General features: G+C 34.8%; 3 protein-coding genes and 1 pseudogene across 5 annotated transcripts; 2 read left to right on the plus strand and 2 right to left on the minus strand.

Moving 5' to 3' along the window:
* Positions 1-64180: 64180 nt before the first annotated feature.
* RPL10L (ribosomal protein L10 like) lies at positions 64181-64825 on the minus strand (the record flags this gene model as incomplete). The annotated part of the gene is made up of 1 exon (XM_084239780.1): positions 64181-64825. One exon carries the CDS (start codon positions 64823-64825, stop codon positions 64181-64183), a length of 645 nt encoding a protein of 214 aa, XP_084095906.1.
* Positions 64826-113950: 49125 nt separating this feature from the next.
* On the plus strand, positions 113951-114668 carry LOC311175115 (small ribosomal subunit protein eS19-like). The gene has a single exon (XM_084240032.1). It carries the CDS (start codon positions 114161-114163, stop codon positions 114596-114598), a length of 438 nt encoding a protein of 145 aa, XP_084096158.1. The 5' UTR covers positions 113951-114160; the 3' UTR covers positions 114599-114668.
* A 47347-nt stretch (positions 114669-162015) lies between these two features.
* On the plus strand, positions 162016-163074 carry LOC311175816 (transcription initiation factor IIB-like; annotated as a pseudogene). The gene has a single exon. The product of its transcript is annotated as a transcription initiation factor IIB-like (transcript).
* Positions 163075-185890: 22816 nt separating this feature from the next.
* On the minus strand, positions 185891-874517 carry MDGA2 (MAM domain containing glycosylphosphatidylinositol anchor 2; the record flags this gene model as incomplete). 2 transcript variants are annotated; one of them, XM_084239552.1, is made up of 17 exons in its annotated part: positions 185891-185979; positions 188455-188560; positions 201275-201405; positions 211236-211394; positions 212122-212277; positions 216620-216640; positions 220133-220310; positions 245030-245178; positions 275608-275877; positions 325513-325806; positions 348761-349090; positions 387004-387273; positions 407244-407376; positions 416629-416825; positions 463371-463545; positions 535083-535222; positions 874238-874517. In XM_084239552.1, the coding sequence occupies 17 exons, from the start codon at positions 874515-874517 to the stop codon at positions 185891-185893; spliced, it is 3078 nt and encodes a 1025-aa protein (XP_084095678.1). The 2 variants fall into 2 exon arrangements, with proteins under 2 accessions (XP_084095678.1, XP_084095679.1); XM_084239553.1 differs by lacking the exon at positions 216620-216640 and having other exon boundaries at positions 874238-874310.
* Positions 874518-1153433: the final 278916 nt, after the last annotated feature.

Genomic DNA, 1153433 nt, shown 5'->3' on the forward strand with positions numbered 1-1153433 from the left:
ACTTCCCTTGCAAAGATGTAGCTAAAACAACACTCAGAGGGAAATTTTTTACTTTAAATATGTACCTTCTTGAAAGATTAAAAACAAAAAGTTTTAAATTTCTAATTAATAAGATAATAAAAAAGAGCACATTTAAACCAAGCGAAGAAGGGATAATAAAGATAAATACAGAATTGAAATAAAATGTAAGGATGAAACCAGGTTCAAATATACAATCAAGAGAATCAACAGAGATAAAATTTCATTCTTTTACCAAATTAATAAAAATAACAATCTTCTTTCAACTTAATCAAACAAAGAAGATATACATTATCAATATGTACAGAAACCTTATAGCTTACACCAGACTTAAATGTTAGAAACTCCTAGCATTCCCACTAATATCAGGTCTAAGACAAGATTGTTACTTATTATCAGTCCTTTCAACAGTGTGTTGAAAGTTCTAGCTAATGTGAGAAAATGAAATAATATTGAGAAAGAAGAAATAAAGTCATTCTCATATGACTTGATTATATAGAAAGTTGAGTAGAAGGGGTCAATTATATCGTAAAGGAAGAAATGGACTTTTGATAGTGAACTTAATGTCATAAATACACAAGTAAATTTTTTTTAACTGAGGTGATATTGGTTTACAATGTTGATTGCATTTTAGAGTATAGGATCTCTCCCTTTATGTGTTGTTACTATACCACACCCACCACCAGGAAACCCATAGTCCACCAGCCCACCACTATATCCATTGTGCTCTCACATCATTTTGTTCTCTTTTTTTAAAAAAAGATTTATTTATTTATGCATACAAGAACTGGGGTACAGACAAGAGGTGTGGGAGAGTGAGAGGATTCACCAGAGACAGAGTGGGGAACAGAACAGGCATATCAACTGAAAAATACTGCTAAGGGGAGCAGCTGGTGAGACAGGAGAGGTCCGCTGTGCCATGTGAGCAGCTCCCTGGCTGGGAATCGAACTCGTGGGAATTGAACTCATGCTGCAGTGGCTGCAGACAGCTTCATAGGTTGAATCTTAACCCCTTGTGGCGCCAGGGAGGCCCTCATCATTTTATTCTTTTCCCCCTCCCTTTCTTCCCTCCTCTGGCAGCCTCAGTTCTTCAATAAGATTTCTAGGGTTGTTATTAGCCTGGTTTTATTTAAGGCTTTGTTTTGTCTCTGTATATTCCATATATATATATATGAGACACTTCTGTATTTGTCTTTCTCCTTCTGACTTATTTCACTTAGCATAACCCCCTTCAGTTCCACCCATGTTTTCATCATAAATTTCATAAATGGCAAGAATGGCAAGAATTTGTCTTATTGATTGATTTTTAGCTGAGGTCATGTCAGGGTACCCACATCAAGTATCACCACTATAGTGTACCCATATTCTCCATAGACCATTGTGCTTTTCCCCTCTCTGTTCTTTCCCCTGTACCCCACCCCCCATCCCCTTGGTGTCTCAGTTCTGTAGTCAGCTGTCCAGGCTGACTACAGTTGTATTCAAAATTATAAAGAATTCCTCCAAATAATTAAGGCACAGAGAATAAAATATAGACACTTTACAAAAGGTGATATACAAATGCTCCCAAACATGCAACAACATGCTCAACCACTTATTAAGGAAGTAAAAAACCAAAACTGCAATTATAATACCTAACAATCAGAATGGCTCATAATGAAAAATAAATAAATAAATTAATTAATTAATTAATTAATAAAGCCTAAAAAAGGTATTTAGGAATGGTGAGGCTATAGAACAAGCCAAATAGTCTCCCTTTGCACCTCCATAAACACATTGGAAAATTGCCAGTATTTACTAAATGTGGTCTTACACAGACTTCTTACTGTTTAGCAATTCTACTCCTAGGTATACACGTAGCAGAAATGCATGCATTACCACAAAGCAGAAAGTTCAGAGCAGCACTATTTGTAAAAATTCCAAACTGTAAATAATGTGAATGTTTATCAGGGAAAGAATGGACATAAACTACTTCATAGCAATGGTTTAAAAAATGATAATGCATACATTATGCAAAAATGAAAAATGATGTAAGAGTTATATAAAATAAAATATTAATTAAAAAAAGAACTTTTGTTAACACAAAATGGATGAATCTTGCATTGTTTAAACAAATGTTATTTAATTCCATTTACAAAAACTTCAAAAACTTGCAAAAACTAATAATTGTATAGGAGAAAGTATAGATATAAGCAGGTGTGAGTGCAAGCAGAATTTTTTGGATGCAGGTAATGTTTTGAGTACTGTGTATGTATGTGTGTGAGTGTGTGTGTATACGTGTGTGTTTACCTGATTTTAAAAATCGAGCATGTACTTTTCTTTATAATACTTTGAGCATTTGTTTTAAAAATTAGTGCACATGCATTGTAGTTAAGAGTGAAGTTTTCAAGGAGTTAAATGACCATTTTACATCTTATAAATTATGGGCTCTTGGGCAAATCAGTTATTCTTTTTTTTAAGCTTCCCTAATTTATAAATGGGAATAATAGTATCACCTACTATGTAGACTTTTGGGGAAGAAAAAGGTGAAAGTTCATGTAAAATGCTCAGAATCAGAAAGTAGACAAATCAATTTAGGCATTGTTATTATCATGAAGTATAGTGACTGGGTTATATACATACCTTTTTTTTCATGTTTTTGAAGACTATATATATTTGATGTATATAATCTCCATGGCAGTTTCTCCTCTTTTGTTCATCTTAATAACTCACAATCTTATCTTTTAGTACCTTATTTCTCGCTTGCTGTTATGTTCATAAAATCTGGTACTAAAATGTAGTTTATGACAGTGCTATGAGGAAGAGTGCAATAGCACCCATTAGTTCTTTTTTCAGGTATAACACTAAATTCTGTATAACAGCCTAAAGGATAATGTTGTGTCATTTTTAATTCATATAACTGGAGGATTAAGCCATATCATCATTGTAAAATCCATCTTTACTACTTGTAAACAATCAACTGACTTGCTATCCTAAGGCAAAACCAAATGTTGTTAGATATTATATATTACTTATGACTATTGTGAAGACTGGGTCATTGCCATTAAATGTGAAGAAAATAAAATGGCAACTTCAAGTTTCAGAACAAGGAACTGGTTGTGTAGTGGAGGGAGCATGGCAGAGCAAAAACAGGGGAGAGTGATGATGCAGTTTTCTCCGCAGAATTCTGGAGTCTCTGTGGAGGGCAGAATTATGTTTTTGACTAAATAAGAATATTTTTGAGGAAAAAAATGAGTTGTTATTAATTTTGCTAAGACATCAGGTGTTGTTAATGAGAATTCCTCTAAGCAATACAGGGTCATCTCAGCTACAAGGTTTCATTTAAAGGGGAAAGTTAGTCATTAAGTTGTGGGTGAGTGGGTTGAGTTGGAGAGTGAATAATAGCCAGGTTAGGCAAAACTGCAAAGGGTGATTTCTAAGTGGAGTTGAAACCCCTGTTAAGGCAGCACAGATGTTGTCTACAATTGCTGATGCTCTCAATTCACAAAACACATTAGTCCAGCTGCAAGGCCATCTCACTCTATGGAGTGTTTTAATGAGTTTATGAATCTTGCTTCTAAAAAGCTAAGATGGAAAATATGATTAAAGTAACAGGCTTTCCTAGTCATGTCTACATAAATATTATGATGTGGAAACATGAAAGTCAGACATTTTGGTTTTGCAAAAAATACAGCTACTGATTATCTGTGACTATACCTCCCAAAGCACTCACTCTTTTCCAAAGAAGTTTTCCCTCATCCACTCCAATACAGACTCATTTCTGTGACCTCAATGTCCTCCAGAATCCTTCTCTTACAGCACTTTTCATAAAAACTTTCCATCACTGATTTTCTGTGTGGGTCTCTGATGCTGCCTTTACTAATACAAGCCATGTCATGTTTACTTCTGCATCCAAATGGGCAGTCCAGGGCCAAATGGTTGATGGCCTTTGAAGCTTTATTAAATACATGACTAATATTTGAATAAAAGTTTGCATTTTACAAAGCACTTCCACACCCATTTATTCCATTTAAGAGTGCTTCAAATACAGTAAACGCCTAGTAAATATATCTGAGTTGACATTTTTTAATCTATTCAGCTAATGCAAAAGTTCTGCCAAGTTTATATTTCGATATGTCTCTAGCATATATTAAAGTGAAAATTTAAAAATTGGCTTGTTTACTGGGTGTAATTCTATTTGCTTTGGATAGATAGAAGAAGAAATTATTCAGATTCCACATGTCTGGTAGAATGGCCATCTCAGCACTAATGATTAATAGATTCGCTCAGCATATTCAAGAAATGTTGCAATGTAACAGTAAAAAAACACTGAAATTTAGTATACTGCATTGTTGATGCTAATGTTTTATACATGATTTCTCAGCTCATTCTAGATACATCAAAGTTCATTGCTGACCACTGATTAATGCATTTGTCCTTGTCTGAGAACTTAGCAAGAGGTCCTTTACTTTATTATCTTATTTAATGTATCTAACCGACATCATCCCAGTAGGAACTGCTGTTTTAATGATTCCATTTTTTGCTTTGTAATATTAGTTTCTCTGTGTGTCCTTATTTGAAGCTGGTCTTTCAGAATTTCTCACTACATTTGCTGTTCCAATTAACTATTTAGGTGGGCGATTAGATGCATACTATTTATGCTAAGACATCCTCTTTCAGTTTTGAAATTTCATTTTCTATCTAATGTCTAGCTATTTAATTTTTATATTACCTAAGAAAATTATAAAACCTTCAACAAATGACATCCATACATATTTTCAGCTTGTCTTTATCTATGTCATTTGATCATTTTTTTAGTTCATATTAATTATACATTATTCCTTTTCTATATCCCGAATTGAGACATGTTTATTATAGATAAAAATGACATAATGTGGATTTAATTCAGCTTATCCTATAACTGAAAGTAGTTGACTGGTCAGAAACCTTAAATTCTATAATTTATGTATTAATATAAGGCTTAAATATAGTCAAAGCCAGGATCTTAAAAATAAAACCTGGAAATCAACACACCATGTCACTTACTATGGTTTTACTAAGAGTGAAGATATATTTAAATTTTTTTCATTAACTTTTGCAATAGAATTATGAGAGCAGTCAGAATTAACATATTATCTAGGTATTTTTTGACATGAAAACTGGTTTGTACTATTTCAGTAACTGTCACAATTCTGTAACATTATTTTCAATTTTCCCTTTTACTCTTTCAATTTAAAAAACTTCTCTTCTGCAGTTGGTTATATATTATATCCAGAATATTTTTCGGATCTACTTTTAACTTGGTGAAAGAATTTTGGTTGATCAATTCAGGGAAACTAGAGTTGTTGAAAGAGCCTATAGAAATCAATGAAAATGAATGTCCAGAACATAATGCAATTTCCTTTTCTGTACTTGAGATTAATGATTTCTGACACTGCCAGTCATTATCATTACTGAAAAAGTTTTGTGATTCTTATTTTGACTCCAGTGTTGTGGTCTTCTGACTAGCGTGGAGTCCTCCTTTTACTCTCCTTACATTAAATAGAGCATCATATGAACTTGAATATATCAAAAAATGCTAAAGCTGTATACAGTATAAAGTTTTTCCTTGCAGACCAATTTGAACCTGATTATATATGTTGGTCATTGACAGGTTGTATGATGTACTAACATGTCCAGTGAATATTGTTATGCATACAAAATAGGTTGAAATCATTTCTCCAATTTGGTTAATTTTTACATATACATAAGGTTAATTTTACACATAAGAGTTTATTTTGTTGTTGTTTTTTTTAATCATGGCTTTTGTTTTTAAATCAAACCTTTATAAAAACATAGTCAAACATGAATTTTCCTCTTCATGGCAAAGAAAACCTAATAAGATGTTTAGGGTAACAGAGTTGCAGCAGGTACTGACAGAAAATAGGTAAGACTAATAAGCCAGCTCTACTAGACATGTTTAAATCTCACAAAGTTAATCAGTTTCATTTTACCACAAATAGTTGCAAAAGACAGACTGGTTCACTGAACTTGCCCTAACTGAAAAGCTATCGAGGGAACACTTTAACAGGAAACAAGAGAAACAGCCTTCATTACAGAGCTGCTGACTTTGCATTCCAAGACCTCTATAACAAACCTTACATTCTCAGAATCAAGCCCTAAAAAACAAAGAAAGCATGCAGAACTGTGTGAAAGGTAGCCTCTGCTCATATGACTCAGGCTGATAGCCTTATATCTAAGGGGGATACTCCCAGTTTTAACTTCAAATCAAAAGGTAAATATGTTAGTATTTTTTTCCCTCACATCCCAGGTATTATTCAACTTTATTTTAATTTCAGAGTCATGAAAGTCTGTTTATCTTTCTAATATCTTTTTTTTTAAGATTTATTTATTTACACCAGAACCAGGGTACAGGCCAGAAGCGCGGGACGGGGAGAGAGTTCACCAGAGACAGACCAGGAGCAGAACAGGCAGATGACTGAAAACACTGCTGAGGGGAGCAGCGGGTGAGACAGGAGAGGTCTGCCCCGCCATGTGGGTTTCTCCCTGGCCGGCTGGGAATCGAACCCATGCTACAGAGGCTGCAGACAGCTTCCCAGCACTGCACTCAACCCGCTGAACCACCAGGGAGGCGCAGTAATATCTTCTTAATATTTAGTTTCAAGCCCTTGCTTTTTTATTTTTGTTAATGGCTTAAAAATATCTTTAAATGATAGATTATTTTAGATAAAATTGTGTTGATTGGTTTTTACCATTAAAAAGTTTTTTAATAAAAAAAAAAATAAGGAGGAAAATCTTAAAGGGAAATATACTGTCCCGTGAAGGAATCCTTGTAGCCCTAAATAAAAAATATTGCTAGCAATTTTTATCTTGTACACAGACATGAATGGAATTTAAAGAGAAATAAAAAGAATAGTTAAGTAGTTAGGCTAATGAGTAAGAGGGTAGCTAGGAAAAGAGGAAGGTAGATATTCTACTAGTTATAGTGTCAATCTCTGTCCATATATCTAGAGACAGGTTATATAAGCTGTATAATCCAATATTGTTCAACCAACCCTTACTAGTTGAAAATATTAGAATACATATGATATAAAGTAATCTAAAAGGACCTCTTCTAAAAAAATTTCTAAAAGTTTCATCGAATGACTAAATGATTTAATGACATTAAAAACAACAGTCCACTCTTCATTAGAGTTAGATTCCAAACTGGCAAGGTGCATTGGATATGTCTAAATAAATGTCTGAATAAGCATTTAGGCAAACTCTCCTCTATAATTATCAAGTTATATTAGGATGCTATTACTTCCAAGTATTTTCTGTTGTTCCTCCGTGCATGATCGTCTTAATGAGTTATCCAAGGTAGATAAGATGTGATGCTATAAATAAAATAGCTTAAATTTGTGTTATGGTGTAGTCACATATTATAGCTTTTCTTCCACCTTGCTTAATGTTCATCACTATTGTAAAATATGAGAAATATTCTTATATAAGGGAACTTTCTATTTATAAGGATCTCTCCCTCTCTTTACTAGGAAGCGAAAGACGACTAGGGCTCTAGAAATGCCTGTTAGTAAACAAGGCACTGACTGAAGTCTTCATAATAACCATACCCTTGTTGTTACAGTGCTTTTTCCAGTAACCTCCCAAAAACATGTCTTCCTGCATACCACCTTGGCATACACTGTTTTGTTATTAGCAGAAGATATTATTTAAGGTGAAGGGCTTGGTTCATTTCTAGGAGCTACTCAGTTTTCCACGCACACAGGAAATTTACAAATTATTAAACTTCTGTGTTTTTTTTTTCTCCTGTTCATTTATCTTTTATGGGTATGGGGGTTTTGCTCAGTGAAGAACCCAGAAAGAGTAGAAACGATTATTTTTTCTGATATTTTCAGTATGACAATTATTTTATGTTATTCTTTATTTTTTGTTGCTTCAGGACTATCCATTTTTTCTCATATTTTCAAAGAGTTTGTATAAACATTTTTGTGAAGAAGGAAATGATTTTTTAAACCTAAAACAACATTTTAAGATAAGGGAAATTTTCAACAAATCGTTTTATTATCCCAATACTAAATCCTCCCAAATCCTAGATGCATACATATGTCTTGTATTTCTTCTTTATAATAGAGGTGGTCCAAATCCTCCAGAGCTTGTCAAATAATTGATTCCTTATATGATTATTTTGCAACATTAATGTCTCTCCTGAATACTTTGAAAGAATTATTTAGCTCTTTGGCAATTCCAACGTCCTTGACTTTGTAGAGTGTCCTTATCAGTCCTCAGTGGGCCCATTTTTTTTCTTTTTGAAGAAAGTAACAATATTCTGTTGAGGTAATGACCTCAAGTTTTAACTTTTAATAAAAAGAGAAGTAAATTTTTATCATGGAATTAATTCAAGTAATTAAATTAAGTAAGTATGATCATTAAGCCTCAAGAATTTTTGAAGTATTCATTTTTTAAGACATAAGTATTGAAACTAAGTTTGCAGAATCCTTAATGACTAAATTGATTTTTCTTTTTTATCCATTAAGGTATTTGAAATGAAATAAGATTAAAATATTATGCTCCTCCCTGAAAAATGTATGAATATAAAGTATGCAGTAATTGACTGATCACCTGCAGACCTTCTATAAAAGAAGACAGTTACCTTATAAAGAAAATTTTATTCTAGTTTCTGATACTTTGTTAGAAATATCCTGTGATTAAGCATCTGAGTAATGATCATGGTTATGATAAATAGCTGATTACTTTTATAGAGTTAACAAAATTTCAATGGTAGTAATTATGTAGTACATCTGGAGAATTTTCAAGACTAATGGGGGGCTGCAATTGTATGGGGAATATAACAATAAAATTTATAAAAAAAAAAAAAAAAAAAAAAGAAAAGTTGAATGCAATGGATATTGCCAAAGAGAAATTATGCTTTTTTTGTTTATAAAACATTATTTTTGTATAAAAAAAAAATAAAATAAAATATTCATAAGAATTAGTGTTTATTGGAAAAAAAAAAATTAAAGATGTAGTCCTTTGTAACCAGGGAATTGACACATATTATTGTTAGAATGACAAAATAGTTCTATGGAACAAGTCCATATATTTAACATCTGTACTATGGAATAATCTGTTAAAATTCTAAAGGAGGGCCTCTCCTGGTGGTGCAGTGGTTCAGCGCTGGGCTGCGAGGCTGCCCACACCCTCTGCAGCACTGGTTTGTTCCCCCACTACTGGCAAGGGTCCCACAAAAAAAAAAAATTCTAAAGGAACATTACCAAGATGGCAATACCAAGAACTCCTTGATTCACTCCTAGAGGAATATCTAACAGTTAACCAGAAGGAAACTCCATTAAGGGAGTTCCATGACTCAATGTAATGCTGAGACATTCCTTGTAGATCAGACACCAGAACAGACAACACAAGAAAAGACACAAAGTAGATTCATACTTCCTTCATCAGGAGGTGGGTAGAGACAGATGCCTGGAGGCGGCAGTTCACCAGAAGACTCAGATGGTGGGTCTGCTTAGTTAGTCAGACACCCTGAGAGGCGTCCATAGAAATGGTGTGGATTGGAGGCACAGATCCTTGAGGAGAAAGGAGATGGGGTGCCTCCAAACAGGCCAGGTCTTTGGTAAGTAAAAGAACAGACAAGACTGCAGAGTGTCAGATCTGGAACTACAAATGGGAGAGATATTGGTGGTACCACAAACATAAGCAAGCCCTCTCTCAACTCATCACATCCACATAGGCAGCTAAACCCCTCCAGAACTTGCCACCGCCATGCTGACTCAGCAACTGCAAAAAACAAACAAAACCATGTCCAGTACCTACAAAATGCCATAAGGATTAAATCAAATCAGACCACAGCAACACCTGTGGAAAAGTAAAAGTAGTTCAACTTCCACTGTTACAGCTGCAGATTTTATTTTAAATAGGGAAATTTAAAAAAGCAAAATGGGTAGACAAAAAAAATATGTCTATAACATACAAGATCTCAAAGGAATATGATATCACATGGAGAGAACAACTCTCTAGAATCCAACCACAAATATATAGATCTTATCTTCTTATCAGTAGAGTTCAAAATTGCCATAATGAAGAAATTCAAAGAAATGGAAGAAAATGCAAAAAAAAAAAAAAACCCACAAATGTCATGAGACATACAGCCACAGGCCACAGGCATAAAATCAGTCTACAACCAGTCTTTGGTGGCAGCTTTGTAGATTTGGTATGTGATTGCTAATATTCATTTATACTTACCTGATATATCTGGATTACTTTTCTAGATAATCTCAAATTAATCAGACCATTGTGAAGTTGTCTTGTACTGGCTATCTTGAAAACTTCTGTTAGTTTAGAAATCACTTTTACACATTGTGGATGACAAGTGATTTATGTATTGTGATCACACAGTGAGATGTTGTGATTTGTGCATAATCACTGTCATATTTGTCACCAGCTTGTTTTCTCTTAGCGAATGCTGAAAATTTGGGAGCACCCATGGAAGGCATGCACTCATCGAGGCTATCTGTGTATAGTTGAGATCTAGAGAATCAAACTTCTCAGAAAATATTCCTCCACTGAATCAGGTGAAAGAATTTTAAATGTAATAATCATTAGCATTTTCTTTTTGAGGAAATGTCAATGAACTAAAATAACTCACAGTGAGTTATTTTATCTCTAAAGAAAGATTAAATATAGATGTCATCCAAATTGTTAAAAGCTTTAATATGTAATTTCTAAGAACTTGTAAAGATTAAATTATAGTCAGGTTTTTTCTGTTCTCACATTTTAAATAAAATGTTGTCTTAGAGAAATGTGCATCTCTTAGAGATAATGAAGATAGTGATTATCGCACTAATTTTAATTATGTTTTTAAACAGCATGCATCCACTCTCAAGTAAAGGATTTAATCAATTAGCCTCACAGTCTTAATAGTCAGGAAAGATAGAATTTTTTTGTCTTCTATTTTTTCTTTGACCAAAATTTTATTTCTGTCATTTTAAACGTCTGATAAAATAAACTCTTTCACTGTTATCTTTCTGACTTATTCAGAATCTACCATGGTGCTTTACCTGTTAGGAACACAAAAGGTACTCATTGCATGTTTTCATGAAAAAAGAAACCATAGATTTTATGGTGATGCAGGGCCAATAGGGAAACTGATGGCTAGTTATAATAGCACATTAGAGTGTATGATTTACTTTATGTCTCTCATTGGATTTTTTTAAAGAGCTATAACTAGCAGAAAAATTTATATTTCACAAATTAACTGCTATCCCATTATGCAAGTTGTTTTAAAATTCTGTATATAAACTTTAAAACAATTAGATCAATGTTATTTATACTGTGTTCCTTGGAATAGCTCTCTTGGATTCATTTTGTGTACCTGTTAAAACTGCAGATTACCAGTCTACATCATGTGATGTCCAAAAATTCACAATTTCAATGAACTCCACTCATGTGTTTTATGTACTATTCTAAATAAATAATCTTATAACTTATCCATGTGTAGGGAGATGTCACATTTCTAAATCATTGTGTTTTGGGGGTTGGGTTGATGAAGAAAGTCACAGCTAATATAGCTAGGTAGGAGGAATCTAATAAAGTTAGAAATTAGCCCTTTAAGGAATGGAGGCATCACACTCCCAGACTTCAAACTATACTACAAAGCCATAATCATCAAAACTGCATGGTATTGGAACAAGAACAGACATAGAGACCAATGGAATCGAATAGAAAATCCAGAAATAAACCCACAGATTTATGGTCAACTAATCTTTGACAAAGGAGCAAAGACTATGCATTGGAGCAAAGAAAGTTTGTTCAATAAATGGTGCTGGGAAAACTGGGTCGCTACATGCAAAAGAATGAAGCTTGACCACTACCTCACACCATACACAAAAATCAACTCAAAATGGATTAAAGAACTAGACATAAGACCTGAAACCATAAAATATATAGAAGGAAATATAGGCAAAACACTACGTGATTTGCACATCAAAGACATCTTTACAGACACATCACCCAAAGCAGTGATAGTGAAGGCAAAGATAAACAGCTGGGACTACATCAAATTAAAGAGCTTTTGCACAGCAAAAGAGACAATAACAAAAACAAAGAGAAACCCCACCAACTGGGAGAACATTTTTGCACCCAACACTAATGATAAAGGACTGATCACAAAAATCTGCAAAGAGCTGATGAGACTCAACAACAACAAAGAAAATAATCCAGTCAAAAAATGGGCAGAAGAGCTAAAAAGAAACTTCTCTGAAGAGGAAATGCAAATGGCCAACAGACATATGAAAAAATGTTCAACATCACTTGTCATCAGGGAAATGCAAATCAAAACTACCATGAGATACCATCTTACACCAGTGAGAATGGCACATATTAAAAAAACTAGCAACAACAAATGTTGGCGAGGGTGTGGAGAAAAAGGAACTCTTCTGCACTGTTGGTGGGAGTGCAAACTGGTCCAACCACTGTGGAGAGCTGTGTGGAGATTTCTGGACCTACTAAACATAGAGCTTCCATATGATCCAGCAATTCCACTCCTAGGTATTTACCCAAAGGACACAGAAACATCAATTCCAAAGAACACCTGCACCCCTATGTTTATAGCAGCACTGTTTACAATAGCTAAGCTTTGGAAACAACCCAAATGCCCAAAAATAGATGACTGGATCAAGAAGACGTGGTACATATATACCATGGAATATTACTCAGCATTCAAAAAAGATAAACACATGCAATTTGCAGCAACATGGATGGCGCTGGAAGGGATCATGCTCAGCGAAATAAGCCAAAAAGAAAAAGAAAAATACCGGATGGTCTCACTCATAGCAGGAATCTAGAAAATGTAAATAAGGGACCAGGAAAATGAATAACTATAAGAAAGTGAAAATCAAAATCAACAAAAACTATGAACCAGAGACACTTTTCGGGGGGCCGGAGGGGAGGGATTGGGGTCAGAATGGGGGGGCTGCAATTGTATGGGGAATATAACAATAAAATTTATAAAAAAAAAAAATTAGCATAAAAATGTTCAAAATGTGAGAAAGATGGGATACACAAATCCAAGATGCTCAGTAAATTCCAAGTATGATAAATAGAAATCAACTTACAAAAAACCACAGTACAATAAAATTGTCAAAAGCCCAAAAAAAAAAAAAAAAAAAAGAAATTAGCCCTTTAAAATAGCCAGTTAATTCAATACAGCTTTGTTTAATACACAAAGTATTCTGTAAATATAGTATATTCATATATATTTAGTATAATGATTATATTTTGGGGTAGGGAATATCAGTCTTCAATGTAAGATATTAAGGTGGTAAAATTCTGAGTCATCCAGGCTTAGATATCAAGAATATTAATCTATTTATTATAAGAATCACATAGTGGTTAAGGAATGTGGTAAATAGGGTCAGACCCTTTCCAGTTAAAGATTTCTTGAGAAGTAAGTAAAGTCTTAGGACTATAGTTTTTTTTTTTTTAATAAATTTTATTTTTATATTCCCCATACAATTGCAATCCCCCCATTCTGACCCCAATCCCTCCCCTCCCGACCCCCACCCCCCAAAATGTGTCTCTGGTTCATAGTTTTTGTTGATTTTGATTTTCACTTTCTTATAGTTATTCATTTTCCTGGTCCCTTATTTAAGTATTCTAGATTCCTGCTATGAGTGAGACCATCTGGTATTTTTCTTTTTCTTTTTGGCTTATTTCACTGAGCATGATCCCTTCCAGCGCCATCCATGTTGCTGCAAATTGCATGTGTTTATCTTTTTTGAATGCTGAGTAATATTCCATGGTATATATGTACCACATCTTCTTGATCCAGTCATCTATTTTTGGGCATTTGGGCTGTTTCCAAAGCTTAGCTATTGTAAATAGTGCTGCTATAAACATAGGGGTGCAGGTGCTCTTTGGAATTCATGTTTCTGTGTCCTTTGGGTAAATACCTAGGAGTGGAATTGCTGGATCATATGGAAGCTCTATGTTTAGTAGGTCCAGAAATCTCCACACAGCTCTCCATAGTGGTTGGACCAGTTTGCACTCCCACCAACAGTGCAGAAGAGTTCCTTTTTCTCCACAACCTCGCCAACATTTGTTGTTGCTAGTTTTTTTAATATGTGCCATTCTCACTGGTGTGAGATGGTATCTCATGGTAGTTTTGATTTGCATTTCCCTGATTGCAAGTGATGTTGAACATTTTTTCATATGCCTGTTGGCCATTCGCATTTCCTCTTCAGAGAAGTTTGTTTTTAGCTCCTCTGTCCATTTTTTGACTGGATTATTTTCTTTGTTGTTGTTGAGTCTCATCAGCTCTTTGCAGATTTTTGTGATCAGGACTATAGTTTTTTTTCTTAATAAGGGTTTGGTACACCATGAACAGAAACCACAGTATAGCCCTGGGGTACAAGGTTATGTAGAAATTTGGCACTTAGACATGCAATTATCTGTTGATATGAAACAAGGCGCCAAATTGTGAGATCCAGAAACATAATATAGGTGTTAATTTTGTCATAAATGACTCAGAAATATTGACAAATCTGGTATTTATTTGTGTTCACTGTGGATATTTATTTTAAAAAGAAAAGGAAATGATGGAACAAGAAGTGACTTCTACATTTTATAAAGTGTCTGAATCAGCATTCTCTCCAGTAAGCCTTCATTATGGAAATTAATCTCTTCCTCAGAAATGTTAACTAAGAGGTTTTGAACCTACTTATATGCTCTGTAATCCTAAATGTGAATATCCCTGGATTCCTGTGATGGTTCCCAACATAGGTCTAAGCGAAAACTTTTCTTTCCTGGTATACACAAAATTTTTATACATTTTCATTCTGGCATTTTTCAAACCAGGACTTTAAATAAGGGATTCTTTTAACTGTTAATGTAGAAAGAAAATTCATGTGTTGTTTGCAGGGAATAGTGGGTAGAATGTGATGGCTGAATATTAGACCATTTGGAATTTTCTTTGCGTATAGTGAGTGATGGAGATATAAGCCAGATCTACAAATCAAATAACTTGTTTATTCTCCAATACTATACTTTTATTGATATTACACAAGTCTCTAAAAACTTTATTTTACTTGTATAAGAAGGAACTGGTTACCTCACAGAATTGTTGTTGGGATCAAATAGGAAATGCTTTGTGAATGATAAAGGACCAGAGAAATGTTTGGAGCCTGTGACAGGGAGGGATAGAGACATACACATCTCCCTAGAGGCTCTGATATTTCCCAAGAACATAATTAGTCAAACAGAAACATCCAATTGACAATTGGGCATTTGACTAGAGGGTTGAACTGGATGGAGATCTTGGAAATATCTGCAAGAAAGTGAATTGCACTTTGTTGGTGTTTTTATCTTTGTAGAAAATTTATTTTTTTAATTATTATTTTCTGCTAATAATTTCTTTTTCAAATGTTTATCATCTATTTGACTCCTTCCACCCTTATTGTCACCTTCACCCTCTTCTCCAGTGGTAACCTCAGTTATGTTGTCACAGTCTAGTGGTTTACTTTTATTCTGATTTGTACATTCATCTGCTTTATTTCTTTCAATTCCAAATACAAGTGAACTCATCCACTATGTGTCTTTATCAACCCCTTTACATAATCCACGAGCCCCTTCCATCTTGCTGCAAATGGCAAAATGTCATCTTTTTGTAAACAGTTGATTGGTATTGTGTATATATACCCCATCTTCATCCATTTTTCAGATGAGAGGAACTTACATTGTTTGCAGTTCTTTATTATAATAATGCTGTAATAAATATGGGAACATGTCTTTGTATTTTTTTCAGAAAAAATATCTAGAAGTGGAATAACTGGATATTATAAAATTTCCATTTTCAAATTATTTAGAAGATTTATTTCATTTATTTATGCATATAAGAGCAGGGGCATAGGCTAGAGGTGTGGGATGGTGGTGGTGAGAGGATTCACCAAGGACAGCGTGGAGAGCAGAACAGGTGGATTGACTGAAATACGCTGTTGAGGGGGGCAACAGATGAGACTGGAGAGGTCTGCTGTGCCATGTGGGTTAGCTCCATGGCTGGGGATCTAACTCTTGCTATAATGGATAGCTTTATAGTGCTGATAGCTTCATAGTGCTGAGACTTAACCCCTTGTGCCACCAGGAAGGCCCCCACTTTCAAATTTTTGAGGTTTTTATATTGCTTTCCATAATGGCTGTACCACTGTATATTTTCACCAACAATATACAATGGTTCCCTTCTTTTCATGTTTTCTCCAACACTTGCTCTTTCATGAGAACGATAGCCATTCTCACAGGTATGATAGCTCTGAGAAAATATCTATTATTTTGATTTGCAAATCTCTAATAACAGTAGATAATGACTAGCATCTTCTCTTGTGCCTAATGGTCTTCTGTGTGTCTTATTTGGAGAAGTGTCTAGACATATCCTCTGCCCACTTTGTGATTGCATTGTATTTTTTGTTGTTGTCTTATGAGTTTTTTAAAAATATTTTGGATATATATGATGTGTAAATATCTTCTCCAATTTTGATGTAAGTTTCTTCTGTATTGCAGAAGTTCTTGGTCTGATGTAGTCGTGGTTTTTTTTTTTTTTTTTCCTTTTCCACTGGAGTTGAGTCCCCAAATATATCTCTAAGCTGATTGAAGGTACATATGACACTTTGGCAATTTAATTAAAAAATAATTAAATTATGAAGTCTGATACAGAATTCTGGTTTTGAATTCATTTTAATTTATACAACTTTAAAATATGCATCAAATCATATACAACTTTCAAAATGTTTATCACTTTGTTTTAAAAACATCACATGGAAAAAAAGGTGATTTTCAATAGACTCTCAACAACTATATTTTAACCTGACATACTAACCTGCTTAAGGACACATAAACATGTAAGTGAAGAATATGGAAAATTTAACTCATAAAATGATAGGACTATCATAGTTTATGTATTTGTGTATTTATGGTAAGAGTTTTAATCATCAATCCATTTTTGGGAGGTGTTTTAGCACATGCTTTCTGGGAAAAGAAAATAAAGATGATTAGAAATAGGTAGAGCCTAAGATGAGGGTCAAATATGCCATGTGAAGTTATTGAATAAGTGAGCGAATTAATTCTCTCTATTTGACTGAGATGTAATATGCTGTTCTCATTGAGATGAGCAGGAATTTATTGACTCATTTGCTTACTCATGCAATTCGCCCATTGAATGATTACTCAGTATAAGGATTTATGTCAGATGCTGAAGATAAAAGTGAACCAAGCATAACACCTATCTCCAACTTGCTTAAAATCCAGTAGTAAGATAATTTTAAAATTCATGTCCTTTCTTTGTTAATAACAACTGATATTTGTTGAGCATTTACCAGGCTAAAGACTTTATATGAACCATTCAAAAAAATATGGGCTGTAAAATAAAACTCTAATTAATATCTGCAGTTTCCTGGGGCAGCAAAGGGCAGGAACTAAAATTTAATATTTAATTTTATATAAGTTTGTGCATATAATAGAGAAATCATTATTTTGAATCATGTGTTAAAGTAGACAAAAATGTGAATAGCTGACAGAGTTAGAGGTTTTTAGTGATCCTCTTTACTTCTATAGAATTAGAAGTTGTTGTTAACAAATAAGAATTTTAGGCTCAACTCTGGTACTTATGAATAGATTTGATCATTTTTCCTTGTAACTGATTATATGCATTAGGTAGCCAGCTTGATCTTAACACAAACAAAACAGGCCCAGCAAATATGTTCAAAACTCTTTTGCTTTAAATCTCTCAAGTGGATCTTCATGGCTCTTTAAAGATTGTTAAAAAACCTTACACAGCCTGTGAGGTGCTTCTCAGGTCTGTTCAGGGGAGTCAGATCCTTCCAGAACAAAAGAGACCCTCTGTCGTCAGAGTCTCTGCATAATTGTTTCTTATGCCTGGGTTTCCCCTCCACTTGTCTTAATTTGTTTTCCAAATTTCAGTTAAAAAATCATTTTCTTGAGATCTTTCCATGGTGTATAGACTTGATGAACTTTGCAGGAATCTTACAGCTTTCAGAAATAACCTTTATAATTGCATATTCATTTGGGGGCTATATATTCTTCAAACGTAAATTATTTATAATTGCATATTTGTTCAAAATTATAATTGTGTATTTATTACTTTTTGTTATTTGGTCTGTTTTCCTTGTGACTTGCCTTCAGTTCCCACAGAATTGAAAGAAAGGTTTGTGTACAAGTAGTTTATTTGGGAAGATCCCAGGGAGTAGAAGTGTGAGCTCATAGTTAGGGAAGGAAGGAAGGCCATTAACAGGTATTCTGTGCTGCTGGAGTTTATGAGCCACTTTATTAAAAGCATCTCAGTATTGTCTGCCCTGGAGATGAAAGAGCAAATCAGTTATTTATTGACTCCATTTTCACTGGTCCATAATAGCCTATGACTTTTTTTTGTCTTCTGGCATGCAACTGGAAAAATGCTTGGTTTTTTTTTTTTTTTATTTCCATGGCATCTCATTGTCTGGGAGGGAATTTGGGAAGTGGAGGTTTAAGCTGGTGAATTCAAGATAAGGCATTGTTCACACCTGTTCAAAGTGGTACCACTGCAATGGTATGAATAAGTGGGGTGACCATCTTACCTTTCTAAACATTACACACTTACCACTTTGCTTAATGCATGGCATGTAGTAAATAATATTTTAAATAAGTGAATTAGTATACCATGTAGGAATCCCTTCATGTTATATTACGGAGTTTGCCAATCATATAATTTTTGAAACTATAAGATTTAAGCCCATATAGTAAGAAAATGAATCTATTTCAGATGAAATATTCCTTTTAAAGAAATACTATATAGCTGTTTTCTTGATTGGTTATTAATTAGTGGACATGACTTCCATACTTATGGGCTATTATGTTATATCAGATTATTTTCTTTTTATAAAAAAAATTGGATGCATACAAAGTGGTAAGTTCCATCTGGCAGGGGTTTTGTATGTCAAGGTTTTTTCTGTCTCAGCAGGAAAAATGCAATGCTGGATATTAGTTCATAAATATTAGGGATTATTTGTGGATATTTTAATGCCCTCCGGGTAAGGCAAGTGGGGAATAGTTAAAATATGTAATAAAGTATCATATCAAATGACAACTGTGTGTATGTATCAGTGTACATGGCATATTTAAATCATATATTTTAAAATTTTTTGAATGTGAGAGAGGGAAAAAAAAACAGACAAATAAAACATCTACACAGGACTCCTAGCTAATCTTTCTAAATACCAACATGGTTCCTGTATCCATCTGACTCAATTTTATCTTCAAATGTCACCTCATCTGAGAAAATTTCTTGATCCTGCTTTCTAAGCCTTTCTTGACATTTTATAATTCTATTACTTTAGTTTGCTTTACTTTTCTATGTGGTGATTAGTCTTACCCCAACACTAAATATTCAGCTATTAATTTATTGTTGTTGTTACATACTAACTTATTAATTTATTTTACTCAGACTCTGAACTTCATGAAACAGGCAATTTGGTCTCTTTGATGCTTTAAATTCATTATTTAAAAGTTATTGACACAAAGTAGTTGTGCAGTGTATATTTAAGGAAGTTCTGACCAATCCAAAGAGTGCATTTCTCAATCTAGAGTAGGAATCGATAAAATATAGCCTATTTCCTATATTTGTAAATGAAGTTTTATTGAAACACAGATACACTCATTCATTTACATGTTGTCTATGACTACTGTGTCACTACAATGAAGGATTGGAGTAAATGTGATAGACCACATGGTCCACAAAGCTAAAAATATTTACTGTACGACCCTTTCTAGAAAAGGTAGACTAACTCCAGTTTTAGAGTCCCAAAACACCAAAAGGCAGAATTCATAAATATCACTCTGATTCCTAAAAATATTATAGATATAAGCTTTCACTTCTTAGTATACACACACACACACACACACACACACACTTATACATATATCTCTGTATATATCTGATTGATATTTTTTGAGGCCCACATAAATGTTATCAAAACTTTTTTGATATACATTTCTTTTTCTGGTTCTAAATTTCTGATATTAATGATTAAGTAAATATTCAAGATTTAAACTTTGAGGAGCTAAATGAAACCATTTTAAGATATATTCATTATTTATTTCTCAAAGTATTTGTTCTCAGGACGTTGCAAAACTGAGGAGAAAACGACACAAAGTGTCTTAATATTTTTGCCATATGTTGCTCACAAAAAGAATGTGACAAAGAACTTGACTGGATTGGGACCACTGTTATCTGAACAGGACTTGACAGAGTCTAACATAAAATTCAAGACTGAATAAAATTTGGAAATTCTACTATACAATATAGTGAATAATCTATCTTGAGCTATGAGATTCAGATCATCTCATTTTTTTCAGAGTGTGTTAAGGACATTTGGGTTTCTTGTTTTTCTAACAGAGGTGGGCAAACCAATGTCTAATTATTCTAAGGCAAGTTACAGGATGGTACCTAGACTGAGTGAAGAAAGGAATCCACTTCTTTTTTGACTGAAGACAACTCAGGATGAAACCGGAGTAATTGTTAATGGAAATAGACTTACCCCTTTCACATGAAAGCTGGACAGTAGCAGGACAATTAACCTGAGGACAAGTTGAATCTGTGATCACTCTTAGAAATTATTATCTATCTTCTGTTATACATCCACCTTTCCTAAATTTCCCTTTTTTACCATTTGTTGTAATTTATGTAATTTGTTTTTGATTGAAAATTCTAGTTATCTCTCTTTGCTGTGAAACCCATTCTCCAAGATTGGAGAGAATCAACCATATTGTCCTGTAAAAGAAAGTTTTATACTAATGCATTTACTCTCTTGAAAAGCTATTATTTTTTTTTCTGTTATGCTGTTAAAGGCAGTAGAATGTAATCAATGAAGGTAGACCTAATCCAGGTTAAATGCTGTGTCTTATGTACCTATGAGCAAATTAGCTAATATTGCTTGGTTTCTTCATGTACAAAATTTTAAAAATTATGCTTCATAAGGTTGTTTAGGATAAGATAGCATCTATATAAACTGCATTGACTACTGACACAGTAAGTACTCAGTAAATGTAAGGTAGTTCATATAAGATAGATATTTTTCCAGTTATTATGGCATTTTAAATGATGAAAAAATTGCAAGTTAGAGCCATAATATTCAAATGTCAAGGAAAGAGCATATTGTGTCAGATATATGAAAGAGTGTTAAAGTATGAGCTTCAAAACTATGAAATATAGAGGACCAACAACTTGGACCTGGCAAGAAAAAATAGAAAAATACTCTTAAATATGCAGAATTTGCTGATATTAACAGTCTTCACTTGTTTTTCCAAAGTAGATAGAGAACCCATTACCATTAGGCTCACAGTCTCCTTCTGAGTGATTGGATAAGAAGCAATCCCCAAGAATATGAGTCCCTTAGGAAATGCACTTAAAACATTAGAAAAAATGATTAAAAGTAAAAGAGAGTGAAATGTATTGTGCAAATTCTAAATGCTGGATTTTTATATTAGTTTTCAATAGAGTAGTTTCAAGAACCAAGAGCCCTATCAGGAATAAAGAATTTCATTAGTTAATGAATCAAGTAGTCCCTTGAAGAGGTTATAACAATCCTAAATAATGATGCATTTCAAAATGCGTTAAACGAAATCCAAGAGATCTGAAAGCAAAAGAAAATACTCAAATTCATAATTTTTAGGAGAGGATTTCTAAATTTTCTTCTCAATAACCGATAGGACATGTAAATGGAAAAATCAGTTAACTATACCAACTGGTTCTAATTGGTATTTATAGAACATTTTTTATTTTTTGCATGGGATATTGCCAATCTATATGTCAATTTTATCTCAACAACCAGTTTTAAAAAGTTGACTTTTAAATCAGTTTGTAATTGTGTTTTTTAAAAAAAAACTCAGGAAAAATGGCAAGATCTAATTGATCTACAGTGATGGATTACTTGTCACTTTTCCTATACCACATGCTCATAATTTCATGGCTATTGTGTTATCATTATACAGGAAATCTTCTAAAACACATTTCGTTACTTTAGAAAATAGCCAATAACATCATACTGAACTAAGGTATGTACTGACAAAAACAAAAAAAGGATGTTGATTTACCATGTTTACACATCACTCTGTTTCTCATTATCTGTAATAGATCATATTCTTAACTTCTCAAGCTTATGATAACAGTCTTTCATGTCATCTTTCAACCTTAGTCCTTGTTTGTTCTGCCCCTTAAACACTTGCCTTATTTGTGGCTGGTACTATATGTCCAGTGTGTATGTTCACAAAACACAACTTTTTCTTTCTCCATGCAGTGATTTTGGGCAAAGCATCACTTATCTTTCACCTAGATTATTGAAATAATCTAAGCTGTCTTCATGTTTCTACATTACTGAGAGTATTTCACCTCATTATCTGTGTAGGCATTGTTAAAATGCAATGTAAGGAAACAGTCTTCAGCCTGGCATTCAAAACCCTGCAAAACTATGTCTAGTCTATCTTTCAAAATATTCTATTATGTATCTGAGGCTTCAGGACAACTAACATAGTTAAAAATTTCCACACATTTTACAGTTTTCCTACCTGATAGCCTTTGTTCATCCTTTACCTCTCATATCTCTTTCTGTTGAGATATGATGTGTCTAATATTATGCATTTCATATTTTATCATCCCCTTTCCAGATATCTCCTATGAATTGTCATTACTTTGACATTAATGTATTACAGAGTATGCCTTGCATTATAGTTCACTGCAATTGTCTCATGTTCCTACTTTTGTATTGTTCAGAGTAAGAAATCTGTCAGATTTATTCCAGTATTCATCAAACAATCCAGCACAAAGCTCTGGCCAAAAGATAGCCAAAATTATTGTTGAGGTGACTTTAGTGATTGCCAGTTGAGTGATTATTATAGACTGAATGTTGGTTTGCATTTAACATTCATATATTGAAATTCTCACTGCTCATATGATAGTATTAAGACATGGGGTATTGGGGGGGCGGTGATTAGATCATATGAGTGGCGTTCATATGAATGGGATCAAAGGTTTTATAAAAGTGACCCCAGACAATGCTCTCCTTCTTTCTGCCATATGAAAATACAAGAGGGAGTCGGCATCTGGCCGACTGGAAAAGAGTGTGTGGGTACACTGAACTTGAACTTACGCTACCAGAAATATGAGAATATATTTCCACTTAGTCTGTGGAATTTATTTTAACAGCCTGAATTGACTAAGACAGTAATAAACCATAAAATGTGCTATCTCAAAATTTTGCATGTATTAACTTATCTTTTATTATCTCTTTTATCTGGTAGTAACTCAAAATTATTATAATTGGGTATTTGGCTTAGAGTTGAAGCCCTTCCCTTATAAGGGCCTAACTTGGTTCTATCTCTGTTTCCAGGTGAAAAGATGACTCAGAACAGTAAAGATAAACTAATTCAAAATTACTCATAAATCATGGCCTATTTCTGAAAGCATCAGACATACATGTCTCAGGGAGGTGTGGTATTCTTGTTGAAACAATGGTAAGCTTATATGTTGATGATTACCTGGGCTTTGACTTTGTCTTGAACATTAACAATTTTGTTACAAAAGGAAAATAAATCTTTTCTGGAAATAGTTAGAATTGAAATTCCTATTATAATTGAATAGTTAGAATTGAAATTGAAATAGAACCGGTTTTTTTGGAGTTGGATTAATGTATATACCTACCATAACTTAGTGGAACTAGACTAGCAAACCAGTAGGATGTCTGTAATTTTCAATAGCAACAACAAAACACATATTTTAAAATATGGTGTCAGACTACTCATTGATGTCAGGGTAGCTATGGAACTATTTGTGTTGGTGTTTGGGTGCTGATCCAATAAAGAACTGAAGGAACTAGTGGGAAGTCGGTTTGGGAAATGTCCCTCTACACCATGAAGGAGAGTACAGGTGACTCCATCCAATGTCTTTACAGTTAGAAATAGAACTTACTGAATATAAAGCAGGAAGCTGTGTGATGTTATCTGATTGTGCCTTTCAAATAGAGTTAGAATGTAAGATTAAAGTCCTCAGAACTTTTTTATTTCAATAAAGTAAGATATGCTTGATTATTTAGAAAGTTAATATGTAGGAAGTCATTTTTGTCAATTTTTTAGAGTATCATCTTTTGTCTACAAAATTAAAATTAATTCATTTTCCAATGGACTATCATTTATTATCAGCCCAATTTGTGCAAGGCAATATACTAAAAACCAATAGTAAGATTCTCAAATCTGGCATTAAGTTAATTGAAAACACATATATGTTTATACCTTTTAGCCAAGGAGACTTACATAACTATTATAAGGGAAAAGAAAGTTTATGTTAAACACTAGCACAACATTTATTCCTCTGACTTCAAGTTACCAAATTTATATCCACAACTCAGAACAGTACCAATGACTTCCTCTCACATTCTTCTCTAATTCATCCAACTATTTATATCCCTGCTGCTTCTGTGTTATCAAAAATATCTTTTCTTGGACTTGCAGAACTGTTGTAGCTGATCTCTGATTTTCCACTTTTGCTTCCACCCCTCAATCTTTCAAACTTCATGGAGCATCCAGCCTGATCTTATTAAAATGTAAATCTAATCATGTCACTCCTTGCTAAATCCTTCAGTGATTTACAATTATATATTGAATAAAATCCAAACATTTTATTGTGACTTCACGTTTCTGGATTACCTGGTCTCGGCCCATTTCACTAACTTAGGTCCTTTTGTTCTCCTGTTAAGCACTGATATTTTCTCTGTTTAATACTCATTTTTTAAAAAGTATGGCACTGCTTTTACAATCTTTATAAGTGATTCCTTATTTTCTCTCAGCACGTATGCTTTATCATGCCCTCCTCTGTTATTTTTTACACAATTTACATCAATCTGTAAGTATGTAATTCATTATTTCTTTATTATATATTTGTCTTTTTGATTGCAGGATTCAAAAAGGCAGGAACTTGACATGATAAATATTTAATTTTTTTAGAATAGTAAGCACAATATTCCAAATATTCACATTACTTTGAATTATATTTCAGTCTTTGTGATTGAACGATGTATACATATTTATACCTGATACATAATTGTAATCAATAAAATTATTATAAAATGCTATACAGATTTTTTAATTTAACATAATATATTTTATAGGTGGAGTGGCAGGATGGCCCAGTGAGCAGATTTTCTATGATCCAAGCAGATGGGGTAAAGGAGAGTCCTGGAGCCCTCCGTGGCTTTCTCGGGCTTTTATTGAGCTTTCACATGCAGTGCAGCAACTAGGTACATGACAGGCAGGGGTGCCGGGGTGCCAGGTGGCCCACAAGCCTCCAAGCCCCTAGCAAGTCTTCACTCTGGGCTTCTCTGGCATTAGTTCTCCCCTTCTTTCTCCTGCCTCTTCTCCTGTCTCTGCTTCTCTTGGGGAATATCTCAATACTGCTGCCATGGCTCAAGGAAGTAAACAACACAGTTATAACAATGTAACAAAATGTAAGTGCCCCATCAGGCAGGGCAATCCTAATGGCAGGAGGACAGAGGAGCCTGAAAATCATTTACCCTACAATAGAATTTGACAAAAATTCCCAAAATAAGAATAAGAAATAAGTAAAAGCATATTTGAATATTCATCAAATTATGTTGGATGAATTCATATCTTTATTTCTTTTTTAAATCCTCTTTTTTAGGTTTTTATTATCATGCAATGAACAACCTTTTGAAAAACATAATAAAGGTGTGCACATTGTGTTTTGTATTATTTCTTCTATTATATCTAATCTTTGTATTTTGCTTTCTTGCTTCAGGTTTTCTTTTAATATTTTTTGTGAATTAATTTTTCCCCAATAATATTTTTGCTATTCCAATGTTTTCTCTATTGCACTAGTTATCAACTACAGCACTAGAATTTCCTATACTGCTTTTGTTAGAAAAGATACTCCTAGACTTTTTTTTTCCCACAGAAGCCTGTTTTGGATTATATAATTTAATGATTTTTTTTTTAAAGATTTATTTATTTATTTATACAAGCACTGGGTACAGTCAGAAGCGCAGGAGGGTGAGAGAATACACCAGAGCCAGAGCGGGGAGCAAAGCAGGCAGAAGGACCAAAGTACACTGCTGAGGGGAGCAGCGGGCGGCAGGAGAGGTCTGCGCGCCATGCGGGACCCTCCTCAGGTGGCCAGGGAGCAGCTGGGGATACCGCAGAGGCCGCGGGCAGCTTCGCAACCCAGCGCTCAACCGCTGCGCCACCGGGGAGGCCCTGTGTGTGCTTTTGTAGGGATACAGCCTACTCTATCCCAAATCATCATTAGGAAGCTCAGAAGGCCTACAGTTCATCTATTTCAAAAAAGCTTCCTAGAGGATTATTTATTATACATCTTGCTGATTAAGGAAAACTCAGTCATTTTGACATATTGGTAGGTTCTTTGAACAACCTCGGTAATTGTAGCGATCACTATTTCATTGATTTTCCTTTGTGAACTTCAACACCATCTCATCAATAATCAGGCAGTGGCAATCAGGCTCATTTAGTATTAAAGTTCAATTTCATTCAATATCCTTTTCCTAATAAGTAAAATTGGTGCTAAAATGCCACAAGCAGGCCCATGGGCAGCCAGGTTCTGAGGAATTTCCTAAAGTTATTCAGTTTTTTATCTGGTAATGACACTCCCATCTGCTCACACCTGTAGCTTCTGTTATTGTATGAATGATTGCATTCACCAAGAACTATCATCATCAGTGAGAAGTAGAGTGATACTAAAGCTAATCACTTTAGTGACTTTCACTCTGAGTGTTTTAAGATGAAATTATAGTTTAACCATGAACAGTAGAGGTTACCAGTGTGAACCACCGGTGTAACTAAAATCCACGTATAACATTTGATTCCCCCTAAAGTTAACTTCAGTTGTCCCTTGGTATCCATGGGGTGGGTTTCGGGACCCCCACCCCCCACACACCAAAATATTATGATGATCAAGTCCCGTATAGTTGGTCTACTTTACCCTCAAGTTCTGAATCCTTGATTCAAATGATGGACATTATTATTATTAAAGTTGGTTGTATCTGTGAATGTGGAACTTGTGGACATGGAGGGACAACTTTATCTGTTGGAAAAAAATCATGTGTAAGTGAACCCATGAGTTTGAACCCATGTTGTTGAAGAGTATAGTATGTGTGTGTATGTTGTCTTTTAGGCAGGGAGTTAAGTTGACTGAACTCAATTTATAATACTCAATCTCCCCTTTATAGGCAGAAATTCAAATTCCAGTACCTGCCTTCCTTCCTTCCTTTCTTCCTTCCTTCCTTCCTTCCCATATTTATTGACTGAAAATCAAGTTATTTTAATTCAAAATAGATTCTCTTTCTAAAATAACACATTACTTCTAAAATAATAATAATAATAATAATAACAATAAAAAGACTGGCTACTTTATTCCCAGTCTTAGTTATGCAGTTAAGCAAATATTTAATCCTCAATAATCCTTACTTTGATATCACTTAGCTTGGTGCTTGTAGTTATACCTTACATGCATGGTGCTGTAGGAAGAATAATGACCTCCTAAAAATTCCTTGTTTTAATCCATGAAACCTGTGCATATGACACCTTACATAAAAAGGAGACTTTGCAGATATGATCAAACTGAAGATTTTGGAATGGGAATATTATCCTAGATTATCTAGGAATACCCAATCAAATCACCTGTGACCTTAATATTGTAATATTGCTCTATTTGGACATGGAGAAAGAGGTTTAAAAGTCAAGAAAGGTAGTTAGTGCCTGGAGCCTAGAAAAGGTGAACAAATAGATTCTCCTACAGAATCTTTATTTTAGTTCAGTGATATACTTTTATGACTGCCATTAATGTAAGGTGATAAATTCATGTTATAAATCATTCACTATGTAGTGATTTGTTTAGTGGCAATTAGAAGCTGATACACATGGTCAAGTGCCAGACAAACACTGGGTAGAATTTATACATAGACTCGAACACCCTTTTTCTCTGGCTCTCTCCTTCTGTGTTTTTCCCCATACAGTCTAGTGGTTATGTTATTCCTAATCCTGTCCTCTGGTTCTTTAAGATCACAGGTTATTCACTGGATTTTCAGATAGCCCATATAACACAGAATGGCGTCTGTCCTCAGAATAACAGTCATAAAAATAAAATAGTCAATCAGTATCCTTTTATACAAGAGTAAATTCTTCTCATTAACTATGCATGTTCATTTTCTAATGTCTTCAAGTGATTGTTTTGTATAATTTTTCTAGCATTTCTGACTGTTTTCTATGGCAGGATTAATCAGAGAGAATCTTAGTAAGCCTTACTAGAAGTGAGACTACCATATATTACCCATATAGTTCCTAAGAACCCAACTAATGCTTTCAAATAAGAAAATAACAAAAGTATATAGTTCCTTCTATTGGGTGGTTTTCATTGTTCACATAGTTATTTCATATTATGCAGATTATCTATTTTTTACTTAGCCATGTCTTAATGGTAATTTAAGTTTTTTTTTTTTAAAACTCACATTAAAATATTATTTCTAGGGCCTCCCCGGTGGCGCAGCAGTTGAGCGCTGGGTTGCGAAGCTGCCCGCGGCCTCTGTGGCACCGATTCGATCCCTGGCTGCTCTCCGGCCACCGGAGGAGAGTCCCACATGGCGCGCAGACCTCTCCTGCCTCCCGCTGCTCCCCTCAGCAGTGTGCTTCGGTTCTTCTGCCTGCTCTGCTCCCCGCTTTGGCTCTGGTGAATTCTCTCACCCTCCCGCGCTTCTGACTGTACCCAGTGCATGTATAAACGCGAAAACAAACAAACAAACAAATAAATAAATAAATAAAACATGCCTCTATTAAAAAAAAATTATTTCTAATAAGTTTCAATAAAATAGGGAAAGTAGAAGATCGATTCCTTAGAGTACATTTCCCAAGTAACATTTTACTTGTGAGATATATGTGTGATTTTATAGTCCATATTAATGTAACAAATTTATCATAGTAAAAGACCAAGGCAATTTACATTGTTACTGTCAAAATATAAGTATACCTATTTTCCCACATCACAATACTAAATTATATATCGTTAAGTTTTATTATTTTGATAGGTGAGTAATGGTATCTGTATTTGACCCTTATTACTTTAAGCTCTCTAGTATCCTTGTCATTGTTCTAGTAATAGTCAGATATTTTTCAGAATCAATCTTCTCCTTAAAGTCCACCTGGACTGAATAGTATACCTACCACTGATTCTTCCCTAAGCAGTAAGCATGACCTAAAGAATAAAAATGACTTCGATTGATTCATCCTGATGGATGAACACTCTGGTAAGATTGTGCATTAGTACAGGCAACTAGATTTCCAGAGAAGCATTTATCTCTGCCTTTGCTGAGCTTGTCAGCAATTTTTCCTCTGACTATACAAACATTCCATTGAATATATAAAACGATCCTTTATTTACTTATATATGACACTACAATTTATATATATGAAAGGTTTTATTTTGAATTGGTAATAAGGGTATGAGCTTCATTTAGACTTTGAACTTATCACTTTATTTTTATTATTTTTTCTTATTGAGATAATGTTGGTTTACAGCATTGTATTGATTCAGAGGCATATGATTACATCCCCTTAGAGTCTTCACACCAAATCTACCACAAAGGCACCCATATTTCTCCCACCATCTTCTGTTGAGTCCTCTCCCCATTGTGTTTCCCCCCCTTCCTTTCTTTTTTTTTTTTTTAAGATTCATTTATTCATGCATACAAGAGCTGGGGTACAGGCCAGAGATGTGAGGTGGTGAGAGGATTCACCAGAGACAGAGTGGGGAACAGAACAGGTAGACCGACTGAAATATACTGCTGAGGGGAGCAGAGGGTGAGACAGGAGAGGTCTGCTTCACCTGTGGGTTGCTCCCTGGCAGGTTGGGGATCAAACTCATGCTGCAAGAGGCGGCGGATTTTTTCATAGTGCAGTGCATAACCCCTTGCAACACCAGGGAGGCCTCCCCGTCCTTTCTTGTAGATGAATTCCACAGTCAGTTTTCTAGAGTTTGTTAGTGGTTTGTTTTTCTGTGACTTTAAGTTTTGTTTCTCTGTATTCCACATATAAGTGAAACAGTCCAGTATTTGTTTTTCTCCTCTGATTTCTTTCACTTCAGACTGTCCTCTCCATTTCTGTCAATGTTGTCACAAATAACAAGAGATCATCTTTTTGTATTGCTGAGTAGTATTCCATTGTGTGTATACACCACACTTTTCTAATCCATTCCTCTGTTCTTGGACACTTAGATTGTTCCCATAGGTAGGCAGTTGTAAATAGTGCTGTAATGAACATGTAAGTGCATATATCCTTGTAAAATAGTAGCATTGCATTCTTCAAGTTTATACTTAATAGTGGAATTCCTGGGATGTATAATAGATCTTCTTTTAATATTTTGAGTAACCTGTATACTGTTTTCATAAGGACCAAACAAGTCAACCTTCCCACCAGAAGCACTGGAGGGTCCTTTTTCTCCACAGTCTCACCAAACCATTCTTTCTGGAACCTGACTCAGGTTAATCACAAACTCAATAATAACTCCATCCTTCTGCCTGTCTCTCTCTCTCTCTCTGTGTGTGTGTGTGTGTGTGTGTGAAGTATATTGATATTGATTACTTTGGTTCAGAAACTTGGATAATTTCTTTTCATCACATATCCTATCCCTATGTTTAATTCCCCTGGCCATTTTGGATCTCATCTACAGTAGCAATAACAGTCTAGCACAAATTTTAGTTTAAACTGGACCTATCCCACATACAGCTAATTACAGATTTGTTTTTGCTTTAACTCTCAGATCCTTCCATGCATCCATGGAGCTCATAGACATATGCAGTGTAGGAAGGTAGAGAGTCAACTTCCCAGGGAGCAGTCTTCCATCAGTAGAGAATGAAGACTCTTGAATCAATGCTCTAATCATCATCAGTAAATTCTTGGAAGCCCAGTTTCCCACAGTGGTAACCAGATTAATAGTGCATCCTTGTGTTCTTCTTCCTCTGTGTCATTCCTTCACTCCCTCATTCTGACTTCATGACCATCTCCCAAATAAACTACTTTTATTATCTCCTTAGCTCAGATTCTTTTTTCGAAGGATTACAAACTAAGATTCCCTTTACTTGATCTTTCATCCAGGAAATTAGTTTTTTTCATGGTTCTTCTGCTACTCATTGACCACAACTAAAAAAGGAAGCGGGGAGAGAAGGAAGGAAGGAAGGAAGGAAGGAAGGAAGGAAGGAAGGAAGGAAGGAAGGAAGGAAGGAAGGAAGGAAGGAAGGAAGAGAGGAAGGAAGGAAGGAAGGAAGAAAGGAAGGAAGAAAGGAAGGAAGGAAGGAAGGAAGGAAGGCCTGTTTTCCCTTTAATGCACTTTAATGCAGTTTCTAGATCTTCTCTATCTATCCTGACTGAATGATTTTTAATAGTCTTATGTCTTTAAAAATCACCTATATTATGGTGACTACAAACTTACATTTCCAGTGGACACATCTTCCTTACACTCCAGGCTTTTTTGTTTTTTAATCTAAATGTCTACTTGAAATTACTTGGTTTTCTAGCAGGTATTTCAAATTTATCATATCCAAAGAAAATCTCTCAACTCCCAAACCTGCTTATTCCAAAATCTCCCCCATTTCAACACATGACAACTCTATGGAGTTGTTCAGGCTCTAATTCAAGTGTGATCATTGAGACATATATCTCTTACAACCATATCTAATCAATCAATAAAATCTCAAAATATACCCACAAAAGATTCAGCCATTACTATCTTCAATCCTAGCAACCAGATAATTCCAGTAATATTTTTAGTGGTCTCCATTTTCTACCCTTACACTCCTAAATTTTTCTCTAAACAGCACTGAGAATGATTCTTAAAAACATAATCTAATGTAATATTCTTCTACTCAACACATTCCACAACTTACTGTATCTCTCAGGAAAATTCAAAATCCTCATAATGACCTATAAAAATATATGTTTCTTTTTCTTCTATTATTGGCATCTACTTCACTTTATTCCAGACACTTTGACATCCTTACTTCCCTTGAATAACTCAAGCTTAATACCTGGTCCATTCACAGAGTTCAAACCTTTACTTCTTTTACATGCCCATATATCACATTATGAGAGAAGTCTTTCTTGAATGTCATGGGTAGACATTCCGCATATTCCTTTAATCTCTTTAGCATGTAACATTGAATTTATTATTGTTGAATACATATACTGTTGGCTCATTGTCTTTTTTACTCTCCTCAAAATATAAGTTTTATGAGGGGAAGTGACATTCTACTTTGTTTACTTCCCTTTGTTGTAAGACCTACAAGAAAATTTGACATGTAGGTGGTTCTCAGCTTTTATTTGTGATGGATGAAAGAAGATGTCAGTTCCAGTTCAGTTCACACCATTGAGTTTGTGATATACTAGAGAGAAGAGGTTCTTTTAAATGGAATCTGGAACATGAGTGATTTGGGTAATAAATAGAAACAATGTGAGCAGAGCAGTGCCCTCCCCTCCACTGGTGTACAGTACAGCCTTTCACTGTTTCTGGAATTGAGTTGTGAATGTCACTCTGTTTTTAAGTTACGCACACACAAAAAACCCAGGAAAAGAAATGAGCCTTATGAAAAACACAATTAACTTTGGCTAGAAAGTGGAGAATATATTTTTCCCTAGGACTAACTGGTATATTGTGTAGTATAGCGAAGAACCGTCTCCAAAATATTTTTACAGTATACAGAAATATTTTCCTTACTATGCCAAGAATGCAATGTTTCCAGGTGATTTAATATTTAAAGTTTTTTTTCTTGTTTTTTTTCTACAAATATGCCATGAGTAATTCAACTGAATAAAAATTGATCATTGATAGAAAGATATTAAGGAAAAAACTCAGTTACTGATGGCAACTGAATGTGCTAAAGAAATTATCATAACTTTCAAAAATTATAATTTAAAATTAAATGTTCTTTTATAATATCTCCACATTCCCAACATCAAAATGCTGCAATCAACCCATTGGATCATTATGAAAACTGGATTAAAATCTATCCATCTTTTTTATTACAATTTTGTAGTGTTTCTCAAATCAAGAAAAATTTAATAAATGTTTGCAGGACTTAATAAAAGAACAGAAGATTTATATATCTAATAAAAAATTCATTCAGTTCCAGTGGTTTATTTAATTTGTTTCCATATGTCTTCTTTTCACCTATTAGATATCATTTTGTTTCTCAAAATATAGAGGGTAGAAATCACTTCTAAAATAATTTTTATAGAAAAAAATATATAGATTTCGCAAGTATTTTATACTTATCCTTTAAAAAGTTTGTGGATTTGAGTGTAATTTGCAAAATCAGAAAGCATCAGGGGAAGATCCTCTTGCCTATTAAATTTCAGATCAGTTTCATGATTTTTAATAGTCTGCCCTTCACAACCCATGTAGGGTTCTCTAAAAGGATCAAAGAATAAAAAAAAGAGTTAAAATTAGGCATCTACTATGCGTGTGAAGTTCATTTCTGTCACTAAACTACAGAATTTCAATCTTCATTTTGTTTTTAGTAGCAAAGAGTCTACTTACTAATGAATATTTCACAGCATATCAAATTAGTTGCAATCCTTCTTTTCCCAAGGAGAAATAAATGTAAGTCTCATTTGAAAACTCTTTTGAGTATTTTAGCTCATCAATTAAGAATTAAGACCAATTAAAAAAGTATCTGTAAGGTTAACTATTTACTGGTAATTGGAATGTGCCTATTCTGAATAAAAGCATCTGAGGATTTGAATATGGGAATGGCTTTGTTTCATGAAGATAATATTAGATGACAGTAGTAATATTAATTTCTCCTGACCTTTGAAGACTAGAAGAATGGTTTCAAAAGTGATATGGAGTATAAAATAAATGAGAAGTCAGAAATGGCCCAGGCTTTCTTAAGTCAAATGGATATTGCACTCTTCTTATCAGGGGCTCTTTGCAATAATTATCCCAGCTCCAGACTGGAAAATTTTTATTCCAGTCCCTTTTCCTATTTGACTAGTTGTGTGACTGAACAAATACTGAAATTTTTAGGGCCTCATTTTTCTTTCTTGCAAAATACCAAGGACTTTTACCAAGAAGATTTGTTCAGGTTTAGCATCTGTAATATCTCTATGATACACATGATTATCTAACAGCACTTAATCACTGAAATAACCTAGTGAACATGCAATCTTGTTAATATGAATGCTTTCATATATTTTAAGCTCAAATTTTTATAGGACAGTTGGTGCTTGTTAAAATATAAATATATGCAAACCCCTTATATTCATAAATGATACAATTGTAATATACATATGTTGTTTAATAAATTGAGTATCCTACTTGTAAATATCTAGATATTATAATAACACTAAGATGAAAAATTAAAATCAAAACAAATACAAAAGCTGCTAAAGAAAAATTAAATAATTGGACCACAATGATATCCTATTTTCTGGTAACAATTGAGCTTTCTTTGAACTGAATGTAGCTTATTTGACTTAAATATATCTTTGTGTTTTTACTCACTAATAACAAAATCATTTGAGTGCAAATATAATTTTGCTGATACTTATATCTGACCTTTCTTAAAGGAAAGTTTAAGTCAGAGTTTAAATATCGATCTCACGACAATGCTTCCCTGTCTGGTATCACTGTAGTCTCTATAGCCCATAAATAAGACTGCAATGTTTAGATGTGTTTATATCAGTTGCACTAATAAAATCTCCTAGTACATATACAAGCACTTCCATCACTATATCACTGCGCTCAGATGATCAATGGCTGTTAAAAGTACAAGTATGAGGAATAAACAAAAATTACTATGGCAATAGAAAAATTACATATATTTTATATTCATTTTGAATTACCAGTATAATGGGGAAACAAATAACTCGTTGGACAAGCAGGTTGCAAATAATTTTAAGTTTATTAGTGCTTATTAGATTTTGCATACTCTTCAATCATAATAAATTAACCTAGCTTTATCATTTGCAAAATCAGCCTTCAACTTTGATTTTTTCATGACAAAATTCTTTATTTGCCTTCAATGTTGGATCATAGTAAGATGAGCAAATTATATCATTATAATTATATCATTATATCAGTCCCATTCAGCAGGAGGAATTTTCTCCAGAATATTTTTTAAACATTAGTGAAAAAAACAAAACCCCACCCTTTCAGATTGCATTTTAGGTGATAAAAGCAAACAACAAAAACCTGATTAATATAGCCCTAATGTTTCTCTTAGCTTGACTAAACTTTAGAGAGGCTTCTTTCTTCCCTAGGACCCTGACTCATTTCTCACTCAGATCTTACATCTTCAGGTGGCCTAGCCACAAAAGCTTATCCTCCTTTTTCATAGATCATTTACTTTAGGAAACTTCTCATTGTAATTTCTTTCTCCTCTTCTTTGACATATAAATCTTTTAAAACAGGCTTGTCACTTTTAAAACTGAGGGATGTCTTCCTCAAGAGCCTGGGAGCCATCCCTTTGAAGTAGGGTTATTGGGGAAGATATTGTTCCTGTCTCCCAGTGTCCCTAAGCCTGCATTGGATGGACACCTTGTTCTGAGTTGCAAACCTACTTTCTGTCATGAGTTGTAAGAAAGTTAACTTTCCCTTAGTATAAGATCAATTACCAAACACAAATGGCCTAGGATCCTTTCCACCCCAGTTCTTAAATATTGCCAGCACTTCGTTTCATCAGCATGGAGTTCTGATTGCATTTTGGCATCCCTCCTTTATTACAATAGTCTCGAATAAAATCTTTCTTACCCACATATATAACTTTTCCCAGTGCAAGTTCAGAAGATAAATATAAGCATGTGCTATAGTGGGGGAAGAAAACAAAAACAAATTTAAGTGCTGTGAGGAAGGGTGTGTGGCTTTGCCATTATAAATAGAGTGGTCAATATAAGCTCCAAAGAAAACAGAAAATCTGAACAAACACTTGACACCCTTGAAACTGAGGAATAAACCTTGTGGGTGGAAACTTCCAGAGAGAAAAAATAGCTGATTCAAAGGTCCTGAGATGTGAGTGAGGATTTGTAAGGTCACCAGTTTAGTCACAATCAAGTGGCAAATTGACAAGGTCAGAGGAATATAATCTGAAATCACAGGAGCCACATGAAATGTTGCCTAGAGACCATTTAAATGACTGTTACTTTTATCTTAAGACAGAGAAAAGGGGAGTCACAGGAAAATTTTGATCCAGGACAGGTGACCTGATAGTGTTTTAAAAAGGTCATTACTTCATTGAAAACAAATCTTCAGCGCCAAGTTTTAGATACAGAGACAAATTAGTATACTAGTTAGAGGTGCATTGTAATATTTAAGAAAGCTATTTTAGGAAAGAAACTCTTGAACCAGAGTAGAGTGAGAAGGTAATGAGAAATGATTGGATTCTGGATATATTTAGAAAGTACTGTAAATAGCATTTCTTAACACTGGATTAATATATGTGTCAAGGATGGACTGAAATATCTTTTTCTATTTTGGTATGTGTGCTTGGTTGACTCATTTGACATTTTTTTTTCATGTATTCCTCATTGGTTAGAATTCCATCATCGTGGTTAAAATCAGGGAGCTCATCTAATGGGGGTCAATTCTCCATTATTTTCAGCCCATGCATAAGAACCACTCTATCGCTATCCAAGGATGCTGCCAGCCCTCTCATTTCCTACTGCTTTACTAAAGGGAGAGTTTCTGATTTACCTCACGATTGGGTTGGGAGTCAATATGCAGAACACATGATGAAAATCCACATCTCCATTCTTATTTTTAATGTTTTTAAAAATTATTTTGTCTTTATTTTGCCGGGAAATTTTAGCATAACCTTATTAATATTAGACTCTTCGAGCAAAGATTTCATTCAAGTAAACTGCTCAAAATTAATACAAAATCAAAAATCTCTGTTCATGTGTCTTATATTTATAAATTAGATGAATCGAAGGTTTGTTCAGTCCTACTTTGACTAATATTCCAACAGATATTTGCCAATATTCTACATATCAAAAATTATAAGATTGTAGAATTACTTAGGATTTTTGATGTTTCCTTCTAAGTTAGTTTCTCTACTGTCCTTCCTGGAATATGCTGGAATCCAACACTAATTATAGATGTTATATATATATATAGATGACAGGGATATAGTTATATATGACAAGGATAGGTCTTGGGGAATATAATTTTCCCCTCGAAGGACAACTGTGTTAGATTCAATTATTACAGGATTGTTAAACTAAAGAGTGGAAGTCACATTCAGATAAGGAGGGTTAGACTGCTTCTATTAGAGAGGTTCAGGCAGTCCTCACAACTGAAGAACATCAGTTTTTTTCCTGGTACAACTGTATTTTGTTATTCCAAATCTTAGGATTCTATAATCTCCTAATCTGTGCACCAACATTAAAAAAAAAGGCATAACATTTAATTTCTACAAACTGAACATTTAAAATATAGGCCTAACTTTTAGCAATACATTTACTATGGCTGCAGAAAAACATAGATTAGTTTTCAGTGGTCACAGAAATTCTCTGATTCTCTGTAATGACATTAACAGAGTTTGCATACCTCAGTTCTTGTTTTCTTTTAAAAGAAATCCTCTGTTGTGGTTAGAAATCATTATAATGTCTCACAGTCTTTAACATCAGAATTCCTACCATTACAGTTAATTAAGCTCAGGGGCTACTTCTTCCTTCCCCAAACATGTGATTCTAACTGCATCTTATGGTACAGATTTCTGTAACTATCAGATTACAGAAGGCTATTTTTCACTGGCAAGGAGATCAACCAAAACTGATCTTTGTTTCAATGTCAAATACATAAGCAAATTGAAAGAGTTTTATATTTGAGTGTCTTTCTCCCTGATATCAACTCTTGGTACTGTGTGCTATAGTAGGTAAGGCAAAGTTAGGAAAACAAGTTACATCAGGTATATCAAAAATAGGAGATTTCATATTCAGAACTGAATACGAACTGAATTCTTTCAGGCTGAAAGAACTGAATTCTTTCAGGCTGAAAGAACAAAACAAATGCTGAATTCATACAGAGTACTCTATAAAGCATCCACCACCGCTAGATCTATGAGGACACAAAGGAAGAAGTGGCATGATCAGAATCTGGAATTCGCTAGAACTTTCAGAGGTAGTGCTTGGCCCTCCAGGGGAAGCTGCATAGCTGATACTCAGACATCAGAGAAGTGAATTAGAAGATATCATTGTGAGGCAGTAGAGAGGAGGCCTGGGCAAGATTGCACTCTGATTATGAAGGGGCACAATGAAAGATAAGATTACTATTAGTTGGTTGATGAAGTGATGCTGACCAAGACTTGAAAACAAGAAGACAGTGTTAGTATTTCTTTAGAAGTATGCCATCCTTCACTTTCCAGTTTCCTTCATGGACATTCCATTAGGGAATGTCTAAAATCTAATAGGGCTAAGTGGGTTTGGCCTCCCTTTGGCACAAAATTTAAGGAATGTATGTTGCAGAGTGCATGTCTCAACATCGTAGAGCATTGAATGGACTTGTAACCATGGAGCTGAAAGATGATCGATAAATTATCAGCGGCCATATATTAACTCAGTTTACCAGTACAACAAGGTGATAATATGCTGTGATCATCTATTTTTTAACAGATAAGGAAATTAAGGCAAAAAGAAATTAAAATACCTACCCAAGTGAACACAGCTGGTAAGCACAGCTGAGATTTGATATCAACTATCATGTGTTGAAATGGAAACATCAAAATAATATTACAATGAATATTTTGTTTGGCCTTATAATAGAAAAATGATTTGCTCTAGTTAGATAATTCCTCCAAATCTTATACTTAATACATGATGCATTCTACTTACAATTGCTTTAAATATGTTATGGCTGATAGCCTTATTTATGCAGTTCATCATGGGTTTGTCATATATCATATATACAGTATAATATAGAAACTGATACACATTAAAAGTCATCTCAAAGGTCTGTACCTGAACTGATAATATTGTACCAATGTCATTTCCTGTTTATGACAAAGTACTCTGGTTATGTAAGATATCACATTGAGAAAGTTAATTAAAAGTTACATGAGAACTTTGAACTATTTTTGTGTAATTTCTTGTCTGTCTTAAACTATTACAAATTAAAAAGTTATTTCAAATTAAAAAGTTATTTTAAAACATCAACTATGAGCTGAATTTAGTCCTTACCTTAACAACCTTGAAATATACTCCAAATGATATTGAATAAAAGAGATACCATTGTTTCACTTTAAATGCCTCCATTCTGTGTCTGTTACAAAATTTGCTTTATCATGATTGTTATGGGAATTTATTATTTTACTTTCTCTAATCATATTTTATTAAAGACATATTCATTTCTAAGTGTCCACATGATTCTGCTAAAGGAAAAAATATCATTTTTATTAATATCATTGTCATCTTTTTCAATATGTAAAGGAGTTTTCTTTGAACGGTTCTCTGCTATACATTCAAATATATGTAAAATATATACCTCCCCTGTCATGTAAGAATAATGTGTCATTTCTAATAGAGGAATTATTTCTAGTATAGCAAGAGCATAGAATTTTAATGCTCCAAGCTACATATAAGGCAAAAATCAACAATATCAATCACTCATTCAGTAGCCCAATGGGAAATTAGATTTATTCTAAAAATCTATTATTTATATTGTAATTACATGGAATTTTTCCTGCACCCAAATAATTGAACAAGCAAACAACAAAATGAAGGGAAAGTGTTCAATCACAATGACAGTTATTTTTAGGAACATAAAGCCAAAGGAGCATAAAATAAATAAAATCTTCATTTGTTTTTCTTTGAAAGATAAGTTTTTTTCAGAGCTACAAAATCCAAGCAACACATTTTTAATGAAGTGTTGTGAATCTAGAAATTAGACCATCAACGTCATAGTAGAGAATGATTTTGGATTATTTCCATGGTTCCAAAATTAGCCATAGCTGCTTTATATTTTAAATTAAATGTTGATTTGGATGACCATATATTACTCTTTTCTCAATGGTAATCTATATACCTAGTGTTTGTTGTTTTTTCACTTCAGCTGGTCTTAGTTTAAAATGCATTTTAGTTTAGGTTAAAAAGAAATTTAAGCTAATTCCTTTAGTTGTTTTTCTTTCAAATTTTGGAATTAGGAAGGGGGGTAAATGTTAAGGTTTTCATATTTACATTGAGTAGTTTTAAATTTTTTTCATGAAAACCAAGGGCTGTGCTCCTTCACTCAGTCTGGTCTCTCTCAGGACTCTCCTTCCTGCCAAGATCAGCATGTTTTTTGGATGCTATTAGCTTGCAAAGCTAAGGCATTTGGGATTTACTGGAAAATAAAAATAGGTTTGAACTTGTTCATATTCACCTGCTGTTCTCAAGATGAAAACACCCAGGAAAGCAATTTGGAACTGCATAAGACTTTTTTTTTTTAATTTCAGGAAATTATTATATTTAATGAAAGTATGTCAGCTCAATTTTACACCAGAGAGAGAACTACTGAGCTTTAGACAATCATGTCTTAGTAGAGCCTAAAAAATCCCCCCCCCCATTTTTTACCCACCAGTCATGTATAAGCTTAATTTAAGACTTAAACAACAATGTCAGCACTGTGACATTTTCATTTTCATCTGTTCTGATACTTTACAATTTTCGGTGGATGATTTCTAAGAAGTGCACCCCATTTCCATTTCTTCAATGAACAGATATTTCCCTGACAGTAATAAGGTATGTGAGGTGGGGAGATGGAAATGAATCTAGTATGATTGGAGGAATACCCCAAAACCAAATGCACTTATTTCTGGCCACCAGTAGGGTCTAAATCAACTATTATTAGAGTTATTCTTGTTTTTAATTGGCACTTCCAACCTTTTTGTCTTAAATGCTATGTAAATTAGTTTATCATCATAAAATTGGGGTAATTTATACAAGGCTGTTTTGACAAACCAGGGATTAATTATATAACAGTAAACTATCCATTCCGAACAATAGTGATATAATTATTTGCTGTTTCTGTGCTCTAAGTAAATTCTGAATATAAAATTTAAACTCTGTGCTAACCAAAGATATTTTCTGCAGTTTTTTAGGAGGGGGAATACTAGAAAATTTTATTTTATAAAAATTAAAAGCATTGGTTTATTAAAATAAAATTTTACTTTTATTTGTCACTGGGAGTCCACCCATGTAAATATTTTTTCATTCAATGCATTCTGGGCTCAGACTTGTCTTCTGCTTCTTATGAACTGCGTGGTACTAGAGAAGTGACTCTTTGATATTCAATATCTTAATCTATAAAATGGTGACAATGACACATACCAGAACTATGATGAAGAGTAAATGCAATAACTGAGTTGAGAAGCATCTGGCAAAGAGTAGGTATGAATAGATGTTCTTTCTGTTCCTTTTTCTCACTGATTTTTGAAGATGCATTCAAAAATACTTCTTCTGAGAAAAGTCTCAGGATTTCCTCTAGTTGTATCTTAATAGTAATAGTTTTATCAAACCAGGAAAATGTTAGTAGAAAATTGAGTCTAGAGGGCAGATTTTTGAGGTACCAGAGTAGTTGGATCATAGCACGTACAGCTGAAACCTCATCTAGTTCACTTTTCTCTTTAGGGCTGATGAAAGCTCTTTCCAGAACCCCTCTAGCACATGCATTTAGAAAAATGCCTGTCATCCCAATGGCCAGGTTTCTTCTCTTCCCCAAATATATACATCAAACTGTGGGTGTAACTTTGCCTAATGAATGAAATGGATAATAGGAAATACATTTTATTTTGAATTTTATGTTGCCTAAAATTTTTATATTTCATATTTTCAAGCCTGTCCTAAATTATTAGTTGCTGTTTATGCAACCAAGTCTTTCCACTATACTCTGTCCACATGTCTACTAAATTGATCTTTTGAGAAGAAGGAAATAAAGTAAGCAAATAAAAAGCTGAAATTGATTATAAGAAAAAGGGATCTGGGATCTGGAAGTGTTCATGGAATAAAAATAACAAGATTCTGTTGCTTATCTGAGCAAAGAAACTAATATTAAGTGCAAGGACACTAATATTAAAGAACTAATTCTTAATATAATTTTTCTACTTTCAGGAGAAAATCTCAACATATTAGTACTAAATTTTTCTTATTTTGTACAAAGTACAAATATTTAAAAATGACAATACAGTGCAAGGATATCAGGGATGATTTTTCCACTTGAATCTTTTAAATTTGTATCTCCAAAGAATTCACTGTCCTACCTATATAAGATATAAAAGGTTAGAAAATATTATCTCCTTACATTTTAACATTTGATTAGGTTTTACAGCATCATGTTATCTAAACCAGATCTCTCAAAGAAAATAAAACATCTTTCTGAAGATATTCTTCAAACAAAATCTTTAAAGAAACCAAATACATGATTAGCTGGAGTTTCTATTATTAAAAGAGTAGATAAGGCTTAGAAGAGTTTCTCCCTTTTGTTCCTTTGTGACTATACTGACTGCAGTCATTTCTGTGCTCTCAGACAACCTCTAGGACTTCAGAACATAGGCCTTGGCAAACTCTCACTGCTCTTAGAAGCAGTCTACTTATCCTTATAGTTTTCCAAACACAAGAGAGATTTTATTTTAGTCCTTCTTGTATTGTGGTCCATATGTCAATGTCTGACCTGGCCTTTAGCTTTGATGTTGTAACAGGGGCAATGATGGCACTTCAGTAAAGCTATCTTCTGTTTAAACTGAGCCTCCACTGATTTGAAATGCCTTCTGTTCTGGATTTTGTATTTCAGCCATGCATAAGGTACAGCTGTCAGAGAGCTGTTTTGCAGTTTGGCAAGTTGTTCATTGGAGCTCTTGTAATCAATATCTATCTGTTGGGAGTTATTCTAATCAAGGGTTTGCCCCTTTTTGTTTTCCATTTTAAGGTTGGATCTTGATGAGATATTTATTTTCCAAACAACAGTACATTGCTTAAGCACAGGAAATTATTTTGCTTCATGTGGAGGCCTGTATAAAAGACATGAAATAAAATGAGACAATTCAACCCCAAAATTGTTGCAAATGCTTCTTTTCAGTGCATACGTTCCTAGTAATACAGATGAAGTCTTCAGTTGTTTTAATTTGCCACATCACTTGGTCATGTTGAGAAATGTTTATACATTCTTTATTTTTCCTTCTGATCTTTAAGAAGAAATGGTTCCATAGCTCATATCACTTCATAATTTGAAGGGCATCCCAACATATCTGTGTTTTTCAAATAAGCCTTTAAGTAAACTTTTGATAAAGTCTAAAGTATATCCAACTGCTTTCAAGATAGGAAAATTCTTTGTACTTACTATCTTGCATAAAGTCAATGTAAAGTATCACAAATTACATTAAAACACTATGCAGCCTATTCTGGCATAGGAATGGGAAAATACATCATTACTGGGAACCATACAGTCATGTTTATAGATAAGGAAAGCATTAAATGAAAACAACCAATTTCTAGAGTGAGAACCTTATCATTCAGCCATTCAAGCATGGAACATTGAGTCACCTCCCTTTTTTCTCACTCTCTGTATACAATTCTCAATCGATCCTTCATTCTTGGAAATGTATTCTTTCCATTTTTATTTTAATATTTTTATTATCTTTTTCACATGTGTTTGTGTGAACTTATCATTAATCTCCTTACATAACTGAGCATCTTCTCTATAGCTAATAATCTCTTAAGGCTTAACTATGGTGACAGTCAGACTCTAAGTCAAAAGTTTTCTTAGTTTTTATGTCCTACAGAATAAAATAAAATATGGGGTTGTTAATAGTCTAGTCCTAATTATCTCTCACAATCATGTCTGCATAACTGCAACAAACGCTTCACTAATATTTTCATAAGGTAAATGCTGAACTTTATTCACTTGGGTCCCAGCCACCTATGTACTTGACTACATACCTTTAATGTGAAATGCTCTTTTTTTCATGTCTAACATCAACATGTAACCCACTCTTAAAGATACAACTCACTTTCACTGTCATGCTTTAAGCTTTCCCTTTATAACTCAGTAAGAAAAAGATATATATTTTCTATACATTGACTGAAATATAGACTCTATCAAAGTATGTCATGTCTTGACTTTTTCCATATGTGTCTTGTTCTTCATAATAAACTATAAAATCCTCAAGTATAGGAAGCAAGTCTCATTGATCCCTATATCCTTTCCCAGAACAGTTCTTAATAGGCACTCATGGAATGTTTGTTGAGTTTAATTGTTAATGACATATGAAGTGTCCAAACTAGCAAATTGCCTGTAATAGTTTCTTCTCACCCATATTAAGACAACTTAATTACAAGTGACTTAACTCTCAACATATCTTATGGAAATCTTCTTAACTTTACATACTGTTTTCCCCTGAATTCACTCTATGTGACATCTTCATATCTTTTACATAAATTACTCATTCCCTTCAATGAATTACTCATTCATTCTCTTTGAACTTGGTGGTTTATTTTTATTATTTATTAAGATTTATTTATTCATGCATACAAGAACCGAAGTACAGGCCAGATGTGCGGGAGGGTGAGAGGATTCACCAGAGATAGAGCAGGGAACAGAACAGGCAGACTGATGAAATACACTGCTGAGGGGAGCAGCGGTCGAGACAGGAGAGATCTGCCGTGCCATGTGGGACCCTCCCCGGCTGGCCGGGATAGAACCTGTGCTGCAGAAACTGTGGTCAGTTTCACAGCGCTGTGCTCAACCACCTGCACCACCAGGTTTTTTTTTTAATTGAAAAAATCTCTTTTTGGTTTATCTATTATTCCTTACTATTCCCTTTATGTATACACACACACACACACACACCCCACATACCACAAACACACATACACATGTACTACTCTGAAATCTGGAAGTTAGAGTTAGGCCATTTCATTATCATGTATAGACTATCCTATTTTCATGACTGAATATTTTAGATATTAAGAAAGTGTTTTCTTAATAAATAGCAATAAAATATGAAATCAAGGAGAAAATTGTATACTGACCAAAAAATATTACTTTACTGAAAATTAAAGTGAAAAATAAGAATATTTCCAAGAAAAAACAAGTTTGTGTAGGAGAGAATCAATCCAGAGAAAGTCTTGTTCCATATTCAGTCACCATGTGTTACTTTTATTTTCCATGTTGGAATTCCTTATCTATTTTTTTCAGATTTTGCCTGTGTGATCTGTAATATTTCCTTGCTTGATGAAAAATATACTTTACTTACTCTCTTTCTTTTCAAGATGTTAATATTTCTTTAGAAAAAATCCAAAACAAATAGCCTTGTTCAAGTAGAGCTTGAAGTACGTCAGCTCTGCCTAAGCTGGTGCTTTACATTTTCGTGTTCTGTTCATTCCTAAAAAATAAAGTCAAGGGATTTAGAAAACCTAAATAAGAGACCAGGAAAAAGACTAATCAATACAAAGTAAAAATCAAAATCAACTATAAACCAGAGATACACTATGGCGGTGGGGAGGGAGAGGTGAGGAAAGGAAGGACTAGAGTCAAAATAAGGGGGGGGGTGCAATTGTATGGGGAACATAACCAAAATGAAAATGCATACATTGTGCAAAGATGAAAAAAGATGTAAGAATTATATAAAATAAAATATTTAAATTAAAAAATAAAAAAAAATAAAGTCAAGGGAGTTAGAGGGAAGTTAAAATCCAGTCTGTTATGAAGAAATAATATAACTTAGAATGAGTTTCTGAAAATCAAATAAAAAAAATATTCAAAAATAATTTCAAAAATCTCCATGCCAAAGGTAAGGAATATTTTGCATTTCATGTTATTTTCATCATTCTCTCCTCTCCTTCTAGAGTTAACTAGATTGTTAGGTGGATGTCTTTTTAAATATGGACGAGAAACTAGTCCCATGATTCCATTGTTCCTTATAAATAATTATAGGAAATGCTCACTTGATTGAGCATTTGTATGCTAAACACAAAGTGTAGTATTCCGATAAAATTGCATTTGAACAAAAGAGGCATAAAAGCTGCAGCATAAAATTTAAGGTAATAACTTGTGGAGTCTGATGTAGACAGATAAATAGAACTGAGAAATCTGAACACATAGCTGGTGGGAGACAAATAAAAACATCAAGGAATTGAAGAAAACCATAACTGACTAAGGAATATTCAAATAAAGAGATACAAAGAGGGGCCTCCCTGGTGGCGCAGCGGTAGAGCGCTGGGTTGCGAAGCTGCCCGCAGCCTCTGCAGCAAGGGTTCAATCCCCGACTGCTCTCCGGCCACCAGAGGAGGGTCCCACATGGCGCGCAGACCTCGCCTGCCGCCCGCTGCTCCCCTCAGCAGTGTACTTCGGTCCTTCTGCCTGCTCTGCTCCCCGCTCTGGCTCTGGTGAATTCTCTCACCCTCCCATGCTCTGACTGTACCCAGTGCATGTATAAACAAAAACAAATAAATAAAAAAAAGAGATACAAAGAGACGAGTACTTAATTAGGAAAAGGCTTGAGACATGTCTAAAATGGAGGGGGAAATAAGGAAGGGTTGAGTGAAAAATGAGACTAGCAAAGCTAAAAAGTCTTATATCATAATAAATTAAAATTTTATAGTTGATATGTGGGGACTTGAAAAAGAAGCATCAGAGTACAAAGTTGGAGTGAGAAAATCATCTCCAGTGAAAGAAGAAAGGAAATTTGTTGACAGATATTTCCTACTTGTATTAAGATGATGGAAAAAACAAAAACATGGATTAGTTAGGTAGCTAGCCAAGTTAAGTGAGGAATATCATCTCTAATAATCACTTTTTTTAAAAAAACATTATTTATTTATTTATTTATTTATTTATTATTTATTTATTTATACAAGCACTGGGTACAGTCAGAAGCGCGGGAGGGTGAGAGAATTCACCAGAGCCAGAGCCAAGAGCAGAACAGGCAGGCTGACGAAATACACTGCTGAGGGAAGCAGTGGGCGGCAGGAGAGGTCTGCGCACCATGTGGGACCCTTGCCTGTGGCCAGGGATCGAACCAGCACTGCAGAGGCTGCGGGCAGCTTTGCAGCCCAGCGCTCAACCGCTGCGCCACCGGGGAGGCACTCTGATAATCACTTTTTGACATTCAGTAAAATATGAGAAGACAAGGTTAAGAGCAACAGGTGAAGATTAGAATATTAAGGAAACAGAAAGAAAATAAATATAACTCTTGGCCAGTTTTTATTATATCATGACAAAAAATAAAATGAAAGAAATAAACTTAAATAAGAAAAAATATATATAATGGAAGATCAGGATGATGATCAAGATTTGAAACCTCATGACCAGGAACAAATGTTTGGGGGAATTGCTATTTTCCAGAAAATACTTTGTACAAATAAATCTTTTGAAAAATTTTAAGTAAATGTCACCTCAAAGTAGCAAAACAGAAGGAACATTCTTAGGACAGGATTATTGCCATAGGATGGATAAAGTGGGGAATGTTCCATGGAATAGTAAATATTTAACAAAGAAAACAACTAAAAGAGGAGAACAAGTGACTTAATTACATAAAGAGCTGAAGGAAATAGGCATTAAAAAAAAAGTAACAGGACAACAAATGCATTATGTACTGTTTTCACAATCTAGAGCAAGGTGGCATGTACATAATTTGGTGACAGCTGATTTACAATGTTCCACAGTAGCTCAAGGAATGGCAGCAATATGAAACCACTATTCCTTTGGGATATTTTAATGGCATATTTTACCAAGGCATATTAAAGTAAAAGACAGATTTGCAATCACATCTGCTCTGGGGCTGCCATGCAGACTTGAGCTGAGGGTGGATGGCCCAGCAAACATAATGGATAGCAAAACAAGAGGATGTGGCAAAGAAAATAATAATTAGGCACATGTAAGCTTAGAGAGAAGGGGAGAAGATGGCACTTCAATAGCAGGCAATTTTGTACCTCAGCCACAAAGTATTGGCTAAAATCTTCCATTGAAATTCTGCCCTGCGCCACTTTCTTCGTTGCAAGCAAAACCATTCATCAGTTCTTTCATGCTGGTTCAATTAAATCCTATAGTGCTCCAAGGCACTGTAGCATCAGCTCTGGTGAAGAATTTCAATTCTGTAAACAGGCCTGTAAATATGCTTCTGTGGATAAATTGGCCATCGGGGTGATAGAGAGCAGCAAACGAAAATGTGTGATTACAGCTAGTTTTAGTGTGCTAGAAAGCTGCTGAGCCATTACTGTGAGAAAGAACAATGTTTTTTCCTCCTCTGCTTATCTAGCGGTTTTGCTTTTTCCATATTAGCTATCTCCAGGCAAATATTCTTTGTCTGATTGATGTTTCTCACTCAGTTACTTTCACAATAACCCTGACCTAGATATTTTTAGAACTAAAATCTAACCCTCAAACCCACATTTCATTGTGTATCATTTTCATCATACTCTATCTTTCCATGCCTTCTAATCTCAGGGTTGCAGAAATATGGGCAGGTTTTCTGGTTTTGTTTTTATCCTCAGATTAACTACAAAATGAAGGTCTCGCCTCTATCTTCACTTTGGATTTTTTTCTTCTTTTATTTACTTGTTTTTACAACATACTTGCACAATCTACCTTACAAAGATTTAAAAAATTTTAGCTAAAATGTATTTTGGACAGAAGTCATACTTGTCTTCAGAGCAAAAGTTTTCTTAAAAATACTAATATTGCCTTGAAGGAAAAATGCTTTATTCTATCTAAAGCTCTTGCCTGCAATATCCTAGTGATCTCAGAAGCTTGCAGAGTTAAGAACTTTGGTATGAACAGAGGGAAATAACTTTGTACACAGAAATTTCTGGTACTTACATTGATCAAACTGGAATTTGTCTTGCCCAAAGAGATAGGTGCAGGATTTCCTATGTTCAATATAATATGTAATTTGCTAAAGTCTTTGGTCTTAAGATTTTCAAATGCAGCTATGTGTTTTGGTATTGGAAGTTACATATACTGATCTTTAGATTTTTCTTTTCAGATTTTTTTTAATACAAAATTCTTGTGAAAGTGTCTTTGTGTTGAAAATTGTAGCTATGGCTTATCGTCATCTATAGCCAGAACATTTATACAAACTTCTGCAGTTTTTCACTAGTCAACAGCTTCTCTTATTGCTGCTTCACTTAATATTTGAGTTACAATCATGCTCAAATGAAAATGTGTGAACCTACACTACATTATTCTTTCAGTTGCATTCCAAGAGGTGAATAGAGAAGGGTCAACTCCATTAATATATTTTGCTTAAAAGCAAATATAATTAAAGAGACTTGTGTTATATCATGCTTAAATCAAAAATAAGCTTTATGTTAATATTGTCCTTAAATCAAAAATCAGCCTTTAAAATTGTAAGTTTCACTTTTGGAAACTTTTGATAGAAGTGTATTTGGGTTACAGATGAATTTCTCAGAGAGGCATTTGAAATAGTTGAAAAATACATGAATGTCTTCTTTTTAGCAAAAGAACAAGCAGAGAAATGTTTTAAAGTAGAGTAGCTCTTTAAATAGACGGGGAAGTGATTTGAAGGGTACTAAATGATAATACAGGCTAAGACATATTCCTTTTTATTTTTCTGACAGCTAATCAGTGTCTTGGATTTTAATGTACTTCCTAGATCTGTATGCCTTTTATACAGAGTGGAAGTAAATGTGTTCTCATTTTTTAAACAGAATGGGACTAACTATATCCTAATTAGGTCTATTTAAAATCATATTGAAGTCACATGTAAGGTTTTCACAAGTTTAAGATTAGTCATTTTTAAAAAGAGAACTTATTTGATTTTTATCAGAATCTTTCATGAGATTTTCAAAATATACTTATTTTGTAATTCTTACAAATATATAACTTTTAGAGATACTTATCCAGGTAGCCTCATATTACCAGCTTAGACTTCAATGCAGTGATCAGACTTAGACGTGGCAGATGTGGATTAAAATTAAAGCTCTGCCTCTTACTGCCTATGAAGGTAATAATTTAATAACAAATAAAAGATATATATCTTTTAGAAACTTTGGTTATCACTGATCTCCAAGCCCTTAGTTAACTGTAATCGTAAAGTTTGGGATGTTAATAAGTAATTCACTGAGTTTGAGAACCTTGATTAACCTTATATGTGTCAAATTCTTGGTGTGTAGCAAATGTTAACTAGCACTACTACTACTAAATCACAACTATAAACCATTGGTTTATCTTCATATCTCTGTCATGATGAAGATTGTTTTTCTTTTTGTGTTTTTGTGCCAGTCTATGAAGTGGAATACATTTTTTTAAAAGTAAAAGTTTCGAATCAGTGTGCTGATATGCATCAGAGGTCAGAAAAATATGCCCAATGAACCAAGTCTGGTGTAAATCAGGTTTTATTCTGATACAACCATGCCTTCTGTTTTCATATCATCTATGGCTGTTTTCCTGCTGCAGCAATAATGTTGAATAGTTGCAGTAGCGCCCACATGCCTAAAAGGCTTAGAATATTTATAATCTAACCTTTAACAGCAAAGTTTGCCAATCTCTGGTCTAAAATCCAATAATTTTATGGGCATTTCTGATTGCCCTAACAGTTTGTTACTGAAAGATTCTTCTTGTCTCCAAGGATGTCAGCAAATCCAAACATAACATTCCCAAAACAGAACTCTTGTTATTTTCCATCTCAGCTAATGGCACTAAATTTCTTAAGTATCTTCTCCTATTCCACCCTTAGTAATCCAATTGCATGTTTTATAGAAACAAAGTCTAAAATGTCTTTACTCTTTACCTTTTCACTCATCTTTATGCCCTTACCCCCACTCTCAGTTCTATGCATGCCATCGGCTTTCTACTCCAAAGTTGTCTACTTCAAATCAATAGCTTTCTGTTTATATTGTAGTAAACTACTGTATATTTAGTGGTTTAAAGCAACACAAATATCTTATTGTTCTGGAGGTCAGAAGTCTTAACTGGGTCTCAACATACCAAAATTAAGATCCTCAGGAGTCAGGCAGCATGTGTTGCCCTGGTTCTATGGTTCTGGAACTTGGGGAAATCAATGCCAACCCCCACCCAGCTCATCAGTTCTTACCTTCTACCCACTGGGAGCAAGGGGACAATGATATTTCCCAGTCGGAAACTGCCCTCAAGGGACTGCGTGCCCTGTTATTTGCACATCCACTATGAGCAGCCTTGTTCCACCTATGTTCTTCTGTCCCCAGACTGATCTTCCCCACTCCCACCATCCCCCCCGCCCCAGTGAATTCATTCTACTGTGATGACATCTAAGGCACCACAGCAGGTAGGGGTTGCAGCTTAGGGGACACCAGGTGGGCCACTTGGGCCCTGCCTATCTTCTTTGGTATAGATGCTTTTATCTTTGTACCTGTGCATGCTTTGTAAAGAAGTGTAATACAAATATGTTGGTTATATACACACATGTATATACACATATGCACAAACACACATATATACTAACAACCACTGAATTGTACTTGAATGTGTAAATTCTATGGTATAGCAATTATATCTCAAGTTTTAGAAAGATAAACTATAAATAATATGTTTTTTACTAGCTGGGGGAAATTTTTTTTTCCAGTGGAGATATTTAAAAAATATGTTGAATTATATATAGTGAATTCTCAATAAATATCTGTTATTACCAACATTATTTTCCTCTGTAGTACCAGTTCTCCAATTTTGTACTCAGAAATGCAGAGCGGCTCAAGAACAAGAGTAATGCATAAACAGGGGATTGTGATATAATAATAGGTACTTAGTATTTACTATTTTTTCAACACTATATGAAGCACTTTCCGGAGATCTCATTTTAGCTTTATCTCCAGTTTTGCATAAAAAGAAATTAACACTCTGGGAATTTATGAAGCTACTAAATGGTGGAGATGGGAAGTAAAATTCATGCTCTTAATCCCTGCTTTATTCAGCTGCCCATGAAACTTGGGCTCTCTGCATATGAGCTCAATTGAATGGTAGGGAAGAAAAGAGTGGATTGTGAATTATTAATATGACAAAGAAATAAACCGATAAAGCTACAAAATGAGGAAATTAACTCAGGCAGGTTCATAGTAGATATATCTTGAGTAGGAGGTAGAACCTTCTCCCACACCTTATTCAGTCCTTTTCTTGGGTCCTGCCATAAATTTGAAAAACAAATGAGTAAAACTGGTGTTCTTAGTAAATGATCACTAATAATAAAATTCAGAAGTACCCTGTAATTGCTTAAACAATAGCCTTTCCCTGAAATTAAATTAAAATGTCCTCTTCTATTAAAGGGCTTTCAAATAATGATAAACAAGAGCAATCTTGAAACATAACTCTTGTAATATAGCAGGAAGTGATATCGTCATTGAAAAAAAAATGTCATCACTAAATGGTCAGAATTACAAACTTACATAGACCCCTACAATAAGGGGTCTCATTTGTTCTGGAAACACATCATTTGTCAAGCAAAGTGAGGTATTCTGTGCCTCTTTGTCTCTAAGTTACTGAAGCATTAAAACATCTTCACTTGTGTGAGGAAAAGCTTCAAGTCTGAATGGTTTATGAGAAAGGAGAAAAAATGAGCTGGACATGCTGCACAGGATGTGGAACGTAAAATGTAATAGGAAAAGTGTACATAACAGCAAAAAAATATGAGTATTTTAACAATTTGAAAGGTGACATAACAAAGAGGAAAAAATTAACCTTTCAATGTTTATCGCATGCAGTTCTCCATGATGCTAAATGTAACAATACTGACAACCTAAGCGAACATGACTAAAAGACCCTTGTCTTTTATAGGAAAAATTATGGTTTTAATGAAAGCCTATGTGTTGTCTATAACACCTCATTCAGTCTTATGAAATTTTCTTTTTTGAGAGCTATTTTGCAAATCTGTATTTGTGGATAAACAAGAGCAAAGCAAAATGTTACTTGTCTTTAGATGTACGAACTCTACCTTTTCAGGCAGTGCTTCCATTGTCTTACTCTTCCATGAGGAAGTAGTTTTGCCTCCATGGATATATTCATTTTAATAATCCTGGTCTATAAATATGTCTGTTCTTTCTCTTTTGAACCCATCATAATATTTTCTTGATTTCCTCATTAAGAATTAAATTACATGTGTAATTTAATGCATACATGTGTCTGTCCATATTATGGCAGACATGATTTTACCTTTTTTGAAAATAATCTGGTATCACAACCATACAAATCCACCACTGGCCTTTCTAAATCTTCATTATTTTCTTGCTCAAAATCTCTTATCTCCTCTCTCATCCTTTAAGGTGTGTTTGGCTTTGTGTTTGTGTGTATGTTGTGAAAAACAAATTGCATTAAGGAGATGATGTCATTCAGATTATTTCAATAATGAGATCATACTTTTCAAAGGGAAAGAAGGGAACCTCAAGTTTTACATGGATCATTGAGATATTTTGTACCTAAACTAAAAGTAAGGCTGTAGTATGATAATTATAGATACAAGCATTGATAGAAGCAGAAGAAAAGCAAAGGAATTATAAAAACCAGGATAAGGTTTCTCTAAGGAGGGGAAGGAGATGGGAGCAGTCAATGATAAACAGGCAATGTTTCTAAGACACTGGTAGTGTTTATTTCTTGATCTGGGTGATGATTTCTCTTTGTAATTAGTCTTCAAATTCTTTGTATGTTTTATAATCCTGTAATAGTCACAACTAATACAAGTTAATTTCATTTAAAACCATGGATCATTAGTTGTTCTACTACCATGCATTAAATAGTCCATCATTTACTCAGAGTTCTGTAATGCTACTTTGCAATATATCAAATATTTATATGACTGATGGCACATACTTGATAGTATACATGTAGATTATCCCAAATAAGTAGACATATGACAATTAGCTCCATAGAAACATGACAAAAGACATTAGTCATTCTATAGAAGAGGAAAAGTAAGTGCCCCCAAATGAAAATTTTATTAGTGTGTTTTAAATACGATAAAATCATATTGATGTACTTATATTGACACATCATAATCATCCAAAGTCCATCATTTGCATTAAATTTCACTCTTAGCATTACACATTCCCTGGGGTTAGAAAATGTATAATGGTATTTATTAATCATTATAATATACAGAGTATTTTCACTGTCCTGTATGTAGACTTTCATATTAGCTTCTTTCAGTTAGTAATAAACAGTTACGTTTCCTTCATGCCTTTTTCTTGACTTGATAGCTCATTTCTTTTCAACTTTGAATAGTATCCCAATGTCTGGATGTGCTACAATTTACTTGTCCATATACCTACTCTGGATATGTTGGTTTGCTTCCTATCTTTGCCAGTTATAAATAAAACTACTACAATTATCCATATGTCAGTTATTGGGTGGATATGGTTTTGAACTTCTTTAAGAAATTACCAAGGAGGAAAATTGCTGGATCTTATGGCAAGAGTATGCTAATTTTTGTACTACCAAACTATCCTCCAGTGTGACTGTACTATTTTATATTCCCACTAACAATATATGAGTATTCCTGTTGCGCCACATCCTTGCTAGCTTTGGGTGTCAGTGTTCTGGATTCTGGCCCTTCTAACAGATGTGTAGTGGCATCACTGTTGTTTTAATTTACATTTGCTGATGACATGTATATGGAACATCTTTTCATTTGCTTAATTACCATCTTTATATCTTCTGTAACATTCATTCTTTTTAAAAAATTTTTTTAAAGATTTATTTATTTATAGAGCTGGGGTACAGGCCAAAGATGCAGGGGGTGAGAGGATTCACCAGAGACAATGGGGATCAGACCAGGCAGATTGCCCAAAGTACACTGCTGAGGGGAGCAGCCGGAGAGTCAGGGGTCTGCTGCACCATGTGGGTTGTTCCCTGGATGGCCAGTGGGGGGGGGGGGGTCAAACTCATGCTGCAGAGGATGCAGATTACTTCATAGTGCAGTGCTTAACCCCTTGTGCCACCAGGGAGGCCCTGTAACATTCATTCATGATAAAAACCCTATCCTGGAAGAGAAAGAAACTTCTTTAATCTGATAGGATGTATCTATTGAATCATAGCAAATATAAAGACAAAGGTAATGTTAAAATCAGCACATAATATCAGAAGTAAAAAAGCGATGCTTGGGGTATTCAGTTACAAGTCTAGCGGAGTTTCTCAGATTCCCTTAAACTTCTTGGTTAGCACCACTCCGTTTTCAGAATAGACAAAATACTACCCAGCATGGGACAGAGGATCTAGTTTTGAGAGCAGCCACCACATAATATAATTCAGAAGTTTATTCATGAATGCATCTTGGCCAATGAAAAGTGAAGAAGGGGAGGAAGTTAAATTCTCCCTCTTTTCTTCTGCAGAAGATTCATGTTGTTTCTCCTCTGGAACAGCCCCACTTGCCAAACTAACATATTTCATGAGCAATCATGATTCTGTAGCACATTTGTAACACACTGCATTAAAAAGTCATTGTGTTGTACACAGTATTTTAGATGTAAATTTTGGTAGTAAGCAATGCAATTAGAAGACTAAAATATTTATGAAGTTTGTATATGTTATAGTTCTAGGGTAAAATTACCATTATTTTATATATCAAGGTATACACAGGCATACATTGTTTTTCTGTTTTTTTTTTTTTTATTGCTTCACAGATGCTGTACTTTTTACAAATTAAAGCTTTGTGACAACACTATGGTGAACAAGTTTATACAACTTTCACTAAAGCTCTGTGTTTCTGAGTCTCATTTTGGTAATAATTCTCACAGTATTTCAAACTTTTCATTATTATATCTGCTATGGTGATAGGTAATTGTTAGGGACACTATGCCCATATAAGACAACAAACTAAGTTGATAGATGTGTATGTTCTGACTAGCCCACAGACCAGATGTTCCCCATCTCTCTCTCCCTTTCCTTGGGCTTCTTATTCCCTGAGACACAAAGTATTGAAATTAGTGTGAATAATAATCTCACAATGGTCTCACAATCTTTAAGTGAAAGGAAATGTCACAGCTCTCTCAACTTTACATCAAAAGCTAAAAATGATTAAGTTTATTGAGGGTGATGTGTTGATAAACAAGTTAGACAATAGCAAGGCCTCTTGCACCAGTTAGCCAAGTTGTGAATGCAAAGTTCCTGAAGGAAATTAAAAGTGTCACTCCATGAACACACAAGTGATAAGAAAATAACATCATTACTGATATGGAGAAAGTTAAGTGGTATAGACAGAAAATTAAACTAGGCACAACATTCCTTTAAATTAAAGCTTCATTCAGAGGAAGTCCGTAAATCTCTTAAATTCTGCGAAGGGTAAGAGAGGTAACGAAGTTGCAGAAGAAAAGTTTGAGGCTAGTAGAGGTATGTCCATGAGGATTAAAGAAAGGCACAATCTCTGTAAAATGAAATTGCACAGTGATCCTGCAAGTGCTTATGTGGGAAGATCTAGCTAAGATAATTGATGTAGGTCTTTACACTAAACAATAGATTTACAATGTAGATGAAACAGTCTTATATTGAAAATGCTTCATTGCTGGAGAGAAGTAATGACTGCTTTCAAAACTTGAAAGAACGGTCTGACTTTCTTGTTAGAAGCCAATGAATTTGGTGATATTAAGTTGAAGCTAATTTTATTTACCATTCTAAAAATCCTAGATCTAAAGAATTATGTTAAATCTACTCTGCCTGTGCTTTCTAAGTAGAAAAACAAAGCCTGGTGACAACACATCAGTTCACATAGTTTACTAAATATTGAAACCCACTATTGAGATATACTGCTCAGGGGAAAAAAAAAAGAAAAAATTCCTTTCAAAATATTACTGCTCAGGCCTCCCTGGTGGCACAAGGGATGAAGCACAGCACTGTGAGGCTGTCCACAGCCACTGTAGCATGAGTTTGATCCCTGGCCAACCAGGGAGCTACCCACTTGGCACATTAGACCTCTCCTGTCTCGCCCACTGCTCCCCTCAGCACTGTATTTCAGTCAGTCTGCCTGTTCTGTTCCCCACATTGTCTCTGATGAATCTTCTCACCCACCCCCCACACCTCTGAACTGTACCCCCAGTTCTTGTATGCATAAATAAATCTTTAAAAAAAATTACTGCTCATTGGCAGTGTAACTTGTTTTCCAAGAGCTCTAAGGGAGATGAACAAAATTAATGTTTTCATGGTTTCTAACACATCATCCACTCTGAAGCTCATGGATCAAAGAGGATTTTTGATTTTCAAGTCTTATTAGTTCAGAAATATATTTTATAAGGTTATAGCTGCCATAAATAGTGATTCCTTTGATGGATCTGGGAAAGGTCAATTGCAAACCTCTGGAAAGTATTTACCCTTATAGTTCCCATTATGAACACTTGTGATACATGGAAGAGTTCAATTTATCAATGTGAATAGGGGTTTGGAAGAATCCAACCCTTGTGAATGACTTTGAGGGATTCCAGGCTTCAGTGGAGAAAGCAGCTGGAGATGTGATAGAAATAACAAGGTGGAGCAGGAAGATAAAACTGAATTGTTGTGATCTCATGATAAAACTTGAGGAGCTGCTTCTTTTGGATGAGCAAAGAAAGTTCCTTGAGATGGAATCTACTGGTGAAGATGCTGTGAACACTGTTGAAATATAAAATATTTAGAATATTCCATAAACTTATTTGAAAAAGCGGTAGTACAAGTTGAGAAGATTGACCCCAGTTTTCAAAGGAGTTCTGGTGTGAGTAAAATACATTCAAACTACATAACATGCTACATAGAACTTTTTATATAATGAAGAGTAAAGTGATGTGGCAGACTTCATTGTTTTCTTATTTGAAGAAATTGACACAGCTACCCCAACCTTCATCAAACACCACCCTGAGAAATCAACAGCCATCAACATCAAGGCAAAGTTCTCTATCAGCAACAAGATTACAACTTGCTGAAGACTCAGACAATGGTTAGCATTTTTAAGCAATATTTTTAAATTAAGATATGTGCATTGATTTTTGTACATAAAGCTATCTACACGGTATGGACTATAGTGGAGTGCAAACATAACTTTTCTATGCAGTGGGAAACACTTTTTTTTAACTCACTTTATCATAATATTTGCTTCATTGTGAAGGCCTGAAATAGAACACACAAAATATTCAGGTATGTCTGTACACCAGGTTAAAAAATAGTATGATTTCAACTTCACATGAAATGTATGTACTTTAAGTAATCCTCCCACAAAAATATAACTAGATTCTTCCCATACTGTTACCTTTAAATACATTACTAGGTTTACTAGAAAATAAAAGATATAAATAAAAATAAAACAGAAGCAAACAACAGCAAATTAATATTGCAGCAAAGAGCTATTCATGGTTACAGATGCAAAGGGAGTACTCTTTCCAGAGACACATAATAATACACATAATCCTTACAGAACCTAAGTTGCAAACACATTCAGAAAGCTTAACCTGACAATGTGACATTCTTAATCTCTCATGAGAGGAAAAATTGTTTTCAGGATGTTAACATTGCAGGGAACAGGCAAAATCCACTATAAATCCTCTTTGTGTGGAGGAAATACCCAACATGGGCCTTGGTATACCAGAAAATAACTTGAGAAAAATATAATCTGACAATAAAAAGTATTGTTAACAGAAAGGAAAAAAAAAAAACCAGAAAGCCGCTATAATATAGGAATGAAAGCAAACACAATAAGTATTAAATTTAGAGCTCATATGATCTAAAATACTGAAGTTATTAAATGTAAAGTTATTATTATACATAAAATAAATAGTATAAAATAAAATAATATAAGAAAAAAGTAAAAATTTAAAAGCTAGTTATTTTAAGAAAAATCTAAGTGTAACTTATGAAAGTAAAAAATGCAGTTGGAGAAATTAAAATCTCTGTATTAAACAACAAAGTCAAGTTAGGTAAATAAACAAGAATGAACAAAAAAGTGGATTGCAAAAATTATTTAAGTGCCATGCCAGTAGACAAAGAGATGGCGCCATGAAAGAGACATGAGAGATAACATTATTTATTCAGAGTTCTAGAAAAAGAGAATAGTGACATCACAACAGTATTTCCAGAAGTAATAGATGAGAATTTTCCAGATCTAATTAAACAGCAGAATCTCTACAATCCTAGGCATAGGGAAAAAAGTTTGCAACAAGCAGGGTTATATAATGCAGAGATAATAAAAAGTGTGGAGAGACAGTCTTGATACTGATAATGGAACACTGAACACACCAACATCTGCATGTGATGCCAATTAGGTCTGGAAACCCCAAATGACTGTGAGCTGGCTGAAGAGGTTAAGATGCTGTATGAACACAAACACAGAACCGACATTTTTAGAATTTATAGGAAAACTCCTGCATTTGGATATATATAGTACTTTACAATTATTTGAGATTACCACCAATAAAAGATAACAAGAAGCTGTCACCAATAGGAGGAGGCATATTTTGGCACCAATTAAAGATAAAATTTCCAGAAGTAGATAAATTTAGTATGACATTAAAAGGATTTCTGAGTGAATAAAGTGAAGTAAAACAGAATCAAAGAATCCCCTTCCTCAATATCTAGTGAAATGAATAACATAGCAAAACAAATACAGGATACAAGCAGGCAAAGAAAGGGACATGTTTTATGCATGTCAAAAATTTAAGAGAAAAGAGAACTTAAAATGAAGGCTTATATGATATTGCAGGTCTGGATTTCTTTTTAATTAAACATTTCTGGTTTAATTTAATCCCATCTTTTGAGAGATAGGGAGACATAATGATTATGGAATGATCATTTATTAAAAGTACCTATTCAAAACTATTCAAAGTCTTAGAAGCATTCCTGAAGAAATGTCAAATTAAAAAATGACTCACTGATACCCTAGTATGGAAATGTACTAAACCTGTAAGTAGTTATAGAAGGGGAAATGGTGGGAAAATTCATTGACAGGAAGAGTCCCAATCAACATCAAAAATGTTAAACAATTAGTCTTGCTGCTTTCCAGGAATAGCAGCAGGATGAAAATAAAGAAACAGGGGCCTCCCCTGTGGTGCAGGTGGTTGAGCGCAGCGCTGTGAAGCTGGCTGCAGCCCCTGCAGCATGGGTTTGATCCCGGGGCCAGCCGGCTAGAATCCCACATAGCGTAGCAGACCTCTCCTGTCGTGCCTGCTGCTCCCCTCAGCAGTGTATTTCGTCAGTCTGCCTGTCCTGTTCCCCACTCTGCCTCTGGTGAATCCTCTGACTCTCCCGCACATCTGGCCTGTATCCCGGTTCTTGTATGCATAAATAAATAAATCTTTAAAGAAAATTTTAAAAAAAAGAAACATAACACAGCTAGAGGATTGAATTGCATGCCAACATGGAGTTGGCCTCGGTCTATGATATTTCATGGGTCTCAGGAAAGGAATCAATCTAGCATCCACCAAAGAATATAAACCCCTCTCTTTTCTCTATCCTCTCATTCGTAGACTACAGATAAGTAGATAAATAATAATATGCAGTTCTCAAACTATGGCACCCTTAGAGAAGATGGAATGAAGAGAAAATTATGTGAAAGGATGACTAGAGAAATTGACTTACAATCTTTCAGTTTAAATCAAAGTTCTGGGTAGAATAGTCTACATCAGCCAAAAGCAGTATAAAAATAATGGTGATAATGATTATATAATCATTGTCTAGAAAAGCAGAAGAAAAAGAAAGGAAACTTGAATGAAAGAGTCAGTCAGGCAGATTTAAAAAAATCTAGTTTGGCAATAAAGCAAATCTCAGTAAGTGATACGTATGTAGAGGATAACTAGTAGAACACAATTACAGTTTTAAAAGGTAGTTTCAACAACAAATGACAAAATAGAATTATATGAAATTCGAAATTACAAAATAAAGATAAAAAACAATTAAAAACTCAAATCAGAATATTAAATTAAATCTAGAACTCATCTTACAACTAGAGGGAATTATAGTTGAAAAACAGAATATTAGGGTGATAAATCATGAAAAATAACGATACAAGCAACAAAAATCAGAAGTTGAGAAGCAATCAAATAGGAGCATTTGTGATAACATTGACATTAATTATTATTAACTAGGCATATTAATATATATAAGGCGTGATCTTCTTACCGCTCTTATGATGTTATCTCAATTAATCCTAAAACAACTTTTTAATGTCAATGTCTTAATTTCATTTTGAAATTGAAAATATTAAGGAATAACAATATTAAGTAATTTGCCCAAGTAAATGAAGAAACAGAAATTTAAATCCCATCATCTTGTCAGTTTTCCTTACTATCTACCTGTCAGTATAACGACCTCTGACCTCAGTTTAATAATCACTCTGAATTACTATTGATGATGTAGTTTTTTTTTTTTTAATAGAGGCATGTTATTTATTTATTTATTTGTTTGTTTTGTTTATACATGCACTGGGTACAGTCAGAAGCGCGGGAGGGTGAGTGAATTCACCAGAGTCAGAGCAGGGAGCAGAGCAGGCAGAAGGACCGAGGTACACTGCTGAGGGGAGCAGCGGGCGGCAGGAGAGGTCTGCGCGCCATGTGGGACCCTCCTCCGGTGGCCGGGGAGCAGCCGGGGATCGAACCAGCGCAGCAGAGGCCACGGGCAGCTTCGCAACCCAGTGCTCAACCGCTGCGCCACCGGGGAGGCCCCTGATGATGTAGTTTTGATCTACTTTTGTCTTTACTCATTATTTACATTATTTGCTTCAAAATAAGCCATAGGTCTTTTTTCCTTTTTTTTTTTTTTAATGACAACAATAAAGGCATTACTTTAAAATGACCTGTCTTTACTAGACAGGAGATGATTCGAACTTAATGATATTTCAACTGAATCCTTAGGTCAATATGACACACTAACAGTCAAGAAATCTTACATGAATTATGTCAGGGTAGGCAGTATAAAGCTGTTGAAGGTTTTTCAGGCTAAACAACATTATAATTACATTATAATTCCATATTTCAGAGGGCATAAAGTGGTGGTGGATTATCTAATGATTATTTATGGACTCTGCTTTTCAAGACTAAATTGATACGGTGCATGACCAATTGAAGATTTCATTGTCTTCTGATTCAGTATTCCCATAAAATCTGAGTCTCTATCACTAAATCAAAGAGTATTATAATGTAATATTTGCTTGAATTTAGTTAAATGTGGTTTTATTTATTTTAAGTAAGCAGGTAACTTTCATTGCAGTAGTGCTTGAATATATGAATACACAATGTATTCCCCAATTTTCCATTTTGAACATAAATTAGAAATGAAGGACTCTGCAAAATATGATTATTTTTCAGCTCAATTGTCTTTTTATCAATTTTTAATAGAGTGACCAGAAGACACAAATATGCTGAACAAACAAAATCATGGTTTGAAGAACATAATGGGATTTTTGTTATGAAAAACAAAAATCAAAGTGTATCTTAATATTAAAGGAAATAAAATTTATATATAATATTTTTAGTAGAAAACTATAGTGAAATAAACCTTGATGACACCCACCAATTTTTTTAATGCAGTCATTTTTAATCTTTCATTTCCTCTCCAAGTATCTACTTGCATAAACAATCATAACGTTCAATCTCCTAGGGCAAAAAACTTTCATGGGATTTTCCTTAACTGCCTCCCTATATTTAATGAGTGCTTAGAGTTCCAAGCTTGAAGTTCAACATGTTTAAATTTGAAAACAAAAACAGGGGTGAATATGAAGATGAGAAATATTTTCAAAACTGCATCATAGTTGTAATAACATGGACTAAAAAATGATTTGTTTTGTATTGATTTGTTTTGCACTTTGTTTTTGAAAGTATGGTAAGAGGTAAATAGGGCATGAGAGGAGTCAGAAGATCTGATTCAGGTACACCTTTATTTACAGAACTTAATTTCCTAAACATGTTAAGGAAAATGTTTCTTAGGCTACAGTGCTCTTCTATATCTCATATTATTTAGTTTTTGTTCTCTTTCCAATTTATACATAAAAAGAAAAATATTATAGCTTAAAACAGCAACTTCATTTAAAAATATACAAGTAGGAATTATTATATAGTAAGTGCCTGAAGGAAATATCCAGGTATTTAGGATTGACAAGCATTTAGGATTGACAAAGGATTTAAATGAAAATAATTTTTAAAGTAATTGTTTCCACATTGTTTAATACTCTGTTGCTTTTATTAAATATGTTGACTTGTAATGATTAAGTTCATTTAAGAAAAAACAGTGCAGAATTTAGATTTGGAAAACTAAACTTAAAGAACTGGAATTAAAAAATGTCATATAGACCCAAGAATTTTAAAGCAAACGAACTCCCACCTTTGTAATCAAGATTAACTCTAATGTAGGGCACATACCTACAGATTGCAAACTCTCTCTGGGGTCCTTTTAGATCAGTGATAGCTGATTTAGTGTCATTTTTTCTGTTCTGTTGGTTCTGTTGGGACTCGGGTACAAGCAATATAAACTCTGTTGTCAACCTGTAACCTTTTGGTGATGAAGAAAGATTACACTCTTTTCTCGCGAGGGCCAGATAATGTAAGGTTTGCCTTGAAAAACCTCTTGCAGCGATGTCCAGTTGTCCTAAAATTGATAATTGGAGATGATAGGTATTTCTAAAAATAATGTGCAAGCATTTATAAGAAACCATAAGCAACAGTTTTAAGAACCTATTTATTTTAGTTTCAAAGAGCCTGTAGTTGGAATATCATTAATGTCTGCCATTATTTTCATCTTTAATGTCTATTTTCTATAAACAGCATTTGTTCCCTACAAATCTTGGATTTTCTCGGGTTTTTATTCAATTTCAAGAAAGTTGCATAATATATGACTTTACTACAAACAAAAGTTTTGATGTATTTCCCCAGACGCCCAAGTTAAAGTGATTGCATTAGCATTACACAGCTTTCTCTATCAATCCTATACACGTTTCATCCTCACTTTAACTATTACTCCCTGTTAAAACGTTCTAGTGTTTATTCTGAACATTTCTCTAGTAGTAGTCTATAGTCAAAAAATTGGATATTTTTAAAACATTTAAAGTATTAACAATAACTAATTTTTTGCCAGAATGTACTGATGAACATAAAGCAGAATTTAAAACAGAACATAAAACAGACTTTATTGCTGAACATAAATCAGACCAGCATGGTCAAAGGAGGCAGTGTCTCAAAAATTTCAAGAATGCAGAGCTCGCCATTTGTCCAGAGGGCCACGATTAGGGACATATTTAACTCCACAACCATCAGGAATGAGGCGCTTCTTAGTCACTTTGTCTTCAAATTCATCAGCATTAAACTTGGTAAAGCCCCACTTCTTGGAGATGTGGATCTTCTGGCGGCCTGGAAACTTGAACTTGGCTCTGCGTAGGGCTTCAATCACATGCTCCTTGTTCTGAAGCTTCGTGCGGATGGACATGATGACCTGCCCGATGTGAACTCTCGCCACCGTCCCCTGCGGCTTCCCAAAGGCACCTCGCATCCCGGTCTGCAGCCTGTCAGCCCCAGCACAGGACAGCATCTTGTTGATGCGGATGACATGAAAGGGATGGAGCCGCACACGGATGTGAAAACCATCTTTTCCACAGCTTTTCACCATGTACTTGTTGGCACAAATTCTGGCGGCCTCCAGGGCTTCGGAGGAGAGCTGCTCGTATTCATCGGACACCATGTGGCCACACAGGGGGAATTCATCCACTTTTGCCTTCTTCCGGCCCAGGTCAAAGATGCGGATCTTGGCATCAGGGACACCTCTGCAGAAGCGAGACTTGGGATACGGCTTGTTCTTACAATACCGGTAACAGCGGGCTGGACGGCGGCCCATGGTGACACAGGAACCTCGTCCTGGCGTTGAAGAGAAAATGGCGTGCCCTCGCCTACGCGCATGTACCTTTTATACATTGCCCCTCTTCCCGAGGAGAAACCATAGAGTCACAGGGAAGAGGAGAAGACGCTCCTTCACAACGTTGGGACCATAGAGGCGAAGATGTGCCTCTCTGGCATGTGGGAGGACTTGACACTTGGTGGTATGGGGGGAGTATTGGGGACGAGGAGCCGATAAAGTGCCCATGGGCTGCTGGGTAACGAATCAACCCTGTCGATTTTTAACGGTTACTACTGGTCACTTGTTAGCATCTGCCTTGGACACGTGGACATAGAACGTTTGACTGAGGTTTTGTGTAAAAAAAATGCATTTTCCTGCAGTATGTGGCCACATTCCCTGGGGTTTTGTCATTTCTTGGCATGAACTTTCTGATAAGGCTCAGAAAGAAATGAGGAGTGGAGTCAGGCGTGGAGAGAACATATCTGATGATACTGCTTGATAATTGCTTTAGAATCAAGAAGCTTTTGTTTTATTTATTTGACCATATGGAGTGATTTTATTACCAAAACTGGCATCCACAAAATTGAAATACCAACTGAGTTTTTTAACTTAAGGATATTTGCACATTTAAATGTTACAGCTGCTAGAAAATGAACAAGAAACTATTTATGCTTTATTAATCTTTAACACCTTACTGAGGTTTTTTTTTTTTTTTCCTTCAGATATTAGATTTTGCAAAAATACAGGATCAAAGTGTGTGGAAGAAAGAAAATTTAAGAATAGGAGAATTTGCAAATAATTTATCACCCTACTTGGATTTTTCAAGCTTTTTTGATTGTTATTTCACAAATCCATTACACAGTAGAACAGTATAGTTGAATATATGCTGCTAATACTTTTCCTTTAACAGGGAAAAATATAGATTGTAAATAAAAACAATTCCTGCCCTTAAAGTATGTGGGGTTTTACAGAATGCCCATATTAAGGTAGACAAATTAAAACTCCCTGGGCTGGAACTTCCCACATAGATTTGTGTTTTCTCCCCCTCCCTTCCTGCTGTTCACCATATAAACCTGAAGTATCAAGCAACATTGTGCTGCCCTGAGCTTACACATTTAGAAGAGCGATTTAGCTGCTGCTCATATAACATCATATTAAAAAGTAAAAAAAATGCCCCCCAAAGAAAAGCAGAGTGATCCCTGAGAGTGTGGGATGAGACCCTGATCTAGACTAAGGAAAGGACAGGGAATACTTTTCAGGAAAGAGATTTTCATATAGTACCTTGTGGCACATGAGGTTTGGCATATGCAAAGTCCCTGAAACAAGCAATAACATGGGAAATTTAAGGAATCAAAGCACGGCTGGTATGTCTATGGGTGAGGGGGTCAGTGCCATAATGCCAATCCAGTGTATATGTGTGTGCTGGGGGGAATGACAGGGGGCAGGCAGAGGGATCCTATTTTAGCAAGATAGGGATCCTACTTTTTTATTTGAGGCCATTAAATATCTTTATACAGACATCCTTCTTGTTATATATGGCGCCATCAGTAGGTTGGAAGGGGCCACTGAATGGATTCAAGTAGGCCAAGAAGGAAGATTTTGCAATAATTAAGAAAAGAAACTTTGTTTCAGGCAAATTGAACATGCATTAATATCCTTTACTTTCATCATTCATAATGAATGAGACCTGATTGAAACAAAATATAAATATCTATATGTGGTCTTGTTGGGACTGAAGCCCAGCAGATATAATTCAAGAAGCCTTTGAACTAGATGGTTATTTGGTGACTTCTGTAAAGTCTCCATCAATTTTAGCCACCAATGGGATGTTAATGTCCATGAAGATGAGGAGAAATGCATACAATAGGCTTCTATGAGCCATTGTTAGTCATCTTTAGCATGCTTCTGTTAGGCTATTCATACCCAGGGAAAATAGAGAAGACACAGTTGGCTAAAGCTAATATATATAACCTGAAATAATAAATTTTGTGATGGGCAGGCATAGAGAGAGGTTATTTTTTAGATAGCCTTAGAAAGCAGGTAGATATACTTGTTTAGTTTCCATGATTTTGTGTCTACTGTGGATAAGTCTTTTTCCTTTATGGTTTCTCTCTCCCATTCTACAACCCCTGTGTAAGAGGTCTGCACTATTCTGCAGTTATTGATTAGCTATGCATCAAAGTAGACTTTAAGTTATTGAAATTAGTATTTTACAACTTAGAAATACAAATTCCTGGTATCTTCTGCCTGCGTGCAATGCTGAAAAAGAATGATTTTGTCTGTCAATTCAATGCAACACTTCCTCCCCTTCTTTGATATTTCACAAAGATAAAAACCTGTCTTCTCAAAGAATATGCAGGGAGTTTAATATATTAACTAACATGTGCCCTAGATGCCTTCTGCTGCTGCTTAAACCATGCACATTATTGATCAGTCAGTCATTTTCTAGCATTTTGTAGTCATTCCGGTGTTAGACAATATACTATGATTCAGAGATCATGTTCCTACTTGGATTCTCAATGAGGTGTGAAAGCCTTCACTGGTGATGAACCATCATTTTCATCTGATTCTTAGTAACCACACAGGAAGCTGTAATCTCAATATTTTTGAGAGCATAGACGAGCATCTTGACTACCTTTTCCTTGAATTGAGTAGTGAATGTAAAAGAGGCCAATTTTACCTATTGTCATGGCTAATGGGTGGTCATGTTGCCTGTCTTTTATGCATCTGACTCATAATGGTTCCCTTATCTATTTGACAAATATACTATTTTTTTAATAGAAATATAGTCAGATAATTCTAACTATTTAGTTTCTGGGCATAATGAATTTTCTTCTTTAAATAAAATATATTTTTATACATTTTCATTATTTTCTCTTTGGGAATCTGGTTTTTGTTTTGAATAGAGTAACTAAGTATATATACTTACCTTGCTTTGGTACTATAGGATGTGTCCCCCTAAAATGAATAAATGTTTTACACTGTTCCAGAAAATTGAAAAAAAAAAAACCTTTCAAGAAGTAGCACATAAATATGCTATTAGAATTTGATTGACTTTAGATTGTAATTCTTGTAACTTGTTTAAGATTCTCATATATACAGAATTTATAAGCCAGTAATCAGTATTATATAGTAAGTAATTGATGTATAGTTTTACAATTATAAATATTTAAATATGCTTCCTCAGATATAATTTATAATATGGTTGATAAATAATAGAGATGGTATAATAAAACATAATGATAACAATGCTAAAAATGATTTGAATCAACACAAAGAATCTACATATATATATTTAAAAATATTCTTTTATAAAAGGTTTAATCTAATATAAATATCTGAGAAACAGTGGTCAAGGGTTAGGGTGCTGTATTTGAAGCTTGTCTTCTCACATATTGAGAACATGGGCTTTCTCTCATTTAGATGTAACTCCGTGTCCTTTTATTTAAGAGGCACAATGATGACAGCAATGTTATTATTTCCCTAGACCCAGATTGCTTGCCAATAATATGAAGCTTGTGTGGTTTATTAGGTTTACAGACTTGCATGACACAAATAGTAAGATTATTAGTAAGATTATTTAAATATTGATATCATAACACCCAACTGTATTTCAAGTTAAGTGAATCTTGTATGTTTAATAAATGACCACTTTATCTACTGAATCAAGCTTTTTCTTTATGAAAGTCAAAATCAACAATTAGATATAATGGTTCTTTAATTATGAATTGACTCTTCCAACTGATAAATGGAAAACTTTTTTGAAAGCTTTATCTCACCTCTCAAACTTTCTTTTTAAAAGATTTATCCATTTATGCATACAAGAACTGGGCTACAGGCCTGAGATGTGGACGGGAGAGAGGATCCACCTGAGACAGAGTGGGGAACAGAACAAGTAGACTGACTGAAACATACTGCTGAGAGGGGCAGCGGGTGAGACAGGAGAGATCTGCTGTGCCATGCTACCTGGCTGGTGGGGGATTGAACTCGTGCTGCAGAGGCTGCAGATTGCTTCACAGTGCAGTGCTCAACCCCTTGTGCCACCAGGGAAGCCCACCTCTCAAACTTTTTAATCCATTTGCATTTTTCTATGATGGCAACTAATATGGAGAACTGGATCAGAGATAAAATGCCCTACTACTTGGTACACCTGTTGAACCACTGTGTTTATTGATTCCTGCATGAAGAATCTTTTCTTGTAAAAGTTTTGGAGAGGTAAAATCTCATGTTTTTCTTTGCCTGTGGATTTTGGTTGCACTGGAGCAAAACTCAGGTGCATCCCAGGTATAATCCAAAAGTAACCCCCACGTACAGAGGGCAAAAGAAAGATGCAGGCTACCCCAGTTTAGTAGGTAGTAGTTTTAATGATAGGGGATTTACTTATGGGACATTATCTTTTTTTTAAGATTTATTTATTAATGCATATAAGAGCTGGGGTACAGGCCAGAGGTGTGTGTGGGGGTGAGAGAATTCACCAGAGACAGAGTAGGGAACAGAATAGGCAGATTGACCAAAGTACACTGCTGAGGGGAGCAGCGGGCAAGTCAGGAGAGGTCTGCTGCACCATGTGGGTTGCTCCCTGGCTGGCAGGGGGCTGGGGATTGAACTTGTGCTGCAGAGGCTGCAAACACCTTCATAGGTTGCATCTTAACCCCTTGCATCACCAGGGAGGCCCTGGGACATTATCCTGAGTGGCTAAAAGACAAGTTGTTTTCTGCACCAACCCAACAAATATTAAAGTTTTATTGAGACTTGATTCATTTACGTGTTACTGATATTTTTACCTTCTCAAAGGTGACTTACTATTCCGACCCCTTACTCCCACATGTGCCTGTTTTTTACCAGATGATCTGTCCATAATATTGCAAATCAGATGGGTGCTGAGATTAAAGTCATCTCAAAAAGAAAGCTACTTCCCTTACATGTGTAACTAACTGTTACATGGCATTTTTATTGTATTTTATTTTTTTAAATTTTTAAATTTTGTTACATGGAATTTTTGACTGGTGCTACCAACCACTGGAATGACATGTGCTTTTTCATGTGACCTGGACTTTATCACGGCATGGTGACTGGGTTCCTAGAGCACATATCCCAGAGAGAAAGCCATGTGAAAAGTCTACCACCTAGTCTCAGGTCACATATTACCAATGCTGTTGTAGGCTTTTCATTAGGAGTAACCTTAATGATTCACATTAGCTCATGTTCAAGGTCAGAGAAATTAGACTCCACTTAATGACAGAAGGTGTATCAATGATTGGTGAACATGCTTTAAAATCACCATAATCTTCCCTCTAGCCATAGATAATTTATATCCCTCCCACAAGCATATATATATATATATATATATATATATATATTTACTATAACTCCTTAAATATGCATCTTTGAGGGCATTAGGTTCAAGTTTGATATGAAACAAGTTCAAGACTAGATAAATTTTTTTCCATTCAATCTGAAGATTCATTAACTAAGAGAGAAATAATCTATTCTCCAAATATCCAAAGCACAATAGTGGAGCAAGCATAACACAACTACTAAAGATGTTTGGTATTCACAAAGCATGAAAATAGGAACCCAAGTCTGTGGCTCACAGAAAATTTGGAAACTATGCAGACACATGTTGCTGGTTCCTTGATTATGACTCAGTCCTCCTCCTTGAGAATAATTCTGTAAATTTGGGCTACACCCTCTGGAATCTTAATTTCTGTCCCCTGGAAATTTCATTTCCCACAAGAGACCTGTGCTTGTAGCCGAGTAGTATTCTAAATCTGTCACATGATGCCCATTGAAATTATGTGATCTAAATACCCGTTTTCATTTTGTATGATCTCTGTCTTCGTCAATCTGGTGTGGTATATTTTCTAGTGATAAAAGTCCCTTTAATACTTTGTAAAGCTGTATGAATTATGTTGGTGCTCATATTATTAAGCCAAAATCCCATTCACAAATCTATTTAAGATAAGCCCTATTCTACACTGTGCTCCCTGAAAGTCTTTCTAGGAAAACACTCCTAAGATTCTTAGAAGTCCTTAGTGTTTGAATGATCTGCAAAGATAGACCCTTAAAATGCTTAGAGGACATCCTGTCTTTTGCTAGTGTCTGAGGTACCAATTTAAGTCTTTCTGAGGTCTTAACAAAGACCTTAACAAAGAATTTCTCTTTGCTTTGTCTGTAGATTATGTTTTCCTGATAATGCCCTGGAATTTGTCTTTGCTAGAAAACTGTTTCTGCATTTGAAAATTGTTTGCCATCTGGAGGATCTGAGAACAAGAAATAGTTTTATTTCAACACCAGCAAATGTTCTCTCCTTTATATCTAACCATTTGTTCACTAATCTCTCTCCTTCTCATTTCATTATGCGCAAATAGAAGAAGTAAGATGATACTTTCAATACTTTGACTGGAAATCTAATATCCAGATATCTAGATATCCAGATATTCAGTTCATGAAGTACATTCCCCTCCTCCTACTCCCCGTTTTCCCTCCCTCAAGCATGTTGCTAAAATTTCTATCAGGACATCACAATGAAACCTCTCCTCTAACTCCAAATAATTATTTTTTCTCATTTTTTGTTATGTAGTCAACAAAACCCTTGTCAAGACCCTTTAGAATTCTATCAACAGTTTCAAAGCTAGTATGTTTCCACCACTAGGTCTCAAAGTAAATATTTATTGCAAGTTTGGTTTCGTAGAACCCCACTGCTAGTAGCTAAATCTGTTTCAATAATCTGTAATTATGTAACCGCAAACTCTATGGTATAAACTAATGATAATTCTATTGTTATTATCGCTAAAGTCTCTGATAGTTGGCTAGGTTCAGCTATGAGGTCTTTGGAGTTTTTTATGCAATTGTGTCAAATGGGGCTGAAAATACCTTGCAGGATTTGCACACACATTTGTAGCTGCTGCTTATTGGTGATGGATCTCAGTTGAAACCATTTGTCAGATTATCTGTACTTGATCTCTCCATTTATCTGCACAGCATTCCAAAAAGTAGAAGAGTTGCAAACACCAGTTCATTCTGAGACTTGTATTGAAATTAACACCAAAAATCAGAAAAAAATCATAAGAAATGAAAGCTGTGGACCAATATCCCCTATGAATATAGATACAAAATTCTCAACAAAATCTTAACAAAGCAAATCCAGGAATGCATAATAATGATTAAATACCAATACCAAATGGAATTTGTCTTACTATGGCAAAATAAGTTGAATTTAATATGATACATGAGATTAATGTAATAAAAACCAAAAATTTAATTATCCCAATTGATGCAGAAAAAATATTTGACAAAATCTAGTATACTTTATAACAATGATATTAGAAAAACTAGAACCAAAGAGAAACTTTATCATCCTGATAAAGGTTGCCTATGGAAACCTATAGCTAACCTCATATTTAATTGTGAAACCTATAGCTAACCTCATATTTAAACAAAACAAGAATGGTTTTTCTCACTCATCTACTCAACATTGTAGTAGATGTTCAAGTCAGAGCAACAAGTCAAAACAAAACAAGACAAATAAAGGCATTCAAATTGGAGGGAAAGAAGTACAACAAGCTATGTGTGCAAATATTATCTGCTATATAGAAAATCTTGAAGCATCTAAAAATTATAATTAAACTAATTCATGTGTTTGGTTAAGGTTGCAAGATATAAGATCAATTTAAATACCAATTTTGTTTCTTTACACTAGCAATGATCAATCAGAATTTTTTAATTACACTACATTAAATATGCCATAGTATTAAAAAGAATATATAGGAATAAATTTAATAAAAAATTGAAGTTTTGTACACTAAGATTTACAAAACATTGCTGAAAGAAATTAAACATCTAAGTAATGGAAAGATACCCATGGTCATTGACTAGACGAATCAATATTATTAATATGGAATGTTTTCCAAGTTGATTTAAAAATCCAAAGTGGTTGCTATCAAAGTCATGGCTATTTGTTTTTTCAGTAATTATTAAGATCATGCTAATAGAATTGCATTGTATTCAGAATAACCCTTATAATCTTGACAAAGATAAACAAAGTTGATGGGTTCACACTTGCCCAATTTCATAACTGATGAAACTACAGTAATAAAGACATTGCAGTATTGGGCAGAAATAAACACATAGGTCATTGGAATATTTTTTGAATTGAGAATTCAAAAATAACTCCTTATAGACACTGATTTTTCACAAAAGTGTCAAGAAAAATCAATGGGGAAAAAGTTTTTACAACAAATGGTCTGGGACAATAGCTACACAGATACATAAAGAATAAAGTTGAACTTTGACCTTAAACCAAAAATGAAATAAAATAACTCAAGATGTATTATACGCATAAAGTAAGAACTAAAAATATGACTCTTAGATGAAAACATAAGAGTAAAGTTTCATGGTTTTTGTTTTTATGATACCAACAGAACAATTTATAAAGGAAAAGCTATATAAATTCAACTTCATCAACTTAAAAAGGACATCTTTATATATATGAAAGACAACGTATAGAACGTCTATCCACAGTGTTGAATATATCATGGCTTATTTTATGTAAAGAATTAACTATAAAATGCTTTAAAAAATGTAGTGACTTAAACAAATTTGTGATATATATCAGAAATATGATACATTAAAATAATTTAGCAATTGCTTTTATGCCAGTTGAAATAACTTCAGAAATGTACAAACATGGTAGAAGCATGCCTGAATAATTTGCATCTCCTTTGTACTTTGAAATATTTAATACAAATTATACATATTATGAAATATATTTATTACTATATATATTACAAAATAAAAATTGTATTTGAAAATCCCTATAAATATTTACTTTTTAGCTTAAATCTTCCACAAAATAAATATTAATACCTTTGTTTTTCTATGAGGATATTTAAAATAATACAATGTAGACAGAAATAAATCAAAAATGATCATTTAGAGAAGTATGAAATATTAAGAAAATAAATTATTAATGACCACTACTCTGAAAAAACTCTTCCTTGTTAATATAGTTCTTGCTAATTTTGAAAAACAAAAACCAACCAAGCATTTCAGACATGTTTGTTTTGTTTCTTTTTGTTTGTTTGTTTGTTTTGGTAGTAACACTGGTTTACATTGTTGTGGGTATTTTTGAAATACGGGTTTCCCCCTTCAGGTGTGACCTCCATAGCACACCCATCACCAAGGAACCCATATCCTCCACCATGATTTCTTCTGCTATCTCCCCACCTTGTTCTTACTCCTTTCTCCTGGGTGCTTCAGCTCAGTTCTACGGTCAGTTTTCAATGGTTGGTTTTACAATTTGTTTTTGCAGGACATATTTGTTTGTTTTTCACAAAACATCATTATTGGAAGATGTAATTCTGGATGTGCTAGATGTACAGCATTTAGATATTGTATAAATTTCTTCCATCAGTGATGTAATCCACTGATATAATTGTTATAATGCAGCTAATTGACTCATTTAGATGAAAAGCATAAACATTTAGAGTTCAAACCTATAGAATATAAATATTATGACATATTAATTTTTAATTTTCATCATTGATCCTGTGTGGACTCCCAAGTGATCTTTACAATGTGATGGATAGTTTCATCTTCTAGAAAAATAGCTTATGGGAAGGATTTCGCTGTCTCACACATCAAGATTCACACATTCTCTTCTAACTGTGGCAAGTTTCTCATCCAATCAGTGACAATTGAATCAGGCACTATCTCTTCATACAGCCACATAGATCAGTCAGCCCCAAAATTGTTACATCTCACTGTTGTGAATGGTACTTCTTTCTCTATTTCTTAAAGTCTTCTGTTTTAATTACGATTTAAACTAAAGTAAGGCATAGATTGTGACTTGTATGCTTTTAAACTATTCAGTCAATAGGCAGAATAGCTTCCGATATTTTTGAAAGAACAGATGAACAAAGTTACTAAATTGATAATGTAGATATGTCCTCATGTAACAGGGTGGTCCCCAGGAAAGAGGGAGGTTCCCTGCCCCACCCAAGGGAGGGTGGAGCTGAGCAGGAAGAGGAGAAGCTGAAGAAGAGACTGAGGAAGGATGCAGGATGGAGCCAGGAGACCTGGAGGAGGTGCATGGAGCCTAGAGACATGTGAAGAAACTGCGCTTGTCTTTTGGTCGTGGACTGGGTGACACAGATGTGGGTGAGACCCGTGGGGAGGTGACCATGGCAGTTTTTATCTTGATGTTGATTTTGCTCTTTTCCTTCCGGGCTTGTCTGGTTATTTCTGACCCTTTGCTGTGGGTCCCCACTGGAAGATGCTTTAGACTTGTGGCAGGCTTTGGGGCCTTGCTCTGGGCCAATCCCATTTGGATGGACTTTTACCCACGAGGGGACGGGTAACTTTGGGTGCTTCATTTAGAAACTAGACTCTTTGCCTTACCTGTATTGTTTTCTAGTTTTATTAAAGTTCCTTCCCATTAAAGTCTCATATGTTTTGTGTTGATGCGGCGGATGGCAGAACCCATTTAGAATAGGCGGGTTTGCGGGGTTTGGGCTGCCCCTCTCCCTGTCCTATAACAGATTTGGCGTCCAACGTGATTTAGGACAGAGCCATCCATGGTTAGTCAGCCCCATGGGGAAATTGGGCTTCCCTATGGCACTGGCTACCATAAGCGCAAATGTGATTTTTGGTTTCTCCAGTGTGTTTGTTTCATATGTCGATTTGCTGTTGAAAAACTGGCTTGGGCTTTGTGAAGATCTGTGTGTCTGTGTCTAATTTGTTTGTAGTGACTTGCGAAGAAATTTTAATTTGTGGAAATTGTTCTGTGCCAGTTTTACTCAAAAGATTAGGCAGTACATTGTACCATGTGGCCAGATCAAAGATGGCGTCTGAGGCCACTTGGCGGGCTCTTGTAAAAATCAGAGGTTCTTGTTGCTAGGACTTTGGAACTTCTTTTTTTCTTTCTTTTTGTAATCTCTGCTGTCTCATTAGCATTTCTAAAGGCAATAATGGTTCTTCAGGGGTATGTTGCTTTGGCTACTTCCTGCTCTCTGCCTGATAGATTTTGCAAGCCAATTGTGGAAGAGTGGTGTTTAAATTAGCAAATGTATGCCTGGGCATTAAGTGCAGAGTAGCCTTAAGCAGTAACTGGTAATTGCTGGTATCCTTGATGGATTCTTGGAGATAACTTGAATTTTTGCAAAGTCTGGATCAGAAAAATTTACAAGATTTTGTCTGAGTCTGAAAGGATTTGCTGCTGTGAATTTTGTCTGCACAATTTGTTTTGGGCATGTTTGCCATTTTGAATCCTGGATTTGTTCAATTGCTGGTGTAAGACAAGATTCTAAGTTTCTGCTTCCTACTGAGGAAGGTCTGTTATGGAAAGCACTCTTTAGGGTGCATCATATAACTGTACCAGGTTTTCATACCTGTGTTGTTGTTGTCCCTCCCTAGTGTGGGGGAGGTGTAATTTGTGTTTAGATGTTTAATTTGCTCTTTCAGCTTCTGTCCCAGAGTGGCTAACAGAAGTAAGGAGATGACTCCTTTTAATTGAAAGTTAATTACTGATAATTTGATTTTGCTTTTTCAGGTTCTATTCCAGGAAACCCAAGGATTGCCTGCTTGGTGGCTAACAAGAGATGACTCCTTTTGCTTAAAAGTTAACTGTTACTTTTATTCTTTCAGTTGCTGTACAGAATACCCCAGGATTGACTTCTAATAAAAAGTCTTCAACACTGAAAACCCTAAGGTGATAAACAAGGTCATGTAACTCTTGTGATTAATAAAACTTTTCCTTCCTATTTCCAAAGTCTTAGGTTTGTAGGATGACAACTGGAAATTTTTCTGCCAGCAACACTCCACATTTTTTTTTGGACTTTGACTTTTTTTTCTGAGCCTATGGAGTAAAACTGCAGTTGCATGAGATATCCCATGCGTGATAAATGGTAACTAAAGAGCTCTTTCTGTCTATATGTTGTATGTCTGTATGTCCTTTCCTTGTGTCCTTGTCTTGACCTCAAGTGATTGACAAATTGGTATACATGGTGCCCATAGACGTTGGAAAAAAAAAAAAGAGTCTCCAGTTATGAGAAAAACTAAAGGTTATGGTTTGATTGTCAACATTGTGCTACTTAACTAAGCCGGTGCCTTCATAGAGATTGAATATTGTTGTTTCTGTTAATTTTCTGATATTTATGGCAAAGCTTCCCAGAAATCAAAATTCAAGTACAAATTTGGTAGCCTGTCATTTGGCTGATGCAAGGAAATTTTGTGGAACCTCAGTAGAGCTCCTGAGACACTCCACAAAGTTTCTCCTTTTCCTCCTGGGAAGGCATTACATGAATTTGTTCTATTTGGCTTTTACCTAATGAAGTAAAACTGGAAGGGAAGCATTGTCACTTGGGAAAATGGTAAAACTTTGATATGTACAAAATGTTAACAGTAGTTTTCTAAAATGTGTATGAAAAAACCTGTCAGTATCTGGTATGTATGTAAATTGTCAATGGTGATTGTCACCTTGTAATATTGTATAATTCAATTGTTTCACATCTACAGAAATTGTTTCTGGAAAGATAGGGAGAAAAGGTCTCAACAGATTCCTATTGATGGAACTGTTGAGAGTAAAAAAACTTTCCTACAAAGGACTGAATAGACCTGGAAATACACCTGACATTTACTAAGGTTTCTTTGACATAATACTGGAAATTTTTTTATGCATTCTGTCCTAAATCCACAAAGTTTTATTTTGTTTTGTTTTGTTTTGAGTAACCAGGATCTGCAGCACGGTTGCAATTTTTTTTCCAGCAAAACTAACTTGTCACATTTTCTCTCCCCTTGATACCAACACAGCATACAAATAGTGGTAGTAATTTTTGGCTACTTATTTCAGAGTCTGTTTTTGCATAACTTCCATAGGGATTTTGTCTGTTTTAACAAAAAAATTGGACGTGAGTTTGATTGTGTGGCTTTGTGTGGAGTTCTTCCAAAAAGTTGAAAAAGAGCTGAACCAAGAAGAAGAGAACCTGTTTGCCTTGTTTGTAGGGTTCCAGAGACCTCCAAAGAAGGTGAGGAAGCTTGCCTCCATTGGCAGGACTGGACAACCCGGCCAACGAAAATGCCCTGGTACCCTCGAGAAGAGGAAAGCCCAGGTGGAGTCTGATGAGACCAACTTTATACCTGAAGCATACATTGACTGGATGCCACCGGTTCGCTCTGATCCTGTATGGAATATTTCAACAAAGCCAGCTAAAAATTGCTGTTAGTTATTTCTGCCCTGTGATTTTATGCAAAAATAGGAAAAATGGTTTAAAAGTAGATTTAGTTTGCAAACTTTTGCTTTGCTGTTAAAAGTTTGGGATCAAGGTTGAGAAAATTTGTGTTTTACATCAGTTGAACCATTTTAAGATTTTTTTCCCCTGTGATTTTGATATATTTGCTGTCTTGTTTTAGCTAATGCTCCTATTTTTTTTTCTTTTGGCTGGTATAATGGACTATTTTTCAGAATGGAAAACTGTCATACTGGACATTCATAGACAATGCTGCTGACTAATTGTTGCTTCTCTTACATTGTAACCCTAAAAAAGACTGTCTCCTAAGACTACACCCTGAGATTGTGCCACCATAGATATGGTGGAATAAAAATTAAAAGGGCGGATTGTAACAGGGTGGTCCCCAGGAAAGGGGGAGGTTCCCTGCCCCACCCAAGGGAGGGTGGAGCTGAGCAGGAAGAGGAGAAGCTGAAGAAGAGACTGAGGAAGGAAGCAGGATGGAGCCAGGAGACATGGAGGAGGCGCATGGAGCCTAGAGACATGTGAAGAAACTGCGCTTGTCTTTTGGTCGTGGACTGGGTGACACAGATGTGGGTGAGACCCGTGGGGAGGTGACCATGGCAGTTTTTATCTTGATGTTGATTTTGCTCTTTTCCTTCCGGGCTTGTCTGGTTATTTCTGACCCTTTGCTGTGGGTCCCCACTGGAAGATGCTTTAGACTTGTGGCAGGCTTTGGGGCCTTGCTCTGGGCCAGTCCCATTTGGATGGACTTTTACCCACGAGGGGACGGGTAACTTTGGGTGCTTCATTTAGAAACTAGACTCTTTGCCTTACCTGTATTGTTTCCTAGTTTTATTAAAGTTCCTTCCCATTAAAGTCTCATATGTTTTGTGTTGATGCGGCGGATGGCAGAACCCATTTAGAATAGGCGGGTTTGCGGGGTTTGGGCTGCCCCTCTCCCTGTCCTATAACACTCACAATAGAAATATTTTCATAACATCTCTGCTTGCAGTTTTTTAATTTCAATTGACTCTATATGGATCAAATGAAAATCTATAAAAGTTTGTATACAATTAAAATGTTTCAATTAATGTACAAACACCTGTTGAATGACAAATATTCAATTCTATTCTGCTCTATGCCAGATGTGTGGGGAAAAAAATAGACATAGGTGAGTCTAATTTGGAAGATAAAAAGCACAGAAAAAGATAACTAAAAACTCAAGACACACTAGACAATTAAAATATGGTTGGTAAGCATAATTAGAGCAATGAAAATTGAATGAAAGTAATAGTTTCTTAACTTTAAATGGTACAAATGTCTTATACGAGCATTTTCCATCATGAATTAAAACACAGTTCTTTAGCTGTAAAAATGTCATTTCTGAGAGGTGCTTGAGAGTAAACTTGTTTGTTAATCATCTATATTTCCAAAGACCCCATTCCTTTTTCCTTTCCCTACCCTTTCCAGTATCCTACAACCTGCTGAAAAAGATAAGATCCTTGTTTATGATCATAGTGTTGAGACAAAAGTATTGATATTAATCCTCAGTGAAGCAGAAACATTAGATTTTTAACATATTTAATAAAGAAAAATTGTTCAAGCACACCCTCTGTTCTCTTTCATCCATTTCATTCCTGGAGCTTCAAGTTGGAAATATTAAGCAAAGCCTCACTCTAATAGGAAGAAAAATGAGTCAGCTTTTCCTGTAGTTTATTTGCTCCCAGAGAGCAAATATATGTCTTTTCTGAATCTTTTCTACAGTGTCTGGAATTACCTTAGCTAGATAAATATTACTTTCTTTGTTTGACAAGCATGAAAATCTGTAGGCCATGCTAACACTTTTTTATTTTTACTTCAGCATATCATCTTTTGATGGAATATTTTAAACCACTACTATTTGTTGTCTTTGGTCCTGCCTTACATTTCTTTTCTTTTTTTTTTAAGATTTATTTGTTTGTTTGTTTGTTTGTTTGTTTGTTTGTTTGTTTGTTTGTTTATACAAGCACTGGGTACAGTCAGAAGCACGGGAGGGTGCGAGAATTCACCAGAGCCAGAGCGGGGAGCAGAGCAGGCAGACTGATGAAATACACTGCTGAGGGGAGCAGTGGGCGGCAGGAGAGGTCTGTGCACCATGTGGGACCTTCCTCCGGTGGCTGGAGAGCAGCCGGGGATCGAACTGGCGGTGCAGAGGCTGCAGGCATCTTCGCAACCCAGCACTCAACCGATGCGCCACCGGGGAGGCCTGCCTAACATTTCTTATGCCTTCAGGAAGTTTGGACTTATACTCAAGCTTTTCTTTTAAAAAAAAAAAAAAATTATACATGCACTGGTTACAGTCAGAAGGGCGGGAGGGTGAGAGAATTCGCCAGAGCCAGAGCGAGGAACAGAACAGGCAGATAACAAAATACACTGCTGAGGGGAGCAGCGGGAGTGGCAGGAGAGGTCTGTCGTGCCATGTGGGACCCTTGCTGGTGGCTCCTGGGAACGAACCTGTGCTGCAAAGGCTGCGGGCAGCTTTGCAGCCCAGCGCTCAACCGCTGCGCCACCAGGGGAGGCCCACAACTCATGCCTTTCTGAGGAGGAATGGATTGGATAAACATCTCATTGTATTCACTGCATTATTTTTTAATATTTTGTCCCATTTGTGTTTCATAGTAACTCATCATCTAGTAGTTAATTAGGATTAACTACTAAATATAGCCTATATATCCTAATCAGGCGTGGAAAGAATGTTATTTAGTTTGAGGCTAGCAAGATTTTCTATACATCTTTTAGGCTGTTGTCACTTAGATTAGTCAAAGGATTAAGGGAATATATCACCTTGACTTAATGCTCAACAACTAAGAAATACTGGCTTAAATCAAAACAGGAGAAATCATGTTTTGCCATGTTAGTAGATTAAGTATTACTGACTAGGGAGATTCAACTTGGTACTTGGCAAATAGGAGAGGAACATATAGGGTTTGCATCTGGCAAAGGACGAAGGAAAGAAAACTGTGAGGTTTAAAAGGATGGGTGGAAGCTGCAGGCAGGTTCTATGCTAAATGATAAGGAAGTAGCCAAAATAAAACACTGCAGGAAATGAGACCTTAACCAGACAAATAAGAGCCCTGTGCGAGAGCAAGAGAAATCATCTGAGTGGAAGAACATGTGATAGAATGTTCAAATTAGCATGTTTTTTTTTAATACTGTTCTTAAATTTTCTTTTTAATAAATGGGCTTATTTTTCATTTAAAGGAGCCATATAAAAAGAAATGGATGGATCTTGAAGTTACTATGTTTAGTAAAATATTAGAGATGGATAACTGTATTCTTATATTCAAATGTGGAATATTAAAATACATACATGGATACATAAATAAGACAAAGATACCGAGAACAGATTGGCGGTGACAGCAGGAGAAGGAGGTTGTTGTGTGAAGTGGATAAAGGGGATCAGTAGTATGGTGATGTTTGGAAACTGGACTTTAGTGGTGATCACAATTGAATTAAAATGTTGTGTACTTTAAACTTACACAATGATAAAAAAACTAATGTTACCTCAACAAAAGGAACACAATGAAAGAAAAAATTAATCCATTGATAAGTCAGACTAAATGGTTACCTTACTTTTAATGGGGGCAGTTCGTGACTGGAAGATATAAAGGCAATAACAATGTTCTGGGGCCTGGCAATGTTCTATTTCTTGATCTGAGTGCTCTTATAGGGATGCATTCAATTGATGAAAAAAACCTTTTTACATTTACTAGGTGTGTACTTTTTCTTGTGAATATTATACTTCAATAAAATGTTGTCTAAAAGTAAAATATTAAAAGACTTAAAGTCAGTTTTGCAGTATCTCTGCCTTAAATGAGTGGGTTTGCAGATAGTTTTCATCCCTGCGAGATAGCCAGTGCAAAAAATGGATTTTGAACCAATCAGTTAATTTGCAGAGAGCTCAGTTCTCCCCAGCACTCACCCATCTCTGCACTTCCTACTACATTTGCCATGATAGCATTCTCAGCACCCAGTTCAGCATTTATGTGGAGAAAGCTTTGTCCTTATGTATTGGGGTTTGGGCAAATGAAGGAAATACAATGACTGAGCCTTCTCCACTCATGGTACTAAGATCGGACAGTCTCAAATACTGGGTCATCTTTCTCAAATTAAATTGGATATGCATTTGCGGTATACTTTCAACTCAGATGTGCTGCTAAGTGACTATATTTTGCCTCCAGATAGTTTTGTTCTTGTTATTGTGTTGTTTTTAATCATGGACAGTCTGAGTGGGCATCAGGAGCTGCATTTTAAAACCAGGATATGAACTTTGTTTGTGCTCTGCTTCCCTCTTCAAAAGAGCACTAAGAAAGAATTAATGTTCTTTGTATTATAATAAAGCTTTCATTGACCTTGCTTTCCATTGTGCTAGTACAACAAATGTTAGGCTCTTATTTTTGCAATGGGTTATTCCTTTAGGTCAGACGAGGTACAGTGTGTTGATGTGATGATTCAACTTGACTAGAGTACAGTGTGTCAAGATAGTTGGTCTAACAATATTCTGGTTGTGTCTAAGGTATTGGATACAATTAACATTTCAATTAATAAAGTGTGCAAAGTAGATTATCCTTGTCCTCTTTAATGTGGGGTACTCTCATAATGAGTTCACAACCTAAAAAGAGAACAAAAAAGCTCCCATGAAAAGAACAACAACAAAAAAGGAACCCCTCCTCCCAGACTGTGTGAACTGAAACATTGGTCTCTTTCTGTCTTCAGACTGACATGAAACATTTGCTCCTCTGAGGTCTCCAGCCTGCCAGCTTTAAACTGCAGTTGACATTATCAGTACTTCTGGTTCTTGAGCCTTTGGACTGAGACTGAAATATACCATTGGCCTTCCTAGATCCCCAGCTTGCCAACTACAGTCACAGGAACCATTGTTATGTGTGTGTGTGTGTGTGTGTGTGTGTGTGTAATATAGAAGGACAAGTTTGTGATAGTTTAGACAAAAGAACAGTAAACAGAAACATATTATCCTGACCAGATTATATTAGCCAACACAGCTTTTTATTTTTTTTAAAAGATTTATTTATTTATGCATACAAGAACCGAGGTACAGGCCAAAGGTGTGAGGGGTTAGAGGATTTACCAGAGACAGAGTGGGGAGCAGAACAGGCAGATCTACTGAAATACACTGCTGAGGGGAGCAGTGGGCTAGACAGAAGAGGTCTGCTGTGCCATGTGGGTCATCTCCCTGGCTGCGGGTCGATCTCCTGCTGCAATGGCTGCCAATAGTGTCATAGTGCTGAGACTTAACAACTTGCACACCAGGAAGGACCCAACACTGCTTATTTTTTATCTGTAATTTTTTAATTAAAACACAGTTAGCTGAGCTATTTTACAGATGGAATTAAAACAATACTGTATTTAATATAGGAAGAAGCTCTTTTATACAGTTTGACATTTGTGTCAGTTTATGTTTTTTACTTCAACCTAGCTTAGATGTTCACAAATACAATTTTATTTTTTTAAATATTTTTTAAAAGATTTATTTATTCATGCATATAAGAACCAGGTTACAGGCCAGATGTGCGGGAGGGTGAGAGGATTCATCAGAGACAGAGTGGGGAGCAGAACAGGCAGACTGACTGAAATACACTGCTGAGGGGAGCAGGGGGCGACACAGAAGAGGTCTACTGCGCCATGTGGGATTCTCACAGGCTGGCCGAGATCGAACCCTCACTGCAGAGGCTGTGGACATCTTCACTGTGCTGCTGTCAACCACCTGCACCACCAGGGGAGGCCCCACAAATAGAATTTTAAGTAAAAGTATTTTCCTCCAGTGGATATATGGATATACTGGAGAATGAGGAAGAATTGGATACTTCTGGCATACAATAGATGAGTGTTAGGTCATCCTTATTAAAGGAAGGTGGAGTGACAGGTGGAGTGACATATTTGAGAATGTTTCTTTTTTAGTTAGAACCAAAAGCAGGGTCAGGAAAGGACTCTGCAGGTTATTTAGACCTCACTACCGGGGAGAGTGAGACTTTTTCTTAGTGGTGATAGTTATCTACTTCTGATAAAGTCAAGTACTTCCACCCTGGAGTGGACAGTATTTATTCTGTCATTTGGCTGTTTTAGAGTGAGAAAGGCTGGCTTCAAAGCGTTCTTATTCGGGAGAAAGAGAAGTCAATTTAAAATTTTTGACTTACACTGGAAAGGTTTCAGATACTGAACCTAGAGAACTAAAAAGAAAAAAATATGAAAAGATAGGAAAGTCACCAATTGGAGCTAAGTTATATAATGGAAGTTGACCCTGACTTTTGAATTTAGAGCTTATTTTGGACAGAGTGTTTTGTTGACTGAAATGCTTGCATATGTAAGTACATTACCTTGTCAGATTGTATAAGTTTTCAACTGTGCACTAATTAGCTCAGATCAATGCCTTAAGTTTTAACTGCCTGCCTACAGTACCAAATCCAGGAACAAAAAGTCATATACAGAACCTAACCTATGAGTGAGGCACCTAATCATGAGGCACCTACTTAATTTGAGTGCTATCAAAAGTCCCACAAGTTTAATATAATTTCTGACTTCATAAATTAATAATAATCAAATATTTTGACAGAAACTCCCTCATTGTCACAGAATGTTTTGGATTGTCAAATTATTAGTTTTGAGGGTGCCCAGAAGACTTATTAAAACATATCACCAGCAAAATGTAATGTTAACAATGCTTCTCCTTAATTCAAAGATTTTCTGCCTAGAAATACCCTTAAAATTTAGGAGTGTGTTAGACCTTACAATATTTACACTATGGTGGCAATACCTGATATGGGGGATCCTAATGTTACCTCAATTAAAAAAATAATAAAATTTGGTGGTTAATAGCTATTGTTTGCTTGCTATTTAAAACATGTCAGTGAAACAATGTCATACTTTCAGACTAGCAAATTAGGAATGTTTCCACATCATACTCATATGAATAATATATTAAAGCAAAAATGACTAAAATTGGTTTTTAAATATACATATTTACAAAAGGTACTTTTGTTATTTTCTTTTAAAAAAATCTGGCTGAGGAAAACACTGTGTTTGGGGAGTCTTTTAGCCAAGGATGATGTATAAGCTTTATCTGTCGGACTAGCTTCAGCAACATGGCACTTTGAACTAAACATTTTGAAGACTCTTCTAGATTCAACAAGAGACAGAAACTGGCAAGATCAATCCCCAATGTTTGTCTGGAAAATTCTGATTAAAGCAAATTTTGAATCACCTTTAAAATTATAAATAGGATACCAAAGGGTCAGAGGTGACTGTGATATTCATTTCTTTGAATTTCATAAAACTCAATCAATAAAAATACCCGTGTTTCTTCAGTTTTTGTATAGATGGCAAATATAAAACCTTGATAGATAATATGGTTAAAGAATAAATGAGTGATTAGCCTTTTATCATATGAATAGTACAAATTTTAGAGAAAAAACAGGCAAAACTAGAAAAGTTGATAAAATAAAGCGATTGAAAAGATGTGGGGAAACAGAAACTTAATTATTCTAATGGTGGGAGTATAAAATGGTACTCTTTTTAGGATGATCAAGAAATAATAGTCAAAATTAATAATTTTTTGATTTCACTATTCTACCTTAAGGTTTTATTTTAAAGAAAGAGTAAACAGGTTGGTATATTGTTAATTAAACCAACAAATTTATGGAAAATTAAAATGCCCTACAGCCAGAAATAAGATATAAATAGTATAGTAATAGCATATAAAATTGCTAAGGATGTTAAAACTAGGCTTAAAATAATGTCAGCCCTAACATGAGAGCTACTGAATTAGATTATAAACAAGCAAGGTACGAAAAAATGGATTATTCTGTAGTATAGAGATCCCTTTCTCCCCTCTGAACACTGCTCAACTCATTCATCCCAGCCCATAGGACTTTTTCTGGCCTCAGGAATGTGAAGTGCAGGCAAGTTCATACCCTAAGGGCAGTCAATGTTGGGTGGGGTTTTGAATAAGTATTTCTGTTTCCTTATCATAGGGTGGAACAACTTTAAGTGTGTTCCTGAGCCTCAGTCTCCCATAGTGGTAATTTATCCTTTAAAATTCCATAGTAGGCTTTCTTCTGATTTGCTTGGGCCTTTCCTCTATGGCGCGTCTGTTCACCTACCAAATTAAATGATTTCTTCTCTAATTTCATTCAGGGTGAGTTAATCTAACCTAAAGGAATATTTATGTGTATATTATAAGACTTGTATGTGTGTGTGTGTATTGTATAGGGCCATAAGAATATATATCAACATATTAACAGTGCTCCTCTGTGCAGTAGAATTAGAACAGATATTTATACTTTTTTATATTATATGCTTTATTTATTTTTTAATATTAATTTAAATTTTTTTTTACATCATTGTTCATTTTTAAACAATATTTGCTTCCCCCCACCCCCTCAGGTGTAGTCCCCATAGAATTTCCTTCACCAGTGCACCCATGCACCATCACCTCAGTCCCCTGTGCTCCTCCCTCCCCTCCTCCCTCTGATTTATAATTGTCCTATATGCTTTATTTTTTAGGACAGTGTGTTATTTATGGAAGGAAGATATGTGGACTGCAAGGACAGTGGACTGGGCCTAGATACAGAGTCCTCGGTTGAATAAGATAGACTCCAGATGGTGAAAGGAGTGTTTGCAGCTCATATACAGCCTTTTCCCAGTATGACAGTGGTAAGTTTGTCATAAAAGGAAGAGAAATCCAAACACCCTGGCTTTCCTTTAGAATATCAATTTAGTCAACAATAAGAATAATTTTATCACTGCTTTTCTGACAAGCTAGAAGAGGCTGTCTGTCTTATTGACTGCTTTTTTTGTAATTACTTTTAGAAATGACTGAACCATCTAAAATAGCTAAAAGGGCCCCCCAGGTAGGGCAGGGGTTAAGTCTCAGCACTTTGAAGCTGTCCCCAGCCACTATAGCACAAGTCTGATCTTTGGCCAGAGAGCTGACCCACACGGCACAACAGACCTCTCCTGTCTCACCCACTGCTCCCCTCAGCAGTATATTTCAGTAGATCTGCCTATTCTGCTCCCCACTCTGTCTCTGGTGATTCTTTCACACACACATTCCCCCCTGCAACTCTGGTCTGTACTCCAGCAGACCATAAATAAGTAAGTAAATAAATAAATAAATATGCATAAATAAGTAAATCTTTAAAAATAAATAAATAAAACAGCTGAAGTCTGTTAAAATAATAGAAAAGAATATGCCTGTTAATGTCATCTCACAAGGGAACATCCTTAGTGTGACAAGTGTCCCCTTGAAGGGATGACAACATGGAATAGATATTATGAAAAGAATGTACACATTAAGGAGCAAAACTAGAGATCATTTAGACAAACTCTATTAATTTTTTAAATTTTGAGAGACTGATTTATTATTATATTCTACATATTTTATGTTTGTATACATCTACTATCCCCTTAATAATTAGGAGTAGTTTTGTTTTTGAAAAGTAGACATTATAGCCGTGATCGTATAGTGGTTAGTACTCTGCGTTGTGAAAAGTAGACATTATGTTCAAAATTTGATTTTTGCTCATTAAATTAATGAACTAAAAGATAAAAACATTCATTTAACTGTGTCATTCATTAATGTCATGAATTGGTGATTTTACCTTATGAAATATTAATGTACTGCTCATTCCATTTAATTCTATTTGAACAAAATTTTGGCAGGATTTTTTTACTAACTAAGCTTGTATGTAATCTTAATATTTATCATATTCTACTCAAAACTGGGGAGTATCAGGAAATACAAGTTAGTGGTCAGCCAAACATCTGAATGTAATAACTCTCTGTTCATCCATACTAGGTCAGCCAGGCAGTGCTTGAACATTTCTGTAGAAAAATATAGAAATGTACATTTTGGTATTTTGATTATAGAACAGAAAAAGATAAACTACTAATAAAATTTATCTCCTTTGTCATTTGTACTATTTTATGTAGTCGAGATATAAGATATAAGCACATTTATATGATTATTGAGTAATTCTATGGGGCAAAATTGTGTTTAAGAAGCATGAGTCATACAATAATGCTCTGAAATTCTGTTACATGTAGGTTCACATTGTTTACTGAAACTTCAAATCAAAATCACAAACATTTAGTCTGAACTTTACTACTAAACGTAAACTGACAGTAGGCTTAAATTTAATTGAAGCACATCATGTTTCAAGAAAGTGAAAATATAAAATATAATTCATGAGTGTCCCTGGGGAAAATAGAGATTAAGTAGGATTCATTATTAAGAACAAATTATTGTAATACAAACCCAGGATTTTATTTGCTGGTGGTTTATATATGGAATCTGATCTGGTATTCTACTAATGGAAGTAGAAGGTAGAAACTGTGAGTCAAATATTTTAAAATACATGCTAAAGGGAATTTCTAAATAGAGTATTTTTTTTAAACTAATAATTGATAAAATTTTAAATATTTAAATTTGCAGGAAAATACATAATTATTTAGAGCAAGTAAAAAGTATACTATTAAATTGACCTACTCAATGTTAGTTTGTGTTAGTGTACATCTTAAAATATTCTGAAAAGAAACCTATAAAGCATCAAGGTAAAGTTTGCAGAGGTATTAACTGCAAGTTGAGTCTGTTTATTTATGTAAGCATTGTAGAACAATTTGGCAAAGCCTACTGACCTATATTGTAAAGTGAGATATACACTCACTAAAAATTAAATATTAAATTAAAAATTATTTAGTACAAAAAAATTCTTCTTTGGTATAAAAAATTCTTCTTTAGTACAAAAAATTCTCAAGGTTGGTTTTTTTGTGTGTTTTGTGTTTATCAACATTTTAAGCCTAGAACTCACTCCCTTTTGATAATTTTATTATACCTATACCACTCTTAATTTTCATGTTAAAAATTGAAATTTTTGCTGTACATAAATCTGCTGCCTGAAAGCATAGAGTCCATTACCATGCCACCAGATTTTGAGAAAAGAAATGGTCGAATTCAAGGTCACTTGACAGAACACTGGATGCAAGACTCTCAAATAGTCTCCCTAGAGGAGAGGAATTTGCAGTTTTTATGGGACTGAGAAACAAAGAAATATGCAAGTTGGTAAAGTCTAAATGGTTGCTTTCTACTACATCATGGAGAAACTTAAATGGATACAGAACTGTAACAAAACTGAGCACTCTTTTCTTGTGAATGTTGTATGGTAAACCCTGAGTCAGGCATCCTAGTTCCACCTTTTCTCAAGACTTTTTTTGTTCTGGGAAGTAAGAGGTCAACTTGAGGACAGGAACGCTCTTTTGGGTCTATGCTCTGAAAGCAATTTGTCAGCTAATGCAAAAAATCTGTATTTCCCTTGTTCAAAGTGGGTATGGAAATTTTATCCTTATTGTTTCACTCTCTAAAGCTGATCCTGTTCTTCTTGCAAGGTCAACAGATATAAGAAAGGACCACCATGAACAGCACCACATAAGAATGATACAAAAATTTCAGTAAATGTAAGTAATGTATTATTTAAAAATGTATCCTTTGCACATACATGAACCTCTAAATATTTGTATATCTGTGTTTGACTACAATGGAAAAAAAAACTATTTTTTTAAATAATGGTAGTTGACTTAATTGCTTACTATTTGTAAGATATTTTCCTAAGCATTCAACATTTGTTAGCTCATGCAAATGACAAAATGTGTTAAATAGACTAATTTATTGGTTCTATATAACAGATAGGCTCATTGAGGCCCAGTGGCTCATTAAGTTCACACAATTTTTTAGTGACAAAGTTGGAACTTAAGTAGGTTTAATTCAGAACCTCTCTTTATAAATATGACACTGCCTGCTTTTTTTCTTATGTGCATAAATAAGTCTTTACAATAATTTTTGATTCTATAATGGATTTATTATTTCTAATAATCACTATTTTTTCTATATAAGGATGTGGTGATACAAGAACACCCTCTAAAAAATACCAAAAATGTAATTTTTAGGCTTATGCTCCTTTTTAAATTTTTTAGAATAGAAGAAAGCATATATTTTTAGAATAAGGTTCTATTATGCATGGGCGATGATCAGGTCCATCATTGTGGGGTGGCAAAATAACATCTGTCCTGCAATTAGACTGGTGTCACATCCTTGTTCTGCCATTTACTGACCATATGCCACTGGGAAAGTTAATTATCTGCTCTTTGCCTCTGATGTCTCATTTGTGAAACTAGCAAGCCAATAGCACTCCGTGGTATTGTAGTGATGATTAATACACATAGACTGTTTGAGTGGTGACTGGCAGAAAGTGCTCAATTAATTTTAGGCATTATAAATGAAAGTAGTGATACAGAATTAAATACATAAAATGCTCCTTTCCTTCCTTCCCTATCACAGTTTCCTACTCCTGTTTATTTTCTCTCCCTTATAAATCTTGTTAACTTTTAGAAAAGATGTTATTTCACTTTTCATCGCACTAAACATACAAGCTTCCTTGATTAAATAAAAAGAACTTGATACTTTGCAGCAAGTTTATATTATTTCTGTTCTTCTGGCCCAGTGCACAAAGTATAAATTCAGTTACTTTCTAATCAATCACTACAAGTATATCGGTTTGGCATTGCATACTGCTTGGTTAATAGCTCTAATGATGTTCTCAGCGGTAGGATGACTTTTTTAGCATGAGTTTCAATCTTCGCTAATATTCCTGTGCAACATTCTCTTTTATCATTTTGTCATTTTCCTGATGGATTTCTATACACTGAGGTATTTGTAAAATCTATCAACTGTCAATTTTAGGATTACATTTTTGTTACAAAAGGTAAGCTTTCTACATGTTTCATTTCAAGTTTACAAATGATCACTTCTTTCCTTTTTTATGAGAATCATTTCCTTCTCGTTATAAAATAGCTTATAAGATCCAAATCCATCTTAAGTTTCTTCTTCCACAAAGGTAGACAATAAAAAATGTCTCTTGGGTATTTTCAAATAATTCTATGCTTTGCTTCCCTAGTTTCCATATTTCTCTAATATTCTAGTGAATTAGTAAAACTAACTTAAATTTTGAATCTTAAAGGAAATACTTTTAAGTTCATAGAATCAGGTTAAGAGAATATATCCCTAGGAAATATTTCATTCATGCATTTCTTCCTACATAGTCTTCTGAATATCTAATTTCAAAATTAACTTTTTGAGCAATTAATTTAAATAATTAATATAAGAAATTATATATTTGATTCGGATAAATTTTTAACAAGATATTTTGGGGGAATTTCTGATCAAATGTACTCACGTAAATAAACTAAGTATGTGCCCCACTAAAATTTGATGTTTCAAAGTAATATGATCTTTTCCTTTGTTAAATCTTTTGCCATGTTCTGAGAAAAAAAAAAAAAAAGACTGTTGAAAACATTAAAGCAAATACATCCTGGACCTTGGTAAAAAAGTGTTAAAGAGGACTCATGAACTAAAGGAGGAAATAGGTCACAGACAAGAATAAGATAATTATAACCCATGTATGCAAAATCACAGGAATTTGGAAATAATATTTTGATCAAATATAAGCTCATCTGGTAATGTAATGTTTTCCTAAAACCTTGGGGCTACAAAGCCTTTGAAAAACTGATAGGTTTGGACTCTTCCCAGAAAAAAATGCACATCCTGAATCTATCCAACAGCTTGAGGTTAAGAACAATCTCAGTTCTAACCACACCTCAAATAACAGCGAGCTTTATTCCCACTAACTTCAACAGTACACGTCCACATTCTTCTTCAGGAAAACTGGAATTTTCTTAAAACTACTGCTATTTTTTTATGTCCATATTCCAACAACCAACTATGATCTCCTCAATCTAATTTTCTCATCCAAATCAACTTGTTCTACAGGGCCTAGGTCCTTTGTCCCTCTGTATTTTCACATTTCATCTCCTTTTGAGCACACTTTCTTCTCTAAAGCCCAACTTGTTCACACAGGGCCTAGGTCCTTTGTCCCTCTGTATTTTCACATTTCATCTCCTTTTGAGCACACTTTCTTCTCTAAAGCCCAATACTATTATGTAAAGTTTTTTCGTCTTGGAGACTATCTCAAAAGGCTCAGGAACCTTTAATGATGTCTGCCATCCTTGCTCATTTTTCTAATCTTCAGGATTCATTTCAGGGTTTTGACAGCTTAGCAGCAACTAGAAACACAAAGAGGGCAGTCTGCCTCTTCCTGGCAGAGTTTGACCTTCCATCAGCAAGACGCAACAACAATCATCAAAAATCTTGTTATCTTTTTTAAAAAGGCTTGGCTACTCTCTTAGAATAATAACAATTCCTTTTGTTTTCTCTTTTAAATTCATTTCTTTCCACTATCTCTTCAAGCCAACAAGCCTGGATAAATACTTTCCCTCAAGAGAAACAAAGAAGCAAAACAGAAACAAACATGCATCAAACACACTTAAAAAATCATATACGAAATCCTCAAAAGGTTTCTCTCATTTCTTTAATGAATGCCTGCACCTATTATAACACCAACTTCCAGTTGCCCACTCAATAGACATTTCCTCTACCATTATTCTTCCTCACTAGAAACACATTAATTTCATTTGAGAAGCATCTGACATGCAATCAGGGTCTCGGAAGATAAGTTTATAGCTCTCATCTACCCTGAGGTCCTGGAGTGAATGATGAATAGTGTAAGCCAAACCATAAAAGAATCATCACTCTAGCCTTTGATTAGCTTATACATTGCTATGTGTCACAATCCTTACCAATGAGATATGATAAAAATTTGCTTCCTACAAAGGTTTTCCTTGCTAGATAAAAGAGATAAATGAGGGAGTGAGGGTACTTGCTAGTAGCATTGGATAATGTTGCATCATGCATTGCCTGGAATTGTGGAAATCATCATGCATTAACAAGGTGAGACATCACTGGCATACTGAGTTGAAGCCACTAGGAAAGTATTGTGGGTTGAATTAACTCATCCTGAAGTGATCTTTCCTCTCAATTTTGTTATATGAGTAAATAAAGACTTACTAGTTAACATATTCTTGTTTGGGTCTTTAATAAAACTTAAATATTACCAGCTTATAATCAACATTAAAATTACAACAAAACCATTCAACTGATTGGGATGTACTGTATGAGATAAAGTCACCTGATAAGTCACTGATTTACACAGTTTCTTATTTCCCTTACTAGAAAATCAGATTATTAAAAAAATAATATATATATATTATTTTATATATATATATAGGTTCAGCTTTAGCTATGAATTATAATTATTTAAAAATATCAGTTTCATTTATCAGTTTATTCTGTCAAAAGAATTTGTGGCCATGTTTGAGCTGACTTTGTTAATAATAATTTATTAATCTATCCCCTTTTAATTCCTATTAGTTCTTTTGTTTTTCTTTGCTTTGCCTTTTTTTTTTTTTTGCCTTTTTTTTTTAGTGCTGTTACATTTTTTGCTGGTATTTCTTTAACAACTAATTTACCATTTACCACATTGCCACCTTGCTTTCATACAGAATCTGTCATAGAATTATTATTTTTACATTTAATTCTCTCTTAAATTATTTAATTTTTAACAAAATCATCTAGGGCAGGTTCTTAGCAGCTCCCTTTTAGTCTCGAAGAGCTATCAAGATTCCCTCTGGAGCCTCTCTAATCCATTCTCCTTGCTGCAGGAAAATAATCCTATCAAAAAATTTGATTATGTTGCTCTCTGACTTTCTGTCAAAACAAATCCAAACCCACAAAAAAATTCTTCAAATTCTTCTAATTGCCTTAGGTAAAACCACCAAGTCTTTGAGGATTGCAAGTCTAAAGGGAAATAATTTCCTTTCCCTGCTCTTTCTTTTTTAAATATTTTCTTATTTTTGCATAGAGGAACTAGGGTGTAGACCAGAGGTGTGGGAGGGGTGGGGGCGAGAGGATTCACCAGAGACAGAATGAGAAGAACATGTGGATCTATTGAATAACACTGCTGGGGGGAGCAGTGGACGAGACAGGTGAGATCTTCTGGGCCATGTGGGTCACCTCCCTGGCCAGGGACCCTTGATGTGGTAGAGCAGAGACTTAATCCTCAGGCCACCAAGGAGGCCCCTTTCTCTGCTCTTTACTAGCTGAGACCATAAAAGATAAACTTATAACTGCTTGGAAGATGAGAAGATAGTTTCTATCTTTCCTTCAACCTGCTTTTCACCAAGGATAACATATTTATCTGGTTGTGGAAATTGGAAAAGAGACTGGGTATGAATATTTCATATATCTGCATATTTCCTACTCTCTTTCACATCCTTTTAAAGTGTTTCCTTCATGATAAAGTCAATAACCCATGAGTTTGGTCAGATTCCTTTCTTATATATCCTCATACACATGGATTCCTAGACTTAAGAACCATTATTTCAATCTGATATTTGACATTAATGAAAATGCTTAAGTATTCTATTATTTGGGACCTCCTTTGTGGCTCAGGAGTTAGGCTGTTCATTATCACTGCCACCGCCTGAGTTTGATCCACAGCCAGGGAGCTAACCCACATGGCACAGAAGACCTCGACTGTCTCACCTGCTGCTCCCCTTAGCAGTGTATTGCAGTAGATCTGCCTGTTCTGCTCCTCACTCTGTCTGTGGTGAATCATCTCACCCACCCACTCCCGCCTCTGCACATCTGGCCTACACCCTATATCTTGTATACATAAATAAATAAAAATAAATCTTAAAAAAAAGTATTCTATTATTTAAGTTCTCTCTAGTTTGCAATATTCACAGGGGAGCCTGTCTGGTTATCATCACTTTGTTAGCACCAGTGAAGAGTAAAATGCCTGGAACAAGATAGACCCTAAATAAATATGTGTTGAGTATATAAATCAATATTGAATTCTTCTGCTTGAACTCTTTTCATCTTTAAAGTGAATTTTGAAAGCCCCCTAAATGCATTTAGGAATTAGGTATAGTAGAAAAAGACAACAAAAGAAAGGATAATGAGAGAATGAACAAAAATGGAAAGGTGATATACATAGGAAGAAAGGGAATAAGAAAGGAAAGAAAGAAAAAAAGAAGAAAATTTCAAAATTGATAATGATTCACACCTCCATTACCACTTCAAAATGATTTTCAAAGGTTGCATATGTATGTTGTATTTTCACACTTCAAATGCTTTTGCACATGTTTGCTTTAATCATTTGCATACAGCTGTGAATTCTAGAGTTAACACATATGCTTGACATTTCTAAATGTGTCAAATTTGCCCTTGGAAAGTTTTTCTGAGTATTTTCAAAATATACAAATGTGAGTTTTCAGCACAGCTGTTTCTTGGGTGCTGAATATAATTATGTGCATTTAAAAAGGAAACAATTATGACTGCTATGATTTTAGATATTCTTAATAGATATACATCTAATATTTAATGAGAAAAATTACAGTTAGATAGATGCATATTAATTATCCAAGAAGAAAAATGAAAAGTTTTATTGAAAAAATTATATAAAAATGATTTACAATAAGAGGAAATACTTCCAATACATTTTATGATGCGAGAATAGCTCTGATAACTCTGATATAAAATCAATATGCAAAATGCTATGTTCCTATATGAAAACAATAAGCTCAAAGCGAAAAAATTAAAGAAAACAATACCATTTACAAATGTAGGCAAGGACATTGAAATAAAAGAAAACTACAGACCAAATTTCTTGATGAACGTAGATGAAAAAATCCTCAAAAAAATCTTATCAAACCAAATTGAAGAATAAATTAAAAGGATCAAACATAATAACCATGTGAGATTCATTCCAGAGATGCAAGCATAGCTCAACATCCATAAATTCATCACTGTAATTCACACCAACAAAAAGAAAGGTAAAAGTCATGTGGTTATATCAATAGATGCAGAGAAAGCAGATAAGATTCAATATCCATTTATCATAAAAACTATTACAAAATAGGGATAAATAGAACATGTCTCAACAAAATATGTAAAACCAAACTTACATAATATTACATAATATTCAACAGTCAAAAACGATTTTTTTCAATTAATATCAGTTACAAGACAAGACTAGGTCTACTCTCACCACTACTATTCAACATAGTATTCAAGTCCTAGCTAGAGTACATAGGCAAGAGAACAAAATAAAAAGAATCTAAATTGGAAAAGAAGACTATCACTGTCATTATTTGCAATGATGTGATAAAAGACTCCATTAAAATTTTATTAGAAACAGGACAGTGATAGGCTAAAAAATCAATATACAAAAATTGGTTTAGTTCCCATACATAAACATTAAAGGAGAAAGAATGAAAACAATCTCAATCTCATCCTCTGGTAACCCCAATTCTGAAGTCAGATTTCTGTGGTTTATTTTTGTCTGTTCCTTTGTTTTTGTTTCTTTATAATGAACATCTGAGTAAAATCACCTGGGATTATCTTTCTCATTTTGACATTCTTAGTTTAGTATAATCTCCCCTAGTTTTCCTTCCATGTTGCTGCAAATGGCAAGATCCCATTATTCTTTATAGCCAAGCGATAGTGCATTTTGTATATATAAAATATCTTTGTTCACTCATCTGTCATAGGAATTTAGATTATATCCATGTTGACTGCTGTAAATAGTTCTGCAATAAACATAGGAGTGCATATATCCCTTTGAATTAGTGTTTTTGCATTATTTTAATAGTAGGAGTGAAAGTATTGCTGGAGTTAGATGATGCATACAGTGCACTTTTCATATAATTCTATAGAAATATTTTCATTTTATTCTATACAGAATTTTATATATTCATATGATGTTACTTCTACTTTGTTTTCAAAATCTTAGTTGATCATATCATTCTCACAAATGAACTCTTCAATATCTTCCTTTTATATAAACAAATCAAGATTTCTACCCTGGCATCAAAGAAAGATCTGCATTTTGTTGTTTCTACCTCTTCTACTCAACCAGAATCACTCACCATAATCATTATGCATATTGTTCTATTTCTTGAGCTGCTTAGGTCATGTTCTGCAGGATCATGCTGTTTCTTTGAGTAGTACCTTCCTCTCCCTAATAAGTTCTTTTACCCAGTATTTCCCATGGCTTCTCTCCCTACTCATGTTTTAAAAGCTCAGCCATCTTTATCCTTGATATAACAGGCTACCTTTGCTAGCTTGTTTAATATACCCTCAGCTTATAGGTACCATGTAGCCCAGACACCTATTTACAGACTTCATTAAACTCAAAACGATCTCAAGTTATGTTGTTCATAGATATTATTTGTTGATTTTTCATCGTGCTGAAATAGCCTATTGTTCCCCTGAAGGGCAAAGCTTTATCTGCCTTGTTCACCATTATACTCATGTGTAATGTGTATTTTTCTTTTAGCTTGTTACTTAACTAATATTTAGAAAAATATACTCAACAGTTTAAAGCTTTGATGAATAATTTTACTTCAAGATCAAAATTGTGAGCTTCATGGAAAAGACAAGGATTTTTACTGCAGTTAATGATAGAGAATTAATTTTCAAAAATATTCAGTAAGATGGAAGCATGCATTTTTGTTAAGAAAATTGTTCTAAGAAAGAAATACTATATTATAGTCTATAAAATGAAACATAATTATTCTCCAAACTTTCAATCTAAGATGGCAAATTAAATAAAAAGTTAAAATTGAATAGTGAGCCCCAAAAATCTCCAATTCATGCAAATTCAGTTTTATATTGAAAGAAGGAAAATGTGTTAATTTACTCAGCAATTCAATCAAAAATATTTTTAAGTACAGTCTAGAAAAATATTTTATCTGTGGATATAAAATTCTGAATTAAAGTTGCATTTTCCCATAGGAACTTTAAGAAGCTGATTGTGAGATAATGATTTTTTTGTTTGTTTTATAATGACCAGTATAATTACTTCTTTAGAGTAAATGCATTAAGTTACTGATGGTTTAATTTTGGCTTAGAGATGTTTTGCGGTTGTTGAAAAATTTCTTTTGGATGTATTCTTAATATAGGAATAAAATCAAAGCAATGCAAATTATAGTAAACTCATAAATATTCATTTGTTAGAAATTTTGTGACTAAAATCCTGAAATTATAATGATTTTCTTCCTTCTTATACAGACATTTTTTAAAAAGTTAAGGTGATGTCATCTGTGTAACTAGGATTATGGTTCCATATGCATGCAGGAAAGTTATTTCTTAGTTGTTCATTCTGTAAGACTTTTGACATGATCTGTATATATTCAGAACATAATTAAATTTAAAAAGTATCCATCACAACAGAGAATCATAGTAGTGGTTTATTTTATAGTAGTCTATGATTCAGAAATTTTTACAGGAAGTAATTATGATTTAAAATAGGCAAATCTATTTATAATATAGTGGTCAGATATGCTTCACTGAAATTATAGTAAGAAAAAAGTAAATGTTTAAGAAATCTAAAGGACTCCTGTTACTTATAAAAATATGTTTTGTATTGTTTACAGGAAATTTTACTAAGCATAGTACTACATTCACAAATTGTTAGAATGTATTTCTAAGTTTGAGAGTAAAATACTATGTAGACCTGATGTGGAGTATTTAAATATAGGTCTCTTCTAAAATAAAGGAATTATAATCAGGAGATGTTCTGTTTGAATAGTATCGCTGATATCCATAAAAGAATTTTAGAGAATATAAAAACAATTTAGTTATGTTTAGTATAAAGTTACATTTTCTCAGATATAAAAGTTCATGATCAGTCAAAAAATTTAATGTAGAAGAAAGACAGATACGAAGTTAATTTCAAGAGTAGAAACATGAGAGACATAGACCTTATATAAAGTTTATCCATGACTGGAAAATTATCCTTTAGTATGATGATTTCAAGTACAAATAACAGAGATTATGATTTAAAGCAACTTAAATACAAAGGATTTATTATTTTCATAACAAAATCATGGGAAAAAAGGCAATTATTTTGTGGTACAATTTTGACATGAGATGGTGATTCCTATATTTTTTTATTTTGCCTGCCCCAATGAATAGACTGCTTCTTCACCTGGCCCCTTTGTAGGTAGCATCTATACACCAAATTTCACACAATGATGAAAGGGGCAGAAGGAGAAGGAGTTACATTATATTAAATCCCTCCTATGCGCAGAGAAAACATGGAGAATCCCTCCAACAGACCTATCTTCACAGTTTATGGATTAGATTCTATAACATAACAGAATTAATCTTTTTTTAAAGTGTTTTTTATTTTTTTTTAATATTTATTTATTTATTTTATTTATACAAGCACTGGGTACAGTCAGAAGCGCAGGAGGGTGAGAGAATTCACCAGAGCCAGAGCAGGGAGCAGAGCAGGCAGAAGGACCAAAGTACACTGCTGAGGGGAGCAGCGGGCGGCAGGAGAGGTCTGCGGGCCATGTGGGACCCTCCTCCAGTGGCCATGGAGCATCCGGGGATCGAACCGGCGCTGCAGAAGCTGAGGGCAGCTTCGCAACCCGCTGCGCCACCGGGGAGGTCCAACAGAATTTATCTAATGAAATAACTATAGGAGTAAGACAGTCACAATTTTATGCTTGTGACTAATCAAAGCTCATTATTTAAAGCTACAGTCCTTTTCCTGAATCTCTTGGAACAGGGAAGAAGATGCAGTAGAGGAATGGGCAGGGTTGGAAGGGATCCTGAAATTGCATGTATCAGAGAGCAGCCTTTAGAACACAAATTATATGATGTCCTTTTTTCTCCCATACATTTCATCTGAGACTCCTAATAGTATTATGTGGCTGGGAGAAGAAGTATTAGGAGCTGTCCATTTAGAATAAGGACTTTTCACATTATTACACTAAATTGTGAAAATCTCTAAATGAGCCAAGATTTTTTTCTCTTTTCTTCTTTTTTTAATTATCCTGGTAATAATTATAATCCTAAATCTAGTAAATAATGATCAGATATAATTCCATAATTCTTGAAAAAAGACGCGCAAAAGGCCTATTTAATTTCAATATTTTTTTCTTGGTATTTCTAAAGCTATGTCTTTTCTTTATCTCTTTCAATAGTCCTTTATTTAAAATATAAGCATAATAAAAATGTCCTATTTTAATAGTTTAAATGGAAATCAACTTTATGTCTTAGTTGATTAAACCTGAAAATTAGCTGTGTTTTTGCTTATTGTATTATATCAACATTATGTTTTCTAAAATTTAAGCGCCAATAGAACAAACAATAAGTTTTGCATATTGTTCTATCCCCCTCATGCACTTACTACAATCGTAAATAGTTTAATAAATTAAAGTGAGCTATAAAAACCAGTAATGTACCATTTTGATGTTTGCAGTTCTGTAATCCCAATGGGCATATGTTTGGTTAATTCAACCCAATTTTGGTGAAAGCAAATAGCAAAAGTCTAATATTCTTCAAGTTCACACTTAGAAAATCCTCTTAAATGTCTAGGAAAATAGCAAAGATGTGTTTCAAATATTCTGTATTGACTGAGTGAATAGACTATAAGGTATCAATTGCTATCTTATACTCAATTTGAAAGCCAGTTTTTGTACCTATCACAAGCTTATTTCACTGCATCATTCCTGAGAAAGAAAGGTATTTCAAACTATTTCTATTTCAGGCAATTGATTTTTAGAGTTGGATCACTGTTTGAAAGTAAACTTCCAGGAAAAAAGTGAAAATCATTCTGTATTTATTCTTTATGAAGGAGTAGGTTTCTTCTAGTAGCTAGAGGGGTTTGCATTTCATCCCTATTATTATACACCCAAATGACCAAACAATAAACAGCGTCATTTAGTTATTAAGCTTAATATAGATTGTTTAACCTAAACAGTGCACTTTGTAAGACTGATGAAGTTCAAATGAGTTTCCCCATCTCCAGATTACATTGCCAACAAAGATATTAGATTTTTATATTCATCTATATCAGAATGAAAGCAAAGGTTCCTTTACAAAGAATTAAAAAATATATATAATTGAGATATAAATTTGTGTAAGTTTTTTTTTAAGATTTATTTATTCATGCATACAAGGACTGAGGTACAGGCCAGATGTGCGGGAGGGTGAGAGGATTCACCAGAGACAGAGTGGGGAACAGAACAGGCAGACTGAAATACACTGCTGAAGGGAGTATTGGGCAAGACAGGAGAGGTCTGCCTCACCATGTAGGTATCTCCCTGGCCGGCTGGGCTTGATCCTGCACTGCAGAGGCTCTGGACAGCCTCATAGTGCTGCACTGAACTGCCTGTGCCACTGGGGAGGTCCTAAAGTTGTATAAGTTTAAGGTGTACAATGTGTTGATTTGGTATTTTATATATGGCAAAATGACTACCAGCATTGCATTAGCTAACACCTCCATCACCACATATAATTACCATTTCTTTTTTTATGTAAGAACATTTATGATATACTCTTTTAGCAACTTTTAATCACACAATATTAACTATGATTACCGTATTATCACATTTCAAACTTTTGTCATTCAGTATAATGTTAGCCATGGGCTGGTGATATGTGGTCTTTATTATGTTAAAGTAAATTCTGTCTACCTTCCACTTGCTGAGATTTTTATCTATGAAAGAATATTTTATTTTTTCATGTGCTCTTCCTGCATCTACTGAGATGGTTATGATTTTATGTTTCATTCTATTAATGTTGTATGTAAGTCATTGAATTACATACATTGAATCATCCTTATAGTCCAGGGATAAATAGTGCTTAATCATGGTGTATAAGGCTTTTTATGTGCAGTTGAATTTCACTGGCTATTTGCTTGTTGAGAATTTTCATATCTATATTGATTAGGAATTTTTTTTTCTTGTACTGATCTTACTTAGTTTTTAATCAGGGTAAAACTTGCCTTTTAAAGTTTAGTAGTATTCCCTAGTCTTCAATTTTGGGGCAGAGTTTGAGAAAAATTTGCATTAATTCTTCTTTAAATATTTGATAGAATTCACCAGTGAAGCCATCTGGTCTTGAATATTTCTTTATTAGGTTTTTTGATTACTAAGTCTCCTTATACATTATAAGTCTGTTCAGATATTCTATTTCTTCATGATTCAGTTTTGGTAGATCAAATATTTCTAAGAATTTATCTACTTTTTTTCTAGATTATCCAATGTGTTGGTATATAACTGTTCATAGCTTTTTAAAAAAATTTTTTTGTTCATTGCCCATCATGATTACATGTAAGAAATAAGTGCTAATGTCAATTTATGAGACTCATAGCAAATCACCTAACCTTCAAACTTCCCCATTTCTATTACATACCCATGTTTATGATATTTCATATTCTATTTCCCACAGTAGCATTAAAGAATATCTACTCTGTGTGATTAATTTGATATCTTCACTCTCTATTCCAACTATTAATAGCATCCATTTTCTCCTGCCAGGGAAATCTCCCTCAAGTTCAGTTTCTATCTTGTCAATTTCATGAATTTTTACAAAAATTCTACCAACATTTATTACTGTATTGAAACTTTGCTCTGTGGTAAGCACTGGCACATCAAATAAAAACACCACACAAAAGAGAAAAGGGGGAAGTAAACAAGTTTGAATGGTGTAATAACAATACACTGTTATTGTATTGTTTTTGCATTTACCGCATTTGATTAATGGGTAAAGCTGACAGGAAGACTTCTTCGTTGTTGTTGTTTTTAAAGATTTATTTTATTTATTTATGTACATGAGAGCGCTGGGGTGTAGGCCGGAAGTGTGGAGTGGGTGAGAGGATTCACCAGAGATAGAGTGGGAACAGAACAGGCAGATCTACTGAAACACACTGCTGAGGGGAGCAGTGGGAGAGACAGGAGAGGTCTGCTGTGCCATATGGGTTAGCTCCCTGGCCAGGGATAGAACTCATACTGCAATGGCTGGTGATAGTTTGATAGTTCTGAGACTTTAACCCCAGTACCACCATGGGTTAAAGGAAGATTTTTTAAAGAAAGAATGCAAGGATTGGATTTATGATTAACAAGATAGAAAGGTTAGGGAAGAGACAATTCAAAAGCAAAGTATTAAAAATAAGTAGTTTAGAAAACTCTAAGCTGGAAAATTATGCATGATCTAATAAATTAATGTGTGCCTCTGTCTAGGAATTTGGATTTAAACTGTTATAATAAAATATTAAATAATTTCATACAAAAAAATGTTAGGATCAGATTTGTATTCTAGAAAATCATTCATTTGCAGATGGATCATGGATGACCAGGAAAGGAAAAAACTATAGGAAAAATGGATGCTGAGAAAGCAGATAAGAGACACTAAATAACATTCTGCAAAGCACTGGGCAAACAAGGTTGAACAAAATATATAGCTCTGTTAGTAAAGAGCAAGATCTAGCCCTAAATTTTTATTTTAAAGTTATATCTCACAGCCTTCTAGCCAATACTCTGTGTTATTTTAACTATTCTCTGATAACACTTAGCCTTTCCTCTGTAATTTTGCTCAATCTATTCTCTTAACCTGGACCAATCTTCTCTCTCATTTCCATTAGTTCAAATTATTTTCATTCCTCAAGACCTAAGTTAAAATACAACTCCTCCAAGGAACTATTTTGATTGCTTCAAGGAGAATCACCACTCCTTTCTTTTATCTATAACTTATTTATTAATTTATTTCCATGAAAAATGAACTTTAAGCTAGTAACAGATCAAATGTGTTAAATACTTTTTTTAAAAGGTAGGTGAAATGTATCGGACTAAAGGAAAAGCATAAATCACTCCTGCCAAAGGCTTTCTGGGTCACTGAAAAAGTAAAGGGTTGGGAAATGAGAAAGATTGATGAAAAGTAACTATTCATCAAACTCTTCAATCTTGGGTAGCATTTGACCATATCACATTGGTAGAAGATAATTTTCAAGGCAAAGCATAGTCAAAGATGCATGTTTGAAAAAGATTAGTCCAGTTGGCAGGAATATAGATAAAGGAGACAAAGTAGACATTGGAAGATTATAAAAGACTAGAGAGGGACCCTTGAATTCAGGTCAAACTAAGGAGATTGGATTTCAATTATTGAGCAAGCAAATCTTAGAAATTCTATTTGTGTTTGGCATCCTCTTTCCTGTTCATGTTGATTCCCACCTTAGGTAATCAGTCTCCAGATTCCTGGTTTTTGGTTCACTTCCACAGCACACAACATTAAATTCTGGTGTCCAAGCAGGCCTGCCCTTTTCTGTTTAACATCTATTCTTCCAAAAAAGTACAGATCTAAACATTGCCTGCTGCCAAGCTGCAAACCACCCAGTTGTAGCACAGCTTGAATTCCTCCCACTAGTCCAAAGCTATAATATGGCGCTTGGAACTCAATGTGCTTCCACCGTAGAGGAGAGGTTTCAATTATGACTCTAGTCAATCATATATAATTACGCTATGACTATAATAGCTGATATCCACATTGCACTCATACAATTCGATTGATAGTAAAAGAGGGAGGAGCCACAAACCTCTAAGATGATGTTTCAGAGACCAGCTATGAGAGTGGACCTTGTTTGGGTCCAACAAACAAGATTCAGTTGGCAGGGACGGGAACACTGCTTTCTCTGGACAAAAGACATCAGCAGATTTCACCAAAATCTAAGGAAGGCTTCAGAAACTTCCTGAGCAGAGAGTCCAGGAACATCTCAGATGGTTCAATTAAGCACCTGAATTTATGCTACTTTCACAGGTGTATTAGTGAGGGTTACCTATTAGTGTTAGTTTGGGCTTGGCCTCTTGTTGAAGTTGGACTTTTTTCTATCCTTGCCTCTTATGCAGAGACTTTATTAATGCCTCCCAAATAAGTGGCTACCTTAACTAATAGTGTAAATCACTTTATTTTAATTACACCCTATACAATCAGTCAGGATCATTATATATAGCAAGTGCCTCTTATAAAAACTATTTTGGAAATTAGTTACATTCACTCAATAGTGAATTGTGTAAAGATAATTGTATTTCTCATTACAGCATCTCCCTCAGCAAACACATATTTTAGCAACACTGGATAGTTCATGCATGTAAAAATGACAACATTTTTCAGTTTTTTTTTTTTCAATTTGACTTTGTTTCCCTTGTGAAACCAATATAACTGAGTAGGTAAAAGAAAAATGGAAGAAAAATGGTAATCCCTACAACAAAGCATAAATTTTAATTTTAGTTGTAGTTGCTTCCCATCCTCAAGGTTATTTTCCTTACAGTATTGGTACCTTTGGGAATATAACTGTCAACAAAAACAAAATCGAGCACTTATTAAGTGCATATGCTGTTGTGCAAGACTCTCTCTACGTTATCTCATTTAATTTTCTCAACAATTTTCTTATTTTGAAGATGAGGACATTTCAGATAAATTAATTTTTCAAAATAGCACATTAGTAAACATAAGGACAGTTTTTGAACCCAGGACCATTTAACACTAGAGCCTAAGTGTTGACCCCAAGTTTCTACCTAACCCCAGGCCATATGGAGTCTATTTCTTAAAGAAGTTATTTATTGATTTCTTATACTACTTTGGACAGGACCTAGACATTCAGCTTTTCCAAAACAAAACAAAACAAAAAATCAAATAAAGAGCATGTAATTGTTGTCAACATAATGATGTGTTACCTCATACCATTCCACATTTTTTTTACCTAGAAATTAGTAAAACATGAAGAATAAAATTGGCATGTAGAAAATGGTGTTTACTTGTGATATAATGAACACTATAACTTAGGTTTATTATTAGCATTTTAAAAAATTGTATTATTTTTATTGAGACAATGTTCGCCAGTGCCAGTTCCTCAGGGTAAAGGGTAGGGAGTGTAGTCTAGAATACCCGAGCTGTTATTTTCCTTACTGGGGACCCAGCTGTGTGGATAACCCCAACTCCTCTGCATGGGTTTCTTCTCTTTCAAGAGTGTACGTCTTCCTACGTGTTCTGTTCTCCCCTCCTTGGGGTCCTTGGATTAGCCAAAAGCTCTGCCAAATGCCCTTGCTCCTGCCCTCAGCCTCCAGGATTTTCTCTCCTCCTTAGCTCCTATGAAGTGTGAGTCTCCTCCAGCCTCCTCTCTGCAGTCTGTGTTGATTTTTGCGTGTTCAGTTTGACACCAAGCCACGGGACTTGTTTGGTGCATTGTTCCTCTTGGGAACAAAGCAAAGCATCTCCTCTATCTTCATCCCAGGTATTAGCATTTTTGGATAGGCAATTTCTACCTGTTTTGTAAAAATATTCTTATTCAGAAAATACCTCATCTAACTATGTGTCTCACATTGCTGAACCAAACTCTACAGGAAAAAGGAAATATCTTCTGTTTTAGGCATCCCTCCTTTTTAGTTTAAGCAGTTACAATCTTTGTTTTGATAAGACTTACATAAGAGTTACATATTAATCTTTCAGGGAAAATAGTAAATTCATGAATTTGAAGTAATGGGGAAAAATGCATGCCAGTTTGAAGCTTTCAAACTAACGCTGAGGTTATCTCCTCCATTCTACCTTAAGCAATAAAATAAAAGATAACATTTTTGTTTATTTCCCCATTTTCCTTGCCATTTACCATTTATCAGATGAAGGATTATTCTGCTTTTTGTTGAGACTTCAGAAAGCAAATGTTTCTTTTTGCAAAAAAATCTATTTAAAAAATTGTACAATATTAACTTACATGTAAGTATGACACATATTGTTTTTTCTATTGTGGATCATTTTTATAATAATATTAAAAGGTACTGTCTTGAGGCTGTTGTTATTAGTACTAATAATTGGGAAGGCATTAGATATTAGAAAAATAGTCTTATCAAGTTATATTGTGAAAAAAGTGCACAACAGGCATTTAGAGTAAAGATGTATTTATTTGTACAACTTTATAGTTATGTGCATTAAAGTTAGTTTTAATGTGATTTATGGACTTTTAAATCCATCAGATTCATTTTTCATATAAGAAAATGTATACTCTGCTAAGTGGGCTATGGCCACTCAACTAAAAATGCATCTTAGTCTAGCATTGTTTCTGTAATGCTGTCTGCATTTAAAAAAGTTATGTATCAAATTAAAACTATGTTTTTGAGCTAATGAATTTTCAAGTAAATAAAAATTAAGTTTCACATTGAGATATCTAATGTTCATAGCTAAATTTTTCACCATTTTACTTCATTTGTGCTTCACTCATGGTTCTTAGTAGCTAAATCACACTATGCAAGTTTCTCTACCTAATTTTCTCATTTTCCTCATCTGTGAGTATGTAAAAGGTTGGGTATTATAAATTCTGTGATGTCACACAGTTGTAAAATGAATCAATACTATGATTAATCACTAATCCCCTTCCTGTTTGGTTTCCCCAATAAATTAAACGTTTATATACCTCATCTATCTATCCTACCTTCTATAATTTCACCATAGAAACACACACATGGCTTTAAAGAGCCTTCATTAAGAGGCTCTTGTTTAAATCATTTTCTATACTTTTTTCTCCATATTCCAATCCATACCTTCTCCCTTCATTGGATACCAGATCTCTGATATTATAAATCAAAAAGGTATCTTAAAAGGGGTGAAGGAAGGCCTCCCTGGTGATGCAGTGGTTAAGTCTTACACTATCAAGCTATTGCCAGCCACTGCAGCATGAGTTTGATCCCTGGCCAGGGAGCTAACCCATATGGCACAGCAAACCTCTCCTGTATTGCCCACTGCTCCACTTAGCAGTATATTTTAGTAGATCAGCCTGTTCTGCTCCCCATTCTGTCTCTGGTGAATGCTCTTATCCCCTGTACCGCTGGTCTACATTCCAGGTCTTGTATGCATAGATAAATAAAAATCTTTTTAAAAGGGGGAGCAAAGGCATTATTATAAGATTAATGTTTATATTTTCCTAAATAAGATGATGAAAAAATTCTATTATTATGAGTTTGTCAATAAATAATAAGAACAACAATAAAAAATAGGGAAAAAATATTCTAGTGATTCCTAAAACTTCTCTTGGTAGTTTTGTTAACATCCCTGTAGAACTGAAAAGGGCTGAACACCTGAAAATGGAATCTTTTATTAATAGCAAATTATACAAATTAAATTAAACAAAATAATGTTTAAAGTTTTTTAATTTTCCCTCCTGGATTGTATATAAATTCTTTGGGAAATATATCATTATTAAGATTTAAGAACTTTCACTTGGAAATTTTAGGTAGAGTGTTACTTTTTAAATGGATTTTTGACTTAGAATACTTAAAATGTTCTTTTTAATGTGCTAATAAAGCTCTTGAAATTGGTTGTTTCAAGAAAATTATATACAAATCCAAACAATTGCTATTACACGCTGTTTAAAATTATCTGACTTCATTTGGAAAGGAATAAGTGATACATGAGTTAATGTGAAATTCAATTTTAGAGTAAGAATTAATTTTGCTATCTTTCCTGGTATCTATGGGAGTATATGTGAATATGAATTGCGTTTACTTAGTGTAAATTACATCTATGTCCCAGCTGTCTGTGGTCTTCTGGTAAGTGAAAACTGTACATGGAATTCTTGTAACAATTTTTAAAATGTTCCTCTACCTTTTAAGTATCACTTTTAATTAATCATGAATTGAGAAATAATTCTGAATATAGTCATTAATCCTACCAATGTATCAGTGAGTTGTTTATGCATTTATTAGGAGCAATAATTACTTGGGACCAATCATTCCTAAGTATGTATTTATAAAAATGAAGCAACTTAGGAATGAAGCAACTTAGGAATATTAATGCATGGACATGAGCCAAATACGAAAATGTCATTTATAAACAATTAAACAAGATTGCATATGCAAAGTATAGTTCACTTTCTATAAAACCCTTCTTAAATGTGATAAAATTCTAATATTAAAAACCAATCTCTTAATAAGTTCACTGATACCCAGTATTTTAGAGTAGACAGTAGGATTATTTAGATTATTAGCTAATTTATGCCCACTTACTTAAATGATAAATTAATAGCAAGATGTCTGAATTAAGTATGTTTAGGTAGCCACAGTATTCATTTTCAATAGTGTACAATCATCTCCATTAAAATTTATACTTTTTAACTAACCGAGATTAATTTTAAAACATTCAGAACTTACATATCGAGAATTTTATAGTTGAGAGACCTTTGCTTTACTGCAGTCTCTTTGATCAGTTGAGAAATCTTATATACTTGCTTATTTAAAATAACTTTCAAATTTTTTATCAACTTATAGTCCTGCTTCTTTAAGTGCTAGTAATAATTGGAGTTGCTATTTAATAAGCGAAACTGGAAAAAATTATGATTTGATATAAATTATTATGTCATATTCATATTGGGGATTTACCCTTTTTTTGTAAAAATATATCTTGCTCATTTTTCCCTTCATACTGAATATCATCTGAAACCCAAAGTGGTCATCAAAACCAGCAGATATCCTAAATCTTTATTTCAAAAACATAGTTATCTTTTCAAATACACAAGTATATGGAATCTGTTTTTGAAACCTGCATTAAAGAACATGCTCTGGGGCTTAAAAAACTTTAAGATTTGATTTTACCAAAGTAGATGTCAGTCATAAAAAATGTCTAAAAGCCTGTTGATAACTGACTTTCAATAGAAGTGATATTAAAGAGCTTCAGGGTGAATTGGAACTAGTAAATTCACTTATTGAATGGTACAGTTTCTAATTGACATTGGGAAATGTTAATGTCATTGATGCTAGCATATTCTTACTTGCCAAAATTAGCCAACACTGCCAAATTTGATCAAGAAATGCCTGGATCAAGTTAGCACAGATCGAGCCAGCAGTATAGAAGTGGATAATTTTCCTCTCCTTTGCTATTTTGATTGGCATGCGTTTAATTACTAGAACAACACTAATAAGTTATTTCAGACTGAAATTTAGAATAAAGTAATAATATGATAATTTTTTTCTACTTCATTACTAGTTAGAATTTAGAAATGAAATTTTATCACTTTACAGTTTTTCTTTACTCTGATAATGATGATTTTGGATTCTATTATTTACAAAAATTGTTATTAGATTGAGAGCCGTATGGTCACAACACATCACAGTGCTCCCTTTTGTCAGATTTTTAAGTAGCTTAACAGTAAATAAGTGTGTGTTACACATACGTACAGTGGCAACAGACAATAGCTAGTTGTACATCAATCCAATTTCCATTTTCTTTTGAGCATATATGTAGAGCAAAATCACCAGCTTACACTAAAGTTAGATATGTCAAGATGGTATTTGATACTTGGATGTCAGAGTAGGTAATGTGAGTATTTTCAGTTTGGCCCATGATAATCTCCTTCACGATCTACCTCCCTCTCTCCCCAGCCACATTTTGCTGACAACCTCGAAACAGGAAACAGGAAAGGAAACGAAACAGGAAACAGGAAAGGAAACATGTTCTCTGAGTGGGACCCTGCTCACACCCCCTTTACCGCTTAACCATAACATAGTAAAAAATGAACTCTGCTGTGTGAAATAACTGTGATTATTTTTGTGTTTTTTATAGTACTACATTTGCTAATAAACACTTATCAATTCAAACCATAAATATTTTGCTACAAGTTGTAAAGAGGGACACCCACACTAAGCAATGCAAAACATTGTTTTTGATGAACATACCTTACTGATGCTGTAGCTAAATAACATGGTTGGAAGTGAAGGGACATTGTACAATTTTCACTTTTTCCCTTTAGTAATATTTTTCGTGAAAGGGATAAGTAAAGAGAAAAAAATGCCTGATTTTAAAAGAAAGGAAATATTTGTAAGAGTTGAAAGAACATGTGCCTTGCACGTTTGGAAAAGCAACCCCAATTGTTACTAGTACTCAAGTAACGGGAATATAAGTTGATAAAAAAAATTGAACCATAATGTAAATAAGTATGTATATAAGACTTCTCAAGTGGGCAAAAAGATTGTAATAGCCCTTACAAGTACCTTCCAGATGACCTCAAATTGACCCATCATGTTAAGAGAGAAGACATCGAAGTAAGTAATAAAAAAAAAATAAAGCATAGCAACACTTTACATGTACAAATTTCTGTTGTAATATTCTTATTCCTGCTACATTATCCTATGTTCAGTATTGGGAAGAGAGAAAAAGCAATTTTCTAATTCATTAGTATATCCTGAAATGGTCTGCTAGAAGCATATCATCTAGATATCCTGAACTTTTGCTTGATACAGTGGGACTTTGGGTTATTTTATTTGGGGAGGAAGTGAGTTTGTGCATGTGTGGGGGAGAAATCAATATAATCGGTGACCATACAAGCAGAATGTGATTTTAAAAAAACGATAGTTATTCACTAAAACTTGTTCCTCTTATTTCTGGCCGAGTCATACTGTGTTTTTTCTTTGTTTGTTTTTTAATCTTCTCTTGGAGTTAGATATCGCCATAAAGTACAAACATGGGAGGTAGATGAAACTTCCCCAACCACTGAACAAATGGTGAGAACTGTGAGTGTGAATGGAAAGTCTGGCTTGTGACAGGGGAGGAGAGTGGGTACTTGATGACTGTGAAGCTGTGTGATCTTTTACCGCACCAGACTGCCTCCGCTACATCCAAACTGGCTAGATTTCAGAAGAGAATAAATAGAATTTCCATTGTGTTGAATTTCAAATTACAGTACTTAGTGTTACTTTGATTAATATAGACAAGCACATACATATACATTCTTTAAATTCACATGCCAATCAATGAGAAAGTGGCAAATGTCATGGTGACTTAAGTGTTTTTCTATGATATCTGATGTTTCTGAAGGCAGAATGGAACTTACTGAAGCAGTTAATTTAAAAAGTTATATATATCTAATATTAACAGTTACATTTATTAACTGATCATTCATTTATTCAACAATATTAAAATGAAATTTATTATTTGCATGGTACTAGCCACTGCAGGTAATGGGATAAATAGCGGGCACAGACACACACACACACACACACACACACACCTGTATGTCTATGGTTTAAACAGCATGGTAAAATGAAATTGATATTCTTCCTCTGCATATTACAAATGACTAAGTGGTAGCCACAAGACTGAGTCATTTGCCCAAACTGACTCAATTTAAACACAGTTGATTCCACTTCTTTTTGGCACTGAAGCGACAGATATTTAACATTTCAAATCTGTTATTGGATTTTGCTTATCTAAAATTGGGTTCACTTCTTATTTGGATGTGAACACATGGTCCATTGTCTTTAACTTCATGACTTTGTGATGTGTGACACAAATATTTCCCAGATGAACTTGATCCTTTTAAGTTACAGCCTATAATTCAGGCCATAAAATTCTTTCAAGAATTGAAAATAGTGATTTTGTATCACCAACACACTTTTGTATAATATACTACACAAGTCATTGAGGGAAACTTTGAACTATCCAGATAGTTTCTTCATTTTTGCTGTCTAATATGTGAATAAAGTTTGATACTGACTGCTGTGTTAAAGTGTAACCAGGCATAAGCATATATGTTGACAAGTTTTCACTGTTTACAGATTACTTACTCTGACATTGATTCCATGCATTAATATAAAATCTTTTGTGAAGACTGTCTCATAAAAAGGGAACTGGTTGAATAACATGTTAAAAATGCTAACTATAAATTAAAAAATAAAATCTTAATTGATTTTCCATTTTAAGTTCAAGAATAAATATTAGCAAATAAAAGGAATTTTATAGACTTTACCTCCATAACAGACTATTGGGGAATGAAGTTTCCCTTTGCCTTTCTGCTCCTTGTGGGAAGGTGTTAGGATTTCATACCCTTTTGTCAGATTTGACGAATGATGCACTGAATGAAGTATTCAGGCTACAAATGAGAAATTATTACTCCAGGAGCAACTTGATGAGTTTAGAGATCACACCATTTCTTTCTGTGTCTCTAGAGGAAGTAATTAGTGAAAAGGTTGCTGGAATTATAATAATCTGTTAGTGTAGCTATTTTTTAAATAAAACCTTGGTGAGTTTAGTTGTAGTTTGGTTGCAATTATTCTTCAATTAGCAGATCAAGATGATGAATCCTTGAGTTTCAGCACTACTCACTGTATTTCTTACCATAGAATGAAAATATTCACAGTGATATGGCCCTCTAAAAAAGAAAAGCAAATGCCACCTGAGTGGGTATTGAAATAATCTTTGAGGTTTCAAAATCTTGGTTTCTAGTTAAATGTTACAGAAGCGAAATTCCATACACAAATAGTGTGTGTGTGCTCAAGAGGTCATCTGAATTAATGTGTATTTCATGAACCTACAAAAGGAATATCTCTTTAACAAAAAGTATTATTTTGCAACATTATCCAACTCGGTAGCATTAAAGTCTTTTACTTCTCATTTCATTCTATATTAATTTCTTATTGCTGTTGTAACAAATTACCACAAAATTTAGTAGCTTCAATCAATACAAATTTATTTTACAGTCCTGGAGATCAAAAGTTCAGAATGGGTGACAAATTTGTGTTTCTTCTGGGGAGAAACAATTTCTTTGCCTTTTTTTCACTTCTGGTAGCTCTATGTTCCTTGGCTTGTAACCCTGAATAATTCTGGTCCCTGCTTCTATTTTCATCCTGCTTCCTTCTCTTTTGTCACTACCTAGGGTCCCTCTAGATGATCCAGAATTATCTCCTCATTTCAAGATGCTCAATTTAATCACATCTGTATAGTTCCTTTTGTAACGTTAGATAGTATTTCAAATTCTCCCAAGATCAGGGCCTGGGTAACTTTGGTGAATGTAATACAGCTTAGTACATGGTTTTTTGATATTTATTATACACCAATATTTTTTATTTTTTATTTAGTTTTTAAAAATATTTATGTATACAAGAGCAGGGGTGTAGGCCAGAGATGCAGGGGGTGAGAGGATTCACCAGAGACAGAGTGGGGAACAGAACAGGTAGACTGAAATACACTGATGAGGGGGGCAGCGGGTGACACAGGAGAGGTCTGCTGCACCATGTGGGTTACCTCCCTGGCCGGGGATCGAACTTGGGCTGCAGTGGCTGCAGACAGCTTCATAGTGCTGCGTCTTAACACCTTGCCCTACCAATATTTTTTAATGCAATGATATCCTAGGTAATACAAAGTTAAAAAGGACCTAGATTTTATATTAAGAAGTTTGCAGGACAAAAAATAGAGACGGAAACTGCGGCTACGTGAGAGCAGCAGGCCCAGGCATGACCGGTCAGTGCGGTCCGGGAACCGAGACTCGGCCTGATGCCTGGAGTTACTGTAAAAGATGTGAACCAGCAGGAGTTCGTCAGAGCTCTGGCAGCCTTCCTCAAAAAGTCTGGGGAGCTGAAAGTCCCTGAATGGGTGGACACTGTCAAGCTGGCCAAGCATAAAGAGCTCGCACCCTACGATGAAAACTGGTTCTACACGAGAGCTGCTTCCACAGCGCGGCACCTGCACCTCCGGGGCGATGCTGGGGTCGGCTCCATGACCAAGATCTATGGGGGGCGTCAGCGGAATGGCGTCATGCCCAGCCACTTCAGCAGAGGCTCCAAGAGTGTGGCCCGTCGAGTCCTCCAAGCCCTGGAGGGGCTGAAAATGGTGGAAAAGGACAAAGATGGGGGCCGCAAACTGACACCTCAGGGACAGAGAGATCTGGACAAAATCGCTGGACAGGTGGCAGCTGCCAACAAGAAGCATTAGAACGAAGAAACAATGCTGGGCTAATAAATTGCCTCATTCGTAAAAAAAAAAATAAAAAAAGAGAGACACTCCAACATCAGTAAGTATTGCACCAGGTAGGGGGGAAATGTTACAGTTCAAAACTGTCTTGCACTTGTCAACTCACAACCAGCATTCTTATACTTCAGATAAAAAGATTAGCATATTCAGATTAAAGATTAGAGTTGTTACACTATCAAAAGTCATATGAGACAAAACTATATTTTGCATTTTGTATCTTATGTATGTTTTGCAATAATCTAAGGGGCTCTGGAGTTTCCATAAAGCAGAGGTTAAAGGAGACTTAACGTCTCCTCTCCTTTGTATTTCTGTATTTCTGTGTAAATGACATCAATTGATATCACATTTTTGGCCTTTCTTCACCTCTCTCCTCACTCTTCTAAGGGATGAAAAGAGGGGAAATAAGAATAAATTCTGTTCGTGAGTTGAATGAAGAATTATGCAATGAAAGGAGTCCCATATCATTGGACTTCATTCATTTCCTTCCATTGTCAACTGCTTACCTCAGCAGTCAGACATTCTATTCTCTTCTCTGACACCAAGTGTTAGACACGTTCCCATGTAAAGAAGCCCATAATGGACCAGCACCACCAGTGTCAAGCTGAGTTGTTTTTCTTAATTAAGAATTAATTCCTAATTAAAATAGAAAGTTCTTTCATTTGTTAAAAACCAGTTTCTTCAGCATCAGCTTTATCAGTATCATATTTTTAAAAACAAATATATCTTGCTTTCCTCTTCTCAAATGGTTCAGAATGAAAGATGAGTTACTTATTAGGTCACTTCAAGCACTATTAATGATAATGTTAGAGAAATATGGATTTGTAACTTTTAGTTTAATGCCTTGCCAAGTTGGGAGCTTTTAGTAACATTGTTTAGATTATCTTTCTCATTTTGCTGTTTTCTGAAAACAAATTAATAGAGCTTGCTGCCTCTTGATGTCATTTTGGGGTTATTGAGATTTTGAAAGCATTTTTAAAGTTTACCCATAAAAATGTACATAGAATATTTGATCAAAAGTTAAATCAAACGTCTTCAACTGTAGAATAGATAATAGCTGTGGAAATCAACCATAGGTAAACTCAAATAACCTGAAAGCATCTCAAAATGTAATGCTAAGGAAGCAAGACACAGTGAGTAAGTACATGTTTCAATTTAGAAAAGAAGAGAACATGTTTCAATTTAGAAAAGAAATATACAAAAATAGGCAAGATAATTATTTTCTGGGAATGTATAGAGATCTTAAAACTGTAAGGAAAACCAAGGAAATAATCTGCATAAAATTTAGAATATAATTCTAGGGGTAAATGAGCATTTTGATATTAAGGAAGAGCATGTGTGGGTATCTAGAATTATGGCAATATTATTTTTCTTGACTAAAGTGGTCTGGCATGCAGCTATGTCTTCTCTGAAGCTCTGGACTCATAATCCAGCTCCATATATTCTTTGTTCTTTTCTTCACTTAACATCTATCTTTTTTAAATTCTACCAGTCTGCTTTCACCTGTACCTACTGGAAATTGTAATAACTTTCTCCTTTTATTAGGTAAATAAGTTCATATCCACAGTCTCTTCCATTTTTTCCCATAAACCTCATCTTTTCCTTTGTAGAGCAATATACGTTGAGGAGCAGAAACACACAGGCATTAGTGCTTTTTTTTTTTTAAAGATTTATTTACGCATACAAGAACTGGGGTACAGGCCAGAGATGTGGGGGTGAGAGATTCACCAGAGACAGAGTGGGGCACAGAACAGGCAGATCCACTGAAATACACTGCTGAGGGGAGAAGCGGGCAAGATCTGCTGCACCATGTGGACTGCTCCCTACCTGGCTGGGGATCGAACTCATGCTGCAGAAGCTGCGGATTGCTTCATAGTACGTGCTTAACCACTTGTGCCACCAGGGAGGCCCCGTATTAGTGCTTTTATTGTGTTTCCCCACCTTTTCCTTTCCTTTTCCCATTGTTCCCTGACTAGTATTTCTTGACTATTTCTTTCACTCCTGTTTCATTTACTCTAGGAATTTCTTCTCAGAGTGCTAAAGTACCATTGAAACTGAATCTGTAATAGAAATGGCTTATTTTAAGACTTTTTCAGCTTACTAGGAGAAAAAGAAAAAATGAATTTATAAGTACTAATATCTCAGTACCTAGAGCAAAGCTAACAAAAGCAAAGATAATAATGAAACCCACAATATTTTTTTCTTTGCACACATAATTTTAAAGTCATGTTAACATGGCATGTGATCTAGTTATACTATTTGTTATATGTTAATTGAGTTGTATGACAAGGAGACAAGATGTAATCATTTTATTTTTTCAGTAATTAAGAAATCTGCTTATGTTCATTTTGAAATGCCCATCAAACAGTTAATAAAATCCTCTAAAACTATTAAATATAGTTTAGTTCAATTTTATTTTTCATATTTATTTTTTATTTTTCATTTTATTAAGATAACATTAGTTTACAACATTGTAGAAGATTTAGAGGTACAGGATCTCATCTTTCAGTCATAGGTTACCATACTACAACCATCACCAAGGCATCGAAAGAGACCCATCAGCCTGGAGTGAAAACATGATTAAGATGTTAGGAAATGAGCTATAGCCTTGAATTTAATTTGGAAAATATTAGTATGAATTCACTGGTATTTTATCTTTATGTACACTTGTTATTTATGTATGTAATTTTACACATAATTTTAAAGATTAAAAGCATGACCAACCCAATATCCCAAGGACACAGACTGCAATCTTAAAATATCACTTCTAGGGGGGCGGAGCAACATGGCGGCGAGGAGACGCTGCGAGTAAGATCTCCCATTAAAAAAAGTTAATAGGGAGGAAAAGCGGCAGGTCCCAGTGAGAACTGGGACACGGAAGATAAACGGGTGACTCCAGCAAACTGCCTGAAGAAGAAAGTGGCCATAAAAGAGGACTAGAAGGGAGGAAAGCGCAGAACCCTGCTCCCCTCCCCCGCCCACAAAGGCGGCACTCTCTGACCAGCAGAGAGGAGGGAAACAACAAACTAAAAGGACCAACAAGAACAAACGACGCAGCAAGCGGGACTGTGAGTGGAAAGGAACTATTTCAGCCACCACACCCCGTGAACGGGAGCTGAGGCGAACCCTGCAGGATCCGCCGTGGAGGTGAGCTCCAGGCGCCATTAAAGAGAGCCCCGCCCCCCAGGAGGAGACCAGCACCAGCACACAGCCCCGGCCTCCCGGTAAGCTTGCGCGAAAGCGGCACTCGGATTGCAGCTGCCCAGGTCCCCGTGCCTGCGACCTAGGCTTGCGGGGAGACAGCGGAGGCCCTCCCTGAGTGAGCAGGAACAAGGCGCCCAGGCAGGGGAGCGGGATTCAAAAGGCGCCATTCCCGCGCCACTGATCTGGGCTACAGCCCGCGTCCTGGAACTGAGGGCTTTGGAACTGAGACCCGGGGCACGAAATTAGGGGCGTGGGTTCCCCACGACGGTGGGGCACAAGGCAGACACAGCACACCAAAGCCGTTGAGGTGTACCCTACCATCCCCACTCTGCTCCCTGTACCACGGGGTGGAAAATCAGCTCCCCAAGGGCTCTAGGAGAGATCTCTGGCGCCACCTAGCGACTTGACCCCAGCACAGGCTACTGAAGGAGCTAGTGGCCAGCTGGGGAGTTAGCCCACACCGGGCCCCTTCCGAACAAGTAGTCTGAGCCCACAGGGAGAGCGAGCACCCACAGCCGGGGCAGACCAGGCGCGCAGAAGAGTGTGCCTGAGACCAGAAGCGCAGGGAGTGTGTCCCACATCACCATTTTAGAACAGGGACATTTCTTCAGTAAAGACTACCTGCAGAAGGCTTCCTCAGGAGCCAGAGGTGAGCGGGGGAAGTTCGCCCACGCCAGACCCCCTCTGGCCTGCAGTCCAAGCCCAGAGGGGAGCAGGAACCCACCGCCGGGGCAGATCAGGTGCACAGGGGAGTGTGTCCCCACATCGGCATTTCAGAACAGGGACCTTTCTCCAGTAAAGGCTGCTTGAAACTGACAGATGACTCCTGGAAGAACCAGAGGGGAACAGAGAAGCCCACCCAAGATGCCAGCCAGTCCCAACAACACAGTGTCCCAACGCATACGGCAAATTAGAAAACAGACAGTAGGGAGGAGAAGAACCACACGCAACCTAGCAACTCTCCAGAGAAAAAGCACACCACAAAAAGAAAGCCAGCCCCCAGATTGCAACGTCAATAACTTGGAAGAATTTCTGAGCCTTCCAGAAAGAGAATTTAAAATTGCCGTGATTAAAAAACTGACAGAAGTCATAAAGGAAAACAATGATAAGGGAAAAATAATCAACGATCAGAAGAATGCAATTGAGTCCCTAGAGAGGGAAAACAATGGTCAGAAGAAAGAAATTGAGTCCCTAAAGAGGGAAGTAAAAGAAATGCAGGAGATCAAAGAATTAATGGAAGAACTAAAGAATTCTGGGAAAAGCAATGAAAGCAGAATAGATGAAATGGAAGAACGAATAAGTAATCTTGAAGACACAGAAATAAAAAGAACCAAAACAGAAAAGGAAAGAGAAGTACGAAGGAAAAAGAACGAGGAAAGACTTCGGGAACTATCTGACTCCATGAGGAAAGGAAATATAAGAGTTATAGGAATACCAGAAGGAGAGGAGAGAGATGTAGGAACAGAGAAAATATTCAAAGAGATAATTGAAGAGAACTTCCCAAATGTGAAGAAGGAGCTGAAAATTGATATACAAGAAGCAAGAAGAACACCAAACTTCCACGACGAAAGGAAAAATACAGCAAGACACATAATAGTAAAGCTCCCAAGAATCCAGGACAAGGAAAAAATAATGAAGCTGGCAAGAGGGAAGAAACAGATAACATTCAAAGGAAAACCAATCAGGCTGACATCAGACTTCTCCGAAGAAACACTACGGGCAAGGAGAGAGTGGAGGGACATAGTCAACAGACTCCAAGAAAACAGATGCCAACCAAGAATACTCTATCCCGCAAAGCTCTCCTTCCTCTTTGATGAAAGAATATGGACCTTCCCAGACAAACAGAAACTCCAGAATTTCATTGCAACTAAACCCCCACTCCAAAAAATACTACAAGGAGTCCTAAAGCCAGAACCTCAGAGGGATGAAAAACAATGAAAGAAGGCCAAAAAAAAAAAAAAGTTATTAAAAGAATAAATAAATAAAATCAAAGGAAAGACAAACACAATGGCAAATACAGATGCTAACATATCAATATTAACTCTAAATGTAAATGGACTAAACTCTTCAATAAAAAGACACAGAGTTGCAGCCTGGATTAAGAAACAAAACCCAACCTTTTGCTGTCTCCAGGAAACACATTTAGCTACAAAAGATAAAAATAGGCAAAAAGTTAAAGGATGGAAAACAATCCTACAAGCAAATGGACCAAAAAAGAAAGCAGGAACAGCTATACTTATATCAGATAAAACAGATTTCAAACTCAAAAAGATAAAAAGAGACCCCAATGGTCACTACATTATGATCAAGGGGACAATACTTCAAGAAGAAATAACACTCATTAACATATACTCACCAAACGAAGGAGCACCAAAATATATCAGACAACTGTTGTCCTCTCTGAAAACAGACATCAGAGAAAACACATACGTAGTGGGAGACTTCAACACACCACTATCAACAATGGATAGATCAACAAGACAAAAAATGAGTAAAGAAACCAAAGCTCTAAATAAAGACCTAGAGCAATTGGGCTTAACAGACATCTATAGAACACTAAACCTCAAAAAAACGGAGTACACATTTTTCTCAAGCGCACACGGATCATTCTCCAGGATCGATCACATACTGGGGCACAAGACAAACATCAACAGATACACCAAGATTGAAATCATATCAACCATCTTTTCTGACCATGAAGGCATCAAACTAGAAATAAACCATAAAAAGAAGGCAAGGAACTTTCCTACCTCATGGAGATTAAAAACCACACTACTGGAAGACCATTGGACTAATGAGGAGATCAAAGAAGAAATTAAAAAATTTTTTGAATTGAACGACAAGGAGGACACCAATATCCTAAATGTATGGGATGCAGCAAAAGCAGTAATAAGAGGAAAATTAATAGCAATAGAAGCTCACATCAAGAAACAAGAAAGAACGCAAAGAAACAACCTAATCTCAAAGCTCAAAGATCTAGAAAAAGAACAACAAAAAAACCCCAAAACCAGTAGAAGAAAAGAAATAATAAAAACCAAAGCAGAAATAAATGAAATTGAAACTAAAAAAACAATCCAAAAGATCAATGAAACCAAGAGCTGGTTCTTTGAAAAAATCAATAAAATAGACAAACCCCTAGCCAGGCTCACAAAGGAAAAAAGGGAGAAAGCACAAATAAACAGGATCATCAATGAAAGAGGAGAAATCACAACGGACACAGCAGAAATCAAAAGAATAATCAGTAACTACTATGAACAGTTATATGGAAACAAGTTTAACAATCTAGAGGAGATGGACAAATTCCTACAACTCTACAATCACCCAAAGCTAGATAAAGAAGAAATAGAACACCTAAACAGACCAATTACAATTAGCGAAATTGAAATGGTAATCAAAAACCTCCCCAAAAACAAAAGCCCAGGACCTGATGGATTTACAAATGAATTCTACCAAACATTCAGAGACGAATTAGTGCCTATCCTTCACAAACTCTTCCAAAAAATTGAGAAGGAAGGGACAATACCAAACACGTTCTATGAAGCCAACATTACACTAATACCAAAACCGAACGAGGACAACACAAAAAAGGAAAACTACAGGCCAATCTCCCTAATGAACACTGATGCAAAAATCCTCAATAAAATTTTAGCTATCAGAATCCAACAATGTATCCATAAGATAATTCACCACGACCAAGTTGGATTCATTCCAGGGGCACAAGGATGGTTTACCATCCGAAAATCAATCAACGTTATCCAACACATCAACAAAAAGAAATATAAAAACCATATGATAATATCAATAGATGCTGAGAAAGCTTTCGACAAAGTGCAACACCCATTCATGATAAAAGCCCTTGAAATTCTTGGGATACAAGGAACATACCACAACATCATAAAGGCCATCTATGACAAGCCAACAGCCAGTATCATTCTCAATGGTGAAAAGCTGAAAGCAATTCCATTAAGATCTGGAACAAGACAAGGATGTCAACTCTCACCATTGCTTTTCAATATAATACTGGAAGTCCTAGCCAGGGCAATAAGACAAGAGAAAGACATCCAAGGAATCCAAATAGGAAAAGAAGAAGTCAAACTATCACTATTTGCAGATGATATGATATTATACATAGAGAACCCCAAAAACTCCACAGAAAAGCTAATTCAACTCATCAATCAGTTCAGTAAAGTGGCAGGATACAAAATCAACACGCAAAAGTCAGTAGCCTTCCTATACACAAACAATAAATCTGAAGAAGAAGAAATCAAAAAGACCATCCCTTTTGTTATTGAAACAAAAAAATCAAATATTTGGGAATAAATCTAACAAAAGAGGTAAAGGACCTATACAAAGAAAACTATAAAACACTGTTAAAAGAAATAGAAGAAGACACAAAGAAATGGAGAGACATCCCCTGCTCATGGATTGGAAGAATAAACATTATTAAAATGGCCATCCTTCCAAAAGCAATATACAGATTCAATGCTATTCCAATCAAAATTTCAATGTCATTCTTCAAAGAAATAGAACAATTATTGATGAAATTCATATGGAATCACAAAAAACCCCGAATAGCCAAAGCTCTCCTGAAAAAAAAAAGAAGGGAATGGAGGCATCAGACTCCCAGACTTCAAACTCTACTACAAAGCCATAATCATCAAAACTGCATGGTATTGGAACAAGAACAGACATACAGACCAATGGAATCGAATAGAAAATCCAGAAATAAACCCACAGATTTATGGTCAACTAATCTTTGACAAAGGAGCAAAGAATATGCATTGGAGCAAAGAAAGTTTGTTCAATAAATGGTGCTGGGAAAACTGGGTTGCTACATGCAAAAGAATGAAGCTTGACCACCACCTCACACCATACACAAAAATCAACTCAAAATGGATTAAAGAACTAGACATAAGACCTGAAACCATAAAATATATAGAAGGAAATATAGGCGAAACACTACGTGATTTGCACATCAAAGACATCTTTACAGACACATCACCCAAAGCAGTGATAGTGAAGGCAAAGATAAACAGCTGGGACTACATCAAATTAAAGAGCTTTTGCACAGCAAAAGAGACAATAACAAAAACAAAGAGAAACCCCACCAACTGGGAGAACATTTTTGCACCCAACACTAATGATAAAGGACTGATCACAAAAATCTGCAAAGAGCTGATGAGACTCAACAACAACAAAGAAAATAATCCAGTCAAAAAATGGGCAGAAGAGCTAAAAAGAAACTTCTCTGAAGAGGAAATGCAAATGGCCAACAGGCATATGAAAAAATGTTCAACATCACTTGCCATCAGGGAAATGCAAATCAAAACTACCATTAGATACCATCTTACACCAGTGAGAATGGCACATATTAAAAAAACTAGCAACAACAAATGTTGGCGAGGGTGTGGAGAAAAAGGAACTCTTCTGCACTGTTGGTGGGAGTGCAAACTGGTCCAACCAATGTGGAAAGCTGTATGGAGATTTCTGGACCTACTAAACATAGAGCTTCCATATGATCCAGCAATTCCACTCCTAGGTATTTACCCAAAGGACACAGAAACATCAATTCCAAAGAACACCTGCACCCCTATGTTTATAGCAGCACTGTTTACAATAGCTAAGCTTTGGAAACAACCCAAATGCCCAAAAATAGATGACTGGATCAAGAAGATGTGGTACATATATACCATGGAATATTACTCAGCATTCAAAAAAGATAAACACATGCAATTTGCTGCAACATGGATGGCGCTGGAAGGGATCATGCTCAGCGAAATAAGCCAAAAAGAAAAAGAAAAATACCGGATGGTCTCACTCATAGCAGGAATCTAGAAAACTTAAATAAGGGACCAGGAAAATGAATAACTATAAGAAAGTGAAAATCAAAATCAACAAAAAACTATGAACCAGAGACACTTTTAGGGGGGCGGGGGCGGGAGGGGAGGGATTGGGGTCAGAATGGGGGGCTGCAATTGTATGGGGAATATAACAATAAAATTTATAAAAAAAAAATAAAAAAAAATATCACTTCTAATAAGAGAAACAATGTCTTCTGGGAACAATACTAACAACTGGTTTAGAACAGGAATTGTATAGTAAGAGGTAGAAATTCTATAAGATTTGACAGATAAGATCTCAAGTTAGTCATTCCCATAATCAGTATGATCATGTTATAAAACTCAGGAGCTAATTTGAAGAGGCTGGCCAAAGATGGGACAATTTGAAACTAAATTGATATGTGAAATATAATGCATTGATATACATAAAATATGTCTATAATGTTCAGTTCATATTGATATTGACATTCAAAAAACCCAAATAGGTTTTCTGTGGATGACAGAAAACCAATTTACAATCTTAAAAACCATGTAAGTAAAACATAAGAATCAATCACATTTCTAACTTTGATGACAAAATATTTTAGATAACATATTAAAGTGTGACAGGATTTGAATGTCAATATTTTGCCAGTTCCAGTGAATATTAGTAAAATGTTAGAAGAAGAAAACACTCAGACATTATATGTACAATGATAGAAAAATAGAACAGCCTATAGCATCCTCAAATGGAATGAATATAAGCCTATTTAAGTCTCTGATCCCAGCTGCCAATTTTCTGAAGTATAGAGGACCCAAAAGCCATGCAGAACCACGCTATGAATCAACATCATCAAAACCCAGATTTTGAGAAACTAAAGTTCAAATATCCTGGGTTCTGTTCATAAGTAAAATTAACTGGAAGAAAAACTTCTGGGGACCAATAAAAAGACATTTGAGGGACATTATATTTTTAAATTGGTGATAAAGAGTATTTTTAGGACAGTGAAACTATTCTGATGATATAAGGGTGAATCCAAAAAATTTGTCCAAACTCATATCATATACCAAGAGTGAGAGTGAAACTTAATAAAACTGTGGATTTTGTATGATAAAAATGGAGTCTACAGCGTCTCAGTGTGACTTAATTTATACTACAGTGTCTCCTAAATTTATACTACTCAGAGGCATATTCTCAGAATGACCTGTTAATTTTAATTTGGGTCTGGCCTCTCAATACAGTTCGGTTTTCATCTCGTCTCTTGCTCAGCTATTTATCAGTGTCTTCATAAACAGTTGGCTGCTTTTTAATTGATAACTTAAGTCACTCCATCTTATTTTCCTCTATCTTTTTATTAGTCAGGATCACTAAAATGTCAATACATTTTTATCTATGTTCTTGACAAATTGTAATTTTTGGTGTGGAATCCAGGATGAACTAAAAGGGATTATGCGAAGAAAAGAAAAAAATGCTGGATAATTTTGCTTATAAGTGAACTATAGAGGAAAAAGTAAAGGAACACAAAAAAACAGACAAAATTAACCATTGAAATCTGACTGCAGAACTGAGGCTTACCAGAGGAGGGCAGGGGCTGGGAACTAGGGTGGAGGATTATGGGTACTTGGGTGGTAGCGGTGTGGTGATAGCATTTGAAGAGGAAAGATCCTCGGTCCCTAAAACATGTACAGTGTTGTAAACCAACTTCCTCAATAAAAATAATAATTTAATAAAAATAATATCCTTATTGCTTTAACCTGTTTACGTCTTTGTACACATTGATCTTACTCTATCTTAACGTTGTTGCTCTAATGAAATTTTTTATCAAGCCTTGGTGATATTAATATACAAATTGCACCTTCAGTGCACACACACACTTACACACACACAAACATACTGTTTTTAACTCCAAACTCAATAGCTATATAAAGCCTGAATTTCTCATTGGGAATTTAAAGACTACAGAATCTGCATCTAAAATACCTTGTAATCTTATGCATAATTATTTAGATTCCCACACCTGCACCCAGAGCAATCTCTTCTTCCTGTTTTCTTCCTATAGTTTGCGCTTCTCAGCAGCATTTCAGAAGTGCTTACTATTTTTTCTTTAAATATAGAGAGTTTTCCACTCTTCAGATACAAAATTATATAACTGTAAAAATGTGAGCAGTGAACAAAAGTTGGTAATACTTGTAATAGCCTAGTGAAGGAAATAAAACCAAAGCAAATTCAATACTCATGTTATATATTGTTCTTTGTAGTTTCTGTGGTTTCCCACAGAAAATATTCATTATTCTGGTAATTTATTTCATGCAAAAATGTTTTGGGGCCAAAGAGTAATTTTCAAGAAACTAACAAAATTTCAGAGTATTTTATAAATTAAAATTGTGAACTATTACTCAATTCTTGCATTTCCCACAGCAACTAAGGTGATTTTACAATACTTAATGATACAGCACACTACACATTTATTTTTCAGAATATCTAAAAGGAAATGGAAACTTTCACTTTAGAAAGTCACAGTTAAGAACACTTAAATTTTAAAATATATATATGATTTTATAATATGAAATATATTGTTACCAAATAAGGTATAAATCATTATATTGCCTAGCTAAAAATATATGTTAAATTATATCCTATTTCTCATTCAATTTTCTACTACTCAAAAGCTCTTATAGTTTCTAAATGACATGTCCATTTATGACATTTTTTGTGTTCTGAAGATATGGTCTTAATCTTTTAATGAGTTTGCAGAACATTATTTTATACCCCAAATGAGAATATATTTAAATACAGGTACTTGTTAAACTGATAGTTTCTTAAAACTGAAGGATATTGAATAAAGTATTTTTTTTTTGCTTAGTTTAAATAAATATTAGAAATATCTTGTACAAGGGCCTCCCCTGGTGGCGCAGCAGTTGAGTGCTGGGCTGCGAGGCTGCCGGTTCGTTCCCCGGTGAGAATCCCACAAAAAAAAAAAAAAAAATCTTGTACTAGTCATAAATATATAACTGACTTTCAACATTAAAAAACATTTCTTAAAGATATGATATTGAATAAAGTATGTTATTTTTGTTTAGTTTAAATAAATATTAGAAATATACTAGTCATAAATATATAACTTTCTACATTAAAAAAACATTTCTTAAAGACACTTAAAGGAAAATATATAATTAATGAAATGATTGCATTAAAATGGGTGAATTGGCTCCAGAATGAATATAATCAAAGTGTCATGTAGCAATAGCAATCTCTGTAGACAACATTAAGATTGGCAATATCAAGTTTTGCATTTTTGTTACAATCAATAGTTTTAGAGAGTAATTGCAAAGAGAGTAATTCAGTCAAACTCAAGAAAACTAGGCAAAAATAACTTCATGTCTCTAGTAACATTTATCAAAATTTTCACTTGCTTTTATTGCAATACCAATCACTAAACATGACAGATGCCTAAATTGCACACCTGAGCTAACATAGACAATTTTGTATTTCCTGAATTATCTGCTCATATTTTGCCCAGTTTACCCACCAGCCCCTTACACATCTAGAAGGTGTGATACAGCTTATAAAATATGTGATACTTAAGGAAATAAAAGAAAAAATACCTGTCTCTTTATTTTTAAAAGCATGGATCATACATTCAATTTAAAACCTGTTAGAATACTCCTTATGTTAATATGATATAATGAGACTTTAATATTACAAATGAGTCAGAAATATTTTTAATCTATTGTTCATCAATATAAGCATTAAATTTATTTCTATACTTGGGTACTACAAGAGATTGAAAAAGAGCACTGGTAACTACCTGAGTTTAAGATCTCAAAATTACATGAGCTATTTAGTTAGTTCATGTTAATAAGATAAAAAGAAATAGATTTAAGTTATTTATAACAATCAATTTATGTAAGTTAGATATAAGATGATCAGTTATGCAATTAATAACAATTTTTCAACTGCTTCTGTGATACCAAAAAACATTAACTGGTTTATAATCTTTTGAAACAAAGGGTAGGGCACTCTGAAAGCTACTAACTTTCTAAAAGAGGCTCACTAAATGTTAAATTCCAGCTATACCAATGTTACTTGAAGACAAACATCAAATACATAGCAAATATAAATTACATATTATTTATGGTTATAAGCAACATTCACAAGTGCCACTTTTGAATTTCTAGCTCTTAAATCATATTACCGTTTAATAGATGATTCTGCTCCCATGATTCAACATACTCATCTATTTTATGATTTATTCTTTTGTGGTGATGTGCTGAGAAAAAATTAGCCAGTATGTATGGTGTCTGTTGGTGTTCAAAAACAACAGACATAAAAACGTGCTCATCAAATGTTAATACCTAAAAGGGAAAGACCCTGTTACTCTTCCTTTGTAAGGAATTTTGCTCATTTTTCCACTCAAATGTCAGAATTATTTTTTGTTAAGCATCCACCCTAAGAACTCACTACTTGGTGTAGTATTAAATCATTTGAGAAAAATACATAACTTTTAGTCTTGATTCAGTATTGAATTTGTGTCTTTCCATTTAGGTAGATGGAATGCATATGTATTTGAGATTTCATTTTGGATATTAATAAAATTTAGCACTTTTCTCCTTGTATGTCCTGCTTATTTCTTGTGAAGTGTATCACTTGATACTTTTTGTGTTATATATGAACTAGTTTTCTGTTAAATTTCTTAACTAGCTGTAGCTGTTACACTGAATACTTACTCACTTGAACAATTTTGTGTTTTATTTTTGTGGGATTTCCATACACATATCCTTATCTTAAATTAATTTTTCTACATTTATGTAATTTCCCTGATATTAACTACTCAGATTTTCTTTTTGTTGCACTCCTGTATAGGCTATGTCAAGCATCATTAAGTGGGTATTATTTTTATTGTCCTAATTTAATGACACTAAAGTTTCAACACAAAGTTTCAAGAGCTTTTTTTTTGCTTGAGTAACTTTTTAAATCATACTAAAATGTTTTTATTGTATTACTAGTTTACACAGTTTTTTCCATATACTATTTGAACCAATATTTGAACTGCTTATTACATGTATTTAAGGTTGCTGTGGAAGCTGATAGTCCTTTCTATCCTCCTAAAGTGGAAAATGACAAAATGGAAGGGCAGTAGAGGTAAGTGTTGTCTTTTTCTGTTCAAGGGAAACAATCTGTGCCCAGCCAGTACTGCAGTGCTCTGGTATGAAAAGCTGCCATGGTAGAATTTATTTTTCCCACCATCAAAGGACAACAAATTATTGTTGAATCAAGCAACTATTAATAATACTTAGTACTTAGTTTGTACTGCCCCCAACATTTCGTGTTGTCTCCTTTTCATTCAATTTCCCAGCCCTGTCTTTGATGGCCTTTTAGCTTGTGGGTTAATTCTTTATAAAAGTGAATCATTGACACAAAAATTTTGAGCTATAACAGATGCTATTAGTTATTTGGAGTTGATTTTGCCTGAGATAGATAAACATCAGTCTTTGAACATGAGAATATTTAAAGTATAATTACTTTTAAATATGCATTCTAAATTCCAGGGGATTCTTTTGTAGGTGAAAAACATACATCTTTCTCTAACTGGACAGAAGAAAATGTGTCTCTCTCTTTTTTTATATTTGCAATGGTGACTTTCACAGAGTAAATATTCAGTAAACATTTGTTACATAATACATAAAAGAAAAAAACTATCCCATGGTTTGCAATAGCAGAAAAAAATACTTTGAAATAAGTCACCTTCCATTATTTCCAAAGAACTTAACATGTTTATGTCTTATGATAATTAGTAGAACAAAATAACTTTTGTCTAATAAGCAAACACTTAATCAAAAGTTATTAAGGGTACTTTGCTTTTAGTCACAGGCCACATCTGTCTTAGAAAATATTGTTTCAAAGTCAGATTTACCTAATATCTTGCATCCCACAGAAATAGAGTTAAAAGACTATTGCATGAAGTTTGAATTATTTTTTGTCTCAGCAAAACATTTAAATGCAGTTGACTTGTTAAAAAAATACACAATTTCAGATGAAAGTGTTTTCAAGGGTAAGTGGTTCCAACAGGTGAATTGAAGCCATGTACATATAAAGTGATTATTGAGCCTTAAGTGTTTATTGTCCTTTTCTTATATTAAAAAAAACAACATTTTTAGTTGGCCCTGTTTTTCTCCCTTTTATGTTTTGATTTTTGAGTAGAGCTTTACCCTGGGACACTTGGTGTTGTAATTAAGATCCAGGTGTTTCATGCTCATCTTCATGAGAGAATTTGTTTACTCTCTAGACTAAGGCAGGTGTTTATATATCACAGTCTCAGGCAGAAAATACTAGTCTCTTCTATGAAGAAACCCAGGTGATCCTATCTGGCTCTTCCCATCAGTTCGAACTCTTTTTTAGTTTGGGATCCTCAGGCTCTAGCTAGTGACCATCACACTGCACACTACACCAGCTTTCCAGTGGTACACGGCTGTTCTGACACCAGCACCGTGCACCCCCTTCTTCAGTGTAGTACTGTGGGCCTCAGCTATAAGCTTTCCTAGTTATTGATGGCAGCAGGTGAGAAAACAGGTCAAGTAGGCCATATGTGGGGAGCAGGAACAAATCTTTATTATGAGGCAGCAGGAGATATTCAGGTAGCAATAGCGGCAGTGTCCAGCTGCAGCAGTCCCCCTGGGCTCCCGCCACAGCAGTGGCCCTGTGCCCCATGAGTGCTCTGTGAATGCCCTATTGTAACAGGGTGGTCCCCAGGAAAGGGGGAGGTTCCCTGCCCCACCCAAGGAAGGGTGGAGCTGAGCAGGAAGAGGAGAAGCTGAAGAAGAGACTGAGGAAGGAAGCAGGATGGAGCCTAGAGACATGTGAAGAAACTGCGCTTGTCTTTTGGTCGTGGACTGGGTGACACAGATGTGGGTGAGACCTGTGGGGAGGTGACAATGGCAGCTTTTATCTTGATGTTGATTTTGCTCTTTTCCTTCCGGGCTTGTCCGATTGTTTGTGACCCTTTTCTGTGGGTCCCCACTGGAAGATGCTTTAGACTTGTAGCAGGCTTTGGGGCTTTGCTCTGGGCCAATCCCATATGGATGGACTTTTACCCACGAGGGGACGGGTAACTTTGGGTGCTTCATTTAGAAACTAGACTCTTTGCCTTACCTGTATTGTTTCCTAGTTTTATTAAAGTTCCTTCCCATTAAAGTCTCCTATGTTTTGTGTTGATGCGGCGGATGGCAGAACCCATGTAGAATAGGCAGGTTTGCGGGGTTTGGGCTGCCCCTCTCCCTGTCCTATAACACTATGAGTGCTCAGTGAGTGCCCCCTAGCCCCCAAGGCATCCTGTTAGTTCTTATATGATTTATAGACAAAGCCAGCACCGGGCCAAGTTTAGGCCTTGTTTACAGAAATATGTCTTGTGCATGTGAACTATGCACCAAAGTTACATTATTATTATGCTAGTTTCCACACGTGTGCTATATCTTAAGGCTACATGTAATCTACTAGGCTGCCTGTGCTGGAAGGTCAGGAGAAAAACACTCTGAGAAACTCTGAGAAAACTGTTTTCCCTTAGGCCCTACTAGTTACCCATTGTTAAAGTGCCTGCTGTGGGAGCTACCCTTGAGTTCATAACATCATAACATCAGCAGCTGCCCCTCCCTCTTCTGGATTGTACTGTCTTTCTCCTTTCTGCAGTGCTGTTGCTCCTGAGGTAGAAGCTAGTCATTTATCTTTCAGCCATTGTTGACTTGGCTTTGTGGTAGTTCAGGCGTGACTATGTGAAGGAGGTGAGCCTAGCATCTTCACTCTGCCACCAACATGCAGGACTCCCAAAATGAAATAACAAAATTGGCTGGAAAAATTGACTGTACAGATATGATTTGCTGAAAAATACATGCACTTTTCCAGTTCTTTAACAGTGAGTTTTTATTATAAAAGCACATTGAGGATAGTGTGATTCTAGAAATTGCTTTTAAAATAATTACATAGGAATCTGATACTTGGGTCAGAATAGGTCAGTTAATTGTTTTCAAATGTGTGCATTTTATATCCCATGAAAACACAAATACATCAAAATAAAGGTACCAACTCTGGACTGAAAGAACTGGGCCACTTTATTGAAAGATTAAAAGCTGATTTGAACAAATACTTCAAGTAAAGCCAAGGAGGGATATTTTAATACAAATCCTGTAACTAATTATTTCAGCTTTATCTTTAGATTGCCTTCTTACAAATGAATTGCCATATAAATACCTCTGCCCTTTTAAGTTCTTTATTTTACTCTGAATACCCCAAGTATTTGAGAGAAGATTACATGAAGAGATAGGAGGTTGCACGCAAGTTGTTCCTCACTTTGGTGCTAAGTAAATTTTGGAAATTCAGTCAGTGGTTCCAGGCATTTTTAACCTTGCCTGTACACTGGAATCACCTAGGTAGTTTAATTTTTAAAATTTGGAATCCCTTTGAAATTCAGATTTATTGATCTGCAAGGCATCATTGGAATGGAAATTTTCTTTTTTTAATTCATCAGTTTAGTTTAGTAAAGTTTGCAAACAAATTTGGGAATCACCATCTAACAAACAATTCTTAAAATTCCATGATTACTCCAGTATTTCTTATCTTTTCTCATTTCAGGTTAACACAAAAGATGCTTTCTTTGCTTTAGATATCATGGAATAAAGGGATAAATATACAGGTTTATACCAAGGATTTTTTTAAAGCTAGTGTTAGTAATGCCTGGTTCTATTTATATCAGCTTAACTATCTCATCCCTTCTCACCCTCTTGAGAGACAAAGAGGAGGGGGGGAGAGAGAAAGAAGAGAGTGAAAGAAGTTTTCATCCTGCCATTTTGAAATTTCTCTCGTTATATACCCTGCATATATACAGAGACTCTAGTTTCATATATATTTGAAGCTATCATTTTTTATCACTCAAAACAACTACATCAGCAAAAAGCAAATATTCTTTTTTCTTGCTCTAAGCATTATATTGCTAAACTTACAGCAGCTTGTGTCATAATCAGCACTATATCTAACCTCAATATACTTTTTACTAGCTTCCATTGAATTGAAAAAAAAGAACTTTAAGAACTGAGATTCTCTTCCTGAGCAATAGGATCCCCATTAACAAAAATTGTCCAACCTATTGAAGGCATTTCATCCTCATAACAGGTGCCCCTTCTAAGACGGCTGAGAGCACTAGAACATCCCCATAGCCAATTGTCGAATTTGAATAAGATTTAACACGATTGAACTCTACCTCTTGTCAGAGTCGCAGGGCCCTATTTTATTTGATTTTGCAACTCATTTACACTTGACATAATGGTTTCTGATAATGTTATTTAAGTTGAAGTGAGATATCATTCTAGATATCATTCTAGAACAGTGATTCTCCAAGTGAACTCCACAATCAGAAATGTCAGTATCATCAAAGAACTTATTAGAATGTCAAATCCCAGTACCCAGCGCACACTTATTGAATAAAAATCTCTGGGAATATAATCCAGCAATCTGTGTTGTCAAGGTCCCCAGGTGATTCTTAAGCATGTTAAGTTTTTATAAGCAAAAATCAAGGGGAAGGGCCTCCCCTGGTGGCTCAGCGGTTGAGTGCTGGGCTGCGAGGCTGCCTGCAGCCTCTGCAGCACTGGTTCATTCCCCGGCCGCTGGCAAGGGTCCCACCCCCCCAAAAAAAAAAATTCTAGGGGGAAAATTGACCTCTGGTACCTAGAATAAGCTAAATTAGCTTATTCCCCTACTCAACCCATGTTAGAGTAGGGAAAAGATTCAGGTGAATATTATTTTTTGTCTTTGATACCTTCAGGGAGTTGTGATGTCTAAAAAAAGAAAAAAATACCCACTATAATGAAGACAAGTCAAAAAGACAGTGATTAAAGGGCCAAATCAGTCAGAAGGAATGTTTAATTGTGTTACACAGAAAGTCGCCTGGCATTCATGTTTCTGTGCCATGAGAGAGTTCTTCAAAGGTTGAGCCCAGTGTGGAATTTAATCTTTCTGTCACAAAGAGTTGATATATAATGCAGTTCCATCAGAATATTCAAGAGCTAGAGAATAGAATACCATAACCTAGCCTAGTGTACATTTCTAAGAAATATCACCAAAAAGGCATTTTTCAGAGTTCTAAGAAAGAAAATGATACCTTCATGATTCCTATAAAACTAAAATTGTGGATAACTTAAGCTCAATAAATATAGCTAATGAAAACCTTGTATTTACACCCATCTCTGTACCAAATTAAATATATATATATTTATATATAGTGCCACTGTTGTTACATTTGATTATAGATCTAAAATAGACCTTGAATTTCACTATCCCATCTATGTTGGAGTTTTATGTAGAAAGCAATGTGCAATGGTGAATGTAAATCTCCATTTGTGGCCAATTACATAGGTAGAATTATTAAAATACATACATAGCAAAAGGTTGTTGTCTTCTAAGTCCTGTAGCCAACAGCAGCTTCTATCAAAAGAGGTTCAGGGGCATTTGACAGTGTAGTCTTCAGCCTCATTCATGTCTCCTGTCATCACCGATCAAACTTGTATCAAAAAGATCCTCTCTTTTTCTTAGTTCCCTTGCCTAAGCTTAAAGTCCTGGGATTGTTGAGCATTTAATTAGTGCTGCAACTCTTAAAATCAAGATGTGTATTCAATAACATGTAATCTATTGCAGCAGGAGATGAGGTACTTTAAAGCTACCTTCAAGGATAGAGCAATACTACCAGAATCATCTATCATAGTAGCTTTTAAGCCCATATTATGCTGCTACTAACCACAAAAAATTTCTAAATACACCCTGAAGAATTATTATTTCTGTCTTATGATAAAAATGGAAAGCACTCAAAAGATTAATGGATAAATCAGTTGATACATTGATTATAAAAACTGTTCAATTTTCTACTTAAAAGCATGACATTTATTGTGAATTGAAATTTCTCCAAATACTGAACAAATATTAAGATATAAGTATACATGCTTTAGGATCAAAATGATAATCTTTGTGATGCTAAATCCAAATCTACTTTGGTTTATGATTAAAAAACTTGATGCTAGCTTTATATTTATATGTCAATAAACATGAAATCTTTAACTGAATGTACACTTATATTTTTAAAATTTAAATCAAATAACTTTCTATCTTATTCATAACTTCCAAAAGCACCAGTTAACTTTTAGTCCCTTTAACTTATTTAAAACTTTTACACATTGACTGAAAACATTTAAATATTAGCTGAGGTCATTATGTTTTAATTTCAGTAATATCTATGTCACATATAGAAATGAAAGAAATTCTGATGCTTAATCAACATTTTTCTTGTATATTTTTAAATTTTGTATTCATTTTAAAATTTCTACCACTTATAACAATAATATGAGCCAACAGGATTTTTAAAGTGAGAGAACAAATATACAAAAAGAACTAAGTTAACTGTGTCTCGTAAAAGCTCAAAAATGCTTAACCATCATTTTTCTACAACACAAATTTGACAACCAAATAACTTTACTCATGGAACAGAGACAAATGTTTATAAATATAAAAAATCTATTATTATAAGGTGCAACATTTTGGAAATAGATATATTTCTTATTAACTGACAAAGAATGCCAGTAGAGTACTATATTAAAACAGTTTAGTTGTTGACCTTCAAGAAAATATAATCTTTATGAAAGACCAACCTAGGTAGTCATCATAAAATATAATAGTGGTTATTTTCTTTTTAAATAGGGACTCTAGGAATAGAAGGAGAAAATTGGTTTAAAATATTTACATCACAATAGAAGGGAGCAAACTCAATGATCAAACTTATGTAAGAGAAATGTATATATATTTCCACCAACAAGACTACTGAGTCTTTCATCTTTTACCATTTTATCTTTAAAAATAATAATACATTTTTGGAAAACAAGAAGATTTGTGGAAGAAATTACTTTTTCAATCTGGAGTAAGAACAGTGACATTTTAAAATGAAGCATTGGGAAAAGAAAAGAAAGATGTTAAGGTGATGGCAGTTTATTCACATACAGTCCAATGTTTTTTAATGATGTCCTTTCTTCTGAAATTTCACTTAAAGCAAAATGGCAGAAACCTACTTTTTAAAATAATTTATTTAGTGTCAGTTAAGGAAAATAACTCATATGAGAATAATAGAATTCATGCAGAGGATATCAAAGATAATTCAGTTTCTTTATGGAGAACAGAACCCACTGGATTAGGTGTAGCTGAGCTTTTTAGCTTGAAGCATATAGTTAGTAGTTACTTAGCATATACAGAAAATAATTCCCCTCTTGACAACCTCAGTAGCAATCCCGTTTTATTTTCATACTAGTTTTTACAAGAAACATGTATTGAAAAATGTGCAATAATATACATATATCATAAAACTAACAAAGAGAAAAATTATTTATTTTTATTTAGGAGAGAAGAGATCATGTGTAACACTACAGCTTTCTTTAGGTGAGACTATTACAATTTAAAAATTTGATGATTTGGTTCATGTACTAAAATCTCAAACTAAACCAACAGAGTTATTTAACCAAACATCTGAAGAAGCCTGCTGTTAAAAAAATTTTATGGGCCTCCCTGGTGGTGCAGGCAATTGAGCACAGCACTGTGAAGCTGTCCGCAGCCTCTGCAGTGCCGATTGGATCCCCGCCAGCCTCGGAGCAACCCACATGGTGAGCCAGACCTCTTCTGTCTCGCTGGCTGCTCCCCTCAGCAGTGTATTTATTCAGTCTGCCTGTTCTGAGCCCTGTGCTATCTCTGGTGAATCCTCCCAGCCTCCTGCACATCTGGCCTATACCCTGACTCTTGAATAAATAAAAAATAAATCTTAAAAAAAAAATTATGTTTTTACATTAGGCACATTTTTTGAGATCATAATAAATACATTCATAAGAAATTAATTCCAAAACTAGCTCACGTGGTTTAGAAATGCTTATCTAGCTGATGGTTACATGGAGACTGGGAGATCTGTGACTAGAGTAGGCCTAGAATTTTTTTTATCACAGTCTGCTTTGTTTAGTAGTGAACCTAGTCAATTCATTTCACTCTTATAATAGATGCATTCAAATTTTAGATTTATCACAGCTTTTCCTTGGATTAATTCTTTCTAAATATAAAATTCAATGTGTCAACTTGCTTAGGTGGAAAGAAAATCAATACTGCAAATATATTCATTTTTTCCACAGAAATTCCCAAGAGAAATTATTATAGATTCAATAAATTTTTAGTGATGAAATATATTCTGTTACTTAGCCTAAATATGTATTTAGTCATTTTATCCCATACTACTCAATTATATTGCAACCCAGTTGTAACAGTGTAAATCATCTTTTTTTTCTTCCTTGTAGAGCAGAATTTTAAGTTACCATGCATTACAATTGTTGTATCTACTTCAGTTGGGGTCAAGAGATAGCAAAGTAAAGATTTCCTTTTAAAACTGCGAACTATAAAAATCAACCCATAAATAAGCATACTTATGATTTGCAGCATTATCATATTTTAAGAGAGAATCTCTAAATTGACTTTTTAAATTTTATTTTATATATTTTTTACATCATTTTTCATTTTTACAAAATGTATGCATTTTCATCTTGGTTATAGTCCCTATACAATTCCTACCCTCTTTGTTTTGATCCTTCTCCCTTCCCCCCACATCTGGTATTTTTCTTTTTCTTTCTGGCTTATTTCACTGAGCATGATCCCTTCCAGCTCCATCCATGTTGCTGCAAACTGCATGAGTTTATCTTTTTTGATTACTGAGTAATATTCCATTGTGTATATGTACCACATCTTCTTGATCCAGTCATCTATTTTTTGGGCATTTGGATTGTTTCCATAGCTTACCAAAACAAAGAGGCACCCTAGCAATTGGGAGAAAATTTTTGCACACAACACTAATGATAAAGGACTGATCAAAAATCTACAAAGAGCTGATGAGACTCAACAAAAACAAAGTAAATAACCCAGTCAAAAAATGGGCAGAAGAGCTAAAAAGAAACTTCTCCAAAGAGGAAATGCAAATGGCAAACAGACATATGAAAACATGTTCAACATCACTTGTAATCAGGCAAATGCAAATCAAAAGAACAATGAGATACCATCTTACACCAGTGAGAATGGCACATATTAAAAAAACTAGCAACAACAAATGTTGCTGAGGGTGTGGAGAAAAAGGAACTCACTTGCACTGCTGGTAGGAGTGCAAACTGTTCCAACCACTATGGAAAGCTGTGGGGAGGTTCCTCAATCTGCTAAGGATGGAGCTTCCATATTCTGTTACTTAGCCTAAGTAATTGCTGATCCAGCAATTTTACTTCTAGGTATTTACCCAAAGGACACAGAAACATTAATTCCAAAGGGCACATGCACCCCTATGTTTATAGCAGCACTACTTATGAAGGGTATGCTATGGAAAAAATCTAAGTTGACTCTTAATTGGAATGTTTAGCCATCTCTACAGAATTTGGAGTTTGTGAAAATTCTGTAACTAACAGAACTATTGGTTACATTAGTTATGTAATTGTTATTTTGACTAAGGAAAGTATAGTTAGAAGAGGCATTAACATTTCTTTCACAAGATGCAGGATTCAACAAGTCATCAAACTTACAAAGGTCATTATTCTTATCCTCTTGACAAAAATTGACTGGAAAGTATAGCAGGCTGCCAGTGTAATGACCTGTTATCACAACCTTACTTATAATTATGCATGATACCCTTGCTTGGCAAACAGCTCTGGTTATTTTGTTTTGTATTGTTTTTGTTTGTTTTATTTCCCTTGTAAAGGTCATTAAACATAGAGAAATAGTCTGACAGTGCTATGTGAGGTCCACTGCCCATATCAACACTGTTCACTTAGCAATTATACTTCGTAGTGCAAACTAATGCATTTTTAGAATGAAAATCAGTCTTTCAGAATTTAGCTTAGCATGTCTGTTGTTGCAAAGCCCTCTTACTTCTAGACAAATACAAAAAAAAATATATAGTTGAACTTTGAAACACTAGATATTAGATGTATGATGATTCCACGAAATTACTAAAACCTTGCTAGGTCATGTCCGAAATAAAATAATGGCTTCCTATTTTATCAATTTTGAGTGATGCATTTATTTACTCTTTCAATAAATACAAAGCCTATATTATTATATACAGTAGTCTAGAAACATTAGAAACACCAAACTGGACTAACAAATGAAAATAGAAGTCACATAAGAGTAAATACATAATTAGTATATATTTATTGAACTTCTTTGGTCAAAGGGAACTTCAGGAGATATTCTGCAGGAAACTAGATTTTAGAAACCATTTAAGTGAGGAATGTTGTTATATAATTTATTTCTTGTTTCCAAACAGAATTATTGCATTTTTTAAAAAGCAAATAATTTTTATTTAGATTTTTTTTAAAGATTTATTTATTTTTATACAAGAACTGGGGTACAGGCCAGATGCATGGGAGGGTGAGAGGATTCACCGGATACAGACCAGGGAACAGAACAGGCAGACTGAAGAAATACACTGCTGAGGGGAGCTGGGGGTGTGACAGGAGAGGTCTGCTGCACCATGTGGGACCCTCGCCGTCCGGCCGGGACCTGCAGACATCTTCACAGCGTGGCACTCAACCACCTGCGCCACCAGGGAGGCCCTATTTAGATTTTTATTAACCTGTGAGCATGATCATAGCATCTGTTATAGTCAGAGGATACTACTAAATATGAAGCCTGTATCTTTAAGGATAATCTAGGATTCTTATTTACTATGTCTAAAAAATATTTAGCTGGAAAATGCTACAGAAAACAAACAGAGTATTTCAAAATTACAACTCATTCTATGGCTTTGTCTTCCTGAGAAAGGAAAAGTAAATGAATAGTCATCAAATATAGTCAAATTTCTTTGGAGTCTGAATCCATATACTTACTGTTTTTTTTTTTTTTTCCATTTGTTTATAACATGACAAGCGAACTCTATTGTGCATTCATATAAAGCCTGAAGTCATTGCCAATGAGAGAAATTTGGAATAAAAATAGGTCTGTCCTTAAAAGTCAGATGACTGGGGATAGGTTTTAAAATACTGGCCCTCTGGATTTTCATTGCAGTTAACAAATTCACTCTGGCTAGTTTGAACAAAAAGTATGTTGTATGTAATATTCGGTTCTTGCATTACCCTCTAAAGATCTGGTAGAGAAGACTTTAAGTTGAGTTCTTCAGACTTATTTCTTACAACAAGAACCACTTTTTCTCTGCCCCAACTAGGCCATTATGGTTCTTCTCATCATCTCTCGTAGCCCAGATTACCATGGTTACCTTCTTGCCTACCTTATTTCTTATGTATTCTGACCTATGTCCTCAGGCTTCAAGCAACTCCATCTATAAATATCTCAGTATGCCATTCTAAATTCCAAAAAATTAACAAAATTCTTGTATCTGCAAATAATTAGATGAAGAAACTCATCTTTTTTGGTCCAGTATGTTTTCCACAGTCTGCATTCTTTTAACTGCATTCCTTAGTTTTGTCTCCATAATTTCAATAAATTTGTCCTTTACAAGATTACTTCATGGACAGGGTTGTGTTCACCCATAAAGTGGCACATGATTTCTGGATCTTTACATATTTTTTGAATGAATAAAATAAAATAAAACAATATTTATTTATTTAGTTATTTATTTAAAAACTTTCTAACATTTGGGGAGAGTGTGTGGGATTTTTTTTTCTTTCTGTGTTTAATTGTCATTCCTTTCATTTATAGTAAAGCAGAATGAGAAAAAAACAACAGTATGTTACACTTACGTAAACTAATTTGTAGGTTCAGGCAACCTCAGAATCAGTAAATCTCTTTTCAAGTGAAACCATGCAGTATTTTATTTCAGAATACTCAATGTTATAAATGAATCCCTAGATTATTACATAGATGCACTACGGAAATTAGATTTTAATTCAAATTAGATATGGAATGCTAATTTTCATTAGCAGGACTCCAAAGGAGCAAATTCTTCTGTGAACAGTGTTACTGAGTCCCTCATTAATCCATGTGTTAAAAAAACAAAAACCAAAAAAACAATTTTGACAACTGTGCATTTTATATTTGAGGTTCATGATTTTATATTTTAAACAGTTATTTGTAGATTGAGCAAATCAAGAAACACTTGCTCACAATTCTATTCCTATTTATGTTTATAGATTTACAAACTTAGAAAGCTCATTCACATTAAAAGTGATTGTATTAATTTGTCTATCCTTTAACTCCCTCAGAGATGGTCAAATATCACATAGTAATCTAATATTACATAAGCTTATTATTATAATCATAAGTTTCATAATTTAATTATGATAAAAGTGTTCTTAGTTTGTTGACTAGCTGACAACATTGATTCTTCAATATGGCTAAAAGCAAAGTTTGAGAAACTTGCTCACCAAAGGAATTAGGAGAAAAATTAGAGCAAGTATTTAACAAGCAGAGTTTTAAATAGAGTCCAATTTATAGGAAGAAAGTTATTCATAGCAGGACATGGAGCTAGTGGTGTTTTGTAGACAATCTCATAAAATATTTTGAGTTTTAACTTGTGACTATTTTAGAAGGAACAACTTTAAAATATATAGCAATTTTGCTTAAGCAATTCCATCTTCTACTCAGGAGGAGTTTGGAGAGATACCGTGATATTCTTTGGGACTGGTGAGTTGCTGAAAGGTGGGAATGAGTGAAGTTTCATTTCATGATATCTGCTTCTGTAGGAAAATGACTGTGGGATGACCCTGAGGGTCACAGAATTGCTGTATATATGGGACCCTTTTGAGAAACATAAAAAAATGAAGTGGCCTTTAACTTGAGAAAGAAATCACCCCTAAGTGATTGTGTGACTGGAACATGAAAATTTGAAACTATTGCCATTTCTGATGTCTTGGACAGAGAAAAGATTGGCAATATTTTCCATGTACTTAGTACTATTCAGTGTTTGCTAAAGCAAATTGTATTTTATTAGATGATATCTCAGTATTGTTTGCTCATAATTAATTTTTACCCAAGACAATAGCATTTCACAATTCTATTCTCAGTTCTTTAGCTTCCATAAACATTCACTTATTCCCTTAACTTATCAGCTTGATTTTTTTTTGTTTAGATGTTCGTTTAAAGCACTCTATTGTTCACCATGTATATTTCCAAACTTTGCCATATATGCTTTTACTTTGTCATATTCTATTTTTTTCATTTTATGTATTTCTTCATATTTATATTTGAACTAATGTTTCATCCCTTTGCTGATGCTCCCACTTTTGATATTGAACGCCGGCCTCAGTTTCCCTCAGCCAATAAAAGGAAGCAGGGTTTGAAGAGAAGGAAAGTAGTTTAATTTGTCAACAAACTGAGGACCACAGTCCTGCCTTTGGCAGAGGGAAGGGTTATTTATACAAAGGACTAAAGCAAAGGAGATAGAAAGGCTCAGCATGTCCTTTTGATGCAGGCATAGGAGATTTCAGATGGGTGCCAGCTTGCTTTGTTAACACCTGATATTTAACTTCCTTAGATGTTTAACTTCCTTATTATCCTCTTAGGGATCTACTTCCTTTCCTTAGAACTGCAAGAAGACAAACTTGTTAAATACAACAGATAGAAATGCTTATCTGATGGGGCAGATTGTATCACATTCTGATAATCTGCTGTTTCATACACTTTTTATGCAGTCAATTCTTTTATTTGTTCCACAGCAAAAATCAACACATTCTATTTTAAAATTCATGATTAATATTTTCCTATATTTATTTATGAATAGACAAAAGTTCTTTTCTAGAAATACTTATGAATTTCTTGTGGGAGTTATATTTAAGGGCTGAGATTTTTCTGCATACTTTTATTTTTATCTTTTACCATTTTTTTTAAAGATTTATTTTTTATTTATACAATAGCTAGGGTACAGGCCAGAGGCATAGGAGGGTGAGAGGATGCACCAGAGACAGCGGGGAACAAAACAGGCAGATGACTGAAAGCACTGCTGAGGGGAGCAGCAGGGGAGACAGGAGAGGTCTGCTATGACATGTGGGTATCTCTCTGGCTGGCTGGGAATTGAACCCACGCTGCAGAGGCTGCAGACAGCTTCACAGTGCCATGCTTAACCCCCTGTGCCCCAGGGAGGCCCAGCATACCTTTATTTTTTTAAATACTTCCAGTATTTTCATCAGGGTCCACAGAGTGATTTTTTTGCTTTGCTTATGTTAACCACAATTATCTTGTTTTTCACTGGAAATGAGATATAGTAAAACATTAGTAACTCTGTTTATGAATATATATATATCATTTTATTACAATGTCAAAGAACTCAATGAAATTGGTATCACTACACTCACTTTTCAGTTGATGAAACTGAGGACTGGTTATTTTTAGTAAGTCTTAAAATCTTTCAGGTTAATTTTTCACATAGCCTATGAAAGACCTTAATTTAAAATTCTGATTCATTTATCTAATAGTTTATATTCTTCAACCATTCATTCATGCAATTCATATTATCATTCAATTAATAACTGGAAAGTGCCCATTTTATTCAAGCACCACTGATGGTGCTTCTCATCAGTTGGATTAAAAAAAGCATTCTTTCTTTTTTTTTTATAGAGGCATGTTTTTATTTATTTATTTGTTTGTTTTGTTTATACATGCGCTGGGTACAGTCAGAAGCACGGGAGGGTGAGAGAATTCACCAGAGCCAGAGAGGGGAGCAGAGCAGGCAGAAGGATCGAAGTACACTGCTGAGGGGAGCAGCGGGCGGCAGGAGAGGTCTGCGCGCCATGTGGGACCCTCCTCTGGTGGCCGGGGAGCATCCGGGGATCGAACCTGCGCCGCGGAGGCTGCAGGCAGCTTCGCAACCCAGTGCTCAACCGCTGCGCCGCCGGGGAGGCCCCAAAAAATCATTCTTTCAACTGACATACAGAGCTGCCGGGCCAGAGCCTTGGATTTTTAAGCACTTTTGTTGTTGGTTTTAAGGTTCCTGGATTTAGGAGTTCCTCGGTCCTTAACTAGGTGTGAGAAGAATTCACAGCTTTGTCTTTAGCAGAAGCAAAAGCAAAGTTTAATTAACAAACAGAATATAAGGGAACCCAGGGATAGGTACTTGGGTGAGTAGATTCCTTGGTAAGAACAATTGTGGTGCTCCAGCCTTCAGTGGGATGCAGTAATTTTTTGTTCACTGTCCTTTTGCCCAGGAAAAGGGCAGGTAACAGTTTCCCTGCCCCACCCAAAGGAGGGTGGAGCTGAGCTGGGAGAAGAAACTGGGAGAGGAGACTGGAGAAGGAAGGAAGCAGCGTGGAGAGCCAGAAAGAGACCCGGAGGAGGCACGTGGAGCAGAGAGACATGTAAAAAATTGCACTTGCTTCTTGGTCCTGGACTGTTTGAAACAGATGTGGGTGAGAGACCCATGGGGAGGGTAACAAGGGCAGCGTTTGTCTTGATTTTGGTTTTGCTCTTTTCCTCCTGGACTTGTCTGACTGTTTCTGACTCTTTTCTATGGGTGCCTCCCAGAAAATGCTTTGACTTGTGGCAGGCTTTCGGGTCTTGCTCTGGGCCAATCCTATTTGGCTGGACTTTTACCCATGAGGGGATAGGTAACTTCGGGTGCTTGATTTGGAAACTATATTCTTTGTCTTTTCTGTATTGCACACTAATTGTATTAAAGTCCCTTTCTATTAAAGGTCTTATATGTTTTTTCTTGATGTGGCAGATGGCAGAAACTATTCAGAGCGGGCAGGTTTGGGGGTTCTGGAGTGTCCCTCACCCTGCTCTGTAACACTTTGTTGGGGTACACTGCACAGGCAATCCTGGGTTGTAGTTTATTGGTCCAGGCAGCAGTTTCTAAGTCACTCCCCCCTTCTACTGTACTTCAGGGTGAAGTTTATCAGCCTTGCTGGCTGGTTGGGGCAGGGAAGAGCATTTAAACCTGGATGGGCATGGTGTCAACCAGCTCTGCCCCTCCCTTGGAGGGGGAGAGCATTTAGGGTTTATTTTACTGAATAGGTATTGCTTGTCCTGTTTAGGGGAATTGCTTGTCATCCAGAAACTGACCAATTTGGAGGAATTGCCCCCTCTGGGTGTTTCTTGCTCTCCTTGAACTTCATCATCTGCCTGTAGCCTGGGGTGGTACTCTGCCTTTCTCCCCTCTGGGTGTTTCCTAGCTCTCCCTTGGCTTTATCAACTCTGGTGTTTCCTGGGGTCCTGGGTGTAGCTGGCTGTTTAATTTTTCTTAGGCATTGAACTCCTAGCCCTAATTGTCTAGCACTTTTGAGTGCACACTTGTAGAACTGTGTCATAGCTGGCACCTTTATGTGAGAAAATGGCCTCCACAGTTTGTTTATCTGTCATTTAACTTTTCTGACACTTTCATGGGTATTTTAATGAGAAACAGAGGCAATTTTATTAGCAGGGAGACTCAGCTAACAATTTTGGGAAGCTCTGACTTGTGTTCATTGATGCAAATATAGTATTTAGACATCAAAGAAACCTTTGAAGTCAGCAGTTTCTTACCCAGATATTAATTTATAGAATCTTTGCTTTTCCTTCCTGTTTCTTGGACTTTTTGATTTCAGATGAGTATATTTCATTAGTGTATATAAACATATACATATGTAAAATAAAAATGTAAACTTTATTATTTTGATTTTTTAATGAGAAAATGTCATAAAATCACTTTATTTTTTTTCAAAGATTATTTAGACAAGCACTGGGTACAGTCAGAAGCACGAGAGGGTGAGAGAATTCACCAGAGACAGAGCGGGAAACAGATCAGGCAGACTGACGAAATACACTGCTGAAGGGAGCAGCGGGCATGGCAGGAGAGGTCTGCATGCCATGTGGGACCCTCTCCGGCAGCCGGGCATCAAACCAGCGCTGCAGAGTCTGCGGGCAGCTTCGCAGCCCAGCGCTCAATCACTGTGACCAGGGGAGGCCCCATAAAATCACTTTAAAAAACAATTTATAGAACAATTGCACAAACATTAATAACATAATTCAATCAAAAAGTTTAGCCTGTCACCTTTGCAATCATCTTGAAACTTTTATTAAAAAAAAATTACATTTAAATTTCAAAATTTATTCAAGGATATTCCTGTCTGAATAAGTGTTATGAGATTTAAAATCTAAGCCCGTGGATGCTATAATCATTCTAATGTCAGCATTCTGGCTTTAAATAATATAAAAGGGGCCGCTCTACCCCAAGACTGCCTGCCTGTGATTTTGCAAGTGCCTCTCTTTCCTTCTCTTTCTCCTTATCCTAATAAACCTGTTTTTTTTAAATGTAAATAATATTAATTATAATAATATGATAATATAAAAGGGCAGTATCTATTCAGATAATATGGAAAAAAACTGTTAATGTTTGATGACAGATAACTAGGGTCTGCCAACTATTAAGGGATGGAAGCTTTAAACAGGGACTTGACCATCCATATGCACAAAGGCAAAGGTAGCCACTTTTGTTGTGTGCTAACAGTGTGGAAGAATTTTTTAAATAGAATTAGTATGTACAGACAGAGAGAGGGAAAAAGATTTCAAGTTTCCCTGCCAACTCCAAAAATTACCCTTCCACTCCTGAGCAGCCACATTTGGCATGCTTTTGCATAAGACGGTTCCACCAGGTTTTGATACCTCTGGTTGTCATCCCTCTCTAGTTTGAGCGCTTGTTTTGTACTTAGATTTTGAGTTTTACTCTTTTAGCTTCTGTTGCAGGAAACCCCAGGCCAGAAGAACACTGGAAACCCTGAAATGATGAGAAAGATCATGAGCTTGGTATTTGATTCTGTTGATAGTTGCTTTATTTTTTTTTCACTTTTCCAAAGTCTAAGGGATGTAGAATGACATCTGGGACCACGTGTTTTTAGTCTCTAGCTTTAGGAATTTGATTATGAGTCCATGGAAAGAATTTGGTTTTAATTTTGACTTCTTAAAGTTTGAGTTTTACAATTTTGATTTTTGCATGTTTGTTTATGGGGCTATGTTTTGATTTTCCCCTTTATGTCCTTTTGCAGACTATTTTTTTCTACTCCTCAGGGTTTTTCACCACAAAAAGCCAGAAAGAATACTCAGGCTCCTAGCCCCACCTTCTGCTATTCCAAAACAACTTAAACCTTTGTTTGCTCTCACTTAAATTTCTTCACATAAAATGCTGCTTCTGTTCTTTGGCTACCCTCAATTAAGACTCAATTTTTTTATAGACTCAATTAAGCTCTATCTTTTTCATAAAATCTTGCCTGAAATATACATGCTGACTATAGTCTGAAGTCCCAAACTCCTTTTAATTAATACAGAAGGATTAAGTACTTAATTATTTATCCTTCTATATTGTTTATGCTGAAACTTCAAAAAATTTCAGTTGTTCTAACTGCAGCCTTTGTTGATCAAACTGCTCCCACAGCAGTTTTCCACGGTGAAAAGAATGTAAAGGTATGAGAACTCATACTAGAAAGAGTTAAGAGAAAGGCATTTGACCATACTACTGTATTCATCTTGGTTCACTATTCTCCTTTGATTTTTGCTACAATGGGTACATAGAGAAATCACCCCTTAAGATACTTGATATGTTCACAATCAGCTAGACCTTTGCATACTCCAAGTCTAATTACTAAATACAAACTTTGATTAAACAAAGCAATCACTTTTTGTTTGTATTTTTACTGCATAAAAATGTGAATTTGTTTGTTTAATTAAATTTTTATTGATAAACCATTTGCCTACAATACTATATAGGTTTTGGGAGTACAACTTCATGCCTCTTATTGGATTCAGTAGAGATTTTCTGTTTCTTTGATTTATACACATAACTATGTTATTCTCTTCCTTTTACTTATTTTGGGCTTATTTTTTCCTCTTTTTTTCCCTAGCTTCTTAAAGTTTGGCTTGTTTATCTGACGTGGTATGGTGGCACAGTATGAGAAAATGATTATTCAAAGTCCAAGCAGTTTTGTGAACAATGAGAAGCCTAGAAGAGCTACTCAGTGATACTCCTTTGAGAGGAGCAATTCAATGTGCAGTCCCCAGCCAGAGACAGTCTCGCTTTTATTGAGTGAAATACAGAAGATGGAAATCAGAGCAAGCTAGCAGGTAGAGTATGCCTAAGCTTGTGGGGAACACGTATCCACCTGGCGCCAGCCATGGCTGAGTGATCAGGGACAGAATACAGGGGTCTGAGTGTAGATGTTAATATAAGCATATCCTCTAAAGCTATATCTGAACATGCTATTTTCAGTACATAGTTCCTCATATTAGGACTTTTCCCTGAGAGGTCCCTTACCTGAGTTCCCTGTTCATCCTCTGGGCACAAGATACAGGAAAAACAAGGCAAAGAAGAGACCCACATTCCCATATATCTCCCTTTTTTGTCTTAAGGCAGGTTGAAATAGGGAAAGAGCTTGGAGGAGGTACCAGAAGAGGTCGTCGGTATTGTGATCATTACAAGAGGGTCAGCCTGGCTTTGGCTTGTACTATATGTCAGAACAAGTAGCAAAGGGCTTTAGCACTGAAAGAAATAGTAAAATAAATAATATACCAAGTCCAGTTATAATCCATACTCTGACATTTAGGCCCTCAAACTAAGTTTTTGGATTTAGCTGGTGGGCTAAGTCATCTAAGGGAGTTAGTGTGGCATTTTGCACCTCTTCTTGTATTTGGGCCATTGGTGGCTAAAGTTTATTTCTGAGATCTAGAATATCTCATCTGAGATGGTTATGAAAGGCACCATGAAGGTATAGGGAGATTTTTTTCCCCTGATCTGGAGGAACATCCTACTCCCACAGACTGTACAAAAATCTGGTGTTGAATTATTTTACAGCGATTGGCACCATCCACACCTAGATCTATATACCACTGAGTTTGAAAAGGGATACAGTAATTATCAGAGTGGTGATGAGAAAGAGCACAGATTGGCATGTCTTCTGTGAGATAAAACCAATCATGGTGCCATCACCCTGCCATTCCTCTTTGTTACAAGGGTAACCACAGCTCTTTAATGACCCTGGTGGAGGGAGCCAATTTCTTCCAGTATAAATAGTATCATTAGAGGATAGTGGGGGCTCTGGGCCCCCCATGTGAGATTAATCACAGGTGTATTCAATACAAGTGTCCAATAAGTGGTGTTACACACAGCAGATGGATGGGGCATAAAAATTCTAAAAAGAGGAATAACCATCTTACCTTAGAGCCCTTAGAATATATAATGATGTGGGTTAGTATTGATAAGAACAGGTTTTTAGGGGTTACAGATGCCCCTGTAATCCTTAGGGTATTTTTAGCTTCATTTGTTAACCTTTTAGGTCTCCCCAGGTTCGTCTGGTAGACCATTTAGCAGAGGTTAACGGATACTTGTTATTCTTTTGTTGTCCCATCTGTTCCATCCTGGGAGGCAGTTGTATTGTCAGCAGCTGGGGTTCTGGGATGGCCTGATGCCAATTTATGGTATGGGTGGACAGCTTTTGTTGGTATCCAGAGGGGTCCTATGGGAGACAGAACAGAATCATTAATAATTCAATGGGGCCAAGAAGCCACCATGGTCCTTGTAGTGGGTGTCGGTACAAAACCACAGATCTTGGTCCAGATTTGGTAGGAATGAAATGTTGTTCAACACCTGTTAGAGGAATTCAATTTAAGAAGTTTAAAATAAATAGAGTTTTATAAATTTGTTTTTTGGAGAAAAGTTGTTTTCTAGATTCCTCCTTTTTTGCCTTAAAAGTTGTGTTTTAAGAAGCCCATTGGCTCTTTCAAATAAAGCCTGTCCTATAGGATTATAGGGGATGCCAGTGATATGTTTAATGATTGCAGGAATGACTGAAAGGCCTTGGTGATATAAGCTGGTCCATTAGCCATTTTTATCTGTGAGGGGGTTCCCACGACCACAATTAACTTGTTTAACAGATTCCCCTGTATGAATGGAGGTGTGGATCAAACCAGAGGAAGTATTGATACATGGATGTATTAAGTTGACCAAAAGGGTCATAATGAGTCACATCCATCTGCCAAATTTTATTGTTTTTAAATCCTCTAGGGTTTATTTCCATTGAAGAAACTGTTGTAGTAAAGCACTGACAGTCTGGACAGGCTCTGATAATTTTCCAGACCTGTTTTAAAGAAATACCAAAAGACTTAGTTAAGATTTATGCACTCTGATGAAAAAATTAATGGGCATTAACTGCATCCTGAAAGTAATTAGTGACCATAACCAGTTTATCTGCCTGTTCATTTCCCTCAGAAATTAGGGCAGGTAAAGTAGAATGAGATCTGATATGAGTTATGAACAGAGGGTTATAGTGATTTTGAACTAGGACCTGTAGTTTTCAGAACATATGAAAAAGCTGTGGATCATTGACATCATGGAGAGCCCTGTCAATAACCTGTGTGCCGTTAGCCACTAGGTGGAGTCTGCTACTATATTTAGAGGTAATTTGGGAAAATGTTGGAGTACCTCAATAGCAGCTGCCAATTCAGCTCGCTGAGCGGAGCTATGTCTTAAAGTAATAAAGTCTCCAATTTTCCTGATCTTTTTAGCTGATAGATCCTTTTCCAGTCTTTCCAGATCTGTCTACGAAGACAGTGAGAGTGCCTGAAATGGGCGTCTATGAGATGACAGTAGTTAAATAAAGAGGAAGTAACTTGAGGCCTTGAAATACCTTATCATGGGGTAATGAAAATTCCAAAGCAGCTAACATAATTGGCCATAGAAATCTGTACAAGTTTGTATTGCCTCAAGGTAGCTTGGAAGTCAGATTTGATTAGAACAGGATTAATGACATCTCTTTACCAGGAAGCATCTTGGCATCTGAGACATACTTGTTCTAGGAAGGCAAAGTGTAATTCCATCTGGGGGCATAGCTTTTTCATGGGGTGATGAGTTTGAAATCGCCATTCAGTTACTCCTATATGAGGATGAAGCTGACATATCAGTCTGGTTGGACTGTGAGGGGTGTTCAGAATGATAAGGTGAACAGATTTGTCTGGATCTATGCATTTTTTGGCTGTGGGAGAGTTCAGGATGAAGATAAGTTGTTGTCCCCTTTAAGTGTAGCAAATAAATGTCTTAACTGATAAGTGGGGATATCCATGGAGGGACAATGCCAATTAATGTTACGGAGTAGTTTTTGCAAATCATTGAATGTCAGGTTATCTGGAACAAAGGGGGAGACTCGTTGAGGAAGAATTCCTCTTTGAATCATAACATACCCAAGATATTTCCAAGGTTCACTCTTTTGAACCTTTTCAGGGGATGCCTGTAGCCAGTCTGGGAGGTGTAATTTAGTAAATGTATATACATGAGATAAAGTGTCAGGATTAGAGTGGGACAGAAGGATATCATCCATGTAGTGATAAATTATGGCATCAGGGAATGCCTCACGAGTAGGGCCTAAGGCACGATCCACATAAGTTTGACAAATGCTTGGACTGTTGACCCTGCTGTGTGCAGAACTTTCCACAGGGATTGTTTGAGAGGGGCTCTCACATTAATGCTAAGCAGAGAGGAGGCAATTTTTTTTTTTTTAATTTTCCTCATGTAGAGGGATTGTGAAAAAGCAGTCTTTCAAATCTGTAATTAAGAGATGATATTTTTGTGGGATAAGGTCTGGGTAGGGTGTCCGGGATGTAGGGCCTCCATGGGCTTATATGAGCATTAACTTGCTTAAGATCATGCAGGAGCCTCCATTTGCCCCATTTTTCATGGAGTCTGTGTTCCTCCCAGACCTGATATGGTTAAAAAGGAGGAGCAAGTTCACCAAGAGGGGTGCCAATCTTTAAAGGCTATGATTGTAATATCAACCCCAGGGTCAGTAAATCCAGTTATGCAGAGCTTTATTTATTTATTTTAAGATTTATTTATTTTTATAAAAGAACCGGGGTACAGGCCAGATGTGAGGGAGGGTGAGAGGATTCACTAGAGACATTGCAGGGAACACAAAAGGGAGACTGACGAAATACACTGCTGAGGGGAGCAGTGGGTGAGGCAGGAGAGGTCTGCCACGTCATGTGGGAATCTCCTGGACCGGCCAGGATCGAACTGACGCTGTAGAGGCTATAGACAGCTTCACAGCACAGCGCTCAACCGCCTGCGCCACCAAGGGAGACATTTTAAATGTGGAAATAGAAGCCATTTTCAAAAACAATGTCAAGTTAAACTAATCTCTAAAGCAAAACCAAAATAAAAATGTCCATGATGTAAAAAGGGTTTTCATTGGACCAATCAAGGTAGATCCAAATTTGATGCCCAGGGAAATCCTCTTTTGGGAAATGAGAAGAGGGGCGTCAACTCCCACTCCCCACCAAAAATAGAGAGTCAGACTTGGAACATCAGCACCCAAGTATGGGAGCCTCTGACAGACCAACCAGTTTTTGGAAAGCGAGTTGCAAAATTAAGAGTGTGCTACACCAGGTAGTGCTGGTTTAGACGTAAACATTATCCAAGTAGTGCGTTAGATGAGGTCGGCCAGTTCAAATCATCACCATTGATACCTGGGGACTTTTGTCCACGGGATATGCAGGATTAGCTTTGGGGAAATCAAATTTTTCAACCTAGGGAATTCTGGTATTGCTAGAACTGATTGATTCTAATTACACGGGACAGATAAACTTGAAGGCAACCAGCTTTGGGTATGTTAATTCATCTGGTACCCACTGTGCTCAATTACTGTTAATACCCTGTACAATTCCTAAACATTAATATTTTAAAATATTGTTACCTATGCGGTGGCAAGTACCTTTTGACAAATCACTATTTGTATTTTCATAATACAAATGAAATGGCATCTTGAAGCCGGTCTGATTGTAGCAAAAGAGCTTGAAGGAGTGTTGTTTCCAGATCTTTCCCCATGATTTTACAGCAGCCTGACTGGTTTGAGCAAATATCTGTTTTTGCAGTTACACCTGAGCTTGGGGGAGAGCATAAGGACCTTATTCAGTTATCATATCTCTGCCTATGGGAAGGCCATTATTTAAATTTTCCATGGATATGGCAGTTGCAGTATCATGAAATTCCTGAAGCCATACACTATATACTGAGCAGTGGTTAATACTGTTTTAAAAAGAGCCTTCTAGTCATAAGCTATAATGTCATAGCAAGTTCCTACAGCTTCCTCTATTTCCTGGTGAGGGAACCTTGAATGCCATTTTCATTAGTGCTTCTAAATTCTTTAAAAAGTGCAAATTGAGGGCCTCTCCGGTGGCGCAGCAGTTGAGCGCAGCACTGGGAAGCTGTTCCCAGCCTTCGCAGTGCGGGTTCGATTCCCGGCCGGCCAGGGAGATTCCCACATGGCACGGCGGCAGACCTCTCCTGTCTCGCCCTCTGTTCTCCTCAGCAGTGCTTTTGGTCTGTCTGCCTGTTCTGCTCCCCGCTCTGTCTCTGGTAAATCCTCTCACCCTCCTGTGCCTCTGGCCGGTACCCCAGCTATTGTATAAATAAAAAATAAATCTTTTAAAAACACCCCTGCAAATAGAGAACCCTGACACCCTTCTCTAATAAGAGGAAAGGCTTGAAATGTTTCTCCCTTTTTTTGTTGCCCTTCGATAAAACATCGTTCTATCAGGGGTATAAAGTCTGGTGGGCAAGACAGTCCTGTAACTAGGCCATATGGTGGCAGTAAAGGGGTAGGCTGTGTTGGAAATTCAGGGGCCTCTGGGTATAATATTGTTTTATCTCCTTGAATAGGCCTTAGTGCTAATCGACAGAGATTCCATTTAGTAAGGTGAGACTTTCAGAATTATTATCCTATTTTTTCCCAATCTTTGAGATCTAAACTTCCTCCTTTTGGTTTCTGAGGACAATGTTGTCTAATAATTAGGAGCAGTTTATTAACACTTAATGGTGGCTATCCTAATGGTGCTTAACTATCTGACCCATGCCCTTCCTTTTATGGCCTCTTTTGATGACCCCAAAGGAAAGAAAAATGTTTAGCAAGAACAGAGGAAGCCTGATTTAAGCAAGCATCGATAAGAATTAAGCAAAAAAAAGGAAAAACCTCTAGGTGAGATTCCTAACTTGACCACTCTGCAGGCGTTGGAAGCTAATCCTTTTGCAGGCTGTGTTCCTTACTGGAATGATGTCAGAGCTCCTTTACCTTTTCCAGGCTTTGAGAGATTGGTCCTGTTTCTGAGTTCCTTACACGGTGCTCACACAGGGGGCACCAATTGCCATGTTACCGTGTGTGGCTCGGGATGAGAAAATGATTACTCAAAGCCCAAGCAGTTTTGGAGCAATGAGAATAGAAGGACTATACTGGGATAATTCCTTGAGAGGCACAACTTGGGGTGCAGTCCCCAGCCAGAGGCAGTCTTGCTTTTATTGAGTGAAATACAGAAGATAAAAATCAAAGAGCAGGCAAACAAGTAGAGAAAGTCTAAGCAGGTGGGAACCTGTAAGCCCCTGGGCCACCCACTGCCTATAGTTCAGGACCAGAGTGTAGGGCCTGAGTGTAGATGTTAATCCAAGCATATCCTCTAGAGCTGTATCTAAACACTCTGTTTTCAGTTTCCTCCTGCCAGGACTTTGAGGTCCCTTGTCTTAGCTCCCTGCTTGTCCTCTGCATGCGAGATATGGAATAGACAAGGCACAGAACAGACTCACATTCCCACATTTATCTATAATCCTGTTTTTTGAAATTATTACTCTGGTAATGATAACATGTATTGATGTTGTTTTTGGAGTCAGTGGGTTTGGAGTGTGAGGTCCTTGGGTTCCCCCTGGGAAAGGTTTAACCAGAGCTCCCCTTTCAGCAGCACACGGTCAGTTTCCCAGGCAAGTTTCTCCACAAGAAGGAGACAGTAGTTAAATTTAAATAGCGGGTTAATTAGGGAATGGGACAGAAGAGTAAAAGACACTCACAGAGACACAAGAGGGCAGGAAGAGACGCCCCGAAAGGGGCAGGTTTGCTGTGAGGGGACTGCATGGTTGCAGGTGGGCGGCCTTGAGCAGAGCTGCCTCCCCTGAGGGAGGTCAGCGAAGAGAAGTCCCGGCCTGGTCAGCGAAGAGAAGTCCCAGGTCATGGGCAGGCAGGAAGCTGCTGCCCCGAAGGGGGAGAGAGTTGGTGAAAGGAAGCATCTGCGTAGTAGTCACAGGTGGGCAGAAGGACAGCTGCCCTTTTGTGTGGGCAGGATTAGGTTTTTATCATCTTCTTTTGGTAGGGAGGGGATCATCTTTGTGGGTGGATGATTTGTTCCTTAATCTCCATATCTTCACCTTCAGGTCTGTGCACCTGACACTCCCTACAGTAGTCTGACACCTGCCTGGGTGTTGCCCTCCTGATCTGGACATTGACGCCTAAGGGTCTTGGTTTCTGTAACTGGGTGAATGGCTTATGCTAATCCCTTCTGCCCAGACCTCCTTTTGTGAGGTAGGTTCTAGTCTTGTGATGCCTCCTTCAGGTTTTCTATCTTTTCCTCCATCAGTATCATTAATATCTCACAATCCACCAACAACCAGTTCTTCAGCTCTTGTACACCAACTGTCTGTGCTGTAAGTCAGTTCAACTTTGATACCAGCTCTATGGAGTTAGTATAAAAATCTACAAGTTGAAGGGCTCATTCCCAGAACACTGCCCTTACTTTAGATACCACTCCCGAGTACTGAATTCAAGGATACCATATACTTGTGTCCAACTTGGTTACGAAATCAGGGATTCTCAAAATTCCTCACCCTTTTATGTCTGATAATTTGCTACAAAGCCTTGCAGAATTCAAGGAAACCCTCTATTTATTATCAGCAGTTTATTGTAAAGGATACTGTAAGGGCAGGACTGGACACAGTAACAGGTTTTCTTATCCCATGCAGACTGGGTAAAGGAGGAGTCAGAGTCCACAGTGGTTTTGCAGGTTTTTATTAGGGTTCAGCGGGTACGTGGCAGGCAGGGGTGCTGGGGGGCCGGGAGGCTGGCAGTCCTCCCAGCCCCAGCAAATCCTCACTCTATCTGGGCTCTCTGGCGTTCTCTGCTTCTCTCTCGGCTTCTCTTTCGGCTTCTGCTGCTGCTCTTTTGGCTTCTACTGGCTTCTCCGTGACGCCGTCCTTAAAAGCACAGTCTTAGTGCAGGTGTACCCACTCCAGGTGCCCGCCATCAGGCATGCATTCAGGATCACAGGGTTCCCTCATCTATCCTGATGGCGGGAGGGCAGAAAAACCTGATATTTTTTCCTTACCCTACAGATACTGTCAGGGTAATTTAGTAAGGTTAAAAACAATGTAAAGTTAAAAACTAAGCCCGCACTCCTGGCCCCTCAGGCAGTTTGGGAAGCTTGAAAAGCTAAGGGACTTGATAAGGTTGCCTGGAGACTACCAGTGAGTTTCCCAGGTGAGTTTCTCTAGGAGAGAGAGACATTAGTTATATTTAAAGAGCAGGTTTATTAGGAGAGGGACAGCAAAGCAAAATACACTTGCATAGACACAAGCGGGCAGGAAAAGCTCCCCCAAAAGGGACAGGTTTGCTGAGTGGGGACTGCATGGTTGCAGGTGGGCGGCCTTGAGCAGAGCTTCCTCTGCTAAGGGAGGTCACTGAAGAGAAGCTCCGGCGTGGTACAGGTCACAGGCAGGCAGGAAGCTGCTGCCCTGCAAGGGAGAGAGTTGGTGAAAGGAAGCACCTGCATAGTCACAGGTGGGCAGAGGGACTGCTGCCCCATTGTGGGGGCAGGGTTAGGTTTTATCTTCAGGGAGAGGCTCATCTTTGTGGGTGGATGGTTTGTGCTCCTGACACTCCCTGTAGCAGTCAGACAGTTTCTGGGTGTTGTGTCTCCTGATCCGGGCGTTAATGACTAAGGGTCTTGGTTTCCGTAACTGGGTTAATGGCTTACGCTCATCCCCTCTACCCCTACCTCCTTGTGTGAGTTAGGTTCTTGACCTTGTATCTCCTTTCCTCCAACAACATTATACCAAATATAATCTGAGATGGTTTCAAGTGTAGAATATAATTTCTGCTGTAGTATAGGTCATGTTTACTGGTCTAGAGGAAGGACACAGCAATTCTTAATGACCTAGAATTCCTAATTTGTCTGAAATGAAAAAGAAAATGACTCATAAATGTGAAAAATCTGGATTTATCCCTGAGATATCATGAGTATCCCCCCCCATAATATGCATCATCTTTTTTTTTTTTAAGATTTATTTATTTATAGAAGCCCTGGGTACAGTCAGAAGTGCGGGAGGGTGAGAGAATTCACCAGAGCCAGAGGGGAGAGCAGAGCAGGCAGACTAAAGTACACTGCTGAGGGGAGCAGTGGGCGGCAGGAGAGGTCTGCGTGCCAGTGGGACCCTCGCCCGGTGGCCGGGAATTGAACCAGCGCTGCAGAGGCTGCGGGCAGCTTCGCAACCCAGCGCTCAATTGCTGTGTCACGGGGAGGCCCACATCATCTTCTAATATACTGTATAATTAAACTTTTTTTACTTATTGTTTATTATCAGCCTTTCTACAACCAAGATAAACATTTCAAGAATTCTGTATACTTATCTGTTGAATTCACTCTTTTTATGCTAAAATGTTTACCATGTGTCAAGAATGGATTCTGGTAAATAGTAGGCACTTAGTGCGTGAATAAGGGAGCCAGTCAGTAGCAGAAAGACACAACTTACACAGCAATGAAAGGCTTGTCTCTGTTCCGCAAGAGAATCTCTCTCATTTCCTTTATTTTCCTCTAGGCTTAACAAACTTTTTTTTTTTTTTTGTAGTCTGAGGGAAAAGAGCATCACTAGGAAGGCAACATCTGAATTGTTGGCCACCAGGTGATAGGGAAAGCAAGGCTGGCATCAACAAAACCTCCAGAAGCTTGTGTTGCAAAGATGGGCACTCTGACCCTTGTCCACCCACCCTGCTTCTCCCTCATAACAGCAGTTAAATACCCCTGCCTTCTGCTAAAGAGCAGGAAATTGGTCTTTCAGACACAAGACAGTTGCCCCCCTCAATTTGTCAACAAATTAAACTACTTTCCTTCTCCTCAAACTCTATTTCCTTTCATTGGTGAAGGAAACCAAGACCAGCATTTGGTAACATGAGATTTTCCATGGTTTTCTCTTTGAAGTATAATTTGAAATACAAAATTAAAACAAACTAATTAAAACATTTAAAAATATTCTATATGCTTGAAACCTCCATCTAAGTTATTAGGTTTCAAAGTTCCAGTGTATGTTTTACTTGTTGTAAGGGCAGGAATGGACCAGTGCAGGTTTTCTGATCCAGCAGACCGGGTAAAGGAGGAATCAGAGTCCTCAGTGGTTTTGTAGGCTTTTATTGGGATTACCAGGTACATGGCAGGCAGGGGTGCTGGGGGGCCCGGAGGCTGGCAGGTCTCCCAGCCCCCAGCAAATCCGCCCTCTGGGCTCTCTGGCGTTCTCTGCTTCTGCTTCTTTGCTTCTCTCTCAGCTTCTCTTCGGCTTCTCTCAGCTTCTGCTGGCATCCCTGTGATGCCAACCTTAAAAGCCCAGTCTTAGCCCAGGTGAATCCCATCTACCTATGCCCACACCCTATTCCAGGTGCCCGCCATCAGGCATGCATTCAGGACCTCAAGGATCCATCATCTATCCTGATGGCGGGAGGGCAGAAAAGCCTGACATTTTTCCTTACCCTACACTTGTTGATTGAATAGGCTTGAATGTTTAGCTCTCTACTCTAGAGCAGTTGATTTTTCTTTTACTTTTGAGTAACATTACATGCCAGTGTTTATCATTTGCACTTAAGAGTTCCTACTTTAAATTTTTATTATTCAAAGGGACCTGACTTTGTTGACTATAATTCATCACTGTATGCTTACTAAATATAATATTCTAAAAGGAGATCTTTTAAAATCTGTGATTTCTCAAGAAAATGCAGCTCCTTCATTGCTGATGTTATGGTGTATTTTTCTCTTTTTCATTTCTCAATCACAATTTTTAATTCCCATAATTCTGCTCTTCTTTAATATACAGATGATACAAATGGAAATAAAGTGATTGAGTGCTTACTTTGGCAGGTGCATTAGATCTTTCTGGCCACTTGAGTCCATTTAGTAAATTGCTACTCCAGTGCATTAAGTGGAACTCCAATAGCCTAAAATCGTTAATGCACTTAATAATTTGGCACTTGTAATTGCCAGTGATGGCGGTACATTTGCTTTCAGATTCTCATAGTAATGATTATGAAGAAAAAATTTGTGCCCAAAGAATTACATGGTTAATTATTAGAATCATATAGGCTCTTGTAAATTTATAATAAACCCTTTTGTTATCCAATATTAAATAATAGATATTTTACAAGATGGTGCCAAAGATTTTCTTCTTTCAATGTAAAGTTTATCCCTCCTTGCAATAAAAGAAATCTCACACATGTACTCTAGTATTTCAATGGTTTATTTTCATTTTTTCCTCATATTTAACAAAATTATCCCTTTAAAAGTATCATGTAGTTTTTTTTTTAAATAATAAATTTTATTTTTATATTCCCCATACAATTGCAGCCCCCCCCCATTCTGACCCCAATCCCTCCCCTCCCGCCCCCGCCCCCCTAAAAGTGTCTCTGGTTCATAGTTTTTTGTTGATTTTGATTTTCATGTAGTTTCTTAGAGCATTGGCAAAGTCTAACAATTTTGGTTGGCAAGGGGTTAATGAGTTATTATTTAACCCACAATGTCAAAGTCTGTGTCAATTTTTTTAATAGAAAAACAATGGATAGTTTTTTTTTTTTTAAGTTTAAATTGAAGGCAAAATCACATAATTCTAAGTTTCTATCTTTTACTAAATGAGTACTCTGTTATCGTAGGCAACCTCTGGTGCCAAGTAATTAGTTTTAGTCAATAGGCTGGCTTTATGGCTCATTTAAAGTCACTCATTATCTCTCACTACTTTGTGACTCACCTTTGTCTATGTAACAATCAGAGAAAAAACATCTTAAAGATAAGCACTTTCCCAAGTATAAGCAAATATTACACAAGATCCAATTCACCCTTGGTGTTTGAATTCTAAAAGCTCAGCAGAATTCAGCATGTGTTTTCAGGCATCCTAATTTCCTGGTATTCACTTCTTAATGAGTCAGTGAGAGGTAAACCAGGCTCTATGATCCTAAGGGGAATTGATATAAGGGCTGTGTTTAATTGGTTGTTTAGAATTGCTTGCAAATTGCTGTTATCCTTAGAGATAGAGTGTCCATCCATCATATTGTGTCATTCCAAGTATCCTGTGTAGGTCATGAGTCAGCTTCCAAGCTGATGGTGAAATCACTTCATTTATGCTATGCTTCTGTAAATTATTTGCTATGTTCTATAAGAGTTTCATCTCAGGCATAAACATCAAAGGATTATACTTATTACCTGCTTTTTTTTTTTTTTTGTTACCACTGTTTTGGCTAGGAATCAAGTTAATTTTTTGATATCTCAGTCTGATACCACAAGTTGTTGTACATCTTGGGTTATTAAAACCATTATATTCAGTTATCTAAATTCTATTCTTCCCCCATTACAGGTTCAGTGAGACCCCAGTAGCTCAAATATGGGGTGAGTATATTTGGTGTACTTCTCTCAACCTTCTCTTTCCTCTGATTTTCCTCCCATGGGGATGAAACAAGGTTAAAAAAAAAAGAGGGAAGGGAGCCTGATTTTAAGTGTCCATGGAAATTGAGCTGATATCTTTAATCACCACAAGAACAGTCAGGTATCCCTGGAGTGAGGCTACGATCCTCTTGATGGTGGCCGTGATCCTCTAGATGATGGCCATCACCTGTTAGCTATTTTGTGGTCTCGAAAGTCAATGAGAAGGCAAAAATGGCTTACTGAGAAGACACTCACTTTGTGTTTCCCTAGATTTTGGAAATTCTTTTAGCCTGAACTACCTCTTTCAACAGACCTCCACCTGAGGTCTTTGCATTGCATGCCTCTGTATGGACACTTTTCCCTGTGTTGAAGCAGAGTGAGGCAAATCTGTTCTAAAACTCTCATTTGCTTTTCATGTTAAGAAAGCAAAGGGTATGTTAATTAGTGCAAAAGGATGAGAAGAACAAATTGATAGAGTTTACTAACTGATTCTAGAGAGTTAATGAGTTAAAAAAGTAGGAGTTGAAATATATCCAAGAGTTTGAGTGTTTAGTCTGGAGATATAGATTGGAACAAAGTTTAAAGATAAGAGCTAGAGATATATTTTGGCATCTAATAAAGTTAAAATTATGACTCTTCCTTACCTCCCTGTGCCAGAGAAAGAGAGAAGAGAGCGTGAGTGTGCTCATTAAACAAGTCTGGTATATTTTGAAGATTTTAATAAGAATCTTCAAGTGATAGCTTTTAAATAAGTTAATGCTCTGAATTTTAATAGAATACTATTTCTTCTCATGACCTAAAAGGACTCCAGAGGGTTGAAGCATTATACATTTAAGAGGACAGAGGTAGAGGCCTTTGGTTACCCATCAGATAAACTGGTGAGACTATGGAAAGTAGCTTTACTTGACTTTTAAGGTAGACATCTTTCAAAGATATCACTAGAGAAAAAGACATTAAGAAACACAAAAATCTTACCATCCAAGGGTGGACACTATTTTTCCAGAATTATATTTTATCTGTTTTGTGAACCAGAACTTTGTAAAATCAAAATTTTAAAAGTGATAAGGAATATATATCAGAAAGAAATTTCAGGAGTGTCTTACATCTGTGAAAGAGAACCATGGAAAGTGGAAATGCAGTTGTATGTTGCTCATATGTTCCTTTAACAGTCATACCCCTTGAAGGTTAGAATGCTTATGTAGGGTAAGGAAAAAGTATCAGGCTTTTCTGCCCTCCCGCCATTAGGATAGATGAGGGAACCCTGTGGTCCTGAATGTATGCCTGATGGTGGGCACCTGAAGTAGGTACACCTGGGCTGAGAGACAGTTTATAAGGGCGGCGTCATGGGGACACCAGCAGAAGCAGAACGAGAAGCAGAAGAGAAGCAGAGAGAATGCCAGAGAGCCCAGATAGAGTGAGGATTTGCTGGGGGCTGGGAGGACTGCCATCCTTCTGGCCCCCCAGCACCCCTGTCTGCCATATACCTGGTAAATCTAAATAAAAGACCTACAGAAGCCACTGAGGGCTCCAGGACTCCTTCCTCCTTTACCCTGGTCTGCTGGATCAGGAAAACCTGCACTGTGCCCAATCCTGCCACTACAGCTTACTAGTAATGATAAGCCTTTACTAATGGCAACACAGCACAAACAAGTACAATAAATGAAATGAAACCTCAGTAAGCAAAAAATTATACTTTATACCAATGTCTGCCTAGTTTTAGGGCTGAGTGTTCATTCATTTATGAATGAGGAAAACAATAATATTAACACAATGCATACAATATTGCTTTTAATTTGTTTTTATTTCTATCAAAATAGTAGATCTTTGAATCCATTCTCTTAAAAATAAACTGCATGATAATATAATAAAGGCGGATGTATCTGAAACTGATGAAATCTCATCATTTCAAAAAAAAAAAAGAAATCTCATCAGCTCATGTTTTTAAAATCAAGAAATGGGTCACAATCTCTTCATTTTCTCATCGTGTCTGCTGTTGCTTGTTGCTGAAATTGCAGTGACTGTGGAGATGGCATCTACCAGCTGTTTGAATGCTCTCTCAAGACTCACTTTGTCCAAACCATCCAGGTGCAATTTTACTGGAAGTCTACAGAGCTGGGGATATATATCCTTAATGTAGTCTGGTTGTAGGTGACTGTGTTATTGATGTGAGATCTGACTGGAGAACTTTCAACAATGATAAAGCACCAAAAGATCCATCTCGAGTTGGAGATTCTCAGAATACTCTTTGGAGAGCTCGAGATTTGTCTACCATGATCGCAAATTTTGATGAATTGAGCAATTCTAAGTACCAATATTGGAGAATAATGAGTAGTTCTGATCAATGATGAATGAATTCAAGGAAGTCACTACCATGGCTGATAGAATCAACTTCCCCCAAAATAGAGTTGATAGAACACATAATAAATTCAAGCAAGTGTATGAACAGAAGAGCCTGAAGGGACGAGCTAACGATCATAGCTTCTGCTTGTCTCTATATTGCCTGTAGACAAGAAGGGGTTCCTAGGACATTTAAAGAAATATGTGCCATATTACAAATTTTTAAAGAAAAAAATTGGAACATGGTTTAAACATATTTTGAAAGCTTTAGACACCCATGTGGATTTGATTATAACTGGGTACTTCATGTCCAGGTTTTGTTCCAAACTTTGTCTTTCTAAACAAGTGTAGATGGCAGCTACACATACAGCCCATAAAGCAGTGGAACTGGACTTGTTTCCTGGAAAAAGTGGGATATCTGTGGCAGCAGTAGCCATTTACATGGCCTCCCAGGCATCAGCTGAGAAGCAGACCCCGAAAGAAATTGGATATATTGCTGGTGTGGCTGATGAGACTAATACATCCTCAAGCCCCTGATCTATTTCCTGCAGATTTCAAATCTGATACCCCCTGTGGCCAAACTACCACAGCTATAAATTTAGACAACTAATATCAAAATTTATGAACACTGAACTCGGCCTGTTGTGCATAGTCTATGCCAAGTGCTAGACTGAGTCTTTAATGAGGAAAAACAAGGTACATAGCACACATTCCAGGCTAAATATTAATTGCTTAGCATTCTGTATATCCATACTTGTGAAACATTTAATTATTTAAATTTCTTATTATATTTGCTTTCTTTAGTAGTTATCTAGGAAACCATTTTGGAACTATTTGAAATCATGTAATTCTTGAATATAAATTTTCAAAACAAAAGAGAAAAAACAAGAAATGAGAAAATCCCCAAGCAAAATTATATTTGGAAATAGAATTTTAATTTACAAGGTTTCTAGATCTTTCTTAATATTGGTTGTCATTTATTAAAGATTTATTAAATTATTATCTGAGACATACGGTCACAGATTTTCTTTCTACCTCTGCAGAAATTCAACTTTTCAATCATCCAAACACAGTAGGACACATAGAACTTTGGAAAAATATAGGATTTAAAGGTAAGAGTCTGATTTTGTGCCTTTGTTCAACTTCAAACCGGTCACACATATTAGCTTTTAAGTTTAAGCTCTTTACCTGTGGCATTAAATACCAAGTCATAGCAGTTAACATATACTGAGCACTTAATATGTGCACATATTGTGCAGAGTACTTTAATGTTTTAATTCCTTTAATTCTCATATTAACATGTGAACTAGATATTATTATCCTCATTTTACAAATTGGAAGATTAAGGCATATAGAAAATACATTAGTGTCACATAGCTAGTAATAGTGGAGCTGAGAGGCATACTCAAGCTGTAGAACCTTAACACAACTTATTTTTTAATTGATATTTTATGTCAGTCTTATATCATTTTTCATTTTTGCACAGTGTGCGCATTATCATTTTGGTTATATTCCCCATACAACTGCACCCCCCCTTATTTTGACCCTAGTCCTTCCTCTCCCCGCCTCTCGCTCCACCCCTGCCCCCCCCCATGGTGTGTCTCTAGTTTATAGTTGCTTGTTGATTTTGATTTTTACTTTGTATTGATTAGTCTTTTTCCTGGCCCCTTATTTAGGTTTTCTAAATTCCTGCTATGAGTGAGACCATCCGGTATTTTTCCATATGATCCAGCAATTCCACTCCTAGGTATTTACCCAAATGACTCAGAAACATTAATTCCAAAGGGCACCTGCATTCCTATGTTTATAGCAGCACTATTTACAATAGCTAAGCTATGGAAACAACCCAAATGCCCAAAAATAGATAACTGGATGAAGAAGATGTGGCACATATACACAATGGAGTATTACTCAGCAACCAAAAAAGATAAACACATGCAGTTTGCAGCAACATGGATGGAGCTAGAAGGGATCATGCTCAGCGAAATAATTCAGAAAGAAAAAGAAAAAAACAACTTATTTTAAATAGGTCATGGCAGTAATTTTTAATATAGAATTTTTCTGCATATTAAATAAGGCAAAATATGCAAAATAGTCATTATTTCAAGATGTTTCTTAGTATTGGTCACCATTTATTAAAATATTTATTAAATTATTATCTATGCAAAACATCTGAATGAAATCTAATTTTTAACATGATTACTATATTTAAAAATATCAGTTTTTCATGTTAGTATTAGTATACATATATATATAAATAATCACTTAATTAAATATACTGTTTCCACCAATATGCAATATCCTGATATGCATCCTGTTTATTTTTAGACCATCAAAAATCATTATATATCCTTCTTTGAATGGTAAATAATATGTAATGAGGTCAACTAGTTTGCTGTCTTTGCATATAACTAACAGAAATTTTAAGATACAAACATTCTGAATGTAAGCTAATGATTTAAATGTTAACTAGAAATGCTTAAACTACTTGTCTTACACAGGCAATAATTAGTTTTTTGTCTTGCTGATTTCCTTCTTTCTAAATGTATTTGGCACATCACAAGTAATATGTATCCTTAAATGTATCTCTGAATTTTCTATGGTCAAAATGTGATCGTTTGAAAATGGCTTCTTTTATCCACATTCTAAAATAAAATGTGAAACACAGAAGAGAGATATATGCAATAAGATAGGAACACATACTTTTAAATATCAGTATTTTACATTTGAAACATGAATTTCAATATCTAGATATATATTTGAATGTTACTTATTAAAAATCAATTCTAGCTTTTTAAGATTATTTGAGAGCAATTTAGTTTCTAATCAGTGTAACACTTGTGAAGTTCTTGATTTTCATTTTTTTTTTTTCCTTCTGCTACTTCCATTATGGGGAAAAGAGAAAGGGTAAGTTGTCAGGTAAAAACATTTTTATTTTTATTATTTTGTAAAGATTTATTTATTTATACAAGAACTGGGGTACAGGTCAGATGCGCGGGAGGGTGACAGGATTCACCAGAGACAGAGCAGGGAACAGAACAGGCAGACTGACGAAATACACTGCTGAGGGGAGCAGCAGGTGAGGCAGGAGAGGTCTGCCACGCCATGTGAGACTCTCGCCAGCTGGCTGGGATCCAACTGGCGCTGCAGAGGCTGTGAACAGCTTCACAGCATGGCACTCAACTGCCTGCGCCACCAGGGGAGGCCCCAGGTAAAAACATTTTTAGGTAACTTTATAGAGTGGACGCGTTCTTGTCTGCTTTATCATTGATCAATATCAGGTTATTTCTAAGTCATTCTCAGATCTATTAAGGATGAATAATATCACAAGACTATCATGCCAATAATTTCTTCTCCCTCCCACCCCAATACATTTTTTTCCCCCATAGTATTTTCACTCTTAACATATAATAGAGTTGAATTGCTTTGGTGGTGTTTACGGTGGTAGTAGAGGTGGTTGTATTCCTATCTCCACTAGACTATAAACCCAATAAGGGTAGACATTTTGTCTGTTTACAATGTTGTATTATTAGCACATACAATGTTGTATTATTAGCACATAGAACAATGTTTGGCTCATAAAGTAACTTGTGTTTTGTTGTTAAATGAATGGATAGATGAACAGAGGCATGCATACATTCATCACTTTTAAGAAGTGACACATTATTTTTGAATAGAGACATTTTATTATTAAAGACTGCTAAAAATTAAACCACTTCAATCATATTGTCACTATGAAAGCTGTCATTTACAAAGTCAATCTGAAATCTGAAAGCGATTTCTACAGTTTGGGCACAGAATATAGTTAAAACAAAATTTAGATTGTCCTCCAAATCCAATGATTTTATTTCTAGGTTGTTCTTCCATTATACTTGCAACTCAGTTCTGGAAGGTTTGCTTGCAATAGCTAATCAGATAAGTATCACTTTACTTAAGGACAAGGAAAGTCAGGCTTGTAATAGCTTCTTTAGAAATGGGCATATTTAACCAAAGACTCTTTCAATATAGTTTCTTTCTCAATTGACTGCACAGCATCACAGATTTCATTAAGTTCCTGGTAAGTATATTTCTTTTTTTTAATTAAATTTAAATTTAAGTCCAGAGCTAACTCCACAAAAGATAGTTTGCTTATGTTACATCTTCAGAATTTTTAATACATTTACTTTATAACTTTTAATAATAAGTTTGCAAAATATCAAAACCGAGAGAAAAGAGGGCTCTTTGAGCAACTGACCTTCACAGAGCCTCTTAGCATTGTTTCTTAGAGCTACTACCTTCCTTCCACTTATGATCACCCCATTTTGGCCATACAAAAGCTTCAAAAAATAAGTGGATTCACTCAGCATGACACCAGGCCCCGTTGTTTACCCCTCACTGCCCTCTCAGGACACAGGCTACACCTGGGGAAGCCGAGTTTATGAGGCATTTACATCACCTCACCATTGCCTAAAGCAGACGCGCTCCCTCCAGAAGTACTAGTAGCCCTTAAAGACAGGTAGTGAGAAGGGCCTCCCCAGCGCCCTAGTGGGTTAAGGCTCAGTGCTACTGCAGCTACAGCCTGAGTTCGATACCTGGCCCAGGGAGCCAACCCACGTAAGGTGCAGGGGGCCTGTCCTCTTGCCCACTGCTCCCCTTAGTGGTGTAGTTCAGTGATGTTCACTCCTCTTTCCTGTGTGTTCCCCTCCCCCTCCTTCCCTTGTCTGTCTCCCCTATTCCCTCCCCCAACAAAAGTACAGTGAGAGGAATCCAAGAACATAAAATATGAGACTAGGTCTAAGAAACGGCCTTCTAAGGACATCGAACTGATGATGGAGAAAAGAAGGGGAGCTCATCATGAGCCGTGAAAATGGAAGCAAGAACTCTACATGGTGCACTAGACCTCTCCTGCCGCGCCCACTGCTCCCCTCAGCAGTGTGTTTGTCAGTCTGCCAGTTCTGCTCCCACTCTGGTGAATCCTCTCACCCTCCCACACTTCTGACTGTATGTAGTGCTTGTATAAATAAATCTTTAACAAAAAAATAAAATGAATGCTGGGCTAGTGAACTGTTTTGCTAAGCTTTTCCAAACAAGAATGACCTGTGGAAATAGAGTGTTACCCTGTTTTCAATGTGATTTCTTTAAGATTTGCAATGCAAAACCACATACAGAAATACTATGTGGGTCGTGACTATTTATATTTACTGATAATAAAACTACTGCAAGCATGTCCAAAAATATTTTCTCAAGTTTCGTTCTAGTCTGTTTACCACCCAGGAGATTGAGAGATGACCTTAAAAAAAAAATGCAAAAGTCCACTTAAATGGATATTAACTTGAGAATAATCAATATTCTCCTCTTGTTTACATTTCATTCCCAATTTTAAGCACCATGCCCAACTCTTAATAGCATGTTACAGATATCTGTTGAACTAATGTATGCTTGATGTAACGAACACAGAAATGATAAAGGAAGCAGAAGAGTTATAAAATCAACAAGACTGTGTTGTAGGACCTATGCTTTAGATAATAAAGGCAGCCCGTCTGCCTTCCCCTTAGCATTGAATATACAACAAATCACAATTAAGAAAAGGAATGTAAATATTAAAAAAAAAACTGTGAAATTTGACACACAAAATTGTATTAAACTTATTTTAAGACTGAAATGTTCTCCTCAGCAAGATTCCTTAATAACACAATTTTCCTTTCCCACAGAAGAAATTACATTTTACATAGGGTACTGCTTTTGTTCTATCAATGTGCAAAATCTATATTTTTCTAATCTCTCATCCTGAAATATAGAAAATAAATTCATTGAAAGAAATAGCAATTAGGAAATCTTTTATGAAGAAGCATTACATTCTTCTTAGTCAATTCATATAAACATTAATTTCCCCTACTACTTTGACTTATATAAATTCTACATTTATGAAACATCTTTCCTCCATTTCAATATAAAATTAACATTCTAGGAATCCTATTTTTGGTATTTATGTTCAGTGTAAATAGCTGAATTCTTTTTGAGGGGAGAAATGACAAAAATAGATTTTCTTTTTAGCTAATTCATGCCAATTTTTTTTTAGCAACATCAGTACACTTGCATACACTTAAAGCTCTGAGTCACACCAGGTTCTCATTGTGAGTGTTTCAGAAGAAAAAAACATACTTTTTGGTGTCAGAACATTTCACTGTACCATAATGGTGCTCACAGTTCTTCTCTTGAGACTGTATTCTATTCAGTACTGAGGATGAATGGAGATGACGGCTGACGTTAAAGTACCATGTGTCTCTTGTCGAATTTCCAAAGTGACTCTAGGTCCAAATTGTGAAGTGTCACAAAGTGTCTGAATCTGACTTACTTAAGTGCAGAAGCTGTGTGCAAATAATACTGAAATCATCAGTCCAGTCTGGTTGTAGTTATAAAAGCTTTACATCATGCTAATATATTATAGAAAATTTCAAACTAAATGAACATGCTTTGATTTTGTTAAAGATATATAATATTCTCAATATTTTTCTCCTTTGAGCTACTATATGAAATAGGAATTCATGATTCCTTGCCAAGAGATAAGTATGACCTCTGAGAGACAGTCACTAAAACCTTTATTCTAAACTCATGAGATGTTTGGGAGAGATAATTATGTGCCTAGTATTTGCAATCAGATATTGTATGTGTGTGTATGTATATGTATATATCATAGGCATGTATATATATATATACACACACTATGAATTTCATATATATATCACTGTGTGTTTGTATATATTTATGTCAATGTTAACATTCATATACATATGATACACACATATACCAATATCTATATTGATACAATTGTGTGTATATGTGATTGTAAATGCTAATATATTCTGACTATTGACATTCCTTTTTTGTATTAAAGTTTTTTTAATCTTTGCACCATCTTTCAGGATTCCAGAAGATTATATATATTTTCTATAACTTTAGGTAAAACAGAATGTCATTAATTAAATTCCACTAACATATTAATTCACATTAATCTGCAAACAAAAAAATACTAGGATTAGGAGAAAATAAATTATAGTGAAAAATGACACAAAACCCAGTTTTTAGTTCTTGTTTTGTTACCAGTCATGTTACCTTAAGTAGGTTAGTTATAATATCTCTTTGCTGCAGTTTCCTGATCTGTAAAATGAGTTTGCCATTATTTGTTATTATTATCTAACAGAGTACTTGGGAACATCCTGTTAATGCTTTATTAGAAATGTCAAAGACAATTCTATAAACATAAATACTATTATTTGATCTTATAATAAAACAAATGATACAGTAGGAACAATAAATTCTTTATTCTATACATTCTGATGTACAAATTTCAGCGATTTCTTGAATATTTTTCTATATATATTTACATTTTTATTAGTTTGGATTCCTACATATTTAATTTAATTCCACAAATATTAATTGAGCACCTAGTATATGCCAATCCTGGGAACTGGCATTGCAGGGAACATAAAACTAGTAGGAACTAATGCCTGCTCTTAAGGAGCTTACAGTCTTTATTAAGGAAACAAGATAAATGACCCAATAGAAATATATGAACCAAAATATCTATTTCATAAAAGAAGTGCCAAAAGATGTTATGAATATCAAGAAGGGCATCAGATAAAAAGGTAACATTTGACGTGAATGGTCAAGAATAGGTTGGACTTTCTCCCCACCCACCCCCAAATTCATAAGCTAGAATTCACTTCAGTCAAATGGAATAGTAAGATCAAACTCAAAGAATTTAGGAAGAGTGAATATTTCTGAGAAAGGAATGCTTTCCAGTAAAACATAATGTACAGTAATCTGGGAAGGTATTTTAGAAACATTAAGAAAAGTTTTCAGTGTACACTTAGGTATTTGTACTTTAGTCAGTATGCAAAAGGTAGACATTATGAATCCCTGAGCAGGAGACCAATATGTTTGAGGCCCCACATTCTTGTAAGGGAGTGGGACTCTAGGAAGACCAATTTGACAGGGTTCTTGTGACACATTTGGGAACAGAGGGCATCAGGGCAATGGCATGAATTAGGATGCTCTTACACTCTCTAGACATTTAAGTCAATTTCTGTGAAAGCAGAATGATGTTTAAAAAGGGTTAAAGATGACAAACATTAGGAGGCAATATTGATTAAATTTTGGACATGGGGGATATAGGCAACGATGATTCTGTGGGTTTTGAACTAGCTGAATATAGTTCAATAGAACAATTGGTAGTGTAATGGTGATTGAATTAAGATAGAGAATTCAGAAGTAGAATTTCAGAATCTTGGAGTAGAATTTGGATTTGGGGGGTTAAGAGGAAGTTGATTATCAATTTGGATTATAGGGAGTAGTATTTACTGTAAATTGTAAATATACAGAAAAGATGAAGGTGTGGAGAATGAGATAAATTTGGACACCACCCATTGAAAAGTAGTCTTGCAGTAGATGGGACTAACAAAAACAAACTTAGATCATTAGAAATACTTAAAAGTAGAAGAAGGAATGGTTGGCATGTGAAGAAATAGCTAGTGTCTCAGACAGGAAAAGCTGGCAAATATACTAACATACACCCACACTGGTGATTACAAAAAGTTGTTATTTTTTAAAAAGTGTGTAATTAACAGTACCATAAATTAAAAAAGTGACTGAAGAGAATGAATCTTTGAGGAAGTCTTTGGACTTGACTTTTAAAGATCAAAGTATTTGTGTGTGGAGGTGAGGGAGACCATCATTTGTTATTAACAAATATTTGACACCCTATTCTGAATTAAAAAAATAAAATTGCTAAGCATGTTTCTTCTGGCTTCATAGAGCTTACAATACAATAAGGGCAACTCATCAACAAATACACAAATAGTCAATTAAACACTTGAGAAATATTCTAAAGGAAATTGAGGTGGCATATAATAGAACACACTGGTTTGTTCTACATGATGAAGAAATCATTTTGAGAGACACACCTCTATATACTGGAACTAGGGTTGAACTGGGAAAAGGGCCAGGAGGGCTTAGAGCATTTGCGACATAGGAAAGGCAGACACAAAGACCCTGAGTATGGAGGCAGCATTGGAGAAACTGAAGAAAAGCTCTGTGTCTCAAGCAACATGAGCAAAAGTGAGAGTGGTAGAATAATCATTCATTCATTCATTCATACTAAGTTAATAAGTACCAGCTATAACTTGTGTAATATGATCAGTATAGGTATATTCCAGCATCCAGAAAACAAGACAGATGAGGCTGGTTTGGTGAGAAGCCAGATCATAGAGATTTTTAATGCTACAATAAAGGATTTAGTCTCTATATGGCAAATAATAGGAAGCCATGAAAGGGCACTAAGGGGTGTGAACTCCATTTGTATTTTAAGATAATTGTAGAATCTATAAGATGGAGAATGACTGTGGGAAAGCAGTACTGGATGTAGAAGTTTACAATGAGAAGCTAATGGAGTACCCTAGCAAGAGTTCACGGTAACTTTTTCTAGGGTAGTGACATAAGAGATGGTAGCAAGCACGTGTACTCAAAATATATTCAGGAGTCAAAAATCAACAAGTTGGGATGATGGATGAAGAATGAAAAGACTTCGAGGATGGTTCCTAGGTTTCTGGCTTCTATTATAATGACTGTTAGTGTCATTCTAGACAATAGGAATACTGGAGAGGCAGTGGCTATTATTACACCAAGTGAAACAGGGTTTTGAAATTTTGATTCAATAGTAATAACGAAAGCCATCAATTTGGCCTTGAAATTGTGGTTCCCTTTCTGACCAATAACAAGCATCAGTCAGATGTTTGGCTGAGACTATCAGTATCCATGGAGTTCATCTCTCTAGCACAGCTAATTAGGATCAGGTTTGAATACACAGGGCTGGCCTCATTAGTACGTGCTCGAATTACAGAGCTAACAAGGCCAGAAAGATGAAAAAAAAAAAACACTCATTATAATGGAGATCACTTTCCTGTGCAGTGCATTATTTTCCAGAACAAATAAATACTGTTGAGAGACTGTAACTGAGATTTGAAAATAATAAGTGTACATGAGGGAAAAGGCAAAAGTGGAAAAAATAATGTTGAATAACATGTATATTGTATTCTGAAACAAAATTGCATATTTCTCCTGTATTGCAAACTCTTCATTGTTACTCATAATCAGTGCATATATTATTATTTTCATTAATGCACACATTTCCCCACTTTTTAAAATTAATGCAAGCTTTAAATTGGATAAACTTGATTGACTAGAGCATATTCTGACTTTACAACCTACGTGAATTTCCTCTGCCAATGTGCAGTATTTAGTGATATTTTGCTCTTTGCTAATGATCTTGTTTTTAGTATCCCAGCACATCTCTAAGACCTCAGTAGGTAGCTCTCCTCTCTCTCTTTATCCTCCAGGTAGAACACCTACAACTATTTTATCTAGGCCACCCAAAATCTAGAAGAAATTCATTTTTTAGTAAGAAAAATCTCAAAGAAGAACTTTCCCTACATCAAGATCCATTTTCTTTCTTTTTCCTCACCCAGACTTGTTTTTCAGACTACAAAATTAATGTACCTTTACTGCAAAAACCAAAAGAAAAAAAAAAAGAAAAGAAGAAGAAGAGTCCAGGAATAAAATAGAAATCTTTGCTAAGCCATACTTATCAGCAGGAGGGGTGTTAATTTTTCATACATCAGATTACATTTCATGTTCTTTTTTTATAGCAATGATACATAGTACACATACTTATATGTTACATGAAGTTCAAGCCCATTATTATTATTTTTTTTCAAAGCCATTTTTAAAAACAATTCCTGGTTCTCTCTTCTATAGATGACCTATTGTCTTAATTTGGTTCTGAGATTTCAGTGAAGTATTTTACTTGGAAGCTAATTCCAGGAAATGCTAGTATGAATATGAGGAACTGATAAGGGAAGGAAAGACAACCAATAAAGAACTGCCTTTAATCCAAGGACCACTATGAAGAGAACTCAGTTCCACAGGGGAACTCTGGGAGTCTGTAGGACAAGTATCTCTGATTATTCTCACTCTGGGGTCAAAAGCAGGGTGTTGAGGGCTGACAGGGGTCTATTTGTGGTAGTGATAATTCCTGCACTTTGAAACTAGTGTGCATGGGTCGGTCCTTACTCCTGAGGCAATCTGCTATACAATGGGCAACCTGTAGGCTGCACTGTGGTGTTAAAGCTGAATAGATATGGGGACAGCACAACCAGGCCTTAATTAACTATTCTTATAAATGATGAGCATTCAGATTGCATCTGATTTTTTTTTCTCATTAAAAACTGCCATAGTAGCCTCATACATATTTATTTTCAGGTTTGTGTGATTTTTCCATGACATAATTCCTTTAAGTGGGATTAAAGAAGGAATTGAAAATTATAGACAGTAATCTTTTGAGTGTGTTTTGGCGTGAAGAAAGGCAACTTTTGTTTCCTGAATGACACTTTCTATGGAATGATCCAATCAAATTGTGTAACAAATTTTTAATGTAACAGTCTGAATATATATTTGATATTTAAAATATATAAATTGTTGGTTCAAGTTATTTACTTTAATCTTAAATCATTACTATGAGAAAAGGTATTTTGAGTAAAAAACATGTTCCTAAAATTATAACAAGACTTAAATTTTGTCTAATTTTCTATCATAAGGACAGCATTGATTTTAAAAGAACAACAGAGTGCAAATCTCTAGTATCTAGGTTTAGATAAAGTGTTGTTAGCCACCACAAAATGATCCGAAAAGAAAAAAAAATACATTAGAGCTTAGCAAAACTAAAAACCTTTGGTTTGCAAAATGCCATGTGATAATAACAAGACAAAATACAGACTTTCGTAAACTCCTTAAAATCCCATATCCAGAAAATATATGTATATAGAAAAGGTGCTCTCAAAACTTACCAGTTAAATAAAAAAAGTTAGAAATCTGGCAAAGACTATATATTTTATAGAAGAGTATATTCCAATGGCAAATAAAAATATTCAGTCACATTAGCTATTTGAGAAGAATTAAAACCTCTATGAATTACCATGGCACATCTATCAGTATAGTTAAAAAAAAATGATGGCCACCAAATTTAGTTAGAATGCATAGAAATTGGATCACTGCTATACATTGTTGGTGGAAATGTAAAATCATACACCCTCTCTGGAAAACAATTTGGCTGTTTCTGATAAAGTCAGACTCATAGCTACATACCTTCCAGTAACTGCTCTCCTGCACATTTACCTTGCAAGTGGAAACTTATGTTCACACAAAAGTGTGTACATCAATGTTCATAGCAGCTTTATTTGCAATAGTTCCATGGAAACAACCCGGGTGTCCTTCAATGAGTGAACGCTTACACAAACTGCAGTATATCCATACTACACAATCCTATTCTGCAATGAAAGATATTAACTGTTAATACAGGTCACAATTTGGATAAATTACCAGCGAATTATGTTGAGTGTAAAAAGATAATCCCAGTCACTTTTGTAGTATATAATTGCATTTATATAACATTCTGGATGTGATACAATTAAGACATGGAGAACAGGTTAGTTGTTGCCAGGAGCATAGAATGGGTGGAGGAGGGAAGACAGGAAAGATATGGGTGTGGTTATGAAAAGGCAACACTAAAGGAGTGCTTGTGATGATTGAAATGTTGTATCTTAAGTGTGGTGGTAGATACAAGAATTTAAAGGTAACAAAAAATATATAATACTAAATGTATACACATATTAAGTACAAGAGGTTATCACTGAGGGAAACTGGTTCAAAAGTGTACATGGGGTTTCTCAACATTTTCTCTTACAACTGCATGTGAATCTATAATTATCTCAAAAGTTTAATTAAAAAAAGAATAGCATTTGTGTCTGGAATACAAACCCATGCATAAATATCCACAACAAATTTTAAAGAATGTCAACTGTGCTTATTCACTAATAGTTATTTTTCTAACATTTTATATCCTAAAATAAGCATGATTATTCAAAAATTATACCATAAATTAATCCCACAATACTTATTTCATTTGAGGATGAATATATTTCTTGCCAGATAAATAAGAACATTGTATAAAGTCTTTCCTTGTCCATCTTCAGATTAAGCCATGGAAAAGACATAGGGTTAGCCATCAGAAGAATTTGTAGAGAACTTATTTTCAAAATCATTAGTTTATTTAGCTAATATTTAAAAAAACAAAAAAAATAGACTTCTTTCTTTGTTAAATCTTTGATCTGCATTGCATTGTTTAATTATCAGGGTGTTATGAGGTGGATACTACTATTACCATCCCATTTTTACAGGTGAACAAAAATTTCGGTGCTGCTTGTTACATGCAAGTAGTAAGTGTTTTACATATATTAACTCATTCATTAGATGACACAACAATCCTTTTACAGATAAGAGAACTAAGGAAGATTATTTAAGATGATCCCAAGCTGTCTGACTCCAGATTGCCCTGAAGTGTCTCCAGGGAAACTAAGGCACCAGAGATTTTAAATCTTCTACTTAAGTTTACACAGTCACTAGCAGTAAAAATCAGGTTTTGAACTGAACTAATATTATTTCTACTACACAAATTTTTATTAGATTGTGGTTGCTTTGATCACCTACATCAGAATTTTTTAGGGGCTTGTTTACAAACCTCTGACCTCTTCTCATTTCCTTGGTTCTGTTGAATTGATGCCTCATGTGTCAAGACTCTGGAATCTATATTTTCATCAACCATACTAGAAGTATTTGATTAACCTTAAAAGTAGAGTACAACTGCAAGTAAAAAAGCAGGTTTCCTGTGAGATTCAGTGAAATATGTGGTATAATTATAAATGATGCTATATTTTATCAATTTAAGATTCTGTTTTCCCCTCATAATTTAAATCTCTGAAATAGGACTATCTGTTACAACTGATAGTGTCTTGCAAACCATGATTAAAATAATGACTTTGTTTTTAGTAGTACATACAATAATGTTTTTGATTTGATAAAGAATAAAGGTTCAGTGGATAATAGAATATAAGAGACAATACGTATTAAACAGTGCTCTTTTTAGTCCTGGGTCACACTCTGAATAAGGTGCCCATCTGTATACTGAAAGATGGGGTGATGGAAAGGAATTCATCAGACTTAGATTCATAGGTACCACAGGCAAGTGATTAAACATTCTGAGTTACAACAGATGGAATGATATGTTTGAAAACACTTTGAAAATGAAAAATCACTATATAACATTGTATATGTATCAGATATATGTGCATGCATGAACTCAAAGGAAGATTATTAGAGGGAGAGGAAATAATTTGAAAATGCTCACTTTCAAACTTAGAACATATGCAAGGTAATAGACGTTATGATTCTCAACTTATTCTGCTTGAAGAAAATCAAGCATATCAACAAAAAATGCTCATTGAGTTTGCTGCATTCTAGAAAATTATTTAAATGTTTTATGCAGTTTATGAGCTTCCCAGCAATGTATGAAATACCATATTATTCCTATTGCTATTAGCCCTATTTAATGAGAGGAAAATGAGTGATTGGGACATTAAATTGACTAAAATTACACCAGGAGAAAGTAGTGGAGAAAGTGTGAAGAGAGGCAGACTGAGATGGGAACTTCCTTGCTGTCATATATCTTAAAGTAAATTTAAACTAACCCATGTGCTGTGAAGCCACAGGAGCAGGAAGTAGAGTGTGGACAGAGAGGACATTTGTAACTATAGTCACTATAGAGGATAGAAAAGCAAAAGGACTCTGTGGTAAAATATATGCATGTGCATTTATCTTCAATCTTCATTGATCTAAAGGTCTTATTTTCATTTATAAGGTTATGTGTCTAAAAATGCATCTGGTTGGGCCGCCCTGGTGGCTCAAGGGGGTAAGCGCACTATGAAGCAATCTGCAGCCTCTGCAGCATGAGTTCGATCCCCTGCCGGCCAAGGAGCAACCCACATGGCGCAGTAGACCTCTCCTGTCTTGCCCACTGCTCCCCTCAGCAGTGTATTTGAGTCAGTCTGCCTGTTCTGTTCCCCACTCTGTCTCTGGTGAATCCTCTCACCCCCTGCATCTCTGGCCTGTACCCCAGCTCTTGTATGCATAAATAAATCTTTAAAAAAATTTAAAAAAAATGCACCCGGTTATGAAAATTTCCTTTTTTTCTTTTCTACTAATGTGATCATGAGAGCTTGAGGAGTTCCGTTTTTATTTAAGATTTATTTATGCATAAAAGAGCTGGGATGCAGGCCAGAAGTGTGGAGGGTGAGAGGACTCACCAGAGACAGATTGGGGAACAGAACAGGCAGACTGAATGAAATACCTTGCTAAGGGGAGCAGCGGGCAAGACAGGAGAGGTCTGCTGCACCATGTGGACAGATCCTGGCTGGGGAATTGAACTCATGCTGCAGAGGCTGCAGACAGCTTCATAGGTTGCATCTTAACCCCTTGTGCCACCAAGGAGGCCCCTAGTTCTGTTTTTAAATAAGTCAGAAAGAAAAAGAAAAATACTGGATGGCCTCACTCATAGCAGGAATTTAGAAAACCTAAATAAGGGACCAGGAAAAAGACTAATTAATACAAAGTAAAAATCAAAATCAACAAGCAACTATAAACTAGAGACACACTAAGGTGGGGGGGAGGGAGGGAAGAGGAAGGATTAGGGTCAAAATGTGGATGGAGCTAAAAGGAATTATGCTCAGTGAAATAAGCCAGAAGGAAAAAGAAAAACATCGGATGGTTTCACTTATAGCAGGAATATAGGGGAACCAAATAAGATATCAGGTGTAAAGAAATATACTAACAGTACAAAACACAACAAAGCACAAACAGGCAATTATAAATCAGAGAGATACTGCAGGGGAGGAGGAGGGAGAGGGATCAGAGGGAGGGAGTGGGGAGCATAGGGTACTGAGGTGATGGTGCACAGGTGCATTGGTGAAGGAAATTCTATGGGGACTACACCTGAGGGGGGGAGCAAATATTGTTTAAAAATCAACAATGATATAAAAATAAATAATTTTAAAAAAAGAAATAAAATTGTGGGTGAACAAAGTCCGTGAAATCCCATATAGCTCCTCTTTGCATGCTTCTTTCTATTTCTGGTCCCTTCAATTAGGTGCCATTTTTTCTGTCTATTTTGCTAGATATTTGAAGACTATGAGCTGATAAAATGTTATCCTCAAATATTCGGGACTAATATGTTTCTCTTACCGAAATATTTACAGTTTGAAAAAAAGGACTAATTGAAGAAAGTAACACTAAGAATGAAAGATTGCTCTACTGAGTGAGGACTTGCAGGTCAATTTCCCTCAGATACTCCTGCATTAGTGAAGCCTTTGAGCACATGCAAATATCACAGTTTTTCAATGATATTATTAAAAACTAAATCAATGAAGAAGAAAACATGTATATCTATTTCATTTGAAAAATGAAATACACTCTACTACTTAGTTTTTCATTTACCTACAAACCAATTATTGTGCGATTGCTATTTTTATTTTGATCTCAGTGGCCTGTTGAAGTGTGTAAATTTTGGGAAGTAAAATATATAATTCAACAGTTTCCAATTTTGAAAATTTATTTCTCTGCTATTATACCTCGTGTAAGATTCTAGCTTTTGCTATCTAAAAAATTATCTGGAAAAAACTAAGTATCTTATTTTTATACTTTTGTTTTTGATTTCCTATTACTATACAACTCTTAATAATACATGCCTATTTGAATTTACTTCATAATTAGACAATTATTGGATCCAAAGAAATATACAGCAAGCCCTAGAAAGGAGCTGAGACTTTGAAGTTAGCTGGAGTTCATATGATCTCTTTGATTTAAAATTAAGCATAATATGCTATAATTAATATATTTCAGTTGAAAAAGATTCTATATAGTATTATTTTCATGCATAATGATGTTATCTAGTTCAAAACATACAGAATTAATCTTACTTCTTTGGTGAAACCATAGAATGATTTTGTTTGCAAAAAGATGAACATATTTGCCTTTTTATTAAAAAATATAATCATTTTTTGGTTCAACTAAGATGTGCCAGAAATTGTGTTGCAAATGTTGAAAATAATGTTTCAATTTTGTTGACTTCTCATTTTTCTTTGTATACAGGAGATATCATCTGTTGGTGAAATTTCATGGATTTTATAACTGAAAAGTAACATTCCTGCTTATTTTCTAGGTTTATTGTGTATTTTTTCTAAATATAGCTCTCAATCATGGATTAATGATGAACTCAACCTATACAAAATTCAGTTTAGTTGAAGTTACTTAAACTTGAAAAAAGACTTAGTTCTTGCCATTGGAGAGATTAGTTTCATTTGGGAAGCAGATATGCAAACATCTAGAGGTTATAAGGAATATGAAGTACTATAGGAAATCAAAATATGGGTGAAGTCCTTTTGACTATTAAAGTCACTGATTTATGAAGAATAAACAATAGTTTGATATTATAGTTTGCAGTTGATTTTTGAACATGGTAAATGGATCTGTTCATGTTAATTGTATCTACATTTACAAAATTTCATGGACATATCTAGAGATATATACCAACGATAAAAAGAAAATAAAGCTAAATGGACTGTAGGGAGACAATGATAAGCAAGTTAATTTTTAGGATTCCATTTATACTTTGGTTCAGTCCCATTATTGTCAAACAGTATTATTTGTTTCCCTACAAAGACCCACATTTAGTCCACAGTGTCCCCATGAAATGTGATTAAAATGATATTTCTGGACATCAGTGCTGTTAATCTACAGTCGATTATTTCACATATCATACAGAAACCCAGAGTAACTAAATTGAGCCATCATTCTTAAATTACAGTTAATTCAAGAAGATTTTAGTGCCTACCTGTATAATATAATCCTTAAATGATCCCTCACCAAGGATGTAAAAATCACGCATATCTTTAATGGGCTAATTGTGCTTCACTGCAGTGTTGAGTCTATAAAAGCTTTTTAATAGTGAGAAAAATAATGACATTCTCATCTTAATTTGCAAATATAATTGCCATTCTAAATATCTCTTTGTTTCTAACTTAAATGCTTATTGACAGCAGAAATTTCCCCAAAACACTAATAAAGCATTTAACATAATTTCATTTATTGAAAGAAAAATCCAAGGGAAAATAACATACAGCTATCTGAAACTATTTAGCAGAAGGAAAATATCAAAAGGAAAGTAAGTTAAATTTAACTTTGAGATCTAAAATGTAACTAATATTCAATATAAATTTAACACAATGTATACTTGATTAACCTTTTACATTTAAATATATGGATGCAACTCAAGAAATAAAAATGATATCCTGGAAATCCAGGACAACAATTAAGATCCATATGAAAACAAACTGAAACTAACAAGCTAGTCCCTATGTCATAGCGTTTTTCATAATTTTATTGAAAAATAAGAATACATTGTAGCTCAACTCATGGAAAGTTAGTACAATTGAAATTAAATTCAATCATTTGTAAATACTCCCTTGAGAAAACTCAGTTTCTACCCAGAGTTTAACCTCTGCCCTATTCAAAATTTTGAACTCCAATTCCTTAATTTCAATATACTTAATGTGGGTTCAGGGTAGTAAAATCACAATTCATATTTCTTAAGTTTTATATGATCATATAGCAATACAATCATCCATATGTGCAAATATATGGACTACTTATCTCTCCCTCTCAATTTTGTTTACAAGCAGATATGAACATATGATGGTTTGATTCTGATTTGACATATTCCTCATTAAAGCTTTATGCCTTTAAATCTTGCTTTTCTATGGAATAACAACATATATTATAAATATGGATACTCAAAGAAATTTTTAAATCAGATTTGAAAAATGTTTTGATCATTCCATGGTAGCTTTTCTCCTATTTTGAAGTAGAAAATGCAGGAGACATTGCTTTTTAAAAATAAGTACTAAGAAAATTAATTAAACTGGTCAGCCACAGGGGAACATTGTAGGAAAGGAAATAGCTTAGGATTGAACCCTATGATTTTATTGTTTTCACAGAAAATGCAATAACTCCTCATTGACATCAACTGCCCAGTTGCAAGAAGAGTATACTTTCTGCTTTGTTGAGACGCAGACTAAGGAAATAGTAAGAAGTAGTCATCAACCAAGAAGGAAGTGAATTTGGACTAAATTTTTTTCAGTTTAAATGTCTTCTGAGAGGCCCTGATCATTGAAAGGCACATTAAAAAAAATAATAAAAAAGGTTTCTGATAAAGAACATGCATTCAAAAGAATTCTTTGAAATCACTCTATCAAAATCACAATAGTCTGTCACCATCTTTCAAATCACTAATCAAAACAAACAAATGAAAACAGATAATGAAAAGTACCACAGCCAGTTTCATACAGTTTTAAGTATAGAACTAAATTAATTCATTGTTCTTCAAATTACACATTCTTATAGATAAGTTTATTACAAATCTTTAAAATAAAAATGTATGTTTGGTGAAAAGTTGGTACAGTTGTCATTAATTTTTCTCATATTTTAAAATATTAAAATAAAGAATGGGATTATTTATACTATTTGTAACATGATATAGCTGATTCATTGATTTGTTGTTTTGATTATTATAATTATCATAATTCATTGCCATGCCTACATCAATTCTGTGATATATGTGAAATGAAGTTTGGCCAACTGCATGACATTGAGGTGTACCATGCATGTCTTAAATCTCTTTAAAAAAATTTAATAGCAGACCAAACTTCTAACCTACTTGGTATTATGAACCACATGAAACAGGAAAACACTTGAAATCAGGAATACACAGCATATTATAATTCATGATAGCAGGAGAGAAAGTAAAAGAAATCAGGCTTATGCAGTTATGTAAAAGAATACTCATATTTTTTTTAAACACAAAATAAAAGTTACCTTATTTTTAAATGATAGTGATATTAATATAAATTCTACATATATGATGGGGTATCTTCTCACTTTGGAATTTGTTAAAAAGTAATGATAATGGGCAAAATCTGATACCCCTGGAAAATTTATGGAATTTAAACTCATTTAAGATGCCATCAGTTTTAAGGTGCACTATATATCATAACACAAAAATGCTGCCAATTGTAATTAAATAGACCCAATTGCAGAGATATTAAAATGTGGAGAAACAAGCATCTTTGAACTGATGAAACAGAGTAATGCTCCTAATTAATTAGGATTAATTACTGGCAGTAGGAGATTACATGGTATAATCTTTCTCCCAGAAAATTAAAAGCTCCACTGCTTAATGCCTTCCTATAAAAGAACAACAATAAAACTAGTGGTACCATGACATGTAAAATGTTATCAGAAAGGAAAAAAGGAAATATGTTGGTGAGTTCAATTTAAAATAAATATAAAAAGTATTAGCAAAAGGAAGGCAGTTGATAAACATGTAAGTGCTTCAAAATCATTATTATTGACATTAAAATAGAGGATAGGTAACAATTTATATTTCACTTACCCAATCTTTTTACATTTCCTGTATTTTTATCCATTTGTTTTCTATTAAAACAACTGAACATTTGATCTAGAGTGAAAAAAATATTGAATTTACTTTTGCTTATATAAATGATCCAGAACCCACTTGAGATATATATATATTTAAATTTATTACCATATCAATAAATCTAGTTGTTTTGCATTTTTTTCTGATTGTCCCTTTGTTCTTGGCAATCATTTGCAATTTCTCAAAAATTTAATGAAAATTATTTTTTGAAGTACCAGCCAGTTCTCATGAACTTCTGAAGCATAGTGTTTTCTTACTGTTTGAAAAGGTACAGAAGAATTTTAGTATTTTCTGAATGCTTACTGGTGGATTGAAATATGAACTTAAAGAAATTTCTTTGTGCAAGATTTCTTAGGGGGAAAGGAGACTTATTTTGTTGCAAAGGACACATATGTATCCTAATATTTTGCATAAAGAGTTTTTAGATTTTTGTAAAAGCCTCACTCTAGTCAAATTAAAGATCAAGAAAGGAAGGCAATAGAGTTAAGCCTCTCTTTTTAGATCAACTTTCTTTATATTATCAAAAATGAGTGTGCAGAAAACCAATTAAAAAGGATGATCCACTAATATGGGTTAGTGGAGAGAAAATGTTAGTAGCCACAAAAATGGAAGTCAAGATGAGGGCAGATTTACTAAATCTTAAGCTACGTGACTCAAATATTATTTACTCTTTGGTTTGATAAAATAGGTGACTCTAATTTAGAAAATTTTTCAATATGCCTGATTTGCTCAAATAACTTATGGAACTTATCTGTTCCATCTGTTAAAGGATTGGGTTAGCTCAGTTCTTTCACTACAAAGACATTCAGACTGATCCCCTCTTTAGCTATGAAAATAAACATTAAATTCCAAATTTGTGTTTGTTTTCTTTTTTTCATGAATTACAAATATGGCAGAGTATATTAGGGAGCGCCTATTAAATTTTCTTTCTGCAAAAAAAAAAGGAACAATTATTTCTGCAGACGGTAAGATATATGAAACACTGAAGATTTGTCCCATGATAACATAACAGATAATATCGTATGACTAATCTCGTTTTAGTGACCGGTGAACATAGTTCAACAAACACACATACGGCTTTTCATACCTTACCTGGAAAGAGGCTTTATTGAACATAGCTGTAAAATTATCTTTTAAGTTTAATTACTGAATTTGCACAAACATTTCTACAGAATCTTTTTTAAAAATCAAGCTTTATCATTTTTCCACTACACCTTGTTGTGCTTTTAATATTAATATTTGCAAATGTTATATTTTAATAATTATATTCCAATTACTTGCATAATCAGTTTTTTTAATCCTGGGGTGTTGAAAGAACATATAATAATAATATTCTTTAGACAAAAGTTTTTTTAAATGAAGTTAAAAGCTGCGATAATTTAAGGAAAAAGATCTTCAAATTTTCATAACCAACAGGTTTGAGGGAAATTTACAATGCATTGGAAAACTGGCTGGTTAAAGGTATGATTTGTCCTCAGGTAGCTCAAAATCATTTTTACAGGTTTTCATTTTTTTGTAAAAGTGTTTTTTAATCTTGGTAAAATAATAAAATAATATTTCACAATTTGCACAGAGTCTGACTAAAGGGCAGAGGCATATACCCTCAGTGGTTAGAATAAAGCCAGATTTTCAGGCCCAGTTCCGCTGTAGAGTTTGTATGCACTGCAATCACAAACATTTTCTTGTTCCCTCTAAAGCTAGGGCCAATTTCATTTCAAATGGAGGTTAAAGTGAGAAATCACTCCTGTGTTTTACCACCTTCTGCGCTAAGGATTATCTTAACAACCTTTTGCTCTGGTTGACCCTTTCAATAACCTGGAAGAAAAAAAGTGTTGCTCCCATGTCTGGTCTCAGTGGAAGTTATTTTTGAATGGACAATAAGCCGAAAGGCCATGGCTGTCTAGGAGGTCAAACAACATCTTGTCTGCATGGGCTTACGCAGCAGCTTCGGTCCTTTCTTCTTCAGAAGCGGCTTTGTTGTCTTGCCTGTAATTTGCACATTTAGGCTCTGTAGTTTGTTTATAAAATAGTTTTACACAAACCACTCTAAGCAGTGCAAGCTTCTGAGTTGAAAATTATTCAGGCTTGTTTCATTGAAGGCACTTGGTTTCCATGGCAATTTATAAAAGATGGTGGTTTGGTTTCTTCATTGGAACAGATGACTTGGTTTGGGTGTCAAGTGGCCGCAAGCAAACTCCGATAAGCCTGTGTAATATGTAAGCCCAGGTTTACCATCCTGGATAATAGTGCATGCAAAAAGAGACAGCAGTTATCTAGCGTAGCCATGGGAGGAAAAGAAATAATAATAATAACAACAACAACAATAATGATGATAATAAAGGTGGGATGGGGGTAGGTAGGGAGGAACATGAATGCTTTAAATAATTCTGAGTTTGGGTTATTTTCAAGGAAGGGTAACAACCAAAGGTAAAAGGGCCTACATTTATTTCATTCTCTACATAAAACCTTCTTGAAAGGAAAATGAATGCCAGCTCTTCACGTACCCTGTTTACAGTGAGGTTTTTGTTGGCAGGCCATTAGGTTTCCATGGTAACAAGCAAACTATTCATTTGAAACAAAACCAGCCATGACTTTGTGCTTTGACAAGGATTTCTATTTTCTATAGCTCTTTTTTTTTTTTTCCAGAGTTCAACCAGATGACCAGATGATGCTGTAATCTTTTTAGCCACAAAAGCACCTGAAGGTCTCTTCTCTACTCAGGTCAAGATTATCTTTTATATGTAGTTTGGAATAAGTTATACTTCCATGATGTCTTTTTATCCCCAGTGCTTAAAAAAATGTGTTTTTATTATTTTATTTTTGAGTCAGTAGTCAGTGGAGGAATCTTTGGTAGTTTGTTTTTTTCAATGTCCATTTACAAAGACTCTTTCTTCATGCCAGTGCCTGGTGAATCTTTTATAGCCTCTGCCAGGATAAGGTCACCTTCGAGGACTTAAGATAGAGATGAGGACGATAACCGGAAAAAGCCATATATGTACTAAAATTCCAACAGCACCATCAACAGAATCTAAAGATAAGGAAAACAAATACCAAGAAACACACACAAAAAGGGAAAGTAAGTATTCATGTGGCTAACAATGTAACTTTGGTGAGCTAATAAAACAAATTCAGTATATGGAAAAAAAATTATTTTGGTTTCTTTTGTTTATAAGCTTCATTTCCAAGACACGTAGAAAGGAAAATAACTAGGATATGCAGTTAGGCATTTGATAAAACAAAGAATATGCAGATTTGAGATAATATAATATGTATGAAAACTTGTTCATAAGATATTTGTAAGGTTTTGTGGCTGAGTTCCACCTCAGAGTTCTGCTAGCCACATCAGAGTGCACACATATAAAATTCTGAGAAATCCTAAAAGATTAGCTTTTCCCTCCAAGATTCCAGAAAAACTAGTCTCTATGGAAACTAGGAAGAGACTGTTATGGGTAATTAATCATGCGAATAGTGGATCATGTATGTTTAGACCAGTCCAAAAAATAGGGTAAACAATGATCTCTTTAGTATAATTTTTAGAAGCATGATGAAGTCCATTCTACCTAAAAATCCTTCCACCAATCCACTTTGAGATTCCTACTAAATTTGGTTTTCAAGTAAAGCTTCATATCCACGTGCCACCACTTACCTAACATACAAAAAATGAATGATACATCAACCTGGCTAAGTTATAAAATGGTGCTGACCTAGGAGATAGCTGGATTTTGAAAATAAGAGACAGACCATCTCAATTTTAGTTGTGTGAGCATAGCCCCAATTACTGCCTAGCAGGGCAGGAATCTGAGAAGTTAAAAAGCTTTTGTCCTCCAGGTTAGTTTGTTTTTATAAATTAACACTTATTTAATATTCATCAAAGTAAACTTACCAAATGATAGTTAAATGGATAAAAATATAACAAAATATTTTATTATACAAAAGAGAATATTTTTATTCAATTAGGATTATTTCCTGACTTACAAAGGCTAATTAACAATATCTGGAATACATACAGATAATCTTATTTAAGACCACTGCACAATTTTTTGCATTTAGTATTTCATGAGAAGAAAACAAATTATGAAATGCTCTATTATGTAAGAATAAAGTCCTATGGGTTTTCATAGTCATTTTACTGTTACTATTTTTTACCACTTCTGCTATTTCTCCTCTGGGATTAAATTATGTTGTCTTCTTTCCTCATTTGAAAAGTTTAATTCAATTTATTGGATTGAATTTGTAATATTTTTCAATGATTATATTATCAAAACTTAAGATTTCTATATAATATAGTAACTATTTGCAGTTAATATAACAGTTCTGTCTCTGACTTATGTTGTATAATTCAATAGAAATCCTGTTCTCCTCTGAGAATAATACTTCATTTGGGTATAGCTACCTGTTTTCTAAAATAAAATTAACTAGGCACCGGGAGAAATTTTTACTAAATGTGTTACTTAAAATGCCAAGTGTAATGACAAGTAGGTGAAAATTATGAGAAAATGGCTCATTGTTATATACAATCTTAGTTTTTGTGTTTTTACAATGCTTAAAAAATGGAATCAGTTCAGTTCATATGAGCAATCACTGGAGAGTTGTACAAATTTGACTTTCAACACTAGATTCACATGATTTCTCATTAAATATTCTCAATTAACAAAAGCATTGATTTGCTCTAGACTTACACAAAATGGCTTTTCATGCTCCTTTTGTATGTGTTAAATAATTGATAAATTATTTGTGTAAATTTGGCTTATTATCTCATTGTGTCACCACAAATTTAAAGCTCTTAGATCAGACTATGAAAATCCTTCAGTTGGAGGAATTTTAACAGCCATAATTTTAGATGTCTCAATTTCAAGTGGATATTATGAAGATGAAAAATTTAAGAAGACCAAAACATAATTCTGAAGATTTTTTTTGAATCATCATTAGTTATACCCTTTAATTAAAGTATGGATTTGCGGTAAAATAATAAAATATAAAGGTATCATTAAACCATAATATTCACACTAGAGGGAAAAATAAAACTAAATGACTACAATAATTGATTATGTAGAAGCGTGACTGTACAAAATTGGGGGTACTCCCTTAATAATATATGTACTAAAGCTCTTCACAATATTGATGTTGTTAAAATGGTTGACAAAAGTTAAACGTGCATTAAAAACAACTATTTTGGTAAATAAAAATAACTGGGTACATAAATATGTGCTGTCTCTTGATTAGAAAATATTTAAATAAAAGTTTTAAAAATCCTCTGAAATTAATAACATAAATTAATAATATAGACTAAATTGAAACAAGTTTAATTTAATTGGGGGCCAAATAAGCCTACAATCAAATGAATACTTTGACTTTAAAATATCTTCAAATTTTAGGATTTCATTAAATGAAATTTCTAAATAAACTAAAAAATAAGTTAGTTTTTAAAATTAGAATATATTAGCTTAGTTGCAATCATATTACTTTAACATTGCATCAGACCGATACAAGAAGAGACACTTACTCTTTGTCGTTAAATCTTGTTTTGCACATTCTCCCTCTGCAATTGATACATCATCAATGGCAATGTCACCTTCTATCCCAGGACCTCGAATACCTTCAAAAATGAGCTACAAGGATGAATGAAACAAACCTAAATGTAGCTTTCATTTGCAGATGAATTTCTATTGTGAAATTGAGGAGACATACCTAAATATTACCAACAATCCTGGAATCATTTATTCTTTATGGTCTTTGAAATTGTTACTTACAAAAATGTAACCTTTCCTACCAAAACCAATAATGGGATCTCCTTTGCACAGTATTATTTTTTCATATCAAAGTTTAAAACAAAAATAAACTCAATAATAAAATAACAGCAACAAGTACTATAAATCCTATCACTTTTTATTTTTAAGGGTAAAGAAAAACTTTTATCTGATCAGTATTTCTCTAAACATATCTTATGACTTTAGTGTTCTAGAAATATTTTAAGGAATGAATCAGATCTGGTTTGTTTAAAACAGTATTATGTTTTATTGAAGCCCAGAACAAGGACTTCATTAAATCTCTATGAACTTGCTTTCTCTTGCATTATAGTGAATGGTTCTTCATATTCCCCTTGTTCTTATATTTATATCTATGATTTCACTTTTGACATCTATTTGAAATACCCGAAGATATGTTTTTATCTACTTATATTGAGCATTTAGTGGCAGACCTTTGAATTTCCAGTGTCTAAAACATTGGTTGGCACTGAAGTTTAACACATGGGAAGTGAAAGAATAGATGGATGGAATCAATCTCTCTTTGGTACTACATTCTAAATGCAACGTCAATATGAGGACAATCAACAAATTTTCATTATTTTAATTTTATAAAAACAAAACAAAAATTTTCTTTATAATTCCCCATTTATTCTTTGCTTTTAGCAAAACCTTTTTTTTTTTAAAGATTTATTTATTTATGCATACAAGAACTGGGGTACAGGCCCAGCAAATTTTTACATCAAAATGAAATCTAATTTTATCTGTCTAAGAAGAAATTAGAATAAAGAGCTATTTCTAACATTAAATTGACGTATGTGTTTTGATAGAATTTCTAGCCTTCTTGAGTTGTAACAAATTAGAATGAAAGTTGATTTTTATCAACTCCTCAAAGGCAAATTTGCAATAATTTTCAGAGCACTTAAGCTATCTTTCAGAAGTCAATCCATTGTTCTTTCATATGCTAACATAATTTATCAGTAGAAATCTCTAAGTAGTAAATGGAGGAATTCATTATTAATATTGTTTTGAGTACCTGACCCTACTTAAATATAGTCCATAGGAGTAAGAATAATTTTCATGGTTTGATAGGAGAAAAAGATTTAAGAAGTTTTTTATTACTGTATGTAATTTGTCTAGAGAGTGCTTCCCTATTTACCTATATTGAAATGGGTATGTTAAAGATTGTCCAAAGTCATTTCTTTGAAAGCATCCAAAATGTCTTGTATCACTGAATCCAAAATAAAATTGGAGGTCAGAATTAAACTATTTAGAACCAAGTTCCAGTAGCATATGAATTTTCTGATACAACCAGTACATAGCTTTGATTGCCTGGGAATAATGACTTGCATTTGAATTAGGCTGGCCTTTTGGAAGGTATGTGAGAAGTGGCTAAAAATCCCTCAGAGGATTGTTTAAATCACAAAGTCCTAGGAGTAAAGACTTAAAAAGAAAAAATCAATAGTACAAATAGAGAACTGAAAATAGAAAAAAAAATTAATAATTGCAAAAAATTCACAATATGAATATAACATTATTTTTTTCACCAGTAACCAGACATTAAAGTTATTTTCAGTTTTTTGGAACAAAGCTGAGATGAATACTTTGCACATAATTATTATACACACCTATTTATAGCAGGTGGTTTCTAAGGACATTATACATTGTTCATACCAGTACATCTGTGAAAAGGCAATTATTTTATCCTAACCATGAATGTTTAAGTCTTTGGGGTATTTTCCTCCTATGGTATGTGCTGCTTACCTGGTAGAGAATCAATATTATTCAATCAATTGTTATTCCCACCCTGTTCTTAGTTTCAGCTGTTTGATACTGAGTTTCTCTCCTGAAGATACCAACCTGAATGGAATTTTATCTCAAGGAAAGTCAGAATTCAAAGATTCAAGGTGATATGAGTGTGACTCCAGAACTACTTTGACTACAAGCTAATACTTTTGCATAAAAGTGGAGTGCTGTCATCACAAATGTTCTTTTATGCAAGTATTCAAAATGGCTGAATGGAATGTAACTGTATTTTTCTGCCCCCCAGTTAGGTTTTAATTCTAGAGTGAAGTAGAAATAATAATGCTTTAATTAGAAATATTTGGTATTATAAAGAAGAAAACTTCTGTCATCAAAAGGTTAAATTTTAAAAATGGGACTTAAAACTTTGTAAAAGAGAATACAGGGTTTGTAATGTAGCTGGTGCAAAGATAAGGGGACTGTATTTCCATATTGTTTGTGTAAAAAGTGATGTTGTTGAAGAGGTTAATAAGGGTAACTTAGAATGTTCTGCACCTGCTTGTACTTCAAATTTAAACAGATGAAGCTGAAGCCATAATACTTTCTTGGGAGAAACAGACTTGGGAGTAAATGGATTTGCCATCTCTGCTGTGTTGAGGTAGGAAGGTGAAATATCCACCGTTTTTCTTATTTAAAGTACACAATTATTTTCATTTAGTAAGTTTTTGTTACCTGGAGGTAGGTGTCAATATAAAATAATGAGATTATTTTAAAAGTCAAAACTAACATGTCTAAATCATCAAAACCATTCCCGAAATTTTCAAAGCTGCTTTCCCTGGAAAGTCATATTTTGATTAAAATGATCCTGCTATTGCTGAAAGCATTTCAAAATTTCTGTCACTGGATTTAAAGCATGAAACACCCTCCTTTCCCTATTCATTTCCTTTTTCTTCTCTTTCTTCAGACTTCCTCTGCAGTTTGATCAAAATCACAAGGTCAGACCTAGGTTTGCGCTATAGACAGTAGTCGGAAGCAGGAAGGTTGTGAAGGATGTTGTCACCCTTCTTTTGTGGTCAGAGTGACAGCAGATTGGGGGACCTTTCGTGGTAACCATCGGTGAGTAATGAACTGACGTAATTTAATGTGTGTGCTGCAGGCCTGCTGGTGATGTGTTGACTGTAAGTGCATACTTGGCTGCACAGGAAAAATACAAATCAACACAAATGTAAAGCTGAATTTGGCAAGCGTCCAGACGGCTGCCTATATCTAGAACATTTTCTTTTAGCAATACTTTATCCCAGGGTGATCTTGAATGAATTAATTGCTAAAGCAATAAAATTTAAGTGATTCTTAAATTTTTTGTGTACATTTTTCAGTACAATCATGGATAATATAGCTGAACAAAACAACTTGAAACTTTTTATAGGAGCACAGAAAACATTTTAGACCTTGTGTGGAAATAAATCAAAGAACTAGCAGTGATTATTGCTGGAATGGAATGGTAAAAATAATTTCTTAGGATCAAATTCTTGGTACAGTTATACAGTGTTTTAAATATTTTAATACTGTAATATTTAATATTAACAGTTTTTAATATTTATTGTGATGATAGGGACTCCCAACTAGTAGGCAGAGAAATATTGTAGTCTTGGGCCTCCCTGGTGGCACAAGGGGTTAAGCACTGCACTATGAAGCAATTTGCAGCCTCTGCAGTATGAGTTCGATCCCTGGCCGGCAAGGGAGCAACCCACATAGTGCAGCAGTCCTCTGCTGACTCGCCTTCTGCTCCCCTCAGCAGTGTACTTTGGTCAATCTGCCTGTTCTGTTCCCCACTCTGTCTCTGGTGAATCCTCTCACCCCCACACCTCTGGCCTGTACCCCAGCTCTTGTATGCATAAATAAATAAATCTTAAAAAAAAAAGAAATATTGTAGTCTTCTCAGGATTCTATTTGAAAGGAAGAAAGAAAAAAAATTTGAGCTACAAATTCCATGGCACTTTTGCTATTGAATATACATAAGTTTTTAACTAGTCTCTACTCTCACAAAGACATATTGTCTTGTTCTGTTTATGCTTTAAAATCCAATGCTGGTTAAATCTTTGAGTTGTTATGACAAAATTTTATGTATTCTAATAGACTCACAAGCGATTGCTAGACTAAGACTCAAAGGGATACTTTCTCCTTTATAATATTTTGACTAAGGGATAGAAATAAAAATATATAGTTATTAAATTTAAAGAATGTTCCTTGGCCTAAACTTTAAGTATTTATATAAAAAAAATTCTTGGTGGCAAATACCTTTTATTTAGACATTAAGATGAAAAACTGTGGCAGTGCATTATATTGTGTTGTATCTCAATTTAAAAGATGTGATTGATCTACATGCAATAAAAAAATTCTGAATTATTTTCACTTAAAGAAGAAATGTTCTCTAGTTAATAGATTGAATTATGTGATATTTTTATGAAGGACCATTTGATGCTGACTACTATTACATTATAGACATAAACTATATTCATTTCCTCTTCAGTACTTCTGAAATGCATTTGGCTTAATTGCCTTGAAGAAGGAATTAACAGCATCTAGATACTTGGGAAGAAAATGCTGATGTTTTTAGGTTTCCTAAAAGAGAGTATAATTATACAAAACCAGTTCTTCACAATCATGTGGCTATTATTTAAATGTTTACCTTACCTAAAATAATAAGTTTACAAATTTTGTTTTCACAGCATGCAATTTAATTCTAAACAATTAATATGTAAGAAATACTATATAATCAGACAATTAACACTTGATGGGTAAGTTAAACTGGGAATTAAAAAAAGTGTATATAGATATCTGGATTAGAATTACACCACACAAAATTTTTTCAGTTCCCTCATAGTTTCTTATACAATATTTTAATGTTTTAAAGAATATAGATATTGATGTCAATTTAAAAATATAGATGACACCCTTAAGACTTGTGTTCAAATGTAATTTCTTTGCAAAAGAAGAAAGGCTATGTGTAGCACTAATGAATAAAAGTAGACAAGCAGTCCAAAAATACAATGTACTTCTGATGATCTGACATCAATGTTAATGGTGCCTTCTGCAAATGTTCACAACATAATTTTTTCCTGAAAAATGATAAATTGCCTCTGATCATTATTGCTATGGGAATCTCAAAGCTTGAGAATGCAGTTTGAAACTGAGAGTGTACATCACTTGGAAAAACTTCCGGATATTAAAAAATATGAAAATAGCTATTAACATTAATCATTTTACCTTTATCTTATTACTGGCTCAGATAATAATGGAACTATACCAGTACAAAAGAGCTTTGAAGAGGCAACATAATAAAGCAGGTGGATAACCTTAACTTTTTCTCTCGGGAAACTATACAAATATTAATAATGAATTTAACTTCACAACATCGCCTGTTCAACTCGCTGGATAAATGTCAATTGGTTGTCAATGCTTCTTATGTGAAATAATAACATGAGATTTTTGCATGTGGCAAAGACAGAAACAAAATGGATTGCATTGTGAACTGTTTGGAACATGTTTCAATGGTTACTTTAGAAGCAACCATCATCTCTACATAGTTGTTCTGGAACTTGTCTAGGGAATGCCAGATATATATCTGTACCTGCATGTACGATCTCCTAAGGAAGATCATATTTTCCTGATTGTTATTATTTTTAATTGTCTAGATAAACAAACAACTGCATAATGTAATGACAGTACTATGTGAAGGATTGGTGTAATTTAAGAGAACCATTTCTTAGTCTTCAAATGAAAATATGAGAATAGAAGATCTCCAGAACGCCTTTCAGAAAATTGAAAGACAATACATTGTGTCTCATAATGTCTATATAAATTTCCTCTGGAAAACATTGGGAGTAATACCATGAAAAAAAGTAAAGCATTAAAAAGGATGACAAAATATAGGATATAAAATATAAATGACATTCTAGGAATACCACATTAATTTTACTCTTTTGGAAATGTTGCCATTATCCTTCTAAATCCAGCAAAATATATTTTTATCACAAACACTGATCATGCTAAATTAATTCCGGAAAAAAAGCCCCAAAGAAATTTCAGTAGGATAAAATTTCTATTTGCCCTAAAAAGTAATATACAATAATTTTATTTTCTATCAAGTGAACTAATTGGATATACTTTAACAAATGACTTTGCAAGTGGTTATTTTTTTAATAGTTTATGTATTAAAGTAATTTAAAGGTAAACAACTCTAAACAAATAAACAAAATAATTGTCAGTGAAACAGATGCTCAAAATTACTTATATCTCTTTTAAAATTCTAAGTGGTAAGAGGCTTTCCATTTGAATTAAAGCATCCTAGAATGCCACAAAGTTACATTTGAATAATATCAAAACATCTCACAACTTAATTTATATGGAAATGCATTCCATAGTGAGGTTAACTTACTTTCCTGGTAGGCATACCAAAGCAAACATTTTTTGAAGATTTATAAGTTATAAATGATTTTGATTAAAAATACAATGTCTACAAGAATTCAAAACAACAAATTAAAAAAATAAAACAAAAATGTGGTAGACTAAATGTAGCTATATTTTCTTAAACAGTCAAGATTTATGAAATAAAAAGAAAGTCTTTAGCTAAAGGACAAAGAATATGTTAGAAAATAAAATAGCATAGGGCCTCCCCGGTGGCGCAGCAGTTGAGTGCTGGATTGCGAAGCTGCCCGCAGCCTCTGTAGCACAGGTTCAATCCCTGCTGCTCCCCGGCCACTGGAGGAGGGTCCCACATGGCGCGCAGACCTCTCCTGCCACCCGTTGCTCCCCTCAGCAGTGTACTTCGGTCCTTCTGCCTGCTCTGCTCCCCGCTCTGGCTCTGGTGAATTCTCTCACCCTCCCGCGCTTCTGACTGTACCCAGTGCTTGTATAAATAAAAATAAATCTTTAAAAAAAAATTCTTAAAAAATAAAAGAAAATGAAATAGCCTAAAAATACATCATTTTAAATTTTGCATTCTTTAATTATTTTTTCTAATGTTGATAGAGAAACAGATATCAGATCTATCCTTCCCTGTGGAATAACCAAATCACTGGACAAAATTTATGGAGTTATTATGTTCAGGGCACTAGACACCAGGTAATAAAGAACAGAAATCACTGAAAGATGGGAATCAAACAAGGTGAGGCTTACAACTGCCCACAGGGGGAGCCTGGTAGAGAATCTGAGTTGAGAAATGGAGCTCAGAGTCTGAAGAGTCCAAGTCAGTTAAAATGTGCAAGGTAGAATAACAGCAAAGAAAGAGTTGCAGAGAAAGAGATCTGCTGGGGCTCCCTCCCCAATTGTTCAGCAAGTTCAATATACTGATCAAGATGTGGGTGTGAACAAACTACCTAAGACCTGGGAAAGAAACAGAGAGATGCAGTTGAAGTAACAGTGCCCTTGGAATCATTCTAAATAGCAAGAAATAATTAGCCCTATACCATACACTATTTTAGTTTCACCTAAAAATTTTAAAAGCAAGACCAAAAATTATCAAAATGATTCCACGAAATTTAACTCTAACCCCAAACAAGCATAAGAATATTTATGAAAGATAAAAATATCCAGCACCATCAAGGTAAAGTTCACAATACCTGATTCCCAATTAGAATACTAGACTCTCAAGAAAGCAAAAAATCAATGAATTTTATAGTAAGGAGAGAAAAAAGTGAATCAGTGAAAACCAACAAAGAGCTGACACAGATGTTAGCATTAGCAGAAAGTGACATTAAAATAATATTATAGGTTGATTTTATATGCTCAGTCATTAGATATATAGAAAGTGTCTTTTGAAAGACTAATTAAACTTATAATGATGAAAAGAATAATGTTTGAGATGAAAAGTACACTGAATAAATTTGAAGGCAGATCAGAAATATCTGGAGGAGAAATTGGTGAATGTGAAGATAGACTAGAAACTATCCAACGTGAAATACAAATAGAAAATATTTAAAAATTTAAAAGCATCAATGGGATGTGCAATACCTTTAAAGGACCTTATGTATGTTTACTTAAACTCTTCAGAGGAGAAGGGAGCAAAAATATTTAAAAACATAAGCCAAGGCGCAGCAGGTTGAGCACAGCACTGTAAGGCTGTCTGTAGCCTCTGCAACATGGGTTAGATTCCAGGCTGGCCAGTGAGATTCCCACATGGCGTGGCAGACTGCTCCTGTTTTGCCCGCTGCTCCCCTCAGCAGTGTATTTCGGTCTTCTGCCTGTTCTGCTCCCCACTCTGTCTCTGGTAAATCCTCTCACCTTCCTGTGCCTCTGGCCTATACTCCAGCTCTTGTATAAAAATAAATAAATCTTAAAAAAAAATAGCCAAGAAGTACTTAAATTATATTAAAACTATGTATAAATCCAGAGATCTAAGAAGCTCAATGAACTCCAAGCACATGAAAAATGAAAAGGACTACAAAAAAACAAAAACAAAAACAAAAAAAAAACAAGTCATAGTCATTTTGCTTAAACCAGAGGTAAAGAGAAAATCTTAAAATCAACCAAGAAAAAGAGTCACATCATATATATAAGAATAAATACGTGTTGACAGATTTAACCTCTGAAACAATGCAAACAAAATGCAAAAAATAATATCATTAAAGTTCCAAAAGAAAAATTGGAGTATTATACTCAGAGAAAATATCTTTCTAAAAATGAAAGTGAAATAGACTTCTTCAGAAGTACAAAAAGTGAAAAGAATTCACATTCAGCAGATCCACACTATAATAAATGCTACATGAAGTCCTTCAGGCAAAATGAAATTGATAGATGGAAATAGGATTTTGAAAAAGTAACAAAAAGCATCAGAAATGATAAATGCTTTGCAACTCAGTTTTGTAAACTATGGAAACTCATTTCTCAGTTGGAATGATCAGAAGAGCTGATTATAGTGAAAAAAAGTTTTTCAAGATTTGAAACTTTATGAAATAAAACTTTATTCATTTGAACATTCTTGAATATCTGCATTCAACATTCTTGTAAAATCTTTTAGAAAATTTTATATGTGAATCACAGAGGGAGCAGAGTGTCATTTGTAGTTGGTTTTAAAAATGGTCTTCTCTGATTTTACACTGACCACATGATTCCTGGTTTAAAAAAAAATTAACACGTCTTGAAATCTCTTCTTTAATCAACAACTCTGAGAACAGATGCAATGGGCAAAGATAAACCAAGTCACAAAGAAAAGCGATTCCCTTCTCTAAGAATGTAACATCAGGCTTGGAGCTGGCACTCTGTTTCTTATTTCTTTCCCTTGGGGAATTCCTCTCATTACTTATATCCAGGAGGATATTCCCTCCAGGATTCTCTCTATTGCAACATACTAAATATGAACCTATTCACTTGCAAGAACAGAACAAAATCTGTATTTTTTTCCTAATGTGAAAAGTAATTGAGTAAAAACTATAAATCATGTAGTGATTTACTATCTGGTCATTGGTTATTCTATTAATTCCGGAGTGGAAAAATTTATTCAAGATGGTGGTTTTTTCCCAATTTCCTTACCACCTTATATAATTTCTTGAGAGTAGACATTCTCAGTGATGGCCTAGTCTCAACCTGCTCTTCAATGTCACTGTCTTCAAATTCTGTGGGGACCAAGCTTTCCTGGAATTCCTTCCTTTTAAACTCTTAACAAGTACTGCTTAAGATCAAGCCATGTTCCCACAGTTCATGTTAATGATTTGTTAATCACTGTGACATATGTACACTTTTCCTTGGAAATAATCACTCTTATAGTTTTAGTTAGCACATGCAATCTAATGATAATAAACATGGGTGTTTCTATACCTTCAGTTAAACATATAGGAGAACCTCTGTATATCTTTAGAAGGATACTCCACAGGTATTTTATAGCAACACATTCAAAAGAGAAGTAAATCATTTTTATCCCAAATTTTCTCTTTTTATTATTTAAGGTAATGTTAGCACTAACATTACCCGACTCCCTTGTATGAAACTCCTTAGTCATTCATGGCTACTTGAAAAATTCCCAACATGAGGACATTCTGCTAGTTTTTACCCCAAAGTCTATCTTCAAATTATCCTATTTTCTTTATACCAGTTTCTTAGTTTGTCCCTTTAGCATTGTTTATGTGGATTTTGCAAGGGTAAGCTAAACGATTTGTAAATCCAATTTTACCTCCTTGAACCAGTCTTATACATGTGAGCTAAAAAATCAACAATAAAGAGGGCACCTCCTTTCCCTTCCCCCATCTCAAGCAAAAGGCACAAGTAGAGTCAGGCCTTTTTCTGTGAAAAGGCTGCAGCACCTGAAGTCAATTGTCTCAAAGCAAATTAGTAACTTCAAAGAAAGATAGACCTTAAGGTTTAAGGCATTGCAAACTCCCTCCCATCCTGTCCCCATCAAGATATGGCTCTAAATAGATGGCTAAAAGCTAACAACATTCTTTGTTTTCCTCAATGGGTAGATAACATTAGATAAATACATTAGTCTGAACTCTAACCTTAATTTTCTTTGCCTCTACAGAAATCCTTGAATTGTACATAAACTTTTTTAGTCAACACATACAAAAGCCTGAGTGATGTAACATCTTATCCTCTGAGTAAAATCTTTTGATGACTTCCTATTACCTAAGAGTTATTAAGTCCTATTTTCAGTTAATTTTGCGTGCTGAATTCCCGGTTGTTTTACTGTTCCTCTGGCAAATGTTGTAGAACAAGACCCTGCTGCTTTTGCTCACAAGATCTTAACTCTGCTGTAGCAAGAAGTCCTTTCTCTATTCTGCAATTCCTCTGTTCAGTTCAGGTTTCACCTCATGAAATAAACTTTTGACTCTCATTAATACTCTTCTTGTTGGCTAGGTGTGCTCACAGAAAATCGTGCATGTTTCTATTACTGCAATTATATATTTGATATGTGTGTTTAGATGTATACTTCTACCGATTTAAGGTAAGCAATTATTTTAAAAATCTTCATGCCCAGCAATGTGCCTCACATACAATAATAACTCAATAGGTATTTCTTGAACTATTGTCTATGGCAATAGAGTGTCTTGAATCTGCTCAATAAATTTTTATTAAGCTAATGTTTATGGCAATAAAGAAGTACCCTGAAGGAAATATCACTATTCTCTCAAATATTTATTGGATATGTATTTAACAATTTTGTTTTGGTGAGACAGCATGGATGAAGTGAAAATATATCTAGAATATCAAATTTTTAAAAAGAAAGGCTCTTTGTTGCTTATATAGGTATATACATTTTAATAATAAGGTTGTTTTGAAATCCTGTCTTCCTGGTTTAATTTGGTTTTCACAATTTTTCACAATTGTATTTTCCTTCATAGAAACAAAATGATTCTCAGAGTCTCTGGTTATAGTGTTTTTATGTGTTTATAAACAGTGAGTCTAACTGCATTATTCTTTACCATTATGAACAACTGTATGCATTTTATCCTGGTCAGATGTAGAAGTACATTTTCTTAAACAAAATCATGAAAATTTTAGGGTCTCCCTAGTGGCGCAGTGGGTTGAGCACCGCACTGTGAAGCTGTCCGCAGCCTCTGCAGTCGGGTTCAGTCCCGGCCGGGGAGAAAACCACACGGTGCAGCAGACTTCTCCTGTCTCGCCCGCTGCTCCCCTCAGCAATGAATTTCGGTCCTTCTGCCTGTTCTGCATCCTGCTCTGTCTCTGGTGAATTCTCTTACCCTCCTGCGCCTCTGGCCTGTACCCCAGTTCTTGTATAAATAAAAATAAATCTTTAAAAAAATCATGAAAATTTTAATGATTAGATTATATGTAAAGGACATTCTGCCAATTAAAAAATGTTGTAATTGGAGCTATTGGATTTCCATGCCTTCATTAAAAATGTTGTGAAATGCACCAAATAAATTATCAGTAGAAACAAATGAGTATATAATATACATATATAGGTAGTTATTAAAGTCACTAATACTAGATTATTTTATTTACAGAAATAGTTTCATGGAATATTGTCTTTAGCTCTGATGGCCAATAGTATAGCCATTAAAATTTCTACTTTATTTTTTTTTAAAAATTTATTTATTTTTATACAAGAACCGGGGTACAGGCCAGATGCGCGGGAGGGTGAGAGGATTCACCAGAGACAGAGTGGGGAACAGAACAGGCAGATTGACGAAATACACTACTGAGGGGTGCAGCGGGCGAGACAGGAGAGGTCTGCTGCACCATGTGGGATTCTCGCCAACAGGTCAGGATCGAACCCGTGCTGCAGAGGCTGCAGACAGCCTCACAGTACCGCACTCAACCACCTGCGCCACCAGGGAGGCCCTCTACTGTATTTTTATAGCCACCTCTCTTAACTCAATCTAAGGCTTATTTCTTTTATGTATAAAAGCAAAGAAAAATAACTTGATTAAAGTTCTCTGACTTGATAATCAAAGTGATAAATTACTAAAATTACAGATCACAAAGAGTAACATCTTATAAACTATATAAAATTCCATCTGTAACTTTCAAACAGATTAAGAATCAATTATCCAGCACCCATAAATTATAAGAATTTATGTCATTTGTCCTCAGGGAACACAATATAGTCATCTAATTTTACAGAAATATATATTTTCTCCAGCAAATAATTTAAATTTTGATAGACTATTGTTCAAACATATCATTAGTTTATATTAATTATAAGGGAAAATGCTATTTTCTTTTTATAAAACAAATTTTAGAGCTAAAGAGAAACTTGATCATGTGATTTTTTTGATTTAAAAAATCTGAATATTCATATTTAATTTGTCCAGGTCTGCCTTTAACATTATGCTCAAGAACAAAATCTATACACAGAAATGAGTGTTCTTTTCTTACCTGAAACGAAGTAATTGGATATATATTAACATGAGCTTCATTCCATCTTTGTCCTTTATTTCCACTTGATGACCACAGTGGGTTCTCAATTGTTGTCTGCCCTTTCAAACGTAGATAAACATTTAAAACACCTAAAAAAAATGAAATTTTATTTTATCTACTTTCTTTTTTTACAAAATACTTGTAAACCTTTAAAGATGAAATTTCACAGAACACCAGCCTTTCCTCATTCTCACTTCCTCTCTCTTTCCCAGTCTTACTCAGACTAAGGACATTGGGCAGGTAAGGCAGGCATCAAAAATAATCAAGTCTTAATTCACAGAACAAGTGAACCTTACCTCATAGGACAAAAAGGGATTTTGCCAATGTTGTCAATGGTCTTGAGATGGGGAGATAATTCTAGAATATCTGGGTAGGTCCTAGTGTAATCTCATAATTCTTTATAAAATGGAGGTAGAAGGAGGTTTGGTACTAGAAAAGGGCATGTAAGTAAAAAAGAAGATGAAGGAAATAGTCACATGTGGAATACCTATGATCTCTAAGAGCTAGAAAAGGCAAAGTGATGAATTCTCCCCTGTGTCTTCAGAAGGAACCAGCACTGCTGACCCTTTGATTTAATCTCATTATATTCATTTTGTATTTCCATCCCCTAGAACTGCATGATCATAAATTTGTGTTGTTTTGTGCCACAAAATTTGTGGTAAGTTATTTGTTACAGCAGCAACAGGGAACTAATACAGCATGTTATCATGTTTTGCCTGACTTGCTCAATGTCTCACTCAAATTATGTTGTCTTATATTACAAAATAGCATCTCTTTTTTTTTGGTTTGAAATGCATCCAAGTCCCATTTTTCTTCTAAAATAATTATTTGAAGATAAAATTAAAATAACTTTTATCTAATGATTTGAGATACCTATTTCAACAATTTTATAACCTGCACATAGTAATAATAATGATATAGCATTAATACAAAATAAAATACAAATACAAAATACATAATACAAAATACATAAAATACATAATACAAAATATGTGTTGAAAACTTCAGGTAAGGAATTAATTCTCTCAACAAGCCTATCAAGTGCTTACTATTATTACATGTTACAGATGAGAAAACTTAGAACAATTAAGTAATTTGCACTACATCATACAGTAGGAAAAAGCAGAGGTAGGATCTGAACACAATTTCAAAGATGATATCTTCACCACTAGGAATTGAGGATTTCAGTAGTAACACTAAGATATTTCTATTGAGATATAATTTACATGCCTAAACATCTCTCATTTTAAGTGTACAGGTCAATACTTTTGATTGACATATACTCCAATATAAATGTCACTCAATCAAGGTATAGAACATTGACATCTACCAGGAAAATTCTCTCATTTTCCTTTATAGTCAGTTTTCACAGCCCTTGTTCCTGTGGCAGGCAACGAATGCTCTGATTTCCTTCACTCACAGGGAATTTTTGTACTTTGTACAATTTTACATTAATGGAATTATGCAGTGGGAACTTTTTTGTTTATATCTGGTTACTTTCCCTCAGCATAATTTCTGTTATATTCAAATATGTTATTATAGTGGTTCTTTTAATTTTAATCTTTAGTTCATTTGCATTTCATGTAGTTATTCATATGCTTACACTTACATAAAGCATCTTCTAGCTCTCACTTCACAAATGTAATATTACAATATAGTACATTTCTTTGCCACCTTTCTCCAGTCAATAGTAATTATATCTTAATAATCATATGAAATCTCTCTCCCTTTTCCCCTTATTACTTATCCAGCAAATGATCCTGTGGCATTTCCCCCCAAAATATTAGTGTAATTTCTCCTATATGCATAAAAAAATCTACATCCTTAAAAAATCTAAAGCTGCAGAGCAGGGTAATGAGCAGTTTTACTTTACAGCAAATAGCCAGCATTCTGAGAATAGTGAACAAGCTTTTATGCCCTCAGGCCATTTAAGAAGAACTTTCTGGGAGTTTCCCACTGTGCTGGGTGAACAATTGTGACAGGGAGTAACTTTATGAATCCATCTATTTTCCTTTTTAGGTACTCAGTATGGTTCAGTTTTCCTTGTTTGTTGGTTCTGGTATCTGGAACATCAGAAAGGCAACCTTGATCCAATAGAAAAGCCATTGTAGGACACATTTCTGTGTAACAGAGTTGTGTTGTATTTTTGAACATCAGTCTATAAGAGGGAAGGATTCCAAAGAAACTCAAACAAATAAAAACTAGTGTTAAACATTAAATAAAATGATAATGTTTACTGACCTATTAGTTGTCATTGGCCTAACAGAGCATTATGTAGCAAACATCTTTCAGAATTTATTGGAATAAATATGTGTGTGAATTAAATGGGGAAAGGGTTCCTCATGTATTCCATGGCCTGTGGCCATTCTAACCAGCAGTTGTATTAATGGCAATAAACTGGGTTGAACTGTGAAATTCTCTACTGATTTATTGTAATCTCTGCTGCTTTTTCTGAAAGTATCAGTTCCATTTTCTTTTTTCTTTCTTAAATGCAATGTATTCTCTACTTAGCAGTCCCTCCATATTTGCATAAAAGGCTAAGGCTGCTCTAAGTTCCCCATGAAGTTCAAGTTGCCCCCTACTTTAAAAATCACCATGGATACTTCCATAAAGATGAAGTGCTTATGTACATAGCAGGCAGTGAATGAAATCATTTTATATGAAAGTCTTATTTCTCTTGGGTAATATGGTCTGTTATTTTTATTGAAATGACAGGAGTCAATCTTGTCATCGTATGGATAAATGGAATTTTCTGTTAAATGGTAATAAAGCCACAATACTCTTTTAGAACTATTAGTTGTATTTTGGCTAAAAAAGTAGTATGTACTTAATGCCTTCCAGAATTTACTTGAAGTAACAAATAAATGCTTTCATGAAAACATTCTCTAGATGACCTATCATTATTTTATGAATAATGACATTATGTCAATAGTAAATGTATGTTTCTCAGTGAATATACTTTGCCTGTGATCATGATTATATTTTTTAAATTAACATCATCTATATAATATAAACTCAAACTGGAGTTATTTAAATGTATAGTTAATCAATATATATTGTGTAAAAAAAAAAATTTGTCAAGTCTGAAGAAACCAGGTCTGAATAATAACAGCTTTCAAATTAGGTTTTGAATAGATTATATAAGGTATATTCAGTTGTCATTAGATTTTATTTTAAAAAATGAGTATAGTTTGTATTTTAAGAAAAAGACATTGGAAGCATAGCTGATTGAAACAAACACATTCAGCCATATTATAATTTAAATGTCTTATTCTTTTGCACACAGTATTAATTATATTTGATTATCCAAATCAGTTTTTAGAACCAAATCAAATTTGATTACCCAAACTACTGGTACACTACCTTGTTATAGAGATGATGACAAAAACAATATGAAACAATGATTTTGAAATTTTTTTCCGGCAAGTTTCCAGTTCTTAAATTTATAAGATTTATTCCCCCAAATTATTTATACTTCTGTTCAGATCATGTTAGTCAACAAAATTAGAACTTGTGAAACAGAATAAAGCAATTCAAAGGAAGTTAAATTCAGCAAAGTTGACTCAGCACATTATTATAGTACTACAGTAAGAAAATTCCAGGTGAATTTGATGGATTGTGTTAATATCCTTTAAAAGTAATTTTAAATCCACAGAGGTTCTATGTTAATGCTTTAGTAAGCAGCAGGCACCTATACAAAGGCATTTAATCATTCCCAAGAAGTTTTCCAATGCAATGTAGCTCCAAGATAAAAATCTGAAGTTGCTAAGTAAAATTTAATTGTCTTTCATTCTCCTTGGTGTCCAAATTCTTTGATCACCACTCTTCAAGAGTCAGGTACACAGCTGGAAAGGACTTTGCTCATTTCATGCTTAGGAACTACACTTGGTAAGGTTAAATAAGTGTCATATTACCTAGTGAGGAGTGATCAAAGTTGGGAGAGTGTTCATGGAAGTATTAATTATGCAATTACTTCATTCTTATGTTAATAGTTTCATATAAATTAATGTGTACAGGATAATTTGTAAATATTATTTAAATTAATATTAGTTCTCTTCTTTTATTAGGGCCAGAATATAATTTTAACTACTTTATACTAAATATGTAGTTTAGGTAAATAATTTAGATATGTCCTAAAATATACATATTTCCTACAAATACTTGAACTTGCAAAGTTCATATGAATTAATTTGTAATTTGGTTTACTGAAGGCCTGAGGATCACTTGCATATAAATTATATTTTTATTCTAATCAGTAACATAGACTCATTAATTTGAGTTTCCCATTTCAGGAAAGATAAGAATGTGCCAAAATCATCTAGCTCCAGGCAAGAGCTATGTATATTGATAGGTAATTGTTAGCATCATTTGTTTTATACACACAGACAAAATGGGAAATTATAAAATCATTATTCTCTGTCTTAATAGAAATGGCTGTATACATTTATTATTTTTTTCAATATACAATTACAACACTATCTTAAATAAAAATGTAAATTCACTTTTTTGAGTTGTTATATTGTCTTCCCATAACCAGTTGAATCTATACATTAATGTCCAACAAATTTTCCTGAGATTGACTTTCATCAGGCTTTCTATTTCTCTGTACTTCTTAGCTCCCTTATGCCCACCTTTGCCACTGTTTGTTTGGGGTTCTACCAGTCTCCCTACCCTGCCATGAGAGAAGTATTCTTATATTTTCTACTCTTATACCTTGTTTCCTTCTATTTCTCATGCTTTTTCACCTTTTCCAGGTATTTTGGGAACTGAAAGAGAAAGGAAGATGAGAATTCCTAAAGATGTTCTCGGTTAGATTTTGAAGGAAGAATATGAGCTCTCTGGATGATTAAAGAGAATAGAATGTACTTATTCAATCTTACAATTTAAAAACATTCATTTAAATAAATATCTATTAAATAAATATTTATATTGCCAGGGCACCATGTTTTCCAAGCATAGAGTTCAGCAGAACAAAGGATAGAAACTGTGAAGAGTTCCCAGGTATGACATAGCTTGATTTAGGGAACTTCAAGTATGACTGGAATAGACTGTGGAGCTGCCCCAAGAGAATCTCCTTGGGGTTTGTACGCTATCAATTTTAGAGAAAAATCTTACTACCAAAACTATGGGTCAAAGGGACAGCATGGAAATCAGTTAGAAGAGTAGTTCATTAGTACTGTACAGTACTAGTAAGGCAGTAAGGTAGATTTAAATTAAGAATTATATCCTAAAACATATTTCAAAATCCTCAGGACTCACTTATTGATATGTATTGATTTCTACTGTGTGAATTCTCTCTATATCACTGATCAGTGTCTGCTTCCATTTACCACTGTCCTAGAAAGGTTTTCTCTTTGAACATGCAAACTCTGTAATTGTTTTATAGAGAAAATAGACACTATTAGGAAGCGAACCATCACACATCTCCTTGTTGCTTTTGCATCTAAAAATTTATCTAAAACCACATTCCTATTTAATTTATTTCTTTCCACCTCAGGGGAAGTGATATTAGTTCCTCTCTTCAAGGCTAGTTCTCCTTTTTTATTGTTGTTGTTGTTAAAGATTTATTTATTTATTTATACAAGAACCGGGTTACACGGCAGAGGCATGGGAGGGTGAGAGAATTCACCAGAGAGTGGGGAGCAGAACAGGCAGATGGACTGAAGACACTGCTGAGGGGAGCAGCGGGCAAGGTAGGATTGGCCACATCATGTGGGTTTCTCCCTGGCTGGCCAGGAATCGAAACAGCGCTGTAGAGGCTGTGGACTGCTTCAAAGGGCAGCACTCAACCTGCTGCACCACCAGGGAGGCCCTAGTTCTCCTATTAAAGCTCTATGTTCCTATCTTTACTTTTCTCTGATTTTTATATTTTCAACCTTACCCTTTCTGAAAATACCTTTCCTCTTAAAATAGGCCCACTTGTACCACTCTTCACCCTCAATATTCTTCAAAGTAAATTTCATTAACATAATCTTTTTCCTTGCTCCCATTTGTTTCAGAGTGAAATTGGTTTCTAGAGCCACACCTTTATTGAAACATGTTTATAAGTGTGTAAATTAATTTATAAATATCTTTTATGTTTTTTATATTGAATTTCGTGGTGTGAGATGATGCTTATATCTCACATTCTAGTAGAAAAATATGAAGTACATTTTTTACTGATTTTTAATTTTTAATACAGTTGAATCCAGTCACTTCGTAGAAGGCTCAATTTCTTTGCAAGAACATTAGGAATTCAATTAGTCAACAATTGAAATGCCTACTAGGAGCTACAGGATTGCTGAAATAATCTTATATTATTGCCAATAGCATGATATCATAACAGATATAAATCAATAGTTAGTTTAAGGATAACACATTGTAGGTTTCATTTATTTATTTTTTTCTTCAGTCAACTGTACCAGTGTGACAAACTCTTAAAGGGCCTTCCAGTGATTTCAACCTGCTAACATTAATGCTCTTATGCAATATCTTCCCCTTGATTATGGGTTAGAACTACCAACTCAGTTGCAACAAACAGAACAAGGCAGAACTTATGGGATATCACTGCAGAGATTTATGGTCTCTGCTGAAATGTATGCTTGGCAGAATAGGTTTTAAAAAGTACTGGGCAAGTACTTGTTCTCCCTTGTGGATTGTTGGCTTTGGAGGAAGGCTGCTGTCATCCCATGAGATAGTCTTGTAGACATGTCTGCATGGCAAGGAACTGAAAGAGGTCTTTGGCTAATAGTGAGCAAGAAATCAATATCTTTAATCTGATATCTGTGAGTGAGTGAGGTCTGCCAAAAACCAAGTGAGTAGACTTATAATTGTATTCTTCCCAAGTCAAGTCTTCAAATTAGACTGCAGTCCTGCTGATAGCTTGTCTGTGAACTCATGGGAGATATTGAACAATAGGCATTCAGATAATCCATACCCATATCCTGACACACAAGCCTGAGATGATAAATATTTGCATAAAATTTGGGGGATATTAGTTTCACAGCAGTTGATAAGTAATATATTTAACTTCATTTTCAATAAAAGTTTTCAATAAAAGTTCTTTTTCTAAGTAATGTGTAACTGATCATATCTTTTGTGTTATTAAAAAAATATTATTCTTCCGATTGATATATTGTCCATTAGGCTAAATTAAAACAGAATTGTGGTTACTAAAGAAGTAATAACTATAATTAGGCTGTTAGGAATTCAGGAGAAATCACTTTTGAATTTGGAGTTCCAAAAGAATGAATAAAAATGAGAATGTCATTTGCAAAACCAGTGACTATAAATGCCCCCCAGGTTTACAGATAAATGAGTGTCTTAGACTAATATTTACCAAGAGGGATAATTTCACTTACAGGCAATATCTCCCTAATGAGTCAGCTCGTGTATTCCTAATTGATTAGTCAATGTCTGGAACATATATTTTTGTCTAGACTTTAACAGTATGACTATGACCTGTCTAGAGGGACCCCAGTGGCAGACCTGATACCTGCAACCTTTAAACATCTGATGAAGAGAAATGGCACAGGGATCAAAGTGGCAAATAATTGAAAACATGGAAAAATGAAGAATTGCCTTATTTATGAAATGAGAATAAATTTTCAGAATATCAACTGTACATCAATTGATACTAAAGAGGGTAAGAATATCAAGTATGAAACAAAAAGTGTATTAAAATTATCTTGGGACTCAGAAAAACTATGAAGAAAGTTTGAGAGGAATCTCTAAGGAAACTAGTTTCAAATAAGGTAAATAAATTTTATAATCATTAGAGTAATTCAAAATATTGATCTTGGAATTACTTATTTTAAAACTCTAAGAATATGTATATTCCAAGGCAAACTGGAAGAGAAAATCCATGACATCAAAACAAGAAAAAGAAAATAAATATACATAGTACACTAAGGGAAGAATTATAAATAGACTAATCCTACCTGCCATAAAAAACATGGTTTGGAAGTTGTGTGGGGATTTAGTTATTTTCATAGTATAGTCCACAGGATATCCATGCCTAGTGTCCAAGCTTTTTCCTGGCTTTCCAGTGTTTTTACCCAGTCCTGTAAGGTTCATTTTCCTAAATCATCATCCTTGTTTGTACAAAATTATAATAACCATCCCGACTATTAAATTAGTCAACTTTCATGACACTCCAATAAGTCTCCCTGCAAAGTGTGAGTTTGACAGACTGTACAGCTTCCTGGATTGGCTTTACTAGTTATCAACTATGATACGAAGGCATATACATCAAAATTATCTAAATTCCAGTTTCCTCATATTATGAAACAGGATAAGGATTTCAATGAGTACAAATGTTTATGATGAAGATTTTAAGACAGATAACCCATAAAGTGTTCAGTGCAGTGTTTCAGTCCATGGTTTATACTCCACACACATTAACTCTTCCTTTTAATTGTTATCTGACACTCAAGTTAACTGAAGATTGTGGGTGTCTGATAGATTTCATAACTTTTATAGCATAAAGATTTAATTGCAAATTTATGAAATAGGAATTATTAGTCTCACTTTACAGATTCAGGAAACTAAGACTTAGTTCCTGATTTCACTTGAGGCACTTTTTTACTGTATAAGCTCTGTTCTTCCAGACTCGTCACCTACTGCTCAGCTGTGAAGAATATCAGTGATGCTGGTTGAGTTAGCCTCCCAGGACAACTAGTTACTTAACATTCACAGTTTTCTTCACCATAGGATATGGGCAGGGATTCTCATATTACAAACTTATTAAGAGGATTACTTCACTTACATAATGAAGTAGTTGGCATATATTTTTGCCCAATTTTATATTTTTATTATTAGCTGTATTAATTTGCATCAAGACATTTAAATTCATCTTAACTCCCCAGCTTTCATTTCCTCATTACTAGTGATTTTATTTTCCTTAGCTTTTCTCTGTCTATTGAAAACATAACCTCCTTTAATGCCAAGGAGAAATGTATTCTTTTATCCTGAAACTAAATATAGGTTTACTAAATATAGATTCACAATCCCTTGCCCAAGATCTATGGAACCAGATACGCTTCAGTATTCAGAACTTTGTCTTAGTTAGAAAGGGAATACTACAACAGTCACTAAAGGTTCCGGAAAAATATCCTCTGGGTACACAGTGATATTTCCACTGACAACAGTATGAATGTTCACACTTGGATAAAGACTATTGACTCATATCAGTGCAAGTTATAGATATACCCAAAAGGTATAGATCATACTAGCATGTGCTACCAAATAATCTTCATGCACATGAAGAACTGTAGACCTGTGTGACTTCCACACCACCCTCCAAAAAACAAAATTTGTTAGATGCTTTTTTAAGATTATGTGATATGTTATTAAAAACAATTGTATATTTACTTATCTTAACATCCATTAACATGCAAGGTTGAAAAGACAGGAAGGGTATCTTTATCTTTGTATGCTCTACATCAACTAAAGTGTTCTTAATGCTACTAGGTATGATGGACACATTTTGCAGATAATAAAAAATATCACATAGTATTCCAAATACATATATGGTACTCAAAGTACTTATCTTCACAATATACCTATACTCCTTTTTGTGAATGTGAATATACATTGAGTCATTATTCAAGCAAATATCTTTGGAAAGAAGCAGTCTAAATTATACCGCTATTAAGTTTGCAATCAGATCTCACACAGAATTTAACCATTTGATGATCTGCCAGCATTAGGTCTCTAGAGGAGGTAAATAGTAGTCCAAAATTTTAAATTTTAATCTAAACTTGGGAAATTAGGCCATGGTGGGGAAATGTTAACATACACTATAATTTGCAGGTGAGTCATTTAAATGTCAACGATGACATTCTTTAACTAAGATTTATTTCATGATGTACATTATGAGGTTTTTATCTCTTAGTTATAATTTACTTAGGAAGAAGCATAGTAATTTTTGCTGTCTCACCTATATGTTGTCCGTACATGTGATAAAAGAAACTGAAACAATATGCAGTGTTGGTGGGTCCATAAGGGTTTTTTGGAGCAATGCTGAAAACAGGGCTGAGAAGTCGAGCCTTTTCGCCTTCCAATCTGGGTCGAGATGTCTCAATATACATATAAAACCCTTTTAAAAGACAAAATAATTTTTTAATATATTAAGCAAAATGAAATTTGAAATCATCAAGTTATAATTTTCATGCAAATTAAAAATGATAGAATTTGCATGTGATTTATAAAATCTGCATATATACAATTATAGGAAGCAAAATAATCTACATAATTAAAAATAATATTGCTCAAAAATTATAAAGACCTCCCTGGTGGAGCAAGAAGTTAAGATGCAACCTATGAAGTTATCTGCAGCCTCTGCAGCACGAGTTCGATCCTCTGCCAGCCAGGGAACTACCCACATGGTGCAGCACACCCCTGCTGACTTGCCCACTGTTCCCCTCAGCAGTGTATTTCAGTACATCTGCCTGGTCCGCCCCCAACTTCCCCCATCTCTGGTGAATCCTCTCACCCCTCACACCTCTGGCATGTACCCCAGTTCTTGTATGCATCAATAAATCTTTAAAAAAATTATAAAGACGATACAAACTGGATTTTACACTTGAATTATCAAAAATTATCCAAATATCTCAACTACATGTCAGCTAGTTCTGAATGAAAATAAATTGCTACAAACTTGGAAGTATCTAAATCCTTAATATGGTATATAAAAAGTTAATATTTTATTACATAATCTTCAAACCTGTAGTGAAACACTATCATGTATTTCATTTTAATAGCATTTCTGAAAGTCCAAAGTTAGCATATGACTCCTATGAAGACAACATTTCAAACCTTCATACCTTCTTTGGAGCCACTACGATCAGCATTTGGTCCTGTGTTTGGAGTATATTTTGTATTTCTTGTTGCAGTACTTTGCTTTGTCCAGTCAAAATTATCTGTATCATCTTGGGTGAACAAACAAATGTTACCATCTTCAAATCCACAGTGAAATTCTCCTGTTAATAAATATTAAAGTTATCAATATTAATTAAATACAAGCTTCCCAATAGTCTTGTAAGAAAAAAATAGAATACTATATAACAATAATAATGCAGGTTTGCAATAATGCAAATACAAATGTCTTTCAGTTACTATGGAAATGTATATTTATTTTGAATGAGGAAAGGAAAAAAACATTGGCTTTGACAAATAATAGAAGCTTTCCCTTTGAATTTAAATAATAGGTTTTGTTTTGTTTTCAGATTAAAGATTTGCTGCACCTATTTGTATTTTTTTACAGTCTATATTCTGAGTATGAATGCTTACAGGGAATATATATATTTAGGGAACTCTAACTCAGTGCACTTTTAATAGTATTACATATAAAATATTAACTTGATACTTATATTATTTTAAAAAAGATTTATTTTACTTATTTATGCTTATAAGAACTGGGGTGTGGGGCAAAGGATTCACCAGAGGCAGAGTGGGAGCACAACAGGCAGACTGACTGAAATATACTGCTGAGGGCAGCAGCAGGGGAGACAGGAGAGGTCTGCTGTGCCATGTAGGTCAGCTTCCTGGCCAGGGACGGAACTTGTGCTGTAGTGGCTGATGACAGCTTGATAGCACTGAGACTTTAACCCTTGCACCACCAGAGAGGCTACAAGCAGGGTGCTTTTTTAAAAAAACAGATCAATAGTCCATTAATTGTATATATTGCATTTACTTTATTTATCATCCATCAATAGACATTTAGATTGGTTCCATATCTTGGCTGTTGTTAACAATGCTGCAATGAACTTGACATTGTAGATAGCTCTTTAAAACAGAGATAACTTTGGATAGATAACTTTGGGATTGCTGGATCATAGGGTAGTTTTATCTTTAATTTTTTGAGAAACTTCATATTGTTTTCTAAAATGACTATAATTATTGCCAACATTGTATTAAGGTTAATTGAAGAGACTACTTTTTCCCTCTGTGTGTTTTAGTCAAAAATCAGTTAACTAAATTCATGGATATATTTTTGGGTTACTTTGTTGCATTGCTATATAGGTTTTTATCCTAGTACTATACCCTTTGATTACTTTAGCTTTGTAATGTATTTTTAAATTATGAAGTGTGATGCCTCCAATTTTGTTCTTGTTCATCATCGGTTGTTTGGTATCTTTTATAGTTCCATATGAATATCAGAGGTGTACTTTTATAAAAATAAAAATGATATTTTGATAGCAATCACATAGAGACTGAAAGCAAAGCAAAATATCTCCAAAAAATAATTTTCAAAACTTCTGTTTTAAAAATTTTATAGATTTCAGACATAAATCAGACCAAATATACTTAAAAGAAATTAAACCTCCTTATAATAATAAAAAAATTCCAACTCCATGTTGAGATACTTGAGAGATTTCAGAAGTCACTTCAATACTATTTTCTTTTTTTTTTCCTTTCAGTTAACATTGGGATTGAGACCAGACTTCAGGTTTGGTCCAAGGGTATCATTCCTGAAGAAATAAGCAATGCTTGGAAGGACAAGGGAGTTCTGTTGACTGGAGCCTAGAAAATGAGTATGGTTCTTTGACAACTAATCATCTTCCCTTTCAGGAAAAATAATCAGTTAAAAGATTTTTAAAAAAACAAAGAAAGCTTTATTTAAATGCTTTTTTCACTTTTAAAATCATAATTTTTATGATTTTTAAGCTAACATTGGTTTACAACACTGTATATGAGTTGGAGGTATAGATTCATAACTCTTCAACTTCCTTTGAATCTAATGAAATACCAAACTATGATAAAATTTCATGGATTTACTCTATATAGATATTTTGGAGAAATAAATTTTCTTAACAACTGTATAAGTTGATAAAATGTAACAGAAAATTTAGGATTAGACTGATTTGTTGCCAATATATAGTTTCATATCACATTTATTAACAAATTGAATGTACTATATACATATATTTATCTACAGCAGTTTTCTATTAAGAAGATGCTTCAAATAAACAAAAATTAAAAATATCATAAAATTTAAGAAGAATATCTTAGATAAAAGTAATCTGAGGCAAAGAAAAATTAACTTTTCATAGCAAATATAAAACAATTTTATTGTCTTCCTACCTTTTTCCTTTTTGCTTATAAAAACACTATTTGCATGTATACGTTTCTATATTTCTAGTTCATCTCTTTAATTTTGCTTACCAAAGTTTGTTTCTTCATATTTTATCAAGAAATACCTAGCACCCTATTAAAAAAAAATTGAAAACAAACACAAAAATGACCTTCTTTTTCATGTTGGACTTGTTCCTCTTATTGAATAATTTTGACTAGTTTATTAGAATCTGAATCTAAAATGAATAACTTTGCTTGACAAAATTATTTATTATATGTTTTTTGATTTGAAATCTATATCAAGGTAAAATAAATCAATTAATAAAAAATATTCTTGTGACCATCAGTAACATAAAACTCTTTAACTTGGAAAAATCGTTGTGTCATAGTTACTAACATGTCTTTAAGCAACTCTCATCTTCTACCATATTGAATATTCATTAAAAAATTAAAAAGTACAGAGTCAATGGAATTCTTTAGTGTAGAGTTATGCTAGAAATTATGTTAACAATAGACAATCCAATACATTGATTACTTGCAAAATGTCTGCTGAAGAATTTGGTAACTATGACCTAAAGGATCCAAGTTTTTAAAAAGCATTCCAATTCTAATTAACTTTTTCATCTTTGGACTATACTTTCGGCTTCTGTAACATTTGAACATCATACTCCAGGCACACTGAATTGTACTTAGTTATTACTTGAACAGAAGTTCATTTCAATAATGGGCATAGCTCTCCTCAACTTCATCATATCTAAGGGACCTCTACTAAATTTATAGCATCTGGCTCAAATACCATCACTTCTGTATAGTTTTCTCATTTGCCATAAAATCAATGGTACTTATTATAGTGTATTAAAACAAGATGTTAGCAAACACTGCCTCTACTATATATTTATATACACATTTTGTTCAATAAAGAACTGTAAAATTTTTTTCTTTGAAGTGTTTGTCAACTTTTTCCTGTATCTAGGCTTTATTATTTTTTTTTCAATTCTATTCCTTTTCTTTTTCCTTTTTATTTTTGAGGTAACATCGGTTTACAATATTATGACTTAGAGGATAGGATCTCTCCCTTAAAATGTTTTAATCTTCCCAGGACAACTCTTTTTAAACATCTACAGGAAGTTCAGTCAGAAAATATTTTCTAAAGAATTGCAATCAATATAGTAATTAACGGCTATAGAGCCCTGGGTAGAAGTCACAAAGAACTTAACTTATGTAATTAACTCATAATGAAATTGTCATGTACTTGTTCTTTTACAAATAATCATTGAATACCTGATAAATAGTGATACCATGCTAGACATAAAGGTAATGTCTATAGGGAGAAAGCAGAAACAGGTTTAGCTCTTCAGTATTTTAAAATCTACAGAAGGATATGAGAAAATCAAAAATAGTTTACTACATGGATGAAGATAAATTGTTATGGGAGATAAAAAGAGGAATTACTTAGTGGAAGAGGCAGCATTTGTTTTGAACCTTATTAGAAAAGTGAAGCTCAAAGGATAATTGTGATGAATAAATGCATCTCCATCATGACCTATACAAATATTCAATACTATAATTCAGATATACAGAACTGGAATAAGGAAGGCTATTTGGTAGGAAATAGAGCAAGAGCAGAGTTTATGTATTTTGGTCATTGTTAGCTATATAACCATTGTATATATTGGATATATAGGAGTAAGAGTGCAAAGCTCTACATTGTTTTGCTGGGCAAGAACAATATATTCCTAGGCTCTAAATAGGAGACAAAATCAATGCTTACTTTCAATATGAAATATTATTAAGGTAATGGCAATAATTTTATCTTCTGCATATAAGACTTGGTTATTGACTAGTAATCCATGAAAAACTATGATTAAATGATCTGTATACAACATCCTAAGTAACTATAGCCTTTAGAAGCGGATATAGAAATCAAAGAATGAAAATTAAAGAAACAAATAATAGTAATAAAAATGCCATGCAATGCCCCCAAAGAGAAAAAAACAATGACATAGTTACACAAACAAGAAGTGTGGAAATGTCTCCATATTTAGGAAAACATAATAATATTAAATAATGTCTTTATGCACATGTCCTTTAAATTTTTAAATTTATATGTATTGCCAGTTTTAATTTTTATAAGCTGTTTCATTTTTAGCCAAATTAAAACAGTTGCTAGATAATCTTTGTTAACACATTTTCCATTTTTCTTAATTGTGAAATTTAGTGCTATTTTAAAGTGGAAAATATACTTACTCAAATGAGGATTAACAGGAGCTACAAGAAAAACAAAACATAATATTAGCATGACTTGAATGTCTTTTATACATAAAAGTCTAATCAGTGTCTCATAGGTCCTTACCAAAACTTAATGATCTTCCCCACTGTAGCCATGGAGAATTATATCTGCAATTCAATTTGTTCTAGAGGATTGAATAGGAACTACTTTGGAGGTCAGCAATGACGTTCTTAAAGTATCCCAAAGGTCAATGCTAAACAGCATTTGGGATGTTCATTTTTCAAGGAATGGTGTTGCTGATCTTTTATACCTTACCTGGTGCTAAACAAAACCCAGAAATCAAAACTGAGGCTGAGAATAGGACAAACTATAATCTAGTTATTTTAACAATGAAACTAATTAACGAGCAGAGATTGCAGTTGAGGATTGTTTTTTCCACCTTTATTCTGTTATCCACTTTTGGTAAAAAAATAACATGGTATATATAAAAATAATCCTCATTATATGCCATTGCATATGTCCTAAAACAGGCAGCTAGTTCAATGCTACTTAATCACACACACACACTCACACACACTCACACTCACATACACACAAACACCTATGCACACGCTTTTTAAATAATTAACACATTTGCGATTTTGTGAACCTGAAAAAACAAATTGTGTTTGTAATATATCTTTTCCTACAATATTTTTAGCCACCAAATTCACTATAAAATACCACAATTAACCTTGTGAAAATTTGCCATTCTTAATTTTAAATATTGCCATAAATCCTTATTTCTTACTTTTTGTTTTCTTTTTTAAGATTTATTTTATTTACTTATGTATACAAGAACTGGGGAGTAGGCCAGAGGTGCAAGGGGTGAAATGATTCCACCTGTTCTGGAGAGCAGAACAGGCAGGACTACTGAAACACACTGCTGAGGGGAGCAGCGGGGAGACAGGAGAGGTCTACTGCACCATATGTGGGTTAACTGCTTGGCCAGGGATTGAACTCATGCTGCAGTGGCTGGTGGTAGCTTGACAGCACGAGACTTTAACCCATGTGACCCTGGGCGATCCCATTTTTCTTCATTTTTCAACTGAACTTGTAAATTCTTATGAATGCTTATTTACTATTAATATGTACTTTGCTTAAATATATATTTTATAAAAATAATTTCAACAATAATATTTAAGATTTTAATGAGCATGCTACAGAATGTACAGGTAAACTTGAAACTAAACATACCTATTTTCTGGGTTTATTTTTAATTTTAGTTTATTGCGTTCGTTATCAAAAATAAGTTTACAAAGACTTTTTTCTGTGCCCTCTAAGAAAAATCATAATAATCTCTGAACTTAACAAAGAAGTAAAAATCCTCTGTCATGGAAAGATTATCCCTAGTTCTAGTCAGAATTTGTTCTTTTGTTCTTTCATAGTTATTGAACTGTGATGGACAGTGAAACCTTCTGGATCCTAATAGAGTTGTCATTTATTTATTTATTACATTTTTAAAGAACAGGTTTATTAGAAAAAGGAGAAAGAAAAAGAGGTGCCTGCATAGTCACAGGTGGGCTGGAGAGTTGCCATTTTCATCTTTTAAAGGACAAATAATAATGTATTGTTTATAAAGTTTCTCCATTTCATATAGTCTATAGTTTTATAGCTTAGGGGCAGGAAGCATAAATATCAGTTAGGAGGAGATAATAATTTGTATTTTATAAAATATATAAAGATAAACTTTAGAAAATATGCTGGGATGATATTTTCTTGTCTACCCAATGAAATCATGCTTACAAAATAGCAACCATTCTACACTAATACTTATAAAACTGACATTAAAAGGTATATTTTTAAAGGGACCACATTCAATACAAGATGTGCAATGATTCTAATGTCTATCAATAACAACTTTAAGGAATCACATTCAGGAGAAAAATATACAGTGATTTTAATGTTTTGATATCCCTGATGATCTATGAATATTATACTCTATATTATATACATTAATTTTTATTGAAAATTGAATATATCATGTCCAATATGAGAAGAGTGAATAGGAGGAAATAAATACCAAACAATGCTCTAAAGAGTTTTTAATAGTTTTACTTTCTTTTTTACTTTGACAGTATTCATTGATTCCCTCTTAAGTAAGAAGATGTTTTTAATACTAAACATAATGGAAAACATCAACTGCAAAAATCACATTGTATTATCTTTTAACTCAAGGCCTGGTAAAGAATGATAAAAATAATAATATTCCACTGAAGCAATGAAACAAATATAAAATATTTTCCATGATTCATTCAACCTTGAAAAATAAACTGACAATTCCAAAGCTAGTCATTGAATATTATAATTTCAATTGAAAAATGCACATAAATTTCAACTGTTAATTATATATTAAATATCACATGTAATTACCATATTTTCTACTTTTCAGATAAAGTTTCTCATCAATTTTTAATTGTTTCATGACTTTATAATAGTTTTCATTTTTATTCAAGTAAAACATTTAACTATTAATACAGGCAAACCATCATTAGCAAACACAAAAACACAACACATTTAAATATTTTTACTACTAACAATTAAAAAAATAAAAAATGAGCCAAGATGTTATTCAATAGTTAAATAAACAAACTGTGATATGTCTATACAATGGGATATTTTCAACAATAAAGAGAAATAGCTACAAAAAACTATAAAATAGCTACAAAATAGCTACAAACTACAAAAAGACATAGAAAATCCTTAAGTGCATGATACTAAGTGAACTATGACGGTTTGAAAAGATGACATGTGTATGCTTCTAACTATATCACATTCTAGAAAAGGCAAATCTACAGACTGTAAAATAAATCAGTGGTAGTTAAGCCTGGAGAAAGGAAAGAGGGCTAAAAAGGTGGAAAGCAGATTTTTAGGGCAGTGAGACTGCTCTGTATGATGCTATAATGAGTATAAATAATATTATGTACTCATCAAAATCCATATCACTGTGAAACACAGTAAATTGTAAACTATTTACTTTAGTAATAATATTCCAATACACACTAACATAAGATATAAGATATTAAACTGTGTTGGGGGAAGAGAGGTTACATGTGAGTTCTCTGTACTTTCTGATCAATTTTGTAAACATAAAACTAGTTTAAAAAATAAAGTCAACTAATTTGAAATAAATTTTAATGATTTTGATGGCATTTGCTAACTTCTTGATGTAAATTTTAAAGCCATCAAGAATTTGAAAAAATAAAATGCAGAAATATTACATTATTGCCACATGATAGAAAATAAAGGGGTGTTACTGACATTCTTACATATGTTTAATGTTCACTAAAGTATTATTTATATCTTTACATTTATAATCAAATATTACAACTTATGATGAATAAGTTTTGGGGGGGGTTTGGTCATTTGAATGATGACTCAAAGTAAACATGCAAAACTTTGGTTTATGTCAAAATTTAGTAGATGGTTGTAATCTACATATTCTAGATAGCTTGATATAAAAAAATACTTTTAAATAACAAGTGACTTACCACTGTATTTGATGACTCGAATTGTTGAATCTCCTTCACCAAATTTGGTCAGAGGAGTTAGTCGGACTTCATAAGCCTCTGGTTTGATTAGCTCAGTCAAGTTATATGTAATTAATTCTCCCTTTTGAATATTTCCATTTATTTTAATCTCCTGTTCCCACCAACGCTGCTGTCCAGCCTGAAATCAAAAGATTGTATGACAATGGTCTACTATTTTATTTAGTTACCTATTATATTTTAACAAAATTAGAAACAAATAATTCTGAAATTTTGTGAAATGAGAGAGTAAATTATATGAACATATTTTTATTGAAGTTCAAGTTTCTATAATGAACAACAAATTTCAAAGATGCTCCCATGCAGATGTTTGCAGATAATTACCAGATTATCATAGAATAGTGGGACCAAGTAAACAGATATAGTAAGTCTTCCAATATTAAGAGTGAAAGTGCTAAAACAGTTACTGATCTGGAAGATAGGAGAGATGTAAATGTAAACATTTTTTACATATTTGTGGCATAAAGAATTTTGACTGCCTACAACTTCTATATTATATTATTATATTATGTTATATTAATAAGCATATTTACTGCACTCATAACATTGCCAGGATGTAGGATATATATGAAGCAAGAAGACAAAATTCCTAACGCCTTGGTTATATCAGAGTGACAAAAAAACAGTAAAATAAGAATGTAATATTAAAGTATTTCAAGTATTCATATGTGCAATAAAGACAAAGTTCAAATGACAAAGGGGTTAAGAGCTAAGTTGGAAGCTTGGTGAGAGGAAGTTAGTAGGTAATCAGAAGAGATCTCTGTAAGAAAAGTAGATACTGCTGTGAAGTTAAAGTAAGATGAGGGCAAGCAAGTATAACCCAGAGACACACTACAGGGGGGAGGGGGGGAGTAGGATCAAAAAAGGGGGGTGGGAATTGTATGGGGACTATAACCAAGATGAAAATGCATCCATTGTGCAAAAATGAAAAATGATGTAAAAATATATAAAATTAAAAAAATTTAAAAATTAAAAAAAAGATGAGGGCATGGAATTTACCATTGAATTTGGAAAGATGGAAAAGATGGTGACTTTGAAAGAGGTGGCATGAGTGCAACAGTGAAGATGAAAACATGTTTGGAAACAAATGAGTCTGAGTTTCAACTACTTCCCACAGTGTGAAAAGATGGGTTTCTGTCTTTTACATTGAGTGGAATAATGCTCAGCTTCTCTTACAAGTGAGTTACACAAAATGTTCTGGAAACAAGTAATTCCAACCTTAAATAAAATTTTCCAGAGATTTTGAAAAGAAGAAAAGCTAGCTCCCCATCTACTTTTATTTAACTCAAACCAAAAGCTCTAAGGAAGGCACAAGAAAGGAAAGTTACAGATAGAGAAACCAAATCCATCAAGTATTAACAATAATAAAGGTCATATTAAATCCTGTTTGGTTTATCATTCAAGAATGTAAGAACTATTTAAGTTTATGAACACATGTTTATTATATACATTATTTTAATAATATAATTGGTTAGTAAAGAAAGAAAAATAAATTTCTGTTAGATAGAGAAACATTTGACAATCATGGCCTCCTATTTATCCTTAATCTGGGGAACAGAAACAAATGTGAATATTCTGATAAGACCGAAAAAAGTCATATAGCACAGCGTATTAACAATGCTTACACATCAGATTTCCTTTTGCATCACAAATGAGACAAAAAATCTTCCATACTAGCCATAAAAATCTACTTTAGTAACAATAAATTGTATAATTGGAAAATTAAATATAGAATCATTTACATTAAAAACTAATTCTGTATATAGATGTGTGTTTCTATGGATATATATTGCTGGATGCAAGGAAAACACCAAAAATATATTTCAATTATAATTTATAGTAATTTATAATAGAAAACAAATCTACAAATTACCTATTGACAAATCTAATGTATTACATATGTAAGTTTAATGGAGAAAAAGTATAACAAAAGATATTGAAGTAATTCTGATGTAAATATAGGGCTCTGGCTTGCTCATGAATGGGAAGACGAAATATTAATAGATCTCATTTTTCCCTAAATGTACAAATTAAATGAAATTTCATATGAAAATCTTGAAATATATTTTGTAGAAATTCACACTGATTTTCAAATGCAAATAGAGTATCAAAGAGCTAAATACAGTGAAAAAAAATTGAAGTGCAAGAACAAAGTATGTAGAATTGCCTAAAAGTATGAAGAGATAATAAAAATTTCTCCCTTGTCTTTTTTTTTCTCCCACCTCTTTCTAGTCTGTCATTGAACCTTTCCATTGGAAGTTTTAATTTGGGTTAGTCTTTTTTTTTCACCTCCGGAATTTCTACTTATTTTAAAGTCAATTGGTCCAATGGTTAGCTTCCTCAAATTGACAAAACAGACAACTCTAAGATCATAATTAATTGCAAGAAACATGAAAGTTTTTCATTAAAGTCAGGACAAGTCAAGACTCTTCGCCTATCACTATTTTTCAACACGGTACTGGAAATCTTAGCTAATACTCTAAGACAAGTTAATACCCCAAGGAAATAAAGGGAAGACACATTGGAAAGAGAGAAAGCAAACCCTCTATTCCCACATGACATGATCATTTCTGCAGAAAATCCAAAGTAACCAACCAAATCAAAACAAAAATAACAACAACAAAACTTCCTGGAACTAGTAAGTAATTACAGCAAATTTGCAGCACATAAGAGTAATATAAAGTGAAATATGTCACTTTCCTCTAGATCAGCAATGGACAAGTGGAATTTGAAATTCAATACACAGTAGCATTTATAATAGCACCCCAAAATTGGAATTGATAAAAATCTAAAAAAAATGTACAATATCTATATGAGGAAAGCTACAGAACTTTGATGAAAGAAGTCAAAGAAGATGTAAATAAGATACTTCATGTTCATAGACAGGAAGGCTCAATATTGTCAAGGTGTTATTTCTTTGCAGTTTTCTCTTTGTATTTGCTGCAACACCAATCAAAATCCCAGAAAGTTATATAGTGATATTGACAAAGTGATTATTGTAAGGTCTGTTCAATATTACTATAAACCCAAAACTACTTCAAAAGAGAAGTATAAGAAAATCTGTTGTGGGCCTCTCTGGTGGCTCAAGGGGTTAAGATGCAACCTATGAAGCTGTATGCAGCCACTGCAGCATGAGTTCGATCCCCGCCAGGGAGCTACCCACATCTCACAGCAGACCTCTCCTGTCTCACCTGCTGCTCCCCTCAGCAGTGTACTTCAGTCAATCTGCCTGTTCTGTTCCCTACCCTGTCTCTGGTGAATCCTCTCAACCCCTGCACCTCTAGCCTGTACCCCAGTTCTTGTATACAGAAATAAATAAATCTTTAAAAAATATTTAAAAATAAAATATTTATTGATGCACTCAATATACATTTACTGAATGCCAGGTTACTAGCACTCTGAGAATGAAGAGTTTTCAAGGATTTACCATTTAGTGGGATGATTCAGACAATTAAATTGGTATCTATTGTGTCTTTTTTATTATAGCCTTTCCTTTGTGTATATTTTCAATTTCTTTTTACTCTTATAAGTAATTACAATTGTCTTATGTGTCTGATAATTTTTATTTTGCAAGTCTATGGTTTTCTTTTCATGATACTTTTTTCCTTACATTTACTTGGTTATTTTCAACTGTGTATTACTGATCATGTGGCTAAAATTACTTTTACTAAGGGTTCCTTGGAGCTTAGGACAAAGATATACTCTTTTACAGATGTAACTTTGTTTCTGATATTTTAGTAAGGACATCAACATTACGTTCATCTTTCACTTTGATTATGAAACCCTTTGATATCACAGGTTAAAGTGGAGATGAATCCTTGCTTTGAACAGGCCTTGGGTTTTCATCTTGTTTGGCTTACTACTGCCAAGCTAAGATTCAAAGTTCAAGTTTATCTGTTTGGTGAATAGCTGAAAGAAAAACAATGTGTGCGGGTTATTTAATATTACTTTGAATTTCCATTTTCCTTTAGATTTTTACCAAATAATTACATAAATACACACACATAAAATCTATATAATTATATACACATACTGTATATGTAATTAAATCCAATCATATAGTTTATATATTCATTTGATTTCTGAACATAGGTTAGCCCTATGTTCCACCTTGCCTGCTAGATCTGAAGATGAAAAAAAAATTGAGATGAAAATTTTAAATATGTGCTACTAGCACAGTACAAAACAAATAACAAATCAAATGGAATAGAAATTATATATATTCTCCCATTGTTACCATGGGAGACAGGAAAAGATACGTTAAATTAGTTATATATATAAAGAAACATGAATTTGATCGTTTTTCTCACATCTTACTTAGAAGAGTCAGTCTCAGCAAGATCAAATACTTAAAAGGAAAGATTTAAATCATTCGGAAAAAATGTGAAAGAATGCTGATGGCCTCATTTAAGTATTATTTTCTTAAACAGAAGAGAAAAACATAATTAGGTAAGATAGTGATTTATAAATTTGCCAATCTTAAATTTGAAATTAATGTTAAAATTTAAATGTTAGTATAAACATTTATTTTCATCAGTGGTCCTTTTTAAACAGGGAAAATAATGGCAGAAGTGAGAAAGTTATTAGAACACATCTATTCTATGTGCAAATGAAGAAGATATTAGAACCACTAGCTAGAATATGCTATTTTTTTATTAAGATAAAATTAATTTACAAGACTGCACATGATTCAGAAATATAGGATTCCATATCTTTAAACCCCTGTAATAAAATAAGAAAGAGAATTCAACATCAAAATAAACCTAGATTTCATAGATGAGGAAAAATAAATTAATAATTGAAGAAGAGGCTTATTTTCAGCATATATCAAGCAAATGGAAATTAAAACCATGAAACTTTTCCCCACCATCATGTAAGCAAAATAAGGAAAGTTTTTATACATGTCAAACAGTGTGGGTTTAAATGGATAAGGTTCTATTTACATACCAGCTAACAAATGTGCCCATTGCAGCACTAGTTACAATAGGTAACCTTTGAAACAACCCAAATGCCCAAAAATAGATGACTGGATCAAGAAGATACGGTGTATATACACATGGAATATTACTCAGCAATCAAAAAAGATAAACTCACGCCACTTGCAGCAACATGGTTGGAGCTGGAAGGGATCATGCTTAATGAAATAAGCCAGAAAGAAAAAGAAAAATACCAGATGGTCTCACTCATAGCAGGGATTTAGAAAACCTAAATAAGGGATCAGGAAAAAGACTAATTATAAAAAGTAAAAATCAAAATCAAGAGGCAACTATAAACCAGAGACACACTACACAGTGGGAGAAGGGAGTAGGATCAAAACAAGGGTGGTGTGAATTTTATGGGGACTATAACCAAGATGAAAATGCATACATTGTTCAAAAATGAAAAATGATGTAAAATATATATATATAAAAAAATGTACCTGCAATGATACAAGAAGATTGGAGACTACGGGGTCAAAGTAAAGGACACAGCAGATAACATATGCTATGAGTTTGCATTGGTTCTCCTCTCCTAAGTCCCACAGAGGTGATCAGAAATGCTCAGGATTTTGCACATGCCTTGGCTTTGTATCACATCGGAGAGACCCTGAGCTTAAGAAGTCTCAATTGTTTTATAACTCACAGTAGCCAAAGCTATTCAATCACTGCCTAAGAGGGAGACAATATTTATTATACTGGACATTAAACAAATCTTCCCTCTGCTCCAGAAGGAGACACTAGCTCTATATACTAAAGATGTTTGCCATGCAAATGGCCTTGGAAAGATAGGCTGGAATAAAAACACAGTGCCTCTGCACATATGATATGCTAAAAAGCAAGAGATCAGAGAACTGTCTTCTAAAAACATAGCTTGATGAGTATGTAAAGTGCTGTTAAGTATGGAGTAATTTCATAATAAAAATAATATAATGACGAGCACAGATAAACTGTTTACAATGAGAACAGATAAACTCTTATACAGGAATACTCATGGCATAGAAAATACAGAAAATTATATATATATATATATATATATCCATAAGAGACTGAATAATCAAATTGTATACTTTTCATAAAATGGAACACAAAATATAGCATGAAAAAATGAACCTGAGTTACAAACATCATCCTGGATAAATTTCACAAAAGCAATATTTACCTAAAATTAATTTTGAAGTATACATAACATTTAAATTCAAAACATACATTATGAAGAGAGGTATATAGATATGAATTAGAGTATAAAGAAATGCAGAACATCATAAACATAGAGTTCAAGATTCAGGTCTCACGGGTAAGGAGAGAGTGAGGAGATCAAGTGGTGATGGGTAAACACCTATTTGGTGACTTTTATTTAGTCAATATAGAAACTGCAATTACATTGCTTATCTACATGCTTGCAATATTTATTGTTTTTCTGAGAATTGTATGCATTAAATAAACAATTGTGAATTTTCTTAAAACTCTCCCTTGAATACTAAGTTAGAGCTCTCTAAATTCTTCTTATACTTACATCTATGGCTACTCCTTTTCATTCTCTTGCTAAGCTGCTTCTTTTTCTTGAGTTCTAAATGGTGATCTCCAGGGTTTTACAATTGGTGGTATGATATTTTCTAGCACAGAGTCTTATATTTAGTAATGCATGAGAGAGACTGAACAAGCTTATTGAAAAATTAATTCCATGTCTTAACCATCAGTAATTCTATTTCGAGGTGGTGAGATATAATTTTTCAATAAGATTAGAGAAATAATTTTTAAAAAGAATTTATTCCCCTACAAGAAATATTTGGATGCAGATCATCCAGGGGTCACATTTGGTGAAGTCAAATGCAGTGAAATTTGGTTGTCAGTGTTACTAGTGGCTTTTTATCATACATGTACATTGATTACTCCCTGGCAGGTAAGCTCAGATCAGATAATGAAAAACAAAACCAAAAACAAAATTCCCAAATCTGGCTACATTAGTCCTCACTATCAGTCAAATGCTATATTAACTCTATTACATTCAATCTGTCACAGTCCCTAATAATTAGAACTGATACTAATCCTAATTTTCAAACAAGGAAACTGAGGCAGAGGGAAGTTATATAACTCTTCTGAAGATGTATCATTAGAATAACTGCTGCAAAATTTGGCTACATTCAAAATGACTTTTTTTTTTTTTACATACTTTCTCCTTTGCATCCTCAGGATTTATCGCTCCCTTAGTTTTCTTTTTTTTCTTTTTAACCAATCTTTAGATGTTTAATATATATTTAGTTATGATACACACATAGTACTGTTTTTTGCATATAAATTATAGGCCACAAATAATTTCTTATTAATTTTTATACCAACAGTAGAATGATAAAGATATAATTCCAATGTATATTAGACTGGCCCCCAGAAAATGCAGCAGAAAAATTCAACTAGTGTTAATCACATAAATCCACTTAATTTATAGACACTGATAAAAATGGACATAAAACCTAGTTCTACAAAAAGGACTTTAATTGTCTTGATTGATATTAGATACTACAAAAGTGCTGTATGTTCTGGAACCTGAAATGCCTATAAAAATAATATAACATAAATGGAAATTCATTTCATTTTCTATAGTTTTTGAATTATATGCACGAACTAAAGGTGAAGTATTATTTCAGAAAATAGATAAAAGTTGTTGAAACCCAAAAATATATATACAGAATAATATGATGCCTATTATTACCTAAAGAAATATGTGTTTAATCAAGGTGTACATTTCTGGATGTTAATTTAGTTTTAATACCACTCAATATTTTTAGTACATCCCAAGGGGAGGCTGCAGGTATTCTGTTGTTTAATGAGATGCTTTTATCAAGCAATTTTAGTTGGCACGATCCTTTGATGTTGTTACTAATTACAGACTTTGAAGTACCTAACTTCATACATGTATTAAGAAAGCAATAACTTTGATTCTAAGTTTTTAATTTAAAAATGTAATGAAAGTCTATACTTCAGCAGTTGAGAAATAAGCAATTAAATACTTCATATTGTATCTCAGTGAGCTGTGCAAAATGGAATAATAGAAAACTAAATGCAATATTTGCACATACACAAAAGTAAAACAGTTATCAATCTAGCCTTTGAAGGTAATACAACAAAATCCTCAGAAAACATAGGACTTACACCATGACTACAGATGAAATTCCCAGATCATACCCACAAATGCACGTTGACATGGAAGTGATGTGTTAAAATTGATCATTTCAATTTTTCAAAAATGTTCCATTTTACTTCTTTAGTTTCCTAGGAGATATGTCCTTTTAATGTGATTTAGTGGGTAAGCTGCAAAACCTACAAATGAGTTATTTTCTATAATCTGCAGCTTGCTGTTTTTACCACATAGGATAATTAAAACGGTACTGTTGAAAGGCCTCAGGAAGAAAAGTCATATTAATTTGTTTTTATTTTAAAGGGAACAAGATTACCTCCTTAAAGCTGAAGGTTATAATAGACTTTGAAATCGAAGGAAAGGAAAAAGCTGCCATTCCTCCTTTTCCTGTTGAACTGCAAACCTTTGTCAGCACTATAATAAATGCCACTGAAAGATACTGGCTTAGCTAAAGGGAAAGAAGGAGCAGGCCAATCAAAAATGAGACATAAATGCATGTTTGTTCCATTTATTTTGATGTAAACTTGTAAAAGAAACATTGATATACCCATATTATAGGAAACTTCTATTTGTGTTAACACTGCTAGTTAGAATAAAAGTTGACTTAAAGTATTCAGGTATTATAGACCCGAAATCATCTACTCATCATTATCCACAGAGTGTAAATAGCAAAGATAAAGTTCTGATGGGTTAAAAAAATCTTTTGAGGGGCCTTCCTGGTGGCGCAGGGGTTAAGATGTGACCTGTGAAGAAATCTGCAGCCACTGCAGCACAAGTTCTAGTCCCGGCCAGCCAGGGAGAAACCCACATGGTGGGACAGACCTCTCCTGTATCGCCCGCTGCTCACCTCAGCAGTGTACTTCAGTTCCTCTGCCTGTTCTGTTTCCCAGTCTGTCTCTGGTGAATCCTCTCACCCCCCGCATCTCTGGCCTGTATCCCAATTCTTGTATAAAAATAAATAATCTTAAAAAAGTCTTTAAGAAAAACATAAAACAAAAAACTTTTCAACCTCATAGCTGCAGCTAAAGGTGAAATGGATTTTAAGATGCTGTTATTTTATTTTATTTTTTATTTAAATTTTATTTTTCTATTCCCCATACAATTATAACCCCCTTATTTTGACCCCAATCCCTCCTTTCCCTGCCCCCCACCCCCCATAGAGTGTCTCTGGTTCATAGTTGTTTGTTGATTTTGATATTTTCATCTTATAGTTATTCTTTTTCCTGGTCCCTTATTTAAGTTTTCGAGATTCCTCGAAAACTGTGAGACCATCCAGTATTTTTCTTTTTCTTTCTGGCTTATTTCGCTGAGCATGATCCCTTCCAGCTCCATCCATGTTGCTGCAAATTGCATGTGTTTATCTTTTTTGAACACTGAGTAATATTCAATGGTGTATATGTACCACATCTTCTTGATCCAGTCATCTATTTTTTGGGCATTTGGGTTGTTTCCAAATCTTAGCTATTGTAAACAGTGCTGCTATAAATATAGGGGTGGAGGTGCTCTTTGGAATGGATGTTCTGTGTCCTTTGGGTAAATACCTAGGAGTGGAATTGCTGGATCATATGGAAGCTCTATGTTTAGTGGGTCCAGAAATCTCCACACAGCTCTCCATAGTGGTTGGACCAGTTTGCACTCCCACCAACAGTGCAGGAGAGTTCCTTTTTCTCCACACCCTCGCCAACATTTGTTGTTGCTAGTTTTTTTAATATGTGCCATTCTCACTGGTGTAAGATGGTATCTCATGGTAGTTTTGATTTGCATTTCCCTGATGACAAGTGATGTTGAACATTTTTTCATATGCCTGTTGGCCATTTGCATTTCCTCTTCAGAGAAGTTTCTTTTTAGCTCTTCTGCCCATTTTTTGACTGGATTATTTTTTTTGCTTTTGTTGAGTCTCATCAACTCTTTGTAGATTTTTGTGATCAGTCCTTTATCATTAGTGTTGTGTGCAAAAAATGTTCTCCCAGTCAGTGGGGTTTCTCTTTGTTTTTGTTATTGTCTCTTTTGCTGTGCAGAAGCTTTTTAATTTGATGTAGTCCCAGCTGTTGATCTTTGCCTTCACTATCACTGCTTTGGGTGATGTGTCTGTAAAGATGTCTTTGATGTGCATATCATGTACTGTTTCACCTCTATTTCCTTCTGTGTATTTTATGGTTTCAGGTCTTATGTCTAGTTCTTTAATCCATTTTGAGTTGGTTTTTGTGCATGGTGTGAGGTAGTCGTCAAGCTTGATTCTTTTGCATGTAGCGACCCAGTTTTCTCAGCACCATTTATTGAACAAACTTTCTTTGCTCCAGTGCATATTCTTTGCTCCTTTGTCAAAGATTAGTTGACCATAAATCTGTGGGTTTATTTCTGAATTTTCTATTTGATTCCATTGGTCTGTGTGTCTGTTTTTGTTCCAATACCATGCAGCTCTGATGATTATGGCTTTGTTGTATAGTTTGAAGTCTGGGCGTGTGATGCCTCCATTCCCTTTTTTTTTTTTTTTTTTTTCAGGAGAGCTTTGGCTATTTGGGGTTTTTGGTGATTCCATATGAATTTCATTAATAATTGTTCTATCATCGATTTACAGATTCAACGCTATTCCAATAAAAATTTCAATGTCATTCTCAAAGAAATAGATGCTGTTATTTTAAATAATAATAGTGGGTGTTATTTGAGAAATAAAGAGATAATGAATAACATGACATTAATTGTACTATATTTAGATTTTCTATAAATAATGACATACCCTTATCCATTTAATTATATTCCCTTCCATCATTACTACAAACTTGAGTCTTCCTTTTTTTATTTTTTATTGAAGTAATGTTGCTTTTACACTGCTATATATGACTCAGAGGTATAGGATCATACCTCTTTATACAATCAGTTGGAACTCTTCTGAACTACAGTAATTTTTCAATATCCTGGAAACATATATTTTGTTTTTCATACTTTGTTCATACACTTAACACCTTTAGGAATTACCGTGTATTTTTTAGATACGAAGATATTTAATCATTTTTATCTGTCATTTCTCTTTGGAAGCTTATAATTCTTTTTCTTCATATGTAACTGAAAGAAAATTAACTTTTCTTGAAAGCTAGCTTGAAGTTTTTGATAGATTGGTTTATAACTAGTCCTGCAAAAGATCACATCAACATCTGACTTTAAGTTTTTTGCTCTCTCCCGAGGTATGTGATCAATGTCTGATTTTCACTGCATTTCTATTGTTATAGTATCTTTTGTTTCTCAATATATACCATATTATAATAGTAAAGGTTTTTAGAAAACATAGAAATTCATGTTAAATTTGAATCAAAAGCTGTGGTGACAATTTAATTGACAAACTTATATTGAACAAAGTATGTAAATAGACAAACAATAGTTGCTAACTAATGTATTGTCTTAAAACTAGGAAGTTAACTTTAATAATTAGCATATAAAATAATTATATAACAGATTCTAAACATGGACATTAAAATGGTGCAGTCTGGAGATATCTGGAACTATATAGCAATGCAGTCTTTCTGCAAAAATGACCTTGTATTTTGTTTTAGTTTTATTTGGCAAAATTCAATGAGAGCAATAATGATACAAACCTTTCAACTTGAAAACATTTTCTTAATTGAACATAAGTAAGGGGATGTATGTATTTATGTATATTTTAATTACACATTTAACCATAAAATATTAAATACTACTTTTTAGGGATCTGAATTAAAGACTTAGTATAGTGATTTAAATGATTATGGTTCATCAGTAAAATATATGCCATAATTTTGAAGACTGTGGAAAAAGGAAATCTCTCAGTTATCATGTCAAGTTAAAGTAGCAGAATGTGAAATGTGAACAAAATAATTGCAGCTATATGAAATATATAAATCTAGTGAGAGGTTATGTTAAATAAACACAGCTGTGTTACATGATAAAAGCACACAGATTAAAAGCTCCTTTGGTATTATATTGGTAATAGTAACAACAACTATGGCAGTAGGAACAGTACAACAAAGAGAGTTATAAAGTACCAACAAAGAAGTAAAAAGGACTCTTCATAAACAATATTCATGGTATGTTAATAATATTCACATCATATGCTTACATTAACAAACAATTGTTATTTCCACTATTTGAACAAGGAATAGATTGTGATTTTCTGAACAAGATCTATATCTTAAAATATAAATAATAATTGGAAATTCTGATTCCAAAGAATTAAATTCAGAATAATGCTATAGCATGAAATTGTAAAGTATTAGGTAGCCACATTTAGTAGCAATTAGAGAAGGTATCACTTTTATAAACACCAACTTACTTCTAAAAATGAGTATTGTTTATTTTTCTAAACTTGAGTTTTACTTAACTCATATCTAATGAGGAAAAACTAATTCTTGTCAATTGAGATAAACTCAGTATATTTAAGACCTGAACTTGATAAACTCAGATTTTAAACCCACTTTGAGTGCTCTGCACTGCTTAGGAAGTATAGAAATTGGAGCACAGCAAGCATCTTCCCCAGCTTAAGTACTCCTGGCAATGCCTAACAATTGAATAGCCTCTTTTCCTTACTGATAGTCCCTCAAATTTAGTCAACATCATCTGGTCTTACTTGCCTTGTCCCCCAAGGCAGGGCCCAGTGCTTCTAGGGAAAACTCACAGTCCTCAGTCCTCATGCTGAGAAGTTAGCCGATATCTTCCCTACTCAATTAGGTTTTAAGTGCCTTTCTCAGGAATTTAGTATTAACTCTACTGCTCTTCTCTCACTTTTACTAAACTATTATTCACACCTGGGCAGTGTGATTTCACAATGGAATTTCTCTCATTGTTTAGTTTCCTGACATAAAGTCCTTTGGGACACAACACTTATTCCCACAAGCACCTCCTGCCCACCTCCACTGCTATGAACTTTCATTTAATTGGAAACCTTGGCTTTCAAGTTTCCTGTTTTTGCTTATATTTTATAATATCTATTCCTCATTCACCATCTTTTTAGTTTTGTCTTCATATTTATGGATCATATGCCTCATCCTACTTTATTGTAATTTTAAATAATGGTGGAATAATTGGTAAAAGAGTATTAGAATATTTTAAAAATATGTTCATTAATATTTCATATTCCAAACTGCCCTTTACAATCACAGATTTTAACTCACATAATAAATTAATGTCAGTCTGCATTTTCCTTTGAACATCTTACAAGTTATTCACTCTAGTTCTTCTAATTTATAGTCCTAATTGGAATAGTTATGTGATAATAAAACAAAAGAACAATACAACCCTCAAGTAAAGACAGTATTGAGTGGGTTCACAGTTTTAGTGACTCTTTTAGTCTTTCAGGCACTTTGGTAAATTTTCTTTCCTTGTCTACCTTAGTACACTACTGCCATCTGGACTGATGTGAGCACATATGCAGGCAGTGCCTCTGGTAAATATCACAGTTATGTAAATGAAGAACTTGTAGATATATATCAAGGATGATTTTGAAAATGAGAATTAAACATTAGGAACACAGAACAAAAATTCCAGTGACAATCAAATGAAATATTCATACCCAGTTATCACAGAAATGGAAGAAACAGATGTAGAAGAAAATTAAAGCCTAAAAATTCCTAAATATATTGAAGGTGTTATAACTTAAAAATGTAGTACCAGGAAAAACTAGGACAACTATAGAACAGAGTCTTGCATAAAAAGAGTGTGTTAATACCCTGATAAAAATGAAAGTTTCTGTAATAGCTAAATCTTTAGTGAAGAGTTTGAAAACAGACTACTTTTCCAATATTCTTAAATATTTAATACATTTTTATGTGAGTTTACATTATAAATTTGACTGTTCGAAATATATTAATAGCATTAAATGAAAATATTTTAAGTATAGCTAATATTTATTGAGTGGATACTTGTGCCAGGATCTGTTCAAAGGATTTTGGTTATTTAATTCCAATGATTTTTTTTTTTAAGATTTATTTTTATTTATACAAGATCTGGGGTACAGGCCAGAGTCGTGGGAGGGTGAGAGGACTCACCAGAGACAGAGCGGGGAGCAGAACAGGCAGATGGACCGAAAGCACTGCTAAAGGGAGCAGCGAGCAAGACAGGAGAGGTCTGCCTGGCCATGTGGGAATCTCCCCGGCCGGCGGGAATCGAACCGGCGCTGCAGAGGCTGTGGACAGCTTCACAGAGCTGCGCTCAACCCACTGCGCCACCGGGGAGGTACTAAATTCTGATGATTTCAACGAGGTAGTTAATATTAAATTTAAATTATGTCCACATTATAGTTTTACTTATATTATTAAAATGTGTAGAATTATTGTTTTTAAACATAAAAACATCTGAAAAAATAATATAAAGATAAAATGAATAAGCATAAACCTCAGAATACATACAGAACTGAATGTTCATTGAGGCCAGCCAGGCTTTTTCCCTTACCTCTTGCATGAACACTTTAAATCTTTTGTAACACCCATGGCATTTGAAAGGGAATTGCTGACACTTGGCTTAGGGAATGCTCCAGGAAAAATTTATTTTTAACTTTGCAGAACACATTTATTTTAAGTCAAGAATATAACATGCATGATATTTCTGCTTTCTAGAATTAGTCATTACTCAGTGATAATTTCAAAGATGAATTGTAGTCATGATTTTGGAATTTATATTGAATAACATAGTTCATTATTTGATAGAGTTCTAAAAATTTGATATGTGATAGTACACATTAAGGTAAAGTTTAGATAAATTTGATCTGAAAATTAATGATCTTTTTTCCAGTTTATAAAGAATAGCTTCTTTTGTCTAAAGGGCAAAAGAAATATGAAATTCCTAAAACTACAATTTCATCACCCAAAGCATTCCCAGAATATTGAACAATTTTGATATACTTTTTGCTTTTTTATAATTATAATAAAGCATTTTAATGTTTAAAATTAATCAAAATATGAACATCTGTAAAGGTTCCTATCTTAACTGAAACAAGTAATATAGTAGAACTAAAGATGGGTGGCTCTGGCTCAAAAAATTTGTCACTTTGGCCATGCTCCTGCTAACAGATCTCTCCCTGTGGGAAAATGGTCTGTTATAGGAAACATGAGTTTTCAAGACTAAAGTGATCATTCTATTAAAAATGGAGTACAAGTTTCTTTTAAGGAGAAAATATGATATTCATTTTTAAACATAAAATGTAGTTCAAGGGGCCTCCCTGGTGGCACAAGGAGTTAAGCACTGCACTATGAATCAATCCGCAGCCTCTGCAGCATGAGTTTGATCCCCGGCTGGCCAGGGAGCAACCCACATGGTGAGGGAGACCTCTTATGTCTCCCCCACTGCTCCCCTCAGGAGTGTATTTCAGTCAGTCTGCCTGTTCTGTTCCCCACTCTGTCTCTGGTGAATCCTCTCACCCCCAGTATCTCTGGCCTGTACCCCAGCTTTTGTATTCATAAATAAATAAATCTTTTAAAAAAATGTAGTTCAATAATATCTCAATACAATTACTGAATATCTAGTTTACTTTTATATATATTCTGCTATAATTAAATTGAACAATTACAGAGTTCTTTGCATTGCAATAGAAAAACCAATAAACAATTGCACTTATTAAAAAATTCCCTACTGTGATTTCAGTATAAATCATGCTAAATCCAATTCATATGACCCCAACCAGGGGGCTCTCTAACTAATGACTTCTGTTTGGTATATCCCTTAATTCAACATCCAGACATCTGTATGGCTGAATATTTAAAACTGTAGTAGTTAATTATTCTTCCACACTTTATGGAATTGCAGTATGGAATGAAAGTTGTGAATATTCAACTAAAGATTTATTTTGTCTAATAAGGAAAATGTAGTAGCCAACAACATTTTTGAGGGCCTGCTATTGCTAACATTATGCCCAGCACATTATTTTTCATTTAACTTTTATAAAAGTTTAATAAGGTTATTATTATTTTCCTTATTCCCTCAATCAAGGGAACTGAAACATTAGAATTAATACACTTTTCCAGGTCACATGTCTGGTATCTGGTATGAAGCAACAGATAACACAGGGATCTGATATTATCCAATTTCAAGGTAAGCTTCTTAAGTTTACTGCTCTACATTGCTTAGCATTATATTAAATATGTTGCTTTCACAAGTTTTCCTAACCAATGTGTACTTTATTCATGTTCCCATAGAAAAGTAATAAAGAATTTTATACTAGGGAAAGCCTAATTATGTTGAACTGAATTACATATTAATGAGTAAGACTAAGATAATGAATCTATTTTTAGGAGGATTTGTCAATCAAACGTTCTTGATTTTGTGAGTTTTGACAGCTTAAGAAAATTAAGATTTGCTTTTGAATTTTATTTTTACTCTCCTGTGCATGTACGTATGGGTGGACTGAATTTTGTGTTCATAACTGCTATATAAATCAATAAATGGCAGGGTATTTCATATTGCCTCAGGAAATAATTTGTGTGTATTACTGGCATATCTTTCAACCATTTACTATCCTCATCTGTTAAACAAAAACAATAACATTGACAATAACCAAAGAGAATATGTATAGCAGCAAAAATAATCATTCTTTAGAAGATAATGATAAATTATTATGAAAAAAAATTGGTTTCCTATCAAGTTTGGAAATAACACTGCCTAATTACTTCCTTTCCATGCTTGGATCAGCAGATGAAAGGACACCTTGATCCAAAAATTAATTCATTATAAATTCCAACCTTAATAAATTGGAACGATTCAGTTCAGTCACCATCTTTTTCATAAATTAGTTTTCCCAGGATGGACAAGTTTATCAGTATTTAGAGTTTTGAAATCTTGGTATTTTTCTGAAATCAGGGATTATTTCTATGAATTGTTTGAATTCCTTGAGTTGTTTCTATGCTTAACCTGGTATATTGCTGTGCATCTAGAAAATATTTTACTAATGTTATGATCTGGAACTGTTGTTAGCAGGTTTATATTTTGATCCTACAAATGCCAACTGAACCTCCCACATTTAATCAATAACTTCCTCAAATAGTTTTTCAACTGGTGACATTATCTGAGTAATAACTTTTTGCAATATTATTTACAATGATAGTTAATATTATTGAACACTCAATATGTGCTATGATGAATTATTCAATTTTACTTCATTGAAATCTATTTTATCACCAAGAATATTTTCTCAGTTTTGTTAGACTAGTTAAGATTGATATCACTTATACAGATATACATTTAGGAAATCAATATGATATTCATGGGTACAAGACTGAATTCAATATATTTACATAAAGTTTATATAATTGATAATTGAAAATGATATAAATATTTGAATATATTGATATACAATAGGTTCAATTCAATTACTGAAAATGAAAACAATCTTTTATTTGCCAAAGTGTTCTAAATTATAACCACAAGAAAAAAATTAAGAAAAACAAACAATGCTTATTTATACAAATGTGCAAATGGACATCAATATCTCTTACTGCATTGTTTTTGTGTTAAAAAGGTTGATCTTACTCTCTTTTCTCACAAAACACTGCTTAACATTGACTGATATAATTATTTATCCATTAAAAATCACCTGACTAGATTAGCCTGAAAAAGAGAAAATAATGAAATACCAAGCAGAGTAAATTCATTCTATATTGGATCAGTGTTGAGACTCAAAGGGCAACAGTTCAAGAACATGAAAATACTATATATGCAATAACTAAGTAAAGCAAGCATAGCTAATATTTTTATACCTTTTACAGTTGAGCAAAAGAACCCAATTTTTAGCTGTGAGATATTTAAGTGCTCTTTAATCAAAATGTGGTCATGTGATCTAATCCCAGCCAATGAGATGTAAATAGTGTTGTGTATGGTACTACATTACTCAAAGCATTATACAGATTCAATGAGATTTCACCTAAATACACTTCTCAAAAAAAAAAAAAAAAGAAAGAAGACATATTGTAGACCAACAGACACATGGAAAATGTTCATCATCACTTATCATCAGGGAAATGCAAATCAAAACCACAATGAAATACACCTATGAGAATGATCAATACCAGTAAGTCCAGAAGCAACTCATGTTGGTGAGGATGTGGAGAAAAAGGAACCCTCCTACATTGCTGATGGCAATGTGCATTGGTCCAGCCCCTTGAGAAAATAGTATGTTTCTCAAAACATTAAAATTAAGTGTACTAAATTATCCAGCAAAACCACTCCTAAGGATCTACGCAAGGATGGAAAATGCTAATTCATAGGGCCATACACACTCCTATGCTCACTGCAGCAATATTTACAATTGCCAAGTTATAGAAGCAACTAAATTGCCCAAGGATAGATGAAGGGATTAAGATGTCACATACACACACACACACACAGAGAGACACACACACACTAGTATACTACTATTCAGGATAAATAAATACTACTCAGGATAAATAAAAAATGAACTCTTGCCATTCATGACAACATGGATGGAATTGGAGGGGATTATGCTAAGCAAAATAAGCCAGAAAGATAAAGACAAATACCAATTGGTTTCTCTCATATGTGGAATATAGAGAAACAAAACAAAAAGTTAGACAATATCAAACCAAAAACAATCTAGGAATTCTGACTGTTTTACTGGTTTACCAGCAAAGAAGGGGTGAGGGATACAATAGACTATGTTGGAGGATGTTGGGTGCCTTGATGGTGTGGTAACATATGCTTGAAGAAGGGGGATGATATATTTCTGAATCATATACAGTGTTGTAAATCAATGTTTCCTTAATAAAAAAATATTTAACAAAAGAATTACAGGAACCAAAGATTTAAAAATGCCACTTGTAATGGACAGAGCAGTGTGGAAGTAAGGAATAGGTAAGGCTCCATTTTTGATTTCTTAGAATCATACAAGTGTCCCTGGGCAACGTTTATCAGTTTAATTTTTTGTCTCCTGTGTTAGCATCTTGACACATTAATACCTGGTGAGTTTTTGGGTGTCATTTAGGGTCATTCCATTTCAATTAAAATGTGTAATTACTGGAATGCAAAATTCAAAATAGCTACTTAATAAGAAAATTCATTTATAATTGAAACATTAGGAGTCTCAATCCCCTTGAAAGCAGAATTTCTCATCCCCAGCATAGTAGCTCTTAAACAAAATGATTCTCATATGTTCCTCTAAATGGCAATTTGTTCCCATGCAAGTAACCAGTTTTCAAATTGTTGACAGGTTTTTACAAACACATCAGTCATAACATGTCCTCAAAATCTGCAATTTTTAAACTCAGTTTTGTTTTCTTATTCCTGAACACATTAAGGGTTATGAGTCACTTAATTTTTGGGTCATTTACCTTATTTTGTTCAGTTTTTAAGAACAACTAAAATGTCAAATAAATTCAGGAGGTTATTATTGTTTCATTTTAGCTAATGTACTAGATAATCCAACCTGAGATTTTTTTTCTTTTCCCCAGACTGAACTCCCAGTCTACTTCCTATGAACATAGTTTGAAAAGTTTCACAAAATGATGTCCATGTGGGAAATGTAAAGATAGAACTTTTTCTACATTCTTAAATTTTCATGAGAGTCTCTGAATAGAGAATGAATTTTAATAATACTGGTTTTCCTTCTTTCTCTGTTTTATTTGTTTTATAGTATTAATCACTTTGGAAAATTATTCTATTCATTCATTTTTTTCTCTGGTCTCTACCAGAATATATGCTCCATGAACTTTTTCTGTCTAGTTCACTTCTTATTCTTGTAAATATAACAGTATGCAAAATCTAATTACCAAAGGTAAGTCAAAGACTATAAAGGCTTTGGTGAATTATTCCCAGGACCATGTGTCAGATTTTATTGTTCTGGTTCATAGATCATAGGTATACAGTGGCATGCATTTAATCATTTATTTATTGACCCATTTACTCCCTCAAAAGATATTTATTAAGCCCCTATAAAACTGTAGAGTTCTTTATCCTCTCATTACTTGAAATAAATGTTACAAGTTTATAATCAAGTCTTTACTCTTATTCTTTTAGCATTTTACAAGTGAACACAAGAAGTAGAGCTGTCTCAGGTTATAGTTGCAGCAGAAAATTAGCTATATCAACATCTATCCAATTGACTATTGTTGACCAGCACAGCAAATCTTAATAATAATGTGAACTCCTCACAAGTATGTGGTGCTTTTATTTATTACAGGCTTATGGGGGAAAGCACTTGTTTGCCCTTTTGATCTCAGATTAAGTCATGGAGTTTATTTTGGTGAAGGGAAGATGAACAGAATGATACATACACCTTCAAAGAGGAAAACTGAAGAGATGGTATGGTATAAGCTTCAACATGCTCCCTCCAAAAATAGTGATTTTTAGGTGCATATTTCATTGAAAATTTTTAAGGGACTATAAAATGCTAAAATTTTAAAACAAACCTTCATATTATAACATAAAATAACTTTAATTTACTAATGTATCAATGCAACGTTTTAAAATCTGGTTTAAAATTTAAAATTTTGTTTTTAAATTTAAAATTTTGTTTAAAAGTGCAAATACTACCAATTCCCCTGTACACGGATGCATGCATGCACACTTCCCATTCACACAATCTTCCCTTAATTTCCGTGACATTGGTAGAGTTTTCTACATCTCAGTTCTTCAGTTTTTACTAGAACTTCTGATATTACTGTCTTTATGTGGTAAGTTTATGGCTCTACATTTTTGCTAGCTTAAGCTCTCATGCTTAATGCTTCTAACCTATAACTTTACATATTCAAAAGGAAGCATTTATCTAAATTCTAGAGGAATGTTCCTAACTAAGGTACTTCTGTTTGTTTTCCATTCCTTTATCACTCAAGTAAAACAGGTTTAATTTGAAAATATTAAATATTGAGCATGCTAGCAAATGCTGAATCAATATCTTATTTCTGTTAATAATAATATCCTATGTGATTGCTCACTTGTATCACATTTAAGGTCAAGAAAAGGGATCAAATTTTTCTGATTAATTTTCCCAAGCTGTACTACTAAATAACAACAACCAAAAAATCTGCACAATGGGCCAAAAATGTAGAAAATTCTTCAGAAAGCACCTGAAACATTCCAGTACAAAGTGCATTTATTTCACAAAGACTTCTAGATCAAAGGTCCACAACTCATTCAGGTCTTTCAAATTTATGATATTTATTCTTTATAATAAACATATTGTGATATTATTGCTTATAGAAATGAAATGACATTACTGCTTATCTAAATGAAGAGGATATACAGTGTTCTTCATCAGGAAGATGGAGATAGCTTCACTTTGTACCACTTATTTCTTTTCCAGAGTCAAAGGAACAATTCAATAAATGGATTCTCTACATTTTTCTTTAACTTTCAACTCCTCATCTAGAAATTGGATGATTTCTAGAATATTCACTGAGAAGACTGAAGTAAAGGGAAGCAAACATAAGGTCACTGACCCTTTTCAAATTGCTTCTCATAAGTAAATCAATATTCAATTTCTGAAGTTTCAACATTTTTTTTTAAATGGAGGTATGATGATATAGGTTTTTGCTTTTTTTTTTTTTAAGATTTATTTATTTATTTATACAAGCACTGGGTACAGTCAGAAGCACGGGAGGGTGAGAGAATTCACCAGAGCCAGAGCAGGGAGCAGAACAGGCAGAAGGACCGAAGTACACTGCTGAGGGGAGCAGTGGGCAGCAGGAGAGGTCTGTGGGCCAGGTGGGACCCTCCTCTGGTGGCTGGGGAGCAGCCGGGGATCGAACTGGCACCGCAGAGGCTGTGGACAGCTTCGCAACCCAGCGCTCAACCACTGCGCCACCACGGAGGCCCCAATTTCAACATTTTAATTCAATTTTTCATCTTCCCTATTCACTACTTCAATAATATCTTGCTCAAACTTATTCTAAACATAGGCCTAACTATAGTCTCTGCCTTTTGTGCAATATCATTCAATAGTCTATGTATGATATAATTGGATTAATCTATGGAAGATTTCATTTTACTTATGATTTAGAACTCAATAATGAATATAAATTACCAAATCACAGATTTCCCTGGACCAGAATTAGATGTCCTATGTCAAATATTTCCTCTATACTCCTTCTCTGAACAAAATCTGCCCAACTGACTTAAGTCAATCACATACATTATTGTAAGTTTACTTTTATCTTATCCCACTATTTTCATTCCACCTGTGTAGAGTGTGCCATATACACTAATATTCCTTCATACACAATGTTAATGCATAAAAAAATCATTCTCCATGATCGACCAATTATACTGCATTGTCTTCCAATTTTTCTACTTTTTATATTGATACATTAATCTAGGTGCTTGGTAATATTAATAGCCATAATTATCATATATATGTTCATTTACCTATACAATATTTTATGAACATTTCAATTACCCTGATCTGTTATAATAGTAAATCTTTAATAAGTAACAATAAGTGATAGCTTACTAATAAAGTGACAAATATATTTTAAACAAAGAAGAAATAAATGACAGTTCTGTCAAAATATTCACATGATGACTAAAATAAAATTCATAGTAAGTTGATCCAACATTTAATTATACCAAAAAGTTTATTTTTGATTATTGATTTCTTAATTTGTGATAATTTGTGACTACTGTTTATTAAGAAAGTTTGAGATCAAAACTACATAATCTAAAAAACAAGCCTCTGCTTTGGTAATCATCTCTCTGAGCCCCACTACTTTGCAATACTAACTGATTCATACCTGTCTCTATGGCACTTAGTATATACTTCTTCGATAACACTTATTTTAAGAAAATGATGAGGACCATACTTTATTCTTTTGGGATCCTGGCATTAATATATGGTTGATTTATTTAAAGTTTCAATGATTGAGTAGGTGAGCGATGAATATAATTCCAAGCATTTTACTATATCATTACTTAAGAAAACAGGAGGTAGGGCAACTAAGGTAACTTATTCTACGAAATATCCTACTTTGTAAAGATAATAATCAAAAAAGTCACATTCATTGTGCATCTCCATTACAGAGTTTAAAATATGTATTTATGAAACTCAAATACCTTTATTATTTGAAACTATAGCCAAGTGTTTAACTGTTTTGCTTATTTGGTTATGTTCAGATAACTCACAAATAGTTTTGCTTGATTTTAATTCCTTAGATACCAAGGAAAGCAGCATTCAAATAACCTTTTTCTCTTTCCCGTTAAGCAACAAATGAAGCAAGTAATTGGGAGGCTAGTAGCTGTCTAAGGAGATTAAATAATTGCTTAGCTGAGCCTAAAAAGTATAACTTAAGGACATTAAGATTTTGAGAAAACTTTTCTACACATTAATATTTTAACTGCACATGATACATTTGTTCTCTCTTTAAGTTTCTTAAAGCAGCATTTTCAGAATTTCAGCAATATTTTTTTTTCTAAATACACAACAGCAACTTTTAAGAATACTGCATAAGCCAATACTCAAATTCTGAGACCATTTTCCTCTTCATATTTAAATCTACACCAAATAGTTTAACCGAGGATTTGGCTAATATTGCCAGTAAGCTGACTCAGTGCTAGTAGATTTAGTTTACCAACCACATCCAGCTGTGGATTTAATAACACAGCAGGGATTTTATAATCTGATTTACTCTAAGAATAGGTAATAAGGTGCCTAATGGCTTCTGAATTAGAAACAAAGCAGGGCTCTCTGAAACCAAATTTGTCATTATTCAAGATCAGATTTATTTTTATACTTTGTATAATATATAAATGTATTGCAAAATTAAGGACATGATTACTATTAAAAGGGGAGGTATTTTTTCACTATATTCTAGAGATATTTTAGAGATGGGAAAATAATTTAGATATATAGGCTCAAACTAAAAAAATAAGCAAAAATAGTAAGATTTTAAAATCATGACATAGTAACATACATTGTTAATAATCCCTTGAAAGAAACTTATTCTCATAGACAGAGCCACCAATACTAATCATTAAAGAAGAAATTCTCTTTAATATTTTTTAGTTCAAATTCCTAACATAGTTTATTTAAGCAACATTCAAGTTATAGTCAAAAATCCATTGATTAAAGATTCCAAAACAGTCTAGGAGAGAAAAATGCAACATGCATATAATATATAACTTTTATTACAATAATCATCACTGTTAAGTTGAAATAGTCACCTCAGAAAATATACTATGTAACAGGAAACAATGGAAAGACCTACATTTAAATTTCAATAATATCATCTATGTCAACAAAGAATAACTGAATTTAGCAGAGGCTCATTTGAAAAAAAAAATTTTTTTCTCCATAACCTATATCTTCAACCACCTTAGGAAAACATTTTTGTTTCTTCTTATTTTACCAAACTACTTCTATTCCTCAGAAATATTAAATCAACTTTTAAAATATTCCACACATACTTTGAATGTCTTAGAATGAAAATAGGATTTATTGCTTAGAAAACAAAATAAAGATTTATGTAGCATAGGTTAGTGTACCATGGCAATTATACCATGCAATTTCTATAACCTATCTGGTGGTGATGGATTTCAGAAGGTTCAGAAGACTTTAATATGCCTTCTGTCTCAGTGGAAAATGCATAAACTGATTTCCAAGATTTTCAAGTACTTTGGAATAATTCTAAGTAGAGTAATATTATATTTTACACAGGAAAATACTTGGAATTCATGCAAAATGATTAAAATTTCTAGCAACAAATTATAGTAACAGTGTTCTCACAAAAGATCAAAAAGTTAAAAAAAAAAACACATTAAATTTCTCACCTGCCTAATACCCAACCGGTAGGCAACAATCCGATCTACTGCATCAGGGTTCATTTGTGTCCACTGCAGACTGTAGGAATAAACACGGTGTCTGTTCTGCCATACAGGGTTGTAGGTATCATAATAGAATTCTGGAGCATAGGCCTTTCCTATAAAAGAAAGAGTCTGTTAATTCAAATAATAAATTATTCGAGTTAAACATTTTTTTTTTTTACCTTTTACCCACTTTCTATTATATGTTCTACAATTTATCCTTGCTTCTCAAATGTCATGTGCTTGGAATCCAATCAAGTTTCTGGGGAATTTTAAGAACAGATTCTAAAGGATTTCCTGGTGGATTGGATTAGCGGTGAAAGGGAAGAAACATCAAAGATGACTGCAAGGTTTTTTTGCCTAAACTGGAAGGATGGTATTCCATCAAATGCTGTAAAATGCTATGGAAGGATCAGTTTGGGAAGAACTTAAATTTTTGAAACTTTAAGTAATCTAAATGGAGATGCAAGTGAGATGTCTAGATTTGTCTGGATTTTAGGAGAGACCAAAGTTGGAGATATAATCTTGCCAACCACAGACACAAAATTTTAAATTCAGTATCATCACATTGATGAGATCCCCAAGGGAATGCAGGAAAGAGAACTAAGGTCTGACTAGTTAGTAGTGGTATGGCTGTGACATGCAGTGACTGTTTTTCCTACCAAACTGTGCACTTTTGAAGAATGGAAATGGTCAAAGTATAGACAGAGATAATACTCCCCATAAAGACCTGAAAAGGAATAACCAGTGAACAGGAGGAAAATTTAAAAATATAAAGTTGAAAGAAGTTCAGGAGCAAGAAAATCACCAACTTTGTAAATAAAATCAGTGAAAATGATCTTAAGATCCATCAGATTTTCATAACGAAGGAAATGGCAAAATTTCCTTCATTTTATGAATAACACTCCATCATATACACATCATGTTGGATTCATCCATTTATTCCATCAGTGTACATGGAGGCTGCTTCCATGTCTTGACTATGGCAAATGAAATATTTGTCTATATTGCCTCTGTCTTTGGTCAATAAATCTGAACTTAAAAACAAATGCCTAACATTAACATATGAATATTGGTCAATAACAACAATGCTTTTCTAGAGATGTTAAGAATATGTGAAGCAAGATAGTGCTTACAGCACATATAAACCATCTTAGTTTTTTTTTTTTAATTGTCAAATTGAAAAGTATACAGATTTGGAATTATAAATCCAATTTACTGATTTCCTGAAATATAGTTTTTATACACCTGTCATTTTTACCTATTTATACATATTTATTAAGTCAACAATATTAGTGTTTAGTGTGAACTTATTAGAATCCCAGGTAGAGTGTTAGGCATTGGGGGTATAAGGAAATGAAGAGTTATGGACTCTAGCCCCACAAAAATCATTCACATTTTCTCAACTTGTATAATAATTCTGCAATTCTTATTGTATGATGAATAAATTTAGTTGTGGACTTATTTTCACACTTTAACATCTTTTTTTCTCTTAAAGCATTAGATTGAATATTAACTATTCTTCTGGGACTTTACTGTATACAGGAATTTCTCTTACCTAGTTTTATCAGCCATCTATCATATAGTGGTTGTAGAGGAGTAATTCAACACATAAAAGATAAAAGATGGATTTTGAACACTAACAATGGAAGTGATTGTATTACTCTGGAGAGGTTCTCTAGGAAAAATAGAAAGTGTCAGGTGAACTAAATTTAATTTTTCACAAGTTTATTAACAAAATTAAATATGTTGAGTTAATTATCTGAATTTTAGTAACACTTGGAGCGTTTTCTACATCACTATTGTGTGAATTTAAATTTTAATGTGACTATTAATTCAACTAAATTAATATGGATATGATCGATTCTATATAAAAAAAGGAGGACTCTGGAATTTCCAAAGAACCATCATATTCATTTTATTACTTTTATCTTGCATGAATCTTTACATTTACTAAATGATAGCACAAGTTCATATTTAATACTTAAGAGAAACATCTAGATGGGAGGTAAACAGTATACCAGATGAAGGAGTCACTACCCAAAACAGCAACGACACCTTGCATATGAGACCAAATTTTTCAAATGTTACTGAGAATGTGTATTAGTAGTAAACTAGATAAACAGCTAGGGGTTTTGATTTAAAATTAGATTAAATAAATAAATGATCTAACTAAAATAAAAATAAGCTTTAAAAAACTTATAAAGTGAAATTAGCATGTCCCAGAAGTGAAGGGGGAAAGGGAACATGGAAATTGGGTAAACAGATAAAACTGTTCAATATTATGGTGAAGTATAGAACTGGTCTTTCTGTGGTGAAATTAATGTAGTATATGCACATGTTGATTCACATTGATGCAACTTGGAACTTATATAATGTTATCATGTTGGTACTTCAACAAAAATTATTAAAAAACAATGAAAATGAGTATCTAAAAATCTATAAATGAAGTAATAGCTGCTTAAGTGAGTAGGGTAAGCCTGATGTGTTTTTATTAGAGAATAGAATCTAGACTGAATTGAGGTGGTAAAAGCCTATTCTATTTTTTTTTTTTTTGGAGAGGGGATGGACTTTGATTTTGTTTATTAACTATAAGGGATATTTAATGGGCAAAATATTTTGCTCTAAGCATCACTTTTTCCATAAAATTAATGATGCATTCAACCAGAAACAGGTGAGAATAAAGTCACAAATAGAGGTGATTTGGCATGGAAAAAAAAAAAACTCTCAAAATGGATAAATGGACATTTCTAAGAGTTGAAATCTACTTCAAGAAAATCAGACTAAAATTTAACATATGTGATAGATGAATTCCAGTGACTATTAAAAGAATACATATTTTAACTTTGAAATATCCTACCAATTCTCTATGAACGTGAAATGGTCTCCGTCAATAAACTGATTTTTCCTTCAGTGGAGTAATCAATGTCTAACAGTCATTTACAGAGTTCACATGGGTTGCTGTCTGCCAGCTGGCCATTAAGGTACCTCTCACTCACAAATCTATAGGGAAATATGAAATATTCCTCTACTCTTTATTGCATTATTTCAATAGTTTTAAGCATACTTCTACATTCCATTTCATGTCTCTATAGTCTGTAGTCTAATCCTACTCTTTTTGGTTGACTATCAGGGAAGTAATTGGCTCATGTAATAAATGTAAACTGCCATAATTCAAGAACTGATTGTTTATCTAAAAACATACTTCTAAGATTGTTTTAAAGCAGTTCAGTTTGGTCCTAAAATTGAAACAAAATCCTCATGATCTTATGAATATTATGAATTTGTTGATCCAGATCTATTTTAGAAGGAAACTAGATAGACTATAGGGGGTGAACAAAATGAAGGGTATACAGATGTCAAATTTTAATATCATACATTACAAACTAATGTTACCTCAATAAATTTTCAAATAAAAAGAAAAGACGAGGCAGATTGAAGAATTTAAAATCCATATTCAAGGTGGTAAAAAATTAAGCTTTCATCCAATGCTTACTTAAATATTACAAGTAAATCAAATTTCACTATAAAATTTCACCATCATCTTTATATTTAGTTGCAGATTATAACAAATCTTTTCCATCCAATTTGTAAAGTACTCATTTTATCTGTATTGACATATCTGTATTACATTTGAGCCACATTAGATGTAGTAATTGTTCATTAGATTAGAGAATAATTTAGAGGTGAACTATTCTAATGTCTTATTTAACAGACCAAAAAATAGATACAGAACAGAAATCATGATATGCAAAAGTTGATACAAATAAACAAATATAACAGGTTCTATTTTAATTTTGACTGTTGATTAATGAAATTCAAAACAAGAAAATTTGGAGCTAATTGTATCACCTTAGAACTGATAAAAATGATTTTAGATGGTACATGAATAATATTGATTAGTAAGAAGGACCTACTGATAAGAAATATTTTTGAGAAGTTATATTTGTACATAGATAAGCTTGCTTATATCTCCTAGAATAATTTTAGAACACAAAAGCTCTTTTGCATAAAGTTCAAAGGAAAAATGTTTTCATTTGAGAAATGCATATTAAAATTTAAACACACACACACTCAAATTTCTTCTCTGATTTCAGAACAAGTCATATTTAACGTTTTTGCATTCACTTTGTGAGATGTTCACAGTAATACTAAGGAAATTCCCTTGTAATAATCTTAGGCTCTGACAACCAAATATGACATCTGCTGGTTGAACAGGGAAAGAATTCATAATATCTTTTTCTCTTTTATCTTACAAGCACTTTTCTTTTTTTTCCTTCAGCAAGCATGCCTAGAATATTTTCTGGCTCTTTTATATTCTATTTTTATTTCTATACAACACTGTTCCAGTTTTAAATCTTTTTAGATGAACTCATCTAGAACTATAGTTCAAAATTAGGAAACAGTTGAAAACTTTTCAAGTGTGTATTAGTAGAAGAAGAGTAGCTACAGAAATTCATGGCAAACTTAAACACTAATGCTATGTGGACTCCTGCATTTCAATATTCAGAGAAACAATGGACACTAGAGTTCACTAATTGAGACGACCAATGACTGTATACATCTCATTCTGGGAAAGGAATGAAGAATTGCATAACTTCTTGGGGAGACCTATTTTTCTGAAAACTTCTTGTTTGATTCAAAGCTTTTTAAAAGCATCATGGATGTGGGAACATTTGGAGTACTTTGAGGATAAAGGAGTTTAATCTGTGAATTCAAAGGAATGTTTTTTTTTTTAAACAGAACCAATGTGTTCACCTCTATTACTTAAATTTGGCATTTAGTTATACAATTGTAACATTAAACTTTATCTCATTAAAAATAATGAAGGAATTATTACCAAATTAAGGGATTATGCCTATTGTCATTTTATCTGAAAGATGGTAAACTAATATATAGAAGAAATGAAGACCTGGAAGACATGTAAGTAATACTTCAAAGAAATTACTCCTATAAAAGGATGAATTACCTTAGAATTCAGGTAAATGTCACAGAATCAATAAAACAGAATATCATCACAAGATTCATTGAAGATCATTGAATAGAGATTGGTCTTATCAATATGTGAGCAGGAAATCATAACTGAAATAACATAGTTGTGAATTCAATGGCATCTCTCAGTTAATGGTTGATTAGAATTCATAAAAATTTGCAAGTTATGAGTAACAATTTATAACTCAACTAAATCACTGAGGTTAAATGACAGAGTGATCGAGACAGTGAAGCGTCTATTCATCTTCCTACTCAGAGACAGCTAACATTGGGCCTCTCTGGTGATGCAAGAGATTAAGTACAGCACTGTGAAGCTATCTGCAGAGACAGCTAACATGTCTTCAAATGGCAGTCATCACTGTGCAACATAGTTTGTTTTACTCATCCTTTGCTCAAGTTCATTTTCTTCTGCTAAAGTCAGACTGTAAATACCATCTTGAGGTAGGCTGGAGAGTGACCACACACTAGCTATATAACACTTGTTAGAATGCTCTAGAGACCAGGCTCATTGATTGGCTAAATAATAAAATTATTGACATTACTGTCAATCTTTACAAATCACGTAGATCTCTACAGAAAGCCTTTAAAGATAGATAAGGCATGAGATACAGTTACTTTATGACATAATTTCTCTTATAGGTTATGTGTATTTAAAATAAAATGGCTATAGAAATAGGTTTAGTGCTTTCCTTTTTTTTTTTTAAAGTCAAGTCACTAGAACACTATTTTCAGAAAATAAATGATGAATTCACTTAGTGACCTGTTATAGTATATGTAAAGCATTTTTTATTAAAGAAATAGAACAGTAGAAATGGGGGACATGCTTTATAATATTTTTAGCTGAATTTCTTTATAAAAGGAAGCCTCACCAAGGTTTTCATCTTTGACTCTTCATTCTTGCATCTGTTGATACATCTTTTAAATTGTCCATTGTTTGTAACTATTATAGTTTGTCTAATGACATCTACTTTCACTCATCACTTTACAACAACACATGATCTGCCTAAATGAATCTGTGAACCCTTTTTCTGATTATGCTTCTTTTGGCTACTTCTTAGTGATTCAGCATGAAGGTTCCTAAAACTTCAGTGTGATTCTCACACATTTTGACCCTGTAAGATACAACACTTTCCTCGTGTTATTTCTGTTTTTCAATTTTTCTCTCTTTTTGTACCCAAATTATGACTATCCTTCCTTTTATAATTTTCCATGATAATCATTCATACAATAGTTAACATTTTTTTCTGAACAAGATGTTTTATTTTACAAAACATTTTAAAATTGTTATTGAAATACAATTACTTTACATCCTTGCTAGTGTTTGGCAGTGTAAGATTCTCTCCCCTTAAGTGTAGTCACTGTAGCTTTTTCCACTGAAATACCCATAGCTCTCATGCATTGTCTTAGCAAAACACAAGAATTGCAGAAAATATTTTCTATATGAACATTTTTCTTTTTTTAAGAACAGTTTTCTTTTCTTGATAAAAGATATTTTCCCAGAATTACACCTAACAGAACTGGGGCCAGGAGAGAATTACAAACAGTCTTGTTATTTTAGAATGATTCAATTATATGCTTCACCTACATGATTTTTTTTAAATTTTCAGAATGGTGGTATAGTAGATAATACCTCTATATAAAATCTTTTAAACTTAATTATAGCTTTTAAATAACTTTTATATACTGGCCAAGAATAATCTTCCTTAAGAGTGTTTGTGGTTTTTTCAATGGAATATTATTCAGCAACCAAAAGGGAAAACTCATGCAATTTGCAGCATCATGGCTGGAGCTGGAAGGGATCATGCTCAGAGAAATAAGCCACAAAGAAAAAGAAAAATACCGGATGGTCTCACTCATAGCAGGAATTTAGAAAATCTAAATAAGGAACCAGGAAAAAAGATTAATTATAATAAAGAAAAATTCAAAATCAAAAAGTAACTGTAGACCAGAGACACACTACCGGGGGTGAGGGGGAAAACAGAGGAGGGATTAGGGTCAAAATAAGGGGGGTGGGAATTGTATGGGGAATATAACCAAAATGAAAATGCATACATTGTGCAAAAATGAAAAATGATGTAAGGATTACATAAAATAAAATGAAAAAAGGGTGTATTTTTGTTAGTCTATCAGTAAAACATTTAAAATAAATTTATAAAGAGAAATTAAAATGAGGTCACTTACATAACATTAAAATGTTCTTATTTCTGATGACAATTTAAAACCTTACTTAGATACCTATGATAAGTTCACATTAACATAAATATTTTCAGGTTGTTAATGAAAAGTTAACTATAACCTCTAACTTGCTGCCTGCATACTCAAGGATGCCTGGAGTGTTTGTAACCATAAGTCTTTACCAGACTTTTTCTAAAACCATCTAAATAAAATGACTGCCTTAATAAGGTATTAATATTTTGTATAAGAAATGGACAAAAAATCCAATAAAGCTTCCTAACATCTTCTTGATACATTAATAACTTAGCTTTTTCCTAAATCCCTAGGAAGACAGAGGCCATTAAAATAAAACATAAGAATAACCCTCCAAGTCAATTTACTAAAATATGGAAATTATGACAATGATGATCAGATACAAATACTATAAAGACTCCCCCTTGCTGCTTATTAAACACATAACTCATATTCAAATATACAGGCAACCAAGTAGGGTTTTTAGTAGTACTATGACTTTGTAATTCAATCTTGCAAATCTCTAAGAATGCTGAAGCCACACATATCCACATTAGTTGAAAGAAAATGTTATATGTTTCTCAGTCTTAAAATGCTCCCTTGATTTAAGATATTTCTCATTTAAGTAGGGACTGTCATATAAGATAAGGATTCTTCATTAATATAATAAAAATAGCATAATTGACCAATAATAATAATAATAATAATAGATTCATTTGTTTACTGGTAAGGACTTTTTCAATTAAGTTCTTTGGCTTTCATAATTAACAATTATCTTATGAAATTGGCTGGTTTTAAAAGATATTTCTGGAAATTCAAATCTATCAAAATATACAACTTACATTTTAAATTATTTTATATAATCCATTTCAAATATTTATCATAGCACAAGGCAGTTCAATAAATACTAAAGTCCCTCTACATCCAAAGACACACAAAAAAGGTAAAATCTAAAAAAAGTAAAATTAAACTTTTTTTTTTAAAGATTGATTGATTGATTGATTGATTGATTGATACATACAAGCACTGGGTACAGTCAGAAGCGCGGGAGGGTGAGAGAATTCACCAGAGCCAGAGCAGGGAGCAGAGCAGGCAGAAGGACTGAAGTACACTGCTGAGGGAAGCAGCAGGTGGCAGGAGAGGTCGCCATGTGGGGCCCTTGGCTGAGGGCAGGTTCGCAACCCAGCGCTCAACCGCTGCGGGGAGGCCCCTAAAATTAGACTTTCTAGCAGAGGACCATAGTCGTTTTTATTGTTACTGTTTCAAGCATAGGATTTTGAAGTAATTTTATATCTAAACTGGACAAACTGAAATGTGTTCCCATTTATTTTCTTTAAGCTTTAATGAAGCAATATTTCAACACAATTGAATCACCTGTGGTCCTTTTTGGCATCAGCCTAGCAAACAAAATATTTATACAAAGTAGTTGTTGGCTTATACATCAACTGTATATAGTTATCTTGGGCAAAATAAAACAAATACTTGCACATACCAGAGAACAATTCAACTTATGGGAATAACACTTTCACTATAAAAACCAGAAAGTACCTTCCAAAAATGATGAAAACTATGGATAACATGATCTTTTTCCTTTTCAAAATAAGTTTAAGTTAGGACCTGATCCAAAAATTTTAAAAGATAATTTGGATTGATGAAGCAATTAGCTTTCACATTTGACATTGTAAATGAATATTGCTGGGGTTTAACAAGAGTTTGGAAATATAAATTATAAATCCATTCACATTTTACTTGGAAATATCTAAGGAAATATTTTGTATATATAAACCATGTATTCTAAAGAAATAATCTGCAGAACTCCTCTAGGAGTAGAGTTATTTGACTATTAGTGAAGGAAAGACTTGTATGAAGAAAAAGAAGGGCAGTTTTTTAAATTCTGTCCTTCAATTATCCTCTTCTGTACTATAGATTTTACTGATGGGCTTTTGCTTGTCACTATACTATCAAATATTTGGGCACATACCAGAATTATATGTCTGGGGTTGATGTTTAAAAGTTATTCTATTATAATCTATTTCTATAATCCTGGACTTATAGAGCAAGACAAATATTGAGGAATAAAAATATTATTTCAGATTCATATATGATTTTACAATTTATTAAATACCTTCACAAATGTTGACTTATTTTCATCTTCACAGAGTTTAGAAGGGGCAAAAATGTAAAGGGGTATTACTTGACTTGGATTGCAAATCTTGAAACTTAGTAAGAGCAACATAATTTCTGAATGAATGAAGAGTGTTCTCTTTCTCTAGTCTGTAGGTCATCCCTCAAAAGGTCAAAAATGAGTATTTTGTGAGCAGTTAGAAAGGTTACACTATTCACCTAAATATACAAAAAAAGCTGGCCTTTAAACTGGGAGGTCTAATCTCTATAATGTATATTATTTCTGGAATGTAGAACATTAAATTATTAGAGATGCCTACTTTTAAAATATTTCAGAAAATATTTCCCATGACAGAAAAACTCAAACCTATTTTGCTTCATTTTGTATTTAAAAAATCATTAATACCTGGTACAAATCAACTGTCATTACCATGCTCTTATCAGTGGGAGATAAGCACAGATAGGTCAGAATAGCCATCTGGCATGCTAAGTTTGGCTATGTCATGATGATAGCTCCACAGTGATCTTGCGATTTTTTTTTTTTTTGCTTTTATAAAGATCTATAGGTTATCCCTTCAAAAGTTATGCCGCTTCTCGCTCGGATTGCAGCTGCCCAGGGCCCTGCGCCTGCGACCTAGGCTTGCGGGGAGACGGCGGAGGCCCTCCCTGAGTGAACAGGAACAAGGTGCCCAGGCAGGGGAGCGGGATTCAAAAGGCGCCATTCCCGCGCCACTGATCTGGGCTACAGCCCGCGTCCTGGAACTGAGGGCTTTGGAACTGAGACCCGGGGCACGAAATTAGGGGTGTGGGTTCCCCACGACGGTGGGGCACAAGGCAGACACAGCACCCCAAAGCCGTTGAGGTGTACCCTACCATCCCCGCTCTGCTCCCTGTCCCACGGGGTGGAAAATCAGCTCCCCAAGGGCTCTAGGAGAGATCTCTGGTGCCACCTAGCGACTTGACCCCAGCACAGGCTACTGAAGGAGCTAGTGGCCAGCTGGGGAGTTAGCCCACACCGGGCCCCTTCTGAACAAGTAGTCTGAGCCCACAGGGAGAGCGAGCACCCACAGCCGGGGCAGACCAGGCGCGCAGAATAGTGTGCCTGAGACCAGAAGCGCAGGGAGTGTGTCCCACATCACCATTTTAGAACAGGGACATTTCTTCAGTAAAGACTACCTGCAGAAGGCTTCCTCAGGAGCCAGAGGTGAGCGGGGGAAGTTCGCCCACGCCAGACCCCCTCTGGCCTGCAGTCCAAGCCCAGAGGGGAGCAGGAACCCACCGCCGGGGCAGACCAGGCGCACAGGGGAGTGTGTCCCCACATCGGCATTTTAGAACAGGGACCTTTCTCCAGTAAAGGCTGCTTGAAACTGACAGATGACTCCTGGAAGAACCAGAGGGGAACAGAGAAGCCCACCCAAGATGCCGGCAAGTCCCAACAACACAGTGTCCCAACGCATACGGCAAATTAGAAAACAGACAGTAGGGAGGAGAAGAACCACACGCAACCTAGCAACTCTCCAGAGAAAAAGCACACCACAAAAAGAAAGCCAGCCCCCAGATTGCAACGACAATAACTTGGAAGAATTTCTGAGCCTTCCAGAAAGAGAATTTAAAATTGCCGTGATTAAAAAACTGACAGAAGTCATAAAGGAAAACAATGATAAGGGAAAAATAATCAACGATCAGAAGAATGCAACTGAGTCCCTAGAGAGGGAAAACAATGGTCAGAAGAAAGAAATTGAGTCCCTAAAGAGGGAAGTAAAAGAAATGCAGGAGATCAAAGAATTAATGGAAGAACTAAAGAATTCTGGGAAAAGCAATGAAAGCAGAATAGATGAAATGGAAGAACGAATAAGTAATCTTGAAGACACAGAAATAAAAAGAACCAAAACAGAGAAGGAAAGAGAAGTACGAAGGAAAAAGAACGAAGAAAGACTTCGGGAACTATCTGACTCCATGAGGAAAGGAAATATAAGAGTTATAGGAATACCAGAAGGAGAGGAGAGAGATGTAGGAACAGAGAAAATATTCAAAGAGATAATTGAAGAGAACTTCCCAAATGTGAAGAAGGAGCTGAAAATTGATATACAAGAAGCAAGAAGAACACCAAACTTCCACGACGAAAGGAAAAATACAGCAAGACACATAATAGTAAAGCTCCCAAGAATCCAGGACAAGGAAAAAATAATGAAGCTGGCAAGAGGGAAGAAACAGATAACATTCAAAGGAAAACCAATCAGGCTGACATCAGACTTCTCCGAAGAAACACTACGGGCAAGGAGAGAGTGGAGGGACATAGTCAACAGACTCCAAGAAAACAGATGCCAACCAAGAATACTCTATCCCGCAAAGCTCTCCTTCCTCTTTGAAGAAAGAATATGGACCTTCCCAGACAAACAGAAACTCCGGAATTTCATTGCAACTAAACCCCCACTCCAAAAAATACTACAAGGAGTCCTAAAGCCAGAACCTCAGAGCGACGAATAACAATGAAAGAAGGCCAAAAAAAAAAAAAAAGTTATTAAAAGAATAAATAAATAAAATCAAAGGAAAGACAAACACAATGGCAAATACAGATGTTAACATATCAATATTAACTCTAAATGTAAATGGACTAAACTCTTCAATAAAAAGACACAGAGTTGCAGCCTGGATTAAGAAACAAAACCCAACCTTTTGCTGTCTCCAGGAAACACATTTAGCTACAAAAGATAAAAATAGGCTCAAAGTTAAAGGATGGAAAACAATCCTACAAGCAAATGGACCAAAAAAGAAAGCAGGAACAGCTATACTTATATTAGATAAAACAGATTTCAAACTCAAAAAGATAAAAAGAGACCCCAATGGTCACTACATTATGATCAAGGGGACAATACTTCAAGAAGAAATAACACTCATTAACATATACTCACCAAACGAAGGAGCACCAAAATATATCAGACAACTGTTGTCCTCTCTGAAAACAGACATCAGAGAAAACACATACGTAGTGGGAGACTTCAACACACCACTATCAACAATGGATAGATCAACAAGACAAAAAATAAGTAAAGAAACCAAAGCTCTAAATAAAGACCTAGAGCAATTGGGCTTAACAGACATCTATAGAACACTAAACCCCAAAAAAACGGAGTACACATTTTTCTCAAGCGCACACGGATCATTTTCCAGGATCGATCACATACTGGGGCACAAGACAAACATCAACAGATACACCAAGATTGAAATCATATCAACCATCTTTTCTGACCATGAAGGCATCAAACTAGAAATAAACCATAAAAAGAAGGCAAGGAACTTTCCTACCTCATGGAGATTAAAAACCACACTACTGGAAGACCATTGGACTAATGAGGAGATCAAAGAAGAAATTAAAAAATTTTTTGAATTGAACGACAAGGAGGACACCAATATCCTAAATGTATGGGATGCAGCAAAAGCAGTAATAAGAGGAAAATATATAGCAATAGAAGCTCACATCAAGAAACAAGAAAGAACGCAAAGAAACAACCTAATCTCGAAGCTCAAAGATCTAGAAAAAGAACAACAAGAAAACCCCAAAACCAGTAGAAGAAAAGAAATAATAAAAACCAAAGCAGAAATAAATGAAATTGAAACTAAAAAAACAATCCAAAAGATCAATGAAACCAAGAGCTGGTTCTTTGAAAAAATCAATAAAATAGACAAACCCCTAGCCAGGCTCACAAAGGAAAAAAGGGAGAAAGCACAAATAAACAGGATCATCAATGAAAGAGGAGAAATCACAACGGACACAGCAGAAATCAAAAGAATAATCAGTAACTACTATGAACAGTTATATGGAAACAAGTTTAACAATCTAGAGGAGATGGACAAATTCCTACAACTCTACAATCACCCAAAGCTAGATAAAGAAGAAATAGAACACCTAAACAGACCAATTACAATTAGCGAAATTGAAATGGTAATCAAAAACCTCCCCAAAAACAAAAGCCCAGGACCTGATGGATTTACAAATGAATTCTACCAAACATTCAGAGACGAATTAGTGCCTATCCTTCACAAACTCTTCCAAAAAATTGAGAAGGAAGGGACAATACCAAACACGTTCTATGAAGCCAACATTACACTAATACCAAAACCGAATGAGGACAACACAAAAAAGGAAAACTACAGGCCAATCTCCCTAATGAACACTGATGCAAAAATCCTCAATAAAATTTTAGCTATCAGAATCCAACAATGTATCCATAAGATAATTCACCACGACCAAGTTGGATTCATTCCAGGGGCACAAGGATGGTTTAACATCCGAAAATCAATCAACGTTATCCAACACATCAACAAAAAGAAATATAAAAACCATATGATAATATCAATAGATGCTGAGAAAGCTTTCGACAAAGTGCAACACCCATTCATGATAAAAGCCCTTGAAGTTCTTGGGATACAAGGAACATACCTCAACATCATAAAGGCCATCTATGACAAGCCAACAGCCAGTATCATTCTCAATGGTGAAAAGCTGAAAGCAATTCCATTAAGATCTGGAACAAGACAAGGATGTCCACTCTCACCATTGCTTTTCAATATAATACTGGAAGTCCTAGCCAGGGCAATAAGACAAGAGAAAGACATCCAAGGAATCCAAATAGGAAAAGAAGAAGTCAAACTATCACTATTTGCAGACGATATGATATTATACATAGAGAACCCCAAAAACTCCACAGAAAAGCTAATTCAACTCATCAATCAGTTCAGTAAAGTGGCAGGATACAAAATCAACAAGCAAAAGTCAGTAGCCTTCCTATACACAAACAATAAATCTGAAGAAGAAGAAATCAAAAAGACCATCCCTTTTGTTATTGAAACAAAAAAAATCAAATATTTGGGAATAAATCTAACAAAAGAGGTAAAGGACCTATACAAAGAAAACTATAAAACACTGTTAAAAGAAATAGAAGAAGACACAAAGAAATGGAGAGACATCCCCTGCTCATGGATTGGAAGAATAAACATTATTAAAATGGCCATCCTTCCAAAAGCAATATACAGATTCAATGCTATTCCAATCAAAATTTCAATGTCATTCTTCAAAGAAATAGAACAATTATTGATGAAATTCATATGGAATCACAAAAAACCCCGAATAGCCAAAGCTCTCCTGAAAAAAAAAGAAGGGAATGGAGGCATCAGACTCCCAGACTTCAAACTATACTACAAAGCCATAATCATCAAAACTGCATGGTATTGGAACAAGAACAGACATACAGACCAATGGAATCGAATAGAAAATCCAGAAATAAACCCACAGATTTATGGTCAACTAATCTTTGACAAAGGAGCAAAGACTATGCATTGGAGCAAAGAAAGTTTGTTCAATAAATGGTGCTGGGAAAACTGGGTCGCTACATGCAAAAGAATGAAGCTTGACCACCACCTCACACCATACACAAAAATCAACTCAAAATGGATTAAAGAACTAGACATAAGACCTGAAACCATAAAATATATAGAAGGAAATATAGGCGAAACACTACGTGATTTGCACATCAAAGACATCTTTACAGACACATCACCCAAAGCAGTGATAGTGAAGGCAAAGATAAACAGCTGGGACTATATCAAATTAAAGAGCTTTTGCACAGCAAAAGAGACAATAACAAAAACAAAGAGAAACCCCACCAACTGGGAGAACATTTTTGCACCCAACACTAATGATAAAGGACTGATCACAAAAATCTGCAAAGAGCTGATGAGACTCAACAACAACAAAGAAAATAATCCAGTCAAAAAATGGGCAGAAGAGCTTAAAAGAAACTTCTCTGAAGAGGAAATGCAAATGGCCAACAGGCATATGAAAAAATGTTCAACATCACTTGTCATCAGGGAAATGCAAATCAAAACTACCATGAGATACCATCTTACACCAGTGAGAATGGCACATATTAAAAAAACTAGCAACAACAAATGTTGGCGAGGGTGTGGAGAAAAAGGAACTCTTCTGCACTGTTGGTGGGAGTGCAAACTGGTCCAACCACTGTGGAAAACTGTGTGGAGATTTCTGGACCTACTAAACATAGAGCTTCCATATGACCCAACAATTCCACTCCTAGGTATTTACCCAAAGGACACAGAAACATCAATTCCAAAGAACACCTGCACCCCTATGTTTATAGCAGCACTGTTTACAATAGCTAAGCTTTGGAAACAACCCAAATGCCCAAAAATAGATGACTGGATCAAGAAGATGTGGTACATATATACCATGGAATATTACTCAGCATTCAAAAAAGATAAACACATGCAATTTGCTGCAACATGGATGGCGCTGGAAGGGATCATGCTCAGCGAAATAAGCCAAAAAGAAAAAGAAAAATACCGGATGGTCTCACTCATAGCAGGAATCTAGAAAACTTAAATAATGGACTAGGAAAATGAATAAGTATAAGAAAGTGAAAATCAAAATCAACAAAAAACTATGAACCAGAGACACTTTTAGGGGGGCGGGGGCGGGAGGGGAGGGATTGGGGTCAGAATGGGGGGCTGCAATTGTATGGGGAATATAACAATAAAATTTATAAAAAAAAAAAAAAAAAGTTATGCCGCTTCTTTCATGTACCACAAACATGTCTGGTATTGAGACAACTCCATAATTTGTACGCATGTGGTTGCTTGGGGGACAGAGACAGAAATGGGATTGTAGAAGAAATCCCATAGACATCCTTAAATTTCACAAGAGAGAAGCAGAATCAGAAACAAGGATTAAATATACATGGGAGTTAAATTCAATTCCTTGGATAAACATAATCTCTTATTTTGTATCGAGCACAATCTTGTTACATATCCCCCATTTTTTCATTTTGCAGAATAATGAGCGCATCATTGTGCTATGATAAGTCAATGTCCACATCTCACAATATATCTAAGAAATACTGCTGGAGAATCAAGTCATGTAAATATTTAGCAGCCATTTATTTAGAAACTCAATTGCTAAATTCTTACATGGTCCACAAAAGAAACAGAAATACTATCTGAATTCCCTTTAATAGTGCAAGAGTATTTACTAAGGAGCCAATAAATAGAACAACCAAAATCTCTACTTATTCAAAAGAACCTGTACCTTTAAAAGCTTCTAAGACTTTTCCCTTTATCTTACTGGAAATTCTCAAAGGACTTCTCATTTGTAATTTCCTAAAGTCAGTCACTTCCTGTTTCCTTGCCCTTCCTTTATTCCAGGTTCTATCAAAGGGATAAGCAGAGAGCATACAGCATGCCTTTCCCTTGATTGATCTTTTCTTCTGGGCCTTCCCTTCCTCATCAGGAACTGATTTTTCTATCTCTAGATTTTTAAAACTATCTTGTCTTTAATTTGAATGGCAGTCTGTGTGTATTGGTGCACTGATGGGGGAAAAAATGGAGAATCTGAATTATATTACTGAAAGAGTATGTAGGAAAAAAACAACAACAATGTACCACATTTTAAAGTGTGTATCACACAAGGGGAAAATCCCAATGTAATATTAGCAAACAGTCTGCCTGTTCAATTTATTTTGTTTGACTTTGTAGTATCAGATAGTGAAGAATTTTTCTCTTCCTGTCATATACTACAAATGTGTCTGTGTTGATGAATAAATTCTCAAATTCTTATGAAAAGATATCCGCTGGATTCTTTCTAGTCATATCTTTGTAAACCAGTGTTCTACTTGGTCACAGAAAATGTTCTAATTGGAATTTCTAAAGCATAAATGGAAAGATTGATTTAAGGAATTAAAAAGTTCTTATTAGACATGAGGAAGAACAGGTGCTGGAGCTCTCCCAGACAAAAATAAGACTTTTAAGGCACATTTGTTGCTATTTTTCAGGTACCATAATAATGAACTTGCAGACAATATGCTTTTAATATTCACAACCCCCTGCAGAATGAGATTTTTCCTGTTATTTTCCTTTTACCAAAGATGAATGTAAAAATTAAAGATTTTATACAATTTGACCTACTTTGAGCAACAGTTGAGTCACAAAGCTGCATTCTGATACCACACAAGTCCAAAGCCCTTTTTATTCCAACTTCCAATTTCTTTAGACATGGTTACTCATGACAAGGTATGCCTCACTGAATGGGATATGGTAAGTGATATCCACTACTTTTCTTACCACTACCTGTGCCGGCAGAGAAGTTACATCTGCTGAAAGAAAGGGACACTCCTGCCTCCCTGGGGGCACAAGGGGTTAAGCACCACACTAGGAAGCAATCCACAGCCTCTGCAGCATGAGTTCGATCCCCGGCCAGCCAGGGAGCAACACACATGGTACAGCAGACCTCTCCTGTCTCACCCGCTGCTCCCCTCAGTAGTATGTTTCAATCAGTCTGCCTGTTCTGCTCCCCACTCTGTTTCTGGTGAATCCTCTCACCCCCTGCATTTCTGGCCTGTACCCCAGCTCTTGTATGTATGAATAAATAAATCTTAAAAAAAAAAAAGGGACACTATTTTCCTAATTCTGACACAGTCACTGGCAGGCTGGTAGAATTTCTAATAGGGTGCTATTTCCATGAATCTAAAAATGACCCCTACTTACTGACTTTGCCCAGTGTGTATATACAAATTTAATCTACACATTTATCCTTAGGACTTAACCAGGTTAGTTATACTATATCATTATATGAAAGCATTATCAAGTCATGAATTTATAAAGATAAGTATTGACTAATCTCTAGAATGAGAGCTGCAAGTATTTTACTAAATATTTAATTCAGGAAGAATGAATGTCCACTAAGCTGCTGTCTTTCTTAAAGCTACACAGTCCCTAAAAACTTAACAGTTTCAAAGTATCTAAAAGCCTTGTGATCATTTATAGGACCATTGGCTGGGCTATGTGCACGGAGGGAGAGCAGATGGGATGAAGTGACCTAGTGGATCTCAGGCTGAGAACAGAATGTTCAATGGTGTACTTATAAACCACATTAACTTCTTGGCAAGTGCTACTGCTGCACATGTGGGTGGTCCTTTGCTGAATAAGAATGTGTGCAATATCATTTAGGCAGGGAGCAAGAGGTGTTCAAGTGAGTTGGAGAGGAGCCCAGAAGGTATGCTGCCTATCTTCTAGGAACATTTATTTTCTCCAAAACATGTAACTTGAATTAATAAAGTAGATTTAGATATGAATAAAAGGAAAATAGTTATTGAAACTGAATCACTGTGACCCTCTGAGAATAACCAAAAGATTTGTGAATATGACTCCTAGTGCAAGGAAAAGATTAGTGCACAAATAACTGTTCTTATCACATTGCTAAGAAGCAAGGGTCTGGATCTGCCTGCAAAAAAGGTTTCTGACTTTAGTTTTATTCTGAGCTCCTAGTAACTGTCATTTTTATTTGTTCTTTAGAAATAGACAAAGTTCAATAAATGATGAGAGAAAGAGATTCTTTAAGTAATATCAAAATATAAGACTTTGGTGATGTTCTCGTAATGCTGAAAAGTATTTATATAAAGAACACCTCACTGACTTTCTCAATGTAGAGTCTCGTCACAAGATCTTCCCTTGAGAAAGGTGATGGGTCAGGTTGTAAGCAATTATCTGTGGGATCTCGCTCCTAACCACCTGAAGTCTGGTGTCTGATACACTTTTGGAACAAGTTCTCCCTACTCTCATCCATTAATCATTCCTTCAGGGTGATGGACAGAGAGGCCAGTTGCTTAAGCAGACAATTAGAGATGACTTTGATTTCACTGAATTAAAAAGTCCTTTGATTCTTTCACAGATTGGTTTTATTACCACTCAGAATCGACTGCAAAACCCAACTGTGCAAAGTACCAAACAGATCCTTTAGAAAAGAACAGAAATACTAAACATAAGATTCATAAACATCTGTGTATGTTCTCACATTTGGGTTTTTTTGTTTCATTTATCCGATGTCACTAAGTATCATGAAGTTTATTTTCTCCCAGGGAAAACTATCTGAGATTTCAGACAATTTCTTATACTCTAAAAGTGGCTCTAACATCTACCTAAAAGGACACAGGGAAGCTATGAGAATTAATTTTGCAAGTATGGCCTAGCTTGTTATATTAATATCTCTCCCCCACCTTTATTCCACCTAGCAGTGACTGCCTCACTTATAAAATGGCAATTCTCCAACATGTGATTCATATCTTTCTGATTTAACTTGTATGTGGGGCTTTTGTTATCAACATATTAGATCATGCTAAATTCTTAATGTAACAGTCACTGTCTCTTAAAGCAAGGACTATAATTGAGAAATGATGGTAATGGTTCTCATAGGAAGAGAAAACACACCGAAGAACAATCACGTTAGTGTTTCCATCTGAAGGAACACACTTTGGAGATTAGTGGAAGAAAAATAAATGATTAATGGGGAATGACTAATTATTTTAAGATTAATAAAGTTATTGAGTATACTAAAAGTATAAACTAGAAAAAATGTACATAAGTTTATATAAATCAAATCCATGCATATTATGAAACCCTTCCTATTCCCAACTCTACCTTAGTTGGAAAATATCATCCATTTATTTGGAAATACTTTAATGTGGTATATTTTATACACAATGAAATGCATGTGTGTTAAGTGAAAATTTTTAAGAATTTAGAAATATACATTTATTGCTATGTAATCATCACACTGCTCAAGCAATAGGAAAGTTCCAGCACTACAGAAAGTTACCTTTTGCCCCTTGGTATTAAGTCAGTACATCCCACCCTCAGCTCCAACCAAACAAGAATCTAATTTGTGTTAGTAAATATTAGTTTTGCCTATTTAGGAAACTCATATAAATAGTTTATGTGTATGGTTCTTTTTGTTTATATTGCTTTTTAAACACAGCCACACATTGTACTTTGTGTGTCAGTAGTTCTTTCCATTCTTATGATGTAGTAAAATCTCATTTCATCAATAGATCACAAGTTGCTTAATCAACCCGTTAATGGATATCTATGTTGTTTCTAGTTAGAGGCTAGTTACAAATAAAGCTGAAATTAAAGTTTGGGCATCAGTTTTTGTATAGACACATGCCTTTATTTCTATGGGGTAATCATCTGGAGTGGAAATGCCCAATCACTTGATAATGCATGTTTAGGTTTATGAGAGATTGAAAAGCTATTTTTAAAAAAAGTAATTCCATTTTACATCCCCCCAACAGTGTGATAGTTGTTGCTCCATATACTCACCACTATTTTGTATTGTCAGTCTCTTTTTAAAAATTATTTTATTGAAGAATGTTGGCTTACATCGTTTGTATTTTGGAAGTATAGGATCCCCTCCCTTCCCTTGTCAGCTATCATTATGAAATCATATATTTTTTGACACACTTTTATGCATGAATTTTGAAACTCCATTTGATGCACACATTTAAAATCACTGTCTTCCCATAAATTCTTAATAAATTCTTCTTTATTATTAAATTTTCCTCTTAAACTCCAACAATTATTATTGACTTGAGGTTTATTTTATCTGATCACAATAGAACCACATAAGCTATTATGTCTGGCGTTGCATGTTAGGCATTGGTCCATCTTTTTTCTGCTTGTGTCTCTATATGTAGTTTGTTTCTTCTAGATAGCAGTGTGTATCATGTAGATATCTTGCCTTTTAAAACAAAAATCCAATCGCATGATTTCTATTCCTAACTAGAGTGTTTCTATTCCTAACTAAAGTCATTGACATTTAATGTTCTTATTAACGTATATTCAGTTAAAATCTATCATCATGCTCTTTACTTTCTCTTTCCCTTTGATTTATCTTTTGCTTTTTTCATGCAATATTTTAAGAACATTCACATGTATTTTAGTTGCATTGATGCACCACTTAAAATACATTTTAGGCATTTCTTTTGGCTAAAATTATGCAACCTTAATTGGTTCTATCAGAATGAATACAGTATCACTTAATGTAGTATAATCACACTGTGCTTTTCTGAGGTCTCTACTCACTTCTCACCTCACAAATGTTATAGATTTACAATATAATTAAATTCCATCACTTGTGTTACTGTAATATTTTAATTCTAAATATGTAGCAAACCTTAGTTTATATTATTTTTGTTACAAACTAAGGAGTGGCAGACTTTTTCTTAAAGGGCTACATACTAAGTATTTTAGATTTATGAGGCATATGGTTGCTGTTAGAACTACTGACATCTTTTGATGTAGCATAAAAAAACATAAACAATACAGAAACAAATGAAATGTATGCTGCAATTAACCTTTATTTATAAAAACAGTTGGCTGATCCAAAAACTGTAATATTCAGACCATTGTCTATATAACTGCTAGAAGAAAATCATGAGAAAAATGTTTAGTCTTTCATTTTATGCACTTATTTACTGGATCTTAACTTCATTTCATTTTTCCAGTTACTGAGATCTAATTAGTATGCAAAAATTGCACAAAATTAATACATACAGTTTGCAAGAATACTCTGTATAACCATCACCACAATCCAAGTAACACACATGCCCACCAACTCCAAATGTTTCTTAGTGTTCATGTTTGTGTATTCATCTGTATGTGACAAAAGTCCAGAAATAAAATCATTTCTGTCAAGGCTGTTAAGAATATAAAGGGGGAAGGACAGTGTCTTCAATAAATGTTGCTGAGAAAACTAGATATCCATATCCAAAAAGAATGAAATTGGATCCTTATCTTTCACCTTACACAAAAAATAACACACACTGGATTAAATATTTGAACATAAATTCTGAAACCATAAAACTCCTAGAAGAAAAGATTGTTCAATTCTTTTATAGAAAAGATGCTGTGTCTGTTTTGCATAGATACTGGTTTACATTGTTATGCTTTTCCTTAGATACAAAGATTATCCTTTGTCATATTTTGTGGTACAATTTTACTAACTACTTATTCTCTAGCTTTTATTTTTCAGAAAATTATATTTATTTGACCTTAACTATAAAGTATATTTTCAGTGGATATGAAATTATGAATTGACAGTATTTCAAAGATTTTTAAAGATTTAAAGATACTTTCCATTGTCTTCTAATTTATTTTCTGTCTAATAAGAAGGCAATTGTCATGCACATCAACAAAATATCTGGTTGCTTTGAAATTTTCTTCCCCCACATTCTTATTTTCTCCTAGAACTTCAATCATACTTATTTTAGATCATTTTATACCACCCCCTTGGTCATTGGGGCTTTCTTTTTAATCTTCTATCTTTTCTTCTATCTATTAAATTGTATCAGCTTTTTCAATATTTCTTCACTTTTATCGACCCTTCTATTTTTTCTGATATGCTGTTAAGTCCATCCATGTGATTTTCTATTGCAGTGAGTATACAATTTTACTTATACAATTTGTATTTGGTTCTTTTTAAGAGGCTCTCCTCTATGAATATTTTCTATCAATTTTCTCATAAATGCTGCTTTTAGTATTAAATCTTTGAATGTATTTACTTTAATACTTTGGAAATATTTATAACTACTTTTTGCTATATCAACATCTGCGCTGCCTATCTAAGGGTACATTTTTAATGGACAACTATTATTTGTGACTAAGGTAGCATTTTCCTATTTTCTTTGTACATGAGGTAATTATTATTATTTTATGAATATGATTAGTAAAAATGTATAGATAATTGACTATACATCTTCCTCTAGACAGTGTTGATAGTCCCCTGTAGTATCTCAAACTTCTATTAGGTAATTCAGTTACTGCAAATTACCTTACACTTGATATGCTAGCCTTCTGCAATTTTTAGAGTGAGCCCTATGGATAAACTAGGGTGTTTTCTTAAGCTCTTCCAAGTTTAGTGAAACTCATATTCCAAATTCTGCATCCTCATGAATCTTTTCATGACTTGTTATTAGTCTTTCTTAAGGAATATGTAGAAAAGGTTTTCAATAAAAAAGAATGACTCTTATTGTAAAGATAAAATAATCTATTCTGATTATCACCAGGATATTCGGGATTTGGATGAGAAATATCCTACTTTGCTTAGCTGAAAATTCTAGCTTCCTTTAGCATTAAATGAACATTACTATCACTTTTCCTTTTACCCCCAAAGCCCAGATGGTAGCCTCCAATAGTATATCTTCTCTGTATAGTCAGTACAGATAAGCACCAAACAAACTCATCTGGACCAGGAAACCTTGTATTTTTCGCTCTTTGCTCTAATTTGATACTATAACGTCTCACGTGGTATTGCATTTATTATTGTGTCAGGCTCTACTGTCTGCTTGTGCTCACGTAAGAAAATACAAGGGCCTCCCCTGGTGGCAGGGTGACTGAGTGCTGGGCTGCGAAGCTGCCCGCAGCCTCTGCAGCAGCGATTGGATCCCCAGCCACTGGCGGTGTTCCTACATTTTGCGCAGACCTCACCTGCCTTGCTCACTGCTCTCCTCAGCAGTTTATTATCAGTCTGCCTGTTCTGTTCCCTGCTCTGGCTCTGGTGAATTTTCTCACCCTCCCACGCTTCTGATTGTACCCAGTGCTTGCATAAATAAATAACTAAATAACTAACTAAATAAATAAATCTTTAAAAAAAAAAAAAGAAAATACAATAACCTGGGAGACTTAATAAAACAGCAATCTACTTTCTTACATTTCTAGAGAATGGAAATTCAAGATCAGGGTGCCAAGATGGGCAGTTTTGGTGACAGTTTTCTTCCTGATTTGCAGATGACCACATCTTACTGGCAGGAAAGAACAATAGAGGCAGGTCTCTAGTGTTGTTTCTTATTAGGGTACTAAAGTAAGGGAGGACTCCACCTTCATAACCTTATCTCAACCTAATCATCTCCTAAAGTTCCCCTCTCCAAATATTATCACATTATTCATGGAGGGAAGAGGGTCCAATGTGAATTTTTAAATGATACATTTTTTAGTCCACAGTACAAGTCAAACTTTGTTTGAGTCTTGTATCCTGCTTTTGGTTCTATCTAGACTTTTACCTTCTTATTTTCCTGATTCCAAGATGTGGACACACTAATTTCCTTTATTCTCTGTAGTCAACTATCAGTTAAGCTGCCTTCTCTCTGCTCTAGGGAAGAGCTTCCTGATTTTGATGTTCAACTCTTTCAAATCTACTTTAATTGAACTAGATTTAATTTTCATAGATTGTATTTTTAGACCCTGAAAAAAATTTACACTTGATCTTTCACTTTTTAGTGTTCTAGAACACACAGGTATGTAATTCATAAATTGCTATATCACATGAAATCATGATTTTCTTAATTTGTCTGCATTTTTACCTATTTGTAGTTAATGAAATATAAATGCCTAAAATCTATGTTAAATTGATCTTTTCCATCATAATGTTTTAGTGTTAAGAGTCCAGTAACAGAGTTTTGATAGCCTTTTGATTTACTATTCTGATTGTTCCATTGCAGGAATTACATGAATTTATAATGAAGAAAATGATTAATGCAGAGAATTTAAAGATGCTTCTATGACTACAGTGAACACTTTAATTGATACTTGGCTTTAAGTACAATATAGAAAATGGATTATTCAACAAATGTTTGCTAGTGGAAAAGAGTCTGAAGTGTTTTATAAATTAGATAGAATATTAAGGTAAATATTTTGGTAAAATTTTGTGAAACGGTAGTGTTAACCTCTTTAATATTACATTTTTATTTCTACTTTTTCAGGCTCAGCATGGACTTGCTTACATTTTATCTAGTTTAATTATTCAAAAACCTCTCTAGCACCACTAATTAAAGAGTCATTGGAGGGTGTCAAAAAGAGTTTGAATTTACAGTAAGAAGATGCACATTTTATCTCTTGATTCATGAGCTTCTGCTAGCTTTTTGGTCAAAGGAGGGTTATGCCAGCTCTTCTACACATCTAGTAGGATCGTTTGAGATGAAAATGTCTAGGGTAGAATTTTATGCATTAAAAGTTTTTAGACTATATTATAAATATTGTGCTCTATATTTAATATAACTGAAATCCATAACCTGGGATTTACTAGTTTGTTATCACGATAAATAAAATACTACTAAATTAAGAGCATCCTGACCTGAAAAATATTTGATTAACAGTGATATTTCTTGTCTTTTAAATTTCTCAGAGGAAATTTTACTGATTTTTATTACTTATTCTATTTTGTATTATTTTTTCATCAGTCCATTTTCAAAATAAGTTAAGACTCTCTTACTTTTGGTAGATTTCAGTAATTTTTCCACAATTGTATATTGTTCATTTAGACATTAGAAAGAAACAAGGATCTGAGTAGCACAAACTTATGCTTTGTGAGAGAACAGAGCATATTTTCTTTCTGATCAATATAAAATTTAATCTGAGAATAGAAGATAAGAATAAAATTCTAATTTGGAATCAAACCTGATTTATTTTTTCCCTCTTTATTCTTCAGAAATAAGCAATAGTAGAGACTCCCACTACCCTATCTAAGGCAATAATACAGCTCTCAGTCATTCTGAATTTCTTTACACTCACTGAGTAATAACATGTATTTATTTCTTAAAAATCTCTCAACTGTATAATTGTATTTGCCATTTTGATGAAAGGGATAACACAGTGAAGGATATCTTCAAATATTGCTGTAGATAAAGCAGTCTCCATCACATGTGTGTTTTAAAACATATTCATAGTGGCAGGAAATGTTTGTCTTGTGGAAGACAGAGACTGAGGTGACTGCTGATGATGATTCCTTTCTCTGGTTTTAAAGTATTTGTGGTAATTCTCTCCTGCTATGTGTGGGAGGAAACTGTACTTCAGTAATTATGTTGTATAAAATTGTTTCTTGACAGACTAGAGCTAGAGAGTTCTTCTTGTTAGTTTGATGGAATAAACTGCCATGTTAGGAAAACCCACATGACAAGAAATTGCAGGTGGTTTTTAGGACCTGCAGATATTTTTGAAGAATAAGAAAGCTGCCTCTCGTCAATAACCAGCAAAATGCCAGGGTCCTGGATCATACAACCGTATGGAATTAATTCTTCCAATAACCTGAGCAAGCTTGGAAGTGATGCAACTTCTTATCTAAAGTTGAACCTCTAGATAAGATCACATTCCAGTCAACACTAATTACAGCCTACCCAGAATGGAGATTCAGCTAAGTCATGCCTAGATTCCTGATATCCAGAAATTGTGAAATAGTCAATCTGTACTGTTTTAAGATGCTAGATTTGTAATAATTGGTTATTTAGCAATAAGTAACTAATGTGGTAGTCCTAGAATTCAAAGATAGAGAAGTAAAGATATTCCTTTATCCTTTGTATAAGTAAAGTACTTTGCTTATGAATAAAATCTCTTTAGTCTATCACTAAAACTATTCTTGTCATTTGTAAATTATTCTAAGTTCCCTAATGTCTACAACTTTAGAAAAGTGGGTCTGGCTATTAGTAATGATGGTAAGCATTACAGAGATAAAACCAAGATTCTAGCGTTTTCCTTGACAATTTCAATTTAATTTCACAGCAATATTTTCAATAAGGGCAATTTAAACTACATATAAGAAAGTACGGTTTCATTTTCCTAGAATAAAATCTATGCCACGAATTTTATTGCAGATAGAGCAATATGATTAATTTGTTTCTAATAAGATGCAAGGAGTAAGACTATCTAAACCTACTGGGAGGTAGCCTTAAAAAGAATGAATATGCTGAAATGTAGACATAATGGCTGGAGCTAAAGTAGCCATTAGAGCTATGAGATGTATTTTCTTTTGATGATGGTTGAACAGTACGATAGAAGAAGCCTTAATCTTTAAGGACTGTGTGGAACAAAGCCATGATCTCAGTTTCTGAAATGAAAAAGGCCTTAACCAGAGTGAAATCAGTTTCTATCTTGATCAAATCATGGAATCATGGTTACTTTGAGTTTGGCTGATGCATTCAGAAAGTTGGCAAATGTTACCACATATAATTAATTTGTGAATCATAAAATAATATATCATTACAGACCGCGCTTCTCTGTTTGACTGAGAAGTAAAGGTCAACATTACCCTGATAAAGGCGTACACAAAGGTGATGATAATTCCAGTACAGGAACACACAAAGGACAGTATTTTAGACTAAAGTAACATGTGAACAATGGCCTTAGTTCTAAAAATGTGTAATGATTTGTGGGAGGCAGAGTATTCTAATCTAACTATAGTTTGGAGAAATTGGTAGAAATGAGAGGAAGATGATATATCTTTTCTGAGGGATGTTAAACAATAATTTGAAAAACTTGTGACAATGAATTTATATATCATCTATAAGCCACAGTGAGCATAAACATTTTCACCTAAGAATAGGACACATTTTCTAGTAAAATATAGCCCAACAGTAGGGAAAATAGGTAGAAAGGAAAGGAAACTGTTATCAGTTATCGATAAAAGGTTACTATAATACCTTAAATAAGAGAATATAAGACAATAGGGAGAAAAATTAAAAGATAATTTCAATGTACTATGCAAATATAAAACTTACAAGAAACTGATATGATAGGTAAATAGAGGAGAGATAATTTATTGTTTTAATTCTGAAATCTAATTTGGTGTCTTACACTTAAAGATACACAGTAAATAATTTTTAAATATTTTTCTAATTGCAAAAATTCAATCAGTAGAGAGATAATACACATACCACTTTAATACTCAGTGACAATTTATAGTTATTCAATTAAAATTTTTGTATAGTCAAAAAAAACAGTCTTTATCTTTTCATTTAAAACAACTTAAAAATTTATCTCTACTGATCAAATTCTTAAATATTTTACAAGCACTTATTTTACAAGTCTCATTATATGTCATTGTGGATATATAGTTTGGAAGTTATAAGGGATTTTTACCTTTACTGGACTACACAGAGAGTATGGACTTTCATTTCTAATTATCTCTCATGTTCTCTACATAAAACCCAGTATAATAAGTGTGTATGTATATATTATTACATGAGAGCTTGCACTCTCTGATTCCTCAATAAACAACCTCACTCTCACCCCAATACTCCCACATAGCTCTCTCTCTCACACACACACACACAGACGCACACTCACACACACACACTCACACACACACACACAACATAAATGAAACAAACAGCAAAAGTGTCTGGATTTTTAGCTTTCCTGGGAGCTAGTATTACCACAGAATTGAGGCCTGATGTTCTGCACATTCTGTTGTTCAGTGAGATCAACTCTAATCTCAGGTGACAATATCACATTCAAAGTGAATAGAAAAATAATTTTCAATTTGGTAAAATAGGTGCAACCATAAATATGTTAAAATTTTCCTAGTTATTTTGGGTCTCAGGAAAAAACAGAATCATATTCAATGATCTGTTTTGTGGATGAAAATATTCTGTTTATCTTCAAAGTATTTTGAGTTGTGGGAAATTCACAATGATTACTAATTATGCTATATTTTAGTAGAAGACATAAATGTTCTTTCAGTTTCTTTCAGACATCTGATTCTATGGAATGATCAAGTTCTTTACCGATTTTCCTGGATTATATTGCATTTGGAATTCAATTATATCATTTTCTCTTCTTCAAAACCTAAAGTGTTTATGGAAATCTTAAAACAACATGGTTGACCTGAAGATTGAAAAGTTGCACACTGGAATCAAGTTATGCTAACGATATCTCTTCTTTTTCTGTGGGGCAACCCATAACAGATTTACTCCTTTCTGTAGCAATCAAAACCTACTTACTGCACCACATGAATCTAGAATGGGAAAATGAAACTAGTGTTTCTTCTGGTCACAGCTTGTTTTCTAGTTAAAAAACAAAAGGATTTGAACTACATAATAGGGAACAAATGAAAACCTTGCATAGGCAGTGTAGTCTAAACTAGCCTAATGTTAGAAAACAGTATCACCAGAGAAAATTAAAATGTGTATAAGGTCAAGAGGGTTTATATAAATAAATGATGTACCTCCTTTCATGGAGTTTGTTTTTTAGTGGATAAATAAAAGAATGATTTCCATTTGTCCAATATGTGAAAAAAGAATTGCCTTTGAAGAATTCTTATTGCTTTGGGACAGTAATATTATATATTTGGGACAATAATAAACAAAAATGAATGCATATCATGGTCTTTTAAGTTTCCCATAGAATAATAGATTACACTCTATTTCCCTGTAAATATTTCTAGGGATAAAAATGAGCAGTTAGATCACCATGTGAATATACTGTTGTAGAGATTTTGATTTTGTTGCAACGGTTTCCTTTAAGAATCCAAGTGGAAAAGCTTTAAGTTCAACTGATTTTAATAAGAGCATTGTGAAACCAAGCCATGGCAGGAGCCAGCAGAGAGGGCATCCTCATATTCTTTGATTAGTCAATTATAGTTAATCTAGCTAATATTATATTACAGGAAGCAAAAGTTTCTCAAGGCAATTCATATTTAGAGAGTTTGCTTGTAAGAGCTTATTAATATGAATTTATATTGCCAATGGACAAATTTAATTAAATCTGAAATATTTTAATGAAAATTTTATGATTGCTTTTCAAATAATATATAATGTCCAATTGGGTCTACTACTAGCATAAACACTCCAGCTATTACAATTAACTTTACCTACAACCAGACAAATATAACAAGGTGTATATACTTTTAATATATGCCTAAATTCAAGCTCTGAATTAATACAGATTTGTTTTTTATATAGAGATTATTAAAATACTTGAAATAAGTACCCATGATTTAATAAATAACAATATGTCCTCCTATGCATCAAAAGAAAATGACATAAAAAATATTGATACTTCTTTCTAATTCATTATATGCCAGATGCACTTTATTGCTTTCTCTTTGAATATCTGTGAATCTATGGTGAGCCAAGGCAAAATGGAGATTCATCAATCATTAAGGTAATAAATAAATAAGAAAAAAAGAAAAAAAAGCTCTCTTTCTGCTTTTAAGAAAATTGAAAGAGGGGTCAATTCAAAAGGCATTTTAGACTTGCAAAAGATGCATATTAATATTTGCAAATTGATCTAAATCAAGCTAGTTATGATTTGTCTCATTATTACTGAAAGACTCAAAATAACCTCATCATCGAATCTATTGAATTGACATAAACTTCTGTCTACTTTTATAGGCACATAAACAATCTTACTAAAATAGACTTGCCTTAAAATTGACTGGATTAAAAACTCTAAGATGTTCATACTAAGCTCCATGGATCTGCAAAATGCGCTCATTCTTTTTGACAGAAGTTGAAGATCCCTTAGCCTACAATGTATGTATATAAGATAGAAAAAATATTTAAAGAAAAATATTTTGTAAATAGGTATATAGCAGATGTATAGAATGAGTAAAAAATGTGCAATCTTACCTGTAACAAGAAAGCTGCATCGCCCGGCTCCAGCTTCATTTATGATGCTACAATTATAAACCCCATAGTTTTCGTTGGAAAGACTCTTCACGGGGTACTCTGTGTACTCTTGAGAGTCAAATTGACCAGTCCGTAATAACTTGTTGCCCAAGCGCCACTCATAGGTCAGCACCCTTATAGGGTATGCTCGCAGCACGCGGCAGCTCATTGTGACACTGCGGTCTTGCCCTTGACGAATTTCCAGGAAAGCTGGTTCCACAGCAGGGGGATCTGTGGAAAAGAAATGTTAAAAAAAAAAAAAATGAGTGGCTTGCGATTTTTATTGTGAGGAGATATTTAAAAACATATCCAGCAACAGGGAAGGAATATAAGAGGTGGATGGAGAAGATTTTCAGGCCCAGGAATTTCAGTTTAGACTGGAAAAGTGATTTCCTGAGTGTGAGCTGTTAACAAGACTCACTGATTTTAAAAAGCATTTACAGGTGAAACTAGCAGCATTTATTTTTTCCTTTCTAAATGTTTAACAGAAAAAAAGCTCTAGATTGTGTTTGGTTTATACTTTGAGCAAGCAAATGATGCTGTGGGTGTGAAAGGCAAACTCTCCAAACTAGTATGAGATGCTGATGCAGATAAAGCTAGAGTTTCATGCCTCTGAATTCTAATATTCCCATGTGAGGCTTAGTCTTTCTCAGCATCCATTATTTAATTAAATAGGTAACACAAGAATATAAATTGATTTTCTAAATTATGTGGTTGATCTTATTTGGCTGAGAGTCATAATATTCATGTGTAAACCTTAAACAAACTTTGCAAATGGTACCACAGGCAGAGATGGTTTTCAATCCACTGCAACAGCTCATTTATCTGACTAAATTGTGATTTTTTTTTTCATGTAATTAAAACTTGCTACATTAGGTACCTAACCTTTTTGGTTTTAATGGGAAGAATACCAAAAGGTGGTATACATACAGTCCTTTCATTATTTAGAGTAGGTAAAATCAAGTCTTTTTTTTTGTATAAATGAGTCCCATGATCATAAAACCCAAAGCAATCACTCCTGGACACTGGCAATATGTTTTTTTCTATCAAGGAAACTGCCTGCAACCATGCAGGATTGTACTAGACTAGATATGCATGGCACCCTCTTGAATTGTGCAGCACAAAAACTGTAAAATTTTCCCTAGTAGTCCTTCCTTCCTTCCAATATGCTAAAAAGTGTTAGGACTGTGTCACCAAATGTGCCATCAGATATTGTTTACATGTTATTCTATGTTTTATGCTATAACTTTCCCTTCTCATTGTCAATCTATTGATTGACCCATCTTCCATCTTTCAAACTTTTGTAATAATTCAAGTTTTATTCTCTAATTCCATTATCTGTCCTAATAAGTGCTAAGAATTAAAAAAAAAAAGGATGAGAAAAAAAAAATCAGGGTATGTGTAGTTTATGGTCTAACACAGAAGGAAATAACTATGAAACAGATATACAACAAAAACTCTATGGTTGAAAATTCACTCTATCTCTGGTGAATCCTCTCATCACCCCCCATCTCTGGCCTGCACCCCAGCTCTTAAAAATTGGATAGTTAATACACAGAAGATACATGAGAGCTTAAAAGAAAATAAAGATGGAAAGAAAGGCAGACACTAATCAGGGATCCTTGAATATCATGTTTATGGAGTTTGGATGGTATCCTGTTGGCACTGTTTTTTTTTTTTTTAATTAAAAGCAGGCCATCTATGATTAAACCAATCTTTTAGAAAAAAGTACAGTGACAGCAAGAAAATGCACTGCAAAAGGAAGAGTCTATTACAGGTAAAATGACATTGGTGAAGGCCTGAACTAAAGCAATGCCCCTGGGATACAAGTAATATCTAGGCATCAAGGGGGATAATGGTGCCAATGACAAAGAGGTGGAGAAATGGAGGAGTACTTTGGGGTATGGTTAACTTGTCAAATCTGTATCTGTTAATCACACACTTTATTGACTTCCATGTTTGTTAACCAGACTTGCAAATTTGGACTTGGCCACATTCTCAACATTTTCAGCTTGATCATTATGTTTCAGAAAATGTAGGTTTCTCTTTCTGTTCCTGTATGACAAGTCCTTCTGAACTCTAAACCTTGGCTTTGTTTTTTCTTCCTAAAATGTCTGGCTAATCCTCATATTTAAGATTTTACTTCTTCAGAAAGCTTACCTTTGACTACCAGTTAATAAAGTATCTTTCCTACTATTATAGTTTTAAATTAGCTTTGTAGTCACTCCCTGCATAACACGACCACTAGTGCATATTTTGTTTGTGTAAGCACCATGATGAAGGGAATTAAAACTCTCAGTTCACTGTTCATGTCATGTATCCATTGTGCCTAACACTATACTTAGTGCAAAATCACAATTGATTAAATAATTGACTGCATAAATGAATGAGTAAATAAATGAGTAAGAGTAAAAATGTTCACAATATTTTCAGTATTTCTCCCATCAAGACTTAATTCATTTACTCTGTTAGATTTCAATGGGATCTGAAATTGCTTTGACCTCTAGAATACGCAAAAGTGGTGCTAAGCCAATTTCTAAGCCTAGGCCACAAGAGACTGCGAGTTTCATTTCTTCTGTCTCGAAATATTCTAGGAGCCTTGATCCATGTAATGTGGTATATATACACAATGGAATATGACTCAGCAATCAAAAAGATAAACTAATGCCATCTGAGGCAACATGGATGGAGCTGGAAGTAATTATGCTCAATGAAATAAGCCAGAAAGAAAAAGAAAAATATCAGATGGTTTCACTTAGAGGAAGAATGTAGAGGGACCAAATAAGGGATCAGAAAAGAACTAATTATAGTAAATTAAAAAACAAAATTAACAGGTAACTATAAATCAGACATTCTTCAGGGGAGGGAGAGGGAAAGAGAAGGGAAGAGCACAAGGAACTATGGTGATGGTGCATAGGTAGATTGGAGGTGGGATTTTATGGGGACAACACCTGAGAGGAGAAAGCATATATTGTACAAAAAGGAAAAATGATATAAAATATATATAAAGTAAAAAATAAATAAATCACAAGGTATTGGTAACTTAAAAAAAAAAAGTTCTTCTAGCCTAATAAAGAGAACCTAGAGACGCTGAAATTATTTAGAAAGGAGAGGGCAGGGTTAAATTAGCCTTCCAGTTTTTTCCACCAAGGATGCAGGCATGTAAAGTCATCTTGAACCTTCCAGCTCAGACCAACTACCTGCAAAGTACCACCAAGTGGTCCAAATAGTACCACAATCCAAACGGAGAATAGCCCAGGAAAGCTCTGATCAAAATCTTGACTCACTAGAGATTAGATAGTTAATTAAATATAAATAAAATTTGACTATTTTGAGAACCTAAATACTGGAGTGGTTTGTTATGCAACAGGTAACTGGCACAGATGCCTTTCAGTCTTTAAAATTAAGCAGTTTGATATGAGTGGAGAGACAGTAAAGTGAGGCAAGAGAACAAGGCGACAGCTCAGCTGAGGTAACAGAATCTATACAAAATATCATGGGATCCAAGCTGATTTTGGAAGAAAATGAATTCAGATGAAAAGGAATAGATGATAGTTAATGAACTGAAATACTAGGTTAAATAGAAAATGTGAAAAGTAAGTTCACTGAGAATAACAGTGTAAGGAAGTCACAGTCTTTAAGTAGAATTTTGTTGGAATTTAATAATTCAGAAGCAAAGAAATATGGAGTAATTACAAGATCAGAAATAGTGCTATTAGAATGAAATGCTGAAACAGAGCACACATGAATGGTACTAGAATAAAATGCAAATCAGTTAAGCAAAAACATATTTATTCTCAAGCCACAATTGTATTTTTCTAACAAAAACTAAAAAGTTAACATCTGCTAATCTTTCTTCTTATGAATTTCCTTTTTTGGTGGGAAAAGTCATAAATGTAATTAATTGTGCCTCAGAAGAAAATATCATAAATGACATATTCACTTTTTCTATAAATGATTTTCTGTGAAAAATCTTTGAATGCAGGAAGGAGGGAGAATATGGGGTGAGGAGAGCATAATGAAATATGGTGGAGCACTGTGTGTGCTTCAGCGGTAGGAAAACTATGGTGACCACACCTAAGGGGAGAAATCCTATATTGGGAAAAACATAAAGGGATGTAAAATAATGGTACATCATTAATTTTAAAACTCAAAGTATTTTAAAAGAAAGGAAGTTCTTTGAATGCATCTGACAGATTACATAATTGCAAATAATGGATTTTTTGGACTCTCAGTTCATATAAATGTGATATTCACCTAAATCAAAAAGATTCAGCCCACTCCATCAGTAATGGTCTATAAAGTTATCCATTAGTATTGGGTTAAATTCTTCAAACAGTGTGTTTTCATAAAGGTCAATGCAATCTGTGTTGGAAAGCAATGAAAGTAATCACCACTGCCATTTAAAAGACTGCTTAAAGTACCCATAGACCAGGGTGGTTCCTTAACCTCAAAAGCTAGAGAATTTGAAAATGAACACATTCATTATAATGCAACCCAGTTATCTGCTGGAAAACTTCCTTGATGGAACGCTCACTTTAAGTTTACCAGCTGTTAGTGAGCTCAACATTTCATTCTTTAGAATACCCAGTGAGTAGAGTGGGTATGATGAAAGAAAGTTTCAGGTGTCCAAAGAGTTAGAGTTCACTATTTTGATAGAATCACTTTTTCATGGTGTAAGAGATATTCAGGATGATTTTTTATTATGAAAAACTTAATTTTGAGAAACTGAAATAAATTAAAATAGTGTGAAGAAAAAAGTCTATTTAGATGTGAAATGCCTAAAAGTAGGATTGTTAGGAGAATTAAATAAATGCCTGAGTTTTGTTTTGATAAACTAAACAAAATGATTCTTAATATAGGACATATTATTGCGTGTGCACACGTGCATGTGCGCGCGCACACACACACACACTTACATTAGATGTCTCTGGTTCAAAAGTTTGTCAGTCTCCCTCCATATATACTGAAGAATTATGGTAAATAACATAATAATAATTATATTTATTGGTGTTCAACACTTAACTATATGCTACATATTTTTGTTAATATATTCACATAGTTTATCTTTTTTATAACATTAACTCATTTTCCAGAAGACATTGAGGCATAGGAAGGTTAAGCAGAGTCACCCCACTGAAGAGAAAAAGCATTCAAACAGGACAAACTGACTCCAGAAATATGCTCTTAGTAACAACCTGTTTCATTCTTTCTAATTACAACTATTACTAACGTCTCATGATTTAGCTCTCTTCTAAGAGAATTTTGAAAATCTTGCCCTATTTGTTATTTAAAGGTGTCAATTAAAATAGATGTTGGCCTATTCACATTATCATTTAGAATTCACAAACTTGCATAGGTCAAAAATGGAAATCATGTTTTTGTGGACATGAAAGTCTTGCAATAAAAAATACTGTTTAAAAAAGTGTTAATGGTAGATTTCAAGCCAGGTTGCAAAGGTACTCTAGATAGCACTGTACTTGATGCAAATGACCTTATGTATTGTCCATATATTCATTTAAGAAGAATGAATATAGATTAGCTGTCTGAAGGTAAGAGTGTAATCTTTAAAGTTATAGATTTTGATTGTAGTAAGTCAGTAAGTAAAAAGTGCTCAAAATTATTTCTGAAATTATTAGCATTTTCGGTTCTTATGTTTACTGCATCCAGATGTTTGGCAAATGTTCCAAGTATGAGGATGGTTCTCACGCTTAAATCAATAGACAAATGTTTAACTTTTATGGAAAGAGTAATGTATGAAAGCACCCAATTATAGAAAATGTGTATTACTGTTTATTTCTTAATAAGAGGAGCAAGGAGAAATGAATGAATTCTTTCAACATCACGTATGAAAAAAACTATGCCTCTTTCTGAAAAACAAACAATCAGCAGATTCTGATAAGCCCAGAATTATAAGCACAATGCTAATAATTTAAAAAATAATAAAAGATGTTTAAATAAAAAAATCTTCAAACTAATATAAAGAAAATTAATATAACCCATTTTAAATCTTCAAGGGTGTGTGAAATTGCATATGATAAATATGCATAGAGCTATTTTCAGTTTACTTATAGTTAAAAGAAGAGAATGCTAGCTGTTTGGGGAATTTCAGTGCAAATATGATGCTAATTACTTAACCCTTAGAGGGGACACTGCTATATATTCATTCTAGAGGGTCATTTCTTCTCAAGTCAAATGCCTGACTCACAAAACATTGTGTGTTCTTTGCTCTTTTTCTTTAATAAGATCCAGGGGAATTGTGCTTTTAAAAATTTTTTAAGTTGGGGCCTCCCCGGTGGTGCAGCGGTTGAGCGCTGGGTTGCGAAGCTGCCGGCGACCTCTGCGGTGCCGGTTCGATCCCCGGCTGCTCCCCGGCCACCGGAGGAGGGTCCCACATGGCGCGCAGACCTCTCCTGCCGCCCGCTGCTCCCCTCAGCAGTGTACTTCCGTCCTTCTGCCTGCTCTGCTCCCCGCTCTGGCTCTGGTGAGTTCTCTCACCCTCCGTGCTTCTGACTGTACCCAGTGCATGTATAAACAAAGAAACAAAGAAACAAACAAATAAATAAATAAAACATGCCTCTATAAAAAAAAAAAATAAAAAAAAAATACTTTAAAAAAAATTTTTTAAGTCAATATTTACATGACAAAATCCAGGAGCTCAATCAGCAAATTAAAGCCTGCCATTGTCCAATAAAAATAATTAAACTGCTACATTTAGTATGCAACAGCCTCTCTGTCTGCCTCTGTGTGTGTGTGCGTGTGCGTGTGCGTGTTCTTCAAATCTTTTCAAGTCTTGTAATTATAGCCATCTTTCAGGAAATTGAAATTCGAAGAGATAAAATGTGTATAAAGAAATAGAAATTGAAATGGCTTACATTTTTAGGGTTAATCTGTTCTATAGGATTGTGCTAGCATTTTCACAACTTATTATGTCATTTGGGCTCTGCAAAAAACTTGCACACTATATATTATTTCAATTTTAACATAAGGAAACAAAATTTGAGAAGTTATGCTCTCGGAGTCAGGAAAAAAATCTTAAAAATCTACTTGTCAAGTATAATTGAATATATACATTTCCTATTCTCAGCTCCTGTTCTCAGTTGCCTCCTCATTGTCTTGCTTACATTTTACTTATTTAAATAGTTACATTGGCTAACTGTATGCGGTTGGTGCAATTAAGTAGCTGACAATGTATGTGTGATTGGGAAAAAAGTTGTAGTACTGATAAAATTTCTCTAAATGTATTAGCATATGTTTTACTAACAAAGAAACGAAACAGTCTAAAAATAAAGTCACCTATAATATTTAATTTACATACATGAACACAGATTTGTGTAAAATATATTTTAGTATAGAAGAATGACACAATCACAGAATATATTAACCTTTCAATACTATTGCTCAAGAGTTATGATCATAATCTCTGATTTGACTGGAGCATCTGTTTTGAGTATTCATTAAGACAGAATTCTGAGGTTATCCTTAAAGATTTATAAATGACCAAAATTTAAGTCTGTTCATAATTTGGGAAATTTCAGATTGACCTTTTGTTCAAAAGTTTAATGAGGTTCAGACTACACATACACACACACAAATTCATATACAATTAAATGTTCTACATGGTCAGTGGCATTACTGTACACATCCGATTATCTGTCTGAAAATGTCTCTAAACCTTTATTTAGAAATTGACCTGTAGGAATAAACAAAACAATTGTGTTCTTCCATCTGAAACATCAAAACTTATCTCTGCCTTCTCAATTTTCTCAGTCAAAATTTATTTTCTTTCCATTCATATCGTAGTGATTAACTCCACCTACTCTACTTTCCTCTTTCTTCTTATTGTGACCAAATGTTCCCAACATGTAATATTTTTATTTGGAAGGTTCCATTGGGAAAAATCACTCTTCACCCTTTTTCATTTCTTTGTTCAAGATAATCAGCCTAACTGCTTTACTGCCTCCAACCCAAAGTTTACTTAATAAAAATTCTCTGCCTTGTTATAAATACATACAGTAAATGTTATAAATACATAAAGTAAATGTTGAATGAAAATAAAATACCATATGGATTTATTCACCTGATTTTGTAATTAAACATATACTCTTAATTTAAAAAGCCACATAGAAAAATATATTCATCTATATTATCTCTCTTTAGAAGTGGGCAGAAGCCTAATTGGTCTAAAATAATGTATTCAAAGAAAGATTTTTGTTCTTTTTTTCTAATATTAGGCAATGAAACAGAATTGTACATTAATAATAGTTATTTCAGATTCAAAATTATTTTTTTTGCTGTTTTATATTAAAAAAGTTTAATGCTAAAGAAATACCATCTATGTAGAATTAGTAATTACGTCAATGTAAAAATAAGTTTTTTTCTTAAAAAGTAATATGATGCCTATTCATTCTGAGTGATGCTTTTACATTTTAGTTCTGTTACATGGTGGGAAAACAGCTTTTAACATGAAGTCAATTGAAATGTTGAATTAACCAGGTTTCCCTTCAATTACTTTAGGTGAAAAGAGGGCAAAACAAAAGAAATAAAATGTATTCACAATATAATTATTCATAAAATATTCTTAAGGTCAATAATTTATAGGTGTGTTATTTAATTTATATTCTGAATTCCAGCATTGATTCAAAAACTGTTATAGGTCAATAATAAGATAAAAAAATTGTACCAAAATGTTAACCAATTTCATCATAGCACCCTCTCAGTTTAGCTGATAACTGAAGAACTGAAGTAAAAAATACAAAATGTCAAAAATAATTATGAGCATATTTTTATTGATGAACTAAGCCCTAAAACCTAGTCTGATTTTCCTTTATATCCAAATAAGAAATATTTGTTTGATAATAGCCTCAATTAGGTAAAACAAGTAACCATGTTGCTCTAGCAAAAATATATTTAACATTTTGCATTTTATATCTGGAAGCTCATTATTAATAGCAATAAATAAGTCATAGGGCTTTAAGAAAATAGATGCCTACTTTCACAAATAAAGTATAAATTCATTCGGGCCTCCCCGGTGGCGCAGCGGTTGAGCGCTGGGTTGCGAAGCTGCGCGCAGCCTCTGCGGCGCCGGTTCGATCCCCGGCTGCTCCCTGGCCACCGGAGGAGGGTCCCACATGGCGCGCAGACCTCTCCTGCCGCCCGCTGCTCCCCTCAGCAGTGTACTTCGGTCCTTCTGCCTGCTCTGCTCCCTGCTCTGGCTCTGGTGAATTCTCTCACCCTCCCTCCCGCACTTCTGACTGTACCCAGTGCATGTATAAACAAAACAAGCAAACAGACCAGCAAACAAATAAATAAAGCATGCCTCTAAAAAAAAAAAAAAAGTATAAATTCATTCATCCTTAATAAATCAGATATGTAAAGACCAAAATGATAGTAAACTTAGCATGTATTGAAATTTTCAGAAATAAAAGGAGAATTCAGCAAATAAATTATTCTTGAAAATCTTATTAAGATTTGTAAAACTAATCTTAGGTAAAAAAGTGGGTGCTCTGTTACTTTAGTCTTGGGAGGAAGATTTCAAAAAGACTTCATTTCTAAAAAAATTAAGGATAAGTTATATGGTTTTTAATTTTTGCTCTTGTCTCTTATTGTCTTCATAGAATGTTTCATATTTTGTAACTTAGTTATTTTCTTTAGAAGTTGAAGATATTCTTCATGTAATATGCATTTATGCATAAAATATTTTCAACAAAAACAACAAACAAAACAAAGCATGAAAACAAAACCAACATGATTATAATTTCAGAGTCTGTAAAGTTGTATCATCCAATATAGGTGATTAGAGTGTTTTAATTTACTGGTTTGCCTTATACAGGACAAGCAATCTGATGAACCAGATTATTAGGAGCCACTCATATACAGAAAATATTTAAAATATCACTTTAACGCAGATAACAAAAATAATTTCTCCATTTACTATAATTTAATAAAACCATTTAGCATACATGTTAATAATTAAGGGATAAATTACATATTTTTGTAGAAATGGGAAATAAAGTAGTGACAGAGTCATGTGTTTTGCTGCTGACTTTACTGACAAGGATGCATTCTGATATACTTCAAAACAGTCAGTATCTACCTAAACAACATATCATTTCACATAGTAGTAGTAATGACAGAAGCAAAGTACTTTTCAAAGTCTAAATTTTTGTATATGAAGTAATTGCATATTTGAAGTTTCAGCTTCTGGGAATTATTGTGGTAACAGAGGAAGAAATGTTTTCATTCCCTCTGTCAAGTCATAGTTTCTGCATTTGCAAACATTGGAAAAATATCACAGAAGCCCTATTAAAAAGTGTTAATTCTTTCCTGAAGAGTGATTCAGAGATGCAAGATAATATTTATATCTCTCGTCACACATTTGGGGATGTATTTTGGTAACTGTGTACTTAAATACTGAACTTGCAAAATAGATCCTTTCCTAAACTTTTGGTTATATAGATGAATTGACTGTTAATGTTAATACAATTTGGTTAGTGTTTGACTTTGGAAAAATGTCTATATTTCTAATTCTGAAGAATTCTGACCATCCCTGATTTAATTTTTTTTATTTTTTTATTTTTAAGATTTATTTATTTATTTATACAAGCACTGGATACAGTCAGAAACGCGGGAGGGTGAGAGAATTCACCAGAGCCAGAGTGGGGAAGAGAAACAGGCAGACTGACGAAATACACTGCTAAGGGGAGCAGCGGGCGGCAGGAGAGGTCTGCGCGCCATGTGAGACCCTTGCCTGCAATCGGGGATCGAACCAGCACTGCAGAGGCTGCAGGCAGCTTCGCAGCCCAGTGCTCAACTGCTGCGCCACCAGGGGAGGCCTTGACCATCCCTGATTTTAATGAGTCCTTACCAAATTTCCTTGAAAAGTAGCACATATTGTTATGAATAAATATCAATTGAGATAAGGAATTACGTGAAGCATAATGTAAGACTTTTTTTCTATACTTCAAGGATAGAATCTAAACTAGCATATAAAAAATACAATGTTATATATATATTTTCAAACTATTATTTGCAAATCAGTATAACAGTCACAGTGAGAAATAATACAATGTCTTTATCCACATAGAGCTTAAAGTCTAGTAGGGGAAATAAGGTGTAAATATTGACAGAGTTAAGAAATATAGTGGATAAATTTAACAGAGTATAAGAAACGTCAAGCAATACAGGTGAAAACAATGTGATAGACAATGAGTATTCTAAGTTTTCAGAAGAGGAGAGCACCAACATGGGATGGAGTGGTCTAAGTTATGATCTCTGAGTATACAGAACAGAAGTACCATCTACTATTAAACAATTTGGGGCTAAAAATCTGGGTATTGTACATGTCTTGAGTCTGCATTTCCAATTATAATACCTGGGCCTCAATTAACAGGAAGGCTTGGCATGACAGCAGAAGCGAGTGATTCTATAAACAAAATGAGAGAAGTGGGAAACTAAAAGGCATGTTTATGACAGTTATGAATAGGGAGATACAATTTCAATGCACCATAGGGGTTCAGAAGTTGAATACAATGTAGTATGTCGAGAACAAGTTTCAAGCATCCAATGATTCATTCCAAAGTGTATGAATGGTCACCTGAGCATTAAATCCTCTTTTGGGCATTGTACTTTAGAGTTATGTCTTCTTTATGTCAGATATAAGTCCCTTTCTTAAGAACTTTGAAGTTTCCTTAATAGATATGTGCAGTAGTGACTATATTACAGGACACCATGTGATGAAAGTACTAACAGGAAAAGACAAGTAATATAAAACAGAAACTTATCTTCCAAACCTCATGGGAGAGATCCCTAAATTAAAAAAAAAAATACATAATCTTCAGGTTTTTATTTGTTGACTGAAAATTAGTTTTAATATATTGGAGGAGTAAAAAGAAAACTTCCTTTAAAATATAATTAAAATATTTTTAAGATAAACTGCAACATATAGCCAAGTACATTGATGAAGAATTTTTAAAAATTATGTTAATAAAAGGAATTATAAGTAAAATAGAATAATTGTTTTAGGTAATCATGTACCTTTTTAAATTTCTTAACTGACTGTCTAACATCATTAATAATTGTCTGATCAAAGTGTATTTTGTCAAATGATCATATTTTAAATTTTAATATAACATTTTCTATAACTTTCTGCACACTGGTATTTTATGATTAATGAATTTGAATTAATAGACTCTTTAACTTTTCTCCGTCAACCAGAATTTTCAGTTAAGAAAAATAATCATTTTAAGATCCTTCTAGAGAAGAACCATCAAAATATTCCTACCCAAATCTGAAATATCCCAAAGTGTCATTGGAGATTTTTAAATGTCATACACTTGAGTCCTTGTACTCAACATTTGTTCAGTCTGCCCTTGCTCTTTAGGGATGAATTTCAAAATCTTCTTGGTTAAAGGCCATGTTTTCAATATATCAGTTTCAAAGCTGAAATTTTGTCACTCCACACATTGAAAGAAATTAGTTTCAGCTGTATGGTAACTTTTTACTATTTTTATATATATATAGAATAACGTCACTAATCTAGCAATATTACCATATTAGTAACACTAGTATTAATATTAGCATATTAGTAACAATATAGATATATTACTCTAATAGAGAAAAAAACAATTGTTTTCATGATTCCACTAGACATCTCAAATTAGAAGCCTGACTTCTAAATTCTTGGCATACCTACTAACCTCTGTATCCTCAACTTTGCCTTTTTACTTATGATGTTCAACACAACAAACTACATGAATATAATTTTCCTGTTGTTTCAAATAAGTATCTGATATATATTCCAATTGGCCAAACTGTAAGTAGGGAAATAAATCATGAATTAAGTCTTCAAGGAAGTATCAGATGTCCTATTCCCAATTTTAGCCTACATGTCCTTTTTTTTTTTTTAAATTTTCTTTATTTTATACAAGAACTGGGGTACAGGCCAGATGTGCAGGAGGGTGAGAGAATTCACCAGAGACAGAGCGGGGAACAGAGCAGGCAGACCGATGAAATACACTGCTGAGGGGAGCAGCAGGCGTGACAGGAGAGGTCTGCTGCACCACGTGGGACCCTCACTGGCTGGCTGGGATCGAACTGGCACTGCAGAGGCTGTAGACAGCTTCATAGTGCTGTGCTCAACTGCCTGCACCAACAGGGGAGGCCCCATGTTCCATTCTTAATGGAATTTTATAATTTATTTACACGCTTTCCTCAAAGACTGTGTTCATCTGTTTCTAGCAATGATCTTCCAAAAGTTGCTATAGTCTAAGTTTTGCATTATTGTGTAGGAAAAGACCTTACTGAAGGATTACAATTGCAATAAGGGATATATCTTCTGCTCATGTTGCTCCTTTTTCCATATGTTCCTTTAAGAATGCTGTGTGAAAGCACTCTTAATCATTTCACAAACTCATAACATAAATTCAAAGCACCCCAATATTGCCAGAGAGATAAAAATCAATTCCTACTCATTAATCTTATACTAGCAAATCCATGTCATTATGTCCAAATCATGACAATGGCTTCCAGTGGATAACATGTATCCAGTGATTTCCACCACATTTCTCAGGAAAATTTATATAATCCATCAAGCTACCAGATAAAATTTTACACTATCGATTTATAGCACTACAGTTTCTCCTTAACTATTGAACTGGATCAGTTCTCTCCCATTTCATGATGATGGATAGATAAATGGTTTCAATTGCCAACTTCCAAAATAACTACAAATTATTTTCATATTACAATTTTCTGTTAACAAAATGGCTATATATACAACATTTACACATAATTGACTCTTCTGTTTTCTCTTTCATTCCTAATACCCAAGTCACTGGTAAAAATATAGCAGAACATAGAGCTAATATAGTCAGTCTAAATACTGAATTCTCTAAATAGACTTTTGATAAACTTCCTCTTAAGTTTCATTTTAAATAGGAGTTGTTCCTTAATATTTATGAGTATATTTTCTATTTCACTCATTTTCTCCTTTGGGGCCTTCTGAGCATAATTACAATGGATAAGGGAAGAAAAGATTTAAAGGAGATACTGACATGGAATCTGAATTTTCTTCCTGCTGCTGAAGCTGATGGACTAGATGACTGAAACCATCACTGGCCTTCCATTAGATTCAGTTTCCTAGACTTTATTTTGTGAATTTTATATGCTGACTTTTCCTATCTTTACTGATGAATTTTTATGAAGATTAAATAAAAGCAGATGTGAATGTGGTTGAAAATGTATACATTGTAAAAAATGAAAATGATGTAAAAATATATAATAATTAAAAATAAAAAATAAGATAATTGTATCACCAGAATAATTATTGTCTAATGAATTCTTTGAGGAATTCAGTAGAGTGTCTCAAATATTAGAGTTTCTCAATAGAAATTTGTTGAAAATAATCAAACTTACCATAAAGGAACATGCATTTATATGTAGTTACACATTTACATTTTTTGATGCCATGAGATGCTAAATTTCAATCAATAGTTTACTTTAACTTGTTTAAGTTACCATTAATGTAACTTCTTTGTAATTTTGGTGGATGAATGTTACAGTGATTTATATTATGGCTGGGCAACATAATTTTTTTGGAGAAAAACCGGTTTTATCAAGGGCACGCTTACTGCTAACCATGTGTTGTCAATAAGGATACTAGACTCTTAAAAAGAAAACAAGACCCTGTTGGGGAAATCTGAAGTAATGAACATAGCATCCTTTCCTGACAACTGAGCAAACATTTAATAGAAGGGTTAGAGTTAGGCATCAGTGCATCTACTGTCCATTTTTCTGGTGTGGTACCATATGTTAGTCATGAATTAATGCAGAATAAAGTGAAAGAATATCTTCATGAAACTTACATAATCTCAATAATCAGGGTATTCAATTGAAAAGAGAAACATTTGACATAAACACCATAGATCTCAATTTATCCTACTGAACTAATACTATTGCTATCTACTTCACAAGTCCCCATTAGCTATATGCAATTAAGACATATTTCTAGAAGAAGAAATGACTTGGTCTTTCTTGGGCTTTACAGGGTGTTTACATACGTCATTTGTGATGAGCTAACCATTCTAGGTACTGTCCTTGCTTGCCTGAAAGCATCACAATACTTTGTTAGTTTCGATGATCTGAGGAAGCTTGCTGCATTTTCTGGTTCCAAGGGAATGTTAGTATACTGCATGTTCACAAACCACTGTTTTTACCTTATGGTCTCGCACTTGGCACAGACACACAATAACAGATGGCACTGATACATCAATTGTTTTCTATTCAATAACATTGTCACGTACAGGCACTGTTATGCACAAATGGAAACAGAAGCCATTTGTACAAGAAGTTTTATCAGCTACCTCTACATCTGTGCCTTTATTATTTGCACTGACAAAGCCTGTTCAGGGAGCTACTCCCTTTAATTATAAAACATGGGGTGCTTTGCTCAACTCTAATGATCACATGAAATGGAAGCCCAATATTGAATTTTGACAAACTGAACTTCTGCCAACACTGATCCCAGAATATCCCCAAAAACCTTTGAAAATTTGATGTAAGAGTTTCTTTCTGATTTTCATCTACAGGTTGATTAAATTTATGATTTACTTTGCCAGATACATGATAGTCTCAAAAAGTCTATTGAGAAAATTCCCAAATAAGAAACTTCTTAATAAAATTAAAATTTTAACAGAAATCATCATCCCAAAAGACACAACTAGGTGTTTAGCATACTGTCTTAGATTTCTTACAAACACATTAGTAAATTGTTTGTCCCAAAGTATCTATGGTAACTTATATGATTACCTAGGACTGATTTAATTATCAAAGTTAGTAGAATTGAATTACTTATTCTACACTTCTTAGCATAACCTGTCAAGTTTTTCTGATTTTCTATTGGAAAGTACTTGGAGTGCTTGGATAAGAATGCTTATTGATTTTAAGCACCATTTGGGGAGAAAGACATTATGAGTTTTAAGTGCAACTTCTTACATTTACTCTAAGTGGTCTTAGCTTAATGCCAACCCATTGTAGTGATACATCTCTGTCCCAGATTATCTATCTATCTATCTATCTATCTATCTATCTATCTATCTATCTATCTATCTATCCTCTACAGCAGCAAATGGTAATAAGACACTAAGATAACTGACAGTCTTAACTTACTTCAACTATGCTAAGAAATTTAATTACAGAAAGTTTATCTGAACTATTATTCTCAAATGACAGGTTTATCCAGTAAAGAATTAAAATACTAATATGCTCAATGTGAATTTTTTGGGAAAAGTCTGGCCAAACACACAACTGGATTTCTTATCAATTGTGTGTTAGTCTATGTGCTGTCAGTCTGCTTATTACTACTGGAGTAACGTCAAAAACATTTTTATGATCTGTCTTGCCAAGATGTAAGAATTTGATATAAGAAAGTCTTAGGTTAAAAAAAAATGCCGCTGATCACTATTTATCTATAATACCAGCAAGAGCTATTTCTTGTCAGAAACCATACAGTAGTTTAAGAGATTCCTCAGTGTAGGTGGGTGTAAGGTTTACGTTCTGAGTGTTCAAGAATACAGATCAGCAACAACACACTCACTACACTGATAACTTGAGAAGGAATTTATTTTGATGATCTGAAAGCAACTCAATTTAAGGAACACCATTGGTATATATAAAAGTGTGTGTTTAAATCATCTGCTAAATGTGCATGAGGTTCATAACATGACCTCCTTGATAATCACACCAGTACTGTGAAATGAATGCCAGCAACATTTACTGAATTCCTAGAATGTGCTGGGCGGGGCATTTTAACCAGTCTGAATAAAATCAAAATACAGTAATATAATACCATGGGTATCTCACAAAAGGACATCTTGCTTTCTGATAAATACTCTGTCTTGTTTGTCAGGAAAATATGTATATTAAAGGTTGTTGAGATAAAATACCCTGGTATGTATGTATGTATGTATGTGTTTATGTCTTAAAATTTAATGTAGAAGTAAGTTACAACTTTGGCACAGATTATAGTATGTGATGGTGAAAAGGATGAATAATATTTCTACAGTTAATATTAAAATAATAAAATGCTACATATTAATAAAAATAGCAAAAAAAGACAAAGACTATCACATAGAAGAAACAAAGTAGAAATCACAGTAAACAGAAACTGGAACTTCTTAATTCTGAATTATGTGGGAGCGGAGGGTAACTTATGAGCAGGAGATGGATAAAAGAAGTTTGACCTAAAGTCTCCATTTTAAAAGTAAAACTCCAACTGAATATGTTCCATAAACCACCTATTAGATTTATTGAAGACTCTAACAACATTCCAACCAATTATATGGAAAAAAGTCTAAGAATAAACTTCATAGATTTTCAGAATAAAGTAATTACTGTTAGCATTATAGCTAATAAGAAACAAATTATCAAGTGTATAAAACAGAGAAGCAAAGAGGTTATGATAATCTCAAAGATAAATTGTACGTCCCAATCTAATTTTGCAGGAAAATCAAAATATTTAAAGTTTTAATGTAAGAATTATATCATAAATTGACATCAAAGTGATATCAAACACTCAAGGAATGTAAAATGAGTATATCAATATTTCCAATTAATAAACTAATTCACTTGAATACTCTTAGTCTCTTATCTTTGTCAAATTTTGCCCTAAATACATGTTCTCTTTTTTATCTCCCTTATCCTGACTATAATCATGAAAATAAAAGGACAGAGAGGAATTTGAAGAAGAAAAGATAAAAGTTCAGACCCAAAAGGCGTTCTATTCTTTGATCTGGCCATATATTCTCCCCACTCAAGTCAACCTGTCATTTGCCACCTACAGTTTTCTCAAGTCTACTAATCACACTTATTTTTACAAAGATTTATTTAGTTTATTTATTCAGACAAGAACTGGGGCACAGGTCAGAGGTGTGAGGGTGGGTTGAGAGGTTTCACCAGAGACAGAGTGGGGAGCAGGGCAGGCATATCTACTGAAATACACTGCTGAGGGTGTTACAGGGCAGGAAAGCAGTGGGAGACACAGGAGAGCTCTGCTGTGCCATGTGGTTTAGCTTCCTGACTGGGGATGGAACTCATGTTGCAGTGGCTGGCAATAGCTTGATAGCACTGAGACTAACCCCTGTGCCACCAGGGAGGCCCTAATCACACTCTTATTAACTATTGTACTATATGTTGGGGCTCCCCTGGTGGTGCAGTGGTTGAGGGCTGGGCTGCGAAATTTCCCACAGCCTCTGCAGCGCAAATTCAATCCCCAGTCGCTGGAGAGGGTCCCACATGGCGCACAGACCTCTCCTGCCGCCCGCTGCTCCCTTCAGCAGTGTACTTTGGTCCTTCTGCCTGTTCTGCTCCCCACTCTAGTTCTGGTGAATTCTCTCACCCTCCTGCACTTCTGACTGTACATAAATAAATAAATTAAAAAAAAAAACAACTATTGTACTATGAGTTTTTCTCTCCTTTACTCGTATTCTCCATTCACATTCATCATCTCCCAATAGCTCAGTGAAAATTATAATTTCAGCATTCAGACAATATTAGCATAAGAAGAAGAAATGAGGAGGCACATGTCCAAATAAGCATAAAAAATATAAATTGCAATAAAAATCTTGTAAATATCATAAATAATTATCCCATTATAAAGTATATTGACAAACCAGCTCCTATGAACTTAGTACTAAATGATATTTATTGTTTTCATGGAACAGTGTCTCCCAACTTCAGGAAATAGAGTTCAAATTTTTATGACATATTCTCACTATAGTGAACATATTCTCATAGTGAACATAACATTTTAAGATGCACATAGCAATATTGGAGAATGGTTGTCTTTTTTTACTTTCTGTGTTATTGTGTTCTCAGATTGATAATGAAAGAATTGTGCTGATTATTCTATAAATGCTAAAGAAACTAAATTTCTAGAAATTCTAGATTTTAGAATACATAGGAAATGATGGGAAAAGATCAAGTAAAGCAGCATAATACTGTCTCCACAACCCAGACAGCTGCTGGCATGAAGTCTAATTTGCACAGAAGTAACCTAATAGAAACTGAGACACTTGGGATGCAAAGGTTAGACTCTGACATGTTGGCTGATAGGAAGACTGCTGATATTGTGTGTAGAGACAGCAGTATTTCAGCTCTCAAAAGACCCAGTGTAGCAGCTTGACACAAGTGTGGGAATATTATGGATGGGATGAAGATAAATAAAGGCAGGAAGACTCACAGAAATCTAAATACTAATGAGGATGAGTAGGCACGACCTTCATATACATTAGCAAGGATGACATATGTAAACTTGAAAGAGGGACAGATGGATCAGAGCTTTAAGAAATATCAGGAAAATCAAATTAAACTGTCTTTTCTCAGGTAGAAAAATACTCAAATTCTATATTAATTTTGCCAATAAGATAGAGATCCATTTCAGAACAGATCACTAAAAGTGATTTTCAACTTTTTCTCCACTCTGACTCTTGAATAAAATGCTAATATCTAACACCATCCCAGTGTTGGGGCTAATATTATAAAACTTTGCATGCTATTTGCCATTCCTGGGCCACTAGCATTCATTTCACCCATCATTTTAAACATACTATATGCAATTCATAAGCTCAAATTTGCTCTAATTTCTTTTATTTATATTTAAAAAGCAAGCCCAAGCCACAAATTTTAGAGTTTATGTAAACAGGAAATTATGTGAACTCCTTTATACTAATAAACAATAAATCATCACATGTACCTATAATTCATTGACTAGTTTTTACTTCTTTGTTTCTGCCCATACAGAGTTCGGAATTCCAATGACAATAGAAGCCTCTATGTTCTGTGTTTACAAAGTTTGGTCTAATTTCACTAGCAGGCTCTTAGTGTCTTGTTACATCTCTATGGATTAGGAATACTTACAGGTAAGTGATGAGAAAACAAAATTTCCCTGAAATATTAGGACAGGCTAGTTGCAGTGGAATAAAACCATTTTTGTGAAGACAATAAAATAGACCTGCCTGGGGAAAATTACTTCTTACTGGAGAATGAGCCAAAGGTAAATTAAAAGAACAAGGTAGAAAGCTGATTATATATTTTTAATCTTGGAAGGTGATACTATGTGTTTAATGTCTTTTTCATCATGAGTAGAATGACATAATGTCAGTATTATGATGGGAGACCCTAAATATAACATGAGCTTAGTCTGTGAAGACCTGAGTGACTGAGCCAAAGCAAGATACTAATAGTAGTGGATTGTTTTTTCTTTCAGATCAACCATTTAGATTGCATTTTATCAGTGATAAAACAATAGATTGGAACTTATACGTGCTTTACATGATGAGCTAGTAGGACCATACCGGGTGGCATAGGTAGGTAACAGAGACCACAGTACTCTCACCAAGTGGCTCAAAATATTTCATAAAATCACAGAATTATCATAGTTACAAGAAACTTTAAAGGTCAGGAGCTCAATAGTCTTCATATTGAAGGGATTCCTGCTACTGTTTCTTATCAATCAGTTTATCTGTATCATGAAAATAAGTTTCTCATATATGGCAAAATATTTTCTTCATTCCATTTCATGTAGGGTTGACTATTATAAAGAATCAGTCATTTATATTTTATTTTATAATTAAAATTTCTCTGGTTCAAATCCAGACTTTATCACTTATTAGACGTATGACCTTGAAATATATAAACTTAATTGATTTTTCTTAGGTTTCAATTTTCAAACTGGGTAAAATAAGTATGATAATGGTGCTTAACTTACAGATTAATTTTGAAGATTAATTGATATAACACATATATAATATTCTTAATATATTCCATTACTCCCTGTTTAATAACAGTTGTGAAGTTTCTACAGAACACTAATCCTGAGAGATTGTTTACTAGACTATGGGATGGATACCATACAGCTGAATAGGTGTGAACTTCTACCTCTGAATCCTATACAGTACTGTAAAGCAGCATTACCTAAATAACAAAATAAAATAGAGAATAAACTGCATGAGAGTAGGGACTTTGTCAAGTTTTTAAATTATGCTGATTCATACACTCATTAAAAATCTTGAATAAATTACAAGCTGTAAAAATAAATATTTTATAGTAAAATTGTTTGGACATTGCTACAGGTTCTTTTCTCCTCTTCAGAATTTATGACATGCTTTTACAAATAGAAGGGGCTAAGAAATATCATAATAAGCTACAGACAACAAAATCTGCTGGCATGTGTTACACATTTTCTGAAAATATTAACCACTGATTTTTTTTTTAGTTTTTGGTAATGTTTAGAGTTGCATGCAATTCATACTGTAAAATGATAACTTTGACAAGATAAATACAAAAATATAGGATAAAAAATTTAAGATACTTCCCAGTAAGCATATAGATAGATAATAAAGCATAGAGGCAAATAATAAAATAGAAATGTTCTTTATAAAATACATTAAATTTTACTTCATTCTATACAAATATATGCTTAATATTTTAATTAATATTAGGGAAGGTATAAAAACCAAGCTTCTATTTATAGACTTGTGTTCATATATAGAATCGAACAATGCACACAAACATAGACGGCAGAGCCAGAAAACATAGGAACAAGAGATTTCTTCTCATTTCCATGAAAGATTATGGGATTTCAATCATAAATATCAGCATATACACTGAATCAGGCTTGATACTCAGAGTTTTTTTCTGGCTACGCATCTGGTCCTTCAACATGAAATAAGAAGTGTTAATATATTTAGCTTGTCTTATTGGGGTCAGATAGCCAGACATTTTTTATTACAATGAATGAATTCCTGTTCTATCCTTTAATACTTCTATTTAAAGTTCTGTGGAAATGTCACATCCTTCAATAGAAACTTCAGGATACAGAATCGTAATAGGAAAGACATACTCCTCTTTAGAAAGGTTATCTGAAAATTATTTAAATCCTTCAAAAAATGTAAAGATCTTACAGTTTTCAAGAAAAAAACAGTATCTTGTACTTAGAAACATTTTATACTTAGAAAACAACTGTTTTGGTTATGTATTGACTTGTCCAGATTATCAGACAGAACATTTGTCAAATAGCAACATCAGTCATCACTCAATAAAGTACCTTAATAGTCTACAATATTTTCTTTTTCTCCCACTGTGTCCTAAGATTCAAAGTGGCAAGTTTCACTTTAATATTTGAATTATTTGGCAATTTTATATCTACTAGTGGTACAAATGAATTTATTTTTTCATGAAAAAGTTAATGATGTCTTTGAGAACATATTCAATCATATTAGCTTTCATCAATAATTTTTCTCCTCTCAGGCTTCATATTTCCTAGGGAAAATATGTGAAATTCCTTTTCCACTACAACTAAAAGGCATTTTCCCTCATTTCTCTAAGAAGTGCAATATAGTACAACTCTATTTTATAATAAACACTTAAATTAAAAATAACTGTCAAATAACCTTTGTTCTTTCAATGTAGTGACACTTTACTAGATTATGATCCATAATACTATAGATTTCAGTATAAGACTCTTGGATTCCATCCAAAGGTTGTAATACAAAAATGAGCCATTTTATAGGTTGGCTTTTTGTCATGGACTCAGAAGAATGCATAAGTGACATTTAATTAGAAGGAGAATGAATGAATGCTTCCAACTCATGACTATAGGTTTTGGTGGGAAAAACCAGTTCTTAATATCTTCTCTGTCAAAAAAGCACAGCTAACCATTGTTGTCAGGAGTTGAGGCATAAACCATGACAACAAAAATGCATCTGTGTCAATGATGAGGAAATTCTCACACAATTCAAATCCTTGCTGTAAGCATAGCAAAGTAAGAAAAGGAGAATAATACTTCAGCAAATTTAACTTGGAATTTCATATTTGGAGGTGCCAGAAACTAGAAAATAACCTCTATAAAATTATAACTATATTTTTATACAAATGTAATAGATAAACTATACATAAAAATCTACAAAAACACCAGGTCTAAATCTCTCCATAGCTACAGACATGAGTTCTCCAGCAAATGTATTTATTTGTACTTTGCTAAAAACTACTCCATAATGAACATAACTATTTATATTATGTCACTTTTGATATGTCAGAGAAATTAAATTTTGAGTTCAGCCCTGAGAAATGAATTGTGAGATAAAAATAGCTTCTAGAATTGTCCTGATGATTCTTGAGCCATGCGTGAAGTTGATTAATGACACAGCAATATGCCTTGACTAATCTAATCACTTACATATTTAATATTGACAAGGGGAAATGAGTAATATGAAAACATTTCAACCAAGTGCCTTGAAATTGTATACTTGAAAAAATATATATATTCTTCACCCACCAGAAAAGTCACCTCTGAAGATAAGGATATTAACAGGTTATTAATAAAATAAATTATTTTTTATTTCCCTAGTAGTAAGATGACTTGATGAATTATTTTCAAAAATAGGATTCTTGATTAAGAAATTTTTCAAATTTTATGCCAGTTAGCCACAAATTTTTGTAAGTTATTCAAAAATACCTGAATACTATTAATCATATCCACCTTTTATTTCCAGAAGGTTTCTTCACTAACTAGTCCTGTTTACACCCTAAAATATTTCTTACCGAATAATAAATCCTGGACATTGAAATAACTGTTTATAAATGGTATAAATTAATGGTATTTATAATAAATGGTACTTATAATGGTACTTATAAAATAATTATCACATTTTTGCTGTGCTATTCTTATATACAAAAGTGCGTATTGACTCATTTATTGATGTGTTTTGTTTTTCTGATTTCAAAAGTTGTAGGGAAAAAGTAAAGAATTAACTTTGCTGAAAGAGAAATCTGAACTTCACCTTAAGCCTCTGGAAGGTGGTATACAACACCTCACTGATAGAAATTTCATTGTTCAGGATGAGAACTGAACACCCCTGATAGTCTTGTTTTGGTTACACCAGAAAGCCCTACCATGGAATTCTGGGTGTAACTTTAGGTCACACAGTATTAGCTCATCTGAAAACTTAATTCAACCATATGGCCATCAATTAAGATTATGTAATGGAAACTCTATAGTATCTCTAAACAGTTTAAGTTGGATGTATTTCCCTAGTTGGCAATACACAATGTGATTTATCACATATTGATACTGGGAGGATCCTACATAGTGGGGCTTTGGGGCTAATAATGGAAACCATGTATGGCACCTTCTGTGTGTCTTCCTTGAGCTGATTTTAATCATTTTCTCCTGTAATAAACTGTAGCTCTGAATTTGGTAGGTTTCAATGAATTATATAATCTCTTTTTTAGCAAATTACCACAACTAATATGTTTTGGGGATCACTTGAACCAAACCTTTCAGTTGTTGTCACAAGTGAGGGCAATCTGCAGGGAGCATTGTGCCCTCAAATTTTGCAGTCTGGCTAACTCCCAGGAAGAAGTGACTACATACACATTAACTAAAAGGCAAACACACACACCATTCAAATATATAACAGGAAACTCAGTTCAAACATAAAAATGAACATCACCAAACCAACTATAAATCAGCAAATGCATTTCAGTAACTTATTGTCAGTACCATGTGTGCTTCCTCTCATTCCTCTTGCACTAAAAGTGGATTTTAATAGTTAATTCAAGTGTTGGTGCAAAACAACCTTAAATATAAGAGCAAAACACCCTTAAAATTAAAGCCTCTGGAACTGAAAGTATTAAGGCATTAATTTCATGTCTTGATGCAAAGAAAATAACCACATTGTGGAAAATGTAATGAATATAATTCCCTGTAAACTTTTCTCTCTCCTTTTTTTTTTTTTAAACACAAAGGGCGGTTTCTTTAATCAGTTCTTAAAACATCATTTTCAGAGCTTTCCTCATTAACAGTATTATTTTTGTGCATGGATCCACATTTGTCAAAGCCAATATTATAATGAAGTATTTGGAATTTCTAATTCCAAATTTAGCTTGTATGTTGCATAGCAAAACAATATTTCTGAATTTTGATCAGATTAGAATGGCTATTTCTCTGATTAAGCAGAGATAGTAGACCATCATATGATAATGAAATATTTTTATGAAAAGAATTTGATGCAGCATTACAATAGATATATCAGACATTTAAAGTAATATAAAACAACAAAAAAAAATTAATGCTACATCCATTTTACTGCTCCGTCAACATCTACTATATTAACTATTCAAATCAGTATACATTAGTTCTAGATAGAGAAATTTTTAGTGCCCTATATTAACCCAAGATATTCTGAATAATCAGACTGTATAATAAGTTCTCTAAATAATTCAGTTGTAGGGCCTCCCCGGTGGCGCAGCGGTTGAGCGCTGGGTTGCGATGCTGCCCGCAGCCTCTGCAGTGCCGGTTCGATCCCCGGCTGCTCCCCGGCCACCAGAGGAGGGTCCCACATGGCGCGGTAGACCTCTCCTGCCGCCCGCTGCTCCGCTCAGCAGTGTACTTCTGTCCTTCTGCCTGTTCTGCATCCTGCTCTGACTCTGGTGAATTCTCTCACCCTCCAGCGCTTCTGACTATACCCAGTGCTTATATAAATAAATAAATAAATAAATCTTAAAAAAAAAAAAAACATTAAAAAAAATAATTCAGTTGTATTTCAAAGTTTAATAACTTCTGATAAACTAAATTAAAATCTTCTTGATACGAGCCCTAGCTCACTACTTTGCACTATATAAACGTGGAGTAATTTGTTGAAATAATTGCATTCTGAAAATTAAAATGTTAAGATTTTATAATTTAATTCTGGTTGCTTATTTTTGTGGATTTTGTCAGGAAATTTATTAAATTGTTTCTTTGACAAAATGTTTGACCGTATCTTTGCTAAACTCATTATCAAAATGAACTATTAATAGTTGTTCCAGATGCTTAAATGTTTCATTTGAGAATATTTAAATGTTATTTCCAGCAAAAACTTCTCAGCATAATTTTACCAATGTAAAAATCAGTGCCTCATATGTTTTGAAATAATGAAATAAGAAATTGTCATAAACCATTTTAATGTAATAATAAAATTTTATATTTGTTTCATTCATATAAATTTGTTCTTATTCATTTCATATGACAGAATAACAAGAATTTTACATAAACATTTGGAACTAGAGCAAGTTAAAGAGCCAGTTCTTGAATTCTAATATTTTTTTATAAAAGTGAATTATTTAATTTAGTTAGCTGGGGAAAATTGGGGTACCCTTTAATTTTTATGAAATTAAAATACTGGGTTACAGCCAGTATCTATTCTCTTCCTAGTTATTGATAAGCGTCCTTAACATACATGTCATTGGTTCCTTAGGAGAGGACAATAAAAAAACTGTGTGAACAAATTTTGTAAAGATCTTAAGTTGTGTTCTCAGATAATGAGTCAGTAGTATTATTTTCATAGGATTTTGTAATAGCTGTTTACTCTCCAAGTTTTGCCATTAATTTCACAAAACACAAATTTTTCCTGATAGAAAATTAAATTACTATATGCTTGTATTATTGTTTTAAATTCCTGTGAGTTCAATAGTATTAATATTCAAAATGCAAAAGGAATTTAAAATATTCATTGTATATATGAGTCTTAAAATATTCCATTGTAATGAAAAGGAAGTAGAATGCATACTTTTTAGGTGTGAGAAATATTAATGTCAAAAAAACCCTGTTGTGACATTCTAGCAAACATTTTATCTCTATGACTTCTTTATGAAGAAAATGATGCTTTCATTATATGAAGATTATGAATAATCCCAATTGAAAATCATAAGAAAAAAATAAAAGCCAAGAACAAAAAATTTAGACAAAGAGAAAAGGATAGCAGAAAAGGAAAAGAGAGTTATTTTAAAAGAATCCTCAGGGAAATAGGGAAATGAAGTGAAATATCACTAATCATAGAAAATAAATTTTCTCTCTATGAAGATTGTGGAAAACAAGCCACTTGTAAGAAAGTTGGAACTGATGCAGCTGTCTTGGGAGACAAAGGGTCATATAAACATGTATAGGGAAAAGGCTTATAACTCTATTATTGACCAAAGAGTATAATAAAGCTGAGTAGGCTAAAGAAAGGTTACATAAACTGTTTTCACTCCTAAAGTTGTAACATCAAGCTCTTCTGCATTTCTGAATTCAATAAGACCCAGATGATGGAAACAATTAGCACTGAATTATAAAATGAGAATAATGGAAGATCAGATACAAAAAGTCCTTTCAGGGGCCTCCCTGGTGGCGCAAGGGGTTAAGACGCAACCTGTGAAGCTCACCACAGACACTACAACACCTGTTTGATCCCTGGCCAGGGAGGTGACCCACATGGCGCAGCAGACCTCTCCTGTCTCCCTGCTGCTCCCCTAAGCAGTGTATTTCAGTAGATCTGCCTGTTCTGTTCCCCACTCTGTCTCTGGTGAATCCTCTCACCCCCCAAAACTCTGGCCTGTACCCCAGTTCTTGTATCTATAAATAAATCTTTAAAAACAAAAAACAACAAAAAGTTCTTTCAGTGTAAATAGTCTCTGTAAAATTTAGAAGAGAGTGTTTGAATGTATTTTATCAATTGTGACTAATAAAGTAACACTACCCACCAATACTAGATATGTGTAAAATATCTTTTATACGATTTTAAATAGTGGATTGACTTGTTATTATTCAAGGCTATAAGTTGGACATAGGCTTAATATATTCATTCATATTATTATAATATCTTCATTCATATTATTAATATCTTCCCATATTATTATAAGATGCTCAATTATAAATAGTTCCACTATGGGAGATTTCATGAACCTACTGCTCCTGGTAGGCAAGGTCTGTTGTTTATTATTAAGTAATCTGTCAATACATAATAAAGTGGAATTGAAATACAAAATTAAATGGAGTGAATAAAATAGTTTACAGGGATGAGTGAATAAAATAGTATACAGGGATAAGCTAATTATCATTGCTCTTTTTATTTCCCAGATCAATTAAAAGCCTTGAACTTTTTGGTCAAATTTTAAACATGGTATCTTGAAGTATGACTTATGTATAAACTATACATAATACAGATTTGGACAGCCAAAATTCTATCATGAATCAAGTATTTAAAAAAGCATCAAAGCCATCAGCTTTGCAATAATGGTAATAACTGGTATCTTCAGTACAATTGTTTTGATAATTCAAATCTATAATACAGAATTGTTAGAGTTTCAGAAACAGAAATAAAGCATAAGTATTTGAAACCACCTAGACCTCTTTCTTCTATAAGTCTAAAAATGAGACACAGGAAGTAAAATGAGTTGCCTAACATGATATAGTAGGTAACAGAGCTCTGGAAAGAGAACTGAAATTCTTAGCTCCTAATTCAATGATTTTTCAACATTCAGAAGGAAGCTGCACTCTGAATATCTGACTTTTCATGGATAATCTTAATCTTACTTCAATTATCAAGAGATGGAAGAAAATAATAACATTTAAATCCTATATAATCCTTTGATTATTAAACTAAACATAGATTGATTCTAAAATAAGATACACATTATTTCAATGTGTTGTCTAAGGAAAATAGGTTCAATTTCCCAAGTATTTTGAGTGAGAACAAAGTACCATCTCATCAGCCCAGCTGTTCATGATGTGGACAGAGATTAAATACTCAGGCTTCAAATACTAACCTGGAGGAGGACACAATGGATAGAGAGTCTGGAAGCTAATCACTCTATATCAGAACAAATAAATTGCCTATTTGAGCTGCCAAAAAGGAACAAGATGGAAAAGAAAACCCATGCCAGTTATACAAACACATTAGGAATACAAAATATAGGCAAAAATTAAAATAGGACAGAATGTGATGTGCAAATGTGGACAAGGAATTCGGCGGAATAAAAAAAGCATACAGATGAAAAATGGATATGTGATGTGAAACAAAATAGCTCACTAAGAAATTGAATTATTTAAAAGAAGTATTCATAGATAAGCAGTCAAAATAATAAAAAAAGAGAAAAGATAAATTGAACACTACAGAAACAAAATGAAACCTCAAACAATGAGCAATAAAATAAATCAGAAACAAAAGGAAATGAAATATGGTTGAAAGTTACTAACACACTGGAAAAACAATGTAATGCTTGTTACATGTGAATGTATATAAAATATGAAAGACTTTATAAATCAGAAAGAACTAGTAACTATGAAGGTCAAACACCAACCACTACAAAAATAAAGCATTTCTGAGGTGGACACCTGAACAAATGAAACTGAAAATTACATAACTACAGGATTTTTTTTCTTAAATACAGAACCCATTATATTCAAGAAAAAAAAAATAGGATGTTCCAATACTACTACATATCCTAGTTAGTCGTTTGAAATTCAAGGATAAAAATATAGCATTTCAGAAAATCATAAAGACCGGGGTAGTATTGGTGGCAACAGTGCTGCTAAATGCATTATTCTTTACATGATCACAATAAAAATCAATGGAGCCAAATGTGTACATGGGGAAATTTATCCAGGTAAGTTGTTATCAAATTCTAACAGCAGGAGTAAAAGATTCTCAAACTATATATTTAAAGTCAGGAGATAAAATACCTGTTATTAGGGAAGGGTGGCAATTGATGACAAAATTGAGTAAATTGAGAAATGTATCAAAATGAAGTCACTGGGAATGGAGAAGTTAAGAAAACGAATTGGTAGCAAATTACATGAATATTCATAATTTAAAAATGATAGTGCTTACAAAATATGTACATTAATGAAAGATTAAAATTAATGTGAAATGATAACACATCTGAGGAGGTATGATCCTATACTTCTGAATTACATACAGTATAGTGAACCAATTTAACTTCAATAAAGAAAAAAAAAAACTTAAGAAGAATTAAATTCATGAATATGGAATTAAGTTTTTAATATATTTTTAGAAATATATATTTCAGGCTTTTTCAACTTTATCAAAATTAATTACTATAGAAAAACAACTGATTTTCATTAATTTAGTTTTTTATGTGCTACTTTACTGATTTATTGTTTCAATTAACTATTTACTAGATTATTTACAGTTCTGTGTATATTATGTGTCATCTGTCAATAGTGACAAAATTAGTTTTTTTTAACTCACTGAAATCTTTTAGGAGATGACAAAATCTTTGTAGTGAAGAAATAATCCTTAGATATTAAGAAATTCAATAACATTCCATTTTTACATTAAATATTTTTGAATTTACTTAAATTTTAATTTAATATGTTTGCTGTAGTATACTTAAAATGATCTTTTTTGAGATGAATACATGCATTTTGTTAACCTGTCTTACTAATGTTATTGAATCATAAATTACAAAAATAAGCCACATATATTCAATGTGTATATTTTGATATGTATCAATATATATGCATCCCAACTAAAGGAGATGTGTTCATCATCCACATAACTCAATACTTCCTCTTATGGAGAAGTTGCCTTTTATCAATCTAACATCTTCTGCACCTCCCCCCGAAAGGAAATGATCTGCTCTCCAACACTAAAGATTAGTTTCCATTTCCTACAATTCAATATAAATGGAATCAAACATTATATACTCTATTTTTTGGTCTGTCTTCTTCCATTAAGAATAGTATCATGGTTTCTTTTACCAAGAATATTCATATGTTCATACATACTATCTGATTTTCTGTAATTCAGTACATGTATGGACATACCCTACATCTGAAAACACTAATTTATGTTATGATGTATCTGCTGTAGAATTTGGTGAGTTTGGAAAGTGATGGTGGCAGGAACTTCACAGGTAACCTAGTTCCCTTACAAAGAATTAAATTTATGAATATGGAATAAAGTTTTTAATATATTTTTAGAAATACGTATTTTCAAACCATTTTTTTTTCAGGAAAGGTTGCTGGTTTACAACAATTTTTTTCTATGTTCATTATAAGAATTGTGTGTTTTTTCTTCCTTTGTTTGTTATAATGATGAATGACATAGATTTGTGAATGTCAAAGCAACTTTACATTCTGAGGAGAGACCTCAAATCATTTGTAATTGGGCATTCAGATTGTTTCCATAATTTAGCTATTGTAAATAGTGTTGCAATGAGTATAGAAGTGTGCATATCCCCTCAAATTAGTGTTCTTGTATTCCTCAGATTGATCCTAGGAGTTGAATTGCTAATGAAAAGGACTGAAAGGTCAGTGAGAAGTTCTTATAGGATTTGAATCATAAGAGAGTGGTAATTCTGACCGTGTACATTAAACCCAATATTTGAGTCAAGAGTTTTTTTTGGAGAGAATGGACTCACGCACAGAAGCACCTGGTTATAAAAAATAATACAATGATCAAGCAGAATTACAAAGATCTTGTATAAATGTTTTTAGAAAAATATATGTCCATAAAAAATTACTGTTTTCCTACAATTTTTTTTCAGATCAATTCTCCTTTGCTAATTGAAGGCTGAAATTTTATGTTGTATTTTCAGAATGTTATGATGTATTTGCTATAGGATTTGATGAATCTAGAAAGTGAAGGTGACAGGAATGAGCTTTGTAGTTAGAAAGTGCTCACCATATATCTACATATAAATATAAAGGCTGTTTTAGTCCACAATAAGACCACATGGCATCCTGTTAATTATGATAACATGGATCACTTACTAGAGAGTCTTATGGTGAACACCACCTTTCTACTCCAAGAAGTGAGAACATACTATTCAGAATGCCACCATCATGACTGCTGAAAGTCCGTTTCTCATAAAAGATTAGAAAATGAAAGAAGACAGATATGGAAAAGGAATACAGTGTAAACATACTGCTATTTTTTTGATGATCTACAGATCTCTCCCTAATCCCCAGTTGTCTTGTTGATTGGATACTAACTGTTCTTTGCTTTTTTATTTTTTTTTTCACATTTTAAAGGACAGGTTTATTAGGAAAAGGAAAAGACAAGACCCTTGCACAGTCACAAGTGGGCAGAAAGAAATGATGCTGCTGCTTTGTAAAGGGAAAAGGTTTGTGAAAAGAAATAACTGTATAGTCATAGGTGGGCAGGAAAACTGCAACAAACTTTTTGATATAAATATGCACCAGACTGTTTTGTCTATTGTGCAAATGATGTTCATATTACATAGTGGGTTGTCTTCTCTGCTCAAATTATATTTATTTCAAGTGCATTAACTTTTAAAAATATTCAATTTATAGTGGTTTCCAATTATGACCTAATGATATAAAACAAACACAGGCTACATATTATAATGTGATAAATATTATTGTGGAAAACATCCAATTTCCCATGTGTTTGTTTTATATGGGACATTTATTTGTCTCCATAAATTTCAAGTTTATTTAGCACAAAATGGCAAACTTTAAGAACTACTATATGGTCATGCCTTTGAATATTCTACAATGGATAAATATACTGAGGTCTCTTTCTATACAGACATTATAAAGACAGGGAATCTATACACTAGACATGTTTATATTAGAGGACCAAAACAATTTAGAGGTCTTTTGGATAAATTATGAAGAAAGACAGGGTAGTATGAAGGAGTGGGGGGAAACAAATATTGTTTAAAAATGAACAATGATGTAAAAAATAAAAAATAATAATTTATTAAAAAAATAAAGGTAGATAGATAAAAATATTCCTAATGTATACTATTGGAAAAATTAGCCAATGTCTAGTTGTTCTTCTTGTAGTTAGCTCATGCAAACAGCTAAACAATGACAACTCTCCTTTATATTTGTCATGCAGAAGTACTCTTTGAAACCAAACATTGCCTGAGCTACCTTGTTAATGAGTCTCCATTTCCTACAACAAATGTTGATTACATTCATTCAGTCATATCCTTAGGTCTCTATAAGTATTAAAAAATGTTCTATTTTACATTTTTGCCCAGCACAGACTTACAGATTTGAATCTTTTACATGTTATAGCATGAATTAAAAAATGACCCTAGACTACAAATTCTGCCAATAATCGGGTTTGTGATTTAGTTAAGCCACTTAACCTTTTAAACTACAATGTCATTATATATAAAATATCTTCTATAGAAGTAGGATAAAATAAAATAATGTACTTGGAGAAGTATTTAAAAATTAAAACACTCCATCACTATAATTGTAGATCATTCAATAAGATCTCAGTGTCCCTTTGATAATGTCTATTATTTTTGTAATATTATTTATAAGATAATTATAAATTATTTTTGTAAAATATTAATTAACACTAAGACCATTAACAATCCTGTCAAACATTTATTTTCCCCTTAATACACCTTAGTTGTTTAATAATTAATTAATTCAACAAATTAAGGTAATATTCATTTATTTCTATTTTTGACCTAAAATAACATGAAACTGAGAAATATTCCCATTGCCCACCTTATAAGTAAAATTTCCAAGCAAGTATCAGTTTAATCAGGCAATACCATTTAAAATAACATTTATTTAGTAAATAAAGAAAATAACAGGGTACAGCACTCAAACACTGTAGATTATTTTATACTGCCCTCATAAATATAGTTGGCATACATTTTTAAAATTTATATATAAGGTGATTCTCTTTTCTGGAACAAACATTGAGTAATCATATATGATAGAAATGCTTAAATAATATTTTTAAATTTCTTAATAAAGTTGGCTATGTTAATGTACTGTGGTTTTTCTTAAAGTCATCATTATGAGAAAAATACATAAATACAGTTGATTTCAATTTGATCATTCTTTGCATACTACCTTAGGGATCAGATTACCTTAGCCTTTCTACCCTCTTTGGCAATTATGGAATCTTTTAACATATTATAACATATTATTGACATTCTTGGTCCTCTGCTTACCAGTCTTCTTTTTTTTTTTTTAAATATTTATTTATTTATTTATACAAGCACTGGGTACAGTCAGAAGGGTGGGAGGGTGAGAGAATTCACCAGAGCCAGAGCAGGGAGCAGAACAGACAGACTGATGAAACACACTGCTGAGGGGAGCAGTGGGAGGCAGGAGAGGTCTGCACGCCATGTGGGACTCTCACCCCGCGGGCTGGGGATAGAGCAGGCACTGCAGAGGCTGCAGGCAGCTTCGCAACCCAGCGCTCAACCGCTGCGCCACTGGGGAGGCCCATCAAATAAATTTAAATATAAGTTTATGAAACTAATTACCTCTATTCATAACTACTTCTGAATAGTTCAATTTCCCTTCCTAGAGTAAGTACTCTAGAACATTAAGTGGCAGATGAGTAGGATATATCTCCTCTGACATAAATACAATACAAAATTTATATTTTTCTGCTCATTAAATATAAATAATTGCATTGAAATTCACTCAATGCTTAGAATGTCTAACTTCCTTTTTGTCACCCACTAAATATTATGTTGATTAAGCTTGATATTCTGAATTGCCTCATTATAATATATGGATATAAGTCATGGACATAAGAATTAGTTTGATCAGATTTCTTACTAATATTCACTTATACTAAGAAAACAGTTATATTATTAATTTATAACTTTTGTTATTTCCAGAGAGTACTTGGAGGTGGTGATTAGAAGTTTAATTCAAAGGATGAGGCAGTGGGTAATTTTTTGGCAGTATAAAGATAAAAGAAAATTTTAAGTTAGACAAAGGTAATGAGAAAGAAGATGGAAAAATCCCCACTGTCCCCACACCCAAAGCTTACCTTAGTGCAGAATTGGCACTTATATTTCATATGACTTTGCCATAGTATTTTCTTTATATGGTTAATGAACATTATATCTACCTGTGATCTGCCTAAGAATACAAATACCATTAATCACATTACTTATTTCTGTAAGGAGCTATGCTTAGAATTTTAAGTAACTTTCTACAAATGAGCTTTTAGAAAATAATCTAATGAATATGTGTTCTGCTTCAGTGTTGAGGAGGAAGTAACAAATTCATTTGAACCTACAAATTATTTCTGCCCCAGAGAATATTCTAAAACATGCTTCAAAACAATATATTGGGAATTCTAGAAATGATTTTTCCCAATATACACTAGTTAGCATGTGGAGCCCATCCGTTTCATATTAGCATGTTGTAAGAATTTATTTAATTCTTATATAAGTATCCATTTGAAAAATGCGTATTTAAAATAATTTGCATCTGATATGTACAAGTAGTGCTTTAACACTGTATTTCTAAATGGTATAACAGTTACAACAAGGAGTCCTGAGGAAGGGTAAAGAATATCAACATGTATGTGACTTTGTTAAAGAAAACAAAAAAAGTGAACCCAAAGATATATATCTTCCAGTATTAATGATGGCAGTTTAATCCTGGGATAAACTGCAATTAACTCTAACATTTTGCATTTATCAATGAGATATTGTTTATAGATCGTTGAGTAGAAACAATGAAATAGTATTATTCTCAGTTTCTGTCATTTTCAGACTTCAGTCAAGAATAAACATAATGTGAAGGTATTCATTTGCCTATTTTCTATTTCATCAGTACTCTCCTGAAATACATTATTATTATTCATTTTATTAGGCATTTGCATGTTTGTTTTAATTAAGGAATTGATGCTTTCTTCAATCTCTATGTATACATAACTTGTTAGCTTAATAGTGTATGATGATAAGGTCAGGGAAAAATGCAAAAATGAATGAGTAAAAAATCAAAAATTAGTGTAAAGAGTGGGGATTCATTCAGGTAGCTCCTGAAAATTTCATTTCTATAAATTGAATATAACTGCTTATGATACGAGCAATGTAGATAAAGTAGGCTGACTTGTCATTAAAATGATCAATTAAATCAAAATTCATGATGCAAGTGATAAAGCACTTCAAAAATACAATTCAGAGCCTAGATTCTCAGTAGGGATATTATCCACTTATTTGTTATATTGATATCATTTGTTATATTGATATCATTTACATTTTATATATATTTCAAATACAAACTTACTGTGTAGCACTGGCCTATACAAAAAAGCACAAAATAAATCAATCACTTTATGGAATTAATTTATTAATTGTGAGACAATGAGAAATATAACTCCAAGACACTAGAATGCCAGAAACTGAAACCAAGTCTAAAAATCAGGTGGGCATGAGACAAAAATGGTCTAGAACTGAAAACAAGAATGTAACATGCATTTTAGAAATTCAGAGATGAAAAGTCTGGGGATGACACTGAAAAACTCAGACAGGGAAAAAAAAATGAGCTCCCAAAATTTAGAATTACAGAAATCTAAGGAGTCAGGTTTTTAAAATGTTAATATGGAGAAATAAGATGACAAGGACAATGCAGAAAACTAGAGGGGAGTCTCTCAGACTACTAATGTGGCACCAATAAGGCAAGAAATGTTCCTGGTTGTTCATTTTGGTGGAGAGATTACATTGCTAATATAATATTGGCAGAATTCCAGTTAAATTTCTTGTTTTTGTTATTTAAATACTTTTTTTTTTTTTCAAGTATCTAGTGAGCAAGGAATACAGTGTAAATAGTCTGGAAAAAAAAAAAAAGTTCTTTAGATCCCTTCTTTGAATTGCTACATTTGCCAACTAAGGGGAAACATTTGCTTTGATGGTTCTCAATTCCTTAACCATAAAAACAACAAAAAGTTGGGCAGGATATATATTCTTCATAGTATTGTTCTGAAGAATAATAGAAAGTCCTTCATATATATATAAATGGCCCAAATTAATTTTATTAATAATATTTCAAATATTTTCTCAAAAATGTAGACTCTATCATTACATAGCTCAAATTTGTTGTCTTTTTAGCAGTTACATAGAGCACTAGGTGAGCTGATTTCTCTATCATTCAAAATTTATTCTTTACATTTCACATTGTATACTCAAAATAGGTTTATTTTATATACAAATTCCAAACAGGGAATTAAAAATAAATTAAACAGAGAAGCTGCAATTATGTTTATTTTAATAACTCACTCTGATCTCTTCTTATATTTCCAGTGGGGGAAAAATAGAAACTCTAATTCTTACTCTATTAATTTGAATTCCTCAACAGTCTACCTTAGAATGTGGTAATGGAGTTGTGGAAGTATTTTACCAAATCAATTCAAAGTTAATATATCAAACATGGATATTTTTAAATGAAATTTTATCATAATTATTTTTTGTAAATATTTGTTTCTCTTGAAAAATTAAGGAAATGAAAGAAACTATATTCCTGCTATCATTGATAAAACACTTAAAATATGTTCAAATGTAATAGGTGATTTTTGAGATTTTACCAAACACTGCTTACCAAGAACAGTACTAATGAGTTATTTGGGAACACTACAATTCATTCTAAGTATTTCCTTCTCTGTCTACCCCTAACTCCAGTTTCTGGAAACCTTCTGCAATCTGTCTTCCATTTGGAAATATTAAGAATAGAGATTGTGTCCAAAAAATGGACTTATGTAAGAGGAAAACTAGTTTGCTAAGGGAAGGATGATGGTGAAGGTATGAGGGTAACTGAGAATATAAGAGGTATCCAGAGAGTGGGGGAGCATAGGCCCCCCCCAAATTCTCAGAACTTTAAAGAAGGCCATCTAGGAATTTCCTAATTAATTATAGAGCTAAGTCATTCTGTAAAGAAGTTTAAATTGAGAGAATCAAAACAAAGTGACAGGATTGGAGGAAATCTTTTTACACATTCCTATCTATATTTATCAACACTGATGAAATCAAATATAAAATATATACCAAACACATATGGCTATCAGGACAAAGCATAATTAGCTACAACTACCTCCCTTCTGTGCTTAAGTAGTACTTGTTCTATCACTTATGTTAAAAAACAAATTATCTGTTTCCACATTTTATTATAGTCTTATCTGGTATACGCACTTGCTTTCTTATTGGAACTTTCCTTAGTTTACCACTTAAATTGGTACTTATCAATAAATATGTATTCACTGTACTAAAGTTTTTATATTTGAAAATAGTTTTATATCATTAGAAAGCAAAAAAGAGAAATGCATTTTCTTGGAAAATAATTGAAGTTTTACCAATAGATTAAATACAACTATGCCACGAATTAAAAAACTACCAAGTTTTGAATTTATAATGTAAGTAGAATAGTCACTATTTTGATCCAATCAGGAAAAAAAAATCTCTATACAAAACAATCATAGTGAGGCATAATAGATATACTACAAGTACACATTCTGTTGTAATTTTGTGTTATTTTTCAAGACAGTTCATTGTTATACTGCCACTGTTGTTTTAATAATGTATAAAGAGACTTGGATCAATAAATATTTTATATAGAAAAAAGTTCAATTATTATTTATTGGCAAAAGAGATGAAAGGCTTGAGAAAACCAGCATATCTAAACTTAATTTATGCAGTATTGCTATTGCTAGTAGGACGAGAGCATGTATTTCTATTTTTATTAGCTTTAGTATATTCAGGTGAATATGGAAAGTTCATTTGAATTTTATGTCGAGATTAACCCCAAATTTTCAGGTCCTTACTCAACAATAGAGTAGAAAATACAGGGCATTAACATTTTTAGTCAAGTGTCAACAAAGAATATGCATTTACAAATTATCAAACCTATACTTTTCATTTGTGGGAATATAACAATATCATAATATCTAACAATAACATAAATATCTAACAATAACATAAATAAAACATGCCAGTGTTATTCTGTAAATGAACTAATCAAAACACAAAAATATTAAATTATTGGAGTCTAGAGTTGTGTCTAAATGTCAGAGATGATTCTTAGGAAACACTGATTTATTTAGTTAAAACACAACAATTATGGTCAAACTACAATTTAGGACCAAGTATAATTCATAGTATGAGGCAGCCTGTGGCCATCTCATGGATGTGAAGGAAGAGGAACACAATCAAGAATTTCTCTTGTAAAATACCATAGAAAACAAGTCTGATTGTTTAAAAATACAAGTGACAAGATGCACTCATTCTTCAAGAAAGGAGTGATACAACAAACCATAATCACCTGGAAGTATGTGAGGATGCATGTATGTATGTTTGCATTATTGTACATTTAGAGAGAGAGAGAAAAAAGAGAGGGAAGAAGAGAAGTAGACTTTCTGTAGGTAGGAATTTTCAAGTGCTACCTAATAAAGTAATCAACGGTCCACAAATTATTGGAGAGAACCCTAAATCCTCTGCTGAAGGTATATTATGAGATTTATTAAATATTACTTTGGTTGTTGCCCAAGATCAAAATGGCCATTTCAATTAAAACTATCTTCAATTTCAGTAAATACTAATGTGCTTGAAGAACAAGCTAGGTTTTCCTATCCAAACAAACTGATATGTTTAAAACACCAGAAGCAAAACTTTAACAGATTTCTTTGAGGAAAAAAAAGACTCAGATTTTCCATAAAAGATATCTGCTAAAGCAGAAAGGCAATCTAATTTTTAAATTGTGTATTTGAGATCAAACAGATGGCTTTTGAGAGAAAAGTTCTAATTTCCAAGTTATAATATTTTTCCTTGCTTTGTAAAACTTATCTTCTTTATAGCTAATCCTCAAAGGATATCTACATAGAAACAGACATACAAACAAAAATAAAACAGTTTATGTAGATTTACCAAATTGTCTGATGTGATATGTTTTCAAGGAACCAGACAGCAGTATATTAATAACGTAACATATTCACAAAATTTAAAAATAAGTGTTTCAAAAAACACATATTTGCATGCATGATATTTGGATTAGTATTATACATAGTGATCATTATTATGCTAAATTCATGTTAAGTGTAAATAGAACAAAAGATTCAGGCAAAATTCAGAAGTGACATCTTTTAAGAACTTCTAAAATTTTAATTCATCAGGCATTGAAATCTTGTCTATCTATTCTAAGAATGTTTTTTCAACTTTTCAATGCATTGTGCTTTTCCTAAATACAACAAATACAAATCAGCTATAACATATAATTATATGTGCATTTAGTCTTTAAGTTATCTTTATTTTTTTACTCTTGTCTTTCATTTCTAACTGACATCTGATATACTTTAATACTGGGAACCTGTTGCAATGGAATGTTGTCATCCATGCATCCTTTCTATAATTCAAGTATGCAGTTTTAGGAGATCCCTCAAATGGTTACTAGAATATGCTTTTTGTGGTACATAACATAAATAAGATACTTACTGGTAACAATTTCAAACTTGAAGATTACTTACTAAAATTCTCTGTAAATTCTTTATTTGCATGAAACATTGGTATTAGAGATTGAGACAAGTCACAGATATAACATGTATATATAATACAGATATAACAGTAACATGAAATTAAAACCCAGTGCTAGTTTGGGAACTTATCCTACAACTTACAGTCTCCTATTTCTCTCCTATTCCAAAGTACATCAGATTCACAGCTGTGGTTAAAAAATTTGTATGGAGAGCTATAAATTGGTTATGATATTGTAGCTGAAAAATATGGCCAAAAACAGGAGTTTATGTCTCAAATAATTTAATAATTTATGCATTTGCTGTATTCTTTTGGAAGATGCGTGTCTGATTTAAAAAGGAAAGAGCTTATACTCTTACAAAAGAGAAAAAGAAATGAAGATAACAAGTTATAATAATAAATATTTTTGAATAAAGTTGAATGCTAAATCCAGATACAATGTGAAGATTAGAGGATATAATGACTACACAGGTAAAAAAGTATAGATTTCACACACAAGCATGAGAGAAACATCATAAGCCTTGATGAGAGTAAAAAGTAGGTCCACAAAGGGTTCTTCAAAGGATATTTATGACAAAGGAAATTAAATAATAAAGGCTCTGAACACAAAACTGCCCTGAATATGAACTGTTCTTCTTGTTTGGAATATGATATACAGGAGTGGAGGATCCTATTTGCCAATTTAAGAGTCCAAACTATGAGTCACAATAATGAACTGACATGTAAAGTTTCCAAAGAGAAAGGGAACAATTAATGCTTGAATTCATGTCTTTGTTATGTTTACTCAAGCAAAACAAATCATGTATCATTGGAGTTAGTCCTTGGATGAGAAACAAAAGAAGGCAATTTTTTTCAGTGGACTTGGTTGAGTATAATGAAACCCCTGAAATAAAGGAAACAGAAAATTGAGCTGAAAGTTGAAAAGATGGCAGTGTTCAAACTTCTGCGATTCATTGTTCTTTCTGTTCATAAGAGTTAGACTTGGGAATAAACCCAACGAAAGAAGTGAAAGACCTATACAAAGACAATTATAAAATACTGTTAAAAGAAATTGAAGAAGGCACAAAGAAATGGAAAGACATCCCCTGCTCATGGATTGGAAGAATTAACATTATTAAAATGTCCATCCTACCAAAAGCAATACACAGGACATACTTCAAAGGAATAGAATACTGATGAAATTCATATGGAACCACAAAAATCCATGAATAGCCAAAGCCCTACTAATAAAACTAATAAAAACAAAGGAGAAAAGAGGTATCACACTTCCAAACTTCAAGCCATACTACAAAGCCATAATATTAAAGCAGTTTGGTATTAGAACAAAAACAGACACACAGAACACTGGAACCGAATAGAGAGCCCAGAAATAAAACCACACTTATATGGACAACTGATCTTTGACAAAGAGCAAAGAGCTGGTAGAGTGAAGCACTAGTGCCTTGGGATTATAGTACGTACTTTTATAAGGGGAAAATTTCACTCAGACTACTTGTTACTTTTTTTTTCTTTTTTTTTTTTAAAGATTTATTTTTATTTGTTTATACAAGCACTGGGTACAGTCAGAAGCGCGGGAGGGTGAGAGAATTCACCAAAGACAGAGTGGGGAGCAGAGCAGGTAGAAGGACCGAAGTACACTGCTGAGGGAAGCAGCGGGTGGCAGGAGAGATCTGCGCGCCATGTGGGACCCTCCTCCAGGGCCAGGGAGCAGCTGGGGATTGAACTGGGCCTCAGAGACTGGGGGCAGCTTCGCAACCCAGCGCTCAACCGCTGCGCCACCGGGGAGGCCCCTACTTGTTACTTTTAACTCAATAGTAAAGTGCTATATTTATCATTTTATGTTGTACAAAAGATGTTAGCTTATGTTTAAGAACATGTATCCTCAACACTGGAATTACCAGAGAAATATTGACACTAAATGGCACAAAGAAATTAAAAATAACTGAAGGAGCATATATAGTTTTGGCCATTTCATTCATACATTTCAATGCAAATAATTTAAATGCTGTACCTCATTTTCCTGAAATATTTTTCAACTTGCTGCTTAATTTTAGACATTTTCCTCCCTTGATTGATTTTTGTATAATTGAATTCCTCAAATAAAAAGTAATGCTACTTCAAATTGCCTAACAATTTTTCTTGAGAAAAACATTTTATCTAGTTCATTGAAAAGAGTTTTAAAGAACAATATCTACAAAATTGTTAACCAGTTTTCAAAAACAGTATTTGCTTCCCTTTGCACATAATTTGGAGTTAATAAAAAAGATGATTTCCACTTTTAAAATAAGTCTAATAACATAAGTCTAGTAAGTGTGAATTCAAGGGAGAATTAATTTCAATTTCATAATACATGTTCAACTGAAGTCTCTAAGTTTCCTTTTGAAAAACTTTCGCTTTTGCCTACTAGAATCTTTAAGGCTTCAAGGAAATACTCATTTGCCAGAAGAAATGAATTCATAGCATAGATCAAAATGATCTGATGGAACAGCATGAATTATAACTACTCCTTCCCAAACCCAGGTACAATGTCAAAAGACCTACAAAGAAAGAATATAGGCACAGCAGTTCATAGAAGATGAGTCAAAGAACAAGTTGAAAAAAAAATAAAGTAAGGTATATCGGAAACATGCTTCCTTAATACACAACTGTAATTATTATGATCAAATGATGAAAAGCAGAAGAGCAAATAAAGTTTAACATGGCAGATGAAGAGAACAGATGTATTTAAAAGTATAAAAGAGAACTTTATCCTGCAGAATGAGAATTCAACCTTTTTTTAAGTTCTAGCTCTACTCCCCTGGTAACTTGACAAGGGAAGAATAACAACTATGATTTTAGGCAATATTACTGCATTAAATTCCCTCTGAAATAAGAGAAATGTTAATAACTAAGAGGAGGCCATAACTTTGAGTTTAGTGTACTGATTCTTATAAAGCCAGGGACTCTGGAAGCAATGCCTACAGGTTTGTTACAACGTATATAAAATATCCTATGGATTAGAGAATTCTTCACAGTTCCCATTCCCAACTACACAAATCACACCTCTTTATATATGAGCCACTATCTAGGCAGTACTTCTTAATCTGTGGCAATTTTGCCTATCAGGGGACATTTGTAATGTCTGTAGACATTTTTAAAGTCATGATATGGGGGAAGGAACATGCAACCAACATCTGAAGGTCTCTACTAGGGATGCAAAAAATACCATGAAATTAATCGGACAGCTTTCCCTTTCCAGAAATAATTATATTTTGGGCAAGACAATTCTTTGTTGGCAGACTGTCCACAATTTTGGAACATTTAACAGTATCCCTGGTCTCTATGCAAGAGATTATAAGTAGTATCCCTTCTTCTCCACTCATGACAAACAAAAATGTTTTCAAATTTTCAATCATCCCCAGAGATGGAGAATAGAAGGGCATGCTGGCAAGCTATGGTTCCTGTCATATCTGTAAGAGAATTTGATTCCATATGTGCTTATGGTAGTTCCATGACAATTTCCTTAGATGGTCATCTACCCTGCCAGCTTCTCTCAAAGGAGTTTGCCCAGGATGGCAGGAGTAGATCAGCTGAAGTAAATTCACCCTAAGCTCATTCTGGAAAAAAAGCAGGTGGCTTAGGAAATTTAATTTTCAAATTTTGATAATTAGGAGTAATATACTATGGCCTGAGTTCAATCCCTGGTCAGGGAGCTAACCCACATGATGCAGCAGACCTCTCTTCTCTCACCCCAGGATCCCCTCAGCAGTAAATCTGCCTGTTCTGCTCCCACTGTGTTTCTGTGAACCCTAGCACCCCCAACAACTCCTGCCTATACTTCAGTTCTTCTGCACAAAAATAAAATAATAAAATATTTAACAACTATCTTTAAAGGCAGCTCCATTATAACTCCTCATTAAATCCATTGGGGAATGAGGTAAGAAATATTTCTATGCCATATTTTACTATGCCAAAAATTTCAATAGTTTATTTTATACAGTTTAAATTGTACACAATCTTATAAAAATATTGCTCTTAACTACCTGGAGGAAAGAATAGAATGGAAGAAAATAGCAAAAATATTGTTTTCAAAATATTAATAGTGCCTCAGAGTTCAGTTGATTAACATTTCTAATAACCACTGCAAACAACAAAAGAATGGATATGGCCACTTAATTCAAATTAAAGAATACTGTGTAATAAATGCTGTATTCTATTTAATAACCATTAATATTAAAGTAGAGAAAATAAATTCTTGAGGCATTATTTTCTTAGTAGCATATATTAAAAGGTTCTCAGTGAGACGAATTTAAGAATTCCTACCAAGTAGAGCTTTAGCTTTAACGATTTCCCAGGTATAAAGACCCTGGAAATGGATCAGTTAATCAAGAATCTACCAATTTTACAAGAGTTGTGATTGTTGACAAGTGTGATCTAAAGATCAACAGTAAAATAGGGTATATGAGGAGAAATTTGCAAGTAGAAAAGTATTATGTACATTAAAATATACCAGAACTTTTAGATCAAAATGACAATCATGATAATTTATCTTTAACTCTGTATGGTGAAAGACCAGACCTCTCCAAAATGTTAAGAATAGACCCGCCAAGATGTGTCACTTTGGTCCATGATTTATTTAGAGCTGAGTTTAATGGAGCCCCGACAAGCACCTGAGTAGCTTTTACCACTCGCTTATCTACCTAGAAGAATGAAAATTGGGGTTATTACCCAGAATTAGGGTTTTACCAGAAATAAACTTTCTATCAGAAAAATCTACTGTGGCAGGGCAAGGATCTAATTGTTGAGTATCTGATTTCTGTGTCTATGGCAGATCATCGAGTATCTGATTTCTCCTGGAAGTCACCTCATCCTCCCTGAAGGCCCCTCCTTTCTCCCTGAATTCCAAGACCCTTATCCCATCCCTTAGTTCAGGATATACACCCTCATTTCTCTTCACATATCCTAGAACCCTCATTTTATATATATTTCCTGCACATGTATAATTGAAATTGTTCCTTTCTCTTATTAATCTTTCTTTTGCTAATTTGATTGTTTCAATAGCCCAAGAAGAACCCGAAGGGTGAGGCTGAAATTCCCTCTCCTCCTTGGCAATAGAAAGTGATGTTCTGGTTAGTTTGCAAAGTTATTTTAAATGAGTGCTAAGTAAAACTTTTTTTTTTTTCTTTTTGGACATAGGGAAACTAAAGCTACGAGAAATTAAGATGCTGTCAAGGGCCATATAGATAGTGCTAAATGAATTAAGTAAGGAGGCCATTAGACTGAAGTGGTGCTGATGCTCCTATTTTTACCAAGCAAAATAAAATTTAACTGCATAAATATCTTAAGCTTACAAAACTGAAACCTAAGGACAACCAATTATAGACAGACAACTAGACTCTAAACTAAAGTTAATCAATAATTTCTTCCTTTTGTTTCTGCCTTTTCTCTATTAGTGTCCCACCCCAACTCCTGCCCAAATCCTTCTAATATCCCCTAGTGGAACTGCCGGTTTGAAACTGAATTTTGTCGACACTCTTAAAAATTTTAATATTCCTCAGTTTATCATTTAACAATTGTAGTAAATAATAAAAGCTAGGCTTCGTTGTGTCACAGAAAATTATTCAAATGACTGCTCTCTTCAAAGTTATCCTTATAGATCACAGCATCTTGATGCTGTCATTACTTACAAGTTGAAAATAACCTCAAAGGTAAGTGATGACTTTTAGGAAGGAGTTTATTTTATGGGAGTAAACCAATGTCTCTTAGATCGGGTCAATTTCTTGAAAGAGGAAAATCCAATCAGATAAGAGATTGGTGTGGAAACTATACGGTCATTAGAAATATTTCTTTGTATAGTTTATGCTAATTCTGTAGGCAGTATGACAAGAGAGTTTTTGAGAAGGCCACATTCAAAATGATTTTGAAAAATGTATGCCATCTAATGTTTCTGCTCAAATTGGAGAAAGGGGCATGGAGTAGACATGTGGAGCAGAGAGACATGTGAAGAAGAAGTCACACTTGCTTCGAGGCTTTGGACTTGCACCAGGGACTCCGGGGACATGGCAGGAGACACATGGAGTTGAGACATGTAGAGACACTTGGAAGAGACATATGTGAGAGACAAGTAGGGAAGCTAACAATGACAGTGTTTACCTTGATTTGTACTTTGATTTTGTTCCTTTTATCCCAGACTTGCCTGGCCCCTTCTGCCATCTTTCCTATGGTTTCCCTCTAGCAGGCACCTTAGATTTCTGGCAAGCATTGGCACGTCAGGGGCCCTGCTCTGGGCCAAGCTTGCTTAGCTGAGAATTTACCCACAAGAGGATGAGTAACATTGGGTGTTTTATTGGAAAACGATTATCCTTTTTCCTCTTTCCTCTCTATGTACACTATCTATTAAAGTTCTTTCACATTAAGGGTATTCTTTGTCATTATGTAACAGATAGCAGAACCCATTTAAAGTGTGCAAATTTGGGGTCCCCAGGGTACCCCTTCATCTGTACCCTAATGCTTTGAGATGAAACATTTAAGGGGTAGAAAGCTTTTAATAAAATAAAATGTTACCATTTATGAAATTAAAATCATAGCATATAAGAAGTATAATTATTAATCTATTATAAAATTTCAACTGATCAAGACTCTAATGGAGAAATAAAAAAATCACTTCATTACTATTATTTTGTTTAGGAAATTGCTCTAATTTTGTTCGATAAGTTCTCATGCTATGATTTTTAAATGATATGAATCAATTTATATATGCTACTTGTTTATTTTCAATTTTCTATTCTAATACTGCTAGAATGAAAATGAGCTAGTAAGTTAACAAAATAAATTTTACAGTTTCATAATCATGTAAATTAAATTAAGTAATGGCTGGAAATATGAAAGTATTTTGTTAACATTTTACAAGGCACTTTGCAATTTTATCTGGCAACTTTTTAAAATTTTAGATTAATTTTAAGCACTATTTTTCAAAATCCTGTAATTATATTTGCAACTTCCTATTCTCCTTCATATCATGTGTGGTAATTGGAAGCTGTAGAAGTTAAAAATATTATAGAATAAGTCCTCTGCTTTTCCAGAATGAGCAATGTGCACAAGATTTTAATAATTTTAACTATTTTATTATGGTGAATAAGTTACTCCTAACAGGATATAGAATGGTGTAAAATACCTATAGGCTTCTGTTACCTGCTAAATCACTACACATTTAAAGAAAAGATAAATTAATTAGAATAGTAAATAATTCACAGGGTTTAATAGAATGATTGTTTTGTAATTTTAACACACATTAGTTGAGAATAAATCTTACTTAGAGATTTAGACATTAAATGGGTCATTCTATTATTTGTATGATGTGAATATATATATATAAATCCTTTATATTTATATATATTATACACACACACACACACACACACATATATATATATCTCCTTTATTTAGGCCCTTACAATATACACTCATCAAAGTCCATGACTATCCAAGTACAAATACTACATAAATTTTATATAAATCAATATAAGAACATTTATCATTTAAAAAATTATCAGAATTCCTGCATTATCAGCTTTTCAGGGATGTTTAAGGTAGGCACACAGGCTGGACCTGTTAGCAGAGTTGTGTGCCTGAAAAAAAATCAAGGTTTAATTCACTTAGGTATATTTTGATGATGTTATCAGTTATTTGTACTCAGCAAACAGTCAGATACATAACCTGATTCTTCAGAAGAGTTGGAAATATATGAAAGGGAGCTTCTTGAAAGACAAGATGACATCCTCATCTGGAACTGACATACTGCTGGCATCCAGCTGTCTTTCTGGGTAGGCCAGGGAAACTTGCCTGAGAGCAAGTGCATTTAAATTACACCCTGTGCTCTGCAAAGTCACCTTGGGATGCAGAAAGGTTTACCTACATTAAATGATTAAACTTTCCCTATGTATACCGGTGTCTTTCACAGGATTGCTTCCTTGTCACATTGGAAACAACTGTGCCATATTAATTTCATAGGTATTTTAGACCTGAATTTTAAAATCTTGTACAGAACTTAACTTTAAAGAAGAAAAAAAAATGGAAATGTATCTTACCATGAGAATTCTGAAGTTACTTTATTCTGTGAAGACAGAAGATGCTGGTTCCTGAAGCTTTATTTCAGAATTCCCTAGAGCCACTGGGTACCACAGTTTTTATTTGTATCAGAGCCTCCCAGAGAGAAGTGTGAAGAGAGTGAAAACTAATTGCCCCGGCAGCTCTAGGAACACTGAAGCTTTATGGGAAGCTCCAGAGGAAGCACAGCATTCTGTGATTACAAACAAGAATGAAGTGTCCAAATTGTATCAGCTTCCTGTGTGGTCACTTGAAGGTGTCTATTATTATTATTATTATTATTATTTTTATTACAATTGAGGATAGGTTTCTCTTTTTATATTTATTTTCTATCTGAAACATGTTTTTATATAACTACTTACACATCAACTTACTGTCATGAGGATAAAGACAGTGAGGGAAATACAATACTGAACTGCTGAATGAAAGGTATCATTTAAACTTGGCATTATTCAAGAAAAAATGAACAATCAAATGGAAATCAGCCAAAGTACTGACATTTGTTTGCAAATATTAGTTTGCATATTTATAGGACAAATAGCATACTGGAATCTGAGTTTCTATAAACAGGGACAGGCAATGGTTCAGAAGCACACAGAACCTCATTGCTCTCACCCCCAACTCCTACTCTCATACTTCAGAAATAAATGCATTTGTTGTCATCAGTTAACTATTCTTTCAAATCTTGTCAATTCAATCCGCCAACATCTTTAAGTCTAATATAAAAACAGACCTTTTATACTGTTTTCTATTTTAAATATTCTGAGTTAAGGAATCTCAGAAAGAAAGCAACATTGTTTAAGTGTTTAAGTTTCATCTAATTCAGTAATTTTCTTGAAAACTTTTCCACCATGTACATAACATCAATCAAAATGTCTGTAGCACTGTAAGAATTTAAACAGATAGTGGCTAGCTAGCTTCTTCCAGCAATATCTCACCACTTCTCATCCAAGTTACCAGAGCATTCTCTAGTAACCTATACTACTGACATGGTTAAACTTCTTAAATTTATGAATTCAGGTACTTTGAATATTAAGAACAAATACAAAGTACATAAAGTTTATAATTTTTTTGCTAGAACTGTAAGTAATTTCAATATAGTTAAAAATCTATCATGGTCAACTCTTGCAGTAAAATGATTATCTGTTAAGAAAATCAAGCAAAAATGTACCACCTGATATCTACTTGAATTATCTCTTTATTAGCAGATAATTACGTAATCTATTCTTACCACTACAGATATGCAAACATAGCATTTCAATGATTAGGTCTTCACAATTTAAGCAAAGGGATGTCTTGAAATAGGTGGATAATTTGGGCAAAGGGCATGTAATTGCCTGAAGTAGAAACACAAACTGTGAAAACAAAAGAGCATTATAATCTGAAACAGCAATTACTTCCAGTCTCTATCCTGCTTCATTGCACATGACCAGTTTTTAACCATTACATTTGTTGATTCTTTGGTATGAATCAACCGCATAAGACCTTATTTTCACACACACACTAATGGAACTCTTCCCATTAATGTATATTAGCTCAAACAATACATATATTTAGGGAAAATTATAGTTTACAGTGGGTAGCAATAATCTAGATGATATGATAACTCACCTCAAAAATTAGCTCATTTCACTAATAAAATGATTGTCTTCCAATTTCACCCACAGAAACACAAAGAAAGAAAAAAATACTTACACTGCACGATGAGCTGCACCAAGGCTTCCCTTGGTTTCACATTAAATCCATTGTACTGGCTTGTCTGACATCTGTACATTCCTGACATTTCCCTAGATACGTTCACAATCCTCAGTGTTCCATCATAACTCTCCATTTGCATTGACCCATCAGGCATAGCAACTTCTTTATCCGCTCTAGACCAAAGGATGATGGGTTTAGGTTTTCCAGTTACTTGGCATTGTAGTTCTATTGTGTCTCCTTCTCGGGTGACCAAAGGTGATTTTTCCTGTGGAACAGTCAGATTGGGTGGAACTTGAAATGGGAAAAAGAAAATTTTTCAAGGTTAGTATAAACTGGTAAAGCACATTCATATACATAAAATCATAAGGAAAAAAATTCTGCTGGTTGAAGAAATGTGACATTTCAGATGGCAAAAATTAAGAGATCTTGAGAGTAAGTGGCACTTATCCTCATTTAAAATAATTCTGAATTGTTTTCACAGACCTCACTCAAATGAGGTTTTAAATTATTAGCAAAATAAATAAAGCATTAAATTGGAAAATGAATGGTCAACATAAGGACAGTCTACTCCATGACTGGTCATTATCAGTCATTAACTGGATTTTTTAACATCATCTGCATTTCACAGAAGTCACCCTGCTGGCTGGAGATAGGATTCAGTTTTCCAATCTTCTGTTTCCTATGGTTTTATCTTTTACCCAAAGATGTTCAAAGAAAGAGTTAGAGACAATATAGACTTACAAGGTAAAATAAATACAAGGAGTAGGCAAGGGAAATAGAAGCACCACTGCATAAAATTGGAAGTTTTGACTATGGTTTAGAAATGGTTGTCCAATTTCTAAATTTACAACTTTGTTTTCTCCATAGTTGAAAAGTAATGGAGCAGAATACAGTGTCACCTACTGAAGAAACATTGTATATTCTCTTTGGGACTTTTACTATTCACATTTGAATTAAAAATAATTTCATTTTAAAATATTTGAGGTCATTATAAATAGCTTGTCATGATATGATGTTGCCACTACTTATGGAAAATTAATTTTAGATGAATTTTTAAAAACATTTTAATAATATATGGATTTAAATTTAATCAGATAAAATTTATTTCTGATTTTAGTGAAAATATTTATGAAAAAATTAGGCTGCTTTACTGGAACTCACTGTGCTGGATATATGCCAGGGTTTAGTGAAAAACATGGAAGTACTGCTCAAAATTTCTTATGAACAATACCATTTATTCCATTGAAGTCTTGATTTCTTACACAAATATATAGGTAGTTAAATACATTTATGCAATAGAACATATATATATATATATATATATCAAAATAGCATGTGCTAAAGTCCCAGAATAAAAAGAACCAGAAATATATGAATATTTCTATTTTTCTCATAAATGTCATATGCTCCCGTTTGAGGTAGTACTGCATATGTATGAAAAACAAAGGTTTCACTCTCCATTCTAGCATTCTTGTGCTCCAGTGCCCAGGAACAAAAGCAATTATTTTCTAAATCATTTTTCAACTAATCTTGAAATGTAGTTTCTCTTATTACACAGAGAAAAACAAATTCAAGTCCAAAGAAATAAGAGAATTAATTATCTTGTTATTTAAGTAACTTCATGCCTACTTTTTCATTTAATTCTTTCATTTACTTCTTATTTTGAAAAGGAACTAGTTGAATAGTACAGAGCATGTTAGAAATCAGAAAATATGACATTAACCACTACCATCTTTTTGAAGTATATCTATACCTTATAGGAATTAGCATCAAGAAAAGATAACTCAAAATGGCTACAATAAAAAAATACAATTTTTAAAATTAACTAATTTGTTATTAGAAATATAAGTAAATAAATGATTTAGTTAAATAATCTGTTCTAGTTGGAGTGACCACAGGGACTAATGCTATTCTAAGCAGCATCCTGTATCAACAGTATCAAAAGGAAGTTACAATACTTGTTTGCCTTCTATGAGAAAAGGTGCACATTAACAGCAATAATCTCAGCATTTAACAGTAATTTTGTCCTTATTACATGCCAGGCATAGTTAAGAATTTTACATTTTCATTTAATTCCCATAACAATCCTACAGATCAAATAAATAAATTTAAAATTTCTCAAATGAGAAAATGGAGAATAAGACAGGATAACTACTTTTTTTTTATTTTATTGAGGTAACATTGCTTTACAACACTGTGTAAGATTCAGAATATGGGATCAAATCCATTCAGATGTATATTACTACACAATTAAAAAAATCAAATTGAGATCAATTTATAGGAGGTGGTCAATGTGGAAATATGACCCTGAAGTAGGCACCTGTAAATTATGCTGATGTGATGTATAATTTGATTAGTACTAGATTCCTCTCCTCTTGCTCATGGACCAATCCACCCAGCCCATCTCTTTGTCACTATTTCAGGAACAATATAAAAGTGTCAAGGAGTAAATGACACATATTTTTGCAAATTACATTGTTTATCATATCTCTGCATTATTTTAAATATCTATATTGGTATATATTAGAATATTTCCCATATATAGTCAAAATTCCTTATGATAAGCCAATCTAAATAAATATCTAAATTTTGATAAATTTGTATGAAATAAATGAAAAGATATTATAGCTGAAAAAACTATTTAATAGAGAGCTATTATTTGAAATTTTATACCCTCATCTCTTCCAAAAACAAGACATTTTCTTGGCCAAATTTAACCACTCTGAGTATTAATTTCTGTATTTTGAAACTAAGAGTTTGCACTGCAAGAGATTCAATAATAACTGATGTGCTGATTATAGGAACAAGTAGTAAAAGGTTAAAGATAGAAGTGGTGTTAAATAAAAGTTCTCATTTCTCTATTTAATAAGATGAATATCCAGAGATCTTATTATTTTATTAGGTTGTCCTAATAAAGAAAAATCCTTGACTATATTTCTTATATTTATCATGCTAAATATAATAACTCTTTTTTTAAAAAAGATTTATTTATTTATACAAGCTCTGAGTACAGTCAGAAGTGCGGGAGGGTGAGAGAATTCACCAGAGCCGGAGCCGGGGGCAGAACAGGCAGAAGGACCAAGGTACACTGTTGAGGGGAGCAGCGGGCGCGGCAGGAGAGGTCTGTGCATCATGTGGGATCCTCGCCCCGTAGCCGGGGATCGAACAAGTGCTACAGAGGCTGCAGGCAGCTTTGCAGCCCAGCGCTCAACTGCCGCGCCACCGGGGAGGCCCTAAATATAAGAACTCTTAACAGAGATATTTATAGTAATGATTAGCAGAGTTAAGTATAGAGTTCTAGGCCATGAAAAATTTAGTGTGGATGGAGAAAGAGAAATCTATGAAAACTTTGAGGAGGTAAGGTCTTACTGGCCAAGAGAATTAATGCTGATAACAAAATTTAAAGTCTCTTTGTAAATTTGTTATTGATTTATTTATGTAAACTTTCCTCATTACCAGATCAAAATTAAGGAAATGTAGACATGTGTTTTAGTCTAAGCAGTATAAAAATACTTATAAATTAGCCCAATCTTTGTTAAATAGCAAAGCATAATACCAAACTGGTTTATTTTTCATTTTCTCCATGAGAGTTTTTAAATTTTGTAATCAGCTTTAATCTCTTGGCCAGTAAGACCTTATCTCCTCAAAGGTTTCATAGATTTCTCTATCTCCATCCACACTAAATTTTTCATGGAACTCTATACTCAACTCTTAATTATTACTATAAATTTCTCTGTTAAGAAGTCTCATTTGCTTTCATGAATTTTTCTTTATTTTATAAGTTGATAAACTCTAACTTCCTAAGTCTCTTCCAGTCTATGATTGCCTATCTCTACATTACAAGTCTTAAATTTCCAAAGATAAGCACCATTTATATCTTGACTTAGTTGATAACTGTCAACACATCTCATCTGCTAAATTAGGAACTATAATATTTTCTCATCTCCCTTTGCTCATTACTTGCAATCAGTTGCTTTGCATTCTATAGCAAAATGTATCTCTCATATTTGCCTGTTTCTTTTCATGATTCTAGGTATATTTCACAGTAGAAGTTACCATTTTTCTTTTGTGACAGTATACTAAGTGGTCTGTCTGTTACCAGTCTAATTCTTTCAGATTTCCTGTTACCTTGTCATAAACTTTATCTTCATAAATATAATTTTGTTATGTCACTATGAAAGCAATAAACCTCACTGAGAATGTTCACAATAATACTTCTGTAACGAAGAAAACAAAACTTGAAAACCCCTGACAAGATTTTTTAGTTTATTTTTTCTCCTTTTTGGATTAACTGTTATCTTTGTCAATGCACTTGTATGGAGCGATATACTGGAAATGGAATTTACTTTGCTTTTAAATTAATATTGTTAATAAAATAGTTGTAAATTAAAAAGACTGACAAATATATTTAATAAATTCATGGTACAAGCACAAAAGACATGATGATACAGTCTTTATATGATTGCACTCATTGATAAAAATTATATTGTTAAGCAAGATAAACAGGCTAGTGGCTAACAGAAATAGCTATAACATTATTAATAAGTAAACAAAACACACTGCTACGGAGCAGCAGCATTTAATTTTCATAAAATAAGTCATATGTCAACTACTGTTAATGAGGAACTTCTTAAAGGGAAGAATGGATGTGATTTTTCTTTATATTGTCAATATTCAGCACTTTATTTTGCATATGATAGGTATTCAAATATTATAAAAATGTACAAAATAAGACAGTGAGGTAGTTGGGCACTGATTCAGGGAAGAGAAGGAGACTTACATGGGAAAAAAATCTAACGCAAAATTAACCCAGAAGGAATTATGCCAAATAGCTAACAGTAGTTCTTCACTTTGAGTGTGGGGTTATTAGTAAGTTTTATTTTCTTTATGCACACTCTTCATTTTTCATTCTTTTACAATATGTGCAATGCATATTAACATCTTATAGGCTCCAAGAATTCCAGAAAGACTTAAAATGTTAAAACTATCTATTTTCCAAAGTTCATTTCATGAAAAGTCCACTTCTAACAACACAAATGTATCATTCTGGACATAGCATTTTGGATAGAAATGCACCTTTAAATTGCTCCCTTCTGTAACAAGCACTGATTTGCAGTTTCACTGACCAGTGAACCTCAGTGCCCCTCAACAGCAGTTCTTCCCTATGTTGAGCTTTCCTAATCCTTGTGGTCTTCTAGCACACTCTACCTGCCCCATGTGTAGACATCCAGTTAAAAAAAAATAGCCGTTTTGTCATAACATTGCATATGCCTAGGTGCAGTTGTTTGCTCACCTTCCTGACCAGATATTATGCTGTATACCCGTTAATGATGCTTGTGAGGTTTCCCTCTATTTTCTCCATTTTCTATATCCCTGACCACAGATCTTGAAGGCACAGAGTGCCTTATTCTAACTGTTAAGACTGGTACCCTGATTTTCTTCCTGGTTCAAAACAGGGACTCATGAAATAATTAAGGCAGGAAAGAAGGAAGAGAGGTAGAAAAGGATAAGATAATTAGATTAAAAATATGACTATAATAGAAATCATCATATTTGTGGGCCTCCCTGGTGGCATCAGGGGTTAAGATGCAACCTATGAAGCTATCTGCAGCCACTGCAGCACAAGTTCAATCCCAGGCCAGCCAGGGAGCTACCCACATGGCCCAGCAGACCTCTCCTGACTCATCTGCTACTCCCCTCAGCAGTATATTTCAGTCAGTCTGCCTGTTCTGCTTCCCATTCTGTCTCTGGTGAATCCTCTCACCCCCCACACCTCTGGCCTGTACCCCAGTTCTTGTATGCATACATTAATAAATCTTTACAAAAGAGAAATCATCACATTTTTTTTTATATCATGAGTATTACAGAACAAAAGTGGCAAAAAAAAATGAAGTGTTGGTAATTCTACAATCAGTAGCTTAAACACAAAAAAAGAACATTCTCCAAAATATATTATTAGTGTAGATGTCAGATGCAGTGTGTCTTGAGATACATGGAGGTGTGGGAGAGTAAGAGGATCAAAAGAGTCTTTTCCAGCGTTTTTTTCTCCTTCATTTAAAATTTGGATATACATTCTAAAGATTAAAAAAAAAAAACAGAAGAAAGAGACAATTTGTGGACATGTCATTTAACTTTTTCTTGATATTTTATATCCCTCTCAAATAAAGCATGTTTCCTTATAATAATGTCACAATGAAAGTATCAAATTCATTAGGAAAATTTGAAATGTCTACATCTTGTGAGATCCACATTGACTCATAACGAATTGACACTTGCTTAAAAAAATGTTTCTCCTCATAAAATCACAAAGGTACTTTATCTGACACATAGTCCATACACTGACTTTACTTTGATTTTTCTTATCTGAAATGCCACTATAAAAGATGCTATAATCAGAGAAACTTGACAAGCATGATATGGCTCCAAAGTTTCTCATTCCAAATATAAATAACTAGACAGGTAATTTAAACAAACAGGTTTTCTGTCAATTCTTCCACTGTATCACAGACTATGAAATAAAACAAGTATAGGAAAGTGAAAATGTTTTTATTTCTTCATTAGGAAAGAACACAAGGAAATTTAATCTCTATTCTTCACTTGGAAAAATAACTTTAGTCAAAAGATTGAAGGGGAAGTTCAATTTATCTGAACTATATGAGAAAATACTAGCTATCAGAAACAGAGACACCAGAATATGCTTATTATGCACTTATAGATTTATAATGTGCTTTAATAGAAGATATTGGAACAAAAGTTATGTCTCTTTTAATATAAAAAATAGAATAGTCTCCAAATGGGCTATTAGACTCATGTTCAAGAATCCTAAAATAAGTATACAATACTAATTTAGTTTACCAAATTTTGGGAACAGTTTACAATATATATGTATGCTCTAGAGTGAGATGCATAATCTATATTTTAACATAAATAAATAACTTCAAAATGTGTTTTCATGAAAATCCCTATATTTCAAAATTTGAAAACATCCATACTGACTGGATCTATACAAATATATAAATAAAACAGGATTCAAGTAAATATTGAACTTACAGATATAACGAATCCAAGCAATCTTTTTTTTTTTAACCAAACAATCTTTTTGTGTGTATATTTTTTAACCTTGAACACCAAACTATAGAGTTTTATTTATTTATTTGTTATAGAGGCATGTTTTTATTGATTTATTTATTTGTTTGTTTTTGTTTGTTTTGTTTATATATGCCCTGGGTACAGTCAAAAGCGTGGGAGGGTGAGAAAATTCACCAGAGCCAGAGAGGGGAGCAGAGCAGGCAGAAGGATCGAAGTACACTGCTGAGGGGAGCAGCGGGCGGCAGGAGAGGTCTGCGCGCCATGTGGGACCCTCCTCTGGTGGCCGGGGAGCAGCCGGGGATCGAACCGGCGCTGCAGAGGCTGTGGGCAGCTTTGCAACCCAGCGCTCAACTGCTGTGCCACCGGGGAGGCCCCAAACTATAATAGAGTTTTAAAATTTAACTATAGACTTGAGGTGAGTTCATCTTTATAATCTACCGGTTGAAACTCCAAACTTAGCAACATCCTTATTTCAGACCACAAAGTTTTAAAGGAAAAGATATTCTATGACATTTATGTGCTTTGTCAGAGTCCACCTCAGTAGTTTTCAATCTCTTTTTATATGAACACAATACAGATTAGCTTTGTAAGCATAAAATGTGAACATGAACACATTTAGATTTTCAGGTTTTGAGAAATCACAAAATATTTTTAGGCAGAAGAACTAAATAATTTGCAATCGCAAAAATTATTAATGGCATGCTAGTAATGGCTTCTCATAGCAAACTATGGGAAAAGTCCTGGGTTAAGTGAAATTGTAAGCATGCTGTAATTCTACTCAAAAAAAGTATACACAATATCAGTGAAAATAATATCATTAATCTATTTTTAAATCTCCATATCCAGTTACATATACACTGACATTGGAAATATTCTAATCATTACATACCTCACAGCTGATTTGAACACACCGCTAGTATTGGGAATAGTTGACTTAATAAATAAAACTTATAAGAATGTGAGTGTTTTGTGGTCCTTGGGAAATAGTCATATAGCAATATAAGGCAAGTTCAAGAATTTATTTCAACTCAAAAACAAAGTTTCAATCCAAGTCCCAGAATACTTTTTGAATTACTAAGTTTGACATATTTTCTTAATAATATGTCAATTTAAATATTGGGGAACATGTCAATTTATGTCAATTTAATATTGGGGAAGGTGTGCTTGAAAACTATTCCAGGCTACAAAAGAAATCTAAGATGCTAGATTGCTTATGGATTAGTGAGCCTGTTGCTATTTGCTTCCTTTCAGTTTGCTTGGTAGCATAGAACTTTTGATGAAAGGCAGCAACACTTCACAACTCATTTCTCACTAAAAAAATAAAGTCTCTCAATGGATACATATTAGAAACAATTCCTGTTTGTAAAAACTCAAAGAGATAGTATCCTGAATTATATGACATATAGCCCATGCACTTTTTTTGTAGATGTTTTTAAAATAACGAAGAATTTCCCTGAGTCATAAGTTTAATATTATACAATACAATAAATATAAATCATATTATATTATTTATTACATATTGCATTGCTATATTTCCTTCTGAATTCTCCTACTCCCTCATAAGTTAATGACTAAAATCTATTTGATTAATGTCTTTCTCTGCTTCAAAAGATCATTCTGAATTTAACTTTCTTAAAAAGCCTATTGGGCCTCCCCGGTGGCGCAGCGGTTGAGCGCTGGGTTGCGAAGCTGCCCGCGGCCTCTGCGGCACCAGTTCGATCCCCGGCTGCTCCCCAGCCACCGGAGGAGGGTCCCACATGGCACGCAGACCTCTCCTGCCGCCCGCTGCTGCCCTCAGCAGTGTACTTCGGTCCTTCTGCCTGCTCTGCTCCCCGCTCTGGCTCTGGTGAATTCTCTCACCCTCCCGCGTTTCTGACTGTACCCAGTGCTTGTATTAAAAAAAAAAAAAAAAGCCTATTAATCTACCACTCAAATATCTTCAGTAGTTCCTCATTTTCTAGAATAGGTTAAATTCCATTGCTTGTTTTCCATCTTACTTGCTGAACTTTATTAAGCCACAGTACTGTGAAAGGCCCTCTATTCAATTGTGGCTACTCTTTTTTATTGCTTAACACAATAAATTGGCTCATTACCAACTGTTCACCTACCTTCCTTTCTCTAGAAATGGCTTTGCCCTCATAATTCTCACCCAATGATCTTCCATTCTTTTAAGGCTCACCTTAAGTTTACTATTCCCTTACATCTTTTCAGATTTTAATATCTTTTATTCATCTTCCATATCTCTGAATTACCAAATATATAATCTATATTATATATATCTTGCAAAATGTGTACTCCCTTACACATGTAGCAAAATTTTCCTGAGCTTTTAAATAACTGTCACATCATGTGATATTTTAAAGTATTTTAGAGGAGCTTAGTAAATTCCTGATTGACTGATAGAATGCCAATTGAGGTTACTAAGCAATCAAAATAAGAAAATTATTGGTGAGTAATCACTTCTTAATTATACGAGACTTAATTATAAAAGCAGTGTATGAATTTCAAGGCCATTTTTCACACACGAACTATTACTTTTTTTAAAGAAAACAATAGGTGTAAAGTTAGCACTGTAATAGATATTAATTTGGTCACAATAATTATGTAGGGAGGTAAAATATTGGAAGTATTTGGTAGTGATGAGTAATATGTCACACTGTGGCTTTCCTTTATCAGTGGTAAAGACTAAAGGGTTCTATATTAAAAAGCCCATATAAGCCCACACTCTAAGATCTTTACTAACTACTACACTCTTGTGGATAAGTAATGAAAACATGCTTATTTTTAGATAGGTCCTTACCTCGCTCCAAAAGATAAGTCTACTGTTTTTGTTCATATTATGAGTAAACATAAATATATCTCATCACATTCTGTAAATAAAAGCTGCCCTTTTTTGGCACTGACACACATACTTTTTCTTTACTGACTCACCTACAATAAAGCAGATGCTAATAGAAACAGAATTGACAATGTTTTCCAAATATAACAACAAAGGAGGAAAAATACACACATTAAAAACAAACATGGGGTTAAAATACTATGGCATTCATACTTGGAAATTTTAAGAGGAAATGTACATGCAAACACACAATGTTTTTTTTTTTTTTAAGAGTGTGGATATCTGATTACAATGGTATTGTTAGTTATTTGAAACATATGGGAGAAGCAGGATCTGGGGGTTAGCAATTCTGGAGGGTTTAGTATTGGAAGATGGAGGACATGAAGTGCCATTCAATCAGGAAAACAGATTTGGCAGGCAACAGTTGTGGCTGTTCCAACTTCCCTTTCCCAGCAGGTGTTGCTATGGCACAAGAATAGTCTCTGAGGGATTCAATAGAACACAAAGTGTAAGATGAAAGAACAAAATAGAAATCATTCTCTGAGTCGCATTCATATTTCCCCTGCTACACAGCTACAAGGCCAGTTGCAAATAAACACAGGTTCCTTTCTTGCTGCCTCATAAACAGATAAGTGTTTGGAACCATAGGCTAAGGTGGCATAAGGACGGCTTGGTTAAGTTTAGTTTTCAAGTATCTTAATTTGTTATGACCTTCACATAATTTGGTTTTTAACTTCAGTTTATAATATTTTCTAGAATCATTATAGTAAGCTTATGTTAACGAGAAAATTTCCTGCTGACCTCTTTGGGAAATTATTCAAAAACAGCACTTTTTGTTTTGTTTTTAACTTTCCTTCCCTCAATTATTACATATGTTTGTCATGCACTAAAATATATAAACAAATGCTGATGACTGATAAAGCCTCACAAGTAGGAAAGAAAACTAATAATTAAATTTAAAAAATAGGAGCAGAGTAGTTGTGCTTGCTAATGACTCAAATTAAAATTTTGGCAAGCTAGGAATCTGGACTAGGCTGAGAATGCTGGAAGTAATATGGGCTGGCTGCAAAGGAAACACTTGCTTTTCTTTTGACAATAAGAAGGGAGGTATTATAGTAGTCAAAACATCAAATAGCAGGCTGTATTATTTAATCACTAAAGAGTGGCTAAGTCATTTGATGAAGAAATCATCAATTTATAACTTTTTCCTGGGAACTAGGAGGGCCAATTTTTCAACATAACTGCCTAATGTTAATCAGATTCCATTTCATCTGTTGTTTTTTAACAATGCAGAGTAAACCTGAAAAACTATAGTTATTTGGGTATAAGCAATAACAACATATATGTGTAAGGGTATGAACCTATACCTTTTAAGTATGTAGATGTTACACACTAATGTTACTTCAATAAGCATAATAAAGAAGTCAAAACTGAAGTCAAAACAATATATCATACAAACTAAATATAACAAGGGACAGTCCTATGATTTTAAAGCTTATAAATCCCCAAATACTTGCATTTTTTGTATTCCATGATATATTTGTGTACTAATCTACTCATCCATAAAAATGGTGCCATAATTTATTCAAATACATTCATTTGTGTGTATAAATGCACAATCCCTTAAAATTAATAGCAATCCTCCTGGACATAACAAAAACATGACTACATATCTAAACACTGTGCTATATGCTAGAGGTAATGTTAACACAGATGTATTAATATCATCAACCAGCAAATATTCCTAAGACAGAGAGCATGAGAAATATTTTATGTCATTTACTACCTTCAAATATTATACTATGCACTATGGGAAAATAAACAGGGATAATTCTTAGTGGGTGATAATTGCTCATAATTATTTTTTACATAAGAAAGCCCTTTTTTAATAGACACGGTACATCTGAAAGAGTTACAAGTGTATACGATTAGAAATGTAACTTGGCCTCAGGCTGATGAAAAATAGAACTTAAAATGGTACAATGCACATTAGAGTTTCCAATGAACTGCAAAGTACTAAGAGTTGTGTAATATACTTGCGAAGAGCAAGGCTCAGGTATGGTCACCTAGATTTATATCCTAGCTCTATCAACTACTAGCTGTGTGACCTTGGGAAAGCATCTAACATGCCTCCAAGCTTACCCTAAGTGAGCATAATGGTGCCTACTTCACTTTTTTTATTTTGAAGGATTAAACAGTACATAAAATCTTGGGCACAAGGTTTACTGTAAATCCTCAATACACATTATCAGTGTCCTTTATTTTGTATATCAATGAGTATATTTTGTTGTTATACAAATAATTCTAAATTAAGGGAAGGGAAATGATTTTATTTTGTTCACACCTATGATGTCTCAAGTAGTGAGCATGAGTACATGTAGGGCCAAAATATTTTATAAATTATGTATCATATATTAATGTGATAATATTAATTAATTTTACAGTATATATAATGATGTATATATGTATATATCACATAATTGCCATCATAAATACATATGCATTTCAGATGAAGACACTAATTAAAGAAAATAACATTTTGGGAAGGAAAGAACATTATCTATTTAATCTGAATAGTCAGAGGCATCCCTGGTACCATCCAAGGAAAGGAGGTTGCATTTGTTTGCCATTAGGCATAATAATTTGAACTGTGTGGTTATTACCATAACATGTCACATAATACTGACATCCCAGCTCTCATTCTATTTCCATGAAATAATGAGGTTTGAACATTCCTAAATACATCTATTCGTCCCTTATGAGGATAACAAAATATCAGCGCTGTCCATTTTCACAAAGGTCAGGAGGTTGCCATGAAAACCCGGGGCCGGTAAGTTAAAAGGAGCTGTCTGATCAAGCTAATTATGGGATTGCTTTCCTGTGGATGAAGGAATAATAAATTAAAAGGAGGATAAGTTATAAATTATATATCAAATGTGTTTTACATGAGCAAAGCAAAATAAAGATGCTTTAAAGCAATCCACTATTCATTTTTACTTTCTAAAGCAACTGTTGCTCACAGTGGTAAGCTCTTCAATGCAGAATGGCCAGGAAAATCAATTTACTTTTATAATAAAAAGGCCATTCATCTCCTTGTAGGGTTCATGTGACCCTTTCGGATCTTTGATAAATGAATCACTCTGGACAATGCTTGTGGTTTACAAATTCTCTAATTATACTACCAACGTGTAGTGCTGAACATGACTTGTCCTGGGGAAATAGACACTATCTCCATTTTAATAAACATTTTGACATAAAACGAACGAGTTCTTTCATGATTTGTGAAAAGCAAAATAAGACAGTGAACACAATGTTCCATCAACATACCAGGGCCATATATTCTTTAGAGTAAATGAGGTTGAATTAACAGATTTGTTAATAGATAACTTATTGGTCAATTAAAAAATAGACCTTACCAATAAATATTCTACCCACACATGATTGCATTTTATGATCCATTTTGCCAGTGTGTAGTATAGAATACTACAATAAAAGTATAGGACTTTTAAACCACATAGAAACTTAAATGATATTACTGATTTAAATGATACATAACTCACTCTGAGCTAATATGTGAGCATAAAGGGAGTTTAGCATTTTATTAATATAATTTTTACATAGCATTTTATTCCAAAGCAAGGGATGTCTGCTTAAATATTGGCTAATTATACTTTGTTTACGAGTATTATTTAAACTTGGTCAAAGTAGACTATTTGTGTTTCATTTACAGTGCACTGTAGTTCATAATTCGTGCATTTTAGAAACAGAAACTTGAATTGTTTATCGTTTTATTATTTCTACTTCAATATTTAAATGACCAGTATATTTCATACTGTGAAGAGAAACTATTTTTCAAATGCAATGATATGTTTCTTGTTTCACATCTTTTTAATCTGGCGACAGCATATCCCTAAAATTTGGAAAATTCTCAATGATTTCCCAGTCATGTGCTTGAGAGGAGGCGGGTATGCCCAATTCTTCCTTTCCCGTACAGATTTTTGTCATGTCTCTTTTTCTGTTTAGGCTTTCAACTAATGGGTCCCAGGCTCTAATTCCTTAGTCAAAGAGGTAAAAAGACAGATGCAATGTGATGTGAGGTTTCTGAGACAGAATTACTCATCAAAAATATATTCTTCACAGTGTAGCTCTGGAGTGAGAAATCTCATTACTCGAACTCAATCCATGGAGAAGCTTTATTTTACATAAAAGAACCTTGCTGTGATGCCAGAACTGACCTATGTTCCATTCTTACTTCACTACTTAGTAAAGGTGAGGCCTAGCCAAATTATGCTTTCTGAAATTCAAGTTTTATTTCTGTAAAATGGGAATAATCACAATACCTACATTAAATGACGTCTCGTTACCAATTTGATCTCAGCTACTGGAATATAATAAATGCTCTAAAGCTTAGATTTTTTGATAGAGGAGTTCTGTGTTGTGTAGTCTATAATTTATTTTTAAGTACTTCAGTTTATGGAATTGCTTTGTTTCTTAAATTGGTTATGGCTATATATGTGTGTTCACTAAACTACATACTTAAAATTTATGCATTTTTGTGTTTTTGTTGTGCTACCATGATTTCTTTTTTAAATCCTCACCATAGAAATGTGATCTCATTTGTGTGCTTAAGTTTTAATGCATATTCTAAGGTTACAGTTAGGGATTCAGTCTCCAAACTACTTGTATTTCTCTGTGCCTAATTGATAATGTTAGATTGGTAGTACCTTCTGAAAAACATAAAATTCTGAAGTATTGCAATTACAAAAATACTGATATTTCCCCCTGAGGTGAAAGGATATAAATTGATTCCTGACATTTAAACTTTAAGTAAAATACCCAATTTATAGTCCATTCTTTTTTTTTTATGATTATCTATCTATCTATCTATCTATCTATCTATCTATCTATCTATCTATCTATCTATCTATCTATCTATCTATCTATCTAAGCACTGGGTACAGTCAGAAGCACAGGAGGGTGAGAGGATTCACCAGAGCCAGAGCAGAGAGCAGAACAGGCAGAGTGACGAAGTACACTGCTGAGGGGAGCAGTGGGCGGCAGGAGAGGTCTGCACGCTAAGTGGGACTCTAGCCCAGCAGCCGGGAATCAAACTGGTGCTGCAGAGGCTGTGGGCAGCTTCGCAACCCAGCGCTCAACTGCTGCACCACCGGGGAGGCCCTATATTCCATTTTTAATTATGTTTGATGGAGATATTTATTCTTCATCATTTAATGAATATATTTATCATAAGTCTTTCTTTGACTAGTAAATTATTGTTAGTTATTATAATTTTAAATGTAAATTATAGAACTAATAGTATTCATTAATCATTAGAATAGAAAAATCTAATATATTAAGTCATTTAGAAGTCAAATAGGTTCTATATCTCCTTTTATGTATTTATAAAGGAATTGACGGGCCTCCCCAGTGGTGCAGCGGTTGAGCGCTGGGTTGCGAAGCTGCCCGCGGCCTCTGCAGCGCCGGTTCGATCCCTGGCTGCTCCCCAGCCACCGGGGGAGGGTCACACATGGCGCACAGACCTCTCCTGCTGCCCGCTGCTCCCCTCAGCAGTGTACTTCGGTCCTTCTGCCTGCCCTGCTCCCCGCTCTGGCTCTGGTGAATTCTCTCACCCTCCCGCTTCTGACTGTACCCAGTGCTTGTATAAACAAAAACAAACAAATTAATAAAAATCATAAATAAATAAAAATACATGCCTCTTAAAAAATTAAAAAAAATAAAAAAATAAAGGAATTGGCAAGTATAGGGAGCATATATTGAGTATTTTATCCTATTGCTCATTGACCAGTTCCCCTAATGTAATCTGGAATTTCAGAAGTATTTAAATCTGCCACTTGAAGGAAATCTTTAACACTTGGCACAGTGATTACATAACAGCTAATTTTCACTGTTAAAATACAATTTGTAAAGTAAAGCCTTTATACTTATACTTGGGTAGAAATATTGGGGTTTTTTTTTGGTGTTGATAATAGAAAATTATAAATAAAATGCTATTTTCATAATTATATAGTACAATTCTAACATATAAACATGATTTTATTGAGCTATTATAGAATAAGGAGAATAAATACAAAGATCCCTTGTATTTGTCTTTCAAAAAATTAATAAAATATTGATATAATCATGTTTCTCAAAACAACTTATAACCAGTCCAACTACAACTAAAAACATTTAAAATAATCCCTCTCACTCCTTAAGTAAATTCACCAAAAAGTGTATTAGTGTATTTGTTACTCCGCAAATTTCTCTCTCTTTCACTTTCAATTTCCTTTCCACCCTATTTTTCTCCACCAATTCTCAATTCTTTCACTTAAAGGAAAATGAGTTCACTTTTACTTAAAGGAAAATGAGTTCCCTTTCATTATCAAAATACGCACATAAAATACAGTCTTCCCACTGGTTTTTCTCTTTTTGCATGCAAATTGAGATGTTCTTTTTCCTTGATTTCCATTTACCACCCTTTTTAATATTTTTCATGGTTTCTGTTTTATCCATCTCCTTGGATGATTTTTATCTTTGCTTCATGGCTAACTTCATTCACTGTAAGTTGTGCAATTGCTTGTGTTGTCCCTATTTCTTTTCTGCTAGTTATCAAACTTGATTTTCAAATTTCTTGCCAGTAAGGCAAGGATATCTTATCAACTTCTCAGTTCATATTAAATCAATATTTTATCTCAAACTTCTCACAGCACCTGAACCCTCTCCCTTAGAATGTGGGACTATCATATTCTAAGTAAATGATATCTACCATTTTGGCATGAGAAAAGCACAACATATTTTGGAAAGGACGGAAGAACACACCTAGAGTAAATGGTCTTAATTATGTGGGTTAATACCATGTATACAAAGTAGATTGATGTGAATGTGAATGAGAATTGTTTGTCCAAATATAATTTTACATAGAAATGCTACATAAAGAAAATATACATGTTTAATTCTAATTAATTAAAGTGGGAAGGATGGGGTGTGAGGTGGGATTCACAGCTGTTTCACCTAACACCTGCAGCTTAATAGCCTTTGGGAATATTTCCCCCAAATTCCTAGCTGTTATGAAAACAAGATCTGGAAATCAAGTATTCAGCTGATCCCTTTATTCTACAGATGAAAAGTTTTGTGGTCCAGCTAGACACAGAGGTCATTAAGCGATCAAGTGGTAAATTTGGGCCTAGACCCAAGTTCAGAGCTTTGTATTATGTTAAGCTGTCTGAAGTCAGTCAGACACTCTTAAATTGACTGGAGAGCTTTGATCACTGACTTAACTGACCCTTTAATGGAAGAGGTTGCGAGTGCTCCCCAGCACCTCATCTGATTGCTATCAATCTCTTCAAATGAATAAACAGTTCCTCCCCTACATTCACTACAGTCTGCAGACTCTTTTATGTTTCTTTCCCCCACTGACCTCCCATTGTTTTTCCTCAAACACTTTCTTAAAATAATTCTAAAGTTATAAAGGTGAGATAAGAAATCCAAGATGAATGAGGTTAACTGACTTTTAGATAAGGTTCAAGAGTAAGTCTCTCAAGCTTTTTCTATTAGCTAAGACTTCTGTATCTCTTTCTCTATCATTTGATACTTCCATAAAATACTGCTTATTTCCATGGCCTTATTATTTCCTAATAAAAAATTTCTGCCTTCTTTTTCACAATTCTAAATGATTCACTAGACACTGCCTCACAATGCAAAGGCAGTCTGTACATTTGAGGAAACTGGAAGAGTAATCTTTGCAATTGATTGCCTGGAAGCCTGTAGAGTGCCCCCTGAAAGTCTCTTTTATTTCTCTACCAATCTTCTTCTAAATGTCTTTTTTGGAACTATGCCGGTTCATTCAATGAATAGGCCCCCCAAATACCAATCTGATCATACTGCTCCCTTGAAGACAAAGTGGGAAAGATTATAGGAGATATAGTTCACTGTTTTTTAGGGTGACAGTCTCCCTATTGACCCATTGTTCAAAGTACTATGCTTCTTCCTAGCTCATATTAATGACAGATATGATCCCCTTTCCAATAAACATAAAACTCAACTGAGAGAGCAGAATGTACAACACTTTAAGAACAAATTCAATCTGTTTGAAACCAGTTCTGCTTGAGATCAGTGTGAAAAGAAGCCCACCATCTATTCAGAAAAAAGGAAAATGATTACAATCAGAAGACTAAAGTTCAAAGCACATCTTAATTTTTAAAAATTGATTTTTTCATTTTCTCATCAGCCATTCAAAATTTTAAAAATACATTTATTCATATAGAGCATGTGTGTGTATCCCAAACTACTTACTATGTTACCCTTTTAGAAAAAATGTTGCTAACAAATAGTCTCCAGCATTAACTCAGAGAACATGGATTGAACCTCACAATTTTGAATACAGGGAAGTAATTCAATTTTTTTGTGTAAAGGTACTCAGAAACCAAGTATATAGATTTTCTCTATATGGAAACTTCCTCTGATTAAAACTCTGTCGGGTCTTATATATAACTTCTTCTTAGATAAAACAACCCACCTTTCCCCATAGTTATTCTACAGAATTTCAGATTTAATCAGCAGAATTTCATGAGTTTCTATTCTTCCTTAACTGTGAAAGGGCAAAGAAGCAACTCCAATTAAATGGACTTAATTTTTCTTTTGCCTTCCTGCTCATTGATATTTATATTGTTTGTGTACCAGCCATACACTGTCAAAAACTTCCATTGCACAGATGTGCATGCTTGTTAACCATCATAATTATATAATGAGTCAGGTATATAGTAGCAAAGCAAAAATTCTAAACTAATTTTCACAATCTGTCACCTATGTATATCAACACTTATGATGCTATCCCTGATTTAATCCTCTTAATATAGCCTTATTTTCTGCTATAAAAAATGCTTATGTACTCTAAATTGGAAGAAAAATATCAGCAAAATTGTATTGAATTTTCTGTATTTTTGCCCACCAAATGTCTCACCACGGAATTCTACAGATCACCAGTTTCACTTATATTTTCTGGTCATGACACAATTCTGGGTACAAAACTACAAGTTTGTCAGATAATGAAAAGAAATGCATGCTATCTAATAAACACCCAGGAACTTTACTATGGAACAATACTAGAGGAAGCAATAGAACACTTTTGAGCAAACATTCTAAAAATTAAAAATCTATTATAACAATTATTTTTATGTAAATAAATAACAAGCAAGTAACAATAATTTCAAGGTTAATTTAGGCTATCAAAATTCACATGCATTTTTCAATCAGTAAGTATAAGATTTTCATTTTACATTGAATTATATCAATTAAATATTTAACTTTAAATAATAAATTTACAAAAGTGCTATGTTATTTATAGTTAATTGCAGTCTAGCTATCTACAATATAGCTTCAGTAATAAAAATAATGAAATTAAAAATAAACCAATGTAACTTGCTCATTATATTGTCAATTAATATTAATCCTACAGCAAACAGGAAATGAAGAATCATGTGATGTTGAGACTTTTCATCCTGTATGTTCTGTCAGTTGTACCTTCTTTTGCAATCACTATCACAATGCTACCTCCATCAAGAGTGAACTGAAATGTCATTTTTCTGTGAAGCTTTCTATGCCCACATTGACAAAAACATTCACAATTCCTACAGAAGTCTCATCAAACATTAAGTACAATATACAACCTACACATATTTTATCTAATTTCTAAGCCATCTGTCTGGTTCATTTTGACTATAAGCATCTAAAGGACAAAGCCCTTTTGACTATCTCTATATGACATAAAGTCCAGGACAGAGCAGTAGCACAGTAAAGAAATCTGTAAATAAAATGAATTTGAAATTGACAAAACAATACTCAACAAATCAGAATGAAAAATTTGTCTAATGTTGAATATGAAAATGATACATAATATATTACCAGAAATATTATAATTGATATTATTATATCAAATGCATGAAGCAAACTCCAAAATGCAGCATCTTTAAAAATACATGTAGCCTTTTCTAAAGTCAACTAATTATCTTATATATATATAAATAATTTTGTAAATTATGATTTTTTTCCTTGGATATTTCATATTTAAATTTTAAAAGTCCTAAAAAATGTATTTAGAAATGTAACTGTCATTTTAACCAATGGTCTTCTCACAGTCTTGGGCAGAAATGTGACACTTCATTTTCACCTGTAATCAAGTTTTAAATCACTCTATCAAAGCATAGTGAAATTTAGGATTCAATGTAAGATTTTGCATGAAAAACTAAAGGCTCAGAAATGTTTAGAAAATATGAAAATATCACCTTAAAACAGATAACATTTAACATAAAAAATATTTGACAAAAAAGAAAACAACTGCCTGCTTGGTCAAGCTAAGGTCCTTAAAAGAATAGTAACATAGGTTAAAAAAAAAAAACAACTCAGAATATGAGAGGTCTCTGTAAATTTATCATGTCTAATAGTAGTTTCCTTATTGTCTTCAACTCTCAATTTGTGGGAATTTCCTCTGTATCCTACATGGTATATAGTCCAAGATTTTCCTCCATGCTATAACTTATTCATTCTCACTGTTCAAACTCTATACCCAGGAATATTGCATTACTTCTTCTAACAGTACCATTTTAAGTATAGTCTTTTACTATGTGGGGATAAAAATCATTTTTATTGATATCAATTGAATCACACAATCTCTTATCTACAGATCTTTATACTGTACTCTGTTATTCTATTGTGCTATAAGCACAATGGAAATCAATGCCAGCTTCAACATGAAGACACAATAAGTATTCACATTCGGTGACTTATTTTTTTGGTTAAACACTTTCTCCAGTGCTCTCTATCAGAATACAACCTCTTGTGCAGGGCAGCCATATGCCACCTGTGCAGCCATGGTTAGGATGCCATGCCCTTGATTTAAAACTCTGGTCTTACCATCTTGAAATTTTTAGCAAATTTTGAAGAAAGGAAACACATTTTTGTTTTCAGAGGACATCACAGATTATGGTACCAGCCCTGCCCCTAGGAGTGATACACATTAAATCACAGTACAACTTGGTCTTTTTTTAACTTTTTCTTAGAGTCAGTAAGGAATTACAAGACAACAGGAAGAGAAACACCAACTGTCTGTATTACAGAAGTAATATGAGGAGAGAGCCAAAAAGCAAAGCTACGTGCGCAAATTACCTCCTATCTTCATTTAATGATTATTTATTGAGTCCTTACTATGGACCATGTATTATTCTAGTTACTGAGATTACAGCAAGGAACAATCCATAGTCATAGACTTAATGAAACTTCCATTCTTAGGAGGAAATGTGTCTGTAGTAGGTAGTAGGTAGCAAAAGGGAGTTTTTAGGACAAGGACTTAACATATCCCCTTTTTCTGGTATTGTCTACCTTTCATGATGAGAAAAAAATAAGAACTTTGATTATTACAACTACTATTACTGAACATGTATTTGATTATTGTCTATTTTTCTCACCAGGTCTTGGCATTTTCCTTTTTGGATTTTTGGACCATGAATCAACGTGAGTTATCCTCTCTGTTCTTTACAATGCATGGTTTTAAAAAGACAGTATCTATAACTGGCATTTTGAGAGCAATTATATAATACTCCTTTTTTTTATTTTTTTTTATTTTTTATTTATTTATTTATTTATTTATTTTTTTATAAATTTTATTGTTATATTCCCCATACAATTGCAGCCCCCCATTCTGACCCCAATCCCTCCCCTCCCGCCTCCGCCCCCCTAAAAGTGTAATATATGAATTGAGTTCCCATCAGGCCAGTTCATTTAGATAGGAGCATTGATTATTTGGATCTGGATTAATATTACTGGTTATTAATAAGGAACAAGCAAGCAAAACTGGGGGAGAAAAGCAAGGGTTATTATAAGTATAGACCAATTCTAGAAAACTGTCCCTTATTAAAAAGGACAAATGTTCCCGAGTCTTACAAAGTTGTTGTTACTCTTACAGGAAATACCGTGTGTGGGATGTCACCTTGAACAGTATCACCTGGCACTCTGATGCAGGCAGTCGACACATAGAGCTGACTGGATGAATGCATAAACAAATGATGAATGACTGAGGTCATCAACAGCTTTCCATTAGAGAGTCTAAACTTCCCCATCTCCTACTGCTAGCACCAATTTTCAAATATGGGTTAGATAAACAAGTTATTATTATTATTTTTTTAGCTAGAAAAGGACACTTGTCCAAACACAAGTAACTTTCATATAACTAAATTCCTGTTACATTAAGTGTAGCTGCTTAAAAATGGAATATCTCTTAGAAATAATGCAGAATGTTGAAAAGTAAGCATAATTATTCAGACTGAAGTATGGATCTATGAGCTTATGTCCCTTAAGGAGTAAAAATCAATCAGGTGCTCATCACAACTTGGAATCATGAGAAGACACAAAGTACAGATCAATATATTAATGTACAAGGATCGAAATGCGGCCTGACTAGAAAGGAAAAGTCAACTGTTAAAATATCCTTAAAACAGAGGATGTTTTCAACACATTCACCCTAGGATTATATAAAATTAAAATTCAACCTGGTAACAAGTTGGCAAAATAAATACTGCTACTTCAGATTCTCCAGATGCATATTGTTTGCAATTCATAGAATCATAGTATTTTAAAACATTTTAAGAGTTAAACTAGTATATCTTCCTACTTGAAACACCTGAAATTTCCACATGGAGACATGCACCTTTAATCAAGAAGAAATTAGTAGCGTATTTTTCTGATTAGCATTAAAAGGAGTTAGACTCCAATATATTTTTATATTTAACCATTCTCATTGTGAAGGGATCCTACCATAGGTTTGTGCAAAAAGTCACATATTTTAATACCTTTATCATCGTTTTTTGTGGATGAAAAACACATTTCTTACATATCTTATATTTGAATGCTCTTCAACTATCTCTCAGCATTTTCTTCTTGGGACTAAAGAGTTTCTGTTTGCTTAAAATTTCAGAAAAGTGCCCTAACTCTTTAGACATCTGTTATTTAACTTTAGTAATTAATATTAGGCTCAGCAGAGGGTTCAAAACTATTAATATTTATCTAGAGTCTGTATTTTTCATAGTCAATACAGTTGATTTCTTTGCATTATTTCCATAAATCCCCAAGTAAATTTCTATCAAAAGAGAAGTAATGATGCATCTCAATGTGATATTTATTGGGCATTTAGAATGTTAAGATTTTGGTTTTAAGAAACTCTTTCAAAGTAAGAAAATTTTTAACTTTCCTTAGAACAACTGTGTTTGCTAAATGTACAGAAATTATCTTAAATATGAACATTTTTTGCATCATAAATATACCTCTTACCTGTGCTGCTGGATATGTTAACATCAATACTGATATCTGATATTCCTCCTCCCTTCAGAGATGCCACGCAAGTGTACGTCCCAAAATCCGTGAATTTTAAATCAATGATATCCAAATTGGTCGTTCCCGGGGAGACATCTGGATCAGTCTGTGTAATAACCATCCGCTCAGAACTTCTTAAGGGACGGCCATTTTTAAACCAACTAAATGTTAGCTCCTCAGAAGGAACAGCTTCTACTTGGCAAGATATTTTCACCTCACGCCCAATCTGGATGTTGTCATCTTTGTGATAGGGATCTGGTGTGATCCAAAATCGTCCTTTTTTTAATGCTAAAAACATAAAAATTCGTAGTTATTAGTGTTAATTTTATAAATTTTAAGAAATCATTCACTAGGTAATCATCTTTGGTCTGCAGTAAAAAAAGAATGCATTTATGCTTCTTTGCTAGTTTCAAGTTGTGTATGTGTCAATAAACTTCATAGCAGTATTTCAGAAATATTCTAAAGACCCACGTCACTATAGAGTCTGAACACAGATTTTTATACATTGAGTAATATTTTTAGTTATATTAAAAAACGTTTTAATTATTTCCAATATGTAAAAATTGTTGGCACTGAATTTTGAAAATGATATAATTTGTTAATTTAAAATCATAAACTATTAAAGTTAAAAGAAATAATGTAACCCATGATGCTCAATTCTTTACCTATGTCGTACTGTAATTATAACATAATTTCAAAAAACCTCAAAAACTGCACAAATTTCACATTAAAGGATAAGATACTCATCTAAGGCACCATCTACATGCTGACCAAAACTCCTTTGGTAAGAGTGAGTCAGCTCCCATCCATAAGGCATTTTCATATATATAAATACCCAGAATTGAACGAGAATATTTTTTTCCAAATATTTGGTTTGACTGCTCTATTCCACCATACATAGATGCTTCCAGTCGAAACTGTTTGCTGACTGTCTAATGCAGATGGCCAAAAGAACCCCTTAGCAGATGGTTTGGAAAACATACTCCGTTTGTGTTCTAACAGCAGTGTTTTCTGGGTTTGAGGTCAGTGCTGCTCTCACAGGCTGGGTCAGTAGTGATGGCTACCAGAGGCTGCTGGGAAAGCATCTGTTGGCTTCCCAAGGCCTTGAGTTTTGAACTTTAAATGATACCATGGAACTGGATGGAAATGTTAGCTCTTTTTAAGGTGATTCATTTATACATATATTTTTCTCTTTCCCAACATGATACCTATTACCTTCCCCCATAACATTACCATTCTTACATGATGAAATATAGCAAATGTGAAGACACATGTTTAGAATAAAATACTGATGATTTGCTTTTACCATTAAACCTAAATATATAATGACAAGCAAAAAAGTGACATCAATTTAGAGAACCTATAGATACTGGAGGCCTTCTAACTGCATTCTGGCTACAAGTATTGAATTTAACCTGATTAATCTTAGGGAAATAAAGGTCACAAGGCACCATGAAAATATCTAGAACCTTGTAGGAAAGCTTTAGAGATTTATGTGTTCTTTTTTTAATTGGAGATATTTTTTGCTTTTAATTTTCATTACTCTTTAGCCACAAATAATTGTATCTACTTTTTTGTTTATATCTTAGTGCGGATAGGTAAATGGATATGGTAAATATTGTCTTTTTTATTAAAAGACATATTTATAAGAATAATACTTTTGTCAGCACTATAATATTTAAATGAAAATTTCCTTTCATTTGATAAGAATTTTCCTTATTCTGCTTCTATAGGAAGATGATAAACCGAAATAAAAACTATAACAGATAATTTAAAAATCTGATAACTAAAATATCTATACATTAATTAATAGCTTCATATGATATATATTAAGATGTAGTTCATTCCAAAGTTATATCTTGGTTGCCATAAATAAACACAACAAAATCACATTGATAAAAACAATACAATGATAATTTAATAACTAGCATTAATATACTAGGCAGTATTGTATTCTGGTTCTCTGCATAATACACATTTAAAGCAAAAACTGACTTTTAGAGAACAACTAACTCTTCAGACAAATTAGACTACACTACTAAATGAGTCAAAAAACACTGGTAAAAAGTCAAGAAATCATGACTATCGAAAATTATCTACATTATAAGTTACAGACTGTTTTATTCATGGAAAATAACTTTTAATGCACTCCGAACCATTCTGGACATTGGCTACCAGGTACTCGACGCTACTTTGTGGCGGAAACGTGCATTTACAGACCCTCGTATTATTTAGTATAATTTTGGAACCAAGTAACGTATTATAATGATATTGGACTTATATGAATTGGGTGACATCGAGGAATGTATATTTGCAAAAAAACAATATTTTATTGTTTATAATTTTGTACAGTATGATAAGTTTTGTAACACTCCCCAATATGCATTGCAGGCTGATTAGTGCATGTTTGACATGTCTGTATAGAGGTCTATCTGGAGCTCATCTTCACTACTACTTGTGTCATGAGACTCATTCGTGGTTGGACGCTTTGCCATTGTTCCAATAAAAAATATTAATAAATGCATGGGTTGAAAATTTCTAATTGTTATTACTGACAAGATGATATTTACCAAAATAGCTTTCACCAAACAATTTATTCACTAAGAATCACTTTTCCGATTTTCTCCTCGTTAGATCTATGTGCACTGCTCGAAGCTTCAAACCAAAATGAGCTCAGCTTTGAAAATCTTTTCCTCCAGATGTAGACTTGTTTATTTGTAATTATATATCTCACTATACAGTGCGCGCTACGTTCGAAAACTGACCTTTCTTCTACAAACTCCCCTTATCGCTCTTTTCAAGTGGCGTCGCAAAGTGCTAGGACGGTCGTGAGCACGCATCTCACGTTCTCCGACACAAAACCCGCTGACATTTCTTGTATATATTCTTAGTAATTTTACGATATTTTGATTTAATTTCTTGTGCCATTTCAAGATAAAACTTCAGGGAAACATGCATGTCTCAAAAAGTTGCGTTGAAATAACTCAATTCCCCGAAATCACTAATAAATTGCAATGTCCCCTGAGAGGGGACAGCGGAGTGCAAAGGGTTAAAATCCAAAGTAGGTCCTTCCTGGTGGCCTAAGGCTTAAGTCTCAGTGCTATCATCACTATAGCCTGAGTATGATCCCCAGCCAGTGAGCTAACCCACATCTGGCCCTGCATGCAGACCTCTCCTGTCTTGTCTGTTGCTCTCCAGTGTATTTCAATAAATCTACCTTCTGCTCTCCACTCTGTCCCTGGTGAACCCTCTCACCCCCTGCCTATACCCCAGTTATTTTACACAAAAATAAATAAAATCCAAAGTAAAAATATTTAAAATTATAAACCTAATAATTAATGTTTAAATATGACCTATCTTTACTATTTGACAGAAAGCAGTGCAATTTTTTTTTTAAGAAATAGCTCACTGCCAACAATATTTGTTGATCTCAGTAACAGACAATTCTATAAATTGGTCAAAGTCAATTACATTAGTCTTCTTATGACACAGATTCTAAAGAGGGAAAAGGGACAAGTTTGTAAAGTGAATTCTAGTTTAGGAAATCAGAGTAAGTAGCATGGGTTATTTTACCGGAAAGCATTTCTTTGAGTTTGTTTTATGTTCCTTCATCTAAAAAAAATCTGGCTTTGCATATAAAACAGAAAAGTTCGAAGGTGAAAAAAAGCATGTGTATGTTTGTGTAACCATTTAAGTGACAAGGGGGAGTTAAATTTATTTGATATTCTAACTTTCTTTGACTGCTGAGAAAATTAAGAGCATAGCCCTGTAAACTAGGCACAGGTACATTAAGAACTTGAAAGTTAATTCTAATTTTTCATTTCCATGTGGCCCAATGTGGGCAATCTAATTTTTATGGGTCAAGTGCATCATTTATAAAAATAGGTGGTGATAGTATTAGGCTCCCTCTGAGACCCATTGTGAGAAACAGCTTATTAGCAGTAGTGTAGAGCTTTGAAAATATAAAGTGTTTAATATAGTTAATCAACTGGGAAGCAGGTTCCTTCGTTTATAATTAAACACTCTCTTTTTCAGTGAACAATTTATAGTAGTTCATGCAATGTTAATTTAAAGTCATTTCCTGCTACCAGTTAAGATTTCAAATGCTTAAAATCAATCTCCGATTAGTACCAGAGTATAACAGGAGTCCAATAGACATAACAAGACTCTCTAGAACTAAAGAAACTCTATGTAAAAAGAGAATAGAAATCCCTTTCCTCAAATGCAATTGTTTAGCCTGAATGTTGAAAATCCCCTAACACTAGCCTGAGAGAACATTAGATTTAGCTTAATGTATCATAAATTGTGATGGATGAACCTCAAAAGGTACTTGTTTAGACTGGCAATGCATGCAAAGCACTGGCATCAAGCTGATCCTCAGTTCTGGATAATCAGTTTAGAAACACTGCAATATAATACCATAGCCTCTGCTACCCCTGTAATATTGTGAGAACTGAATGCAAACTTGACCCACATTCGTTTTTGACAGGCTCCTCTGGAGGACATTCAAATTGTACTTTCCTAAGTCCCTCTACTCTGAGAGATTTACAAAGATGCTGTGTGAACAGAATGAAACTTGTGTATAAAAAGCAAGACCACTGCAAAAATCGGGGAGCACTTACAGCGAGCCTTTCCCTAGAGATAAAAGTGGATTTTTGCCTATGAATGTTTATAGTTATGAGGAAGACTTCCATTTTTATTTAAAATGAGATTACTTCTTGAATTTATCCTTTAAAAAGAGACCGACCGCAGGATTTGGAGAAGTGTAGTCCTCTTCAAAATTACAAGACTGGTGCAGATAAAGAAAAAAGAAGGCTCTGGAATTGTATCTTACCTGTAACTATAGAATTAAAGTTACAAAATAGGCCGATCTTTTGTCAAAAGTTCCATACTGCATACAACTCACAGTAGTTTCATAATGAAATACAATTTGTAGACAGAATAAAAAAATGACATTAAATGTCATTTTAACATTTGACTAATGCATTTTAAAATGTTTTAAATTTTATGTGAAAGTATAAAAGGTAATTTCAGGTGTCAGTTTTTGAACTTCTCCTAAAACTCAGTATCAAAATGGTGATGAGACAGAGAATGCTCACTAACCCCCATTCCAAGAAGATAAATTAGGTAAAAATCTCCAATTATCCCACAACATGTAATGTCAGTAGGATTCTGGGCAACATGAAAAACTGGCAAAATGTTGCTGAGAGGAATGGTTCTAGAAATCATTAACAGAGTAATCAGATAAATAAAAATTGATTTTCTCTTCATTTATTCTGCTAAAGAGAATAAAAATAATTGAGTGGAAAAAAGGAAGTCTTTGCCAGTCCCACTAAATGCCAATTGAATAAACAGTGGGAAATACATTACATTAGCAGGAGGATTTAAGAGTTAGCAAACAATACTAGATATAATCTGTCCTATTTTAATTAGATGCCTGTCTTTTGCCTCAAGTGGGCTGGGAAATGTGGACACATCTTATTGTTTTCATTGTCCCCAAATCCTGAAGCTAGATCCTTGTTCTAGTTTATATTTAATGACATATGTTGAGATTTAATTAAATTTGACATTTCTAAGCATTAATTTTACAGATGCAAGGGCTCTTATTCAGTCTGATATGTTCATATTAACTGTTTATCTTCAGTAGTCCTGTGTTCTAAGATGCCTGGTGGACAACAATGTAAAGAAAAGGGAAGAAATTTGGTGTCTTGTAGGATTCAGGGATTTTGTTGTGGAACCAGAGAACTTGATGAACAAACAGTATTAATACCAGGACCTATGTGAGGAGGATGATTCTGTCAAAAAAAATAAACAAGTTCAGGAGACTTCATTCTGTAACAGGGTGGTGGCCAGGAAAAAGGGGAGGTTCTAGGTTTCCTGCCCCACCCAAGGAAGGGTGGAGCTAAGCAGGGAGGAGAAGCCAGAGAGGAGACTGGAGAAGGAAGAATGCAGGATGGAGAGCAAGAAGGAGACCTGGAGGAGGCACTAGGAGCAGAGAGACATGTGAAGAAGCTGTTCTTGCTTCTTGGTCCTAGACTGGTTGGAACAGATATGGGTAAGAGACCTGTCCCTACAGATCTTTATTTTCTTGTCTGTATTGCACACTAATTGTACGAAAGTTCTTTTCCATTAAAGATCTTAATATGTTTTGTCTTGATGCAGTGGATAACAGAATCTATTTAGAGGAGGCAGGTTTGGGGGTTCTGGGTGCCCTTCTCCCAGCCCTGTAACAATTCCAATATGGCCACTTATTAGTTACGTATCTTAGTGCCATAATGTGTGAGATACAATAGTCATCAAATGTGATATGTATTACTTACTCATCCTGCTTTGAAAAGAAGATTTGATTTCATGCAAAAGGGCTCACTTACATGTTGTAGAACCCAATTAATAATAATTTCTAAGGAATATGGGAGAAAGAAGAAACTGACATCTAAGCATACTTACATTATCTGAAATAGTATTTGTCAAAACATGTTTCAGAAAAAGAAGAACAGATCAAGTTTGGGAATTGACTATATGAGTGAAAGTTTGTTTTTCTGCAGAAATATCCAGATCTTTGAACAACATGCTAACATAGACATGCACTCCTAGAGGAACTGATCATATTTGGGAAACAAAAAATCAGGAAAACATTTTCATTTTTAAAGAAGTACCAAATGCATGGTGAAGTTATAAAATACATTTCATATATATCCCAAAACCTATCTATACTAATGACAGTGTGACTCCTTTTCCAAATAACTAGAATATGTACTTTCTACCAATTTGTTCCTTTCTTATAAGTTCAATTTTGAAATACACAAATAGCATTAAAAAGGAATTAAATGCATTATCTCTGGTACAATTATTGATAAAAAAATATTAAGACGTTTCTCAGTTGCTTGAGGAAGTGATAAATTTATTTGTATCTTATGTTGTAAAAAGTATTTAAGGTGTTATTATAACAAGTATTAAAGCTTCTAGAAGATGGATAAGAGTTTAAAGGTCTTTTTTCTCTTATGTGCTATTAAGTTTTCCTATACTCACTTCCCTTTACCTAATAACTCCAATTGCCTATCTGTAGTCTGAATAAAAGTTCATTACTAATACAAGAACAAAAGGAAATCATTATACCCATTTCCTAAAAAAAGTTTAAAATAACACCCCTGATAATATCAAAGTAGAATTAAGATGCTGAGAGAAGTTGGGGTTCTTTGTAATTGTGAACTAGCAAAACTATATTTATTTTGTGAATTTACTCAAAGCTAATTACTACAGTTAATCATTCAAATTGTTTAAGCAGACTATGGTTGAATTTTAATTATCTTTTAAATGTCCTTGCTCAATAGAATGATATAAGTATATATAATATTTTGGATAGGAATAATGGTAAGAAAGTCTCTTGTAGGTGTGTGCATTTTTTTTTTTTGTATAAGTCCATTTTTGAGCAGGGGCAGGTAAGGGCACTAATATGTTATTACTATCATCATTGTATGTTACCATTCTTATTACAGCCATACCTTAAGTAGATGAAAATAAATTACCAATGTTCGTATATCATAAATAAAACAAATATTTTAAGAATATAACTATTACATAAATAATATTTGATATAGTATGAACGTTTAGCACCATAAATGCTAAAAGCACAACTTATTAGTCTTATGATGTTAAAAACTTGTAGGTATTTTGAGCTCACCTATTAAATCTAACTTCATACGACCCGTTAAGTCTGAGAAATGAAAACATGTACAGGATAAATTATAATTTTTGTTAGTTTTTAAACACTAGCAGTAGAAATAGCTCTAACATGAACTGCGACTTTTAACAGCCTGCACTTAATATAATTCTTTTGAAGTCTTTTAGAAAACAGTATGCCCCTAATATTTAAGGATTGATCACATAGCAGTGAAAACTGAATGAAGTAATAAGACTAACTCAAACTAAAAATCTTTCTTTACTTCTATTTTTTTTTTGTCTCAAAATGGATTTTTCTCCTTTCTAAAATGACTCTGGGTGGCTAGCAAGGTGGTGGCAGTGTGAAGAAGCTGAGCTCATCCCCTCCATACATTCACAACTAAATTGCAGCAGAAGTCAATAACCCTTGAAAGATAAATGGAAAGCTGAAGCACACACTAGGAGCAATGCTCCTGCAGAAAGAAGAAGGAAAAACTTTAATTGAACTGTTTGCCATGATACAGGGATAGTACACCCTTGTGCATCTACCCAAAGAACATAAAACTATCAACTCAAAAAACTATATGCTCTACTGTGTTTATTGTAGCATTATATACAATAGATAGGCTATATAAGCAACCCCAATAGAAGACTGGATCAAGAAAATATGGCCTGTCCACACTATGGAATACTATTCAGCCATAAGGAAAGATGAAATGCTGCCATTTACAGCAAAGTGGAAGGACTTTGAGGGCATTATGTGTACTAAATCAAATCAGAATGGCAACAAATACTGGACATTTACACAGTGGAAAATTCAACAAATTAGAATACTTATAAACACTACCAGACATTAATAAAAGAAGTGAGGTTTCTGAGGTTAAGAGGAGAAAGGGTGAAGGGGTCATTAGAGATGACAAGGGGTGGTGGTGCGGGGAAATGTAATTCTGTCCAACTGTCAACCTCTCTCTTTCCACACCTCAATGACTTATAGTTCAATTTCACTAACTCTAGCAAACTCACAAGCACTCACTTCCATTCCTCTGCTCTCTCTGAGGATGCAAGCTTGGTCCTGATCTCAGGGATAACCTCATAAATCCAGTTCTACATGGACTATCACAGACCATCAATTTTCTCCTCTCCACCTCTCTTAAATTCTCCCTCACAACAAGGCTCTTCCCATGTTTCTACAAACATGATCAGAATATCCTCATTAATTAGAACAAAACAAAGCAGCAGCTAAATAGTATAGAAAATCTTCCCTCAACTTGTCTCCTGAAGCTCCATTTTATTTATTCTCTTTTGCTCTCTTACTGACAAAACATTAATATATAAACACTCACCTATAACCTATTTTAAGTTATTTTTGATTCCCACCAGTTACAGAAATTTAACAATCACCAGTGAGGACATGTTCCAAGAAGCGTTAGCTCAGTAGGCCCTCCTGCTGCATTTACTCTGTGTAACTCCTGACCTTCTGTTTCTCACTCCCAGACGGACTCTATTTCCATTTTCTTTGTCTGAATCTGGACTCCTCTTCATCACTTGCTTTTATATCCATAGTTTCTGTCTCAGCAGAGATGACACCTTACTAAAAATTCTCTGATCCTTTTTCTCTGAATTACAGTTGTTGGTTTCTAATCACCTGTTGGGTGACTACAGGACAAAGCACTTGAGAGCCAAATACGTGCTTCAATTAAAACTTCTATCACCACATTAAGGAATAGCTGCAGCCCCCTCTTTCATTTAAGACACTTACTTTCATCTAATTTATCTTTTGCCCTTTGTTCTTCACTGTTTGTTACTGCCCCATATTTTCTATTGCCTTTGTGTTTATCTGGTATGGTATTATCTCCATGCTGTCACCAAAGCCTCCCAACATAATGTAATATTTGTCATAATATTTTATCAATCCATGCTAAATCTAAAAGACTTTTGTTCTTATCTGTTAACCCTCTTTCACACAGTTGGGTTTTTTTAAAATAATTTTAATTTTTTTAGCGTATATTTTAAAAAATATTTACTAATTTATTTTATAGAAGAACTGGGGTATAGGTCAGAGGTGTGGGGGGTGGGAGAGTTCACCAGAGACAAAGTGGGGAGCAGAACAGGCAGATCTACTGAAATACACTGCTGAGGGGAGCAGCAAGTGAGACAGGAGAGGTCTGCTGCACAATGTGGGTTAGCTCCCTGGCCGGAGATAGAACTCAGGCGATGGTGATGATAATGTTGAGACTTAACCCCTAGGCCACCAAGGAGGCCCCCAAATAATTTTATTTCCTAGACTCAGTTTCCTGGACACATAGATTTTTCACATCAGTATCTTCTTGATTTCACTGTTTTCCATCTGGTAAGCTGTCACTACACTTATATTTGTAATATGGAAGAACAAATAGTTTTAACAAAGATTAATATTTTTTATACAGTGGGGCTGTATCTGAAATTATTTCCAAGTAGTGATTATACTGATTGCTGCTATCTAATCATTAACCTGAACATAGGTGGCCAATTTTATTGTTTTTATTTTAAGAACTTGTCTGACGTATTGATTTAATTCATCAAATTAATTACTTTAAAAGGCACTGACACATTATATAATATTATAATAAAATATTATATCGAGGAGGTGGAGCAACATGGCTGCGAGGAGACGCTGCGAGTAAGATCTCCCATTAAAAAAAAGTTAATAGGGAGGAAAAGCAGCAGGTCCCAGTGAAAACTGGGACACGGAAGATAAACGGGTGACTCCAGCAAACTGCCCGAAGAAGAAGAAGAAAGTTGCCATAAAAGAGGACCAGAAGGGAGGAAAGCGCAGAACCCTGCTCCCCTCCCCCACCCACAAGTCGGCACTCTCCGACCAGCAGAGAGGAGGGAAAAAAAAAAAAAAAAACTAAAAGGACCAACAAGAACAAACTACGCAGCAAGCGGGACTGTGAGTGGAAAGGAACTATTTCAGCCACCACGGAGCTGTGGAGAATCCTGCAGGATCCGTCGTGGAGGTGAGCTCCAGGCGCCATTAAAGAGAGACCCCGACCCCCAGGAGGGGGCCAGGACCAGCACACTGCCCCAGGCTGCCCTGTAAGCTGCGTGCTGGAAAAACAGACTCGGATCGGGATCGTGATTGCGCGGAAAAGCAGCGCGGACAGGAATCAGGATGGCGAGGAAAAGCAGTGTGGTTGAAAAGCAAACGCGGATCCAGATCGCAGCTGCCCAGGTCCCCGCGCCTGCGACCTAGGCTTGCGGGGAGATGCTCGGAGGCCCTCACTGAGTGAGCAGGAACCAGGCGCCCAGGCACGGGAGCGGGATTCAAAAGGCGCCATTCCCGCGCCACTGAACTGGGCTACAGCCCGCGTCCTGGAACTGAGGGCTTTGGAACTGAGACCCGGGGCACGAAATTAGGGGCGTGGGTTCCCCACGACGGTGGGGCACAAGGCAGACACAGCACCCCAAAACCTTTGAGGTTTACCCTACCATTCCCGCTCTGTTCCCTGTCCCACGGGGTGGAAAATCAGCTCCCCAAGGGCTCTAGGAGAGATCTCTGGCGCCGCCTAGCGACTTGAAACCAGCAGAAGCTCCTGGAGGAGCCAGTGGCCAGCTGGGGAGTTAGCCCATGCCAGGCCCCTTCCGACCAGTAGTCTGAGCCCACAGGGGGAGCGAGCACCCACAGCCGGGGCAGACCAGGCACGCAGAAGAGTGTGCCTGAGACCGGACGCGAAGGGAGTGTGTCCCACATCACCATTTTAGAACAGGGACATTTCTTCAGTAAAGACTACCTGCAGAAGGCTTCCTCAGGAGCCAGAGGTGAGCGGGGGAAGTTCGCCGACGCCAGAACCTCTCTGGCCTGCAGTCCAAGCCCAGAGGGGGAGCAGGAACCCACCGCCGGGGCAGACCAGGCACACAGGGGAGTGTGTCCCCACATTGGCATTTAAGAACAGGGACCTTTCTCCAGTAAAGACTGCTTGAAACTGACATATGGCTCCTGGAGGAACCTGAGGGGAGCAGAGCAGCTCACCCAAGATGCCGGCCAGTCCCAACAACACAGTGTCCCAACGCATATGGCAAATTAGAAAACAGACAGTAGGGAGTAGAAGAACCACACGCAACCTAGCAACTCCCCAGGGAAAAAGCACACCACAAAAAGAAAACCAGCCCCCAGATTGCAACGACAGTAACTTGGAAGAACTTCTGAGCCTTCCAGAAAGAGAATTTAAAATTGCCGTGATTAAAAAACTGACAGAAGTCATAAAGGAAAACAATGATAAGGGAAAAATAATCAACAATCAGAAGAATGCAATTGAGTCCCTAGAGAGGGAAAACAATGGTCAGAAGAATGAAATTGAGTCCCTAAAGAGGGAAGTAAAAGAAATGCAGGAGATCAAAGAATTAATGGAAGAACTAAAGAATTCTGGGAAAAGCAATGAAAGCAGAATAGATGAAATGGAAGAACGAATAAGTACTCTTGAAGACACAGAAATAAAAAGAACCAAAACAGAAAAGGAAAGAGAAGTACGAAGGAAAAAGAACGAAGAAAGACTTCGGGAACTATCTGACTCCATGAGGAAAGGAAATATAAGAGTTATAGGAATACCAGAAGGAGAGGAGAGAGATGTAGGAACAGAGAAAATATTCAAAGAGATAATTGAAGAGAACTTCCCAAATGTGAAGAAGGAGCTGAAAATTGATATACAAGAAGCAAGAAGAACACCAAACTTCCACGACGAAAGGAAAAATACAGCAAGACACATAATAGTAAAGCTCCCAAGAATCCAGGACAAGGAAAAAATAATGACGCTGGCAAGAGGGAAGAAACAGATAACATTCAAAGGAAAGCCAATCAGGCTGACATCAGACTTCTCCGAAGAAACACTACGGGCAAGGAGAGAGTGGAGGGACATAGTCAACAGACTCCAAGAAAACAGATGCCAACCAAGAATACTCTATCCCGCAAAGCTCTCCTTCCTCTTTGAAGAAAGAATATGGACCTTCCCAGACAAACAGAAACTCCGGAATTTCATTGCAACTAAACCCCCACTCCAAAAAATACTACAAGGAGTCCTAAAGCCAGAACCTCAGAGGGACGAATAACAATGAAAGAAGGCCAAAAAAAAAAAGTTATTAAAAGAATAAATAAATAAAATCAAAGGAAAGACAAACACAATGGCAAATACAGATGTTAACATATCAATATTAACTCTAAATGTAAATGGACTAAACTCTTCAATAAAAAGACACAGAGTTGCAGCCTGGATTAAGAAACAAAACCCAACCTTTTGCTGTCTCCAGGAAACACATTTAGCTACAAAAGATAAAAATAGGCTCAAAGTTAAAGGATGGAAAACAATCCTACAAGCAAATGGACCAAAAAAGAAAGCAGGAACAGCTATACTTATATCAGATAAAACAGATTTCAAACTCAAAAAGATAAAAAGAGACCCCAATGGTCACTACATTATGATCAAGGGGACAATACTTCAAGAAGAAATAACACTCATTAACATATACTCACCAAACGAAGGAGCACCAAAATATATCAGACAACTGTTGTCCTCTCTGAAAACAGACATCAAAGAAAACACATACGTAGTGGGAGACTTCAACACACCACTATCAACAATGGATAGATCAACAAGACAAAAAATAAGTAAAGAAACCAAAGCTCTAAATAAGGACCTAGAGCAATTGGGCTTAACAGACATCTATAGAACACTAAACCCCAAAAAAACGGAGTACACATTTTTCTCAAGCGCACACGGATCATTCTCCAGGATCGATCACATACTGGGGCACATGACAAACATCAACAGATACACCAAGACTGAAATCATATCAACCATCTTTTCTGACCATGAAGGCATCAAACTAGAAATAAACCATAAAAAGAAGGCAAGGAACTTTCCTACCTCATGGAGATTAAAAACCACACTACTGGAAGACCACTGGACTAATGAGGAGATCAAAGAAGAAATTAAAAAATTTTTTTAATTGAACGACAAGGAGGACACCAATATCCTAAATGTATGGGATGCAGCAAAAGCAGTAATAAGAGGAAAATATATAGCAATAGAAGCTCACATCAAGAAACAAGAAAGAACTCAAAGAAACAACCTAATCTCGAAGCTCAAAGATCTAGAAAAAGAACAACAAAAAAAACCCAAAACCAGTAGAAGAAAAGAAATAATAAAAACCAAAGCAGAAATAAATGAAATTGAAACTAAAAAAACAATCCAAAAGATCAATGAAACCAAGAGCTGGTTCTTTGAAAAAATCAATAAAATAGACAAACCCCTAGCCAGGCTCACAAAGGAAAAAAGGGAGAAAGCACAAATAAACAGGATCATCAATGAAAGAGGAGAAATCACAACGGACACAGCAGAAATCAAAAGAATAATCAGTAACTACTATGAACAGTTATATGGAAACAAGTTCAACAATCTAGAGGAGATGGACAAATTCCTACAACTCTACAATCACCCAAAGCTAGATATAGAAGAAATAGAACACCTAAACAGACCAATTACAAGCAGCGAAATTGAAATGGTAATCAAAAACCTCCCCAAAAACAAAAGCCCAGGACCTGATGGATTTACAAATGAATTCTACCAAATATTCAGAGATGAATTAGTGCCTATCCTTCACAAACTCTTCCAAAAAATTGAGAAGGAAGGGACAATACCAAACACGTTCTATGAAGCCAACATTACACTAATACCAAAACCGAACAAGGACAACACAAAAAAGGAAAACTACAGGCCAATCTCCCTAATGAACACTGATGCAAAAATCCTCAATAAAATTTTAGCTATCAGAATCCAACAATGTATCCATAAGATAATTCACCACGACTAAGTAGGATTCATTCCAGGGACACAAGGATGGTTTAACATCCGAAAATCAATCAACGTTATCCAACACATCAACAAAAAGAAATATAAAAACCATATGATAATATCAATAGATGATGAGAAAGCTTTCGACAAAGTGCAACACCCATTCATGATAAAAGCCCTTGAAATTCTTGGGATACAAGGAACATACCTCAACATCATAAAGGCCATCTATGACAAGCCAACAGCCAGTATCATTCTCAATGGTGAAAAGCTGAAAGCAATTCCATTAAGATCTGGAACAAGACAAGGATGTCCACTCTCACCACTGCTTTTCAATATAATACTGGAAGTCCTAGCCAGAGCAATAAGACAAGAGAAAGACATCCAAGGAATCCAATAGGAAAAGAAGAAGTCAAGCTATCACTATTTGCAGATGATATGATAATATACATAGAGAACCCCAAAAACTCCACAGAAAAACTAATTCAACTCATCAATCAGTTCAGTAAAGTGGCAGGATACAAAATCAACACGCAAAAGTCAGTAGCCTTCCTATACACAAACAATAAATCTGAAGAAGAAATAAAAAAAACCATCCCTTTTTTTATTGAAACAAAAAAAATCAAATATTTGGGAATAAATCTAACAAAAGAGCTAAAGGACCTATACAAAGAAAACTATAAAACACTGTTAAAAGAAATAGAAGAAGACACAAAGAAATGGAAAGACATCCCCTGCTCATGGATTGGGAGAATAAACATTATTAAAATGGCCATCCTTCCAAAAGCAATATACAGATTCAATGCTATTCCAATCAAAATTTCAATGTCATTCTTCAAAGAAATAGAACAATTATTGATGAAATTCATATGGAATCACAAAAAACCCCGAATAGCCAAAGCTCTCCTGAAAAAAAAAGAAGGGAATGGAGGCATCACACTCCCAGACTTCAAACTCTACTACAAAGCCATAATCATCAAAACTGCATGGTATTGGAACAAGAACAGACATACAGACCAATGGAATCGAATAGAAAATCCAGAAATAAACCCACAGATTTATGGTCAACTAATCTTTGACAAAGGAGCAAAGACTATGCATTGGAGCAAAGAAAGTTTGTTCAATAAATGGTGCTGGGAAAACTGGGTCGCGACATGCAAAAGAATAAAGCTTGACCACTACCTCACACCATACACAAAAATCAACTCAAAATGGATTAAAGAACTAGACATAAGACTTGAAACCATAAAATATATAGAAGGAAATATATGCGAAACACTACGTGATTTGCACATCAAAGACATCTTTACAGACACATCACCCAAAGCAGTGATAGTGAAGGCAAAGATAAACAGCTGGGACTACATCAAATTAAAGAGCTTCTGCACAGCAAAAGAGACAATAACAAAAACAAAGAGAAACCCCACCAACTGGGAGAACATTTTTGCACCCAACACTAATGATAAAGGACTGATCACAAAAATCTGCAAAGAGCTGATGAGACTCAACAACATCAAAGAAAATAATCCAGTCCAAAAATGGGCAGAAGAGCTAAAAAGAAACTTCTCTGAAGAGGAAATGCAAATGGCCAACAGGCATATGAAAAAATGTTCAACATCACTTGTCATCAGGGAAATGCAAATCAAAACTACCATGAGATACCATCTTACACCAGTGAGAATGGCACATATTAAAAAAAACTAGCAACAACTAATGTTGGCGAGGGTGTGGAGAAAAAGGAACTCTTCTGCACTGTTGGTGGGAGTGCAAACTGGTCCAATCACTGTGGAGAGCTGTGTGGAGATTTCTGGACCTACTAAACATAGATCTTCCATATGATCCAGCAATTCCACTCCTAGGTATTTACCCAAAGGACACAGAAACATCAATTCCAAAGAACACCTGCACCCCTATGTTTATAGCAGCACTGTTTACAATAGCTAAGCTTTGGAAACAACCCAAATGCCCAAAAATAGATGACTGGATCAAGAAGATGTGGTACATATATACCATGGAATATTACTCAGCATTCAAAAAAGATAAACACATGCAATTTGCAGCAACATGGATGGCGCTGGAAGGGATCATGCTCAGCGAAATAAGCCAGAAAGAAAAAGAAAAATACCGGATGGTCTCACTCATAGCAGGAATCTAGAAAACTTAAATAAGGGACCAGGAAAATGAATAACTATAAGAAAGTGAAAATCAAAATCAACAAAAAACTATGAACCAGAGACACTTTTAGGGGGGCGGGGGTGGGAGGGGAGGGATTGGGTTCAGAATGGGGGGGGCTGCAATTGTATGGGGAATATAAAAATAAAATTTATTATTTAAAAAAAAAAGGGAAATATTAAGATATTTGCTGGGAGGTAGCTCAAGGTCATGATGGAAAAAGAAAATAAAGGTGTGCTCTATTTGGAGGGTGAAAAAAAAATAAATAAAGATAATACTTTGAGTAAAAAAAATTATATCATTTATTATTATTTATACCCACCATTTAAAATCTGTAGTTTCAACAATGACAGTGCAGTTTTTGTTTTATAGCTCTAGATAATTATCCTCATAGTAAATGAAACTACTTGCATGAACCTTTGAAAATCAATAGAAAAAATCATTATCCTATACCAACATAAAATACAGAAAAATAGGGGCCTCCCTGATGGCTAGGGGTTAAGCCTCAGCACTACCACTGCAATTGTCCACCGTGCCCACAGTGACAGCCTGAGTTTGATCCTTGGCCAGAGACTAACACACATGGCACAGCAGACCTCTCCTGTCTCACTGGCTGCTCCCCTTAGCAGTGTATTTCAGTAGATCTGTTTGTTCTGCTCTCACTCTATCTCTGGTAAATCCTCTCACTCCATGCACCTCTGGCCTATATCCCAATTCTTCCACATAAAATAAATAAATTTAAAAAATCTTTAAAAAATAGAGAAAAATAATTTACAAACAAAATGATGCAGGGAAACTGATGTTTAGCTAATAAAATCTTTGTCAAGCAGATTATCCTTCTTATATAAAAGGATGCCAGTTAAAGGTGGTGCCTGATTAATACCAGATGCTTTATGTGAATCACTCCTAAAAGTCAGCAGATACACTGCAGAATTTTTTCCTCCATTGAGTTATAACTAGCTATATGCCTTTTTGAAAAATACTTAATAAAAATGAAGTAAAAATATTAATACTCTCGTGGTAACACTCTAGATATTTTGAAAAATTAAAAAAATCTAAATTATGAGTCATCTGAAATGTGTCATAGGTACTATTTTTCATTGATGTCCATAATTCCTTGTCATTTAAAATAAAAATGATACATTTTGTTACATTTCCCCACACACATATAATATTATAATATCTGAAATTTCAGGTAGAACAAATGAAAATATATAAATGGGGCTGTGGAAGTAATGTTGCATCCTATCAAAATAGGACATATTTCAGCTTATGTGTGAATGTGTGTGCATACATGTATGTATAACTATACACATAACTATGTATAAATATATATATACATAACTATATACACTACCAAATTATCATTGTTTCTTCTAACTATCTTTAATTACTGCCTCCCCTTTTTTCTTCCTATTTTGTCTCTAAACGTAACCTACAAGAGTAGTACATATTAGACCATATTCTTTGAACTAGGTACATTTATTTAGAGGTCCACGTAAAACATGAGAATTTTGTGGAGCAATTATTCCAAAGACTGTCTCAATCCTCCTGAATCTAATCTTTTGACCTGAGTATAATATATCAGCCTGGAATACAGTGTTTCATTATATGGTAACAAAATATAATATTGATTAAAACATAGCTTCAGAAAAACATTTCCCTACCTGAAAACCTGCATAATTCTACTCACCTTTCTTTGTTATCAGATAAACATTTTTGCTTAACAATAAAGTGAAAACTCACCCAGTTAGGAAGTCAGATAAATAATTTTGGATTCATAGAACTGTTTTTCACTGTAACTGAAAGCACATCATTTTAAGGGCACATCTTTAAGAGATTAAGCTTTTAAAAGATGTTTTCTCTAAAATGTATTTTAAATATGTGTATGTGTGTGTGTGTATACCTGATTTTTTTAGAAAACAAATTTTATCATAGTTCTGCATTTTCTTGAAAATTTAAAACCCTATCGTCATCAATTTACTCAACTGCATAGCTACATACTCGGCATTTTCAGATAATACAGCTTCTGTATTCTGGTTACAGACAGGTATATATTTTCAGTTTGTGTCAATTTCTTTTTGGTTTCTTCAACATTCTTTGAAAACTGTCAACTTTTACTTCTCACTGTCACCATAGTATAACAACTTTATTCCTCTCTAAGTTTGTTACTCTACCTCTTTTATGAAAGACACATATGCAGTGTGGTCTCTCTTTTCATTATTGTTATTTTTAAATTTTCTCTTGTATCTCAATTCTATTTGTGTTCTTTCGATTTAATATGGTTGCTATATATAATACATATAATATAAATTATATAATATATATTATATTATATATTATATGTATTATATAATATGTATTATATCATTTATAATATAACATATATATTAATATATAATGTGTATTATATATTAACGCATAGATATTATATACATTATACATACATATTAGGTGTATACATTACATGCATTATATGTATATATTACATACACACACATGTGTTACTTTGCATTCCCTGCATAGTGGAATTTAACCTGATCCAGAGGCTGCTGCTCATTTATTTATACTTGTCACATTCTAAGAAGGATTTAAGAACTTCAATGTTAATATATTGCATCTTGCAATTAAAAAAAACAACAATGCAATGATAAAAGCAAGTTAAGGAAAAAGTCAAAACCAAAAGTGAAGTTACTGTGAAAAATAAATACAAAACTCTTCTATAGATTTATTTGATAGAGGTATAAGTCAGAGATTACAAACTAAACAATCTAGTAGCCAAAATAATGAGGAAAACATGGCAACTTATAAAATTGATATTATCTGCAAAATATACACACAATAGTGTGCAAGAGTAGTGCAACCATTCCTATTGTCATCAAAAAGAAAGATACAAGATAAATTAATGAGCAATATATTTCAACAGTTTCTTTCAACAAACAGGAAGAATTTTTGAAGTAAAATTTTGCTCAATGTAGACTTAAAACATCAAGCCTGGGAGAATTCAGCAAAAAGGATTCTAATTGGAAGGCATGAGGCAATATGAAATGATATATCAATTTAGGGATGGATTTTAGAGAATTGAGGCCAGTGGTTTTTAATTAAAGGTATGCATCAGAATAACAATATCTGAGCCACAGCCCTCAGTGATTCCATGTCAATTACTTCAGGGATCTGTATTTTCAGGCTGCACAAAGAATCTGATTCATGCCTCAGGATGAGAACCAGTCACTAGAAGGAACAGATGAAAGGCACATCCTACATGAACTTTTACATATTATTGATATTCCAATTTAAGATACTAAAAGATATTGAGCAGTAATAACTTTGAGATCATAACCCTGACAAACCACCCCAAGGCAACTAATCTATACTGACAGTTAACTACAGAGCCGTGTGCTTAAAATGTCAGCAAGGCTCACACATCTCCCAAAAACCGGACACTTAAAATGCACAGTTAAGTAGGAGCTTAGTTTAAATTAGCTCAGAGTTGATAAAACAATCTCTCTAGGATAGCAACATATAAAAGAAAATGTTCATACCAAATATTAAAAATATAAATCCAATTTTACAGGTTTGAATAGTAAAAACTACAAACTATGTTCTTTTTATCCCTTCTCAAATTTGGGGGATATATTGTATTTTGCCTTTTTGCCTTTTAAGGCAAAATCTCAGATAACTTCAATCATATTTTTTCTTAAAGAAAATAATCTTTCAAAAGTAAACTTAAAAAATAACGTTGACTACTCAGCACAGAGAACATATGACAATTTCATTCTAATTTATTCAAATATCCATGCTTTGATTTCCTATCTAGGTTGGACAACACCTCATAATCACTTAGGATATAGTTCTGTAGGCAGTCACTAATATTTGATGAGCTTTTGGCATGCATGAAGAAGGCTTTCTGAACCTCAACATGGTAACTAAATCTTCATTTGACACAAGTCTCTTTAATGTACGCGTCATAATTTGTGATTGTTCAAGTATTTTTTTAGCCACAAAGAAGGCACAAGTTAGGATCATAAATGATTAAAAATTATGTTGCAAATGTGAGATTAATAGATTAAGAGGCACACTGACTACTTACTGACTGTCCAAATAACTAAGCCACACAATAAATTTTGATCTTGAGTCTGATTTCTGTTTGCTAAACAGATAATAATCTAAGCACTCATGAAATTTTATTACTCCAACCAACCATTTAGATGGCAGAATAGATAAGAATAAAATTGCTTTTAAAATATACCTTAATTCTGAACATTACTTGAGGTAGAAGCTGGCATATAGCAATATTGAAATGCAGGCAATTCAAACATGAAAAACACAAATAATTTCTGATATCAATACTTAAAATGTGGTAATGAAGTTTACAGACAAGGACAAATTGTCTATCCTTTTGCTCTTAGTTTTAATATGAAAACATTTACTGAATTCAAATATCAGTAATACTGCTGATAATAAGTAGTTTTAGGCAGTGTTGACAAAAACGTGCTATCAAAGGTACTAAGTTACTTGGAGAAGATGTTGTTTTCTTCTAATTTCTATTTGCAGTCCAGCTAGAATTCTATAAAATAGAATGAAGGGAATACAGGAAAGTGAAGGGTAACACTTTGTCTAATTCGGTGAAACAGATACTGAGTATCAATTATGTAATTCTGGCATTTGATATCTGTTGCCCCATATAGGGAAGAAAACATGATTCTAAAGCAAAGTTAAATAAATATGCCAGAAACTAAAGTAGTAAAAATAATTTATATTGCACTTAATTTTAATTCAATGATGTCTAGTTGAAGAGATGTATATTCTATTTATATAACTACAAGTTTATGTGGCGTACAGGATTAGATTAGTGTTCTTCCACAACGACTTTGGAAGAATTTCACTTCAATGGGAGAAAATTTCAGACAATTTTAAAATATTTTTCAAAAAGAAATCTTGAGAGATATGGACCTTATAATCACAACAATCTATATCTTCGTTAAATTCAATTACTCAAGGAAAGAAGGTAACACCAACAAGCATACCATGAAATAATGTTAGTTATGAGTAATACTGTTTATTATTCATGAATAGTAAAAATATGACTATTTAAAATCTGTTGTTCAGCAACACTTTGTGCATCCTTTCTTTTTATGTCTCATTTCTTTCAAAATCGGTTATTACATCCTCAAATTTCCATATGAGTAGGTCTCTCACAGTTTCAGTAAAAGTGGTGGTCTTACTTCATTGAGAAAAAGAGAAGGCATTGAGTATAAATGCTTGAAATATATTCCACATGGAGGTAAAGCTTCATTAAGACTTTACCTCTTTGATGTGCAAATCATGTAGTGTTTCGCCTATATTTCCTTCTATATATTTTATGGTTTCAGGTCTTAAGTCTAGTTCTTTAATCCATTTTGAGATGATTTTCGTGTATGGTGTGAGGTAGTGATCAAAGACATCTTTACAGACACATCACCCAAAGCAGTGATAGTGAAAGCAAAGATAAACAGCTGGGACTACATCAAATTAAAGAGCTTCTGCACAGCAAAAGAGACAATAACAAAAACAAAGAGAAGCCCCACCAACTGGGAGAACATTTTTGCACCCAACACTAATGATAAAGGACTGATCACAAAAATCTGCAAAGAGCTGATGAGACTCAACAACAACAAAGAAAATAATCCAGTCCAAAAATGGGCACAAGAGCTAAAAAGAAACTTCTCTGAAGAGGAAATGCAAATGGCCAAGAGACATATGAAAAAATGTTCAACATCACTTGTAATCAGGGAAATGCAGATCAAAACTACCATGAGATACCATCTTACACCAGTGAGAATGGCACATATTAAAAAAAATAGCAACAACAAATGTTGGCGAGGGTGTGGAGAAAAAGGAACTCTTCTGCACTGTTGGTGGGAGTGCAAACTGGTCCAACCACTATGGAGAGCTGTGTGGAGATTTCTGGACCTACTAAACATAGATCTTCCATATGATCCAGCAATTCCACTCCTAGGTATCTACCCAAAGGACACAGAAACATCAATTCCAAAGAACACCCGCACCCCTATGTTTATAGCAGCACTATTTACAATAGCTAAGCTTTGGAAACAACCCAAATGCCCAAAAATAGATGACTGGATCAAGAAGATGTGGTACATATACACCATGGAATATTACTCAGCATTCAAAAAAGATAAGCACATGCAATTTGCAGCAACATGGATGGCGCTGGAAGGGATCATGCTCAGCGAAATAAGCCAGAAAGAAAAAGAAAAATACCAGATGGTCTCACTCATAGCAGGAATCTAGAAAACTTAAATAAGGGACCAGGAAAATCAATAACTATAAGAAAGTGAAAATCAGAATCAACAAAAAACTATGAAACGGAGACACTTTTGGGGGGGTGGGGGGCGGGAGGGGAGGGATTGGGATCAGAAAGGGGGGGTTGCAATTGTATGGGGAATATAAAAATAAAATTTATTATTTAAAAAAAAGAAGAAAATAAATAAATAAATAAATAAAAGAAAATTAAAAAAAAAAAAAAGACTTTACCTCTTCTCGCCCTTATCCTTTCCCTCTTGGTTGATCCCTCTCTCACATTCTACTAGCGTGCCTGGATCTTTGTCTTCAATGTTTCCTCTGACCAGTATCTCCCTTGATTTTCAACTTTCACCTTGCCACTGATTCCCTAAATCAAGCTTTCACAAATGCCATTTTTTGTCTTCTGAAAAACAATCACCCCCCTCATTCCTGATTTTCTTATTCACTGTCATTGCTTTCAAGTATTTCTTCATTTTGAAAGTTTTTATTTCCTAAAACCCAGTTGCTCCTACAATGTTTTGAAATCTGGGCTCTGTGTTTAACTTTTTCTGAAATTTATATTTAAACGGTTAGTGAGACTTTCATTTATAAAATCTGTTCTTTTTGCAGAGTACTAGTAGAATAGTATTGGTTTCTGGTTCTCATTTTACTTTGCAAACAATGTTTTCATTTAATTTTTTTTTCTGTCTTTGAAATGTACACATTTCTAAAGATTTATTTCCAGACCCTGTGTATTACATTGCCTTAACTCTGTAGATGATTAAATGAGAAACAGAAAACTTACAGGAATGAACTATGCAAGTATCAAACTAATAAAAAATATATATTTTCAATGCAAGTAATATTTTAGGTCTTATTTCATAAAAACTTTCATAAACAAAATATTTCTTTCACATAAATGCAATCTCTAAGTTTATGTATCATCTGTACACTTGATTTTGTTTTCCAGAGTCAGGAAAAGAAGCAAAGAATATGGACATATAATGCTTTTAGAAAATTTTTCAAAAACCATTGGAGTTTATTTCACAAGGAATATCATTGTCAGCTTATTTTTTTGAAATGATATGTTCCTTAAATAAATGTTTGAATTACACACAATGCTGTATCATATTAGCTGGTAAATACAAACAGTTCCTAAATCATCATTGGAAAAATACATATTCACTAACACATTATTTTCAGTGAACAGTGTGTGCAATTAAGACATAGCCAAATAGGAAGAAAGAACTAAATTTGTTGCTCAATTTAAATTTTTCATTATTTGATAATTGAGCCATTTGCCAATTATTGTTTCTGTGCTGTTGATCATTATAATGTGAAATTATGCTGTTAGCACCTGTACCATGTAAATATATCAGATTGCAAATCCTATCATATTCTATTGCATATTTATCTTCAAAATGAAGACAGGACAAAAGCTTCATTTAATAGTAAGAGCTTAAAGAGAATCGCATTTGGTAGAAAAATTAACTAAAATAAACTACTCAGTATTTTCTATTTCAAATGCTCATGATGAGTGGGTTTTCTGGGTTCTGTCATCATTGTTCTTTGAATACTGAAATAAAAAGTCAGACTATATTGCTACAAATAATTAATTGATAATAATATATTGAATGATTTTTTTGTTTCTGACTTTGTCAGGGTCACTTGTAGCTGGCTGGCCATCATTCCCAGAAAGAAAAATTAGAATAGTCTTTAAGAGTTCTTAAAAGTACTTTTTGAAAGCATCAGATATCAGATAAGGCAACCTGAACTTGAGGGGTCAAAATGCTAGAGAAGGAAAAACAAAGTGTGAGCTAATATTGTACTCTCACTTTTCTTTCAAGGCACTTTCCTGTATCAGGAAACTGAATAGCCAAGCAAAAAGCTCCACTAAATAGCCCAGATTACTGATGTGGAAGCTCTAAAAAACCATGTCTAAGGAGTGGGACAAATAAGAGACAGTGTGTTACCAATCCAATCCTGAATTTACTAAACTCCTGATTGAATAGAGTCAATAAAACAACACTCTATCTGTCTAGCAAACAAATAAGGAAAAGAAAAGAAAGACTATTCTGAGCTAATGTTTTACATAGAATAAGTGGTATTCAGTAGGAAAATAAGACTTACTAAGAGATAAGACAAAGGAAAACAGAAGTAAAACAATAGATCACAGATGGTCAAGAAGGTGAGGAGCTCTCAGGTAAAAATACTAATATAGTTGTGATTGAAATGCTTAATAAAGTTTGAAAAATCTGCGAAACAGTGAAAGATCTAACATAAGTATAAATGAAATCAAAGGAGAGGAGAAAAAGAATGGAAAAAGAAAAGAGAAACCCACCCACTAAAACCCACATATTCAAGAAACTCATTGGAAAAAAAACAAGGAAAGTAACACCAAGAAAATCAAATCTAAGCACATAGTAGGAAAATTATTAAACACCTATCATAAAGAGAAATTCTAAGAAAAGTACCCAGCAAAAAAAAAAAAAAAACTACACAGAAATATATAATGAAAAACAATGTATGAATGAAAATGAGAACTTTAAAAAATTAGTTCCATTTAGTAGGGGAGAAAAGGGAAAGTATATCTATTCCAGTTTCTAAGATTTCGTTTCTCAGATTCAAAAGACATATGGGAGGAAGGAAAAAGAGAACAGAATGATGAAAAATAGAGAGAACAAAATAGAAAAAATACAGCTGTGGTAGGTATAACCTTTTGTTCCCATGTCAATAATCAGATGCAGTGTAACTGATGTCTGATGTAAATATTAATATATTAGTTAAAACACAGAGTGGTAACATTAATTTAAAATATATTCAACTATATACTATCTATAAGAAACTGCCTTCAAATGTAATAATATGGTAAGATTAAAGGAAAAATAATAGAAAAGATTGATTACACAAACTTCACCCAAGGTAAGAGGAGGGGTTATATTTCAGAGATTTTTTTTTTTTTCAGGAAAGGAGAAAATAGATGTACCAATGCACCCGTGCACCATTACCTCAGTCCCCTGTGCTCCTCCCTCCCTCCCTCTGATCCCTCTCCCTTCTCCTCCCCTGCAGTATGTCTCTGATTTATAATTGTCTGTTTTTGCTTTGTTGTGTTTTGTACTGTTATTATTTTTTTACACTGATGTCCTATTGGGTTCCCCTATATTCCTGCTATAAGTGAAACCATCCGATATTTTTTTTCCCTTCTGGCTTATTTCACTGAGCATAATTCCTTCTAGTTCCATCCATGTTGCTGCAAGGGGGTGGAGGGAAGCAAATATTGTTTAAAAATGAACAATGATGTAAAAAATAAACATATATATAAATAAAATATTCTGATAAAAATAAAATAAAAAAGGAGGAAATAGATATTGATAAACTGCTTATATATTAAATATGAAATGCATTGAACCAAAAATACCCAAGGAAATTTTCAAAAAAAATAAAGTTGGAACATGTGTACTAGATTTCAGTTTAGTATAATTTTAAAGAAATTGAGAAAAAGTAGTATTAACATTGGAACAATCAAACACCAATATTTCCGAATAATATAAGTTTTGAAAACCAATGTTACCTTAATAAAAAAAAGTTTTTAAAAAACCAAAAGCCAATACAACAGTATTAAAAAAGTAGATCAAAATATATTTGATAGTTGCATATAGAACAAAGACAACATTGCAATATAGTGGGGAGAAATGTTTAATTCTCTATTTGGAGAGTTAACTAGGTATTTAAATTGAAAGAAATACAACTAAAACCACATAAAAATAAATTTCAAAGGAATTGTTTCAATTAATGTAAGCAACACAATGAACATTTTAGCAGAAATATGTAAGTATATTTTTATAATCTGAGGTTGGGAAAAAAATTCTAAAATTGAGCTCTAAAAAACCCCGCTAACTTTAATGATTTTTGATGGTTTAGCTTTCGTAAAAGTTAAGAACTTTTATTTATTGTAAGGCAACATTAAAATTATGAGAATACAAGCCACAAAGTAAGAGAAAATATTTTCAATCATTATATTCCGTATATGACAGAATAGAATATAGCAGGAACTCAACAAATAAAATAGAAAAATTATATAGCTTAAAATGGGGAAAGTAGGCCAAATACTTTAAAAGGTGATTGCCAAAGAAATTATCAAGCAAAAATAAACAAATGGAAATAAAAATAAAAAGCTTCTGCACAGAGAAAGAAACAATCATTAAAATGAAAAGACACCCACTAAATTAGAGAAAATATTTGCAACATAATTCATCCCACAAGGGGCTGATATTCAAGATCTAAAAAAGACTTATACATTTCAACAAAAAGCAAACAAATACCCCAATCAAAAATGAACAGAAGACCTAAATAGACACTGCGCCAAAGAAGATGTGCAGATGGCCAACCGGCACAAGAAAAAATGTTTATCATCAGTTATCATGAGGGAAATGCAAATTGAAACCATAATGAGATAAACACCCATGAGAGTGGCCCATGTTAAAAAGGCCAGAAAATCAAGTATTGGTGAGGGTATGGAGAAAATGGAACCCTCATATATTGCTTATGATAATGTAGACTGGTCCATCTCTTATGAAAAATAATATGGAGATTTCTCAAAACATTAAATATACCATATGATCTAGCAATTCCACAATTAGCTTTTACTCAAATAATGCAAAAACACAAATTCAAAGGGATATATGCACTCCTATGTTCATTGCAGCTCTATTTACGACAGCCAAATTATGGAATGAACCTAAGTGTGGGCAATGAGTAGATTAGGAAGATGCACTATATAAACACAATGGAATACTACTTAGTATAAGGTAAACACTTGCCATTTGCAACAACATGGATGAAACTAGCGCAAAACAAATCAGATGAAGAAAGACAAACATCTGATGATGTCAAGTACAAGTGGAATATGGACAAGCAAAACAAATGGTCAGATAAAACTAAACCAATACTAAACCCTTAAAACTTGACTGTAGAATTAGGCTTCTACAGTGGGAGGGAAAAGAGGAAAGCAAAGTGCTGAAGGGACACAGTTGACCATGGGTGCAGGACTATGGGTACCTTGCTGGTAGGTGTGCGTGGTAACATATACCTGATGTATAATATGTCTAAATCATATACAATGTTGTAAACCAATGTTACTTCAATAAAAACATAATAAATAAAATATCAAGTATTGAGAAGGGCATAGAATGAATGGAATGCTCAAAAAGGTGCAAGTTGGATTTTTTTAATATTAGATAGTAACATTCTCTTTTCCTGACTACTGGTGATATAACCAATAGAAATTCAATATTATTGTCACCAAAATATTTGTAAAAAAAAATTCAGAGCAAGGTTATTCACACACTGGCCTTAAATTAGAAATAGTTAAACATTTCACAAATTCATTATATTTGTATAATGGAATATTATATATGCATTGTAAGTATATGATTTAATAAAATTAAAATGAACAGTTATGGTATGTATTACTCTTACAAACAATGTTGAGAAAATATCTAGACACAAATTACATTGTATGGTTCCACTTATATAAAGCTTAAAGCAAAAAAATTAATAAGATGTTCAAAGTCAGAATTGAGGTTATATTTCAGTGAGAATGTGAAAGAGGAGCAAGAGGTAAGCTTATAGAAGGCTACTGATTACTTCTTAGTTTGGGTGCTAGTGACACATATGTTTTTACATTGTGTAAGTTCATTGAGCTATATATATGTATATACACACACATACTTGCATCTTCTACAACTTTAGCTATATTTTAATTAGAAGTTATATTTAAATTAAATTATATTTTAATTAGAAGTTAAAGTTACATCTTATACTTTATTTTAAGATAGTGTTCACATATTCTCAGTTTATAAAATCAGCAAGCAGTAGGACTGTGTATGACAATAATATAATAAAATAAGAAAATTTGGAAGACACTGAGTCTCCAATACTGCGAGAAGAAAGAATTGCTGAGCCATAACCTTTCTGTCCATGTGAATATTAGTCACACTAAAATTTCTTAAATGAATAGGCCAACTCAATCTGTTGCATGCCTCCATTTTTGAGTTTTCTACTTTTGTCAGATTAATTAATAGTGAATGTGAAATGAAATGTGACACAATAGAAACAACCCTCTAAAATAGGTTTCTGTTAAGAAAGTTAGTATTTAATGCATAGTTTAAGAAGCCATGATCTGACATTTTACACCCTCTTTTGGCCACATACACATGCATGAAACTAGGATAATTACAAAGTTTAGGATGATGGTTGAGAAGAACAATGTTTTTTCCTTTTTCACTTGCCAAGATCTTGATTTTCCTGCATTGGACAACCAGACCATGTCATCTAGAGCTTATGGAAAAATGGAGACTTTAGAGAAACACAAAGACAACACTATTCATGTGACTATGTTCTTTGGCACCCTGGAACTCAGTGGATGATGGGGGAAGTACAGTTTGGAGCCTCAGAATGAGCTCTTACTAATGTGAAAGCAGTAAAAATTAGGTTTCAATATTAGGTAGCACATTGAAAACCTTTCACAGATGAGGTAGGAAATATTAGCAAATGGAACACAAAACCTCAGAGGGAAGAGTCTAAGACATTGACTAAGTGAACAAATGAAATTCACAGAAAGAGGTCATTTCAACCTACAGCATAGGAGCTCACTGACACAGACCACAGAGAAGACATGTTGCACTAAGTTCCCGATAAAACTTCCCAGGGAGGACCAAATACTCTGTTCTCAAGGAGACTAAACAGAGAAAGATGAATATTAAGTTAAAAAAACCCTCATATATGAAATTCTGGGATGTCAAAAATGCCAAATCTGACCTCAGTATAACATCAAAATAGGGAGTATTTTGGGAAATGAATAAGTTTTGTTTTTATTTTTATGTGTGGAATGTGTGTGTAATTTTAAGAGAAAAATTTCGCTAAGCCAGGGTTTCTCAAGAGCAGCACTACAGACATATTGGAAGGGATAGTTATTTTTGTGGAGGTTGTCTGGTACATTGTAGGGTATACTGCCAAATTCTCCCTGAAAGGCAAAATTGACCCACAATTGAGATACTTTGATGTTAGCAAATAAATAAAATGGCCCTTGAGGGATTCAGAGTGACCCCAGCCATGTGCTCTCACTGGACACATAAATATTTACCAAGACAGTTGGGAGGCTGGGAGTAGCTTTCAAGAAACATATTAATCATTACTCACATTGTTGTGAATTTCCTATTACTCACTAAATGATAACTGAAACCTGGATTTGAATTGGTTCTCTGTATGTGTGTTAACTAAACAGGGCACTTGGGCACAAATCATAGTGAAAAGCACATGAAGACCAGTCCTAATGTTTACACAACAAAAATAAACCTTCTAGAAGTAAAAAAGAGAGAAAAAAAACTATAACTGATATTTTCCATACATTTAAAATTATTTTCCCAAATTTTTGGATTTTGGAAACTAATTCATTTTGGATTGAATTTGTGGACCTTTCCTGGATAACTTTTCTCTTACCAATCACTAATACTTAAATCAGCTTAACAGATAAATTTTGGCTAAAATGTATTTTACTACTGAGTTGAGGATTTTGAATTGTAAACAATTTTTGGATAAGAATATTTGTTGAGCAATAAGGTTAAAGAGAAAAATACTTTGAAAGCTAAAATTAAGAGATCATTTATGGAGTCTGGAAGAGATGTAAGAATTATGTTTGATTGACTATTTAGAAACTTCCTGAAGCATTTAGAATAAGCACTGGTGTAAGAATATTGGACAGAATTCAAAGGGAAACAGAGACACAAAGGGAAAACAGAAATTTGGCAGGTTAACTCACATAATTAAAAATCGCATGTAAAACCTTGTGAAACTCAAGATTGCAAGAAATTAACTTTAAGCATTATTAAAAATCACAGAATAAAATGTACAAATTACTTGATGTCTCCTTTAAAGGACTATCCACAGTTTCTAATGTAAATAAGTAAATGGAATATGTTCAAAAAGCTATTATAGTCCATGTCATCATTCCAGACAGCAAAGGAAAGAGACAAGCAATTCTGGATATGTAAGCTTTCTCATTTTAAAATGATCAGTTCAAATGTACATTTCTCTGTGAAATTTTGTTCTTTAACAGCCTGATGAAAATTGTTTCTTTCATCTGAGCTTCCAAGAGCACATTGCCTGTTTCTGCTGTGATGCTGGTTTTTCTTACTTGTGTTCTATGGCAGGAACTGCCCTGATACTTGTCCCTCGAAAATTGTAAGAATTCATAGGCTCAGAGACTGCACTCATGCCTCTCCTGTCCTTTAAGCTACCGACACACATCAAACATGGGCAGAAATTTTCTAAATATCTGTTGAAAGTACCACTTACATTAATTTGTCTCCCTGCTTTAATAACCATTGGCAAGGAACTAGACATATTTTTAAATTAATTTATTTTTTAATGAAGTTTGTTGTCTTAATTCTTATTGACAAATGGATGACCACACCTGTGGGGAGAAATCCTAAGACATAACTTTTAAGAAATGTATTTTGATATTAAAGTTCAGTGCCTTTCAATATGTATATGTTAATATATGTAAATCTGTAGAATCATGTGACCTCATGCATTCGCAGGGTAAGTGGTAAGTTTATAAATAGAAAAAAAGTGTGATTAAGTCCAGAAACACTTAAAAATGGACATAAGTCAAGGGACATTTGATAGTATACATCTTAGAGTTTATGTACTACAATTTATTAGTTGTAGAGAAAAGTACACAGTACCTAGTTACATATTCATGATCTGAGAGCTAATTTAAGGAAAGTCAATATCATAGATCTCTTCCCTTAGACCTTTCTGCCTACAGACCATTTACTACACACAAGCTAAGGGTGATTTTTCCAGTCAGTCTGAGAAATAAGTACTTGTTACATTAAAGGGCAAAAAAAATTAAGTACACATTTTCAAGTTAGTAGCATTGTTTTGATCCCATTTTATATAAAAACTACACAGTGCCTTCAAAGAAACTGATTAAGGAATTTTAAAAATAATTCTTGAAAAAAATTCTTCTTTTCTGGATATTAACTGGTTTTGATTTTAAAGCACTACTATCAATTGGCACATTTCCTTTTGGCTAAAACAAATATTACAGAGACACCATCAACTGTGGATGACTGTCTCAGTTTAATAAAATAGATACATATATAAAACAAAGGTGTCTGTGCATCATTATATAAATTAAATTAATTATACAATATCTAGACAAACTTTTGACTTGAAATTATATTTATGCAAATTCATCATGTAATTTCAATGGACAAAGATAGTTTAGAATTATCTTTTTATAAAAGAAAATGAAGCTCTCTATATTCAGATGAGAACAGAATTTGAGATTTTTAGATTTTGTATAGCCCTGATTATTTTTTAAATAGATAATAATGAAACCATTTCAGAGCTACAAAACATAATATAATAAAATTCTCTGTGGTGTTTTGGGGAGATGTAATTACTACAGAATATTAAGTTGGGAAAATAGAAATAGAGCACTTAATCTACATGAATAATTGGAACACCTGCACACAGCAGACGGTTTTGCTTTTGGAGAATGTTAAAAGATTGGTTTTCTACGATCAGTGATTATCATTATAGTTTTTATTAATCAAAGATTATGAAAGAAAACTTTATGACTGGAAATTTAATTTGATTAATCTAAATACTTGGGAGGAACTACATTGACCTTCTAAATGAAAATTCACAAATACTTTACATTTAGAAATGTATGGTAAGCAAAGTTTTATCAATTCTTTCTGGAAGATTGCCAAATATTTTTGACTTTCTCATCAACAGCTTGAAGATGTATACCTGTCAGCAAAAACAATGAAGTTGCTTTTATAATATGGTTTATATATTTTGTTCCTTGTTTATACCGCTTGTTTTTAATTGTGCAGTTAATTTGTGTCTTTGTTTTTCATGATACGATGGGTCATGTCTAATTAGTAGAAAGTCCTTAAAATTCTGTGCAATAATTTGTAAATCAATAAAAAAGGAGTCATACTAAGTTCTGTAAAATGCAGTTATTATTTGGAACATCTTAATCTATAAGCATCATGTTGGTTAGAACTTAAAATAGTAATTTCTCCAGAATTATTGGGGAAGAAAAGCTGGTTAATAAAAACATGGTTTCTTCCAATAAAAGGTTACTGTAAGTTTGAAAGGAAAACATCATCATTAGGAAGGACTCTATGATGATGGGATTTTTTTCATAACTCTAAAAATATATTCAATTTAAAACCCAGAAAGAATTCATGTTAAGTTGCTGGTAATGCAGAGATGCATGAATAGAAAAAATACTTTGAATGGTTCAAATTCCTTAGAGGAGGAATGATTAGAGATTTTTAAAAAACTGACTAAATTTTGAAAGGCACTATATTACCTTGGTTAAGAGAGTGACCAGTAACTATATTGTGCATTTCTAAATCCTAGCTCTGCTCTTTAAATTAAAGGCTTGCTTTTGGGAAATTATTTTACTGCACTCTCTTCCATTTAACTTTCCCCTAAACTGGGAATGATTTTTTTTAACCACATAAATATTTTGGTATGATTAGACCATTAATGCATGTACACAGTGTGCCTGGCAGCCTTGTACACAGAGAGTGCTCAGTCAGTGTTAACTACTACCATTACCTAAACTGAACCAACACACTCAAAGATCCACATTTTTTCTCATAGAATTTTAGAATTATAAGATTTATTAAATTACTCTTAAGTAATTTATTTTGAAATGTTAGCAGTACTAACATTTGAAATATTTTCATTAAATGAGTGCCGAACAAATGCGTCTAATGTTAAAATTCAGATTTTTAAAGAACAGTTTGTTAATGTGGATAAACTCAAGTTAGGTAAATCAATATTTTCAGAACAGGGGGTTATGATGTTCCTGGAGGTTACAGTATATTTCTGTGCAGTTAGGAAAGGATAAATTCATTCCTCACTGAATACAAGCTGATTTCTCCCATAAAGGTTAAATCTATTTCAATATTGACATCTTTGTTTATTAATTTCTCCATATGAGGAATCTGAGATGCTAGTGAAGAAAAATAAGCTGGAGTACTCCTAAAATTGAAAGTAAAACACATTTGCAATATCACTTTGCAGAAGAGTTGGGTTCAAGATAATGATTTAAAAGAAATGAAATTTAATGAAATTTAAAAGAAACAGGAGGGCCTTCCTGCTGATACAAGGGTTAAGATGCCACCTATGAAGCTCTGCAGCACAAGTTTATCCACATTAACAAACTGTTCTTTTACTAAAAGATGTGAGTCACAAAGGGAAGAAGAGGTAGCATGGACTGGTCTTGAGCTCTGTTTAGTGGATGCCTTCATGGGAGAGAAAGAACCTCAACAGAAAAGGGAGGGCAAGGCAATGGCCCAAGATGTTCAGGTTGCGTAGAACATTGATGGACTCTCTGGACATTCCACCACTAATATTTCTCCTTCATCCATACCAATGTACATCTACCTCTTCTACATAGAAGAATCTCCCAAGAACCCAATATTGTACCACATACAAAAAATAAAGGACCATTTACACAGAGACTTCTCTACTCTACCCCAAGACAAGGAGATCAGAGATGAGATGGGTGGATAGGTGGATGGATGAGTCAGAGAAAGAGGAAGAAGAAGTCAACCATATAACACTGCTCTTTCCCATTGAAGGTCTCCAGCCCAAGATGAACCCAAACTAAATAAAAATGCTGCATAAATCAGGTTTGGAGTTTTGATATTATTTTGGATCATGCATCCAAAATCCTGAATTAAATATGTGCTTGAGATTTGAAAGTAACTATAAGATTCTCTATTTTTAAGAATAAGCAGAAGTGTCATCGGGTCTGCCTGACTTTTCTGAAGCAGGGAAGATCAAGCCACTAAATAAAATTTAAAGAGAACACAAGACACTATAATACAGTCATGTTTTGGTCATGTTATGAACCATGCTTGTTCAAACAGTGCTTCAATTCACTACAGAAGAGAAATGTGGATACTTTTAAATATAGTTAATCACAACAGAGAACTTCAGATGAGAATCAATATGATCTAACAGAGGATTGGAAGGCACTGAGTTCAGATCACCCAACACCTTATTAAATGTATTAAGCAAATACTTCTCTCCTGACTTGAGAGATATGTGGCTCAATCATTGCAATTTCATCAAGGATCCTAAGAAAAGTTGCTACTAACTATATTTATAAATGTTCTAACAAGATATTAAAATGAAATTCTTCTTCAGTTTTGAGCTTTATTTTTCTACAAAGGTGTTCTACACAATGATGTACATTATTTTAAGAATTTTCTATTTAAAAACATATATATGTTATATATAATGTTATATATAATGTTTATATATAAAAACATATTATATATATAATTATATATAAAATCAAATGATGAGTTTGGAAATGTCCCTAAATTTTTAATCTTCTTTGCACTGTAGGTTCTTATTTTGCACATAGATATTCTCAAATAGTAATGGGACTTCTATGCACAAAATATCCTTGGGCTTACTCAGAATATCTGTCTGTGGAGCCTGATTTAATTACAGAAAAGAATGTGAGGGGAATAAACCTAGAGTGTTGTACCAATGATACAGTTAATCTAAGATACTGCAAGAGCTACAATTTCAGAAGACTTGGAAATAATTTCTTTGATATAATAAAAAGAAAACCATTTTTCTTTAACTGAATTTCTTGGCCTCTGTAGCAGAAATCAGATGTCTCATATTATTGCAGCAGTTTTTCTCCCCCAGTTTAATCTGGGACCCATTAACCCTGGTTATTTCTATATTTGGCGAGAATAAATACAAACTTGATTGTATGAATTATGTGAATGGCAGTGCTGAGAAGCTCCATTGGTAATCTAATATTATGATGCAAATGGATACTTCAGATAAATTAAAGGCATAAAAATATAATTTGGAAATATATTTTTAAGGTTTAATTTATTTTAGGTCATTTGTATCAAAGTTGTAAACTGTCCTTTTAAAAGAATACAGACGAAAACTGCTAGATGGGGGGCAAGAGTAGACTGCTGTCTGGCATATATTTGCTGTGAATTGAGTTACAGAGGGTGCATGAGCAACACAGACATTTCATGCTGGACATTTTGACAGTTGTACATGGATTCAATATAGCTGTAGTTGATTCTACCGTCAAACTAGATTTAATGCATCCTTCTTCTCTAGCGAGGTCCTATCCTTGATAAAATAATATAATAGAAGATTTTACATTACATCCATGACTCTTAAAGATAACTTTGCAATGCTTTAGCAAGTCTCCCAGATTTGGTAACATTAATTCATTGCCACCTGGGAAAACAGTTACTTAAAATCAAACAAATAAAAAGCAGAAATAATAAACAATGATGGTTTGTACTTTTTTCTCTTTGCTTTAAAATTTGGAGGAAGTTATCCACTGCAACAAGAGTTTGAAGGAGTCCAATTTTGCCCATACTAATATTTATTATAGGAAGGTTAAGATAGTTCCATATGGGAACCTTGTCTTTTTATTTACTTCCAGATATTACTCCTTTGTACTCTTATCTTCCTTACAGAATTGTAAACTCCTTTGAGACTACAGCTTTAGCCACTGTGCATCCTTTACACACTTTCTCTCATTACCATATGATTGTTGTCCAGAAATCTCATAAATAACTGAAAATATCACATTTCATTAATTTTAAAAATCCTTATTTGCATTCATATTTTAACATAACTAAAATCAGGCTGTATCTCCCATTTAGTAGCCTCTTACAGTTGCTATCTGTCAGATACAATAATGGTGAGGTGGCTTCATGAAAGTCAGAGGGACAATATTTCTCCACATTCTGAAATATAAATGTTCTGAATGATAAGGTTGTTGTGTAGAAAGCCATGGTCTTCATAGACTGGGATGAAAACCAATTTAACATTGAGTTGGTTTTGAGTGTGAAGTTTAAGGAATCATTTAATCAACTTACATCTCTTCCTCTTTTTATATAGGTTAATGGGTGACATATACTTTAAAAGAAAACCTAATTATAAACAAATCTGAAAGAGTTCTTTCAATAACATTCTATCGCATAAGAAAGCTCAGTGGTAGCTTAATTGGTATTATGTTTTATTTTGTATTGATACATAAAATAATAGTGCATCTTGCAATTACTAAATATTTTGTGGCTTTAATTTTGTGGCAGATAGAATTTTATTCATAGTTTTTAGATTATAATATCTTGTAATATTTTGAATAGAGTGTTTCTGTCCAAGTACTATATCTCTGACCACTAAGACCACTATGTGCACAAAATCACAAATACTAATCTCTGTACATATGATTTGATTCCATCACAAACCCCCATCCATGATTCTGCTAGGCATATGGGTATCTATTTGAAATTGGAAGTATCTCTGTCCATCCTCATTCCAAACCAAGGATGACACAAAACATGAACAAGCAGATGTTGACCTTGAGTTGTAACTTCCCATGCTTTGAAATGTGGGGAAACATCTCCTTAACATACAGCACTAGCACACCAGCAGGCAGCAGTCACAACACAACATCATTGCTGCAGTAGAGTGACCCATATTTTATGTCAATTCCTCAAATAATCTTTGGCCTTTACTATTTTGACTTTTCCATGTATTTCCCTAATTTGGTTTATTAAAACTCTACCCAAACCATAAGACCCAGTGCAATTGTCTTTAGGTCTTTTAATAACCTCAGTCAGATGTTATTACAATTTTTCATATCTCTATAACTTTTTCTTAAACTTGCCAAAAAATTTGGCATATTTTATTTTTACTCTCTGATAGAGTCCTTGAGTACAGGGTACTGTTTTATAGATCTCTATATAACCCCATAACTTAAAGCATGGGAGTAGCAGAGATTCAATAAATGTTTATCATATATTAAATGATACATTTGTAAAATTCTAAAGTAATATATAACTTCTATAACAATGTTTAATATACTATACCACACTTGCATTTAATAATTTTTTAAATGGTAAAAAAAAAATTATTCAATGGTATCATTAAGAAACTGTTCTGAAAATTAGCCAATGCCAACATAAAGCATAGTTATTAAGATCTAGGAATTTGAGGTTTCATTTATAATTATATATCATTCATCACTTAAAAATTTTTTTTCTATGTGTGTTACATATATATACAATATTTGAGTAATATTATATTAAACATTATCAGCTTTATGATAACTCAGGTAACCCACGGTTCTATATTTTAGCATTCTCCAGGGAAACTTACCTCTTACAATGATGTTGGTAGACTTTTTAGCAGGGTTCCCCACATTATTATTGGCAATGCAACTGTAAGTACCAGCATCTTCTGAGGTGATGGCAGGTATGGTCAGTGTCCCTCCATTCAAAACAGTCTTTTCAGGCAGAGTCCCAAAGGACCTGACCCAGGTGAGAGAGGGTGCAGGTTCTCCTCCTGTCGTAACACACACTAATGTTATGGCCTCTCCAGGATTTACAACTATAGGATCATCCACCAAGAGTTTAATTGACGGAGATGCTAAAAGACATAAACAAAAGAACATGCAACTATTTAGATTTACTATAACTAGAATTCAACAGCATGCTTTATCGTTAAACAGTTAAAACTAAATATTATATCTTGGCAAAATCATATTATATTAACCAAATTTAAGTCACTCATTGGTTACATATTAACTATGTTGTATAAACCTAGAGAGCTGTATTAAAATTCTTATACATATACAGGAGAATTAAAATTTATATATCACTAAATTATTGCTCCAAAATAAGACTGACAAGAGAGACTAAAGTTGTAAAACAAAATTCCCTTCCTCTTTTAATACTGACAATCACCATTTGTTTTTGTCATTCCACGCATAAATATTGCAGCTGATTGTTTAGTCCTATGTTTTCTTGGTGAGGATGGTCAGATGTTTCATTTTTGGATCAACCACAAGTAAAATGATACAGTTTTGCAACCTGAACACAATCCAGTGAGAAATAAATGCAAAGGCCACCAGTCTTTTAGCAAGCAGTAGTCCTGATTTTGATCTTGAAAGGAATATAAAAATCATCTCATTCTAATTCAGTCCCAATACTTCCTCCCTAGTCTGTGCATTCACAAAGATCTAGGCAGTGACTTCTCATAACTACTGCCTTAAAATATAGAAACAAACAAATAAAAATTCAAATATAGGCATCAAACTGTGACTCTCACAACTCTAATGTTTGGATTATAATGATCTTCCCAGTGAAAACAAATCATTTATGATCATTCAGGTTAAAAAATACACAAGAAAATATTCATATAATAAAAAAATGCTATGTCACAGACTTTTCATCAAACACTCAAAATAGAAAGTACACAAAAAATGTGTTCATATACAGTACTTTTTCTCTCACACTGCAGTGCCAGGCTACATAATGCATCCCTGAATAAAAACACATTATTCTGTATTTTGAGTTCACACATTCAGAATTCTCAGAATAGAAGATGAACCCCTTAAATGGTTCAGTATTGTCTGCCTTGTTGGGGAAAAAAAAAAAGAGAGGCCTCCCTAGTGCCAGGGGTTAAGGCTCAGTGCTATTACCATGAAGGGCCTCCCCTGAGGCTGAGAGGGACCCCTGCCAGGAAGCTCACCCACATGGAGCAACAGAACCCTCCTGCCTTGCCCACTGTTCCCCATAGCAGTGTATGTCAATCTGCCTGTTCTGCTCCCTGCTCTGTCTCTGGTGGATCCTCTTACTGGTCCCCACACACCTCAGGCCTACTCCACAGTTCTACATAAAAATAAATGAAACCCTTAAAAAAATAAAAAAAAAAGTTCAATATAGCCCCAATTGTTTATACTTTATTGTTTCCTCCTCTGTCCTGAGTGTTTTGTCTATGCTTTCTTCCATTTATTTTATTGTTTCAGATCTTACATTCAAGTCTCTTGTCCATTTTGAGTTGATTTTTGTGTATGGCATGATAGTATTTTTTCATTTGTTCTGCTTTTCTTTATCAAACATATTTATATATTCATTTATTTTCCTCCAACTAGAATTATTGAGGCAAAGTTCATTTACATCAATGAGAATTTTTTGGAGGTTAAAGGCTCATGTTTTCACACAATGCCCACCACCAAAGTCCCCATAATTCTCCAACACACTGCACTGATCTCCCCCCACCCAATCTCTCCATTTCTGGTTGCCTCAGTTTTGCAGTAAAATACCAAGGAACTGCTATCAGTATGTTTTTGTCTGTTCCTTTGTTTTGTTTCTCTATATTCCACATACAAGTGAAACCATCTGGCATTTGTCTTTCTCCTTATGACTTATTTTGTTGAGTATTATCCTCTCCATTTCCATCCATACATTTACTTGGAAGAGCTGGGTTTTTTGTTTGTTTATAGCTGAGTAGCACTCTACTGTGTGTGTGTGTATATATATATATATATATATATATATATATATATATATATATACCTGGTTTTTCTGATCCACAATTCCGTACTTGGGCATTTACATTGTTTTCATAATGTGTATCTTGAAAATAGTGCTACAGTTAATACAGACAGGCATGCGTCTCTTTGAATTAGTATTTTTGCTTTTACTGGGTAGACACCTAGAAGTAGAATTGATGATCTCATGGCAGTTCTAATTTGGTATTTTGAGAAATCTCCATACTCTTTTTTATAGGGGATTGGCCAGTCTATAACAGTGTAGAAAAAATGCTTTTTCTCTACATCCTTGTCAACACTTTCTTGATGTGGGACCATTCTCATGGGTGTAAGATAGTATTGCACTGTGGTTTGGATTTCCATTTCCTTGATAATAACTAATGATGAGCATTTTTTCTTCAGCCTGTTGACCGTCTATGTGTGATTCTACACTTAAGGGTGTGATTCCCTATCTCTAAATTACATATACAGCATTGTAAACATATGTTGTCTCAATAATAAATAAAGGGGAGAGCAAAAAAAAAATCCATATTATAATTACGGTTTGGTAGGTAAGACTTGGATGTCAAAAAAACCTTATGAAATCATTGCTAAATGCTGGTTCTTCTAACATTACTTTAAGATTTATGGAAGTTTTCAGTGTCTTCATAGTCCTTGGGAAACAATAAAGAATTCAAATTATAAAGACTTCTCTATAAAACATATACAGTACTGTAAATGAATTTTACCTCAATAAAAACAAACAAAAATTTCCAGAAATTACTACATTAAAATAAATGAATAATAGAAACTAAAAACATGTTGGTTTATACATATATTGAAAATAATATGCAGAAGGCACTGCAGTTTGGAAGAAAGGAAGTATCTCAAAAAATTGTTAAGGGGTGTTAAAATGATAGAACCTATTGCTAATTAAATATTTTAAAAGGATTATACTAAATTACTGAGATATTATCATGAAAAAGTAAAAGAAATCCCTATAGCCCAATTTGAGGCAAATATCATAATCTTAAAATACAGCCTTATAGAGTCCAACCTTTATATTAAATTAATAGAACTTATTTGTCTTATATTTTGTAAAATTAAATATTTCCAGGCCTAAGGTCATGAATAGCACATGTTTGAACTGTGGAAACACAGCACAGAGACATTAAGTGAAGAAACATTGTCCCTGAAACTTGCTCATATAGGGATGAATTGCTTTTGATTAGATAGACAATATTGAAAGAAAAATGCTCAAAAGAACTTCAAAGCTCATAAAATAATATATAAGACTGTGTTTATATATTGATATGATACAATTCAGAACTATGTGCATAATCTTAACAGATTCTCTTTTCCAATTTGAATTGCAAATAGTTATACAACTTAGTTTTATTGCAGATGACATTAATTTTCTGATTATCCTAATACTAAAAATAGCCTACACAGATCATAAAAATTTCTTTGATTTCAAAACTTTAAGAAATTCATATATATTTTAGTATCAAAATTTTCTAGCATTAAATTCTGAAAAGACATAGGCAAAATCATTGGCAATTTTGTTCTAATAGCTTAGTGTTGATTGTATAAATATCAGCTCTTCAAAATGAAGTTGAATTATAAAATAATAAAAAATATATTTCTTTCATATTTGTGTTGTAGAATGGGATTCATGCCCACTGTAAACTTGAGTGAACTATAAGGTCATCCTGATGTGTGATGAAAAAACTAGTTTGGGTTTAATTAAGAATACATTCTGGGGCCTCCCATGGTGGCGCAGAGGTTGAGCGCTGGACTGCAAAGCTGCCCGCAGTCTCTGCAGCGCCGGTTCGATCCCTAGCCACCGGTGAGGGTCCCAATTGGTGTGACAGGCCTCTCCTGCCGCACCCGCTGCTCCCCTCAGCAGTGTATTTCATCAGTCTGTCTGTTCTGTTCCCTGCTCTGGCTCTGGTGAATAATCTCACCCTCCTGTGCTTCTGACTGTACCCAGTACTTGTATAAATAAATAAATCTTTAAAAAAAAAAAAGAATACATTCTACAGGAAGAAAATACTGGTTTAGTCAAAGTTAATGGCTTCTTCAGTGTTTTGTTTTGTTTTGACTGTTACCTAACATATAGTTTGTTGAAGATAAATATGGTTTAACAAACCAGAAATAATGCAGTGCTAATTATTTTCTTAGAGACACTGGCCTGTTATGGATCTGGGGCATTTAATTCTTAAAAGGGAGCTCTGTTTTCCACTCCAGATGATGATAAATTGACATGCGGAAGTTATTTGTTGCACAGTCACCAGTTGTCTTGAGATAGAACTATTCTTTGAATGGAGGATTAGAAAGTAACTTGAATCACATGTAAAATCACAAGAAGAAACTTAGAAAATGAGAAAGAATGCCAATAAAACCCACTCAACTGGGATGGTATTTTAGTTTGAATTTCCCTTGAAGAACTTGAAGGAGGTCTTGATATAAACAGTTCCTTGGATGGAATTCTTAGGAAGTCTATTGAAGGAGTGGAGAAGAGAGACAGGAAAGGATGAAAATCCAATAAAGAAGTATGAATGAGTACTTGTCACAGTGGGAAACCCAGCTAACTGCTGCTAGCTGCTCTCTGAGAGATTACATAGAACACACCTCAGAACTCTCCCTCTAAAGAGTAAGGAGGCTGGCTGGGTGTCCATCTACCAACTCTGGCCCCTCATTAGTTGAGGATTATTCTATGGGTCTTAACTTCCCAACCTTGTACTATGGCTGCACACACTGCTAACTCCAGATTTAATCTTCAGACAGAAAAATATTGATGGTGAAACTGTCCCCAAAACTGCAGCAATCTTCAGAGTAGGCTAACAGGAAGCACTTAAAGTTACTTCAAGGACACCTTTTCCACGTAAATTCACTGAGTGATAGTTGGCTGTAGATGTAATGTAAAAAGGATAAAGTACAGGAAGGAATGGGTGCTGAGTAAGATCACCTTCATCCATTAGTATATAGGAGCAAAATAAAATGAGTAAGAGAGTATATGAATTAAAGAGAAAGAGAGTAAAATATATGATTAACTTTCTCCTTCTGTCCTATCATTGTGCTTTCTTAAACAACAGAAATTATACTGAAACTTGACAAGCTTAGTCTACCATTGACACAAAGAGACATTCTGAAATGCTTACAATTTCAAGGAACAGAAAAGTGGAGAACACTAATTCTAGGTAGAACTAGTCATTTCACTGAGATATAAGTATCATTGTATTTTCATGTATTGCACTGAAATTCATTTTTAACACATCCTTCAATGAAGTACAGGTAGATGTGAACATGTCACAACATAATAAGAGCATATATTAGAAGTTGATTTGAAAACTGAAAATAATCCACCCATTTAGTTGGGTTCATTATTCAAATGCTAACACTATTAAGATATCAATTGATTACCAGGATACCCAATAATAATATAAAGGGAATTCTATTAAAATGATGTTCCAGAATATAGGTCTATTTGAACTAGTATTCATAAATAGTCTATAATGAAGGAGATAGCCTTTGAAACAAATATGAAGCCAATATGCAATTTTCATTATTTTAATATTCACAGAGCAGGTATTTCTGCACAGAATTTACCAGGATTTTTAGGAGTAGTGCCAGTTTGCAAAGATGACCTTGTCACTAGATCAGTAGAACATGAAATTTTTATTCCTGCTGCCTAAAATCACCTCCCAGTGCTTATCCACCAGGCAAAACAGCAGTCAAGTACTTTACTATGCTCAAAACCAATATCAATTCTTCAAGAAATTCCTAATTTTTGTCCAAATAAATTGAGTTTCTTCCTCCTTCGTGTAAGTATAGTTGCTCTTAATACACCCTAACCATTAGAACATTTATCCCTACTCTTTAACTATGAGAGAATAACAGGTTGTCTGTGCTAAAAGGATGATATTTTTCATATTTGTATGAACTGGATCTGGCAAAGAATTAGTTCAATAAAGTCTTAATAAAAGAATGTCGAATTTAAAAAGTAGAGAACAGAAACTATATGTAAGCCCCAACTATTACTCACAAATTTAACCAAAAACAAATTCAATGTGAAAGAATATAACATATGACTCAGGATTTCATGAGTCATCCATTGAAAAAATACTAGCTATGAAGACCTGTCAGTTCTTTCATTGTTAAACCCATCTAAACTTAATCATGTTTCATATTACTAATAAGGTGATGACTAAGACTTTTTCTACCAATAGTACACCACTTATATAAAATGAATGTATCATATTATCCATGCTTCTTTATTCAGTTATAATTCAATTAGAATATAATATATATTCTTTACTCAGTTATAACATATACTTTACTATTAATAAGCCATGTGATTAAGTGAAATTATGTCCCTGAAACCAAGATAAAGGACACGACCTTTGTCACGACCAGTATGTAAATAATTGAATATGAACTTAAAGATCAGTCATTAATTTAAGCTCTTCTATACAGAACCCTAAATTTCAGATTAGATAGATGTAACTTTCAAAAGCAAGAATTAATATATTCATATATTTGAATATTTTAATACCACAGGGGGCACATAAAGAGCTTAAGCTGATGCTTCTAAAATTTGCCCGAAAATATTAATTTCTGATGGATGAAAGTGGTCATATTTTATTGCATACAGTTCAAGAGTAAAGGTCAAGTAAATTAAATCAAAACATGTGCAAATCATACATACATTCATATCTAACATACTTGAACATTATAACAATATTTACTATGGATACTAGAAATAGTTTTACAAAGTAGTATAAGAATATTGTATCTCGATTCCTGAACTGGGTCACAACCCAGACGAATGCAGTGTCATGAATACCTCAGTCTTTGCCAGGTATCTGTTACCAATTTTAAGGCTGAGATTTCTGCTCTAGCCTCCAAAAGACTTGGGTGCACCAGAAGATGCTAGAATGAGCAATATAATTCTCGGAGGTGACGATGCCTCAGTAAATTAAGGTTTGCCCTTGGAAACCAAATAAAGGTGATATTTTATTGTCTAAAGTGTAAAAATATTATGTAGGAATGTTCTGTTTTCAAATCAAACAGAATCATTATGTTTTTACTATTATTTTATATTGATATTTTTCCTCCATGGTGAAAGTGAAAAAGGAAAGGCAGAAAAAGAATCAGAGCATAATTTGTTAAAAATAATTTTGCCAAAAAAAACAGGGGAACTGATTCCAAGTATTGTGTGGTTGGAAGCCAATTTACTGTACTGAATTACAAAGTCATACAACTGTGGTTTACACTGGAGAAAATGACAATTTAAAACTTTAAGCCTTATAGAAGGTGTCACTATAGTATCATGTTGGTATACTGTAAGTACTAAAGTCTGCTCACCCTCCCGTGCTTCTGACTGTACCCAGTGCATGTATAAACAAACCATCAAACAAACAAATAAATAAAAACATGTCTCTATAAAAAAAAAATTTAAAAAAAACAGTTATTACAGATCTAATTCCAACAAGAGTCAATTCAAGTCTAACTATTTTAGTAGTTACATTTCTAATCTTGGGATTTCAGACATTCAGAGAACATTTAAATATATTGTTGCTATGTTCTAGGACAATGCTGCTACATGATAACAGAGGTATTTATTTTTTGAGTAAGGTAATAGGGAATGTAACATATGTAGAGAAACTAAATACTCTGCACAAAAATGGGAATTTTTACTGAAGGAAAGATCAAAAGCCAACAAAACCTTTTTAATGCAATTTTAGCATTGGAAAGATAAAACTGACTACATCAGCTCTGTATTCCATTCCTCTCTATACATAAGAAATGTATGGACAAAAGGTCCTGCCAATCTCTTATTTCTCAAAGCTACTGAAACTATAGATTTCACATTCTAATTCTGATATTTTTAACATAGGCATTGGAAAATCCACCTTTCCCCATTGCACATGATTAATATGAGCTGTTGAACAATCTTTCAAAGGAAACAAATACTAGTTATTTAATTTCAATGTTGAATATTTTTTTCAAGTTCTTAATATTGATATATATTGATTTGCCTATTTCAATATCTAGTATCTTGAGTATTAAATTCATAATATTCTTTAAATATGGATCTGTTTATATATAATAATGCTTTCCTAAACCTTTTTAACATACTGCTTAAATACACAAAACAATTTTAGCATGCAGATCACTCAATGGAAATTCAATTTTCAGGTTCCTTGAAATGTAGTATCATATTTTTGTATAGTATATAGTGTCATAATACCAAATGGATGTCACAGCAGATTGCCTTTTACTTATTAGTTCCAAAATGAAAAAGACATGAACCTTAAAATTTTTATCAGATTGAGTTAAATTTAAAATTGAAAGATAATATGCAAAGAGGCAAGACTTCAGTAAATATTACTGATCGAGATCAAAAGAATAAGAAAAATGTAAGTCCTCTTTTGCTACTTTTTGTCCCTTCTAGGCAACTGTCTTTATGGATTCAATCCCAGAGAACTAAACTAGACATCATTTGTTTTTTCCAGTAGCTTTGTTCATTTATTTGCCACTGTGCCTAAACTTGCCCCACTTAACTTTGGAAATTGTATTTTAATTAGTAGTGAATATGTGAATCATTTTGAATATGTGAATCATTGGAACTTCAAACATTTTTTCAGTTAAACAAAACAAATATGTTGCAGGATTTTGCAAAAGAGTCCAATGCAATGACCTCATAGTACTTTACTTGACTGAATAAAAATTCTGTCATTTCCTTGGTTGAGTGTAATGTTGCAATGCCAAACCTAAGTGAAAACTTAAAAACTAGACTCATACCATTGTTACTATTCATGTCAAAAATTATATAACTGTTGTTTTCTGATCATTTCCATTCTTGTCAGATTAGTATAATGAGTCATTAATAGAACAAGAGGACAGTGTTAACTATCAATCAACTCTTATTATACAATGCGTGTCTTAGAAATCAATACTGCTGACTTTCCTGTATATCCACTAGATAGCATGTGATTAAAGGATGCAGTCAATAAAAGCCTCAAATATTACAATATAGTAAAAAACAAAGAATGACTAAAAGGACCTGAGAGAAAGAAATGCTTTTCAAAACATAAACTAAGGCATATTTATTAATAAACAATTGGACATGCCTATTTTTTATAGAAATAGAACAACAGCAAATAAATCAAGACAAGTATATTATTAGAAAAAACAGTGATTGGTAGAATAGATTTTTTAGAAAATGAAAACTGAGGGAAGAGTTGAAATTTTTGAGCTACTTTGGAAATAACTGTCACATAGCAAACCAAAAAAGGATATGATAGCCCAAATAAATCAAAAGATTGATGTCAATGCCAATCTGATACTCTGCCTGTCCATTATTTCCCAGCCAACCAAGCGTCCTTCCCCATTTAGTCCCTGGAACAGTACACTACATTGCCTACTTCTGCCACATGGACTTTAATTACACGTCCTTGGTTTCAGTGTGGATCTTTAAATCATGGCTCACATGACTGTAGATGACTATAGGCTATTAACCTCAGCCACACTACATGGTATTAAGTTCTCTGAGGAATATGGCTAAGGTCAGAGTATGCCTTGAAAACAGATACTTTACCACAAAGTTTTAACAATAATCTGTTTATATCACATCAGAATATTGGGGGGAGGGGAAGCAAACCTTCATCACACACTCAAAGGAAAGTTGCCTCCATTTTGCCTGCTTTTAACTTGGAAAAGAAATATTAAGTCAACTTTGATAGAAAAACAATTTCTATTTTCCTAAATTTTAAAAAGTTATATGTACTTTGTATTAGATTACTATGCTTGAATACAAGAAGGGAAAAAAAAACAAACTGTTGAGATTTCTTCATTATGGAAGTAAATATATTAAAAAGTGGCCTTGTAAAGTTCAGCAAAACCAGAGTAATATATATATATATATTATATATATATATTAGTAGGATGATGATATGTACGCTTTATTCATATACAATATTGGATAATCACTTGTCTCCAATTACTGAGAAAAATTTGTAATATTGTTATTTAATATTTCTACTAAAAAGTACAGACTAGTGGATTCTGTCATTGATACTTTTAACTAAAGAAAAAGAAGTATAAAATGCTAAAAATCCTTAATGCTTTCTTCACAAAGGTAATTTTTTTAAAGATTTATTTATGCATACAAGAGCTGGGGTACAGGCCAGGCATGTGGGAGGTGAGAGGATTCACCAGAGACAGAGTGGGGAACAGAACAAGCAGTCTGACTGAAATACACTGCTGAGGGGAGCAGAGGGCGAGACAGGAGAAGTCTGACGCTCCATATGTGTTGCTCTGACTGAACTCATGCTGCAGAGGCTGCAGATTGCTTCATAGCACCTTGCTTAACCCCTTGTACCACCAGGGAGGCCCGACAAAGGTAATCATTTATTTATTTATTTATTTATGACACTTTATTTATTTATTTATTTATTTATTTATACAAGCACTGGGTACAGTCAGAAGCACGGGAGGGTGAGAGAATTCACCAGAGCCACAGTGAGGAGCAGGGCAGGCAGAAGGACCGAAGCACACTGCTGAGGGGAGTAGTGGGCGGCAGAAGAGGTCTGCGCGCCATGTGGGACTCTCCTCCGGTGGCCGGGGAGCAGCCGGGGATCAAACCGGCACTGCAGAGGCTGCGGGCAGCTTCACAACCCAGCACTCAACCACTGCGCCACCGGGGAGGCCCCAAAGGTAATTTTTAAATCAAACAGCTACCTCTACCATAAAGCTAAGAACCTATCATTTGCCAGGCACTTTAAACATAATCTCATTTAATTTTTATAGTAAGTATAATGAGGTAAGGTTCTAGGGGAAATTTGATGATCTTAAATGCCTTACAGCTTGATGGGGAACAGAGGTCAAGGATGCATCTTTTTGAGAGAAACTAAAGGCTCCCTGCCAATGACTTTTCATAGAAAAAATGCTGGGAGCACATGATTCTCTCAAACAGGTGCCTCAGGTCCAGAGATGATTTTCTTGCTAAATTTTTTTTTAATAGTAATGTAAGTCCCATATATAAATCTTAAAATTTTGTAGGCCTGAACCTTGCTTACAGGAACCTTAAGGTTCAAGATTAGCTTCATAGGCTGCATCTGAATTTTTGTAGCCACCTCATTTCATTCAAGTTTTTATTGTTGATATTATCTTACTAAATGAAAGTAAATTTTAGATGAATGTTCTCTTCCCATCAACCTGTACCTGACCTCAGAGCACATTATCAACATGACTGAGCAGAAAAGCAAATTCAAAGAATTGAAGGAATTGCTCATATGATTGAACATGGGGAGAGCAAGAATCCACACCAGGTTTTCATTAATGCTTCCACATACACAGTTGCTTTGGACTATAAACAACTGACATTAAATCTAGTATCTTAAATGAAAGTAGGTTGGATGTGAATTAGATCATTTGGGGACCAGTTTCATTTGTCTGGAATTATAGGGTTTCCCAGGACAAGAGAATTTCATTGAATCTAGAACAAATAAGAATGGTTGCTGAATTTCAAGACGACCTCTAGATGCAATCTACCCTAGGATTTGTAGTGAATAAGTGATGGGATTAGTTATATATACTGACAGAAATTATTGCATCTTCATCATGAGAACCAGTAATCTACAAAATTTAATTTGTTAGTGAAGATCATGGAAATATTTGAAAGCATGAGTTATGTGTGGTAAGCTCAACTCCCATGAAAAAAGCCTAAAAGGCTTTTCTGTCAACTGAATAATTATCCACAATAAACACAATTCTCAACAGTTTCATGAGAACAGTAGAAACTTGGAAGGTATTAAGCCATGGTCCACAAATTCATAATCTAAAAGCAGTTTAAATTAAAAATTAGTGATTCTCAGTGGTATAAAAATCCTATTACTTTATTTTCACATATTTCCACTCACCCCTCTGAGGAGAAATATTATAAAATAAATGATTTGAACTTCTGTATTCTCATACCTTAAATTGTTCAAATGTAATTATGATGTAATAACACATTAAGAATAACTAAATTGTAAAAAATTTTGATCAATGAATTACTCTACATGCTTGTTAAAACACAGGCTTTTGACATGTTCCAAAATATTTGTGTTCTGAGAGAGCATTTCAAGAATTTATATTCTTTTCAATAAATATGATAGTTTAGCCTTTCATTTTGAGTAACAATGTTTTATTTTCTTCTGTGTTTAGCTTTAAAATGTGTATGGGCTATTATGTCTTCTGGGAGAGTTACTAGTTTATGGGACACATTTTAAATAAGAACGCAAAGTCCAAGCATAATTTTGGACATAATGAACTTGAAAAAATCATTGCTAGCATAAGAGAAAAATGCACAGGTGTAGGAAAATTCCAATAACATGCAAACATACTGTTACTATGGTAATACAATTTAGAAAATCTGGGTTACCTTGTTGCTCTGGAAACATCCTCATGAAGACCAAATCTCAAAACTTATAATGACCATTGTTTCCATCCCTAGATTCACTGCATACTTATAACCTATAGTTTCACATTTTTGAAGCTACAACAGTGAGCATTGAGCCCATTGGGGCCGCGCCAGGCCCGTCGGGCGCCCTCAGATCCCGGGGTCAGGGCAGATTTGCGCCTCGGGACCCTGCACCCTGCGAGCCTCCGGCAGGGAAGGATCTGCTCCCTGGAAGCGCCTGCCAGCTGGGACGGGGCTCAAGCTGCTCCTGGAAGTGGCTCCTGGGAGTTTCTAGGAGAAATGATTTAATTTACCCACTGATAAAAAGTCCCCCAAAAAGTGATTATGGATTTATTTCAAGATCATTTATCAATGGCTGAAGAGATGCATGGTAACCCAGCAAAGTCTAAGATTCTGACCATTACCTTACCAAGCAAGGTAGCTGATGATACCAATTTTATACTTGCTTTCTATTATCTATATTAACAACCCAATTACAACTACTACTTTTTAAGTTTTCCATTTCATAGTGTTTATAATAGCCTACAAAACCAAATAATGTGTTTGGACAAGCAAATTTTGAACTTTGATTTTTTTATTTTAAAAATCACACAAAAGTGTTTTTTATGGGAAACATCTCACACCCTAATGATAGTCTGTCAAAAACATTCTGATAACAGTTGTGTTCTGCTGGCATCTTTTGTAGTAAATAACATTTAGAAAATCTGAACTACCTATGATCCAAAACAGTTATTTTTGTGTTTGAAAGACTAATTTCTCCACCATAAAAAAAAGAAAATGAGAGAAAAAAAATGTACAAGTTCACTGATTTGTGTTCATATTTTAATATATTGACCATGCTTTCAAAAATGTGTGACAATAGGGGCCTCCCCGGTGGCGCAGCGGTTGAGCTCCGGGTTGCGAAGCTGCCCGCAGCCTCTGCAGCGCCGGTTGGATCCCCGGCTGCTCCCCGGCAACCGGAGGAGGGTCCCACATGGAGCGCAGACCTCTCCTGCCGCCCGCTGCTCCCCTCAGCAGTGTACTTCAGTCTGCCTGCTCTGCTCCCTGCTCTGGCTCTGGTGAATTCTCTCACCCTCCCGTGCTTCTGACTGTACCCAGTGCTTTTATAAATAAATAAATGAATGAATGAATGAATGAATGAATGAATGAATAAATAAATAAATAAATAAATAAATAAATACTTAAAAATCATTTAAAAAATGTGTGACAATATTCCAAAAGTGATTTATGCCCTTAACTTTTCATCTTAATCTTTTCTTTTATAGTTGCTTCCTTCTTATAAACAAAGCTTAGACTATAGGGTCATAAATACAGTAGGGTTCCCTCTTTAAGCTGATATTTGCCTGAAGAACGTACTTTACATTTTTTAAAGAGGTAACATTGGTTTGCAATGTAGTTTCTTGCTTTCATTTAGCATATATTGTAAATTTTAAAAGAAAAGGGATCCTAAATCCAGGTCACTTTTCACCATTTGAAGTGCTGTGGACCACCCTGTGCTCCCTCTGTCCCCTTCATATATTGAAGATATAAACTCCTAAGTAACTGCAGGGGGAGATAGGGCCTTAAGGGAGGTAAGTGGGGTAAATGAAGTCAAAGCTTGGACTACAGGGTAGAAATTTAATCTTATACAACCGATGTACTTGCAGGAAGTCAAAGGACACCAGAGTTTGCTCACTCTCCCTCTGCAAACCACACAGAAATATTTCTGTATTTTCATATAATTTATTGAAATCCATTTTTAACACATACTTCAGTTAAAAACAGGTAGACGTGAACATTTCACAAATTAATGAGAGCATATATTAGGGGTTGATTTGAAAACTGAAAATAATCCACCTATTTAATTGGGATAATTATTCATATACTATCACTACTGAGAGGTCACACTGAGAAGGTGGGTGTAGATATGTCAGTTAAGTGAATCCTTTCCCAAAACCAATCCTGATAGCACCTTAATTTTGGATTTCTAGCTTCCAGACTTTTAGTAATTTCTGTTTTTTAAGTTACATCATGTGGCATTCTGTATGATGTGGCAATCAAAGTGGACAAATACAGGTATTATTGTATTTGTACTATGTATTTTTCACAAGCTTTCAGTCTTTCTTTAAAGCTATGATTGTTGCTTAAAAAATGGTGCTACTGATTACTTGGATGTGGTGGAGGTCACCTAAAGGAAATAAGCTCCAATATTCATGTGGTCAAGAAAAATGTATGAGGTTAGTAACAGGTGCAGATGACAGCAAAATGTCTATTGCCACTTCCTTTTGCATTTGAACTGACTATATATGACAATGTACATGCCATTTTACAAAAGAAAGTTTATGTATTTTGGGATCATGTTCACAGCCGCTCCTTAAATTTTCTATAATTAAAATAGCATTTTATTTCTCATTACACTTAGGTAAATTAGTTAAATGCTTCTAACCACAGGAGAGAACTACCATGAATAGATCACTATGTACATGAAGTTTTACGCTGAGGTTCATAGAAGTGCCGGTCATTTATATTACAACTTCCCTGTGGGTTATATAAAATAATAAGAAAAGTCAATAGTTAGCTAACATAAGAAACAAAGATGTTTCCTAACCTTTCAAGCTTTTCCCAGGGTAATTTACTGAAACAGACTGGAGGAAATAAAAGAAGAAAATAAGAAAAAAAGAGAAAAAAGGGAGGGGGGAGAAAAAGAAAGAGGTGGTGTAGTTTTCCCTACTTATGTAGTCAGAAATACATTGTAGTAACTTTGTTTCCTTAAATGTGTTAGTGCACATTTAAGGGAAACATTTTAATTAGATGATATATATTAAATATTCAGTTAAGACAAACTATATCAAAGGACCAATACAACTAAGCAAAATTAAGCCCACCTGGCTTATTTTTTAATTATTCATCACAATCTCTCAAGGAGGTACAAAAGATGGTTTTCATCTGAAATAACTTGCTTAATTCTTATTTGTCTTTGAAATTGTGAGACATCAACATATAAGTACATGAAATATATTTTTAAAATTATATTTGTTTTATAATTATTTATATGCCCTCATGTTAGAAATACACATAATCTGAGAAATATTTCAAAAGTTCAATTAAAAGTTATAATTATGGAAATAAACAAATCTCAATAAGTTTAATTTACTAATCTATGAAAATATAGCTACATTAAGAATTTGCCAATCAAAAGCTTTTTCTTTCAAGTAGTAATAGAAAATATCCACTGCAACTTTTGGACACTGGTACACTATGTCAATTAGGGAGCATGTCAAAAAAAAAAACAAAACTTGATGTTTAATAAATTCTATGATTTCCCATAAGGTCTAAGACAGTATTAGATATGAAAAACAATGAAACTTCAGTGACAAGAGATTTTTCATAGCATGCCAAGAAAACAACGGGGGCTGACAAATAATAGGACATTCCATGGAAGATATAGGTCAAAGAGCTGTACTGGAAAGTCAATTAATAGTAGAAAATTTAGGGAAAGTCATTGTTGGTAAAGAGATGACAGTGACTTTTAAAATGATACCTAGATATTGTTTTTTAAGTATTTTTGGAAAAATGATTTTTATTAATAAAAGTTCCTATTCGCAAAACTGAATTGGACCTAGGAAAACAGACTAATTGCCAAAACTTTTGTTTTCCAAAGCAATTACTTTTGCTTACCTAAAGCATATCCATCATCAGGTCATTTGCCAGAAGTTAAATTCAGCAGGTATGGGATGGGGCCCTGGAAGCAGTAACCTATGGTGCAATTGTTCTGCTGCAAAAACGTTTAGAAATCCTTATCCACAGAAGACATGGTTTGCATTTTATTTTAGATATGATGCAAATCAAGTCAAAAGATGAACAGCAATTTAATAGTGTATTTGATTATAGAGAATTAAAATGACTTTGCATCCAAAATGCACTTACTAATCAATTATTTGATCTCCATTACAAAAATTATCTTCCAAGTTTTACTTTTATAAACATTGTTTTACAGAGGCAATTAATCAAACATATTACAGTATCTATAATAGTCTCCATCTCAATAAGTCACACATTTCCTTGACATTTTGCAAACCAAGAATTAAAAAACTATGGGAACTTTATGAGATTGGGAAACTCACAAGACTCAAACTGTGAAAAAGCACCAGACTCTCACATTGATTATGTTATTGCTGACCCATAATCTTCCAATGTTAGAGAAGCAATGAACTAGTCTATACACCTATTTGCAGTTTATAGATCTGTTTGCATGAAGATACTGACAGTTTAATGTACTCCTGGTATAATTTGAGAGCTACTGAAATGATTTCACCTATTTGAAATGCACAAACTCTTACAACTTGATGCACAACCAGATGGGAGAGTGCTGAACCAAATCTGGTTTGAATATGTAAAGCATAAGGCCCATCACAGGCCTGATTACAGTTATTGAAGAGTCAAGCAAGGACTAGCTAATATTTCTAAATCCAACTATTTATTATAATTCTAATGCACATTTGGCAGTAAATACCAATCTAAACATTTTGTGAGATAATTTATAAAATAGGTAATTTTGTTTACTCAGTCTTATTGTATAATACCTTAGCTTGTAACATCAAAACAGAATGGAAAACTGAAAGTGCTTTCCTGTGCTCTCCATAAGACAGGCTGTCAAATCTCTATTTTTTGATTTGGCAACTATTAAAAATCTTCTTAGAAATAAAGTCACCTAGATGCTTTCATTATTTGTTTATTTACATTAGGTGATAAAAATCAGATTTTTATTTGTTTACAAATGGACATACATTAATTTCTTAGTTTTTTTTTGGAGGTATGGTTGACTTACAACACTATATGTAATTTAGAGGTATTTTAAATGACATCAGGAATTGGGAATAGCATCATGTGGTAATCTTCAACTTTTAGTTTTAAGATAAGTCCTGGACTCCGTGGTGGTGCAAGGGGTAAAGATGCAACCTATGAAGCTGTCCGCAGCTACTGCAGTACAAGTTCGATCCCCAGCCAGGGAGCAACCCACACGGCACTGCAGACCTCTCCTGACTCGCCCACTGCTTCCCTCAGCAGTGTATTTCAGTCAGTCTGCTATTCTGTTCCCCACCCCTGTTGTCACCCCTGCACTTCTGGCTTACACCCAAGTTCTTGTATGCATGAATAAATAAATCTTTAAAAAATAAAATAAAGTTTTAATAAAAGGATAAGAAGACCTTATTCTTTATAAAACACTTTGGCTGAGATTTGAGTCCATTTTCTCAAGCTCACTGAAATTTTGAATAGCTAGTGAATATCCTCTATGAAATAACTTTTGACACATTAGAATCACCCTTGCCCCCACCCTTCATTAACTATGAGGCCCTGGGAAATAATAAAACCATGCATTTCTGAAACATAAAATATTAAATATAATTTTATTGTATCTCTTAGTCTTTAAATAATTTTATGTTGATTCAGTCAATCTAAATCAATCCAATGAGAATACTTTGCTACAGGCCAGTTTGTTATGTGTCAGATCATAGGAAAAGACATGATTTAAAAAAAAAAAATCTATCTCCTTGAATCCCAGTAGTCACAAAGATAAACTGAGATAATGAGTATGAAATACTTTCCAAATTAATGAAGCACTGCTCAAGGGCAAGGTTGTAATATAAATAATACCATAACCACAATTTTGTTCTTCCTGGTTTCACTGCAATGCCTTTATCCATCCCATTACCTTACTTCCATTTTTTTTGAATTTTTCTCTCAATCATGTGCATTTTTCAAGTACATTAAAGAAAAACAAAATTACTTACAATTCACAAAATATTTCAAGAATAACAAACACACCCAGTTCTTATAAGTTAAGCTGATTTTTATGTCTCAATATCCTATTTCTTATTAAGTTTTAGGTCTTAGGTTAACTAAGATTTGGTATTTCTATTTTTTTCTGCAATATAGATTCTGCCAAGTCTTTCTTAGACTTCTTCATTTCTTGGTAAAATTTACTTTTTCACCCACATTTTTTAAAACTCTCCTCAGGGTCCCCCTGGTGGCTTAGCAGTTAAGTCTCAGAACTTTAATTTCTAGAGCCTGAGTTTGATCCCCAGCCAGGAAGTTAAACCACACATGGCACAGCAGACCGCTCCAGTCTCACTTGCTGCTCCCGTTTGCAGTGTATTTCAGTCCATCTGCCTGTTCTGCTCCCCCACTCTGTCTCTGGTGGATCCTCTCAATCCCTGAACCTCTGGCTACACACCAGTACTTCTGTGTTAAAAACAAAACAAAACAAAACTCTCCTCTAAAGATATCTATAATTGCTGACCCTTAATAGAAGCCCAGTATGTTTATAAGTAAAAGAATGAATAAATAGAAGAATGAGTCTTTCAAACTTTTAACAACTGATGAGTCAATATATGAGCACACATTCTTTCTTCTTCCTATGAAATTCTAGGTTTATACTTCTCACCAGATGAGCTAGATGGACTTGTGTGCATGCTTGCCCCTGCCATCCCGTAACACACATCTCAGCACATTGTCTTCACTCCAACTTTATGAGAATATGAGTAAACTGAGGCAAAGAAGGGTGCAAGTGACTTGCTCAACAAGACCCAGGAGCTAATTAACTGACTGAACCAGTATCCACATACAGACACATACTGAATCAGTATCCACATACAGATATAGTTCATACTTTGCAAGGTTTTCATTAATGCCAAAAATAGTATTAAAATATTTTAATGTATTTATTTAAAAGTAAAAATTCATTTTTATTGTCACTGAAAGCTTCTCCAAACCAATTCAAACTCTAATTTCATTAAGGTGATTCCATATATAATCAAAGAAAAATAGTTAATTCATGTGTTCTATTATTTCATTTAGCAATTTTAATATGTTTGCAGTTACTCTGAGGTCTATTTTACTATATAGGATAAGATGAGTTGCTGTTTTACCAAAAATGTTTTCCTACAAACACCTACCTCAAATTACCAATTAGTTTTATGAACTTTGTAGAAAGAAAAATAAAAGTTCTTTTTTTGCGCTTTTGAATCACAAAACACTTTTAGCAATTAAGAGAGTAAGTCTTTACATGAAGAATTAATATTTATGAGAAATTTCTTTGAATAGGATATATAGACTTGCTCGTGACACTAATGAATAGAATATTTAAAGAAAAATAATTTGGTATGCTATATTAACAAACATAACTCTGGAACATGTTACTGTGTCCATTTACTGAAAGCTTTTCAGATATCAGAAAATTTTTTGGGGAAAAATAAAGATGCTTTAGGCCTCCCTGATGGCACAGCGGTTAAAGTCTCAGTGCTATCAAATTATCACCAGCCACTGTGGCATGAGTTCAGTTGCTGGCCAGTGAGCTAACCTACATAGCACAGCAGACCTCTCCTATCTCGCCCTCTGTTCCCCTCAGCAGTGTATTTCAGTAAATCCACCTTTTTTTTGCTCCCTACTCTGTCTCTAGTGAATCCTCTCACTCCTTGTACCTCTAGCCTATCCCCCAGTTCCATATGCATAAATAAATCTTTAAACAAAAAGATCTTTGCTCCTACATATACTTGGTCTATGAGAAAGTTAAAGAGACTTTTTAAACATTAGTTATCAGTAATAGACATAAAATATTCAGAGATTGTTCCATACCTGTTTTATTGGAAAGTCTAAATGATACCATCTTATCTGGAATATTACATACATTCCTCACTGAAGCAATGCAGCTATAATTAGCATAGTCCTGAGGTCGAAGATTCTTTAGTTTTAAGATTTTTGTTTCACCCTGAAAATGTAAAAGAGGTAATTAGAAAAAGCATGAGTAAACACAGCAAATTAATAAATGACAAGCATTATATTAAGTTATATTATTATCAGAATGGTAGATTACCTATTTTTTTTTAAAGAAAATGTCCTAAATTAAAAAAAAACACTCATTGCATTTAAAAATAATAACCTAATATGCCTGGAGATAACATCTTATAGACTACAATGAAAATTCATAACATTTTCTTTGCAAATTAGCTTCCTAAGGAGGGGAAATCTATTTCTGTTGATAGTTATGCAAATTATGCACAGATCAGAACAGTGTACTTAATAATGGAGTTTATTCAACAAACACTGAAATCTATGCAGACTTCAACATGAAATGTTATCAGAGAAAAGGATTCCAAAGAAGAGCCAATAAATAGAAACACTGTTGGTAGAACAAAGTTAATGAAGTCAATCCAAGATAGATAATTAAATTTATATATATAAGTATTTTTGTATATGCAACAATGATGGGTGATACATCTAAAGCTCCATTAAAATGTATTCATGAATATTCCAATATTATCATTGCTCTCGTTATTTATATTTAGGAGTTCAAGGTCTAGGTCTCCCAAGTAATTCTGCAAAATTGTAGATTGACTCAAATTAGGCAAGTGGCCAGAAATATTTCATAAACTCTTGATGAGCCAGAAAAGACTGTGTAAAAATTGAAACTGTCCAGAGTAAAAAAGGCAAACAATAAGAATAAAAGCTCCTGTCCAATTCCAGTTAGGTAGGTGCCCTGGGATTTCTTAATAGTCTAAAGTAATCAGTGTATCTTTTAAAATCATACCTCTTATAATTAACTTAATTATAAAGATTATAAAACAGTACCTAATAAGACTATATTTGTTACAACAATTTTAAAAATGTTAATATTTTCCAGATAATGTCTGTATGAACCATGTTTTTCCTTTATTTTTCTTAAGTTATACCACTCTACACTATTCATACACTACTCAGAGTGTTGGAATATTTTGACTTAATACATAAAGAGACTGCCTGCTCATTTCAATTAAAGAGCTTGCCCATGCTTAGCAGGCATACAGTTTTCCAAATGTTTCCAGTGAATTTCTCCCTCAGTGTGAATTGGCATTGATGGCTATAATTCCTTTCTTTCACTGTCAAAATTTAGCCTTTAATCAGTCACACTTCTCACATTTCCTGAACAACAGTCTATCTTCTAACTTTTCTTTCAGAAGGACATAGCTTTTTTTTTTTCCTACAAACATGCAAATACACCCCACACAAATACAGAGGAAATGTGTGTTTCCATATCTTATATTAGAAACATATACTCAATGTATTACATAGTTCTTATTTGTTTTAATTCCTAGAAAAATAAGCTTAGATGGAAGGCACAGTTGGAAGAAAATGTTATTATTGAACCAACTGAGTGATAATTTTTGAACGAGATGATACTTAGTTCGTTACTTCTATGTCTGTAACTTCTTAGATATATACATCACTTTTCTTTTCTTCCTCTACTCCATACTTAAGTGTTGGAATTCCCTGGAATTCTATTTCTTCAACAATTAATCTCATTTTATAAAATTCTCCTAGGTGATCTTATACTTTGTGATGAATTTCTAATACAAGTCCTGTTCCTCTGGCCCTCTCAAGTCTGTATTCTTATCCAGAATTGTCCCTTAAGTTTCAGATGCATATACCTAATTTTTACCTCACTATGTCTATTCTCCTGTCTAAGAAACACCTATAATTCAACAAGACTATTTTAGTCTTTTCCTGTGAATCTACTCTTCCTTCTTTAATAACAAAAATCTTGGAGTTTCAATTATTACTTTTTTTTTAAAGATTTATTTATTTATGCATACAAGAACTGGGGTACAGGCCAGAGGTACAGGCAGTGAGAGGATTCACCAGAGACAGAGTGGGGAACAGAACAGGCAGATTGACTGAAATACACAGTTGAGGGGAGCAGGAGGTGAGGCAGGAGAGGTCTGCTGTGCCATGTGGGTAGCTGCCTGGCCAGTGATCGAGCTCATGCTGCATTGGCTGTGGTTAGCTTCACAGGCTGCATCTTAACCCTTTGCACCACCAGGGAGGCCCTTAAATTATCACTTTTTTTTTTAAAGATTTATTTATTTATATAAGCACTGGGTACAGTCAGAAACACTGGAAGGTGAGAGAATTCACCAGAGCCAGAGTGGAGATCAGAAAAGGCAAAAAGACAAAATACACTGCTGAGGTGAGCAGCGGGCAGCAGGAGAGGTCTGCGCGCCATGTGGGACCCTCGCTGGTGGCCAGGGATAAAACCGGCACTGCAGAGGCTGTGGGCAGTTTTGCAGCCCAACGCTCAACTGCTGTGCCACCAGGGGAGGCCCTCAATTATTACTTCTTATTCGTATTTTCAGTATCTCAATCTCAGCTCATTTTACTGAGCTTTAAACATTTAAAATTTATTTAAAATTTATTATTTAATATAATGTCTTAAAATCTTCAGTTAGAGAAATCCTGATTGTGTGTAGCACAGTTTAAGAGTGCAAACAGCATAATCTAATTTATAACCAGGACTTAAAATACACAGATCTGACCATACCTTGTATCTGCTGAAATCACATGTATGACTTGCTATTGTTCTTAAAAATAAAAACAACAGCTGTTAACATGATTGTCAACCCTATCAGATCTGCATTCTCCTTGCCTCACTTGTCTCCTCTTGTTACTTTGCATGCATCTAGCCTCCTCCTACTACAGATATTTTGTTCAAGTGTAGTTCCTCATCTCTCTCTGCCCAAGCAATTTCACCTCATTTCTTACATGCTATACTCCTCACTTGCACAGGTAAGCCCTTCCTCACTTTCTGCAGAAGAGGAATCCCTTTTTGTGAGATCTGCTCATATCTGTTCATTATGCAGTCTCATTTTTCTAATTATTTTGACAATTTATTTCCTGCCAGATTCTCTCCTTTGCCAATAACTACCCAGGGGCATGGGTTGCCTGTTGAACACTGAAGCATTATGTCCCAAGTGCCTAGCATAGAATAGTCACTTTTTAAATGAAAATGTTTTCATCAAAATATATTATAAATATCTGTCTTTTACCACTCTGGGCTCTGATTTATACATATTTATTTCTCCAAAATTTACTATCTGTGTGGCTCCTGACCTGAGCTGAACAGATGTTAATATACATATAGTCAATCTTCTGAAATCAATCATACAGTGATAATGACTCCCAAATGTATATAAAGGATATCCAAATATATGCAAAATCTGAACAGTGATGTATGGATGTATATTTCACGATAAAGTCTCTTTTATCAAATAGAGTTATTTTATTCTGAAGTACTTGTTTCTGTCTCCACAGGCAATTTTTTTAAATTGAGGTATAATTTACATATAAAATTATATTAGTTTCAGGTATACAACACAATGATTTGATACTTGTATATACTGCAAAATGATCACCACAGCAAATCTATCATCCATAATTTTATGTTGTTACAATTTTTTTTCATGTTAGCTTTTAAGATGTTTAATAAAATATAATATAAAATAATAAAAAAAAATTTCAAGTAGGCTGAGAGATATATTTATGAAACTGAGCTATGGGTCACCACAGAAGAAGTGAACAAGTTATGATCAAGAAAGTATAAATGGGAAGTAAGCCCTCAGGAAACATGAAACAATCAAGTACATCTGAATCAACAGGAATGAAGCTTGAAATCACTTTAATAAGGGATGTATGTAAATAATGTTTTGTTTACCAAAGTTTTTATAGTCAGGAATGTTATCCAAAAAGTAGAGAATATAAATTGAGTAGTAAAATTGAGCTTTTAACACTTGAAAAGAGAATTCATATACATTTTGAGATGATTCCCACACTTTGAAGACCAAAAAGTATGACCTAGTTAATTCCCATGCAGAAAAAAACAGCAAAATGGAAAAGGAGAGATACAAGAGAAAGACTAATTTCACTGTAAACTCAAGATTCACCATTTCCCAAGTGTTCAATGGTCATGGAATTGGAAACTTATTTAGGGTGAGTTAGGAAGCTTAGTTATCTAATATGGACTTACAGGACAGGAATAAAGGTTAATACACAAGATTACTCTATGTCAAACACCAAAAAGGTAAACACTCTATTGAAATTTAGAAAATAACAAGGCAGAGTGCTCGCTTCGGCAGCACATATACTAAAATTGGAAAATAACAAGGCAGAGAGTTATGGAAGAATTTGAATCTTACATAACTAATTCACTACATTCAGGAGATGATTTGGGCATTGAGGCTGACCTTTCATCTTAATAAACAGTTTTAAAAACCAGAACATTGTTTTAAAAGTGTGACATGATATACTACAAAAGAATATCAACATATGTGTGTCTCTCATGTGTGTGAGTATATATGGTATGCATTTGAATGTATATGTATAAAGATTTAGGCTTCACCACTTACATTTTATCACATACATTAATTTTATTTAGTTGCTCATATAAATTTAATTTTCTGTGATGCTGAAAGCTTTTTGCATGTGAATTTTCATGATTTGTAAAAAGGAATTTTCAGTTGATTATTGTCTAATTGTCTAATTAGTCTAATTAGCCTAATTATAACTAATTACGTAATTGATGTAAATATGTTCAGTCTTGTAATTAGATGGTGTAATTACAATACACAAGATGATGTCATAAACATCTTTATAAAAGTTCTACAAAATAGCAAAAGAATGTTGAGTTTGTAAAATTTAAGTATGTTTTTTAACATTCACAAAATATTTTGTAGCACCTAAGTTTAAAAATTTAAAACTAATTTTAAAAATAAAGAGGAAGAAATTCTACACATTAGTTTGTAGATCCTTACCAATATTGACATTGTCTAGTGAAATAATAACCCAAGCCTCAAACAGTATTTCCATTTTACATATAAAAACATTGAAACTTTTTTTAAATATTTGCAGATATCAGTAAGTAAGACCTTGCAGGTCAAATTCATTTTTGTTGTTATAATAATTAATCTAACTTATAAATAGACATTATGAATTTATAATATATATATAGCTATATGCTAGCCTACATCTTCAATATTAAATAGAAATATAAAAAGCATCATTATTTCTCTTAGACATATTAAATTATATGTTTATGAATATATATCAGCCTCCAAAACATAGACCAATTTGATTCCAGAAACATTACCTACAAAAAGGCAATACCAAGATTTTGTTCTTCAACAAGATGGTGAAATATTCTATTCAAATTCATAGAATTATTATAGGAAGGGTATGTGGGATATCATTATCTTGGTCATTAAAAATTATGGAAAATATGTCATTGGGAGAGGAATGGGAAATCTGGGCAAAAGGGGCCAACTGGTGAAGAATGATTCATATTTTTAATGATTAATATAATGTGGTATATATATTATATGAAGATGTAAACCTGAGACATATAAACTTGTAATACATTGTTACTTCAATTAAAAAGAATAAGCAGATTTATCACCTATCATTAAGAGCCTTGCCTAATAATTTCTGTATCTTTAGAAGAGTTGCCCATACTTTATATTAGTTACATCAGAGAAAAAGAAAAATTTAATACAGGTCTTGAAAGAATGCATTTTTCTACATCCCAGTAGATGCCCATGATCAGTAACTTTTTTGCTTCTGAACAGCAGGACCCTGACTCCGAAAGCACTTTGCAATATACCTCTGCAAAGGCTTAAGAATTCTCCATATATATTTTCTGGCAAATACTGGCAAGGGATCTCAGAAAGATCCAAATGAAAAAGGGAACACATCTGCAATATGTAGGTGATTTACTAATTGTAAATCCTGATTCTAATCTTATCTGGAAAACACAACATCGGTTTTAAACCGCTTCAAAGAATGTAGCTATTGGGTGTCATCTCACAAGGTTTAGAAATACAAAAAAGGTGGCATACTCAGGATTTGAGATGAGGAAAGGCAAATGAAGTCTCATGATCAAAATAAGACAAGTTTAGCTTTTTAACTCCCCAGCAATCAAAGGCAATTATGGGGAATTAGTAGAATTTGGATTCCCAACTTTGGACTAATAGCAAAATATCAAAATACCTTTGTTTGATACCAAAATATCAATAAACCTTTGATAAAATAAAGGGAAGACATCTCAACACCAGCCTTAGTACTACCAGATCCAAGAAGACATCCCAAATCTATGTGCATGAGAGACAGGGAGTTAGACTGGCAGTGTTAATCCAGTCATTAGGATCAGAAATATAGCCCACTGCATAGGTGTTCAAACAACTGGACCATACCACTAAGGGACAGTCTCCATGTTTGCATGCTACAGTTGACACCTGTGACCTTGTCCATGAAGCAGAGAAATTTACTTTAGGCCAGTCCATTACTATGTATATGCCACAATATATTTTGACACTGCTAGTATAGAAGGTTGACTCTGGTTGACTGTTGGGTACCTGGGGAAATGTCAATCGACTCTATTAGATGATCCCAAAATCAGTTGTGAGTCACTAGCTCCTTAAATCCACCTACCTTTGCTCCCAATCAATGCAGAGAACCCTGAGAACAGAACTTAATCTTAAACCATAACTGTTTAGAAACTATTGTAACAATATACAGGACAATGTGAGAATATGAATCACTTTTAAAGAAGAATGTAGCAAAACTATGCCCAGAAACCCATCTGCATTGGGACTAGCTACTGTCCATCACCCTCCTCCAAATAAGAATGACTCTAAGAAGTTCATTACATTTAAGATTTATTGTTTCAATTAGTGTTTTCACAGAGTTATTGGGGTTTTCCATGTATACCATCATGTCATCTGCAAAGAGGGACAGTTTAACTTCTTTGCCTTTTAAATTCTTTTTATATCTTTCTCTTGCCTAATTGTTCTAGCTAGTACTTCTGATATTATACTGAATAATATCACAAGAAGACACATTGGCTTGTAGTAGATCTTAGTGGAAAAGCTTTCAGTTTTCCACCATTAAGAAAGATATGATCTGTGGTTTATCATATATGGTCTTTTTATGTTGAAATATGCTCTATCTACCCCCTTTCTTTTAGCTACTATTACAGAATACTCTAGAACTGACTTCAGACTAAACACTGGAAACCCTATGATGATGATTAGATTTCAATCCTCCCTTGATAATTTCTCTATTTTTTTTTCCCTTTATAAAGTCTAAGGTATGTAAAGAAGCATCAGAAACCACATGGCAAGTAACCATCTTTGGTAACAGTCCTTGGGTGAGAGTTATAGGTCCAGGCCCCATAAGTCTGATGTGCACAGCCAGATCTCTGCTGTTGTCCTCCCTAGTTTTGAAAACTTAATTTTGATTTTGTCTTTACAAAAATTTTATCAAAGCTAAAAGTAGGAAATTTGTCCATGTCTGTATGTTGTATGACAGTGTGTCTTCCCTTTTTGTCTACTCATTTTGGCATCCAAAGACAGTACTAGTATCCAAACCCAATATAATGCAAATCTGTCAAGATACTGGATGAGAACTAATTTGTTTCAAAACATGTATAATCTTAAAATTGTAACATTGGACACAATGTTTTTCCTGCTAGTTCTCCCTCTACACTGTTGGTTAGAATAAATTGTGTGGTATTTTTTTTTCTCTTTCACTGAACCAAAGGCCCTTTTATTTGTATTTGTGCCAGCAGGTGGCCAGACCCGGAACCAGTAATAAAAGATCTGACCTGGTGACAGTTTAGACCATTTGACCAGTGACAAAGGTAATGTGGAAATAGACTTCAATACTGTGCCATGGTATACTCAATAGCAAAACTGTCAGCAATTTTCAGAGATATACATATTGACAAGTCACAACGGTTCTATATCTTTGAATAGTAACACATAGGTATATTCAATGTGTGGAGATGGTTTTGTATCATCACTATATTTTTCCACAGTTAACACTAAACATTGGGAGTTGAATTAATCTGAAAGTGGTCAGGACACATACATTGTTTACTACATAAAAAACTATATTAAATGGCAAAAAAATGGGATGCTGCAAAATTTACAAACTCAGGATAACCTTGAGTTAGAGAATTGAGAAGTCAAATGCATCAATTTTAAGCTTTTGAAGTTGAATATTTTTAATATTTAAAGTTAAGTTGTATATTTCTCAAGTTAAGGGAAGATGAATATCTAAAAATTTAAATGGTAAGGTCAAATCCCTGTTTATCTGGTTGCTTATATAATACACATTTTTTTTTTTTTTACTTATGGTCACAAGTACGTTGAATATTTTTCCAAGTATATTTTATTTTGATCTAAAACATTTTCTTGATAATTATTCTCAGGCTCTTTTCTAATCACAAAAAAGTTTATAATAACAGCATTCAAATATTCCTACAAGCTTCAATATGTTCATCAAGAATTATGAACACTCCACTCTTAACACATGAGGGAAAAATATTTCATATTACATTAATTATATGTAAAATTACTTCAAATTTACTTTTATTAAGTACATTTTTAATGAGTCATTAGATATTCTAGTGTTTACATAATTAAGGCTTTATTCTTAGGTAAAGACCAAAAATGAAAAATGGAAATTAAAAACAGAGCTCCTAAAACCAAAGTCAAATAAGTCTAGATTTCTTTATTCCTTTAAAACTTATTGAGCATTAAATGAAGAAACCAAAAGCTTCTGCCTTAAGAAATAACTTCTGGCCTCCCTAGTGGCCTAGGTGTTAAGTCTCAGCACTATCACCATGATAAGCTGAATTTGATCCTCGTCCAGGGAGCTAACCCACAAATGGCGCAGCAGACCTCTCCTGTCTCACCCACTGCTTCTCCTAGCAGTGTATTTCAGTAAGCTGCCTGTTCGGCTCCCCAATGTTTCTGCTGAATCCTTTCATTCCCCACCCACCTCTGGCCTATACCCCAGTTCTTCTACATAAAAACAAATAGATACAATCTTTAAAAAAGAAAAAAACTCTTCTGTAAAAAGTAGTCAGGTAATCATGTATTATAGAGTGAAATCTGGAAAAACTTTATGGATAAAGAAATGTATTAGGATACATTATTTTTCTCAAGAGTTAGCATTTTAAATTTAACAACCACATTAAAAAAAACTGTCCTTCATCACTTGAGTTCTCTGGTATTTCAGCCAAGCACAACTGTCTTTTAAAAGGTCATATTTGGAAAACTCTCTTTTTCAAACAGATAGAGTATTGTATGCTGCCTGAATTCAGAAGGTATCCTAGCAGAGGTGGATGGAAATACTATACCTTAATTCCTACCTGTGTAAAGAAGGGTTCATAAATCTCAACTCCTTTATCAGAGCCTTGTAGTAACACCTCCTGGCCACGTCTCCAACTGTACCGAACAGGTGGGTTGGAATTAGCAACACACCGGAGGAAAACTGTTCTCTCATAATAAAATTGTTCTTTAGCTTCACCTATACTTTGATGAACAGTTACTACTGGATCATCCAAATCTAGAAAAATAAATAAAAAAATCAAGTAGCAATGTTATAAGCAGATATTTATACATATAAAACCTAACCAAAGATGCATATTCTTTATTGATTTGATTACTTATCACTATATTCATTATTTTCATTGAGTTTACTGAACACATTTGTGGAGAAATTTACAACGATAAATGTTAAAGTGATAATTATTTCCTAATATATCTATTTGTAGAGACTGTAAAAATGATCCTGTGTATTTCCCAAAGCAACATATAATAGTTATGAGAGAGATGAGAATTTAAAATTCTCAAGTCTAAGATTTCAGTCAAAACAAAGAACTGAAGTGACAGAGAAATTAACATCCAGCACAATTGACTCTTTCTTTAGAAAACAGCTTTTACAAATTACTTATAACTGATATATTAAACATAACCAAAGAGTTATATTTACAACTTACAATCTTCATTGTATCATATTATACATTTATACTGGGTTAAATTTTTCATTCAAATCGGGTTTTATATTCCACATCATATTTGCTAATTTTAAATGTGCTAACAGAAGGTATTATTAAGTCATTCAAAGGACATTACCAAGATGGCAATACGAACTTCCTTATGTCACTCAAGAGGAACAACAAATAATTAGAACAATACACGGCACTGTGAGAATACCATGGGACCAGGTGAAGGGGTGAGATTGAAGTACCTCAGAGACAGAGTATACTAGAGGAGGGACTGAGGATACACATTATTGGGCCAAAAGTGGGAAAAGACAGTATGTGTAAGTAGCTTTCAATGGAGGAAGTCACAAATAACAGGACTCCTGACACATCAGGGACTCAGAATAGGGAGAGCAGAGATGGTGTGTAGGCACAGTCTCTTCACTCAAGTAAAGACCATAGTGGAGGAGCTGGGGTGCTGTACACAGTCTGGGACCCTAGCATGAAGGACAAATAAAAAAGCACTAGAATATACTCCATCTCCCTTTATTTCTCAGTATTGCTGAAGTCTACTGAAAGCAGAAAGATTACTGGATCTCAGATCTAGCACTCCAGAGAGAAGGGATATCAGTGGTGGCAAGAACAGAAACCGGCTCCCCTGCCCCACACAGTAATAAGCAACTGGCCCCTCCATGCCCATCACCCACCCCACTGATAAAGCAACATATAACAGTTACAAGAGAGAGATCAGAATTCAAAATTCTCAAATCTAAGACTTCAGTCAAAGCAAAGATCTAAAGTGACAGCAAAATTAACATCCAGCACCCCAATTGACACTTTCCTTAGAAAACATCTATTACAAATAACTTATAACTGATAAAAATAATCAAAGTATTAAATTCATATTACTATAAATTAATTATATTTATATTACAATGATACTGGCCTAAGTACTGCAGGAAGCCAGCAAAAATTGTTTGGTGAAGGGTGGAAAAGTAAATAAATATTTTTTTGAAAATCTAGACAAGTTACATATTTTCAGTGGTGAATACCCTGCTCCTTAGGCCTTCTGCAACTACTGTATCTCACTTTCTAAAGAAAAAATAAAAGTCATCTTAGCAATTCAATGGAATAGCAATCTCTGTCTTCGTGCAGATATTTTCTGACTGATATACATCAATTAAACTCACAATTCAGTAAAATCAATAAAAGCAGTGCTCCACACTCTAGGACAAGGTCTAAGAAGCCTGTTTGTACTTGAGTGCTTGGACACAATAATTATCAGTGCTCTATATGTGTGTGCCTGTGGTGAGGGTGGGACAAACAATGGGGTCAGTAGGTTAGCTTGAATTTCCAGTGAATTGGGGCCAGTTATCTAGCGGTCTGACCAACTAATGTGCACCTCAATTAATGCAGTAATATACATTAAAACCTGTCAAGGCCTGTTGTGCAAAAGGAAGAAATACACATTGAACCACTTCATATGGAAGACTGAATATGGAACCCCTTAAGATTCTTAAGAGACCCATTGGGATTTCCAGTAATTGTGAAACATCCATTGGAATCCAGAGAGAGAAGATTTTTGGCATAATTGCTTCTGCCATTTCAAATGCTCACTGTGAAAATAATTAGATGATTTTTTAAAGACTAAAAAATACAAGGAAGAAATCAGTATACAAGTAAATGTTGAATGATCAATTAGCCATCAAAATATATATTAATGAAACATTTTGTGGAGAATTTTTGTGAAATATTTTTAATTGAGAACTCAACAGAGGATTATACTTGGTATGGGTCAAAGTTTACATAGCAGTCACAATGAATTTAAATCTGTGAACTAATGTAAGTGCTCTCTCTCTCTCTCTCTCTCTCTATATATATATATATATATATATATATATAAACTGCTATGTATCTTTATTCTGAATTTATCAGGTATGTGATTTAATGCAATCAATCATCAGATTGGCTTGATTTTTATTTCATTGAGTCTGCTATAAGAATTGATTTTCCCCATGAAAAAGACTAATTTTTTGTGCACAAAAATTTTCTCCCAGTTGGTGGGGTTACACTTTGTTTTGGTTATTGTCTCTTTTGCTGTGCAGAAGCTCTTTAATTTGATGTAGTCCCAGCTGTTTATCTTTGCCTTCACTATCACTGCTTTGAGCGATGTGTCTGTAAAGATGTCTTTGAGGTGCATGTCATGTAGTGTTTCACCTGTATTTTCTTCTATGTATTTTATGCTTTCAGGTCTTATGTCTAGTTCTTTAATCCATTTTAAGTTGGTTTTTGGAGAAGAAGGAACTCTCCTGCACTGCTGGTGGGAGTGCAAACTGGTCCAACCACTATGGAGAGCTGTGTGGAGATTTCTTGAACTACTAAACATAGAGCTTCCATATGATCCAGCAATTCCACTCCTACATATTTACCCAAATGACACAGAAACATTAATTCCAAAGGGCACCTGCACACCTATGTTTATAGCAGCACTATTTACAACACCTAAGCTTTGGAAAAAACCCAAATGCCCAAAAATAGATGACTGGATCAAGAAGATGTGCTACATATACACCATGGAATATTATTCAGCATTCAAAAAAGATAAACTCATGCAGTTTGCAGCAACATGGATGGAGCTGGAAGGGATCATGCTCAGCGAAATAAGCCAGAAAGAAAAAGAAAAATACCGGATGGTCTCACTCAAAGCAGGAATTTAGAAAACCTAAATAAGAGACCAGGAAAAAGACTAATCAATACAAAGTAAAATCAAAATCAACAAGCAACTATAAACCAGAGACACACTACGGGCCACAATGCATACATTGTGCAAAGATGAAAAATGATGTAAGAATTATATAAAATAAAATATTAAAAAAAGAAAAAGACTATTTTTTTTCACAATATATGGGCACATAAGTTATAGTTTCCCCCCCCAAAAAAAATCAGGTTATAAACAATGCAAATATGTGTAAAGTTAGATTGGATTTTCAGAAAGAATTAAAAATATGAAATAAAGTTTTAAAAAAAAAGGAAACAAAGTCGCAAAATGAGTAGACAAAAATTATAACTGGAGATCTCAGTGGAATATGTCACAAAAAGAGAAAAAAATTCATAATCCAATCTCAGAATTATTAAAGATTATCTCTCTGGTCAGATAAAGAGTTAAACATTTCTATAGTAAATAAATTAACATGTAGAAGAAAACTCAGGAAAGGTAATCAAAATGATATAAAAACTCAGAAAAGCTTATCAAAGGGATTCAACAAAACTCAGAAAAACAAATTAATAAGTTCAGAAATAAAATTAATGAACTAAAGTTAGAAACTGAAGTGTTAAGTAAGAGAATGACAGAGACTCAGGATGTGAAGAGTTCCAAAATGAAGTCAACATTTTACAATGCTATGGAAACAGAAGAGTCAAAGTGTGGGAATGAACTGGTAGATAGTCACTTACACAATCTAGGGGGAAGAGACAGAAGATACAAAACAAAACAAAACAATGAAGAAGCACTATTCTACTATGAAGCACTGTTATTACTATCTGACCCCATTAGAAAAGGGATCACAATGATATGGGGATGCCAGAAGGGAAAAGGAAAGACAAAGGGACAGAGATTATTCAAAGAAATAATAGTGGAAAACTTCCCATACCTGGGAAGGGACTGAATACACAAGTATATGAAGTTAAAATCTAAATGCAAAGAGACCTACACTAAGACAAATAGAAGTAGTGAAACTATCAAAAGTCTAAGACAAAGCGATAATATTGAAGGTTCTAAGGGGAAGGAAGCGCCTGCTTCCTTTTCATATAGGTAAAAGACTTTCATCTTACTTCTCAGTAGAAACTCTATAGGCCATGAGAGACTGAAATCATATTTTCAGAGGAGTCAAAGATTAAAAAGTGCCAGCCAAGACTACCTGATAAACTCTCTTTCAGGTACATTTAGTGATGACATATTATATTATCATGGTTCGTAGAGAATTAAGCAACACAGTCCATAGTCTTGGGCACATAAAACCTAATAAACATTATTCATTATTAATAACAATAATACTTTTAAATATACTTATTACCATCATCATTGCATTTCATTTAGACACCATTATTTCTGGTTTTGTCTTACCTTTATCTCACCAATCAATAAGGCATTTAAACTCAATATAAATAAGTAAAAATATATTTCATTGTGTTCAGGCTACCACGTTTCTAAATGACAATCACTATTATGTGGAGATTGAGGAGAAGCTACAATGTTTATATAAACATAAGAATAGTGAGGTGTACAAGCATACCTTGAATATATAAAAGACATTATTCCTTAGAAACAATTCTTTTTAATGTGTTAAAATACAAAGTCAACATAGTGAAGTAAAAGCTAAGGGATCAATGTAAAGAAAAGAATCCAAAATTTCTGCATATTTTAAGAGTTTTTCAAATGTAATTTGCTTGACAGTCCTACTTAGATTTCTAGTTTTGCAACATTCTGAGCTTTTTTTTCTTCCAACATTAGAATCTTTTCACAACTACCTCAAAGACCTCTAATTTTAGTAGTGTAAATTTACAGAACAACTGCTGCCTTTTGCTACAGTTTCAGGAACTTTCAGTTTAAATTCATTCTATTAGCTGTGCATGGGATATATGTTGTCTAATTTTAATCAACTGGTGTCATCATTATTATGAAATGTCTGAAACCTATGAAAATATTTATTTGGTAATTAGTGCACATGTAACCAAATACCAGAAAAGAATGATTAGCTTAATTCAACCTAGTGAGATTAGAATAAAGAAACTAACTCAACTGTAATTATTTTTTTCTTATTTTCAATATTAATTCTTTGAGACTGAGCCTTAGTTTTAGAAGAAACAAGTTATACTTTAAAAACAAAAATCAGAAGACACAAAGTTTAAGATCAAAACAGAATTGGATGGTGAACAGCACAACAATGGCCACTTTCTTTGGGTTCCAAGAAGTTAATATTGTATTTTCCCACATTCATTCACTAATGTATTCCTAGATCTTTTGTTGTTAGGTGCAGGTATCTATTGGCTCAGCAAAGGACAGAACAAACTGGACAAATTGTTTAAACATGCTTTCCCTGTTCTCGATGAATTTTGGGGTCACTGGCATTCTGAGATTCTAATCCTACGACAATGGCTTAATGAAAATTGCATTGACAGATTATCTGTAGGATTCACCCATTTTTGGAATTTCTCCTTCACAAAATTTCTAAATAATTTTTTGAGATTCAAAAACAAGCATGCCAAAAATAAGAATTATTTTAGATCAAATAATGACATGGCTTAAAAAATATTTTTTTTAAGATTTATTTATGCCTATAAGAGCTGGGATACAGGCCAGAGATACAGGGGATGAGAGGATTCACCAGAGACAGAGTGGGGAACAGAACAGGCAGACTGAGCGAAATACACTACTGAGGGTAGCAGCTGGCCAGTCAGGAGAGGTCTGCCTTGCCATGTGGGTTGCTCCCTGGCTGTCAGGGGATCGAACTCGTGCTACAGAGGCTGCGGACTGCTTCAAAGTGCAGTGCTTAACCCCTTGTGCCACCAGGGAGGCCCAAAATATATATTTTAAGTCAGATTTTATATTTGTTCTATATGAATGTGTATATAGGCACACATGTGCATAGATAAACATGACATATAAAGTATGGGGTAATTAATATATAAATATATATCACTTAAATTTTAAGTGATATTACTGAATATATAGCAAATTTGTAGGTCTGTTATTTGCCTTAGGTCTGGTTTCTTGGAAAAGAGACTCTAAGACAAGAGATATGTGCTCAAGAAGTATATTGGGAAATACCTTTCAAGCAACAGGTGAGTGTGAAGAAAACAGGATTGTTCAGGAGGGTTGAACTTCAGTGAAGTTGAAGCAAAGGTCGCTAGGTCTAGAGAAATCCTGGAGTTGTGATTTCCCTTCAGAGCTATCCTGCCCTATAGCAAGGAGGTTAACACCATCCACCCACTCCTTCCCCATCAACCAACTCTTGTATGTGTGCTACACCTAACTAAGGGGCATGAAAAAGTCAACTTGAAAAGGTAACTCTGTTTGACTTAGGGCAATGTCTAGAGAAGAACTGAGCCATTAGGCATTGGTTGCTGAAAATCCACAGGTTAAACGCTCAGCAGCTGGAAGAATGAGTGTCTCAGTCTTGAGAATGGGATCTGTCAGATGCACTATATATCCACTCAGATCCACTTGCTAAGGATGATAATTCACTCAATCAGGGAAAGCTACTTCAAGAATTTGATTCGTTTCCTTTCCCATGAAAACTTTTAAAAGGAACAAAGGTAACATAATATTCACCATTACCATCAGACTGCTGTCATCCTGGGATAGTACATCTTTTGATTTACTAGTTACCCAGCAAGGTTACCAGATCTTTGTCACAGGATTTCGAACCCTTGGTCATCATGTCCAGTGGTCAGATCATTATTACTGTACTTGTCTGTTCATCTGTTTATTACCAAATTGAACAAGAGAATGTCAAGAAATAATTCAGTGGATCAACTGACTAGCAAACATATTCTTTACTGCCTTGCTGTGTAGCAACAGTCTCACCTTCAGATGATGATATGGGCCATATTCCTGTCAGGATGGAGACATCTCTCATCAGCTGTTTCCTAGTACAGGAAATCTAAGTAAATGAGCAGCAGCCATGGTTTAATAATTAATGGGACACTTGCTGTGTCATTTCATAGAAGTTTTTTTTTTAATATTTTATGTTATATAATTCTTACATCATTTTTCATTTTTGCACAATGTATGCATTATCATTTTGGTTATATTCTCCATACAATTGCACCCACCCTTATTTTGACCCTAGCTGTTCCTCTCCCCCTGCCCCCATAGTGTGTCTCTGGTTTATAGTTGCTTATTGATTTTGATTTTTACTTTGTATTAATTCGTCTTTTTCCTGGTCTCTTATTTAGGTTTTCTAAATTCCTGCTATGAGTGAGACCATCCGGTATTTTTCTTTTTCTTTCTGACTTATTTCACTGATCATGATCCCTCATTTCATAGAAGTTTTTTTTTTTTTTTCCTCCTAAGAAATAGGACTTCTAACCTGAGTTTGGAAGTAAACAGTTACTGAAAAAGAATAGATTCCCAGAGTTGGTCTCTGAGTGTAATGATAGGAAGTGGGGTCACTCCTTGTTTCTTGAACCCATGTTTTATATAGAAAAAGAAATAAAAGCATCATATAAAGATGGTTATTGATTTAAAATGTATACTGCATCTTGGATGTCAACACATCCTCCTGGTCAGATACCATCTCTCCAAGAGTCCATTACCTCCTCCACAGGTCATTCTCCCACTCCAGTAAGTTGGTGATTTTAGAGGGGACAGAAGATGGCATGACTAGAGTATGCAGAATGAAAAGAATACAGGAGGGCACCCTGGCCATTACAAAATGTAGGCAAATCGAAGGGGAACATTTGAAAGAGACCAAGTAAAAAGTGATGAGAGAGGTAGAGACAAAGCAAATCAGTGGTAAACCAAATAAAATTAAACAGTTCTTTGAAGGCCATGGAAGGGTTAAAATACAGAATAAAGATAAAAAACAGAATTGGAAAGTGACTTCAAATTTGGCAGTAGGTCATTGGTGACTTTTATTAGGGTTCTGTCAGTGTGACAATGAACAACGGTCATATCCCTGTGTTATAAGATGTGAAAAACAGACAAAAACATACAAAACTTAGCACTACACACCCACCCCTTCCACATCAACCAGTACTTAATGGTGATACTCCTTTTGAAAGACTTGCTTCTGACAGAAAGATTTATGGGACTAGCTTCAGGACCTGTGATCAAAAATATGCTTTGTTTTGACTCAATTGTTACGTTTTGCTCTAAGCTTAGATGTATATTTCTAAACTCCCAATTGGAAAACAATTGGAAGCTTTAGGTAAATAGTCAATGTTTAAAATATTCATTCTAATAAATGTCATTCCAATGGCCTAATTATGATACATATTTTTATAATTTACTGGCACTTCAGATTTCTTTTATCAGAGGTGTGTCATTTTTTAAGGTGGTTTTCACCCAAGTTCTCTCATTCTTTCAGGCTAGAAAATGGGGAATTGTATTAAGTCCCTCCCTATCTTTTCTTTGTGGCATAGATTGCTTTACCTTAAAAATCCTAAAATTAGCTCTTATACATTAGCTAGAACTGTTTGTGATAAAGTTCACTAATTCACTTAAAATGGGGTACTTGAGTGACACGAAAGAGTTAACTCATCTCCCAGCATGTCCTGGCACAATTAATCTATGTGCATTCGGTTAATCAGTTATTAACTGCAACTGAAGTCATGGGGTGTAGTTACAAGTTAAAGAATCAATTAATCTCAGAAATAATCACAGCAGAAGCATGTTTCCACAGGGGTTTATTCCACCATTTGGTCCAATTTTTCTGTCTTTAGTCTTTGAATTAAACCAAATGAATCTGAAAACCCAGATGGCAAAAACACACTACATACTGTATTGGATATCGCCTTTCCCTCAGGAACTCCTGAAATCTTAAAAATCCCTTACAAAAGAAATTATCATATATTTTCTTAAGGAGAAAAAAAAAACACTAAATCCACTTGGAGGCACTAAGGCTAGTGAAGTCTATTATTTCTCACTCCTTGGTGAGAATGTATGTTATTATTATAAACATCACTCTTTGATAGGTCAGAAACTACTCACAGTTTCTCAGAATTGTTCAGTGACTTGACAAAGATGGCAGAAGAATGATTTAAAAAATACATAGTAAACTTCAAAGGTCTTTCAGGAATAATTCTAAACTTGAGCACTGTGGACACTTCATTTGGACGGAAAAAGCCCTATGTACATCATTATGGTATCAATGCATTGTTATGAATTTGCACAATGCAACTGGATAAAGAATTGTATAAGTTGGCAAGTGGATAAATCATTCTAGAAAGCTTCTTATAAAAAATTGTCAATCTACATAAGATACACATTTCTATAGACAAGTTTCAAAATAAATTTTAAGAGCGTAGTTTAAAAAGTTAATAAAATGAATTTTTTAAAGCTGCCATGACTAAAATTACTTTGCTTTAAGGATCATTGAAATTCATTAGGAATAGCTCAACTTAGGAGTCCAAAGATGTGATGTTTGATACATTGCATATATATACACATATTTATATGACACATATAAAATCAGTATATGTAGCTTAATTTAAATCTCTATAAAAATCTGAAGTCATATACTTTTAGTAAATTAGTGACTTATGATTCTTTGCACAATTACTTAAGCCAAAGTTTTAAAAAAAATCTTAGAGAATTGTTAAATTTTGTAAACAAATATTTTTCATAATCTTGAAAGTAATATCTGAAAAAAATGTGGGAAAAACACTAGAGGGTTAAAATATAAAATATATAATAAAGGAACACTAAATGCATAGGAATATATTTCCCTTACTTTAATAAAACTATGCCCCAAAGCATCATGAATATGTTACAAATTCTTTTTCATTTCATATGCTAGAAAGAAAATAAAAAAATATATCAAATAATATAACACTGATTTCAATAAACTAATACGCAAAATCTTAGGGTTTAACTGGAAGAAAAATTGAACAGTTATCTATTCTTGGCCTGAGGCAAAGGTCAGTTTACATGGAAAATGTTACTGCTTTTTTTTTTAGAATTCTTTTCTATTGTCTATTATTGATAAATGATATAGAGAAAAGTATTTCTTATTGTGTATAGTAACATAATCTCTTTAATGACAATATTCATTTTAGCTACGTACTAATCATTTTAGCTAGGTATTAATTATTTCAGAATATGTTTTATTTCATATGTTTAATGCTAATTTATGATATATATGTACATATTTTTAAAACTTGTTTTACTAATTTTCCATTTGTGAATTGTTTCAGAGCAAAGGTTAATGGAGATGTTTAGCAGATTAATTTCAAATATACATACTAAAATTTCATCATAACCAATTCTGCTCCATGGCTAATAGTGTTACAAAGAAGATTCCCCTTGGAATGCCTCCCAGAGATGTAATTAAGGAACACACAGTGAGGCAAGTGGGTGTTGTAGACTTTGCAATCCAAAAAACATCATCTAGGGTAGCTATATTTTGATTAAGAGAAAATTTAAAAAAGACATTAAATATTAAGATTCATTACAAAACCATCATGGAATTTAAAAAGTAACTGACATATGTCATTTTTTTTTTTTGTTTTCACATAAGAAACACACATTTAGCAGCCAACTAAAAACCCAGCCTTCGTTAGAACTGCTATTTCCTTTCAGAAATAAAGAGCATTCAAACTCATCTCCACTCGAGAGCCACCAGACTGATATCAACCCTTTTTCACTATTCATAGTAGATATTTAAACTTGAGAGTGCCAGTAAATTCTTGACTATATTTTATGTGTTTCTCACTTTGGTATCTTAGTGATAATAAAAATTCTTCTTCCTACTCTATTCTCTAAGAAATCTTATAAGATGCATTATTCATTTAAATAACTTACTCTATAAAAATGTTTCATAGCTATCATTTATGTATCAGGCATTAAGCTAAGTACAGAATATTAAAATAATGAAAGAAATCCCCATCTTTACAAACCAGACAGGTAGGAAATATAGAAAAATAAACATTCTCATGTGTTGGGTGACATGGGATCTATCCAAAACAACTGCATTATAGATATGTGATTTACACAACATATTCAAATTTATATGGAAACCCAGGCAGATGCAGCAACAAATTTGACTTGAAGAGAGAAAACAGGGAAAGATACTTGAGTTGAGATTAGAAAAGTGAATAGATGCTAATTTTTCCAGCAGAAAGGCATAAGATAACATAGTATATTCTGGAAACTGCAAGGAGTTGAAAGCTGATAGAGTAACACATAGGAGTATTGTTCTTTTAAGCAGTGATGATTCACCAGGAAATTTTGGTAGATGATGAAATCCAGTCTACCTCCTAGAATGTTGACTTTCTTGATAAGTAATTTTAATTGCGAACCTACTGTGCCTGTTCTATGGATAGACCACAGAGAAACTATTAAGACCAAAGCACAATGACTGTCCTCATTAAGAAGATGTTTATTAAATAGTTAATTATAACTAAGTAATAACTACAAGTTTATAATATTACTTGGGGAACTCAAACCTGTAGAGGCAATGGTTTAATATTTAATTATTAAAATTTATACTTCATTTATGGCTTCATCATGTGGTTTATTATCACTTGAAATTTTTACTACTTTTTCTCTATATCTGTATTATGTAGTTGCTTACTGACATTAATTAAGATTTGAGAATACCTCAGATTGTTTTTATGACATTTTCTTTGTGGTTTTTCCGTCAGTATATTATTCCATATAAACTATCATGTACTTGTAAATAATACATGATATACATGACATACCACACCACATAGACTCCTAAACTAGGTTCATTATATATATTTAGAATAATCCAAATCTCATTAATATATAATTAGAGGTTTTGAGTCCTATACATTTTTATTATATATCCTCATTGTCTATAGTTGATGTGTAGAAGCTTTAATTTCAAAAGCAATTAAAGCACAGCATTGTAGCTTCTATGGGAACACTAAGGCTGGTGAAACATTTTAAACTAACAGTTGTGAAAAAAATTTAATTGCCAAATATAAATATCATTCAGTTCTTCTCATTAAAATATTCTATTTAGAGTAGTTACACAAATTTAAGATACTCATTTTTATTCTACCTTAATGTGAACAACATCTTTTTTTTAATAACAAGTTCAATATTTACTTAATTTGACAATATCTTCTTTCTACCTTGGGAGTGATAGACAAGATTTAATCAGTTATATTAATAAATTTTACTATATTCTAATTATATAATCTTTTCTTTATGATGTGAACATCCTCATGTGTTGGGTGTTCTTGTTCACATCACATTATTTCTTTATTTCACTTTGCTTTTTACTATACCATAAATAACCTTGACTTGTGATTTTTAGTAACAGAAGCTTACTACTGCTAATTTTTGATTTATAGATAACAGTCCATTTTAGTTGAAGCATGATTTAAATCTTCTATTTTCAATGATAACATTTTATTTTTCTGAAGTAATAAGTAAATATTACTTATGTCTTCTTTCACCACTTCATTTTCTCTCATATTTTATTTTCATTATTGGCTTTGTAAATCACATTATATTCCTCTTTGTCATACATTATGAACTCATGTGGGTGAAATAAAAATTGGAAGGATTAAGTTCCAGACCCTCTTTTTTCTGTTAAATAACTGTGTGGCATTATGAAAGAGGATTCATCTTAATGAATTTTAATTTCATTTAGATGAAACTGAGTCTTTAGTCCCATTATAGAAATGTTGAATTGTCTATATTTACTTTGACTTTATTCACTTTTCATTCAACATCCATTCAAAATTTAGTAATTTTACATCCTAATCTCTGCCAGAAATTATACCAAGTGTATGTCAGAGGGAGAGGGGAAGAACCTTCCATAGGATTTTGATTCTTCTGTCTATCAGTGATATCAGATTATTCTCTTTTGTTAGAACTCTTATGATCCTTGATCCTCTCTCTTCAACTGATGAATTTATTAATTCCTAAACTCAGTGATGTCCACACCCAAAAATATTTCAAGTTTTATTATATCAATGTCTACTGAATTGACCACAATTTAAGCAAACTTTCTTCTCTTCAATTTTACTTTTACTAGCCCTACATCCACACATAGCAAGAGAGAGTATTTTATATTTCAAACTGGGTAATTACTTCAGTAGCCCCCTATTGACACAAAATGCTTTTCATTATTTTGAGGCGTATAAGGTCATAATCTGACCTAGGTTACCGTCCTTCCCTAAATCTCACTTCTCTCTCTTTTTAGGTATGCTAAAATTATATTGAAATAATTCTAAAGTCTTAAATCAATAACAAGTTTTATGATAACAACTATAAAACAGTAGCTGATAGCATACTGATTAGATCAATTACTTCGGGCTAGCAAATGTGCAAAACACAAATATACACAAACACCTTAAGTCTCTAAAACATAATTGTGATATAGATATTATATTGGAATTGCCAGAATCTTGGAAATTAAATGACCTTTAAGGCATAATAATTCAAATAGTTCAGCAAAATAATTCAAATTCAAGTTTTCCAGATACCAAAATATACAAGGTCATGCCCACTTCCATGTATTCTCTTGCTTCTGTGCCTTCTAGGGCTCTCTTTACCTGTTGATCTCCATTTCTTTTTGTCATTCCCTAACTTTTATTTGATTTTTAAAATATCAAGCATAAACCTACCATGACAATGGCCCGTCCCAACAAATACAGTCTTAACCCACCCCCCTCCATTTGATTTAGGGCAATGACACTGTATTTTTTGTACATTCATTGTATATATTATAAATTTTAAATTATGTCTATTTGTAGGGGTAGCTATATCTAGATCTATAGAGAGATGTATATTATATCATTATGAATGGGGAACCGAAACATTTATTCATAGGTTTTAGAATTGCTTACTGTCCAAATTTCACCAAGCTTTGACATTGTTTATTTTGTTGATTTAAATTCTTCTGCTTCAATATTCCTTAATTAAAATGTATTAGTGGTCAATATTTCTTTGAAAGCTAGTCAAGAAGTCTTTATTCATGCATAATTGCTTTGCAGATAATAGTAGGGAAAAACAATCAAACAGCTGCAAATTAGATCTCTATTGGGATATTTTAGCACATTTTTTGTCCATGTAGTTAATTAGAAATCAACCCATATAATGACAAATTTCACAATCTAATACTGGTATAAATTTGGGTTACTTCATTAAATAGCCATGTGGTCCAGATGCAGCTCTCTGTTTCCCTCTGTTCATCTCTCTCTCTCTTTCTCTGTCTCTTTCTCTCTTTTTTATTTTCTGTCTCTCCAGTCCTCTCTCTTCAAATTTGCTGCAATATTTGATAACATATAACACTATCAAAATTTGTATTTTTAAAGGAAATTTAGCTAATTAATATAATATGGATTTTGTAGACTATATATGTATCATTCCATGACAGTATCCTCCCATTTCTTTAAAAATACCACTAATTAGATCACACTCAAGGTAAAAGAAATGTTTTTTTTTTTAAACTAGAACATGATATTCTTTGCCTTTTTCTCAAAAATCTTAAATTATCAATGGACCTTCACACATAGAAGATTGAATGGCAGTGTTGAAGATACTTAGAACAAATATATTATGAGGACAGAGAAAATGATTAATATTTAACTTAAAAGTTCAATACGCATGTTAAAAGTTAGGCCTAGTCATTAAAATGTAAAGGGAATGTGTGATTTTAAAACATACTCAAAGAAATAGTAAAACTAAAATAATTAGTAAGTATGAAAGAAATAGAATGATGCAAAGAAACCCTGTAAAATAGAAATTAGTGAATAATATGCTATGACCATTTCAAAGATATATTAATCACATTATTGTAATTTGACAATGAAACAAGAATTTTCTTTACAAAAAATACAGCAATATGCTCTTCAAAGAGACATACACATGCATAAAGTGAAAAACTAAAAAACGGTGAATGATAAAAAAGCAAATATTAATCAGATTATGTAAAATCTAATAACATCAATAAACTAAAGCAAAATAATTAATGCTAGCTAAAATAACATTATGGCAATAATATAGTATTCATAATATAGAATAATTTTTTAGGAAAATGATTAAATGCTACGTAGTATTCTTAAGCATTTTACATTATACTAGTTAATGAACAAAACATTCTATGATTTAGGTATTTTTAATATTCCCATTTGTAGATCATGAAGCTAAAGGAGAGAAAGGTTAACAGTCTGCCTCTGTGATCTCTATCATGTGATCTCTCTTACTCTCTCTCAATAAATATGTAAAAGATGTGTTTCCTTACTAGTAGCTAAAACATGTTTGATCCTATTGATTAGCAAAAAGTAGAAAGCTGACAAATTTAGATTCTTTTGATAGGCAGATATTTGACTGATAAAAATAAAAACTGTTGACAAAAATATGAGAAAGAAAACCTTTCAGGCACCTCACATGAGTGAGATTTGACCTGGATATTTTGGAGAGCATTGTCACAATATCAAGTTGAAAAAGTACTCTGAGACCAACAGATTCTACTTCTTGTTAAATACACTGAGACAATAATACAAATATGCTCACAGAGACACAAACCTATCGATTATTTCCTAATAGGAAATTAGAGAAAAGCTTTAGTATCACAATTCACTGAGTAGAAATTATACTGTAGTTTAACATATGATTTAAATATCTGTGTATTATGCAATTGTATGGGGAATATAAAAATAAAATTTAAAAAAATCTGTGTATTAATGTGGATAACCCCAAAATAACCATGTGGAATAAAAAAATAAAATTGAAGGATACATATAGTTTCATAATGTTCTGTAACTAGAGAAATACAAAAATACAGTATGATTTGTGTATAGAAAAAAATGTAAAAATTGCATTGAAATATATACTTTTTCCTCATATTCCATCAAATGTCCTATTGCAAAACGCAATAACTTGATAAAAATAATTATAATTATTTTAATTCTAATATTATTAGCTGTTACAAGTCCAAGATATAAATATACAATATGAATGGAGCATAAATTATTATAGGAACATAATTATTTTCATTAAAATCAATATATTTTGTACTTTCAAATAATTAGATAATTGCACTCATGACCTATAATAATAGGAACTAATATTTATGGGATAATTACTACAGGCTATTATTTTTTTCTATGCATTATAAACATTATCTCTCTTAATCTTAATAGACATTCCATTAGACATCTGAGGATTGCACATGAGGGAACAGACCTGGAACACTTTGGAAAGTTCCTAAAGTTGCATAACTATTATGTGACTGAGCTGATATTCAAATCCAGACAGTCTAACTCATGCTATTAACCATAAACTTTGCTGAATCTCATTTTGTCTCAAAAACGAGTTGACTTTTAATTGCCATTGGGACCTCTAGACACTCAATACTTCTCAAATTACTCAGAATTTGTAAAATAACAGATGGAGACCAATCTTGTCTAAAGAAATATATCTACTGGATCACTTCAATTTTCTGAGATTATTATGTATTGTTGATTATCATTATTATCACCTTCTTTTGTTAATTTGTTCTCTTGTTTTGCCATGAGTTTATAATCATTTGTTTTATCTCATTCTGGAAGTGGCTCTGTTTTTATGATGAGGCTGGCCCAATGTCCCCACTTATTTCTGATGCCAATAATGACGAGTTAGAAAGATCCTATTTACGCATGTTATTATTTTCAATGTAAATAGTTAGTCACAGCTGCTGCAATTTTCCCAATTGTAAGACAGAAAAATGAGGTGGGGAGATGAGGGCACAAATACATCTACCAACTATCTAGGCATTCAGAATAAAATATGAAAAAAAACTAAGAAATATTTTCCTTGTAGGGAACCAAACTTCAAATTGAATGGACCTATATAAATTCTATTGACACCTAACATAGACAATGAACAGAATCATTAAGACATGCTTATAATCAGTAATTAAAAAGTTTAGTCTTGCATGGTACTTTTCAGAAATGTTCTCTTTCTGAAAACTGATTAGCAATTAATCACTTAGTAAACTGAAGAATAAAATATAGAAAAAAAATCATGATTCTTTAGTCATCTCAGAAAATTTTGTGTATAGATATATCTGTCAAGTAACAAAAACTAACAACCAATCACTTAAAATTTGGTTGAAAAAAAAGTAATGCTAAAAATAACCTATCTGCAATTTTAAGGCTTGTGATCTAAATCCATGTTAATATTGCTCTAGTTTATTTATTTTCACTGTGTATAATATTCATTTTTATGAATATAATAAATTTGTATATCCATTTTACAAGTAATGAGTATGCAGAGCCTTCTTTCTCCTTTAATTTCTTGTTTTCTGATATGGATAATGCTCTTTCCAACAAACTTTAACCTAAATTCTTGGGAGCATAAGGATAAATATAATAGGAATACCATGTAAATAAAGTGCTAAAAATCAGAATAATTTTTTCACACTACAATAAAATATTATTAAATAATGTATATCTACCATAAAAGTAATAATAAGCAAATTAAAAAGAAAGACACCAAAGTTAGAACACCATTATTCCCAATGAAAAGAACAGTACATAGAGACTGTAATCAACTGGCCTTGTTTGGTTAGTAAAGAAGGATGTAGATATATATGTTTTGTTCTCCTATTTTCTCTACATTTTCTAGGCTCCCAAATACTCAATCTAACTGAAACACTGACCCTTTTTGGTAAGATAGAAAGGTAAAAATAATCTAAATGGTAATATAGTTTTCCCTGTTGAGATTTTGTAAAAATGTCTCAGGAAACTGTCACTTTATCATTTTTTTTTTTTTCACTAAAGCCAACAGTCACATGTCACCATTTCTGGGAAGCAGCTTCTAAAATGGCCCCCAGGGCCTCCCCAGTGGCGCAGCGGTTGCACGCTGGGTTGTGAAGCTACCTGCAGCCTCTGCAGCACCAGTTCGATCCCCGGCTGCTCCCCGGCCACAGGAGGAGGGTCCCACATGGTGCGCAGACCTCTCCTGCCACCCGCTGCTCCCCTCAGCAGTGTACTTCGGTCCTTCTGCCTGCTCTGCTCCCCGCTCTGGTGAATTCTCTCACCCTCCCGCACTTCTGACTGTACCCAGTTCTTGTATAAATAAATAAATAAATAAATCTTACCCAATAAATAAATAAATAAATAAATAAAATGGCCCCCAGAGACTCCCACCGTAACTGACACATACGTGCAAGTGTCTCCCTTAGAGTGTGGGCTAGACCTAGTGACTTACTTCCAACAAACAGAGCAAAAGAGGTAGGATTTCATCTGAAATACTGTTACTAAGATACTATGTGTCCCTTCTTAGATGTTCATTTGTCCTCTTGTTGGCTTTTTCTGGGGAAAACTGTTAGCAGTTGTGAGCCGCCGCAGGCAAGGAATTCAGGGCTCCGAGGAACAGTCAGTGAGGACATCAAGCTTGTGAACAATCATATGGGTAACCTTGAACAGGACTCTTTCCTCAGTCAAACTGTGAGGTGACTGCAGCCTTGGTTGGCAACTTGATCATGGTCTTGCAAGAGATTCTGAGCCTGCTGATCGAGCTAAGCTACGATGGGACCCCAGACACACATAAACTGAGATAATAAGTGTTTGTTAATTTAAACCATGAAATTTTAGAATTATTTATTATGCAGTAATAATTAATCTATTCTTTGGAAAAGAACATAAACTGGACTATAGGAATGTAAAAATGTTTCTGGCCATAAAGTTAAAAAGAATGAAAATGAGATATACAAAGAGATGATTAGAGGAGATTAATTTCTAGCATAACAGAGCAAGGATATCACCAAACACTGAATTCCTTTTCTGAGAAGCCAACAAACATTCTAACACTCTGAAACCTGACCTAGGAAATACAACAGTGAAAAATTTATTCACAAACATTACTGAACCTCAGGTAAGAACAGCACAAATCTGTGGTATTTATGCTTGCAGTAATTTCCCTACCCCTACCAGGCTGTCTTCATGTAGTCTAAGTCTTACAAATGAGAGGTTTGCTGTTGCTGCAAAAAAAAAAAATAAAATAAAATAAAATAATTTCACTTGATTAGGTATTTATTTTCAGTTAAAGGCAAGTAAATGGGAGTATCAATAGCTCTGATGTCCTAACTATGTAACTCTCATCTTACTCTAGCATCCTATGGAACACCTTCTCTCTATCCCTTTGTCTTGCTACCTCTGGCTTTGTTTCTCTCTCTTTCTCTACACACACATTCTCTCTCTATATATACACACACACACACACACCCACACACATATTTTATATTTATACACACATACATACTCACATACATATTATATATATGTGTATATATATATATATACACACCCGCATATATATTATACATACACACACAAATATATGGATACATACACACTCACAAATACACACGAAAGTTTTTCAACAATTGAATATCAGCTGCTGCTACTGTAACCCTTCAAGGTACAGGGGCAGTTTTTTTTTAAGTTTTTTTTTTTTAATTTTTATTTATTTATACAAGCACTGGGTACAGTCAGAAGTGCGGGAGGGTGAGAGAATTCACCAGAGCCAGGGCGGGGAGCAGAGCAGGCAGAAGGACCGAAGTACACTGCTGAGGGGAGCAGCGGGTGCAGGAGAGGTCTGCGCACCATGTGGGACCCTCCTCTGGTGGCCGGGGAGCAGCCGGGGATTGAACCTGCGCTGCAGCGGCTGCGGGCAGCTTCGCAACCCAGCGCTCAACTGCTGCGCCACCGGGGAGGCCCCTTCAGGGGCTGTTTGAAGCCATCATTTTGCTCTTTGTGAATATGTCCCTCCCATACAGATTTGCCAAATAAGAACTTATAGGGTTTATATCCCCAGAATCATGGAATATAGTCCATTCAACTACCTCTCTATAAGATGCATCAGAATTTGTGATATAAACAAAATTATCACTTCTGTCAACCACAGTGACTGATACTGAGTCAGCTATCTTTTCTTCTTAGTACAAAATGAAGGTGGTCTGAATCCATCCACTTTTCTTCCTTCCTGTCACACAAAAATGCTACCATTGTTAAACATGTTTAATGATGACTGAAAACGTGCCTGTGCATTAGGCAAACAAACATCATTTCATCATAAGTCCACAGGTGTTTGCAAAACATAAAAATGGTACTGGATTTTATTTTTGATTTAAACCCTTAATGTGGGAGAGCACTCAAATACATGGCTTTTGAAGAGGAAGGACTTATATACTCCTCTATCTATGTCAGATAAGAGATGGACTTCTAATATATGTCTGAAATCACTTTTGGTAGTCTTTCTCACTGCTTAAAACCTAAACAGTACTTCAGTATTACAATAAAAAGAAATAATGAGGCAGTTCTCTAACATCCCAGTAAAATGTCACTCTTGCAATTACTTCTCCAGAATTTCACTTGTCCGCCAACTCCTATTGTTTCTCTCATTTATCTGTCACTTTTGCTGTGAGGTAGTGGCAACATCTTAAAGAAGTGCTTGAGTTTTTGGCTTCTGTATTTATTAAACAAACAGCCTATGATAAATTTAAATCACTTCGATGTATCATAACTCCAAAATGAAGCCAGAGTTGATCCTGTGAAAACTGAAATGCACAACATCTTTATGTTTTCACGTAATGTCTGGAAATGTTTACTTTGCTGACCTAGAAGCTGGAAGCTAATGACCCTTTGCAATGCTGCTGTGGTAAAATAGTATAGAATGTGCAAGGAATCTCACTAAGAGCAGTATACACAGCCTCCCAGGACAGTAAGCCAGGTTGAAATCAATTACAGAGGTGGGAAGGCCTGCTTGTCCTCTGGGTTGAAATATTAGGCAGTCAAGACATGTTGTACTACATTAACATATCTGCTTTCAAGGCATGAGTCCTCTAGAATTTTTCTCATAATCTCCGGTGGAAATATAGAAACATCAGTAAATTCAATAGATTGCTTTACAGATCAACTTGAATGTAAGTTCAGAGTTCTCAGAAATGACACGATCCTTAAAATATTATCTTTGACTATGTAAAAAAAAAAATACATCTCTATGAGATTGTCATATCTGTGTGACATTATGTAGCATTTAGTCTCTCATAATGTTCTGAAGATCACGATGGCCTATAAACTACCGAGAATTTTTCTTTCCTTTTCTCCCTTAATGAAATGAACTTTATCAGCAGAAATCTTTCCAGTGGGGGGAAAATGGTTCAATACAGAACTATCTAAATCAATTTTCTTTCCACATCCACAGCAAAATACAGCTATAACTGGCTAGAGAAATACAGCAGAAAATCCACTGCAGGAGACTTGTATGTACCCTGGAATTATCAGTCTTATTACACTGTCTTGCTTGAAACAATATACTTAGGGGTCAGTTAGTGTAGTTTTTCAGGAGGTACTCATTTACTCAACTGTTTCAAAATACATTAGGTTACATGCTGTTATATGAAATTAGGGAAAATAGATAGTTTTTCAACTAGAGTATTAAAAAATATTTAAGACATCTGTAGTATCTGAATTTAGCTAATGTTACATATATACATAATATGCATTTGTATATAGTATATAATACATACATAAACATTATTTTATATCTATACATATATACACATATAGTACAGCCCTTTGTATATGTGTGTATCCTCAGGACTAGAATTCTATGAATATTAGAATTTCAGAAGCTTGAAAATAATATAAGGGGCTTATAAACTACTATAATATTCTCATATTTATTTTATGAAAATATTTGAAAGAATTCTTTACAAACCTCCCCCAAAATAAATATCATTTATTTCATTTAAAAGCAAAAATTGCTTTCTCTATAAAACACCATTTCTGAATCCTAAAAGTAACAGAGAAGATGCTAGAAACTTGATCACCAATCCTTAACTACAGCATAAATTATTAGAAAAGGTTATTTTAGGACTATATCTTTTGAAAAATTTTAGTTGTAACATCTGTATGTTAACATCTTCATTTGATTAAGGTGTCTATTAACCGCTCCTATTTCACCCAAATATTTCATTAGAAAATGACTCCATGTCCATAAAAACCACAGATTATCAAACTAAGAATAAATCATTCTGATTTTTCCCTCAAAAATGTGTTGCTACTTGTCTACCTATTTTTTCATTTGCTGGTCATCTTTTGAAATTAATGTACACACTGTGGTTCAACAGTAAATTTTACTGCTACAGTCAGAAATACTTAGCAAAGTCACACATCCATTTCAACTTTCCATTTCAAAGTTTGAACACAGTAAAATGAACCTACCTCTTAAGCACATAGCGAGTAAGAAGACAGAGAAATCCGGATGCTAATCAAAAGTGCAGACTACAGCCCAGGTAAATGGAAGTAGTTACCTTGGATAAGTAACTGACTGCCTGTATCTTTCTAAGCGTGTTAGAGAAAGTAACCACCTTAGCAATTCATGAGGCAAAAATGCAAACCTTGAGCCTTTATGCAACTACAGTAATAAGGAAAGGTAATCACAATACTAGGCCAATTAACTGAGATAAAATAAATTTGCCCCAGACCAGAGAGAAACACTTACTTAGCTAATGTTTTGGAAAAGGAGATGGAAATTAATAATTGCCTGCCAGTATATATTGTCCATAATTGATTGTGTAAAACCTTGTTTACTTCAGCTGTACCAACCTATTGCATACTATTAATATTTCATAAGATATGTTCAAACATCCTCAGTTTTTTAGTAAATATTTCAGTTAAAAAAGCCAACTGTATTTTTGCAGACTTTAGTAATGGTGTACCCCAACCAGCTGACTGCAAAAATATATTGCTAAACATGCTGCATACAAACACTTTCCCCTAGACAAACTAGCAGTCCTGTAAGTCAAAGGAAGATGCCAACAATATTGTTTTCATGTAGACTTCCTGTTGGGTTATCTGAAACATATCACATTATTTAAAAAAACCAAGTTCAGGGACTCTTATGATTCCTGGTGAACTTTCTAATGCTACTTCAAGACTTAGGTCAAGGGTTGTCTTTCTTGGCAACCCTCCCCAGTTATCTCTGATAGAGTTAAGATTTCTGGTCTCTAATAACCTTGCTTATCCCCAGTCATAAATACAGTGGTGACAGAAACCGCCCCATAGCAACAGCAGAAACAACCAGAACTACAGAATTTCTTATCCTATATTGACTCATTTAGCACTTGTAAGTGTACTGCATGATAAGCACCATACCACTAGCAACTATTTTACTGTCTGGAATCTTACCTACTGACCTACAGCTAATGAGGGTCTGGAATTATGACTTGGGGCCATCTGTTCTAGAGAAAGAGTTCTTAGCCATGGGCTAAGCTCTTACATAGGCTTCTTAATTATTCTGATTTTTTTAAGTGTTCTATGAGCTTTTTGAAGATGTAGAATATGTTCTTCTGTTCACTTCTGATTTCTCAATGTTTGGATAAAAGGGGAAATTGTTGGTTTTCATGGTCTGTCAGTATTAAAGAAGATAAAACAAATAATGGGTTTTGCATAATACAAGTAAAACTTTCCCGTACAAGCACACAGAAAACTACTAATGAGTGCTAATGAGGCAATGAATGACTGGATGATACAATGTGCCCACATCTAGATACACAGCATGCCTAGAACACAGAAAATGATAAAACTATATGGCTTTCTTTGGGTGCATCTTGATGGCTCATTTAGCCCCTGAAAATGGTATTTTAATACTTTGTCACTTGTCAGTTTTTATAAAATTGCTTTAAATATATTTTTAAAATAGGAGACAATAAATAGAAGATAGGTTTCTAAATAGCAATCTTTTAATTTAGTCTTAGGCACTATTTATCAAATGTTCATTTTTTTTCAAATGTTCATTTTAATTAGACTAACTTAGATGCAATATTTTGCTCACTAGCCACCAACATACAGAGCATACTCTGCAAAATAGGCAACTTAACCATTATTTTTCTATCACTATGTACCTAAAAGGGCTATCCAAGAAATTTTTCCAAATAGTTATCATATTTGTACTTCTAATTTTACTATGCCATATTCCAGATAGCAAAACTATAGTCTACTAATACTTCAGCTGAAATTTAACTGAATGAGAATAGGCTCAATTACATTCAGAAGAATGTTTTTGAGTCATTAATTTTCCTTTTTTGTTTGGCAGAATAACCAATAAAAAGGCTTTTACAAAAAGTGTTCTATACAGGCAGTTTTAATGATAGCTTCACTTTACATATACTTGTAGCATAGATAAAATTTAATATTTTTCAATTAATTTATTTGATATGATATTTTTTTTTTACATTTTTACAGTATCCAGGCATGAAAGTTGTTGTGTTATTTAAAAATACCTAATGTGGGATTATTCCTTTGCTTAAGAGCAAAACTAAATTCTCATTCATCTAGGTCTACTGATCACATGGGCCCACTCCTCTCTAGGAAAGGGTAAACACTGGAAGGCTGATGAAGTAAAGCAACCTCCTCATAATAAACTGGAAAAATCACAATAAAACTATGGTATTGAGAGACTCCCCGGTGGTGCAAGGGGTTAAGCACCACACTATAAAGCAAACCACAGCCTTTGCAATACAAGTCCATTCACTGGCCAGCCAGGGAGCGACCCACATGTGCAGCAGACCTCTCTTGTCTCGCCTGCTGCTCCCCTCAGCAGTGTATTTCAGTCAGTCTGCCTGTTCTGTCCCCCACTCTGTCTCTGGTGAGTCCTCTCACCCACTACATCTCTGACTTGTACCCCAGTTCTTGTATGCATAAATAAATAAATCTTTAAAAACAAACAAACAAAAAACTACTGTATTGAACTGAAGATTAAGATAAAGGGATAACAGACAGATAAAGATATTTTAAGTTATCCTAATTATCATAGGATTGCAGTTAGGTAAATTAAGTGGATATCTCTCTCCTCACAACTCAGCAAGGCTATTATTTCTATTCTTTTTTTTTTTTTTATCAATAGAAACCTGAGTTTAAAGACACCTCATGACTTTCCCACAGCAATTCAGATATAATATAGGAACTGGACCAAATTTGTTGCTTCAGTTTGCTATTGTAATATATCACTTTCTGACTTATTTTGTATATTTTGAAATTATTGTAATAGGAAAGTGTTAGATATAAGACATGCTTTCACCTTTTCTTTCCTTATTAAAGTACAATTCCTGCATTGTAGTGCAGATTTAGGTATGTTGGTTGACTAAAGAGAGAATGTATTTTATTTAAAACTAATGAAGTGAGATTTTCATTCTTTCAATTTTAAATCATATTCTTTCCATGTATATGTTATTACATTTCAAGTTTCAATGATTCTATTAAATTCCTTGAATTCTACCTATGTTGGTGATAGTTTATACATTTATTGAACTACCAAGAAAAGCATTCTCTTCAACAAAATTATGACTTTAAACCATTCAAAGGTAATAATATTGCTATTTAACTAGAGAAGAGAGGAAATATGCCTCCAAGGTTCACCTCTAAATTCTTAAATTAATTTGAAATTTCAGTCTCTGAAACTACCTATTATCAAATGTGAGGACATTAAGGCCCAAAATCTATATAATATCTCACTGCAGGGTGTTTGAAGAGATGGTTTTATTGAGCTACACAAAAAATGATAAATAATTAATATGAACTTACACTTACAGAGTTTAAAGCCATATTAATGTTTCATTTGATATTCAGATCAGATAGTCATCTCATGCTGAATTTAAAAATAGCACATAAGCATAAAATCAAATAGTTCATTGACTTTTGTTATATATCTGGCCTAGAATTTAAAATGCTATTGCAACAAGGATTCAAAGTTTGTTTCAGTCTATTTGTTTCAGTCCTATTCTCAGTCTAACTGAGAATAGGAAGTCAGGATGACAGTTAAGGAACTTATGTTACATGTTCTCTTCTTCAATCTGTGGATTACTAGTAAGTGCCTGAAATGTATGGCAAATTGTAATAGAAAATCATCCAAAATGGTGTCCTCTAAAATGAAATAATAAATTAAAAGCTGCATAGAATTGGAAGTCTAGAGGGTCAATTAAAGTAGTATATACACATGCAGATTCTCAATAATGCACACTGAAACATACAATGCTATGCTATGGTGTTACTGCAATTAAAAAGAGGGAAATTACATAAATTTAACATCTACATAAATGGAATAATCTGTAAACTATTATTTTTCAACATTCCATTCACAAGACTAATATTAATTTAGTAGCATATAGTTTGGTTTTATATAATATAAATGTATCATTTATAGTTATATAATTAGTTACATGAATATAGTTATATGTAATTTTGTGTAAGTTAGCTATACATAAATATATATCATACGTAGTTCTTCATATGGTTGCATATATAATATGTAATATGTAAATGTCACAATTAATTATTACATTCATAAGGAATAACTTACAAATTAAGGAGCTCTTTATATAATGAGTTTGTGCACTAGTTATTTTCTAGTAGTATTTTGTTCATAAAAATAAAATATTTTCTGCCACATAGATGAATGGAATATAACTGAAAGACCAGAAATAAGCCCACACCTATATAAACAATCAATGGGAAAAGTGGGAAGCTACATGAAAAATTTTAAAACTGGACCACTCTCTAATAACACAAAAATTAATACAAAATGGATTAATGACTTGCAGGTAAGCCCTGAAATTATAAAATACACAGAGGAAACTATAATCTCCTTGACATCAACCTTAGCAATGTCTTTAGTGATTAAACTTCAGTGGCAAGAGAAACTTTCACTCCACCATAGAAACCCTCTAAAGATTAGTAACTGGACTTTTAGATCACTAAGTCATGTGATCTCTGCGATTGTAATGCCTGCTGTTTTCTTTTCTTGACTAGTTCTATGATTTTTTTCTCTTACTCGGTATATCTATTGTTCATACTGAGTATTTAGAGCTGTTTCACAAGTCTTCTCTTCCAAGTAAATGGCATTCCCCATGCCTCAAAACTGCTTCAAACATATCCATTTTCTTCAGACATATAATCCACATTGCTACCAAATGACTTGCTTTCTACTTTAGTAGACTGCAACAGCCAAGAGCTGGAACTCCTTCAACTTGCTAGCCTCTGCCAGCCTACTTTATCTTTTTTTTTTCTTCTATCGCCTTTTTGACTGTCTTGGTATTAGAAAGCTACTTTCTCCTCAAGCAATCTGAGATTTTTTTATTTTGTTTCTTCCAAAATCTTAGTTCCTTCAAATATTCCTGTTCCTTTGTATCAATTATGGTTGTGTATACTCAATTTCATTATTTGTAAACTGGAACATGTGCATGTTTAATGAATTAATACATGTTGAAATACTTGACACAGTAAACAATATACATTAACTGCTACAATGTGTTATATTTTATTATTGTTAAGTTGTAATAGCACTCTGTTATAATTTTGTATTCCTGATGAAGAATCTTGCCTAGACGAAATCAGAATGATACATCTCACTGCTTCTTACTTTCATTCCAACACGTTTTCTTCTACATATTTTATTGAGTTCTTGCCATGCCATTTACCTTTCTAAACCTTTGTAATTGTAGGAATTAAATAACAAAATTCTTATAATGGAATTTACATTATGAAGGGCAAAATAATAGGCACCCGAATAATGTTAGTACATGCAGACAAGCTGATTAGATAACAACAACAACAATTTGGATTAGATAACATTATTGCCTCTTAGGAAGGAATTAAGCAATTTTCCCAAGGTCATAAAGCTAGCAGACGAACTCTTGCTCTTAGATTAACTCACTGACACTATCCCACTTAACAATTCCTATCCCTGGAAAATTATATTCCACTAACTTCCTTTCATTTACATTTCCTGGTGTCTTTTTAAATGTCTCTTATCAGGCATCAATTCACACTTAACGTTTACCATGCTGACAATGAGGATCATCCTACTTTCAATTACTCTAAAGTTTCTATATTCCTAGCATTCACTTGTTAAAACTTGACCTTCCTGAGCTCTGACCTCATCAGTTATTGAACTAGAAACTACACCTGCTTTAGCTTTATTCTTAGAACAACCCTATAAGTCAGGTATTATGGTTATTTTCATTTGGAAAATGAGGAAAATTAGTTGTGTGAGGTGAACATATATGGATAATATATTTACATAATTTTGCAATTGACAAGGTGTATACCCAGAATTGGAACTGACCAACTTTGCTCGATGTCTGTACTCATAAAGAAGATAGTCTTTAATTGCACAGGTTACTGCCAGAAATTGATGCCAAATACATATTTTTGAATAAATAATTATTACAAAATTATTGGTAATTATTATGAATATAGGAAATAAAGGCAACAGTAATATATAGGATATTTGGAAAAACAGAAGGAACACATAATAGTAGAATCAATAATTCTACTAGATCCAGGGAAAGGTGTTTTTATTGATAGGATGAAAATCAGCCTCCGTCAATCGTGGACAAATTTCATTAAATTCTACTATGTTCATGAGGGTTGTTAGGTTGTGGACGCCTGAGTGAAATCAAATGGAGACTGTTTCCTGAATAGGTAAAACAGTCCTACCTAGTGTCACAGACAGAGAAGTAGAAGTCCAGGAGGCAGAGGAATTTATAAACCAAGGCAATTTTCAGAAACCCTTAGGGAGTGCTTTGGACTTTGATAATGGATTTTTGATAACTGTGAAAAATGCCATTGACTTTAAGGTATATATCTAGTTTTGAATCAGGAGGTCTTGGGCTTGGACCAAGGATCTGTAACTTTTTAAAGGTCCAAAGGTATAAAGATATATAATCACAGATAAGAGTCACATGTCCTTTAGGACTATGAAAAAGAAAGAAGCTCCTCCAACAACATTTCCTGAGGACACACTCTGGCTGGAAAAGAGCAGATAAATAGATTTGAGACCTTTAGGCAAATTTAGAGGTATGTGAGTCATGAGAAGTGTCAAGAGCCAAAAACAGGGTTGGCACAGTGTGATATTTGTAAAAATATTAGAAAATATATGGATTCTCTTTCAAGAAATTATATTGGGAAAACTGAACAATCACATGGAAAATAATGACACTAGTAACTTTCATATCTTACACAAAAGTGGATTAAAGACTCAGACTGAAGACATGAAACCATACAATACTTGAAGAAAAAAAAGGAAAACACCCCACAAAACTAGCTACAGTGATGTCTTTGTTGATTCATCTCCAACAGCAAGAAAAACAATAAAATATAAATAAATGGGACAATATCAAATCACAAAACTTCTGCACAGCAAAATAAACTATCACTAAGACAAAAAGACACCCTACTGAATGAGAGAAAATGTTTGCACATCATACCTTGAAGAAGGGGATAGTATCTAAGATCTATATAGAACTGAAAAAAATACAAGAAAAGGAATAACTCAATCAAAAAATAGGCAGAATAGAGTTCTCCAAAGGGGACATACATATGGCCAACAGGTATATGAAAGAGTGTTCTACATCATTTTTCAGGAAATGCAAATTAAAACCACAATGTGATACCACCTCACACCTGTGAGAAAAGACCAGGAACAACAAGTGTTGGCAACTAGAGTGAAAGGAACTCTTCTACACTGTTTGTGGGAATGCAGACTGGTATAGTCTTTATGGAACATAGTGTGGAGGCTTCACAAGAGATTAAAAATTGATGTGCTGTGTGATTCAGGAATTCCACTCCTACGTATCTACTCCCAAAACAATGAAAATAAACCCCACTAATTAGAAGGGATATATGTACTGCTATGTTCAATGCAGCACTAATTACAATAGCCAAGTTATGGAAACAGCCTAAGTGTCCAAGGACAGATGACTGAATTAGAAAATGTGGTATACTTACACAATGGAATACTACTCAGCAACAACAACAACAACAAAAAGATGAACTTTTGTCATTTTCAACAACATGAATGGGACTGGAGGGGATAATGTCAAGCAAAATAAGTCTGAAGGAGAAAGACAAATATCACGTGGTTTCAATTATATGTGGAACACAAAGAAACAAGAGAGTTGCTCAAAAACAAACCAAAAAAAAAAAAAAAACCAACTCCAAAGATCTACTGTAAAACCTCCAGAGAGGGTGGAGGCAGGCAGGAGGGAGTGGGGGCCAATGTACAACAGAGGACCACATGTGTGGTGATGGTGGGTGGGTGTGGTGTGGTAGCATACAGTGTTGTAAACCAATGCTATCTCAATTTTTAAACAAGACAAAAAAAATTAGAAATGAACATAACCTTAGTAAACGTTTTGAAAGACCTATGCAATCTTTAATGAAAGACTTAATAATTTTATACATATTGATATGGGTTATTTTTCCTAGAAGTTGCAGTCAAACCTACCAATTATAGCAATTCATCCTTATTTTAGCACAATACCTCTGCCTAAATTCTCAGAAAACACTTCCCTATAACCTTTACCCAAATCAATGTAATAAATTCATGTCCCCCTTAGGACAATGAAATTAATTCCATCTCCACACTTGAGCCAGACCCATTCTGCAATTCAGAAGTACCCTTCCTCATGTCAACTTTTCTTATCTTATTCTTCCTTGGTAGTTTCAAGCATTACTTCAGTCCTGTCAATCTTTAATGACTATTTCCTCCCCTAAACTTCTGTTATACACATTGTATTTATGACTTCAAATGCATTCTTACTTCACAACCAGATTGCTACTTATTAGTGGGCAGACAATATGCTTTCCACAGTTTAATACCCAAAAATCTAGTACTCAGAAAGTATGTACTCTGATATTATTTTAAATATCTAGAATTGTTCTTAGAAAAGTATATATAATATATATAATATATATTATATATATATCTTTCATTGTAGATTTAAACCTTTCCATTTAAAATTTTCAGGATGAATTAATGTAAAAATTTTGAGGATGACTAAGAAATGTTAAGTCTAATATATTCATTAAGAAAAAAGTAAAACCTGAGACCCAGAAAAGTTGTCTCTTCTTTGAACTCATAATTTAGTAAGTCACACAAGTCACACTGCCAGCATATGACAAAATGGAACCATGCTTCTCAATCATAGCTCAGCATTTAAACTACTATACTTAGAATCTTAAATCTGTTATGCTGGATCATAATCTTTCTGATAATACAAACTATGTTGGTCTTATTTAACAGTCCGTTCCCAAGATTGAGTCACACAGAATCTGCCACACAGAAGTCATTTGATGATGGTTGTTAAGTGAGTACTGAATGGGTCACTGCATACAAAACCAAATGGATTATAATTTAACTCTCACAAAGGACATTATACAAAAGCACTGTGTTCCAGATGCCAGCCGGTCATTGAAAACATGGCTCTGTACTCACTGAGAGTAAAAAAAAAAAAAAAAAAAATCTAAAAAGTTGGCAATTGTAACGCAGAATTTTCCAACTACACATGCTGTCTTAGTGAATTACTGTTAAGATCATGAGTCTTTTGCCTACTTTCCCCCAAAGGACATATGGTCACATGCATTGTTTTCTGCCTGAATCTTTGCTTGAGAAAATTTATGACCACAAAAATGCTAAGCAGCAAAAAATAAATAAATAAAAAGTTTAAACACTACTTTTATTACTTAGCATTATTATTATTGAAGATGGGAAATCTCAGACATTATTTAAAATATATAGGCTATTTCTAAGAATACAGGGATCATAAAAGAGGGAATACAAATACACATAAGGATGAAGATGAAAATTCAGGTGCCAGTTTAAAAATGATAGGATCAGATATCATGATTTATATCAAGCTGCCCTTCAGTAATTAACCTACCCCTCCACAAACACATGTTTCTCAGACCTTACTGTAAATTCAGCTCTGAGATGGTAACTGGACAGGAATACATTAAATACAGACATAAGGTGATCCCTGCTCTTTAGGAACTTTCAAGACCTTTAGAAAAACAAAGTTTATATGCATGAACCATTATATAACACCTCTTAGCATGCACAGTAACTACTAATACAGATCTATAGTGTCCGATGTATAATTCACGATTCCTTCTACACAATTCTGAAGTATAAAAAGCTCTTGAAAAGGAAAGTTTTTCCATAACACATTTGGAAGCAAAATCTGACATGACCTGAGCTCTTTTGATGACAAACACTGCCCTCAAATGATCTGAGGCTATTTATAAAGTTCATTTATTGCAATTCATGTTGACATGACTAAGGATATAGATAGAACTACAGAATATTAATATTTTTCATCATGAGGTACTGACCCAGATCTCACTGGTGATGTTATAGAAAATATTGTATGTTCACCATAATCTTTCTAAAATCAGAAAAACTCGATCCTGAAATGTCCTCAAGGTTTCACAAAATATACTGATGTGTAATAAAGAAGCAGGCAACTGCATGAAGATTTTGAGGTATAAAATTCAAAAAGCAAAGTCCCAGTTTCCAAGAGAGGAGATGAAGAAAGTGGCCAAGTTATCAGCAAGGAACAATGAAGGGTAAAAAGATTTGGAAGCTTGATAGAACCAAGGAAATCAGGATGCAGAAAACACAATAAGAACACAATGTGAAAGCAGAAGGAAGCCCAGAATCTTCAGGTAGCAGGAGAGAGCCAGGTCAGCTAGAATATGGGTTTGGAGAGCAGGATGGGGAGGGGAGAGGAGAGATGAGGAGGATGAGGAATTAAATTTCACCAAATCAGGACTAAAAACAAGGACAGGAAACTGGATGTTTTTATCAGTGAAAAAAATCAGAATGAATGTAGAATTTTTAGTGACAAATATTATGATAAGCCTTGGATTTAAGAGTGATTTATACAGCAATAATATGCTGAATAAATTCAAGGAGAGCACTGTAAGCACAGATGTCTGCTGAGCAGCTTTTTTTAAAAAGATTTATTTATGCATACAAGAACTGGGGTGTAGGTCACAGGTGCGAATGGCTGTTGAGAGGATTTACCAGAAACAGAGTGGGGAGCAGAACAGGTGGATCTACTGAAAGACACTGCTGAGGGGTACAGTGGGCGAGGCAGGAGAGGTCGGCTGTGCCATGTGGATTAGCTACCTGGCTGGGGATCAAACTTGTGCAGCAGCGCTGCAGATAACTTCAGAGTGCTGAGACTTAACCCCTTGTGCCACCAGTGAGGCCCCTGCTGGGAAGCTTTTTACAAGAACCAGGTGTGAGGTGATGAGGGACTGCAATACAATAGTGGAGGTGGAATTACAAAATGGCATGTTCCATTTTCTCTATTTTAGTCATTCTGAAAATTTGAAGAGATTTCTAAAAGCCTTTCTTTACATGTTAACTCCACATTCTGAGTATAACTCTTAGGTATGGCCACCTGGAAATATTTGATATTGAACAAACTTAACAATCCCTCTCATTGACTGCATTCACAGCCATCCAGATGCCTTGAATGCATATCTGCCTCATAGTTAACTCACGACACAGGAATCTTATATTCTAGTCTGGTGACAATCTCAAGTGACTGAAAAAACAAACTAGTTAAAAACTGCATTTTTCTTTAGTACGGTTAGATGTATTCAGTTCACTTTCAACTTAAGAGTTTGAAAGTAGGCTACTTTTCAATATTTGGTGTTCAGTCACACCAGTATGGTTCAGATGCTAAAAATGTTAATTAAATGTCTCTGCTTTGAAGAGAACAGAGCTAAGTTTTTGAAAATATAAAGTATCAAGACAAGGTCAGCTGTCCTCACTTATATCCTTGGCCAGGCTGACATGATACATTTTATTTCCATTGTCAAAGTGAAAAAAAAAAATAAACCTTTGCCTTGAAGTTGAAAGTGGAAATCATTTTGATTTTAAAAAGCTTATTATCTTGTTAGATCTAATTTTTTTTATTCACTATGGGAATCTTTCCATCTTGTTCTATACTGATTATTTCAAATGATTAGATCTTTCACATAGTATAGACAGATCTGCAGAAGCAAAGGTTACTAGAATTTCCTAGAATTGTTATAGCTAAATTAGATAGTACAATATATTATGGACAGATTCAGAGACAGTATTACTCATATAATGGCCACAAGTGCTAAATATTTAAATAAGCAATAATTTATTATTCAAACTTTTACTTTATCTCTCTGTACAAATCTGAAGTTTGTTAGATTATAAAATATATGGAATTAAACTCTAATCTATTATAATTAACAACTTCGTATCTTTTCAGATTTAAACCACCTTAGAATCTCACTTTATTTGTACAAATTATATTGCTTTTCCTAACTTTGTTCTCCTTTTTCTAATGAAATGTGTATGCCATACATAGTTGGCAGTAGCAGAATCTGCCCATAGAGAGAAAGATAGACTCAGAGGGTTTAAAAACTGATTGGAAATCAAAACATTGAATGTCAATCTTAATTCTCTACTTGACTAAGCAGGCAGCATCTGCCTTAAACTTTTCTTCCCCCAGTTTTTAATGTTTTTTTTTTAAGTTTTTCATATATAATTATTGAGTAATATTAGAATATTGAGTAATATTCCATCTTTATAAGATGGAATAGGATCCAATTTAAGGAGTCTCATGCAGTCTGTGGTCTGCTTTTCAAGGGTTCATCAGTGATCTACCACTTTAAAATGACAGATAAAATTTATAAGTCATTTTTTTAGATCTGAGAGAGAAACATCACTGAAGTTAGATGACACATTTTTTATTTGTTGGTAAAAAATAAGCACAAAAATATCAAATATCAACATAGTTCACAATACAATAGTCATCAACATTTGTGGGGAAAAATTGCTACTTTCAGTTAATAAATTTGCACAAGAAATTGTAGTTTTATCCTATTAAGTATCTAAAAATTACATGTACATTGATTTAATAATTATTACATCTACTTTCCTGAATTCTTTAGTATATTTAGTAGGAGTACTTTCTAATTAATGTCACATTCTATATCACTTTTTAAATACTTCTAATATGCATACAAATTTTTCTCAGCAGTCTAATTTTTAACAATTCTTTTTTATGTCTATTGTTCAAATCTCCAACTAATTATAAACTTCTTTATGGCAAAGGTCTTGTACTCTTGGTTTATCTCTCACTTTAACTGCTAGGAGAATGTTTTACATATAGTGGGTCTTCAATTAACATTACAATCTGACAGATCATAATTGGAAGTGGCAGACTGGGACCTCCAATCCAGAAGGCTCACAGAACATTTGGGATTTTCAGAATCAGGCTGAATGAGCAAAATGACCTTAAGGTAGTAGGAACAGGTGCAGAGTAACAGACAAAGTTGTTGGCAGCTATTATGATTGTGTGCCTCTGGAATGAGGGAAAGATTCCAATAGGTGCCTTGTGAATAAACTGTAAAAGGGTGTGTTTGCCCAGTATTGAAAGGATAATAATCACCTTGATAAAGATTTAAAAGCTAAATTCATTTAAAAGTAAATCTTCCCCTTGTTCTCTGAATACAACGCAGTGAATAGGTATGAAAGAGTCAATGTTTATGGGAAGCTAAGAAGACAGAAGTCTTTCATAGATCTATGGACATATGGCAGAATCTATTTCATTAAATTTGACAAATATAAGGGAAAGAGAAAGTCACCAGTAGAAGAGCATAGAAAGTTAATTCAAGATGGCATTATCTCTAGAAATGAAATTTTAAAAAGTATACCTTGAAATTGATGTTGGACAAAATACTTATACGTTATTAAAAAGATACTCTGTGAGTATATAAAAATTACACTGCATTAAAGTTAAGTCAAAATAGGTGTAATAATTGTGTTGTGATAATTATTATTGTAATAATTACTATATACAAAAATAACTTTTTAATAAGGTTTATGAAAAGAGAAACAAGTCAGACATATTATTTGCTCTTAAAGCTAAAATCTACCTAACACTCTACAAATGTACCATCATACCAACTTAAAGGCACCTCTTTATTGCCATGTTCCCAGAAATACTAGTAGGACATTGGGAAAAAAGTGAGTGGGGAAACATAAAGAGTGCATTATTAATCTAGTTACCATTGTGAGGAATTGCAATTTAATTTTCCTAAGATACTCTGGGAGACATAACAACAATCCTCTGCATCATACCACCCAAGTGGAATGGAAACTAAGGTATAGATACTCCAAATCCCACTAAATGTAGTGGGAGGATATGAGCGGGTATTAATTTCCCAGGGACATTTCTACAGTTCTGGGCAGCTCTCCTGCCCACCCATGGCTAGGCAGGTGCCCTCTTTCTTTCTTCTTTTCCTAATAAACTGTCCTTTCAAAATGTTAAAATGAAAATAAAAAATGAAGTCCTACAACTCAGTGAGATCTGTCACATCCTCCATTTTTATATATGACAAAACTGTTTAAATATTATCTCTGTGAATATTTAACATTGATGAGACTCAAAATGAAAATCAGCTTTCAGTCTCTCTGTAGGAATCACCCTGCAAAAATGAATGTTCTTTTTCTCATTTATAAAAGCAAAGCTGCACTAACTCTAGAAATTAAACCTTGTTGATCTAAAATATTTTGTTAAATCAAAGTGTAAAACTGAACTAAGCCAATATACTAAACTGGTCTCCTTAAATAAGTAACAATCACTTCTTCATACTTTAGTTGTAGCAACTTTAGGCAAATGAAAATTAAGATTATTTTTTGAGGAACAGAATTTGAGAGAGATACAGAAAAATTAAGAAGCAGTCACACGGCTTCCCTGGTGGCACAGGCAGTTGAGCACAGCTCTGTGAAGCTATCTGCAGCCACTGCAGCATGAGTTCGATCCCCTGCCAGGGAGCTACCCACATGGTGCAGCAGACCTCGCCTGTCTCAGCCACTGCTCCCCTCAGCAGTGTATTTCAGTCTGTCTGCCTGTTCTGCTCCCCGCTCTGTCTCTGGTGAATCTTCTCACCCTCCCACACATCTGGCCTGTACCCCAGGTTCTTGTATAAATAAATAAATCTTAAAGAAAAAAAAAAAAAAGCAGTCCCAGAACAAAGTTACTCTATGGTATTATAGTCCTTCACTGAGATACGGTTCTATCCTTTTGTTTCACAGAAGAATGGGAGAAGTAGAAAATTATTCAGTTTCTGAAAATATTAACACAGAATTAGAAAGGGAAGAGATCTCACATTGGGGGTGTCTCTTTGTGAGCAGAAGAGATAAAATTGGAATCTGAGAAATCTGCAGTTTTCCTTCTTTATCTGTTTTGTGCATATAGTCAAAGAATGAATTTCTTTTTTTTTTTTTTCAGTTTATTTTTGTTTACGATGTACTTACTTCTGAACCAATCAAATGTGCTAAAGCAGACAAAGTGCCTATCCAATTTTTAAGACACTCTATAACTTCATGAACACAGCATAGGACAGGTTATTTCTATACTTATGAAGACGACAGAAAACAGAGTAGGTGTAACAAATATTTCCAAAATCTAATTGGTTTAAAAAACAAACAACAAAATTGCCCTCTTTTAAATTCCAACCCAAATGTCCCTTCCATCACGTGGTTCCATAAACTGCTATGTTTTCAGATACTTTACAGTAGCCTGCTATGCAAAAATAGATAAACCAAGACAATGTGAGAAGAATTATGAGTTATTTCAAACACTGTGAGTGTGACATAAGTTATTTTATCTACATACAATTGGTCAAACTAGTTTTATGAACCCAACTAAACGAAAAGAGGTTATTAAATGTTTCAGCTGTGTAAAAAGGAAATAAACATTGGTTTACAAAATATCATAAAAGTACCTACTAGAGGTCATGATTAAAAGTATGAAATTTGGAGGTGTTTCCAGTATTCTAAAGTGCCAAATATTAGTATGCTAATGTAGTATGCTAAAGTGGTAGACCTAGGACATGACCCAGGTAATATGTTTTGAAATGAATTAGATGAAACATAGGAAGCAATAATTATTTTTAAACAAAATAAAGAAAATATAAAAACTGAAATGAATAAATAAGAAATTAAATTCTACTACAAATATATTTTAAAATCTTAATTTATGAGTAGAAAAATAAGATGAAATTAAGCAAGAATAAATACAAGATTTTGCCTTAAGGTTTACATTATGATCAATCCATCAAAAATGTTACTAGAAGGTCTATTTTCATTATGTGTATAAAATGTCAATGTTTGTTTAAAAACTTTTATCACAAGCAAAATATGTCTATGTCAATAAAAATATTGCTTTAAATTTTAAGAAATAGGTTTATTATTAAGAAAGCAAATTTCTTGATTAAAAGGAGTAATACTTCCCATTTAGACTGGGTGAATTACTTCATATCCACAGTAAAACTACTGGATCAACTTCACTAAAATTTTAGGGAAATATTGACAAAATTAAGCATGTTAAGATAAACCACCAAAAGGTAAAATGTTTGGAAAATATTTCATACAGGGAACAATAAATTAAGTGGAATCTTTGGGGGAAAAAATGATTGGGCAGTCAGACTCTTCCAAAATTCAAAATGATAACATGGAAGAAAGAGTGGACATATGTGTACATACTAAGCATTATAAGAAGGTCAATTTGGTCTTGACAATTAAAAAAAAGAAACTTAGAAACAAATGTTGCACAAAAATTAGCAAGCACTTGTTAGAGAAAACATATCAAATACTAAGTACATTTTATGCAATACCTTAAGCAGAACAAATGAGGTAGGTTCAAAGAAATTTGATTTATATCTTTATCTGCCTGTTCATACCAAAGATCATAAAAATTCAAGTATTCTTAGCATTTTGACAGTCTTTAACTTAATAAGAATCTCCATATGCTCTCTATAGCTTCCATTGAAGGCTATTTATTTATTTTACTGAGTGAGATTTTTTTTATTAGGAATTATATTTAGGAATTATGTGCCACACGACTAAATAACTCTGGTAAGCAAGTATTTGTCATCTGCAGCACACACAAAATTGCAAAATTCTGTCTTGAAATTTATTAATGGGGTAATTACCATAAGGTCTGCCCATTTTTAATAAGCATTCAATTACCATATGAAGCATTATTAAGACCTTCCAATGCCAACACTGATGTTTTGGGAGGGCGGATGGTGGGTAGGAGAGAAAATTATGCTTAATGAGGTTGACTGAAGACTAGTTTCCTTCCAGAGTTTGCCATGCTACCAGAATTCCCATTAGTCATTCTACTCCTTTTTCTGAACTTTCTTATCCAGAAGTCATGCTGTTGAATCCAATAAAAATAAACCCAAACAACACATTGTCAATAGTTTTAAGCTGTGCAGTTCATAATTCTACTTTCTAACACAGGCAAATTGTATTTTGGGAATAAATTGATAAGATGTCATTGTAATCTTCCACTAATTTCTCAGGTGAAAATATAATAAATAAATCTAATAGGCAAGGGCAAAAATATCACTGCTTGTTCTGAATATAATGAAATGCAGCAATCTACCTAAGTGAAATTAAAGTGAGGAATATGTTTCAGAAATAAGAAGGCTTACAAAATGTTTAATGGATATTGGAAAAGATTTGTCTCGTGTGTGAACAGTATCTGCACACACGAAAACTTATTAAACTAATGCCTCTGAATCTAATTTCTTTTTGAATTAAAAATAAGTTTTAATCAAACCCTAACCTTTAAAGTTGTATGACCTCTATTACCCTGTGAGCAATACAGTAATGGCTGAGAATAAGTGAAAGATTTAGGTGAACACATCCTTGGGAAACTGCTTAAATGCTTTCAAGAATATCAAGGTAATACCTATACTTAAGTATGAGAACTTCAAAATTCACTTCCTCCAAAGAAAAATCATGGGGCTTTCAATGAGGGAGCATTGCTTCTTAGAGGGCAAATGAAGCATTTTTAGTATTAGAAGACTGCTAACTCTCATATGTAATTTTGAAATCATAAAATTATTTTCTTTATATCATTTCTTAAACAAATGGCAGGTAATCATTCATATGGTTGAAAAACACAGACAGTAAAATTTAAATACAATCTGCCAGCTCATCTATCAAATTATGCTCTTTCCTACTCTAAACCTCTCTGTCACTACTTCCCCAAATATGGTTTACTGAATCTGTTTTCCCTTTTGTAAAGGGGCAGAAAGGGCCAGATAAGTCAGGAAGGAAAAGAGCAAAATCAAAATCAAGAGAAAGGCTGCCATTGTTAACCTCTCCATGATCTCTCACCAACATCTGTTTCAAGTATCTCCTTCCATGTCCCCCATGTCCCTAGTATCAGTCCAAGTTTGAGAACCAAACACAGCTTCTACACAAGTTTCTTTGCTCTATGTGCCTCCTCCAGGTCTTCTTGATCCCCCTTCCTTCTTTTCCCCATCTTCTCTCCTTCCTTGTTTCTCCCTATTCAACCACCCTGTTACGTTTAATTAAAGAACCATGTCTTATGGAATACCTTTGGCCTTCCCCTCTACTTTTGTAACTGTTACTGTATCAGCAGCTCTAAAGGATCTAATATTTCCCCATTTTCTGGCTAACGGGCTAGCTTGCCATAATTGCATGGATGCTGACTGAACACATGAGACATTTGGATCAGAAATAAAGATCTTTCTTGCTGGCACACCTCATTTTATTGCACTTCACAGATATTGTGATTTTACAGATTGAAGTACTGTGACAACCTTGAGTTAAGAAGGCCTCTTGGCACTATTTTTCCAATAGCATATGTCTAGTTTGTATACCTGTGTCACAATAAAGGTATATCCACTTCCTTTATAGACATATACTATTGCACACTTAATAGACTATACTATATATACACATAACTTTTCTGTACACTCAGAAAACAGAAATATTGTATTGTGTGACTCCATTTAGTGTGACACTACCTTATTGCTGTTGTCTGGAGCTGAAACAGCTCTATCTCCAAGATGTGCCTTATCTCTTTAAAATGTTGATATCTGTATTCAATATCTGTTTAAAACTAAACTCTTTCAATAAAGTACAATGTTATTGTTTTAATTTTTTGAAAGAGCTAAGCAAGGTTTCTCAGTGAGAATTCCAATTTTTTGATTATAAGGAACAATACTTCCCATTTAGACAGTGCGAATCAGTTCACAGGTTCTCCTTCTCCCTCAATTTCCACAGGGGTGATGTGGGGGCAACCTGAGTGAATGTTGTAACACATCTAATGAATCCTGAGTTTAAGAAAGTCCCTATTTTAGAAAGGTCACGCTAGCAAATCTGACCAATCTTTGCCCCAGAGGGAGACATTGTCTTTATTATCCTGGTCAGGAAACAAACAGACCTTCTGCCCTGAAGGCAGACAATTTCTCTAATACCCGAAGCTGTAAGCTCCACAAACATCCTTGAAAAAGAGAGCTTAGGACAAAAATCTGTCAAATGACATGTAAGAATGGCATGGAGAACTGCTTCAAATCTCATCCTTCAAACTATAATGCAAACCCTACTTTTTTCACGATAAGAGCCACAATCACATCTCACTTGTGCACTACGTTTGTAGTGCCATTGACACAACCTGCATGTTCGGTGGAATTATTTATGTCATTTATCTTATTGTTTAACCTCTTTATTGTAGTTAAATTAATTATATATTTCACTTTGTCCCTTGAAGTAATTTAAACTCAATGAAGAAACACTTTATTGAATAAATTCTTTTTGAACCTTACAAAATTGAATGGAACCCATATTTTGAATAGCCACTCAAATATTTGCTAAATGAAAAGTCAAACTGATCTTTAAAAGTTTCATCCTAAATATATTGACAAATATTAGTGAAGAGTAATCTGAAAAAGTTGTATTCTATTAAGTTTGGTGAAAAATAGTTAGAATGTGGTACCAACATTCTCTTTGCTGTCATTTATCTTTTACTTTTATCTTTTCAGTGAACTTTATTTAGTGTCAGATATTAATGGATATCAATTCTTATGAAAATAATAAAAAGTATGACTACAAATATCATCTCAAGCCTCAGAATTGATAACAACTTTTGATAAACAACTTGGAATGCATTAATTTTTTATTTTAATGGGTTAATAACCAGAACCTCCAAGGCAAAATCTTCACATCTATATTTATGAATTAAAAATATCAAATTATATATGCACAAAGTTTAGAAAGTCAAATAATTATATTAATACAACCTCACACATTTCCAATGCCCAAAGCCAAGTTTTTCTAATGCTTCTTTTAACCATTTTTCATTTTCCCTTCATATTTCTCAATGTTCAACTGCTATTTACAGTTTTTTTTTATACATTGTCTTATTGATTTCTACCTTTTGAAGTAAAACCTTTAGCTTACTTATACTAACCCCCCACCTTCTTTATGCTTACTCTAGACCTCAGACACTCAATCAAATGCTATTGCTGTTATTGTTCTTGACTATCCAAGAACTCTTTACTGATGTTGCAATATATTTCAGTTACATTCCTTTTCATGCAATTTTCTCTTTGCCTCTGTTAATGATTCCCATAATTTTTTCTCTCCATTTTGTGGCAGCTATCGATATTATTAAGCTTTCCATGAGAATGTAAAATTTCTTTCTAAAATATCAGTCAATCTACTACTTGTAACTCTTTCCTGAAGAAATCTTTCATGGTGCCTTTTCCAGCTTCAATCTATTTTGGTTGCTCTTGAGGACCAATACACAGCTATCATCATGGTGTCTTGCTTCATTATAATCCTGGGGTTTCCTTCTATATTCTCCCACAATAATATCCTTTAAAAATTATCTATTATGCTTTCTTTATTTAATTCCTATGTTGCTTCCATAACTTGGATATTATAAATAGTACTATCAGGAAGAAGGAGTGCATGCATGCCTTTGAATTAGCATTTTTGGTGTAGACACCTATAAATGGCATTGCTAGATCATATGGTAGCTCTATTTTTAATATTTTAAGAAACCTCCATACTGTTTTCCATAGGAGTTGGAACACTCTAAATTGAATGTTCACTTTATCACTACTATTCAAAATAAATTTGGAAGTCCTAGTTAGAACAATGAGGCAAGACATAGGTATAAAAGGAATCCATGTTTTTATGATAATATATGTAGAAACTCTAAAAGACTCCAGTATATCCCTATTATAACAGAGACAGTAAATCATAGGACAGTGAAATGACATAATAAAATCAATCTACAAAAATCAATTGCATTCCTATATGCAAATGACGAACTAGATGACAAAGAAATCAAGAAAATAATTCCCTTTACTGTCACATCAAAAGGTATTATATACCTAGGAGTAAACTTAACAAAGGAGGTAAAGATCTATCCAATGAAAACTATAAGAAATTGCTAAAAGAAATCAAAACACAAAGTAGAAAGACATTCCTGGTATGGATTGGGAGATTTAATTAAAATGCCATCTTACTCAAAGCAAAATACAGATTCAATACAATCTTTGTTAATGTTTAAATGGTATGCTTCAAAGATATAGAACAAACATTACAGGAATTTACATGGAGACATAAAAGACTCTGAATAATCAAATAAATCTTGAAAATAAAAAAGATAAGGAATGGAGGTCTCAAATTATGACTTCAAAGTATACTCCAAAGCTACAGCAATCAAAACAGTATGGCATTGGGCTAAAAACAGACATACATACCACTAGAATTGAGAGTCCAGAAATAAAGCCCATTTACATGGACAGTTAATCTACAACAAAGGCATTAAGGAATATATATTGGAGAAAGGAAAGTCTCATCAACAAATGGTGTTGGGAAATCTGGACAGTCACAGGCAAAAAGAATGGATGTATACCATTATCTCACATCATATACAAAAATAAATTCAAAATGGACTAAAGTAACTAAGATCAAAAACTATAAAACGCTTCAGAAAAAAAAGCATAAATAAAATGAACAATTATAATGGCTTCAGTAATAAATTTAGGGACCCAACTCCTGTGGCAAGGAAAACAAAAAATATAAACTCATGAGACTATATCAAACTACAATGCTTTTGCATAGTGAAAGACACTATACATAAAATGAAGACACCTTACTAAATAGGAGAAAATATTGCACATCACAAAAATAAGACAGAAAACCCAATCAAAAAATGGGGAGAAGACCTAAATGGACACTTCTCCAAAGAAAACATAAACATATGTTAAAAAATATGTACATCCCTTTGGGATGCTTAGAATTCATAAAAATAAAAACAATAAGTCTTATAAATTGAAAATCAGAATATTATCTCAAAAAAACACAGAGCTAACTATATTTTTTATTGAGATAGATAGATATACATATACAAACATTTGGTAGTTTTTTTAAAAAAAATTTATGTGGTTAAAATTCTCTACAAAAAATAGTTTTAGAAAATTATGTGGGAAAAATGTTAAAGCAGATTAATAAATATACCCAAGTATATCAAAATGTTTCACAAATATTTCAAAAAAATCCATGTAATAAAAATTAACTAATTTTATATCAATTAGCTTATAGCAGATTCCTCTTGTAAAACTAAACTTTCCTCATCAAAATAATGATATTTTAGTTCTAAAATCTAGAAAAATCTGACTAAAATGAGGGTTTAATAAAATCTATTTTTTCAATATTTTTAAAATTCTCCAAGACTACTGATGATCTTAAAATTAATACATTATTGGGCACTTTTTAGATACAAACTATAATGAGGGCTTCATCAATAAAATTTAGTATTATTTACTGGAGTTCTGATTAAATCCAAGCCTCAGTTATTTGTTGCACATATAAATTCTCAACGCCTCTCTTGTGTCCCAAGTTCCGCAGATGTCGATGAAAGTGCCCACTGGTGAACTCAGTTTAGAAAAAGAAATAGAAATCTTCAGTACAAGTGACAATTCTAAAATTATGCTCCAGACAGAACAAAAATGAACCTATTGATTAGCATTTCCTAAAAGAGTTAAAGTAAAAATACCTGAAGTAAAGTTCTTTGCTTTTTTATAGTTCATAAAAATGAGTATTTATTCAATCAGTCTAATGTTAAATCAAAATCCAACCACAGATTACTCCTAAGACTATAATCCAATTTTAGACACCAGGGCTGCCAAATGTAAATACAGCATTAACATGCTATTAATATTCTTATTAAAATGAAAAAACGGGTTTTAAATTATAAAAATTAATACAGAGAAAACTTAAACTCAAAAACTCTAAGTCTTCAATCAAAACTATATTTGGAACACTTGGATTCCTCAAGTAGTTGCTTCAATTGTGAAGTTTTCTTATCAGTCTAAACATTTTGGAAATTATACTATCGGAAGGAATTTATTTCTCTGACTCTTCAAGAATAAGCATAACTACTTAAGACGTATGTCTAGAACACTAGAAAGATGTCAAGATGTGAAAGTAAAGCATTCCCTGACATTAGCTGTCAAAGACTCCATAATTTAATACATTTTATTTTTCAAACAATATAGTTGTATGCAACTTTCTAATAAATTCTGGCCACCAATAATGTACCAAAAATAGTGCTTACCATGGTATCCATCACAGTGACATTTCACTTAACAATATAGAACAAGATGTTTTGTCAAGTCTAGTTTGTGTGGGAGAAATTCGCAAGGAAGTTAAAGAAGAGGAACAGAACACAGCTAGTGACTTCAGGCATGACTGCTTCCAAAGTGGCTTAAGCTTTCAAAAACTAATAGATCTTGGGAAAACTGGTGAGAGCAGTGCTATAATTTCCAGCAAAGTGTTCAATATGAACTGAGATACTATGGCATTGAGCTGGACAGTAAAAGATCTGAACATATGGAATAAAGTGGTATTATGCAAAATAATACTGAAAAATCCTTGTGGTAACAAGAGGAGAGAAGGGTATTTTTTTCAAGTATAAGAGAGCAAAAGAATTTTGGGCCTTGTAATTAGTTCTGGTGAGGAAGAAAGTAAGGATCCTAAAAGGTTTTTCAATTTATATATTAATATAGAAAAGTGCAAAAATGATACTAAGAACAACAACAAAAAACACATTCCAGGTGGTGAAACATTGCCCTCGGTACTGATTACTTTTAACAGAATTCGATCAAAAACAGACTCCACAAAGAGGTTTTTGGTCATTCACAAGCCAACTCAAATAGCTTTGCTTATATGATGTAAGAATAGCTGAAATCACATATAACATTAGCAAAAGAAGTTGTAATGTAAATAGCATGATTTTGTGTTTAAAAATATATATATGTATTTAAATACTTTATATAAAGAAATGAAGTATATTCATTCAAGGGTTTATTTTGGTTTAGTTTTTCTCCTAAAAAAAAAAACAAAACAGTAAAAACTTTAAAAGAGAAGTATATCCATTCAAACATCAAAATTCATTGGTGGATTTTTAGTCATTGTTATTGTGTTATTGGTCTGATTCTTAAATATTTCTATAATCTTATTCTTAAATGTTCTAAAATAAGTATGCATTACTTCATAAAAATTATTGCAAATTTTAATGGTGATTCTTCAAGAAATAAAATGAGCTATCATCCTTTCATTCTCCACTAAACAGATTTTTTTTGGAATAAACTATATTTTTCTCAATAGACTTAACAATGCACAAATAGATTTCAAATTGTAACACTGAAGAAATCCATAGTAGTCTTAAACATAGCTTTCTGGGGTATTTACTTACAGTACACATCCACTCGGATCGACTTTATCGCTGGTGACCCCAAGCCATTCTCTGCTTTACAGTAATATCGGCCTCCTTGGTGTCGTTGAATATTTGTAATCCTCAAAGTTTCATTGAAGACACTTGAGTCTTGGAATCTGTCAGAGGCACTTCCTGCTGTTTTGGTCCACCTGATCTGAGCAAGCATCAACAAAGATTGTTACTTTAGGTTGGTTTTCTCAGAGAAAAATCAAATAGTCATTACTAATTTGAAGAGCTTGCTTTCAGAACTGCTACAATGCCATTCCCGGCAATTTTTTTTAAAGTTAATGTACACAGCTGATTTATAAAATGTTAATGCAATGTCATCATTGTATCAAAACCCATCAATCACTTCTTTAACGTAAAGGGCAATGTAAATATGACATAAAGGGAGATATTAGTATTATAACAATCAGTAGTATGCTAGAAACATGGATTGGTATCTTTTTGTTGATACTACTTTAACACTTTTTTCAGATTTTTTCAAAACCTGGAAGATATGTTTTATTTGCTTAATACAGGCAGTACAGGTAAGGAAGGCTCTCAATTTCTTTTTTTTGACATGCTTTATTTATTATTTTAGATTTCCTATTAGAAACAATTTAAACATACAGGGCATGCTAAATGTATGACTAGAATGGTTTTTGGGATAATGAATAATTTTATATTACTGATTGAAAAAAGTAGTTTTGGTTTGTTTGTTTTTTTTAGTTTTGTGTTTTAATAAGCCCACAGATGAATCATCTGTATTGATAATTAGATTTCACTTTACATCAATAACTATTTTAAAAAATATACAAACTTTTCAAAGAGAACATTTATATTAAACTGCGAAAACACTGTGAATACCTAAAACATTCATTATAAACAATACCATTCTTTTAAACACAGCTGTGTACAACAGATTTAGTATTCACTGGCAATAAAGACTGGCATTCAGCTCAAATTTTGTGTATTTTAGTTTATAAAACCTGAACAAAAGCCACATGATTGACTATAAAGTGATACAATATAGGAAGTAAAAGGGATTTTTTTTTTTCTCCCTGTCCCTGCTGTATAAGTTTCTGTTTGTTTATTTTTAGCTTGAGAAGTGGCTGATAGAAATCCTTTGGTCAAATACATACAAAGAAACATGAAAAAATGCAACAAAAGACTGAGTCTTCATAATTGAAATCCTACAACAATGCCAGTATTTATACCATGCCTAATAAAATGTAAACTAGAAGCTATAATTTAATCACACTAAAAGTACCTTAAAAATTTTTCCCACATTATCAAAATGATTATGAATATCATTGCTTGTCCTTAATTGTGAATGAAACATTATTATTTAAAGGTTAACAAATAAGTAATTCACAAAAATATTATTTTTGTAATACCTTCTACGTGAAGGTAAAAGAAGTAAAAGATGTAGCACCTGATTTTGAACCAATTATAAATTAAAATGCTTATAAAATGACAAGGTAAAACAAGAACACTGGTATGACAGATACTATTTTCATGGGGATATCTAGGGTTTCATTTTAATTCAATTTGTTAAATCTACAAGTTAATGAATAAAGAAGATACAAGTAAATAAAAATGTATTTATTTTTTAAAGATTTATTTATTTATGCATACATGAACTTGGGTGTAAGCCAGAGGTGCAGGGGGTAAGAGGATTCACCAAAGAGAGTGTGTAACAGAACAGGCAGATCCACTGAAATAGACTGCAGAGGAGAGCAGTAGAGAGTGACAGGTCTGCTACACAATGTGGGTTAGCTCCCTGGTGGCCTGGGGATCAAACTCTTCCTGCAGTGACTGGCTATAGCTTGACAGCACTGAGACTTAACCCTGTGCCACCAGGGAGGCCCAAGTAAATAAAAAATTTAAAAAAATCTGTTGATATATAGAGATACTAATTCTCTCTAAGGTAAGAAATATTTCTCAGCTATAAACTAAGATATAGGGTCTCCCTGGTGGCACAAGCTGTTAGGACACAATCTGTGATGCTATCTGCAGTCTCTGCAGCACGAGTTCGATCTCCAGCCAGGGAGCTACCCACATGGTGCAGCAGACCTCTCCTGACTAGCGTGCTGCTCCCCTTAGCAGTATATTTCACTCAATCTGCCTGTTCTGCTCCCCAATCTGTCTCTGGTGAATCCTCTCACCCCCACACCTCTGATCTGTACCCCAGTTCTTGTATGAATAAATCTTTAAAAAAAGTAAAAAAAATAAAATAAACTGATATAAATCAGCATAACTACAATAATGATGCCAATTTTTTTTTTTTACTAACCCAATATAATACTGTAATTGATTTTAAAAAATAAATACTTCAGAATATAAAAAATAAGTTCAGGATAAAAAGTTATGGAAATTGCCTAACTGAAATATTAAAAAGGTTATTAATGCCTGTGCATGTGTGTGTTTGTGGAGGGAAAATAGATTGAAAAAGAAAAAACTATAATACAAACTATTAGTCATCAAAATTTATTATCTCAGTACACTTTCACTTTTTAAAAAATTAAGAATTTCAAAAATTACTGGAAATTATTAAGGAAAAATAGCTTTTGTTCATTTGGATTACATGCATTCATAATTATTGTATTATGTATTATTATGTCACAATCATCATACTACATATATATGATAGTATGACATTGGAAAGAATATAAATATAATATGAGGGAAATGGTTATAAATTGGCTCAACAAAGCTAAAGTAGGAGGCAAAAGAAGGAAAGTTGGAGCATGAAGGAAAAACAGATGAAGAAAGCAAGCCAGTGGCTAACTAGGGCAGTAGGAAATACCCAGCTGAAGATAATATGCCTAGAAATGCCACAAGAAAAACCACCAAGGAGTCTTCTCAGTGCCTCAAGGAATATTTGGAGGCCATAGAAATGCATATGAGTAAGGAGGAGAAAGAGAATTTGAGATGGCAAGGGTGGAGGATGAGGTGAAGAAAAACAGATAGAGGGCCTCCCTGGTGGGGCAAGGGGTTTAGAAGCAGCACAATGAAGCTAACCCCAGCCACTGCAGCAGGAGTTCAATCCCAGGCCAGGTAGGGGACCCACATGGCTCAGCAGACCTCTCCTGACTCACCTGCTGCTGCTCCCAGCAGTGTATTACAGTCTGTCTGCCTGTCCTATTCCCTGCTCTGTCTCTGGTGAATCCTTTCATACCCCACAGTGCTGGCCTGAACCCTAGCTCTTGTATGCATAAATAAATATTAAAAAAAAAGAAAACCAGATAGAAATTGCGAGGTTTTGAGTGGATGCAATAAAGTTTACAAGACCCCTTCCACCCAAGTAGCCCAAGAGAACTCAAGGATGGTGGCAAGGCACCACAAAGGGGCTTTGAAGTCAGTACCTTTTGGTACTGAAGCTGTCTGACAATTGCCAGGCCCTATACTTTCACCTTAAGCTGGTACTTTTGCTTTAGGTATCACTCTTGTTATCAAACTAAGCCCTCTATTTCAATAATAGATGTTCATCCTTTGCAATGATGTTTTGTAAAATCAAAACAGAAAGAGTTTGCTGAATGATAAAAAATAAAATATAACGATGCATAGTTCCATTAATGGAAGAGAGAATGAGAGGTATGGAAAGAATGGAAAAAACAGATATTTGATAAAATGAGCAAAAGAGAGCAAAAAGGACAGAGTTGAAATTGGAGGAATTTGTGGAATAATGTTGAGGATTAGGTTAAGCTGTAAATTAGACAAATTGACAGTAATTTATACAAGACAAAGTTAGATTCTGATGCGTAAAAGAAATCTGCAGTGAGGCAGTCCAGTGTGGACTTAATGACTGCTCACTTCCCTACTATGTGTTGCTTAAGCTCAAAGTCCAAAATTGCAATTAGGGATCTGGTTTTCACATCCTGATCCTAGCACAAGGAAAGAGGAAAAGAGAAAAAGTGCCTACTAGTTGTCTTTTACAGAAAATTCTAGGATGCCACTGCATGACACTACTGTTCACACTGCATAGCTCTAGACCCATCCATAGCTAAGAAAAGCTGGGAAACCTATTGAGGCAGATACTGGCTAGGTAGGCAGGGAGGATGTCCATGGAGAATGAAAGTGGCAAAAGAAAATTATAGAAAATGGAAATTTACATGTCCTGTGTCTGTGAGCAGGAACTCTGTCAGCAGGAGACAGCCAGAAAGTGATAAGAGCAGGAGGGAAGGAGGTGATGACCCTGCGATTTGGGTGGTTATGTGTATTAATCTCTAGCAAGTTTCCCACCATTCTAGTTGCCTGTGTATTAATCTTTAGCAAGCTACCTCCCCAAGTATATATTCGACAGATAGATGCACCTTAGCAAGCTACATTTAAATATAAAAGACCCTAGACGTGAGTGTTTCCAGGGTACTGATTTGGGTACCTCCTTTCTCTAATGGGAGCTTTCTACTTACGTATCACTAAATAAATCTCAAACTCATTCCTCACAGACGGTTTCCTCAATTATTTTTAAAGATTTATCTATTTATGCATACAAGAACTGGGGTACGGGTCAGAGGTGTGGGGGGTAAGAGGATTTACCAGAGACAGAGTGGGGAGCAGAACAGGCAGACTGACTGAAATACACTGCTGAGGGGAGCAATGGGGCAAGACAGGAAAGGTATGCTGCATAGCTCCCTGGTCGGCCAGGAATCGAACTCGTGCTGCAGAGGCTGTGGATAGCTTCATAGTGCTTTGCTTAACCCCTCATGCCACCAGGGAGGCCCGGTGTCCTCAATTTTTATGACACAAGACAAGAGACAAGAATTCACTGCCACCGTCCTGAATAGCAAATTCTTACATCTCACCTGGCTAAAACCTGATGGCTCAATAACTGGGAAAACAGAAAGGACTTTTGGGACAATGGTTTGTCCCACAATAGAAATGAAATATATTCAATTTTCAGGTATGTGGCATTATTAAATATGATTGTGTTTAAATTCCATTAGAGCAACATTAAGCAATCATTTGCATTAGGATAACCAGAACAGAAAAAGAAAGATACTAGTATTTAGGAAATTCACTTTATTGTAATTCACTCTCTACCTAATGTGAAGAAACAACACTGAGGTGACAGAATATAACACTTAGCACTAGTTTATCCAACTGCCAACAGAGAATTTTCTATTTTGTTTTTTGCCATAGTAATATTTCTGTAACATCATTGCTCTTACACAGCCTTAAATAAAATCAATGTTGACTTGGATAACTTACGAAAATGTCAAAACCTGAAGTGCAATTCAAAGATAGAACTGGCTGAATCCACAAAGAGGAGATTGCATAGCTGCTACAAACTCAATAATAACTTAGACCTGGGCCATGCTCAGATTTTTAGGTTTCTTTCTAATTAATATTTAGCGAATAAGGACTTGGGAATTGAAGCTAAGTTCTGTCAGTTTCCAAAGACTTAGTCCATATATACTCAGATAAATATGTGGAGAAAAATCTGAGTTTCTTCCCCAGCCTTATTTGTACTCTGAAAGAAGATCCCTCAATAGTAACAAAAAAAGAAATGCAGAGAGAAATTCAGAGGAAAAGTAAGATAAACATCATCTGATCTCATGTAATTATCGGGGTGATTTGCCAACATATGCTTTAGAAGCTAACACAGCCAATTACAATGTGTCAGCCTGAGAGTGTATCAAGGAATATCTGTGGTAGATGATTATGAGCAGGCAGTGTTCATTAGAGTTTTGAAAATAAAGGTTCTCCTCTTAATCTGTACTAATATCAGGGAAAATTACAGAGGAAATTTGTTCTCTTTGAATTACTTAATACAATAAATAGAATCTCCAGTGGCACAAGACTCCAGATCACACAAGTTCAATTTTTAATAATTCATATCAGTCTACCACAAATTATAGCAAAATGTGATGCTTGCTTCAAAATCTAATTTTATTAAAAAACCCCACAATTTTCTGACAAAGCAATATTTTAACCTGAAAACTTCCATATTATATGTATAAAAAACCTTATTTTTCTAGTATTTCCAGAATATCAAGGATCATAGTTACTAGTAACATTACTATCAATACTAAATATATAAAAAAAACCCCATCATTTGCATCTTTAAAAGATTTCTGTAAGTTGGAGTTACCATCTGACATAAGTCTAAAGTCTGACAAAGAAATTCTCACTGTGTGTGATGCAAATAAGAAGCTTAAGGGAGCAATAAAGTTTTTGAATATCATCAAGGGGAATGGTGGACAGAATAAAATGAACAGGCAAATCACCATAGCAAATGTGTTGGAAACAAAAGAAAAATAGGATGAGGACATGACTATTTGTGAATACTAGATATGCCTTATAGCAGAGAAGACTTTAGGGTTTCTATTTTAGCTGTGATTTTCCTCTCATCTGAAAAGAATTTACTGATCTCTTTTATGAGTAAACAGTGAGCAGTTTAGATTAATTTAGTGCCTCTCTTTAACAATGTCAGGCTCCCTATATGTACATGTGCACTAGGATAGAGTCTGCTAGCAATATTTCAAACCAAAGGTGACAGAAAAGGGTATAGCTTCTTGCAAATGCTTATAAATAAAATGTTGTGGGTTAATCCAGATAGCATTGTAAGAAGATTTTATTTTGTAATAGACCTTTACCAGGAACTCCAATCAGTAACAGATTTTTGTTTCTTTCAAAGTTTAAAAATGATTTTATTATTTCATCATCAGATGATTAATCCCATGAAAAGAAAATTTTTCTCCCCATTTTATAGCTCCAGTTCTCCTGACTGTGTGACTCTGTGCCTTTGTACAACTAGGATCCTTCTGACCTGAAAGTTCTCTTTTTTCCCTTCAATTATTGTCTAGAAAACTCCCTCTGATCCTCCAGAAATCATTTCATTAGAAAGCCTTCCCTCTCCCATAAAGCTCTATTAGACTGCCCTCTTTGTTGCCATAGCATCCTGCAATTCCTTCTATGAGAGTATTCATCACGTGCTATATAAATTAGCTATTTATATGTTATAGCAGATAACTGGTATTCTGCCTGATTCTTTCAGAGTCTCTTTATCCTCCTATATACACAGCCCCGGGATTCTCTGTTTCTCATCAAAGATGGGCCTTGGACTGTGGAGTCACATTGTTCTCAGAAGCAGAGTCTTGGAAATGCTTGGGAATTTATTTCCTACTAAGTGGTCCTCAATGAATGATTAAAATACATAAGAAAACCCAGCTGCCTTATCTCCAATCAGGACAGATTCTAAAGCATAACGCACACTCCAGACATCCTTTGCAGGGTCAGGCTAACGTTAATCTCCTAAAAATCACACCCCCACCATCTTTTTTCCTTTCTTATCTTGCTTTCTTGCTCCATTAGTGCTTTCCCCTAAAAACAAAACAAAAAACACTTCCTTAATAAATCACTTGCACATGAATCCCCATCTCAAGCTTCAGTTCTAAAGAACTAGAGCCATAACACTTGTGTCTCCAATAAACTATAAACTATTACAGCTAGAACTAGTCTTCATATCAGCATCTCCACCCCAAAACACTGAGCCTGGGACAGAGTAATCACTGACAACATCATTACGGCTTAAACGGATTCCTAGCACTATAATTCCACAAATAAACATAAATTAGACAAAAATCCCACTCCATAGAGTACCCACAGTATGAGTTTCAGTTACTTGAGATGTTGATATTTTAATCCATACTTCTTTAAATGATTATTGAATCCACTCATTTGCTTTCATTTTGAAATATGGACAGAGGAATGTTTATTGAAATTCTATAATCATTGATGGATTCATAGTAATTTCTGCCCACTACTTTTTATAAGCACAGGATTACATTTTGAACATGGTGGTTGAATTAGAGGAAGATCTCGAATAAAAAGTTTGTAGTGACAAATTTTAAATTGCTAATAAATTAATGGTAATGTTACTGAGAGGAATCTCCATAAAAAGGGGAGGAACCATGTTCCCTGCCCCACCTAATGAAGGGCAGAGCTTAGTAGGAAAGGAAATCTAGAGAAGACTTGGACAGGAGAGACAGGAGGAGACACGTGACGCAGAGAGATATATGAAGAAAGGCTTGCTTGGTTACTTCTCAGCTTTGACTTGCACCAGGGATTTGGGGGGCACGGAAGGAGACACACATGGAGGACAGACATGTAGAGACAGTTGGAAAAGATATAAGTGAGAGACCTATGTGGAAGCTGACAATGGCAGCCATTACCTTAATTTGTACTTTGATTTTGCTTCTTTAGGCCCAGACTCGCCTGGCCCCTTCTGCCCCTTTACCCTGGTTCCCCGCCAGAAGGTGCATTAAACTTGGGGCAATTTTTCATGCCTCAGCTGCCCTGCTTTGGTTCAACCCTTTTTGTCTGGATATTTACCCCTGAGAGGATGGGAAACTTTGGGTATTTATTTTTGAAAATTATTTTCCTTTCTCTTCTTCTCCTTCCATGCTCACTAATCCCATTAAAGTTCTTTCACACTAAGAGAATGCTTTGTCTTTATGTGGTTGTAGGGGCAGGAAGACCACAGTGCAGGTTTTCTGATCCAGCAGACCGGGTAAAGGAGGAGTCAGAGTCCTCAGCGGCTTTTGCAGGATTTTATTGGGATTTACCAGGTACATGGCAGGCAGGGGTGCTGGGGGGCCGGGAGGCTGGCAGGCCTCCCAGCCCCCAGCAAATCCTCACTCTCTCTGGGCTCTCTGGCATTCTCTCTTCTTCTCTTCTTCTTATTTCGGCTTCCATTCATTCTTGGCTTCGGCTGGCGTCCCCATGATGCTGCCCTTATAAACTCAGTCTCTCAGCCCAGGTGTACCCACTTCAGGTGCCCGCCATCAGGCATGCATTCAGGACCACAGGGTTCCCTCATCTATCCTAATGGCGGGAGGGCAGAAAAGCCTGATATTTTTTCCTTATCCTACAGCCTACCCCCTCAGTGTTTTCTGCCATAAAATCTACACAAGTCACATAAGTTTCTCTTGGCAATAGAATCCAGCAGCCATGGCCCACAAAAACAAATAATATACATCATAAAAGAACAAAATACATAAAATAAAACAGAACACAAATAATTCCAGGCAGGGCACCCACCTAGTGGCAAAAGACAATTATTGGCACCAGCACATGATCCACCAAATCTGCTGCCGAAGGCACTGCTCATAGGAGGGGGTGGAAACCACTCACCGAATCTACTGTCAGACACCAGGAGCCATCAGGATTCCTGGCCTTCTCTGGCTGTAGTCTCGGCTACAAGGCACACACAGCATCTACCCCCAGGATGCACTTGCTCTGGGATTGGCGATTCTATTCTATTGGGGGTAATCGCCAACCCTCAGGGTTTCTGTCTGCAGTCGCTCCAACACTGGGCTTTCATAGCCCCCAATGCGACTCGCAGACCCCTGCACTCAGGCCAACCCACTGCACAAGCACATGGGTCGGGGATCCAAACTCTACATGAGGCCTCTCTTGGGTCCCCTCTTCGGCTTGGGTTCCACCCCTAGCCATGTTCCCCACCCGTCTCCCAAGGACTGGTTCCTCAGCTCCTCACCCTCATTCGAGAACAAGCATGGCATCACCACAGGTGATTTTACAAGACTCACTGGCCTTCCTCAGCTTACTTAGTGCTTAGCAGCCACTCAGGGCTTCCCAAACTTAGCATCAGCACCAGCTTTTGCCTTCTCAGTTGGCTTTTCTCCTCTGCCTAGTTGCTGGGCATATACAGGCTGATTTTGGCCATCAAGGCCCACTGGCCACCCCCAGATTCCCAAAAAAATATAACCTACCAAGGTCCTCCGCCTTCTGGTGGGATTGTCAGTCCAAGTCCATCAGTCCAAGTCTGTTGGTCTCTCCCTGCATCAGCACTGGCGAGCTCCGAATCATGGTCCTCTCTTACCCAACGATTCTTGCTGCCTCGGGGGTCGTTGGCTGGTCCTCTCGGGCATTTCCTCCACGTGAGGTCTCCTTCCACAGCTCCCGGACCTTGTCCCTCTCCTGGGCCGCCATGACGCCTCCAGCGTCGTCACAGGCAAACAGTCTGTTACTCCTTAGTCCCTCCAGGTCTTCGGAGGGCTCCGTACCCGTCTGCATGGATCATCTTGCCGACTTACGCCAATTGTAAGGGCAGGAAGACCACAGTGCAGGTTTTCTGATCCAGCAGACCGGGTAAAGGAGGAGTCAGAGTCCTCAGTGGCTTTTGCAGGTTTTTGTTGGGATTTACCAGGTACAAGGCAGGCAGGCGCGCTGGGGAGCCAGGAGGCTGGCAGTCCTCTCAGCCCCCAGCAAATCCTCACTCTCCCTGGTGTTCTCTCTGCTTCTCTTCTTATCTCGGCTTCCATTCGTTCTTGGCTTCTGCTGGCGTCCCAGTGACGCCGCCCTTATAAACTCAGTCTCTCAGCCCAGGTGTACCCACTTCAGGTGCCCGCCATCAGGCATGCATTCAGGACTACAGGGTTCCCTCATCTATCCTAATGGTGGGAGGGCAGAAAAGCCTGATACTTTTTCCTTACCCTACAGTGGTGGATGACAGAATCCCTTTACAACATGCAAGCTTAGGTGTCCAGGATAGACCTCAGACTGCACACTAACAGTAATAGGAAAAAAAAAAAAAGTAACTTTGATAAAGGAAAAGTGACTTTGCAAAGATAAAATTATTCAAAGGAACGTGCAATAATGGAGAAAATAACAAAATAAAGATGAAAAGATAGGTGGTGAGAGTTAAGAATTAGTTTATCAGAAAAGCACCCAAATTTTGGAATAGAAAGACGATCAAGTGAGTTCAGGAGTACAATACAACTGGCCTAAAGATGCCAAACACTGTGCTGAATATATGCTGATATGATTGAAATACAAAGATTTGACTTCATTTTTACTATAACCTAAAATTTTAAGGATAACATTTCATATAAGCTGTAGAAATATAGGGGATAAAGGTAAAAGACATTCTCTGTTTTTCATAAGACAAATAGAAGAGATGTGTTGAGCTGCTTTTACTGAACACTTCATTCTGTTTTAATCTCCTTTGCTGGTTCCTCACCTTCCTGACACTGAATGAGTCAGTGCTTTAAAGCTTGATACTTTTCTATCTACACATACTTCCTAACTCATCCCCTTCAGTAATTTAAATACATTTGCATACCGGTAACTGACGCAAGCAATGTGGCGCTCAAGTCCCTCCCCTGACTAGCAATATCCTGCTACCACCTTCTACCCTCTATCTCCAACATAATATATCCAAAACATGTTCTTCATCTCCCCTTCCAAACCAACTGTCATAGTATTTCCCATTTCAGTTAATGACAATCCCATCCTTCTAGTCATTCAGATCCAAAACCCTGTAGTCACCTTGATGAAATGAGAAATGTTTTTAAAAACATACCTTCCCATTATTGTTATGCATGTGTGTGCGTGTGTGTGTACACACACACACACACACACACACATACTAGAATTGTGACAGACTATAAAATTTACTTTGTAGCTTAAGAAATAGATATGGTTTTGGGGGCCCCTGACAAAACATGAAATATTACTATTTCATGTAATATTTATATGATGACCAATGAAGGAGTCACAGAACTCAATATAAGGTCAGACTCATGACCATGATATATTGCAGTGAAGCAAAATTAGTAAAAGGGAAAGGTATATGGACAAAATTTGGCAGAAAACAAGCACTAGCTCCACAAGTCCTTCCTCCATGGATTCACACAAAATACACTTAATTCCCCCCAGCATGAAATTATGGTCACACATGAAGTAATGTGTACCAGAAACACTCATTTGAGACTCAGCATCTAAGGTTTCGACTTGGGTCTGATTACACAGGCACCTTCTGTCATACATATTAAAAAAAAAAAAATCAAACTCCTCAAAGTAAAGCATACATAATTTTTTTAAAGATTTATTTATTTATGTACACAAGAACTGAGTGAGGTACAGGCCAGAGGTGGGGGGGGGGTGTGTGAAAGGATTCACCAGAGACAGAGCGGGAAGCAGAACAGGCAGACTGACTGAAATACACTGCTGAAGGGAGCAGCAGGCAAGATAGGAGAGGTCTGCTGTGCCATGTCAGTAGCTCTCTGGCCGGGGATTGAACTCGTGCTGCAGTGGCCACAGACTGCTTCATAGGGCTGAGACTTAACCCCTTACACCACGAGGGAGGCCCAAAGCATACCTAATATTGCTTGCAAAAAATGATTTAGAAACAACAGACCATGCTTATCAGTTAGAGAAAGTTGGGACCCCTCCTTACATCCAAATTTCAGATGTCAATGAAGGGCAAGCCTTGCAAGCAGGCCTTTCTAAGGATATCATCCTCAGGCATGCTAGGTTCAGCAAACATGTGTACCTATAGCAGAAGTATTGTGTGGGCATTCTGGAAATTTCCTTAAAATCGAAGGGCATGTGTCCGTCCCCCACCCTTTTTTTCTTTTCTTCCTTGCCTCATGAAATGTAAATTTGATTCATTTGGATTTGTATGCAGGACTTATCTTAGACTATGAGCTAAATCCAAGGAAGAATTCAAGTGATAAAGGTGGGTCCTTGTATTGTTGTTGTTGTTGTTTTTTTAACATTTATTTTTATTTACCTATGCATACAAGAACTGGAGTGAAGGCCAGAGGTGTGGGAGTGACCAGAGACCAGGATTCACCAGAGACAAGAGTGGGGAGCAGAAAAGGAGGATCTACAGTACACTGCTGAGGTGAGCAGGGGGCGAGACAGGAGAGGTCTGCTGCACCCCATGTGTAGCTCCCTGGCCTGGGACCCAACTCAGGCCACAGTGGCTGGTGATAGCTTGAGAGCACTGAGACTTTAACCCCTGCACCACCAGGGAGGTCCCATAATGATGGGCCCTTGATACAATAAGGACAATATAGCATATCAAGATTCTCAATATCTGGTCCTATTTCCTGAGACAGAATTAATACTTCTCTTGTTTAAGCTACTATTATTTCTGCATTGAGTAATTAGCAGCCAAACACAGTTTGACTTTAAAAAATTAATTTTAACAATTTGCATAGCTTATAAATAAAAGATGTTCAGTTTTTCAAATGCAAAATAATGAAAGTAATACTCTTGAGGAAACAGAAGTACTCAAAGACATACATTGAATATTTTGGAAACACTATATTTAAATAAGCTAAAAAATTGGTCTGTTGACTCAAAGAAAGAATAAACTGTTGGTTAAAAAATAAATCACTGAACTGGACCTTTATAATTTTGCCATCAGCATGTCATTTTATGAAGGACACATGAAGGGTGTATAAAGACACATACTACTTTCCAAACACATTCTTTTGGTAATTTGAGTGAAAAAATATGGGATGATAGTCAATTTTCATTACAATGTTCCTTCCAGAACTTTAAAAGGACCCCCTGATTTAAATTTAGCACCTTATACCTAATAATCAATATTATTTTATTCTAGACAAATTTTACAAATTAAGAATTTTTTTCAGTGTTGTTGCTGAACAGCTTTCCATCTTCTTCCTTATGGGTTGCTTATGGGAATCATTTCACCATCATTCTCAATCTTGTAGAAAGTGAACAGTAATTTCTTTAATGATTTTTGTAATAGAATATAATCTAAATTAACAGTATTACAGACACTGCAGAGTATTAGAAATGTAATAAAAAATAAATTGCTCTGTTCCACTCACTCTAAAAGAGCATTCTACTAAATCCACATTGAAATTTATTCATATGATAACCAAATGAACTTCTGCCATGTAAGGCATGAAAAAAACACAAGCACACTTACAGAAAAATGAGAATGTCTTTTGGCATACAGACTTGACAGAGATGTCTCTAATTAAGGTATTCTAGTATTCTCCTAACAGATAAATAATTCAGTGCAATTCTATTTCATGTCTTCTAATCATTCATCTAAAATCTCAAATAAAGTTACATTATGTTCGCCTAGAAATATTTTAGAGTGAATTGTCTATCCAGCTGCATTTTTCTAAACCCCTGGAACTGGAAAGAGAAATTAGCATCTCCAATTCCTATGAATACACTTTTAATCTTATGCAAAAATCTTTATCTCATACTCTGTCCCAAAAATATTAAAGCAACTTTTAGAAAAACAAGAATGAGAATAACACATTTTACATTTTGTGGGCACCTTGCAATCTTCACAAGTGCAAATGACCTTTACTCATAACTGCTGATGTACAACTTAAACCCTATGCAACATCCAGACCATTGAAAGCTATCAACAAGGAGATATGCCAGACTAAACTGAGGCATCACAAAAAATATACACGAAAGAGGACCGCTTTAACTGTACTTGCAAGTGGCCTAATTTCAGGATCCATGAATTAGAGAGCGTCAAGAGTATGGCGATGTTGCAGACATTTGAAACATTTTAGCTCACAAGATTAGTGCTGTGCTTAAATATTACAATAGCTTATATTTAACTTGTTTCAATTTTGAATGATGTTTAGGAAGGGAAGAACTGGGAACTTATATTGTTTTGGATTCTGTACCAGCCACTTTTTAAAAACTGTCTTCACAACAACTCTAAAAGTAAATATTATCGTGGATTTACAGATAGCTAAACCAAGATTCAGAAATATATGTTCTTTCACCTAGAATTGCCTGTGTTAGTATTATATAGGAACTATAAAATTTATTCCACAAATATCAATAAGCAGCGTAAAATCTAACTTTTCAATGGAATTAGTATTTTGACAGAAACTCTGATACCTAAGTAGTATCAGTTCATATGTTGAAATGATGTTTTTCAGTCCTGTAATTTTAATGAGAAGAGTGATGGAGAATAGCATGATACCGCAACGAAAAAAAAAAGCAACACCTTCAACAGGTGAAAAGAATCAGAAGTCATATTTTGATAAATAGAACCATATAAGGAGCTACATGAGATATGCTAAATCTATTCTGCAAGATTAATAAAAACTTCAGTGAGTCTTGAATTTAAGGTAGCACAATCATAGTCAATATTTAAAGTATCCATGAATTTACATTTCAATAAATTATTTTATGAAGTTTAGGAATAAATACTTGCTGATTTATAGTATATTATATCACAATTTCATCTATCCATTTAAGTTGAATACCAAAATCTACACAGAAGCTCATGAATACTTAGTTCTATTGTCATATAAATGAGGCTTATTTCACAATATTTTGAATCAACTACATATGAAAAACAAAACTGTATTTCAGGTAAAATGCAAACGAAGTATTTAAAAATTGATATATCAAAATGTATGTCAAAATATATCCTTATAAGAAATATTAGTTTTGATCCCTCCCTACAAATATCATTTTCATGCCAGCGGATGTAAGGACATTTAATTTACATCACTATTATCATCCTTAATTTTATAGAAAAAAGTCAGATATTGCACGTTATGCTCACTGTCCACTCTTCTATGTCCACTCTATGTCTCCTGTGAATATTCTTCACAGGAGATATGAGATGAGCGCATCTGGGGTGTAGGATTAAGCAGAACCTTAAAGCCAAGATGGCAGATAAAGAAACAAGTGAAGAGTTGCTGATTGAAAACACAAAGAGGTGCTTCTATGGAAGACATTATACAGAGTATATCTAAGGAAACACACAATGTTCTTTACCCAAAAGGCAGAATATTGACAGAACAGCATACCTGGCATTTCATTCAGACTCACGTTAGTTGATTCCTGAGAAACTTTCACTTCCTTCCTTAGGGTTGAGGAGGAGTCAAGCCTTTTTAAAATCAGGAAGTAGGGACCCTAACAGTTGATCTCATTGGTAGCCTTATACTTTGAGTTCAGGTGCTTGTTGAAAGCAGGAGACACAGATGGATCTAGTATAGCCTACCGCCTGCTATGCTATTAAGAGGGTAATCCCTAAATGTTTCTGCCTACTGGGTCTGTTCAAATAAAAGCATTATAAAATATGCTAATTAAATATCTTTCTTTTGTATAACTTCACTTCACACATCTAGATAACCACCACAATCACATCACAATTATGCAAATGCAATAACCAGTCTCCCATAATTACTGAATATTGCCCCATAGATCATATTATATGAAACTACAACCATAAATCCTCTGGTGAAATGTGAAAATTTATAAAATACCATGCAGTAAAGACAGTATTTCTCAACTATCAGTTAAAGTTTAGGCACATCTGAAACTTTAGTTTTATCAACAATGATTTTCATATATTGTATTCCTTAAGAAAAGAAAATTATAAGGATGTAAGATCTCACTGTAGGGTAAGTAAAATATCAGGCTTTTCTGCCTTCCCACCATTAGGATAGATGAAGGAAACCTGCGGTCCTGAATGCATGCCTGATGGTGGGCACCTGGAATAGGGTGTGGGCATATGTAGATGGGATTCACCTGAGCTAAGACTGGGCTTTTAAGGGCAGCATGATGGGGATGCCAGAAGCAGCAGAAGCCGAGAGAGAAGCAGAGAATGCTGGAGACCCCAGATAGAGTGAAGACTGGCTGGGGGCTGGGAGGCCTGCCAGCCTCCCGGCCCCCCAGCACCCTTGCCTGCTGTGTACTGGGTAAATCCCCATAAAAGCCTGTAAAAAACCACTGAGGGCTCCAGGACTCTCTCCCTCTTTTACCTGGTCTGCTGGATTAGAAAACCTGCTTAGTGGTCGTTCCTGCTCCTACACTCACTATTTCAAATGTGTATCTAACAATGCTATGTCTGATGCTGACAAGCCCCAAGGTAAGAAATATATTCAAATAATCACGACTTTTCAGTAGTGCCCACACTGAGGATATAAAACCAAAAGGAGAAAGTGAATATTGAACTATCAGGTAATAGGAAGTGACATACATTCCACGATGCCCCAAGATGCCACCATAACACTTCATGAAAAGAATTTTTGCCTTTTCTTTTAAATTTAATAATTCTCTATTTCAGGAATGATGCAATCTTGATGCAAGTCTTACTGCAAAATGAATGTAATTCACATCAATCTTTTAATAAATAGAAATGCTGGAGTACTTTTATTTGTCCTCCCCTACCATACTTTTGATCAAAGTGTGAATATGATTTTGTCACATCAATTGCTTTATATTTATATAGTAAGTATAATTGTCTCTAATTAAGAAATTAGTGATTGTATGTGTAATTATTTGAACATGGGATAATGATTTCTAATTACATAATTATAGGGTATATTGAGATGATCAAAATTTTCATTATCTTAGTGATTTTGTAAGAATACATGATATTTATCAAGTACTTTAAAAAGTTTAAGAATTCCTTACATACTGTTTCTCAAGTTGCTTACTTTTCAAAGTAAAGATTTAAGAAGGAAATAAGAAAACAATGACATAACTATCATGTATCTATTAGGGGAGATACCATGTTCTCTGCCCCCACTTACATGCAGTCACCTTGGACTAGTTACTGGGAACTAGGGGGCTGAGAGGGGTTGCTGAGCAACCAGATGAAGAAATAAAACACAGAGGAAGCCAGGGGATTCCTCTTGTTCCTGCAGCTGATGTGCACCGTATACTGCTGGGAAGGAGAAATGGAAGGAGGAGAGGCAAATAGACATCTGGAAGAGACACATGAGTGACAGACATATGGGAAGCTAACAATGGCAGCCCTTATCTTGATGTGATATCTCCTTTGGTCTCAGCATCTGGGACCTGCTTTGGAACCCCTTTCCTATGGTCTCTACCAGGAGGTATCTTAGGACTCAGTGGTCCTGCTTCTGGTCAACCCTCTTTGGCTAGGCAAAAGAGGGGGATGGATAATTATGAATAAAAATATTTTTGCTATTCTTCTTTAGGCACATTAATTCTATTAATTACTTTTAGGCTAAGAGTATCCTTTGCTTTTGTGGGCACAGATGGCTGGACCTCTTCAGCGTATGCATGTGTAGGGTCCTGGGTACCCCTTGGTTGCACACTAGTTATCCATTCGGGGCACAGAATGATTTTGCCTTATTATATACTATGATGTGCCAAAATACATATTTGTCAAATCTCACCATTCCTTGAATTACTCATTCAATGTGTTCATTTATAATGCATTTATCACTGTAAATTTTGACTAGAGAGAACTTTTTTTTTTTTTAATGCTGGGAATGATCATAGGAAAGGGAAAAAGCTTTCTATATGGTCTGAAAGAAAAGTTTTTGTTTGCTTTTTTTAGAATATTAGATATAATTATGTAGACAACTGATAGAAACTCGGAGTGTAGACAGATGGGGATCTGATAAACCTATGTATTCCTCGCAAATTTAGTTAAATCAGTAGACTAATATTACCATCCATCTTAGTTTGAATCCTTTAAAATGAACAGTGCTTTAGGCAAGGGATAGAGTTTTGACAGTTGTTTTTTTTTTTTTTTTGGTGGGACCCTCGCTGGTGGCCGGGGATTGAACTGGCGCTGCAGAAGCTGCGGGCAGCCTTGCAACCCAGCGCTCAACTGCTGCACCACCAGGGGAGGCCCAAGTTTTGATAGTTTCTTTGGGAGTTGCAAGCCCAGGGAAATGAAGATGACAGAGGAAGGTGGCTGGGGCAAGGAAAGATGTAAGGTAATGCAAAGGTGATGTTGCTCTTAATGTGCCTTTTTTCTGTGGGCAAGATTATTTGGATAATCTGCAAAGAGCACTTTCATTGCAGTTATCCGAGGAGAGAAATAGAGAAATTTATGTTTTATCCCCATCCTTGCTTCCTATTTGTTTAGATTCATGTTAAAAGCATTAATTCTACCACTGGTCCGAGTTTCATTATAGGTCTTAGTAGCCACTCAGGAAACCAGATCCAAAAGTCCAGAAATCACCCTGGAAATCAAGAACCTCACCGATACCAATGACTGAGTCCAAGATTAAGGATAAAAGAGTGGCGAGTTAATAGCACAGTCAGAGAAAATGAGTTTACAAGAGAAGACTCCATTGCAGGGAGATAGTGATTTTATTACAACATAGGTATTTCAAAGAACAAAACAAATATAATTAACTTTGGTAGAAAATGTGTAGGAGCAATTAGTGTTTGAGGAAATTTTTAAGTGGCTAATATTGATGAAGTGCTATTTGGGGATAAAGGAATACGAAGTAGGAGAGGTTTTTTTTGTTGTTTTTTCCTCCACAGGTTTGTAAAAACACAGAGACTACTGACTTAGGTAATGATGTCTTCCCAACTGCCTCCCAAGTTGCTGGGAAAGGTTCAATGATATAATGATCATCGCCTAGCACCTTGTAGCATTCCATCAGTAATTGTTAAATAAATGAAATAGCCTCTTGTATATCTTCAGGCCCGGGGTAAAAGTACATGGGAACTTTCCACATTAGCAAAGTTAAAAAAGTTGAAAATTAGCAACTTTTAAATTAAAACTTTCCACATTAGCAAAGTTGAAAATACTGAAAACTAGTTAACATGCAATATCAACCTTAAACAACAACAAAATGCTTCAAGAAACTTTTTTTCTGAGCCAGGCTATAAAACATAAAGGAGAAATTCCATGAAGATATACTCTAACTTTGCTTGCAAAGGAACCCAAGCTATTAGAAAAAACTTATAAGGCACCAATTTAATATTTCTCTCTGACCCAGTTCTTTGAAATCTGTTACTGTGTTACCTATTAATATAACTTACTAGTGCAAACACCCTGAATATGCAGCACTTACAATATTCAGGTTCCTATAAAAATAGCTGTTGCCTCCCCTAGAGTAAGGCAAGTTTTCCCTTCCCTACAACCTAAATCTAATTTAGACAGACTTATTAATAATTCAGAATGCCAGAGAATCTGGTGCATAAAATAGGAGAGTTTTGCAAGGAAAAAAGTCACTTCTTTTTTTGGGCCTGATCCAAGAAAGTAAAGTCCTGACATCTAAGACACATAAGTTCCCTGATATAAAATGAAAGTCAAATTAAGCAAATTGAGTCCATTTCTGACATAATCAGATGTTTTGCAGCATGTACTACCCTACATTTCATATCTAGGGCTCTCAGGTCCTGCCTTTAATGCAGTCTTTTCTTTTTATCATAAACTCACCTAAGAAAATGTAGAAGAAATAACTCTTAAGGAACATAGGGCTTGTAAACATGATTTTATATATATATAAAAAAAAGATATTTTCCTCCTTGCATATTAAAACTTGGAAAGAAATGCAAACAAAGCTCAAGATAACTTTTCCAGAATTAGTCAGATTATTGCTTTGTAGTACACAAATATTAGCAATCTAAGATATTTTATGCAATTATCTCTGTTGATAATGGGTGTTCTTGAAGTACTGTCTAAATGCTAGAAAATCAAAATCCTTTATCTTTGTATCTATCAGTCACAGTTCACCCAGATCCTCAGACCAAAATTTGTGAACCATCGTTGGCTACCCTTCTTCTCTTATTGTTATATCCAGACCATTAACAAAATTTCTTTATAAACATATTTGATCCACTCTCTTCCACCTCCTCTAAATTTTAATCCCCTTGCTCATGTTACTATCTCCCCCACTTCTACTCTTATTCTTCCTGTTATTCCCCAAATTGTAGTCCAAATGACACTGTAAAAATCAAAGCCACATCATATCACTTTCTACTTACACCCTCCTTTGGGTTTAACCGTCCTTACATGCCCCATTGCAAGGAGGGTGGAACACAACTTATTTTCATCAGGCCCAATAGCATTCTTATCGCCTATCAATTATCCCTTAGTCACTGAACTCAAGAATGCTGATGTCCTTCCTCAAACACACCAATATTCCTTCGGCTTCATGTCTGTTATCTTTGTTGTTCCCTTTCTTCTCAACTTTACTCAGCCCTTTGCTTAAATCCCATTATCAGAGTAGCTGTCCCTGACCATTCAATATAAACTAGTGATTTCTGTTATTCTCAATCACCTATTTAGTTTCATTTTCTTCAGGACACTTAAACCATTACCAGAAATAGGAATATATGCTTAGTCCTTTATTGCCTGTTGTTCCCTAGAAAACCATAAGCCCCCATTAAGAGCCAGGATTTGGTATGTCTTGTTCATGGCTACATTTGAGAACCAAAATGATACCTCACACTTTGTAGGTACATATGCTTACCTCCTTACATTTGGCATATAGCTATTCTTCATTACAACTCCCAAGGGAAGTTTTAGAAAGTACAAATGACTTCACTAATGCTGCCTGTAATTCTGTACTCTATTTAAGATACTCAACTACTTATAGGCTCACAAAAAGCAGGTTATCCATTCAGCAATAATAAAAACATCAACATTATTAAATGAAATGTTTTTAGTTTAAGTTACCCTTTAGACCAATCCAAGTAAATGCAGAAACACTGTGTTCCCAGAAGGGCTTTTATTCACAGAAGTTTTATGAAAAGACCTAAAGTCAGGAGTTTTAGGAAAAAATTAAAGTGAAAGCTTAGTAACACATAGGAAATGGATTCTAGTAACTTCTTTAGATTCAATGATTTTAAAACTTAATTAAAAACCAAAAAAAATAGTAAAATATGACTAATCTAGAGGAAGTCAAATATACCAAATATTTAAAAGATTACTTTGAAATTAATTAAAACTGAAAATGAACTAACAGGTAGAAACTCCAAAATTGGAAAGAAATATCTATTTTTTATGTATATAAACTTTGATCAGCTCTGTAATTATCTGTATTCTTTACCAATAATGTCATTATCAGCATTTATATAAAATGGCTTTGCTGTTCTTAGGATACTATCAATGAATTATGTGCCTCAAATTTGAGTGCTATTAATTATTACCATCTTTCAAAGTGTCACTGAAGGAATCTTATGAACTTCACTGGGCATAAGGAAGCAAACCATGTTCTGTGACTCTGGGGACCATAATCTGTAAGAAAGCCCAAATTCATAAGAAAATGACTCTGATAAATGCCCAACTAAGTTGTGGACAAATTCTATCACACAACATTCATTTCACAGTGTTGTATCACTAACTTGAGGAAAAGTGTCTTTATTTTAATAAAAAGTATTTCAATATAAGCTTCTATCTTAATATATATAAATTAAATTACTGTACTTTGTATGAAACAATTTATAAACTTTCTAATAAATGAGAAAATAAATCTCAAAAGGTTGTTTTTGCTTAGAAAAAGGCAAACAATATGCCTTGATCAACTTGCTGTGAAACATAAAAGGCTTCTGTCATATAAAACAGATGCAAGTATACAATTTTAATTGAGGAGAATTTTTGCTAATTCTTAACATTTCAAGAGAGTATGTACCAAAAGGGCATGGAAGTCAAATAACAATTTTATTTCTGCTTTTGCAATAAAAGAACGGTGTGTCTTTCTTAGGAAAAAAAAATGACTTCATGCTCAACAAATCATATCACTCTAAATAATTTATCTGCCTAAAAAGTTACTATTTTAACAAACATTTTATGAATAGTTTCTTTTGCTCCAAATACGACATTGTTATTGCATTCTCACTATTTGAAATAATAGACTTTATATCAAAATGTTATATCACCTTTGTCATGGTATACTTTTTTTAAAGAATAACAGCAATCTTTTTCTCTAAACATTTCAGTCCTTGAAACATCGTGAGCATATTCAATTGTTCTAACCTTGTAGCTCAAGTATGTGAAAGAACATAAAGTGATTTTGAGACAGCCTAGGTAAAAGAAATTGCAGGCTGATAGGATGAGCTATCCCAGCTCCTTTCTGAACAGGAGGACTAAATCATGAACTGCAGAGCCCTGTCCAAACAATTCGGCCCACCACTCTGGCCATGTGGCGCCATGATAGACACAAAGCATGCAATCCTGATTTATGCCTATCTTCTTGGAGGAGGATGCCAAGAACTCATGCAGGCAGTTGGAATGTAACCCATCAGAACATGCCTGGGCTTAGCCCAATGTAGGGTAAATGGAAGCTAACAGATTCTCCCCATCCCATAGCATCTATGATTGACACCTGTGGTCTTATATGCATGTCTGATAGTGGGCACCTGGAGTAAAATATGGCCATGCATAAGTGGGTGCACCTGAACTGAGAGATTAGCCATCACAGATGGAGGTGGTGGGGGGCAGCAGGAGACCTTACAGCGGAGTGCAGTGGAGAGCAGTGGAGAGCTTCATAGTGCATGAAGGGCAGCCCCGATATTGAGCGGGTTGCCTGGCCGTGGGTCCTCACCCGCACGCTTAAAAAGGACTTATTAATACTCCACTACAGGCACACACAAAAGGTTAATAAAAGGTTTACTTACAAGGGAAAAGGAAATAAGGAAAATGTACAACTCAGGGAGAAAATAGGGAAATAAAGTCTTTAATGCGTCCTACCTGATCCGCCGACCTGGAAACCCAAAGGCACTCTCAGAGCTGGCCGGACGCTGCGAGCTAGTAGAGAGCCAAAATGGGGGACCCCTCCAAAGCCCACGTGTCTGCCTTATATCAACCTGGCTGCTTAACCCCACCCTCAGGTCCCAGCCACCTTCTCTTTGGTGGTGATGGGATTTGGAGTTCCCAGTGTCTTTGGCTTTGGTCTGGAATGGGGGTGGAATCCACAAAGCCTGTATGGAATTAGCTTTAGGACATCCTTTTCCCCCTAACAATAGAATGGCTAAGACAGAGGAGAGACCATATAGGGGAGTAACAGGGGGGCCCAAGTTGCTGTCTCCCTACCGCCTTGTTTCCCCTACCCTATGGAGATAATGCCAAGGGCTCCCTACCCTATGGAGATAATGCCAAGTTTCTCATTCAAGCTGCCTGAACTGATGATGAACTTACCCAGCCTGGGATGGATACAGAACACCCAGCCCAGAATAATCTATGGCACTGGTCCTCCTTTCCCTGCTTCATCCACCTGCCCTTTAAGTAGCTCTTAACTCCTTTTGGGGAGCCAGATAAATTCTCCTTTCCAGCACTGGTTCCCTCATGCATGAGTCTTTTAATAAAGCCTTGTGTGACTCTATTACAACTAGCACTCCCTGGTGAGTTCTTTCCTTAGGGGGCTAAGGACACACTCTTTCGGGCTGGGGCATCTAACAATTCACCAAAAATAATGGGAGGATAGAAAAGAAAAATTTCCAGAGGAAAGATATACGAGCAATGTTCTATTTATTGAATTGGATTATAGGAATGAGTTAATTTAGTGAACACTTAATAAAACAATGATCAAAATAAAGAAGAGTAACTAGATAACTACAAGTTAAGAATTATAGTACATTGCCAATGTCGGGAACGAGAACATCAAATGTGCCCGTCTCTGTGAATATCCCATGTGTGGGAAGTTACAAATTGAAAATGAAAAGGAGCATAGTGTGATAATGGAGAAAAAGAAATATTTGGAAGAACACATGGAAATCATAGAGATGAATTAACAATTATGGCTGTGCGGCACTACATGTTTTAGTATACTCACAACTGAGAGGTTTTTGATAAAAACACAATCATTATCCAGAAAGCAAAATGTGAAGTGTGAAGGAGCATTGTGCTAAATTGCTGCAGATCTTTGCTGATCCACCAATAAGTTAGAGGTGAGCCAATCTTCTTGAAAGTAAACTCTATGGAGGGTGGAGTTGGTTAATTATTCATACTTCATCACCAATTATTAATCAGACACTTTCTTTTTAACATTCAGCTGAATCAGTTGAATTTCATACATACAGATTTTGAAGAGATGTGTGTGTATTATTTTTATTAAGTTCAATTGTGGGGAGGAGAATGAGAAATGTATGGAAAATGAATATAGGGAATAGTTCAATCTCCTCAGTGACTTTCCTGTTCCCATGGAACTTAGTAAAAACTACTGAATGTTTTCTTCCAATAACCTATCACTATTGCAATATGGCATTTAGAATAATAGTTCATACATACCACAATATATACTTGCAGATCTGTTTATTGATATTTATACAATGAACAAATGTCTTGATGAAATGTCACCTTGCAGAGAAGATATCAAACGCTTGTCATGCAAAATGTTGCAACCATTTTAAGTGCTATCTGGAGATCATGTCACATTGGTATTAGATGATGCATGTAAGTGCTTTGCCTCTGCCTCTACCTACATCCTTATTGTCTCTGGTTTTCAGTTTAAGGTTCTGTAGAAAATTAGATGACTACTATTGTCCTTTTTAATTCCATGATTCTAAAATTTAAGATTTATACAGAATCCATTCTTGCCCTTGATGACTTTTCCCTGATGGCATTTACCACATAATTGCATCTTTGTCTCTCCCCAGAGATCATGCTTCTGTGACAGAAACTTGTCTCTCAATTATTTTGTCCCTAGAACAAAGCAGACTGCCTAAAACATTGTGGCCTTATGAAAACTACCTGTGGGATTATATACAATAAATGAATTTAATGAATGAACACACACTCAACATACTGTAGCAGAAAGATAATACAGACCTATTAATTATAATATATTTCTTCCATTTCTCCCAAAGCAATATAATTTCAGTATAAATTAGCACCACCTGGAATAAGAGAAGCCTATGTATCTGATTTTTTTACTCATGGAATTTTGTATTTATACAACCATCTTTTCTACTAGACTTTCTTAGCTTTTTAGAGATCTGTCTCTGGCTTACAAACCCCACCATATTTTTGGGAAAGTTTCCCTTCAGTCTCTTGCCTCATACACTCCACCAAAATCTTCACTTTTTCTCATCATTTAGATGTTAGCAAAATGTCACTATCCATAAAGTCCTTTGTTGACCATTCCATCCGGAATAGTAGTGCTCTCCCTGCCCAGTTTTTCTCAACCTCATTGCTCTGCCTCTTTACTGCACTATAATCATTAGAAGTTGTGTCATTTATTTTATTTTTTTTCCATTATTCATTGCCATCTCTGCTAATATGTAAGCTTCACAAGGAGCTAGACTTTGTCTTCTGCACCATTGCATTTCCAAAGCTTAAAATAGTCCCATTACATGGCAGGTACTCAATAATATTTATTACATGAATGAAAGGAAAATAAAACTTTACCTACTATGACTCACTGGTCCTGAGATATGTGTGTGTGTGTGTGTGTGTGTGTGTATTCTCCAGTACGTTATTGTACTGCAAAAGACTTACATTCTTATTTTTGGTCAGCAACTGTATGGTCACCATAAGAAAAAAAAAAAAACTTTACTTGGACACTGTTTTTAAGATGTTTATATTCCCTGTGAGTCATTAAGACTTTTACATTTGGATAGAAAACCCCCTAAAGGTGTACAGAAATAAAATATTGCTCAATAGAACATTTACTTTTTTTTTAACAAATCTCAGGCTAAAAACAATGAACATGTAGAAAACTTTACCTGTTTTAGAAGAAGTTAGGCCTCTTCATTTATTATTAGGGTACACTTGCAAGAACACTTAACATCTCTTCAAGTTAATCTCACCTAAAAAATTAGAGAACTAGTAGTACCTGACTATAGAGCAAGGTAATTTCCCTTGTTATAGTCATTTTTGCTGTTATGATTATTTTAACTCATGGTGGCTTGGAGGGAAGGAGCTTATGAAAATAATGGATGTGGTGAAAGCTCCCCAGTGCCACCCCTTAGAACTGTCACTGCCTTTACTTTACTTCACATCAGCTGTTCTTTTTTCTTCCTGCACCAGTGTGATCCACACGACCTCATTCTTAATACAGATTTGTAAAATGGAGACTTTTTAAAATTTGATCAGGCCCTTTTACACAGAAAGAAAAAGAGGGAGCATACTTTCATAAAAAGGAAAAAGAAAAGAAAATCTGGAATCCTAAATACAAGAATCTCATGAAGCATAGAAATATTCTTAAAAATAACTTATTCTTATAACAAATAACAAATAAATTCTAAAATGTATTCAGGAAGACCACTTTCAGAAAACAGGACTGTAATATATTTACTTGTGGAAGTCATCATTTTTCCCCACATATAGTGCAATAACATAATAATAATCTGTTAATATTAAGAATATAATCTGTTAACATTGTATTTTCTCCTATAAATTGAGACCTAATGCTATTATTACATTAGTGATAAAACATGAATGTTAACAGGATCATAATTTAGGGGTGACAATCTGAATCTTCAATGCATACCAAAATGCTACACGTATCTGTATATTTGAATACAGAAAGAATTAGCAAAAAAGTGAGAAAAAAAAGTGAGAGTGACATGTCAATAAAGGAAGAAAATATTGATAGCATGTATGTGTGATATGTCACATATTTTAATTTGAAAGGAAAGACATTTTTCTAACAGGAATATATTATGAAAAACAAAAATGCCAAAATAGGAAAATCTAACACATGGTCAATAATATGGTCAATAATTCCCTGGCAGCTTTTCTTTACTTTATGAAATTTAGAAAATAACTTGCTATTCAAATTCAACCACCTGTGACCAAAGCTCATGAAAATTACAGTTAAAGTCATTTCTATTTACAAATCAATAAATGGATAGAAAACTCATATTGGCAAAACAGGGTCCTGCTAGTCAAGAAATATGACATCTGAATACTGGAGATGGTCTGATTGTGGTATGTCTTGTTCCCCACTCAGATCTTTATTTATCTAAGCTGGGTTGAAATCAAGGATGAGATAGTAAAATGTCTTTTCACAAAAGAATGTGCTAGGCACTTGCATTATAGCTATGGACAATACAAGGGGGAACAAGACTCAGATTCTGCCTTCAAGGAGCAGACATTCTTGTGGAGAAGATGAGGTGATGAGGTGATGATTATTATTTTTAATGGAATAATTGCTAATATATAGACTGACAGGAATTAGCAAAGAACAAGGTAAGAATGAAGTCTCAAAAGAAGAAAGCCAACCATTTTTCCTGTGACTTTTAAAATTATATAGTTCAGTAGTGCTAAGCATATTCGTATTATTGTGCAACAGATCTCCAAACTTTCTCACCTCGCAAAGAGGCAACACTATAACTATTAAGCAACATTTCTTTATTTCTAGCCTCACCTCAAAGCCTGGAAATCACCATTCTATTTCCTATTTCTATAAATTTGACTACTTTAGGTTCTTCAAATAAGTGTAATCATACAGTATTCATCTTTTTATGATTGCATTAGTCTAACTGGGACTAATTGTTTTTTTTTAAAGATTTATTTATTATTTATGCGTACGAGAGCTGGGGTGCAGGCCAGAGGTGGAGGGGTGAGAGGATTCACCAGAGACAGCGTAGGGAACAGAACAGGCGGATCTACTGAAATACACTGCTGAGGGGAGGAATGGTGTACCATATAAGTCACCTCCCTGGCCAGGGATCAAACTCACGCTGCAATGGCTGCAGATAGCAGCATAGTGCTGTGACTCCTTGTGCCATCAGGGAGGCCCCCTGAGACTGCTTCTTAAATGCTGAAATACCTAAAGTATTAACGAGATTGTAGACTGACAGATAAGCAAAGTCCAAATCTCAGCCAAAGTCCAAAAGTGTGAAGAGTCATATGTCAGAGGAAGAGCCTGCTATGAGCTTGCTTAGAACACAGAGGATCTGCAAGGAAATCATAGAAGATGAAAGGAGAGCAGTGAGCAAGGGCCATGGATGTGTTTTTATAGATAGTGGGGATCCAAGAGGTGTTTTTAAGCAAGGGGATCACATGAGCAGAATTGTGTGTTTGTTGAATCTAAGTTAATATCTAGGTCTAAGTTTCTAAATCTTTTCTTTGTCCATCTGACCTACACCTGGATACAGAGGAAGTTTTCAAAACATATTTACAATACCTTCCCCACAGGGAATTTTTTTCAGACTCTACGCCCCTCTCTCCTCTTTATAAATGTCACTTCCTTTTGATTCTCCAGTTTTCACAGGATGAGATTTCACTGAAATTGGATTTTTCATCTTTTTTTCTGATTACCTAAAAAATGGCAATTTGGTGTCATAGTTGCATGGCTTATATTTTGGCATCTGATAGTTATATCTCCACTTACTATCACATAATTTGATTCCATAATTTGCGTCCAGGACAATACTTTTATGTCTAAGGTCTAGAGGCCTATTAACTCCACTTGTCTGGTAAGTGACAATGGAGAGTAAGGGTTAATGGAAGCAAGCATTGTACATATTTATAAGTCTAGATATAATTCATCTGTTCTTTAAGATTTTCACATAAAATCCAATTTACCACTTAGCTCCTCCTATGCCCCAACATCTATATTTTATGGGATGCTTGATGACCACCTCCAGATTCTTATACATGTCTCAAAGCCTGTGTTACTTTATTTCATTTTAGTGTTGCTTTTTAATTCAAATTCCCATGTTTTCCTAGGTCCCTAAGTTCCCATGTGGACTCCCATATCTACTTTTCTTTCAGTGCCTAACACAGACCTGTAATCATCTATTCCTTTTAACCTGATGTCCCCAAGACACATAACTCATGTTACATAACTCATGTATGGGGGACAACTGGAGGAAGAGCAAAATGTGTCTTGCTCACAGCCCAAAAAACCAAACTCTCAATTACTGAGAAGATTCCTGTAAATGTCTTTTAGCCACATTCCCTCCACTCCAATCAGGAGCTTGTCAATAGCTCACACTTATCAATAGCACTTGACCCCTACCCACCACCCCCACTCCATGACTTGGCATCCTTCCCTCTCTGCTTTTATCTCTCCTATTTCACTCTCTGACTCTCCTGCTGCCTTTCTCTGGTCTCTCATATTAACAGATTTCAGTGTATTTCTATAGTAGTACTATCTAGTTAACCAATTTGCTTTTCTTTCCCCCATCCCAGGCAATCAAGTGCTTACCTTACACATTTAAACAACATATTACATGAAACAAAAGATTATTTAACTGAAAGGAAATTCTGACCCTCCATTAGGGGAAAAGTGGTTCTATTTAGTTATGATATCACATGTAATATTTTCTTTCTCTATCATATTTGAATGGGTTGAAACTCATTGGTTTTATGATTTGGAAGAAAAATGGCACACAATATTTATTAAATGCAACAACTTAAATAATTATTAGTTACATGTAGACAGAGCTTTAAGAGAAAAAATAAAAAGGAAAAGAGAGAAAGAAAGGATGGGGATAAGTAGAAAAATAAGGGAGTTGGGATAAGGATAAAAAGATATAGGCAGAGAGGGAAAAGGACACATGTAGGGACAGTATTAGGTTAAAAAAGTCCAAGTTTGAAAACTTATTCTTATTCTGATTTATGGGATAGAAAAAGTTTTATAACATCTTTCTGCTAATTAAGAGGCTATAACTTGTTTTTAAAAAACGTATCATGGCATAAGTGAACAAATTATTTCTTGCTTACTGCCCAAAAAACCAAACTAAATTCACAAAGGAATTTAATTGAGGTGACTACCAAAGAAAGTTGGTGGAATTGACACCCTAAAGCCAGTTCCTGGGGAGAGTGCTGTGAGGATACCTGGGGTGTAGGAGAGGAATGGGGGAGTGTGGGATGTGAAGGAAGTGGGGAACTTTGCATGTCCATGTTCTAAGGCATGCAGGGCCATGGAGGCATCCTGAGCGCAGTGTTTAGCTTTCCTGGCAGGCAGCTTCTCCTAGGGGCCATCGCCTGGCAACAATCAGCAGATGTTTGTTTTTGTGTTTCTATCAGTCTCAAAGGGCACAGAGAAATTTTCGTCCTTGATGTAACACAATCAATTTTACAAGTTCCTGGAATGCAGTTGGAGAGAAATATATCAGCTGTGAGTTAAAGGCTAATCACAAGGAGGAGGTGAGGGAAGAAAGAACAAAGTAGGGCTAGAATTTAATTCCATTTAGTCCTAATTCTTAATCTAGGAAACACTTGATGCAAAATGGAGGGGATCCAGCTACAGTGGGATATATAACAACTTGATACTCAATATCATCTTTTAAAAATATGAGAACATCCTCATTTTATTTTTTCTCAAAGATTTATTTATGAATAAAAGAACTAGGGGGCCTCCCCCGTGGCGCAGTGGTTGAGCGCTGGGTTGCGAGGCTGCCTGCAAGCCTCTGCAGCACCGGTTCGATCCCCGGCCACCGGGCGAGGGTCCCACATGGCGCGCAGACCTCTCCTGCCGCCCGCTGCTCCCCTCAGCAGTGTACTTCGTCACTCTGCCTGTTCTGTTCCCCTCTCCGGCTCTGGGGAATTCTCTCACCCTCCCGCGCTTCTGACTGTACCCAGTGCTTGTATAAATGTATAAATAAATAAATAAATCTTAAAAAAAAATAAATAAAAAATAAAAGAACTAGGGTACAGGCCACAGGCCAGAAGTGCAGAGGGTGAGAGGATTCACCAGAGACAGAGTGGGGAACAGAACAGGTAGACTGACTGAAGTATACTGTTGAGGGGAGCAGTGGGCAAGTCAGGAGAGGTCTGCTGCACCATGTGGGTAGCTCCCTGGCTGGGGATCAAACACATGCTGCAATGGCTGGTGATAGCTTCATAGGTTGTGTCTCAACCTCTTGTGCTTCCAGGGAGGCCCAAAACATCCTCGTTTTTAATAGAAATTTTACATCATTTCTCTTTCTTCTTGATTCATGTTTCATTCCACTGAAAGCCATTCACTGATCATTTTTTCATATTAACGGTTTTGGAACTGTGAGTATATTTTTTTTGAGGTTGATATTGAAATTTTCCTTTGAGTTATTACTAAAATTATATCAATACATAATTGATTTAAACACTATAAGTTTGTCTCATTTTTGAGAAAAGTATTTACTGGAGTTGCATCTCTTTTTTTTAAAGCAATTCTTTTTTTTTTTTTAATAGAGGCAGTTTTATTTATTTATTTGTTTTTGTTTTGTTTTTTGTTTATACATGCACTGGGTATAGTCAGAAGCGCGGGAGGGTGAGAGAATTCACCAGAGCCAGAGCAGGGAGCAGAGCAGGCAGAAGGGCCGAAGTACACTGCTGAGAGGAGCAGCGGGCGGCAGGAGAAGTCTGTGCACCATGTGGGACCCTCCCCTGGTGGCCGGGGAGCAGCCAGGGGTCGAACCAGCGCCGCAGAGGCCACGGGCAGCCTCGCAACCCAGCGCTCAACCGCTGCACCACTGGGGAGGCCCTGGAGTTGCATCTCTTAATCAGATGTATAGGGCCATTTTTTTCTCCAAGTAATTCATATATACTGAATGATCATCATTTACTGCCTGAATGAGAGTGGGGGTGTCAGTATCATTCATTTCTATTTTTCACTTTCCTAATTTAAAACTGAGGATCTTGCTCACATAAATAAGATATGGGAATTTCAATTCTTTGAAATTCTTCCAAAATTACAAAAAGTACCATAGAGTGTCACGCTACATCATCAAAAAGTATTTCTACTAATCTGTCAGCTGATGATTCCATTAGATCCATCTTCCATTTTCATGAAGGCAGAAAGAATTGAAAGCCATCATAGTGGCAAAAGAACTTACTCAAACATAAGACACTCAATTTTTCAATAACAAGACTAATTTCCATTTTGGTGCTCTGGTGGGTTTTTTTTCACCCTGAGGTAAAGCACCAATATAAGACTAAAGTTGTTAAACATGCTTTATTTTTCTTTGTCTGAAAAGATAAGAGGGATTATCATGGGTGAAAAGAAAGAACCTAAACCTCATCAACCTTTAAGCAAGCATATCAATCTCAGGAAAGTAGACACATGGTAGTTGAAAATATTAAGGTGATTCCTTTAAAACTATCCCTCTATTTATAAACTCTTGCTTGAGGATTGTTGCTTAAAAAATAAAAAGGTCTCATAAATGAAGGTCCTAAAATGTTTACAAGACAGCTATGTTTTCAAAATACTGCTTTTACTCTTTTCCTTTCAAGGGATTCATAATATTCATTATTCCCTGGTGAGGAAACCTGTTTGGCTTGTTAACTTAGATTTTATAAATCATATTGAACACATAATGTTTTTCCCTCCAAACATTACTTGACAATTTGCAGATGTAATATTCTGTTGGGTACATATTTAACACTACGCTAGATGTTGCTACCCAAAATAAAGGAGATGAATATAGGGTAAAAATTTTGAGTAGAAAAAAAAGTGGCTTTAGAAAAAAGGGCATGATGTCATAGGAAAGTGAATTTTGACAACTAAGGAATCTGAGAGTAACAAGCAGGAGCTGATCACGATATCTTATATTCAAGACAGAAAAGGGGGAAGTCATGGGGGGGAGGGAGAGAACTCAAATCACCTCCAAATTATTATATCAGTGACTGACATGACTGTCCAACTTCTAGGAAATTTCAAACATTTACAGCAGACACACCACTGCTGATAATAGAGTGTTCTTTCTTCTGGAAAGAACTGGGGTTGGGAGCCTATAGAGAAAATAAGTGCACATCCAGATATCAAGGGAGAAAATTCATCCAGTCCCAAACAGGTGTTAGGTGGACATTAGTGATTATGGGGAAAAAAGGATAACCTAGCCCAAAATATGCTATATGGAAAGCGGAATCATCTTGAGAGACAGATTAAAAAGTCCAGATGAGAGCAATGAGTTCTTTAAATTGATGCAACATGAATTAATATTTGAGATGAAAAAGAACTTAAGTATTGTGTGTTTGTGTATACATTATATAATATATATAGTCAGCTTTCCCTGAGAGATTGCTTAGAACTATAATTAAATTTTGGGTACTCAGTGCAATGTACAGTTTTTGGGAAGAGTAGCACCAAAGAAATGGAAGAGCATGGTCAGACTTTAAGCAGGAGGTGAAATCTTGACTGAGCTGCAAGATTTTCAGCATGGGAATCACCTAAGACACAGATAAGATAACATGATATCTGGGAGTGATCTCTTAAAAGCCTTCTTTAATTGGGTCTTCTCTCTTCTTAGTATTCAGGGTATAGTTTTGTAATCTGCTTAGAAATTTAGAAATCATTGCAAAGATAAGTAAAAGAGGAGAACAGCAAAGAAAATACCTACAGTGAATAAACAGTTTTAAAAAGTAAGTCTTTTTCCCATGTAGCCCCTACAATACTGAGATGAGCATTTATCTAAGACATCTGAACAGACTTTGATGGAATGGACAGACTGAAAAAATCACAAACAGGGGGACTAAAATGAAAGCAAATGAATCAACTATTCAACCTAGATTTCCAGGGCTCCTTTTGTATAAAATCCTGTGGTCAGTCCATAGAGTTCCTAAAGACTACAAATACCAGCAATGATTTAAAAGTAAAATCCAAGAGACTTATATTTAGCTTTAATATCAGTTACTATGACAACCAAGGGACTATTTAAAGTTATTAGCATTCTAGCCCACTGAGTTAATAATAAGGACAAGAATGGTCTAACAGTTGAGTAAAAGCAAATTACCTCATTGTCGTATCACATAGCAATGACAGTGAAAGCCATGTAGGTTTAAGAGGGTTCAGAGGGTTTGGAGAAACATAGTCAAAAGGACAAATCTACAGAATCTATAGGCAACTCTTAGAACTTGTAGTACATTATTATGCCCCTTCCCTAGCATGTTCTTCAAGCTTTTTAAAATCTTAAGTTTAGGATGTAAACAAACAAAACAAAATTAAAAAGTCAAATTGAAATAGATTGATATTTAACCAAAACCCTTTACAACTACATCGTCTCCATCTTACAAACTCTTTCATGCTTCATCTCATGCACATGGTGAAGAGTAGAATGTAAAGTTAGCTCTGGGATATCCAAAAGATATTTAACAAGGAAATGGGTGATGTAATATGGAAGAAAGGATCAAGTTTCATGAACTGCTATTTGAAAGATTCATCTGCTAAAAGCAGCAAAGAATGTTAGATCATAAGATGTTAAAACAGATGGCCTAAGTCACAGTGCTACATCACATAAGTATGGAGACTAGAACTAAAATAGCTGAAGTAATATTTTTATTAACAAGATGCCAAGTACAGCAGCAAAAATACCTTTAGGAAGAATCTCACTTCAAAAAAAGGTTTTTCCTCCTTACACTTGATGCTATTTTCTGAATTACTCTTTGTCTGTTGCATATGTTTAAGCATATGCTTACCATGCTCAGATGAGAGAAACTAAGCTCTCTCCTTGAATGAGGTTCCTTGTCTCATAAGTCTACCTGTATGACAGAGACAAATAAAAGTAAACTAAACAAGCAACTAGGAAAAAAGTGTTAAACTGCACACTCTTGGAGAAATTTTTTACACGTTAAACAGGCAGAGTGGAGAAGTCTCCTGGGTTTTGAATTAGTTACAAAGAAAGGAACACGTATTAACTGCTGACCATAAATGTAGCTGGAGTGATTAAGGTTATTAAAGATGATCAGAAAATCACTTGAACATTATGAGCACTTAGGGTGGTGGGTGTGGGGTGAACTGTGATTACCCACATTTTAATGACAAAAGCAGTGCAAACAAGCAGATCATAGTTTGAATATTCAGAGACATGTGATAGCCTCTCCCAAATCACAGAAGAGGTTGAGACTTACAAATGTATTCACCTTATGGCCCTACCAATAAAGGCTGTTCACTAAAGTATGGAGATTCATTCATCTATAAATTATGTGCAGGGACTATCTTTGGAAAGTGGCCTGGTACAGAAGTTGAGAGCATGAAATCTAGAGCCAGACAAGCAGGGTTTAAATCTCAGCTCTACAATTGGGCTTAACAGACATCTATAGAACACTAAACCCCAAAAAAACGGAGTACACATTTTTCTCAAGCGCACACGGATCATTCTCCAGGATCGATCACATACTGGGGCACAAGACAAACATCAACAGATACACCAAGATTGAAATCATATCAACCATCTTTTCTGACCATGAAGGCATCAAACTAGAAATAAACCATAAAAAGAAGGCAAGGAACTTTCCTACCTCATGGAGATTAAAAACCACACTACTGGAAGACCATTGGACTAATGAGGAGATCAAAGAAGAAATTAAAAAATTTTTTGAATTGAACGACAAGGAGGACACCAATATCCTAAATGTATGGGATGCAGCAAAAGCAGTAATAAGAGGAAAATATATAGCAATAGAAGCTCACATCAAGAAACAAGAAAGAACGCAAAGAAACAACCTAATCTCGAAGCTCAAAGATCTAAAAAAAGAACAACAAAAAAAACCCAAAACCAGTAGAAGAAAAGAAATAATAAAAACCAAAGCAGAAATAAATGAAATTGAAACTAAAAAAACAATCCAAAAGATCAATGAAACCAAGAGCTGGTTCTTTGAAAAAATCAATAAAATAGACAAACCCCTAGCCAGGCTCACAAAGGAAAAAAGGGAGAAAGCACAAATAAACAGGATCATCAATGAAAGAGGAGAAATCACAACGGACACAGCAGAAATCAAAAGAATAATCAGTAACTACTATGAACAGTTATATGGAAACAAGTTTAACAATCTAGAGGAGATGGACAAATTCCTACAACTCTACAATCACCCAAAGCTAGATAAAGAAGAAATAGAACACCTAAACAGACCAATTACAATTAGCGAAATTGAAATGGTAATCAAAAACCTCCCCAAAAACAAAAGCCCAGGACCTGATGGATTTACAAATGAATTCTACCAAACATTCAGAGACGAATTAGTGCCTATCCTTCACAAACTCTTCCAAAAAATTGAGAAGGAAGGGACAATACCAAACACGTTCTATGAAGCCAACATTACACTAATACCAAAACCGAACAAGGACAACACAAAAAAGGAAAACTACAGGCCAATCTCCCTAATGAACACTGATGCAAAAATCCTCAATAAAATTTTAGCTATCAGAATCCAACAATGTATCCATAAGATAATTCACCACGACCAAGTTGGATTCATTCCAGGGGCACAAGGATGGTTTAACATCCGAAAATCAATCAACGTTATCCAACACATCAACAAAAAGAAATATAAAAACCATATGATAATATCAATAGATGCTGAGAAAGCTTTCGACAAAGTGCAACACCCATTCATGATAAAAGCCCTTGAAATTCTTGGGATACAAGGAACATACCTCAACATCATAAAGGCCATCTATGACAAGCCAACAGCCAGTATCATTCTCAATGGTGAAAAGCTGAAAGCAATTCCATTAAGATCTGGAACAAGACAAGGATGTCCACTCTCACCATTGCTTTTCAATATAATACTGGAAGTCCTAGCCAGGGCAATAAGACAAGAGAAAGACATCCAAGGAATCCAAATAGGAAAAGAAGAAGTCAAACTATCACTATTTGCAGACGATATGATATTATACATAGAGAACCCCAAAAACTCCACAGAAAAGCTAATTCAACTCATCAATCAGTTCAGTAAAGTGGCAGGATACAAAATCAACACGCAAAAGTCAGTAGCCTTCCTATACACAAACAATAAATCTGAAGAAGAAGAAATCAAAAAGACCATCCCTTTTGTTATTGAAACAAAAAAAATCAAATATTTGGGAATAAATCTAACAAAAGAGGTAAAGGACCTATACAAAGAAAACTATAAAACACTGTTAAAAGAAATAGAAGAAGACACAAAGAAATGGAGAGACATCCCCTGCTCATGGATTGGAAGAATAAACATTATTAAAATGGCCATCCTTCCAAAAGCAATATACAGATTCAATGCTATTCCAATCAAAATTTCAATGTCATTCTTCAAAGAAATAGAACAATTATTGATGAAATTCATATGGAATCACAAAAAACCCCGAATAGCCAAAGCTCTCCTGAAAAAAAAAGAAGGGAATGGAGGCATCAGACTCCCAGACTTCAAACTATACTACAAAGCCATAATCATCAAAACTGCATGGTATTGGAACAAGAACAGACATACAGACCAATGGAATCGAATAGAAAATCCAGAAATAAACCCACAGATTTATGGTCAACTAATCTTTGACAAAGGAGCAAAGACTATGCATTGGAGCAAAGAAAGTTTGTTCAATAAATGGTGCTGGGAAAACTGGGTCGCTACATGCAAAAGAATGAAGCTTGACCACTACCTCACACCATACACAAAAATCAACTCAAAATGGATTAAAGAACTAGACATAAGACCTGAAACCATAAAATATATAGAAGGAGATATAGGCGAAACACTACGTGATTTGCACATCAAAGACATCTTTACAGACACATCACCCAAAGCAGTGATAGTGAAGGCAAAGATAAACAGCTGGGACTACATCAAATTAAAGAGCTTTTGCACAGCAAAAGAGACAATAACAAAAACAAAGAGAAACCCCACCAACTGGGAGAACATTTTTGCACCCAACACTAATGATAAAGGACTGATCACAAAAATCTGCAAAGAGCTGATGAGACTCAATAACAACAAAGAAAATAATCCAGTCAAAAAATGGGCAGAAGAGCTTAAAAGAAACTTCTCTGAAGAGGAAATGCAAATGGCCAACAGGCATATGAAAAAATGTTCAACATCACTTGTCATCAGGGAAATGCAAATCAAAACTACCATGAGATACCATCTTACACCAGTGAGAATGGCACATATTAAAAAAACTAGCAACAACAAATGTTGGCGAGGGTGTGGAGAAAAAGGAACTCTTCTGCACTGTTGGTGGGAGTGCAAACTGGTCCAACCACTGTGGAAAGCTGTGTGGAGATTTCTGGACCTACTAAACATGAGCTTCCATATGACCCAGCAATTCCACTCCTAGGTATTTACCCAAAGGACACAGAAACATCAATTCCAAAGAACACCTGCACCCCTATGTTTATAGCAGCACTGTTTACAATACCTAAGCTTTGGAAACAACCCAAATGCCCAAAAATAGATGACTGGATCAAGAAGATGTGGTACATATATACCATGGAATATTACTCAGCATTCAAAAAAGATAAACGCATGCAATTTGCTGCAACATGGATGGCGCTGGAAGGGATCATGCTCAGCGAAATAAGCCAAAAAGAAAAAGAAAAATACCGGATGGTCTCACTCATAGCAGGAATCTAGAAAACTTAAATAAGGGACCAGGAAAATGAATAACTATAAGAAAGTGAAAATCAAAATCAACAAAAAACTATGAACCAGAGACACTTTTAGGGGGGCGGGGGCGGGAGGGGAGGGATTGGGGTCAGAATGGGGGGCTGCAATTGTATGGGGAATATAACAATAAAATTTATAAAAAAAAAAAAAAAATCTCAGCTCTACTCTGGACATATTATGTGACTAATCTGGACTTCATTGCTGTATTTCTCATAAGACTACTCTAAACATCCAATAAACTAATGTGATTAAAGTCCATGCAATAGTGACCAACACATAAACTGTATAAGATACGTCTGATACTATAATTACATATTATGCACACTATAAAATATACATAAAAAAATGATCATCTGAGCACAAACAGAAATTCTAATGTTAGTTCCCTTGCCCCCTGAATTTGCATGCCAAGCCCACCTAGACCATCAATCTGAATAATGTAAGTTCAATGGCGAAAGTTGTTAACAGAATTAAAAAAAAAAAAGAAAAAAGATGAGAGTACCTATTTGAGCACTAACCAGGAAAGATGAGATTAAAAATGTTTAACATTTGCCCAGATAGAACCTGATCTTTAACTTCATGCCCATGATGATGAATACGTGGATTTTCCAAAGTTAATGACATTTCATGGTGAATTTCTTATATATGTGACTCTTTGAACAAAATCTGGGTTTCCTTACAAGTTTTCAACAAGGAAAGCATATTCTAATCAAAGAATGAAACTACCCCTTTAGCAGTTAAAAGTTCTCATAATAAACAAATGATAATTCCATTTTTTAACTTAAAATGATTATGGGTACTGCCAGAAAGAGTTAGCTTCCCAAGTTCACTATAAAGTTTCAATTTTAGGGCCCACAGTGCTGTGGGGCAGACTCTGGACAAAGGCAAATTCACCTGAATAATTGCCTCCTTGCTAGCTGGGCTACATTCTCCCAGTGACATCCCAGGTACTCAGATAATTACTTTCAAGTTCTTTAAGTTAAATCAGAGAACAAGTACTGCAAAGTCTTAAATCTTAAAACTTAAAAAACCTACATTGATTTAAGTATGTAGATTCAAATTGCAATGTGTATTTTCCCCTACAGGCTTATGATCTTATCTGAGTAATCAGTGAACAAAAGAGTTCAGGCACCATTAGACAGTGGCATGGAAAACTATTTTTCAAGCCTCTCACAAAAATCTTTTGATATCTCATTTCACGCTGAGAGGTCGTCATTTGTATTAGAATGATCTCTGATCTATTACTGGTTTATAGTGTTTCAGTGAAGTTCTCATTTTAAAAAAGTCTTATAGGATAGGATGATTGATGGTGCTCTTTATTTTGGGACTGTTACTCTGTTTTTTACCATGGGCAAAGGAGCTAGAAAGCTCCAGCAGATTCACAGGATCCAAATTAGATTCTCTTTGGCCAAGTTTCAGACTTCTTTTCATTGCAGGTATCACATCTGCACAGCAAAAACATTAACACTTGTCTTGTAGTTGTCTGAAGAGATTTGCCGTGATAAATACCCACTTATAAGCCACCTCATAAACCATTCCTTACATTACGATGCACAATGAATTCATTCACCTTATCCTAATTTTGATGATTTATCCTTGCCACGAAGTCTCTTACTCTCCTTCATGAAGAAAAATAACATTTCAACCCTTAGTTCAAAAACCCTGACAAATACTAACTCATGACTAAGCCTGCATGCCACTGTGGAGTAGCATAAGCTCTCAAAGTCATGTTCCATTTTGTAACAGATTTATCTAAAGTGATGATACTCAAACCACTTTTTATTTCACAAAATTTACTATTATTACCATACCTTGAACCCATGAAGAAAATCAAGAAGAAGCTCTTTAAGTCAAGAAGTGCTTGGGGAATAATTTAACAACTGCAGTTATTTTCAACAAGCAGAGAAAGGTCCTATTTCTGAATATCTCTACTATATTTGTACTTCTGGGTCTCATCTATATTGTACTCACTGAAAACTTACTTCTTGTTGAAAATATCTGTAGCAATTTTTCTGCTTCCAAAATAAGGCAAGTTAACCTATTTTATAGGCATTGCCATTAAAAGGTAGCAAACAGGCATTATTAAAAATCCTAATTCTTTCCTCCAGGTTAAAAAATATCTGTGGTTAATTGCAGTTTTTAGCTTTTTAAAAGCATGTTTTGAACACAGTAAAATTTTCCTTTTATGATGAAAAGAAATACAAGTTTTGATGTCCAATATAGTCTTAGTTTTATCTATAGAACAGGGTTTAACTAAACTTTCTACATTTAAGTTTTATCAAAGGAAGCTGCAAAGACTTATCATAGACATTGTGGACATAAAAAACTTCAAGAGCATTAGTAACAAGAATATATAGTAAAACAAAATGTAGTACGTAATTATATTAGTAAACTAATTAGTGGTTAGTTTTTAGACTTTATTACTTTTGATTTTCATATCATTTAATTAAAAGATCATATCATCTAATTTTTAATAATCACCATAGTTAGCAAGCAGCCCCCACAAACCCACAAACCATCAAGTGCTGGCTCCAGTGCATCACTATCTATGGTCAAACAGTTCATCAAAATCTAAACTTACATATCTTCATGGTAGTAAAATCCATTCTTTAAACATCTATTGAAATACATTCTACAATTTTTCTGATTGGTTCCTATATATTCTACTCATGGTAGCTGCAGTATGCTACAATTTTCTTTGTTTTAAGTTCATGGAGGAAAGACTAAATTTAGTTAGAAGCATAAACTTGACATTATTGTGGGAAGTCAGTTTTTTTTGGGAATTATATTATTTGTAAACTGATGGATTTACAACATGATATTTTTTTTTTAAATTGGCTAGGTAAATCTCTGAAAACTCCTAGAGAAATGACAACTCTGCTATGTGGACCAGAGGCATTAGTATAATCTTTTCTTGCCTCAGAGGCCTTCCATATAATATTGACTAAAGCCAATTAATATCGACTAAACTAATGGAACTAAGTTCCTAATAACACAAATGTTCAGTATTTTCTAATCAAACACATTTCAGTCTTTAAAAGAAAATCACAAATGTTAATGTCTTCTACATGAGGTTTACAGAAATCACAATCACCCTCCAAAATTTTCCTCTACTAACTACTACTATAACTAATGCTATGAATGGCAAATACTATTACTGAGCCCTGGCCTACTTGTTACCCATATTGTACCATTTCATATGGACTAGATACCTCTATTATTCTCATTTTGTAGGTGAACTGATAGGTGAGCTAGAGATAGTAACTAGCCCCAATAATACTAAGGATAAAGATGAAACTCAAACCCAGGTTTAAGTCCCAAGCACAGAGTTCAAATACGCACATCTTCACTGCCCTGGTCAAGGTCATTATCTCTGGCTTATATACCTACAAAAATTTCCTACTTGGTCTTCTTTCCTTCCATCTTGCCACTATTCACTACTTTTCCAGGTTTAATCAGTCTTTAGGAAGTAGCTTGAATAGTCTTTCTAAAATTAAAGTCTGGTTCTATCAATATCTTCATTAAAACACTTCAGTGAGGGCATGAGTCCGAAGTCCTTAAAAGCATCTCCCCAAGCTCTCTGTGGTCTGTTCCCTGTATCTCTCCAGGTTTGGGAATTGCACTCTCCCATTTATAGCGACCAACTTCTGGATCTCTGAAGGTGTCAGGTTCTCACCAATTGGCTTTTGAACAAGCACTTTCTTCTAATTTTCAGCTCCTCCCTTTCTCCAACACTTCAGCTTTGGTTCTGGTTAACCATTCAACAGAATTTGAAATTCACTTTCCCTGCAAAACTTTGAACTCTTAAAGTCTCAGAGAGGAGTAATTTCTTCCTTAATGATAAACACAACTTCGCCATTCAAAGGGAGGTCCCAATCTGTTTATGCCTTATTTATCTCTATGTACCCAACCCTGAATATAGTGACTTAAATGGCAAAGGTAATCAATACATATTTTTGGAATGAATTGAGTTTTTTCCTAAGGCCTATAAAGGGATAATGATATAAAGCACTTGGCCACACTGATCTTTTCAAAAATCTGAACGTATAAGTATGAACACAAACTTGGGGAGGAGATGACAAAGAATACAGTACATTGAGTCACAAGAACAATACATTTTGGTGAATACAAATCTTTTCATCACAATTATACCAATGTAGATGTGTTATAATTGAGAAAATATCCTTAAAAATTATTTCACAAAATCAATATAATTCCTTGGAAAGGAAATTAAAGTATTATAATTTTACTAATGTAATAATGTAATTAATATAATAATGGCCACATGGTTGGCTATTTTCATTTATATCCATCTGTTTTTATTTTTAATTATATAGAATTTAATTCATCCATTTAATTTTGCCCATATCAAATTTTAATTGTGATTTTTGTCATTTATTTCCTTTTGTTATTATCATGGTTATTAATTACAAATTTCTCAGGTCAAATCTGGAAAACAGATATTTAATCAGGATAATATTATTTTTCTATTATTTTCTATGGATGATGTATTTACTAAAAGTGTATCAATGTTGTATAGATATTTCTAACACATACATACTTAACTTTGGAAGTCATGTAGAAAATACCATCTTCCCTGAATGTAGAAAGCACCACCTTCCCTCAGTTATTTTTTCTTTTTGCAAATTTTGAGCTGTTTAATTGTGTCCATTGTTGGCTTACTTTTATGTTATTGCTTTTGTCATCATTATTATTGTGAATGGTATAGATGACTGATAATTTGGTTTAATATTTGAAAAAATAATTAAGGCACTTAAATTAATATAATATCCTTTGGTAAGAGAAATACATATGTACATAATTTCTAGGTGATCAGCATTGGGATCAAAATGCTGTTTGGTTAGCAAACATATAATGAAAGCATTAAACAACCTTGTTTCTATCTGCCTTGAATTTTAAACATTTTTTTTCCTGTGTGCTTTAAGTACTTAGCACAGTATGAATAAAGTTCCAGCTATTTATGAAACCTCAAAAATATTTTATTTCCATTTAACATAAAGGCAACTTTATCATAAAAGTAATTTTAAATTTCTTAATTAAAAAAGGTGCAATACTAAAAAACAAATGACTGGATGTCTCAGGTATTTAAAGGACAGTAATACAAGAATGTAGCAATAGTCAGGAGTAGAATTCAGAGCAATTTTGTGAATGTCTGGTAATCGGTAAGCACATAGATGGTAAATGCTTCCAAATACTCGATCTCTTAAAACATGAACAATTTTATTGCCAAAAAGATTAGGTACAATCCTGATTTCTCTGTTGCCAAGACCTGATTTGCTCCTTAGAAACAGGGATGCAATTTGGGGTACACAATTTTATCTACTCTGATCTCAGGATACTGCCAAAATTCTCCTTTAAACTAGAACTAAACATTTTCAGTACTCATTAGGCATAAATTCTACAAGTAGATAAGCTATTACCAAGCTTAGTGTTAGAGATAAAAGCTGCATAGGTAACAGCACTAAAAAATCTTATTTAAATTAATAAGTTACTTTTTTGTAAATGTTCTTAACATTGTTAGGATATATGGTTTTCCCAAACGACTTTGAAGCAGGTTTCATAGTGAGCAAGACCTCTTTGTTAATACCTGGGAAACACTTAGGAAGAGAAATGACCTTAAGATCAAGGGAACATCCAATGGATGTACAGTTTCTTGGAATAAAGTAGTTAGATTTGACTGAATGACATAATTAAGGAAAATATGCTCTAATGCTAAACAACACTGCCTAGTACTACATATAAGATTTCATGGGTCCTTGTACATCTTCTTCAGCTAGACTATGCTATATTTATTCTTTTTTTTTAAAGATTTATTTTATTTATACAAGAACTGGGGTGCAGGCCAGATGTGCAGGAGGTGAGAGGATTCACCAGAGACAGTGGGGAACTGAACAGGCAGACTGACGAAATACACTGCTGAGGGGAGCAGCAGGCGAGACAGGAGAGGTCACCATGTGGGTTGCTCAGAGGCCTGCGGGGAACGAACTGGCACTGCAGAGGTTGCGGACAGATTCATAGAGCTGCGCTCAACCACCTGTGCCACCAGGGAGGCCCCTATATATTTATTCTTATAAGAGAGACGTCATAGACCATTTGAAACGATCCATCATAATCATTACCCATATTCCTTCATACCACTCTGTATGTAAAGAACAGGGAGAAAGTGACTATATTACCAGGGACCCTTTTCCTGATCCAAAAGATTGAAAGAATGAACCAGATAGTTTTTACAGTATGAGTATACAATTTATCTTTTAAATTGGAGCACTTTCTACATTTGTTGAGACATTTTAGATGGTAATATAAGAAGCAACATTAATAATATTTTCTAAGCAGCAATTAAATTTTTTTATGAAAATTCCCAACCCATTACAAATAATCAATTTTTTAAAAGATGTCAGATACTTGCCACAAACAATATACAAAAATTATTGATGCCAGTCAGCTTCACTTAAGTGTAAGTATTTGAAGGATTCTAGATTTAGGAATACTAGGGATTCTTGCTCACACCATATCACTTTTTCATATTTCAAGAAAAAATCCCAAAGTTTATGACCCTTTGTGAGTACCCAGATAAGACAAATTTAGTAAGATTATGCAAGTGATAATGGCCTTATCTGTGTAGGCATTTTTATGGTTGGTTTTTCTTTTTCTTTTTTTTTTTCTTTTTTTTTTCCCTCATATCCTAAATCCTTTAGCACACAACAAAAAGACTGATGGAATGAAGTCCGGAAAAACACCAATATTTTTTCCTCCTTGCAACCTATTACATCAGCCAGCATTTCCCTGTAGTTGTGATTATTACATTAAGACTTGATTACTAACTATTACTGCCACAGTTGGAAAAGTGAGAGCACAGCATGGGGTCATTTCCATTAAAGGAATATGAAATTCCATAACAAGCTCTGAGGCGGCATGGCTGAATTCAGAAGCACATAAGTATCTACTTAAGATGCTGTTTGAAGGAGCACCCTAACTTACATCATTATTTCATTTAGTTTGAACTGTACCAAGGATTTTTCCATTAAGCCACATTAGACACTTAAACACTATATCTGTATCAAGGTTATCTGTGTTCTTAAAAAGGGAATGCAATTTTTTTCTTCTCACTTTTCATAGTAACCTGAATTTTCTATTACATGTATATGCAATCCTGATTTTGCCTAATAGAACAGACTAAGTGGTTACATAAGCTGGAGAAAGCCAGGCATGTCGAACTGACATAACTGAGAAGAGAAGCATTAATATCCATGTTGGTAATATGGGAATATGACATTTAGGAAATGAGAGAGAAAAGGGCTTTATTTGCTATAATTTAAAAGGCCCAGAAAATACAATTTTATAAAAAGAATAAAATACATTCAAATATATAACATAATGAAAATGGGGGAAAGAATTATGATATCATTGTATGTCTATTCTTGGTTTATGTTTTGTTCAAATAACAAGGTGGCTGGGATGGGAAGTAAGATATTATGGTCTTTCACAGTGTTTTCAGGACAAAAACCTGCTGAGGGAAAAACACTAAACTACTTAAATATTTTATAGAGGGATGATCATTCCTGTAAGAAAGCTTCAAATACATTTTAAAATTTTTTTGGGGGGATGGATTGCATGGATATGTATACATATATACACATATGTGTATATGAGTGTGTGTGTGTGTATGTGAGTATACACACAAAATAATAGAAATATCTAGGGAAGATGACTTGGTTTTCAAAACAATACAGATTTATTTACTCACATAGAGTAATCTTGGGGAGAAAAAAAAATCTGTATTTAGCTAATTACACTACCCTTGGAGGATTTCTTTTTGGAAAGAGGAACTACTCTTCCTCCTCTTCTGTCGCATTTGATCATTTTCTTTCCTGGGTCCTATTCCTTCTTTTAGACCTGAAGGTATGTGTCCTGACAGTAACCACTGAATGTTTTGAAATCTCATTATTAGAGAATGGTGTTATAATGGTCCCATTCCTTAATATTTGCACCACTAGATGCCTCCCCTAGAGGTTTGACTTTAAAACCTCTCTTTGAATCACCACCCCCCATGATGTTATCAATAGCTTCACCTCTAAATTCTTTCCTTTTATTTTCAATATTTTAGACAAACTTAATTAAAAGTCATTAACAACTCCGACCCACTGACAATTTTAAAAAGAAAATGTCTACAGAATCTCAGGAAATTGTTTGAGCAAATGTGTTGGCTTCCTATCTAAACACTGTGTAGTTTAAAAAAAAAAGATGAAAAGATGATGAAATTTAAAGGGATGATAAATTACTAGACTTGGTTTTCAAAAATGTTGTTCTAGGTCCCTTTCTAATTGTTCTTTGTGTGGAAGAGGATAAGAAAGTACTATTGGATTAAAACAAAACAAAACAAAACCAGACAATTATAAACCAGAGACATCCTGCAGGGGAGGAGGAGGGAGAGGGATCAGAGGAGGGAGGGAGGAGCACAGGGGACTGTGGTGATGGTAAACATGTGCATTGGTGAAGGAAATTCTATGAAGACTACTACTACACCTGAGGGGGAAGGAAGCAAACATTGTTTAAAAATGAACAACGATGCAAAATATAAATAAATAAACAAACAAACAAACAAATAAATTGATGAATGAAATAAAATAAAATAAAAAGGCTTGGAAGACTGTACTGGAAGGAGTTATCAAGCAGCTGAAGGAATAACAAAGTCAGAGTTCCCTTCCTAGCCCCTGTGTCTGGCTACTCACCTCTGGATTTTAAGTTAATCACTTTAGTTAATGAAGCCATTACTTTCTCCCTTTAGATAGAGTCACCTCAATAATTTTGGGTGATAATTCTTAAAAACATCAAATTTACAAATAACTTCTAGTTAGTAAAATTTTGTTTATAAATGATTCCCTCAGGGCCTTCCCGGTGGCACACCAGGTTGAACACAGTGCTGGGAAGATGTCCACAACCTCTGCAGCACGGGTTTGATTCCCGGCTGGCCACGGAGATACCCATATGGTGCGGCAGACCTCTCCTGTCTTGCCCTGCTGCTCCCCTCAGCAGTGCTTTTGGTCCATCTGCCTGTTCTGCTCCCCGCTCTGTCTCTGGTGAATCCTCTCACCCTCCCGCGACTCTGGCCTGTACCCGAACTATTGTATAAATAAAAAATAAATCTTTAAAAAAAAGGAATACAAAAAAAAATGATTCCCTCAGAGCAAATATTTGTTCCTTATTTTCCCATGGATTATTAAGATAATTTTCTTCATGAAGGGTGATTGAACTCCAATAAAAACTGTTTTATTTGGGACCTTGCGATTAGTGAGTCACAGTATTTTGAAAATTACTGTAAAGTGTTGATATTTTGTTGTGAATATCTCAATTTTAATCACTTACATATTCATGATTTGTTTTTCCTTATAAACTATCATTTTATTAAAACACACACAAACTAAAATCTTGAAAAGGTTAAACAAAAATACCCAGCATTGTTTTTTTCAGTAAGTATAAATAAAAAAACAAAACAAAACAAAACAGTAATATTCAAATGAAATTTAGGGCAGTAAGGAGAAAGGGAAAAGCAACAGCAAATTAATAAATCAATTGTTACTATTCACTCAACCCTGACTACAACCCAGGTAGTCTGCTAAGCACTTTTACAAGACATCTCACTTAGTGATCACATACCTGAGAAAGGAGGCAGGATTATGTTTATTTTTTAGATGAGAAAGCTAAAGTAAAAGTGAAAAGCTTTGTTAATGATTCCATAGTGGGTGACTGGCAAAGCAAAGATTGATACCCAGGTTCTATATGTGACTTCAGAAAAAAGAAAGACAGAGAGAGAGAGAGAGAGAGAGAGAGAGAGAGAGAGAGAGAGAGAGAGAGAGAGAGAGAGAGAGAGAGAGAAGAGAGATTAAGATAGCAAAATAAGGAAAAGGAGGATGGTAGGAAAAAGGGAGGGAAAGGTCCTCATCCAACCTCTTCCCTTCCAGAATAGACACTGTTCACTGCCTTTACCCACACCTAAATTCCTATCAGGTTAGACATCCCAACTAGGGCTTTTAATGAAGAAAAAAAGAGGACCGAAAATAATTTTACTATATAAATAACCTGAATATTCTTTCAACACAAGTGAACTCATGCAAAAGTCAGTGCCTTAAATAGCAACTCAAGTAACAAATTAAGTAACAAAATCAAGTGCAACCCATTGCATAACCCTTTCACCACCCCAGTGTTATCATGAGTTAACCTATTAATGATTTTCTAGAAAAAATAGCTTATATAAAATATGCATATAAGGTAATGTCAGTGTTTGCTAATCAGTTACCAAAACACCATTAACTTAGCTTAGTTCAAGGTAATTGGTTACTATAAAAAATATAATTCCCCAGGTGCAGGGAGATGCATAGACCTACTTTCCACCTAACTAAGGCAGCAATTTTTACTCTAAGGAGCGTTAAGCAATCTTTGGAAGTTCCCCAGGGGACTACTGTGGCTAGAGGTTGGGTCTCTTGACCCCTTTTTCAATCCCTAATAAGCAGAGCACATATTTTTTATGTGATTTATATACTGGAGTTTGAATAAGATTATGGTTGTGGAAAAGAGTTAAATATATCTTAATCACTGAGGAAAAGGACTTTATATTTTCTTTAAGCACAATTTTGAATATAACTGTTAAAGTTTTCTTCAAAACTCATATCAAATTGTATTTTGTTACTAATGAAAGTAGGATGGCGTTGAAACCTTTATATGAGTAACAAAGTTTTAGTGGTTCAATCACCTCTTTCACTCAAGAATACTAAGGTAAGGAAAGGTCAGAGCAAATTAAGAAAGTCTGAAAAGTTTAGTGATGCTTTAACCAAAAAAAAAAAAATCATAATGTTGTTTTTAATTTATGAGGTTTATATTATGAGAAGAAAATAAAATGAGATGATCTAATTTGTCCTTCATGAAATCATGATATTAATAGCTTAGTACAAATGGCCCAATGAATATATTTTATGAAGTATCTGATCTTGTAAATTATCTTTATCACCCACAGTTTCAAGGCAACATCTTTTCACCATTAAAAACAAAAAAGTATTGCACAAATGGCATCTTCTAACATTCAGGAAAGGGCCTTTTCAAACGAAACTAAGAAGCTAAGTGGTAGATATTTCAGACGAGACAGACAAACAGGTGGTAGTTTGTCACCTACATGGTTTGGTTTCAGAGGATCAGATGAGTCTCTCAGAAGTAAATTCATCTGTTTATCTCTTAAACATATTGAGAAATTATTTTTAAAATATATATAATACTACTTGAATCCAAATTATGAAGTCTAAGCACACTAAAGAGATAAAGGAACTCTCCTTAAATGAATAAGGAAACCCAGTCTTAGAGATGACAAACTAACCAATCAATATTTTAAGGTATGGTGAAGTAGAATATGTAGTAACCAGGTCATCCTTTTGTTTTCTGGCATCTTCCCAAACTGCTTATCAAAAGGAAAGCAAATACTTGCATAATTACTTATACATTGATTCAAAATCTGTAAAAAAAAAAAAAATGTATCAGGCAATAGTACATTAATATCCTGAGGATTCAGATAAACTTCCAAGTGCACATGAAGGTATTTTGATTCACAGATAAAACTACTTACAAAAAACAAGGGATTTTTAAAACTATACTCAGAAAAGGGGACAATTCGTACATTCATTCCATTTTTTTTTTTACTCCAGTGGAGATGTCTTCTGAATTTATGAAAAGTGTCTCTTTAAAAACAACAACAACAAAAAAGTGACACAGACAGATTGCCTTTCTGTTATTGCCAATACTTCATGAATATGTGATAAGAATTCTGTGTCCTAGTTATATAGTATTGGTTGCTGGGGTCAAATGGTTTGACCAGTTTGGTCTAAACTACACAACTTCCGTCTTCTTCTGAATCCGCTAGCAGTTTGTATTTTCTATTCTTCTAGCTTTGATCAAATGCCTCCTCTTATCTAGAGACTAGAATCTAAGCTCCTTGATATTCTCTATCAGTTCTATTTTCTGTTCATTCAACTGATAGATGTACATTTAGCAGATCTACATCACTGTGCGTAGGACACAAAGTCAGAGCTCAAGACTAAAATCATTCCATCCCTGCTGGCCTGGGAACTCACTATCTCAGTAAGAGGCCTTGGCTGTGACTGGCAGAGCAATGGACTTAAAGTCACAGGGGTGAAGAAAACTTTGAGGCACAAGTTGGACTGTAGAGTTCCCTTCCAGGATCAGGCTGAAGCTGCCCTCCTTTGTGCTTTGTCTGGCATCATACTCTCATGGGGGTTCTTCTCTGTTCTGCTCTATTTTCTTGACTCCTTTTAGTCTCCCCCTGAATACTTCCTTAACGAATTACTTACACACTAATCTTCATCTCAGGAACAGCTTTCAGGAAACTTGATGTAAGATAAATTATGAAAATTATATTCAGGGCCTCCCCGGTGGTGCAGCGGTTGAGCGCTGGGTTGCGAAGCTGCCTGCAGCCCCTGCAGCACCGGTTTGATCCCCAACCACCGGGTGAGGGTCCCATATGGCGCACAGACCTCTCCTGCTGCCTGCTGCTCCCCTCAGCAGTATATTTCATCAGTCTGCCTGTTCTGCTCCCTACTCTGGCTCTGATGAATTCTCTCACCCTCCCATGCTTCTTACTGTACCCAGTGCTTGCATAAATAAATAAATCTTAAAAAAAAAAGAAAATTATATTCAATGAGGGTAAAAATGAACAAATGCATTTATACCTGTCAAGAGTCAGACATAAACAATGAATTGCACATTAACCCACCTTTATCACCTTGCTTTTACTAGCACTCACTCTGCTAGTGGATGTTCATTAATACGCACTGAGTGAGCAATTATGAATTATCAAATTAACCAATAAATAAGAATCAAATATACCCATTGCCTAATTCCTATGCCTTAAACTGACCAATATTGATCAGTGAGGGATTTCAGGGAAGAAATCGATTTAATTGCTGATGAAAAGCATGATAAGGTTTATATTAATTAGTGAAAATTCAAGGTATCTATCAGGTGACTGTACATAGGTCTCTTGGACCTAATCTACCTAATCTACCAGAAATAGGAAGTTTCTCCAACAGAAAGAAGAAGAGCAAGAAACACAGTGGAAAATGGACTATAATGATAATCAAATCTGGGGACTAAATTGTTTATGTACAATTCTTGAATGTTTTGGCAACAGGACTTGTCCTTGAACATGCTGAGAGGGCTGTTTCCCAATTTCCTAGAAATGCTGATCACTGAGAACCTCACCCTGAGTAAGCAGTTCCTCTGGATCCCTGCTCCTGTGTGATAGTAAGCAGAAGTAATCCAGGCCTGGGCCAGAGCTGATGTGAAGAGAAAGAAAAGAACTGGAAGGAGGATTCTAGGCAGCAGCCCACAGAGGGGAAAGGAGAAGGCATTAAGGAGAGAGAGTTTAAGTAGCTATAGAGGGGTTAAGGAATAGAGAAGAGAAAGAGAAACAAACTACTGACATTTAAAATCATTTTTGCTAGAAGAAGGAGCACTGCAAACTCCAGAGAAGTAGTTGCAATGGCAGGGAGTAAATTTAATAATAAACAATAGTAGTAATGAAAATGTGACTCTTCTAAGATATTTTGACAAAGCCAGAACTGATACTGGAAGACTGTCAGTGCACTAGGAAATACTGCCCCGTAGAGGTCTTAGGTGTACTCAGAGAAACCAGTTTTTGCACAAACAGGAGTCTGGCAACAGACCCAGATTTGCCAGGCATCCAGAATCCCCAGCAGCAGAATCTCAAACTGGGCCCAAATTCTGGTTAAGTCACATAAAGACCAGTATTAACCAGTGAACATCATTGAAGGAGATCATGTTACGATGATTTATGTTTGTTTGTTTTCTTTTTCTAATCCTCAGTCACCCCTGGAAGCACAGTAAAGTTTCTGTAAGTTATGGTAGCATTAGCACATGTATACAGCGCACAATTCAAAAGAAAGAAGGCATATATAAAAATTAAAAAGTAAATATCTTTTCTTTCTGTCTCTGACCCCAACACTCCTACTTAAAGTAGTATACATTAGAATTAGTTTTTGGTATGTTCTTTCAAGGCTATTCCATAAATTTTCAGACAGATGCTAGCCCTGTTTTTTGTTTTCAATTGACTTATTTTCTTTCTCTCCCCTTCCTCCATTTAACAATCCATATTGGGGACAGTGGGAAATCAGAACATTCTTTTTAGAAGTTTCATAGTATTCCATTGTATGGTTGTTGGAGTGGGTTATTTCTAATGTACGCATTTATATAGTTCTTTAGTATTCCACACTTTAGATTGTTTCCATATGTTTTGCCAACATAAAAACACTGCAGTGCAAACCCTTTGATACACATATATGAATGTAATATAAGAGACATATGTATGTCTGTAACATAAGTTTAAAGAAAATCTATGTAAAAATCTAGACATTATTTTTATAACATTTAAAAATTGAGTGCAAATTTCACAATTTATGCTTGCACCAGCAATATATGAGGTTGTTTATTCCCTCACTTACTTGCTGATAATCTATTATCTGTTGCTTGTTATCTTCATAACAGATTTTAAAAAGTTTCCCTTTTCAACTTTTATCAAAAATGTATCAGACTGTTAGTTTCATTTGTTTGAAAGGCAGCTGTGTTTGTTTATCTGCCTATGACATTCTTTGACCATGTTTCTTTTGAGTTGTACTATTTTTTATATTTGTGTTTCTCTTGAAAACATCATTTTTTGGATATACATTACAAATATTTTCATATGCTTTTACAGTTTGACAGTTGCTTTAATTTAAGTTAGGATTTCCCCCCAGACTATTTCATATTGTTATTATTATTTTACATATCTGATGTACTCAAACATAGTAGTCTTTTATTTTATCTTTAGGATTTCATATCATCTTTACTCTGAGATTAAAAACAAAAAAATTGATTCACGTGTTTCCCCCTAGTATTTTTGTTACATTTTGTTTAAATCTTAGATCTCTCCAAAATAGTTGCTGTTTTAAATGAATGACCCTCAATATTTAATGAATTATATACAAGAATTAAATTGATTTTTTGGCTCTTAATGTCTTTTTTGTTTGTTTTAATGAACTAGGACTTTGTATATAATTCATTAAATACTGTATAATACATTTAATGAAGGATATAAGAGGAAGTTATGTTCAAGGCTAAAATTTTAGAAGTGTCTTATTAAAATTAAAAATAATTGATTAGATAATAAATGTTTTCACAAATGATCTGATATACTGCCTTTATTTTACATAGTTTGCATGCATGCTTTTTTTCCAGGGCTTTATAATCTGCTTCATTGATCCATTTATTGATGAAATAATACCATACTATATTAATTATTATTTTATAGCATGTTTTAAAATGTGGTAGGCTAAATCCTCCCAAAGTAATTTATTTAGAAAATGTTCAGCTATTTTATTTTTTTATTTATTTTCATATAAATTTTAGAATAAGTACGCCTTTAAAATCAAGATATTTTAAAATAGCCTATTGATATTTTTATTGAGATAATAAAAAATTATACAAGATAATAGACTTGAGATAGCACCTCAAGGGCTATAAGAAAAAAAAAAATAGCTCTGTGATTCAGACAGAAAAGCAGATATAGGTGGCAGAGACAGCAGTGGTTTCAGGTAGCAGTATATACTCTATAAATATTGGCACATACATTAATGTCTAACATTTATCAGGCACTGTGCTCAAATTCTTTACCTATCGTATTTCATTTGATCCTCACAAAAACTTTTCAAAGGGCAAATTCAAGACTAAAAGTCAAGACTAGAACCTAAGTCTCTTTCCTTTAAGCCTCTAATGAACAACTGTGTTCAGGTATGTTCAAAGAAGTAAACCTAAAACAATCTGTCTGGTAAGCATCATCACGTATTAAGTGTTCTCTGAAAGAGAAATGGCTCCGACGGTCCACTGGTTATATTGGGCAGGAGTACCGACTCTTTGAGAAAGCTGGTCTCCAGCAGCAGAAAAACAAGTCTGTGGAGATGAAAACAGCTAGTGACGATCCCATAACTCTTGTAAGAAAAGAGACTTGGATCCACATAGGCATGGAATCTAAGGGAGAATTTGGTAACGCATGTGAATATCTCTAGAAAGTTTCCATGCCCATGTAATAGGTGTGCTAGATAGAGTAGGAGTGTATGTGTGTAAGAGGTGTGACAGACCAAATCATGACCCCAAAGGACATTCACATTCTAGTCCCTGGAGACTGTCGATGTTTCAAGTGAATGACCCTCAATATTTAAAATACATCTGAATCACTTAGAAACTTCCTAAAACATATACTGCTGTGTCTCACCTCTACAGCTGATGCAGTAAGTCAGGGCAGGCAGCCAAGAACAGGTGTACCTAACATGTTTTCAAGTGCTCTTGTTTCAGGTATCACAATTTTAGTTGGGATGGACTGTACCTGTCATGCGTGACAATAATAGCTGACCCAGGCAAGTAAGAAAATTTTCAGAATACCTGTCTAAAATTATGCAATTCCTAGAAAGGGGAGAATGGTTACAAATGCTTGTGAACACAGAGTAGTACAACAGGAGTGTGAAATTAGCCACCTAATAATCTCGTCTCTTCCCTACAATCTGACTGGCCTTAGTTTAGTCTAATGCCTTCTTCAGCCTCAGACTGTACATGTGTGAATTGCAAAAGAAAGAGAAAAATATTCAAAGTTTCCTCAGAGTTTTATGATCTTAATAAAATATAATGAGGTACACCCATCCTAAAGAAATTAGAAATATAGGAAATAAGATTGTCCTCAAAGAAGGCAGTTATAATTCATTAAGCACAGCAATAAAGAATAGAGATATGAAAAGTCAGCATAATGAAGGCTAATTGTTAACACATTTCTGGGATTTAACTACAATATGATTGAATGTATTAATATTAATATAGCTAAAGGATGTGCCATTCAAAACAGGAATTGGTCAGCCCTAGGAATGAAATATAAGTTTTCAGGAGGACAAACTGGTAAGTAGGACCCATTTGGAGACTGTCCTAGAGATAGGAAATGTTTATTATCGGACCCAAGTTCTATGGTTTTCCACTCCACAATAGATGAGAAGACCTTCAGCTACTCCAGTTGAAATGGTTCCTCCCCAAATGATTTTTTTTAAAGATTTATTTATTTATTTATACAAGCACTGGGTACAGTCAGAAGCGTGGGAGGGTGAGAGAATTCACCAGAGCCAGAGCTGGGAGCAGAGCAGGCAGAAGGACCAAAGTACACTGCTGAGGGGAGCAGCGGGCGGAGGAGAGGTCTGCGTGCCATGTGGGACCCTCCTCCGGTGGCCGGGGAACAGCCAGGGCTCAAACCAGTGCTGCAGAGGCTGTGGGCAACTTTGCAACCCAGCGCTCAATCACTGCGCCACCGGACCTCCCCAAATGATTTCTATTTGGCTTTTCAACTGGATTACTTAGTAGGAGAGTGATCCTGTTAGACAACCAATTTACCATTGCAAGTTTAAAAATTGGCATCTTGACCACAATTTAGCTTTATCTGTATCTTAACCACTCTGATTTTTAAGTAGAACAATCTGCAAATGTAATCTGCAATTTCATTTCTTATAAATGCTTAATCTTATTTTTGCGTTATTTGTATGTGTAGCAGTCTTCTGAATTGGGGAAATGCAAACTCATCCTTTGTCTCCTCTCATTATGCTAACAAAACAAGTTTATGGACCTGCAAAATAAGTACTAGAACCTGACATGGCCTACTGACCAAGGTAAATGTCCCCCATGGATAACTGCTTAGAAAGCAAGCCAGCATTCCCCAGGTGGTACCTCTCTTTCACTGCTGTGAACGTATTCTTGTGGCCAGTTTGCCCACAAATCTGTTTTCCAAATCTTCCTCTGCTCTGCTTGCTCTGTGTTATAAAGAGGGGCTAATGCATATTATGTTTCCCAGACTCACTGGTTTCCACCAATGGATTGGCACTGGGTATGAGACTGAGTGAAGAAGTAAAGGAAAAGTTAAGTGTTCCTTCCTCTTTTCAGTTTCTTCTATCCTCTGTGTAACTCACTTCCTACATTAAAGTCCTCTGTTTAAAACCAAGAATTTTAAACAGTTAGAATTATTTTTTTTATTTTCCTTTTCTAGATCTACCTGGTTACCAGGTAACATAACATCCCACTAGTAACTGCAGCCAGCTGTTCAAGAAGTATTAAGTATGTGTTGATGAACACAAACACACACAGATTCACAATATAATAGGTAAATCAGTAAAAATTATGATTTGTCCTTTTTTGGTAAATTATGCTAGGCAACCATCTTATTTAGTCACAAACTAAGTGTGTGACTTACTTTGATAGTCAAAGGAAAATCAAAGGGAATAAAAATCTCAAGTAGACTAATAGCTGTGAGAGTAGGTATAGATTTAGATTATGTGTACATCTAGTAATGAATTGAAAGTAGTTTTTAGTTTAATCTATGAACATAGCAAATCACAAAGGAGCTGGTATAAAAACTTAACTATTGAGAATGATAACATGATATTACCCCATGTCATCACAATATTGGAACATTTACCAATTTTGTTAACTAACATATTTATCAAGGAGGTGTGTTGGTGTACAAGGCAGAGAATCCAAAGACATGTGAAAAAAATACCTACTGATCACCCATATTATTTCATGCAATAAAATTTCCATGATGTGAAAGAACTAACTCTACCTTTGGACTTTATGTTTTACACCATACATCAGAGACTATGTTCCCTCAAAGGCTGCCAGAAAAATTAACTAGGACTAGTTGGCAATATGAAGTCTTAGCACACATTTTTTTTTTCCCAAACACTGCTCTACCCTATCTTGATGTTGCTTTCTCCCCTTCTGATGAAAAACAAGTTTTTATCATCTTTGCTATTTAAATATAGGCTTATGACTTTGTAATTTTGTATAAACAACAAATTCTAAGCAATGGATTACCATGTATTTATATGATACTCTGTGAATATGCTCATCGTTGAAATTGTTAAACCTGTAATTAAATATATGTGCCATTGTCAAAAATGACATGGGGGCTTAAAGTTAGAATCTAACTTAAGAGTTTTGATAGTTTCATATTACTAAGTCCCATTGTCCAAGTGTCTTTAAATCTTTGTTGTTTAGTAAAATAAAAAGCAGCATTAAGTTTTCAAGACCACCAAAGAGCATTTAATGCATTTCTGCAGGCTTGAGGTGTAAGACTTACAACAGTGCCAACACCAGTGATCTGAAGGTTTCCTTAAATGCTTAATTTTAAGAGGCAAATGATATATGTACAAGCAAACAATTTGGTATTTTTAAAAAGGAACAAAATTAATTAAAATAATGAAAAGTTAGCCTAAAGAGATAATGCCTTTCACATTCACTCACTCAATAAATAATTAAAATCCTCTATGCACAAAGCTTTCATGTTTAAGGTTCTGTATATTTTATCCTCCAAAGCAGAATATATTTTTGGGATTGAGAGAGGATCATATTAATAAGTTTAACAGAACAACAGCCAAGAATATCCCATAAAAATAATGGTAAATGTTGAGCCTAATATATTAGAAAATGGGACTACTTGACACAGTCCTTGTTCTATAGGAATTTACAGTCCATTGAAACAGACAGGAAATTAAAAAAGTATATGAGAATATATTATTTGTTATTTAATCATTATTATTCAAGATTTTGCCTCCCTTATATTTTATTTGATCCTCAAAGAATCTTACGATATAATTGCCATTACCATTCTCATCTTAGATATGAAGACAATAAACAAAAGGGAGTTTAAATAAAATATCTAGAAAGTGGAGAAAGTGGAATTTTTTTATATAAATTTTATTTTTATATTCCCCATACAATTGCAACCCCCTTATTTTGACCCCAATCCTTTCCCTCCCCGCCCCCCCCACCCCCCATAGAGTGTCTCTGGTTCATAGTTGTTTGTTGATTTTGATTTTCACTTTCTTATACTTATTCATTTTCCTGGTCCCTTATTTAAGTTTTCTAGATTCCTGCTATGAGTGAGACCATCCGGTATTTTCTTCTTCTGAGAAAGTGGAATTTGAAAGTTTGGCTCAGAGTCTAAAACTGAACTCACATCCTAAAGTAGCATTTTGTGATGTACTGTGGTAGGAAAATGACCAGGTATTTTGGTTCCAAATAGCAAAACTGCTTACACAAGCCTCTCCCACCAAACAAGGCTTTAGGAAGAAGTGACCAATTAGCCATTTGCTCAGTTAGCAAAAGGGAAGGAATATGAGCAAGTGTAAGGACAACAAATTTAAAATCAGGCAAAGCACTGTAACTTCCTTCAAGATTAATAATGCAAAGTAGCATTAACAAATTTTTATATATGCCTTTATGTAGCCAATATAAATATGCATGTATAATGTTTCCTTTATTTTTTTTAAAGATTTATTCATTTACACAAGAACCGGGGTACAGGCCAGATGCGTGGGAGGATGAGAGGATTCACCAGAGACAGAGTGGGGAATAGAACAGGCAGACTGACAAAATACATTGCTGAGGGGAGCAGCAGGAGCGACAGGAGAGGTCTGCCGCGCCATGTGGGACCCTCGCTGGCTGGCTGGGATCGAACTGGTGCTGCAGAGGCTGAGGACAGCTTCACTGTGCGGCGCTCAACCGCCTGCACCACCAGGGGAGGACCTATAACATTTCCTTTAAAGGCAACCACAGAACATACCCAGTGAAAATATAAACCAAATTTTCTTTAATTATCTACTATAAAAGAAAAGATTACATGCACTATGGGTGGAATTGTGTGTTTCAAAAAGACAAGTTGAAATCCTAAATTACATACCACATGTGTTACTATAATGCAATATGACTCATGTCCTTAGAAGAAGAGAAAATGCCATGGAAAGACAGACATGATGACATGATGACAGAAGAATAGATTAGAAAGATGCAGTCAAATGTCAAGGAACACCCAGGACTGACAGCCACTGCCAGTAATGAGGAAGATGCAAGGTAAGACTCTACCCGAATCTCAGAGGAAGAAAAACCAGCTAACACCTGGATTTCAGAATTCTAGCTTCAAAAACTATAAGAAAATAGATTCCTCTTGTTTTGAGTCCCTCCGTTCATGCTACTCTGTTATATCAGCCCTAGGAAATTAATATAATATGCTATCAAGCAATTCAGGTACTTGTACAATTTTGGAATTAGAGAACCATTTAAACTTTAACATGAGCTGATAAAGAATTTGTCATGAAATGTGTTCACAGCTCATGGAATGTGTTTATATGCATTTTACATAGTAACACATATAATGCTTCTTGCAATTTCAGAAAACTATTTTCAAAATGATCTGTAAGTTTAACTACAGGCCATCTTCTTCAAGTCAGTTGCTTTAATTATATGAAGCATCAATGCCAAGATCACTTCCATGTAACAGCATAGTGCAGACCTGATGCCTAAAAGATAACCCTAAAACTACAGAATTTCTGTGACACCCAACAGAGAAGACACTAATTAACTAAGGATTCTGTTCTGTTCAAACTTATCCAATATCACATAATGATTTCTGCCAAAGGCAAGGAAGTAAACCAGAAAGGACCAGGTTGTATGGGATAATGTTTCCTCATGTACCACAAGGAGCAGAAAAGGGAAGAAATCAATGTTTGCTGATGGAAAAAGATAAAACTGTCAGGAAAATAAATGTTATTTTTAGGTTTTTGTTAAGTCCTTGACACTAAGGGAAAATCAAAATAAAAGATTAGCAATTGCTTAAGAAAGAATTGATTGAGTCATTCTTAATAACTGTTTTCTCATTTTTCAGTCCAGGAAACACTCACTTTTTACAAGCACTTTCCTTGTTAGCATAAGTTAAATTTTCAGATCATAGAAATGTTTTTATTCCATATTGATTTTGTTGGAAGCATCTCTAAAAAGTTCAGGGAAAGAATGTAATGAGCTTAATTTAGAATGAATGTGTCATATTTACAACTAGCACTAATATAGATTATTAATTACTACTGACAGGACACTCTTTAGCATGGAAATGGATAAGTAATACTTTCTAAATTGTAATTGAATTTATTAAACTTAAATTTTAAACCTCCATATTTAAAAATCAATCTAAGTAATGCTCCATTGTAGGAGATTTGAAAACTCAAGTACATATGATTCTCTTAACTTACATTTTTAAAGCACTAACCATAGCGAACAGGTAAATTGGATTCAATTGGATCACAAGTAGTTCACTATTACATTTATTTTCATGTAAACTTTTTAAAACAGTAGGGATGGATATTAACTATAAATAATCATTTGTAATACACTGAATATGCCCACATGATCCATACTTTATGAATTTATCTTTGTGTATTTATATATACACACATATAAAACATATAGACTAAAAAAATAGATCAAATAATTTGATTATAATTCCATCAAAAAGCAGTTCACTTCAGACTATGTTAAGATTAATGCATTTGGGCCTCCCTGGTAGCACAGGTGGTTGAGCACAGCGCTGTGAAGCTATCCGCAGCCTCTGCAGTGCTGGTTCAATCCCCGCCGGCCACAGAGCAACCCACATGGCAAGCAGACCTCTCCTGTCTCTCCCGCTGCTCCCCTCAGCAGCGTATTTCGTCAGTCTGCCTGTTCTGTTCCCCGCTCTGTCTCTGGTGAAACCTCTTACCCTCCCACGCATCTGGCCTGTACCCCGGCCAGTATCATTCTCAATGGTGAAAAGCTGAAAGCAATTCCATTAAGATCTGGAACAAGACAAGGATGTCCACTTTCACCACTGCTTTTCAATATAATACTGGAAGTCCTAGCCAGGGCAATAAGACAAGAGAAAGACATCCAAGGAATCCAAATAGGAAAAGAAGAAGTCAAACTATCACTCTTTGCAGATGATATGATAATATACATAGAGAACCCCAAAAACTCCACAGAAAAACTAATTCAACTCATCAATCAGTTCAGTAAAGTGGCAGGATACAAAATCAACACGCAAAAGTCAGTAGCCTTCCTATACACAAACAATAAATCTGAAGAAGAAGAAATCAAAAAAACCATCTCTTTTATTATTGAAACAAAAAAAATCAAATATTTGGGAATAAATCTAACAAAAGAGGTAAAGGACCTATACAAAGAAAACTATAAAACACTGTTAAAAGAAATAGAAGAAGACACAAAGAAATGGAAAGACATCCCCTGCTCATGGATTGGGAGAATAAACATTATTAAAATGGCCATCCTACCAAAAGCAATATACAGATTCAATGCTATTCCAATCAAAATTTCAATGTCATTCTTCAAAGAAATAGAACAATTATTGATGAAATTCATATGGAATCACAAAAAACCCCGAATAGCCAAAGCTCTCCTGAAAAAAAAAGAAGGGAATGGAGGCATCACACTCCCAGACTTCAAACTATACTACAAAGCCATAATCATCAAAACTGCATGGTATTGGAACAAGAACAGACATACAGACCAATGGAATTGAGTAGAAAATCCAGAAATAAACCCACAGATTTATGGTCAAATAATCTTTGACAAAGGAGCAAAGACTATGCATTGGAGCAAAGAAAGTTTGTTCAATAAATGGTGCTGGGAAAACTGGGTCGCTACATGCAAAAGAATGAAGCTTGACCACTACCTCACACCATATACAAAAATCAACTCAAAATGGATTAAAGAACTAGACATAAGACCTGAAACCATAAAATACATAGAAGGAAATATAGGCGAAACACTCCGTGATTTGCATATCAAAGACATCTTTACAGACACATCACCCAAAGCAGTGATAGTGAAGGCAAAGATCAACAGCTGGGACTACATCAAATTAAAGAGCTTCTGCACAGCAAAAGAGACAAGAACAAAAACAAAGAGAAACCCCACCAACTGGGAGAACATTTTTGCACACAACACTAATGATAAAGGACTGATCACAAAAATCTGCAAAGAGCTGATGAGACTCAACAACAACAAAGAAAATAATCCAGTCAAAAAATGGACAGAGGAACTAAAAAGAAACTTCTCTGAAGAGGAAATGCGAATGGCCAACAGGCATATGAAAAAATGTTCAACATCACTTGTAATCAGGGAAATGCAAATCAAAACTACCATGAGATACCATCTTACACCAGTGAGAATGGCACATATTAAAAAAACTAGCAACAACAAATGTTGGCGAGGGTGTGGAGAAAAAGGAACTCTTCTGCACTGTTGGTGGGAGTGCAAACTGGTCCACCCACTATGGAGAGCTGTGTGGAGATTTCTGGACCTACTAAACATAGAGCTTCCACAGGATCCAGCAATTCCACTCCTAGGTATTTACCCAAAGAACACAGAAACATCAATTCCAAAGAACACCTGCACCCCTATGTTTATAGCAGCACTGTTTACAATAGCTAAGCTTTGGAAACAGCCCAAATGCCCAAAAATAGATGACTGGATCAAGAAGATGTGGTACATATATACCATGGAATATTACTCAGCATTCAAAAAAGATAAACACATGCAATTTGCAGCAACATGGATGACGCTGGAAGGGATCATGCTCAGTGAAATAAGCCAAAAAGAAAAAGAAAAATACCGGATGGTCTCACTCATAGCAGGGATCTAGAAAACTTAAATAAGGGACCAGGAAAAAGAATAACTATAAGAAAGTGAAAATCAAAATCAACAAAAACTATGAACCAGAGACACTTTTTGGGGGGTGGGGGCGGGAGGGGAGGGATTGGGGTCAGTATGGGGGGATTGCATTTGTATGGGGAATATAAAAATAAAATTTATTAATTAAAAAAAGATTAATGCATTTGGACTTTGTACATAGCTAAATATTAGGAGTAAAAGATTAAAAATATAAGGAAAAACATATCATGGGATATGATATGTGTGACTAGAGAGTGGAGAAAGTGGAATTTGATGGTGTGACTATTTTTCATGTTAGATGATTTTGCTCAACTGTGGGTTATTGCATGAGCACATTTGAACCTAGGCTAAAGTATGATGTTTGGTAGTTTGAGTGTACTAAGTGCATTTTTGACTTAAAATAATTTCAATTTAAAATGAGTTTATCAGATAATAATCCCTTTGTAAGTCAAAGGGATTTCCTTCTATTATCTGAAAATAATCTAATTTTAGAATGCTTATTTCTTGTCAACTGCTGTAATATAAAATTGGTTCTGATCTTATCACTCCTATCACAATAGTTTTCATTAAAATTTGTAGATTTCCAAAGATGACATCTATCAAAATTCCATTTGACTTGTATACCTCAGTATTTTGTATTTGTGCTGATAATCCATCTTCTAATCTCTAAGATCTAATTTTGACCATGAGAGACAAAGATGTCATAACCAAACAATCCTCAATTTGCATTTTTATTGTAAATACCCAGCACATGAAATGTCTTGTGCGTGAACTTGCAAACATTTAATGCTTAGATTTAATTTAAGTAAAAGACATTAGTTAAGACATGAGGAGAAAACGTTAGGAAATCATAGTCCAAGCTAATTATGGTACATAAAAGTCTTAAGAAATGAAAGCAAAATTTCACCAAACATCATGACTTCACTATTGACTTGTGACTTTCCTTTAGAGTCTTCAGGGAAAAGAGATGCACACTGATGCAGAATCCCAATAGAACAACATAAGGTCAGAGGCAAAGAAGAAGCAGTAAGCGTTGTGTGTATAGATGTACTCCTAATTAGGTTGGAGTCCAAGGAATGGGCATTATTTATCCCAAGAGGGGCCCGGGGAAAGAAATGCTAAGACAAGAGATTATAAGTAGGTACTTTTTTTGGAATTAACCCCAGGAAGACAGAGTCGGGGTTGGGAATAGTGATAAAGATGGAGGAAAAATCAGCACAAGAAAGTGTCACTGTGTTTATTGTTGCTGAGTAATTGGACCTCCATTCTACTGAATATAAGGGATGTGTCACATAATGGCCTGACCAAGGGGGCATGTATCAACTGATTCTTGCTATCTATTCACAAAGGAACTTCTTTTCATACAGTTATTAGTACTCTGCTATAGAAAGTCTATTCTTGCTTCAGAATCTGAATCTCTGTGCTATAACATTTTTCTTGTGGATGAAAAAAATCCACACAGTATCCTTATCCAACACCAAACCCAATAGATCATATTGCCTGATTTGCAGTCAGTTTATAATAACACCTGGACTTGCTGCAGAACACTCTGTAGCTCTGACCCATACTTGCAACTGACAAACTTTAAAATTACCTAACAAAATCACTTGGAGCAATACTACCCAGTATAGTAGAGCAGCCCCCCCCCCAAAAAAAAAAATCTACCATATACCAGGTTTAATTCTTACTGGTAAGATTTGTGAGGAGTAACAACTTTTTCATAACCTAAGATGGAATGTCCCAGCAGGTCCCTGATCATCAGATTCCTAAAATATTCACAAATTTGATATAACACTGAAATTGTGGGTACTTTATTTCTCACTCTCTGACACATATATGTCTATGACATTCAGAGAACTTGCTATTTCTTGTTCAAAAGGTCAAAATGTCCTGTGTAATTAATGCAATGGGCTTGTACAATGTACTCTAGTTTACCAAGATGATCAAGTTCCTGTATATGACAATGTTACTGAGGGTAAGAGTAAATTTTGACCTGGGATGGAGCAACACATGGATTGCCATCTATCCAAAAAAAAAAAAAAATGCAAACATTACATTTTTCTTAATGAGACTTGAAAAGCATGCATTTATCAAATGACTAGTTTCATGCCAGCCAGTATCAGTAGTAGAGTTATTTGTTCCAGAGAAGACACCATATCTGGTCCAGCATCAGTGCTGATTTGCTAAAAAGTCTACCATCATCTGCCAAATTTCTTTATGGCTTCTTGTTATTTTATGGGTGAAATAAATTGTGACATGATGGATACTGCCTCTCCTTTTTAAACCTACTTCTTGATGCTAGTAGCTGATCTCTGAAATTTCTCTTGAGATGCAATATAGCTTGGAAAAAAATTTAATAATTTTCTCTGGGAGGACAGTGTCATAGGTCCTTCTGAGCACAAGGATTCTGACTTACTTGGCAGGTCAGGTGACCAATGTGAGGATCCTGTCAGCTTGTAAGAATGTTCATCCCAAAAATGCACTTAGGAAATAACCATAAACCCACTACTCTGGGCCAGGTCTTTATTTGACATCTGGCTTCCATAAGTCATAAATATTAAGTAATAATAAGCATAACTATGTTTATGTTTCATGCATGCTCAATAACATAATTTATTGCTATAAGAAATTTAATAGAGGGGCCTCCCTGGTGGCACAAGAGGTTAAGTCTCAGCACTATGAAGCTATCTACAGCCACTGTAGCATGAGTTCCATCCCTGGCCAGCCAGGTTGCTGACCTACATGGTGCAGCAGACCTTGCCTATCTCACCCACTGCTCCCCTCAGCAGTGTATATCAGTAGATCTGCCTGTTGTGCTCCCCACTCTGTCTCTGATGAATCCTCTCACCTGTCCACAATCTCTGGCCTACACCCCTGTTCTTGTATGCATAAATAAATTAAAAAAAGAAATTTAATACACTGAAACTGAGAAAATGTATGAAATATCAACCAAAATAAATAAAATATTTGCAAAGAATAACATACAGCTAGCAAGAATTGTTTCAATCTGAAAAATTTGTTACCAGAACTTATTCGCTCAGATTTCATCAAGGTAAGATTATCACTTTATCACTGCATAGGATTATGAAGATAAAAATATCAATAACAGTAACAGCCCTGACACACTAGAATACATTTATATAACAATCAAATGACTGGATATGATCCCGTTATATAATAAAAAAAGGTCTTGCCTTTTTTTTTAATCCAAAAAGCATGCACTCCATAGGGGTGACTAGTAAACAATTTTAATGTTTCTTAGATTTAAATTTGAGATATACATAATTATTTTTAAAAAGTGGTTTTCAAAAACATTTTAGCTATGACAAATGAGCTTTAACCAAAAAGTAACATTAAAAATGCATGAATATAGAGTTGCTTTATTTGAGGCAAATTTTAATATTTGTTTTGCTTGGTTTTTGAAAGTAGAATAAAAGGTCAATATATTTTAGTCTTCCAAATATACACATGCATGTTAGTTATTAAAACAATTAAAAGACAGTCACATTATACTGGTTATAATAAAATTCTGTCTAGCTTAGAAGTGTGAAATATTCAAAGCATCCTACTGAGTTCTTGGTAAGTTTGCTATACTTCCTACAACATTATCTCATAGCAAGAACAGTGAAATGTTATTTAAATCCCAACATTTATTTGGGTCAAGGGTATGAAAATTTGTTTTTCAAATTTATAAAGAAGTGAAAATGTTTGAGGTTAACTAAGAAAATATTAAAAAAATTAAGCCACAGACAAGTTATAGACAAAACTGAGCAAAGTTATAGAAATTAAAATGTATAACATTGGTATAAAAAGGGTTAGCTAGAACAATGGAATAGAATTAGGCAAATTTTTGATGATAAAATTAGCATTTTTTTTAAAGCTGTTGGATAGACTTATGACTATCCTATTTGGACTGAGGCAGAGAGAAAGAACTAGCAGTAAAAGAAAAAACACTAGATTAATAATCACATATGGATAAAACCATTTTCAGAAGATAAAATCATCAAATATATAAATAATCATGAGCTGTTAGGGAAAAACAATATAAAATATATTGATATGACTGAGACCTTCATAAAATAGGTACCCAATGTAGAAGTCCAAATAAAAAGATTAAAATAAATTATCATTAAAAAAAAAACTAAAAATTACATAAACAAAACTGAGAGACAAAAAAATGGAGGGTAAAATTTGAAACCTGTTTATCAGATATTAAATTTATTTAACAATTTATATAAAGTCCTCACAAGACTACAAGAAGACAAACAGCAAATCAATAATAGTAGATTAAAGCAATCAAGAGATTAAAAAAAATGATAAATCTGTGGGGAAATTTCAAATTGACCAATGATTAAGAAAATGCAAATTTAAATGTGTTAGGGTGTAATTTACTTGCTCACATCAAATTGCCAAAATTTTTTAAAAGGTTCACTTGTACTAAAGAAGCAAGTAGAAGCTACTGTGTATTTTGGCTAAATATTTCCATTTTGAGGAAAGAAACTATACTACACAAATGCTTTGTAACATGGGTATACTCAAGCACATATGTGCACCAAAATATTCATTGTTATTTTTTTAATGGTGAAAATCCATAGTAATTCAATGTTGATCAATATGACAGTAATTCTATAAATTTAGAGTACCCATACAAAGTATAATTCAGTCTTTGTGAAAATAATAATCTGATTCAGTGGTTCTCAAACTTTAGTGTGCATCAGAAACATTTGTAGGGCTTGTTATAACAAGCCCCAATGCAGTTTTAAGGGAAACTGTTAAAACTGGCTCAAATGCAGTAGTTTCTGATGTAATAGGTTCTGAGAATCTTCACTTATATCAAGTTCTCTCCAAGAATCAAATAATGAGACGTACTAGCCTAGATCTATATTTGATGCTTTGGATACATGGTCCAGTAAAAAATTCCAGCAAAAGAATAATACATTTTGCTACCTTTTTAAAAAAACAAAAATGAAATATGAATATATGTAATTATATTTATAAAAACGCAATGAAAAGGACTGCAATGTGATATGTCAACCTATTTAATATTTAACTAGGAATGGGCAATGAGAAGATATTTATAAATCTTCATTTATCTACTTTAAAATATGCCATGGAAAGACAAGAGCAGTTTTCAAATCGACTTATTTTCATAACTATACATTTCATAACTATAACTTATTTTCATAACTATACATTCCACTCTACACCTTAGGTCTAAGCATAAAGCACTTAATAATGAAGAGTAAACAATATTTATTATGTTTCAATATAATGTTAATTATGTGCCTAGTAATATATATGTGCATATTTACATGATATATGTGCATATATATCCATTTAATTTTTAAGAGGAAACAATGAAATAGGGATGATGGCTACTATCATCTCTATTATATAAATCCAAAAATGGAGAACAGAGAGATTAAGGAACTTTCTCAGGTCATTCTAGAAGTTGTGGTGGATCCAAGATTACACCCAGTCCCATGCCTTTAACTTCCATATTGTACTGTTATTTCCTTCACTTCATTTTATTCTCCTTAGACACATAAATACCTTTAAACCACTATCCATTGTCAAACAATATATTTGTTAAGAATTCAGAAGAAAAATGGTGCTCTCTGGAAGTAGAAATGTTTATGACTCGTTGCCATAGGAATAGGCAACAGATTAAGAAATTTCTCAAAGAATAACCGAAGAACTCCTCTCTTTCACTGCATTTTCAACTATTGATGTATTCAGATTAGTAAAAGCAGCAACAGTCATTCCAACTTTGTGGCATGGTATTAGCCAAGAAAAATCATCCTCAGGACCAGCTGCCAATAGCGTGCCCTTCACAGTTTGGCCAGTATGCCAAGGCCCAGCTGTTCTGTCAGCCCTCCTTATACACTTTGTTGACAAATAAAAGACCCAGTTAATTTTTCAAACAGGCAAGATAAGCTCAAACTAATGCACCTGCAAATACCTAAAATACATCTAGGAATGAAGATATAATGATACTGAAACACTAAATTCTTCCTAGGTTAAAATCGTTCCCAAAATGGAACTATTTAGGAAAAGTAATTAAGGCAATAATCTACTTCTTTGTTTTAGAACTTATTTTTGATTGGCCAAGATCAAATATTACATCTGTTCAGGGGAAAGGATGTCCAATACAAACTCCACAAACAGGTTCTATAGAACCAACCCCAACCCCAGACCAAAGCTATTTAGGACACCAAGGACTACAAATCCCATAATGTCATCACCATGAAAGGGAGGGTTGCTGGGAACTGAGGGTGGAGTTAAGCTGCCAGGTTTGGTGTGTAACCAGACATGTGGGCCTTGGTTGGCAGGAGTAGGGGTGGGGTGGGAAGGAGAGGGATTGGGGAGGGAGGCTTGGTTTTTCAACGGCTTTCAGCATGTTATTGTGGTCCCAACTCAGTGGAACTGGTAGGATGCGTTCACCAATATGTCTCACTCTCTTTCTCCCTGAGTTATTCATTTCTTCATTTCCCCTTTTTGTAAATAGACCTTCTATTAACCTTTTTGTGTGTGCCTGCAATTGAGTTTTCTCATTGACCCAGAATTAGGCCAAGCCAATTAACATTGGGGTTGCTCTGTAGAACTTCAAGATTGTGAAAGGGAAGGTATATGGAAAAAATAAGAAATTCTAATACTAGGACACTTACAGTTTAGATAAAGGAAGTGGAGCAGCTGAAATGATTTAGATGCAAAATAAGAAGTAGCATTTGTATGTAAAACCTGGAGTTCTGAAGATGCAGAATATGTTGTGTTCAGGGTGGAAATAACGGGAGCATTGCTGAATAGTCTCTTGCCATAAACTGCTTCTCATAAAGCAACTTTGGGTTTCTTTCACATTTATTTGGACCCTTTTGTTCTAATCCCAACTTTAATTCTCAAATTTTCACAGAATGTATATAAATGCACTATTTATAATCAAGTTATAATTACACTAAAAATTCTTTAGGAACTTTTCTTGCATTAATGCTATTGTTTTTTAATTTTAGGAAAATTATTTTCCCTGGACTCCACTGTTTTCTGTATACATTTAAAAATAAAAATGCTTCATATAATCAGTTTTATTGTCCTATCAATTTTTAATATTTATTGTTCTTGTCCTTGTATGTTTAATTTTGCAAACTTTTTTTTCTACCAGGTCTAACTATTTCAGGTCAAATTTTATAGAACTCAATTTTATTATGACATTTTAAACCAATTTTCAGTTAATATCAAATATAATTTATAACTTTAGTTACTGTGAATTATAATATTTTTCAAAAAATTTTAATAATCATTTTTTCTAGATTATTTTAATGTTTCCCAATTTGCCAACAGCATGTTTTGCTGAACCTATTTTACTATTTCTATTTTAACCACTAGTCAACAATCTATGCTTTATTCTCTGCAGTTCATATGCCTATTTTAATTTGTTTTTCAAGATCAAAACATGCTGAGTATTAAGAGTTAGGGATGGTAGGAGGAGATGGCACAAAGTGGTGGGATCAGAAATTTCCACATTGCTCTTTACTTACCTTGCTGCAGTTAGTATTAGCTGAATTTTATTTTGGCAACACAAATATTTAAAATATGTAACTCTATACAATGAGATTTTTCATCTAGTGTTTGTGTTAGTTACCAATGTCAGTTTTGAACTAGTCAAGTTAACTATACAACAATAAGAATTGACAATGAATAAACTATCCAAATATTCTGTATCCAAATTAAACTTTTACATCACATATCTATGTAGTCTAATTATATTAGCCATATCTAACCCTTTCTTTTACTCCTGCTATTACTTTGCTCATTGTTCATCATTTCAGTGTACTTTAAAAGTTTCAGTTTTGTTCCTATTTCTAAATTAGTTTACAAAAGCTGTAGCTGATGACTCTGAAAGTCTAAGTGTCTATAGCACCTGCAAACATTTGTTTTGCAAAGTTTTCTATGAATATAATAACTAGGGGTAAGAAAAGTACATGTGACCTCCTGCATCACATTCTTCAGAATAAATGCTTCCTCGGCTGCAATTATGTCATCATGAAATCATGTTCCACATCCGAAAATAAACTCATTGCCATATGAATTGTTATCTTGCTGAGATATTTTTGTAGTTGTCTTTTTAACAGCTTCCGTAGAAGTGTCTTCCAATTTTCTCACAATACCAAAACAAAAATTTCTTTTTTCGTTTTATTCACATGAGCACGTCAAGCTTAAAGTTGAGCTACACCACCCTTATCCTGCCTTGCACACACATACATTTGAATTTCACACACACACACACTCACTCACCACACCCTTTTCCAGTGTCACAGGTCAGGACTCACCTGTGGACGTGGATGTCCTGTGACCAGACAGGTCAATTCTAGGGTTTCTCCTTCCCGTATAGTGTAGACCCTTTCAGAGTAGCGCTCCTCCTCAATGTTACAGGCCAAGCCGGAGTGCACAATACGAACAGTAGGGGGAGCTGTCAAGTCAGGAAGAGAGACAAGACACACAAAAGATAAGTGAACAGTCCTCCCATGAATCGTCCTGGTAGTAAGAGCAACTATTATTAGACTTTCCCATAATCAGATCCATCAGTATTCACACTTTGAGTATCGCCAAGGGATTAAAGATTGTTAAAATTAATTAATTAAGGCATAGAAGAATTGGAGTGCAGACCAAAGGAGTGAGGTATGTGTGAGAGGATTCACCAGAGAAAGAGTGGGGAGCAGAACAGGCGGATCTACTGAAATACACTGCTGAGGGGAGGAGCAGGGGAGACAGGAGAGATCTGCTGCACTATGTGGGTTAGCTGCCTAGCTAGGGATCGAACTCAGGCCCAGTAGTCCTCGCGGTGATAGCTCTGAGACCTAACTCCTACTCCATCAGGGAGGCCCCAATTAATTAAAGATTTTGTTGGAGAGAAAGTCTCAGATTTATCTGACAGTCACCAAAATATTCTAAAAATGGCAAAGGGAAAACTTTGGGAAGGAAAAAAACTAGTAACTAGAGAAAAAGGTGAGATTACTTCCATTTTGAAATTTTAAAATTTAATGCAGTAAGGGATACTGTCCAAAAAACTCAGTAGTACAAGAGAAAGTGATCACTGGAAAAGATAAACAAATATGAAGTGAAGACACTGACATTTTTCTATTAATTTTATAAGCTCAGTGATGCAAATAGCACGTTAAGGAATGAGAAATTTTGGCCTTCAGGAATTAAACAACAGCTTGGCTTATAATATTTATAAACTCCTGCACTGATATGAGCAAAACATGAGCACTGAATTAAGCCATTAATGCAAGCAATAAATCATTGAGCTTGAGTATAAAATTCTCACTCAAAAGAGACTACATTCTCATGAAACTGTTGAAAGTCCTGAATAAATTTTCTCCTACTTGAGTGCCACACCAGACAAATTCACTAGCAGAACTGCTGAAAAACCACTCTATGCAAAAAAACCACTCTTTGTATCATGAGAAATACTTAGATCACAAGACATGATTCCTGGAATCCAATAGATTACTGTGTTACCAGCTTTGAACTGGAGGCCATTCCCATTAATGAATTGAGCATTTTTGTTTGTAGTGGATGAGAAAAGGTCATTTTAACTAAAGGCAAGTGAAAAGACTGTGCATGCAAAGGAGAGTAATCTCAAGAATCTCCTGGTAGCAATATCACCTAAAGAGCAATATTTTCAGCAGAGGCTACTTGAAAATTAGCGTGGCCATATTTAGAATCATTCATTTAACACTAAAAAAATGACAAGTCCTATGGAATTTTAAGATAAATTTGGGGATTCTATGAAAGAAATTAAATGACTCTAAGTCTAACTCTGGGAAAATTTTTGAGAAAATCTGTTCTGAAATTGAAAATGGACAGTTTTAAAATATTTTATACCTTGTTTCATATAACATAAATGTGTAGAATACTCAGTGTTTAGTCATTGAAAAGGACATTTTGTTATAATTTTCAGTTTCAACTAGAAACTAAAACAATGAAAATCCTACTTGTGGATAATAAAATGACTGGTTATTTCCATTTATTTCTGGAATACCAATCAGAATCCTTATTTTCAATTTTCAAATCCAGGATCCTAATCTCCAAAATTCAGCATCAAATGACATAAACAAATGTTCAGAGTAGCCTAAAAATGAGGGATATTCTTCAAAAGGAAGCTCTTACAATCAGAATGCCTAATAAACTCCCGAAGAACTTGTTTCAAAAGCAGACTTCAAATGTATATATAGAAAACTTTTATGTTTGAAGAAACCCCCCAAATCTGCATTTTTACCAAACACACCAACTGATGAAAATGACAGTATTAATTACTCAAGATTATTAGAAATATTTTGGTGTTTTTGTAAATATTTGTGTGGTTTTTTTTTAAAGATTTATTTATTTATTTTATACAAGAACCTCGGTACAGGCCAGACGTGCGGGAGGTGAGAGGATTCACCAGAGACAGAGCGGGGAAAAGAACAAGCAGACTGACGAAATACACTGCTGGGGGAGCAACAGGAGTGACAGGAGAGGTCTGCCAAGCCATGTGGGACCCTCGCTGGCTGGCCAGGATGGAACCGGCGCTGCAGAGGCTGTGGACAGCTTCACAACGTGGCACTCAATCGCCTACACCACCAGAGGAGGCCCTGTTTTTGTAAATATTTGACTAAAGGAAAATACTCCTAGAGATAATAGGTCTTTTTCATTTTTTTTTCCAAACTAAAATTCATGCTATGTATCATTTCACTGGTTTGAAAAAAAACTAAATGATGCTTAAACAAATCAAATGTTTGCTCTACATGCCAATTTATCAAAAGTTTTATACTATGTCTTTGGACACTGTCTAAACACTGTAATATTTTTAGTTTTATGACATTAGAATTTTTTATCTATAATGTTTCAGTGGATGCGCTGATATATTTCATACAATGTTTTTTGAAAATTATTTTCTTCAGTGATGAAAGTTAAACTTCAATTAGGTAAATAATACTAGAGAGCTACTTATTTTCAAACCTGTGTCTTAAATAATTGTATGCATATTATAGGGGTTAACAAACATCAATTAATAAGCACTTGTGAAATGAATAGAAAAATGCTAAATAAAAAATGCAGACTCATTATCTTGCAATGTATTTTGATTCAAATTTAGCTTAATAAGTGATAGTCCATATGGTTATTAACACATCTAAATATAGTAACATGGCATTATTTTCAGATTACTTTACAATTCCTATTTTTGTTTTAATATCAAATCAATGACTAGTAATATTAATTTTATGATGTCTTTTTAAAGCATCATTATGCAAATAAGCAGTTTTATTTAAAACTTAAAAATTTATAATAACACGTTTTCATTCAGGGTAATTTTCTCCTGTTCTTTCTGTATTTTAACACATTCTTAGAAAAGGTTAATTTCCTATATACTGTAATCATCATGACCTACCACTTATTTTATAGAAGAATGGAATATTGTATGGCTTGAAGATGTATTTTTTTCCAGTACACATGAAAATATATACTCAGGACTTTAGTTGCTCAATGATAAGGCAAACATTTTGGAAGTTTCCATTAGCTCTTTTGGTCTACAGAAAGACCAAGAGCTTTCCTGTCATTGCTCTTATTCCTAAATTAGGGATGGAAAGTTTGAGGACAGCAAATGACCTGGACACAAACCTGCAACTATTGCGGCCTCATAAGACCAGAGAGAGCATTTCACTACTTCATACTATTAAATTTATGCCTGAAATAGTTAAATTAGGCTTCTAAATAATCCCAAACTTGAACTAAACTTGAAGAAGGGAATATAAAAAGACGGGTAAACTGTGCACGAAGTAGTTAGAGAACTATAGCTAGATCCACCATATAAGCTGATAACTGCTCCAAACTTAACCAACATAACATTGTTTCAATTCATCGTCCTACCTCCAATTCATATCAATTCCCTGGAATCTTACAATTTCCAAAAATGTATTTTGAAACTTCTATTTCATCAAGTTATTTTCCTGCCTAAATATCTCCCCTTGACATTTCAGAGTCCTAATTCCTCTACATGATGTTTTAGGTTCTCTCTAAAAGGTCTTCACACAGACTATGCAACTCCAAATCCCATTTCTCTATAACATCAGCCCAATATCAGTGGGAAGTAAAGAGCATGGAGATTTCACAAGTCTCTGCTTATGATGTTCTCCCAGCTAGAATTCCAAGACTGATATTTAGATCAATGTTTCTGACACCATCTTGGATGACTTTGTAGTAATTCTCGTCTCTATTTTCTAGGGATGTGTATTATGTAGTGTTTTTCCTTTTTCTTAACATTTTAACTTTATAGTAAGCACCTCATTCTAGGATGAGCATCATTTTTGACATCTGTCCTATACTACATAATTAGGAGCACAGAGCAAATATTTAATAATTAATTTACACTTTCTGTTTGCAAATATCACTCTAATGACACTGACATATTTTAGAAAACTATCAACTATCATAGCATGGGATTTACATGCTTTAAATGTAAATCCAATTGGCAGTACTGTATCTGAAGCAAGACATCTTTCTGCCTATTAGAAAAAGTCTCAATTCATCATCCCAAAATTGGACTAAGGTGATGACCCCTTTTGCCCTATAGAGTCAACAATGAATTAAAATGTTAAAATATTGCATGAGACTCATATTCATCCAAATTTTCTTGAAGTAAACCAAATCCCATTATATAAAAACTTTTCAAACACTAATCATATCAACTCTCTTAATTTGAGTAAACCGGATTTGGGTTCAAGAGGTCAACCTAAAAGGGCAAAAGAGAGATATTCTTTTATCTTGTTAAAGTATGCCTTTGAAAGTTAAACCAAATTTTCTCTGTATTCTTTTGGAGAAAGAACAAAATAAATTATTCTCCAATGGCGACAACCAGGAGAACTCTTAACCTTTAATCTCATATACAGACTTTAAAGTACATATTTATTGAGCATCTGCTATAGATAAGGGATGGGAATTTTTGCTGGAGACCTGAAGATGAATATTATGAGCTATGCCCTCTAGGGGCTTACAGCCCCCTGGGTCTGCTCAATCTATTAAAAACTAATACAGCTGAACAAGGCATAAACACTATCACAGAAGAAAGTGAAAAGTACTGTCAGAGGACAAAGCAGAAGATGACTCAGTCGGCCTGGGGATTACAATGTTAGTAGCTGTGGAAAGTTCATGGGGTAGGAACAAAAGAGAAAGGATATTCCAGAGAGAGGAAATAGTGTGTTCAAAGTCATGTCTGTAAGAGACTGCCCGAAGTGAGTTAAAAATAACTACATTAAAATGTGATGCATGTGGCTTCTGGTTACCAGACACCACTCTTTCCACTTGCCATTGTGCCTCCAAATGTAAGAGACAAACTCTGTTGCCCTCTGAGTGGACATAAGGAGAGAGATGTACTATAGAGACCTTGTTAGACAGGACTTGCAGATTAACTGATGTGTCAGTGAGGGAGCAGGAGTTAAGATGACATTGAAGCTTATACTTTGCTTAACTAGGTAAAAGATTTGATTTTTAAAATAAAAGTAACTCTATAATCATGGCCCCCATATAACTAACAGGCTTGAGATGAAGGGGAATTTCCTGAATTCAAAGCATGAGGGGAGTTTCTTAGAGTGAGGACTCGATAGGAAATATTTTTGAAAGAGAAGCTTTTTTTCCAATAACAGGCACAGGTTCTGAAGGGCACCTTGCTGCTAGCCAATAACAGGTTTAGAATTAGAAGTTTCCTGTCCTCCAAACACCCTAAGAGCTTTGTACTTTGGTAAATCCCTCAAATCCTTGATCCAGCTATTCTCTGGGAATTTAAGTTATCAGTAAAATCCTGCCAGTCTTCTACCTTAGGTCAAGGTAGCTTATATTCATCGTGCAGATTGCAGATCATTTGGGACAGTTAAGTATGGAAAGAGTGATGTTCATTACACCTCTCTGAGAATCCCCTGTAAGGGGATCAGAAAACATCCCACACCAATTTTTCAATGTACTCCAGAGTCTTTGGGCAAGAAGGGGGAGAAGGAAGGAGAGAAAAAGAAGCAAGAGGGGGGAAGGGGGAGAAAGATACTCCAAATAGAGATAATGGGGTTGAATCTGCTAATTACACAACTCTCTTAGCACTCATTCAGCATCACAAGTAAAGCATGACAATAATCAAATTTTCCCTCCATTTTTCTTTTTAAGATTTATTTATTTATACATACAAGAACTGGGCGCAAGCCAGAGGTGTAAGGGGTGAGAGGATTCACCAGAGACAGAGTGGGGAACAGAACAGGCAGACTGAAATACACTGCCAAGGGGAACAGTGGGCGAGTCAGGAGAGGTCTGCTGAGTCATGTGGGTTGCTCCCTGTCTGGGATCAAACTCATGCTGCAGTAGCTGCGGATAGCTTCATATCCCTGGTTCTTAACCCCTTGTGCCACCAGGGAGACCCTCCCTCCATTTTTCTATTGGTTAAAGTGATTACATGCTTTCACAAAAACACTTCTCAGTTTCTAAAATATCCCACATTTATCTAAGCAGCACTGTCAATAATTTTCTTCTTCTAATTTATTTCACAATTTCCACTATAGTGTATGTGTACAGTACTTGTAAAACACGGTGTCTTCCTTTTTTATTTTTTCTCTTTCCCCTTATGAATTACTAGTTTAAGATACTATGTGAGTCTTCTCCTCCTTTCTCCTTTTCACAATGCTCTCCCAATTTGACTTTTTAAGCCAAGTCTATTATGATTCCTCTTGTGTGTGAAAGTTTTTTGCCTAATATCTTTATTCTTTGACTCACTATATTACATATTCTAATATCACAAACTCATATAGGGATGAGGAACAGATAAAGATTCAGGAGAGAAGGGGAAGTGTTCAGTTTCAGAGGTTGATAGTGAGTTAAAAAACAGGTTGTTGCTAAATATAAAGATTTACAACTTTTGGTTGACAATTGAATGGATAGAGGATAGTGACTAAGAGGATAGTGACAGAGCCATAAGAAATATAAATTAGTACAGAGAGGACAGGAAAAAAGACTTGACACATTTATAAAGTCAGAAGAGGTAGAAGGTAGAAGGAAAACAAAGAAATATGGTGTTTTAAAAGTTACACAAAGAGATGCTCAAATATGGCAGTAGGTCAGAAACTGTCACTTACAATAGAGTTGTCCATTAGGATGAACGGATGAACACAGACAACACGTTTCTGCCTATGAAAGTCAGGCTGGCATTGGTGAACTTAAGTGAAATAGGGCTAGAGAACAGTGGAGTCAAAAGATGAATGGGGTAAGGTCGGATTGAGAAGGGGAATAGTATTATTAGGTCAAACCAGACATAGGGTGAATAGTAAAACTTTTTTTGCCCATATGTAAAATTGAATGGTAAATATTAAATTGAATATTTTGACAATATTACACAGCTATATCAGAATTTCAAAGAATTATGAGAAACAAACCATAGTCTGTATTTCCAACATAAATGTAGCCTTTTGTTAATACAATAAATGTCTAGTATTCTTCATCATTCTTTTAACTTCCCTAAAATTCCACTTTTTTTTTTTAAATCTAACTTTGCCACCTTCTGTACCACATAGGTAGATATCATCTCTCAAAACAAATCTCTTCCATAAAAAAGCCAATCAAGGTTAATCCCCAAAGCAGATAAATAGGTTTAGCCCCTCCCATATTAAAAAATGGAGACACAATGAGATATCCTCAAAATGAGAGTATCCTCTCATCAAGGCCTCCTCTTATCTTTTCTCTCTATGGTCCAGTGATTAGAAATAACATTCTTCTCTAAAGAATACTTCCACACCTGCTCTGCAATCCTCAGTACACAGCAGTCTGGATTCTGTCCTGTCATTTGTATTTATTTAAAACTAGGGCAGACAATAAACCAGTAATATTTTGTCATATTTTGATCTCTTACCTCACCTTCAGTCTCAGTTTACCTGCTTCCACATTTTGAAATTAGACAATTGTTCTGCTGTCCAAAACAGTATTGATGGTTACATCCCACTACTATACTCAACACCCATGAATAGAAACACATATCCAAACACACATGTAATATTTAATTTGTATGTTTATTCCAATAATTTCCTCAAAAACTAGTTAAGATCTACTAATTAAGTAATTCAAAATAGGACATTATCCTTGATACACAAAAAAATACATAAATTGTTTTAAATCTGTTTTCAGTTCAATGAAGTTGTTTAAGTTTATTGGTCATTTTGAACTAGCAGCTACTATTTTAGTATCAATGTTAGCTTGTTTTCCTACCCCTTTTCCCTTAACCCCCATATTTATTTAATACTATTTTTTGTATCTACTGGAGGGAAATATTTTTAATCTTTAATTTGGTGAGATATAAAATGAGAGTTCTAAGATATTTCTGGTTATTCTGTATTTAATCAAAAGAAGATGATATCTACCTAATATGACTTTGTGAAAGGCTCTGAACATGAAAGATTTGAATATTTTGTATAATTTCCTCAGCACATGTTGAGCAGCATTGTTATAAATTAATTGAGCCACCCTGAGAGACTCCCCAAAGCCCAAAGGAAGATAAGAAAAATTAAACCCCGAAGCCTCTGGTTTTAGAAAGCCATTTCTAATGTTTCCTAAATGACCGAAGTTAACATGATTTTGAGATTAGTGTTAGCTAAGAATTTAAAGCAAAGAGTTTAAAACTTTAATTTAAGCTCAAGTTTATCTATTTGTGTACAACAAATGCTACTTAAGGAGAAAGAAGAAAGTTTGTTGAAAATGGCATTTAATCACGATGTAATTATACACAAGACATTTTCAAGTTAAATAAAGCAAAATGTCATTTAAATTCAAACACTGATAAAGCAATATTTTATGTCAAAGAACTTGCAATGCATTCTTTAACATTCTTGAACTAAGTTACTAATATCACAGAAAACTAAATGCTAAATAGCAAACCTTAATCTGAATATCATCCATAAAATGATATATATATCCTATTTTCTTCCTTAATCTGAATTATCATCCACAAAATGATATATGCACTTTATTATTCTTAGACAATGTACTATAAAACCTTGAATTTTATTGTATGAAGCTGTCCATATTTGCAACTTCAGATTTCATCAGAAATATCTTTTGTTTCCATCTAGAAGTAAAACCTACTAATACCTAAGGCTGAAAACTACAAAGACTCTTGTAGGTTCTGTAGATGAAAAAAACACAAGTTTCACTGAACCTATGGTTCTTAATTTTTTTTTTTTTTCTAAATAGCATTTGAACAACCTCTGACATGTGTGCCAGGAAGGGACTGTGGACCAATACATCTGCACAGCCATGCAGGGCCTATTTATGCACATCCCCCATCTCTCCAGGATGCTCTCACCCCAAACCCATCACTATTCTCTTTCCATTATTTTACAGGAGATAATTTTGATGTAAACCTGGGGATACTTGAAAGTCCATCAGATATTCTACTAGCCTGATTTTTTGCTTAAAAAGGACTTGTGTGAATGAAAGTGGATACTCCGTCTTCAAAGTAAATATTGTGGGGATTGGCAGTTTCCTGTTCTCAGATAGAAATGTGGTATTCTATGCATAATTTCCTGATTTTCCACTGGATACTATGCCACCGTCCCAAACTGTTTCCATTAAAGTTTGAGTCATCATTTTACCCAATCAATAAATTTTAGAGAAAGAAAAAACTACTTCAAAAATTGTTGTGTAGTTTACACTACAGACTATCAATGTGGGGTGGAGGTGGAGGGCTAAGAAAGACAAACTTGATTGTATAGTATCATTCCTTATGAACTGAGTGTCAGCATGGGGTACAGTGAAGACAGAGAAATTATCATAATGCTAGAGGAGAGGTCAGTACATAATCCATAAAACGTTGATTAGGTTTTCCCTCTCTAAATCAAACTTATGAAATGGCTTCCTCTTAGTAATGTCAGAAGTCATACATCAAGTGGGAAGTGAACCCTCCAAGGTTCTTTGAACCAAATCTTCCTTGCCTCTCATAAATTATTACAGCATCTTATGAGTTCAGGACTCCCAAAGCCACAGATACTAATTATATCATTTTTTAACTTCTCTGGAATGAAATGTGCACCTAAATATACTTATCTTTCTCTAAAATTGAGGCTTCCAACATTTTTGGAAAGAACTATAAAGACCCAGCAAATGCTAACTAAAAAAAATGCAATTAGTCTCCTCGTTGTGCTCCAACCTTAATCACAAATTGGATTTTTAGAGAAAGCCATTATTTTTTCCAGTCTTGCCCATCCAGAAAAACATGAAATTTACTGCAGAATATGCCAAAAATGAAAACTTCAATTTGCTTCTCCAAGAGTGGCAATGGCAGGCAGAGAATTTTGAGGACCTGGCCTGCCAATTCCCCATTGTTTCTCTCCATTGAGAAATCACTGCTGCTGCCTGTGACTAACCCCATGAAGGACAAGTTCCTCAGCATGTCACAAAAAATGACTTTCAGACTCCAGAATAGAGGAAATAGTGTGACAGTGACACAAACCCAAATCCCCTTCTGAACCAGGCAGAGGAGTGATGGTGACAAAATAAGCATGATTCCAAATCCACGAGGGTGGTATCTTGTGAATGAGAATATAGCAAATGCTGGGTGCCTGTGAAATGCATGATAATTTGACAATCTCTAGTCATTTCTAAAACCCTGAAAAGTATATTTTTAATCTCCAGTTTAAAAACTGAAACACCCCATGAAAGCTAGTGAGTTGTCAAGGTTTATTATTATCAGCAATTCAGTTTTATACTAGAAGCATTTATATCAAAATATACATTTATTAATTGAATATATAACAAATTTATATATTTCATTTTGCCATGCTGCATTCTCACTTTCACTTATTTTTTTTTAAGATTTATTTATTTATACAAGAACTGGGGTCTTGTCAGAGGTGCAGGAGGGTGAGAGAATTCACCAGAGCCAGGAGCAGAACAGACAGATGGACCGAAGCCACTGCTGAGGGTAGCATCAGGCGAGACAGGAGAGGTCTGCCCTGTCATGTGGGAATCTCCCTGGTGGGCTGGGAATCAAACCCGAGCTGCAGAGGCTGCGGACAGCCTCACAGCGCTGCGCTCAACCTGCTGCGCCACTGGGGAGGCCCTGCATTCTCAGTTTTAAAAGACCAGACATTCCTTTATGCCTGTAGAATTTAGGCAGGTATAGAATATACAAAGATAATTATCAGTCATTTATATTCTGATAGGCAAAGAATACTTTTATTAAATTTCTTGGTGCTCTAAGAGTTCAAAATAAAGTCATTTATCTAAATCATAAACTGTGAAGCAATTAGCAGTAAACATTGTCATTCAACTTCTAAGTTTTAAATTTTATGCTTTGGTAATTTCAAAGAAATAGACAAAGGAGTGGTGGAGTTGCCCAAATTTCTGCTCAACGGTTCCATTTCTTTCTCTTTTTTAATCAATGTATTTTATTTTTTTAAGATTTTTTTTTTAATACAAGAGCTGGGGTACAGGGCAGAGGCGTGGGAGCAAGAGAGGATTCACCAGAGACAGAGTGGGGAACAGAACAGGCAGACGGACCAAAGACACTGCTGAGGTGACACAGGAGAGGTCTGCTGTGCCATGTAGGTATCTCCCTGGCCAGCTAGGAATCAAGCCCATGCTGCAGAGGCTATGGATAGTTTCACAGTGCTGCACTCAACCCACTGTGCCATTGGGGAGGCCTCAACAGTTCTATTTCTATCAATGGAAGGGTGAAGTTCTGACAATGGCGCTGTAACTCTCCCTGAGGTTTTTCTTTGTGGCACAACATTCCCCAGGAAGCCACACAGGCCCTCTTTTCTCAGATCTCCATTTTACTCAGATCCAGGGGCCGGCCCTTTGCCTCTTCTCGCTCCAGTCCCTGTGTTGCTTTGGTGCTACCGGGCAAAGTCCTACTCTCAAATTTAAACATTAAGAGTTATCATTATTAGCATTAATAATGTTAGGTATGAGAAATTTGTAGTGTCACAAAATCTTAAAATCTCAAGAGTAGTAGCAAATGGGTGACCCATAACATTTAACTAGTTTATAGTATTTTTCAATTGACTCTTTCATACTCAGCTTATTTTCTCTGTTAAAACATCTATCTAATAGTATTTTTCTTATTTATGAGCAAAGAAATTGATAAAAACAATGACTTATAGTCATAATCTTTCTTTTTAAATCTACAACTGCTATACTTCATTTCTAATAACACCTTTCATCTAATTTTATTTTAAAATATTGTGCTGTAAGTCTTCTAATAAAACCTTGAATAATTAAAAAAATGATGTCTATTAGATATTACACAAAAAACCTATTTAAACTTTAACTTCCCCAAAAACATAGTACACAGACAGTTCAATGTTGTTCAACGTAAATAATTTTTAAAGAAATCTGAATCACTGAAACACTGTTTTTGTCTCAGATATCTGTACAGATAAAAATAGATGAATGAAACCCAATACTGGAGTGAGGCAATATATAGCTTCATATTTTTTGGATGGGAAACATTGAGTTTTTCTAGAAAGTAGTTTGTCAATGGAGATGCAAATGTAAAGCAAACCTAATTTTGGGGTCATCTAAAAAATTATTTACTGTAAAGACATAAAATGCTAAAAGATACATACACAGATATTCCCACTGCAATATTTAAATCGGGAAACAACAGTTTTTATGAAGAACTAGTATACTATTAAGAAAGGCTATGTAACTCCAAATATATGGACACACAAAAATCTTTGACTGGATTTTTAAAAATTAGGTTGGGAAAGAATGTGGACCTTATAGAGATTGAGTCAGCACTTTGTTTGTGAGCAGGGACTCTGAATCCAAGTGTCTCGGTTAAAATTTCCACTCTAACATTAACTATGTTACATTGAAAATATGATTTGGCCTTTCTGTGTCTGTTTTGGTATCTGGAAAACGGATTAATCAAACATCTCTCAAAGGATTTAGTGATGATGTGAGGATTAATGCTCATTGAATCAACATCCAATCCATCTTGAGCTGGCAGTAAATGTAAGCATGAAATTTTCAAATTTATGTGCAAATCTTGCACATGTACAAAGTATGTGTACAGATGTATATTTATATGGTGATTTCTATAAAGATATTCTTCGATTTTTTTTCTATTTTCCATATGTATTGATAACATTACAAAACAAAGAATCAAATAAACAAAATATAGGATTAATAAATGGTGAAAGATCCATAAATAGATTAATACCAATATAAAATGATATAAATTATGCTTATTGACATGCAAAGAGATCCATAACATAATGCTGAGAATAATGTGCATGTGATGCCCCTCCTCCTTCGTGTGCTACTGCAGACTATGTGTGGAGAGACATGACTAGAGGGATGTTGACCAGAAGGCTAACAATGGTGGTAACTTGGGATGTGAATTTCCTAATATCTTTGCCTTCTTCTTAATATGGTCTGTATTTTCCTTTTTTTTTTTTTTAATAATAAGCACTTTCCCCCCCAGGACTAATAAAATGAGCTTGTAGTTTATCTCTAGGTTTCAGAGCCAAGTTCTACCTCTAACTGTATTACTTCTTCTATTCCCACTTTAAGTTGTATTAATTCTCTTAATCTCAACAGATAAAGGAAATATTTGTGTATCTGAACCCACCAGATTTTCTTCCCATGAGCTTCAGGCCAATTTTAGTTGATTTAGAATCTTGTGAGTTTTCTTAGCTATGACTCTGAGTTTCAAAATTCCTACTCTCTTCTGTGCCCTAAGTTTGTCTAAAGCATAATCACCACTTCTGTCTATAACTTTGAGCAACTCTGACTTTTTTACTTATTATGTTATTTTAAATGACCATGTTATTAAAGTCCCTAAGCATCATGTAGTATTAAAACCTGCTATCATCATTGGAGCATGACAAATACTTTTTTCTCATCTTCCAAGATACTAATTCATCTTTGCTCTTCCTGTTGCCAGTTCATTAATGAAAAACTCTTAACAACTTCTTGCATTCTGCCCACCCAATTTTACATGTTTTCAACTCACTTGTATAATAAACATGATAATAAATAAAAATCCATATAAATGACATAAAAATCCACATGAAAAATTCGTTAAAGGATCAAACTCATTATGATCTAGATCACCAGCTTTATCCACTTCCCCAGACCCCCTCCAATGAATAATCACTCACGTTGTCATCTTACTTATCCCTGCCTTTATACTGGCCCCTTCTTCCAGGGATTTATCTGACAAATGCCAACATTACAATTTTACATTATCAACATAATTTTAAGCAGTAACTAAAATAATCCAAATTTCAAGGAAAGAAAAGTGAAAGTATTATTTCAATAGTAATTATCTAACACAAGTAATTTCTCTTAAATATCTGCTTAATGTTATTGGTAAACAATGAATATATACATATATGTATGTCCTAATTAAAAAGTCTTTAATGATAAAATAATTGAAACTTTCTCATGTAGCTAATTTACAGTATTGGGTTTGAGCTGGATTTCCAGTGTTGGAAATACTAGCCTATAACTTTGGATAACTCACCTTCCTCATATATAAAATGGGAATGATATGCTGTTGTAGAATCATATTAGATAATGAATGTCTAGATTTCCCATTGTACATGTCTCACAGCACTAAACATTCAGAATTTTAGGGATTTTTCTGTCGGTCTGAAGTCTCCATGTGTGGAGAAATAATATTATTACTAATTAGTAAAATTGATATTTAATTTCCAATATTACTTTGAAAAGCTAGAAATGAAGAGAATTTCTAAAAACAGTATCAACTTTATGTAAACTGTATAAATTGTGCAAGTAATGAAATAATCAATTTGTCAACAAATCTAAACATACCATTTTGAAGCCGATCAAGTAAATTAACAAAAAGTATTTCTGAAAATTTCAACTGAAACGGGTGCTTTTCAAAAATAAACATAGAAGAAAACTTTTTTAATCCAGTAAATACTCTTTCACTTAATGTCAAAAAACATTATTTAAAATAAATATTGGGAAATACCTAATGAATAATGAGTAGCTTTATCAACAGAGAGGCAATTCAGATAGGCTTTTGTCTAATTAACCACTATAATCAGCATTCTTAGAAATAGCATTTCAATATTCAGAGTGCAAGGCACTCCACCATAACCTCAGAAGAAGCCAAACATTTGTAGAAATTTCAAAGACATATCTAAAGAAATTATTGTAAAATGCCATTTTTAATACTAAAGTTCTAATACCTAAAATGAGTAATTGCGGAATGACATAAGCCAAAAATGTTATTATGCAGATGAAACCTCCATTTTAATTAAGGGCTAAGAATGAGAGACCTGAAGGTCTAATTCCAGAGCTATTTTGACATATATCAAATGTTCCTTAATTTCCAATAAAAGGCCTTTTGACAAGCTCTCATGTTAATATGTTCCTATTAGTTACCAGTATCTTAAGTGGTGTTTTGTCACTGACCTCATCAGTATATCAAACTATGACAGAAAATTAAAAGTTGCACACAATAATTCAGATGATAGTCTCTAACCAGATATTTAGAAGAGTACCTCAATAGCAATGAAACATGATTATCTTTCTTTTCTACTTTATTTATTCGATAGGAGTCACTAAAGAAAAATTGAATACAAAGATAAATAGTCCTGTAGTTTCTCAAAATCTATTTCACTTAAAATTTAGTACAGAGGTTACCTAATTCAATTCTGGAAATAAACATCCACATTAAGTAAATAGAACAAGAAATAATTTTATGAAATCTAAAGACAAAGTTTTGTCATAATATATGTTTGCATATATTCCTGGAAAGCTAAAATAAAAAAAAAATTAAAAAAAAAACTCACTCACCTTGACATGGAAGAGACCAAATCCACATGGATATTTGCCCAAATTGTTTATTTATATAAGGTAGCAGGTTAAAATATATGATTGTTTATCACTTATTAGGTAGAAATTGTAGAACAGTATGCTATGGAGCTACAGGGATTTTACAGTTTGGGGAACAGTTTGCTTAAAGCTCACAATCACATTTTCTCAAAAAAATCTTCCTGTGGTGCTTATCAAAACAGAAGAAGTATTCCTCTAGAATGGGCATATGCCCATGACTCATTCCAATTTGGTTATCTAGGAAAAAGGATCAAACACTGCAAGGCTATCACCTGTGCAACCCTCTTCTCGCCCTTGTTCTAGAGGACACATGCATTACATTGTAGGGTGACCCAGACACCACCCATCGGACAGCACACCATCCATATTGCTGACCCAGACCTTGGCTCTACCCCCAGGCCTCTATAGACAGTGATTTATTCGACAGTTTCTCTTAAATGTCTTATTTTACCCACAATATATCCAAAATTGAACCCATGACTCAAAACTTCCCTCTTCTAAAAAAAATCTCCCAGCCTTCTCCCTGCGAGAGAAATAGTAATGGCATCAGAAAAGTTGCTTATACCAGATGCCCAGGACTTATCCTTGATGTCATTACAAGTGTTTGATTTTATCCTACCAATTGGCCCATTCACTCCATCTTCACAATTATACCAGCAAAATCACTGTCATTTCTTGCATCTGTGAGAGATCTCTCATATCTCTCATTCAGATGACGACAAGAAGCAACCTAACTAAATGCCGCTTTTCCAACTATGTCTCCAGGAGAACACTAGAGATATTTCAAAGTGACTATATCAACATCTTAACTAAGAACCTTCAGTGATTAGCGAATGCTCTTAAATTAAAGTTGCTATTAATGGGGTTCTGAAATCCCTGAAAGCTCTTCCCCCATTTCCAGAGGGTATTCAATCTCACATTCTCCCTTCTTCCAGTCCCTCTTTCTGGGTTTAGTGCTGGCCCAAGATCTCTGCTCATGTTGTTCTTTCTAGTTCTAAATTATTTTCCTCTCAATCTATTTATTACTTACTGAGAACTCATCTTCAGTGTCCCTCCTCAGGACGAGGTACATTCTCTAGCCCCACTAGATAAATCACTGATTTATGGACACCCACAACAATGTGGACCTTTTCCTCATACTACTTGCCATATAAACAATTTTTACACTTGTGTGATTATAAAAGTCAATCTCAACAGTTAGAAGTAATTTTTTAAGGGCAAGAGTAGTGTCTGACTTTATTCAGAATTATAGCCCAGTTACCTAACACTCAGCCCAACATGTAATGCGTTACATTAAATGCTTATGAATAAATGTATGAATGCAGGAGAAAACAATAGGTTATATAAATATATAGTAGAAGGGAAGGAAAGTAAGAAGGGAAATTAGGGAGTAAAGGTGAGATAATTTACATCATAATTTCCTTAAGCCTAAGTCAACTTTTAGTCTGTCTTTCATGTAGTTCGTTCATTATGTGGCAATTTCTACATATAAAATGTCTGAAAACATGCTGCTAAAAATGCCTAATGTGAATTATGTTATATTATTTCCTGTAAGGGTTACATTAGAATATTCTCTTACTGGTGGTGTGTCTTCAATTACCTCCTATTATTCTGGACTGGAACAATAGATTATCTGTTTTATGTAAGCATATCACAGATACTATCATTTATAAATAATATTCCTAGGTTCAATAAAATTCAATCATTCGTCTCTTCCCAACCAGCTTTTGTGATCTACTTTTCTGACTTGTGGATAAATAGCAAAATATCTATATAATCAGCAAAATTCTATTTTTCTTTCAATAAAGCACTTGTCTCTACCCATATTTAGATTTTTTATGTACCTTGGTCTGTTAAACCTATTTTCCTCTTACAACACCAACACCTTACAACTGTGAGACTAAAAGCACATTAGACATTAAACCAACACATGCTGCTAAATTCCAAATAATGGAAAGAATGCAGTGAAAACATTTCATCTTTTTAGGTTTATCTTCATGATGAAATTTGTCTTCAATGATAGAACAATTCATGGCTGGACAAATTTACCTAATTTTTCTGAGGACCAAGAGGGCAAAGTAATACTCTATGCCTTGAATTATCTTGATCTGACAGTAGAAAAGAGAAACAAAAATGCTTTAATATTTTTGAATTATAACAAAATAGCACAAGCTATAGGTTTAGATGGAATGTAGAACCTCAAAACTTCCAAATTCTCACAATATGATCTTCTTTAGAAAAAGATTTTCAGAGATAAGCAAGTTGAAATGAAGTCCTCAAAGTGAGCCCTAATTCATATGACTAATGTTCTCACAAAAAGGGGAAATTTGGTCACAGACAAGGAGACTGCATATGAACATGGAAGCAGAGATGGTGTGGTGTATCCAACCAACCCAAGAATCGCCGAAAATTGTCAGCAAAACCACCGAAAGACAGGAGAGCAGTATGGAACAGATTTTTCCTCATGGTCCTCAGAAGGAACCAATTCTAGCAATACCTTTATCCCAAACTCCCAGCCTATAGAAATGTGAGACCACAAATTGTTAGTTTAAGTCACCAGTTTGTGACGATAGGTACTTAGCATGGCAACCCTAAGAAACTAATACACAAAAGATTTAATAGTGAGAAAGATGAATGTTTACAGCTTGGCATTTCTCCCTGATGATACGATGAAATAGTCACCAATATAAGATCTAGGAGTGGGGATGATAGTACCACAGCGACCTACCTTTAATCCTTCTTGTTCCCTTCTATTTTCTTCTCTCTTTCTCTAGCTCTCTCACTCTCATTCTCCCTTCCTTTGCTATTTTTTCTCTTACTTTCCTCACTTCTGTTCTTCTTTCATTTGGATAACACGATCAGAAGTCATGGTCTCAGCCTCCAAGAACACTATTAAAATGAAATGAGGGCCTCCCTGGTGGCTCAAGGGGTTAAGCACAGCACTATGAAGCTATCCATAGCCTCTGCAGCACGAGTTCGATGCACGGCCAGCCATGGAGAAAGCCACATGGTGCAGCAGACCTCTCCTGTCTCGCCTGCTGCTCCCCTTGGTGTATTTCAGTGTATTTCAGTCAGTCTGCCTGTTCTGTTACCCACTCTGTCTCTGGTGAATCCTCTCACTCCCCACAACTCTGGCCTGTACACCAGTTCTTGTATGCATAAATAAATAAATCGTTAAAAAAATAAAATAAAAAGAAATGAGTTCTCTGAGGAGTGTTTAAATTCACTGTTTTGTACTTAAACATTGTGAGAGAAAAAGAGAAATGGTTATAAAATCTAAATTGTTATAAAAATATAAATCTCCCTCTACTATTCCTGGAGGGGAACAAGCTGGACTAAAGAGATTTAAGGCTTTCTTGATTATCTGCATTTGGACTAAAGTTAGGAGAAAATGATCTATCTCTGCCATTTACCCATGAATCATTGTAATCCATATAAAACTGAACTAAAACTTTTAAGAGATAATGGCCAAAGGGAACATGAGCAAGAATTTCATTGGCTGAGGAGTTTCATGGATACCCTATGGGATATTATGGTAAAGATGGGAACATCCCAGGAAACAAAAAACGTGTATGTGACTAGAAATGACATATTTGAAGTTGAAAGAAGGAAGAATAGATTGTGATTTCTGATTGATTAGCTGACTGTCCTTAGCATGAGAGTGGAAACACACACACACACACACACACACATACACACACAGACCACAAAGTGGTATTTAATTAATTCTGGGTAATTCTAACCATTTGCCTTTGAGATTGCCCCTATGTAGAAGGTCTAATCAATGCCACTGCAGTAATGAAAGAATCTATTGACATTTTTCAATTATTTGTTTTTGACACATTTGGCATTTGATAGAGAAATATTAGCATCATATAATAATTTTGGCAAAATTTATCAAATTAAAAATTTTGACCAAAAGATATATCCAATTGCCAACTGTTACATGTTGGTTTCCTTTATGACTGATAATTAAAATTCAACCTCTAGCACTAGTCAGTGTTTAATACCAGGTGCCCCCAACCATAGGGATATGGTTACCCTTTTATTTATGTGCTACAAACAGATCTAGTAAAACAAGAAAAGCTAATTAAGAGTTGTCCATTACTCTGTGGTATTAAAATTACTATAGTGGTTTTTTTTTTAATTCTTTTTTTTGTTTTAAGATTTATTTATTTATTTATACAGTCACTGGGTACAGTCAGAAGCATGGGAGGGTGAGAGAATTCACCAGAGCCAGAGCGGGGAGAAGAATAGGCAGACTGACGAAATACACTGCTGAGGGGAGCAGCGGGCAGCAGGAGAGGTCTGCATGCCATGTGGGACCCTTGCCAGCAGCGGGGGATCGAACCGGCACTGCAGAGGCTGCAGGCAGATTCGCAGCCCAGCGCTCAGCCACTGAGCCACTATGGGAGGCCCCTATAGTGCTTTTTGAGTCATAGAAAAAAGAAAAATTACATTACTATTCATAAATGACAGTTAGTGATACAAGTTAAAGATGGTTACAAAATGGGCTACAATGATCTTTGAAAGGATATAGTCACACATTAAACAAAAAATGAACAGGAAGAAAATTCTACAATATTTTTGGCTCAAAAATTGACATGCCCATATTTCTTCCATCTATTAATAACTATTGATCACACATATTCAGAAAAATAACAATTATATAATAATTCTCCCTGTAACAAATAATTTTAGTAAGGCTCCTTTCATTTTTAGAAGTTATTATTTTATTACAACATGCAGCATTCTATTTAGAAACAGCTAGATTATTTATAATTAAAATATAAAAAATGACTTTTTCAAAATACCGAACTTCAAATGGAAGAATAAACTAATTTTAAAAAAAGGTTTTTTTTATATAAAGGAAAACATTTTTCATGCACAATTTTCTATTCAGATTGATTTGCAGTCATTAGACACACATACTGACCAAACACAGGTCACATGTCACAGAGCATATGTCTGTAAAACTCACACAGCGGGAACTGCCATAACAGCAATGTCGTCACTTGTTGGAGGGATGAGGTAAGGGCTCCTACATGTAACATAAAGCATCCTCTTGCTTAATAAGTATTCTGCTGACAGGTGTTCAAATGTCAGAATTAGGTTATTCTCTGACAGCAGTTTTGGGAAAGAGTCTTGCAATGAAATTTATTTAGTGCTTTATTTACTTTTATGTTAATATTCATGCATTCTCGTAAGAAAACACAACCTGAAAAATGAAGCTTACTGCTAAAATCTGATGAAGTTACGCAAACTAACAAGGATATACAGATTCTAGAGAAACAGAATTCAGTCTTATTTTACCATTTTATCCTTCAGGAACAGTGCTAGAATAAAGGAGGCAGCATTTTTTTTTACAAGTTTTTTTTTTTTTTAAGATTTATTTATTTATGCACACAAGAACTGGGTACAGGCCAGAGAGGTGGGGGGTGAGAGGATTCTCCAGAGCCAGGATGGGGAGCAGCAGAGGCAGATTTACTGAAATATACTGCTGAGGGGAACAGCAGGTGAGACAGGAGAGATTTGCTACACCATGTGGGTAGCTCTCTGGCCGGGGATTGAACTCGTGCTGCAGTGGCTGTGGACAGCTTCATAGGTTGCGTCTTAACCCCTTCCACCACCAGAGGAGGCAGTACTTTTAATGCCACACTACGCAGAAAACATGACTCACATAAAAAAGTAATTTCTTGGGTACAGCCACATCTCAGATGTAGGTATTTTCTGTGGATACTCAGATTCTCCATTTGAATTGAGATAGCATAATAATTTTAGGTTCTTTGAAGGATAGATGTTTGTAATTTTTTTGTCTAAAGCCTGTCTTCCCTCCCACCCCCCAGGAACCATGAGCCAAAATGCAAATACTGGAAATATCTTAATAACATTAGATCATGTCAGCTAATATATAACCACCTCCCATTCCGTGATTTTCACCACTACGAACCCATCAGAAACACATAGATCGCCCTCCCTGTGGATGATGTTTATTATTAATAGAAATCTTGCAGTTGTCAAAAATAATCAAGAGAAGGGGGAGCCTTCTCTTACATCATAAAAACAGTTACATCATAAAAACAGAGAAACAAATTATGGGGTGGTAGAAAATCCCCTCCCCTTTAAAAACTAACTTCATCTACTGCTCTGGGAACAACTTCATTATGGTTAGATAATGCTAGAACTAGAAAAAAAATGGCATGCATATATATGGTTTATATATCTAGGTGAAACTTTTGAGTGATTATAAAGATTCAAAATAAAGGGCTCAGTCACAGTTATTCTTGAAATGACTTATGGTTAGACTTCATTAATAGATGTGATAAAATAATTGGTTCATTTCCTACATAGGAGATAAAAGACAAAATAAAGCTGTCTAAAAAGATTTACTAAACATTCTCAACTGGAATGACATCCTCAATTAGAATTAGTTTGCAAAATTACTTCAAAAGTAGAAGCTGGCAATAGCATGAGAACAAAGAAGTTCAAACAAACTAGAAAGGATTGTGATAAGAATAAATGTATGATATCATGTGGAAGAAATAAGTATGAGAAGAACTATATCTCAAATAATTCCATTCAATTCATTTTAGCAAATATCTAATTGAGTAGATAACTGTACAAAATTTTATAGTAAGAAGTGATGCAAAAGTATATAAAACATTCTTTTGTTCCAGAAAATTATAATTAGGTGAATCAGATACATTAGCAGTGCTCATGGGTTAGCGGTACCAGAATCTTTGGGAATGCATTTAAAAAATGCACATTCCCATATCACCCAGAAAATGTTACCTTTCATCTGGAGAAGATCAGAATATTTTCTTTTTTTAGTGAAAATTAGTCCCAATTCTGGGATTCTCTGTGAATGTTTTTAGTCCAGAAACATTACATCAAATAATTGTGTCAAAATTATCATAAGAGAAATGTCATGTTTTTTGTTTAGTTTGCTTGAAAAATATGATGAAAAAGCAAAATCTCTCATATTTTTTTGACCATGAACCTTTGTCACCATATTTCAGATTTTAATATAAGCTGTTGAGATTGTCATCTTTGAAATATGCTTAGTTGTTTCCTTGATTTATGTCAATGTTTATCTTACTTTGCTAAAGCATAAAGCAAGATAAGTGCCATAAATGTTGTTCAATATTGTATAGTGGGGGGCAGGGGAGAAATTAGGCTGCCTTAGGAGTAATTAAATCAAAAAGATGTAGACTCCATATATGACATAACAACCTTCAGGAAGATGGATCAAGGATCAATAGGCACATTTACTTGAACAAAAAGCAGAACGGGACTATAACAAAAATAAACAACAGGGAATGATTGTTTGTTGCACCATAACTTTGGAAATAAAGGTTAGCAAAAGCAGAAAAAATAAAAAAAGAAACTGGAAAAAATAAAGGTGGTGAGAATAAAGCCAGGAAATAGCAAGGAAAATATGGGAATGAGAGGTTGCAAAGTCAGATACTCTGGGCATTTAAGATAGGACTTGATTTCTCAACTTATCCTTAACTAAGGACATAAGAAAATCAGCACCACTATAGTCATGCATCAGTTGTGATTGGGATGATTCCATCTGTCGGCTCATTGCGGGATGGACATCTCAATCTTCAGAGAATCCTGGCTTCATGCCAGGAAAAGGAGCTATGGAGCTGGGTGACAGGCAGTGTAGACTCTTTTCTCTTTGACCATTTATCATCATAAAATAACAACTGCATTAAAATCTGCAAACCTAATGAGTCAGAATATTTTGGATCAGTCAACACAAGAAGCTGTGTTAACAACATTCACAATAAAATGTGACCATTTATTTTCTAATACATGAATACACTGAAGAGTACTGCAATAGAGCTTCACTTAGCATGACATGGGGAAATGAGGGTTGCAGGGAAAGCATCTAGCAAGGGAAGAGGGGACCTGAAGAGCGTCTCTGAGAAACTGGAAATGAGCTGAGCTTTTCAGGATGATTAGAACTTAATTGTGCACAGAGATAAAGGAAAGAAAGTATATTTCAGGTATAGAGAAAAGCCATAACAAAGATTCAGGGGTGAGATAATAAAAAAATCCTAAGGATATTTAAATATCTGATAAAAGAAAACAGTGAGAAAATAAAGTAATACAATTAAGTGGGTCAGATTAGCAAGGAGTCTAGATGGTAAAGGAGTTAAGAACATATAATATGGAAAATAATAAAGACTCACAGGTTTCTGAAAACCTTATCTAAGACTAGATAAGATAAAGTTATAGAGAGACCAGTTCATGTGAAATAACTGAAGGAAAGATGTTCTAGGTCATTTTTCTTTCTGGGCATAAATGGATCAATTTAAGATACAGTCACAGTAGCAAAAACTAGAATATATTTGGAATTTCAAGCAAAAGAATTTGAGTTTATTAGCTATGTATTGAGCATGATGATATAATATGAGAGAGTAATCTAAAATGGAAGCAATATAAATTTTAAAAAAAATGGGCCTCCCTGATGGCCTAGGGACAAACTCTCAGTGCTATCACCACCACAGCCTGAGTTTGATCCCTGGCTTGGGAGCTAACCTTCATATATCACAGCAGACCTCTTTTGTCTCATCTGTTGCTCCCCTTAGCAATGTATTTCAGTAGATTTGCCTGTTCTGCTCCCTACTCTGTCTCTGGTGAATCTTCTCCCTTCCTGCGGTTCTGGCCTACATCCCAGTTCTTCTACAAAAAAAAAAAAAAAAAAGTGGAAATAATATAAAAACTTGAAGATCTGAACTTTCTATTACATTCCCTCTTTTAATGAATGGTACCAAAAAAATCACACACTGTAACAAACTGTATACTGCAAATCATCCCACACGTTCTATCCCACCAGATACTTAAACATATATAAATATACTACTAATGAAAGTTATAAGGTATACTAAATAACGCTTACTATGTGCCAGGCACTCTCCTATGCACTTTACACATCTCAATTTAATCCTTACAACAATTTTGAGATTAGTATTATTCTCCTGATTTTACAGCTGAGTAATAACTGAGATTCAGAAGGTTAAATAGCATGTCCAGGGGTACAGAGATAGTAAGGCATTGATGCTTGTGTTATATTACCCCTAAATAATTATAAATTATTATTTGCCAGTACATTTTTCTCCCATTGATCTATTTAAGGGAACCTTACCTAAACTATATCACAGTGTGCATATGAATGTTTCTGGTCTTATTTTATCCCCTTCTCAAGGCACTTTCCATCATGCTTGTCACACCAATCATTCTAAAATGCAAGTTAAAACATTACTCTGTCCTTAGGCAAATAAAATAGCATATACATAGTTGTACCATTTTTATAAACTCTTAATCACAGAGAGAGAGAGAGAGAGAGAGAGAGAGAGAGAGAGAGAGAGAGACAGTCAGACAAATTGGTTATGGCTTATCTTGACTTTAGAAATAGAGATATTAAGTGTTATTGATCCCTAGAGTAGAACAATCTATTACTCCTTCCTCTCTTCAGAGAAATCATTAATTTTGCTTCACTGAAGACATTTTTATCAGTCTCTGTCCTGTCAGGAATCAGATGTCACTCTTAAAAAGCATGATGGAAGATAGATAGGTGAAGGAACTGTTTACCTAGGAGAGGTTGCAGTTTGAGTAAACAGTCACATTGGTATATGACCCTGGGGTAGTGAGAGCTGGAGGTCACTGGGTCTGCAGAGACTAGATCTGTCCAGACCTACTGACAGGAAGGGCCACTGACAAGAGCCCTATTTAGGCCAGAGTATCACTGTCACTGACACATTGTGGGCCCCTAAGAGAGGAAGCTGGGGAATAAATCCTTCCCTCCCCTGTCATGCTCAACCTCTTATCCAAACTTATTTCTGCCCCTCGATTCCACTGATATGAGGGAATCAGAAGATGGAAGACAAGCAATTAGTTAAATGGGACACACATTTCAGACTGCCAAGGAGCACAGTGATGTAGACAAGGGTTGAGTGTGAATGTGGACATAAATGGGGAAAAGCCAGCACATTCATCTGCCTTCATTACAGTCTTGTTTTTGACATAAAGTCTTATCTGAATGTAAGAACAAGAAAATCATATAATACTCAGCTACAGGAAGGATGCTGGGCTTACTTTTCCAGCTGTCTTATTGCTAGCATTGTGTAGTCTCAAGGATTTTGGCAGGTAGAGACATGCATAAATCTTCATTGCCAAACAAATAAAACCAATGTAGAGCAAGAGCAGATTAGTGTATTCCATCTTTCAGAAATATCACTTTATTTCAACAGCTTTTAGGATTGTTTGCCATAATTACTTATTTACAATGGTCAATGTAAATTACTATACATACATTAATATTATGCACATATATACACATATTGTACATATATACATGCACGTGAGTATGTGAATATTTTGGTGTTTTTTTATATACTTATTATGTTTTATATTTCACAATTACTGATTTAAAGTTTATGTAACCTGGGATAGTGTGTATCACCTCATTTAGCACAGAAGACTCCTAAAGCAGGAAGGGAGCAAATGAGTAACAAAAGTCCACATATTTTATTTTTTTATTTTTTTTTTAAAGATTTATTTTTATTTATTTATTTATTTATACATGCACTGGGTACAGTCAGAAGCACGGGAGGGTGAGAGAATTCACCAGAGCCAGAGCGGGGAGCAGAGCAGGCAGAAGGACCGAAGTACACCGCTGAGGGGAGCAGCGGGCAGCGGGCGGCAGGAGAGGTCTGCGCGCCATGTGGGACCCTCCTCCCATAGCCGGGGAGCAGCCGGGGATCGAACCGGCGCTGCAGAGGCTGTGGGCAGCTTCGCAACCCAGCGCTCAACCGCTGCGCCACCGGGGAGGCCCAAGTCCACATATTTTAAAAAAAGGGGGAAGCTAGGGTTCAAATCACAGGGAAGCATAGGGATCTAATGTTAACTTGAACTCTTAATTACAAAGTCTTGCCACCTACAATTGATGAATCACAAAGAACAATATACTATTACGCATTTGTTTCTGGAAAACAAACAAACAAAAATACTACCTATCCTCTGATAACATTAACAAATTCAGTCTGGAAGCTCTTTCATGATCAAAAAGGATTGAGGTGATTACAAGCAACAATCTGTAATGTATACAATAGTTGGGTTTGAGTATTCCACAATGTCAGTGGAAGATGAACTAAATTACTATCTGGAAGACAATATGGACTTAGACACAAATACCCAAAGAAATCTAGAGAGAGAGATTTTCTTCACACAGTTTGTTACCTGTGAAATCCTATATTTCCACCAACTCAGGGAAACTTAAATGAGGAGCTGAGAAAAGTAGAAAAAGGAAGTGAGCAGAGAAGAAAACTACATACTAGAGAATCTACTGTTCTGTTTGTCTATCTATTCTTTCAGGTACCAGACGTGATAGTAATTAAACAACAATCAGAGAAAAGTTTGACATAAACCATTTTACTAAAGTAAGTTCATATTATAAATATCAGACCAAAAATAAAAACCAAACAATCCCAGTGCTTTTGAAATATAAATGGTAAATTCTTTTTTAGACCTGTTACCCATTTTAGCCTGCTAGGATTATGGAAATGTATTTGGAAGGCGCTATATCTCTCCCAAAAAGAAGATGAGAATCATGACAACATTTGGGGACTCTTATATTTTAAATAAATTGACTAAAGCAGAGTTACAGAATTTCTAACAATGTTTTATTTTTAATCTTATTTCTTAGTGAAAAACACCATATATGTGATGGCTTATATTTTAAAATGGGAAACCAGGGAAATGCAAAGGAAGACATATCTTTCAAGCAGTATTTATAAGACATGTCTTTTAATTCAACACAACAGCAAAGGGAAAAACATAAACATTTGGTAAACTTTAAGTTGAAAGAGCAGAACTCTGATAGTTAAATGAAGTGGTACCTTTGAAAGAGAGGCTAAACACACAGCATGCATTTCTTCATCCAAGACAAGATACAGCCAGAATAATTTCTATTCTCCAGTCAATTCAATCATGACATTAGACAGCAGATCACAGTAAATAATGTTTATTGCACAATTATTTATGCTTCTCTGCAACCAGCAGGAAAAAAAAATCAAAGATATGCAATATTTAGACCCATAACCTGTGTAAATGATTTCTCAAAGAACCATATAGAGGGTATTTTCTTTTTAACAATTAAAATAGGTATAGTGAAATGAGATGCAATGTAAACAGTTCTATTGGACATTTTTCAGATTCCTTGTCTATCTAAATTCACATAATTTTTAAAAGTAAAGAACAGAAAGGCAGTTTCTCTGAAAGAATTATTTTTTCAGGACTTTGCAATATAATCTCTCTGCATATTTTTAGAAGTTCAAGAGATTTAGGACTTACCCAGTATTAATGAACTTCAGATTGGGCTGACTTTGTGGTATATTTAAAAATATATTTTTAAGAATATTAAGAATATATATATAATGTATATCCCAAATAAAACATATCATAAATAACATATTATATATATATATATATGTCCAGAATAATTGAAATCAAGAGCTCAAGTAGACATCTGCACTACCATATTCACCATAGCATTATTTATCCAAGATAAGGAAAAAACTCAAGGTCCAGCAACAGATGAATGACTAAAGAAATTTGTGGCATGAGCATACAATGGAATATTACTTAGTCTTCAGAAAATAAGGTAATCCTGCTACTTGCAACATCATGGAAACCTGGGGGACATTATGCTGTGGAAAATAGGCTAAACATACAAAGACTGCATGATTATAAAAAGTATCTGAGTCAAAATTTACAGAAGCAGAGATTACAATAGTGTTTGGCAGGGGCAGAAGGGGCTGAGGGAAAAGGACAGCTTCTTTTTCTTTTTTTTTTTTATAAGTATTTGAAGATACAATTCTCCATATAAGATTACTAATAAGAATTTTTTGATGATGAAAGTTTTATAAATAGCAGTAGCATCCAGGAGGAATCATTAAAGAGAGCAATACAAGTATGTTAACATTAAATATGAAAAGAGGTAGCTATATAAGCATAATCAAATTCTAAAAAAATAAAAAATTAGAAAGCAACAGTGACTTTAACATTAAAGGAAAATATTTTTATGAAAATAAAAGTCTTCTTATAATAGGATATAATTCTTCAAATGCTCAGATTAGAAAGAAAATGTAATTTTCTGTATGTAACCCTAAGCAGTTTGGTATGAAACATGAAAAAGAAAATCAACAGAAAATTTATACAAATTATCATTCCAAATAATAAAAAGGCAGAAAAGTAAAATTTTATGCTGTAGAACTAGTATTTTAATCTACCTGTATTCAATTTAACTTATAAACACACACATCTAAAAGAGGTTGTCTTTCACAAAAATAATCTTCTTGACACAAATGTCTTATAAACTCTACTCTTTATCCCATAACTCATGTAAATGAATATATTTCCTTTTTTCCCCCACAAATCACTTGATACTATTGTTAATACTTACTTGGAAAACTACTTAATACCATCTAACTTTTGTTAACAAATTAACAAAAATTTAATTTGTTAAAATTAAATTTAACAATTTAATTTCTCTCCTGTGTTGATGAAGGGAGAGAAGCTTATTGAATTACATGATAATAGTACTAATAAAGACCAGTTGCCATATTTTGCATAAGCTTATCAATTAGTGAACTGTCATTTCTAAATATCAAACATTTGAAAAGGTGTTCTTTTTAAAATTTTATTTATTCATTTATTTTTCATTGAGTTAACATTTGGATACCCCTATCAGGTATCACCACCATAGTGTACCACCAAATCGCCCATAGTCCGCCATGAAAGTCCATTGTGTTTCCTTCCCTCTTAATTCTTACTAATAACAATTGACTATAGGCATTTGTATGAAGATATTTCATCAGAATAAGTCAAACAACTTAAGTGAGGCACAAATAATGAAATAAGAGGAAATAAAATCTAGTTGTTCTCACAACTAGCCAACAAAAATCTTCAAGATGATTTGGACCATGACTATGCACATGAATAATAAAATCAAGCTTGACTAAGTAAACCATCTGTTCTTCCCATATATCATGCAGTCAAGTCAAAATTCCTCCACTGACGGTATGATCCTGTACAAGATCATCATATTTATTAAGCCTCGGTTTTCAAATCTGGGGCAAACAACTGTGAAGGTCCTGTGAGCTCTCAAATCAGTTAATCAGTGATTGGTTTACATTCAGAAATTGACTAAGTGACCACACTGGCCTTCATCCAGTCAGTTTTGGCAGCAGTTTGTCAGTACTATATTAGCAAAATTCAGATGTGCTTTTAAATCCAAATAATGTTAAAACAATGATAACAAAATAATTGAAACTGCCAATCTGAGTTAATACACAAAGCTATAACTCTAGGGTAGGGACACACAGCATCTCTTTCCATGAAACTGAGCGGGATGTTTAGGCATCACCAAGTCCTACTCAGAGAAAAAGGTATAGAGTCCTTTAAAAGAATTCAAGACTGAGCACGGAATTTGTAAAATATTAGTGCAAAGTATCTTTCAAAAACATTGCTGGTTTTATATTTAAAACTCAAAATTAAATGAATAATTTAAGTAGTTAAGATTTCACAAACTATAATAAAAGTTAAAAGAAACAATTTTTTTCTAATTATTTTGAATTCATTTATATTTTAATACATAGTCATAGTAAATAATTTGAACAGAACAAAAAATAAGCTGTATTCCAAATCACAATAAATATCTAAAGTCTGCATTTTGACTATCACCTCTTGATCATTATAATCCAATGACAATTTTATTTGTTCCAACAATATTAATTTTTCTAGTAACATAATATTGATGAAATTAATTTTTGAAGTTACTGAATCTAACTGTATTTCTATCAATGATAGACCAAACACACACAAAAATAAGTCTTCCTTCTCAGTCCTCCCAATTTCCACTCTCAATCTGATGGTCACACAAGCACATATTTAATTAGTCATGGATTGAGAAAATGAGTTCATCAATGAAGTGACTCTAACTTTATTTTAGTAAACAATATGTATTAATATTAATTCTATTTTGACTTGAAAAATGAATGAGAAACAACATATCCCTGTAATAGTTTGTATTTTAAATGATTTCTCAGTTCCAGGTGACAGACAAGTAATACTTGTGAATCTCTGTGCACTTTAAGTATATGGTTCAGATATCCTCTCTAGTAAAATGTTGTTGTTCAGAATTTGGAGGAATCACAGTTCTCTACTGAGATGATAATGACAAAGTAAAAATAAGTCCATAATGGAATTATGACTCATCACACTCAAAAGGTGATATCTAGACCTATTCCTCAAGTAACATATGAAAACAAAGCAAAAAGCTTCCTGAATTTTCAAAGGAGACCTCTATAATACTGGTCCACTGGAGAAAAGGGGGAGGATGTCTAGGTTTGAGACAGAGCAAACTAGTCTTCAAACATTATGTCTCATAAATTTGACTTATTTTTATGGAGAAACACAAATGATGTATACATGCATTTAAAAAATCCTTTTAGTAGGAAATTTGCATCTTAAGTGGGTCAAATTCACTCTGCATAGTATCATTCCATAAATACATGTTTCTATGCATGGTTTTAAGTTTAAATTTGTTTATTACTTGCATAACTACAGTAAAAGTCACTGGACCGCCCTAAGTATTAGCTTCCTCAGCTGTAATAGGGAGATAATGATACTTCATAGGATTGTTAAGAAGATTAATAAGACAATCCCTTCAAGCTACATAATATAAATGGTGGTTATATTTAATTTTAATACATTGCTCTTAATATCTCTCATTATTTCAAGGTTAAGAACAAATGAATGTTAGGTTTTGTGAATTGTTTATATTTTGCTGACAATCTGAAAGTTCACATCTTAGTGATATCTCTGGTTATATTTTGAATGCCACAGGAATTAAGGCTCTGATATGATTGCTTGTAATTCAAGAAAAATCAAATGCATAGAACTGTGCTTTGAAAGCTAGACTGATAAGGTGGAAGAAACCCTGGAGTGAGGTCAAGACCAGATCTGTCTTTATATTAACAACATCTGTGAAATAAAGACTTAATAATCTTTGAGTCTAGGGTTCCCTACCTAAAACATTAGGAAGCTGGTCTATGTAATTACTAAGTAGATCTCATCTAGTTTTAAAATTGGATTTTTTTTAAGAAAGTGGTAAAATTATTATTCTTCATTGGGGACTTATTCTAAACCAAACAGCATGCCTTTCATGTAGATTGTCTCCTTTAAATCATTTATTCAAAGATATTACTGACTGTCTACTATATGCTAGCCTTTTACTCATTAACATCATGGAATTCAGCAGTAATAAAGTAGGCAAATCTTCAGCCCTTAAAACTCCAACATTGTACTAGCTGAGCAAGAGAGAGACAGAGAGAGAGAAAAAAAAAAACATACAAACTTCTATTTGGTGATCAATACCATGGAAGTAAAAGAAGGTATAAAATATAAAAAAAATACTATGGAAGTAAAAGGTATAAGATTTTTTAAAAAAAAAAAGGATTTCTGGGGATTGAGAGTGGGCATGGATGATTTTCCTGAAATGGGTATTTTTGTGCAAATTCTTGATAGAGATGAATGTCCTATGCTTCTATGAGGAAGAGCATTTCTGGCTACAGAAACAGCAAAGTAAAGGGTTTAGAGGAGGAGTATTCAAAGAATGGGGCTCACTGAGGGTAGAGTAATGGCAAATGAGGTCTACAGACAAGATTGTATGGAAATTTTGATAACTGTATTTACTAAAAACAAGATGGAAAGCCATCATATTCACTAGATGATTTTTAATGGTTAAATAATATGATCATATAATCCAACATATAGTACACACACACGCGCACACACACACATACGTTATTTTGGCTACTCTGCTCAAAATGCACTAAAGCTAGACAAAAAAATAAACAACTGAGGCAAGACCAGTGAGGATGCTTTTCAAGCAGACTAAAGATAAGAGTGGATGCATGGACTAAATGCAAAGTGTGATACAGATTGGAGCAAGACAGCTACATCATTTGTACGGCTCAGTGAAAAACAAAAATGAGGGGGTGCTTACTCAAAAATTTTTGAGAATTTTAATAAAGAACATTAACACAAACACAGGACCCTTCTGAATGTGGAGCTCTGAATGACTACACAGAGATTAAATCCTCACAAAGCTGATCCTGGAAAGAATCCAAGGATGACACCAAGGTTTTTACCTGCACAATGATGGAGCTTCTGTTTATCCTGATTAAAAAAAAAAAAAAAGTGTACAATAGGGGTCTGGGGATAATGTCAGGAAACACACATATCAACATTGATGAGATGTTTGTTAGACTTCCCATAGTGACGCCAAGTACATAGCTAGATTGATAGTTTGGGGATTCAGAGAAAAGCCTGTGCTAAAAATCTTCATTTAGGTGTTATTCATGCATCCATTCTCATTAAGTGCAGAGTGAATACAGAGAGAAGAGGGGAGAGGTCAAAGTCCTAAGTCCTGGAAAATGAGAAGAAACTACCAAAGAAGTTTAAGAAAGAGCAGTAATGAGGAAATATAGACTCACAGGGTCTGGAGGCCAAGTGGACAGGAGCCAAAGGTAGAATGGAATAATCAACTCTACAATGTTAAGTGACTCTCATAGATTGATGAAATTATTACTACCTTTCCATTTAACAACAACAACAAAAAAATTCATGGACCTTAACAGAACACCTTTGGTGGGGAGGGTGAAAGAGGGCAGGGATAGAGTGAGGAAGACTCTTGGAATCTGACAACGGTGTTTCTGAGAAATAAGGAAGCAATTAGCATCAACATGTACACAATCACCTCAAAAATGTAGCTGAGAAAGGAGATTACAAATGGAGAGTGGCAATAAGGAGAGTGTAGTACAAAGAGAGATCTTTGAGAAGAACTAATTTACCCTCATAATAATGCTTTGAGGTTGGCATTATTTTCCCTATTTTACAAAGTTTAAGTAACTTGCTCTAGATCTCAAAACTACTGAATTGCAAAAATATGTACATATACATTATTTTATTTAAATTAAAATGCCACTTTGAATCACTAACTTATTATTGGTATCTTAGCATCTAAGTGAGATTTTATATTGATGTGGTGACTCAAAAATGGTAGATACTTAATCTTATAACACAAATGTCACCTCCATAAAGAATAGACCCCTTCAAGATCTGAACTAAATCAACTATTATGCTACTTAAGTGGAACTTAACAAAATGCGTAGTTATTTCATTTCTTAATCATTTTGTAATTTGCTTTCTTAATTATTTAGTAATAAATGAGTTCAGGAATCTTTTTGGATTTGTCCACTACTTTTTCCACCATGCCCAGCTCATGTAAAGGCTCAGTCAATACTTTTTAAATGAAGATGCTCTTTCCTTCATTCACTGCTCTCATAGTCATGCCAATATAAATATAAGAAGTGTCTATCTTCTTGGATATTCTTGACTTTCATGACAAGCAAAACTGCAAGTGTTTTATTAGTACCCTTTGAACATTTGATTCCATTCACATTCCAAACTCTAATACTAATTATGAATATGATATTACATTAAATGATGGTGATGCCTTTGTATAAATTATAGTATTCATTCAGCTTCTCCTTAAAATTAGTGAACTAAAAGATTAAAGATAAAACGTGTGAAATGTCAATAGAAAGCAAGTTAAAATAGGAAACTGATGTTAGAATCATTCCATTTTTTTTGAGCTTCAGTAAAAATAACATTTTAAAGTGTATTACAAATATAGCCCCAAGGGCCTCCCCTGGTGGCGCAACGGTTGAATGCAGTGCTGTGAAGCTATCTGCAGCCTCTGCAGTGCCAGTTCAATTCCCGGCCAGCCAGGGAGATATCCACATGGCACGGCAGACCTCTCCTGTCTCACCCACTGCTCCTCTCAGCAGTGTACTTTGGTCCTTCTGCCTGTTCTGCTCCATGCTCTGTCTCTGATACATTCTCTCACCCTCCCATGCCTCTGGCTGTACCCCAATGCTTGCATAAATAAAAAAATCTTTAAAAAAAAAGACAATAGTATACATCATGAGGCAGCTGGGATGCCTAGGTAGCCACTAAATATTTCTGTGGCCATGGAGGTCTAGGAGTAGCTCTGAAATTATATCTAAGTACTTACACAGAAAGTCCTCCCTCTATATGTGACTGACATGTTCCCTCCAGTTCCCCATAAAATTGATTATCCCTTGTCTCCCCTGGACCCTGTTCCTCCTGCTCATTGTCACATTATCAATCAAGCTTAATTGTTACTACTAACAAATAGCAAGAGGGCTGCTCACTGAGCAGCACAGTCTTGCCTTGCAAACTTGCTTCACTGTTTGTTCCTCAGAATCCCCAGGGACGTGCTGGCAAGTTCTTACTCAACAAGTGTCTTTGGTTAGACCACAGCACTTGTGATGCAGTTAGCATCACCTACAGATAGCTCAAAGAACTTAGACTTATTTCAAAAAAAAAAAAATAGGCATCAGCATACCTTGTTGGCCTATTTTATCTCTGATCAGTATTGACAAAATTTGCTTACAAATTAGAGCTCCCATCTATCTGACAAATTTGGCAATATTAACAAGCTCTGCATCATACAAATTAAAAGAGGGAGATGTAGGAAAAAAGATATAAGCTAAAGAATGTAAAAGAGAGGCACTTCTAAAGTTCTCAAGAATGAATACTAGCAACTGACATACTGTAATATTTATGGTGAGAGGAACTAAAAAAGCTTAAATTAAGATAAATCAGAAAGAGCTTTGATGAAGCAGGAGAAAAGAAATGATAAAAAGAAAAAAATTATCTTTAGGTTTTCTATAGAGTATCCTATCATTTGTGAACAATGATATTTTCACTTTTCCAACTTGAATAACTTTAATTTCCTATTGCTGGGTGATTGCTCTAGCCAAAATCTCTAATACTAAATAAACAGATGCTGTAACAGTAGACATTCTTTTTGTGTTCCTGATCATTTTTTAAAAAAAATATGTATTTTCTAAAAAAAAAATGTATTTTATTTATGGATCCAAGAACTGAGGTGTAAGCCAGGTGTGCGGGAATGGTGAGAGAATTAACCAGAGACAGAGTGGGGAGCAGAACAGGCAGACTGACTGAAATACACTGCTGAGGGGAGCATCAGGTGAGGCAGGAGAAGAGGGGAGCATCGGGTGAGGCAGGAGAAGTCTGTTTTGTCATGTGGGTCAGCTTCCTGGCAGGGGATAGAACTCGCTGCAGTGCTGCTGATAGCTTCACTGTGCTGAGACTTAACACTTTGCACCACCAGAGATGTCCTGTGTTCCTGATTTTAAAGGGAGTATTTCAGTGTTTCCTCACTATGTATTATAGTGGCTATAGGTTTGTGACCTATGGCTCTTATTCTGTCGAGGGAGGAATTTTCTATTACCTTCTTGATTAGAGTTTTGAATCATAAATGGGTGCAGGGCTATATTATTGCTGTCTCTGTGTCTATTGGTATGATTTTTATTTTTACTTTTGTTGATATGCTCTATTTCATTGATTTACACATTAAACCATCTATGCATCCCTTGGATAAATTCTATTTGATCATGACATATAATCCTTGTGATATATTGCTTTGAATTCAACTTATTAGTACTTGTTAAAGGATTTTCCTTCAATTTTTAGGTTATTGGTTTATAGTTTCCCTATGCCAACATTATCTGGTTTCAATATTAGGGAAATGTTGGCATCATGAAGGTTATCAAGGAGCATTCCTCCTTCTTGAATTTTTAGAAGTAATTTGAGCAAGATGGCATAAATTCTTTTTTAAATATTTGATGGGATTTGTTTGTAAAGCCATTTAGTCCTGGGCTTTGGTTGTTGGGGAGATTTTTGATTACTATTTCAATTTCTGTGACTGTTACCAGTTTATTCAACTCATCTGTTTCTTCTTAGTCTTGGTAAACTATATTGTTCTATAAATTTTTCCATTGCTTCAATATTACTGAATTTATTGGAATATAGTGGTTCATAGTAATCTCTTATGATCCTTGTATTTCTAAGCTAGCTGTAGTAATTTCTCTTCTTTCATTTCTAATTCTGTTTATTAATGTTTGTTCTCTTCTTTGTTAGCCTCGCTAGAGGCTTACAATTTTATTTCTCTTCTCAGAGAACTAGCTTGTTTCATTTGATGTTTTGTATGGTCTCTTTTATTTCCATTTCATTTATTCCTGCTCCTGTTTTTATTATTTCCTTCCTTCTACTAAACTTATGGTTGTTTGTTCCTCTATCTAAAGCCTTATGTGCAATATTAAGTTTTTTATTGGGGATTTTTTCTTGCTTATAAGTATGGGTCTGTACAAAAAAAAAAGTTCTTGTACAAATAAATAAATAAAATAAATCTTTACAAAAAAGCTGAAAAAGGAAAAGAAAATGAAAAATTGGTTAAGTGTTTAGGTGCCATCAATATCTTTCCCCCTTAGTTTCATCAGTTTAAATACTCTAGATCTGGGATCACAGACACATAATCAAATCTTACTGTTTTATTATATAATAAACTACAGGAGACTTCAAGAAAAAATTCCATATCACTACATTCTCCACCTTGGAAAAAACTAGTCTATAAATACTCATTATTTTAAAAATGCCTCACTCAAGATGATATGATATTTTTAATTACACACACATTAGAACACTACACTGTAGTTTCTATTACAGTCTGATTTTTCCTTTGAGAGTTTGTTAAATAATTGCATGGTACAAGAGAACAATTTTGTTCTCAAAGTATCTTAAAATAATCTGTATGTTTACTTTACTCCTTCAAATAATCTAGGAGAGACAAGCCTGGATTTCAATAACTGTTATACCCTAATTGTGTATTTGTTCTTTTTAATTAGCATGTCATCAAACTAGATCATGAGGATTAGAGTAAATGAGATTTCATTGTATTTGATATGGTCTGCTTTAAATAGACAGTTTGTGTAAGTTTATGGAAATCATTTTACTGTCTAGATAGGATACATTAAATACATAGCCACAGAAGAACCCTATTAAGAGCTAGATGGCATCAGAGGACAGACACATTGCTAAAAAGACAAAGGTATATCTGAATAGATTGTGTATCTTCTCAGTAACATATTCACAAGTGGGCTATAATGTCTTTATATGTTTCTGATATTCAGTTCTAGGCATAAAAGAATGATCACATACTCACCATTTTATGCAAATTTACAGTGCAATTAAATAAGAATAAAATGTGGTAAGTATATCATAGTTTACAAAGCTTTCAATGCTATAAGATACATAGATTTATTTGATTTTTGGTTTTAAAAGACAATAGTAAAATTCTTAATTATATTCTAAATGGCTTATGCAAATCTAGAGGTTTTGACAAAAGTGTTATTCAGAAGGCCATTATCCATGGCTCAAAGTAGAACACCCAACTGTGTCCTCTTAGCATTACCAGAGTGGCCTTGCTCTAGAGGAATGCCTTGTACTGAAGCCCACTTCATTGTTTTCTGACAATAATAAATATTAGTATCTCTCTTTAAAAAAACACATTATTAACCATAAACATAACCCGGTTGTATGACATGTAATGTTTTCTTCCATTTTTTATAGGATGTATTTTCATTTGTGATAGTTTCTTTTACTATGTAGAAACATTTTAGATTAATATCTCATTTATAGTTTCAAGTCTTAAGGCCAAGTATCCAATCCACTTTGAGTTAATTTTTGTGTATGGTATGAGTGAGTGATCTAGTTTCATTCTTTTGCATGTGGCTGTAAAGTTTTCTGAATAGTATTTGTTGAAAAGAATTTCCTTTCTCCAGTGTATACTCTTGGTTTCGTTTTCATAGATTAACTGTCTATATAAGTGTGGATTTGCTTCTGGGCCCTCAATTCTATTCCATATTCTGTGTGATTATTTTTATTCCAGTACCACACTGCTTTGATTACTATATCCGTGTAGTCCTGCATGAAGTCTAAGAGCGTGATACCTCCATTCTTCTTTTTTTCAAGATTGCTTCAGCTATCCATGGTCTTTTGTGCCTCCATATAAATTTCTTCTGTGTCTACTGTTGTAACACCTGGAATGTGCCTGATCTCATCAGCTTTCCTATTTGTTACTTTATAATGAGAAATAATGAGTGCCCAGCAAGCTAAATACTCATATATGCTTGATCAGTGTTGTCTTTCCTATTGAGCAAATCAATATGAGAAATAAATTTATCCAGAATACAGATTTTAATCATAATTTCAGGACACAAGGCAATTAAATAAATACATCAATAGCTAGCACCTTTTAGTTATCTACTTTGTAGAATCCTTCCCAATCACATGGATATTTTGATAATGATAGCATTTCCACTTTCTAACGGTAGAATCAAGCCAACAATTCATTTCAAAATAGACAAAAAAACCTTATTGACCTCCTAGAGTTTGTGAACAGAGTCTTTCACAGGACAAGAACCAAGAGGATCAACAATTGTTTTCCTGCCATTCTTAATGCTTATAAGATGACAGAGGTTGATTAATGCCCTATTTTATGATAAATCTGGACTTAGTTCTAGATTCTTTCTCAGAGTATCAAGCAGCCCAGACAGTCATCATCTATTGATTATAATTGTCATTTTAAATGAATTTATTTACCATCCTAGAGTTAGAATTAAGTTTCATACAGTTTATGTATTCAAACATTCAAGATTCAATGCCATAGAATTCTCCCTGGTTGTAATATGTTTCTGTGATTGCAGATTCATTATTTAAAGAATACTGATTCAGGTAGGCTGCTTATACAGAAGGTTGATCACAACTTCTAAATTTAATACTATATAAATTTCAATAAATTTCTTATCTTCACATTTTAGGGGTACTTATGGCTGCTTCCAATGTACTAATTATATTTAGTTCCATCTGCTATCATAATGGTGTCTTTTCTCCTACCATGATCTTATACTAAGTTTCACTTTTAAGGAAAAGTATAGTTTAATTATATGCAAAGGAACCATTGAATTTGACATAAATAGCCATTTGGACCAGGAAACTATAAGTGAATAAAGTAAAGTCACTTGTATTTTAGAAAATACAAGTAAAATTAATAGTATCTACCATATTAAAATCCAAGAAATCACAACTGTTTGATAAAATGGTATATGATAAAATAAACATCTTTCATAGATATTATAGAGTAAAATGACCAAGGCTGGATTATCTTTTTAACACCAATGATCCAAAATGGAAAATGAATATTATTAAAGGTTAAGGAATACTTGCTCCTTAGTAGTAAAGGGCTTAGCTAGTGGTGAAAATCTAAGTCAAGATTTTGTATATTTTGGGTTTTTTTTTTGTAATGAAAGATTAAATATACTCTGTTCTTCAAGAAAATATGAAAATTGGAAAGTTATCTCAATGCAAATAAGGTTAGGCTTAATAATACATATTTTATTATCTAAGGGTATATTTGAAAAATGAGCCTTAAGAGTTTTAGATGTTTTATCACCACAAGCTTTGATGTTCCTCTTCGGAAAAGAATTACTTGCTTCCCTTTCCCTTGAAGCAACTAAATGTTTTGTGTAATAACCTATACTATTCTCTGGGCAGCTATATCTGCAGAAAATGGAGGCTTGAGATGTAGAAAGTCTTGGTGACACCTTGTGCAAGTGGATTAGCTACAACTAGAACCTGCACTTCATTTGTTGAGATTCGTATACTGGTCTACACAGAGATTTTATGTATTTAAATCTTCTAACAGTTAATTACAATGTATACCTAGCTTAGCCAAAATGTTTTTTATTTTAAAGATTTATTTGTCTTTATGCAAGAACTGAGGTACAGGTCAGAGGCATGGGAGGGTGAGAGAATTCACCAGAGACAGAGTGGGGAGCAGAACAGGCAGATGACAGAAAACACTGATGAGGGGAGCAGCGGGTGAGACAGGAGAGGTCTGCCTCACCATGTGGCTTTCTCCCTGGCCACCCAGGAATCAAACCCACATTGCAGAGGCTGCAGACAGCTTCACCGCACTGCGCTCAACCTGCTGTGCCACTGGGGAGGCCCAAAAAATGTTTTTTATGTGTTTATTATGTCATTCAATTCCTGTATGGAATAGATAATAAATATCCCCACTGTACAGATCAGGAAATAGAGACTGACAGTTAGAGAATAGTGGCATTGAGATCAACCCTGCTACCCCTTACTTCACAGTCCAAGTTCTATTCTCTACTGCCTTCCACTGAATAATCCAGTACAAGAGAAACATACTTCTTTCAGACTATTGTTTTCTTCCAGCTATGGATGAGGTTGATGAAGGGTTTCCTCTGAAGCAGTAGAGAATGAAGTTACATACATTATTAGACTTCATTATGGGACAGAAAAATATGAAATCATAAGATTCTTGTGTTGGGCAAAGAGACGAATGTCCTTCATGTGGTCCTGAGTCCAGAAAATGAAGGAAACTGGGGTGGTTGAGAGTGTCCTCCTTAGGGCAGGTAAACTGTCGCGGACCTATGCATGGAGTGGTCAATGCACAGAGTCAAAAGCAGCCCATGACAGACTTTATGAAGAGGAGACTGGATTTGGGTGGCCTGTGGAGAACCACTCACTATAGCAGTAGTAAATTCTTCTCTATATTATACTCTACTCTATTTTCTAGCTCTCTATTATTCATAAAAAGATGTCTTAAAGACTCAAAGGCTACAATCTATTGTGAAGAGAGGGGCTTTTTTCATTCTTGGGGTAGATTAGTGGAAACCATATCCTTTTCTCTGAAATAGGAGTAATAAGGAACGGCTTAGCTAGGCAGAACACTACTAAAAGTCAGTCACAGAGCAGGGAAAGAAGACAGCACAACAATGAAGCCAAACACACACCTTGAGGGAGTCATACCTGAACATGGAAGCCACACTTGGGAAAGAGAAGATGGTGGTAATGGTTTAATGAAATAACTGAGGTGAGCAAGAAGGAGTAACCCATGATAATCCCTCTGGTAAGCAGTCCAGTCATTAAAAGGAAATATGGTCTGATTTTTAAGGGACAGATGATTTAATTGAATCATGGGCAATGTCACTTAAGTCTAAGTGACAATGTCAGGACAGCAATGTCACTTAAGTTTAAGTAGTAATGAGATGTAGTGAGTCTGTGATTAAGTGAATGTTCCCACAGTCCAAAGGAAGGGGAAAACCTAGAATGAAAAAGCCCAACTTTGAATCCAAAATGAAAACATCGTTCTTTCTAGCAACATCATTAAATTTCACTTCAGTTTCATCTAGACATTGCCATTCCTTTCTATTCTTCCTTTTCCTCATTTCCCTCCCAATGTTTTCATAATGACTTTGTACCTTATCTTGAATTGACATAGCTTTATTAACTGCTGCGAGTGAAAATACTTTCTCTCACAAAGAAGGCAGACCCCAAGCAAGAAATATGCCATTTTCACTCATTATCTAAATAGAATGACATACAGACACAACAGCAAAGTTATTTTTCATTTTATAAAAAGTTTTGCACTTAGGCTATGATAATTTCCCATTGCTCTGCTTTGTCTTACAGCCTTCCCTACTGCTTTGTGCCTTGTCTTTTCCCTGCATATTCAAGCATTGCACAATTATATGATTTGTTTGCATTAAAAAGAAAACAATCAGGGCCTCTCTGGTGGCAAAAGGGGTTAAGTCTCAGTACTATGAAGCTATCACCAGCCACTTCAGCTGTAGCTCCCAGAGAGCGAGCTACCCTCATTGTGCAGCAGACCTCTTCTGTCTCACCCCCTGCTCCCCTCAGTAGTGTATTTCAGTCAGTCTACCTGTTCTGTTTCCCACTCTGTCCCTGGTGAGTCCTCTCATCAACCCCCACACCCACACCTCTTGCCTGTACCCCAGTTCTAATATGCATAAATAAATGAATCTTTAAAAAATAAAAAGTCAATATACAGTAATTCCAATTAAAATAGCTATATGTATCTGTAACTTATTCAATATTTATTTTAACAGTGGACTTCACCTTTTATAGTCCATTCATTTGCTTTGACTCTTGAAGGGAATCAGAAAAAAGTGTGTGTACCCCTGCTTATCTAGAATTCCCTGCTTATCTAGAATTCCCTGAACTGTCATTGCTGCCTTTCCTGAGCACAAACAGCTGATCATTGTTTACCACACAATCATGCTCAACTACAATTTTTTCCTCATTTTCTTTCCAACTTCCTTCTGCCTTCTTTATCTTTGGCATTTATCAAAAACATTTCTTCTGAGGGATCAGAGATTTCTTATTTCCTAAAGAGGAAAGCATTTTTAGTTTTGGCATGTGCATAAGCCAAGCATTTCTCACAATGCCATATTGTCAGGACAAATGTTTTGCCTGTCTTCCTATTGTTGCAGATTGGCCAGCATGGGGCCTATTGACACTCATTTGTGTGAAGAACCTCCCTCAATAATACAAGAACAAACGGTTTTGATGCAAATGTTTTGCCAGCAAAACCAGGGCCAATTATGAAACTAGTTTATTCTTTTAAACATTAGTTTGCTGTCCTAGGAAGAAGACTGATAATTCAGTCCCTCTTTCTCTTTCAGTTTTGTGTCTTCAAAGCCCTAGTCCATAACAGAGAATATTTCCTAAATGTGTGATAACCAATATCCATATGCTATATATAGTCTGATAGAAGGTAGATTCCTAAAAAAATAAAATATACAATTTTTATGGATCTTTACAATTTTTACAAACTGGCTCCTTAACTCCTTGAAAGCAGATACATTTTCTCCATCAGAAAGAATTTAATTAATATTGTCAACCTACATAAAATTGTCTTAACTTATTTTGTCTTTTTTCAAAATGTAGCTTTAAATCTGGTGGGAGTTTGCAATTTATAGAACATTATTTAATGTCTTAGGGGTTCTGTCTCATCCAGATGTCAGTTTAGATACTGCATTTTCACTACAAGTGATCATGAGTAAAATGTGAAAAATACTTTCCCAAGAGTCAGCAAAAATAATATTATTTGACATTTTTATTAAATCACCATAGAATTGCAACTTAATATATACCTGTGGAAAGGACCTGTGTGTGGAGTGGTCATTTGGTAGTTTGGGTTGGGAGAGTTGATACAATATCACTGAGCTGGTGATCATTATGTCATAACAATCATTTGAAACTTCATAGGAGACAGAGAAAAATGAAAAGTAGAAATGTCTTACCATAGTCTATCTTAAAATTCAACCTGTTTTATGAAAGAAAATGGAAATTAAATGTCTATATTTCTCTTCCCCATATTTCTTTCCCTTAGGAATTTATAACCTCCCTGAGAGAGTTCAAAACCAGTGAAAAAAGGAAACAACTTCCATTTACTATTTATTTTTAGTTAGAACTTGGCAAAACCAGATGCCAGGAGTGGTTCCACCATCCTGAATACTAAATATTCAACAGATGGATCTCCTTAGATTTCATCCAATCTGGAAATGCCCCAGCAGGAAACAAAGATGGTCTTCAGACTGTCCCTTTTCTATTAAAATGTATTTCTCACACATGCTATAAATAGAAAGGTAAGACTTACAAAGTCCTCCTAAAAAACAATGTGTTTAAGGACTGTACCAATATTTGTGATGCAAATATCTCCCCAAATAACAGTACACATATCCATTTGCAAGTGAAGTGTCAAGAAAATAAAAAATGAAAAAAATTCCACAATGTATTTGAATTCTTTAGGAATTTCTCAGTAACAACTCTCAACTATATTGTGCCTCCACAAATTTGAAAATATGAATCCACCCCTGCTCCAACTCTCAAATGAAGATACTTGGTTGAACAATAAAATCACAGAGATGTGACAACTTCCACAGCATCAGAATTCTTCCACTCTAAGACTCTAGATGAATTACAATGAGGTTCAAAGAATAGTCATAAATTAGCTAACCCAAATACTAGATAATTTACATTCTGTAGAAGTGCAGTATATCGCCCATTTTCTTCTTATTATAAACACAAATACATTTGTGTATGGTGTCAGTGGGTTGAGTAAAAAAATAGTTCTGCTTAAATATTAAAGCTAACATCAATTAAAGGATAAGTAGTAAGTAACATAGCAAACATTCAATAAATAGTACATATCATTCCTGTTTTATTGATGGTAGATATCATTTGGCCATACTAGTTTTCTTAAATCATATAAACTTGTCTAATGAAATAAGGTATGCAAATTTTGTACTTTCAGCATTTCTGGTAGTGTGGTACATCCAATGTAACATTGAGCCAGAATTCAGGAGTCCTAATTTTTTTGTGGCCTTAGGCTAGTCACTGGATTATTTTTTACTAAATTCAATCCCATCATGTGTAAAGCAACAGTCCCTTCAATGCAGAAATTTTTTTAGGTCCCCACACTATATAATGTATGTATTTACATGTTACCAAGTAGCAATTCCTCCAAATAGCATTTCTTTAAATTGTAATTTTATTACAGCACACAGCTTATTTATATTAAGTCCCTCAAAATATATTTATTAAGTATTTATTGTATCAGGCAGTGTTCTAAGTGCTAGTAATTTGATTTTTGAACAGAATTGACAACTTTTCTACTATCACAATACTTACTCTAGATCACTATACTCAGAGTAAAATTCACGAAAGATGAAAATAGGAAAACAGGCAATCACGAAGCAAGGAGAGTTTAAGATGGACAAGTACACACAAAAGAACAGTTCAATGTATGTTGGAATTCAAGGATGACTGAGAAGAAATTGGCAGCCATGTGAGAAAAAGATGAGGCTGGTGGAGGTAAAACTGGTCTGTGGGTATACATCATAGGAGAGAGAACAGTTAATGTGAAGGAACAGAATCAGACAAGAGTGTTTACTCGAAGAACTGAAACTTCTATGTGACTGGTCCCAACGTGTGCAGAGAAATGAATGGCAAATGATAAGACATAAGTAGGGAACCATTTAAACCAAGTTGTGTAGCCACATTAAGGAGTTTGGACTTTGTTTTAAGGGCAATGGATTTCAAGCCTATAAGTGATACTGTCAAATTTTCAATTTTAAAAAGTCATTCTGGATAATGGGTTAATCAGGCTAGAATAAAGAATGGGGATACTGTTTTGGGGATTGTGACACACAATCTCCAAATTGTGATATACAATTCCAGCCAGAAATAAAGATATGTGCCAGAGAAAAACAGTAGGGAAAAAAATGATAGTGAGAGTGGCTCAAAGTGATAAATATAACAGATTCTTAGGTGGCAGACTTAAAGAATTTGGCATTGTATTGGCTTAGAATGAAGACAGATATAAGAAAACAGGAAGGGCTGGTTATGAGTCAAATGGACAGGTGTCTGACTTAGACTTCCATGTGATTGATGATGTATTTCACTGAGCTAAAGAACACAAGAGGAAATAGAGGATATTAGAAGATTTTGTGTTCAGATTTCAACATCTTGAGCATAAGATGCTTGAAGCACTTCAGTATGAAGCACAGAATAGAAATCTAGATGGTAGATAAAGATTTGAAAATCATCAGCATATGATGGTAATTAATCATGGATATTTGATTGACAGTTCACTGAAAGCAGAAGGGGAGTGTTAAGGACATCATTAAGAAACTTCAACACATAAAGAATGGACAGAGTAGAGTCCCAAAACATTACTAAAAAGAAATGGCATAAAAATAGGCATAAAATTAAAAAAAAAAACAATGCTGTGGCATGCAAGATAGCATCTTCTTCAGTAGCTAGGGAGACATCAAGTGAAATCAAAATTGAGAGATATCCCTAGGAAGGAGGCAAGAGTGGAGTTTTAGGTGGGGAGGGCATACAGAGGAAGTCTGGGTAGAGATTTACAGGTAAGGAAATAAAAATAGGAGATAAACATCTCATAAAATCTGGTCATGAAAGGAGAGAAAGGAACAGTTGTAGTAGCTGCAGGAATACTTGGGACCAAAGGAAGCCATTTCATTATCCTCTGGGTGTGTGTATGTGTGTGTTTAAAATGGAAATATCCAGGCCTCCCTGGTGGTCTAGGGGTTAAATCTCAGCGCCAACAACATGAAGGCCCACCACAACAGCATGAGTTCGATCCCCATTCAGGGAGCTACCCACATGGTGCAGCAGACCTCCCCTGTCTCACCCACTGCTCCCCTCAGTCATGCATTTCAGTAGATCTGCCTGTTCTGCTCCACACTATGTCTCTGGTGAATCCTCTCACCCCCTGCACCTCTGGCCTGCACCCCAACTCAATGCAAAATAAATAAATAAAATCTTAAAAATACTAAAATGGAAATATCCTTAACATGTTTAAGTGATGATTTGGGAAGTCAAGAAAACAAGAGACCAAAGATAATTATCTGAGAAAAGATAATTATCTGAGAAAGTCCCCTGGAGAAGGAAAGAAAGGATTAAAATAAAGGACAATAAAGAGATTAGATTTAGAAAGTAATACTCCTCCTCAGTTGTGGAGTAAGGGTGCGGGGGTGGATAATAAGTACAAAAGCAAAAATTCTGGTAAACATCAGATCTATAAAGAATTTAAGTATATCCTAATTTGATGACTTTTATTTAACCAAAATAGAAGTCAAAGTAATCTGCTTAGTCAACTGGTAGAAGAGAGAGCTTGTTTGCAAATAGAAGTTAAGGAAAGAAGAGAGGCATGAAGGAAGGAAGGAGAGAGGAAGGGAAGGAATATAGAGAAATATAAAAAGAATCTAATTGAGATTGAAAAGGTAGAGAAATTAAATTCATTGTGAAGTCAATTTTATAGTTTATGGGGCTTATTTAGTAGTATACAGAATTTACAGTGTAGGAGTAAAGAAACTAAGCATGTTAAGTAATATAATATTCATGTATCGGCAAGCAGCTGTGACAGAGGAATCCTTAACAGGTTTAAATGTTTCAAAGGGAAATAGAGTCGAAGGTATTCCCAAGAACCTGAGAAATGATGGACCAAGAAATCTAAATGTGATAGGAGTAGACGTAGTAACAGGAGAGAATTGTGAGAGCAGAATAAAGTAATCTGGATCTAGACTGATCTAAACATGACAGTAGGGCCTTCCTGGTGGCCTAGGGGTTAAGACTCAGCACTCTCAACACTATGCAAGGCCTGAGTTCGATCCCCAGCCAGGGAGCTGACCCACACGGCTTGGCAGACCTCTCCTGTCTCGCCTGCTGCTCCCCCTCAGCAGTGTATTTCAGTGAATCTGCCTGTTCTGTTCCCCACTCTGTCTCTGATGAATCCTCTGGCTTATACCCCAGTTCTTCTACAAAACAAATAAATATTAAAAAAAGAAATAAACATGAATTCAAAAACCTCCTTTTTATTTATTAACTGAATATTAATTAACTCGGGGTAAGTACCTTATCTCCTGTGCATTGTCTAGTTTGAAAATTGAGAGTAACAACTCATATCTAACTGATTTGAGTTAATATACAGATGGCATTTTTCATTACATTTGTGAAAATGCATTTACAGAAGAAAAAGCCAATTAATCAAGACCGCAGAGTCTAGACGGGAGGCCACAATGTCACAAAGGTTGGAGAGTGGCCCTTTTTTGTGTTGTGCAGTATAGAGTTGTATAGAAAAGAATATTATATTTTTCTTAGAATATAACAAGAGTCCTCTCAGCAAGCATCTCAAATCTTTGCAAAGGGACCCTTTACAGAACTAAGCAACATTAAGATAAAGAGGTTTATTTTTCATGGTGGAGGACTAGTGGGCTTTGGACATGGTGTGGAAAAATACAAATGTAGAGATTTGAACCTATAACTCCTAAAACATATATAATGACACAAATCAACTTTACCTCAATAAACATAGTAAAAATAAAATAACATCTAAGAGTAAAAAAATAAGAGAGATTGGGCCTTCCTGGTGATACAAGGAGTTAAGCACAGAGCTATGAAGCAATCTACAGTGCTGCATGAGTGCGATCCCTGGCCAGGGACCTACCCACATGGCACAGCAGACCTCTCCTGTCTCACCCGCTGCTCCCCTCAGCAGTGTTTTTGGTCAGTCTGCCTATTCTGTTCCCCACTCTGTCTCTGGTGAATCCTCTTACCTGCCCCCTGCACTTCTGGCCTGTACCCCAGCTCTTATAAGCATAAATAAATAAATCTTTCAAAAGAAAAAAGAGAGAGAGAGAGAGAGCTCTTATACTTTAGTGAATCACAGCAAGTTACCAAAAATGCTCAGTTTTGATCATATCAACAATAGCCAGTTCAGGGTTTATGGTGCCCAGCATTTACAGAATTTGAGACGCCTCTTTTAATACATATGTATACAAATATCAGATTTGGTACATGATACTAAAAGCACTCAAGCAAGTGAGAAATCTGTAGCTTAAACCTGATGAGCATCAAAGTAAACACCTTTCTGCCACCTATCTGCTCATTGTGAAATGCATAAGACCTATATGATAACATGAGGCAAGCAAAATTAATAGTTACAAACATATGAGTTTAAATCTCAGGAAAAAGAATAGTTTGACTTTTTCTTATCCACCTAGAGAGAAGCAATTTTATCAAACATTACAGTACTCTTCCTCTTAGACAAAACTGTGCTAGTAACCCAGGTGGCATCATTTGAGGACATCTGAGATGTTGCCACCTTTAGATATATCTCACTTTCAGGAGTGACCATATGAAATTTTGCTATTAAAGACTCAGTGTTGGGGCTTCCCTGGTGGTGGCACAGGGGTTAACGTCTCAGCACTATCAAGCTATCACCAGTCACTGCAGCATGCATTCAGTCCCAGGCCAGGGAGCTATCCACATGTCACAGCATACCTCTCCTGTCTCACCTGCTGCTCCCCTCAGCAGCGTATTTCAGTAGATCTGCCTTATTCACTCTGTCTCTAGTGAATACTCTCACCGCCTATACCCCACTTATTGTATGCATAAATAAATTTAAAAATCTTAAAAAAATAGCCTCTGTCCTAAAAAGGTGTTATGACTCTGTTGATGCTATAGTATTGCCGATGTACAACATTTCTTGTGGACTACTTTTAGCAAATGATGAACCAAAATCTGTTTATTGCTACAGATATATCTATCTATTTACTGGAACAAAAAAGGGATAGAGGACCATGCTAAATTCCACATAGATGCAATCAACAAATTCTAAAATGGGGGAATTCAATGATCAAGTAACCCAGGTTCTCCAAAAAATAAAAGGAACTGTTATGAATCATCAGAGCCTTAAGTGAAATATCAACCATGTACAGCACAGGGGCTTTGTGTGCACCTTAATTCTAACAAATAAACTGCAAACTATTAGACAATCAAGGGCATTTGGTCACTAACTTTGATGATATTAAGGAATCGTTAAGTTTTAGATGACTAACAGTCTTGTGGCAAAAAGGGCTGGTAACATGTTTAGAGATGGAAATAATCAATATAAGTGTCAGTGCTTTGTGTTTTTCCCTGAGATACAAATCAGCTATTGATCTCTCAGTGCCCATTCTCTTATTCTCTCCCCTTCTCATGCTGTTGTAGTCCCAGAAGGGGATGCTTAAGGTCATGTACCAACCTGGTCCTTCCTAGCCCTCCACCTTCATTTGGGCTCAGCCAACAAGATCTGATATGACAGGAGAAGAGAAACACCCAGGTTTTGATTTCCCTGGCTCCCTTGCTGCCAACTTGAGGGTTGGTAGTGTCTGTTTCCCTATCACAATGCAGAACTCCTGCTGGACAGCAGCCTCCCGCTGCAGAAAACTGTTCCTTTCCCTTACCATTCAGGGCTGATGGTAATGGAGCTCTCATTTACTTTCCTATATTTTGAGTGTTCTATATGTTTCCTCTTGGGACCCATCAATAAATTCTCCTACTTTTTAGAGGCGGTAAATCATTAATAGAAAAGAGAATACAGCCAATTATTTAATATGGGATAACTGAATTATTAAGTAAGATCTGGGAAGTCTGCACAGCCAGAACATTGAGCACTGAAAGATGGCACAGGCAACTACAGAATAAACTTCACTGTGATGCTATATTGTACAAGGATGGCTTTATCCATTTAGATTTAGGAAATTCATTAGGTCACATCTAAAAGTATGTGAAGTATGTTGACCTTTTAACTAGACCTTATTAAAGGTTAACTATTTTCTGGGAGAGAGCTTATCCTTGCTAATTTGGTGAACAAAAAGTAGAATTTAATGAGAAATTCTATTCAACTTGTGTGGCGAGAATATACAATTCATTAAGATGCCCTTTCATAGGATTTTGAAGTATTGTACTTCCAAGTGACTTTCCTATTTCTGGTCATCGAACACCCAGAGGAAGACCACAGAAGAGGGTTTTTTGACTTCTTGCTTCCACAAAACTATTTTACGCAATTATAGACATATGACCCATGATTGCAAATTCAGCATATTTCTAACACTGAGACTGTCTCAGTACCAGAAGGGTGATTTATATCACATTCATGTGACTATTTGCCAGTTAACCTCAATATTTACTATGCTTTTTATCTCATGTTTTATTTTTACTTTTTACTTTATTTTATTTTAGTATTTTTATTAACTTGTCACAGAGATACTGAAATGAAGATTATGAAAGGGCACATTTCTCTGTCTCCCCTACAGCTAACTCCAGTCATGAAACTAAGTTTTGCCCAATGGCACATAAGTAACAGTAATATATATTACACATATTAATATTTATTGTATATGCTATATGTTGTAGTAATAAATGTAATATATATGTGTGTACATGCACACACACACACATATGAGAATGTCTATAAAGGGAGGGAGCAAGCCCTTAAGTCCTCCTACTGATAGGAAATAGGCTATAATGGTGAGATTTCCCACAGTCACCTTGGACCATAAATGCTTTGATAATAGAAGAAATAATTCTTAGTCTCTAACATTATGGAGAACTGGTATCAACCCTCAACAGATTTCTAGTTTCTTCAACATGAGAGACACTTCTGTCTTGTTGAGAACACTGTTATTTTGTTTTACTATTGCTGTTTTAACACAACTTAGCCTATTAAAGAAATCTCACCTTATTTCTAACTTCTAATAACAGGATCCCTGTTGTAATGCTCAATGTTCTGCTCTAGCTTTGATATTGTTCCTGATACTTCAATTTCTCAAAGATAGGACCTGTATGATCGAAACTTCTTTAAGAAGTGGGACTTGGACCTTAAAATCCTAATGTCAGAATAAAGCTGAGTGTGTGGCTATTTGGATCTCTGCACATTTACTTGAATTCAGTCTACCTCTGTCTGATAAAATTCTGGAAATATTTTTGTTAACTTTATGACTTCCTTAAGATAATACCTGCTTTCTTTTAACTTGCAACTACCGCTCCTCTAATCCATGATCTGCAAGCCTGTTTGCATATAATTCCACCTAAGAGCATTAGTGCATTTCCTGGCCCAGTGAAAATTAAAATTTCTATCTGACAGTGCTTATTTTCTGATAGAAGAGCTATTAATGTCAAAGACTACATTATATCCAGTGAATTAATAGCTAAACTAAAGCATAGTCAGGGATTTTGAAATAAAAGTCAGAAGAGTAGAACTCTAAGTGGATGCCAGAGCACTGATTGGACATTTTATTTATCTTACATATTTACACACATGTCATATATTAACTCCTAAATATATATAATGCAGCATATTTTAAAAATACACTAGTCATTTTCATAAGGGACTTTCTGGTGCATGCATGTAATAGTTATATAAGTTCAGAAAAAAGCTCGAAAAAACTTCTGAAGTGTGTAACCCCACTGGAAGAATATGTCTTTGAGGCAGAGACATAAAACCCTACCATTTTAATGAATTTCCATTTCAGTAGCTGTTAAGTACCTGTGTGGTTTTGGTTACTGGGTTCAGGGGGCAGAAAGAAATTTCAATAGATGATGGAATTCTCATAATGTAGTAGGAAAAGGAGAGTAGAAAAAGCACAGTGGTTTCCTGAGCATATGGATTTCTACTGAATGACCAGGTATCCTAAATTTCATAATCTGTACCAAGCTGACAGATGCCAACAAATATTCCATCATTATTACTGTGTTTTCATTCTTTCCTCCTTAGCAAACTTCTCAAGCAAGGATTCAACATTTTTAAAATTATAAACCAACTTGGTTAATGTACAAAAACATTTGTTAAATGAGATACAAAGGGATAAAAATCATCTGCCTAGATTCATAAAATACTTAAGGTGATGAGTTTCTTGGATATACATCACCTCTATATAATTTACTGAAAAATACTGGTCTCCAGTTACTACCTAGGAAAATAAGTTGAGCATCCTTTTTATTATTATGAATTTTCAACAGACTTAAAAATAGCTTCCTAGGTGACTTAAGGGGGAAAACAGAAGTACCCACAATACTTGAGGCTACAAATAATGAGAATATTTAGTAGAGTTCATCATGCTGTATTAGGCATTTTATTCTAGGACATATCAATGTCAAGTGCCCTTAAAGTAAATATATAATTTCTTGAGATTATAAAACAAAAGATATTTTAGGAAAAAATTGTTTTCTGAAGCCTTAGTTTCTTCTTATCTAAGAGGAAACAAGAAATTATTGTTTCTTGTTTAAAATTTATTAAAATTATTGTTATCTTGAGATAACATCTATAAAATGCTGGGCAAATATCTGACATGGTGATGCCTAAAACAAACAAATAAATAAATGTTATCTTATATTAGCTTATCTTATACTTGGCTTACTTACTACATAGAATTACTGTGAGGAAACAGACAATACACAAAAAAGCTCATTGTATATTAAAATTACTAAATAGATATCAAAGAACATTTTTAGTAAAGTCACTATTATATTATTCCCTACATCTTAATATCACTCATTATTACCATTAAACTTTAATACTTTGTGGTGAATATTTCAAAGACCTTTTTAGGAAATGCTTTAGCAAATAGTCATATAAACCATGTGTTATGGGCTGACTAGAGGTGCATCCCCCCAAAATTCATGTATTTCAATTCTACACCCTGTACCTTAGAATGTAAAGATATTTGGAGATGAAGTTTTTAAAGAGGTAATCAAGTTAATATGAGGCCATTATGGAGGGTCCTAGCCAATCTGATTCACTCCCCTCATAAGAATATGAAATTAGGTTACTCAGACACACCAGGGGCTTCTGGGTGCAGAGAGACAAACACATGAAGAGGCAGCAGCTCAAGAAGAAAGACCTCGGGCCTCCCCGGTGGCGCAGCGGTTGAGCGCTGGGTTGCGAAGCTGCCCGCAGCCTCTGCGGTGCCGGTTCGATCCCCGGCTGCTCCCCGGCCACCGGAGGAGAGTCCCACATGGCGCGCAGACCTCTTCTGCCGCCCACTGCTCCCCTCAGCAGTGTGCTTCGGTCCTTCTGCCTGCTCTGCTCCCCGCTCTGGCTCTGGTGAATTATCTCACCCTCCCGTGCTTCTGACTGTACCCAGTGCTTGTATAAATAAATAAAATCTTTAAAAAAAAAAAAAAAAGAAGAAGAAAGACCTCATAAGAAACCAATCCTTGCTATAACTTGATCTTGGACTTTCAGCCTCTAGAATGTAAAGAAAATAAACTTCTGTTGTTTAAGTCACTCTGTCTGCAGTACTTTGTTGTGACAGCACAAGCAAACTAATGCACCATGCCAAAATTGTAAGATCACTTAAAATGGTTAGTGTTGCCTATGATTCAGATAGGAAATGGCATATAGACTTTATTCAGAAATAAATAATTCCATTGCATCCTTTACCTCAGACTCATCACATGCCGATTTAATGACTATTATCAAATGCCTTCTAATGCACTTCAGATATGGGTCTTTTCACTCTTCAAAATAAAGAGACTGGACCTGAAGAAGTAATTTGTATATTGGGACCCACATAATGGAGGCCACAGCCGCGTGCTAGCTCCCATAACAAATCTAAACATAAGTCAGCCTGCACTTTCAGAAAACAGCTCACAGTCAATGAAGCCCAAGATATACTAATCACAATCCTCCAACTCAGTTTAGCTAACTACCTTACCCTAGAAACATGGGCCTGCTAGCTTAAAAGAATTCCCCCACATCCCAGCCAGTGATGTCCTACTGCCATGTTGCTGCTTCTAAAGTTCCATTAAACTCACTCTAACCCAGAATCCGTGGGGAAAAGTGCTCCACTGCTAATGGGGCTCTGTATTCACCCCATTCATGCATTCATGCATGGTTTTACCTCAAATAAAGGATGTCAGTCTCATTACTAAATTGAATTAATTTTGTCATTTGGCAGGCCAGTGAGTTTCTTAAACTATTTACACAGGTCTCTGTTCTTCAATCTTTTGATTTTAAATCAAAAGTCAAGAGTGTGCCTGAATCAATGATATGTACCACTGGTCCATCTATGAGAAGGTTTTTCACCATATCACAGAAAAAGTAGAAAAACATAAGGATGTGGGAATGTGTTTCAAAAAGCTAATTATACAATTAAAACATTCTTATGTATTCTGTGATTCTATACTTTATTTTTTACATTTTCCTGTTGATAAAACGTGCCCTTTTTTGAAAGAAGACTACACTGGAGCTTTGTTTTAACATCATGCTTAGTAAATTAAAAGCCTACAATTTCAAAACATAAGATTTGAATATCTACAGAATACATATACATGCATATATTTCACTCTAGTATGAAATATAATAGTCATTTAACTTGAACTGGAAGTCTGGCATGGCCTTCTATGCCAAGTGTGCTAAGATTTAATACATTCTTATTCAAATACATTTGCATCATTAATTGAATCACATAAAGGAAGTAGTGTCATCTCCAGTGAATTCATTGCTTATTTTATTGGAAAAATGTTTAGTTTTCCTTTCCTTCAAACTAGAAAAAAAATAGATTACTATCCAAATACATATTTTAGTAAAGTTATAAATAGCAGACTTTAAAAATAATAAAAATCAAATAATGTTGAAGGTGTTGATTGCATTATTCATTCTATTTTTAATTAATCTAATTATTGATTATAAGTTTTTTTATCTTTACAATTCATGGATCTGCCATATGAATTATACTATAAAGAATAAAAATTTCAGTAATGATATTCTTAATATGCATAATAAAATCTAGGTATTTATTGCATTGTTAGATTTTATTTTTTCTTAGTCCATATTAAATAGCTTTTCCTTCCATTGTATTTTTTCTATAATTTTTCTTAATATATAAGGTTGTAAAAGTATCACATAGAGTCAGAAGTTGTCAGCTGCTAGGTCTTTCCAGTGATTTTAAAGAAATATTTCATCATATTTAAAAAAAATTATTTTTCATATTTTGCTATCGCCTATCAATCTGACATTTTGATTGCTATTATGATACTCCAGATGGAATCTTTCTTAAAAATTTTGAAAATAGGTTATTTTATTTTATTTTACTAATTCTGAATTACTTCAAAGCAAATGCATCAAAACTACAGTACTAATGGATTCAACACTGTCAGAAAAATCTCACTCTGTAGGAGCACTTTGGACTAAAATTGCTTGATAGATTTTATTTTTAATTGAACGTATGCATTCTGGTGCAAAACTAATTAGTAAAGCTTTTGAAAATAGTTACTGATTTGGTCTTACTGCTACAATTTTAAATATTCACAAAAAAACTTCCTTTCTCTCCCTTTGGAAAAACACTTTGGAAGCTACACTTATTAGAGTCTTTATCATTTTAGTAATATGACTAGGCAAAAATGTCTTCCTTCACTTGCCTATACCTTATTTTCATACCTTTAAAATGTATTTTCAGATTTCACCATTTATTAAAAATGCTTGAATATCTGTGTTACAATGAATTTGTATTTTTTTTTACCAAATATTGATGACACATCCATGTTTCAAATAGCTCCTGCTCATTAATGCTAAAAGAAAGTCACACAGTATGGTAAATGAAAAAAGTAAACATAATTCCCGCGCCACTGATCTGGGCTACAGCCTGCGTCCTGGAACTGAGGGCTTTGGAACTGAGACCCGGGGCACGAAATTAGGGGGAGACTGCGGAAGCCCTGCCTGAGTGAGCAGGAACAAGGCGCCCAGGCAAGGGAGCTGGATTCAAAAGGCGCCATTCCCGCGCCACTGATCTGGGCTACAGCCCGCGTCCTGGAACTGAGGGCTTTGGAACTGAGACCCGGGGCACGAAATTATGGGGAGACGGCGGAGGCCCTCCCTGAGTGAGCAGGAACAAGGCGCCCAGGCAGGGGAGCGGGATTCAAAAGGCGCCATTCCCGCGCCACTGATCTGGGCTACAGCCTGCGTCCTGGAACTGAGGGCTTTGGAACTGAGACCCGGGGCACGAAATTAGGGGGAGACTGCGGAGGCCCTCCCTGAGTGAGCAGGAACAAGGCGCCCAGGCAAGGGAGCTGGATTCAAAAGGCGCCATTCCCGCGCCACTGATCTGGGCTACAGCCCGCGTCCTGGAACTGAGGGCTTTGGAACTGAGACCCGGGGCACGAAATTAGGGGGAGACTGCGGAGGCCCTCCCTGAGTGAGCAGGAACAAGGCGCCCAGGCAAGGGAGCTGGATTCAAAAGGCGCCATTCCCGCGCCACTGATCTGGGCTACAGCCTGCGTCCTGGAACTGAGGGCTTTGGAACTGAGACCCGGGGCACGAAATTAGGGGAAGACTGCGGAGGCCCTCCCTGAGTGAGCAGGAACAAGGCGCCCAGGCAAGGGAGCTGGACTCAAAAGGCGCCATTCCCGCGCCACTGATCTGGGCTACAGCCCGCATCCTGGAACTGAGGGCTTTGGAACTGAGACCCGGGCACGAAATTAGGGGGAGACGGCAGAGGCCCATCCTGAGTGAGCAGGAACAAGGCGCCCAGGCAGGGGAGCAGGATTCAAAAGGCGCCATTCCCGCCCCACTGATCTGGGCTACAGCCCGCGTCCTGGAACTGAGGGCTTTGGAACAGAGACCCGGGGCACGAAATTAGGGGCGTGGGTTCCCCACGACGGTGGGGCACAAGGCAGACACAGCACCCCAAAGCCGTTGAGGTGTACCCTACCATCCCCGCTCTGCTCCCTGTCCCACGGGGTGGAAAATCAGCTCCCCAAGGGCTCTAGGAGAGATCTCTGGCACCACCTAGCGACTTGAAGCCAGCAGAGGCTCCTGAAGGAGCTAGTGGCCAGCTGGGGAGTTTGCCCACACCGGGCCCCTTCCGAACAAGTAGTCTGAGCCCACAGGGAGAGCGAGCACCCACAGCTGGGGCAGACCAGGTGCGCAGAAGAGTGTGCCTGAGACCAGACACGCAGGGAGTGTGTCCCACATCACCATTTTAGAACAGGGACATTTCTTCAGTAAAGACTACCTGCAGAAGGCTTCCTCAGGAGCCAGAGGTGAGCGGGGGAAGTTCGCCCACGCAAGACCCCCTCTGGCCTGCAGTCCAAGCCCAGAGGGGAGCAGGAACCCACCGCCGGGGCAGACCAGGCGCACAGGGGAGTGTGTCCCTACATCGGCATTTTAGAACAGGGACCTTTCTCCAGTAAAGACTGCTTGAAACTGACAGATGACTCCTGGAAGAACCAGAGGGGAACAGAGAAGCCCACCCAAGATGCCGGCCAGTCCCAACTACACAGTGTCCCAACGCATACGGCAAATTAGAAAACAGACAGTAGGGAAGAGAAGAACCACACGCAACCTAGCAACTCTCCAGAGAAAAAGCACACCACAAAAAGAAAGCCAGCCCCCAGATTGCAAAGACAATAACTTGGAAGAATTTCTGAGCCTTCCAGAAAGAGAATTTAAAATTGCCGTGATTAAAAAACTAACAGAAGTCATAAAGGAAAACAATGATAAGGGAAAAATAATCAACGATCAGAAGAATGCAATTGAGTCCCTAGAGAGGGAAAACAATGGTCAGAAGAAAGAAATTGAGTCCCTAAAGAGGGAAGTAAAAGAAATGCAGGAGATCAAAGAATTAATGGAAGAACTAAAGAATTCTGGGAAAAGCAATGAAAGCAGAATAGATGAAATGGAAGAACGAATAAGTAATCTTGAAGACATAGAAATAAAAAGAACCAAAACAGAAAAGGAAAGAGAAGTACGAAGGAAAAAGAACGAAGAAAGACTTCGGGAACTATCTGACTCCATGAGGAAAGGAAATATAAGAGTTATAGGAATACCAGAAGGAGAGGAGAGAGATGTAGGAACAGAGAAAATATTCAAAGAGATAATTGAAGAGAACTTCCCAAATGTGAAGAAGGAGCTGAAAATTGATATACAAGAAGCAAGAAGAACACCAAACTTCCACGACGAAAGGAAAAATACAGCAAGACACATAATAGTAAAGCTCCCAAGAATCCAGGACAAGGAAAAAATAATGAAGCTGGCAAGAGGGAAGAAACAGATAACATTCAAAGGAAAACCAATCAGGCTGACATCAGACTTCTCCGAAGAAACACTACGGGCAAGGAGAGAGTGGAGGGACATAGTCAACAGACTCCAAGAAAACAGATGCCAACCAAGAATACTCTATCCCGCAAAGCTCTCCTTCCTCTTTGAAGAAAGAATATGGACCTTTCCAGACAAACAGAAACTCCGGAATTTCATTGCAACTAAACCCCCACTCCAAAAAATACTACAAGGAGTCCTAAAGCCAGAACCTCAGAGGGATGAATAACAATGAAAGAAGGCCAAAAAAAAAAGTTATTAAAAGAATAAATAAATAAAATCAAAGGAAAGACAAACACAATGGCAAATACAGATGTTAACATATCAATAATAACTCTGAATGTAAATGGACTAAACTCTTCAATAAAAAGACACAGAGTTGCAGCCTGGATTAAGAAACAAAACCCAACCTTTTGCTGTCTCCAGGAAACACATTTAGCTACAAAAGATAAAAATAGGCTCAAAGTTAAAGGATGGAAAACAATCCTACAAGCAAATGGACCAAAAAAGAAAGCAGGAACAGCTATACTTATATCAGATAAAACAGATTTCAAACTCAAAAAGATAAAAAGAGACCCCAAGGGTCACTACATTATGATCAAGGGGACAATACTTCAAGAAGAAATAACACTCATTAACATATACTCACCAAACGAAGGAGCACCAAAATATATCAGACAACTGTTGTCCTCTCTGAAAACAGACATCAGAGAAAACACATACGTAGTGGGAGACTTCAACACACCACTATCAACAATGGATAGATCAACAAGACAAAAAATAAGTAAAGAAACTAAAGCTCTAAATAAGGACCTAGAGCAATTGGGCTTAACAGACATCTATAGAACACTAAACCCCAAAAAAACGGAGTACACATTTTTCTCAAGTGCACACGGATCATTCTCCAGGATCGATCACATACTGGGGCACAAGACAAACATCAACAGATACACCAAGATTGAAATCATATCAACCATCTTTTCTGACCATGAAGGCATCAAACTAGAAATAAACCATAAAAAGAAGGCAAGGAACTTTCCTACCTCATGGAGATTAAAAACCACACTACTGGAAGACCATTGGACTAATGAGGAGATCAAAGAAGAAATTAAAAATTTTTTTGAATTGAACGACAAGGAGGACACCAATATCCTAAATGTATGGGATGCAGCAAAAGCAGTAATAAGAGGAAAATATATAGCAATAGAAGCTCACATCAAGAAACAAGAAAGAACGCAAAGAAACAACCTAATCTCGAAGCTCAAAGATCTAGAAAAAGAACAACAAAAAAACCCCAAAACCAGTAGAAGAAAAGAAATAATAAAAACCAAAGCAGAAATAAATGAAATTGAAACTAAAAAAACAATCCAAAAGATCAATGAAACCAAGAGCTGGTTCTTTGAAAAAATCAATAAAATAGACAAACCCCTAGCCAGGCTCACAAAGGAAAAAAAGGGAGAAAGCACAAATAAACAGGATCATCAATGAAAGAGGAGAAATCACAACGGACACAGCAGAAATCAAAAGAATAATCAGTAACTACTATGAACAGTTATATGGAAACAAGTTCAACAATCTAGAGGAGATGGACAAATTCCTACAACTCTACAATCACCCAAAGCTAGATAAAGAAGAAATAGAACACCTAAACAGACCAATTACAATTAGCGAAATTGAAATGGTAATAAAAAACCTCCCCAAAAACAAAAGCCCAGGACCTGATGGATTTACAAATGAATTCTACCAAACATTCAGAGACGAATTAGTGCCTATCCTTCACAAACTCTTCCAAAAAATTGAGAAGGAAGGGATAATACCAAACACGTTTTATGAAGCCAACATTACACTAATACCAAAACCGAACAAGGACAACACAAAAAAGGAAAACTACAGGCCAATCTCCCTAATGAACACTGATGCAAAAATCCTCAATAAAATTTTAGCTATCAGAATCCAACAATGTATCCATAAGATAATTCACCACGACCAAGTTGGATTCATTCCAGGGGCTCAAGGATGGTTTAACATCCGAAAATCAATCAACGTTATCCAACACATCAACAAAAAGAAATATAAAAACCATATGATAATATCAATAGATGCTGAGAAAGCTTTCGACAAAGTGCAACACCCATTCATGATAAAAGCCCTTGAAATTCTTGGGATACAAGGAACATACCTCAACATCATAAAGGCCATCTATGACAAGCCAACAGCCAGTATCATTCTCAATGGTGAAAAGCTGAAAGCAATTCCATTAAGATCTGGAACAAGACAAGGATGTCCACTCTCACCATTGCTTTTCAATATAATACTGGAAGTCCTAGCCAGGGCAATAAGACAAGAGAAAGACATCCAAGGAATCCAAATAGGAAAAGAAGAAGTCAAACTATCACTATTTGCAGACGATATGATATTATATATAGAGAACCCCAAAAACTCCACAGAAAAGCTAATTCAACTCATCAATCAGTTCAGTAAAGTGGCAGGATACAAAATCAACACGCAAAAGTCAGTAGCCTTCCTATACACAAACAATAAATCTGAAGAAGAAGAAATCAAAAAGACCATCCCTTTTGTTATTGAAACAAAAAAAATCAAATATTTGGGAATAAATCTAACAAAAGAGGTAAAGGACCTATACAAAGAAAACTATAAAACACTGTTAAAAGAAATAGAAGAAGACACAAAGAAATGGAGAGACATCCCCTGCTCATGGATTGGAAGAATAAACATTATTAAAATGGCCATCCTTCCAAAAGCAATATACAGATTCAATGCTATTCCAATCAAAATTTCAATGTCATTCTTCAAAGAAATAGAACAATTATTGATGAAATTCATATGGAATCACAAAAAACCCCGAATAGCCAAAGCTCTCCTGAAAAAAAAAGAAGGGAATGGAGGCATCAGACTCCCAGACTTCAAACTATACTACAAAGCCATAATCATCAAAACTGCATGGTATTGGAACAAGAACAGACATACAGACCAATGGAATCGAATAGAAAATCCAGAAATAAACCCACAGATTTATGGTCAACTAATCTTTGACAAAGGAGCAAAGAATATGCATTGGAGCAAAGAAAGTTTGTTCAATAAATGGTGCTGGGAAAACTGGGTCGCTACATGCAAAAGAATGAAGCTTGACCACCACCTCACACCATACACAAAAATCAACTCAAAATGGATTAAAGAACTAGACATAAGACCTGAAACCATAAAATATATAGAAGGAAATATAGGCGAAACACTACGTGATTTGCACATCAAAGACATCTTTACAGACACATCACCCAAAGCAGTGATAGTGAAGGCAAAGATAAACAGCTGGGACTACATCAAATTAAAGAGCTTTTGCACAGCAAAAGAGACAATAACAAAAACAAAGAGAAACCCCACCAACTGGGAGAACATTTTTGCACCCAACACTAATGATAAAGGACTGATCACAAAAATCTGCAAAGAGCTGATGAGACTCAACAACAACAGGGAAAATAATCCAGTCAAAAAATGGGCAGAAGAGCTTAAAAGAAACTTCTCTGAAGAGGAAATGCAAATGGCCAACAGGCATATGAAAAAATGTTCAACATCACTTGTCATCAGGGAAATGCAAATCAAAACTACCATGAGATACCATCTTACACCAGTGAGAATGGCACATATTAAAAAAACTAGCAACAACAAATGTTGGCGAGGGTGTGGAGAAAAAGGAACTCTTCTGCACTGTTGGTGGGAGTGCAAACTGGTCCAACCACTGTGGAAAGCTGTGTGGAGATTTCTGGACCTACTAAACATAGAGCTTCCATATGATCCAGCAATTCCACTCCTAGGTATTTACCCAAAGGACACAGAAACATCAATTCCAAAGAACACCTGCACCCCTATGTTTATAGCAGCACTGTTTACAATAGCTAATCTTTGGAAACAACCCAAATGCCCAAAAATAGATGACTGGATCAAGAAGATGTGGTACATATATACCATGGAATATTACTCAGCATTCAAAAAAGATAAACACATGCAATTTGCTGCAACATGGATGGCGCTGGAAGGGATCATGCTCAGCGAAATAAGCCAAAAAGAAAAAGAAAAATACCGGATGGTCTCACTCATAGCAGGAATCTAGAAAACTTAAATAAGGGACCAGGAAAATGAATAACTATAAGATAGTGAAAATCAAAATCAACAAAAAACTATGAACCAGAGACACTTTTAGGGGGGCGGGAGGGGAGGGATTGGGGTCAGAATGGGGGGGCTGCAATTGTATGGGGAATATAACAAAAAAATTTATTTAAAAAAAAAAAAAATGTTCTAATAGTCATATAGTATATTTATTCAATGTTTGAAAGGCAATGAACTATACTTTGATATCAATTTACATTTTATGTCAAATATATCAATAATAAAGATATTCTTATAAAAAAAAAAAAAGAAGCAATTACTCACTTGGATTCTTTCCTTGGACATTGAGAGAGCACAACAAGAAGAAAATAAACCTCCTGAACCAAGATCCCTAACTTCTTACTATCTGACTCTAGTATTCTCAAGCCCTTATAATTTATAAGTAGGTGAAAGGCTTTGATGGACCACTCATCAGCTCTCTCATCTCTCTAACTACACTTTTTTGGGGATGATGAGTTGATTTCAGACTCAGATGTGTAGTAACAATAAAAAAAAAAAAAAAAAAAAAGTAAACATAAATCATTACATCAACAAGGGCTAGAGAGGGAAAGAGACAAAGAAAGAGGAGGTCAGGAGTGGAAGGAAGAAAGGAAGGAAGGAGGAAAGGACAGAGAGAGAGTGAGTGGTTGAGAGCGAGAGATGGACAATGGGGGAGAAAGAGAAAGTGATTACACATCTGAAGTCAAAAGAGAAGCTGCAAGTGTTCCTAGAAAACAACTAATCTAATTTATTATATAAGTATGCATTTTAATACTCAGTGCATAACATGAAGGTTTTGTGTGCTTTATACCTCTTGCATTTAGACTATATAGCAAAATATGTTCATATATTTCCAAACAGTGACTGAATAAAAATGAACTTCTTGGAAATTCTGAGTTAAAGGAATAAATGAAAGATCACCTAATACCAAATCAGATGATTATACATGTAGTTCAGATAGAATCTGGACATTCTCAAATGTTTGACTCAAATCGTATTTGTTTCAGATAACCATAATGGTGACATTCCCAGAAGTTTAGCAGTTCTACTCCAACACTACATGCATAACATCTTTAAACAGTAGGTATATGTGTAATTCTTCAATGCTGGTTCCACTAAATCAGGTAATCCTGAAATATACTAGATGATAAATTAGTTTTCTTGAGTGATATGCCAAAAGCAAACGATGGATGCTAACTGCTAAAAGTTTCACTGAGGGAACTGACCCTCCAGAGGAATGTCCTCTCCATGTTCTAAATTTGCTCTTAGAGCTCATTTACTAACACAAACATTTTGAGATGAGTTGGTTAGCAGAGTCAAAATGGAATTATTAGTAGTTTTTAAGTAAAACAGTATTTCATGGCTTCATCTAGAATCAAATCACCAAGTATAAACATCTTTCATGATATGAATTCTAAGAACAAGAAAATTTGAACAAGTCTCATCTGTACACAGCAAATATCCTTTGGGGAAATTCATAGTCTGTGTTCTACACTACTCAAAGGAATTTCAGCTCAACAGGTGCTCAAGCATATTACCACAGAACTCAAATAAAATGTGATTCCATCATCTCCATCCATTTCTAAAGAGCATATTATTTCAGAAAGGCTTAAGACGGAGTTCTTCATTTTTTTTCCTTCTGGATTAGAAAGAAGACACGCCTTTCTGAGCACAGCTGGAAAATGTGCATCTTGGTGTCCCACTCCTGCCTTTCCCATCTGCTTAGGTTCCCATCTGCAGTAACAGTGCACACAACTGCTGAGACAGAGTTGGCTCTGTCCATAATAACTGAGTGAAGTTCTTTACCCCTGGAACATAAAAGCTGATTGTGCTGAACTGAACAGAATCACCGCAATGATGCTGCTGACAACTCAATCCCTTGCCATTCTTAAGCTGCTTAGTGTCATGTCTAGCACTGGTAGACAGAACTTAGACAAGATCAAGAAATTTCACACACTGCACAGCATTTCTCTTCAAATACTTTCCTCGTTTTTGTCTCCTTTTTCTCCCACTCTAAGCAATAGGAGGCATCCAATTGTTTTAGAGAGAAAATGATCATTTATTTTTTTGAAGTAGAAATAAAGCAGATGACCAAGAGTAGAGACCCAAACAGAAGGACATTAAACATAGTTTTAACCTTCTCTTTCTTGCATAACATATTGCTTCACCGGGCCAATGTAAAGAATTTCTCCCCAACTCTGTTTACAAATATTTATAGCTATAGTATGCCACCACATCCTAATTTGATGCCAAGCCAAAACATATTCATTCTTTTAATCTTCCCTCATAAATCAATACTTCCTACTCTTTCATCATTCTTGTGGCTTTTCTCGGAAGCTCTTTTAATTTATCTAAATCTTTTTTAGAGCTGAGGTGCCAAGAACTCAATCACAGAGGCAATCTCAATAAGCACACATGAAGGGGAAAGAGAAGAGGGGAAGAAAAAAAAAGCAGCTCCAAACCACTCTCATAAGTCATATTTCCAGCAATTGCAATTCTCGCAATAGGACCTGTTCTTTCCATGGCACAGGGAGCATTCAAGAATCCTTTCACATTGCCAGAATTTCCCTCATTGAGGGCTTTCATGCTTTTGTTATTGCAGGGAGGTCAGGAAAACTATGGGAAGAGTATGGGATTGGACAGGCCCATACACAGAGAGAAACTCAAACTAGGGTTTTTTTGTTTTTTTTGTTTTTTTTTTTTGCCAAAAGGGTAGAGAGAATTTTTAAATGTAAATGATGATATCTGGGTATGATTTTTTAGTCTGCAACAAATTAAAAAAGGGATCTTTTCTGGAGTTTTCTTAGAGAGACAGGATTCCTTCTAATCCTTCTAGGATTAGTCAGCCTTAAACTAAACAACTTGTAATCCGTGGTCTTTCTAGATGAAAGTTAAAATAATCAAATAGGGATTCCTTCTATTTTTAATCTTCCTCTTCACCTGGTTACTTTTGCCAGTAAGTTATATTGTATATATTGTAAAAGCGTTCTACTTATCAGCCAATAGAAGTGTCAGTGTAAAGTGTTCATATGTCACAGATATTTATACACATATAAAGTGCATATATATATATATATATATATATATATATAAAACTTTAATTTTACCTTCTGGGTCACTTATCACTAATCAGTAGCAACTGAACTCTTCAGTTTTATTGTTATTTATTACTGACTTTGCTCAAATAACTATATTATTTCATCAGAAGCTCTAAAAATGATTACATATATTTTGCTCTATGTAACAGTACTTGTAGTTAGGAAGATTTTAATTTCATAAAATGTATGTGTGACACAGGGGCTTTATTAAAAGTTAAGACAGTTGCCTCCCCAGTGGCACAGCGGGTTGAGCGCAGCACTGTGAAGCTGTTGCAGCCTCTGCAGCATGAGTTCGATTCCCAGCCAGCCAGGGAGATACACACATGACGCGGCAGACATCCCCTGTCTCGCCTGCTGCTCCCCTCAACAGTGTTTTAGGTCCGTCTGCCTGTTCTGCTCCCCTCTCTGTCTCTGGTGAATTCTCTCACCCTCAGGCTCCTCTGGCCTGTACCCCTGTTCTTGCATAAATAAATAAATAAATAAATCTTTAAAAAATACTCTTCTAAAAAGAAGACAAAATGCAGTCATTTTCAGTTTGAATTTGAGTTATTAGTGTTGTTACTAACAAAAAAAAGAAAGAAAAATGCAATCAAATTCTGTGTAAAAGCAAGAAATAATGAACCCCAACCTTAATCCATATGGTTAGAACAGTTACAAACCAAATGTGTCCCATAAGCTAATCATCTGTCATCAAATGAAATACTGTAAGTTGTGAATAACAACTCAGTTGGAGTTTATAAACTAATTACCATTAACATGCACAGAGGAACACAAATACAACTGAGGTATCTTGATTGTTCTTTACTTTATAGCAAGCAGTTAAAACACAGCAGTATTAATTCGCCTATTAACTTATGAGTAATTTCACAGAAGCTTGTATTTTTGTTTTTCCAATAGCTTTCATCTATCTTTGTCTTAAAGTATGATAAAGCTCTCCTGTTTCCAAAATCATTTAAATCTTTCCTAGAGATGTCCATCTTTGAAAAATGTCTGTCCTTAAGCCAGAAATGTTGCATTCAATGTTACCCAATTTGCAACCTACCTAATCTGAATCATAAATCATCCATTCTTGAGTTCCATTTAATTTAGGTATAAGATGTCAATTACTGTAGCAACTATTTTTATCTTACTTTTTTGACCATGAGCAGTTACTACCAAATATAAAGTATTAAAATCTCTCTAATCTTATCAACATTCAGAAAGGTTAAAAAGTGTTTAAGTTTAAAACAGTGTTTAAGTTTGGGAAAATAGACTTGTTTTTTGAAATAAATTCAAGAGACAAAGTAAAACCAAACAAAAATTTTCATGAAATCCCTCACCTTCCAGTAAAAAATATAAAATAGATATGAGCTAATCTGATTTATGATGTCTGATTACTAATAAGGTTGCTTGTATTTGACAATTTTCTTTTACTATATTTTAAAAGAGTTAGAAATCAATTAAGGGTTCATGTAACCAAAATTCTCATAAAGGACTAATATATAGTAAACTCATCACTAGCCAGCAAATATCTTTAGCTTAAAGTTATGATTAGCTTTTATTATCACATAGTATTAATTTGACTCTAGTATTACCAAAAATGCTGTTCCAAGGTAATAAAATGCCAATGCTATACTTGTCAGGAAAACCTTTCCAAATTAAAACTACAGAATAATAGGCCCCTAACTACCAAACTGTTATGGGGCAACTATTCTAAAACCCACATTACTCTCTCTCTTCCACAGCTTCTTAAAACCAAAGAAAATCTAATCTAAATATGAGCAACAATTATAGACATATCCATCTTGATCTCCAAATATCCTTTTGAAATTCATTTTTTTTTCTTTTTCAGTTAATTCTCTGTCTTGGCCAATGCTCCTTTTGGCATTTTTCCAAATTTAACTCTAGATAACTTTAAATAGTATCGTCAATTACTATGGCAATATTTTCATTACTTAGGGAAATAAAAATAATTGTATTTTTTACTTGAAATAGAATATTATTTTCATTGAAAGTACTAAAGTAAACAATTTTGTGCTAGCTATACTACTGAATTTTTTTTTAATGAAAATATATCATATTAATCTGGAACAGAAATAAATAAATCATACTATGGAAACAGTCAATAGAAACTTTAAGGACATACCCACAATTAAATATTTTTTCTATCTTGGTTATAAAGTAATACAAAGGAAATTAAAATAATCAACAGATTAAATCAATAGTTTTTTTTTTTTCCTGTAAGTCCATAGTGGAAAGACAAAGAGAGTTTAAAAATTTTGAATTAGGGAAACCCTTTTTATGAAGATGGCACCAAAAGTAAAGTAGGATGCTCCACCCCTGGCAAAGGCAAAGGCAAAGGCAAAGGCAAAGCTTTGAAGGCCAAAAAAGCAAAGCAGAATCATGTCCACAAGAAAAAAGAAGATTCATCCATCACCCACCTTCCGGAGGCCCAAAACACTGAAACTCATAAGGCAACCCAAATGTCCTCAGAAGAGCACTCCCAGGAGAAACAACCTTGACCACTATGCTATCAAGTTCCTCCTGACAACCAAGTCAGTCATGAAGACGACAGAAAACACCACACTTATATTCAGAGCAGATATCAAGGCTAATAAGCACCAGATCAAACAGGCTGTGAAGAAGCTCTGTGACACTGATGGGACAAGGTCAATCCCTTGATCAGAACTGATGGAGAAAGAAGGCATATATTCTACAGGATCCTGACTATGATGCTTTGCCAAACAAATTGGGATCATTTAAATTGAGTCCAGCTAATCCTCAGTGTAATTTTTTTCACCATAAAAATAAACAATAAAAAAATGAAACAAAAACTTTAACTTAGATCTATGCTCTTAGAGGGCTTGAGGACATATATGTGAAATACTGTTAGTCAGTAGCAATTTTTTTAATATCTTTTTTTAAAGATTTATTTATTTATTTATTTGTTTGTTTATTTATTTATACAAGCACTGGGTACAGTCAGAAGCGCGGGAGGGTGAGAGAATTCACCAGAGCCAGAGCGGGAACAGAACAGGCAGACCGACAAAATACACTGCTGAGGGGAGAAGCGAGCATGACAGGAGAGGTCTGTGCACCATGTGGGACTGGCGCTGCAGAGGCTGCGGGCAGCTTTGCAGCCCAGCACTCAACTGCTGCTCCACCAGGGGAGGCCCAGTCAACAGCAATTTTATGTGGTTTTCTATTAGTATATAAGATAACTCTAGATGCTTTATTTCATTTTTTGTGCCTATATATTTTTAAATAACTCTCCAAACATTCTGTCCTTTATTTTGAAATACAAAAAAAAAAAAAGTGAGAAGACTCTTCTTGGTTTTTTCTCCCAATGGTAACCTTATTTTCTCAACATTGTTAGATGAATAACAAATTAAATCATTCAATAATGCACTCAACAGTTATTTATTGAGATTCTGTGAGTTTACTATTGTTATAGGAGATTGTAGCCAGTGGTGAACAAAGCCTTTGTTTTCATGGTATTTATATTCCTGGGGAAGAGAAAATAACAAATAATTATATAATATAATTGCATGTGTTGACAAAAGTTTTGAAGAAAAAACAAATGCAGAGTCTTCCATGTTCACTGAGAGTGGAACATGATGCATGGAGTGGTGATGATGCATGATGCATGGAGAAGGTGACAAAAGGCATGTCTTATGAGAAGAGAATTCATCATAAATATTTTGTAAGTCTATGTATCATTTGCATGTGTACATCTGCATGTGTAAGATTTTTTTTATGGCTGTGCATTTAGAAAGAAATTTATGTACAAGCTATATAATATTGTACTTTTTGAAATTTCCTCAAATTTTCTTAAAGTGCTATTCACTTAAAAAGTTTTGTTTTGAATTACATATTATTCAAACTGACTTTGGTTCACTGAAGTATTTATTGTTATTAAATTCATAAAATTTGTCAATAACTGTTCAAACCATTAGTCTCAAATATCCTACCCAAACTTCTTCCAGCATAGCTGTTACTCATTTTTGTTTATCACCTCCAGCTCTGGTAATATATTATGAAGATAATAACATAAATCATATACTTGCTATAAGTTTCCAAAGACTTCCAAACCTCTAATGGTACATCCTTTTCTGTATTTCTATTTTACTAAGTTTACCTAAGTTTTACTAAATTTACCTAAACATTTATAAAATCTTGTCCTCTGTTTTTCTAGTTAGTACATGCCTGAATGTATACTTTATATCTTTAACCTTATGAAAAATTTATCAGGAGTTGGGACTATATCCTGTACCTAGCAGACAGCAAAAAAACCCCAGAATTTTAAAATAACTTTCGACTTGATAAATCTTTTCCAAAAAAGCACCAGAATTAAAATAGGGTGTAAAAAATAAGTCACATGAACTTAAAATAATTTTACAATGTAAGATAAACTTGAAAAATTGAAGACAATTTTAGTCTTCTTTCAAATTTACAAGCAAGATTAAATGGTTTGAGGAAGTTACTTTAAGAGATTTTATTATTAGAGTAACAATTTTGACCCTTTAAATTATGCATTAGCCATTTCAAATACTGATCTTTCTATACCAATGAAAGAAAGAATTACTATTAGTTTAAAATTATAAATCCTAAAATCACTACATAAGGCACCAAATACCAAGTTACTTTTTTGGAATTATAAATTAAGCTTAGTCATCCAAGTTAACATATTGTCTTTCCAGTCATGAAAGGTATTCAGGACAGGATTTAATATATTTCCTCATAAAATATTAACTTTATAGTAATTAATCACTTTAAACCAAGGCATATTTTTTTATATTCTGGTTATCAGCAATAGAAGAACAGAATCAGGTAAATAGCTTGAGGATAATAAAAAAATTAGTTTCCCGCATTGTAATATTACAAATCCCTCATTCCAAAATTGTACTCACCAAGAGGTCTTATATAATCTTAAATTGTACATTAATAGTTTCCAACTGTAAGAACAAGGGACTTTTGGTTTCATTGAAATGGTACCAGAATGTCATATATATTAAGATAAGTTCTGGATTTACAACCTGATATTTTATATTACAATATCACATGAAACTGTATCTTTTTTAATAAAATTATCTATTAGTATTAGTTTTTGTTTTATATCTGATAACATTTTAAATAAGCTGTGCTTTTTCAGTTATTTATATTATGTATTATAATTTTTCACTACTCACTTTGAAACACTATATATATATATATAAAATTTTATTTTGTAAAATATTCTATGATTTTAAATAGCACTCAATATTTACAATTGTCAATGTAGAGAAAATGTTGTCTAATACATTAATTGTAGTTAATTACTGGATACCTCAGTAATATTATATCCTTTTGCTTAAACACAATATTAGTTTAAATACATTCAAGGAAAAAATACATAATAATATTTCTATCACCAGTGGATAGAAGAAACCTTGAGCAAACTACAATTACTAGAAGGAATAATGAACAGAAATATTCGATCTAATAAAAAAAGGCTTATATTATAAAGGTCAGCTAAAACAAAGTCAAAATACAAATAATAAAATATTTTCAACACAAACGATAAGCAGATATTAATAGCCCTAATATGTAGAGTTCCAACAAGTTTATCAAAGGAATTTGATTTAAGAAAGGGTATAGAAAAGAATTAGTAATTTTTCTAAGAAGGAATTTTAATTTCTAATCAACATATGAAAATTTGTTCCCTCTCATTTGTAGTAAGAGAAATGCAAATGGAATCAACAATGAAGTACACATAAAATTGGCTAGTTTAAAAGGATTTTTATTATGTCAAGTATTGGTGGAAAGTGCGTCAGTTATTTTCATGAACTTTTGTTGACTGGAAGTATGAATTGCTATACACTTTTTTGACAATCAATTTAACAAAATGCATTAAAATTAAGAATGATTATTGACTCAGCCACTTGCTTTAGGTAATCTAGCATACAGAAATTAGTTATTTATAAAGAACATGTGTATAAGGATGATTACTATAAATTTATAATTGAAGGAAATTAAGAGGTAAAACAACTAATTTTGAGTATCTAACAATCATATCATATAAAAAGATTGAATTAGAGTCACATTCTTTGGCCAATAGTAATGCTTATGAGGTATTTTTAAATGAGGAAAGTAATTGCATTGCAGCGTAATGCAAATAACAGTATCTTCCTGTTCTAAAAAGTCACACAAATCCTCATATAATTGTATATAAAATATTGTTTGTTTAAATTTGCATATTTGTCTTACATGCTTAAAAACATGCAAGAGCAATATGGCCATGGAATGACAAAACTGTCATTTGTAAGGTCTAACGAAAAGAAGAAAGGGCTGGGAATATCATTTTTTACATTTTCTTTATATATAAATGTATATATATATATCAACACAAATTCATTAAATTATCTTGGAGAAAAATATTGACATGTTTGAAAATTAAGAGAGAAAGTGTATAATACCAAAATATAAGTTTCAAAAATATTTATGAACCTAGGTATAAATATCAGGGAAATGAAAGTATACATCCACGTAAAAAATTTGCAAACAAACATTTATAACATAATTTATAGCATCATTTAGAACAACCCAAAGGTGAAAAAAATTCTATCAATTTGATGCATAGAAAAATAAAATGGCATATCTACAAAATAGAATATTATTTGGTAATAATAATGAATGAAGTATTAATACATGCCACAACATGGATGAACCCTGAAAACATGCTATGTGGGAGAAGCCAGGAACAAAATATGTAGTGCTCCATTCCATTTATACAAATTGTTCAGAACAATGGGTCTATAGAGATAGGGAGTAGATTTCACGAAGGCCAGGGCTGAGGTGGTCCGCAAGAAAAGGAAGGTGAGTACCTGCTGGGGTAGAGGGTTTCTTTTGAGCAGGACTAAATATTCTAAAATTAGATTGTGAGGGGTGGTGGGAGTTCACCTTGTGAATATACTAATACTCAAATGTGCACTTAATATGGGCTAATTGTACTGTATACAAACGACAGTTCAACAGAACAAAAAAAAGAAAAAGAAAAAAAACTGAACATTTTTTTGAAATAAGTAAAATATCTCCCAGAAATTAATTTTTAAATGTTATTGTCATTAAGTCAATAACCATATAATTTGGCATTAAAAATAAGGAAATGTTATATAAGACCTCAATTTTCAATTTAGGCAAGGTTCCTGATTTTCTCTGACATTCACACTATTAAGATTTTCATATCTATTTTTACTTTAGGGGGAATAAAAATTACTGCATGAACATCTATTTTCAGAGTACAGTTTTCCAAGCAAGGTTTTTAGCAATGAATTAATTCAACTACTAACTTTTCAAACTAAACATCAAAATGATTTCAAAATCTGTGACAGACCAACTTAGGGGTATTATTCAAGAGGAAGAAAACGTTACAGGTGTTGGAGGATAGAAGACTGCATTTGTTTCTATGGTTTTCTGCACATTTCTTTCTCAAACCAGTACAAGTTATTATTAGAAAGATGTGCTCCTTTTTGTTTCAACCTTGTATTTGTAATGCAGTATATCTTTCAAAATGCACTCTGATACCAATATATTATTAGACTTCATATGAATGAAGTATAAAACTTACTCCTTATACAAACGTGTCCCCTCCCAGGCACAGTCATCTTCGATTTCTTTTTCTTTTAATCTGAATTCAGGGCCTCCCTGGTGGTGCAAGAGGTTAAGCACTGCACTATGAAGCAGTCCAGAGCCTCTGCAGCACAAGTTTTATCCCCAGCTGGCCAGGGAGCAACCCACATGGCGCAGCAAAGCTCTCCTGCCTCGCCCACCACTCCCCTCAGCAGTGTATTTCAGTCAGCCTGCCTGTCCTGTTCCCCACACTGTCTCTGGTGAATCCTCTCACACCCTGCATCTCTGGCCTGTGCCCCAGTTCTTATATGCATAATAAATAAATCTTTAATCTGAATTCACCCCCATAGCTAATCATTTATTAACATTTCACTTTTTTTTTCATTGTGTTATAGAGTCAAGAGCTTGAATTTTGAAGACAAATGAACCTTGTTTTAAGGTCTGGCTTATACTTTTTATAAGTAGTTGCTTACTTAACCTTTCTTAACTATTTCTTCACTTACAAAATGGGGAAGATAGTATCTCCTTTGCAGCTCTACAAGCAGGTTAAATCAGTCACCATTAATAAAAAATCTAATCTAATGGCTCTTACCAAAAATGTCACTCTATAAGTTAACTCTCTTCTTTTACTTTTTTAGCCCACAATATCCAACTTAATCAAAGTCCTTATCACTTTGGTTGATCTTTATACCCCATACTACTGCCAGTTTTATCTTTCTAAAATCCACTGTTCAAAAATCTTCAATGCCAGGTTATGGGATTAAGTGGATACATAAATTTGAAATGCTTTAGCTTAACCTTTATGAACCTGTTTAATCTGGCTCCATTTTACTTCTATTTCAGTAACAATGTTGTATATTTGAAATACTTGCTCTCCTTAAATCTGCAATTTTCCTAATGTTATTCTCTTTTTAAAAAAGAAATTAACTTTCGTTTTTCTCTTATTCCATGAATACATACATTTCATGTTTCCATTAAGCAATGAAAGTTTTACTTGTCACAATCCTCATAAAAGTTTTAATTTTCATCCCTTTTGTAAAATTTTTCCTATTTTTTCTAATTAGTTCTCTGTCTGCCTTCCTCTAACCTCAACTACAAGTATTCAGAATGCACAAATTAATTTTGTATTTTTGTGAAATGTTTTGAAATTATTTCCTATGATTTCTACATATCTTTTGTATGCTTTTCACAAAAGTGCACAAAAGTACCTTGTGCAAAGTGGATGGCCTGATCATTTGAAAAACTTCATTTGTTTTTCTTTGGTCAACTTCTTTTTAGTTCAATCAGTTAATTGAGTTTTCTATACATTTAAGACTGTTCACAGTAAGGCATGAATGCGGCTCATCAAGAAAATAAAATTCCATTGTATTCACCTTACAAAGCAGAAAATAGTTCTGTCAAATATCTTCAAAACAATGAAAACGTGTTTCAGCTTTATAGAAAATGCAGTTTATTCCAATGTCTTAATCTCAAAACATGCTCATCAATTTTATGCTTATTGAATTTTAGTTGATTTAGAGTTTTCAGCCATTCATTTCTGGAAACCTATATGCATAGTGTCAACAGTTATTATGAAACAAGGGCATCTGATGCTGAAAGTCACCTCCTGTAAGTAAGCTAAACACTTTACACATACTCATTCCAGAAGACTTGTTACCATCTATATTTACACATTAATTGCATCATATAAAGGCCAACATATCTAACAAAAAGAAAAATTGCATCTGTGCAACCCAAGTATTATTGGTCAAACTCAGGCCTAGGTTTGCTTTCCTTTCCAAGGTGTGTGTGTTCCAAGTGGGGGGTGTGTGTGTGTGTGTGTACACAAATTTCTCACAAGTGCAAATTTATTTTTGAAACAATTAAATTTTAATTTACTGCCAACTCTCAGAATCCTATATTCTCTGCCTTTAATTTTCTTTCTTCAATAGGGAATATTAATATTTTGGGGAATTTTGCTACTTTCCTTTGGCCTCCTTTATTAGAGCAATTGCTCTTGCATTAGATTTTCATGTTGCCATGCCATGGATGCCATGCCCTTTCAGAAAAATCATGTAATTAGTTCCACAGCAAGTTTACTGAGCAGGCACCAGTCACTGTACACAGGGAGCTAACTTAGGCACTGTAGAAAGATGCAGAAAATTAAAATTCATAGTCTTAAGAAACTCAAGTTCAGTTGAAAAGTAACAAAAACAAACAAACAAAAAAACCCAGACCAAACAAACTTTCCTAAAGATTCATTATAATTAATAGAAAAAAAAATCAGTATGTCACAATGTAGAGTAATAGAAAAGTTAGAGTTAACAAAAAGTCTCTCTCCTTGACCAAACTTTGGTGGGGTTCTTCTGAACTCTCATTTCAACTAAGCCTTGACTTGAGAGCTACCATGTTTGCATGTGCATCATCCACTTATAATAAGAATCTTGTGAAGACAATTCTACCAGAATTACCCACACTTACTATCTGGTCCTCCTTGTTCTCTGAACAAATTCCTCATCTCCCACCATCCCCCACGTGGTATCTAATCACCCAGGCCTATTTTCAGCAAGAAGCTTATTAGGTCATTAAACCAGAATCCCTCCTTACCACTGATGTCTCCACTTAGTAATTTTGCATACACTGACTCTATCCAGATCTTGTCTGTAAATTCCCAGTTTTTCTTGCATTTGGAGTTGAACCCAATCTCTGTTCTCTTCTACAAAAGGCAAGGAGTAGCCCCTTGAATAAAGTCTGCCACACTCTCTTTAACAAGTATGAATAATTTTTAAGAGAACTGGTGGAATATGAAATAAAGAACTGGATAGTTTAAAGTAAAGGTTAATTTCTTTGGATTTGAAGTAGCAACTTTCAGAATAGCAAGTCTTTGAAGCAAAGAAATGAATAAATGTGACCCAAAAAAATTTCTGTAGAGAAGGGAGATTTGCTAATCAGAGGGAAGTAATCTAGAGAGGAAAAACATGAAAACTGAAATTTAGACCATAACACATTGATTGAGTTGAACCAGAAGACTCAGAAGAGCAAAGTTGATAAAGTTGAAGAAAAAGATACCGGATTAATTGTTGTTAAACATTGAATACTTGCGTAACAAAGTCCATATATTAATTCATTCCTTTTTTGCAATTTGTCTTTATGGAAACAATAAATTTCTATGAGGAAAGTGATGGACACATATAATAAATAGTCTTCCTCTGAACACAGATACATAAGAATGTCTTTTGTCCCAGGCACTCTGATACGGGATCAACTGATTGTGATCATGCCTGAAACAAAATGCCTCCTTCTCTGGGCTGTCTGGTACTTAAGACAAACTGGTATAAAAACTGTACCATGGTATTTCATAGACAGATACAACATAATGGTATCCATATTGCTTAGTGACTAGCTCGTCCCATCACATAGTCTCTCAGATAACTTGAATATGAAAATACAGACCCAGGGACCTTACAAAGTATTGCAAAGTAGGAACTGAAAATCATATGGATGTAACAGAAGGGTCCAGGGGCAGGGATGAAAGTCAATACTTGGTAGCAATGATAAAGACTAAGCCAGCAGAGTGCTGTTTAGCCATAAGGGGGGTGCTAGTAGGCTGTATACGCCGAAGTTCTGCATGAAGCCAGCCTGCACCAAGGCAGAGAAGTTCCCTGTACTTTCTTAATTAGTTTAATGCAAGCTCATAATGATCTTAAACCTCATAATAATCTTAAATCCTGGGGGGAAAACCTAATGTACACACTATTTTAGTTTTCTTCAAAATTAACTTTCTTGGATCATTTATCATAGAATTATTATGCTGCATTACTCTCCCTTTCCTTCTCTGTTCCTTTTTTTTCTTCCTTGGCATTGTATTGAACACGCTTGGAACTACTACCCAGGTTTACCATTATTTGCATCCTTTCCTCTCCAACCTAGAATATTTCGTATTTTTATGTTATGAAGTATGGCTCAAGAGAGCAACTTTACCACATACTGCCATCACAATCACTGCTCCTGATTGCTGGGGTGGGTGCCACAGTACTTCTACACAGCTCCCAGTGGTTCCATCCCACCTGATATGCCCACTTAGAGACTCTCCAGTGAAGAACAAAATATTGCAAAACAAATTGAAAGTAACTGAACAAATGGGGGTGTTAAGCCCAGTGGGGTGGACCAGATGAACAGAACACTGCAGAGCTAATCAGGAAACCATGCATCCTGGGGACACAAAGACAGCTGAGCCTGTAACAATGGAGGAACTGTACAATGACTATTTCTGATGCCTTCAGCTATTCGAATTTGTCTTGCCAAGGTTTCCTAAAAGGGAGTAAACACTGTTCTTGATGTGAGCAGACATTATTAAAGTCTCAGCTGTGGTCTTGGCTGATGGTACAATCTTGAGCAAGGCAATTGAACATTTTGTACAACCCTAGTAGAAGACAATACTGACCCACTTCACATGTATAATGTATATGTAATAACATGTATGAACCTGTTAGTCATATGAAATTATACTGTTATTTCTGTTTGTAAGAAGTTGCATGCTAAAGTCTATAGATTTTAAATAGATGCAAATATCTATAGTGTCACTGGTTGTTTCTGGGTCCAAACAAAATTAATTAAGAATGGTCACATTTATGAAGATTAGGAATTAACAAGGCCCTTAGTGTCTCCTTATATACCAGGAGCAGAGAAGTCAGACATTTGCTGTCTGTTGAAGAAGAAGGGAATGGGTAGCTTTTGTGCGACCACAATGAATGAATTATCCAGAAGATGTTCTAAAAAAAGTCAGTGATGACAGCAATTGAGGCAGCTGCCTACTCATCTTCATGAAGTCAACGAATCTCAAGACTATACCCATTGATATGCAGAAGAGAGAAAAAGAAAGATAAACACATTATTCAGAATATTTTAATAAAATGTGGCCATATCTCTCATATCTACCAGAGTAATTTTTTTAATTTTAAAAAGATATAGATTTCATTTGTAATCTTTTCACTATTCTGATTCCACAGAAACTGACTGTAGTGGATTCTATCAAAGGAAAAAAATGCAACCATCGATGATAATATGTATTTAATGAAGAGATCATCATTACCACTAGTTTCACAGGGAGATGACCACCATTATCAAGCATGTGAGCTTAGTTATCATTCCCCCAATAAACAGGAACACAAGTGACAATTACGAGGTGAAAGAGTCCTTAAAAAATGACAATATAAGATTTGAGATTTCATCAAAGGTACTGATTAGCTACAGAAGTAGAGTGAAAACATATAAAGAGAAAAGAGAAAATTGGGGAGACAAGTACCAACACTGTCAGTGCTTGTTGAAGATGGCTTCTGACAATTTGTAAAAGAAAAAAAGAAAAAAGAAAAGAAAAAAAAAAGCCACTTCCACAACTCTGGCACCCTGACATCTGTACCATTCAGGGATTACATTTGATCTATGACATGGCTCCACGCAAGCAGAGGAGTGGCTGTGAGCATGAACTCTCCGGGAAGATTGCCTGACTTCAAATCCTAACCCACCATTTTCCTGGCTGTGTGATCTTGCAAAATGCCTTACTTTCCTCACCTGCACAAAGGGGCTAGTAATACTTCACTGGCTTTCTTTATGAGAATTACACGAAAGATATTAAAATGGTACATGGTGTGGACTCAATAAATGCCATTTCTTAACATATAATGAGTTTAAAATACAAAAAAAAAAAAAAAGACAAATATAACTATATAGCCCCAAGAGTACTATTCTTCAAAATCACCTTAGAGGGCATGCGACCGACATTCTAGTATTATTTTTAAAATACCTTTAGAATTTCAACTTCAGGAAACATTCCTAACATTACAGGCCAAATTAGTTCTGCAGTTGGTTTCTTTTCTGTAATTTATGACTAGATCATTTGAGACCAAGACAGAGAAAAGGAAGTGGGTTACTTTGATCCCACTGTAATTTTCCCCACCCCACACTGCATTTAGAAGAAAAGGTCAGAGGTCAGAGGTGGGAGCTAAGAAATTTTTGGATCTGCGTGGTTAATACAACAGAACAGCTCACTGTTTCTCTATGTCTAATCAGTGTCTTCCTTTTATACTGATTCAATGTCATGATTACTCTCATATACTTCTGATGCAAATAATCTCAGCTAAATTTTAAATAGGAGAAAAATTAGGAGTTGCTCTAAGTTGACTGTTGAGCAAATCAATCAAGATGTTCAATTTTTTCAAAAACTTGAAACAGAAGATAATTCTTTGTTCAAATATCATTGCCCTGGCACGGTTTTGATAAACATATTCATACTGGTGCTTAAGTATCAGGGTGCTTAAGTGTCAGGGTAAACTCATACTAATTTTTTATTATTATTATTATTTTTTTTTTTGGTGGGACCCTCGCAGGTGGCCGGGGATCGAACTGGCGCTGCAGAGGCTGCGAGCAACTAGCAACCTCACAACCCAGTGCTCAACCGCTGCGCCACCAGGGGAGGCCACTCATACTAATCATTTTATCTTGCCTAGGTGAGGCCTAGAAGTTGCTATGGCAATTTTGAAAGACAAAGACCTCACTGTCTTCCTGGACTCAGAATATGTTTATATACCTTGTCTATTTCCAAGCCAGTCTGCTTGAAGGACTGGCTCAGACACAGTTTGAGCCAAGGTATCAGAGAAAATGTAATATGTGGATGGGAAATCCTTTTGGTTAGTAAGTTACACTTTGAACATTCATTAAATTCACTTGGTCTTCCTTGTTCTCAATATCAGTTACTGAGAGAGCAGAGACCTCAGTGTGATAGCACTCTGTTTCCAATCTTTTCTTTCTCTCTCATCCTGAGAATTCATCCCTACATGCTTTGAAGAGTTTTGTTTGTTTTTTATTACCTTTCTTTCATTAAGATTTTCAGAATGCAAGTTGAAATTACACTGGATATGGAAAGACAAGTAATAAGGAGTAGTGGTACAAATGAGAAGTAGCAGTACAAATGATTCCTTAGAGTTTTTTTCCTAAACTAATCTAAAGTTAAATACTGTCTACCATTTTCTAAAAGTAGTAAGTAAAAGTAAGTTGAATCCTTAACTAATCCTTTAGTGGCACTCAATCCACTGTTAAAATGCTTATAAAATTTGTGTCATTTTATGATCTCATTCTTTGAAGTTGCATCGATAATGGGAAAATGAAAGTTGCAGAAAAGCAGGAGACTAACGAATAATACCAAGTGGAATCCAACAGCCTAAAGGCCCGTTAGAGAAATCTGGAATATTGAGAAAGAAAAACATGTAAAGTAGAGGTAGATGGATGCAACTTTCACATATTTATGTCTCCTCTAATTTAAAATAAAAATCGCATAAGTCTTCCTGGTAGTACAAGGGGTTAAGTCTCAGCACTATAAGCTTTTTCCAGCCATTGCAGCAAAAATTTGAGTTTGCCCTCCGGACAGGGAGCTGACCTACATGGCACAGCAGACCTCTCCTGTCTCGCCCCCTGCTCCCCTCAGCAGTGTATTTCAATAGATCTGCCTATTCTGCTCCTCACTCTGTCTCTGGTGAATCCTCTCAACCCCTGTACCTCTGACCTGCTCCCCAGTTCTTGTATGCATAAATAAATATGATAAATCTTTAAAAAAAAATAAAAATCTATTACTCCCCACTTCTTTCCTTTCACTGACAAGCATCTGAAGCCATTGATCTATGCTTATGGCCATCAATTTTTGTTACAACCATTCAATATTTTAACCCCCTGAAACCTGGTTTCTGACCAAATCAGTCTCCTGATTCTACTTTCTCAAAGGTCACTAATAGCCTTCTTATTGCTAAATACAATGGCCTTTTTCCAGAGTCATTTTTCTTCATCTTTCTGCTGCATATGACACATACACATCCTTTCCTTCTTTTGTACCATGCCAAATCCTGATTTCCATTGACTTTTTTTTTTAAACTCAAACTTTTAATATGACTCATTTTATCTTTTTTTTAAAGATTTATTTATTCATGCATACAATCAGTGGGGTACCGGCCAGATATGCAGGAGGGTGAAAGGATTCACCAGAGACAGAGCAGGAAACAGAACAGGCAGACTGACCAAATACACTGCTGAGGGGGAGCAGTGGGCGAGACAGGAGAGGTCTGCCACACCATGTGGGTATCTCGCCAGCTGGCTGGGCTCGAACCCATGCCTCAGAGGCTGCGGACAGCTTCACAGCACAGCGCTCAACCACCTGCACCACCAGGGGAGGCCCCCATTGACTTTTGGTTAGTATTTTTTATTGTAAGGTATTTGCCCTCTTTTCCCAATAACTATATGCTTTTCTCAAGGCCAGCAATAGACCCTTTATTCTTCTTGCTCTATATATTGTCACTCACATTGTGTATTTTTTTTTTCTTCATGATCTCAACCTTCTGTGTTTCTGACTCCCAAATCTATTGAGTGGTAAAGTTCATCAACTGACAAGAATCCTTCTGATTTCATCCTTTCACTTTTGCTGCCCCAACCAAGAAATCCATGTGCCAGTGGTCCATTCATTTCATGAAGATTTCATCCTGTTCTTGACAGAGACCATTTAAAAGCCCAGTTAATCATGAGGTAGATTATCACCCATTGGGATTCCTGACCCTGGTATCCTGAAATTCATTATTTTCTCACACAGCCAGATTTGATTCATTAGTTTTAATTCTAATTGAATCCCTGTCTGTCTCTGCTTTGTTTTGATACTCAGGATAGTTTGGGCCTCTGTCTCCTGGTCTCTAGATTCAACTCAACATGATCTAATATCTTCTGTTATTGGACTGCACATGGAGGTAGTGTGGAGTGGACCTCAAGAAAATGGAAACACATGGAAGGGTATTTGTTTCCTTGGTCCTTAATGAGCTTTGTTATTTGTCTCTCTAATTTGGAACATTGTCATATTCAACAGCCATTAAATAAGACATTCTGAAAATAAAACTTACCTTCAGAGAAAGGCACATCCAATTTACAATGTTATTTTCCCCTCTTGGGTACATTCCAACAACCTACCCATCTCCACCTGTATACTGTCTGTTTTTCTAGAAATTTTTTTTCAAAATCCTTTTACTTTTTTTTAGAAAATTTACTCTTCTTCTAGAAAATTCCTTTAGGGACATCCATCCAACCTCATGACATTTTTGATCTTGCATGACAAAGTCAGACTCTCTTTTTCTTAGTCTATTAGAATCAGAAGTCTGAGATGGCACTTAGCATTTACTAGGCACTTGAACTGAAGATAGAAAATTTTGAGTCTTTAGGGTATAGGTAGTAACTTTCAGCATGTATAGAAAAGCAAAGCTCATCTCAGAAAAACAGGGACAAAGAAGTAAGTGCAATAGAAAAATTCAAGTGGGAGAACGGATGGCTCCAGGGAAAGAGAGAAAGATGAAGGTCATACTGGTTCTTACACTTCTTGTTATCTAAGTGTTAACTCCTGATCATATAATGGCCTATTTTGCTTCCTTACAGTACAGGCTATTTTCTGCCTAATCTGGCTACGTTTATTTTTGTTAGTTAGAACCAAAGATCCCAACAAAGACACAGACTATCGATGAAACTAAAGGTCGTATTTTACCTTCTATATGAAATGTTTCTTTATTGACTGCTAAGTCTTGGGAATCCTACTGCAATGTAGGCTCTGAGTCACAAAACTGTATACTAATGACATAGGGCTATGATTGTCTATGTCTGTTAGTAATACTTCACTGGCCAAGATTATAAACTTGTGATAAGCATCAGTTTAAGATGCACACCCCCCCCCACAATACACAGCATGGTATTAGCAAATAATTGGTATTTCATAATAGCTCTTAATTAGCACTGCATACATTTTGATCTCTGAAATGGAAATATAAATGTTATATAAATTTTGCAGAGAAAATATGTGTAAATGCATAAACATATTGATCTCTAAAATGGAGACAGTTTCATGCCAATAAATTTCTGAAGTCCCTAAACTAACATAAAATGACTAAAAATGTATCTAAGAATACACTGCTTATATTTCTTAGGTTGACCTTACTAAAGAGATTCGTTTTTTGTCATAATGTAATGCGGGCTTTAAAAAACTGCTGTCTAGGAATGTATTCAGACAATAGAATAAATGAAAAATCAAATGCTGTGTTAACAATTATAAAGGACTTGACAATTTCCCCTTTGGAAAAAAAAAAAGCACACACACAAAAGCCTCTAGAGAGCAAAGCCTTCCTCACCCCCTGCAGCTGTAGCAATGAGAAGGCAAAGCTCTGCCCTACTTTGCAATCCTTGGGCCTCAGGGTAAAAAAAAGGGGGTGGAATTTCTCACAGAGCTGTGAATAAAAACTGTTGCCACAGTCAAGTACTTCACAATGCCTAAGGGTAGAGGATTCCAACATAATTCCCTCAAATACAAATAACATTTTAAGTATTAAGCCAAATAACTTTTGAAAGATAATAAAAAAGAGTGCATTTAACTATTTAATAGTTCCCTGACTCTCACAGAGAAAACAAGGGGCCCTCTGCTTCAGTGCTCACCATGAGGTAGAGAGGATTCTCAAACACAGGAGAGGACAGGCCTTTTTGAACTGAAACAGGACTTTCTCTACATCCTCTCCAACCTCTCCTCCTCTTTTCAAAACTCCAAGAACTTCAGCTTTTGAGAATGTTGATCATCTAATTCCTCTCTCAAATTAAAACTCTCCCTAAGGGCAAACAGAGGGAAAAGTTGGAGGCTCAGGTCAACCCACTGATAGGGAAGATACTTCTCCTTGCTGCCTTTCGTTAGGGCATTTTCTTTAGAAAACTTGTATTTTAAATTCTTTCTCTCTCTTTGAGATGCATGTAATTTTTTAAAAAGTAGATAAGCCTCTTGTTATCTCTATGACCCTGAACTTTTTTTTTTCCAAGTATCTGGAAATCAACTCTGAAATGCAATCATCAAGGAAAGAGAGACCCATCCTGGTTGCTGGAGTGGGGAGACTCCAGACTTTTGCAGGTGCCTCGCTCTGAAACTGTTATAGGGTAGCCCCAATATTGAAAGGGTTGCCTGGCTGTGGGTCCTCACCCGTGCGCTTAAAAGGGACTTATAAATACTCCACTACAGGCATACACAAAAGGTTAATAAAAGGTTTATTTACAAGGGAAAAGGAAATAAGGAAAATGTACAACTTAGGGAGAAAATAGGGAAATAAAGTCTTTAATGTGTCCTATCCGATCCGCCGACCTGGAAACCCAAAAAGCACTCTGAGAGCTGGCAGGATGCTGAGAGCTGGCAGGGAGCCAAAATGGGGGGCACCTCCAAAGCCCACTTGTCTATTTTTATACCAACCTGGCTGCTTAACCCCACCCTCAGGTCCCAGCCACCTTCCCTTTGGTGGTGATGGGATTTGGAGTTCCCAGTGTCTTTGGCTTTGGCCTGGGGTGGGGGTGGAGTCCACAAAGCCTGTATGGAATTAGCTTTAGGACATCCTTTTCCCCCTAACAAAACTAACTTCATTCATAAAGATAAATTTACTTTTCCTTTGGATAATGTCAACTTTCTAAGACACATGGTAACTCCAATTATCAGATAAATCTAGGATGAAGAATGTGTGACAAAAGGTGCTGTCAAGTCCTCTGACTTTTTTATTTTGTGAACAAATATGTAAGTGGCTTTTGCCATCTTTTAGAGGGTGCACATCATATTCTGGTTTAATGCTTTTGATGCAGCAAGAAAGTATATGTCTCTCTTTATCCCATCAGATAAGCTCTCCCATTCCCTTTATTTACCCTCAAGGCATTAAAAAAAAAACAACACTTTTTTTTTTCTTACAGTCTGAGAGAAAAGTGCATCACTGGGAAGACAACATCTGAATTGCTGACCACCAGGTGGTGTCAAACCAAAACCTCCAGACGCTTGTGTTGCAAGGATGGATTTGCTGACCCTTGCCCACTCCCCCCTCTACTCCCTTGTAACTCTGTATAAATATCCCTTTGCCCACTGCCAAATGCACAACTCTCCTGCCCTCCTCAATTTGCAAAAAAAAATATAAGCTACTTTCCTTCTCCTCAAATTCTGTTTCCTGTTATTGGCTAAGGGAAACTAAGACTGGCATTCAATATCACTTACTAAAAACAAACAAGCAAAACTTTCTTGTCTACCTTTGTTAAGTTAAAGAGGTAAAACAAGCAGGCCATTCAATTAGTATGGCTCTAATGTCTCAATAGCCCATGGAAGCAAACCAGAATCTAGAGTCAATGCACTGGAATCTGAGAAAAACCACTCACATATAGCTAACTAGGCTTTCAAAATAAAACAACCCATAAAGCTACAGTCAATCAAACAATTACCTTGCATTGCTTTGACAAAATGTCCCTGTGGCTCCTGTCCATGTTGCTGATCTTTCCTAACTTTTTTGGTTGGGAACTGCCTAATTCAAATGAATGTATGCTCAAGTATACTCTTGAAAATTGTAATGTGCCTCAGTTTAACTTTTAACAGCTCATAGATTTCTCTGGGTTAAGAAGGGATTTTTTTTTTTTTTTATTGTATTTCCCTACTAGTTTTTGGTGTCCAGGACACTAATTTCTCCTGGATTTTCTCCTACCTCTCTGACTCTTCTTTCTTGCTTTATTGCATTTTCTTTCCTGGATGAATTTTTTCAAGGTCTGGTTCTTTTCTTCCTTTCCAAACCTACTTATAGTCATCTATAGCCCCATGAACACAGAAAAAGTTAGGCTTTGCACACTTTACAATGCAACATACTCAGAGAAACAGCATGGTAGTTTTCATTTTATGCCTTTAAGGTGCTATTTTTCTGGCTGGAGTCGTCTCCTCCTCTGGTGTGAACTTGTCTGTTAAGTTTTCCTGACCAGACTCCAGAGACAGAAAAGTATTCCCTTCACTGCAAACTCTGCCCTGATTTCATGCTACCAAAGGCATCGTCTGATTAAAACTGCATATAGTATATTTCGCTGGAGCTAGAAAATGCACCAGTCGGCTCCATAATTTTTGTTCAGGTGGCAGTGATTTCTCATTATAAAATTGGCTATTAATGTTTTGCCATAGTTATGTGAATCAGTTTCTGTGAGTAGGTGATTGTGAATCTGAATCTAAGTAGAGGGATGACCTATTCAGAGATTTACTAAATTTCTGAGGCTGTGATGGCCAGATTCAAGATAATGCAACCTTTGGGACTCTGATGATAACCCCTAATTGGGCTTCATTAGTTATAAGTCATCATTATCTCACTTTGAACATCTATTTAAATTGTACTTGCTCTAGTCACAGTTATTCATGTATATATATATAGATAGAAAGCATACTAATGAAGACAAATAATTTCTTTGATCTTGGTTTTCTCAATTGTAAGATACCAAGTTTGACCTTGATGACCTCAAAATCATTTCCACAGTGAAGTACATAAATTTGAAAATGTATTCCTCATTTGCAATGTTAACACCAGCAAGTACTAGAAACTCCCAGATATACAGGATTACTGTCCTTCAATTTTTATTCTTGGTGGGCTGCTGTGACTATAAAACCACTTTAAGATAGGTATTTCAGGGCCTCCCCGGTGGCGCAGCGGTAGAGCGCTGGGTTGCGAAGCTGCCCGCGGCCTCTGCGGCGCCGGTTCGATCCCCGGCTGCTCCCCGGCCACCAGAGGAGGGTCCCACATGGCGCGCAGACCTCTCCTGCCGCCCGCTGCTCCCCTCAGCAGTGTGCTTCGGTCCTTCTGCCTGCTCTGCTCCCTGCTCTGGCTCTGGTGAATTCTCTCACCCTCCCGCGCTTCTGACTGTACCCAGTGCATGTATAAACCAAACAAACAAATAATAAATAAATAAATAAATAAGACATGCCTCTAGAAAATTAAAAAAAAAAAAAAAGATAGGTATTTCAAAGCTCTAAGCATCTGACAAGCATTAAATAAAGATTATTTTTCCATTTAATTTTTTTCCCAATCATATACTTTTTGTATCTATTTCATCATTGAAAATATTAAAGTTTGGGGCTCCCTGATGGCTCAAGGGATTAAGTCGTCTCAGCATTACGAAGCTAATAGCAGCCATTGTAGCACAAGTTCAATACCCAGCCAGGGAGCTAACCCACATGGCATGGCAGACCTCTCCTGACTGACCCACTGCTCCCCTCAACAACGTATTTCAATGGATCTGCCTAACCTGCTCCCCACTCTGTCACTGGTGGACCTTCTCAACTTCCCCACCTCTGACCTGCAGCCAGCTCTTATATACATAAATAAAATGAATCTTTAAAAAATAAATGAAATAAAATATTAAAGTTTACTTCCTTACTTTATATTAATATCCCTCTTCTTTTTTGTGATTCATTTGCACATACATCACCAAATATAAAATAAAACAAAAAGTTGTGAGGTTTAACAACAGTGCTTATGGCATTTTTTGAGCCAAAGCTGTGCACATGACCTGTAAGATGGTGATGTTAAATTAACTCCCCTTCTATTTTTCCTGACTGGCCCAGGAGGGCATCAAATGGAGAGTGCTTAAATAAGTGAGTGAAGAAATAAAGATAATTTATGCGAAGTGTGAGGGAAGATTCAAAAAAACAAGGTTGATTAAAGTTGAGGAGTAAAGATAAAGTGAAGCTTAGAAATCATTCAATCTTGGGGTCTCCCTAGTTGTGCAGTGGTTGAGCACTGGCCTGAGAGGCTGCCCACAGCCTGGCTACTGGGTGAGGGTCCCACATGGTGCGCAGGCCTCTCCTGGGGCACACGCTGCTCCCTTCAGCAGTGTATTTCATTGGTCTGCCTGTTCTGTTCCCCATTCCAGCTCTGGTGAATTTTCTCACCCTCCCGAGCTTCTGACTATCCAATGCTTGTATAAATAAATAAATAAATCTTTTAAAAAAAGATATCATTCAATCTTACAATTTTATGAAGCATGTGATGCAACATTAAAGTGATAGGAAACTGTGGTCAGAGTACATTGTAATGTGAGACCTAGTTTTTGCTGCTATCTTGTGTTGACCCACTCAGAATGCTTAGTATAACAGACTCATGCAACTAGGTCTTTGAGAACAGGCCAAATTTCAGCAACAGCTTTGTTCATTCAATAAATACGCTTGAGTAGAAGATACAATGAATATAATAAATGTAGACTCTGCCTTCAAGAAGCAAAAAGAGAGGCCTTCTTGAGGGGACACACCAGGCCATGCTTCTGAAGTCTTGGCACACAGGAAAAAGGGTCAGAATAAAGCTCCGTTAGCATCCCCAAGGAAGAGTGGAAAGACAGCCAGACATGGCAATGGATCAGCCTATACTTCCACTTAAACTTGGGCCACATTTTTTGATGCATTTTTTTGACAAGAGAAATTTAATGAGCAAAAATCTGATGAGTAAGATCTCTAAATTTAAACAAAAAGCACACAAGTCTGTTACAGTCTGAATGAAATAAAGATCACATTTAGAGAAATGAAAAGCCCTGAAGCATGAGAATAATGTGAATTTAGAGTTCTCACTACTCTTATTTTCTCATCCATCGTGGAAATTGTGGAGGGGGGATATCAGATCAGTTCAGTGTTTTTTGAGAAGCCATTGTGGCTTAAATGGAAGTTGGCTTTTCAAAATCTTAAAAGGTAAAATGTTTGTTAGATGAATCTTAAAAACAAAATAAAAGGGAATTTCAACAAGAGATACAAACTGCTGCTGTGTCAAAAAAATTCTTTGTTCTATAAGACTGACAGGCTGGGTTTGGGGGTAGGGAAGCAACCTCAGAATTGCTCCAATTATAAAATCTAAAACACTCAGTCCTTTCACATCCTTGACAATCTGTGTATGTGTTAAAACAGTGTAACTTACTTCTAAATAATACTGCTATAACCTCCAGGCCTGATCTTGATTTATTTCATATTTTCAAAATTTTCTTTGTTGTTTTTATTTTTAAGATTTTTTAAAAAAATCATGGTTCTGGGCCTCCCTGAACCCAGGGAGGCCAAAGGTTAAGACACAACCTATGAAGCAATCTGTAGCCACTGCAGCATGAGTTCGATTCCCGGCCAGCCAGGGAGCACCCCACATGGCATAGCACACCTCTCCTGATGCCCTGCTGCTCCCCTCAGCAGTGTACTTCGGTCAATCTGCCTGTCTGTTCCCCACTCTGTCTCTGGTGAATCCTCTCACCCCCGCCCACACACCTCTGGCCTGTATGTCAGCTCTTGTATGCATAAATAAATAAATCTTAAAAAAAAAATCATGGTTCTTAGATTTTTAAGTAAAATACAATTAACATTTTTATGAATAGATATATTTGGTCATTTAGCTAAAAGATGTAGACAATATCAATGTCTTTTAATCAGGAAATGATAAGGACAAAGAGGAGGAAAGGGTAAAGTGGATATATAATCATCAGTAGCAAATTTCCCATGATACTTAAGTTTAATGCGCCTCATTTATTTAGGCCTTTTAAAAGACCTGCCTCTAGGTTATGATTTGTTATTTTATGTACATTTCTGTTGGAGTGTTTCTATCCCTCTTATCTCAAAACAAGCTTCAGGGGTTAATGAAATCTGAATGTGCTACTGATAATTAACCTTCTATCTTACATGATCCACAGCTACTTGTCCATCTTCTAATGAGTCAATAATGAGACAACTTGCAATTTATGCCTGAAAAAGTAATGAGGAAATGTTTGTGCAACCTGACTAATCATGGTATTGTACCAAGAATTAAAGATTTTCTTCAAAAATGAGACATTGGGGGGTGAGGGGGGTCCTCCCTGGTGGTAAAGGGGTTAAAGACAGCACTATCAAGCTATGGCCATCCTCTGCAGCATAAGTTCGATCCCTAGCTGGCCAGGGGGCAAACCACATGGCACAGCAGACCTCTCCTGTCTCACCCGCTGCTCCCCTCGTCAGTGTATTTCTGTGGATCTGCCTGTTCTGCTCCCCACTCTCTCTGGTGAATCCTCTCACCCCTGACACCTCTGGCTTACACCCCAGTTCCGGTATGCAAATGAGACATTTGTTGCTGACATTAGACCAGCTGATTGCTTAGAACTTGAGTTGGACAGTGATTTAGGAAAAGCAGAAAAACTAAGTTTACTTAATCATGTTCTCCAAAGATGAAAATGCTATTAACCTATCTTTTTCTAGCTCTCTCTGCTCCTTTCTTGAAAATGCAAGCTCATAACTTCTTCCATTATAAAGATAATTAACATCAAAATAATAAATCTTTATACTTAATAGAAATATTATATATCTGTTAGCACTGGACTTTTTTTTCTAATTTATTTTATATCTGTTCATTCATTTATGTGTTTAGACAATCCATCCACATATATTACTTATTTTTATAATGAAGGTAACCAAGCAATTAAGGTTTTTAATGACCAACTGAACAATAAGTTTGTTAGAGTCTGAAACAGAAGCAATGTTTCTAGAACAAAACACATCAGTAAAGATATGATGGGCTTCAGAACAGGCTACTCTAAAACATGCCTCCTTGGTTAACTGATTACTTTTCACTAGAGTATTTGTGAAATACCTGGTGCAAAAATAACACTAATACACCTTTGTCCTTGAGAGCAGAGCACATGTGCAAAAGGACCTTGCCTGTAATGGAAAGGTAGAAGACTTCTGTAACCAGAGACAGAATTTAAAGCCTAAAGAGCTATATAAACAGGTTTGGCTTTTTTTGTGGTTTTTTTTTTTTTTTTGTACTTCTTTACTCATCTGCAATCCCAAAACTTTTTTTCTCTCAATTCTTTTTCTCAAAAAGATATACAAGTGAAAGACTTTAGTCATTTCTCAGGTCCCCTATCTACAGGGCCTCCATGTGTATGAAGTTAAATTTGTCTTTCTTCTATGTTAATTTGTCTTATATCAATATAATTATTAGAGAAAAACCCAAAATGAGGAAAAGAGAAATGTTTCTTTACCATAGAGACACCTTGAATATCGTAGAAAATGTCCCATATTCCAAATATTTACCAATCAGAAGTCATTTTGAAGAGAATCTCAACTATGCTAGCAATTTAGGCAAATCAGAAAAGATATCATATGGAAAATTGAATTTAATTATAACTGAAAACAAATTTTAACCCCCACCCAGAGAAGTTACTATATTGCCTTTTCGGTAGATAAATCTGGCATAGAATACAAAGACTAAATATTATTTCTCTTCATATAATCATTTTTGCTTGGTTTTATTTCAAGGAGTAACATGCTATTTTCAAAAAGCCAAAATATTAAATAAGTTCATTTTTATTTTATAAAATATATGTAATAGGTAATAAACTGAGCAAAATGATAGGACCTCCTGTGTCCCCAATCACTCCCTCATTTCAAATTCTTTCCTCCAACATACCCACTTGTCCACAATTGCTTTTCTGTCAAGTACTTTCTTTTCTATGAATTTATATATAAAAATTCTCGCAACCCAGGCCTCCCTGGTGGTGCCAGGGTTAAAGACAGCGCTATCAAGCTACTGCCAGCTTCTACAGCACATGTTTGATACTGGACCGGTCAAAGAGCTAACCAAATGGCAAGGCAGACCTTTCCTCTCTCGCCTGATGCTCCCCTCAGCAGTGTATTTCAATTAATCTGCCTGTTCTGTTCCTCACTCTCTCTAGTGAATTCTCTCACCACCCCACCTCGGGTTTACACCCCAGTTCTTGTATGCATAAATAAATAAAACTTTTCAAAAAAATTCATGTACCCGTAACTGGGATAACATATTTTCCTGCAACATGTTATTTCTATTGAACATCTTTTAGGGAACTTTGTGTATCAGTGCACCTACCGAACTTGGCTCTTATTAACAGTTATATCATATGTGTTACTATGGTTAACCTGTTATTTATTTAGCCTGCTGCTGTTTATGGCCCATTACAAAGTGTCCAGTTTTTCATGTCAATGAACATTCTAGTACATCCATCATTGCAGCAAACAGTATATGTGATTTAATGTAGGGCCAGATCCAGGAACTAAAGTAATGTTGTCCAGTATCTGCCATTCACATATTTGATGTTTTTTTCCTCTTTTATTATTATTATTATTACTGTTACTATTATTATTAATGTAACATTGGTTTACAACACATAGGGCCCCACCTCTTCAAGTGTATGTACTACACCATACTACCACCTAGGCATCTCAGTCAGGGGGCGGGGAACACAATGGACTATGGTGATGGACTATGGGGTCCATGTGTTTCTATGTAGCTCCTTTGTAGGTAGTGGTTCTCTTTAAAATTATGGCAGATTGAAAATGTTATAGCCATGTAACTATTGAAATATGGATTGATTCATAGAGTTAAAAGATAAAGTGTTCAGTTAGAATGCAAACATATTATGATTATGATTTATGTTCAGAACCTCAAATGATAAAGTTTTAAATCAAAATATTATAAAAAACCTAGATTTTTGTATTGATGACTTCCAAAAATACAAGTATTTCTGATATGCCTAGACATTAAAAGACTACAGGATAAATCTCAGATTTAAATAAGTCAGACCTGTAATCATATAAGCTTGGTGCAGAATAGAATTAATATATTAAATTATTTATATCAGTTTGAATATAAGGTCTTACAATACATTTATATATCTATTTCTCCATAGTGTTCTCCACAGAATCAAAAAAATAAGAGTCTTATGAAAATATGCATCTACATATAACATTTTGTCTGTAATACATTTAAACTTTGGATTTTATTAAACAAAGAAAATATAATTTTGAATGTATTTTTAAGCAATAACTTCTACTGTCTTTGCTTGAAGTAAATAACAATTTACATGAAAATGATGTTATTCTCTAAAAACATGATTTTGGGGAGCTATAATGAAAATGATAAGACAAAAAATGCACAGGATTGTCACAGAACAAGAAAAATTAGCAAATTATAAACAATGTACACATTAATAATTCATTTAGATATTATGGAGGGAACAATGCTTATTTAGGTTTTGCTTGAAAATTGTAGAAATTGATGAGTTCATATACTATAATTATAAATTTTATATCACAACCACATATAAAAAGAGTAGTCACCATTTTAGTTTAAGATCTTTATAATAGGGCCTCCCCTGGTGACGCAGCAGTTGAGTGCTGAGCTGCGAGTAGCCTGCAGTCTCTGCAGCACCAGTTTAATCCCCGGCCACCAGCGAGGGTTCCACATGGCTCACAGACCTCTCCTGCCATGCCCGCTGCTCCCCTCAGCAGTGTATTTCATCAGTCTGCCTGTTCTGTTCCCCGCTATGGCTCTGGTGAATCCTCTCACCTTCCCATGCTTCTGACTGTACGCAGTGCTTGCATAAATAAATAAATCTTTAAAAAAATAATCTTTATATTAATCAGCATGTTTGAAATGTGTTTTAAGTTAGAAAATAAATAACTTTTTATTGTAACTAGAAGGCAACTGGCAATTTCCGCCATCAATTGCCATATTTCATAAATTTGTAAGCAGGTAGAAAAAGTATAAACCCAAAGTCTGTGTATTTTCTGATGAGTAAGATAATTAACATATGTCATAAATGTATGGTTAGATAAAATTGAGGTGAGGTTGTAAACTGAGTGCTAATATCCATAAGGTGAGTGCATCAATCAATTTCTAATAACATAACCTATAATTTGCAATAAATAAACCACATTTTCCTAATACTTATATGACTATTAAAATGTGTGGATTTATACACATCATTAAAAGCTAAATTTAAGGAATTTTTCTTTTTTTCTTAGTATTTTTCATAATGCAGAAGTCATTTATTATTATGTTCACATTTGTATGCATAGAGTAATATATGTACAATGTGATAATATGAAAAACTAACCTGGAATTATGATGGAAATAGAACTTAGAAAATTTTCAAGACCCAAAATAGAAGGGTATAGATAAATCAAGAGGGTTCCTTTCCTCTGAATATAAAACACGTATTTCTGTAAAGACTCCATATACAAATTTATATTACATGTATATAAATAACCAAATATAGACATATTTTATATAAATACATACAAATACACATATAGACATATTTTTGAAAAACCACTGTTGTACAGTTGGTCCCAAATGCTGTGTGCCTACAGAATAACCTTAAGATTGGTTGAAGAGGGCCTTCCTGATGGTGCAAGGGGTTAAGACGCAACCTATGAAGCTATCCCCAACCACTACAGCACCAGTTCAATTCCTGGCCAGGGAGCAACCCACATGGTGCAGCAGACCTCTCCTGACTCTCCCGCTGCTCCCCTCAGCAGTGTATTTCACTGAGTCTGCCTGTTCTGTTCCCTACTCTGTCTCTGGTGAATCCTTTCACTCCCCACACCTCTGGCTTGTACCCCAGTTCTTGTATGAATAAATAAATAAATCTTTAAAAAAAAAAAAAAGGACTGGTTGAAGAGACCCAGAATTCAAAAAAGGTATAATCCAGAGAATGCAGAACTTCCATTATCAGTTAGTTGTATTTGTATCAACTATTTAGATGCTCCAACAACTATCAATACCTAGTAACTAACATTTACAGAGTTCATGATGCACCAGGCACTGATCTAAGCACTTGTATATATTCTCATATTATCCTTACAGCACTCTTTGTGAATGGTACCATCATTGTCCTCATTTTACAGAAGAGAATCTAAGGAAACATACATTTAAATGACACGACTAAAGTCATCAATAGGTGTCAGATCCAGGAATCAAAATTCCAAGTGGTTTAGCTCTAGAATCCACACTCTCCATCATTATGCTATATTGCTCCTCAATTAACAATCTAGGTCCAAATTTTCCACGATATAGACCTGCAGCTTAAAATTTGTTAATCCAATTTACTTATAACTCAGAATCTATTGAAGGATAACATTCAAGGTTATTTTGAGCAGTGCAATTTCACCTGAATTTATTCTTTGAAAGACTTTAAGAAGCATCATTGAGCCAGGCAGACAGGGCCCTAGTCCAACTTTACCAACTCTTGCTGGTGAGGGCTCAGGTAAATATTTAAATCTTCTCCAATCTCATTTTACTATTCTATTCTCTGAGGAAAAATCCATTCTCAGAAAGGTTCTTACAGAGATTTTAGAAACTATACACACATTTTCCTGGAACATAACAAGTACTTTGTAAAAGATAGCTATTTTTAAACTGTCATAATTATACCATTTATAGATGAGAAAATCGAGATCAGAGAATGGAAGGGATTTTCTTAAAAGCACACAGCTCTCAGGTAGTAGAGTGTGACTTAAACTCATATTCTCTGATGCTATAGTCCACACAATTTAAAGGGCATCAAATTGCTTTAAAAAATCCCTCAGTGTGCAACCCAAACATAATCTTTTCCATTATTTCTGCAGTTATTTATTTCATCACTTTTCTCGATTTTGAATCTTCATGTAGTACATAGTTTGTAAGATATAATTTAGTATTTAACTATTTCTAGCTTTGTCTGATGTTGCTTCTGCAACAAAACTGTCAATTTCTTAAGGGAAGAATAACCGATGTCTGGATCACCTATCTGTACTTGTGTACTCAACAGCTAACTTCATGATATTTCATTTGAGAACCAATTTTCCTCTTTTTCCAAATAGGTAAGGTCTGCTTGTATTATTGGGCCCTCTGCCTCTCCAGGATTTCTTCCTCCCCAGAGGAACAACCAGAAGTAAGAACACCAGAAGAACAGGTTTTGTCATAAATTTTGATTGAAAATAATTTCAGATGCAAAGGACAACATGTGAGGGGAATTTGTAGAAGAACTTTTTCAAATCTGCAGAAGAAAAAAGTCAAAGATGAAACAAATAAAAGAAGGAAGCATCTACATTAAAGAGTAACATAAAGTAGGGCCACAACAAAAGGAGGAAACAGAGGAAAAGCAGGAGGAGCATGAGGAGGAGGCAGGGGGTGGGGGAGGAGATGTAGAAGGAATAAAAGGAGGAGAAGGGAGAGGAACAGTAGGGAGAAGAGAAGAAAAGATGGAAGAGGAGAGTCTGGTGGTGGAGGACCAGGAGGGAGGGGAGGGGAGAAGGAGGAACTTGTCTGACTTTAAGTTTGTTGTATACAAGATGTGGGGATAAGAAGAAAAAGCACTGGGGCCTCCCTGGTGGCACAGCGGGTTGAGCGCAGCACTGTGAAGCTGTCCACAGCCTCTTGCAGTGCGGGTTGAATTCCTGGCCAGCCAGTGAGATATCCACATGGCATGGCAGACCTCTCCTGCCTTGCCTGCTGCTTCCCTCAGCAGTGTTTTCAGTTTATCTGCCTGTTCTGTTCCCCGCTCTGTCTCTGGTGAATCCTCTCCCCCTCCCATGCCTCTGGCCTATACCCCAGCTATTGTATAAATAAAATAAATCTTTCAAAAAGATGAAGAAAAAGCACTACACTGTATTATCAAAAAAAGAAAAAAAAAGAAAAGCTGCTAAAGGAATTTGGAACTAGGAATATCTTTTTGCAATTTAGGAAGAGGGAGAATCGGAATAATAATTCAATATGTGCTTCTTTATTCTCAAAATAAGTAGCCACATCATCTCCTTGTTTCGAAGTAGATTTATTTCAATCTTTCAGGAGACCTTAGACAACTCTTAGTGTGCTTGAATTAGATTCCAAAACACTCTGAGTGCCCTGGCTGACTACGATATTCAACTGTAGGGAAAATGCCTTTCTCTCCCACAGAGCATAAATAACTCACAATAGGTGCTAGAGCAGATTGGCAAAGCATGCAACATACAGAGAAACATGGAGCAAAGATGACATGGTCAATAAACGTTTCTTCATTTCAGTAAGAGTTTACAGAAAGTTCAAAAAAATTGTATTTGATTGGGCCTCTCCTGGTGACGCAGCAGTTAAGCGCTGGGCTGCAAAGCTGCCCGCAGCCTCTGCAGTGCCTGTTCGATCCCCAGACACCTGTGAGGGTCCCCCATGGTGCACAGACCTCTCCTGCCCCCCCCCGCTGCTCCCCTCAGCAGTGTACTTCGGTCCTTCTGTCTGCTCTGCTCCCCGCTCTGGCTCTGGTGAATTCTCTCACCCTCCCACGCTTCTGACTGTACCCAGTGCTTGTATAAATAAATAAATAAATAAATAAATAAATAAATAAATAAACAAACAAACAAATAAATAAATCGTATCTGATTTAAAAGAAAAGAATATGTAACAATATATGGTAACTACCAAATTTGGGTTCTAAAAATATCATGCTTCAGGATTTCAGAGGAAAGGAAAATCACCATGGGTCATCTGATCTGGTCAAATAAGGCATCTATAAGGAGGTGGGTCTGGTCATCATCCAAGTTTCTTAGTTTGGAGCTGAGAATATATAATTAGACAGTGACACCTAAAAGGCTGGCCCAGAGCACAATAGCCTGCATTTCCACTTTACTTCCTTTTTCCCCCCCCTCTGACAGTGTTCTGCCAGTTTGAATGTATAATGTTCTGGTTAAAATAATATTTTTTGAAAGAAGAACCATAAACAGGAAACGTGTAGAACATTTAAAAATGCACATTTATCATGAAAAGAATTTATTGAACCATTTGTATGTCCATACTACTTTATTTTGGCTTCCTTCACAATTAAATGTTGAAATCTTTATATTTCAACATATCTACCCCAGTGCCTAGCTATGGAAGCTATCAAATAATCAGAATTCTACTCCAACCACCTAACTGTATACTCAGTGTTTCGTACTCTGCTTGTCATGACTATCATTTTTTTTAATTATCTTCTGAAACTTATTTTTCTCCACTTGCCTTTTATGCAGAATAGACTGGTAGATGGCTTACTTTCTTTACCCCTCTATGTATGTGTATTTATACTGACTCTGGATGCACATCTGCCAGTGATATTTGTTTAGCCAATAATAAAACACACTTTGTAGAGTTTATATTGGCGCCACCAACAATGAACAAAACACTAGAGGAAAACAGCTCATCAATTTAAAAAGTTTTCATAGCAAGACAAATATTTTACCTCTTTTTCCTCAGTACCAATCTAGGTGCTTTCCTTGCCAGGTATAAATCAATAAAATGACACCAAATAAATTAATAAACTACTGAACACAAAAACAAAACAAATTCTCATTCTTTGTTTCACCTATTCAGAAAATCATTAATTCTTCTATCCACTTATTCCAATGTGCACTAAGAAATTTAAGAAACAGAATAACTCTAAACTTTGAAGCAGAAAAAAAGTTATTAAGAAGATCGCAGGAACATGTACAATTAAAACAGACATTGAAAACATAAGATGCCACATAAGATTCAGAATCATGATGCCTGGGAGTGAAGGAGAGAGGCAGAACAGACCAAGTTTTGTTGTGCTTGCAGAGAAAGACAATAAAGTGGCCTAATTATGTACAAACAGCATGATTTACCTTAACACTAGGTACTCACTAGAATGCTGGATTTTTTACCTATAAATCCCAATATAGCTAAGTTTATGTCAATGTTCAATGATTAAATGGAATTTAACTGTGAGTTTGTGTCATCATTATATAATTGGTGCCAGGCTACCTGGTAGCAAATGACTAACAGGCTATAACCCACAGTTTTTGTGTGGCCCTGTCTATGTACTTAATCAGATCAATTCACCCAGAACTGAGATCCATCTTCCAGCACAATCACCTTAGGAGCTTTTTCTCATAACAGCCAATTTCAGGTATAGATGGGCCACTGACTGCATATCTCACTGATTTAACTAGGTGTTTAGTTATAGTATCTGATAAAGGTTAAGATTTCTTTATTGTAAAGCTGACTTAATGCAATGGATCTCCCGGAAGAGACAGGTGAGAGACAGTAAATAAGCAATATCTGAATGCCTCATAAACAAGTGAAATGCTGGAGACATAATGTACAAAGGAATAAAAGTGGGAGACCACCAAATTCCATTATGTGGTCAAAAGTTACCACAAACAAGTGGTTTAACAGTATCTTTCTTAACTGGGCTAGAAGTTTGTTTCTCTTCAGCAAATTAGATTGTGTCTCTATGCCCACGTTCATAGACCACAGTTTGCATCAGTGCATCTTTTAAAGACATTACAGACTCAATTCTAGATCTCAAGGAGCTTCCAATATAATTTGAAGGATGGGAGAAAGTGAAATCATAAACTGAGTGACATTGTCACTTTTCCCACAAAACTAATTTAAGTTTCCTAAAAAATCAATGACTGGTTTATGCCAGGACAGAAACCCTACAGGACAAAAATAAATGAATAAATAAATAAATAAATAGGTTAATTAATTAATTAATTAAATGGAGGTCCTCTTGACATCATGCTAACAGCTCTTTCCATTTGCTACAAGCAGAGGTGTAAGCTTGTCCTCGGTCCCGTTTGCATTTCACCAAGAAGCACATTCTGATATAACTCTGCAAATGATGAGACATTCTTTCTAGTCTACAAAGTATGTTTAGTCTGTTTTGTCTAAAGTGTTGCTGGAACAACATGGAGAAAGGAGGACAGAGGAGAAAGTAAAGAGGAAGGAGAATGAACAGGACAAGAAGAAAGAGTATGGGTTAACTGCTTTTAAAATTACTATTTTCATTTGCATAGCATTATGGAGTTTAAAAATATTATATATGCACATACTATTTTGCCTTAAAAAACATTATGTAACAGGGAAATTAGAAATGAGGAGATTGGAACAAAAGAATGATAACAACAATCAAGAATTATAGCCAATTTAAAAAATCATTTTCTCCAGTTCCACTAACAAAGAGCTTCTGATTCTATTGATGAGTATTCATCACCTTTTCATTTTTTCAGGTATTCAGCATTATCATTTAATGCCCTCCCATACATAATTTTCCCCCTTGACTCATTTTTTTTCCTTAGTACAAAAGCTCTCTACATTTTTCCCCTGTTATAAAACAAGTCATTCTCTTCATAATGTCTCACTTTAGCTACCATACTATACTCCCTCTTTTCAAAATATTTTGAGATTTATCTCCAATATTCATCCTCCATCTCCAGCTCCTTCACTGGAAACATAGTTTCATCCTTTCCAGTTCGACAAAAGCAACCTTGATTAATCTCAAAGATTCTCTAACCTTATCCAAATAGATATTTCTGTCATATTTAACACTACTCTTCCTTCTTAAAACTTCCTCATTTGACATCTGGAACCTGAAAAACAGTCTTCAGTCTTTCATCTTTCCACTCTGGATACTCCTTTTCAAACCTTTATGAACTCAGGCCTCCCTGGTGGTGCAAGGGGTTAAGATGCAGCACAATGAAGCTATCAGCAGACACTGCAGCACGAGTTCAATCCTCAGCCAGCCAGGGAGCAACCCACATGGTGCAGCAGAACTCTCCTGACTTGCCTGCTGCTACCCTCAGCAGTGTATTTCAGTAGATCCACCTGTTCTGTTCCCCACTCTGTCTCTGGTGAATCCTCTCACCCCCACATCTCTGGCCTATACCCCAGCTCTTATATGCATAAATAAATAAATCTTTAAAAAAAACAAACTTTTATGAACTCCCTTATCTCTGCTGTCCACATGAATGCTAGTTGATCACATTCATGGTTAAAACTGCCATTTTTCTGGATTTTTTTTCTTCTTCCTTTCTCCACTGCAATCAACTGGTCACCAGGGACTATCCATTCAACTAGCTGATCACTTGAAATTCAAAACTTCCCTTCTGTTTTCACTGCCATTTTACTAACTCGGCTCCTCACCCTGAATCACTTTGACCATGACAGATTTTGCTAATAGTTCTTCTTGTTCTTTCTCTGCCAGCTCACCACCAAGAATACCAACACCACTAACAACAACCACTCATCTATTCTCCATGTAGATCAAAATTTAATTATTACTCTTCAAATTTCCTAAGCAATCAAGATGCAACTTTTCAAAATAGTAAACACATTGTCTAATTAAGGAATTATTTATTCCCACCTCCCTTTTGAGTTTTATCCATTGTTAATCTTCAACCTGATTTAAAGCTGTTAGATCCAATGTCGTAAATGTCTTACAGGCCTGTGAGTTCATGCTGCTCTCTCATGCCTTCAGCCACATGTCCTCTTCACTTCTTGATTTTGTAGGCCTTACTTAACTAGATGTCTCAAGGCTTTCTAAATTAAATTTGAATTTGGGTCCTTTAGATTTTATACCTACCACTTTAAATCTATTATAGTATTGGTTTATTTAACTACCCCCATAAGTTTTGGGTTTTTTTTAAAGATTTATTTATTTATGCATACAAGAGCTGGGGTACAGGCCAGAGGTGTAGGGAGTGAGAGGATTCACCAGAGACAGAGTGGGGAACAGATCAAGCAGATTGACCGAAGTACACTGCTGAGGGGAGCAGCAGTGAGTCAGGAGAGGTCTGCTGTGCCATGTGGGTTGCTCCCTGGCTGGCCAGGGATCAAATCCATGCTGCAGTGGCTGCGGATTGCTTTATAGGTTGTGTCTTAACCCCTTGAGCCACCAGGGAGGCCCACCTCTTAAGTTTTGATGAAAGCAACTATGACACATAAGGATTTTTAAGCAAACTTATCTTACCCCAAAAGGAATCTTACATTTTCTATGTGTATAATAAAGCCTTTACCAAAGACTTAAATTGAAAAACATGACAGCTCAGTTTCTGAACACATTAAAAATAATTCCTGTTTTGAAATCTGAAGTAATGAATGATGTTTATAGCAACCATTAATTAATAACGGCCTTTTAAGCACTATCTCAAAAAGCATTTTCTGTTGTATATTCCCGGATGCATATATGTATGTGTATGTAAAAATGATTAATAGCAAGTGTGTCTTGATTCATCTTTATTGACTAAAAAGTATTTAATTAAGCTACCTTTTAAATTTTTAAATCAAAGAACTATGTGTCCTTACATCTTATATCTTTGCTGAATCGTAAGTAAAATTTAAGTCATATCCTCATCTTGTGTTTTCCTCTTTGCTCTCTCCTGATGAATATGAACTCTGATGAATTACCGCTAGAGTGTAATATTCTGTCATATCTATAAATTCCACAATCTTGAAAGCCATGAAAAAGATGGCTACATGCTGTTTTTTAAAATGTCTGGGAATTAATCATTTATTTCCCCTTCCTGGCATGTCTTTTATGTTTTGCATGTTTTTCAAAGATAAGGGTAGTAGTAATGCTAAGCAATATTACTATCCTCAGCAGTGGAAGAAAATGAAACTATCAATCCTGAAACAAAGATATACACTTGACTTTGAAGGTACAATAGTTTGTCAAATTTCAGAGTCTTTTCCAAACACCTTTCTTGAATTATGAATGACACAACCACTTTGACAGTTACAACTTCTATTTTTAGAATCTGTGCTTTTTGTCACATAATTTGGGATAATCTTACAAATACACAGTGCACGAAGACAGTAAAAGGGAGTTTTAAAGTGCTTGAATGTCTAGAGTATAAATGACACATGAAGAAATCCCATGTATTCAATCAATAGATTTACTTTTACAAGGGATCTTTTTAGAAAATTATCTATTTCCATGCATGATTCAACATTACAAGTCCTTATATAATTAATGTCTGAACAAAAAAGAAACAGGTGAGAACTTCAAACTTGGGTATAAATTTCCAAGCCTGGGAAACAGCTGACAAAACTGAAGTTACTGAGTTTTTATATGGAAATTTTAATGGTTCAATACAAGGTCAAAAGCAAGAAAGGAGTCAATCCTAGCTGTAAGAATTAACATATATTAAAAATCTATATTCTCACCATGCTAAGAAGTGAGCCAATTAGAAATTTGGAAATTTATCTTAATAAACTTAATAAATTTCATCCAATTAAGTCAAAAAAACCTGTTTAAGAGAAATGACCAGATACTCACATATAAGTTAAGTAGTTTTGCTACTGCATCCTTTAAAATAGCATAATGATTAAAACATAAATTCTGTGAATTATGACAATTATAATTTTTATGGTGTAAATGATTGACAATATAGTGATTTCAATTAATTGTGGTACAATTTAGGGTATAATATTAGGTGACCACTAAATAGCACTAAGTATGGAACCATACAAAATTAAAAATCTGAGGAACAAAATTTGCCAGGGAAAAGATCTAACAAAAATAGAAAATATTATATAGCTTAGCCCTCATATCTTGTTACATTTCTATTTTCTCTTCTTCTGTGCATTAAAGAGAACAGATAGAGGGCCTCCCCGGTGGCGCAGCGGTTGAGCGCTGGGTTGCGAAGCTGCCCACGGCCTCTGCGGCGCCGGTTCGATCCCCGGCTGCTCCCCGGCCACCGGAGGAGGGTCCCACATGATGCGCAGACCTCTCCTGCCGCCCGCTGCTCCCCTCAGCAGTGTACTTCGGTCCTTCTGCCTGCTCTGCTCCCCGCTCTGGCTCTGGTGAATTCTCTCACCCTCCCGCGCTTCTGACTGTACCCAGTGCATGTATAAACAAAACAAACAAACAAGCAGACAAATAAATAAATGGAACATGCCTCTATTAAAAAAAAAAAAAAAGAATATTTGTTAAAAAAAAAAAGAGAACAGATAGACATTTATGAAATATTTCAGTTAGTAAGGTGTTGCTTCTTCATTTCTATCCATGTAGACACTGATGAAACCAGTTTTAGTTGAATAAACAAACCTTTCATACTCTGCTGAACATACTATATAGTTCCCTTAATATTTTAAATAATTTCCCTCTGGGTGATAAGTTTATATGTCTTGACTTAAGAGAATTATAAAGTTTCATAAAGGTATAAAGAACTTAAAAATCACAATCTCTCTCCCTAAGGACAGTCTTACTATTTGTCAGTTTTATGTTATTCCTTCAATATATATATACTTTATTATATATGCTCTTTTAATTTTATTTGTTCATTAAACATTTTGTGAGCATCTTCATTGATCACTTAAAATTATTGTTCTCATTGTAATATGTCATGCATTCACTTATCATGTTTTTGTTGTTGTTGTTTCAATTTGCTGTAACATTGCAATGAATAGGTCTGCACATAAATTTTGGCCCAAGTTGCTGTACAGTTAGGCATAGTTTTTCCATTGCACATTGTACATTTTGTGCTAAAACTCTGAAGCTATTTAAAGGTTCATGGAATTTTCTTTCTTTTTATTTTTCTTCTATAATGCAGCAATGTATGTCACTATTGTTGAAAATCCCATTCCATTGCCTTCTAAGCAAGATTTAGTATAATCATTTACAAATTGGTTACTACTTTTGTAGCTTAAAATGCACTCTTATTTTCATCCATTTGATTAATAAGGCAGTTAATCATTTATTTTTAGTAGATCTCTGAATTTTTATTCTAAGATTGCTTATTCATATATGCAATTATTCATATATGATTACTTTTCTGCTGGAATTTTTGTCAGTGATGTATAGATTTCCATTATATCTTAAATATTACCTAAAAATAGAAGATTATTCTCTTGAAAATATGGTTATTAGATGGCCTTTGACTTCTTTTTTAATTCCCTTTTTTAATTTTTATTTTATATATTTTTCTATTATTCTTCATTTTTGTACAGTGTATGCATTTTCACCTCTGTTATAGTCTCCATGAAATTTCCACCACCCACTCACCCTTTGTCTTCAAATAGATTTACTTATACTGTATATACTTTAGAAAGATATGGGAGTGATTTTATGTAACCAGATTCTAACTTAAAATTCATATTTAAAGTAAGGTTACATTTTTTGATATGCTAAGTAAAATTTCCTATCACTACACAATTGCAAAATAATTTAATATTAAAGTAAATTATTCATTCATTCATGTACACAGTAAATAGTATTTATTAAGTAGCTACTATCCAAAAGACTCCCTTTTAGGTAACTTGATTAGCTCATTAAACAAAACATATGGAGATTCTTTCTCAATGAGCTTTGGCTAAATTATATGGGGAAATATGAACAGTAGACCTGTGTGGTACACAGAATAATGACTCCCCAGAGATATTTATACCCTAATACCCAGAACCTGTGAATAGGTTACCTTACATGGCAAAAGGGGCTTTGCAAATAAAATTAAGTATATGAAACTAATATTAGGAAGATTATTTTGTTATATCTGGCAGATTCACCTATCTTATGACTACTTCAAAGAGAGCTGTTTCTGCTGGAAGTAGAAGAGAGACGAAGCAGAAGGGGAACTCAGATATTCCATGCCTTCGAAGTTGGTTGTTTTTTTTTTTTTTGCATTTTTTTTTATTTTTATATTCCCCATACAATTGTAACCCCTGATTTTGACCCCAATTCCTCCTTTCCCCACACCCCCCCAAAGTGTGTCTCTGGTTCATAGTTGTTTGTTGATTTAGTTATTTGTTTTTTTTTTTCCCAAGATTTTATGTATTTACTTACATCCAGAAGAACTGAGGTGTAAGTCAGAGGCATGGGTGGGTGGTGAGGTGGTGAGATAATTCACCAGAGACAGAGCAGGGAGCAGAACAAGCAGATCTACTGAAATATACTGCTGAGGGCAGCAGCAGGAGAGACAGCAGTAGAGGTCTGTTGTGCCATGTTTGGGTTAGCTCCATGGCCAGGGATGGAACTCAGGCCTCAGTGGTGATAGCGCTGAGATATAATCCCTTTGCCACCAGGGAGGACCCATAGAAGTATTTGATGAACAATTGCCGGCTTTGACTGAAAGGATTGGTGCGGTAAAGAAAAGGAGAGTTAGGCTAAGTTTCTCACAGGGATGCAGGTGGCAGCAGTTTTGAGCCCCCACCCCGAACCTCATCTCTGCCCCGGCCTCGACCTTACACTGAGGTGGAAGGGACCAGAAAAGCCAGAAATGGATAAAGGACTCAAGGAACTGAAGATGGTCCCTAGCTAACAGGTGAGAAAAGCACAGGTAAGAAAAGCTTTGATTTTAGCTTTGTGAAACTTGGTGCAGATGACCCAGCTGGTCTGAATCTGACCTATAAAACAATGGTCAGAAGGGGAACTCTTATTATTATTATTATTATTATAATTTTATTATATTTTATTTTGAGATAATAAAATTGTATTGTTTGAAGGCATTGCTATATCTGTGGTAATTTGTCCTGGCAGCAATAGAAAACTAATACAAAATGCATAATAAATAAGTAAATTAGATATGTTGCAATAAAAGACATAAATGCTCTCAGAAAAAAATAAAATTAGTGCAAAGTCAGAGGGATCATGAGTACTTGTGTGAGGAGACTGAGCAGGTGAACTATTAAATAGGTAGCCAGGTAGGGCCTCATTAAGAAAGTAAGATTTGAGAAAAGAAGACAAGATTTTGGCCAGGTGGTCATAAGAGAGAAATCTTCCTGGGAAAAGGAACTTGCTAGAGAAAGGTCTACACAGACCTGGTTTCTCTGAGGAACAACAAGGGTATGGGCTGAGTGGCAGGGCTTAAGTTGGGGACAGGGCAAGTAAAGATGAGGACCCCTGAGGAAACAATTTTACACTCAGTGAAACAGGAAATTCTTTAAAGGTTTTGAGTAGATAAATGATATGATTTGATTTAAATGTTTCTAGACCAATCTAGCTGCTGTATTAAGAATAGGCTTTTAAATGAGTGGGGATAGGAGTCAAAAGATTTATTCAGAGGTCACTTCACTAATCCACACAAAAGGTGATGATACCTTAGAACAGGACAGTAAAAATAGAGATGAGAGGGAAATCCTATTCTGGAAAACTTTAAAAACGGTTGTAAGTAAATGTAAAATCTAAGGGATTCTTGAAGCCACCACTATACCCATTTTTATAAGCACATCATACCCTTCATACACTTATTTCACTGCTCTGAAACTACCTACTTACTCTTTCTCTGCTAAAGTGCAAGATGGACATTCAAAATGGAACTGCATATTTTCAGGCAGCCTAATAAAAAGCTACTAGCTGCTACCCTTATTTCTAACCTGCACTGCAAGCACAGTCTAATCTTATAAGAAGAGTTATCTCTTATAACATACCAGAGGGCCTCCAGGCCACTTCTCTCAGAAGCTGTATCAGCACAAACTACTTAGTTGACACCTAGATGGGAAAATCAGGTTCACATTATTTTGATTTTTTTCAGTAGAAATAAAAGTTCAGGAATAATATAATCATCAGTAGAGTGTCCAAGTGGAAAATTGCTCCTCAAATTTTAGTTAACTTTTCCTTTCCTCCTTGGATTGAAGCATTCTAAAGAAAAAGATTAGAACAATGTTTACTGAAGAATAAAGTATTAAAACCTTCCAAAGCCGGGGAAGTACATGTGACAACTAATTTCTGCTGAATACTAAGCAACATAGGCACTACAGACTATAAGTGTCAATTTGCTTAGCAAACTTTTTTATTTCTGTCCACATTCCAACAATAATGAAAGCTAACTAATGTTTGGTGGTTTTAGACAGGAAGTTTGGCAAGATGTGCCAAAGAACCATTTTACATTCTAATCACTGGTTAGAAGACACACCCATAAATTAATCTCAGCACTTAACAGCTTTAACCATCTGGTACCCAGAAATCATAATTAATCTGAAGTAAGTCTTCATTTTTTATAGTTAATTTAAGAGGAAGATGAAATATGAAAAAAAGAAATAAAAAATAAAATGGTGAAAAAATTATCACTACTTTCTAGTCTCTGAACATTTTATAGCAAGAGTTTTAAAGGTTATTCAAACAAACTGAGAGATCAGTTATGTCCTTTCCTTTCATTTTTTGCTTCTAATTTGATATTGAATTTACCAACTTTTGTTTTACTTGCTTACTCTTCTTAAAATTTATCATTATTACAAACTTAAAAAAAGCAATTTTGGACAACATATACCCTACTATCTATGATCATCAGCACAGAAAAGATATTTGATATATACATATATTTTGGAACCTGTGAATGCATGCCTAGATGAAGAGACACAAAAAGCATTCCATTTTAGGGAACGAGAAGTTCAAAGAGCATATAATTCTAAAAATAATTGCAATGCTCCCATTCCTAATTTCTTCACATAAACCAACTTTTTGCTTCTAATATAAGTTCTCCCTAACATAAAATTGATAGTATTTTATGCTGGGCAAAATTAGTTTAATATTATATTTATCCATGTTTTCTTCGAACCAGCAGTATTTATACAATGGCTTCCATTTACCAAGCACGATGTCAATCATTATAAACAAAAGATGTTTAAGACACAAGCCTTTGAGGATCTCAAAGTCTTTTCTAATTCAACTTTAGTCTATTGAATAGACTTCATTTCTGACTGAAACCATGTCTTGTTGGCCTTTAAAGTGTACTAGAATGTACTTGGTAGACCACTGGCTTATGCATTATTAGGGTTTCTTCAATGTGTGGGGTATTAAACACCACAGATATAAGGGAAGAATGTCAAATCTCTTCCAGGAGTAGGAGTAATCAGAAAAAGTCTAGTTCTTGTTTTGTTTGCTAATATTTTCTGGAAAAAAGGAAAATGTAACCATCAAAGTACTCACAACTGACCTCAGTTTTCTCATACAAAGTGTCAATCTTCAAAAGAAAGGGGAAGAATGAATAATGTGAGGCAGGGAAAATCATGAGACAAGAAGCTCTATAATCATTTGTGAGCCACAAAAAGAAAGGGAAGATAGTATGAATTGATCTCTGTATGGTATAATAAGAATACAGTAAAAGTTTCTTTTTTCTTCCTGGTTGTTGGGGAGTTAGTCAAAGAAAGTTTAAAAAATATCCTCAATCCTTGAAAGTTCACTAAGAATATAATGAATGCTATTTAGGAAAAAAGAAACTAAGTCATGTATAGAAATTGTTTGTCTGGTTGGATTAGCACAAATCTAGAATGTCCTGAGCTCTGAACAAAATCATCATGGACAGAATGAAGGTCATTAGCTTCTCATTCTTGGTAGGGAGACTGTGGTCAAACCCGCATTCTCTAAAATGAATAAGCACACTTTATCCAAACTTTTGATTTAAATTTCATTACATCTCTGGAACCCTAAAGGTTTGTTAGACCAGAAGACAGCAATATAAAGCACGAGAACATGAAAAACATTATCTGGCAATAGGTTCACATAGGAGCAAATAAGAAAAATATCAGCAGTAATCTAGGGGGACTGCAGGAAGATCATAGCCATCTTCTCTATTGGTTTGTTGAATTCATACTTTCTTTTTGTCATTGCCTATTGTACAATGGCTCCTCAGACAGGGATTCTTTTTTTAAAAAGATTTATTTATTTATGTATACAGGAACTGGGGTACAGGCCAGAGGTGCAGAGGGGTGAGAGGATTCACCAGAGACAGAGTGAAGAACAGAACAGGCAGATTGACTGGAATACACTGCTGAGGGGAGCAGTGGGCAAGTCAGGAGAGGTCTGCTGCACCATGTGGGTCACCTCCCTGGCCAGGGATCGAACTCGTGCTGCAGTGATTGTGGATAGCGTCACAGTGCTGCAGCTTAACCCCTTGTGCCAGCAGGGAGACCCCCAGATAGAGATTATTATATTCAAATCAGATCCCTGGCCATTTTAGGTCATCTGATGACACCCCAAGGTCTGGCATGTTGCCATGGGAGTGCTATGTGCCAGGTATGTGCTACCTCAACACAACGACACTATGAAGTAAGCACTCCTGGTGAGGGTTTTACCATTTTACAGAATATTATTAATGCAATGCAGTCTAGTCCCCCTGCCCATTTTGTTGGCTCTATTTTCTGGAAGAAAAAAGAAAAATGCAACCATCAAAGCACAACTGTCTTCACTTTGATATAAAGTGTCTGTCAATTTTCATGGGGAGGAAGAAGGAAAAATAATGAGAAAATGGGAAAAACATAAGACAGAAAAGCTCTAAGATAATTATTTAAAAGAAAAACAAAACAGAAATGGAAATACTTCAAGTTGCAAAAATACTTTTGAAATGTAGATTTAAGATAATGTATAAATCATGCAGCAAGATTATTTTGACAGTACATTTGCTGAGGGAGAGACAGGTTGGGATGAAAGTAGTGCTCTAGGCTGTCACCAGTGTCAGATTCCTGAATTTCCCTGGAATTCAGCCCTAAGGATTTCAGATGTGCATACACAAACCAAACCACATGTTGCTCATAAAATTTCAAGGTGAGATTTGGGTAAATGGCCTTTTGAGCTAAACAGATTTTCATTCATCCTTAATCAGAAGTCAAAGATTTTAATCCATGTGTTCTTGAAAGCTAAATATATTACAAATAAAAGAAAACTGTTATCTCTCAGAGATTCATTAATGTGTTTTGAAAACTATCAACATCTCATCAAAATTTCATTAGATTTTCTTCAGAACAACTTTTGTGTTAGTCCAGAAAATTGTATAATGTCAAACCTTTTTATTACATGTGAATAATATCCATCAGTCTGATTAAGCATTTGAACATATTTCAGTGTTTCCAGCTGATATTAAACCTTGTCTATAGACATTAAACATCTATCAGATGACAAACGTTTTCACTAGGTCTCAAAATATGTGTCTGGAAATAAACATTAGGCATTAAGGAAAGCACATTTCTAAATTCCACCATAAATAGGCTAAAACCTGTGTCTGCCTCATTTCTTAGGTTTTGTGAATGCCCTGTAACAAAATTAAGTTCAGAAAATTATTTTAATCCCCTACCGTGTTATCCATTGCATTGGGTGTTTGAGTTTCTAAAGATGGACAATACTTCCCTCTGCTTCTAAGGGAAAGGGCAATGAGAATGATAGAGGTGACATATTAAAGGACAATGGAAAAATAACTAAAGGCATCACCTATATACTCAGTGATACTATAAAAGAAATATTTCAAAACGTCTGCAAAATAATAAGAGGGAGTCACTTACAAGGTAACACAAAGATTGGCCTGTCTGCTTTGTGGTCTATTCATTAACCAATAGTTTAAAAATTTTGAGAAAACAAAGAATCATCAATTTATTGGGATTGGACTAAGAACAAAATCACATATTCTACATGCAAAGAAACCTAAGTTGCAACAGGATATTGTGCAGACAAAGCAACAGAATAGGGGGTAAGTGAATTGGTTGTGGCAACAGCAAGTTGAGACAAGTATTAGAATTTGAGAAACAGAGAAAGAAGTTAAGTTTCAGTTCTGTCATCAATGTCATTAATCATCCACAGTGTCTATATCCCAGAAGCTTTTAAATTCCAAGGAGAGAAGAGGAATAGATTCAGACTCTTTAGATCATGAGAATCTATGCAGAACATGGCATTTATAAAATAAGTAAGTGACAAAATGTCCTACAGAAAATAAGAGTGAAATCCCAGTGGAACAAGGTAGTATGGAAAGACTGTATTATGAGATGAAGTTATATTCCTAAGGTACTAGTTACTTATCCTGAATCAAATTACATCACCATATATTTCATGGACATGAGGTCAAGACCATGAACTAAAAACAAAGAGCATCATGTTAAACCCAAGATCCAGCCCCAACAAGTTATATATTCTTGGACATATAATTTAATCTTTCTAAGAATAAGTATCCTCAGCACAGTATGAGAATAATAAAATGCATACTTTATAGGTAGATTATTAGAATTAAATTGCATAATCCATAAAAATCCCTAAAATATGCCAATGTGTTTAATAAATGTTAGTTACTAATGGCAAGATACTCATTGCTAAATTAGAAATCAATGCTTTAGAAATAAATTTCTTGATATACAGACACAAGAAATAGGTAGATCCAGACTAAATACTTGCTAATTCCTTAATTCATGTAAAAAAGTAACACAGAGTTGTAGAGTTCTATGAAAACGTTAATAAACAATGTACTTGTGGACATAAAACCTGCCGGGCTTGGGAATTTCAAAATTACTTTCCTAGAAACATAATTTATGGCATATATCACCACATGTTGAACATTTGTCCATTACTAAGATTTATGAAATTCTGTCCTGGTTTAAATTCGCAACATGTAACCAATAACCAAACAAAAATCTAGATGCAGCAACACAGATATTGAAAAAAATGATAAAAGCAAGTATAATAACTAAGGGTAATGCAATCATCATTTTTACTAGCACTGTAAGTATTAAATTCTGTGACAAAAAATAAACAAAGAATTCAGTTTTTTACAACTTTTGGTAAAATGTATATTTTTGTATATGTTTACATGAAAATTTGGGTATTTTCATTAGGATAACTTGTTTAGTTCTCCAACTCCTTATAAAACTAATGAATTAAATGTCACAATTCTCACACAATGAAACAGATTTTGGAAAATTTTGTTGGATAAAGCCAAGTGAATCCAACCACAGAGCAACCGCCACACAATAACCCTTTTAAATTATTAAAAAAAAAAAAACTTGCCATTTGTGAAAACGTGGAAGGAACGAGAGGAAATTATGTTAAGTGAATCAAGTCACAGAAGGAAAAAGATACACCAGATATCACTCATATATGGAATATAAAGAAGAATAAAAAAGGAACAGACAAAGCCAAACCAAAATAAACCTTAAAATATTTACTATAGAACTGAGGCTAATAGAGGGGTGTGATGAGGGGAGAGGGCTCAATAAGCAATCATGGAAAATTATGGGTGTTTTGGTGGTGGGCCTGGTGTTATACATCTGAAGAGATGTGAGCCAATACCCATGAATCTCACATAGGCTTGTAAACCAGTATCTCAGTAAATTATAACACAGTTAAAAATAACAGTAATAGGGCTTCCCCAGTGGCGCAGGGGGTTGAGCCCGGCGCTGTGAAGCTGTCCGCAGCCTCTGCAGCACTGGTTCGATTCCCAGCAGCCAGAGAGAATCCCACATGGTGAGGCAGACCTCTCCTGGCTCACCCGCTGCTCCCCTCACCAGTATACTTCAGTCTGTCTGTCTGTCTCTGGTGAATACTCTCACCCTCCCGCGACTCTGGCCTGTACCCCAGCTCTTGTATAAATAAAATAAATCTTAAAATGAATAAATAAATAAAATAAAAATAACAGTAATGAAGTACATATGACTCTACATTAGTAGAACTGTTTTTTGAGCGACAAATTCAATTATCTATCTTTGATCATAGATTACAAACACCTTTCACATTCTATAATCAATTTTAGTTATTCTACCATGTTTAAAATGTGTTTTATAAAGAAAATTTACAAAACTTAGATAGCTACATATATATTTCCACACTCAAATAATAATTTAAAATATTTTATTTCTCAATATTTATATTCAATTATTCTTCCAACCCAATTTCTTTCATTGCAGATGTGTGAATCTTCTAATATAAGAATTTTCATTCTTTTGTACTCTTTTTTTTAATATAAAGATAATAGTTTCTTTTTTTTTTTTTAACAGATTTATTTATTTATTTATTTATTTATACAAGCATGGGTACAGTCAGAGCACAGGAGGGTGAGAGTATTCACCAGAGCCAGAGCAGAGAGCAGAATAGGCAGACTGACGAAATACACTGCTGAGGGGAGCAGCGGGCGACAGGAGAGGTCTGCTCTCCATGTGGGACCCTCACCCGGTGGCCGGGATCGAAATGGTGCTGCAGAGGCTGGGGGCAGCTTCACAACCCAGCGCTCAACCGCTGCGCCACTGGGGAGGCCCTCTTAACAAAATATATTCAAGACATTGAGCAACATGAATTTTCTTCATAAATTGCAAAGTCCCAAAAGTACTGTGCACAAATGCTGTAAGTAGTCACCACCATTGCTGAATTTGAGGAAAAATGAGAGAATTGCTTGGCTGAAAGTTTCTTCTAATCAAAATGTCTACATGACCAGTTTGTCAGACTATCTAAAATTTCACTGGTAGAGATTTAACCCCTTGTAATTATAATGCTTAGCTTCTATCTGACTCATGAAAAGTAAAACAATCATATTTTAATAACAATAATATATTCCAAAATCACTTATTAACACCTTACTGCAAATTACTTGCTTTCTTCACTTTCCACGCATTGTCCCTATCAGGTATAAGAGGACAAGTGTCAAGGACTAAGACCACAAGAACATCAGTTCTGACATGCTGTTAAGGAAGTCAGTTTATTGGAGAGGGTTTATTTGTCTGTAAACATTATGGCACTATACTCTAAGCATGATATGAATTCTGGTGACTAAATGCGGAATGTATTCAGTTTCTTCCCTACATGACATTTTACATTTTAAAAACATTAAAGAGATATTAAATGGAAATAAAATTCAGGAGGGATTCAGGTACAAAGTTATATAATTCCAATTTATTTTTAGACATGCAACTTTAAGCTAGTTATTCATTTTATATAGGTATATCAGTTATCCATCTGCCAGTGCCGAAATGGGTTTTTAATGTTGATATTCACACACGTTATGTAAGACTACTGGACTGGCAAAGGTCTGTCAGTAAAGGAAAGAGGATTACACACTGAAGTGGTATTAAATGCAAATTCACAGGCAGATAAATACACTGTCCTCAGATCATCAATATTGCTCACTTGATGGAAGAATTTGGTAAAAGAAGGCCTTTTCTTAGCAACAATTTAGATATTGACATTCCAAATTATATCCACTATGAGGTGATTGGTCCATAAGAAGTCAAACGCTATGACCCAAAGACAACAAGATGGGCAAGATCTTTAAACATGTTACTAGTAATCATTAAAAAATAAAATCAAATATTTCTTTTCAGTAGCCTTTTCTTTTAAACATTTATTTATTTTTATACAAGAGCTGGGGTGCAGGCCAGAGGTGCGGGAGGGTGAGAGGATTCATCAGAGACAGAGTGGGGGCAGAACAGGCAGACGGACCAAAAACACTGCTGAGGGGAGCAGTGGATGAGACAGAAGAGGTCTGCCGTGCCATGTGGGTATCTCCCTGGCCAGCCAGGAATTGAACCCACCCTGCAGAGGCTGCGGACAGCTTCACAGCGCAGCGGCACTCAACCTGCTGCACCACCGGGGAGGCCCCTAAGGAATTCTTGATAGCTAAAAATTATATAATGAATTAGTATGAAAGCTACTTTAGATCTTTTAATGAAGCTTAAGTATTGTAGAAGGTGAAAAAAAGAGGGGTGAAGAAAGAAGGGAAAAGGATGGGAGAGTAGACTCCAAATTTATATTGGCATTTTTATCTTGGTGCTATTAAAGACACTAAAATTTCAAGCAGATCAAAAAGTACCATTTGGCCAGAGGGACTCAAGTGCATGCAAGACTCTGCATATCATACGAATTCTTCATTACTAGAATTTTTTTTCAAGAAGTAATATATATTATAGGATTTGAGAACTGAAGAAAGTCCTTATCCTTTAATATCAGATACTGATTTTATATAAATCTCCATTTCCAAAGATATAAAACCTATTTCTGTAAATACATAACATGGAAGGGTTTTGTTGGCTTTTTTCTTTGTTTTAAGCCACAAGAAAACAACTATGTCTTCTGTCAGGAAGAAGTATGTATGGTGCATCCTTCCTGGAGACCATTTTGATTACTACTGTCTTACATTCACTGTGTGCAAGGAAAACATGTCAATTAAAAGAATAAAAACTAAACAAGAAATGTGGTGAAGCAAACAAACTGCAGGGCTGAGAACAAGATACCAAAGAGTCTGTCTGTTCTACCCAGGAAGCAGAACTCACATTATCAAAATGTTACAATTTACCAGGACATTCAATAACCCCTGAAGCAATCTGTGCAACTATCCCCTGTGTCACTTTGATGTAACAGGTCTGAGGAACTTCATTCTGGTGTCCATATTCTCATCCATCGGTAATATTTATAATTCTGTTATTCAAAGAGCACGAAGAAATTAAAAGCTGTGTCTTTTGAGGCATTTTATATTTGGTTAGTTAAAAAGCCAGAAAAAAAAAAAAAACAGAACTGCAACTGTGAGAAAGAATTCTGCCTTCTCTGACTTAAGGGATAGCAAAACAAAACAAAGAACTTCAACCCTATGATTCCAGTTTTCAGAAAAAGTGTAACACATATTTCACTAACTTCTATCCCTTAACACAAGGCAAAGTAAGGAAACAAAAGCACGACTGGACAAAATTTCTTTGTCTCTTTTTTACAGGACTAACGGGAGGAGGGTCCCACATGGCGCACAGACCTCTCCTGCCGCCCGCTGCTCCCCTCAGCGGTGTACTTCGGTCCTTCTGCCTGCTCTGCTTCCCGCTCTGGCTCTGGTGAATTCTCTCACCCTCCCGCACTTCTGACTGTACCCAGTGCTTGTATAAATAAATAAATAAATCTTTAAAAAAAAAAGTGTATACTCATACTGTATGAATATCTACTGAAAGATTTACCTTATATAATGCTATATAAAGAGTGTAAGTATCTGTGATCTCTCATATGTCAGTGAACTACTAGTGAATATCAAATATGTATTAATTGATGTTCATGACAAAAAAGAAATTCTAAGAGAAATCTGTCTCATGATAGCTTTATAATTGTTTACTTTTGTCCGCAGGTAATAGACAATTGCTCCACTGCAAAACCCAGATTATATTTTCTAAATGTCCTTAATTTTTCAAATATTAAGAGTGTGCATTTTGTTTCATTTTGTTTTATGTTTATTTTGGTGTTAAAATGCCTGCTAATTATTTTGTCTTTTAAATTAATTTTTCCAAGTTCAAAGAAATCACATACTTGACAATTTTGGAGGTGTGAGGGCTGTAATAAAGTATTTAACAACTTTTATATTATCTTTTGAAGTTCTAGTGACACTAAACTGAATATTCATCTCTTTATAAAACATAGAAATTGCCCTCCGTGTGCGAGGGCACAGACATTCACCCTCTCTATTCTGTTTACTGAATTGCCAAACCAGCATTTTCAGATTTTTATCTCTAAACTCATAAATTTTCTGCTCTTTCCTTCAGTAAAGCATTCTCAGCACTTTGGAATAGCAATAAATTAAATATTTGAGTTTATTCATGAACTAAGTCTCTATAGACCAAAAAGGAAAAATGACTGCTGATGTTGACCTTCCAATTATTTTTCTTCCCAGTGAAGCCTGGGTTTTCTTTTGGTTTTGATTAGCAAAGTACAAAGTGGAAGACCTTTCTTGTCTCCCAGTCACCCCCACTTCCCTTCTGAAGATTCAGGTTAGCTAGCAAAAGAAAAATAAGTTAACCAAACTTGTGTCCCAGAGAGTGAAAGGTATTTCTGAAGTTCATTTTAAGGACTCTGAACATTAAGGCTAAAGCAGAAAGTAGCCATCAAAAGCATATTTACTATAATAGAATTGTATGTCCTTTATAAATGGTCTGAAATTTTCTAATTTTTACATTCTAACTTTCATGATAAATTTTTCCCATATCTTTCTGTCTCTACTCCTTCTGAATTTCTAGGTGTTCATTCAGTTGAGCTACATTGCAGTGTTTTCTTAACATTTAGCTAAAGTTTTACATGAAAAATAAGTTTGTTCCCTTTTTTCAAATGCCACCAATGTGAACATCACAATGCATTTCTCTTCTGCACATTGGGACATTTATAAGGAATAAAGTAGATTCAACAAGAGGAAGGGAAGTGGAAGGTAGAAATGGCATCAGTTCATTCAATATAAGTAGCTGTTTCAATTCCTCACATATTTTTGTATGTGCTGAACACCCCTATTATCTTTACAGGATTCTATCATTACCTGTGAAATATATTGTTTTAGGCAATAGATATAAAAATCCAGATTGATCCTATAAACACACTGATAATATATATTACCTTCTTTAATCTCACATAAATAGTCTAGAATTAGTAAAAAACATCTGATCAAAGCATAAACCATATGTTAAATTTCCAATAGAAAAATCAATAGATAATCTCTGAATCCCCAAATACAATGTTTCACAAAACTACAAGACGTCCTAATTCTATGTGATGTAGGGTTTCTAGTCTGTTTTTAAAAAACAAAAGGGTAACATTAATAGTTCCAGTAACATAAAACATCTATAACCTGAAAATTATTGGATAGTGTCTAACATTTTCAAAGACAGACTGTATTTGAGTACTACTCTAATCATTGAACATTGGGCAAAATTGCAAAATATCACAGAAAAATGGAATCATTTGGCAGGAATAAGAGAGTCATCTATTCAATAATTGATGGGTTGTCCTTAAATAATTATTTCCTAAAATAGAAGATCTTAACAGTAATCTGCTGCCAAAGATCTCATTTATTACTAGTAAAATTGTTTTATTAGTCATGATTCCTCTTTGATGCCAGAGGCCTTTTATTTATCCTTTAAGAAATATAATTACTGTACATGTTTCTGTTTAGCCACAGTACAACATATTATCTGAAAATAATAACCACAGATCTGCATGCTAATTTCAGGTATGTCCACCACAATTCTCAAACACATGCAAAACTTCAGCAATGACTGATAATCGTTCCATTGACCAGATCTCAGGCTCTGCTCTGTGAAGCTTCACAACATTCCAGAATTAGCACATGCATTTGTTTTCTGCACAACTCCATGAGACACTTAAATAGCAGAGAATGCTGTCTGCTTTGAATAACAAAAAGATGATTTCATTTTTCACAGTGTGCTTACAATTCAAGTCTACAGCTTTATTCCATTTTCATGGAATAACAATGTAAATGGCAGCATCAGACCCACAACACTTCAATTCCCTGACATCCTGAATCCAGAATTTCTAATTTACCTCAGAGAATAGTTTTCTAAATGTTTTTCAGTTCTTAGTTAGGTTTTATAAAACCTTTGGGAATATCCATTAAGGTATCAGGCTACTTCAAAACTGGCAATAGTCAGATTGATAATTTTGTAGGATATAAATATTTTCAAATGTATTCTAAATTATTACTTTCATTCTCTGCTTCTCTGTTTTACAATGCATTTAGTTCTCAGAATTAAAGAGTAATGTGTCTAAAAAATTCAACCAGGTGGGATACTCTTTGCTTTTTCATCAATAATGATGTAAGAAGACAGTCCTAGTCAAGAACCCACATGGCTTGAAGCGGTATCTCTCACTCCAAGAAGGTCAACTCACTGGTTCTAAGTTTTCTAATATTAGCAAAATGCTTCTAATGGAAAAACGATTGCAGTTGTGACCAATCTATAATTACCCGAATTAATATTTATTCTCAAGCACTTTTGCTCTACAAGTTCTTATGCTCTGTTTACATGCTGCACTTTGTCCTTTGACAAGGCAATTATATCTATAATTACTGGCTTAGTACATGTCTTCCTGGGGTGACCATGAAGACAGCTTCCTGACAGCATGGAGAAGAGGTTTTTCCCTCTTCATCTCTGTACCTGAGTATGTGACATGCATGGCTCATGGCATAGGGCAGGTACCGAATAAATATTTTTAAAAAGTAACAAAGGAAATTATATTAATACCTGGGTCCTGATTTGAAAACCACATCCACAACAATCATCAGTCTTCAAAATTCTTATCTGTGTTTACCTAGATCATCCAACAAAATAAAATAGGGTCTCCCTGGTGGTACAAGGGTTAAAGACAAAGGGCCATCAAGTTATCCCTAGCCACCACAGCAAGTGTGATCTCTGGCCAGTCATGGAGCAACCCACAAGTGCAGCAGACCTCTCCTATCTCTCTCATTGAGCCCCTTAGCGATGTATTTCAGTAGATCTGCCTGTTCTGCTCCCCATTGTCTCTAGTGAATCCTCTTAGCATCTACACCTCTGGTCTACATCCCAGTTATTGTATGCATAAATAAATAAATCTTCAAAAAAATAAATAAATAAAGATGACAGTTTTTTTTTTATTGTGGTCATTTATTTTATTTTATTTTTTTATTTTTTTACAATAAATTTTATTTTTATATTCCCCATACAATTTCAACCCCCCCATTTTGACCCCAATCCCTCCCCTCCCTCCACCCACCCCCCAAAAGTGTCTCTGGTTCATAGATTTTTGTTGATTTTGATTTTCACTTTCTTATAGTTATTCATTTTCCTGGTCCCTTATTTAAGTTTTCTAGATTCCTGCTATGAGTGAGACCATCCGGTATTTTTCTTTTTCTTTCTGGCTTATTTCGCTGAGCATGATCCCTTCCAGCTCCATCCATGTTGCTGCAAATTGCATGTGTTTATCTTTTTTGAATGCTGAGTAATAATCCATGGTATATATATACCACATCTTCTTGATCCAGTCATCTATTTTTGGGCATTTGGGCTGTTTCCAAAGCTTAGCTATTGTAAATAGTGCTGCTATAAACATAGGGGTGCAGGTGTTCTTTGGAATTGATGTTTCTGTGTCCTTTGGGTAAATACCTAGGAGTGGAATTGCTGGATCATATGGAAGCTCTCTGTTTAGTAGGTCCAGAAATCTCCACACAGCTCTCCATAGTGGTTGGACCAGTTTAAAGATGACAGTTTTAAATTAGAACTTCCAAAATATTTTTACTGAAAATGCTATTATTTAGAATATGATTTACTTCAACTACATTGTCTATATTAGTGATTTTGAGACAGAGAGGGGAATTTTTCAAAGTATTCACATTTAGAACATCCTTTCTCTTCTAATTCTTTATTAAAGGCAGTGTTCTTTTACTCAAAGGACACAGACGGTTATTTATAAGTCTTTGTTCATATAAGTAAAAATGAAATATATTGGTGGACTGAAATCTTACTCTTTTACCACATGTTTTCAGATAAATATCACAGATAGAAGCTTTCTACCTGGGATAGAGCTAGAATAGGAACTAGAAAGTACATATAAAAATAACTTGAATATACAGATTGTCATATATTCCAAGGAATTATAAATCTAATTTGGTAGATGCATATGAGACAAGATAATACAAGACGTTTCAACTGCAGAACACAATTTGAGCTGAGACATGACCTCACATATAAATGATAGTTGTCTTGCAAGCATCACAAATGAAAGTTGAGTCAACAATATCTCTTTAGTTATATAGATTACATAAGATTTTTATCTATGTCACAGGTTTTTAGTAAAATTTCAACCATAAAATCATACAATAAAATGCTCATAGAAAACCCAATTACCCACAAAATCTTTTTAAATGTCAGAGATAGACACTGGCACACACACCATAGATTGGCCAAATTACTTTGATTATTTAGACTTAATATATGTTCTCTTTCAATAACTCAGAGTTTTTGTTATTTTTCATTGGATAAAAAAGTTAACACAAGCAATTTACCATATAAATTCATATTTTCCAAACTTTGTTCCTTGACATAGTAATGTTTCAAGAAGTTAACAAGGGCACTGAAATAGAGGTTAGTTAATAATGGTGTGGAAAGTCACATTAGGCAAATTCAAAGAGGTTTCTTTACTTTGACACTTTTCAGAACTTGTTTACTGATAAGTGTTATAAACTGGCATTAAAAAAATTGAATCTGGGCAGATTCCATTTTACAATTACTAATTCTCTGATTATATTTAACTCTCTAGTTTATTTTTCTCTATGGAGTTTCAAAAATGTGCATAGTAAAGTGTAGTAAATGTAGTGCATAGTAAAGTGTTTGTATAATTTTGGTATTATTACTCCAGAAATCCTCAATTGTGCAGAGGAAAATAGCACTCCAGGCAGCATTTGAAACATGATCAGATTTCTTCAAGAGATTATTAGTGGTGAAGTCAGGACTTGAATTTAACTCTGGCTTTATGCTTTTTCTCTTATAACCACAAAAATATTTAATGAGTTATTTTTATTTTTATGAAAAAAAATTCTCATGATGCTTATATGTTATTGTACAATAACTCCAAGTACAGTAGGACCTTTGACTGAGAAACTTAAGTGTCTATCAAGCAATTTTAATGCACAAAATGTCACCTAATACATTTCCTCTTCCTTAAGCCATAAAAACTTACATTGTATACCTTCTACCATTTTTTCTGTAAACAGCTCTAAAAAATCACATTCAATAAAAATAATAATGTACAATGTGAATCAGTACCCAAATGATGACTGAGTTGCTACTGCCTACAATGGTGTTTCTAAAAGATCCAATTAATGATTATCTAGTCTCATTAGAGATTATACACATATACAGAGTTCCCAATCAAAATAGATAATACCATAAAAACTATAATAGCAGCAAATACTTCACAAATTCTTATTCTTTGAGCAATGATAAGCCCTTCACAAGGGTGTACTCATTCAACATCCAAAACAGTCATAGGAGATAGATATAACTTTGTAATTGAGGAAAGTGAAACAGAATTACTTGAAAACCTTAGTCTTGAATGTAAGGTCAAACAGATAAATTTAAACCAGGTTTTAATTTTGATATTCTTCACTCTAGATCACTTATTGGGCAGCCGTCATTTGATTAAAAGGGGTATCATAATTTGAGTAAGTAAGACTTTAACTTCGATGAAGAATAAAATTTCATGCTTATTGATATAAGATCATATATGTTTTACCAAAAATATTTGAGTTGTTCTTTTAGAGCAGGTTGGAGCTGGATTTTTTAACTGAAATTCCATCAAAAGTTGTTTCCCAACATATTTTTTTTTTAATTGAGGCAATGTTGGTTTATGTCATTGTATTTTGAAGAGTATAGGATCTCCCCTTTCAGGTGTTAATAGCATAGTGCACCCAACACTAAAGCACCCACACTTCTAGGGTCCCTGTGCTCTCTCCCCATTTTGTTCTCACCACTCCCCAAACCCCTCTGGACTCCTCAGTTCTATAACCAGTCTTCAAGGATTAGTTGTTAAACTTTGCTTTATCTGACCCTTTGTTTGATTTCTCTATAACCCACCTATAAGTGACACCATCTGGTATTTGTCTTCTTCTTTCTGACTTATTTTGCTTAACACAATCCCTTCCAGCTCCAGCCATGTTGCACAAATGGGATGAGTTTGTCTTTTTTGACCATTGTTTAGTATTCCATTGTGTATACATACCACATATTCTTGATCCACTCATCCATGTTTGGGTACTTTACCATCTCAGTAAGCTGCACTGCAATCCAATCAGTTGCTCAGGAAAAAAATACAAATCATCTTCAATTCCTTTTTTCAGTTTGATTGCTAATCAATTCATGAGCATGTTTTAGTAAATTTCTTCCAAATATATTTTGAATCATTCTATATCTCTGAATTATTTCTTAGACTATCATAGCTGTCTATTTCTCACTGTTTGAACATGGACTTTTAAAATTTATTTTTCAGTTTTTTGAACATCCTTGTTTATTTTTTCACAATATAGGATTTCTTCCCTCAGGTCTGTTAGCATAAATCTCCCACCACTTAAATTCAATGGTCTTTTACTAATCTCAATCACAGATCATGTGACTCCCTTGCTTAAAATCACGCAGTCCTCTTAAAAGCAAATTCAAACCCTTCAATAGAGTCAACAGGCACCCCAGGATCCATACCCTATCATCCTCTCTTACTTCAACTTCATACTTCCACTTACTCACTACATTCTAGATGCACTATTTTTCTCATTTTCCAACATCAGGGACTTTTCACTTGCTTTTCCCTATAAAACATCTTCTTTATCATTATCATCCAAGCCTCCTTTCAATCAATCTTCAGGACTCAGACCACCTACGGCTGTGTTACTCTGACCCTTAGTTATTTTAACACAATATTTTATTTTCTTCTAGAACTCATCACTAGGTGAAATTACTTGTTATTGTTCCATCTTTTCTACTGGAAACATAAAATTGTTTCTCTTAGTCACTGATTTATCTTCTGCAGTGAGCATGTTACCTGGAATATTGAAGAACCCGATAAAAAATTACAATAAACAAATAATAACAAATACCCTGGGTAATAAACATACTGGGATTAAGCATTTTGATTGAGAAAACAAGTCTGCATAAACTTATTTATAAAGACTGTACCAAAAGTGGATTTTGAGCATTTGATAATTCTCAGCATAAAGATGCAGATGATGAAGCATGCTTTATAACAACGATAAGACCATCCTATAACAGAATACTACGAGATAAGAATGACATAGAAAAGACTGCAAAATATTAATAAAATAAAGGAGAAATCCAGAAGATACAAGGCCATTAAATGAACTATATTTCCAAGAATGATTATAATTTCCATTACAAGAAAGAATGAAAACAAAACATCAGGGGCTCCCTGGTGGCTCAAGGGGTTAAGCACAGCACTGTGAAGCAATCCACAGCTTCTGCAACACGAGTTTGATCCCTGGCTGGCCAGGGAGCTACCCACATGGCTCAGCAGACTTCTCTTGCTCTGTCCACTGCTCCCCTCAGCAATGTATTCAGTGGATCTGTCTGTTCGGTTCCCCACTCTGTCTCTGGTGAATCCTGTCACCCCCACAAATCTGGCTTGTACCCCAGTTCTTGTATACATAAATAAATAAATCTTTTTTAAAAAATCAAAATGTTCTACATTATCATATATGCATATGCACACACATTATATGCATACTTGCGTATATATAAGTGTATATATGTAAATATATGTATACATATATTCTTATAGTTGATTGTATGGTTTTCTTAATTTGACTGTACAAAAGCAAATGGATGGTCCTATTCTCATGTTTGTAGCTTGTCTTATGTTCAACAAAATGCAGCTTCACATATATAGAACAGTTTCATATATAGAGCAGCAAATCTATACAGAACAATAATATGGAAAAGTTACATTTTGAGAAGGATGTGCCATCAGGGTCTATTATTTGGGTTTGATTGAAAATGTTAGGCAGCAGAATATAAAACATGTAGAATCAAGGGTTTTGAACTCAGATTCTTAAAAACTTTATTTTTACATGATATTTTTCATTTGGAAACAGTAGCACATTTCAAATATTAATCAAATATATGCTTGATTCTGAAAATAAGTTTTAAATAGGTTGAAGTTTCTTATTTTATGATAAAACTGAATGATAATTCACATGAAAATTTCTACACTTTCTCTAATGTAAAGAGAAAATATATTCTTTAAACTTTGAAACAATTCATAAGAACTTTAGGGAAACACAAACTTCAGAAGCGCACCTTAATCTTTTTAACAATTATCAGTGGCTAAATGATACTGACAGAGTATCAGCTAGATTAATTATCCTTACTCATAAGTAATATAGACAACAAAGTAAGTAGAAATGTTCTTTAAATTTTTCTCTTCAATCTCCAATTCTGTATTGATTTTGAAGTGGCACACAGAATAGAATAATATATTTTCAATGCAATGCATCCCCAAAAAAGTTTCTCTGTGAACTGGTCATCAAATTAAAATAGCTATTCACAAAAAGGAAAGAAAAATCTGGCAAGATCAATAAATGTGCTTTAGTGAAATCAAGGAATAATTTATCTTTCTTAGGAGTTTAGTACCAGTTTATTTCTTTCTTGGGTTGCAGCTAATCTATAGATCCAGACTAACTGCATGATAAATTTTAATCTTGGCATGTTCAAACGATAGATCTCTTAATAATGAGAAGTACATCTCTCACACAGTCTACACTGAATCAAATGTTTAGCAGAATGGTGAAGCTTCCCTAACTCACTGCTCATTGGCACTTTCTAAGAGAGAAAGAATTGCTCAACAATTGAAACAAATCCACCGTTTGAAGTATCTGGCATCACATTAAGTCACAGGAAAGACAAAAACAATTTGACTTTCCTGACCCTGTCTCTTGGCTCCTATCACCTTTCCTAGTGACAATCGCTCAGTTACAATTAATTCTTGCTTCCACTGAGAATGGGGCAAAATGAAAAAAGGACTGTAGAGAACTGTGTATTGAGATATATATATATATATATATATATATATAAACACACATATATAGAGAGAACTACTTCTCTAAATAGTATATTCTCTAAGTAGTTATTCTCTAAGTAGAATATATATATATGTACAGAACTGTGTATTGAGATATATATATATATATATATACACACAGTTCTGTACATATATATATATATATATCCTACTTAGAGAATAACTACTTAGAGAATATTCTATATTCTACTTAGAGAAAAACTACTTAGAGAATATTCTTAGAGAACTACTTGAGATATTCTCTCTCTCTCTCTATATATATATATATATATATATTCTATGTAGAGAATAATTACTTAGAGAATTGAGATACATATATCGCAATACCAGTTCTCTACATATATATATATATATATAAATAATTTATATAAACAATACAATGCCATAAAGAAACTCATCCAAAGACTTTTTTTTCTTATGGTCTTGATCAAATGGCTGAACACTAGGAGTATTAGAATAGTGGTGAAATTATAGTATTGAAAATCCTTACATCTGAAAATCAAAGTAAACTTCCCTTTAACTACCTTCAATTCTTTTTTTTAATGTATTTTTTTAAGATTTATTTATACAAGAACGGGGGTACAGGCCAGATGTGCAGGAGGGTGAGAGGATTCACCAGAGACAGAGCAGAGAAAAGAACAGGCAACTGATGAAACACACTGCTGAGGGGAGCAGCGGGCGAGATAGGAGAGGTATGCCATGCTGTGTGGATCGCTCCGCAGCCGGCAGGGATCCAACCAGCACTGCAGAGGCTGCCGATAGCTTCACAGTGCTGCACTCAACCACCTGTGCCACCAGGGAGGCCCCAACTACCTTCAATTCTTTCCTGCTATTCTGTTGTCAAAATTGTATAACTTTTCTTAAATCCTTCTATGTATTCCCATTAGTTCAGACTTTGGGGGTAGTAATAGTAGTAGTAGAAGTAGTAGTATATTATTTTTATCTACAGAGAACAAATTCAAGTTATTTTAAAACAGAAAAAAATATAATGCCTTTTTATAACATCTTATATTGATAATGCTGACATGATGACAGCTTATAGGATGTTTATGTCTGTTAAGACTGAGCGGATTTATTAAAACCATCAGTCTAGAAACAATCAAATTCAGTAACATTTTTATTTACATTACAGCATAGTTTTTTTTTTAAATAATAAATTTTATTTTTATATTCCCCCATACAATTGCAAACGCCCCATTCTGACTCCAATCCTTCCCCTCCCGCCCCCCATCCCCCAAAAAGTGTCTCTGGTTCATAGTTTTTTGCTGATTTTGATTTTCACTTTCTTATATTCATTTTCCTGGTCCCTTATTTAAGTTTTCTAGATTCCTGCTATGAGTGAGACCATCCGGTATTTTTCTTTTTCTTTTTGGCTTATTTCGCTGAGCATGATCCCTTCCAGCGCCATCCATGTTGCTGCAAATTGCATGTGTTTATCTTTTTTGAATGCTGAGTAATATTCCATGGTATATATGTACCACATCTTCTTGATCCAGTCATCTATTTTTGGGCATTTGGGTGGTTTCCAAAGCTTAGCTATTGTAAACAGTGCTGCTATAAACATAGGGGTGCAGGTGCTCTTTGGAATTGATGTTTCTGTGTCCTTTGGGTAAATACCTAGGAGTGGAATTGCTGGATCATATGGAAGCTCTATGTTTAGTAGGTCCAGAAATCTCCACACAGCTCTCCATAGTGGTTGGAACAGTTTGCACTCCCACCAACAGTGCAGAAGAGTTCCTTTTTCTCCACACCCTCGCCAACATTTGTTGTTGCTAGTTTTTTTAATATGTGCCATTCTCACTGGTGTGAGATGGTATCTCATGGTAGTTTTGATTTGCATTTCCCTGATTACAAGTGATGTTGAACATTTTTTCATATGTCTGTTGGCCATTTGCATTTCCTCTTCAGAGAAGTTTCTTTTTAGCTCTTCTGCCCATTTTTTGACTGGATTATTTTCTTTGTTGTTGCTGAGTCTCATCAGCTCTTTGCAGATTTTTGTGATCAGTCCTTTATCATTAGTGTTGGGTGCAAAAATGTTCTCCCAGTTGGTGGGGTTTCTCTTTGTTTTTGTTATTGTCTCTTTTGCTGTGCAGAAGCTCTTTAATTTGATGTAGTCCCAGCTGTTTATCTTTGTCTTCACTATCACTGCTTTGGGTGATGTGTCTGTAAAGATGTCTTTGATGTGCAAATCCCATAGTGTTTCGCCTATATTTACTTCTATGTATTTTATGGTTTCAGGTCTTATGTCTAGTTCTTTAATCCATTTTGAGTTGATTTTTGTGTATGGTGTGAGGTAGTGGTCAAGCTTCATTCTTTTGCATGTAGCGACCCAGTTTTCCCAGCACCATTTATTGAACAAACTTTCTTTGCTCCAATGCATAGTCTTTGCTCCTTTGTCAAAGATTAGTTGACCATAAATCTGTGGGTTTATTTCTGGATTTTCTATTCGATTCCATTGGTCTGTATGTCTGTTCTTGTTCCAATACCATGCAGTTTTGATGATTATGGCTTTCTAGTATACTTTGAAGTCTGGGAGTGTGATGCCTCCATTTCCTTCTTTTTTTTTTTCAGTAGAGCTTTGGCTATTCGGGGTTTTTGGTGATTCCATATGAATTTCATCAATAATTGTTCTATCTCTTTGAAGAATGCCATTGAGATTTTGATTGGAATAGCATTGAATCTGTATATTGCTTTTGGTAGGATGGCCATTTTAATAATGTTTATTCTCCCAATCCATGAGCAGGGGATGTCTTTCCATTTCTTTGTGTCTTCTTCTATTTCTTTTACAGTGTTTTATAGTTTTCTTTGTATAGGTCCTTTACCTCTTTTGTTAGATTTATTCCCAAATATTTGATTTTTTTTGTTTCGATAATAAAAGGGATGGTTTTTTTGATTTCTTCTTCTTCAGATTTATTGTTTGTGTATAGGAAGGCTACTGACTTTTGCGTGTTGATTTTGTATCCTGCCACTTTACTGAATTGATTGATGAGTTGAATTAGTTTTTCTGTGGAGATTTTGGGGTTCTCTATGTATATTATCATATCATCTGCAAATAGTGATAGTTTGACTTCTTCTTTTCCTATTTGGATTCCTTGGATGTCTTTCTCTTGTCTTATTGCTCTGGCTAGGACTTCCAGTATTATATTGAAAAGCAGTGGTGAGAGTGGACATCCTTGTCTTGTTCCAGATCTTAATGGAATTGCTTTCAGCTTTTCACCATTGAGAATGATACTGGCTGTTGGCTTGTCATAGATGGCCTTTATGATGTTGAGGTATGTTCCTTGTATCCCAAGAATTTCAAGGGCTTTTATCATGAATGGGTGTTGCACTTTGTCGAAAGCTTTCTCAGCATCTATTGATATTATCATATAGTTTTTATATTTCTTTTTGTTGATGTGTTGGATAACGTTGATTGATTTTCGGATGTTAAACCATCCTTGTGTCCCTGGAATGAATCCAACTTGGTCGTGGTGAATTATCTTATGGATACATTGTTGGATTCTGATAGCTAAAATTTTATTGAGGATTTTTGCATCAGTGTTCATTAGGGAGATTGGCCTGTAGTTTTCCTTTTTTGTGTTGTCCTTATTCGGTTTTGGTATTAATGTAATATTGGCTTCATAGAACGTGTTTGGTATTGTCCCTTCCTTCTCAATTTTTTGGAAGAGTTTGCGAAGGATAGGCACTAATTCATCTCTGAATGTTTGGTAGAATTAATTTGTAAATCCATCAGGTCCTGGGCTTTTGTTTTTGGGGAGGTTTTTGATTACCATTTCAATTTCGCTGCTTGTAATTGGTCTGTTTAGGTGTTCTATTTCTTCTTTATCTAGCTTTGGGTGATTGTAGAGTTGTAGGAATTTGTCCATCTCCTCTAGATTGTTGAACTTGTTTCCATATAACTGTTCATAGTAGTTACTGATTATTCTTTTGATTTCTGCTGTGTCTGTTGTGATTTCTCCTCTTTCATTTATGATCCTGTGTATTTGTGCTTTCTCCCTTTTTTCCTTTGTGAGCCTGGCTAGGGGTTTGTCTATTTTATTTATTTTTTCAAAGAACCAGCTCTTTGTTTCATTGATCTTTTGGATTGTTTCTTTAGTTTCAATTTCATTTATTTCTGCTTTGGTTTTTATTATTTCTTTTCTTCTACTGGTTTTGGGGTTTTTTTGTTGTTCTTTTTCTAGATCTTTGAGCTTCGAGATTAGGTTGTTTCTTTGAGTTCTTTCTTGTTTCTTGATGTGAGCTTCTATTGCTATATATTTTCCTCTTCTTACTGCTTTTGCTGCATCCCATACATTTAGGATATTGGTGTCCTCCTTGTCATTCAATTCAAAGAATTTTTTAATTTCTTCTTTGATCTCCTTGTTAGTCCAGTGGTCTTCCACTAGTGTGGCTTTTAATCTCCATGAGGTAGGATAGTTCCTTGCCTTCTTTTTATGATTTATTTCTAGTTTGATGCCTTCGTGGTCAGAAAAGATGGTTGGTATGATTTCAATCTTGGTGTATCTGTTGATGTTTGTCTTGTGCCCCAGTATGTGATCGATCCTGGAGAATGATCCGTGTGCGCTTGAGAAAAATGTGTACTCCGTTTTTTTTTGGGTTTAGTGTTCTATAGATGTCTGTTAAGCCCAAATGCTCTAGGTCCTTATTTAGAGCTTTAGTTTCTTTACTTATTTTTTGTCTTGTTGATCTATCCATTGTTGATAGTGGTGTATTGAAGTCTCCCACTACGTATGTGTTTTCTCTGATGTCTGTTTTCAGAGAGGACAACAGTTGTCTGATATATTTTGGTGCTCTTTCGTTTGGTGAGTATATGTTAATGAGTGTTATTTCTTCTTGAAGTATTGTCCCCTTAATCATAATGTAGTGACCATTGGGGTCTCTTTTTTTTTGTTGTTGAGTTTGAAGTCTGTTTTATCTGATATAAGTATAGCTGTTCCTGCTTTCTTTTTTGGCCCATTTGCTTGTAGGATTGTTTTCCATCCTTTGACTTTGAGCCTATTTTTATCTTTTGTAGCTAAATGTGTTTCCTGGAGACAGCAAAAGGTTGGGTTTTGTTTCTTAATCCAGGCTGCAACTCTATGTCTTTTTATTGAAGAGTTTAGTCCATTTACATTTAGAGTTAATATTGATATGTTAGCATCTGTATTTGCCATTATGTTTGTCTTTCCTTTGATTTTTATTTATTTATTCTTTTGATAACTTTTTTTTTTTTGGTCTTCTTTCGTTGTTATTCGTCCCTCTGAGTTTCTGGCTTTAGGATTCCTTGTAGTATTTTTTGGAGTGGGGGTTTAGTCGTAATGAAATTCCGGAGTTTCTCTTTGCCTGGGAAGGTCCATATTCTTTCTTCATGGAGGAAAGAGAGCTTTGCGGGATAGAGTATTCTTGGTTGGCATCTGTTTTCTTGGAGTCTGTTGACTATGTCCCTCCACTCTCTCCTTGCCCGTAGTGTTTCTTCAGAGAAGTCTGATGTCAGCCTGATTGGTTTTCCTTTGAATGTTATCTGTTTCTTCCCTCTTGTCAGCTTCATTATTTTTTCCTTGTCCTGGATTCTTGGGAGCTTTACTATTATGTGTCTTGCTGTGTTTTTCCTTTCGTCGTGGAAGTTTGTTGTTCTTCTTGCTTCTTGTATATCAATTTTCAGCTCCTTCTTCGCATTTGGGAAGTTCTTTTCAATTATATCCATGAATATTTTCTCTGTTCCTACATCTTTCTCCTCTCCTTCTGGAATTCCTATAACTCTTATATTTCCTTTCCTCATGGAGTCAGATAGTTCCCGAAGTCTTTCTTCATTCTTTTTCCTTCATACTTCTCTTTCCTTTTCTGTTTTGGTTCTTTATATTTCTGTGTCTTCAAGAGTACTTATTCGCTCTTCCATTTCACCTATTCTGCTTTCATTGCTTTTCCCAGAGTTCTTTAGTTCCTCCATTAATTCTTTGATCTCCTGCATTTCTTTTACTTCCCTCTTAGGGACTCAATTTCCTTCTTCTGATCTATCACTTTTTTAATCATGGCAATTTTAAATGCTCTTTCTGGAAGGCTCAGAAGTTCTTACAAGTTGCTGTCGTTGCAATCTGGGGAGTGGTTTTCTTTTTGTGGTGTGCTTCTTTCCTGAGGAGTTGTTAGGTTGCGTGTGGTTCTTCTACTCCCTACTGTCTGTTTTCTAATTTGTCGTATGCGTTGGGACACTGTGTTGCTCGGACTGACTGGCATCTTGGGTGAACTTCTCTGCTCCCCTCTGGCTCTTCCAGGAGCCATCTCTGTCTTCTGGGGGAGCTTTCTGCTGGTTTTAGGCAGTTTTTACTGAAGAAATGTCCCTGTTCTAAAATGGCGAAGCGGGATGCAGTCCCTGCGCCTCCGGTTTCAGGCACACTCTTCTGCGCACCCGGTCTGCCCCGGACGTGGGTGCCTGCTCCCTCTGTGGGCTCAGACTGCTGGTCGGAAGGGGCCTGGCGTGGGCTAACTTCCCGGCTGGCCACTGGGTCCTCCAGAAGCCTTCTGCCCTTTTCAAGCAGTCTTAAGAAATTTCCTGTTCTATGGGGAGTTAGTGACTTTTTTTTCCTGGTCGCTAGGTGGCGCCAGAGATCTCTCCTATTGTCCTTGGGAGGCTGTTTTTCGCCTCCCCCCACCCCGTGGGACAGGGAACAGAGCGGGAATGGTAGGGTACACCTCAACAGCTTTGGGGTGCTGTGTCTGCCTTGTGCCCCACCATCGTGGAGAACCCACACCCCGAATTTTCGTGCCCTGGGTCTCAGTTCAAAGCCCTCAGGTCCAGGACGCGGGCTGTAGCCCAGTTCAGTGGCGCGGGAATGGCGCCTTTTGCACCGCTCCCGTGCCTGGGCGCCTGGTTCCTGCTTACTCAGGGAGGGACCTTCACCTCAGTGAGGACCTCCACGCGTCTCCCCGCAAGCCTAGGTTGCAGGCGCGGGTACCTGGGCAGCCGCGATCCAGGTCTGCACATTTGCTTTTCAAGTGCGCCAAGCGCGCTGCTTTTCCGCGCAAGCTTACCGGCAGCCCGGGCTGTGTGCGGGTCTCCCAGGGTCTTTGTCCTTCTCTAATGGCGCCCGGAGCCGTTCGCTCACCTCCGCGGCGAATCCTGCAGGGTTCGCCTCAGCTCCCGTTCACAGGGTGTGGTGGCTGCAATAGTTCCTTTCCACTCCCAGTCCCGCTTGCTGCGTCGTTTGTTCTTGTTGGCCATTTTGGTTTGTTGCTTTCCTCCTCTCTGCGGGTCGAGAGAGTGCCGCCTCTGTGGGCGGGGGAGGGGAGCAGGGTTCTGCGCTTCCCTCCCTTCTAGTCCTCTTTTATGGCCACTTTCTTCTTCGGGTAGTTTGCTGGAGTCACCCGTTTATCTTCCGTGTCCCAGTTCTCACTGGGACCTGCCGCTTTTCCTCCCTATTAACTTTTTTTAATGGGAGATCTTACTCGCAGCGTCTCCTTGCCGCCATGTTGCTCCGCCCCCACCCAGCATAGTTTTAAGATCACAAAAATGCACTGGTCATAGTCTACTGTTATTACTTTAATATGTTTCCTTCCAAGGGTATCCCCCCACCATGGTTAAAAATGTAACTTGAAATAATATATAGAGAAATCTAAACCTTGTTATTCTCTAAGTAGTATATTATGAATATCTATCTTCCTCTGTAAATATGGATTTTCATCACACTTTAAAGCCCATATGTGTAAAATAATATACTTTAGTCAATCCTCTATTGTTGGACACTTAGATTGTACACAGAAGTTTAATATGTATGGATATATATGTATAGACACATATGTGCACATATTATGTTTTTTTTAAAAAGTTGCTTTTTTCATGGTATTAATTTTCTTTTATAGAAAATATTTTAGGATCTATTCTCTTGAACTGTAAAAACTTTTATTTTTAGAATATTTCACAGTTCAAAGGGTCACCATAACTCTGTTACAAGAATTCTCTACCAAAATTGTCTTGTGTATAAGAAAGTAAGAAAATGGTCAAAGGAAAGAACAGTGCTCAAATGGAAAATGGCACATTTTTAAGGATATGAGTGAATCTAAAATAAATCTCATTGACCAAATTTGAAACAACTTGATTAACAGAGTAAATAATGACAGTATTAGATCATAAGCCAAAGAATAAAGTAAATGTCTATCTATACATATGTAAATAGTTGAACAAATAAATATTAATATTTTATTATAACAGATAATTTCTTTGCTTTGATAAATATTAGTATAATGGGAAACTGCATGGAGGGCATATAAGAACTCACTACATCATTCTGCAACTCTCCTTTAAGTCCAACATCATGTCAAAATATATACCTAGATATACAGATAATATTTTTCTCTCACACACATATGGCTCAAAATAGTATATCAAAATTGTACTAAGATGAATTTTTTTTCTTAAACTTTGGGAGAAAGTGAACTCTTAAATCACACTTTAGCGAAAATTATTTAACACCTCTCAACATCCTTATACAGAAATCAATTTTACTTCTAGTTCCTGGAAGTTTCTACCCTCCATGAATTTTCTATTTGTGCGTGCTTAATGTTTATCTATTCCCAGACATTTTACTGACATGATATTGATTGGTTTTCAATGTGCTTCCATTAGAAAGTGTTCTTAAGACTTAATGGTGATGGATACTACTTTGTGGCTTTACGTGACTTTTCCTACATTATTTTCTTACTGATATGAAATGAGAGTTTATCTGATTTTATTTTATGGTTTAGGTGGATATGTACACTATTAGTTGAAACCAGTTATTTTAGGTAGTACCAATTTGATATCCCCAAATCTGGCTTGTAATGTGTCAATATTGGTGCCGTCTCTTCCAATAAGACATTAACACTGAACCATATTTTTCAAGGACAAGGGTGTTGCAAATTTAATAAAATACACAAGGGATTAAGAGAGTTATCAGATAAGCTAAATTTAAATTGCCTGATAACTTTAAATGAGAATTTCTGTTGGAAGCTACCTTGGGAGTTGATGCAATCCCCATCACACTTGGGCTACTTCTTTGCTAGATCTTCTAATATCTTTATTCTTATACCCCATGTCTCTCTCTACACTCTACATTGCCTGTCCTGCAACTTACCAGCACATGATATCTTTTCATTGTCTGTTTCCTTTAAAATTGCAAAAACTAAATCTGTCGAAATTTCAGCTTGATTTTTGCTTTGCATTATTGATGTGAGAAGAGGTGGAGGTTGTGAGCTTCTGTGTTAGTCTATGAAATCATGAAATTTGTGAAGCATGAACAAACCAGTAATCCCAACTAGATATGCATTGCTCCTATGTAAGCATCTACTTCACAGAGCACTGACTATATACTATTGTAGATCCATACAACATAACATCTAGAAATTTCACTATTTGCTTAAGTAATAATCAAAATCACTACCATCATGATTATACATGTGTAGGAGTGATGTGCTTCTAGCATGCATCATTAGATTGTTTAAATTATGACAAAATCTTGACACAAGGGAAGATTCAGGATATTATAAAAAGCACTGACGTCAAGGAGGACTTGGTCAAAAGTCTACTTATGTGCATAGCTAACTCCATTACCTTTGGAAAAGTAGATAATCTTTCTGAAGATTATGTTCTCTCTTAATTCAATTATGTTATATCTTAATAATTAAATGTGGATTAAATTTACTAAATGAGACAAATTATGTTTGTTCTCAGAACACCGTGTGTATATACACATACACGTCTATACATACATATCTTTTCACTTTAACGGTCTTAGTCATTGGAAATTCAGAAGGAAATACTATATTGAGACCTACCACATGATTCTTTTAAAACTACTAAGAAAATAAAACATTTTAATACATGATGAACACATCCTTAATTTTAATCTAATTACTACATTAAAGTTGGACACCAAGAAAGAAAGACAGATACACATAGAGATTCATGAAAAGTGGGGTGTAAGAGAGACAGAGACAGAGTAAAGAGCTGTGTTCAAATCAGGATCCAACAATTAATTAGTAGCTGTGTGATCTCGGGCAAATCACTTCATTCTGAGTTTCACTTCTTACACCTGACAAACAAGTTGCTCTGATGATTAAATGAGATGAACAACATATATAAAGCATCTGTACAACATGCAGTACATGGATACAGGCATTAATAAATGTCACTTTCTTAGTCATTACTGATAGGTATTCAGTATACTTAAGACAGTGTCGAGAAGGGAGAAAAATGACATACAGAAATGAATTAGTTAGGGATTTAAAACATTTTGCTAGTGCTTTTGACTTTAGTTTATGGTTTAGTTCATGGTTCTATCAATGAAGATATAACATACTTAAATATAATTACAGGAAATTGTATGCATTTTATATGTGGAGGATATTTGAAAGAAAAAAAAAAGACAAAAATCTACATATCTATATATCTAAAAATGCTACTTTTTTAGGAAAAGAAATTACCTAATCATAAAGATGTCTTCCCCTCACACAAATGAGAGAAGAGCTAGCTCTTTAATTATAGGTGGTAAGAAGCAGATAAGGCAATCATCTGGTTTTCATTATAGGTAAAATCTATCTATCTATCTATCTATCTATCTATCTATCTATCTATCTATCTGTCTGTCTGTCTGTCTATCTGACTTGCATACATATAAGTATTTAAAGAGTAAAATCTTTAATGTGTGACAACAGGGTAGATAAACTGTGGTATGATTACTATGGGCCTCAAGATCCAATGATAGAGGGAATAAAATACAATCCTTAAATCAAAACCAATTCTGCAACTTCAAATTGCAGTTGATGTGGGCAATGCCTTCAGTTACTATACTTAGCACTAGTGGGAATGCAATTCCTGAGGAAGAGCGGTGGCACCTTCCTAAAAATATCAGATTCCCTTAATTTTTAGTTAAGCCAAGATTTTCTTCCTGTTTTGCCAGACATTTCTTGAATATATTTCTGCAATGCAAGTATTTTTGGCTAGTGTGCATTTTCTTCCCAGATTTTCCATCATTTCCTGAATGGGAAATTGTGCACATTTTCAATTCACTATACCCACACATTAGTGAGATGGTGGGTTCTGAAATTGGATCAAAACATGGAATCTTAGCACAGTCTGGAAATCAGCTTCCTTGAGCTTTAGTTGTTGGTACTCACAAAGGTCTGTCCTCACAATTTAACCAATTAGCATTTTATATGACCTATGAAGTACAGCTATAGTTGCCTTCAAAATAATGTTAACTTCTTTTGTTAAACTTTCTAGAGACAAAATAAATTGTCATTTGCATTCATGGTAAGAGCTGGAAAATATTAAGGGCTTATAAAATATATATATATACCTGTCCTGCCAAGCTTCTCTTGTACCCAGGAGCAAAAGGCTTTATGTTCCTGCTACCATCCCGGTGATGGTGACATTCCTTCATGACTAGGTCACTAAGAATGTCTCCCTGAACTTCCCGCTTTTGGACTCACACCTCTTAAATTCACTGCTCAAGAATTTGGCAGAATATGGCCCATCAAATAGTATTTGCATAATTCAGGTTTTTTCTGACAAAATCTGCAGTGTTCCCATTTGACCTAAACCTTTGATCTTTCTCTAGGACTCTTTTCCTTCTGATTACCTTTCTGCACTGATCACTTCTAGTAAGAGAGCTCATCCTTGTCAGAAAAGGCCTCCTCAAGTTCATCTCTCCCTGGGAGTTGGTAAGAGATTCAGGTTTCTAAAATGGCTGAAATTTTTAGTTTTCAATGAACACTTCTGGCATTCTAGTAGAATGAAGGTTAGAAATAAGTTTAATACTGATTTTCATGATCTATAAAAACTAAATTTCACACATGTTACATGGAACCCATTTCAAATGTTCCAGACAAGCACAGAATGTGGCATTTTCTTATATATAGTATATATAAATTATTTATCATCTACTATCACTACATAATATAGTATGCATAATGTTATGTAATATAATTATATAAATATATGTAATTGTAAATATAAATTTATCTGTAATACCTATAAAGAGCAGACTCCAAATGAAGGTTCATAAATAAAGTATGAAGGTGCTCAGAACAGGCTTCCCCAGAGTTATCACAGCTGGCTTCCTCAGGATGTGCAACTCTGGTTTACAGATTATTTTGAGCAGAGGTCAATTCAAGTTCTGGATAAGTAGGAAAGCCTTGCCCTTCCCCTTATTGGAGAAGTGATTGCCATTCCCTGAATTACCTAGAAGAATGAAAATTGAGAGTATATTGGGCCTCCCTGGTGGCGCAGGGGTTAAAGACACCACTGTCAAGCTATCGGCAGCCACTGCAGTACAAGTTCGATCCCCCACCAGGGAGCATCCCACATGGTGCAGCAGACCTCTCCTGCCTTGCCCACTGCTCCCCTCAGCAGTGTATTTCAGTAGATCTGCCTGTTCTGCTCCCCACTCTCTCTGGTGATTCCTTGCACCTCCTGCTTACACCCCAGTTCTTGAATGTATAAATAAACAAATCTTTAAAAAAGATTGAGAGTACTATGCAGATACTCTCCCTAGAATCCTGGTAATTCAATAGAATCTCCTCTCAGTCTCAAGAGAGCACCACACCCTCATCACAATGTGAAGCTCCCCTCCTCTCTCCTTGGCACCTGAGCCCCTATCCTATATGTGGGATATGTGTCCTCTTCTGCCCTACTGAAGATGGAATCCTCGTGATCTATTTACAGTCCCTGTGTGCATGTTTTAAATTGATCTTTTTCTTGTGCCAACTCTCCTGATGATGCTTTAATTACTCAATCAGACCAAGAAGAACCCAGAGAGGTGAGGAAAATTTCCCCCAAACCCTCACAAAGAGAAAGGAGAAAGGCAGGCAAATGGGTACCTTCAGACCTGATGCAGGTATCATATTTTCTAATTCAACACAACCTATTCTCTATATCACCCCAAGTTTCCAGGGAAACCACAGAAAGTATACCCTAGTCAGTTCATTTCTTAAGGAAAGCACTGGCTGGGGTTTGAGTTCTTGATCCAAGCTCCTATATCTGCACTGCTGGAAAGAGAACAAGTTGTACTTGGTTTTGCAAGCTCTTCTGCACGTGCATCATAGTCAGGCCCACATGCCTTGACCTGTGCTCTTATTATTCTGCAGCACTGATCACAGAGTGTAATGTTGCCTCATTTGTTTGTCTTGACTAAGATGTGGTAAAGAATGGGCATATTACTTAATCACTTTTCCATCTTGAGTACCTAGAATTGTGCCTTTCCCATTGTCTCTAAGTTTACTTCTATGATAAATAGTCTCAGATAAATATTCCAAAGCAAATAGGGACATAACTATTTTAAATAATGGGAATTATATATGCTACCAACACTGGATTTTTTTTTTAAGATTTATTTATACATGCATATAAGAACCAGGGTACAGGCCAGATGTGTGGGAGGGTGAGAGGACCCACCAGAGACAGAGAGGGGAAAAGAACAGTCAGACTGACCAAAATACACTATTGAGGAGAGCAGCGGGCGAGACAGGAGACGTTTGCTGCACCATGTGGGGCCGGGATCGAACCCATGCTGCAGAGGTTGCAGACAGATTCACAGCACTGTGCTCAACCACCTGTGCCACTAGGGAAACCCCCAGCACTGAACCTTAAAACAAGATATTTAACCTCGCTGTACCTCAGATATCTCGGCTAGGTTGAGAGGATTAAAATACAATAATGCACAATAATAACTTTTGTATAGTTCAGGGCAAACAGAAAATCTCAGTAAACATTACATATTATTATTATGCCATTCTACATCTTTGATATGCTTCCAATTGTGATACCTGTGCTTGAAAATAATGACTATGCCTCCATTCCTCGAGTGGTTCACACCATTTTCTCATTCCTCGTGCACAAACCCACCTACGTTTGTACTTGGGAAGGGTTCACCAAATTTCAAATGGAGTGCAGGACAGAGTAGAAACAATAAATGACAGGAAGTTACTGTATGAAACAAAGCAGATATCAAATGTGATCAGGGAACTGGGGTCACTCTCATAATTTAAGAATATGATCAGAATTTCTTTTGCAGCAGCTGATCTTTTAAATTAAACAAACAAGCACAGCTGGAAAAACACATGCAAATTTTGGTATTTCAGTCCAGAAATATGCAAGCATATCCACAGTAGGAGTAATTTGCTGAAGAAGCCTCATTAATGAGCTTCAGCACTGGTTTATTCTGAGCAGTCATGCTATACTCTAATAAAGACAGCATTTTTCTGATTATTACATAAGGTCATGTCTTATGTATAGTGTCTTTCCTTATAAAATACCAGTCTTTTAGTCAAGAACCTTCTTCCATTATAGGTAACTTGTCCTAACACACATGGGGCCACATATTTCCAAGAACCTCATTCTGAAGTACCTCTGTATTAAACTGGTACATTGTATACTACAGTAAGAAGTCAGTCATAAAGATCTATAGACAGACTGGATACTACCTATCCATACACCTGCTGGACTCAGTTATTAGCTATTTGTGGCCTGATTTAATTTCCTACGACATTTGGGAACTTAAAGCCTAAAATGGAATGATCTAAAAAGAAACCATTGTAATATATCTCCCAGACTCCAAGAAGATAAGTTTTTATAATGATGCAATGGGAGGACAATCAAGAGCTTACTAAATGCAAAAGTCTCTCCAAAAAGAATGGTTGACACATCTGCCCACTACACCTCAGATTCACCTCACAACCTTGAAATTATCACTGTATATAACTCAACAGGGAGAAACTTTGCTCTGACCTTACAACTCAGCACATTGCATTTTGACAAAGGATTTCACATATTCTAATGAGCCTTCAAAAGCTTCGACTCCTAATATATGTAAGCTAGTATGACTACTTCATTCCATGCTGCCATTTTAAAGATACAGGAGCCAAAAATATGCTGCAGTTTAGAATCTCTGCAGCTGCGACTCCCAAGCTGGAAGGAGGAAATGTCAGCAATGCAAAAAGCAAAAGAAGAACCAGACGAATTGGTACTGCTAGTGCCTGATTCATTAGCATGGGCCAGGGTTTATTTTCCAGCTTAGAAAAAAGCTGGCACAAATGCTTGGCAATGTGCTCTAAGCTCTATCAGGGAAAGGAATTGATCATTTGGATAAGCAAAAAAAAAACAAAAAACAAAAAAAAAACCCTCTCGCTGCCTCACTGTGTCTCTTATGTGTGGTGCTACTGTACTGCTTCGGGAACAAGCATAGTGTGTCTATTTTTAGGGCAAATGTGCCTACTCTATCTTCGCCAACTAAATCTTTCTACATGACTAATTTGCAAGTTGAATTATCTTGGTAAATAGGCTGACTCACTAGCAAATAATCTGCAGAATTTAACTATGCATTAGGCTTCTGTGTGAATTAGGTCCTTTTGTCTTGTTCAGGATGCTGAAATGAACTGCAGTAGTGCTCTGGTTAATGAAAACAGAGAAAAGTTATTCCAAAGGCAAGAAGAGTCTTTCTTAAGAAGAGTTTGGCATGATGGGGATAAATATAGCAGGCTATATTGAGAGATATGGCTGTAATTTAAGTCAAATAAGGAAAAGAACCACAGTTCAGGGAGACGTGCATAGTTGGTGTGTTTATATCCTATACCTATTTATAAATAACTGATAGTTACATAATCATTTATTATAAAACGTTCATAGCAATCAGTTGCCACCACCCAGCAATTGCTCAAAAAAAACATTTGTGAAAAGGATGAACTGAAATGTTAGGTTAATAGTCTTACACTGTCAAATGGTCCTCCCTTCTGCTGCTCCCACCCCTTCTGCCTGAGATGATTCATTAGTGGAAATAGACACCTCTACTATGTATAGAGAAATATTTTCTTGGCTTTTGTTTTCATGTGTTTTAAAAGAGAACACCAAATAATTTGTAAATAGGAGCATAATGATTTCAAAAGCCATTTCTCATCCAAATATTACTAATCTTATATATGGAAGGGATTCAAATTGCATCCACTTGAGTAACTAAGAGTGGGCCAGGACAGCGGCAGACCAAAACAATGTGCAGGGTTGCAGAAGAGATTGGAGGGTATTTTAGCACTGACAATAGTTAGGATTGTTGGCATGTGGTGATAAAAAAATAAAGCAGACTGATTTTTTAGGTTTTTTTTTTTAGTTTTAATTTGTAAGTCCTCTGCAGACAATGTCCCTCCTTATTGCATGCACTTAAAATATACTACTTCTATCAGGTTTCCCTCTTGGGGCAGAATTCTCAATAGAAACCTATAGTGGAATTATAGGCAGGGTGTTGCAGGAACACATACCCTGACTAATTTCTTCACCATCATATAAGCTAGCTCTAAATCACTTCTAACATTGCTCTCTGGTGGAGGCTGCTTTGAAGCTACTGGAGTTGACTTTCTCTGCATATAAGAATAGATGCAAATTTGGAGTCTGACCTTAACCAGGACATCTGAATACGTTGCCCAAATAGGACAACTCTGAAATTGATCTTAGCTAACTCCATAGCCTCCCACCGGAAAAAGCTTAAGACACTATTGATGATAGTCTAATCTTATATCCTTATTTGTTGTCTTCCCTCTCCCTGTGCCACCTTCCCACTCTCAAGAACACTTGCTAGCAAATCATTTTCTCATGAAACTTTTGTCTGAGGATCAGCTTCTGGGATGAGTGAGGTCAGCCTAAGACACAAATGATTGTTAAATCTAGAACTAGAAGAACTGAGAATCATTGTACCATTTTATATACCTTCTCTTCTTGAGAATAATAATAATAAAAAAAGGCCTATTCTAGTTGGTGTATTGATAGCTCCAATTCATAAAATAAAAGATAATATAAACCCCACAGTCAGTTTTAACATGATTCTACCTTTTCTGTATGCTTACAGATATTCCCTAGAAAGAGAAATATCAAAAAATAGAAGCAAAATGACTTTACTTTGACTCTAACAGTGCTTTTTTGACTCCGTAGTTACATAGATGAAGGAAAAGATGTGATCATTTTTCCTGGAACTCAAGGTATTTCATATAGAATTTTTTTCACTTCTCTATTCCTTCCAAAGGTAGAATTAAATTCAAGGGCACAGCTAAGACCTGAAAAATGGTGAGTCATGATTCCATTTGGGGACTGTAGATTCACATTCAAACATTCCCTACCTTCAGTTCTATTACAACATAATAGAAATGATAGGTCTCTGCACAGTGACTAGGAAGCATGGAAGAAAATACATGCCTTAAAAAGCACCATAACTAAAGGTTTATGAAAGTTAAAAGATGAGATGATGGACTCTGTACTGAATAATAAGGTAAAATAGCACTGTCAACATAGGAGAAATTTGGTCAAGTTGTGTTTTGAAAGTCTTCCAAGTTGAAAACAGTATCACAGATTGCCATGTGCAGAGAAAGGACAGCAGGTCTGCAATGCAAATATGGAAGGTAGAGATAGAATGGGTAGATAGCATTACTTTAAACAGTAATGGGAGTCCTGGTTAGAACAATTAGGAAAGAAAGAGAAATAAAAGGAATCCAAATTGGAAAAGAGGTAAAAATATCACTATTTGTAGACAACATGATAAAATACATAGAAAACCCCAAAGACTCCACTAAAAACTATTAGAAATAATAAATTAGTATAATTAAGTGACAGACTACAAAATAAACATAAATATCTGTTGCATCACTCAGCCACTGTGGATCCCCAGCCAGGAAGCTAACCCACATGATGCAGCAGACCTCTCCTGTTTAGCCCACTGCTCCCCTCAGCAGTGTATTCAGTAGGTCCCCCTGTTCTGTTCCCCACTGTTTCTGGTAAATCCTCTCGCCCCCCCAGCACACACCTCTGCCTACACCCCAGTTCTTGTGGTTGAAATTCCACACATGAGGACTTTCAGTATAGCTTTCATTTTTAGAGTGAATGATTTCTGAAATATTTTAACTTACAGCTGGTTTTAAAAGAGGGAAAGTGAGTAAGACAGTGAAGTGACTGACCACTTAGGTCATGATGATGCAGTAAACAAGGAGTAAGGAAAAGCTACATCACACTTTCCCACTTAAATCTTTGCATTTCATCCAGGTTCTTGCAACAGCTGAAAACTGTTATTGAAAAACAAAACAATACACAGGAAGAAAGCACCTTCCTCACCATGAAGAAAAAGATAAAAACATAAGCAATGCATATTGACAATTATTTATAGACTGAAAAAATTAGCAGTCACAATTACTGTAATATTAAACAATTGAAATTTTACCAGAAATTATAACTATAAACAATACCTTAGAAGTTTAGTAGCTGATCCAGACTTAGGGAAAATAAAGTTTTAGAAATTTCATAAAATCATTTGCTAATGTAAAATTCAAATAAGTATCTGAAATAAGGCATGTGTTTGGACCTATGGAGACTTATTAGAAAAGTTGAGAATCTAATTTTAACTGCCAAAATAAGTTATTAATAAATATCTTGTCTGGTAACAAACATTAAACAAATATAAGCACTAGGGTTACATTGTTGAACCATACAGACTCCCTATCCTCCTGAAATTTATTTAGTTTTGTGAAATTAATCAAATTAATTATGGGTACAATATATGCCATATGACAACTAGCAGAGTAGCAAAATAAATAATTGGCTATATATTTATAGTTATATAAGTACACATTAGTTATTATTATGTCAATAAGTAAAATAGTGATAATATAAATACAACCCAGTATTTGAAGTTCAAGTGAAACTTATCAATAGACACAACCCCATCTTATACCGTTAAGAATAACTGGGAAACAGCTGCCTCCATGTACTATAGGGCTAGAACCAATGTCAGATGCACACATTCTGTGCAACAGAACAAATATTTTCCTATTTGACGTCAGGAAATAGATAAATCAGCTAAATATATTAATTCAAAATTCTACTTTAAAAAATAGTACAGTACAAAAAAGGTAAATGGACTGTTTTATCAAAATGTTGAGGTGGAACACACACTATTCATCATATGATTTACGATAATTTGACATTAGTATGTAACAATCATATTGATAGTAACAGTAATGGATAATATGATTTGAGTCTTATACAACAAGCAGTCTGTTAAGGGATTCATAAACTTTCATTCATTTATTCATTAAACTTAAACTTATTAAGTATTAATGCCAAGTATTATCCTAGATGCTGCAGACATAATGACAAATAAACTGCAAAAGTCCTATTCTTCTGTTTACAGTCTAGCAATGGAGAGACAGTGATAAATACATAAAAGGGGGAGAATGTGATCTAAATCTAGTGAAAAGTGCACTGAAAGTAAAATCAAGCAGGATAAGGGGATCATGAGTCAATAAGCTGACCAAGAATGGGCTTTCTGATGACAGAGAAGGCAGGAGGCTCTCTGGAGTTTCAGTGTTTTTGAGGAGGGTATAGGAAGGAGCTAGGGGAACACTGGAACTCTCCGAGCCAGGGGATGTAGGTGAACAGGGTGGCATGAGAGGGAAGTGCTGCATATGAAGTTAGAAGAGGAGACAGGAACCGGCATTAAAATATTTATCCTTAGAATGATTCTACACAGTAGGTATTATTATATCCTTCATTTACCACTTGGGCTAGTAAGTGCTCAATGACATTAAATAAGTGGGGCACACTGAATGGCATATACAACATGGCATAACTCCCACACTTAACACCTCCCAGCAGATTCCACATTTGTATTTGTCTGTGTACAAAGCATTAGCCTTGAAACACATTAGGAAATGATAATCACGTAACATGCCCGTAAAACTAAAGAATTTCTACACGTTCATTCTCTGTGAAAAACTCTGTACAGATTTCTCTGTAAATCTACATATATATAAATCTATATCTCATTACATATTAATATTTTTTGTTCTGAATCTTACTAGTGGATAGTTTGGTAACTCTACAAAAACTATCAACTTTTCCTGATGACTCAATGAAGAAATATATCTAGGGTCAAAACTGAGATCCCAGTAAGTTGCTCCAACAAGGGAGGACACCTTTCACTTGCAATTGACTAAAGAGAGACTCTCAAAGGACAAAGTAAGATCTGAGTGTTAGAACTCAGGTATCCACATGGTAAGACAGAAAATCCAATACTCTCTGCTGTGGAAACTCCTGAGGATACTCTTCGGGTCCAGGTCTGTACTTAGCTGTCTTATTTTTCTCTCTTAGAGAGAATCTGGCGTTGACCTTTTTCCTCTATTTCTACTACTTATCCACGAGATTACAACTTCATCCATGGAAGGCATTTTTTTTTTTTCATAACAGATTGCAGCAGTTAAGAAACATTAAAGAAGTACATGCTAAAATGAGAGATCATCTTATTCCTGGTGGTAATTTTCTTTCCTGTAGATTTCCCGTTGAAGGAAATAATTTTGGATCTTCCTGGTGGCCTAGAGGTTACGTCTCAGTGCTATCACCACTATGGCCTGAGTTTGAAACCCAGCCAGGGAGCTAAACCATGTATCGCCAGACCTCTCCTGTCTCAACCACTAATTCCCTTAGCAGTATATTTCAGTAAATCAGCCTGTTCTGCTCCCCACTTCGTCTCAGGTGAATCCTCTCATCCCCCACACTTCTGGCTTACACCCCAGTTCTTATATGCAAAAAAAAATTAAAAGCTTCTAGGCTTACTGCCTATAGAGAATGCGTGAAAGACTCCTCAAGCTTTCTAAGACTCATCTTACAGTGGAGACTTCGTTACTCACCAGACGTACTGGAGAAGAGGAAGGGTGAATGTGGTGACAGTGGGTGTTTAGATACATCAGGCACTTAGTCATTAAGACTGCACTATTAGGTAAACTTCAGTTTTTTCATATTTATAGTAGGAGTCATACATTGAAATCACCTTATTTCATAATTTCATTCAATACTGTCATAATACATGGTGTGCCTATTGCAAAGAAATGCATATTCCACAATATGATAAAACACATAATGATACACTAAAGAAGATGAGCATTTTAGAGAATAAAAACTGCCTCCATTGCAGGATCTTCTCGAAGATGAGGACTCTGTAGGGCAGACACAGAGAAAGAAGGTGGGAAAGATGGTAAGTGTTGAATGTGGGGTACAGGTCAACAAAACAGAGGGGAAGAAGCATAGACCTAGTTGCCTCTGCATTATGCTTTCTCCCCTTTTGAGGAAAGTGAAGTTCAGTATTGGGGCTTTTGGTACCAACAGCCAAGAGAGGTATTGAGGAAGAGGAGAGGGAAATAGGAAGGAACAGAAGCAAGTTCATGGAAGAATGTGATTCTTTAGCCAACTCTCTCAACTCACTACAGTTACCTTTCTTGTTTATATATGTTGCTTGGTGGGGGCGGGGCATCTATGTGTTCTGAAAACAAATGCTTTTCCTTCATATATCCACAAATTTAAAATAATAAAAAGTGCAACTTAAAGCTATAATCAAACCTAGTGTATTTTAATTATATTCAAATTGTAACAAGAGGATTTTTTCTTTTTAATTAACTGCATTCAATTTTGCCAATTTTATGTTTTTAATATATTTATGTGGTAAGGAAAGACCTCATGAATAATCTTATTATTAGAAAAAATAATTTTAATTTCTCAGTTTCTATACCTTGCAGATCTTTCTCAATCTTCGAGATCACAAATATAATAAGATAAAATACAACAAATTTCAGAGAAAAAATGACAATAAGAAATAGGGACAATAAGAAATAAGGAAAATAAGAAAATGAAGAAGTTATTTGCAGGTAGCAGGAAGGGGAGGAAAAGAAAGCAGAATAACTGCACACCAGCTTCACTGGATGCCATGTGGCTTCTTTGTAAATGGTCTGGGACAACGATAAGCACAAATAGGAAAAGCAAAGCAATGAGTCAGAAATGGAATTCAATTTCTTGATACCACAGTAGTAGAAGTATGATGGCTGACAAACAGAAAGGAAAGGAACACAATAAAACAAAACATAATTTATTTCCATAACTCTTAGAAGGACACAGAAAGCAGCTTGGGTCAGTACTTTGTTCATGTGACAAGTGTGTAGCTTTCTAGTTTTAGCCTGCAAAATCATTGAACTATTTATTTCAAGAAACTTTCACAAGCCTACCCTACCCTCTTAGAATGTATCTCTATGTGCCCACAGAATTATTTATGACATTAAAAATTTTTGTTAATAGAAATATATTAAAATGTGCAAATTTTTATACTTATTGCCTAAAAAGAAGAACTTATATATACCACAGTCAGCACAGTGTAAAATTTTTAATAGAAATGGTTTGCCAAACAGAGCAGTTTTACTTGATTTCCTATAACAAAGTAAGAACACCTCAGTAATGATAGGAGAGCAGATTATACAAGAAATGGGAGTGTAAGATCACATACTTAGTAGACATTAGCAAATGAGAATGTGTTTGCAATCTGGAGTTCATAAAGCTGTTTAAAACACAAAAAGAATGTAAATATACTAAAGGTTTCCTTCCTTTGGAGGTGTGGCTCATTGTGGGGCAAATAGAAAAAAAATGATTGGTATTTTTTTCTAAACAACAGTTCTTAGTAAAAACAAAAGGGAGTGTGGCAAAGGATGGGAGTAAATCAAGAGAATATTTGCTTCATAAAGACTTTAAAGCAGAGGTGAAGATCATATAACTCCCAAAACAATAGTTTCTCCCCAATGAGACTGTCCTTCCTCTTCTGCATCTCCTTAGAAAGAAACTGAGTCTGAGTATGTGAATATACAAAAGGAAAAAAATAAAGGAGGGATAGGAGGACAGCCACTTTCCAAAGTCAAATTTCAAATCATGATCTTAATATTCAACACGATTATTTTGGCCCCTTCTATTTCAGAGTGAGTGTGGAAAACCTGAATTCTATTCACATACTGTGAATGAATTTCATGCATCTTTGTGGTGCCTTTAATCACTATATTGAAAGGGCTGAACTCCAAAGCATGTAATCAGAAAACTATTTTTTCCCCACACTGTTCTCTTAAACTTGACCCATGGACTCATTCTTCCCTAATCCCTGGATGAAAAATCTTCCTATTATTTCCAGATAATGAAATATTTTCATGATGTCCTCACATGCTAAATATTACCATTTTAGCAATAAAAATGTCCACTCCAGGGAACTCTTAACTTCATAAAATGTAATGCTTTCCCCTACAGCTTAGATAGCTGCTTCTTAGCCTGGGAAGTTTTTTGTGGAGGACAAAGGATGGGAAGAATGTTGGTTATGATTCCCATTGTCTCCTTTTGCCTCCTGACCATTTAGGCAACCCATAGGGAAGGAATGGGCCAAGGGAAGGGAAGAAAAGAGGTCTTCTTTGATAGCCTCAAATACCACTTGGCCACAGCATTCCCTTACGTGATAGTTTCTCTTGTTCAATGGGCTACGTGGAAATTCCCCTCAGTGTCTAGAGGTGTGGTAATGCACACCTCTAGCTGGCCATTTCTGATATCAATCTCAGCACTCTACCAGGCTTACACAGTCTGCTCCATAGGCTGCATAAAACCTCACAGAACTAGTCATCTGCTCTGGACTAGCTACTTACCCCATGATTCATTATGCTCATGGGAAATGAGGGGTTTTACTCCCACCACCAGTAGTAGTGATTTCATTCCCAGTGCAGTAACTCTTTGGAAGACAGCCAAGCTAGCAGCTCCAGTCAAAGTCTATTGCTCAGATAGAAATAGAATATCAGAGTTGGGGGCTCCTGTAGATTTTACCTGACCTATGAAATGTTCTGTGAGTATTTTCTCAGACATCCTCTCATTTGACTTAGAGTTTGAGGAAGCATCTCTGCAGTCTTTCCAGAAAAATCTTAATCTTAAAATCTTAATTCTGTCTGATTCTTCAATTTCTTATATATCTTGTAAATAGAATAGCTAAGACTGTTTGTTTATTTATTAACCATTGCTTCTGAAACAATAGTATAGAACCTTCCCTAAAATATGGTGGCACCTGGCACTTCTTTTATTCTTTACATTTGGAACCTCAGTCCTATCTGTATTAAAAATAATTTATTTCTATTTAAACACTATATTGTACCCACAAACAAATATTTCCCATTTTAACTTCAGGTTAGATATGGTTTTAGCCAGCAATAAATGAACCCTTTGCTATAGCAACAGTAAGCCTCATTCCTATTATAAATTAATTTATGACCATTTCTCAAGTAATATTTGTGCCTAGCAGTCTTTTAATATAGTAGGAACCAATGAGAATGGTCATGGTGGGTATGTTATTCTAAAGGAGCACAACACATTGTTTGGAAATAGAAGTGACACTCTAAATTATTTTGTTTACTCTTTTCAATAATTTAGATGTAGCTGAGGGAAAAAAACATTCTTGAAAGATCACAGGGATCATTTAAAATTAATAATCACACAGCTAAAAGACAACAAGAAAGTTAACAAAAAAATGTTAAGGTCTCAGGATTTCTAAATATGCATAACTCTATACATGCATCTAGGTATATACACATACAGTGGCCTAGTCTGACACTGACCAACTCCTTTATACTTTGTGAAAATATTCCACGATTTCCATCAGAATGCTCCACTAAACACATTTTCCTATGCCTAAAGAAAAGCACTGGTGGCTTAGAAATAATATGCATTTTAAAATCTCAACAAGTATTTCCTTAATCTAAAGTACACTTCATAAATTTAAAATGTTTCATTGTCTGAAGCTCTCACTGACAGACAACCAATAACTCTTTTTTTATTTTAATTTTATTTTTACATAGAAGAACTGGGGTGTAGGCCAGAGGTGTATGGTACAAAAGGATTCACTAGAGACAGAATGGGGAGCAGAATGGGCAGAATGACTGAAATACACTGCTGAGGGGAGAGTGAGCAAGACAGGAGAGGTCTGCTATGCCATGTGTGGGTCAGCTCGCTGGCTGGGGAATGAACCCAGGCCACGGTGGTAGCAGCACTGAGACTCAACCCGTAGGCCACCAGGGATACCCGGGAAACCTGTAACGCTTAATTAACTTTTTTTATTTCAGTTTTATTCAAACCTTACTTAAATATGAAGTTCTTAATATTTGTTAGTAAACAATTAGATCCCTAATGTGTTCAAACACAGCTTTCTAGATCTGTCCCTTCTCTCTTTCCTTACTTTCTCTGAGTAAAGTCCATTGAAACACACACATGAACTTCTCCCAAGCCAAGGAGCTAGAGAAAAGGTAAATCTCACAGATCAGATTTAAAGGAGCATCATCTATTTCCAACCTAAAGTAAGTTACAAAAGGGACCAGAAATTAGGAAATAACTTCCTAGCAGAGTCATATTCACACTAAAATTATTTATCATCATAAAACAATTGAAGAGAATCTCCAGAGCAAACATAAGGATAAAATTTTAAAATATCAATATCAAAATAAAACTATCTGCTTTTTATCACATCTAATTTTGGTTTATTTTAGTATAACTTACTATAAATACACTTACCAGTATTTATTAAGATATATTTGAAAATAGACCATAATATGCTGCCTTACATATAGTCTCTGTGACAATGGAAGGAATGTTGCATCCGTTAATATGAATAAGGGCAGCTTTATTTTCAAGATGAAGGCAAGCACAACTGTTGCACAAAACTGGGATAATCAGTTGTCTGCCAAAGATTTGGTCCTTACAAAAAAAATAAGAATTATTATTATAGAGCACCAGCTGCATTGCATAAAGATGGGGAGATACACTAATTCTCTCCAATACTATGTTAACAAAAGGGACATCTCAGTTTTAAAATGAAGTGGCAGGGCCTCCCCGGCGGCGCAGCGGTTGAGCACTGGGTTGCGAAGCTGCCTGCGGCCTCTGCGGCGCTGGTTCGATCCCCGGCTGCTCCCCAGCCACCAGAGGAGGGTCCCACATGGCGCGCAGACCTCTCCTGCCGCCCGCTGCTCCCCTCAACAGTGTACTTCGGTCCTTCTTCCTGCTCTGCTCCCCGCTCTGGCTCTGGTGAATTCTCTCACCCTCCCGCACTTCTGACTGTACCCAGTGCATGTATAAACAAAAAACAAACAAACAAATAAATAAATAAAAACATGCCTATATAAAAAAATAAATAAATAAATTGCGAGCACTTGTCTTTAAAATGAAGTGGCAAAGAAACTTGTGTCTTCACCATGCTGTCATTTCCTCTTCATAGAAGGTAAAAGCTATTATGTTGTAGAGAATGGTAGAGACGTAAGACTGAAGGCATCTCAGTCCATGAACCACAATGTGGAAGGCTCCCAACCTTACAAGCACATTATAGAAACTGTAACAATGATGAGAAATATACTCTTATTGTATGTCACTAATATTGGGGGATTAATTAAATTAAATTCATTAAAAAAGTAATTTCCCTTTCTCTAATAAAATTTAAAGTATTTCACACTATCTCACTCTAGAGTTATAAAATTATAATTTATTGGGAACTCTAATGTTATATACATTTACACACTATGAAAGAAATATTAAAAGAGTAATTTTAAATAAAGGCCACCTAATTCCATAAAGTATGGTCAACTGTTGTCCAGGTCTGGGTGTAACTTTTGGTTATTTCAGCTTTTGCATACATGTTAAGTTGCCTTGTCTTTCAGTTTTAAATATATATATTTTTTTCTTGCAAAGGGATGATGTAAAGTTTCAATGCATACTAATGTATTTTTGCTTTGAAAACTTCAAGATTCAAAATGCAGGATTCTGAAATAATATACTCATGTCATTATAAGGCACACAATCAGCAAAAGATGACTGGAACAATTTTCATTATCATCTCACATAGTAAATACTAAGGATCTCTTGAACTTTCCAGAAATATTTTACTCATTTCTCACTTTGTGTATTGGACCCTTCCTTATTGGACCTCCACCTAACTCTTACCTTGGTCCACGGACCAAATTGAAAAGCACACGTTTAGAAACCCCACACAATTTCAAGAGAAAAGAATAAAGAACCTCAGAAGTTAACTAAATTTTAGAAAACATAATTCTAATGAGTTGTTTTAGTCACAGAATTATAGTATCATTAAAATACTTTGATAATCTCTAAATAATTGGCTCACCCCTAGAAAATTAATGAAAGGAGCTAAAGAGCTAGAAATAGTTAGAAATGTCTGAGAAAATCTGTCTTTGGGTGAGAGTTGACACTCACAGTGTCAACCCACAGGTACAGTGAGGTCCACGACCTGGTGTTATATAAGCTGATGGTAGAGTAAAACTATCTCTGCTTCAGCAAGTCTTTAAATCTCACAGAAAATAACCACATAGATGAACATTTAAAATATGAGGTAACAGATGCTAAATGACATGCTAAAATTATAGCATAAAGTACTTGGAAATCTTTGGTTTGTAATATTATAAAAGCTATGTACTCACACTGCTACTAGAATTGTATTCACAATTCACAAAATAGGTGAATTTCAGCTGATAAATGTAGGTGCTTTGGGGATATTAACTTCTGGAATTGGGGAATGATGGAAAAATAGTTCTGACAAATAAACACTAATAAGGATGAATCAAATGTTGCTACTGAAAAGGTGAGGAGGGAAGAAAAGCCTTCAAGTTTGAATGTTTTATAAGTATTTGGAGGATGCAACATTTTAGAATAAGACAGCGTGGAACAGTTTCAAAAATGGAAGAGAGTGTGCACACTAAAATAGACATGAGTCAGTGTCAGCAAGAAAGTTGTACGCATTTTTAAGAGTTAAAGAGATGTGAAACTACTGGTGAGGGATGAATCAGAAGACAAATGTAAGTTAGAATGTTCCTACATGAAAGAAAATAAATGCAAATGATTAAATGAAGTAACTTCTTTTAAGAAAGAAATATGATCCCTGAAAATTTCAAGGGCATCCCTTCACTAATGTTTTATAGAGAAGCGATGGTGACAGACTTTGTGAATGTGTTCTGGTTACAAACAACATTAGGCCTTACTGAATAAGCATACTTAGGGAAGTACTGAAACATAAAGGTCATGCTATAGAAAGGCTTTGGATAAAAATACTTCAGTAGTAGAGATTAGTCAATATAGTGAGATATTCTGAACCAAAGGTGCCATACCATTGAACCCAATAGTTGGGGAGAAGAATGATGGGGTATTCTGATAAAGCACCAGCAGATTGACAAAGGGTGAATAATCAAAAGATATAGATTACTTAGTGAATTTAGATAAACTGTACTAGCTGTAAATGCTTTAGCATATAAGTAACCAGAGTGGGATGAGAAGATTTAGCATTTCTTCCTGTTATGTGATTTCCCAGAAGAAATATTAATCACATATTAACAATCAGCATGCATTTTAGAAGTATGTTTTCTGCAAATATTTGACAAACACAGGGAGGGCTACACAAATGCAAATTCATAATTGAGATTTAGTACATCAAGAAAAGCAATTCCAGTTCAAGGTAACATATAGCAAGAGGTTTTGGAGTGGTATAAACAATAATTCAGAAACAAAATCTGGAGATGGAGGCAAAAATACAATTTTTTCCAAAGAAGAAACAGCTTCTAACAGTATTCCTTTATACTACTTGCTTTCTTTCTTTGTACCCATTAACTCTGCTGTTCATTGTATTTTTCTTTTTCTACCATTTCAAAATTAGACTAATTTCCTTTTTTCATCTTAGCTTGTTAATCTATATTTCAAAATATTACTTTGATATTTTACGGTGATTTCCTAGTATCATGTCATAGTGTCATTTTTGTTGTTATTTTTGTTTTTTTAAATAACAATAGTAGATATAGTTTAGAGCTATACACTATTGATATAGTAAATTATTTTGACAACTACATTTTTCTTTCATGTTGTTAAGAACATAGTACTCATTTTTATACAGTTAATTTTTCAAATTTTTTATCTTTTCCATAAACCTTTCCCTCCTCAAGTTCTGTTATACTAATCTGATATCCCAGATTAATAACATATTCAGAAGAGTCTTCTAACAGAAGAGGATGTGTGAATTAAGCTTTGCACTCCTGATGTCTTCTGGGACTGAAGGAATGCACGACTTTTTGGCAGGGTTGAAATGCAGAGTTTCAAGTTCAATTTCCAGTGATGGCCAGAAATTTATCTGGTATAGTTCCATGGGATAAAGTTATATTTTCTTCTGCCTTTCAATGCTTCTTTAACCAGGAGGAGAACTATTTATGCCCTAGTGAATTTGAGGTAGTGTATATTCTTTGACCAGAATAATCTCTAAATTATCATGGCTCAGCCTGTTTCTGTTGTTCAGCAGAACACTATGTACTAAAAATATACTCCCAGAAGGCAAAGTGACACCATCAGTCCCCCCTCTTACAGTCTCCTTGGTATCTTTGACTTATTAACTTACTGATAAGAGGTGCTAGGGAAAGGACTCTGACTTTTACAAGAAGAATTACGTGCAGAAATTTGGCAGAGGTTGGGAGTTGAAGTGCGAGACAATGGCCTGATTTCTCTATAAGCCTGACCAGGCTATGCTGTGTTAAAAGGTGAATAATTCCTCCTAGATTGTGACACATTAAATACTTTTTTTAATTATAATAACTTGTCACCTCCCTCTCCTTTATTTTTCTTCTTCTTTGTGTGTGTGTCTCTGTATGTGTGTGTTTTCTCAATATGAGGAAGATGGAGAAAGATTATATCAAACTCTTAAGTGAAAGAATGTAATAAAAGGAAATTTCCAGGTACTAAATATATTTTACTTCACAATTTGGTAAATCTTGAACACCTGCTTTTATCAAAATTTTTATGAGAATTAACACAGAAAATGAACTAATTGAAGTGTTATGGTAGCTATTTCTGCCAAGTTCTGTTAAAGACGTTAAGAAGCAGAATTATTTTCAGATTAGTGGGAAGAGTAGAAATAGAAGGCATGTTCATAATTTTCAAATAAGTATTTTAATATTGTATGAACCAAAGTATATTCTCCAATATAGTAGTGGTTATTCCATGAATTGGAATCTCTTATTTTGAATTTTAAAATTACAAGATAAAATATTTTTATTTGATATGATTCTGATTTTCTATGGTAAAGAAAAAGATAATACCATTTTCTTCATTCTGACCCATAGGTAATATTAAAATTGACTCCTAAGAGATTTAATATTCTTTTATAGGGATGCTTAATACAGGATATGATCTGAGTGTTCCTGTTTTGAATATTATAATCTCTCACCCTTTAAGTGATCATAAATCATATGAAATAAATATTTGTCCTGGTTTCCCTGCAAATATGAATACACAGAGGAAGAACAAGAGTAACTGGAACCTGGAAATGATTTTGAAATATTTTGAAAATTACATAGGAACAAAGGAAGTATGTTTAAACTAAGAAAAAATATACAAAATTGCAAGTTTGCACTACACTATTTACAATTTGTTGTATTTTTTCCTCCTGTTTTTGCATATTAATAATGATACTCAATGAGATGAGGTACAAAGAACGGAATGGAAAGACTTGCTATAAGAGGGGAAAGATCTACAAATTCATGCGAAATTCATAATGAAAGATGAAAAAAGTATGTGAAGGTAGTGGAAATACCAAATAAAAATTCTATATGTCAATAACATTTTGGCAACCCCGGACTCACCAGGTGGCTCATATAAAGAATCTGTTTGCTTAAAAAACAAGACATTACATAATGGCATGCCACAGGACACTAAAAGCAGGTCTCAGGAGATCCTAGTTCTATGTAGGGACTGTCAAATAGAAAAAAACGAAGAATAAAATGAGTATACCTGATACACATCTGCTCACCTTGGAACATCTCCCACATTTACTAGAAAGGTCTACACCAAGTCCCTACATTAGAAATGTACGCAGCTCAAGAAAGTGTTTTTATCCCAATTATTTGACTGAGAGTATATATTCATTATATGTATAGCTGTGTAAATATTAATTATAAATACTTAAATAAGAAAGGTGTACCATGTTATTTATTTCACACAGCTTCACATTCTACAAAGAAACTGCCTCTAATTTGATATTTTTAAAGGAAAATCTCTGAATTTCCTTTCCAAATTTAAAAGAATAAACAACTCTGATCATGGAACTCTAAAACTGCTTATTAATTATAATTTTGTATTTAAGAATTCTCCTATATAGATGGCAACGGTACACTGACTTATCAGCTAAGAAGACAGTGGGGAAAAGATGTGTAATTAGAGTAACCCCAAAGTTTCTTAATTATTTCATGAAAGAGTCAAAAAATGAAGTACTTTCATAGTTGCATGCCATGCAACTTAAAAAATGCATACACTGTGATGTGTAAGCACAAAACTAGCAGGACTCAGGCAGCTGCCCCAGGAGGAACATTTAGTCAAACTACTTACTGAAAACAGAAATAAGAAAGAGAATTGTAAAGATATTAGAAGAGAAGGAACTCAAACCTGGAAATAACAATGGAGAGTATGTCTTAGTTTTATAAACAGAATAGCACTGTAAAAAAAATGGAAGCAATTTAAATTTTCTGTGGTACATTTATTTCTCAGGAAAGTGGCTTCCCACTGTGAGCATTCCTCCCTTACAGACTCTGCTCTGTGGCTCAAATATATTCAAGTCCCACAAATACCTGTAATGATTGCAGACTACAGACTGAACCACAATAAGGCATCAAAAAAAAAAAAAGAAAGAAAGAAAGAAAAAAGACCAAAGGTAGACACTTAATGAAAAAGATTTGAACAACATCTGATCCCAGTTTTCTTATTTTCATGTGAAGTGAACGATACTACTGAAGTTCAAAGCTATTCACTTTTCCTGGAAACCCAATTTCAAAGTATTTCAAAGAGGAACACTTTGAAAGAACTGAAACAACAATAACAAAGAAATTCATAGGTGAGTGAGGTGCTTTGATAACAGTCCCTAAATTCAAATCTGTGGGATTCCTATGTATTCCTATGACTGAAGACTGTAAATTGTTCTAATTAGAAATATAAATGAGAAATATAAACTTCTTCAGCTAACAGCACTCGTAGATGGACGATTCTGTTTGCCATTAGAAGTTTAATATGGCACAAGAGGTTAAGACGCAGCCTATCAAGCTATTCCCAGCCACTGAAGCACCAGTTCAATCCCTGGCCTGGGAGGAGACCCACATGGCACAGCAGACCTCTCCTGCCTTTCCCACTGCTTCCCTCAGCAGTGTATTTCAGTGGATGTCCCTGTTCTGCTCCCCACTCTGTCTCTGGTGAATCCTCTCACTCCATACACCTCTGGCCTGTACCCCAGTACTTGTATGAATAAATAAATAAATCTTAAAAAAAAGAAGTTTAATAAACTCTAAATCCTTCTGCCACTTTTAAATCTAACTCACAAGAAATGTTTCCAATAAAACTAGTGATCATGTTCGGTGAGATCCACAAACATTTGGAACTGGGAAGGAAGAGAGCAAACAAGGATAACTCCTTCACAGACATGATTTACAAACATCCTGAGTGCTAAAAATTTCCCGAGGGCCTCCCTGGTGGCCTAGGGGTTAAGTCAGTGCTATCATCACAGCGGCATGAGTTGGATGGCTGGCCAGGGAGGTGACCCACATATGGGGCAGCAGACCTCTCCTGTCACACCCACTGGTTCCCTCAGCAGTGCATTTCAGTAGATCTAGCTGTTCTGCTCCCCACTGTGTCTCCGGTGAATCCTCTCACCCCCACACCTCTGGCCTACACCCCAGTTCTCCCACGCAAAAATTTAAAAAAAGATATGTATAAAAATTAAATAAAAAAAAATAATTTCCTGAGATAATTTTTAAAGTTATAAAATTCTGCCAGAATAGATGTTAGGGTTAAAAATACAAGTTCATATTAAAATTATAACTTCTGGGCCTCCCTGGTGGCGCAAGGGGTTAAGCACTGTATTAGGAAGCAATCTTCAGCCTCTACAGCACGAGTTTGATTCCCAGCCAGCAAGGGAGAAACCCACATGGCTCAGCAGACCTCTCCTGACTTGCTCGCTGCTCCCCTCAGCAGTGTGTTTCAGTCAGTCTTCCTGTTCTGTTCCCCACTGTGTCTCTGGTGAATCCTCTCACCGCCCGCCCCCCCCATCTCTGGCCTGTACTCCAGCTCTTGTATGCACAAAAATAAATAAATCTTTAAAAAAAATAAAATTACAACTTCTATCTAAGAGTCACTGAACAGAATTTCCCAAGAAGAGGCAATGAGCTGTACCCTCAGTGTCCCAAGTGATTACTACCAAAATGGAAGTTTTATAAATACTTAAGTGATACCAATCATAGTCTTTTAAAATGAATTTGACTAAAATAAGGTAACATTTTATCTAGAAGATTTCAATTCTAGAAAATTATTTTGGCTTCTCCTTGTCCCTGTCTCCTACTAAAATATTGAAAATACTAGCTAAATATAAACCAATGCTCAAAGAATATAGAGAAAATTTTTAAAACTTTACTACAAAATGGAAGCATTTATGTATATTTGTGGTTTGCTAAAAAAAATAGTCTGGAGATATTGTGATGTTTTAGAAATGGAAGCTTGTGTGTGTGTGTGTGTTTTGAAGACCTAAACTTTAAGACAGGAAAAAAAATTTAATAATCTCACAATTCCTGAAGCTAAATACATAACTGAGGAAAAGGAGTATGCCATAATTTAGCAAATAGTTTAGCAAATTTGAATCTGAAACTCAATTAGTATTAAAATGATTTTCATGTTCCCTGGTCCCATTTCACTAAAAAACATTCCTTTGAGAATCATTTATGTACAAATTCCCAAAAGGTGAACTTTGAAAAAATGGGATAATTCATACAAAAAGAGATGAATAGGGTTATACTGGCATTCTTAATTTCCAAGCAAACTTCTGGGTAAAGGGACATCTACACTGTATTGTTAAAATAATAGATATAGTGCCTCCCCGGTGGCGCAGTGGTTGAGCGCAGGGTTGCGAAGCTGCCCGCAGCCTCTGCAGTGCCAGTTCGATCCCCCCTGCTCCCCGGCCACCGGAGGAGGGTCCCACATGGCGCGCAGACCTCTCCTGCCACCCGCTGCTCCCCTCAGCAGTGTACTTCGGTCCTTCTGCCTGCTCTGCTCCCTGATCTGGCTCTGGTGAATTCTCTTACCCTCCCGCGCTTCTGACTGTACCCAGTACTTGTATAAATAAATAAAAAAAAAAAAATAGATATATTTTTTGATCACCAGTTATATGCCAGATATTGTGTGAAGTAATTTTCATCTCACCCCTTTTATTGTCTTGATTCATTTCCTGTAATAGTAAGAAAACTCTATAGAGTTCTGACTACTACTTATTCAATTGGATTCCCTTAATCCATAATGGATGTAACTTAAATTATAGTATAATGCTGATAGTTCAATGTAATGGTCAAATAAATGCCCACCGAGAAAACAGCTTAGGACAAGTTACCAATGCATATAATGCAAGAATTTTATAATAAATACAGGTTCTCCCTAGACAATTACTGCAAAATAAATTGGGTAGTTTATTTTTAAATCATTTCTAATTTATTATGTACACACAACAGACACACAGAGCCATTTTTAACAGTCCACAGATAACTGGGTATCAGAAGAACCTGAGGCAGATATGAGATACAGGAGAAAACAACACATATGGTAGGTTCTCTATCCTATTCTGTTTCTTGAAGGTATTGACATCAAGTGACAACAATTTTTGTTAGATAACTCAGACTAAAACATACCTCATCATTTGCAACTATGCAAAATTCAGGTAGAAAGGTAGAGAGAGACCAGACACAGATAAGCAGATGAGAATGAGAGAGACAGAGTTAGAGTTGGTGTGGTGAGCTATAAAGAGGTATCTGCTTTTCTGATCTTCCAATTTCTGTCTCAGTCTCTTTGTGACAAGGCTGTGTCTGATTTACAGGATACTGATGTCCATGAGATAACTTGTTGCCACCTTGCAACTTATGTTAGATCAAATGGGTTTCTGTTCTTTGAATAACAGGGTTACATTTCAAGAGACTGTAATTTCCAATTGAAGTCTTCAAAATACCGCTCTCAAATGTGTGTGTGCCTGAGTGTGTGTGTGTGTGTTATAGTACACAAGTACATCAGGATACACTTGATATACAGATATCTAATAGATATTAGATATGTTAGATATCATACATTGTATACATATCATACATTGCCAATATCATAATATAGATATATCTATATTTTATAATATAATTGATCACTTTATAATACACACACACATATATACACACACACAAGCAAACATATGCACTATTTCATTCCACCAGTATCTTCGATTACACTTTCTGAAGCATGTGCTTTACTTTGCACAGCATAGGTAATACAGGAAAAGGAGAAAAGTCAATTGAATCACTTCTAGAATGAATAAGACCATTGTTTGGGATACACCATCAACTCAGAGACTGTGACTGGAGCAATTACAACTAAAGAGGGATAGTCAAGTTGCCACTAGGGAAATAACTCTATTCTTTAAAATGGCACTAAGATCACAAATTACTACTTTCCTAACAAAAAGCCACAAAGATTTATGATAAATGCCTGCCAAAACGGCAGAGATGAGAAGCCAAGTTTAGCCTGGCAGGAAGAGTCGGGGGAGAAATGGAACTTTTTAGTATGTGAGAAAGGTTTCCTTCACCCTCCTCAAAGACTAAGCATTATTATAAATCAATGGCTGACTATGGGTAGTTGAGTGATCAAAATAATGACATACAAAGTACATTTTGTAGGAATGCAAAATTAGTTCAATAAGGATTCACGCAATAGGAAATCTGGTAATAGACATGAAGCTGGCGAAATGATATACAATAAAGGTGCTGAGTACGGGCTCTGCAAAAGGAGACAGTCACCTTACATCCTCCTTCCACCATCAATATGCCCTACAATGGCATGAATGAGGGCATCATTTAAAGCTTTTGATAGTCTGGCATAATTTTTAATATTCAGAAGTAGCTGAAGAGGCAGCATAATGCAGGAGGTAAATGGGTGACCTCTTAAAGAGACACTGCTTGAATATGGTTCCTCTCTCTCCCACTTACCAGCTCTTTGACTAGGGCAAAGCATGTAACCCCATTCACCTCAGTTTCATTATCTGCAAAGTGAGGATAAATGAGTTTGTTCTGACAATTGAATGAGAATATTGAGTATATGTACTGAGAACACAGTCTAACAAAGTAGGTGATCATTTTTATCACCTTTATAGTATTTAATAGTATTAATAGTATTTAATACTTTAGCCTTATTAACTGGTCTTAGACCAAAGAACCCATGTGAAACAACAACTCCATACTGAAAACATGACTACAGTGAAAACTCTATTAGCACAGTGCCTTTTACATAATGAAATGTTTGTAGGAGGATGGAGCAGAAAGTGGAAAACACTGGGTAACAAGCTAAAAAAATTGGATCTGCTTCCTCTAATAATGGGTAGCCACGGTGGCCAGTAGCGTAACAGTGCTAATACAGGGAAAGCAAAAACTACCACATAGGAAAGAGAAGAGAACCTGAGGAGCAAGCCCAGGCCTGATAACCCACGCAGCTGTAACTGGATGACAGTGATAAAGGCAGCCAGGGGATGGCCTCAAACCAACCTCAGGAGACCTGGTTTAATTTTCTTGCTCATTTGTGATCTTCAAAAGATGTTTCAAAGAAAGAAAAAGGATGAGTAAACTTGTCCTTTATGGGAATTACAAACTGAATATAATTATGGCAGCTTCAAAGTAGATGGACACTCATGTGGATTTTGTCGCCCTTCATCTATCTAAGTTGAAAAGCCTGACACCAATTATTTGTCCCTATCCACTAGAAAACTCTTAATCACAGCTGAGTGGAATAAGTAGTTTTTCTTTCTGAAGTCTCTTCAAGGAAAGACTTAATGTGGATAGCAATTCTGATTGTGATGAGGGCTGGCAGCTGAGGCCAAAATTAACCCAATTCTAAATGATAATAAATCAGCTAAAACAAAGGTAGACTGGAGTCTTTAGTTATGCCCAGCAGAAATTCTCCTGAACTCATAAAACAAATTTCTCAGGGCCAATTTTCTTTTAACTAAGGAGTTAAAATAGCATTAAAATCTAGCTTAAACCAATGGGGAAATTTTTTTAAAGTGTATTTTAGTTCAAGTTGGCACCTCTTTTGGATATGAATGCCAGGTGCATTGCTTTTCAAATGACTTTAGCTCATTGCAAAGTGTCTGGGCATATAGGGAATCTTGAGAATTTACTATGCAAATAATAATCACTTAAAATTGCATTTGAAATGTCAAATCTGCTTCACACTGAGGACTAGAAATTTGGAGAGAAAAAAAGGTGTTTTTTTTTTTTTCCAGATTTTACATCCATAGAAAGACTCTGGAAATAAATGTGATTCTATTTTATTTGATTGCTATATATGTATGAAATACACCAGAAAAAAATATGAAAATCATATACAATGACCTACATGATAACATGGCATAAATACTCCAATTTTTTTTTATCTCAACAGACTTAAAAAAGTATGTTTTGGATTATATTTGGGAAGAAACTAGCACCTTCTTTTTAAATTACAAAGACAACCAGAAAGTTTATGTCTATAGAGGTAGTGGGGTTTCCCTCCTTCTCCCTTATGGCTCCTCTATATAAAGGAAATTAAAACAGCCACTGACACTCAAGCTAGGTTGACTATGAAGGTGCAGCCCCATGACATTATTGACAGACTTTGTGAATCTTCCCATGGGATTGGTTTCTCCAGTTTAACAGCAATGCCACTGAGAGATTACCTGCCATATCTATCAAGATTAAGAATGAAAAAGTAGGGGGCCTCCCCTGGTGGCTCATCAGTTGAGCTCTGGGCTGCGAAGCTGGCCGCAGCCTCTGCAGCACCGGTTCAAACCCCGGCCACCGGCGAGGGTCCCACATGGGCGCAACAGACCTCTCCTGTCATGCCCGCTGCTCCCCTCAGCAGTGTATTTCATCAGTCTGCCTATTCTGTTCCCAGCTCTACTCTGGTGAATTCTCTCACCCTCCCACGCTTCTGTCTGTACCCAGTGCTTGTATAAATAAATAAATCTTGAAAAAAAAAAAAAAAAGTAGGGCCTCCCCTAGTGGCACAGTGGTTGAGCGCTGGATTGTGAAGCTGCCCACAGCCTCTGCAGTGCGAGTTCGATCCCCAGCTGCCAGCGAGGGTCCCACATGGCGCGCAGACCACTCCTGCTGTGCCCGCTGCTTCCCTCAGCAGTGTATTTCATCAGTCTGCCTGTTTTGTTCCCCACTCTGGCTCTGGTGAATTTCTCTCACCCTCCCGTGCTTCTGACTGTACCCAGTGCTTGTATAAATAAATAAATAAATTTAAAAAAATAGAAAAGAATGAAAAAGTATGGGATCTCGCTGGTGGCGCAAGGGGTTAACCATCAGCACTATGAAGCAATATGCAGCTACTGCAGCACTAGTTTGATCCCTGGCCAGGGAAGTGACCCATATGGCTTGGCAGGCCTCTCCTGACTCACCTGCTGCTACTCCCCTCAGCAGTGTATTTCAGTCACTCTGACTGTTCTGCTCCCCACTGTCTCTGGTGAATCCTCTCAACAGCACCCCGCCACCCCACACCTCTGGCTTACACCCCAGCTCTTGTATGCATAAATATCTAAATCTTTAAAAAAAAATGAAAAAGTCTCCCAGAAGTAGCTATTTCTAGTGGCCAAATTGGCATCCATTGATGAAGATAAGAAAATGAGGTTGATTTCATACACAGCTAAGAAGTTTTTCTAAATTTTATGATAGAAGTTTTCAGGGAATGAATATATATGTTATAATTTATCAGCAACAGAGGATTTGTTTACAACAAATCTATCTCAGCATTGTTGTGGGGGAAGATTATCATCCTCCTCTAATTGGGGTAGTGTTAGGGAGAAGGTTCTCAATCACTCTTACAACTGTTATAATATTCCAAAATATTATGGGTTGATAATGCAAGAAACAAGTGAATTCTTTTTCTTTTTTGCCTCCATAGAAGTCAGATGGCTCTCAGAATAGCAACTAGAGCGTAAGGGAAGGTATTCTGGATCATTCTTCTATTTCTTATGACTAATGGCATTGATGGAGGGTTTTTGTGTTTTTTGGTAATAGACTGAATATTGTCACATGCCATTTCAATAGTGTGTGTTAAATCATTTAGTAGTGAGAAAAATGTAAAATGGTTTTAATATTTGAAAAGTATCACCTTATTTCTATTCTAGATTAAACTAGTTAAATACATTTTAAAATAAACTAAAGGGAAATGAGGAAAAACTATGGTATGAACAGTCTAAGAAACATAATTCAGGAAAAGACCTATTTATTCAAAAACAATGCATAATGGCAGTTTTTTCTCATTTTTCAAACTAATCATCTCTAGCAAAATGTTCTTTACTTTTCACTTAGGAACACCTAAACTTGGTTAAAATGAGTTATTCAAATCAACAAAACAATTAATATTAGGTAATTTTTCATAATTCCAAATTTTAAAATTACTCTAATCTTTCTGGTGGCATATATTCTCTTGGGATATTATCTTAGTAATAAACTATAAATGCAGAAAACATTAAAGGTTTAGTGAGTAGAATTACTGACGCACTCTAGAAACACTACAATTTTACATTAAATTATGGAAGATGATAAAGAAAAATAATTTCTGTAACTCTCCTCTCCATGTAACTTCTATTGTCACAAGACAAGCTTTCCACAAGTAAAATGTTTATGATGTTATTATATTTTCAGTGAATACTGAATATAATGCTCCTTATTCAAGGTAATGTCACCTATATTGGGGAACAAGAATTAAAAACCAAGTGAGATTTCCTTATCCTTTTAACTGTAAAATTAACAAATCAAAAACTAATGATAATCCAGAAGAGCAGACAAAATGTTGTAATTGCATTATCCAAATACAATGATTTTATTATTGCTTATTCTTTTTTTGAGCTACGCCTACATGTGATTTTAGCAGTAAAATACATAGCCATAGCAATGGTGTATAAATGAAATCTTAAGAGTTTTTTTGCACTTAGCACTTATCTCATTTTCTTTTCCATATTCTAATGCTGTTAGCAATTAATTCACACTGTTCTATCAAACCACCAGTCTATACATTTTTAACCAAAATATAAATGATTCTTAAAAAGTGAATGACTTACAGTACTATTTATACAACGGCAGTACTTGATATATTTGTAATTATAAAATATTTTGTGAACATCAGTTGCTCAAATTTTCTATCTTTTTTTTTCCCGATACATATACTACACCACTTAATTTTAGGGATATTAAAATCACAGATATAAAATGATTTCTTACGTCTGCCAGAAATCAAAAAGTAGAATTACATCTTAAAACACAGAATGCTTAACTCTTATCATCATTTGTCATTTCTGTCATACTGTGATGAAGTGCTTACTTTGGGAAAGTTATTATGCCATTTAGTGGATAGTAAAGTATACTGTATAAGACCAAACACCTCTCAATGCATATGAGTAATTTATTCCACAAAAGGGGGAGGAAGATTAGTTCTGAAGCCATAATAAGATGGTTAGAGTGAATTTAGTACGTTAGCCAACCATTGTCTCAAAATGAAAGCAGTAAAAAGTTAGGCAAGATTTGGGGAAACAGATCATGATGGCAGAATATGGAAAGAAGGGGAGAGGCTGGATGTTCGGGGCAAGATGCTAGACTCTCACTGACTGAATAGATTCAAAAATCTTAGCCTTCATTTCTTCATTGTCAAGCAAATAATTTTATAGTATCTACTTCACAGTTCAACAAGTTTATACATGAAAGGTACCTAATGGAGTCTTTAGTATATTTTTAAAAACTCAAAAATATTATTTGTTGTTGTTCATGATACTCTTCAGCCAACTGAAGAGCTAAGTCTAGGGCTATATAGCTAAGAATCAAAAGTAGGAGTTTGTTTGGGGACAGTGAGAAGCTTATGTATACCCAAGGAGAAGGGGGGGCACTCAGATTAGAGACCAACTGGAAGCAAGGTGTACCCTGAGTTTACCAGAATAAACAGAACAACAACGAGGCTCTTACAATCAGGGAAGGTCACTGGTCAGAGCCAGGAAAAGCCAGCTGTGCCAGTGGACAGCCCGTACCTGTGCTTTAATTCTGCTCATTTTAAGTAAAGACACCAAAGTTCTCTCTCTGAGCCTTGCAGAAGAACAGGTTCAAAACAAAAGCCATGAATATAACAACTCTCTCTTGTTTGGTAACCGTTAGCTTTTTTTTTTTTTTAATTTTGGATATGTAGGACCCTACAAGTGCCTAAAGAAAATAAGCACATATTTTGGATCAGTTTCTGAGAGAGCAAGTTTTTTTCGTATTTAAAATAAAACTCTTTGAGCCAAAGGCAGAAAAACACTGATAGACTTGCTACATTAATATTAATCTCTTTTAACTGTTTAAAGACATCAAGAAGGGATATATAAGCTGAAGGTCAATTACCATGATATGGGTCAATACCATGATATGTAAACTCTTAGAAAGCAAATTTCTAAAAAGAATGGACAAGCCTAAAGGCCAAAAATTTTTTTCTTTAATTTCAGTGGATAAAAAACATAGACTAATCTGTCCAGAATAATAAGTCAAAGATCATGAATATAAAACCATGCAAATTATCAAAGTGCTAAAATATGCACATGTAAATGAAACCTAATGTTGGACATGGGGAATGGGTAGTGGCTTTGGTAAAAGCATAAAATATTAAATAACTCTGGAGCACAATTTGACAAAATAGAATAAAGTTCTTTAAAAATATCTATAAAGCTTAATGAGAGTATCCTAAACAGAAAAAAAAAAAAAAAAAGATGTTCATGAAGGTATGAATACAAGGCAATCTACTTGGATATTTTTGCACTAGAAAAACTTAAAAATACTATAATTGTTTAAATATAGGAAATTTGTTAATAAAATAGCATATACACTTACTGAATTTAATCTTATAAATGCTTACTGATATGCAATAACATAAAGATATTCTCAAGTGAAGAAATTAGAAAACATACACTATAGGGCTTATTTTATAGGAAAATTCTGCATAAATAAATGCATGTCTAGAAAATGCCTGAAAAACAGAGCTCACTATTTAACAAGAGATAATATATTTTAAAATTAGCTCTTTTCCCTAATTCATGTTTCATGAATTTTCAATAATATATGTAGACATATGCTTTAAAGAAAAAATATAACTGACAGTGTAATAACATGACCTTTGGAAATAGTCATATTAGGAATGGAGACTCAGTTTTACCAACAAAGTTCTTCATGTCTTAGTGTCTTTAATAATATTTTTAGAAATTTATTTTATTTATTTATGCATACAAGAAGTGGGATACAGGCCAGAGGTGAGGGGTGTGAGAGGATTCACCAGAGACACAGCAGGGAGCAGAACAGGCAGACTGACTGAAATACACTGCTGAGGGGAGCAGCGGGTTTGACAGGAGAGGTCTGCTGTGCCACAGGGGACAGCTCCCTGGCCCCAGGAACGGAACTCAGATTGCAGCAGTGATGATAGCATTTAGACCGAATGCTTAGGCCACCAGGGAGGACCCTTTAATAATAATTTTAGAAGTCTTATAATAGCATCCTTATTGTAAAGCCATGTATATTAAATGAGAAAATGCATGTTGATATTTAGTGTATAAGAGCTTTAAGTTTCTGGATATTAGAAAAGGTTTTTAATTTGCATATATCTAGAACTTAAAATAGCATCAAGTACAATGTAATTCATTGTAAAATGGAAGGAAGAATGAATGCATTCCATGGAATATATGTTCCTGCTACATTTAATGTGTTAGCCAGAATTCATACCCTGATCCTTTTGATTTCTCAGGTAATTACTCAAATTTTCATTTATATATGACTCTACTTGATTTTATTTTTGCTTCATGTGGATTTTGTCTTACCCAATTTAATTACTGACTATCAACTTTAATTTCTACCTTGGACTTTGTATATGCTGAATTTGTAGGTGTTTTTGACTATGTCTTTCCATCATAGCAACATTTGTTTTCCTGTGCAAACCCTATGTTTGGCTATGAGAATAACACTAGCTAAATTAACAAGTAGAAGGAGAAATACTGATAGATTTCATGTGTTTCAAGAAACTTGCCTAGCTCTTCAATATAATCCCTTCTTTTATAGAGGAAGAAACTTTACCCCTGAAGGTTAAGGTATCTGCCCATGGTTAAACAGCTAATTAGTAGAAGAACTGAGTTCAGGCCATCTATGCCTAGACCACTGCACTTCCAACAATATCTTGTTGTTTTTAAGTGAGTTAAAAATAGACTCAATATTGCTGAAACATATTGTTTTTGTTTTTAAAATGGACAAGATTTCTAGCATTCTAGTCCATGATGGTTAAAGCAAAATTCAACCCTACTTATTTTTTTCTAAAGAAAAACTTGGTTCAGCTTAAACTGTTGTAGTTGACTTGCTAGAACTACTGTCTTCCATATGCTAAATCAACCAAACTTTAGTCCTTAACTTTTTTATGGGAAGCTTATCTTTCAAAACACAAATATATTGTAAGTATTCTAAATGGGTATATTGTGATAGTTTTACTCAAATCCAACTGTATTAACAAATATCTTATATATATGTTTATATCCAAGAGCAGTACCTCTCTTCCATAATTAATTCAGTGACTCTTCTCTGATACAGGAAAGTACACTGAGAAAAATCTGCGAGTCAGGAATGCAGTTGAAAATATTTCACTTGTGGGTAACAGTTCATGCTAAATAAAAGTGGGGAAAACATGGCAAGAACTTTTGACATCTTGAAGCTTTTGAAATGGCAATTAATTTCTAGAGAGCTTCGTATTTGTCTCTTTATAAGCAAGTCAAATTTGGAAGAAATTCCCTGTACTTACTCCATCAGAAGGAAATATCCACAATGCTCATTTTGAAGCAATTATTTCTGAGAGTAACAGTAACAGAATCTTAATGGCAACAATTTTATAAATATGACTTTCCCCAATTAAACTGAAATTTTCCAGGTGCTCAGCATAAAGGAGTATCTACCTTAATTATAAGTCAAATAGGTAAATAGTAGATCTTGGGATAAATGCAGAAATAACTAGAAATCCATAAACTGTCTCTTTGGAATAGAGGGATGAATGATGATTAAAAACATTGCAATGCAAAATAAAATTCTTTAATTTTCAAATGAGGCTTAAATCAATTCAAAATTTAAGTCTTGCAGTAAGAAACACATAGAAAATACTTTGTAACAGTCATCCATAAACCCAAAGCTGTGAAATGCAATTTAACGAAGGATCTCCAACCTCCTCTTGGCACCTAATTTTAATTAGCAGCATATTTCCTTGCAATAGTTACTATACATAGTAAATGTATTTCTAAATAACCATTGGTTTACTTTCAATATCTCACAAGAAAATAAAATTCACATAGTATAAGAAACAATGTATTCCAGATAGTAATTATTTATAGCATGTCCTGTATTCTTTCCCCCAGTGATGGCATAACATCCCCTGCTAAACAGACTCAGAGTCATTCCTACTCTACCAGTTTACAGTTCCCACAATATCTCTCAAATCAATTCATGTCAGCTACATTGCTACTATACTTGCCACTGTGCCATCGGTCAGGTTCACATCTGATCTACCAAAGGTTATGCAATAACATTCTTTCTATTCGCTCTCCCTCCAAGTTAGTTCATCCTTCCAAATTGCACATGCTAAACTAGGCATAAAAATTTGTAAATAATGTGGTTCCTTTACGGAAAAAAAAGACTGACATTTTAATTGTTTGCAAATGCATTTCCCACCTTACCACTTATTTAAACTCGTCTATTGGAGAGTTCTTTAAAAATTAGGCAAGGGGCTTCCCCAGTGGCACAGCAGGTGAGCACAGCCCTGTCCCCAGCCTCTGCAGCTTGGCTTCGATTCCCAGCTTGCCAGGGAGAGACCCACAAGGTGCGGGAGGGCATTTCCTGTCTCGCCCGCTGCTCCCATCAGCAGTGTTTTCAGTCAGTCTGCCTGTTCTGTTTCCCGCTCCGTCTCTGGTGAATCCTCTCATCCTCCGGTGCCTCTAGCCTGTACCCCAGTTCTTATATAAATAAATAAATCTTTAAAAAATAATAAAAATTAGTCAAACTTTTAGCGCATATAAAATTAACTCATAAGCATACACACAACATCAAACACCTCCAAAGAGAAAAAATTAACACAAACTTTAATGTGTTAAAGTTTACATTGAGCTAAGGACTGCATGAGTTCAAGTAAAATAGTTTCCAGTGGTATTTAACTTAAGTATTGAGTGACTGTTTTGTAAAGAGAGAGAAGAGAGAGAGAAAGAGAAACTGCTCCCAGCAAACATCTTTTAAGCCTAAGCAGCAATTGTTCAAAGAAATAATATTTATACTTTATCTACAACAAAATTATTTTTGCCAATAGCATTAACATTTAGTGTCCAATTTCTTTTATCAAGCAATATAATTGAGTTAATACATCAAGCAACAAGCACAAATAATCCAGTATATTTTTTACTAAAAAAATAGTTTAAATTGTTTACTATGACATTTACATTATGGAAAAAAAATGTCATTTCCTCACCTTTATTTCAAAAGTGATGAAGATGCAGTTAATTTTTAACTATCATTCATGGAACAGAAAGGAAAAGAGAGACTTAGTCCACCAGAAATTGGCCCCTTGAATATCCATTATGGTTTCTGAAAATTGATATGAAGGCAAACTAAGAGAGAGAAGATTTTTTTTTCCCAAATAGGAATTTTTAAGAAGAATGAGATATTGTAAATTCTTCTGTAGTAATTAGGACAATGTATTATTGTAAAAATTCTCAAACTATAGGATGATTATATGATTCATTTTACACTGATAGGGAGAAGCGCCCTAGAGAATTGTTCTGATAGTAATAATTATCTTGCTATTATAATGGTAATCTCATATTGTATGAGAGTAGAAATGGATAAAGAAAGGGGAAAAAGCTGAAATATTATAAGCCTTTAAATAAGAACATTCTAACACTTGAGGACTCCTAATATCTCCAAAAGGTATGTAAGTAATGACTTTGTCGTTGCAAATACAGGTTAAGAGCTCTACTTCCTTGCCTAAATTAATGTGATGCTAAGAAAAGATACTAGCCTTATTCCTCCCACTCTTTTACTCCCTTTGCTGCATATAAAGTGATAAGCGTAGGAGGAAATCTGACTTGGCAAAGAACCATATACTATTTTCAGGGTGCAGAAATCAGTTTCCACTTACAACCTTTAAAATCAACATCTAGATGAATAGACTCTCAGAGTTTTGTTTGACAATGTTACATGATGCACTTGTTTAGAGGAAATGAAATTTGCAAATGATACTGCTGCCATAATGCAAAATAAGGCTCATAGATGCAAAGTACTTTGTCCAACACATCAATAACCAAGAACGGACCAAATATCCTGAACTAGCAGAATGTTTTCTCTGTGCCTTGGGGAGTGTCAAAGAGCTCTGCTTCACAAATACCCAGTTTTTACCTAAAATTACTTATCAACACCTTTTTATTACCAGAAAAATCAAAATACATAAGAAATAAGATGTTGTGCTAAGTCTTTTCATTCTAAGTAGAAGACCTTCAAGGGAAAGAAACATTTTTGGTTTAGAAATTACTTATATTTGGCTTGAAAATTTTGCAATCAAAATATTTCATCAGGGCTTATTTCATCATTGCTGAAAGTGAAAATAGTACCAAAAAATCAGTACTTTCACTAGGCACACCATAGATTATTTCTGAAAAATAAAAAGAATACTCAATGTGTATAGTGTATGAAAGATTGTATAAACTGTCTGAAGTCAGCAAAAATTTATAATGATATTACTGTTATTTTTCATAATACAAAAAATACCAAGGACAGTAACTTAGAAGTAAATCTTATTTTACAAAATTTTAACAATATATTATAATTAACAGACTCTACATTTCAAACTTAGTTTTATTTCCCAGTTAGAATTATTCAAGGGGCAATAGTGGTGAGTGAAGTAAGGACCACTTAAAGGAATTATAACTTTTAGATGAGAAAAATAAAAGAGGCTTTAGCTCTGTAAGTTTTTCCTACCAGGTAAGGAAGAAAATTATATGGTGTCAAGAATGACAGGGATTAAGGAGAGGGGAGTTGAGGGAAGTTTCCCTAAGAACAAAAGGCTATGAAGAATCAAATTTTCTATTACAGGACTGTTTACAAAAACAGCAATTTGAATGACTCAACACACCACTCACTTCCTTATCAACAGTTTTCACTGACAGTAGGATATATTAAAAGGAACTCTAGACTGGAAATGAGTCCCAGGTATAAAATAAACTATGACATTGACCATACTATCTATCTTTCACTTAGTCTAGTCTCCTCATTTGGTGCAAAGAGCAATGGAGTAGAGTTCATTCCAATCCTGAAAAATCTAGATATTTGTAATTTTTCAATGCTAACACAACTATTATCCTTTCATGCATTCATTCATTCATGCACTATTTTTGACCACCTGCCAATGATCATTCTAACTTCTGCGTTGATAGCCAAGAGGAAGCAAAGTGAAATTGGGGAGACCTATTAGAGGTTATAGGGATACTCTGGCCTTTACCATGTATTAGGGACAGAGAAGTGAGATAGTAGTCAGATTATAGATATACTCAGAAGGTGCAACCAAGAAATGGTTGCTATTTCCCTGTCTACAATCCCAATCTTTCCCCTTCAAAAATAGTATTTATTTCTCCTTTTCAAGTTTACAATATGGTGGCAGTAATTTTTTTTCTTTTAAATATTAAAATGGCACTTTGTGGCATACTTCCAAGCTTTAAAAAAGAAAAAAAAATTAAAAAGTTCTTCAGATTACGGCACTCATAACTATAAAAACACCATTTTGATACCGGAATTGTCAGGCCTAGTCTCCTAGCCAGGAACAGATCCCAGGCTGCAGGGGCAGCGCTGAGCACCAGCCACTAGACCATCACGGGTTGGTGTCTCACGAAGCCGCAGCAGGAACTACGCAGAAGCTCAGGCAAGCAAGTGAGAAGAGGCGGGTTTGTTTATAGAAAGAAAAAGTTTATTGAGGAGAAAAAGAACAGAAATAAAGTGGGACTCCCAGGCCAGGGAACCAGGCCTGGGAGGGGCAAGGAAGCCAAAGTGGAGTCGTGTCTCAGGGAATATAGAACTTTTTTTCCCTCATTATTCTAAAGCTCCACCAGTTTCTTTGTGATTGGTTAGTTCTCGGCTGTCTCACTTAATTTGCTACTGAGTGGGGCATCTTCACATTCCTTATCTAACAGCTTTCTCTTTCCCCATTTGTTGCATCTTTATCTTTATGGCCCAGTCCTCTGGATGGGCATCCCTGCATTGAAGTTAAACAGCTGCCCTTCTAAAATGTCCATAAATTAAACCACTCTCCATTTCTCCAATCTCTGCATCCCTTTACTACCTGAACGAAACCAGGACTAGCATTAACAATGTTGTCCTTGGTCCTGGGATGTTTGCTTTTCCTAGTGGAATTGGTTACTTTGCCTTGGCTGTCCTTATCTCTGAAGCCTCCCTAAATTCTTCAGAGGTCCCCTCCTGCACTGTCCCTAAAACTGCCTAATTTCTAGCTTGCCCTGTGTCTCAATTTTGAGCACCTTTATTGGTCCCATCTTTCCTTCTCCACAATTCTAAAACACCTCTCATGTCTTCAAAAAAAAAAAAAAAAAAAACTGCTACCCAAAGGACACAAAAACATTGATTCAAAAGAGCACCTGTACACCTATGTTTATTGCAGCACTATTTACAATAGGTAAAACCTGGAAACAATCCAAATGCCCAAAAATAGATGACCGGATCAAAATGTGGTATATATAAACAATGGAATATTATTCAGCAATCAAAAAAGATAAACTCATGCCATTCGCAGCAATGTGGATGGAACTGAAGGAATTATGCTCAGTGAAATATTCAAGCCAGATGGAAAAAGAAAAATATCGGATGGTTTCACTTATAGCCGGAATATAGGAGAACCCAATAAGATATCAGTGTAAAAAAGTAATAACAGTACAAAACACAACAAAGCAAAAACAGACAATTATAAATCAGAGACATCCTGCAGGGGAGGAGGCTGGAGAGGGATCAGAGGGAGGGAGGGAGGAGCACAGGGGACTGAGGTGATGGTGCACGGGTGCATTTGTGAAGGAAATTCTTTGGGGACTACACCTGAGGGGGTGGGGGAAGCAAATATTGTTTAAAAATGAAAATAATGTAAAAAATAAAAAATTAATAAAAAAACTCAAAAAATTAAAAATAAAACTTTTTAATCTTAAAAAAACCCTGCTAACTTGTATTACCACTGTTTCTTAATATATTTACTTTCAATCATCATATAGTCTATATATTCCATGTTATTATTCCTCCTCCCTTTACACTAATTTTCCTGCTTCTGTTCAAACTCTCCATCAGAAACACTGATGAGCAAAATCCTGCCTCAAACGGACACACATAATCACCATAATCATGTTCACCCCAGCTGCTTTTTTTCTTTTTCTTTTTTTTTTCCACTCTCTTTGCCCCATCATTCCCATGTCCAAGGCTAGCCTTCAATTTTGAGAGGTTTTCAATTTTAAGAATCATTCTAATTATTTAAGGCCCCCAGATTTCAAGCATTAGCAACAGGGAATTGCTGTAAATCTTGTCTCACAGAGCTTGGGGGTTCGTCATGTATGTACAAAGAAATACAGATGGTGACAGACAAAGCTGAAAGCTCATGAGTACATCACGGAAGTCAAAATAACAGTGGCTTTCCATCTGTTAACATATTCATATTTACCTCATTTCCCCACAAGTACTCCTCTTTACTTTCCATTCACACTGGCAAATCTCAGCAGGCAGTGAGTGGTTGGCATCTATTTTCATCTTGTAGTAGTTCTTGAGTCTCCATTTTCTAAACAGCATGATATTAAAAAGACAAGTGCCAAGGACATATTCTAACCCCCAAGAAGAATTTGAGTATTTCCAATCCTCAGCATTTTTTACTTTAACTGCTAAGTATCAGTGACAAATGTACATGTCTGTTGGTGTCAAAACCATTGAGATACAATCTTCCTTTACTTAGTAGCTGTATCATCCTTGTTTTCATAGTTTTAAAAATATTTTGTCTAACTATTTTAGTAAATGGATTCAGTAAATGAGTGGTAGAAACTTCAAAATGAAGAGTAAGTTTATGTCCACATAGTCATTTCACTATATATTTTTGTTACATATTTTTGTAAGTTATATATTTTTGTAAGTTTGTTTTAAGCAGTTTTAGTTTTACTTTATCAAGTCATTAAGATAATGATATTCAATTTGGGCCCAGGAATTTAAAATAAATAGCTAGTTCATATTTCTAAAGAAATTTACTTTGAAAGGTGTGTTTTCAGCTTTCCTGTAATTATAAGGGTGTTTACATGTTTACCAAGTAAAATATGAAATTCAAGTTAATCCTATAGTGTTGTTTTTGATGTCTAGTGGTTAATAAAAAGGGATGATTCATAAATTAATATTCTATGACAGTATTGTTAAATTCATAGATATTTCTAAAGTCCACGCAACTTTTCAAATTAACATGGGAATGCCATATTAACACTAAAATTTTATTTTTCTATTATCACTATTATGTGTAACAGTATTTGAGAAGGTTTCTGCATTCATCCTCAATTTATAACATTAGAAACACAAACATCTCTGTGTTTACAACATGCTACGAAAAATAACACAGTATAAATGGTGCAAATTTCATCTCAATCATTTCTTCTAAGCCAAACCTTCAGAAAGCAAATATTGATAGTATCACAGACCCTAATGAAAACGACAGATCTAACGCAACACTGCTTTATTCAAATCTTCCTGATATATGTTTAGATATAGAAAGGTGGTAGATGATTGCTAGAGAGATACGGTAGACCACACAATCAGAGACAAGATTAGAAAATCTGTATCTGACTTTGACAGTAATCAGCATTTTTATTATAATGAATATGGGTATTACATTATCAAAACTCATCTTGAACATGTAAATATTTCTGAGTCTTAGTTTCCTCATCTATAAAACAAAAATTATAGAAATATCAACAGAGTTTTATGGGTTGGATGAAATAAGGTAAGCTAGAGAGTAAGGCACACAGAAGGTTAATAGCAAATGGAAACTTTCATTTTTACTGTAATTGAATATTCATAGTTGTTAACATTCACAGCACTTTGGCTTCATTGTTATGTTATCTAAATGCTCTCTTCACCAATGTAAAAATGGAAACAAATAACAGATAATTGTTTGAGCCAATATTATTGTTACTTGTAAAATTTACTGGTTGCTTATTTTTAAATTTAGTAGTACTATAAATAGAAAATTAATAGTTCTTCAATATGCTTCTTCATAAATATGAATTTATAATTAGCCTTTCTTCCTAGTTTTTCTAAGAATTCTTATTTCATTTAGTTTCAGCAATACCTCAAAAATGTCCATTACAAGAGTTTAATTGGCACTGCTTTTTGGAAAATGAATTAGTTTTTAAATTACCATTAATTTTCATGTATCATGAAAGGGTTTTCTTATCCATAGAGCACTGTTACACAAGGAAAATAAAATTACTTATGGATTAGGAATATCTATTATTTGAATGAAGGTTGTATATAACATCTTGCAAGAGTTATTTAAAATTACAGAGCCCTGGAGGCTCTCTGACCTGTCTGTATGCTCCAGGCCACTCACTCTCTACCACTGTTAGACTTTTGTGAAGGCCAACTAAAGATGCATATTCCCATAAATCCAGTAGGTCACCCTATGAGCTGTCTTATCAGTAAAATATGTAAGAGGACATGTGAGATTTAAAACCAAGACAAGGTTCACTTGACCTGAAAAGAAATAGAATCTTTGAACCTTAAAACTACTGTAAGTAAAGTCTCTACAAAGTCATCTTTTACAAACCAAAAGACATAAGCTGACATGTTCCCTCCCACCAATGAAGCAAGCTGAACTTAAACAGACTTTGATGGTACATATATTAACAAATTAAAACACATGAAAAAGAACAAGCAAAAAATGCACTTTCAGAAGGGAAAGAAAAAGAGAGGACCACATAAACACGAGTAGGTCATCGTCAAGGCCCCAGTTTCATTTTGTGTGCTTAGTGAGTGCTAATTAGAAGTTTACAAGTAAATAAGAAAGTTAGTGGACAATAAATAAACAAATGCAGGCTACACATGAAACAACATTGAAAGTAGGTAAAAAACCAACAGTGATTATTGACTAAATATGATTAGGAAATGTGGTTCTTTTTTGTGCAACATTCTTAGCCTTTCTGCATGTTTACCAGCCCTCATATTTACTGTGTTATATGTTTAGCTAAAATTCTGTGCAGAGATGTGGAAAATTTAAGTTTCTTGCTATGCTATATCAATTTTGAGAACTGATGAGATTTTACATCGTAACTGTAATGTACTTTTGTGATGCTAAAATTATTTGAGTTTTTATAACCTTCACAAGAGAAACACTTAGAAACCTAAAATACTTATAAGTGTTTTTTCTCCAAATTTATTAATAGACTTAATTATTAATTAATTTATATTGAATTCATGATATTTTCTTGGCAAATCTTTAAGAATTCACCTGTTTACTAAACTAAATAAGCCTTTTAGTTTCTGCTTCATCCTTGACCACCATGAACAAAGGATTGACAGATAACTAAATTAGATGACAAGAACAGACAATATATTTCCTACCTAACTGCCTAACTAAACTAAATTTAGAATGCATTCCTCACTGAAATTGGTTACCATTTTTACTCTCTGCTGCCCATCTATTTAATGGAGGTGCCTGAAATACCTAAACCATAAAAAGAGAGGTAAAGGACACTGAAAATCTAAAGAATATTTTGCATAGATGAAATTCGCGTTAAATAATTTTAAAAATTTCAAGATTTTATGCAGTTTATGCAATACAAATTTTGTAAACATTCAGATCAGTTACCAGCAAGTGGAATGCAAGTCAGACAAGGGCTCAATTAAAAACTTAAGTATAAGAAATATATAAAAAAATAAAAAGTAAATTAAAAAAATAAAAATAAAAACCTAAGTAGCACTTGGTTCTTTTCACATCTTACCAAGTTTCAATGTCTTAAGTTCTCTTTTCCTCCATGGGAAAGGTTTTCTTTCTTATTAGCTGAAGCTAATTATCAGCATTCCTTCCAGTGCAGTGATTATATTCTGAAAACTATGCAATTCGCTATGCTCTAAAGAATACACTCATACACTTTTGTGGAAGGTGTTTTGTTTTGTTTTGTTTTGTTTTGTTTTTTACCAGAGGGACAACAAAGAATAACTATATGCACCAACATTTAGTTGGGAAAATAAAAACAAAACAGTGATGGCTGTTTCAATGATAGCATTGTCAAAAGCAGGTAAAATCTATTCCCCAGATAAATACCTGTAACAATGAGACTAGTGAAACTTTTAGCTCATAAAGTGTTAGAAATTGACAATTTTGGAGTTTAGCTAACATAAAATGCTTTTGAATTTTAGTTTTCTGGCTTTTTTTTTTTTGCTGTTATTTATACAAAATCACTTTCCTACTTGCAAAAAAGAGTTGAACTCTACTGACTGGCCTAATAATAGTCTGCATACATAGAGCTATCATCCTTAGAAATTTGAAAACATTTTATTTAAAGCAAATACTACCAGGGAAGCTAAAAAAATTAAACAGTTGTAAAAAAGAATCTTAATCTGAATACATTTCAAGAAAATAAGCCACTGCTCAATAACTGGTGACTGACAGCATCATATAATACCTCTTTGAAAACTAAATGAAGATTTATTTTAAAATCACATCAGATGGTGTAGTTTATCTCCTCTGCACAGATCACATTAACTCAGTAATTGCCAAATCTTACTTTCACACTGTTAAATGTATTTGTGAAAATAAAATAGAAGTGCTAAAGTCATAATAGAAGCAAGATGGGAAATACTGTCTTGTAGAATTTTAAGTAAAAAGAAATTTGGAATAAGAATTACAAAGAAGGGGGGCTCCCTGGTGGCACAAGGGGTTAAGCACCCCACTATGAAGCAATCCGCAGACTCTGCCGCACAAGTTTGACTGTGCAGCACAAGTTTGATCCCCGGCCGGCCAGGAACAACCCACATGGCAAGGTAGACCTCTCCTGTCTCGCCCATTGCTCCCCTCAGCAGTGTATTTCAGTCAGTCTGCCTATTCTGCTCCCCACTCTGTCTCTGGTGAGTACTCTCACCACCACCCCCCACATCTCTGGCCTGTACCCCAGCTCTTGTATGCATAAATAAATAAATCTTTTTTTTTTTTTTTAAAGGGCTTCTCTGGTGACTCAGGCGGTTGAGTGCAGCGCTGTGAAGCTATCCATAACCTCTCCACCACCATTTCGATCCCGGCCTGCTGGCGAGGGTCCCACATGGCACGGCAGGCCTCTCCTGTTGTACCCGCTGCTCCCCTCAGCAATGTATTTCATCAGTCTGCCTATTCTGTTCCCCGCTCTGTCTCTGGTGAATCCTGTCAATTTCCTGCGCATCTGGGCTGTGCCCTGATTCTTGTATAAATAAATAAATAACTCTTTAAAAAAGAAAAAAAAAGAATTACAAAGGAGGATCCTTTGAAAATCTAAAAACATAAGGTATATGATAATGAAGAATATTAGATTAGAAATATAATCTTATTATGGGTGGGGGGCACTGTGGAGAACTCCTTTCAAGGATCCTATGATTGAGTACTACTGTTCCCATTTCTTATTGGAATCAGGTGGTTAGATCTATAGCGGGTGCCATTCTAAAATATAAGATGCACATATTCAACATGGAGAGAAGAAAGTTTCACCAGATCTGTGACCAGATTCCTGTTTAAAGTCCTCTTTGTTTAGATACTATTTATTACATGTTTTTTTTTATTTCTCAAAGAACTGTGAGAAAGCACATTTGACATTCTGACAGAGGGTACCTGTATAGATAATAGAGAGCTAGAAAAACAGAACTATTCACTTTATAAAGATAAACTTATTTTTAGGAAATAATTATAAAGGATGTTGACTGGAATTTTTGTTATTATCCTAGAATTATGACTGAATTGAAAATAAAATTCATTAGCCTATATTACAAAGAGATGCATAAGAATTCAAAAATTCAGGACCAACTCCCCACACATAGTTTACTATGTGGGGTACAAATGGACCTACTGCCACCAAATGCCAATGCACTGTACTCCAGTGTTTCTTTAAAGGTCTTCTGAGGAATTCAAATTTCACAGTGAGAATTACTGCCTTTTCTCTGTGTGAAGAGAGTGAGGAAGAGCAACATGATATCAATCATGGAGATGGAGGCTGACTAGTACTTCATCTCTCATAACCTCTACTTAAGTCACTTGCTGATTAGCCTAAATAAGCAGAGCTCATGATGACATTTAGTTGTTTTTGTTTTATAAACTGAAATGATAATCTGGACATACAGCTGCGGTAAAGAAACAAAAGTCTACTCCTCGCCCCACCCACTCCACACACACAATACTAGCAGGATGATAAATACCGTTGCCAGTAAAAGCTAACATTGGACAATTATTATAGTTACTATAGTTACTATGTAACAGATCTGATTTATAGAGAACAGTCTTAAAGCCATTATTCATTTTTAAGGTACACAATAATCTTTCTTTAACAAATTCCTTAAAAAATAAGTACCACAGGCCTCCCTGGTGGCACAAGGGGTTAAAACGCAACCTATGAAACTGTCCCCAGCCACTGCAGGACCAGTTCGATTCCCCCGCCAGGGAACTAACCCACATGGCACAGCAGACCTCTCCTGATTCACCCGCTGCTCCCCTCAGCAGTGTGTTTCATTCAATCTGCCTGTTCTGTTTCCCTACTCTGTCCCTGGTGAATCCTTTTGCACCCCCACACCTCTATCTTGTACCCCAGTTCTTGTATGCATAAATAAATAAATCTTTTTTAAAAAACGTACTGCAGTTGACCACAGAATATCTTCATACACTCCTGATAATATCCATTTTTTATTCCAAAAATAAATAAACTGTTCAATTTATGGCAATGGCATTGTTTAGAAGCTGAGTTAAACCAGCAACTATGTTTGCTATAGATTTTCCAGCAATTTGTAACCTCTTTGAACCAGGAGTCACAAATAGAAATTCATCTTTCCTTCTATCATTTCCTCATGCCAAATGAGTCTGAGTAATTGCATACTTGTCTCCAAATTTCATTCAATCTTTAATTCTCTACTATTAATATATTAATAATGTTGACAGTGTTGTAATGAACCCAAGATGCCAATCAAATTTGCAAAGGTTTCTTGTCTCAAAGCTGGCATGATGGAGATGAACAGAGTTGGAGATCATTTATTCATTCATTCATCTATTTAACAAAATTTATTAAGGCTCCATCTCATGTAAGCACAACTGAGCTTGGTTCTGCAAACAATATAAACATTAACCAGGCAGAAACCAAGTTCCCAATAAGTTTAAAATGTTAGTGGTCATGGTAAACTATGTCTAACAATGTGATTCAGGAAGGAATGACAAAATGATGAAAAGATTCGGAGAAAATATCAGGAATTTCACTGGAAGGAAAGAACATTTATAACTGGTTGTGTTCATTCATTTATTTCAATAAAGGTTAGCTTGTAAGAGAATTTTCATCACTGAGTTTATTTTTACTTTGACAGGTCAGTTAAACATTTTAAGGGCTGAATTAAATACAACTCTTTCTATAAGTAACATTATTGAAAACATATGGGACACTTTTAAAAATACTGTCCTAAATCCAATCCAAAAACCTACTGAAGAACTGAGCAATAATTATTTCCATGATACCAGACTTACAGTCTTATGGCAATTCATAGTCTTTTAATTTAAAATGCAGTCAACTATATCTTAAGCGAATCAAACCAAAAACCTGAATACTTATTTTTATTTACTTACACTTAGTTAGATGATTCTAGAAATTGGGTTTCACGTTCTCATTTCCCCCAAAATTGCAGGCATTTACATTTCATTTTTCATAGTGTTGAAGTAAATTTTGAAAATACTCTATCTCTCATAATATTTTACCACCACAATCAAGATAATGCAGTGATAGCTCTCATAAATGTGCCTTCTTAACATTTGTTAATTCTACATTTTAAACTATGAAATATTTAATGTAATTACCACAATATTTCCAGGTAAGACTTCTTACTGGAAGCCAAATATAGAGTACTTAAGACTTATTTAATTATTTCTCTGTGTTGGAAAGATTTAATAGACATTTACAATATTTTTACATTAAAATGCATCTGTCACACAAACATATTAAACTCTTATAACATAAGATTTTAAGTATTTATTTGTTTAATATTATATCTTGAATAATAAGTCAAATATTTGTAAAATTACATCTTGGTATAATTTTCTATACCATGGATAATTGACAGCAATACTTAAATGGTTGGTTCTTTGGTCATTACCAATTTATATAATATATCCACTTGAACTTACTATTTTAAAAGTTGAAATATGATCTATAAAGCTTTAGAAAGAAGGCACCAAGTAGCTATTCAAGAGAAAGAGAAAGATCACTGTGCCACATACATAAAAGTAGAGTTTTACATGTAAGGATATTACAAAAAAAAAAAACAGTTTTAAAGAAACAAATTACTTAAAGACCACAGTTTCATGAGTATTCTACGACTTTTAAGCGGTAGCTAATGACCAAAAATAGATTCCCTCAATAAAGGCAGAAAACAACCTTTAGAAAGGTATTTGTCAATTATGCTTGGCAGATTAGGTGCCACGCTGGTTTGATTTCATCTATAGATTTCCACAGACAGTTGCCTCCTAAATCAAATCAACCAAGTTTGGAAGGGAGTCAGACAATCCTATATTCAAATCATGTATCCTCTCTTTACCACTTCATAGTTCGAGGTAATGTTATGTACTTCTCATAGTTACAGTTTTCTACCTACCAAGTGATATAGAACTACTACCCCTACTACCATGGAACGGTATTCATGATGACTAAATGATACTTTACATTGAATGTAACTGAATGACTGTGCAAGTGGTCTTACAGTACATGGGATAAAACCAGTGACCATCCCAAGCAAGGACAAGAAATTATCATTGCTTTGAGATGACTATTCCCAGGCTGCTTTCTAAGAAGTTAGATTCGCAATGACAGTGTGTGTAAATGTACATTTCACTGTTCTTTCAGAATCATTTTCAACTTTTGTTAATTGGTAATTGAAAAATTGCTTCATCCTTATTCTAATTTTTTAATTTTCTTTGAAAGTTATTGAGGCTGTTTATTTTTCAGAGGTTTATTCACAACTTGCATTTTGGTAAATTTTCTGTGTACATATTCAGTATATTTACTAACTGGTATAGAGTTTTATATTTATATATTGAATATATTAATGCTTTGTCTTTTTTTTATTGCAGAACTCAAAAATTTTGAGCCAAATGAATGAATGTCTGTGAGAAATTTTAGCATCACAAACAAGATACAAGTAATAAAAAATAAACAAATAATAAATAATCTATAAACAAATACAAACAATAATGTCTAAGCAAATATTAAAAATAGTACCCAAATATTTTTTTTAAAATCTTAACTATTTGTTTTGGAAAAATTAAGATAGAAAATGTACGTAAGTTATTTTAGAAGGAAGATTTTGATTAGCATTTTGTTTAGAAGTTAAATAGATTGACAAAGTCTCTTTAACTACTTATAATGATCCCAATAAAATGAAAATATTGAAGTTTGTACCAATTGTTTTTCTGCAGGTCATTTCTGTTTCATAAAGTTAGCAACCATAAAAAACTAGTCATTGAAATGAAATCTGACTAACCTTGAAATTTTAAATATCTTTTCTCTCAATATACAGACTGTTAAAAAAAGTTACGCATTACTGCAATTAGTTTGGTGAGGGATTTTGGATAATTCATTGAATATGCTTGCTACTTAAATATAATAAAAGGTTTAAAATTGACATTATGTTCTATGAAGAAGAAACGTTCCAATTTAAACAATGGGATATTAAAATTCAAATTTAAAAATAAAGATATTAGTGTAAAATTACTACATTTAATTTTTTTGAAATAATCTCATAATCATCTATTATCTAAGAAGTATCTATCACCTTTAATTTTTATGTATGCAAATTTTGGAGAGTTCTAACAGTGATAAGATCAGAGGCTACTGAAAGTGAAGATAAATGACAAATACTAACAAGTCTGAACTGTTGGTGTACAGGGATAGAAAAGTACAGTTATTCACAGTAATTCATTTTGAATATTACTTTTCTGGCAAATATTAATTTAATAAGAATCAGTTATAATAATCCCTGTTAGATGTTCTTTGCAAAAGTTAAGTGAATATCTAACAAGCCTTCTTGGGGGACAGACAGCAAACAGCAAAAGGAGCACAAATGACCAGTTCAGTGGAACTGATAGAGTAACTGTAAATCTCCCATTTATCTATCAATATCCAGCTATCAGAATCTCCTACTCATACCTTCCTTGATGGCACACAATTTTATACATTTCCATGGAGTTTTCCAAGGCAGTGAACCTTCTCATCAACTCACATAAAATATGTACTGTTAACTCGTTACCTGAACCACATTCTGACAAGAAATACTTAGTAGAGAACATGTGAAGTCTCTTTATCACGAAGCACTTACTAGATCAATATAGAAGAGAAGAGCTTGACTTTTAAAGTCACACACTATTGTGAAGGAATCCTCATCATTTAATTCTAGTATTAGAAGTATGCTCAGAATGCATTTCCCACCATAGCAGGCACAAGAGGAAATGTGCTTCATAAAGGCAAAATAAGAAAACATCCTTTAGCAATTCATAACAATAACTGTTTTAAGATGTACTCTTAAGTCAGGAAAAATAATGGCATTAATTAAGTTATTAAATGCACTGAAATTAGTATTTTCAGAGAAGCAAAGCATATGAAATAAAGGCACATAATGTTTAGCAAAAAAATATTGAGAAACAAACATGTCAAGACTTGTGCTGATAGATGGAAAATGTACAGTTATAATGGGAAGAACTTCAGCATTGCAGTTTTTGAGATATAAATATCATGAATATCATTATATATTTTAGTTTGAAAACTTAAAAAAAGATAAGTTTCCCTATTCACTGTCATATCAGCACCATTCATAGTTTATGGAACCACAGTCTATGAATCACATAGCAACGACTTTAATACTTAACAATTTGGCACTTTTTCTCTACTGTAAGATTTCTTTTCATTACTGTGTGCTAATATGTTCATATTTCTCTAGGATAGCTAATTCTAGTCCATTTTTAAACCCAAAGGTGTGTGTTCATTATTTAGGCATATTTCTTCCTAATCATTCCAGCTGGACCTGGTCCATAATGTAATGGAACAAAGTTGCATAAAATGCATTTGGCTCTCTTCCCATTGATTCATTGATTCGTCTTCGCTAGATTGAGATATTTTAGACCGTAGTAAATCCAGAGTATAGGGGCTATCAAGGTAAGCATTGCCCTATAAATGTAATCTTGCATATCTACTTCTGATTGTTGGAAAATTACTGAAATATTATTTCATGATTCTAGTTCAAAATGCAAATACAGTTTTGCTATCTCCTGTTCATGCAGAATTATAATCATTCAATTAGATTAATGCCCTGCTATCTCTCTATGGTCACGAAACACATAAACACCAGTTTCCCTATTCTTCTAGACCAAGAAAGTATTTTACAAATTATAAACAGGTAATTAATCTATTTTAATGTACACTGCTATAATCTTAACAGTGGAGTTGTACTACAACTCCCTAACACTATCACATGCCTACAGCTTCCAGCAACAGAGATCAGCATAAATTGGTTAGTTCAAAGATAATGAAAAGAATAAAAGGTACAACAGGTGCAGAACCTATACAGATCTTTTGATGAGTCTTGGTACTTGCTAAATCAGGACAGTCAGGCTCTCTCTTCTAAGAAAAGACAGTTCATTGACACTGCAATTCCAAGCCTGAGAATTTACAAATAGATTTTTCAATCATATATAATTTAGTCTAGTAAAGCTGTACATTCTCTGATTTTGTGTCTTGGCATTTATCTTTGCCCAGATAACTACAGAGAAATATGTGTCTATATTTAACTTGAAGATGAAAGAATATGTGAAATTTAGTGATAGACACTATTGGAAAAATACACCAACACTAAATGTTATTTAAGGTTTGTTTTTATTTTAATCTGCAAGTCTACTTCCACTAAAAAATCATTTGCAGATGTTCACAAAACATGAGAAAATATGTACAAGCTCCACACATAAGTCTAAAGTTCATACCTTTTTAAATTTAAGGAAAAACAAAACTTTTATCTTCCTAATGACTGAACTCCTTGTCTATCTAAAAGTTCTTTCACAAATTAAATGAGTACTGTGATTGAAGAACCATTTAAATCAGTAACAGGGATTCCTTCCAAATTTAGATCATTCGGGAATTATACTTGTAACTTGGAGTCTCTCAATTTGTTGAAATAAGTAAGCAAAGATTTTAAATAGGGACCATCAGAACTGACAGCTGAAATTTCACTCCTAGGTATTTTTCTGAATAATATGAAAACATTAATTAAAAAGATATATGCACCACCATTCACTGTATTACTATTTACAGGAGAAAATATTCAAGACATTGAAACAATGTACATGCCCATCAAAGAATGACTGGATAAAGGAATTTATGTATGTAACAGTACATGATGGAGTACTATTCAGCTATTAAAGAAAAAAACTTTGTCTTTTGTGACAACATGCATGTAACTGTTAGCATAAGGTGATTATGCTAAACTAAGTAAGTCAGAAAGTAAAAGACAAATACCAGATGTTTTATACATATGGTAAATATAAATAAAGCAGATAAACAAAATCAACTCTTAGACTCTGAGAAAAATAAATGGTGGTTACCACAGGGGAAAGCAGGGTAAGAGGAATGGGTAAAGGAGGTCCATTTGATAGTGGGGGAATATTACTAGAACTATGGTGGTTGGTATGATGTGCTTATTTACACATACTGAGGTGTGAGGCTATACTCCTGAAACTTATACAATACTTTAAACCAATGGTAAATCAATAAAAAAATTATTGAAGAAACAAAGAAATCCCTGGTAGCTGAGAATATATTCTGATTAATATTTCCTAGAGAAATAATTAACTTCTGGACAAAGGGAGGGTACATGAAACATGAGCCTGGGAAGAAAGGAAATTATCCAAACCAAGCAAAAAAGGCTGTAACCAGTCCAAGATAGGATAAATTTAGCATCAAAATAAATTATGATTAAAATTTATCAAAACAAATAAATCACATAAAAATCCATACATTTTCAGGGGCCTCCCAGTAGCACAAGGGGTTGAGATGTGACCCGTGAAGCTGTCTGCAGCCACTGTAGCACGAGTTTGATCCCCCACCAGGGAGCTGCCCACAGGGCATAGCAGACCTCTCCTGACTCGCCCTCTGCTCCCCTCAGCAGTGTACTTTGGTCCATCTGCCTATTCTGTTCCCCACTCTGTCTCTGGTGGATCCTCTTACCCCCCACACCTCTGGCCTGTACTCCCATTCTTACATGCATAAATAATCTTTTTAAAAAATCCATGCATTTTCAATGATACTAAAAAAGTTAATAGTACCAACTTATTATAACTCAAGTTAGTTAGAAGCAACTTTTTATATTGAATGTTGATAAAGGAAAATATCAAAAATCTATCATGCTTTTCTGGATAATAAGGCAGAGTTATTTATTCAGATTTCCCCTATATATATAGAGAGAGAGATAAAAGAATTAGTAAATTACTATTTTACAACCCTAATAAAATAATAGCTCTAGGTAATAATCATTAGTGAATTTTAGCTGATTAAATATTGATATGGAATTTATAATGCAGAGATAAGGGCAACAACCCAAGACCACTAATGTATTTTAGCATAACTAAAATTGCCTTTGTGATATGATGCAAAATCAAAAAATCTTATACTTAATATGGTTAGTCTTACAGATGTAACTACTAATTTGTAAGTAACAGATGATAGCAGAATAAGCTACATGCTTCCATGAGAAATGACAGTCTATTCCAAAAGTTAGCATATTCTACAGGACAAATGAACCACCACTTTCATGATAAATCAATGGTATTTATTAAAGATAGGATGGAAAAGGTCTATTTTACTATGTGTTACTGACATACAGAGATAGAATATGATGTAAAGGAATACAGGAAAAGATGTCCATCTGTAAGACAGGATTGAGACCTGGAACAGTTCCTACCCTGTGACCTTCAGAAGAAAAATGGCTTGCTGAATTCTTGACTTCAAATCTAGCTTTCAGAACTGTGAGACAATAAATTTCTGTTGCTTAACTCACCTGTCTGTGGTAGAAGCTCTCAAAATAGGTCATTTATATTTCTTTACTAATAGGAAAGACACTGAGAGTATTTATATAAGGAAGAGCATGATGTATGAGATTTCCATTAAAATTACCTAGTAAAAATGTGTCCTGAGATGAAATATTAAAAAAACTTTGCATGATTATTCAAGCTGAGATATGGGTACATAGGATTAATTATAACATTTTATTTGACTTTAAAGAGCAAAAATAAAAGCATAAAATCAGTGTTTGGCATTAGACATAAACATACGGCTGGAATGAAGACTCCCTCCAGAATGGTATTTGGTTGCTTGTGTAAGCAACGAAGTGCAAAGCCAAAGAATGCAGCCAGAGAAATGCCTTTCATTAGTTTTATGATTATAACTTATTTGTACGTGCATATATTTTATGATGTTGATAAGCTCACTCTAATAACATACTATCTGGAAAAGATCTTACAAATACTATGCAAAAATTGTTAAAAATTTTGTGAATCTAGTATAGAATATTAAAGATAAAATAATACATATAAAAAGTTATTAAGAAAATTTCTGAGGGCTTCAGCAGGGCAGAAAAAAACATAAGCACCTTTTCATATCTGGATATTTAAATTCATCCTGCAAAGTAACAATTAGTTACCTGAGATTTCTCCACTTGGCAGATGGGCTACCTTGAGATGAGGTAGACTGTTCCCTCTTTTTATAATACATATTAAATACAAAATTATTTAAAAAATGTATTGATAATGTAATGGAGAGATACACCCAATGCCTAAAATTAGTTTTAGAAAAAAAATCGAGTCCACAAGGAAAGTATCTCTTATAAACCATTTTCCAGTTTGTGAATACTTAGTTCTAGGTTTTATTTCCTAGCAGCAAAAAAAAAGTACTTAAAATTATGTAACCCTGAGATCGTCTTGATAACAGTGCATGTGGCAACTTTATGATTCTATTTCATAGGACTGAGTGACACTATATTTATTTTTTTCCAAAGATTTATTTATTCATACATATAAGAACCGGGATACAGGTGAGACGCGCAGGATGGTGAGAGGATTCACCAGAGACAGAGCAGGGAACAGAACAGGCAGATTGACTGGAATACACTGCTGAGGGGAGCAGCGGGCAAGACTGGAGAGGTCTGCTGCGCCATGTGGGGATCTCCCTGGCCGGCCAGCAATCAAACCCACGCTGCAGAGGCTGCAGACAGATTCATAGCACGACTCTCAACTGCCTGCGCCACCATGGGAGGCCCGTGACACTATATTTAATGATTATTCTTTGATAAAAGTAACATACCCAAGGTCAAAAGTTAAAGAGGTGGCCAACAGACTGAATTACTCTTAAGGAATTAAAATGAACCTTTCAAGATCTGGATGTTTTAATTGGTCGTTGATTCATTTTTCTTATTTTTTTCTCTGAAACTTCTTTTAATAGGTAGCCTAAAATTTAATTTTTAGATATGTAAATCATTTTCAGTACTGAATTACAAGCTAGAAAAGTGCAACTGCTCCCCACTTCTGATAACATTCAAAACAAAAGGTGGGGCTATATATATAGATACATGTATTCAATGCACAGCTCCTCCACCCTCCATCATAATAACCATATGATTAAATGGAGGGCAAGGATGGCATCTGTTGTTCATACTGTATCTGCAGAACGTCTGTTGCGCCACTGAGCACTCAGTAAGGGTCTGTTGACTGAATAAATTAATTAATGTGTAAGTGAATTATCAAGGCTATTATAATCCAATCTAGTAAAAAAAAAGTGCTAAAAAAAAACCCTGAGTCATTATTTGTAAAGTACTGGCTAATCCCACCCTTATTTTCAATTAAACTCCAAGTTTCAATTTACAGTGCAGTCTCTTATGACTTTAATGAAATATTAACGGAAGAATATAATTTGAACTCAAATCAAGAGCCATTTGTCTATTTAATAATTCCTAATCCCTGGCAAGGCCTTCATTTATTCTGTATATTTCCACTGTGTTTTGTTTGCTGATTTTGTTTTCCATTTTGTTGAACCCAAGTCTAGAAAAATAATAATTACTTTATTCATGCATTCATTGAATGAATACTGAGCAGAAGTGGCAATCAAAGCACACTCCCCTCAGTGGAATGGGGGGAAAATTATTAATAGGATGGCGGTACTATAATCAGAATAACTTACAGGAGAGATAAACTATACATATAAATAACTAATAAAGCAGAAGTTATTAATAAGAGAGTATAGACAAAAAACTACAAGATTTTAGTAGACTACCATTAACTGGAAAAATCATCATATTCCCTCTGGGATTAGTAGATTACAACTAACTGGTAAAACTTCAGCATAAAGTATTTGGGCAATTGAAGTTTGAATGTCAAACACATCCAAATAGACTGACCAAGATGAGCAAAGGCACAGAACTGGGCATATTACATAAGTTATAAAATAAAATAAGTATGCAAAATAGAATTGATGAAGGATACAGCAAACTGTGCCCTCAAAAACCTATTTTTCTCTTGGCCATCCATCTAGAAACTTTATTTGCCAACCTTGCTTTGTAAGTCAGATGTGGCCACATGACCAACTTCTTGTTATGGCACTGAATACCAGTGCTGTGTGCAAATTCCCCTTTGCTGCTTTAAATAAAATTGCTTGCTTGGATTTTCTTTGTTCCTTTAACTTTCCCTTTCTCATGTACTGGAATTTTCTGGTATTTGACTAGACTTCAAACATTCACTAGAGAACAATGCTCTATAGTGTGGAGGCATGAAAAGGATGCAATCAAGGTCTCTGGATGATTTCCTGTAACAGAGTCAGCCTCGACATCGACGAACCAAACTTTACATTACGGCCTTGAATACCAGGCTAAGTTTAGACATATTTTTTTTTTCACAGATTCCAGTAGTTGGAAGAAAAAGAGATAAGTATGTAGCAAACTTTTTTTTCTTTTGTACTTAGCACATGCCATCACTGTGCTCTTCCAAGTTATTTTATTATATTTGATGGGAAGCATTTGTTTGAAGTTGTACATTTAACAATTGAATTAGGATACATGACAAGATCAAATAAATTAATGTCCAAATGAAAATTCAAATGAGAGAAAAGAAAGATAAATTACAGAGAATGCAGAACTGTGGTTATAATGGAATTTTACCTAAGTTGTAATATTAGTCTATGAGATAATGGATACTGGGCTATTTTAAAAGTAGGAAACACAGAATAAGGAAGTGATTTAGAAGAGGGAATTATGAAGAAAAGTTTATAAAAAATATTCAATGATGAGCTGAGATCTAGCAAGGGAATGGGATGGAAACTTTAGCTTAGAAACTATTTGCATAAAAATAAGTTGAGAAAATAAGCTAAGCATAATACAATTGTTAACAGTATACAGTGGTGCAAGGGGTTAAGCACCGCAATATGAAGCAATCCACAGCCTCTGCAGCATGAGTTGGATCCTTGGCCAGCCAGAGAGAAACCCACATGGTGCAGCAGACCTCTCCTGTCTCACCTGCTGCTCCTCTCAGCAGTGTGTTTCAGTCTGCCTGTTCTGCTCCCCACTCTGTCTCTGGTGAATCCTCTTAACCCCTCTTATCTCTGGCCTGTACCCCAGCTCTCGTATGCATAATTAAATAAATCTTTAAAAAAAAAGGTATACATGACATAGCTAATATATATATATATGTATATATATATATACACACACACACAAACACACACACACACAAACACACACACACACTTTTTTTTTTTTTTTTGTGGGACCCTCACCGGTGGCCGGGGAACAAATAGGCGCTGCAGAGGCTGCCGGCAGCCTCATAACCCAGAGCTCAACCACTGCGCCACCAGGGGAGGCCCATCACTATATCTTATCAGATACTAGAATAACAAAGGTTTTGACAGTGATTTCAACTTGACCCTAGTGATGAAGGTCTTGCATTATTCTTAGTGATTTTTTATACCTAAAGGATTCATTCCATATAATACATCAATTTTATCTTTGTTAAAATTGTCTAAATAATTCATACAATTTTTTTTTGCTGCTGAGATTACATCAGAAACTGAAGAAATTTAAATTCTAGCTGAAATGTATTGCCTAATTCTCTCTTTACTCCATTTCAACTCAGAATCTGAGAACTAAACAGTTATTGAACTAAACTGCAAGTCTAGTGTAGTCCAACTCATCCCCTTGTTTGAGTCCCCCATCCCTCTCTTAGTAAGTCTTGACTTTACCTAGACATCTTCCAGTTCTTCCTGATGGCAGTGAAAGAGAATCCTATTTTTGACTGGCTCTATTTACTAGGAGGTCTCACTGATATAGTAGTAGTAGCAGCAGTATATGTCAATATTCTATATCAGGCTCCCAATATAAAAGGTAATTTCTTTTCAATATGACTATAATTTATATATTCAAAGACAGTTAGGTCTCCTGTAAGCTTTTAATTTCCAGATTAAACATTTCCATCTTCAGTCATCTCTTGTACAGTTGTTTATATTGCATATTGGTAATTCATTACAGAGCATGCATCTATATGTCCATCTATATTCTTGATAAGGGATAACAAAATTTAAGAGAGCTTAACCAGTGAAGAATAATCAGGAGCTGTTGTCTTATTTATTATGGCCAACCATGTTAAAACAAACTTACTATGGGCCTTCCTATACAACAACAAAAAAATAACAAAAGAAAATTAGCTATTTACAAGTATCAGATCTTTTTAAAAATAAGTTTTTTTTCTATGTGTACAATTAAATTTTATCTGAGTAAATTTATTTATATTAATTTTTACTCATTTTCACCTTGATTTCAAAATATTGAGAAAATAAATGCATCCCAGTTTTTGACCCAGATTATTCAGCACTGCTTTATTTACAGATTTTATCCTTAGGTTATCAATCTCATTCAAAATAATAAACAAGAATCTTTAAAAAATAAAATTGAAAATTAAACTCAGTAGAATGCCACTAGAAATTTCCATCTATGGTAATATATATTCATTAATAAAATCTCAGGTACAGAATTTTAAAATACTTGAACCTATTTATGAGATTAACATAATGTAATTTGTTATTTAGAAATTACCCCTCCATATTAGTAAAATTATTTTGAAAGTGACTTTGCTGTATAATGTGCTTAAGTAGAAATATACCATAATTGGAAAAAAACTTCAGCTTTTTTTAGTCTAGTTAAAACAAAAATACAAGCAAGAAATTGAAATACTGATACTGGATACACAATGTATAGCTGATGCTTGAGTGTTGTCTTTTTAAATACTATTAGCCATACAATTAATAAATCCTAATAATCAATACTGGTACTGTGAGATAAGCATCATTATTATTAAACTATATATTTTGTTCTTTTTAAATATAAATATAACATTGCGTGCATCTCCAATGTTTTCATACTAATGTTTCTAAAAGTTGAGTAAAGGAGCATTAATTAGTGCTAGCCCATCTATTCTCTTCATCAGTTACTATTTTTTCCAGTAAGTATTTTTTAATTATTTTTTTATTTTTACATCATTGTTCATTTTTAAACAATATGTGCTTCCCCCCACCCCCTCAGGTGTAGTCCCCATAGAGTTTCCTTCCCCAAGGCACCCATGCACCATCACCTCAGTCCCCTGTGCTCCTCCCTCCCTCTCTTTGATCCCTCTCCCACCTCCTCCCCTGCAGGATGTCTCTGAATTACAGTTGTCTGTTTTTGCTTTGTTGTGTTTTGTAGTTATTATTTTTTTTACACTGATGTCTCATTTGGTTCCCCTATATTCCTTCTATAAGTGAAACCATCTGCTATTTTTCTTTTTCCTTTATCCTTCTTGCTTATTTCACTGAGCATAATTTCTTCTAGCTTCATCCATATTGCTATGAATGGCATGAGTTTATCTTTTTTATATTGCTGAATAATATTCTATTGTGTATATATACCACATCTTCTTGATCCAGTCATCTATTTTTGGTCATTTGGGTTGTTTCCAGGTTTTACCTATAAAATTTACCAGTAAAAGTTTTACCAGTAAAATTTTTATAGTACACATGACAAATAAAAGGAAAAAAAGAATGACATTGAATTCTCTTGATTTCTGTTAATTGTTGATAGAAAAGCTAAGTCTTCTTTTATTTTTTTGATTTATTTAAATTTTATTTTTATATTCCCCATACAATTACAACCCCCTTATTTTGACCCCAACCCCTCCTTTCCCCACCCCCCAGTCCCCATAGAGGGTCTCTGGTTCATAGTTGTTTGTTGATTTTGATATTTTCTTTCTTATAGTTATTCTTTTTCCTGGTCCCTTATTTAAGTTTTCTAGATTCCTGCTATGAGTGAGACCATCCGGTATTTTTCTTTTTCTTTCTGGCATATTTTGCTGAGCATGATCCCTTCCAGCTCCATCCATGATGTTGCAAATTGCATGTGTTTATCTTTTTTGAATGCTGAGTAATATTCCATGGTGTATATGTACCACATCTTCTTGATCCAGTCATCTATTTTTGGGCATTTGGGTTGTTTCCAAAGCTTAGATATTGTAAATAGTGCTGCTATAAACATAGGGGTGCAGGTGCTCTTTGGAATTGATGTTTCTGTGTCCTTTGGGTAAATACCTAGGAGTGGAATTTTTGGATCATATGGAAGTTCTATGTTTAGTAGGTCAAAAAATCTCCACACAGCTCTCCATAGTGGTTGGACCAGTTTGTACTCCCACCAACAGTGCAGGAAAGTTCCATAAAAGCTAAGTAGTTAAGCATGAGTTAGGTCAGGAAAACTATTTTGCTGTTGTTTCATTGTTTTTAGTGATTAATTTTACATAAATTTATATAAGAAATCTGGGAGATAGCTTACAGATTATGGCTTGCACAATACCAGTGTGCCAAAATAAACACATACACATATAATAATCTTGGACAGGATGTATCAGAAATTCCTACAAAACCTCAGGGAAGTAGGATGACTGTAGATACAGACAATCTTCTAAGAAAAAGCTGTTATTAAGGACAAGACTTAAAAAATGACACAGAAAGTAGTCACAATTTGTAAAAGAGAGCTAAGAAAAATAAATATGCCTAATGAGGGAACTTAATCTACATTGAATTATGAGGGGACAGTCCTGCAAAAAGCAGAATGTTAAGAGCGGTGATTGTGCTAGAGTCCATGAGGTTGAGTGTGACTATATACAGCAAAATCTTTGGAAGATTTATTCTGGAACTAAAGAGAAAGATATCAATGTGGAGATTTTATGCACAATGGTGATGAATGAGAGATCAGATGATTCATGAAAAGCAGTGTGAAAGCTCAGAAGAGTAAAGTTCAGAGACGCAAAAGTGGGGAGACACTGAAATATGAGAGAAATATACAGTGACAAACACTGACAGGGCAGAGTTCTTGTTTCTCTTGTCTAAATGAGATCCCCCAAAATTGTTTTTCATTACAAATTTTACTAAAAACCTACCTAAATTTGGTCCCTTGTCTTGCAGATATTAGTTTGAGAGATTTGTGCAATTTATTTCTTTTTATTTTCTAACTCTGTATCTTTTAAAAATTTGAGATAAACAGCACAGTCTCATGTGTGACTATATTTCTTTATCTGTTCCTCTGTTCCTTTTCTAATGTCACCTAAGTGATGTAAGGACAATGGGAAGCCCTCCAATGACTTTCCACTATTATTGCAATAAAATTCAGACTCCCTCAAATTTTCTGTAAGTTCCTACATGAGCTTGTTTCAGCTACCTCCCTGACCTCACCACATTTTACTTGCCATCAAATATGCCTTCCTTCTGTCCCTGGCACACTCCAACATATCCCTGCCTGAGGGACTTACACTGTCATTTACTCAGTCTGGAAAGTGAGTACTTTGTACCCATAGTTAGGAACTCAACTCAAATGTTGTTTTGTTGGCACTTCATCTTGTCTAGTCTACTTAACACAAAAATAAAAAGAAAAACACAAAAGCAATAACATAAGAAGATGAGATATTCCTGCACAACATTCTTATGAATAAATGCTGTGATTGTTTTTACAAAAACAGTATTTCTTAGACTTCCTTATACAAATTAAAGCAGACTTAACCTGGCTTTCACCCCCAATTCCATGGTGCAGTATTAATTTCTTCATGCCAGCTATTACTATCTAAAATTTTCTTATTTTTGTTTGTTTGTTTTGTGTCTATCAGTTCACCTCCACATGTTCATAAAGGTAAGGACTATGTTTCATCATTACTGTATCTTCAGAACTTGGAATAGTACTGAGCATAAGGGAAGACTTCAGTAAACAAATCTCATTAAAATAATGAAGGAATGAAGACAACTTATACTGTGGTCCAAAAGAAACCTCATTACTGGTGGAAAAGAAATTGCATTTTGAAAGACTGTACCATAAATGGAGCATCAAATATATTTACAAAAATAAAAGTTACCATTTACAATATAGAAACTATCCTTTTAAACACTAAATATTTGAAATTTTTCTCTTTCATGTGCCTCTTTGATTGTTTCAACTCTAACAAACATATACATTACTCTTATTTTTCTGAGAATAAAAATGTTTCCATCAATGATGATCATCTCACTGTATATGTAAATCACTGTATGTCCTTAAACATACAGTAATGTATGTCAACAACTGTTTCTCAATTCAACTGGGAAAAAAAACAAAAAATAAAATTTGGGAGGGGTTGTGCATATCAAAGAGAAGAAGGGGAGGTACAAAATAAAAGTAGACCACAGATACACTCTTTTTTTTAAAAGATTTATTTATTTATTTATACAAGCAATGGGTACAGTCAGAAGCGCGGGATGGTGAGAGAATTCACCAGAGCCAGAGCGGGGAGCAGAGCAGGCAGAAGGACCGAAGTACACTGCTGAGGGGAGCAGCGGGCGGCAGGAGAGGTCTGTGCGCCATGTGGGACCCCTGCCCAGTAGCCGGGGATAGAACCGTCGCTGCAGAGGCTGTGGGCAGCTTCGCAACCCAGCACTCAACTGCTGTGCCACTGGGGAGGCCCCACAGATACACTCTTAAACTAGAAATATCAATGCTACTGATGGTCAGTTCACAGAGGAAGTCTGTCTTCATTGTATTAACTACAAAGAAAGAGCACAAAGATAGTGGACAAAGAATGACAACCAAGTTTATAGTTAAAAGAACTATGGATACATAGAATGTGGTCCACTTCTCAAACATTTTTGTTTTGTTTTGATGAACACTTGAATGTCTACATATTCCAAATGGTTCTAGCCATCTTTAATACCTAAACATGTCATCCCACAAATAATAAAACTTTGGCTCAAGAAAGTGAAGTCCCTGCCAAAGGTCACGGAACTGACATGCGGCTATTTTATGAGACATCCTCAGAGCTACTGAAAACTGCCTCGAATGCCAAGAATATCAAGTGATTTAATATTTTAGTTTCTTCAGAAGTTCAAGTAACATAGCTGGACACAGAAAAATATTAAAGTGCAAAATGCTTTCTGTTTATATCTGACTTTGCACCCCCAAGGACTTTGACCTATATGAATCAAAATTGAGTGTCCGAGGTGGGAGAAATGGTAAACTTGAAACTACTCATTTTTCTTCTGATTTTCTGCATTAGAAGACACTAAAATTTTGGTATATATAGTAATTCACTGGGTATCACATTTAATAAGCTCTCATTCAACTATAGTTCAAAATCACTCATAAAGATTCAGGGATCCCCAAATAAGAGAACTATAAAATCATAAATCAAATTCTCTACTTTACTTACTAAAATGGTATCAACCTTTCAAGTGCCAAAGATATGAATGACTTATGAAGAGATGCCTTGTTCTATCGCCATCATAAATCTATCGTGGTCCTCGCCAAGGTCCATACTTAACAGTACTTCAACTGTGAAATGCTAATTTAAATCCACAGTTCAATGATTTTCTTAAGAGATGACTGCATAATGTTGAAATTATTGATGTCAGTCTCTCATACAGAAGATTCCCTGTAGAGAAACTCAAAATCCATGGCTTTCTCTCACTGAGAGGGTGTCAGCCATCTTTGCATTGGATGAAAGGATGGATAAGAAAAAAGATCAGGTTATCACACTCATTTAACATATCCCATTTTCTAAATCCCAAACACAATTCAAAGCTGAATTTTGAAATTCTCTATGTTTCCACACAATGCCATACCATATTTAACTAAGTGACATTTAAGAAAAAATTGTTATAAATTGTGTATCCCTAAAGTTAATTATTAGATACAAAATTTATGTCATGTATATTTTGGTAGGAACTGTACTATCTTGTCCAATTGTATCCAGTTATTTGATGTTTATAGTATTTGCATTTCTTTCAAACAAATCTAATACACTGCAAGAATTTTACAAAGACAATATTTCTTTGATAACTGAATTACTGATGGAAAACTTCTGATGCAAGAATGTTAGCTAACTGAAAGAAGGAAATTTTACAAATTATATAAAGGAAATATTCACTCAAAATAGAAATATATAGTTTGTATCCTAAAGCAGCTTACTAAAACAATTACTATAATAAACCCACAAGATATTTATATTTTTCTGCAAAGGCTCCTGTTATAAAAAATGTTGGACCATTAAATTCTTTTCTACCTAATATTTTTAGTGATCCTTTTACTACCCATACAGAAAAATGATAATTTAGGGGCCTAAAATGAATGGGCAAATTATTATTTCATAAATAATAACAAAGTAATTACAATGTAAAGACTTCCTATCATTTAAGTTCTGATAAATATTATACCTAAGACTAATGGCTATATATAAAAGATAGCTAAAGAAGGTTTGAAATTCAAAAACTCAAAATCATCTAAAATTAGCAATCCCTATGTTCTAAGTCAGAAATTAATTGACTTGTTTTTAATACTATAAAAATTAATATTAAGTATTTGTCCAAATTAAGACAGTCAATAAGTCATAAATCAATTCAACATGCATTCATTGTGTACCTCACCATTTTGTTTCCAAAGTACACTTAGACACTATGAGAATAAATGGAGACAATGCATAATATCCAAAACATAGTAATTATTCAACAAACCTGAATTATAGAATTATCCATTAGACTAAAATATGATATAGTAAGAATATTGACATGGGGAGAGGCACATAAAAAGCTAACAACAAAGCATCTAACAGCAAACATGAGTTCTGATTTTAGCTAGGGACATCTCAACAAACATTAACTAAGTTTTCAGTTTGTTTAGTTTTCCAGAAAGGTTGAAAGGTAGTTGTTACAATTACTAGCCTGAAGTAAGAGAAAATGCCACCTAACATTTCTTTACCTTTAAACAACATGCATCCTTGTTCAAAGACTTTAAGAGAAATGGGTAATTCCCCTCAAGATTCTAAGAAATGTGATAAGAACAAGCCATCTTTCTTGTGTACAAAGAAAGCAAGTAAATTAGATCAAAAAGTCCCCCAAGTTAAAAGTAACACTGGAAATTTGTCTTCCTGCTAAGTTTTCTGAAAGGAAGATACTTCTGGAGTCTGTGATCTTTGTTTTACAAGTTAAACCATTGAAGACTCTGAGATTTTCCATAAAGTCAAAATCCTATTAGCATCTCTTCTAGGTCTTGAACAATACCTTGTAATTCATCATTAGTATATGCCCATTATATTCCAAGTGTTGTAGCACATTTCACATAGACGGTATTTAATTTAGAGATGCAGAAGGTAAATTCTGCCTCATAATCAAAAGACCGCTACAAATAACAGCCCCAAATAAGGGATCTTTCTCTTCCTCCTTGCTTCTACTCGTCTCTCCATTTCTTTCTCTGCTACTCCTAGATATTCTTGATCAGCCCAAACTCTTGCTAACAAGAAACAAAAACAATGCTAAAAACTCTTCCCAAGTTTTTTTTAGCCCCTACCTCTCTAGTTATACTAATGTCAGCAAGAAACCAGTTGCCCCACTCCATATCCTGTGAGATCATGATTTAAATCAAATTGTACCTCAACTCAGTAAAATCACTTCTTTGTAGGGACATAAATTATTTATTTGTATGCCAATTTCAGTCACCATATGTGACTGAAAGAGTCCTAATTGAAGAACAAACTGGAAAACAATTAAAAAACATACTCTTTAAACTTGTGAACAAAAGCAATGCATGCCTTATTTTACAAAGAAATTATCTAGTGCAATACATTCATCAGAGACACAAACAGAGGTTAACTCAGAATAGTTGTGATATTAAAAAATAGTTTACAGATATCAACAAATGTTTTCACATAATACTATCCTCTTTTCAGACAAAAAATGTCAGTTAGATAAAAGGCATCTTAAATGGAATTTTTTCACAAGTACATGGGGAAAAAATTTTGCCTGCCAAAGTGCTTACAACTGACTTTTACAATTTAACACTGACTGCAAGTGGGAGTCTTTTAATGACTGAAATGGAGGGAAATCAAGCTTAAAACAACCCAGAACTCTGCAGGAGAATTATGATGTCAAAATATATCCTTCAGCAACAGTTAATGCAGAGATAATAATGTGCTACCATATGTATGCTCATCCCCAGGGCACGAAAAGGGAGAAGAAAACAGGTTAGAGCAAAATATTTAGGAAATATGTTATAACTTTTCTGAACTCTTCATTTAGAAAAGCAATATGCAAATCATAGATATTGAAAATAATATATATATATTTTTATTATTTTATTCAGGTAACTCAGTATAAGATAATCCCATTCCAGAGAGAGGTAGTGAAATCTAGATTCAGCCATGCAATCAGCTCAATGAACGTGAGAAGTACATAGAGACCTTCTGGCTTTTAATCAACTCACACATTTGTTCAAAGGGCTTCTTATTGAGTGTCAACTCAAACATCATGAAGAATAACTTATATCTAAATGCACATAAATTGTAAAAATGCCTAGTAACCTAATTATAGAATTCATTGATATCTGTTTACTGAACTATTACTTTTCAATCAGGAAAATTGGAAATTTTGGCAAAAAGACACTCAACATGTTGTGTGTCCTAAATGCCCACACTTTTCCTTTTTCATTATTTTCGGTTATTATTTTTCAAATTCTAAGTACATTGTGATGAATTCCCATGATGTAGGCAGAAAAGTAAGTGTATGCATGTTTTGGGGGACAGGAAGCATAAGTGGGGATTATGTAATTGAACTGAGGAGACAAGTGAAGAGATACAGATAGGTAATGTGTATTATCAAATTGAGCAAATAAATAATTCTCCCTCAAAAAACTGACAGGTGATACTCCAGAATTCTAGATAGAATACTCTACCACAAAATGTACTAAATTTGTAGAGATGAGGATGGGTAGATGGTGGTGAGGTTAACAGGCTTCACAAATACTGAGGTGGAACAGATTCGCTAAATAGCCAGGGAATAAGAAAAAAATAAAATAAAGCATTTAACATATCTACACACACAAGCAATAATTTCTGGAGGAAATATGTGCTAAATTATATATATTTATATTAATAGATGTCTTCTTATATGTGCATAGAAGTTGCTACAAACTTGTAAGACTAATCTTTTAGTACAAAACATTATTTGAGACTTTGTTACTGATGTGCACATTATATATTAATGTGGATAAGAATGTGCAAATAATTTGGAACACTGTACTTAACAAAATAACCATATTGTTATTTTACATCCATCTTTAGCTTGTTTTCCTATTTGATATTCTGAACATTAGATATCTCCATGAGGAGCTTTTTTGCAGTATGAAATGGAAAAAAAACATGTTAAAAACACTTAAAGGATTTTGACAAATAGTTACTTAACACTCCTAAGTACCTATTTAGAGAAAATGGAGACACTGGGAACTGTCAAATATACATTCAGGAAACACAAAGAAATTTCTAAGTGCCTATCTTGGTGGCTACATGTCCTTTTATATTGAAAAGCAAACAATTAAATTCCAAAGTTCCTCTGGTACTATTTTATGTCATATTTGGCAAGTACTGGCAAATATCTTTCTGGAATATTCATTTTGATTTTATATAGTATTAAAAACATAGAAAAGTAGTAATTTGTATAGCTTTAATATCCCTATCAGCTAACAAATATTTTAGTCTATTTTATTTTTTGTTCTTAACCTATTTTACATTTCATGCATGCTTCTGTTCCAAGTTAAAGATCAATGTTAGCTTTTTGATTTTGTCTATCACAAGTTTTCAGGGAATAGATCAATATGCCCTAGGTCACCTGTTTTTTTGCTTTTCTTCCCTCATCAATTCTTTTAAATTGAAATTTTATGTACAGAATATGTCTTTAAAATACTCCTCATTTGAGCAGTTAAATAACATTCCATTTTAGAGGAAAGAATTTGAACTCATGTGCAATGCTTAATTGAAATAATTATTTTCTCTGAAAAAATTAAGGGTAAAAGAAAATACAGCAATAGCAAAAATGAAGTTCTGCCAAGTTTTCACTTGATTCTTTTGTCAGAAAAGCAGTGAAAGTATTCAAGCCCTCATTATTCTTCCTGATTATTTTCTAAGTCTCCTTGTTTCAATCTTCTGGAGTCATCCTGTCAGCTGGAAAACAAATAGGTGATTATACCATATACAAGCATTCCTATCTTCAGGTATTCAATCATCTACAATTTGTGAGGTAATGATTTCCAACTCAATAAGGATTATTTTTTTCCTTTTTCTGAAAGTAAAGGAAACAAGACTCCAATGATTTCTCCCATCATGCTAATATGTCTTTCAGGTAAATCAGTGCATTGGTTTGGAATGTCAATGCTCTCCTTAATAACAACCCCATCCCAATAAAGTCAGATACTGAGTCACTGGAACTCTCTGCTTGAAAACAAGGAAAACTAGAACTGGATTAGTAAATAAATTAATTCCAAATCTCAGATACTACTCAGAAGTATAGACCTGTAGGCTGTGTTCCTTATGAAGTACCATAACATTAAGTCACCATACTTCAGTTATTCTCAGTAGCAACTAAGAGCTTGCAAAAATTTTTGGTATTCACAGTTTTCTATTCTCTCTTTAATGGTGTTTTCCTTTCCTTTTTAAGTCACCATATGTTTTTGTCTCAATGAGTTTGCCCTTTCAGAAATCAGTTGAACACAATGCACTCAAGGATATCTGTTAAAGAAAACACTGTCTAAAATACTAAATACTTAAAATACTGAAAATGACTGCCTAAAAGCCCAGTTACTGCAATTAGAACATGCTAGGAACAATCCATGGGATTAATTTCCCAGAAAAGGCTGATGTCAATGATAAGTAAAGCTGCATATTATGAACCCATGTGAACTTTCTAATATAAAAATCTATAAGATGGACATTAAAGTGTAAGTAGTTTTCAAGCCTCAAGAAATTTTATTAGTCATTTTTTTTTCTATGACAGATCACTAGTAAGAGTGGTCAGAAAACAGATACAGAACACAGAACAGGAGAAAGTTGACATTTTATTAACATGTCTATTAAAATAAATGAGTTCACAGCCAAGCAAAAATCAAGAATCAATAAAAAGCTTTAAATTAAGCATCTGACATGTTGGAAATGAATGTACACTTCAGAACACCAAAGAATCACTTTGAAACATGATTCTGAACTACCAAATACAATAATTTTCTCAAGTTAAGGATGAATTCAAATTAAAAATAATATTGACCATCCCTAGGTATAGAAATGGTGTCATCCAAAATTAAAGAAAAATAACTTTCAAACCAATAAAAACACAAAATAAATTTCAACTATCTTCAGAATTATATTTCTTTTCTAATGTTTATTGAACAGCATTGTTTGTCATTGATTTAAATTCAAGGATAGCAATACCTGTCATGGATACAATAATTAACAAAAATAACTTCTACTTTGCAGGCACAGCCATATATAAGACATAAAATTGATTTCCCACCTTCCTCAAATCCAGTTTCAATCTTTTCATGAAAGGCTTGCTTCCTCCTCCCCCCAGGGCATCTTAACATTGATTCAATGACTGTCATTCTTAATATTCAATTATTGATTAAGGCACTGAAAATGGAATTTGGAGAATTATTTCTTGAATGTTCTCAGAAGTCTTACCAAGGTGACTTTGCAAAGTTCTCTTACTCATTGTTTATGCATTAAGAGCATTATAACAAAATCATCTACCAGGTAAACATTAAGTTTTTTTTACATATGTGTATTAAATCCTGATTTTACTCTCTTAAAAAAAGAAAAAGAAAAACCACAAAACTATACAGCACCAATTTCAAGTTTCATTTCACAAATTAAAAATAAAAATGAAGCTCAGAGTTCAATAATTTGACCAAAACAACAAAGATAATACTGAGAGAAGCTCAAGCTTGAAATGGGATCTTAGGATATTCAGAATAACTTCGCATTAAATGGGACTTCATGGACTTAGATACTTTCATATTATCTCTTAAAACAAATCATCCCCTTTTTAGCGTCTTAATATCTTAGCCCCTGAATGAATCTTCAATGGAAACACAATTTCTCTTTCTATGCCCCTCTTATGTGAAATATTCCACTAAACCAAAATAAGTACCTGGCCAATATAATGCCATGGACAGAAGTCTCTGCATTTCAGGTTCTTCTATAGGCAAGTCAATGATTCTCTCTCACAGTACAAATATTTGCTGTTACTGTGTAAAAGGGGTTAATAAAAACAATATGATGCTGTGTTCTCATATTTGAATAACCAAAATATTATGTTAGTATATTTCTATATGTATTTATAAGAAGTGCTATATTCAATTAGATATTTTCACTGAAGAAACAGTGTTCTCTTTTTCCTTGAAATACTTTCATACATGCAGTTTTGATCAGTGCCATTGCCATTTGATCACAAGGGATATATAAAATTGTCAAATAGGAACAGTCCAGAAGTGAGTGAGGTGACAAATAGTGAGATGATGTTTCTAATCTGCAATTTTGTCAATTTAAGGAGTAAGTTCTGCAATAATATCACAGGTATTGCCTCTAAATGGAATTAAATCAATACTATAATGTTAGTATTAAATTAATTTAAAAGACATATTGATATTCAGTAATTTGTCCTTAGCTTATGGTATTTCGAAAACCCATTATTCTTATATAGTATTTCCATAAGTAGGGTGTATTCATCAAGATGCCAGAATTTCAATTTCCAAAAGAGATTGACACTTTCGGGCAATCTTCACAATTTCAGAGGCAATTCAATCTATTTTGATTTAAAATTGATTAGCATCTTTGGAAATAATGTGTAGTGAATTGCTGAGCTAATCAAGGTAAATGGAGCCATGCATTAAAGATTCAAGAATGTTATTCAATCATAAAATAACCCACATTTCCAAGTTCCAAATCAACAAATTAAAGCTGCCCTTTGAAAGGTTTAATTTCATTGGCTCATCAGTATTGTTGTATACATTTATATAGTTATTAAACACTAACATGTTCCTGAAATAGGAAATAGCCTGTCTTCCCTACCCATGCATGCCAATTAAGCAAAAGCCAAAAACAACAAAAGAGAAAATAACAAACAACAATTTCAGTTATCTTGCTCATTTTGTTTTCAAATGGCAAAGCACTACACACATATATAATTTTATTAAGGTAATACCTACATTAAGTTCATCTGAATTAACAAAATACCTTTGTATATATACATATATATGGGTTATTACACAAATAATAAGGGTTAAATATAATTTCATTGATATTGGTACCAAATTATTGGCTATCATTTATTTAAAGTTTAAAGCAATTTAGATCATTCTACTTTTTTTACCATGATCTATTTGGAGTGGGATAAAAAGAAGACAGAGACGGGCCTCCCCTGGTGGTGCAGGCAATTGAGCACTGTGCTGTGAAGCTGTCCGCAGCCTCTGCAGCACTAGTTCAATCCCAGCTGGCCTGTGAGGGTCCCACATGGCGAGGCAGACCTTTCCTGCTGTGCCCACTGGTCCCCTCAGCAGTGTATTTTGTCAGTCTGCCTGTTCTGTTGCCCACTCTATCTCTGGTGAATCCTCTCACCCTCCCGTGCATCTGACCTGTACCCCAGTTCTTGTATAAATAAATAAATAAATCTTTAAAAAAAGAGATGACAGAGACTAAAATTTGGAATGCCTGGAGATTACATATGTAACAGGTAGAGAAACTCTCCAGATTCTCTTCAAGTTCACAAGATACTTAGAGAGATGCAGACAAGGGAAGATAGAAAAGGCAAAGGTGCTAGCTCTCTGCTAGGATCTCCAGGCGCCCTGTCAGTGGGCTCTGACCCAAGATGATTCCAGACATGTGTGTCTGCCTGTTCTTGGGTTTATAGGTAGACTATACATAGGTTCATTAAGACTTGAGCACAAGATGCCAACAAAGGTTTATCTCCATTTTTATTTTGCTATCCATCATATTAAAAATTGCTTTTACCTTAGTTTGTGACAGAAACAAAATGTCCCTATTTCTTTCTTCAGCAGCTTACAAGTTGAAAGGTGCATCAAATGGGAACACAACGTCAAGTTGAAATCTTTATTTTCCCTGAAAACAATCTTCAGGCAGTGGAACTGACAATATTTTCAGTAATGCTTGAGGGCAAATCAAGGACAGATAAAAAATACCTGAGGTATGTGGTATTTCCTTCTTTTTCCCCTTCAGTTTAAACAGTGCTTTTAAAATGTAAACCATCTTCTCTACTAGAAGCAGTTTTTAAAAATGGAACTTGGTATAAAAAGATATTTGTCATTATTATTTCACACTATAGTATATGTCAACCTTTTAGCCTGGGTTATTAAAATGAGGGGATCAAAGATTTTCAGTCTTATTAGACTTTGTAGGAGAAAATGTTTGGGACATAAAATAATTGCAGAGGATTTTGATTTAATGACACAGAAAATGCATATAAAAATTACTATTAATAGCACCTTTCTTCTGCTATTACATAAAGACTTATTGGATCACTTCATGATAGAGAACTGGAATCATTACATTAACAACCAACACAAAAAAAGTGAGGATCACTGAAGAACTGCAAGATCATTTAAACTAAGAACACTGAGGATCCAAGGAAACTTTCTAGAGCTCAAAAGCAATCGTATGCTAAGAGAATCTAGTTGTCCTGAAATGGGTTATATTTATAGCAGCTGTGTTCAATATGACAAACAGCATGTAATCCCTTCTGTAAAAAGGAATAAAATACCCATTTAGTGGAGATGAATTATTCTTTTACACTATTCAGTTTCATTTTAATAATATATGTCCTGTCTTTCCTTGTACTAAGTTATATTATAGTGACCTGAATAAGTTATAAACTCTCCGGAATAGGCTTTTCTTGTGTGCAATATGGAGATGATGCCAGGATTGTCTTGTGTCTCTGCGTATCTCCCCTGCCTGTGACCGGACCTTGTCTGAAGTGGATACTCAACATTTGCTGAATGAATGATTAAATGAATGGCTTCTTAAATCAGTTGCAGTCATGAAAATACAACAGTTATTCACTGGAATGTACATTATAGAATTATTTAACCTTGGAGCTACAAGGAGTCTTACAGGAGAGCCCATTAAACTTAGAATCAATTTAAAAATATGTCTCCAAAGCTTGGTCACCTAAACCTTGGTTTAAAAATCTCAATGATTGGGAGTTCTTTGTTCCATTTTCATTCAGGTTCATTCATTAATTTTACTATGCTGAGTTACAAATTGCTTCATTTAAACTTGTAGCCTATCTCTGTCCCCCATATAACATAGAGCAAATAAATTACCATTTTATGCTGACAACACTTCAAATTTCTTAAGACTATCATAATTGTATCACTATTTTCTGGTTTAATATTCCTACTTCTATAACTTTTTTATTATTTTCTGGTGTCTAGTTCTGGGCATTGGATTTGTTAGGATTGCTAGATATGCTCTTGTTTTTTGTTGTTTTTTTAAAGATTTATTTATTTATTTATTTATTTATATAAGCACTGGGTACAGTCAGAAGTGCAGGAGGGTGAGAGAATTCACCAGAGCCACAGCAGGGAACAGAACAGGCAGATGGAGGAAGAACACTGCTGAGGGGAGCAGCAGGCGGCAGGAGAGGTCTGCGTGCCATGTGGGACCCTCACCTGGTGGCCAGGGATCGAACCGGCGCTGCAGAGGCTGCGGGCAGCTTCACAACCCAGAGCTCAATGGCTGCGCTACCGGGGAGGCTGGATATGCTCTAGTTTTTTAATGCCCTTATGTAAGTGTGGAACTCAATGAACAAAATAAAATTGCAGTATCACTCCTTTTATGACTTTCTCTGCCATTTTAGTTTGTATCAGTTTTATGACGTTGCAACTGTATGAGGTATTTTTGTGGTTTAACTCCATTGATCTGAGATTTTTGGATCTGTTGCTTAATCTCTAGTTTTTGAAAATTTTCACTGTTGCTGACCCATTCTCTTGGTCCTCACTTTCTAGAACATTTTTACATACTCGTTTTCATTTTCCAACCTTTACTCTCTCTCGACTTTAATCTAGATATATCTAATCATGTACCTTCTAGTTCATTTACCCTCTTTTCTGACATGTCTTCTGTTATTAATCCATCCAACAAATCTTCATTTTCAGCCATTGACTTTTTCAGATTCCAATTCTCAGAAAAATTCTCCATTTTTGCCCCTTATTTTCATAAAAATGCTCACCATAGTAACTATCTGTTAAATATGTAAGTCATCCCTTGAGTTTCTGTCTATAGATATTTTCTTTATTAGTCATCTAAAATTGTTTTTGTGCATGCCAGGTAAATTTAAATAACTAGTCGATATTAATAAAATATATTGCAAAGGTTCTAGTTGATATTTATCTCCAAATTGAATTTTGTTTTATTCTAGACGATATGGAAAGTACCGGTATAGTATACACCAATATATAGCTAAATACAGAATTTGAGCTTTGTAAGGCTGATTTCCTTCCCTAGTACTTCATGGATCAAAAGTGAGAGTTTTCTTAGAGCCATTTCTGTGGGCCTTAAATTTAACTTCTCCCCATCTAGAACCACCAGATTGCTGATATTTTCTCTAATCTCTTTGGTTTCCTGACATGGTTCTATTTGATTTCTAAGAGTTTCACCCTAAACATGCATAGTTTAAGAACTGGAACATGCTATGTGAGGAAATCACACATGTCCTTTCTGATTCAGTTCTCAAAGATTTCTTCCTCACCCTCAAGTTCACAGCTAGTTGGTAGTCCTGAATGCTAAATTTTGTTACCACACAAGTAAGTCTGTTTGTTACAAGCTTCTGGCTGACACTTTCTCTTTTCCACAATCTCTTTTCCCTTTGCTGAAAGTTAATAAGTTCTGTGAATCAAAAGTAGAACAACTGTTGGGATCTGCATGGTGTTTTATTTTTTCTTCAGGATGTTGGTTCAAGTCCTGCCTGCTTTGGAGTTTGACCCATGGCTTCAAGATTTTAATAATTGATTTCAACTGTGCAGAGTGCAATGAGCTTATCATAGTTTCAAAATGTTTATTGACTATTTATTTAATACTAACCACTACACTAAACAAGCTACAAAGACAATTAAGATGCAGTCCCTACCCTTCACTTTCTTTGACACAGAAAGTAAGATTAAGTATGTGAGATAGTAGTGAGCTATCCATGGAAATGATTAATTAAGCAGATTCATTCTTTTGTGTGTTTGGTTCTAATTTGAAATACTTTTACTTTTTACTTTTTATTAAAATGTTAAGTCACATTTTTATAAAAATAATCAGAAAATAAATGAAATAATGAAGAAACTAGTAACTACCTTCTTACTACCACCAGGAGATAGCCAGTTTTTATTGACTATTCACCTAGACTTCTATTAGTGGCTGCACAGAAGGAAAGTGGATGGATGGAAAGCACAGTAAGAGATGGGAAAGAAAGAAAAAGGCGTCAATCACCATATAGATAGCATTATATATACTAGCAGTAAAAAGGATTATCGATGAGGTGTGTGTGAGAAAAGCAGGAACTAAAAATTGAGGGAAGAGCCTTGGAGAAAGATAATACATATAGCTGAGGGAAAAGAAGGTTAGGGCAGCAAGCAAGAAAACAGTTTCAAGAATAAGTACATGAACAGAAGACATGAGTGCTGCAGAGATAACTTAAGTATATCCCTTGCATTAATCCTTATTATGCCAACATTGGTGATTTAAGTGGAAATATTCTAAGCAGAGAAGTGTTGGCAAAGCCAGACTGTAGAGGAGTAAGAGAAAATGAGACCAAAGAAATGGAAGACATCAAACATCAATTATTCTCTTTAATATCTGGACATAAAAGAAAGCAAAGACATGGCAGTGGGTGGAAGTCAAAGAAGTTCTTCATTTCTAACTCTAGAGAGACTCGAATGTGTTGAAAAACTGAGGACAGGTAATAATCATATGGCAGAAACTGAAAATACAAATAAGAAGACATGAACAAAATATGATCCCTTATTTTGATGTTATAATGTAGAATATGATATGATTATCCTTGACCTTTTTATTTTTTGGAGATTTTATTTATTTATTTTTGCATAGAACAGCTGGGGTGCAGGCCAGAGGTGCAGGGGGTGAGATGATTCACCAGAGACAGAGTGGAGAGCAAAACAAGCAGATCTACTGAAAAATGTTTAGATTGGTCAGCTATAGCTATACTTGCAAGAGTAGTCTTTTATTGTGAGTAGGAAAAAGTCTGCATGTTTGACTAAATGTTGTTATGCATGTAACAGCTGGAGATTTTTCTATTTTGGAAATTTTGTCATCCAAAGCAATTGTACAGTTGCACAGAAGATGCAGGGTTTGTATAATTGTGACATGTTACAATTCCTGCATATTTTCAATAGTTGGAATTTTTGCTTCTTGAAAATAGGAGCAGTACAAATGATAGGCAAAATAAAGTGTAATCTTCTAGAGCTCACCCTAAAGAGTTCTTTATCCACATTATAAATTAAACCCCTACAATACACATTTCATTAAGTTTCCACACTAAAATTAAATTTCTAAAGGGGGCTTAAAAATGCCCAGGAAATTAACATTGCATGCCAGCATAGAAGATGCAACACTTTGGAGCTGGTACTTCCCTTTCAGCAAAACTTCAAATAAGATGATTTTCAACATGAGGATAGAAGATTCAGGATCACAAATTGTGCATATATTGCATTGTCCTTCAAAAGGATTAACAAAGACCCATATTAAAAAGGAAAATGAAGTATCTGAACTATTTAGGCAACCTTTGATTTAATACAATATTACCAGGTGTGTGACAACATATCTGAGCTTGTGAATAATAAACTACCTCATAGAAGTGTTATGAGGAGTAGATGAACTAATTTGTAGAAAGCATTTACAATATACTGGAACATAGTATGCCCACTGTGGTGACAATAAAGCAGTAAACTCAGGGATATTATTTCATCGTATTGTGTATGGGTGTGGGGGGAGGAGGAATCTTCCTTAAACATAAGAAATGTTGGTAAAAGATTTTACTAAAGGAAGTGCCAGCAATGAATATATACTTTGAAAGTAGGCAATAATGGTCTCTTATCTGTGACTTTTTTTTAACCAAGAATTTCCTTCTTCCTTCTTTCCTTCTCCCCACTACCCCCCTACCATTAAAGTAACATTGGTTTACAACATTGTATATAATTTAGGGAGAAAGGTTCACACCTCCTCAGATGTACGTTACCCCCCCCACACACACACCCCCACCACCAATCATCCTGTACCCTAGACTATGAGGACCCCCCTCTGTGTTCCCACTTGCTCTCTCACTTCCCCTCTAGTAACCTCAATTCTGCAGTCACATTTCTAGAGTTTGTTTTCCTTTCCTTTAGTTTTATCAGTTCCTTTTTTTTTTTTTTTACTTCACTATATGTGACATTATTTCTAACTAAGTGAAAGCCACCTAAGTTTGAGATTAAATACCTTGGTGGTTGTAGAAACTATGTGCATCTATATTCAGAAATCTGCAAAACCAAGTCTGATAAACCCTGCAAATGAACAAAAGGCGAACAAGTATGTTTCTCAGATCAGAATGAATGTTGCAGAAAATACACCTAACAGGCTATTCAATACAAACCACAATTTTCAAGGTCTTGCACATAGGGGTGGAGGGTTGGTAGGGCCAACACTACTGACTCTTTCACATAATTTGAGGTTAACAGTGCACAGTGATGGAGAAGAGGTATAGGAACACATAAGTGCATGAAACAATCACCTCTGACCTCTGTATTTATGACTGATTCTCAAGCCCATTGCACCAATTTAAAGACTTGGAAAATTTTTCATTTTTTATCCTATAATTTAATTATCATGTATCAGATTTTAATTGGCATTATAAATGTTCAGCTTCACCAGAAAATGAAAACATCCTTCCTTAGGTTTTATAAGCTTGATAGTTCTGACCTTGTCTTCTTTCTTTCCTTCTTATTAACTTTGGAGTCTTCTCACACTCCAATTTTGCCCTAGCAGTGAATTTCTTATGTCTACTGCATTTTACTATGCTTATTTTCTGAGTTCATTCCCAATGAATTTTACTACCATCCTAAATATTACCCCCCTCACATCCTTATCACAAGCTCTGCCATCTCTCCTAATCCAGTTCTGTATTTCCAAGTAACAATGAAGAGCTGCCTTTGGATTCCACAACTTTTAGCATCAACAAATGTAATATTCCATGGACACAGGCTGTCTTGGTGAGAACAGTGTCTTTCTGAGCCAGGTCTGGGGACTTCTAGAGAATGTATCAGGCACCAACAGCAGGGAAGGGAGAAGTGTCAGATGGCATGTCATACATTAGAGGACTACACTGAAGTATGCATGCAATGCAGAAGAACCTTCACAAGCGCTCCTAGACTATCTGGAAAGAAACTGAAGTACCTGAGTGTCTCATAGGTCAGTGTGGACAGAGCTCAAGCAATACAATCTTTCTGCTCTTGTTGCAGCCCTTTGTGAGTCTCACTCAGGGAAAGGCTAAGAAAATACAGATTATGTCTCAAAATCAGAAACTAAGTTGTGAAGTTATGAGCTAACTAACCATATTAATATATCAACAGTTTTCATTTTTGCTTCTCCAGAATCTGTTCATCATCATTAGGATTGCCAGGTGTTGAGTATTGATTCAGAACATATTCTAGTTGCTATCTAGCAAAATAAAGAAAGGAAAAAACTGTCACATAAATTCTATTTATATTACAGAATTTCTTTCATGTAATTATAGGATATACCAAAACTGAAGGCTCTTATTCCTGAAGATTTGAAAAAGAATATAGTGTGTGTGTATGTGTGTGTGTGCAATTTTTAGTTTTTGTGTAAGGTTTTAACATTTCAAAAATCTTTCTGGCTGGGGGGGAGGGGGAGTCTGCGCCCCTCCCCCCAAAGCTAGCCATTTCTTAGAGATGGCAAATGGCCCAGTCAGGAGAGAGGCCTTCAGTATGCAAACTGACCAATCCAGAGCCATTTCTACCTCAAGACCAGCTACCAAGTAACTAGAAGCCACTCCAAGTTATTTAAACTAAGCTATCTGAACTGTTCTCTCAGCCTTGCCTTGCCTAAAGGCCTCAGCACTTCTTCTGCTATATCTTTTGACTCCAAATCACCCTAGAATTCCACATGGGGCTGCTCATTGTGCCATTCCTTCTGTCTCTAGGACTGGTGACTAGAATGAACTTTGTTTTTTTCCTGAGCCTCTCCTCTCTCTCTTCAACGGCACTATGCCTGACCAACCAACTCAGAGAATACAAAGCAAACAGGAATAACTATAAATCTTCTATCTCTAAAATTGACAGTTACTTGCTTTTAGGGACTCTTAATATTATTGTTCACTGGATATAAAGTGTCATAGGTAGTTAAAAAGAGTTTATTCAATCATTAAAATGAGGATTTTACCTCATTTTACCAGGAAGCAGTTCTCCAGATTCTTCTCTGTGAGGACTGTTCTAATAATCACAAGTTTGAATTTACTTTATATAGCTAGGAACAATGAGTCACTAATATTAAGAATGGAAATTCTTGACAGGAAGGGTTTCTAGTTTTAAGTTGTCCTTAATACCAAACGCCAGTCTTGTCTTCCTCGGCTAATAAAGGAAAACAGGGGTTGATGAGAAGGAAAGTAGTTCAATTTGCCAACAAATTGAGGAGGTCAGGAGACTAGGGTCTGAAAGACCACCGTCCTGCTCTTTGGCAGAGGGCAGCAATTTACACAGAGTTACAATGGAATAAGGAAGGAGGAGGGGAAAGGGCAAGGGTTAGCATCTCACAGTTGTACCACAAGCATCTGGACATTTTTTTGTGACGGCAGCTGGAGGTGGGACCTTTGAAGGTGATTAGGTCACGAAGGTGGAGACTTCATAAATGGAATTAGAGCCCTTGTTAAAGAAAACCAGAGAGCTCTCTTGCATCTTCAACATATTAGGACACTGGTTTTTTTTTGAACTACAAAGCAGGTTCTCACCAGACACCAAAACTGCAAGCATCTTGACCTAGGATTTCCCAGCTGCCAGCGATGAGAAAAAAAATTTCTGTTGTTTATAAATCATCCAATCTATAGTACTTTGTTATAAGTCTGAATGGATTAAGACCTGTTTCCCCTCCACCTGGTGATGAGATATTTATAGAGCACATCTATAACCCTGAGCAATATATATAAATATATATACAAATGTAAACATTAGTCCACAGAGAAAAGTAGTAATTGCCTTAAATTATAGGTTTATTGTGAAATATGATGAAGGGCTCTAATTCCATTTATGAAGTCTCCACCTTCACAACCTAATCACCTACAAAGGTCACACCTCCAGATGCCATCAAAATCTCAGCACAAGTATTACATATAGCTTGGCCATCAAGATATTTCAGTGATCTTATTTCTCAAAACACATAATATCACCCCAAAGTTATTCTCTTAAAAGAGAAGACATCTTCTTTTTGTCTATTCAAAAATTAAAGGTGGCACTAACTCTAAATATGTAATTAAAGCTTAGAGGCCATTCCAAAGAATGACAGACTTAACTGGTTAATTCACGAATTAAAAAGACTTAGAAAAGAGGTCAAGTGACTGTGAAAGTATTTAAGGACTGGAGAATCTAGAAATGGAAGTTCCTTCAAATGTGTAACAGTACCAAATTGTACCAGCTGTTGACATGGAATTGAGATGCTACTATGCAATTCAAGAATTAATTTGAAGAGGAAACATGGGGCCTGCTATTATCCACTGATACCTTCTCTCTGGAAAAAAAATTAAAAATAAGCAAAAGCTTGTTACAGTAGTAAAATGTGTCACATTACTGTTTAAAATCATCAGAGACAGATGGCTAATTTGACTAAACCAACCTTTGTTTACAATGGAACAGATCCATTGATGCTGTGCCAAAGAATTGTGGTTTAAACTCCCCCCCTATTTCAGTTACCACATTAATTCAAGGGTTCACTGAGTCTCAAAAGAACAGGATTAAGATTTCAACATATTCCTCAAGGATTAAAACAACTCAATGAGTTCACACTAATAAATATTTAGGAAGCAGATTTTCCAAGGACAACATAATGAATAATAACCATGTACAGCACAGGTGGGCAGTTTTATATCCTAATGTATTATTCATGTGATAGGAAAAAATATTGTTAAATGAAAAGCACTGTTATCAGTGCTGATTTTAAGTTTAAGACAATACCGATTCAGATAAATGATCTTCTGTGTTTTGTAATTTAAATTACAATGTTAGACTGTTTTACGTCCTAATTATTTAAAAGAGACAGTAGTTAAACAAAAGTATGATGTTTTGAATCTGTACTAGCACATTTTAACCATATGCAAATATATTCACTGGATAGACATGGCTCAGTCATTAAATAAATTATTGGGAGTTTTTTCCTACACTAATGTTTAATCAAACTTTGATTGATTGCCATGATATTTCAAATTTGTGAACTTATTTTTTTTTCTTCAATTAGTGGAATCTGGCCAGAAAACTATTTTGTGAGTATTGAGTGACATCTAAGATGTTAACTTTATTATTCAACTGCAAGATGATAATCAGTAAATTATTGTTCTAAAACAATAAACGGCAGGTCAAGCTGTCTAAATCTTATAACAGGACTGCTTGGTCTCAGAAATTACCTTTCTTATGAAGGTTTAGAGTTATCCATCCAGATAACAATGGAGTATCTCTACATTGGATCCCTTAATGGAAGGGTTGGTCACACTCAAAACATCTTCAATTCTCCACTATAGCATATTTGGCCTATTACATTTCTTATCTGTCACTGCCATCATTGTTCTTATCATGTCAAGATATGATTGTGTAAGTGAATTTATTTTCCTCTCTCTCCTTTAGAAATCTAAGTTATTTGAAAGTTAAAAATTCCCTGTATACTCTATGTGCTTATCACAGCTATTACCCAGCATTCACTGGTGCCAACACATATTTGGTTCTCAATAAATATATAAGATGAGTAAATGGATTACTGTAAATTTCAAAGCAAATGAGACAGTTGTTTTGCATACAAAAATTATTCAATCCACATGCATGGTTCTGAATTAAGCCATTATTTTTTGTTCTTTATTAACACAAGAGTGTTTTGCATTTATGTCAGTTACCTTTCTTGCTTCACCTGTCTTGTATTTTCACTCTTAAAATTTCCATAACTGAAACTCAAGCAATGCTTTCACTGAGTTTTTCAACCTGATGTGTCCTTGAGAATACTGAAAATATAAACATATGTTTGTATGTTTCAGAATTTATTATTTTTGCTTTTACCAACTATATCATTAAGGCTCCAATCAAGGTAAAAATTAGACATGGTTTGAATAAGCAAAGCAGAATAGAGAGAAGTACTAAAAAGAGCAAAGAAAACATAAGTCATGTTCAAATTATTATATAACAAAGGATTATTACTTACAAATGAACTATAACTATATAATAAGACCTCTGGAGAAAATTTTAGGTCTGAGGAAGAGTATCCAAGGAGGGTACAACTTTGACATGGGTAGAGCTATCCAAGTAGAGAATTCAGATTTCAATGGAGAAGGCATGGTTGCAGCAACTGGATAGTGAAGTCTGCTGAGTTGTCCATGACAAAGCTAATCCATAGTTTCTGGACAAGCATGAACTACCCCTTGGGATGCAGGCAGGTAAGCACACAAATGGTGTTAGGACATTAGAACCTACTCACTAGCAGAGCAGCAGGAGACCTTCAATATATGGTATCTCAGATGGAGAGCCAAGCAAGGTTAGGTATATCAGACTGCAAGTTCTGCTTCAGTGGCTGAAGCAGAGTACCATCTCCGCTGGCATTCTTTTTTTTTTTTTTTTTGTTACATATCTATCTATCTATCTATCTATCTATCTATCTATCTATATATATATATATATATATATTACATCATTCTTCCTTTTTGTACAATACATGCTTTCTCCTTTCAGGTGTAGTCCCCGCAAAATTCCCATCATCAATTCACCCATGCACCATCACCATAGTCCTTGTGTAATAACATATTCCCTCCCCTGTTTTGATCCCTCTCCCTTCCCCTCCCCGCTGCAGTGTGTCTCTGATTAATGATTGCCTGTTAATTTTGATTTTTAATTTAGTATAATTATTTCTTTTTCCAATGCCCAAAAATAGATGACTAGAACAAGAAGATGTAGTATATATACAATGGAATACTACTCAGCAATCAAAAAAGATAAATGCAAGCCATTTGGAGCAACATGGAACGGATTATGCTCAGTGAAATAAGCCAGAAGGAAAAGGAAAAATATCAGATGGTATCACTTATAGGAGGAATGTAGGGAATCCACTGGCATTCTTAATAATAGAAGCAAGAAACAAAACAAATTTGCACCCAAACCAACATTCTCCCTCCATGTTTCTCTAGCATCCTCTACTGATGAAGTCTAATTAATTTTGAGCTCTTTGCAAAGGAAAAATGCTTAAAGGATCTAACTCTACTATCCTTGAACAGATAAAGGGTGGATTTGGAGCTGAGAAGCACTAAATCAGTATTTGAAGCATCACTCAATCAAAGAAGAATTTGTCTGCAACAAAGGAATTCATGTTAGCACCTGATAATTTTGGTTCTTTTATCTTTTGTTTCTTCCTTCATCCTTTCTTCTAACCAACTGATTGCAATGGAATATCTATAGGTTGTTAAAAAGAGCCAGGTTACCCTTACTTGTATTTGAGATAACTGTGGGACACTTAGATAAGTCATATCCACTTTCATGATGTAATTTGCATTAGATTTCACATAAACTTACTTCCTTTAGGGCCTAATATTCATAGTCATACATAGTCATACAATTATTACTCAGGGTGTTAATAATGGACATTCCAGATTCAAACCCTTGTTACTTCTCCCACTCTCTCCCTCATGCTACCTACCCTCCAACTCCCACTCACTTCTATAAATCTTTTAAATACACTAGTAAATCCATACAGGGTGTCTGCACTTGATTTCCCCTCTGCCTGAAACACTCTTCACTTAAAAGCCACAGAGATAGAACGCACATTTTCTTCAGGTTCTTATTCAAAAGTCACCTTCTCAGTAAGACTTTCCCTAACTACCATATTTAAAGTAGCAACCCACTGATATAGCCTGTCCTCTTTCCTGCTTCATATAATTCTTATTATTTATCACCTACACAGCATATATTTCAGTGGTTTAATTATTGCTTGTCATCCAAATTAAAATATAATCTCCATGAAGGAACTTTTTTGGGTTCTTCACTGCATTATAGTTTATGTCCTAGATCAGTACCTGACACATACTTGGTCAAATCATCATGGAATGGATTTTATTCTAAAATATAAGATCAAACTATCGGGTCACTTTGTAGAGGTTAAAAAAATGAAACACCCACATATACCAAGCAGGCAATATAAATGACTGAAGCAGGCTCATGTGAGTCCCTTGGTAAAGTAAAGAACACATGTCCTGTCTGAAGGGAGTAGCTATTCATCATCTCTATAGAAAATTATGGCCACACAAAAATAAGAACCAAATCTTGCCAATTTCAGACTTTTCAAAAGAGGAAGGAAATGAGGACTTTTGGGTATAATCTCCTAGTCTGTAAATATAGTTACTAATTCAATTTAAGAAAAAACAAAATAAAATCAAAACATTTTGCAAGACAAACAAAATGATATTGGAGGCAGAATGCAGTCACAGCAGCCAAAAGACACATGATTTTCTTTCACTACTAATTTCATGTTTGATTTCCAAATTCAATCTTCATGCAGTTATGCTCTGACAATGTTTTAATCCTTTCTCTAATCAAATAAACTTTTCCCCCATAAAGACACCATTGTCTCTTACCCCTGCCCTCTTTATCTTTTACTCTTTGTCCTTTTTTGCCAATACCCTGCACACAATAAATTTTCAGAAGGTATAATCTGCTTTGTAAATTAAAGAGAGAAAATGGAATTATAGCTCTACCTTTTCAATGCTATGAGAACTTGGACCAATTTCTACCTCTCCAACCTCTAATTTTCTCATAATGCTTGAGTTCTTCAAGAGTCACACCCTTTTGTTCTGAAGGCTTTCTACAACTTCCCAATACTATCCTTGAGTTGGTCCCCAGGCTTCTGCCTAATAGAGACTGACTCTATCACTGCTTAGTAGGGAAAGTAACACAAGGCTTCTTTGTCTCCTTAAAGTCAAATAACCTGACACGAACTCCATCTTATCACACAATATTCTGTTTTGCTAAGCTATTCTCTCAGTTCATTATGGTCTGTGTTCCTCAACCTAATACAAAGGAGACTCACAGAGACAGAAAGGAAGAAGCAGGAGGAGGAGAAATAAGAAAAAAAGTAGTTTTTTTGTTACAAAGTATCACTTGTTGGAAGCAAAAGAAAGGATTCCATATATTGAAAGCATTACAGTGCTCCATGGTTATCTGACTACATGGTCATAACTTGTAGTTAAGAAAGGAAAGAGTAATTCATAGAGCCAAAATATTTATTTTCAACAAAGTAGTTGTTTCTCCATAAGAATTCATAAAAGGATATTCTACTCACAATCTCTTTTGGTTACTATGCCTTAACATGAATAACTACTCCCTTCAGACATTGAACAACCCATGTTTATTTCTGAAAAAAAATGTATAGGTAGCAAATATTTCATGGCTTTTCTATAAACTTATGGAGAAGCACATTTGATTACTTTACTAGTGCACACAGAAAGTGAGAGGTTGATTATAATGGTCTAATTGATGATCTTTCAGTTTTTCTTTAACCTTGGCAATATTTCATGTTCTTTCTGGTAAACTTAGAGCCAACACTTACTTAGCCTTTAGACTACATTTGATTACATTTCATTGTAGTTTAAAGAGGGACAGCATTTAAAATCATTCCTAATATGAAGATATAATAACATCCTTTAGGATTTATTTAGCAACAGTAAATGTATGTTAGTAAAAAAATAAATAAATACAAATTTAAGAAAAACTGTTACCCACCCACAAGTCAACTAGAATCAAAACAAATCAATTATATTAAAAAGAAATTTTGCGATAAAATTTCTAAAATGTATAAAAATGCTATTTTGTTTTCCTTAAATTCTTTATTATATGCTGTAACAATGCACACTTTTAAGGAATAATATATTTAATAATTCCAAACATGAAAGTGTAGTAATTCATCTCAGGCAAAGTATTCACTATATCATGGGTGATTATAATTCACCCTATTCCTTTAGTATGGTGAAGCAGAGAATAAGCAATAACCATGAAACTGAGTAAAAGCTGGGTAAGGTATAAACATACTCAAGAGTTCAAGCATGGTTTGAAGCAGGAAATGGAATATAACATCTGAGCAGTTGACACCATCAATTTTTAAGTTTTTCCCATGGTTAATAAGTTAATGACACTTAATGACGTTAATGACACTTGCCACTTTAAATAAATGTATCCAGATAATTTAAAAAATTGAGTTTTTCATGTTCTCTATAGAGTCAACAAGTCTACCCACCAGATGCCATAAAATTTATAAATCATCAAGGGACGTGTGTTTGAAAGATGCTATGTAAAATATTAAGTACTAAAATATCATTCAGTAAAGTGAATAATACAGAATTTTAGTCCAATAAAATATTCCATGTTAAAAAGGGGTTGGGGGGGACTTATTAATCATCTCTACAAAGAGTCCAAAAGTTCATTAACATATAAAGTCTGTGAGAAATTTTATGGTAAAGAAACCTAAATAGCTCCTTTTAATTCAGTACCATTCCAATATATTTACCATAAAATGTTTAACTAAACTTCTTCACTATTCCTCAGGAATATCTTGAAGTTCTAGGATTGAATCATACAATGTTCTAATATCAAATCTATTCAAAAGAACCAGATTATGTGTGCACATTTGAAATAAAAGGATTATAAATGTATGAAAAGGACTAAGTGCTAGGTTTTAACTAACCAGTAAGAAAACAGATAGCAAAAATCTCATTTTGTTCAGGTTTAACCAGTTATATGACTAAGTATTTAAACACCTTTAACTTTTACTAAAGCATTAGCAGGTTAGATTTAGAGTGGCCTTTTTGAACTTGTTTTCCTGACGTAAAATGTATAATTGCATATTTCAAATGTATAGCCATGGGCTCGCAACTATAATAAAATCTGTGCTTCCTAATTTGCAAACATTTTTTAAAAGATCAATGTGAACTAATCACTGTCACTTCAAATGCAATTCTGGATATATCAATCATAAGTTTGCCAAGTCTCTTTACTCCCACCAGATTAGATGCCTCCTTGTACATCTACTGCTAAGCTGCTTATTTCTTTATGTGAATGCTTTGTTGTTGATGCTGGTTGGTTGTTTTGTTTGTTCGTACACAGGGATGGCCACTAACATGGCCAGATATGTGCACTGAGTCCCAAGTAAGCAGGCTAAGAATCTTTGAAGGAGCAAGCTGTCAGGACTTTCTTCCCACCAAATGATACTAATCAGTAAAGCCAATCAGACCAGCTCTCCCCCAAAACCATACTGAAGAACACAAAGAAGATTATCTGATGAGATCAATCCTGTAGAAAGAAGTTAAGATATCATGAGAGTGATATCACAGGGCCAGTGTGAAAGATCTTATCCTTAAATCACCAGCAATCTGCAGGCCCAGGCTGGCTTTATCTTTAGAAGTAATCCAACCTTTTCTAATTTTAATCTAACTCACCAACAAAATGTTACTAAGAAAATGCATATAAAATAAAGATCTGTGCCAGTTAAAATTGTTTTTTTGTTTCCAGAAAAGAAGATTCATTTTTACTATTCAGCTATGCAACACCAAGTTCAAAATTTAAATGAAAATCCTGGTCTTGTATTGGTATTGCAAAAATCTGTCAAAATCTGTGACAAGTAAATTTCATATCCATGAATTAATTCTAAGTCACTGTTGGCTATATTTAATAATATTTGTGCAAATAAAAGAACAAAACAGAAAGGCTGATGCCACTAGAGCTGAGGGCTAAGCTCTAAGTGTCCATATTTAATGGTTGGAAAGCAGTTTAAACTGCACACCATAAAATCCATCAACACACACTTTTATTTAAAGAGGAAATCTCCATTTTGTGGTCAGATAGACTCAATATTTGGTTTGAAAACATCTCATGTTTTTAGAGATTAGAAAAGATTAGAGAGAGGGGCAGGGATCATGTACTAGACACACTTCATTTTTCATAAAAGAATGTGTTCATGATTTTGTATACATTGTAAACAAGAATGAAAGCCACAGATTAAAGATCTGTATGTGCCAAAAGCCAACAAAAACTATGCAGGGTGCTTGCTGCTTATGATGTTTTATATATACAGGTGACTTTCTGTCCATAAGGCTTTACTAAAAATACATTTCAAATCTGTGTTGTCAATCAGTGAAATTTAAGAATTCTGTCATGGTCAGTGAGAAAACAAAAACCTGCTGGATTCCTTACATTGAGTATTTAGTAATGTTTAAAAAACGGCAGCAGCAGTCTCAGGTACGCCAGTGTGCTGCAAACAGAAAGAAAAAGGAGAGAGTGCCAGGGAAAAGGTACTTGAAAGCCAGGCCCATCAAGTCCACTGTGAATGAATTAAAAATCAAGTGGGCTTAGTGAGATGTTTGCCTGGGGTTAATGCAGTCTAGTTTATGAATAAGGAACATTTCAGGTGTTCACTTGGGTACGCAATGTTGTTTTGGGTGCTTTCAGGGAATATTTAGATGACAAGTCTGCCTTTGAAATAACTGGTATGATGTGAAATGGAGAAGGTACTGTGTTTAAGAGAACAACAAAACAATTTTGTCAAATGGTGTTATCAGAACCCTAACATAAATAGAAACAAACAGTATGTTATAATGGTTAAGAAGGGAGGTGGTGGATGATGGAGGGAATAGAGAAATTTCCTTTTAATGAGACTGGAAAACATGGTTCATGAAAAATGACAGCTTAATAGGGAGGAAAACCTAACAAACACAAGTAATTGAAGCTAAGAAGGCACAGTCTGAGAACTATGAAAAGTCCTGACAGAAAGCACTAAGGGGTGGCAGGTGGTCATATAATGGAGGCTAAACGGTTAATTTGCCCTCAGACCTTAAAGAATACAAAAAGGAAAAAAAAAGCAAAAAAAAAAAAAAAACACTTAGCTAACATCTTCTCTCAGTGACTTGTATTTACAGATTAGTAATAGCAACTACCTTGAGCAGAGCTCCAGGGCTGCTGGAAACTGAAAACACAAAGAAGCGGCTACACAGAGGTAGGACACCTTAAAGAAACTGAATCCTGGCCCTGGACTCTGATTATAAATAAAGGAATTTCTAATTGGTTTGGATAGATTAATGGACGCATTCTGTCCTATAGCCACTGTTTTAAAAAATGGTGATCTTAGGTCTTCTCATAGGGACTCCTATCAGGGGTCCTGTTACTGTTATCCTCCTAATGATGGTGTCTTGTTTGATCAAACTCTTGGTGGCAAATATTCAATATCTGCACATAACATGCCCCACCCCAGAGCCTTATGTCTCTCTGTCTCTCTGTCTCTCTGTTTCTCTCTCTCTGTCTCTCTCTCTCAGGCTGAGAAAGAATTTCACTCTTTACATCTGTAGGTAGGGACTACACCCATATTCATCAGAAAGTAGCTACAGAAGATTGAGCTTGTTGATTCTTTACCCCTTTAAGAAATAAATAGGATAAACAAGCTCTTGGGGAATAAGACAGAAAGTGTTTTGGGACAGGGACAGAGAGACAGATCTCAAGGATAGGACTTTGTTGTTCCTGTTGTTTTCATTGGGATGGTAAAAAAGAAATTAAATAAATATGGAGGAAATTGCAATCTCTGAGGGGGGAATGTGGTTAACTGCAGCATCCCCCCCGCCAACCAAATCAGTTACTCTGAAAAAAGTCTGTACATGTGCCGAGACAAGATGACCCAAACCTTACTTGTTTAAATTCTACTGTGATTTTATGCCTAAGGGACAGTAATTGCTCAAGGAAGGTAAATGCAATGGGGGACAAAAACAAGGCAGTAAACCCTAAGTTCACTAACTTTATTTATGATACATGCATGGGTGATATCAATAACTTAAAGGTCTAAAAGGACGGTTATTCTTTTAAAAAATTCTGTTTAATCCCCATTCTGAATATATAGACTTAAAATTGTTAATAGCAGTCTATATTTTGAAAGATAAATCTCATGTTCCTAATCTTTATAGTAACAGGAGAGAACTTAAATCTTATTAATATTAACCCTAAGATTTAATTGCCAAATAAATAAAGTTAGACATTTACATCCATAAAAATGCTAATGATATGCCCTCACTTTCTTGACTATTTTCAATTTCAAAGGAGCAAGGTAATTTTTAAACAAGTTTTGAACAAGATTATTTTACACTTTAAAATTGTGTCAAATGTAATTCTTTGCAGCAACTAAATGTAAAGATACTACTATAATCAGGGGTGTCCTTTAAAATCAACTATTTCTACAGCCATACCAATAATGAGATTGATTTTCATGTGCAGAATGTGAAATCAGTCTTGCTACATTTGAGTCCCACTTTCATATAATATTTCTTTAAGATGTCTGAACTTGTTCATCTGAGTAATTTAAGCATTAAAAACTTGTCTTTTATATGCTAGACAGAAAAGAAATAGAATCATGTGAATGACTGTCAACAATTTTAATGCCATTAAATCTACATAGACGTTTCCTAAAAAAAGGAAAGTAGTGCCTCCTTGGTGGTGCAAGCGGTTAAGACGCAACCTATGAAGCTTCTGCAGCCACTGCAACATGAGTTCAATCCCTGGTCGGCCAGGGAGCAACCCACATGGTGCAGCAGACCTCTCCTGACTCACCCGCTGCTCCCCTCAACAGTGTACTTCAATCAACCTGCTTGTTCTGCTCCCCACTCTGTCTCTGGTGAATCCTCTCACCCCACCCACATCTCTGGCCTGTGCCCCAGCTCTTGTATGCATAAATAAATAAATCTTAAAAAAAAAGAGGAGAGTAATACATAACTATATTTTAACCTGTTTTTAGAGCATTTACTTTGGGGATATTGGCAAGGTGAAAGGAATGGAATTAAGAAAAAATGTTTTATTTTAATGAAAGGGAAGAAAAAACTACAGTGCACCATATTGATTTTGCATGAAGGCACTGGAGCTGGATTCAAATCTCAGCTCAGTCACTCAGGAACTGCCCAACTTGCATGCTGTTTTACTCCTCTGGCCTTTCAAATCTCATCTGATAATAGGACAGTTGTAATGCTTTTCTAAGTAATATCCCAGAATATTGTCTGGAACTATATATGAACTCACTGTCTCTAATGCTTATTTTAAACTTAAATCATTATCACTAGTTATTATGGAAACTTTCTGTTGATGGCAAATTTCATTGTACATAGGCAAAACAAAAACCACATTATAACTGACAATTTTTACATGCAAACTAAAGATAGCAGTTAAGATGTATTATTTCCAAATTTTCCATGACACTCTGGAAACGTTTACTAAACTTATGGTAAGCATTTCCTAATTCTTAAAATAGATGTCAATAATTTCTTTAAAAATGAAATTTGATTTGTATATTGAAATCTTAGTCCACATTTTATCTTAAAGAGATAGTTACTGCAACATCTAAAGTCTTTCATTTATATTTCTACATTGCCTTCTTAAAAGAGAATTTCTTCAAGACATTTTTAACCAACTTATTTGATTTTGAAATAACATTAACATTCATTTTTAATATATTGATAGACAAGCATACAGTCAAGCCACTATTCTGAAAAATCTAACCACATCATTACATTTCTACAATCCAAGGATATATTTTTAGTTTAAACAAATGATTTTGTTTCCTTAAATGTTCTTTGTAGCCATATGTTAGGTAAATGTTAGTTCCCATTAGTCCTCTTGATATGTATAAGTATGGCTAAAGAGGTCTCAATAGGTACTTGGTTCTCAAGAACTTTAAGGTTTTTGATTACCAGGGAAGAGAACATAAAAGTCAAGTTCTCTAACAAGATAATAAATATTTAATACATATTTTCCCAGAATTGACCAAAAAAAAAAAGAACTGGGCTGTATTAGAGACAACAATCAAATTATTGAAGCAAGTGAAACAAGCTCACATATTCACATATTTTAAGCATTTTCACAACCGTTAACAATTCAATAAAGACTGAAGAAACTAGTATGAACTCACAAATGAGACTGTTTTAGCCAGGCTGGGTCATTTCTGAAAGGGTCAAGGTTGAAATTATGCAGTTTTGATGTTTTCTAATCATATCTGGCTCAGGTTAGAATGTCACACAAACTACAGGGGAAGAAAGGCACTGATGTATATAAATTGGATAATTAAATAGTCTTAATTTGATCATATCCACAGTCAATCATAATTAGAAGCAATGTGTGTATTTTAAAAGAAGGTTGCAAATTTTTTCACATGAAGAAACTGATCAAATTATGCTCCCTCACTTATAATTTCCATGTCTCTGTATCTTCGTTTCTCCTCTTTTACCTGCAAGCATTTCAGTGCTCACAGGTCTTATAAAAGATACTTTTACTATTTGAAATTTTACTGTCCTCTCTCTTCTTTTGTTTACAGAGAAAGCGCTTAAAAGGCTAATAGTATATTTTATCCTGGATCACTCTCAGCCCCTTAATTTTAATTTAAATAATGTATTGATTTAATCTAGGTTATCTATTTTATTGGTATAATGTTAATAATTTTGGTAAGCAGAATAGCAGCCCTCCAACAATAACCAATCCCCAATCCTTAGAAACTATGAATATTTTACTTTGTATTGCAAAAGAAAATTAAGGTTGTTAATTAGCTGACCTTAGAACAGATGGAGCTGAGCAGGGAGGGGAGGCAAGAAGACAGGGAGAAAGAAAGAGGGAGATCAAGAAGAAGACCTGGAAGAAGCACATGGAACAGAAAGACATGCGAAGAATGGGATGGGGTTGCTGACAATGGCAGCCTCTTATCTTAACTTGTGCTTTTATTTGGCTCTTTTACCTCCAGACTTGCCTGCTCCCTTCTGCCCCTTTCCTATGGGTGTCCACCAGAAGATGCCTTAGACTTGTGGCAAGCTTTTAGGTCTCAGCAGTCCTGGCTTGGGCTAACCCTGCTTGGCTGGGCATTTATCCACGAAGGGGTGAGTGATTTTGAGGTTTGATTTGGAGACTATATTCTTTCCTTCTTTCTCTGTCACACACTAATTGTATTTAAGTTCCTTTCCACTGAAGGGCTCATGCATTAGAGTATGTTTGTCTTGATGAGGGAGATGACAGAACCCATCTAGCAAGCAGGTTTGGGGGTTTCTGGGGTGGCCCCACTCCCTGCCCTGTAACAAGGTCAAAGAGCGAAAATTCAGTGGTGATGAAGCTTTTATTAAAATATCATTTTTAAAGCAATTTTAGGTTCAAAGCAAAATTGAGAGGAAGGTAGAGAGAGCTTCCATATTATCCTTGCCCCCATACATGATTCCTTCTCCTATTATCAACATCCCCCCGCCCCAAATAAAAGGCAGTGCATTTATTACACCTAATCCTACATTTACACATACACAATCACCCAAAATCCACTGTTTGCCTTAGGACTCATTCTTGTCGTGGTACATTCTATGAGTCTGGGCCAATGTGTAATACCATGTATCCATCTTTATAGTATGATACAGAATATTTTCACTGACCTAAAAATCCTCTGTATTCCACCTTCTCATCTCTCAACCATCCCCCCGATTATCCCTGGCAGCCTCTGGTCTTTTCACCATCTCCACAGCTTTGCCTTTTCAGAATGTCATATAGTTGGAATCATAAAGTATGTAGCCTTTTCAGATTGGCTTTTTTTTTCACATAATAATGTGCATTTAAGGTTCTTTCATATCTTCATGGCTTACCATCACATTTCTTTTTATCACTGAATAATATTCCATAGTATCAATGTACCACAGTTTATCTCTCCAATCACCTACTTAAGAACATCTTGGTGCTTTCAAGTCTTAGCAATTAGGAATGAAATTGCTCAAACATCCATGTGTAGGTTTTTGTAAGGTAGTTAAGTTTTCAACTCCATTTGGGAAATACTAACCAGCATAATCACTGGATCATATAGTAAATATATTTTTGGTTTTCTAGAAAACTTCCAAGCTGTTTTCCAAAATGGCTGCACCATTTTTCATTCTCACCAACAATGTGTGTTTCTGTTTCTCCATATCCTCACCAGTATTTGCTGTTGTCAATGTTCTAGACTTGACCCTTCCAATATGCATTATTGTTTTAAGGAATAGAGCTTTATGAGTGGCTCTAAACCTATTTTCTCCCTTCAATGGCTAATAAGCTCCTGGATCTCATAGCTACTGTGGAGCTAGAGGGATAGAAAGATGAATACAAAGGTTAAAAAAAAAAATGCCACTAACTTCTCTGCACTTAGGGTGAGTCAATTCCAAAGAACACCTGCACCCCTATGTTTATAGCAGCACTGTTTACAATAGCTAAGCTTTGGAAACAACCCAAATGCCCAAAAATAGATGACTGGATCAAGAAGATGTGGTACATATATACCATGGAATGTTACTCAGCATTCAAAAAAGATAAACACATGCAATTTGCAGCAACATGGATGGCGCTGGAAGGGATCATGCTCAGCGAAATAAGCCAAAAAGAAAAAGAAAAATACCGGATGGTCTCACTCATAGCAGGAATCTAGAAAACTTAAATAAGGGACCAGGAAAATGAATATAAGAAAGTGAAAATCAAAATCAACAAAAAACTATGAACCAGAGACACTTTTAGGGGGGCGGGGGCGGGAGGGGAGGGATTGGGGTCAGAATGGGGGGGCTGCAATTGTATGGGGAATATAAAAATAAAATTTATTATTTAAAAAAAATTATATTTCCTGACTAAATACTCCTTGAATTGTTACAACTCTTTAATTTCCAGAGCTTAAACAAGTTCATCTTGACATTTTTGCACGATTTTCTATCATTTTAAAGTGGAATAGCAGATGTGTGGTATGTCCTTTTTTCACATTACAGAAGTACTTCTCAAGATGCCATCTTAATATTGAGATTCATGGCTTTCTTCAATCGTCATAATTTTTAGCTCCCAGACTTTTTCCTTTTGGGTCTTCTATAGACATAAAGCATTAGTGATTATACCTACTCCATGACTTTGACCACTGTTGCAGACTGAATTGTTTTCCCTCAATATTTGTATGTTGAAGTTCTAACTCCCAATGTGGAATGTAGTTAAATATATGGCCTAAAAGTTTGTAATGAAAGTTAAATGAGGACACAGGGTGAGACTGTGATCCAATATGATTACTGCCCTTATGAAAAGGGACAGGAGAGAGCTAGCTCTCTTTACACAGACACACCAAGAAAAAACCATACAAGGGCACAGTGAGAAGGCAGCCACTGTCTACAAGCTAGTTCAACAGAAACTGACCATGTTGGCACCCTGATCTCAGACTTGTAGTCTCCAGAAATGTGAGAAAATAAGCAAACCAGTCTGTGACAATTTTGTTTTATAAATTTAATTTGAAAGTTTCCAGAATACATTTTTAAATTATCCTGGCTATCACTTCCTCAATGCCCTTCTGACCTCATAATCTCAACATGTTTCAACTAGAACTTATAACCAAAAATTAGCAACTCGTCCTACCCCTTCTAATTTGACTGATAATTCTTATTCTCAATTACTCAGACTCATACTCCAGTAGTTACTTTTATAAAATATTTTGAAAGCCATTTAAACAGGATTTTAAAAGATACATAGCATTTTCTTTTCTTTACTTGTGACTTTTTAGCAAAGAAAATGATTATATCCAGCCCCCCACCCCGCCATGTGGGTGGCTAAGCTATAAGATACAGTGTGTTTGGCAAGCCACCTCAATATGTTAATACTTCCACCACTTTCTTCAGAATCAATAGCATCAAGCATGCAAAGGCCATGCTCCATAAATAGAAAACTATTATCACAGACACTGATATTGCAGGGAATGTGGAATTGATGTTAAATGTGTGTCTGCAGCATCTCCAAGCAGCCCACCAGTAACACTGACAATCTGATAAAGAAAAAAAAAAAGTCACAGCAATTCCTAGATGTTACATTAGTCAATACATGATTCATTCACTGACTTTTTTTTTTTTTACTTTTTAATTCATTGTTTTGGAAACAAATAAATATGACCAAATTCCTGCCTCACCATAGCACTGCCACTACATTTAGCAGCAAAATAGAATTTCTAGAATTACATGAGCATCATCAAATGGGACAATGTTTTTTCTATTATTAGTTATATCAAATTCTGCTTAGAGTGATCTCAATTTTGATAACCAGATTACTTATCAACAAAATACTCCCTAATTGCATTTCAAGCTCAAAGATGAATTCAAGGTACACACTGAGAGTGGCAGAGTCTCTTAGAATTCTTCCACTTTCCCAGCCAAGTCTTGACCATCTCACTGTATGGATTCCTATGGCACATCAAGGAGACCAACCAAAACATCTCTTTAAAGCACAGATAAAGTCTCCTTCATTTTTGCTTTGGGGGTGTTTTTGGTCTAATATATTTTTTTAAGATATATTTTATTTATGCATCCCAGACTGGTATAGGCCAGAAGTGTGGGGGCATGAAAGGATTCACCAGAACAGGGTAGGGAGCAGAACAGGAAGATCTACTGAAATACACTGCTGAGGGGAGCAGCAGGTGAAATAGGAGAGGTCTGCTGTGTCATGTGAGTCAGTTCCCTGCTAGGGGATCAAACTCATGCTGCAGTGGCTGCAGATAGCTTCACAGTGCTGAGACTTAATGCCTTGAGCCACCAGGGAGGCCCTGATGTGTTTTTTGAATGAGAAACAAGCATGTCTGACATTAATTTATTAAGGTACATTTTTTATTTTACATAAAACTACAAAATAAGTTTATAAATAAATGATGTATGACCTCCTCCAAAACTGAACGAAAATTATAATTAGTATGTGATGAAATTTAGAAGAAAAATATTTTTTACCCCCCAAAAATATTTCAGGACATACATGCCTCTGAATTCTGCCTCCAGACAGCTTAAGTATGAGGTTTCCCTTTAGTCTTTTATCACAGACCAGGTTTTAACTAAGTGCGATTTTTGATTACCAGCTCAGAAATCACTGAATTTGCTCTTTGCCTGGGGATAAGGATTTTCCTTTCTGTGTTTTTCTGCTCTTTCAAAATATCACTAATATATGCAGCTGCAGTTCAGCCTAAATACTAGGATATTCTCATTTCTTCAAAATCCACCTAACTGAGCATATATTGCTCCCCAGAGTCTCTATGAAAGTCCTGAAAGGCACTTTACAGAAACAAATGGTACCCCTGATATCCTTCTATAGTAATTTCAGCACCCCATTTGATCTGTTAGTCATTTCCAATTAAGAGATTTCTGCATTATCACACATTTTCTAAGTGTAATAACCTAGCACCTACCGAGAATTAAGATAGCATATAGAAAGTAACAGAAATAAACTCAAAGCCAAGTCCTTAAATCTTAAAATTACATATTCAAATCTATTCATTGATATACTAGAAACAAACATGTTCAAAAGAAATTGTAACATATTTCTAAAAATTTCTCAATTTTTTAGAGAATATTTATGAGGTAAAGTATCAATTTCTATTTCTCCTTCCCTAATACAGTCTATCTTTATTATTAGTGCAATAATAAAAGGAAATTACTCTATGTATAAAGAGGAAAGGAGAAGCAGCAAGAAATAACACTAATAATCATTACCAAATAACTGATTATATATATATATATATATATATATATATATATACTTCATTTATGAAAGCTTTCTAGCTATTGGAGTTTATTCTTAAATTAGACTAAAAATAATATTTCAAGATATCAACTCTCCTGATTTTCATCCCTCCTCTCTGGCCATTTCATCTTAGTCTCCTTTGTTTTTGTATTATTTCAGTGACCCTATGCAGTGTAGTCCTTCCACGATCAGTCCTTGACCTTCTTTTCTCCTGAATAAGTACTTACTCTTCTAGAGATTTCATCTCTGATCTTATTTAAGTCCACAGCCTTAAATATCCTCTCTGACTCACTACTCCCAAATGTATTTCTTCAGCCTGGGCCTCTTCTCAGGATTCCAGACTCACTACTCAACTATTTACTTAACTACTCCAGTGTATATTAAGTAGGCATTTTATATCAGTATGTCTAAAACTGAGTTGATTGTATCAGTCTACTAAAGAAAATTTAAAAAGCTCCCCACAATCTAACCTGATTCAGTTAATCCCAATTACATTCTTTCCATTGCACAACCCAAAGGCAGAGGCGTGATCTTGATTCCTTTCTTTGGATACCACAGCATCCAATTCTTTGGCAAGTCTTATATACATGCCAAAATATATTTAGAATCTGATCACATCTCATAAATTTCACACCTTCCACACTGGTCCAAAATACATCAATCCCTGCCCTAACTCTAACCTCCACTTTATCTTTCTATGCTTTAAAAAAATAATAAAGGGAAAAAAATTAGACCATTTTACTTCTTTTATCAAAATCCACAAATGGTTTCTCATTTTACTCAAGCAATAGTCAAATTCTTTAGCATGACTGACAGGATGCTATCAATCTTTTAGCACTCTCTACTTGGCCTTTCACCTGGCATGTCTCTCCTTTCTATACCTCAAACACACTGAGCAAGCACTTGCCTCAGAACCCCTGCACCAAAGTTTCCTTCCTTGTGTATTTCTCTTTAAGTTTCTGTGGGATGGCTCCCTCACACAATTCAGATCATTGCTCAAATATTCCCTCACAGTGAAATTGTCCCTGGTCATCTTTTAAAAAGCAGCCTTTACCTAATACTCCTTAGGCACTTCTTCGCTTTATTTTGTCTGATCTAATATACTAATTTTCTGTGTGTGTGTGATTGTGTGGGTGTGCGTGGTCTATATGGCTTGTATTGTCATTACTTAACTCTCCCCACTAGAATGTCAAGTCATGATGGCGAAGGATCTATTTTGTTCAGTGCTTCCTCCTAACAAGGAAAGTGGTTAACATAGAGCAGATGCCTAATAAAGATTTTTAAATTATGGTGATGAGTATTGGAGATATCTGGAAGTCTATAGTGATCATCCATTTAGAACCCTGCTAGATATTCAATAATGCACATCATTATTTTATAGAAACAAACAACTATTTAAGTAATGTAAAATATATAACATTATTATTTATTTATTTTTAAAGAGCTCCTTTTTTCGAATATTATGTGATTAATAGAAATACTTCAGAAAATGCCAAAAAGTAAAAAGATACTGTTACCACTATCCCAATGCTATTGATATTTTGAAATATCTATTTCTGACATTTTTTCCTATGTGTTTATACATACACAGATATTTTTATTTATCTATATACATATATCTATATCTATATTTAATCTTTAATATATCTAACACATATCTAATAAATATACATATAAAGATATATAATCAGTACATTCTTCTTATACTATGAATTATATCCTAGAATTTTATCATAATATAAGAAAACACACTGATGTTAATACTTCAACATGTCATTAACTACAAAAACATTTTCATAGTGACATTGCAATCCATTGAATGCACATACATTGATTATTCAGGCAATCCACATTATTGGAATTTTAGTTATCTGAAAGACGAACTCAAATCCAAAGACTTCCATAAAATTTTGCTATCACATTCTACACTGATATGCATTCACCCAAAATTATTCATCAGATTTCCCAGAGTTGTAATTGACCTATTTGTGGTATGAAAGATATACATTGCCTTATACTTTATTATATCTCTAGAACTTGCCAATATTTTCTACATATAAGATGTTCAAAATTATCAATAATGAAGATAATAGACAAATAGCCTCTTTGCCATTTCCTAATAGTAAAGTCACAGATGATGTCAAGCATTCTGTTTACCTCATAGATTCTATGTATTTTAGTTTAGGACTTGTTGTTTTACCCTTCTTCCTATTTTTCTTTTTCTCTGTTATCATTTAAGAAATCCATTTACCTTCAATGATGTTCTGTTGCTGGAATCACTCTCCATTATGGCAGAGCATTTGATTCCCCAGATGCCATATCCTGATTTCAGCGTGGGAGTTCCATTAAAGTTATTATTGATTTGGGCTGAGCGCCTTCTCTGAGCAGCACTCTACATTTGCCATCTGACCAGCTGATGATGAGTATATTGCACACCTAGTAGTTTGTCTGTATTTTATTTCATAGAGAAACAGAGATATGGACGGAAATTTTGCTGCTGGGAAGAAAATAACCTTGAAGACCATTTTTAATGTTTTTTTATTATTATTTGTGTAGAAGGAGAGACATAAGCTCAAATAATGAAAAAAAGCTTGAGAATTAATTAAGTCTTAATCGATCACCCCAGCAATATTTGAACTAAACTATCTTAAATGGATGAAAATATTCACCATATATTAGATGTATACACACACTGGATAACTAAGAGGTTAATAAAGATTCTTTGGGAAGGTTCCCAAGGAGAAGACTAATGTTCTTACCAGTACTTTAAATAAATCTTTTTTTCCCTAATTGCATTCATGATAAAGAATTTTTTTAATATTAGGTATTTGAATGAGTTCATTCAATCTTCTAATTTTAAGTTTAAAAAATTAGTTTTCAATTTCACCAAAAAATAAGGGGTTGAATTTGGACTCTTTCTATCTTAATCCACTAAATCAGGAAATTTCAGTCATATTCAAATTCATATTTACATTGGGAGTGATCTCAGCAATCACATCCTTTAGTTCCTCTCTTTACTGATGTGGAATCTAAGGTCAGATGTTCAGCACCACAAGCTACTTTCAGGGCACTGCCTATTTCACCTCTCTTTTCCTTGCTCACATATTTTACATTTCTGATTTTCCTCCATGGAGTTATAAAATAAGGCAAAATTGACAAAAATAAATAGTTCCAACTTAGCAAAAAACAACATTCCGAATGCTGAGTTCTATCTTCTAAATGTTATGGGAAGGAGCTTATTAGAATAGGACTGTTACTTTTGTCAAAATACAGGCTGGCAGCAAGAGATAGCCTTAATATTATGTGTATTCTCATAGACTGAAAAAAGGGATGGCCACTGATTTTTCTGGCTTAAATAGGCAATAGGAAGGCAAACATGCCTAATATTTTTAAGCCAAGGTCATACGGCTAGCTCACAGCAGCAACAGAATTAGAACTCAGGAACTGTGACTTTCCACTGCTTTTCATTTCAGTGCCTCAATATTCTCAGTCATTGGGATGGCAGGTCCATGAAAACAGGTTGTGGGGTTATGGAGAGTTTGAGAGCTTTGCGTAAAAGAGGCTACTAAAAAATCAGGTATGAAATGGAGCTAAAATTTATATTACAAAGTCTGGGAAAGACACAGCACTTTTATTCTGATTGGTGTGAGTGTTAGGCACAACTGATACCACCTCTTCAGGCGGAAGACTGAGACATAGAAGTGTAAGTAATAATCCACCATAGTAATGCTTAAGATGTTTTTTAATTGCTATGTTTATATTGCAAGAGACTTTTCTTTCCAAGAAAGGAAATAGAGCAATAGAAAGTCAGTGAAAATGACTCAATTCTGAATTTCCACCTCCCACAATGAAATAACTCAGTTGGCCAAACTCTGCTAGATTTCATTTTAAACTGTTCCTTAACTCCAATATCTCCTATCCATCTCACACCCTGTGGTCATGTTTATTTTTCCACAAACACAACTCTATCATTTACTCTCCTTTCTATGTCAGCCCCATGTAAGTGCCGAAAGAACCCTGCTCTCCCCACCCATCATTGAGAGCAAGCAGTGGCTCTTCAAGAGGGCTGCCACTAAAAAAATTAATGATAGGGCTTAAAGGTTTCTTTTACTTTGCATCTTGACATTTCTGGATTTAGAGCCAATCTTGGGCTCAGGTTCCTGCAATTACTCTTGTTGAGTGACTTCCTTCCAGATACCTGATTCTTGACCCTGGTTCTGTTTTCACTCCTGCTGGAATCTGGCAGGTAGACTTACTTGCATTTCCCAGCAGGTCTCCTGAGGTTGTGCACTATCTCTGGCTCTGAAGTTGGTTCTGTAATGGCAAGTGCCACATAACAGAGAGTGTGAGACCCTGTCACCCATAAATCAAACACAAACCCTATACACTGACATTTAAAACTCCACAATCTGATCCATCCTAACTATCAGGACACATCGCTCAATCTCTCTCTCCTCTCCAGACCACTACATCAGTTACTCCAAAACCAATGCTTTCTTACCTCTGAGCTTCCCACACATGATTCCCTGAGTCAGGAAAGCCCTTGTGAGGATTCTGTCTCCACTGTTAAAACGCTGTATGTTTCCCCAGATAGGATTTTTAGAAGGCCTCTTTTCCAGAAGATAGCCAATAAAAGTTAGTAAACTCTTTATTTTCCAAAATTTCATCATCTCGTGCAGAACAGCAGTGTGTGAAGCTGCTGAGGCTAAATCTTCTAAATCTTCTACACTGCCACTCTAGCTGAAGCACACTGATGAAGAAGTTTAAAGTTTTGGTTTAGACTGTAACCAAATGTGTAGAGTGGACATAATAATAGTCCCAGCCTCAGAGTTTTGGGAATGATCATATGATTTAAAAATGAAAGTGCCTGGTATGTTAATACATTCCCAATAAATGCTTGTTATGGTTACTATTATATTTCTGTATACTACATAAAAAGTAAAATATTTTATGGGTGTCCAGTGCTTCTTTTCTAAGTGTTTAGGACATTTCGCATCTTGATGTAGTGTTTAATAGCTTGTTAAAATTTCCAAATTTAAAAAATAAAAATATTCTTCACACAAAAAGTGATATGAAAATTATCCCTAGTAAGCCAGTAAGGAGAACTATGAATACGAGAGACCAAGTGTTTGACCTGAAGACACAAATACCTGATAAAAGCCACGGGCTCGGACACTAGTCTTAATAAAATGTACAATGACACAGATTCCTTAGGAGAGGAAGACCAAATTTCTGAAGCTTTCTATTGCCCAGAGCACATAACTTATTGTTTGTCCACAGTAGTTATGTAATCCATATTTCATGAAATCAGTGGTAAAACAGAACTTTTTCCAGAATGTCTTTGTTACCTGGACTAATTTAACAAAGGAACAAACAAAAGCATCATGATGAACATAGGTTTCACAAATAAAATGGAATTAAAATTCACAAAAATGTGGGACTAGACATGGGTTAGAACTTAAATGATGACAAACATTCTAAAAATTAAGAAGTATTTCAGATATTGGTTTGTCATCTTATCTTTGGAAAAATTCAAATGAAGTATATAATTGTAAAATGAAGGAGAGAGATTTGGTTTCTGTGTCTCTCATTTGAAATCTAAATTCTCCTAATAGTCCAGACTCACAAGTCAATTGTGAGTAAAGACATACAACAGGCCTTTCAGAGCCAGAGATAGGGAGATGATGTTCCCAGCACTGGGCAAACTATGGAGAGGGCAAGAGGGGGGGTAGATAAAATGCTAGGAAGATTGAATCATCTTTCAAAATTTCAAATCAGAGATAATTCTTTACAATGTCATATTCTGTCAAACTAAGTCCGTTATGAATGTATTCATCTAACAAACTTTTACTGAGTATCTATTATGTGCCATGTTCTCTCTCAGGCACTATGTATATAAACAACCAACAAAAGGTCTATTTGTTAGGAAACAACGCCTAATCCAGGATACATAACTGAAGGGGTAAGCGGAGGGTGTATATGTGAGAGATTTGTGAGTGATCTTCAACACATTTTGATTCGGCTTCCATATGTTACCTTGCATATGTAAAACTCACCTCTCTACGTTGTCATGTAAAAATTATACAGCTCTATGAATCAAGTAAATTGATTTTTGGTTTAGTCACATTCTTCATTAAAAATCTTTCACTTATCTCAGTCTAAATGATCTAATCTTTAAAAAAGATGAGTCATCAAGAATTTGTTAAAAAATAGAATACTATATTTGTTATTTAAAATGAAGGAAAGTGGGGAGCAGTGACAGAAAGAAGGCATGCCTCAAATAGGCTGACATGATTCCAGCACCCTTAGTAAATACAAGATTTACAGTATTCCCATCTATGCCTTTGAATAAAAGTATAATGGCCTTCGAAATTTCTAATAGTGATTTAAAAAGATTTATGGTGGGGTGGGCAGAGTTAGGAAAAGAAAAAGTTCACTTTTATATCTTCAAATTTTTGGTCCAGACTGGTACAATGCCAGTTTTTATTTTAACCCAGCATCTGGAGGAAGTTATGTTTTCAATAGAAAAGGAATGTTTACTGAAAATGACTGACTCACCATGCAGTTTTCTGGGGGAGTGCATTATTTGTACCTAAACAAAATGAAGAACAACTGTCAGGATTCCAAAAATAATGAGTAAACATTTCTGGATTTCAAGAATAAATGATGTGCATTGACAAAAGAAAGCAGGCACTTAAGTAGTAAATTTTATAATTAGCCTCTGTCTTCAGGAAGAACATATATATGCACATCAACTTTGTCCATTTTGATGACTTTTCTCTATTACAGTAAGTGTTGCCTGTCAGTCAATGATAATATGCTCCCCCTGTTATAAGTGCATATAAATTTAACTTTTTCCCTTAGAGCAGGCAGTAAGGAAATGTATATTATATAATGAACATTAGAATAAAGCCTCAAAGTGGATATATGCCTATAAGTGATTATTTTTAATAACAACTTCTCACAGAACTCCAATTAAAAAATTTTCTGCTTAGAGATATTATCCTTTTAAGGGAACAAAATATGCAACTATAATCTATAAATTTTACTTCATTTTCTTAAAAAATGATAAAAACGGCTTGCAAGAGTTCTGCATGAAATTGTACAACATTTTCTGAAAATGTGTGAAATAACTAAGCACTTTAAAATGCTTATAAGATTACAGTAAAAGGTTTAAAAAAGATTATTTAAAATATTGCTAGATATTTCAGACACCTAACACAACACACATGTGTATTCACTATGTAGTCTTCCTATAGAAACTGTCCCAAACAAGTATCTGTAAAAGAAGGAGATGATAAGGGGCCTCCCTGGTGGCCTAGGGGTTAAGTTTTAGCACAATCATTGCTACAGCCTAAATGCAATTCCTGGTCAGGGAGCTACCCACATGGCACAGCAGACCTCTCCTGCCTCACCCTGCTGCTCCCCTCAGCAGTGTATTTCAGTAGATCCTCCTGTTCAGCTCTCCATTCTGTCTCTGGTGAATCCTCTCACTACCCCCATACCTCTGGCCTATATCCCAGTTATTCAACACATACACACACACACACACACACAAGAATAAGATAAGCTTTACCCACGGCTTGTTAAAATGAGGTCCATTATTAAATGAAGGATAAACACATCATATATGATAATATAGATGCCAAATGGTGAAATACAAACTCAAACAACCACTCAGCGTCTGCTCAACCAGTTAAAATGATTTTCATCTAGAAACTAAATCTTATCCACTTTCTAAGCCCATGTCAATCAAGACAGGTAATGCCCTGATAAAGAAGACACTAGTAGGTAAGGTGAAATTAAGAGTCTCACTTTATGAGATCCAGGGCTCAAAGCATTAGCCTTAGTTGGGAGGTAGTCACACCTCTTTAAGGAAGCTGCTACAGTCTTCATTTGACAGACCTGGAGAATGTATTAGGCTTCTGATTCTACTTTCTTAAGACCCCTGTTTTTTGTTGGGTCAAAGGGCTTGATCTAAGAGTAATTCACTTAATGTGACACTGCACCTGTTTTGTTTTATTTTTGTGTATGTGCTACCTAATGACAATTCAACACTGTGATCAATGAGCAACTACATACACAACAGGGCTCCCAAAATTACTACTGTCTAGTGACATCATAGAAGTCTTAAGGGTCTAGTGTTTTATGCTGGCAGCTGCCTCACACCTCGTGTGTTTACTGCATCTTGCTAGCATCATTTGCCTTTGTGCTTGATTTAATCTCACTTTGTTTTGTTCACAATGGCCCCTAAATGTACAAAATCCATTGGCAATGGATTTGCACAACAAGGAACTCATCCTAGCAATGCATTTCTTAGAATACATACACAAATTCTTGCCCTTTTGTGGGTGAGATATATTTTATTAGTTGTACTCCCAGGCTTGGTTGAAATTCTGCTATAAATTATCAAATTGCCTAAAACATCCCTTTTTCCTGGTGCTTGCTGGCATATTCCGAACACCTAAGTACTATTTTTGGACTCGCCTGGCTACTTCTGAGTAGGAGTCGATCCCAGTGTTCCTGAGCTCACAGCCTTGCTTCCTCAGTACCCGTTTCCTTGTTTCCTTCACTCTTCAAAACTGCTGAGGCCCTAATAGTATGGATTATGTTCCAGCCTGCCTGAGTTATGACACAAGCAAGGTCATTAAAGTTAAAGTTTTAAAATCACATGTGGATTTTATGGACCCCATGCTGTCTATATAGACTAAAGTCATCAACCAACTGCTGTTCCGGGGAATTTTACTTCTGTACTACACACCAGTCGGAGTGTTAAGGCTGTTAAAGCTTCCCTCATCCCCATACACTTAGAGCACTCATCATTAGTCATTGTTTTTATTTTGCAACAAAATATAAAACTGAATGAATCATTCCAACTTAAGAAACTAATTACTTGTGAATTCCTTTTTGTGACAATCACATGTAAATACTAAGTATGACAGTATGGAGTATGGATTAAAAACCAATCTTTTTTGCATAAATAAGTCATCACTCCCCAAAAAGAACATTCCTTTGGTAAAGAAAAACTTAAGACCTCCCTAGTACCCGAGGGATTAAAGCTCAGTTCTCTCACATCTATGGCCTGAGTTTGATCCCTGGCCATTCAGCTGACACACATATGGTGCAGCAGACCTCTCCTTTCTCACCCACTGCTCCCTTAGCATTGTATTTCAGTAAATCTTCCTGTTCTGCTTCCCACTCTGTCTAGGGTGAACTCTTTCACCCCCCCCCATACATCTGGCCTACACCCCCATTCTTCTACACAAAAATAAAATTTAAAAAAACACCAAAACTTCAAAATATGTCTTTAGAGAAGGTAACCAAGATGATTCAGACCTCTGAAAATCTATTTATATGGTCATTTACTCCAATTTCCATATTATGGAAATTGCCCCTACAACTATTTAACTTATTTTATCAGAGAAGAATAAGGATGAAGATGGTGTAGATAACTTTTGTCAATAATACTACACAGCTGGTAAAATTGCATTTCTAACAATGGGTACAATATATCAAAAGAAAAATCTGACACTTAAAATTGCTGCTAGAGTCAAAATAATTTAAAAAGATTTTTCATGTGAGTATTTTTAATGACACTGACTTTGCTAGTTGTTAAATACATACTGTTTTTGTTTATTTAAGTTAGCACTGATACTCATGGGTTAAGCTAGCATTTGAAGATTATTACGTCTCTCATATATAATATTTATATAATGCATAAAATACTGTCATTATTGATATAAGCTTGAATGTTGAAATATATAATAAATTCTAACCCTGTATTCTTTTGTTGTTAATGTCTTTATTTGCTTTTCAAAATAACTCTCATAAAGAAATTTCCTATAGAAACATTAGGGTTGACATCCATTGAAACTGGATTTCTTTTATGCATATATATTGTGTTTAGGGCCAAAATCTAATAAAAAATTTCCACTTTTTAACCCATAATTTTGTATAAATATTGTCCCCATCACTGCTTCTACAGGGCAAATCTTGATTACTGAGCTATCCGATATATGGCATTAATGGGGAAATAGCTATTAATCTGGTCCAGCGAGATAAAAAAGGATTTACATTTCATAGTTGTAGAATATGTTCTCTGTCTCTCACTGAATATGAACAAAAACACACAATACCAGGTTATGCTCTGAGTGATCTTGTAATCATGATGCAAATAACCCACGGGAAAAGCTAACTAATACAACAAAGAAGAAGAGGAAAGAGATAGAAAGGCTCCCCCAGTGATAGGGCTTAGTCAACAATCAATTCTTGAACACTGATATAGTCTGGAGATAAGAGATACCTTTATTGCTTAGACCATTTTTGTCAGAATTTCCATTACTTGCACTTCACAGCATCCTAACTGATCCAATATATTTTAAGAATAATCCATGAGGATTCAAACTTAAGTATATTTCAGATACTGATCTCCCTTTTGTGGTCTAGTATACCACTGAAGTGCAAATAATAACTTCTAATGTCTTAATTTCAAAAAGATCAGTTTTAAGAAAAGATTCCTTCCAAGTATGGGAAACTAAAGGAGATTTTAAAGCTTTATGGTTTTATTCACAAAGCAAGAATTTTAAAGAAGTATTGAATAAAATGTTTAGGCAGAACAAATCACATTATTGATAAAGATGCAAAAATATTTAAAATGGAATTGACTTTAATTCCATACACATTAATAAAATATAATATAAAAAGGAAAAGTTTATTCATATAATTATATAGTGTTCAGTTGTTAAGTTACTTTAAAATATAACTTTTAATACTGTGTCTTCTTTTTCAAATATGTCCCTGACTTAATGGAAAAATTAAAACAAAGACTGCTTTTCAATGTTAAGAAGACAATAGATACTAGCGCATTTAGTCTCCTCAACATATTATCTCCAAGAGTAAGTTTATCTAAAAGCACAGACTACTCAGATGAAATTCAAGCCAGCACAGAGTTGGAAGTTAGACTTATAGACTCAACTTAGTAAACTTCCTTAAGCCCTCTAACTCAGCATATCATATGCAAAATGAGAATAATATCTTTTATGAGTTGTTAAAAGATTGAAGCATGTAAAATGAAATTATATAGAGATTATATAATTATTTCACACTACAAGTGACAAAATATACTTCTCTATTCCTATTTCAAATTTTCAACCGAAGCTACACCTTCCCTAAAGTGCAAATAATAACTTCTAATGTCTTAATTTCAAGAACATCAGTTTTAAGAAAAGATTTCCAAGCATGGGAAACTAAAGGAAATTTTAAAACTTTATGATTCTATTCACAAAGCAAGAATTTTAAAGAAAATTATTTGCACCAGCATACATCAGTACATATCCACACCCACAAGTGAGTGCACACATATATACTTGCATATTACGTTATACAAACATACACACTATTCTCGTATGTCAAATTTGAAAAATAAATGGAGCAAGACCACAGGATCTGGTTTTTGACCTCTACTGTGTATTGTCATTATTCCCTCTACATGGTACATCTTTCAGTTTTGTCTTATTTTAGAAAGAAGTTTCAAAGAACCCTAAGCTATTCAATCTACCCCTTGCTCTTCTAAAATCCAACACCATTACTGATATGTATTTTTCATTGCTTTTCTACTATCTCTTCTATAAAAATAAAGTATGTATGTGTACAGTGACAATCAACAATGATTCTGACTCAATACGCAACTCATTACTTTACAAAAATCACTCATATTTTTGACATCACCAAATGAACTTTAAGCTATATAAATCATGAGCCATATTTTTTACATAGCACTCCTCATAATTCCTAGTCATATAATGTCTTGTTTGAATAAGAAATATCCATGATTACATTGTTGATTATACTAATCACTTGAATATTATTCCTTAGAAAATTAAATGTTGATACAGTTCAAACACTGAAGATGCTCACGTGATGAAATGGTCATATTATTCAGTTAATATTCAGCTTTTTGTTGATTGGCTTAAAAGGATCAAATAAATCCTTGAGGTAGAAATTCCATCAAAAATCATAAAGGCAGTATATCTTCTCTTTGGTGTCTTGGTAAGGAGATATCACTACATCCATACTCAAAGACAGCAAGTCTAACTCTTGGGAAGATGAGAGCTGGGGCTGGTGGTACAGACTAGAGAAATAAACTTTTTCTCCCTTATTGGAAATCAATCACCCTGTATATTATAATTGAAACCAGAAATTCTTTCTTCAGCAGCAGTATTTATCAGAATAAAACCAGTTAAACCAGTAGACAATTTTAACTTTATATAACATAACTAACATTGATTAGCATTTTTATATAGATGTTCTTCAATGTTTTCTTTCTAGTTAAGTATGAAATGATAATTAAAGGCATAAATTATGCTAAGAATCAAAAATTTAATCCACTTACCATATTCTTGTGTTTACTTAGACAGTTCTCTATGAAACAATTACTAATCAGTCTACAACTGGTTTTATCTCAAATTTAACACATAATTCTGTAATATGATTATTAAGGAATTTGCTTTTATGCCTATTATTTTATATCTCTGGAAACATTAGTAGATACCAATTCCATAACTGAAAATATAAAATATTATGAGATTTTATTAAGATACCTACATTGAAGAAATGAGAAATAATACTTTTGGGGAGCATTTTCCAAGCAGTTGAGCATGAATCATTGGGCAGTAAATCAAGCTTAACAGACACTATTTCTATTCCTGGAAAAGCACCATGTTATTAATCACATGATAGTCCTTGTAGATCACACAGGTTCCACTCATTATTCAAAAGTAGAATATCCCTATTTGGTATGACCTGGTAGGTTATTTTGGGGATCTGAGAATGCTCACATTTTTTCCATATAAATTAATGGTAAGACCATTCCCAGACCAAAAACAACATTTATTTACCAAATCATACCAGATAGGAACATTCTATTTCTGGGTAGTGGGGGAAACCTGTACAGGCAGGGAAGTTACTACACTTCTCACTGCTGATGCCACAAGGACTTACCATTTCAGCCAACAGTATGTTATTTCACAAACCCAATGTTCAGCTTACTTATGTTTTCATGTCACATTAGAATATCATAGAATACAAATCCTTCTCATGCTCAGTCTCCTTATCTGTGAAATGGGGGAAAAGTAATAATTTCCTAAAGTGCTCGGGTGTTCTGTGGTTTAACTAATTAGAGGTTGTAAAGCCCGATAAAGCACTCAGTGGTATTAAATATCTATACAGCATGCATTTACTGGCCAACTTGTGTGCCAGCTGCTTAAACACAGCTGCTCTTAATAAGCGGTAGAAAATCCGCTAAAAGCATGTGAAGAGCTGATTGGAGGAAATGACATGAAAGGAGTGTTTTACAACTCATGAGTCTGTTAACATTGTTTAAAAAATTAAGTGATTTCATCATAGGCTATTGCTGTCTTTACAATAAATCCCAAAAAGGTGAACCTGTCAAGGGTAAAACTTTGAAATTGATAGGAAGAAAATACTTTGAATTCTACGGACTACAACAAAATGCTTTTGAACCCAAATGGACAGTTTGGCTTATTTTCACTATTCTCTTTGTTTTGCTGATGACAGAACATAGATGATGTATGTATGGACAGGCAGAGACACTAGCTTATCAGTAGCAAGTTCATATGGAGAAAAAGATGGGTTGGGTGCACTGTGTTTTTTAGTGAACTTGAGTCAGACAAGGAAGAGAGGATTAAAGACAAGCAGATATGGGGGGAGGGGAGGTGATTAGGGTGTCATTCCTACTGAAGATCAGCACTGGTTTCCCCGCCCTCATCATGAGCCTAAGTTACAGTACTTCCCTACTCCTTTACATTCTCACTTCCCATGTTCCCTGCTAGGATCCCCACACCCATTCCCCACACATGAGCCAGTTTTGTCAGTACCTTTCTGGTCTCCTGGGTCCTTGACCTTGCCTCACTAACAAGACTTTATCTTCTTTGTCCCTACTTATCAGCTTTCCTCATCCATTCCTACCATCCCATTTCTGTATTTCTGACTCCAGTTTGATGATCTAATTACAATTTACAATTGTTCTTTTTATTTAACTATTTATTTTGTTTTTCATAACCATGAATTTTGACCCAATTCTAGCTAATCCAGCCATGACAGCTCAACTTTAATATTAAAATTCTTCCCTTAAAATAAGTAATATTTGTTGCCTTCATTTTTAGTACTATATTATATGTAGTAGTAATTATTATGCCATTAGTAATGACATACATAGTTGCTAACATTTGTTGAGTGCTTATTATGGATTAAAAATTTCTAAATAGTTTACATGTACTAAATATGTTTTATATCTATCTCTATATATCTATCTATATCTACATATCTATATGAACATAGATATGTATAGGTAGATACAGATAGATATGTAGGTATACATGTATCCTCCGTTCTTTATTGTAAACTAAATAATGGCACAATTTTGCTTTTTCCTGTACCTCAACTCCAGTTTTCTGGCAGCTGAAAGTCAATTTGAGTCTCTCACAGAGATGTTTATCTGAATGCTTATAATTTTGCATCTTTATATTTGAAACAGATCTTCTAATTCAACTTCTCCTTTACTATTATAAATTTCATTTTTTAACCAATATCAGAGCTTTTATGAACAGGTACACTGTAAACAAATAAATAAAAGCAAAAAGCAACTTAACTAAAAATAATAATCTTTGGAGTACAGATCAATATTTCAAAAACTGCTGCTGAAATGTACCCCTGAAATGTTGGTAATATCTTAAGAACAACTAAAAACAGAAGAATTTTTGATTTGTTCTTCTTTGTGACAATGCATCTTCATTTTCTCATTTATATCTTATTATAAAATCATATTATGCTTGATTATATAGATATCATTTTAATAAGTATAAAATCAAAGGGCCATATTTGCTGTGTATAAAATCCTAACGTGAGCATGGCAATGTTGTTGCATTACAAACCAAAAGGAGTCAGTGAGATATAAACATGAGAACAGATTTGTACACAAATATGCTAGTCATACATCAAGGGGAAAAATAAGCTATCAGTATTGATAACAGTAACAATAGTATCAATCATTACTATGTACCAAATACCCATTCAAACTCTCAGAGTTCATTAAAAAAAATGCAAAGTATGCTTGCTATCTCTTATTTCTCCATTAGCATGGTTCATCTTTGGTTATTTAAAAATTGTATTCTTAAAAAAAAAAAAAGAGTACAGAGGTGTTGCCCCTACATGTCATGAAGTTCATTCATGACAATTTTGAGCTTGGGAAGCATTATTAACCAGTGTGAAAAGGGAGACATAGTTAAATAAGGACAGGAAGAAACTCTAGCACACTAACTTACCATGTGAATACTTTCTAATTTTCAGTTAGTTCAAATCATCACATTTATAGTTTTTCCTTCTCTTAGAATAGAAATTCCATAAATACACTTCCAACCCTGGTCAATGTTTTTGTGAACTTATGTAAAAATGCTAACACAAACCTGTGACCTGTTATGTCTTTTCCAAATAAAAACCAGAGGGTCACAAAAGCCCAGACACATTTGTGTAGTAACCTAGTTATAGTTCTATATTCGTTCCCACTTAATTGAACTTTGTCACAGAGAGACATACACCCATAAAACTGCTATATTCAGCCTAACAATATGCATGCATAAGTGTGTTTATAAGACCAAAGAGGTTACTTCAAGAGACAAAACTGAAGTTCAAATCTGATCAAACCTTATTCCTCTTTACCCAGTGACCTGTTGTACAATTTTGGTTTAGTCAAAAAATTAGTTACATATTTTCCAAGTTTTGACATTTGTAAAAAATGACAGCCAACTTTGGGAATAACTGTGTAAGTGTCCTCCATCTTAGACAATAGACTTTGCAGTCAGCATTATTTTTCTGCTTCTCTATTTTTTCACAGTATAGCCTACTGTGAACACTATGGGTGGAATGCAAAGACCAATGTTGGGATTTGAGCTCAGAAATTTATCAGCACCATCTTCTTAAACAAATAACATGTTTGAGCCTAAATTTTGTCTATTAAAATATGGATATTAAATTCAACCAACCTAAGAATTTTTTGTGTGTTTACAGGTGATACATGAACTAGAAAACCACTGCTGCCTTTAGAAAGTTTACAACCTAATTAAGAAGATGCAAATTTGATCAGAATATACAATCAAATATCAAATAGAATTTTTTTGGTTCTCAAAATTATTTATTTTTTAATAGTTTTTTTTTTTAATAGAGGCATGTTTTTTTATTTAGTTGTTTGTTTTTTGTTTATACAAGCACTGGGTACAGTCAGAAGTGCGGGAGGGTGAGAGAATTCACCAGAGCCAGAGCAGGGAACAGAGCAGGCAGAAGGACCGAAGTACACTGCTGAGGGGAGCAGCGGGCGGCAGGAGAGGTCTGTCGCGCCATGTGGGACACTCCTCCGGTGGCTGGGAAGCAGCCGGGGATCGAACCGTCGCCGCAGAGGCCGCGGGCAGCTTCGCGACCCAGCGCTCAACCGCTGTGGTACCGGGGAGGCCCGGTTCTCAAATTTGGAACAAATATCTTGTCCTTCTTTGAAAGTTCACTTTTCTGTCTAGCCAGAGAGTTTTGAAGAATTAAAGTAATTCATGCTATTATACTTATTTTGGTGCAGGATGAAGTTAAATCAGGAGACAGAAATGGAGAGTAAAAATAACCTGTTTTTAAACAATGATTTTAAAATGTCCCGAAAGCATAATAAACTTCCACCTTACTCTGTGGAAATTATCAGAATCTCAGTTCTGCTCCCCAACCAAGCAACGGTAGTAAAATATAACCAATATAGGGCAAAACTAAGCTTAGATAATTAGATGATTTGCTTTCTACACACACACACACACACACACACACACACTCACAAATTGAAGGACTCTGTGCTCCCAGTAGCTTTCATTTTAAACTATCTATAATCATAATATTGAAAAGAAAACTATTTTTTAAAAGTTCATTTTCCATCAGTATGCTATTTTTTTGAGCTCAGCATCATGAATTTTTTTTCTACATTTCCATGGTCTTCATAGTCTTTATTATTACATAATGTGTCAACAATGTGCCATCTGTTGACAATGTAATATATTTAAAACATCTATATTATTAAGCATTTATCTTATTTCCATTTTGTGCTACAATGAATTTCTTTTTGATGGGGCTAAAATATTTTCTTAGGACATATTTATAGAAGTACAATGTTAGGCCAAAGTGTATGAATATTTTACTCTCATACCAGGAAAAGTAATCCATACCATTTACCACCAGCATCTGATTTTTTTATGTAAATAATTTAATAGATATTTAAAGTTTTATGAACAATTTAAAGAAGAGTAAATGAGATAGTGAACAGTTTAATTATAATTCATAATAAGAATTTAAACATATCAACCTCCAAGTAAATTTTGGGATACATACGTATAAGACAACCTTTTACCAAAATGGGATGAATCAGGTTTTTGTAGTAAAATGTTATATGATTAAGTTCTTCTAGTTGAGTGACTAATAAAAATGTCATATTTTTTGTCTTAAGAATGTGTTATTCATCCACTTACTCTTGATTTTTAGAAAATTCATCTAGAAAACATAATTCGAAGACTCAGTCTGCAATTTCACTTACATAACAAATTTTAGCAATATAATCAATGTCTACAGTACTGTTCTCTTATCATTCATCTTCTGATTTATTTAATAATTGTGAAACATCTTCCCTTTTAAATAATTCCCTTTTTAAAGTCTTTTTAAGATTAGTTGGGAATAAAAGATGAAAGATGAAATCATTCCGAGGATGATGAAATAGCAAAATGATTCAAGATATGGGGAAAATACCATCACAAAAGTCCTGTAATATATCTTAGATTTATAAAATGGTTCAAGGTACTAATATAAAAGTTACAAGATAGGCTGAGCTTTGTTCTAAGTAAAACAAGTAAATGTTCTCTTTAACCTTTGGAAGACCTCTAAAAACAATAAAGGACATATATCAATCCCTACAAAAAGTTAGAATTGCTCTCAAAAAAAACTTAAAATTTAAAATTGCATCCAATGGATGCAGAGATTTCTTTTTACATGTTCATTTTCCACTTAAAATGTTTCTTTATAAAATGAGACAAACCACTAAAACCTATCAGGAAAATATACAGGGAATTATGCCATATGTGTATATATTGTTATAAGACAGATGATAGGTAGGTAGGTAGGCAGGGTAGATAAATAGATAACACTTAATTTACATGTTAAGTCCAAAAAGGAGAAATATAATTCTCAAATCAAAGATGAGGAAGCAGATCCTAAGAAAATGCCTTTCTCTGTCAAATCCACACCACAATTATGGTTGACCAAGGGTTTAAACACAGTTCTCTTTATAGTTATTTTATTTTACTCTCTTGAGGTCCATGTGAGTTAGTTTTCACAAAATGTAACCATAAAAAGTACTTCATTCAAACCATTGTTATAAACCTTAACAGGAGACCTTAACAGGAGAGTGTGGAAAGCAGACTATAGAGATGAAACATTCACCTGCCAGTAATCTCCAAAAGAGTGTATGTGTGTTGTGTGTGTATGTGTGTAGGTGTATACATATATGATCTTTACATATTTAAAAGAAACACTGTCACCATGTTCCCTGCAGGTCATTTTTTTTCTTTGAAACTGCATAGATTTTACATTTCCCTGCAGTATTAAACCAGAAGGGCACTGGCTGTCTTATCCCATGGTTTGCAATTATTGGAAATAATGTTCCTGCTACATAACATGCTGGGCATCGCCTCTTAGCCAACATGGGGACATTGTCCCTATCCACAGGTCATGCATACAAGGGGCACATCAACAGGGGTTGCCTGGCTTAGCAGATTTCTCTTACTAATAAATTAAAAGCCATGATGGCTCAATCACTGGATTAAGCAATGTTGTAATCATCTGAAACCAAGAAGCACTTACAAGTTATCACAATGCCTTACATTCCTTCAGCAATTTGCTTTTAAAAGCTTTTATCCCTAATTCTGCTTTCAAGCTTATGAAAGCACTAAATATGTATCTTCATGGACATAGAGGAACGACAATTTTTCCTCCAACTGGATTATCCTGCTGCTTTATTCATTGGAGTCAGCTTCCTGAATGGAGGAAACCATCACTTTCAGGAAAGCAGTTCTCAACAGGACTGAGAGGCTGGTACAGGATAAGGCTACTTCTGCATGCTTAAGTCACTTACTTCTCACATTGCCCAGCCCCCTTAGCCCAGCTAAGACCATTATTTTGATTGCGGATAGAACATTGAGGATTGTGAACAATAAAACTCTTTGGGTAATATGATCAAATAGAGTCTTTTAGGAAGACTATGAATGACTATGGATCTATTTAATTGAGTAATATGGACAAAGTATTGAAAATTCTATCATATAAAATATACATGAAGCATAGTCCCCCTCCTAATTCTCAATCTATGCAAGGGAGTACACTTTCTTGTCTCATTGATTTTGGTCTTGCTCACAAGACTTGTGTTGATCATTAGGATCTGAATAGAAGCTACAGTTAGCCTATTCAAAGAATAGGCTATTCAAAGAATGGGTATAGCTATCTAAAATTCTTCTGTTCTTTTGCTCCTCCATGGAAAGAATATGCCCAAGTAGCCACTAGCCCCCAAATTAAAAAACATGGAGTCACTTAACCTAATAAAAAAAATAAATGATTTGCAATTATAAGTTTCTGAAATTCTGAGGTTGTTAGTTGGGGCTCATTATTACAGAAATCCAAGTAATACATATCATATTTCAAAAAACTATTTTCCATTATTTATTCCCAATTCAACATAAGTTCATTACTCTAGGAAAAACAACAGTATTTTTAGCATGCAAGCTCTGAAATAATATGGACCTCAGAAAGCTAACTTCTGGAAAATCTAGTTATTCAATTGTAAAACTGCACAACAATAGCATCTATCTCACATTGCTATTGTGAAGACTAAGATATTAGATTTAAAATTTTTAGTAGAGTGTTTGGTATAAAGTAAGTATTCACCAACTGTCAGTTATAATATTTTTTCATTATTTACTTTAATTAACATTAAGGTATCATGTCACAGGCTGCTACTCAGGCCTAGGTAGGAAATGTACATGGCAGCAGAAGCAAGTAAGAGGGTTAGGGCATCCTTCAAAAGGCAAGTCTTACCCATCAGTGTAATGAAAATGGACTTCAACACTTTTTTCAGGCGTTTCCACAAAAAACACAACAGCGAAAGTGGCATCATAATAAAGTCATGTCTTAAATATGTGATGCTCAGAATAAATGACTTTTACATGTGACTGAATATGAACTGTTTCACATTTAAATTATTTTTAACATTTTGATGGAAATATTTCTATTATATTATTGCTAGAAATATATCTATATAAATGATACTTAATTATATGCTGAACCTACCTTCCCCTGCATATAAATTTCAAGAAATTTAATAATTTTCTATGATTACAGTCTTGGTTTCTTATTTATATTAGTAATTATAATACTTTGTATTTTTAATATAAATTTGACATGTCCATATTAATGACAGGACAAACACAGGTACTTACATTCCTAACGCAATTCTATCCCCATCTTTACGTCTGTCTAGTTTAGAGTACAGCCAGCAGCCGCATTGCTAGGCTTATGCTACATGATCACCCTTCTATCCAAATTAGTAAGTATGAACCAATATTCTTTCAAGCTCTCTTATATTATTAATAAAACTGTATTTTATTTATCCATACCCTTTGAGAACATAGCATGAATCAAAACATTTTCCTCTGATTCAGAATTAGACACCTGCTCAACTGCTTTATGTTCAGCTCGGTCTCTCATGGTCATAGACTTTTACAGTGCATCTTACAGAACTTGCTGCATACTCTTTGACAGGCACATAACATCAAGCTGTTACAGAGCAACCCCGATATAAAATGGGTTGGCTGACTGTGGGTCCTCACCCGCACGCTTAAAGGGGATTCACTAATCTTAAACTGAAGACACACAAAAGGTTGATAAAAGGTTTCTTTACATGGGAAGGGGAACTGGGAAAATGAATAACTCAGGGGAAAAAAGAGGGAGATAAGTTCGTAAATGCATCCTACCCGTTCCGCTGACCTGGAATCCCAACAACCCTCCGAGCTGGTGAAAAGCCAAGCACACCACATGGCCAAGAGAGCGACCCCTGGCCACATGGCTGGTTAAATACTCAAACAGAAAACCTAGTTGCTTAACTCTGCTCTGAGGTCCTCGCAACCTTCCCTTTGGTGATCATGGGATTTGTACTTCCTAGTGTTGTGGGGGTGAAGTCCACAAAGCCTGTATGGAGTTTGCTCAGGACATCCTTTCCCCCCAACAATTTTGCAAACATAAGATATTTAAAGACAATCTAAACTCATTAATGCAATAAACCTTTCCCAAGAGCCCACAATGCAATGTTTTTGACACTGGAGAGAGATTAGCAAGGCAAAGTCTCCACAATCACAGAGCTTCAGGAGAAACAGATACTTTTTAAGAAAATAAGTGAATAAATGCACTGTGCTGCAGAGACTTAAAACAGGATGGTATGAGAGTTCCTGGACTAGATGGAAGGTTAGAGAAAACATCTCTCAGAAGGTGAAGTTTAAGCAAAGCTCTGAATGACAATAGTAACTAAATAGTGGGAATATAATGTGTCATATAATCAAGATTTCACTGAAATATATTTATATTGAGTCCTCTCCACCTTCAAAAATTAATGAAAAGTTGGCCTCCCCGGTGGCGCAGCGGTTGAGCGCTGGGTTGTGAAGCTGCCCGCAGCCTCTGCGGCGCCGGTTCGATCCCCGGCTGCTCCCCGGCCACCGGAGGAGGGTCCCACATGGCGCGCAGACCTCTCCTGCCATCCGCCCACTGCTCCCCTCAGCAGTGTACTTCGGTCCTTCTGCCTGCTCTGCTCCCCGCTCTGGCTCTGGTGAATTCTCTCACCCTCCCGCGCTTCTGACTGTACCCAGTGCTTGTACAAATAAATAAATAAATCTTTAAAAAAAAAAATTAACGAAAAGTTTAGGTCCCAACAATAAAATCATCTATCTTTAACACCCAGAATGATGGAGAAAGTGGTAGCTTTTTTAATATACCTGTTTATTAATTGTTATCTGTTCTTTATTCAAATCACTATATTTTGATTTTGAGTTAAAATAATATAAAACTGCTATTGTCTTCAAGACAAAATATGATACCCAGATAATAAGTGATAACTTTCTCAGACAAGTTCTTTATTAGCTGTCTTTAGAAGTTAAAATGGTTATCTTGTGTTGTACACAATATTTTCTCTGAAGAGTTTAATGTCCATTCAGACATTTATTTTTAATTATTATAAACCCACAAATTTCTCAACACATCTTTATGATGTAGGGAAGACAACCTTATCCCTACTATGCTAATGTGTAAAGTGAGGCACTTGGCAATTAAGTTACACTTATTATTGATTATCCTGTAGTGTGTATATTCATGATATCAAAGTGTCTGGATAAAAAGTAACCACCTTAGCTATATAATATATATAGCTCTCTGGTATAAGAAGTTGGGTATTTAAGAAACACATGTTTATTGAGACAACAAAAGCATTCATTTCTTATAAACTTATTTTTCTAACTCAGCATTCCCAGAAATGTGTTACCTCTCACTCATTGAACAAGCACTTATCATGCACCTTCTATTTTTGATCACACCTGTGAATAACAATCATATAATTGTTGTAGGTTAGCAAACATTTTAATCTGGAACAAGGTAGTTGTTGAATCAGTACCCACTTACTGTTATTTTTTTCTGTAGATTTAATTTTAGAATCAGAGACATACAAACCACATAACTTTGGTGACAAGTATTATATGGGGGAATGAATTGTTGTATAAACAAAGTTCATATTTCAGAAATAAACATACCCATTTAAATGCCCTTACATCTCTCTTACCATACATTCTCCTCCTCCTTCCCTTTGCTACCACCTTGGTTGAAAACAGTTTACTGCCTGAATTATCACAGTCTCTTAAATGTCATCTCCATCTTCTTGCTTGGTTAAGCCAATATCACCTTCCATTTTAAAGTCTATCTTACAGAGCCTCGCCTGGTGGCACAGGGGTTGGGAGCTGGGCTATGAAGCTGGCTGCAGCCTCTCCAGCTCTGGTTCAATCCACGGCCACTGGTGAGGGTCCCACATGGTGCGCAGACCTCTCCTGCCGCGCCCGCTGCTCCCCTCAGCAGTGTGTTTTATTGGTCTGCCTGTTTTGTTCCCCGCTCTGGCTCTGGTGAATTCTCTCACCCTCCCGGGCTTCTGACTGTACCCAGTGCTGTATAAACAAATAAATAAATCTTTAAAAAAAGTCTATCTTATATGTCACCTTTGTAAACATAAATCTTTAGTGGTTCCTTCTTTTTGGATAAATTAAAATTTCTTAGAATCCCTAAAAGTTTTTCATGAATTAGTTATCGCCTATGGCCCCAATAACCCACAATTCAGTCAAGTTGACTCCTTACAGTTCCCATAATGTGTATTCTGATTTGTGGCATCATGACTTTGCATTTGCTCGCTCTACTTAGAATACTTTCCTCTCCCTTTTGAACCATTTATTCATAATCAAAACTCCATTCAGTAATTTTTTTTTTCTGAGTTCTATTTCCCCACTCCAGGGTAAGTCCAACCTCATGCATTTCCTAACATCCCCTTGAAGCTGAAAGAATTCTCTTCAACCCAAAAGTCATTGAGGATTGGAAGAGATTTTCAATATGAGGATGGTGAGTGCCAATGGGACCTGGACCTGGCATCACACCTCTAGAGTCTTCTATAAATGGCCCCCCATGTACTTGTGAGGGCTGAGACCTGCTTTGCTCTGTCCAATAACACTTTCCTAACAAATACACTTTTCCCAATCCTCATCACATTTAAGCTTCCTTGATACTCAATGTCTTGGAGTTCAGTACCTTAATCCTGCTGTGAATATTTACATATAAAAATCTTGTGTAAAAATGTTACATTTTCTTGGATATATACCAAAACATGGAATAGGTAGACAGATAATAAATTAATTCAGTGTTTAGTATTTTGGGGACCCAACAACTATTTTCCAAAATAGGTAACTCATTTTACACTTTTACCAGCAATGTATAAAGGTTCCAATTTCTTACAGCCTTACAATTGGCCATCCTTAATATTATAAATCCCAGTGGTTGTGAAGTGAATTCTCATTGGTTTCATTGAGGGTATTTTGGGGTCATTTCCTTAATGACTAATGACACTGAGTATCTCTTCTTATGCTTATTAACCCATTTTATACCTTCTTTGGAGAAATATCTACTCAAATCATTTGTTCATTTTTTAACTGGGTTATTTGTCCTTATTTTATATTAGTCCTTACAATTCAATTGACATTAACTTTTGTATATGGTATAAGGGAGAAGTCTGACAAGATCATTCTTTTGCATGTGACTATTCAGCTATACCAGCACCATTAATTGTTTTTAAATATTTGTTTATTTATTTATACAAGAACTGGGGTACAGTCCAGATGTGCGGGAGAGTGAGAGGATTTACCAGAGACAGAACAGAGAACAGAACAGGCAGACTGATGAAAAATACAATGCTGAAACATGGATGGCGCCGGAAGGGATCAAGCTCAGCGAAATAAGCCAGAAAGAAAAGGAAAAATGCCGGATGGTCTCACTCATAGCAGGAATCTAGAAAACTTAAATAAGGGACCAGGAAAAAGAATAACTATAATGGGCCTCCCCGGTGGCGCAGAGGTTGAGCACTGGGCTGTGAGGCTGCCCGCAGCCTCTGCAGCACCTGTTCGATCCCCGGCCCCAGCCGCTGGCGAGGGTCCCACATGGCGTGCAGACCTCTCCTGCCACCCGCTGCTCCCCTCAGCAGTGTGTTTCGTCAGTCTGCCTGTTCTGTTCTGTTCCCAGCTCTGGCTCTGGTGTATTCTCTCACCCCCCCGCGCTTCTGAATGTTCCCAATGCTTGTATAAATAAATAAATCTTTGAAAAAAAAAAGAATAACTATAAGAAAGAAAATATCAAAATCAACAAACAACTATGAACCAGAGACACTCTATGGGGGGGGGGGTGGGAGGGGCGGGGAAAGGAGGGATTCCGGTCAAAATAAGGGGGTTGTAATTATATGGGGAATATAAAAATAAAATTAAAATAAAAAATTAAAAATAAATAAATAAATAGATCAAAGTGAAAAAAAAAAATACACTGCTGAGGGGTGCAGTGGGCGCAACAGGAGAGGTCTGCCACATCATGTGGGACCCTCGCCGGGCCGGCTGGGATCAAACCAGCATCGCAGAGGCTGCGGACAGCTTCATAGCGTGGCGCTCAATCGCCTGTGCCACCAGGGGAGTCTCAGCACCATTAATTTAAAGGTTACTCTATCTCTGTAGAGTTATCTTTACCAAAAATCAATTTACCATAAAAATGAGGTTTACTGGCAGATTCTATTATATTGGTCTATACCAACATTGTATTGATTACTATAGCTCTGCAGTAAGTTCTGATGTCAGATACTGTGTAGTGTGGGTCCTCCAACTTTGTTCTTTTTCAAGAATGTTTTTGTCTACCCTGGTTTCTGCAAATTTCCCTATGACTTTTTGAAAAAGCTTGTCAATTTCTATCATAAAAGGCTATGGTGTAAAAACTGTTGATTAAATAGACTTGAAAGAGCAGACCATTTTGGATTGCTATCATATTAACTGTAGTAAATCTTTCAATCCATGAATATGACATATTTTCGTTCCCATCTATAAAGAGCTTCTTTATGTACCTTGTTTAATTTATCTTTATAGTTACAGGGGACAAGTCTGTGTACTTTTATTAAATTTATTCTCAGTTATGTTTGATGATATTGTATATAGAATTGCTTTCTTGTGCATTTTATTTTCAGATTGTTCATTGACAGTATGTAGAAATACAAGTGACTTTTGTATGCTGATCTTGTGTCCTGCGACCTTACTGTATTTACTAGTTCTACTAGATGTGTGGGTATGTGTTAATAGATTCCTTAGAGTTTTCTAGAAACAAAATCATACTGTTTGCAAATAGAGGTAGTTTTACTTCTTCATTGCCAATCTGGATATTTTTTTTCTTCTTGCTTAATTGCTCAATAGACACTACAGTACTGTTGACTAGAAGTGGTAAGAATAAATATCCTTCATTCTAATGGTATGCTAAATTATGTCTTTTCCACTACAATATAATCTTGGCAGTGGTATAGTTCATGGTACAGTAAACAGTTGATGTTCAAGAAAAACATTTCAAATGAAAGCAAAATAAAAAAGTGTCAAAAAATGCAAATAACTGATGCTTCAGAAATATAGTTACCACTTGTCAGTAAGAATAAAAGAATATGTGCTTGAATTATGTGTTGAAATTTGATAAGATAAGATACATTCCAGACAGATGGAAAAGTATGAGAAAAGACATTTAGGGGGAAAGACATTGAACATAATTACAGACACGAGGTGTAAATGAATTCTTATAGAACAGAGAAATGTAGTCCTCTCATTATTGTGAATTTAGTTATTAGAATACCAAGAAGATAATACATTATCAGTTAAACAAAGAACCTCTATATGTAATATGTTAAGAAAATTATACCAATATTGCATTGAGCAATATTTATAATATGATAACCCACAGTCAGGACAGGGAAATTTTTCCAGTGACTTCACAAAGTAATGTTTTTGAGATCTGATGATTAATCAACAAATAATGATGAATTGTTGGAAAAAATGTCAATTCAACCCAATTACAGCCTAATTTTGGAACAGGACATTTCATCTTTATACTGGCAATGAACAGAACTCTGATATATAATAAGAAATAACTATCTTTTATGGAATTTTATTATATTTTAGTACCAGTATTAGAAAAGAAAATTTCTCTCACTGTTCATCCTTATGGCAAAGGAAAATTTACTCACCTCTGATGTGAAGGTCCCAGATTTGACTGCTGGGACTGTTCAGCTGTCATTCATACTCTGACACTTATTTGTTAAAAGTTTGGCATCAGTTCAAGAGTTTGAAAAGCTCAGTGCCACATAAATGCAGAGTTCAATTAAGACCCTGCTTGATGATTTGTTTTTAGTTACTACAAATAGCTTCTTGTGGAGATATTTTGATTAGTAACACATACATTTTAAATATTTAAAATATAATTAAAGTAAAACATTACTGAAATTATAGAAGGATGAAGAGGGTTTTTTTTAATGAAATACAAATTTTTCAAAATATGTCAACCCATGCATGTGATTTTTCAGTAGGTAATTCAGATTTTATGGATTGGGAACAACCCTTATTCAAATTAGAATTAACTCCTAAATTAAGCCTTGCTTTCTTTTTAAATATCATGGACTTGTCTAGGATAAACATTAACAAAGGTGGTCACACTTTTTAAAGAATAAGCTTTTGGGGATAATATGAGGACATGAATATGGATATCTTTCTCTATTTTGCCTTATTATCTCCCTCAGTACACCTCTATAACAGCTTACTAGTTTGATGACTGATCTTTTTCTGATTTATCTTAAAGTGTTAGAAAGTAAAATATCCTGAACACTTATAAATAAATTTAACTCTCCCATAAAAGAATATTTTCTTCTATGGATTCCTTTGAAGGATCCATAGTTTTTTTTTTTTTCTTTTTTTTATTTGAAAAGTAAAAATTAGTATAAACAGTTTCAGATTAAAAAAAGAGGGTTTATGTCAATTTTTGCAAACAGGCTTTCTAGGTGCAGTGCTCCTCAGAGCTTACAGGAGGAAAGTATTGACTCCCAGGTGGTCTCCATATTCTCAGATGCAAAAAGTACATGTTATTTAAACAAAGATGTGGTTATGACTCTTAACAATGTAGGCATAGTAGAGCCAGAACCCACTAAACCCAGTGCTTGACATGTGCTCCTTCATCTTTTTGAAACAATATTTATTGAATACCAACTGTATACCTCGCAATGTACTAGATGCTGAGAACAGAATGGAGCAAAGGAGCATCTCTGTTTTCAAGGTGCATCTAGTGCAACGGATAAGAAAGATTACATATGTACATTATATATTATCTGTTTCACCAATTTTCTCCATATTCTTCGCCAATTTCCCCCACATTCTTCCAACCTTTTGGCATTTATTGGTACTTCCCCCCCGCAACAGTGAATGCTTCCTCACTCCTCACAATTAAAACATTATCCATTTTCAAGGTATAGCTAAATGACTAACTTCTTTCATAAATCCCACTTCAACATATACATGTTTTCTAAAGCAAGGTCTGTAACTTAAGTTTCACCCACACCCTAAAAGTGCCTAACAAAAAGGTAGGGTCCTGATTATATCAGACTTCGCCTAATACAATAATTGGGAAGTTCAAAAATGATCTCTCGGAGATTTCCAGCTGTCCTGCATTGCTGATACCCAACACAACAGGAAAATATAAAAACTGGTATACTCCAATAAATAAAAAAGAGGCACAACCCACAAATCTAGTCCTATCATGTTTTGAATTGACACCAGGTGAAAAATTCACTCAAGCACATGACAGTATAATGGAGTGAGAGGCATTAATTATACTCTCTGAAAGAGCCACCCTCAGCCATGTACCTTAAATGTTCATGACCTACAGTGAGTCACCAAGGCAGTGCCCACGCTAGGCAAAAGCATGTAGGTACAGGGTGATCTCTGTCCCATAACTCAATTTTTCCATTCGATCTGGTAGTTTAGAAAGGCCTCATTTAAGAAACTGACAGTCTTGCAATGGTATAAAACTTTTCTAAAGGAAACAAATCTGACTTAATAGAAACCCATGCTGAATTAAATAAGCGAAATATAAAAGAAGATATATTCTATGCAATTCTATTTACAGAAGATTCTAGGATAATAACATTTATAATTTATAACACCAGAAAGTACATCAGTTATTCCCTGAGACCATGTCGGGGACTGGCTGCAAAGGAAAGTAGATAATTTGGGTGGGGGCATTATGAAAGTATTCTATGTCTTGATTACAGGAGTGATAACACAGGTATACATCTGTCAAAACTGGTTGACCTATATCTTAAAATGGAGACATTTACTATATGTCAATCATACATCAATAAAATTATTATTTAAAGATTAATACAAAAAAGAAACCTAAAATGGTTCCAGTTTTGAACTAGTAATTCTAGAATCAAGAAGTAGGACTTGATGAGAATTATAAAAATTTATGCAAGAGATTCAGCTCTAAGAAATAAAACTTGAAAAGGTGTGGGCACAGCTCTTAATCATCTTCAGAAATAATTTCTGACTCATTCTGAAAAGTCAGATTTTGTGACTTCCTTCCTTATTTATGTTTTTCACTGATGTTTCATATGTGCAGGTCAATGGTAAAATGACTAAGCAGGTGACCGCCATCCAGCTTCACTGTCAGTATTACATGCTCCATTCTGCCTCCTCCCAAGAAACCCATTCTGTTTTCTATCTGTAGGTTTCTGTATCTGTAGGTAGAAGTAACAGCAGGTGCCTAGAGATTGCATTTCTCTTTTCTCCTACTTATACTCCTATCAAAAATTATCACCAATATCATTAACAGTCCTTCCTGAACATTCCTGAACATTCATTTCCCAAATATTCTGTTAATGGGATTCATTCATTTAATCTTCAAAATATTTCTCTGATAAGTATTTCATTATACCCATTTTTACAGATGAGGAAACTAGTCTTCTAGAGATCAGGCAAATTTCTTAACTTCTGAAAATTAGCAATTCATGGAGTCTCAATGCAAGTTCAAATAAACAGCCTATATCCATAACCAGTATCACCTGGTGCCTAAGCCCATTCTATAAGAGCCCTGCTCTGCATTATGGTATCTATATCAAATACAGTATTCAAGTTAATGTGTTAGTCATTCATTAAATTACTAGACTGAGGCCACACATTTAAAATCTCATCAGTCTTCCTTTAGAAGACTGAAATGTTCTGTGAGTGATGTGTGTGGTTGAGTTGTCATGAGATTACTTCATTATGAAGCTAAGATCTTATAAAGTTTCCTTATTTAAGGTTAAAATTTCTAGATAATCACTTAAGAATAATCTAAAAGAATCATCAAAATAAATTCACTAAGTCTATTTCTCACATATTAGTCAGAATTATCTGTTTCCATAATCAAGTAAAGAAATATATATACACTAGTCTGTCCATTTTTTTAAAATGATGATTTTAATTAAATAAAATACTTTTTCTTCAATAAAAAAATCAACAGGTAAAAAAACTATCCCAGATGAAATATCCCACATCCTTTTTTTCCAGCAAATGCACCAACACTATTTTCCAACAATGAACAATAATAATATTGGCAAAATACTCAAACATTAATGCCATTAGTCGCTGGGAAGCCACGGAAATAAATTTTGAAAAACAGCTTTATAATGTTTCCCTTCCAAAGAAATATTTTAAAAACATAAATGTGACAAGTTAATAGTCATTTGAATTTAAATGACCTTCGCTCAACACACTTGTCCCCAATCATTATTATAACAACTTTAAAACATTTTCACATCTTTGGCTGGGTTCAATAGCCTATTACAATGGCTTCCTTTAAAAAAATATAGTGTATTCAAGTCAAAAAGAAGGTTAATATGAGGAATATTCCTTAAAAGGAAAAAAGAAACCCACAGAATATGGATTTACCACCTCCATCATAAATATCCAAGCCTGGAAAATGACAGATATTGATTAGAACATCTAGAGTGTCTAGAAAGTTTACTAAGTAATATATGTAAAAGTTATAAAGTGTAATTTAGTACACATGCTGCAAAGAAAGCTTTCATAACCATATGAAAAGTTGCTTAATATCTTCATTCATTAGGGAAATGTAAATGAAAGCTACAATTAGATACAAATTCACATCCACTAGGATGGCTGTAATCAAGACAGCAGAAAATAACAAGTGTTGGCATGGATGTTGAAACTTGTAATCCTACTGAGTTGCTTATGAGAATGTAAATAGTGCAGCCACTATGGAAACAGTTTGGCGGTTTCTCAAATGTTTAAACCTACAACTATAGCATTACCCAGAAATTCCATACCTAGGTATTATATCTAAAATCACTAAAAACAGGGAAACAAATAGATATTTGAACATTAATGTTCATAGCATTATTATTCATAATAGACAACAAATGGTAATAACCAGAGTGCCAGTCAACAGATAAATGAATTTTAAAATGTGGTAAACATTTACTGGAATATTTTTCCCACCACAAAAAGAAGTGAAATTTTGATACGTGCTATAGCATAAATGAACCTTAAAAATAGTATGCTTATTGAAATAAGCCAGATACAAAAGGACAATATTGTATGATTCCATTTATTTGAGGTACCTAGAATAGAACAATTATTAATAGAGACAGAAAGTAGAAAGGAAGTCACCCAAAGCTTGGGAGAGATAAAAAGGAGTACTGATGTTTAATGGAGCAGAGTTCATGTTGGGTTGATCAAAAATTTGGGGTATACATATGTACAACAATGCAGATTTATTAATTAACGTCACTGAACTTGTACACTTATAAATGGTTAACATAATAAATGGTATGTTATGCATATTTACCACAATATGTAAATAATGATACTGAAATCACCTCTAGATACCTCCCCACCCAAAAGTCCTGTGTTCAGGACATTTCTTCTCAGATGCTATTAACTACCGGAGTCACTAAAAAGGTCCATTCTAAGAAAGCATTATTTTTAATATCTAGGTAGAATACAAAGTAGCAGAAGGAATCTGAGTTCAAATCATAGAACTAAGATACTATGCCAAATTCTCAATTTGTTTCCCATCGATTTCTTTCATTTCAAACTAGGTAACAAGGTCATTTGGGGAAGACGGTATGTCTGTCCTCCTCTACTATGCTTCACAGTATAATTGAGTCCATAATTTAAACTTAAAAGGAATCTGTCAAGTCCTTCTATCTGAAACATAACTAGACAGAAACCTGCTAGCAGGAAATAATAAGTAAGTTGGAAACTAAGACAAGTGCTGTTTTTTTTTCCCCATTTTATTCAAATGGTAGTAAATCAAATTAAGATAATTACTGATGTATACTTAGGCACAAAGACAAAGGCAACACACAAAATTCAGAGCCCAGACACACAGCTGAGTATTTTAATGCATTCAATATCTTATTTCTTCAAAGGAATAGTAGAATGTAGCATTGGTTTGGAATAACGAGTCACGAGCTCGTAACACCATCAATGAGTTTAAGCTCAATTTGTTCACCTCAATTTCCCCATCGGGAAATACAGTATTCATGCTTATACTTTGCAAACTTTCTAAAATTTCATTAATTTAAAATTGGAAAGTATTTTTTTAATAGCTTACTCTTATCCCCTCCTTCCTTTCACAGATAAGTCAAGATTAATGACATTCTCAAAATCACCTCCTGGTTAAGAATAGAGCCAGGACTGAGCGGCAAATCCACAGAAGAGTTATTCTTTATCATTTTAACCTCCACTCTGTGATTTGAACTGAATAAGATGTTTATTTGAAATGTACAAAAAATATGAAAATGAAAATAAAAATTTAATATAGATTTAGGTGGATAATCTATTGTGTGTTCTGAATATCTTCAGTAATATCACTACCTCAGAGGGAAAGTGAGAAGTGATTTAGTTTTCAGTTTATACAGTATGAAATAAAGAACTGTAATTCAAATTTACAAAGAAATGAGAAACATTTTATTTGTGGGCATATAGAGTACATGGCTATGTTGGGTTTTCTCCTCTTTAATATTGTACCTAGTTGCCCCAGGAGGATAGTGTAATGCTTTATCTAACTCTTAGTGAATTAATGACCTATATGGCTGCTTTTGGATGTAATAGGTATTGTGTCAACACCTTCTCTAGGGCTCTCTAACAGTCTTGATTCATTAGTCTCGGCTATTGGGACAAAAGAAATGCATTAAAAGGCATAGGTGGGAAGGCTTATGATCCACAGGAACAATCTCGGTCATCCTTGTCCTTGTAAACCACATCAGAGGTATGTGTCTGTAAGTGAGATCAAAAGAAAAGATCAGGAAAGATGCACTTAACTTCAACTAAATCCATCATTCCTGCTAAAAGGCAGTATTAAATTGTGAATGTCTGATAGTTGAATAAAAGCTATTTCAAACAGAAAAAAAGCCATGTTAGCCAGGAGATTTTCATGACTTAATGGGCAATTTTAATAATAAATATAAATTTAGTGACACCAAAATTATATGCTGTTTGCAACTAGCACTTTCTTACAACATGCAGAGATTTGTGCCACAAAATATTTACCATCTATAATATATAATGTTCTATGAAGTAACAGGACAAGTCTGTCCTCACAAGTTTTTCAAAGAGAACAGGGTCATGAGATATTTAATATAAACTCAAACAGAAGTAATAATTTAACTAATATTTTAAGGACCAATTGTGTTGTATATTAATCATTTTCTTTCTCTACAAGTCAATGGCACCAGTTAGATATGAAGAGTCATACAAAAGGCATGAAGAAGGACATGAAGGTCTCTAATGGCTGCTGAGGGTAACCAAGAGAGGCTCTTTGTGAAAGCTATCGTTACAGAGCTAGATCAAGGACCCATTTGAGGTGACAGGTCATGCATCTATTGCACTAGAAATCAACACTTGTGACTATCGGCAATAGGACTCTACATCTTGGATATAGAAGAAGGAAAAAAAAAAAGTATTGACCCAGAGCAGTTATTTTCCTGGAAGATAACAAAAGGTTAGGGAGCAAGAATTTAAGAAATATATGGCTCTCTTAAACTGTAAGGATGCTTACACATGAAATTTCTCAAACTGTAAAGTGTGCTTACATATAAACCTATCTTCTACTAGCTCTGTTTGCTTCCTTTTCCATTATTCAACACTGAAATCAAAAGCTTTAATTAAAAAATACTTTTAAATAAGAAAGACATTACTCTGTCATAATTACATACACAATTGACATGAAACTTAAATTCTTTTTTTTTAAAACTGTGAGTAAAGGATTTTTTGCTCCTGCTTCAGTGGCATATGAAACAAGGTCAAAGATCAAGACCCAGCTATATCAGTGAATAGTGCTTGGATATGTGAGCCCAGTTGCTCTGGGAATGAAAGCAATTCTGTGTCCACACCCAAGCTAGTAGATATTCTGTAAAAAAAAACTGAACTTGTTTTAAGTTCAAAGAGTTCTCTTGAATCCATGTAAAGACAAAAATTGCATTCTCTTCCTTAGCTTTAAGTTGTGGCTTAGGTTTATTTTCGTGGAGTCACTATGTACAGTTTTAGGTATGACTCTAAAGGAAATTCACCCATTTAGAGAGTAGGAATGTCAGACTACATGTTACATATTGAATCTAAGACATCTCCTCTGAGAACCAATACGCAAAAACCTGTAACTATTTTGCATCAGAAAAGAATGTATTTCCTTTAAATAAGTGACACATATTTTGCTTCTATCTTATACCAGAAACTTAATATTTTTATGAAATCACCATGTAAAACAACTAACAAATTTACTAAGAAGCCTGATCACAATGACATCCTGTGAGCACCTATTAATGAAAAATCCAAAAAGACAGTGGAGACCAACAGGCCCTGCACAGAATGAATGCAGTAGTTAGTGCTTTCAGATCAGACAGTGCCAAGAAGAATGAGCAACATTAACTCTGATGAGATAAATCACTCATTAAAATAGTAGAATAATTTCACTTTATTTTTAGAGGGTGTTTACAGAGCTCTGAAGCACTATAAAATACAGTTACAATTCCTCTAACAAGCAGGAAAAGATACCACCTATGCTTCTCTTACTAAATTGAAATCTGCATACATTATTTTCCTATCATGTCTCTATAGAAAATTATTTCCAATAAAGACAACTTTAAACAGGAATTTTTTTTGCCCCCTTGGGTGATAACAGTAATAGAAAAAGCTCTTGAACTTTTTCCTTGAGGCCTCCAATGGCAAGAAAACCTACCATCACTTTGTGTGTAGTATAAAAGCCTGATAAAAGAGAGTTTGGGGGGAAAAGCAAGTCCAATATCCATGATTTCCTTATGCAGGGCTTAGGGATTGTGAAATATGTTGTCCTAGATAGAAGTGGCCCCAGAGTGCAGATGGTTAGGTTAAATGCTGCATAACAGTTAGGAACCTTTTTCTGATTTAATTTATCACTGGAGTCCAAGGGAGGGTACTTAGTAAGTCTGAGAGCTCAAAGGCATCAGTGAGAAGGCAAACACTGTGGGCCATAAGTCACATATTAAACAGAACTTCCATTCAATTACAGCCCACACAAAGCCACTGCAGCCTGCTTATCCTTACAGGTTCACCCGGTCAATTTAAGGGTTTAGATTAATGAGCCTATATATAACCTACCCTAATAAGAATTAGGACCACAGTTCTCTAACCAGGGACATCTTCTGTCTGCCAAGAGACAGAGACATGCAATGTTTTCATTCATTCCACATTCAATAATTTAAATAAAGGGATTCTAATTTTTCTTCTTACTACTAATTGATTTGGTTTTAACAATTCTTTCCCAGTCAGTTAGTGAAAGTATCAGATTTTATTTGAAGGCTTTATTAAACTAATACATCAGTCTGCATCAATTCAGTCCGAAGCATCTGAGTACAACCTCAAATTATGTACAGCAGACACAACTCATCCCTGTTCAAAGAGCTGCTTCAAAAGGGGGAACATTTGAAGTCATATAGAAAGTGCTCCTGTGCCAGGTTGCTCCTCTGAACTAACAAGAGATCTGTATTCTGAAATATGCTGATTAGTAAATGCTTTGATTTTGTCCAATGACTGAGCTAAAATTAGACGTGGATTTATTTCCAGTTTCCCTACTTCCCTCTCTCTCTCTCTCTCTCTCTCTCTCTCTCTCTCTCTCTCAATCTCTCTCTCTCACTTTCACTCTCATTCTCTCTTCTCCCTCCCTCTTCTACACACACACACAAACTCCCTTCTAGCTCTTCTTCTCCCTTTCTCAAATCTTTACTTTTTTTTCTTGCATCTCCATTGTTTCCAAACCACTAAAAGACTTTGCTGAGTATACATATAATAGATTGACAGTTCCTGAGTCAAACAGGATAAAATAAAATACTTGTAGCCTTTGTTTTGGTGGGGTTTTTTCATTTTTTGCTTTTTTAAGATTTATTTATTTATGCATACAAGAACTGGGGTATGGGCCAGAGTTGTGGGAGTGAGAGGATTCACCACAGACAGAGTAGGGAACAGAACAGGCAGACTGACTGAAATACACTGCTGAGGGAAGCAGCAGGCGAGACAGGAGAAGAGGTCTGCTGTGCCATGTGGGTTGCTCCCTGGCCAGGGATAGAACTCATGCTACAGAGGCTGCGGATAGCTTCATAGGTTGCCCCTTAACCCCTTGCATCCGCAGAAAGGTCCTGTTTGGTGTTTTAAATGCCACTGTTCTCATTTCCTTTCAACCTCCTTTATACTTCTTTTCCCCCTATTCTCAACCACTCAATCCCTGCTCTTTTGTCTTCTTTAAACTTGATAGTTCTGAGTTTAAAAATGGCCACACATTCTTTGCAGTTCCTTCCATCATGAAGGAGAGTCGATTTCCCTACCCTTGAATTTGAGCAGGGCTTTTGATTTTCATGGAAATGATATCTAGAAATTTCCAAGCAGGTCTTATTCTCAACCTCTTAAAATTCTGAGGCCATCATGCTTAGACATTCTTTGTGGTTTTGTTGAGGCTGAAAGAACACTAGGAGAGAGAAGCAGCTGTCCCACCTGACCCATGGGCTGAAGAACAGAGTGCAGGAAAAAACAGTAGAAGGATCACAATACCACCTACAAAATCACTATCAAAAGTTAGGAACTAAATTGGGGTTTGAAGAGGGTGGAGTAGGAGTATGTTACTGAGGAATACAAAACTGATGCACTATGTTTACAGACTCATTTTCTTTTACTCTTCCTGTCTTTTAATTTTCTCTGTGATTTAAAATATCTAAGCCATTGGGCCTCCGTGGTGGTGCAGTGGTTAAAGACAGTCCTATCAATCTATTGCCAGCTACTGCAGCATGAGTTCTATCCCAGGCCAGCCAGGGAGCTATCCCACATGGTCCAGCAGACCTCTCCTGTCTCACCCACTGCTCCCCTCAGCAGTGTATTTCAGTAGATCTGCCTGTTCTGCTCCCCACTCTCTCTGGTCAATCTACTCACCTCTCCCCACAAACACACCTCTGGCCTACACCCCAGCTCTTGTATGCGTAAATAAATAAATCTCTTAAAAAAAAACTATGCCATCAATACTACTGACATTTGTTTAGTCACAAGAATTTCTTTGGGTTCATTTCTTTGTATTTGATAGATCAATTTTTAATGAATCAGATATTTTATCATAAATCTATTAATTTCATTTCCATGCAATATAATGATTACTTTTCAACTTACAGATAAGAAACAAAATAGATAAGTGCCAATATGTGTGTGTGCATGTACACACACATACACTTTTCATTACAGGTAAGGATTTTTTGCACTAAAATAGAGGAAATTGTAACTATAGGAAGGCATAAAGACTCACAGGATATATGAGCAGAGAGGAAATTAGAAACTGCTGTAAACTTCATATTTTTCCATAAGCCATTAGTTATAGAATATCATTTACAAGAATGGGGAAAATCATATAAATCAGCTTCACAAATATTCAAGGGAACAAAATTAAGGTACTATCTACTGTTCCCCTAGTTCTACAGATAAGCTTTACAATGAAAAAAAATTAATACAAAACTTCCTAAAGATAACTTTAATATGAGTTCTAAGGGAAGTTGAAACTGCTTCTCACAAATTGAAAATTAAACACCCCTCACAAAAAGACAAACAGACTTTACAGTAAGTTCCCACAATCTCTCTTGCTATTTAATGATATATTTCATAATGTAATGTGCTAAGTAATCTATTTCCCTTGTCCATCTCATCTCATCTCCTTCAAACTCCACCTTCTTTTAAAATCTTTAGTATTTCTCAAGCATGCTCAGCCCTGCCCTCACACAGCTTCCTCCTGGCCACCATGCACATCTCTTCCCCCAAGTCACCACCTCAGAGAGATCATCTGTAATCACTGCATAATGCCCCTGCCCCACAAAGTTTACAGACTAACCTGGTATAAATTTTAATAGCACAAATTCACTAACTGAAATTTTATTTCTTTATTTTCCTCAATTAAATTATACAGTTTAGGTTCACTACTGTCCTTAGAACTGAGAATACATGGATTTCTTGAATGATGGGACAAATGGACTAGATAGGAAGTACAGGGCCAACTAACTTGCCAGGCAAAAATATTTAACCCCACATAGTTTTTCCCTGGCACATAACACAATATGGAATCACTTATCTTTTCTATCAAAACCAGACTCAGAAAAGAAAGCTATATTTGGATGTGACCACAAAATTATTTTTAAATGGTATCTACTGAAAGAAACATAATTTAATTCAAAAGGGCATGAGACAGCACCCTCTCCATTAGTAAAGGCAATTGAGACCGAACTGTGTATAGTAGCAGAGTTGTGGCCTCCATCTCAAACCTTACATCTGAGACCAAATACTAATGGTACTGTTTGCCTTGTGTCAGCAGATCCACCTACATGACTTCAAAAGTGCACCTCCCTCCTTCCAGCACACAGTATACTTACAAAGATGTATGATATGATTTGTTTCCCACTGGGAAGAAATGGTTTGTAGGACAAAAGAGCTGTGTGACTCAGAAAGCATGCATCTTGTACAAAACTGAAATGCCCCCCTCCATGAACCCTAAAGGATTTTTTAGAATAATTTTTCAGTTTTCCCTCTGTTCAAACTTCAGAGTTTCATTAGCAGTTTCATGAACAATAAGGAAGAATGTCATGCGTTTAGAAAAATTATAACACTAAGACACTTGAATAAAGAAAAACATATGTACTGGTGTAACCTGTTGTCTTAATTTCTACAGAAAATGTACAACAATTTAATTTCAAAATTCTTTAGGTTCTTATCTGCAGAGGATTATTTAAATGATGACTATCAAAACAAATTATTTTTAACGTTAAGATTTCCTGTAAGAAATATATTTCAAAGAAAATAAACATAAACTTCTCTATTATAATGTCTATTTCATTTTTTATTTATTATTTTTTAAACAATATTTCCTTCCCCCCACCCCCCTCAGGTTGAATACCATAGAGTTTCCTTCCCCAGGGCACCCGTGCACCATCACCACAGTACCCTGTGCTCCTCCCTCCCTCCCTCTGATCCCTCTCCCTCCTCCTCCCCTGCAAGATGTCTCTGATTTGTAATTGTCTGTTCTTGCTTTGTTGTGTTTTGTACTGTTAGTATTTTTTGACACTGATGTCTTATATGGTTCCCCTATATTCCTTTTATAAGTGAAACCATCCAATATTTTTCTTTTTCAGTAGATAGCAAATTGCTTAACATTTTAACATTAAGCTTAACATTGTTTAATGTCTCTAGATACGTTAATTCTGAATTTGTAGTTTCTTTACTCACCTACAATAGAGATCAAACTGGGAAGAAAAATAAAGCACATAGATAGGTATTTTAGTTTCATCTTTATGAAAACAGGTACATATTTTAGTGTCATTTATAGAATAAGGAAACACTACAACTAATGAGATATGAACCTCGTTCACTGCTTATTTTTTGCATTTCTCAAGTTTCACAAGAGCTAAGAGGAAAAAGCATGAAGTTTATTCTAGTTGCTATACAGCAACAGAAAATAAAAACATCATCTCTGTGCCTTTAATTTTAAGACAGACATATTATACCAAGAAATGATTCAAATCATCCTATGGCAGAGCAGCAAAGGTCAGTGGTGGTAGTTCTGCTAGGTAACAAATAAGTCAAAGAGCGAAAGAGAGAGGACACGTGGGGTTGAAGGTTCTTGCAGGTGGCAGGCTGATGAGGTAATCAGGACCCATGGACACAGAGGAGGGCCTTGCTTTCAGGCTAAGCGATTCTGACTTCATCGTGTAGGCCAGAGGGAAAACAAGATTTGTATTTCAGAAAATTGGTTAATAAACAAACTTAATTCAGTACGTTCAAATAAGCAGTCAATAATTATTCAATTACTTAAAACAGGTTAATGGTCTTTTGTATGTAGGAAATGGCCTAATCTAGCCCTATAGGGAAACTACTTATAATGTGATAAGATGAAATGCTGAAGAAAGATTTTGAATTGCAACACTGACATGCGTCTTTCTAATATACTTATTGTGTTGACTTTTTTTTTTTCCCTAGCAAGGAATACAAAATCTAAAATAGTTGTCAACATCACCATGATTTCTTTTACAATCCCATGACTACTCACTCTGCTAATGGTTTAAGGGATGCAATGTAGGCCTAACAAAATAAATATTTTAAGTTACATTTAGTAAAATCTAGTCACTGTGTGGGGATGGATCACTGAAAGAGCAGAGGATATATCACTGCTAAAGGACACTGACTCAGGAATAACGGGCTGGTGCTAATAGTTGCTGGTAAGTCAAGCTATAGTACTTTTATGAAAAACTCTTCAACTTCTTCTGAACAGAACTGTAAGAAATTAATCATTTGACAAAATCCTCAAACCACAGCAGGATGAGCTATATGCCAACCTTTGTTTAGATCTCACCCAATTGTACATTTTTGCAAAAAAAAAAAAAATTAAATGAGAGCATTTAATGCTCCAGAGAAAAATCATTGTAGACAGTGAACAAAATATACAAAAATATCTGTTCATGTGGAGATGACATAAGCAAGCAGGAGATGGAAAGAGAAACAAATAAATAGGCCCATACATAATATATCTGATGTTAATAAACAAGGTATGAGGTATAAGGGATGATACATTAGTGAGAACAGAGGACTTGACATGCAGACTTGAAAAGATGACTCAGTAAACAATGAGTAAGCTATGAATATTCTAAACCAAAGGAATAGCAAAAACAAAGGCCAGAAAGTAGGTGAATGAAAGTAGAATTATGAAGGCTGTGTGTGGAAAGGCCTATATGGCTAGAGCAGAGGGGATGGGGGTTGTGGAAGTTAAGTTCTGAGAGGAAACAGGGGCCTATTGAGGTACAACCTGGTATGTTACTAAGATTTTTGGCTTTTTGCCTGACATGGGAAGTCAGAGAAAGTTATAAGCAACAGAAAGATGCCAAACACGGCGTTTAAAAGAGCATCACACTGGCAGCTAGCTATATGGAAAATGAGATGTGGAACACAAGGGCAGAAACAGGAGACTTGTTAAGGGACAGTGCATGATTCAGCTGACAGCTGATAGGAATTGGATGAGGCCAGTAGCAGGGAGGGTGGCTGGATTCTAGATAGACCTGAAAGTAGAACCTAGTTTGATAGATTGGAAATCAGTTAAAGGAAAGGGGAATTAAGGTTGCTGCCGTGAGCAACTTGAAGAAAGATAAACAGCTGGGACTACATCAAATTAAAGAGCTTCTGCACAGCAAAAGAGACAATAACAAAAACAAAGAGAAACCCCACCAACTGGGAGAACATTTTTGCACCCAACACTAATGATAAAGGACTGATCACAAAAATCTGCAAAGAGCTGATGAGACTCAACAACAACAAAGAAAATAACCCAGTCAAAAAATGGGCAGAAGAGCTAAAAAGAAACTTCTCTGAAGAGGAAATGCAAATGGCCAACAGGCATATGAAAAAATGTTCAACATCACTTGTAATCAGGGAAATGCAAGTCAAAACTACCATGAGATACCATCTTACACCAGTGAGAATGGCACATATTAAAAAAACTAGCAACAACAAATGTTGGCGAGGTTGTGGAGAAAAAGGAACTCTTCTGCACTGTTGGTGGGAATGCAAACTGGTCCAACCACTATGGAGAGCTGTGTGGAGATTTCTGGACCTACTAAACATAGAGCTTCCATATGATCCAGCAATTCCACTCCTAGGTATTTACCCAAAGGACACAGAAACATCAATTCCAAAGAACACCTGCACCCCTATGTTTATAGCAGCACTATTTACAATAGCTAAGCTTTGGAAACAGCCCAAATGCCCAAAAATAGATGACTGGATCAAGAAGATGTGGTACATATATACCATGGAATATTACTCAGCATTCAAAAAAGATAAACACATGCAATTTGCAGCAACATGGATGGCGCTGGAAGGGATCATGCTCAGCGAAATAAGCCAAAAAGAAAAAGAAAAATACCGGATGGTCTCACTCATAGCAGGAATCTAGAAAACTTAAATAAGGGATCAGGAAAAAGAATAACTATAAGAAAGTGAAAATCAAAATCAACAAAAAACTATGAACCAGAGACACTTTTTGGGGGGTGGGGGCTGGGAGGGGAGGGATTGGGGTCAGAATGGGGCATGTGCAGTTGTATGGGGGAATATAAAAATAAAATTTATTATTTAATAAAAAAAAAAGAATGAATTTGCCATTTAACCAAGATGGAAAAGAACTCAAGAAGGTGTGTCATCTTGCATGATGCAGAAAATTCAGGCCTTCAGTTCTGATGCTAATTTTGAGATCTCCAAATCTATGAAGCCAAATGCCAAATAAACCAAGCACTGTTAAGACACACGAAATCATGAGATACTAGGGATGAGCACAAATGTTCAAGCATATTATTGGCCTATAGCCCAACACATCACAGAAAAAATGATTGACTCTCAGCTATCTCGAGGCACTAGCAAAGACTTGTGAAGCAGTGCCTTCTCAGTAAGAAACACTATAGTCTATTACTCTAAAGAGGAGAAGGATGTGTTTAGCATGACAGATTTCACAAAATCATCAGTATAAAAAATAATTTGAGGATGTTAAGTGTACCATTTAGAAGGAAGGAACTCTGGCTATCTTCTTTGAAAATATGTCCCAAGTTTCCAAATACAAGCAATGTGATTTCCCTAATCTATTCTAACACTTTCCATTTTACATTTTAACTATATGTTTAGTACTGGTCTGTGATTTGTTAATTGCAAGTGTCTGGTACAGACTGTGGTATCAGGTGTAGGATAAAGTACTACTGCATAGAATTTATGTAGTAATTTAGGATACACATTTTTATGGCAATATATTATATATATATACACACACATATAACACTTGTTATGTCAAATCATACATATTTATGTAACCTTGGTTTAATACATTAAAATGGAAATATTTATCAAATGCATGCTTTAATAACAAAAACAAAAAAGTCTACATGCATGCCCCACGTTATAACTCTAGAATGTGAATTTTAAATTTTATTAGCATCATTGTCTTTAAGCTTCTTAAACTGCATTCTTAATTTAATGTTTACCACTGCTATGCAAAAACTATTTGGGTATTCTATTTGAAAAGTGTTAAATCTTCTCCAAGTAATTTGCCACTGTGATCTTTAAGTATTCTCTGTATTTTTTTTTTTATAAAGAAAGTGCTGAAATAACATTTCCAGCTCAGGAAACATTACAAATAGAAAGTAAAATATATTTTATGTATATTCGATTTCCACAAGTAAAAAATTACAAAGTAAAATTCACATCTAGTAAAAAATGAGGTTCATGATTTGTTAGGCAAATGAGTTCCTGAAATCTGATTCTGACCATACTTGAAAGTGAACCAAATTTGCACTTTTTCCTATTTCCCCTTCTGGATCCCTCCCCCACCAAAAACCCCCTTCCCCCTCACCCCCTCACCTCCATTCATACCATCCTTAGATCTACTGTACTGAGACCATGTATTCTTTTCCTTATTACCTAGATTTAGAAACTGAAGTCAGGGAAGAATCTCAGACAGCCGTTCACATTGAGTTTTAAACACCTTCCATATGCCAGCTACTGTGATAATTGCTATAGTTTTCTCATTTCTTTTTCACACCAATTCTGAAGTAACTACTGTTACCTTAATTTACTGAAGAGAAAAATGAGGACCTTAGAGCATAAATGACTTGCCTATGGTTACTAAGCCAACAACTGGCAAGAGTCATTCCCAGATCTGTTTGACTCCAAAGGCCCTGTTTTCCATTAGATGGCAAACTGCCTAAAGCACACCATACCCTAAGCAATTTTTTTGCTTGTTAACCGATTAGCAAGTCTTAAACTAGAGAACACAAGCTGCCTAGTGGAATTTCAGGCATTCACCAGAAATGGAGATGTATGTCATGAGGAAGAGATTCTGAATACATATTTTACTTATTATATATGTGTGCTTGGTGGTTTGGACATGTGAATTTGTGCATACATGTGCACTCGTACACGCACACATCAGAAAACAAATCCTGAACTTGCTATAATATTATTTAGCATGAAGAGGGATTCATTTCAAGTTGCAACTGAAAAATAATAAACATTCTAGGATGTGAGCTTATACAAGCACACACATTTATATATATATCTTTGTTGATTTCCTTTGTGAATATTATACATCTGTCATGTCAACATTCATCACACAAGATGACAACATAATTTTATTTACTAATAAAAAATCTCAATCTCATATGGTTAACTACCCACATCACACCAAAAATAAGTGTTCATGCACTTAAGACATTTTATTTGCACTTTCATGTGAAATATTTTTAATTTCTTCCATCAGATATGAATATATTTACATCTTTGCTATTTTGGAGTTCTGTTAAGTAAGGAGTGATAATTTATTGGAGAAATTGAGAGCAAAATTTGTGCCACTCTCTAGGAAATTTATATACATTTAGAAGTATTGATAAACATTGACCCATAAAAATTTTCTTATAAAAATCTGTGGTCTAGGGCCTCCCCTGGTGGCGCTGGGCTGCGAAGCTATCTGCAGCCTCTGCAGTGCTGGTTCGATCCCCGGCTGCCAGTGAGGGTCCCACATGGCGTGACAGACCTCTCCTGTCGTGCCCACTGCTCCCCTCAGCAGTATATTTCATCACTCTGCCTGTTCTGCTCCCCACTCTGGCTCTGGTGAATTCTCTCACCGTCCTGCACTTCTGACTGTACCCAGTGCTTGTATAAATAAATAAATAAATAAATCTTAAAAAAAAAAAATCTGTGGTCTAATATTTCCATAAATATGCTATTTAAAGCAATTTTCCCTCCAATACTTCAACTCAGTTTTATACAGCAGAAAGCCCAGTCAAAACCAACACCAGCCTTCTTATATGAATTCATGTTATTTATGTTCATGCAGTGCTATCTAATGGAGTAATTGCAATTAAATAATTGCAATTAACTAATTGCAATTAATTAATAAACATTCCTTTCAGATTTCATATTAACTAGAACAGTTCACCACTAAGTGATCCTCAGAAATAGCTACGCCACGCTCTCTGAATCAGCACCCCTCCAGGAGATGAAGGATGTACAGTACTACTTGGACAAAATAAATCTCTACTCACTCATAGTTTTAATTAGTAGAATGAGAAGAAAAAGTTAAATAATAAAGCTAGCAATTTTTGTAACTCTTCTGTGTCCTTCTAAAAATGGTGCCAAAGCAGTATTCTCTAAAAGAGAACTTTGGATTTTAAAAAGATCACATCATCTATTAATATTTAGAATTTATATTATTTTTTAGATTCTCTTTCAGCAATGTAAGGCCATCAAAAAGTTAAGCACACTTACTTTATCTTCTTCCCAGGAATGAATAGATACTGAATTAACCTAAAATGAAATTATTTAAAATATAAAAAATAACATTTAATTCAATGGTGTATTCAAGTCCTGCAAAAAAAAAAAAAGATTGTAATCACTTCATAATAATATATTTTTATTAAAAATTAATGTGGCATTTGAAATTTGTGAATATTTTAAGAATAATTCCAGTTAGCCAGATCAATGGGTGCATGAGACACTGACAAAATCATCCGACAGTCCTGAATCATGCAACTGTAGCCCGAGCCAACAGACAGGACAATAGGTGAAGCAACTGGTGTGAAATCTGAGTATGAAATGTGCATGTCCAAGTATGCACTCAGCAAAATTGTACCAGTTTTGCTCAACATCAACTCCAGTTCTCAGTGGGGATATGTTATAGGGGTTGAGGCGGAATGAAATCAGTTGAAAAGAAGAGAGAAGAACAAGGACAAAAGTACTTTGATAAAACTACTGTAGTAGGGCCTCCCTGGTGGCACAAGGGATTAAGTCTCAGCACTACGAAGCTAACCACTGCAGCATCAGTTCAATCCCTGGTTAGGAAACTAACCCACATGGTGCAGCAGAACTCTCCTGCCTCACCTGCTGCTCCCCTCAGCAGTGCATTTCAGTACATCTGCCTGTTCTGCTCCATGTTCTGTCTCTGGTGAATCCTCTCACCCCTGCCCCTGTACCTCAGGCCTACACCACAGCTCTTGTATGCAAAAATAAATAAATCTTTAAACCAAAAAAAATTAAAAATCCATTGCAGTAACTCTAGTGAACAATCAAACCCTCAACCCCAGTCCTCCTAATGCAGGTGAAATCATTACATTTCAAAGAGAAGTCTAAAAAAATCATCCCTCAGCCCAACCTGAGTTCTGAAGAACTGGGAAATTCAAGATACAAACTCACTTTTACCATTGATAAAACTGAAGTTATAACATGTGGCTGGTATCTGTGAGCAAATGAGTTTCCTGTTATTTACCCCTGAGCTAAATGGACAAGCAATCTCCAGTGATAGCACTGGAAAAATCTGATTCTTAGCCCTTTTAGCAGGGTTCTTTGGCAGTATCCTAGGTAGAGCTGGCCACAAACCTAAAAGAGTACTTCCCCTGTTGCCTCCTTCCAATCTCACCAAGCAAAAAAGTTAGTCCACCTCTCCTGGGAGCAGTGAGAGGAAGTAAGAAGGAGTCATCTGGACCACTGCAACCTCAGCATAAGTACTGTGACTTTAAATGTTATAACTAAAATACATTTGATTCTGACTTTTGGAGCAGACAGTAAAATATGTTGGGACATCACTAGGAAATTTGACAAAGGAACCAAAGTGAATGCCTGTGTTTTGTTTGTTCCTCAAGATTTACTATTAAAATTCCCATGTTACTTTATCCCTGGCTGTAAATGCTGAATTAGCCAGGTAGGGGATTTTTTGTAATAGTGTCTACGTATGCATTTATGCTACTCATATAATTTGTGAAATGGCAGTGTTTATTATTGTTCTGAATATTGGGCTAGTATGACAAAGAAATCTAAATTTTATAATGTTGATAAAGTCTTGCTTCATCTTTCCTCAAATGCCAGTGCAATTTTGAGACAAGTACTTCTTTAGCTCAAAACCTTTTATTTGACATATCTGCTGGGTCTGCTTTAAGCACAACATAATGGGCCAAGCAGTGACTTCTGTTACATTGGATGTTGCCACACAAATGGGCTAATTGAAACTTCACTGCTTTCTAAAATTTGTACCTAAGTTACCATTACATAAATAATAAATTTTAAGAGGATGAACTGCCAGCTTTGTTTCCATGTTTGTATGAGATCCTATCTGGAATAGGATAGGACATATCTGTCAAAAGACATATCTGTTAAAAATATAAATATTAATTCCCTATCATTTAAAGCTGCTCTGTTCATTAAGTAGTTAGACACTAATTATATGTGACTAAATTTTAAAAGTCACTTCCTCAGTTATATTAGCCTTGTTTCCGGTGCTCAGAAGTCAAACATAGTGAGGCCTCCCTGGTGGTACAAGAGTTAAGCACCACATTATGAAGCAATCCGCAGCCTCTGCAGCATGAGTTCGAACCCCGGCCGGCCAAGGAGCAACCCATAGTGCACAGCATACCTCTCCTGTCTTGCCCGCTGCTCCCCTCAGCAGTGTACTTCAGTCAATCTGCCTGTTCTGTTCCCCACTCTGTCTGTGGTGAATCCTCTCACCCCCTCATCTCTGGCCTGTACCCCAGCTCTTGTATGCATAAATAAATAAATCTTTAAAAAAAAAAGTCAAAGATAGTTAGCAACTACCCTCTTGTATAATACAAATATAAAGTAAAAACTCTTGAATAGCCCTGACTTTAGGACATCAATGTGGGAATAAGCACATTGTTAAAATGACAGACTTGAGGGAGTTCAACCCATGTGCCTCATCCAGATGATTTAACATTCTTATATACAGTGAAGAGTAGATATGATTTGGAAAACTATGTGAGTAATAATGTATTTCTAAGATTAAATTTTATTAGTCTACTGTAAGTGAGGAAATGGTAAACTTGCATGCCCTTTATGGTTTTGGACAGTTGCCCCAAAATATGCCACTTTGCCATATGGTTTATTTTGAATTAAAGTTAGTTGAGAAACAGCTGTTCAAGTACAATTCTCTAATTCTCCTTTGGTCTTGAAAATAGGAGATAAACTCCCCATGTTTAAAAGAACTTTCCCCTAGAAGGAAAAGCATCTTTAATCCCATTAAGAGGGAATTTAAGGCCAAGAAGGCTATGTAAATATTTATTTATTTTATCTTCTTAGGTTTTGATTTCTTTACTAAAATCTAATCAGTCTTCAATAAGGGTGAAAATCATTATTACATTTTTATTTTCACTGAAAAAATTACCAAATCTTTTTTCCTGTTGATTCTTCTTTGTCTAAGAAGTATAAGAACAACAAGAAGTTCAGTCACTTCTTGGAATCCTGTATTTCTGAGACCCTGCCCCATATAAAATTAACTTTTTCCCCTGATGCTAATATCTTATGTTCATTTAATTATTACACCAGCCAAAAGAACTTAGAAAGGAACTTTCTCCTCACCTACACTGCTAACAATAATTACTAGAGGCTTAAAATTTATTTCTGCACTGAATCAACCATATCACTACAACTGAGACCTCATAAAACTCAAGACCATAAGCATATTTAGTTTCTTTGTTGACTCTCTCCTACACCATTTCTTTATGGGTGACCTGTAAACATATAAATGTCAGTGGGTTGCTAGGTGCAAAGAAACTGGTAGTTTGTTTGTTTCTTAGGTCAGATGCATATTATTTTTATATTTGTATACAACATATTATGTGAATATTATACATAGACAAAAATGGAGATAGAGATAGCTTGAAGAACAATGTAATTGGGGGGTTGTGGGTAATTTCATGTTCTTTGTATGCAAATGAGTAGATTAGCACAAATTTATATCAAAACAATGCATTTGGAAAGAGCCCAAAGAACATTAAATGCAAAAAGTTTCCAGTAGAAGCTGAATCTTAACATTTGAATTCAACTAAGAATCCAGAAGTTTTTGATTTCTTTGCTAAATCCAATCAGTCTTCAATAGGGTGAAAGTGGCAAAAACTAGATGAATTTGGACAAAACAAGTTATTGTTACTTCCAAAGGAAGACAAGGACAAACTCACACATAAACACACATAACTACACTAGGTTGAGATGTTTCTTCTGATCAATGAAAATGTTCCACTTAAAATGTTCACAGTAATTTATAAATATCATTCTGATGCCTATGGAAACTCATTTTTATGTTCTTTTGCATATCCAATATTCAAAAAGATCAGTGAATTCCACAAAAGTTAGTGGAATTTCCAGCTTTGTACCTCCATTTTTGTTGTTCTACTGCCTTTGCCAAATGTCCATCTGAATTTCCCTCTTTATCACAAGATAGATGAATATCTATCACGGTGTTTCTACCAGTCATTCCCTCCCTGAAAGTGATGTATCCTTTCTTTAGACTTTCTGAAAGTCTCCATCTGTCCCTTTCTTGCAGCAAAATATATTAAAGACTATAAATCTGTTGCACAAGCAAGCATTCTAACACTTTCATCTTGAAATCTTTTGGAATGTCTAGCACTATATTATATTTTATCTGCTTTGGGTTCCTTCTTTTTAGTTGATTTGCTATTCTAGCACTTTCCACCAGCCACAAAAATTAAAAAGAGCTGAAAGCAAGAGCAAAGTTAGTTTAAAAACAAAACTAAAAGTCAGCCATGATGAGGCAAAATAATACAGCTTTGATTCAGGCAGGTTTGAGTTGAAATTCCAGTACTACAACTTAGCCTTCCAAGCTTTCTGTGGATGACACTCATGGAGAAGGACCACATCTGCAAAACATACTGGAAAGAACAACAACAAATCTTTCATGATGAGAGCTATCTGGGAACTCTAGCATCCCAAGGACTCTCTTTGCAGATCCAAAGTTTAAAAGAATCAAGTCTTGGCACATAATCCTGGAATATACTTATCTTGATTTTGATACATAGCTATAATAGCATCTGTGAGCCTCAGTTTATTTTAAATATATATACAGCAATACTTTCTCTGGCAACCTGGTAAAGATGATTGAAACAATGTATGTAAAGCACGTAGCATTGTATTAAAGAATTAACAGGACTCATGAGTGGTACCAAATAATTTTAGTATCTAATAACAATATTCAAAATTGTAAGTCATATGAATAAAAACTACATTCTACATGGAACGGTGATCTGGTGAATAGTCATCACAATAAAGTAGGTTGCAAATAGAGGACAAGTTGATTGATTTTTTTTTTTTTAATGAGTGGGCGAAGAGCTTTAAGTGCATTAAATGTGAATCATTTCATAGGTCAATCAAAGTCTCCTCTAAAACCACACATCAAGAAAGGGTAGGGGTAACAATGAATCAGGACTGTATTGTTACAATATGTATGAGTAGGTGGATAAGTAGCACAGTGAAACACCACTATAGCTTTTGGTTGGCAGAGATGGAATCTCAAAATGATAGAACTAGAAAAACTCTCAAGACCATGCAGCACAACTCAAAGATGAGTACGTACTTCCCTGTATAAACAGGTCAAACATAAAGAGCTACACTGATTTTTTCAAGCTTGGTACCAACATTTTAAAAATCTGTCAACTTCATGTTTTGTTTCCTTTGACAAAATCAGTCACCTGATTGGACACTTCCCCCACACATTCAATATTTGAACAGGTATTCAACACTGATTCTAAATGAGATTGCAATTTAACTTACTACTTTTTTTAGCAATATGCTCCACTCTCAACAGAAAAGCATGAGTGACCCACAGATTGATTTGTTGCTGTGGTCATCACAGCACACAGTCATCCTATTGATTCTACTAGCCCAAATCTTCCTTCACATCTTGGCTACTAAAGAGGCCCTGATAAAATATTCATAGAAAATACAGGACTAGAGGGATACACAATCCTTGGCTTAATGATTTTTGAGATCTAGAGTTGAATATTGAAGAATAAAATAAATTTAGATTTAAAGGTGTATATATATCAAGAAAACCAGGGCCTCCCGGTGGCACAGCAGTTGAGCGCTGGGTTGTGAAGCTGCCCGCAGCCTCTGCAGCGCCGGTTCAATCCCTGGCCGCCTGTCCCACATGGTGCACAGACCTTTCCTGCCACACCCGCTGCTCCCCTCAGCAGTGTACTTCATCAGTCTGCCTGCTCTGCTCTCTGCTCTGGCTCTGGTGAATTCTCTCACCCTCCCGCGCTTCTGACTATACCCAGTGCTTATATAAATAAATAAATAAATCTAAAAAAAAAAAGAAAGAAAACCAAGTCTTTGACTAGACGTCAATTTTTAGAAATAAACCATCAAAGAAGCTTAAATTAATATACTTTATTAGGTTATTAATCAGTTTTGATTCAAAAGATAAATGTTAATAAATATATTAGTTTCTGAATTAGAACAATAATAGTGGTCAAGGTACTGTTGCCTACTCAATGACATGTGGCACAAAATAATATCATACACAGTTAGGATATTAAAATAAAGGCACCATAGGAAAACTATTTGTTTGGGGGGAAATCTATGGCTAATGCAAAATAATCTATTTTGTGAAGTTAAAGTCTTGAATTTAGTACATAATAACTAAATTAACAAAATACATTTCTTTCCCAAAAGAGATGGAAAGAACTACTGATTCCATAAGAATCAAAAAATTCAATTTTTTCACCTTGACCTCTAAATTCTTAAATCAGAAAGATCTGACTGACATATAAAGACATTTCATTTAATTACAGGTATAGTTTACATGCTTACAAATGTCCTTTCTCCTTCACATAATGAAAACAGGTCAAAAGAATCTAATTGCTTTTTGCCTAATTGTGGCATAAACTCTGCCTCAAAATTTTTGTGCATTCTTATTTCTAAATGATGACATTAACAAATACACTTGACATTTCAAAGTGTCAAAAAATTATTATAAGGAAATAAGTATCTGGTTGCCATCTTATGGTCTGCACATAGGATAAAGTTTTGAGGGGAGAATGATCAATGAAAGACAACAGTGTTCAGTCTTTTGGGACAGCAAAGGTGAACTTCCTTTGGCAGCACATCATTGAATGTTTGTGTTCTGTGTGATGGCTTGGGCTGGCTGAGGTGCATCATCATTCTAATCAAGACAATGTAAAGCATTTTGTGAAGGCAAAATTGCTCACAATTTGTTACCTGAAGTCTAAATTCAACCGCAATCACTAAACATTCCGATGCTGAAAATGAGCTTGTCATTTACCAGTAACATATCTTAATATAACAAATGATTGGAGATTACGTAAATGGAACACATCCCTTGAAATTGTAGTCACCCTCTTATTTGCCTAATTCAATGATATTTATGCCTGAATACATTCATTAGGCATTAATGACCATTCTCATTAAATCCCAACCCCACCTGCTTGCCCTATTAGAACTTTATTTTCCTTTTATTCAGTCCCTAATTCTTTCACAGATCCCTAACATCTTTATCAAATACATTTAAGATATAGTCTTTATGAATTATGCTTCTCCTATTACTCTTCTATCCTTCCTCAATATACGGATACGCAAAAGTATTCTTACTCTCCTCTCATTAATCATAAACTCTTGCCTCTTTTCATATAATTTTCTTGATGACATATGCCTCACAAACAACATTTATTTTTATGTGCAACACATCAAAGCATAGGCATCAGAGCTGGCCATCTGACTTGCATTGGTCAATAAAACACCAGTACAAAAATGGCAAGTCCCAAATAGGGGCTGCTGCTTCTGCTTAGCTCCCAAAGCAAAGACACAAGGCAGAGTCATAGCTGAACCTCAGCCAACATACGCTGTGAGAAATAAGCTTGTTCTCTAAGCCACTGAAATTCTGGGATCATCTATTACCATAGCATAATTTAGAGAAAACAAGTATATTATTACACAGGTTTATAGTGATAACTAAATGAGAGCATGTGAATGGTGATTGACACTGTGCTCATAACATAACACAGGAAATATTCAGTTCATGTGAGCTCCCATTCCACAGGTATCTTTCATTTCTCATATTCTTCAAAGAACAGAACTATGTGTTTTCTAAATAGTTGCCGATATGCCTGGAAAAGTGACAGGCGCTTAATAAATATGTATTTAAAAAGTCAAAGGAAGAGTAATGAAAAGGCAATCTGAAGAGAGCCATCGTAGGGAGAATAAGAAGATTTGGAAGGGGGAGGGAAGGAAGAAACAATGATGACCTCACTCTTTTTACTTAAATATTTATTAAACACTTAACTATGAGTCAGACACAGCGTTAAGCATTAAGGAGACAACTGCGAATGAGGCAATTCTGTCTTTGTTGAGAAGGGGAACTAATGAAAAGTAGGCAGCAATTATATGTGTTCTCTGATGTGGAAAAGCATAGTGACTTAGAAACACATAAAAATGGTAAGAGGATGTTCTCTTCAAGTGTGGTCTCAAAAATAAATGGGAGGCAGGCAGGTGAAAGAGAGAAAATGTTTCAGGCAGAGCAAAGAGCTGCTGATTACTATTTCCCAGTGAAAATAGATAAAGTCAACTGTGATCACAGAATTGGGTAGAGGGAATAAAGCTGATTTTTAGGACGGTAGATAAAGTCTGATTTTGCCATTATACATGTGGAAGCTGACCGGAGAATGAGAAAGTTCCTAGGTACTATTGCTGGCTGACTGGAAAGCACAGCATTAGTTTGGCCTCAATAAAGAGTGGGGTGATACTTTAAAGTGACACCTAAGATGGTTATATACAGAGGGAAGAGGGAAGGTTGCTTGTTCCAGAGTAGTCTCTAATGTCTGCTGGTTCCACTGAAGTCAACAAGGAATTGGGATTGTGGGAATTAGCAAGGATGTGGCTGCTATGTGGACTCTGATGTCTAAATCAGGAAAGTGAAAGGACAGGTGGGGGACTGCTTATACTGATAGATATGGCAAAAATAGTGGTATCAAGGGACTAGGGGTCTCACTGAAGCTGAAGCAAGGATTTTTAAAAATTTAAGTTCCATAAAATATCTGACAGAGTTGTTATGTGCATGTAATATTTAGTATATTAAGCACTTCTTTCTATAAACCACAGAACAAAGGCATAACTTAAGTGACCTAGGAGACCATTATTACTTTATTTGCATATCACTTCAATGCTTTCACATTCATTGAAAGCTCCTCATTTGATTTACATTACAATATTGCAAGATATAGGAAAGAAATCAGTATTATCTTCATTTTCTTATAATTTCAAAAAATAGAGGTTTGGGCAAATTTAAAAACTTGTCTAAGGTCCCTGAGTGACTTTGATATGTGACTTTTTATATCCTTTGATATGTGCCTCTTACAAAATCTATGCAAGGGCCTCTCTGGTGGCACAGGGGTATGGACAGTGCTGTTGAACTGTCACCAGCCACTGTGCAAGTGTTGGATCCCCAGGAGGGGAGCAACCCACATGGCACAGCAGACCTCTCCTTACTAGCCCACTGCTCCCCTCAGCACTGCATTTCAGTAGATCTACCTTTTCAGCTCCCCACTCTGGAATCCTCTCACCCTCCACACTCTGGCTTACACCCCAGTTCTTGTATGCATAAATAAAAATAAAATCTTAAAAAAAAAAACCTTTCAAAAAAAAAAAAAGAAATCTATGCAAAAAACTCAGAGGCAGGGGCCTCCCCTGGTGGCACAGCAGTTGAGCATTAGGCTGTGAAGCTGCCCACAGCCTCTGAAATGCCGGTTCGATCCCCGGCCACGGGTGAGGGTCCCACATGGCGCGCAGACCTCTCCTGCTGCCCGCTGCTCCCCTCAGCAGTGTACTTCAGTCTGCCTGCTCTGCTCCCTGCTCTGGCTCTGGTGAATTCTCTCACCCTCCCACACTTCTGATTGTACCCAGTGCTTGTATAAATAAATAAATAAATCTTAAAAAAAAAAAAAAACTCAGAGGCAGGATACTATTTTATCCATGTGGTAAAATAGTGATATATACTGAAATTATTCATCATCTCAAACAAGACCTTTTTCGTCAATGGCTGACTCCTGGTCATTTCTTGGAAGAAATGTATTCAACCACATTGTATCCTTGGAAGTTATTAACCTCTGTCAGTCTTAATGTTCCCCCTTTTTGAGGCATTGATTTTGCTTTAATCTCTTACCCTTATGATATAAATATTGTTTTAATCTAATCATTGTAAACTTTAAAGGATATTTTACAACCTAGTAAGGCTGAAGGTCCTTGTTCCTCCTGTTTGAGAGATCTTTTTTATCCACCCTTGAGAAAAGATCTATATATTTTATCAAATTATAGAGATATAAATAGAAGCAAGGGGATGTTTCCAGGACTTGAAAATAAATGAATATCCTTATATCCAATCAGTTGAAGAAAAGCTCCAGGCTATGAAAGAGATGATAAACAATTTTCTGATGTGCTTCTAATTTTAAATTAAAATTGAGGTCACACTTAACTGACAGATGTCCAAACCAATATACTTCTCATATAGATACAGTTCTCAAATTCAAAAACATTACACTCTACTTATCTTCTTTATACAAAATAGATGCTTTTCAGATAAAACAATTACTGTATCACAAAGAAGTAAGAGGACAGTATGGCCACTATCATATAAAACTGTTTTCAAACAAGGATAAGTTTATTTACACAAATTAATTTTTACTTTTGACCACACAGATCTTTCTATCAGAATCATGATTAAATGGAACCCTCATTTCGACTTGGTTCGATCACAACCTTGACATGTGAAATTAAGAAAATCACTCAAATCCCATTTTTTAGGTTTCCTTGTCTATAGAATGAGTGGAATGTACTTGCCCTGACCAACTCATAGGCCCTGAAAATTAAAATAAACCACCCAAGATTTTATAGCTAGTGACAGCTAAAAACCTTAAGCCATGTAACCTAAAATTTATTGTTTCTTTTTCAACAACAGGTGACAATATAGTTGCTCCTCTAATTGGTTTCTACTTACCTTGGATTGACTTATTTTAGAGCACTCTGTATTAAAATTAGGTGAAACTGGCCCTCCCTAGTGGCGCAAGGGGTTAAGACGCAACCTATGAAGCTATAAAAAGGCAGCCATTGAACCATGAGTTCAACCCCCAGCCAGGGAGCTACCCACATGGCTTAGTAGACCTCTCCTGTCTGCCTGTTCTGTTCCCCACTCTCTCTCTGGTGAAATCTCTCACACCCCCACACCTCTAGCCTGTACCCCAGTTCTTGTATGCATAAAATAAATCTTTAAAAATATAAATAGGGCCTCCCCATGGCGCAGCAGTTGAGCCCTGGGCTGCAAAGCTTCCTACAGCCTCTGCAGCGTCAGTTTGATCCCCAGCTGCCTGCAAGGGTCCCACATGGTGTGCAGACCTCTCCTGCAGCGCCCACTGCTTCCCTCAGCAGTGTATTTCATCAGTCTCCCTGTTCTGTTCCCCACTCTGGCTCTGGTGAATTCTCTCACCTTCCCACGCTTCTGACTGTGCTCAGTGCTTGTAGAAATAAATAAATAAATCTTAAAAAAAGGCATTAAAAATAAATAAATAGATAAATTTAGGTGAAATTTCTTATACCTATAGTAAAAGTATAGACAAAGAACACAAGTAACACTAAACAATATATGTGTCAAAAAAAAAAACATTTTATTTCATAGTACAGGATTCTTTGCTATGCTAAAATCTATTAAAACAAATTGGATTGTACCTGCTACTCATATACCAATGCTGATATTTATAATATCTCCCAGAGAGCAATGTTACACAAAATTTATATTGTAGTTTCAGGTCTTAAATAGGATAACTGGTTTCCAACTATCAAAACTGCTAAATAACTTTTGGTTACTAAATGACATTAGGAACCGAAAAAGGATGTTTTTTACTTAACATTTCTAAGTGCTGGGCTTCCTCTTCAGGTTCAATGCCTAAAAAATAAGCCTTCTTCACTTATTATCTACTACTAAAATGCCTCTTTTAGCCATCTCCCTATCGCTAACCTTACCAACTCCAATCTGTATCACACACGAATATTAGTTTTCCAATATGCTTGTTAGACTACCATTTTTTCTGTTCTATAGCCTTCACTAGTTGGTCACAGATTTCAGATTTAAAAAAAAAAATTTCTCAACCTCAGTAACCCTAAGATTTAACTAGCTTCTATTCTTTCACTAATCTTGGAGTCCTGGGCTATCCTTACAAACCTAATTATAGGGATCTAGGAACATGTACAGAGCCTCCAGTTTCAATAAATTCCAATATACTAGCATGATTGCCTGGCTCTTAATGATACAGTTGAACTCACTTGTACTTAAATATTTGAGCAAACATTACTTTACTCCTCCATTCAATCAGATGCTCTCTTGTGAGTCTTACTATATCCTCCAAATAGTAATATTATATCAGTCAATAATCTGTACTTGCATTCATATTCTGCATGGGAGCTCAGGTGTTGTTTTAAAACATGCAAACCTAATCATATCATTAGAAATAGTACACTTGCCTCCTGAATTCTAGAAAACAGTCACCATGAGTTTGCCTAGCCCATGTCTTCAATCTTATCCACTTGGTATTTTCTTCTTCCTGCTCACCATGCCACCTACCATACTTAGGGGCAGGAAGTAAAACTTGAACTCTTGGGCCTCCCCTGGTGGCACAGCGGTTGAACGTTGGGCTGTGAGGCTGCCTGCAGCCCCTGCAGCACCAGTTCGTTCCCTGGCCTGCCGCTGGTGAGGGTCCCACAAAAAAAAAAAAAAAGAAAAAAGAAAACTTGAACTCTTTCCCACCCTGAGCATATTCTCTTCCCTCTGTCTCAAATGCCCTTCCCTTGACTCATGCCCCCACTCTTCTCCACGTTTCATCTTATGTCCGGGTTTCATCTTATGTTTCATCTTATGTCTCTTCCTCAAAGAGCCATTCCTTCCCTGTTTAACAGGAAAATTTACTTATCCCCTCTATATTTTTTATATTACTTACCAAAATTTACAATTAAGTACTTATTTTCATGACTATATATTTAATGTCTATCTCTATGTCCTCCATAATTCCATGAGGTCCAAGATCATGTTGGTATCATTGGTAAATGTAAACTCAGTGCCTGGGACAGTGACTGGTACAAGGCAAGGTGGAAAAATATTTGTTGAATGAGTTTAAAGCCTCCTTGACTAAACATCACAAATCTTAAAGAATCTTCATTGCATTTCACTTTGCAATACCAAAGAACTAATACTGTAGAATTGTCCACAGTTTTCACTACATACTAAATATAATAATCAATGAATAGACAATTTTCAAAGATAAATTTTAAAATCTTAATAATAAATTATATGAACAGGATTAGATTTTCTTTTATTATCTAGGCATGCAGAAGGACTTCGCATTGCTTTAGATTTACACAGTAAGGAGAAATAAGAACATGGTGTGATGCACCACCTAGATAATCCTTCAAGATTAAAAATTTATTCACCTAAGTGATGGGGGTACTACAGGAAAATGGCCCTTCCTTGTGAGCTCACCTGGGGTACTGCCTCAGCAAAAGAAAACCACTGGATTTAAGGTGTTATTTCTTCCCAGGGGCATTCCACATTCAGGGTCGAAAGGTCCAGTCACTTCATCCCAACTTGTGTCAACACTGAAGGAACATCCCACCTCCAGAGCTCATGTTGAGCTCTTGAGAGAATGGTGCACAGACTGGATCATTCCTCAACCTCACCATCTACCCACTCCTGCCGATTTCCCTTCACCTATATAGATGCTGATAACAAGAATCATCCCTAGCAAATGTCCTGCATGCTGAACTCCATCTCGGAATCTGCTCCACAGCAAATCTGTCCATGACAAGAAATAACATCAGAGTTCTATGTGGATAAAAATGGTAAAGAATGTGTGGCAGGGCCTCCCCGGTGGCGCAGCGGTTGAGCGCCGGGTTGTGAAGCTTCCCGCAGCCTCTCCAGTGCCGGTTCGATCCCTGGCTGCTCCCCGGCTGCTCCCCGGCCACTGGAGGAGGGTCCCACATGACGCACAGACCTCTCCTGCAGCCCACTGCTCCCCTCACCAGTGTGCTTTGGTCTTTCTGCCTGCTCTGCTCCCCACTCTGGATCTGGGAAATTCTCTCACCCTCCCACGCTTCTGACTGTACTCAGTGCTCGTATAAATAAATAAATAAAAATAAATCTTTAAATAAATAAATAAATAAATTTATAAAAAAAGAATGTGTGGCACATCAGTGTTGTGGGAATATATATATATATATGTATGTATAATTTATGAATATATCATTAATACATAATTAATGAAGACATTTTAAAGCTATTAGAAGCTAATGTATGGTGTTATCAACAGCATTATATTAAACATATAAAAAGTAATAAATAGAAAGCCTGTTGAAATGAGATTGAGTGATAAAAAGAATCTCTAAATACGCAGTCAGAGAACTATAGAAAGTGCATACCTTGCCTCTCCAACAGACAAGTGAGATCGCTTCCCCACTCCAGCAGAAGGAATGAGGTTCCACTTGGCTGAGTATCAACCCATCTAAAAGCTATATAAGTCACTGTTGACTTTTGTTCTGGGGAAGTACCACATGTCTCACCATGAGACTACACTTTCCCAATTGCCCTTTGTTTTTTCCTAAGTCCGTCGTCGTGTTGGTTAAAAAATTGGCTGATTTTGTTTAAAGTCAACCATAATCATATTAACATGAGCTTGGGAGGAGTCTGAATATTTACTACTATTATTGTCCAGGTCCCTGTTTTTTAACATTAAGCATTATTGTCTACAAAATTAAGCATGGTGGCTGTTTTTGCCTGAACAGAACAAATACATTGTTGAAAAGGGTTTTATGTCAAGGGAGGAAATGACAGAGGTTGAGATGCCATACCTGGGCCACACCACAATGACTGTTATTTACCTTTCAAGAAATGGGAGATTATCCATATAAAGATATTGGATCAGACAGTGAATATTGTAGGATAAAGATATAACTAACTTTTGTGTAGAAGAGATGTCTTATACAAAAAAAGAAGAAAATATAAATGCATGTTATTAAAATGAAAGAATTATCCAGTTTATTTAGCAGTTGATTTTCTTATTTATTTATATATACATTTCACATAATTCTTCCTTTTTGTATAATGTATGCTTTCTCCTCTCAGGTGTAGCCCTCATATAATTCCCAACACCAAGTCACCCGTGCACCATCCATCACCATAGTCCCTTGTGCTCCTCCCCCCTCTGTTTTGATCCCTCTCCCCCACCTACAGAGTATCTCTGATTAATAGTTGCCTGTTAATTTTAATTTCATTTTTTAATTTATTATAATTATGTTTTTTCCTGATCCCTTATTTAGTTCCCCTACGTTCCTCCTATGAGTGAAACCATCCAATATTTTTCTTTTATCTTTTAACCCTTGTTACCTTCTCCTTTGTAACTTCATTTGTATATTTTGTATGCAAGCAATTAAAATTAGGGACACACTTTTCTAAAGGAACACACCTACATTGGCCTTCCTCTGCAGTTCATTAGGAAGTGTCTAGCTGGGAAAAACAGTGGTTTTGGGGCTCTCAAACTTTACTGTGAACATAAATTACCCAAAGGATCTCATTAAATGCAGATTCAAATTCAGGTCTATGGTGAGACCTGAGCTTCTGCATTTCTAACAAGCACCCAGGCAACGCTGATGCTACTGGCTTATGAACCATACTGCAACTAGCAAGGGTACTAATAAACCAAAAAAAAACATGTGATTAAAATTCACAGAATGTGACCTAGATATAAAGCGTTTTTTCTGATATATTTTTCAGTGGATCATAAAAGGGATATATGTCAATTCTTGAAGGAAAAAAAATCATACAAACCCATAAACATGTTTAAAAAATCATTTAGCCACTGAATTGTACTTTATAAAATGAATACAACAAACACCCAGAAAATCTAATGAGTAACTGTGGAGTACATGAAGACCACTCATGCAATATAAACCTCAAAATGGGGCCTCCATGGTGACACAGGGGTGAAAGTCTCAGCACTATCAAGCTATCCCCAGCCACTGTGACTTGAGTTCAATTCCCGGCCAGCCAGGAAAATACCCACATGACGCAGCAGACCTCCTCTCACTCACCAACTGCTCCCCTCAGCAGGGTGTTTTAGTCAGTCTGCCTGTTCTGCTGCCCACTCTGTCTCTGGTGAATCCTCTCACCCCCAACATCTCTGGCCTACAGCCCAGTTCTTGTATGCACAAATAAATAAAATCAAATCTTTTTAAAAAATTTAAGAAATAAACCTCAAAATGTTATAAATTACATGAGTCAACAAATAGTTTTAGTAGGCTATTTTCATACTTCAGAAACTACATATTCAGGATAAAATTTAGATATAAATATATATGGTGTGTATGTATATGTGTATTTTTTATAGGTACACAGAAAAAAAATCATATGTCAATTTTATGTGATATGATGACAGATATTACAAGTTGATTCACAAGCTATTCCTTTATGCCTTTTTCTTTAGTTAAAATCTTTTTCTGTGCTTCTGTTATTATCTATAAATCCAGAAGCTTTCTTTCTGGAAGGAAATTTATACTTTCAGGTATATGAATATAAGAAAGTCAAACATGAACACAAGCCTTATGCACATGTACACTGTGTAAGTCTGAGATGATGCTGTAATAATGCTACAGGAAACAGGACATCCAGAATGTCCGTTCCTTTTGTTACAGGGCAGGGAGAGGGGCACCCCAGACCCCACAAACCTGCCTGCTCTAAATAGGATCTGTCATCCGCTGCATCAACACAAAACATTAGACTTTAATGAAAAGGAACTTTATTATAATTAGTAAACAATACAGGAAAGGCAAAGAATAGAGTCTCTAAATCAAGCACCCAAAGTTACCCGTCCCCTCATGGGTAAAAGTCCACCCAAGAAGATTGGCCCAGAGCAAGGCCCCAAAGCCTGCCACAAGTTTAAAGCATCTTCCAGTGGGGACCCACAGAAAAGGATCAGAAACCACCAGACAAGTCTGGGAGGAAAAGAACAACATCAAAATCAAGACAAAAACCGCCACTGTCACCTCCCCACGGGTCTCTCTCCCACATCTGTGTCAACCAGTCCACGACCAAAAGGCAAGCGCAGTTTCTTCACATGTCTCTCGGCTCCCTGTGCCTCATCCTTCTGACTCTCCATCCTGCTTCCTTCCTTCCTCAGTCTCCTCTGCAGCTTATTCTCCTTGCTCAGCTCCCCCCTCCTTTGGATGGGGCAGGGAACCTGGAATCTCCCCCTTTCCTGAGGACCACCCTGTTACACTTTCCTTCCAAAGAAGTTAATGTCTGAGAACCACGAACTTCCATACAGTAGAAATTAAACACATTTCTAAGAATGTTTTCTATTTTGATACAAAGAAGTGCAGAACCAACATTTATTTGGAATTTATCATGTTCTAGGGAAAATGTTCATTGCTTTTTCATTTGCTGATGTATTTCTCAAGGCAACCTTGCCTGGTAGTTGCTATCACCCCCTTCTACTTTTGAGACAGAAATATTAAATAACTGTTACTGGTCTTGGAATAGGAAAATTACTATTTTCCTACATAAAAATCCTCTCAATAGCCATAAACCATGGTTACACAATGAAATCAACTGCAGTGCTTTTAAAAATACTAATTCTTTTTTTTTAATTTTTTTTTAATAGAGGCATGTTTTTTTTATTTATTTATTTGTTTGTTTGTTTGTTTGTTTTGTTTATACATGCACTGGGTACAGTCAGAAGCAAGGGAGGGTGAGAGAATTCATCAGAGCCAGAGTGGGGAGCAGAGCAGGCAGAAGGACCGAAGGACACTGCTGAGGGGAGCAGCGGGCAGCAGGAGAGGTCTGTGCACCATGTGGGACCCTCCTCTGGTGGCCGGGGAGCAGCCGGGGATCGAACCGGCGCTGCAGAGGCCGTGGGCAGCTTCGCAACCCAGCGCTCAACTGCTGCACCACCGGGGAGGCCCTGAAAATACTAATTCTTGAATCCCACCTCTTGGATACTATAAGTTAAATATTCTGATTTTAGTCTTCATATGATGAATGTTAAAGTATTCTAATTGATTCCAATGCATGCCAAAGCTGAGGACCAGTATCCTAGAGCATCTGCATACTTCTGCATGACTTCATTTCTCATTTTTCAAGGAAAGAAAAAGCTATCAACATGTCCAAGATAATCTAGATACCATGCCCTCTCTACTTTTCCCAAATTACAGCCATCTATTCATTTGCATTTTTTTTCTCTCTCCTCTCTTCTTTCTCTCCTCTCTCCCTCTCACTTATGTTTTTTGAGTTCTTCACTTTTCCACTTTCTCTTCCACACACCAACACCTTTCCAGGTACCTTCTTTAATATATTGCCATCTCTTTATTCTCTAATCTCAACCTGCCTGTCCCTTAAAGATCACTTCCATAACTATTTTAAAATGCTTAAATTTCTCCTACATTTTAAAATAAAATCAAACATCCCTTGTTTGCCACCACATACATTTTTAGCCCATCCTATCAATAACCATCACAGGCAAGTTATCCAGAATGGATGGAGACATTTTGTTTCACTCATATCAGGCTGATTTCTACCCCAACATTCAATTAACTCTACTCTCACCCAAGTGACCAATGCTACTTTTCATCTGATACATCATATCTCAACTTAGCATCTACCATAACTTAACCTTTTCCTTTTCAAGTAATTTTTCTCCTCCTTTGTGGCGCTGTGCTCTCCTGAGTTTTCTTCCTATGATTCACAAGGTCCTTCGCAGTCACTTTGGGTTCTGTTCATGTACTCCCACTCTGGCAAGAATCCTACATGAGCACCATTAAGGGATACAATTCATAGATTATGATGCCCTATTTTAATCTCTCTTAAACTGTAGATTTGTATAGCATATTATACACTAGATATCTCCAAGCTAGCCTAACTTAACATGACCAAAAATGAATTCATAATCCTCCCTTCAAACTTTCTGATCTTCCATTTCCCTATGGTGATAATGGGTGCCATGAATCAGTTCCAACCCAGAAACATAACTGTATTCCAGAAGGCATTCTCCCACTACTTAAACATTTAAATGAACACTAAGTCTTCTGAATTCTCAAATTTATCTTCTTATCATCATCTTCACCACCACCCCCTGGTCTGATTACCATTATGCAGCACCAAGGTTACTACTCCTAACTGTCCTTCCTGTTCCTAATTGCATTTTTCTACTTCAATCTACACACAGCAATCTTGGTAATCATTGTAAAAGGCAAATTGGATGATATCACTGTCCCTAATGAAATCCTCCAATGACCCCTTTATTTCCTTCAGAATCAAGTTCAAATTTATTGATTTACATAAAAAGCCCTTTATGAGCTGATCACACTTTCTATTATAGCTTCATATCATGATTTCTTCCTTTACATTCATAATTCATCGATAAGAAACTATCATTAAAATTCCTTGAATTTGCCATGCTTCTTTTTGGCCTCCAAAATTTGGCACAGCTAGTTTTTTTTTTCTGTCTAAAAAGCTCTTTTCTAGGGCCTCCCCTGGTGGCGCAGGCGGTTGAGTGCCGCATGGTGAAGCTGTCCACATCCTCTGCTGTGCCGGTTCGATGTTGGCCAGGAGACCAGGAAGGCTACCATATGACAAGGCAGACCTCTCCTGTCTCACCCGCTGCTCCCCTCAGCAGTGTAGTTTTCATCAGTCTGCCTGTTCTGTTCCCTGCTCTGCCTCTGGTGAATCCTCTCACCCTCCCGTGCACCTGGCCTGTACGCTGGTTCTTGTATAAATAAATAAATAAATCTTTAAAAAATAATAAAATAAACAAAATAAACAACTCTTTTCTTTCCTCCCTTACCAATCTCTCTCCCTTCGGGATAGCACTTTACTTATTTTCAGGTGTTAGTTCAACAGTAGGTGCCAACATTTTAGACTTAGCACATGTTTGAATCAAGACTTTATCATCTTACTTTGTGAACCTAAGACAGCTGATTAATCTAATTCACAGTCATCTCATCTTTAAAATAAAGACAATCGAAATATTCATCTCCTAGATCTATGTAAACATAAAATGCTTGTAAAGTGTTTGCCCCATATTGTCAAAAACTGTGATTATCCATGAATTCCTGGAAGCCTTCCCTGACCCTAGACACATTTTGGTCGGTATCCTTAGTGCTTTTGTTATAGGGAAACCCCGATATAAAATGGGTTTCCTGGCTGTGGGTTCCCCCTAACACTTTCACCACACCCTCTACTGCTCCTGTCAGTGTGCCCAATATATGGAATTATTATGTCTTTTTTCCTCAGTATCTCTTGTTATATGAAATTTCTATATTCATTTTACATAATATTGAATTCCTGACATCTGGCACAGAGTCAAGTCTATAACAGTAACAGTTAAATGTTCATTCAATAAAAGAGAAGAGGCTTCTGAATAAAAAAGAATCCTTTCCAATTCTATGTGCTGTGTACTTTATACAGCACAGGTTGCTTTGAGAAGGAATGGTAAACATGTGTGTAAGTCTATCAATCAAATCATCCAGAAATATTCTTTAACATTAAATTTAAATTTTATTTTTAATCTGAGATGCTAGTTTATGTTATATACATTTTAGCAAATGTAAGGTATAAATAATTTCATAATCTTTTATAAAAACTAAGTAGGCATATAAAATGAAACATCAAAATTTTAATTTGCAAATAATTCTGATGTAATTAAAAACACAAAAGTGTATACCTAGCAGTTATTGGATCCTTTAAGAAAGAAAATGAGGCACATGTCTTTTGTCCAGTTTGATTCACTATTTCTCCCTCTGAGAATTCACTTTAAGAAATACTCTGCAAGTATTTATTTATATTTATATATATATATATATATACACACACACATACATACATATATATCAGACTGCTGTAGGGAGTTTCTAGAGCACAGGTACAAGGGTAAAGATATGGAGATTGAGCTCAAAAGACCCCAAAACTAAAGATATGGAGATTGAGCCCATTGTGGAATCTCCAGTTCTTTTCAGATTCTGCATAGTTATCCCAAATCAGCAACTAGGAAGGCTCACTAGGAGTGAGCCCCTCCCAAACAGAAGATGACTATATCAGTGCAGTCACTGCACAGGCTCGGGCAGCACTCAGTCTGCCCACCTGTGCCTATGCAGGTTGCTTCTTTTCACCAGCTCTCTTCCTCTGGGGCAGCAGCCTTCCTGCCTACCCATGACCTGTACCATGCCAGGGCTTCTCTTCACTGACCTCCCTCAGCAGAGGCAGCTCTCCTCAAGGCTTCCCACCTGAAACCATGCAGGCCTCTCTTAATATAACTGTCCCTTTCAGGGCAGCTCTTCCTGCCCGCTTGTGTCTATACAAGAGTCCTTTATTCTTCTGTCCCTTTTCCTAATAAACCTGCCCCTTAAATTTAAAAAAAAAAAAAAAAAAACCCTGCAAGAAGAAAAAACTGAAATGCACCAAGATGTTCATTGTATTGTTTCTCCAAATAGAGAGGGAAAATAGACACTATCAAATTTTGAAATAATTTATTGTACGGTAGAGCAGATACAGCCCATAAAATTAAATTTATGACCATATCTTAAGTCTTTTACACAGCTATATAATATCAAATATAAATCATATTTTATTTATCACTGATTCAACTATGTGGAAGTAATATGTAGCCATATAAAGAAATGGATAATTTATTATATATTTAAAATTATGAATAATCATTATTAATAAATTCCATGAACTGTATGTAACTGCTATAATATTTGTCTATTTTAAAATTCCCCTAAATGTAAAAATCAGTCCTAGAAGTTTATTATCTGTCCTAGAAAAAAAGGTTTATGGGCAATTTTCCATGATCTCCAGTAGAAAAAAGTTATTTTGGCTTTTTAAATATATTTAAATGTTGGACAATATATCCAAAATGCTGGGCAATATTTTATTAAGTAAAACAATCACTGCTGATCTTAGGTCTAAAAGCATAGTCTTTAGTTAGAAAGACTAATTTCAACATCACTTAATTTGATTCGTGAGCTATTCAGTCAGTTTATAGAGTATGAAAACTACTTCTGTTTTTTTTTTAAATTTTGTAACAAATGAAGAACATGATGAAAGGCACACTATTACTAGATTCTTCCATCTAAATCATTATTCCATACACGCTTGAATTGAATCATTTTAAATTGATCATTAATGTGAAAGAAAATTAATTTAAACACTGAAACCATATCCCAAATCCTCATTTACTAAAAACTGTGTTATGCTAGGCAAATTTCTCAACATCTCTTTGCTACAAATTGCTCATCCTGGCTATTAGTATTTTTAAGGTCCACCGGAAACCACCAAAAAATTACAACTTCAGTTCCGCATACCCAGTTTCCGGTCTAACTTTTCCTCACCCTATAAAAGGACATCTCTCCCCCATTAAGGGTGCGACTTCTCTGACCCACGACCCACGTGGGGGTCGGCGAACCTCGCCCAGGGGTGCAATAAAGTTCCTGCCTGTCAGAAACTTGGCCTGGCTTTCCTTCTCTTTGCCGAGCCAATCCTTTCATTATTGATAAGAATAATGCCTACTGGATAGAGTGGTTGTGATCATTAAATGTGTGTACAGATGAAAGCACTTAGAACAGCAACTGATAGTAGAACAGTATTAGTATGATCATCACTCAACTTTAATCAGAGCTAGGTTTCATATATTTCTTGCTTATTTATTATACAAAACACATGTAAAGAAATAATTTTATGCTATTTTCCTAAGACAAAGTCCTAGGATGCCTTACCTTGAAGTTGACTTTATTCATGTCACTTATTCCTATTACCTTGAAGTTGACTATATTCATGTCACTTATTCTTATGTTTCCTCAGTAATAAATTGGGATGAATAATTACAATACAGGTTTTAGATATGATTAAATGAAACATATAAGAATTCTATGCAATATAATCAACTTGTTCTCTCATAAATTTTATCTGGCCTGGTATATAGTATTTAACACAGAACAAATAATAATTATTAAAAGTAGGTGTAATTGTGCAAAAAATAGTTTCTCAAGGGCACATGAATTGAATTTATATAAAATAACCTCTTCAGGGTCATTATGAGGAATTGCCATTATCCTTTACATATTAAAAATATTCTGCTGCCAGAATGAAAATAACTATCTACTAGAATATCAAAAACATCATTATAGAGAGAGTGCTCTGTGGTCACTAGCTGAAAAATCTGCCTTCACATAAAACATTTAACCCCAAATTCGGTGATCCTTGAAATCGTAAGTATTAACATTTGTAATCTTGCAACGCAAACTCTCAGGAACAACAACACTATTTATTCCTCATTTTCCATTAAAAAGGTATTCACACCTTGATATTAGCTTCTAGAGAGAGTAGGTTTCATCCAAAGCAGTGTATGAAATATCTCAGAATATTATAGAAAGGAATTAATTTAGAAAAGGTAAAAATAGACACCCTTGTTCAAGACATAATCTAAGGGAATGAAAACGACATCATTCCTATTGACAAAATATATATGCATGAGCAAGTCTTCATTCTACAAGTTGACTACTTTAAATTTCTCAATGCTCAAGTAAGAGAAAACAGAGTAAATGGGAACATTTTTTCAAAAGCTTTTGAAGGAGTAAGCCTCACCAGTAAAGGACAGTACTTTATTACAATATGGGTATTTTATATCTACAGCTGACTTTTCATGGTGATATAGTACTGTCAAGCGCTTTGTTCACCCCAAACTCAAAAAAAAAACACATCCTCCTAATGGCATCATTTGAATTTAAGCAAAAAGGTAGTACTGAATACTAATGTTACTATTAAAAGCAACTTCTAATATAATGAAATTAACCAAAGGAAACCACAATTCATTCAGATCTGCCTTCACCAAATACAATGAAGGGGCTAGCTCTTGTGGATTTCTATGCTTGAATCAACTATCAGAGCAAAATCTACTAAAATTGTTGTAAGGCGAGAGATAGCTTACATCAACTATAGATGTATTTAGAAGACAGCATTGATAAATGAATGAATATATGTGTAAACCCAACAATTTCAAGCAATTAAAAAATGTGTAATTACTTACAAAGTGCATTCATGCCAATTCATGATACATATTATACATGTTTTCTCATTTCAATCTATAAAACAACTCTATGAAATCTGAAGCTATAAATACATTTTATACATATAAAATAAGGTTTCATAAACCATAGCTATACATACAGATGTGTATACAGAATTGAATAATTTTCCCAAGATCACACAGCTGCTTAGGAGTACAGACAGAATTCAAATCCAAGTAGAGTAACTCCAGAACTTTTAACTCTAATCATTACTACATGCCAGTTGTATCTGTGGTTAAGTTGTTCAGAGTTAAAATTTTCCTATAAATATGTTGATTTTATAAACAAAGTAATTTTGGACAGTAAATTATTTAAAATGGCATTTATGTCAATAAAAAGTGAATTTGAGAGAAATATTACTCCATTCATTCAATGCTCCTTCCCTTCTGATTTTAAAAGAAACGTTATCTCCCTTTAATGGTCCAGTTCCCTCTAAAATAAAATAGCCAAATATTTACTGAAAATACCTGGTATAAAATATAATTTTAATTAATTTCCTAAGAATATTTGATATCCCCATAAAGATTTTAAGAATGTTTGAAGGTTAAAAATCCCAAGAAAGATCATATCACTCTTATCTAAAAGAAATCAAAACTCTGAGTGCTTTACGTGTGTGTAGTTCTGCACAAAAATGTCTTCATATACTGTATAACATGAAATAAAAACTAGTGTGAAGTCACCACAGGAAACATTATCCAAATTTAGAATTCAAGTTAGTGTTAGATAGGCCAAAATGTCATATTTCAGAAGTGATATATATAAAATCCTAAATGCTAGCCAGTCACATTTCATTGTTCTTCCTGAATGAACTATTATGCTAATTGCATAGCTCTGTTCCCACACTGGTTTTCACTCATCAAACACCAACATGTTCAGATTAAATGTCTATGCAGTTACCCAAGGAGATAAAATGACACAACTCTGATTCTTTTGCTTACTGTCTCCTTTGTCATCATCATTCTACATTAAATTCTGCCAGGCTGTGAACATGTGATTATGGACTTCAAAGCTGCAATAGAGTCAAAGAAACTGGTCTAATGAGGCCTAACACAAAGAATTCAGATGAAGCCCTTGACATCCAGAGACAGAAATACTCAGTAGTGAAGGAATTAGTGCCAATAAATTCATGCACATTTACAAAATATGTTTGTGAATATGAAAATGTGAAGACATACCAATTTTTAAATTATTTAGGTAGCATTCATTTTCACTTGAAATCATTCAAAATCTATTTAATCTGAGCAGGATTAAGGGGCAGAGAAGATTCATAGAAGATGATAAATTAGAAATTCATTTTGGCTATGAGAGAATCTAGCAAGCAACAGTACCTAAAATGAGTCTTATTTCCTCAAACAAAATTTTCTGTGCCTCATTAAAGATGGAAATGAGTCTAAGGGCAACATTCTTCAAAAGCCCGCCACTGAGATAGAAAATTTTTTTTTGAAACTGAGGCATTTTGGGGGCCTCCCTGGTGGCACAAGGGTTAAGCACCACACCGCAGCCTCAGCAGTATGAGTTTGATCCTCGACCAGCCAGGGAGCAATCCACATGGCGCAGCAGACCTCTTCTAACTCGCCCACTGCTCCCCTCAGCAGTGTACTTCAGTGGATCTGCCTGTTCTATTCCCCACTGTCTCTGGTGAATCCTCTCACTGACCCTTCACCTCCGGTGTCTCTGGCCTGTACCCCAGCTCTTGTATGCATAATAAATCTTAAAAAAAAGAAAAAAAAAGAAATCTGAGACATTTTGGTACCATGGATCCCCAATTCTAGGGTAAGAGGAGGAAGCTCAGATCTTACAAACTAGTTCACCCTCAGATTTATTCATCCTGTCCTTATTCTACTCCTGTCATTATGACTGCTACTTCTCAATCTCATTTAAGGACCTCGCCACAATCACCAAGTCATCAACATATTAGTTACCTAAGACTCCATATGTAACTTTTTTCTCAGTGGAAATGCTGTTTGGACAATCTCATGCATCTTCATGGTTTTAACTTCCAAATGCCCTTTACTGATTCTTCCACTCTGAGCCCCTTGAGAAAAGGGACCATATTCTGCACATTACTGAGTCACTAGCTTTAGGTGTAATAGCTTACACAGGTGTGTGGTAAGGTGACTCCCAAGTCAATGCATAACTTAAGTCAGACTTTTCCCTAGATTTCCAGAACTACAATTCTAACTAGCAATTGAAATGTGGAATGTCTTAAGGACACATGTTGAAAAAAGTCATAAAGGGCCTCCTTGGTAGTGCAGCGGCTTGAGTCAGCAGCGCTGTGGGGCTGTCTGCAGCTGGTTCGATTCCTGGCCGGCCAGGGAGAATCCCACATGGTGTGGCAGACCTTTCCTATCATGCCTGCTGCTCCGCTCAGCAGTGCTTTCAGTCTGTCTGCCTGTTCTGCTCCCCACTCTATCTTTGGTGAATCCTCTTACCCTCCCGTGCCTCTGGCCTGTACCCCAGCTATTGTATAAATAAAAATCTTAAAAAAAAGAAAAAAGTCATAAAATTTCTAATGTCGACTTCCCTTGTCCTTAAGTTTAATCTCAAATGGTCCCTTTGTTCTATACGCTACATCTTGAGAAATAAAATCTAAACAATGCAAGTATTTGAGAATCATATCTCCTCTCTAACCATGCACACTCAGTGTTCAACTTCTAAAACATCTTTCTCAAAAAAAATAAATAAAATATCTTTCTCCTCACTGCCTCTTGAGTGAGTCCCTGCTCATTTAACATGAACACAATTATGTTGTTCATTGTCTTTACTATTTCTTACCAGGTTTACTGCAATGATTAAGTGTCCTTCTTGCCTCTAGTTATACTGTAATAGTTTTCCCACATGACTCCTCTACATGTTATTGTGGTCACTATGTTTTTTAAGATAAAACTCACTGTACCCTATTATTTGCTAAATCTATGGAGAACTTCCCATATCCTTCTGGAACATTTATGAAGACATTTTTAGCATATCACATAAAGCCCTATATTACAAAGACCCCATCTGTTCTTCAGCTGTCTTCTCTCTTTCCTGTTCTTTTACCCAACTGATTCAAATATTTTAAGTGTTTTCCCACTTACAATCCCCCAGCTTATTGCATATACTGGTCCCTCTGCCTGAAACACACTTTTCCCCTGCCTCCCAATTCTACTGATACTTTTATGAACACTCACTCAAACATTATTTCCTTTAAGAATAATTCCTTTCTAATGGTATCATCCCATCCTTTGTGCATTTTCTTTCCTGCACATAAAATACAATATCATAGCACATTTCTAATAAATGCAGAAGCACTACTTTTTGGATTATAATTACATATGTAGAGTTTAGTATGACTTGCACCTTAGAAATTACATATCAAACATTTCTTGAATAAACAAGTTTGCAGTTATTTCTTTGCTTTTCTGTCTCTCCTATTCCAGTAGCTCCTCAATGACAAGAAAAGATTTTCATCTCATTATTTCCAGTGAATGAAACACTGCAAGTATTCCTTTTCTTTTGGTTGTATTCATTCAACAAGGGAATTTCAAAAATACATATACTTACATATATATATATTAAATGTGTTCCTCTTTTTATTTTTTTTGGTTGCTTTATGCAAACATTTTCCTTTGGAGTTCTTAAATAACTGGACATTCCACCATACCACTGTTGATGTCATCTCTGATGCCATGATGGTACAACCATCAACATCTACAGCCCATAGACTGGGCAGTCCTTGGGTAAGTATGTCTACTCTTGATATACATGGAGTCAAGCCAAGAAGTCCACATCTAAGGAGGGCTATAGATCACTACCTTAATGCCTGTATCATCATATGTGATTTAAAGAATAAAACAGATCCCTCTGCCAAATATATGCAAGTCAAAACCAAAGCATCACCAATTGTTTCCTCACTTATATTATTAAGTTTGCCTTCTGGGGAGTGGTAATCCCTGATTCAATGACTGCTTCCAGAGATGTCTCAGCATTTCTACTTATATGATTTTAAATGCAAATGTGAATACAAAAGTATCTGCCCAAAGAATGCAAAAAACAATAATTCAAAGAAATATATAAAAGCCTGTGTTCACTGCAGCACTATTTACAATTGTCAAGTTATGGAAATAACCTAAGTGCCCAAGCATACACCTAAGTGCCCAAGGACAGATTAGTAGATTAAAGAAAGAGTGGTGTGTGTGTGTATATATATGTATGTATACATAACAGAATACTATTCAAGTATTAAAAGATGAACTCTTACCATTCATAACAGCATAGATGGAACTGGAGGGGATTGAATTAAGCAAAATACTCCAGAAGGAGAGAGCCAAATAATGGATGGTTTTGATCATGTGAAATACAGAGAAACAAAGACAGGGTTGAACCAAGGACAAACCCTAGAATTCTGACTCTAAAATTAAGGCTGGCCATGAGGAGAAGAGGAGTTGAAAGCAAGGGTGAGAGGGGCACAATGAACTATGGAGGATTATGGGTACCTTGGTTGTTGGTGTGGTATAGTAACATACATTTGAAGAGGTGGAGTCTGTATTTCTGGACCATACACAGTGTTGTAAACCAGTGTTAACTTATTTTTTTAATTATTTAAAAATGGTAGATTAATGAAAATACTATAATGAGAAGCCAACTATTCAGGGAAAAAAGGGAATCAAGAGTAAAACTCCAATGCAGGAAAGTGGTACTAAAAGGAAGTACTGTTCAAATGAATAGTTGAATGATAACTAAGAGCTCAAAAGTCCAAGTCACAGTCCAGAAGAAATCAACAGGAAGATTGCTATGAGATGGCTACCACAATTAGTTGTTATTTATCATCAAAAGAATGTAATCCTCCTGCAAAACAATTTAGTTTAAGCCTTGAGATAACCTACAAACTGATATAAAAGTATTAAAAAGTTTCACTATAATTTTTCATTCCCAGCTACCACTTATAGCTAGGGTTCTCAGGGACTCACATAAACTATCATTGTAGAAGAATATAAATTCATTCACCAGTACATTATTTTATCCAACTTATTTCAAAGAGGTGGAGACAAGGAGACAAGGACAGGAGAGAAGAAAGACAAGAGAAGCTATAAAATTTGTAAATGAGAACCAACTAGAACCAAGAGAAGACAAGTGGCAGTAGTGTGCCATAGTGTTTAATTAATTCATTCTGATATAAAAGTAGGAAAGAGTATGAATGGGGCAAAAATGATGAAAAGGAGCTCCTCTCCCAAGCTGAACCTGTTCTCACAGACCTGGACTATTTTATTTATGAACAGAGGGCGGACTCTGGAGAACTGCCTAGATTTGGATATTGACTCTGGCAGTTACTATCTCAGTGACCTTGAGCAGTTTTTTTCATTTCATCCTACCCAGAGCCATCCCCAAAGGGGGTATTATTGTGGCACTTATCTCATTGGATTGTTATGAGAATTAAGTAAAACATTATTCTCAAGGCATTTAGAACAAGGTCTGTTAAGTAAGCATATATACCTATGTGAGTTAAACATACATGCATTTAAGAGAACAAAATGAGCTCAAAAACATACATTCCAAGACTGAAAGCACAGACAAGAACCTCTATCCAGCTGCCATTCCAAGGTGGTCATTATCCATCAGATATAGCTGGACCAAAAAGGAGTATTTTTCTCAGCCCACACATATTTTTAGGCAAACAGAGCTTCACATCCTTTTTTCCAATCAAACCACATTATTAGACCCACATCATATCCAGTCCTAGAGCTCTCAGTGCCACAACTCCTAAATATCTGTATTATGTAATAGCTGCATAGCTGTTGCAAATCTTATATCCCAACCTCTGTAAAGTTAAAAAATAAAATAAAATAAAATAAGTTAGCTTTGTAAATTTAACCTCCAGAGAGATTTCTATGTGAGGGTGCAATATATGCACATTCTTCAAGATCACTGCTTAATATTTTACATGATTTATTTTGTTATGAGTTTGTATTCTTGATACAGATTGACTTAAGGTGATTACTACCTATGGAAATTGGACTTAATTTAACTTTGCCTCATTTTTCTCATATATCAAAAGAAAATACAATGTTTTGCATTGTATTGTATGTATGTATGTGTGTGTATGTGTATATAGCACATGTACTGTTTCCTGGCAAACAATAATCATTATGTAAGCTTTTGTTATGACAATAATAATTATCATTATTGTTGTTATTCTAGATAAATCACATTGACTATACTCCCTCTCTATGCTGATGAAAAATAATATTCTATTCTTAAAGGAATAGCCAAATATATCATGGATTCTGTTCATGTTCACTTATTTAAAATTCTGTTCGTGGAGCAAAGAGGAAAAAAAGGAAAATATTTTAAAGTACTACATTATACCATTTTAATAAAATGTCTATCAAAAGTTGAAAAGCTATTTAATGAGCAGACTGTTTTAGCATCTCTAGTACTTCTTGTCAATCATTATAAAAATGATGTGGAAATCACCAACATTCACCATTTTTGGACATGCATATGCAAATCACTGATTTCTCTAAGCCCATCAGGTTTGCTGTAGGGAGGCTAATGATGTAAATATGAAATAGCAATTTCTTCCCAATAATTCTTCAATACTCACCTCTTTAAAGTAGTTTAATAGGCAAGGGAATAGCATTCTTCTTATCAAAATAAAAACTTGCATATTTTTATCACCAGCCATTCAAAATATGGTAAAGATAGCAGGTACCAACTGTTAACATAAATGATGGAAGCTCTTAATCTCTTCTTAAAAGCTCTGCTGTTTACATAAAAATATCAAGAAGTTCTAATTTGACTGACATTTTCTTTATATAATCTTCTTTTTTACTAGATAACAAACATTTTACTTTTCAATTGTACCCACAAAGATATAGCTGAGGACAACCCACGCTAATAAAAATGAAATGGTTTAAGATTCTCCACTTTTCTTTATTTAAATGGAGAAAAATGTGAGAAAAACTGATTAAATGATTCTTTTTTAAATGCAGTAATAGCTAAAAGCTCATTACCAAGCACTCTCCTTGTTGGGTATAATTTACATAGTGAAAAGGAGGAAATGAGCCATTAAAAGGTCATTCAGTGGATCAGAGTGTTGAGCAGGTGAGGTAAGTTTTCTCAGGACTAATTTTAAATTACTTTATTAGAGAAACTATATACATGCAGCAAAAATTATAAAGATATGCTTTTATATGGAGACAATCATTTTTTGTTCATGTTGCAGAATCTGTCTATGGTAGGCAGAATAAAGCCTCCCCCCAAAAGACCACCTCCTTAATCCCTAAAACCTTTTATTATGTTATTTTATACAAAACAAAGGGGACTTTGCAGATCTGATTAATTCAAAGATTTTTAGATGTGAATATTATCCTAGACTATCTTCCACTAGGATGGTCCCATAAAATCACATAGGTTCTTATAAGAGTTAGACACTTGAACATGCTGCTCTGGTGGCTTTGTAGATGGAGGCCAAGAACCAAAGAACACAGTGTAAGGGCAGGAAAGGACACAGTGCAGGTTTTCTGATCCCATGCACACCGGGTAAAGGAGGAGTCAGAGTCCTCAGTGGGTTTTTGCAGGTCTTTTATTGGGGTTCACCAGGCATAGGGCAGGCAGTGGTGCTGGGGGGCCAGGAGGCGGGCAGTCCTCCCAGCCCCCAGCAAATCCTCACTCTATCTGGGCTCTCCGGCATTCTCTGCTTCTGCTGCTTCTTCTCTGCTTCTCTCTCGGCTTCTTTTTCGGCTTCTCCTGCTACTGACTGATGGGGTGGCCTGGCGGGCTGGGTGGCCGCATCACCTGCCTCTGGTCCTAGCCTCATCCCTGTGCCGAGTCCACGTACCCACTGCGGTTGCCAGCAAGTGGAGTGTAGGGTAAGGTAAAGTTATCAGGCTTTTCTGCCCTCCCGCCATCAGGATAGATGACAGAACCCTGTGGTCCTGAATGCATGCCTGATGGCGGGCACCTGGAGTAGGCTGTGGGCATAGGTAGATGGGATTCGACTGGGCTTTAAAGGGCGGTGTCACGGGGATGCCAGCAGAAGCCAAAAGAGAAGCCAAGAGAGAAGCAAAGAAGCAGAAGCAGAGATCACCAGAGAGCCCAGATAGAGTAAACACTTGCTGGGGGCTGGAAGGCCTGCCAGCCTCCCGGCCCCCCAGCACCCCTGCCTGCTGTGTACCTGGTAATCCCAATAAAAGACCTGCAAAAAATCACTGAGGACTCCAGAACTCCTCCTTTACCCGGTCTGCATGGGATCAGAAAACCTGCACAGTGTCCTGTTCCTGACTCTACATGGGGCTTCTGTGTGGCTGGGCGTTTCTGGCCTGGAGAGCTGGAACTTTGCACATGACATGCAGGGTTGTTCCTGCTACAACTGCCCCCCAGCCCTGTCGATCACTGCTGCTGCTGCTGGCGTCCCCGTGATGCCGCCCTTAAAAGTCCAGTCTCTCAGCCCAGGTGTACCCACTTCAGGTGCCCGCCATCAGGCATGCATTCAGGATCACAGGGTTCCCTCATCTATCCTGATGGCGGGAGGGCAGAAAAGCCCGATACCTTTTACCTTACCCTACACACAGCCAGCCTCTAGAAGCTAGAAAAAGAAAGGGTACAGATTCTCCCCTCCAATCCCCAGAAAGAACACAGCCCAGCAGATACATTAATTTTAGCCCCTAAAAACCCATTTCACATTTCTGACCCTTGAGAACTGTGACATTATACATTTCAGCTTTTTTAAATTCAGCTATAAGTTTACAGCAGTTTGTTATAGCAGTAATAGGAAAGTAATGCAAGCACTTTTACAAAAATAATGTGCCTGCACCTCACATACATGTCATCCACAATGCTTATAGTTACAATTCTTTTGGAACTATTTCACTCTTGAAATCAACTATCTTTTGCCTCTTTCCTATCCTCAAGGCTTTTCTGAATGATCATCTTTATTTTTTCTCTTACAATTGAAAATTCTCTGCAGAAAAAAAAATTTCAAGGATTTAATTAAAGGTAGACAGTGTGTTTTATTATTAAACATTTTTTTAATTTTTCATGAATCTCGCACCAGCACTAACAAAAAATGTCTGTAGTGATCAAAATAAGATCTAACCAAAATGTAGCTACCAATTGCTTAAAGATAAATTAACATACAATATAAAAGAAGATATTTTCTTATTTCAATCAGAAATGTTCATTTTTGAAATTTACTCAATGTCAAAAATGAAGAAACACATAAGTACAACATAAAGCAGTTGTTTTTTTCACTTGTTAAATGTGTGTCTAGGATAGATTACAAACTAGTTTCTTAAAACATACTTCAGGAATGTATACATTCATTTCTTGTACTGCCTTGTGACTGACATGCATATCTAAGATAGGGCTTACCAATAAAGCACATTGCCCTCTCACAGGAAGCATGGCTGCTTATAGCAAATACTGTTTGAATTAATCTCTATTTGAAGTATCATAGATGATGTTTTAATATCTAAAATGAATAGGTGTTTATCAAATGCATGTCATTCATAAATTGGGAAGATTAAAAATTTACTAAATTGTCAAGTGTATACTGTATCTGGACATATATCTTGAAGCCTCACCTCATGAAATGTGTTTCAAAGTATTTTGCTAATTTCTGTGCATCGTATTAGATGACTAGAAGTAGCATATATGGCCAATGTCAATGGAATTATTTGTTTTCTTGGATTACAAGCATCTTCTTAATGTCATCTGTATGATGATTGTTTTCTTCTAATAGTATGGAATAACATCAGGTACAAGCTAAGAAGGAAAAAAAAAAGAATCAATTCCTTTAAAAAATAATTCCATTTCACCAGGCTTTGGGACTGGATGTCATATGATTTCTCAGCCAGAGTGATTAAAACCTAATTGGAGAAACAAACCTTAACATTTAAAGTTAAGGTTAATCTTGTTTCTCTTCTTTTACCATAAAATAACATAAAAATTTGGGCCTCCCCTGGTGACACAGGAGGTTGAGTGCCACGTTGTGAAGCTGTCCGCAGCCTCTGCAGTGCCGGTTCGATCCCGACTGGCTAGCGAGGGTCCCACATGGTGCAGCAGACCTCTCCTGTCTCACCCGCTGCTCCCTTCAGCAGTGTATTTCGTCAGTCTGCCTGTTCTGTTCCCTGTTCTGTCTCTGGTGAATCCTCTCAACCTCCCACACATCTGGCCTGTACCCCGGTTCTTGTATAAATAAATAAATCTTTAAAAAAATAGAAATTTAATATCCAGATGCCCCAAGCATACATTTTTATAGCTGCTTTAAAATTACAGACTACTAGACATGAAATATAAGAAAAACTGAATTAGTTATCTACATTGTAGCATCATTGTCATCATTTTATTTTTGACTCTATGAAGTAATTATAATTAATATAGGCACATTTTAAAAGTCCATAAAACAACAATAAGCTATGACTAACACTTTAAATTGTGTCCTCAAATACGCACTCATATACATATAACCTCAAAGTATGTTTCATGCAAATATTCTGACCCTCGACCCATGTCATGATGTGCTATTTTAGCTTAAGAAACAAGAATACAGATTATGGAGCTAGACACTTCTAGCATCTAATCTGTATTTTTTGGAACTTATTAACAATATGGCTTTTCACAAATTAAGCAATTTGTCTGAAATTCAGCTTCTCCTCTGGGATACTACTGCAGGAGTATTTTGGTGGGAATTTATGAAATAGTTTTCACCACTTATAGTTCACTCTCATTAAATGGTAGTATTATGGGCATGATTAATAATTCCTTTGTCTCCTCATTGACAGTATGTTTGAGGACAAAGGTCATTCTCATAGTTCTTTTATTGTTTTCATGAATTTCTAGAAAGTTCCATGCTTTGTATATAATATCTAATAATGATCTGCTCTATGAACAATTGCAACCAAACATAAATAAAGAACAATTAAGCATTAAACCATACAACACTGATAGAAGTACAAGAAAAGCTCAGTTTTAAAGAAAGAGATCTGAGGCCTCCCCGGTGGCACAGTGGTTGAGCACTGGGCTGTGAAGCTGCTGGTACCTCTGCAGCTCCAGGTTGATCCCCGGCCACAGGCAAGGGTCCCACATGGCACAGAGACCTCCCCTGCCACGCCCGCTGCTCCCATCAGCAGTGTATTTCGTCAGTCTGCCTGCTCTGTTCCCTGCTCTGGCTCTGGTGAATTCTCTCACCCTCCCGCACTTCTGACTACACCCAGTGCTTGTATAAATAAATAAATAAATCTTAAAAAAAAAAAAAAGAATGCGATCTGAGTGGGCTGATGTAGTTGGGGAAAGATCAATGGGAGACAGGAAAACAAATCTGGGAAACAAACGTGTTTCCAGATAGAACAAAACTGGATAAAAAGAGTTATACAATGTTCTCAGCAGAATATATGTGAAAATATATTCTGACCTAATTGAAGATTTCAGAAAATAGGCTACTTAATTTTCTGATTTCTTCGTGTAGGTTCAACAATTCTTTATTAAAACATCTTTAGACGTATCTTCTTTAGAAGGCAACAGAAGTAAAAGAAAGATTACTTAATTTCACCTGAAATTATTCCAATAACAACTGTCATCCCTAGAGCAACTGTGTTAACACTTAAAGATGATGATTTACAGATGTATTCTAACCACATGTTTTGTACCTAGAGCACTTATTTACTTAGAAATAGTAAGACATTAAAAATTTTCTAAAAATAATCATACTGTAATAGACATACTATTGACTGAATTAATCATTATTTCTATATCCCTAGTGATTTAAATTAATTTGGGATTTTCATCAAAAGCCTATGGGATTGTTTTCTTCTTCAGGGAGAAATGGTAACTTAACACTAGAAAATTTTTCTATGGTCCTGTTATTCTGAGACTTCAAGGACTGTTTGTACAATAAACTTAAACAGCTCATGCATGGATCCATGCTTTCATTCTCCAGCCCACACCACTAACCAATAATCACTGCTGTTATCAGGCAAATGTAAAGTGCTTGAGGCATAAATACAAATCAGAACAGTCCCTGTTCTCCTGGGTCACTCAATTTTGTGAGGAAGATGCTTATCAAATAAATTATTTCACAGATAAATAAGGGATGATTATTATAAGCACTCAGAGATAAAATATAAAATTCTATGAGAAGCTTAATGCTAAATTTAAATTTTGGAGGTTATCATGAAAGGCTGATTTATTTTTAATTTGATAATTAAAAAATCAGGATGAATTAAGAAGGAAGTACTGGGAGGATGGTTGATTTTGTCTATCAACTTCACTGGGTCGCAGGGAGACCAGACATTTGGTCAAACATTTCTGCAAAGATGTTTTTGGATGAGTTGAGTTTAACATTTAAATTGATAAACTGAGGAATGCATATGACCCTACCTAATGTTGGTGGCCTCGGCTAATCAGTATAAGTTCTAAATAAAAACAAAGGGCGATCCTTCCCCAGATAAGAGGCAACTCCTGCTTCACTGTCTTTGAGCTGGAAGATTGGTTTATTCCTCCCTTTGGACTCAAACTAAAACAATAGTTATCCCTGGGTCTCAAGTCTGTTGGGCTTTGAACTTATACTTCACATCTGCTTTCCTGGGTCTCTAGTTTACCAACTACAGCTGTTAACGACGTGATTCTCCACAATTGCAGGAACTAATTTCTTGTAATAAATCTCTTTGTATATATAGTCTCCAATTTACAATGGTTCAACTATGATTTTTTGACTCTACAGTAGTATAAAAGCAATACACATTCAATAAAACATTTGTATTTTGAATTACAGCATTCTGTTTTTCAATTTCAGTATAGTATTCAATAAATTCCATGAAATATTCAACATTTCATTGTAAAAGAGACTGTGTCAGATGATCTTGCCCAATTCAATGTTAATGTATGTGTTCAGAGCACATTTAAGGTAAGCAAGTCTAAACAATGATACTTGGTAGATTATGTATATTAAATGTATTTTCAACTTAATGATGGGCTTATTGGGACATTACCCCATTATAAATACATACATATATATATATACAGAGAGATATAGATATAGATATAGACACACACAAACACACACCCCATCTCTTTTGACTCTTTCTCTAGAGGATGCTGACTAACACAGAGAAGAAAATTTCAGAGCAAGGAACAAGCATGCATAGTAGTAGGTCCTGAAATAAAATTGTTTTATCAACATTGCATTATACCTTGATGTGAAAAATAATTGATTCTTAGCCTGGGCCACTGTCTGAGTAGAGTCTGAATATTCTCCGTGTCTACGTCAGTTTTCTCTTTGTGCTATAATTTTCCCCAACATCGCAAAGGTATGCACATTAGGTTCACTGGCATGTCTACCCAGTCTGAGTGAATGTGTGTGTGTGAGTGTGTCCTGTGATGGAGGGCATCCTGCCCAGGGTTAGTTCCTGCCTTATGCTTTGAGTTTCCAGGATAAATTCTGGCCAACTGTGATCCTGAACTAGAGTAAACAAGTTGAAAAATGAATGAATTTACGATTAAGTGAATACAAGTTGTTGTTTAACATTAGAAGTGTCTGAGGTCTTTACTGAAAAGCTTGGTGATATTTTGTGACCAGAAATATGCCAGAGGAACTTTATTCTTCTTTTTATCGATATGCTATGGTAACATTAGTTATATTATAGTTGTTTTGCTTAAAGTTTCAGTTTTCAAGAACCTTTCAATGATGTTAAGTGAGGACTTACTACATAATGATTCTGAAGCAGGAAAGAGTTTAGAGATTTTATGGGATAAAATAAAAAAATAACTGTGTCTGTATTGTGGTGGGGGAAAATTCAAGATACAGAGATAGGCCAGGACCACACCTTGATTTCATAAGGATTGTAGTTGCGTATCAAACTTAATCTCAGAGTAATGTTAAAGTACTGAATTGCTTTAAAAGTAGAGGAGCAATATAATCATATTTATGATTTTTAAAATCAGGCAGGCTTGTTTTATGTCTGTAATTTTTTATGTATGGAGGTGTCTGGAGTAGGTGGAAGGGTGATTCATAGAGAAGATGACACAACAATTTAGAGACTACTCATCTATAGAGACACAATATAAAAATGGCATGGACCAGGATGGTGGCAACAGAACATTTGGTTATGGGGATAGGCTGGTGATGGGGGCATCAAAGAAAAGGCAAGATCATGTATGATTTTCAGATAGATGATATGATCAAATGTGTACATATGGATGACCTTTAATGAGAAGGGCAAGATAAGAAGAGAGATTTAAGCAAAGATCAATGGCCCAGTTTTTGATATTAATCTTCATACCTTTGAGCATCTAAGTGGAAATATGAAAAAGGCATATATATATATATATATATATATATAAATATATATATATGGCTGGATCTCAGAACAAAGACCAAATATCAAGTTTAAGTTTGAATATCATCAGACAGAGATGGCACTTAAATTGCCTAAGGCAAGAGGGTGCAGAGTCAGGGAAAAAGAGAAACAAGGACAGAACTCAGAGAATGTCTAGTATCTAATGGTTAAGAAGAAGAACAACTAGCAAAGGATACAGAGAAAGGTCATCCGGGATATGGATTTCTTTGTAGAAAGTATTATTTTCCTTAACAATAAAGTACTATTGGAGCATCTCAAATTCTTTTGGAATAAGGAAAGTTATTTATAGAAAACTTAAATATAGCCAATATTCCTCTCATCTATTATTTCTGAGAACCAAAGTTCTATATAGATAGAATAAATTATTTACAGAAACCTGAACTTTCCTTACATATAAATAACAACCAATAAAAGTATCAGATGACATATGATTGTTCTTAAATTTTATTTAAACAAAACAAACGCCAGTGGTGGAAAACTCACAGTCACTTTCCTTTATCAGCAAATATTAATTTACTCAACATTTATGATATGTATGTTCCTAAACAGAATTAGACTTTGATTCACATGTCACTTATGAAGATAACATTAAAACTGTTTCAAGTTTATACAATGATGTCTTGAGGGAAAACAAATGCTGTAAAATACCAATAAACCAGGCAAATAAAGGCTGGGTAAGAAAAAAATAGTAATTTTAATTACTTAGTTACTTTCAAGTTGCAATGATATTTCTTTTTTTTGTTGTTTAAGATTTATTTATTTATTTATACAAGCACTGGGTACAGTCAGAAGCACGGGAGGGTTAGAGAATATACCAGAGCCAGAGAGGGGAGCAGAGCAGGCAGAAGGACCTAAGTACACTGCTGAGGGGAGCAAGCGGGTGGCAGGAGAGGTCTGCGCACCATGTGGGACCCTCCTCCGGACGCCGGGGAGCAGCCAGGGATCAAACTGGCGCTGCAGAGGCTGCAGGCAATCCAGCGCTCAACCACTGCGCCACTGGGGAGGCCCATGCAATGATATTTCTAAAACCATACACAGATGCACATTTTTCTAGTAACTGATAATTAATAGTGGAACAAAGATATGTCACTTTTACATTTTCCAAAAAAGTAAAAATGAATAAGGATATTTCAGACTCAAAAATCAGGAATGCAAAAAGAAAGACAACAGAAAACTGACAGTGGTTTATTATTGTGATTGACAGAATACTGCCACCTCTCAAACATCCTAATACCCAGAACTGTGAATATATTAGTTTGCATAGCCAAAGGAATTAAGGATTAATTAAGGAAAAAAGAATTAAGATTTTATATGTAATTAAGGTTGCTAATCAGCTGGTCTTTAAATAGAGAGAATATATTGGGTTATCAGGGTAGACCTAATGTAATCAGAGGGAGATGTGACTATGGAAGAAAGGCACAGAGAAAAGCAACACTGCTAGATTTTGAGATGAAACCATGGCCATGAATGAAGATCATTGGGAAGCTTCTAGAAGATGGAAAGGACAAGGAAATGCATTCTCTCTTAGAGTCTTTAGAATTAACACAGCCCTGCTAAACCAGTGAGACCCATATCATCTCCGACTTACAGATTTGTGAGATAATTTTTGATGCTTTAAACCACTAAATCCGAGGCAGTATGTTACAATAATAATAGATTACTGAAACCATCAACAATTTATGGTAAAGTATGAAAGTCAATGAGCCTCTTGTCAGTAAATGGAAACAACCTCATCTCAAACAAACAGAGGCTACAAAAATCCCAAGGACCAGATCCAGAACTTAGTTGTAAGCGTAGGGTCTCTGGAAACAGTTGAATTCTCTGCAATGTGTGCTACATTAAAGTAAGAAGACCAACTGGGAAGATGTGGTGTCTTGGAGAGTTACAAAGTTGATATTTGGTTGTACACTCAACAAACTAAACAGATTCCCCTGGACTGTGTGGGCCTATGGAAGCATCACTCCTTCCTGTGACAGCTTAATGTTTCCTGATTCCTCTTTGATGAAGACAATTTAAGTAACAACTCTCTACAAAAGGACAAGTGCCCCACTCAGGATTTGCTACCACATCCTTTCTTTCCAACAAGTCAAAAACTAGGAGTAAGCCACAGATGGTTAGTAAAGAGCTAATTCTGCAAAAAGAGGAAATAGACAAGGACTCACAGGAACCACAGTGTTCACAAGAGTCACAGGACCTAGAAAACCTTGCCAGCAGAGTTTGTAGAGTAACTGTTGGACAAGCTGAGGATTCTGGTTCAACAGGAAATGGAACAAAAAGTTGGAGAGTTCATTCTGTCTATCTGCGTTATGTCTGTCTGTGTTTTCCCATAGATTCTATCCCTTAAGTCCCGTCTGGTAGCCAACTCAATAATCATGGATAAGTTATGACATGCTATAATCCAGTCACAGAGGTGTTAGAACACCAAGGAAGAAGACACAGGAATCTCTGTAAGTACTAGCAAGTGCTGAAATAATATGTGGGGGAATGGATTCTAAGGATTAAGATAGAAAAGGATACAAAGCCAGAAAAGGGAAGGTTTCTTGATATGGAAATACCCTAGTGATAAAGAGTTTATTAACATCCTGGCAAGGACCCCAGGAAATGGTGCAAGAATACTGCTAGGGCAGCCATGCAAACTTGGCTTGCCAGTATCACTGCTTAGGTGAAACATGAAAGTCAGAAAAGTGTGGTGTATAGTGGAAAAGAAGATCAAAATGCAGAGTATGCTTTATTCCTAGGAAGGGGGAATGGCAGTGTGTTACTGCAGTCACTTTCTTTCACTGGCCTCTGTATTAGACAGCAAGAGCTGCCATAACAAAATACCACAAGCTGGGTGGCTTAGACAACAAAATTATTTTCTCACAGTTCTGGTGTCTGGACATCCACGACTAACATGCCCACAGAGTTGGTCTCTGCTGAGGCTTCTCTCCCTGGCTTACAGAAAGATATTTTTTGCCAAGTCCTCTCCTCTGCATAGGCACTTTTCTGGTGTTTTTTCCTCTTCTTATAAGGATGCCAGTCCTACTGAGTTAGTGTCCTGATCTTATTACCCTAAGTAACTATAATTATCTAATTAAAGTAAAAGCCTTATCTCAAATACAATCATATTTGGGGTTCAACCCATGAATTTGGGGGACACAATTTAGCCCATAAATCCCCTTATGAACCAAACATAATTGGTCATATGTGAAAATATATAAAATACAATGGAGCATTTTTAAATCTTACCAAGACTTAGTTATGGATATAGTTTCACTATCTCTGGGCTCTCTAGAAAATGGAGCTAACCAAACCAAACAACATACTGCTATCATAGAGTAACTAACAGAGTGTTTTTTAAAAATTAAAAGAAATAGCAAAAGTTGAATATATATAATACTTTAAGCCAGAAAACTCACCAAGTAATTGTGCCTGCAGTAGTAAGAGCTGTCTCTACATTGCTGAGACCAGAACTGTCAGCAGGTGGTATCGGTACAAATTTGGATCCCTCATCTGTGGGAATGATAGGACCTCTAAATCAGAGAGGTCACTTTGAGGCACTTACATATCAGAAATAATGTCAGCATAATTAATCAGGAAGCAGCATGTCTGGTGTATCACCCTAGATGAGGGTACTCTCTAAAATTCCTTTATCCCAACCCTAAACCAAGACAGCAAACAACAAACAATACTGCCCACCAGGAGGAATGGAAGATATTATTACCACCAAAAGTCCCCATTATTATCAAGTCTGGTCATTAAAAAAACCCACTGGGTGCTGGAAGTAGAGAACAATGGATTACCATAAATTCAATAAGTAAAAGCACAAACTGCAAGTGCTATCTAGTTCTGATATCTCTGCCAGAGAAGTAGTTCAGATCATTAATATTTGGCAGTTGATGCTGCAAAAGTATTCTTGTCTATATCAAGAAGAACCATTAGCCGTTTTCACTCACATGGGACAAACTGCACACATCTACCATCCTGAACCAGGACAATCATTTTTTTCATCCTCTGCCATAATATTGTCTGAAAGAATCTGAACTTACTAGATATGATATAAAATATTAATTGGGTCCACTATATCAATAGACTCTATTAAGTGGACCAAATAAGCAAAAAGTGTCAGGTACCTTAGAAGTCTTGGGAAGACACATGCTTAGAAGATGGAAAATAGAAACCTTAGGGGACTAAGGTCTGAGTCATGCAAGGATCAATCTTCCAAAAGAAAGGACAAATTACTGCATTTCACACTGCCCATCAGTAAGAAGGAACTATAACCCTAACAGACCTCTATGGATTCATAAGGGAACATACTGTATGCTGGGAATATGATTTGTATTCCCAGATCTGGAGATGCTCTGAGCCATTTACCAAGTGCCACAAAAGAATTCTGGGCTGGAGTGAAGCTGAGGTAAATCAAAATCTCTGCAGTATGCACAGTTTACACTAAAGAAATCTTGACTCCTGGTCCTATGTTCCCCCAAATTCCACGGTATTAGAAGTATCTTTGGTGGGAGATTATGGTAAATCCCAGTAAGAGAATCATAACGTAGATGTTGAAGGTTTTTGAGCAATCCCACTTGCAGAAGAATTATAAATCATTTGAAAAATAATTTATAATGTATTACTGAGTCTTGTTTAGACAGGATGCCTGACCATAGAGCTAATTAGCCAAAATGTCTGCTATAAGCTGAATTCCATCAGCCAAGTCATGCAAGTACAAGTAGGTCCAGCAGCAATTAATTATTAGATGAAAATGGCACATCTATGACTGAGCACAGAGAATACATAAGTAAGCTATTGCAGAAATGTCTAAATTCCTATAGCTACATCATTGTGTTGGTTTATTACCTTCAACTCATACCCATGACTGCATGGAAAGTTCTTTATAACCATAAAGTTCAAGCATGATACACAAATGGATTGGTTTGATATGTGATACAAGCTAAAAAGCTACTGTACCTGCCCTGTAGTCATACTAATGGTGCCTTAAAAGTCAGCAATGAGGATAAATCCAGTAAATGGGCACATCTTCAGAGATTAAATACTTTGTGTGGAAAGAGAAGTGGCTAAAAAAGAACATATACATATGTGTGTGTGTGTGCACATATTTAGAGAGAGAGAACAAGAGAAACAGAGACCTACAGAGAGATACTGGAATACAGACAAGATATATAAAGAGAGAGAAACTGAGACAGACAGGCCAAGACAGAGATAAACCCACCGGCAGTAGAAATAGCCTGGCTGATTGGCTGGTAGCCTGAGAAGAAAAAGAGCAGATGATTAGCAACAGTAGCTCAAGGGAGAGCACACACACAAATGTGCCTATGGAGGTAGCCACAAAGTAGTCAGGTCATTGTCTATGACACTTGCCACAAATGTCAAAAGAGTATCAACCATGAAAGAGGCAGGAAGTAGATTCTATTTTCTAAAGAAGGGTAAAAACAATTTCTCTAATCTCACATGTCCTTTTTCCAATGTGAACTAGACATTATTTCCATCAAGTAGTGGGATATGTAATCTCTTCATTTCAATCTAGGTGGACCTTTATCTCCGCCTCAGACAATAAAGTTCTAGAGAATTAATGCATTGACTTCCAAAGCAAGATCCCAAAAGGCCACTTTACTCTTGGGATACATGGTCCTAGAATCCAGCCACCATGCTGTTATGAAGTCCAAGCTATAGAAAAACCCACATAAATAAGTTGCATGTAGGTGCCCAACATGCCAACTCAGCTGAGATGCCAGTAGTCATCCAGAATCAACAATTACCCATGTGAGCGAAGATACCACTAGAGGACTCCAGTCCCCAGATGTCAAGTCAACTTCTTCCTTCAAGTCTTCCCAAGTGAGGGCTCAGAAATTACAGGATGAAGACCAGCCATTGAAACTGTTCCATGTTCTAGGGCATGGAATCTATGAACAAAATAAAGTGACCATTATATACCATTAAGTTAGAACTTGATACCAAGGAATGGTAATTAAAGTAAAGCAAGCACATGGAATGACTCGACATCAGTCTGTCATTAGCTACCAAATGTTGGTTCAGTGGGAATATGAAGGAAGCAGCCATAAGGAAAAGTACTGACAATAGGCATATTGAGAAGCACAGGTTGCCATTGCTGTTGCTAAATATCCAACCTACCAAGAAGACAGCTGCTCAAATATAGCATTCTTCAAGGACACTAACAGGCCATTTGGTGGTAATTGACTTCACTGGACTCTTTCCACACATGAAGGAGCGGAGATTCATCTTGACTGGAATTGACATATTCTGGGTATGGGTTTATTTTACAGTGAGCAGGGACTCAGCAAGCATCTCCATTCAAGGGCTTCCAGAATATGGAATCTGTCCAAATTGGACCTCATAATATTTTACTGAACAAAGAAAATCACTGAAGAGAAAAGAAGGAACAACAAATGAGTATATGTCATAAAATCCACTAGTTGTACCACATCATATATCACTCAAAATCTACTGGTCTGAGAGAATGATAGGACAGAGAGAATGATAGCTGCTCCTTTTGTAGGAAGAGCTGAAAAAGTATTTTGAAGATAATAACACAAGTACATTAGGTGCCACAGTCCTAATATGTAGCATACCCTAAATTAATGACCATTTTGTGGCCCCAGTAAGTAAAAAACATAGATCTAAAAAGCCCCATTTCCTTCACTCCTAGTAACCCATATGGGGATCAGTGCTTCTTGCCCCCATTATTCTAGGCAATGTGTGATAAGACATCCTGGTTCCCAGAGTGGGGAACACATTTTTCCAGGGGAAACAGCAAGAGTCTCAAGCTCCTGTGAGCTGCCACCTAGCCACTGAGGGGGACATGTGCAAAAGGACAAGCTAGTCAAGAAAGCAGCCACCATTTAGGCCAGAATAGTTAACCCTCATTTTCAAGAGAAGAGAAGACCACTATTAAGGAAAGGGAGCAGGAAAGAAGACATCTGGTGCTCTGAGTGACCCACTCAGAGCCACTCAGTTATTCTCCTCTATTTATACTGAGCAAATTAACAAAGCAGCAGTAGTTGCCAGCGGAAGGCACAGTGACCAAGATCTCAAATCTCTCAGGGAAATTTCACCAAGTATACCATCTAACCCATAGGAGTGCTAACTGAGAGTAAGGGGAATCCAGAAGGAGTGATAAAAATAGTGGGTGATAAGTATCAGTCATAATTCTGAAACGAGGTATAGCAATAGGGATAAGTTGTCCCACTAATTTCACTCCTATATGCTTTTCTAAAGAAAGAGACCTGCTCCCAGTGGAGCAGTTTCTAGGTGGGATATACCCACATAAACAAATGAATATGAATACCAAAAGAGGTGACATCTGGAAGATGTGACATTGTCCAGAACCTGTTCTACGTGAAGACATTCATTTGCCCAACTTTCAAGGACGTTTCCCACTTACTTTTCATATCTGAGTTCCTCCCAGGATTTGCCTTCAGTAAAATCAAGGAACCTCATTCAAAGAGAGATGGCACCCTCCCCAGAGGCAGCCCACATCTAAAGGCTAGAAAGAGGGGGGGGATAAGAACCTTTCTCCATGTGGAAGGCTTTTTAAAACCTACCCCAGTTTCACAGTACCCTTCCTCTCAGATTAAAAGTCCGCAGCAACTGAGTCACAGCTCAACTTCTCCCTCTGCTAAATCTACCCACCCTTGCAGTTATTGTTCCCAACTACACTCACTAGTAAGCCAAGTGTATGTAAATCATCATTCCAGGGTCCTTTTCAGGCAATTTATCCTTCCTTGACCCATGCAAAGTTTATGCCCAGGGTTCAACTATCTCTTCAAAATAACTATGAATCTGTGGGTGCTGATTGCACCCACTTCTAGGTCAATACTATGACCAGGCTAACTGACCTGCACTTACCCATACAACCTCAAGTTCAATCCCAGAGCACATCACAAGAGAATGTTGGATATCTGATTTACTGATTTTCATTATTTGTTTTATCAATAACTTCCCATGTGTAGAGATGTTCAGTCTTTCATTAATAATGAGAAAACCTCCACAATGTCATAATAATTGTTGGGAGGATGACAGCTATGTACAATGAGTGAGAAAGAGTCAATACTTAAACCACCAGAAAATACTCTTAGAACAATTTTAGAATAATATTTAAAATTATCTAGACTTTAACTTTTGTCATATTAAAGATACTCAAATGGCATTTTCAAGTTCATAAGATATTTAAACATTTAAGAATCCCTAGGCCATCTTTTTTAGTGACTTCATTGAATTGCTATTATTAATTGTAAACATACAATAATCAATTAAACACTAAACCATAATTATAACATACATATGTTCTTAAATTTAGGTATATAATTTTATTTTATTTTTTTTAATTTTTTTAATTTTTTTTTAAAGATTTATTTATTTATTTATACAAGCACTGGGTACAGTCAGAAGCACGGGAGGGTGAGAGAATGCACCAGAGCCAGAGCGGAGAGTAAAACAGGCAGAGTGATGAAGTACGCTGCTGAGGGGGGCAGTGGGCGGCAGGAGAGGTCTGCGCGCCATGTTGGACCCTCGCCCGGTGGCCGGGGATCGAACCAGTGCTGCAGAGGCTGCAGGCAGCTTCGCAACTCAGTGCTCAACCTCTGCGCCACCAGGGAGGCCCAGTATATAATTTTATATCTCAATGATGAAGAGATACTATACATCATCCAAAAAAAAAAAAAAGAGTATACATCTAGGTATCAAAGTGCAAAAATTAAAAGTAGAAAAAGACATAAAAGCAGAGCATACTATATCCTGAAGTTCTTCCGAATATAGTATTAAATGTGTGAAGTAAAAAAATAAAATCTATGATAAAACTTTTTTGAACTTTGATCTCAGTTGTCCTTTATTCTGCTCTTTTATAAAGGCTTTCAGTTTAATTTGGGAATCTTAACTTACAAAATACGAGATAGTACATTCCATTTAACAACATTATTACAATTTTCAGTGTAAAAAAGTAATACCCTACTAGTTTCCAAGTATTTTTTATATAGAAGTCACTGTTTAGTGGGGGGGGAGGGGAATCACAAAATTGCTGTTTCTCTATGTATTACTGAATTCCCAATCGTAAAATGTGAAAGTATAATGAATTTCAGAGCACTGCATTTGCAGCCAAACTGAATTAAGAGTTAAAGTTCTAAAGGCTGGATTGCTCCTGAAAATTTTGGGGGTGGGGGTGGTTATCAGTTAAAGACAAACATCAGCTGCTTAGAAATGCATGACACCACAGCTGAATATAATACCTTTCCTGTTCTCTCTTGAAATGGTTTCCTATCGAAGCAGTTTCTGTATTAATCACTCAATAGCCAAAATGGTACAGGGTTATACTATATGGCACAATAACTGCATTGAAAAAGCATAGGGGAAAAAATGACTTTCATAGCAGTGAATGCTGTAGCCAAAAGCCTAAAACAAATCACTAAACTGTACTAATTTGTAAGCTTTGAGGTTCGAGGAACTCAGTGGCAGCTAAGAGAAGGGCAGCGCTTGCAATCAACTGTCCTCTTGAGCACAACAAGATTTTCAAGAAAAGAAACCCGCTGATATAGTCTCCTCAATTAACTCTGTGCAAAAAATGCCCAAGCACAACCCTGAGGGAGCTCAAGGCAAAAATCAGGCCAAATACGACATTTAACTATCAATCTTACCAAGGCCAGTGATTGTTAATCAGCCTGAGGGAAAATAAAGTAGTACACTTGACAGTGGTTATTTTTTACAAGTACAAGCCTACTATTTTACATGGAGGAATATAACTATTTTCAGAATATCTCAGAGAGTCATGTCTTCATTTTTACAGGTCACTAATTATGAATAAGCTTAAAATATCCTATCAGCCCAAAAATAAATGAAACCAGAGAGATCCCTCAGTAATAAAAGAAAAGAAAAAGCAAAATCATAAACTATGCCTTTTCCAAGAAAGAAAATTATATAAAGTGCTGACATTATCTACCTATATATATTTCTTAGGCCGAAAGCTAAAACTGATTACCCAATTTGCATTTCAAACATGCATTGTTTGAGTTAAGTTTCACGTATAGTATAATATAAGCTAGTTAACTTATATATTTTAATAATATAAGTATAAACACATTGCACACACATATATAACTTAATGATACGTTAGCGTATACACAAATATTTATTTTTACATACACTTCACATGTGATTCCGAATTCAGCTACAGCAACTATATGGGAGTTACTTAAAACTTCAGGAGTTTCAGCTTCTCATCTAATCAAAGATGAGAGTATGGCATAATATATATAGAAGTCCTAGTACAAGATGTGCTATATAGAGTAGGCACTTGGTAAGTGGTAATTATTTTATAAAAAATTACAATATCCTATGTTTGCTATCAGTAATACATGGAAAAATATGGTAGATAATCCAAGTTACTTAAATTAGGTTTATGGATATATTTTGCATGTACCCAGATAGAACTGATGTCTACAATCTCACTTATAAGGAGAAAAGACCACTATAAAGTCCCAAGTATCAGAGCAGGAGAGACGCTTTCTGAATATCAAGTGAATATAGGCGTGAAGGATGTATATCACTGCAGTAAAGGCCAAATAAACTGCACATATATAGCTGTTAGGCAGCTAAGTAACATTTCTCTCTGACAACTGCAAAAAACAAAAGAGAAGAAAAGAGAAGTAATTCGAGTTTCCAAAGGTAATGTTGTAAAACGTTGAGCAATACAAACATGAATGTATCACAAAAGATATTTTTAAAAATAAAATGAATGTTAGCTGAAAGACTGCATGCCCTGCTGTCAACACTGAATCAGAGCCAGCTGTGCAAGAGGAGCAGGCAAGGCATTCAATTCCTCATGCTTAACTTAAAGTTCAGCTACTACCCTGAGACTGATTCTATTAATGCAGGTATACACACACTTGAATAGTTAATATATAGATATGAATATATATTTTAGAGTATGTACATGTAAACAATATACAAATGCGTGTGTGTACACACACACACACATATGCAGTGTGTATATAGATATGGAGACACAGGGCTGGAGATAGACATATATTAAATACATCTTCTCTACCGTGTCTCTAAAGCTGTAAAAGTGGTTAGGCCTAAATCTTTCAAAGTAGTTTGTGTAAATAAAAAATAAACTTAGAGAATTAAGGTATTAACAAGTGAGTTTTCAATGATGACTAAAAATTAAAAATGTAAATGCTTTCTGAAATAGTGACCAAAATCATATAATTATAATGGAGTTCAACAGCAGCATCATGAAATGATAGTAAGAAGGAGGCCAGTTTCAACAGCCAGCTGCTGCAATCGGAGGGATGTTTGATAATGAGGCACAGGAAATAATCAGAGAACAACTAGCCTCTGAGTAAAAAGGGGATTATTTCATCCTGCAGTCCACTGGGAGTTATTCTCGTCCTAGGTAAAGAATGGGAAGTTTCAATCATCACAGTGATGGTGTCATTATGTGGCTTACCCTGTTGTAAGGAATGGTCATAATGGAAGTGCTGTGCCTCCTTCAGCAATTACATTTAGATGGATCTACACAAGTCAAAGGAAGACCAAAACTAGGCAAAATTTGAGTTCTGATTAATTATAGACTTAGACTAAATTTTTTTTTAAAGAATAACTGCTTTGTTACACAGAAGGGGTACAGGTGGCGTAGTCCAGTGTAAAATATAAACCAAACGAAAAATGACACTGAAACAAAGGAGGAGGAGAAAATCATAACAGCAACATAGATGAGGCCATGAAAAACAAAGAATGAGTTCAGAACCAGGACAAAAAACATTAACTATCCAATTCTTGGCAATATCATCAATAATTCTGAGAATCTAAGGTAAGACTGGAAACTCCAAAGCTGTATGGCAGTTATATCTGTGCAGACTGCAGCCCACTGTGTATATGCTAATGTTGATTTGCTTAACAATGTCAATATTGCTCATTCCACATAATGAGGAAAATTTAAGGGTTTTTAAAAATAAGAAATGTTCTACAAATTTACAAGAGCCCCATTTAATGTTTACCTTCATTTTCTTTGCTTTTATTTTTAAAGCATCAATGTAAGTATCCTTATACACATATCTTTGATTTTACTATTTGGATGAATTACTTTCACTTACTACTATTTTTCAGTTAGTCTCAAAACGGCAGGATATTGAGAATATTCATGCTCCTTAATACAAAAACACGATGTATGTGTATTTTTGAATCCATATATAAATTTATAAAAGTTTAAAATGACTATGATATTTAGGTTACACAAATATTCTCTGGAGTTCATAAATGAGGGGCAATATAAGCTCTTCACTACCACCACCCCACCACTGAGGAGCAATTGGAGAAACTCCAAGATTATATGGATTAAGATAAGAAAGCTAGCCTGGGAAGCAATCCCAAGCACACATGCAGACAAGATATAATATCACATCGTATTTTCATGGACATACTAACATTATAACACTGCTTAAAAATAACTGAGTTATTGGGCCTCCCCTGGTGGCGCAACGGTTGAGCGCTGTGCTGTGAAGCTGCCCACAGCCTCTGCAGCACTGGTTGGATCCCCGGCCACCGGAGAGGGACATGGCACGCAGACCTCTCCAGCCATGCGCACGCTGCTCCCCTCAGCAGTATGCTTCAGCAGTCTGCCTGTTCTGCTTCCCGCTCTGGCTCTGGTGAATTCTCTCACCCTCCCACGCCTCTGACTGTACCCAGTGCTCGTATAAATAAATAAATAAATCTTAAAAAAAAACAGGTTTTTTTTTTTTTTTTGCTGACATACTGGAGCATTATTTCTAGAAAAAATTTACTTGCTCTCTGTTACTTCATACTCCTTTATACTATGAACCAAAGAGCAGTTCTATTATGAGGTCCAATTTCTAGAGTATCTGTGATTGCTTATTTAAGAAGACAGAAGAAATTCTCCTTGTACTTTCCCTCTATTCCAGGTACAAAATGCAACCACTTTTTTTTTTCTTTATGGTGCTATTTACATGTAGAAACTGAGGGTGAAGAGGTTAACAGTTTTGTCTGTGGCCACATGGTAATCCAGCAGTTAAACAAGAAAGCCCAAATTTTCCAAGAGTTTTCAAACATATCATGCAGACTTGCACAAGAATGAAAAACAACACTGGAAGCACATACTTCTTTTTTTGTAAGGGCACTGCATTCATCTCAGTAGCTGTATGTTGGTAAAGAACAACATAATGTTTTAAGTCATTCTGGTCCTACAGCCTGCTGCTTCTAAGTAGTAAGCACGCTATAAAAAGGATTTGAAAACTCACTTTAAATCCAATAGAAACTCAGCTATGAATTTTCAAAGCTGCCCAAGTTTGTTTAGAATTGGAGAAGGCTCAATATCCCACAGGAACTTTAGAGACAACTATCTTCTGATAAACAGGTTAGTTGGGTTCAAACTGAATACACACAAACTCAATATTCTTGGTGGACATAAATACCTGGGCAAGTTCCAGAATATCATACCCTAACACTTATTTCACAGACCTACATACAGACTTTGGGGGATGATGGCGCAGGTAAAAGGACAGATAAAACTTTTTAGTAGGGCAAACTGGAGAAATTGCTTAGAGCTTGTTAGACACAAATTGCCTGGTTATTTATCTTTCTGAACCACTATTATTACAGTTGGGATACATCTTGTAGTGATGCTTTTTCTTTCCTCTTTATATTATACTCAGAATGGACCAGATTTTTCAAGTTTACTCCAACATAACACTAATTGTAATATCTCTCTTACTTGTCTAGGCACACAAGCATTTGCCTATTTCTCATAGCTTTATATTTGTTTTCTATTTGGCTTTACTCCTTGATTAACTTGTAAGCTCTTTGTGTTTGTAGCCTTTACTCTATGTGCCTAACTACATGTGTCCTCCAGAGCAGTTCTAGATAAATTTGGTAACTGAATTAACCAGAACTTAACCTAAATCTGCCTAGAATTCCCATTAGTCACAATTTCTGAAAAGTGGCATCTTTCTCAGATTTTTCTACCCTTTTCAAAATACCCAGGGGAGACTGCTCCTCTTTGATATGTTGTCAACTTGAAGTGAGGCATGGATCTAATTCACAGGCCCACTCAGAAGTAAATGATAGGATGCCCAGAAGCTTAATCAGTGCCAATCACTTATACACCAAGTCTCACAATTAATTATCAGGAAGAATAATCTGGTCGTCACAGACTACAGGCTCTATTTATGAATTCTTATACCCCTTCTTCTTTACCTTTCAGGAGTCTAGAAAGTCTCATTGAAGATATCCTTCAGTCAAATTGCAGGCATAATTCTCTTTTCCTCTGCTTGATTCACATAAGCAAAGTTCTAGTTGCTGCAGAAATATCTTTTTTCTATTTTCCTATTTCTTAAAAAGCAGGTGCACCTTACTAATAGCCTTTCGGGCTAACATCTGACTTCCTAATCACTCCTTGGAGATCTGTTGTCTTCTGTGCTGTTCTTTAGTACTCTGAGAGCTTTAGCTGTGAGCCAATCCCTCCTTTTTCAAACAGATATGTTTCTCTTTCCACAGAGTTGCTCAATTATGCTTATCATCCCATCATCATTACAACAAACTAAGAAAAGAGACACGCTGTTTGCAGCTTTGGTAAGAAGTCCATACTTGACCCCATCTGTCAACCACTAGTCTTTAGTATAGTTTTGACTAGGAACAGCAAGGCACTGATGTCTCCTATTTTTATGCAAAGATGTAGAGTTAGCAGACTAAAAACAAAAAGACTGCCTTACATCATAAATTCTGATACCTTTGATCCTACCATAATGGCTTTAAATTGATGAATGTATAATAAAATTTTAATAGCCAAAAAAAAACTTCCTAATATTTAGAAGACCCTTCTGTGATTCTAAAGTATTAGGAAATGTATAAATTGGATTATGAAATGGAAATTCAATTAATGACTTCAACAGGAAATGATATACATTGTTTTAAGACACAATATTGTAAGTGATGTAAGATCTTTAAAAAGGAGTAAAAACACAATATCAAAGAGCTTAACTGGGATTAGTGCAAAGTAGTACAGTTAAGGAAAAAAAGAAATTGTACTGGTGTAAAATGGAAAATAAATGCACATTCTAATAATGAAGCATGCAGGATTTTAATAAGTTGACAAACATATATACATATATGTCAAACGAATGTGCCTGGACTCTGGAAAAGAGAGTTGTGAAACTTTTTTTCTGTAAAGAAATTTCACAAAGAGCGTAATACCACCATCTGACTCACATAATATACAGCTATTGTGTCTTTGATTAGTGGGAAAATTTAATAACATCCTAAAAGTCTTTTCCCACTTACAACTTTATGATTTTAGAGGGTCAAAAGTTTATTAGATTTGAAAATGAATATAGGCTACAGTTTCAATGAATTCAATCATTTATTCAGTCTGCTCTACGTAATATATATACATTGACAGTCACTGAAGCAAAGAAATGAAATTTCATTTTGTGGGACTCTTGTGTTAATGGCAATTACAATGAAGATAAAAACATTCACCCTATTCACACCTGATGTGCATTCAATACAATAGTTTGCTTGCCCATCCAAAAAAGGCAAAGGTGAGAGTAAGATCCATCCCAACTTAACTCTGAGCTGATAGCACATCCACTTAGTTAACTGCAGTTGCCAAAGAGCACAATTTTTATAGAGCTCAGTTTCAGGGTGAGGCATGTATGTTTGGTATTATTCTTTGCTTTGTGGTTTACAAACATTGAGTCCAAATCTTGCAAGACTCCTCCCAAAACATGAGTACCAGGCTGGAGAAAGTGAGTGATACATGACCTCTAGAGTTGGAATACAGCCCAAGACTATGGTTTCCAATACTATATAAATAGAACCCAAAGGTGCATGCTCCAGTCAAAGGACTATCTCAGTCATATTAAAATATTAAATCCTAAAATTATACAGACCCGGGGAGCAAGGCACTTCTTGGGGGCAGTGACCATGTGCCATCCAGACACTAGAGCCAGGAGCTCTGCTCTGCTCTATGTGCATAAATTCAGACAAAGTGAACAAAGGAAAATATTATTGGAACAGTGGGAATCAGAAATTTTGCACAGGAAGCTTTGGAAGATGTTTACTATAGACTCCCTGAAGTTGGGACAAAAAATGGGTAAAAAAAAGTAACTGAAATTAATGAAGCACTTGCAGAAAATCCATAACTTGTCAACAAATCTTCTTATGCAGATGGTTGATTGATCAAGATGACACTAGATAGTCCTTCAGAACTAGGTGAACTAATGAATAAAGAAGCATACAAGAAACACATAAAATCTATTAAGTGAAACTGAAACCCCCTAAATAAACTAATTTGATACAACTTGATCTAGCAAATAGCAACTTTGAGCAATACCAATGGAAACAGGAAGTACTTGCAACAGTGCTACTGGAAGAAGATATCACTTAACTTTCTAATAATTACAGATCACCACAATATTCATCTTTTTTATAACACACTGTTCTTTTTATGTAGGCTCCAGTTATAATCAGAATTCCTGAAATGACATGGAAAAAAAAAAACTACTTATAAAAAGTAGGTAATTTAAGGATAACATTTTAATATTAGCTTCAGTTAATATTGTGACTTCCTTATATCCATCTCTGGATTTGGATCAATATATTTAATGATCTTTCCAGTGGAAATGAATGTCAGTGGAGAAAAAAAAATTGTTAGTTCTATAATACAGATGAACAATACTATCCTAATTTTGAAATATACTGTGTTTTCTGGTGCTATTTTTAATACAATAAAGCAACAGTCTTGAAGGAAAATAAACCATTTAATAGTAAAACATTCAACTTCATTAAAAAATAAAAAAAAACAAAGTATACAGAGCACATTCTTTCCAAAAAGTTTGCTTGTACCCTGCTTATCAAATAAAGTTTAAGGTGGTTCACCTTATAAAACAAAAGCTAAAGTAATTTTAAAATGTGAAAAAGTCAGAACCAGAGATAAAAAGTTAAGTCAAGAAACCAGATCATAGAAATGTTTTCTTCAGATTTCTTTTGTGACATCTATCCACCAGAATTGCCTCATTTTAAAACTTTTCCCTGACTAATAATTGTCTGAACTCTGGCACTTACACTGACTTCTTGATAAACTGATTCCTGAGGCTTGATGTACAATCTGCTCAATCTAAAATACTCAACAGCCTATGTAAGGGACTTCCCTGGGGACATGCAGGACATGAACGAGTAACACTGTAAAATATAATCTATCCACTTTACATATCAATTCTCAATATCATTACCAGCAAGGACAACCGTGAATGAACAAAAATAATCCCAAGATACAATGGACAGCCCACTTTCCCTTCTGATAGTGGGCAAGACGCCATTGGTTTCACAGTGTACGTTGTGTGGATGTAAAGACAGCGGGGTGAAGAGTGGGAAGAGAAGCTTAAGGCTGATTTCCATGATAGAGCTTAAGACTGATAACTTGAAACAACATTTATTAAAGTCATCTCCTCCCTTTCTCCCACAGGCTGACACCTTACATAAGTGTTCATTCAAAAGTGACATTTGATGAAAGGGTCTCTACAAACTCAAGTTGGACAAAATCAAAAATCAGTGAACCCTGGGGTAACTGTTAGGTTGGCAACATTTTGGGACTGGTAGCTGGGAAGAACTACCGCCCATAGCATTCTCTTCTTTTTAGATCAAAATCTCTCCACCTAGATTCAAGCCACTGACAATCTGAAATATCTTCTAGATCCATCCTGTTTTCTTTATCTTCTGGTCCTCAATTCTACTAAGTTTTGGGTTTTTTTGTTTTGTTTTGTTTTGTTTTTTTGTCCAACTGCTACTGGGGTATCATTCTCAAAATATGAGATTAATTGATGCTACCTAAATATAGTTCATTAATTTGTCCTATTCTGTATTTGTTAAACTGATTCTATTTATTGTTCTAAAGCATCCTGGAAGCTATTTATGGACTTTGCATTAAATATTTCAGAACACCAAGTAACTGGTTGACTTGATGTCCATTAAAAACTATTCAGACATGGACCTTTTTGTTTTCAATTTGTAGTGTGAATTTGTCCTGATGTTGTTATTACATTTTTTAGCCTCCCTGGAAATTAAGTGCATAATGGACCAGAAGTAAAACTACACTGTGTGTCAATGGAGCAGTTTTTTTTCATTTTTAGCAAGACTACCGAGATATTTACAGGAAATACAATTATCAATATTATATTATTATCAACACAATTTCTAAAAAACAGTTAATCAGCCCATATGATTTACTGCTAGAGAATGACTTACACAGTCTTTCAAAACTAAGAAAATGCTTTGGATCACTCAGTTTTAAGTATTTCAGTAAGTATGCACATAACTGGAGTTCATAATGTGACCCTGGGTGCTATGTTTAAACATTTTTAAACTTACTGCAAGGGCAGTGCAACACAATTTAAAATTGAAAAATGTCAAAAAAATGGGTGCATGTTCATTGTTCATGTAGTGACTTTCTGGTTTTCAGTGATGTTTAACTCCATAGCAAGAAAAATGAAAGTTCCAAGAAGTTTTTTTGGTGATGTTGCTCTATTATAAAGTTCATTTTTTTTGTAATTTTTCTCTCAGGAGATATTTTTTTAAAGCTTTTTGAATAACATTAGAATATTTTGCAAAGGGTAGACAGGAAGATACATAGTAAAGGATAATCTCCCTTACCCAACAGCCACATATACAAAAACCTCAGCTATTGGGTAGTTAGTTTGCTAAGCAAAATTCCAAGAGAAATGGCAATAAGTTCCAAGGTCTGTAACAGAAAACTTTATACTTAAATACTGCACATGAGTGCCAAGCTGATCGAGCATAAGAAGATTGTAATAACTGAAAACAATATAACCCATGCATTAGAACATTCTCAATTTATCTTAAAAATCTGAATTTCATGTTCAAGTTTTTCCAATGAAGAAGTAGAAGGGTGAAGGAACTGATTAGCTATTTCAAAGAATAAAATTTGCAATGATATACTTCTAAATCATGTAAATAAATGGGGATAAAATGAAGTGATTCTTATTGAGTTACTTACAAAATAAGTTTTATTTTCTTTGGACCTAGTTACTAGACCACAGTATAAGGAAATAATACTTTGTGTGTAGTAAGAATGGTGTATAGCTAACAAATAGTCAAGGGACATAAGAATACAAACTTTTATGCTACCAAGTTCTTGTGTAGGTCTTTAAAGACTCTTCTTATACTTGTCCTTTTATTTAAATTATTATTTTCAAGTCTCTTCATGTAAAATGTTCAAGACACACTTTATATCCTTATGCCTATGTCCCTTGCAACTGATCACTGTTTCAAAACTAAATAATAAAAAGAAAAACTGTTCTCTTCACCCATTAATGCATCCACAAGTAAAAATGAAATGACTTTAGATTAAGAAATATCATGATTTACAAAGTCAGAGCAAAGAAATCTGAAGTCTGTATCAGTAGTTCTCAGATTTTAGCAATCATCAGAATCATCCCCTGAGGTAATGAACACAGATTGCTTGCACCCACACTCTAAATTTCTTATTTAGAAAGTCTGGGAGGGGTCCAGGATTCCTCATTTCTAACAAGTTTACAGGTGACATTGATGCTGACAGAGAATAATGGTTTCCACTCTGAAAATCCAACTTCTGCCATGTGAAAGCCATATTTGAAAAGTAATACATATCCATGTATTTTTTTCACTGACTTAATAGCAATGGCATTTATAATGATCAAAAATGCTGATTAATTTTCACACAGTCAACTCTATTTCTAGCTAAGTGACTAATAATCACATCAATATTAAAAAACAAAACAAAAAGACCATCACCTTCATCACAAATGATCAGTACAGGGGCAGAACTCCCTCTACCTTTTTGTCGGGAAATGTGGTCACAAGATAATTTTAATGCAATCGTTTCCTACTTGTCTCCACTCCGAGATCTTACCCTTCTCCACTGCCAACATAAGACATGCCAGGACAAGTAATCGGAGACAAAAAGTGGCAGGAAAATGGAACCTTGCCTTTCTGATTCACACAGTTCCAAGTCACACACACCAATCTTTCTCACTACTTATTAGCCCCTTTACACATACATACACATACTTTTTAAATTCTTTTTAGTTGCAATAACCTGAACTAATGAGACAAATAAAAACATGGATATTGGGTAAGAAGTCAGACTCTCCCATATGAAGAAACAGCTCCCCGAGAGGGCTCTATCTTCAGCATTTCTCATTCCTAGAATCCTGACCATTCTCAGCTGCTTGGGGACACCAGATATCAGCAGAATTCCAGAGAATACTAAATTAATTACCGGCTCCTGGAGGCCTCACCCTCTGCAAGATGCCAAGCATAAGACATGCCAGGAGTCTCAGTCTCTGATATCATCACCACCATCATCATCACATCACCATCACCTTCACCACCACCACCACCACCACCACCACCATCAAGCAAGCTTTCTCTCATCTGGGGAAAGGAGATATTAAGATGTTAGAGGTGGGAGAAAGTGAAAATGTCTTTGCCTGCCAAGAAGAATACTTGGAAGACAGGAAAGGGGAGGGGCAGAAGGAGCCCAAAGCTCACTGCTCAGAAGAGCATCCTGCAAGCCCCCAGCACTACTCAGCCTAGACCAGAGCACAGTGGAGAAAGTAAAGGCTGGGTCAAGATCTCCTGCCACCATCCCAAACACCCCTCCACAGCTCACTCCACATTCCCAGAGAGTTTGAGGGCTCAAGATCCCCACAGTAGCTGAACCCATTTCACACTCAATTTTAGGCTCTTCAGGGAAAGCTCCCATCGGGCCATACTCAGGGGAAAGCCATTGACAGAACACTGCAGCATAAGGGTCTGAGCTCCTGAGTGAGACCACAGGCAGTGGGCTGAATTTCCAAAACATATTCTCTGAATGTTGGCCCCAGGAGCTGTGAGCCAATCTTGACCTGCTGTCCCTCAGTTGCCATTCCTTAACCCCCTTCCAATACCTCCAGAACACAAAAGTTATTTTCCCTTTGTGGCACCGCCTGCTTGTCCCAGGAGAAGATGCACATTTCAGCCAGCGTGTGTGTCTCTCAGTCCCGAAAGCCAAGGGTGCCAACTGCTGACAGGCAAAGGAACCTGGATTTGCTCCTGAGGACTTAAAAACCTCCGAATTAACAAGCTCGCTCTTCCCTCGGTCCTAACCCGCCCAAACCTGGGTTTTCCAGAGAACTGAAATTGTGTTCCTGTTGCAGGGAGCTGGTGTCCTGCCCCGGGAGCTGAGACGCACGGACTTGGTGGTCCGTTCATTCATGCATTTACTCATCCATTCACATAAACATGTCCCTTAATTGTATCTGGCACCGAGAATCTTGCCTGCTATTTTCCCCTCCCCAAGTCAGTGCTCATGGCAACGGCTGGTGCAGAAACGCGACTCCACTGTCACCCCACTTTCTGAGCCAGAAAATCAAGTCATGTAGGTATTCACACACAAAAAAGGAAAAGGTGGCGAGGAGGCGACGGCGGAGGGCGGAGAGGGATGGGGCGCTCACTGGGGTCACATTCGAAGCTTCCCTTTGGGGGAACCGCGGCACCGACACCGCGGCTAGCAAGGAGCCCAATCGTTATTAAATCAAAGGCTGCTAGAGCTCGGGTCCCCAGCGGGGAGAAATCAAGCGCAAAGCCATCGGTTCGCACAAGTGCGAGGCTGGGGGGCTCGACCCAACTCTCAGCCCGAGCCCAGGTACTGGAGGAGCGGCTCGCAGCCCAACCCGCAGCGCGCTCGCTGCCTCCTTAATGCTCCCAATAACGTGATGAAGTGTAAATCAAATGCCACGCCGGGAGGGGCCCCGTCACGGCGCGAGTCGTGCCTTTTCGCTCACCAGCCTATCTTGCCTAAGAATCACAAGGTCACGATAGCGTCGCGATTCCACTCACCGTACACTCCTTGGCCGGAGATCCCCTCCAGGAGGACCGTCAGCAGCCACACGAGACCGTACACTAAATCCATCTTCACGTGAACATGAACATATCCAGCCCGGGGGGGACTCGGCGGGACCTTCCAGAGGCCGGCGGCCAGGCGGGCGCGCTCCACTCGTACCCGGGCCGAGCCGAGGTCCCCGGGATCCGCTCGCCCCCGAAGGAAGCGCCGTCCGTGCGTCCTCTCCCGGCGGCGGCTGAGAGCGGAGCGCAGAAGCCCCGCACACCCCACACTCATACACACACACACACACTCACACACACACACTCACACGCACACACTTCCACAGCGCGCTATCCTGGCACACACACTTTCACAACACAATACCCTGACGCACACTCGCACCCGCGCCACACTCACATCGGGCGCCCGGGGAAAATCGCAGGCGCCGGGAAGGAGCAGGGGGCGTGCAGGGCGGGGAGCCGGGAGGCGAAGTGTTCTTCAGGGCAGCGGGCTCGAGTCTCCGCAGCGGCGGCGGCGCGCTGGGCTGGCGGCGGGCGCGGGCGAGGGGTCGGGGGGTGCCGAGCGCTGCGAGCCAGGCGCGAGCGGCCCGGGCGCAGGAAGTGGCCTCGGACTCGGGGTGCCGAGCAGGGGCGTCCTCGCCTCGGTTCGCCTTTACAAAGTAACTCGCGAAGGTCCCCGGAGGAGCGTCAAGCGGCGGCAGCGGCCCGCCCGCCCGCAGTCCGGAGCCCCCAGCCCTGCTGTCTTGCCTTTCCCCATTCCATCAGTTGCCATTGCAACGCCAATCCTGTTACAAGACACAGGCGCGCATCGCCGAGCGGGGAGACGAGGAAGAGGAGGAGGAGGAGGGAGAGGGGAGCAGGGAGTGGGGCGCGAACGCCGGGGGTGGGGAAGCAGGGGAGGGCGCAGGGAGGAGGCGAGGGGCCGACAGGGAGCACAGTGCGCGTCTGGAGCGCTCTCGGGCACCAGCCTCAGCAGCCGCCGCCACACCAGCCTTCTCCAAAATAGCCTTGAGCGCCCCGCCAGCGAGAGGAGGCTCGGGCCGGCCGCACGATTCCCGGCGCCGCGAGCCGAGTCCAGGTTCCGCCACTTGCGCGCGCGAGGGACGGCCGGACAGACAGCGGATCCGCACGCACGTCCACGCGTGCCCCCCGGCCCCGCGCGCGTCCTCTTCGTTCCCGCGCCGCCCCCGCCAGGTAGCAGGGTGGGGGCGATCGGGACAGGCGGGAGTTTAGAGGCGGGCGCCGCAGAAGGGGTTCCCCGCCCGGGCTAACGTAGTGCTGGCATTCGGAGGCGAACGCGGGAGCGGCTGCCAGAGGAGGACACCCGGCTGCGTGGCCGCCGCGCGGGCCCCAGATGCGGCAGAGGCGCCGGGCCGGGCGGCGGAGCGCCCCGAGCTCGACGCCAGTCGGAATCCCGGGGTGTGCGCGGGGGTGCGCGCCACGGAGGCGAGGAGGAGGAGGAGAGCGAAGCCGAGAGCGGGCGGACGGGCGGACGGGCTGCCGGAGAGGGAGGCTGTGTGTGGTCACGTTGTGCGCTACGTGCCGGGAGCGCGAGCTGCTAGCCGCAGCCGGGCGACGTCAAAGCGGGGTGCGCGACTCAGCCGCCTTCCTCCGCGCGTCCTCTGCCGGCTCTGCCTGCTCGGCTCCTCCTTCGCTCCGCGTTCCCGGGTCAGCCGAGGAGCTCATCTGGATGGACAGCGCCGAGAGGCCCGGCGAGGCCAGCGGCATCGGCCTCCGGCTCCCCAGCGCAGGCCCGCCCCCGGCTCCCCGGGAGCTCCGCGGCGGCGGGCGCCGCTGGTTGTTGCTGATGCCGCTGCAGGCGCGTGCTCGCCGGAGTCCAGCTCCCTGCTCAGACCAGACCGCTGCACACGCGACCCCTCCCCGCCGCCCAAGGTCTTCCTGGATCGGTTCTGCTTGACCAGAGGGCAGAGCAGGCCATGCGCTTGGAAGCGGCGGTGTTTCCTCCCTGTTTCTGTCCTTTTACATGGAAATGTGGTCGTCACAGCAGGGAAGGCCCTGGGGGTTTGGAGGGGGGGCTGACACTTGGGAGTCCAGAGAGTAGTTTGGGTTTTTTTTGTTTGTTTGTTTTGTTTGTTTGTTTGTTTTCTAATATGCAATATCTCCTACTAAAGTTCGCTGCTTGGAACAGTCTTTTCTGTTTTGTAAAACACAGGGTCTCTCCATGGGGCAGAGCTAGCTCTGGTGCTGGAGAAACTTAAGAAATTCATAGTTACAAAGAAATTAAAAAAATACTAGGCATGTTAATTTGCATTGGAAGAAATGTAGGAATACTTAACCAAAAATTAAGAGGGGAAACTGGCAATATAGTAGTGCTTGGTGATTTGTTTTGGTAGCCTCCATAATTAGTGTTTCCTGCGTGCAATACACTTTGTTGAATATTCTTCACTATTCTAGGAGTATATGGATAGGGAAGTGATCAAAATGGGTAAAAAAGTACATTTACACTCCTGTTACAAAAGTAATTGGTATGGAAAATCTGGAGCGTAGTATTCATTAATCTGCTGCCACAATAGATTGGTGTAACATTGCAGGTCCTTCTCCCTTCCCTCCCCTACTTCTGCTGGGAGGAAGATACTCCAAGCACTGGAAAATGAATAGTCCCCATTGTTTTCACCAAGGTCTTTGCCTCACTTAAGTCAATTGTGCATAATGTTTGCATTGGGTTCCATCGCTTGCTTACCCTCTGGGTTGACAAAACAAGAGGGATCAAAGATGTTGAGGGAGTCCCAAAGGATGCTCATGTAGTGTTCAGGTTCCCCTCTTTATGGAATGCCTCTTTGGCATAGATAGAATTATGTATCAACATAGAGGCAAAACTCAACGTGTGGCATTTCTGAAGAGAGAAGTGAAGCTCACCGCTGGGTGCGTGTTAGAGGGGTTTTCATCTTACGTTTCTGGAGATCTGGCTTTTAAAAGTAGATCATTCCTGTATACTGCAGCAGAGCAGCTTCAAGGGCCAGTAAACTGCAAGTCCTCTCTTAAATCTCAGCTCCGAATATATCTTGTCCACCAGCAATTCAAGATATCAGCTGCTCATGTTGTAAAATAGTAGCCCACTTGCATATTTGTACTGTCATTTTTCACTCTTCTTTTTTGGAATTAATTTTATTTATTACTCTTATTTATGGGGGAGCTTATTAAACTCTCAGTGTTTCCTGGACTCTTGGATGAAATAGCTTTTTATACTGAAGTGTATCTCTTTAACAAAGAAACCCAGACTCAATGAGTATCCTTAATGAGGATTACTTTTTTCAACCTTTAGCTTCAGGACATAAGCTTCAGGAACTCCAGATCTCTATTTTCCATGGAATAACACACATCTTCCTAATGCATAGGAAGGAAGATAAAGTTGTGCAACCCTCAGCAGTTCTTGAGTGAAATATTTAGAGTTGGTAGAGGACCTGAATAATCTGGTAATTTTACAATTTATTTCAGTTGAGAAAACAGCCAGATGTATCTACTCTGGGTCAGACTTTACATCAATAAACGTCACCTGAATATTGGATCTTCCAAGATATATAACACACAACCCTTTCCTGTAAGAGGCACAGGATCTAGTGGACAGGGTGTGTGATCAACGTATGCACCACTAAGGTCTATTTCTGCTATAAATGCTATAAGCAAAGTATCAGGGCACAGGGTGGCAGATACTACATGCAGCTATTAATCAAGTTATAGGACAATAAAAATAAAATTGCCCTGGATTCAATCCTTTTTATTTCTATGAAAATACTGGATAGATCACTTACAGAAAAAACTGACCAGGTCGGTCAACCAAGATATATTTTTTCATTCTTTCAATTTAGCTTTTTTTTCACTGCCCTGGTGAAACAGGCCTGATGTATATAGCCACACCTTAGCACTAGCTATTTAAGGCCTCCAGGTGGTGGGCCTGAGCTGAGGCTTAAGGACAGGCAGGGAGTTTTGCTGGAAGGGGATGGGGGAGGAGAAAAGCTTCTAGGGGGCAGGTCCTAAGACTGTAATCAGACCCAGGACATTCTGTATGACCCAATTAAAACAGTTTCCTACAGGAACAATGTAAATTACTTGAAGGATTTTGTATTTTACATTGTGATTATGGATGTTACATCCCAAAGGAATCCCATACTGCATCAATGCCAGAGTCCATTCAAGAGTGTCCCTCTGTCTCTACAAGGACCATCAAGACACTTCATCCTTTGTGATGACAGAACCATAAAAATTTAGGGGTCTCCTCTTACAGCCCTAATTTCCTTAATAACCTTCATTGACTGTAATTTCATTTTAAATTGCTATTTCCGTTCTCCATATGAGCATGATGTTCTGACCAAGGTAGCATGAGAGAGGTAATGTCATGGAGGGAGTCATGGCCAAGGGAGTCATGGCCCAAGAGTAAAAGCTAGCAACTGTAGACACAGCTAAGTAGGTGTAGGGTAAGGTAAAAAGTATCAGGCTTTTCTGCCTTCCAGTCATTAGGATAGATGACAGAACCCTGTGGTCCTGAATGTATGCCTGATGGCGGGCACCTGGAATAGGGTGTGGGCCTAGGTAGATGGGATTCACCTAGGCTGAGACTGGGTTTTTAAGGGTGGCATCACGGGGACGCCAGCAGAAGCCAAGAACGAACAGAAGCCAGGAAAAGAAGAAGAGAAGCAGAGAGAACGCCAGAGAGAACCCAGATAGAGTGAAGATTTGCTGGGGGCTGGGAGGACTGCCAGCACCCCTGCCTGCCATGTGCCTGGAAAATTTAAATAAAAAACCTGCAAAAGCCACTGAGGGTTCCAGGACTCTCTCCTCCTTTACCTGGTCTGCATGGGATCAGAAAACCTGCTCCATGTCCTTTTCTGTCCTTACAGTAGGACAATATCAATGGCAAATCTGGCCTTTCCAATGTAGCTTCTTCCCACACAGCAGATAAATGATTGTTTATCATTTACTGCTACTCCCTGTTCCATTCCTGCCCCTTTAATCACACTGTCTCCCATACACACTATTCCCTTTCTAGTTTGTAAAAATAAAACCAGGGTATAGAAGCTATAAGTTAACTCTCAGGAATTGCACACTATGTTGTTCCATACTTACCTGTCCTTGCTGTACTCTTTTGGGTTATAAATCCCTGGCTCATATCAAAGTTTACTGCAACTATAAACCCACCCTGTCACACCTCAATTGACTGCATTTCTGAACTAACTCCTAGCCTAGTCCTTTTATCATTAGGCTACATCTCCTTTTCATATTCTCAAAATCTGCATAGAAAGCTAAAATGTTCTGGGACTTAGATATGTTACCTGGAAATGTAAACTATCACTTCATAGACCTCTGCCCAAAGGACCAGATTTCCTTAAAATTAACCTAGATTAATAAAATGTGATTAAATCCTAAAATGGAACCATTCCTATAGGGCACAAAATCTTCTCTAGCTAAATGCCTGTCCACCTAATTTTATTTCTTCCTACTTAATTTCAGCTTAGCATATGCAAGCTTATACGTCTCAGCAGCAGCAAATAGTACTGTTTCAGATGATAGTGAGACACAATTTCCTATTACAGAGACAGCATATTTACCAGATATTGGTCATTTCCAGGATGCAGTCAGGGGGCAGTTGTTCATAAATGGCAGTACCCAAACACTGGTGTTAAGTATGAGACAAGAATTTTGTTTTGGGAAGCAGGATTGTCCCGTAAAGAACTTTCATGAGAACAAAACAAGGGCAAGGAGAACAACTTTTAATATTAGAAATAAGGAAGCACATCGCATGCCTACTGTGTAAGTTAACAGAAATGAAGAAGAGACACATGAGTTAAAGGGAAAAAAAATCTGAAGTATAATCCCTAGAGTTAGCAAATCCAGCGCCCAAATTAAAAAGGAGGTACCCAGGAGACATGAACTTATGAATACTGTGTTGAGTAGATGCCAAGGTAATTTGTTACCAGATGATGGGGCTAAGGTCTCAGATATTGTGGCTGCCAGTATGGCATATCTGACAAACAGAGGAAAATAGAGGCAGAAGCAGAAAACATGAGGCAGGGGCCTTAGTATACTTGATATTCTATCTTGATGTTAAAAATAGCAAATTTCTCAGAGTTCTTGCTCCTTTGGTAAGGAGCATTCCCTCTCATATGCCTCCTTTCAAGACAGACATGCTTGTTTCTAGTTTTCGACTTTTAGATTTTGTGAACCACTCCTGGTTTCTATACAGTTTGTATCTTGAACCATAATTATTGTTTAAAAACCTACTAAAGGGGCCTCCCCGGTGGCGCAGCGGTTGAGCGCTGGGTTGCGAAACTGCGCGCGGCCTCTGCGGCGCCGGTTCGATCCCCGGCTGCTCCCCGGCCACCTGAGGAGGGTCCCACATGGCGTGCAGACCTCTCCTGCCGCCCGCTGCTCCCCTCAGCAGTGTACTTCGGTCCTTCTGCCTGCTCTGCTCCCCGCTCTGGCTCTGGTGAATTCTCTCACCCTCCCGCGCTTCTGACTGTACCCAGTGCATGTATAAACAAAAACAAACAAACAAACCAGCAAACAAATAAATAAAAGCATGCCTCTATAAAAAAAAAAAAAAATTTAAAAAAAAAAAAAAATAAAAAATAAAAACCTACTAAAATGGTAATTTTAGATTGAGTCTTTTTTTGGCATGTCTCCCTTGAAATCTTATTGTAATTCTGACACTCTTTCACAAGCAGACATAATGCTGATTTGTTCTGGAGCAGAAGATATTTGGTGCAGTGTAGCATAACATAGTAGTAAAAGTCCAACCTTTGACATCAGACCATCTTGTGCTTGAATTGCTGAAGTCAGTATAATTTTGACATTTCCGTTATCCCATAAAATGAAAAATATAAGAGACTGCTAAGAGTTTCAAATAAAGGCATGCAAGTAAGTTACATAACATGGCCCTTGACACATAGTGCCCAGAATTCTATTATTATTATTATTCCTAATATTTTTCTTGATAGTTGTTAGAGAGAATTAATATATGGGGCTAAAAGCCCAACTGATTTCCATTTTGAGATTAGATAATAGTTCCCAAACTTCTGTTATAAAATATGATGAAGTGTTTTTCTTTAAATGCATTTACTTTACTTGTTTTCATTCCAAGTTCATCTGTCCCCTTTCTGTCCAGTCACATTGAATTCTAAAGTCCTTCCACAGTTTATCTGGTTTGGCATTTTAGTATTTAGGAATAGCTTAATATCTTCTGAAAACCTGAAAATTTGAGAGTACAATTCTGCTTCAAGATTATTTTTGAAAGTGCTACATCACTGGGTGCATCCTTGGAGAATCCACAGCTTAAATATTAACACAGAGAAGTTTCTGCTTATCGCTATGCTTGGTTTACTATCTTTTAAAAACAGATTACTACGAGGCAATGCTTATACTTCTAGGTCACCTGTAGACCAAATTAAAGAGCAACATTGAAGTTGGATTAGAAATTTTGAGGTTGAGATATAAAGAAGCCCACTGTTTCTGACAAAGGAGTTATTTGATTAAGCCATAGATAAGCTATAAAGGACAAGAAGAGAGTTGAACAAAAATATTCCCCAAGAGTCTATATTTGGTGCAGTTTAAAGATCTATATGCTATAGGAAATAAAGGAAAGGATATTTGGGCATAATCAGGTGGTAGTTTCAAAATTTGTCATGACAATAATATAATTAATATGTCATAATAAAATATAATACAGCAATGCTTATTCTCTATAATTAAACTCAACCTGCTGTTACTTATATTAACTAAGTTATTATATTAACTAGTAACTTATATTAACTTACTTATATTAAGTTACTTATATTAACTAGTAACATTAACTTACTTATATTAAGTTACTTTTATTAACTAGTATTAAGAACAACTTCAAGGTGAAGTCTCTTCAGCTATTTTAAAACATAATCTCATCTATGTAATTACCTAGTTTTTTGGAGTTTTTCTTGCATGCTCTTCCCCTTCTCATCCCAGATGTGTTTGCAGCATGTTTTGTCTTGATAACAGACAAAGAGATGTGTCTTCTTCCTTTTAGCATCGCTGTCCTCACTTGACCTTTGGGTGTCTGCCTCCCGCAGGTGCACCCATTCCTCACATCTTCACCCGTTAGTCCCACAAACCCAATTCCTGCTCATTCTAAACTCAGAATTCTCCCAGAACTCTAGTCATCACCGTCCCTTCTCTCTGGGACAGCCAGGAATGTCTGAACCTTTTATATATCACTTATAATGGGAAACCAAATGGAAATATTTTTCATTCTCTTCACCTATACATAACATGTTGACATTTCTACTCCCTTGTAAATTCCCAGGTTTTATACACTGTGAGGGATTTTCATTCAAAAGTTAAAGCAAGAGTAAAAAATATCAAATGCCTAACTGGGAATTCTTAAATATAAGAAGGTGCTATTCCCTATGTACCCAAGACACTGACAGGGAATCCCTCTTCAGAGCACACCTATACCTACCCTCCAACTCCAATGTCTCTTTTCCCTTCTTTCCACATGGCAGAATAACCCACATGACATGGCAGACCTCTCCTGCCTTGCCCACTGCTCCCCTCAGCAGTGTTTTCTGTCATCTGCCTGTTCTGCTCCCTGCTCTGTCTCTGGTGAATTCTCTCACTCTCCCATGCCTCTAACGTGTACCCCAGTTCTTGTATAAATAAATAAAATCTTTAAAAAAAAAAGTAAAAAAGTCTTGTAGAAAAAAAAAAAAGAAGAAGAAGAAGAAGAGGAGGAGACACAGAAACAGACACACAGCGGGTTAAACACCATGTGACAATAGAGACAGAGATTTACCCATGCAGCTACAAGTTAAAGAATGCCAAGGCCTGCTAATGACTCCAAAAGCTAAGACAAATGTGAGGAACAGATTCTCCCAAAACCTTCAGAGAGAGCATGGCCCTGCTGACAAAATGTCTTCAGACTTCCGGATTCTGACATTATTAAGAAAATAAATTTTTGTAATTACGAAAGTTACCCAATTTGTGGTACTTTGCTAGCAAACAGATATAGGGACTCACTCTTTCCCCTTGGATAGGAGTCTACATGAAGATTATTTGGCTGAGATTTCTGACGCCTCTCCCAGACCCTTGTCTTTAGAAAGTTTTCCTCTATATTGTCATGAAATATTACTTTCCTAGCTCGGACAAGTCAAATTAACTTCAGCAGTTCATGAGATTCCACATCTATAAAATATGCTACTGTTGTTCTACAGAATATCCTGAAAGTTAAATGGAATAATGTTTGTTAAAACATAGGTGGTCCTGTCCTTTCTCGTGGAACCAGAGCAAACCTGGAAAATTAAACTTGATGAAATCCTGCTCCCAAGTTCAGTATGAAGGAGCTGCTCTCCAGATGGGGCGGGGAAACCTGAAATGTTTAAGAGAAGAATCAAAGCAGAAGCTCTCTGCCCTCCGTGTCTTCCTGCTTGTATATGATGAATTCTTACCTTGCTGTTTAATGAAAGTCTGGATAAAGGAAACCTCTGACTTCTCTCTCTTCTCTTTTTCTTACTCTCTTGTGACCAGAAGAGAAGAATTTACCGCTTTTTCCTGTCTACCTCCCTTAAATAAACCTCATTTAGATTAGCAGTTTTCAAACTTTCTTTTCTTGTCATTATTTTACCATGACTCACAACAATAAATATATTTTATATAATAACAAGTACACAAATACAACAAACACAATCACACACACATCTAAAACATTTTTTTCTCATAAAGCAATTATCTTTACCACATGTGAAGTATTTTTATATGTTCTTTTTATTCCATTCCATTCCATTTCTTCCATACTACTTTGTATTTGAAAATTATGGCCAGACCACATTAAATTTGTTCCATAACTCCTTAATGTGTCTAGCATCATATTAAGTGCACACACCTGGCTACTGAAAAAAAAATGTTAGGAAAAAAAAAAAAACTAAACAAATACTTCCTATATCTAAAAAGCCCGAAAAGAGCATGTATCCTAACTTTCTTATCTGAAATAACAAATTTATCTGCTAGGCCTTAAAAGAAAGAAAACTGTTAAAAGTATAGATTGAACAACATCTTTACGTATTTTGTATAGTTTTTTTTTTTCATTTGATATAGAATAACATCTTTCCATGGCTATAAGTAATGATGTTCTTCAAGTTTTTATTTTATAGTTTTTGACAACAAGATGACAATTAGATTTATTTAAAATTCTTAGGACAGTTGTGACAGCAAAGGTCTCCAACTTTAGCTTTTATTTTTTTTAATTGTATAATATTTTTTGAGGTAACAGTGGTTTACAACATTGTATATGATCTCACTTGTATATGAGTATACATATACACTTGTACATATATTGTATAGGTACTCATCTCTTCAGATGTATATTACAAAACCTTACCCACTACCAAAAAACCTACAATCCTCCACCAGAATCCATTGGGCCTCACCCCCTTCCCCCCAACCCCCCTTTAGGAATGTTACTCAACTATATATAAAAAAAGAAATTTTGACATTTGTGACAACATGGATGGAACTGGACAGCATTTTACTAAGTAAAATAAGTCCCAAGGAGAAAGACAATTATTGTATAACTTCCACAAGATTTTAAATAACTGCATAGCATTCCAGTGTGTAGATGCAAAGTATTCATTGCAAGCTCCTTTTGTCAGGCATTTAGTTTGTTTCAAAGGTTTACATTTTAATGGGAAAAGGAAGATAATAAACAATAAACAGACAAACAATTAGGATAATTTTATATTATAATAAGTACTTTAAAAATAGTAATATGATAGAGATGAAAGAGTTGGGATTAGATTAGAGAATAGCAGCAGGGAAGTAAATTTGAGATAGAACTGGAAAAGGCCCAGCACATAAAGAGGTGAGAGCTCAGACAAGGGAGAACAAAGCCTCTGGGAGAGAAGCTTCCTGACAGAACAAGAAGATGACTTTCTGAGAGCTAATTCAGGAAGAGGGAGAAACAGAGAGGGAGATATTGAGGAAAGTAAGGGGCATAAACAGTGATATGGGTTATGGTTATGATTGAATCACTTTGGATACTGACAATATGAAATTTACAATTAATTTCAGGGTTCAGAAAACAAACAATTTACATACTTCTGGGATCATGGATTATTTCTGAACTCATTTAGGTTTTTCAAGTTTGCAGTAATATTTTGTAGTTTTGTTTGTGTATGTCTTGTACAATTTTTATAAAATTACCTTATTATTATGAATGAGGGAAAAATTTGAATTATAATTTCTAATTGGTTATTGTTGGCATTTTGAATATTCATTTTTGAATATTCATTTGATAACCATCTGAAATTGCTTATTAGGTCTATTTTTCTTTTTCTTTGATTGTCTTGATTTTATCAGTTAGTGAGACAATCATATAATCTGCTAATAATGATAACTTTGATTGCTTCTTTCCACTAGTAATGAGTCTTCACTTCTTTTCGTGAGAGTCCATTGGCAGGAACTTCTGTTATAAAACTGAAAAATGTTAGTAATAACATGTTTCAGATTTTAATTGGAATGCTTCTAGCGTTTCACAATTCAGAATGCCATTGAATGTTGGTTTCAGATGGATGTATAATTCCTAGTTTAATGAAAGGCTTGTTTGTGTTGTTATTACTATTGTTGATATTGTTTTTCCTTGTCATTTTCCCACCTAGCTCTCCCAATCTGCATGGTTAATGCCTTTTTGACATGAATTGTAATCATTTTATGATTACTTTAATCTTTTAAAAAATATTTATTTAATTATTTTGTAGAAGATCTGGGGTGTAGACCAGAGGTGCAGGTGGTAAGAGGATTCACCAGAGACAGAGTGGGAAGCAGAACAGGTGGATCTACTGAAATACACTGTGGAGGGGAGCAGTGGGTGATACCCGAGAGGTCTGCTGTGCCATATGTAGGTTAACCCCTGGTTGGGGATCGAACTCAGGCCTTAGAGAATGTGTGGATCTGAGACTTAAACCCTAGGCCACCAGGGCTGCCCCATGACTTTAACCTTAAGTTTATTATAATAATGTATTAGGTTTCTCCAGTGAAAGAAAACGGATACAATATGTGTACACACACACACACACATGCACACACACACACGCACGCATAAGTGTATAAGTGTATGTACATAAATATATATATGTATATGAAGGAACTTATTTCATTTTCTTTGTGTATGTGTATCAGTGTACTATGTTTTAGCAGTTTTCAAGTTTTATGTTTTTGTCTTTTATTTTATTTGTGTATATGTATAACTATGTATCTGTATATGTTTTTTGAGTTTTCAAATTTTATGTTTTTTGATCGCTTTAATCAACCAACTTTCAAATTTATTTTTCAGTTATACCATTTCATGTTTTCTAATTAAGTCTCGTATTTGTTTTCCTCTCTAGTTATTCTGATCTCTTAGTTTATTTGGGACGTTTGACATTCCAGTTATAACCTCTAAGATTGAAAAATGAGTTGATTCATTTGTGCACTTATCCATTTATTGATGAAAAATTTAGATTATACCTCTTGTCCTGATATAGAAATTACTGCTTTATTGTATTTTTGATATAGAATGCTATCTTTTCTGTTAGTTTCAATGTAGAATGTAATAACTTTAGTTTTGAATTATTGGTGCACTAATGAGCTTCTGAGTAGAATTTTTAAACTATTTACTTGGTTTAGTTAATTCAGTTTTTCTCTACTTCCATTCTTACAGGTAACCTGGATGCCTGTAATGTGAGATCTCATTCTTCATATTTTTATGTGGAAGACATAGGAATTTCTCTTTTGTATTCCTTAGGTTATTTTCTTTGTATTCTGTTAAAATGGCTTTATTGCTTATGAGAAACCTGCAAAGAGAAAGATGGAATTATACACAAAAAAATATAATACAAATCTCACTCTAGAGCAACAGAAGTAAAACAGGATTAAACACATCATCAACATTTTTTTTAAAGATTTATTTTTGCATACAAGAACTGGAGTACAGGCCAAAGATGTGGGGGGTGAGAGGATTTACCAGAGACAGAGTGGGGAACAGAACAGGCATATCGACTGAAATACACTGGTGAGGGGAGCAGCGGGCAAGTCAGGAGCGGTCTGCTGCACCATGTGGGTAGCTCCCTGTCCAGGGATCAAAATCATGCTGCAGTGGCTGCAGATAGCTTCATAGGTTGCATCTTAACCCCTTGCGCCACCAGGGAGGCCCACATGTCATCAACTTTGAAGTGGAAGGATTCTTGTTTAAAAACCTTATAGAAAATAGCTAGAACCATAAAGGCAAATAAAATCAATGTACCCGATATACTACTGTACATCTTTCTATTTCATTTATTATCAACTTCATATGAATGAAAAGGAATCAAAACCACTAAGTATGGATTAAAAGTTATTAGATGGTAAGTAATATTAATTGATTTCAAACATCTTTTATGTCACATATAGGAAAGGACTGCATCTGTGTAAAATCCTGGCTAACTCTCTTTGTCCACTACAGTTTGCAGGTCACCTACAGTTTGCAGTTTCAATGATAAATTCATCAAATGAATGACTTCCTTTCTTCCTTTCTTGCTACCTGTGAAAACTAAGGTCTGCTCAAAGAGGAGGTCAGAGATTTGGGGGGAGAGAAAGGCCCTCAATTTGGGGGCTTTGTTTGAAGGAATAAACTTCAAACAATAAGGGGCATTTGCCAGTGGATAAATATCTCAGCTTCCTCACCCTTTGTTGGGAGAAGTCTTTCAGCAAATGGTTTCAAATAGTTTGAGACCCCAGTTCCCACAGCATTGTGTACCCATCAACACATCTTTCATTGACTTTCCTTCCTTTCGGATCTTCCATTCCTATTGCTGCTTCCTGGGATCAGTTCTGATTTTAAGGAAACCCCACCTAAGGGGAAAAAAAAAAAGTTGCATAGGCATGCATGACAGCCAATAAATATTAGAGAGAGAAGAATCAATCATGCATATAATGCAAATGATATTTTTAGTGCTAGATTTTATCCAATTAATTATTTCATCAAAATATTTCAAAGGGCCTCCCTGGTGGTGCAAGTGGTTAAGACACAGCCTGTGGGGCTATCTGCAGCTGCTGCAGCACGAGTTCAATCCCTGTCCAGGGAGCTACTCACATGGTGCAGCAAACCTCTCCTGACTCGCCCACTTCTCCCCTCAGCAGTGTATTTCAGTAGATCCGCCTGTTCTGGTCCCCACTCTATCTCTGGTGAATCCTCTCACCTCCCACACCTCTGGCCTGTACCCCAGTTTTTGTATGCATAAATAAATCTTTAAAAAATATTTCAAGTTAGTGTTTTACACAATTATAATAATGCTAGTTTTCTATGTCAAAAGTTTCATGTCAGGAGATCAATAATTGCTAAATCTGCTTTCTGCCTTCTATCATTTTACTGTATTTGAAAAATCTTTTTTTTAAAGATTTATTTCTTTAGGCATACAATAGCTAGGGTATAGGCCAGAGGTGTGGGGAGTGAGAGGATTCACCAGAGACAGAGTGGGGAACAGAACAGGCAGATTGACCGAAGTACACTGCTGAGGGGAGCAGCGGGGTGAGACAGGAGAGGTCTGCTGCACCATGTGGGTTGTTCCCTGGAGGGCCGGAGATCAAATTCATGCTGCAGAGGCTGTGGAGAGCTTCATGTTGTTATCCAATTTTTAAATCTTGTTTCTTTTATCTTATTTTTTAAATAATAATTTGCATAGATGTAAGATGCACAACATGATAATTTAATAGATAGATAATAAAATGATTACTGAGGGCAAATTGATTAGCATATCATCTCTTCGTATAGTTACTGCTTTTACCTGTGATGAGAGCCTGAAATCTACTTGCCTAGCAAGTACTGAAACTCTTACAGTATTCAGTATAATATTATTAACTATAGTCTTCATATTGTACATTAGATCTTTAGACTTATTCATCCTACATAACAACTTTGTACTCTGGGACCAATATGTCATTTCTCCCCCATCCTGAAGCTCAGTTCTATTCTATTCTACAAATTCAATGTTTTTATTCTACATGTAAGTGAGCTCGTGTATTTTTTTCCCTTTGTGTCAGGCTTATTTCATTTAGCATAATGTATTCCAGGTTTATCTATGTTATTGCAAATGATAGAATCTTTTTTTTAAAGACAGTAATGTTCCATTATATATGTATGTATGTATGTGTGTGTGTATATATATATATATACACAATATATATAGTCACGCTTTTTTAAAAATCTTTTCACTTCTTGACACATACTTAGATTGTTTCCATATCTTGTTTATTGTGAATAATGCTGCAACTGTCATGCAATTTTAATAGTTGCAATACATTTACTTATCCTCTATTTTTTTTTAAATTTTCATGGAATTGTAATATACCTATTAAAAAGTACACAAACTATAAGTGTATACCAAAATAATTTTTCACAAACTGAACACACTTTTGTATCCTATAATCAGATAAAAAATAGAATATTATCAGCACTCTCAAATTCTATCCTCTCCATACATACATCATTTCAGTTACTACTCACACTAATAAAGATAAACACTATAGAGGTAAACTCTATTCTAACTTGCATAATTCTTTTATGCAAATAGCACACACACTGTCATTTTACCCTTGTGTCAACCTTTCTTTATTATATGTTATACAGTCTAATCTAAAGGCAAAATTGCTCTCTAACTCCATCATACTTTACATACATAAAATTTTTCCAAAAATTTTGTTAGAGCATCTTTCCTCAAGTATATTTAGTGACCTGAAGAAACCTGAATATAGTGAGCTGAAGAAGAGATATAATAAGGGAGTAAAAAGCACATTTTCATTTCATGAGTTTGGACTAAATAGGAAAATAGTATCCTATGTACAAAGATCAGATAAAAAGCACACTGAATTTTTAAGTTACCCCTTCCCACTTTCAACTGGATTATTTTGCTACAAAATCCTGCAATTCCATTAATAAAATCATTGTGTTGGAGCATTTAATTCTAACTTTAATTTGATTCTTAATCTATGTTGAAAGTTTTATTTTAGGATGACTAGAGGCACTTCAGAACTATAATTTTCTTTTTATTAGGATACATCTGTTGATTAAAAAACTAGTTCTGAATTTATAAAATGCTCAAAGTAATTAATTTTAATGGTAATATAATGGAATGTATTTCTGAAAGTCCCTGCAATGCAGAGTAATTCCATATTCATTAGATACTTCCTTATTTGACAGACAAATGCCTGAAGGAGACAATTATTGCAGTGTCTGACTCAGTGTACTATCTTTTTGGTTAGAATGTAGCCCTTTTCTTGTTAATACAGAAATAAAGAGTTGATGGTGAACTTCATCAGCTACTTATTCGTATTTCAGAATAATGCTTGGCTCTTAGGTTTATTTTCCATGTTTGAATTAATAATTTCCTTAAAAGAAAAAGTAGATTGTATGTCAGAAATTCTTTAAACATATCTGGCTGATCTTTTTTGAGAAATTCCAGGGTTTAAGATATATATATATTGACATTTATATATATATTTTGACAAATCTGATGATAACCTTAAATTTAGTTAATAAAACATTAAAATACACACAAAATGTTTATTTTTTGTATTATTAAATATTAATAAATATGCAATAAAACTACGTACAAGAACCTTGGACTATGACAAACAACTGAAAATAATTGATAGTGACTATTATTTTGACCTTCATTTTCAATCTACCTAAATACTTTGTGGCCAGACACATTGACTTCAAACATGAAGAACTGAAAATTCTCTCCTATAACTTGTTTATTATGCAGATAGCATATATTTGCCATTTATTTTTCGAATTTATTAAACATTTAAAATGCACACTTTTTTTTTTTTAAGATTTATTTATTTATTTATTTATTTATACAAGCACTGGGTATAGTCAGAAGCGTGGGAGGGTGAGAGAATTCATCAGAGCCAGAGCGGGGAACCGAGCAGGCAGAAGGACCAAAGTACACTGCTGAGGGGAACAGCGGGCGGCAGGAGAGGTCTGCGTGCCATGCAGGACCCTCCTCCAGTGGCCGGGGAGCAGCCGGGGAATGAACCGGTGCTGCAGAGGCTGCGGGCAGCTTCGCTGCACCACCGGGGAGACCCAAAATGCACACATTTTTAACTAAATTCACTTACTCAGAGATGTTCATCTACCCATCTAAATCAACCTTTGAAGAAAACATTTAAAAGCATAATTTTCCAGTGATGGTGCAAAAAAAAAAAAAGGTAAAATAGTAAACACATTAATATTAATCTTTTAGCTCTAAAATGATAATTCTAAGCCCATGAATTTTATATATATATATATATGTATATATACACACACACTCATGAATAAGTGAAACTGATCTTTTCATTATTTTGTTCTTTCTTAAATACCATTGTTGTCAAGGCCAGTTTGAGACTATCAAGAAACACAAATGGATTTGCCCTCAATGCCATGTTTCCCCTATCACCACTATCTGCAGATTCACAGAGTGCTTCAATCACTGTCTTGAGATTTTACACAGCATTGATTCTGATCAAGAAACTAATTTCTCAGCATAAAGCTACAGTAGTCTTGTGGAGTAAATTGGTCTTACTATTTACTCTCACCCAGAAGCAATTGGCCTAATACTAGGACAAAATGAAATACTGATATCCTCATGAAATGATGGAGACACCCTCCTGAAATGATGTGGTCTCGCATGATGTAGTATATACATGGCTCTGTCTCATCTCTAGACAGAATACATGGGTCCAAGCATCACTACTTTACCTCACTAACAAGTCACAGTATGTTTGCTTCTCATCCTGAAAAATTGAGGTCTGCTGATCTAGAGTTCCTAGGTCCTCAGAATAGAATGTTTCCACCAGGAAACACAATAATGCTTCCATTCACCTTGGAGAGAAGAATGTCACTTGTACATTTTAGGGTTTGTCATACCACTGAGTGGAGTGAATGAATTGGTCAGAATTATTAAGGATAAATTGGTTTGCTATAACACAATAGGGCAGAGATCATGTCTGGAACCCAGGTAATTCTCTGAGGTGCTGTTAAGTACTTCTATAAGCAATGGTAAGTGCTAATGGAAAATGACAGTGATGACAACAACAAATCAAAACTATTCACAACTTCAGAAAATATGGTTTGATTTACCTTGCTCGATAAGGCACCACACTCACCAGAAATTTGAAACAAAATATCAATACAAAATTTTGAGAGAAGGAAATCATGTATATTTCTTCAAGACCCATTACAGAAGTAGTAGTATGTTATATATATATATATATATATAAAATATTTGTAAATATAACTTTCAGCAGTTGTACAAAATGATAAAGAATATTTTATAAAAGATGTAAATATATGGTAGATGTATATACACATACACACCTTTACAACTATGTATGTTTACAAATGTGTAATATGCATATACCTTTACAGATATTTAAGGTAAATCCAGTGGGACTGTGAATGAATCTGAGAATTAATACAAACAACAATAGATACAATGAGAAGTACAACACATCTTCTTAAGCAGAAATTCATAGTTGTTTTACTCACCCTTTCTCAGTCCTAGAGTTGAAACAGTGTTTTCTATTACTTCTGTACCTTAGAGCCTATTGTTCACCATTTTGGGGCAGTCAACCACCTTTAATTAATGAACAGATCCTTAAGTAAAATTTCCCCAGTTCAACTTGCTGTTGTGGTTTCCATCTTCTGCTAGACCCTGATTGATGCATTATTTCTTTTAGGTAACTATTGCTATGTAACAATACACCACCAAACTTAATAGCTTAACATAGCTGTTTATTACTATCTGTCAAGGTTCAGTGGTTTGACATGGATCAGCTGCAAGATTCTATCTTGGAGTGTCTCCTGAGTTGTAGTAATATGAGGAGAGGCTGAAGTTGCTGAAAGGCATTACTGTGCAGGACTACCGCGTGGTGCACTCACATGACTGGTCACTGATGCTGGGGGCTCACCTAGGGTACTAAACTGAAGCATATACATTGACCTACTTATGAGTGTTAGGTTTTGTCCAGCAGGGAAGTCCGAGTTCCAAGATAAAATATCCAAAAGCTAACTTCTCAAAGTAAAGGAAATGAAGGTACCAAGCCAGTGAAGGGTAATGTCTCAAATGGTCTTCATTTCTGCCATATATTACTTTATGTACAGTTAAATAATTATTCCCAGAGACTCTCATTTTCCTGGATTTTTTTATTGCCATTTAAGGTACTAATTTATGTTAGGCTTGTTATGTGCAACTCTCAAACTGATTTTGGCAACTTCAATAAAGAAAATTTTGCTGAAAGGATATTAAGTTGTTCATAGAAATACCAGAAAAGCAGTGATAAACAATCCTAAAATCTGTGAGAAAGAAGAGAAGCTATACACATAACCTAAATTCTTTCCTAACAATAAATTCTGTTATTAGTTTCACTGGTAGTAACTTCATTAGCAATTCATATTGCCAGCAAGGAAAATACTGGACAGTGAAAGCTGTTGCCCATAGAAACTTAGACCTGCTGCCTCTGTAATAAAGACTTCTGTAGAGGCAGGAATGGACACGGGCAGGTTTCCAGATCCAGCAGACCCGGTAAAGGAGGAGTCAGAGTCCTCAGTGGTTTTATGCAGGTCTTTTATTGGGATTTGCTTGGTACACAGCAGGCAGGGGTGCTGGGGGGCCGGGAAGCTGGCAGTTCTCCCAGTCCCCAGCAAGTCTTCACTCTGTCTGGGCTCTCCGGCCTTCTCTGCTTCTCTCTCGACTTCTGTTCGTTCTCGGCTTCTTGGCTTCTGCTCTCTCGGCTTCTCTTTTGGCTTCTGCTGGCATCCCCGTGATGCCGCCCTTAAAAGCCCAGTCTTAGCCCAGGTGAATCCCATCTACCTATGCCCACACCCTACTCCAGGTACCCGCCATCAGGCATGCATTCAGGACCTCAAGGATCCATCATCTATCCTGATGGCGGGAGGGCAGAAAAGCCTGACATTTTTCCTTTACCCTACAACTTCTCTGCTAGGTCTTGTGTTAGTGTTCAAAACTCACACACTGAGGAGCTTCAAAAGCTTGGCCAAGTCTGTATCATACTTGTAGGGTCAGGACAGGACACGGGGCAGGTTTTCTGATCCAGCAGACCGGGTAAAGGAGGAATCAGAGTCCTCAGTGGTTTTGCAGGTTTTTATTGGGATTACCAAGTACATGGCAGGCAGGGGTGCTGGGGGGGCCGGTAGGCTGGCAGGCCTCTGTAGGGTAAAGAAAATATCAGGCTTTTCTGCCCTTCCGCCATCAGCATAGATGATGGATCCTTGTCCTGAATGCATGCCTGATGGCGGGCACCTGCAATAGGGTGTGGGCATAGGTAGATGGGATTCAGCTGAGTTAAGACTGTGCTTTTTAAGGGTGGCGTCACGGGGATGCCAGCAGCAGCAGCAGCAGCAGAAGCCGAGAAAAGCAGCAGTAGAAGCCGAAAGAAGAAGCCCGAAGCAGAAGCAGAGAACGCCAGAGAGCCCAGATAGAGTGAAGATTTGCTGGGGGCTGGGAGGCCTGCCAGCCTCCCAGCCCCCCAGCACCCCTGCCTGCCATATGCCTGGTGAACCCCAATAAAAGACCTGCAAAACTACTAAGGACTCTGACTCCTCCTTTACCCAGTCTGCATGGGATCAGAAAACCTGCACTGTGTCCAGTCCTGCCCTTACAGCCTCCCAGCCCCCAGCAGGTTTTCACTCTGGGCTCTCCGGCCTTCTCTCGGCTTCTGCTTCTCGTTTCTCTCTCGGCTTCTGCTGGCATCCCCAAGATGCCGCTCTTAAAAGCCCAGTCTTAGCCCAGGTGAATCCCTACATATGCCCATACCCTACTCCAGGTGCCCGCCATCAGGCATGCATTCAGGATTGCAGGGTTCTATCATCTATTCTGATGGTGGGAGGGCAGAAAAGCCTGATGCCTTTTACCTTACCCTACAATACTTCTGAAGCTAAGTTGTGAGAAATGGGTAAGATGGCCCAATGCATTCAGAATCCATAATGCAGTAGGAATTTATATCCAGTCAACACTGATAAAGCGAGAACTTTCCAAACAAAGAGAGGGCTAAGATATTAATAGATGGGCAACACCCCAAATATTAAAATGCCTACTATGTACTTAATATATTTATTTTGAAAAGGTTTTATGTAAATGTAATACAAATTTTACCCAAAGTTCTAAGGCATGAGCTTATTTGTCAAATAAGAAAATATAAAAATAGCTTTAGCTACACTAACACAAGTGTAGATATTGCACAATATGGTTCTAGTATACCCATTCTGATTGTCAAAGAGGGTAGTTAGATAAACAATTAATTGACTAATATGATCCTGAAAGATTTGAGGTGATATATTTTAATATACTTGAAACCAATTTTTATGCGACTTTGTAAAGTGCTGGCTTGTGTGCCTTATATTTTTAGCATACATAACCATTTAACATTTACCTGCTTTTACCTATATGGTTAACATCCAGTTACACAGATGTGATCATTTTGTGAAAATTCACTGACCTGAACATTCACGATTATTGTACTTGGTGGTAAGAATTTGAAAATAAATAAAAATTATAATAATAATCATAAAAGGAATATATATTTTTTGTTATTGGAAGAATGAATGCCCAGCTTTCTAGACATTTCCACTAATTCATATGTTTCCTAAAGATATGGATAAACAAGGGTGTTTTGTTTCTGAGTTTCTGTGACTTACTAAAGGATAACTATGCCTTTAAATTCTATTGTTGGTCGCTAGTGTATAGGAACAATTGAGGTCTTTTCATGTAAGAAATAAAATCATTGAAATTTGTGACAAAATACACTTTATCACAGTTTACCTATGGCTCTGCTGATACAACAGAACATATTAACAATATTTGGAGAACAATGTGTAGCTATTAAAAGAAACATCTTTGGTATATTCTGGCTATGTATTAATATATAAAGTTGGGTTAAATTGTAATTAAGTAGGTGCTTTAGTCAGGCCTCTTTGTTGCAATCTAAGAAAGATCTCATCTTAGTAACCTAAGTGGAAAATCAGTATATTGGAGTATTATTGGCTTGTTCAACAAAATTGAAAAAAAAAAAACTACTTAGAGAATTAAGTTTAGAAATTAGGTCAAGAACAATGGAGACTAGTAGTAGAAGTCATGCTTATGTCCTTTTCACAGAAATAAGTTGGTTACAACATTGCTGCTACACTTTCTGCTGCCTCTTAAACTGTCATCACAATGGCCACCACCTGAGAATTCATCTTGCCATCCTGGAGACTCTGGTTTTCAATATCAAGATTCAAACACCCAAGTGGATGAATTGATGGTCACAGTCTCTGCTTCCCATAAAGACTCACCCAAAATAGGCAGAGTATCCAGATGTTGCTTAACTTAAAAAACATCAACAGGGGCCTCCCCAGTGACTCAGTGGTTGAGCACTGGGCTGCGAAGCTGCCCGCAGCCTCTGCAGCACTGGTTCGATCCCTGGCCGCCGGCAAGCATCCCACATGGTGTGACAGACCTCTCCTGCCGTGCCCACTGCTCCCCTCAGCAGTGTGTTTCGTCAGTCTGCCTGTTCTGCTCCCCGCTCTGGCTCTGGTGAATTCTCTCACCCTCCCGCGCTTCTGACTGTACCCAGTGCTTGTATAAATAAGTAAATAAATAAATAAATCTTTTAAAAAAAAACCCACATCAACAAACTCACATTAAGAAAATAAATAAATAAATAAAACTTCTGAGATATATTTTCAACACCTGTGACCTATGTGCTCCAGGATTCTAGCTAAATGAAAGATACCACCTGGCAGCTATTAAAGTGATTATCATGATCGATTACGTGAAACAGAGAACATGGTGACAAACAGGATTTTTTTCTTAACACAACTTTGATCACCATCACTGGGTTGGATTTAGAGGTTTATTTTCTCTCTCTCTCTCTTTCATATACCATATATATTTATTTTGCATAAAGTCTAAGGAAAGTAGAAACTATGGTAACTAGGGCATCATATATTCCAGATTCTGCTCTAGTAAATATTATTGATTAAAATAAGAATTTAAAATGTTGTTAAATATCATATTGTTTGTGTAACATTAATTTATTATTATTTTAGAATGTACTGGATAGCCCATTGGAGTTTTTTTTTTTAGAATTGGATATATTTTAGGTGTAAATAAAAGCCTTGAGGTATTAAATACTAAAAAGTTACTAATGCAGCACAAGCACAAAAATGACTCTATGATACTATACTGTGGGCTATGTCAATGTGAATTTTATACAATATACATATACCATGCACAATGCCAAAAGTGAACCCTAATGTAAACTATGGCCTTTGCTGATCATGATGTATAGGTATAGATTCATGAATTGTTACAAATGTACAGTAAATGGGAGGTGTTGATAATGGAGGAGGTTATGCTTGTGTGGGGACTGAGGGTATGTGGGAAATCACTACAGTTTCTGTTTACTATTTCTGTAAACCTAAAATGCCTCTAAAATTAAAGGCTATTCAAAATTAATGGCATGTTTTTTTTTTTCTCTTTTTTTTTTTAATTATTTTATAGAGGCATGTTTATTTGTTTGTTTTGTTTGTTTTGTTTACACATGCACTGGGTACAGCCAGAAGCACAGGAGGGTGAGAGAATTCACCAGAGCCAGAGCGAGGAGCAGAGCAGGCAGAAGGACCGAAGTACACTGCTGAGGGGGGCAGCGGACGGCAGGAGAGGTCTGCGCGCCATGTGGGACCCTCCTCTGGTGGCCGGGGAGCAGCCGGGGATCGAACTGGCGCCGCAGAGGCCACGGGCAGGTTCGCAACCCAGCGCTCAACCGCTGCGCCACTGGGGAGGCCCAATTAATGGCATGTTTTAAAGTGCTGTGATTTTAAGTATTATGCATTAGGAAAATATAAAGCTAGTGGGAAAAATGAATATGCTAACTTCCAAAGATGGAAGTCACCAGTGCTTTCCTTCCATCATATGTGTCTACTGTACCTCATACCAAAATGTTGCGATGACCTTACTTCTCCTTGAATCTAAATTGGGCTTTGACTTGTTTGAGGGATACTGTGCCAGATATGGGCCTGGTCTTTAAGAATATCAGGTGCTGGGTCCTCCCTGGTGGCACAAGGGGTTAAGATGCAGCCTGTGAAGCTGTTCACGGCCACTGCAGCATGAGTTCCATCCCCAGCCAAGGCGCTAACCCACATGGTGTGGCAGACTGCTCCTGTCTCACCTGCTGCTCCCTTCACCAGTGTATTTCAGTCAATCTGCCTGTTCTATTCCCCATTCTGTCTCTGGTGATTCCTCTCACCCACCACCCCCCATATACACACTCCTCTGGCCTGTATCCCAGTTCTTGTATGCATAAATAAATAAATATTTTTTTTAAAAAGGGGAAAAAAAGAATATCAGGTGGTTTAGTTTCTGTATACTTGGGAGTCAACCACCATGTGTAACATCTGATACCACCATACTATATGGAAACCTAAGACGGCCTTGTGCAGGGCCCCGATGCAGATAGGAGAATGGCTGGTCAGCTGCAAATTGTGCCATCCTTTCTTGTTAGGGGAGCAGATTGGGAATGAAGAAGTCACTTTGTGTGATTCCACTCCAGGAGGTGTCATGTTGAACAGGGTAGTTGTACAGTTGAGCCTATCTCAGATTTCAGAATCATGAGAAATATTAAATTGTGCTTTTTTGAAAAAATGCCCCTTTGATTAGGCAAAAGTCATTTTGCAGATGTAACTAAGTTAAGGATCTTGAGATGGGAAGATCCTGAATTATCCAGGTAGATCAAATGTAATCACAAAGGTGCTTCTAAGGAGATACAGGGAGAAGGGTCAGAAGGGAATGTGATAAAGGAACAGGGATTTTAGTGAGAGAGAGAGGTTATGGAAGAGAGATTTGAACATGTCGCATTTCTGGTTTGAAGATGGAGGAAAAGACTAATAGTCCTTATATGCAGTTGCCTCTCAAAGCCAGAAAAGACAAGAGACCAGGCTGTCCTCTGAAGCCTCCAGAAAGCAGGCAGGCCTGCCAAGGTTTTAATTTTATCTCATTGACTTTGGTTTTTGGACTGGCAATCTCCAAAATGATAAGATCATATATGTGTAGTGTTTTAAAGTACTGAGCTTATGGTATTTTGTTACAGCATAAATTGGAAACTAACATGCTGTCTTATCACTGTAATTTGGGTACATGGAGGAAAGATAACTGTATTTCTCCAAGCCCGAGGACTTGTACTCATGTGTCTCTGGATCTGACATAGATAATGACATACTGAACTTCATGTCTGAGCCTGATATCTGGCATTCTGCAATGTGCTTTGGAGGTGTTAGAATATACATGATGTATACATACAAAAATGTGTTTTGCATGAGGGACCAGAGTATGAACTGTGGCAGAGATCCTCAGAATGGAGTTGACATCAGTTCCTTCTCTTCTTGCATGTGCATGCTGTCCCCACATCAAGAAGTGCAGTTTATCACCCTTCTCCTTCCTGTCTTGCCTGCTGCTCCCCTCAACAGTGTATTTCAGTGGGTCCACCTGTTCTGCTCCCCACTCTGTCTCTGATGAACCTCTCACCCCTGCACCACTGGCTTAGACCCCAGTTCTTCCAAGCTATCAGTTTTATATCTAGCCCTTAAGAGGAAGCTTTTGCATCCTCTCTCTTGCAAGTAAGCCATTGTGTGAAAAAGCTGTGTGAGGGCCGTCATGGTAGGAAGGCCATCATTGTGTGAAGAGGATTGGCGCAGTTGGAAGGTCTATGATGAAAGGAAGAAGACCTGCCAATTCACAGCTTTTCCATCCATCTTAAATGACAAGAGCATCTTGGATGAAGAGGGACACTATGACTACATCATCCAAAATGAAACAAACAAAATTTAAAAATATATATACACAAAATTAGTTGTAGAAACAATGATTGCTATTATTTAAAACTATTACTGTTTGGGCTGATATGCTGTGCAGCATACATAACTGAAAGAGTAAATATGTCAATAGAATTTTTTTTTAATTTCAGGATTTGATTGTACTTTAAACATTAACAAATCAAAATCATTTTATATTTTCAAACAGGAAAAGTTTTAATAAAATTGTGATTTGGTTAAAGTAAAACCTATATTAGAAAAAAGTTCCACAGTATACCTTTCTCAAGAGAGATTAAATTGTGTTTTCCATGTTTATATTGTTAACTTAGATTTTTTTCAGCCTTCAATTATTTTTTTCATTTTCTTTGTCTGAGATTGCATGTTATGATTTTGCTGCTTACCATAAATTAGCATCTTTCTATAATGAATAACATATTAAGAAAGTAATTAAGCTCTTAGAGTCAAAATCAGTCATACATTTAAATTTTCCCTGCATAGATCTAATAATCTTGACTATTAATATCCATGCAGGGTTCACTTGATTCAAATCTCTAGATAGAAAAATGTATCAATGGATAGATATGTAAATAAATAGTAGAGGGTGGAGGTAGGAATGGAAGGATGGATGGACATATGGATGATAAGTGTAGATAAGTGTTTTGATAGACAAATTACATGAATATGCAGACATGTAACACTTTGGTAAATTGGAACTTTGCTGTGCAAAAGGCAAAGGAACATATTGATAATGTCCAAACCTAAACCCTGAAATAAGCACAAACACCATGATTGCGAAAGCTACAAAGTGAATTCTGCTATCAGTCTTCAAGTCCTTATTTATTTACACTTAACTAGTAGGAAAATACTTCACATTTAGTCTGTATCTGTATGTTATTTATTGCTTTGTAACAAATTCTTCAAACTGACAGCTTAATATATTCATTATTTTATATAGTTTCTGAAGATCCAGTATCCTAGAATAAGTTAACTTACTGATTCTGGCTCAGGGTCTCTCATGAGGTTGCAGTCAAGTTGTCAGCTAGATTTGCAGTCATATCCAGGCTTAAGAATTACTTTTGAGCCCCACTCACATAATAGTCCTCAATATCTCCAAAGGTCTATCTAGTATTGCCATCTTTAACATAGAAGAAATTACATTTGAATATGTAATAGGAAAAATATCATCATAAAATCAAGGCAAATTTAAACAGATTTAAAAATGCAGCCTCTAAGTTTAAGACATCTATGGCAGAATGGTTACACGCATAACATTTTAGCTTCTATTACTCATATTACCTATCTTCAGGGATATTGCAATATACATGGATATAGTTTGTAAAGGATATGAGAAGAAAGAAGAAAGCCTAACATTTTTGAAAGTGAAAAATTATGCAGATTCCCATGGATGGCTAATCTGTATTAACGGCTTAGGCTAAAAATAAAACTATTTAGCTTGTGGGTGCAATACACTTCAAATGATGCATTTCTGAGCTGATGTATCTGTGTAGATGTCCAGTTCCACTTGAAAATCTTGTGCTATAAAGATTTTAGGGGAAAAAGAAGTATCTTTCTGGCTTCTGAATGTTTTCTCTTATTTTTATTTCCCTTAAAAGAAATTTCAATGATGGTACAGATGACTGGAGGCAAGTGTTGAGTGAATCTCTTAACAATAGTTTGAAAACATGAGAAAGAATTTCAAGGATAATAGATGCCAGGGAGAGTATGGGCTACAGTATTACATTCTGTTCACAGACAACCAAGTCTTTGGATTTTGCAGTCTGCACTAAGCAAATACTGTGTCATAATTGTTGCAGATAGAGTGAATCCTCTTATTATTGAAAATAAATCACTATACACAAAAAATAAATGAATTCTTTTAAGCAAAAGTGTAATTTAAAATTATGGCAAGATGTATTCCTCTTTATTATTTTTGGCATGGTATTGATTTAAATATGGAAGGAAAATTGTTTTATGGACAATAAAGTCATAATTAGAGCTGCATGAAAAAATTTTACATCATCTGTGAAATATTTTGTTGGAATTTTTCATTTTTTGCCCAGGGCTTTTTTGTTAATTTAGACACATAAAAATAGTTTCTATGTAAAACAATTTTCCATATTCTCTGTTCTAAAATTATAATCTGTTTTTCTCCAGGAAGGAATAGTAAGTTTGTACACAAACTGGAGAGAAACTCAGTGACTATAAAGAGTCATCATAGTTAATTCACTTTACATTAATCAAGATATTTGCACAGAGAAGAAAGTTGTATCATTCAAAGAGGCTCTTGGTTCTTCATAAGAGAAAGCTCAATTAAACATGGCATCAACAGTAAGAAGAATTAATTTAAAAATTATAACAAAGATCATTCATACCATTCAAAGTAGCTTGACTTTCCAAATCTATGAACAAGGCAAACAAGAAGAAAGACCATGGGTTCCCTTCAAAAACTACTCTTTATCAGTTCAAAGGGTCTCTTCAACTACCTCAAGCATAAGTAGCTCCTCTGGAAGGATTATTCCCTGGTACATACCACCTATGTGTCAGGGCCTGTAGATTAATTACCTACTGAAGTCTATGTTCTAAATCAACATGCCTACCTGGCATCTTTGTCCTCTTTGTAAAATAGGACACAAGAGAAAACATTTGACTTCTTTGCTCAGGTTTCCAAAAATAGGTATTTTTAATACATTTAAACCCTGAACAATTTAAGTAATCTTATTAACATACTTTGGCAATTGACTTCTCTAGATTCAATTTTAATGTTAGTAATTGGCAGTTACTCTGCTGAGCCAAAGTTCAATGTTTGGAATGGTAAAGATCTGAGTTACAGATGAGTATGTAACATTGGGGAAATTGCTATTCTTCATCTGTAAACTATGGATAATAGCAGTTCCATTAGGTGTACGTATGGGTGTATACATAGGCATTAAATCAGACCATGCATTTAAAACATCAAGTGTATGGTTGCACAGAATAAATCTTCAATTAATACATATTGCAAAAAGATTACCTATGATAAAGATGATGATTCCATGTGTAATATCTCTAGCTGTGAATCAAATATGTGCCAAATGAACTACATATATAAAATCATGAGATAATTGAATTTCTAGCTTTCAATTTAGTTTATATACTTCTTTCTCCCTGTCATTTAGTGAATATTTGCTATTTTCTAGACTCTACATAGCTCTTTACTTACCTTAATTCTTTTAATTTCCAATTACTATTTGTTCTATAGAGAACTAGTTTCAGAAAGGTTAAATAACTTGTTCAAATCACAGCCAGAATATAGTGGGATAAAGATTTTCATCCTCTGCTTTTAAACACTGCAGGATTCTGCTTCTCTTGTACAATGGTTTTATGATTTTTTTTTTTTACAAAACCTATCTATTTAATTAAGGTATAAGCTATAAATGTTGCCTTTGGGTTTAGATACTCTAGGGTTTTGTTTTCATTTTTCTCCTTCTCTGTGGTACTCTCCATTCTTTACATTTTCTCTCAGGACTGCTTATTTAATATGCTTGAACGAGTTTTTATGAGAAGTGCTGCAAAATGTTAACTAGTTACCTTGTACAAACATTGGCATTTGAACTAATTTCTTGATTTTTCCCATTGGAACTCATATTTACTAAATTGACTCTGTTAATAAAATATTATTTTTCTTGTCAGCTATACAGGCATATTGACTAAACACATAGTAATAGAATTTTTCATGTAAGTAGTTAACATTTTTCTCTGTTACTCTAATGTGGAATTATGAGTGGATAGTGTAACTGTTTTGTTCATGTTATGTTTTGTGCCCAACAATTGATATGTTGAATTTATCACCCTAAGAATCTCAGAATGAATGTATTTGGAGGTAGGGCATTTGAAAGAAGTACTTATGTTAAAATGAGGCTGTAGCATGGACCCTAATTCAATCTGACTGGTGTTTTTATAAGAGGAAAAAAATTGAACACACAAAAAAACATCAGGGGTGCAGGTGCACAGAGAAAAGACCATGTGAGGACACAGTGAGAGGGAGGATAACCATTTACAAACCAAGGAGAGTGGCTTCAGGGGTCACCACACCTGCCAACACCTTGATCTAGCTTCCAGAACTATAAGAAAATAAATTTTTGTAGTTTAAGCATCTTTGTCTGTTGGATTTTGCTGTGGCAGCACTAGCAGACTAATACAGTTAATTTGTTTGTATATTTGTTCATTTATTCAACAAATATGCACTACAAATCCACTCTATTCCAGGTAGTTCTTAGTACCTGGGAATGGATGTTATATAAAGCACAGCATCCTGACAACTGTGCAATGTATATGGACTATTATTACCATGGAGCTAAAGAACAGAAAATAAGGAGAGACTGAGTTTGTTTTTCTGAATTTGTTTTATTGATATTTTGCAGAGGATGGTCAGAATGAAGCTCACACTGACCATAAAATAATTTCCAGATGTAATTTTAAAAGAGATGAATATTTTCTTCATAAGCAATAATGACATTGTATATATAATATAGAGCTGGTTAAGTGGATTTCACTTATTTTTGTTAATTATCTGTAAATTTAAATAAGTGTTTTTGTATTAGGGAGCTAGTTTTTGTATTAAGCATAGCTTGTAGAAAGAGGGAATGCCTTGCTCTACCCCTTCTTCCTAACACCTCCTTTATATGCACCTTCTGATTTACATGGAATTTGAAATGTCTCACATGAAAGATGGCACATGTATACCTATAAGGTGAATAAATTATGTAATTATATATATTAATATGTTATATATGTATGTGTGTGTGATTATCCTTCTCTCTCTTTCACTCGCTCTCTCTCACGCTCTCTCGCTCTCTCTCTCTCTCTCTCACACACACACACACATATGAGAATGGAGACAAATGGTGAGCCTGTGAATTTTTAGAGAGAATTCTACCTGGAAATTGTGAAATGTGGTTTGATAAGGCAGCTTCATTAATAAGGCCTGTAGCAGTTTTGACCTAGTCTTTCTTCAAGTTTAATGCTATGTGAAATTTCTGAAAGAATCGTGTCCTTGAAGTCCCTGTGAATGGATGCTCTGCTGTATGGGAGCAGGAAGGACAGTTCGCTTTTCTTCAGACAACAGAGATGATGCCATCATCTGGGCGATTCAGCAGAGTGTGAGCAGAATAGTTACCTAAGTAGAAACAGAAAGAGATTGTGTGGACTGGGCAATATGGAGAGCAACTCTGAACACTACTGGCATTGGTCCTGATGATTTTATGAGTATATAATTGAGTACATATCCAATGTTCTGCAGATTCTGGAGTGGAAGATCCTCTTAGAAGAAGGCTAAAGATCTGCAGTTATAATGGCACAAAATGCGAGACTAGTGGCTAGCCTGATTTATTTTGTATTCACAGATGGATAAGGTCTTGGGATCAATGTTGATAGCACTGAAACATCTCCCCTAAACCTAGAATAAGCTAATCATATTGACTACTGAGACACTTTATTGCAAATCTTTATAATCTTCAGGGCTTACAGCCAAAACATAATTCTCATGCTATGTATTTTCTGCGATAATTTAGAGTTTCTTAAAAATTGCTTTAGTGCATGACTTCGTGCAAACCCATGTATCACAGCTATTCTCTGTCATACTTGAGATTTGCTTTTAATACTTTAATTAAATTACATCATTTCCAAGTTTCAACTCCTTTCATGGATCAGTTAAACAAATCAAAGCATAAAGACTATTCTATTTGTAATTCCATTACTAATATCTGAATCACTTGAGTTTGGGCTGTCTTTTTTTCAGAATTGTACAAGCCAAAACAAAAGCATGCAGGGTACAATGGCAATTATACCAGGGTGGCAATTCCTCTATAGATAAATACATTAATATTAAATGTACATAATAATGTACCATTACACAAGTATAAAATACATATTATTATTGGATTCAGCACAACTTATAAGAATTATTATTTGACTCTTTTTTGCTGGGGAGTTACCCATTTTACTTTTTGAGACCAACTGTTTCTGAATCAATTTCTTACTTTCTTCCTATATAATGTGTGTTTTTCCTTTGGAACTTTTATGTAGTCCAAATTTAAAAGCTGAAAAGCCCGCATTTTTAACATTACAATTTGCTATTTTTAAATGGAAATCTCAAGTCACTCCAGGATCGTGAGTTCTTGTGACTGCCAAGTACTAATTCCAACTACCATGTGTTATCCTTTCAGGTAACCTCGGAAAAGAGGTTAAACATATCAGTTACCTTTCACCCTCCTGTCAATTCATTTAAATATAAAAATCATCTTTAAAACTTTTTAATCTATCTTATTTATCTAAATCAAGTCAAATCAAATAAACTTAAAACTTTTGTGTATGCTCTGCGTATCATGAAATCCTTAATCTTGCTAGCAGCTCTTTCTATACCCACTCAAAACATACCTAACTGCAAAGAAAATGAAGTTCTCCCTTCTACCACTCTCCTAGTAATTTCAATTCTAGGGTCAAGTGACATGGACAGGCAACCTATCACTACCAAGAGTTTGGAGCAGTGAGTTTTCAAACTTCTATTTCTTTGATAAAGCATCACTTAACTCAATCAATTGAAATTCTGAGATGGGTCACAGAATTGGAATATGCATGTGTGTTTGTGTGTGTGTGTGTGTTTGGGGGCAAGGGGTGATGATTGGGTGTGAAAGAAAAGAATTCATCTGGTCAAGCTATATGGAAATAATAGCACTAACTGCTTCCTTTGGTTTGTTTTAGGAAAGTCCCTTTGTATTTGTCCAGTACACTGTTTCAGCAGTCCACAAGCGAACGTCAGCAGTTGGGAGAAGGGTGGCAGTGTGTCAGTGGTTTTTTCTGAGGCCATTGTCAGCATGGAAGTATTTGTCTGCGCTCTGTTGGCAGAGAGGCAGAGAAATGCAGCATCGCTGTGGTTAGGGTTTGCCTCTCCCCAGGGAAAAGAATGAAGCTTAGACTTCACAAAGCTCTTTAACCAGTTCTTGCCCTCTGCCTCTTGAGATTCCACTACTAACATTTATTAATACTGAGCCAACTTCAATATTTTATTGTGACACAGAAATGAATTCATGAACCAGTTTTTAGGAACACTATGAGGCTCCCCCTTCTCCAAATAAACCATATCATCAATTGATTTTCCGAATGTTTTTAAATATAATAATCATTAATATAACAAAATTATAGTAGATATAAAAGCATAAAGTAATAATCTAAACATAAAACAAGTAATAATTATCTAATGACAATTATTTCCTTGCTTAATGTTTTTGGGCAAATTTGTTTTTTTTTTTTTTTAAAGTAGAAGGAATTAAATTAAATTGGAATTTAAAGTTAGTTATTTTATCCAAAAAAGTGAGAAAATAAACGCAAGAAAATCGATCCTAAACTCCAGTCCATGTTATTTTTCCTATAGATGTTTGGACCTACAATAAAATGTACACCATCTGTAAAGAAAGGTTATGTGACTGGTTTAGTTCTCAATAGATCATTTTGTTCTCTCCAAGATAAATTGCCTTATATTTTGTCTCTAGCAAAAACCGTTTAAACAGTTAATCCAGTCTTCTTAGTACATTCTCTGTGCTAGAACTCTAGGATAAAGTACAGGTTGTGTAACTTAAGGAATTATCAGCCATCCTGGAAATAGTCTATCAATGGACTTCATCTTGATAAGTAAAAAATAGAAGCAAATGGTCATATATAGTTTCTTAGAATTAGAAATTCTGATAATATCATAGGACTTTAAAAGTGCATAGTGATAACATTTTCATGCCTACTTTCTTTTTACCTTAAGGAAAGCGGATTCTAATTCTATGGGTCCAATAGGCAAAAATAAATAAATTAGTAAGTCTCTATTGATATTTTTATTTTTATTTAAAGATGTATTTATTTATGAATACAAGAACTGGGGTATAGGCCAGAGGTGTGGGGAGTGAAAGGATTCACCAGAGACAGAGTGGGAAATAGAACAGGCAGATTGACTGAAATATACTGCTGAGGGGAGCAGTGGGCAAGTCAGGAGAGGTCTGCTGTGCCAGGTGGGTAGCTCCCTGGCCAGGGATCAAACTCATGCTGCAGTGGTTGAGGATAGCTTCATAGGATGCGGTCTTAAGCCCTTGCGCCATCAGGGAAGCCCAGGTATTTTTAAAAATCAAAAGCAATTAAGATCATGTTAAAAGTGTTTTCAATTGTATATTATTTTCGTTTGGGATTGTGAAATTCTGTACTTTTTGTTGTTAGTTGCTTGTTTTGTCACTTTTCCTTAGTATTTATTTCAAAGTTTCTTTCTTTGATTATCTGTTACTTTTTAATTAAGTTTAGGTTTTACAGATTATTATGAGACAATAAAATTTATCAATACATAGTCCTGTTCTCCTTAATCAGACACCAGTTCATACAAGATACTTACACAAATAAATTAAGACCTGGAGTACAAAAAGCAATTCTCTGTGTAAGAATGGCTTTGAGAGATGCATTTATTTTTCCGCTATCTAATGAATCTGTGCGATACTAAGCAATGAGAGATTAACAGAATTGCCAAGAATCAGCGTTCAGTCCTGAGGAAACAGGATGGAAAAATGTACAATGACTAAGAGAATAATAGTCATAGATATAATTCCTTTGCTCTTAGGTGAAATATGTAAATATTTCTCTAAATATTCTATGACTGGGCCTCCCCGGTGGCGCAGCGGTTGAACGCTGGGTTGCAAAGCTGCCCACAGCCTCTGCAGCGCCGGTTCAATCCCTGGCTGCTCCCCGGCCACCGGAGGAGGGTCCCACATGGCGCGCAGACCTCTCCTGCCACCCGCTGCTCCCCTCGGCAGTGTGCTTCCGTCCTTCTGCCTGCTCTGCTCCCCACTCTGGCTCTGGTGAATTCTCTCACCCTCCCACGCTTCTGACTGTACCCAGTGCTTGTAAAAACAAACAAACAAACAAACAAACATATAAATATTCTACGACTATCATAAAACATTAATTGCAATTAGTTTACTTCAATGGCTTGATGTAGTTTTCTCCCATGATATGTGTGATGGTAAAAAGGAAAATGAAGCCAAATACTCAAAGTTTGTCTCTCTTGTACCTTTTTTAAATCCCTTAACTGTAAGCAACCTTTACAAATTGAGTAAAGAATTAAATATTGAAAGCTAAGTGATACTTTATATTGACACGGTTTTAATTAAAAAGAAAAAAGTTATGCATATTTATATATATACATATTTATATATGTATTATATAGAATTGAAATATGCATATACATTTCACTTTTTCAATTGAAAAAGAGAGAGAGAAAAAACTAAGACTGGTTTCAGGCTAAACCAAAGTCTATATATGATCCCTGCGTTTTTAAACCTGAGTTCTACTGCTGACTTGCTATGAAATTCTGGTTATATAACTTAAACGGTATGTATATTGTCTTCCTAAAGAGAAATTACAAATGACTGAGAGTCTTAAAACTTTATCTTTATGTTTCATCTAGATATTAATAAATTGACAAACTTCTAGGGAGCCTATCATTATATTTTGTTCTATTGAATTGTGAAATGCACATAATATTAAGAAAACTATGTAACTGGAATGTTGCTTATATGAACCTTCCTAAAGTATCATCTCACTTTCATCTGGAGTCATTAAATCAGTTTCCAGAATTTGTCTAACTAACCTAAGTTAGAGGCAGAAAAGAAGGTAAACTAGCCAAGAGTCAGGTAGAAACTCTTAATAAATGGGTAATAAACAAGAAAATGCAAATTTTAAAGTGTAATTATAAATTGTGATATACCTATTCACATGAGGATCCTTAGGCTGTCATGATGGAAAATAATATAAGAAGTGGCCACTTAAATTTACCTTTGATCAAGTGACATTTAAGTGGCTATCCCAATCTTGGTGGAACCATGTGGACAAACACAAACAGGACAGAACAAGATGTTTCTGAGGATCTAAACAAAGGCCTGAACAACTGAAGAAAAGTGTACACTACAAATGCTTAAAAAGTAAGAATCAGTAAATAATCAGAGGATTCAGGGCCATGTTAAGGATCTTTTAAGAAATGCCATGTTTTTCATCGTCAAGCCATGTTTTCCATTGTCAAGTGTTTTTCTTTGCTAGCACCCTTTACCCCTAATACTATTTCTTCCTCAAAGCCTTCCTCCTTTTCTTTTCAAACTCATTTTATGTTCCTACTTGTATTCTAATAACCCCTCTTTTCTGAACTATCATTGTAAATCACATACTAGTCTGAATCCATAGGCTATGCTTTATTTGGACAGGAGCGCTTTCCTTTTAACCTGTCTATCTCCAGCACCTAGCACAATGCACAGCATATATCAAATGACTGGCAAATATTTGTAGAACAAATGTGTTCATTTCCTAGTGTCAGCTCTGCCTCAATGCATTTCATTCAATGTTAAGGTTGCTCAGCTCTTGAAATGTCAGTCATCTCCAAAGTCAGACAGCAGTGTTAGACACGGTGATTGCTCTCCTAAGTGCCTTCACTTCAAGCTGGGATCCTGGATGAGACACTGAAGCCAAACTACAAGTGACCTAATTAGTCCTTTGGTTAATTCCAAAAATTGGGGAATAATCATGAACTGGGTTGGCCAAAAATTGGGACACGCAGAGAGTTTGATGAAAGCTGAAATGTTTAGGGTGCCAGATGCAAGTCTTTTAGACAGCCTCAATAGTTTCCAAAACAAAGTAGTTTGCATTTTAATTGTTTTCTGGAGCTTTTATCAACAAAATATGTTCACTGAATAATCAGATCTTTGTACCAGATTAGAAATTAACAGTGTGTTGGCTACAAAAATAAGATACAAAATCTCTCTTTCTGGCCCTGCTATAAAAGAAATTGTGACAGAATTCAGCCAGATGCCATGTATCTCTTCCCAGAGTGCAATTTTGGGGCTAACCAAAGTGAGCTGCTCTTAGATCCCCTGCTTCTAATCAATGTCAGGGAGTGAATGCTAAGAAGGCAACCCTCCCAGAGGAATCAGTAGTTAATGGAACTTTGACAGGACTTTAATGCTCTTTTCTAAAGACTCATCTCTTGCTTCATAGTCACAGTTTGTTGGTGAGTTTGATGGCTGATGTCACAGATAAGCGTAACTAATACCTGACTGGCATTTTCTTTATGAAGGGGAAAATTCAAGAACAAGACATCTTTAAAGAAGACAACAAGCAAGGAGTGGTTGATGGGCTTAAGGTTTAGCACGATGTGTTTCAAATAAGGGGTAATTGACTAAGAAACTATATTCAACTATTTTGAATACTACTACAGTTAGCTAGGATACAACATCATATAAAAACTTCTTTTAGGGGCTCACATATCATTCTGAAGTGTTAAAGTGGTTATTGAAATTCAAAATATTTATTTTCTTAGATGTAATCCCAAAAGTCTTTATAAAAATGTACAATTGAATAAAATGTAATATATACCTACTTTATAGATTCGACATGTGGTTCTGTCAATGAGTAACAGTGCCTCATTTTTATGACAATAGTACCAAGATACAGCTTGAAAATCCAAATAGACAGAAATCACTGAGCAATACTTGAACCGAAATGGTTAAAGGCCATGTGTGCTGATTAAAAAAAAAAAAAAAAAAGTTGACATTTGAAGAGAGCAAGGTCTGCTTGAGCACTTGCATAAAAGGGAAAAGCTCATCATTGTACCCACTGGTGGGAACTTTTATTTTTTAACCATTAATTACTCAAACTTTTGCCTAAGGCCTGTATTTGTAGACAGAGACTCACACTGTCATCACAGATTTGAATATTACCAGATGAGCAGGATGAAGAAGAGGCCTAGAAAATTGAATGCAAATATCTAGGATAATCCAGCTTTAAAGTCGTTCATTTTTAACTTCTGCATTTCTTAAATTAGTGCTTCTCTTTCACAGTTTAAACATTTCAGTAGAGTCCTAAAAATTCACGCTGCTTCAGTGAAAATACCAGTTATTCTGTAAAATTACATCCTGGTTATAATAAGAAGCTAGGTCTTTATTGTATAAGACCTAGTTCACTGTACACATTAATTGATCATTAAGTTCACTGTACACATTAATTGATCATTTAAATATTGTGTATTGACCTTTAAGATTAAAGTTTAAATGTTTCCAGGTGAATATCTGGAATCATTTTAGCCAGCACCCCTTCTTCTTTCCCTTCCTTCAACATACACTTACACCATAAAAACCTCCCCTCTTTTCTTTTTGAATGCAAAATTTCCTACTTTTCCAGGAGAAGATGAAGACTTTAAAGGATTTGAAGCTGTTACCTATTGGGGGGGGGGGTACCATAGAAGAAAAAGAATGCAGAATTATAAGCTAAAAACATGACATTGTTTCTTTTGAAATAACAAACTACAAATTTTAAGAAGTCGAAAAATGCCACCAGTGTCACAAAATATAGGAAAAAAACCCAGTATTATATTAATTTCCATATAACAGTCTGTTATCATTAGCTTTCATGGTTCTTAAATCTCCTTCAATATGGACTTTTTCCTCAGTCTATCTTCGTCTTTCCTAATCTTAACAATTTTGAAGTGTCTAGGACAATTATTTATTTGGCAGTTAATTTTAAATAATTAAAACACTGCTTAGTAACAAGTTTATATATGAACTTTTCTGTTTTGTTCCAACTCGTATTATTGGCAAAACATTTATAGTCTGTGGGGTAAGAAAGGGGGAAAAGCATCAAGGTTTCCCGCCCTCCCACTGTGCATGCGCACTCAGCCAACCAGCTTGGGGTGGCGTGCGTGGCGTGCGTGGCGTGCATGCGTGGGTGGCGTGCATGCGTGGGTGGCGTAGCGTAGCGCAGTGTGGTGTGGGGTGGCAGAGCCCTACAGAGTACGATGACGACTAAAAGCGGAGACCGTGAAGACACCAACAGGCCTGCTGGAACCGGTAATGAACCCACCCGGGAAGGGTTGGTTGCGCGACAAGCCCTAAATGAAAGAACATAAGCAAAGTATTTAACACAGAACTTGGCCTATGTATGTTGCTTGATAAATAATAGTTCTCTCCAGTTCTATCTTCCTTCCGTGTGTTGCTAAATTTCTTTCACAGTTATCAATTTTGTTCTATTTGGCTCCTTCCTACATCACTCCAGGGAAATTATTATGGCTGCAGTAAGCCTTTGATGCCCTCTGAATGTCTAGGTTCAAAAATACTGTTCTCATTCTTGAACTCTTTGCCAATTCAAAGACTTTACTGTATTCTCAGGTCTTTGAGTCTATGAAAATACATAGTGTCAGTTATGTCGTAACAGCTTACCTGGTCTTGGCATTTCTCCCATGCTCTTTTCTGTGAGTGTTCTCAGGCATCTCTCCTTGACTGCGCACTGTTTCCTTCATTTTCTGGCAACATGTTCTGTAATGTAATGGATGCTGGGTCCCACCAATTGATACGTTGAATCCCTAACCCCCAATGTGATAGTAACAGGAGGTGGGGGCTTTGAAAGTTAATTATATTTAGATGAACGCATATAACTGCTGGAATGAACACTCTTATGGGAAGGGGCATCAGAGTTTCCTTTCTTCAGCCTGTGAGAATATGGTGACATGGTGGGCTTCTATAAGCCAAGAACTGAACCTCTACCAAGGCTCTCTTTTTTTTTTTTTTTAAGATTTATTTATTTATGCATACAAGAACTGGGATACAGGCCAGAGATGCAGGGGGTGAGAGGATTCACCAGAGACAGAGTGGGGAGCAGAACAGGCAGATCTACTGCAATATAGTGGACGAGACAGGAAAGGTCTGCTGTGCCATGTGGGCTGCTCCCTGGCCTGGTATTGAACTCAGGCTGCAGTGGCAGGATTAGCTTCATAGTGCTGCATCTTAACCCCTTGTGCCACTAGGGAGGCCCACCACCAACGCTCTCCTAATAAACTAAAAGTTGATGCCATAATCTTGGACTAGCCTTCAGAACTCCATGAAATGTCTATAATTTTAAGTTACTAAATCTATAGAATTTTGTTATAGCAGCCTGAGCTAATGAAGACATACTCTGTAGCATTTTCAATTAGTATTAATTTTTCTCTTATTAGCCCAGTGTTGTATATCCCACTACTCAAGTTAATATAGAGAAATAAAGATTTTATTCCCCTCTTTGCTTTTTTCCCCCCTCTATTTGTTCTGACCTTTCAATTAATAACTATATTCTGATGATCTACTGGTCAGCTGTTTGAAAATGTTATATGGATGTTTCTCTTGTTAATTATCTGTTCTCAACGCATTTTTCACCTTCTCTGGACATAAACTTCTATCAAAAAACTGCAAAAGCTCCTATCAGAGCTGTAATGCTGTGGGGTTCCCAATATGGAGACATTTTTCCCCAACTTATTTCATATACTTTAGCCCATGTGAATTTTTAAACATCTGCTTTTAATGCATGCTGAGAACTTTTGATTGAGAATACGCTTTATGAAAAAGATAAATCTCATAGAGAAGAAAATATTTAAAGGAAGAGACTTTTTCCTTGTGATGGAAATTCTTAGAATCTACTCTCAACAATTTTTATGTATATTGAATACTGCTAAAATTTAGGACAAAGCTAGACAGGGTCCATCGCTTTGAGAAAATCATTGTTTTAATATTAATTATTTGCAGTGGGAGGGTTATTAGTAAGAAACTTGAGAACAGTCAAATTATGCCACTCTCTTCCACAGATTTATTATAATTTTGTTTTCAGTTTGTCATTCCAATGCTTCTGTTTTTGATAACTGAGGTCTGACTTCTCTTATCTATAAGGAATAAGCAGGGCCTCCCTGGTGGCACAGGGGTTATAGATAGCGCTATCAAGATATCACCAGCCACTGCAGCACTGGTTAGATCCCTGCCCTCCAGGGAGCAACCCACGTGGTGAGCAGACCTCTCCTGCCTTGCCAGCTGCTCCCCTCAGCAGTGTATTTCAGTACATCTGCCTGTTCTACTCCCCACTCTCTCTGGTGAGTCCTCTCACTTCCACACACCTCTGGCTTACACCCCAGAACTTGTATGTATAAATAAAGAAATCTTAAAAAAAAAAAAAGAAGAGACATTAAAAAAAAAGGAATAAGTAAACCCAAGGTTGTTTTTTCCCCACTATTATGAACAAATTGTATTGACTTTTTTTAATGAGGATTTCCCCACATATTAGAAACAGACAATATTAAAAATGTGACAAATGTAGCAAATGTTGACTGGCTGCTTTTACTTTTCAAGTGATCAAGCAAATAATTCCTTGCTGACCACGGGAGGTAAGGAGGACAAACTCATTGAGAATAAATTCTTGAGATGTACACCCATTCCCCTTGCATAGAGTCAGTGCTTAATTCACATGTGTAGTGAGATGATAAAATAAAATAACCAGGTATGCACTTTTCTTTCCCTGTGCAATCAGACACTCACATCATCTCTAGGATAATAAAATTATTACAGCAGGATTGCAACGAAAATCATCCAGTTGACACTTTGTTTCAGAAAGTCTCTGAAAGTAAATCAGTTTGATTATTCTGAAAGTCAAAGATTTTGATTTTTTAAAAAAAAACTTATTTGACTAGAGGAAAAATTGACCTTGAAAATAATCAAGGCAAGTTTGTTGACAGGTTAGGAATAAGCATAAAATAAGACTAATACCACTTAGACCTCGTGGAACTTATGTGCCATCATTTAACCTGGAAGGGGGCAAGAAGAATTTCATGGTTGTTAGGACTGGCAATAAAGGGACTTAATTTGAGGGGCTATTTCAATAGACAAAGACAATAAACCCTGAGAGGTTTATCTGTATTCTTTTTCTCAATGTTAGAGTGAAGCAGAGATTAAGATGTGTTTAGTGTCATGGAACTTACTGCGACATTTTGCCCTACCTGAGCAGCCATGACAGCTGTTCTGGTGTGTCTAGCGACCATCATCATTAACAGGCACCTGCATGATTTTTGCTTATGGACTGTTCCTTAGATGAGGTGCCTGACTGAGTTTTAAGAATCAGTGAGTGATCCAGATCACCCTATGGGGATATCTCATTTAAATCAATAAGTAGATAAATCTACAAAACAGAAAATTATTTGTTTTGTTCATAGAGAGTAATAAAGGGAAGTCACTATGTTCTACGGATATGGATTGTGCTGAAAACTCCACTATATGTGCAGCCTTGTTTCAGAGAGAAATAAAGACCTCTTTTTCATACTAGTTCACTATTATATTTGCTGTGAGGGTTAATACAAAGTCATTTCTATGATATATTCCCATAATTTACATAAAAAATGTTTATAGACAATTTTGGGAATTCATCACTTAGAAAAAGAAACATTAGAGAGGGCTCTGCCCTGTAGAACTTACAGTCTCTTTGAGAAAGTAAACATTAAAGATTGAGAAATGTATAATTCAGACATTTGTAAGAGCTCAAGAGGGAAGTTATGTTGTTCTTGGAAAGTGTACATAAGAATTTAGCTTAGAATGGGAGGCTCAAGGAATATTGTCCTCATTCCAAGGTCTTAAAGAGGAGTTAGAGTTCCTTGGGAATAGGTGCAGGGAGGAACAGAGGCCAGGTCAGGGAAGAGGAGTGTTCCAAGTAGAAGAGGAAGCCTAATCAAATGTCTTAATGTAGAGAAAAAAGCAGTAAATTGAAGACCCTGAAGGAAAGCCAGCGTGCTGGAACCAAGTAGATAATATGAAAGTCATGGTTAGTCTTGAACACCTCTCAGGGGCCAGACAATGCAAAAACTTGCATAATGACTTAAGAATTTTCATCTTAATCCTAAAAGTAGTGTGAAGGTGATGGGTTTTAAACAGCAGAGTGAAATGATTAACAGTGGATTTTGAAAAGATCATTGTGTGTCTTGCAAGTAAGAGGAAAGAATTGGTGAAATAAGAGATACTAGAAGGGATGGTGGGAGATAAATTAGGAGACAGGAGACAGATTCTCAGTGAGAGATGATGAGAGCTTAGACTAAGAGGTTGATACAAAGATGGTCTGAAAGGCACTGGGAGAGTTTGTCATAGAGAAATGATAGAGCTGCCCAAGTCACTTGTAGTTTCACAAGATAAACAAATGGAAATGTGGCAACATCATTTAAAAAAGAAGGAATACTGGAGATGATTCAAGGTATGGAAGGACTCTTAAGTTCATTATTCAGCATATCATCTTGAGATTCTTTTTAGATATCCAAAATATAAATGTGTGTGTTTGGAGCTAAGTTGGCAAAGTCCCTTAACCTCTTATGCTTCTTATTTATTCTGACTTAACTCATACTCACAATACTTCTGACACAGGTTGTTATGGGTTTCCCATGAAGAAATTGTCTGCTATGCTAACTCCATGTCCTATAAATTAACTAAGTTATTAACACTACCTACTGGAGGATCAGATCCCACAGGTTAAGGGTTCAGTCCCAAGAGACTGCCCCTAATTCAGGTGCCAACAGCAAAGTTGTTCCTGTGCTTCCAACACATGGTATTCCATGACCCCCTCCTGAGTTTTAACTAATTTGCTAGAGAACCTCACAGAACTCAGGGAATCACATTTGCGAATTTGTTAAGGGATTTGATGATGGAAACAGACAAAGAGTTAGCTGAAGAGATACAAAAGGAGAGGCCTGGGGAAGTTCCCAGCACAGGAACTTTTGTCCTCAAGGAGTGGGGGAGAATTATCCTCATGGTGTGGATGTGTTGACAAGCCAGGAAATTCTTGGACCCTGGACTTTTGGGATTTTTGTGGAGATTTTCTCACACGGGCATGATCATGTATTAACTCCATTTTCAGTCTCTCTCCCCTCGAAGGAGAATGAAAGGCAAGGCTGAAAACTCCAAGTTTCTAATGATGGTTTTGTCTTTTTGGTGACCAAACTCCCATCCAGGAGGCTGTGGGAGCCCACCTTGCGTCACCTTCCTAGAACAAAATATGCTCTTAGTTCTTTTATCACTTAGGAATTTGCATGGATTTTAGAAACTCTGTGAACAAACAGAGGTAAAGACTAGTCTTCATAATTTTAATTATTTCATAGGCACCTAAAGGAAAGGTCCGGAATGAATTTAAAAGTTATAGTACAGATGGCAAATGAAGCAGAGACATGGATGCATGTCCTCTGGAAAGAGTGAAGTGTACATAAAGGAGACCAGAGTCTCAGGAATTCTAACATTAAATGAAAAATTTGTCTGTTTGGGGGAAATATAACAGCTATACATGAAATGCCATTGCCAATGCTTTATTGCTTGTAAGTCCTTAACAAATTTTTCATCTGCATGCTAATATTTCTAATACACTATTACCCAAATATTTCATATTTATGTCTATGTCATACTCTTCTTTCCCTGACTTCCATTTACTGATGTAAAGAAAGGATTATATCTTCATAGCTCTTGAATTCTCCATGGAATTTCTTAAAGTCTTCCAGTGTGAGGGTTTAGTTTCCTTTTAGCACCTGCTGTTTCCATTGGTCCAAAAAACTCTTCTTGCCAAAGTCCATCCAAGATGCTATCCTCACTGGTCTCAGCCTGTCATGCTGTCTGTGTCTGTCTGTTACTGAGGCTTGGCTGCTCAGCCATTTCGGACACACTCCTTTTAATGCAAGTTCTGTCAGAACTGTCACTTTTTCCTGTAGAAGCTGCTTTCACCTATTGTTGCTACGTACTCCGCTTTCTGAATATCAGAGTAAGAAAGTTTCACCTGTGCCTTTATTGCAGACTTTTGGCCCTAGTCTCAAGGATGAACAAAATAGGTTAGGGCAAATGATAACCTGAATGGTTTTCTTTGGAATTATCCTTCCCTTCCAGTACAAGCCAACATCTCACCTTGCAGGATACAGCACAAATGGAATATAGTTTCCTTAGAATGACTTCTTTCCAAGGAAAATTCACAACGTTTATGAAAATGGGCTCTAGGGAAAGATTTCTCTGCAAGTTTTCAAAAAATGACTGAATCCTAGAATTATTTAGATTACCATCCAGCTAAGTCAACAGTTACTGCTTGTTACCAATTTCTCTCCTGCTTTACTTTAACTATCCAGTGCTTAGAAACTCAGCTGATTGTGGTTTCTCTCATAAACTGCTTATGTTTAAAAAACTGATCACTTATATATCCCTGATAACCAAAGGCAAACATTTTTTTTGTTATGAAATTTTCCCATATATATCTTATTATGGAATTGTCATTTTTATTATGTCCGATTCTATTCCCTCTCTGCTCTAGCTCCACTACCATGAGAGTGTATCATTGTGCATCTTTGTTAACTTTCAGATAGAAAAGAACACATGCAAAGGGAAGCAGTCCCAAGTGTGTCTCTCAAGACCCAAACTAGTTGGTCACCAAGTCTAGCTATTACTACAGACTGCTGAATGCTGTACATATTTGCACATCCAGTGAGCAAAATAATATCTGCAAACCCAAAAGTATGATAAGTACAGAACATGAGGGCCTCCCTAGAGGTGCAAGGGGTTAAGACGCAGCCTTTGAAGCTATCCGCAGTCACTGCAACGTGAGTTTCACCCCCCGCCAGGGAGCTACCTGCATGGCACAGCAGACCTCTCCTTTTTCACCTGCTGCTCCCCTCATCAGTGAATTTCGGTCAGTCTGTCTGTTCTGTTCCCCACTCTGTCTCTGGTGAATCCTCTCACCCCTTACACCTCTGGCCTGTACCTGGTTCTTGTGGGCATAAATAAATAAATCTTTAAAAAATAAGTGTAGAATATGAGTTAATTTCTGTGTTCTGAAGAGTGCTAAAATACTTAAGATGCCTAAGGGGTGACAACAGAGCCAGGTAAATCATCTGGGGATCTAGGCCTCTCTTACATCAACAAAAGCAGCATTGCTTCCTCCTGTTTTGCAAGGAGTTACCCTAAGATCCTTCACCCCTTACCTCTTTCTCTCTCGGTTCTTCCCTTTCTCAGTCTTTCCTGCAGACCCGCCTGTGTTTCTTCATTCCTTTTTCCTGTGTTCCCTTCCTTCCTTCTTTTAATTCCTTCTGTCTTTCTCCTTTTCCTCTATAATTCCTTCTTTTTTTCAAATCTGAGTTTGGAGAAAAAGCTTTAAAATCATAATATATTAAATACCAATCACTCATGTAGTCTTCATTTTGAATAATAGATGTTTAGCATTCTTTCATATTTGTTTTCAAAAGAAATAAATCATTATGTATAAAGCTACAGGCCCCTTTGCTATCATGCCTTCTTCTCATCTCAACTCACTCTCTCTCAGACACAGAAAACTATTTTTTATGAAATGGCAAAAATTCTTGGTATTCTTTCTGTTGTTGAAAAAAATATATATGCAGTCTGTGAAAAAATATTCAACAGGTCAAAAATTACCCAATGAAAAAATCAGTCTTCCTTCCGTTACTGATTTATAGCCCTTTCCCTTAATAATAATCTGCATCTTTTCAGAAGTATTCTGTGCTCGTATTTTTAGTTGAAAAGTTGTAATATGCAATTTCTTAGACAATTTCAGTACACCTCATGTTCTGTACTTTTTCTCTTACTATGCCTTAGAGATCTTTCTGTATATAGATTTATAACATTATATCAAGTAACTTCTTAGTTTCTACTGTAATGATGTTACAAAATTTATTTACTAGTTCTCCATTGATAAACATTTATGTTGCTTCCACTCTTTCGCTATTATAAGCAATTTACAGTCACTAGCTTATCGGTTTTATTGTTCTCTGTGGAATAAAGTTCTAATAGTGAAGTTTCTAGTTAATATGTTTATGGATTTTTACTGTTGGCAGGTATGGTGAATATGCTCTTTGAAAGGTCACATCAATTTACACATCTCAGATATACACAGAAATACACACAGGTGTGTGTTTTCTTTTCCACCATTTTAACAACATTTCAGACTGTTAAAATAAGATTTCATTTTTAAAGAGAGTGTTTATTCTAAAGCACATTAGAAAACAACATGCACAATAAAAAATATCAATAAATTAGAAGCAGCAGACCTGGGACTTATTGAGACATTTACATGTTTAGCAGTTTGATGCTGGGAAAATCATTTAATCTATTAGTTTATTTTATTAATATACATAAAGGATTTTTAAATTATTAACATATAGAAAAATGCATGTACCTTACATGCACTGTACCATGTTTCCACAAATGTGTAAAGTTACCCTGTCAATCAAGACATAGAATATTTTTATCTCCCCAGAAAAATTGCACCCAACTGCAAATTCTATCACTGCAGGTTAGCTTGCTTTTAAAAATTCATATTATTACAACTATATAAATGAAATTATACAATATTTATTAGTTTATATATCTATCACTCAGTAGTGTGTTCGTTCCATCACTGAGTAGGGTGTCATTGGATAAATATACCATAACTTATTAATTCATTCTTCTCATGTACATTTGGTTTATTTCCAGTTTGGGTATATGTTGAATAAAAGTGTCATGTGCATTCAGGCTTGAGCTTTTTATTTGGGGATTATATGCACTCATTCTCTTGGATATATATCTAGAAGCAGAATTGCTAGGTCATAGGATAAGGGTGTGTTCAGATCTTTAAAGAACTGCCAAACACTTTATAAAAGATGTTCATTATACAGTCCACCAGCAATATATGTGAATTCAAGGTGAAATTTGGTATTTTCAATCTTTTAAAAATTTAACCAGCCTAATAGTTGTGAAATGGTATCTAATGGTTTTTAATATACATTTTCTTGAATTATCAGTGATACCCTACTTCTTTTAATATACTTATTAGTTCTCCATACATCTCCATACATCCATACAGTTTCTGTTAAAATACCCAATTTTAAATAAGTATTGTTTTTAGTTGGGTTCATATGGGTTTCTTACATGGTCTGGAAATAAGTCCTTTGTAATATATTTAATAATACTTTCCTCTCAATCTGTAGCCCCAGTATTTTCTCAGTGGTATCTTTCGCTGAGCAGAAGACTTTGTGTTGAATATATCCAGTTTACCACTTTTTATTTTTGTGGTATGATATTTTGTGTCCCAGGAAATCATTACGTACCTAACTTGTGAAGACATTCTCTACATTTTTTTTTTCTTGGCAGATTTATAAGTTTTACCTTTTATGTTAGGCCAGCGATTCATTTTCAAATTAATATTTAGGAATAATATGAGATAGGAACTAAGTTTTTTTCTCAATGTTATCCAGTTATTCATGTTGCTTTTCTTTTTGGTGGAAAAGACTTCCTTTCCCTATTGACTTCCTTTGGTGCTTTTGTGAAAAATCAATTGAACATATACAAGTGGATTCATTTCTGTACTCTCCCTTTCTAACTGATCTATTTAACTGTTCTCACGAACTTACCACATTGTCTTGAATAGTGTAGCTTAAAATGAACTTTAAAATCAGGTAGGGTTAGTCTTCCATCTTTCTTTAAACTAGATATTTTAAAATAAAACTGAGCTATTCTAAAGATTGAATAAAATGTGCTAAATAATATTATCTTTACTAAAGAATTATACAAGTGACAAGTGTTGTTAGACTTAAGTGAAAAGAAATATAGGATATTTAAGAGACTACATATATTTTATGAACAAAGTCAGATTATCTGAGTTTGCATCCTATGCCCTCTGCTTGCTAATTGTATTTTACTGTAAGAATGTTACATTCAGGTGTCTTTGTTTCAGCATGTTTGGATAATTGCATCTATCTCCTAGGGCAGTTTAGGAGACAAAATTAATTTAATCGATGCTGAGCACATTGGAAAATGCCTGGCACATTGTGAGTGTTAAATAAATATTCTTATTACATTACTTATCTATTGAGATTAACAATGTACCCAAAACTTAATACCTGAAGGCAACATTCACTTATTACTTCACAGTTTCTGTGGGTCAGGTTCCTCTCCTCTCATACGCTGACAATCAGGTGGTAAGCTAGGGTTAGGGTCTCTTGTAAAGACTTGGCTAGGAGAGGAGCCAGGTCCAGCATCACTCTTGGGGTTGCTGGCATGAACCAGCTCCTCATGGGCTGTTGGCCCACAGGCCTCAGTTGATTGCTGCTTGTTCATCTGAGGCTGCCCTCAGTTCCTTGCCATGTGTCTCTTGAATAGAGCATGTTGCTTCATCAAAGTTGGCAAACCAAGAAGGGGTGTGTGTGTGTGTGTGTGTGTGTGTGTGTGTGTGTGAAATACGGGGGGGGGGTAAGGGGGAGAGACTGCTAGCAACATGAAAGTCATATTTTGAGCCTAATATTGGGAGTGACATCACATTACCTTTGCTGCACTCCATTGGTAGGAACCAAGTTATTGGGTCTGGCCTTCCCTCAAGGGGAGGAACACAGAAGGATGACAGGAATCCCTGTGAGTCATCTTAAAAGTTGGCTTACCACACCCATATAGAAGCATTAAAAATATTTAAGTTTGTTATTTTCACTACTTTGTATAATAATTTTAATACATAAAAGATAAATTATTTTATAAAATTCTCTTAAACTGTAAACAAATGGTATATGTTACAAATATTTCATATACATCATAAATAAATATACTTTAATGCCTTAGTATAAATTGCAGCCCAAAAATGAGACTATAAAACTAGCGTTACTATTTTTTTCAGTTTGAGTGATAATTGTTTAGTTTTGTGTTTCAACTCTTATTTCATATTCAGCCCATGCCTTTTCTATAATGCCACTGTTAATTGTTTTCTCATTAAAGATTTATAAAATTTCTTAATTTTTAAAAGGTTATTTTTCCTTCTGATCCATTATTGTTTTGGTTCCAAATACAACCTGTGGTTTTGAGACAACTAACATACTAGCATTGACCTATCAAGGCCAAAATTTACCGTGCCTTCATAGAAAACACAATGGCTTATTCCTGGTTAATTAAACTCATTTACATAGTTTTGACTATAATGTTTTTTAATATCAATTAACCTTGTGATTGTTCCTTTTTGAGGGGGGAGGGAGTCCCAATGTAAGTCCCAGTGTTTCATCGTTGCCATTATACATACAGACATCTTTTTTTTTTTTTCTGTTTATTTAATACATTGACAGCTGGCACTGTATAGTTTAAGTTACACAGAATAATTATTTGACTTAGGTATATCACAAAATAATCACCACAAATTTAGTTTACACTAATTGTCTCATAGAGATAACAAACACAGAAAAAAAAATATTTTTCTTGTGACGAGAACTCCTAGGGTGGACTCTCTTAACAATTCTCATATGTACTGAGCACCTAAAGTTTAGGACAAAGTTAAAGTAGAAAACAGTTGTTTTAATATAAATAATTTACAATGGGAGGTTTGTTCAGAACACTCACATGAATGCTACCCTCTTCAACAGATTTATTATTATTTTGTTTTCAACTTGTCATTCCAGTGTTGCTGATTTTTGATAACTTCGGTCTGATTTCTCTTATCTATAAAGAAACCCAAGGTTGTTTTTGTTTTTGCCATTATGAGCAAACTCTACAGAACTTATATTTAATGCAATGTAAATGCTGTGTAAATATTTTTCAAACTATTGATTTTGATATTGATTAGGAGAATATTTAAACTTTCTAAGTAATAAAACTTATTAATTTTCACATATAGTTTGTTATTGTTGTTTTGCATTTATAGTTTTTTTTTAAAAGATTTATTATGCATTTATGCATACAAGAAGTGGAGTGTAAGCCAGAGGTGCGGGGGTGAGAGGATTCACCAGAGACAGAGTGGGGGCAGTGGGCTAGATAGGAGAGGTCTACTGTGCCATGGTGGTTAGCTCCCTGGCGGGGAGCTAACTGGTGCTGCAGTGCCTGGCAAAAGCTTGATTGCAGTCTTTAACCCCTGTGCCACCAGGGATGCCTGCAGTTATAGTTTTTAAACTAAAGCTATTTTCTACATTTGAAATTTTTTAAAATGTGATAAACCTGTATCTAACAATTAGCTCATGTATTCTGATGTCTTGTTAATTGTACTTATTACTTTTTCAACTTAACCTTCATAGTTTGAAGGACATGTTAAAGGCTATCTTTAGGGTTATGTATTTGTTAATATGTGTATACATTTCTAACAATTCTTGCATTTTACATTTGAAACTATGTTATTAGGCAACTTAAATTTCTATTAATTTTACTATTTGTCAGTTAAAATCACTCTGCCTCATACAATGTCTTTGCTATGAACTTTACTTTGGAGGACATAGGGGAATATGATCATGAAGCAGCTAAACTAATGATCTGCAATTCAAAGGCATGGGATAGAGCAGAGATTAGATGTGGAAATCAAGTACATAAAAATGTTAGATGAAGCTTGGGTGTGAATTCAGGGCAAGATAAAGGGACAAAGGAACCAAGGGACATACTTTTAGAAACATCAATATTTATTTGATGTTTAAAAAGGGATAGCAAAGGAGACTACCTCAAGTAAATAGTAGAGCCAGGAAGAAGTTTGGCAAAATAATAGCGTCAAGAGAGACCACATCAAGAAGGTGGCGTTTTCACCAGATGCAAAACATTTATCCTTTAATAACAGCAAGGAAGTTGACATCCACTTCTTCCTCATCTATTCATATATACACTTTGGAATGTAAAATTGAGGAGAGAGATATTTTTAACTGTTTTCTTCATAAGGTTATCACCAGATGCTAAAAACTTTGCCTGGTACATCTAGGGAACAAATTAAAAATATAATCTTGCTCATTAGTAAAACAAACAAAAAGTACAATAATATATGAATTCAAGACCAGTAAACTCTGATATTCAAATATTTTTCTGTATCCCATTAGATTACATTATAATTTATAGGGTTAAAAAAGATAGGCCACAAAGTAGAGCAGTTTAAAACACTTTGATTAAAAAATAATTTACTTAGAACTATTGCAAAAGTATCAAATATTGATGTCACAACTTTTTTCCCTTATTCCACTCTAACATTTTTATGGAGCTATTCATATTTATTAATAACATTCAATATATCTGCCCTAATGTTAGTAGTACATCAGAATAAAAGGTCCAATTCTTATAAAATGGAACTTACGATGAAATGACAAATGAGTGATTGTTATATCGAAATTTTGTCTTTTTTTGCAGATTATTAAAAGTAAAAAGTAAAACCTTTGTAGTTAAACTAAAAGGATAGATTATTATAAGCTAATTTTATAGAAATCCATTAAAATAGTAAATTCTTCAGTAATTATTTAAACAGAGGAAGATGAACAATTATCAAAGTCTGGTTTTTAAATGGCATAAACTTTTACATAAAATTTCATATTAATATAAGAGTAAGTTGCTGACTATAATGCACATATGAAAAAAGAATGGCTGCATATTAATGTCACATAAAATTGTCTCTTTAAGGTATTTTTTAAGACTGTATTTAAACTAATTCGTATTCTTATGAAATGTCAAATTTTTTTAAGATTTATTTATTTATTTATTAAAGATTTATTTATTCATTTATACTAGAACTGGGATACAGGTCAGAAGCGCGGGAGGGTGAGAGAATTAACCAGAGACAGAGTTGGGAGCAGAACAGGCAGACAGACTGAAGACACTGCTGAGGGGAGCAGCGGGACAGTCAGGAGAGGTCTACCCCACCAGGTGGAAATCTCCCTGGCCGGCCAGGAATTGAACCAGTGCTACAGAGGCTGCGGACAGCTTCACAGTGCTGCAGAGGGTGCGAACAGCTTCACAGCGCTGTGCTCAACCCGCTGCGCCACTGGGGAGGCCCTGTCAATGATTTTTTTAAAATAAACTTCAGAAAACACAAATAAAAACTAACTGTGTTGCATGTATTCAATGATGCACACTTGAAACTTATAGTGTTACAGTGCAATATCACTCCAACAAAAAATATTTTTTTAAATGTTTCTTAAGGTATCAGTCGGTTTGAGAGTCTGTTGCCTTCTTGAAAATATGCTGCTCTTGCATTTGAAGTCTTCCAGGGAATGAAAATAAGAATAAATTATATATATATTTATACATAAATACATTTATGAAATGATGTTGATCTAACCATTGAAAGTGTTTTCTTTGAAATTATATTTAGAACCTGTGACATATTTGTTCTAGAAGTAGAGTTAAAGATGGTAAAGATTTACCATTCTAACATTTAGAAATAATGGAGAGTTTCTACATGCTAAGCCTGATTGACATTTTGATCTTGTGAAATGAATTATGCATTAAGATCATCATTAATGCAGAGGAAATAAATTCCATTGGCTTCACTGTGGTGTTAAAGCATATATTCTTTTGGGCATCAGATATCTTCAAGTTTTCTTCCTGGATTTTGGTATATGTATTTGCATAAACCTATATACCTATGTCTCCATTCTGGCAACTATTTTCATTCGGAATGATTTGCTTTACTTCCCTTAGAAGGGGAAAATGAATGTTTATATCAAAAGATGAAACATGATATTCTATAAAATATTCAGTATGTTTGTGGTGTTCTCTAAAATACTCTGTAGGGGGCCTCCCCAGTGGTGCAGCAGTTGAGCGCTGGGCTGCGAAGCTGCTCGCAGCCTACTCAGCGCCGGTTCGATATCCCTGGCCACCAGGCGAGGGTCCCACATGGCACGCAGACCTTTCCTGCCACGCCCACTGCCCCCCTCAGCAGTGTACTTAAGTCCTTCTGCCTGTTCTGCTCCCCGCTCTGGCTCTGGTGAATTCTCTCACCCTCCAGCACTTCTGACTGTACCCAGTGCTTGTGTAAATAAATAAATCTTAAAAAATAAAATAAAATAAAATACTGTGTAGGCCCATGATTTTCTAAATTCAAATGACTGACCACTGTTCTCATAGTCTATTTCCTTAGTGAACACTTCAGATCTTACATTTCTAATATATTTTTTAAAGATTTATTTATTTATTTATATAAGCATTGGGTATAGTCAGAAGCACGCGGGAGGGTGAGAGAGAATTCACCAGAGCCAGAGCAGGGAGCAGAACAGACAGACAGATGAAACACACTGCTGAAGAGAGCAGCGGGGGCAGCAGGAGAGGTCTGCGCGCCATGTGGGATGCTGGCGGCCTGGGATCAGACTGGCGCTGCAGAGGCTGCGGGCAGCTTCATGGCCCAGCTCTCAAACGCTGCACCACTGGGGAGGCCCTCTAATATTTTCATCAGTATTTGAATTAATTTGTTTTATGGACCTTACTGACTGCGTCCTTTGTAATTTTTGCACTTTTGTGCTGGTTACATTTTTTTATACCTAACATTACTTTATAGACTTTTCAAACAAATTAATTATCTCACATGGGGGCCTCCATGGTGGCCTAGTGGTTAAATCTCAGCACTACACTTCCAAGGCCCGAGTTCAATCCCCAACAAAGGAGCTAACTCAAATGGTGCAGCAGACCTCTCCGGTCTCTCCCACTTCTCCCATTGGCAGTGTATTTCAGTAAATCCACTTGTTCTGCTCCTTACTCTGTCTCTGCTGAATCTTCTTACCCCCCTGTACCTCTAGCCTACACCCCAGTTGTTCTATGCAAAAAATATAATTGTCTCACGTGGAAATTTTTTTACAATTACACAAATTATAAAATCTTTTCCTCGCACAATAAACAGCATCTCATTCTTATGATCATTAATATAAGAATAAATGTTTAAACAATTCCACATTTATAAATTTTATGTACCTAACTTTCATAATATTAAAAGAAAAAAATGCTAAAAATTTTAATTTTTACAACATTGAGTTACAGAACTATTAGGCAATAGTGCTTTAAAAACATTTAAGCAATTGGAGTATTTGGACTAGGTGGCCCTTAAAGCCTTATCAAACATTGCTTTCATAAAATTTATAATGAAATTGTAATACTACCTTTCTTTTTACTTTTTTTTAAATTTTTATTTATGCATACAAGAGCTGGGGTGCAAGCCAGAGATGATGGGGGTGAGAGGATTCATCAGAGACAGAATGGGGAGCAGAACAGGGAGATCTACTGAAATACACTGCTGAGGGGAGCAGCAGGTGAGACTGGAGAGGTCTCCTGAGCCATATGGGTCAGCTCCCTGGCTGGTCATTGATCTCATGCTGCAGTGGCTGCAGACAGCTTCACAGTGCTGCGTTTTAACCCCTTGCACCACCTGGAAGACCTACCTTTCTTTTTTCATAAATTGTTTATTTCCATTTGAGATAATTTTTGCACACTCCCATCAAGTATTACCACCACAGCGCATCCACCACCAAACTCACTCATACCCTACTACCATGTAATCCTCACAAAGGCCCTGAAAGGAAGCATTATTACTTTTACACATGAGAGAACTGGAGATCAGAAAAATTTAACAGATTGTACAAGGGTCAATGACATGTGGAAAGAGCTGGGTTTATAATCTTGGTTACAATTTTATCTAATACAATATTGTAAAATCAGGGAGTCGGAATTATGACAGACATCATTTCCTAAGCCATTTTAACTCTAATACTTTAAGACTCGAATATAGTGTCACCATTCAGTGATTCAGTAGTCTGTATATTAGTATCTTCAAGCTCATGCATTGTTTTTGAGCTATTTTATTCCATTTAGAGTAACTGTAACTATTAAGAAGTGTCTTCCTAGGTGCTCTGAAGTCTACCTTTTCATGGGCTTCAATTCCAAATCTATGTGCTTTTCCATGTGTAGGTCTCTTTCTTTGTATTTACATAATAACATATTTATTTAAATAGAGGAAATACAACATTTAGGCAAAGCATACAGTGTTTACTTTGCATTGGTATTATAACTTCAAAAAAACCCTTTTTCCAAAAATTATCATTGAAAACAAAAGTACTAACACAAACACTCATTATCATTTGATCTGTCCTGGCAAATATCTTTGTAAGATAAAAGATTATAACAACTAGCCTAGTCATAATTCAGAAAACTAATAAACTAAAGTTTCTTTCAGAATTGAGGCTCAGTTGGCAACTGAATATCAATACAGAGCAGAAATCAGAAATATGTGCAGAGTAAAAGGTATGTCATAGACAAAAACAGTCTACACAGAATTCTCACCATATCTTTTTTTTTAAATATTTATTTATTTATGCATACAAGAGCTGGGGTACAGGCCAGAGATGCAGGGGGTGAGATGATTCACCAGAGACAGAGTGGGGAACAGAATAGGCAGAGTGACTGAAGTACATTGCTGAGGGGACCAGCGGATGAGCCAGGAGAGGTCTGCTGTGCCCTGTGGGTTGCTCCCTGGCCAGCTGGGGATCAAACTCATGCTGCAGAGGCTGTGGATTGCTTCATCTTGTGGTGTTTAACCCCTTGCACTACCAGAGGGGCCCAGAATTCTCACCATATCTTGAGCAGTAAATTGCAAAGCTAAATGAAAGTCACACAGAGGTCTAGAGCACGTCTCTGGGGGAGAACCATCAGTTAGGTTTGGCCAAATACATAGTAGGCAACATGTATGTCCATAAAATGCAACCAGAGAAGTATAATGGACCTGACAACAGAACTGCTTATGTTAAAACAAAAGAAATTTTGCAGCAGACACTTAAGACATTCATTCTTGGATATTGTGCTTTCAAGAAAGCTGTTATTTCCTGATGCCAAAACAAGGTCTCACTCTATATGGGTAGCCAGTTAGAAATAAAAAGCAAATGGAGGTATCTAGTCACTGGATTGTAATTCATCTCAATATATCAATCAACTTCTTAAACCCAGTAGAAAGTGACAAGACAATGGTAGAGCAACCAATTTGAGAGACTGATTTAGAAATTCAGTTATCTATCTATCATCTGCACTTACATCTGTGAGTGTGTATAACATATCTAACTCATTTATCTATTTTCTTAATCTTAATGAATTTTTAAACTTTTCTCCATTATTTTAGGGTAGTATGTTGCTTCATTCAGGAGACAAATTTTAGTTTTGGGGATGGAAATGTATTTCTATGTGTCTGTGGTCTAAAGCAACAATTAATTGAACTATCAGTATACTTAAAAGTTCACAATGTCTATAAATTATGAGCTGCTTTAGGTAAAAAAAATGTGTATTATCTGAAATACAGTAATAATCACTAAGTTATAGCTCATGCCCAAATGTGCATAATATTTTTATATTCTCATTTGATCAATGATGGAACTAGAAGGACACTTCCCATTTTGCCTCTATAATATCACAGAAGACAATAAAAGTTGAATATAAGTAAAATAACATTTTAGGTCAAATTATAGTATTTATTTACTCAAAAGAACGTTAGGAATCCTTAGCAAACACAACGATGAGTGAGAAAGCTGAGCTATAGTACACAGAGAAGAGTGCTGTTTCATCACTGTTTTTATGTGATGCTATTACAGGCAATAAGGGGAGCTAAATGTGATTCTCTCCATTTCTTTTTCAGTTCTCCTAGTCTCTAATTTTATGAGTTCCTAGCAAACCATAGACTCTTCTGGGAATACACTACTCCATTTTAATGGAAATATGAAAATTAAAAGAAAAATTATAAGTAATCATATGCAATACACACACACATTTCTCATAATTCACCATTATCCAACAGTTAATTTCAGACTGTTTTTTTTTTTTGGCCCTATCTATGATTTCTGGTCCAGATCCTCAAAGGAAATGTTTCTCAACTTTTGTATATATTATTTTATTTAAAAGATCATAAGTTAAGGGACTCCCTGGTGGTGCAAGGGGTTAAGCGTCAGTACTATGAAGCCATCCACAATTACTGCAGCACGAGTTTGATCCCTGGCCAGGGAGGTGACCCACATGGCGCAACAGACCTCTCCTGTCTCTCTTACTGCTCCCCTCAGCAGTGTATTTCAGTAGATCCACCTGTTTTGCTCCCAACTCAACTTCTGGTGAATCTTCTTACCCACCCCCATACTTCTGGCCTGTACCCCAGCTCTTGTATGCATAAATAAATCTTAAAAAAATAAAAGATCAGAGGTAACTTTATCATTGCACTTTTATATTTTAGAAAAAATAAAAATACTTTTGTATCTTAGAAAAAAAGAATAGTATGTAGTCAAACCTTTGTCCCATTACAAAGAAATACACTGAGTAACAATAACTGGAAGGAGCTACTGGTAGCATTGGAGGCTCAGAAAAAGTTAACAATGGGAGTCATGAAAGTACTGGAAAACTTCACCATTTGCCAAAACATTATATGAAGAATGCTTAAAAGCAAGTAGCTTGTTTTTTCTAAATCACATCCCCATGTCACTTCTGATACATCGTTTTAGCTATCCCTTGTGGTTGTGCTTACTCTGTTATGATTGAATCATATTTGCTTTCATTTTAAGAACTATGACAGCCCTGGGGGAAAAATGCAACAGGAAGCAGAAAGAAATTAGTATTGAACTCCATTTTGTTCTGACTCTTATATTTTTGAAATAGGTTTCTGCAGCTTGGAAGCAGTTATACTTCAGGGTAGAATCAACTCACTTTCTACATTGTATTTAGTTATTAGCCTTCCCTCTTAGTGCATGAGGATGATGCATGTTTTGGGATTGACTCTCGTTTTGAACTTAATATTCCAGAGAGTTAAAAACAAACAATGAGCAAAACCCCCACACATAATCTGCTTTCCCATCGTCTGTGATTAACTTCTGGAATATGATATTTGAGGGAACTTGAGTGATGCTGTGCCCACCCAGCTGTGATGGACATCTGCTTCAAAGAATTAAGAGACTTTGCAACCAGCTCGCTGTAGGTGTCACTTCTGTGCACTGGTGCAGAGGGAAAATTTGGGAAGATGAAAAGGAAACGATTAATGCAGTTTGTGTTTCAAATTCCATGCCAATTTAATAATGTGTATTAATGATGCATTTTGGCAATGAAGCTATTTAATAACCATTAAACAAAATTGCCATTACCCATTAACAGCAAACTCTGTCATAACACATTGCTTAATTCCTCATTAAATTCAACATAAAATAAATAACAGATTTCATGTGAATAGCTAAAAAGAAAGACCCCTTCATTTTATTTTCCTAAGAAAAAAGACGTCTTTGGGGAAAAACTGGCCAAGTCTATAGGTTATGATTGGGGAACAAACAGAAAGCCTTTTTTTGTTGTTTAAAATTATTGTTCAGGGCCTCCCTGGTGGCACAGCGGTTGAGCGCTGGGTTGCGAAGCTGCCCGCAGCCTCTGCTGCGCCGGTTCAATCCCCGGCTGCTCCCTGGCCACCGGAGGAGGGTCCCGCATGGCGCGCAGACCTCTCCTGCTGCCCACTGCTCCCCTCAGCAGTGTACTTTGGTCCTTCTGCCTGCTCTGCTCCCCACTCTGGCTCTGGTGAATTCTCTCACTCTCCCGTGCTTCTGACTGTACCCAGTGCTTATATAAATAAATAAACAAATAAATCTTAAAAAAATAAAATAAAATTATTGTTCAAAAAGTGTGAAAGAAAATGAGATTGTTCTGCTGTGATGTCTTTCAGAAAGTGCTGGTTTAATCTAAGGTTCAAATTTGCATTCCATTGCAAGGATTTCACCATGCAAGTGCAACTTAGTATTTAGCAACAAATTTAGGGGGAATCCTGTGTATGTTCCTGGAGCTCCTCCTTCGGGTGCTTCCTTCTCTTTGGTAAACTGCCTTGCACATTCCACACCCAGTATTGCACCCTTCCCCTCTTCTGGTCTCTGACTCTGCAACTCAGTGAGGTCATGCTAGGGATCATCCTCCTGCCTCTCAATTTGGAAAGTGCTTCCAGGTATGCCATAGGGCTCACCTTGTTTGTTTGCTTTCCCCTTGAATTACAAGGTAGATGACCCAGGGTGCTATTTCTTAACAGCATTTGACACATACATTTTCCATGTTTTTAGATGTTTGTAATACTAGGAAAACTCAAGTTCTTGTTACATATCATGGTCACAGTACAATTCAATATCTATACATCCTTGATAATATTTTGTAGTTTACTGATATTTTTTACTTCAGCTGTTTTTAAAATATTTTAAAGAAATTTTTTTAATCTTTTTTTTTAAGATTTATTTATTTATACAAGCACTGGATACAGTCAGAAGCGTTGGAGGGTGAGAGAATTCACCAGAGCCAGAGCAGGGAGCAGAATAGGCAGAAGGACTGAAGTACACTGCTGAGGGGAGCAGCGGGCAGCAGGAGAGGTCTGCGCGCCATGTGGGACCCTCCTCTGGTGGCCGGGGAGCAGCCGGGGATCGAACCGGCGCTGCAGAGGCTGACGGGCAGCTTCGCAACCCAGCACTCAACAGCTGTGCCACCAGGGAGGCCCTGTTTTAAAAATACTTTATATAGTCATTTTACATTCCAATATCTGCAACCCTTCCAAAACTAAATTAGATGTTTATTGTTTTTACTGTCTCACTCATGATGACTTGACTTTTTTAATCTCAGTCTTTTGATATTTTGAGATCAATTTTTTAAAAAATATTTATTTATTTTTGTATAGAACAATTGGGGTGGAGGTCAGAGGTGCAGGGGGTAAGAGGATTCACCAGAGATAGAGTGGGGAGCAGAACAGGCAGATCTACTGAAATACCCTGCTAATGGGAGTAGCAGGCAAGATAAGAGGGGTCTGCTGTGCTATAGGTGGGTTAGCTCCCTGCCTGGGGATTGAACTCAGGCCTTACAGGCCTTAGCAAAGATAGCAGTGATAGCACTGAGACTTAACCCCTAAGCCACCAGGGAGGCCCTCTAGGATCACTTTTATCCAGGAAGTGTTTGAAATGATTTCTGCTAGGAATTTGGTGTTGTAAGAACTGGGACCAGGCTTACTAGCAGAATGTCATTCTCAGGATCAGCTCCCTCAGGTTTCGTGTCTATAAAAAATCACTGCTATCAATATATGTCTGTGACTAGTTCTAACTTTCCCTTTTGTATCATGTAGAATATGCACTGTTCTTTGATTTTTAGGATTCAGGTCATTTTCTACATGTCTATTAGGTATTTATTTTATCCTTAGAGATTTATTTTTTTCCCTGTAAGTACAGAAATGCATTGAAATATAGATTCTTGTGAAAAATCTAGCAGTTTTCCTCATGGGTTATGTATGTTGATTTGAAAATTTTTCTTTATGTCTTGGGTGTTCCGGTTTTATTACAAAATATTTGTGTCTAATTTTATTTATTTTATCTTGCTCCAGATTCAGTGTGCTTTTCAAATCTTATGATTTATGGTATTGAAAGTTTTATAATCATTATCCTTTCACCCAAATGATCTATCCTATTTTAATCTATTGTCTTTTTTCCTCCATTTCTTTTCTCTTTCAAACATGTTTTAGCCTGTAAAATGCTCAGCTTATTCTCTATTTGTTAATGGTCCTTTGAGAAATGTCTTCTCTACTTTTTAAACGTTATGTCAGTGACTACAATTTGTGCTCCCAATGTACTTTTTATTTTTTTTACAGTAATACAGCTTCTAGATGGGTAACTGTCCATCTACCTACAGACATTTCCTAACTTCATTGCAGCTACTTACAGTACTATCTCTGGTATATAACTAAAATTGACACATAAAACTTCTACTCATAGTCTTAAGGGAAAGGAGCGGGTCTTACTATTCTTTTTTACCAAAAAGGTGCAGTGGGGTGAAGATGTGATGGTAGAATATGGAACATGCTTACTGGGCTCAGATATACAATCTTATTGAGGATGTTATCGATAAAAATATCTGGTTTACTGACAATGTGAACTTGCCTTATCAGCCACAGCAGGAATAAATAGCTTGCATTTATGAAAGAGAAATCAACATCTATCTTATTTGAAATATCATTTATTTGGAATTTTGTTACAGCCACATAGATCTTGTTCAGAGTATATACCTAACTAATAAACCCATATATTAGAAGGTTTTTCTTTATTTGATCTATTTTTTTAATAACTTATTTGCTCTCATTTCAAATATATTGCTTTTTAATGCCACCTTTTCTCTTAAAGGTATTGATTTCTCCTTTGCTGTATATTTACTTTAAAGCTACTTATTTTATAGTCTGTATCAGACATTGATTTCAGAAGTATAACCAGCTTATTTGTGTATAATAAAATATTTATTGTAGGAATTTACTCATATATTTGTGGGACATGGTTAAACAATCTTTGGGAGATTATAGTTTCTGTGTTATTGCTGAACCTGAAATCACAAGGACAAATAGTGAGGAAGAAAATGTGGGTGTGAAGATGAGAGGAAGCAAGGATAAATTAGTACTTGCAGGAACAAGCCAGAATTTATCAGCACAGACTAGAGTCCAGGTCAGCCTGTCCATGCTTCTAAGTCTGCAGTCCCAAAGTTGGGTTCTGACTACCCCAACTTTGGGCTACCCTTCCACTTCAACAAGGACAACTGCAAATAAATGATAACCTGCATGAGTAGCAACCATGCCTAGTGCACAGACTTTCTGAGATCAAAAAGAACATACTTCCTGCTTTGCTTTACCCTTTCAAGTCCCATGAAAATATTTCCCATGGTCCCACTAACACAGACCTATGCAGGAGGGGAATTTCGGAAAACATAATTCTAGATTAGTTAATTTGGCATAATAAAAATTCATAGTCTCTGTGCTGACCAAACTCCAAGTTTTCCCTAAAAAATACAGTTTCCTTGTATTAGCAGCCCTGTGCGATACTCTCACATTTAATAGGACTGACCCTTTGTGACAAATAGGATATTGTAAAAGTGATAGTGTATGATTTAGATGGTCAGGTCATTAAAGACAATATAGCTTACTCCCTGCTTTCTTAGTTGCTCCTTCTCAGGAAAGATAGTTACCATTTTGTGATGACACCCAAGCAGTACTATATAGGAAAAAAAAAAAAAAAGGCCATATGAAGAAGGAATTGAAGCTTCCTGCCAACAGCCAGAACCAATTTGTCAATTATGTAAGTTAGCCACCATGGAAGCAATTCCTCTCACCACAGTGAAGTTGCTATATCTTGAGTGTTTGTGTCTCCCACCAAATTCATACATTGAAAACCTAATGCCCAAGGTGATGTTGTCAGGAGGTAGGGTCTTTGGAGGTGATTAGGTCCTGGAGATCAAGCCCTCATGAAAGGGATTAGTACCTCATAATAAGCCTCATGGAGCTCCTTTGCCTCTTCCACTGTATGTAGGTTTAGGGAGAAGGTACTGTCTAGGGAGTGGGCTCTCACCAAATCTCAAATATGCCACCCCCTGACCTTGTCCTTCCCAACCTCAAGAATTATTAAAAAATGTATTTCTATTGTTTATAAACTACCCAGTAGGTGGGTAGTTTTCTCTTGTGACAAACTAGACTAAGAGCAAGTCTTCAGCCTCCCTGGTGGCACAAGGGGTTAAGCACCGCTCTGTGAAGCAAAGCGCAGTCTCTGCAGCATGAGTTCGATCCCCAGCCAGGGAGCAACCCACACCGCACAGCAGACCTCTCTTGGCTCGCCTGCTGCTCCCCTCAGCAGTGTATTTCAGTCAGTCTGCCTGTTCTGTTCCCCACTCTGTCTCTGGTGAATCCTCTCACCCATCGCGGATCTGGCCTGTACCCCAGTTCTTGTATGTATAAATGAATAAATCTTTAAAAAAAAAAAAATCAAGCCTTCAGATATTTCCAGCTAGTGAGCCCTCAAGTCTTCTAGCTGATACCGCAAACAATGTGAAAAGAGACAAATCCTCCCATTAGTGTCCTGAGTAATAGAAACAGTGAAATATTATGATTAGTGTTGCTTAAGCCACTAAGCCACACTTTAAAAATACAATATTTAGTTCTCCATACTGCTTTGAATGGATTATTTCTACTTGTGTTTTTTGTGATTTTGTATTTTAAAACATTTTGGAAGGGCTTTACCTGAAATGACACTAGGTGTTTGGTAAGAGAGTGTTTATGCTCAAATGTAGAGTTTAGTATTTGTTTCTGTCAGGTGAATGTGAGGATTCACTGATCTGCTTATAATTTGACATTGATACTTTTATCTTGAGGATTCCCAGATAATATGAGTTACATAAACTTGGATCCATAATTCACATGAAATGAAAATACACTGAATTAATCTGTATTTCTCTGAGAGTGTTATCTGATATATTGACTTGCATGTAAGTGACCTATTTGGGAGATAATCCCAGGAAGTCAGAATGAGGGAGTAAAGATAGTAAGCCAGGGAAGGTATAAATACCAATGAAGCCACACCATTGAAATACATAGCTCCCTGGAGGCAAATAGGGGCTTCTTGGAGGAATTAAGAAATGTTTTTCTTGACTCCCATCTGCTGTTGATTAAGGATTGTCTTGTGGGTATCATGGGCTTCAGAGGGAAGCTAGGGCAGGGGACACTTACTTGAGATGGGAAGTTTGCTACATGCATGAAAACATTGTCACAGCAGTTGGAACATGTTTTATAGTCTCAGTTAGAGCTGCTACACATATGATTTCAATTTATAAGGGAGCTATTTTTTATTCTCCAATGAGAGCAAATCACATTAAAAAAAATTGGAATTTCTTAATACTCCAGTGGGAAGATTATTATTATATTTTTATTTATTTATAGAAGCACTGGGTACAGTGACAAGCGCGGGAGGGTGAGAAAATTCACCAGAGCCAGAGTGGGGAACAGAACAGGCAGACTGACAAAAATACACTGATGTGGGGAGCAGTGGGTGCGGCAGGAGAGATCTGTATGCCATGTGGGACCCTCGCCGGTGGCCGGGGATTGAACCGGCGCTGCAGAGGCTGCGGGCAGCTTTGCAGCCCAGCGCTCAACCACTGCGCCACTGGGGAGGCCCCGGGAAAATTATTTTTTAATTCTATCATTTTATTGAAGGTTTAACACTTCTCAGAGCCTATCTTCACATGGAAGGCTCAATTACTCACTACCACCATCCCTACTAGATCTTCTGCCCTGATGTGGGCATTGGAACTGAGCTACTAAATTAAGTTCCAAGTTCCCTGACAGTAAAGCTGCAACTTCAACCCATAAATCTGCTGTTCTGATATTTCTTCCCATCACCATTCTGAATCATAGCAATTTTTTTTCCTAAAAGCTCAGCTTTATATTTCAGCATTATTACCCAATGTTTTACATATTTTTCAATATGAAGATGTTTAGCATATCTAGTCAAGCATGTTGTAAAAAGGAAACAGACATTTTAGCAGAATGAAAACCCCTAGTCTTCTTGCTTGATTACAGTGTAGAAATTGTCTGAGGAAAGAAATGCTACTAGCCTGTCTCTTATGAAATTAGAACTACTCTCCACAGTGATGGCAAAGGTATTTTGGATACAAAGATCCTAATAGTATCTCTAAAATATAATGTTGGGATTAATGAGTTGGGGTGGGGAGGTGAAGGCTTAGGGTGATGGGATAGTATTCAGGACAAAGCTGTTTATTTTGGCTGCAAAAGTAATTCCCTAATGTTTAGCCTAAGATGAAACCATACTTAATTTCAAGTTAAATGAAGTGGAGCATTGCAGTATTCACCTAAGTAATTCATGCCAAAATAAGACATAAATATGTTTTGCATATATTAGGTAGCTATTTCAGGATATTATTTCTTTTTAGTGAATAAGGCACTAGAGTACAATTGTCACAGTACCTTAAATATCTATAATCATAATCTAAATATATTGTTGGGCCTTCCCTGGTGGTGCAGTGGTTGAGTGATGGGCTGTGAAGCAGTCTGCAGCCTCTGCAGTGCCGGTTTGATCCCAGCTGGCCGGCGAGGGTCCCACATGGCGTGGCAGACCTCTCCTGTTGCACCCGCTGCTCCCCTCAGCAGTGTATCGTCAGTCTGCCTGTTCTGTTCCCCGTTCTGTCTCTGGTGAATTCTCTCACTGTCCGACGCATCTGTACTGTACCCGCATTCTTGTATAAATAAATAAATAAATCTTTAAAAAAATAAATATATTGTTACATTTTATATCCTTCCATCAGGATAGAAGATAAAGCATTTACTCTTCATTTTATACTTACCCAGGTTTCTGAACAAGTAGCCATCTTCCCCTTTTCCTCATGTAGTTAAGAAAGCTTGGCTCTCTTTCTTTGAGAAATTACCTCATCTGAATTGTTAATCACAGCTCAAGCTCTCCTTTGAAGAAATGCTACTGCTGTATGTTTTCACATGGATAAATACCTAGGATTGAATGGCTATTTTAGTTTTTTTTTTTTCCTTTTGTATGCCATGTTGAGAATTTTCTTTTTTGTTGTTTTATTTATTTATTATTTTTTTATTTTTAAAAATTTATTTATGTATACAAGAGCTGGGGCACAAGCCAGAGATGCAGGGGACAGAGGGCAAGAGGAGCCACTAGAGACAGAGTGAGGACAGAACAGGCAGATTGACTGAAATACACTGTTGAGGGGAGCAGCAGGTGAGACAGGAGAGGTCTGCCTCACCATATGGGTCTCTCCCTGGCCGGCCGGGGATCAAACTCGTACTTCAGAGGCTGTAGATTGCTTCATAGTGCGGTTCTTAACCCCTTGTGCCATCAGGGAGGCCCTATTTATTGATTTGTTTATTTATTTATTTTTCATCACTGTTCATTTTTAAAAAATATATGCTTTCCCCCACCCCCTCAGGTGTAATCCCCATAGAATTTCCTTCCCCCATGCACCCATGCACCATCACCAAGTCCCCAAAAATAGATGACTGGATCAAGAAAATGTATATAAACACAATGGAATATTATTCAGCAATCAAAAAAGATAAACTTATGTCATTTGAAGCAACGTGGATGGAGCTAGAAGGAATTATGCTCAGTAAAGTAAGCTATTTTAGTTTTAAGAAATTGCCAAATTATTCCCAAAGTCGTTACACCATTTTCTAATCTCATCAGTGGTATATGAGTGTCCTAGATGTTACCCATTCTTACCAATAATCCATATAGCTGTTTATTAGTTATAGTTTAATACCTATGTGATTTAATTTGCATTCCCCTAATTAGTAATGATACTATCTTTTTGTTACAGGACAGGGAGAGGGGCACCCTAGAGCCCCCAAACCTGCCTGCTATAAATAGATTTTGCCATCTGCCACATCAAGACAAAATATATAGACCTTTAATGGAAAGGAACTTTAATACAATTAGTGTGTAATACAGAGAAAACTAGGTATATAGTTTCCAAATCAAGTACCCAAAGTTACCGTCCCCTTGTGGGTAAATGTCCCACCAAACAGGATTGGCCCAGAGCAAGGCTCGAAGCTTGCCACACATCTAAAGCACCTTCCAGCGGGAATCATAGAAAAGGGTCAGAAACAGACAAGTCTGGGAGGAAAAGAACAAAATTAAAACCAAGATAAAAGATGCCACTGTTAACCTCCCCACAGGTCTCTCACCCAAATCTGTTTCAACCAGTCCAGGACCGACTAGCAAGCAGAGTTTCTTCACATGTCTCTCTGCTCCTTGTGCCATCTCCAGGTCTCCTGGTTTTCCATCCTGCTTCCTTCCTTCTCCAGTCTCCTCCCCAGCTAATTCTCCTCCCTTCTCAGCTCCACCCTTCCTTGGATGGGGCAGGGAAACTGGGACCTCCCTTTTTCCTGGGGACCACCCTGTTACATTTTCATGTATATATTTGCAATGCATATGTTTTCTTTAGGAAGGAATTAGATGAGTAGACATCAGGAGATTCCACTCATGGTCCTCTTGGTCCAGTTTTCTAGGTAATGTCATTCGTAAATATTCATGACATATTCAACTCTATGCCCAACCTGCAAAATATTGTAACATTTCCTTACTTTGTGTGTGGCATCATAAGATTGCTTTGAGTTAAGAATATTCAAAATTACAAATATATTAGTTGTAGTTTCACAAATCCACTTGGTTTTATATTTCAAATTTACCTAAACCAGCTTTTGAAAAAGAATATTACTTTTCATTTAAATAAAATGAGCTGGTTGGTTCACGGAGGAAAAAATCCAAACAATCGATAAAAGTCATCTTCACAATATTTGGGGTCCAATTTAAAATACCTATATTATGAAAAGAAGCACTAAAATGTGACTCTTGAGCAGGAGAAAATCAATCAGCAGAAGCACTTCCCCCAAATGAAAGCGATGATATATATAGAATGCTAGAATTTCAAAAACTTTCAAAACTATGCTCAAGGAGTTAATGAAAAACATGAATAAGAACATACATTGAATATGTAAAAATGAAAAAAATAGAAAACACAGAAGATATATAACATGTGAAATTAAGTCTGCTTTTTAACATCAGCTAGACATTGTAGGTTAAAATGAATGAACTCAAATACAAAGTGTTAAGTTTTCTCAAACTAAAGCATAGAGAAAATAGGAACCATCTGACTGTTTCAGTAACTGGTAGACAATTTCAAGTGGTATAAGCTGTGTATGATAAATGTAACAGATAAGAAGATGCAAAAAACAATAATGACCAAAGATTTTCCGAATCTGATGAAATTTATAAATAAATTTCCAAAATGTGGCAAACCCTGAGCAATAGAAAGACAAAGATAATCACACTGGGGCACATTATAATCAATTTGCTCAAACTGTGATAAAAGAGAACATCTGAAAATAGAGGAAGATTCCGGGAAGTTGGCTTTATAGAAAATACCAGGAATCTTGTCTCTCCATCTAGACAATTGCATTGCCAAAATATGTCTGACTTAACTACTGTTAAGAATTTAGAATTTACTGAAAGCTTCCAGCTTCCAGGACAAGTGTTAGATGGCAAAGTTGTAGCTAATTTTAATCAAATCCAGTTCTTAACACTGTAGCAGCCACCCCATCCCCTACACCCCAATCCAGTGGCAGACAGCCCTGCACATTTACCGGATTAGCTTGCCCAGGAGCTAGTGCTCATTCCCCCAGTGAATTTTTAATAAAAAAAATAAACCACAGCAGAATCATGGAGAAGCTGCTGTTCCTAAAATATAGGTGGAGGTGGATTCAAGCATGACAAATTACAAAAGTGGACATTTTAAATTTTGAATTGAACATTGTACTTCCCCACCAATCTACTAAGCTAATTTTTACTTTGTGAGCTGTTGGGATGCTGCTTTTTGGTGAGTTGCCTCTGAGAAATTCCTCCTCCCTTCCCTGAAACTTACTGCAGTCAATGATTGTGGATGCATGGACACAAAGTCCTAGTCAAGTTGCATCAACTCAGAAGAGCTTTAAAAAGCAGTTTCAGTTCCAGAATTCTCTATAGGATCAACTAAGCCTTTATTGTGAAAAAGTCAAAACCTAACTGCTTTGTTTTTCAATCCTGCTCCGTTCCCTTGCCCTGCTGGTGTCAACTCCAAGTACACCACTTAATTAACTTCCTATGCTAAATTTTACCTGTAGTCTGCTTCCTAGGGAGCACACAAGTAGCATCATCAAAAATTTGAAGACAAACATGCCAAAGTGAAAATCAATGAAACAATAAATTATTACTTTGAAAGCATAAATTTAAAATATCAAGAATGAAAAGAGGTCATCACTATAGATTCTGAAGATGTTAAAAGTATAATAAGAGGATATTGTGAGCAAATTTATCCTAATAAAAATTTAAATTTTGGTAATAAAAACATAATTTGTGAAGAACACAATTTACCAGAGAGGACAGTAGAAAAAATTGAATCACAAAAACTTTTGATGAAAGTATGAAAATAGAAAAAGTAGACAAGTACATAGACCAACATACCTTAGACAAAAATAATTTACCAAAATTTATAAAGATGAACTAAAATGCGTTTAGTAGAACCAGAATTTAATGCTCTATCACTAAAGAAAATAAAAGGTTCGATTGTTTTATGGTAGAGTATGCCAAAATTTTAAGGAATAAATCACTTAAATTCCATGCAAAATCCAGAGGATAGAAAATAATGTTTTCCTATTCTTTTTGAGTCTGGTTCAAAAATTAATATAAATATCAAATGACAGTAGAAGAGAAAATAGCAAATTAAATTAGAAGGAAAAATTCTAAATAAAGTATAGGGAAATTGAATCCAGCAGTGGATTCAAAACAATGAAAGGATAGTTTATTAGAAAATCAATTAGTTTAATTTATATTGCAATAACAGATTAAAGAGAACTCTCATTTGAAACTGAAGAAAATGCAATTGACAAAATTTGACACTTATGTTTGATCAAAATGTTTAGTCAAGTAAGAATAGAATTACTTAATCTGATAAAGAATAACTAGCAATATCTATAGTAGTGACAATTCCTAGGGATGAGTTGTCATAGACATTTCCTTGATTATCACAAATATGACAGAGATACAAAATGGTAGTATTTGAAATTTCGATGGTAATAGAGATCCTAATCACCATGGAAATACAATAAAAAGAATAAAAATCAAAAGGTTTTATGAGGATGAAAACATGAATCACAAATTATATAATTCTCTATAATTGCTATATATATATATATATATCACAAATCGTATATTATCTCCATCCTATTCTGTTACTCATGATATTCTCATTGTATGTTCACTTTTCTATCATCTCTAAACGTTGAAGGGGTTTACAGAATAAACTCATTCTGAAATATAAAAGACTGAAATCAACTGAATAGTCTCTACAATTCCTTTTTACATAAATCAAAGCCTTGCTAGCTAACATAAAATAATAAATATTGAATATCTGCAAGTATCAACCAGTGGATAAACAAATTAAGCCTTTCTACAGCACTTTATATAGAATTTTATTGCTACATCCTTTTGAATTGTGCATTAAACAAGTTTTAGATTATAACACACCCAAAACATAAAACTTCACAAAAGGCTATAGAGGAGGGAAAAAATTCTCATCTCTCTATCCATCTAGGTTGTCCAGCTGGAGAACTAACAAAAGACAGATTAATAAAAGATAATGATTCACATGTGTACCATGCATAAACACTAGAATACGCAGATATGACTAGCTCTAAGATGTGGTTAGAACTTGGGCTTATATAGCATTAACAACAGAATATATCTTTAGAGAAATTAGAAGATAAAGGAAAGGACTTTGAGTTTCTTGAGTGGCAAGCCAAGGGAAGGCAAATATATGGAGATGTAGATGAGAGCTAGTTTTAGTCAGGTTTGTTTTGTGGATTGCTCTGGTGCAGTCTCCAGGTTGATAAGAGTTTAAGATTATATTTTCATAGCTAACTTGTCTCTTCTGCTAGAGAGAGGAGGTGGAATACTTCTGCTAGAAAGAGGAGGGGGAATACCTTTGCAAATTTATGCAACACGTTTCAACATATTGGGGAAGTATAGTGAGCTTTTCTTGTATTTTCTTCTTTTCAGTTGTTTTTGGTTCAAAATAATTCTTATGATGCCTAAGTGGCATTTTGGGGGTGGTATATCCTACTACCCTACAGGATCAAGGATTTATTAACAAAAATAATGTATCTAGATGTGGACATTAAGAGGACTACTTCTAAGAAAGTTAAAATTTTGAAGTCTTAATTAAATCCAGAATAATCAATGTGTACCAGTACTACAAAAGACTTCAGAAGTCTCTTCATCTGCCAAATGTTTCCCACTTTGAGCATGCATTTTATTTCTCTCATAAATTTTGAGTTGTAATCTCTGAAATAGGCATGACTGGCATTGAAAACTAGAGGGAATATAGTGCTGTGTATTATATGCAAATTTCATGAACAACACAACAAATAGACTTTACTGAACAGAATGGACATTTTCCAGTGACTGCAGTTAGAATGATTGAAATTATAACTTAGGAAGTTGGGTTTTTTTTTTTTTATTTGGTGAGTTTGGGGAAGGAAATTTAGGAGGAGGTAACACCTAACATTTTCTAAGCACTTAACATGTTTCAGAAAGATTCTAGGCTGTTGATAAGGGTTATTTCATTTACACCTCTTTTTGCATAATTTTTATGAGGAAACTAAGATATACAAAGATGATGTTTTCCCAGGTTCAAAGAGCTAGTACATGAAGAGAAACAGGAATGCACAGTGGGGAGAAAAGACTTGCCACATCACATGCTTCACATACTGCTCTATTATTTTTTAGTTGTCATCACCATTGCATGGTTTACAATTAGTATCTATTTCTCTCCTTTAATTACTCATCAACTTTCCATGACTTGAAAGTAGGACTTTTATATCACATAATAGCAAGTTATCTGCAGTCCTTTGAAAAAGTATTCAATATGTTTATGTGTTACAGAAACATTAATAAAATACATACCTTAAAGTATTACAGAGATCTCTGTCTGATCAGTTCAGAGGAGTCTATATTCTCTCCTATTCCAACTTGGAATCTTTATCAGACTACTTACATATGAAGAAGAAAACAAAACACCTGCTCTTCTTTTCCATAAAGCAAAACAATATGTGAAATAAAATAAAACAGCTTTTAAAAAAAAGTAACAGCTGAACAACAAATATTACATAATTTTTAAAAGAAATTTTTGAATATTTTTCTTTTTACTTTTGTGAAAATTTTCACAAAAACATCATGTTACTCACACAGGCAAATTGTGCAAAATGCAATACATTAAATGATATGCCCGTTACAATGAAATTAAACAAGCATCAAAGGTAGAATATTCACAAAACACTTGGAATCTATAACCCACTAAAATTCAGGCTACCAGCCAAATACTGTAACTTCAAACATCAGACAACTTAAGGTGTATGATTTGAAAATGAAAATGCATAATTTACAAAGAGCTCTAGGTAGACAAACAGTGGTGATGTGGATGCGTTATTTGTGCCAAATATTTATTTCTTTGCTGTCTGATTGTTCCAGCTCCCCAGAGGTTAGGAGTCTATCACCTGCTGTTCCTCAGTTCCTAAAATCAGAGACTATAACACAGATGGAGCACCTAAGTTCTCAGGGCTCTGCTTCACAGAGATAAGACTGCCTTGGAGAAGTGCTCAGCTTTGCCTCCCTCTGAAAGAGCCTGAACACCATCAATAATAAACAGTTACTTCTCTACTGTTATGTTAAACCACACTCTTTCATACGCAGAGGAAGTTTGATGAAAGGGAGTTATTTAAATCACTTGAAACACCTGTAGTTTTCGTTATTTCTGGTTGTTGTGTTCTCTCTCTCCTTGTTTTTCTTCCTTTTCTCTAGCCTCAGCTCCCTCACCCTCACCCCCATCTGCTGCCAAAAATACAATGATTTAAGAACCCAGTGGAAATATAGAGTCACATTTCTCCATCAGTCAGTTGCCTTGAACATTTTTGGTGAGCTATTCTTTAGTCACTCCTGTCATCCTGCTGTCATTCATAGCATTATATCTCAAAATATGAGAACATTGCAAAAATCTACTAAACCCATTCTGAAACATGTATTATGCCCAGTTATAACCTTGTGATTAAAATAAGTCAACTTCCAGGTGCCAAAAAAAAAGATACCTGAGATCCCTAATGTCATAGGAATATATACATTTATTAATTTTATCAAAAGATAGAGTCATTTACCTTGAAAGCTCCTAAATACAGAAATACAAACTCTTCATGTTGCTTCTAGCCTCTAGAGAGTGGTGAAAGAATCAGATTGTGCCACTAAACAGTATTTCATATAATTTACCACTTTGATCAAATATCAGAATTGACAGCGGCTTGTGTGTATATGTGTGTGTGTGTGTGTGGGGGGGTGTGTGTGTGATGGGAAACCGTGCCTGACAACCAGACATCAATTATTGCGGGAATTTTACCAAAGTATTTTCAGTTTATTCCTCCAAATAGGACCTTTAGTACAATGTTCAGTGGCTAATTATTTTTCTGCCCTCAGTGTAGTTATCCTGGGTACTAAGCTGAGGTGACATACATCTGTGTCTCCACATTTTTCCCATTTATTGGGAATACTGAGCACAAATGAATCTTTTGTATAGAAACTATGATCAGGATTTTTAAATAGTGAATGAGGTTAAATATTCATTGCCTGAGTTAATAGTACCCATTTAGAATTCACCTCTTTTAATAAACGCTTCCCCTATTATTTCCTTAACTTCTCTTATAGTGTAGAACCTTACCTTTGATTACTGAATACAGTGTTTTGATTCCCCAATTAAGCCCAGAGTAAACCCTTTTTTATTAAAAACCAATCCTTGGAGAACAGTTAAACAGGACCCAAAAAGACTGTGCTCCATGTCCACATTTGTCATATAAGCGAGGTAATTTAAATGGACAATTAATTTAGATTTGGTTTATTAGTTAGCCTTATTTTGATTTAGCCCTCAACATTTAAGTCACTCTGCCAAATGGAAATTATAGCTCATCTTGCAACTTAAATATTATTACCAATTTATTTGAATTATTTTCAAAAATTTGCATATTCTTATATGTGTATATAGATAAATTTTAAACTTTAGCTTAATTATAAGTTGTTAAGTACTTTGTATTTCTTGGGAAGAAATTATTTTCCAGATGAATACATTTCTAATTTTATATAAAATATAATAGAAAATAGTACCCCGATGCTCCTTTTAACACACCGCATCTTCTATTAGGAATTCAAATGATAGGCTGCAACCACAAGTTTTTATCATTTTCTACAGTTCGTTCAATCCCATGGGGCTTATGAGGCTCAGGGTTTCCTCTGTGAAGCAATATTTTATAGCCTAAACATCTTTCCCCTTTTTCCTGTTTTATACATTGGATTGTAGAGAACACCAATCTCCTCCAGCCCATAATATCTCAGCAGCTTGACATCTACCCAGTGGATGCTGCAGTTAATAAATAATAATTAAGCACAGGTTATAGCAGGAATTCCCAGCTGTATTCTTTGATCCACTATTTCCTCTTTCTTTCAGTAACTGGTTACTTTGGGAACAAAAGCTCTAGAAATATTACTTCCTCTGTCCTCCCAGTAGCTGGAAAGCTCATTATTACTCTTTTAACATCATGTTAAAGATTCAGGTTAGACATGATTTTACATGCATCCAAAGTCCTCCAGTACAATGTCACCAAGAGAATATTTGTACGAGGGATATGTGAAATGCTCTGTATGAAATTAGGAAGCAGAGCCTATAAGACTCTCCTTATTTCAAGTTTGTACTTTCCCATGACCACCCTCAGGTTTAATAAATCATTAAAAGAATGCACAGAATTTACAGAAAGCAGTTACACCCACAGCATGGTTATTACAGGGATAGAACACAGATTAAAATCTGCCAAGAGAAGAGACATACATAGGACAGAGTCAGTGAGGGCTCCAAACATGAAACTTTCATTTTCTTTAGAATGCATTACTCTCTTGTCATCAACATGTGACAATACACACAGAATATTACAACCAGGGAAGCTAATCTGAATTTTCCTGTCCAGAGATTTTACTGGAGCTCCACCTTTGACTTTCCATATGGCTGACCTTTAGTCTCCAGCTCATCGGAGACAGAGTGGATACCCCATCATAAATCACATCATTAAACACCCAGAGGCAAAAGCTTCCAGCTAAATAAAGACATTTTTAACAGGGAGGACATTCTAAGGAATGAAGATTACCTCTTATTGCCTAGTCAGCTGAGGGCAGAGGCGGGAACTATCATTGGGTAAGGTTATATCCTTTGCAAAAGTGCTCTGGTTGGGCCTCTCTGGTGGCGCAAGGGGGTAAGATGCAACCTATGAGGCTGTTCGCAGCCACTGCAGCTCCAGTTCCATCCCTGGCCAGGGAGCTAACCGCATGGCACAACAGACCTCTCTTGACTAGACCGCTGCTCCCCTCAGCAGTGTGTTTCAGTCAATCCGCCTATTCTGTTCTACACTCTACCACTGGTGAATCCTCTCACCTCCCACCCCCCACCACGCCCTGCACCTCTGGCCATACCCCAGTTTTGTATGCATAAATAGATAAATCTTTAAAAAAAAAAAAACATGTTCATTTGAAAGGGGACTTCTACAGTAAAATAAATCTGATGTATGAGTGGGATGGTAGGTATGATGACAAATTTCTTTTAATTACATCACCTCTTCCAACTCCTGGCTTCTAGAAAGGAATGTATCACACTTGGAGCAGAGTTCTGTGAACAAAGATGAAGCAAAAAGAAATTGCTGAATACTAACTCATCTTCTATCCTCTTAAATCCCAGGTATTTAAACATAAGCAATTCTTTAAAGCTAGTCTCAATATTCTTCCTTATAATGAACACAATTTTCAAACTGTAGAATCAATATAGTCCAATAGTAAAGATATATAAAAATGTATGTAGAATGTTGCAAGCAATTTCTCAGGTGAAAGTCCTGAATGTAAAATATGTGTGTGCTTGTATGTATGAGAGATTAAATTTTGATTTGTAGTTTCAACTTACTTAATAAGGAAGTTAAAACCCAATTTATTCAATCATATCAAAAGCTGTATCTCCAATGACAGTTAAGTCTTAGTTACACTTGTAAAAATTTTAATTTCTTCTACCTCTAACTTACAAAAATTTAATTGTATTCTGGTTATTAAACTTACTGGTTCCACAAACGATTGTTTCTTTCATTAAATATATATGAAAATTTCATCATGGTACATAAATGGATTTATTGCTGATTTTTATTGTTGATTCTTATTTAATCATTCAAAAATCAAGTCAAAAATATATGTATCCATACATGTTAGCAAAGAGGTATTATGCATTTTTTCATGATGCTTGGTTCATACAAATTAAATAATGAGAAATAGAGATTGATATATTACCTAATTTTTATAACTTGCAATAAAATGGATAAACTCATTATACGCAATGTACATTTCAATCTTGAGTGCACAACATTTACTAATTTATCTCTCAAGATACGTGCCACTATTTGTTTCTTAATAATATTCTTTGAAACATATAACACAGTTATGCAAATTGATAAATGAAATCAGACTATGTGACAAAGCAAAAGAAATGGGTGTTTGGTTTGAGAATGAGAATTGGCTTTGCTAATTTGGCTGTATTGTAGATATTTTTCATAAATTCATAAAAGATATCATAATGAATGAATTTCATCTGCAACTTCAAGTTATCCTGACAAAAATATCTTTGAAGTTCAAGATAAGAACATTTTCTAATATCAAATTAATAAAATTGTTTCAGAATTAAAATGTTTTCATTACTCCAACTGTGTATCAGTCAAGATCTCAACAGATGACAAATTAAATTAGAAAATTTGAGGATAGTTTATTGCTTACAGGAGAATGGTGGCGTTATAGAGGAAACACAGGAGTTAAAAGGAGAATTAGGGCCAAGTGACAGAGAGAAACCAGTGGGCAAGGACCCACACCAAGTCTTCCATTCAACTCCTCATGTAAGAGCAAACAGCAGGGCAAAGAAGGAAGGAGATAAATTGTAGGGGCACACGTAAGTTCCCCAATATAAGCCCTTTTTCAGTATGTCAAATTATACAAGTGCACCTAAGAGAAGGAATAACAGGTAAATAAGCCATTATTTGCAAAGTTTTGTGTGTGTGATTAAATGTTTCACTATCTTTTTATTACTTTTATTAAAGATTTATTTTTTTTTTATGCATACAAGAACTGGGGTGTGGGCCAGAGGTGCGGGAGGGGGGGTGGTGGTGAGAGGATTCACCAGACTGAGTGGGGAACAGAACCGGTGGATCTACTGAAATACTGCTGAGGGGAGTAGTTGGTGAGACAGGAGAGGTTTGCTGTGTGATGTGGATTAGCTCCTGGCTGGAATCGAACTCAGGCCTTCGCAGTGGCTGGCTTGATCTTGACAGTGCTGAGACTTCAACCTTTGCGCCACCAGGCCCAATTTGTAAAGTTTCGAGAAAGCTTTTTTGGATGTCCTTCCTGTATCAGTACTAGAGCAGCAACCCATAGGAAATATGTAAATATAGAGAAAGTGATTATGAGTCACATGTAGTTATGGAGTTAGAGAGATATCATAATCTGACCTCTGCAAAATGGAGGCCAGTCCAAACCTGAGGCTTGAGCATTAGGAGCCAACAGTTTAAGTCCCAGTTCAGGTCTGAAAGCCTAACACCCAAGAACATCTAGTGACTCTCCTGAAAAGTTTAATCCTGAGCTTTCTTACAGTGTGCCGAGAGTTACACTATAATTTACATTGTGTATACTACATTCTCTTCCATCAAAATATTAAGGATACCTTCTAAAAATTTATTTTTGATTTTTTGTGTGTTTTTGACATATTTAGTGTTTATAACTTTAATCCTTTTTTAAAAATTACGGTACATGGAAAAGATACAAAAGATATGATTTCCTCAAATTTGTAGTCACATCCCAATGCTATTTTTTGAACAAATAACACAACTTTAAATGCTTCTTCAAATCTCATATTTCCACTTGAATCTGTTTCTGTGTTCTCTGTTTTTTTTCCATTGATCTGTCTTTGGTTGTGACTGTACTTGTTACGTACAGTGTCTTTCCAGGCTATTTTAAAATTTAACTGCTAGTGCAATTACCCCATTATATGTTTTCTTTAAGGTTTTTATATTTGCTCTTCCAGATTAACTTGAGAATTGCTATTTTTCAACTTAAAAAATTACCTTATTATCACCCTCAATGAGTTGATTCATATGTTTTGGTTGTGGAACTATTAAACATCATTGAAAATAAGTCTACACATCAAAGACATCTTTACAGACACATCACCCAAAGCAGTGATAGTGAAGGCAAAGATCAACAGCTGGGACTACATCAAATTAAAGAGCTTCTGCACAGCAAAAGAGAAAATAACCTAAACAAAGAGAAACCCCACCAACTGGGAGAACATTTTTGCACACAACACTAATGATAAAGGACTGATCACAAAAATCTACAAAGAACTGATGAGACTCAACAAAAACAAAGACTATACTCCAGTCAAAAAATGGGCAGAAGAGCTAAAAAGAAACTTCTCTGAAGAGGAAATGCAAATGGCCAACAGACATATGAAAAAATGTTCAACATCACTTGTCATCAGGGAAATGCAAATCAAAACTACCATGAGATACCATCTCACACCAGTGAGAATGGCACATATTAAAAAAACTAGCAACAACATAGTTGTGGAGAAAAAGGAACTCTCCTGCACTGTCGGTAGGAGTGCAAACTGGTCCAACCACTATGGAGAGCTGTGTGGAGATTTCTGGACCTACTAAACATAGACTTTCCATATGATCCAGCAATTCCACGCCTAGGTATTTACCCAAAGGACACAGAAACATCAATTCCAAAGAGCACCTGCACCCCTATGTTTATAGCAGCACTGTTTACAATAGCTAAGCTTTAGAAATAACCCAAATGCCCAAAAATAGATGATTGGATCAAGAAGATGTGGTCCATATACACCATGGAATATTACTCAGCATTCAAAAAAAGATAAACACATGCAATTTGCAGCAACATGGATGGAGCTGGAAGGGATCATGCTCAGCGAAATAAGCCAGAAAGAAAAAGAAAGACACCGGATGTTCTCATCATAGCAGGAATCTAGAAAACTTAAATAAGGGACCAGGAAAAAGAATAACTATAAGAAAGAAAATATCAAAATCAACAAACAACTATGAACCAGAGACACTCTATGGGGGGTGGGGGGTGGGGAAAGGAGGGCTTGGGGTAAAAATAAGGGGGTTGTAATTGTATGGGGAATATAAAAATAAAATTTAAATAAAGATAGAAAGAAAATAAGTCTAGCTACTATGAGCAGCAGCTGTCTCAAATTATTACATAAAGTACAGACCAGTTTATTTGTGATTTTCATTGTTCTGTGTGTTTTATTGGGGGGGGAGGGTGAACTAATAATATAAACCATGGATTAGTTTATTTAAGCACATTTCAAAGCACACGTTTTCTTTCTTTTTTTTTTTTTAGCATAGAAATGGGGTATATGCTAGAGGTGCAGGGGGTAAGAAGATTCACTGGAGACAGAGTGGGGAGTAGAACAGGCAGATCTACTGAAATACGCTGCTGAGGGGAGTAGTGGGCAAGACAGGAGAGGTCTGCTGCGCCATATGTCAATTACCTCCCTGGCCTGGGTTCAAACTCAGGTAGCAGTGATAGTGCTGAGACTTAACCCCTGGCTACCAGGGAGGTCCCAGTGCACATCTTTAAATGGAAAGTTTTGCCAAGTCTATTGATTCTCAGAGCAGCTGTTTATTAAGTTCTCAGCACCTCCAGTTTGAATTTCAGCGATCTGTAAATCTTATCTTCTGGAAAAAGCCATCTATCTGGGTTTTATTGGGTGATAGAAATGTAATTTTATGTATTTATGCAAATATAAAGAAAAGTTAAATTTTGTTCATACAGTGATTCTTTTCCCTAGGCACATGTGGCATCTCTCTATTCAGGTTGTATTTTTAAGTAAAGATTTATTATTTCTTCATAAAAGCCTTGCAGACTAATGTTGACTCTGCTTTACTTTTATTTATTTTATTTGTATTGTGAGTAAAATACTTTTACTTTACTTTTTTAAAACTGGTTATTTCTGATAATATTATAGACTTATTATATGAAACAAAGACAATATATAAGTATGCTATATTTTGCCCTGCATATTATTGAATTCTCTCATAAATTTGACAGAAATATCAATTAACATACCTGTATTTCCTGTTTGTTAATGGTAAGATATTATCGTTTTTATTAACTTCCCATTATTTAGATATCTAAATTTTCTAATTGTATTACTATACTTACTAGAAGACTAGTAGGAGATATAATCAATGGTTTGGGATATTATTTCTCTGCTCGCTATTAGTAATGGCCTTCCTATTGATTCTTGATGCCCTTCAGTAGATTAAACATATTTTCTCCTCCTCTTAGTTTGTCATATTATTGTTTCTTGAAAACCAAGAGTGCGTACTGATTGTTTCTAATTCTTCTCTAGCATCTTAAGATAGCTCTATATATCTTTAACCCTTAACTAATTAATATATTCAAGTAGGTAGTAGATGTCTAGTTCTAAAAATTTCTTCATATTTACAATCTAAATATTTATTTTTCATTTTCATCTTTGAATATCTTGTATTCCATTTGACATATTGCTATTGTTATTTCCCAAATTGAATAGTTTATTTTTTGTTTTCTTATTTTCTCACATTTAAGACTTTTAACTTTATTCTGAAAAAGTTTAGCTGTAGCTAGTAGTACTTTTATATGTTGTATTTCCAGTTTCATTCAATTTTATTTTTTTAAAGATTTATTTTATTGAGTACATATACAAGAACTGGGTATAGGCCAGAGGGGTGGGGGTGAGATGATTCACCAAGACAAAGTGGGGAGCAGAACAGGCAGATCTACTGAAATACACTGCTGAGGGGAGCAGCAGGTGAGACAGGAGAGGTTTGCTGCACTATGTGAGTTAGCTCTCTGGTGGGGGATTGAACTTTTTTCTATTTTCTAATGCCACTTCCCAAAACTGTAAGTATATGCTAAGTATTGTTATTTTTGGCTTATGATGCCAACGAATTTTATTAGAGAACACTGAAAATATTGCTAAACAATGGCTAATGCTGTTGTTATTAGTCACAAGCTCTTCTCCAATCTTGCTTTCTAACAAATCTCTAATTTTGTTTGACCCCAACTTTCCTAGTCTAAGAGGATTAATTTTCATTGGTCTTGACCATCCAATTTAACTTCATTTTCCTGGACAGAGCTTTGCTTTCACACTGTCTTTGCAGCAAAAGAACTAAGCAGGTAACCCTAATTCTGTCCAAAGCATTACAATTGGAGATCTCCCAAGGGAGCACTAAAAATGGGATTTTTCTCTTAGATACTTGGGGTATAAGCATGTGAAGATAGCTCTTGCCTCTAGCACCTCCTGCTATTGAATGAAATCTGAACTTGTGGCTGCTGGAACAGGGGAGATCATTTGATATCTTAGTGGGAAAACAAGAAAATTGCAGGAATATTTTAGTAGGAACAGTTATTCTACTCTTCTTCAAACTTTCTGAATTTTAGTTGTGCTCTGAAAAGCTTGGAATAATCTCTTTGTATCATGGTTTTGTTTTGTTTTGTTTTGTTTTAATGTTAGTTGCTGTCAGGTCATTAAGTTCTGACCAAACATTTGCCACTGCTAAGTGTTTCTTTCTCTCATTGTCTGGAATGCAGATAATATGGCTACAGCTAAAGCTATCCCTCTATATCATGAAATGAATTGGGAATGGAAACAACCAGAAACAATGCAACAAACTAGCAGGACCTGGAGCTCCAATTTTGTGGAGTACCTTCCTGGACATGGACCACATATCTAAGCATTTATATAATGAAGAATTGGCATTTCATATTTTTGCCCCATTTTTATTTTGGGTTTCCTATACCTTAAATCCAAAGCTAATCTCAACTAATACTGATACTTATTCAAATTGCTGTATTTGTTGTAGTTTGTTTGTAACTGCTTTATTTCAGTTTCTTATGCAATGAAACAATAAATGTTTTCTTGTCTCTTGTTTGGCTTCTCTGTTACTTGCAAACAAATCATTCACCATGATGGGAAAAACTTTACAGATAAATCCATAGACTTTGTACTATTTGCAATAACAAATTTTCTATGTGAGATAAAAGGACTTTGCTATTAATTTCTTGAGTTTCCTTCTGCTTGTATATATTTTGAAGCAACACCATACTGAAAAACACACTTATTCTCCATTTTTTGAGAGGATAATGCTAAGAAAAACAAATTAGACAAAGAGAGCCTGAATGGGCTTTCTTATATGTGGAATGTAGGGAAACATAACAAATGGTCAGTCAAAAATCAAACCAATAGTAAACACTTATCACCTGACTGCAGTACTGAGGCAACCAGAAAGGGAGGGTGGTGGGGTGGGAAAAACTAAATCACGAAACAAACAAAAATCACACTTTCTGACTTATATTGCTGTTTTTCAAAGGCAAAGCTTTTAAAGAGAATAATCCTCCTTAGGAAATAGTATTTAAACTTCCATATTTCATAGCTACATTATAAATTTTCAACATCATAAGATAATTTCCATTTAATTTCATACTTGAATTCATAATTATGTACATTTATCTATATTTGCATTCTGATATTCAAAATTCTATTTTCAATTATGCTTTTGGCCTTATGATATAGTACAGACAAAAAGCTCTTAATTTTTCTCATTCAGCCATCATGTTTAATGGCATAAATAAAAGCTGTGACCCAAATGAAGAGCATGAAGATATTTTGAGTCATTATATACTATGAAGAGCATATGACTAGTGGACTGAATATGAGAAGTTAACATGCTTGAAGTTAATTCTTGATTTCATAAGCAATGTTCCAGGGGTGGGCAATGAGTAGCACGAAGAAGACAATTTTTTAGAAAAGCAGAATGTTGTTTCCTTTTCCAGATGATTTGTATTTCAGGATCATTCCATCTTTAAATTGCCAACCTAACTATTACTTGAATATCTTGGATCTGTGTGTATGAACACAGTCAACTCTCTCAGTGCCTTAAGCATTGCTGGAGGATATTCAAGCTATTTGCTGATATCTAGTTACGTTTTAACCAAACTTTATTTTATAAAGAGTCCCTTGGCTCAGCTATGAGGCATTTTTATACCTCCTTTGATTGATGCTTCCAGCCACAGACCTCAGTGACTTGGTAATATTTTAAATCCCTGCCTAAGTTGTTCCACTATTAGATAACCAGTGTATGGGTTGCCAGAATATTTGTATCCCTTACCCAGTTACCAGGGATTGATTTAGCAGTTCCTGATAGAATGTTAGAGTTTGATGACACTCCTCACTCTGAAACACTCCTGTGGTTTCATAGAAATTTACTACCTTTGAAGTTAGGCTTCCTTTACTTCTTCTGATCTTACTACTTTCACTTTATTTTTTATTGTCTCACAATGCGGCATTGAAAGTCAATCATACCTGATTTTGTCACTAAGCTCTATTTAGTCTAGGATACTGACCCTTGACCTACAAGTTTCACAAAAAACACATTGGAATAAGTAAATAAGGTCGTGATGTAACACTGCCAGGCATATTATAAATACCTTAAGTAAATGCAGCTTCTTCATTTCCCATATTGCAGGTATCAATATAGTCATTTTTTTTATTTAAGGACCAATTTAACAAATATAATAGTGTTCAGTCAACATGTATTGTCTATCTATACTAAATTTAATCGAGTATTAAATTCTCTTTTTAAAAATTCCTTGGTTATAAATTTGTAATTCAGAACTTTCTTGATTAATGAAACAATTATTCATTTTTATACTAGAACTACATTGTTAAGTTGCAATAATATTATCATTTTAGGATGATTATTGTTACAGTGTTATTGATTAGAGTTACTATTACAGTATTATAACATTAAGATTATTATGATTTTGGAGTTTTTAGAAAGGTATTTATTTGAGGTTAGGATGATTAATTAGTATTTTTCATACTATTTTAAAGTTTTCAAGGTGGTTGTATATTAGTATGCTGAAATAATTTATGTTCAGGTTATGACAAGCACATTGTTTCACTTCCCTTTAAACATTATTTAAAATCTTATGTAAGATCTAAGAAAGGTCTACTTTATGGGTCTCCCTGGTGGCACAGGCAGTTGAGCGCCACACTGTGAAGGTGTCTGCAGCCTCTGCAGCGTGGGTTCGATACCAGCCAGTGAGAATCCCACATGGTGCGGCAGACCTCTCCTGTCTCACCCACTGCTCCCCTCAGCAGTGTATTTCAGTCTGTCTGCCTGTTCTGTCCCTGCTGTGTCTCTGGTGAATCCTCTCACCTTCCCGCGCATCTGGCCTGTACCCCGGTTCTTATATAAATAAATAAACCTTTAGAAAAAAAGGAAAGAAAGGTCTACTTTGTCAATGGATTACACCAGTTTTCTATTTTAAAGATTTATTTTTATTTATGCATACAAGAACTGGGGTGTAAGCCAGAGGTGCTGGAGGGCGAGAGGATTTACTAGATACAGAGTGGGGAGCAGTACAGGTGGATCTACTGAAATACACTGCTGAGGGGAGCAGCAGGCGAGAAAGGAGAGGTCTTCTGTGTCATGTGGGTTAGTTTCCTGGCCAGGGATAGAACTCATGCTGCAGTAGTTGGTGATAGCTTGATAGCACTGAGACATTAACTCCTGCCCCACCCGGAAGCCCCTGCACCAGGTTTCTATTATCACAAGGATTAAACCTAAGCAATACATCTTTGTATTTAGCACATCCCCACAATCAACTTAATTTCACCTGGATTTTCATACTTGCACTTCAGAATTAATAATCTCCTATTAACTTCATAGTAATATCATTCTAGCTTTACATACTGGGAGATATCCCTTTCAGCTCTTATGGGAAATCAGAATATTCACTTAAAATTTAGTCATGTTTGCTATTCAACACTTCAGCTACTATATTCTAGAATTGTGATTTGAGGCTTAATAAACCTAGAATCTAGGACTTAAATATTCCTCTGAGAAATACAATGGTGGGCATTTTGATATTTTTAGAGAAGTTAAAAGTAAGATAAATTACAAACATTCAAAACAGCTTTCATTAATCATTGTTCAAAGATAACATTGAAGGAATTAGTCCATTAAAAATAAAAAATGAAGACTCTGTTTCTACTTAGAATATATAGGGGATGTCACTCCACCCTACTGATAAGAAATTTACAGTTTCTTAAGCTCATCAGAGATACGAGCATGCAAAGAAATTTACTGAATTATAACCCACAAAGTGATTAGCCTGACCTAGAAGAGAAATGATCCATGGCTGCTTTTATATCTCACGAAATAGCAGCAGGAAGGAAAAAAAACTATCATAGTTATGACTAAGGAGAAAACAGCTACACATTTAGTAAGTTGTTAAAGAGTGATAATGGGCTGGTATTGTTAGGGGGGAAAAGGATGTCCTAAAGCTAATTCCATACAGGCTTTGTGGACTCCACCCCCACTCCAGACCAAAGCCAAAGACACTGGGAACTCCAAATCCCATCACCACCAAAGGGAAGGTGGCTGGGACCTGAGGGTGGGGTTAAGCAGCCAGGTTGGTATAAAGCCAGACACATGGGCTTTGGAGGGGGGTCCCCCATTTTGGCTGTCTGCCAGCTCGCAGCATCAGGCCAGCGCTGAGAGTGCCTTTGGGTTTCCAGGTCGGTGGATCAGGTAGGACGCATTAAAGACTTTATTTCCCTATTTTCTCCCTGAGTTGTACATTTTCCTTATTTCCTTTTCCCTTGTAAATAAACCTTTTATTAACCTTTTGTGTATGCCTGTAGTGGAGTATTAATAAGTCCCTTTTAAGCGCGTGGTGAGGACCCACAGCCAGGCAACCCGTTCAATATTGGGGCTGCCCTATAACAGTATGACAGTCTAGATTCCCAGAGAGGCAGAAACAGGGAAAATGTGAGAACTACCTGCCAGTTCTTTTCCATAAGCTTCACTGAAAGATTGTGAGTAGCAAAGATTGTGAGTATGAGAAAGATTGAGAACAGCACAGTTTCCCTGAGAGATTCCACATTAGATTCAGATGTTTAGGGTCAATTGATGTCTGAGGGAAGGACAGTAAAACTGAGAGAAACCCATAGACACTTTGGGTGCTCATCATAAATTAGGGTCTGCTAAAATGTAAAATGGAGAAAGGACAACTGAGAAAAAGCCTTAGGTTTTTCATGCCTTGTGCTAATTGCGGTGCAGCATCTGTCTATGCTTGGAGGAGAGTGGAGGGTAATTCTTAAGGTGCAGGTGCACAGATTTCTGAAGTCTGAGAACGTGCAGAAGAGAGCAGGGAATCCCCACAGACATCTGGCTTCTACAGTGATGAGCACGAGGTAGAAATCATGTAGGCTGGGTGAGGAGAAAGAGAAGTAAGATAAAACTCTCCAAGGTACATAAGCATAAGGCCTGCAGACACGAAGACAGGGAAACAGAGAAAGGGTGCAGGCACTCAGATCCCATGTCTACTAAAGGAAAGATGTTGAACTTAGCTTCAAGTAATCTGAAACCTCAGTAAACTAAATTTAACTAACACAATGACAAGTTCTAGACTGAGCTGAATAAGAGATGAGATTAACTCCAAAAAAGAGGCATGTTCTTTTCTGGGCATAAATATTAGTTCAGTCAGTTTCTACTTTCACCAATTGATATTTATGAAAATTTTATTAGACAAATGAAGAAGAAAGAAAATCAGATCCATAAACAACAAAGAAGCAGTCGGGTGATTTGGGATCATCAACAATTTAAAAATAGCCATAACAAAAGTGTTAAAATTCTCATGGGAAAGGCCAGCTATTTTAAAATAATGATGGCAAATACCTAAAGGATCTTGAGCAAAGGCAAATGGCAACAAGCATGACCAGATAGGATCTGTCAGCAGGACAAATATTGTTAAAATATATAGTGAAATAGAAATGCTAAAAATATGGGAACAAAGATGAACAGATCTTCTAATGAGCTTATCAGTTACTGGGCATTGCAGAAAAAAAATAATTATTGAATCAGTGTTCCTAATATAGGTAAATGGATGTCCAGATGCAAATACCAAAAATAAAAAGAGGAAATAAAAGAGAAAACAATTTGCATAATTTATAGGATAATATGAAATGGTCTAACACATTTACTTGGAGGCCAAGACCTAAGAATATAGCAAAAAAGCTCATTAAAGAGATAATAGCAAACATTTTTGCAAAATTCCTTAGACATCAATGCATAGATTAAGCATTGTATCTACAGGGAATCTCATGCAGGGATATCATAGTCAAGCTGCTGAAAATCAAAGGAAAAGAGAAATAGTAAAAACACCAAGAGATAAAGATATTACATGGAGTAGAACAATATTAGAAATATTTTGCTGTTTTGCTGATATCTTACCAGAAATGATTAAAGCCAGAGGTTGAACTCACATCCTTTTAGTGTTGGAAAAATAAATATAATAAAGACCTATATATTTAAAGATAATATCCTTTTAAAATAAAGGTAAAATAAAGACATACTCAGGTAAGCAAAAGTTCAAAGAATTAGTTTACTGCAAACCTGCCCTACAAGAAATTCTAAAATAAGTTCCTCAGGCTATAGAAAAAAAAGAATGAAGCACACCAGAAAAAGAAATATATAAGTAAATGTAAAGAATATACTTTAAAAATACTTCTAAACATTTATATACATGTCCATTTGTTTATATCTATCTCTTTACATATTTTCAAGAAAGTACTGATGATTTAAGTAAAAAAAAAATAACAATTGTGATATTGAAAGCATGTATAGAATTAAATATGCGGTGAAGGCACAAAGAATAAGTTCTAAGTATATTTTTGTAAGTTTCTTTGTTTATAAAATAGTAGTAGTAGATGATGATTTACTACAAATCTTAAAAAAATTCTTAATATTCAGTCTGGCCCTATTTCAAATTTGCCTGCTTACTTTTCATATAGATTTATTCTTATTTTAAACTATATTTTCCCACCACCATCCTTTATAGCCTGTTTGTCTTCTTTCTTACCCCTTCCCTGTTAACTTCAGAGCCCTCATGGTATTTATTAATGTCCACCAATTTTTGTAAGTATTTTACTTATCAGATGAGCTGCTATGTAAATGTCCAGTGTTTGTTTTTGTCATTCTGTCTTGCTTTAAGTAATAAATTATTTCTGAAGATCAACTTGACCAGTTAAAAATGTATAAGAGAAACTACAAAGTAATAACACAGACATGAGCACAAATTCAACAGAGGAGATCAGATGGAACACTGAAAGTACCAGTTCACTCTAGAGATTACAGGAAAAGATGAAGAGTAAGGAAGAGCAGACAGGCAAATAGAAAACAAATATCATTTTAGTAGAGTTAAACACAAACATATCAATTACTACATTAAAAGTAAATGTCATTTAGTTCCTCCAGAAAATTTACCCAAGACAGAATTAGAAGCTCAAAATATTTACTGATGTTAACACCTGTGAATAATAAAGGGAGCATCATTAGGAATAAGAAAAGCCTGGATGTTGGCAATGGAGGTGTAAAACCAGTAAAACTAGTGATGAAAGGGAAATGGACTATACAAAGGAGTTTCAGATCATGAATATCCTTTCCTTCACGTTCCAACAAGTTCATGGGCAACAGGACATAACATGGATGATGCTGACCTTCATGATATATGAACAAAGTATTTTTTTCTACTATAAAAATTCTCTTTCTGTATGCTTCATTTTTTTTGCAAGCTAGCCACAATTTGCTACAACCCACATCCAGGGGGTGGGTTTCACTTCCTTTAGGCTTTAAGGAGGAAAGCCTAAATAAATTATGTGGCATTCTTAGGTAGATTTGTCCATTCTCCCCCATTAATTTATACACCCAGTTATATCAACAATGGGATATTTATTTTATACATTGTATTGTGATTTAATTCTATGTTATTTATTTTGCTGCTCAAACTGTTCCAGCTTTGGCTACTGAGAGCTCTAGCAACTTGGTTTTTGAGTCTCTTTGCATGCATTTATCCTTGTGTTTTTTTGACCGTTTCCTTGCTTTCTGCAAGATGCTCCAATTTCACTTCATATATTCTCTGTCCTATCTCTAGATTAAGTCATTTCTTTTTTTTTTTTTTTGGTTTTTAAAGATTTATTTATTTATACAAGCACTGGGTACAGTCAGAAGCACAGAGGGTGAGAGAATTCACCAGAGCCAGAGTGGGGAGCAGAGCAGGCAGAAGTACCGAAATATACTGCTGAGGGGAGCAGCGGGCAGCAGGCGAGGTCTGCGTGCCATGTGGGACCCTCCTCCAGTGGCAGGGGAGCATCCGGGGATCGAACTGGCGCTCCAGTGGCTGCGGGCAGCTTCGCAACCCAGCGCTCAACTGCTGCGCCACCGGGGAGGCCCTAGATTAAGTCATTTCTCTGAGGAACCCTCATGCTATTTCTTGGAGAATGGTTTTAGTATCAGAGCTCTGAGAGTGGGTAGGCCCAGTTTTGGGGGATGTCATTGTTCTACGAGCTGTACCCTGACAGAACGAGGAAACAGATGTATATGTACTAACTCACGAGTAGACACATGTCTATAATTCTTTTTCTACCTGTACATCTGTATCTATATTAAGCTAAGCATAGCTTCATGTATATGGTTTTTCTTTGCCTAACCCATTACCACAGGGTTCCCTTTCATCCCCCTTCTCCTTGTGTGTCTGTAACGTCCCTCTCCAATAGTGAGAAACCTGACTCAGCATTCACCACCTAGTTGCTTCTTTGTTCAACCCTACTACACATACGCAACTCTTCAGAAGGGTTAACCCATGTCCTTGCAAGATACAACTAGAGTGCAGTGTTTATGTAGTTCCTTTTGTCTTTAGCCTTATAGTTTCTAATTTAGCATCATTTCCCCAAATTACTTAGATCAGTTTCTTTTCTGCCTACCTCTTTTAGTGAACATATGCCATGCATTTGTAATTTAATTAAAATCTTTTATCACATTTGTCTTTATTTCAATATATTCTTCGGCTATGTTTTTCTTAAATTTACATGTATTAATACCTTTGCACTATAATGTTCTATATATGGGTTTTAACAATTGCAAAGCATCAAGTATCTGTATACTACTACAGTATAATACTACAGTATTATACAGATTAGGTCCATCATGTTAAAACTTTTTCAGTGCTTCCCCCAAACACTGGCCCCTCCCAAAATCCCCCATAGTTTTCCCTTCTCTAAATGTTTTATGAGTGGGATCTATTAATATTCATATTTAGGCCCCATTCCTTTCAGATAGATAGCAACATGCACTTAAAATGCACCTGTGTTGTTTTTTATCACGAGCAGTATTCCATTGTATGACATAGTAATTTGTTTATCCTTTTAGCTGTTGAAAGGCTTCTTAATTGCTTCAAATATTTGGTGATTCTGAATAAAGTTGCTAATCACATTCTTTGCAGCTTTATCTATAGTTTTTGTGGGCATACATTTTCAAGTAAGTTGAATAAATATCTGCGAGCGTGATTGCGTAAGATGGCAAGTCTAAATTAAATTTAAAAAAAAACTATCAAATTGACTAGCAAAGTGATGTAACATTTTGTATTCCCATCAGTAATGATTGGGAAACTCCTATTGCCCTACATCCTTGGCAGAATTTGTTATTGTCAATGAAGTATCTGTTCAAATATTTTTCCCATTTATTAATTGGATGTTTTGAGGTTTAAGTTAAAAAAAGTACTCTATCAGAATTGATGAAGAATATTGATTAATGCATCCTTTTATAAGTAACAAATAATTGTTATTTCTGAAGGTTAATCATAAGCCTAGAAGTCAGGCAATGAAAGTCCTATGACTAACTTCTTTTTGAAGAGTTATTTTGACTGTTTTAGAATCTCTGCCTTTTCACAGAAATCATTTTATCAATAGGATATCTTCAGAAAACCTTGCTAGAAAAAAAATATTGGGGAATTTTTAAAAAAATTATTTATGCATAGAAGAACTGGGGTACAGGCCAGAGGTGTGCGTGTTGGGGGGTGGTGAGAGGATTCACCAGAGACAGAGTGGGGAGAAGAACAGGTAGACTGACAAAATACACTGCTGAGGGGAGCAGCAGGCAAGACAGGAGAGGTCTGCTGCGCCATGTGGGTAGTTCCATGGCCAGCCGGGGATCGAACTAGTGCTGCAGAGGATGTGGATATCTTCGTAGTGCTGTGCTTAACCTCTTGCGCCACCAAGGAGGCCCCTTGGGACATTGTGATTGGAGTTTTGTTGAAGCTATAGATAAAATTGGGAAATATTGTCATCTTAGACTTCATTAAATATTCTGATGTTTCCTTCCTTCCAGTTCTGTATACCAAAAATGGATCAAAATATTTTGAAATAAGAAATAGTATGCACTCAGGTACACATCTACCAAAATATGTTAATATAAGTTTTAAAATTTAGAAATAAACAGAGTGTGTTCTCAGACCACGTGGAAATTCAAATAGGAATCAATAACACAAAGGTGTTTTGAAAAACACCCAATTTGTGGGAATTTAACAAAATAGTCTAAAAAACCTGTAAGCTAACTAACAAAAAAAACCTCATAAGTAAAATCAGAAAAAAATGATATGAAATACATTGTGAACTCTTCAGGTGATTAAAAAATTATGACAACATTAACTATAACTAATGAGAAAGCTTCACATCAAACAGTAAATATACGGTAGTGTCCTTAAATAGATGAAATGATTTAAACATCCTGTCACCAGTACTATACTGAAATTGATAAATACTTTCCTGCTGAAATCAGGAACATAGTACATAATTTTTTTCTCACTTATTATGTTCCATACTGTAAGGGGATACTGGCTAGTAAGGTAGAAAACTATATCAAGCATTAAGATTAGAAGCAAGAGCAAAATATCTTTCTTATATGACCTATTGTGTATCTAAGAAATCCTGAGAAATATAACAAAAAAATACCCATAAGAATTAAAAATGGAGTGATGTCACCTAGATGACAACAGAAGATACTACCAAGAAAAACTACTAACAATCTTCCAGGACACCCCTGAGAGGATACCACAGCATGGTGGTGAGGCTTGAAGTTCCCCTGCACTTCTGAGACCAAGACAGTACCATGTTAGCCTTCTAAAGGTGTCTGTCTGAGTACCTTAGATCAGCATATATTTGCTAAACTATAGATCAGGCAATGATGACTGAAGATAGGTTTTTCCAACCACTGCAGACAGGCACAATTATGCAAATAAGGTCATCCATCAAGGTCACCTTTTATTTAGATGCCCCAGTTTCAGGATCATAGAATTTACCATATTAAACCTTAATGCCTAGCAACAACCAACTTTCCACTTCTTCCATTCCTCAACGAGGTGCGTGTAAGAACCACAGACACAAGCTTGTCATACAAACCCTGCTTATCTGGGAAAAGATTTTACTAATAAACTTCAGCTGTAAATACAACACTAGGAACATATATTATCATCTAGCTCCTAACCATACCGGTTTTGCCTCGGTTTAATTTAAAAGTGTACTTCTAAGATATCTCAGGGAAACCACTGTGACCACCTGATTAAAATTCTATGTCCATCAGTGCCTATGAAGGGGAGAGAGTGCCATGGAGAGATGGCTGGAGGGCAACAGGCAGGACCCTATGCAGATTCAGTAACACATTTTCAGAAAGTGATGGGCTGGGGAGAAAAGAAGGGAGGAAAGACAGGAAATAAAAACAATAGCAATAAAAGAATAAGAGTTTCCAGAATTTTTAACCTTATTTCTCTCTCACCCCTAAGCTTAAGACCAAAGATTACCTACCATATGGCATTCTAGATTTGTTACCAGTCTTAGCTAGAGCTAAGATGGACAAATTTCAGCTCTGAAACAAATCTAGGGGCAGCATATATGTCCAGATATTTACTCTCTTTCATGGAAATGAACTGGGTTCTTGAGCTCCATTCCAGCAAAGTAATCTTGGAATCAGGAAGCCATCAAGCCAAAATTTGTCTCATTACAAAGAGATAATTTTCTGAGTGATGATAGTGGAAATATAGGCTTTGCTTATCCCAGACATAGCTGATAAATTTTTATTATGGATTGATTTTCCTCTTCAATTTGCAATAGACTCATGGAAAATGCATTAGAATAGAAAACAGGAGAGCTAAATCATGTTAACTCTTTTATTGGCTACTTGTTTGAAATTCTGAAAGTCGCTTAATTTTCTAAAAAATGGCAAGTGAATATATCAAGGTGTTAAAACTAAAGCTGACATAAGATAAACATCTCAAAGTAAGCAAATGTTCAGATTGCCAAGTTATCTTAAAAAAAAAAGTTTCTGGGCTGCAATTATATTGGCAAGAACACTGAGGCTACAAGTTTGCATTATCAGCTTGTTTGTTGTATCTGTAATGCAAGAACATTATTATGTGTGTACTTGCAGTTTTTATTTATCTTTAACAAATACATGAAGTTTTAATGAAATAATCTTGAATATATCTTCTAGGTTGACACTATTTGAAAAAGCTATTGATATAGCTAATAGCTCTCCCCCCCCCAAAAAAAATACCAAAACTATAGTACTTCTGTATTTAGTATTATGGAATACTCCTGTATGTTATTATGAGAACAATATTTGAATTTATTCTAATACTTGCTGTCTCCAGGTAAAATTTTGTTGTATGTAGATAATCTCTTCAATCAAAAACAGTGTTTCTATTTGTGGTAACTTTAGTCATCAGGACAGCCAAATGGTATGGCCTTTTTCTGGTATGAAATGGGTTTCTGTAAATCATATGAGGAAGGCAATTTATTTAGACCAAAACTACGGTAATGTTAGCCGTAATGTTAGCCACATCGTTAGCAACACTATCTTCAAGTATAAAAAATTTCAAGAAAGTCTAACATGTATTTTTCTTTCCATATACAATTTCACTAAAAGTCCAAAGCAAACTTCACAAAATAGAAAACAGAAAAAAATGTAATGGATTTCATTTTGTCATGCAGCCCAGTATTATCAATGCAAGTAAAATCAGAGTTGAATTTTCTTGGTGTGAAACACCCCATCTCTGATTTTCATACATTACACTAAGCCACCATAAGTCAAAGCCTATATTTGCAAGTCCAATGACTCTGTGATCCTGTCTGCAGTGAACAATGCTGATTAAGGAACCATGTGTTACTTAGCAATTATTTCATGACACAATGATCATTTCAAAGTTGTTCATGTAACAAAGGAAGGATTTTCATAAGAGGAATATATTTTTGAATACTGTTTTATTCTCTAGTCAGGTGTCCATTTATTGTTCCTCCCAGAAAAAAATTCCATGGAACAAGTTGAAATGTAAATAAGCCATTAGCTGAAGGGAAAGCAAAATAAAAAGTCCCCATACTCGGCACTAATAAGATTTTAGATGGCCTCCCAGTAATAAGCATATGAAAATGATAGATATATTTTCTACTTCCTCCAGGGAGTTTCTATCTGACCTAGTTGCAATGCTGTGTTGTTGAGTGTGTTTTCTACACATGAGTTTTGAAAAAATGTTAAGGGAGATTTGGAGAAGCTTGATGATTTCTAGATGTATTAAGAAAGAAATGAAATAACTCAGGTTGAAGAGAGTCAATAAAAATCAAATATAGATTTTATGAAATTGGAATAAAAAATCGTTTTCAGTGATTCTATAAAATTGTGATAAACTCTGAAAATGTTGAGAGATTTGGGAAGCTCTGTGATTTCTAAATGTGTTAAAAGAGAAGTGCTCAACTCAGGATGGATAGAGTCAATTAAAATAAAACATTGATCTTATGAAACTGGAAAAAAAATTAAACCTTTCAGTGATCATATAAAATGGAATGATTTAAATTCCTAATAGACGTGTATGTGTATGCATATATATGTATATATGTGTGTTTATGTCTATATATATATATTTCCCAGATGTCAAAAATAGATAGAAAAACTGGAAGATGGAAAAAATAGACTAAACACAGGAAAATATATATATATATATATCACCAGAGTTATCCTGCAGATAAGGACACTTGCAATCAAGGCCTTTCCTAAAATGACAATCAGCAGGTGAGCATGGTGAGCTGGAGGAGTGGGCAGAGCACAGATTCCTCAGGCTAGACAATGTGGAAGTGATTGCTTTCCCAGAATGTCTGAGAACTATATTTCACTACAAACACCCAACATAGCCCAGGGTGGTGCCAGATTCTATTGACAAAATCATTTGACATTAAACTCCAATAGAGGAGATTTTCAAGAAACAGTACATTGCCATCCAGAACCCATGCAATTTTATAGTTAAAAAAGGAAAAAGAAAAAAAAAAACGTAATTTTCCCTTTCAGGGACCCCGTTTGAAATATGAGAAACATTTCATGGAAGTGAAATAAGACCTTTGGGATAATGTGAGATTTTAGTAGCTTTGTATGAAAAAGGGTGCTAGTTTGTTGTATTGAGAGTACATGGTGTGCATGGGTCACTGACAATTCAGTCATAAATGGGAATAGTGTGGAAGACGAAAATGCAACATTTTGTTTTTTGTAAATCAGTTTCTCAGAAGAGGGGTGGATCTTATAGTTAGATTAACAGTAGAGAAAGGAGTTAGTTGGGAAAACAGGAAAATGATTATTAGAGTGTATAGATGTACTAATCAGGATTTCTTCAACTACCTATCCTTTTTCAAAATGCACTCCTGCTTGGCTTATCCCTTACCCACCTGACACGCAAAAGGTTATTATTTTAGCTTGATTGAGATTTTGAGGTCATGTTGAATGATGAAAGACAGAGGATTTGTGATCATTTACCCAGTTGATGTGTTAACGTTGCATGCTAAGTAAAATATTCACTCATTTGTTACAATATTATAAAGATACCTGTTTTAATCCTACTATGAACAAGGTATTGTAACAAGCTCAAAACCTAAAGAATGATTGATTATTATAAAATAACTTGATCAGATAAAATATTTAATCACAAATATGTTTAATAGTTTAATCACAAATAGTATGATCTGATTCAAAGTATAGATTAGAATCACTTGAAAAAAAATCATATTATGACCATTCTCTCATACATCCAAGTAGAAGAAATAAGACAAAGGAAGGAATAAAGCATTAACTCTCCACAACATAAAAGCTTCAAGTTTCAGAACAATACTACTGTGTTATAATCAAGACAATGCTAATAATAGCTTCTATTTATTGAGCTCTTAGTAAGCATATGATAACTACTAGCTCTTATTATGCATCAGATACTGCGTTAAGTGGTTTCATATTGTATTTCATTCAAACCAAATAACAATTCTATGGGAACAGATTTGCTATCCCTATTTTACAGACAAAGTGAGGGTACAGGCAATTACTGCTTCATGTTCACAGAGCCAATAAATAGTGAGATAACTATTTGAATTCAGATTTCCTTGACTCCAAAATTAGTTTTTCTATCGACTTAGCTATATTTTTCTTCAATCTTATAAGTCATCATTAGGCTCAGAGAAAGTATGCAGCTCTTAGGCTGTTGCTCCCTGAGGGACTATTAAGTAGTAAGAACCTCAAACTAAGATTTAATCTAATACCTAAACTTGTATCTAACCTTAACCTTAACTCTTTGGAGATACCAGTGATTTCCATATGACCTGATCTTACATGAAAGTGATGTATTTTGAAGGAAGAGACCATGATCTCTGATTGGAGAGGTTTATGAGGAAGTGCATGTCCACATTTGCATTTAAACTCATTTCAAGTCAAGATAGGTAATAACCTCAGAATTTCAGTTTCCCGACACAACATTTAATTTTTTCTGAGGATATATGTTCAAAATAAATCAGCAGGGGTCTCCGCTTTACAATCATTCAGAGATTATCCAGAACACATGGCATCCTTGGTCACTGGATTTATTTTCATTTGCATCAATTTTGTAGATTCACAAAAAAAATTTTTTTTAAACTCTGATAATATGGACAGTTAAACTTTCAATTTGAATAGAAATACTGTTCAGTAAGACTTAATATAAGCCATATATTAATCATAATCAATCTCAATACTTTATATATTTAATTTTGTTACTTTCAGGGATTCAAGTTATCTCATTGATATAATGTGCATTTGTTTACTTGTGATATTGGCGATTTACATATTTCTTTTTAGAAAGATTGAACATTTTCTATTTAGTTATTTTTTCTTAAGATTTATTTTATTTATTCATGCGTACAAGAGCTGGGGTGTAGGCCAGAAGGGTGTGTGTGAGAGGGGGTGAGAGGATTCACCAGAGACAGAGTGGGGTGCAGAACAGGAGGAATGACTGAAATACACTGCAGAGGGGAGCAGTGGGTGAGACAGGAGAGGTCTGCTGCGCCATGTGAGTTGGCTCACTGGGTGGGGATCAAATTTGTGTTGCAGTGACTGCAGATAGATTCATAGTGCTGAGACTTAACCCTTTGCACCACCAGGGAGGCCGTACTTTGTTCTTTTTTAATGAGTTTAGACATTCTGAAAATATTATATATGCTTGGTTTTTTAGGCACATTACTTTCCAGAAGTGACTGTAATAAGGTATACCTAAGCAGGCAAATATGAGGTTTCTCTGTTCCAAAGAGATAAAGGAAAACTGTACTTGGCCTGAAAGCAAGGATTAGAAATCAATTAGTAAAAGGTGTATTTGTGGGGAAGGATCTGGTTGGGGATGTTTGTTTTTCTATGGTCTACCTTTTATCAGGAGTCCTTTATCTGTAATATAAAGTATTTCAAAATTCCTTTCATTTATTATGTCTCATTATACAAAAGCAAGTATCCCAATGTGTATGTTTGTAAATATAAAGTGAATTTACAATGCTTTTTTTAAATTTTGGGATGTTTTACTCTTTTGTGCATGATTTGTTATTTTTTTGAATTTTTGTATTTAGTTTTCTTACATTTGATTTTGATCACAAATATGAGGGTTTTTTCTTTTCAGAATTTTATATTTTCAGATATATGTCTTAAATGCATATTGTTTCAATTAAGGAATTTGACATTTGGTATCATTTACCCTTATAAATGATACTTTCTCTCTTTTAACCAAGCTAATTGCTTTGTATTATGGTTGAAATAGGCAGCATCCATTCCTTTTTCAATTAGTTTATCTCGTACTTCTAAAAGTCATAGATATGACTATATTTTCCCATAATTTCCCTTTTTCACCACAGTCAGTGTCACATAAACCAAAATATACATCATAAAGCATCCAATTTGTATTTATTTATTTTTAAGATAGACAATAATAGTAGATGGTTTCAATTTTATTACTAGTATTTGTTTTACAAATTAATTTATTAATAAAAACCAGGCATGTATGGAGTACCTATTGGATAAAATAAATTACAGATATAAAGTTTTAATAAAAAGCAGTTATCTGGCCTTATGATCTTCACATACACAAATGGAATGTAAGTTTAACAATGATAATAATGAGAAAAAGAGGGATGATTTTATGCAGGTCTCTCACTCCCTCTTCATACTGGAAATCTTCATTTCTACAGTGCCTTTGAGAGACTGCTAAAATATACAGTATTTGGAAGAAAGGAAAATGAGAAACTAGAGAGTATGATAATGAAGATAATCAGTTGTCTTGAAGACTTAAACTCTTAAACTCTTTTTTTTTTTTAAAGATTTATTTATTTATACAAGCACTGGGTACAGTCAGAAGCGTGGGACGGTGAGAGAATTCACCAGAGCCAGAGCAGGGAACAGAACAGGGAGACTGATGAAATACACTGCTGAGGGGAGTAGCGGGCATGGCAGGAGAGGTCTGTCGTGCCATGTGGGACCCTCGCCAGCAGCTTTGCAGCCCAGTGCTCAACCGCTGCACCACTAGGGGAGGCCCTAAACTCTTAAACTCTTACAGTAGCAAATACTTACCCCAGTCTTCCCAGGTCAGGAATAATTTACCTTCTTCTTTTAGATTTCTACAATGGCTCTAAGGTTGTTTTTCTTTTTTTTTTTAGATAAGAATTTTGCATAATAATATATTGTGTAGTATTTTAGGTAGAAGGAATAGCAGAATCAGGGTGAGGATTTGCTTATTATTCACTAAAATTAGAAACTTACTCTGTATAGAATATTTAAGGAAGATTGAAAAGTTATGGGAACAAACTGACTGGACCAATTAGCAAAGTAAAACTGCAAGAGAAGTTGTATAAATCTTCAAAGGAGTAAGTGCTTAAAAGCCTGTTTATATACAGATCTAATTAATAGCCATGATATGTAAGTGTCTCTTTAAAGGTGAAAAGAAAAAGATAGATGCAAGTGAGAGAGGGATAAAAACCTGAGTGACCACAAAGATGATAAATACCTTTCCAAAACATCACATAATAAATACTGCTTTTCAACAAGACTCAAGTGAATGGAATAGATTATTTACGGGTATTCAACAGAAATTGTAACTATACACAGAATCTCAGAATAAAATTCTGAGATGCAATAGTGACTAAGTTAGTAAATGAATTTATTATTAGAGTGAGAGCTCTGATGAACTTCATGAATGGAATTGCCCCAAAGTTCTAGTTATGAAACCATCAAGATACTTACAATTCCTTCATCATGGTATACCTTTTAACTCTATCTGTTTAAAAAAAACAGTAATGCAATGTAAATATAAAATAGAATAACCTCAGTGTGTTTGTTTTCCCAGTGAGTGTTGCTAATCCATAGATTACAGAATCATATTTTAGAAAGAGTATGCATATATCACTTATTCCATAATCTTAATGGTCAGTAGATTGAAGAGCATAATTAAGGAGAGCAGAAAGCTTCACCAGGGGACAATCTGATTAGAGTGACAGTAAATAAAGAGGGCATAAGCATTAAGAAATATAGGTGAAATGAAGCACAACTTCCAAAATAGTTTTGATATTTTATGCAAAAAAGAAGCTCCAGACCAGTCTATGAATTAATATAAGTAATAAAATAACCTTTTAAAAGGAAATGATTGGAGGGCCTCCCTGGTTGCCCAGCAGTTGAGCGCTGGGTTGCAAAGCTGCCAGCAGCCTCTGCAGCGCCGGTTCGATCCCCGGCCACCAGAGGAGGGTCCCACATGGCGCGCAGACCTCTCCTGCTGCCAGCTGCTCCCCTCAGCAGTGTACTTTGGTCCTTCTGCCTGCTCTGCTCCCCGCTCTGGCTCTGGTGAATTCTCTCACCCTCCCTTGCTTCTGACTGTACCCAGTGCTTGTATAAATAAATAAATAAATAAATAAATAAATAAATAAATAAATAAAGAAGTCTTTACAAAAATAAATAAATAAAATAAAAGGAAATGATTGGAGCACTCTGAGCATACAAGCTAAGATGAAAAGGTAGGAAGAGAAAGTAAAATACCTTAACCAAGCTTGACTTTCACTGTGACCTTGATAACTTCTGGAGATTGTTGTAAGAATCTAATATTTTAATATTTTGTTGATACAAATTAAATATTAGTTTCCTTCCTTTCATTTGAAACAAAAGTATTGGTTGTAGAAGAAAGTAAATGTGTTCTCATTATATGTATATCACAAAGGAAAGATATGTTGATTTTTTATTCTAAAATATATGTGATCACTGTAACATTTGCTAAAAAGTACTGTTTTTAGAAAATATATATGCAAGGATGAACCCACATATTACACTTCATAAAAGTATGATTCGGCATTACAGAGATTTCATATAAAATATAAGAAAAATGACTGATTCTCAAAACTTGCTAAGTTCTTTAGTATCACTTTTCTGTGACAATCCTAAAAGTCTCTTTGAAGACTAAATTTTAGTAATAACTGCTAAAGACATATTCATTGAATATAGAAGGACACTAAAGAGCAGATGAGAGGCAAATGTAAAAAATCTGTAATAGTGTTCCCATGGGTAGCAGACTTCACCATTCTATATTTTAGTCCTTTCTTTCTCAGGTCATTTTAGAAATCTATTAGAAGCATTCCTTAATTGTTAAAATATTAGGGGGTGCTACTGCTTTATTATGTAAAGATCAAGAATGTTAGCCTTTCTGTAAAACATGAAGTCCAGTATAATATAGTAAAATTCTCCTAATCTGGAGATAAATTTTGAATGTACCTCATTACCACTTAAAATGATCTGAGTCTAGAAATTAACATCATTACATATCCATCATATATCAAACAAAATATATTATTTGGTTGTAATAGATACCAAAATTTTATGTAATTCATCTATGAATCATGGGAATATTGTTTTGATTAAATTTTTTCAGAAGTTGCTCTCCATTTTGGAAAATTGTTATAATGACAATGTTGTTTGTGATATTTGAGTCATGATTGGAACATACATGCATTACTTATTATATTTATGAAACTTTTATTTGAGTATAAATATACCTTCTAAAATCCTTATTTAAAACTCTCAAATATATATAAAGAAGATATACCAGTGATATTCAGTTGATCATTTAACCCTGGGTTTTACAACTTGTCCCAAAATTAAACAATTTTTCTCAATCCTAACTTGATTAGGTATTTTCTTTTCTCTTTATTTATTTTAAAGATTTATCCATCCATCCATACAAGATCTGGGGCACAGGCCAGAGGTGCAGGGGGTGAGAGGATTCACCAAAGACAGAGTGGGGAACAGAACGGGCAGACTGACTGAAATACACTGTTGAGGGGAGCAGCGGGCAAGACAGGAGAGGTCTACTGTGCCGTGTGAGTAGCTTTAGTAATTTATATACATTTACTTGCATCAAGAATACTAAAAAATATTTCAAAATCAATAAATGTTATCTTCAGTTTATTAGTAAAATTAATAGTAAACTATGCAATGATAAGTAAAAAGTTTAAATTGTAGGTGACTTTTCAATGGAGAGTTTTAAAATATTTTATTTAAAGTTATTGAATAATTTGATTAATTAAATAATCATTAAATGTCACAATTCAAATATCACAGGAATGATATGACATCTTGTAGACATATTTACCTGTTTGCAAAGTTAAACAAATCATTTCTAATATCAATCCTATAGTGAACAGAATTATCACTGGAATTGTCAACAAATTATGTAAAATTAGTTTGTGCATCAAATATTTTTACAGATTTTATCTTTGCAGAAGTTAGTTAAATGCAAATAGATAGCTTTCAATTGAGCAGCTACTAAAAGAGAGGGTGACTGGGTTTTTAAAAAAATCTAAAACTTGTTTGATAATCCATTTGAAACATATAAAGAACATATTAGCTAAATTTTTCAGAAAGATGTAATTTAGCTGAAAACCAATGCGGAGGCCAAAGCACACTTTAATGGATCTAATTATGGAAAGTTTTAGATGATGTTAAGACTTAGATGTACTTCTTTGGAAAGAAGCACATCACTCTAGATTTCTAACAATATTGAAGTAGTTATCAGGGCTGTAGTGTAATTCTGGCAAACATACCACTACCAATATGTATGTGTAGCAGAGGAAACACAAGATTTCCTTAAATACACTTTGAAAATCTTTAAATACCTTATATAAAATTGAAGGTTCTCACTGAAAGTATAATAAAGGTTGCTTTTAAATTATCTATGCTTATATATATGTACACACATATGTAATATGTCTTTTATAATGCAGAAGTAAATATAAGTCTTAGAAATTTATATTGAAATGATGGATTCGGTATATAAATTACATGTTGAAACAATTAGGGAGATTCTTTGTTGATAATCATGTCAGACTGATACTATTCTTAGAGGACAAACACTCAGATTTTCTGTAATAGCACTATGCTGCAGAAATCAAAAGTAAACTTCAAATGTGAGCCACATAAATAAGTACAAAAAAATTTTATTAGCACTCCTCAGCCACTGCAGCACGAGTTCAATCCCTGGCCAGGAGGTGACCCACATGGCACAGCAGACCTCTCCTGACTCGCCTGCTGCTCCCCTCAGCAGTGTATTTCAGTCAGTCTGCCTGTTCTGTTCCCCACTCTGCCTCTGGTGAATCCTCTCACCCCTTCCCTCCCTGGCCTACACCCCACCTCTTGTATGCATAAATAAATCTTAAAAAAAAAAGAAAAAAAACTCAAAAGAAGCAGGGAATCTTAACTTTAATTAAATATTATATTTAACATATTATATCCCACAATTGTCATTTTGAAATCTAATTAATCAGACTAACACATTGTTGAGATAGTTTACACAGATTTAGTTTTTAAACAATTTAAATTAAATTACACACTACTAAAAAATTCCATTTTTCAATGGGACTCACCACATCGCAAGTGCTCCATAGGCACTCTGGGCTAGTAGTTACCATATTGGACATCAAATGGTTTGTAGTCTTAGTTATTACTGTTAGTAATTATTTTACCAAAAATTAACAGCTATCAATGAACCCAAGTGTTATTTTAGTATCCATTGAAATCACTGGTCTTTCATTTCATTTCACTTCACATGTTGAGCTGCTTCTCTTAAATCCAGACTTCCATTAAGGAGTTTCAAGAATCTAACACTTCGTTGTCTCTTACTGTTGTCAATAACTTTGCTGTAATTCATGCTTTCTTTAAAATTAGAGCAATGTGGGCCTCCCTGGTGGCGCAGAGGTTGAGCGCTGGGTTGCGAAGCTGCCCGCGGCCTCTGCGGCGCCGGTTGGATCCCCGGCTGCTCCCCGGCCACCAGAGGAGGGTCCCACATGGCGCGCAGACCTCTCCTGCCGCCCGCTGCTCCCCTCAGCAGTGTACTTCAGTCCTTCTGCCTGCTCTGCTCCCCGCTCTGGCTCTGGTGAATTCTCTCACCCTCCTGCGCTTGACTGTACCCAGTGCATGTATAAACAAACAAACAAACAAATAAATAAATAAATAAAACATGCCTCTATTAAAAAAAAAATAAAATAAAATTAGAGCAATGTACTGATTATCTTGAGCCAATTTTATTTATGTTTTTTCATAAATAATGTGCGACATTGACTTATTCTAATGGCTTTATATTTTTCACAAATGTCTTTTGAACCAGTAAACAGAGCTTTAGAAAGTCTATATTGTAAGGTTTAGAATCCCTGACCTACAAGAATACAATAATGGTGGTTTTCTTTTGTCTGTGGAAGGAAATACAAACCATCTTCTATCAGGTTTTAAAGAAAGAATTGTGCTGACTGATTTCTAGACTAGTTAAAGTGTTACACCAGCTCAAGGCTCTGAGCACAGCAAAACCTTACTGATATTACACTGACCTTTTATCTCCATTCGATTCTTCTGTCTCTCACCTCTTTCCATCATTTCTGTCCATCTCACATTTTTAAATCAGAACATTAGATATATGTGTCTTCTAATTAAGTGTTCTGAAACATAAAGTGATAAAATCTTCAAAAACAGAAAAAAATCAAAAGAAATAGATTTGTAATTTTGATAATAAAATGATGTGGCAAAATATATTCAGTATTGGCCACATCTTATTGTGTTGTAGACTTAATGCGTACTAGTTAACATCTCAAAGCACTCTTGAAGAACGTGTGATTGCTTCTTTCCTTTAACAGTGGAGGAAGTGGATATTTGCCTTAGGTCAAATCAATACTAAGTAGTTGAGAGGCAAATTGCATTCAAATCTTCAATTGCCCAAATTTTTGATCCTAAGCACTATGTTACATTGTCACAGAAGGAAACAGAAGCATGCTTTAGCAGGTGAATGGGAGATCTGCACTAACATATCTCTTTAGATAGTAGGGGAAGATGATTACAATTGCATGTTGTGTAGCTTTTACTTTAGCCTTTTGTTTTAATCTAATAAACCATTGCTGGCAGCCCTCAAATGAACAACACAGATGCATTTATGTAACAGTGCCCCATGACCAAAAGATTATGTGTTGTTTCACTATCTATTCTGTTCTACAATATTAGGTTTGTGCTAGTCATACAGCTGTTGCTAAATAGAGACTCCCCAGAACTGTCTGAGTTAATATTGGCTCCAATCATTCTGTTGCCCTGTGGAGTATTAGAGCATGACAGGGCTGTAGTTACATCTCAAAGGAAAAGCTGAGTTACATCTCAGCTCTCACACACACAAGGCTTACTCTGGTCCTGCATAACTTGCCATTTCTGTTTTCCTTTGCCTTGGTCTATGGAGTCATTTGCCTGTTAGATTTTAAAACTTTATCATAAACTTCTAAGTTAATTTTTTTTTTCTTTACATCACTTGGATCAGCTTGCGCTAAATGAAGTAAAGGATTTTCTTCCTTAAAATATGCATTCTGTACAAGAGGATACACTATGTTCTTTTTTTTTAAGATTTATTTATTTATGCATGCAAGAATTGGGGTACAGGCCTCAGGAGCAAGGGGTGAGAGGATTCTCCAGAGACGGAGCTGGGAACCAAACAGGCAGATTGACTGAAATTCACAGCTGAGGGGAGCAGGGGGTGAGTCAAGAGAGGTCTGTTGCACCATGTGAGTAGCTCCCTTGCTGGGGATTGAACTCATGCTGCCGTGACAGTGGATAGCCTTACAGTGCTGTGCTTAACCCCTTGCACCACCAGGAAAGCCCCACACTATGTTCTTGAGAGGACCAATTTTAATGGTCCGCCTTTTGCTTTAATTGATCTTCATTTTAAAGGATAGTCATTGTCTTACATTGAGGGATTTTTTTCTAAGGAATTCTCTGGTGGAATGTTATTCTACATTTACCAATCATTAGGTGAATGAGTGCTTCGCACTAACATATCTCTAATATTTATAGGAATTTGAGAGTGTAAAATTGAAACTACACATTATATAAACAGTACAGATTTAAAAAAAAATAATGGGGACTCCCTGGTGGTGCAGGCGGTAGAGCGCAGTGAAGTCCACAGCCTCTGCAGTGATGGTTCAAGCCTGGCCAGCCAGGGAGATACCCACATGGCATGGCAGACCTCTCCTGTCTCGCCCGCTGCTCCCCTTAGCAATGTATTTCAGTCTGCCTATTCTGCTCCCCACTCTGTCTCTGGTGAATCCTCTCACCCTCTCACACATCTGGGCTGTACCCTGGTTCTTGTATGCATGAATAAATAAATCTTTAAAAAAATAATGCAACATGTTTTCTAAAAGTGATTAATATACCTTAGAATAAAATCTACTATTTTCCTCAGAATTTTACATATAGTACAAACATCCACAGTTAAAGAAGAAACTTAAAAATAAAGTGATTCTTCAAGGCAAGTATACAAAAAACAAAATAAAACAAGAACTTTATATTTTATAATTAATTTCTAATTCACCAGCGATATATTTCAGGACACTGTGGAATTTTATGTATATAATTTACTGAATTCTTTGAAAGTAAAAGTGATCACATTATTATAAAGAAGAGAGATTTTCAGTATGACCTTTCCAAGTGAAAATTTTTTCCCTACTTTCTAATATAAATATTCTGTGATAAGTCGTCTATTTATTTTTCTAAAATGTCCTTATATGAGCTTATCTAATATATGCGATTTACATAATTTTATTCACTAAAGTACAAAAGAGGAAGCAACATGTTTTCCTCCAATCTTCTATTTTTATTGAGATATTTGTTTAGAAAACTGTGATTTAGAAGCATAGAATCAGCTTACCTTGGATAGCAATAGGAGAAGTTGATGTTTCACATCTTCACTCTTTTTTGCCCTTTTTTGCACACTTTTATTTGTTCTCTTACTTGCTAGCACTTTTCATTTTCCTTTCAGGAGTGAATGGAGTTTAGGCCATAAAACATCATATGTGATCAGTATATTAGTAATATAGCATCAATTCTTTTTGTCAGATGAAAGCAGAATTTCCTGGTCTTTTTATTGTCAAGCATTTAGGTTTTCTTTTTTCCCCTTATTCCAGAGTTCTTTCCTTGTGACTTTTTCAATACAGTTCTTTGGTTTCAGGTGCCAGGAACCCCCTCTTTGTTGGATAGTTTAGATTGATTGATTCATTAACTATTCCCACTGCTCCCTTCTAAGATGTAACTAAAACAAACAAACCAAAAAACCAGTACTTTACCCCAGATATGAGTTTTCTCATGCTCTGAATGTGAATTAGACTCCAGTAATCAGGAGCAAATATATTCTGCATATGAATATGAATGAAATCAGCCTCATTTTATCCACTTTCTATCTCAGCAGAACTTGATAGCAACTTGATATTAGATAACTGTATACAGGGTTCTCTAGAGAAAGAGCAAGGATAGGATATTTCGCTTCATATCCGTGTTCTCTTTGCATCTGGAAATACAATCATTAGTGCCTTTAAATTTAATCAGGTAGTGAACCAATTCCAGAAATCAGAGAACTAATTAAGAAGAAATCATCCTGAAAAACTCCATGCCATTTGCCAAAGGGTCTGGACTAGCGTATATTCCCACCAACATAATTTAAAGGTTTCATTTTCTTGTTCTTTTTAACATGGGCCATATTCAAAGATATGAGGTGGTATTTCATTGTCATATTGATTTGCATTTCTCTGATGATATGTAATGATGAACATTTTCTATCTGCTTGTTGCTCATCTGTGTGTCTTCTTTGGAGAAGTGTATATTTAGCTGTGTTGTGCTTTTCTTGATCAGGTTAGTTGCTTTCTTGTTGAGCTGCATATGTTCTTTGTAGATCTTGAATATTTGCCCCTTATTGGATATATGGTGTGCACATATTTTCTCTCATTCAATGTGGTGTCTTTTTGTTTCTGTATCAGTTTCTTTCTTTTGCACAGATTTTTAGGTTTTCGTAGATCCATTTATTTATTTTTGTTTTTGTTTCCCTTACCGTTATATTCAAATCTCCAAAGACTTCCCTTAAGCCAGTGTTATAGAGTGCTTTGGCTATGTTTTCTTCTAGGTTTTTTTTAAAGATTTATTTATTTTTATACAAGAACCATGGTACAGGCCAGATAATTGGGAGGTGAGAGGATTTACCAGAGACAGAGCAGGGAACAGAACAGGCAGTCTGAAGAAATACACTGCTGAGGGGAGCAGCGGGTGAGACAGGAGAGGTCTGTCATACCACGTGGGATTCTCACCGGCCTGCTGCCTGGTATATAACCCACACTGCAGAGCCTGTGGACTGCTTCACAGTGTGGCACTCAACCTCCTGTGCCGCCACTGAGGCCCTATGTTTTCTTCTAGTTTGTAGTTTCAAGTGTCATATCCATGAAAATTTCCCTGATACAATGAGCTAGCAATTACAATAACCAAAGTGTGGAAACAACCTGAGTGTCCCCAAAACAGATGACTGGTTTAAAAGATGTGATACACACACACACACATGCACACACACAAAATGGAATATTAGTCGGCTATATGAAAAAAGATGAAATCTTGCTGTTTGTGACAACATGCATGACTCTGAAAGGGATTATATATCTTAAGAGGTGTGAATTTACACCTCTAAATCATATACAGTGTTGTAGCCAATGTTACCACAATAAAAAGTAATATAATGAAAAGTAATAGCAAACCCCCCCAACCAGAACATTATTTAGGGATATTTGTTAATTAATTAGAAACTGAATATTCCTTGTTTAATATGTATTTTTGATTACTAACAAAGTTGAGTAGCAAAAGATGTTTATCAATTAAAAATTAAATCTTTATTTTGAAGAAAAAAAGAAAACCTCATTATTAAGATTTTGTTCTATTCCACTGTAACCATTATAGTTGAGACCAAATTCTGTAACAGTCATGGTGTGCAGGAGAACCACAGTCAATATGGGAGAGAGAGAAAAGAGAGAGAGCGAGAGAGAAATTGAGAGAGCTGGCTCACATAATTGTGGACTTGTACAGGCTGGCAAGTCAAAAATAGGCTGGAAACTGGCAGGAGTTGATGCTGCAGTTTTGAGGAAGAATTCTTCTTTCTAGAAACCCTAAAATTTAACTTAAGACTTTCAACTGATTGGATGAGTCCTATCCACAATATTGAAGATAATTCCATTTAAATCAATTGTTTATAGATAGTAACCACAAAGTGTCTTCATAGCAACGCACAATTTAGCTTCTGATTAAATAACTGGGTGTTATAGAATAGTTTAGTTGACACATAAAATTAACCATCACAGTCACCTTCCCATTTTCTAAGAAGACAGTGATCTATCTAAAAATACAGTTAAGAGAAAAGACAACTAAAAGATGTCCCCATCTCCCAAGAATTCTCCATCTGGAATATTTAGGCAGCTTTTCTGTGCTGTCCATTTTTACACACACTGAGAAACAATAATTTTTTTCCCTGCCAAAAGAAATTTATGGTTTTACATTTTATTCTTTGAACCACAAATTTCTTATTTATATTTTATCTTTAGGACTGATTTGGAGGAATTCACCAGAAACCCTCACCAGTTTTACACATTCTCTAAAAGTAGAAGACTTAAAATAATTTAGATGCAAAGGATACTTTGTGATTTTTTTTCCAACCATGCCTCATATCGACTTGTAACACTGCTATTTTGATGAGACTATTTAAATAGAGAATAGAGATAGTGAACTCTTAGAGGCTCTCTTATTACTATATTTTGTTATAAGAGTTTTTCCCATTTGCAGTGATTTTCCTCCTATCCAGAAGACAGTGGGCATAGAGATTTTTTTTTTTCATTTCTAGGTTATCTTTCCAAAGTTAAAACTTCAGGATCACCTATGTGTTGATTGATGCTCTGAATCCTAGAGTAGCTTCCAAAATAACATCAGAGAAACATCAAAAGATGATGCTGGCAGTGAAATACACTTGAATTATTGTGATCTATATCTTTTCATGAGCTTAAGTCTGAGTCTGTCTGGAGGTTCCGTCAGGTGTTCTGAAGTCTGCTAAAATGATTTCAGGACAATTGCATACAATTAGATTGCCTCAGCATGCCTAGGGAGAGGTTTAGATCTTTAGAAACTATAAAGTTTCAAAAGCTCGTATATATGCCCGTTATTTGCACTCTGGAGAATTCTAAAAAAGGTGGTCTTTATTAAAATACACTTTTTGGGTAGGATACTTTATTATTACATGTATTTTTTTTTTTAAGAGGCATGTTTTATTTATTTATTTATTTGTTTGTTTATACATGCACTGAGTACAGTCAGAAGAGCGGGAGGGTAAGAGAATTCACCAGAGCCAGAGCGGGGAGCAGAGCAGGCAGAAGGACCGAAGTACACTGCTGAGGGGAGCAGCGGGCGGCAGGAGAGGTCTGCGCGCCATGTGGGACCCTCCTCCGGTGGACGGGGAGCAGCCGGGGATGGAACCGGTGCCGCAGAGGCCGCGGGCAGCTTCGCAACCCAGCGCTCAACCGCTGCGCCACCGGGGAGGCCCATTATTACATGTATTTTTTGTTCTCTTTCATATGGGAAACCCTCTCTGGAGTCAAAAAGAATCTTCAAGGCAAATTCAGTTCCCTAAAAAAAGGGGATTAAAATAAAGTGTCATATAAAAAAATGGAATGCTACTCATTTATATATTAAAAAAAAAGATGAACTCTCGGCATTTGCTCCAATAAGAATGCAACTTTAGTTGATAATGCTAAGTGAAATAAGTCTGAAGGAGAATGACAATACAAGATGGTTTCAGTTATATGTGGAATACAGAGAAACAAAACAAAGGGTCAGACAAAACAAAACCAATAACAAACACTAGATACTTGGTTGTGGAATTGAGTCTAAACACAGGGAGAAAAGGGGTGGAAACAAAATAGGGAATGTGCATAATGGACCATGGTGGGGATTGTGGGTACCTTGGTGGTAGGTGTGAGGAGGTGACATGCATCTGAGGAGTTGTGATCCTAGGCTACTGAATCACATACAGATTTTAAAACAAATATTATCTCAGTAAAAATAAATACACAAAAATATAAGATTGGTGAAAAACATACTGCTTTCTCTTTTGTACTTTAATGACTGCAATTATATAAATCACATATATTAGACAAACTCACATAAGGGTATTTTAGAAGAATAAACAAATAAATGACTTTTCTCAGAATGTTTATATTAGAAAGTAGGAAACTAAATTAAATTCTTTCACCTGAAAAAGATCATATTGAAAATTTCTCCTCTTTGTAATAATGTGATCACTTTCACCTTTCAAAGAATTCAGCAAATTATATCATGAAATTCTTACATATATGCCGCAATGTCCTGGAATATATCACTGGAGAATTAGAAATTATAGAAATTGATTATAAAATATAAAGTTCTTGTTTTATTTTGTTTTTGTATACTTGCCTTGAAGAATCCCTTTATTTTTATGTTTCTACTTTAACTATGGATGTTTGTACTATATGTAAAATTCTGAGGAAAATAGTAGGTTCTCTTCTAAGGTATATTAATCACTCTTAAAAATATATAACATTGTTTTTAAAATTCTGTACTGTTTACGCAATTTATAGTTTTAACTTTCCACTCTCAAATTCCTATAAATGCAAAATGATTAATGAAGATCAATGTAAAAATTAATGTTCTTTTCCTTCTATCATTTAGCACTTATCATTTAGCGCCCTTTTAGTAGGTAGAAACATTAGATTGTTTTAATCTTCCATTTCAAATGAGAAACTCTATTTTGTATAAAAATAATTGCATTTTGACACATACTATTTTGTCTGTCCAAATAAGTACAATTGAATTATAAAAGTGGGGACAATAATAAAATAAAATATACCTGTTTTTAAGGAAAAGTCATTTTTACAGTGTTTGATTTGTAAACTGCATTTGAATAATATTATTTGGGGTAGTAATTCTTTCAATTAAAAATAAGAAATAACGTATTAAGAAAATTATGAGAACTATATTGATTATCGATTTTCATAAGAACAAGAAGTAAAATGTGCATATATTATGAATAACTAATTAAAATGTTATTTTAGCAACTTTTTCTATTTTTATCATAGCTTTAGTTCATACTTCTTTTTTATTACTATGTTTAGCAGTTTGATGTTTTCTGATATTTATTTCCAAATTGACCTCAAGCCAACTCTCTGTAATGAATAAACAGCTACATCCATCATATTATTATGAATATAAACAAATGAGAACTTCCATAAATGTGAAAAATTTGCTTAAGAAAATAAACAATAGCACATACATTTGTTGGGTTTTTTTCCCCTAAAGTAGGTTTTTAAACTCCCACAGTATATTGTCCTCCTAAGAAATCGAAATGTGTCTGGATGCCAAAAATATATTTGCTTATTAATCATACAATGTATTATTTTTATCTGTCATCTGTGCTTCAGGGGATATTTAAGTGGTTATTCTGTTTCAAATATCTTAATAAAACATGCGTAGAGAAATCATCGATTGGTATCACCATCATATCAAATTGTATCATGTGAAACCCAACTCGTTAAAGGTTATAAGATAATATATGTCTGGAAAAATGACTTTGGATGGGTTTTGCGAGCAGACATGCAGTGCTAAAACCAGCTGTAGGGCTCATGCATGGCACAGGTGCTTAGGGTTACTAAAGTTATCCAAGAGCTAATGGACCAGTCCTTGGGAAGTAAAGGGAATCCGAGTGACAATGTCTAAGTTCTGTGTTCTCAGGGCTTGAAGGTGAGTCAGTCTATATAAATGCACAACCCCTTCTACAGTATTTTCTATGCCTTTTTGCAGAAAGGTCTTCAGCTTTTGGTAAAATGCACAACAATTCCTTTTTTTCTTTTTCAGTAACTGCCCCTTAACTTAAATCTCTCCTTTATTTCCAAAATTTTGCTGACTTCTCCTTATCCAGTTTTTTTTTAATTGTTTCCTGAGTAAATATCAACTATTCAATACTTAGTGATAATGGTTCTCAAATAAAAGGCAGGGGTTATCTGGTCAAATAATAAACTCCTTGATTGAGAAGAAATCCATTAGTCTTTTCTATTCTCCATAGTTGATTTTGAACAGGACAAACCAAATGTTTCTTACATATTTCTCCCACTATAAATTCACTTGATAGAAATTCAAGTGCCTATTGTCCCCTATATTGTCTATTGTAATGATTTTCTTACTGTTCTGTCATTATTTTCTCCTACCCTTAATTTAACCCACATACTAATGATATTATAAATTTTCGAAAACAGAAACAATCAGCTTTCAACAGGGAAATCTCAACTCCTTGGCTAGCAATTTACTGCTATTCATCGTTTCCACTGTTCTACTAGATATACAATGTACCCTAGAGGAAGGTGAGTTTAGCCTTTTTCTCTACCTTTTTCTCTGCCACTATCCTTGTACTTAAGCAGTTCTTTCCACTAGAAACATTTCTCTCTTTATTCTGATGCCCTTTTTGAAATCTTTTCAAACTTTAAAACTTAACTGAAGTTGATTAATTATTCTTTAAACTTTCCAGGATAATTTCCAATCACTATTCATGTCTCTCACTTTAGGGATTCCCTCAGGATATTTAATTCTTCCTTCACAGAGTTTTATTCTTATATATAATCTCCCTTTACTGGATGTTAAGCTTTGTGGATGATATCCTGAATCTAATTTTTTCTTCTGATCACAGTAATTAGCAAATATCTGTCACAAAGTAGGCCTTTAATATATATCTTATTAAAGATTATAATAATACATTTATTAAATTAAAAGCAAATACAATTAATAACATGTTGAGTAATGTGTTATTTCATAAGAGTAAGCATTCCTTCATTTCTGAAATGTCAAATTGTTCCCTCCTGAGATAGACGTAAAAAAGCACCATTGCTAGGAAAACAAATGTAGTACAAATCAACGTAAGAAATAAAAGAACTATTCCTTTGAATTAATAGCATGCTGAATATGTACTATAAACATGTTACTTTATAATTACATTGCTTAAATAAAATGCAATAAAATTAAATATTAGTCCTTATTTCAAAGAGATAAAGTATTAGAATTACATTTTTAGAATTGTTTCTTAAGTATATTATTGTATATAATATTTTGAAAAGGCAAACAGTGCTTTGTATTTGGAGACTTTCTTAAAGCTTTTCTATAAGATGCTTGATTTACCCCACTAACTATCCCCTTTATACTAGCATTACTTAAGGTTTCATGAATTGTTTTATTCATACTCAAACACCTTCACTAAACCATGAGCATTTAAGTTGTTAACTTTGCGGCAATTCTTTGGTGTTTGTGCATGCATGTGAATATCCATGTCAACTACTTTGTTAAGAGTCAAGATAATTATAGTATTTGGTCAAGAAATTGTAACTTAGTACAAATTTGCGCATCTGTTAGTGTGGCTGGAATTGAGAGACTTTTTTTGAAATGGGGATAAATGAAGAAAGGATCAGAATGATATTGAATCAAGTTGTTACAGGGCGACCCTGATATAAAATGGGATGTCTGACCGTGGGTCCTCACCTGCGTGCTTTGAGGGCACTTACAATAAGACTCAAATGCAGGCAGGCACAAAAGGTTAATAAAGGGTTTATTTACAAAAGAAGGGGAAATGAAGAAATGACTAATTCAGGGGGAAAAAAGGGGGATAAATTTGTGAATGGGCCCTACCAGTTTTGCTGAGCTAGAATCTCTACAGCAAGCTACAAGTCAGGGGAAACCCCAAGAGGACCCTCCCCTGCAAGACCCACATACTTGGTTTTATACCAAACCTGGCTGCTTAATTCCACCCTCAGTTCCCAGCAATCCAGTCTTTGGTGATGATGACATTATGGGATTTATAGTTCTTGGTATCTTGGCTATCTTTGGTCTGGAATGGGGGGGTGGAGTCCATAAAACCTATTTATGGAGTTTGTTCAGACATGCTTTACCCCTAACAACGTCACTTCAGAGTAAAAACAAACTAGACAGACTTGGAGGGGAGTGACATCACCTAAATGGTGACCAAGTTGTCTGGCATCTGCTTCCTATGAAAATGACTAACAAGGATACCTAGAGGGCACCACAGAGAATCCTAGAATACCATGGTGAGGCCGAAGCACCCGCTCTGCATCACCCAGACAGATCAGGACAGATCCCATTTTCAAAGTCAGAGAGGCCGGCCTGACTAGGAGCCCCGACCCCAGGTGCGCAGAGAACCGTCCCCCGTGCCCGCATCTCCTCCTGGGATAGGAGAGCCCGGGATGGGCGCAGCCGCCATGGTGGGCCGCTTCTTGGCAGCCTCCACGCAGGTCTTGCTCCACAGGGATTGAAGGGGCTTTTGTGGGTTCCACCTTGGGAATCCACTCGTGACAGAGAAGCCAGCGACAGACAAGCTTGCAACCACCAGATGTGAATCGCGGCAGAATGGCCCATAAGAGGCTGACTCAGAGATGAAACAGTATAAGCGGCGCTAAAAGCAGACACTTAGGAGCCTGCCAGGAGAATTCTGGCTCTGCCACTTACTAGAGGTATGCTCTTTGGCAAATTACTTAACATCTCTGTTGCTCAGTTTCCTCTCTGGTGGAGTATGAAACCCTAAAGCTCTGGCAGAGGTATGAAACTACACCCTGATCTTACACTGTTCACAACTGAAGCTACCTTGTAGGATTACATTATACCAGCTAGGTAGAACTTAACAGTTCTTTATAAATGACAGCTGTGATTATGTCATAGATGCACTTCAGCTATTAAGGTTAATAACCTCGAAAACCTTCACGGTGTTTTACTTTCTGTGGTATGTTACCCCATGGTTAACTGCACTCAGAAAATATTACCTACAATAAGATGCTTTGAGAGAGAAAAAATATTCGCATCATTTATTTGGTACATTGTTACATTTGTCTGTTTTATTATTAGTTATTGTTGTTAACCTCTCACTTTGCCTAATAAATAAATTAAAGTTTATTATAGGTATTTACGTGTAGGAAAAATATAATGTATACAGGGTTTGGTACCATCTGCAGTTTCTGGCATCTGCTGAGGGTCTTAGAATGTATCCCCCATGGATAAAGATGGGATTACTGTATTAATAGAAACTAACATTTTTTTTGTGTGTAGAACTCTGTGCCAGGCACTTGACATATATTACCTCATTTAATACATTCAGTTATTCTCTGTGTGCCAACAGGAAAGAAATGATGTATTAAAAACAAATACTATCAGGAGCATTGCATCTGCCTCAAGAAAGGGTTATTGATAGCATAGATATAAATCCATACATATGTGGTCAATTGATTTGCAATGAAAGGGCCAATAATATATAGGGGGAAGAACAGTCTTGTCGAATAGTTTTGAGAACACTGGACAGCCACATTCATAGGTGTGAAACTAAGCCCTGATCCTAGACTGTTCACAAAAATAAACTCAAAATATATTTGAATGTAAGATCTGAAACCATGTAACTCCTAGAAGAGAAGTTAGGGACAAAGTTCTTTGACACTAGCCTTGGTAATGCTTTTTGAATTTGTCATCAAAAGCAAAAAACAAAAGCATAAATAAGTAAGTGGGATTATAGCAAACCTAAAAATGTCTGTATTGCAAGGTAAACTATCAACAAAATAAAAAGGCATTCTACAAAATGGGAGAAAATATTTGCAAGTGTATCTGATAAGGGACTAAAATCCAAAAATATATAAAGAGCTGGATAGCAAAAAATCAAATAGTTCAACTAAATAGAGGAACTAAATAGATATTTTTCAAAGAAGACATACAAAGGTCAAACAGGTACATGAAAAGATACTTAACATCACTAATCAACAAGGAAATGCAAATCTAAACCACTGTGAGAAATTATCTTACACTTGGTAGAATGGCTGTTATCAAAAAGACAAGAAGTGTTGGTGAGGATGTGGGAAAAAGGGAAAGTTTGTGCACAATAGGTAGGAATTTAAATTATGTGTGGAGGTTTACCCAAAAAAATGAAAAATAGGACTACCATATGATCAGCAATCCCACTTCTGGGCATGTATTCAAAGAACTAAAAATAGGATTGCAAAGATATGTATTTTCCTGTTCATTGTAGCAAGAGCAATAGCAAAACTATGGGAACAACCTAAATATCTACTATTGGATGAAGAGAGACCAAGATATGAAACATATACAATGGACTATCATTCAGACTTGAGAGAGAAGGAAATTCTACCATTTATGGCATCAGGGAGAGACCTTGAGGGCTTTGTGCTAAGTGAAATAAGTCAGAGAGGGAAAGACAGATACTGTATGTATCACTCTATGTGGGGAACAAAAAGCAAACCCCAAAAAATATAGCCAAACTGTAAGAAACAGAAAATAGAAAAGTGGTTGCCAGTGACTAGGGAATGGAGGAAATGGGAGAGATTTGTAGAAGAGTATGTTTGGGAGGAGTTATAATTTCCTCTTGAGTTCTTCTTGGCTGGTCAGGTATCTAATTAACATTAGAGGCAATAGTGTATGGGAAAAAACAAATTTAATTACATATATATGGGGAATTTATCTATAAATAGGTATAGATATAGATATAAATTCTGAGCTAAGGAATGTGATAGGAGCCTGGCCTTTCAAGGAGAGAAGAGAGGAACTCAGGTGATGGGACACCCATAGGCTGAAGAATAGATGTTCCATGATTAGATATTTGTCTTGCCATATAGTTAGGTTTCTCTGATAGAAAATTTATTTTTTGTAAAAGCCCTAATTCACACAATTTTCATTCTTTCAGTGGTTCAGGGATTGGTAAAAGTTTATCATGAGCCTGCAGGGTCTTGATTGAATAACTCAAAAAATCCACTTGCCAGAGTGGCACATCTTGGGGAGGCCTATCTTTCATGTACATACTTTCAAGATAAGATCAATAATGTCTGTGATCTATTGTGAATCATGGTGATTATGGTTGATAACACTGCACTATGTAATTGTAATCTGGTAAGAGAATAAAACCACATGTTCCAACATACACATACTACACACAAAGATTTATGCATGAAGTTACTGAGTATTAATTTTCAATGTATATATAAGATCATTCCAGTGTTCACTATATGACTTGAGCCATTCATATTATCTTATTTAAGATTAAGTTCTATTTTCTTTCCAACTTCTCTGTTAAGAACTGGTAGTCTGAAACTAATCATGCTAATAGGGAATTAATCCCAAGATAGTTGAGATTGTTCAAAAGCACTGAGTCATATTAAAGGAATTTAAGTCACTAGTTCTAGATGAATTAACTTTGTAAGGACATTTTTGCAGTCTTAAACTTTTTCCAATGCCTTCCAGGGTAATTTTATATATATTTTAAGGTGTCTCAAATTCAATTTATAAAAATAATTCCTCTTCCATCCCTATACTTGTTCCTACTTCTCCATTTTTTTGAACATTAGTCTCTTATGTCACTAGATTCTCCTAATCATATATTCCTGAACTTTGTGAGTCACTCTAGTCAACCAGCTTTTTGATGCTACTGCAATCTTTCTACCATTTCTCAAATCTTGTTTCTTTGCAGTTTTCTCAAGTAATTCTATTTAGTCTTTCAAGGCATTAATGCAAGAGTGATTGTATTATGCGGAGAAATATATGGCTGCGTAATAAGTAAGCTATTTATGATCTCATAATTCAGTTTGTTACCTCTTGGACTATTTTATTCACCTCTTTTCTGGCTGCCTTTTACATGTTTTCATACCAGTCTAATTTACCCTGAAGATTGGCACCAATTACAGTCCAAATATGTAGATCTGAATCTGTCATATCCTTACAAATTTCTCATGTGCCTTTCCTGAATTAAAAATGTCTATTATAGATAAATAAGCAACATGGAAGTTATTCTAAAGTTATGTTTCTTACTTTCTCAATTGCGAGTGCTGGGAAGTGGGTGGTAAATAAAGAAAAAGGAAACTAACTTTTCTTAGCGGAAAATCTCTGGACTATATAGTTATCCTGTACTGATGGGGTAAAGAATAAGAGAAGTTCTAAGAAACTCCTCATAAGGTTAACATCTTCTTTATGAATTTGGAAATAAGCATGTTTCTTTCTAATTATTGATGTGCTATTATTCTATAAGTTTTATACTAGAAAATGAGTCTGTATTTGAAAATTAATTATGCAACTATTTAGTAGTTTTTAATGCTCACTTGTCTTTTAAGAATATAGCATGAGACAAAGAGAAAATGAAATAGCAAATTGCCATATTATAGGCTAAACTATAAAGAGAATAAAGATTTCAGCCACTTGCCTAGCATTGCTGGAATCTCTCTTAAATTCTATAATAAAATATTCATTCTGCAGATTTAGGCCCTGTAACAATGTTAATGATATTAGAGTCATTCACTTCTATTATTTTCATTTAAACATTCCTAATTTAAGAAACAAGAGGGAAGACGATATCTACAGTGATGGATACCACAGTCCTGATTTAAAGGAAAATTATAGTCTCTCAAGAATAAGTATTGCTCCTCAAAGTAGTGCCCAGATAGGGCATTTCTAATTATTACAATTTATTAGTCTTAATAATTTTACTCACAACAGAATGAGACAGTTAAAATGTCACTTTGCAGAGAGGAAAATTGAGGTGCATAGAATTGAAATAATTTTCCCAGGGTCACATTGCTGTTAAGAGCTTAACTTGGAACTTAAGCCTTAGTTTTTGTGTATATGTGGTATTGTACATTCTAATCTTTCCATATTACACCGTTCTTCTAATCAATATTTTTGCTAGACTATTTATCATTGTGAATATTCCAAACCAATTACAGAAGTATCAGGGGTGAGTTAAATTTTGGCCTCTGAATGCTGTTCGCTGGAAATGTGGTAATGGCTCCTCAGAGACCTCCTTGATTTATCTTTAGTCTTTCCTCTTGCCTTGTTCAGTGGGCTTAAATGCTGCTTCCACAAAAGTTTCACTGTTCCATTAGTTTTCTTATACTTTGCAATGTGGTTCTTCATACTCACCTTTTCCTGAATTTTATTTATTTTGTATAATCTCTCTCTGATGTTGTTTTCTCCTGCTACACAATTTATGATTCACTTTCACTCCTGGCTCTCCCATTCCACAATCATTTTCTCCTACTGTAACCTTGCTTCCTGCAATGGTAATTGTATTTTCTACTTTCAGTCATTATGCAAAGGATTCTTTCTTTTTCTTTAAAAACCTAGATGTTTATAGGACACATTTTATTCCTAAGTAAGCCCCTTGAGGAAAGCAAATTCTCTCAAAATTAATGCAAATGTCCTTATGTGGGTTTTTCCTCTTTAAGTTTAAGCCATCTTCTGCTCCAAGAATATTTACGTAAGTCTTTAAAGGTTGTTAGATGGAAATGCTAATATGATGAATTTGCTTTTTAATCTCTTATATTCACTTGCATTTACATCGGTTCACCTTTTTTAAAAAAAGATTTATTTGTTTATGCATACAAGACCTGGGGTACAGGCCAGAGATGTGGGGGTGTGAGAAGATTCACCAGAGACAAAGTGGAGAACAGAACAGGCAGATTGACATAAGTCCACTGCTGAGGGGAGTAGCGGGTAAGACAGGAGTGGTCTGCTGCACCGTGTGGGTCACTCCCTGGCCAGACGGGGGATCGAACTCATACTGCAGAGGCTGCGGATAGCTTCACAGGTTATGTCCTAACCTCTTGTGCAACCAGAGAGGCCCCGGTTCACCTTTCTTAGATAACACTCTCTGCTTAATCATGATACCGCTAATTTATTTTACCTTGGTAGTAATGTGTGTAAAAAAATATGTAGAACTGTTGGATAATACTTTGTTTTCAATAACTAAAACACATGTAAGACCTTACTATTGATAACTAAAAATAAATAGCTGGATTTTTTTACTGAGTGGTTTAAATGAATTGGATTGCTATCTCCTTCCTTACTTTTGTCTCTAAGTATCTATAAACACTAGAATAGATATTTGATAAAGATTCCCTAAATATAAAAAATTCCCTCATAAGTACAAATTATACTTAAAAATATCTAATCCATATAATTTCTATTAATTTTGAAAATATATACCAGCTAAAATAAGAATCATTGAAACTGGGAATTCGGCACACTTTTCAAAAATTTTTTGAATAAACAAGTTCTGCAAAATAAAATGTGTAGTGTACCTTAGAAAACATGATAGTTATTTGGAGTTAGAGCCATGGCTCTTTCAGGGTTTTTTTTTTTTTTGTGTGTGAGATCCAGGTGCATTAGGCACACATTATTTGGGGTCTATATTTTATCAGCTATATATCAGTTCTGGAAGTCAAATACAGATTACCAGGGGAAAAAATCTGAATCATAAATAATTTAAAGGAGGATTGTTCAGGTTATAGAAGATTTTACCTAAATATACCAAGGTCACAATGTACAGGCTATTCCTATTAGGGTAGGAGATAGAGTTTCTGGTGTAATTTTATTGTTATTTGAAAGAAATCTTTGTGTATTTGATCCTATTCACCTGAAAAGGTAAGTTAGATAATATGAGAGCAGAAAGGTCAACTCTAATCCTTTCACCATAGGTCAGCTATGATAGACAGATTATCTGGTTGGGAATAGAGATGTCAGGAAGGTGTATTTAACTTAATTTAGCAGAAGTCAGCAGGTAAAATAGGTTATCTTCGCTAGAGATGACAGGAACTCAGGCTCTCAGGCACACATAGATGAAGTGTGAAATTCAGCAAACTATTGAAGGTAGTGGTGAGTTAACATTTTCTGTTCACTCAAAGGCACATGTCACACTTAGTGTTTAGCAATTCATGGCTTGGCATGCGTGTGTTAGGATTGCATAATAAAAAATAGGTTGTTATATTTATTTCTCACTTTGTATGTCATGAAGTGTGTTCAAAGATATCACACACCTTGATAATTTTATATAATTAAAAAAATCCTATAGAAAAGTGTTATATTAAAGGAAGGAACAAGAAGTCAGAACAAGAACAGAGCTTGACACTTGACTGTGTGTTATGAAGTCAACACTTCATACTTGTCTTATGCTCATGACTAGAATTGTTAATGTCTAAACTCACACATGGACTTCATGAATGTTTGTAGGACAAGAAACCATACAGTTCTAGTCTTATAATTTGTTTTAATTCTTAAGTTGAGCAGATGTGCTCTTCTAGTATTTGGCTGTTCTAGGTCTGATGGGATAGACAATTATATGGAAGTCTTGGGGTACCATATTGTGATAAAAACTCTTGATTAATAACTAGGCAAATGATATGACTGGTACTTTTGTTGCTGGGATTAGTATTAGTGATATAAGCATGTGTATGTATTTGAGATTTTGTTTGCAGTGTACAATGAAAAAGCTAAGAAAATATGGTGAAAATTTATTAACATAAATTCTATAAGTAGAAACATTATTTGTTGGATGATATATCTACTATATTACTTCCTTATTTTTTAAATTTTATCAAAGTAACATTTTTATAGAATTATATGTATTTAAGGTGTACATTACTATAAGGCAAATCCTTCATAGTTTTAATTTCAAATAGTAGGCATACTTTCAATGTATTACTAGCCTGAGTTCAGATCAGCTCTCCCAATATAAAGTTTTTGTTTCTGATATTAAACTGGCTTATATCTATCAACTCTAAGTAATGCAAATGATTCCTTTAACAAGGGGATACACTTTATGGTGCTTATCACTTTTCACTTCCAAAGTTGTGTTTTCACTGGATGTAGGTACCATGTGGATCTATCTTGTCCCTGCCACAGGTATCCTTCAGTTTACTTTTTTATAGAACCTGGGTCCTAGTTTGGCTTATCTTTCTAAGTGTATAGTGTTCATCTTACTTCTATGTCAGTTAGCTCTTAAAGTGTAATTTCCATATAACCCTTATCATATAACATCTACAAACTACCCCCTTCCAATTTCCTCTTCCCATACAGAACAATCACCAGTGACAATGTCATGGATTATTCTCATGGAATATAGACTTAAATTCACAGCTGCTTAATACTTACCAAGACACTATCTTTGGATTTATCTCTGAATTGAGCTGAACAACTGTGTATCTGAATTGTATTCCTTGGGTTTCTCTATAAATGTACTGTGATGAATACACTTGGAAGACAGATTGACAAATAGTCCTGTGAATTACATTGTTATGATCACCATAGGATTTAGTTAAAAATGTTTCTCATTCTATGTCTCATTTATGCAAGTTTAGATAAATTCTATTCAGATTTCTGAACCAGGAACAGTTTTATTTTGTTTGTTGATTGAGGAGTTGGAATATTTTTAACTCAGTTACTGTGAAATATGAAATTTGTATTTTGTTCTTTGCCATAGTTCTTGTAAAGATCAAAGCCAATTTATGGCCCAACTAGAATTGCACAGGATGTAAAAATGTGTTCATAGTGCCATTATTTTGACCTTATGTGCTTATTTGCCATAATTTTCCCATTAAAATGTGGGAAAGAAAATGATTATATACTTCTAAATGATACTTTAAAGACTGCAAGAGCAAGGTAAAGTGTGTTTTTTTAAAAATATTTTTTAAAAAGATTTATTTATTTATATAAGCACTGGGTACAGTCAGAAGCACTGGAGGGTGAGAGAATTCACCAGAGCCAGAGCAGGGAGCAGAGCGGGGAGCAGAGCAGGCAGAAGGACCGAAGTACACTGCTGAGGGGAGCAGTGGTGGCAGGAAAGGTCTGCGTGCCATGTAGGACCCTCCTCCAGTGGCAGGGGAGCAGCCTGGGATCGAACCAGCGCTGCAGAGGCTGCGGGCAGCTTCGCAACCCAGCGCTCAACTGCTGCGCCACCGGGGAGTCCCGTAAAGTGTGTTTTTTAAAAAGGAAAGGTTACACATTTTTCTTCATGACATATATATTAACTTTATTTAGTTTTGGTGTCAGTATCTTCACACTTCATTATAGAAATCCTATCATGTGTTGGTCAGCCCACACATCCTGATACTTGCCTGTGGTTTATTATCAGAAACTCTAAACCTACAGGACATTAAAGATTAAATAGGGTTTACCACTTTAGAGGAAGCATAACTTCATAAAGGAATTAAGTTCATTGTTTTAAATTGTCTAATGCATGTGTTTTTGTGGTGTTTCATTTTTGAGCAACATAATATGGTGTGTATGTGTATTGTTACCATAAGCATTATTTTCTTTGACATTTGAAACTTTGTAGTGGTGTTTCCTAGACAGATCCACTTTCACCTATTTCTGTAATGTATAACACTAAATACAATTATGTGAAAGAAAAGTTGCACCAGAAATGTTATAAAACAATAAGGAAACTGTGTCCAAGATTATTGTGATTGGAGTCAAAACAATTGCCAGTGTAAGAGAGATATTGATTGTAATTATGCTGAAACAAAAAATGTGCAAGATTTTTGCTGCTGGGGTGAACTAATGAAAAAGTACCAGAAGGGCCTCCCCTGGTGGCGTAGGCGGATGAGTGCCGCACTGTGAAGCTGTCCGCAGCCTCTGCAGTGCTGGTTCGATCCCGGCCAGCCGGCGAGGGTCCCACATGGCGTGGCAGACCTCTCCTACCTCGCCCGCTGCTCCCCTCAGCAGTGTATTTCATCAGTCTGCCTGTTCTGTTCCCCACTCTGTCTCACCCTCCCCCACATCTGGCCTGTACCCTGGTTCTTGTATGCATGAATAAATAAAAAGAAAAAGTGAAATGAAAAAAAAAAAGAAAAAGTAACAGAAGACATTGAGAGGGAGTTTGGTCAGGTTGGTTGATTAAGCCATCTGTGCTTGCTAAGTGCTCTTCTCATTTTTCAAATAAGGCTTCTACCTTCCTATGTAGATTGGCAAATGGATCCACCAATTTCTTTGATGATTACATTTTATTTATTTATTTTTCAATTGAAGTAATATTGCATAATGATATATGTTTCAGGTGTTTATCTTTGAGAATCAGCATGTATATATACCACATCAAGTTTGCCACCGGAAATTCATTTCCATCTTTCACATGTATTTGACCCCTCTTATCTAATTTAATCAGCCCTGTGCTCCTTCCCTTGAATTTCCTACATTTTAAAGAAAAATGAATTGCTTTCTTATGAAATAGTATTAATATTATAATATGTGATAAAATAACTATTTTTAAAATAGTAGACACTGTGCCAGACTCTCTCTTTAGCTATTTGCAAATACTACTTTTGAAATAGATACCATAAAAAATGTCCACAATTTATTTGCTGCTTCTCTTACTAAGATGTGGGATTTATTCCTTTCCTTTTTATCTCTATGATTTGCTACAATCAGTAAAAAGTGGCAGAAGTAACACTTTGCCTAAGACTTTGCCTTGAGGTATTTTTCCTAGATTTGACTCTCCTCCACCTGGAATGCTCTTTATTTTTAGTGATATAAACTCTAGCTTCCTCCAGAGGGGCCAGAGAGGAGATCAACGTACCTTAGCTAACTATCAGATAAGCGAGTATGTATATTTTAACTACCTAACCTTAGTGAAACTTCTAGGTCATGACAATTTCATGAATGATCCCAATGGGACAGGCCTAGAAAAAATGTCCTGTTGATCCCAACTCAGATTACAGAACTCTGAGTCAATTAACTGGTTAATATTTTAAGAAATTCAGTTTGGAGTGGATTTTCTATGCAAAAAAAAAAAAGACATTGGACACATTTAATTATCTATTGTGCTGTTATTATAACTTTCTAGTACACTGATAGTGTCCCCATTTTACAAAAGAGGAAACTGAGACTCAGAAACTTTAATAATTTACCTGAAGGTCATACCCCAGCAAGTGGTATTTCTTGGATTAAGATGAAGGCAAAATTTTAAAACATGATGGTAAGAAAATATTTATTTTATTTTTAATTGTTCATACCTGTTTTTTTTTTAAATTGGCAATACTATATTTGGCTCTGACTTTAAAAAAATACTATTCATTGAAATAAATATGTCTACTTTCAGCATATTTATCATATCATAAACATGAGATAATTATTTTTAGTAAAAACTGTATGTGTCCATTGTTCCAAGTCTTTTCTGACATTCCTGAACTATGGCTGAGGAAAAGTTTAACATGTAACTAACTCATTTAGGAAGTGATCCCAAGGAGCAGGAGTTAAGGAATAAAGAAGGAAATGAGAAAATTTTCTAAGGATGCAGTATTAAATTGGCATTTGTTATTAGGTCCACCTAAACTCTATCCAGATGGACCTCTGAGGAGTATTATGGAATTAGTTTAGGATTGTAGTTTTATGGATGTTAATATCCCACACTTTCAGGTAATCCATCCACCCTAGTATAGGAATAAAGAAATATAGGGCATTGGAATGAGGTAAGACATTGTCAAGTGCGTCTTCAAAGAGTTGGTCCAATCCTGGAAGGAAATGATGACCAGAACATTGGCTGGAGGAAGAGTTGGGTCAGGAGAATTTGAGGTGGCAGTAAAAGGCATATTATCGCCACTTTTCTCTACAAGATACAGGAAGAACATTGTTTTGTGTAAATTCTCAGTAACGTTAAGTAACCTCAGGTTGAATGCTCTGAAACCAAAATTGGAAAGTTTATTACAGGAAAGAAGTCATAAACACTTTTCTTTATGACATCTGACTTTTAGAGACTTGCTTCCTGCCCAATGTTAAGAGCAATCTAAGAGAAACATTAAACTGCATGTGATATTTGATTTTGCCTGAACTTTCACAAGTTTGCACCCCCCACCCTCACTTTCTTTTTGCTTCTGAAAGCTAAGCATTAGTAATATATCCCTGCAAGAGAAATGCTAAAATTTTCTTAATGAGCTACCCTTGCATTTAGTTATATAAGGTCAAAGGAAAGTGCATTTTATATTTGAGCCAAGCCAACTACTTACAGCAATGTCAGTGTAAGAGAACCAATTTGAACTTAACATTAATTAGCTTTTTAGTGGGCTGTAAAACTTGCTCGATATATGAAGTACTTCATAATTATAGGAGACTATGGCCATATTCTGAAGAACTGAGGCAGAAAGACCCTGAGTAAAGCAAATTATATTTAGGTCTCAGATATAAGACCTAATGTTTGGTAATGTTTTGAAATAATTTTAATATTGTGAATTTTAAAAACTTTCAAAAATACCGAATAATTGTGTTAGGCATGTAATGGCAAATGTGTAAATATTTACAATTCATAGTAAGTTACATGAAATAAGATTACTTATCACTTGCCACTAAGTTTTTCAAAGAAGTCAATCTACTCATAGTATGTACATCTGTACTATGGTACTGAATATATATTGTTTAATAAGAATGTGCTATAAATCTATACATAAGTGTATAATTTATGTTCCTTATTTGAAGGAACAACCTTTGAAGAGCTGTTTTGTTCTCACAACAAACTTAGCTTTGCTATACCTGAGACCTATAAACAGCATACTTTATGTACATTAAGAATTGTCTCTAGACTACTGTCAGCTTCCTAACTTCCTTTAAAATTTTGGATTGTTACTTAGTGTCCAAAAAGCTTGTTGAAAACTGGGAAGTCACTGAGAAGTTAGTGGAATTTAAAGATTAAGGTGTAAGTGTACGAATTATTTAAAGTATAAAAATTTTTGTGAAATGCTTTGAAATTAAATATTTTTAACTCTACTGAAAAAGGTAACAGAAATTCAAATGTCATTCTCAAGTATATTTTACTAACATTAATTCAAATTACATGCCCCAGCTAGCATGAGGAAAAGAGTGGTGCCTGTATTTAGTTTCCTTTCTTTCTAAGAAAGGTGTGATGTGAGTGAATGCAGTTTACAAAGAATGTTTTTCCCCCAATTACTGGATGAGATGGGTTTAGAGTGGTATAACAAAGTATCCTCACTTTGCAAATTAGTGTTGGTAACTTCAATGACTATATTAGTATATGAAATATTAATTAAAATTCAATTCACTAACCTTTCAAATCTAAAAATATTTATTAATGTTGGGATATCTGACAAGATGGCAGCAGAATGAGGATGCTGGACTAGTCGCTTTCACAGTCACAACCAATTTACAACTAAAATAAGACAACCTTGAAAGACAAGAGCCATCGCATGTCAGAAGGGGTAGGAAAAACTGTAATTTGTGCTTAGAGCAATTCTGGGGCAGTATAATGCATCAGTGTGAGGAGTGGCTGCCATAGGGAGCTTTTCTGTTTTTATTAACTCAAGGGCACATGTCCACAAAGACTATACTAGAGAAGGGGGCACATAGAGTTGACATGCAGGACAAAGGGTGCAGCAATGGAAATATAAAGGAGTAAAGAGTGGTGATTACTAGCTTGAGTCAGTGGCTCCCAAATGCCATATTTTGTTTGAAAATATTTTAATGACTGGTAGAAGTTATTTATAGATATTGTATAAAAATGTTTTGTCACTTATATGATCTGTAAATATTTTCCTCAATGTGTGACTTACTTTTTTTCATCTCTCTAATGGTGACTTGTGAGAGCAGAAGTTTATCACCTTGCATTTATGTGGGTGGTCCAGCAACTTTGGTTGAAAACATTTTTTTCCCCAATGAATTGCTTTGAAATCCTCATAAAAATATACTTACTTTTTATGTGGGAGTCTATTTATGAAATCTATATTCTGTTCCATTGATCTCCTTTTCAATCCTTGTACCAATGTCATACATCTTGACTGTTTTATCTTAATAATTTGAATAATTTAAATTCAATCTTAATAATTTGAATAATTTAAAATTTAATAGTGTCAGTGTATTTACTTAGATTATTTTACTATTCTAGATTCTTTTCATAGCCATGTAAATTTAGAAACAGCTTTGTCCATAGACCGAAGTATTGATGTTTTAATTGAGATCGTATTGAGACTATAGAACTATTTGCAGACATTCATACATTAATGATTGTCTTCTAATCCATGATCATGGTATAACTTTACATTCATTTAAGTGTTCTTTAATTTCTTAGTACAAAATTGTATCTTCAGTTTGTGGGCTGTCATGCTTTCAGTTAAATTCATTATAATATATTTCTGATGTTACTGTAAGTGCCATTTCCCCCTGAATATAATATTTTAATTTTTCTAATAGTAAAACATAGTCTTTATATATTATGTGATATTCCTAAATTCATTTCTTAGTGGTAGAAGATTTTTTTGATAGTCTCAAGGATTTTATAGTTAATCATATGGTCTGTGAATAAGACAGTTTTACTATTTCTTTTGCATTATGTATGACTTTTATTCCCTTTATGTGCTTTAATTATTGGTAGCGTCTATAGTACAATGTGGAGTAGAAGTAGTGTGAACAGACATTCATCCCTTACTTGTGAGGAATGTTTTTAATTATGAATTCCATGTTTTAATTGATTTTGAGTGTTACAACTTTCTGATTCTTCTTGAACCAATAAATTTGGTCTTTCAATATTTTGTCCAAGTCATCAAAGATTCAGAATTTATAGGCATGAAGTTGTTAACATGTTGTTGTTAGTTGATCTCAATAGAAAAATACAGTAATGTATTTACTTGATATTAGAAAAAAAAGGTTTTCTCCCTTTTTTCACTATTGTTAGTGGTTTGTCAATTTTATTAGTGTTTTCAGGGAAACAATTTTTGCTTTCATTGATATTTTTCTATATTTTTGATTTTTATTCTCATCTTTTTTTCTTATTTCCACCTACTTTGTTTCTTTATAATTGCTTATGGTGCATTAGGGGCTGAATTTTGTGTCATCCTAAAATTATTATATTTAAATATAAGTACCCAATGTGAGGTTATTAGGAAGTGGGGTGTTTGGGAGGTAATTAGGTCATGAGAGCACTAGTGGGTTTTCACTAGGAACAGAATCTGCTGCCTTCTAAATCTTGGAATTCCCAGACTCCAGAACTGTGAAAAGTGAATTTTGGTCTTTTAATATAGCAGCCCAAACTAAGACAAAGTGAAAATTTAGATTCTTAATTTTAGAAAGTTTTTCTTTTCTAGCACGAGCATTTGAAGCTTTAATATACTGGCAGAGACTCACTAATAGCAAGAAATTAAGAACAAGAGGGATAGTACAAGTGGTCAAATAAGCCTCAGTTTCTAATCGAATGTAAGTTACAGGATAAGTTAATTGTATTTATTATGTTTGTGTGTGCAGGTGAGTTGAAAGGCATGGTAGGGCTGATGCAATGACTCCTGTCATCAGTTTTATAAAATAATGTGTCAAGTAACGATAGTCAACAATATTACAAGCAAGCATGCAAACAAATGTAAGGTGGATACTTTCATCATATTATGACACTGCCTACTAACAGATGCCTCCAACTCTAGTTAATTTCTCCAACTGTAGTTTATTTGTATAAATCACAGACACTACTGCTAAGGTGGCAAAATAAATTATAACAAAAGAATTCTTTTTCATTTTACACTTACTAGGACTTACATATTTTTTTAACATAAACAATATACCAGAAACTATTTTATTCCCTCCAGACATTACACATACAGAGGGAAACAAAATATACAAAGTGTACTGAATGTGTGAAAATCTAGAAAGAAACCTCTTGAAGAATCAGACACAAATTGTCCCTGTGAATGTTAGCCAGATAAAATATTTCATATTTTATTTAAACTGTTTATTTCATTTAAACTCTTTTAAAGTGAGCTTCTATAGGTGTATACAATAGAAATAAATTAGTATCCATTTCATATTTTTTAAGAAAAAAATAAAATTCCCACCTGTTTATTTGAGGAGTGTGATATACTCCCAATAAAGGTTCTTTTTCACATGTGTGGAAAATATTTTGATGAAAAATGTAGGCCTGACAAAAATCATGGAATGTCACAAGAACAGCTGACATGAATAACGAAGAAGTTAGATATTACTTCATAGTCAGGAAGCCATATCATTCTAGTATCATTCTGAATCACTGGGAAGGATATTAAAGAGGCTAGTGTACCTACAATTGTTTAAGATTCTTTTCTTCCTCCCTCCTTTTTCTTTATCATCATCATCATTATTTGGTTTTTATCCCCAAGATGGTGTGACACAGGCAAACTGAGGTAAATCTTTATTAATAATCATTATACATTCCAATGTAAGTTTTATTTTTGTTACCATTTTGTTGTATCCATGTTTAGAAAGTTAAAACTTCTACAAATGTGAGCATTCAAATTTAATAAGCATCAGTGATTTCAGATCTGCTATAACGTTCTCCTAGGGAATGCAAACTTGTGTGTCTCGAGAATGTAAGAAGTGGAGTAAAAGGCAGGCTATCCTCTCCCGTTTTTATAGAAAGTACCATGCATGTTTGTCCTAGAACTAGTACTCCATCCTGAAAAAATTGGTGCCACCTAATTTGTTTTTTTAGGAAAACTTAAGCCATTATATATTTATAAGTATACATAATAGAAAGTAACAGAATGATTGCATTTTTAGGGTTAGCTGTGTGGGGAAGTAGTACTTAAGCTGGTTAGAAGAGGAATGATTTAATGAAATAGCACATTGCCCCAAAGAGTTCACTACACAGGGATCATGCTGAGAAAACTGCAGGCTCCCAGCTTAGCTTGTGACAGTTCCTATGAATCAAGGCTTACTCCTCTCACTGTGTAACTAACACTGTGTAACTAAGTCATCCTTATTATTGGGTGCTAACATTCAACAGAAAACAGTCTTTCCTTAACAAAAAGGTGGGGGGGAGTCCATAGGAACAATTGAGTATATATTAAATTGAATTTTTCTTTCATTTACATACTTTGAAATTATTAGTAATGGTTTAAAAACTATAGTGCTTTATCCAGAAATGTATGTTTTATCATCTTATTGTTCCTCCTGGACTTTCTCAGTTTTGGTGCATTGCTAATTCTGATTTGACTATCTGAGCTATTGATGTAAGGATAATTAAAAGAAGGAAATTAACCCTTAATTAGGCTGATCATTAGACTGCTCAATAGATTAGATATCTTTAGATCTTATTTTTAATTCTTCAGTCCTCAAAACTAGTATACAGTGATGCTATAAAATCATATCCATTATATTATGCTCACAAATTCTCTGGTACAAAAATTCAGATGGGGCATGGATGGAAGCTTATCTCTAGTCCATGATATCTGAGACGTTAGTGGTTTTCCATTTGGAAAGTGTAGTAATTTGAATTGCTGAGGGCTGAAATTATCTAGGGATGTCACCCAAATGTCTGGAGCCTGCACTAGGATGAGACAAAATCTAGGTTAGTTGGGGCTATGAATTGGACATTTCAAGTGTGGTCTTTTCATGTGATTCAGACTTCTCACAAACATGGATATAGGCAGAAGTTGTGCACCTCATTCTGAGTTATTCTCAAGAACCACTTGGCGATACTTATGATGATAATGTTGGTTACAAGCAAGTCACTAAGGCTAGCCCATATTCAAAGGGAGAGTTATTGCCCCCTACTTACTGCTTGAAGGGGGAATGACAAAGTCACATTGTAAAAGAACACATGTGATGTGAAATTCTGTTGTAACTGCACTTACAAGATTAAAGTGACTAATAAAATATCATGATCTTAGTTTTACAAATGAATTAAAAGAGCTACTGAGCATTAGACTTGAAACTCCCACTAGTACTTTTTTTATTCTAATGCCCATTTTTTAACCTCACTAAATGCTTAATTTCTATTATATACACATACCAGTTTCTATATAATTTTCAGTGTTTTGACTTTTGGCACACTTTATGTTGTTTAGATGAATATTTCTTCATTTGGCATTAGGCATTTGGTTGTGTTATATATAAAATTAGGTTCTAAAAAGAAAAAAAAAACCTTATTTTATAAATTAGGATAAAACTAGGGTGTTAGAAGTTCAGTTTAATAGACAAATTATTTTATCTTGAAAAATTGCTAGCCTCTAGGATCTTACTTTTATGATTACATTTACCTCCTTTGTTGGCCTATTATGGTGCTTATTTTAATTTTGTGATTGTTTACCTATATATCTTTAACTTTTTACATTCTATCTTCAAATGATTTTGTACCTCTTTAATACATTATAAATCCTGACAATAATATAATTCCATCTCTTCCTACCAGTCTTTTTGTTCTTGTTGTGATATATTTTAATTCTATATATGTTTATGTCCCACAATATATACACTATATCATTATTAGTATTGTTAAAGAATTAGTCATCTTCAAAATTTTTAATTATTAAGAAAAAGGTTGCATATTTACCCATAGTGTTACCATTTTCAGTGCTCTGTTATAACTATATTTCTGTATGAAGAATTTCTTTTACGTTTTCTTATAGCACAAGTTGGCTAGAGATGAATTATTTCAGGTTTTTTTTTTTAATTAAATTTTTCTAAACACTTATTTATTTATTTATTTATTTGTTTATTTGTTTGTTTGTTTGTTTGTTTATTTATTTATTTATTTATACAAGCACTGGATACAGTCAGAAGCACAGAAGGGTGAGAGAATTCGCCAGAGCCAGAGCAGGGAGCAGAAGAGGCAGGCTGACGAAACACACTGCTGAGGGGAGCAGCGGGCATGGCAGGAGAGGTCTGCGCACCACGTGGACCCCTTGCCAGTGGCCAGGGATCGAACCAGTGCTGCAGAGGCTGCGGGCAGCTTCGCAGCCCAGCACTCAACCGCTGCGCTACCAGGGGAGGCCCTATTTCAAGTTTTGAATATTTAAAACAATCTCCAGTTCACCTTTTCTTTTGAAAGATATTTTCACTGGATACAGAATTCCTGATGTATAAGAATTATTTCAGTATTTTGAAAAATCCCCTTCATTGTCTTCTCACTTGCATATCCCACAAGAAATCTGACATCAGCCTTAACTCTTTTCTTCTATTTGTATACATTGTGTTTTTTTCTTTTCCTGCCTTAAGATTTTCTCAGAATTACAAGTTTTGAGTAATTTGATGATGTGCCTTGATTTCATTTTAATCATTTAAACTCACAAATGCTGTTTATTTTCTTTCAGTAATTCTTATATCTATATTTCATTTTAGACTACTATGTCTTCAAATCTACTCTTTTTTCCATCTGCAATGTCTAGACTATTAATTCCATGGTATTTTTTGGTAATAAACATTGAAATTTTCAGTTTTGTGTGTTTGTTTCATTATTTTTACATCTCTCATATTTCTATTAAACTTCTAAACATATAACATAGTTATTATAACCTTTTTAATATCTTTGTCTATTATTTTTAATATTCATTTCGATTCTGAGTTGATTTCAATTCATTCATTTTGGGATTTTGGTATGTGAATATAAGTATAGGATCTAAGTATAGAATTCATGCAATGATAAAGTAAATTTTATATACTGAAAGACATGTTATTGTTCATGTTGAAGAGAAGATGAAGTTACCTTGGTTACTTTTAGCAGACAGAAACACTCAGGGAGGGGCATTCTTTTATCACAAGATTTTGTAATCTATATTAAATACAATTACTTACCTGTCTTGCTCTCTGTGTTCTTAATTTCCTTGTGTAGCAATCTGCTGTTTGTTCATCTGTTTCTGCATATTTGAGTATATATTGCATGGTGTCAAGTATTGGTAGGTTCTCAGTTAATAATTTATTGGATAATTATATATATGAATGAATGAATAATATGGGATTGGTGTGATACACCTATTTTGTATAGGAAAGTTGAGAGAAACATGTTTTCCCTTGGGTGCTGATTGAGGAGATTAAGTTGAATAGCCAGATTATAGAGTACATTTTTCCCCCTAAAAGAATGTGTGTCAGCCCCTATAAAAATAAAAAAAAAGCTGCAAAAAACCTGTAAAAATAACCATAAAAATAACTGATTTAAAATATTGTATCATTTAATGAAAAAACCCTACCATAGGACTCCATATGAACTCTGATGTTTTAGGAGACTGTTTTGTCTCTATAATTCATAAGAAATTTTGTTTTATGTGACTTGAACCTAATCTTGAATAAATGGACCTTGAAAATGTATTCTAGTCAACACATTTTGAAAATCACACATGAAATTGATGTTCAGACAATATCCATGAAAATATAATCATATATAATTCATGATCATCAAAATCCTATTACTATATACACTTTGAGACTAGAAGTACTTATATCATCATTCAGAGTTCTCATGTTAATATTTTTAACTCATGAATATTTTCTGAAAATATTATAAAAATGAATTTTCTGAACAGTACCAATATCTGCAGAGGCACATATGAACAATATCTCATTTTATGAGTCTTCTATTATATAGAATGCTTCATGTAAAGTGTGATTTTTCTCAGTATCATTTGTCATTTGGATTAAGATAGTTGTATTTGGTGTATTAAACCATACAATGTATCAAAAGCTCATTGTAAAATATACTGGGCTCTCAAATATATTAACTATTATTGTATGCATGCATATTTATATGTGATATATATGGCCTGATATATGACTATAAAAATACAGTTAACAAGGAATATTTTTGTATGGTTCACTTAATTCTTTTCCATTCCCAAATTGAATGAGAGATTGATCAATGTGTCCATTTTTTTCACTTTATTAGACCATTTTGATTATCAGTTCAGTTCACCTAGAGGAGAAAACAAGCTAAAAGAAAATATTTAGGAGCTAAACTATTTAAATTGTCAATGAAGATTGTTTATTTTCAATATTTTTCTTCCTTTGCTTGCTGTGTAATTATGTCAAATATTGGAGCGCATAGCACAAGAGTACAGATAGCTATTCACATACTATATAAGTGCTCGAAAGTTATGAATTAAAGCAATAATTTAAAATATAAGTAAGTTTTATCCTTCTACTTTGATAAAATATCTTCATAAAAACCTGGAAGGTGGCATTTGATTTTATACTTTTTGGAGTATTTAGAGGTCCATGACAGAATGTACTTTAGGGGAGGAACTACTTCTAAATTCTTTTGATCTTCTACATGCCTCCACCATTTTTCTACTCTCAGGACTTTGCCTCTTATCTCCCCCCCCATATCTCCAAAGAGTTAAATAGTTGTCTCCTGCTTACCCTCAGGTTTAGAAGTTTGCAAAGTTCTGCATTAGTGAGAGTGCCCTGATAACAGCTCTTTGGGACAGGAAATTGCCGGTTCCTGGTTTATCCATAAGAAGATTAAAAGTGGTGCCAGAGCCTAGAGCCTCAGGTTTGAGTGTTGCCTCCTTTTTGTCTAACTCTTATACTGTAGGGAGAGATCTGGTCCCTCTAAAACACTGGATCAGGTACTTACTTTCCCTAGTTCCAAAAGAAGCAGATTGTAAAAAACCTGAAAATTTTAGACAATATTGTCAAGTCACCCTCAATTGAGATTATATTTGTTTCACTTACAAATTACTATCATAATTTAGAAGAAATCAATTTTCACTTCTATTTCTGAATAATTTAAATCATTAAATATGTGGTTTATATAGACAATACACCTAATTTCATTTTTTTTTCATATAGAGCAAGCAAGTGTCCAGGAAAGAAACAGACAAAATGGTAAATTGTAATAGAACATTTTTTCATTTGTCAAGTATATACTATATCTCACTTTCAGTAAAAATTGAAATGTACTTTTATTTCCTTTTATATTTTTTACATCCTTTTTCATTTTTGCATAATGTATGCATTTTCATCTTGGTTATATTCCCCATACAATTCCCACCCCCCTTATTTTGACCCTAATCCCTCCTCCACTCCTCATGAAATGTACTTTTGAACAACCTAGATTTGCAAAGCTACACATCAGGGCACATTTCTAGACCACTATTTATTAACTATGCACTTTTACTTTTATATGTTAATGAACGGTATATTTATATAATCCCATTATATAAATGCATTTTCTGACTTAACTTTAGTTCAATGAAGAATTAATATCTTTCCCATATTTCCAGTTTCAGAAGACACTGAAAAAGTTCTCTCAAAAATGACCTTTTCTTGTATATCTTAGACCTTTCTTTGTATTAGTTCAAGTATTAGCTTAAGTACAGCCTCTTGAGGAATGAGAAAATTTTGTTAACAGTGCATCTTAGTGTAACAATGTATTTCATTGATATTTAAAGCCTATTATTATGTCAGGCACATTAGATTCAACTGGAAAATAAATGCAGAACAAAAATGATTCACATGTCATATATAAACTATAATATGGAATTAATTACAGATAGACTTTATGTGAGAAGATTTTCAGATTTATTAGCAAAATACACTTGGTACATCACAACTAACAGAATAGAATCTTCCTTAAGAGCAGCTCTCTATCTTACAAATTTTCAGAACAAATGTGTGTGTACATACAATTTTCACCACTATTCTACTAACACTTAGCATAGGACATTTATCTACCTCTCAATATTTACTCTTAATTCATACATCTCCATATTCACTTTCTCAAGGAACATAATTGATTTTCTAACCTATGAGTTTTCTGGGGGTGCCGTAGGATGAGTGAGGTGGAGGAGCTTGGAAATCTGGAAACAAAGATGGAGATTCTCAAATCCCCAACCCCTTGCACCTGCTTCACACAGAGATGTGCCATAACAGATGAAAACAGGGCATCAGTTCAATTTCATAAAAAATTTATGTCTGCAATGGTAAAATTTTGCTTTAGGAGAATCCATCACTGTAAGATACTTAAAATTGCTTCATATTTTTTATATTAACTTGCTTGAAAAATTAATTCATAAGATCTTCCTATGAGGATTGTCAGCAAGATTGACAATACACTGAAGAACGATGAATAAGGACTGATGAAAAATAACAAACTGTCGAGTTGTTGGGGGCCAGTATAGGGATTAACATTAGCATTAGCTTTATTAATGATCTGGAAAATAATGCAAATGGAATTAATTAAATATTCAGGTACTGTGTAATTCATTTAATATCATAAAAACAGGGAAACAGGTCATTGGGAAGCAAAAATAGAAGGAAAAAAGGAAGGAAGAAATGGCATGAAAGAAAAAAATCATTCCATAAGAACGAAAGATCAGTTCCACTTCATATTTATAACACTGAAAACTTGTACAGTATTTAAAATAAAATATAACTATGCAGTGGTATAAATCAAGGAGAGAGCCATATAAACTATATATGAGTTATGTCATATCCATTTGGTACCAAGAGTAGTTATCATCTAAATATTGGGTATACACTCAAGTATTATTCTGATGTGTAGGGTATAATACTAGTTTTAGAAAGACAGTTCCTTCTTCATGAGGTGATACTCCTTTTAAATATTAAAGACAATTTCAAATTGAGAATGATTTTTGTCAAAACAAATATTTATTTATTTATTTATTTGAAGATTTTTTTTTTTGAAGATTTATTTTTTTATACAAGCACTGGGTACAGTCAGAAGTGCGGGAGGGTGAGAGAATTCACCAGAGCCAGAGCAGGGAGCAGAACAGGCAGAAGGACAGAAGTACACTGCTGAGGGGAGCAGCGGGTGGCAGGAGAGGTCTGCGCGCCATGTGGGACCCTCGCCTGGGGCCAGGGATGAAACTGGTGTTGCAGAGGCTGCGGGCAGCTTTGCAACCCAGTGCTCAACCGCTGCACCACTGGGGAGTTTATATGTTTATATGTTAAACTATAGTCTTTTAAATAGCATATGAATAAAATATGCACTAAAATGTGAAAATATGTAACTGAACTATTTACTTTTATGATCATCACTTAAAATTTCATGTGTGGGTTAGAAATCATTTCTCAATGGGAGAAAATATAGGTTTTATTAAGTGTTAAATTTATGCTGTTTTTGTAAGAATATATCATAGTGCTGCTATACAGCTTACTTGAAATAAAATGTTACTTTTATATATGTATTTATAATGATGCATAAATTCAATTATATAATGTACTCATTAGCAGGTCAAAAATAAGAATGTATTATCCTTTTTTATAACATGTAAGATTATAGTGCAGTAGTTTTAAAATATGTTTTGCCATGATACACATGATTTTTGAGGTTTTCATGGTAAAAGGCTTCTTCCTAACCAATACTTCAGCTCTCTTCTAGAAATCATATCACAGTAAAATATGTAAAATATGTATAGATCATTTTGATTAAGATGTAACCTCAGGGCCTCCCTGGTAGCTTAGGGGTTAAATGTCAGCGCTACCACTCATGGACCTGAGTTGGATCCCTGACCAGGGAGCTAACCCACCTTTGGTACAGGAGACCTCTCCTGTCTCACCCATTGCTCCCCTCAGCAGTGTATTTCAATAGATCCACCTGTTCTCCCCACTCTGTCTCTGGTGAATCCTCTTATCCCCTGCTCTTCTGGCCTACACCACAGATCTTCTTCACAAAAATAAATAATAAAATCTTAAAAAAGTTACCTCAAATTACTCTGAAAACATAAACAATTTAATGACTGATACCTTGGCAATTGACTTTCACATATATACAAAATTATATTTCACTTCATAACATGGAAATTAATAGATTTCAAAATAAAAACAAAGAACCTTGAAACTTTTAGGTTGCGTTATGGAAGAAAAGTATGAACTTCTGCTGAAAATTATTTAGAAAAAATGTGCTTTAGAAACATGGGCAAAGGATGCTGTATCTCTCTTTTCGCCAATTTTCTTCATCTTTAGCTTTCTTTCTGAACACCATCTCTTTTTGCTTCTCTTCTGGGAAAAATGGTTATTATATTTCCCAAGACATGTAATTTAAAATTTTAGAGTTCATTTATCTATTTTTCAAATTGAAAAATGCCAGTGAAGTCTTCTGATTAATTCAGCTTGAGACTAGGAGTCCCTCAAACACCTTTTATTAGTTCTTTCCTTAAGAGTTCCCAATGAATAGACCTTGTTTTCAACAGCCATGTTCTAGGGAATTTGCTTAAAGTTTGGATATATATAAAGAAAAATGATAGGAGTAAAAGATGACTCCAAGATATTTTTCCTGAAGAGTTGAAAAGTAGAAATGCCGTGACCAAGCTATTGACAACTATTGAAGGACCAAGATCATTTCTTTTTGTGTGCTGAAATATTTCAGTTTCCTAAACCCTCTGAATTTGACCCATATCTTCATTTCCATTTTGGCAAACTTTTTTCATAATATCATGAAGCAATTTAGCATCATGCTTGACACACGCTGCACTTAAATATTTAATGAATGCCATTTTATTTCTTTAGTACTATCCTCCAGAAAATAATCAAGTTGTTGGCTATATTGATTTCAACACAACAATTTACAATAAATGATTTGGACTGGTGTTTCACTTATTTAACGTAAATGTCTTTGGATGACTTCTCTTTGAATTAAACCAACTATAGCCAACCAGTGAAAATGTTTAAAATATCACATGACATTTGAATTCCATGTCAGTGGAACACTCTGCATGAGACTGTAGTTTGTTATTTTTGATACATAGGGTAGGTAATATAGTGACTTAGGATTTGTATTTTCTTTTGTCTTTGGAGGAAATACAATTTATATTAAAGGCATAGTGTTTCCTTATTTTAGGAATCGCTCTAATGGGCTTGGGAATTAGTTTGTTGTTAGGGAAACCGTTAAGCAGAGGTTAATATGTATACCAGAGGTAATTTATTTTGGTAGGTATAGAAGTTGTGCTGGAGTTATATGCCTGAGGAAATTTGTTTTATTTGTAGGTGAGGTAGTGTGAGAAAGAGGGAGAAATATTTGTGCGTGTGTGTCTGCATGGAGAGAGTTTATATAGGTCATGGGGTGGGTTTTACTGTTGATTTTTCTGTATGGGTTGTTTTTGTTGTTGATTTTTACTTTTGAGAGTTACTTGCAGGAGGTGAACAGCTGAGAGAAGAGAGAGTAATTTCATGAGAAATTTCTTTAGTTTTGGGCTGAAATATTTTGGTTTGTTGCACATATAAACAATTTTAGCTCTAAGTGGAAAAGATAGCTACTTTCTCTACCTCCACTCAGAACCCAGCAATGTTCTTGTATTACAAGGAGTAGGATGTTTTGGAATATCAAGAAAAACTTGCCCAGCAAGGACATTACTTACCTCTTAAGATACTCCATTGAGGTGGAAATAGGCCACCCCATTTAAGATTAATTAAGGGGCAATGAGCAATAGGCAGAAGGAGGTATGGGAGTAGCAAGGAACACCCTGAGGTACAGCTGCAGGGGGTATACCACATTATGAGAGCAACTAACTCTCTCCTTTGTAGTCTCCCAATAACGTGACAACATTGTGTTTTGCTGAGAAGTTTGAGATTTATCAGTTATGAGGGAATATAAGCTTTTCTATTTACTCACAGCTTTGGGATTATAGTGAAATAATGAAGGCTACTCACTATGTATTTCAATGTAGGAAAAGGAATAAAACCCTCCAGCATGTTCAGATTCTTTATTTTGTCTGATTTCATTCTTTTTTATTAATAATCAGTTTTATTTTTTTACATCATTGTTCATTTTTAAACAATATTTGCTTCCCCCCCCACCCCCCTCTGGTGTAGTCCCCATAGAATTTCCTTCACCAATGCACCTGAGTACCATCACCTCAGTCCCCTATGCTCCTCCCTCCCTCCTTCTGATCCCTCTCCCTCCTCTTCCCTTTAGGTATGTCTCTAATTTGTAGTCAGAAGGTAAAAGAAAAATATTGGATGGTTTCACTTATAGCAGGAATATAGGGGAACAAAATAAGACATCAGTGTAAAAAAAAATAATAACAGTACAGAATACAACAAAGCAAAAACAATTAGAAATCAGATTCTTGATGTATGTGAAGGATCAATCGACAACTTGTTGGGGCACATCTTAACTTTAATCTGTAATCTGAAACTGTAATCTGAAACTGGCCTCCATAGGCAGAGTCTGGGAGAGAATTAAGAGAGACTGGCTTCTCCAGATTGGTAGGCAGTTTTCATGAATAAGGGAATTTACTCAGGAGGCATATTCTTGGGCAACTGCACAGGAGTAGTTTTCAATAACACTTCCCACCAAATCTCAAAAGTTTTAAAGAGGCTTTCACTGAATTTAATCATGAATACAGCCCATTTGCCTTCACCAACACTACATGTTCAAGACTGAGAAATCTCCATTTACTACAGATGTTCCCAAGGTGCTGGGAGGATAAATCACTTCCATTATTCCAGGTCCAACTTCCAGGGTCAGTTTGGTTGTCACATTCTTTTGCTAACCTTCCCCACATAACCTTTATTAAAAAAGTAACCTTTATTAAATACTAATTTTAATTAAATATTAATATTAAAATTAATTTTAATAAAATTGCAACTCAATTATTTGCTCATTGTCTTTCCTCTTTTGCTGGAGACATTTGCTTTGATGGGAATCTGGAATTATCAATATTAGTGAAACAGCTGACTAAAGAGCAAATCTTATTGAAAATCTATTTGATAATGTATGCCATCCAAATATAGTCCGTTGGCATACCACATACATGAATGTCTAAAGAGTGGAGAAAAATGGCAGAATTGGCTACATTTGCATCTCAGCCCTAAAATTATATTCCTCTCATATATATAAATACTAAGAAATATTATAGATCTTGAGGAAAGCAAAATTTGTGAAAACAACTTTGAAAAATGAAAATTACTATCCTATCTATAGATTAATTAACCAGAAAATATGAATGGACCTGAATTTTAAATTTGGGAATTTGTTTTTAATTAAAAAAAATCTTATAACCATGATTACATTGAGATCATGAGAATTAATGAGCATTTAACTATATTGCCACAGCAATAACAAAGTAGGACTTTCCAACAATTCAATATTTCTCTGATCCATAAGTTGCACTGGGTATCTCAAACATTTTCAAAATGTTTCATCCTGTCAGGGCAGATGATACAGGTTGCAATACCAGTCTCCTTTCATTTCAGGTTTACCATTTACCACTATGACTTTGACAGAAACTCTCACATTTTGCATTTTTTATGCACTTAACTTCCTTCTCAATCGAACAGGCTTTTCTAAAAATTTTAGCAACACAGAACAGCAAACACATTTCCTTGACAGAATTTCACCTCTGATTATTTAAAGCTAGTCTCTGATGCGTTCCCAAGTGGCTCATTTAAAAGTGATCAGTTTGTCAAAGAGAAGCCCCACCAACTGGGAGAACATTTTTGCACCCAACACTAATGATAAAGGACTGATCACAAAAATCTGCAAAGAGCTGATGAGACTCAGCAACAACAAAGAAAATAATCCAGTCAAAAAATGGGCAGAAGAGCTAAAAAGAAACTTCTCTGAAGAAATGCAAATGGCCAACAGACATATGAAAAAATGTTCAACATCACTTGTAATCAGGGAAATGCAAATCAAAACTACCATGAGATACCATCTCACACCTGTGAGAATGGCACATATTAAAAAAACTAGCAACAACAAATGTTGGCGAGGGTGTGGAGAAAAAGGAACTCTTCTGCACTGTTGGTGGGAGTGCAAACTGGTCCAACCACTGTGGAAAGCTGTGTGGAGATTTCTGGACCTACTAAACATAGAGCTTCCATATGATCCAGCAATTCCACTCCTAGGTATTTACCCAAAGGACACAGAAACATCAATTCCAAAGAACACCTGCACCCCTATGTTTATAGCAGCACTATTTACAATAGCTAAGCTTTGGAAACAGCCCAAATGCCCAAAAATAGATGACTGGATCAAGAAGATGTGGTACATATACACCATGGAATACTACTCAGCATTCAAAAAAGATAAACACATGCAATTTGCAGCAACATGGATGGCGTTGGAAGGGATCATGCTCAGCGAAATAAGCCAAAAAGAAAAAGAAAAATACCGGATGGTCTCACTCATAGCAGGAATCTAGAAAACTTAAATAAGGGACCAGGAAAATGAATATAAGAAAGTGAAAATCAAAATCAACAAAAAACTATGAACCAGAGACACTTTTTGGGTGGTGGGGGGCGGGAGGGGAGGGATTGGGGTCAGAATGGGGCGTTTGCAATTGTATGGGGAATATAAAAATAAAATTTATTATTTAAAAAAAATAAAACTGATCAGTTTGTACTTTGCATTGCCTTTCAGATAAATGAATTTGAATTTTTTATGACTTTTTCTTAATACAAGATAACATATTTTTTAATACAAGATAATAACATAAATAGCAATAATGGAGAGCTACAATAGGCCCTGGTAAAATAAGATTTAAATTGATTTGTTTTAGCCAGAATTTCTTGAAGAGAGATACCTTACAATATTATTGCTACATTTCAGTTTAATTTGGGAAAATACCACAGTATTAGTTGTGGACTACAGTATCTATTAGGCATAAATAGGTAGTAAAGACTTATCTTATATTAAAATTAGTAATAATTGATGAAAATATACCTTAAGAAATATGGAATGTGACTTATCCTGGAAACAATGTGTCACCTGAATATATTCAAAATATAAACTAAGATATTTCTAAAGTAATGCTACTAAATAACTAAATCCAGTTACCATCATTACTTAGAAATGTAAATTTAAAAAAGCCTAATTTTGTGGCTCAACTGAATAAACTCTTGTTTCTTCTGATAGAAATTATCAAAAATATATTGAATTTCTGAAATACTTTTCCTTTAAAATGCTATGTCTCTGCCAAGTTTGAAATGTGAGCAACATGTTTCAGAGTGTCAAGGTAAATGACCATAGTAATTATTAAAAAATTCATTGATGAAGGGGTCCTCAATTTTTAGACTAGGTAATTGGGGATACATTTTACTTGCTTGGATGTAAATGCATTCCCAATGCCACTTTTTCTTTCATGATAGATTTATTTATCTTTTTTCCCATAGTTTCCATTCAGGAGTCTTTTTTGAGAACTCAGAGCATTTCATCATTATATCAATCTCTCAGTTGTCTGTAGATTCCCCAGGGATACCATTCCCAGGTGGCAAGCAGACATCCTAAAGATTTGAGCTGAATTTGAGTCTGATTTACTAGATCGAAAAAGCTTTGACAGAAAGGCAAAAATGCCATATTGATCTTATTGTATAGCTTTTTGTTTAAATAAATTAATGTATGTAAGAATATTAATCATTATCAGCTCAAAGGAATATAAAATTTCATATATACAAATTTAAGGTGTTTGGTAAAATAAAATAATTTGAAAAATTATCTTACCCTATGAGTGGTAGAATAAGACTCTAAATATGATTCATCTATATGTGATATTATCATTTTGGTCTTTTCCTCAGTATTAATGCATGAGTATTATGGTCTTAAAATAATTCAATGCATGTATATCATTTTTAAATGTATCAAAGTGATCATGAACTACTGATTTGAAAATTAAGGGATGATACAGAAAAATACCAATTAGCAGTTCTGTAGAAAGCATCTATAAACCTGTCCACAGGTAATAAACAGACAGAAATCACATATATAATCAAATTTCACATAAGTGATCTACTTTTTATATATATATATATACCAAAAAGAATCTACTGCTTCAGGCAAGCATAATGAAAGTGAAAAATTGCTGATAAGATTTAAATATTTGCTCCTGACAAATTATTTTATGTTATGGAAACCATGTTTGTAGGCACAAGAAATGCTATATGATTATGATAATATCTGTGTGAGAAATTGACAATATTAGTATACTAGGAGTAATCTTATGAAAATTAAGCATGTCTGGATATTAAATTTCAAGCAACATGTCAAACCATCTGAAAAAGCTATGGTGGTATGCAAAAAAATTTATCATCTCACATCAGGCATTGCAAATAAAGTATGACTATATTAGAAAAGCAATATGTAATATTTTATGTTTCATCTCACTGTCTTATGGAAGTTTGCATCATAGGTATAGCTGATATTTTCATGCATTTAATAAAAAAAAAATCTAGAACTTATCATGATGTAGAGAATTGACAAGACATCTTCCTAAGTCTCAATCAGGATAATTAGAAGAGTGGATATGAGAGAACCAATTGGAATCCCCACCTAGAAGAGAGATAGGAAGGTACTAGGAAAATTTCCAGAGACAAACAGTAAAAGGCATAGGAGAATAAATACATGTGAGACAGTAAAATTGTTTCAGAAATTAAAAAAGAAAGTACACCAGGAGGTTGGACTACAGGATTGTGTATGGGAGGGTGGAGACTTTCAGGCGGTAGGTCTGAAAAGAAAAGGAGTTTAGTCTTGTATGTTTTGACCTGTGTGATAGCTATAGATTTTTATTCCTCTAACTTGTATCTACTTTATGTTTGTTCTGGAACTTATATGATGAACTTTTGGAAATAATCTTAATTGTTTTTTATTATATACCTTAAGACATCAACAATTTTCGAGAGATATATTGGGAGATTTTCAAGATTTTATCTCTTCTATCCTATTTTATTTTATTTTTTAAAAATATTTATTTATTTATTTATACAAGCACTGGGTACAGTCAGAAGCGTGGGAGGGTGAGAGAATTCACCAGAGCAGAGCGGGGAGCAGAATAGACAGACTGACGAAATACGCTGCTGAGGGGAGCAGCAGGCGCAGCAGGAGAGGTCTGCACACCATGTGGGACCCTCGCCGGCGGCCAGGGATTGAACCAGCGCTGCAGAGGCTGCGGGCAGCTTCGCAGCCCAGCGCTCAACTGCTGTGACACCAGGGGAGGCCCTCTTCTATCCTATTTTGAATATTATCATATTTTTAATTTCTGAGAGTTCTTTATTCTGTATATGTTTATTTTTTATTGAATATGTTCTAATTTTTTTCTTTTCCTTTTATCACGGTGACATATGAACATAGCTTTCCAAACAGATAAAAGACTTAAAAACAGGGATCACCAAGTGATCTCTTTCTACCATTCCACAATCTCCAATCATCTGAAACATGGACTCACTAATTTTTTTTATTTTCCTTTTTCTATATATGAATGAAGAACATGTATACCCTATTTATCTATTTTTTATCAATTTCAGAAAAAAAAAAGTTGATTTCCTTTATGGTAGATGAAGATTTGGATCTTTGTTAATGCTGTTTTTCTATCACATTATTATGGTATATATTTTTTGTCAAATCAGTATTGATGCTTATGTTATTGTGCCTAATTAAATGTTATTCATAGCTAAACATTTTAGTGTGCTGTAATTTTCTTTTTTCTTTTCCATTTGTTTAATTGCCATGATTTATAATTTTTCCATTTTCATTGTAGCCATTCCTGACTTTTCACATAATGTCCGATAGCATTTTAATATAATTTTTCAACATGCTCTATTCAATTATTCCATCATTCCACTGATGTACTTATTTGTTTCCTAGGGTGGACATAACAAGTCTACAAACTGAGTGGCTTAAAAAAACAGAAATTTATAATCCCACAGTTCTAGAGGCGAGAAGGCCAAAATCAAGGTTATGTTACCTCTGAAACCCATGGGGAAATCATTTTTTGTCTCTTCCTAACTTGAGGTAGTTTGCTAGCACTCCTGCCTTCTTGGCTTGATATAGTGGCATGTCAGTCTCTACTTCCTTTATCACAGGACAGTCTCTTCCTTCAACTGCAACTCACCTCCTGTATTTGTCATTTCTCTCCTTATAATGGCACCTGTCAGAGTGGATTAATGGCCATCTTGCTTCAGTATGATCTAATCTTAAACTAACACATTCTCATCTAGCCTGCAACCAATATTTTAGTATAAGGGGATAATATTATTCATAAATGGAAGAACAAGCATAAGCCAGGAGTGTCCATGGCACACTAGACATACAACCACACTAATTCAGATAAGATATCTCATCACAGTGAATACAAACAGTAATCATTCAAGGATTTTTTTTTTAAGATTTATTTTTATTTATACAAGAACCAGGGTACAGGCCAGATGCGTGGGAGAGTGAGAGGATTCACCAGAGACAGAGCGGAGAACAGAACAGGCAGAAGTACTGAAATACACTGCTGAAGGGAGCAGTGGGAGAGGCAGGTGATGTCTGCTCATCATGTGGGTTGCTCGAGGCCGGTGGGGATCGAACCGGCACTGCAGAGGCTGCGGACAGCTTCACAGTGATGCGCTCAACCACCTGCACCACCAGGGAGGCCCCAATCATTCGAGGATTTTTTAACTTTTATGGTTTCCTTTTTTATTAAATTAGTATCTCATTATATTGATTGCTTATTTTTGGTCATTTCATCTTGTTTAAGTAGACTATTTTAAAGCTTTTATTGGAAGTTAATACCTACTTTAGGTCCTAGTTTTAAATACCCATGATATATTGTAGAAATTACTGAACTTTTTGTGTTTATAGCAGCATATCCTGTTACATGAATTCCGGGATGTTTGTATTTGTTGGGTACTGGAAAGGGTTACTATACAAAGAATGCTAAGATCTTTCAAAAATAATTGTTGATAAAATTGCTCCTAATTTTGTATTATGAGTCATAAAATTGATACCAACCTATTTATGACACTTCTATAAAACCTAATCAGTACATCTTTTAGTTGTACTCGCTCAATGGGAAAATATAACACCATGCTGATACAAACTAAACTTGGGTTTAATATTTCTCTCATTCCCTTTTCCAAGTGATTGATAAGTGATAGATGTTACCCCTTACCACTGGATATAGATATATTTTCCAAAATAAGTTTATGGACTCCTTGTAGTAATTATTATCCTTCTTTAACTATGTATGAGGTTCTAATTTGATAAATAAGAAATGAAATTGTAATATTCTAATTAGGTAAATAAAAGGATTAAATAATTAATTCCTAAACATATTATTACATAGCTCCCTCCCTCTCACTTTGCAATTTTATTATTATTTTATTATTATTTTGCTTCTGATTAGTTAGCATACTTGTGTTTTTTTATGACTACCTATACTGTTCCATTGATACTATTTTTTTGCTTATTGTCCAAATATACTGTTCCATTGATCCATCATTTGTTGCTCAGCAATTATAGTCTCTTTAGCATTGCATTCCAGTACCATTATCATTCTTCTTCATTTGTCAGAGTAAATGAATAAGATTATTCATGCTTTTGTTTAAACTCACTCAATTCCTAACTACTCAGGATAAATTTTAAACTCCTTGCTTTGCCTTACACTGCCTTGCATAATCTGAAATTCCTGTACTTCTCTGACCTCATTGCTTATGGCTCTCCCATTTGCTTCATTTTTTGTTAGTTCCCAGAAATGTATTAAGCTCTTTAATATGTCATACCATTTGTCTCACTGACAGATTTATTCTCATCAAATTTCTGCTTAAAATTCACTTCTGTGAAGAAGTCTTAAACAACTATACATTCCTGCCATTCTCAATTATAGCCCAATATTTACTTCTTTCCATCAGTTCATTAGAATCTATATAGAGTGTGTATGTGTGTATATTAATATCTGCAGATACAAAAATCTCAAATATTTTTCTATTTTTAAAGTTCCCACTATTTACCAATATGTATATGTAAATATTAAGCATAAAATTCAGTAAAGTGTTTGCAGCAAAAATACTATTTAAAAAACATAATGCATTATCTTTAACCTTAGACAAAAACATTTCTTTCTGTAGATTGGTTTTACTTTTCTAATGATGGAAAGTATGTAAATGGCATTTGCTTCCATTTTACTTTAGCTAGCAGAATACAGTAAGAAGACTTTATATATCTAGAGTACATATCTATGTAATTATTTTATCATGCTGCTTTCAAACGTTTCTATGCAATTAAATGAGATCTAGTAAGATGATAACATATCATTTAGATCTATATTTGGCTAAATGCCAAAAATATATTTTCTATATCAATATAATATAATATAGTATTTATATCTTTACTTTTGCCAGTGAAAAGAAGATTTTTATGTCATTCTGTGTGATTTTTCCCTTGGAGTCTTCATCATTAGGAATATTATATAAAATGAGTCATATGTACATGAGTTCTTATCTTTCCTTTAGAATCATTTAGTCTATGGTTTAATTACTTATTTCCTTTTTATTTTAACGTACTTGTAAAATTTGAAGAAAGTGCTTATATTGGATTTGACAAATGTTATTTCTCCAAGGTGCATTGTCTTGTACTTACTAGATTATCAATATTTATTAAATGAAAATACATATGGTAAAGTTTCATCTTATATTTGATACAAATATAAAGTCAATAGAATGTATGTTACACATATACCTTTAGTACTGCTCCCTAGTAAATCGTTAAGATTTAAATCTTTGACAATTTTCACTTTCATAAAATCTGTATTGCTGATTTACTGAGCAATTGAAAAAATAGTGTATAATTTAACTGTTGCTCTCACTTACCTCACTGAGATTTACAATCAAATATTTCATTATATTTATCTAAAGCCATTGCTTTATCCATACATTTTTTTAATGAAATATAGGTGTGAGCTGTGTTAGAGACATGGAAATGAAGTATTTCACAATATGACATCTGATTCTCCTTTCAATAACCTTTTCATCTGGATTATTGGCCACATCATGAGACATAATAATGTAAACCTAGAAGGTTCACTCTGCTCAAGAAACCAAATGCCAACACTATTGATTATTCATAAATTTTCACTCTGATTCAAAAGATATCTTGTATTGAATCGATAATTGGAGAATGTTGATGGGTCTTAGATTAGAATTGAATTAGACTAGACATCAATAATAGTAGCTGGATATTTGCAAATTATCAAATAATCAAATATTTGCAAATTGATAGCAAACCTCTAAACAAAACATGGACCAATGAAGTCATCTCAAGGAAATAAAAACATATTTTAAGTGTATCAGTATGACAGTATAACTTATTAAACATTGTAACATTTTGAAAATCCTTACTTTTTAGAATTGGAAATTATATATAAAAAGGTATTAAAATTAATACAGCATAAAATTCAAGCTGTCTATTCTAGGTGTCTCAGAAATAGCTTTCAAAATTTTCAAAATTTGGCTTGTGATCATTCTCTAAATTTATTCTCTTCCTATGTTTCCCATTTCTGGAACTATTACTATAACCAATCCAGTTTTCCATACCATAAGTACACAAGTCTGTTTTAACACCACCCAACACCACACAGCTGTAAAACTGGATCAATTTTTTCTCATAAGTATATCTTGAATTGATCCTTTATCTCCATTTCCATTAACATTCTTCTTTTATTTCCTGGATAACCTGTGTAAGTTACTTTTTTTTTAAATTTTTTTTATTTATTTATTTTTTTATAGAGGCATGTTTTATTTATTTGTTTCTTTGTTTGTTTGGTTGGTTATACATGCACTGGGTACAGTCAGAAGCGCGGGAGGGTGAGAGAATTCACCAGAGCCAGAGCGGGCAGCAGAGCAGGCAGAAGGACCGAAGTACACTGCTGAGGGGAGCAGCGGGCGGCAGAAGAGGTCTGCGCGCCATGTGGGATCCTCCTCTGGTGGCCGGGGAGCAGCCAGGGATCGAACCGGCGTCGCAGAGGCCGCGGGCAGCTTCTCAACCCAGCGCTCAACCGCTGCGCCACCGTGGAGGCCCTGTAAGTTACTTTTTAAAGTGCCAGTTACATTCCATTTTAATCTTTACACTATGACCAAAGTGATTTAAGTATGTCTATCTCATCTCCCTGCCTAAAAATGCTCAATAATTTCCCATTGCTCAGTATAAATTATTGTCCTGTGCATGCTATGTGAGTAAGATACTATACCTATGAAATTGCTCAACACAGTCCTACTTTATATTTGTTATCCTAATAGCATAATTCTTAGTAGCATCCCTTTTCACCACAGTGGTACATCATTTGGCTGATACAATATATGCTTACCTTAGCTACAAGGCTCTTTATTATCTGGCCTCTATGTTTAAAACCCATCCTGAATCTTATGCCCTTTCACTTTTATAGTCCTGGCACTTTTATCATTCCACACCAAACCTATCACAATGTATTTGAAGATGCTGTTTTCTATGTCGGGGATTATTGCATCCCATTTAGTTAATCCACATCCTTTCTTTGCCTAGTTAATTTCTACCTGTTCTTCAGATGATAACTCAGTTGCCAGTTTTCCTGAGTTAAGATTTCTTTGGTCTTTTAAAATACTTAAATCCCTTTATTATATGATTTCATAGGCACATGTCCCTGTATAGTACTTAATCGCCATAGTAATTTTACATTTTTTGTTTGATATTTTTATTAATATCTTCTTCTCCTAATAGAAACTTACTAGTTTATGAAAGCACCAAGACAGTGCCTAAATAAATTCAAGCTTAACCTTTTGTATAAAAGCTCAAAATTAGATTTGTCCTCATTATCAAGGACAACTTCAATTCCATGGTTCTTCTTTATAAGCATTTTCTTGCACAATCATTGAAATTCCTTACCCTTTTCTTTCTGTTTTATATGCATGTGGCAAAATCCCAGTCTTAGAGAAAACCAAATACTAATCATCAGTGGGTCATTCATGCTTCTCGATGATATTACTGTCACATTTTCTCATCATTTGAGAAAACCATTTCCTATCAGATGCTCTCTTTTCAAATCTTTAACACATTCTCCTTTATTGTTATCTTCACTTAGTATTTTCTCTTCCTACCCTACAGAAGGGAACTACAAAACTCCCCAATATATTAGAACATATTGCACATAATAGTCTCATGTTCTAATAGTCTGTCTTCCCTCCTATTAATATAGATGTTTCCATGTTCCTAATTAATGACAAAACATCCAGTTCACTAGCCTTCAGCCCCATCTCCCCTACCTAAAGGTAATCCTCTCTAACTTTTACATTCTCAGTATTCCCCAACTTTACAAAAGCATTTTTATTAATAATTAAACATGTTTTTTTAAGGAAAAAATTCCCCTCTTAACATACCACTTGTCCTTTCAGCTATTGACCCACTATTGTCTGCCACTTCACAGCATAAATTACTCTAGATTGTTGCCTGTATTTTGTCACAGGCTAATTAAATTAGGTCTTTTAATCCATCACTCTGTGGAAAATACTCATTCAAAATCACCCTGCTTAGTCTTCCTTTACTGATTCCTTCTCATTCCCCAATCTCTTAATAGTTAAGTGCCTCAGGGCTCAGTCCTCTGACCTCTTGGCATCTGTATTTGTACTAGCACTCTCAGAATTTTTTTTGTCATGTGGCCTCTAATACCATGTGTACCTTATTGACTCGATCTTCATATCTATGTTCTTACCTGAACCTTAGACTCTCATATCCAAAAACACAGCACATCTCTATGGGATATTTAATAGTTGTCTCCAAATCAAAATATCCAAAATTAAACTCTTTACCTTCCCAGAACCTGTCCCTTCCACAGTCTTTCAATTCTTGGTTATTGCTTATGTTAACATCTTTGATTCCTCTTTATTTCATATTTATCATCTATTCCAGCTGCAAGTCTTATTGACCCAATTTTCAAAATTTTCATAGAATCTAAATACTTTACCTCATTTCCACCACTGCCACACAAGATAAGCCATTATCACTTTCAACAAACTTTGCTAATTGCTTCTTAACTCATCTTGTTGGTTCACCCTGCAGTGACCCAGGTCTCAGTGTATCATTTAGTATCTGACATTTTCTGGAAATGGTTGGGAGTTTGGGAACAGATTGACACAGAAAAAGTTATATTTCAAGATGAATGAAGGAGTTGTTGGATTACTAAATACCATGTTTAGTCTACATAAAACTCTGGCCTGATACTGAGAACAGAATGCTGGTAGGATTTCTCTAAGTTCTTTATATTCATGTTTGATATACAATAGCTTATTACAAAATACAGATCTGAAAGAGCAGGGCTGCAAAGTTTCAGAACATTTTAATTTGGAGAATTTATAATGCCTGTTGGAATAGATTGCAGTGGTTACTTAGCTTTCTACAAAGGCATTCTACATGAATAGGATGTAAGCTATACACAGTATGAAGCTGTATATTACGAGATCATTTAAGTAGTATCTTTAAAGATGTATTATCAGAGTGTAATTATTTTAGAGATAACCTAAAGAGTTGAGTCCCTATTTTGTAAATAGCCCCCCATACTGGAACCCAAAACAAAAACAGAAACAAAAACAAAACAAAAAAAAACAACAAAACACAAGATCAGATTGGAGTATGTGTGGATCAGCATACCATAAATATATTAGCTATCATTCCATCTTACAGAGGGCAGGTAGTACTTAGGTTTACAGTTTGAAAAAAAAAAATGTTCTTTGTTCTGTATATGGAAGAGTAGAAGAAATGTAAGTGGATGCAGGGAGACCATTTAGAAGATTATTTTAATTTTCCAGGTGAGAGATGAGGGGTACTTATATGAAGATGGAGCTACTAAGATATGTGTATAATTAAATAGGTTTGAGAGATACTAAAAAGTAGAACTGATTAGACTTTATACTGGTGACCTTATTCATAAAGTAGAGTGGTGCTATAGATGGCAAGTTATGATTTAAGAAATTCAGTCAATGGTGATTCATTCACTAGGAAGGGAAACTGATAAAGGCATTGTGTGTGCATGTATATGTGTGTGTGGAGTAAGATTATAAATTCAGATTTGAATTTGTTTGGGGTATTTGTAATAAAAATCAATAGAATTAGTTTACATGCCATTGGATCTAAGGAAGTGAAATTCTGAGGTGCTATCTAGACTGAAGAAATAAATTTGAAAATCATTCCATGCATAGGTACAAATTGGAGGTGGAGGAGTCAGGATGAACTCTAATAAAAAATGTTTAGAAAAATATTAGACAACTACCTAAGCTCCAATACTGAGGATTAGAATCAATATATTTTTTCTTTGAAGGTCATATATATGGTAAATATTTTTGGTTTGCAGGTTATATGATCTCTGTCAATAACCACACTCTTTGCCACTGTCGTGCACAATTGACTATAAATAATACATAAATGAATAAATGACTGTTCAAACAAAGCTTTATTTACAAAATCAGGAAGAAACTGGATTTGGTTCAGATTATAATTTGCTGATGCATGAACTGCAATTCTGAACCTAAATATCAAGTAATGATATTTAATGAAAATTTAAAAATTATAGTATAAATGTCAGCGCTCCACTTGGTGTATTATGTACTTATGGATGTTATTTCTAGTTATTGTATTAGGCCCTTAATCATAATATGGTGGTCCTGTAACAGGGTGGTCCCCAGGAAAGGGGGAGGTTCCCTGCCCCACCCAAGGGAGGGTGGAGCTGAGCAGGAAGAGGAGAAGCTGAAGAAGAGACTGAGGAAGGAAGCAGGATGGAGCCAGGAGATCTGGAAGAGGCGCATGGAGCCTAGAGACACGTGAAGAAACTGCGCTTGTCTTTTGGTCGTGGACTGGGTGACACAGATGTGGGTGAGACCCGTGGGGAGGTGACAATGGCAGCTTTTATCTTGATGTTGATTTTGCTCTTTTCCTTCTGGGCTTGTCTGGTTGTTTGTGACCCTTTTCTGTGGGTCCCCACTGGAAGATGCTTTAGACTTGTGGCAGGCTTTGGGGCCTTGTTCTGGGCCGATCCCATTTGGATGGAGTTTTACCCACGAGGGGATGGGTAACTTTGGGTGCTTCATTTAGAAACTAGACTCTTTGCCTTACCTGTATTGTTTCCTAGTTTTATTAAAGTTCCTTCCCATTAAAGTCTCATATGTTTTGTGTTGATGCGGCGGATGGCAGAACCCATTTAGAATAGGCAGGTTTGCGGGGTTTGGGCTGACCCTCTCCCTGTCCTATAACAGTCCTTCTCTATTTTCTCTATCTCTTGACTGGTCCTTCTCTTAACTGGAAATCTGTTTATCAAATGTGAATATAGCCGTTCCTCATTTTTTTTGGTTGCCATTTGCTTGTAAAACTCTCTTCTAGCCTTTAACTCTAAGTCTATGCTTGTCTTTGTTGGCAAGGTGAATTTCCTGTAAATAGAAGGCTGGACTTTGTTTTGAAATCTGTTCAGCCACTCAACTTCTTTTGACTGGACAGTTCAGGCCATTTATGTTTCAGGTGATTATTGAGACATAAGTGCTCATTCCCACCTTGGTATGTTCTAGTTTTTTTTTTTTTTTAATCTTTTTTTTTTTTTTTTGAGGGCTTCCTTTCATGTTTTGTTCATGTTCCATTCCATTTTCTTTTGTGTTACTTGTATTATTTTTTGAGGATTCTACTGAAGTTTGTATATTTGGTGACCCCTTGGATAGTCTAGTCTGTGGCTGGTTCTGATTGACTACATTGTTACTTTCCTCCTCTTTCTTCATATTAAATGATTTAGGTATCTGTTGCCTCAGTGTTCATTGTTCTGTTGTTTTATAATAACCCCTTTGGGATTTCTTTCATAAGCTGCTTGGTTGATAAGCACTTTCAGTTTTTCCTTTGTAGTGAAGCTGTTTATTCGTGTTTCTATCTTGAGTGTTAAGGGTTGCTGATAAATGATTTTGGACTGGAAATATTTTTCTTTAATTATCTTAAATATTTCTTTCTGTCCTTCATTGTAATGATTGAGATGGTTTTCAGTGATTATTTCTTTGTATAATTTTTCTGTGTCTTTTAATTCTTATTTTTGTCTTGTGTCTCCCACGATATGGATGTTAATTCTCTTAAAAATTCCCAAAGTCTCTTACACTGATTTCATTAAAAACTTTCTTTTGGGTCTGCATTGTTCTATTTCTGTGCTGTCCAACAGTGTGTGTGTGTGTGTGTGTGTGTGTGTAGATACATGTGGGTATATATATCTATATATGAGTATTATCAGTGTTGCCAGACTATTGCCCTGAATTTCCCTTCTGTCATGTTCCACAACTCTACTGAGTTGAGTTCCCTTCAGAGATTTTTTTTGCTCATGTGTTTGTGACGTGTCTCCCCTCCTCATTTTCAATATTTTATGGATTTTAAAGGGATTTTTTTTTTTAGCTCTTATCTTTTTACCTGTTGGATTAATCAAGTGACTGGTGGTGGCAAGGGGAAGTAGATGTTAAAGATGGTCAGGGCAGTGGGCACCAAACCATCACCTCCAGCAGACTCAGTAATTGGGACTTGCTGTTTCATGGTGGCTGCCAGAGTTGTGTGGTGTGATCCCCTTCTCCAGGCCAACTCAGCGTCACCTTTTCTTATAGTCTCAGGTCTACTTCCACTCTAGGCTATTCATAAGCATTAGATACAGCGCTGAGTTTGGATTGCAGTTGACTTTTTTTTTGGGGGGGGGATTGCAGTTCTCTTTTTTTGCACTAACACAGAATCTTATCCTGAGGTGTCTGCTCCTATTGTTGGTAGGTGCTCAGGCTCTAGTGTTAAGTATTTCTTCATTGAGTATTGCAGTGTTTTGGATATCTCATCCATTGTTAGAATGACAGGTGTTTTGGATGTCTCAGCTTGAGCTTCCCATAGTAACTTCTTCTTTAAGAGGTTATTCTGACCTGAGTCTAGGTATTCTGACCCCATTCAGACTCTAACTGTTCTGTTAAGAGCCTTAGACTCTGTGCCCCCCACCTCTGAAACAATTCATTAAAGCACCCTCAATCCTTGCTGCCTGCTCTTGCACCACCTTATCCAGTACAGCACCAGGTCTTGAAGCCCTGATGTTGGCCTGTGCTAGAGTTAGCTGTAGGGGACTCAGCACTGCAGCTGCCCTTCCCTCTTGTGGGTTGTACTGTTCTGTTCTAATGCAAAACCAAGTTCACTTAATGTTTTTCTGCCCTTTTCCATCATATGAGATTCCTGTTGTGTGCTGTGATCCTCAGATTTTCTTTCAGGGTTTTTCACTTTTTTTGGCTTTGTTTTACTGTATCTGAAGAAGGTGAGCCTAGTGTCTTCACCCTGCTGTGATCAAGCTGGAGCCATTATCTTTTATAGATAAACTCAATCCTTACAGATGATCAACCCAGTGCTTATAGATAAGATCAGTTAAATTTATCAGAATTATTTGATTATAGCAATAAAAAGCTCTTTTATTGCTACAATAAAGAGCTAGTATTCATAATGACTCAAATTCAGTGAGGCGAATTAACTTTTAGAATTTAGATAGAATAATTTAGACTTATTCTAAAAGTAGAGTTAGTTAATATATAAAAGTTGGAGGCCATTTTATCTAGGTACTTACATTCCTTTAAATTTTGCTCTTATTTTTAATATCAAATACATACTTTTAAAATAATAATGTCTTTACTTAACTATTTAAAAATGATTTAAAAAATAATTGAATTGAAAAGCAACGCATACCTTTTTTCTAAGTTAACAGTATCTGTTCAAAACTTTTTCTTTCAATCAAAGTTATATCCAAAGCTGAGTTAGTTTGACTTATTCCGGGATTTCTTAAAGAGTGACTTGTAGTTCACATGAATCAGAGTAACATGCTTTTTAAGTGAAGATTTGTGTCCCCTGACTCAGCTACACAGAATTATAATAACAAGGTGAGAAACTTTAACTTACATTTTACTCATATGCTTACCAGGAGATTTTGGTTCATTTTTAGAATCATTTAGATTTTTAGAATCATTGCTTTATTTCCCGCTAAGATAAAATTCAGTGTTTATTTTTAAAACTATTAAATATTTATATGCTATAATACACCAGAAGAGGGCAGCAGAAAGCTGGAATTTATGGGAAAGAAGTGAAGACTGAGGCGCCCAGGAAGTCACCTAGAATTAGTGAGAACATACAACTATCTGAAAAGGTGTGAGAGGTTGTAACAGCAATGAAGAAACAAATCTGTTAGTTTATTTTGTTAGCTTGTGGAAGTTGGAGGGGTTAGTTCAAAACCACGTGACAAAATGGAAAGCAAGACAACTGGAAAATACTCCCAAGAGAGATTTTGGGGTCATACATAAGCACAAAAATCAAGAAGACAAACACTGAATAGAGAGGCAATAGCATCTATAAATACTTTGTAATATTTCTTGATATGATATGTTTATGAAGTTTTCAGCACTGAAATATTCTTCCAGAAATAACAATTCAGTTGAAGTTTTTGTTTTGGGGGGTTGTCATTTTCAAGTTGCATTTGAGTTATTTGAAGGAAATAAAGCTGCCCTCCTCACTAATTATTTCAGATGATTGTTGTTGCCAAAAGAAAATGACTGGCCAAGTTTATTTTTAGCATTTGATTTTTATTCTTTCTTAGGATTTTTATTTCTCTACTAACACGGTCCATCTGTTCTTGCATGTTATCTATGTTATTCATTAGAATATTAAGTTTAGCCATATTAAATTCCTTTGTTGATAATTTCAACATCTGTGCTGCTTGGTCTCTTCTAATTGTTGTTCTTTTCTTTTTGTATGCATTATAATTTTTTTTCTTTTTTAGAGATTTATTTATTTATGTATACACAAACTGAGGTACAAGCCAGAGATGCAGAGGGTGAGAGGATTCACCAGAGACAGAGTGGGCAACAGAACAGGCAGACTGACTGAAATACACTGCTGAGGGGAGTAGCAGGTGAGTCAGGAGAGGTCGGGGATCGAACTCCTGCCACAGTGGCTGTGGATAGTTTCATAGTGCTGTGTTTAACCCCTTGCACAGCCAGAGAGGCCCTAATTTTTTCTTAATAGTTGAACATGATGTATAGAGTGAAAGGAAATGCTGTTTAAAGGTCTTTAACAATGTAGTAGTGAGATATGGGACAAAGGAAAGTCCTGTGATTAGGTCTGTCTTTCAGTAAAACTATGCCTCTGACTGTAAACTTCACAAGATTTTCTCATTTTTTGTTTTTTCCCCTTAGGTGTAACAGGATGACTGGACTAGTCCGGAGTTAGGTATTTTTCTTCTCTCACTTGGGAGTTGTTATGGATTGGAGTTGGGTATCGCCCTTCTCTCAGGTCAGTTAGGCTTTGAAGATACTCCAGCAGGTTAGACTCAGGTTAAGGAGTTTCCCTGAGGCCAGGCTTTCTTGTACAGAACAGAATTTTTTGCTTATTTCAAAATCATTCCTTTTCTCTCTCCTCTACCTGAAGCAGGAAGGGATTTTTCTCTGATATTCACTGTGAGAACCAGGTCTAGTTCTTGGAGGTAAATTTCATTAAAACATGGGATACCTCTGTGAATGGTATCCCCAAGTTTTCAACTCTCAGATTTGTTCATACCTGGCCTCTAGCAATTTGTCATTTACAGTTCAGATATTCCTTCCATGACAATGGTTCCCATGGAAGGTTCAGATTTGTTTTGGTAAATTGCTCTCTATATCAGCCTGTTTCTCCAATTTGTGGAGCAGTATGACCTTACTCCTCTTAGGTATCTAAAAACAGCTGTTGAGTTTTCAGTTTTTTACTTCTTGTTAGGATGATTTGGAAACTTCCAATAACTTTAGTTGTGGGACTGGAAACCATAAGTCCCAGTATATTCTACAGTGACTTTTCATCCTACTTCAATGTTAAGGCTGCTATAGATGACTATTTTTATAATCCTCTAATTGCAGCCTTCCAAATTTTTTTCCTCCAGTCTCCCATACCTGTGCAAACTCAAATTCCTATAATAAAACTTTTTGTAGTAACTTTTTGTTTTACTGTTCAGGATCAATAATGTATCATGCTTCATACCTCATTGGACCCTTAGTGAAAGGGAAAACTTACCAGTACCAATTCTGCCTTTATCAAAAATTTTAATATTATTTTATCATAAATTAAAAAATCAATATGATTTCTTTAAGTATTGACTTAAATATTGTGTATTTTAATTTATGACCTTAAATTTTTGGTGGCCACTTAAATTTTGCTTCAGGGAGACACCCTATGGTTTCTCACCTTGTCAATGCCCTAGCATTTATAAGAAGCTATGCTAGTGTTTCTTCTTGCTTACCTTGCACAGTCAGAATAATTATGTCAATGATATGGATCAGAATGGTGTGCAATATCTATTCCTTCAGAGTAAATTATGGCAAGACTAGACTTGAATTTATATATCTTTGAGATAAGATAGTAAGTACTTATTGATGTATATTTTTATTTTCTCAGGTTAAGGCAAACTTATTCTGGTTGTCTTTACTAAAATATTATGTGTGTGTCTCTGTGTGTGTTTGCTTGATTAATAGCTGCATACTGGGTATCAGGACTCTGATTTGTTCCATTAAAGAAATTATATCTGGAAAAGGAGCTGTAAATGAGGTAAAAAATGATTAAATTTACAATAATCCACTGTCATTTTGCGATATCCATTTGTCTTCTTCATAGTCAAAGAGGCAAGTTAAGTGGAGCTGTAGTAGGAATCACACCCCTCCCCCCCTTTTAAAATTCTTTGATGGTGGCACACAACTTTGTCACTTTCATGGAGTGTAATTTAGTTTGGATTCACTATTTTCATAGGAAGAAGTAGTTCAAATAGTTTTCCCTTTGCAAATCCTATCATAATAGCTCTTACCTCACCAATCAGTAACCAGTAAGGAAATTCTTCTAGTTATTGAATTTGTGTATTGTATAGGGAAACGAAAAATTCACCTCTCTAAAATATGTCTTTTTGGTAAAAGATTAATTTCATGGGAGAGTCTCTAAAGGTTGGCTGAAGATTGCTTTTGATAAAGGCATTTACAGGGCCTCCCTGGTGGCGCAAGGGGTTAAGCACAGCACTGTGAAGCTGTCTGGAGCCACTTGCAACAAGAGGTCAATCCCCAGCCAGTCAGGGAGCAACCCACATGGCAAGCAGACCTATTCTGTCTAGCCCACTGCTCCCCTCAGCAGTGTATTTCAGTCAGTTTGCCTGTTCTGGTCCCCACTGTGTCTCTGGTGAATCCTCTCCACCCCCCACACCTCTGGCCTGTACCCCAGCTCTTGTATGCATAAATAAATAAAAAAAAATCTTAAAAAAGAAAAAGGCATTTACATGTAATGCCAGGGACCAGCCTCCGGCAAAAAGTCGTGTCGGGTTCCTGAAAGGATGAGACGGCATCGGCGAAAACGAATGATCTGAAACTTAAGGGCTGAGGGGAAGGGGATGAGGTAGAATGAGGAGACACTGACACTTGGTGAGGTGTTAGTATCTTCTGCCGAGAGACTCAGCAGGTCTTTATTTATTCATTATTAGTAATAATAATAAGGAAATACATTATCATGTGTAAAGCAAAAACAATTAGTATATTATGTTTCCCATAGACTACTGGCCCCTACAGGTCTCAGCTAGACGGCAGCTTTCAAGGTTAACAGATAATAAACCAAGCCTAACATTAAAGCTACTTATTTTTTCATTTAGACAATTATTTAAAACAGTGAATAACCGCCAGTGCATCCCTATCAGCTAAAGCCTAAGCATCAAAGGACTATTCTATTCACATGACCTTCAGCCGGAGACCAGCTGCTGCTCAGCTATCAGAACTTTTTCTACCTAGAAATTCCTTAACTCAAATAGCTTCATATTAAAAACTTTCCCAAGAAACTTCAAGAGAAAACAAAATAGAAGGACCTACTATGATTATTGTATTGTAATGCTTGTCAGGCATGTTCAATAACTTGTCTCCCATTGTCAAGTGAGCCAAACAGCCCAACAACTAATTTCTAAACAAACAATTTTCCGTGCTATTTACTTACAGTATGCTGATACATATAATTTATTGCCTAATATACTTTCTGATAAATTTTTCTCTATGTCCATGAACAAAAAGCAAAGGGATGTCAGATCTTCAGCCCCACGGTGTGAGGCCCTTTCTCTTAGCTGCTTGTCAGTATCCTATCTGGCTGGGGCAACAAGACCTCCTGCAGCAATGTAAGCTATTCTCTAGAAGGGCATCTCTCTCCCTCACTGTACTGGGAAATTCTAATCTCTATATATCTTTTCAATAGAAGTTAGAACCTAAATTTGAGTATCTTTGTTTAATGTGCCTCCCTTGGTAAACTCCATAAATGACCTTCTACTCTTTCTATTCAACCTCTTTTCTCTTGACTAAGATATTTAATAGTTTAAGATCTCCTCAATTTTTCTGGGTCTCTCTCAGGTATATAGGAGGTATACATGATGTCATTAAACTTCAATTTAACGTTTCCTTTTATCAATATATCTGATGCTTGTTTGATTATTTGCCTGCATAGAGAGGAGCCAAGAGGAGCACAAAGTGATTTCCTTTGAGCCCCAAGAATAGTTACGATATATTCTGGAACTGAGGAAATAACTGCAGCAACATTTGGAAAATATCTGAGTCTACCATTAAACAGAGCTAAGCCAAAACATCATTAATAAACTGGATCCATTAGCCCCTATTTAGAATAGGAAGCCAAAATTTGTAATTAATATCAGATCAGAGTCATGTTCAGTAAGTTCTGAAAAGTCCAGGAATTTCCATATTCCTAAGGCACAATCATCCATAATGAATCTCTATTGGGGTTTAATTCCTCATTTGGAAAAATAAAATGAAACAAATGCTTCTATAAAGGTATTTTGTCATTTACAATTCAAGTAAAATTTTAGTAAACTGCACAACTTCAGTTGTTGTGTCGGGCAGCACCACACTGATAAAGACGGGAGTCATGGAGCAGGCTATACAAGGCAGGATGCTGCTGAGAGCAAGATCCTGGCTGCTTTTATTGATAGAATAATCATAGAGCATCAGCTTCGTGCGTTAGGAGGACAAGGAGAAAAGGATGGTGAAACTCAGGAATGTTATCTAGGGCTTGGAGGACATGAGTCTGCTGACCATGTTCTCAGCTTGATGACCAAGAGTCATAATTGAAATTAGACCCCAGACCCCTGGCCATGGTCCTAACCTTATCAAGACATTCCACTGATCAGCTTCTGGGGTCCCTTGTCATACATCAGTCTTCAGCCCCCCGGGCGTTCCTGGTCATACCTCTTGATGCATACCATTCCCAGAGTGATCAAGCTTTCTGCTCTTGATATGAAAGGCGCCTTGTAAAGTTTGGCTGATATGACTGTGACTGGACAATTCTGACCTCTGTATAGGAATGCAGAACTGCAGGTTACCATAACGGTGGCTGAACAGGCCGCTTAAGTCTAGCAGCCACTTAAGTCTAGCAGATCCACAATCAATATTTCAATCCAGTGATGTGAACCATTGTGAATACTACTACAATATTGTGGCTCATCACAGAACCCACATGACAAATACATATTTCAAATTATGTATTACTTTCATGTGTGGGCCAAATTTTGCAGGACTCCCATCTAAAAGGTTGTCCTCTCATCTGGGTTTTGTCACATGAAATGTTCTCAATTTGAATTTTTGTCTTCCTGATGTGGCTATAAAACTCTGCTTTGCTTTCCAGAGGATATTTGGTTTTTCACTTCACATCCAATGTACCTCTACTTTTTTGGCACTGTCCTGAGGGAGAAACAGGCTTAGTGATGGCTCAGCTCATTCCTTTCTTCTCATTAGGCTAACTTTTTATTCCTCTTTTTTGATGCCTTTCAAGTCTGTCTAGCACTTGGATGGCAAAAAGTTTATTTTCTCTACTTTCCGAAAGAGAGGTTGGTCTAAGCAAAATCCCATCCGGACCTCTTGTCTACTGCCCCGAATCAGAAAATACCTCAATGGAAAAAGGATGTAGAATGTGAAGTTCTTCTCTTCATACTACTTCTTTCCTGTGGGGATTATTCTCTCTTTTACTTCAAGTTGCTACATTGGTTCCCTAAAATTTTAAAGATACATATTAGTATACTTTCAAATTTTTACTAACTTTCAAAAGGAGTTTTGATATGTTGGAAATTACTCCATGATACACAGGAGCTAATTTTATTATTTGAAAACACGTGAAATTATAGTCATTGATTGGTGCCCTAAATTTCATCCTTATTGACTTATAAAGTAAGTTCACAGACCCGAGTAAGGCCAACCTGCTTTATTTTCTACTTGGATGCTTAAAGATTTTGTTTCAGCTTTATAATTCATAAATTCTGAGGTTCATTTTTTCTTAATCAATTTGTTTTTTCCCTGGGAATAACTAACACTCTGTCAATATACAGATTTGGATATTTTGGGAACTCTTACTTTGCTTCTTTACCCTTTTATTTCTGGCCTCCAATATTAAACACAATTTTTTTAATTTTGAATTTTTTTATGTGTCACCTGTTGCTTTTTGAGAAGTTATCTCCATCTCTTTTCTTTGACGTTGAGAAGAATTTCAAATTATTTTTCTACATGATTAATATACTAAGGCAAATTCTGTTAGGATTTAATTTTTTAAGTCATTTTAATTTGAAATATGTATTTGTCATATATGCATGTTTAAATTTCAGCTCACCTTTTTGTTATGACTTTATCTCTCATGAACCTTGGGTTGTCTCCATTTAAAAATTTTGAAGAGTTTTTGAAAAGTTGTTCTTTTAACATTTTCTCATTTAAGGTCTTTTGCTGAGACATTAGGAAACTATTCCATTTTCCATACCCTTTAGTAAGTTTTCAACAATGAACTCTTAGTTTTTGCATTTTATTTTTTTCTTTCACTTATTAGAAGAGGTTCATCCAGACCAGAAGTTTGTCAAAACACATTTGTCTTGATTATTTTCCATTTTTAAGTTTGTTAATAATCTTTACCACAGAGTTAGTATCATTGGGGTTAGTATCATTGGGGATCAAAGTTGGCTGCTATGAAATATGTCTTTTGGCAATAAATTGATTTCTTGGGAGAGGCTCTGAAGGTTGCTTCTGAAGAAAGACATTGCATATAAATTCTCTATTGTGGCGTCTCCTTCCCTGAGTGGAGAAGACCTAATCTCCTTACATTTTTTTCAGTGGAGTAGTCAGAATTTAATACTATGTACCTTTGTTTAATGTGCCTTCCTTGGTAAACTCCCTGATTGACATTCACCTTCTTTCCTCCAGCCTCTCTTCTCTTAGCTGAGCTATTTAAGATGATATCTGAAGACATCTGTTGAGTTACTCAGTTTTACTGGGTCTTTCCCAGGTGTATAGGAAATACCCATGCCATTATTAATCTATAATAAACAATCAATTAAATTATACAGTGACTGCCAAGCATCTATCGGATGCTTGCTTGATTACTTACTGACTTAAAAGAACCAAGAGGGATATGAAATAATATCCTTTGCTTCCTAACAATGTGTACAATGATATTTCAAAGTTCTATCTAAGGTCCCCTACCTAGCAGACATTCAAATAGTATAGCTTGACTGAATTACAATGGGTTATTCCTTCATGCCTGCTTCTAGGACAGTAAACTGGAAGATCATACAAAATTAACAGTTACTAGCATGAATACCACCAGAGATCTTGTTTTTGGTGTATATTGAGCACTTAATTTATGTGAACTAAACATTCTAGATACAATATGCTAGTAATCGTAATTCCCCTTCTCTCTAGCATCCTTCCCCTTCAGTCACCCTCATCCTCCCTACCACTCCAAGGTCACATTTGGTAATCTGTTATTTTTCAGGAATATCAATCTATAAATATTTATAGAAAGGGCAATATTTCTAAATCACCTCAAAAGCCATTCTTTTAAAAACGGAACACTCAGGTTTATTTTAGCTTTCTGATTGTCATATAACTGTTTCTCTCAATAAAGGTGCAAACGATAGAGAAAGGAAGACACATCTTTTGCATTTCTTTTATCTGCTAGATTGCAGGTAGATTGGAGAGCTTATCTGCAATTACATTGTAATATCTCATTACATTTCATTGTTCTTTCTGTTATTATAGTTTCCTCCAGCTATAAGGTGACTATCAATATATGTTTTACATCTCTTTTATGTCTTTAAGGCTATTGTAATTGGAGCTTGACACAGGAAATTTAAGATATCATTTTAAACAAGAAGGAATTTGTATAATTTTATTAGAATTATAAAAATTGTGTATATGTTTTTACTCAGTAATTTTTCTTACCCTTTCTATTACAAAACAGAAATCATTATAAAAGTTAAATACCTTATTTTTTCTGAGCTCTAGGCTCCTCATAAGAGAAAGAAAACATCCCCTCCCCATGTTAATGTATTTATTTACTTGTGAATTATGTCTTTGTGAATGAGAATAAACTCTTTGAATAAACTCTTTTTTGGTTCAATATTATATTTACAATGTCTAAAACAGTGCTTGAAACCTACCAACCTACAAAAAGAAATTTTTTAATGAATTATGAACCCTCTTTTCTTTTTCATGCCCATAAATCTGAGCCGACCAGATGGAGAGTTGTTATTTAAGAATAAGACCATAAATTCCATTAGTGTAAGCTGGGCATTCAATACACATTTCTTTATCTGTCTACATTTACTGAAGGAATTCTGTTAAATTTTTTCTAGGGAGAAAGGGGAACATAGACCTTTTTTTTTTTTTTTTAAGGTTTAGAGGGAGGGACAGTGTTTTGTTCATTTACAAGTTCCTTAAATTCCAATAGAACTTAGGATAGAGGTGATGAGAGGCTGAGACTATTGTTGCGCATCCATCATTAGTTAATATAGATTCTTATTCTTATTGCGGGCTTTACTCAATGTGCTGAGAACTGAGTTTTTAGTGAGGAAAATGGGTCAATAATAGAGGTGTTCATCTTTTGGTATTGTGCATATAGGGAAGCAGAAATAACAGCATCACTCACCAAGGATTTAGATGAGTCATTAATATAAATAGTGGTTCTTATATTGTCAAGCAAGGGAAGAAAGTACTTAAATTCCTTCAGTAATCCCATACCTCTTTGAGAATTATAGCTATATGTTTTTTAATTATTCATTTATATGAAATAAGTGTCTATGCATTAAACTGGCGAGGTTTATTTTCTTAGGCTAGTTTTTCAGAATTCGAATTCCTGGGTGGAATTACATACAGTGTTGTTTCTGTTACAATTTCCTCCAGCTTAAGGGTGACTATTAATATATGTGTTACATCTCTTTTATGTCTTTAAGACTATTGTAATTGGAGCTTGACACGGGGAATTTAAAATATCATTTTAAACAAGAAGGTGTTTGTATAATTTTATTAGAAATATGAAAATTGTGTATACAGTTTTTTCAGAATTAGAATTCTTGAGTGAAAGGAGAAAGTGATTTTAAGGCTATTCATTCATAATGCTAAATATCTTTTACCACTGGAATGTCAAAAATATGCCATTTCTCAATAATTTTAAATATTATTTGTGTAAAAGTTGTCTGGAAAAATGTTTTTTATATGAGCCAATTTTTAAACTAACTTGATTTCAACTTTTGTGAAATGTTTCTTCATTTCCTTTACTCATATACACTGGGAAATTAGCATTTTTGATGATTTCTGGGAGAATTTTATTCATGAAATATTTTGACCCATTGCCTTCAATAGTTGTAATGTTACCTGTTTTTTTTTAATTTCATAAGCTATTATAAGCTGTTGAGTTTTTTTATTCATCCTCCCTATTTTGTTTGTTTTGAGTGTTCAGTACCTTTGATTTTTCCCCTGATTTTATGGGATTGGTGGAAATTTTACTGTTAATTTTGATCTTGGTTTTCAGTAAAAGAGAAAAATATATTAGTAAGTTAAGCAAATATCTTGCAATTGTGAAGCTTATAAAAAGCTTGTTGTAGCTGTTGATTCTTCACTCTATTAAAGAATAGCGATTTAAATTTTATTAGAGGATAAAAGCTATCCATCCTGGGCCTCCTTTGTGGTGCAAGGGGATAAGTCTCAGCACTATGAAGCTACCAGCAGCCTCCGCTGCATGAGTTCGATCCCCGGCCAGGGAACTAACCCACATGGCACTGCAGACCTCGCCTGTCTCACCCGCTGCTCCCCTCAGCAGTGTATTTCAGTAGTTCTGCCTGTTCTGTTCCCCACTCTGACTCTGGTGACTCCTCTCCTGCCCCACCACTGCACCTCTGGACTATATCCCTGGTCTTGTATGTATAAATAAATAAATCTTTAAACAAAAACAAAAACTATCCATCCTTATTTAATATTAAGGCTAAATATAAAGTGTTTGGGAACTTTTAGAGAATCTGGATTTTTAAAAATATGACCATCATGTAAAATTTTTTTTTCAGATATTGTTAATTTGTCAGTCATTTACATAACTATATAATTTGGGGAGGACAACTTCACACCTCCATATGTGTACGCTTTACTCACCTTCCATTAAAACTCCCATGTTGATATCTTCTTCCCTTTCTTCCATTGTCCCTTTTCCCCTCCGTAGCCTCCTGTTCTCTTGTAATCAATATATTTTTCACAGAATCTAAGAATTGTTTCTACTGTGCTTTGCCAGTTTTTTTTTAATTTGTTTCTTTTAGTCCACAAATGAGTGAAATCATCCACTTACTTTCTGTCTTCTTTCATTTAACATAATCAACTCAATCCATCCATTTTGTTCCAAAAGGCACTATTAATTTTTTACATATTTTTAAAAATCTAAATTATGTTTTAATTGAGGTGACATTGGTTTACAACACTGTATGTAATTCAGAGGCACAGAATCAGGCCTTCTCAGATGCATGTCACCAGGCCACACCTGCCACAAATGTACCCAGAGTCCTCCACAACAGTCCATTGTGTCCCCTCCACACTGTGTTTTAACCCTCCTTTTCTCAATTCCATAGTCAGATTTCTAGGGTTTGTCATTGGTTTGGTTTTGTCTGACCCTGCTTTGTTTATCTATATTCTACATAGAAGTGAAACCATCCAGTACTTGGTTTTTACCTTCTGACATATTTAGTATTTTCCCCTCAGTTCCATCCATGTTGTTGCAAATGGCAACAGTTTTCTTTTGTTACAGCTAAGTAGTATTCCATATGGTATGATATACATACCATATCTTCCTAAATCACTCTTCTTGAGCATTTAGATTGCTTCCATGATTTGGCTTTTGTAAATAGTGCTACAATGAACATAGAGTTCATACATCCTTTCAAATTAGTGTTTATGTGTTCTTCAAGTAGATACCTAGGAGAAAAATTGCTGAATCATACATTAGTATGATTTTTAATATTTTGAGAAACTTCCATATTGTTTTCCATAGTGGCTAATTCAATCTACATTCCCGCTGATGGTGTAGGAGTGTCCCTTTTTCTCCACATCCTTGCTAACACTTGTTTCTGGTCTTTTTGATTTGAGACAGTCATATCCCAAAAGGCACTATTTTATCTTTTACTTAAATAACTGAATATTCCATTGAGTTAAATATACTAGAAAGGCATGAGGGATCATTAAATGATCATGAAAAAGCCAACATTTCCAGATTTTGCTACTGATTTGGGAATAGTTTACAATTTTGCCATGTTGTAAATTTCTAGAGGTTTAAAAATAGGCATTTATAGTATGATTTCTTAGAAATTTGGATAATTTTCTAACTAGTTATTCAACTTTGATATTTCTATGATGCCAAATACTTGAATTGGGAATTTTAGCTCATAAACTGTTAACGAAAAACTATTATAAATGTGTAATTTAAATCATGGGGCTATGCAAGAACATAAATTCTGAAATTGAAATTTGAATATAAGCCTTTTAACGAGGTAAGACTGCAGACTACATTCCCCATGTCCTTCCTGGTTGATTCAATAGAATTGGACCCCTGCTTCACAGATTTGATTATATTTTGACCATATTACCATCATTTGATTTTGCAGAAAAAAAATAATTACTGTCTCCCTTTACTTCCCTAATCTGGTTTCATGCATAAACTATAACACAACAAATCATTTTATTCTAAATTTATCCATAGTTATAACAACAGATAAAGAAATGTAATTTTAATAGCCCTTCATATCTAAACCAATCTATTCATAAAAGATAATCTTCTTATAAACACAAAATCACTGGCAACTGAAAAGAAGATGATTAAAATGAGCTGCAAATATCTCTGACACATCTGGTAATGTTCAGATTGGTAGAGCCTCTGCTAACAAATAATGAAAGAAACTCCTTAAAGATATTTTGAAAGAGAGGACAAAGGTTAGTTCTGGATGGCTAAGGGAAACATGATGTGGAGGGTGAATGTGACATGGATCAATGAAATAGTAACTAATAATTAGATGAGGATCTAAGATTAAGAAAACAATTTTAGAGTATGACTGCATAATTTTAACAATGGCATAGAAAATTTTGGAGTCTGTTCTGGGTACAAAGGTTCTACAACTTTTAAATCATGGCATTAAGTTTATATCATAGGTCATTATAAATTCATTTCTTAGAAATGGTAGCTGCTAGGAGGAGTCATTTAAAAAACAAATCAAGATAAGAATTCTGGTTCTGTTTCATTGGACCTAATGGTCATTAAAACTTTTAAAAAAGGCTACTGGAAACTCTAGTTGAAACTCAACTGCCTCAAATAGGTTTATATGCATGCATTTATAAGTACAGGGATATGTAACACATAAGTTTATGAAATGTCAGTATGTTCAGTAAAATTTCTAACATGCAGATACAAACTACATTATATCTCTAAGTATATATGCATTGCACATTTGTTATAATCGATTGAAGATTTAAGATGAAACGTTATTACTGTGATTATCATCAAAATGGAGTTGGGCATTTCATGGTAATGTTGGAACAGAATACCTAGAGATAAAATAGCACTATAATATTTAGTTTTAAAGCCTTTTAAAGGGTTATTCCATTGTTATTTGACCCATTAACATGGTTTTTATGTCTAAGTAATCCCTCTTTAGTTGAGTAAATGAGTCTCTTGTTCACTGAAAAATGCAGGTTATTGAAGGGAAGTAATTAACAAAATACACATTTTCACAATGTGATCAACAGTGATTTTATCACTTGTGCTTACAATACCATCATTAACTATTTACCTTATGTTTATGAGCATTTACCTACAGTAGAACAATTTCTTCATGATACAAATGAAACATAATAGGTATATTATCATCAGTGTTTATTATTTCCCCCCCGTGTCTAACTTCCAGTTTATTTACAGTTTAATCTGTTAAATGTTTGGAGTAACAATTTAATATTCATTTTACATTAATGAAAGTTTTATTTTTAATTTCAATTCCAAATGTCATAGGATTAATGCTTATTAATTAAGCATTTGTTAATATTGAGTTGTTAACATTAGCTTTTATTTATTATAACTATTATAAATGAGTATTTTTATACTGAATTATGTCAGGAAATGATTCCTCATTTTTATTAACTACAGAAAGTATGCAGGGCAAAAATGAGTGTAATGTCATTTCATGGGGGTTAAAGTTTTTCATCAAAGGCTGTTTAGGATGAGATTTGAGAAAGGAATGAATAGATCAGTGCTTTGTTTAAAAGTTAAGATCTCTTTCAAGATACTGAAGTTTTTTTTGTTTGAGGTAGTCCCAGCTCTTCAGCTAGTTTCTTTAGCTAGTCTCTTTAGCTTTCCTTGCTGCTGGGAATGAATCCCTAAAGGCATCACTAAAGCTTATGTCATGAAATGTTTTGCCTATGACTTCTATTTATTTTATGGTTTCAGGTTTTGCATCCAAGTTTGATCCATCTTGAGTTGATTTTGGTGTACAGTGTTAGATTGTGGTCTGGTTTTATTCTTTTGTATGCAGCTCTCCAGTTTATCAAATACCATTTATTGAAGAGGTTGTCCTTTTCCAGTGTATGTTTTTGGCTCCTTTGTCATAGATTAACTATTCATATATGTGTGGATTTACTTCTGGAATCTCTATCCTGTTGCATTTTTCTATGCATCTGTTTTGTTCCAGTACCATTATTTAATTATTGTGGCTTTATAATATAGCTTGAGGTCTAGAAGTGTTAGATTTCTCCCTTCTCTTTCTTCTTTGTCAAGATTGCTTTTGCTATTTGGAGTCTTTTGTAATTCCATATGAATTTCAGCTGTATTTTCTGCAGTTTTTTGAAATACGTCATTGATATTTTTATTGGAATTGCCTCGAATCTGTGCAGTGCATGGATAGAATAGCCATTTTAGCAATGTTGAGTCTTCCAATGCATGAGCAGGGAATATTTTCTCATTTCTTTGTATCTTCAATTTCTTTCAACAATGTCTTATAGTTTTCTTTGTATAAATCTTTTATCTCCTTTGTTAGGTTTACTCCTAGGTATTTAATATTTTTTGATGTGATTATAAGTGGGATCACTTTCTTAATCCCTTCTTCTTGTATCTCATTGTGTATAGAAAAAAAAATTAAGATCTCATTTCCACATGGTAAAACTCACTGTTACCATGTACATATCTATGTTTTCACCAATGCTTGAGGTCATGTAGCTAATTCAGTGATTCCTCCCCCTCAATTTACTCAGTATCTTTATGTATTTTACCTTACTCTCAGGTAACTTCTGCTCTGCTTTTGTAACTTTAGTTTTGCCTTTTCCAGAACACTATATAAATAGAATCATATAGTATTTTGGTTTCTTTCACACAACATCATGTATTGTTATGACCTATATAGATTATTGTTTTTTTAACTAGGAAGAAATTTTTCATTGTATGCATATATTACAATCTCTGATTCAATGATCAATTGAATATTTTGTGTTTTTAGTTTTTAGCAAATATGAATAAAGTTAGCATCCATGTTTGCATACAGGTTTTGTGAATTTGATAGTTCATTTTTTCCTCTTGTTCAGGTATAACTCTTTGCATTATTATTTTAATTTTCCTAGGGTTTATAGAACAGAACAGTCTATCTTGAAGTGCCACTTTACAAATTCTTATATAGTATGTGAATTTTCTAGTAGAGAATGTCCATATCTCCTCTCCTGGTGTACATTTAATGTTATAAATGTTACTGGAAATTGTTGTTATTTTGGTTTACTCAATTACACTTAAAGATATGTAGTTACTAATAATTAAAATGACTTATAAATTCACTCAGATAACTGTTTTTCTTATAATTTTATTTTTTTTTGTGGAGGTCTATGTTTCAATCTGTTCTCATTTTACCTGCTGGTCTGCAGGTGATGAATTCTTTCAACATTCATATGTCTGAGAAAGTCCCTTTTACATAAAATTTTTGAAAGATATTTCTCCTGGTTATGAAGATCTAAATTGAATTCCTTTGCAGTAATTTAAAGATGGTGCCCCACTGTCCTCTCATTGACATTGCTCTCAATGAGACATATGCTGTCATGTATGTCTTTATTCCTTTGTAAATAATATGTTTGTTTCTTGCTGCTTTACGATTTTCTTTTATAACTGGTTTTGAGCAAGGTGAATATTATTAATCTCTTAGCAGGTGTCTCATGATTGATTTTTTTGTTGGGTTTCTTGGGTTTATAACTTTTATTAAACTTCTACACTTTTCAGGCTTTATTTCCCTAATTATTTTTGTTGCCACTTTGTGTATTAGGAGAGTTAAAATTTCTCCACAATTCATGAATAATTATTTTACTTTTTAAGTCTCTGAGCATTTAATTGTTGCTAGTTTGTATTGCTGTGTTTTTAAGATGACTAATCTTTTATCAGCAATATTTAATTGTATATATTTTTTTGACTTCAGGCATTGTAATTTTCAACTCTAGAAGTTTGATTTGGGTATTTTGTGTGGCTCTATTCTGACTGGGAATAATAGATGCTATTCTTGTCCCTATTTTTTTATTTGTTTGTTTCTGCTTATTCTTCTGGATGATTCTCTGGTCTAGAGTAATTTCATCAGATTCATCATATACTGGTCATTACTCTGTTGAATAATTAAGGCTATCCTCTGCCGTATCAGAGTCTGTGAAGTTCTCAGATCTCCCTTATTCTTTCCTACCTTGATCTATCAGGACTCTACACTCCATCTCCTCAACTTAAAGAGTTCATTTCCATCCCTTTGGTCAGCACCTTTACATTTTTCAAATATAGAAACGTGGGCGTTCTTAGATCTAACTCCTTTTGTTTCTTGTCTTTCAGTTAACACTGTCCTTTATTGTCTCATGTCTAATGTCTTGAAAGCTATTATTTTATGTTTGTATCATTTTGTTTCAGCAGTGTGCCTGAAATTTCTACCTCTTTAATAATATGAAAAAATGTATGATTTGAAATATAACATAGTTTTATTAAAGTATAGATAATTGAATTTAATAGAAAGTCATATTAAAAAACAATATTGAGATTTAAGCAATTAGATGCTCAGAATTAACCAAACAATGGTAGCTAAACTATATTATATTGCTGTAATTGGATAATGAAATATATAGTATGAGAAAGTTGTAAGTTAATAATATGAGATGACCACTTTGTTGTTATAAATTGTCAGTCTCATGGACATAAAATTAGCCTATCAACTTCATCATAATCAAAATTACAATTTTTACTTTTAGGTTATATCATTTTTCCTCAGATGTCTTTTTTACTCTATTTTTTTTATTAAATCAAAAGTTTCAAAGAAATTACTCAGTCACTGAGAAATAAAAGTGCCATAACAATAATTTCTTTTCTGTGTGGAGATTAGATCATTGAGAGTGAATACACTGAGAGAGAATATAAGCAAGAGCATGAGCTAGAGCAAGAGAAAAAGCTCTTACTGGCCCTTTGTATTAACATTATTTCTAAGTATTTTAGATTTCTATTTTTTTTTTTAAGATTTATTTATTTATTTATATAAGCACTGGGTACAATCAGAAGCGCAGGAGGCTGAGAGAATTCACCAGAGCCAGAGCGGGGAACAGAACAGGCAGACTGATGAAATACACTGCTGAGGGGAGCAAGGAGCGCAGCAGGAGAGGTCTGTCGAGCCATGTGGGACCCTCACCAGCGGCCAGGGATCGAACCTGTGCTGCAGAGGCTGCAGGCAGCCTTGCAGTCCAGTGCTCAACCGCTGCACCACCAGGGGAGGCCCTAGGTATTTTAGATTTCTATATCATTTTTTATTGTAAGGTTAAAATACTAATAGTATCAAATATACAATTATCTAGAATTTAAGCAAAATGTATAAGATAGAAATTAAGTTTGGAGACAAACTGAATAGAAACAGCATATTTTTATTGGAATTTTTAGTTTTCAAAAATTCTAATACTCCTTAGTTCTAGACTGATAGAGTACTACTCAAAATCCCAACACATTTCTATAGAATTGACAAGCTGATTCTAAAATTCATGTGGAAATGCAATGGACAAAGAATACCAACTCAGTCATAAAGAAGAGCAAAGTGTACTTACATGATCAGATATGGACACTAAGAAATAGTGTAATGAAGACAGCATAGTTTTGCTTGAGAATAGCCATAGACTAATGAATATAACAGATAACTCAGAAGAATACCTACAATGGACAGCTGAAATAAGTTGGTACTGCAGAGCAATAGAATAAAGATAGTATTTTAACCAAAACAGAAAAAGCTGATTTAAGTTTGATATCCATAAAAGAAAAAAATGAAATTGCACTGCTAACCCCATACAGAAAAGTCAGTTCTATCCAGTATAAAAGACTAGGATGTAAATCCAAAATTGTACATCTCTAAAACATACGACTAATAAATGAACTCCTATAAATTATGGTAAAGAATAACTTCTGAAATTAGAGGTAGAAAGCACTAAATAGAAATAAATTAATGGTACAATTTTTAAAAATGTAAAATGTTAAAGGAAACTTTTAACTAGAATTAATAGGAGATGCCTACATCAATGTGATGAGAGGTAAGCAGGACTACAGTACTTTACATGTGAGGACATGTAAATGGCTGAGAAGCACATGAAAGATTTTCAAAACTTGGTAATTATGAAAATGTAAATTAAAAAGACAATGTGTAACTATTACCCATCAGAATGGCAAAAAATTTTTAAGTGTGGTAACAACTATTGGCAAAGTTGAAAGCAGCAAGTGTCTTCATACTACTGCTTAGTGAGAATGTAAGTTACTTTAACCATATGAGAACAGTTTCACATAATTTAATGAAGTTCAAGACACACAAGCTCTATGAAATAGCAATTTTTCTCCTAACTATAGGTACAAATCCCTGTCCATGTTCCTTGAACTATATGAACAAAATATGTTCTTTGCATACCTTTTTCTAATATTCAAATTTGTAATAACTCACATGTGTATACACACACACACACTACATCAGTAAAATGTGTAAATTGTAGCATAATCATTTAATGCAAAAAAAAAAAAACAAGAAAATGAAGGAGCAGTGCAGGCTAACCTATAGTTGAATTTTAAAAACAGCATTTTTGAAGAATAACAACAAAAGGATTCATATGATTATACTCGTCTACAACTAGAGAATAATAGCAGATTATATAAAATGTGCATGATCTTATAAACTTGTTGATTTTCTATTGTGCTAACAATCTTTTTTCACAATAACAAACAGAACAGACAAGAACCCAGGTTTACTAAAAGCTTAAATGACCATTCCACAGGATTCCCTAAAAATTCAGTCTTGCTAAATTATTAATAGCAAAAGTTGAATTACAAAAGCAAATTTAGAATTAATGGGAATGATTTCCATTTTATCATTCACTTTTAATGATCTAAATAACTAGGCAGTAAATAAATGAGTAAATGAATGTTTACTTAAAACTGTGCAAAATATTATTCTTGCTGCAATATAGATATTAATAGTCCCTTGATGTAATCCAAATGATTAGAATATGAATATAATTTATCTCATAGCTAAACTTAAAACTTTTGGAAAATAGCTCAAAATATAAGTTCCAACAAACTTCTAATAATGTAATTTTTTTTATTTTAGTAAAACATATTCCTTGTACATCTAAAAATATAATACAATTTTAATTGTTTTCCTTTGCTTTAATGTTTTTTACTCAATATATTGTTTTTTTCTACACTGTTGTAATTTTGTTATCCTTGGACTAAAGCCAATAATAATTAACCTGTCAAGATCAATTCTGAGTTGTAAAATATTAATATATAGGCTGTTAACAAAGAGCACTGCTGGATTGTGTGCATCCTACTTTTTTTTTTTCCATACAAGCAATAGCTAACTGTGGGGAAATAGGAGTCAATTACATGTTTTTAATATTAGCTATTCATAGTAAGTTTATACTGAGAAAATAAGATACAAATACTTTCAAACATTAGGCATCTATTTTTTTTTAAGATTTATTTATTTATTTATACAAGCACTGGGTACACTCAGAAGCGCAGAAGGGTGAGAGGATTCACCAGAGCCAGAGCAGAGAGCAGAACAGGCAGACTGACGAAGTACACTGCTGAGGGGAGAAGCAGGCAGCAGGAGAGGTCTGCACACTATGTGGGACCCTCACCTGGCGGCCGGGGATCGAACTGGCTCTGCACAGGCTGCGGGCAGCTTCACAACCCAGTGCGCAACCGCTGCGCCACCAGGGAGGCCCTAGGCATCTATTTTTAAGAAAGTTAAAAAATAAGATTTGTTGTCTTGTACTTATTTTTTGATATATAGAAGATGGCTAAAGGGAAAGGTCTTGTTAGATTTTTTGCAACATTAAGGCGTATTTTCTCTTTTAATTATCCTTAAAGCCAAAAGCTAACAATTTCCTTCCTGATACATCTTTTTTTTTCTTAATCATATGTACTGGTCAGGAGGAAAATTTTATTTCTTTTTTCTTTTCTTCCATCCTTCCCCTCCACTTTCACGAAATTATCACTTCAGATAGCATAAAGCATTTTATCTTATGGTTATGTCAACTTGAATTGTAATTTCAGTTAACTTAAATATGAGCAGAAACTTATCTCTAGTTCTTACTGTTTTAAAACTTGAATATGAAAATCATTTTAAAAATGTCTCAGTTGCACAAAATAGTCCATATAACTTTACTCTGTTCCACTCATATCTTCCTGGGAGTGAATATTGTGCCTTCTTTTATAAGAATGTGTGGAACAATTACATTGTTTTATTGACAGGCAGAAAAATTATAAGCCTTTATTATAAGTCTTTATTGTAATATTCTTTCAAATAATGGTTAAGTTTGGAATGATAATTGTCAAAATTATGACTCTAAGTATTAGAACTTAACTTTTTTCTACAGCACTTGGCCTATACCAGTTGTAATTTTTTTTATGTAATCTTAGCAACTTAAATTAATTCTACTTCTTAAAACAAATTTGGATTTATAATTTACTCTTATGATTATTTTGGTGATGCCATGTGAATATTAATTGTTTTTTTTTATACATATACACTGAACAGCTTTTACACTTTTGCTCTAAGGCATTACCTACAGCAGGATGGAAAATTCCTAGATTGTGCTTGAATGTGTTTTCCCTGAGATAAATGATAGAAATTAAGAATAGGCAAAAACAATTTGTCATTATTACTCTGAAATCATGTGTAGGTGTATTCTCAGATATGTTCTTATTTCTCACCATGCTTGACTTTTTTTTAAGTAAACTTTTTTAATCTTAATTTATTTTTAATTAATTAATTTAAGGAATATTGCTTTGTATTGATAATATTATATAAGTCGCAGGTATGTGTCTTTAAAAATCAGTGTGTATAAACTAATGATTAGGTCAAGCCATGTTAACTTGTTTTCAAGTAACTCAAGAAACGAGAACATTTTGTATAAAATAAGGTCTGTAAGCATAGTGTGACAATTCATCTCAGATGTAGGCGATCTGCTAACATTTCTGAGTTCCTCTCTCTTGGGCTACTAAAAAATCTACTGATTGATTGTGTGAACAATTCCCTTGTAAAAGGAAAAACACATTCAATATGTATAATTCAATCTTCCTTTGCTCATATTCTCTCCCATACATTTCATCAGAATTCTAAAAGAGAAATATTTTACATTCCTTTGGTGATATCGTTCAAAAAATCTAAACTAATTCTGGTACAAATGGCCCAAATCTTAGATTGTAGTGTTTCTTGATACATTTTACAAGTTTGAATATTAATGATTCCATCACTAAGGAACTGTACATTTCCATTTGCCCTAAGCTCTAAGAACTCTGACTGCTACTCTCAGTCCCTGACAAACATGACAAAGAGGTTGCTCTAAGCTGCTCATATGTTCATATTCAATATGTGTAGTTTTCTTTACATTAGCCTTCAAAATGACTGTTTTTCTAAAAAGAGTGTCAGTATAAGCTACTGACATGAATAAAACTGTCTCTAGCATAATGTTGCTATGATACTGTTATGTAAAATATTTATATTAGGTACATGAAATGAACAAATGAGAACCTGAGGAAGTACATTTTCTAAAATGTTATTTAAGAAGACAAGACTATGCAGGTTTGCGATATTTGTTTTTTTTTTATAGGAGCTCTTTATTAAATATTGGTGACTGCCATTTGAAGCAATGTAGTAAGAGCTGAAGTAGGGCTCTTCACTTCCACACCTTATCTAGGATTAGATAAACAAAGTGAGGAAGAATCTGTTCTTAAATGTCTTTTGTTAACAATGCTGATAGCATCAGTCTTTAATTTGTTAAAATAATAGCCTCTTTAATATCTCTTGGAGTTAGCATTTTGCATCTCCCATCACATTTGGACATTTCAATTTGCATAGATTTGAGTGATTGTTTAATTTTGAGAAATTAAGCTATCACTTTTAACTTTCAGCTCACATAAATCACTTTTATGGCTAAATGTTGAAAAGGACAAATGTAATAAATGCTTGGAGAAAAGGCAGAAGTCTCTTCTGTTCTTGTAAGTTGCTGCTTGACAAAATATCAGTAATGGAGGCAAGCATTTTAAGAATAAAGAAATCACTGTAGCAGTCCTTTCTAAAATATATATATATACAAAATGTAAAATTTACAGTTTTAAGAATGTGCTGTATATTTTAGTTTTGTATCTGAAGTTAGGTGAATTAATAACATTCTAAAGGAAGGATAAAGATAACAATAATCTTAACTATGATTTTATTGAACATTTACTGTCCAAGGGTTATGTTAGGTGCTTGAAGCGAATTATTCCTAAAGCTAAGAGGAATCATGCAAGATTCATGAATTTAGCTCTGCTTACAATAATGGAAATATAAACTCAGGGAATTTAAGTAATTTACCCAAGGGACATAACAAGTCTGAATTCAAACTCAAGTTCTTTCTCAAAAAGCCCATGTTTTTAACCACATTATAATATCAGAAAATAACCTTAAAGCTTAAACAGAATAATCACACTTTTATATTCCTTCGCCTTCTCTCTCCATCCATATCAACTAATGTAAACGACTGCTAAGATTGTGATGACTCAAATCATTTCTAACACGAATACTTTGGGTTTTAATCAGTTTTCAGATAGCATTTGATATGTTGTATGTCCAGAAGTTATTCTCACCTCTTCGGTTATAATGATTTGTGGGTTTTATCCTTGCCAAGATCTCTTTTGAGGGAAATTAATAGTGTGCAAGTGAGGGTGGTGAAAAATAGAATGTGAAGGTGGTAGTGGTGATGAGACTCCAAGAGGCATGTATCTGGACATATTACTAACATGATTTTTGGGGTGCCTGTGTATTGGCTGCTAATTTGATTCATCCAAACACCAGGAGAAGGGAAGTAGATCCTGTAAGTCACCAAGCAGCTTGTTAGTATTAAGAAGCACATCATGGTTTTAAAGTCTTCAAGATGCTAATATAAGTAGCAAAAGGTTATTATGGGTGTGCCTTTATTTCTTTTTTTTAGAACTAAAGTGGAAGCTAGCTTTTCCCTCAGTAAATTTTATGCAGTCCTATTTCAAAACAAAGGTTGATATTAGCAGCTCCTTTGCCATAATTTTTGAATTGTACTACTATGTTTTTCTCCTTTTATCTCTTGATGAATAAAACATAATAAATCATGGAAAGGTAAATAGATATGTAGAGTGATAAGAATTTATAAATACAAAACCTCCTCTTTTAATAAAATTTCTTGTCAAGTTATTAACTTCATTTTTATTTAATTTCTGGTGAAATATTATATAATTCACTAAATAAAATGTGTTGAATATGTCATTTACATATCAAGTTTAGTACATTAGAATATATTCACATTAAGTCTATACAAATAATGACCTTTTTTTAAATCAGCAGAATGATGTATTAAAGAATATGAACCAGTGTTATATTTAATAAAACAGAGGCTCCTTTGCTTAGCAAATTGTATATGGAACTCAGTCAATGTAAACATTATACCTTGTTCTAAGGGCTATGAATAAGACATCAGAAGGTCAGCCTAGGGACCTCCCTGATGCCCAGGGGTTATTGTCTAGATACTATCAAGCTATCACCAGCCACTGATGCCTGAGTTCAATTACTTGCCAGGAAGCTAACCCACATGGCACAGCAGACCTCTCCTGTCTCGCCCACTGCTCCCCTCAGCAGCTTATTTCAGTATATGCGCCTGTTCTGCTCCACACTGTCTCTGGTGAATCCTCTCACCTCCCTGCACCTCTGGCCTACACCCCAGTTCTTCTATGCATAAATAAATAAAAAAATCAGTCTAAAGTTATATGTGTGACAGTCTCCTTTGATTCAAATATGTGTGTCCACCTTATTTTCAGATGACACTGACTTCTGAGACCACTCCTATCATTCCACTCATACCAATTTCACAACCCAGGTAGTTGAAAAGATCACTGTGGAGCCTTGGGAAGTCCCCAGTGTGTTTCTCAATAAAACTTTAGAATTAAAAGCAAATGGTACCCTATGAAGGGAAACACGGAGCACAAGCTTTTAGCACTGACCAGTGAAAAGAAAAAAATCCTTTCAAAAAATAATATTGAGACTTCTAGGAATTCTCATCTCCTCACTCCTCTGGGGTTTTGTGAGTCCCAGTTATCTGGTTACTTATATATTTTATTGAAAAACACCATGGGGATCAACATGTTTCTCCCTACAGTTATTCAATAGATGATGAATTAATGAACAGAGGAGAAAGAAGACAGAGAGAAAAAGTTTCTATAGAATGTACAAAGATTATTTTTACACAATACCTATGTCTTCCTTTCACATAACTGAAATAATGGGAGAGAAAAAAAGAAAAGAAAATGTAACAATCTTAATATGAAAGAAACCAGATGTGTAAAGTGAACTGTAACTTTTTGGGCCTTTACTCTGATATAGTAAACATGCCAAAAAAAAAAAAAAAAAAAAACAAACATCTACACAAGAGTTTGAATAAAAAAAAAAAAAAGAAAATAAATGTCCAGGAACACTGAGTCATTAATGTGTAAGCCTATACAACTCTCGATGGCAAATAGAGAAGACCAATCCAGAGATTTGTAGCATTCAAAACACCCAGGTTTCCTGGACTCTATACTAGTTATTACTGCTCTTCCAGTGTGATGATATCATCCCTAATCTACTAAATCTCTTTTCTTCTGAGAGCTATGAAACAGTGAGACCTTTATATGGTTTCCTTTGACACCAACAGTATCACAAATCTGTTTCTAAGTAATCAGAGTTTTATTTTTTTAATATTTCTATAGTGGTCTTATAGAAAAAAAATCTTCATATTGGGTTCAAATCACTCAATCAAAAGAAAGCAGGTATACCTTCTAATGTGTAGAGACTGAACAATGTACTAATGAATGACTATTTAATTAATAAGGAAATCATGGAAGAAATTAAAACATACCTGGAAAGAAATGAAAACAAAGACATGAATTACCAGAATTTATAGGATGCAGCAAAAACAGTAATGAGGGAAGTGTATAGCAAACAAAACAGTATCAAGAAACAAGAAAGACCTCAAATAAATAATCTAACCTTACACCTTAAGGAACTAGAAAAGGACGAACAAAGAAAGCAAAAGATGGTCCAAAATCAGTGAAACCAAAAGCTGTTTCTGAAAAATAAAACAAGATAGAAAAATAAGTAGCTATGTATACAAAGTACAGGGAGGAAACTCAATGAACAGAACCAGAAATGAAAGAAAAGCAACCACAGATATCTTGAAATACAGTGGATCATAAAGATTACTATGAACATCTGTATGACAATAAATTCAAAGACCTAAAAGAAATGGAAATTTCTAGAATTATATGATCTTCAGAGACAGAATCAAGAGAAATAGAAAACCTGAACAAACCTAGTACAATAAGGAAATTGAAACAGAATCAAAAGTCTCCCCAAAACCAAAAACCAAGGTCAGTTTTACTTTTGAGTTCTATAGATTTTCAAAAACAACAGATACATATCCTCCTCAAATTCTTCCCAAAAAATTGAGAAAGAGGGACTGCTTCCAAACACATTTTATGAAACCATCATAACTTTGATACCAAAACTAGACAAGGACATGACAAAAAAAGAGAAAAATTATAGCTATGCAAAAATTCTCAAGAAGAGCATAGCAAAGCAAATTCAGCATTAAAAGAATCATATTATTGGGTCTCCCTGGTGGTGCAGGCTGTTGAGTGCGCACTGTGAAGCTGTCCGCAGCCTCTGCAGCGTGGGTTTGATCCCAGCTGGCCGGCGAGAATCCCACATGGTGAAGCAGACCTCTCCTGTCGCGCCAGCTGCTCCCCTCAGCAGTGCATTTCGTCTGTCTGCCTGATCTGTTCCCCGCTCTGTCTCCCGTGAATCCTCTCACCCTCCGGCACATCTGGTCTGTACATTGGTTCTTGTACTAAAAAATAAATAAATGAATCTTTTTTAAAAAAAGTGGGAAAAAAGAAAGCATCATATTATCATGCCCAAGTGGGATTTACTTCAGGGACACAGAGGTATTTCAACAATTTCAAATTTATCATTGTAATTCACCACATCAACAAAAGAAACATAAGAGCAATATAATACTACACAGTGAGAAAGCTTTTGATGAAATTCAACATCCATTGTGATAAAAACTCTCAAAAAACTTGGGAGAGATGCAGTGTACCTCCACATAATAAAGGTAATGTATGACAAACTCAGAGCTAGCATCAGTGGTGACAGGCTGAAAGCTCTAAGATGTGGTACAAGACAAGGATGTCCACTTTTCACTACTTTCAACAAAGTATTAGAAGTCCTGTCTATAATAACTAGACAAGAGAAAGATAAGAGGAATCCAAATCGGAAAAGAAGTAGTAAAACTACCACTCTGTGCAAATGTCATGGTAATATACATAGAAACCCCTAAACACTCCAATAAACAACTAATTGAAATAGGAAATCAGTAAAGTGTTATGTTACAAAATCAATGTATAAAAATCAGTTACATCCTTATATGTAAGCAACAGGCTGGAAGAGAATTAAATCAATAAACAATTACATTCAGAGTTACATCAAAAGGAATTAGAGACCTAGAGTAAATTTAACAAATGGGGTAAAGGATGTAAACAATGAAAACTATAGGACATTGTTAAAAGATGTTTAAGAAGACACACGAAATCGAAAGATAGTCACATTTAATGGATTGGGATAATTAACATTGTTAAAGTTTCCTTCTTATCCAAAGCAATATACAGATTCAGTGCAATCCCTATCAAGATTTCAGTGGCATTCTTTAAAGAAAAAAGAGCAAATATTACTGAAATTCAGTAGAACTGCAAACAAGCCCGAATAGTAGAAGGACCATGACAGAAAATGTGAAATGGTGTTATCACTTTTCTAGACCTCAAACTATACTAGGAAGCTACAGTAATCAAACAGTATGGTGCTAAATAAAAACAAACACACAGACCAATGGAATAGAATTGAGAGCCCATGAATAAACGCACATATATATGAACAGCTAATCTATGGAGAAAGGAGTCTATGGAGAAAGGAGTCTCTTCAATGCATGATGTTGGGAAAATTCGACAGCCAGATGCAAAAGAATTGAAACTAGATTAGTGTCTCATATCTTATGATTCAACATCCAACTCAAAAATAGAGAAAACACTTAGATAGAAGACCCCAAACCATAATATATATTGATGCAAACACAGGCAAAACACTCCGTGACATTGACATCAGTGATGTCTTGTGAATTTCTTGCCAATGGTAAGAAAAACCTAGAGTAAATATAAGCAAATGGTACTGCATCAAACTCAAAAGATTCTGTATAGTGAAAGAAACTATCACTAAAACCAAAAGACTCCCTACTGAATGGGAGAAAATATTTGCACATCATACATGTGATAAGGATCTGATAGCCAAATCTATAAATAACTCATACAATTCAACAAGAAAGTAAACAAATAACCCAATCAAAGAATGAGCTGAGTGATTAAATACTTCTTCAAAGAGGTATACAGATAGCCAGTTAGCATGAAAAAAAATTGCTCATTGTCACCTGTCATCAGAGAAATTAATCTTAATTTGTTTGGTTTTAATTCTTTTTTTTTCCTTCTGAGAACAGAAAAGGCAGATTTATTGAAATACACTGGTAAGAGAAGCCACAGGTAGGCCTGCTGCATCTGTTTAGTTTTAATTCTTAATCTTTTTTAAAAAATGATTATCCATGCACACAAGAGCTGGAGGTACAGGCCAGAGGTGCGGGGGGGTCATAGGGGGGTGGTGGGGAGAGGATTCACCGGAGACAGAGTGGAGAACAGAACAGGCAAAATGATTGAAACACACTGCAGAGGGGAACATTGGGCAAGACAGGAGAGGTCTGCTGTGCCATGTGGATTAGCTCCCTGGCCACGGATCAAACTTATGCTGCAGATGCTGCAATTGCTTCATAGTGCTGTGCTTAACCCCTTGTGCCACTAAGGAGGCCCAAGTCTTAATCTTTTAGTCCATTTCTTTATTTTTATTCTATAACAGTCTATTTCCTTGTAAATCCTCATATTTTGATTTGTACTTTATTTCTCCTCTTTGGTGCTGGTGTATGTATTTTTTAAAATCTTTTAATTTTCTGTTCAACATCACTTGTCATCAGGGAAATGCAAATCAAAACTACCATGAGATACCATCTTACACCAGTGAGAATGGCACATATTAAAAAAACTAGCAACAACAAATGTTGGCGAGGGTGTGGAGAAAAAGGAACTCTTCTGCACTGTTGGTGGGAGTGCAAACTGGTCCAGCCACTGTGGAGAGCTGTGTGGAGATTTCTGGACCTACTAAACATAGAGCTTCCATATGATCCAGCAATTCCACTCCTAGGTATTTACCCAAAGGGCACAGAAACATCAATTCCAAAGAACACCTGCACCCCTATGTTTATAGCAGCACTGTTTACAATAGCTAAGCTTTGGAAACAACCCAAATGCCCAAAAATAGATGACTGGATCAAGAAGATGTGGTACATATACACCATGGAATATTACTCAGCATTCAAAAAAGATAAACACATGCAATTTGCAGCAACATGGATGGCGCTGGAAGGGATCATGCTCAGCGAAATAAGCCAGAAAGAAAAAGAAAAATACCGGATGGTCTCACTCATAGCAGGAATCTAGAAAACTTAAATAAGGGACCAGGAAAATGAATAACTATAAGAAAGTGAAAATCAAAATCAACTAAAAACTATGAACCAGAGACACTTTTTAGGGGGGCGGGGGCGGGAGGGGAGGGATTGGGGTCAGAATGGGGGGGCTGCAATTGTATGGGGAATATAACAAAATTTATTATCTAAAAAAAAATCTTTTAATTTTCAATTTGTGATCATTACTTTTTTTTTTTAAATAGAGGCATGTTTTATTTATTTATTTATTTGTTTGTTTGTTTGTTCGTTTGTTTATACATGCACTGGGTACAGTCAGAAGTGCGGGAGGGTGAGAGAATTCACCAGAGCCAGAGCAGGGAGCAGAGCAGGCAGAAGGACCGAAGTACACGGCTGAGGGGAGCAGCGGGCGGCAGGAGAGGTCTGCGCGCCATGTGGGACCCTCCTCCAGTGACTGGGGAGCAGCCGGGGATCGAACCGGAGCGGCAGAGGCCGCGGGCAGCTTCGCAACCCAGCGCTCAACCGCTGCGCCACTGGGGAAGCCCGATCATTACTTTTATTTTTGTTTATATTTTACATTGCAGTGTTTATTTTTTGATATCCATACTTTTGAACTTACTAATATTTGTTATAAAACTTATGCAAGCCTTGTTAGCAGAGATTTTGGAGCAACAGATACAAGGAATGATTAATTTTAAATTCCTACTTCCTCTATCCCACCTAAACCTTCCAACTGTGTCTAGGGCTCTGCAATAAATACCTTATGTAAGCAAGAAAAAAAATCGAAGTAATATTTCTCTGGGTCTCGTAGGAAATTTCATCGTTGCTTAAGTTCTTTCAGGAAGATTCACAGCACAATCTGTGTTTATATTCCACTTGAATGGCAACAGTGTTGTGTCTTCACATCATGTAACACACAATGTCTAGCTCTGTGCTTTGCAATTCACCTAATATGTAAAGGCCATGGATTTTGAGCAGGCCATATACTTAGTGCCTTCCTTTATTATAAAACATATTTTGAGGGGCCTCCCCGGTGGCACAGCGGTTGAGCACTGGGTTGCGAAGCTGCCCGCAGGCACTGCAGCGACGGTTCGATCCCCGGCTGCTCCCCGGCCACTGAAGGAGGGTCCCGCATGGCACAGCAGACCTCTCCTGCAGCCCGCTGCTCCCCTCAGCAGTGTACTTCGGTCCTTCTGCCTGCTCTGCTCCCCGCTCTGACGCTGGTGAATTCTCTCACCCTCCCGCGCTTCTGACTGTACCCAGTGCTTGTATAAATAAATAAATAAATCTTAAAAAAAATATTTTGAATCTGAATAAAAGTGAGGCAGTTAAAATTTTCCAGATGGTTTCCATGATCATTGAATTAGAATTCCACAGCTAATGCAAAGGGGTTTCTACTTCACCCTTTGACCACACTTTGACTATGAACGAGCTCTCAGAAAGTGGTAAGTAGCACAATTCAGGCTATTTCTCTTGGTCCATGAGGAAATAGGGGAACACCTACCCTATTATTTAATAATCATTTTAATGATATTTTCCTCCTATCTTTTAGTTGTGAAATTTCCTATAACCTGACTCTGGCTAAGGGTCTCGCTCTTCAAACATTTTCTATTTAATTTTTACCATTTTTACTGTGATCTCTGGTAACCTGAGAGAAAGCACTAATAAATTGTCTTGCATGGAAATCACTTATTTCTGTTCCCTTTTATGCTGAATCTAAAATTCTGCCTTAGTTTTTATGAAGTGTCTTTCATAACATAACTTTGTTGCACGACTCTATTTTAAATAAAATTTTCTCCCGAATCCTGAAATAGTTTGCTTTTTTGTCTCTTGCTAAGTATTTTCAGAATTTAAAAGCACTTGCTATAATTTCAGTGACTTACTTTTCTCTCTTTTAAAAAAATATGTATACATAGATATATTAATATATAAAATACATACAATTATACAATTTATATATTAATATATGTATATGTGAAAATGAAATTAGAGACAATTTAAAGATTTAAGAATTTTTGCAAATTAGAGTAGAAAAAAATAGAAAATAAAATAAGAAAAATTATTAAAATGCACAGACCAAATACTAGATATAAAGATTGTGAACAATTTGTGTATCTCATTTCAAATTATTTCATGTAAAACATTAGTTTAAAAACACTAGTTCATTGGACCTCCCCTGGTGGCACAGTGGTTGAGCGCAGGGCTGAGAAGCTGCCTACAGCCTCTGCAGCGCCGGTTCAATCCCCGGCCACTGGCGAGGGTCCCACATAGCGTGCAGACCTCTGCTGCCGCCCACTGCTCCCCTCAGCAGTGTACTTCGGTCCTTCTGCCTGCTCTGCTCCCTGCTCTGGCTCTGCTGAATTCTCTCACCCTCTCGCACTTCTTACTATACCCAGTGCTTATATAAATAAATAAATCTTTAAAATAAATAAAAAAATAAAAACACTCCTTCATTAACATAAAGTATAATATAGCTTTCGTATAAGATAGGTAATGCTTTTATATTAGAATCTTTATCTCTGCCTTTGTCCTGCATTTTCTGCTAGTTATGTTGGAGGTATTGCTTTTTATATTTTAATGCTTACATTACAGCTACTGGGTATCTAAATTCTCTTAAAGAAATGTATAATTTTAAAAAAAGTATATTCCATTATTTCTACCTTGTATGCAATCAATATTTCAGTTTGATTGAACTAATTTTGCAAAAATTTTTACAATGAGAAATACCAGAGGTAACTACATTATGACTTAAGTTAAAATTAAATATCACAAACTAGCCATGATTAATATGTCTATAGATATTTTTGTGGATTTTTGGAAGGAAATTGGCCAAACCTATACTACTTTATGACTTGTAAACACTACTGTATAAAGAGCGCACACTAAGGCCTCATCTCTGTTTTTCTAAAAGAAATTGAATTACTTCCAACTTCAAAATTTGGGAGATTTAAAAGAAATATGAACTTCTGATTTCTCTCACAATGTCAGAGTTTTCACAATGACAACATTTTATTATGAACCATGACTGCCACATTAATGAGGGCATAGATTGTTTAGTTTACTATAGTCTCTATTGCTCCCTATTGTAGATCCAAACCAGTATGCTTTGATCTTTTATGATAACCACTTAGCCTCTTCATGCATTAAAAGTGGTAAATCCAGATGAATTGCTTTTTCCCACCATTTCCCAGGAGAATCCTTCATGTGAGGCAATCATTTTGATTCCCTGAGACTTACCAAGTTTTGTCACATCTGATTAAATGATGGTTTCTAACATGCTTATTCTATGAGGGTTGCAAATACATTTATAACAAACCTGATTTTCTTTGTAATGATGCAAAAGTGCCATTATTCTCTAATTCAAAACAACTAATAAAGTATAATTGTGATTATCGTGGTTTGTATACATGAAATGTATTGGTTTTTTGGTTGTATTAAATTTTACTCCTGTGATTTAGAATATTCAGCAATAATAACTAGATTTCATTTATTTCATAAATGTTCCATCAAATGCAAAAAGCATGGACAAGCGTTAACATTCACTATATACATTGCTTAAAGTTGGAGTTGGCTTTGTGGTAAATAGCAGGGGTTAATTAGAAATGGCAGCTTTCCATTACATGAGGATCACCATGGCCATTAAGACCTAACCATGGGGCTCCCTGGTGGCGCAGCAGTGAAGTGCTAGGCTGCAAAGCTGCCCACAGCCTCTGCAGCGCCAGTTCAATCCCCGGCTGCTAGCGAGAGTCCCACATGGCGCACAGACCTCCCCTGCCGCGCCCACTGTTCCCCTTAGCAGTGTACTTCGTTGGTCTGCCTGTTCTGCTCCCTGCTCTGGCTCTGGTGAATTCTCTCACCCTCCCAAGCTTCTGACTGTACCCAGTGCTTGTATAAATAAATAAATATATATATATTTTTTAAAAGACCTAACCATGCCTAAAATAAAGGTCGGGACTGAAAAGAGTTGAACTGATTCCAAGTAAAGTCTGGGGTAATTAGTAATTTAGGAAATGTTATGCTGAGAAAAATATACTATGTAGGAAAGAACAATTTCTATGAAAGATTCTAAGAAATAAAATGATAGATGAAATATTGAATTGTTGAAATAGTTGTGACTTTGGTGCAAGAAAATGTGATTTTAAATCCTTTTGCTTTTGATATTTCACTGTTTATGGGGCAACTGTTAGCCAAAGGAATTTAGTTAAATTCTCCAACTTATAGTTCCTTCATTTTTATAATGTCAACTACATATACATAAAGATGTTTAGGATACACATATATATCTATGTTTGTATATATTTATACATATAGTAGGCAGAAAATAAATAGTATCAGGGGTTGATCCTCCTAAAGGTAATGCTTCTATTTCCATTACTGTCATCCCTACTATTTATTATCCTACTCTATACTGTGGTCTGCCTGTCAATTTCTGTCACATGTAACAAATTTGTGAAGGGGTCTACACCATTCCATGTGATATATGGAGATACCTCCCAAATGCTAGAATTTATGATCCATTGTGATGTTTATTACAACTCCTAGAAGAATCTGCCTTTAACAAACAAAAGTGCTCTCCTATAATTCCTGCTGGAAATCTTAAGAATTAGGACCCAGTCATTTTATTAGACTTAAATTCCCCCACTGATGTCTGCCCTTATGGACTAATTTGTTTTTTGATATGCTAATATAAAAATTAATGCCAAGTACTTGTAATTGCAACAAGGCATTTGCTGAAAAACAAATGCTATGTATAACAGAAACCAAATCTCTATTTCTACAAACATGAAAGCACTCCTCTCTTCCTAATTCCCAAATTAAGATTTCCATGTCCTGGTACTTGAGTTCAGGAAAAAAGAGAAATATACACAAGTACATACAATTATGTGTTTATAATAGCTTATATATTCATATATGCATATATAAAAATTTATAAAATATATATATGAAATATCCAGATTAAATGAGTATCAATTTTCTCCAAAAACATGTACAAGATTTTCAAGTTACTTTTAAGTAGTGTTCACAATAGCTCCAAACTTTAAATAACTTAAATGCTATTGAATAGTAGAATTAATATATTAATTGTGATACATACAGAAAATGTAATATCTATTAGTTAGAATAAGCACAAGTGGTTGGATGCAACAGCATGGATTAGTCTCACCTTACTGGTGAGTACCAGAAGGTTTTTTTTTTTTTCCACAAAAAAGTATTCCATTCAAGTACTGTTCAAAGATGGGCAAAACTAATATATAGCATTGCACATTAGCAGAGTGTTTTCCTTTGGGAATCAGAGTAGAAGTAATGAAAAATAATTGAAAGAGGTTCCTCATATGCTGGTAATTTTCAATATCTTGATGTATATGGTAGCAAGACTGTGGTGTTCCTTTTGTGATAATTTAATCTACATGCTATAAATCTTGTACTTAATGTATTTATATTAAACTTGAATAAATGTTAAGTTTTTAAAAGTAATCATGCTGCTTCCCTCTAAAATGTTTTGTGCTTTAATGTATTTAGATTGGCCATCTTATATGAAAAATGCCATGGGTGTCTCTGTAGCAGTACTTATAAAATCAACAGTGGTGTGGTGCATTAGAGAAGCTTCTAAATTAAAAAGGTAGTATTCTCTTTTATAATTTCTGTTCTATCAGTAATTAATAGGAAGATATGGCATGCCACAGATTTATAAAAAGCAAGTTCTGTATACCTAGTTCAAAGTGGGGCAGAGGGTCTCTCCTGGTGGCGCAGGCGGTTGAGCACCACACTGTGAAGCTGTCTGCAGCCTCTGAGGCATGAGTTGGATCCCCGGCCCGCCAGGCAGAAACCCACATGGCGCAGCAGACCTCTCCTGTCTCACCCTCTGCTCCCCTCAGTAGTGAATTTCAGTCCATCTGCTGTTCTGTTCCCGGCTCTGTCTCTGGTGAATCCTCTCACCCTCCCATGCATCTGACCTGTACCCTGGTTCTTGTATAAATAAATAAATCTTAAAAAAAAAAAAAAGTGAGGCAGAGTTGAATGAAAGTGGAACAAACAGTAGTATGTTCTGTGATGTGAGGCAAGGTACCAGAAATGTTGCCAAATCATATTATATTTTATGAAAAATATTTCTAAACATGCAATTTATTGAAAAAATCTTAAGAAGCAATAGAAATATTTAAAATTTGACATTATCACTAACTCAAACAAGAAGGGAACAAAAGCAAACAAATGGGACTCCATCAAATTAAATAGCTTACGTATAATGAAAGAACCTATCTTTAAAACTAAAATAAAGGATACACTAGTTAGTGGGAGGAAATATTTGTACATCATATGTCTGACAAGGGGTTAATATTTAAAATACACAAAGAACTCATATAACTCAACAAAAATAAATAAATAGTGAGAAAACTAAATAAAGACTATTCCAAAGAAAACACATATATGGCCAATAGACATGAAAAATGCTCATCATAATTCATCATCAGAGAAATGTAAATCAAAACCGCAATGATATACTACCTCACACCTGTGTGAAAAATATATATCAAAAGACCAGAAACAACAAGTGTTGGAGAGGATGTGGAGAAAAAAAGAAACCTTGTAGAGTTAGTAGGAATGTAGACTATTCTGCCCACTATGGAAAAAGCATGGAGTTTTCTCAGAATATTAAAAATAGATCTATGATATGATCCACTACTAGGTATCTACCCAAAGAATGCAAAAACACTGATTTGAAGAGACAAATGTACTCCTATGTTCACTATTTACAATTTCAATTTATGGAAATAATCTCCAAAAGTGCCCAATGAGAGATAGCTAGATTAAGAAGCTGTGTTATATATACACAATCAAATACTATCCAGATAAGAAACAAAACAAAACAAAACAACCTCTTGCCATTTGAGAAAACATGGATGCAACAGGAGGGTATTGCACTAAGCAAAATAAACCGGAAGGAAAAGACAAATACTGAATGCTTTCACGCATATGTAGAATATAGAGAAACAAAACAAAAAGGTCAGACAAAAACCAAAAGCAAACGCTAGAAATTTGACTGCAAAGTTGAGGCTACTGAGGGGGAAGAGGAAGGTGGAGAGTAAAATGGTAAGGGGACCAAATGGAATATGGGGGAAGATTGTGGGTTGCATGTGGGTGGGTGTGGTGTGGTAATATACATGTGAAAAGTTACAGACCTGTACCTCTGAATCAGACACGGTATTCTAAAGCAATGTTACTTCAATTAAAAAAATAAAAGAATAAATGAACATATGAATTGGTATTTCATAATTTATTTAAAACCTTCTAAAACTGATTTGGTGATAATTGCACTAGTTGGTAAATTTATTAGGAATCATTGAATTGTACACTTGAAATGGGATAATTATATGATATTATACTCGCCGATAGTTTTTTTTTTTTAAGTAATAGGTTATTGGCCAGACTGTCAAAGATAATTTGTGTTATGCTTGAAGACAAAATGCTCAGGATGCTATTGCAAAAAGCCAAACAAGAAATAGACAAGTTAAAAGTAGCTGAAAGAATATAAGAAATAGTGAAGAGTTAAGGAATATGAAGTAATTTCAATTATTGGAATTGATGGCTAAATGTAGAAAGATAAAGCAAGGAAGAAATGGGGTAAAAGGCAGTTTTTTTATTTTTGTGTGGTGAATGGTTTTGTGATTCACTGAGATAAAAACATATGAAAGGGAGAAGATCAATGACTCAGAAACAGAATAATTTCCTTAATTACTTCTTAAGCTAGTAATTCCATTTTGATAGCTTACATTTTTCTTTGAAACAGTGTTCTGATATTTGTGACAATGGTTCAATAGAGCCAACAATTTTATATCTATAAGGACTTGTGACTTTTTATTCATGCTTTAGAGAAATCTCTAAGTATAAAGGATAGAGCCATTAGGAGAACTGAGTGGTTTAAACTAAATAAACTAATTTCACAGTTGATGATTTGAATAACCTAACCTGGCTGTATATGACAGCCCTTTGTTCAACATTTCAAGGAGATCCACTAACTAAGATACATTTTTTAGAGGCAAGCTGTCTATATTTCAGTTTTGCTTACTTCTAATCTATGGAGGGAATCTGATAACCGGAAATGTAGGGTGGAAAATGATGCATGAAATAAAATGTTCAACATATATTGACAAATGAAAAGGATAATGAAATCGAATGTAAATCCTAGTTTTTGATTTGTCTCTCCTAGAGAATCACATTCTCGCAGAGGTCTATTAATGTTTATTCCAATATAGGTGTACTGCCTACTTTAATCCACACTCACCTACCCAACACAAAAGCAATTTTGATTGCTCTCGGTTCATGGGAAAAATAAATTGTTTCATCTTTCCTAATTTCTAATTTTTTCACTCCCTTCTACTCCACAAGTTAGATTCATAACCTGGAGACAAGGTGCCTTTAATGTAATAAGTGGCTACAAAGGAAATATGAGATTAATGCAGGAAGGCAATATATCATGAGACAAAAATTATGGTTTTTGGCATTAGACATACCTGGATTCATATCAACTCTGAATCTTATGGCTGTGTGATGATGATCATCATGTGTGATATGTGATGATGACTTTAGTTTCCTCATGTGTAAATGGAACTAATATTAAATACCTCTTAGAATGATAGGGACAGTGAAATTAAATACTCATCTTAAAATTAATGATATTAAAATAAAAATTAAAGAATGGTCTTATACAAATGCCAAGTCAATAGTTTATTAAAACATTAATACTGTTAAATGTTTTTACTTCACTCATACCTTTTCATATAAAAAATAACTATTTAAAATGATACTTTTATTATCACATTTGTAATAACAGTTAAAAACTTCAATAAAATAAAAAAATAAAAGGGCCAAATCACTCTAGATTTGAAAACCCAACAATTAAAGATATATTTAACTTTAATTAAAAGCATACTTGTCTTGGTTTAATACATATGTGACCTTTGATATTTACTTTGGAATTATTGAGCAAGTAGTGGAAAATAATTTAAAAATTGTAGTTATTGTACTAATTATGTTTAAGCTACTTCTACTGATGTTTGTCAAATCTTGTGCTATCGCTACTATTCATCTCCTATAGAAAACAGTCTTGAATTTGTGTATGTTTATATGTGCTCATGTTTTTGTGGCAGGAAGAGATTCTTTTTTTTCCCTGAAAATAGGTACAAAATTCCATTTCCACATGAAAAAAATATAAAACTTGAAAACAAGCTACTGATATGCCTTGAACTTGAATTGTTTTATGTTGTTATAATAAATTACTTTGGAAAATTGTTATTTTAGTGCCCTCATCATGATTTTCACTATTGTTGCCAAAAAATAGATATTGAAGAAAAATAATAGGAAGAATTAATTTGTTAAAAAATTATAAAACCATGAGACAATTCAGAAACTGGATGCAAATAAATCTCTAGGACAAGATAGAATGTCCTCAAGAGTTTTAAAAGAAATTGAGGGTGAAATTGTGAAATTGTTAGCCAAAGTGCATTATCCATTAGAGCAAAAACTGTAGTGTGAGCATACAAAAAACATGCCAATGTGAATGACATCTAGAAGACACTTTGCAAACACAGTTGTTGAGATTTGATTCCTTGTTGTCCAAGCTGGGGGAATATATAAAAAAGAATATCATGTTATATTTTGGAAATTTGACTTGGATTCTACAATCAAAAATAAACCTTGCTATACTTTTTAAGATAAATTAATATACCTAGAATTTCAAAAATCTTTTAAACATGCTCTTCTGCCAAAGGATATAAAATATTCCTATTTGTGAGTTTTTTTTTTTAAGATTTGTTTATTTATACACACAAGAACTGGGATACAGGCTAGAGTTGTGGGGGGTGAGAGGATTCACCAGAGACAGAGTAGGGAACAGAACAGGCAGATCGCCTGAAATACACTGCTGAGGGGAACAGTGGGCGAATCAGGAGAGGTCTGCTGCATCCTGGCCGGGGATCGAACTCGTCCTGCTGCGGCTGCAGCGAGAGTCAGAGGTTGTGTCTTAACCCCCTGCACCACCAGGGAGGCCCATGGTGAGGTTATTTTTATCATGTCTATTCCTTCTTAGAAATTAAAAAAAGGCTTCAAAATCTCAGTTAAAGTATCAATATTGATGTTTCCCTGTAATACGTGTTTTGTTGTCCTATTGGTCTTTTTAAATAATAGGAAAATAGAATACAAATTAAAGATTAATAAAAGTACACATATAAAATAATTTTTAAAGTATTAGAACATAGATGATACATTTAACTCATAAAAGTAATTGCTAAATGGCTTTACCCCCAGCAGGATAATAGACTTTAGAGTTTACATTGTAATAAGTTTTTAGTCAAATAAACCTATTGTAGGTGGTAACTCGAAAGCAACCACAGGGCGAAAATACAGACTCAGAAGCATTGAAATTAATTAGACAGGTTTTAGAGGAAGTTGAATATGTTTGAAAAGTATTAAACTTTTTAAATTTCCTGAGCTAGATGGATTATTGATTAGAAATAGGATGTCATGTACCAAATTTATTAAAGGTTAATTTGTCTATATGGCCACACAGATGCATTTTCCTAATAACTAATTTTATTATCTCACAACAAATATGTGTAAAAATAAATCACTTTTAAAGGTTTGGAATAACATTTTGTGTTTAAACAATAGTATATTTAAGTAGTTGGTATCTAATGCATTAATCAATGAAGATAACAAACACAAGAAACACATAAAAACCAGCTTTGGTGCTCAGTGGTCCCACAGATAGACATTAAATGGGGCAAATACTCAGGGAACTTACATCTTTTCCTTTACTCTTGGCTTCAGCTATGACCACTGTCTAGAGATACTAAATGTGACAGTTGCTCTTTACCTAGCTTCCCTAGAAGGGGAAGAGTACTCTGAGATAGTAGCAATTTGGCTCCACTCTAGGGTAAGTACTGTACCTGATTCTAAGACTCATCAATTCTTGATTCTAATCCTTGATTTCACTTTAATTTCAAGGGAAAGCACCAACAAAGGGCAGAAACAAACTTTATTGATATAAGTGAAATGATAGGAGAATGGGATGTAAGCACTGTTGTCTCTGAACACAAATTTCTTATGCTCAAATAAGGAAACATCTTTAAAGGAATAAGGAAAATGCACATACACAATTATTTTTGGATCAGTCTAAGATTGGTACTAACAATGAAATGAAGCCAGACTGAAATAAATGGCTTTCCCAAGAGATAAGATGGAAAATGATAAGGGAAGACAAATAGATAGCAAAGCTGTTTTCATTTCTCTGTTTTCTTGAAAGAAGCTAAATTTCAGCAAGTTGTTTTGTTTTCAAAACATCTGCCTGATTTTGTTCTCCTGTGATTCTTATAATCATTTTGATAGTTAGCACTGCCTCTGGGTTTGCATATATGGAACTGATTATTTGTCACTGTGGGAATAGGCACATTTAAATTTCTTCCTGTCTGTGGAGAAAAAATGTGCTACAATATGACAATACAAAGAGGGGTCAAAGAGATTCAGATATTAGAATCATTTTCAAACACATTGAACTTGCTTTTTTTTTAAAGTAGTGGGTGATGTTTATTTTAATGTTATTTAACTGCATCTAGATTCTACCACGTTCTGTATTTCATGAGAAATTGCATTTTGTATATAATACATGTAATTTTCAGCTGAACATGTTTCTTTTTCACATAGTTATTAACTATCAAAATATGTTCTTGTTAATCATCTGGCATTTAATTAATGTAAAATATCCATCTGATTGAATCCCAATTAGATATCTATTCAAAACAGTGACTTTTTATGTGTTATTGGACAACCTTACTGCCTACACAGATGGCATGCAATAAAAACATTAGCCAAATATTTTACCATGACTGGTTGAACAAACCGAAGCACATCCATCTTAATAAAATACATTATAGACCGGGACTCTGCAATACAGCCAACTATGAAAGTATCACCAAAACAGATTGGTATTCACCCTAACATATGCAGCCAATAGAACATATTTTGCATTTGTGTGTGAAAATAGCAGATGCAGATGTGTAATAGTCTGACTTTAATCTTGAGCACATTTTACTTGATACTAAGTAATAAACACCAAAGTAGATGGGTTTGGAGTTATAAATTTCAGTATATCTGATGACCACTTGGGATAACCATCAAAAATATGTTATTAGATCTATTGAAGAATTATTAATCATAATATGGATATTCATTAATAGAAGAATATATTTTTACTTTTTTATGATTAGTTAAATATATTCATATGTAATACAGAAGATATATTAGGAACTACACATAGTATGGAACATAATTGTTCTCACTATGATTTATAATAAACATTCTTTAATAGAATCAGGTTTTCTAATAGTTTTACCTAGATTGTGTAACTATGTATTTGAAACAAATTGAAGAAGCATTAATACTACATGTTACTGATAGAGAAATATAAGTTTAAAGAGAGGAATTAATGTCCCCCAAATTAATACTGACTGAAGTTTGTTAGTTGTTCATAAGGTAGGTTTCAGATCCACTCAGCCTGACTTCATTTTAAGCAATCTGCTGTGTTTTCTCTTTGAAAACAGTCGCTCAGAGCCATAACATCAGTGTTGTTTATTAAATTTCAGTATCACAGAGAATCACTTTGTAGAAAAAACTGTAAGACCACCAAGTAAAGGGACAAACCTTGTTGATTTTTGGAATCCAGATACCTAACATAGTGGTTAAAATAAGAGTAGACATTTGACATGCTTAAATGTTTGAGTGATTAAATTAATCATCAGATACTGGCTAAATCATATATGGAAATATAGATAATATAGCTAGATGAGAGAGAGAGAGCAAGAGAGAGCGAGAAAGAGAGCGAGAGAGAGAGAGAGAGAGAGAGAAAGAGGGACAGAGAGATGAGAAACTGTTATACATGATTATGTCCTGGAAAATATTGACTTTTTTTGTTTAAATAGTGTTATTTCTATTCCACTGCCTTTACCGCTTTTATTACAACTTTTTGGAGCAGTTCGAGGTTCCTCGGACAACTGATAAGGTGCGGAGAGTTCCATTATACTCCATTCCTACACGTACATAGCCTCCCCCATTATTCACATCCCCTACCGAAGTCATACATTTATTAAAATTGATCAGCCTATGTTGACATATCATAATTACTTGAAGTGCATAGTTTACATTTTGTTCACGTTTGAGTTGTAAAAATTGACTTGTTTCAATCTTTATTCATTTGAATTGAAGCAAGTTATGTAAATATATGTTTCAGGTTTGCATCATGAGAATCAATATATATATGTGATATATATATATATATATCACACATTAAATTCATCCCTAGAAATCCAACTCTAAATAGTGTCCCTTTCCCCCCAATTAACCACACCCTTTTCCTCTTCTCTTCTGGTAACCACTAATTTGTTTTATAAACCAAAAGCTTGTTTTTGATTTTTTACTTCATTTACTTGTTTTTTGATATACCAAATCTAAGCGAAATAATAGGATTTTCTCTCTGGATTATTTTACTAAGCATGATATCCTCTATGTCTATCCTTGTTACAAATGGCAGTTCATTCTTGTTTTCATAGCAGCACAGTATTTTGTTATGTATACATACCACATCTTCTTTATCCGTTTGCTGTTTGATGAGCACTTAAGTTGTTTCCATTTCTTGGTTAATGGGAGTAGTGCTACAATAAACATAGTGATGCATACTTCACTTTGCATTAGTGTTTTTTTTTGTTTGTTTGTTTGTTTTTTGGTAAATACCCAGAAGTGGCATCACTGGATCATGTAGGATTTCCATTTTAAATTTTTTGAGGAATCTCTATACTGCACCCATTATCACCGCAGCAATTTATATTACCACTAATAGTGTATATGGCTACCTTCTCTCCATATTCCTCTCCAGCATTTGTTTCTTGACTTTTGGATAATAGACATTCTAACAGATGTGAAGTGATATCTCAATGTTTTGATTTCTATTTCTAGGGGCAGAGCTTTCTGCCCCTACCTCAACTACCAACCACTCATTTTGTGAATAATTTTCAAGTCATTATTCTTCTTCACATTTTTGCCTATCCTTCTCCACCCCTCCCTTCTTTCATGAGACCAGAGCAACACCCTCCCCCTCACCAAGCTGAGAATTTTCAGTATGTTTATTCCTTATTATTACTGAAATTTCCATTGCAGATTTTCTATAAACAGAGTTCAGCACATATTTTTTTCCATTCATCTTCCATTATCTTTCAGTCTCTCCTCTGATACATAGGTCGATTCTTTGAGTCATCTGTTGTTTCATTCCACATCTTCCCTGAGATCTTCTCAGATGCAGCTCATTAGTAATACAATGAAAGTTTTGATGATACTCCTTTTCCCTTGATGAATGAATGTTATCTTGGTTGACTATAGGATTGTTGAGTCTGTAACTGGTAAATGTTATTTCTGGTCATCTTCTAGTCCCTTGGTAAAAGGTGAAATGTCAGAAACAATTGTGATATTTGTCCTCGGTAGATTACATTTCCTTTTTAACTGTAGTATTTTAGATGATTTGTTTTATCCAATAATTTTGGAGTTTTAACAGATTATCCTTCCTTTTCAGTCTTATGGATCAGATGTTTCTTATTTTGGTTGCATTTGCTATCATGACCTTGTAGCCATCAGTCCCAGTGTACTGATGAAATGTAGCAAAACTCATGCTTGTGTTTGAAATTATTGCACCATACAGAGTTGCATATTCTCTAGAAATAAACCTTTCTTTATTGATGCTTTGGTATGTTTTCTTCCACAAGTTAACAGAAACATTTTTACTGGGCATCTGCATCAAAATTCATGTGCAACTAGCCTGCCTAGTCAAGCATTGTATTCTTTACTTTATATTCAAGACAGTTGAATGATTCTACTCAGTTTGAGTGGCACTCTGCCACACATATATTACAGTGAGAGGGGAACTTGGAAGAATCACTGAAGCTAACTATACATTACATGCATGGTGCACACCAGATGTCTCGCCTTACATTGTTAAGGTTTCATAAGCTACAGTGACATTGTCATTAAGTTTAGAAATTTGATTCTGTTCACTTCGCCATCCTGAAAATAGATGACTCTTAAGGCTGTTGCTTTAACAAATAGAATTTACACACAAAGAATGTTCTATGACCAACACTTGTGAATAATTATGTTATTTCATTTATTCATGTCAATTCAGAAGTAAGAAATCATACCAAGCAAAAGCATGAAGAAATTCTAAAATGTCTTTCACTGAGTTTTCTCTCCTACAGTATTCTCATATAAAACAACCTCTTCCCAACCTTTTTTTTTTCACTCACTTTTTGAGGCATTTGTTTCTTGTGGTGTGTACTAACATACATGAATGTAAAATGCCCAAAATTTAAATGATATATAAGATAAGCATTATTCTCATTTGAATGTTTATGTTACTTGGTTATATAGCTTGAGTTTGGCTTTGTGGTATAAAGCTGGACATGATGATCTTTCCTTAATTATGCCATTTATGACTTTGTGACATGGAGACCTAATAATGTTTACACCTGCCAGTGTAATGCTGTGACAGTCTATTATGGGGAAATGCTCTTGTTTTTAGAGCATTGCTTTCCCATCACACCTTAAATGCTACAGGTATTTTAACCACTGACATTTTACAATGATTATAAATTCACTAGACTAAAATTGCTCTTTTTTTTAACTAGGAGAGGGTGTTGGGATAATTAGCATGTTCAATACCGTTTTTTTCATTTGCTTATGTATTTTGAATGAATTCAGCTTTGACATTAATTACTTAATACTTTCTGTATTTATATAGATGGATGTTTTGTCAACAAATTTTGAATAAAATCATACTACTATTATGTAAATACTTTTGGCTTTTATTGAGTTACTACTGGTATCTCATTTAATTTGGCTCTCCTGTTCACAGTTTTTTAAGAAACATCCCAGAGAGATGTCTTTCAGTACTAGCCATCAATATTCTTCCCTTCAACATACATTTCTCTTGTATTATGGGAATATTTGAATGAAGATTTTTCTTGGGTGAGAAAATTGATGATTGATTCCCATAGAAAGTTTACAAGTTTGTTTATTTGTTTTTTCCCAAATATGATTTGGTTAATATGATTTGGTAAATTGAATTGATAATTCTAATTTTTATAGAGATTAATTTTTTATAATATGTTGTTTTTCCCAATCGCTTCTATTTCTTTTCTCTATTACCTTGTTTTAGTTCAGGTCTCAGCTCCCACTTACCCTTTGAGGTGACAAATATTTAAAAATGCTTAAGGTAGGGTTGACAAATGTATTTATCCTTTATTTCATTTTAATTTTGAGTATCTTCTGAGAATACAGAAATAGAAAAATACTGTATTCTCTACTAGGATTTACTATTGTATACTTTAAGCTTTACTCACTGTTATCAAATAATTATATAAAAAGAATGCTTTTAAAATGTAAGAAGTCATCAGAATTCCAAATCCACTAAAAGGCTCTAAGTCAATATTATATGCATATGATGTGTAATTTATTTAAAATGTTTATACTTTTCAGGTGTTAAAATTTCTACCAAATATTAAAAAGACTGCCATGATATTAAATAACCTGCAAGATGAAAAATGAAGTAAATATTTTTGTGACTGACTATCCTTTGAAATTTACTTTGAATCAATAATTCTTTTCCTGCCCCAAGTCTATGATGACTTGGTAATTACTTTTTAATAATAAGTTACATATCATTGCAAATCACATGCAAATATTAATTCATTAATTAAAATGTCTCTCACTTGTATTAATCAAAAGTTCCCTCTTGGGGAGCGGGCACCCACGGCCGGGGCAGACCTGGTGCGGGGAAGTGTGTGCCTGTCTCCAAATCACCATTTTAGAACAGGGACCTTTCTTCAGTAAAGACTGCTTGAAACTGGCAGAAGGGTCCCGGAGGAGTCAGAGGTGAGCTGGGAAGTTTGCCCAAGCCAGGCCTCTTCTTACCAGCAGTCCTAGCCCAGAGGGGGAGTGGGCACCCACGGCCAGGGTAGAACTGGCTCGTGGAAGAGTGTGCCTGTCTCCAAAGCACCATTTTAGAACAGGGACCTTTCTTCAATAAAGACTGCTTGAATCTGGCAGAAGGCTCCCTGTGGAGCCAGAGGGAGAAGGTTCCCTGCGCAGTCAGAAGTGAGCTGAAGGCCCCCAGAAGCCGGGTTCCGCCTGGCAGGAAGTCGGAGCACAAGGAGGACCCAGAGATTTAGACCCCAGAGTGCAATCCAGCTGCCCCACCTCCAGGGAAGTCTGTGGGACTTCAAGATGCACATTTGTAACTAAACACAGAAGGAGGAGAGATTCTGTGACAGTGACCATTAACATACTCAAAGTACCACTGCCTCACTAGACTTCTGGAATAACAGTTTTTGACACGTTTGGATTGCCAGCTTCTGAAACTCCCGAAAGAACACCCTAAAAAGATGCTAGCCAGTACCAGCGGCACAGTGTCCCAGTGCATAAGGCAAATTAGAAGACAGGCAGCAGGGAAAAGGAAAACTACAAGCAAAGCAGCAACGCCTCAAATAAAGACACACCACAAAAAAAAAAAAAAAAAAACAAAAAACAAAAACACACCACCCACCAGCTTGCAACTACAGTGACTTGGAAGAAATTCTGAGCCTTCCAGCCAACATAACACTAATATCAAAACCAAACAAGGACAACACAAAAAAAGAAAACTACAGGCCAATCTCCCTAATGAACACTGATGAAAAAATCCTCAATAAAATTTTAGCTATCAGAATCCAACAATGTATCCATAAGATAGTTCACCACGACCAAGTAGGATTCATTCCAGGAACACAAGGATGGTTCAACATCCGAAAATCAATCAACATTATCCAACACATCAACAAAAAGAAATATAAAAACCATATGATAATATCAATAGATGCCAAAAAATCAATAGATGTACTTTCAACAAAGTGCAACACCCATTCATGATAAAAGCCCTTGAAATTCTTGGGATACAAGGAACATACCTCAACATCATAAAGGCCATATATGACAAGCCAACAGCCAGTATCATTCTCAATGGCAAAAAGCTGAAAGCATTTCCATTAAGATCTGGAACAAGACAAGGATGTCCACTCTCACCACTGCTTTTCAATATAATACTGGAAGTCCTAGCCAGAGCAATAAGACAAGAGAAAGACATCCAAGGAATCCAAATAGGAAAAGAAGAAGTCAAACTATCACTATTTGCAGATGATATGATAATATACATAGAGAACCCCAAAAACTCCACAGAAAAACTAATTCAAATAATCAGTTCAGAAAAATGGCAGGATACAAAATCAACACGCAAAAGTCAGTAGCCTTTCTATACACAAACAATAAATCTGAAGAAGAAGAAATAAAAAAAAAAATCCATCCCTGTTATTATCAAAACAAAAAAAAATCAAATACTTGGGAATAAATCTTACAAAAGAGGTAAAGGACCTATAAAAGAAAACTATAAAACACTGTTAAAAGAAATAGAAGAAGACACAAAGAAATGGAAAGATATCCCCTGCTCATGGATTGGAAGAATAAACATTATTAAAATGGCCATCCTACCAAAAGCAATATACAGATTCAGTGCTATTCCAATCAAAATTTCAATGTCATTCTTCAAAGAAATAGAACAATTATTGATGAAATTCATATGGAATCACAAAAAACCTTGAATAGCCAAAACTCTCCTGAAAAAAAAGAAGGGAATGGAGGCATCACACTCCCAGACTTCAAACTATACTACAAAGTCATAATCATCAAAACTGCATGGTATTGGAACAAGAACAGACACAGAGACCAATGGAATCAAATAGAAAATCCAGAAATAAACCCACAGATTTATGGTCAACCAATCTTTGACAAAGGAGCAAAGAATATGCATTGGAGCAAAGCAAGTCTTTTCAATAAATGGTGCTGGGAAAACTGGGTCACTACATGCAAAAGAATGAAGCTTGACTACTACCTAACACCATGCACAAAAACCAACTCAAAATGGATTAAAGAACTAGATATAACACCTGAAATCATAAAATACATAGAAGGAAATATAGGCTAAACACTACATGATATGCACATCAAAGATATCTTTACAGACACATCACCTGAAGCAGTGATAGTGAAGGCAAAGATAAACAGCTGGAACTACATCAAATTAAAGAGCTTCTGCACAGCATAAGCGACAATAACCAAAACAAAGAGAAACCCCACCAACTGGGAGAACATTTTTGCACACAGTGATAAAGGACTGATTTTTGCACTAATGATAAAGGACTGATCACAAAAATCTACAAAGAGCTGATGAGACTCAACAAAAACAAAGAAAATAATCCAGTCAGAAAATGGGCAGAAGAGCTAAAAAAAAACTTCTCTGAAAAGGAAATGCAAATGGCCAACAGGCATATGAAAAAAATGTTCAACATCACTTGTAATCAGGGAAATGCGAATCAAAACTACCATGAGATACCATCACACACCAGTGAGAATGGCACATAGTAAAAAAACTAGCAACAACAAATGTTGGCAAGGTTGTGGAGAAAAAGGAACTCTCCTGCACTGTTGGTGGGAGTGCAAACTGGTCCAACCACTATGGAGAGCTGTGTGGAGATTTCTCGACCTACTAAACATAGAGCTTCCATATGATCCAGCAATTCCACTCCTAGGTATTTACCCAAAGGACACAGAAACATCAATTCCAAAGAACACCTGCACCCCTATGTTTATAGCAGCACTATTTACAATAGCTAAGCTTTGGAAACAACCCAAATGCCCAAAAATAGATGACTGGATCAAGAAGATGTGGTACATGTACACCATGGAATATTACTCAGCATTCAAAAAAGATAAACACATGCAATTTGCAGCAACATGGATGGCGCTGGAAGGGATCATGCTCATGAAATAAGCCAGAAAGAAAAAGAAAAATACCGGGTGGGCTCATCATAGCAGGAATCTAGAAAACTTAAATAAGGGACCAGGAAAAAGAATAACTATAAGAAAGAAAATATCAAAATCAACAAACAACTATGAACCAGAGACACTCTATAGGGTGTGGGGGGCGGGGAAAGGAGGGCTTGGGGTCAGAATAAGGGGGTTGTAATTGTATGGGGAATATAAGAATAAAATTTAAATTAAAAAAAAAGTTCCCTCTTGATTCAAAATGGTGGCCTCTTTCATCCCTCATTGTAGAATTTCTCTAAACTTGGAGACTGTATTTGAGAGCAGGACTTGGTTGGTTTTTAAATTTTTCCTTAGGGCCGCCCTGGTGGCGCAGCTGGTTGAGCACAGTGCTGTGAAGCTGTCCGAAGCCTCTGCAGTGCTGGTTCGATCGCCGCTGGCTGTGGAGATACCCACATAGTGGGGGAGACCTCTCCTGCATGCCTGCTGCTCCCTTCAGCAATGTATTTCGGTTGGTCACTCCGTCTCTGGTGAATGCTCTTACCCTCCTGCATATCTGGCCTGTATCCCGGATCTTGTATAAAAATTAAAAAAAATAAAAATAAAAATAAATTTTCCTAGCACTTAGATTTGTGACTATGTAAGATGGAAGTAGTATGTGGGAGAAGGAGGCATGAGAGTCACATGTTTCTTTTCTGATGGAGCATGTCAAGGTGATCTGGCATTAGTATCCATTGAACCTAGCACAATGCTTGAAGAGAATACTTTAAGTACTACCTGCTGTCTTCTGGTGACCTACTGCTCCTTTTTCAATCCCTCCAAACAGGTTTTAGGTGGAAGTAGGAGGTCAAGTAGACATCTACAATTCCCTTTCTACCACTCCACTTTTTTTTCAAATGCATATAGGAATTTAATATCTCTGTGAAACCTGGCAACTATTATCTTAATGCTTAAAAAAAAAAAAACAGTAGAAAGCATCCACATTTGACATTTGTTCCTTAAGTATCTGACTGAACTCTAACTTGTTAGAGCTCTTGTTGTTTTGTTTTATTCCTGCCTTTGAGAATAGACTCATAAAAATTGCCATTGCCCTAGATAAAATGACAGATATTTATAAAACTTTAAAGCTAGAAATATATTGGCAAATAAGTTTTCAGAAAAGTTGGACAATTTTTAATCCACTAGCCATTTTCAATAGTGTGCCTCTCACTAAATCCTAGCATTCAACTTTTCATTACTATTCTTTTGAGAATTCCATGAGTTAAAAGCGGATTGTCTTGCTGTTTTATTTACATGGGTTTAATGACTAGCAAGATGGATCCTCTATGCATATGTTTACTGGCTAACTCTCAGGATTTATTACCCTGTCACTTGTCCAGTAGCTGAGATAGCAGTTTTGCTAAATGCTTTAAATATATTCAAAATAATATATAGTAAATTATATATAGAAAGCATAATATAAATAGTAATTATCAAAACATCACATAAGAATTAAGGTATAATCAACATATTTGGGGCCAATCTGCTATGAACCTTATGTTATAAAGAGACAACTTTTATCAGCAGTATTTTACAAATATTTCTAAATTACTGCTTTTATGAATTTTTATATATATTTCTTGAATAGTTAAGTTAAAAACAGTAAACACTGAGTCTGTTATTTGCAAATGAATTTAAAATATTACTTGAGTATAATTTCCATCTTTGTAATTTCCATCTTACTACCCAGAATCATTTTGTGCTATTCAAGCCTTCTGTAATATCTTTCTGTAAAATATAACTTTATGTTTTCATTCAGATCCTTGATATTACTTGTTAAGCTTGATTGTATCAAGTGTTCCATTTATTGTTATAATAAATAATAGTTTTATTATATTTTCTAGCTGTTTTTACTAGTTTATTTGAAAACTATTGATTTAAGTATATTGGCCAGATAATTGACTTTGTCTCATATCTAAGTGATTCTCTTAAGTATTACTGGAAGACAATTATATATTATATTAAAATTATTCTCATATTTTCCAATAACTATAATGTTTTTATTGTGTGTTGTCATACATTAGTGGCTGAGGTTTCTTGTAATAAAGTAATTTTATGATCCTAATTTGAATTAATATATTCCTGTCTGATTAATATTGTTGATTAATTGAGTGCATTAATTTCAAAAAGCATCTTTTTCCTCCTAATAATGAATATTTTCTTATTTTGTGTTTTATCAGAAATGCTTATTTTTTAATAAATATATTGTCCCGAGTTTCTTCCACTCATCTTTCTATTCTAAAATGGTTCTACTATGCAAACATTGTCATTTATTTGGGGGTAGATTGATTTTATAAAGAATTATGACATACTTTTAACAAGTCTGATCTTTCTTCTTACTTCTTCTGATCTTACTGATCTGATCTTACTTACAAGTCTGATCTTACTTCTGACTCACACAAAGTTGGTCCCAGGAGAGAGAATCACTCATCCATTTTCTAAAGGATACAGACCTTCAACATCTAATAACTGACAGATCCTGAGACAAGAAAAAAAGAATTTTTTGGTTTATTTTCAAGCATGATATTTTATGTTTCATTGTTTTCTTCCCCCCATTACTGTTTGTTTCAGAGTTAGTGAAAATTCCCCTAGATTATAGAAAAGAACTACTATTTTTTAAGTAAGTTTTTGTATCTTTTCCAATGGTAACTGATTACTCTCACAGAACAATTTTGATTAGTGTTGGCTTTTGGAATTTTTCTATCACCTACTTATATTTTTATCTGAGTGGAATAAGAGCAATGGGGATATTTTATTTTAAACTTCCCTGAGTTCATGCTGTTTCTCAAATTGTAACTCAAAGTGAGTGATTGTTGTCACTATATAATACTCAGGGAAAATGAAAAAATAATCATAGTTCCAGAAATAAACCGATGAAAATATGTTGCTTTATCAGGATGTCTCTTACTAAAAGTAAATGAAAGCTTGAGTCAAATTACTTAAACAACAATATAAGGTTTCTTTCTCATAACATGTAGAGAGAGCTTCTTTGTTTATTGATCTAATGGCTAAACAGAATCAAGTGCCAAGGTTCTGTCAGTCACTCTTCTGTCTGTGTTGTAAATTTCCTCAGTTTATTACTAGGTCTCTGTATAAAAGCTCACTTGCCATTGGATTGTAGATTGACTAGTTCACATCTGGTAGAAGGAAAAATGAGAGCACTTTTTCCTCGTCCCTTTTTCCTAGTCTGATTAGGCCACCCTAGTATGCGAGGGGAATCTACACTACCAATAACCTCAGGAATATGCTTTTATTGATTCCATGTACTGGCCCAGTATGGATTCCTGGACTAATGGAGAATTTCAGATTCATAATGATAGATTTCACCGAGTAGGACTCACATTAAAGCTCATCATTGGTATAAGAAAGGGAGGAACTCAGAGTACATTGGGATGTTTGCATGGCATGTGCTTCCCTAAATATCATTATTCCCTATCTGTTTTGAAAGTACCTGTGTGTTTTTTTAGTGTCAATAAAGGATTTTAAAAGTTGGAACTGTTTCTTATCTGTTAGTATTATCCTTTTAAGACTTACTAGTGTTTTGTATTATTTATTTCATAGATATTTGCTATAAAGGGATATTCCTTATTTCACATTTTATTATTTTTGTAATATTTTGGAGCTATACCAACTATGTTTTTTGTCACAATCATAATTTCATTTTTTTTTAATTTCTTCCTTCATAGACAACATTTTCTTTGTCATTTTCATCAACCTGGTACTGTAGATATTCACCCTGCTTATATTCATTTCTGTGGTAATGATAGGCATTTACATTATTTTTCATTCCATAAAACTTGCCTTAATGTGCTTTGTTACTTTCATATATTTTTTACTACTAGAAATAAAATGCTTCTGTATTTCTAAAATGTTTGTTGCTTATGGGATAGCAAAAGGAGCTCTGTACTGCTCGTGTAACTTACAATAGAGTTTGTGTTTTCTTTGGAATCTGAATTATTACCTTATGGTGGAAACAAGAAATATGTATACTTTTTAAGTGTCCATGTGTTCTTAGATTGATTGTCATAACAAGCATGTATTGGCAAAATTTCATTTGTGAAGAGTATATTAGATCTTTGTATCTCCTAGACCTTAGGTCTTTGTGTCTACTTTACTGAGTGGTGACCTGCTTGGCTAAGGCTAAGGTTTACATGCCTCAAGTAGGAAGGACTTTATTCCCTGGCATGCTAGTACTTTCTATGAGTTAGAGCACGCAAGGTTAATTGGGCATATACATTAATAAAGAATTTGCAAATATCATGACTAATTTTGATATTATAAAATAAGTTAAATATAAATTTTCTTCATAAATTCTCTTCAATTTAATTCTTAGTATTAATCTAATTCATAACAGAAATATGTGAACCATAAAATATTCACTTCAGAAATATCTGTTTTTAATTTAGTCGATACTTACAAAGCATTGGCAGAATACCACCTATGTACAGGTAGCATGACAAGCACTGAGGATACAAAGATGACTAAAACTGTCTCATATTAAAGGGACACAGAGTCTACTAATGAAAATGAAAATAATGAGATAATCTAATACACTGAAGTTATTACAAAGATTATGCAGAGAACATTGACTATAGGCCAATTTGGGGAGACTCAGAAAAGCTTCCTAATGGTGCTCAAGCATTAGCTGAAACTTTAAAATGTTTACATTTCTTGATAATTTTTATTTAGTTCTTAAACTAAAATGGATTTGAAACCAGAATGACTGTGATGAAATCTTGACATAATTAACCTAGCATGTAAGAAATGGATTAATAAATTTTCATTTTTTCAAGAAGTCAGGAGCAGAATTATTCCTTATTCTCAAAATTGCCTGTTATTTAGGTAGCAAGAAAAATTTATAGATATGTGACAAACCTTGAAATCAGCTAGAAATCACATGGAAGTTAGCAAGTTTAAGGTGAAGTAAACAAATTTGTCAGAAAGAATTTTTTTCTAGAGGAAGAACATTACCCTGGTAAGTTCCTAAAGTGAAGACAGGACTGAACAAGCCTAGGCTAATGGATATAAAATAAATAATGCTTTTAAATAATCCATTGGTTCAAGAAATAAAACATCTCATTTGATGCAAAATGGTTTCTATATTACAAATAGCATCCGCCAACTTTCTTTGCCTGGTCTTCCCCCCACCCCCATTCTTATTAATTCTATTGAATGCTTGATCCAGAAGAGTCTGTTTTAGTATTTTTCCTTTGTGATCAGAGCCCTTATGCCATATTACTGTTCTTCTAAAGATTATCTTGCATTTATTTGCCTCAAAGTATGCTCAACTTTAAAGGGAACAGGTTTGTTGATGTCCTTTAAAATATTTCCTGTTATAAGATCATAGCTTTCAATATGATGTTCTTATTCAAGTACTGACATTTTATTGCTTTTATCTTTGATAATCATTGTCTTTTGTAGTTTACAAAGTACTTCGATGTATGTTTTCTAATTTTATCCCTAAAACATTTTGAATTTATTGAAACAGTTTCAAATCAGTGCAGTGAATCTTTCACTACATTATATGGCTCATTATATAGCCTTTGATTCTTGGAAATTGTATTATTTTTATTTTCTCCCATGATATCAACTAAACACATTTACCAAATAACTACCTTACTTTTACTGACTTTCTTACTTTTAAGCCCTTCTGTTTCATGTAGTTCATATAATTCCTCAAATGACTTCTGTTAGGATTGAATCTGGAGAACCTAAGGGAATGGGGTGGTTGCATGGAGTTGAACAAAATACTGACAGGAAAGAAGGAGAAACTATAAGGATGAGCAGTGAAAGTTACACCCTTACAACTTTAACGTAGAGAATTCATCTTGATTCTTGTCTTTACTTTAGTAGTTAATGCAAAGGCACAATTCAGAAATATTTTAAGATTCAGCAACATTGTTTGAATAGGTTTTCCTGCTTTCTTAGTAATTATTACAGGGAAGGTCTGACTTCTGGATGTATATATTTTATATTATTATTTGAATAAGAAGCTAATATTTTAATTTTTTTCAGGCAACATTGGTTTACAACACTATATGTTTCAGAGGTGTGGCATTAAACTTCTTCAGGTGTATATTAACACAACACACCAACCACTAAGGCAATCATAGTCCCTCTCCATACTCTATTGGGCACCTCCACAGTTTTCTCACCATCATTCCCCTCTCCCATTGGTAGCCTCAGTTTTACAGAGAGATTTCTAGGGTTGGTTATTGGCTTGGTGTTTTCTGACCCTTTGTTTTGTTTTTCTATATTCTGCATATAAGTGAATCTATCTGGTATTTGTCATACTCCATCTAACTTATCTCACTTAACATTATTCCCTCTAGTTTTATTCATGTTGTCACAAATGGCAAGAGTAGTATTCCATAGCTGAATAGGATTCCATTGTGTGTGTGTGTATGTATATATATGTATATATATGTATATGTGTATGTATGTGTATATGTGTATGTATATGTGTATGTGTGTATGTGTATATATATGTATATATGTATATATACATACACACACTATGGAATCCTGTATATACACACATATATACACACATACATACATTACATATGTAATATATATAATATATAATATATATATACACATACACCACATTTTAATCTATTCATCTGCCCTTGGGCATTTAAGTTGTTTCCATTATTTGGCTATTATAAATTGTGGTACAGTGAACATAGGAGTGCATATATCCCTTCATGCTAGTGATTTGGCATTCTTTGGGTAGAAACTTAGGAGTGGGATTTCTTGAGCATATGATAGTCCTATTTTTAATATTTTGAGAAACCTCCATTTTTTTTTTTCACAGGGCCTAGATCAGTCTACATTCCCACCAACTGTGTATGAAGGTTCCTTTTCCACATCCTCACTAACACTTATTTCTGGTCTTTTTGATATGGACCATGAAGTGATATCTCACTGTGGTTTTGATTTATATTTTTGTGATGATGAACCTTTTTTCATGTCCCTATTGGTCATCTTTCTGTCTTCTTTGGAGAAGTATCTATTTAGCTCTTGTACCCATTTTTTGATTGATTTGTTTGTTTTCTTTTTTGTTGAGTTGAATGTATTTTATATTCTTAACACAAATTAAAAAATAGTGGCATAGAAATGGGGTTATTTTGTTAAAAATATTAGCAAATTGCTATATGCCTAATACATTTTATATATACCTCTGAGACTAAAATAAATGATTCAGTTGATGTGGAGTCAAAATAACAATGTATAATTAATAATTATTTAGAAAGCATTATAAACAAATGAGATGTTTTGACAATAAAATTATTTTACATAAAATCAAATAAATCTACCTTTAGGAAACATAAGGATTAGTTTATACATTTTAAAAACAGGTCAATTTTTATGCTTTAATACTCTTAGGATGGTGTTCCAAGAAGGAAATGTCTATTCTATACTAGTCATTACAATAATCATATATTAAATCCAGTTTTCCATGCAATCATAGAGGAAATTCACAAAATGATCAAATCAACAGAAAACCTTCTGACTCTTTTAAAGTAACCATCAGTTAACCAAAATTGGTTTTATTCGAGGTTCCATAAGAGAACACTTTAAACATTGCACAGAGAAAATCTTCCATGACTTTGACAAAGGAGTTTCTTCACTTTCTAACTTTGCTATAAAATAATGTAAGGATTATGGAAATGATAACTGTAGATAAAATAATATATTAAATCAAATTTCATGCAACCAATTTTCTGACTAGTCATTGGTGCATTTATAAATTTACTCTTTTTTATCATAAAGCTAAATCCTATGTAGTTCTAATTGATTTTTCAATTTTGTTGTCATTTTTGGCTATGCCGGGAGATACTAAGAGATCCACTTCTCAAATAAAAAAATTAAAGTTCACATTATCAGTCAACTCTTAGCAATTGTCAGAAAGTAAAATCCTATTTAACATAAGAGTGTGGTGTTTAATTTGGAGTTTTTGTTTATCAATTTTTTAGGATGGTAAATGACCCTCATGTATTATAAGATGTTATCCTTAATATCGCCTTAATATTACAATAGGATAAGAGTAAGCTTCTCTTTTTCAAACTGGAAGATAAATATATATTAATGTATTTATTCCAAATGCTTAAATTTGAAATAATGGAAGGAATGTGCAATGACCTTGATATAAAAGCAGATGTACTTTCAAGAATAGTGTGCTGGTGCTTAAGTTGGGGAATGGATGGAAATAGGCTGTGGGGAGAAAGAAGAGAGTAGAAGGAGATAGATTTAGAGAAGTGGAGGTTGGTGAACTGAGTGAGGATGGTGAACAAAGTGTAAAGTGTTAGTCCCTTTTTTGGTAAAATGGAATAATTCATTGAGTCTATTGCAAGGAATTTTTTAAAATATTTTATTTATTTATTTTTGTGTAGAACTGGGGTGCAGGCCAGAGGTTCAGGAGGTGAGAGGATTCACCAGAGACAGAGTCGGTAGCAGAACTGGCAGATCTACTGAATACACTGCTAAGCGGATCAGCAGGTAAAACAGGAGAGTTCTGAGCCACATGTGTATTAGCTCCCTGGCCAAGGATCAAGCTCAGGCCATGGTGGTGGGAACTCAGGTCATGGTGGTGGGCCATTGCGGTGTTAGCGCTGAGACTTAACCCCAAGGCCACCAGGAAACCCCAATATAAAGGAATTTTGTGAAGATTAAAATAAGGTAATTATCTTTACTACAAAGAATTTACCATAATTTCGGTCAAATAATTAGGTATTATGATAATTATTCTTTAAGTGTTTAACCTTGTATGCACACAAGTGTGTGTGTAGAGGGGGCTGTTTATAAACAAGGGAATGGTACTACTTTGTTTTGACATGTATACATTTACAGACATATGTAAATGGAAAAGTTAAATTCTGGGTGCATAGTTCTGCATGTAAAACTCATCACTTTGATTAAAACAAAGGCTCAGGCCTCCCTGGTGGTGCAGGGGGTTGAGTGCAGCACTGTGAAACTGTCTGCAGCTTTTGCAGTGAGGGTTTGATCCCCAGCCACCAAGGGAGATACCCACATGGTGCAACAGACCTCTCTTGTCTCACCCGCTTCTCCCCTCAGCAGTGTTTTCGGTCCATCTGCCTGTTCTGTTCCCCACTATGTCTCTGGTGAATCCTCTCACCCTCCTGCACCTTTGGCCTGTACCCCAGTTCTTGTATGCATAAATAAATAAATCTGTAAAAAAACAAACAAACAAAAGCTCACCTAGAGCTCTCATGACATATTTAGAGACTTGTGGGCTAAGGCTTCTGAAATAACAGATATGTTTACAAATTAGTCAGGGTTACTGCATATAATAGGATGTTGAACAATGAATGATGATAACATAAATTTTAATATTTTAATGAAAAAAGTCATTGATAACAGTGGTTTTACAGCACTTAGGTGATAGTAATCTCAAAATAATTAGATTTGACATCAAAATATGGAGATGAAAAATGTTATTAATAAGATAAAAATGCAAATGTACAAAGTGCAATGTTTTTGTATTAAAGAAACTATAAAGGTTAATTGGGAGGAAGAAACTGAAGAAAAACTTAATGAGGATTTGGAAATATTCAGAATATTGTTGGGAAAACAGAATTTGAATCAAATGCCTAAATCTACTAAAATTCACATAGACACTAATAATAAACCTTGTAGGATTTTCAAAAGTATTGTAGTACATGTAGAAACAGTTAAGACATTTTAAGTAGGCACTTGAAAATTTGTTTTTTATTATTTTAAATAACAATCACTTATTGGTGTCACTTATGGTAGAAAAAAGTTCCTGCACTTCTTTCTTTGTGAGCCTGGATAGAGGTTTGTCTATTTTATTTTTTTGAAGAAACAACTTTTGGTTTCATTGATCTTTTGGATTTTTTTTTTTAAACTTTCTATTTCATTTACTTCTGCTTTGAATTTTATTATTTCCTTTCTTCTACTGGCTTTTGTTTTTTTTTGTTGTTCTCTTTCCAGTTCTTTAAGGTGGGACATGAGGTTATTTCTTTGTGTTTTCTCTTGTTTCTTGATGTGAGCCTGTATTGTTATGTATTTTCCTCTTATAACTGCTTTTTCCGTGTCCCATATGTTCTGGAGAGCTGTGTCCTCATTGTCACTCATCTCAAGGTATTTTTCAGTTTCTTCTTTGATCTCCTCATTGATCCAATGGTCTTCCAGTCGTGTGAGTTTCAATCTCCATGAGGCAGGAGAGTTGCTTGCTTTTTTTCATGGTTAATTTCCACTTTGATGCCTTTATGGTCAGAGAAGGTAGTTGTTATGATTTTGTATCTGTTGATCTGTGACTTGTGTTCCAGTATGTGATTGATTCTGGAGAATGATGTGCACTTGAGAAAAATGTGTACTCATATTTTTTGGGGTGTAATGTCCTACAGATGTCTGTTAAGCCCATCAATCTTGATCCTTATTTAGAGCTCTAGTGCATTGCTTATTGTTTGTCTCATTGATAGATCCATTGGGGAGAGTGGAGTGTTGAAGTCCCCTATTATATATGTATTTTCTCTAATGTCTGTTTACAGAGATGATAGTAATTGTCTGATATATTTTGGTGCTCTGTCATTTGATGAGTGTATATTGATGAGTGTTATGTCTTCTTGATGTAATCTTCCCTTAATCATAATGTAGTGACCGTTTGTCTCTTTTTACCTTTTTAGTTTGAAGTCTGTTTTATCTGATATAAGTATAGTTATTCCTACCTTCTTTTTTTGACCATTTGCTTGTAAGATTGTTTTCTATCCTTTTATTTTCAATCTGTTTATCTTTTGTAGTTAAATGTGTTTCCTGTCACAGTCCGGACTTTTCAGATGTCTCGGGATTCTCTGGGCTTTGTTGTCTCCAATCTTTTCCTCCCTTTTTCTAGATGAAGTGGGCCAGCTTTCTGGGCTTGAGAGGGGAGAAGGATTCCAATGTTTTTTTTCTCTTTCCTTTTTGTCTTTCCAAATTTCCTCTGCGTCTGGGTGAATCACCAGTGAATCACTGCTACGTGTCTGGGTCCTGCCAGGAACTCACTGTTATTTCTCCCTAGCAGGTGTTTTTATGGGAGAACTTGATCCTAGAGTCTCTTTACTGCCATGTTGATGACGTCATCTCAGCATTTGAAAATTTAAAAAAGAAAATAAAATTTTGAATGGGTAATAGTTTGGTGAAAAGAAACTATAGATTTGTACTATTACAAAGATTAGAATATTTATGCAAGACTATACAAAGAATTAAAATTTCCCATTTTTCCTTTTATAAAAATGTTTACAAATGTTGGGCTCTTTTAATTTTGAATGAATGGTGCAAACAAGGGCCTAACAGAGTAGAAAGGAATGTCAGACCCTAAACCTTACTGAGCAACATATCCAATGTTAGCTTTCTACTGTCCAGAAAGCCCATCTTCTGCAAATTTAAAATGAGTAAAAACTAAAATATGCCTTTTAATGGAAAAAGCTAGTGTCATGTTTTTCTTAAGTTCTTAAATTTGATCTTGCCAAAAATTGTCTTAGTGAAATTATATACGCTAATAAAAAAAAAAACCAAAAACTTCATTTCATTGATATACCTAAAAAACAGCTTTACTTCTCCGTATTATCCTATCATTTAGTAATTCAGTCACAGGGAAAATATCCTTATTTTTTTGGTCTGTGTAGTTTTTATAAGTTTTGTGGCATTAAGTAGAAATTGTCAAAAAATGAGCCAGCTTTTATAATCCTGGAATAGTCCTGTTTTTCTTCAGTGATAAATAAGTGTGGAAATCATTTTGCACAATGTAAAAACTTGGTGTTCTGATTTTCTAAATATGCTGTCAACCTAGGAAAAATTATTATGATGATAAAGGAATTAATTTGATGGTTGAACACTCTTTTTTTCAAAATAATTTATATCCCTATTTAGATTTAAAATATTCAAATGATGAGACCTTTCTGGTGGCCCAGGAATTACGTTTCAGCTCTGTCACCACAATGGCCAGGTAGCTAACCCACACATGGCAGAGTAGACCTCTCCTGTCTAACCTGGTGCTCCCCTTAGCAGTGTATTTCAGTAAATCCACCTGTTCTGCTTCCCACTCTGACTTTGATGAATTCTCTTACCACCTTCCTCTCCCCATACCACACTTCTGATCTTTGCCCCAGTTCTTCTATGCAAAAAGGAAAAAAAAAGTAAAATAAAAAAATAATAAAATAAAATGTAAAATGGATTATAAAAGGTTCAAAGCTACTATAAATTTATAGGTAAATTTCAGTTTTCCTTGTATCCTCATACTGGTTTTATTTATTGAAATAACTTAATTGACTATAGAGAAATTTGACTTAATTTTACTACAGGGCTTGGAATTAAAAGCTCTAAGTTTTCTCTTTGATAGTTGCCAGTCACATGACTTAGAAAAGTTATATTCTAAATCATATATAAATATATGATATATATATATATGATTAAAATTCCTGGTATACACACACACACAATATACATATACACATATATAAATTCCTGCTTTATATTTTTTATAATTCCTGCTTTAGATTTAAAATTATATATTATTGCTTTTCTTTTAAATGTTTTAAATCTTTTGAAAGAAATACACATTTCTTTTAAAATACTCATAATGTTTTTTAAAATATTGTGATTTTTTTCCCACATAGTAAAAAACTTGTATTAGTTCCAATAGATGAAACAGGAGAGGTCTGCGGCACCATGTGGGTCATCTCCCTGGTCTGGGATCGAACTTGTGCTGCAGTGGCTGTGGACAGCTTCATAACATGGAGACTTAACCCCTTGCACCATCAAGGAGGCTCCAGGAAACAATTCTTATGACAGTCAACAGTAGCTTTGATGATGGCACTAATGCATTTTTCTTTGATGCCTTTTTATACAGGAAGAAAAACCAAATCAGAAAAATATAGAACAACATGTATAAGGCTCTCATTACTCTTTAATGTGTGTCCTGATGTATCAAATGAATAGTATTATGCCCATAGGGCGCTTGATTAGAGGAATGAATAGTGATCCATTTCCCAGTTAGATAGTGTATAAATAGGCTGTATACCTATGATGATCCTTTAAGTGTTCTATTATAGATATTTTACAACTATTAGAATGACTTTAAAGACCTACTGTCATATAAAATGAGATAATAACTTCTTTTGTGCAGTCAGAAAACTTAAAATTGTTGATTCTGCAAACATTCATTTCATTATCTTGCCTTTGTTAAAACATTGCCTATATCTGGTATGCTCTGATACCTTTTCATATTTAGTTCAAATGCTATCTTTTTCATGATATTCTTTATTTATTTAAAGCTTTTCAATCACCCTAAACCATATTAAACTAATATGACTTTCCACTAGTATGTTAGGTGATCCTGCATCATAGGAACTAACATAATATTCTATCTTTAAGTTTCTGCATTGAGTCATATCACATTCCAGAAGCACAACCATAACTCTGTTAGGAAACTCAATTTGAATGGATTGTCAGACTAACAGGAGAGAAGAGAATTCTTAAAATACAAAGCTTATTTTATATTTTTTAAAAAGATTATTTATAAAAGAACTGGTACAGTCAGAGGAGCGGGAGGGTGAGAGAATTCACCAGAGACAGAGCGGGTTGCAGAACAGGCAGACGGACCCAAGACACTGCTGAGCAGAGCAGCGGGCAAGACAGGAGAGTTCTGCTGTGCCATATGGGATTCTCCCTGGCCGACCAGGATTGAACCTGCGCTGCAGAGGCTGTGGACAGCTGCACAGTGCTGCGCTCAAACCACTGTGCCACCGGGGAGGCCCACAAAACTTATTTTGTATTTTAATTTTATTTTGAATAATTGTTATAAATGTTCAGTATGTGAAAGATAGGAAAATAACCATCTACTAATCAAAATCGTAATACACATGTTGTTCAAACAAGTTTGTGAGCAGTGTCTTTGCCTACCAGCTAAAGTGAAAAAAAAAATTATTACACTGAACAGAGTGACTGGGAATGTCTTGGTTCAGTAGTTGGGAATAATAAGTCCTAGACTGATCACTGCTCCAGACCCATAAAACAAATCATAAAAACAAGACCAAAAAGAACAAACAACTTGCTAATAACTTAGCTGCACCTCAGAACAAAGCTAAAGAACAACTTTAGGAGAAATATTACCCAGCATGGATCAAAATAAAACTCACAATGTCAGGAATCCATCAAAGATTACCTACCAGGCATGCAAAGAGGCAAGAAAAGACAACTCATAATGAGGGAAAATAACATCAATCAATTAATATCCAGAACTGACACTGGTGTCTGACCTATCAAAAAATTCATCAAAACAGTTATCAATATTATAATTAAAAAGTAGAGATAAAATGAAAGATATTTTTAAAAGGTCAAAATCAAACTTCTGAAGATAATTAGAATATCATTTTGAATAGGCCTTATGATGTCAATGTTGAATGATCACATAGGATAATTCTTATGAAGAATTTCTTAGCAAAAGAAAATCTTCAAATCCTATTGTAAAAAGGCTCTCTAGAACAGAAATCATGTTTAAAGAACATAAAATCTGGTTCCAAGGAGCACTTTTAACTTACCTAGAGAAGGGATTTACCTGAACAGATGCTCTAGTACTTTAATTTGAAGTAGCAAATGAGGCCACATTTATGTGTGGAATTAGCACATATAATCGGCGAAAATTGGATGTTGTACCCATTTTCACTGTTATGGGGATTATGCTATGAGACACCCCAGATGTTACTCTTTGGCAAACAGTTGTTATTTTTTGTTTGGGACTCAGAAGATTATTTTATGATTCTGGATATGTACCAAATTTACTCTCTAAGCGTCTGGCAAAAATTTAGTCAAGCAGATAATATAAATGGATTTTCTTACTAACCAGGTTAAGTGTAAAATGACAGTTCATGTAGTTTGGGAATCCTTCATGAATAACACTACCTTTCCCTTGCAGGGTGATGTACTTCAGTGTTTAATGAATGATGGCTGTTGATTGAACAGAAGTCTCCACGTTCAACATGAAGACAAATTTCTTAATTTATACTGTAAGTTATAATTTCCTTTGGGGGTCCACTTCCTTTCATTATTGTATGTGATTCTAATAGATGCTGAAAAGCAGACTGCTTCTTATCCAACAGTAGTAGTTGTGTAGATTTGTTTTTTCTTAAGTTTTCATGATGTCACATTTCTTTTCATAACTTTAATTTGTATTTTAGATAGTATTTATTTTTAATTTATTCATTTAGAATTCAGACCAATTGTTGAATCTTAGCAATGAACTAGTTAGGTGATATGAACATATGTGTTCCATCATTCTTCCATCTTGGTAGGATATTCAAAGTTGGTTTTATCTAGCTATAATATGTCATATGCGGAAACGTTCATTTTTGTTCTAAATAATGTTGTCAGTAGGTGAAACCCCACTCTTTATTCCAAGGACTTAAAAAATTCTCTGATAATTTGGATGGATGTTTCTTCCCTTGAATCAAATAGTGGGTAATTTCTCTAATCAATAACCACATCTTGAAAAGAGTTAGAAGTTGCCTTTATCTGTTTCAGTACCGAAACAACAACCAGTGCAATATCCATTATTGGAATTGCCATTTAATTAACATCATGCTAGTTTCCTTTATTCTATCATGATCCATCTACTTTTGCAGAAACCAGGCAGGTAGAATTGTTGGGGGGAAAGGATGTCCTGAACAAACTCCACAAACAGATTTTATGGGCCCCACCCCCACCCCAGACCAAAGAGATCCAAGACACCAAGGACTACAAATCCCATAATGTCATCACCACCGAAGGGAGGGTTGCTGGGAACTGAGTTAAGCAGCCAGGCTTGGTATATAACTAGACATGTGTGCCTTGAGGGTGTTTGGTTTTTTACTGGCTTTCAGCATGTTATTTGGGTTCCAGCTCAACAAAACTGGTAGGACACTAAGTTATCTCTCTCTTTCTCCCTGAGTTATTATTTTCTTCATTTCCCCTTCAGTAAATAAACCCTTTACCAACCTTTTTGTGTGTGCCTGCAGGAGAGTCTCATTATAAGTCTCCTTAAAGCATATGGGTGAGGACCCACATCAGGCCACCCCATTTCACCTTGAGGTTGCCCTGTAACTGAATGACCAGGTATATGAATGAGCTATGAAGTGTGATTCTAATCTCTGCAATGCCACCCTTCATGTGGAATTGCTTCTCTTGACCATTCCTCTGCTTCTTTTTCTGCAGATTTGTTTCCCAAAGTTCCCAATGTTCTGATAGCCGCAAAGTGCATCTAAATCAACTCTTTACAGAGAACGCAGGTAAATAACCATAGTTTGAAGCTACAGACTCATTGAAATCTTTGTCAGGTAAATTTTGGCTTTAGTATAGTTTAGTATAGTTATCACTTTGCCAGTCTAACTTGGCAATTACCAGAGTATATCATATAATATAATAATGGGGTTTATTTGCATATAGTATGGAAGGACTTTCAAAAGATTTGGGTATCTTCTCTTTCCCAGTATATAAGATAGTTTGATAAGTGGCAGAAAGTACATTTGGAGAAGGACTAGGTGGAAAACAGGAGAGTGGAACAACTTCCACTTAGTATTTAAAATTCAACCAAATTCATCATTTATCAATCATTTCTCTAAAATTATTAAATGAGACTTAGTTATAACTTCTAAGTTTTAACACAGGAAGTATTATTCCTCCTATGTTAAACTAGCATGCCAATGGCTACCAAGGAAATATACTTTATTCATATATACATTTGATTTTAAATTGATTCCATATAAAATATATTGCAGTAAAGTAGAATGCATAGAAGGAAAAAAATGTATAAAGTCATGTGAGGGATTAGAAACCAGATGGAACTTTGAATCACTAGTTTTTGTTCTTTCCTGGTCCTGAAATTAAAGTTATTCTTGTTGGCTATCCATTCATCTTGAATTATATTTATTAATGCATCCTTGCTTTCCATTTCAACCTTTCTGCTAGTAACAGCAATTATATCTACCTTGTCTCTGAAATCTGAGTAGGTAAAGTGTCTTCACTTTTTTTATCCAGAATTCTAGGACTCACAATGAACTGGTGAGATAATTTCAAAAGAATCATCTCATTCTGTCTGCTCTGCATTGTATGATACAGCCAAAATAGAGCTTCTCAAAGACATAACCATGTTAATTCATTCACTATTGACTTCATAAAGGAATATCCTCTGAGACCTCTGATAAACACAGTAGCTGGTGGATATTTTGTCTTGAATAAAAAAGAAAAGAAAGAAATTCTAACATGCTTGCTACCGTGAGGCTTAATTTCTTTAACAACACACACAAACAAAGCAATACTTACTCTCACATAACTGCTGATTAATGCACTTCTAGTGTTCCATTAGAGTCTGCTTTCTAGAACAATTTCCTTTTCTTTTTTTTTTAAGATTTATTTATTTTTATACAAGAACCAAGGTGTAGGCCAGATGTGTGGGAGAGTGAGAGGATTCACCCAACACAGAGCGGGGAAGAGAACAGGCAGACTGACTGAAATACACTGCTGAGGGGAGCAGCAGGCGAGACAGGCAAGTCTGCCCCACCATGTGGATATCTTTGGGGCTGGCTGGGATTGAACTGGTACTGCAGAGGCTGTGGACAGCTTCACAGCACTGCGCTCAACCACTTATGCCACCAGGGAGGCCCAAACAATTTCTTATATCAACACTGTTAGTTTAAATTTACCTGAAAAAAAAAAGTATTTAAATGTAGATTAAATTATTTGGGAAATGACTCCAGGAAGTTGAATGAGGGAGTAAGAAGAGTAATTAAGGAAGTAATCAAAGCCTGAATGCATTGTTGAGGGATTTCCATGAGCAGTAGAACTAAATTCACTGTACTTCCTAATGAGTGTTCAGAACCACTCCCATAGGTGTCTGCCTGAAGGACAGGAGTCTGAAATATTTATCCACCACTCCCATTAGCCTTGTTTGGGCTTTAGCTGGAGGAAGTGTTATGTCTTTTGTCTTCTTGTCTGTGCTTGTAATATTTACTAAAACACCAAGGCAAATCTGGGGGAGAAAAGAAAAATAAATACTTGGTCAGCATTTGGGGACCAAATTCTCATGTGAGGTGACTCTGCACTAGTAATGTGTAACTGTTATTGCACATGTGACTGAAATAAAAAGGTGTGTTTGTGTATGTGAGGCTGGGCTTTTATCCAAGACTAAAGAGAAAAAAGTTGTTTTTAATATACAAAAGCTCAGAGAATACTGTAATCTTGAAGTCTTTTTGAAGAATATAGGCTAAATTTAATCCAACCAAGAGTAACCCGATATGAATGGCCCTCTCCCTGCCCTATAACAATAGAACTGTAGAAACTTCAGCAAAAGGACCACTGAAAATTAAATATATTTAATTGAAAGTGCAAAGCTTTTTGGATGAAAGCCCAAAAGTTTTACTGTGAAACTGAGGTTACAAGATGGGGAGGAGAGAGGGCAAAACACTGGGAAGAGGACATAGTGGACTATGGTGTAGGACTGTGGTTGTCTTGGTAAGGAGTGCATTATGGTGACATGCAGATGAAGAGAGTGATCGTATAGGGTGTTGTAAAGTAATGTTACCACAAAAAAAAAAAAAAAAAACACTATCAAAGGCAATGTTAAAAAGAAGGTATATTAAGTATTATACTTGAAAATATAAGTATTCGCTCATAAAACCATATAAAGTATAAATTTTATGTTTGATATATGTTCTTGGGGATCACTCTCTGCCATAATGTTGTTGGTTTTCTATGCAAGTTATAATTTTTCTCATCTGTAAATGAGGAAAATAATACGACTTTTATCAGATATAGTTAGTATTAAATAAACATTTTCACATACTAGACTATGACATTGAAAACTTCACAGAATGTTTAGTATTCTCTACATTCTCAGTAATTGTTAAATATAGTTATCAACAGTTAGATCATTTACTATGCTGGCAGCTATAATTGAACAAATTCACATATATCCTCATCTTTGTTCTTTCAAGATATCAGGATATATGACAAACTCACCTATTGTCTGTAGCAGATGTCCATAACTAAGTAAATTCTTGATGTAAAACAATTTTATAAGACTACTGAATTTGAAGGTTAATTATAAATTGTTAAATTTTTCCCTTGCTGACTTTTCTAGTTATTGACTACTCAAGTCTTAAACTATACCAAAATACCCTATCAAATATTGTAAACTAGAAAGGTTATTGTAATTGTTGAAATGTGGTTAATTAAGGCAAATTATGCCCAGAGACTTGGAAGTGCTTTTGTTATGTAGAAAGATGCTGAGCAGTTCACACCCCTCAGGAGGACAATTCAACTTCCTTCCTGTCTTCACTGACAACTCAGGTCCTCTTACATGCTGAGAACAATTACAGACCTGGCTAGGTAATGTGAGATCTCACTTCAGCAAAAGGGTTGCTCAGTATCAACTTACTTTCTCCTGTTGCTGCCCTGGACCTATTAATTGTGTACAAATTTCTTATCTTCTATACCATTTGTAACTACAACCATTTCTGGTCAATTGATTCAAGCCTACTATCTCAGTTTGGAGTTTTCTTGTCTGTTTTCCAAACAATGAAACCTCCAATCTATCTAAGTTAGCCTAGAACTAATGCGCAGATAAATATTTTGTCCACTATGTGTGTGTGTCTATGTGTGTGTATGTATTAAATATACCTCAAAATATTGAAGAAACTTGCCTAAACTCAGAATTTTGGTAGAGGAAAAGCTAAGGATCCAGTTTTATTTTTTGTGGTCTCACACATTTCTCTGTGTAATATGCCATGTTGCATTCATTTCCCACATAACTTTTAACTCATTGGACTTAAAATAATACATTTTGAATTATGGTGATTTAATTGGAGTAGAAAGTATAATTACAGAATTTGTTCAAGGGTAAGGTTTAGAGATTGTTTGGTCCAATCTTCTCAGTCAATATGGGAACATCGTTTAAAGGAGATAATTCAGAATTTCTCTGATAGTCTCCGAAATAGAGATCCCTCCCTCAAACCTTATAAACCATCTAGCAACTTACATTATTGGCAACTTTCTTCATTTGAATTGTTCTGATTTTTTTTCATACATCTGTTTGAGCTTATCTTTAATATATGTACAGCTAATTTGCTAATATGTATGTGAATAAAATAATTTCAAGTTTGGTGAGAAATATAAAGAGATTCCATATGTTGTATACTACATATAATTGCATGTATCAAACCACACACACATAATTACAAGATGACAAAAACACTAAAAGAGGATGAACTCAAAATTTAATTACTTTTATATGAAAAGAGCCATAATTTACTTTTGTCTCACAACCTAATTTTTATATACCTGTATATCTACTTCCACCTAAAAAATATGACTAGTAACAGCATACCTTTCATACTTTCCATTCATTGGAATCTCACTCACATGGACTTTCAGGATATCCAGAGCTGTAACAAATGAGAAATATTTGAATTATGATTTTCCTAATTTGATGAAAAATAATAAATTGCATTGTATATAATATTTTTCTACAATGTGTAAGACATATGCCTATCTTTCTGATTCCCAGACACAATCTGTTGTAGTACTTGTGTTTATCATTATTATGACTATCAATTCATTTTGTTATTATTATATATTTACCTCAAAAATTTTGAGGCATTACAAACATAACATTCTTAATGGATCAGTATTATATTAAAACTATAAAAAGAGTAGTAAAATAAAAGATATATATTTTGCTAGTTTAAATTTTAAATCAATAAACCAAAAAATACCATTTGATATGCTATTACAAAAGTTAAAGTATTCCAAAAGTAACTTAAAAATGGGTTTACTTTTCCCTTTGGGATTTTGAAATTATAGGCACTATTAAGTGAATACCATGGAGGACACCTCTTCTATCCAAAGAACACACCAGTATTCCTGTAGAGATTTATAGTCAACATACTATACCTTTTCCTCAGCATATCTAAGACTTTAAACTTCAAGCAACTCTATAAAAAATTAGGGAAAAAAAGAGGTGAGAAGGAGAAATAATTGCCATTTTGCCCATATCATGCTGAGAAAGTCAGATAAGGCTGCAATTTACTTCTTTGTTACAATTATGTCTTTTCTAACAAATGAGAAACTGCCTGATATATTTTAGTTATAGCCATTTTACTTATTTATTCAAAAAACTCCTCAATATCATACCCATCTATTGTGTTGTTGGAAAAGTTATGATGTCTTTTTTCTATGTTGTTTGTTGCAAAAAATGTATCATGACTTTTCTGACAACCCAATAGAATAAAACCTACTCATTAGCACTTACAACACCAAGTAAAGTGAAGATGTATATAATAGTATAAATAGTAAGTTAGTGAAAAGATTGCCTATTTTACAGTTCCTTTCTACAAAGCACTTTTGGTTCTTTTCCAAATGTGTCATTTACTGAACATATTTCATGTGCATAAATAAAAGCTGTCAACAGTAAAATCCAAATAACTCAATTTCTGGCTGATAACCTAAAGGTACCAACAAACTTATGCTGTAAAGGGAAAACAAATATACATATGAGACCACATATTACTCTATCACATATTCATTGTTTTAATCCTTCAAACATATTAAAAATAATTCCTATATGATGGACTATACAAAAATAGACTTTGACTAGATTTGTCTATACCCTAGACTTGTAAAAGTAGAGACATTTCCAGGGATGAACCTAATTTACCTCAAACTGTACAGATGATGTTTAACATTGAACCAAAAATCATTACACATACAAAATATAAAATAAGCTAGCTATAACCAGATGAAAAAGATGGCCCAGATGTTGACTCCATGGTACAGGAAAGTTAAAATAAGATTCTGATGGAAAAGTGAAAAAAAAAATGAAGGAATGGTGAAGAAATTTCTACAGCAAATTGAAACAAGAGTTAATGTAGAACAGTGGTAACAGAGATCAACAATGACTTTAATGATTTCATTAGAAGATTCAGTGATGACAAAATCAGAGACTATAAAGACAGGTCAAAGATTTTACCAAAATAACACACAAAAGGAAAAAGAGGTGAAAAATGAGAAAAAGAAACAATATTTAAAAACCATGGGAAAATATCAAGTGGTCTAATATACATATAGTTGGAATGCCAAAAGGAGAAGAAAGAAATAAAAAAGAAAATATTTGAGGTGATAATATGTAAAGATTTTCTAAATACAATAAAATACATTTAAAACACAAACATAGAAAACTCAAAGAATACAAAGCAGAAAACATACCAAATCCACAAACAAATAACAAATGAACAAGCAAAATTAATGCCACATATACCATATTCAAAACTTCAGGGGATAAAAAACAGGAAAATTGTGAAGGTAGCTAGAGAAAAAGACACATTATATACATAGGACAAAGATAATAATTATAGTAGACTTCTCATTAGGAGTATAAAAGCTAGATAGCAGTGAGACTATATTTTATTTTGTTTTTTTAAAAGATTTTATTTATTTATGCATACAAGAGCTGGGGAACAGGCCAGAGATGTGGGGGTTGAGAGGATTCACCAGAGACACAGTGTGGAACAGAACAGGCAGATTAACTGAAGTGCACTGCTGAGGGGAGCAGAGGGCAAGTCAGGAGAGGTCTGCTGTGCCATGTGGGTTGCTCCCTGGCTGGCCTGGAATCGAAATTATGCTGCAGAGTCTGCAGATTGCTTCATAGTGTGGTGCTTAACACCTTGTGCCACCAGGAAGGCCTGGGACTATGTTTTAAAAATACTGAAAGAATAAAACTATCAACCCAAATTTCTATGTCCAGTGAAAACATCTTTCAGAAGTTAAATTATCAGCAGACATGTAATATGTGAAGTGTTTAAGAAAGTTCTCCAGCTAGAAAATATTATATGCGAGATAATAATTTGAGTATACAGAAAAGAATCGAAGTTCACTTTAAAAAAGTAAATTTAAGACTCCCTTTCTCCCCAAATATAATCAGTTTAAAAGATAGTTGATTGTCTAAAATTAAATGGTAACAATGTACTGTGGGTTTAGAGCATTTGTTAAAGTAAAATGTATGACAACAATAGTGCAATAGACAGGTGGGGGAAATATGGTAAATACTATAAAGTGCCATTTAATACATTTAAAGAAATATAATACTATTTGTAAAAATATGTTCATTAATTAAGGACATTTTAAAACCTGGGAAATTCTTTAAAAATTAGGAAGGATGTTTTAATAATGAATTAGTAGTAAAGAAAATACAGAACAGGGCCTCCCCGGTGGCGCAGAGGTTGAGCGCTGGGTTGTGAAGCTGCCTGCAGCCTCTGCAGCGCTGGTTTGATTCCCAGCTGCTCCCCGGCCACCGGAGGAGGGTCCCACATGGCGCGCAGACCTCTCCTGCTGCCCGGTGCTCCCCTCAGCAGTGTATTTCATCTGTCTGCCTGCTCTGCTCCCCGCTCTGGCTCTGGTGAATTCTCTTACCCTCCCGTGCTTCTGACTGTACCCAGTGCTTGTATAAATAAACAAACAAATAAATAAATCTTTAAAAAAATAAAGAAAATACAGAACAGAGATACTCAGTTAATTCAAAAGTTAATAGAAGAAAAGGAAAGAAAGAATGATAGTCTTATATATCTCTTACAAACACACAAGTTTACAAATATGCAAATAAGAGACTATGAGAAAGGTAGTACATTTAAATCCAACCATATCAATAATCATATTAAAATAAATGTTTAAACAAATTTCTTAAAAGACAGAAAATTTTAGATTACGTCAAAAAGACAGCTATCAGATGTCTATAACAAACCAACTGTAAGTTGAAAATAAAGAGATAAAATGTAACCATGTAATTCTATCAAAAGAAAAGTGGAGTGGTGATATTAGTATCAGATGAAGTAGATATCAAAACAAGAAAAATTCCAAGAAATTCAGAATAGTATTTAATGATAGGAGGGCAAGTTGCCAACAACAAAAAATAACAATCATAAACGGGCATGCTTCTAACAATAGAGTTTTATAATATAGAAACAAAGCCGAATAGATAGAACTAAAAAATAAATAAGCAAACACAAAGTTATAGTTGGAGGCTATAATGCTTCCGTTCCAATAATGGATGAAATAAAGACACAAGTAAGTGAAGATATAGATGACATTTATCAACCAACCTCATCTGTTGCATTATAAAACAATCTGTACCATATATAGAATACACATTATTTTCAAGCTCATATGGGATAGTAAATAAAATATGACATATTATGAACTATAAAATAGATCCTAGCAACTTAAAAATATTGAAATAATACAAAATATTTTGGAACTGGAAAATAAAATTGAAATTAATACAAGATACTTCAAAAATCCAAGTAGTTAATTTTTATCAAAACACATTCCTATGAGAAATGAACAGATTTCAGAGGGTATTAAAAATATTTTAATTTTAATAAAATTGAAATACAATATTTCAAAAGTTATGGTACACTGTTTAATTGGTACTTAAAGCAAAATTTACATATGTAATCCTAATTATAGAAAACAAGAAATTTCTCTAGTCAACGATCTAAGATTCTACCTTGTGACTCTTTTAAAAAGAACAAAATAAAACCAAAGAAGCCATGAGGAAGGATATCTAATATATAGAAGAAGAAATCAATGAATTTGAGTAAAGCAAAACAATAGGGAATTTCTATGAAACCAAAAACTGATTCTATGTAAAGATCAATAAAGTAGATCAATAAAACCTCTACTGAGAGTGAATAAGAAGACAAAACTTGCCAATAAGAGGAATGTACAGAGACACCATTACTAATGATCTTGGCATTAATATACTAAGGGAAAAATTACCAATATCATTAAGTCCTTATGCTTCACAAATTCTTTTAAGGATACAGAATATCAAAGCTCACTCACAAATTAATAGCTATTTGAATAGCCCTCTTTCTTTAAATAAAATTACATTTGTGGTTAAAACCTTTCCAACAAAAGAAATTGCTGATTTAAATTACTTCATTGGTGAATTTTGCCAAATATTTTAGGAAAAAACAATGTAGATTCTACACCATCTCCTATAGAAAATACTACTCTGATATCAAAATCACAAAGGAACTGCACACAAGTACCATTCATTGATATAGCTACAGAATATCAACAAATATTAGTCAATGAAATTCAGCAATTTTAATGGCAATAATACATTATGACCAGGTACTTTTAATCCTGAGTTGATGAGCTTTGTTCAGTCACAAAAAAAGAATCTAACAAACAGAAGAAGTTCAGGGAGTGCAGAGAAGGAGATAGACACCGAGGAGAGGAAAGCTATTACTTGTAATATATCTAATGGTAATAGAATGACTTACCAATTATTAGGAACAAGGCAGTGATAGTCATTCTCTCTATTCCTATATTTTTCTTCATACTCGAGATCCTATCCAATGCTTTAAAAACAAGAAAAAGCAGAAAGAGCTGTAGCATATTAACAGGTTGGAAAATTCAATATTATTTAGAGCTTAATTATCCACAAATTGATAAACAGATTTAATGGAATCCCAGTCAAAACTCGACTACATTTTTTTTTTGGGAATCGCCATGTTTTTGATAAATTTTATTCAGAAAGGTAAGGAAAATAGCAGAGTCAAAGGAATTTTTATATAGAAGAAAGAAGTTGGAGCATCTGCAATAGCAGAATTTCTATGAACATGATACAGTTTGGAGAACAGAAGTTTTATAGTATGACAAAATATTATGTAGGGGAAGAAAGTATTTCCATTTGTATGTGGATGATTTTCAGACCTACACTTCCAACTTAGATTGTACTTCTCAGTTCACATTAAAAGCTTGTTACTCATATTTGACATTTATCTCAGTTATCTCAAAGTCATTATCTCTAAATCTGCACAGTCTCTCTCCTCAACTTCTTTTCTGTTTTCTCATTGCTGAAAGTGGAGTTGCTCAAAATAGCTATAGGTATAATTTTGGATCTCTCTACCTGCTTCCTTCTCAAATTTTAGCTTATTACTTTCATAATTCCTTCATCTTCACTGTGTTTATTCTTCTAGTTTAGATCTACATAGTGTCACTAATTTACTGTTACAGTCACCAAAACATTTTTAATGTTTCCTTTCTTCACTGTGCATAGTCACATAAATTCAGCTTCTATTCAGAAAACAGTGTGTGATTTAAGTTAAAATTCAGTCCTGAAATTTTGAATTTTAAATCCCTTAATAAAACACCATCTTTTACAAAGCACTATCTGTGTAATGGCATAAAATGTTTTTATAATAAAATTCTTGCCCATGTTTCTATGATTCATTCTTGGTATTTGCTCAAACATGCCATCTTTGCTTGTACCATATCCTGGCCCACATGACTACATTGAATGAAACCTCTCTCTAAAACTGTCTCCATTTTTCCTTACTTATTTTATTAGTTAAACCATTTCTCATTTTGTATTGTTTTGAGAGTTTCTTTTGATACCCTACCGTGGATTTTGATTTAAGTTATTTGCAACAATAATAAATTGCCTTCTGGGGCCTCCTTGGTGGCTCAAGGGGTTAAACACTGCCCTGTGAAGCAATCTGAAGCCTCTGCAGTACCCCAGGCCACCCAGGGAGCAACCCACATGGCACAGAAGACCCCTCCTGTCTCGCCCGCTGCTACCCTGTTCTGTTCCCCACCTGTCTCTAGTGAATCCTCTCACCCACCCGCACCTCTGGCCTGTACCCCAGCTCTTGTATGCATAAATAAATAAATGAGCAAAAAAAATTGCAAAAAAATAATAATAATAATAATTTGGCTTCTAAAGAATTACATAATGACTCTGAGCTTAAATTTCTAAATTTTTAAGTGGAAAGATCCATCTGTCCTTACTTTTAGTGAAGCTCCTTACCCTTCCTTCTGACTTGCTTATTAATCTTGCAGGGTAAGATTCTCCAGGCTGTAAGTCTTCTTTGAGTACTTCAGATATATCCTGCCATTCCCTTCTTGCCTGTAAGATTTGTACTGAAAAGTTCAGACTGTCAAATTGGTATTCCCTTACTGGTCATTATATTTAACCCTGTGATGTTTTTAATAGTCTGTCCTTGTCATTAGCAGTCAACAAATTTATTATAATGTATCTTGAAGTCTATATATATATATTTTGTTTGGAACTTTTTGAGCCTCTTGGTTCAAGATGCCTGACTCATTTCCCAGGTTGAGATGATTCTCAGAAAGTATTTCTTTAAATATTCAGTGCCTTTCTCTCTCTCTTCTCCTTCGGAGATCCCCATAATATTGATTTTATTTTTCTAAGTTATCCTAAATGGATTTCACATGATTTTCATTTTTTTTTGCTCTATTCAAAAAATGTGCTTTCAAGCTCATGAAGTCTCTCCACTTACTTGTGTTTGTGCTCTCTATTGTATTTTTTAAATTTGATTATATTATTTTTTAGTCATTAGTTCTATTTGTGTCTCATTTTCTCAGTCTTTATTACTGTTTTACATTGTCCAGTTTTTTAAGTTCAGTGAGCATTGTTATAACTGTACTTTAAATACCTCATCAATCATATTTCACAGTTTTGCTGGATAGAGATTTTTCTCAGCATTGTCCCTGCATTTTTGATGTTCTTCTGTCTCTTCATTTTCACTTTTTATCAATGGATGGTCAAGGAGAATAAAAACTGAATGCAAAGTACATTAGTTTTAGCAACCAGAATACAGGAAAGTCTTGGGGTTTTCAGGGTAGGGGTATTGCATTAGATAGGAATACTCATTTTCAAAAGGAAAATTTCAGACCTGTTCAGATGGCCAGAGAACTGGTACCAGCAAGGGGTAATAAATCAAAAGGAACCAGGGTGGTAGGGCACCAAAGTGTTGCCTTCAGTGAGCATCAGTGATTCAAATTTCCTAATGTGCCGTGTTACCAGAGTTGTGTGGTTGTGATACACAGTCATCCCTTCCCTGGGCCAACTCCTATGTCTATATATCTTGTGTACTCTTGGGCTAGCTTAATCTCTAAGCTGTGTTTGAGAATTAGGTGCAGTTCTGAGTGCAGATTGTAGCTAACACAGGGCAAAGATGGCAATTGTTCTCTTTCCCATTCAGAGACATATCCAGGGGTGCTTGCTCCTGTTGTTGAACTACAGGTGCTTAAATTCTGGTTAATGAAAGCATTGAGGTGTCCCAGTTTTGGACCTGGGTGGTTACAAGGCAGGTGTTTCAAATATTACTATGTTAGGCTACAAATTATAGCCTCTTCTATTAGAAGACAGATGATTTAACTGGATTCTCCCCAGGAGTTAGGGTTTTACCTGTTCTGTATTGGGAACCTCAAACTCAAGCCAGTAATCATTGCTGTGCTCTTTACTCCTATAGTTTTTCCATAATACATCCTCTGCCCTGGATGCCACCTCTGTGAACCCCATTCTCTAGTGCAAATTTCCTGTCTCTCTTTGGGTATGTGCTGTTGAGTGAACAACTCCAGTAGCTGTCTCACTCTTGTGAGTTGTACTGCCCTGGTATCACTGCAAACACTTCAATTACAGTTTTTCCTACCCCGTTCTACCAGGTCTTTGCTACTGATGCATGCTGTAGTGTCCAATTATCTTTCACAGTTATTGATTGACTTTGCTCTGTTGCAATTTAGCTGTGAATATATGGCAAAAGCAAGCCAGGAGTCTTCACTTAGCTCCCATCATGCCACGTCCTCTGAAAATGAAACTTCTAGCTGTAAATTAAGCTGTAGGGATTGATTAAAGATCACTTCATAAAAGAGTGAAATTTGTGTTGGGTTTTGAAAAGAGGTTAAGTTTTTGTTGGGTAGAAAGATATGATGGGGGATTGAGTGTTCAGTAGTTAGCTAGAAAATTCAGTTCCATAAACTGATGTTATAGGGCCATATATTCTAGATAGAAATTTCAAAATCTGTGTTTAAATAGTATAAATGAAATCATGGGAGTGGATTAATTTTTCAAAGAAAATATATACATGAACAAAAGAAGAACACAATTTGGCAAAGGAGCTGGGAAGTTATGACAGGAAGTGAAAGGAGTATCACCGATAGTAATGATTATGAAATAAAAGTTAAAAATGGAACCATAACAATCCAGTCTCAGAAACAGGGAAAAGAGTTTCAAGGAAGAAAAAAAGAAAAAAAGTGTCAAAGAATGCAGGATGGTCAAGGAGAATAAAAACTGAATGGACAGTACCTTAGTTTTAGCAACCAGAATACAGGTAATTCCTGGGGTTTGCAGCGTAGGGGCATTTCATTAGATAGGAATACTCACTTTCAGAATGAGTAGTGCTTGAAACTTGGATACAGACTAATAAACATTGGAATATGAAAGGAATGATAGAAGTAGAATGTTAACCAAAGAGACGGAAAAAGTCAAATGAAAATGTTCTTTGTTTTTAAAGATTAGGATGATCTATTCAATTTCACAAATTCAAAGGAGAGTGTATGTGCAATCTGATTTAATTAAAAGGATTTTTTGGCATTAATGCTTTGTTTCTCTGAATCCTGGGGCTTTTTCGTGAACTTTTTAGGTTTCCATTGCTTGGGGCTCACTGTTATTTCTCCTCCTCTACATATTCCTTCTTTGACTCCTTCTCCTACCTTCTTCCTCTTCCTCCTCTTCTGTTGTTATTGTTGTTTAACCTCTAGCAAGACTCTAAAATATATCACAACTATTTAAAGAGTGTGTATATCATTACATATTTGGAAAATAGCCTCTTTCTGAAGCCTTTCAACTTTAATGATGATGAAACATAAAGATATAAATGGTTTGGTTAAAACATTTCTATTTAATATTCATAAATAAGGAAGGGATTGCTGATATCTTAAAATAAAGTCAGTTCAATATTTTATGATATGGTAGTATATTCTCAAATAGAAACTTTGGGGAATATTCTAAAGTCTAGAATAACAAAGCAAACATTTCCAAAAAACTAGTGAGTATCCACATTATGACATAATCTAGAACTTTTTGTAAGACTATTTGAACTTTGGTTCTGAAGTGAAATGATGAAAGCAAGATATTCTGATCAGTGGAAATAGGAAGTTTGAGTCAGTAAGGCAAAGTAGCAAAAAAATAGAGTTTAAGGAATTGCATTTCAGTAGTGTTATTAGAGGCAGGTGTTGATGTACAAAATTGTAACACTAAATCCAGTAGAAGTAGATAAGGATTTAATTATGAAAGTTCATGAACTTAGCTTGTTTTTTGCTAAATCTTTTTTTTTTTTTGGCTAAATCTTAATTTGATTCTTATTACAACAGGACTCAATGGGAAGATTTTGTAAAAAGATTATGAAATGATTTTTAGTTCAGAAAGACCATTCCAAAGCAGCTTAGGTAAGTCTCAGATCAGTTACAGTAGATCAAAAGGAATGAAGCAAAGTATATAATCAGAATCTTGCAGATGTAAGCATTGACTAGGGGTTTATATAATTTTTTAATAAAGATAAATTGGAAGTTCATAAATATAATGACTTTCTTCCCATGCAATCCTACTTAAAAAAAAAAAAAACCCTCTAAGTAGTATTACATGTTATGTAGGTGTATGGTTATAAACTGATCATTACATTATAGATTCTGTATCCAAGAGAACAATAAAAATACTTAAAATATAGGAAATGACTCATCAGATACTGTTTTTAATGGCCTTCTAAAGTTATAAGATTTGTTCAAATAGAAAAACTAGTAATCTCAAAAGAAAAATAATTTATGTCATCACCAAAGTGATTAGTTTTGATCCTGTTCTTGTTGAGATCTTGGTAACTGTGGAGAAGTGATAAATTCAGTTCATAGTGGGAATCAAATAGGTTAGCAGCATTAACAATACCTTAGACTTTTCTATTTGTTTAACTGTATCTCTGTTGTAGTAAATGGTACTAGGTTCAAAATACTGTCATATTACTTAAAAAATTGGAGTCACTTTTGTTTTCATTAAAAATATAAAATAGTGATCCACAAAAGATACTAGTATAAATCACCTCAGAAATCATTTAAGATATAGACTCAGCAGTTTTGGAGAAGGACTTGAAATTTGTTAGCTCTGATAATCTCTCAGATGATGACAATGATGTTGGTCTATGGACCATATTTTGTAAATTAACTGGTAATACATCTTGATTACTAAATGTAAGGAACCCTACTGAGGTACATCAGAACATATTTAAAGAAAAGGGCACTAAGAAGGGGCAGTATATTACGTTTATTCCCACTTTTTCCTGGTTCACTGTTTATATACATCTGTAATATGTCTTGTGGTAGAGTTATGAATTCCAAAAACTTATATGAGCAAGAAAGAGAAAAGCAACCCTATCTCAATTCAATTCAGTCACTATATTAAGTCTCTGTAGTGTAAATATCTTTTATATACCTAGTATTTTGTGTGCAAAGCATTTTGTTATTTCAGAGATCAAGGACCAAAGTACATGTATGTATTTATTTATACCACATAAACACATAATGGAATTTAACAGTAAATATTGGATTATTAGTATCATTCAATAAAGATTACTATTTTATTAACCGAGGATAAAGTTATAAACAAAACATACTGTTTATTTAAAAAAAATTAACATTAAAGGAATCAAGCAAATTCTTATCACAACTTATTTCAAAGGTTGACAATACTTTTTCTTACTTAAATATTTTATTATGACTCTGTGCTATAGGTTGAATGTTTATGTCCCTCCAAAATGACTACTTATATCTAAATTTCAAAGGAGGTTTCTGCCTGGTACTATAGAATTTAAACCTGCCCAGGGAGAACTATAGAAAACATAGCCCAAACACAAAACCACTACTGGACCTTCCCAATGAGTGTGTGTGTGTGTGTGTGTGTGTGTGTGCGTGGTGCTGGTAGGATAATGACTATATATGTAATAACCATTCACTGTTTTGTTTTTGGCACTTGACTGGGTTCAAGTGGGTAATTCTCAACAGTGCCCGCACAAATAAACAATAGTGAAGTTGAGGTGCAGTTGAAGGCAAACGGTGGTTGGGATGGAGTCATATTGAAGACTTTCCTCTCTTGTCTTCTGTTTGATGTCAGCTGTAGGCTGGGGACTTCAGCTTAATATTGTTCATTGGGACACATTTTGTTTGGGCCCTTGAGAGAAAGAGTCAGAGGAAGCTTGTTCTGCCTTTCATGACTGAGCCTTGGAGGTCATTCTTTGTGGCTTCTGTTGTATTATGGTCATTGAAATGCGTCACTAAAACCATACCATAAATAAAGACTGTATCAAAATGACATTTTGATAAGATGTAGGGTTCAGTTAGTGGGGTTCTTAGGTTACCCTAAGTTTCAGCAGAGTTCCCCTTTCAGGGGCATGTGGCAGGTTTGCCAAGGAAACACCAACATTTGGGGATATCCAAAAAGGGCAAATTTATTAGGAGAAAAAGTGAAGGAGAAGGAGATGTTTGCACAGATACCAAGTGGGCAAAAAGAGCTGCCTCTGAAAGAGTCAGGTTTCTTAAACTATGTGCCTGCATAGATTCAGGCAAGCAGTCTTGGGAGGAGAGCTACATATTGCCAGTGCAGAAATTATCCTGATAAAGTGCTCTTTTGGGGAGGGCTTCATTCCTTTGTGGAATTGTTATCTATTGTTAAGTTAATCACTTTTAGGGTGTGATTGGGTAAATTTATAAAGACTGGTGATTCTCTATAATGGATCTCAATTTCCATATCCCCACCTCTGTTCTGCTCCTAGGGATATTTTCTATAGTAGTCCATTCTTAAGGATTTTTCATTTCTATAACTGGTTTAATGAACATATTAATGATTTCTACTCCCAGCCCACCCTTTTCTGGCCTTGTGAAACTGCTGTCTCAAATTTTCAACTCTAAGCCTCCAACATCACCTTTCACATTAAGGCATTTTTCCAAGGACAAACATAAAAGTTTAATACTTAATATGGAATTCAGTATTACCACATTCCAAGCACATTTTCTTGACCTCTATTTTAAATTGTTCTAATTTCATTAGTGTCTCTGTAACATATAATCCCAATAGAAAGGGGAGTTCCCCTCCCCACCTAAGGAAAGGTAGATTTGAGCAGCCAGGGGAAGCTGAAAAAGAAAGGAGGGAAGAAGACTGGGAAGAAGACTTGGAGAAGGCAATTAGAGCATACAGACATGTGAAAAAGAACTGTGCTTGCTTTTTGGCCTTGAACTTGTGCCAGGGACTTGGAAACATGGAAGGGGACACTTGATAGATGTGTGAGAGACTCGTGGGGATGGTGACAATGGAAACTTTTATCTTGAAAAGTATTTTGATTTTACTCTTTTCCTTCCAGACTTGCCTGGCTCCTCCTGTCCCTTTCTTATGGTTCCCCAGCAGAAAGTGCCTTAGACTTGTGGCAAGCTTTTGGGCCTCAATCGCCCCGTTTTGGCCAGCCCTGTTTGGCTGGGCATTTCCATGAGGTAACCTTGGGTGTTTCATGGGGAAACTATTTTAACTATATTCTTTCTCTTCTCTTTTCTCTATTGCACATTCATTGTATTAAAGTTCCTTTCTGTTGAAGATTTTACACACTAACAATATGTTTTGTTTTTATGCGAGGATGGCAGAACCCATTTAGAGCATGCAGGTTTGGGGGTTCTGGGCTGCTCTTCCTTCTGCCTGCTAGCACCGCTAGAATGAGCAAATACACTGGCACCTAGACCATTCCTCAGCAATAAGGTTAATGTAGAAGGAAGTAAAAACAACAACAAAAAAGACAATTCTGAATGACAGTTCCCTAAGTGATTTCACTGAATTTATGATCTTGGCAAAAGCTGTCAAAAAGATGGGGGTTCAGTATTTCATAATAATGAAATTGCATTCATCCTGTAGCACTTTGAAAATGACAGGTGAATTTTTGTTTTACAAAGGTCATGTGGAAGCTCTTTGGAGAATGACTTGAAACAAGGAGAGATAAGAGGGCAAGGGATAAGAGGGAGTCAGTTAAGCAGCTACTGCAGAATCTAATGATCAAACAATAAAGCTGTTGTGAAATGCATTAAGGAAAATAATTCATATTCTGGAAATATTAACCAGTTACTCTAGAAAGGACCAGATGACTGACGATTCAGAGGTAAAGATAAAACAACATCAAGGAGGACTCTGCAATGTCTAATGTGGACATCCAGCAGGATGTTGGAAACCTGAAGTTCGATAATTATTGTAAAAATACCAGTTAAAGAGGGATGATGATCAGTTAAACTTTATATGTATAAATATTAAAAATAAATTTTTCCCAAGGATTTACAAATAGAAATGTCTAGTAGCAACTTTAATATAAATGTCTGGAACACAGAACACTGGCCACTTAACGTACTGTTATGGTAGCTGATGAGAGAGATGTAAATGAAATTACCCAGAGATTATTTGTAGGATACTAAGAAAGATGTTTAAAGACTATGAAACATCAACTTAAGTAAGCACTGAATCCTGTGTACTCCATATAAAGACAAAGATTTAGGAGAAGAGACATTTCAAAGGAGATTATAAGCAAAATTGAATTTGAGTCCTATCAATTTCAGGTACTATAGAAACTCTGTGTGTGTGTGTGTGTGTGTGTGTGTGTGTGTGTGTGTGAGAGAGAGAGAGAGAGAGAGAGACAGAGAGAGCTAAATATGTGTGTGTGTGTGTGTGTGTGTGTGTTGGTTCAAAGAAAGTTTGCACTGCAGTGAGTTATACAGGCAAGGAAGATTTTGTCCATGACTGTTAGAAAAGAGAGTGAGAGTGTGAGAGAGAAAGACAGATAGACAGACAGACAGACTAAGATAAACTCTCCACCCAAATAAAAGGCAGGAAGATTTTTAAACATTGCTGTGATCTAGTGGAGAAGTACTGCAGAACCTTAGAAAGGAGGTCAGTCAATATAATTAGACCACCAGTGTTTGCTAATTGTCACTTAAGTTAGACTTTTCTTCTCTCAGTTGCAAGTCTTCTAAAGTAAGTGTTCTAAGTGTAAGGGGATAGGAGACCTAGCGTCAGAAGAAACTTGTCTAATGCTTAATCAAGCATTATTGTACACGTGCAGTAAGATGAGACATTTTAATCTAAGGGCAAAGAAACTCAATGAGGAGTTTTGGGGAGTAAGTTTTCAAAGAAAACAAAATATGGTGGTGGTTGGGATTTGACAGGAAACAAATCACTTATTTATATTTGTGGGGAAAAAGTGAGTATGTGCCAATGTAGGCCATTATATGCATCAAGGCAGGAAATAGAGGCACTTACCATGATGGTGGTAGCAATGATTTAACTCAACAGTAATCTAGACTGAAATGTAAACTTTTTATTAACTGCTAAGATCATGCAGTAAGAAAGAAAGGGGTTTTAAAGGAGAAGAGAGGGTGTTGATGTTGGAGCTGGACAATTGCCTAATAGATGGACTGGTGTTAAAAAGTCCTATGACATGATTGAAGAACAAGTAATAAGGAGGAGGAAAAAGCAATAAGTAAAAAATGATACTGTATTGATTAAAAAATGTGTACAAACTCAAATATATATAAACTCAAATATATATAAACAGATTGTGTGTGGGGCACAATGAAGGTCATAAATTGGAGAGTCAAGCAATGGATAACAGATAATGCAAAAATCAAACCAAAAAAAATCAACATTTTGTAACATTGAGTCAAGTAACTACCCAATAGGAGAGGATAAAAAACAAGTTTCTAGAACTGAATATTATAACTTTCCTTTTTATCAGATGAAGAAAAACATATTAGACTAAGAAAAAAAACACAGTGGATATTAAAAAAAATTCTGACCAAGTTCCTGAATTCTCCTTATGTCTTCATCTATCTATGCTCCCACACCCCATCACACTATAAAATACACAGTAGTGAGACCTGCAGCAGTCTCCAACTGACACTTCAGAATTAAAATTAAAACACACACACACACACTAGCATCTTTCCTTCTTTCAATTAAAGTATTGCTTATTCTATTTCCTCCTCCTTGACTCTGAGTAAAAAAAAAAAAAAAACATGATAGGACAAATTCAGGAGACCAGTTCAGTAACTGATGTATAACTTTTTGCATATTTCCTAGATTCTTTGTACCACAGTTTCCTTATCTGTAAAATTGAGTGTGAGCTAGAATATTATCCAAAGGCAGTTTTTATATCTGAAATACTATGGCTCTTGCAAATCTACAAATTAGAGCTGTTCTTTGTTAAGTTGCTTTTCTAAATATAGTGCTTGTACCTAGAAACACTGCAAAGACTACAACACAATAAGCTCCCATTAGGTTGTAAATCTTTCATTTCCCTTGTCAATCAATGTCTCAACCAACAATCACCAGAAGTAATTATCTTCTTCCTGTATTTTAACCTTCATATCTTTAAGTAAAATTTAAACACACCTGCTTATACTTATGCCATCTAAAATCTTTTAATTTCCACAAAATAGAAGATTGTATTTTCTAGTGTTAATGTTTTTATATCAAATATCTAATGAATATAAAATATCTATGAAAACTATTTATGAAGTAATGTAAATATCTCAATGCTATTTATATTTTAACTTAAATCTTTTACAGGTTAGTGACTCACACTTCAAAAAAGAGAAAACCCAAACAAAACCAAAACACTTAAAGAATTAGCATAAATCAGCAAATACAGTTTAAATAAATACCCTTTGTAATACAAAATCACAAGCTGCTTAGTTAAAAATAGATCTGAGAATAAATCTGAAGGAAAAGTATGTTATGTAAGCAGTGAACTAGTTAAGTTTTAACGTTATAAACACATTCAATGATGAATATATTTTATTTCCAACTATAAAAGCCATTGTATCTGTTACTGTTGGTCACAGAACAATGTAACTGGCATGAAGGAATGATAAACCTTCAGAAGATAGTGAAGACCATAATTTTCAAGGATTGAAAACAAAACATCCTAGTAAAGGCTCAAAGTGAAAGGAGGTGAAATAAATCATTTGATGGAAAAGTTCAAGAACTTTTTCTTTATAAATTTCATTAAGTTATATGATATAAACTTTCTTCCTTGTAGAATTTTTAAAATATGATTAGTAGCTTACCTTTATAGAAATAATTTTAATAAAAATGAACCAATGTAAAAGAAAAACATTTCAACTGTTATTTTTATAACTTTAATCTTTCCATTTTTTTGCATTTATGTCATTTTTAGTGAACTTGCCATCCAATATGTCGAGTTATTTTGTATAAACAAATCTGACTTTTCCACTACTCTCAAGTTTTGTTTGGGAACAATTGTTAGCATAGTCACCTACTGAGTATCCTGTGTTACCGTCAATTGTATTAGAGTGTATATGTGTGTGTGTGTGTGTGTATAATGATTGATAAAGACAAAAGTGGTATTCTTTTAAAATTTTATAATAGAAATTCTAGGAGAAAAAGGTTTACGAGTACTCCTGGTATTTCCTTAAGGAGACAATTAGAAAGGACATCATGAAGCATTGTGTCTTAACTAAAATTTCCTCCTATGTTGAGAAGTACGAGTTTCCAAATATATGTATCTGTGATGGAATTTTATATTGTGTTGTGAAAGCTTTCCACACTGTTGTTTGACAGTACCATCAGATGGTGCTATTTCTTTCACTATTTATGTAATGTATATAATGTATTTTATATTATAATACATATATAATACTTAGAAACTGGTAGTATGTATCTGAACTACATTTAAAATATTCAACCACATAACCCATTCTTATATTTCCTCAACTCATTTAAGTCAGTGTAAAGACAGGAACGGGCACAGTGCAGGTTTTCTGATCCCATGCAGACCAGGCAAAGGAGGAGTCAGAGTCCTTAGTGGTTTTTGCAGGTCTTTTATTGGGGTTCACCAGGCATATGGCAGGCAGGGGTGCTGGGGGGCCGGGAGGCTGGCAGGCCTCCCAGCCCCCAGCAAGTCTTGACTCTATCTGAGCTCTCTGGAGTTCGTTTTGCTGCTTCTCGGCTTCTCTTTCGGCTTCGACTTCAGCTTCTACTGCTGCTGCTGGCGTCCCCGTGACTCCGCCCTTAAAAGCACAGTCTTAGCTCAGCTGAATCCCATCTACCTATGCCCACACCCTATTCCAGGTGCCCGCCATCAGGCATGCATTCAGGACAAGGATCCATCATCTATCCTGATGGTGGACGAGCAGAAAAGCCTGATATTTTCTTTACCCTACAGTCAGATTCTCTGCCAAGTAGTAAAATTCTGTCTGTATTATTGTACGGTAGATGACTGTCAGGCTTTTCTGCCCTTCCCCATTAGGATTAATGATGGATCCCTGCGGTCCTGAATGCATGCCTGATGGTGGGCACCTGGAGTAGGGTGTGGGCATTGGTAGGTGGGTTCACCTGGGCTGAGAGACTGAGCTTATAAGGGCAGTGTCAGAGCAAGAGCATAACACCAAAAGAAAGAGAACAAGCGAGAGGGCAGGAAGAAAAACAGAAGAGAGCAAGAGTAGCAGTAGTGGAAGAGAACCCGCAGAGAAGCAGAGGCCACGAGAGAACACCAGAGAGCCCAGAAACAGTAAAGATTTGCCGGGGGCTGGGAGGCTGGCAGACTGCCATCCCTGCCTGCTATGTACCTGATAAAATCCCAATAAAAGCCTGAACAAGCCACTGAGTGTTCCAGGATGTTCTACTTTTCCCGTCTGCTCAGATCATAGAGAACCTGCCCTGTGCCATCCTGCCCCTACAATTATATTCTGTCCTATCAAAAAGCACAGTTTTCACCATTTTTAAGTAATTTTTTGAAGGTGTATTTATACAAGAACAGGGGTACAGAGGCATGGGAGGGTCAAAGGATTCACAAGAGACAGCGGGGAGAACAGGTAGAACGACCAAAGACACTCATGAGGGGAGCAGTGGGCGAGAGAGGAGAGGTGTGCCACACCATGTGGGAATCTCCCTGGCCAGCCAGGAATTGAACCCGTGCTGTAGATGCTGCAGACAGCTTCACAGTGTGAAGCTCAACCTGCTGCGCAACCAGGGAGGACCCATTTTAAGTAACTTATGTCCAGCAGAAATCATGTAACTTATTTTGGAGATTGATTCTTATTTTGTCTCCAACTTCTAATATTTTGTAATAAATCTTGTAAAGACTGAATTAGTTAACAAACTCTTGTATCTAAATTAGCTAAAGAATTGGTAATCAATGCTCTTAAAGAAATTGTGAATTACCACCTGCCACTTTTATGTTTTTTATAGGTTGGTAAGCTTTTAGTTTTGATGGGTGGGAGGGATAATCAAACTGATATGTTATTTTCTGGCTTCAAGGTCCCTTATTTCACACTTCCAGCATGTTTCATCTCCATATTTTTATAATATAATAATATGAGAGTATCATGTCAGATAGGCCAACCTGTCAACCAGTTATTTTATCTTTCATGGGAAAAAATTGCCTTATATCCAATTATGTGGTGAAACACTTGCAGCAAAGAACTTACAGTGAATCTGGGGAGCATGATTGTAGAAACCTGTGATGAAGGCCTGTAACCTTGTTCTGCGTAGGGTAAATGAAATGATCAGGCTTTTATGCCCCTGGTCTCTGTGGCTATCATCTGTGGCCTTGATTGTGTTAATGCAGAAGATTGTGTTAATGCTTGGTAGCGTGGGCTCGGGGCACTCGTGCCTGATTGTGGATGCTGGAGTGCGATGTGGGCATGCGCAAGTGTGCACATCTGAGCCTGGAGGCTGAGGCTATAAGGGCGGGAGAGTACAAGAAACTACGGAGAGAGGGAGACCAGGAGAGGATCCACCAGAGCGAGCCCTGGAGAGTACAGATTCGCCAGAGGCCAGGAACCCTACCACCTGCCTGGGGCACCCTGGCCTCCCTGCCCACTCTGCGCCTGGTTGCTGGCACTACAACATACTGGCAGCAAAGAACTTTCAGTGAGTCTGGGGAACTTACAGTGAGTCTAGAAACCTGTGGCAAAGCCCTGTAACCTTCTTCTCTTAGTCCTTGACTTATCTCTGAGTCCTCTTGACTCAGCTTCCTCATCTCATTCAGTAGATTCTCATTTTGGAACTATTCTTCTAGCATCAAATCTTGAATATTTGTATGCAGTTTTCTAAAATTGAGTACTTTGCTACCTCTCATCATTAATATTTCTGAAGTATATACAATGTTGGATACCAATGTTACCTTAGGTAAATAAATTAACAAAAAATTCTGACTTCTTTGCGGTAACAAAGACTTTTATTAATTTTGACCTGTGCTGCATGAAGTTAAGGAGACTCCTCACACTGTGAAGTTGTGTGTTTGCATCATTCTGATGTTTGTGCTTGCTTGTGTTATTTCTATATCAGGATTTTATCAAGGACATGCCTTGGTCTATTAAGCTATCAATTTTATTTCTTTCAATTATTCTTTGCAACTGGATGTCTGTTAATAATGTGACTGTCCCAAGACCAATTGGTACCTGTTGGGTAAGGAAAAATGTCAGGCTTTTCTGCCCTCCTGCCATCAGGATAGATGATGGATCCTTGCGGTCCTGAATGCATGCCTGATGGCGGGCACCTGGAGTAGGGTGTGGGCATAGGTAGATGGGATTCACCTGGGCTAAGGCTGTGCTTTTTAAGGGCAGCCTCACGGGGACACAAGAAGAAGCAGAGAAGCAGCAGAAACTGAGAGAGAAGTAAGAGAAGCAGAAGCCGAGAGAAGGCCAGAGAGCCCAGAGTGAAGACCTGCTGGGGGCTGGGAGGCCTGCCAGCCTACCAGCCCCCCAGCGCCCCTGCCTGCTGTGTACCTGGTAATCCCAATAAAAACCTGCAAAACCACTGAGGACTCTGACTCCTCCTTTACCTGGTCTGCATGGGATCAGACCGGGGATCAGACTGCATGGGAGGATGAGAGAATCACCAGAGCCAGAACGGGGAACAGAACAGGCAGACTGATGAAGTACACTGCTGAGGGGAGCAGTGGGCGGCAGGAGAGGTCTGCCGCGCCATGTGGGACCCTCGCCCGGCTGCCGGGGATCAAACTGGCGCTGCAGAGGCTGCGGGCAGCTTCACAGCCCAGCACTCAACCACTGCGCCTAAAGTATTTTTTTTATAAAGAAAATCTTTGAATTTTTTTGTACATTAACTTGGCATAAACCTAAGCATAAAGTGGTGGTTAAGAGCATGTAATCTGGAAACAAATTGCCTTGTTGAAATTCTTGCCTGTCAGAGCTATAGTAATTGGTGAAGTTATGTAGTCTTACTTTCCTTATGTTTACTTATTGGTCAAACTGAGTATAAATAAAACACATTTAGTAGTATTTTATGAAAGTTAAATGAGAGAGTTGTCATACAATAAATAGTACACAAGTAGTTGCTATTGTAAGGGAAAAAATAGGCTGCCACCCCAAAATATGCTTTTGGCAAATGGTTGATTTCATGAGACAAGCTTTGAAATATGGATGGTGGGGCTTTTGAAAAAGGCATTTATATATAAATTTCTCTCTAATGGTGTCACCCTCACTTTATTGTTAGAAAGACCTGTCTCCTTATCTCTTTTTCAGTGAAGAGGACAGAGCTCAAATCTGCATACCTGTATTTACTATACCTTTCTTGATAAACTCCCTAAATGACTTTCCCCTTACTTTATCCCCAAACTCCCTTGACGTAGCTATTTAAGATGGCCTCTGATGCCATATGTAAGTAATTTCTCAATTTTACTGGGCTCTCCCATGAATACAGGAGGTCCCATGTTATTAAACATCATTTTCATTTTTTCTATTAAACTATGATTGATACTTACTTAGTTATTTGCCAGCCTAGATGAAGCAAGAGAGTCACAGAATGATTTTCTTTACATCTTGACACTCTTACTCTCTTTAAGTTATGTGGACATTTTTTTCTTTGCTTCTGTTTTTGTAGTGGTATTTAAAAATTAAGATCACCAAAAAAAAAGTGATAAATAGTAAGTTACTCTGTTAAAAAAAATCTCAATTTATTTGGATTACAATTCAAGGCAAAAATTAGTCCTCCAAATGCCAAGTAATGGGCATTCTATAAGGCAGCCTTAGGTGGGATTTTTGTCTTGCAGAATTGTTACTAAACACAGGGGTTAACTATGTGGCTCTATCAGTCAATAGACTAGACCCAAGTTTGTTGAAGAAGGAAGAGTTTCATTACTTGTGACAAGTTAATTCGTATGGAGAAGTCCTAGTGTAGGTCTTCCTAGTGTAGTGAGTGACATCATTACAGAGACAGCCTCTCCAAGTAGAAGATTGAAAAGAATTTTAAAAGGAAAGAACAGAAATAGAACAAAGAAGTGTGGGGTGATTGGATACTAGAGTACTGGGTGTCATTGGGGCATCTGCATAGGCACTGAGGGCAGAACATGGTTCCAACGTACATCACATATTGAGAAATTGGTAATTCAGAAATGGTAACTCCTCACCTGTGCTGAGATCTTAGTACATTAATGAGGCCAGTGTCTATATCAGATAATTCAGGCTTGAACTGAGGATGCATTGACACGTGCTTGCATTACTTGGTTTCTCAAACCAAATAGAAGTAATTGGAACCTGGTTAGCAAGATAAGTGGAGATAGTTTAAAATAAATCAGTTAGGCATTTTAACTGCCTTGCTGGGAATAAATCAAACAATTGACTGTCTTATCCATTCGCTTCACAGTTCTCTGGGGTCCTGGTTTTTTAACAGAATCTTCTTGTATATTTTCCCTCACTAGATCGTGGATTTATTTATAACATGGGCATTTAATTTCCTTTTACTACTGTAAAATTTTATAGAATTTATTAGTTTTAATGCCTGGCATGCAAATGGCCTTACTTTAAAGAGAGCTTTCTTGCTCCCTTCTTTTCTGAAGAAAAAGTTTAAAACAAATGTGTTCTGTAATATGAATCTCTCCAGGGCAGCAGAATGGTCACAATATACATATATTGGCTAAGAATTGGCAGTTCTTACTCTCAGAGACTGATGGGAAGTGAAAGGGGACTCCCCAAACAGGGTTGCTATTGATTTGAGTAGTCCATTATCATCTTTTCCTCAGGTATTTGTTCTAATGTGTCCTCTGCGTATTTCAGTAAGAGTTGAGAGAATAAGTTTAGCCCTATCTTTTCTTTTTACTCTGTATTTCAGCAGCTTCTTAATTTAACCTACCAGTGATGATTTAAGTAGATGTGTGTTAGTTTATTCCTTTTCACAAATTTCTTTGAATATTTGTACTGTGAAACTAAGACCAAGACCTAAGTAAGCAATAATGATGTATTCATCTATTGCTTTAAATCACCCCTTAACATACAATAAGCTCTTAAGATTTCAGTTTTCAAGCATAGAAAAGATTTCTTTCACATCTTTTCACAAATATTTCCCAGAATACCCTTCAATTTTTTTTCATTCCAGGCTTCTAAAAGCATGGAATTTTCATTGACAGTTGTATTATAATACCTGATGGAATCACTTCAATAGATCTTGTACTAATCAGAATTCCTGTAACTTCTCCTGACAGGCTTTAGTCAGTTGTATCATTTCAAGAATTTGTGAACTTTATATAAATTGACAGATTAATTAACATTGAGTTATGAATAATACATCATTTATTTGAAACATCTGTAGTTATGCTATATTTTATTTTTTTGCCAATTTCTCTTTGTTTTAAAAAATTTTGCAATAAGATTTTTATTTTCTCTAACACTATTATGTTTTGAGTCAGACACCAATTTGATTCTAACTGCCATGCTGAGACTTCTGGGTAATTGTTGATGTAATAATTGATAACTTTTAATATAAAGAAACAGGAGATATCTTCTGATTTTCAGAAGACATTTCCACACTAAAGCCTTCTGTCTAGAGATTTTGCCCCCTTATCATGGACAAATGGACCTAAGAACCAATACAAAAAGTTTCACAAACAAATGATTTAAGCTGAGGCCAGTTTCCTGCCTGACCCTTTAAACTCCTCTTCACCATGTCCTCGATGAAATACACCCTGAAACTGTGGACACAAATTATGACTACTATTTTTTCCTGATTGTATTACAACCTGATTATTTTTCTTGGGTCAATTTTATAAACATTGTCTTGGAATTAGTCCATACTATGTTTAGATTTCCATTGTTTTGACCTAGTGAGTGTCATCTTTCTGTTCCTGAATTTCATCCTGGATACTATATTACTTCTCATTGTCATGTTTTCTTTTAATTGTGATGGTGCAGAAACTTTCCTTGACTTTAACTTTGACCATTTTGAGGATTACCACCCAGCTGTTTCAATTGAGATTTACCTGATGCTTTTTTTTTTGATTACCCTGAATTTATGGAGTTTGGGAAGAAAGTCATAGAGAAATAGTCTTTTTCATTGCAACATTCATATTAACCTTTATCATCTGGCTGAGATAGTATTTAAGTTTTCTTTCTGTAAAGTTAGTCTTTTTTCTCTATTCTTTCTAAGGAAGTCACTATGTCCTGTCCACACGGGAAGAGTGGGCGTTATGTTCTCTATACCCATAAAAATTACTTGAAACTTTCTACACTATCTGTCATCTATCCAATCACTTACTTCTATAGACTAGTGACATTTATTTTATGCTTTGGATTATACTTTTTTGCTTAAATTATTTTGGTTTGTGTCACTGAAAACTCACCAGTTTCTTTGTCTCTATGATAGCTTGTATGCACTTATTTTTATATAGGTAAGATTTTTGTTGTTGTTCTTGACCTATCTGGATTCTTTCAAGATTCTTTGTTTGGTTTTCTGTAGATTCAGTATGATAGTTCTAGGTTCAGAAATTTTTGTATTTATCCTAAGATTTTTCTCTGACCTTCTGTTCTGAGTTTGATGTCTATCATTTGTTTTGGAATTTCCTCAGCCATTACTGCCTAAATATTTCTTCTTTCTTTTCTTGCCTTCCCATATTCACATTACTTGTATGCTATACCATATGTAGTTATGCCACAGTTTTTGGATATTCTGTTGCTTTATCTTTATTTGCTTTTCTCTTTGCATTTTGGCTTTGGAAGTTCTTGCTGAAACTCACTAATTCTGTGTTGAGTCTACTGATGAGCCAATTAAAGGCATATTTCCATTCTGTTACCTTTTTTTTTTTTTTACAAATTTAGAGCATTTATGATTCTTAGAGTTTCTACCCCTCTATTTACACTACTCATCACTTCTTGCATGTTGTCTACTTTTTCCATAAGAGCCTGTCCAGAATATGTATTTGTTTGCTAGATCTATCATAACAAAATCCTGAAGACTGAGTGACTCAAACTACAAAAAATTATTTTCTCATGCTTCTGGGAGCAAAAAGTTGAAGAACAAGATGCTGGCATGTTTAGTTTCTTTCTTTCTTTTTTTTTTTTTAAGATTTATTTATTTATTTATACAAGCACTGGGTACAGTCAGAGGCGCGGGAGGGTGAGAGAATTCACCAGAGCCAGAACGGGGAGCAGAGCAGGCAGAAGGACCGAAGCACACTGCTGAGGGGAGCAGCGGGCGGCAGCAGAGGTCTGCATGCCATGTGGGACCCTCCTCCAGTGGCCGGGGAGCAGCCGGGGATCGAACCGGCGCTGCAGAGGCTGCGGGCAGCTTTGCAACCCAGTGCTCAACCTCTGCGCCCCGGGGAGGCCCTTGTTTAGTTTCTTGAGACTTTTTTTCTTGACTTGCAAATGTCTGCCCACTTGCTATATCCTCAGATGGTCTTTTCTCCTTGTTGCCTGGGGTGATTGATCCTGATCACACAGTGCAGGTAAGGAACAGTATGTCTAGACTCAATAGAGCCTTTAGAGCATTTCTTTATATTAACTTGTGCTGTCATTATTGTCCACAAAATAATGCAACAACTGAAATCAATTTTTGTTGCTATTTGATTTTCAAATCAGTAATTCTATGCATTTGAAAAGAAGGCATATTTTATTCTGTGCATTGGAGGTATACTGTTTTTTGGATAAAACTGTTAATTGAATTGTTCAAATTTCTTAAGTCTTTACACATGCTTTGTTAGTAATTGTATTATTTATTGAAAGAAATGTATTAAAGTTCACATTATTTTGTTTTTGACTTTATTTTACTATCTGTATTTAAGCTATTATATTTTGTATACAGGTTTGCAATTATATATTCCTTTTACAATAACTCTTCCTCCTTAAGAAATACCCTTTTACCTCCACTAATGATTTTTTATTTAATATATTTCTTTGACATTTATATAATTACTCAAACATTCTTCTGTTTGGTGGATGACTTGTTATAACTTTTTCCATTTTTTTACTCTATGGAAGCATAATGCAGTTGGATTTTTCCAGTTTTAATGAGATATAAATAATGTATAATTTTAAGGTCTCCACATGTATATTGCAGAATAATTACTACAACATAGTTTAGTAAACACATTTACCACCTGACAAAATTGCAATTTTTTTATGTAGTGAGAGTATTTAAGAGTTCTCTCATCAATTTCTGAAAATTGATACTTGTTGCAGTGTGTCTCATGTACAGGCCGATACACATTTAATAAAGTCCCCTTAAATTGATATTCATATCCCTTCTCTGTTCTTGATTCTGGTAAAGACAAACTATCTAACTTCAGCATCTGTGGAGATCTAGCTTCTATATAAAGTCACCTGCCTACTAGTGTTCTTAGCTGCTACTAAGGTATTGAGAATTATGCATTCCAAGAATCTCAAGAACTGAGAACTCTAAGGATCATGTGTTAGTGATGAATTGTCAACTCCATTCCAGTTTCTTTTGCTGATTGGTATGTAGAACTTAGTAATAAAGCTTTTTGAGTGCTAGGATAGCAATGTAGGATATTATTAAAGAATGAATAAATTGGCTGCTCTTTTAGATCATTCTTTAAGAGTCTATATTACCATTAAAGAAATACCTTTTCAATTCTAACACCAGTAATTTTCCTGATAAATATTGGATGATTTGTTTATTCTTTTTCTTTGTCTCAACTAAAAGGCACATAGTGAAGGCTTTTTATTTTTGTTTTTCTTTTGTTTTTACAAACTGCATTTATTTTAATTTCTATTTAAAAAGTCAGTTTTTCCAAAGAAAAAGATGTGCAAAGAAATGAATGTAATCTACCTTTTATTTATTCTATGTGGGAATAAGTAATATTTTTAGCAGAAAAAATATTGTATTTTTTCTAGTACTCTGGTTTCCCTTTAGTCTGTATATATCTTTTGTCTTTTACTTTTTCTTCATTTAAAATATTTTCAGATCAATTTTGTAATAGAAAATTCTCTACCTAATAAACCTTATCCGCTATGAGTTTACATTTAAAATCACTGACCAGTCCCTTTAATAACAGGGGTGTTTTTAAAAGTTACCAAGGGGTTTTAAAGGCCAATAATTTGGAAAAGTATCCTGTTATACTGCATGTGCAGATCATGGGTATGCAGCACTTATGACAGAAAATTAATAGACTGTCTTAATGACCCTCTGCTTTTCCCTGTTGTTCAAGCAGCTGAGTCAGTCCCCAACAGCCATAATTAAACAGAGCAATCTGTCAAGGAAGATAGCTATTCTTGTTAATTCTGTAAACTACCATATTGGTTTTCCTATTGTGTTCTATAACTGACACACAATCCTAAAGCATTTTGCCAAACCAACTGCCAAGGAATAAAACTCTAAACAAGCAGCATGTGCAATGAAGCTGAAGATACTGGAGGACTTCACTATTTTCATTTTTGAACTACCCTATCCTGATGTAAATACAATAGAGAAATACTATTGTTTGTTCAGTCAATATAATAGAGACAAACAACAGGATTCCAACATTACCTTACCTATATCCGAATCTCAAAATAGATTATTTAGAAGTTACACTTTTATAATAGAGTGGATAGATGCGTCAGGCAGATCATTCCCTTGAAAATATTATTGGAAAATCCAAATTCTCTTGTTAGGGAACACCTTTTTTATGTGTTCTCTCAGCTTCCCTCCATAATAAATTATAACTCTCACCTATACTCCATTTTTGGTGAGTGTTCTCCTCTTAACATAAGATGAAACAATTCATATGAAATACAGAAATAGTTTAATCCTATAAGATAACCAAATTTATATGCATATTTTGTACCAGGTATAAAAACACAATAGTATTAAATTTAATTATGTAATGTAAATACCATTGGCAATCAGAGAGAAGCTAAATCTCTCCAGGATAGCTTCTAAGAAATCACATTATATATAAATAGATTGCTGAGTTGAGTTTGCAGTTAGTGATATTTTTAATATTTTATTTTATATAATTCTTACATCAGTTTTCATCTTTGCACAATGTATGCATTTTCATTATGGTTATATTCCCTATACAATTGCACTGCCCCCTTATTTTGACTCTAGTCCTTCCTCTCCCCTCCCCACCCACCAGTGTGTCTCTGGTTTGTAATTGCTTGTTGATTTTGATTGTTCCTTTGTATTGATTAGTCTTTTTCCTGGTCTCTTATTTAGGTTTTCTAAATTCCTGCTATGAGTGAGACCATCCGATATTTTTCTTTTTCTTTCTGACTTATTTCACTGAGCATGATCCTTTCTATCTCCACCCATATTGCTGCAAACTGTTTATCTTTTTTGATTGCTAAGTAATATTCCATGGTGTATATGTACCACATCTTCTTGATCCAGTCATCTATTCTTGGGCATTTGGGTTGTTTCCATAGCTTAGCTATTGTAAATAGTGCTGCTATAAACATAGGTGTGCAGGTGCCCTTTGGAATTACTGTTTCTGTGACATTTGGGTAAATACCTAGGAGTGGAATTGCTGGATCATATGGAAGCCCTATGTTTAGTAGGTCAAAACAAGAGAAGGACATAGAAGGAATCCAGATAGGGAAGGAAGAAGTTAAACTATCACTATTTGCAGATGATATGATAATGTACATAGAGAACCCCCAAAAACTCCACAGAAAAACTAATTAAAATAATCAGTTTAGTAAAGTGGCAGGATACAAAATCAACATGCAGTTAGTGATTTTACATGACATCCACATCTTTTTTGACTGGGCATCATAAGTAAAATGAGAATTTTTTAAACCCACCAATTTTGAGTTTACATGGCTGAAAGTATAAAATTATAACTACCAATTACTTGCATGGGTCAAGAATTAATCTCCATTGTAGCTTTTTCTATTATCCTTCCCTCTTTCTGATACATTAATTCCCATGTAATGACAAGTGGCGTGCCATTTAATCTCCTTTTATTGTCATAGTTGCAATTCAATTATTAGTTGAAACTATCTTTACAATCAAGAAAAATAAAGCAATTATGAGGTATAAGAATGTGTTCCTCATTTCTTAAAAAAAGAACACATAAGCAGAAACTCCAAAGATTTCTCTCCATTTGTGCAAAATGTTTTCCCCTGAATCTGTAAAAAATCAGAATTCCTTTGCCATGTCCCATTTTAGAAACATCCTCTTATTAAAAAAATATTACTAGGGGCATTCCATTATAGAAGAAGAAAACCAGCCCTCTAAATGAAATATATGGATCTCATACATTTTCACTGGCAATGAAACTGGACAGAAAAATCAATTTTAATGAACATTTTCTGGGCATTTCTGGGTCATTTTGACTGAACTTGGGTTGTAAGAGCTGGAAAGAAATTTTGGCAGACACAAGTGACACATAAATTCATTTTTCATAAATAATTTTAGAAATGCTGCATAAACTTTCATTTTTAGTAAGACAAATTCCTCATAAAGCAATTTTTGTAATATCCTGTATTCAGACTGTGCAAGCAACAGATTTGTATGAGTAGTGAGTGACTTAGTAGTTATGGCAGTATGCACCTTAATGTTTCTTAACTATCCTGGATTAAAAAAAAAAATCAGATAAAATTCTCCAGAGAAATAAGTTATATGAAAAACTCTTGAAAATTGTGTATAAGCACCCATTTAAAATCCAGTGTTGAAATCTTTCTCTGTAACCTCTTAAATAAAATACCAGAAAGTGAAAACACTGCAAAATTCAAAACCATAATCAACCCAAATTGTTTAGTTGTTTTTCTTATTGATCTACATACACAGTTTGGTCTGTGCTCATCATTTTAAGCAATCTGCTGATTTATTACTCTAATTTATAATGACTCTTATTATCAATCATTTAAAACTACTTTTCATTCCATGGCTACCACAAAGCAAAAAAATTATAGTAGATACAGAAAATAAGGAGAAGGGAATGATAGCATTCCATTATGGAAAATCAACAATTCACAAAGAAAGGCAGCAAGAGATGAATAAAGTAATGAGGGGAAGACAAAACACACAAAAAAATTGTCTATTAATAATTACTCTAAATATAAATAGTAGAATCCCCAATCAAAAAATACAATGACTGGACAAATATACAAATAAGAAAACAAGACCCAAGTTCGGATCATCACTTCAAGATTACACATAGGCTCAAAGAAAGATTAAAAATAATGTTTCATCCAACTGAAAACCAAATGATAGCTATTCTTATAGCAACCAAAATAGACTTTAACTCAAAAGCTATATGAAGAGATAAAGTTGATAAGTCATCAAAATGTCAAGGAAATTGGTAATCATGAATACACATTCCCCAAATCAGAGCAACCAAACATGTTAAGCAAATACTGAGATTTAAAGGGAAAAATACACACTAGTACAATAATAATAGAGGAATTAAACATCCATCTTTCAATAATCATGAAGAGAGAAAATCAATGAAGAAACATAGGACTTAAAATATACTTTAGAAACAAGTAAATCTAACACATGTATAGATCATTCTATCCTGTAGCATCAATATACATTCTTAAGTGAACATGGAACATCTCCAGGATAGATAATATGTAATGAAGCAAATCTTACATTTTTAAGATTGAAATTATACATCTTTTTTAACCACAATGTTACAAAACTAGAAATAAATAACAGAAGACAAAATGGAATATTTATAAGTAGGTAGAAATGAAATAATAGCTCCTGAACAACCCTTGAGTGAAAGAAGAAATCATAAGAGAAATAAAAAATATCTTGAAACTAAAGAAACTGAAAACACAATATACCCAAATGGGAATATAGCACAAGTATTTCTGAAAGGGAAGTTTACAGAGATAAGAACCCACAGTAAATAATACCCATAGAATGTGTCACAGTATTATTGGAGAGAAAATCGTAAAATAGATTAAAAACCATTTCAATTATTTGACAAAGGTATGAAAGGTTGATGACTCATGTTTACTTGAAGTCCATAGAAAAACAGCATCATCTGTAGTTGATAACATTAATAAAGTATAAAGGCAAAAAAAAATCCACAATAATAAAAAAGGAAGATCTCAAATAAAAAACCTAACTTTGCATCTCAAGGAACTAGAAAATAACCAGAATAGAAATTAATAAAACAGATTAGAATAAGAAGCAGGATCTATGAAATGAAGAGCTAATCTTAAGATAAATAAAATTGGAAAACTTGGCCAAGCTAAGAAAACAGAGAGAAAACTTAGGAAAAAAAAAAAAGGCAGACATGAAAGAAGAAATAATACATTAACATCACAGAAATACAAAGGGTCATAAGAGACTACTATGAGCAAATACACACAAAAAGACTGACAAACCTAGAAAAACTGATAAGTTTCTAGAAGCATACCAAGACAGAATCATGAAGAAATAGAAAACCTGAATAGACTAAAAATGAGTAAGGAGCTTTAATTGTCATCAAAGATCTCCCTACAAAAAGAAACATAGAACCAGATGAATTGTATCAAACATTTAAATACAAATTAACTCAAGACTCATAAGACCACTACCTTGATACCAAAAATTACATAAGGACATTTGCAAAAAATTAAAAAAAATAACTACAAGAAAATAGTGAATATAAGTGCAAAAATCCTCAGCAAAGTACTAGCAAACCAAACTCAAAAGCACGTTAAAATTATATACCAGATCAGTGAGATTTATTGCTGAAGGCAAGGATCATGTAACATTTGCCAATGTAATATACTACATCAATAGAATAAAAAATTAAAATCATATTTCAATAGATGCAGAAAAAGCATTTGCTAAATACAACATACTTTTATTATAAAAGCCCTCAATGCTAAAAAAAACAAAAACCAAAAAACCAAAAGAAAAACAAAGCTGGTGACATCAGACTTCCATTTCAAATTATACTGCAAAGCTCTAGTAATCAAAACAATATATAGTATTGGCATAAAAACAGACACATAGGCCACTGAAACAGAATCAAGAGCCCAGGAATAAACCCATCTGTGTTCAACTAATATTTTATAAGGGAACCAAAAAGTACACAATTGAAAAAGGATAGTTTTTCCATAAATGGTGCTGTGAAAATTAGATATTCATTGAAAAGAATGAAATTAGAATCCTGTCTTATGTCATTTACCAAAAATAACTTGAAATGGATTAAACATGTAAATGTAAGAACTGAACTTACTAAATTCTTAGAAGAAAACATGGGGAAAAGCTCTTTGGCATTTCCTTTGGCAATGACATTTTAGATTTGTGACCAAATGCGCAAGCCACAAGAACAAAAATCAATAAATGGAACTAAGAGAAATACAGACTTCAGAGAATGGACAAAATGTTATTGAACCAATAGGAGAAGGTTTGATACTTAGGAACCCATAAATCTTGAGGAATTTAGAGAGCTGTTCATTTTCCTTCCAGTGTTTGCAATTCTAGCATGACTCAGCTCAAAAAATGTAGTAGTAGAAATGACTGGGTCTGTTTCACTTTTATGATATGTGCCTACCTTTGTTTTTTGATTAGAAGGTACCCTAATGTGGAGCCACCATACTGCCACAAAGTGGAATTCGAGGAGTCTGATGTAAGGAAATGAGAGTGGATACTGTATGACCAATATATCAGTAGCAATAAAAAAATACTATATTTTGTTTCTAAGTACAGAGTTTAAAAATATAAATTACTATACACATAAAAATACTTTTGGCTTGTAAGTGTGAGATTCTAACTTTTACATTTATTTCTCCACTGATAGAAAATTAAGCAAAGAGAAGACAAATGTCCTTCTACAATATCTTCAACAAGAATCAGTAAAACACTCTAAAAATGCCTTGGTTGTATGTAGAGTGTTTTTCTGTTTATAGGACATTTATTTTTTAAGTATCAGTACAACCATAACTTTAGTAGTAAAGGTGTTAAATTGTTTTTCTTTTATAAATGAGAATATCTTGATAATCAGCAAAACCATGTGTGGAAAGAGCAATCAAAAAATATGAAAATTAGAGTGTTCTTTTCATAGTGCTAAGAAAAAAAAAAGCAGCAGTTAGTATTATGTCTAGGTATTCAGGGAGCATCTAACATGCATCTGTTTGCATTTATTTAATATTCATGCAAAGACAACTCCTAGTCAACTGGAAACTGTTATGGTTGTTTAGCAAAAACAAAACAAAAATGGGTCTTTACATGAAGAACATATTATCCATTTACCCATTAAATCATCTAAATACATGGTACTATTACAGTTTATCCTTTATTTTTAACACATGAAGTCCATTTTGGCCAAGGTTGATTTAACTGACTCTTGTCTCCTTGATACATATTCTGTAGTCTTTCAGCACCTTATACTATGCATACTGTCCAGTGAAAGTATAGAATACATCCCAATGAAGGTATGGAATACTGGAGAGTATATTCCATTTGAGAAGACATGACTGAATATTCATCATGTTGTTGCTGAAAACGTAGATAATTCCAGATGTCAAACTCACATCCAGATGCCATTACTTATCCATTGCTAATTAGCAAATGTGCAAATTTCTCCCGTCCAAGTACTAAACAAAATGTGCAAATTTCTAATCTTCCTGTAATATAGGACAATATATCCAATAATACACTCAATGTTTATAGGAAGCTGAGTTATACCTTAACCTTACATAAAATAGAATCAAATTTATATTTAACTTTCAAATAGAAATGTATGATATTGTGTAGATAAACTACTTCTGTTCATAAAATTTTAAAGTTTTCTAATCTCATTATTAAGTAGATACAAAATATCACTTATAAAATTTGTGGAAAGTTATTGAACAGTAAAACACCACCATGTTTACATTAAAAGACTGTTATCATTTTTGAAGATTCCTTATGCCTTATTCCAAACCACTTCCCTCCTCAGATGTACCCATTCTGAATTTTTCATTTAACATTCTTTTGATTTTCCTTATAGTAGTTGTATTACAAATGTTAGTATCCCTAAACACTTTATTTCATTTTTCCCATTTTTAACTTTGAATGAACAATCTGAATGTATGCATTCTCAAAATTATTTTTTTCCTAGAATGCACTTTATGAGATTTTCCTTGATAATACTGACAGTTATACTTATTTTTTCTTCTGGGTGATATTCTATGGTATGAAGGTACAAATGTATTACTGTTCTCCTGTTATTGGTAATTTGCTAATATAAAGAGGGCTACTCTGAATATTATTGTAAATGTCTCCTGGTACATATATGCAATAGCTCTTCTAAGGTAAATACCTAGAAATAGAACTGCTGTTTCATTTATATGAGTATCTTCAAATTTACTTGACAAAGCCTATCATAATTGTGTTTCTGAGTAGAAGACCCTAAGACAAGGAATTAATTACTAGTAGTTTATCTTGGAGGTGATCCCAGAAGGAAGTAGATAAGGAAGGAAAGGTAGCCAATAAAGGATGAATTATCAAGCAGGTCACCTCTGTGGATACCTGGTGCTTAATTTGACTGTGAAACTATAATAACTAGTGTAAAATATGTTTAGTCCTCAGAGCTATCTAGCATTAAGAGTGAGGGTGCAGCTAGATTATCTGTCCGCTAAACCCTGTTATTGTTTGAAAGCTGCCTCAAGGGCCATTAATTCTTGTTGTACATGCCTGGAGTGAGTGTGAGTAGAAAAAAGATTCTCAGGTAAAAACATGAGATGCTGGCAACTGAAAGCCAGGTTTATTAACTAGGCAATGGTGAGGGTAGGGAAGATAGCACATCATCTCTAAATGTAATTTTCTTTTCTACAAAAGCATTGTATGGATTTATATAACTATAGGCATATTAAAAATATTCAGGTTCTACCACATTGTCAACAACACTTGATATTATGAGACCTGTTTTCTACATTCAATTTATTGAAATGAAATGGTATCTAATTCCTTGATTTTAGTCATGTAAAGTTGAACTGGTAATATTTTTGAGGAGTTTTTCTGTGAAGGGGCAGTCAGGAGAAAAGGATGTTAATATTTTTATTTAAGGTAGAGATAAATAATGGTAAGTATGTATGCTATTAAGAATTATCTAGGTAGGGCCTCCCCTGGTGGTTCAGTGGTTGAGCGGGAAGCTGCCCGTAGCCTTTGTAGCGCTGGTTCGATCCCTGGCCACCTGTGAGGGTCCCACATGGCGCGACAGACCTCTCCTGCCTTGCCCGCTGCTCCCCTCAGCAGTGTATTTCGTCAGTCTGCCTATTCTGTTCCCTGCTCTGGCTCTGGTGAATTCTCTCACCCTCCAATGTTTCTGACTGTACCCAGTGCTTGTATAAATAAATAAATAACTCTTAAAAAAATAAAAATAAAAATAATTGTCTAGGTAAGGAGACTAGCGGATAATGGCAGAGTGAAGACACTGGGTTCACCTGCTCCAGATAGTCATAAACAAACTACAGCTAAGCAAAGACAGTGGCCCTTGAAGATAAACAGATGACTAAGGCTTACAGCAAGAGTGATGGCACTGCAGAAAGGGGTAGGAAAGCTACTTAAATTGTGTTTAGAGTAAGACCGGACAGTAAAATGTATGAGATAGAGGAAGTAGATCACATATGGAGACTCCCTACTGTTATGAACTCAGTGGAACACACATCAAAGGCTTTAAAAAAAAAAACTTGGGACTATATTGGAGAAGGGAGTGTACAGAGTGAGCATGCAGACAGAGGATGTGCCACTGGAGTACTGTAGGAGTAAGGGTACAAAGTGATGATTACTTTCTTGAGCTTGTGTCTCTTAAACAAGGACAGTTGGAACCTGAACTGGTGGGGAAAGTCAGATCAGATCACCTGTGTGTCCTCATAGAAGAGTTTACTGTTTGCAGTCTGCTACTCTGATGTGAAAAAGACAGCTGCATTACACTACCTAAGGCCAAACCCAAAACAACAGTTGAATATTGCTATTAAATAGAAATAAAAATGACAGTATAAAAGATCAATGAAACTAAGAATTATTTGAGAAGAATTAAGTCACCAAGTCTCTAGCTAGACAGAAATCATTAATAAACGACATTTATTTACATTATAAAGGGTAAGAAACCTAGGATTTTCCCCTTCCTTTTTCATTGGAGAATTTGCTTACAGTAGGAAGAAAAGGCTTATTATCAGAAGGGAAGCAAAAGGAACAACTGCCCTTATATATGAATTTCCAGATTGATATTTGCATTACCTGCTTCCTGTAGTTTGATCCCACCATATAGGCAGGATTATTCATCTTACTTTTATCATGTCACTGTAGGGTGCTAGGTATTGTGGATCAGCTTGCTCAAGTCTGGTGTTTTTCTCAGATGCCTACAGTTTATCTATCTATCTATCTATCTATCTATCTATCTATCTATCTATCTATCTACCTACCTACCTTTCTGCCTCCATCCATCATCTATCATCCATGCATCCATCCATCTATATAAATCTAGTTATCATATAACTATCATCTATATCTCTATCATCATCTTCTAGTATATATAACTTTTCAAATAGAGTTACATCTCAATTGCTTCGTAGCTTCTGATTTAACATGAATCTGTTTGTTTCTCCCTTGCTTTTGCATTTAATCTGGTAATTACTGTTTATGCTTTTGGAATATTCTTCCTTCTGTCTAAAAATCTTCAGTTAATACTTTTCTTTATTAGTGTAGGTCACCTGGTGTTAAATTTTGTTGGCATTTGTGTGTGAAAAGTACTTATTTCACCTTCATTTTTGAAATGTATTTCCTCAGGTTAAAATATTCTAAATTGATACATTTCCTTCATTTAAAGATGTTGCTCCACTCAAAGCTCTTAGGCATCTTTTGTGCCAAAACACTACTGTCATCTTTATCTGTGTGCTTTGCATATAATATCCTTTTTTTAAACTTCTATTAAGACAGCATCTTTTTCTCTAATTTTAAAGCATTTTACTTATGCAATTATGTATAATTTCTTCACATTCCTTGTACTTGGGATTTTCTGAGCTTTTCTTATTCTGTAGTGATGGAGGCTTAGAGTTAAAAAAAAATGGAGTAAAGGCATCAAAAGACCAGAAACATCATCATTAAACCAGCCATAGATATGAAAAATCCTGAATGGGGATTGGAACAGTCAATCTTTGCAAAGGACTGCTACAGAAAACACCCATAGGTGTGGAACAGAGATGAGGACTTGTAGATTGAGGGCCACTATAGAGAATCCCATATCCTTACATACCTACCCAGTCATATTCTTGAAGTGATTAATTTAATAATAGATAACATTTCCACAAAGGAATGAGCCCCTTCCCCAAAGAACACTCTATCAGTACAATTTCTGCACTGACAAGCTGCATTCTATACCCATCTATGTCTATACAGGTGCCTCTCATTTTTTTTTTTTCTTTCTCCTTTTTCCTACTAAACCTGTCCTTTTAAATATAACCTTTGCCTGCCTGTGTTTGTGCAAATGTCTTTGTCTCTTAGGTAAACTCACCCTATGCTGCTGAAAGGGGAGCTCTGCTGAAACTTTTCTCAGAGGCAACATAAGGATCCCGCTCACTGAACCCAATAACTCATCAAAACATCAGTTTTCATCAAATTTTTGGGAAAACTCTGCCATAATTTCTTCACATGTTTTCATCATCTGTCCTTTTTTGCCTCACTCCCCTTTAAGGGACTCCAACTACTAGTATATTAGACTTTGATATTGTCACCTACCTTATTGCTGCTCTATTCACTTTTTTCTCACTATGTTTTTGTCTTTTTTTTTGATAGTATCTATTCATAAGTTCTGGTTCACCAAACTTTTTTTTGTTATTTTTTCCTGCAATGTCTTATTTGTTGTCAATATATCTACTTTTTTTTTCCCCTTTCAAATATTGTAATTTTCATCACTGGAACTTAAAATTTGGGTCCTTTGTTTAGAACTTCCCTTTCTGTTTGTTAATTTTCACCTAACTTCTTTTTTTTTTTTTTTTTAAGATTTATTTATACAAACACTGGGTACAGTCAGAGACACGGGAGGGTGAGAGAATTCACCAGAGCCAGAGCGGATAGTAGAACAGGCAGAGTGACGAAGTACACTGCTGAGGGGGAGCAGTGGGCAGCTGGAGAGGTCTACGTGCCATGTGGGACCCTCACCTGGAGGCCAGGAATCGAACTGGTGCTGCAGAGGCTGCGGGCAGCTTTGCAACCCCACGCTCAACCGCTGCACCACTGGGGAGGCCCTTCACCTAACTTCTTAAATATACATATTTCTAATGCCTCTCTTAGATCTACTAACTTACATCTACTAACTTCATGATTTATCTATTTCAAATTGATTGATCAACATCGTTTTCAAATGATTGCTTCCTCTCAATCAGTTTTATTCTCTTGCTTATTTGTATTCTGGGTAATTTTTACTGAATGCTGAACAATATGAAACCTTTTGTGTGATACATTATTTTTAACTCTAATAAAATTCTAGCATTCAGTTAAGTGTGATCATTTCAGGTCTTGATTTTGAGCATGTGAGGCAAGATAAAATCATTGTGTAGTCTAGGACTAATTTTCCTTGTTACTAATGTACTACCCTTCTGAGTGCCTACCAAATGTTCTGCTCTTTTCAGTCTGACTGGTAAGAACAAGTATTATTTCTGTCTCTGTGTTAGGACTATGGATTTTTTCCTTTAATGATTTTGAGTGGTTCTTTCTTTGGGTGATACTTTTCTCAAATCCATATATATAGATTAGAACTCAGCTGAAGACTCTAGGAGGCTGCCCTGCAGTTTCCGAGAGTTTTATTTTATCTGTGCATCTCATTCTTCACCCTCTGCCCTCTGAACTCTAGACATTTTTGGTTTTTAAGGACTCTCAACTCCTCCACGCATTCTTTTCCTGGGTTTTCTAACTTTGTTGAAAATAGAAGTTTTTAGGCAGCAAGCTGAGGCAGTCATAGAGCTCAACTCATTTGCTTCTCTCTCTCTTTCTCAAGAATTACTAACATTAGCTATCTGATGTGCATGGATTCAACAACTGTAATTTTCTTTCATATATTTTGTTCATTTTTTTCAGTTGTTTCAGATAGGAGAGTAAAGTCAGTCTTTGTTACTACTGTTTGGCTGGGAGTAAAATACCCAATTTTAATAAATATTTTTATATAAGTTGAGAATGTTCACATAATATGTATATAATGTGGACAAACAGTAGAGATATATGTTAATATAAATTACCCTTATAATGAGTAAAACCTGGCTTTAGGGTATCAAGTCCTTCTTTTCCTTTCTAAGTTGTAAATTCTAGTTGGTCATCTTGAGTGATTACCATCAACACTGGCATTGATTTAGGCAAAATGAATTAATGATGACATCACTAAGGAGCCATTTTTTTTAAAAATTCTTCTCTTTTGGCTCAATAAGCTATTATGATTTTGAAATACTGTGACATATGTAGGTACACAACTAAGAAAGCTATAATTATGAGAATTTTTTGACATGGTAGTATAAATTATATTTCAAGTGAAAGTTTGACATTAAGTAGAAATATAATAATGCTTTTATTTCTTCATCTTAAATATAATTTTTTAATTATTGACACAGGTACAATGAAATATTACTAACTTTTCCACCAGGCTGCTTTTTATTATTTTTGCAATAAAAAATTAAATATACCGTGATGGTATATTTTCTGTTTAATAAAAAGAACATAAACTAAACACATTTATTCTGAAGTCTTAAAATGAGGGTTTTTTAAAAAATATTTTTTTAGTTGTGTTAACATCGGTTGATTACACTAGATATGATTTAAAGTTATAGGGTCACACCTCTTCAAATGTATGTTACCAAACCACACCTACCCCCAAGGCATCCATAACACTCCACCATTGTTTGATTACATTTTCCTTATAGATCAAGTAACAGCATTCTTTCTATCTTCTCTACTAAGGTATAATCAAATGCCACAATGCAAGATTAGTTTGCATAATAGTTTTGCTGATTTAAACAAATGACTAATTTACTTTTAAATATACATATTAAGTAGATGCAAAATATTTTGCCTAAGGAAGTTCTCTTAATGAATATATTGAAAATTTTTCCTTTGGTAACATATATAATATTTTGAAAGTCCTATCGACTAAGGTAGCTGTTACATAGCTTAACCATTTATATAAAGCAGATAGAAAAACCACCCTTCAAGCAAACTTTAAATTCTTAATTAGAATGATCTATTTTATTTGAGGATAACTGGAGATAATTGAGCCTTGGGCCACTTTTAGTTTTATTAATTTGGAAAAATATTAAGCTGAATTAGTTATAAATATCTAGCAGTGTCTAACAGAATACCTTAACAAATTAATATGAAAGATATCCTAGCTGGTAAATAGTTATATACACTATCCATTAATCTTTGTTTATAAAAGGGAAAAGTTAAATCCAGATATTTAAGAACAAATTTCTTACAACAATCATCTTCATCAACCAAGAAAAACAAACTCTCATAAGAGCCAAATCCCCAGACATCATTGCATATCTCAGAGTCCAAGGTTTCTTATCTCTAGGAACACAGGGCAAATAATGTGTTATTCTCTGGAGGCAAGTATTATTTGATAAATGCTCCTATTAATTGATTCTACAAATTAACTACTAATCCAGAGCTTTTGATTATGAGTGCTACTAATCAATTTATTTGATAGCAAGCTTTCAGCAGTTTGTAAATTAAAAATTGCCTACATTTTTCTGGGTTGACTTAATTAACAGATTTATCCTAGTTGTGAGAAAGCAAGATCTTCACTTTTAATTTCCTCTTGACCTGCTTTCTCTCTCCACAGGGCCTCCTTCAGAGGTTCTTCAGAAAGAGAAAATTAAAATGCTGTCAACAGATTAAAACACTAGCCCAAAGGAATTATTTTTTCAGGGTTTGAACATTATATGGAGCCATTTTAAGACTGCTTTCATAAGGAAAAATTTCTTCTAGATAGCCAGGTTTTGTCATACAGAAATGAAAATTGTCTCTTGTATTGGGTCAAAATGTTGATGTCATTATTGCTGATGCATTATCTGAAAGCAAAAGAGAGTCTGACAAACAAGATTACTCTGTGGTTTATTTTTCTTATAGTTATATACCTTTATCCACATAGAGGGCAGACCAAGAACAAAATGCTATCAGCCTGCATTTTAATTAAATTACTCAGCGTCACCATTCCTTCAGGAGAATATGGGATTTTAGACAGGAATAATTGTGGCTGTATGCCTATCATTTACATCTGTCACAGAACTTTTTTCCTGATTCTTCTGCCATTAGAAACAACAGAGCCTACATATTTCTTACATATGTTGAGTATAAATGATGTTTAGAATTTATAAATTGTCAACATATGTCCATAATCTTATGTGCAATATAGTAAATGTATAATTGTTTTCATCATCAATATTAATATTGAAAAACTTTTTTTAAAGATTTATTTATTTATGCAAGCACTGCGATATAGGCCAGAGGTATGGGAGGAAGAGAGAATTCACCAGAGACAGAGCAGGGAGCAGGACAGGCAGAAGAACGGAAATACACTGCTGAGGGGAGCAGCAGGCGAGACAGGAGGGATCTGCTGCGCCATGTGGGAAACTCCCTGGCCGTCTGGGAAACAAACCAGTGCTGCAGAGGCCGTGGACAGCTTCACAACACTGCACTCAACCCACTGCACCACCGGGGAGGCCCTGACATAAACTTTTAGATGGGTGTGCTTGGGACCCTTGGACCAAATATTAAGACCCCTTGCAGTGGGCTTCTCCCTAACATCTGAAGCATCAAGAGCAATTACCATGAGAAGAATGAAAATGTTCTTTGAAATATATATCCTTTTAGACTTTTCAAAAGTACTGGCAGAATTATAAGATGATATCAAGCTTCCTGTCTTATTGTTTACATGCACCTTATCTCAGAGATTGAATAAAACACAAACCTAGGTGTTTCTGTAAAGTATTTCACAGATGTAAGTTCCCGAATTTGTTGAATTTAGGGAGATTTCTTCTGTGGGTTCAAACTAATCAGCTGAGACCTTAGATGACACTAAGGTTGAGAATTTTTACCATGAGAGGTTGGTAGATTTTGTTAAATGCTTTTTTCCTGCATCATTTAATATAATCATAGATTTTTCTTATTTTCCTTTCTCATGTGGTAGATTGCATTAACTGATTTTCAATGTGGAACCAGTTTTTCATAGTAAAATAAATCATGGTTTTGCATGGTATGTAAGACTTTACATACCACCAAATGTTGCTTTTGATTTGCTTCTATTTTCTTTGATAAATTTGCATTTTTATTCACAAGGGATATTGTTCTGTAGTTCCTTATTTTTTTAAATAGGATGTTGAATTTAGTATGCTTTCATTATAGAATGAGTTAAGAAATGCTTCTACTTTTTAGGAGATATTGTTGGTATTTTTTGGTTTCCATTATTATTTAATCAAAATGTTTTTACTATATCTCAAAATTTGTTTTATCACCAATATAGTATTTATTTATTACTGTGTTTATTAATCTTCTTGTATTTGCGAATGTATGGTGTTTTTGGACAGAATCTTAAAATCTATTCTTTTAGCAAATTTTAAATACACAACAGAGTGCATTTAACTATAGTCTCATATATTAGATTTTCAGAACACATTTGTCCTACATAATTTAGACTTCACACCCCTTGAGTTTATGCAATATTGATATATTTATGTGTAGTCTGTTTCACTTTGCATAATATCTCCATATTTATCCTTTTTTTTGCGAATAGCAGAATTTCTTTCTTTTTAAAGACCAAATAATGTTCTACTATGTGTGTGTGTGTCTGTGTATTACAATAGTGGATTTGACTATATTTGGTTTTAGTTCTATCAGTTTTATCCTAACATTTTTCACACACTGTTTTTCACAATTATTCTAGCTATTTTAACAGTTTTTCATTCCCTATATTGATTATTAGTGACTTTAGGAAGGAATTTTTTGTAATAATTTGCAATATACATATATGTATTAATAATTAGGGCAAGAGTATCCATATATTATCTCTCAAAGCAGAACAAATAACTGTAAATATTTTCCTGTAATGCATGTCTTTTATTCATTAGGTTTAAGAGTTAACAGTCCTTACGGGAGTGTAGAAAAAGCCCAGGCCTTTCTAGAACTGGGGATTTTGCATTTGAACTACTGAGTCAGCAGGAAAATATGTTGAATCAAATTGAACAAGTTTACTTTCCATTGACTATTTATCAACACTTACTATATAGCCCATTCTAATGAGGACTGCTATAAATTATATATGGAAGAAAGTTTCTTATATGTTTATTTGAGATGTTTTGGATCCTAGTCAAAGAGTGGTTTAACTGTTGTGTTGGAATGATGCCAACAGTGTAAGCATGACCTCACTGTCACTGCTATAAAGAATAACTCTTTTTAGGATGTGGCTTATATTTTTATTTCACAGATGGTTTGAATTCACTTATAAATAAGGAGTAAGTTAAAGAAGGATATCCATAAATATATTACTAGATTTGTTAGTAAATAGTAGGAATTATTCTTTTAATTTTTATAAAATCACCACCAATAAGTAAGTATATACTTTTCTGATTATGTGTTCATCATTTTACCTGGAGTTAACTCTGAACCAATTTCTATTTGCTACCTCATAGGTATATCTCACATTCATTTCTTTCCTCCTCTGCTATGTCTGTGTCCTTCCCTCTTTTGCTCCTTGCTCATGTCTCTTCAAAGTATAATGGCTCTCAGCTGGATCATGCTCTCATGTTGCTTCCTTAGTAACCATGTTCTTTGACAGAGTACTTCTGAAAATAGGGACACATAGAAAAACACTTGTTTATTTGATTTTCATCAGACAAACAATGATCATCCATACAAGTCATTATTTTCTTTCCTAGGAAGTATTTTAAAGTTTATTTTGTGAATTTGCTAAACTAATCCATGCATTTAATCTATGAGTGGTTTGCAACATTGGGTAAACATTACACTTACCTGGAGATATTTAGAAATTAATTATGTTTGGGTCCTACTCTATAAATAGATTTTAATTAGCTAAAGTGTTATCTAGTCATCTGGTTTACAAAAATCTAATCAGATATTGTTATAGATAGAATATGTGCCCCACCATATGCTGAATTCTTTGCCAGTTTGATGTTTCTAGGAGATTGAAACATTTGGGAGGTACTTGTATCATGAGCCTGGAGGCCTGGTGAATGGACGTCCTGCTCTTTAAAAGAGATTCCAGAAAGCCCTCCCACCCCTAGTCTTTTCACTATGTGAAGACAGAGTCTGAAAAATCTCTTTATGAACTAGAAAGGGGGCACTTGCAAAGCATTGAATCTGTTAGCCTCTTAATCTTGGACTTCTCAGTCTCACAAAACTGTCAAAAATAAATTTCTGTTGTCTATAAGCCAGCCAGTTATGGTATCCTATTACAGGTAAGACAAGGTGATTTTTTTTTCAAATTAACTTTTTACTTGTAAAAATACAGAAAATCGTAGTGCTTATAAACCACCAATAATGAAAAAGTTAACATTTTGTCACTCTTTTTTAGTTATCTGTATTTTTTGTATTTATATGCAGATACATTAATTTGTTAGTATAAATTTTATTTTATCAGTTTTAAAATTTATTTTTAAATGTGGTATTGGATTTCTCCTATCAGGTATTACCACTGTAGTACACCCACCACCCACTCACTCATATTCTACCACCATAGACCATTGTGCTTCTTTCTCTGTTTGTTTGTACCCCTCTTCTATGCCTCCTCACCTTGGTGCTTCAGTTTCATAGTCAGAGGTTACATTTTCTTTTTCTTTTTTCTTCTTTAAATGTTGATTTTATTTATTTATTTTTAAGATTTGTTTATTTATTTATACAAGCACTGGGTACAGTCAGAAGTGCGGGAGGGTGAGAGAATTCACCAGAGCCAGAGCAGGGAGCAAAACAGGCAGACGGATGAAATACACTGCTAAAGGGAGCAGCAGGTGGCAGGAGTGGTCTGCACGCCACGTGGGACCCTCGCCCAGTGGCCAGGGATTGAACTGGCGCTGCAGAGGCTGCGGGTAGCTTCGCAACCCAAAGCTCAACCTCTGTGCCACCGGGGAGGCCCATAGGTTACATTTTCAAATGTTATGTTTTTAGCTTGTCATCTGTTAGTTTATATTACTTTATATAATCCATATTTTAGTGACACCATCTGACATTTCAGATGGTATGAGATAGGTACATTTCATAGGTATGAGATAGTATCTCATTGTGTTTTTGATTTGCATATCTAATAATAAGTGATTGTGAACATTTTTTCATGTGTCTGTTAGCTATTTGATTGTCTTCTATGAAGAAGTGTCTCTGAGTTCTTTTGCCCACTTTTTCATTTGTTTTATGAGTTCTCTGTAAACCTTTGATATCAGTCCTTTATCAGATGCATGGTGTACAAATATTTTCTTCCATTTAGTATGTTGTCTTTTTGTTTTAGTTATGGTTTCTTTGGCTTTACAGAGCTTTTTAGTTTGATGTATTCCCAACTCTTTGTTCTCTTTTGATTTCCTTGCTGCTATGGATGAATCCCTAAAGGCATCCCTAAAGTTTATGTAAGAAATGTTTTGTGTGTGTTTTCTTCTATGTATTTTATGTTTTCATGTTTTATATTCAAGACTTTGATCCATTTTGAGTTGATTTTGGTGTGTGGTTCGAGCTTGTGGTCTAGTTTCATTCCTTTTTATGAAGCTGTCCAGTTTTACCAACACGATTTGTTGAAGAAGCAATCCTTGTTCCAGGGTTTGTGTTTGGCTCCTTTGTCATAGATTATCCATATATATGGGTTTATTTCTTGGTTCTCAATTCTATTCCAATGATCTATGTAATACAAGGTAATTCTGAAGTACAACTAAAGTTGAGGATCACTTAACTAATATTAAATGTCAGACAAAGACATCCAGGTTGCTCCTTTTTTAAAATTAATAAAAAGTCTTTATAAAAATATACTTTACAAAATAATATGTTAAGTGATTCTTTTATTAAAATTTGCAGTCATGATAGAATCACTGATACTATACTTAGCTTACTTTGTTAAATACCCATATATCAGGAATATACAAAATAACTGAACAAAATATGTAAAATAACTGTTTGGGTAATGGACCCAATATTCACCCTGGATTTCTCGCTTTGGGCATTTTTCTAACCTACTGGTGGAGAAAAACAAAGCTGAAGCAGAAATCTTTTCTCTGGGCAATGGAAACAAATTTCAGGACTATGAAAGCAACTGGAATTTGGGAGATAGGGCATTAGAGAAAAACAATGCATAGAAGGAGCACAAAAATGCATTAAAATATACCTTGGCTTCTTGGAAAATTCCTGACCTGTGTCTCTGTAGAACAAGAAAAGCTGCTGGAAAGCTAAACATGAAATGGAGGTTTTAAAGGTCACAGAGCATTGGGAAAACATTAGAGTTCTGACCTAGGCTGAGGTTTGATAACTTTTCCAGATTTTAGTGACTATTCCAGAAAGGTCAAACACTTGAAAAGAATCACATACTAATTAGCTAGAACTAAATTAGATTCAGAATTCAGTCTGAAAATGTCTTGACATGATTAAAATTATATAAGTCACATATAATTATATATATATTTCCTATCTGCCAGATCATCATAAAGTAGATTATATAATCCAGATTTCAAGGATATATAAATATATATATAAAATGTTCATCATTAAATAAAGAGAATTACACTTATGACACTTATGATACTTTTGAGACATATAGAAAACAGATGAACTAAGTAAAGCAAACTTTTAAACTGTAAGGCCAATTAATTGTAACCAGAAGTAAAAGGAAAGGAGGATGGGTAAATCTGGACATAGGGGACAATTTTACAATGAAGGATTTATATGAACTTTTAGTGGTGAGCTTAATGTAGTATATCCACATTTTGATTTTCAGTGATGCATACCTGAAACTTACACACTGTTATAATGCAATGTTATTTCAGTAAATAAAAAAACATAAATAGACACAAAAATGCATATGTTGCAGATAGTGGACAGAAAACTCAAAATAGTAAGAAGTAATATACTAATCAAAATGAGAGTAATCATTTAATGCTGCATACCTTTCACTGTGACTAAGTACCTTATAGCCAAAACAGAGGCAAGAAAGGAGGCATTGAAAGTCTGGCTTTGATTATCTTCACAATTCTCTTTAGAATATGGAGTTCATCTGTAAATACAGTCATAGAAAGTATAAATTCAATAATGCTATTCTTCAAGGTTTATTGAAATTTTTTTATGGTCCTGGAGATGTTGCGCCATATGCTAAGTATCTAGATGATCGACTAAATATATCTTAAATTTAACATTTTAACACTTAATTCCTAATATTCAGTCAATACAATACTACCCATTTCTTTCACCTCCCACCTATTCTGCCAGAGTCTTCTTCACCTAAATGAATGAAAACTCTCTTCTCCAATGGTCAGGTCAAAACTTTTGTATCATTTTTATTCCCATCTTCCTATCCCATCCCCACATATGATCACTCAGAAAATCTTGATTCTAAATGTAAAGAATAGCCTATGTTCAACTACTGTCATCACACCTACAATTAATATTCACACATACACTCAACACCTGTCTTGTCTAGATTAATATGTGTCTCTTGTAACTTTGGACTTCCATCCCAGTAGATATATAATATATAATTCATTGTAATATGTATAACAATTATATGTGGTAGATGGTACTATTAGTGTAAGCCTAGTTTACAAGTGATAAATTGAAATACAGAAAGTTTAAAGGCAGATAAGTGGCCAAACCAAGTAGTTTAATTGCAGAAGATGAACTCTTAGTAATTACTCTGTATAGTTCTACAAAAAGATAAATCCATCTACTCACTAAACACTAATTGAGCAACTGATAAATATATTTGGCAAAGTATGATTGGATGCTGAAAGCTATAGAAGGCAGGTGGGAAGAATCAAGGACTTAATTTTAGACCAGATTAATGATTTGGAAAATATAAAATATAAGCATGTTAAATGAAGCATTCTAGTTGCTGAACACCATATGATTGCTGATCTCACTTAATTTAAATTGACTAGTTGGATCATATAAAACCATCACTGCATTCATTCTTTTAGGACCAGATGATTGGAAATTCTATTTAGAATTAGAAATTGTGAATTTAGAAAATATTAAAGGAACTGAGACAATTTAATAAAAAGAAAACTAGACTGTATCTGAGGTGGTAACTCATCAAAAATTTTGGAAGCTAGTTAAAGAGTCATGCTGCAGATTCTTGGCACAGTCAGGGAGCATGGGGGTGTAGTAAGGAGACACTGTGAAGCATGACACATAAGGACTTGGGAGCTGATAAAAAGCAGGCCAGATACAAGCCGCGTAGACAGCTGGTTAGGTTATCGTCAAGGTCAGGCTGGAGTCTGGGTTGGTAACTCACATGATACCACAGTGGCCAGAAATCAGATTGCAAGGTAGCCTAAGCAGTATTCAAGCCTGACTCAAAAATTAAAGAACTAATTACCAAGGGAAAAATTTTTTTCTAATTTAATCAGAAACATTCATTCTACAATTTCAATATCAAGCAGCCTAGGTAGAAGAGAATAGAGTCTTTGTCTGTGAAGGGATAAAACTAGATATACTGCAGAATATACTGTTTAGACTCTAGACCCTTCAATATTTGTGATGCTTTATTTGCAGATTTTAAGTTATTATGTTATTAAGTTATTTGACCCAATAGAGGTGTTTTGAGTTTCCTACCATTTGAAACCAGCCATGCACTTCTGTATTCATTTATCAAACCCCACCAATGGTTTATGTTAATATTGATACCATCTTAGGCTGATGCCAGCACCTACAGTGAATTAGTTCCTCCAGTACTCATTTAACCTTACTACTTCAGAGTTGAAAACAGCCAGTTAGGGTTGTTGATGGGGCAGGGTTTTGAACTAATGAATCTATTACTGAAGTAGTGAAAAGCAAACTTTTCAGGTTGGAAGACTCTGAGGACAGTTACTTGCTCTTTATTTTCAAGTGTTCTGTCTTACTGATATCATGTGTAACTTTAAAATATTTTGTCATTTAAGTAGTTGTAAAAAATACCACTTCTCCAGTATCTGTTATGTGATAGGTAGTTTATTAACTCATTGAAATGCTTTCTTATGTCATTTAAAATTATTTTTGTGCCAGAATTTTTATTATTCAGAGTAATTCTAGAGGATTTCATAAAACAAATCTCAATATTTGTTGAGAGGAAAATAAAAATGCACTTTAGTTGTTATTTCTCCTCAGACATTAATTTTGAGCTATATAATGACTAATGGTTTCCTGCAGATATAAGAATAAACCTATTTCTGTTACTGCTGTCATCATTTTACTACTATAATGAATAAATTATTTTGCATCAAAACAAAATTAATAGGAATTATGTAAACATGTATAAATATTCACCTCCTAATAAATAAGATCTCCTCCTCTATTGGTTGAGAGTTTCTTTTCTAGAAAGACTCACAGATAAACTCATTACATTTCATGGATTTATTTAATGGGGACATTGTACATTCAAATTGTAAACAATCTATAGCATTCCTTTATGTAGCATATATTTTAGAGATTTTTTATTGATGTAGTTTCAGAATTCCTTCTTTATTTTCGTGTTTCTTGTTTGTCTTTAAAGATCTCTGTTTTCTGTGCTAACTTACCCTGTCTTGCAGTTTCTGGACTTTGACTCAAGGTTCTTAATCAGTGTTATCAATAACTAAGTCCATTTTTCTCACGCTCTCATTTTCTCTAAAATAAATAAATAGAACCTATTTTTAATGCAGATCTTTCTACTTTGCATTGCCGGGAGATTTTTGTCTACTTGAAGGTCTTTACTGAAATGTTTGCAATATGAAAAGTATAATTTACAGTCAATATAAAAATTGCCTTTTGCTTTCTACTCCACCATCTATTTTTCTCTTAAATTGCAACTTATTTCAAATGTTTATATATTTGTATACTTTTTGCTAAACAATGACAGGAGTCGCATGCTTCATATTCTCTTCAAGTCTCAAAGAATAATTTTACAGAAAGAATAAAGTTAAAATTCTAGAACAGAAATGCTATTCAAGGACCATAAGAAAACCATCCTTTCATTTTATTAAATATATGATGGCATTCTGATCCTTGAAGATCATAAAGTATGTGTAATTTGGAAAGTCTGCATCTGCTCTTATATATTTAAATGTGAATCTATGTATACATGATTCCCCTAAATAGAGTTAATGCCCACTTTCCATAGAAAATGGCTTATTTACTTCACGAAATGTTAATTATACCTATGACAAAAAAATACCCCAAAGTGGACACTCATATACATTCCTTAAAGCGTATGAATAGAGAAAATTTACAGGACAATATAGAGTATATAATTTGGGATAAATAAATATTAATATACAAATAATCTGTATAAATGTAGAATATATTTGGAAAGATAGATTGTGAATTGTTTTTATTTTTGAGTAAGCTTGGTACGAAAAATGGAAATCAATCACATTTATTTTGAGGCAAAACATAAGCCAATCTGAGATGTTTAAGTCTGTTCCCACAAGCCTATTTCCTTTGAAATTTTAGAATAGTAAAAATATAAAATATTAACAACAACATCATGGTTATTTATGTTTTTCACATTAATTGTGTTAGCCATGATGTTCTTGGGTATTCTATAGTGACAAAGAATCCTAAAGCCTAAGTGACTTTCTCAAAAAAGTATGTATTTTCCTCATGCTGTTTTTCTGCTACAGACCATCCAGGATGATAGAATAGCTTGAGGCTGAGAGTATATAGTTTTCTAACAAAGGGAAAGACAGCAAACCACATTTAGTTTCCTAGAACATCTGACAAGAAGTGACACGCATCATTTCTGCTCATATTTCATTAGCTAAGGCCTGCTATTTTTCAACACCTGAGTTAAACAGAGCAAGGATGAAGAACCATCCTCTGGGACAGGGACTGCAAGTATGGATGCTAACTGGGTTTCTTTCATTCTTTGTTGCTTCCTTATCTTCTAAAGTTAAATGGATGCTTCTTGCCGGCAGCAAACATGTAACATATGGTTTAGCTTTCACCAGTCTAACACTTGTTTTCTAATAAGTAATAAACAACACTCAGTGATTGATTTGTTAATTGGGTTGAGATTCATTTGAACTTAACTATGTAAGTGTATTTTCACATTCACATACTATATATACTTATGTGCAGTGTATATTTCATATACATACATGTGTGTAATATATGGAGATATATATATATATAGATATCTATCTATCTATCTATCTATCTATCTATCTATCTATCTATCTATCTATATATACCACAGAGACAATTTTGACTTTAAAAACCAGTGTGAGTGAGATTTTAGAACTCTTACTACTCTTACTATAGTTACTATAGAAAAGACAAAGATACCATGGCAAACATATTAATGTAAAACAAATAATCACTAACACTGTTTATCATGAGATACATATGAACTTCCCAATTGCTTCATTTAGTCAAAAGTTTCTGTTTTAACTTTATTGATGTTTTGGTATTGTATAAAAATATGCTTTTTCAGTTCTCAGTTTTAACCATTGTTATACAAAAAAAGGCATCAAATATAGTTTAGATCTGCTGAAGTCAGAATGTGGTGACTGCACATGAATCACAATCCTATTTTGGATATTGTGCAACTTGGACAAAAGCAAGAGATGTATTTTCACCCTGAGTAAAGAGGTATATCAAAAATATGACTAATTTCTGATATTGTTCATACATTTAACATTTCCCCTTCATAGATAATTTTTATTCCTTTCAGTATATTACACAGTGTGGTTAGTTTTAAAATGTCATGCTCTGAAGTTTGAGAGGGTCATTTTACAACCTACTCTATAGTTATCAAGCACTGATGTATGAAAAAGTCTCTGAATTTTTCTATTGTATAGCTGCTGTCATACTGAAGAGTAGTATAGGCACAGGAAAAACAATCACTAAAAATAAAAATCTAACTAGGTAACATAGCAATTTTTCTACATTATTAATACAGTTGGCCTGTGCAGTTAATGATTCCTATTTATTAATGCCTTAATTATTTTTTTAAAGTTTAGTACATGAAAATCTGTTATTGAAGTTAAGGTTAGGTTGGTTGCTCCCCTTTATTTTTCATGCAAAATAAAGTGATTGACATATCTAAGAAAATGCCTAGAGATATATGAATATGAGCTTACTATAAATTGGTAACAATACAATCACATAACAAAATGGGGGAAAATTTCACGATGACAGTTAAAAAGCATGTGAGAACATATGAAAGCATATTATTTCAAGTAAGAATAAAATTACACTTTTATGAACAGTGACAATCAGAATGGAAATTGATAGAGAAAAGGCATCCTGTGCCATTTTACATGTATCGTCAAATGATTGCAAACTGTGAACATTGGAGAACATCTTGGCAATTTCATCTCTCACTGCATAAAACTATGCATTTAAGTGGGAAGTGAACAGGAAGTATGTGCTAGAGGTAAACGCGAATGCTGAGGTGTCATATATAGAGAGGAGTAATATCTTTTTTTTTTCTTTCTTTTTTTTTTGTTTTTTTTTTAAATAATAAATTTTATTTTTATATTCCCCATACAATTGCAGCCCCCCCATTCTGACCCCAATCCCTCCCCTCCCACCCCCGCCCCCCTAAAAGTGTCTCTGATTCATAGTTTTTTGTTGATTTTGATTTTCACTTTCTTATAGTTATTCATTTTCCTGGTCCCTTATTTAAGTTTTCTAGATTCCTGCTATGAGTGAGA

The sequence above is a fragment of the Talpa europaea genome (assembly GCF_964194135.1).
Source record: "Talpa europaea genome assembly, chromosome: 8".
NCBI lineage: Eukaryota > Metazoa > Chordata > Mammalia > Eulipotyphla > Talpidae > Talpa > Talpa europaea.

Coding starts and splice junctions, on each gene's coding strand:
- LOC311175115 (XM_084240032.1), top strand. CDS start 114,161: ATGCCTGGAGTTACTGTAAAAGATGTGAACCAGCAGGAGTTCGTCAGA.